The sequence below is a fragment of the Kogia breviceps genome, chromosome 19 (genome assembly GCF_026419965.1).
Source record: "Kogia breviceps isolate mKogBre1 chromosome 19, mKogBre1 haplotype 1, whole genome shotgun sequence".
Taxonomy (NCBI): domain Eukaryota; kingdom Metazoa; phylum Chordata; class Mammalia; order Artiodactyla; family Physeteridae; genus Kogia; species Kogia breviceps.
The window spans coordinates 52122572-53260799 of NC_081328.1; the positions used below are offsets into that span (position 1 = coordinate 52122572).

Sequence of the window (1138228 nt, forward strand, 5' to 3'; positions counted from 1 at the left end):
CTCGGTCCCGTCTCTGAGTTTGGAACCAGTCGAGAGATGGACCCGGGCATCAGAGAAAGTAAGTTCAAAATCGCAGCTTTATTCCCCTGAAAGCTGAATTGGCATGGGTGTGAGGCCATCACTATGGCTTCTACATGCTCCCGGATGGGTTGAAAATAACCCCTAAATGGCGGCCCTCAGCGGCTTGGAGGAGGAGATCCTGCCCCTTCGTCTCTCTAGAGGGATGAGCAGATCACCTTCCAGGGATCAGAGAGAGAGAGAGACAGGCCAGAAGGGGCTGAGCTGGGCACGCGTGGAGGGGTCATCCTCCCGAGTGGCCTGACGGACCTCGAGAAGGACCGAGGGAGGGGTGAGAGGCGGGGAGGGCTCCCCTTCCAAATCCTCAGCAAGTGCATTGGTGATGGGAGGGAGGGGATGGGCCTTCACCCAGCAGGTCTGTGCAGGACACCGCACATGCTCTAATACCAGCAGCAGCCCGGGGCCACTGTGATAAGCACTCCACCCCATTTCCAAATGCTCCGTCGAGCCGAACCATGGAGACGCACCCCAGGGAAATGGCGATGGCCTCCCTTCTCAGTTTTGGGTCAGACCCCGCTTGGGAAAACCCCACACCCACCCTCCTCAAGATAACTTCCTTGAATGGGTACAGGGATACAGAGAAGAGGCAGGTCTGGCCCAGGAGCTGAGGTGGGAGAGGGCGGGTCCAGAGAGGCTCAGATAACAGAATGGGGCAGGAGAGCCTGAGGTGACCCTCCGATGAGGGGTGAGAAACCCAGTGTGAGGGGTGTGCACAGGATGCAGGAAGCTCTAGGGAGCTCTGGGGAGTTTACGGAAGGGTCTGGCTTGTTTCAGCAGCAGTGAAACCAAAAGGGTTCTTTCTGCTCTAGGCAGGGACCACCTTTCCTCCTTGGCTTCCAAGCACCCCCAAATGAGATCCTCCGTCAGTGGCATTCTTGGGGCTCCCTTACTGTTTAATCCACTCTTCTTCGGAGAATGAACTTTGGTGGTTGTCAATTCCCTAATTCACCCTGGAGGCAGGACTCCCTGAATCCCCTGGGGCTGGGGGAGGGGGTGTAATTCAGTGCTTGCATGGGGTAGAAACCCAGTAAGTGATTGTCGAATGAATGAATGAATGAATGAAGGAAGGAAGGAGTGAATGAATGTTACAGCTTTTGTTGCCACAGCACCCCTTCTTCCCACCTTCCAGTCCATCTCTGAGTTCTATCTCTTTACACCGAAGGTTTCTGGAGGAGCAGGTCCTTTTCTGCTTCATCCCTGGGTCTCTCCAGTTTGGCTTCGGCTGGAAACAGCTGCCCCAGTGGCCACCCTCCCCTTTAACCACGCTGGAGCCCCCTCTGGCCTCCGTCTACCGCTAGGAATGCTGATGGCTTCATATTTACTTTCTCCCGCCTTTCCCCTCATCACATCTGCTCTGGAACAAATTATCCATCTCCCCCTTGACCTCCTTTTCCCGTCTGAAGTCACCATTGCCTAAACGGTAACCCCTGGATCTTGACAACCCTCTCGCCCCCACCCCCTTGCTCAGCCCATCAGCTAGACTCGTCCTCTTGCTCCACGGCCCCCTTCCTCTTCACGGGCCCCCAGCACACATTTGCTTCATTAAAACCACCCCTTCTCTCTCTGGGAAGTCCCCCTCATCCACCACCGCAAGTAACTTTTTTTTTTTTGCGGTACGCGGGCCTCTCGCTGTTGTGGCCTCTCCCGTTGCGGAGCACAGGCTCCGGACGCGCAGGCGCAGCGGCCACGGCTCACGGGCCCAGCCGCTCTGCGGCACGTGGGATCTTCCCGGACCGGGGCACGAACCCGCGTCCCCCGCATCGGCAGGCGGACCCTCAACCACTGCGCCACCAGGGAAGCCCTGCAATTAACTTTTTAAAAGGCTCCCTATTTATATATAAACGTGAGTGCCAGCCCTGCCTGGGGAGATCCCTCAATCCACAATTATTTTGATGGGGCAAGGGAGGCACTTTGGTCACCGTATGATCTAGAGCTGAGTTTAGTGTTGTTTAGAATGAGATTGCAGGACGTAGAGAATGGACTTGAGGACACGGGGAGGGGGAAGGGTAAACTGGGACGAAGTGAGAGGGCAGCATGGACATATACACACTACCAAACGTAAAATAGAGAGCTAGTGGGAAGCGGCCGCATAGCACGGGGAGATCAGCTCGGTGCTTTGTGACCACCTAGAGGGGTGGGATAGGGAGGGGGGGAGGGAGACGCAAGAGGGAGGGGATATGGGGACATATGTATACATACAGCTGATTCACTTTGTTGTACAGCAGAAACTAACACAACATTGTAAAGCAATTATACTCCAATAAAGATGTTAAAAAAAGGAATTTGAGAAAAAGAAAAAATAATTGCTAGAACAATTTCATGGAGTAGACAAAAGCATTTAATTCTTTATAAGAGCATTGATAGTTTATATCTAGTAAGGGAGAATATTTGGGAAGGGTGCATGGGTAGATATCTGTGATGCGTATGAGAGAGGCCTCTTCTGACTGCTTTGTTTTCAGGGATATAGAGCAGTATCAGTACTGTGGCCTACAGACAGGCACTGGTCCACCACCCATTGTTTTCTGGCTCCCAAAAATGAGGGCATAATTGAGAGTATGTGTTTAGAAAGTATTATGACAATCTGTCAGAGCATTCTTCCATGTCTTCTGAATCTAATATTAAAAATTTAAGGTTCGAAAAAAAAGAATGAGATTGCAGGATTTCCTAAGGGGTACAGCTGTCTGCAAATGACATGAGTGGGAATGAGCTGCCTGTGGCTGGATGTATTCAAGTATCAGGTGGCCCCTGAGAGGCCTTTGAGAGTTAACGTGGGTGCATTGAAAATAAAGATGGCAATTTCCAATCAGAAATCTTTGACTAGGAGGGAAGAAGCAAGTCCAGGCACACCTACGAGGCTTCAGCCCCTTGCAGATGTGGGGGAGGGTTTCTGGGGCCAGGAAGAGCCTTGGTCCAGCTTCTGTGTGTGAAGGGCAGGAGCAGCAGGGGTCCCTGGCTCTGCTGGAGGAAGATGAATGGTGGTGTTTGGGCTGTGCTCAGTAGGAGGGGCTGGTGGGGACCTGGGACCCTGCTCCGTGGGAGGCTGTAGACACAGAATTTCTCTTCCTCCCGTGGACTCAGTGGCTGCCCTCGCCATGTGGCAGGAGCACAGGCTCAGCCAGACCCCAGGTTGTCATGGCAACGCCACGGAGCCTTCACCTTGCCCTTGCTGGGGGCGAGGGTGAAGATGGACAGTTTGTAAGGAAAGGTGTAAGGACAGATGTAAAGGTGATGGACAGATGTAAGGAAAGGTGACTGCTGCTGAGGGAAAGACCAGGGGCCAGGGACTGCCCCCCTGCACCCCCTCCCCCAGCACCCAGCTTCTTTAGGCTGCTTCTCCCCACAGCGCCCCTACAGCTGCTGGCACTGTTAAGAGATAGGAGAGCCCCTAGTGCAGTACTGGGCATGCAATAAGTGCTCAATAAATATTGGTTTTTAAATAAATGAATTTGCTTAGATTGCTTAGGAGGAGCTGTTGCAGCACAGACTGCCTGGTCTAAAGATGGCCCTAATAATAGCTCCCACTCCACAGGCTTTTTTTTTTACAGTGTGACCTTGACTCCACCCCCCACATCCCCCAGAACCTGGGAGGACCTTTTAGCTGCCTTGACGGGGAGAGTATATGGAAGTGACACCAAGCGACTTTTGAAAGTAGACTATAAAAATGCTATACACTTCCCCCTTGATTCCTGCAGACTCTTGCTCTTGGAACAGCTGCCATGCTGTTTGGAAGTTCAAATTAGTCTACGCAGAGAGACCCCACGTAGGTGTGCTGGCTGACAGCCCAGCTGAGGTCTCCGCCAACAGTCGGCACCAGCCACCAGACCCGTGAGTGAAGACGCCTCCAGGTGCTTTCAGCCTCACACTGTTGGGCTGCCCCCCACCCCCACCTTCTAGTCTTCCCAGCCAAGTTCGTGACTCTCAGAAACTGTGAGAGATAACAAAGTGATGATTGTCTTAATCCATCTAGTTTTGAAGTGACTTGTTACCCAGTAATAGACCACCCATGCAATCAGCACTGAATACAAGCACCCCTGCAGGTCTCCTTTCTGTCTGGTTTACCCATAACTGCTGTTGGGCAGGAGTGTGGTATCCCCTGCCAGTCAGTGGTTGCCAGGGTAACTGGGTCCCCTGCTTGAGGTGTGGGAGTGGACTTTTCAAGGAAGCACCCATGGCTGCTTTGCTTGGAAGAGAACACTTGCGTCTTCAAGGCTTGATCAGTGCAAAAGACTCTAATGCTCCTCCTTCTAATTCTTACTCCAGCACCAATTCTGACGATTTTAGGCCCATCTGCTGTAGACTGAATGTTCGTGTTCCCCCAAATCGACAGGTTGAAAGCCAAGCCCCAAAGTGATGGTATTTGGAGGTGCAGTCTTTGGGGGGTTGATTAGGTCATGAGGGTGGGGCCCTCATGAATGGGGTTAGTGCCCTTATTAAAGAGATCCCAGAGAGCTCCCTCCCCTCTTCAGCCATGTGAGGACACAGCAAGAGGAAGCCATCTATGAACTAGGAAGAGGAGTCTCACCAGTCCCCGAGTCTGCTGGCACCTTGATCTTAGACTCCCAGCCTCCAGAACCATGAGAAATGAACATTTGCTGTTAAAGACCCTGGTCTGTGATATTTTGTTATAGAAGCCCAAACAGACTAGCACCCCATCCCTGGCTCCAGATCTGTGTAAAGAGTAGGATGGGCAGAGTGAGCTCTTGGGTGTCTCTTGGCTCCAGGCTTGTATGAGTCAACTTGTTGACTCTACAGTGTGCATAGTTTCTGAATTCGACCGTGAGTGTTTCAGTACTTGGTGCAAGGAACGGGGGAGAGGCCAGTGACTCTATGGAGGAAGGGGGTCTCTCCTTCCTTTGGCCATTTACTGAACATTAAGGTGCTAGTTCCTGGATCTGAGTAATTAATAACGCTCTGAACACATTGGCTTTCTTTATTATTTCCTTGTCTCTGTTGAGGGTCATTTGTGGACGATTAATCTAAATCATTATTTAGATTCTGTCTAATCGCGTTTTCAGACCAGCATTGCTACCCACAGCTGTCTAATCTGTCGGAGGGGTGATCATTTTCCTTGGGAGGGCTGGCTTGTTGATGGTCATCCTACTGAGAGGAAGGGGGACCCCAGGGTCAGGAAACTTGTGTGGACCGTAGCTTCTGCTTCCCCATCTGTAGAATTTCCCACCAGGGGATCCCAGAGTCAGGTTGGTTAAAGAAACTGGTCTCATATTCACTTCCTAGTTATGTGACTTGGGAATGTCTTGCTCTCTCTGAGCTCCAGTTCCTTGGAAAATACTGTCCCCTCCCTCGGAAAACATTGCTTTTGTATTTTGCCCTTCTTTAGTCCTAAGCTGGCCAGCTCCTATTTATCCCTCAGACCTCCACTTCCATAGCACTTCCTCCAGGAAGCCTGGCCTGAATCCCTCCCCAGCTACTGCTGCCAAGGCTGGGAAAGCAGCCTACGTGTGGGCTCATGTGTGGCAGGTACCTGGCCTGTCAGGGCTGCAATACTCGCCTCTCCATCCCCCCAGAATATAGATGCCTTCGAGAGCAGAGACCGAGTCTGCTGTGCTTCTTGATCTGTTCCCAGCTCCCAACACTGCCCCTGGCTCATAGTAGGTGCTGAATAAATATTTGTTGAAGAAAGGAATAGAGATGGTGCCCACACCCCTGCCTGCTTCTTGGGATCCTGCGGCGTGATGTATGGGCGCGCGCTCTCCCGTGGAACGGGACACCAGGTGACGACGTCGTGATCATTGATGATGACAGGCAGTCAGATGCTTCCAAGTCCTCCTGTGAAGAAAACGCCGGCATCTAAAGGCGCCTTGGATCTTACTTACACCTGCAAACTCTGCACAACTTGGATGAAAATGTGGCTCCCCCACAGGTGCAGCCAGGGTTCTAGAGATGGAAAAGGGCAATATTGTGGCTCCTAAACGCTATGGAAAATCTTCCTTGAGAAGACAGGAGGGAGAATCAAAGTGGGCTATTCCATCCAGCTTTACCTTTCCACTTCCTTAAGGAGGAAGAAGCAAAACTCAGCAGGGGACACGGGGCGTGGTGTCTGGGGAAGGAGGAGGCTGTGTTCTGCAGGGGACATGGGGCATTGAGTCTGGGGACAAGCAGGAAGTTGTGTTCCCCTGTCTTGGGACTGCCAACCGAGGGGTGATTATAAGTACCTTTTCGGGAGATAAAGGAGGAAAAAGTAGCCATGTTGGGGGGTGGAGTGGGGTGAGGGGAGAGGTAGACTGTGAACTTCCTAAGTCATGTCCATGTGGGCTGTCTGTGGCTTCTAGGACACCGGGGGAGGCTAGGAAGAACTGTGGGTGTCCTCTTGAGGACACCTCGAAGCCATTTTCTACAAGAGGCAAGCTGCCCCTCCCCCTCCCCATCCTAGGCTCCAACTTTATAAACTCTATCCAAGTAAAACCCCAGGGCATAATCGGGTGTGGAAGGGAAAGTCAAATGTGGGTATTAACACTGTGAAAACCCCTGACTGCCTGGCCTGGCAAATGAATTAACTTGTTAACCAAAATGCAGACATCTGCATACATTTGAATACATGAATAAGATCAGCTCAGACCCTGCCCAGGTCCAACTTCTCCCAGAGGGAGGAGGAGGGAGAAAAAAAGAGGAGGATCCCAGAAGAAGAGGTTTGGACCACTCCAAGGCTGCACCTTGAAGAGCCCATGCCTTTGCAGACTATAGATTAAACACAAAAAGCATCTCCCCGCTGCATTAAAAATTACCCATCAAGGCCGGGGACTCGGAGGAACAGTAAAATCAATCTCATTTGCATAAAGACAACAGCAGGCAATTGGCATGACATTTTAAGTAAATGCTACAGCCATTTGTAAATGCTCATTTTCCAGGAGACCCCATCTATTATATGACAGCTATTTTCTTAGCATCCCAGTGTGAATTCAGTTGGTTTGCTGATAAGCCCACTGAGGAGAGTGGATATCAAGATGTAACGTGCTGTAATACGTACAATTTGTTACCTCTGCGCCAAGTCGATCTGTCATAATGTATCTTCCTCTTGCAGGGGCTGGAAACCGGTGGGCTATTTTTGCAGGTTGGCATTCATGAGCAAGGGAGTCCGAATTGGGCGGAGAAGAAGCCAGTGGGGACAAAGGAGGCAGCCCTGCCCCTGAGGTGGATCACAGACTACGAACTCGGAGGCAAACGGGAGGAGACTTGATGTGGTCCTTGGGGTGGGGACTTGCCCTTTCCAGATGATTCTTCCCCAGAGAGGCCCAGGTGGGAGAGACGCTTCCTGCCCCAAGCCTGGTTATCAGCAAGGTCCTACTTCCCAGGGGAGAGGGTCCATCAAAGGCCGGAAGCATCCATTACGAGGCTGACAGCTCTGCCGTGCCGACGCCCATGCTTCCCAGACACGTAGCTAAGATTGGCTCCTTGGGCTGGACTCGGGAGAGGATGCCCTCTCCTGGGGTTCCGTCCCCAGCTCCCCGTACCTTCTGGCAGAGGTGGCCCGTTGGGGCTGGGGAACATCCTAGCAGCGCCGCCCGGGGTTGAAATATGGCTGAAGGGAAACTGAGAGTCTCCCAGCCTCATAACTCACTGCTAACTCCGCCAATCCAGATGTTTCCAGGGAGGAAAGAAATGACCCGTCAGTAAACTTGGAGTTGAGCCGAAGAGGTGCTGAGCAGGGCAGGTGACGGGTCTTGCCGGGGTCCCCAGTGGGTGGTTGATGGGGAGGTACCTGGCTCTCAGGTGGTGAGAAAACTAAACGCCCGGAAATTCAAGTCCCATTTCAAGAAGGGCAGGAGTGCAGAGAGATGGACTGCGGTACTGGTCATTTAAGGCACAAACCTTGGGGGGCCTAGTTACCAGGCCAGGCCCTCCCAGATTTTATTGGCCCCTGGGGGTCCAGCAGGTATTCTTTTGCAACTTATTTGTTCTTTCATTCATTTAACAAACACTTGGGGCCATCAGGTCTTTCTAACAGGCAATCTTGACCCTCCCTGGGCTTTGCTTTCAGCCCAGGGCAGCTCATTTAGCTTGTTAACTCTTCTGGGGCCCAAACTCTATGCTCTATGCCTATGGGTGTCTGACACATAGTAGGACACAAAAGGTTGTTGAACACATGAATGAAAAAATAAAAGAATGAATGAACGAATGAATAAATGCATGCATCTGCTCCTCAGGTGCTGGCTTTCCCAGGTGGCAGGGCCACCTCTCGCGGTTAGGACACAATTCCTCAATAGGCACAGCTCATGGCCTGAGTTTTAACCCAGAAAGACACCTTCTGGCAATTCTTTATTTTATTTATTTTTTTATTCTTTTTGGCTGTGTTGGGTCTTCATTGCCGCACGCGGGTTTTTCTCTAGTTGTGGCGAGCAGGGGCCACTCTTCATTGCGGTGTGTGGGCTTCTCATTGCGGTGGCTTGTCTTGTTGCAGAGCACGGGCTCTAGGCGCATGGGCTTCAGTAGTTGTGGCATGTGGGCTCAGTAGTTGTGGCACACGGGCTTAGTTGTTCCGCGGCATGTGGGATCTTCCTGGACCAAGGCTCGAACCCGTGTCCCCTGCGTTGGCAGGCAGATTCTTAACCACTGCGCCACCAGGGAAGCCCCGCCTTCCGGCAGTTAGATCCTGTGACTCCAGCAGAGACGGGAGAGGCCGAGTTTGCACCTTCAGGGTTAGGGGGCCTCTGAAAGCAACACTGTGTCTGGCCCAAGGTGTCCTCAGTGGCGGTAGCTGCTGTTTTCATTACTCAGGATCCAGGCGAGGCAATGGCCGTCACTCACAGGCGAGTCGTGAGTCTCCAGAAATGCCCATCTGGACTCTGATCAGGCTTCTGGAAGCAGTTGGCTCAGAACTGCCCTTTCCTGGCCCCGTTTTACCCCACCTTTCAGCAAGAGTGAGGGTCCACTTGGCCTCACTCCAAGAAACTCCTCGAGGGGTGCAAGGTCCTGAAGGTGGGGGACCCCAGTCCTGTGAGCTACCTTGGCAATGTCCTCCCTGAGCCCAGCCCTGCGGCTTCCGGGGCACCCGGCCCATGAGGAGGGCGTGTGACTGTGGAGGGGGGAGGGCGACACGTCACAGGTGGGGCAGCTCCCCGCAGAGGGGAGTGGTGGTGTCGGGGAGGGATACTCATTTGAAGGTGAGGAAAGGTCACATCCCTAGGCGGCCATGTCCAGGCCAGCCTGAGCTGGGAAGTGTCTGGAGTTTATGAAGAAGTGTGTAGGTGCAAACATCAGTTCTTCTAAGATAAATAAATGAGCAATTGCCAGCTGAGGTGCCACCATGAGTACTTAGGTTAATCAAGCGGTGTCACCCCCGAGGTCATTTAGAGCCTCCATTCATTACCGTGCCTTCATCCTCTCTGTGTCACCACCACTAATAGTTCTCTCTCGAAGGCAGAAAATTGCCAAGCAAACTTTGAGTCATGTCCTCACGTCTACCCAACCCGCTCTTGCATCAGAGGTGGAGATGATATTCCAAGGGGTTGACAGCCAGGGAGGCCCGAGGACTGACCAATCAGAAAGGCCACTGGCCGCTCTCACCAGTTAGCTTCAGCCAGACATTAGACTGGGCAGAGGGGAGGTGGGGAGGGACCCCTGCCTTCCCTGTGGCTGGAAGCCCTTAAAAATGATGAATTCTAGTTTTCACAGCAAACTTTGGGAGGAGAACCGAAGTGGATGTGCTCCTTCCCATTTCATACCTGGGCAAACCGAGGCAGGAGAGAACGGTGGTCAACTGATCCACTCTTTTTTGTTTGTCTATTATTATTTTTAATTTTTATTTTCTATTTGAGTAGAGTTGATTAACAATGTTATGGTAGTTCCAGGTGTACAGCAAAGTGATTTAGTTATACATATACACGTATCCTTCTTCAGGCTCTGTTCCCGTTTAGCTTGTTACACAATATTGATCAGAGTCCCCTGTGATCCACTCTTTATGGACCACGGTGGGGTCTGAAAACTCTCAGGCTGGAGTCCTACCCTGGCTCGGCTACTCAGGAGCTGTGTGACCTTAGACAAGATCCCAATCTCTCTGTCCCTTCCTTTTCACCTCTATAAGAGGGAGCTGATGACACCTACTTCCCCGGACAGACATGAGAAGATGAAGTGAGAATCCCTGCACCTGGACAGAACGGACATTTAATAAGTGGGAGCCAAGCGATGTCAGCGAGATGGCGGGATGAGCAGCCCTGGACCCTCCTGCCCCCCGTGGCCGCCCGGACTCACCCACAACTCACAGACCACCTCCTGTTGTAAGAAGTGGGAGTCGGCTACAGACAAGTGGGGTGACTTTGCCTGAGGTCACACTGTGGGTCTGAGTGGGGGACGGGGTCCAAAATCCCAGTGTCAACTCTCCTTCCAGTGGTTTCCATAGCAACATAGCCCAACCTGGTGACGAGTCGGCGGGAGTTTGTGACATCCCAGAGTATATAAAATTACCCGAAGGCTCTCACAAAATAATCAGATTGCATGCTCTGCTGTGCTTTCTCTTGGCGGGGTTGTCATAAAGATTTGACAACCATGACAAGATGTCAGTTTGGTTCCTCAGGAGTCAGACGTCCCAGGCTCAGCCTGTTGAGATGATTTTTGCCTTTATCTCCGACATGGGGAAAGTTCAAGTCAGGTTGAGTGATTTGTGCCTTAGCTAATTGACCCCCAGATGCCCCAAAGCAATGGTCCCAGGTCCTTGGTCCCTAAATGTCCCGTGAGTTTCCCCATCACCCCGTGGCTCCAGCCCCTCTCGCCTCCACCCTCACAGGCTCGCTCCTGTCTTCCGCCCACCAGACCCGAAGAGAGCGGCAAAAGCACTAAGGCAGGGCTTCTTCAACTTTAGTGGGTGAAAGGAGCACCTGGGAAGCTTGCAGAAATGCTGATTCTGAATCAGTAGGTCCTGGGGGAAACTGACGATGCTGCGTTCTTAACAAGCTCCCGGTTAGAGGCTGCTACTGGGTGGCATTTTGAATCCAACGTACTCAAGCGGTGATTCTCCCACTCTGGGGTGCCCTGGAGTCACCTGGAGGACTTGTTCAGACAGATCCCTGGACTCTAGCCCTAGAGTTTCTGATTCAGCTGGTCTGGGGCAGGGCCTGAGAATTTGCATTTCCAACAAGTACCTGAGTTATGCTGATATTGCTGGTCCAGGGACCACACTTTGAGAACCATTTGCACTAAAGGGTGGATGTGGCCAGGTGATGCAGAAAGCCTCCCCACCCTAGCTCCCTAACTTGTTACCCCTGTGCACGGACCAGGTATCTCTCCACGGGGCCCCCAGTTCCTTCCCCACATCTCTCCCTGGATGAGGCTTCCTCAGTGAGACCATCTCCAACTGCAGGCCAGAACCATCCCTCTGTCCCTGCGTCATGTACGTACAGACAGCTAGAAGGAGAGAGCCTAATTTTGCAAAATCTGCACAAAAATCGGCTGAATTTATGTTTCCCCAGCAAGAGAAACGTTGCCAAGTGGAAATAAAATGCAGGATTCCTGGGCACTTCTATTACCTCTTCATGTCACTGGCAGTGACTGATGGTGAAAAGTAAGATTGCAAACGGAATCGCTTTCACTTGGCCCAGAACAAACTCCACCCGACGACGGAGCCTCTTGCAATTCTGTGGTTCTCCCAAGTGTCACCGACAGCTGCTGTGACGGAACCAGCCAGGAGCGCTGCCAACGTGGAAGACAGAGCCTTCACCCAGCCCAGGCTCGGGGGCCGTCCTTCACCTAAAAGCAGGGTCCCCAGCAGGCAAAAGGGAATCCAGTTTGATTTAATACAGTTCATTTTTCTTCCTCATTTTATTAATTAATTTATTTGTTAAAAAAATAAATTTATTTTATTTATTTATTTTTGGCTGCATTGGGTCTTCGTTGCTGCATGCGGGCTTTCTGTAGTTGCGGCGAGCGGGGGGCTACTCTTCGTTGTGGTGCGCGGGCTTCTCATTGTGGTGGTTCCTCTTGTTGCGGAACACAGGCTCTAGGTGCGCGGGTTTCAGTAGTTGTGGCACGTGGGCTCAGTAGTCGTGGCTCACGGGCTTAGTTGATCCGCAGCATGTGGGATCTTCCCGGACCAGGGCTGGAACCCATGTCCCCTGCATCAGCAGGCGGACTCTCAACCACTGCATCATCAGGGAAGCCCTCTTCCTCGTTTTATTTATTTATTTATTTTTTGCGGTACGCGGGCCTCTCACTGTCGTGGCCTCTCCCATTGCGGAGCACAGGCTCCAGACGCGCAGGCGCAGCGGCCATGGCTCACGGGCCCAGCCGCTCCGGACGCGCAGGCGCAGCGCGCGTTAGGCTAGGGCTGCCTACTCAAAGCCCAGATCTTAGGTCCTGCGTGGGGGAGACCTTGGCTGGTCAAGCAGTGTTGCTGCCTGCCTGGCAGACCCCATCGTGGATGGAGAGAGAGCTGGCACCAGGGGGTAGAGAGTGGTGGTGGCCTCCAGCTGGTCGAGTGAAGCCAGGCCCTGGGCCGGCCCCAAGCGTGGTGACCAGGCAGGGACAGGAAAGCAAGCCAGGGCCTGCCCTTCTCATCAGGCTCTTGGTGGGAGGTGCCAGGGGGCGGAAGGCCCTGGTGGGGGACACGGCCCAGCTGGTGTCAGGTGCCTTCCAATCAGATCTTTAGGGAGAAGTGAAAATTGTTTCCCCAACACACTCCCGTTGGGAGGTCCTGGCGGGTTCTCAGCTTTAGACCAAGGTGGAAACTTAATGGTAGGAGGAGAAGAATCCATGTGCCTGAAACACTCTAAGTGCTCCAGAATGCCAGCTCTTACTATTGTTAACTGTTATAATTATAAATCCAAATGTCTCCTTGCTAATTCGACTTACTGACCCTCATATCATCTTCTAACAATTTAGAATAAATCTACTCCCTTTCCAGTAGGAAAACTTTAAAAATGATGGGAAGATCTTTGCCTCCCTTCACTAACAGGCAGGTGGCAGCTCACCCCACCCGAGTTCTAGCAGTTTCCATCAGACGGAGTCACCTCCCTATAAATGATCTGTTTCATTGTCTCAGAGTTGGGCAGATCTGCGGTTGAAATGGATAAATAAATCTCAAGTATATGCAACCTTTCATTAGAACAACCTGTTCGCAGAACTTTCTGGATACATTGAAACTTATGGCACCCCATAGAGAGCGTGTGTTCTCAGCTGACCCTCACCACTTAGAGTGAAAAAGGAAGCAGGCCAAAGTAGGCAATGGAGGTTTAATTTGGCTGTTGCCTCTTTCTAGCTATAACTATACACTGACTCATAGAACTTGAGGGAGCCACTTACCTATGTGCAGCTCAGATGTGAGATGGAAATAATACCACCTACCCGTGGGATTACAGGGAAACGTCTGTTCACAACTTCCGGCCTCCTGACACGTGTAGTGGCTGTGCTGGAAGCAGCCGCGTCTGGGTTTGCCGGCCCACGCCTCTCTGCAGTGCAGCCCATGTATTGCTTTATGTGTACCTTTGATAAATGGCTGCACTTTTATATTCTAATTGGTAATAGAAACAGCACCTCAGAGGCCCAGGAGAAGTCCCGAGTTCCAGATCAAACAGGAGATGAAAGGGTTTCCAATGAGAGGGGAAGATGGTTACAAGGGAAAAAAAAAAAAGGCAGGAAGCAGTTGGGAGAATTGTCAGAAATGGAGATCTGGGGAAACTCGTTCTTGAAGACAGGAGGTTGGGCTCCCCGGGGCCTAGAAAGCAGACAAAACAGCTGCATCCGCGGGGGTCAGGTGAAGGGTGTGGGATCCCAGGAGGGGAATTTCTCAAGTGGGAAACCAGCCTTCTTGAATATCCAGAGAGAAGGCAGGGATGAGGCCAGACACAGGTGATGTCCTGCCCGGGAGGTCAGCATGTAAAACACTCCATAAGCTTGACCAAACTGGCCCAGATGCACACCAACCCCCCCCCCAGTTCCCCTGGGTTTCTCAACACCTGGGACTCATCCTGACCCCCCTACTTCCACCCCAGCCCCACCACCCTCCCGGAGAGTAGCACCTGTGCCCAGGCAGAGGGCAGATGGCGCAGTGTGGTCGGTCTCTGTCCTGCACAATTGTCACCAGGACACACTGCTGAGTCCCCTGGGGTCTTTAAGTTGCGTGTGCAGATTCCAAGTCAGTACCTGGTGGTGGGCTAGGATTCTGCCTACCTAACAAGCTTCTAGGTAACGCTGGGTGTCATGGCCACCCTGAGGGGTGAGGGGCAGTGGTGAGCAGGGCTTCCAGGAGGGTGCTTTTGGGAGTCAGTCAAGGCTTCAAGTCCCGGGTATGCTGCTTACTGACTGGCTCTGTGACCTTGAGCAAGTTACGTAACCTCTCTGGGCCGAGGTTTCTTCATTAGTCAAATGGGGATCACATAGCGTCACAGGATGGCCGGGTAGATTCAGCGACGTAAGCACATGGAGCTCAGAGGCTGGGGTGTAATAAACTCTCAATACATAAGAGGGTTTAAGTTATTACCAATAATACATTATATCAATGTCAAAGCTTATTAGGAGGATCCGGGCAAGCGGGAGGAAGTGCGGTCTCAAGGCAAGCGCCACAAGCTCTGCTCTCCCTATAGCTTCGGTGTCAGGGACGCTTGGATCTCAGGGAGATGGCACAGACCAGCCTCACCCCCTGGGCCTGTTGGCCACGGGCCGGTCACAGAAAGATGTCTGGTCCAGAGCAAAGCTTGCAGTCAGGGGTGCTGGGCGGGGCCGAGGAGGACCATGACCAGCTCCCGCCCACCACATCCCTGCTTATCAGGTGGATTTCCAGGGACTAAGTAAGAGATCAGGCCTTGAAGAAGTAGTGGAAATTTATCTCATGCATTTATTTCTTTACTACCTACCAACTGTTTAAATCACACAACTGCTTGCGCAGCCTGAGCTGAGAGGCTGCGGTAAGTACCTGAGACCACGCCCCCCCCGCCCCCCCGCCCCGCCTCGAGGTGAACATCCTGCCCAAGTCAATGCCCAGCCCTGTCCGGACTCACCTAGCGCCACGTCGTTTGGGACACGCGTGCGCCCGTGTGCGCATGCGTGGTATGGGAGGACCTCCGCAGAGAGTGAACGCGCTAATTCGAGGACCAGGTGCGGATGGGAAAAGCCAGATGAATCCACCTAGAGGGGGTCAGCCTGGGCACCTGGCTCTCCGTCAAGAGCAGGATTTCTCAAGCCGGGCTCTCTCGGCCTTTCGGGTGGGATCGTCCTGCGTGGTGGAGGCTGTCCCGGGCGTTGTAGGATGTCTAGCAGCGTCCCTGGCCCGCACCACTAGGTGCCAGGAGCATCCTCCCTGAGTCATGACAGCCAGAACTGTCTCCAGACTCTGCCAGATGTCCCCTGGGGGCTGTCACCTCACTTGAGAACCACTGCTGTAGAGTCTTGAGACATCTTCTCATTGGACCCAGATACCTCCGAAGGAAACGGAGTAGGGGGCCGAGGGTCCGTGAACGTGGCCGTGGGCGAGGGGTTACATGGACACATGAGCTCCATTTCCTCTCTGCAAGCTCCCGGGAGTCCGGGGGCTGTCTGCCCCTCGGCTTCCCGGCCTCTGCTGGCTCTGGTTGGCGGGGGAGCCGGGGCAGTGGGGGAGTCGTGGAGGAGGCTGAGGGACAGGGGAGCCTGAGGGGAGGGGTGGGCCTCCCCTCAGGCTGCAGCCTCCACCCCACTCGCAGGCATCTCCAGGGGCCCTGAGGTTCCCGGGGAAAAACATCCTGTGAAAGGGCAGGGCTGGATTTGGTGCCGGGAGTTCTTGCTGGAGAAGCTGCAGGCTGCAGAGGCTGAGTGGGGGAAGAGAACGTTATCTCAGAAACCTGATTTTTCCACACACTCTATCAGCTCCCCATCTGTTTCTTGATTCAATGTATTACTGTGCCCCCTCCCCACATGGCCGCTGCCAGGAAGTCTCCAGAGCCCTGATGACGTCTGTGGAGAGAGGCTCAGACCTCACAGATGAGAAGGCTATCGATCAGCCTGGCAGCTGGCGTTTGTTTTAAAATCTGGAGGAGGGTGGGGACCAGGATTAGAGCCAGCCGGGGGGAGGGTCTCGGGGGGGAAGGGGGGCGTGCTCTTATTACCCCAAAGGGAAGGCCCCCCCATCCTCTTCCTCACCTTGACAAGCCGGGGCCCACCGCTTAGGTTGGCATCAATACTGATTCCTAGGTCTGTGACCTTGGACGAGCCTCTGCCCCTTCTTGGCCTCCATTTCCTTCTCTGTGTCATGGGGGTGTCAGAGCAGGTGATTTTAGAGTCTCTTCCAGAAGCAACAGTTCATGGCTTGTGATTCCAAGCCTGGTGCATGGACCAGCTCGCCAGGCATCCCCAGGGAGCTCGTGAGGAATGCAGGCTCTCAGGCCCAGCCCAGGCCTGGTGAATCAGAGTCTGCCTTTTAACAAGACCCTCAGGGGCTCCACAGGCACATTAAAGTGTGCGAAGCCTGCTTCAGCAGCTCCGCTCGTTGGGTTACTTCCGAAATGAACGTGTATAAGAACTCTCTCGGGGGGGGGGGGGGGGATGATTCACTACCTTCTCTGGCCTCAGAAAACTTTCGTAGAAATAGTCTTCCTGCACAGGAACCTTCACCTTGAAAAGGAATTGGCTCTGAGGTCCCAGCCAGTTCCTGTGGATTAAACCCCAAGATGCCAATGTTTCTTTAATCAGCCATTTAATAAAAGTCTGGGGATAAAAAGACCAGCAGGACCCACTTCCAGCCCTCAGGGAAATTACTCTCCGGTAGGAATAGGTAGACCCCCATTCCGGGTTAAAAAGATGCCCGAGAGAAAAGCTAAGCCCCTGTGGTAATTACCAAGCATCTTACTCTCTCACTGGGGTCTGAGCAAATCCCGAAGAGCAGCCCCGGCCTCTGTGACTGTCTGCATTAGTTCCCCAGCGCTGCTGAAATAAGGTACCAGAAACTTGGCGGCTCGGAACAACAGGAATTTGACTCTCTTTTTGTTCTGGGGAGAAGACGTTGACAGGGCTGTGCGCTCCCTCGGGAAGCTCGAGGGAAGATTCCCTCCTGGCCTCGTCCAGCTTCTGGCGGTTCCTGACGTCCCTTGGCTTGTGGCCGCATCTCTCCAATCGCTGCCTCGTCTTCATATTCGCCTCCTCTTCTCTGTGGATGTCAAAGCTCCTTCTGACTTTTTCTTATAAGGACAGTTGCAGTGGCATGTAGGGTACACCCCCAGATAATCCTGCCTCAAAATCTTCAACTTAATCACATCTGCAGAGGCTTTTTTTCCAAATAAGATCACATTGGCAGGTCCAAATTTGGCGTGGCTATTTTGGGGGGCTTTTTTTTTTTCAGCCTACCACACGCTCCCATCAAGATATGACCTCCTTGTGGGATCCTGGAGGGTCCCTCTACACGGCTGAGCCTCAGTTTCCTCCCCTGCAAATTGGTACAGTAATCCCTCTAGGGGGCGCTGTGGGCTTGAGTGTGCACTGGCTTTCCCTGGAGGACTTGTTAAATAAACATGGCCACTGGGCACCACCCCAAGTCTTTCATTCAGTGGGTCTGGGAGAAGTCTTAAGAATTTGCATTTCTAACAAGTTCCCAGGAGATGCTGCGAACCACCGGATTAACAAAGTGGTGATTAATAAAGTCCCCACCAAAACAAGTACCGAAGAAATCAATGTTGGTGAACAACCAACAAAGATGACACCCACCAGGGTCCTCTCCCAGGAGAAGGGGAGCCCCTCAGGGGCAGGGCTGTGTCTATGCATCTCCATCCATAGTTTGCTGCTTGTGGTTCAACACTACATCTGGTCATCAGCCACGAGCCAGGCACTGTGCCGGGAGGGGCCTTGCCAATTATCAGGCCTGGCCCGTCAAGGGCTTATTTACCACGTGGCACTTAGATGCAAGTTAATGCAAACATGCATGGACCGAGTGTATAGGAAGGTATGGAAATCATAGGGAGGAGCGAGTGGTGATCCCTTCCAAAGGAGGTCGCAAGGACGCGGCGACGCCCACAGGGTTTGTACATCTGGCAGAAGAAGCTCTGGAGAGAGTGACGCTCCAGACAGAGGGAGCCGCTGGTTTGGTAGTAGGAGACATCAGTGGGGCTCAGTCACCACATTCAAGAGCTGGGGAGTATGGATGGAAGATGCTCTGGGGACCTCAGCTGTGCCAGGAGGAGAAGAGCTTTTCCAGCCTCGCTGGGGGCAAGGATCCGTATCCTGCAGGCACCGTGGGGACAGTCCAGGACTTTCTTCGGGAGGGTGACTTGTTTTGCTTCCCCAACATTGCCCTGTGCCAGTGTGTGTGTGTGGGGGGTGGATGAGATGAGGAAGAGACGGGACACAGGAGGATCATTCAGGCAGCTGGTAAGACAATTCCGGCAACAGATGACGAGGGTCTAGACTAAAGCACACGCTGTGCGCTCGTCTGGCTTGACGGATGAAGGCGTGAGTGAGCAAAACAGCAAATCATCAGCTGAGCCAGCTTTGCTGTGTCTTGGAAGACGTAGATTTGGAGGCCAGTGCCAGGGATGCCCTGATGTCCTTGGGCAATTTACACGGGAGCAGCGGCTCTGCCTTCTCAGGGGAGGATGTCCGAACTTCCTAGGCACCTCTGCGCTTCCACCCTCCTCCCGGGGAAAAGGCACAACCTCTGTAGTTACGGAGCCTGAGCTCTGCCTGGCGCCCTCCACATGTTAAACTAGTTAATTTCTGTGGGGATTTTTCTTTAAGCCAGCACGACACAGGCTTTAAATCAATTTGAAATCCATTGTCTACAGATCCACACGGAGAGGGTCTGTGGAGGACGGGCAGGTACAATTATTCTCATCAGTCAGTGGGGACAGGAGAGGCTGTGATGGGTTTGGGCTGTGGTGGGGAGACTCAGGTTTCCGTTATGGGGGACAGTTCCGAGGCCCGAGGCCACACCAGGAAGGCACAATGCTGAGTGCACGAGGACCCTGCCTAGGAGGCAGGGAAGGGGCCCCCAGAGTGGGGTTGAGTGACAGATGGAAAGTTCTTTCAAAGGTCTGGGGAAGGTCTGGGAGCGCTGAGGTCCCCACCACGTTCAGAGACTTTGGCCCTGGCCCTCACTCTCGCTTTCCCCAGGATTCTCTACACGAAATACATCAAGTTGATAAAGTAGGGAAGAAAGGGGCAGGGTCTGGTTAGGGCGGTGGCAGTGGTGCTGGGCAGAGGGTAAGTCAAAGGGACTCACCAGTAGCCGTTTGCAGCCTGCTTTGGCACTCAAGATCACCGAGAGCATTCATGAACAAAATCAATCTTGCTCCCGGTACAAGGAAACAAGACAAATTCGCCGGAGCCATCTTCCCGTCCAAATGGCTCTCTTCTCCTTCAGAATATCGCTCTGTAATAGAGCCCGTCCTGCCATCCTCCCACCCCAGGGAGCTTTCCAATTTGTCTGCCTTAAAGTGAAGGACTTGGGACGTTGCTAATAGGGCGCTGACCTTGGCCAGACCAGCAGGTCAGCTGGGGAGGGGGTAAGGGGAAAAGCTTCGATGAGCAGCCCACTTTATATATCTGGGGTAGCCTGCCACTGTGGGCAGTGTTGCAAGATACAGCTCTGCTCCATCCACTCCTCAGCCCAAATAAGGGACACCCCCGCCTCCCCGCTTCTCCCTGATAACCAAGGTCAGTCAGATGACCTGGCTTGGCCAAACCCAACATCCAGAGCCCAGTCAGGTGACCTGGCTTAGCCAATCTTGACAGCGAGGGTCCAGTCAGGTGACTTGGCTTGACAAATCCCAACCACTGGGGCTCAGTCAAGCGATGCAGCTTGGCCAATCATACACTCTGCTTTGACTGTGGCGTGTGTAGTAGAAGATACAGGGACAGTTAGAATTTGTTTGGTGTGGCCTCTTGGGGAGGAGCCATGACCAGTGACCACAGTGACAAAAGCATCACAACCAACCAGACCCTGCTGCCCAGTTTCCGGGACCCCCTTGCTCCTTACTTCCTAGGTATCTCTTCGTCCTCTCAGTGAGGCTGTGTACCCCAATACCCTTCCAGAACATTCCCTGAGTCTATAGGTTTCTGTTGCTTGCAACCAGAAGCCTGATGGATTCGGAAGGAGGTTCTCCAAAGTCTGTGAAAGGTAGAAAAAATATGTCCATGTGGAGGGTGGAATGAAGTGTCCTTCACCTGCACAGAGGCTGGGAGGCAGTGCTGAGCTTCCTCTCCTCCTTCCTGCATTTTCTGCTGCTTTGATTCCTTCCTGGAGGGTGGACAGCAGAGAGCTGACTTTGGTTCTCCTTCTTCCCCCTAAAGAACATGAAGCTCTCTTATGCCCAGTTCTGGCTTGTGGTCACGATGCCACCGGTATAGGAAGGGAAAGCTAAGGATCCAGACTGCTGCACAGCAACTCAGAGGAGGCAGGAAGACCGAAACCAGAACGTTTCCTCCCCACCCGCGGGCAGCAGCCTGGCCTTATTTGTGGCAGGGGTGGTCTCAGAGAGGTCGGTGGGCATGAGGCGTAACACCTCACCTGTCCAGGGCTCTCTGCCAGGTACGATTCCAAAAGCACTTTCCATAAATGAATTCATGTCATCTTCCCCTCACGTCCGTGCAGCAGGAGGTGCTACTGTCCCCACGTTAGAGATGAGAACACTGAGGCGTAAAGAGGTTAGCTAACCTGCACAGGGTAACGGGGGGCGGGGGTGCGGGGTATGTGGTGGGATTCTGAGCAGCGGCCTCCGGAGTTTGGGAGCAGGCAGGAAAGCCGAGGGGGGAGGACAGGGAGGAGGAGGCCTCATGAGCCTCGTGGGACAGTGCATCCTGCTGTGGGTATTGGGGGAGGTGGGGGGGGGGTCTCCCCGGCTTCTCCACTGACCCTCCTCAGACCACAGTGGGTCACACCAGGTCGGCGGGGCGCCTCCCCGCTGGCCAGAGCCCAGCACCCCTTGACTGATTTGACAAGTTTAACTAATGACTTATCGGCATCTAATTTGGAAGTGGCCATGCGGTTGGGACTGTCGTCGCCTGTTGGCAGGAGCAGTCAAAGGCTTTCTGTTCCAGGCCTGTGTTGTCTATTTAGCTGACTTACACATGACTCTTGACCTGGGGCAGGGAGGGGGCCCGGGGTCATGAGTCCCAGGCAGCTGGCCCTTTGAGGTCGGCCTCCCCACCTCCCCACCCCTACCCCGGCCTCATTCAGGCTCACGTACGCTCTCCCCAGAAGGGCGTTCAGGTCTGTGCCTGGGACCATTTGCACTGAATTTTAGGGAGGAAAGGGGACGGAGTCGGCATCTGGGAGCCCTCAGGGGTCACCAGGGGTCAAGCAGAGCAGACAAAGAAGCAGATGTCAGATGGAGTCTTGAAATCTAGAGGAAGTGGCCTGTGCCTCTTTTGTACCCAAGGGAGGCCACCGGCACGCCCTCGTGGCTCCATCTGGCTCTGGAATCCGGTCTCAGTGGGTCTGACTTCACTTCTGGACTGAAGACCCACCTGCGTCCCGTGCACGCCATCCCAGACCAGGCAGATCTTTTCTGGATCTCCATGAAATAAAACAAGGCCACCCTTCCTCCCCCACCTTCAGGTTTTCAAAGCCATTGGGGTTTTGCAGAGAAATTGAGCAGCACTGCAAACAGCTCTGCAACTTCCTGCTCACAGAGTTCTTGGGCAACAGGACAGTGTCCGTCTCCATCACTCATTTTGTCCCCGGTGGTGCTCAGGCCTCCTCTCTCTGTCCTGCTGGCTCTTTTTCTTTTTCTCCTTTTTTCTCCTTCCCATCCCTTCCTAGTCTCCACCCCTCTGAGCTCAAAAGCTCTACATTTTCCTCTGTGACCATGATTTCATTTGACCTCATTACAGCTCCGCAAGGTGGCTGCCGTTCACCGCCCCGTCCGCCAAGTCTAGGCTCAGACGATCCGAGTGACCCGCCCGGGGCTCGCTGCTGCAAAGTAGCAGAGAGCAACGGCGCTCCGGCTGGATTCCGAAGCGCGTTTTGCGGGAGACAGGACTGGGGGGACGGCAGCTGCAAGGCTTGCTCAGGAGGTGCAGGTGGCAGCTGGGTCCTGGGAGCAGACCTCTGGGGGCGGCGGCGGGGGGTGTGTGTGTGTGCTCCCGCGACCAGAGAGGAGGCATCTGCCACAAGGACGAGCAAACTGTAGCCAATGGCAGTGAGGAAGGTCAGAGGTCAGAGATCAGAAGAGAGAGGCCAAGGGAAGAAGCATGGAGCATGGAAGGCTCAGAGGCTGGCAGGGAGGGGAGGGCAGCAGGGAGGGAGAGCCGGTGGGTGGCCAGGCTGGGCTTGGGAGGCCCGTTCCTAGGTTACCAAGTGCTCTCGATGTGCTGCCCTCGATCCTGTAGCTTTGCTCCAGCCACATGGCGCCGGACATGGACCCACAGTCTCCCTGGGGCTCCGGTGATCTGCAAAACAAACAAACCCGGCACCCAGCTGCCCCCAACTTGGCCACACAGCCCCCTGTGTCCAGGCCCTGCGCTTCTGTACCTCACTGGCTTGGCTCCCCGGGCAGCGTCAGGGGAAGGCCTTCCAGATTCTCCCTGCTCAGGCTTTGCTCCGGCCTCTCCCGGCAACGCGCCTGGCAAATGAAAAACCCAAGGATCCATGCCAGAAAAATGACTGCTCGGCTCACCCTCACCAGAGAAGAGGCTTTCAGCTCACCCACCTTGGGTGTGAGGCGGGAGACGGAGTCGGGGCGGAGGGCTCTGATTGCTTCAATTCTGTCTTCTCTTGGGGCACGAGGCCTGTAGCTCGGGGCCGACTCACTTATTTATCTGTCACCAGCCACTAAGGTGGCCACGAAATACTGACGTGGCCATTGGGGTGTTAAGGGCGGACCCTATAAGCTGCCCCCGGCCGGGGATTTGGGGCTCACTCCCAGCACCTCCAGAATTAATGCGCCTCTGTGTTGAAGCAGTTCATCGGATGACATGTGGACCTCCTGTGTTGGGATGAATGCCCAGGCGGCCCGTGCAGCTTTTCCTCTCCGGCTTGTGAATATACATTAGGGCTGCGTTCTCGCCACAACTGGAGTTAAAGAGCTGCCGACACCTCCTTGAAGGCTTGGAGGAAAGCATCTAGCTCAGAAACAATTTGGCTCCCAGGCCTAACTCTGCACAGTGGATTTTCTCCTTCTCCTTTGCTCGTTGGTATAATTAAGGTGGTGGGGAAAGAATCCAGGGAGAAAACGGAGGTCGTGGCGGCTAGAAACGCAGACTCCGAGTCACCAGGACTTCGGTTTGCATCAGAGCTCCACCAAAAGCTCTGTGACCTGGGCAAAATTACACAACCTCTCTGAACCTCAGTTTTGTGGCAATTAAAGCTGCCTTCCTCAAAGGCCTGTGGACGGGGGCTGGGGTTAAGGAGATCACGTGGGTAGAATGCCGACTGCCTGGGCCAGTGTTGGTTACATCCATGAGTGTTTTAGGTACAACACTGATGATTCCGGCTGGCTTAAGCGGCAAAGAAATTGGGTGAGAGGATGCAGGGAGGGCTAGGCTTTGAGATGAAGCAGCCAGAACCACGGCCAAAGTCACACCCCAGGACTGGTCCGGTGAGGACCCTCCACCTCCACGGAGTCCCAGGGGCCTCGGGGTGTGGGCCTTGGATTCAGGGCAGCGCTGAAGCCACCACACGATGCTGTCCCCTGCACGTTCTCCACGCGTCCTGCCTGTCTGCATGGCCAACTTCAGATGCGAAGTCCCGGAAGGGCGCATCTGATCGCCAAGTCTGGTCGTGGGCAAGGCAGGCCGGCGAGCGAGGTACTGGCGTGTTTACATTCTGTACTGGGGACGTCGTCCAGACACAGGGAGGGGATTAGGATCCTGGATGGTCCGACATAGCCACGACCTTGATGTTCTGTCGTCCCTGGAGGTGGGCAGACCCAAGGCTATTTTCACCTGGCGTTTGTGTCCCGGGCCAACTCCGATCGGTCCAGCCTGTGCCGGCTGGTAAGGCAGCGCGGTCAGACCCCCAGCTGCTCTTCCCTGACACACATCTCCAGGGCAGGCCTCCGCCAGTGGCGTCCCACTGACCTGACGGACGGGGACAGTGGTGACGTCCTTGAGGAAGCTGAGCCCTTTTGTGCTCATGAGGCAGAAGTACACAATCCCATCGTGTTAGATACGATTCTCAGAGAAGCAGAAACAACAGGGTGTGTGTGCACGCGCACGCGCGCCAAGAGATTTATGATAAGGAATTGGCTCCCACGATTACGGAGGCCGAGAAGTCCTGAGATTGGCAGTCAGCAAACCGGAGATGAGGCAAACCCATGGTGTGCTTGCGGGCCAAGTCCTAAGGCCTGAGAACCAGGAGACCCGATGGTGTGAGTTCCGGCCCGAAGCCAGCAGGCTCCGGACCCCGGAAGAGCCAGCGTTTCAGGTGAGTCCGAGGCAGGAGGAGTTCCTTGTGACTCAGCCCTATTTAGATCTTCAAGGGCTTGGATGAGACCCACCCACATGAGGGCGGGTCATCTGCTCTGCTCAGTCTGCTGACTCCAAGGCTAATCCCATCCAGAAAACTCTTACACGCGCTTACCCGGAATAATGTTTGACCAATAGTCCAGGCACCCCACGGCCTAGTGAAATCGAAACAAAATTAAGCATCACACCCACCTGGGGAAAAAGACCCAAGGTCTAAGCAGAGGGGAGCAAGGAGGAGGGGGAGATGCCAGTTTCCAAGATCCAGTTCCAAGATCAACTTCAAGGGTAGTTGCGAGCCCCCTGGGTCCATCCCGCCTGAGGTCAGACCGCGACCCTGAGACGACCTAGGCGCCAGCAGGTGAGGCAGGTGAGGCCTCTGGGTGTCCATTTCCTCATCCCTCAGGCAGGGATAAAGCACCGCCTTCCTCTCGGCTTTGTGCACAGGGGGATTAACATCTGTAAAGTGCTCTCAACACGGCTGGGTAAGCAGTAGGCACACAGGAAATGTGAGCTGTCATTATATGCTCCGGCAAGAAGCAGGATGTTAGCGTGTCGGGTGGCAGCTGTTGTGATGGCGGTGCTGGGTGAGGCGGGGATGGTGAGGGGTGGTGATGAGACTGCACGGAGGTGTCGGGGAGCTGAGGCTGGGGCGCAGCTCCTGCTTGCCACCCCCACCCTTACAGCCTGGACGGAGACTCCAGGACCAGAAGGTCTAAGCGGGGGAGGGTTCTGCCTGGTGACTTAGGCACAGCCCTGGCTGCCCTGGGAGACGTCCGTTCCCGTTCAACTCCTGCCTTGACTTCCCCGAGGTGTCCCCGTGAGCACGGGGGGTCTGGCACAAACTTGAGAGATGTCGAAAATGCTTTCCAGAGCCTGCTTGAGTCTGTTGGCCCAAGGGTGCTTTTTCGTCTCCCTGATCTGGCCCTTGACCACGGACTTTGTGACCCTCCTAAGGTCTGTGTTTTCCCAGCTGCGGGTCCAATGCCTGGCCAGTGCCGACCCAGGATCATCTGCTCTCATCCTCTGCCTCGTTTCTCAGAGTGCTGTCCTGAGAGCCATTTTAAGGTAAAATCTCATTGTTCTGATTCCCATCAGATCATGAAACAGGCTGGCGCTTCTATCCACAGGGCCTGGATCCCATGTCAACTCTTACTGAGAGCTTAGGGGACGTTAAGGTCACGGGCATCTTCCATCCCAGCTACATATGCCAGAGGGACCCTCACACGTGGATCCAGAGGCAAGAGAGAGGGTGATGACTCCTGGGGAGACAGATATCCGTGGCGTCCAGAATTCAGGTCCCCAAATCTTTCTCCTTACTTTTGGAAAACGGGGCGCTGCCCCTATACGCCATTGTAGCTGATGGCATGCGAGCCCCTGGACCATTCGAGCCGTTCTGCTTTGTTCAGAGAACGTCCGCTTCCAAACAGAAGCCGGTGCCCACACAGCACTCAGGCCAAGCCGCGGCGGAGGGCCCCTCAAGTTTGAGCTTCCCCCAAAGCAGACCCCGAGATGAGGGTTTGGGTGCAGGTAGTTTATTTGGGAGCCAGTCCAGGAAGTATGTGATATCGGGACAGATATCAAGACGGGAGGAAGGAAAGCTGATGAAATGTCAGGGAGCGGGTCACCACCGCAGCAGGCACCCGAGGTTCATCCCGAGGGGGCTCTGGGTTGGGGTGTTGCTCCGCTGATCCGTCCGCGTGGGCTGAGAGTTGCTCCTGGAGGATGAGGAATTAGCTCCTGGGACTTGCAGGCTGCTCCATGCCAGAGACCCCTTCAGGCTAGGAGGCATGGGAAACCAGGGCCAGGGTGGGATCTGCCTGCAGGGGGCCTCTGCAGCAGACCAAGAGGCTATAGGCGGGGACTGGCCACCCCTGCTAGGCGAGGGCTCCGGAAACTAAGGGACATTCAGACAGGTGGCCAGGAGTCATTCAGGACCTGCCCCGAGCAGGCCCAAACTGAGTCCTGGGTAAGACCCATTCCTCCTGGTTTCTCTCCATCACCACCTCCCTCCTTGGGTGGTCTTTCATACCGCCAAACCCAGGGACATTTGGGGTCCCAGGAGTGGTGGAGAAGCCGGCAAATGGCAGGAACCGAACCTCCAGAGGCCAAGGAGGAGGAGAGAATGGTAAAGGAAGAGGCCTTAAAATACCCCTCAGCTGTTTAAGGATTGGAGATCTGCATTAAATCTCAAGAAAAAGGAGTCATTACGCTGTCAGCAAAGGTGATATAATTTTTAAGACTCCACAGCCGTAATTTTTCCTCATCCTCCCCTTTTCCCCCCCCGGGGATTCAGGGACGAATTACCTGTCAGTTTGCTGAGAGGTGCTGTTCCCAAGCAGGAAGGTATCACCTGCTGTGGCTTCTGGAAGCCCTACTTGACAGCAAGGGTGGCTGCGGGGGAGGAACTGGTAGCTGGGAGGGGCACGCTGTCTCTAGCTGGAGACGAGGGTCCAGAGCTTCAGGGAGGAGCCCTGGAGGACAGAGCACGGCTGGACGCTGACCAGCCCTGAGTCAGGGAGTGCTGTCCCCATCTTTTCCCAATAAGGAGAGCCCCGCCAGCGGCCTGGGGTGAGGGCTGGGGGAGGCAGCAGCAAGGGGCTGGGGTCTCTGGGCAGTGGAGGGTCTTCTAACAGAATGCAGAGTCTCCGGGGAGCGGGGGGTCTTCTAGGTCTTCTAACTGAACTCAAGCATCTCAGGGCGGGCCAAACCCTTCGAGCCCAGTATGAGGTGGCCATACAGACGGAGTGGCAAGAACGGCTATAAATGCTTGGGCTCTGCAGTCGGGTTCAGCCCAAAGGGAGCCCCAGGCCTGTGTGACCTTGAGCAGTTACTTAACCTCTCTGTTCCTTAGGGGGCACATGGGCTGTGGATGGAATCCAACTTATCCGTTTGTTGGTTATCATGATGTGGTCCTACCCCTTTCTAGTGCTTGATTCCTGCCAGGGGGTCACCCAGCCTCTCTTGAATACCTTGGCAGACAGGGAGCTCACTAGGTGGAGAGGCAGCCCAGGTCCGCTTCGGCCCACTTGGCTGATCCTGACCGGGTCAGAGCCTCGCCTATGGTGTTCACCTATTGGTGTCATCATAACCCTCAAGGGACACTTGTGTGGCCCTTGCCAAACTCTAGGGACCGACTGTCAACACCAGCAATGCCTCCCCACTCCGCTAAGTGGAGTCACGTGGGAGTCACCTTTGGTCCTCATGCTTGAGAAACAGATTCTTCTCTGCCAAGAATGTCTGCCGCCCCCTGGCCTGGGTGACCTGACTCTGGGATGCCCTCCCTGGCTGTCAGTCCTGAACTTAGGTTACACCTTTGAGGATCAGTGGGGCCATTCCATCTTTATCCCTTTCCCCACTTTCTCCTTGTTCCTGAGGCCCCAGGAATTCTTGGAGCGTCTCTCTAACAGAACATTATTCCAGAGGTCCAATCAGCTTGGGCTTCCTTCTGGCTGGGGCTCTCCCAGGATATGTTCCTGTTCCGGCCAGCAGAGGAGGCTGTGCCCCATGCCATCCTGCACCCCCAGGCTGCTGGGGCACTGCTGGGAGTTGGGGATTCAGGGATGGTCAAGGCCCACCAGCAGCTCACTTCTCCTCCAGGGACCCCTTATCTCCAGGAACATCTTGTGGGAGGGGAGTAGGCTCTGATGAAGGTGTGGGCACTTTGGCAGATATCAGTCGGGATTAGCACACTATAAAGCCAATATTCTGCCAGTAGAGCCCGCTTCCCTGCCCTTCTCCCAGGCAGGGCTCAGCTCCCTCATCAAGATACAGCAGAGCCAGGGCTTCCCTGGTGGCGCAGTGGTTAAGAATCCGCCTGCCAATGCAGGGGACATGGGTTCGAGCCCTGGTCCGGGAAGATCCCACACGCCGCAGAGCAACTAAACCCGTGCGCCACAACTACTGAGCCTGCGCTCTAGAGCCCGCGAGCCACAACTACTGAGCCCGCGCGCCTAGAGCCCGTGCTCCGCAACAAGAGAAGCCACCGCAATGAGAAGCCCGCGCACCGGGACGAAGAGTAGCCCCCGCTCGCCGCAACTAGAGAAAGCCCGCGTGCAGCAAGGAAGACCCAACACAGCCAAAAATAAATAAATAAAAAAATTTATTTTTAAAAAAAAAGATACAGCAGAGTCTAGTAGTGAAGATCAGGGGACCCTGGAGCCAGACCATCTAGTTCAAATCCTCACTACCCTGCTCCCAGGCCACGTGCCTCAGTTTCCCCATCTGTACAATGGGGATGATATCGGGGTTCTTGTGAAAGTTAAATGAGTTAATGCACGTCCACGTGCATTTAAGGCGCGTCAGCCCATATCACGACCGTTTGTGGCAACTTGTCACTGACCCCAGACTTACCTGCCCCTCAGGGATGCAGACGTCCTGCAGGGAACCGCACCCCCTCCTTAGAGAGCAGCCTCGTGATCATAGCCACTCAAGCGTGCCCACCCTCCCCAAGCTGCTATCAAAGGATTCCCTGCACCCTCCCTTGGATTTCTCTCTTGGTGACATTCTACTGACTTTTATTGAGCCTTGTGGATTGGGTGTTTGGACATCTGCCCTATTTAGCTGACCTGCTTGCCTACCTGGCCCTGACTGGGAGGGTTCACATCCTTTGGGAAGCCTTCCTAGGTCTGTAGGATACGAGCAATGGGCTTCATCCATAGTACTTCCTCCAGACTCTGCATTGCATCCTGGTGGGACTTATATTTGTTAAGCTATTCGTTAAGCTATATTTGTTAAGCTATTTGTTAAGCTATACGTTGTTGGAGTCCTTATAGACCTGGGATTTGAACCCATGGTGTGAGTTACTCTTCCAACCTATAACTACCTTTCCTTCTCCCCATCCACTCCACTCCCACATAATTGCATGGGTTCAAATACACAAAGTCATGGAAATCACTCATTTCTTTAAATTTTGTCATCTGGGTACTTTAAAGTGTTAGCTTCCTACCTCAGACTGTAGGTACCGTTTGAATTGCTGGTTGTGATGACCAGAAGTTTTTTTCACCGGAACATCCATTGCAACGTCCAGCCAAGTCAGCAATGGAAGAATCGTCTAACCCATACTCCTTACTTTACAGGTGGGAAAACACTCCCCCTGTAAAAGTCACACGATCTGTCAGGGCAGAGCCAAGACCAGGACCCTTCACTTGTTCTGGGCTCCCGTTACCACGCTGGGCCGCCTTGGTGGTGGGTCCCACGAGCCCAGGTGGGTGTTTCCTCCCTCTTGTGGGTCTGAGGACTCATGGTCTGTCTCCTCTTGGTCTCCCACCTCTGGCTCTTCAATCTCAGGCAGCTCTCCTTGGCCTAGTCACTCCCTCAGACCCAAAAGAGAGAAAGCCACAAAAAGTGGGAAGGGGTACGTAACGGAAAGTGCTGTCCTCAAGCAACCTCTTCTATGTCATCACATCCTTCAGGTATTGTCCAAGAAGAGGAAGAAGTGGTAAAAGATGGAGAAGACTGGGGAAGGGTGAAGAAGCTGGGAAAGCTGCGTGTAGGATAATGAAAAATGCCAGCACTAGGAATTGGGAAGGGTTTTTCCTTCCTCCCTCCCACCTACCCACCCACTCACTGTTTACCGGTAAGATACACCAGGGTCCAGCGGTCTATCTTTCCCTCGGCCAGCAAGTCTGGGGGAGAATTGGAGCGTAGACACTCTTGGCCAGCACCTACCTGGAACTCTTACTGAATCCGAGCCAGCCTCTCCCAGCTGGAGGCTTCTGGTTGAACAGACCACAGTGGTTAAAGGTATTGGCTTTGAGTCAGGCCAACCTGGGTTCACTCCCCAGGCTGGTGGCTTGTGATCTCTATGACGGCTGTCATGACCTAGGTTCTACATCAGTAAAATGGAGATGAATAATATCAGCTCCACTTGGTTATGGAGAGATTTAAATGTGACAGTGTGCCAAGCAGCTGGCATGCTTAATAAATGTATGGTTTCTATTTTTACTGGAAAGCAGAAGGAAAGGACAGTTTGCCTCTATTTCTCTACTCCCCACATCTCAGGGTATCTGATTGCAGCCAGGCAGGGACTCTCAAGTCTCTGGAGGGAAACAAAGCAGGGACCCCCCCTCCCTGGTACCTGAGAGCCAGCACTGCTCCTAAGAACCACGGGAATGGGGTCCCTTAACATCATGCATGATTGAGGCAGTTGGGAAATTAATTAAGTGCTAACTTGTCATTTTTTTTAATGAAATTCTGGAGTTAGAGATTTATAATTGCTAATGAGCCAGGCTAATAATTAGTTGTTTTATAATAAAGGCGATGATCACTGAGACAGAGGCAGAGAGAGCCAGGCTCTGGCCTAATTTTTCTCCTGTAATTATGTGACATGCCCAACTGCCTGGAACTCCTCTCACCCTTCCGTCTTTCTGCTCCAGTGAGGTGCCAAGCTGCCCTGGCACTGTCCCCGCTTTCCCCACCACACTCTGGCTGCTGGACTCTCACGGCCACAGCCTCCTGCCAGGCAGCCGTTTCCCAAGAGGGTCGCGATTGAGAAGATACCCGTCTCTGGGCTTCTCCCAAACTCCTCCACCCACCCTCCACCTTGGAGAGGGCGTGGGGGCTCCTGTCCTGCTTCATGGGGGCTCAGAGTCAGAGGGCAGCTAGCAGTGGGTCGGCTCCTACAGCAGGCAGAGAGGGGTCCTGGAAGTGCCATGCGTGACCCCGTTGCAGGTGACGGAGCAGAGCAGTTAGCAGGGAGAGAAAGCCAGTTCAGAGAATAGGCTGGCACCCTCGCCCCTGGGAGTCTTCCCAGCTTCTCAAAGGCAGAATGGAAAAAGCCCTGGATGGGAAACCGTAAAACATGGTGTAGAGCCCATGTCAGCCAGGTAATGGCGGGCAAACCTCTTAACATCTCAGAGCCCAAATTTGCCTGGGTGTAAAGTGACAGAGCTGGACTAAAAAGATTAAGGTCTTCTCCAGCCCTGAGCCTCCAGGGGTTGAGGGCTCCGTGACATGGACATGGTTTTAAGAAGAATGCAAGAGGGCACAAGCATATCACCCTGTAATGCGGAAACCGCCAGCCGCCCCTGGGACGTGGGCGCTCAAGGAAGGGAGGGTCCCAGGGGAGCCAGTGAGGGAGCTGATAGAGACAGATACAGAGGGAGACCCCCCTCTCACTGTTTGCTTGTGGCCCCGGACTCAGGAGAACAGATATTTCTCCTGCTTGGGGTAGACCAGATCTCTGAGCAGCCTGTGTCTTTATCCTCAGGTGCTTGGCATCTATTTTTAATCCAGCAGGTAAACCATAACCTGGAGAGTTCATTCATTCTTCTGTGATGGGAACGGTTATCACCCCCGCCTCCAACCACATCTCCTGGGGTCTCCCAAGGCTAAGAGGGCTGCTCTCTGTGATGTGACTAGGAACTAGTAACTAAACAGACACTAAGTACAAACCACAGAAGATCCACTTCCCCCATGGGGGCTTGTATCCTGGGGTCCATGATAGAATTCAGGGGGTCTGTGAACTTAACTGGGGAAAAATACATCCTTATTTTAATTAACCTTAAATTAAAGTTACCATTTCCTTTAACTGTGAATATAGGTGACAAACCACAGAAATATTAGCAGCACTTGAAACTTTTGCACCAACAGAAAACACAGATATTTTCATATCATACTCTAGCTGTGGCAGGTATCTCAAAATATTATTTATGCTCATCACTACTTTGAAACTATGGTAGTTATTAGACCTGCAGCTAGATCTTGGGGTTTTTTTGCGGTACGCGGGCCTCTCACCATTGTGGGCTCTCCTGTTGCGGAGCACAGGCTCAGCGGCCACGGCTCACGGGCCCAGCCGCTCCGCGGCACGTGGGATCTTCCCGGACCGGGGCACGAACTCGCATCCCCTGCATCGGCAGGCGGACTCTCAACCACTGCGCCACCAGGGAAGCCCCCATATATTTGTTTTTCAAACTACAAATTGCTACAGGTTTGGTGTGTGTGTGTTTTTTTTAATATTTGATAACCATGTTTCAATATAATTGAAATATATTTATTAATATATTTCAATATATTATAATATAATTTAATTTCATTATAATAATATATATTATAATATAATATATATAATATAATATAATTTTATTATAATATAATATATTTCAATATATATTTCAATATATTCTATATATATATTAATATATTAATAATTGAAATATAATTCTATGTGTTTTGTCCTCCCTCCTTCCTCTCCCCACCCCACATTCAAGATTCACCCTTCCTTCCCCTATCCCTTTGAGACAAGGGGCAGGTTAGAGAATCACTGTTGATGGAGATTGACAGCACATGCAGGAGGCGTGACACAGAGGAGAACTTCAAGAGGGAATGAGGGGGCTTCCCTGGTGGCGCAGTGGTTGAGAGAGTCCTCCTGCCGACGCAGGGGACGCAGGTTCGTGCCCCGGTCCGGGAGGATCCCACGTGCTGTGGAGCGGCTGGGCCCATGAGCCGTGGCCGCTGAGCCTGCGCGTCCGGAGCCTGTGCTCCGCAACGGGAGAGGCCACGGCAGTGAGAGGCCCGCGTACCATTAAAAAAAAAAAAAAGAAGAGGGAATGAGGTGTTAATATGACCCAAGGACGGGGAGGAGAAGACACAAGGGAGAGGGCTGGGGCTGAGACCACTGATGCTGCTGGCTCCCTGCTGGCTGGGGTGGCTGCCGCGGGAGGACAGTCGGCTAAACTCCAGCCCGCCGAGTGCTGGTCCCCACCACCTTTTGGATCCTGTACACGTTGGACTACGTTGCTGGAGCCAGAAAAGGAAAGAGATGAACTCCCAGTACACCAGGCTGTGGGATTTGGGGCAGGCGTGGAGCGCTCTCGCTGACATTCACCGTGGTTGTCGATTTCCTCCAGTACGGCAGCCATTTGCAGAGCCAGCCACTCGGGGGCCCACATGGATAGTAAGATTTCTCGGTGCTGACTCTCCTGCCCACTTCCTTCCAAGATAAAGAGCATGTTCCAGAGATAAACATTTGTTCATTCGTTCAGCAAATATATTGCGACTCTTACTAAGAGTGTGACACTGCACAGCCCTTGTTATCAAGAGCTCAGGATAAAGCTGGGGAAGACACCCATGAGGGAATAGCACACCATAGTTAATGACAGTTAATTAATAAATAATGACGACTAATCATTGATGTCCAGGGCAGTGAGAGACTCTGATAGAGAACGATATGTCCTATGACAAGCCCAGCCCTCAGTGGGTCCCCAGAGACTCCCACTGTTTTACGTTTTGCAGCAAACTGAAAACTTCAAGGTTAGATTCCCTGGACTTAACCGTGGTACCCACACATCCTGGATTTTTTAGAACAGCTCTGATTTCAAGAACACTATTCCTTTGTGCCCATAAACCATTGAAATTCCAGTATTTCAGCAACCGAACAATGTCTCTTAGATTGCCACCTCCCAAATACACTCACACGCAAATCCTCTCAGGCTGTGGGTCCTGATTTGGGGTTTGGAAAGCGTATCGCTGGGGTTTTATACTGATCATCCACTCTGGCTTCTTCTCCTCCACCTCCCGTCTATCTCAGAGCTATTGCAGGAAATGAAAAGTCCTTCTGAAATTCAAGGAAGCAGAACAGAATGAGGAGGTAAGGGTGCAGCATAAGGAGGTCAGAAAGTACATTCCTGAGCCCAGTAGGGAAAGAGCGTTTCTTCCCTGCCATGTGTATAGATAAATGAGCATTTTCTGTTCCCTCCCCCAGTACAGTCCCGCTTTAAAGACTCTGCGTGTGTGTTGGAAGAGCGAAAGTTGCGGAAAAGGTGGAGTAATTGGGCAAATTAAGCCTGGAGGTAAAACTCTTTCTGCTTGGAGGATGTGGTCTCTGCGTGGGCTCCGGCAGGGGTGATTTGCTGTTGCTTTTCAAATAAGGAGAAAGATTTCTTTACCAAGGGCAGTTGTAGATTAGACTTCCTGTCCTCTAGGGAACCGCCCTCATTCATGGTCATGGGTCATAATGATGGGGGCTAGCAGCTGTCATTTATTGAACACTTACTATGTGCCTGGTCCCTGGGACAGCGTTTTATATGGGTTACCTCATTTAACCCTGATGCCCTAGGAAGCATGCAATGGTACTATGTCTTTAATGAGGAACTAAGAATGAAAGGGTTAAACACACAGCTGGGAGCTAAGATTTGAATTTCAAAGTCTGATCGCCAGCCCTCATTCTGAGACACTGCACAGTGCTGTTAAGGGCAGGGCCACCCCAAATTTAGTAACTTCTAGGGAGAAGGAAGCCTTCTGAAAGTAATAAACTCCTGGGCAGATTTTAGAGAGCAATGTAGCCTGGCAAAGGTCGACTGGGAAGAGAGAGGAAACTGACATTTGTGTTTAGCTCATGTATGCTTGGTATTGTGCCAGAAGACTTACCCACTCTTTTATTTAATTCTGAAGATGATCACTGGAGTTAGGTGATAGTCCCACTTTATAGATGAGAAAACTGAGGCTATACAATAACCTGAGGTTATAGTCAGTAAATGGAAGAGCCAACCTCCTGGCACTAATCCTCATATTCTAGTCATTCCTTCATTTAACAAGCCACAAGATCAGAGGGAGAGGGGACGAGTTTGGTAAGGAACAGTTGGCAGAAGCATTAAAAATTAGGTTAAGAACTGGTTCCAAATGCCTCTTCCGGCACGCCCACAAAGATTAGAATCTGCTCTGATTTGATGCCGTCCAAGAGCCTTGAGCTCAGCAGATCCCTTAACAAAAACACTTGTTGAATGAAACTGGTGGAAAAGCGACTGAATGAACACACACCTATTTTAATATCACATTAAGAAGAGCAGGTGCCCCCTCTTGTTTGGGGTCATTCCACGCATCTCTTTGGCCCTGACTCCGTCTTGTCTCTTTCTGCCTGTCTCTTATCTATATCACTCCCAAATTTCCTGTCTTATCTCATTAAGAGCTAGAAGGGAAAGACGCTGCTCCAATTCTCCAGCTGCTTCCTCACTGCCAGGTTAGTGAATTGCCCTCTCGCTCACTCTTTAGGCAACACGGACATCCCAGGTCTGCAGAAAACTGGCCATGGTCCTTGAACGGTGGAATTGAACAGAGCAAATGGTTGCACTTTAAAAGAAAGTTGTTCCCGTTCAGACAAAAAGTTCAGCCTACCGCTCGGGAAATTTCCAGTTCATGGCCCATTTCTCTCCAGATATCAAGGAGGAAGTAAATACCCTTGCAAGGCAAGTGATTAATTTCAGCCAGCATGTTCAAGGTTTCTGCTGATGGCTGCTTCTTAGGCTCTTAATCGGTGTCCCTGGCCGAGTGGGGGGGGGTTTCCCACCTCCGGGATTTCAAACTGGCAGCTTCTCGGTGTCCATATGACGTTGGGGTGCGGAAGGAATAGAACATTTCTCATGCTTCAAAAGATAGAGAGGGCTTCCCTGGTGGCGCAGTGGTTGAGAATCCGCCTGCCGATGCAGGGGATGCGGGTTCGTGCCCCGGTCCGGGAAGGTCCCACGTGCCGCGGAGCGGCTGGGCCCGTGAGCCGTGGCCGCTGAGCCTGCGCGTCCGGAGCCTGTGCTCCGCAACGGGAGAGGCCACGGCAGTGAGAGGCCCGCGTACCACAAAAAAAGAAAGAAAAAGATGGAGAGGCTGGTGGGCAGCGACTACTCATTTTTTCCTGAATCTTGGCAGCTTTGACCCTGGCTTTTGTTACTGTCACCACTGCCGCCACCACCTCCATACTTTTAATAGGCACCGCTGTGTGCGTGACTCCACATTAAGGTGACTGCAGAGGGATGCTGGAAGGTGCACGGGTGTGAACGCACTGGTGGATGCGGCAGCGTCGGTTACTATTTCTGAGGGTGGCTCAGGAGATGTCCAGATTACCAGCTCACTAGTGGATGGTCCAGCTCTTAAGCCACTAGCTTTTGTTACACTCAGCAGCCCCCAGAAATGGCACCACCTTCCTCCACTGGCCTGGAACCAATCACATCTTGTGAATCAGTCACCTGTTGCTGTGTAACCCATAACCCCAAACCTGGTGGCTTAAAACCATAACTGTTCAGTCTCAATTCTGCCGGTCTGGAGCTTCTCGTGACGTGGACCAGGCTTCCCCGAGCTCAGGAGCTCAGCTGGGTAGCTCAGCCAGGAGCTGCGTGGTTCAGAGTGGCCTCAGCCAGGCCATAAGGGACGATGGGAGCCCCTCACCATGTTGTGTCTCATCTTCCTTGGGCTTGTGCACGGGTGGTCTAGGGTTCAGAGGGGAAGAGCAGAAACTTCACAGCCTTAGATCTGAACACTGTCACTTCTACCACATTTTATAGGCCAAAGCAAGATACAAGGCCAGTTCAGAGTCAGGGGGTGGTTGACTAGTGTTTCTCCAAAATTCACTTCCCCCTGGAACTTCAGAACGTGACGTTATCCGGAAGTAGGATTTTTGCGGATGTAGTTAAGTTAAGGTTCTCCAGATAAGATCATTTTGGATTTAGGGTGGGCCGTCAATCCAATGACTGGGGTCCTTATCAGAAGAAGAAAAGACACAGGGACAGAGAGACACGGTGGGAAAGACACGTGAAGTTGGAGGCGAAGACTAGAGTGAGGCAGGTACAAGCCAAGGAACGCCAGACACTGACGGCAGAGCCACCAGAAGCAGGCAAGAGAGTCTCCCCTAGAGCCTTCAGAGGGAGCACGGCACTGCTGATACCTTGACTTTGGACTTCTGGTCTCCAGAACGACGAGAGAATACATTCTGTTGTTTAAGCCACCCGGTTGACGATGATTTCTTACAGCCGCCCTGGGAAGCGCATGCAGGTGGGAGGTAGATTCCATCTCTGGATGAGAGAAGCCGCAAAGGGTGAGGATGCAGGAAGGTGGGAGAAATGGAACCACGGCTGCAATCTTGCACCTCGGCTCACCAGTCCTCCCTCTGTTCCTGGCAGGCGCCTTAAAACCGAGGAACAGCCACGGCATGCCAGGCGCCAGACATTCACGACACCAAGTGGCTCTACCCTGCCCAGGCTCCAGGGGGAGGGCGTCTCTGGGAGCTGACGCTGTGTCACCTACAGATGCCTCGCCTCCTCCAGCTCCAAGTCGCCTCCATCTCAGCATGGGCCAGGGAAGGCAGACAGCCAGGAAATCGAGGTCATCAGCACACTGGGTACCGCACCTCTGGAGCATCTTCAACGGCTCCGGTCCAGGTGGCTTGGGAAGACCGGGCCAGACCCCTTCCACAGCCCCTCCCCTGGACACGGGAAGGAGTATCCCTTTGGATCTTCTCAGGCATCCTGCTGGCAAGGAGGTTTGACAGAGGCTCGTTTCATTCCACAGACACCTCAGAGAGAAGCTGCTGTCTTGGGGGTTCAGTCTGCAACTCCCGAGGAGTTAGCCCATGTGTTTCCTGACTACCCATCTGTCATCCATGCTCGGCCTGGTGCGGGGTGGAGGTAGGGGGCTGGACCACCGAACCCTGCCTTGGAGAGGCACTGTCACTGAGGCCGTCTAGATGGGCTGGGGTTCCGGGCACCATCCAGGGGTGGGTACGTGGTGAGGGGGGGTCACCACCCAGCTTCCTCCCGCTGGGTCTTCCCTTCCTCCTTCCAAATTCCTAACAAGTTGCGCTCAGTCCAGAAAGAGGCAAAGTCAGCAGCTAAGACCGAGAAGGGGCAGGGAGGGCAGGTTAGGGGAGAAAGGTGGTGTGAAGATGCCACGAGAGAGCCAGAGCATTATCCCCAGATCATGAGGGGAGGTCATTTTTGCCCCGAGTCACCTTCATTGTTTGTGTATTTTATTCAAGGGCTGTTGAGGGGACAACGGATGGATGCACCTCAAAGAGGAGACTGTTCTTACTTCTGGAAACACAAAGGAAACCACCCCCCTCCCCCAACTCAGAGTAGACTCTAGGGGGAGGGGAGGAGCAAAAGGGGACCCCCTTGGGCACAGCATTTAAGGAGGCACTTACTCTCAGGGTTGTGCAAGGGAGGGGCGGCCCCTGAGAGGCAGGTGCCTCCTTAAATGCCACGTCCTCTAAGCCTTGTCCCAGCCTCCAGCCCCACTGGGTACCTACCTCCCCAGCAACCCCTGAGTGGGGACCTCTCTCTCCGGCCAGCTGGGGTATGGGCTCCTGTCTTCCCTGTTGGGCCACTGATTCCTTTTCCAACCCGGAGGCTCCTGAGGACAAGGATTTGGTTTCTCTTTCCTCCAGATGTGCCGGCAGGAAGGCAGGACAAGCTCTGATGCACAGATCGTTAGCAAAAGGACTTCCAGTCCCCTTTCACTGTAACCCTGCTTTACTTTTTCCTTTCCCCCACTGGCCTTTCTTCTCCCCTTTGCCCCTTCGTCCCTGCAGACCCCTTCCCGTGCTTTGATTCTTTGGTCACAACTGTGAGACCTCCAGAAACCTCCCCTTTCGCAGGGCCAGGTTCAGTCTCCTCAGCCAGGACCCCGCTGAGCTCAGGCCTCCTCCCGTCCCAGCACCCCAGCACCCCTCCCTCATCCTCTCTACACCAGGGGTCCATGGCCTTGGCACCGTGGATGTTGGGGGCTGCATCATTCTTTGTTGTAGGGCCGTCCTGCCCACTGTAGGATGTTTGGTGGTACCCTGGCCTCTACCCACCTGATGCCAGTAGCATCCTGCCCCAGTTTGACAATTAAACATGCCTCCAGACCATTGCCTCTGTCCGGGTGAAGGCCTTGACCTCCAACTTCCTGGAGCCCCTTCGTCAGCTGGAGGAGTAGCATCGGTTTCCCAAAAGCTCCTTGACTCTTTGAAACTGGCCTGGCACTGGGTGGCTGCCTGGATCCTGGGAGATCTGACCTGAAGGGTCCCAGCCGACCCCGGGTCTCTTGCTTCCTGTTTTCCGGGGTAAGATCCAGGTGGTTCTCAAATGCTGAAGCAATAGCTCTCAACCCCGGTCGCACGTTTTAATCATTTTTCTAAAAATATTGATGCCTGATGCCCAGCAGGGAAGCCGATTTCCTTGGTCTGGGGGTGAGGCTCGGGCGTGGGTGCTCTTGCTACTCCGGCAAGATGTGGATGGGCACAGCCAGCAAGGCTCTAACGTGGGTGCCAATCCCCTGCACAACTTTGTAAGAACCAGATTCCTGCCCTCCAGAGATTCTGCTTCCAGAAGTCTGGGCTGAGGCCCAGGGATCTTTAATAAAACAGCCCGCGTGGCCGTCCTGATGCCCGCGACAGAGCCCGGAGAAACGCGATGTTCAGAGCATATGCTGTTGGGGATTCCGTGACCTTCACCTTCATCCGTCTCAGCCCCGCAGGCCCTCGGCACGCTTCCCTGGGCTGGTCTGAAGCCCGGGCCCTCCGTACCTGTGCGGCTCCTCGGGGACGGATGCACAGGGCGGGGCTGAACCGAAGCTGGAGACCAGACTGGGGCGAGGCCGGCCTGCCTGGAAGGCTGAGGAGCGGGTAGGTGGGTGCGGGGCGGAGCTCAAGGGCCTGGGACTGGGGCCTGCTCTGCTCCAGGTTACTCCCTTCCCAACCTTGCCCCAGGCGCCATCAGAGCCCCCCCCCCCCGGGGATTCTATCCTGAATCACTTTAAGGAGGAGGCCCCGGGGGAGGGGGACTGAGACTGGTCCCCACCCCCCACGCCTGCCCGGAGTAAAGGCCCTATGGAAACCAGAGGATGTCAGAGGGACTCCTCGGAGCCTGCGCCCCCCACTGGGTCCCGCAGAGAAGGTGCAGGAGTCGGGCATGGAGGTTCAGGCAGGTGTTCGGGGAGAGGCCCATCCTGGGCCAGGTCCAGGACTTGGGTCCCCCTCCAGCCCCATTGCCTCGAAACATCCAGACCGTCACGTCAGAGAGGAGCAGGTGGAACCGTTAACTTGACAAGAGCTGGCAGGCACCAGAGGGACGATTAGATCCGCTTCCGGTCCTTTTTGTGCCTGTCTTGTGGCCCAGGCCCTGGCTGGGCTGCTGGCACGTGCAGGGAGCCAGGCCGGAAAGCCACCATTGGTCCACCCTGCGCTGGGACAGCTGCCGCCCCCCAACCCCGGCTCCTTCTTTGTCCCCGAGGCCGGGCCTGGGACCAGGATGGGACCAGAAACCGGGCCTTCCTGGCCTCTTAGAGCCACGACACCAGAGGAGGCACCTACAGCGTCAGTGGAACCGCCCTGCTTTCAGATACGAAAACCGACGCCCAAAGCTAGTTGGTGGGCAGGCTGGAAGCAGGACCAGCCTCTGGCCCTGACGCTGGTATCCCGCCTGCGGACTCCACATCCATCCTAATCTCAGAGGGAGGACACAATCCACAAAGTCTCGGTTCTGGGCTGCACTGTTGGATTTGAATCCAAGCTCTGCCACAGACCAGCTGTGTGACTCTGGCCATGTGTCTCAACCTCTCTGTGCTCAAGGGTCCTCAAATATAAATGCTGATTGTAATAAAACCTACCTAGAGGGTTGCCGTGGGGGTTAAATCTGCCCATTTCATTGGTTTAACAAACACTCCTGCTAGTGTTATTCATGCCTGATACTGTTCTAAGCACTTTATAGAAGTTTAGCCATTTATAGCAACCCTGATGAGGTAGGGCCCACATTTTAAGGAAGCCGAGTCACAGAAGGATTAAGGTTCTACAGCTGGGAGGTGGCAGAGTTGAAATTTGAACCCAGGTTCTGGCTCAAGGATCCAGGCTTCTAACTTACCCTCCACTTGAACTCCCGAGATAAATATCAGAGAACGGAAGGCATCTAAGTGTTTACAGTATCAGTTTGGATTATCAGTAGACCTGGGCTGCAGGAGCTCTGGCCAGTGGTGGCTCTGACCTGTGGTCATTATCCGGTGGGCCTTCTTCAAGCCCTTTCTGTCCCCATCTTGAGAAAGAAGGCAAAGCCTCGGGACATCTCTGCAGCTGTCTGCCTGTGGGCTGCTAGCATGGGACACGGGGTCCCCCTCACCTGTTCCATGAGTGACAAATTGCACTCATTTCATCCAGGGCCCTCGCCTCTCTGCAGCCCCTCTGCAGGCCCCCCGGCACCATCTTCCCTAGAGGCATGGGAGGTGGTTTGCAAAAACACCCGGGCAGAGCAGAATAGCATCATTGTGAGACATGTAAGGAAAAGGAAGCAACACGAAGGCAGCAGGTTGGAGTACGCAGCAGGAGATTGCCCTTTGGGGGGCTGGGGGGAGCTGGGCGAGGACCGTAAGTGGAGGGAGAGAAGGCGATTCCCAGGTTTTGGCGGGGAAGCCGGGCGGCCTGTTCCTGCACCTCACGCTGAGTCATGTTTGTGTCTCCTCCTTTCCTAGAGTCGCGGTTAAGGTGGGGGTCAGGTAGCCTCTGTTGATGAAAGATCACAGGAAGGGGAGAGGCCACACGATTTAGCCCTAGGGGTCCCCGGCACCAGGTGAGGATCCAAGGAGCTCAGTCTCTCTCCCCCTACACCCCCCTCCTCCGTCTCTTCCTCCCCACACCCAACTCCAGCCCTTTCTCTCTCTTTTCCGCTCCTCTTACCTGCTCTGGAATTGGAAAGCCCTCCCAACACCTTGATCCCTGGCACCTTCCAAGAAGCAGTGAGACCGGGGACACCTCAGCACCCCCCAGGCTGTGCCCTCTGTCTCACTCCAGGCAGGAGTGACTTTTTTCTCCTCCAAGGAAAGGGGAGCGGCCAGTTTGGATTCTCAGCAGGCGCTGCCCTCTCTGCCGTCTGGGCCTGAACTACCTTGGAAGAGTCACGGGGCAAAAGTCAGCCTGGGTTCCAGGGACGGGACACGGGCGGAGACCCCCCCCCCCCAGGGAAGGGAGGCAGCTCAACCCTGGCTTCACGGGGGGGGGTAGGGGGCAGAGGGGGGCACCTGCGCACTCACACCTGCCCCGCGCTTAGCTGGGCTTTAACACTCTGGTGTCGCGGTCTTGAAATTTTAAATCACGTTTTACAAGCGGTTTTGCGCTTTCATTTTACGCTGCTGCCCCTCCGCCAGCGAAAGTTGCTGCGCAGCCAGTCCTGCCTGGCGTGTCAGCGCCCCAGAGGCCCAGGACATTGAAATCAAGGGGCTCCGTCCTCTTCCCCGTGTCCCCCTTTTACAGTAGAGCTTCTCACCTACGGCACTGTTGACGTTGGCGCTGGATAATTCTCTGCAGTGGGGACTGTCCCGTGCTTCGGGGGGTGTTTAGCAGCGCCCCTGGCCTCCACCCACTAGATGCTAGAAGCACCTCTCCTTCCAGAATGTGACTTCCAAAATGTCCCCAGACATTCCCGGAGGTCCCCTGGGGGGAGGCAGAGCCCTAGGGTTTACAGGCTCTGGCTTTGGGATCCCCACTGGCGGAGAAGTAGAGAGGTGAGCTCTGCTAGGTTAACATAGAAAAAACCCCTTGCTGGTCTGGCCCTAGGTTTACCTGACAGCACTGTCTGTAATAAGGAACTAACTGAGGAAGAAGACCGTATCTTCTGGACAAAGAGAAGACGCTAACAAATTTCTGGAGACCCCCAGGAATGTTCCAGAAGGCTGAGGAAGCAGTGCACAGTCAGTTCCCAGAGACGTGGACTCCCTGAAGGAGCCGAATCCAGTTCGTCACTTCCCTCTCCTTGGCCTCTGAGCATGAGGATGGCAAATGGGAAACCACCAGGCTTTGGGGTCGGAAGATGTGGGTTTAAATTCTCCCCACCAGCTGGGACTTCCCTGGTGGCGCAGTGGTTAAGAATCTGCCTGCCAATGCAGAGGACACGGGTCCGAGCCCTGGCCCGGGAGGATCCCACATGCCGCAGAGCAACTAAGCCCGTGCGCCACAACTACTGAGCCTGCGCTCTAGAGTCCGTGAGCCACAACTACTGAGCTAATGCACCACAACTACTGAAGCCCGCGCGCCTAGAGCCCGTGCTCCACAACAAGAGAAGCCATGGCAGTGAGAAGCCCGCGCACCACAACGAGGAGTAGCCCCCGCTCGCCGCAACTAGAGAAAGTCTGCGTGCAGCAACAAAGACCCAACGCAGCCAAAAATAAAATAAAATAAATTTATTTTAAAAATAAATAAATACAAATAAATTCCACCCACCAGCTGGGTGACCTTGAGCTAGTTTCCTGAGCTCTCTGAGCCTGTCTCCTCATCTACAAAATAAAGCAAATAATACCTGGGGCGGGGTGCGGGGGTTCTAAGATCAAAGAAAAATGTGTGTAAAGCCGCGGGCGCAGGGCTCAGGGTCTGGCAGCTGTTAAGTTTTTTCTAACCAACTACGGCAAATCCCTGACCCCCTGGAGCCCTCATTTTTATCCTCCTCAGGGCCGTGGAAAAATAGCTGACTCACCCAGCGGAGCAGAGAGAACTGGGAGAGATGTGAGAGCAAGCAAGTTTAGTAGAGTCGTGTCTAAGAAGAGGAACTTCGTGTGCTTTCGTAATTAAAAGCCGTGTATGGTCTCCCGAGGTACCACAGTGAAAGAGCTGTCACAAAATTAGCTTCAAAGGTGGTGGCATTCCCCAGATGTGTGCTCCAGACTCTTGGCTTCTAGCAGTGAAATTCCCATTAAGGAGCTGCCGTGGCTGCTGGCAGGCTGGGCTCTCTTTCCTTGAAAGAGAGCAAATCCTCTCTCAGAAATTTTATTTTCATTGTGATTGTTCTTATTTTTCTTGAAATTCATTTGAGGCCATAAATCCACTTATCCTACCTCGCTCTCTTAATTCTGTGAGGATTAAACTGATGGAAAAAAAATCAGACTTCTGAAGGTTTTGAATTTGGGCACGAGTTGGCGCACGCAGAAGAGGGTCCTGAAAATCAGGTGTTAAAGGTTCCAGTTCTGCTTTCAAGTTCAATTACGGGCTCCACTGGTATGGGCTCAGCCCTTTCAGATGCTGCTGGGAATCTAAAAGAAGCCATCAAGGAGTTTACAACCTAAAGTTTTTAGGGAATGGGTGCTGACCAGTTCTCCAGCTCTACAGAGAGCAAAGCAGGAGAGAATCTTCCAGAGAGAAGCAAGTTGGATGGAAGAAACTTTGTTCCTACAAATTTCAGAACCAGCCGAGTCCTGCCTGAAATGTCCTTTATTGGCTCATGCCCATCTGCACCTTCACTTGCAGGAATGACTCCTCTTTACTCTTCAAAACCCCGAGGAAGTGCCACCTCCCCTGGGAAGCCTTCTAGGAATATCCCCAAGGCTGGCATTAATCTCCCCCTCTATCCTGCATTTACTTATTGGTGCTTATGTCTGTCTCCCTATTTATTTAGGAGTTCCTTAATGACTGGGATTTTTGTCTCACCTGTACCTTTGGCCTTTATCTGGCAATTGAATTAGACTGTTGAACCGCTTAGAGATGGGAACCTGGACCAATGACTTCTGGAGGTCTTTGCATCCTCTTGGAGCCTCAGAATTGCTCTTTCTCCACAAGATGAATACGTTGGCCATTTAGTGAGGAAAGTGAAAGGATAATTTCCTGACCTTAATATGCAAACTGAGATTTTTCTCAGTGGCTAATGATCTAAGGGCTGCCCTGCCCTCCCTAGGCACAGGAGTGGGAAGGCTCTGTAGCTCCCGGGCTTTGTAAATGGCTTTAAACATTGCGATAGCCCAGGCTTCTGTAATTAAATTTTACACGTTCATCTAGGAGGGATCTCTCTGAAGCGCTCCCTTTGAGCCCTTCTAATTCAGTGAAGCCAGTCCGGGCCTCTGTGGAAAATGGAAATTGAATGGCCACCACCTGCAGGTTGGGCGTTGAGAGGGGCCGTATGCTAATGAGGGTGCCCCCAAGGACCTTGAGGGGCATGGTGGAAACACCCTGTGTCCTGCCAGTGGGCTGTCACCCCACAGGAGCTATCACCTGCTCAGCCCCCATATTGCCAGGACCGTGGGCAGCTCAGCCAGCAGGACTGTTGCAATTGGTTCGGGATGATTCGATGACTCACTGCACACTCAGGTGAGCTCCATAACTCCAGAGTCTGGAAGTACTGACTAGGTTAGCAGTCTGTTGAGTGGGGCTGTCCAAGGTACCAGCATGACTAAATCAAGTCTACCTCTGCTTATGTTGTAGCAACCCATAATTCTAGACCTTTCTTTGGTTCTACCCTCATCCTACAGCTCCTTCCTAGAAACTTAGAAGAGGGAAAGCCTCAGCCCCAGGACCAGGGACCTTGAAATTGCTTTTGGGCTGTTCCTTAAGGAAACCTAGATGGGTTACGCTTTCCTTAAGAAGCACTTGTTTTGTAAGCTCTGTCAGGGAATGCGTAGAAAGAACTACCATGTGTGCAACACCAAGCCAGCCCTTCTCAGACTTGCAAACGTGGGTGAATGAGTCACCTGGCATCCTGTGAGACGCAGATCCCGAATCAGTAGGTCAGGGGCAGGGCGAGGTTCTCTATTTCTAGCAAGCTCTCTGGGTCAGGTGCCATGCTGGAGAAGCAAAGGTTTATAAACATCATCTCCACCCGCTCTGCAGCCTTGCGTGGAGGGAATGGAGACCAGCGCTTCATAAGCACCTGTTATGCACCAAATAGGGTGAGATCAGCTCTGCCTGTGGGAATCTCAGGGCTTGCAGTGGGCAAGCCAGGACCGGTTGGTGACTCCACAGAACAAAACGTGGTGTCTTCTGCCTCTTAGCAGATGGGGAAACTGAAGTCAACAGAGGGAGGGAAGCCAGAGGGAGGAGAGGGTTGTGGCATCAGGGAAGACGCAATGCCATGGAGTCTGGCAAGGCTTTGAGGCTCTTGGTGGTGAGGGGTACTCTTGCCCTGGTGGAGAATTTGGGGTCTCATCCTTCAACCCGAAATTCAGTGTGCAGAAGAATCACTGCAGGGAGAGCTGGTTCACACCCAGATGCCCAGAGCCTGAGGAAGGACTGGAGATCTGGACATCGAGCCAAGCAGCTTGAATCTGATCCTCGGGTGGCCCGGATCACACGGCTCCCTCTTGGGGAAGCCCTGCCCCGCGTATCTAGACGAAGAGAGGTGGACGTGTAAAGCAGCCACATGGACCAGAGTGGCCTTAGAAACACTGCTCATACGAAAGCAGAGCCTTTATTGAGTTTTTCATTATAAACGACATCATGCAGCAGCTGAAACATTCACTCTGTCCTCCAAAACACTCGGACATCAACTCAACGTTTTTGGACATAACAGAACAAAGTGATGACAGCCATTTGGAGAAAGAGGAGGTCAGTTTTCTTAAGCGTCTTACCTAGAGAGTGGTGGACTAGATGCCCCATCTGTGAAATCTCATTTATTCTGCCATCAGCCCAAATCGCTGGACATTATTATTATTATTATTTTTTTTTTGTCGTATGCGGGCCTCTCACTGTTGTGGCCTCTCCCATTGCGGAGCACAGGCTCCGGACGCGCAGGCCCAGCGGCCATGGCTCACGGGCTCAGTCGCTCCGCGGCATGTGGGATCTTCCCGGACCAGGGCACGAACCCGTGTCTCCTGCATCGGCAGGCGGATTCTCAACCGCTGCGCCACCAGGGAAGCCCTGGACATTATTATTACTCCCATTTTAGAGCTGAGGAAATGCAAACTCTAGCTGAGGTTAATGAATTGTTCAAAGCTGCACGTGTATGATCCAGCAAGGACTGAAATCCCTCTAGCCCATGTTCTTTGCATTGTGTCCCTTTGCCTCTAGAATACCACTGTATGGGCTCTCACTGTAAACACTCTGACCCATTTGTCCAGACCGGTTGAATCCAGCACCAGCAGGAGTGCCCAGAGTGGGTGATGAGAGACCACGAGCGCATGTTCAATCTTCCATCCACCAAATATTGCTACTGGACACCACGCTGGGCATTGCCGCAAAGCTGACACCCCCAGGCCTCCCTGCCCTCCCCCAGGCCCCTCGCTGCCTGTGCCTGGTGTGAACTACAGACTCCCACAGGGCACCAAGGACTTGCCCAAACGCTGTGCTGAAGAGACTGGACCAGACTCCAGCCCGGCTTCTAGCTGTGCTAGAGGATGACTCCTGCTCCCGTGTTGAGTTTCTGCTCAAGAAAATGCAATATGACCAAAATTCATATTCACAAAGGGCCTTTTCACCTCCCCACAGCCCCCTTTGTCCCCTCTCTGTTCTCCCTTTCAGAACCTCCGTCATCTTTGTCTTAGCTGGATTTGAGCTCACTTTCTACTAGAGAAGTTGTCTGAATCAAGTCTGTCTTGCGCCTTTGACAAGAGTCTCATGCTATATTCCCTTGACACTGGCTTCCTTTGGAACACAGAGGTGAAGTCAGAGAAGGCTCTGAAAATTGCATGCAGGTCTTGGACTCCACGTGAAGGCGTCTGGACCTCACGCTGCGGCCAGTTAGGGGATAATTTTGCATGGGAAGCCATGCAAAACAAGTTAACTTTCTCTTACCTGAGGACTCTGAATATTAACAAGAGGCAGCTAGTGCTCCCAGTTTTCTCTGCTCTGCGTTCAACGCCCTGGTTTCCAACAATTCCTCAGATTATACGGTTCGGAGCCCCTCCCCATCCTGGAGTCCTCTCTGGATGCTCTAGGATCGAGGAAAACCTCCACTGTCCTCTTAAGACGGTCTTGTTGAGTGGTGCTTCCGTGCAGTGAAACACGTTAAAGCTTTGGGAAATTTGACCTTTATAAGGAAGCATCTGTCTGCATCAGAAAACACATGTATTGACTCAAAGATGGAAAACGGCTCGACATAAAAGGGGTTAAAGGGTCAACCAACCTGTAAGAGATTTGGGATGTGTCTTCTAGTGCCCCTTCCCTACAACCTGGTCATGGACCCAGCTCCCTGAGTGAGCCAGTCCTGGCTCTTTATCCAAGATGAAGCCATAAGAAGACTTTCTGGGGATCTTCCATACCAAGGCTGGGTGATAGACACCCTCTTTCCTCTTGGGTCTCTGTGAAAATGAGGTAATCCTAAAGCTGCCTGTGGCCGTATTCCACAGCAAGGAAATAGAACTCATTTGCAATAGAGGAAAAGAAGCCAACAGGCAGACAAGATCCCGAACTGGGATAGAGAAGGGTCTTGACTTTAAACAATAACAACTGCCTTTAACCCAAGCAACATCCAGCTGTTCTGATTCCCAGAGATTTGGAGTAGAGGAGGTGGAGAGGGCGTGTTTGCAAAATGGACCATGAAAACTCTTCTTGAGAGAAAGCAAAGATGGTCACCCGGAATTCCACGCTGGGAAGGAGGCACATGGTGACTTTCTGCTATTGCTTACAGTTGCCCTTGTCCCCGGATGGGCTGGGTTTTCCTTTATTGATATGGATCAGTTTAGCAGGAAAGTGCTTGTCAAAGGTGGGGAGAATCTCAGTGATAGCTTCAAAAATCTCAAGGTAGTAGAGACAAGCACCTACCTTCAAAAGGGAGCTAAGTTCAAAAGGGAGCCTGAATTAAGACACCTTCTACATAAACGTGGACTACATCTGGGCCCCTCAGCCCTGGCTGTACAGGAGTCACTTAGGAAAATTTAAAAGGAAAAAAAAAAAAAAAAAGTCTCTTCCGTCACCAGGCAGATTTAATTGGTTTGGGGTATAAGGTCCAGGCAGTGACTAGTTCAAAGCTCCTCAGGGGATTCTCATATACAGTCAAGGTCAAGATGAAGCCAGCATTTCTCATAATTCAGCAAAAACCAAATTCACCTGGAGGGCTTGTTAAAACACACTGCTGGGCTTCACTTCGGAGTGACTGATTCACCCAGTTGGAGGAGGAGCCCAAGAATTCGCATTTGGAACAAGTTCAAGGCTGTTCGAGAACCACTGGCCTTAACTGTGATTGACGAGTTAAGACGCAATTAAGAAAGTAGACGGGTGTCTTGATTTCTCTGAATATTGTTTTCATTAGGTATCACTGTTGGCATGCAGTAATTCAGGATCCTAGACTATCCTTTCTCATAGCTGTTTTAATAAAACACTATAGTTTCTATTTTTTCAGGAAGGATAACTAGGGGATGCATAGGACTCATTTCTCTGCTAGCCGTGACTATGGGAAGGGGCTCCTTGACTCACCAGGCTGGACTATAAGAAGTCTTTCCTCCCCCCGGGGTTAGCTTGCCTGAATGGCAGACGAGATACCAAACAGGAAACATTTCTGAGTGCTGGGCTTCTGAGTCAATCCCTAGCGTTGGAAACACGAGCGTTCCTGAAAACAAATGTAGTGAACGTTGGCCATTTGTTAGCTGTCCAGAACATCTGTAGTCCCTTCCCAAGCGACAAGAATTCCCCATTGTGAGTCCTGGTGGGTGGCAGGTGACCAACATTTCCATTCTCCACCCTGGAAGTAAGGCGAGCCCACATGACCGGGGGCAAGCAATTTGGTACTCTCAGAGGGAACTTGAGTACTGAGAGAGTGATGGATGCAGGTTCATGGGCAAAGGAGGGTGGTCATTAAAACAGCAATGGCACTGAGTCCTGGGGCTGGGGGGTAAGTACTGGCCATGCAGCAGCAGTGCCCAAGCCGTTTTGTTCCACCTGCCTTTCTTCGGTTCCTCTTTATTTTCCCAGCCTGGTTCTCCATCCTTCCCATCAACTCTGTGAGCTTCCTGCTTTCTTTCCAAAGCAATCACTTTCTGCAGAAGTTAGCCAGGGTTGGTTCCTGTGGCTCGCTCCTCAGAACCCACCGGATGCACTGGAAAGGTTCGTGTTGAGTGAATATCACGACAGTGGCATCAGAATTTTCAGATGGCCGTGGCATGGGGGGAACAGAGCCAATGGGTAAAGAACCACCCCCCAAGGGTGCTCATGATTTGTTGTTACAGAGGAAAGCCTGAAGGTGGGGAAGCTTAAGAGGCTGATGGAGGTCACTTGACCAAAAAGCCAGGGACTCGCCTTGGCCATACAGGGATGAGGTATGAATAGCAAGTATCCAGAAAGTGGTACCTAAGAAGCTCCCGGGCAGCTGAGCCCTCCCCAAATTGATGGCTGTGCCAGATGGAACATTCTATTGTTGGGGTAGTGGCAGTGATGATTTAATTAAGCCATTCCTGCTTTTTCCTCTTTCTCCCTCAGCTGGTAGGAGGATTAGCGTTTCTCCCCGTTTCTAATGTTGGTTAAATATCAGCAGGGCCTCACAGGAAAGCCATGAGTGAAACGCTATCACCATGTTTCATACAATCTGAGACACCAGTGATCATAAGATGCGCCGTTATTTTATGGACCAAGAAAGAAAAAACTACTGCCAAATAAATTGTGACAGCGATTGTAAAATGAGCCCAATCCCGGAAATATTAAAGTAGGAAAAAACTGTCTTAAAAACCAATAAAGTATGGTAATAATAATAAAACACAAATCTCAACTCTTATCTATTAAGCTCTATGCCATGTTCGTTGCCTCTGTTTTCTCATGGAATCCCTCAGGAGCCCTATGTAGCAGATGCAACTATGATCCAGCAAAAGCGAGGTTTAAAAATTTGAGTCAATTGGTCCCCCAGCCAGTAAACGATGGGTGTCGAAGATTGGGCTCTCTGGCTTCTTTGGGGTGAGCCAACAAAGAGTTGGAGCCAAGATAAAAGGAACCCTGTCTCATCGTATATTGCTAGAAACATCAATGCTCAATAAATAATTGAAAGGAATGGCTGGTCCAAACAGGTAAAAGATAGTCGACTGATTTTTGATGGTGGAACAAACTCTGCTCACCCTTCCTGAAAATCTAAGTACAAGGCAATACGTGGCACATACTCTCCTTTTGAAAAATTAAAGCACTGTAGTTAAGGCTGAAGTCCCTTTGACCACCTACCTTAACTGCAGTCCTCTCCCCTTACCTCTACCCATAGGTCAGCAATACAGCCGTTTGGGTGTGCATCTTTCTGGATATTTCTATACATTTATGTACTCACGTGGAAATGTGTATATTTCCACATATATGAAAATTATATGGTATCATACTATGGGGATGTCCTATTCACTTTTAAAGATTGCCTTTATTGAGATACAATTTACATGCAACAAAACGTATTCAGTTTGCTCGGTTTTGACAAATATATACAACCATGCAACACAACTCCAAAAACCAAAGAACAGTATGAAGTATCCTCACGACTATTTACAGGCGATCTCCATGCCCACCGCCAGCTCCAGGCAACCTCTGATCTGCTCTCTGTCAACCACAGATAGTTTTGTCTTTTCTAGAATTGCATATAAATGGAATCCTACAGCATGTACTCTTTGGTGTCTGGGGTCTTTCACTCAGCATAATGTTTTTTGAGGGGTATAATTGTTGCACACATCAGCAATTCGTCCTGAGCAGTGTTGAGCAGTTTCATTATGTGGATATGCCACAAGTTATTTATCCGTTCTGTTGGTGGATAAGTGAGTCATTTCTAGTTTGAGAGTCTGATGACTCAAGCTATTAGGAACATTAGCATACAAGTCTTTGGACACGTTTTCATATGTACATAGTTACATTTCTAAATATGTAGAAGTAGAATTTTTGGATCATAATTTAAGTGTATGTTTGGCTTTGTTAGAAACTGCCAGATTATTCCCCAAAGTGGTTGGACCATTTCACCAGCAATGCATGAGCGTTCCGGTTGCTCCAGATTCTCACCAACACTTGGTGCTAAGTATGTCTTCTTAATTTTTGCCATCCTAGTAGATATGTATAGCGATATCTCATAGTGATTTTAATTTGCATTTCCCTGATGAATAATATTGTTGAGCATCTTTTCATGTGCTCCTTTATTTTGGTGAAGTGCCTGTTTAAATCACTTTCCTTTTTTCCCATCGAATCGTCATACTATTGAGTTGTAAGAATTCTTTGTACATTCTGGATATAAGTCTTTTGTCAGATATATGCGTTGTGAAGATTTTCTCCCAGTCTGGTCTTACCTTTTCATTTTCTTAATGATGTTCTTGAAGAGCAGAATTTAAAAATTTTTGTGACGTATAACATCAATTTAAAAAAATATTTTGTAGCCTAAGAAATCTTTACCTATCCTAAGGTTACAAAAGTTTCTTTTATGTTTTATTCCAGAAATTCTATGGTTTTATTTATTTATTTATTTTTTTTGCGGTATGCGGGCCTCTCACTGTTGTGGCCTCTCCCGTTGTGGAGCACAGGCTCCGGACGCACAGGCCCAGCGGCCATGGCTCACGGGCTTAGTTGCTCCGTGGCATGTGGGATCTTCCCGGAGCAGGGCACGAACCCGTGTCTCCTGCATCGGCAGGCGGATTCTCAACCACTGCGCCACCAGGGAAGCCCGATTCTATGGTTTTAGATTTGACATTGAGGTCTATGATCCATTTTGAGTTACACTGGAAATAAAAAGATGACAAGATTCTCTGTATTCAAGGAGTTCATGGCTTAATGGGAGATACATAAGTCAACCAACAATTATCATACAGTGTAGAAAGTGCTAGATAGAAGTGTTCACACAAACCTCACTTCCTTTAATTAAATTGCATAACTATAAGTGATTGCACATAAAAAGCTAATAGTACAGGGTGTGGTTGCATCTGCTTGGTGTCGATTGAGCTGTGTATGGTGTGAGGTAAGGGTCAAGTTTCACTATTTGCATGGTGCTGCCCCCATTCACTTTTCAATCCCTCCTAACTGGCTTCTAAACCTGCTGTCTGAGATAGGACTCCCAGCACCCTCCACGCTGACAGATTGGCCACTCTTCCATCCTCATTTTCCTTGGTGTCTCTGCAGGATTCTACCCCAAGCACCAGTCTTTCCTGAACCGTCTCTTTCTTCACTTCCAGCACATCGTGGTCCTCTGTCTTTCCTCCCACCTCCGTCTCCTTGACTGGCACCTGTCCCCACCAGAGTGCAACAGTATGCTCACCTCCTCTCTGTATCTGTTTCTGTCCATCTCTTTGTCTCCCCTCTGTTTCTCCCAATCGCTCTCTCTCTTTCTCTCTCATCTCTCTCTCTCTCTCTCTCCAGGTATGTCTCCTCCAGTCTCATGGTTTTACATATCATCCATATGCCAAAGACACCCACATTATACCAGCACCAGCCCATATATAATTCCTGAACTCCCAAACTGTCTACCCAAATCCATCCACCTCCACGTGGTTATCTAGCAGGCAGCTCAAACTTAGCATGTCTAAGGAAGGACCCCTGAATCCACTTCTTGCCCTCCTTGCTGCTCCCTGACCTCCTGAATCTCAGTAAATGGGACACATCTCCTGGCTGACGGGACACATCAGGCTTCTTTGGGCTGAGCACCGTGGCGGGGGACCATGAGTCGGGCAAGCTAACTCTGGGCGTGCACAAGTCCAAGGAAAGGGGGTGGGGTCTCCATAACTTTGCCCCCTCCCCTTCTTTATCATCATTGTTTCGGGGCATCTTGAATTCCCTGGAAATGGACCAGCACGTTCATGATGCTGGTCTGCTTCCCCGATGGCACAGGCAACCTGGATGCTCTTGGGTGGGGATAAAGAGGAGTCAGTATTCTGAGTATTGACTTTCCTGAGTTCGATGCAGGAAAGAAACCCACCTCTTCTCTCCCCAGTCTCAACTCCCACCCCTCTCCACTGCCTTTTGAACTCCCACCCATCCATCAGAAACTGTCTTTCTAGTGAACCCGCCGGGACCACCGTGTACCATGGTGGGCTTGCCCGTCTCAGAACAGTTCTAGCCATGGCCGTCTGCACCGCTCACTCAGCACCAGGCAGCTCGTATGTTGTGGTCCCTTTTTATGTGCAGGCACTTAAATTTATGTGATTAAATCAAAGAAGGTGAGTGTGTGCGTGCCCACCTCTATCTATTTCCACACTGTATCCTAATTGTTTATTGCCTCTTGCGTCTACCCTTTTAAGCTGTGAGCTCCTTGCGTGCAAAGATGTCGGTATCCTTTATCTCCCATGCCTGGCCTCCAGTAGGTGCCCAAGAACATTTGAGCACACGACTGTTGAAACGGTAATGCGCGAAATACTCTTGGAGCAAGGTGATGACGCCTTGGGATGGTGCTGTTTACAAGTAACCTCCCCAGAGAGGACTGCATTGTCCTCTCCCATGAGCTCGTCCCAAGATGCAGCCAGGTTCCCACGCACCTGGTGGGCCATGCGTATACCTGCCGGTTCACGTTAAGGAGACTCTGGTTGCCCCCGCGTGTCCCGGCGTATCTCTTGGAACGTGCAGCCAGAGCTCGAAGCCGGAAGCAGACCAGAAGGGCCCTGCACTGCTCTGCCACTTAGCGGCTGGGTAACCTAGACAGGTCCCTCGTCCTGGCCCCCTATCTTGGTTCCTCAACCTCTTGGAGTCTGCTTTCTCCTTTGAAACGTGAGAGCTGGACAGATTGGCCCCGAGGTGCCCTGGGCAACCTCGCATCTCAGCACGAGGCTGTGTCACCAGCAGGGACCGGGGAGGGCTGGGGTGTCCTATAGATATTCACAAATGCCACCTCTTCCACAAGAAGCCAGGGGAGAGGGAGGGCAGATCAGGGGGATCAGTCTTCAAGAGCAGCCGGCGGCGACAGAGAGGAAGCTCAGAGCAGAGCCGATGCCCCTGTACGATTCCAGACCGGCGGCGTGTGCCCTGGATAAAGTGCAGGTAATTGTGCCTTCAGCTGGCCTCCACCGGCTCCCCCCACGCCCCCCTCCCCGCTCCACCCTGCTCGGCGCTGACAGAGAAACTCACCAGCTCCGGCTTCCTGGAGGGAACGTCGCAATTAGCCGTCCTCACCCTGTAATAAAGTCTTTAATATCCACTTTCATGGCTCGTATTACAGTCATTCAGGCCTGTCCCTTCGCGTGCGGCCTGTCCGGCGGTGGGGGGCTGGGTGCCCACGAGGGGGCTGCCCTGCCGAACGGCTCGGCAAACAACCGCTCCAAAGGCCCCACAATGTGGGCCAGGCAGCTGGGGAATGATGCCGGGAAATGAAAAGGGCTATTTCTGCCCTCCCTGGCTCCAGGGGGCCGATGAGGTCGGGGGTGCAGGAGGGAGGGGGCAAAGGAAGGGTTGGTCCCCTCCACCAGCCCTCCAAGCTTCCCAGTGATGAACTTTTCCCTCTTCAGTGAGACGAGCTTTCGTTCCACTGCTGGGCATTTGCAAAGAGCAGCAAGGAGGTGGAGGTGATGTTGGGGTTGGATGGAAGATTCTGGACGCAGGGTCCGTACCTGTGCCTACCTGTCGGGGCAGGTCACAGACCTTGAATGGGGGAGGCTGGCTGCCACGTTCACCTGAACAGTGACCAGCCTAGGACGCACCTGGCCCGCTCTGGAAAGAGCAAACCACCCCCGACAGGAGGACAGGGGTCATCATCAGCCTCTCACTAATTCAGTCATTAATTTGCAGACATTTAATGAGCGCTCACTATGGGCCAAGCATCAGGGTGAATAGAATATAGACCGTGCCTTCAAGGGACCAGACACAAAATAAAAAAATAATTGCAATACGTACGGTGGGGAATACAAGGGGTAGGCACACGAATCGCCTAGAGGAGGGAAAGAGGCATCCGAGGGCTTCCTGGAGGCAGACTGTCTTTTTACGAAGTGACCACAGCATCATTTCTGTCCTGGATGCTCTCTCAGAACCTTGCCACTCCCTCGTTCAGAGGTGGAGCCTGTGCCCTCCTTCCCCTGGACCTGGGCAGGCCCTTGTGACAACCTCAATGAACAGAATGTAGCAGAAGTGATGCCGCATGACTTCCAAGCTTATAAAAGGCCAATGAAGCTTCTGCAGTCGCCTCTCTTGGAATGCTTGTTCAGCAGATGCCATGTTGGGAGGAAGCCCAGGCCACACGGAGAGGCTGGCAGCCGGCATCATCAACTCCCGGACACGTGAGTGAGAGAGCCCTCAAGGGGACCCCAGCTCCAGCCGCCACCTGACTGCAGCACAGAGAGACCATGGACGAGAACCAGCTATCTGAGCCCAGCCAGGCCGTTTTACGTCACTACGTTTGGGGTGATTCATTACACAGCGATAGATAAGTAAGATACTGCTCCCTAAGGTACAACAGAGGCTGAGCAGGTGGTGGGAGAGTGGTGTTCCACACACACAGCACAAAAGCGTGAGTTAGAGCCTTGTGACTAGAGACCCACAGGAGCTGGTGTTGTGGGTGCCTGGTGCGCAGGGGGTTGGAGGGTGGGAAAAGCTTGCAAGATTGGACAGCGCGAGGGTGGGGCTTTAGTCCTGTACATCACAGGGAGTTTTTGAGGTTTTCAAGCAGAAGGAAGACCTAATCATCTCTGGAATTGGGGGTGAGGACCAGTGGACAATGGAATGAAGAGAGATAAGACTGACTCAAATCTCTGTTACCATCCACCCAAGTGCCGTCTCGGGGTCAGACCCATAGGGAGGGTAGGAGGCTACTCCTCAGATCTGTTCAAGAAAGATACACAGCTGCAGTGAAGATAGAAAAGAGAGCCCTGGGTATTGAAAGAATAAAATCAGTTTTATGGCCAGAGGAATAAGACAGATGAAGGAGGAGAGGGATTTTGGAAAGTTCCTTGGATTTCTGAATTGTGGGAGCAAGAAGATGTCAGACCCTGAGACAGAGGATAGGAGGACAAGAAAGTTTGGGCAGGAAGATGAAGGCTTTGATTGGGGGCACACCGATTCTTAAGTAGGTAAAGATAACCCATGGGCATCTGGATTTACAAATTTTGCAGCTCAGAAGAAAGGGCTGGGCTTTTAGTTCAGATATGAGATTTAGCTGTCCCCTCAAGCCATAGGAGGGCCAAGGGCAAAATCCTGGAGAGAGCCGGTGTTTAAGGGTGGAGAGAGGAAGAGACAAGGAGAAGCAGGGGGGCAGCTGGGCTGTGGCCAGACAAGGACAAGGACGGAGTGCATGCAGGAGGGAGTGGCTGGGGGTATGCCGCGCCATGCAATGGCGGCTTGCGGGTTCCAGTGATGGTGGGCAAGGGTGGGGAGGACACAGCATTCCTCTCCAGGCAAAGAGTAGTTTGGAGGCCTATCTGTTAAGGCGGGCTTTCCTAACTGCGGAGGAAAAGGGCCGGATGTGATGACAAGAAACACGTCTTGTCTGAAGTGACTGGTGTGTAGAATGTGGGGCAGCGAAAACGTTGGAGGCCGGGTGCCCCAGCCGCCCTGCACGGGCACCATTTGACAGGCGAGGATACTGAGAGCCAGAGATGCAAAGTACCTTCTGGTCTTTGGTCCAAAAGGGCTAGGAGGACCAGCACCCCGGGTCCCAGCCTCCCGGGCCAATGTTGCCACCCAACTTTGCCACGAAATCCCAAGAGCAACATGGAGGCTGGCCTTGAACTTGGGCGGATTGCTTTGGCTCCAGCTCCCCTCCCCCACCCATCCATCCTGCTTCCTCCGCTCTCTCCGGCTTCAGTGGCAACCACTCCCTCTGGGCCTGCTGGGCGGGGTCGGGGGGGGGGGGGCGGCGGGTTCCAAGGCTACATCCTTGCCCCTCCAGCCCACAGCAGCTCGCAGAAGTACCCAGCAGCCGGTGACGGTGGGCCCAAGAAGGCAGGAAAAGGAATGGAAGGCCGAGGACTGAGGGGGGTTTGGCTGAAGGGGGGGCAAGGGCCTTGGGCACGTAAAGCTGCGCTGCTCTCCCAGGACGCCCCTCCACCTGCCCCGCCGCACCCCACCGGCCTGCCTCTTTACCTCCCCTCCCCAGTACCTTGAAACCCAACCGCGCGAAGGGGAGCCAGGCAGGGGCTTGCTTAGCGCCTCTAATGGGTTCCATTACAAATGCTCCACAGTAAGGTAATTATGTTAGAAAATAACAAACGTGTCAGTTTTTCTGGAAATATTTTTACTTCGAGCGAGGGAGAAACAGCACTATTGTTTTTCAAGTGCAGCGCTCCGCCTGTACATATTAATTAACTGCACACTGGCTCTACCACCTCTCGGCATTTGTATTATTCATAAATGTCTTGGGGCTGCAGGAACTTACGTACTCCCCTCCTCGGCTTGGAATCCCTTTTAATTTCAAATTCTTTTTTGACTCATTGCACTTGTGGTTTGTACCTCCTGTACCAGAGAACTATTCCCTGGCTGTTGTTGCCCTCCATTATTTTCCCTTCCTTCTCACCCTGCTTCTTCCAGGGTCTCTGACTTACAAAATCCTTGCCAGGTCCGAGAAAGGGGCAGATTTGGGCCTTGAGTCGGGGGGAGTGTCTTTAAGAAATTGTGGGAAGTCACAGTGGTCTCACCCTCCTCCTCCTCCTCCTCCTCCTCTTCTTCACTCTCCCCCTCTTTACAACTCAACCCTTTCCAGGAAACTGCCCAGAATTCTCCCACCCCTCTCATTATTTGTTTCCCTTACACTTCCCCTTGCACTTAAAACAATTTTTTAAATAGACTTTATTATTTTGAGCAGTTGTAGGTTTAAAGAAAAATGGAGTGGAGGAAATTCCCTGGCGGCCCAGTGGTTAAGACTCTGTGCTTCCACTGCAGGGGACCCGGGTTCAGTCCCTGGTCCAGGAACTAAGATCCCGCGAGCCACGCGGAGCGGTCAAAAAAGCCAGAAAGGGAGTGGAAAGTACAAAGACTTCCCGCCCCAATTTCTTCTATCATTAACACCTGGCATTATGTAGTACATGTGTTACAACTGATGAACGAAGGTTGATGCAGAATTATTAAATAAAGTCCACAGTTTTCATCAGGGTTCACTTTTCGTGTTGTACGTTGTATGGGCTTTGACACAAGCACAATGTCCTGTATTCACCATTCCAGGGACACACGGAATAGTTTCCCTGCCCTAAAAGGCCCTTGTGATCCACCTGTTCTCCTCCACCCCCAACCCCAGAACTCCTGGCCACCACTGATTTTTTTTTTTCACTGTCTCATAATTCTGCTTTTTCCAGAATGTCCTATGGTAGGGGTCAAACAGTCTCCATCTAGTTAAGATCCCCTGTGGCACTTTTTGATTTGAGGCTCAGCTTTTGGAGTTGGTGGGGTGTGGAGTCTGCCCTTCACCCAAGCTTCAGACTCCCAGGGAACAGGGACCACGTCATCCTGATGGATCTTTCTGGCTCTCCCTGGAAATATGTAGGTGGACAGCAGGATGCTGCAAGCTGCGGTGTTCCAGAGGGGACCCCACCCTGCACTGGATGGCTGGGCCAGATGGCTTTTAAGATCTCAGGTTCTGGGGTCCGCCTGCCGATGCAGGGGACACGGGTTTGTGCCCCGATCCGGGAGGATCCCACGTGCTGCGGAGCGGCTGGGCCCGTGAGCCGTGGCCGCTGCGCCTGCGCGTCCGGAGCCCGTGCTCCACAACGGGAGAGGCCACGGCAGTGAGAGGCCCGCGTACCGCAAAAAAAAAAAAAAAAAGATCTGAGGTTCTGAAGCTAAGCCCGGTGTCTGCAAACAGCCGTGTGCCCCCAGTTGCTCATCAAGTCCATCTGGATCTGGAAAAGCAGGGTCCAGGAGGGTGGCCACAGCTCAGGATGCCTTCCAGATGTCCTTCTGACCCCGATTAGTCTGAGGGGACAAGCGATGTGAAACCTCCGAGAGGAACTGGTTGTGACATCGTTAATTTACAGGGGGAACAAGTGGGCTGGTGATTATAGCTGAGCCTTCTTGTGTGTGATGTAGTGGGGCACGTGGTTCTCGGGCTCTGGATGAACTTCACCGTGGTCTCCCGTCCTCTCTCTCCATCTCCCTGACTATTGCCTCTTGACAACATCTCTGGAAAGGGGATAATATTTCTGACCAAGCTCGATCTCTGCTCCATGATCCCAGGGAGCAAAGAGAAAACTGTTCCAAAAACAGCAGCCATTCCTCCACATTTTGTTTTTAGCCAAAGCTGTGGGTCTAGAGAATCTAAGGGCCGAGAAGAAACATGGGTATCTGCCTGGTTCTGTGCTTTTCCCCCGAGCATGACAAATCCTTCGGAGTTGAAACATCTCTGGAGACCAGCTGCGATACTGTTCCTGACAGTCCGTTTCAGGACCTTCTCGTTGAGAAGTTCTTCTTGATTGAAATCTGTATCCATCATGCAAACACCGAAGTGCATCATTTGTTGCTCTGCTCCCTCTGGAGTAGAAACAATGGCTGAGTCATAGCTGATAAGACTCTGGGACGGCTGTAAATCCAGGAATCCAACTAAATGGGTGGATCTGAGATCCTCAGATTCTGCAAGCGTAGAGAAAGCAGCTGAGACAAGTTTATTTGCAGAGTCAAATCCAGGTTGGAAGAGTCCTAGAGAACAGGGCGGTGAGCTCTGGCCCAAGGACACAGATGGTTCTCTCTCTACCCTGACCAGCCTGGGTCGACACTGTTGGCTGCAAAGGTGTTGAGTCCAGGAGAGGACTCTACCTTACTGACTTTGGGATTTTTAAGCCTTTACATTCTAGGCAACTTCTCCAAGGGTTCTGTTCTCCTACTGTCATTTTCGTTTTCCCGTGAGAAATTAAGTTCTGGATGATGGCTGAGACAGCTAGAGGGGAAGCAAAGGCTTTGGATCCACTGAATCTCGGTCAGTGACCCCAGAGTCCCCATATCAAAGGACATGAGGAGGGCAAATGAGGTCCTGCTGCCCCAGGAGTGCACACTGGTGTTTCTTCTTTGGGTTGGAGCATCTGGATAAGGCTTCTTCCCACCCACGAAGACTGGATTACACGTGGCAGGAATGCACCAGGGACAGCTTCTAGCTGAGCAGCTGCTGCAGCTGGGAGGAAGGAAGGCCACCCTGCACCCTGGCGTGCGCAGCTCCGGCTGCCTGGCTGAAGCCGGGGCCCAGCTGGTATCCGCCCTTCTGGACCCCTGGCCAGTCCGAGCCTGACACCCCCTAGCCCAGCCTGGCTGGCTACTCTGCAGCCAGTTCTGGGAGGACGTGTGGACGGAGGTTGGGGGGAGTAGGGCTGGGGGAGCCGTGGCCCTCCCCATTGTCCCCAGTGTCACCCCACTCGGTGCTCTGTCTACTCTGCCCCCAGCTGGCCCTGGTTATAGTCTGGGCGCCGAGGTTGAAGCGTGGCTCAGATCTGCTTTTGTGTTCACCCCTGCACGGCTGCTCGCCCAGCCGCCCACGTGGGAGGAGACCCGCTGGGGGCAGCATCTCATTCCAGAGCGTATGGACGGGGACCCAAGCGGCGAGCGGGGCGTGCGGAGTCACCCTGTGGTAGGCATGGCTGGGTTTGGATTCCAGGGTTTTCCCGCGGTGCTGCAGAGGGCAGCCCCTCAGCTTTGAAGCCCCAGATCCTTGAACTCAAATCTGACTCAGCTACTTATGGGCTTTGTAGATTTCAGGCAATTTCGATTCTTCGACCATCAGTTTTCTCATCTGTAAAGTGGGAGTAGCCGACCGGCCTCGGAAGGATGTTGTGAAGATAAAACGGAATGCTGTCTGCAAAGTCTCTAGGTGAGATCTTGGTAAGTCGGAGCTGCTCAAAGACTGTCTGTTCCTTTGGACTCCCTTCTTCTGAGGCTGAAAGGGCGCCTCTGTCGTTTGTTCGACCCATTGGCCTTTTCTCCCCTCTGCCTGCCTTTCTCTTTCCTTCTCTACAAAGGCTTATCCTACAGCCTTTGTATTTCACTAAGCAGTATAGTTTTGCAGCTCTTTTCATTTGCGTATCCAATCAATGTTCACGAGACGGTTACTCTGCAGCAGGCCATGTGCTATAGGCACTGGGGTCACACCTATGAGAAAGACAGACATGCGTCCTGCCCATGAAGAACTGAGAGTCAGGAGAGGAAGAAGAAAGGAGAAGGGGACTTTGAATTCCTTGTCACGGGACAACAGCCCCTCTGGCGGGGAAGCTCTGCTTTTATCCATCTTATAACTCGGGATTGCTAGCGAGTTCCTTAAGGCCTCATTTGAAAGAGTTTCTTCCGCTAAAGCAATGACTAAACCACAAAACGAAAACAAAGCCCTCCAGAATACTGAAGCCAGTGATTGAGACAAGGAAGCAGCCACTGGCCCAGTGAGAACTGGCCCAGTTCTGTGAACTGCCCACTGGCCCAGACCAGCCTTTAATCAACACTGAGCAGCGGAGAGTTCAGGCTGTGTTTTCTGACCGAGCAGGGCTCTGGGGTATGGCTTTTCTGTGCCGAATACGAGTGATTTGGATGCTTTGAATAGCCCGCCAGCAAAAACCAAACCAAAACAAAATCATGTGCTAACATTTTAAGAAAATCAATCTCCTGGATGTTAGGCTTGGTATTTACCATGGGTTGAATTGCCCCCTGTCCCCGCCAAAACGATACATTGAAATCTTTACACCTGTATCTTGTGAACTGACCGTACTTGGAAATACGGTCTTTGCAGATGGAATTAAGTTAATATCAGGTCATACTGGATTCGGGGGGGTGGGTCCTAATGCAGTGACTCGTGTCCTTATAAAAAGGACATTTGGGCACAGACAGACACACAGAAGGCCATGCGAAGAGGGAGGCAGAGACTGGAGTGACGTGGCCACAAGCCGAAGAACACCTGGGGCCTCCAGAAGCTGGAAGAGGCGAGCACGGAGCCTCCCCTAGAGGCTTCGGAGGGAGCACGGCACTGCTGACACCTTGATCTTGGACCCCTCGCCTCCAGAACTGTGAAACAATAGATCCCTGGTGTTTTAAGCCCTCCAGTTCGTATCACGACAGCCCTCAGAAACCGATACAGTACCCTGTTGTGAAATGTCAGGCTCCCAGTCCGAAATGTCACCCGAGGACAGTATCCCAGAGGAGCAGGAGTATCTGGAGGAGCCGGTCCTCCATAGGCAGGGTCAGAATTTGTCCTAAGAAACCATCGGGGCTGTAGTCACTGGGGCTAATCACAGCATCGGGGCTCTCGCTGCCTCTGGGAACTTGGCGGGATCCTGCAGCCCACCTGTTTGGTCTCGTCACGTGACTTGCTTTGGCCAGTGAAATGGGAGCAGGAGAAACGACTGTCATTTCGGGGCCGAAGCTCTAAGAGCTGCCGCGCGCTTTGCCACGTTCCCTTTTCCCTCTGCCGTGAAGACGGCAAGTTTCCTCGCAGTGGGTGGTCCGGCAGCCTGGTTCCCAGATAGGGTGGCGACAATGGGGGGGGGCTGAGCCCCAGCTTGGCTCCAGGGGCGTGTAAACCAGGGGAGACCTACTCTTGTGTTTTTAATTGACTGAGGTTGAGAGGTTGTGTGCTACAGCAGCATAACCCATCCTGTCCTGGCTAAACCACCTGGCTGTACCCTGGCTGGGGCACATTCAGAACCCCCAGGTTTAACAGGATGACTTGAGTATGGCTGTTTTTCAAAGCAAGAGTTACCAGGTCCTCACCACGGTCATAAGTGAGTCTCCAATGCAGATCATGCTTCCTCTGATTTTAAGGGGTGGAGATAAATATAAATCCTGCAGGGCAGTTACCACATGCATCCCTAGGTAACAAAAGAAATTAATTTGGAATATAGAACTACGGGGATAGGAACCCCTTCAGCTGGGTGGCTGGTAGGCGCACCTACCCAACACAAGTCACTTTGTTTTAGACTAGTTATCCTTAAGCCAGTCTTCTGACAGTAGTTAAGTAATAGAAGCTGCTCTCAGTTGGGTCCACTTCTGTCCTGTGACAATGAAGTGATAACAAAGCAAAAAGGAAGCTACTCACCCTTCTTCTATTTTCTATAAGAGGAGGGCATGAATTAAGATAATCCAAAAGGAGTCTCACGCCATTAAGATATATTTTCAAAAGGAAGAGGCCAGAACACAATCTTCTTTTCCATTGCTCAGAACTGTCCCCAGATCTGCTGGGTCACTATTCACGTTGCGTCTGACACTTAAAATATGACCGAGCCGCCTCCATTAAGCTCTTAACTGTTGGCCAGTCACCAACTTCCATGAAGTCAGAAGTCACAGCAGGTCAATAAAAGCTCCAAACAATCTGCCGTTCTTCTTATCAGATTTCCCCTCCAGATGAAAACGGGTGTCAAAAAGTGACCCAGTGGTTTATCAACAAACTGTTGAAAATTATTTATTGATCAATAAGCCGTTGACACCCCTTCTGCCCCGCTGGGACAGCTACCAGTTTGAGAAACCCAGATTTATAGTGTATCTCGCAACCTACTAAACCTGTAGTTTTAGGGAGCGTCGTAAATAGACACTTCTTAAAATGGTAGAGACAGAATTCCTATATCCACTCATACGCTGGCAATGATGAAGGTGAACAGGTCGGCATCCAGTCCCTGACCAAACCCAATCCAAGGTAACCAAGTTCCCTGATCTGCCCTGTTATTTCTTAGTTATAGCTTCAACTGGAGACACATTCAAATTAGGTCATTTGAGGAGGGTTTGCTTACAAGGGGATTAATTTCCAGGGTGAGGGCAAGTGGAAGCCAGGATGCAGGGATGGATGCAGCGGAGCTGTGACCACCCCAAGCCGAGAGGACGAGGGGAGGGGCCGGTCCACAGCTCAGGAGGGAATCTCTGGGGCAGAAGCTGTCACGAGAGGAACAGTGGCCTTTGGTGGTGGGACCTGGGCGCCCTGAGCTGACCCTGCAGGGTGGCAGCCAAAGCAATGAAGACCTGGCCTCATTCTCCCTCCCTTTGACCCGTGGCCAGGGCTCCATCGGCTGAACCCAGCTGGAAGCCACAGAGTGCGGGAGCCCGTGGGTGTGGTCCACTCGGCTGAGCCTCCTATAGGGCCCAGAGCAGGGTGGCCAGAGGAAACTACCCCAGCGGAGGGCGGGCCCTCTTCAGGAGCCACCAAGGTTTGGGGAAGGGGCGCTGGAGTCTCTACGCCCCTCCCTGGCTGGGCTCAACATTCAGGATTTGTCAGAGGGCCTCGGTGGTGGCTCACACGTGTCCCTTGGTGACCCCCAACTTGGCAGTGAAAGTGTGGGCCGGTCTGGGAGTTTCTTCACCGACATGTATATGTATCTGGGAGAAAAGAGGAAATAAGGTAGAGAGGAAAAGCTGATGGCTGGGTGGGAGGGAGGGGGAGAGAGTACAGTCATGGAAGGGTGAGAAAGAGAGAAATCTCACAGATTTTAAATATAGGAGTATAAATAGTTGAAAATCTGGGGAGCTGTATGTGTGCGGAAAATGCAGATTGGGGTTTTGAAGTCAGATACCAGAAGCAGAAATGTTCGTTCTCTTGAAATATTGTGAAGGGAAGACTGTCTATTAAGGAATTACACACACACACACACACACACATATATGTGCACACTGTTATATAAGTATAAAAAACAATGACACAGACACAGAAACATGTGCAGTGATACCCAAACACAGAGACATAGAAATACATTAAAATACATACAAGGATCTGCCTTTTGCCCTAAGGCATCCATCCATCCATTCATTCACAGATATTTCTCGGGTGTCCCCCCCGCCTCATGTGTGAGGGATGCTGCTGGGTTACAAGGATACAGTGGTGAACAGGACCACGGGTCATCTCCTAAGGGAGCTCCTAGCCTCCTGACGTGCTGAGACATAATCCCACAGAGGCACGGAGCTAGAGGAAGAGGCTGCTAAGGAGGTGGGCTAGGGAGTCTAGAGCACAGTGGACTCACACGTACTCTGAGGTCTTTGAAAGGAGGTGAAAGGTTTGCATATCTGTCACTGTCTCATTACCATGGTACACTCAATTCCTGAGCCATGAAGATGAATGAATGAATGAGTTCAAGAATGAATGAAGAAGTGAGTGAGTGAATGAATGAATGAACATCCTGCCAACTAGCAACAAGGCAGACATGGCCTTGGGCTGCCCAGAACTCCAATCTTCCATTCCATTCCTGGAGAAGAGGCGCCCCCGAGGCGCTCAGCTTTGAAAGGATCAACCGGGGAAGGTGGCCGGTCTTTCCAGCTCAGCCAAGCTACCTGCCAGCCTCTGAGCCTCTGTGATTGTGGGGGGCGGGGGGGCGGGGGGAGGGAACAGGCTGCAGCTTGAGAGCCAGACTCTCTAATGAGCTTTGCAAACCTGAGGTCCCTTCCTCTGGACCCAAAGGGATGGAGCTTATTCCTTCCTCCGTCCTGGAGCGACCCCACCCTCACGCAATCTTGTCTGGGGTTCTAAACTCTTTGCAAAGCCTGGTGGCAAGCTTGCCAGCTTGGGAAGTAAAAGGTGTAGGTAGAAGATGGAGGCAACGCCTTGCTGCCCCCCGCATTACTATGGCAAGGTGAGCACGGTGTATCGTCAGCAAGAGTGGAGACTGGGGATGGAGGAGCGCGCTCTACTGAGGCTGTATTCCTGCCCTTCTCACTGTGTGTGCGTGCGTGTGCGTGTGTGTGTGCGTGCGTGTGCGTGCGTGCGTGCGTGTGCACCTGTGCACACAGGAGTTAGAACAGGGCCTGCTGCTGCGGGTACCCATCTGTGTCCCTCAGACCGGACCATTCCGTGATCCCTCGCCAACCTCCCACGGCCAGTATCTGCATGTCTCGGCCGGAGGGCTTTTGCCACAACTGCGTAAGGCGACAGGAGCACAGCAGGCCAGGAGAGCCGGGGAATGATACCCTCTGCGAGCAGCCCTTAACCAAGGACTCTTGGGAGTTGGTGTTTAAACCCCTGGGCTACCTCATCCCCCGGGGTGGGGAGAGGATAACTCTGAGGTGTGTTCCCAGTGTCTCCTGGAGTTTACCCACACCAGCGAGAGCTGGTCTCACACCGGGGCAGCTGGCTTCCTAGAGCGCTGCTTAGTGGCCGCCGTCCTGTCCTTGTGCCCCTTCCCCACGCCCACCCCACCCCACCAGCTGTCCCTGTGTATCTCCCGACTCATCTCTGAGCGCCTGAATCCTTTTGGGGAACCCAAACGAACACATACGCAGACCTCGCTCCTTGCAAAGTCAAATGGACCCTAGGCTGATACTGACAAGACCGACCCTCCTTGGGCAAGGTCAGCTTCCCCAAGGAGCCAGCCCTCACGGGAAGGACCAATGAGATGCTCCTTCGGGGGGGTGGGCTATGTCTGAGAGGAGACAGAGAGGGCTGCTCTCTGTCCTAAGATGTGAGGTTTGAGTCCAGGCTGGAGGAAGTTTTCTGGGGTCCCCATCCTTTTCACCATCATCCCAGACCCAAGAGCTACCTCCTGGGACCAGGTACTAAATGCAGTGACACAGCCAGCTGGGGCTCCCCGTGGCCTTTTTGAGGTTCTTCTTGGTGGTCTCTGGGAAGAAGGAGGAACAAAAAAAACAACCCCCCAGGGAACAACAGCGAGAAGGCACATGGGTTTTTTGGGGGGGTGTTTTTTTGTGACTCAATCTCTCAGTAACCCAAGGAGGCAACCAGTTACCAAATGCATATTAATATCCATTGATATTTAATATAGAGGGAAGAAGAGACTTGGCTGTTTTAGAAAGAGCCTTGGTTAGAAGGCAGTTGGTTAAGGTTGAGGGGGACGATGGGGAGATGGGGGTGAAAACTAAAGCGTACAGGGTTTCTTTTGGATGTGACGGAAAAGTTCTAAAATTGACTATGATGATGGCTGCACACATCTGAGAATCTACTAAAACCGCTGAGTCTTACACTGTACATGGTTGCATTGTATGCTGTGTGAACCGTATCTCAAGAAAGCTGTTTACAAAAAGGGCAGTTGGGTGTAGGAGGAAGGAAAAGTATAGGTTTGGGGCTGGATAGACACGGCTTGGAGTTCCAGCTTTACCCCTTCCTAGCTCTGATGACAAGACATTTCACGTCCTTGAAACCTCAGCTTCTTCGAGTGAAAATACTTAGGGTTGTTGAGTCGATTTAAGATACCTTATAAAGCACTTTAAAACTTCCTGGCATATAAATAGTAGTTAGTTTTAATAATTTTAATAATAATAATTAGCAGCTGAAAATTATACCGAAGCCGCGACTAGAAATTACCATTGCATATTAAATGCTCATTCATTGGAAGAGGAGGTAATTAGTACAAAAGGAAGTGATCCTTTCAAGAGTATTTTTACCTGGCAACTTAGTTGGTTTAAGAACTGGGTAAGAAAAGGGCTGAGAAGGAGACTCAGCCTGATCATAATCTGTCTTTTAAAGACGCTGACCTCAAAGGGAAATGGTCACCAATGAAGGGGCCAGTGGTGTTAATACCAGAAGAAAAATCATTTCTCTCCAGTCTGGAAAATTAGGTAGGTAACGTGGGGTGATCGGCTTCTGACAACAATGAGATGAGTGGGGTTTGGGTGCTGAGGCAAAGCCAGGACCCAGACTTGCTTATCAAGCCTAGAGGCTGTTTTGATGGGATCAGCTGAAATGTTCTAGAGAACATTCTAGAGAAAAGAGCAGATCGCGTAACCAAGTTCAAAATCAAGTGGAATTTGGAACCACCGGGGTACCGTATGTGCCCAAGGTTTACATTTCTTTTAACTCTTGATGCAGAGTGAATTTGTTTATTCTCACAGAGAGGGAGATGGGAACTGATTTGTATTATTATTTTCTGTCTAGAGGAAAAGCAGTCATCGATCTAGAGTACGTATTTTGTTTTGTTTTAATATTACCTCTTGTTTTATGCATCTCCTAAGTGCACGGGGTTTTAAAACAGATGTAGATTAAGATGTCCAATCCACCCCAAGTTAACAAAGTAGTCTGCCCTGCCACAGTTTCCTTGATATTAGCAGAATCCTTGATATGGAAACTCATGGGTCAGAGACACAGGACAGTTTATCACAGCAAGAGTGGTAGCCAGAGCGTCATTATTATTGTTTTTGCATCTGTTCCTCAAGCCACGGCTCCCACAATGCAATGCAAAGAGGGCCAGGTGACACCTGGGCATACACAGTAGGGTGTGTTACAATAGAGGAACCCTGAGCTTAGGGAAGCTGAATCTTTTCTGATGGAGAGTAAGCATGCCTACCCTTGGCTCCAAGGGGGTGACATTATGGCTTCCAATGCTGTTCACCACACAAGCATCCTTACAAAGATCAGAACAAAGGCAGTCTGCATCTCTGCTTGGAAGATAAACAGAAATGTGAGAGACCCAAAGAAGACCGTCTCCCAGTACTCAACAGCTGTGTCTTCGTCTCTGAGCCTCAGTTCCTTGATCTGTAAAATGGGGATAATACCCATCTGGCTGGAAAGAATAAATGAAATCTCAGTGTAGTCTTTCAAGCACAGTTCCTGGTGCGCAGCAGACACTCAAGAAATGTCGGTTATTTCCTCCTGATGCCTCCCCCTTAACTAAATGATAGTTTGGTGGACTTTATTCTCTACGCATCCCACCCCTTCCTACCAACTCACATTAGAATCCATAAAATAATATCCACATGAAAACTTTGCCACCATTATTTTGTTTCAAGATGGCAGCCTACCAGCCAAATAGAATGTTAAGTGTGCCCTGATCCCAGTAGCCGACTATCAGACTTGATCAATTTCAGCCCAAAGACTAACCATTAAATAATTCAAAAATCCTAAATCCTCCGGCTCAGCAGTTCTCACTTCACTGCATTTTTAAGTCATTGGGGAGCTTTTAAAAACATTCCCCTGCCTCCAAGACCAGTGAAATCTTACTCTCTGGGGGTGGGACTCGGATACCCGTTGTTTGAAAAAGTCTCTGGGTGATGCCAATACATAGCCAGGGACAGAAGTGTTGCTCCGGGCCTCACTCAGATTAACTAGAAGAGTCTGCATGTGCTACTTTGCAATTCTTAAGCTGTTTCACTGGAGTGTGATTGGTCTAACTCCGAAAAGGTCACCGGGCATTTGCACGTACTTCACTGAGCCCAGCGGGGAGCTGTGGCCTAGGCAAGGGGAGTGGGCACACAGAAGAAACCGAAAGGGGGGCGGGGTCGGTGGTCCATTCTCTAATAAAAGATAGGGGAGTGCCCCAGAAATTTGGAATTCTAAGGAGCCTCGAGAACAGGGCTCTATATACACTCTGAGCACCCAAAGGATGCTTTTAAATGTCTCGGGATTCTGGGCTCCACCCCCAAGCATCAAGCATTCTGCTCGAACACTTCAGCTTGAAAATAGCTTTGGTCCTTCCTTGCTCCCCAGCAGACTAGATTATCGGATTAACTCTTCATCTCCTGGCTGGGCTACCGGGAATCCTTTCTCCTCTCTTCCCTTAGGTATAAACAATCAATAAAAAAGATTTTTCTCGCTTTCTTCTCCCACTTTTCTTTGGAGTTGTTCTAGGCAGTTGCTTTGGGTTTTTGACAGATCCTGAAGGAGAAACTAAGGCAAGGTCCAGCACCGGGATGGGTCGGGCCCCCTCTGTCGCCTGCTCTGTGGTTACACGAGGCTGCAGGCTTCCTCTGTCCCTCATTCTGTCTGTGGTGAGCAAAGGTGCGCAGGAGGGCTTCGGGGCCTCCGAAGTCAGAATTTTCATTTACTTGGAGCTGGTTTTCAATCCCCCTCACTCATAAACATGCAAATTACTCAGGTAATTGGGACCCCTGAAGTCCCACGGAGCCTAATTTGTCTACATAATGCAGGCTGCAAGCAAATTACCTGAAACTCAGATGAAAGTGGGCTTTTCAGACCAAGGAGAGCCTGCTATCCAGAGCCTTTGTTTCCACAGGGAGGCTGCATTCTCCTCTTGGAACGTGGCGGGAACAGAAGGGACAGAGACACTTAGGGGAGGTGGAGGTGCCCCTCCCCCGTCACTGAACTAGCAGCCGTGGTCCCGGCCGAGGCTAGCTCTGAGAGCCACTCGGCAGGGGGCCTCCTACAGAACCCAGACGCTGAGGAAGGAGCCCTGGAGCCTGATTCTGCTGGAGGCGGGTCCGCGAGCTGACCAGTGCAGTCTTCCTGTAAGTCACACCATCACGAGGCGCAGGGCAGGCTGCGGGAAATGGCTCGCTGGGGGAAACAGTCCCTCCAGGACTCAAGAGGCTTTTAAATCGTAGCTGTTCCGGGCAGGAGAGTGGGGCAGGGGCTTTGGGAAGGCTCTCTGGCTTCCAGAGCGGAGCTAGGGCCACGTCGGAGGTTAGTCAAGGCTGCAGCCTTCTATCTGTTCCTCCTCCATTTTCACTCCCTCCATCCCTCCCCACCTCCCTCCCCAAGTTCCGGGTAGGGGTGATGGCAGAGAAGCTAGAGCTTTGTTCTTTCCCTCTTCCTGGGCACCTGCTGCGCCCGTCTTACCCGCCTGAAAGCTCACAGGCCTCCACGAGTGACATCACAGGCCTGTAGCCCCAGAAACGGGCAATGGGGTCAAGCAGCGGGGATGGGGGTGGGAGTGGGGGGTTGGGGGGTGATGGCTTCAGGCAGGGAAGGAGGGGCGCCGAGATCTGGGGGGGCCAGGATTTCGGGAATGGAGCCCAGGGCGGGGATTCGATTTGACACCTGAAAATGCAACCCGCCACCTTCCCCAAACAGGGGCAGATCCGGAAGGCGTGGCCGCCGCTGGGAGGCGAAGATGATTGGTCACTTCCTGCAGAAGCCGCCCCCACCCCACCCCACCCCCGCCCAGGGCCACCCCCCAAGAGCCTGATTCTCCATTGGGAGCTGGTTCTACTTGTCATTTGTTGGCTCAAAGGTCGGAATGGACTTCTTAGAAAGACAGACTTCCTCTGGCCATTCCTTGAGGACTGAGCTCTCAAAACCAATTGGCCCAAATCTCAGCCCAGTTTGGGCTTTACATTCCCACTGGGGGTGGGCGAGGCTCGCAGGAGAAGGGTAAAATGAGCAGCCGGAGACCAGGGCCAGGGGCGCGTGTCCAGAGGGCCGGGGGCCAGGCTGTGTCGGAGACAGGACGGACAGGGAGGCTGGTGAAGCCCCAGGAGGAGAGGAGAGAGGGCACTTGCCAAGCCAACAGCTCCCTTTTAAAACTGGAGTTTAACCTCCCTTAGGTTTGCTTTCGGATTTATTAGCAGTTGCATTTCCCTGAGTAAGAATTCATTATCTCATTCCCAAGCCTGGGGAGCAGTGCGGGCCTAGAAGTGGCATCTACGTTCCCCAACCTTAGGTGATGCTTTTTCAGCTGTGTCATCTTCAGATCGCTCTCAGCCCTGGACCCACACTGTTCCTGCATCCCCACGTACCCCAAGGAGGATGTCGAGGCCTCCCTAGGTGCAGGCTGACTGATGCGGCCTTAGTGGGGGGTGAGCCTCCCCTCTCCTCCCCCTCCCACCCCCCAGCACTCCAGCCCATCTGTATTCTGATGCTATTTGCATCAGGCTCTCTTTGGGGCCCGAGCCTCTCTCTCTTGTGAAGGGAGACAGCTGCAAGCTGCAGGGAGATAGAGCTGTCCTGCTGGAGTCAAGATAGAACTGCTGCTGGGATGGAACCCAGTGGAGGATTGGAGGGGCCCATGTGTCAGCTTAACGGGAGGATCTGACAAAGCTATTTCAATCCCGTCTCCAAGTGGGAAACTGGCAGATGCCCTTCTGTGGAATGAAAGTTTTTCTCTTCCTCTCCATCCTGTCTGCCAAGGAAAGAAGCTTGATTAACAAGGGGCGTGAGGATATGCTTTTTCGCTAAGAAAAAGTCCTTTTCACAAATCCCTTCTCTCCTTCCATCCCAGAAAAGACCGCATCCTAACGGCCAACATGGCAGGCTGGGGGTGAGGATGGGGCCCTCTCCCCATCACCAGCCAAAGCCCCTTCCTCCCTGTGTGGGTCCATTGCTGCCTCCTTTCAGCACCTACTGTGTTCCAGACACCGGACACTAGATATAAAAATGCAAGAGCCAATATGGTCCGTACCCAAGGAGCTTACGGTCAAGTGGCATGTTTTTGCTGCTTGGCAAGTGACCTGGAGTGTGTGGGACATGGTGACGAGAGAGGGGTTCTTCTCCGTTAGTGATCTCCTGCATTACAGTACAATTGGCTGGGTGCTTACTCTGTAATGAGAGGCTCCCGGTTCACCTCTCCCAGTCAGTGCAGCCACCTCGGTGGCTCCATTCTACAGACGGCTATGTGGAGACTCACTGGATCAGCAACATGAGTCCAGGTCTGTCTCCACAACCAGACTCCATCCTCTACAGCGTCGGGGCCCAAACTTGCTGCATCGTGGAACCACCTGATGCCCAAGGCCAATAAATCAGAAGGCCTGAGAGTGGGACCGGGCATCAGTACTGTTAAAGCGCCCAGATGATTCCGACGTGGGGCCACGTTTGAGAATCATTGCCCTATAGTCTCCCTGCTCGAGCGTGGGCTGGGACCTCAGCCTCACCTGGGAGCTTGTTAAAAACGCTGGCTCTAAGCCTCACACCAGGCCTGATGAGTCAGAATCTGCATTTAACAAGATCTCCAGGTGTCAGTTAAGGATCTTGCCCGAGCTATGGAAATCCCCTGTAGAGGTGTAGCCTTTGCCACCACTGCCCCCTGCTCCGTCAGCCCTGCTGTGCCATGTGTGGGGTCACAAGTCCCCAGGACAGGACAGAAGAGCCATCTTCCTCCTGGCTCAGTCATCAGCTTTTGCTCCAACTCAGCCCCACAGAGAAAGGGAGAAAAGGGGTAGGGAGGGGAGGGGCCCTCCAGACCCAGCACGCAATTCACACGCAGATCATCATCCTGGCATCTTTTGGGATCGGGGCTGGGGAGAGTCTTGCAACGCTGCGGGTGAGATTAAACACTGATGGTAAGGTTGGGGTCTGCCAGCGCCCCAGAATCTCCTCCTCCAGGTCATCAGCTCCCTGGGCCCCAGGCTCCTTGCCGAGGAACGGCCGCCTGTACCACGCATGTCTTGGCCGACGCCCCCATTCCCTGATCTTCCTTACTCAAGCTGGCCGATGTGACTGGACTGGGGCTCTTGGCACCTCGGGCATTTGGATCCTGTTTGTCAAAACTGGAGCACGATGTCAAGGCCTTAATGGCTGAGTGCTTCCTTCAGATTGGGGCCCGCTCCCTTGTTAATGGGCAGCGCCTGTTTTCTGCGCTGCCGGGAGAAAGGGCAGGGATGGAGGAGAGGCTGAGGAACAGCCCACCTTGTTCAGCTCAGTCGGGAGTGGGGGGGGGGGGCGGTGCCCAGGCCATGGGTGGGACGGAGCGGGGTGGCACTCCTGAGCCGCAGGGAGCTTCCCCGGGCCAGAGATCCGGGTCTCCAGCCCCCGAGGGCCGCTCTATGGCAGATTCCGTCCCGACTCTGCGATCAGCTGGCTGAGCCCGTCTGGACCTCTTAGTTGGGTGCGTTTCTATCATCTCCACAATATGCATCACACATCCGTGGTCTCATCTGCCTGTCAGACGCCTTTCCCAGCCAGTTTCCTCCTCCTCTTCAGATTCCTCCTGCTATGGTTTCTATCCCCACATCGGCTTCCAAAAGCAATGGAGAAAGCAGAACATTGAAAAGGACACCCAGAGGTCAGAGCTCAAGACCAGCTCTGTCATTTACAAGTCACGTGGCCTTGGGCAAGTCACGTACCTTGTCTGAGCACTGGTAATTTCATCTTCCAAAAACGGGAAGAGTGAGGCTGGCTTTGCTGAGTCGTGGTGACAAATAAAGTGATATCTCTGTGAAAGCTCCTAACACAGGGGCAGGCACCTTGCGAGTGCTCGACTCTGGCTCTAGTTCTAGATTTATGCAAATAAAGTCTGAGTTTGAGTGAGCCTCCAAGTGTGGTTCCCATACCAGGAGCAGGGCCGTCGCCACCAGGGAGCTGGCTAGAAACCCACATCCTCAGGCCCTGCCCTGGGACCTACGGGGTCAGAAGTGCCCGGGGCGAGGCCCGGCAATCTGTTCTAACAAGCCCTCCAGGGTGAGACCCATGGGTGAGACCACTAAATGTTACGTCTACTAAGCCATAAATCGCTCCGCTACCTTCTAAGTCACATGGATTTGGAGGAGAAATCATATGCGTTAAGAGTTCTTCAGAGTAACGGAACTGATAGGAGAGATAGGTAGACAGGTAGGTCGATTGTAAGGAATTAGCTCACACGATTATGGAGGCTGATTAGGAGACTTTCCATGATCTGTTGTCTGTAAGCTGGACACCCAGGGAAGCCAGTGGGCTTTGAATTTGGGGGTTGGGGGGGGACACTTTATATATAATATGTATATATATATAATATCTATTTACCTAGTTTGAAGGTCTGGGAGCTGGAGAGCTGATGCTGAAGATTCCAATACGAATCTGAAGCCCTGAGGGCCAGAAGTGCGGAGGGCAAGGGAAGATTGATGTCTCAGTTCTAAGTCAGGCAGACTGTGAATTCAAGCCCTCCGCCGTTTTGTTCCCTGCAGGCCCTCCTCAGTGGCTTGGAGGAAACCCGCCCACACCGGGGAGGGCCATCTGCCCTGCTTGGCTCACCAATTCCAATGCTAGTCTCTTCCAGGAATACTCTCGCAGACACACCCAGACAGAATGTTTAGTCAGCGATCTGGGCATCCGGTGGCCCGGTCCAGTGGACACACGACATTAACCATCACACCAAATAAACAGTGAGAAGAGCAGCTCCCTGTCCACAGACCATGGGTGACGCACTCTCCCACCAACCCACTGAATCCTCACAACCACCCCGTTAGACAAAGATATTATCCCCATTGTACAGAGGAGAAAACTGAGGCACCCGGAGGCAAGTTGGTAGGCTCTGAAACCAAGCATTCCGGCTCCAGAAGCTGTGGGCGGTGCCCACCCCACCAGCAGCCAGGACCTGTGGGATCTGAGGGGTCAAAGGTCAGGGCCCGGTGGAGGAGGAGGGTGTGTGTAACACAGATAGATGGGGTCCTAGGGAAGCCCGTTTGGGGAAATTACTTAAGCTCGCAAGCTCTCCTATATTATACTCATAGCTCCCTGCATGTCTTTTCGTGTGTTTATCACAAATGAAAATCAAAGACGTATTGTGTTTTTATGTGTTCAGTGTCTCCATTGCCTGCTGGGCTATACGCTTCATGAGGGCAAGGGCCACATCTGTCGTGCCATATGGAATCCGTAACATAGCATGGTGCCCGGTACACCGCAGACCACAGTTGCTGGGTGAATAAATGAATAAACAGTATGCCTACCCCTCCCCCCCACTGTAATTATTTTCATGTCTGTTTTCCTTCTAGACTGAGACGCCGACAACTACATAGACTGTCTTATCCAGCTCTGTACACATCGTCCCTAGAACAGTGGCCGGCTTTATATGTGCTTTTTGAGTTGAACCCAATCAAATTCTGAAGTCCGGTGGACCCTGTCACTAATAAGATCATCCATCCATCGTTCTTGCTCAGGGAAGAAGGGGATGCCAAATTCGGAGTCTCCCGAAAGCTGGACTGGGTTTTCACAAGTTTCCTTTATCACGAAGTACCCACAGATGATAATTCCCTGAGGGTGGGACCCAGCTTCCTTGTTCCTGGGTACCAGGACTAAGCCAGGGGAGGGCTCGGTCTTCCCTGGCAGCTTAATCCACACGGTGGAAAGGCTGGAGCTTTGAGGTCAGTAACTGCTGTGAAAGGGCTCCACTTAACCCTCTTTTCTGCCAACCTAAGAATGTGAGTCAATCTTCAACTAACCTCTTCTCCCAGATTCCACTCAATGCAAAAGGTTTTACTCGGACGGCGGGAAAGCGCTTTTCGGATTATCTTTGTGATGGTATTGATGCCAAACCAGAGTCAGTCAGGGCTCTTTCTGTACTGCCAGGGCTACGTGGTCTGAGTCATCAACTGGACATAAAATGCCAGGATGCAGGGGAAGACTGTCCCTGGGCGCACCCCTCCCCAGCCTCCCGAGCCCCCTCTCCTTCATCTCCTTGGGGCAACGGCAAGGAAGCGTCAGTATTTTGCTTAGAAATTCTGTTAAAATGGTGAGCACCGCCCGCATCTTCTCTATTCGCTTCTACTGGCTTTTCAACATTTCCAGTCCGACCCACACGCCATCTTTGTTGGCCAAATGGTACAATCTCCCACAAAGGGACAGACAGCAAACCCTAGGGAGGTCTATTTTTGGAAAATTATTAAGCTCGTATACCAACCGTATTTTTATCCCAAATTCATTTTTTCATGCACTCGTAGGTCAGTTGGCTCTGCTTGGGGCAACTGGCAGGAAAGCGGCGGGGCGGGGGGGCTGGGGGGGACACGGAGACCCAGGTGAGATGATGCAGATAGCTGAGTGCATGTCACGATGCTAAGGGCGTCTGCTCTTGCAAGGAGGATGCATCACGGAGATATTGATGTGCTTGGTCTGCGTCCTCTTTATATTAATGAAGCGGCGACTTTGATATTTTCCGAAATGTTCCTGATATACATTCACTGACTGGGGACGGTGAAAGCCACCATTTCTCATCCAAGTAGTTAAGGTATTAATGGGCAGTGATGAAGAGGGTGAGGCGTGGAATTGTGGAGGGGGTGTTTAAATAAATGATGGCATAGCCATGAAGGAATATTATGCAGCCATTAAAAATACATATGCCAAGAATATTTAATGACGCAAAAGATGCTCACAATATAATATTAAGTTAAAAAAAACCTAGAACTTAGAACTGCCTATTTAGGACAAGCCACATGTTGAAGGAGGATCAGAAGAAATACACCAAAAGTTTCCTTCTTAATACACATAGGGATTTTCTATCTTCCTGAAATTTGCCTTCATCCCTTCTAGTTTAAAATGTTTCTTTATTTTAAAACCTTTTTAAAGTACAAAATAAAACATTCTCCATGTAGAAATAAATTCACATTCTATTGTAAAGGAAAGCTGTACCCTGCTATAACTATTGTTAGTCATTTGATATATAGTCTCTAGAACTTTATATATAATATGTACACATATATATATAATATCTATTTACCTATGCATATACATGTGCATACCTCTATACATGTATGTATAGATATTACACATATGATAACATATATAGGTATGTGTATATATATGAATTTTAACACTAAAGAGAAAGTAATGAGATTAAAATATACATATACGTGTTATTATTCAGATTATTTTATGAGCACACCATCAAGACTGCTTTTCATATTAAACATTGTTTAATTTTTTTTCCTGAAAACACAAGCAATTTATGTTCAGTGCAGACCACTGAACCGCCCTTTGCCCCTCGGCTCTCGCCTCTACCTGCCAGGTTCACGGGAATGTCTGTGACCATCCGCTCAAGAGCTTTCTTCTGATTGAGGAAGCAAGGTAGGCACAGGCCAGAAGGGCCTGAGAGTTAGTGACCCTGGAGGCCCTCAATCAGTATCACCCTAGGCTGGGGCTGCAGCCCGTGTTCTATCCCAGGGGCTTCTCCGACTTCTACGAGCAGTAGAATAAGCTTTGTGTTTCGGGGTTTTTTTTTTTTTTTTTCTGGCTGTGCCACAGCTTGCAGGATCTTAGTTCCCTGACCAGGGATTGAACCCGTGCCCCCTGAAGTGGAAGCACAGAGTCCTAACCACTGGACCACCGGGGAAGTCCCAGGGCCTTTGTGTTTTTACCTGGTTCTCCAGATGAGTTCCTGCTATGGACTGAATTGTGTCCCCCGCAACCCCCAAATTCAAACGTTGAAGTGCTAATCTCCAGTGTGACTATATTTGGAGATAGGACCTTTAAAGTGGTGATTAAGGTTGAATGAGATCATATTTTCTAGCAAATAAATGACTTGTACTGGAATCCTTAGGTGGTAAGCAGAATACTGCCCCCCCCCCAAGAGTCCACTTTCTAATCCCTAAAACCTGTGAATATTTTATCCTCATGGTAACAGGGACTCTGCAGATGTGAATAAGGTAAGGATCTGGAGGTGGAGAGTTTAGCCTGGGTTATCCAGGTGGGTCCAAAGTAATCACGGGGTCCTTACAGGAAGGAGGCAAGAGGCTCAGAGAATTTGTGATGAAGAGGGCTGAGGGACAGGATCGCTGCCTGGAAGGGAACCACAGCCCAGGAAGGCAGGGAGCCTCCAGAACCTGGAAAAGGCAAGGAGCAGATTCTTCCCTAGACCCTCCTGAAAGGCAAGCTCTGTGGATACCTTGATTTTAGCTGCAGGAGACTCATTTGGAGCGTCTGATCTCCAAAACCGTAAAAGACCTGTGTTGTTTTACGCGCCCAAGTTTGTGGCAACTTGTTCAGCAACCATAGGAAACTCACACGCCTTCTTATCTCAGGGCCAGCTTTGGGAGGACCCCATCCCAAGATGCAGAATTTCAGTTAATTCCCTTCTGTTCGGTATGGCATCTCCAGTTGTGCCTGGCTTCCCGCCATGGGAGCTTTTCTGCATACCTTACTTATATGGTCAGAAAGACATTCTTTTTCTTTTAAAAAGTAAGTGAAATGATTATAATAGGGGGCGCAAGGGGCTGTGTTCGTTCACTCCACAAATACTCTGCTGAAGGCTGTGTGTTTAGGGGCACGTCAGTGAACAAAACAAAGATTTCTTCCCTCTTAGAGCTTCTGTTCTAGCCATTCTGTTTGGGGGAGACAGAGAGTAAGTAGTAAACGTAAGAAGCAAATCAGGTAGGAAGTTAGAGGGGATCCACGGCAATGGAAAAACAGTAGAAGTACAGCAAAGGAGGGAGATTGGGGGCGGGGAGGTGGGGGTGAGGACCTGACTGCATGTGTAAATAGAGTACTCGGTGTCAGCCTCATTTGATTCACTCCTTTAGTAATCATTTATTTCACACTTGCTTGGTGTCACTTTCTAAGAACTTTACGAATATTGCATCATTTCATCTTCCATATAGTCCTATGAATGAATGCCATTATTATCTCCATTTTACAGATGAGAAAACTGAGGCACAGAGAGGCGAAATAACGTTGGCAGCACGGGCAAGTGGGAGAAAAGGGATGTGAGCCAAGGTGGCGTGGTTCCAGTCTATCCTCTTATCCTCTCTACCAGGGGTCCCCAACCCCCGTACTGGTCCACAGCCTGTTAGGAACCGGGCCGCACAGCAGGAGGTGAGCAGTGGGAAAGCGAGCGAAGCTTCATCCGCTGCTCCCCATCGCTCCTCCTAGCTCACTTTACTGCCTGAACCATCCCCCCGTAGAAAAATTGTCTTCCGTGAAACTGGTCCCTGGTACCAAAAAGTTTGGGAACCGCTGCTCTATACAACAGTGCCTGATATTTGAGTAAAACCCTCAAGGCCATAAAGGAGTCGGCCGTGCAGGTCTCAGTGAGAAAAGCATTCCCGGGAAAAGGAGCAGTCAGTGCAAAGGTCCTGAGGCAGGAGCATGCCTGGGCTATTCGGCCATCCTGGCAAGGCAGCCAGTGTGGCTGGCAGGGATGAGCAGGGAGATGGTGGTCAGAGCTGTCACTCAGGCCATGGTGAGGACTTGAACTTTGCTCTGGGGAGAGGGGAGCTGTGTGGGATTTTAAGCAGTGGGTGGCTTGCTTCAGCTGCTGGGTTGAGTTGTAGGCTGCCAGGGGCAGGGATGGATCAGGAAAAACAGCTAGAGATGCCGGTGGCTCTGCCAGGGTGGCGGCAGTAGGAATGGAGAGGGGACCAGTGGGGCGGACTGTGGACAATTTGGAGTAGAACCGACAGGATTTTCCAACGTGTGGGAAGTGGAACGTGGGAGAAAGAGAAGCAACCCTGATAGCTCAGAGCCGCGGCCTGAGGAACTGGCTAGAAGACAGTGTTGTTTCTCTGCGGAGACACAGGGAACGTCTGTTTTCTAACAAGTGTGGCAACTCCCTCTGAAGACAAAATCTCAGCATAACACGTTAGAATGATAATAACTGTCTTGCCGGGGAGGTGTTATATCCAAGGGAGAGGGCTTTCAAAGGAGTCTGGGATAGAAATAATAATAATGATTGCTTGATGCTTTCCATATCCAACAGAGCGGAAGGCCTCTGAGCCTGTCAAGAGGAACATCAAAGAACCCAAAGGGCTCCAGGCCAAGACCCAGTTAACCTCCTAAAAGTCAGACTCGGGAGTTAAAAGGAAACCTCTCCTAATTGTCCCCTGGTTGGGAGCTGGGCAAATGGTACCACAGGACCCCAAGCTCAAACCCGGCTTCCACTATTAGCCACATTTTGCTTCTACCCACAACCCATCCACGTGACTGCATGGGAATTTTTCCAACAGTCAAGCCTCTGAGCTGCCACTGTCAGGGAAAGGGGTGGGCATCGTCAGTGATTTTTAAATTGGTTACACACAGCATTCCTTCTTTCTTTGCAAAGGGGGTGGGAAGGAGGAGACATCTTCAAGTTGAACTCGGAGCAGAAGAGACTTTTTATGCCTAAGACACTTAAAACTCGCCTCCCATCACCACCAAGCTCCAAGAATTCTGAATGTGGCAGAAAAAACAGAGCCAGTGAAGACAGTCCAAACTAGGACAAAAATACAACGCTCTGAGTAGAGAGACAGCTGTAAGGTCTCACTGTCACTGCCAACGTTTACAGAACATGCAGCAGGGGAGGCAGAGCCTGTCGAGGAAATTAACCCCCTAAGGAAATCAGTACTCACGCATCAGACACTTTGAGTCCATAAACAGGGACGGAGACTTACTAACAAAGGCTTCAATGCAGGGACAGAAGGCCCAGTTCAGACCTTGTACAATAGAATAATATGGGGGTCTCAAGGGAGGACCTCACCTTGCCAGCACAGCACAGCTCTGCTGGCTGTGGCTATCCTCCCTTGGCTGTGGTTATTGCCCCGTTGGCTGTGGTTATCTGTATGAGTGCATAGAATAAAGTTTCCTTGCAGGATATAGCAATCCATGATCATTATGATCTGAACGTGTCCTCCCTAAATTCATTTGTTGCAATCCTAACCCCCAAGGTGATGGTATTAGGAGGTGGGGCTTGTGGGAGGTGATTAGCTCATGAGGGTGGAGCCCTCATGTATAGGATTAGTGCCTTTTCTATAAAAGAGACTCCACAGAGCTCCCTTGCCACCTTCTACTGTGTGAGGACAGAGGGAGAAGTCTGGGAGCCAAAAGAGGGCCCTCACCGGACCATGCGGCCGCTCTAAGCTCAGACTTCCAGCCTCCAGAACCGTGAGCAATAAATGTCTGTTGTTGATAAGCCACCCAGTCTGTGGCATTGGATTAGAGCAGCTTGAATGGACCAAGCCCGTGGACTTCAAACATCGCTTTCACCCACTCCAAGAATCTCCAGGTCAAAGAACCCCGCTAGGTACCAATATCCATTCCCTCAGGCAGTCACGTGATGAACACTTACTGAACTTTTCCTATGTCCCAAGCACAGCAAAGTTCACAGCGATGAGATGTCAAGCCAGGTATTTTCTCTGACGGTGCCTACAAGTCGAGTTGATGGAAGACACCATGTTTTGACAAATTGAGTCAAGGTGCTGGTGTCCAGGATGGGATACCTGTATAAGCAACCACCTCTGACACAGGCGTCTCAACGGGGCATGATGCATGTTACCCAGGACCATCCCTCCCGGCTTCCCCCGTTTGGGGTAATTCTATTCTTTCTCTAGAGGAGGGGCTTGGGTGAAGGGTGGGGAAGCAGTTTCGCCACTTCTTGGCTGGATCCTGCTGATAATCTCTTGCTCCCCCTTACTACTCCCCGTTTGTGCTCACGAGGACAGTGTGAGTTTGGGGGAGGGGTGGGAATCTTGAAAGCTTTCTGTTTATCAGTCCATCTGTGAACGAGTATCTATCTGTGGCTCACTTTGTGCCAGGCCTGTGCTAAGCACTGTCATATAATCGGCTCTCAGTAAATATTTGTAAACCTTGTAAAGGGATGTAAACCTTATGAGCCTACCTGGGCAGAAAGCCAGCTTCCATCTCCAAGTGTTTCCAGACATCTTCCCTTGAGGCGGTGTCTTGGGAGAGAGGGCAGTGGGGCACCCAGGACAGGAAGGGGTGAGACCCGGGGTTCTCTGCACCGTGTCCTCACACTGGGCGTTTGCCAGGCTTTTGCTCTGGCACTGATGACCCTCCCTCCCCGTTAGTTTCTCATCCCTCCAGGAAAAGCACTCCAGCCAAGGGTCTTTGAAAGTATCATCTCTCAGCTCCAGCCTTCACCCCTGAGCCTGACTCCTTGCCAGCACTCGGGCCTCACGTGTCTGCTCAAGCGAACTTGATCTGCATGTTTGACCGGCCTGTCACATGGGTCCCAAGTCTCATGCTTTAGAGCTGATGGATCACATCTTGCTGGATAGGTGCCCACACCTGGACAGACGCATATACATGCAGTCACACTCAGTTATAAATATCTACAGAGTGCAACACCAGATAATTGTGGGGCATATTTCACCCTGCCTGTTGCACACATTGCAAGAAAGGAATTGATCCCTGCTGTTTCATTTATTAGATGGTGTAATACCACAAAAATCGTTTCCACAATATCCCAAACTAAATCATTTATTCTTGACAAAAATCCAATAAAGAGCTCAATCCTTCTCCATAGGCAGATAAAGCAGAGATTAATGGGTCTGCCTAGATCAAAAAATGCCGGGAAAATGAAAGCGAGATAGAGAGAGAAGGCCCCATCCTCCTCCTCACTTCCCCAAGGCTGCCTGGGCTCAGAGTTTTATTACAAAAAGCCGCCTAAGTATTACAGGCTAATCCGTAAATCCCAGCCTAGTAAAATATGTGACGGATTTGTAAATTGTGCCCTTTACAAATCTGATTGAACTTTTTCTTTTTGCTGGGAGTTTTGCCTTTCTCCTGTCTCTCTTCTCCTCACCTTTCCCACCGCTCCTGGTCCCCAGCAGCCCGGGCTCTCATTCCTGATGAGCTCAGCCCCCTTCTGTGACCCCTCTCTGACTTGACTCATGGAAGGTGGAGATTTGGGGGGGGGCACAAGAGGCTGAAAACGCTATCGGTCTCTTCTCATTCTCTGTCTACGGGGATGTCAGATTCAGGTGTGGTCAGGGTGAGGGCCAGACGTGGCGGGTATCAGGGGCTTGGGGCATACTTGCAGCCAAGTGCGGACCTGGTAAGAGACTGCAGGGGCGGGGCTTATACATCATTTCTAGTGGAGAAAGGAGGGGAGCAAGCTGGTGGTCCTCAGAGCCACAGATGAGCTGTCTGGAAGACACTGTGCAAGCAGCTCTCGTTCCGCCCATGGACTTGAGCCTTAAACAACCTTAAACCCCCCAAGGCAGGTGGGTCTCCAAGGCCCATCAAAGTACCCATCCCACACTCTCTGTGTGCACCCCGTCTAAGAGCACCAACCATCTCCGTTCTGCCGGGACCGGGGGGCTTTCTCAGATGCAGGGCTTTCAGTGTTAAAACAGAAAAAAGTCCCAGGCCCACTGGGACCAGTCACCTCCTTTGCATCCCCTGCCAGAAAGTTCTGGGCCGTCTGCCCTGAGAAGAGCTAATTGCTCAGGCCGGCTTTTCTGTTTCTTTGCCTTAAACCACTTCCCTCACAGGGTTTGGGCCCAGCATCTGTCACTTCCTACCTGAGCACATTGGCAAGTTCCACAGCTTTCCTCGGCTTCAGTTTCCCCATATGACACATGGGGATAGAACTGCCTACTTCGTGGCACGGGTGCGCGAATTACAGCGCTAATGCGAGTGAAGGGGTGAACGGTCGCCGGGAAGAGAGCGAGCCCACGGCAATGTCACCACTGTCATCAGGATCGTCATTTGAACACATCTCCTTAAGCAAGGCCGTGAAAAAAGGAAGAGACTGGTGAAAGGCCCTCCGGGAAGAAGTGGCGTCCTTCCCTCACCAGCTCACAGCAAGCGCAGCCCCTCCACCCTCCATCTCATCACTGGCTGAAGCCCAGATGTTAAGTCTTTAAAGAAGCCACTAAGGCAGGCAGCTGGGAGGCAGATGATGGGCTGGGACCAGGGCCTCCTGCTTGGCGCTGTGGGCCTCGCATAGTTTTGAGGCCGTGGGGCCGCATCCCAGCACCCCAGGAACATGACTGCTTCCTCTCCTTGAAGACTTCCGAAGGTAGAGGAAAGAGGAAGCTGTGATGGTCGCCCTGGCAACTTTACTCACGCCCCTCCCCACACTTGGCCTGGAAACTGGGCTGGAGAGGGGGCGGCTCCCGGGCGCCAGCAGTCTGGAAGGGCATTTTGCAGGACAAAAGAGAGAAGCGCCTGAGAACAAGAGCGCCCCTCCCTGAGTCGGGTCCCAGCTCATATCCCCGTCGAAGTCCCTGGATGCAATTGTCCCGAAAATTCCAGAGTGACGGCTACTGGGAAGTTCTTTCTGCTGTTCCACCCGCATCCTTTCAGAAGAGAAAAGGATGCCTTCGGAGCAAGAAGGGAAAGACTCAACCCAGCCGCTGATCCCTGCCGGTCGGGTGCTTTTACCAGGTCACACGAGCCTAGTGACATTGCATCTTGCTCGGTCCTAAGATGGACCTCCTGCAGTCCCCGGGATGCATGAGAAAACAAAGATGCAGGGGAAGGACTGGATTCGGTTCAGAAGAGATGAGAGCCTCTTGGCTGGTCCCACAGGAACCATAGATAATCCCAAGCTCTTGGGGGGAACAGAAAATAAGAGCAGAAGCTGCAAAGAGGCAGGGGATCCAGGCGGTCAAAGAGCGACTTGTAGAGAGGGCTTTTGCTTTCCAGGCACATTCTAGAAGAAGTGGGGCTCCCGTACGCTGGGTTTGTAAAACCAGGAGAGTGGACCACGTGAGCTCAGACGGCTCCCGCGGAGCTGAGATGCTGCCCTTTTGTCCCTGGTAACAGCCAGTCTGCGTGTACTCCCCTCTGCCCTCATTAACCTTTATCCCCTGTGTTTCCTGCCGAGGTTTAATCCCATTTCCTGCATTCCAGGTATTTAGTCTGGCAACCCAGAGAGCCACTCAGCCGTGCCTTTCCCATGCCCCCGTCTCAGCCAGGAGAGCTCAGAGAATGGCCTCCTGCAGTTGCCTCCCTGGATGGTGTCTTCCCAGTGGTGTCTCCTGCCCTTTTGGTTCCTGACATCAAGATGCAATGATGCAGGTTATATCGTTGAAGTTGTGGTGGTGCCAGTGGTGAGGAAAGCAGAGGGTGAGCAGAGGAGCGCAGGGGCGGTACCCTGAGTTGTGTGCACGTGCGTGTGCGTCTGTGCGCGTGTGTGTGTGTGGTTGGGAAGGGGGAGCCCACTACCCTTGTGGAAATTGGAGGTGAACCGATTAAGGCAGACACCCTCTTTTGCGGGTTCAAGTTTGAGGAGTATTTGAAAATTACTGCATGGAGATACGTCTCCTTTTCTGGCATTGAGGAGGGGTGGCATGAAAGGTGGGGTACAGAAGAATTGGAGGATGGGTTCCCCACTCTCTAGATGTGACGTGATGTCTACCCCTCCACCCACCACTCAAAAGGCCCAAGTTGTCAAGACATGGGATTGGGTTAGTGTGGGGGGTGGGGGGAGGTCTCAGTAGGTGGCACAGCCTGGGGTCTGGGTGCCAGGGTCCCCTTTGTCACAACCTGGACCCCATTTGCAGCCCCTGCTGCTGCCCATTGGGGCCCATAGAATGACCACCCCAAGCTCCACTGAGATCACATGGATACGGTCCCCTCGTGGGGGATTTTAAAGGAAAGGAAGGCAGTTTGCAAGCCCCAGGGGCACAGAAGCAAGGCTGCCATCACACCAACGCTCATCTGCGTGGGGCTCGGCAGCTTGGTCTCCGTGAACCCCTGTCATCCTCCCGCAAGGCCTGTTGTCCGCACCCCAGAGCTGCAGGCACTTGGGCCGCAGGCAGCGCCTGGAGGACCGCTGGACACGAGGCGGAGGCAGCGGCTGGACCAAACCCCGCTGGGCCAGGGCAGCGTGGCAGTAACCCCTCACTTATTGGGCTCCAGCCCCACGGTTCCTGGATCTTCTCAGTATTTCATTTTTGTTTCACCTGCGCAGGCAGCAGAGCTGCAGGCATTTTTGGTAAATGGATTGAAAGGTTTGTCTAGTTTTGCCGAAGCTTCTGTAAGTGCCTTTGTATCTTCCACTGAAATTCTATTTCTCAACTTCCTACGGTGATTTCTCTCCCCCAGCAGCTCCTCTCTCCCTGTCTGCTGGCTCTCAAGTACTCTCTTCCCTTCTCCCTCTCTCAGGCGCGCGCGCGCACACACACACACACACACACACACCCCACACATGCACGTGCACAATATGCAAAGATGCATATATATCCACACACTCACAAACTTCCTTGCACACGTGATGACTGCAGCCACCGACAAACGAGGAACCAGAGAATGAATCTTCCCATTGATAAGGAAGCACACAAAACAGCCACGCACACGCCCTCATGCGCACAAACGCAGGTCCCGTGAAATGCCCAGGATTCCTTTTCTGAGCCCCTCTGGTCTCTGAGTCGTGAATGGGCGAGCCCGAGGGAGGGCTGCAGAGATCAGAGGCTCACCCAGAGCAAGGGTGGAGAGCAGTGGGTAGACTCCAAGAAGAAGGAGCCCGGTGATCCCTGCCCCCGCCCCCAGGGAGGCTTCGAACAGTCCCCACCCCCCAGCTGGCTGTCTCTTGCAGGCTTCCTACTTCCATGCCCGCCTACCCAGCCCCGGCGGCCCCACCAGGCCAGCTGGAGGCTTCCTCCCAACCACATCTGAAGGAGCTCAGGAGCTGCTGCACCAGCCGCCAGCCTTTTCCGTGAATAACTTGCCGGCCCTGGCTCCTTGCCCTCCTGCTGATGTCACTGGCCGCTGGCCCAACCAGTGAGGTCACAGGCTTCCCTTCCCTCTGCGGTCCCTCCCTCCCTCCCAGGTGCAGCGCGAGACCCTCATCGCAGAGGCTGTCTGTGTGCCTCATCCTGCTCCAACCCAGCCAGGCAGTTGCTGTAGGTTCTCCGCCATCTGGGGCCGGCTGCGTGGTGGTGCCAGACGCAGCCTTCCCCCTCTTTGTCGCCAGTGACAGCCTCCCCACTTTCCATCGCCTCTCGTCACGATGTAGATTCCAGGTGACAGCAGACTCACCAGCTACCAGGGCCGTGGTGAACGGCTGGCACCTCGGTGGATCCTGACTCAGCTCCAAATCCCGGGCACCCCACCGACGAACTGTGTGACCTCAGGCAAGCGGCTTAACCTCTCTGTGCCCCCTTTTTCTCATCTTTAAAATGGAGATAATAATAGGACCTATATCTCAAGGGTGGTTGCTTACTGGGCTCAGGCGTGTAAAACACAGTGCCTCGCACATTAGAAAGCAGTGAATAAACTGATTCTGCGATCACGTCTCTATGTCCGTAGATGGTAGGAAGTGCCCGTGTGTTGGGGAGAAGGGGGGCTCTAGCTTTGGGTCTTTTCAAATATGTGATGGGCGAAGCCTGGGTGATCTCTCCACCATCGTGGAAGCTGCCACTTTCCCAGCTGGACGTCTCCCAGGCTCCTCACTCTAGGCTAATGGCTTCCTCGGCTCCGTCCCAGGACCATGGCCTTGGTAATGGCATTGGAAAGAGCACGGCTATTAGAGGCACTACGGGAGTAGGTTCTGTAGGGGGCGCTCTGAGACCCCACCCCCCTCCTGCTGTCCAGCTCCCACCCCACCCCGCAATTACCTCCAGCTGCTTCCCTCCCTGGTCAGCACGAAAGGAATCAACACAAACCAGCACCATAAGACAACTTGACCAGCAAGCAGCCCTTGGCCATTGTTTCCAGATGTGTGTGTTTGGAGAGCCACAGGGAAATGGACCATCTCTGGATCCAACAGAGGAGAAGTTTCACTCAGTGATTTTTCTATTCCAGCACCGTCTGATAGGGTAGCCATAGGCTGCGTGTGGCTAGCGAGTGCTCGACATTGGGCTAGGGGTGTGCTGTAAGCGTCAATTACACACCAGATTTCCATCACTCAGTATAAAACAGAGAATGCAAAATAGCTCATGAATAATTCCTTTATAGTTATTACATGCTGACATGCTACTATGACAGTATTTTGCCTATGTTGGGTTAAATAAAACATGTTATTAAAATTAACCTCAGCTGGTTGTTTGTTGTTTACTTTTTCCATGTGGCTAGTGGAAAATTTTAAACTGCATCGTTCTCCCCATCCTGAGGACTGTCACTCGGTTAGCCTTGTGCCTTCAGAAGTGGGGGGCTGCTGGGTTCAGCTAAAATATCCCCCATATTTCGTGGACAGGGCAGCTGAGCTGATAGACTTGCCTGCCCACCGCCCAGGACCCTGAGCTCAGCCTTACATATTTAAGAGGGTCTCCTCAAAGTTGGCCAAGACACCCCAGGACACCAAGCCTCCAGTGCCAGGTGGCCCCCTCTAGTCTTGCTGTCGCACCTCCATGGTTTTGCTCATCTTGGAGCCCCTGCCGAGAAGTTTTGCCGCTTATCTCCACCCATGTGGGTCTTATTTCATCCTTTAAAATCTAGGTCAGGGCTTCCCTGGTGGCACAGTGGTGGAGAGTCCGCCTGCCAATGCAGGGTTTGCGGGTTTGTGCCCCGGTCCGGGAGGATCCCACACGCCGTGGAGCGGCTGGGCCCGTGAGCCATGGCCGCTGAGCCTGCGCGTCTGGAGCCTGTGCTCCACAGCGGGAGAGGCCACAACAGTGAGAGGCCCATGTACAGAAAAAAAAAAAAAAAAACCTAGGTTAGAAGTCACCTCCTCCACGAAGCCCTCCCAGACTGCTTCAATGAATGAATCACTCTGGGCACTCTTAGAACCTTAGATAGAAAGCCCTACGTGGCAAGCCACGTCTATTCATATAAATCCTCAGAACAATCTTAGGAGATAGCTACTCTGGTTATGCCTGTTTTCTATGTCAGGAAACTGAGGCACAGAGAGATTAGCGTCTTGTCCCAGACGGCAGAGTTTATAGTACAGGAAGTAGAATTCCAACCCCCAGGGTCTGGTTCCCTGGCTACACTCTATCTAACATGCCTGATGGCCCCCATCACTGCAAGCATAATTCCTGGTACCCCAAAAGACAGAGGGTCTTGAGAGCAAGAACCCCAGTTTATCCATCACTATAATCCCCATGGCAACAAGCCAGGTCCTGACACACAGTAGGTGCCCGATAAATGTGGGCTGAATGAGATCAGCCCTAAGTTTACCGGCCTTTGAAGCCCTTGCCTAACTTGCTTTGAAACGGGGCTCCAGCGCCCACACCTTCCAGGACCAGCCCACAGCCTCCCATCCCTCACCCTACCCCCCCTCTGCTCCCGCAGGGTCCTCTCTGCCTGTTTAAAACTCAGTGACTGTCGGGTGACCTCTGTGAGCCGGGAATTAATTCCCCAGGTTACTGCTGCATAAAAACTAAACTCTCTTTTCATGGTCTCTACACAGCTTTGCCCTTTCCTTTTATGCAGGCCCCTCTGTACTTCTTGGGAATAAATAAATACAGTGTAGCTTTTCCCAGCCTTGATCGGCTGGAGCTGCCTGGAACCCCAGCCTCAGGCGGAAGGAAGTGGGGGAGGGGGGTGCAGCAGGATCGCCCTGTGCCCTCGGGCCTGATGCATCTCGTTCTGGGGCCCCCGGGTCTTCCCCCACCAGGCATGGCTCCCTCTTTGGTCCTCAGCTGCCCCCTCCTGCCACACGCTCCCTTGAGAAGCAGCTGAGGCCCCTGCTCTGTACCCCTCCTCGCATCTTTTACCAACCCACCCCGTCGACTGTGAAGCGATTAGGAGCAGCTAGAAGGAACGCCTGCTACAGTTCAGCTGTGGGTCAAGGCCCAGCGCCGACAGAGGCCAGGCCAGTGATGCGGGGTCTGTGGCCACCCTGGGGAATGAGGGTCCCTCCCCCACGCTCAAGCCGGGGCTCAACAGTCCCAGCACCAGCTCCATCTTGCTGGTGCTGTGGCCCACCTGGGTTCCCCAGGCAGAGCCTGACTTTGACTCATATGCCTGCTAGCTTGGGGCCAAAGGCCTGTAGTTCCTGATGATGTTCTCCATTGGACAAACGGAGGCCACCTCTGTTTTCCTGGTTCCCATGGAAAGATCTATGTGAGGGTCCAATACTCTGCTGGAAGAGAGGGAGTGGGAACGATCCTGTCAACCAACCCCATTTTGCAAAGCGACATCCTTGTCGACCTTTATCTTTAAAAAAAAATTTTTTTTCCTATACAGTAAATGATTACCACCAAAGAGCAAGGACCTCTTTCCCCTTCCTTTCTAGCTTTCTTCTATCTGAATCCAAAGGCAAAAAGCCACCTTGATGGTTTGCTTAACACACACACCCACCTCGAACTGATTAACGAGGAACTCCCTGCTTTTCCATACGTCCTTCTGAGCTAGAAATTTCTAGATCTCCAGCCTAGATCCCTTGGGCTGTCTGGGTTGGATCCAGTGACTGCCTAGGGACAAAGAATCATTTCCTTGCTCGGGAATTGTGGGGAGAAGGTATGTAGAGGGTGGACCCTGGGTAGAGAGGCCAGATTTAGCAAGTAAAACTACAGAACGCCTAGTTAAAGGAAACAACGAAACAATGAAACAATGAGTAGGTTTGGGGCATAAGAATGCCCTGTGCAATAATTGGGACATACTTACATTAGACCTTTTTCCGTTGTTTATCTGAAATTCCAGTGTATCGGGGCATCCCGTCTTCTCTGGCCAGTCCAGCCCTGGGCTGCAGGCTCAGCTTCCAGACTGGTTGGGGCATCTGTGGATTGTCTGCCTCTGGAGGAAGGTTGAGTCCATAACTACTCCCACCCGTGACTGGGGGAAGTCTTTGCAGGAAGACGGGTTGAGCCTCGTGCCCCAGGACTGGCTCAGAAGAATGAAGCCCACCCCACCCCACCCCCCTTTCTGGCCTCCAGAACTTCCAAGCCTTTGCTCGCGCGCCCTTGCCTACTAAAAAGGACCTGTCCCCACCCTGAATCCAGCTCTTCTTTCTCTGCGGCCTTGGTGGGCTCAGATCTCCTGTGATGAGTTAATTGCCTTGTGCGTGTTTGGCTCGCGGGATGGCAGTTCGAGGCGGGTAGTGTCACTTTCCAGCGTGCCTTTGAGGTCCACCCACTCTTCCTGCCGCTGTGTCCATCGGCGGAGAAACTCACAGTTAGGGTGTTTCTATATCCGGGCCTTCCCGAAAGCTACACCTCTGTCTCGCTCCTCCCCAGCCTCCACAAGAAAAGTTCCTGGAGATGCAAGCATCTCTCTCTGAGACAATTGCTTTATTAGGGGAAAATTAAATTGCAGCAGCAGCAGCCACTGTGCCATTCCGACTATAAAAACCTCTAAACCCAGCTGCCTTCGAAAGGAGCTCGCTGCCCACACAACGCCCACTCCTACTCTTCTGGAGCTGGATGTCACTGACGCTGTCGGGGCCATTTGCCACTTGCTGGCGTGTGTACGCGCCTACCTGCACACCACCCTCTGCATCACCTCAGCTGAGCTCTGCGAGACCCGGGCAAGCTGATGGTTTTATCAAAGGCCGAGAGCTGACACGCTCTTCTGTCCAGGGTCAGAGAGTAAGTCCTGCAGGTATGGTGAGCCATATGGTCCCTGTTGCAACCATTCAAGTCAACGTCGGAGCACGGAAGCAGGTATAGGCAGTGCATAAATGAACGGGCATAGCCGTGTTCCAACGCCACTTCATAAAAACAGGTGGCAGGGCGGATTTGGCCCATGGGCCAGTCTGCTGAGCCCCGCCAAAGGCTAAGCGTTGGGGACACAGCTGGCGTGACTGGCTTAGGTGGCTCTTGGTGCCACGGGGCACGGATCTCTGTCTGCAAGCATCCCACACCCACACCAGCCCAGGGAGCGCTGAGTATGGTTTGGCTGCTCTGCCTTGGCAGAGTTGCAAATATGGGTTTTGAGAGGGGACAGCCCCCATCTCCAGTCTTTTCTGTGTGAACTTGGGTCAGACGCTAAACTCTGAGTTTCCATGTTCTCATCCCCAAAGTGATCATGATAATCATTTTTCCTCCCGGGGGATGGTGCCCGCGAAGCTGTGTTAGGTCTGGCGCAAGTGCTGCGCGGGTGTCAGCTTCTAGGGGTGATTATAATAGAGTGAGTTTGGCCTTCCTGGGTGTTTTGACTCTCAGAGGGGAGTCCTCGCAGGAAGGTTTTAGGACTTTTGTCCCCTTTACTCCCAAACGTATCATAATCCTATCTTCCCCCCTGATCATGCTTCTGGGGGCCTGCTCTGCTCTTGCAAAGTTTCAAAGAGATGGACTTCCCTGGCGGTCCAGTGGTTAGGACTCCGCGCTTCCACTGCAGGGGGCGCAGGTTTGATCCCTGGTCGGGGAACTAAGATCCCGCGTGCCACGTGGCATGGCCAAAAAAAAAAAAAAAATGTCAAAGAGAATCGAGTGGAAAGGCACAGGGGTGGGTTCTGCCGAATGGCAGCACCTCTGGACCCCCTGCCAATAGAGGCAGAAGGTGGCCCGGGCGAGCTGACTGCCATCCCCTGACGGCTGCCCTTGCTTTGCTGACCTGCCCTGACGGCCCCCAGCACCTGCAATGGGCGTTGTCCCTGCCGGAACGCCCGCCCCACAGGCTGCCCACAGGGGGCGCTGGAGAGCAAGCGCTTGGGCCCCTGCTCCTTCCAGCACCCACACCCTCCGGCGCTCTGTTTCATTCTCCCCTCTTCCTGGGCTGCTTCCTGCCCTCCAAGTGTCCTCCAGACAGGGTCACCCAGCCAGAGACACTCCCCTCTCTCCCTGGGGTCCCAAACAGCCTCCTTTACGGTTGCCGTGGGCCGGGGAGAAACCCTGGACGGTGAAACATCATTGGGCTTTAGAGCCCAGATGTCCCTGCTGAGGTTGGTACCGGGAGAGATGGCACACACACCCGCATAAGGGCCGCTGCTAAACCTGGCACAGACGGGGGCAGAGAGGGAACAGAGACCCCAGTGGTGGCCACGCACAGGAAGGTGAAGCAGAACGGAGTGTGAGGCAACTTGGGGCCATGGGATCAGAAAGTCTGAAAGCAAGAACAATTCCAGGACCTGAGATCCTGGGGGTCCAAATGCTCAAAAGTGAGTTGGTTCAGCGGATGGAGATCTTGCAGCCCACCCCAGAGAAGACACTGCACTGCCCTGGGGTGCTTCTGGGAAAAAAAAGAAAAAAAACCGTCATAATAATAAGGGAAGAGAGGATTATGACTGTTCTCTCTTGGAGAACAGTTTTAACCAGGAATAACAGTGCTGAGATTGAGACAGGCAGAACCTGGCTTGGAGTAATACTTATGCATATTATTGGCTGGCCAGTATATACACACACACCACCAGTCCGCTGGGGAGTCCATTCCAATGTGAGCTGAGAAACTGTGCTTAAACTGTAACTAAGGGATGTCCAAATACCAGCTTCCCTTCAATCGCAGTTAAATATTTCATGTACGTGGAATAAACTGTCGAGTGGGTCACAGGCAAGAGCGCAGTGAAAGAGGAGGGATCAAGACTCAGATTTAGGGACGTGGCCTTGGGGACGGAGGCCCGAGAACCAGCAAGTTGGTAGAGGTGTCTGCTGGGCTCCCGTAGCTGATAACTCATGGCCACGCCTTCCTGAGGTCTGTCTGCTCCCCCGCTCTCCCTAGCAGCCCTCTTCTCTGCTCCTGGGCTACTGCCAAAGCAAACGGGAGGGACCTTCTGCTGTTCTGGCCCCTCCCAGGAGATGCTCCCTCCCGCGGCAACCAGGCCAGCTCCGGGATCTGAGGCTTTGGGGCTAGGTCTGAGCAGGGCCCCTGTCACTGGGGGTCTGGCCTTGGAGGGAGGCTGTGTGCCGTGATGCTCTTGGGTCTGGGATGCAAATCAGGGCCCAGCAACAGGGCGTTTTCACTGGGCTGGCGCATCACCGCACGCAGTGAATCAGATTTTCTCCCACCTGTGCTATTTCTGGGCCTGATCTGCTTGATTCACTGCCCTTGCATCCTCCTGACCTTCAGATCCAGGCCCATCTGCAGCTGCAACTGCCTCCCAGACCTGAAGTCTAACTGAAGGCGGGGCGGGCGGCGGGGGGCGGAGGTGAATGAGGCCCCAGCTCAGTAACCTGAGCTGGAACTCTGACCTCAGCCCCAATATCTGGCTTCTCGCCTCGTTCCCCAAGGCACTAAGCCTTGCATCGCACTTCCGACTTCCCTGCTCTGTCCTTCTTGGCCTTTGTCCATCACCTTCAGCGAATCCAAGACCGTATCACCATTCTGTCACCCACTCTGCAACCTGCTGGATCAGGAACTCTGGAGGCGTGGCCCAGCATCTGCCTTTCAGCAAGCCCCCAGGTGATTCCCATGGGCTCGGGGTTGGGAAGCCCCGTGTCCAGCACATCCTCCCAGCAGCTTCCAGAGCGTTCTTTCTGAAACCCAGGCCACGTCCTCTCATTTTCAGCACCAACACTCCAAACAATCCCCACGTAGGCAGTCTTAGTAGATGTGGTAATTTTTCCAGTGGGGCCTTCTAGGGGATATTTCCACCTGTCAGCGGCCTCCACCTTTAGGTGCATTTGGCGAATAGATGGGGTCCAGGCACAGCACAGTGGGGCTCTTGCCGGTGGCTCAGGCCCAGGTTGGGAGCCCCAGTGCATTTATGGTGGGGAAGCTCTGGGGTGGCACTGCCCCTTCAGAACTTGCTCTGGACCCTGCTGAGCCCTGAAGCCCCTCCCAAGAGCACCCTGGCAGTCCCTCCTGTGTCCTTCAAAGCCCAGCGTCCAGGATCCTTGGGGAAGGGAATGTGCCGTCCTCTCTCCATGACCTCCTGCGTCTCAGCTGTGTCATATTACATCTCCATCACGGTTAAGCACACCCATGCCAAAGCCAGGATGATCCACAGGAAAACAGAGCCAGCCTGGGTCCCTCCTGTAAGTGAGAGCAGTCTGCCTGGCGTCAGCGTCCATGTCACTGGCCCTGCGGAGACACCCCGGGCCCCACTCTATGCTGTGACGGAGACCGGCTCCGTCCTCACTCCCCAAATCTCCCACTCAGGTCGCCTAGCAACCTAGACAGGCAGCCAGTCTGGCCAATCACCTGTGGCTGCCGACATCCACCTGCTTCCCGAGGCTGAAGAAGCCTGAAACTAAGCTCCTCCCCAGCCCCCCCGTCCGCCACGTCTCAACACCACGTGCCCCTTCAAGGCCCCTCAAGAGGCAAGCATGGTGACCGGTGTTTCTCACCTCACTCTCTGCTCCCCACCCGAGACCCATTCTGCGGCTTAATCTGTGACATTTAACATAAATAGTTTTCTATTCCCAGCTGACCTTTAATGGCTTTTATCATCAGCTGTGGTTCCTGGCAGCCGTACAAGAGCTGCTACCTCAGTCTATTCCAGCCGAAGGCTCGAAGAGGCCGCACGGTTTTCGCCATGTGAAGCCTGGGGGCCCCTGCAGATGTCTGCCCAGACGTGAGCCTGCCATTCTCCGCCCGGAAATATCGCTCCATGTTTCAATTAGAATTAGTGGGGAAGTCAGTTATTAAGTGGTTAGTTATTATGGTAATGGAGACACTCCACATTAGCTGGTGCAGGCCTCTCGTGCTCTCTTCTCACGGCCCCTGTTTAACCCCCTAATCCCTCGCTCAGTTGCAAAGGGGGCAGGAATGGGAGACAGGAGGCCAGACAAGGCGGGTATTGCATCCCACCCCTCCCCTCTGCAACCCTAACTCACACTTCCTGCCCCAACGGGCACCGTCCCCAGGAAGTGACATGCTGTAAAGGCATTAATAAAACTTCCACCCGAAATCACAAGTCACAACCTCAGGCCACCAGAAGCAGAAGCCATTGTCAAAGCCGCCGTCACCGTCCACCCCCCCCAGCATCTTTCCTCCTGCTCACAAATGATGTGCGATCATCACAGAAAGGGTCTTACAGGACTTCTTCTGCAGAGGCCCTGCAGATACTGAGGGTTCAGAGAAGTGCCAAACAACCCCTAGGCTGGAGAGGAGGAGAGCCGGGCTCTGGTCTCATCCTTGCAGGTTATCTTGGGTAAGTCACATGACTCCTCAGAGCCCCAGCCCCTCCCTGCGTAATGAAAGTTTGGGTCAGGGGTTTCTGACTGTTACCTGCTCCAGCACACCTGAAGGGCGTGGCATTCCCTGATCAGCGGTGAGGGTCTGCTATGGACTGAGTTGTGTCCCCCCAAATCCATGGTGAACTCCTAACCCCTAATGTAATAGTACTTGGAGATGGGGCCTTTGGGAGGTAATTCGGTTAGATGAAGTCATGGGGGTGGGGGTATTCGTGCCCTTATGCGAAGAGATAACAGATATCTCTTCCCCCAGACTGCTCCCCAGCCCGACTCAGGGCTGCACAAAGAAGAGGTCGTGTGAGCACACAGGAAGAGGGTGGCCACCTCCAAACCAAGAGAAGAGGCCTCAGTAGGAAACTACCTTTCTGACACCTTCATCTTGATCCCTCCAGGACTGCGGGGAAAAAGTGTCTATCATTTAAGCCCCCCAGTCTATGGTATTTTGTGATGGTAGCCTGAGCTGACTAAGCTAGAATCCATTGCAGCAGAAACTCTCCACCTCAGGCAGGCATATATCAGGGTCTGGAGTGGGGAGGTCCTGATACCCGAGTCCTCCCTCTCCCCCGATGCCCGGTCTTCTCTGTCTGGGGGAGATGCTCTCAGAGTTGACTTCCAGGCTTGCTTGCAAACATTCTTTCCCAGCCATCTCCTCCTCCTCCGTTACCCAGGCTAGAATGCGGACAGCAGGTCAGCCGCCGCCTGTGCTGTCAACAACTGAGCTTGTAATCCTGCTTCCAGCCCTTTCCATCCATGTGACCTGCAGCAAGTCACCACCGAGCCACCGAGTGCCGGTTTCCTTATCTGATAACATCTGGTGAGGATGAATAAGCTCATGCAAGAGACGCGCTCCACACAGGGCTTACGAGATGCAAGTGCTCAAGAATGGGTCTTTATTACTGCTGTTGTGATTCCAAAGGCCACGGTGGGGCGTGCAGGTAGAAAACCGCAGAGCACACGGTGGCTTCTTTTTCCTTGAGATCTGGTGGGTGTTTAAGGAGGGAGAGAAAAAGAGAGGCAGGAACCAAACAGGAGATGAGGGCAGAATGAACTGAAGAGAGCTATAGGAAGGAGAAGTGAGAAGGGAAATCAGACGATGAGAGGAAAAGAGAAAGACAGAGAGTGAACAGGAGGAGAGAGAGTTTCCTGATCAGGAAGGGCTGGGCATGGCAGGGTGGGGAGGCCATGGAGGGAGAGGTGCTTAATGGGTTTTCTTCTCCTCTGCTGTGCCAACAAAAAAGAAAATGGATCCAAGGAGCCCTGACAAGGCCTCCAAGATGCCATGCTGGCGCGCAGCTAGTGAGGCAGCTGCGGCAGGCTTGGGCCCCTTGCAAGGGATCTTCCTGACCGCCACCTCGGTACCATAATCGCCTCCACGCAGCGGCTCTCGTTCTTGGGGGAGGGGTTGCTGCAGAGCCACTTGGTTTGATTTCTTTAATCTTTTGACACTGCCTGTCGCAGAGGAAAGTGTAACCGGGACGCCCTGTACCTTCCCAGCAGCTCGAGCCGCTCACGCCTCGCGAGATGAGAGCCGGTGATGCCCCAGCTGCCAGAATGGGCCGGCCTTTTAATTGGTTTATTTGCTTCTCTTGGAGTCTGTCTTGTTTTTCTAGGGATGAAGCTAATCCCTGGACCTAATGAAGCTAATCCCTGGGTGGGGATTGCCTCTCTCCAAAGGGACCAGGGACCCTGCCGTGATGCTGCTTTGGGGGTGGAGTAGCAGTGACACCATCCGTGGCCCAAAGCCCCAGCTGCAGAACTGTCTACCCACCTGAGAGTGTGCCCTCCTGCTCCTTGGAGCTCGACTTGGCCACCCGTAGGTCCGAACTCCCATCCCGGCAACATGCCGCCTGCTATAAAGAACAAACTGTGGAGCGAGGTTCTACTTTTTTTGTGGGGAAGGTAGGGGTCAGCCTCTTGTTTTCCACAAGCCCCCTGGGCTGGCCAAAGGGATGCAGCAGGGAGGGTGTCATTTGGGCAGAGCATTTTACAAAGGAAGTGCCCCAAAGCAGGGCTGGGGCTAGGGTGAGGCAAGTGAGGCATCCAGGATGAAAAATTTAAGGCGGCCTTGCTCTTGGGGCTCCTGCAATTACAGGGTTGGCACCTGAAAGCCGTCAAGGTCTTCAGCTTGCACGCTGGGCACCTCCCTCTTCTCCAGAGTCCTGGGTCTGCCCTGAAGAAGCCAGATGGGGTGATCTCTACTGCCTTCTTTTGAGAAGTGTTCCAGAACTGAGCCACAGACATGAGGAGAGCTGCCGGGCAAAGGGAGGGGCCGGACTCCCTACACGTCATCTGCGATGCACCCCCCCAGGTTCCCCACCAGGTTTCCAGGGGTCATGGCCACTGTCCCTGCCCGGTGCAGAGTCAGGGAGGATTCTGAGAAGAGGAAAGGATGCAGGGTGGTGAATTTCTTTTCCCTAGGAATTATTTGCTGCATTATTCACAAAGCACCATAGTGCATGTGGACGGTGCCCCTGCCGCTGGGCAGTGGACAGATTCTGTGGTTGAGGGGGGGGGGGGTGGTATTCCCAGGCAGAGCACACAAGCCTCCACGTCCCTTCCATGGACCTCGGCCTCTGGAGGCGGAGGGTGAGTCTCTCCGGCGTGGTGCCCTCCAGGCTTCCTGCGGGTGGTCCCCTGCTGCCACCCCCGGCGGCAGGTCACTGGAAGTTTTTGGACGCTCCCTCCTTCGCGCTCACCCTCTAGGGCTGTGCTCAGCATCTGTACAGCTCTTTAGCAATTTGCAAAGCAGTTTTTACCTCCCCTTCAATTGGACCTTCACAGTGACCTTGACATTCTTTCATTAGCCCCATTTAAAATGATGAACTTGCTTAGGGACCAAGTCACTTGGGCCGGGCTGCGCAGCCCGGAACGGGGGGGCTCAGGCCTGGAATCCCTGTCTCTTCCTCCAGACAAATGCTGCTCGTCCTTTGCCAGGCATCTTGGACTAAACGTCCGCCAGACGTGCCCAGGGAGTTTCAGGGTCAGGAGCAGCAAGCCACGGGCACTTTGTCCAGGCGCCAAGAGGAAGAATCCATGAAACACAGGCCTTGCATCCCGGCAGGAAACTTGCCGAGAAGCTCCAGGAGACAAACAGCAGGTGCGCAGGCCGCGAGGGGCCAGGAAGCGAGTCTGCTGGCTTCCCGGTGCCGCTAAATCATCACCCTCTCCTGCTGCAGAGCTGCGACCTCTCTGATTTCACTTACCGTCGGCTCCTACCCGCCCGGGTGTCTCCTTCCTGGAGAAAGCTCACCGACGGACACACCCGTTTTCAGTCTCCGCGGACCCGGGGCTGGCATTGCTTCGTGTTCCGTGTTCTGCGCTTTCTAACCTGCTCCGGCCCGTGGGACAGTGAGAGCTCTCCAGCTCTTTCTGCCTGGTTGGCCTCCGGTTCTGACGGCCACAGGTGCCTAGAGCATCCGGCGGGATGGGCTCACCTGAAAGCGCCTGAGAAGCCCCAGGGGACGGCTCTCCATCCGAGCTGGCAAAGTGAGCGTGGGGCCCCGCGTGGGCCGGACTCGTCAGGATGAATGGCGCCTGTGGGTTCTCAGGCTCCAGGGCAGAGGGGCCTCTGAGCTGTGCTGAGATGACTCTCGCCTCTGCTGCCAGCTACAGCCGGATCCATCGCAGGGTGCAGGGGGGCCCATCCGCCCCTGGTCCTCGGGCCTGGTTCTTTAAGCCCACCTGGGTTTACTTCTCCACTCCAGTGCTTACTGGTTGACCCAAAACCGGTGACGCAACTTCTCTGAGTGTAGGTGTCCTCTTCGTTAAGTGGACATAATGATGGGGCCTCCCACCTCACCGGCTGTCACGAGGGTCAGACAAATCATTGATGGATGGAGAAGTACTGTGTACCTGTTCGGCGCCTCACAAAAGCGGGTGCTGTCAATGTCACTACTGTGTATTAGAGGGCGTGGGCTGGACGGCACCAGTCCCCTCTGCCAGGGACCCACCTTTCTGCACCCCCCCCCCACACCTTCAGGTCCTCAGAACGTGATTGCATCTGGAGATACGACCTTTGAAGAGGGAATTAAGTTAGAACAAGTTCATATGGGTGGACCCTAATCCAGTAAGCCTGGGGGCCTGGGGTCCTTTTAAGAGGAGGAAGTGTGGACACACACACACACAGGGACAGGGAGAAGGTGGCCGTCTACACGCCGAGGAGAGAGGTCTCGGGAGAAGCCAACCCCGCCGTCACCTTGATCTCAGTCATCCGGCCTCCAGAATTGTGAGAAAATACATTTCTGCCGTCTAAACCGCCCGGTCTGGGGTACTTTGTTACGGCAGCCCTAGGAAACCGATGAGGCTGCTTTACCACCGTGCTTTCGGGGGATGCTGATTCTGTAGGGCGTCCACTGGCTGTTGGGTCAAAACGCGGCTCATTGCGAAACACGTTGGGGAACCACTGGGTTAAACAAAACGACGTGGATTTCTTGTTTCCCGCCAGACTCCGTGCAGCTGTGACCATGCTCACGGCTGCTGTGACTCTCTGTCAACAGGGGGCAGGCTCGGGGGCACTTCCTCCCTTTCTGGACTTCCCTGGGCATGAAACTCTTCCACTGCAAAGCAGCCAGGAGATTTGAGCGCTAGAGAGCATCCCCTCTGGCATTCAGGAGATTTCTGGCTCCGGGGATCATTCTGTATCAAGGACTTGCCTTCTGCCCCCTCCTCCCCCTCCCCCCTCCCCCCTCCCCCCTCCCCCCTCCCCCTCCCCACCTGCTGGGGGTCAGTCCGGGAAAGGTCCAGGAGCTTGGACCAGCGCGGGTGGGGACTCTGGTCCCGTGCCCTCTGCCTGCTACCGAGAGAGTCGCTCTCCCTTATCAGACAAGCAGCAGGGCCCGCCAGAGCTCTATGTTTTATGGCCCTCTCATATGTGACATCTTGCCCGTTAGGGAGAAGCTGTCAATGCAAAACAGATTTCGAGACATACTTTCTACTCCGAGATTATGAATAACCCCTCCGATCATTAGAACCAGGGCATTTTTTAAACATCCAATTTGTTTCCCACCTCGAAAACCATTTGCTTTGTTTCCTGCCTTCTGTGTTAGGAAGGGAAGCCGCAGCCTGGAACCTTCCAGAACCCTGGCTCCAAAAACCTTGCCCACCCAGAAAGAGAGCAAGCCCCTCATCTGAAACCTGCAGTTTCCCTGCAGTTATCTGTTATCCATTTCCCATAGTGCAGCTGTGTATTTCTGAGGGAAGCTGTCCTCTTTAAAATCAGACAGAGCTGGGCAGAGCCCTGTGGATCAGGCCAGCGTCCCCGGGGAACGACGGGAGTGACCCAGGGGACAAGAGTGGGACCACGGCGGGGGGTGGGGGGGGCGGGGCGGGGGACATTCCCTTCTCCCAGCAGGCACATTTGGGAAGGTGCTGATTTGGGTTTGGCAGTCCTAAAGCCAGGCATCAATCCAAGAGTAAAAGAAAGGAAAACTATTAAGTAGGCAAAAGAGCGTGAAAAATCTCCCTTTCTGGCTCTCTCCGCACCAGCCAGTCAAGCCGGGGCTTCTAGAAGAAGCGATGTACCCTCCACCTCGCCAACGTCGTGCGGCCTCATTGTTCTGCAGTAAAACCTGACGTGAGAGATTCATCTCTCTGCCAGGAACACGTGCCCTGCTCCACCTCCCATCAGCCCCCACCACAGGGACAGGCGCTCTTCATCTTCTTTCTGGCTCAGCTTGCAGCCTCCAGAGCACGGGTGAGGGGCACCTTGCCTGACTCTGTGATCAGAGGGGGCACGGAGGTCCCTCCCCAAAGCTGGCACCCTCCAGAGTCACAGTTTGTCCACTGTCTCAGGCCAGGCCGGAGTGGCCAGTGTCTTCTCAGCAGGCAGGACAAATCCCCCCCGGGAGGATGGAACCGCGGGGGTCCGGGCCAGCCCTCTCCATCCCTCCCCAAACCCTCCTTCCTGCCCACCTGGCCCTGTGCCGCCATGCTCTGGATGGAGCCATGAGCCAGACACCCTCCCTGCCCTGGAGAAGGAAGGTCAGTGTCCTGGAGGGAGAGGGGTGCAGAAACAGCTGTTTACAAGACCTCTCAAGTAATAGGAGGGAGGACCAGAACGCCCAGGAGCCCGGAGGAGGAGGCAACCGGCCACTGGAGGCATCTGGGAAGTGTCTGAGGAGAGGGTACCTGAGTTGGGCCTTTATCCAGCCGCAGAAAGGACTGGCTTCCCTTGTGGCACTTACGCGCCCCGAAATGACCTCGTGTGTGTCCTGTGACTCCGTGGTTGTCCTTCCACCCCCCTAAAATGCCTGAAATCTCCATGCTCATAAAATAAACTCAACGGAACCACAAGGCCTTTGTCTATTTGGTTCACCTGTGTGTCCCCAGGGCTGAGCTTGGTGCCCGGCACACGGCAAGTCCTCAGAAAGATGCGTGGAATGCTTGGGAATTGAGGCAGAGAGAAGTAAAGCAAGTGGGAGGGGTAGGGTGAAGTGGCTCTGGCAGGGTGCCAAGTCCCCGCCCCTCGTCCTATGGGAATCTCCTCCACGCTTCCCCCCCCCCCGCCCCCTCCTCCGTGCAGGTACCAGGATGGCGTTGCCAAGAAATCAATGGCCCTGAATTGTTTCCCTTCACAACTCCAGGTGCACGGCTGCTGCCATGAGGGGCCCAGGTGAGGTCCCGGGCTCCGCACTCCCTGCCAGCAGGAATGGGATGGAGGGTGGGAGCCCCCGGCTGCCCCTGCATCCTCTCCATCACCTGCGTGGTCCAGCCCAACATCTCGGGCGCCTCTGGGCTCCCATTTCTGCCTCTATTAAGCCGTGGTCCCTTTTAGCTCTCATTTGTAAGTGGGCCTCAGCCCAAGCAAAAGATGCAGCAGGGATCCGGCCGGGTTCCCAGACGCTTAATTGGAGCCGGGCTCTTCATTACCTGCACACCTGTTTCCCAGCACCATATGGTCTGAGGCAAATAGACTGTAATTGTTTATCCAGACTCAGTTCTGCAGTAAAGGGAGGGAGTGGATACGGGGGCCGCAGCCCCCAGCCCCCCCGCCATCCTTCCTGCTGCGGACCCCTCCCCTTCCCCAGGCTGCTGAAGGACAGAGCCCCCCTGCACAAGGTGAAAGAGTTCACAGCTGTGGGAGCAGAGCCACCTTCCACATCCGGGGCCCGCTTTGGAGCAGCTTGTCCACCGACGCCAAGGAAAGGGCCGTGCCCGGCCGTGTTAGCTGTCGGGAGTCTGGCAGCCTTGCCTCTGCCCTTGCCATGAGGCTGGGCCGGCGGGCACCTCTCAAGGCCTGGGCTCATTTATCCCTTCCCCTTGGAGGCTGAAGGATGTCTGAGAGGCCTGGGCTTCGGGGCCTGGCAGGCCTGTGCTGGATCTCAGCCTGCCAACCTCTTAACTCGGTGGCCTTGAGCAAAGCCTGGCTATCTCAGAGCCCTGGCTACCTCTAGCAGAAATCAAGGCAGTGACTTCTACATCCCAGGGGTGTTACTAATGGATAGAGTGAACATTTAAGGGGTGCATCCGCAGGTCGGGCATGCTGCCAGGAGCTTTAGACGTAGGACGTGGCAGCTCTTGGAGCAGGGACTTTGATTCGTCACCCTTTACCGATGAACACTTTGAGGCTTAGGTGGGTTAAATCACTTACCCAGGGCCACCCCGCCAGAAACCAGGGGAGCTGGAATTCTACCCCAGCTCTGTTGACTCAGGAACCCAAGCTCTTGACCGCCATGCTAGATTCACGTTAGGAGATAATGCATAAAAGAGGGAAGCCTGGCCCGGAGCCGGGAGCCCAGAAGGGAATCAGCAAATGCCTGTCCCCTTCTCTCTGCCCTTCCTTCTGTGAGCAGAGCTCTCCCACCCCGGCTCAGCCTGTTCTGCACAGCATCCAGCTCCAGGCTGCCCGTGTGCCCGCCCCCCGAGAAAAGTATACACAGGGTATCCCTGCCCCCTCCCCAATCCCCTTGTCTTTGCTCCCTGGCCAGCCTTGCCAGGGAGAGGTGGTCCTTCCCCAAGGCATGGCTAATCCCTGGTTGCTGGCAATGCAGGAAGGACAGACAAAGGAGAAAGACGGCTAGCAGTGTCCCAGACAGAGGTAGGCTCCTGACCTTGGAAGAAGCCCAAAGCGTTGATCTTAAGAAAGAACCAGGGCCCCTGAGCATTTTCGGGGCTCTGGATGAAAAGGGGGCCCCATGCAGGAAGCAGAGTGCTCAGCACCTGGCAGGGAATCAGAGCCACCAAAGAGCCAGACACTACAACCCCCTGGGGCCTCATTTCCAGGCGCAGGAAGAGGACTCCTTCTCACCGTGTCTCTACCTGGGTCCTTCCCCTTCCCCGCCGAGAGCTCACCAGCCTGCGCCGCCCCCCCCGGAGCAGCTCCGGGAGGATGGATGGTTTCCCCAAACCCAAGAGAAGGGATGCTATGTCCTCTTAACCTGCTCTCAATTGGTCTTTAATATGAAGAAGGGCTGCCAGGCCTTTCAGCCCTGATGGATCCTTTCTGCAGCAGAGACACGGGCTCCTGCCTGGAGCCTGCCTGGGCCAGGCAGGCAGCCTCGTGGTGGGCTTGGATTAGGCTTTACACTGTCCCCCCCTCCGCCCCCCGGCCCTGCCAGTTGGCAGCAGCTGCCCCTGGGCCCAGGCCTTGGATTGGGCCCTGCAGGAGGCTCGGAGGAAGGATGGGGCCCGTCTCCAGTCCTCAGAGGCGCTTTCATCCCTCTGGAGAGATAGATGTCAATTTCCCCACTCCTGGCACATGCTTTTCAGACCTTAGAGACAATCCCCCAAGTCAGGCATAGGGCTGCCAGAAGCCCGCAAACCAGAGAGGCAGAAGAGAAAGCAGAGAAGGGTTGCTGGAGGTGGTGAGGTAATTATGGAAGACTTCCTGCAGGAGGTGTCCCCAGGGGGCCGGAGATGTCTGATTCCCGGAGGCTCCCTGATTGCTCTCTGGAAGCCAGGGGCTGAGGCAGGAGCAAGAATTCTGTGAAGGAGAAAAAATATGTCAGAAAAAAAGAAAAGAGCTTTTCCTAGCAAGTTTTCCATCTGCCCATGGGGGATGCCCTTTGAAGAAAAGCCTCAAGCCACAAGCAGCAAGCAACGGCAGACTCTCACGTCTCCGGGAATGGGAAGGAGTTTTAACAGACATTTATGCTTCTGCATAAATTGGCCCCTCAGGGGATGCCGTGTGGTTCTGCCTTGGCCTGGAGAGTACAGGGATATTTTCAACCCCAGGCATCAGGCGGGAGGCTGTCAGAGTAGCCGGTCAGGGGCATGTCCCGCCCTCTGCGTGGAAAGGGAGCACAGTGTCCCGGAAGCGGGGAGTCCCTCACCCACCCCTGGGAATGTGAGCCTCGGAGGAAATTCTTGTAACTCGAAATATTCCAAACAGGAAGTGGAGTCCTGGGTGCCCGGTGCAGGCAGGGGTGGAAGGGAAGGGAAATTGACACGCTCTGGGCCCTCGCTCGGTGGCAGGCAAAGGACCAGGCGCTCTGTGGACAATACCTCATTCAATCCTCAAAAACAATCCTGCAGGGCTGTATTGATTGAGCCCATTTCACAGGTGAGGAAACCAAGGCTCAGAGAGAGTAAGTCCCTTGCCCAGGCTTACGCATCCAGGGGCGCCAGAACTGGCACTTGAACCTGAAACACATTCTGCGCCTCTCCTTGAATGCTCCACTTGGGGCAGGATCCGGGCGGGGGGAGCAGCGGCACAGGGTCCCTGGTCCTCCCCGCACTGGCCCGCACGATATCGGGCCAGGATCCATCTCTGGCGATGCAGGGACAGTCAGGGCGAGCAGGGAGTGAGGGGAGGAAGAAGACCCCTCGCCTGGCCTTGTCCTGCAATCGAAACACCTGTTTCCACACCCCACAGTCCATCCATCAGCCACTGCCAGGGCCCTGCCATCTCCTGGACGCCCACTGGACCAGCACCTGTGAGTCCCCAGCTGGGGCTTCTCTCAGCCCAGGCAGGGGCCAAGGTCAAAGGGCTGGGAGCTCGGAGTCAGAGGACAGAAGCTCTAGCTTCCTCGATCCTCGCGTGGAATAACTTTGGGGTGCTCCCCGCCCTGTCCCCACTTCCCCAGTGGAGCCGAATGCCCGTTGCCCGTGGCAGTGACCTGCCCAACAGCGCAGCATCCTGTATTGGCTTCCTTCCCTTCCTGGTCCCAGGATCACCTCCCACAAACACTCCTTGCACCCTGCCTCAGGCCGGCTCCCTGGGGGACCCCCACTAAGATCTCCCCTGTGTGTCCTTCCTCCAGCCTGCACACCCCCCAACCCCAGCCTCCTGGCCACCCGACTCCCATTTATCGGGAGAAAGACAATTGGTTTTCTCCTTGAGGAGACATAACTAATAACCAGATCACAAGGGCCCAAAGACACAGGCATCAAATATCACACAGACCCGAGCCAGATCTGTATCTCTCTGTCGCACCCTGCTTTATCGTGCTGGCCGTGGCCGCCCGGCCCCCTCGTTGATGAAGTGCGTTATAAGTGCTAAGCAATAATAATACCGTAAAATGCCTGAGTGCTCAAGCATGGGCTTTGAGCTCCAGATAAAATGCCAGACAGATAGATTAGCAGGCAGAGGAAATGCTCTGGGAGCCGTCTGCCCACAGCTCCCCGGGCCTAATAGATAGGTCCAATCAGACCACTTCAATTACTACTCGGGAACTAATAGCCGAGAGTCTGATTAGATCCCCTGCTCGGGCGCCTGTGCCGGGCAGAGCTGGTGACAGCGGGCGGTGGAGAGGCAGGGGCAGGGCCAGGGCGAGGCTGGGAGATGGGCTACCCCTTGCGGAGGGGCTGGAGGCGGGTGCAGCATGGGAATCACCCACCTGTGGCTCCCCACCTGGTCCTTACTGAGGTGCCCAAGGCCGGAGCAGGGCCAGCATCCTTTCCTGCGGTCCTTGGTCCCCTCCTCTCCTCGGGGCTCCAGGGAAAAAGGCAGGATACTTTTCAACCTCTTAGAAACTTTCCGTCAAGGGAGACAGGCGTTTCTGTCACCTCTAACGAAGAGAAAAGGAAGGGGCTGGACAGGGTCAGGGAGAACCAGAAGTAAGGGTGATTTGCCTGTCCCGGGAGGACAATTGAGGAGAAGGAGGTGGCTTTGTCTCCGTGGAGAGCCATCAGAGCTGAACCCAGGTGGAGGGGCACCCAGGTAGTGAGCTCGGAGGTAAGCCGGGCAGAGAGGATGTCTGCCAGCAAGGTCAGAGGTCAGAGAAGGGCCCCCTCGGGTGTGGGCTCCAGAGGCAGGCCTTGGGCAGGGGCCGCGGGCTATGGGCGGGAGGGAGAGGTTCTGAGCCTCAGGGACAGAGTGACAGGTGGTAACGCCCCGGAGGTTCCAACAGGCCCAGGGCCTGGGTTCCAGCTCCTCCAACCACCGCTTCCTCCGTCCCGCCTTCTCCCCCTCAGGAAACGTCAGAGTGACCACGGCTGCACGTGTCTGAGAAACAAGTGGGAACTGATCATGTATTTTGCTGAACCAAAGACCCTTTTTCCATATGGGGCCAATGACCCTCAGAAAAATGTCTGACTCAAGGTACATATTAAAACAGAGGAGGAGCAGGAGGAGGAGGAGGGGGAGGAAGAGGGGGGAAGGGGGGAGGGGGAAAGGGGAAGGGGAAGGGGGAGGGGGAAGACGGGAGGGGGAAGAGGGGGGAAGAGGGGGGAAGAGGGGGGAGAGGAGGAAGAGGGGGGAGGGGGAGAGGGGAGGAGGGGGGAAGAGGGGGGAGAAGGAAGAGGAGAAAAAGGGAGAGAAGGGGGAGAAGGAGAAGGAGGCAGCAAAAGCATTGACACAAAATTTATATTTGAGAGAAAATAAGAAAATGTTTGATTCCTGCCTAGTCCTTCAGAGAACAGAACTGGGAATGTTGCTGAACACATATTTTTTTAATAAATGAGAAGCAGAGAATTGAAAAGCTCAAGGACTAGTATTGGAACGCTCACAGCTGGGTTCCTTGATCCTAAGGGACGGGCCAGGAGGAGATGCAGGCAGGAGGAGAGGGGGAAGGGCGTCCGGTAGACGCCGTCTGGGGGCACTAGGCCCCATGTGCGATGGAGCCAGAGAAACGCACCCCATGTCCCCCGGTGCGGGAGGAGCTCGCGGCACTCCCCAGAAGGAAACCGAACTTCTACATTTGAGCGACTCGTGAGCCAGAGATGCCCTGCCCGTCACCAGGGCAGAAAGCGGGCAGCCCCTCACTCAAGGAGCCCCAGCTTCCGTCTCGTTCTCTTTTTTCTCGCTCTGCTTGGGCAGGGCCTGCCGTGTGTGTCATCTTATGTCTCAGGCATCAACTGGGACGGAGGCCCCAGAAGGGGAACTGGGCTGCTGTCATCAATGCTCCCCTCTGCCTTCTTGAGTGATTTTCCAGCACTGCAATTTGCAAGTGGAAGACAAGGAATTTTAACCTGGACTTGTCTGACGAGCTGGCTCTTTCTTTCCTGCCTCACGACGCCAACCTGTCTCTGCCATTTGGAGGCTGAGACTCCCCGGGCTAGCACACTGAGGCTGGAGATCAGTAATCTAGGGTGTCAGGGCAGGTTCAGAAGAGCCGGCACAAACCGGAAGTCGAGAATCTGGGCTGATGGAGGTGTTTGGATGAGCAGGTAGGTCCCCCAAACCTGGACAGAAAGGCTAATTGAATCAAAATTGCGATTGTGGGAGCAGCGGGGTTCCCTCTAATGGTGCCGGCATGGAGTCTGCTCGGGGCCTGGCAGAGAACACCAAACCCTGCTTGCAGCAGGATCCTTCTAGACGAGGGACTTGGAGGTGAGACCAGGACATCTCAAATGCACCTGTGGAGAAGATGCTCGCTCTCCCTCAGGGATTAGCCGAGGTCAGAACCGGGAGTAAGGAGCAAGGTCAGGGTGCAAACACAGGTTACTCAGCCTCGACCGGGCGCTGCCGTTGCCCTTGGAAGCCGTGCGTTGTTGGGATGACCGGGAACAAAGTTCTTCACCGGAGCTGGGGTGTGACTGGGGTCGGCCGGGGTCTCTCGCCTCCTCTGGAAGGGTTCCCAGAGCGCTGCTGGCTGGGGGAGGGCTCTCAGGGGCCCACTTCCGTCCAGTGTAATGGTCACGACGGGAGGACAGGCGCCAGATGGGTTTACTGTGTGACCTTGGCCGTGGGACTCAGTTTACTTGTGGCTTAGTTTTCACGTCTGTAAAATGGGCCAAGGACAGCACCACGTCACTGAGAGAGATCAAATGGGTCCCTACGTGAAAAACCCATACACGGTGCCTGGCCGGAGGCAGGGTCACTGCACGTTACCTATTAGCTTGTACAGCAGGATGGATGCTGTTTCATTCCCTGAGCAGCTGGTAGAAGATGCCTCTTAGAGAAAGACCTGCCTTCGTAAGGCCACTCGAGGTAGAAGCTGGATCTTGGGAGCCTGGTGCGGGAACAGTCGCCTTGCAGGGACAGAGGAGGAGTTTGTTGGTTGCAAGGACAGAGGATAAAAGGAAGAACCAGGATCGGGGAGAGGGTGGGGTGACCCAGGGAGCATGGAAGCCCGGGAGGTTCCCCCTGCATCCCTCAAGTCTTACAGAACTCACAAAATTCCTAAAGCCAGTGGATTGGGTTTTATCCCCATTTCTGCCCAGATAATGTCCCCAGGGGTGGCTGCAGGTGCAACACTGATGGTCTGAGCCAAGTTTTCTGAAATCTCCGAGGGGCAGAGGGTGATGTATTCACCACGGGGCATCAAAGGGTCCGGATGAATCAGCCGGAGGCCAAAAAGGCAACCAGGCAACCAAGCTGGCTTCCCATGGACACGTCCCCGAGGGGAAGGCTAACATCTCAATAACACGGAGCAGACTCCAGCACGGAGGTCTCGGCCTCTCGGGCAACAGCACGGCCCATGTAATTCTCCTCAAATCGCAAATGGAAAAGACGATCGAACGTCAGAGGTGGTCTGAGTCTCGGCTCAGACCCAGACAGGTAACCTGTATGGGATTCCGGCGCGAGAGCCCCCGGGCTCGGGGACAGGCTGGGGAGGCCAGAGGCGGTGGGCTCCTCCCCAGCCTGCCGGGACGTTGAATTCAGCCTGATTGTCTCCCGGGCCCATGACGGAATTTCATCAGGGATCCCGGGAACTGGAGAGAGCTAATTTGCAGCCTTCTGCCACCAGAGGCTCCAGGAAAAGAATGCAGAGTATGTGCTGAGGTGTCCGAAAGTGTGCCTGGTCACCATCCATCATCCTGTCAAGGCATCACCTGGGACAGCCCTGCTTGAGGCGGAATCAGGTGGAGGGCTTCCCTCCCCAGAATAACAAACAGCAGCAAAGTCGGGTTCGGGAGTCTTTGCTCCCTCAGTCCCCCCATTACAGGCGAAGGAGCTTAGGGTTTCCCCAAGCCATCCTGACAGACAGCATCCCCTCCCTCCAGGTCCTCAGAGCCTGGGTGGCAAGAGTCATCCACCCTCATTTGGTTCTAGAAGCCTCTAAATATCACCGTGGGTTTCTATCTTAGCAGGTAGGATATAGAGACTGGAATGATAGAAATTCTCTGCACGCAGAGAGCATTTATAAAATTCATCCACATGCCTTATCCCATTGATCTTTATGGCCACCCTGTTAGGGAGGTATTGTCATTTGCCAATTGACGAATGAGCTGATTGAGGCTCAGAGAAGTTAAGTGACTTCTCCAAGTCACACAGCGAGTTGGGGGAAGGTGGGCCTGGAATCCCGTTCTTTTGACTTCAAATCATATGCGCTCTTTCCACTCTCTACGTTACAGCCATTCTTTCCTCCTAGACTCTTCCTCTCTCCCAGCCTCTCTCGTGCCGTCTGTCCTGCCAGACTTAGTCCCCAGGCATGGGGTGAGGGGCCGGTCACCCCAGTGGTAGAAGGGCACAGATCTTCAGCCCATCTGCCCTCCCTCCTCTGAATCACATCCAGCTGGGATGAGGGAGACAGGAGCCGTGCCAGGGTGGGGGGCAGGCGGTGGTCCAGTGATTCTCTTTGATCTGATAGATCCAGGAAGTCAGACCACACAGTTCACTTCCTGGTGAACGTGCAGGGAGACAAAGGGGCTGGGAGCGGGCACCCAAGGACGCTGTGACTCAGCCATTTGAAAATGGCACCAGCTGCCCCAATAGGAACCCTTCTGACGGAGTGACGGATGCACCGGGTTTCATGCTTTGCTTATTCCAGTGACATGGGACATCATTCCCAAACCCAGATGGTACCGTGGACCCCAAAATGAGGGAGAAGAGGAGGGAATGGGGAAACAGGAGCAAACCTGCCTCCATCGTCACTGAGCGAGAGAGGCTACCAGACACGTCACTTCCACCCGTGGACCTTGGATTGAGAAGCACCCGTCTCATATAATCTGTAGGGGCCAAAGGGGAAATGGTAGGCAGAATAATAGCTCCCCAGAGAGATCCACGTCCTAATCCCTGGCGCCTGTGAATGTTACCTTACACAGCCAAAAAAAAAAAGGTGGGGGGCGCGGAGACTTTGCAGATGTGACCAAATTTACCTTCTTGAGAGGAGGACATGATACTGGATTGTCTGGGTGGGGGCCCTAAATGCAATCATAAGACTCGTTTAAAGGGAGGCAGACAGAGATTTGACCACAGACGGAATAGGAGGATGCAACGCGACCACAGGGGGAGAGATGGGAGTGGTGCAGCCCCTAGGCAAGGATGTGGGCAGCCACCGGGAGGCAAGGAACAGAGCCTTTGCTGGAGCCTCCAGAGGGAACGTGGTCCTACTGACAGCTTGACTCTGGCTCACTGCAGCTGACTTTGAACTTCTGGCCTCCAGAACTGTAAGAGAGTACATTTCTATTGTATTCAGCCACCCTGTTTGTCACAGTTTATTACAGCAGCCCCAGGGAACTAATACCAGAGAGACGAACAGCATCGAGGGTACCCACTGATGCTGGCAGATCTGTCCAGTAGAGCTGGGGCTGCATTCACAGAAGCAAAGCCCCATGAAGAGCAAAAGGTCTGTACATCCGGAGGGAGAGATGGCAGTTCGGTGGGTGACAGGCCTTCCGCTTCAATCCAATTGGCTACGTTTCTCTCGTCTCTCCTACTCATCCTTCTCCATCCCGCGGTTTCCCTGACATTCACACCTGAGCATCTCCACTCTTGCTCTCTCCACAGTGAATCGATACAGTCTACGTCTGTGTCTGTCTTACGAGACCTCGTCCTGGAACAGGGGGCCCAGCTGTGCATTTGCAAGTCTGGTCTGGGGGGCAGCTGTCCTCCTCGCAGCCGTCCCCGTGTCACGGGGCGGGGAGCGTGGCTGCCTTCATGCGGAAGTCCTCCTTGGACTCAGGACCCGCCCAGGGTCTTGTGGACCTTTCCCTTCACACACTCGGAGGTTAGGAGGCCCTTCTGGCAGGCCTCGCCCCCTGGTGGGGATGGTGGCTGGAGGGGGACGCGGCAGGGAGAGGAAGCGGGGTGGGGGGGGAGCCGTTCAGCTGAAGCAGGTGTGCAGGTGGCATGGGGAGGAAAGAGAAAAGGCGGTGGGAACAGGAGCGCGTCGTGAGGAGGTTTCCGGGGACTCAGCTGGACCGTGGAGGGGGTGGGAAGGATGAGGGGGAGGCCTGGGGCCGCGGGAGGAGAGTTAAACCAGAGGGCGCGGGCAACTAGGAGTAAGAATAAGGAGCCTGCATGGTGACACCCGCCTGGAAGAGAAAAGTGCATCTGTGGCGGAGGAGATAGGCAGGTAGCAACTGAGCAGCCTCCAGAGGTGCTTTTTGGCAACAGGTGGCAATGGTGGAGTCTGAGCAGGTTGGACGATGGAAGCACGGGGCGGAGAAGCCAGTCATTCATTCACTCCTCACTCCTTCATCCTTGCAGTAAAACGCCCATGCATCTCTGACTCTGAAAGGCATTGGGCTGAACTCCGGAGACGCGCAGCTTGAGAGGTCTGATAGGGAGGTAGCTACAGGGCCCTGAGGTCTAGGAGGCAACGAGGGGTGGGCCCTGATGCTATCAGCATGCACGCGGAGAGAGTGGATGTGGCTGAGATATTCCGGGGAGAGTGGAACTCCAAGAAGAGCACAGGGCTCGGGCAGAAGCCCAAGGAAATGCCATTTAAGGACAAGCGTGAAAAGATGCCTTCCCAAAGGTGAAGTCAGTGAATGAATGAATGAATGAATGAATGAATGAAGAAACTAGGGTTGTATCTCAGGACCAACGGAAGGAGAGAATAAAATCCAACAAAACCCCCTTGCACCTCCAGACTGGCCATGCACAGTGCTGGGCTCTGCGGGGGGGGGGAGCCCAGGGGCATAATCACAGCATCCGCCCCCAAGGAGATCACCAGGGGGCACGAAGCCAAGGGATAAACAAGCGAAATTTAAATCACCCCCGAAGAGTTAACTACCAGTGCAAGGCTGGGAGAGAAAAAACAGTGTCTCAAGGTTGCATGGTGCATGATTAATTAACAAATGAACTGCATAGGCTAAAATGGCATAAAAGTTCAGAGGACAGAGAAAGCGCTTAGGGCTTCAATTGTCAGGGATGGATTTGCTGAGAGGTAAGATTTGACCTGGGTTTTGAAGAAGGAGGGGTAGAATTAGTGCAGGAAAAATGTCGGCTGGGGGCTGGTCAGGATCCACCAGGCCGGGGAAGTGTGGGAAAAAACCAGAGCTCAGGGTGCACTTGGGCTTGGGGGCATGGAGCGGGTGCTCAGGGGTTGGGTCTCAGAGGCCTTGGTAGAATGGGGTACGTGAGGGCCTGTGTGTCTGGCCAACACTCTTGGACCTGGTCCTACCAGTGGTTTGGGACAAATAGAAAATTGTTAAATAGGAAGTGATGTAGCCAGGCAGGACCCATCGGAGATCCCTGGCAGCCACTGGATGGGGAGGTGATGAACTGACCTGTATCCAAACGGGATGCTGGCAGCAGGAATGCAAAAGAAGAGGGTGGACCGAAAGAAGGTTCTGGAGGAAAAGTGGATGGAGAGAAAGACTGGAGGTGCCGGCTGGGATTGTCCTCCTCTCTCTACGGCTAAGACCCTGTCATGGAGTGCCCCGCAAGTCACCCACAGCTGCCCCGCGGAGGCACTTTGTTTGCTTTCATTTTACTTTATTTTGTTTTAACTTACCTTTGATTTTTGCCCCGACGTGGACCAGCAGGGCTGGCTCAGAGCTCTGCCCAGTAGCAGGCATCCAGGATGGTCTAGGGAGGGGCTCGGATCCTCAGGGGGCCGCGTGAAGCATGCCAGCACCCTCTCATCCCCACCCTCTCCAGGTGACCCCAGAGGAAACACCTCCCCTCAGAGCCCTCGGGGCGCAAGCCGTCCACTCCTTATCACCTTCTGCAGTAAACGTACTGGAGCAGGAACAGGAAGAAAGAAATTCATTCTCATTTCCTCTCCCCAGCTCAGAGCAATATTTTGCCCACAACCCTATTTTCCAATCTCTCCTCTGGCGCCTTTTAATATTTATAGCTGTGTGTGTGGACAGAATGCGGAGTGTGAGAGCTTGTTGGCCCTGGGAGCAGAGGTTTAGGAGAGCTGTCCCCGACCTGAGGACCCACAGATCCACAGGGGCTGCCCCCAGGGCCATTCCCAGGAGCCCACCTGAGAGGGTCCCTGGCGGTGATCCGGTCACCTCCCTTGTATTCACCCAAGGCTCCCCCTGATTCTCTCCACATCCTGCATCTCCACCAACCCAACCCCAAGCACTGCACTGCCAGGACCAGTTTGCCTTCCTTCATTAAATTGTTTTCCCCTGTGGGTATATTCGTTATCTACTGCACCAACACATTTATCATCTCAAAGTTTCTCTGGGTCAGGGCAGGGCTTAAGTGGATCCTCATCTCGAGGTCTCACAAGGCTGCAGTCAAGGTCTTGGCCGGGGCTGGGGTCTCATCCGCAGGCCCCACTGGAGCAGGATCCACCTCCAAGCTCACTCCGCGGTTGTTGGCAGGGCTCAGTTTCCGGTGGGTTGTTGGGCTGAGGGCTTTACTTAGCCGGTACCTCGGCCATCTTCCAGGGCTGCGGAGTCCTTTGCTAGGCTGTCTGTGTCTGGTTGGGCCGCCAGGGGAGAGGAGGAGCCTTCTGGGGGCCTAGGCTTGGAAGTGGCAGCATCCCTTCTGCCCAGATTCCAGAGGCCAGAACTCAGCCACCTGGCCCACCTGTCTGGTGGTGGAGACATGGGGGAAGCCCAGAAATGTGGGGCGAGGAGGCAGAGGACAGGAACACTGGTAAACAATCCTCCAAGCTCCGCCCCATGCAGGAGGTCACGCGACAGAGTGTGAGAGTTAATTTTATGTGTCAGCTGGACTGGGCCATGGTGGGCCCTCTGATGGCTGCCTAGACGTTATTTCTGGGTGCGTCTGGGAGGGTATTTGTGGAGAAGGTTAGCGTTTAAACTGTTGAACTGAGTAAATCACATGGATGGGTCCCCTCCAATCACCTGAAGGCCCAAGCAGAACATAAAGGCAGAGGCAGGGAAAATGTGTGCTCTGCCTGCCTGTTCGAGCTGGGACATCAATCTTCCCCTGCTCTCAGAGCTGCTGGTCACAGGCTCGCAGACACAGAATGGAATTGACACCACCTGGAATTGACAGCTCTCCCACTGTCAGGCCTTCGGACTACACCACTGGCTTTGCTGGGGTCTCCAGCTTACAGACGGCAGGTCATGGGAAGTTCCACCATCAGCCTCCACAATCAGTGTGCCAATTCCTCATAATACATGTCATTATATTTAATAATACACATATCCTATAGAATATAGATATTATATGTAATATTATATATGCTTTTGGTTACATATCCTATTGGTTATTATATATATGGTTTTATATATTTGTGTGTATGTACAGTATATATATATATATATAAATAGTATACATGTATATATGTGTGTATATACTGTAGCATATATGTCTATATAAGTAGTATGTATGTATATATGTGTGTGTATAGTATATATGTATACATGTAATATCTATGTGTATATATATAGTATGTATATATGTGGGTATATAAATAGCATATATGTATATATGTGGGTATATAGTATATATATATATATATATACACATATAGTATGTGTGTGTGTGTGTGTGTGTGTGTGTGTGTATAAGCAGTATATGTGTATGTATGTGTGCATAGGTTCCTCCTCTCTGGAGAGCCCTAATACATAGAGTAAGAGGAGTGGGGAGAGCCATACCCTTCCCAGCCCAGGTCCCTCTCCTCCCTCCTGCCCTCTGTCTCCTGGCCTCACCTAAGATGTCCTTCCCCAGCACATCCACCCGCCCCGCAGCTGCACCCCTCTGACCTCCTGCCAAGACTGTCGACTGTAGATGCAGGTTCTCAGGTTCTGAGAAATGGCCACTTTCACAGCCGCTGCTTACCCTCCACCACTCACGCCCTCGTCCTGGTGAAGCCTCCGCAGGCCAACTCTGTCTCACTGTCTCACTAGCAAAACGAACGGAGCGCCAGTCTTGCAGTCCAGAATCCAACTTTAGGTCTGGCTGCTGGCCCTCTCTCTCCAGCTTCTAGGTCTTGCTCTATTAAACGGGGGTGGGAGAGTGAGGGCGGAGGTTTAAGCTAAATCATGTCTAGACTCCCTCCCTGTGTTTCTCACCTTCACTGACTCAAGCTTTGATTTTTCACCAGATGTTCTTATGCAGCTACTTCCTGAGTGCCCCGTGCCCCTCCCCCGCCCCACTCACACGCTCCTGAGTTCCCACGCACGCATCTGTCACTTGCACGTTTGCCATAGACGCCCACCCTCCCTGCCACCCAAACAGGGAAGCTGCCATTCAGTGAGAGCAGGGGCTGGGTGGGGACATCCCTCACCCATGGCTACACAATGACCACTGGACCCACGCTGCCCAGCAGAACTTTCCACGATGGCGGAGCCGCTCTATAATCTGCACGGCCCAGTATGGTAGCCACTAGCGCCACCTGTGGCTGTGGAGCGCTGAGAGGTGCCTTCTGTGACTGCGCCACTAAAATGCTTCATTGTATTTTGTTTCCACTGATTTGCATTTAACTTTAATAGCTACGGGGGACTCGTGGCTGCGCCTGCCTTGGATAACACAGCGCCCGAAAGCGGGGGCCTAGAGCTTAGCCGTCTGACTTGAGCCTGGGGTTCTCTCTCTTGGGTTCTGGAACCTCCGTGGAAGCTCAACACAGCCTGGAGAACAGAAACCCCCGCAGGCTGAAGGTGACCACAGCGGTGCTTCGCAAACACGAACGTTGAAACAACCCATTAAAAAACAGCTTCTAGGGCTTCCCTGGTGGCGCAGTGGTTAAGAATCCGCCTGCCAAGGCAGGGGACACGGGTTCGAGCCCTGGTCCGGGAAGATCTCACGTGCCGCGGAGCAACGAAGCCCGTGCGCCACAACTGCTGGGCCTGCGCGCCTAGAGCCCGTGCTGGCAATGAGAAGCCCGCGCACCGCCACGAAGAGTAGCCCCGGCTCGCGGCAACAAAGACCCAACGCAGCCAAAAATAATAGATAAATAAAAATAAATAGATTTCTTTTTAAAAAAAAGAAAAAGCAGATTCTGATGCATAGTCTGGGGCCAGCCTAAGGTCTGCATTTCTAACCAGGTTTCCAAGTGATGACAGTGGACCCCACCTTGGGTAGCAGAGCACGGAGGTCTCTGTCTTTCTGGCAGGCAAATAGCACCCATTCCATCACCCCACCTGCCTAAACCACTATCTTCTGCTTTTCCCCATGTCTCCCTTTTGAAGAAGAGAAGCCCCAAACACTCAGTGCCCCTCCCCTGGAGGCCTGGACCCAGGCGGAAATAACAGGAGAGGGACCTCCGGGTCCCACAGCCCTGGCTTCGCTCAGAATTGCAGCGTCAGCAGGGCTGTTTAATGACAGTGCAGCGTGGTCTCACCAGCTCAGCATCAGCCAGCCGGCCCCACAGGATCTCTGTCTTGCTTGCACTCCTGGCTGCAGGAAGGAGTGTTCACCAAAGAGCTCTAGAGACTTCCATGGGAAGGCTTATTTGAAGCTGCCCAGCTCAGGGCTATAGGCTCCAGAAATCACTGGCCCAGCTGCTGGGTTGAGTCCAATGGTCCAAGATATAAATCCCAGATTATCCTTCCTACAACACGCCAAGTGGCGATCTCTGCATGTCACCAATTTATCTCAGCCTCACCACCCCCTGTGCCGTGGGTACCGCTATCAGCTCCTCTTAACAGATGCAGAAGCCGAGGCACAGAGAGGTTGAGCATCTGGTCTGAAGTCACACAGCAGAGCCCAGGATCCAACCCACACAGCTTGGCCCTAGAGGAGACCCGCCTACCTGCTACATTGTACCTCTCCTGTTAAATGGAGATCTCCATGGTAACAGCCTTACCTGCTGCCCAGGAAGATGGGGAAGATCCAAGGACACGTGACATGAAAAGCCTGGTGGTGTCGAAGCACTGGGGAACTATCGGCTCCTGCTGGGCGGGGCTTGTTAGGGTCTGTAGGTTAGATGTTCCCAGGGAACAAGTGGACACCCTGACCCCCCCACACACACACTCATTGACCCCCATCTGATGCCCTCCTGAGGCTGCACCCCCGTGCTCTCTCTGAACAAACCCCTCAGTGTCTTCCTATCTGCACGTCTGCATCTTCCTTCCTCTGTCCCGTGGGCACGGGCTTCCGGACACACCTCCATCCAAGAACTACTCTCTGACCCGTCCCGGTTAACACTGCCCCAGTTAATGGGCAGGGATGGTTTCCTGGGCCACCCAGCACCCATTCCCATTCTCGGGTCTTGGGCCACATCACCCTTCCCCCATCCTGTTTCCTGCGGGGTTGATCTCGCCTCCAGTTCCAGGAAGTGGCAATCTGTAGATACAGGCTTTGTTCCTGGATCGCCACGTTCACGCAATTCAGGCCGAAGAGAATCAGGCTTGGAACCTGGCTTTTACTGGCTGAGGACGAAAAACGCACTCTTTTCCCCAAGGCGGGGAGCTGGGGGCGGTCATCTTGTTTCAGTTCCCTGAGAAATGAGGACAGACCAAAATGACATCATCCTGATGACAGCATCCAGGCACCTGGATCCAGCCAGGCATGGAGATTTTAGTGAAAGGAACCAGGAAGAGACAGCCCCTCCCTTTTGGTTTCTCTTAAGCCGTTTTCAGGAGGGTTTCCTTTCACCTCTGATCAAGACGCCCGATGGACCCTTTTTCTCTCTCTCCCTGCTCTTCCCCCAGCTCCCCCTCCCAACCCCACGCACAGTCCCCAGCCCCCATCTGCTGACCTGGGCTCCGTGGAGGGAGGCCTGAGCTGGCAGGGTTTGCCGTAGTTCAATGGGCACCGAAGGCGCGGCGCCCAGGGAGCTGCCCGCTGCCCACCTGCTGTTCACTTGGCCAGACTCAGCCCCTCCCCACCAGAAAGCTGATTTTGCACTTCTCCGGAAAAAAACCACAACAGGGTGCATGCCCTCTGCACGGATGCACGCTGTCCACCTGGCCAGCCCCCTTGCACTCAGTGCCCTGGCCCCGGGGTGTCCGGTCAGAGAGCAGTGACCCCGGTGGACCCGGGGCACCAAGCAGGTGGGTTCTTGCTCCTTGCTTGGACCTTAATGAAGGTAGAGCTGCCTTATCGATCCAACGCCGGGACATCTACCAAAAACCCTCAGACTGGGAGTCAGTAGCCTGCTGCGTTCTGTGCCCACGTGGTCAGGAGCACAAAGAGCTGCAATGCTGCCGTGTGTCTCAAGGCCCACCCTGTTTCCCCTCAGCCTGGAAAATGAATAACAGCCCCAGGTGAGGAAGGACGCGTGGGAACCCCTCCTCCCAGCGGCTTCCTTAACTTCTTCAGGGCTGAAAACCCACTGGTCTGGAAGCTTGTCTATCCTCACTCTGCCCGAGGGTGACAGATTCGGGGAGCCCCCAAAGCAGACAGAAGCCTTCAATCCTAGTGTGCTACTTACCAGCCGAGGGACCTTTTTAATTAACCTCTCTGTCCTCATCTGTAGGATGGGGCCACAGTGGCACCTGACCAATAGGGGTGAGCATAAGACAGACCAAGGGGAAGGATGGCGGCTTGGGGCCACCGTAGGTATGATTTGCATTATTGGCCGTTCGGGCAGAACTGCACGGCCACCTGCCCAGGTGGGCGAGGGCAGGTCAGGGGCACAGGTATTCAATGTTGGACGCTGGCTGCGTGTGAATCTGCTGCAGAATCACCGTCCGGAATCTCAGTCAAGAGGCAGGCTTAAGGTCACTGCATTCCGGGCGCCTCCTGTCGGGGCTTCCTGGGGTCGGCCTGATTCTTCTAGTGCCCGAGCCCCTCAGAAGGGCTTTCCGGGTGATCGATTTCCGTGCAGTTGCTTACCAGATTCCATGGGCTTACACTTGCCTGTTTCTCAGAGACTTCTGCGAGGCTTTTCAACAGGGGCTCTGAGGACAGGGCTCCCGGCTCAGCCAGAGCTCACTGCGCCCGGCCCTTTGTCCTGTGCCCCGCACGGCCGGCAGCATCAGCATCTGGGTGGCTTCCATCCGCGGTGACATTTGCCGGGACCAGAGTTGGAACGGCCTGCCCCCTCCACTCCCTCCCAGGGGACGGAAACTCCCAGGAAGCCTTCTCCTCTGGGAACTTCAGTTGGGCTCAAAGTTCTCCAAAGTCCCTTCCATTTGCAACGGTAGGAATTTCATCAACACAGAAGATCCCGAAGTGGGCATATCCGGGAAGCAGCAACCGGAGGAGAGTCTCCCTGGGCGCTGCCCAGAACTGGGGACTTCACCCGCTGGAGGGGTCCGAGCTTCCAACTCGCCAGCTTCCCTCTCCTAGGGCTGAGCGGATCTCGACTTTGAGAGAAGCAAAAGAGCTACCCACTCAAGTGGCAATTAGAAGGCCCTCGCAGAGGCCCTAGGCCGTGCTGAGAGCAGGGCGAGGCTTAATTAATTGCTCCAGCCCCTGGGAGCCTTGACAACTCAGCCAGGAGCTCCAACCGTACTTGTCCCACCTGAGAGCTGGCAGAGGAGGGGCCAGAGGGACACAGGGCGGTGCGGGGGGAGGGAGTCCAGGCTGGAGGAGGCTGTGCTTTCTCTTTCTGCTTCTTGGAACACCTGTCCATCACACACACACACACACAAATACACATTCCCACACAGAAGTCTAGGGCCTAGGGGCACGGGAATCGCGCACCCCTGTTTGCCTGGGACGCCTCCCGTTTATACCTTTCGTTCGTCGATGGCAGTGTGTCTTGGTGTGTCGTTATGGTGTATTTATTCATAGTGGTCCCTCCCAGTTTAGATGATAACTTATAGGGGAGCCCTCCTAAGGGGAGCTTAGGAGAGAGAGAGAAGTAGGAGGGGCGGACTGGAGAGATGCTTCAGAGAATAGACATCGGTCTCACCCGCTTTACTCTCTAGCCAGACAGGATTATCCCTAGACAAAGAGGCAGCGCCGCAAATGCTCTCTCGGCTCTGGAGGCAGAGGCCGTTCCTCCTGTGGCAGGTGTTTCTTTGAGGTCTGTTCGGTCCCTTGTGTCACAATCACCCACCCAGGACAGGAGGTTGTGTGTTTTGGGGGTAGCTAAAGAAGTGTACCTGCAAACAGGCCCATCTGCTGGAATGACACTTTTGTTGAATTGAGTCACCAACATCCCTTCTCTTAGCCCAGGCCGGCTTCTTCCACCTCTGTGTTCTCTTTCCTCCCAGAGTTTCCTTCTAAGTTAACGCATATGACACTGACTTAGAGCATGACACCTGGGGTCTACCTGGTATCTCTAGGTCCACGTGTCTGACACGTGGCAGCTGCTCGGTATTGCCAAGTGATGAATGAATGAATGAGTGAGTGAATGAATGAGTGGGTGAAGGAGAGAGGAAGCAGGATGGTGGACCCCAGACCAGGGTAAAAGCCTCCTAGAACCAGTTGGGCACACTCTGCCCCCCGCAAAGCTGGGTAGGATTAGATGATCCAGGGGAAAGACATGCCCCTGCCCGGGTAACAGGAGAGGCAGACGCCCACATAAAGGATGCAAGTAGGTACTTCCAGCAGCCTCATCAGAGCACAGGCGTGACTGAGGGCAGCTGCTCAGAACCAAGAACATCCCGGGACATCAGCAGGTGACAGGCCCACCAGAGCCATCCAGAAAGGCTTCCTGAGCCCTGGCAGGTCCAGTGCAGGCAGAGCCCTCAGTCCGCTCAATGGCGATCTGTGTTTATGGGCCCATAATCAAATGGAAACTGAAAGTTTCTCATGAGAATCATCTGTCAAAATTGCGTGGTGTCCACACCCCGAGCCAGGAGAGACTGGGTTATAAATACTGAGCTCTCTCCAGCTCTGCTCTCTCTCTGGGGACTCGTGGGTCATTTTTCAACCCAGCACTAATCCAAGGAACTCGATCTTCCATCAAACACTGTGTCTAACAGGCTGGGTATCTGGGATACTGATTGTCCCTGGTGGATCAGTGATCACAGGAGATGAATCCATGAGCCAGGCTCACCTCTCCCCCGGCAGACCAGCTCCCATGGCTCCCTGCGTCCTGGACGCAACCCGACGGCTACCTTGCTCTGAAACAGACATCCTCAGGCACCCACGAAAGCACCTGTCCCAGAACCATCGTTTTGAAAATGGTCTTCCTTATGACAAAGGGTACTCGATGCAGTAAGTGTGGAAAACCAAAAAGCACAAGGAAAAGAAAAATTGCCCATAAATCCATCACCTGGAGAAAAACTCTATAGCATTTTTTAAAATAAAATAGAATCCTTTCAAAATCTGTTTTAAAGGGCAGTTATTTCCTTCTGCCTCATTTATTTTGTATTTTTGCTGTGTTGGGTCTTCGTTTCTGTGCGAGGGCTTTCTCTAGTTGTGGCAAGCGGGGGCCACTCTTCATCGTGGAGCGCGGGCCTCTCGCTGTCGCGGCCTCTCTTGTTGCGGAGCACAGGCTCCAGACGCGCAGGCTCAGTAGTTGTGGCTCACGGGCCTAGTTGCTCCGCGGCATGTGGGATCTTCCCAGACCAGGGCTCGAACCCGTGTCCCCTGCATTAGCAGGCATATTCTCAACCACTGTGCCACCAGGGAAGCCCCCTATAGCATTTCTGCTACATAGATTTTCCAGACTTCTTTCTCTTTCCCCCCCAATATTTTTTCTTTATTAAAATACTTAATATTGTAATACTGTTTTCCAGCTTGTTCTCCTGCCAAGCTCACTAAAGGCTGTATTATGACCTTCTGCCCCATCCCTATCCTTCCTACAGCATGGTTTTTAATCTCCACATTAATTTTCTCAGTCAGTCTCTTTTACTGAACATTGGTTTGCTTCCAATCCGCCGATAGCATAAAAGATGCCGTGAAGAACATATTATACATAGGTCTTTGTACAAACCAGGTTATTTCCTTAAGATACATTCGTAGGAGTGAAATTATGCTAAATTAAATTCTTAGTTAAAGATGTACATTTTCCGTTAAAGTTGTACATTTTCTAAGTCTTTTTTTTTTTTTTTTTTTTTTTTTGCGATGCGGGCCTCTCACTGTTGTGGCCTCTCCCGTTGCGGAGCACAGGCTCCAGACGCACAGGCTCAGCAGCCATGGCTCACGGGCTTAGTTGCTCCGCGGCATGTGGGATCTTCCCGGACCAGGGCACGAACCCGTGTCTCCTGCTTCGGCAGGCGGACTCTCAACCACTGCGCCACCAGGGAAGCCCTTCTAAGTCTTTTGATACCTTCTACACCCTCTCTAACTATGTGTCTTTAGGACTAGCCAAATATTTCTGGAATAACTTTGACCAGTAACCACTCCAGGATAATAATAGAGCACGGAAAGTGAGTTACTGTCCATCACAGACATGGCGGAATGATTCATCTCTCTGCTTACACTGGCTCTTTTCAGAATCATCATTTATCTCCGTTGGCTACAGCAGAGCTGAAGACAAGGTTGTGGTGGAGAAGAGTGATTCGTCTTAGAAAATTAACTCTGAGCCTCCAAACTCCTTCTAACTTGGTTGGAGCTTTAGAATTTATTTAAAAGGTAACATCAGACCTGCCCTTTGCTCTCTAAGACTATGACCTGAACATGATTTCTTAACTGGATGATCTGGGGAGAGACCAGTCCGGGCAAAGGTGAAGGGGAGATGAATTGGCTTTGCTGGGGAAGATCCCATAGAAGGGTTAAGAAGAACAATTAGATGAGCACCGGTCTGGAATTCCCTGGGACCAAAGAGAACCCAGAAGCCTCTTTTCTGTTGCTCAGCTGTGTGTCAGCTTGTGTACACATGTTGGTGATTGAAAGCTTAGGGTCTGCGTGGGTGGCCCATTTCAATGCACCCAAAAAGTCAGGGCTGGGGAGGGAAGCAAAGCAAGGTTGGTTCAAAGCAAACAGAACTTTTTCAGTTCTTAGGCTTTCAGGCCAGAGAGACCTGTGCCCCCACTCCCAGCTCTCGCTTCACTGTGCAATCTCGGGCCAGTTACTAAACCTTTCTGATCCTTGTTTGCTCATCTGTACAAATGGCGAAAAGATGCTTGCCTCACTTCTTAATGCTGTTGTAGGGCTAAACAAAATGCCTAATAAATGTGGAAATGTCCGACACACTCCTTCCACTTAATAGATGCTCCTGGAACATTATTTACCATTTAAAAAAAAATCTCCAAATCTGGGGCTGCCATTCCCAGGAGGGCTCTGAACCCTGTATTGTGGCCCCAGCTCCAGCCTGCCTGCTCGAATCACTCTGGAAACAATCAGATCTGCTACAAGATGCTAAATGCTGATGATCCTTCCAGGAATCCATCTTAAGTAAATAATCATGCATCTGCTAAAAATTGTTCTTGACAACATTGTTTATAATACCTGAGAACTAGCTGCAATATAAATATTAAGATACAGCCAACCAAATAAAATATAAAGCATAGACATCATAAAACACGATTTGATATAAATTTTTTTCAATCTTTGAAGTAAAAAGTGGTAATCCCATTTTGGGTACTGATTTGTATTTCTTTAATTATTTTGTGAATTGCTGGGCATTTAAAAAATTTGTTTGTTGGTTCATTGTGTTTCTTTTCAGATGCACTGCTTGCCCATGTCCTGTGTACCTCTTTATGTTTGGTTATTTTAATTTTTTTTTCTTATGGTTGCCTTAGCTCTTTGGACATTAATAAATTGGCTTCTTGTCCTCTGATTTGTACTGTAAATATTTTTCCCTGTTCATCCCTTGTGTTTTGACCTCAATGTGTCCCTTGTTTCCTTTTTCTCACCCTAAAGTTTAGTTTTTCTGTGCTAGATTAATCAATCTTATTCTAAATGGCTTCCGGATCTTGTGTCCCATTTTGAAAGCTGGTTTCCAATGCCAAGGTTATAAATCTATAAATCTATTTAACCACATTTCATCCATAACTTTCATTGTTTCTTTTTTTTTTTTAACGTTGAAATCCTTGCTCCATCTTGCATGTATTTTGGTGTAAATAGTTAGGTGGGAATCAGCTTTATCTTGTTTTTTTTTTCCCAAAAGGTTAGCTAGTTATCCCAATACCATTTATAGGATAATCCTCCTTTCAGACACATTCTTTAGATAAATCCTCTTTCAAGGGGGTCACAGAAGCCTTTGAGAATCTGACGGGAGCTATGACCCTTCTCCTCAGGAAAAGAAAATGTACATATAATACACACTAAATTTCATAAACAATTTCCGTGGAGCCCATGGACCTTTCAAAGCACATTCACTGACTCCCGAGGGGGTCTGTAATTACTTAAGATCCCTTACTTTAGTTGGAAGAAACAGTGCTTAGGTGGTGAAGGCCCCTTGGCTGAACCTCAGGGCTGTGAGACAACCCAGGATGCCACCAGCCCATGTCCTTGGAATTCAGAACATTTCATGTTCTCTTCTTCTAGCCCAGAGCATCCATCAGATGCCATAAAAGCCTCCCTCCTGAGCCCACAGTGGAGACAAGTAGAGGCTTCATGTGACTCAGTTTCCCTTGATTTGACTTAAAGGCTCAACCCATTTCAGACTCTTTATTCTTTACCCCAAATCGGCCTGCTCTGTGGGGTCATGCATGTCCTCTCTCACATACGCTCACCCTTAATTCTCCCCCACCCTCACTAGCAAGCCCATGTGATTCCTCTGTTGACCAGAAGCGGTCACTGCTTCCATGTGCCCCTAAACTTCCTGGGCAAAGGGACTCGCCTCCAGCTCCATCCGAGCAGCAGGGAATCTACTCTTCCACACCCCACCAACTGCCGTGTTACCTCCAGAGAGACGCGGCTCTGCATTTCGTTGAGCAAGGATGGCCGAGGGGCTCCGTGCCAACAAACGTTCTCATCTTACCAAACCCTTGCCCTCTACTAGGCTGCGGGCGGCCACAGTCTGCGGGTGGAGCTTGGCCATTCTCATGGCTGTTGAAAAGCATGTTTAAATAATATTATGTGATCATCTTTTATGCCCTCAAGATTGCCGCTTAGAACAGGCAGGGGAAATGAGGCCAGCCTGTCCTCTCCGCAACACCTTCATCGTTCCAAGGGATGCCTCCAATCCGAGAAGGGTTGAAACCAGCTTCTTTTCTTCTGCTGGAGGGACAGGCCTGGGTGAAGGTGTGTAAATAAACGGAATGATGTCAACGATCCCAATGCCGGTGCCTGTGGCAGGCATAACTAATGGAGCCCCTATCTTTCCCCCCCAAGTCCAAATGCAGCCTCACATCCTTTTCAACAAGCACTCGCAGAGTCACCACCAGTGTACTCATGCTAGAATTTGATATGAAACTATTTGCTATCCGAGGTCCAGATTAACCTTTCAGAGGCTGAAAACAATTGTGGAAAAATGGTTTTCAAACCACACTCATCTGGGCATAAAGCACAGAGGAGCACATAATAATCGGTACAAAACACTGTGAACTACTGAGTCATTGGATTTAAATATGTAATGCCATGCTAAATCATATCGGATTTCATGCGAGATTCTGGTATTGATGATAGCATGATGCATCAAAAGACCAAAAAAATTGGGAAACCAAGCTGAAAAATCGAAGAAATTATACATACAAATGTATTCTATCTACAAATTGAGAAAAAAAAAAAAAAACAAAGTCATTATCCTATTTTACCAGTAGAACAAGCCTCTCATTTCAGCCTGCAGTCCCCAAAATTGTTCAGAGCAGAGACCAGAAACCACGGCATCGAGGAAAGAGCATGGAATTTGAACCCAGGGGGCAGGATTCCAGTCCAAGTCCTGCTAGGAATAATATGAGACCTTGGGCAAGAGGCTTACCATCTCTGTGTCTCAGTTTCCTCATCTGTAAAATGGAGACTATAATGTCTACTTTGATTGGCTATCGTGAAACTTAAGAGCAACGTACACAGAAGTGCTGTCTGAGTCCTGAGTTGCTGCTTCCTGGCTGAGATGGGGACACGACCCTGAGCTGAAGCAGAGAAGACGGGTGACCTCCTAGTGCAAATGAGAGATCCCTGGGGGCATGCGGCCAAGGCTGATTGGAGCACCTGCCCCTGTCCTCACTTTCTCGGTGGAAGCCAGGAACACAGTCCTGCACACCCCTCAGGGACAGGGTGGGTCTGCTCAGAAGGGGTCCCATCCATCTCCTTAACCTTAACATCTTTGCAAGTCCTCTCTTTCTTCTCCTTCCTTTACATCAACAGAACAAGCAGGCGTGGGGGCTACGAGGAGGTGAGGACCCAAGAGAATCGCAGATGCCTGGAAAATAGAAAGAGAAACCTTTCTGGAGGAGTTGAGGGAGCCTGTGGACCACCGTTCACACTTGTCCCACATGGCTCACATTCCAGCCTCCCTTACAGCTAGCTTGAGCACATGCATCATCTGTGACCAGTGGAACTTGAGGGAAAACTTTGGGGGCTTCTGGAAAAGGTTTTACTCCCTAATCTAATGACATGGAGGAGTAGAAACTGTGGTTGGTTATGGCTGGGTGTGAGGTCAAGAGGTTCAGAGCTATGGCAGCCACTTTGCAACCATGAGGGCACAAAGGGTCACGCTGAGAGGGGCAGAGCACAAATATAGAAGAAACCTGGGCCTGTGATCACATGGCTGTATCATGACACAACTCTGGAACCACTTTGCCTGTAGACTATATGTTAAGTGAAAAAAATAAATAACTGGCTTTTAGGTCACATACAGTTAGTTGTGCCTTCTGTGATGCTGTTGCCAGTATCTCTGCTGATATGTTAATGAGGTAGGACTGGCCTGGGCAAGTGGACTATTTGGTGGTGGTGGTAGTGGTTCACCACGGTATCCCCAGGACCCTGCAGAATGCCTGACATGTAGTAGGTGTTCACTAAATACTTGTTGAATGAATCAGTAAAGATCGGAGGGACCCACGCCATGTGAGTGAATGCCCGCCGTCACCTCACCCTTTTCTCCTCCCCTCTCCTGGCAGCTCTGAGAAACTGCATCTCCCTGTGGGAGGACCAGGTCAGGGACTTGCCAGAGCATCTTCGGGGGCACGCACAGGAAGGCCAGGCTGCTTCACACATACAGGTGACTCATAAAGACAGCTTTTTACCCCCTTCAAACGGTGATGGTCCTGTAATAAAGAATTTAATAACCCGCGGTGCCGATGTGGGGAGAAAACTCATTTGTTTAACAGGCAGCAGTCTGGCTTTGTCATGTTCATTTAGTTTTTAATGACACACAGTTGTGCCAATATTGATTTTAGCTTATAGGGACTCAAAAATTTACTGTCTAGATGGATTCAGGATGTAACGATTTTTTTTTTTAATCTCACCTGCTCTGAAGACACTCGCCACTGCCCCTCACCCCCCACCCCGGCCTGGGAGGGGCCTGGCGGGCTAGGGGCGGAGGTGCTGGTCCAGAATCGATACCCTCCTTGTCTCATCCGGGATGCCCTGCCTTTTCCACGTTCTGCCAGCCTCACCTTTCGCCCTCATCAGACAGGAGCGAGGCTGCTGCTGGGGGCGGCGATGTGTTTTTCATCTTGGAAAGCAGGGCAGGACTGTGCCGGGAAACGGGAGCTCGTTTTCCAGGCCCACACTCGGCAGGCAGGTGCGTGTGCGCGCGTGAGCACGTGTGCGCGCGTGAGCACGTGTGCGCGCGTGAGCACGTGTGCGCGCGTGAGCACGTGTGTGTGTCAGCCCGCCCGCGCTCAAGCCCAAAGCGCGCGTTCCAAACAGGGGCGGGGCCCTGCCGGTTATTCTGCGAGTAACTTCAAACGTCATTCGGAGCCACCGTGCCGGGGCCCCTCTCTTTAATCAGTACTTGGGATTGTGTTTTTGCTTTTCTCTGTCACCGGGGACAGTATCAAAATAGCAAAAGGGATCACGGCAAAGAGCCAAACCTACTCTGTGTTTTCCGAACAGTCAATTTAAGCCTAAAGACATACAGCAGACCCTCGGTGTTTGTGGGTTTGACACTTGTCACCTCAGTTGTGTGTAGCTTCAGTTTCCCAAGAACAGCAACAAGGAAGAGGCTGGAAAAACAACGGTCAGTGTTTATTCAGCACAGACCGTGCGCCAGGCACCTAGCAGATTGCCACAGACAGGCATTATCTTGTTTAATCTCCGTGTCGCCCCTTTAAGGTCGTGAGGTAGGTATTTTTACCTCGGTTTTAGAGGAAATGACTGCTTACAGAGGTCGAGTGCGGGGACCAAGGTCACGGAGGGTAAATGACGTCAAAGCCGGGTGCCCTGCGGCTCACCGCCTCCTCAACGGTACTGAGTTTGAGTCTTAACACAGTGCTGGTTACAACGCTGTGAAGCAGTCTTCGCCTGGTGCGTGGGCCTCCCTGGCCAGGCAGCGGCTGCACCTTTGGGTGAGTGAGTGGGCGGGCAGGGTCACGGCCAGCCCACGGGCACACACACACACACACACACACACACACACACACACACACACACACAGCATTGGTTTCTCTGCTGTGGCTTCTCACAGCCAGACTCTCCCCAGGGAGCGCCGGCACATTTGCTCGGTGGCTGCCTTCCCTAACCCTTGCGTTGCCATAAAAATAAGGCAGGCACTAGGGAGAAAAGAGACAGCTCTGTATATAGCACATTATGATAATGAATCATATTAAATATAATTTCATGTCGTTGGCCTATTTAATCTATTTATGTAAGTTTTAGCAAATGCTTTATTCATGATGGGAAAGTCATTGAGAATTGATTCTCAGATTCACAGAATTTGCAAGGACCTATAAATCATCCATACAAGGCCTGTCCCCAGAGAGGGGAAGTGACCTACCCAAGGTAGTGCGATTAAATTAGAAGTGGTGGCCTTTTCTAGGAAAGGTAGGCTTCGGGCCCCTTAACAGGAAAGCGACCGAGTGAGAACTTGGGTCCTGCTGGATAATTGGGATTTGCACACACATCATTTCAACGGAGGGCTCTCGCTGTGTTCATTCGCCAGCCCGGGCGCTGCCCACAGATGCTGCTTCCAGGCTCGGCTGTGGCCGGATTCCCATCACGCCCCTTCTGAAGGTCCAAACCCTTAGCGTGGCACCCAAGGGTTGCCCTGAGGCTCTGGACACTGTGTTCCTCTCTGGCTTCCCCTGCTCCCCTGGCTGCAGCATCACTGGCCTTCTTTCAGTATCGCATTCCTTTGCTTGGGACTTTGCTCGGGCCAGAACACACCTCCTCTCATCCCCCATGAAATCCCTCCTGCCTTTAGCTCTCAGTCAAGCAGCCCTTCCTCGGGCAGATTCCCTGCTCTCACTGGGCCAGTGCACCCTCAGAGTTTTTCAATGTAGCACTGACCTCAAGCATAATTTCATGTCGGTTTGGAAGAGACTTTAATATCTGTGTCTCCTACTGGACTGTAAATTCCACGAGAGCGTGTCCCACTCACCGACTGCCATGTAACAAATTACCCGCCGATTCAGTGGTTTAAAACAACCATTGCGTTTTGCTCATGATTTTGGGGGTCAGGAATTTGGAGAAAGATCAGCCAGGCAGCTCCCATTTGGATCTCTTATGCAGTTGCAGTCATATTTCGGCCAGGGCTGTGGTCATCTGAAGGCTCAACTGGGCTAGGCATCCAAGATGGCGGGCACATTCACACACCTTGCACTTGATAGCTGCTGGAAGCTCAGGTGAGCTACTGACCGGAGCATCTTCACCTGGCCTCCCTAGCATGGCAGTCTCAGGGCACCGAACATACAGCCCCCGGAGAGGTGTATGGCTTTTCCTGATCCGGCCTTGGAAGCCACTCAGTGTCACGTGACTTCGGCTGCACTCTACCAGTTACAAGCGAGTCACCGAGACCAGCTCAGATTCAAGGAGAGCGGCGTGGACCCCACCTCTTGATGTGGGAGTAGCAAGATGACACAGCAGAAGAGTTTATGGGATGGGATATATTTCTGCAGCCATCTTTGATAAATGCAGGCTGCCACACAGCCAGAACAATGCCATTTCCCCTCTTCCATGGACTCCCTAGTGCCAAGCACAGAATTTAAAAATGATTTGATAAATAAGTGGATAGACAGATGGGTGAATAAATATATATAGTGCTATGGTCTGGAAGTTTGTGTCCCTCCAGAATTCATATACTGAAAATCTAATGCCCAAGGTGATGGCGTTAGGGGGTGGGCCCTTTGGGAGGTGATTAGGTCATGAGGGCAGAACCGTCATGAATGGGATTAATGCCCTGATAAAAGAGGGTCCAGAGAGATCCCTGGCCTTTTCTACCAGGTGAAAGTGCAATAAGTCTGCAACCTGGGAGAGGGCCCTCACCTGACCATGCTGGCAGCCTGACCTGGGGCTTCCAGCCTCCAGAACTGTTTCTGTTTAAGTCATTCAGTGTGTGGTATTTTGTTATAGCAGCCCAAATGGACTGACATATAGATACATGAAATCAGGAAGAAAAAGAAGGAAGGAAGGAAGGAAGGAAGACTCCAAAAGTGTAGTTAAGGAAGGAGGTCTACTTGAGCACAAGAGCATAGAGAGGCCTGGGCTCTGAAGGAGCGCTAACTCTTTGGCAATCTACTTGCCATGTTCTTGTTTAAGAGGAGGCTCTTCTGCAGCCCCACCTGACACACCCAGGGATGACTCCTTGTCAGCCGGGGGTTTGAACCCAGAAAGGTAAACTCATTTCAATATCATTCAGTGCAAAATAAAACGAGGACAACAGATATACTGTTAAAAAAAAAAAAAAACACCCAACAACAACGAGAACCCAAACAGTCTGCTAGTGCCTTTCAAGGCCCAGAAGAAATATAATTTAATCATCTAAGTGTCCTGATTTTGCACCTGTCACCGTTGAGAGGCAATGATATTTGATGCTGTGTCACACAGCCAGGGACTTGGAGCCGAGACAGCGTCTGTGTTCCTAAGGCCAGCGGTTCAAGAACGTGGGCTTCTTTGATCTACTCACCTTGGTGGGTGGCAGGTTAATAAAACCTCAGTCAACTCGGTAAATCGCCCACCCTGGTCCTCAGGACGCGCGGGAGCTCACGCAGACATCCGGGAGGTCAGCCGGGGGTCAGGCAGTGTCTCTCCTTGAAGGGCAGTGAGCCTCTCCCGGGTCTGCTTCATTGTCCCCAGCATCCCCACAGGCTCCTGGGCATCGTGGGTTCCGGTGTGGCCCCCGGGCACAGGTTCTGAGCAGTGCGCCGCCCGGCCAGGCCTCTCTGGTCAGCAGGACGACAGGACTCCACGGAGCCTGCTTGTCGAACGGGTCAGGAGCCCCGTGGCCCTTGCTCAAGCAGGCCTGACCTCCACCATCAGCACCCTCCAGAGCCCCCGAGCCCACTCTCCCCCCCATAGCACCACGTGACAAGGGACAGAAAATTATATTGACAGACCCTTATCGAATATAATTACCCACCAGGAACCTTCCTGAATCCATTGACCAGAGTGGAACTCAGCTGTGAGTCTGTGGGACCTGCAACGTTCAGGAAGATGCCCTGTCGACAGTCAAGTGTTATTCTTTAAAAAGGGCCCCAGCCTGGGGGCTTCCCTGGTGGCTTCCCTGGTGGCGCAGTGGTTGAGAGTCCGCCTGCCAATGCAGGGGACGTGGGTTCGTGCCCCGGTCCAGGAGGATCCCACGTGCCGCGGAGCGGCTGGGCCCGTGAGCCGTGGCCGCTGAGCCTGCGCGTCCGGAGCCTGTGCTCCGCAACGGGAGAGGCCACAACAGTGAGAGGCCCGCGTACCGCAAAAAAAAAAAAGGGGCCCCAGTCTGGAAAAGGGAATGTAAAATCACACGTCCCCCTTTCTCATATATGTTTTACCTACTTTAATAGATGTTATGTAATAAATAGGTCTTACCTGCTGACTATTAATATTATTAGGTACTTAAACTATTATGTCATCCCTACTATATAATCTTATGAGGGGCCTAGCATCATCTTTCACAGATAGACGAAGATACTGAGGGTCAGAGAGGTTAAATGACAAACTGCAGGTACCACAGGTGATGAATGGCCGGGATGAGACGGGAGCCCACGCCTGTGATTCAGAAGCCAGGCCTCCTCTCTCCTTGCACGGTGGTTGGTGAAATGGAGGTCACACCTCGTGCCTGCTCGGGCTGGTACTACAAAGTGCCGTAGACTGGGGGCTTGAACAACACAAATTCACTGTCTCACAATGCTGGAGGCCAGAAGTCTAAGATCAAGGTTCCTTCGGAGGCTTCTCTCCCTGGCCCTTAGAGGCTGTCTTCCTTGCTGGGCCCTCACGTGGTCCTTCCTCCGTGCACTCACATCCCTGGAGTCTCTCCTTGCGTCCAAAGTTCCTCTTCTGCTCGAGACATCTCTCGGATTGGATTAGGGCCCACCCTAAAGGCCTCATTTTAACTCAGTCCCCTCTACAAAGGTCCCATCTCTAAATACAGTCACATTCTGAGGACCTGGGAGTCAGGGCCTCAACATGGGAATTTACGGGACACAGTTCAGCCCATAACACCTACAAACTGGGGAGTGGCTAAGACCTGGGAACAGAAACAAGAGGGGAAACGAAGAAGCGTGGCATTGTTTTTCATCTTTCCAGAAGTCAGAGTAAAAATGAGGAGGGCAGGAAAAACAGTGGTCGTGCCAGGGGAGAGGAGCATGTCTCGGCTCCCCAAGACTGGGGTGGTGTCCAGGACAATTTGGCTGGGACAGCAAAGCAAGCAGTACCTGCTCAGGAAAACAGGGAAGAGATTCAGGAGGAAAGAGCCAGAAACAACACGAAGACAGCCCTGGGGCTTCGAGGGCCAAGGGATGGGGGCCTCCTGCTGCTGGCCTTGCCCCACCCCAGCCCTGGACCCCCAGGCCGGTGAGACCCACAGGCATATGCCTGCCATACTGTCCATGAATGACAACTGCGGGCTTCCATGTCCACGGGCTCCGCAGATGAAGCTTGGCTCACGGGGAGCTCAGGTTATCACCCCTTCTCATCACGTGGGCAGAGGGTGCCGGCAAGCGGGGAACCCGGGCTGTTTAGGGGGTCTACTTCTCAGCTTCCGGGCAGGGGCAGAATGTTTAGTAAACGTGTTATTCATCCAAAAAAGTGGACCTAGCCCCGCCCCAGCAAGGGGAATGCAGCTCCGAGACAGCAGTTGGTTCCAAGCCCTCCTGTCTGGGCAGGGCGCAGCAAAGGGGGAAAAAAACAAACCAAGAAACAGAGGAAATAGGTCGCACGTTTTCAAAAGCCACAGGGAGATCGCTGGCTCTGAAGCCGGTTTCTCCCTGGGTCCCACAGGACGCTGGGGGGGCCCCGGCAGCCCCGCCCCCTTTGCTTCCGGTCGCCGCCTCGCTCGCTTCCTGACCAGGACCAGTGAGAGAGGTGCTGAGTCTTTCCACGCCCTGGACTGGAAGCAAAGGGCGTGTGGAAATCAAGAAATCAATTTCCAACCTTGGGGACTTCCTAGGAGACCTTCCTCCTCCCCAGAAAGTGCGAGCGCAAAGGAAGTAGGGGGTGCTGAGCCCCCGGCAAGACCTTGGCCCAGGGAAGAGGCCGGTGGGTTTGACAATCACCTCCTCTTACCTTCAAATACCCGAGAGCCTCAGGATCCACGGTCCCACAACCCCAGGATGTGGTGTGTGTGTGACTGTGTGTGCGTGTGTGACTGTGTGTGCGTGTGTGACTGTGTGTGCACGATGTATGTGTGACTTGTGTTTGTGTACGTGTCTCTGTGTGCATGCTCTGTGACTGTGTATACGTCTGTACGATTGTGTGTGTGCCTGTGTACGCATGTGTGCATACAGGTATTTGTGATCGTTCGTGCGTGTGTGTCTGTGCGCGCGCGTGTGTGTATGGTTGTGTGTATGCATGCATACGTGGCTGTGTGCATTGTGTGTGATTGTGTGTTCATGTGTGTGTGTGAGTGGCTGTAGGTGGGGGCGGGTGATGGGGCGGGTGGGGGTCAGGCTGGTGAATCCTGAGATTTGCAGCCCCCCCACCCCCACGAGCATGGCAGGCAGGGCTTCGGGCCGGGGTGCACACCCTGACCATGGAAACCTACAGCTTGAGCTCCAGAGCCAGTGAGACGTTCTCTCAGGGCAGGTCTCTGACAGCACAGCCTGTGAGGGGGATTCTTGTGAAGTGACTCGTGAAGACGGTGATCTCAGGAGGCGTGTGTGAAAGGCGGTGATGGAAGTGGGATGGCGGGTGGAGAGGCAAAGACAGTCAGCGGGGTGCGGGGGTCCTAGCCCCAGCTGAGCCCATGGGGAGCTCTGGCATGTGAATTGCACCACAGAGAGCGGCTCGGGGCTGCCCTGAAGCGGGTCTAGGGGAGGACAAGCCGCCAGAGAGGCTCAGGTGTGAGCCCTTCACATCAAGCACCTGCACCTGGTGGCACCGCCTGATAAGGAGACCCAGGTGCAAAGCCCACGGCATCGGCGAGAGACGCTCTCGGGGCTCCCGGCTGCAGGAGGCTGTCCGAGCAGCCTCCGGCTGCAGCACCAGGTCCCTCGGGCCATGATCTGAGGGCAGCAAGGAGCAGCTGGAGAACCACAGGGGGAGTCTTCACGCTCTGGGGGTCAGCTTCCCCCAGCAGCCAACCCCCTCCTTCTAGAGGGCTCTCCCCCAGCCCAGACCTACTCTTGGAGCCACGCGTAATCACAGACTTAGATTATGCGACTCCAGACTTCACTCTCACTCCACCCAGACCATCCCTCCCGGAGGCCGGGCTCAGAGGCTGGCTGGGGGTCCCGCAGGTGATCAGCCAGAGGGAGAGGTGAGGGGTCGTGCTGTGGACACTGCCGTGGAGCCTCTCTCTTCACACAGGGACAGAGCAGCTGCCGCAGGCCGGGGCTTCGTATCTGCTGGCCCCTCAGACACAGGGGGCCCCGTCCGCTGGGCACCAGGGACCAGGCGCGTCCAGGCTCCACGCAGAGGGTGCCCTCCTGCATATCCACCTCCAGAAACAGAGACAGGAGGAGCCCCGTCTGGCTCTGCCCGCCTCATTACCACGATCATCACGAGTATTTATTGTTATCTGCTCCGTGCTGACAGCGCGGCCGGCACCGTACCAGGCGCACAGAGGACAAAGTCCCACCCCTAGGGGTTTACCGTCCAGCCAGGCAAACTGGCAGCTCGGGCAGCCAACGCTGGTGAGACCCATGTGAAATCTTCCAGGTGGGCCTGCGGTGTTCTTTCCACAAACTCCGCGAGGAGAGGGAAGAGAAATCCCACCCCAACACCCAGCTCCCTCCGCGCCATCTCGAACCTGGAGCCATAGCGAACAGGCGGATGTCACTCCCAAGGACAGGTGGGGAAGTGAGGTCACAGGAGGTGAAAGAATGTAATAACCAGCTGTGGGCCTCGAAGGACAGTCCCGTACGGGACGATCATTCGCCAAGGACAGAAGAAGACGCGAAGCTACGGGAGGAGGGGACGCAGGCCAGGCCCAAGGGAGGGCTTCCAGTGGGCTTGGAATCACACAGAAAGGGCTGCCAATCCCACCACCCACTACTCAGCAGCCAGGTAAGAAGTGCATCTCCATTTTCGTTTTCCGTGTTGGAATGAGGGTAAACTCTAGGGTGAACAGACAGTGAACGGATTATCCAGATTGTAATGCGCGAGAGAACAGGAGCCTGTGTTTCCAGACACTATGGCCACCCCGGACCCCCTACTTCCCAGGCTTGTCAAAGGGGGGGGAATCAGACAATAACTCGTGTGGAATGCTCCCCAAGTGTCAGACGCTGTCCTGATGGCTCTCTGTGGCTGAGGTCCTTTGCTTCTCGCGAGAAGCCGAGGAGGCGGGGTCTATTTTGTCCGTAGGGACGGATGAGGAAACTGCAGCGTAAAGATGCTGAGTCATTCAACCAGGAGGACGCGGCTCGTACGTAAGCGGAGGAAGGAGGACTGAGCGAAGGCGGTGAGGTTTGCGGACGTAGCCTATCGTTCCTTGTGTTGGGGCTGAAGGAGGCCACCTCTATAGGGGCATAACCAGTGCCCCCCACACTGTGACGTGCTGGTGCGGGCTGTCCTGGAACCCCAGGACAGATGGACTGGGGATGCTGTGATCCAGGGGGCTCCTGGCCCGCCTAAAATCACTGGATACGATCTCTTGTGCAGCTGATCGAAGAGCAGGTGTTGGGACAGTGTTACTTCTCAGTTGACTTTCGGTCGTGTGTGTGTGTGTGTAGCTTTGGACATATCGGGGTTTTTTTGTTGTTTGTTTGTTTGCTGTACGCGGGCCTCTCGCTGCTGTGGCCTCTCCCGTTGCGGAGCACAGGCTCCGGACGCGCAGGCGCAGCGACCACGGCTCACGGGCCCAGCCGCTCTGCGGCACGTGGGATCCTCCCGGACCGGGGCACGAACCCGCGTCCCCTGCATCGGCAGGCGGACTCTCAACCACTGCGCCACCGGGGAAGCCCGGACACATCGTTTTTACCACGGTGGAGGGTGAGCTAAGACTCGAAGCAACCAGACTCTATGTGATGGTCCCCCGGCTTATGCCTCCCAACTGTTGTTGAGATGCGACTGGGCCCCAGCCAAGGCGAGGAGACAGATCAGTACAGCACCCAGAGGCACGTTGCACTCCTGGCCCTTTGTATCCCCCGGTTTCACAAAGTACAAAAATAGGCAAGCTCGAGACAGCTCAGATGCCTGGCTCAGACAGTCGCAGCCAAGACAGAGAAGGGGAGGGAGAGAGGTGGAATACGAGGAAAAGGAGAAAGAAAGGAAAATCCACCACTTAAGGTCAAAGCAGTGAGAATAACACGAAAACACTGCCAACGGAGCGGAAGCAAGAGGCCTTCGGGGTTGGAAATGTGACAACAGAACTGTTGTTGCCTCTGGGCTGGTGTCACGGCCGTAGTCACCCCGAAGACTGGGACGCTAGCTAGAGGGCTTGGTGTGGGAGGCTGGCTGGGCTCGGGGTCTCAGATGGAAGGTGCCAGGGTCCTCCTAAGGGGGTGGGGTGGCTCTACTGGCCATCGTGGCCTCAGGACCACAGAGGATGCTGGCACACTGGGGCGGCCCCTCGATTCTCTTTTTTTTTTTTTTTTGGCAGTACGTGGGCTTCTCACTGTTGTGGCCTCTCCCGTTGCGGGGCACAGGCTCCGGACACGCAGACCCAGCGGCCATGGTTCAGGGCCCAGCCGCTCCGCCGCATGTGGGATCTTCCCGGACCGGGGCACGAACCCGCGTCTCCCGCATCGGCAGGCGGACTCTCAACCACTGCGCCACCAGGGAAGCCCGGGCCCCTCGATTCTTGAAGGCTGATGGAATAGAGCTTTGATGGATGACGTTGATGGGGTGACATGTAAATGTATGCAAATGAGGCCTCAGAGAACCCGCGCTGCTCTTCTTTATTTGTTTATTTAGTTGAGACAGAAGAAATATCTGCTCATTGTAAACGAATCAGAAAAGAGGGATACGCACAAAGAAGGAAATCAAAATCCCTTCTCAGCCCACCACTCAGAGAAAAACAAAAACCACTGCTAACATTTTGGTGTATATTCTTTCAGACAGTTTTCTGTCCATACAAATATAGTTGAGGGTTTTTTCCTCACTAAAATAGGTTCTTATTTTACATACTGTTTTGAAACCTGCTTTTTTGCATTGAAAATATAAATGTGCTCATGGCACTGTAATTCAAGAAACTCCGATTGTTGGAAATACAGATTGTGTTAGGCTCCATGACCCAATGGCAGAAGACAGGTGGAGCATTCCGCGATGTAGGGGGAACCCTGTCCTTTAGGAAATTGGGGGTGTGGCAGGGCTTGGGGGGCACAGAAGCTCAGACTATAGGGTTGTAGAAATAGAAGGATTTTTAGTCTCTTGGGGGCTCAGGGAAAAGTGTGCTGCCCCCAAATCAGGCCTGAAGACCAGAATCAAGTAACCCAGAACCCCTTTTTGCAAATAACTCTGTGGGAGTCCCAGCCAGCTGGAGGTGTTGGTTAGGCAGCTTCCCAGGGACAAGGGGAAAGGGGACATGGACAGTCATTCACCCATCTCCTCTCTTAGCATCAGGAATTTGGCAACCCCAGCATGTAGAGCCCTACGTCAGCTCTAAGGAAGGACAAACAGAAGTATTCAGCTGGGAAGCACACTGAGGGGACAGAGAACATACCCACTGTGACATGAGGACAAGAAGCGTCCACATGAGCTGTGTCCGAGTCGAAAGGGGCAGATAAAAGGGTTGTCGCATCAACTTTATTTGAGCACCTACCATGTACAAAACCCCTCTGCATATAGTCTCTCACTTCATGCCCGGAGCACAGCTGTGAGGAAGCTGCCCTTCTGCAGATGGGGACCCCGAGGACCAGAGAGGGGGAGTCACTTGCCCAGAGTCACACAGCTCACTCGAGGGCGGAGCTCATTGTGAAGTCAGCTCCTCTGGGACCCCTGAGGGGCCCCGTAGGAAGGAACGTACAGCCTACGAAGGGTGGGATGCGGGAGAAGAGGCTGCTGGGAGGGGGCAACTTGGGAGACCTGCTTTGCGAAAAGGAAGAGGCATAGAAGGTGAGAGAGAGAGATACTGAGTTTGGAAGGAGCAGAGGGCAAGGCTGTCCCGGGAGCCCCAAAGGGCAGGTCAGGCTGGGATCAGAAGGAAGTGAGAGGGAGCTGTGGTCCCCTCTGCCCTCTCCGGAGGGATCCAGGGATCAGCACTCAGAGCAAAGGCCAAGAGCGAGCCGCCTTCAGAGGCTGTCCCACCCCACCCCCGATTACAGCTCAGGGCCCCAGGTGATGGCTACTTTGGGCAAGACTTATTAGGCTTCTCCCTTGGCTTCATTTGTTTTGCTCCATATTTGCTGGTGGCTCTGGCCAGGCATTGATGGCCTGTTTGGGGTCCACGAGCCTCCCGTGTCCTCTCCGTGCCCGGAGGGGGCATCCAGGCTTTGCATGTGCCCACGTGGCAGGCTTGTTAATTATGCGGAGCCGGCAGAGCCAGGGCCCTGGGCAGAGCACAGAGCCACAGCGAATATTTATCATTAGTGTGAGTTTTTTCCCTACTCATAACCCTGGCGAATGAGAAATTGGAATCCAGAGGACTGGGGTTGTTCATTGAAACATAACACCGAGAAAAGATACAATGTGGGTGGAGCCGCAAAAGGGAAGAGAAATGCCAGTTGGCTTCCTTCCTTGGAGGGGATGGGATGTGCCCAGGGGAAGCCCGGTAAGCATCATGATTCTTTTTGAATTCTGGAAAATGGGGAATGGATTTGGGAGGATTTATGGGCTGCAGTGGACTCCCCGGGGAAGGTGAGGGTGGAGGAGACCAAGCTGGGGTCACGTCAGAAAGACGCGTAAAGGCTGTCTTTGAAGTCAGCTCCCGGTCATCCACCACTACCCGCAAGCCTGTAGAAGGTGAAAGGGAAAAAAGAGAGAATCAGAATGTCGGTGAGGATACGGGGCCATGGCTTCCATCATATTCACTGCAGTGGTAGATGTTTTCTGGAAAGTGACTGGATAACAGGAATCAGAAAATCGTGGAAGAGTGCATTCCCTTCGACCCATCAATTGTGCTTCTCCAAATGTATCCTCAGGAACTTAAAAACAAGGACAAACTGGGACTTGGGGGTAAAAGTTTCCCAGGTCCTCCCCACATATAGAGAAAGGCCTGGAGCTGTGCTGTCCTATAAGCTAGGCACTAGCCACTGGGCTATTTATATTTAAATTAGCTGCTAGTCACATTTCAGCTGCTCAAGAGCCACACGCGCTGAGTGGCTGCCATCTGGACAACAGGCATAGACATTCCATCATCCCAGAAAGTTTTATTGGATAGCTCTGGCCTGGAGACCCACCATCAATCCCATTCTCCAGTTAGAAACCCAGAAGGATTTTTCAGACTGTGAATGTCGTCACATCATTGCCCTATTGGGAACCCTTCAGTGTCTTCTCATTGTGCTTAGAATGGGGTCCAAACCCTTCTCACGGGCTCCTCTCTGACCTCACATGAGGCCAATCTCTACCTTGTCAGAGTTCAGCAACACTGATCTCCAACAGGTCTGGAACATGCAGACTCTGTACAACCCCAGGGCCTTTGCACTGGCCATTCTCTGAAGCCAGAGGCTCCTTCCTTCTTGTCTCAGGCCTGGAAGGGAGAGATGGGTACAAATCCGGGAAACAGGCCCAGGAGCATATAGAGTTGACCAGACCCTGGCAGGTAGGGGTGAACCTACCCACCACTCCCTCACTATGTCCACTGCAGAGTGGGGGAGGTCTCCTTCCGGAGTGGGGGGGTCATCTTGGCCTTTATTCAACAAAAGGAACGTTCAGACTCTGAACCGACTTTTGGTGCTTTGAGGACAGTGGGTGTAATAAGAGAGAAGGGTCCAGAACTGGGGCCCCCTCTGCCCAGCAGCACATGTACTGCTTACTCCTCTGCCTCGTGGAGAATACACAAGTCGACCAACTGGGATTTCAGGGTCATTTTAGCCATGTATCCGTGATCGTCATTGCCGGCAGTGCCAATGGATGTCTGTGATGGTTTCTATCAGCCTCTCTGGGCTTCAGGCTCCCTGGCCCCAAAACAAGCTGTTCTTCTCTCTGAGCTCCCGGGGTCCACAGCCCCCATCCTAAGCCATCACTGACCACTCCCAAGCCTGTCTCCCCCACCAAGAAAAGGCAAGCCCCTCAAGAACAAGGCCCTATCTCACTTATCTTTACAGTCCCAGGCCCGGCGGAAAGTGTGACACCCAATAAACGCTTGTTACATGAAGGCCTACGAACTTGGCTTCACAAATCAGGCTGTGAGGTCCGCTCTCACCCTTCTGAATGAGGCAGTCCTGAGAAAAGCTGTGAGGAGTTTACAGCTGGAATGCTAAATCGAGCTGAGGTGTTCCTAATGATCTTCATGGCTATTTTTATTTGTACTTAACTAATTAATCTGATTTGAATGTGCTCTACCAATGTAGGCTCCTCCTCCCAGTATCATCATTTCATAGCTCTGATGAATCAAGTCTTACAGGATAACAGCAAGCGGCTCTGCTCAGTTTGTGTATTATTGTCATTGACTGTTTGTAGGCAAGTTTCCAGGTTCTACTACAGAAACCTAGGATTTTCCTTTTATTGAAGTAGAGTTGATTTACAATATTGTGTTAGTTTCAGGTGTACAGCAAAGTGATTCAGTTTTATATATATATATTCAATTATATATATATATATATATATATATATATACAGAATACATACTATATATATAGATAGATAGATTCTTTTTCAGATTCTTTTCCCATATAGGTTATTACAAAATATTGAGTATAGTTCCCTGTGCTATATAGTAAGTCCTTGTTGTTTATCTATTTTATATATAGCAGTATATATATGTTACTCCCAAATTCCTAATTTATACCTACCCCCTACCTTTCCTCTTTGGTAACCATAACTTTGTTTTCTATGTCTGTGAGTCTGTTTCTGTTTTTTTTTTTTTTTTTTTTTTTTTTTTCGGTATGCAGGCCTCTCACTGTTGTGGCCTCTCCCGTTGCGGAGCACAGGCTCCGGACGCGCAGGCTCAGAGGCCGTGGCTCACGGGCCCAGCCGCTCTGTGGCATGTGGGATCCTCCCAGACCGAGGCACGAACCCGCGTCCCCTGCATCGGCAGGCGGACTCTCAACCACTGCGCCACCAGGGAAGCCCTAAGAGATCTTTGAACATAAAAAAAAAAAAAAAAAAAAAAAAGGTCTTTAAGACCTGTCTGAAAGATTTGGTGGCCTTGTGTCCTGCTCTCTTCAGGGGCTGGTTGGCAGGAAACAGGTGTTACCTAGAAGAGTTCCCTGAGGGAGGGAGGGAGGCATGGACACCGGCTCAGGACGTGGAGAGAGAGGCTGGAGGAGCAGCTTCTCCTAGAGCAGAGGGCAAAGGATGCTGTCACTTCAAGATTGCTCTCCAGATTGGCATGGCAACAGTTATTCATGTAAATAGCTGACCCATATTTAATTAACAAAAAGAAAACAAGGGGATGGGATGGAGGTGTAGAAGGGGGATAGACTGGGCTGGCTCTTTGCCTAGCATAGCAAGGACTGGTGGGCCTCTTCCCCGGGCAGTGGTTGCTGGTGGGAAACAAGACACTCGACATACCAGAGTTCTAAAGCAGGGAGCCCATTCCCTCTAGTGGGAGCAGAGCTTCCTTCAGGAGAGTAAAGCCAGGCAGGGCATCAGGCAGTGCAGGGGCTCAAGTAGCGAAAACACCAGCAATGCAATGGCACTGATGATGATTAACACCATCCAGGGCCAGGCACTCTGCCATGCTCCTTCCATGTACCACTTTATTCAGTCCAGACAAGGACACCGAGGTACGTGCTAGTATTATCCCCGTTTTAAAGATGAGAACACTGAGGCTTGGAGGGGTTAAATGACTCGTCCAAGGTCACGTGGCTTGTATGTGGCTGTGGTAGTCTGTACATCAGACTGCCATCCTGGAATGGAGATAAGGGTAGGAGGAAGCCAGTTAGCAAAAACCCATAAGCAGTATATGGTATAACAAGTGGTAGCACATACCATGAATTAAGCACAAAAACTGAAGCAGGAAGCTAGAGGGTGACGTTGTATGAGACGACCAGGGAGAACCTCTCCGATAAAGTAACATTTGAATAGATATTTGAAAATGAGGAAGGAAGCCGTGTGGATGCCTGGGGGCAGAGGCTGGCATAACAGATGCGTAGTGAGAAGGTTTGTATGGGATGGGGGTGTGGGGACAAAGGCAGAGAGATATGAGGTGTCAGGGTGGATATCACATGGGGCTGTGTTTCGTAAACAGTCTCCACCACAATCTACTGGAAAAAACATATCTGCATATGCACGTGTGTGTACATACACACACACACACACAAAAGCACACACTCAAACAGAAAGTTTCGTGAAGCAACACTTATCTTTCTTATACATATTATGCTCTCTAGTATTTTTTCTTCATTACTCCTCTGTTCCATTTTGTCCTCTTTCATATAATAAAAATGCTGATCATGGCCCACTAGATTGATTTCATGATCTATTAATAGATTTCTGTGTACGTGGAGAAGTTTTTGGATTCCACTCTGACATGAGAAGCTGCTTCAACAGAGGAGGGGCCTGACCTAACCTATGATTAATTTTTTCATTTGTTTTATTGTTTATCATTGTTATGGAAAATTATAAACAGACACAAAAGTAGAGAGAATAGAATAAGGTACCCCATGTATACTTTTGTGCAGCTTCAGCAGCTAACATTCTGCCATCTTGCTTTCCTCTATCTCTGCCCACTTTTTTGCTGAAACATTTTAAAGCAAATCTCAGACATCGTATCATTTTGCCCTTATAGCCATCCACCCATATTTCTAACAAATAGCAACAGTAATTACCTAATATTTTCCATTACCTAATCCATGATGAGTTTTTCTTGATTGTCTCAAAAATGGGTTTTTACGGTTGGTTGGTTTGAATCAGGTTCCAGACAAGGTCCAAATATTGCATTTGGTTTTCTTAAGTTCCTCTCCTTCTTCCCCTCTACTCTTTCCCCTCCTGTCTCTCTCTGATGTTGGGGTTTAAGGTACATAAAATGAAATGAACACTTTGATGGGGTTTGACAATAGTACACACCCATGCAATCACCACCCTAAGCAAAGTACAGAACATTACATCAGCTCGGGAATGGTCTCTTACCAGTCAATCCACACTACCCTTACCCAAAGGCAACTCTTCTGCTGATTTCTATCACCCTGCATCTGCTTTGCTTGTTCTTGAAGGTCTTTTTTTTTTTTTGGATGTTGGGGGTAGGAGTTTATTAATTAATTAATTTATTTTTGCTGTGTTGGGTCTTCATTTCTGTGCGCGGGCTTTCTCTAGTTGTGGCAAGCGGGGGCCACTCTTCATCGCAGTGCGCGGGCCTCTCACTGTCGAGTCCTCTCTTGTGGCGGAGCACAGGCTCCAGACGCGCAGGCTCAGTAGTTGTGGCTCACGGGCCCAGTCGCTCCGTGGCATGTGGGATCTTCCCAGACCAGGACTCGAACCCATGTCCCCTGCATTAGCAGGCAGACTCTCAACCACTGCGCCAACAGGGAAGCCCTTGAAGGTCTTAATACAAACGGAATCATACAGTGTGTTGTGTCTGGCCTCACTGTTTCAAATAATGTCTCGGAGAGTCATCTTGTCATTGTGTGTCTCAGTAGTTCCTTCCTTCTTACTACTTAGTTGTAGCCCATTGTATGCATGTACTATGGTTATCATTTGATTATCTATTCTCCTGTTGATAGACATTTTAGTTGTTTTCATTTGGGGGTTACTAAAAATAGGCCACTTTGAACATTCTTGTTTGTACCAGTCTCTTTGTGGGCCTATGTTTTTATATTTCTCTAGTAAAACGTTGTTGTTTTTAAGACTTTTGCCTCTTCTGAATCTTTTCTATTCTCATGTAAATTGTAGAACAGCTTGTCAATTTCTATTACGAAGCCTGTTTGGATTTTGACTGGGGTTGTATTGCATGTATAGATCAATTTGGGGAGAATAGCCATCTTAAAAATGTTGACTCTTTTAATCCATAAGTAGGGTATATCTTGCCATTTAGATCTTTAATTCTCTCCATTAGATCTTTAATTTCTCTAAGAGAGGGTCTGAGTGTTCAGTGTAGAGGTCTACGTCTTCTGTTAAATTTATTCCTAGATATTTGATTTTTTTCCTGTGCAACGTTAAATGAAATTGTTTAAAAAACTTATTCTCCAGTTGGTCATTGCTAGCCTATAGAAATACAACTGAATTTTGTATATTGGCCTTGCATCCTGCAATCTTGCTAAAATTGCTCACTAATTCTAGGAATTAGCACATAAATTCATTAGAATTTTTATGTTTATAATCATGTCATCTGTGAATAAAGACACTTTTCTTCTTTCTTTCCAATTTTTATGCCTTTCATTTCATTTTCTTGCCTTTTTACACGGTCCAGGCTTCTAGTACAAAGCAGAATAGAAGTGGTAAGAATGGATATCCTTGCAATCTTTCCAATCTTAGGAGAAAAGCATTAGTGTCTCACCATTAAGTATGATTTAACTTTAGGTTATATATGGTTATAGATATAACCATATAACCTATATAGATAGTTTATAGATCATAGATGCCCTTTATTAAATTGAAAATGTTTGCTGTTTTCTATTTTTAGTATGCTGATTTTTTAAAAAATCATGAATAGGGGTGATATTTTGTCAAGTACTTTTCTTGCATCCATTAAGATGACCTACTGTTTTATCCTTCTTTATTCTATGATCAATTACATTAATTGATATTGAAATGTTAAATTAACCTTTTCATTCTTGGGGTAAACCCATTTGATCACTGAGATATCCTTTAAAAATATTGCTGGATTAAATTTCATAATATTTTCTAGGAATTTTTATAACTAAATTCATAAGGATAATGATATGTGTATATGCGGTATACATTTTTCTCAGAAAGGTTTTTTTCAGCTTTTGGTATCAGGGATATGGTAGCCTCATGAAGGGAGTTGGGGAGTGTTCTCTCTTATCTATATCTTGTAAGAGTGGTATTATTTAAAAGTTCGAGAGAGGTCACCAAGAAAACTCTCTGAAACTGTTGCTTTCCTTGTGAAAAGGGTTTATTTTTTATTTTAATGTCTATATAGCTGATGTGTGGCTATTTGGATCTTCTAAGTCTTCTTGTTACAGATTGTGTTTTTCAAATAATTTGTCAACTTCAACCAAGTTGTCAAAACTATTGGTGTACAGTTTTTATAATATTACCATATCATCCTTTGAATGTCCATGGGATTTGTACTGATGATGCCTCTTTAACTCCTAACACTGGCAATTTGTCTTTTCTCTCTTTTTTATTTGTCAGTCAGTCTTGCTGGGCTGCATCAATTTTATTAATCTTTTTAACAGATTGGTTTTTTGCTTGTTGGCCATTCTCATTGATTTTATCTATTGTTTTTCCATTTTCTGTATTATGGATTTCTCCTTTTAACTTTAATATTTCCATCCTTGTAGTTTGGGGTTTAATTTTTTTTTTCCTACCTTCTTAAAGTGGATTTAAAATTTTTCTTCTTTTCTGTTATGAGCTTTTAAAGCTATAAATTTCCCTTAGAACACTGCATTAACTTCACTAGGAGCTGCATTAGCTTCATTTCACGACTTTTGATATATTGTGTTTTACATTTAATTTAAAATATTTTCTGATTACTTTTAGGATTTTTTTTCTTTGAGCAGTGGTTATCTAGAAATATATTGCTTAATTCCAACTATTTGCAGATTTTCTATAATCTTATTGCTATTCATTTCTAATTTAACTATGCAAAGCTTAAAGAACATACTCTGTGACATTTAAATTTTTTAATCTCTGAAACTTTTTTTTTGATCAGCACATGGTCATTCTTGATGAATATTCATGTACATTTGGAAAGCATGTGTTTTCTACAGTCATTGAGTGTAGCTGTGATCTGCAGGTGTCAACTATACATTGATTGTAAGTATTGTTCAACTACAAGTCGTTTGACAATATTTTTCCAACCCTATATGTCTGTTACTGATGTTTTACCTGTTTATTATGTCAACTGGTGATCAAGGGGCATTAACATATTCAGTTATTATTGTGTATTTGTCTATATTATTTCCCTCTTTAGTTCTGTTGATTTTTGCTTCACGTAGTTTTTAAGTTCTGTTATTACATACATATAAACGTACGGCTGTTAGTTCTCCTTGACAAATTCATCCTTTTATCAATATGAAGTGTAATGTGGTGAAATGCTTCCTGTACGCCTCACTTTGAATTCTACTTTGTCTGATAAACTCTAGACACATTAAATTTCTTATGATTGGTATTTGCATTGGGATAGCTTTTACTACTTTCAACTTGTCCATGACTTTACATTAAATTGTGTTTCTTATAGACAGCATATAGTCAGATCTTGCCTTTTTCCATTCTGACAATCTCTGTCTTTAAATTTCAGAATTCAGTCTGTTTACAGTTTTTTAAATTATCGATATAATTGAATTTAAGTCTACTTTCAACATTCCTATTTGTCCTGTTACTTGTCAACCTACTCTCCATTCCTTGCTTTCTTTTATTTATTTATTTTTAATTAATTAGTTTATTTATTTTTGGCTGCGTTGGGTCTCTGTTGCTGCATGCAGGCTTTCTCTAGTTGCAGCGAGCGGGGGCTACTCTTTGATGCAGTGCGTGGGCTTCTCATTGCGGTGGCTTCTCTTGTTGTGGAGCACGGGCTCTAGGCGCGGGCTTCAGTAGTTACGGCATGTGGGCTCAGTTGTGGCACGCAGACTCTAGACTGCAGGCTCAGTAGTTGTGGCACACGGGCTTAGTGGCTCCGTGGCATGGGGGATCTTTCCAGACCAGGGCTCAAACCCACATCCCCTGCATTGGCAGGCAGATTCTTAACCACTGCGCCACCAGGGAAGCCCTGTTGCTTTCTTTTAGATTAATTACTTTTCAGTGTTTCATTTAATCTCTTCCAAAGTAATACCTCTTTGTGTTAATTTTTAGTAGTTGCTCTAGGTTACAATACACATCTTCAACCTAACATAGTTTACCTGTAAATCATTTTGTACTGCTTTACAAACTATGAAAAAATCTTGCTACTGCATAACGTACTCTTGCTGTTATATACTTTACTTCTAATAAGGTATAAACCCACGTTGTTATAATTTTTGCTTTAGTCAATAGTCTTTTACAGAAATTTTAAAATATTTTTCTCATAAAATGTAAAGATAATCTGCAATTATCCTCAGGTTTACGCTTTTTGGCTCTTCACTTCTTCCCACAGATATAGGATTCCATCTGGTATTATGTCCTTTCAGTCTGAAAATTTTCTTTTAGCATTTCTTCTGGTACAGGTCTGCTGGAGATAATTTACTCAGCTTTGTCATCTGAAAATGTTTCTGTTTCCTTTTCATTTTTGAAGAATGTTTTCACCAGGCATAAAATTCTACATTGACAGTTTGGTGTTTTTCTTTTTAACACTTAAAAAATATCATTCTATTGTCTGCTGGCTTTCATTTTTTTAAAATGAGAAGCCACTCAATATTCTAATTGTTGTTCCTTTTAATGATTACATTTTTTTTTAGTTGCTGTCTTTAAAGAGTTTCTCATTGCCTTTGTTTTTCAAGAGTTTGACTATCCTCTGGCTGGGTATGCTTTTGTTTCTATTTGTCCTGATTGGAGATTGTTAAACTTCTTAGATCTGTTGATGTCCTTGATCAATTTTGCAATATCCTTGACTATAACTGTTTAAACATTTCTTCCACTGAATTTTGTTCCTTTCCTTCTGGGACTTTAATAAATACATTAGATCATACTAATATTGTCCCACAGGGCTCACATAATCTGCTCAGTCTGTTATTGTAGTTTTCTCTTTCTGCTTAACGAGAGGATTTCTATTGACCTGTCTTCAACTTTACTGAGTCTTTCTTCTGTTATGTCCAGTCTGATGCCCACTGAGTAAAAATTTTAATTCTCATTCAGTAGTTTTCAGTTGTAGAGTAACCATTTGGTTCTATTTTATAGTTTGATGGTGACATTCACTATCTGTTCACATATCTTGTTCGCCTCTTGAACTGGACTCATTACAATATTTTAATTGTTATTTTAAAGTCCTTGTTTGCTCATTGCAACATCTGGAATATCTGTGGTTCTGCCTCAGTAACTTTTTTCCTCTTGATTATAGGTCACATTTTCCTGCTTCATCAAGTGTTTTTGTGATTTTTAATTACATTTCAGACCCTGTGTATAAAAGAAGAGCAGAGATTAAAGTATGCAGTAATTACTCACTAAAGTGGGAGCCAAGGCAACTTAGTCTGTGGTTGAATTGAGTTCAGTCGAGTCTGAACGTCTCTGCATCTTTAGTTACATCTTTGGTTCACCACTGACTTCAGATGTTTTGAGGGTTGGATCAGGGCTTTCCCTGCAGCTTGGGATCTGAATACCAGCAAGCCTTCAGAACCGCAGTTGATCTCTCTGTTTCAGAGCCCAGATGTTGAGTTTTGGGTCCACTGGGAAGTTCTTTTGCTCTCCAGCTCTATTCCTGGCTTTCTCGGGCAATCTCTTCCTACCCTGCTTTCCTGCCCGTGTCCTTTGGCTGGACACCGTCATGCACTTGGTGAGGCACACTGAGGGCATCTCTCAGCTCTCCTGACCTGCCTTCAGCCACCTCCATGCTCTTGGGAAAGAACTGGAAGGTGTGCCTGGGCTCTGCAGGATACCATCTGTTGTGTCGGCCTCCACGTGCCTATTAAAAGTAATTAAAGTTTGGTGGTTTCTTTTTACTCCCATCTATGGTGGGTTTCGTCTTCCTCCTGCCATGCCTGCGGTATGGCTTTCTTCTTCCCTCGGAAGAACTTGTAAATTTCTGGGATCTGTGTCCTCCACTCTTTGATGGGTTTTTAAAGATGCAGTTATGTAGTTTATCCATCTTGTTCTCATTTTTAGGATGGAAAGATAGAGTTGGGGAGGGGGTGGTCTCTTGCTACTTTTACATCCTAACTGATCACAAAACTTCATTCTAACCAGAAGCAGATATTCTAATAAATAATGATTAAACAAATGAATGTTCCTTCTGCCTGGGCAGCTCCTGTGCTCCTTATCTGTCTGGAAGATGCTCACTCAGCCTTCACCTCTTCCTCCTTTGAGGTCTTTCCCAAGTTCCCAAGTAGCCTGGGGCACTTGTTATTCTAGTCTCCTCTGTTCTTTGATCCTGCCCACATTAACGCTATTTTTCTTACTATATCATAATGGTTTGCAAGCCTCTTCTCTGCTGAACTTTGATTCCTTGAGGGCAAGAATCCTGTTAATAAGTTACACACACACACACACACACACACACACACACACACACACACACACACAGAGATATTAATTACTAAACCAATACGTGCTTATTGTAACAATTAACACATGAATTTTCATTCTTTGTGCCCAGGTTCAGGTCCTATTGCCCTGTCTGACACATGGTAAGCACACAATACATATTTGTGGAGTTAATGAATCAATAAATGAATGAATGAACAAACTCCCTGCTCTCTGTTCTGAAGCTGTATCAGCAGAAGTTATGGTTACCACCTGCTAACACGTGATCTACTTTCTGCTTGGTTGGGAGGGGGACTGTGTGTGAGGACAAGTATCGATTTGCATATGCAAATTAGTGATTCAGCCTGAGTAGTCTGCGTTTGGGGTGTTTGCTTTAGAGATTAGATTTCTGGCAGCATGAGTCGAGAGTCCAGAGATGGCAATAGGCAAAGGACTTTGGAATCTGCCCAAAGCTGGCCCATGGTTGGTTAGTGAAAGCGACTCTGAAAGGGAAATTGGGCTTCAAGGGCTGAGATGCTATGCCAGGAATGGCCTTAAGCAAGGCTGGAGCTCCTTATTTCTATTCCTAGAATTTCAGATCCAGGGCCGGATAAGGGTACCTAGGGTATCTGTTCTTGCCCTTTAACCAAATCAGACGCTTGACTGTCTCCTTCCTATTTCTCCTCTGCCCCCAGAATCCTTCAAACACAACTGCTTAGTTATGCATGGGATTTAGAACCAGACAGACCTGGGTTCAAATCTCGGCTCTTAAACTCTTCGGGCCTCTGTTTCCTCCTCTGTAAAATGAGGATATTGCTGCCTGTCACTCGGCGTCGTTTTGAGCACTCCCTGAAATGCTGTTTGTCAAATGCCTGCCCCGGGTTTCTGCTCTGTCCCGGCATCTTCCGCCTGCCTCAGTCCGAGCATCTCTCCGTCATCACCAGGACGAGCTCTGCCTGCATGAGCCACCACGCCGTCTGTGAGGTATAGCAGAGTGGTCACCTTCACCCCCTCACTCCTCCGTCATTACCAAGGCTACCCTGTAGTCCATGGCCACGCTGGGCAGGGCATGACCTGGGGAGAAAGGAGCCGGGAGAGCTCCATCACCTGGCTGCTGGGAACTTTGATGGGACCAGAGAGAAAGGAAGTAGGTAGGGGTGGTAACCACCACACACTGGAGGGAGGAGAACCAGTGCTGCCCAGTGGAAGGTGGGCACTTTCGGTCCAGAAAATTCTGCCCAGGCTCAGCCCCGCCCTCCTGGAGCCTCCAAGCCAGGCCAAGCACAGCAAGATGGACAAAGAAGTGGGCCAATAGCTGAAAGCATGGCCAATAAACTCTGATAAACACATGAGTTGATAGTAAGGGAGTATTTAATCTCAGTCACATGTTCATTCTTTTTTCTTTTTTTTTTAAATCTTCCTTTGAATTTGAAACAGGAGTAAGTGAAGAGTGGAGAATATCAGGTAGCCGAGACTCCAGGTGGGGAGTCCTGATCCCTTACCAGTTCCGCTTAGCTAGTAGAATCATAACGAAACAAGAACTGGGATTCATGCAATTTACACCTGCTAAGTACCAGGCACCTCCTGACAGCATCTCTGATCACAGAAGGGCAGGTGGTACCCTTATCGTACAGATGAGGAAATGCCAACGTGTAAGCTCTTTGAACTATGCCAGCCTGCCTACTCTTCAGTTGGTTAAGCCTGAGTGGGTGAATTGGGTTTGCAAGGACGGATGTGATGGGCTCCTAATAGCTGTTTTAGGAACCGGATCTCTCTTTCCGAAGTGTTTTGGATCTTCTTCTGGAACTGAGTGTGACAGTGTGCTTGTGTGTGTATGTGTGAGAGAGAGAGAGACAGAGACAGAGAAGATGGAACACACATGGGTGTTTCTCTCCTTTCATAACAATGGTTAGTAATTCTGAGAAGGTTCCATTTACAGGATTCAGGCTATGTTGGGGAGTTTGTTTTTCCACTCCCTGCAGAAAAGCTAATCAATTTTAGAACCAGCCCCTTCTGTGTGAGATAAACAACAAGGAGAAAAGGGATTGGTTTTTTAGCTGCTGGGCAGTCCCCCTCTCACTTCCATGGGGGCCACTTATTGACATTGAAATATCTGAACAATAAGCAGCTATGGATGGCCCCCGAGGTCAATACCAAGATTCATTGACCCAGGCTGCACGTACGGAAGGCAGCGTGTCCAAGGTCACTATTTACCTGAAGGGATGAAAAATAAATCTTGATAAGAACCAAAAATAGAAATCAATATGCATACTGTGGTATGCGTTGCATTACTTCTTTCCAGCAGGAGGCTATTTTAGGAGGTTGCAGGGACTTCTCTGCTCTCAGAAGCTGAGTTCAGGGCTGGAGGAAGTTGAAATAGAAAACGATCCTTCTCTCGTTGCCCTGACCAAGGAGAACGGGCAACCGACACCGCCAGCGGGGATCAGCCCCGTCTCACACAGAATCTCAGCTTCTGTGACTCCAATCATTCCCGTCACATCCTTTAGAGAAAGTGCAGAGTGGAATTTCCAAACCACATGTGCCATGATGGGCCTGGCAATGTGGTCATCTCCCCAAAGCATATATCATTGAACGTTGCCAGGAGAGGCACCCATCAGGGTGATTAGAATGACCTGCACCTTTTGGGGCAACTTCTCCTTCTAACCTGGTGGGGAAGGGGAGGCCAAGGTCTAATTGCTGGACCAGGTAAAGCAGGATGGAGATAGCTACCTGGTAAGGATGCACCTCCCTTTTATAAACATTCCAAAGCTTTCAGTTGCTCTGCTGTGACATTTCCTCTCCTTTCAAAGCTACTTTTATTATAATTATTTGTGGAAGCTTAATTAACTTTTCCCCCCCAATTATAAGAGAAATTCGTGTTCTTTGTAGGAAATGTCAAGCCTGTTTATAATGAACCTTTTAATCTCACCCAGAATGTTTAGGCTCTCTGATGCAATGAGGAAAGTCTGGGTTTTGATTTCAGAGAGATCTGAGTTCAAGTATCAGTTCTGCAACTAAGTTATGTACTCTCGGGCAAAGAAAGGAGTGATTTTCTGCTGCCATTTCTTGATATAGAAACCTTTTTTGTGAAGTTGGTGGGGAGATTTAAATCAGGATTTATGTAACATATGCATCAAAATGCTAATATAAAATAGACAAACGTCTGACTAGTTTGATCCCAAAATACACAGACTTGCAAGTAAACAACTTTAGAAACAAATGGAGACAATTTTTTAAAGCATAAGAAAATAGTATATACAATTTTACTCAAGAAATTTGAAATCAACATGAAATAAATGACTCCCCCAAAAAAGTAAATAATCAAAATCGATTAAAGAAGAGACATCACATCAATATCTGTATGAGTCAGGAATCAGTCAGAATACAGACGTTATGCTAGGTGTTTCAAACCAAGGGGCTGTAATACAGGGAATTTGTTACATAGGTAATGGAAGAGCTAAGAAACCTCCTAGTGTTCCCCGTGAATTTAAGGTTCTTTCTTCGTCGCAAAAGAATATGGAGATGAAGTGATAGGTAAGAAGTAGATTTATTTAGAGAGAAACACACTCCACAGACAGAGTGTGGGCCATCTCAGAAGGTGAGAGAGAGTCTCAAAATATGGCATGGTTAGGTTTTTTTTTTTTTTTGCGGTACGCGGGCCTCTCACTGTTGTGGCCTCTCCCATCGCAGAGCACAGGCTCTGGACGCACAGGCTCAGCGGCCATGGCTCGTGGGCCCGGCTGCTCCACGGCATGTGGGATCCTCCCGGACCGGGGCACGAACCCGTGTCCCCTGCATCTGAAGGCGGACTTCCGACCACTGCGCCACCAGGGAAGCCCCATGGTTAGTTTTTATGAGCTGATAATTTCATAGGCTAATGAGTGGGAGGATTATTCCAGCTATTTTGGGGAAGGGGCGGGGATTTCCAGGAATTGGGCCACCACCCACTTTTTGACCTTTTATGGTTGGCCTCAAATCTGTCATGGCACTGGTGGGTGTGTCATTTAGCCTGCTAGTGTATTACAGTGAGCATACAATGAGGCTTAAGGTCTACTGGAAGTTGAATGCAGGCATCTTAGACCTAGTTGGTCTTTGTCATGTACTATGGCTATATATCATTCTTTTAAAGGTTGTGCCCTGCCTCCTTCCCTCCTCTTTCACTAGGGTTGCCTAGCAACAGTGGGAAGCTGGCAGGACAAAGCAGGGAGGTACCACCAGCGGAGGCCAGTCTGGTCTTTGAGGGAGGGGCTGAGAATGGTGACTGAAGCCACACCACAAAGGGGATGCAGTTGCTGTCAGACATGCTACCCAATCCATGGGATAAGGGGAGAAGGGACACCCTTGCTTCTCCCCACTCCCCTTCTTTCATTTTTTGAACCAGTGCCTCCCATTGGCCAACCTACCTGGAACCAGAGGGCAAGTGAGCCTGGAAACGTAGCTCCCTGAGATAGAGAGCAAAGCAGGGAAGGGTGGCCAATGAATCTGATGGCAAACAGGGCATGCCTGGCTCAAGGTCATAGTCCCAAGGAGCTAATGGGCGAATTCTATTAAACCTTCAAGGAACAGTTGATTCCTATGATATATAAACTATGCAGGAACACAGAAGAAAATGAAAATGTTTCAAATTATTTCTACGAAATAGCAGGACTCAAATACCCAACCCAGAGTAGCCCAAAAGGCAAGCAAACACCTAAAAGCCAATTTCATTATTAAAAATTAGCAACAAAAAAATGAATAAATCAAATTCATCTGAGTATTAAAAAATAATATATTATACCCAAGTCTAATTTGCTTTAGGAATGAAAGGATGGTTTGATAATTAGGCAACATATTAATGTCATTTTTCACATTAACAAATTATAGGAAAAGAGTTCTGATAATTTCGGTGGATACTAAAGGGAGATTTGATAAAAATCCAACACCTTTTCTCATTAAAGATGAAAAATGTTGGCAGCTCTGACAGGGTTTTATTTTGCAGAATTCAAGGCCATGGTGGGGAGTTATTTTTTCCCCCTCATTCTCAAGAGGAAAAATAAATCAGTTTTGTATCCAGCCTTATCTGGTGCTCACATGGCCACTGGAAGGGAAGTTTTGGGTTTATCTGCAGGTTTATCATGTAAAGCTCTCCTGTTTCCAACAAGTCTCTTAGTGATATTGAACCATCTCAATAATGAAAGACTAAACATTTCTCAACCTGGTAAAGTTTCCTTTATACTATAGCAAACCAACCACTAATATTGTACTTAATAGTTACATCATATTACAATCACCCCCACTAAAAACAGTTTCAGCAAAAGTTTAAATGCCTACCTCCTACCATTTACCACTACAGACCAGTGCAATAAGGAAATAAAACAAGGTATAAATAAATACAGGTAAAGGAGAGATGAAACTGTCACTATTTTCATGTAATGTGATTATCAACCTAAGGCATACAAGAGAATCAACTGAAAAGCTATGAGAACAAATAAAATTAAGTTGAATTTAAAGTCAACATGCAAAATCTGATAGCTCTTCTATTCAATAGCAATAACCAATTAGAAAATCTAATAGAAAAATAGACGCCATTTATAATTACAACAGAAACTATAAAATACTCAGACAAACCTAATAAATATACATATAAAAAAGGATTAAACTTCACAGGACACAAAAGAGGGCTTAGAGAGTATTCCTCTATGGAAAGACTCACCCTTGAAAACACATTAATTCTCTTTATCTTAATATATACGGGTAATGTTATCTTCGTTAAAATCCAGACAAGAGATTTTAACTTGATGAGTCAATCCAAAAATCCATATGGAAAAAGCAATGTCCAAAAATAGCTGAGAACTTTTTTGGAAAAAAAAAGCACAATGTAAAGGGTCTTACACAATAAACAGGAAAACATACTATCCAGGCGTTTGTTAAGATAACTTACTAAGGACAGAAGAATAGACAAGCAGATCAAATGAGCAGAACAGAGGCCCAAAGCAGATACATTTATACAAGGTGATTTCGTTTAAGATTTAGGTGACATTGCAACAGGAAAAGGGTAGCATAGTCAGTAAATTATGTCTACCCCCTTTAGGGCAAGGGAGTAAGGTCCTGCATCACATCTTAGACAAAAATAAACTCAAAGATCCAAACATAAACAAAATCCAACCTTTGAAAAAAGTGTTAGATTAATACCATTATTTAAAACACACACACACACACACACACACACACACACACACACACACACACACACACACACACACACACACACACTCTTATGGTAGAGAAAGCTTTTCTAAGAAAAAACTTGGTAGTCCTGAAAGGGAAAAAATGCAATCCAACCAATATATTTTTTAAAAACAACCAGACTGGGTTTCCCTGGTGGCACAATGGTTGAGAGTCCGCCTGCCGATGCAGGAGACACGGGTTCGTGCCCCAGTCCGGGAAGATCCCACGTGCCGCGGAGCGGCTGGGCCCGTGAGCCATGGCCGCTGAGCCTGCACGTCCAGAGCCTGTGCTCTGCAACGGGAGAGACCACAGCAGTGAGAGGCCCGCGTACCTCAAAAAACAAAAAAACAAAAACCCCCAAGTGTCCCAAGTGAGTCCTGGAATTCACAGTGACCAGAGCAAACCCTACTTCATCCCGTGGTTTCTAAGGCCACGTATTCTGTCTACAGAGGATACAGCAGCACATGGTGACCGTTGGTCTGAGATGCTACAACCAGAAGTAGAGAGGCTGTCCTCTCCACTCAGCTGCACTTCCAAGAGGCCATCCCACTGTCAGGTTTGCAGCTTCTGAATGGTTCTGCGTGTGGTAGGAGGTCCAAGGTGCACCTGTTTTTCCTTTAGTTTGGAGGGAACGTCCTAGCACATCCCAGATCACTGGACCCCTAAACACTTCCTTGATGTCACAGACTTCTGAATTCTGGGTTATTTCTGACCCTCTGGAGAACGAATATCCTACCAAGGTGTCTGGGGGCACTTGAACTTCTCACTTATTAAGTCCCATTACCACGATGCCCTCCATATAGTAACCAGTGTAACATGCGTGTGACATCCAGACATCCAGATCCTTTTGCACCAGGGCCCGAGAATTAACATAGCCCTGGGCCAAAACGGTGAATGCTGACTCTGGTCTGTCCCACGGGAAGGCAAACTGCTTCAGATCCTCCGTCTCGAGGGCTGTTGAAAAGAAATGCATTTGCCAGATCAGTAGCTGCGTATCATAGATCAGAAGCTGTGTAATTTCGTCTATTAAAGATGCTACATTAAAAAAAGAAAGAAGATACTACATGAAGCACAGCAACCACAGTTGAAGCTGCTGCCTGCTTCACCTGGTAGAAGTCCACGGTCATCTGCCATGATCCACCGGGGTTCATGGGGGCCAGACAGCATGAATAGGAAGAGGACCACCACCCCTGCATCCGGGAAATCTCTGTGGCACTGATCTCTGCCCTTATTTCCAGTGTGCAGTATTGTTTTTGATTTACTACCTTGATCCAGTGGGGGTGGGTCGGTCAGAACTTCACTTGGCCTTTTCTACCATAATCACTCTTTCCTGCTATAATAGCACTTATTCTGTAGGCCAGGGAATGAAGGTGAGGACTTTCCAGCTTCTAAGTATGTCCATTGTGATGACGCATTCTTGAACCTGAAAAAATGACCTCCCTTTGGGTCCATGAACCTAGCAGAGTCACTGTGAGGTGACCCTGGGCCAGAACTCCATTTATTGCCTGACCCCCTAGATACGCCTCTGATAGGGGGCCATGGTAGCACTTGGCACCACTGTCAACTCAGACTTCATCTGCAACCATTGAAAGACCTGGATATTCCCTTTTCCTGGGGTACAGTTGCCCACGTTAACGGACTCTCTCCTAACAAGTGGAACTGGGCCACTTCCGAAGGCGCCTGAGGGTTCAGGGGAGTCCTCCAGGGCTCCTTGACCACCATCCTATGGACGTCCCATTCCTCAGTCTCAGGTCCCACCCCGTTCCATCAGGGCCCTGACTTTGGCATAGGAGACTCCCTGAGGCTGAGACTTCAAACTTCCCCAAAGTCCTGCATCTCTTAATAGTAGACACTGAACCTTGCTTTCAGCCTAATCAGTCTTTCTGCTACAGGAGATAAGGCCCTTCCTACCAGAGGTGCTATGACTGTCACACTTTGCTCTGAATTAAACTACTTGGGCCACTCATTTTCCTTCTTTGCTGCACCAGGGGCTCTCAGACACAGCCTCTCAATTCCGCAGTCTTTATCATTACTATCTCTGTTTTACGGTCCCAATGCTAGAAATATTGCAAAAGCCAGTGCGTGCCCTTCCAGATATTCACTGTCACAGAAATCGTGTTGACCACGTGCCAGGAATTACCAATTCTCCTTCTACCACTGACGTTGGGGTCCTCATTGCCAGCAGGTCACCCGACTCCAAAATCCCATCCTTAGGTGCCTGCTTCTCCTGGCACCAGCTATCTTAGGTCAGGTCCCTAGAACAATGGTTCTCAACGTGTGGTCCCTGGAGCAGCAGCGTCCACAGCACCTGGGAACTCGTTAGAAATGCAAATTCTTGGAAACCCCCCCCACCAGAGCAACTGAAACAAACTCTGAGGGGGAGCGATCTGTGCTTTAACGAGGCCTGAAGGTGATTCGGATGCTGCTAAACGTTGAGAACCATTTGCCCTGGAGGCAGAGTCTGAGATAAGATTTTGTGCAGGTGATTTCTCGAAGACGTGCCCTCAGGAGGAGGTATAAGGAAGTGAGGAAGCATAACAAGGCAGAGGAAGAAGCAAGGCTGAGGGGTGGGTTCAGCTGAAAAGTTCTGCCTCAGCCTGATCCCACGGGGAGCTCTGGAGCACAAGTGATACCATGGAGTTGTCCACCCTCACGGCAATGAGGCCAGCTCTGCACAACTGTATCGTTAGCCATTGGCCAAGGAACCCCCCACCAAGTGCGGTGGAGGACGATTTCCCGGCATCTTCAAGTAAGTCTGCTCCAGATGGCTGTGGGCAATTCTCCGAAGAAGGAAAAGCTGTGAGCTGTTAGCCACCAACGCCAACAGTCCCCGACGCGTGAGTACAAGGCATGGTGGAAAGCATCTCGTTGTGGCACCAACAGCTTCTCCTACAAAGGACCTGGAGCTGGTTAATTTTCTTCGTAGCATAGAAACACAGTGAGGCAGTGTGTGGTGGTAGAAGATGCACTGGGCAGAAAAGTGAAACCAGTGGGATTTAAGCCCTACTAGCACCAAACTGCAGTCAGGTGCCCTTACGTTTAGCCTCATTTGTAATAGGGGCTAATGCCACTCTCCCACGGTTGGGAATGTCAAATCAGGTAATGTGCAAATGCTTTGTAGACTCTAAGGCATAAAGGAATATTATATATTTAATGCTTTCTGTTGTGTAGAAAAGAATTACATCATTTAGCTTTGATGATAAGGGTTTATTATAAAGGCACAACTGCTGGACCGCAAGGTTGAGTGTCTTCATCCTAACTAGATATTGCCAAATTGCTCTCTAAAATGATTATATCAATTTCCACTCCCAGCAGCAGCAGCATATGAGAATTCCCATTTCCTTACAGCCTGGCCAGCCCTCTCTCATTTATTTTAGCCAGTCTAATGGCAATGAGGGGGCCTGTGCCTAGGGAGACCCAAGTTCAAGTACATTCTTCCCAGAATTCTTGTCAGAGATAAAATTGGAGATAAGCCCGATGCACCTCATTAAGGGAATGGATAAATAAATTGTGATGTATTCATGCAGTGGATTGCTGTCTAACAGTTACAATGGATGAACTAATATATGATATATATGCATACACACACATATATGACAATGTTGAGTGAAAAACATAAGCTGGACAATATTAGGTAGCAAATTATGCCATTTACATACATTTTTTAAAACGCATAAAACAATACCATGGATTGTTTATGGATGCACACATTTGTAATAAAAATATAAAAAATATGCACTGGATACACGCCAAAATCATGATAGTCGTTACTTAGGGGAAGGAAGGGAGGTGGCCAGGTGGGAGAGGGTGGGGGGATTACAGGAGACTTTAATCTTATCTCTCAATTTGTATTCCTTAATAAAATAGAGAACGATCATTAAAAAAATGAAAAAAATGCTTAGCATTTTGTTAATCTGGCCTAGCAGATACATCGGTTCTTGCATCCTTGCTATTGTATTTTTCATTTTAATTATTGTTTTAATGGCTGAGGGGAGATTTCTTCAGAAGGGGACCGAGGGTGTGGTGACCACCTCACTTCATTTTGCAATGTTGTGCTGGATGCTGGTGGACACACAAGTGAAAAAAGAAAGTCATGAACTTGGCCCTCGTGGAGTGCATGGCCTGGTGGGGAAGGCACACTAAAACTGTGCTAAGTGCAAATATGGGAAATTATAGGGTGCAGAGAGAAAGTAAATTAGGGAGGTTACATTTAAATTGGGCCATTAGAAAGGGCATTTCTGAAAGACTGGTCTTAAATCGAGGCCTGGGGGGTTAGCAGGAAGTAGCCAGTGGGGATTGGGGTAGGGGTGGACTGGATTGGGGGTCTTGGGAATGATATGGGAGAAGCTTCCAGGCAGGTCAGAGATGACTTCCTTGAGGGGAAGGAAAAGGAGGAGCTCACTGGGGAGGGGCGCAGGTCAGGGCCTCACAGAAAGATGTTAACAGCAAGAGATGAGGCCAGAAGCATTGGCAGGGCAAGTGCAGGCTGGAGGCTATTTTTGGTTTTTGTTTTAATTTTATGAGTAATGGAGTATCTTCACAGGTCGGATTTCTTTTTTCACCTTATGAGTAACGAAGTATCCTTGCAACTTGGTTTTCTAATTTTTTCATTATAAAAATGTTCAAACAGGGACTTCCCTGGTGGCGCAGTGGTTAAGAATCCGCCTGCCAATGCAGGGGACATAGGTTCCCGCCCTGGTCCGGGAAGATCCCACATGCTGCGGAGCAACTAAGCCTGTGCGCCACAACTACTGAGCCTGCGCTCTACAGCCCATGAGCCACAACTACTGAGACCGCGTGCTGCAACTACTGAAGCCCGTGCGCCTAGAGCCCGTGCTCCGCAACAAGAGAAGCCACCGCAGTGAGAAGCCCGCACACCGCAACGAAGAGCAGCCCCCGCTTGCCGCAACTAGAGAAAGCCCGTGCACAGCAATGAAGACCTAATGCAGCCAAAAATAAAATTAATTAATTAATTTTAAAAAATAATGTTCAAACACACAAAAGTAGACGAGCGTAACGAAACCCTGGGTACTCACTCAGCTTCAACACGACCAATCTCACCTCCCTGATCCACAGGGTAGTATTTTGGAGAGAATCCAATACATCACATCATTTCACACAGAAATATTACAGTATGTACCTCTAAAAGAGAGGGACTTTCTTTTGGGAAACATAACCAAAATACAGTATCATACCTAAAAACTGAATAATAATTTCTGAATAATATCAAAGCTTTGAAGGGTTTTAAGCAGGAGAATCACATAATGTGATTTACTTCTGATAACCATCATGGGTGCCCTGTGCAGGTCAGACTTGGGGCTGGAGAAATGGAGGCAGAGCATTAGGGGCCATGGTAATGGTCCAGACCGCACTTAGTGGAGGACGGACTGGGGCAGTGGAAGAGGACGTGGAGGGAAGTGCAAACGTGGGTCCACTTGGGAGGTGGATGCACAGACTTGGCGACGGATGGAATACGGAGGATGAGAGGGGGAGATGCCCAGGATGCCCCTTAGGCTCCGTGCCAAGAATCAGGGAGAGTGGAGGTGCCGCTTACTGAGATGAGGACACTGGGTGAGCAGTGGTGGGGTGTGGGCAGCAAGGGAATGAAGAGCTCGGCTTTCCGGATCCTCTCTGCTCCTATGAGTTTGCTCAGGGGGTGATGAAAGAGGTGCCTGCATAGTCCCTGACCTCCACTGCCCTTTCTCCCCCCTCCCCCTCCCCTTCCCCCTCCCCCTCTCCTCCCCTTCCCCCTCCCCCTCCCCTCCCCTCCCCCCTCCCCTCCCCCTCCCCTCCCCCTCCCCCTCCCCCTCTCCTCCCCTCCCCTCCCCTCCCCTCCCCCTCCACTTCCACCTCCACCTCCCCTCTCCCTCCCCTCCCCCACACTTGCAACATGCCCTAGGAGTAGGGCTCTGTGTAAATGCTGCATGGGCTGAGGCTTTACACCAAGGGAGCACAGGAGCCCTTTGGCTTTCCAGAAGGGCCACTAACGGTCTGTGGGCAGCTGGGGGGGCTTTGTCCTCATCTGAGGAGCGGGTTCTGCCCTCTCAGTTTCGGGACACCTCCACACCCCGGCCCTGAGCGGTCACCTCTGACACATTTTCACGTCCTGAGTGAGAAAGGAGAATGAAGAGCTTTCCAGATATTAAAACAATCGCATTCACAGGATGGCCCCAAACGGGTATAAATACTCGAGAGAATGTAGGAGAGGCATGACCCATGCCAGGGACACTGCAGGCCACGCTGTGCCTTTGGGTGCAGAGATAAAGTAAATTAAAAGATAAAAGTAAATAACTTTTAAGAATCCTGTGATGTAAACGTTTACAAAGAGAAGAGTCCTCTTTAGAAACCAAGTAAGGAGGCCTAACTCCACCACAGCACAACTTGGAATATTAACTGCATTGCAATGAGAAGTATCCTCGTGCCTGAAATCCACACCGCCTTTCAACTTACTTAGTTCTGCAAAACCTTACTTAGCAATTAAACGAATGTATGGGATTGTATAAGTTACAGATGTTAGTTGGAGATTGGATTAATTTTCAGGCAGTAGTAATGTTTGCTGTAAATACAAATATCGGAAAACACATACTTGAGGTGTAAATAGCTTAATTTTGCAAGGTCAGTAGAAGGAAAGACACTGTAATGAAACTGAAAGGCTGTTCACACTTCATATACATTTTCCTGTTGTTTTGATTTCATTGAACATATATTATCGCTTGGTCTGATTGTGATTATTTTACATGCCCAGAGTAAAACTGGTAAAAATCCCTGCCTTTAAGATGCTTATATTCCAGCGTATGGGCAATAAATACACTCACAAGTAAAATCTAAGGTATATCAGATGGCCGTAAAAGTGCTAAAGGGAAAGGAGGTCGGAGGAGACATAGGGAGTGTGTGTGTGTGTGTGTGTGTGTGTGTGTGTGTGTTCGTTCGTGCGTGTACATATGTGTGTATGCGGGGCATTATGTGCTCGTGGAGCGGCCCAGGCAGCAGCTGTGCTGACCGGTCAGTGCCTCTGCCTTACCCTTCAGGTGGGATTGCTTTTTCAAAGTGATTGGCAGGGAGGCCTCACTGGCCGGGTACCATTTAAACAGAGACGCGGTGAAGCCGGAGGGGTGAGCCAGGCGGACATTTGGAGGAAGGGCATTTCAGGCCCAGGGATCAGCGAGCCCCAGCCCTAAGGCAGGCCCGTGTGTGGCGTGGCTTCGAAACAGCCAGGAGGTGAGTGTTCCCGAAGCAGACGGCGCCCAATCAAAGGCACTCACCCTTTAAGTTGTGAGAGCTCACCTTTGACGGCTCTGAAAGTCAGTCACAGTTTCCTCTTGTACTAGACGGATGAAATAAACCCTGTCCAAGTTCGAGTTCATTGCTCTGGGATTTTGAATGGCCTTAAATGATTCTAAATCCTTGTCTAATTTAAAGATCAATGTCCCAGCCACCCAGAGGCAGTCTTCTCTGTGGTGCTCTAGACCGTATTGTAGACACTTTAAGGACATTCTTGAGTAAAATGTGTGCTGCTTTTACTTCTGAAACGACCACAACGTACACACTTTGCCCCAACCAACTTCCTCCTTCCTGGAACCTTCCAGCAGTGTATGTTTATAGCGCCCTCTCCTGTCTGGCATCCGCACTACGCTTCTCCACAAGACGCACACCCACCCACCAGCCTCCAGCCACCAGCCACCAGCCACCAGCCACTGCATGCTGAGCCGGGGGCTCAGAGTGGCTGGAAATGGCCTAGACATAATAGATGCCTATGTTTCCTCATGCGTTCACTTCCTTTCCCAGCCTAGCCTACAGTTAGCAGTTTTATTGTCTAAAAATGCTGTCTCCTGTGGTCTGTTAACCTCTACTCTCTCTGGCTTGCATCTAGCTCCTGAGCAGCAAGCCGTGTGCATTTCATTTCTGCACCAGTATTGGTGGATTTCTGCTCCATCTTCGGTGTCTATTTTCCTCTTCTTGGTGGGCATGGAAGACGGAACCCCAGTCTGTTTAGGTAAATTCCTAGCCAATCAGATCCCGGGGCTTGGAGTCCAGGAGCTACACCCACGGTGGTTTGGACCTTAGCACAGAAAAGCCAGAGAAGCAGGCTGCTCCGAGCCCAGCCATGAACATGCACTGTGCTCTTAGGTCCTTTCTCCTAAGGGAGTGAAAGTAAGTTACAGCGGGTAATTGAGGATGGAGGTAGATCTTGCATTAGGGGATTGCTTTGGGGTAAACTGTATCCTCCCCAAGTTCACATGGTAAAGCCCTAACCTTCCACAAATGTGACAATATTTGGAGATGGGGTCTTTGGAAGGTGATGGGGTCTTTGGGAGGTAATTGGGTTTAGATGGGCTCATAAGGATGGGACACCAAAGGTGGGATTAGTGTCCTTATGAAAAGAAGTGAGAATGGAGCTCTCTCTCTCCCTGCAGCCTCTCCCCCCTACCCCCCCCCCTCTCTCCCATGTGAGGACACAGCAAGAAAGTGGCCATCTACAAGCCTTCACCAAGAATCAAATATACCAGCACCTTGATCTTGGACTTCCCAGCCCCCAATCTGTGGTATTTGGTTATGGCAGACCGAGCTGACTGAGACAGGGCCCCAGAGCCTCCCTCTTTTCCGAAGGAGATGAATAAACCACTTCCATCAACTCTACTCCATCCTTTTCTCCAACCTCAAAACAGAACAAAACGAAAAAAGAATGCTATTAATTATTTACTAGAAGCCGTGTTTCAAGGCAATTAGTTGTCTGAGTTTCCTTCAGGTGGAGCAGAGATGGCTCTGCTGAGCGTTCCTACTGGGGGGGGGGGCCTTTCTCAGCCCCACCCGCGGCAACCCTGAGAGCAGCCTGGAACGAGATGCTGGGGAGGAAGAGACGGGTGTGGGAAGTATTTTTGCCCTGAAACCCACAGTTAAAAGACCACTTCAACCCTGACTCTCCTTCTGGTCTCTCTTTCATCTTCCTTCTAGATTGAGTCGTGCCCAATCCTTTCCCCCTGCTCTCAAGGCTCACTCTTTCTGCCTTCTCACATCCTCAGCAAATTAAGCACTGGAGTGGGCTTCCTGGCTGCGGGCGACACTCGGAGCACCTTGAGACGCAGGGAACCGGGGATGAGGGGGTGCGGACAGGGAACGGGCACCCGTGCCTTTCTCTCCGGCATCACTGCCGCCTGCCGCGTCCCCGCTGGTGGAGAATGTGCCCAGCCCTGCAAACGAACAGTCTGTTCTCGTTGCTGTTACATTTGAGATGGAGAATAGAAAAAAAAACTATACAATAATCACATTGAAAAGCGGACCCGACCTGGCCTCCCCTTTGGTTTCCGTGTGTAAAATGGGGCGGAAGATGGGGCAGAGGCCAAGGCATGATGGGGAGGGAGGCGCTTGGCCTTCTGTGATGTTGAACAGCCCCATCTGGCCGTCCTGGGGTTTGTCTCCTTGCTCTTGGCTGCCACAGGGTGTAATCCACCTCCCACTCCAAAGTCTTCCTGGCAAAGTTCTGCAGTAATGCTCTCTCACTGGCTCTATGTGTGGGATGGGAGGCTAAGAAAGTGGTCCTGTTTGGGGCTTAGCAAAGGTTTTTCTACAGGAAGGGTGATGTTTTCAATGCAGTTCAACCACTTGGAAAGGGAGGAGGGGCTGGGGAATCAGAGGGACCCAGGCCTTTCCTTCCCTTTCAAAATGAACTGTGCTCGTCTCCATATCCCCCGCCTCAAATCTACAGACTGGAAGGGATGGAGAGAGCATCTCCAAGATGAAGAGCCTTCTACGTGCCAGCTCTGGGGGTGGAAGGAGATGGGATGGAAATGAGGGAGAAGCCCCAGATCCTGTCCCCTATTTTCTGGGAGAGCTGTACCCACAGACTCAAATTTAAAGGGGCTGGATTGCACGAGGGCGGCAGAAGAGGGCCTGGGAAAGCCACGCGGCCCCTCCCGATGTGGCACCCACTGTAACTGCACCGTTTGCAACCTCTCATTACACTGCTGCTGGCAAGAATGAGGTCACGGTGTCTGCAAGTGACTTTCTCAGTAACGAGCCCCTCTCAAAGTGGCAGTCTTCCTGCTCAGCCTCCTCCTGGGCTGGCGAAACCCTAAGAAGCAAAATCAGATAGTTCCCTTCTCTGTGTGTGTGCGCGTGTGTGCGCGTGCGCGCGTGCGTGCGTGCGCGCGCACAGGCCAAGGCCAGAAACAGCCTAAGATGGATAGAGACAAAGATTTGCTGGAAGGGTACCATCGTCATGGCTCTCTAACAAGCAGGTATGCCTGGAGATGTCCTACACAAAGGGACAACCTCCTCCCTCACTGCAGCCACTGGTTGGTGCCCTGCCCCGGCCTTTGGGGATTAAACTCCCAGAAGAAGGTGTATGGGGTTACACATGGTTGTGGAAACATGTCTCTTTCTACAAAGAGAACAAATGCTGTTCGGAGCCTCCAGTTCAGACTCCTGGCTGCTGAAGTCTGGGGCTGGACATGAAGAGGGTAGATGTTTGGGTGGATGTGAGCTCCCGCCCTCGGAGAACAGAGATACAGCCTTTCCGCTGGTCCTTTGCTGGCTGAGGAGAGGTCCCTGGCAAAGCTGGCTCTCAGGCCCCCTCTGTGAGCCAAGAGTGTAATAGCACCGTGGAGACAGCTGTTCTCCCAGGTCTGGGAAGGGCCTGCGCTCTGGGAGGGGGCAGTTAGAGCAGGCAGGGAGTGTGCAAGGCCCCAGCTGGGCTTCCCTAAGCAACTGGCAATGGCATGGCCAGTAAGACGAAGGAGGGCTGGCCACACTTGGGCCACCTGCCCCCAAAGCCCTCCCCTTTACCAGTCAGCCAGCCAGAAGGACTTTGGTCTGGGATGGAGCACAGGTTGCCAGGGGAAAAAGTTGCAAAATGATGTTTGAATTAGGTGATGGAAGCATGTAGGGAAAGTGGGCTGGCTTCTCAGCTGTTTTCAGAAAATGCCCATGGTTCTTTTTCCAAGGCAGGTGAGATGGGAATATAAAAGTAATGAAACGTCTGCAGGGCTGTCTGTGGCTGCTCCAGAGCAAGCAGAAGGGGTACCCTCTGGGCTGGAGTGGGCCGCCAGGGAGAGGGAGGAGAAAAGCACTGTGCCCACAGGTGGAATCTAGTGGCTCTTTGCTCCCAGCAGAAGCACCAAAGGGACAGGGAGACTCCACGTGGCTCCGCAGGCGCAGTGCCAGGGAGCATGAAATGGAAATGTTTTCGTTTCTTTTAAAATCAAAAGAAATCAATGAACTTTTAGGTTGAAGAAAATTGTTTTAATATGTAATATTAATATATTTGTGCCAACACAGTCATAAATATTATTTTAAATATATATAGCTAGATTTCTTTTTCTTTTTTTTTTTTTTTAATGGAGGAAGGGATCCATGGAAGCAAAGCTGTCTAGTACCCAGGAATGTTTAACTGGGTCTTGCAAACCCGAGCTGGCTTTCTCCCTCAGCAGGGCGCTGACTCCTGTGGTCCACAAGCAAGGAAGCCTCCGAGCTTCCTTTTTATACCTTCCTCGCTAATTTCCCATTCTTCTACCCTTTGCAAGCAGAGCTCAAAAGGAAAAGAAAAAAAAGAAGAAACAGAGAATGCATATGCCTTGGCACCAACTTCACTTTCTCAGCCGTCTTTTTAAGTCCTAGGCCTCTCCTTTGTCTTGCTCTCCGCCCTGAGCGGTTCTTTTGAAAGCCTGACCTGGGAAGGGGAAACTGGAATCAACCAGTTGCCCGAACCCCTCTTTCCAGTACCCCCCCATCCCTATTACTCAAGCGTGTCGGGCTTCCCGACACCCAGGGAGAGAGGTCCGATGAGGCCTTTGAGAGCGGGGTGCGGGGCCGAGGCTGGAAGGGAAGGCTGGCCGAGAGAGCAGAGGGGCTCTGGGCGCATCCCGCCCCGGCCAGGTTCGAGGTTGGCACTGCTGCTCTCCCGCGGCTCCCGGAGAGGGTGGGCGCTCGCGGCAGCGCAAACGGCTTGCGTTTCCACGGGGCTCGCTCCCGGGCCTGGCTCGGGGCCGCCGCCGCCGCCGCTCTCCCCCCGCCCCCCCCCGCTCCCCGGGCGCAGGCTGCTCTTCAGTCGCGGCCACGGGGTAGCGCTCGGCCCCCTCGCCGCGTCTCCGCCTCCGCCGCGCTCGTCCCCGGCTCACGCGGCCCGCGCAGCTCCCGCTCGGCGCAGGCAGGAGTGGCTCTCCGGACGCCGAACCCGGGAAGCCGAGGGCGGCGGGTTCTGCGAGCGAGCGGCCGAGGCGGCCGGAGGCGCGGCCGAGGTGCTGGGGCGAGCGCGGCGGTCGCTGCTTCTCCTGCCCGGGAGGTCGGCGCGCGCCGGGCGTCTGAGGAGGCGCCGCGCCCCCGGAGCCAGGGCCGCCCGCCAGGCTCTCCGCGCGCCTCGCCGAGAGCTCCGGCCGGGGAGCGGCGGAGGGCAGAGCCGCCCGGCTCCAGCCTCGGGCCAGCAGGAGGCTCCTTGCCCGGGCGCCGGCGACAAGCCCGGGTCACCGAGCCCAGCAGACGTCCCCGCCGCCCCGCAGCCGGAGCGGACATGGGCTCGCGGGGCGGCGCGCCGGGCCGCGGGACCCGCAAAGTTTGCTAGCCCGCTGGGCGCGGAGCCGAGGGCGCGCCTGGGCCCGGCGTCGCCAGGAGGGACCGAGAGTCCCCGGATTAGGCGCCGGGGCGGTGGAGCCGAGAGAGGTGGTTCGGCCCCGCCAGATGCCGCCTGCAAAGTTAGAGAGAAGAAAACTTCAGCTCCAGGGAGATTCGGACCGCTATGCTCATCGCGCCTCCCGAACCCGGCGCCCCTGAAAGAAGCCCCGCACCCGCGTCTACCGCCGCGCTCGTCTCCCGCGCGGCCCCGGGGGCCCGGCGCCCGGATCGGCGGTGACTGCGTCCGCGCGGAGCACCCAACCAGGGGGCGGGCAGGGGGCGGGGAGGGGGCGGGCAACGTGGCCACGGGAGGAAGTTTCCTGAAGTTGTCGCTTTATTCCGGAGCCCGGCTCGCGACCCCGTCAGATCGGCGAGGCCGCCTTGCCCGGGAGAAGAAGTCGGAGTTGGGGTGCTAAGCGGGGAGGCGCCCCGAGACCGAGAGCGGCTTCATCCTCCTCTTTGCTCGCCCCTCGCCTTCCCGGAGCGCCGCGGGGATCGGACTTGTACTGAAGAAGAGGAGGAAGGGTTGGGGTCGCCAGCGTCTCCCCTCCCCGGCGGATACCGCTCCGGGCCGGAGCCGCGTAGACAGCCTCCCGGGACGTAGCCACGGGGTACCGGACCTCACCAGGATTATAAAACTGTTCGGAAGACCGACCCCCCGAAGAAAAGGCTGGTTGCCATGTGGGGACTACTGATCTGGACTCTGTTGGCCCTGCACCAGATCCGCGCGGCCGGAGCCCAAGGTACAGTGCCACCGCCTGTGGGGCTGGGGAAGGGGCGCGGGAGGGGCGCGGGGAGCGGCGCGGGACCTCGTTGGCCTCACGGTCGCCTCCGGGACCCCGGGCTTGGCCTGGGCAGAGTCCTCTCCCGGGAGTTTCAGGCCCCTTTCCCCGAGTTTGGGGGCTCTCTTTGGGGGGCTGGAGCGGTCTTGCTGAGACTTGTGGCTTCCGAATAAGGGAAGGTGGGGGTCCGTGCTGGGAGGCGTCGCTAGTGGAGCCTAAGAGGAGTCGGGGGGGGGTCGCTACCCCCCGACCCGGGCTGTGGGTGCCCTCGGGCTGGTGTGGGAGGGGCGCGCCATTCCGTGCCGGGCTCAGCGCCCGGCTGCACCCTGCTCCTCAGGCCGGGCTCCTGGGTCCCTGCTCGGTGTCCGCGGGGAAGGGCAAGGCCCTGCCGGGCACGCGCTGGCCGCCCCGGGGCGAGGCAGTGGGGCGGGAGGGTGGCGGGAAGGAGCCGGAGTAGAGCGCTGGGTTCCTGGATGGTCGCCCCGGAGGGCAGTCTCGGGGCCTGGCCAAGTCTCGGAGCCCGCGCCTGGCTGCCTGGCCGGCCGCCGGGGCTGGGGGTGCTTCGCGGTGCTCGCCGGAGGCGAGGTCTGAGGCCCTCTCCTCTCGCGCCCACCCCCGCTCCCCCCGCCCCCAGACACACTCAGCGTCCCGCCTTTGCCTCCAGCTCCACTGGCCGCTCGAGTGTCTGTGCAGCCGCCGCTCTGACCTGTAGCTCCCTGGAGCAGCCTCAGGGTGGAGAAGGGCTGGTGGGTTTGGGGTGGCAGTGTGGGGAAGGAGGAGGAGGCGTGATCGATCCGCCCTGCCCCCTCCAGAGGGCGGATGCCCAGACACACCGCCAGTCCTCGGGCAGGTCCCGGCGGGGGAGGGCGGCTGCACCCGTGCCTCCTTGCCTTTGGTGTTCGCAGATCCAGGCAGCAGTGCCAGCGGTGTCCGAGCGGCGCCTGCTGGGGGCGGCGGGAGACGAAGCCTGGACTGAGCTCCAGGACTCCCAGGGCTTGGCCTTCCTTCTTCCAGGCTCGGGAGGGGGCCTGGACCCACCCAGGGGGCGCCGGTCTGCGGAGGCTGCAACCTCGAAAGGGCCCCACCCCATCTCTGGAGTCCCGGAGTCGCAGGGAAGAAGGGACTCCAGTGAGCCCAGCGTCAGGCAGCCCAGAGAGACAAGATCAAACAGATAAAAATAATCAGCTCTCACTCACAGGGTGGAGGGGAGGCTTTTACAACGTAATTTGCGTTAAAGCACTTAGAAATTTTGTAACGGGGCCCTGTAAATGTAAGGTAATAAACGTTATAATTTTTATGATCATCATAAAATCTTCCGGCAGGCAGGGACTTCAGAGGTCGTCTTATTCTAGTAGCCATTTAACAGATGGGAAAACTGAGGTCTAGGGGCATTAGGTGAGTTGCCGAAGGCTGCTGGGTGATCTGGGGGCAGGAGTCTGGACTGGGACCAGGTGAGTTCTAAGCCCCTCTCTCCCTGGAACCAGGACCACCTGCAGCTGGGGTGGGCTTGCTGGGACGGGGTCCTTCTTCTAAGGGTTCGGGGGGAATGTGAGGCTGGCAGAATAGAACAGGTTAGTCCTGGGGCACCTCACAGATTTGTTCTGAGATGGACATGGGGTTACTAGCTGAAAGCCAGGGGACTGGGAGGACTCTGAGGGGTGTCCGTCTCTATCTGGATGCTTCTAACTTAATTACTGCACACAGACTCCAGTAACCCCACGATTTCCCAGGGCAGGCGGCTCGTTAGTTCTTGCCCCATCCCAAACCAGGCTTGTCAGGAGTCCCCAGGGCACCTGAAGGTCCTTCCTTCTGGGTCAGCAAGTCGTTTCCATGTCCCACCTCCACACCTGTCCCATCCACCGAAGTCCAAGATTCCACGCGTCCGTCCTGCTGAAGTTCAGGCCAGGCCACCTCATATCCTTGTGCTTCCAGAGGGAGGGGCTCGCCCTGTCAGAAGTGGCGAAGGTCTCTGATTGATTCACTCTCTCTCCGGTTTCTCTTGTTTGCTGCCCGCTTGAGTGTGGCTGCCCAGGTTCCCTGCTGCTCCGTTTGTGTTCTCTGGCTCCGAGAGAGTGTTTTCCAGCATCCATCGGGTACTCTCCTTGCATTTGTCTCCAGGGCGGCAAACCATGCAGAGGATTATGGGAACTTGGTCTCGGCCCAGGTCTGGGGGCACTGCTGCGTTGTGTGTCGGGGAAACAGGGTCAAGCATGGGGGTCCAGGGGGTTGTTTCTCATCTGCTTTGGGGTTAGAGAGTGGAGTCTCTCCTTTGCTTTTTTCTCCTTTTGCTTTGCTTTTGAGTTTGAGGCGATGCCATTAACCCTTTGGGGTGGTTAGCGCCACTGGCACGGTGTGTCACTTCTGAGCCCGTGAGCCCCGTTCTCTAATGATGGTACAGAGTGAGGGACCAAGCAGTCTTCCTCTTTGGGGACAAACCTCACATTGGCCTGCCGGATTTATCCAGACTCAACCTAGTTTTTTTCAGGTGCGGAACCTGGGCAACACTACCTGTTTATACCGAAAGCTACCATTTGATCGTTTCCCCTGAAACGTGATGTCACATGGTTCCCCAAACTAAGCGCAGGGGTGTTGTAAAAAGAGCAGAGTACGTATGAGGATAGCAGGTATTCAGGGGGTGCCTAGCAAGTGCATGGCACGTAGAAGGTGCTTAATAAAGGGTAATTGTTATTTTTGTTGTTATTATGATTGTTTGAACACTATTAGCCAGGGGACCATGAGGAGTGGTTCCTGGCCAGCCACTGAAAAGGGCTGGAATGCCTTCTCCTCACCCAAGACCCTTTTCTGACTTCCTTCTGTGGCCGCATCGCCATGACCCAGAGTGGCCCTCCAGCGGTCCCGATCCAGACTCCCAGGCATTCGGATTGGAGGGTGTCTGCATTTTAACAAGCACCTCGCAAGATGTTTCACGTGCCTCAAAGCTTGACCACTGCTGGTGGACATCTCTCGGAGGCTGGGAGGCTGGAAGGAGGGCGGCAGAGCCCAGCCAGCTGGTCCAGAAGCTTCTTTCAAGGGAACGGTGCCTGGGGGAGGAACAGAGGGGAGTCTGAGCTGAGGGAACCAGGCAGTGGGAAAACCCTGAACGGGGATTGGGAAGCCCAGCCCCGGAGGATCCCGAAGGCCCCAAAGGGAGAAAGTTTACTGCTGGGAGGTAATCACAATAAAAGCCAAACAGCACTCAAGGGCGTGGGATGAAAGTTTAATGCTGTGGGTAAGCTATAATTATTAATTACTGACAGCAAAAAATAACTTATTGATCAGGGCTTCATACTCATTACCACAAGGCCGACTGGCGTGCTTGCCTGCGGCTCAGCTGGTATGTGTCAAGAGCCCCCACCCCACGCGAGGGGGGCCCTGGGGGTGTCCCTGTTCCCTACCTCCCCTTCTCCCAGGGCCAGAGAGGTGGCTCTCGGCCCCGCAAACCCCTCGCCCTCGCCCTGTGCACCCCTGGGCTTCAGCTGGGCAGTCTGGAACATTCTGGCTGTGGATTGATGAGTGACACCGTTTGGTGCTTGTAATGGCCGCAGAAGATCACCCCTGCCTCGGGTGGACAGACACAGGACCCCCACCCAGAGACCAGATCATGCTGGCAGCCTGATACCTGCCTCAGAAACTCTTCCTTTCGTATATTTGTATGGCAAATATTTATCGACCGCCTCTCCTTTATGTCCTCTGCTGGAAGGCCAAAGTAGGGGCCAGGAACCTTGTTCCATCAGGGAAGGGAGGCTGGGAAAGAGGCCAAGTCCTTTACAGCAGTTTTCTGTTTAAACAGTGCCTGAACGGCCGACCTTAAAATAATGTGTTAAACTGCATATTGGTATGCAGTCGATCTTGTACCACAGGACACAATTGGGCTGTAAGCTGAACGGTAATAGAGAATGAGCTTGTTCTCTGTCCTGAGGACTAACATGATCAGTACATTTGACTTGAAAGAAACATGAAAAATCATCTAGTGCTGTCCCCTGCCTACAAGGCTGCGACAAGTGGCCATGTGGTCTCTGCTTGCATACCCCTGGTGACGGGGGGCTCACTACCTGACAAAACAGTCTGTTGTTAGACAGTCGTGCTTTATGTTGCTGAACCTCCCTGTGGCTGGTTATCCTAGGATTTGGCTGTGGGTGAAGGAGTTCTGATTGGCTGGAACCTCGCCCTCCCTGCCCTCTGACTCCTGGCCCCTCAGGGAATCAGGAAACTGAGTTGGAATTGATGCAGGGTGTTAGGGTGCTGCCTGCGGGATTTCCACCCTGGCCCCGCCTGGAGCATGTTGCCGCAGACAGCCCTGGAGCTGCCTGAAGCGGTGGGAATTAGTCATCATAAATTTGGGGCCTTGGGATGCCAATAGCAACAAATGGGCCAGCAGCAGCCCCACTGCCTGTAACGGAAAGGAAAACAAGCCAGGTTGCTGAGACATCCCTGCTACTAACCCCACCACCCCTCGTCCTCCCAACCCACTCCTGTCCTCCTCCGGGGACAGAAGGTGGGGCCGGTGAGTAATGCTGAGCCAGGGACCCACCGGGACTGCTCAGGGTCCTGGAGGGAGGGGCTGCACAGCTTGTCTCATCAGACTCCCCGAGCCAGGTGTCTGGTCCAGAAAGCCCTTCTCTGAGCTCGGTAGCTCCACTGAGGCCCCTCTCCTGCCGATACTGGAGGTGCCAACATGGCAATGGAGATGGCTTCCAGCCTGGTCCTGGCCTTCCTCTATCACTGAGCCACCGGGAGCTGAGGCACAGTTTCCTCATCTGTAAAATGAGGAAACAGAGTTAAAAATAAGTCTTGTTAATTATCTTGTAGGGTTTTTTTTTTTTTTTTTTTGTAACGTTAAATGAGATGATCTCCATCACTTTAAAAATGCCCTTAGTAAGTGTTAAGTGCTTATAATGTGTGGGTCACCAGGTATAAGGATGTCATAATCCACACCCCTCTCTCCCCACGCACGTCCTCCCCTCCAGCCTCACCTTCGCTCCCTGCTGTCCAGCGCACTGACCGCCCTTGTATTTCTAGAACTTACCACTGTGCTCTGGCCTCTGAACTGGTGCTGGAGGGTCCTGTGGTCCCTGCAGCGTGCCCACTCCTCCCAGATGTCTGCACAGCTCAATCCTTATTTAATCGGGCCTTTCCTCTGATGTCCCTGATCCGTCCCTAAACACCCTGTAACGTGGCATCTCCGAGCACCCACCCCTGAGCCTGCTTTCCGCTCTCCACAGCCCTCAGCTCCATCTGACATATATTGGCTTGTTTATTGCTGGTCTCTCTCATGTGGGCGGGGCTTTATATTATCCACTGCTGTATCCCCAGCTGCTAGAAGAGTGCCTGGCAGATAGAAGGAGCTCAACAAATACGGATTAGCGAACGAAGAATACATCGATGAATGTGTGAATGAATGAACACTTATCTACGGCATAAAGCCCTCTGTCATCTGGTCTCTACCTGCTTCTCCAGCTCCTCTCCAGCCGCTCACCCACTCTCACGGGCCCCTCTGCATATCACCTACGCCCCGTGCCATGGAGCCTCCACTGCAATGAGCAGCCAGGCCCCTCAGGGGTGGGAGCCCTGCCCTCCAGCCTGGGCTTCCGTGGAATAGTGTTTTTTTTTTTTAACTTTTTATTTTACATTGGAGTATAGTTGATTTACAATGTTGTGTTAGTTTCAGGTGTACAGCAAAGTGATTCAGTTTTACGTATACATACACGTATCGATTCTTTTTCAGATTCTTTTCCCATTTAGGTTGTGACTCATTGATAATATTGAGTAGAGTTCCGTGTGCTATATAGTAGGTCCTTGTTGGTTATCCATTTTAAATATAGCAGTGTGTACACGTCAAGCCGGAATGGTGTCTCTGCTGAGCCAGGATCCCTTGCTCAGACTTTCCCGCCCCTGTTCCCAGCTTTTCCCACCTCTGGCCCTGCAGGTGAAGCTGCCTCTAGCAGGAGGGCCTCTGGGTTGGGTCCTTGCTGAATCTCTATCAGCTGAGCTCCATCTTTTGATGGGAGGAGATTGGGAGGACTGGTAGGGGGCCTAGGTAATGCCCCCATCCAGGCGTGGAGGCACCTTTTGAAATACAAGAGAGGAGAAGACATGCATTTACAATTAAATACTCTAGCCTGGCTCTCTTCCCCTGGCAGCCCATTGGCCAGAGCTGATCACGTGCTCCCACCCAGCGGTCCTTCCCAGGCAAGGGAGCTGGGAAGTGCGGTCTTCCATGTGCTGGAAAAAGAGCATCTCGACGTGCACTGGTGATGTCGAGCATTCCTAACAACTGCAGAGATGATACTGTGGTCTCCAGAAGAGCATTTCATACAGAGAATCACTTCACCCAAGACAGGGCCATCCATAAAGCATAGCCCTGTCAGTGCTCTTACTTTCCTGCCTTTTGAGGGTTTTTTCCCCTTAAGCTGTAGAAGTGGCATGTAGAGGGGCCAGTGCCTTGGAACTGGGCCAACCTGGGTTCAGGCTCTGTCAGTTTGGGTTAGTCTCTGCCACTTTGCATTCCATCACTTATATGCTCAAGCCCCGTTGGCTTGTTTGTAATACAAGGAGAAGTAAATGAGATGACACAAGCTGAGCACTCGGCATGGAGCCTGACATATCAGAAGCACTTAATAAGCTAATGTAACTATATTTGTGCTGCTGTATTTGCCCCGCCAAAGGGTCTTAAGATTGGGTCTCAGGTTGCATTTTGTTTCCAGATTTTCCCCCCTGGTATCTTTTCTCCATATTTCCCCCGTATCTTCCTCTTGCTTCAGTTTCTTTTGCGTCTTTCCCAGTGTAGAACGATCTGGCCTCCTCTCCCCGTCCTAGAGATCTAAAGAGGGGAAACGCCAGCTCGCAATTGCCACCCAGTTGTTTGTGTCAAGTACATACAGTCGTTAGCTGCCTCTGTCCTCCTTCACCTCCAGCGTGTGGGTGACCTGAGGCTCAGAGCCATTGCCTGCCCAAGGCCCCACAGCTAGGAAGTCAGGATTTGTACAGTAGCCAGGTCATGGAAGCAACGTAAATGTCCGGCAACAGACAAATGCGTGAAGAAGGTGTGGTACATACATACAATGGAATATTACTTAGCCATAAAACGGAATGAAACTGGGTCATTTGTAGAGACGTGGATGGACCTAGAGATGTCATACAGAGTGAAGTAAGTCAGAAAGAGAAAAACAAATATCGTATATTAACACACACATGTGGAATCTAGAAAAATGGTACAGATGAACTGGTTTACAGGGCAGAAATAGAGATACAGATGTGGAGAACAAACGTATGGACACCAAGGGGGAAGGGAGTGGGGGTGAGATGAATTGGGAGATTGGGACTGACATATATACGCTAATATGTATAAAATAGATAACTAATGAGAACCCGCTGTATAGCACAGGGAACTCTACTTCACTTTGTTGTACAGTAGAAACTAACACAATATTGTAAAACAACTGTACCCCAATAATAATAATAAAAAAAGAAGTCAGGATTTGAACCCAGGGCTCTCTGGGGCATCTTCCCACTGCCCCGGGCTGCCCTGCACCTGCCTGACATCCTTCACTGACATCCTCCCGATGAGAGATGCCCGGCCTGCTGTGCTGTGTGGCCCAGGGGCAGGAGTGGACTTTGCAAGTCGCCCTGGGAATTCCTCCTTCTCCTCCTGACCTTCCTGGTTCTTGCCTCCGCCCCAGTTGTGTCCTCAATGGGCCTTAAGCTGGCAGAACATGAGCGGTCAGGAGGGGAACCCCTTCCTCCCGTGCCTCCTCTCCTGCTTTCCCCTGTCCCCTCCCTGGAGATGTCTGGGGAGTCTCCTTAGGGTCACCTGGGGCGTTCATGACTGGCTGGCCAGTGACGGAGCTCCAGAGTCTTCTAAGCCGAATGGGGTGGAGAAAAGCAGCTATTAAACTTTAATGCTATTTAGGAAGCTATTAGTGACCCAGAGGGGTGATGAAATTTTGATGGTGTGCTAATCCTGAAAGGAGGAAATATTATTGGCCGTACTGCAGCCCTTGCAGGGAGTTCGGCTTCTGGGGTGGACATGGTGACTCTCCAGGGCCTGCTGGAGCCCGGGCCTGGGCCCCCCACACCTGGACTCCTCCACGGGGGTGCAAACGTGCAAATGGGGAGGGAGGTGTGTTGTCTAAAGTCTGAGCTATGGTGCCTGCACGACTGCCTTGTCCCATAGCACGGTGAGCCAGGTCTGAATCTGGTCCAGATGCCCCATTCCTTGCTTTGAACTATGAGGGCCAATCCACAGTGTGCCGTCAGAGGGTCCAGGTGGGACGGAACAGGCCTCGAAGGGGCCTGAAACGTAACACGACTCCCTGAATTCATTTACCCGTCGTTTACTGCTTGGATGACCTTAGATCAGTTACATAGCCTATCTGTGCCACGGTTTTTCCATCTGTAAAATGGAGATAACAGTCGTCCTCACCCCTCGGGGTTGTGACAAGATTTAATGAGATATGCTAAGCTCTTAGGACAGAGCTCGGTGTTTAGCAAACACGGAGTAAGTGTTCATCATTCTCATTATTGGCATCTTGGTGTCAGCGAAGCAAGGTCAGCTTCGGGCCTACAATTTGTCACGCACCCTGTGTCCAAATGCCGCTGCTCTCTGTCTCTTTCACAGACCTGCCGGTAGCATCTCAACTTCCATTATTAGGGATTTATTTATTTGGTTGAGACATTCCCTGCCTCCAGCTTAAAATGCAAATACGTCACTGAGAACCCACATATTAAGCTATTATCAGCTGTTCAGGCCTTGAGGTGAATGTTTGTACTGGATCCTTTCCTAAGAACTCAAATTTCTGAGGGTAGCGTTCACAGACATCTCACGTTTCTCTTCACCCCAACCTATGAAGGATTTTGGCCAGAAGGTGTTGTTGTTAACCTTGTTAGCATTGAAGTTCAGAAACATGAAGAAACTTGCCAAGGTCCCTTGACTTGTAAGAAAGAGACAGTGAGGGCAGGTCAGCTGCCTCTCAGGTCATTGCTTTTGATCTGGTCAAGGTATCCACATTCAGGAATGGCTGGCCATGCTGCTTGGGGATAATTGGGAGCTGCCTCATTGGACCACAGGCTCTAGCCCAGCTTGGGTGGGTGCGGGGGTAGGGCACGGGCTGTAGGCTGGAATGGCCTCTCCTCTCTCTAAAGAGCTCAGAACCCTTTCAAGATGCGCCATCTGCTCTCCCACAGGGTCTTAGCGGTAGGATCTGAATGCTGAGACCTCTTGCATCTCCCCCTCCCCACCCCGCTGATAGGCCTTTACCCTCATGGCTTCTCCCACTGGGTACCACCGCCAAGCCCTCCCCAGTCTGGCCCTGTGCACGGCTGCCGTCTCACCTCTCCCTCCCCCTACTCTCATCGGCCACCATGCTCACTGCCCACCCCCCCCAAGCCACCCGTGCCTTTCCCTCCTGCCTCCCCTCTGCACCCCATCCTCCCACCCTCCCCTGGGTCCCATGGCTGGAACGCGTCCTCCCGGGTGCCTCCGAGCCGTCGGGATGCCAGCGGTCTAGATGTCTCCTTTGGCACTTGGCCTTGTTGATTCTGAATTATCTTTTCGTGTGTGTGACTGATTTCTTTAATTACAAACTCCTTGAGTTTAGATAATAACCCTTCATCGACAAGGAGACAGGTATTAGACATAAATTATTGTTCACCATTAATGAAGTTAACCCTTTAAAAGCAGGGTGCTGTAGGGTAATAGTAACATCAGAGAGAAGGTAATAGGCTTGTGGGCCTCAGAGGCCACAACCCATTCCCACTGGGTCCCTCTTGGCCCCCATGTCCTCCGTGGGAAAAGGTGGGTGCGTAAGTACAGCATTTCCAAGCGCTTCCGTGAAGGGCTCTAGCAGTGGAGGAGGTGGACACGTGCCCTGGGGGATCTGACCGTGCAGCCTCTGCCCGCCACCCTCACAGCCTTTCCCTTTTTAATAGTTTACTTCTTTTTTTTTTTTTTTTTTTTTTTTTTTTTTTTTCCGGTACGCGGGCCTCTCACTGCTGTGGCCTCTCCCGTTGCGGAGCACAGGCTCCGGACGCGCAGGCTCAGTGGCCATGGCTCACGGGCCCAGCCGCTCCGCGGCATGTGGGATCTTCCCGGACAGGGGCACGAACCCGTGTCCCCTGCATTCGCAGGCGGATTCTCAACCACTGCGCCACCAGGGAAGCCCAATAGTTTACTTCTTAAATCCGTGAAATTTTGCATTCCGTTCCACAGTCTCCCTGAGTTCTATTTTAACACACAAAGGAGATTTTAAAGCCCATTGATGTTGCTGGAAGATGTGGTATGTCTGCCCCCTGGCTTCCTGAAATCCCCCCCCATAGAGGGCAAAACTTGGCTTTGAAAAGCTTGAAGGAGGTGATCTCTTGGGTCACATCATCTGTGAGATTCTAAGATGCTTTACACGTATATATTTCAAGCATTTGTATTTAAATGTTTCTGCAACGTTTTATCTACATGTCCACTTCCTAAAGTAGTTGTGTCCCAAATGCAGTCGACCCCGGGCCACTCTAATCATCCGCTGGAGTGGCCTGGTGCCTTCTAGGTCCCGAGAGGACCCTGCTGCTTGGATGGTTGGTGTTTGCTGGGTATTCCCTTATAGCTTCCATACTATTAGGGGGCCTGTCTCCTGGCCTCTCCCTGGGCCCTCCCTCCTTCCCCCTTTTAATTGGCACTGGACAAGCCACCAAATGCATCAGACACCATCAACTCTACCCCTGTAGCTGTGACTGAAAAAGAGCCGGGCGCAGGGCACTGCGTGAGGGCCTGAAGAACCTCCCCAGTAAGAGGCTCTGGGCTCCATGATAACTGTACCCACCGCCCAGGGGTCTTTCTCACTGACGCGCATCGGTGGCCTCCAGGAGAGCCGAGGTGACCAGAAGAAGCCCATCCTCTAGCAAAACAGGGCCTCAGTGTAACCCGCATCCCAGCAGCAGCTCCACGCCCGGCCCTTGCGGCACTAACTAAATGTTCCAGATCAACTTCCGCCACCCCCTCCCGAACCCTCTTGAAGCCCTTGGGCTCCTGGAAGCGAAGCCCAGAGCATCCATGCCCTCCCAGGCTCCCCTGGGGCAGCCAGCCTTCCCCATCCCGGCTGTCTGTCCCTCTCTGCCCCGGACTGGAGGCACTGCTCCCGCCCTGAGACAGTACCCAGCACTCACGCCTTCTTGCTCGGTCAACCGTGAAGTCTCCCCACTCGAGCGGATGCTCACGGACACTGACTCTGCACAGCTCCCGGCAGGCTTGGCCCGGTGGCCCTTGACCTCCCAGTTTGGAACCCCGTCTCCCTGCCCTGGTGGAGCGGCTGTAGGCAGGGGGTGGAGGGGCCAGAGCCACCCAGGAGGCCCGGGGTGGGGGGAGTTCCTCATTAGCTCTGCCCTAAGCTCATTACCAGGCTGTGCGTCACTGGGTGAAAAATGGTTGTTGTCAGGGCGGTAATAAATACGCTGCTGTCAGTGTTGATGTGGTCGCACGAACGAAGAGAAATCAGCCAGGGCGAGAGGAGGTGCTCCTGCGGGGGCTGCGGAGCTCTGTCCACTGCCCATTCTCCCTGCCCCAGGAAGACAGAGAGAGGCCCGGGCGCCAGGGAGAAGGAGAGAGGTGTTGGCATTTAACCGCTTTCTCCCGAGGCCTTAGCGGCTGAAGAGCCTAGAAGATGCCGGAAGCCTTCAGGAAAAAGGAACATTGTTCGGCCCCAGGGAGCGAGGGAGGGTGTGATGAGGGGGCCCCAGCCTCACTCAGCGGGGATCTGCTGGGTGAACCGCTGTGCTTCTGATGGTTCGGCCTCCCTCACAGGGCCCTGGCTGAGAGCGGCCGCAGGAACGCATGGGGAGAAACACAGGCCCATCGTCTGCTCCCCCCTGCCTGCCACCTCGCCTGCAATGTTAGGACCCATTGTCTCTCCAGGAACTGGGAATGTCCAGCCCCAGGGTGCGGGGAGCAGGCCTCTGACTACAGCTTCTCTTGTGCCTCTGCTGTGTGAGAGCTCCTGGACCCGCTGCGCCCCGCCTGAGCGTCCGAGCCGCAGCAAAGGCATGCCTCTGAGATGCTGACACACGGCCGGGGGCAAGGGAGCAGCCCCTCCGTCGTGCTAGGCCTTGGGACACCCGGGGACACTGAAGAGAGGCCGAACGAAGGAGGGGTACCCTTGCATCTGGGGCCTCAGGAGCACATTCTCGGAGCCCAGGTGTAAGCTGCCTCATTACGGGACGTGAGAAGGTGGCCCGGAGCGGTGGGGCTCCACACCTGAGCCTGCATCGGATCCCCTGAAGGGCTCGCTAGGAGGCAGATTCCTAGGCCCCGCCCCCAGAGCATCTGGCCTGGGGGCGGGGCCTAGGACTGCGAGTGTCTAAACAGGCTCCCAGGTGATGCGCTGCCACTGGTCCGGGGGCGGGGCCCCACTTTGAGAAGAGCAAGCCTAGAGGTTTGAGAATCCGAGGTGCCACGCTGGTGGCAGTAATGAGCCATTTCTGCCGCGATGGGCTCTGCCCGCTCCCCGCCGCAGAGGACGGTGGTGAAGCTCCGCTAGCAGGACCCGTGAAATACGTGTTGCACGTGGGAAGCAGGGACCCCCTCCCCTTCCTTCTTCTTTTCTCATCATCAGAAGCTCTTGCTCTCAAGGTCCTTCCTTAAAAGGGAAAGAAAAACAAAAAACAAAAACAACCCAGCCCAGAGGCCTCCTTCCTGGGAAGGGCAGGGCAGGGGGTGACGTCCTCACCGGCTGAAGCAGTTTTTGCTAGAAGCGCCAAGGTAACCCTAATGCGTCAGCGGGTAACAAAACCTCTCTTCGCTCTTTGAGCGCTTTCTCAGCACCTACTGGGTGCCAAGCACAGGGCCTGGGCTCCAGCACAGGCTAAGGCAGGTCCTGCCTCTCAAATTGTTCGTGGTCGAGTGTCAGCCTCAGGCATGTGGCCAGTAGCAGAGGAGAGTGTGAAGGACGCTAGTGCAGCTGGGAACCAGGTGATGGGGGTGCAGAGGGGTCACCTGAGAATCCTGCCCCAGCGGAGGCTTCCTGGAGGAGGGGACCTTGAAGCTGAGGTCTTCTAGGATGGGAGGGGCCCCCAACGTCCTTAGGGAACATTGGGGGCTTTGTTTTTGTTTTGACATAATAAACTGTACCTATTTAGAGGGTACAACTTGATTTTTCTTGACACACGTATAACACTTTAAATCATCACCAAAATCTTAATGACACTCATCACCACCAAAAGTTTTCTTGTGCCCTCGGTCACCCCTCTCTGGCTGGTGTATAGATCTTTTTCTCTTCCTTCTTTTGTTTTCAATGGATATCCAGTTGTTCTAGCCTCATTTTTTGAAAACTTTCTTTTCACCACTGAATTATCTCTTCACCTTTGTTGAAAATCAGTTGTCCCTATAGATGTGGGTCTAACCTCTGGACACCGGTGTGCGTCATTTATCTGTTTGGCTGTCTTTATTCCCATAGCACGTTGTCTTGCTTACTGTTGCTTTGTAATAAGCCTTGAAAGCAGGTAGTGCTAGTTCTCTGACTTTGTTCTTTTTCCCAGTTGTTTTGGCTATTCTAGGTCCTTTCCATTGCCATGTGCATTTTATATTTTTCTTTACATTACATATGAATTTTAGAATCGGATTTTTACAAATCCTGCTGCGGGGGCTTCCCTGGTGGCGCAGTGGTTAAGAATCCGCCTGCCAGTGCAGGGGACACGGGTTCGAGCCCCGGTCCGGGAAGATCCCATGTGCCGTGGAGCAGCTAAGCCCGTGCACCACAACTACTGAAGCCCGCGTGCCTGGAGCCCGTGCTCCGCAACAAGAGAAGACACCACAGTGAGAAGCCCGCGCACCGCAACGCAGAGTAGCCCCCGCTCGCCACAACCAGAGGAAAGCCCACGCGCAGCAGCAGAGACCCAACGCAGCCAAAAAAAAATTAATTAATTAATTCAAAAAAAATTCCTGCTGGGACTTTTGAATTGCATTGATAATACAGGTCAAGTTGAAGGGTGTCGATATCTGAGCACAGTGAGTCCTCTGGCCCGTGAACATGGGCTCTCACCCCATTCTTTAGTTCTTTGATTTCTTCTCAGCAATATGTTGTGGGTTTCACAGTATAGGTTTTGTACATCGTTTGTCAGATTTATCCCTAAATATTTCAGATTTTTGATGCCACTGTAAATGCTTTTTTAAATTTCGACTTCCAGTGGTTTGTCTGCAGGATATAGGAACACGGAGCATTTTGACTCAGCTCAGTGATCGGTTCTAGTAGCTTTTCTGTAGACTCCGTCAGATTTTCTGCACAGATGATCAGGTTGTCTCCAAAGGCACAGTTGAACTACTTTCCCACCTGGATCCCTTTCATTTCTCTTCCTTGACCTGTTAACACTGATGAGACCCTGCCTGGGGCCTTTGTTTTCATCCCTTCCATTGCTAAGCAGCACTTACAGGAAGCAAATGCCCCCCTTCGTGGCGGCTTAACCAGTGAGGTCAGATTGTGCTTCCTGCCGTGCCCCCCACCCCGCGTGCTTGGGCTCAGCCGCCTGTGCACTCTTTGGCATCGACCAGCCTATAGAACCTCTGCAGGCTTCAGGAGGGGAGCAGGAAACAAAAGCACAGTGACTCTCTTGTCTCTGTGCATCCACACGTGTGATGAGCACATGCATTTGGGGGGGGTGTCTTCCTCCCCAGACCCCTCCTCTAGCCGAGTCCTGGAGCCTCCTCCCTACGGGGCAGTAGGTGAGCTAGAGCTGTAGGGCAACTCAGAGAACTAAGTCAGATTACAAAGGGCTACCCATTTCACAGAGGAGGACATGGGGCCAAGGGACCCAGTGAGGTGTCCTAAGTCACAGGGCTTCTGAGCTTGGGATTTCAGGTGCCCTTTGCAGGCTCCATCCCGTGGCAAGTGTTGGCATTTTTTGGTTTTCACCTTAGCTGAAAAGCCAGCCTCTGGCAGGACTGTGATTCCTCTGAACCCTCTTTCTCAGCTCCATCTGAGCTACGGGGATGGTCACAGCAGCTGAATTGGGACGTGGGAGAGCTGCAGCCAGCTGGGGTCCACGGGGTCTGGGTGCAGACAGCCACGAAGCAGACAGGGTCTTTGCCAGGCAGAGGGGGAGGGAGGTCAAGAATCAGCCACAGGACTTCCCCGGTGGCGCAGTGGTTAAGAATCCGCCTGCCAATGCAGGAGACATGGGTTCAAGCCCTGGTCCGGGAAGATCCCACATGCCACGGAGCAGCTAAGCCCGTGTGCTACAACCACTGAAGCCTGCGCTCCAGAGCCCGCGAGCCACAACTACTGAAGCCGACGCGCCTAGACCCCGTGCTCCACAACAAGAGAAGCCATGGCAATGAGAAGCCCACACGAGGGAGAGCAGCCCCCGCTCGCCACAACTAGAGAAAGCCTGCGCACAGCAACAAAGACCCAACGCAGCTAAAAATAAATAAAATGAATAAACTTATTAAAAAAAAAAAAAAGAATCAGCCACAGGTGTGGATTTGGAAGAGGGGCCAGCCTCTCACATTTCCTCCCATAAGCCCCAGGGTCTCCTGGAGTGTGATGGACTTGAATAGCCCTTTATAGGGTTGAGAATCAGCTCTTAGAGCCCCCTGCCCAGACGTTCAGCCTAGGCTCCCCTCTGCTACCCCAGCTCTCAGCCCCAGACACACAAGGCAGCTTATCTCCCAGACAATTAGCTTTTGGAGTCAGGGCGTGATAACAAGAGGTCCCACAGACCGCGCCTTTGCTGCGAACCGGACGCGGATTGTCTGGTCCTCTCGACAAGCCCGTGAGGAAGCATACTTTCCCCATTGTATGGATTAAGGAACTGAGGGCTCAACCCGTGCCCACCGTGCTCCTGACCCACCTGCCAAGGACTCCGCCAGCCTCTCACAGCCTCTGCCCATGACTTTATGTTCATTCCCCCCAAGAGCAACCCCTGACCCTGGGGACCCCAGGCTCGAGCCCTCTCCAGCAATCTGGGGTCTCCAGGCCTGTTTCCACATGGAACAGGGCACTGGAGCACCCCAGACCTCAACTCATATGGAAGGAGGCATCGCTGAGAAAACGCAGTCGAGATATACATTCACTATTGTCATTGTCCCGTATTTGGTTGAACCTAAGACATCACTTGTAAGACATCTTTTTTTTTTTTTTTTTTTTTTTTTTGCGGTACGCGGGCCTCTCACCGCTGTGGCCTCTCGCGTCGTGGAGCACAGGCTCCGGACGCGCAGGCGCAGCGGCCACGGCTCACGGGCCCAGCCGCTCCGCGGCACGTGGGATCTTCCCGAACCGGGGCGCGAACCCGCGTCCCCTGCATCGGCAGGCGGACTCGCAATCACTGCGCCACCAGGGAAGCCCGACGCATCATTATTGTATGTGCCGCGGAGAAAGAAAAAACGTGGCCATTTCAACTGCAGTAAGATGCATTCTGACTACAGAGATGTAAAAATGCGTTTGGAATCCCTGAACTTGGATAACAGCCATGATTCATATAATGCTGCCCTACCCCCCGCCTGGTTTCCGTTCTGAGGGTCCTGCATGTATTCACGCATTTTACCCTCACAGCAACCCCCTTCGTTTGGATTCGACCATTCTCTCAACCACAAAACAGGCCAATAGAATCGATTCAGAAAATTTAAGATGCTCAACTCGGTGGTGCTCACGGATTGGCCAACATCGTGGAGATTCCCCTGGGATCCTGGGCCCCAGCCGGCATTTAACTCTGTCAGCTGGGCCCAGCAAGGCCACAGTGGAGAAGGGCTGAAGGGTTAAGAGGCCACCCCAGTGGACTGAATGCTGCCCTCTCCAAACTCCTGTGTGCGTCAGAAAACTCTGGGGACCCACCATGGACCAGGTTGCCCAGGCTCAGACCCCCGGGTTTGCCTCCAGGGCTCTGGAACACCCTCCCCTACCCCATCGCCATCTTCCTGGCACATGCTGGGCCTGATGAAGTCTCTCCCCGTCCGGCCCCGGGCTCCACATTCCTCCCGAAGCTCCGCCTGATTCCAACACCTGTCTCCTGGGGGACAGTGGCCCCAGAGGAATGAATGTCTGGCTTCGGTTCCTCCGCAGGCCTCCCCTCTGGGCTGGGACTTCCAGGCCGGGCCAGAGCTTCTGAATCAACTCCACTTGGCTCTCTCCTCCCCTGTGGCCAACCCCGAAAGCCCAGTGGAGGGCTCGGCTCTAATTACACGAATCCCTGAGACAGGCTGGCACAGCTGAGCACCCTGCATCTACCCAGCCCATGGGTGTTGGATGGTGTTGCTGGTGGTTTCCATGGAGAGGCCAAGGCCCAGAAGACAGCTGGCCTCTCTCCACCCCTCCCCAGCCTTGGCCAACCCATGAGTCTGTTCTGGGCCCCCCCCGAGGCACCATTCTGGGGTGTTACCTCCCCGGCCCTCAGAAGGTCCTTCCTCGTGCCTTGACTGTCCAAAGGTTTCCATGCGTGGGGGTATGGGCCAGCACTGGCCTGCCCATCGGACGCAGTTGTGCCTAGCTCGGTGCTGCTTGTTGGTCACACCAGTGGGACAGCTCCGAAAGAGGGTCCAGCTCCAGCAAGACCTCTGACCCACTGGCAGGACCTGCAGAATAATCTTCAGGGCCCAGTGCAAAATGAAAGCGCAGGCCTCTTGATAATTGTTAAGAATCTCAAGATGGTGACAGCAAAACATTAAACTAAGAACAGGACCCCTGAGCGTGGGTCCCAGCCCCTGAGGCCAGCCCCGCCCACTGGTGAGACCCTTCAGGGATTCTCCTCCCCTCTCCTGGCCTCCGTTTCCTGGTCTGTAAAAGCAGAGAGTCGACCCATCCAGGATCCTGTTTTCCTCCTGCCGTCATCCCTGGGCCCCCCTGCCTGTCCTTGGGCCGAGAAGGCAAGGCGCTCTCCTGTCTCAGGCTCTCGGGGTAAGAGAAGAGGAGGCAGGAGGGTGAGCAAGTGTAGACACTTCTCCATGAAGTTCGCCAGTTTGGTCCAGTGAATCGTCCGGATCACTGTGAGCAGGAGAATGGAGGGGAAGGATCTGGAATTCAGCCCCGTGTCTGGGGAGCCTGCTTGTCTGGTCCTGTCTGGAATGCACTGCCTGTCTCCTCATCCATGAGAAGCCGAGTACAAAACGCCTCTGTCTTCGAAGCCAGAGCACACCTCGGCTGGAATCCGGGCCCTGCTGCTTGCTAGCTGTAGGACCTCACTAAGATGCCCTCTCAGCATCCGTTATCCCATCTGTCAAATGGGGCAGCAATACGCAGTGCTCAGAAGATGTTAATCCTCCTGTATCCAGATTCCTCCTTCCCTGTGACTGGCTGACTCTGAGGGAAATCAGGAAGATCCTTCAGTGACATTGGATAGATTCTCCTTCTACAGTCGGCGGTGGCGTGGAGCATCTGGCACGTAGTAGATGCTCAGGAAATACTGGTGACTATAGCAGTACTGCTACCGCCATTGTTACGGTTGTGTCACCAGTGCTTTGAGTGGCTGAGAGGGTGCTTGCAGCATCAGCACCACTCAGGGTTTGCTAGAAATGCAGACTCTCGGGCTCAGCCCCACAGCAGATGAATCAGAATCTGCATTGGAAGATCCTTAGGTGATGTGTATGTACATTAAAGTTTGGGAAACCCTGGAGTTCGTTTGCTGCTGTTGCTATCTTAGGATGTATTTTAAGAGGGCAGAGACCCTTCCTAAAACATGTGCTGTCGGGGCCGTCCGCTTTCATGGAGTGGTTTGGAGGGGCTCGTGGTTGCCTAAACGGGTCTGTTGAATCCCAGTCCTCTTTGCTGAGGACAGCCCTCTTCCCAGCCCCAGCCCCGCCTGGGAGGAGGGACTGTGAGACCTGAGCTGTCCCCGCCCCGCTTCCTCCTCCTGGAAGAACAACCCAGAGGCCCTGCTTTGTTAATGGTCTCTCTGCAGTGCCATCTTTGATTCAGGAACATGAAAAGGAATCACCCCTTTAAGTAAACAAAACGGAGAATTCTCCAGGGGACGAGCACAGAAGCGCACTTGTGAGAACTCATCACTTATTTAAGTGCATTTCCCCAAACAGTGTGGATCCATTAAATATCAGGGAAGAGCACAGAGCAGCCCAGCCGGACCCACAGGCAGGAGGGAGCTGAGTGTGTCAGGGTCTGAGAAGGGGTGGGGTGCAGTGGAGTTGACCCGATGGGGTCCGAGTCCCCAAGGCGGCGTTAGGCTAGATCTGTGATACCCTCCCTGCCCATCCCACTTTTGCAAAGAGGGAACTTAACTAGGTTGGGGTGCAGTCTCAGTTCCCCAGTCTCTCTTCCCATTCAAGCTCTGGGGGGCCTGGAGGGGGATGGGAAGGCCTCCTCCCTCCCACTCAGGGCTCTGGACCGAGTGCGATATTCCCTACTTCTTCACTCAACCAACTGAGGTGGATAAGAGCTAGCACCCTGGGGCCAGACTGCCTCTGTGGCTGTGGACAAGCAACCTAGCCTCTCTGAACCTCAGTTTCCCTATCTGTAAGTTGGGGATGGTAGTACTTGCTTCTTGAGAATTAAACATTATTATGTCTTAGAAGAGCTTCTGCCATATGGTTAACCCTACGTGAGTATTTGTTAAATAAGTTGAAATAGGAAGCAGTAATCCAGTGGGGGAGAGATGCCTTCCCCTGGGGAGTCAGGAAGGACTTTGTCTTTCACCAGAAATTTGGGGAGATGTCAGCCATTATTTCTTCAAATATTTTTTCTGCCCCATTCTCTCTTTCCTCTCCTTCTGGAACTTTGCTGTCACCTATATCAGATGCGTTGATATTGCCCCACAGGTCCCCGAGGCTCTGTTAACTTTTTAAAATGTTTTCTCTCTGTTCTTCAGATTAAATAGTTTCCACAGGTATATTTTCAAGTTCACTATTTCCTCTGTTTTCTGCACTCTGTGGTTAAGCCCATCTACTGAGTTTCAAAATTTCACATACTTTAGTTTTCAGTTCTAAAATTTCCATATGGCTGTATAGATTATATGTATTTTTTCTAGCCTGCTAAAGATGTATTGTCTTTTCTTTCACTAAGAGCATATTGTCATTTATCTCACCGAGTATAGTTATAAGAGCTACTTTACAGTCGGTGCCAGCTAACTGCAGCATCTTCATTTCAGGGTCATTCTCCATTGGTTGTCTTTAACCTTCGGAATATTTCATATTTTCCTGGTTCGTTGTATGTGGAGTAACTTTGGAATGTATCCTGGGCATTGTAATTGGTATGTTATGGAGAACCTGAATTCTGTTATATTTCTTCAAAGAGTATTGATTTTATTTCTGTTTTAGTGGGAAGTCACTTAGTTGAGTCAAACTGCAAATGCTGTCTCTTGGAACTGTTAGCTCAAACCTCAGTTCAGTTCTTTTATCTTCAGCTGGGTTACTTCCAGTCTGCCCTGAGCTTGCATGGTTAGAGGGTCTCTGCATTGGGCAGAGACTAGATACAGAATTTGGTGTTTCTCCCTTTAGCTCTCTCCTTTCCAGTACTCACCCCTCACTTTTCCAGTGGCTGTGCTTGCCCCATATTCTCTACTTCTTCAGGCCAGAAAGACTCTGAGTTTTCTACTGGAGGTTTATTATTATTATTACTATTATTATGTTAAAGTTCACATGACATAAAATTTACCATTTTTAAGTGAACAATCAGTGTTCACTTTAGTACTTTCGTAATGTTGTACAGCCATCACTTCTATCTAGTTTCAAATGATTTTCATCACCCCGAAAGGGAATGATGACTGCTTATTCCAGATATTTCATATAAACGGAACCATACCGTATGTGACCTTTTGTGTCTGGCTTCTTTCATGGGGCGTGACGTTTTTGAGGTCCATCCATGTTGTAGCATGTCTCAGTACTTTGTTCTTTTTTTATGTCTGAATAATATTCCACTGCATGTATATTCCACAATTTCTTTCTCCATTCGTGTGTTTTTTAAAATTAATTAATTAATTAAAAATTTGGGGGGGGCTGCGTTGGGTCTTCGTTGCTGTGCGCGGGCTTTCTCTAGTTGCGTCGAGCAGGGGCTACTCTTCATTGCGGTTTCTGGGCTTCTCATTGCAGTGGGCTCTTTGTTGTGGAGCATGGGCTCTAGGTGCACAGGCTTCAGCAGTTGTGGCACATGGGCTCAGTAGTTGTGGCTCTTGGGCTCTAGAGCACAGTCTCAGTAGTTGTGGCGCACGGGCTTAGCTGCTCCGCGGCATGTGGGATCTTCCCAGACCAGGGCTCGAACCCATGTCCCCTGCATTGGCAGGCGGATTCTTAACCACTGTGCTACCAGGGAAGTCCCATATCCATTCATTTGTTGATGGACACGTGGGCCCTTTCCACCTTTTGGCTGTTGTGACTAGTGCTTCTGTGAACATGTGTGTATCTGCATTTGTTTGGGTATGTGTTCTCAGTTCTTTGGGGTGTATACCTAGGGGTGGAATTGCTGAATCATGGTAATTCTGTGCTTCACTTTTTCAGGAACTGACACACTGTTTTCCACAGTTCCTGAACCATTTTACATTCTAACCAGTAATGTAGCAGAGTTCCAATTTCTTCACATTCTTCACCAACAATTATCTTTGAATTAATTAATTCACTTGTTTAATTCATTTGTTAAATTACGGCTATCTTAGTGAAGTGGCACCTCATTGTGGCTTTGATTTTGCATTTCCCTGACGAGTAACAATAACGACCATCTTTTTACCTGCTTGTTGGCCATGTGTATATCTTCTCTGGAGAAATGTCTCTTCAAGTCCTGTGTTCATTGTTTTAATCACGTTGCTCATCTTTTTGTTGTTGCATGGTAAGAGGTCTTTATATATTCTGGACACTAGACCGTCGTCAGATATATGAGTTGCAAATATTTTCTCCCATTCTGTAGATTGCATTTCCACTTTCTTTATAATGCCCTTTGATGCACAAAAGATTTTAATTTTGATGAAGTCCACCTTAACTATTTTTTCCTTTGGTGTCATATCTGAGAATCCATTGCTAAATCCAAAGTCATGAAGATTTAACTCTGTGTTTTTTTCCTAAGAGTTTTATGGTTTGGTTCTTATATTTAGGTCATTGATCCATTTTGTATTAATTTTTATAAGTGGTATGATGTAGGGGTTCATCTTCATTTTTTCGCATATGAAGATCCAGTTGTCCTGGCAGCATTTGTTGAAGAGGTAATTTTTCCCCATTGAGTGTTCTTGACAACCTTGTCAAAAATCAGTGGGCCGTAGATATATGGGTCTAATTCTTGCCTCTCAGTTGTATTCCATTGGCCTCTGTGTCTATCCTTCCGGTGGTACCACACTGTTTTGATGACTGTACCTTTGTGCTCTGTGCTGTGCTGACTTCAGTCAGCCCTCAAGTTAAAAGCCATATAGAATAAAGAAGATTTGGTGTGTGTATATATATATATATATATATATATATATATATATATATATATATATAAAATGGAATATTACTCAGCCATTAAAAACAATGAAATAATGCCATTTGCAGCAACATGGATTGACCTAGAGACTATCATACTAAGCGAAATAAGTCAGAAAGAGAAATACCATATTATATCACTTATATGTGGAATCTAAAATATACACAAATGAACATATCTGTGAAACAAAAACAGACTTACAGACATAGAGAACAGACTTGTGGTTGCCAAGGGAGAGGGAGGTGGGGAAGGGAAGGACTGGGAGTTTGGGATTAACAGATGCAAACTACTATATATAGGATGGATAAACAACAAGGTCCTACTGTATAGCACAGGGAACTGTATTCAATATCCTGTGATAGACTATAAGAGAAAAGAATATATATATATATGGATAACTGAGTCACTTTGCTGTCCAGCAGAAATTAAACACACCATTGTAAGTCAACTAAACTTCAATAAAATTTAAAAATAAAACAGCAACAGCAACAAAGCCACAAAAAGCAGTGGCGGGGGAGCCATGTAAAACAGGAAACTCCTTGTGCCATGGGCTTCTTCAAGTCCTCTCCAGAAGCTGCCTGCTTTGGTTCACTCTGCAGTGCCTTCAGGTTGTTGCTTTCTTTGTACTCTGTTCAGAGTTTGTGGGCTGTTAACTGTGGGTTGCTTGCTCTGGCAGGAGTTTACTGGGCTCATCCAGAAGCAGAATCTCCTCTTGACTCTCCCCTTCCTCCTGCCATTGCTTTCCTTGGCTTTGAGTGAGAATGTTTTTAGTGAGGATAGCAGGAGTGATGGGATGGGAAGTTCCCTACCCAGGTACTTTCCCTGGAGAAGACTTCTTGGTTGGCCCACGTTCCCCTGAACCACGAATACGGCAGTGCCGGGAGGAGGATGCTTTCCTCCTGTATCATTGCTGGGCTCTGAGTGGATGGAGATTCCAGAGAGAAATGCCCTTGTGGTTCATAGGACAGAGATGAAGTCTCCTCCTTTTTTCACTCTTTTCCTCTTTTTTTTTTTTTTTTCCCCCACTCCTCAGTACTGTGCTGGGCACAAGGTAGGCTTCCAGTAGCTCCTCATTGAAAAGTAAAGTGGCTGTGACTAGCAAAGGTAGAGGACTGATGTTTCCTTCTGGCTCTGCTGCCCTCCGGGGTTGGCCAATTGCTGCCCTCTGGGAAGGTCCTGTTTGAGCAAATTATACAAGAATCAACACAGACCTCGAGCCCCCCCTTTCCACAGGGAGAGGCAGATTGGCGTGAATGGCCGTTTATACCCCAAGCCAGAAGCAAAACTTTAAATGTTGCCGGGGCCAAGGCAGGGCGGCTAATTAAGAGGGACATTCCTAAGTATCAGAACTGGGTCTTTTGCAGACCAATGAACGGGTCTTGCTTAGAAAGTTACCGTTTTCCCTACTTGCAGGTGAGGAAACCTGCTTATTGGATCAAGGTCTCTCCGGTTTGCCTTGGATTAAATTAACCACCCCGGGTTCCTTAACGGGCTTTCCCCTCTGACCCACTGCATACCACGGGCTTCCCTGGCCTCCTGGCGGGCTGGGCTCCGTCTGGTGGTGAATTCATCTGAGAGCAGCTCGCCCTGGTTATGATTTGTTTTACTTTGTTCTATTTTGTCTTGGGTATCTCCATCTTGGTGTCTTCTTAAAAGGGGGATTGTCTGTATGTTATGTCTCTTCTTTGGTACAGCGCTGCCCAGGGGCAGGGGGCTGGAGGAGAGGACTTCCAGAGAGGTCTTTTCAACTTCCTTCTCATGATTGTCCTTTGCGTCTGGACACGCCTCTAGAATTCTTTAGTTAATGGGCTATAAAGTGCTTTGAAAACACGAACTGTTAGGTGGCATCCGGCTGGACTCGCTAATTATTTATGATTTCAGAAGAGCCAGTTAATTCACCAGGAGAGGGGGCTATATTGGCAGGGACGGTAAATCGTTCAGGAGAACCATGTAAACAGCAGGGACCCCCGTCCCCCTGAAGCTCTGTATCCCCGGGGGATGCTACTGGTTAAACTGCACGGGGAGAGCCCTCTGCAGCCCGGCGGACGAGGTCTCCAGGCGGCACTACCTGCCACCTCTCTCCCCACGTTGCCTGGGGTTCGCAACCAGAGCCAGGGACCAGAAAGGGGGGGGGGGCAGGGGGCGGGGCGTCTCCAGATTCATCCCCTTGCCTTAGAGCAAGACTGTGTTCAGACCCAAAGAGATGGGGTGACTCTTTTCCCCTGAAAACTCTCCAGAGGATTCCCTGAGAAAGGCCCCTCCAGCGGCTCCGAGATCTAGAATCAGAAAGGTGATGTGGGGGCTTCCCTAGTGGCGCAGTGGTTGAGAGTCCGCCTGCCGATGCAGGGGACATGGGTTCGTGCCCCGGTCCGGGAAGATCCCACGTGCCGCGGAGCGGCTGGGCCTGTGAGCCATGGCCGCTGAGCCTGCGCGTCCGGAGCCTGTGCTCCGCAACGGGAGAGGCCACAGCAGTGAGAGGCCCGCGTACAGCAAAAAAAGAAAGGTGATGTGGGTTCTTCTTGCTGCTGCTAAAAGGCACCCCTGGGCCCTCTCCCCTCCCCTCGGCAGCCCTCTATACCTCCCTCACTAGGCGGAGGGCAGCTCTCTTACCCTCCCCACCGCCGCCCACGGTATGTTCACTGCCCCGGCCTTTCTTTCCTTCCTTCCCTCCTTCGATCACTATTTGTCCGGCGCCTGCCGTGTGCCGGGTGGGCCTGTGAAAACCCCGGGGCCTCATCCCAATCCTGGCTCTCAACTCTTCCGAGGAGAGAGTGCTTCTCAGCCTGCCCCGGCCGCCCCGTCCAGGCTCAGCTGTCCCCACTTGAGAAGGGGCCCCCTCTGCCTGGCGCCCTAGAATCTGACCCCTTCCCCAGACAGCCCATCCAGCAGAGACCTGGAAGGAAACCACGCCGGGCCTGCAACTCTGCTGAGCAGAAGACCGCTGCCCCCCACCCCCGCTTCCATCTCTCAGGCACATTTTAAGTACTGGGCTGAGGAAGAAAGTGCCTTCACAGCCTCGTGACTCATAATTTTTCTGCAGAAAGTAGCTGTACTCCAAGGCTCGTTCGTTTCTTATCTTCCTTCTTTTGTACCATCTTGGAACGTTCATTTTTCCCAGCCCCAAACACCCGGGACTAAGACTTCATCACGCCAGAAACAGAATCTGCTGCCACGTGGTAATTCAGCCCCGAGAACAAAATAAAACAGATACCCAGCGCAAAAAATTACAGGCAGTGGCCCTAGAGGCAGTTGGTCAGGCTGCGCAAGTGAAATGAAATCATGGTGGCTGGACTCCTTTTCCCCCTGCTGAGCTGGTAGTCTGCACGTGCTGCTCAGAGCTAAAGCTGGTGGGGGTGTTGGGCAGGGGATAGAGGAATCTGCCCAGCTCAGGAGAGGAGGGGCTGCGTGGGGAGGGGAAGGGGCCCTGGGAAGGCTGGGGCAGCCAAGCACTGGTTTTGCGGTGTCCTGAGGCCAGTTTGCAAAGGAATCGCCTTTCTGGTCCCTTCACGGCATCCTGGGAAAGAGGCGGTACTGTTTCCACAAACTGGACTGTGTCCCTGCAGCCTGGCGAGCTGGGATGCAGGGGGAAAAAGTGTGTGTGTGTGTGTGTGTGTGTGTGTGTGTGTGTGTGTGTGTGTGTGTGTGTGCGCGCGCGCACTGTCTGGGTGTGTGTATATGTGTGCATAGGTATATGGGTGCATGCATTTGTGTGCACGTGTGTATGTGGGTAGGTGAATGCATGTGTACGTGTGTTTGTGCACGCATACGTGTGTGTTTGTATGTGTACGCTTATCTCACATGACCGTGGCCCAGAAACGTCGCTTCGGAAGGGCTGCCTGACCACCTTGCCCACTGCCCTGTCTTCCCACGCCCCCATCCTGGGCATCCCCACCCTGGGAGCTTTATTCTAGACCAATCCCCACAGCGACCACTCAGGCCCTGGGACCACGTGTCAGAACGAGACGGGATGGAGAAAGGAGCGGAGCTTGGGAAGACGTGTGTGTTTCCTCTTCCTTTGGCGAGCAGCACACACAGCGGGGCTGCCTCAGCCCCTGACCCCACGTCCTCTAAGTGTGTTATGCAAAGAACTGGGTTCTACAAAGACACCAGTGCCGACTTACTTTGCCTTCAGGAGCACATAGCCTGGAGTGAACTCCAGCTTGCAGTGGGGAGGGCCTTGGGCAGTGGGCAGTACATCGGCAGGATGCCAGGGGATCTGGTTCCAGGCTCAGCTCAGCCAGAGACCTACTCGGGGGGCCTCAAACAAGTTACTTTACTTCTGGGGCCTCAGAGTCATCATTTACAATGGAGAGTGTTCAAAGCAGTGATTTTTCGAGTTGTGTTCTTGCTGTACCTTTTCTAAGGCCCTGAATAGAATCCCACACGATCGAGTCACCTGCGTTAACGTTTGTCGAGCACGCGGCTCACTGTGTGCCAGGCACGGTACTGGGGGCTGGGGAAATAAAAATGAGAACAAGGATAATGACAACAATAGAGGTGGCTGATACTTGCAGAGCACCTACCCCGTGCCAGGCAGATTCATACGACAGTCAAGACCTCTATGAACTGTCTTTGCACGATGCCTACTTTGACGTGTTTTGTGGTCCCTGACCTCAAGTGTAGCCTGGACTCACAGTCTAGTCCAGAGCGAGACAAGATACGCGCAGACAGATCCCATAGGATATTTAAATCAAGTGCCAAGAAGGATGCGTCATAGGATCCTTCGGGAGAGCCGAGGCAGGCCCGTGGTCCATCCTGGGGTTAGGGAAAGCTTTCTGGAGGGGCCCACCTGTGCTGAGTTGTGAAGCAGGGTGGGAACCAGGCTGGCAGAGGAGGCTGGGAGGGCATTCCAGGCTGATCGGAGGCCTAGAGGCTGGAAATGCCATGCCTGGCAAGCTTGGGAGACTAAAAGCAGTCGAGTTTAAAGTCTAGGGGCCCAGGGGAGGGAGGGAAGGGTGGGGAAGGGTGAGGGGAAGCATGGGGCCGCTGGGGGCACTGGATGTATGTTCTGTAGCTTGTGTGCCTCGGGCCGGGCCAGGGGGTGGGGCGAGGGGTTTTCTTTTGTTTTTGTTTTAGTTTTAGTAGCTGATTTCTCTGCTGCACTAGGAGAAGAAATCTAGTTAAGAAGTTCAGTTCCCTTCACTTCTCAGAGCTCGCCCTCATCTAACCTTGCTTGCAGAAAATCCTCACATTAAGCTGATTCCTTCCCGGTGGAATCCAGGAGGCCCCCCCACTCCCCCCACCCTCCCACCCCCGTCCATGTGCCCGCCCTCCTCTTTGCAGGGGGCTTGGCTAATGCATCCCAGCCCTGTCCTGCTGTGAGCCCAAAATAGAAAGGAAGGTAGGCAGCTGGCAGGGGGGTGAGGCCCGAGATGCCATTGGATGGGGGTTGGCTGGCCGACAAAGAGGTCCGGGACAGCGTGATGGATGGGTGGGCACAGGCCAGCGGGGGAGGGGCCCGGCCATGGCTCTGATTTCAGAAACCTGCCTCCCAAATGCCTCCAAACAGCCGACAGCCATGGAAAGCGGATGAGATGGGATTAGAACATCCTTTTCCAAAGAGAGAGCACGGACCGCAGAGCGTGACAATACGGTCCCCTGTCCTGCTGGCTTTGTGGCTAATTCCGCCAGCCTGGAACCATCTCTCTCCAGGGGCCTGGGGCCAGGGGAAGGGGGAGGGAGGCCGGCGACTCACTGGCGTCTCCAGGGAGACAGGCTTGGAGCCAGAGAAGGCCTGAGCTGGGCGGGGGGAGTAGGTTCCTCCAAAGGTCAACTTGCCCATCTCCCGGCCCCCTGCCCAACCACAGAATTATGGGGATCTTTTTCAGGGAAAATGAGCTTTGCTGTTTTTAACCCAGCCCTTATTTAACTCGGCAAGGGGAAAGTCTCCTGAGTAACTAAAATCTCCCATGCCACCAGAGAGCCACATTTAGGACTGATTGGGGCTGGGGGGTGTCCACAGAGGCAAAGCCTGGGAGCCAGGATGGTGGGCTCAGCCCTGGCTTGCATCCCCTGCTCCCCCCACCACCACCCCCGACCTTGAGCAGTAGAAAGGACTCTCCGTGCCCTCGGTGTTCTCATCTCGAAAATGGGATCGTATTTCCTCCCCCACCCCCATAGGGTTAGTAGAAGAACGCATAGCACAGGGCCTGGTGCGTAAGAAACACTGCTGCTGTTACTATTGTTATTATTAATTATTATTATTATTTGGCTGGCTAGTCCTCTGGGCCCCAGCTCTTGCCCATAGCCTACTCTGGGAGTCCAGCTGGAGTGAGGGGCCTGACCTGGGACAGACTTCAGACCCCCACCCTGGTCTTGTCATCAGCAGCAGAACCCCCTTCCCTGGGCTCCTCCTCTGTCCCCACCCCAGCGGGGCCACAGGGTCCCGGAGAGATGGTGGGACCCCACTTGGGCCAACTTGGGGCCACACGGGCTACTGAGTCACGGCTATTGTATCCTTGTGTTGATCTACCCTGCTTGAAGAGGCTGCAGCAGGGGTGAGAGGAATTGATGTTTATTTTGATAATGAGTGCTCAATGCGTTTGCAAACTAATAAAATCAACTCATTAGGCTGCATGTTTAATTCACAGCTGTACTGTGGGGAGACTTCCCTGGTGGCTGATGGGTAAGACGGGCTCCCTCCTGAGATGGCGGGAGTGTCTGTGGTATTTAAACTCTCCGTGACCAGCAGCACGGGGTGGGGACCTGCTCCTCCCTTTCCCCATGCAGGGTCCAGAAACCTGGAGAGGGCAGTGGGCGCCTTGTCCTGCAGGCGTTGCCCCAGAGACGCCTTCTTCTGGCCCCGGGACCCTGGGGTATCTCTCTCCAAGTGGGCTTCAGGGGGTGGAAGCAGGAGAGAGGCTGCCCCCCTTCAGAGCTGGCCAGGATGTGGTCCCAACAGGAAGGGTGGCGAGTGGTGGACCCCAAAGTGAAGTGGGCACGGGGGACCCCCGTCCTGAGCCCCGATGACACGCAGACCCTTGCTGGGGTCTTTCCGGTCCTCCCCTCGGGGGAAGCAGCAGGACAGCCCCATGAGGGATGGTGTCAGGACCACCAGTTTACAGATGGGGAGACTGAGGCTCAGACAGCTTTGGCAGATCACATAAGCTGTCGCGAGCCTGTCGCACGCGACAGAGGCTGATCGCGAACTCAGGCCTCCCTCCGCCGACCACGTGAGCAGCAACCATGGAGGGCCCAGTGTGGGGTCTCCCGAAGGCACCTGTCCCAGGGTTCCTGGGGTCCAGCAGGGAGGGGCACCCGGCCCCAGCCCTTTCTGCTTGGAGCTGGTCCAGGCGGCTCAGAGCAGGCCTGGCCAAGCCAGAGAGAGATGCTGGCTCCATCGTGGTCCTCTGGAAAGTGTTGGGTGCCAGGCTGGGCGGGCCTTGCGAGGGGTGGTCCTGCCCAGAGAGAGGCTTCCGGGGACAGCCTGGCCTCTGTCACAGCCCCACTGCCAGGAAAGAGAGGGACAGAACCCAGAAGCCTGAACCTGGGGAAGGAGTCCTTGCCCCTCAGTGGTGTCAGGGGGCAGAGAGAGAGAGCAAGATGACCCAACTCCCGCTCCCTGGGCTCTGGCTCCGAGGGGAAGGGACTGGAGGAGAATCAGAAGCTCATCTCTGTCCCCACACATCTACCTCAGGGCCGTGACCTTGGCCACATCATAGCTGCTCGGAGCGCCTGGGCGGACTCGTGCGTGATCACAGCAGGACCGTGGCATTTGTTGGGCACGATTTCTAGTAAAATGTAATCTCCCTCTGCGCAGAAAATAGAGAATTGAGACCCGTAGCTGATCTCACATTCTTTGGAGAGTATTTCCACGTTTCTGACAGATCCTCATGTTCATCCTGAGAGGGTGCGGGGCACGTCTCCCCTCCACGCCTTGTCTATGTCCCGTCCCCCTCCACCTCCAACACACACGTGCATGTATGCACACACGCCCTCCCCGTCCTTTCTGGAAACACGTAACACACACTATGGACGCATATGCCCTCATGTACGTGCAGACTCACACCAGTGGCACGCTTACACACATTTGTGCGGAAATCAGCAATGCCGTCAGCTCTCCTGGCCATCAGTGTCCTAACTGCAGCGAAGCAGCCCTGTGAGTCAGAGACCCAGAGAGTGACCCAGATACTGAGAATCACACCGTCCCTGGGATTTGCAGCTGCTCAGGATGTGTGATGGGACAAAATTCGGGCCGGCAGCAGAATAGTTAATTGATTATTTTCCCCTTTTCTTCATTGTCTAGGATGGGGCAAGCAGCTTTGGGACTTGGAGTGGGGGGACAGGGTGCATTTTGAGGTTTCCTGAGCTCCTGTCCAGAGGACATGGACCCCTTTGAAGAGCCAGTGAACCCCATGGGTGCCTCTCTCCAGAAAAACACGCGTATGCCTGAGCAGGCAGCGTTTGGGGTATAGTTTCAGGGGGGTTCAGCACCATGTCTGGGGACCCCTGGGCGGCAGTGGTTCCTAAGCTTTCAGTGCCTCCAGAGGTCAGTGACATCCCCCCGGGACTTGGAAGAGGGAGATGGGGGCCTCCCCACGTCTTCTCAAGGCTGACCTGTGTCATCCATCCCCTTTCTCTGGTGCCATGGCAGTTGTTTCCAGCGAGGCTGCATAGCCGCACTCTGGGCCTGCTGTCCCACCAGCCCCAGCCCTGCTCTGGGCCCTGGGAACTGTTCTCATCTCCTAACAGCTGCCTCTTGATGCTGTACCAGGGCAGGGGGGGGCGGTGCCCAGACGGCGGGGGCTCTGTCTCCAGTGCCCTCGGGGTTCTCCCTTTCCAGGAGCATCTCCTGCAACTCCTCCCCACGGTGTCCCCGTTGGGGGCTTGGAGAGCCTCTGGCACATAGATCAGAGGGCCCTGTCACCTCCCTCCGGGGTCATTCTTGATTTCTCCCATCTTGAAAGGTAAACCTCTCGAGTCCACTTCCCCTGTCAGCTTCCACCCCATTTCTTTGCTCCTTTTGCAGCAAAAAGGTCATGGAGAAGTTACTCATGCTCCCCATCTCCAGTTCCCCGCCAGCCCCGTTCACTCTGAATCCTGCCCCTCCGCTGCTCTTACGGGGTGCCTTCCTGGTCCTTACGCTCGGTGGTCAGGACTCGACCTCTGTGAGGTGCGCCTCCCTCACTGGCTCCTCCTCCTGGTCCAGCCTCTGACGTCAGGGCGTCCTGGGACTCAGGCTCTCATCCTTTCCCCATGTGACCCCATCACCTTGGTGATCTCATTCGGTCCCTGCACCAGCGATGCCCACGTGTATCCCTCCAGCCCAGACCTGTCTCTCAAACTCCAGACTCCTCTGTCTGGCTCCGCCTGAACCCCAAACTAACGACACCCAAGATCAAACTCCCTGTCTTCCCCCAACCTGCCCTCCTCTGGCAGCTCCGTGGAGGGCAGCGCCCAGGTGCAGTTGTCTGCAACCAAAACCCTCAGGCCACCCTTGACTTCACTCTCTGCCTCAGGCCCACGTCTCATCCGGTAGAAGAATCTAGTTAAATTAGTATATTTTATTAATATATGAGGAATCTGGCTGCTTCTCACCAGCTTCTCTGCTGCTACACAGGTGCCAGCCCACCATCATCTTGCCCTGGGCTGCTGTCATAGCCTCTTAAGACCAGACAGTAGCTACGGCGGCCCTTTCCGAATAGAAGTGACCCATTTCTTCTGGGTTGTGCTTAGTGCAGTTGCTTCTGAAGAGTCGGGCCTGGAAAGAGGAATTGAAAAAGTGACTTTACAGTGGGGGAACCTGACACAGCCCACCTCAGCCAGGTGACCGAGGTCCACATCATCAATGATAAGTCACATCGAGGGTGTGTACCCCTGATGGCGACGTGATGAGCAAGGCACTTCACCTTGGAGGTCTCCCTCCCCCATACCCATAACCACAGCCCGACCAGGAGAAAAACATCAGACAGACCCACCTGGAGGGACTTTCTACAAAATACCTGACCAGGAGTGCTCTGAAGTGTCCAGACCATCAGAAACAAGGAACGTCTGAAACTGTCACAGCCCAGAGGAGCCCAAGGAGACATGTCGACCAAATCCTGGATGGGATCCTGGAACCAACAAGGGACATGAGGGAAAAACTAGTGAAATCTGCACACACCGTGGAGTGTACTTCCTAGTAATGTACCAGAGTAGCACCTTAGCTGTGACAAATGTCCCATAGGATGTAAGACGGTCACAATAAGAGAAGCCGGGTGACTGGGGTAGACGAGAGCTCTTTGTTCTATTTTTGCAACTTTTCTGTAATCTACAACTGTTCTGATGTAAAATACTATTTAAAAAACCCAGGAATCAGAGCCTCTGTCCTCTGCTCAAAAGCCAGCAGTGTAGGGCTTCCCTGGTGGCGCAGTGGTTGAGAATCCGCCTGCCGATGCAGGGGACGCGGGTTCCTGCCCCGGTCCGGGAAGATCCCACGTGCCGCGGAGCGGCTGGGCCCGTGAGCCGTGGCCGCTGCGCCTGCGCGTCCGGAGCCTGTGCTCCGCAACGGGAGAGGCCGCAGCAGTGAGAGGCCCGCGTACCGCAAAAAAAAAAAAAAAAAAAAAAAAAAAAAGCCAGCAGTGTGAAAACCCCAGAGTCAATGGCACTGTCCTTACAGTGGCTTATGAGGCCATGCTGATCAGACTCTCTGCTGCTTCTTTGGGGCCCCCTGCTTCTCTCTCCCAGCTCAGCCGGGCGGCCGCTATCCTGCTCCGGACACGCGCCACGCAGCACCCCTGGAGAACCTTTGGGCCAGCTGGTTCGGCCGCTCTGAACGCTCCTCCCACAGAAAGCTGTCTGGTTCGATTCTGAGTGTCTGCTCAGGTGTCACCTCCTCAGTGGGGTCTAGCCCGACTGTAATCTCCCCCCGGCATCTGCTGTCCGCACCCCCAGACCCCCCACCCTGCTTGAGACCCTTCTCTCTCCACATCACGTATCACCTTCTAACATACCAGAGCACGTACCTATCTATCGTGTTTATTGTTTTCTGTCATCCCCCTCCTCAGAGTGTCACCTCCCCAAGGGCAGGGTCTTTGTCTCAATGTTTATGGGTGAATCAAATGCCCAGAACAGTGCCTGGTATGCGGCAGGCGCTGGACACGTACATATCTTTGAGTGAATGAATGAATGAGTGAATGAATGAGGGCCTCCCCCTGCTTTCGGGGCAGGTAATAGCTAAAATAGTCAACAAGGGGATCAGCCACTCAGAGCGGGAGCCTCACGTACGCTCATGCCCAGCACTGCCTTCTGATTTGGGCTTGTTCATGTGAAGACTGTCCTGGCAGGGAGCGTGATTCCTCTCCTCCCTCTTGGAGATCTAGAAGATTCTACAAAGCACTCTTGATCGCTTGCCATCCACACCTCTCATCTGGCACTTGAGTCAGTAGTTGCCTCTTAGGGACACATCTTATCTCCCAGAGAATGTGGGACAAGAGGCCACTCCTGGGAAGGGTATTGAATGAATCAGGGAGGAAGGGAGCGTCCTCTGTCACTGTCTAGTTCCAGGCTCTGGTTCGGAGCCTTAACTATTGGAGACCCTCAAAGACGTTGGCTGTTGGGCCGTTCCACCGCTTCCTGTCATGGCAGCCTGGAAGGTTGTTTCTGTGCTCCCATCTGGGACCCCTCCGCTGGACTTGGCCTTGGGAGTCTTACCCTTGGCCTGGTCTTCCCCCAGCTCCTCCCTGGACCCTCAGCCTGGGTGCTTCCAGAATGAAAAATACCAGTTTCCATGACTAAGAGAATCTATTGCCTCTGTCTTTGATTTTTCCCTTCCCCTCCCCATTCTCCAGACTGAAAGTCTGGATTCCCCATGGATTTAGATAGTGGCTTTCCAAAAGGAAAGGCACTCCGGAGTGAGCCAAACCGGGATTGGGAACCTAACGTGACCGTTTACAAGCCACGTCACATTACTCGGTTTACAAAACCTCATTGAGCCTCGTCTGCAAAATGGCAGTAGCCACCCCTGCCTGCACAGTTCGTTGTAAGGGTTCGGGATGATGTGTGGAAACCCGCAGAGGGTCTGGAGCACGGCAGGCACCAGATAGATGGAAGCTGGTGTACTCATCATCCCCCCGGGAGCCCCTCCCAGCTGTCTGCTCGCCTCAGAAGGGGGGCTCCGCAGACCACCCTTCGCCCCCTGCCACGTCCCATGTCCCCGGGGGGCTGCCTGCACGGGCTCCCCGGACCCCTCCTGACCCCACGCGAAGCAAAGTAATAATAAAGAACAAGCATGACGGGCCCCCCACAAATAAACAGGATGTTTGCAAAGGAAAACCAACACAGCCCCATCTCTGCTAATTAGATTCATCAGCACTTCGACAAGGCCCCCTCGTTTTGTTTGTTCGATGTGAGTGGATGGCTTTTTTCGTCTTTTCCTGAAAACACAGGAAAGGAAAAAAGCAAACTCAGCAATTTACTGTGGTCTCACTGGATTGGCAGGGAAGTGGGGTGCCAGCCTTCTCAGGCTTGGCTGATCCCCTGAGGCTGAGTCTGTAGGTGGGGAGAAGATCTGTAAGTCGCTCGGCAAACATTTGGAGCATCTGTCGTGTGCCAAGGGGCTGGTGACATACACGTGGATGTGACCTGTCAGCACGGGCTCAGAGTTAGTGAGGAACCCAGACACCCACACAGAATTGGGTTCTGGTGCATCCGGCTGCGGCTGCACGGAGGTGTGCCCGGTAGCGCTGGGATTTAGAGGGGTGACGGGAAACCCACGCAGGACCAGGTAGCGAGGAAGCACTCCTGGGGGAGGTGATGCTGGGCTGATTGAGGAAAGGAGCGCGGGGAACTCTGGGACAGGAGTCATGGGTCTCTCACCTCTGCCACCTCCTCCATCCCTTCACCGACGGCCCCACCTGCCTTCTCAGAGAGAAGAGAACCCCCTTGACTTCTAGCAAACCTTTTCTCCTCCTGTGTTTTCTCTTCCGCGGCTCAATTCCGATGGTCAAGGCCGGGCCCTCCACCTGAGCCCCGTATCCAGCCCCGCTCACTGCTCAGGTGTCCCTGGCATCTGTACCTGCATCCCCCCCCCCTCTCTCTGCCGGGTCCCTCCCATCAGCGCACACCTGCTGCGTCTCTTGCATCTTCACAGAGACTTCTCTTGGCTGCTTCGGCCCCTTCATGCCAGGCCTTCTTGCTGGTACCACCTGCGTTTGCCCACGTCCCTGCTTGAAGCTTCCCAGTCCAGGTTGCCTGTGACCTCGTGTTGCTAAATCCAGCGGACCCTTCCGTGGCCGTGGCCTCTTGCCCATCGTTGCCCAGTGGTGACCTCTCCCTTCTTCTTGGCTTCTTGGAGTCTGCCTGCCTCTCGGAGTTTCCTTCCCAGGCCCATTTCGGGGCCTCCTCTTCCTGCATTGGTCCCCTAAACGTGGGCATCTAGCAGTGACCCACACCTCCCCCTTCCCCCCCATGGTTTCGGTTGCCATTGCTGTGCCAGCATCACCCTTGCCCACACTTCCTGCCAGAATGTCTGTGATGGCGGGACGTCTCTGTTTGCATGTCTCCTGCCCTTAGTACCACCCCAGACTGAGCCCCTGAGGTTTCTACACCCATGTGCCTGCCGTCCCTGAGAGAGACCCACCTGTCACCCAGGGGCTTAGACCTGGCGCTGTCCCTTCTCTCTCCTCTCCCCTGGCCCCTCCGTTGGAATAGCTCAGCAAGTCTTGCCCGTCCTCCTGGACTTCTGCAGCAACCCCTGGCTGTCCCCGGCCTTCAGCCCCGGGACTCGGCAGAGCTAGGAAAGGAGATGTCCGTGGGACTCCCAGAGCCACCACTTGTCCCTTCAAGCCCACCGCCCACTGGGCTCTCGGGATGTGCTGGGTGCTGTCAGGATGCTGTGTGTCGGGGGCCAGTGACTCCCTCGGGGAAGCCTGGGCTGCCACGAGCGTCCACCCCTCTCCCATGCCCTGCACGCGCTCTGTCCTCTCGGGAGAGGCTGCGAAGGATGTGGCAAGGGTGGAGAGGGCATTCGTCTCTGAGTTGCCTTTTCCGCCCTCCCGGGAACATGGGCTGCCGGCCACACAGGCGGCCCCGCTGCACGGGCTGAATGGGGCTGTGTTCCTGAGCAACAACGGTCAAGGGCGGCTTGACACGGAGTGTGTGTGAGCGCGTTATTTCCATGGACCCCCACCTGGAAACCACTCCCGGTCTCGCCCTGGAAACCAACACTCCCCTGGCCGGCAGCTGGCTCAGTGTGGCATCTCAGGGGACCTGCTGCCCACTTGGCCCTGGGTTCTGACACAGCCATTGTCCTCCTGCCAAGTGACGTTGCCGGCAGGCTGTTGGGCCTCCCTCCTAGTCCCCATCCTCCTCCCTTTGACCCCTCTTTCCTGGGGCTCCTGTGGAAAGGAGGCTCATTGATGATTACTGGCTTCTGTTCTCCCAGGAAGTGGCCCAGGTGGGGGATGTCATAGAGGGTACAGGTATGCCAGGGCCTGTGTTAGTAGGAGCCAGACAGACCTGGGTTGGAATCCCCGCCACTCACAAGCTGTGTGACCTCTGGCGACTTCCTTAACCTCTCTGAGCCTTGGTTTTCTCTTCTTTAAAGTGGGACTAATAACACTTCTCCAGTTGGGTAGTTTCAAAGCGTAGAGATAGTGAAATAATGTCTGAAGAGTACCTAGCACAGAACTGTAAAATACCAGTCGCTGCTACTCTATTTATAGATTCAGAGTGGGCGGGGGGTGGGGGGGGTGGGCGGGGGGGGGGAGCACTGGGGGCCCAAGCTCCCAGGCACTCTGGGAAGGCCGTCCTGCCTGGTGTGGTGTCACAGGCATCCCAGGGCGTTGGCCGTCTTGGGGCCCAGTGGTGGCTGTATTTCAGAGGAGAAAGGAGGCATCTGTCATCTCATCAGTGTGGTAGGAACACAGAGTGTTGTAGAATCTTCTAGGAGAAGGGTGGATCCTCCCTCCAGAACAGGCATTCTTCTCCAGCACGGGGGGGACCAGCCTCTGCCCGGACGCTCCCTCGGACTGGAAGCTTCTCCTTTGCCAGGCAGCCTCCTGGATCCTGGGCAGCGTGGTCTCCCCCCTTCCCGGACGCGCATCCCTTGTTTTGTCAACCCCTACTCTTCACAAAAGGGAAGCCCTCTGAGGGCAGGGCCTGGGCTGTCTTCGTCTCTGCACCCACACAGGCCAGCACATGGTAGCCTCGGGGGCGGGGGCTGACTCGCCCCCCCAAGGACTTGTGGCCATTTCTGCAGACATTTGTGGATGTCCCAAGCTGGGAGGCTGTGGGGACTCCTGGCCTCTAGTGGGTAGAGGCCAAGGATACACAGGACACACCCCGTGATTAAGAATGATCTGGCTCAAACTGTCTGTCGTGCCGAGGGTGAGAAACTCTGCCTTAAATCAACATCCCACTTTAAGAACTGTGCCCAGACCTGAACACAGAACGACTTGTGTGGGTTTCCTGAGATGTAAAAGACTGAACATGGAAGAAAACTCATCCAACTTCCTTTCCATCTGGCATCCAAAAGGAGAATTTTGCAAAGGAACTCCATACAAGGTGCTTAGATTTTTTTCTCCCTCCTGTGTATTCACTTATTGGCATCTACTAGGCACCCTGTGAATGAGCTGGAAAATCAGAGACACTGGGCCCGAGACTAGGGCCTTTCGTGGAGGCCCTATTTCAGGGCTGGGCTTGAAGCTGGGGGTGCCGTGGAGGAAGATGGTCTCCGCCCTTCGGATGCTCAGGCCTTCCAGCCCCGGCTGCCTTCTTCACAGCGTGGCTGGAGTGAGGGGCCCGTGTTTCTTCTCAGCCTCCGGGCCTCACGGAGGGGTTCTTAGGGGAGAAGGGCTGGCAACTCCAGCCTCAGCGCTGTCCCTGCTCTCTTCCTGTGACCTCCGGGTGAACCGCTCCAACTTCTGGTCCTCAGTTTCCCAAACCTGCCCGCACCGGTCAGGGTTCTCCAGAGGAAGGAAAACCAAGAGACCCTATAGAGACATGTAGAAAGAGCTTTACGTGAGGAATTGCTTCCTGTTATTATGGAAGCCGAGAAGTCCCATGATCTGCCGTCCGCAAGCTGCAGACCGGGGAAAGCCGCTGGTGGTGTTCTAGTCTGGGGGAGCCTGCGAAGCCAGTGGTGTAAGGCCCAGGTCAAGTCCAAAGGCCTGAGAACCAGGAGCCCGATGTCCAAGAGCAGGGAAAAGATGGACGTCCCAGCTCAACCGAGGGCATCCACCCTTCCTCCACCTTTTTGGCTCTTGGGACCCTTAACAGACTTGCTGGTGTCCACCCATGTGGGCAAGAGGGCAAGAGGGCCCTCTGCTTGGCTCAGTTCACCAATTCAAGTACTAATCTCTTCCGGAAGCACCCTCACAGACACGCCCAGAAATGACATTTTACTAGCTCTCTGGGCACCCCTTAGCCCAGCCAAGGGAACACATAAAACTCACCGTGACACTGCCTCTACCCCACTACCCATCTGTGTGAGTTTCCTGTGGCTCTGCCACCACACAGGACCACAAACCGGGCAGCTGAAACCAGTTCAGGAAGCCAGAGGTCCAAAATCAAGGCGCCGGCAGGGCTGGTTCCTCCCGGAGGCCCTGAGGGAGGAAGTCTCCGGCAGTCCTTGGCTTGTGAGACGCGTCACTCCAACCTCTGCCTCCGTGGCCACATGGCCGTCTTCCCTGAATCTCTCTGTCTCCCGCCACCTTCTCTCTGGGTGTGTCTCTGTGTCCAGATTTCCCTCTTCTCAGAAGGGCACCAGGACTGGATTAGGGCCCGATCCAGGATGACCTCATCTTAACTGGATTACAGATACAACCACGCTATTTCCACATAAGGTCGTATTCTGAGGTGCCGGATGGACAAGACTCTGGGAGACATCTTTAGCCCGGTTCCCAACCTCAAGAGGTCGACGTGGTTAAACTCAGCTCGTTACTAACGCTGCGGGGACTAAAGGCCTGGAGGCCTCTCTCTGGTGGGTTACCTTGTGCGGGGACCTGCCCCCCAGGCCCTGGTTCCTGTCCCCTGGTGGACCAGCCCGGCTTGGGCAGAGATTGGAATGCACAGGAGGGAGCGGCCCCGGATTAGTGTGGGTCTGAGTAGCTCCAAGGACAGGCAAAGGATATCCAGGCAGGCGGGGCGGAGGGCGCCTGTGGGTTTTCACGACAATAAACGCCTCTTGATGGGCTGTGGTTTGCATGGGGACTTGATGCCGCATTGAGTTGTGTGCATTGATTGGACGGCCACGGAGCCGTCATGGACGGGGGGGGGCGGGGAGCTGGCAGGAGCTGCCTGACGGCCTGTCCCCAGACTGTCCCAGGGCTCTTCGGAGTCAGTCGGGGAGCTAGGGGTCGAGTGACCAGAGCCGGTGGGGCTCTGCCCTGGAGAGGCCTTGGGTGGGACGGCTCTGACCCTGCGACTCCTCCGTCCCCCAGAACCGGCAGCAGCCAGGAGGCCTGTTGGGAAGGCAGCCTATTTTTAATGAACAAATTACTGTCCTTGTTAACAGCACGAAAAGGGCTTTGAGGGATCAAGGGAAGCGGGGCTTGGGAAACAGCCACTAATGTGATGAAGAGGATGCGTTCCAGATGTGGCCTCTGGCTCAGCAGACAGCTGCCTTGGCCTCCTGGGGGGGAACCCGGAGCTCCTGGCCGAGGAGGAGGAGGAGGTGTGCGTGCAGATGGCAGGAGGGGGGTCTGGCTGCCCGAGGCCCAGGCCGAGTGGGACCAGCGTCCCTCCTTTCCCAGCACAGGGATCCTCTTCCAGAGAAACTCCGGCATCTCCACGCGCTAGTGGTTTGCTCGCGTAGCAGTCGCTGTTTGTGAAGACACGCGGCATGCGGCTGCTGCGAATGCAGTACCGCCTGTAAATGGGTTTTTACCTTTTTAGTCACAACAGCGGCCTTTCGCTTTGGACAAAAGGCCATAGGTGTGTGAGACGCATCAGTTCTGTCGGCCGACGGTGTGGGCTGCACGGGCGCCGCCCCGGCCCCCGTGTTGGGGACCACTGGCTTACCTCTGCGCAGGCCGGGGGCGGGCTGGGCTGCTCAGGGACTGTGGAGGGCCCCCGATTGTATCCTGAGTCCCGGGAAGGCGGGGAGGGCTCAGGACGGAGGAGCGCGTTTGGGCTCTGTGAGGGGGAAAAACAAGGGGATTCATGTGTTTGCCCTCCTCTCCCCCTCTTTCCTTCCTGCCTCCGTCCCTCATCTCCCCTCTCCTTCTGCACACGTGTTCAGCCATGCTGGGGACACAGTGCTGGGACAGGCCCAACGTGCAGGACACAACAGTGAAAAAGGCCCCCTCTTAGCCTTCCAGAAGCTCCTGGACTTCAGTTGGAGAAGCAGAAAAAGGGGGTGGTTCCTTCAAGGCGGGGGCTCCGTTTCCCACTTGCCCCTGAAGGAGAAAAGTCTGTTTTCAGTTGTCTTATCTTAGGGGGATCTGTTTTAAAGTTTCACTTAAAGAAAGGGGGTCACCCTTTAAAAAAATTAAGAAGGAGGCTGAAGCTCCTGAGGCCTAATCCACTTACTTGCTGTGTGTTACCAGGAGGCCAGAGAGGTGCTGGGACTCACCCAGAGGCTCAGTGTCAGTGACAGGCCTAGGCCAGCACCCGTGTGCCCTCACCAGCCCGTCCAGGCCCCTCCTTCCTTCCCCGGCGGCCGGTGGCTCACATGGAGGCTTGGGGGCTGGCCTGGAAGGGGGTCTGTGGCTCCCGGGAGGACCGTCCATGTCCCTGATAAAGGCAGAGGCCATCGATCCATGTTTGGCCCAGAGCTTCACACTTAACTTGCAGCTTCTCTTCTGGGAGGGTCATTTACTGACAATTACGGGTTTAAAGTGGGTCCAGTTTAGCAAGTGGTCTCTATAAAGAGCAGAGCCGTGTCCCCAGGGAGCGAGAGCCGGGCAGGGGCAGGGAGCCGAGGAGGACAGGCACTGTCTGTGTTCCGGAATCTATCGAGTCATAAACAAGGCTGGAGAACAAACAGTTAAAACTGGCTGGTGCACGGCGTGGCCTCTGCAAGCCGGCTGGCAGGAGGGCCTGTGCCGCCCGGGCCGTCCAGCACCGGCCGAGTGGCCTGACCCGGGAGGGCAGGGGGTTAGGTGCTAGGACTGACCTCTGACCCCGACCCCCAGCCCCAGCAGCTGCCCCTGAGCTCCTGCAGACCTTTGCATTCCGCACGTGCTCAGATGGTTCCCAGATAGCGATGGGGGCAAATGGTGTGCAGCTTGGTGGTGACCAGCTTTGGGGTAGGGGGAATCCCTGGTGCCTCCCCCTGGGGGGATGCGCTGAGAAAAGGCTGAGATTTAGGGCACCCGCCAGCAGCTCTTCACTCGGCCACCAACTGGCCTTGTGACCTCAGCGCAGTGACCCAAGCCCTCTGAGTGCCCTTTTTCTCATGTGCTAAAACTGGAAGGAGAATATCTAACCTGCAAGGATGGCCCCGAAGTGAAATAAAACAGTAAAGCACGAAGTTCAAGGTGAACACTCCTGGGAATGTATAAGAATTCCCAACATCATCTTTATAGATATTGGTAAATAGATAGGTCTGTATATATAAATATACATGGCTCTCACGGGATGAGAGTTGAGAGCCAGAATGGACGGCATGGAGCGTGATGTCTTTGGTTCCAGGAATTCCACGCCTTCTCTCTTCCAGCCGGTTCCACACATAATCCCAGAAAGTCCCGTAAGCAAATATTAAGCTCCCCCCGTTTTACAGAACGGACATCGCAGAAGTTACATACTTTGCCCACAGTCAGACAGTTGTAAATGGCGGGGCTGAGATTTGACCTTGGGTCTCCTGTGTCCCGACCCAGAAATCTTAACAGCATCAGGCTCTCATCTTGCTCCACGTCAGCTCCTCCGAAGTCAGCAGTGGGAGCGGCCAGAAGCCCGTGCCAGGAAGAGCGGAAAGCATTCAAAAGTCAGGAGTGGGCCTCCCTGGTGGTGCAGTGGTCGAGAGTCCGCCTGCCGATGCAGGGGACACGGGTTCGTGCCCCGGTCCGGGAGGATCCCACGTGCCGTGGAGCGGCTGGGCCCGTGGGCCGTGGCCGCTGAGCCTGCGCGTCCGGAGCCTGTGCACCGCGACGGGAGAGGCCACGGCGGTGAGAGGCCCGCGTACCGCAAAAAAAAAAAAAAAAAAAGTCAGGAGTGTTCAAGGTAAAGAAAGGAAATACAGGTGAGCCTAGGAGCAGCCCAGCTATTGGCAGGAGTGAGCACAGGTCCGATGCAGGTGAGCTGAGTCCAGGTGCACTGGACCAGGCACCCGGGTGTGGACTTAGTACCGAATGGAGTTAGGAGATGGTCCCTGGGCCCCCGGCTGAGAACCAGGGTCCCAGAAGGAAGGTGTCAGGGTTCCGCCGTGGGGGAGGCAGGTGCCAGCCTCTGATGCCAGGGTCACCCCTCCCCTCCACCCTGCTCATCTCCCTCCTCTGCTGAGCCACTGCCGGGCTGTGACCGGGGCCTGCTGTGGGGAGCCTATGGGGGCTGAGGGCTGAAGGCACCACCAGCTTCGAGTGGTGGCAGGAGGGTGACGGTCAGTAGAGGCTGGTACCTGCCACCCTGGCCTGTGTGCCCTGTCCCTGTGCTTCCTCATTTCCTGGGGTGGGGGTGGGCATCCGAGTCATGTGGCCTCACTGAAAGTTGGGGCCTGCTGGGAGGGAAGGTGGCCATGGGCTCTGGACACTGCATTGCAGGCACCAGACCTGCCATCAGCTGACCAGCACCGTCCCTTCCAAAGCTGGGGAAGGGAGGAGGACAGAATGAGTAAATACACAAGTGTGTGGAGATGTAAACAGTGCGTCGGAATAGGTGCTTTTGTAGGGGTCACCTCAGTTCATAGTCCTGCCAACCCATTTTACAGATAAGGAAACCAAGGCTTACTAGGGTGGGTGAAGTGACCTGTCCCCGGTCTCTGGGCCGGGTGTGGAGCCCCACTGGACTTTGATGCCATGCCCTGCATCCTCTCCAGGTCACCCAGCTAGGAGTCAGAGTAAGGACGGGACCCAGATATGCCCGACCCCGTACTGATCAACAGATCACTCTGCAAGGCTGCTTTTCCACGGAGGCCCCGTGGCCTCCACACCCACGCAGAGGCCCTCGCTCCAGTCTGCCCGGCACTCCACATTGCCCAGCGGTTCCATTCCAGAGCTGCCCAGGACCCCCGTCTTGCAGACCTCCCGGTGCCTCTGGCCAGGACGCTCGACCTGTGCGTCTGTGCCCAGAACAGGCCAAGCATGTTAGGACGGGCAGCAGGTTGGGGTTGGGGGGGGGGGACACGCCTGCCTGGGATGTGAAGCCGGCAGGGCCTCGGAGTCAGTGGGCTCCCTGCATACCCCCCGCCGAAGGCCGGCATCTCTGATTTCTGTAATATCCTGTCTCAAGGGTTTCCTGGTCAGCACGCCTGGTCCCTGCTCTTGACGCCCTCAGGCTCCTGGGCGGCTGGTCCTGAGGGGCAGGGAGCCCGACGGGATGGGGCCTGTTCCTCCCCCGCCCCCCCTCAGTTCCCTGGCCCCTCGCCGCCCTCCTGGCCGCCTTCGTGCATTCCAGGAGGGTGGGCCCTGGTTGGGGCCTGGGGAGGGAGGGGTGGTGGGTGACGTCAGGCCTGCACGGACGCTGCCCCCGCCAGGCCCTTCTCCCAACTGCCTCTCATTCCCCCATCAGCGGCAGCTCCTGCTTCCTGCCCACCCCTGGGGCTGTGGTGAGCAGCTGGGGCCATCTGGGCTGGCCTGGACCCCAGGCCGCCCTCCCATGACTCCATACCTCATTAGGAAGCAGCCTGTGGCGCTGGCCGTGCTGCTGAGCCTCCTGAGGTTGCCCTGCAATGTCCCTGTGGCAGGGAGCGTCCAGTCACATGCAGAGCTGAGCGCCACTCACGCGGCTGCAGGGCGGGCGTCCGGGCAACACGGGGGGCCCCCCTTTCTGAGCCTCGTCCCCCACTCCTGGGAGCTTCATGGGGGCTCTGACTCCATGCTCGGCTGTCCTCCGGGCCCGCCCTCCGTCGGGAGCCAGGGGGCAAGAGGATCACACAGCAAACAGCGGGGACACGCGGCCCCCGACCTGGGCGCACTGAACCCGCTGCTGCATCGGCCCCACGCACGCCCTCTGCTGCGCCCTTTCCACGTCTGACTGTACACGGCTGGGGCACCTCATCCACACTCTTCCCAGGACCGCCTCCCAGGCCCCCCCGACATACACACAGACTACCCCCTTTACACAGCCCATCTGTGGCCCCAGGCCTGTTTCCCACGTGTTCATGTCACCGTCTTCTCGCCCCTTCGCACAGTTGCAGGCTCATCCTCCCCGCTTCCCGGCTGCCTTTCCTTCTCATGCCCCTTCCCTCCCGCACGAATTCATTCATTGGCATTAACAAGTGCTAACCGAACACCCACCATATCTCAGGCCCTCTTCTAGGAGCTGACCATAGAGTCGTTGGAAAAAAAAAGAAACAGGCAAACATCTTTGTTCTCCTGACATTTACCTTCTGGTTGGGAGATAACCAACAGAATAGATAAGTCCGTTTTTTTTGTTTTGTTTTGTTTCTTAGTTTAAACAACACAAATTTATTATCTTACCATTCTGGTGGTTAGAAATATGACACAGGTCTCACTGAGTAAAATCAAGGTGTTAGCAGGTCTCCTTTCTGGAGGCTGTGGGGTGAGTCTGGTTTCTTGCCTTTTCCAGCTTCTAGAGGCTTCTTGCATCTATGTTGTACACCTGAAATTAATATGATGTTATAAATCAACTCTAATAAAAACAAAAGAGAGAAAGTACATCAAGACAACATTTTCAGTATAACGTAAAAAAGTTAGAATTCTAAAGTGATCAGTATTTTAAGTAATATAAAGTCCTTATATTTTGAGCCCACCTTATATATACAGTTGTAGGATGCTGAAATCTATTGAAGTGGCCCTCCTGTACCCAAAACACCCCTCCCCCTGGGGCCTCAGATGAAAGACAACCTAAAGCAACATAGTTGCATCATAGGAGGATAAGTACAATTTATATGTATTAGATGCTGATAAGTTGCTATGGGGAGGGGGGAGGAGGGGGAATAAAGCAGGAAGGAAGAGAAGGCCTTTTGGGGTGTGTGTGTGGGGCGGGGTGTATCTGTGTGCACGTGTATATGTGTGTGTGCATGTGTCTGTGGGGGGGTCTGTGTGCATGTGTATGTGTGTCTCTCTGTGTGTGTATATGTGTGTGTTTCTGTGTATGTGTATATGTGTGCATGTGTATATGTGTGTGTGCATGTGTGTGTCTTTGTGCATGTGTATATGTGTGTCTGTGTGTGTGCACGTGTATGTGTGTGTGTATCTGTGTGTGCATGTGTGTGTGTGTGTGTCTGTGTGTGTGCACGTGTATGTGTGTGTGTGTATCTGTGTGTGCATGTGTGTATGTGTGTGTGTGTGTGTCTGTGTCTGTGTGTGGGTCTGTGTGTGTGCGTGTCGGCCTTGAGGCATCTGATCTAGGACAGCCTGATGACATGTGACTCAGGCCCTCTGGTACCCTGATCAGGAAGGCGACACTGCAGCCAGAGGTGGTTGGGCGTCCGGGCAGCGGTTCGGTGTCTGGCCTCTCTCTGGAGCCCATAAATCCGCACCAACGCCACCTCCTCCCAGCCCAACACTTGGCCTCAGAGGCTGGCGAGGGTGGACGGTCCATGGCTCGGCCCCAGAAGTTAGGCGGTTTGGCCATGACTGGGTCTGGGGAGGTGGATTTTGAGATGGAAGTAAGAGCAGACAGACCTGGACTGGAATCCCAAACTTATCGCAGATTAACCTGTGAGTTACAGAGTAATTTGTTTAACCTCTGAGCCTCTGTTTTCCCTTCTGTTCAGTGGGCAGGCTGAAACCCACCTTATAAATTCCCTGTGGAGATTAAAGGAGACAAAGCAAAGACTCTCTGGGGTCTGTGCTCCAAGAGGGAAGAGCATTGAGACAAGAACTGGGTGGGTAAGTGAGGGGACAGGGACAGCTTAAATAGAGGGCCGGCTCCCAGCCCCCTTTGTGTGCCCCCCTTCACCTGCCAGAGGAAAGAGCAGGGCTGGAAAGCAGCCCTCGTCACATGCCCAGGTCCCTGTGCGGTGCAACAGCCACTTCCCGCCAGCGTCTCTTAGAAGACTCCTGCCTAATCTAGCTAATACCCCCTGTGATCCGATTACTCCATGAAAGAAAGCCCAGATCTGATCAGAAGGCATCATGTAAGTGGCACGGCTTGGCGGTGGGGGGCACTGCAGAGAAGGGGTTCAACTTTGCCTGCCACCTGCTCCCCCCCGAGGCCTCTGGCCCTGCCAAGCGGGGTGTCCTGCCTCTGCCAGGCCCGGCAGGTGCCGGGGGCAGAGTCCTGTGCCACCCCCGTCCTCCCCTGGTGCCCGGGAAGGCGGATGCTGTCTGGCTACCTCTAGCCCCCTGGCCTCGGAGGGGAAGCCTTCCCTTCACCCTGGCCCACCATCCTTGCTCCCTTGGGTGGGGCGTGCCTGCGTAGTAAGGAGGCAAGTTGCAGTTGTGGCAACGATTGTGGGCAGGGGCTGGGGGGAGGGTGAAGGGATGGGTGTTCAGAGTCAGCCAGCGACTTGAAGAACAGAGGTGTTTGGGCCCCTGCCCTGTGTGGACGCTTGAGAGCAGCTGTGAATCCCGGCTGCTGAGGGACCTGCAGAGAGCCACCCCCCCGCCTCTGCTTCAGGTGACATACACCTGGCAGAGGACGAGGATGGAGCCACCCACCTGCTGAGGGAAGACCTGGAGCAGGAGCCAGTTCTGTCCCTCGAGGAAGGAGCGGGGCGGGGGAGGGGAAGGTCATGCTGGATGCTGGATGCTGAGTGCTTAGGGAAGGCCACCTGGGCCTCTCACTCACCGCCTGTAGAATGGGCAGGTTGACCAGCCGGGCTCTGCACCCTCTTCCCGCATCACCCTGCTTTGTGTGCTGCAAACACTGTTCCTGGGTGAACAGAGGTTTCCAACACCCCCAGCATATTGGGAGAAGGCCACGCGGACGGACCACGAGTCCAGGACCCGTTATTCCGTACCTTCCCCAAAGCGCGTGGTGTCACCCAGGGCCCTCAATCTGGAGAGGAGGACGGGCCGGAAGCCACCAGGAATTGCCTGCCCATCCAGTCACCCCTTCTTACCTGTGCATCCCTGGCGAGCCGCCCCCGGTCCAGGCCACCTCTCCCTGCCCTCTCCGCCCTCCTTCCCTCCGAGCTTGGCTCCCGGCATGCCCTGGTTAGACTCCAGACACAGTTGTGTAAGTGGGCTAGCCAGGCAGGATGCTGATGGGGACAGATGGCTGGGGACATTGGCAGGGGCACAGAGAGAGGCTGTCACATCCTCGACCCGCTGGCCTGCCTAAAAAATCAAAAAGCCTCCATCTCTTTCCCTACAGTGCCTCCAATGCTGCCTTTGTGATGGAGTTCTGCCTTCATGTCAATCATTTTTATTTTTATTATCCCAGTAAAATCTGCTCTCACACATTCGAATAGTACAGGTGTAATCCTTGCTGGCAGGTATGGGGCAGCAACTTGTAGCCAGCCTCGAATTCCCCAGGGAGGGGACACCGTGGCCTTGATTGTTCCAAGTGGTGGATGGTGCCAAGGTCATGGAGGCTTGTCTGTGGACTGCGGGACGCGATACTTTTTTCCGGCTGTGGATTACCTTTCTCTGGGTGTTGAGGGGCTATTGGTGGATACAAGTTGCAGTTCCCTGACTGCGTCTTTATTGACAGATGAGGGCAGGCTCTAGGAGTCATCTTCAGATTCTTCAGTTGAACGTGGCCGTGGAAATCAACTCCCTCCTCTCTCCCAGACGCCCACCCTGTGTCCCCAGAGGGGCCAAGTGTGCTGCTGGTGGCCTTTGATCTCTAGTTGAACATCAACCGCATTGCCCCCGGCCCCCGCATTGCCCCCGGCCCCTGCTTGCCCCCCACCCCTTACCGTTTTAGTGCTTGGTACTTTTCACCTGTAAGGTTTGCTAACAGCTGTGTGATCGCTGCCCTCTGGCTCTGTCCCCATGTCGCAGTCTCAGCCACGTGGAGAGCAGGAGGGGCCCCCGGGTGTCCTGGCGTCCAGTGCGCTTTTCTAGTTCTTTTCCATGCTATTGTCTGTTCTTGCCCACCTGGTCTCTCCAGGTGCATAGGCTACCGGGTAAGATACAGGACGCCCAGGTAAATGTCAATTCCAGATAAACAAGGACTCACCTCTTAGTATAAGTGTGTCCCAAGTATCAGGTGTATATGCTGCATTTCCTGCAGGTTTGGACTATCGAAAACCCCAGCTCTGACAGTCTGGGGTTGACATTTAACCGGGTGTCCTGTTAACCCGGCACAATATGTCCCAACCGTCGTCACTGGTCACCTGTGGGCTCCCCTGACCTCAGCGTCTGGATGTGACCCCCACCCAGTGTAGGAGTGGTGGGGACCAGCTGCCGCCAGGCAACGAATCACCTAGCAAGGTGGACACGCCGAGGAAGGGCAGATTTATCTGGGCCCTCTAGCTCCTGAGATTTCGCGTCTTTGATCCTTAGTTTCTGAAGGTCTGGAGTGTTGAAAATTGCAAGTGTAAATCTGGACTGTTGTAAATTCCAAGAGTCTAGGGTCTCAAGGGGCAGAGTGGGCCGTTCTCCACCATGGAAGGGGGGTGTCGAGTCTTTGGCATGTATCTGTGGGACCTGCAGGCCTGGGGCATCATCTGCAACGGGGGAAGCAGATGCCTGGAGAGGAGGTATCGCTTGCCAGGGCTGTCCGTTCTCGCGCCTCCCTGGTATCCTCCCACATCTGCTCACGCCTGGATTCCACTAACAACCTCCTACCGACCCCTCTGATCTGGCCTTTCCTTTCCTTCCATCCCGCAGACAGCTGTCTGAGCCTTCTTGCTACATGTCCTCTTTCATCAAATGCTTTCTGCTTCTCAAAGGACCCACTGGCTCCCTGTTTCCTGTGGAGCCAGGACGTTGACCGGCCCTACCTTTTAAGAGTCTGTCATCGGCAGCCTCCTATCTGCCCACTTGGCTGCCCCCAGGCCCTTGGCCATTTGCAAGAGGCCATGTTCCAGAGAGGAATGGGCATGTTTGCAGGTATTTTGGGCCAGGAGCTGCCTGCTTTCTCTTGAAGGCTGTCCCCTTTCCAGCCCTTTTCGGTTCACCTGATTACAGCAAGGACAAAGGCATAATTAGATGCTAATGGCACTTAGCACCTCTATGACACCTGCAAGTGGCAGTGGCTCTACAGGGCTGCTCAGGATGAACCAACTCTTCTGCCCTGCTGGCTGGGGATGGGGCTCCGTTACTGCCCCAACACACGCACTCTTGTCCCCCTTGCCCCATCTCACACCCCAAGTGGGGCTCCAGTTTCCAATGACCAGACCGGAGTTAACCTCTGCTGCAGGGCCGGGCAGCGCTGACATATGAACAGCGCTGTGAACAGGGCTGAGCGCTGTGCCCTGACTTCCTGTTTCATCCCCACCCAGTGCTGTGTGGCAGGTGGCAGTGTCCCCACTTAGCGGATTAGGAAGCTGAGGCTTGAGGAATAAGGGACTTGCTCAAGATTCACACCACTGGTAAGTGGGAGAGCAGCATCCAGAGCCACCTCTGTCTGGTTCCAAGGCCACGTTCATTGCCCCCACGCATTTCCTTCTGTTTCACTTCCCCAGCTCTGCAGATCTGGGCCACACCTCGAGGCTCAGCTCTCCCTCGGCGCCTCCCTCACTCCTGTTCTATGTCTCTAAATGCGTTGAGTACCTCGAAAGAGATCGAAAGAGACGCTGCCTTATGCTCCAGGGTTGCGTCCTCGTGTGTGTGCTAATCTGAATCTCTCCCAGCCGGACTGTGCATTTCTGGTGGCCTGGAAAGACACCGTCACACCGTAAAGCCGCTGGCTCAGAGAGGAGCATGTAGTCGGCCCTAAATAACCACTCCTGGACAGGCTGAGTGAGTGCTTGCAATGCCTGCAGTTTTTCTTTCTTGCTTAAATAGATCATTGACCAACAAGTGAACATCTCCCCTTGAGAAAGTCGCGCGTGCCATTGCGGTGAGGAAGCCGGCTCTGGCTTTGGTTACTCTGGGTTTCCATCCCTACTGTGCACTAGCTGTGAGACCTTGGGCTTCTCTGTGCCACGGGTTCCCCGTCTGTAAAATGGGCCACCGGAAGGGCCCCCCCCTCTCCGAGGTTTGCTGTGGGAGTGAAGTGGCTTCGTGAGTCTACAGCACCTACAGTGCGAGGAAAGGCGCCCTGTTACATCCAAAGCCTGGGATTGTGCCACCCTGGCCCTCGGGAACTCAGGGCACTGTGACATTTCCTCGCCCTCCTCAGATGTGAATTGCAAGGTAATCCTAGCCTGGGTGGATGGAGAGCGAGATTTCTCAGCCTCGGCACCTCGGCACTTTGGACCGGCTCGTTCTGTGTGATGGGGGGAGGGAGGCGAGCTGTCCTGTGCCTTGTAGGATGTATAGCAGCATCCCTGGACTCTACCAGCTAGATGCCAATTATAACAACCAAGAATGCCTCCGGACATTTGCCCTGGGCGCTCAGGCTGGGTGACAACATTCTCCACCCGGAGAATGCATCAGACTCACCTGGAGGGCTGGCTAAAACACAGACCGTGTAGTCCCGCCCTCAGAGTTGCTGATTCCTGGGGTCTGGGAAGGCCCCCAGAATCTGCGCCTCTAACGAGTTCCCAGGTGCTGCTGCTTCAGCTGTGCCAGGGACCCCCCCCCCACTTTGGGAACCATCGAACAAGAGTAAGATGGTCAGGCTTTAGAGATCTTGAGGTTAGCGAACATGGTACTGAGAAGAGAGAGGACAGGAGAGGAGTTTCCGGGAGAGGTACCTCCCTGCAGGTGGGAAGCATTAGGAACAAACGTGTAGATTTTACTGAAGAAAAAAAAAAAACACACACAGTAACCACAGACTCAGAAGCAGTGAGGAGACTTCGAAAGGAGAGCGGCTGCACGCTTAGGCAAGGAGAAGCTAATTCAGGGAGATTTCTGTGAGCCACCTCCAGAGGAGCCTGACAGAGGGCCTGATGGGCGTGAGGCGGGCTGTTTGCCCAGGAGCCGAGGGTGGGGGTGCCTGGACCCAGACAGAAAGGCTCCTTTCCTGAAGGGCCGGAAGAGCCTGGAGAGACAGTGACACTCAGCTCTGGATGGGAAAAGCAGCTCCAGAAGTGGCCGCGGACTCCTGTCTCATCTGTGAATGAACCTGCGCCAGGATGACATGAGTCCCTGCGAGAGTAACAGAGAGAATGTACAGACACGGCCACGAGGCTTCCCGTGGCCCAGAGGAAATCGCGGGGAACACTCACCTACTCAGCACAGTGGTGATGCCAGCGTGACCCAGGGGGAGAGCGGTGTCGAGGGGGCACCCTGTGGTGATGGCAGCTCAGAGTAACTTAGCAGCTGCAGCTGGGCTGGCAGGAGCATCTTCCATCCAGACTCTGCCTTGGCCCGTCCGTGGTCACGTCCAGGCAGCTCCTGGCCCCACCTCTGTCCTGTGGCTGGTGGACTCACACGGGGGAGGGCATTCAGCTGACCAGGAGTAGAAAGCAGGCTGAGCGGAACTTGCTCAGGGACCAGCCCAGTGACCCTGGACTCCAGAGTCCCGAGATGGAATTCCAGGGGTGTGGAATTTGAGTCAAGGTCTGTGTCCAGGTTCCTCTATTTGGAGCTAGATAGATGATCTCGGGAGGGGTCACTTAGTAAAAGATCTTTACCCTGTGTGGCACCTACCGGGCCTTTTACATATTACACTTATCCCATTTTCACATCAGAACTACAGGACAAATCCCCTTGGAGAGATGAAGAGACTGAGGGTCAGAGTGGCAGCTAGAATGTGGCAGAGCAAGAATTCCATCCAGATTTGAGTCTAAAGAACATGTTCGACTTCATTTTTCTGTCTCTAAAATGAGGTTCATACTCCCAACCCATTCCCTCCTAGAGCTGTCATGGGAATCAGATGGGATAAAAATGTATGAAAATATAAGCTATATGAATGCCAGAGGTTATATTCATGACGATTAAACTTCTGCGCCGTCAGGAAGAGCCAGCCGTGCTCCGCTCAGAACATCAGGGGCGATGGTTCAGTCTACCCACTTGGTCGGCCAGGGGTCTGGTGCAGGAACTCAAGGTGGGGCTGCCCCCCAAAGAGGTACCTCCCCACCCCACGCAGTCTGCTGAAGCATCAGAAATTAAATTTCACGGCTGGGTGCACAGAGATAGCAACTCGAGCTCCATGTGTTTATGGCTCGAGGAGGAGATAAGATTTGATTAAGAAGACTGCTATTAATTTATGGCAAGTACACTCGCTCTAAGGAAGAGGCTGCTTTTAATTAATAGCCAGAAGGAATTTACACTCTTGGTCTCAGGGAGGGGGAGAAGGGTGGACGGAGGGGAGCAGTGCAGCAAAGTGAATGATGTGGATGGATTGATCCAACCACGCACAGGCCTTTCTTTTTTTTTTCTTTTTATTGCGGTACGCAGACCTCTCACTGCTGTGGCCTCTCCCGTCGCGGAGCACAGGCTCCGGACGCGCAGGCTCAGCGGCCACGGCTCACGGGCCCAGCTGCTCCGCGGCATGTGGGATCCTCCCGGACCGGGGCACGAACCCGCGTCCCCTGCGTCGGCAGGTGGACTCTCAACCACTGTGCCACCAGGGAAGTCCCAGGCCTTTCTTTTGAAGGGAATATACACATACGTAAAGGGCAGCAGGAAGAAGAGAGGCATTCCAGCTCAGGAGCCTGGCAGGTGGGCTGGGAGAGCCAGCTAGCCGGAGAGGGATCGGGAGGAGGAAAGGACCCAGAAGAAGCGCTGACAGTGTACCGCGCGCTTACTGTATGCCAGGCATACAGTAAGCTAAATAAACCCTTTGTGTAGATCATGTTACCGCAGCCCTGTAAGCAGGTAGACAGTCACTTTTGGAACACTACTATGAATGTGCAGGAAGAAATGCAAACTTTCCAAAAAGGTATCAGGTGACCGCTGAGTCTCCCCTCCCTGCCATTGACCTACCTTCCCGCTAAAGATCCAACGGTCCATTTCTTGTACCTTTCCAGAAGCATCCCAGATACATCTACACATATGAGCCTGTATCAGTACACATGAGTGTATGCTTTGAATGTGGATGGTATCATTCTATATGTTGCTCCAGTCTTATTCTTATTTTAGAGACAAGGTAACCGGGGGTCTCAGAGAGGTCTAGTAACTTTCCCAGAGTCACACAGCTCCTAAGGAGAGGAGCCCTGTTTCCAAACCTCAGTGCGTGGCTCCTGAGCCCCTTTCTCCTCATTATGGCTTGCACTGAGCACTGCGTTCAAGGTGTGACAGATGGAGTTGGGGTTCTTCCCATGGGGTGGGGTTGCCCCCCATGGACAGGAGGTGGGTAGGTACTGAGTACAGGGAGTAGCCAGGCCTGGTGGAGGGTGGGAGATGGTGAGAAAGGGACACCACAGGGATGCAGCCAGCACGTCCTCTGCGAGGTGGATGGGAGATGTGGGGGTTTTGTCCAGAGCTTGCCCTGATCCAGTGTCTTGGATCCCTGCTTGCCCTCTCCTCGTCCTAGGCTTCTAACAGTCACACATTTTGAGATTCAAGAGGAACCCAGGAGTGAATCGCAGCTCAGACCATGGTCCGCAGATGAGCAGCATCAGCATTGTCCAATCTTGACCAACTGAATCAGAATCTTTGGGGGTGGCCCCAGGAATCTGTATTTAATCCCCCCTATAGGTGATTCCTGGTCACGTTAGTTGAGAAGTACTGCATCGTCCATCTTTACAGAGAGTGACACTGAGGCCCCCAAAGGGATCCCGGGTTGTCCAAGGGCACACAGCTTATTTATGGCGATTGTAGGGCGTGGAAGGCTGGTCTTGGACAGGCTCCTGATTCCCATGTGCTCTTTTTACTGAATTGTCCTAGATCCTGGCACCCGTGGCAGGAAGTGCCTGGCCTGGGGGAAAGAGTATGCATTCTAAATCAGACAGATCTACGTTCAAATCTTGTCTCTTATCTCTAGCTGTGCAGCCTTGGGCAAGTTACTTAACCTCTCTGAGCTTCCATTCTTCCCGTCTCCAACGGGAACAGCACCACCTTCCTTGCTGGGGGGCTGAGCAGACTCAGTGAACTGGTGCGAGGCAGTGTGGTAGTGAGGAACCAGTGTCGGGTCTCAGCTTGCTGACCTCCCCACGATGGAGAGCAGGGCCGCCTGAGCGGAGGGTGGACGGACCTGCGGTGCAGCGAGCTCTTTGGCTCCGCCCCCTTCACCCCTGCCCCCTTAGGCTGTTTCCAGCCTAAGGACTGTGGAGTAGCTACCAGCATCCATCACCTGTAACAAATCAACGGGCTCTGCGACCTTTGAACCTTCCTCTTATAAATCACCCTCACCTCTTCAGCTATGGAGACCCGAGGGCTGGGGTGGGCTGGGGTGGCAGGAGGGGCAGGGAAGCCCCTCGGGCAGATGGAGTCAGAGGGCGAGAAACGCCTGGAAGGTCAGAGCTGGGAGACCCTGTTGGCATATGGGGTCTGCCCCTCGCGCTTTAGTGTTGAGGAGGTCGAGGCCCAGACGGGCGCACACGCTGCCCGAGCTTGCTGGGCAAGTCGGTGGCAGAGGAAGGAGGGCAGGGCAGGACAGAGGTGGCCTTGGCCCTCCTGGGCGCAGGCCCTTGCCCTCTTTTGGGAGGAGGGAGGGCAGGTTCACTGGATATTCAGGCCTGCAGAGTGCTGCCCTTTTCTCCCGAGGACACGAGCCTCTTTGGAAGAGAGGACACCCTGTAGAGCTAAGAAGAGTCTCCCCACCTCCCTAGCCCTCGTCAGCCACGCCCACCTCCGCCCCCACCCCCACCCACATCGGGGCTTCCAGCCACCCGCCTCCGCCCGTCCTGGAGCTGGGAGAAGCCTGGGCGAGGCTGCACCCCCGTGCCCAGCGCTGCAGGCTGGCCCCTGTGCGGGACACAGCCGGGAGGTGGGGCTGGCATGCTTGCGGGGGCTGCTGGGTAAGGAACCCCCTTCCCTAGAGGGCTCCTCCCCCACCCCAAGCCTCCTCCGCTGATCCAGCCATTCCAGGTGGACTCTGTCCCCGGCGCCCTGTCATTCGAAGTCAGAATCTGCGTTGAGATGGAGACAGGTGCCCGGTGGCAGGCAGACCCGCACAGCGGCTGTGGGCAAGCCTGCCCTCAGCCCGTGCGCCCGCTCATCCGCCAGGACTCCTGAGCTGAGGGCGGAGCCCCAGCCGGAGCTGTGAATGGGCAGGGGCGCTCTCCCACCCAGGGGCGTCCGCACAAGCCCAGGAACTCATTTGTCTGTGGGCAGGTGTGGGGACCGGGGACTGTGGGCCCAGGCAAGACATCCCGCCCGGGGGGGTCGTGTCTAACTTTCCCCCCCAGCCTTTGAGGTCCCGTGGGGGCAGGGCAGGGGCTGGGACAGAGACTTGCTGGGTGGCGGCAGTTGTTCAGATCTCTGCGGAGCTGACTTCTTACAATGGGGATGGGGTGCGTTACAGAGATGCGGGGACTGTTCCAGTAGAAGGGGGTGCCTGAACCCCCATATCAGACCCCCCAGTGCTCACCAGCAGCCCAAAGAGCTCACTCGAGCAGGCGAGAAGACGGCAGGGCCACTGGTGCTGCACGTTATAAAGTCTGCATGGGGCTTCCCTGGTGGCGCAGTGGCTGAGAATCCGCCTGCCGATGCAGGGGACGCGGGTTCGCGCCCCGGTCCGGGAAGGTCCCGCATGCCGCAGAGCGGCTGGGCCCGTGAGCCGTGGCCGCTGAGCCTGCGCGTCCGGAGCCTGTGCTCCGCAACGGGAGAGGCCACGACAGTGAGAGGCCCGCGTACCACAAAAAAAATAAAAAATAAAGTCTGCATGAATCAGGCCTGGTCCTTGGGTGATCACGCATTCATTAAGTGGCTACTGGATGCAAGAACACAGCAGGGGCTGAAAACCACTGTTTGCTCTCAGGGAGCATACAGTCTAGAGGAGAAGGCAATGTTAGATGAAAATTATCTCATTGCTATAGTGATTGGCCTTGTAAGGCAAGTTACAGGATTCTGTAAAAATACTCAAAAGGGGATCTGTGATCTAGAAGGGGGTGTGTGTGTCCAGGAAGGCTTCCTGAAGGAGGTGACAGTTAAGCTGATCCGCAAAGGATGTGTAGGAGTTAGGCAAAGAGGTGATGGATGAGTCTCCTGGGAGAGCGTGTAGAGCTCCAGGCGCAGGCGGGAGGGAAGGGAAGGTCTCAGCCCCAAGGAGCTCACAGAGTGGATGGGGTAGGGTGCAGGCTGGCGAGACACAAGCCTCCCCCCACACACACACTTCTACACACAGAAGTGAGGGTGCAGTGCCGTGGCAGGGGCAGGGGGTGGAATCTTCTGGAAGGCTTTCTGGGCGGGTGGCTCTAACGCCTTTATCAGAAGGGCAAGGGAGATACCCAGGGCGGGGGGAGAGCTCTGTGCTGGTCTGGGGGGGCCGGCTGAGTAGGAGGAGAGGGGGACCCCCAGGCACGGGGGTGGGCACAGCCCATGTCCTTACACCGAGGCCGCCCACGCAGAGTCAAGGGTGAATGGGCAGGAGAGCGGGACCCTTCCCGGGCGCCCGGCTCCACCGTTGCCTCGTGCTCTTTTTCTGAGTAAGAGGGTGGCGGAGCGTCTGCATTATTAATAGTGACACGGTAAACATTTTGGTAATCGTCACAGCCGCGGGCTCCGAGATGCAGCGCCAGCTGTTGCCAGCATGAAGAAAGAAGGCAAGCCGCTCCTGCCTGCGTGGCGCACACCCCCAAACGCTTGCGCCTGTGAGCCTCACTCTCTGCTTTGTTTCTGCCCTCCCCCAAGAGATCAGACACTTCCGGGGCTTAGCCGGAAGTGGGGTGCTGGGTAGTAGAGAAGAGGGGTTGTCCCCACCCTACCCATCGGAGCCCCAGGTCAGGGTTACGCAGTGTGAGGCGTGCAGCCTCCCAAATATCCCCCTCCCCAAGAACATGACTCCCTCACCCCAGCTCCCAGCCCCGGTGCAATCCCAGAGGTCCTGAGTCAGGCTGGGGCCGGGCTGGAAGGGCGGTTTTCCCATGGGATACCAGGAGGGGCGTTTGGCAAAGCTGGCACTCGGGAGCGTTCCTCTTCCAGCGGGCCAGGGCAGCTCATCCAGGGCCGGACGTCAGTCTGGAGGGAGAGAGTCTCCGTGTGGTGGACGGGGGCGATGTCCTTGCTTGGCTCTACCGGTCATCATTTCCATCAGTGACAGGGGGGCACGTGGCAGCTGGGCTGTCAGAGCTGAGCTGGGCCCTTGGCAGTTGGATTACAGACCAGGATTAGCCTAGGTAGTCACAGGGCATAGGAATGCATGTAGGTCCCCTCAGGGAGGCTCAGGAAATCCTTAAGAGCACAGGCTCACCTTACTAGCACTTGGAGGGAAATGCCTTGGGGGGCTTAGGAGGTTTTCCTAAATTTGCTGTGAGACCAGCTGTATAACTTGCAAGACCTGGGGCAGGATGAAAATGTGGGACCCTTGTTTGAAAAGCAGACAAAAAAGCGCTGTTAAAGCTACTAAAATAGCCAGCTTTTTCCTTTCTTCTACGTGTCGTGTCTCTTCTTCTCATGTGCACGGGCCATCACTCCAGTGCACAGAGGGGCCCCGGCTTACGACGGCTCGACTTAGAATTTTTCGACTTTGGTCGCTGGCACGAAAGTGATACGCAGTCAGGAGAAACCGTACTTCAGATTTTGCACTTTGATCTTTTCCCAGCTGGCAGCATGCCGTCCAGTCCTCTCTCGTGGTGTTGGGCAGGGCAGTGACCACAGCTCCCAGGCAGCCCCGCTATCGTGACAGTCAAAACCCAATGCACTTAAAGCCATTCTGTACCCAGACGACCATTCCGTTTTTCACTTTTAGTAATCAATCGGTGATGTGAGATATTCGACACTTAATTATAAAATAGGCTTTGTGTTAGATGATTTTGCCCGAGGGTAGGCTAAGGTAAGTGTTCCCGGCACGTTCGAGGTCGGCGAGGCTAAGCTATGATGTAGGTTAGGTGTATTAAATGCACATTCAACTCATGATGAGCTTACTGGGATGTGACCCCGTCGTAGATCGAGGGAAGCTCCGTACGTCACTTACAAAACACAAGTTCAAAGATACAATTACTGAGAATTTCAAGAGGGCGACCACAGAGGCACTAAACGAGGCGCGGCCTCTTCTCAGCATGGGTCTCAAGTGACTGCATGGGTCTCACCACCCGCAAAACCGGCCCTGGTTCGGTGTGAGCCACTGTGTCACAGAGAAGCAAGTGCACTTGTGGGCAAGAAGACTTGTCCCCACGAGGGAGGGGACAGCCCCATGGTTCCCTGCTCCAGGGTATGGGACAGGGTGCTGGGGGCCACACATCAGAGGGACACTGACACCCTGGAGTGGGTGTCACAGATTTCAACACGGAGGGCAAACCGTGTCATAGGCCGGGCGATGGGAGGGACGGACTCTGTGGTCCGGCAAAGAGGAATGTATGACGATGAATCTGCACGAGCCAAGAAGGAGAAGCACAGGATGAGAAGGGAGTGTTACAGGGAGGAGAACCCACCCCCGACGGTCGGGGAAGGCTGCTTGGGCTGCTGTAACAAAGAACCACCCACTGGGCAGCTTAACAACAGCCATTTATTGTCTCAGGTCTCAGGGTTCTGGAGGCTGGAAGTCCGGGATCAAGGTGTCAGCAGGGTTGGTTTCTTCCAAGGCCTCTGTCCGTGGCTTGCAGACGGCCGTCTTCTCCCTGTGGCTTCACATGGTCTTCCCTCTGTGTGTCTGTGTCCTAATCTCTTCTTACAAGGACACCAGTCACGCTGGATTAGAGCCCACCCATAGGACCTCATTTTACCTTCATTACCTCTGCAAGACCCTGTCTTTAAATTCAGTCACGTTCTGAAGTACTGGGGTCGGGGGCAGGGTGTGGGGGGGAGTTAGGACTTCAACGTCTGAATTCCAAGGGGGACACAGTTCAGCTCATAACAGCTTCCCGGAGGAAGTGCTATCTGAGCTCAGATCTAAACAGTGAGTAGAAGGTTCCTTAGGGAAAGGGAAAGGGGGTGCTTCTCCAGACCGGGAACATCATCTGAGAAGGCCTGGGTGAGCAAGCTGCAGGGTGCTGCTGAGGCAGGCGCTGTGCGGTGGGAGAGGGCACGGGGAAGATTCCGGTGAGTGACACCTGATGAGTCTGCAGAGGGTGGCAGGGGCCTGACCCCACGGGCCCCAATAAGAACGGTGGTCTTGGGCTTCCCTGGTGGCGCAGTGGTTGGGAGTCCACCTGCCGATGCAGGGGACGCGGGTTCGTGCCCCGGTCCGGGAGGATCCCACGTGCCGGCTGGGCCCGTGGGCCGTGGCCGCTGAGCCTGCGCGTCCGGAGCCTCTGCTCCGCGACGGGAGAGGCCACAACAGTGAGAGGCCCGCGTACTGCAAAAGAAAAACAAACAAACAAAAAGAATGGTGGTCTCTGTTCTCAGGACCTGGCGTGAGCTGCTCTTGAAAAGATGGCTTTGACTCTGGTGAGGAGAATGGACTGTATATTAGTCTGGATGCTCCAGAGGAAAAGAAGAAAAGGAGGCAAATTCCTCCTTTTGTTCTGTTCAGGCCCTTGGCAGATTGGACCATGTCCACTCACACTGGGGAGGGCGATTTACTGAGTCCACCGATTCTGGAGACACCCTCACGGACACACCCAGAAATGATGTTTATCTGGGCACCCCGTGGTCCAGTCAAGTTGACACATGGAATTAACCGCCACAGGCTGGAAAGGCTACAGGAGGATGAAGGGGACAAGTAAGACTCTTGAAGGGGGGCAGGCAAGAGATGGTGGCAGCAAGGGCTGGGGCTGTGGCAGCCGGGATGGAGAGATGTGAAAGAATGCCCGGGAGAAGAGGAAGAATTGATGCAGCTTGGGGAGGAACTGGACAAGGGCAGCGATGGGCAAGGGAGGTGTTGAGACGGCCCTTAGGACCCTGACCTGGCCAGCTAGGGGTGCCATGCCCTGAGGGAGCCCAGCTGGAGAGGAAGTCTGAGATGGAGATGGGGCAGGGAGGTGGGAAGAGGGGGAGAGCTTGGTTTGGGACATGGTAATTCCAAGGAGGTTTGGAGACACCAAGCAGCCGAGATGAATGAAGGTACAGACCCGGGCAGGCTGTGGTGACCCAGGGGCAAGGCACAGAATGGAAAGAGGAGTTGGCCTCGACTGTGCCTTGAGACGGACCAGCGTTAGTGGCTGGGCAGAGGGGGTGAGCCCACCCTTACCTGTCCGACCTGCTCCAGCTATAGCCCAGCTCCTCATGCTCTTGGGCCAACCCCAGTCCCTGCCCCTGGCCCTTTGACCTGGGTGCCCCACTGTCCCAAGGGCTCCTGGACCTTCTGCTGTCTCAGGAGGAACCCCTACCCAGGCCTGGCCCACGGAATCTTGCCCTCACAGTTCCTCAAATAATAATACCCGGCAACAGCACTTGCTGTGTGTCATTAAGTCATTAATCTCCACGACAAGCTCCGTGAGGTCGGTACCGTGATGTATTAGTTTCCAATGGCTGCTGTAACAAATTACCATAACCTTGGTAGCTTGAAACAACACAAGTTAATTTTCTTACAGTTTTGGAGGTGAGAAGTCCAAAACGGGTCTCACTGGACTAAAATCAAGATATCTGGAGGGCTCAAAACTCAAGGGGAGAATCCATTTGCCTTTTCCGTTTTTCAGGGCCTCCTGCATTTCATCTTCCACGCCAGCACTGGGCCGTTTGGTCTTTTCATGCTGTAGCCCCTCTGACACTGACTGCCTTTCTGCATCCTTCTTCTGCACTTAAGGACCCTGGTAACCCAGGATCATCTCCCTAATTTAAAGTCAGCTGAGTAGCAACATGCATGCCATCTTTCCAATGTAACATACCGTATCCGCAGGTTCCGGGGATTAGGACGTGGACATCTTTGGGGGCATTATCCTGCTGACTGCATATGATCACCACCCCTATTTTTACAAATGAGGAAGCTGAGGCATAAGAAGGTCAAGGAATTACCCAGTGTCCTCAGCTAGAAGGAGAGGAGCCAGGACTCACGCCCCGGGCAGGCTGGCTGCCAAGTTGTGCACTAACCCCCACCCCCTTGCCTCTCTTAGGGAGGGATGAGGGATGCCCTGGATCTCCCAGGGGTACCTGACCCTTTGATTAATGGTCCTGTAGGGTGGGGACCACACCCTGCAGTCTGCACACCAGCTGGGGGGCCGTCTCTTCCCCTCTCGTAGTTTTTTTTTTTTTTTGCGGTACGCGGGCCTCTCACTGTCGTGGCCTCTCCCGTTGCGGAGCACAGGCTCCGGACGCGCAGGCCCAGCGGCCACGGCTCACGGGCCCAGCCGCTCCGCGGCACGTGGGATCTTCCCGGACCGGGGCACGAACCCGTATCCCTTGCATCGGCAGGCGGACCCCCAACCACTGCGCCACCAGGGAAGCCCATCTCGTAGCTTTTTGAGGGCAGGGGCTGTGTTAACTTACTGCCTTCGTGTCCCTGGGAGCCAGCCAGGGAAGGTGGTGCTGACCTGTAGCTGCAGGGCCATAGTGTAGCCACCCCTTCATTCATTCATTCCACCACCTACATCAGGCCCCTAGGCACATGTTGACACTAGAGATGCCTGTCCCTCCCCCCAAGGGGCTATAGTCCAGAGAGAAGGAAGCAAGGAGCCATGACAAGGGAGTGAGTTGGGTATTTGACGGGGGCTCGGCAGCTTCCTGGAGGAAAGTGTCTCAGCTGAAAGGTGGAGGACAAACGGGAGTGAATCAGATCAGCAGGAGGTGAACACAGATGGGAGAAATGTCGGCCATGAGGATTGGAGTCATGGGAAAGGTCAGTGGCAGTAAGAGGCAGATACCCCTTCCCCAGGAGGCTTCAAAGCAAGCCGGACAGCACCTGCTTGGATCGATCATTCACTCATCAGTCAGATCTTTACCAAGCGCCGTCCGTCCTGAGCAAGCATTGGGCTCTCGCTGGAGACAAGGAGACGAAACAGACATGGTCCCCGCCCTGTGGACCTCAGAGAACAGTAGGGAAGGCAGACAGTAAGCAAATCACGACACAAAGAAAGACGTGATTAGAAAATACGGTATACACCATGCTAAGAAGGATGAGACACGAGCGATAAGAACCAGCACGGCGGAGAGGCGGGCTTCTCGGAGGGGGGACCCGCAAGGCCTGGAGCGTGATGGGTTCGAGGGCTCCAGGCAGAGAAAACAGCACGTGGGCCGGGTCAGTGGTTATTACACCGTGTCCTGAGGACCCCAGAATTCACAGGTGCTCCAGCCATCATGGCAATTGGGGATGGGTCAGGGTGGGGAGTGAGGGGACAGCATCACGGATAGACCTTGGACCCGCCACCCTAACCCCTCTTTGCAGGAGGGCATCTGCCCTTTGCTCTGTTTTACCTGTTGGGACCCTTATGGGATTTGATTAGGATCAAGGCTGAAGACTGTTTGAAAGCTCTGATCTGGAGGGAGACTATATCTGGTCCAAGCCCCGGGGGTCTCACCTGCCTGGAGTTTAGACCCCAGAAATGCACATCCTCTCTAATAACGGGCAGAGTGTCCCCACCGTAGACGGGAGGGAGTCTGTGTGCGGACCGGCCCAGCCAGTGTTTCTGGGGCGCCAGGCACACCCCAGGAGAGTCTGTCCATCTGGCTGTCTTTCAGGATGGATGTCAGGCCAGGCTGGGATGTGGAGAGCCTGGCCCATGCTGTCACGGGGGCACAGAGCCGCTGCCGTGGGGGACCCTGGTCTCGGAGGGCAGGGCGGGCGGGCTGGCCGGGCCCCAGCTGGGTTCACCTTTCCCGGAAGCCAGGCCGGGCGGGAAGCAGCATTTCCAGTAAGAAGAAGGCTCAGCCCCTGCTAGCTTGGCATGCCCTGTGCTCTAGGAGCAGGGCTTTCTCTGTTCCTCAGTGTCCCTAATGAATGCTGTGGAGAGCTGTTCACAGCTAAGTGGGCTGTAATGGCTTTCTGCGGTCATTAGACACAGGCCATTGGGAGCGCCTGCCAGGCCGCCGGGCTGGGCTCCTGTCTGCTCCCCCCAGACCCAGATCGATAAGCCAGGAGTGGGCCTTGGTGGGCCACCACGCCGGGGCTCACAGCAGCCACCCTTGACCCCAGGTCACGGGCTGGCCCGGAGTGGAGAGCTCCCCAGAGCAGGAACCCCAAAGTGGACCCAGAGCACGTGGGGTTGGCTTCGCTGCTGGAGGCCTGCGCTTGGCCAGGGGGCCCTTTTAGGATGAAATCTGATTCAGTCCAGTGAGGGTTGGGGGAACATGGGAATGGGGGAGTAGGGCCGCCCCTGTGGGCTCCTCCATTAGAGACAGACCTGGCTGTGATCTCGGTTGTGCCACAGGCAAGCGATAATCCCTCTCTGAACCTCAGTCTCCCCATCTGTAAAATGGAGCCAGAACAGCACCGTTGGCAGGGTGGGTCTGAGGATGCAGGGAGGTGATGCAGGTGAGGTGCCAGCGTGTAGTCAGGGCTCAGCGGAGGGTGGCAGCTACGTCACCATCAGCATCAGCATCAATCACCATCACCATCATCTCGTCATCACCGCCTTTCTAAGAGGGATACTCAGTGGGTCTCACTGTCATGTTTTTGGTTTTTGTTGTTGCAGGTTGGGCGGTTTCGCTAATCCGGCATCAAAGGGCAAAGCGGGGCCAGCCTCACGCACCCTCACATGCCTTCAGAAACGATTTATTGAGCGTCTGCTCCGTGTTGGGCTTTGGAGAAACAGAGCAAGGAGCTCATAAGCGGATTCTGGGCTGGGTGCAGGGGGTGGTGGGAGTACTGTCCTGAGGCCGGCTGGGTTTAGGAGGCAGTCACGTGAGCGTGGCACGGAGGGGACGGGGATGTGGCAGGGCTGTGCCCATGGGCCGTTTGCCCTGCATCCGCCTTGCCCAGCGCAGGCTCGCTTTCTCCCCAGGACCGTGGGCCAGTCCCGAGGGCTCTGAGAGAGTAACGGGGGCTGTCTGACTCTCTGCCTTCCCCCAGCCAAAGCTGGGAGAGTTAGGGCTCTGAGGTCTCACTGCTCATTCCTCGCCCAGAGTAAGTGTCCTGCGGCCAGTTCTGCAGCCTCCTGTAACTCAAGCCCTGCTGCAGAGAGGCTCCTCCGACACTTTTATCACCCCCATGTCTTCTGGAGCTGAGAGTGGGGGATGGCTATGCATTTCCTAGAAATCCGGGGAAAAGATGAGAGGTGGAAGGTTACAAACTCACAGGGCTGGGTGGGCTTGCATCTTTGTCCCAAGGGCCTTTTCCCGAGGGTTCTCACTGCCCACCTTTGTGAGCCAGATTGACCCAGTTCTCTTCCTTTGTCTGGAATTTTCCAGACTGCAGCATAATGTCCGCAGTGCTTCTCAACCCAGGCCACACCTTAAAATCACCTGGAGGGGCTTTAAAAATTTCTCATACCTGGACCTGAACCCCCCCACCCCCCACCCCCACTGATTTGGATTTAATTCATCTGGGGTGGTGATTGTTTTTTGAATGCACCCTACACAGATGAATCCAGCGTGCAACCAGGGTGAACAGGCGTGAATATAAAGGGAAGAAAATGGGCTTTGGAGTTGGGCGTCCAACCCTGGCTCCCCCACTTACTGTGTGATCTTAGGTGAGTTGCTCAACATCTCTGAACCTTAGTGCTGACTTCCACTTTTTAAAAATGAATGAATAGGCAAATCACAATGGAGACAAGAGTTCCCAGTTCTTCAGGAGATAACTGTTGAGTGTCAATTAAGAAAGTGCGTGCAAAAGCACTTAACATCAGCCAGGTGCTTTTGTGGCCTCAGCCCCCTCTGTAGCGAGAGGACAGTATATCGTCATATAATCTATCACAAAGTGCGCATGTAGCCTGCACAGAGGTACACTCTGCTGTCCAGTGGTTTCTCAGGTAAAGTAGGAGTGATGGTCACACTTTCTGTGTGTCACTAGGTTCATGGCTCTTACTCTTTGTATTTATTCTACTTGGGGCTCATTGAGCACCTTGAATCTGCAATTTGTCTTTCTCCAAATTGGGGGCTAGTCAGCCCTTATTTCTTCAAATACTTTTTCTGCCCCTATTTTCTCTCCTCTCTTTCTAGGACGTCATTTATTAGATGTTTAGATACAGTTCCTGAGGCCCTGGGTTTGGTGCTTTGTTTTATGTTTTTTTAGTCCTTTTTTTTTGTCCTTCAGATTAGATATTTTCTATTGATCAATCTTCACATTCATTGACTCTTCTGTTCTCGTCAGTGAATTGTTAAGCCTATCCAGTCAGTTTTTAATTTCAGATCCTGCATTTTTCAATTCTAGAATTTTTGCTTGATTCTTTTCAATAGCTTTTATTTCTCTCCTGAGATTCCCTATTTGGACACTCAGTGCAGGTATATTTTCCTTTATGTCCTTGAGGACAGCTAGAATAGCTGTTTTAGAACAGTCTGTATTGATTTCTCTTATGTAGGGATCACGTTTTTCTCTTTCTTTGTGTGCCTAGAAGTTTGGGGCTATGTCCTGGACGTTGTGAATGATAGGTGGTGAAAACTCTGGATTTTGTTGCGTTACCCCGAAGTGCATTGATTAAAAACAAACGAAAACAGTTAATTTGGCTGGACTCAAACTCCAAACTTTGTCTCTCCTGTGGTGGCCGGTAGCAGAACTCTGTTCAGTTTTTGTAGCCTTGCTTGGGCTGCTTAGAGCAGCCCTTGTGTGGATATTTCAAAGGTTGGCCTACGATTTGGGTAGAGTTTATACCGGAATTTGAGCCCCCTCGCTCTGGCTCTTTTCTTTCTGGGATTCCCACCCTCACTTTCCAATTACTGTAGTCGCTCCAAACTCTGTCCTCTAGCTCTTTAAGTCAGTAAGATTTGGGGGTTTCTATCTGGATTTTAGTTGCCCCCCCCTTGGCAGAGGCTGGAGCCTGCCCTCAACAGAACCCCATACATATGGGAAACTCACCTAAGTACCATTCCTATTTTCTAAGTATTGACTCCCCTCCCTTGTCACCTGCTTTCGGCTGCTCTCCAATGCCTTCAGGCACTGGTTTATAGGTGTTACCTGCCTGGGGGGAGGGGGGCTTGGTCTGATAGCAGCCACCTTTACCAGAAGCCCAGGCAGGCCCAGCTGTTTGGTGTCTCAAGGTCATAGGGAGTAGGCAGGGAGGACACCAGGCATCTCTCTGGGTTATACCCGCACCCAGTGGCATTCGTTGCAACGGTTGTTCATAACATGTAGCCAAACATTCCAGAGGCTCAGACCCAGGAGAGAATGCAGAAATGCAGATGACACTTACTCTTAAGAGAAAGGGGACTTCATACTCTAAGCCAGCCCTGTCCAGTCGAACTTTCTATGGCGATAGGCATGTGCTATATTCTGCACAGCCCAGCTTGGCAGCCACTAGCCACATGTGGTCAGTGTGACCGAGAAACTAAATTTGAAATTTTATTTCATTTTAGTGAACAACAAGGTCCTACTGTATAGCACAGGGAACTACATTCACTATCCTCTAACCGTAATGGAAAGGAATAGTTAAAAAAAAGAATGTATATATACATATAACTGAATCACTTTGCTACACAGCAGAAATTAACACAACATTGTAAATCAACCAGACTTCAATAAAAAATGTTTATGTCATTTCAAGGATACGTTAAAATTTTAGTAGCTTCATGTGGCTAGTGGCTGCTGTATTAGTACAGGTCTAAGCAAATTCAAGAAATCTGTCTGCATTGACAGAAAAACAGAAAACAGGGTAACTGTAAAAAAGAATTACAAAAAGATTTACTGTAAGAGAGAAGAAGAAAATAAAACTCAGCTAGGGCTTGTGAAATAGGATTTCATTTATTCCCTTCCCCTCAAAACAGTAGGTATACCTAGCAGAGACCCTTTCAGGGTCCTGTGGCCCTGCAGTTGCTCATGGCCTTTCAAACTGAGAGCTGTATTAGGGAGCAGTTACAAAGGGACACAGAAGAGTGTTTTTAAGTTATGAGTTCCCCAAAGATATTCGAGATAGGACATGCTTTATAAAAGTTAGATTTGCCTGTTACTTCTGGGGGAGCCTATCTCTGACTTGAAGTGAAGTTATCCATCTCTGGCTTTGTCTCAGCCCAGCCTTGCCCAGAAGCCACGCAGTTCCAGGGTGGTGGGCGCCTGCCCAAGGCTCCCTGCCAGCAGTGGTCTGAGGACCGGGTGGGGGCATCGTCCCCCCTCCTCCCGGGAGTAGTAAGAGTGCTGAGGCTCCAGCCAGACTGCCTGAGATGGTATTCCAGCTTCAACACAGCACTCTGGGCTCGGGAGCTTCTGTGTGCCTCAACGTACACGTCTGTAAAATGGGGACAATCAGTAAGTCAGCCCACTTCCTAAGGCTGTTTAGGGTGGGATGTGTCAGCATGTGTTGAAGCATGTAGGACACAGACGCATCATTTACAACGGCGCTTGGCACGAGGTAAAATGCTCAGTACGTCTTGCTGGTATTTCTCTTTCTTACTTACCCCTCCTCCATGCCCATGTTCTGTCTCCCTCTCCCCCGTCTTTCTGACTGTCCCCAAACCCCACGGCTCACCCCTTGTCTCCCCAGTCCTCGTGCATCACCCTGGACAGACGCTAGAACTGCCTCCACCCCACCCTCCCCTGCCTGTCTGCTTCCCACCCCTTCCCTGTGCTCTGAGAAGCATCTGACCTCGTGTTCCGTTCCGATTGCGTGTGGCTCCTCTCGTTCTACCATATTTCCACCGGCCCTAATTCTTTCAGGGGGCGTGGGAGGAAGGGGTGGGCGAATTGGATATAAAAAGAGAATAGAGCAAGACCGGAACAAGGGTCAGACAAGTGAGGCCCTCACTTCAAGTACAGCATTGAATGGCTGCCCAAGAAATTCGGTAATCAAGGTAAATAACGCTTCAATACAATATTTTTAAAAATCCAAATTAATGCAAAAGTTACATGATGAACAAAATATCAAAATGTTCACAAAAGACCTAATCTGACCCCGCCCCGCCCCCAGCACCAGCCCAGTCGGGGCCTGACTTTACTTAACATTTTGCTGTTTTGCTCATCTTGGAATGTCTTACGTTAACTTGTATTTTTTGAAACACTGCATTAAAAGATTTATCTGCATGACTCAGATTTGGGGCACCCCTCCCTGAAATTTGGCCCCGATGCCTCACTCTCCTCGCCCTGATCCCGGCCCTGGAACAGAGTCCTTGCAAGCCAGAGGCTCATTCTAGGGGAAGCCAGCTGGGGGGAGGAGGAGGGAGGGTCTCAACAGTCCCCAGGGAGCCCTCTCGGGCCACTTGTTCCTTGTCCAGCCTCGTGGCCACTAGAGGCTGGGCAGGGGCAGCCCTGAGCCACAGGAAGAGGGAAAAAGGAAGAAGCGCCCCATGACACGGTGATCTCGAGGGCCCCTAGATGACCCCCGTACTGTGTACCTTCAGGGCCCGCCAAGACAACCGCAGGGTATGGCCTGAAGAAGGAGGCCGGCTCTTCTCCCAGGCAGCCCGTGGAGGTGTGTCTTCTTGGCCTCCTCGGTGCCGCCACCTCCCTACTGGGGACCCCCCAGGCCCTGGGCGTCATGACGGCTCCTCTCCCTAACCAGGCCCCTGTCTTGGTCTCCTCCTCCCCCTCCCCCTCCCCCTGGGCCTCTCCATCACTCGGGGGAGGCTGCACCGAGGGCTGGCCGCAGGCAAGGGTGGCTGGTGTCAGTGGACAGAGGCCAGAGGAGGGGCTCCAGCCGTGTCATTGTCCCCCATTGCACGTTCCCACAGCCCTCTCTCCAGACCCCAAATAGCTCCCCCAGCCCCACCCTTGGCACCACTAGAGATGCCCAGGCTGTGGGTGTCTGGGGCAGGGCGCTCGCCAGATCCCCCAAAGCCTGGGCAGGGTGGCTAGGAACAGGGCAGGCGTGTGCCCTCTTCCTGTACCTGCGGGGGAGAAGGGGGGCCCTGACATCCTGCAGGGAGCCAGCCCGGCCTATTGGCGTCGTCCTACTCTCTCTGCTTCCTGACCCCCACGGGTGTCCTAGCTCCTGTGACGGTCCTTGCCGGCACGTGGGAGCTTTGGCCCGTCCCCCAGTGGGGGGAGCCCGGGTGTTCCTGAGTCAGGCCCGGGGGAAGGTGTGGGGCCCGGCATTTCTGGAGCAGCTGCTCTGTACCAGCCAGGGTATGCACACCTGTGATCTTAGGCCACTTGCCAGTAACCCGTTAGGCGGGGCGCAGGGTCCCCCCAAATCCGCCATCATCATGCAGGATGTTCGGCTGTTGAGGAAATAGCGCTGTCCTGACACCTCCAGAACGTTCCGTGTTCCAGCCGCTGGAGGGTGGATGCCAGGCACAGCCTCAGCAGTCAGGACGCCCGGCCCTGCTCCGACCCCATAGCCCAGGTGCCATCCTAGTCAAGTGGCACGTGTGTTCCTGCTTATTAAATTTTTTTTTTTTTTTTTTTTTTTTTTTTTGCGGTATGCGGGCCTCTCACTGCTGTGGCCTCTCCCGCTGCGGAGCACAGGCTCCGGACGCGCAGATCCAGCGGCCATGGCTCACGGGCCCAGTCGCTCCGCGGCGTGTGGGATCCTCCCGGACCAGGGCACGAACCCGCGTCCCCTGCATCGGCAGGCGGACCCTCAACCACTGCGCCACCAGGGAAGCCCCTTATTAAATATTTTAATGCCACCTGTCTGCAGTTTCTTCTCAGGATGTACGGTAGTGGCACTGGAAGTGACTGCATCGCACAGATGAGAATGCTGAGGCTCTCGGGGCTGAGCCATTGGATCAAGGCTAGATTTGAACTTGGCTCTCTGGGGGTCTGGAGCCTCTGCGCTGTTCTCTAGATTACACTCCTTCTAGACGGGGCCAGGGCAGGACTCTGGGGCACAGACCCACCTCCCCTGCGTGACAACCTAGAGGACCCCCAACCTTGCATGCTCACCAGAGGTCAAGGGCAAATACTTTAAAGGGGCCACAGCGACCGGAGGCGCTCTGGCTTTGGGGACTAAAGGCTCTGAGCTGTCTCGCGCTTTCTCAGGTCCGGTCTTGGCAAGGTCTTTGCGGCATCAGGACCTTGGAGCACAGACTTTTAGGGCCGTGTCCCTGTTAGGACAGGGAGATGTGAACGGAAAGACGGAAGAGGAGCTTGCCTTACCTGCCTATGCAGCTGAGCCTGCCCACCTGGCTGTGGGGAGGCCCTTCGCAAGCTGGAAAGCAGCCACCCTGAGGTGTAGTTTATCGTAGAGCAGGAGAAAGGGGGCAGGGGAGGGGAGGAAGGGGTGCTGGCAGATGGGAGGGGACCTGCCCCCCATACTGTCCTGCATCCTGGCTGGGAGCTTAAGCGCCCTCACCTGTGTATCCTTCCCAACCCCCTTTTCCTTCTCCCACGTCGGCAGGAAGTTCTCAGTGTCGAGAGCCCTCAAAAGGAACACACATTCCAATGTAATTTATATTATATTATATTATAATTACTATACTTTATTATATTACATTCCGTTTATCCACTCCTTGCTCTGCACCAGACGCTGTGCCACCTGTGTGATCTGCATCATGCCCTGTAACCCACTCTGTGGTGTATGTATTTCTGTCATCTCTCCGTTACTAGTGAGAAAACCCAGGGCTCAGAGAGGTTGAGTAATTTTCCCAGAGTTGCACTGTGTGCACTCGGGTGGTGTGCTGTCTTCTTGTCAGGGTTCCTCTGTCTGGGTGGGACTTGGCCTCCTCTCCAAGCCCCTGTGCCCCCCAAGTCCCCTTGGGACTGAGACATACTTTCGGGGCCTAGCCCTTGCACATGGGGCCCTGGTGCAGGCGGGAGATTCCAGTTGGGCAGCAAACGAAAGCAGCGTTTAGTTTTCTCTTTCTCCCCACAGAGAAGGCTCTCAGTTTTCCTCCTCTCATGTGTTTTCCTATCTCACTTTGTTTCTTGGTTGACTTTTCATCCTTTGAAATGAGACCCCATCCTGGGAGCCGGGCCACCAGCTGGAAGAGGCTGGAAGCAGACAGGTCTGGGGCTGCAGTGGGTGGGAACCCCTCCCATCTGGGGTGACCCACAAACCCAGGAGTCAGGGCCAGGAACCCCCATCCGGGGAGGCTCGAGACCCCAGGCAGCAGCCTTCCCTCGGGGCTCCTGGGGGAAGTCCTGTCGGCTCGGACCCTGATTCAGCATGTGCCTGTGGAAGACCCTGTGGGCCTTGGTTTCTTCATCTGTCTAATGGGCTGGTAACGCCCAGGCTGTGACCATCACTGGCTGGATGATAAAAGGAGACACGGTCCATGTAAACGTGCTGGGACATTTGAAAGTGCCACGCAGGTATTGGAAACGGGCTTGATTATTGTTCTGTTCTTTCCTTCCTTTTTTTCCCCCTTCCTTCCCTCCCTTCCTCCCTCCCTTTCTTTCTTCCAACTGAAGTTAGTTTCAGAGCAAAGCATCCATGTCCTTTTCCATGGCGGCCTGGGTAGAGTCATTGTCATTACTGGAGGAATTCTGGAAGGTTCCAGAGGAAACCCGGCAGAACCATTTGCAGAGCTAAGCACAGGCGCACATTTGCAGATGGGCTGGCTCCTCCGGCATTTGCCCCGTGGAGCTATGGGGCTGAGAGTCTGCATTCTCTGTCCTTTCACTGGCAGAACCTTCGGCTTTTCTGCCCTTGCACTAACCAGCATCCTTCCTGCTTCATCAGAAGGTGCTTCACTCACACGCTTGGAGCTGGTGCTGCTCTGCGCACCTAAGGCTGCCAGCCTCCCGGTGTTGGGGGTGGGGCCTGAAGCAGATGGACAGAGCGTCACGGGGAGGGGGTCTCCTCGGAAGGAAGAAGAGGGCTTGGCTTTCCAGGGAGCCCTGGTGGTGAGGGGGTGAGAGAGGATGGAGAAGTCGGCTTCACTCTGGCTGCTGTTGCTGCTGCTGGCCCAGAGTTGCCTATCACATCACTACCTGTAGAGGCTGCAAGCAGATCATAGGGAGGGCGGGACACTTGGACTCACAGAATTCAAGGGACCCCTCTTAATGGGATAAGAGATGAGAATGGCAGGGCTTTGAGCTTTGGGCTCTCAAGGGTCCAGTACTCTACATCCTCTGTTGAAAGAGGAGCTTCTGATTAATAATAATAAAATAAGGAAGGAAGAAGAGGAAAGGAAAGGAAAGAGGGAAGGAGGAAGGGAGGGAGGGGGAAAGAGGGAAACTTCTTATCAGGTCCAGCAACCCATACAAGGCCTTTGGTCTGAACCTCAGCAAGGTCCGGCCTCAGTCAACCAGGCCAGTCACGTTTATTGAGCACATGCTATGTGTCGTGTTATTCCGCGAGCTTCAGTCACTTAGGAGTATTGTGTTACTGCTAGTCCCATTTTACAGATAAGGCAGCTGAGGCTCAGAGAAGTTAAGTGACCTGCTCCGTTTCACAGCTGGAACATTCTGAGGAATTCAGACGCATGCATGGCAGGCTGAGTGTCTGCCCTTCCTAAGTGCTGCGTGGCCTTTCCTAGATTCTAAGAGAAGACAGTAATGGAGATTTAGTTCCCATCTCGATAGTAGCTTTATCCGCTGAGTCCTGTCTAAATTCCTGGCATGTTTTAACTCATGATCTTCACAAAGGCCCTGTGAGGGAGTTTCCATTATAATCAGCACCCCCCCCCCTTTTACAGATAAGGAAACTGAGGCTCAGAAAATCCCCCAAAGTCTCCAAGGCAGTAGATGGCAGAGCTCAGATGTGAACCCAGGCGGTCGGGCCTCCGTGCTATACTTCTTCCCAGGCAAGCTGTGTTATTCCTCTGGCCACATTCCTTTTCAAACCGGGAACAGATTTCCAAAGGGGACAGAAATGGAACAACCACAGGACAACAACGGCACGAGAATTAACAGATATTTTTCACAAAATGTGTGCTTAAAACTAAAGTCCCTTGTAGGTCAAACATGAGTGCCCCAACTGAAGATGATTCATGGTTCGTAAATACCCGGCTGCAAACGGCCTCTGTCCAACCAACACCCAAGAGAATGCCACCTGCTAGGCCTGTGCCCAGCCCTACTCCTGGTCTTATATGAGGCTGGGGGAGAGAGCTCTTGTGCTTCTGTCCTGTCTGGATAAGGTGAGCTCTGTGTAATCCATGGCAATCATCTTCCGGTATTTAAGAAAAAGTTCATAAGGTAAAAAGCTCGCTGGGCTCTCGGAATTATTCACGTTTAACGAACGCTGTTTGCTGTGTTGCTCTGTGGATCTGTTTGTTTGGAAAGAAGCTGCTGCTTCCAATTTCGGTGGCTGGGCCTCCATCCCAGTGTCTGGTGTCACGAAAAGGGAGCGGAACGGTTCCTGAATGTCTCATTTCCTGGTGGCGACTTCCAGCACGCGACGGGCCTCTGCCAACTGTCCACCCCCAGCCCGAGCCCCCTGGGCAATGCCGTCGTGTCTCCCAAAGCCCTAGGCGCTTCCCAGGGCCCTCTGCACCCCCGACAGCCCCGCTCCCAGCGGGGACTGTCGCTGCTTCCGGCCAGCAGGGAGGCCTGCTCCCCCCGTCCCTCTCATCCTTTTGTCTCCTTCCCAGGACCCCTACCCCAAGGTGCGCGGCTTGGAGACTCCAACGCTCCCCAGGTGTTTGGAATCTGCAGCATTTCAATTCCATGCTTGCTTTTTATGAAAGGGAGGCGATCCATCTGCAGCATATTAAGTGGCTCAGGTGTCTCTGGGAGGCCGGCCGCTAATCCGCCAACATCTGCTACTTATGTGATCTTGGCGCCTAGCAGCCTCACTCCCCTGGCCCCCCACCCCAGCTGAGCTCCAGGGCCTTGAGACGGAAAACGCGAGGATGATTCGGGCAAGCCAAGCGTGCTCACCCCGTGGCGGGGGCGGGAATCATGACCTCCAAGTCCCCTCTGAGGCCCAGGGCAGGGACCTGGCCAAGACGAGCCACCCTGAGCGGACTCCTCCCTCTCACGCGCTTTAGCTCAGTGGACAGAGGAGGGGACGGGCTGTAGGCATCCAGGATCTAACATCAAGCTCCCAACGTGCACCTCTCCCAGGCCGTGGGCTCCGTTCTCGTGCCACACCTTTGCATGAGCCGTTCTCCCCACCCGGGGACAACGTTCCGCCCCCGAACTGTTCAAGTCCTAGCGGCCTTCAGGGCCAAGTCAAGGCTCACGTCCTCCGCGTGGCTCCCCCTGGCCCATCCGCACAGAGGGTGTCTCTGCCGTTCCTCCTCGTCTCCCTGGGCCCCACGATCTCACCTGCCGCATGTGACTTTTCTTGGGAGCAGGGCTGTGTACCCGCAGCCTGTAGCTCAAGGCTGGGTGTGCAGCTGGAAAACAGGTGCCCTCGGATTAACTGGGAGTGGGGATAATGGGGACTGGTGCTCTCAGAGGGACAAAGCCAGAAAAGCTCCCCATTCCTCCTTCTTCGCGGCCTGGTTCCCCAGGCTGTCTGGGGACCAAGCCCCTGGCTGAATTCAGAGCACAAAGAATGGCTTCTGAAGATGGAAGAGACACAGACCGTGGCAGGAAGAAGCTCTCAGCTTCAATCCTGTCATAAAACCCACACCACATTGACTTAGTGACAGGTATAGAACAACCCACGAAGGAGTGTATAAATCTATACTCTTCAAACAGGACAGCCGAGAGCGCCACCAAGTTAAAAGGGAAAGAGCAGGTTTAATCAAAGCAGGCTTCCTGGAGAAGGTGGGCTTTGAGACAGGACTGGACGAAGAGAACTCACATTTGCAGAGAAGGAAGAGGATGAATTCCAGGGAAGGGAAGAGATATGTATAAAAGTGTATTTGTTTGTTAGAGAGGCTGTAACAGATACCACAGACTGAGTGGTAAGAACAGAATTTTCTTTTCTCACAACTCTGGAGGCTCAGAGTCCAAGATCAAGGCGTTGACAGGGTTTGTTTCTTCTGAAGACCAGGAGGGAAGGCTCTGTTCCAGGCCTCTCTCTCTGGCTCGGAGATGGCCATCTTCTCCCCATGTCTTCACACGGTCGTCCGTCCACGCGTGTCTGTGTGCTGATCTCTTCTTATAAGGACACTGGTCATATTGGATCAGGGCCCGTGCCAATGACCTCATGTAACCTTAATCACTGTTGTAAAGTTTCTATCTCCAAATAGTCACAGTCTGAGATAGAGGCGGCAGGTGGGGGTGGGGGTGGGGTTAGAGCCTCACCACTTGAATTGGAGGGGGGGAGTCTAATTCAGCCCATCCCAGAGTGGAAGGCGTCCCGTGTGGTCTAGGTGCCGTGCCGCCGTGTACAGCGTTGATTCCCTTCTCCTACGTGCCTGGCGTTGTGCAAAGCACTGGGCTTCCAAGGGCAGGGACATCTTGTCCCTGTCTTTAGGAGCCCAAGGTCATGGGGAGAGCCCCTCTGGAAGGAGCAAAAGACCCGGGAGGGGGTGTCAACCAGACCAGCCTGGTGAGAGTTGGAGGAGACGGCCAGGTGTGTGAGTGCCCTGGGCGTTTTTGGAGTTCCCTAAGTCCGAGGCTGGGGGAAGCACCCAGAGCAGGGCGCCCGGAGTCAGAGACAGGTGCTGACGAACCGGTAAGGACAGAGAGGCTGCTCAAGGGGAAGGCACAGGTGGCCTCGGCCCCACGTGAGGCTTAGGGCCCCAGCATTCCTCGTAACCCTCCCTCTGTCCCGCCATCCTCTCCTTCACGGGGAGAGACGGACCCCAGCGGGAAGGAGCCAGGCTTCCAAGAGGATGTGTTGGGGCCACCAAACGTCTCGCCCCAAAGAGGACTTCCGGGGACCAGACTTGCACCTGGGGTGGGAACCGTCCTGAGATGCTCCCACCTCTGTATCCCATCTCCCCCACCCGCCCTCCCTGCATCAGGAACTTCCAAAAGGGCTCGAGGAAAGCCGAGGCTTCAGCCCAGAGCTGGACCCACCCCTCCTGCACCCACCCAGGAAGGGAGTGATTTGGGTCCCTGGGCCAGGCCTGCGCTGTCAGGAGTCAGAGGCTGAGGCCCTTCACCTGCAGGAGGGCGGCAAGCCGGGCTCACAGGCCAGAGGAAGAAGGTCTCGGGTGGGATGGCCAGTGTGGCCAGTGCAGGGGTCAGGGCTGGGCCTCAGACCTTCCTCCTCTCCATCCTCACCTGTCCAGCCTCGCGCCATCCTGTCTTTTCAAAGGGCAGCTCCCTGCATGGGGGAGGGGGGGACTCCATCATATGGGGGTACACCCAGCAAAGGCTTATGGGTGACCCCCCCCCCCGCTAGGATGCTTACTAACTCAGTGATCATGGACGGAACTTGTTTGACCGCTTGGGACCTCAGTTTCTTCATCTCTAGCCCAGGAATAATATCCACCTTTCAGGGTAGCCATGGGGACTAAATAGGTAATGTGTGCCCAGAGGCCTTGACACTGAAATTGGTTCGTCAATGTCAGTTTCCCTACCGGAGGCAGCCTGGGGTTCCCACCACTGGCTCCCTGTGTCCTGTCTCCCCACTCTTGGCTCGAATGGAGTTCAGAATGGGAAGACACCCAAGTGTGTTTCCATGCTCAGCATCACATCCATGCCCAGAGTGGGGGACCCCCGAGCTCCCCGCTGGCCCTTTGCTCCCAGCCCTCACACCAGCCTCCACTCTGATCTGCACCCGTCCGTCCATCCATCCATCCATCCCTGGGGGCGGCATGAGGCTGGCACCGTCTGCCCTGGCCTGGGAGCTGGCACATCTCGAGTGCCAGCCAGAGGCTCGGGGTGACGGCTCTTGAGCTGAGAGCTTGCCAGGGAGAGAGCTTAGAGTGCAGTGTAAACGAAGCCAGAGCGAGAAGTGCAAATGAGTTGATTCAAAGATGAAGTCGCAGAGGGCACTCCGAGAAGCAGCCTACCTCGAGGCCAGCTGGCACCATCGTACGTAGCATCCTCTGCTGGCTCTGCGGTCAGCCTGGTCGGGTTCAGATCCTGTTCCCACATCCTCCCGGGGAGATCTGGGACAAATAGCTTAATCTATTTGAGCCGTAGTTCCTCATGTCTAAAGTGGGTGTGACAACAGCACTCTGTTGGGTGCTGGGAAGTTAACCCAGCTGGGACAGGATCGGCACCCAGTAAGTGATGGCCATGATGACCGTCTGATTGGATTCTGGGAGGGTAGGGACAGAGGCTCAGGGGTCCCTGAGTGCAACCAGCCTTCAATTTCCTAGCAACAGGCTGTCTTTTTTACGTATTTTCTTTGCTCACTTTTCTTTGCTCCTCCAAGTGGCCCCGGGCTTTGGCTGGCTTACAGTTCAGCAGGGTGATTTTCCGGAGGATCTGAGCTCCTGCTTCCCTCCTCCCGTGCAGAAGGAGCTGCATGTCTTGTCTCCCCTTCCCAGTGGCCACGGGGTGCTCAGCAAAGTGTCAGTGGAGGATGCGGCTGGAGAGATGGGATGAGCCTGGCGAAGTGAACGGAAGTGTGCTCTGGAAGGTTCTCCGGGGAGGGCGGGGCTTGATGCCCTGGCAGAGCGCTCTCAGTCATCACCTGGGCGTGTGGACGCCCACCTTCTCGGGTCTCCTGCCCCCTCCAATTTTCACTCATGACACAGATGTCATGAGTCCCCTCCAAGCTGCCTTAACATGAGGGAATTCCATCTCAAATATGTTGCACAAATGAATAATAAAAACAAAGGAAAATGACCCTCTTTATTGAAACTCATTTTATGAATAAAACAATTATTCTGGTAATTGAAAAAATGTGTCATTAAATTAAATGCAGTGGTTCCTATTAAAATTTTAGTGCGTTTTTGCTGCTGACAGCTAGCGACTGGTAGTTATAGCCGAGAGTTTTGCTTTCTCTTTATTGTTTTTTAATCTCTCTGTGCTGCGGCCCTCCGACGATATTTTATGTCAAAGAGATTTAGAGCTGTGCTCCAGATGGGAGGGAGAAGCTGGCCGAGGGGTGGGGGGCGGGCAGCAGGGAACTGTGGCGGCGTCTGCCTCTGATGCAGGTTGACTGTCGCTCTGGCCGCCCAGCCGTCTTGATTGGTCTCTTCAGCCATCTATCAGCCTGGTGGCGGCCAGTCACAGCCCTCTGAATCCAGGGCCTCCCTCCCCACCCTCCTCTCTGTTCTCCTCCTTACAGGAAAGGGCTTGGAGGGAGAAGGGAAGCCCGGAGTTGGGTCTCTGGGTGCCTGGGTCTCAGCTCCTTCTGGAAAGCAGCAGGGCGGGGTGGGTGGGGCAGACCTGAAGTTCTCCTTGCCCTTGTGGGGGCAATTGAGGGAGGTTCTGGAAGCTCTGTGTGCAGGCACCGTGAGGGCAGGGAGCTTGCCAGCTGCATCCATAGCTCCCAGCATCATAAGGGATACAGTGGAGGCTTTTGATTCTTGTCGAGGAAGGAAGGGTGGGAGGGAGAGAGAAAAGGCTATTTAGTAGAGCCTGCTTGGTCCAGGATGGGTTAGGCAGAGAGTAATGAGACAGGAGAGCAGAAAACAGCCTGGAAAACCTCTGGATTTCCTTTCCAGGCCTCCCTGCACCCCCTCCAGAGATGTTAGGAGGACGGAAAACCAAAGACAGGCTCCCTCTTCATTCCTGGCAGGAGCTGCAAGCCTCCTAGGCTGACTCACACAGTTGGTAACTGCCCTTGATGTGTTATATGTCTCCGTGGCTCGAACCGCATTTCTGTTCTTTGTCTGGGAGATTAAGCTCCTGATGGGCAAGGTCTCTGGCCGATGCAACCTGCCACTGTGTGCTTGATGAATCGGGCTGGGCATGGGAGCTCCTGGGCATTTATCACCGAGGCACCAGAAGCTGATAGGAGCCAAATGCCACTGTCCAGCGCTGTCAGCTGAGCCCTCGGTGCTGGGCAGGAAGGAAAGCGGGGCGAGGGTCTCCGAGGCCCTGGCTTACATGCTTTGTGGCTTAAGGCTACTGTCCTGTATCACAGGCGCCCCGTCTTCCTGGTTTCCCAGGCTCCGGGTCAGCTGGCCTCAGATTGGGTGTGGCCAATGGGAGGCACCGGCTGGTGGGAAAGAGAGAAGGCGGGGTGTCCCCCTCTCTGTGTCTCCGCTGGCATTCCTCCCAGCTGCTGTGCTTTGTTCATGACTCCAGCTCCTAGCAGACAGGCAGCCCTGTTCTAGCTGCCCCCAGTGACCTGCCTTGGGTTCCAATAACCCAGCTTCCTCCTGGACCCTTCCAGCCTAAGGGTGGTAGAGCTTGCCTGTGTTGCTCATCTCTGTGTTGTTCAGTGTCCCCCGTTTACCTTCTCATCTCTCCTACAACCAGTTTCCTGTAGCAGATTCCTTGCGTTTTAATACGTCAAGTCGTTCCTCTTCCTGGTTGGACTCCAGCTAACACCTGCCCTGTGAACATCGCAGGGAGAGAAGTGGGGGCAGCAGGGATGCCCTGGCGGGGGTGGGGGTGGGAGAGGCTCCCTGCTGCCCAGGGGAGGTTGCTGTGTCCAGACAGGTGGCCACTCCTGTCCAGCCCTCTCTACTGATCATTTTATGTTGATCCAGCCACACGGGACAGCATCTCATTTCGCAGTAATTGAGCTATTTTCCCAGTTGGGCAAAGGGTTAGCAGGTTAGGGCCCTTTCCTGGGAATGTAGCATCCAGCAGAATAAATTACAGAGCCATTAACCCTGGAGCAGAGAGGCTGGGGAGGCCGGGGAGAGCCACGGCCCCTGCCCCTTCCGGGCCCCCTACTTCCGTCTGCCCCCGTACCGCGTCAAGTTCAGCTTGAGTCCTCTTAGCCAGAACTCCATCAGGCATATTTCCGAGCAAGGCCAGTTCACCTTGATCTAGAAATAACCAGGGCACTAGACCAGAAAAGAGCAGGGAGAGTCGTGGAGGAAGGGAGCAGGTAGGGAGAGAGGCTGGGTGATGCAGCTAGACGCCAGCTGACCTGGAGCCTGGGAAACACAGGGCTTAGTCCACAGCAGAGAGGGGGAGGGTAAATGTTAGTTGAGCACCTGCTATGTGCCAGGTACTCTCACTTTCATCATCTTATTGAATTCTCACTATATTTTATGAAGTAGGAATCATTATTCTTTTTTTTAGAAGTAACTATTTTAATATTCTTTTTTCCTTTTTCTTTTTAAACCCCACATTTGTCTATTTATTTATTTTTGGCTTTGTTGGGTCTTCGTTGCTGTGCGAGGGCTTTCTCTACTGGCAAGCGGGGGCCACTCTTCATCGCGGTGCGCGGGCCTCTCACTGTCGCGGCCTCTCCTGTTGCGGAGCGCAGGCTCAGTAGTTGTGGCTCACGGGCCCAGTTGTTCCGCGGCATGTGGGATCTTCCCGGACCAGGGCTCGAACCCGTGTCCCCTGCATTAGCAGGTGGATTCTCAACCACTGCGCCACCAGGGAAGCCCCCGTTATTCTTACAGATTGAGGAATCTGAGGTTCAGAGATAGTCAGTGGCTGGTCCAAGGTCACACAGAGAGGACCACTTACAGCCCACTCTCATCCTGCCTCTCTTCACTAATTCTCTTCCTTAGCACTTCCCACAAGACTTACTAAGTACCTGCACTGGACCTGAGGATGCTGGGAGCATGTCGTCAGCCCGCCCAGGGAGGGGCACAGCTGCATGCACCGACATGTCATTCATTCACTGGTTCGTTTGTTCACCCACCAGATATTCACTGAGTCGTTACTCTTTGCCCGGCACCGTCCAGGCGCTGGGATTCGAGTTGTGAATTTGTCAGGTATCTGTTTTCATCCTCACTGAGCCTACAGCCGAGCAAGGAAAACTCACTCTAGGAAGACAACGTGCGCAGGAAGCAATGACAATGAAGCGTGGGGAGGGTCATGAGGAGTGATGCTCAGAGAGAACCACTTCCAACAGTCTGCTGGGTGGTTCCTTGTGAAGGTTGGGGTCCTGTAGGGCTCAACCCTCAGACTCTCCTCTGCCCTGTCCCTCCACCTGCCACTCCGTGAGTGGCTCGTCACTTGCTGTCACCGCACTGGTCACCTGTAAATCCAGGTCCACCCCGGATTACTCTCCTGAGCACAGAGCATCCTCCAACATCCTGCTGACTTTCTCCAGTTGAATGTACCTGAGAGCGGAGGGCAGGAGCGCCGCGCTTGGGAGTGTCTGACAGCCGGCGGCTCTGGGCTGCTCTGGGCTCATAGCATTTGCCAGTTTCCGTGGGGTAAGTGCTCCCACCATGGCCGTTGTGGGCCACCAACCTGACATTACTGAACAGAGAACTGGAAAGAGATATGTATGTGACCTTTCACGAGGTGGTACAAGGCGGCTCCAGCATACAACCCCACAAGACCACAGGAACTTGCCATCTGCCTCCTCAAGCTGGAACCTTTTCCAGGGTTCCTAGTCTCAGTCTATGGCATCAACAGCCATTGTCCAGGCCAGAATCCTGGCCACTTCCAGCCAGTCAAATGCAGTCAGGTGGGACCTGCCACATTCCCTCTGGCCTGTGGGTCTTTGCACACGTCCCCGCTCTCTAGAGCACGCCCGCGTCTCTGCTTGGCTGACTCCCATCTGTCCTTCAAGTCTTGACTGAGACACCTCCTACTCCAAGAAGCCTTCCCTGATGCTTTCAGCCTGGATTAACCCGCTTCTTTCCCACCCATAGCACTTCATGGTGCCTTGTCCGAGCCTCTGGTCTGTGAACAATTCGAGAGCAGGGATTGAACCTTTGTTGACAGCGCCTTGGACATGCCAGGCTCTCGGAGAATGGTTTCTGGGTGAATGAATGAAGGATCAAATTACTTAATAAAAATTAATTAATCAAGTAGAAGCTAAAGGGCAAAGAGTACCTACAGAACCCTGAGTGATGAAGTTGTGGGAAGATTTCTTCAACAGAGAGCAGTCCCAGGTGGCTGGCCACCTGCTCCACAGCAATCAAGGAAGGCTGCCTGGAAGAGGAAGCCACCGCCTTTCTTCCCACTCCTCTCTCCTTCGCCCCCTCTCTGCTCCCCACCCTGCCTTCTCCCATCAGCCTAAGAGCTTCCTCACAAGGAAAGACTTGCTGGTTTTTGCCTTTGGCGGCAAAATCATTTATTTATCAGCCGGCAGCAGGGCCAGGGTGGGGACTGCTGATGCCCAGTGTCTCAGCGAACAATGAGAAGGCTGATGGTGGCATGGTGACAGGAGTCCTTGACGTGCCTCTTTAGGAGGCAACTGGGGTCGTCCCGAAACTCAGAGCGCTGAGAAGGAGAAAGCTGACAGCAGCAGCTGCTGGCATGGATGACACATCTCAGGGTGGCTGAGCCTGTGACTGGGGCCAGGTGCCATCCCCTCCTTGGGACAGCAGCAGACCTGAGTGTACGGTGAAAGCCTTCAGTCACACAGGGGCTGAACCTTTGGTTGGTGAGAGGGAGGCCTGATTTTCCCCCCACGCTGGTTCCCCTGGACAGGGCTGGGCACTGGGCAGTGTCCATGGCCGTGTCCTCAGTGGGGGGACAGGCTGTCCAGCGCCTCCCTGGGAGGAGGCCACACTGCCCGGTGGGCAGCAAGAACCAGCCACAGGGAACCCCAGCAAGCTCGGGCTGCAGAGGGTAGACGGGAAGCCGGTCAAGAGAGAGCACAGCACACCCGGCTTCTGTACCAGACGGACCGTGGGAGTCAGTTTCAATATCCCTGAAACAGGATCGGGATTATTTGTGTGCCCACCCCGTGAGAAGCCATCGACCTGTGCCCAGGGATTTGAAGGGAGGGGCTTGGAGAGGAAACAAGGAACCCGGGTTTGCTGCTGCACTGGCAGGACATTCCGCTGGCGCCGGGGGGCGGGGCGGGGGGGTGACAGGATGGGGGTGAACAGCGGGGGCCTTTCCCTCCCAGCCGGGGCATCACGGGGCATCACGGGACCCTCCAAGCTTTGGGGGAGCAGAAAGGACGCAGGCCCCGGGCTTGAATTCCACCACTGCCACCTCCTAGCTCTGAGACATTGTGACTTAACCCCTGTCCACCTCAGCTGAGGACAGTCTAAAATGAGCTGATAAAACTCGGCTGATACGATTAAGTCAGATGAAAAATGTCAACAGCAGACAGCACCGTGCCCGGCATCCTGAACTCTCAAAACACATTTCTCCTTCCCTGTCCCCCGCTACTGACCAGGAGCCCGCTGGAGGCCAGTGGGAGCCTTTAGGGACGTCTTCACGGCATCTGTCCTTCTGGGGTGGGACAGGCAGGCCCTGACAGGAGGGGAGGGGATGTGGCAATTAGCCGCACTCTCACCGCCACCCTCCGCCTGCTGCAGACCTACCCTCAGCTCCCTAAACGGACAGTAGGACCAGCACAGACGAGTCTCCGGGAGATGCACGCCGGGGTGCCCCAAGGTGACTACCTAGAGCCTAGGCCCAGCTTCCCCGCTCCCAGGGGGACAGCACGGGGAAGCCATGAGGGTGCAGGCTGCGGGGCCGCACCTGGGTCTGCGTCCAGCTCTGCCCCTGATGAGCTGTGTGGCCAGAGACATGCCTGCATCTCTCAGAGCAGCCCTGTTCTCTGATCTCTGACACCAGAGTGGTCGGGCATTTGGAAACCATCCACAGATTCTGAAATGTAAATTCCCCTCCAGACCACAGATCCTAGAATGTCAGAACTGGAAGGGGTTTTAGGGGCCCCCTGGCCTGGCCCCTCCACGAACCCACAAGGACCCCGAGGCCTGGAGACGGGAAGTCAGGTCTCCCCGCCAACCCTGTCCTGCTGTCCTCTGGTCACCCGGGGATGGAGGAGGTGCCGTCTGAGCAGTGATCGGGAGGGGGCCATCCCTTCCCGGCCCAAGGACTTTCCTCTCCGCTTCAGGGCGTCAGCCCTCCAACGGCTCCCCACCTCTTGGTGAGTCTCACACCGTGGAAGGAGCAGCTGGCCCAGGTGTCATCTCAGAGCTCAAGTGTCCATTAAACCACCATTGGCGGCCAGGCCCGTGGAGTCCCGGGAGCGATATTCGCAGACATGTCAGCCTAACGACTTAATTGAATTAATTGATCCTTTCCTGCCCCCGCCTGCCAGGAGAGGGAAAGCAGGGCTGAATTCTGCACCTCAGTCTGCCATCGCCCCCCACCCCGCCACCAGGCTGGGGAGGGAGAGGGCGGAGGGGGCAGCGTGGCTGATCAGGCTTCCCTCCCCATCTCCTCCCTCTCCCTCCCCCCCCATCTTCCCCCACCCTAGCCTGAAACCCCCTTGGGGCTCCTTTTCCCCACCTCTCTCCAGTTGTCTTCTTTTTAAAATTAAGACTTCACAGTTTTAGGTTCCCATCAACACTGTGCAGGAAGTACAGAGATTTCCCGGAGACGCCCCCCGGCCGCGCATGTTACAATCGATGACCCTACATTGACACATCATTACCACCCAGAGTGCAGAGTTCACCGTACAGTGCACTCGCAGTGTTGTACAGTATGGGTTTGGACAAATGTATGGTGACATTTACTCACCATTACTGTACCATGCAGGCTAGTTTCCCTGCCCTCAAAATCCTCTATGCTCCGGCGTCGTCCCTCCCTCCCTCCCCCCTCTCGCCTCCCCCCTCCCCCCTGGCAACCACTGATCTGTTTACTGCCTACATAGTTTTGCCTTCTCCAGAATGTCATACAGTTGGAATCATACAGCATGTAGCTTTTTCAGATTGGCTTCTGTTTATTAGGTCCACGCATAGTAATTCACTCTGCATTTACGGTTCCTCTGTTTTCATGGCTTGGTAGCTCATTTCTTCTTAGTGCTGAATAATATTCCGTTGTCTGGAGGGACCACAGTTTATTTATCCATTCACCTACTGAAGGTCAGCCTGGTTGCTTCCAAGTTTTGGCAATTGTGAATAAAGCTGCTATAAATATTGCATGCAGGTTTTTGTGTCATCTCAAGTTTTCAGCTCCTCTGGGTAAAATACCACAGTTGCTGGGTCACATGCTAAGAGTATGTTTAGTTTAGTAAGTAACCGCCGCGCTGTCTTCCAGGGTGGCTGTACCGTTTTGCCTCCCCACCGGCAGTGAATGAGAGAGTTCCTGTTGCTCCACATCCTTATCAGCGTTTGATGTTGTCAGTGTTTCAGATTTTGGCCATTCTCATAGGCGTGAGGCAGTACCTTGTTGCCTTAATTTGCATTCCCCTGATGACATAGGACGTGGAGCATCCTTTCATATGCTTTTTTGCCATCTGTCTTTCTTCTCCTCTGAGGTGTCTTTTGAGGTCTTTGGCCCATTCTTTAATTGCGCTGTTTGTTTTCTCATTGTCGGGTTTTAAGAGTTGCTTGTATAATTTGGATAACCGTCCTTTACCAGGACGTGTTTTTGCAGACACCTTCTCCCAGTCTGCGGTTTGTCTGTCCGTTCGCTGGACAGTCGTCATCTTTTGAGGTGCGGTCCGAGTGTCTGGTGGGGCTTGGCCTCCTCTGAGTTCTGGGTTACAGAAGGCTTCGCCCACTGCAGCCTGCCTTTTCCAGAACCACTGGCTCCCAGCTCGTCCGACGAACCCTATTCCGAAAGGTTGAGTAGTGCGACCCCCCAGGCCCCCTCAGAGACCTCTCCCAGCGCCAAGGCTATTTCCCCAGCTCTCTCCTGTTCACCGGGTGGGAATCCCTTCCGGGCCTCTCCCAGATGTGGTCTTAGGAAAGCCCCAGCTCTGTGGGAGGGATGGGGGTAGCCTGGGGGCGGCAGAGACCCTCCAGAAAGAAGGGTCGTGCCCCAGGGCACACCACGAGGTTCTGGAGGAAGGAGGCCAGAGCCATCCAGACAGCTGGGCTGGATGTCCCTGGGCAGCCTCACGTAGAGGAGAAACCCCCGCTGAGAGCAGCTGATGGCTGCATCACCCCGCCACTGGGGCCTGCCATTGATGGGCCTTAATCAGCCTGGGCGAGCAGTGGGCGAGCCCTGCTGTCCCCTAATCACCTCCCAGTGTGACATGTGTCAGCCTTCTGGGGCCTGAGACTTGGGGATGCGAGGGTGGGGGGAATCCTCCTGTGTCTGGTCCTTTTCCCACTTGAAGCAGGGCCCGTTTGGCTCAGATGTCCTGGGGCCCTCTCTCTCCCGTCCCTGGTCCTTGTTCTTGACCCCCCCCTTGTCCCCACTTGCCTCCCCCCGTTGTCTCTCAGGCACGTACATTAATTAATTAAGGAGAAAGTCTTAGTGAGAAGATGACACAGTTAGCTCTCCACAGGGCCCCCTCCTGCTGCTGGGATGATCTATGTACGATGGGACAGCTGGGGAGGAAAGGGCAGGAGGTCTGGGGAGTCCGGGGGAGCTGAGCTCCCGGCACCTCCCTCCCAGAGGCAGGGGTGTTCTGGGAGAGGGGAACCCCAACAGGACATAGAGGGTGAGACATCCAGCCTTGAGAAGAGGATGTGAGGGTCCAAAGACCCTTCTCTGCGGGGGGACAGGCAAAGAGGATGAGGGAGGTCTCGGGGACCGCCATCAGGGATTGACTTCTGTCTGCTGAGGACGTGCTGCCCAGCGCTCTGGGCAAGCGACCCGCCCTGGCGTAGGGGCTACACACCTGGGCTCTGACTCCGGCCGTGCCCCTGCGCTCCTCAGAGGTCTCGTGTCTGGTTCTGCACTGTCAGGGCTGGGGGATGGGACGGGGACGTCTGTCCTCAGAGCGTGAATCCTTTCCCAGGCGAGGTGGGTGTCTGGTGACCCCGCCCTGGCCTCCTCCTTCGGGGACACAGGAGGGACCCCCCACACACCACACCTGAGCGGGAAGGAAGGTGAGCCTTGCTCGTGTCAGGCACCCTCCCTGCCCTGGAGCCCAGGTGGCGTCCTCCCTCCTCAGCCCATCTGGAGCCCCGGAGGCCGGGACAGGAGGGCAGGCAAGAGCAGGAATTGCCCCTCCCTGGGTGTCCCAGGGCCCGCTGCGTCTGCAGCCGAGGGGCTGTTTCCCAACTTGTGTCCTGACTTCTGAGCATTTGTGGGATTCCAGCCACCTCTGGGATCAGAGGTGACCTCCCACGAAGCTAATGAGCTTAAGCCTCGGGGCCCCTCCAGGACTACACATAATTTTGTACTGGATACTTTGTGTTCTTAAAGACAACCGCCAAATTGCGTAAGCTTCAGGCCCCTCGCGGGCCTGGGATGGTGGCCAAGTGCCCAGGGCCCCTCCGCCTGGGGCTTGGTCTCCCCTTGATGCCTTGTAAGCCCACCTTGCCCCTACCTGTTCTTGGAGGAATGGAGGCCCGGCCCGTCCAGCAGGGCCCTTCCCTGCCTGCCTGGCCCTGGCTGGGAGACTTGTCTTTTCTTAATGAGCTGCTTCACCAGCACCCTCTACCAGGGCTATTCCAGGCAAGCGCAGCTGGGAAGACCCCTGCCCTGTCTTGTTCCTCCCTCCCCGCCCCCCTCCCCCCCCCCACGGAACAGCCATTCACGTCAGGAGCAGCCCCTGCTGCCGTGGGGCAGGTGCCAACCTCAGCCTTGTTCTCCAGTCGTGCCCCATCCCAGAACTGCTCAGAAGGCCCCAGGGCTGGGCAGGCTGGATGATGGGCCCTGCCAGACAAAGAGGCCCATAGAGGGTCTGAGAGGCTGCTCCCTTCCTCCACCACCATGGGCTTGGTGGGTCCCCGGCGCTTCAGAGGCTCTGGGAGCTGAGAATCCAGAAATACAACCTCCCAATCCATGGGGCTCGGCAGTTCACAGCAGGTGCTTCACAGACTCACAGCGAGCCTCTAAAAGAGGTATGGTTGTCACCATTTAGCAGCAGAAGCGACTGAGGCTCAGAGAGGTTAGGGGCTTGTCCTAAGGGCACACAGTCAAGAACAGGCCAGCGCTGACACCTCAGGCCCCACGCCCCCTGCGGTTTCCACCGGGCCGAGCCCCATTGACTAGGATCTTACACTGACGTCTCAATCCATCCCGAATTTTCCGTGGGTGGATTCCCTTGGTGACAGCCTTCTTTGAATTCCACGGCCGCTCCTTCCTGCCACTCAGCACGGGTCCACCCAAGCCCCCTTCCTTCAGCTGTTGTGCATCCTCTGTGCAAACTCACTCTCATATCAAACCAAACCAAAGCCGGCCAGATCAGGAAGGTCAACACCGGGAGAAATGCAAAGCCAGCAGGAAGAGACAGGGAGGGTGGGGTGAGCTGCGGCCTTGAAGCCGGCGTGACGGTGTCTGTGGGCAAGTGACCTGGCCTCTCCGCAGGCCTCAGGCTCCTCATCTGTGAAATGGGGATGGGACAGCATCGCGCCTCTAAGACGGGGTGAAGATGCTGAAAGACGGGGTGGCTAAAGTGTTCAGTGAGGAGCCGCTATTACTAAGTTTGCTCACTTTGGTCCCTGTGGTGTCACCTGCGGTTTGGGTATAATCCGTGCCTCTGCATCCGCTCGGCCGGCCGGGAGAACTAGGGCCGGGCGCTCTTCTCTCTTTCAGAAGGTCGCAGAGCCCTTGGGCAGCCTTCTGCGCACGCTGCAGCCCCCCTTCTGCTGTGGCCCCCCTTGGGCCCAGCCGCCTCTCCCCGGCCAGCACTGCCCTCATAGCAGCTGTGAAGGTGCCCCTGCCACACTGGCCGGGAGTGGGGAGGGGGCATCCCACAGCAGCTGGCAGAGGCTCACTCGCAGGGCGCAGCTGTGTGTCCGGGCTGTGGGGTGCGGTGGCTATAGGGAATGAGCTGGTAGCCGCAGCTGGGCACCTCCGCCTCTGGCTGGGGTGGGGCCCTGGGGCGTGGCTCTTGCCCCTGCTGGTCAAGATGCTGGCCCACTGACTGGTCTCCTTGCTTCGCCTGCCTCCCAGACGGGGCTTGACTTGGGGAGTGGGCTGGGCTGAAGCCCCCCAGGGGCAGAGAGGCCGTGGGAAGGTCTCTGGTCTGGGGACTCTGCAACCAGTTGCTGGGTGTCCCAGCTAGCCTGCGTGTCTTCATTCATGAAGTAGGTGTCCTAATAAATGGCACACCTGGCACCATATTCTGTTGGCAACATCAGAGAGGTGTTAAAAAGATAAACCCAGACTTCCCTGGTGGCGCAGTGGTTGAGAGCCCGCCTGCCGATGCAGGGGACGCGGGTTCGTGCCCCGGTCCGGGAAGATCCCACATGCCGCGGAGCGGCTGGGCCCGTGAGCCGTGGCCGCTGAGCCTGCGCGTCCGGAGCCTGTGCTCCGCAACAGGAGAGGCCACAGCAGTGAGAGGCCCGCGTACCGCAAAAGAAAAAAAAAAAGATAAACCCCATGGAAGCTACAATAGTATCGTTGTCACAGAAGGAGGAATTGCAGTCAGGTGCAATAAGTGTGTTTATTCGGTGTGTGTGTCGCGGGGGGGGGGGGAACATCCTTTCCCCCTGGTCTTTAAGCGTTAAAACAAACCAAGCAACCCTAGTTGAGAGACCGCCTATAAAATACCTGAGACCATCAAAACTATACGATCATCCAAAACAAGGAAGTCTGAGAAACTGTCACTGTGTCTAGGAGCGTCTCGGGAGACAACTAAACGTTATGTGGAATCCGGGAGGGCGTCCCAGAACAGAAGAGGGCCGTTTAGGGAAAAGCCAACAAGAATCTGAGTAGACGATGTAGTTTCCTCAGTAAGAAGATATCAGTATTGGTTCCTTAGCTGTGACAAATGCACCGTGATAATGTGAGATGTTAACATAGGGGAAACCTATTGGGTGCATATGGGAACGTCTCTGAACTATCTTCGTAACTTTTCTGTACATCTGGATCTACCCTAAAAACAAAAAGTTCAGTAACAACGATCACCACCCAATACTCCCTTCCGTCAGGACCGAGTGAGAGGTTCCTCTGTTTTCTATCACTGTCTTGTATCGAACGTTAGTTAACCTTGACCTGCAGACACAAGACCGTCTCTGCAAACCTTGCTTCCATGCGTCTACTCGATTCCCCAACCGCATAGCGACGGGAGGCCGCGGTGGCGCCAACCCAGGGAGAGGTAACCTTGGGGCTGGAGAGGTGGATGGAGTCTGGAATGTGCCTTGGAGGAAGTGACCACAGAACTTGGTAACTGACTGGACCTGGGGCTGAAGGAGACAGAGAATCCAGGCTGGCTCCCAGGTTGGGGCTCAAGCAACCAGGGTGATGGCAGCACCTCCTTAGGTGGACAGCTGTGGAAGGTAGGGGTTCAGAGTTTATTGGAAAAAATCAACTCGGGGACACGATGCATTCTTGGGACCTGTGTGAGTTTCCTGGGGCTGCTGTAACCAAGTATACCACAGGCTGGGTGACTCAAAACAACAGAGGTTTATTGTCTGCCGGTTCTGAAGGTCAGAAGTCTTAAGTTCACGGTGTCAGCAGGGCCGGGCTCCCTCTGAGATCTGGGTGGCATCCCTCCTTGCCTCTTCCTAGCTTCTGGTCAGCCCTGGCTTGCAGCGAGCGGCATCTCTCCAGTCTCTGCCCTGTCGTCACGTGGTCTTCTCCCTGCGTGTCTGCACCCAAATTTCCCTCTTCTTGTAAGAACACCTGTCATGCTGGAGTAGGGCCCACCTTAATGATTTCGTTCCAATTTGGATACATCTGCAAAGACCCTATTTGCAAAGAAAGGTCACATTCACAGGTACCAGGGGTGTGAGGCCTTGGACACGTTTTTGCTGGGGGAGGAGGGGGAAGGGGTGGAATGCAGTTCAGCCCGTAAAGGGGCTCTGGCTCCACCCAAGCAATGGCTTGTAACTGTGATGCCAGGTCACTTTTTTGTGTGTGTGTGGTACGCGGGCCTCTCACTGCTGTGGCCTCTCCCGTTGCGGAGCACAGGCTCCGGACGCGCAGGCTCAGCGGCCACGGCTCACGGGCCCAGCCGCTCCGCGGCACGTGGGATCCTCCCGGACCGGGGCACGAACCTGCGTCCCCTGCATCGGCAGGCGGACTCCCAACCACTGCGCCACCAGGGAAGCCCACGTTTTTTTTTAAGCAAGGCGCCCCTGGGCCTGAGCCCCATGCTGTTTGTCTCCCCGGCTCCCAGTTCGCAGCCTGTGCTTTCTCCTCCTGAGCATCCCCTCCCTGGCCCCACACTCTCCCACCGGCCTCCCCGGGCCTGGCTGTGCTCAACAGAGCGGGCTTGATGTACGGCTGAGTGTTTAATCCCTCTCCTTTCCTGCTGACCCTGCCGGGCCCTCCCCTCCCGGGCTGGTTCCCTCCCAGACTTCACCTCCCTTTGTTGACAAAGGAACGATTTCTCACTCTTCCCATTTATGCTTGTTTTTCCTCTTTCAAGGGCCCGCCCAGCCTGGCCGGTGAGTGATGGCCAAACAAATTTCAAGCGACTAGGAAATGTCCCCAAGGCTTCTCCTTAGTTTTTTGGGAGATTGGGGTGGGGGGTGGGGGGGCGGGGGGACATTTGGCTTCCTCTCCTCTTTGGGGCTGGAGGCTGCAGACCATCTGAGGCAGGAGGCCTGGGTGCTGCTCAGGACCGAGGCCCACCTCACCTGTCCTCTGTCCGCCCTTCTTCTGAGGTCACTAGCCCCCTTCCTCTTGGAGCGGGGCGGGGGGCACTTTAACCCAGATAACACTCCCGGGTGTGCAGAGAGGACCAGAATGGCAACTGATGGTTGAGAAACTAAGCCCCTTGAAGGTGAGAGCAGCGATGAGGTGCCCACCGGAGCACTGGGTGGGGGAGTCCGGAGCCCTGGGGACACCAGGGCCGAAGTCCTCCCAATCCTTTAAGTTTGAGAAGAGACAGCTGTGGCATACCGTCATGCCCAATAAAACGTCACTCCCTGCCCTCCTCCTCCTCTCCTACACCCTCACGCGGCAGAGTTTGGTGCTTTCAAAGGACTCATCGTATTTCTCAGGAGCAGCCCCTACTGAACACCCACTGTGGGCCAGCAGGGCCTGGGTGATCTGAGCGTGACCTTGACCTTGTTTGACACTGTTCATTAGGAGGCCAGAAGGTGGTTCGCTCAGTGAGTTGTCCTTGCTAATGTCACCCATGCATATTTACTTATTTACGTATTTATTAAAAAGCTGCCCTTGCACATTTTAAAACTGGAGGCCTGCTTTAAGGCCCCAGCATCACAGAGTGAGTTCTTTGGAGAAGGCCCTTAGTGACCCCTTTAAAAAGGGGCAGAGAGACAAAGTGGGAAAGAGTGGGGGAGGACAGGCAGAGGAGAGGTGCAGGGGAGCCTGGTATAGGGGTTACCAACTCAGGAGCCAGACACACAGGTCTAAGGATCATCAGCTGTGTGACTTTGGGAAGGTAGTTAACCTCTCTGTGCCTCTGTCTCCCCATCTATAAAATGGGCACAATCATGGCACCTACTTGAGACCAGTCTGTCTGGCTTCTGAGTCTGTGTTCTAACCCCAAATATTCACTGGTCCTTCCTGCCAGGGGGTGAAAACCGCCATCCCTGGGGGTCATGGGTCTTCATCTGCCAGGTACCAGTCATCTGCCCCCAGAGCAAGTTACCTGTTCACACTCTCATCATGTACAGAGCGAGTATAAAACCACACATCCTGCAGGTTGAATGGGACCACGTTCATCAGGCAGCTGGGGCTGTGGGCCAGGCTGGGGTCAGCCGTGCAGAAAGGCCAAGTCCATCCTCCCCTTCCTCATCCTCTTCTCCTTGAGCCACTGGGGGGCGGGGGTTGTGAGGGGAGAAGCTGCCCCCAAGGCCGGGCACATGCCTGCTTGCCTAGGCCTCATTCGGCTGCAGGAAAGCGCCCCCCCCACAGCCCCGAGAAAAAGTCCTCCCTCTCTTCCCAGCCCCCACCCTGCCCGCTGCATGGCCAGCCTCTCTGCCCCTTCCCACCCCCTGGGCCTGACTCTCCGTGATCAGATCTGGAGCCGATAAAAGGAGCCCTTATGAGCTGGGTCATTAGATCCCACTTTGGGAGATCAAAGCCTGGGGGCTGGGGAACAGGGTGGGGAGCAGAAAGCAGAGGAAGCAGGATTGGGGGCCGAGGGGGGCGGGTGAAATCAAGCTCTGAAGGCCCCAAAGTGAAATCGACAGATTGAAAATCTGCTTTGATGGCCTTTCCGTTTATCTCCGCTGTTAGCAGACGCGTCCATCCGGCAGGGGCGAGGGGAGCGGGGCGGGAGGCTGGCCGAGATTTAGGTTTGATTTCTCGGGGCTTATGATTCATCGTCTCTGCATAAAAAGGGATTAAAATCTGTGGTTGAGTATTAACGGCACCCAGACACACGTGTGTACACACACACACACACACACACACACGTGCATCGTTATCTCGGGCCGCTGGGTCAAGGTCCAGCTCCACTGTCCCCAGAGCCTCCGGGTGGGCTGTGCTCCTGCCCCCCAGCTGCCCTCCAAGTCGGTTAGAAGAAGGAGTCCCCGTGCTCCTTAATAAAGCGCAGGGACAGAGACCTGATCCCATTAGGGAGGATTAGTTACTCAGGAGGCTGGGAGATTAGAATGTCAGCAGGAAGCGGCAGAGGAGGACCTTGGAGAGAAGGGGGCTGGTGCCTGCACCCTGTTCGTAACCCCCCAACTTGGAAGAGGCCCCAGCGGCCCCTGGTCACCCGCCCCCATCGTGGGCAGGGGGTGGCAGGTGGAAGCTAGCTTTGTGCTGCTGGTTTCTCCACCTGTCTCCCCAGGGAAGGGGCCCCCTGTGGGCCTTGCTGGGAGGAGTGAGGGGAAAGTGACGAATGACTCTGCGACCCCCGTTCGCTGGGGGGCAGGGGCTCCTGCTGTCTCTCTGTGGCCTACTTGGCCCGCTCTCCCTTTGCTTAAAAAGGCGTTGGCACATCTCGTGGGTGGACAGTGGGAGGTGGGAGGTGCCCAGGTGGCACAGCCAGGGGCTTGGAGAGGGGGAGCCCAGAGATGGGAGGCGGACCCTTATCCCTCCCCAGGCTGGTGACTGTCTCTTAATTAGATTGGGGAGGGTTTGGGGGTCGAAGGCAAGTGAGAAATCAAGCCAGCCTTTCCTGGGATGGAAAAGAGCCTCTGAACTCCGTCACCCCCGAGTCCTCCCAGCCCAGCATCACCCACCTTGCCAGGGTGGCAGCTGCCTGCTTCCTTCTCTGGTTCTCCCGCTCAGCCAGGGGTTCTCAGAGTGTGGCCCCTGGGCCAGGGGCAGCAACAGCACCTGGGAACTTGTTAGAAACGCAGATTCCACCTGCTGTATCAGACACCCTGCAGGTGGGGCCCACCGTGTCTTCTAACAAGCTCTCCCAGCGATTCAGGTACAGGCTCAAGGGTGAGACCCACTGCTCTCTGGTCCATGAAGTCTGTGGGGCAGGGATCGGGCCTGTGTGCAGGGTGGGCGGAGCACCTGGAACGTGGCAGGTATTTAAAAGATGGGAGCAGTGTCAGGAAGGTGTGGAGGGGAGGGGAGGAGTTAGGAAGCAAGGTGTATCTGGTGGGTGGGTGTGTTCCTTACCGAGGGCGGCGTACATGACCCCAGCTGCCCACACCCCTGCCTTCCACGCCCACACAAGGCCAAGTCCACTCATGGACAGTGGCCACCTGTGCTCCGGGCAGCTTTGGCTTCAGGGCCTCAGCTGGCCTGACCCAGGTTCCCGGTAAGCCCCGCCTGTCACAGCCACTGATAGATGTCTGCTACGTAGTCCTACTTTGGTGACACGCAGGCGGTGACTGTGCCTCTCTTCCCGCTCTGAGTCCAGCGATGTCCCACTGAGAGCTTAAAATGGGCCATGCTGGGAATATTTACACAGTGGAAATTGGCAAACACTGCAGCTCGGGGCTTTTTTATTTTTCCCGGAGAGAGGGTTGTTAAACGTTCACCAGCGTGCTGATGCAGGTGAGGAAAGAAGGGAAGAAAGGAATGGTCCATGTTCTCTGTGGGACAGCCAGCCTCCAGGATGCCAGACTCGCACCACTCACCACTACATATGGAGACCAGACCCCATGCTCAAAAGGGAAGCGCATCTCATGTGTCCTAATGGCGCCTCCATGAGGGAGATGTCGACGTGCCCATTTTACAGATGAGTAAACAAGCTCAGAGAAGTTAGGCGGCGTACCCTAAGCCACACAGCAAGAGAGTGGCACTGGGAGGGTACACTCGGGCTGTTGTCGCCCATAACCCAGCCCTCGGGGAAGGCCAAAGTGAGACACGCATACAGCCTGCGTGCTTGGACCTGAGGGCAAGCCTGTGTTTCCAACACGCGGACTAGGGTTGGGAGTGAGGCGACCTTGGTTCCCTGGCCAGAGCTGTAGGGGTCAATGGTGTCTTTGGGGACGTCCCCAGGAGAGGGACGCCCCCACCCCCCGATTCCAGCTGTCCTGGGGGCCTCCTTGGAGCAGCCCCAGCTCATATGCTCAGAGTAAGGCCTGCCTCTCCGAGGCTCATGATGCTTCCCTCCTGGGCTCCCGGGACCCTGGACAGCAGCCTGCTGAGCTCATGGCGTGTCCCCAGGGAGGCCTAGAAGGCGCAGAAGAGTGCAGAGGCTGCCCCCACTCCTGCCCCAGCCCCTGCTGCCCACGCCTCATTACAAAAAGGGAGCTTTGGTGAATAGCAGCGGCTGTCTCTGAGTGAGGGTAGGAGAGGTCAGGGCCCGGATTGCTGCCAGTGAGTGGGTGAGTTCTGCTCCCCTTTCCCTGACAATACACAGGCCGCAGCAGCTACTCTGTGGTCCCCATGCATTCCTGCCTCCGCTGGGTCATCGGGTCTTTACCGCGCACTGTGCACTGTGCTGGGGGGACCGAATGAAAGAGCAGACATCTGCAGCCCCTCCTGGGGCTTATTGGAAGAGGGGGGAGGGGGAGGGGGAGGAAAAGGAGGAGGAGGGCAGGAGGGAAGGAGGGGGAAGGGGGAGGGGAGGGGGAGGAGAGGAGGAGGAGAGAAGGAGGGGGAGGGGGAGGAAAGGAGGAGGAGGGAAGGAGGGGGAAGGGGGAGGGGAGGGGAGGGAAGGGGGAGGGGAGGGGAGGACAGGGGGAGGAGAGGAGGAGGGGGAGGGGAGGAGAGGATGGGGAGGGAGGGGAGGGGGAGGGGGAGGGAGGGAGGGGGAGGGGAGTTGGAGGAACAGAATGGCGCCTTGGTTCCAAGCAGAGGTGCAGATGCGGAGGAGTCACTGTGCTCTTCCTGCTGCTGTGTTGTGTTTGGAAAGTGATGAATTTCAGCACCAGCTAATTAGTCTCTAATTAGCAAGTGGAGTGTAAACAGTCACAACAGATGCGGGAGAAAAGGCATCAGCAATAATGACCCTTCTTCTGGGGCAGAGTCTCAAAAAGAGGCACTTCCTTGCAGGCGCTGGAGAGCAGGCTGGAGGAGGCGGGGGCCATGGCGGTACCTGCTGGCGACAGGTGCCCCAGCGGGGCGGTGGCGCCTGCAGAGAAGGTGCCAGTCTGCGCCTGTAGGGGCGGGTCTGTGGCCCTGACGCGTCTGTAGCTGGGTGAGTCCACGCGGCAGCACAGAGCGCCTTGGAGAGGGAGTTTTGTAGGTGGAGGGAAGCCCCCGTGGATATGACCGACCGTGGGAACCGGGGTGGAGCCGGCTCGAGGCCTAGAGGGCCTTGGGACCTGTGTCCAGGGACCTGGGGTTTCCCAGACTGTTGACACTCTTGCTGGGGACACACACCTGTGTCACCGGCCACTGCTCGATGACCCGATGACCGGACAGGCTCTGGTGATGTGCTCGCTTGCCTGCATCCAGGACTGCAGGACCAGGAATGCTGAGGAAGTGGCTTGGGATGCGGTGGCTGGCACGTCCCCGTCAGCACCACCAGCTCGAGGGGACCCGGAAGGGAGGAACTCTCTGGGTCTGGCGTGGCTGCGTGCCGCCTTGCCTGTGCCTGGTTGGGGCACGAGTGTTACCCGGAGGGAGTGGCCCCGAGAAAGACGAGAGCCGGATGGGGCAGCCAGGGAGATGGCTGGCGGGGGCAGCAGAGGTGGAGCTTGAGAGGGGAGAAGAGGCCCTCTGACGCTGACGCTCCTCTTTATTAAATGCCTTGATTAAGTGCTCCTCTGGGCAAACCGCTGGGCTTGAGGCCACAGAGAGTCCCCTGGGCTGGGGAAGCCTGGGACTGGAGACGGGCCTCCAACCCCGCCCCGGGCTGCAGCTCTGGCAACAGGCAGCGGTCCTCCCTCTCTGGAAAGCAACAAAGCCCAGCCTCCGGCTCCGTCTCCAGTGGGACGAGAGCCCCCAGCCCCCTCTTCCCTCGGCAAAACTGTCCCCTCTGTGGCCGCCAGCACAGCCTGATGGATAGGCCTGTTGTCTCATCATCCTTGTGGGTAAGAAGGGCAATTTCCTTGTCTGGCAGCGTTATCCCAGCCCTGGCAACTTGTTAGCGAGATTGGTGGCATCTGCCCTGGCTCCTGGAAGCGGCCAGCTCCTCTCTGAAGGCTGGGCTCTCAGAGGCCTTCTGCCCCGGCACCTGATTCGGGGGCTGGAGATGGCCCCCAGTATCCTTCCTCTGTGGCCTCCCATTTGGAGAAGTGATTGGATCTCGCCGTGGGGCCGTTTCCTCCGCTAGCGTGTGTTGAGGGCCTAGGATGCGGCGGGCACCCAGGCAGGCCCTGGAGCACGGGAACACAAGGATGTGGAGTGGAGCCAGCCCGAGGCTGGCCCAGGACGTCTCACCATTGGCGTCTTGAGCCGCATTATTCTTTGCTGTAGAGGCTGTCCTACATGTTCTATTGTAAGATGTATCGCCGCATCCCTGGTTCTACCCACTAGATCCTGATAGCACTACCCACCCACTGCAGTTGTGACAACCAAAAATATCTCCAGACATCGCCAAGTGTCCCCTGGGAAGGTGGGCCCCCCTGGTTGAGAACTCCTGGTCTAGACAGGGAGAGAAATGCACAATGAGATCATTCGAAGGCGACCCAATGGAGGTGACAGTGCAGAGGTGGAGGTGTGCATCTTACCTGCCGTGGGGTTCAGGTTGTAGTCCCCGGGGGAGGTTGGTGGGGGGGACCATGCGGTGGGTTGACAGGAGCAGAGACCCAGGGGTAAGGCTGTGCGGTTGGGTAGGAAACCACAGTTGCTGGGTTCTTCTGTTTCACCAGTATTTCCAGAACACTCATCATATGCCTGGTTCAGTGACAAAAAGGGTTTTGTACTCCTTGTTAAGGAGTATTTTATCCTATAGGCGATAGGGTGCCATGGAAGGAATTATAGCAAGAAGCACTTGATTGGAAATCCCTTTAATTAAGTAGCGAGCTGGGTGATGGCCCTTTTCCCTCGGTGAGAACATCCGCTTCTCCGCTGTCGGCTGTCGCGTGGGTGCTGATGCCTCCCGGGTCTTTCACCCTCATCTCTTGCCTGAATGAATCAACCCGATTTTGATGACCTCCAGGCTCTAAAGGTCAAAAGACCCAAAGCTGAACTCGGGTTGTGGAGTTCTCCCAGTTCTCCAGCACAGTTGGTAGTATTGTTTGCCCCGTCATCCCCGCCAGAGACCACGGTGTCCGTCCTCGTCCCCCACGTCCCACCCCGACCAGACCCTACCCGAGCTTACAGCCCCTGCACCTGTTTATTGGGTTGTTGCTCTTCCATGGATCCTGGAGAGAAGAAGAAGCACGCCAGAGACGAAATAAGCAGGAGCCAAGCGTAAAGGATCTTGTTCCTCCCCCGTCTTCAAGCAATGGTCCAACCTAGAATGTGAGGCAGCGGAAGGAGGGGGTCTCCCCCTCGCCCTCCCGCTCCATGCAGAGCTCCGCTCAACCCCACAGGCAGATGGGAATGGGTCCAGCATTAAGAAAGTTCCTCTCCTATCTTATCCCCAGCTGCATTTGTTTCCTGTGGCTACCATAACAAATTACCACAGTTTCTGGCTTAAAACCATAGACATTTATTTTCTCACAATTCTGGAGCCAGAAGTCCAAAATCCAGAGGTCAGCAGGGTTGGTTTCTTCTGGAAGTTCTGAGGGAGCGTCTGTTCCAGGCCTCTCTCCCCCGCTTCTGGTGGCGGCCAGCAATCCTTCATGTTTCTTGGCTTCTGGACACACAGCTCCAATCTCTGCCTCCATCTTCACATGCCCTTCTTCTTATGGTCTTATAAGGACACCGGGCATTGGATTCAAGCCCCACCCTAATCCAGTAGGACCTCATCTTAACTAATTCCATCTGCAAAGACTCTATTTCCAAGTTAAGGTCAGATTCTGAGGTTCCTGGTAGACATGAATTTGGGTGCAAGGGGGACCTCGTTCAACCCAGTACACCAGCCTAACTAGCTCTCATGTATTAAAAGCCTTCTCTAGGCCAGCTCCCTACCCTATCCTGTTTAATGATCACACCACCCTTAATCTTGACATTGCTCCCTCCATTTCAGACCAGAAAATTGAGGCCTGGAGGGGTGTGGATATTCCAGAGTCTCCCGGCTCCGGGCGGTGGCAACGGGCCAAAGGCAGTCTCTCAGCACCCAGCCCCGTCCTCCCTCTGCTACACTTTACCTGCCTCCACGCTGGCCACTCCTTAACAGGGTGCCCTGGTGCCCGCTCATAAGCGCGTTTCGATACGAGCTCATCCACCCCCTCTCTCCCCAGAATCACCTTTCTTCTGGGCAGAGAAATATTTTCTCCTTAGGAATAAAAAGAGAGTCTGGGAGCTTCCCTGGTGGCGCAGTGGTTGAGAGTCCGCCTGCCGATGCAGAGGACGCGGGTTCGTGCCCCAGTCCGGGAGGATCCCACGTGCCACGGAGCGGCTGGGCCCGTGAGCCGTGGCCGCTGAGCCTGCGCGTCCGGAGCCTGTGCTCTGCAGCGGGAGAGGCCACGACAGTGAGAGGCCCGCGTACCGCAAAAAAAAAAAAAAAAAAAAAAAAGAGAATCAAGTCTCCCAAAAGGAGATGTTTACAGAAACCTCAAAATTGTTTAAGAAGACTCAAGAAAGAGAGAGCAGAGAAAAACAATAATCAAGGCCCATGAGAGCCAGCCAAGGAAGCTGCAGGAGTTGGGGAGAGTTCAGGGACCCCCAAAGAGGCAGAGCTGCAGGAGCAAGGCCGCTCCTCTAGCTGTCCCCTCTGTATCTGTGCGTCAGTGCAAAACAGGTGGATGTACTGACTGGTCCATACGTCATCTGGGACGGGGCACGGCCAGAGAGACTCTCCTCTTAGCCCTCTTCTCACCCGGAAATAAACGCTTCGACCTTGAGGGGATACACGATGTGTTTTGAGTGGATGAGCCATGGAGACATTGATCTGCCGTTGCGGATGGTGGCTCTCTGGTGTCCAGGCATCAGCAGAGGGTGGGGGTGGGATGGCGGATGGGCGGACATGGCCATAGGGGTAGAAGGAGCTGGACCGCGGGGGAAGGAGGCAGAGGGGCCCCTGCCGTCCCCGCTGGGATCCTTTCTCTGGCCGCCCCTGTGGACTCTTCCTGGAAGCAGAGGGGTGGTGCCATATGTGCCTGGCAGCTGGGGGTCCTGGGGTTGTGACCCCCTAAGCCCTGCCCCTCTGTGAGGGCTGGTGCTCTGGTACACCCTCCTGATTCTTAAACTCTCCTGGGAGAACACAGTTCAGGCAGCTCCCTGTTCAACTGGAGCTTAACGAGGGGGGGAGGTTTCCTTGGGACAAGCAATGGGGCGTTGGACTTGGCCAGACTTGGGTGTGAATCTCTCCTCGGATGGTCACACCCACGTGGTCTTGGACAGATCCTCAACCTCACTGCACGGCTGTTTCCCCATCTGTTAGGAGGGTGGTAATGACTTTGAAGGGCTGCTGGGCAGATTTGTTGAGACGTGCACTTGAGGCCCCGGTGCAACCTGGCACAAGGCTGGCACTTACTACGAGTTAGTGCTTTCTCGGTGTGTGCACAGACAGTCAGGTGGGCCTCAGGACCCAGGATGGGTGCATAGCCCCCTGAGGCTTTGGAGCTTTGCTCAGCAGGGGTCAGAACCCCTTCCTCATCGCTCCCCCTTCCTGTCTGGTGTATGCTCCATGCCCCTTCTCTAGCTCTGGGTCCCAGACTTGGACATCCACCTGGATATCCACATGCACCTAAAACTAGACTCAGCATCTTTCCCCCAAAGCAGCTCCTGCTCCAGGGTTTGGGTCTTAGGAACCATCACCACTGACCTCCTCCCTCGGACAAGCCCCACAGTCTAACAAGGACCGTCTCCATCCTGCCTCCAAAATAGCTTCCACGTCCCCATGCTTCTCTCCACCCCGACTGTCACTGATGCCGAAAACTCGGCCTCTGTGTACCGGTGCTGAATCGAATCTCAGAGACAGAGTTTTGGGAGAAGTCGAAAAGAATAGCGTTATTGCTTTGCCAGGCAAAGTGGGGACACAGCAGGCTCCTGCCTCAAAAACTGTGTGTCCCAACCTGGAAGGATTTGGTGAGGAGTTTTATAGCAATGGTTCAAGGGTGGGGTTGCTGATAAAATTAGGGTGTGTGCAGGGCCTGTACTCCTTTACTCTGGCCTCAGGTGGTCTCTTACTGAGCTTCTCTGGTTCCTTTAATCTGGCCTCGGGTGGTGGTCTTTGGAATGAAGAATGCTGACACCTTCCATTTGTTGGGGGTTTTAGTTCTGTAGGAGAGCTCAAAGATATTGTTGTGTGTATCCCTTGAGGTGGAACCAGGACCCTGCCCCAAGGCTGCACCATTGTTTCTTGACTGCTCCTCCCTTGTCTCTGCACCCCCTCCCTTCCCTGATTAGCAACTGTTCTGATCTGCCCTTTGGGATTCAGGGAGGGTCATGAAGGCTGGAGTCTGTTCCTACAAACAAGGAATGGGGGACACAAAAGGCTTCTGTGCCCGGGAGGCCCACAGGGTCCTGCTCCGTTTCACCACCAGCAGGGTCCAAGCTAAACCACCTCCTCTCTGCTCACCATCATCTCCCTCTCTCTCTCTCTCTGGGCAGGGAGATACTTTCTCCCCGGGACTGAAAGAAAGTGAAGTCTCCAGGGACTTCCCTGGTGGCACAGTGGTTAAGAATCCGCCTGCCAATGCAGGGGACACGAGTTTGATCCCTGGTTCTGGAAAATCCCACATGCCATGGAGCAACTAAGCCCGTGTGCCACAACTACCGAGCCCACGTGCTGCAACTACTGAAGCTGGCGTGTCTACAGCCCATGCTCCGCAGCAAGAGAAGCCACCGCAGTAAGAAGCCCGCGCACCGCAACCAAGAGTAGCCCCCGCTGGCCGCAACTAGAGAAAGCCCACGCGCAGCAACGAAGACCCAACGCAGCCAAATAATAATAATGGTAAATAAATAAATTTTTTAAAATTAAAAAGAAAAGAAAAGAAAGTGAAGTCTCCAGAAGGAGGTATTGCTCCCCAGAAATCATCTCTCCCTGGAGATCATCCCTCCCTGGACTCTCCAACAGCAGCCCCTGCACCATGGACTCTTGGCATCTGCTGTCATCTTCTTCCTTCCCTGCCCCTCCCACCACACTGCAGGAGGAACAGAGGAAACTGCAAATGTCACTTCATGAGCTCCAAGACTGCACGGTCTTGGTCCCCACCCTGTCCCAGTGTGTCACGTGGAGGCCGGCGGCACGGAGCTGACAGTCCAGAGCCACTGGATTAATCCATGAGAGAATGACTCACAAGGACCGTCCTGACTGCCCCACTAATCTTCAGCAGCCCCCTCTGCCCCCAGGACCCACGGCACCTGGTCCCCAGGGCTGCGGTAGGCCGTGCTCCAAGATGCCTCACCCGTTTGAATGCTGTCTCTCCAGCGGTGTGGCGGTGTCTTTGTGTTGCAGGGCCTTGCGCGTAATTGGTGTTCACTGAGCAGAGGGGCCGGTGAGATGAGTCATGACCTTGAGACTGTCTGGGCTGAGAAGGTGCAGGTCCTTTATTCCATACTCATCAAGGGTCGTTCAAGACCGTCCTCAACCGGACTCTCCTCTGGGAAGCGGGGAACAAAATTGAACTGGGAGAGGCGAGAGATGGAGCTTGGGCTGATCCCGCCACCCCAACACGCCCCCAGGAGGCACGGGCACGAACATATGCACGCGTGTGCGCGCACACACACACTCAGAAACGCCAGTGCCTCTCCACCGCCCTCCGAATGACATCCCGACTCCTGAGCACAATTGATAAGCCCTTTATTCTCTGGAACCTCAACCCTCCCCGTTCATTTATTCAGAAACCCAGCTAGGAGATACCTTTGCATTTTCCCGTTTTCTCCTTGCCCCACTTCTATGAGGCAGGCGCTATTCTCCTCACCTCCTTCTCCTTAAATGAGGAAATCAGGTCAGAGGGACTAAGCGATTTGCCCAAGGTCATGCAGCTCCTAACTGGAGAAGCCAGGGCTTGAATCCAAGTTCCCTCCACAGAGGCCTGCGCCCACGGCCGCGGGGCCAGCTAGCCTCGCCCAGCCCTGCAGGCGCACCCCTGCACCTTCCGTCCCCACCGTCCGGAAATACCTGAAGTTCCCAGGAGCCACTGTTCTCTCACGCTTCCTGGCTTTTGCACACATGGAACCCTCTGCCCATGACAGCCCCCGCCTGGTGCACATCCTGCCCTCCCTTTGGGATGCTGCTGGGACCACCTTTCCCTGTGAGCCTGTGAGCAGCTGGAAGGCGGCAGTTTTCTTCCGGTTCACAGTGTCATCTCCCAGCACAGAGTAGGTGCTTAAAAAAAAAAACAGTTGCTGAATTAGGGAGTTGAGTGAACGACTGAATGGATGCAATGTGTACCTTATATTATGACTGAGGGCCACGGGCATTTGTGTGAGATGGACGTTCTAGGGAGGAGGGTGGGGGCCTTCAGTGGGGATGGAGCAGCCAGTGCAGGACCTAGTGTCTGGAGAGAAGGCTCTGGGCCTGATGCTGAGTGTGCTGCTTTGAGGGAAGCCAAGGGGGAGCAGAGAGTCAGGAGAGGCCGAGGAGGGATGACGGGGAGGTCAGGAGGCCCAGCCAGGCCCCCACCACCTCCTCAGCTTCCTCGGCCTCCGTGAGCTGCTTCCCTGCTCTCTCCCCATCCCGCCTTCTCATTCATGCCTCTGACAGTCTCGCATGGGGCTTTTTCGGACCACATGCTCTATCCATTTGTCACCAGCCAAACAGCCCGATTATTTTAACTTATTGTCCTTTCCCATCCCTTGTAGGCTTCCCGTCCACGCCCCCCTTTCCCACGCTGGGTTTGCCCACCGCCAAAGCACGGCTCCCAGGTTGTCCTCTTCTCCCCACGCCCGAGCGTGGCCGGCCAGGGAGCAGAGATCTCCTGGGAGCCTCCTGGCCTTGGCCCTTTGAGGACGCCTTCTGGAGCCCACCTTCTTATATCAGCCCCCCACGCTGGCAACAAGACCCTCACCCATCCTCCATTCTTGCCTCAAGTGCCATCCCTTGCTCACTCCTCGGCACCCCAGGGAGGGATGGGCAGAGATGAGCCTGGCCGTGACCTCGAGGGAGACTGAGGCCAGGAGAACTAGCCCGGCTTTGCCCGAGGTCACACAAGTCCTGGGGAAGTGGATCTCAGTCGCCCCAACCATGTGCCCTGGGTGATGGTTTGGCCCCGGCTGGGGGCCTGACCTTGACCTTTCCCTTGGGACCCCAGGCAAGCCTGTGTCCACGGGAACGGTGTGCTCATGGTAGGAGCTGGAACTCTTGTCCCTGCCTCCCTGGGACTCGTGGGTGGTCGAGGACAGAGCACCCGAGGTGGCTACCTCGCCTTTGCAGCCCACTTCCGGTGTCACGGTGGGAGGAGCATGGACTCGGGGGACAGACAGCCTTGTGCTCCAGTCCCGGTGCCCCACTCTGGCCGTCGGTGTGGCCTGGGCTAAGACGCTTCATGAATTGGAGCATCAGTTTTCCTATCTGTACAATGGTCAGTCGTACCTACCTGGGCTCAGGGATCACACCCACGGAGCATGGGGACACCTGGTCCTCGTAACCAAGGACAGAGGCTGGCTTCGGGGGTGTGGGACCCTGGCTGGGGGTCACTTCTCCAGCCGAGCCAGAGGGGAGAGGGCAGTGAGGGTACGATTCCCAGATCACTGTCTCTGGATGGCGGGTCCCTGCAGGGAAAGGGGGAGTGCAAGGAACATCTCATCTACTTCCTGCGCCCGGGAAAGCTAAATATCCTCTAGCTGGCCGTGCCCCAATCGCGGGGGGAAGGCGGGGGCTGCGGTCCTAGGAAGGAGGAAGGAAGGGGGCTGGCCACGTGCGTGGGTGGGCGGTGGAGCGGCCGCTCTGCTCTGCTTCCCAGAAAGACTCGGCTTCCGGGGCATGAATTGGAAAAGGCCAGTGCGAGGCCATCCGTCACTCAGGTGCCTCCTGCCTACATGCCAGCCCTGGCTGGCTGCCGGCAGCTCCCTGGCCCGTGCGGTGTCGCCAGTCACCATTAGCGGAGCTGGGGCCCCAGGGCAGAGCAGCTGGCGTGAGGCTGGGGTCAGGATGGCACGTCGAGGACTGCACGTCAGAGGTGACCAGTGAGCCTGGGCAGCGGTCGGTCGGGGGCGGGGCGGTCAGAGATCACAGCAGGAGCCTCTGGAAACCAGAGAATTCCTTTCACTCTCTCTTCCTTCGGTATTGAGCTCCTACTCTGTGCGAGCAGCCAGGGAAGGGACCGAGGGCACAAAAATGACCGAGAAGTGTCCCCTCACAGCTTGGCGTCCAGTTGGGGCATTCAGAAGATGCGGGGACCCCCGAGGGTTCTTGTGCTGGCTCAGTGCACACAAAAGGGGGGCTCACTTCTACTGGGGGGGAGCATCTGTGAAACCTCCGTAGAGCAGGGGGCTCCGCTCGATGCTGGCTTTTGGGGGGGGGGGGTCACTTTGAGGGGGTGCCTCAGGTTCCCGGGGCTGTCATAACCATGTGCCACTAACTAGGTGGCTTAATGCAACAGCAGGTTTTGCGTGACAGTTCTGGAGGCCGTGCTCTCTCTGAAGGCTGCATGGGAGACCCCTTCCTTCCCTCTTCCAGTTCCTGGTGTCGTCAGCATTCCTTGGCTTGTCGAGGCTTCCCTCCAGTCTCTGCCTTTGGCATCACACGGCCGTCTTCCCCCGTGTCTCTCGCTCTGTGTATCAGTCAGATTAGATTAGGACCTGCTCTGACCACCTCATCTTCACTTGATCACATCTGCAAAGACCGTATTTCCCAATAAGCTTATAATCAAGGGTACCAGGGTTAGGACTTTCGTATATCTTCGGGGGAACATAGTACAACCGTAACCGGGGGTACAGCAGGAATCCACGAAGACCATTCCGTGGCACCCAGACCTCGCTCCATCAAGGAGGGTGGAGGCCAGACTTGGAAGACAGCAGTGGACATCTGTTAAGCCCTTGTGCCCATTTTATAGACGGGAGAAATGAGGCCAAGGGCTATCAAGTGAGACAGGGTGACTTGGTGTCAGAAAAGCTAGGCTCGAATCCTCCCTGAAACCCCTCTTCCTCAGTTTCCCCGTCTGCCGACAAAAGGGGCTGGACTAGACAAGTTGTACGGGCGCTCCCCGCTTGGGGGGGTGCATGGAGCCAGTGGGAGGCCACGGGCACTCGTTTGTTGGGGTCAGAGCCGGGACGGGCTGGCCTGCAGCCCGGGGCTCTGTGTGATGTCCAGCCCCAGCAGCCGCCTCCTTCCTCGCCCCGCGCACACAGGAGGGCCGGGGACCGGGGTCAGGAACATAAACCCCGTTTTGACGTGAACCGCGGCACCCGTGGAGATGCTCTTGGTCAATCTGGCGTGTCTCTCATTAGTATGAATTTCCTGGGTCTCTGTCTCTCTCGTTTGCCGTCGGCATCAGCTGCCAGGCCCAGGCAGAGGGCTGCGGAGCCCGATTAGATCTGGGGACGCGGCGTAAGGAGCGAGAGAAGGGAGGGGAGCCTCTGAGCAGAGGGGAGGCCCCCTGACCTCCCTGGGCGGGTAACGGTCAGGGGATCAACAGCGGCCAGCAGATGCCGGAGCCCCCTCCTGCGGCCTCTGGCTTGGCCACCTTTCACACACCACAGATGGGCTCTGGGTTTTCAGAGGGACAGAATGAAGGGGCAGGGCGGGGGGTCCCGGCTGGCTCCCGGGCGAGGATTAGGAATGCGGCCTCTGGAGCAGGGTGGGGACACCGCCACCTGCCTCTGCCCCTCCCCACCACCCCCTCCTTTCAGCGGGTTCCCTCGGCCTCTCCAAGCCGGCGGCCAGGCCGCTGTCCGGAAAGGCCACCTGCCACCAGGGCACGTGAGCCGAGGCGGCCAAGCCAGGGCCCGGCGGGCAGCGGGGGCAGCTGCAGCCTGGGCCAGGGGTCAGGACGCCCTTGTGAAGTTCAGCCTCATCCCCCCTGCGCCCACCGGCCCGCATCTTGGGCTGAGTTCGCTTCCTCCCCTTCTCCGCCTGAGCTCGCGCTCCGGGTTGGCTTTTGGTGACCCTGGGTTTGGTGGGAGCATCGAGAAAGCTGTGACTTGTGGTGTTTATCCGTAACCCCACCCCGGCCACTTCCCAGGCACCAGACGTGGGAGGGACTCACCCCTGCCGGCCGCCATCCCGCACTGGACCACGGGACGGTTAATCCTACCCCACGTTGCTGCGTGGCGAGGATAAGAAAATGCACCCGAGGCCCGGAGCAGAGCAGCAGAGCACACGATCCTCCCCAGACCCCGTAGGGCGAGCGCTCAGCCAGGCCTGGGGTCCTGGTCTCTTAAGTTCTATCCCAGCGAATCCTACCGAGACCTGGCAAGGGGAGCGATGCAGGTCTCCCCGTGCACCGAGGAAGCGACAGCTCAGAAGACTCGGGTGCTGCTCAGTTCGTAAGCACAGAGAGGGTACCCTATGGTCCACCTGCAAAGCGGAGGCTTTCTGCCCTCATTCTTTTTTTTTCTCTTTTTCAATATTTTGGCTGCACCACGCGGCGTGTGGGATCTTAGCTCCCCGACCAGGGATCGAACCCGCACCCCCTGCCCTGGAAGCGCAGAGTCTTAACCACTGGACCGCCAGGGAAGTCCCTCTGCACTCATTCAAACAGCCTGTCAACTTGGGCAGCAGCCGGGGAGGGCGTTCGCTTGCAACCAGGATGGGCTTTTAGCCCTGTGCCCGTGAGCCTGCTGAGAAACCCAGCCCACCCTCCGTAACCTACAGAGTGGGCCCCTCGCCGGAACTGGGAGGGGCCCCGAGCATCCCATCAGGGGAGGGCAGGGAGGAGGTGAAGGCAAGAGCCAGGTGACTTCTTAGGATGTGAAAGAGCTGTTAGAACTTCTCCCTGCCCTCGCCACTAAGGAGCATATGGGGCTGGGGGCAGAGAGTGGGGAGGGGGTGGGCTGGAGGGGGCTGAGTGGAAACAGGGGGACAGGGAAAGACCTTGTCGCCAGATTTACTTGGTTTTTTCTCAACTGAGGTAAGACTCATATTGTAAAATCAGTGGCTTCCAAGTGAACAATTCTGTTGCACCGAGTACCTCTGCAGTGTGGTACAGCCAGCATCTCTACTTAATTCCAGAACATTTTCATCTCCCCGAAAGGACACCCTGTACCCATGAAAGCAGTCACTCCCCATCCCCCTTCTCCCGACCACCTGGCAGCCGCCAGTCTCTGTCCTGTCTCTGCATTTATCTCTTCCGGATGTTGCACACACATTGAATCATACATGTGCTCTCTTTGATGGGAAGACAGAGAAATGTGGCCCGAGCCTCCTGCATACTCCACCCCAAAGCCCCTGCCTGCTGGAAAGCCCCCAGGCCTGCTCAGAGGAAGCCGGCAGGTCGGCCCCGGCCCCTGGGTATGGCTGCCTCCACGTGGCTGTCCCCGGTGGCGACCGGGCGCCCGAGCCCTGGGCTTGGTCTCAGCGCGGCAGCTAACGTGGGCCCCTGGGCATCTCACCTGTTAAGTGGGAGGTTGAAAGGCTGGGTCTCAGTGACTGCTGTGCCACCACTACCACCCCCGCCCCGTGAGGTTCAGAGACAAGAAATGGGACTTCGTGTGATGGCAAAGGCAGCCTAGATCAGAGATCCAGAAACTCTTCCTAAAACAGGAGGAAAGAGAGAGACAGTGGCACCTGCTCCTGGTCCAGCAGGGGCAGCAAGGACTCGGTCCCTGCCAGGCCCGGGGGGCTTTCTGCTAGTGACCAGGGCCAGTAAGGCAGGCAAGGAAGGCGGTCAGGGCTGCACCAGGGCCTGTTTCCCTGCGACTGGGCATGGCCCCCGGGTGGTGGCAGCTGGAAAGGAGGGTGGCATGAGTGCCCGTGCAGTGACTGGGGAAGGGCCGTGTGTGCCGGCAGGCGCGTGCGGGCTTCTTTGTATCATCCAGCTTGTAAATTGCTCGGCGCCTGTAACTGCTGAAAGGGCCATCGAGCTGCGTGGTGTTATTATTTATGATGAAGCGCAGAGGTGCCTGCCAGGGACTGGAATGGGCTGAGCGCGGCACGGGATGGACGGCAAATTGAACTCCAATTTTCTGCTCCGCAGTCTTTGTTACATGTCACAAAGCGCCGGAACACTGGGGTCACCAGCCTGATGAATGTGTGCTCTTCCTGGTGACGGCAGCTCCATCTCGCAGCCTCCCCCCAGGTCCAGCCGCAGACTCCTTGCCTGTGATCCAGGAGCAGCGCTGACCTCAGAGGCCTTGCAGGAGGGCAGGCGGCCGTGGGTTCGAAACCCGGCCCTGACTCTCCGGTGACCCGTCTCCTCTGCTACGCTTCTGATGAGAGACATAAAAGGGCAGGAATCATAACTCGCCCCCGAGGTGGCCAGGAGAGGATTAAAAGAGAAAACACAGGGAGGTCGGCGTGCATTAAGCCTGCAACAAACACGTCCTCTTCTCTTCCCTCCTCCCAAGGCTGAGCTGCCCACCTGACCCTGGGAAGGGGAGGCGGGGAGGAGCCACTGATGGAGAGCAGCCATCTGGGGGGCAGGGGGTGAGGCCAGCTGCCCCCCCAGGAAGTTGGTGCCGACGCTAAGTCACATGTTCCACCAGCTTCCCTCACTCCCTGTCTCCCCTTCCTCAGACCCGGAGCACCGCCTTTCTTGAGGGCATGGCCTTTCTCAAGGGTGGGAAAGAGGCAGAAAAGGAGGTTACCCTTGGGAAGCATGCCACCCAAAGTTTGGGAACGCTGTCCACTCTCTTCGCACAGCCCTCTGCGCCCTGTGTCCGACGGGGCCATCGCTGGCCAAGGTAGACCCTGGGGATGCCCAGGCTGTGGGTTCTTGGAAGCACCCCCGAGCCTACCAGCCCTTTTGCCCTCGGCTTTTCCAGGCCGGTGGGTGGCGGACGTTTCTCCATCACCAGAGCTTAGGGGACAGGCTGAGAGGGGTACCCATGGGGTGGAGAGAACTCACCTGCTAGGGAATCTTCGAGAGGATCGGCTGGGGGTGTGACAGATGCCATGTGGGACAAGTCTCCGTGGGCCTGGCCAGGCATCTGACCCCCAAAGCTGAGCTTTAGCAAGCCCTTCATCCCTGGAGGTCTCAGGTCCCAGCTGTGAAACTGGAGAATCGCTCCAAGCTGGTGTCCCTCCTGGGGGTCACCGGGGGGGAGTTGAGTGTCATCCACACGGCATCGTGGAGCTTCTTGGAAGAGATTCCAGGAGTTAGTGAAAATTTTATGATCGCCGCTTTTATAGCTGAAATGAATCTGAACGCACTAAAATGATAATAGCGCCATTAGGCAAAAGCATTCTAATCGATGGTATAAGTTTAATCCCTGAACCCTCCAGCTGAAATGTATGACAGGGCTCCCTTCCCCTCTGTTAATTGCAAAATAAACCCATCGGAAATGAGAACCATCTTTTTTCCACGCAAGGCTGGGGATGTTTGGGCGTTAATTTACCTGCGCGGTCCAGGCGGGGGGCCCCGGCTGGGAGATGGGTGTGCAGAGGTTACACCAAGTAAGGACGAGGAATAATAGCAAACCCCCTTGTGTGGGTGTGTTGTGTCAGGCACTGGCCGAACCCCTTCCCCTCTCCATCGGCCTATGAGACAGGCACCACCATTATCCCAGTTTTCCTTTGAGGACACTGAGATGCGGAGGGGTTACAGAGAGATGTCCGGGGTCACACAGCTAGTGAGTAGCCGAGCCGGGATTCCAATCCAAGTAACCCCCACTCCCAGGTCACAAATCACACTACTGCTCAGACCTGGCAATGCCAGAGCTGGAGGAACATAGAGGGATGTCAGCTCCCAAGAGGGAGGTGGCCCGGCCGAGTTCAACAGCAAAGTTCCCTTGGCTTTTTCCTTCATGGCTCAGGGGCCTCCTGCACGTCAGACTCATTGCCAAGCTCTGGGACCAGGGAGGCGAAGGAGCCCCGTCCCCACCTTCCCATGGCTGACACAGTAGCATGGGAGCCACCACGCCTGCGGCTCTCACGTGCGTCCTGCATGCTGTAGGGGACGTGGTCCTCAAAGTCTGAGGGCCGTGGAGCTGGACAGCAGGAAGAGAGTTACAGAGCACAGCACAGTGGAGCCTCGGAGGGGCACCGGGCAGGACTGTGGCTTTTTTGGTGGGGGTGGGGGAGGCTGGAAGTACAATCGGCGAGCTGGCTCGGGGGAGGGAGGCTGAGAGCTTGGGACACACCCCCGCCCTTCACCAGCCTGGGCCCCTCGGCCCCACTCGTCATTCCCCAGGGCCGTGTCGGGGCTCGGCTGTGGTGGCTACCCTGGTGGCTGGGCGCCCCCTAATCAGATTAGATGTGTATTCAAACAAATTGATGATCCGTTCCATTAGATGCTTTTTGAACACGCTTTTCTGAGCGAGAAATCCATCCGGCAGCAGCTGTGGAGGCCGAGGCATAATTGACTGCCGCCCACCCCCACTCCGCCAGGCCCCCCACGTCAGAAGGTGCCTGGTTCCTGAAGGTCACCGGCGAGGATTAGATTAAGGACGGCGAGAGCCTTCTTTCCTGGCTAATGAAGCACTTGGCATGCAGGCAGCGCCGAGGCTGAGCTGGACCGGGCATCTGCCAGGAGACAGGGAAGGGGCATAAATTAGCATCTCATTTGTGGGCGAGGCAGTGAGAGGAAGGGAAGCCGGAGGGGAGGGACCAGGGGGCTGGGGGGCTTCGAGGCCCTGGCTGGGCGGGCAGGAGCCGGCAGGCCGTGTCAGGCATGGGGGTGGGAGGGGGAGGGGCACAGCCGGGGAGCCCGGGGTCCTCGGCCTGCCAGCGTCTGCCTGCTGTGTGCACGCCCCGAACGTTCCTTTGGGGGGCGGGGCTCAAACACCCCCACGCATGGCTGCTCTTCCGGGTCCCACAGCTTCCCTACTCCTGAGCCCCCGCCCGGGCAGCTCCCCGGCTCAGCACCTCGCCCGACTCTTGGGTTGGGTTTCGGAGGAAGAGGAATCGCTGACGTGATGCAAAAGCTCCTGCAGCTCCAGCTCTTCCTACCGTGGTGCTGAACCTTTGCTCAAGGCTTTAGCAGCCACCCCTAAGCAAGACTTGGTTCTTGAGCCAGCTTGCAGTGGCCGTGAGGGAGCTGGATTCAGAAGGCTCAGATCTGAGGCATTCAGGAGACTATGGCCTCTCCGAGCGGGACGCCTCCAAGTCGGGGGGAAACGGGCGGGGCGGTGATAGCGCCCCTGGCCCCCGTTTCCCCGTCTCCTCCCCACGCGGTCACCTCCCGGGGTCTGAAGGGCAGAAAAAGCATCCCGTAGGTGCCAAGCGCTGAGCTCCGAATCTGGCATACGTTCGCTCGCTTGGTCCCCCCAGCTGTCCCTGGGGCAGGGGTTGGGAGCCCTTCCGTGGACAGACAGGTGAGGCTCGGGAGGTTACCCGGCTCAAGGGCACACTTTAGGTGGCATAGCAACTGGCATTTAAACCCAGTGTCTCTTCTCTTCCCCCACTGGGACCTTCAAGCCAGAGCCTAGGGAAAGGGTGGTACCTGGGGCCTTTCGTGGGGAGCAGAGCTTTGGATGGGGGCCTCGGGTCAGCGGCTCCTTCCCAAGAAGCCCCCGGGGCTCCGACCCCTGCCTCGGTTTACTTGACCCCTTCTGCCCACATCTGTTCATCTTCCGGACTCTGACCTCCCTTAATCCCAGGTTTCTCTCCCTGCACCCCCGTAGCCCAGCCCTCCAAAACCCCACCACCTAGGTGGACTCGTCTCCCCTGGGCGGTTCTGCCCCATCAACCTTCAGCATCCTCTGGACTCATGCCCGGTCAGCCTGCCTGCTGCACCCTCACCCCCGATCTAGTCCTAGGGCCGTGACATTGGAGGCTGGGGTAAGAATGCCCCTGCCACACAACCGGCGCGGCCCCTGCTTGTGGCTTCAAAGCCGCGACCCTGAGAGAGGCCACCATCCCTCACTTACCACCCGCGAGGCCACGGGTCGGGATGTGAAGAGTGGGACAGCTCAAGGAAGCCCCATGTCACCTACAGAAAGGTCCAGAACTCTAGAACCTGCCAGATCTGGGTTTCCATCTGTGTGGCAAGTTCAAAAGACCAGCCGTTCCTGAGTGTCGGCTTTCTCGTCTGTAAAATGGGGATAAAGGTAGTACCATCCTTGAGAAGTTCTCGTGACACTTAACTGAAGAGATGGACATAAAGCACTACGTGTTGTGGGAAGTTCCATAGGTCGTATGAAATAAAGGCAGCAGGAATAGATGTGTAGGGAGAAGTGGGGTTTGTGGAGAGGGGCCTGTGCTGAGCCCCTGCTTCCTCTGACCCGGGGCCCAGCCTGCTTAGGTCTGTGGCCGCCAGCCAGCTCCAGGGAGGGGACCGGCTAGGAGGGCATGGAGGTCAATCCAGGACAAAGGTGACCGTGCAGAGGCTAGGGGGTGGTGAGCTGAGAAAGTTTGAGAGAATCCCAACCTCCACCCCGTCCCCGAGCTTTCCGGAGACATTCCCGATGGCTGTGTAGTTACTGCGTGCCCAGAAGGGAGAGCTGCTAAAAGAGAGAGGCTTTGGGGTCTTTCAGAGCTGGGAAGGGGACTGGTCCAGGCCCGGTGCCCCGTGAAGCTGGCTCTGGAGGGCAGATGGACACCTTTTGGCCAACTAATTGCCCTGGTGGTGGGTGGAGGTCTTCGCCCTGACTGGCACTGCCAGCTGGCAAGGGTCTGGCTCCAGGGGAGGTGGGGTTCTCAGGCCCGGGCTGGCTGGGAAGTCAAATTCCAGGAGAGATTGGGGGAGACCCCTAGAGAAAGGTGACATTATTGTGCTGGGGGCTGAAGGGAGGGGAGAGGTTGAAGTTGAGATAAGCGTCTGTGTGGGGCCATTTAGCCTGGAGCTTGAAGTAGAAGGATGACGATAAGTGTATTTAGTGGGAGTTTGGAGGAAAAGTCAGCCAGGGGCCCCCTGAGCTGTTCTGGAAAACAAGAAGGAAGCCCAGGACTGAGGCCTCTTGTCCACCTCTGAAGGCGGCTCTTCCTTCAAGAGGCTCAGGCTCTGGTGGCCAGGGACCCCCAGCCATGCCACACCCCCGTGTCTCATGCACACGGAAGGCCTGTCCTTGCCTGCATCGCCAGCAGGGCTGCCCGCGACCGTTGACCCCGCCCAGTCACGTACGTGTTTGCATCTGTGTGCACACATCTGATTATAAATAAGCAATAGACACATTTGATTATAAATAAGCAATCCATACCTGTGGGACGCAACAGAAAAGTTGCAAAAAAGCGTAGAGTAAGAAGTAAACCCCTCCCCACCCAGCCCCCAGCCACCCAGTTTTCCTCCCTAAAGCATCACTGAGCCCAGTTTCTTATGTGACCCCCTAGAAAAAGCCTGCGCCTATACAGGCAAATCTATTTTTATCCTTGAAAAACAAACAAATAAACTTGTGCACGAGTGGTAGCAGATTACACACCCCATTCTACACCTTGCTTTTTTCACTTAACAGTAGCTCTCAAAATTTGTTCCAGAGCCTTTCGCTGTAGAGAATGCTATTGTTTGGAGGTGTAATCATATCTTTAACCATCATCACCTTCTTGACAGACATTCAGGTCATTTCCAAGCTTTTGCTGTTACAAAACATAGTGTTGCCATGAAATGCTGTCACTTCACTCGTGCACGGGTGTGTGTGGAGGAGAAATTCCTTGAAGAATTGGTGGATGGGGAGGTGCATTTTTAGTTTCGATAGAATTGCCAAGTTGTTCTGCATAGGTGTGGTACCAAGGACAGTCCCCCAAGCTGTGTTTGCGACACCTGGGTCTCCGCAGGCTGGCCAGCCGGGAGTATCATCACACTTTCAGATCTTGGCCGAAGTGATAGAAAAAAAAAAAAAAGTGTCTTATTGAGTTTGCCTTGCCTTTCTCTTATCAAGAGGTTCAGCATCTTTGTCTATGTTTCAGAGTTATTTGTAATTCTTTTCTGTGAACGGTTCATATCCTTTGCCCATTTCTCTGTTGGTTTGTTCATCTTTTTCTTATTGATTTATGGGAATATTTTTTATATCAGGAAAATGAGCTCTTTGTCCATGATAGAAGTTACAGATATTTTCCCCCCGTTTGTCATTTGTTGCTTTTTGTTTATGGGTATTTTTTTTCCATGCAATATTTTTATATAGTTGAAGGTATCAGTTTGTTTTATGACTTTCTGGAGTTTGTGTAGTACTTAGAAAGTACTTGGCAAATTCTTTGTTTCGCCAAGATTGTATATTTTTAAACCCCGGTGATTTTTTTCTAGTTCTTCTAGAATTTCATTTTTCTTGTTTAAAACATGGATCCATCTAGAATTTATTTTGAGGTAAAGTGTGAGGAAAAGATTCAGCTTGATTTTCCCCCCCGCCAGATGGCATCCTGGTTTTTCCAAGGCCATTTGTTGAATAATTGATCTATCCCCCACTGACCTGAAATTCTACTTTCATCCTGTCTTAAATATCCCATATATATTGGGGCGTATTTCTGGACTCTCTCATTCATTGCTTCATCAGTCTATTTGGACAAGAACACACTTCTTTAATTATTGCAGCTTTATAATATAGTTCAATATCTGTGCTAGTCTCCTCTGCTTACCATTCTTTTTCAGAATTTTCTTGGCTATTCTTTTGTGGTCTTTTAAAATGTGAACTTTCAGATCACTTTGTCTAGTGAAAAAATCCTGTGTGTGTGTTTTCAAAGTGTTGGTTCTGTGCACCGTTCTCCATTTCCAGTGATCCCTTCCCACTGAGAACGTGGCTAGCAGGCCTGTTGTGTACAGTAGTCCAAGATGTGTACTGCACAGTCCTAGAACTAAGGTTGAGAGGAGCTGCTGGCCCCTTCCAACAGGGTATGAGCTCTGCCCTCCAGGGTATCTGCCCGTCTGCATATCCGATCAAGAATTATAATAGCTGCCTCTCCTATAGCATGCGCCAGGCACTTTCCTAAGCACTTTATGTTTTTTAATTTATTTAAGCCTCACAACAAATATATCTCCAATTTACAGCTAAGGAAACTGAGGTGCAAAACAGTTGAAGTAACTTGCCCAAGGTCAACGATTTATGTTACCCACCTGTGCAGTGATGACACAGAAATCTGTTCCTGCACGTAAGCACGCTCACACACACACACACACACACACAGATAGATTCACACTCAGACATACAGATACACATGCCATCAGATATGCATGCAGACATACACAGAGACACACACGTGAACACATACCTACGTTCATACCCAGATGCACACAGGCACAGACGCTCAAAGACACGCACACACACAGACACAAACGCACACACTGCTGTTCCCACCAGCATCCTTTTCCCATCAGAGTCTTTCCTTCAATGGCTCACGCACTCCCAGTTCCCCTGCTTTGGGGCAGAGCCAGCCCATCCAGGAAAACCGCCTGGCTGGACTCCCTGCCCTGGCTCTCAGCTCTGCATAGGGCCTCCCTCCCACATCCCTGTACCCAGAGAGGAGGGGGCCTTCAGCCTTTCAGGAAAAGGAGGCGTGACCGCATAGCAGGGACTCAGGGGAGGGGAGCCTCGGCTTCTACCAGATCGCCCTGTTAGGATAACCTGGGATGAGGGATGCAGCTCTGCGCTGGGTACCCAGCGGGTTCTCAGGAAAGGCTAACTGCATCCGTCCCCTCTCCGCTTCCCCCAAGCCATCGTCTCCGGCGGCCTCTGGAATGAACCCATCCGAGCAAAAGCCATTCGGCTCCAGACTGGCACCCCACCCCACCCCCGGGAGAGCCCGAGGAACGAACTGGCAACTTCAGACATGGGGGCGCATCGCCCAGGGAGCCGGGCTGCGGAGGCGAGGGTTTGGGTGCAGAGCGCGTGTGCCCGCGCGCGCACTGACTGTTCCGGCTCTGAGTCGGCCCGCCCCGAAGGGGCTTAATCCGTGGGGGCTGGGAATGTTGTTGTTTTAAAACAAACAGGGGACGACGGGAACTAACAGAGGGTTCTTAAAAACGCGGTTCAAAGGGCTCTTTGAAAGCTGCCGGAGAATGAATGCGCCTTTGAAGTGCGAACGTGTCCATTTGTTGAACTGAGAGCCAGCCGGCTGCCTCCGAGGGGTGGGGAATCGTTTTCCTTGGCAAATGGGGGCTTGCCTCCCTCTCTGCCCTCCGCCACCTCCAGAGGTGCGGTAGGACCCCCAAGCGAGGGATCCGGCGTGGCGGCCACTCTCCCAGGACACATTCTAGAAGAGGCGCCTTTTCTTTTTTAACATTTTTGTTGGAGTATAATTGCTTTACAATGGTGTGCTAGTTTCTGCTTTACAACAAAGTGAATCAGCTATACGTATAACTTATATCCCCATATCCCCTCCCTTTTGCATCTCCCTCCCATCCTCCCTATCCCACCCCTCTAGGTGGACACAGAGCACCGAGCTGAGCTCCCAGTGCTATGCGGCTGCTTCCCACTAGCTACCTATCTTACATCTGGTAGTGTAGGTACATCCATGCCACTCTCTCACTTCGGCCCAGCGTACCCTTCCCCCAACCCGTGTCCTCAAGTCCATTCTCTACGTCTGCGTCTTTATTCCTGTCCTGCCCCTGGATTCTTCATATCAAGAGGCGCCTTTTCAACCACCTCGAAGGCAGTGTGCTCACGTGACAGTCGTTAAGAGTGAGGGAGGGACCTGCCGATAGGCAGCGTCAGCTCCGAGATGGGAACACGCACGGTCACACAGAGAGACGAGGTGGGGCGGGCTGGTCCGGGGTGCGTCTCTTGCGCGTGTCTGCGCCTGCTCTCCGGTGGCCCCCACGGGGAGGGTCGGTAGCAGGGATGGGGACCAAGGAAGACTCCGCCACGCAGTCTCCAGTGGAGACGGAGCGTTACGGCCGGTCTTGAGTTGTCGGTCTGTGTGTAAAGCTCAGGGTGAGGCTTTGTCACAGATGCCGAACCCTCTCTGAAAACCAAGGGTGCCCAGTTCTGGTTAAATCTGAGGGTGAGGCCCCACTGACGCTCCAGAGACTCAACGTGTGATGCAGGAGGGGGCCCGGTGCCCCACCCCCGGTGGGCTGACCAGCCTGCCGGGCCGCGTCTTGATTCACTCCCTGTCGCCCTTGAGGTCACCCCCTCCCCGGCTCCTGACACGTGCCTCTTCCTCTGCTCTGGTTTGTTCCATATCTTAGGCCAAAAGAACAGTGTCATGGTTTTCACCCTCTGGACCCCCAGGGGAAAGTTGGCGCTCGGACCGAGGCATACCTGGGGCATCAGCCAACAGCGCCGAGGAGGATGGAACGCCCACCCTGACCCTGGTGGGGACACCCACTCTTCGATGTTGGGAAAGAAATGAACATTTGCAGCACGTTTACTCTGGGCTGAGCACGGACCTGGCATTTTCACAGTTCCTATCTCACTGAACCCTTGAGATTTCAAGGTGGCTATTGCTCTTCCTGAGTCTCCTGGTGGAGAAACTGAGACTCAGAAAGATGGATGCTTGTCCACGCCCAGGCGGCTGGGGGTCGCAGGCCGAGCGCCGACGGGATGTGGTGCCAGGACCACTCGCCCACCGTAGGGCTGGGGGTCAGGACACCTGGTACCTGGCTTGCCAGCAGCTCCCTGGCTTTGAGCACTGCCCACCCCTCGAGGCACAGTGGGATGGGTGGAAGGTGCTCGCACTTGGGTCTGGCGAGTCTGGACCTTCAGCGGCACGTGGCCGTGGGGTCCCCGAGCCGTATCCCTCACCACAACGGGAGCGCTGCTGTGGGCGCCAGGTGATAGGTGGGTGAGCTGGTGAATGGTGCTTTCTGGAGCCCGCTCCCTCCATCTGTCAAAATGCAGGGGTTCGGCGGCGGCACAAACTCTGGGAGTCTCGCCTTAAGCCCATCTTCTCCTCCATCCACGTTCCACCTTCCTCAAGGCAGGTGCAGGACTAGCTGGCTCCTCCCGTTCCAGCTGTGTTACCCTGGGCGGCTTTCTAACCGCTCTCTAAAAGCTGGATTATGATCCTGTCTCGTTGTGAGCTCGCGTGTGGATTAAATGAGCGTATGTTAGAGCCCCAGGAACAGCTCAGAACCTAGCAGGTGCTTTTAGTCCTTGTGTTGTTTCCAGATCCTGGCTCCTCCCCCAGCCCAGCCCAGCCCCTAAAGGGCGGGTCTGCTCAGTGATGGGCTTGGAGGCCCTCTCCGCGTTCTCTCCCCTCTCTCCCTGTCCTTTTGTCAACCCCCTGGCCTGTTTCACTTCTGCCCTTTTGCCCACTGGCCAGAGGGCAGAAGGCCTCCATTTCCACCCAAAGCCGTTGGTCTGAGTGGTCCTCTGACGTCCAGGATCCAGAGTGCGTTGTCTCCGTCGAGGGCAGCCGCGGGGGCGGCTCGTGCTTGGCTGGAGCGAGTCAGGTCACAGGGTTAGGGTAAGGGAGCGTAGCAACCGCTGGACCCACACCCCGGCCCAGCAGTGCCGTTTGCTCTGCCCCGACGGCGATCTGGTGTGCGAATGGGGAAGCCGAGGCCGGCTGGCCCAGGACCCGGATGGAAGATCAAGCAGCCTGGCATTGAGGGGGGCCCACTGGAGGGACTCTGCCCTTGATGCCTTTGCAGGGTTTCCTCCAGCCCTGGGAAGCAGGATTCAGGACACCCCCATCACCTGCCACTTTTGTCAACGCAGGTGTCCCTGTTTCCCTTTCCCTTGGGACATTTCTATTCCCTTTGGCTGAAGTGCAGTAAGCGCCGTCCCCCGCCACCCCACCCCCCCGCCGCTTCTGCTCTGGAAGGAGAAACCAGAAGCAAAGGGTATGGACTGGATGGGGATCCCGAGGGGAGAGAGCTGGAAGGTACTGGGGGGGGGGTGGCAGCAGTGGTGGTGAGCCTGGCGGGGTCTAGGCGGAGGGTGGCGGGGAGAGCTCCCTCTGGAGACAAGCCCTGACGTCACATGGACCTGAGTTCAAGTGCTTCCCAGGCCTGTGACCTTGGCAGGTGACCCGCTGCGGCTGAGCCAGTGATAACCAGCAACGTTGTGTCTCTGTTCCCCGCAGATGACGTAGCCCCCTACTTCAAGACGGAGCCGGTGCGGACACAGGTGCACCTGGAGGGGAACCGCCTGGTACTCACGTGCATGGCCGAGGGCAGCTGGCCCCTGGAGTTCAAGTGGCTCCACAACAGCAGGGAGCTGACCGAGTTCTCTCTGGAATACAGGCAAGCGGGCCGCCCCTTTCTTCCCACGCAGCCGCCAGGGTCCTGCTGTGTCCTGAGGTGGGGGCGGGTACCAGGGCGGTGGGCAGGGCCGCCGTGTAGCAGTTTGGGTGGGAGAGCCCCTGCTCCAGTGTTGCTGGGAGGCTGGGGTGACAGAAGTAGGGGGCCAAGGCCGCCCTTGCCCAGGCTGAGAAGACGCTGCCCTGCTGCACCCAGCAGAAGATGGCTGGGTGGCCAGGCACCCGTGGGCGGGGCAGAGGTGACGATGACTAGACTGTGGCCACAGCTGTGACCAGGTCCCCACCTCCCCTCCCCACTGAGAAGAGCCCTGCTCTCTCAGGGGAGCTATTGGAGGGGCCTGGGTCCAGCAGAGGGGTAGGGCATGCAGCTACCTGGGGTCTGTAAGGGGCGGACAGACTCTATTTGGGAGGCCAATTCAGGGGGGACGTGGAGGCGGGACCTCCCCCACCCAGGGCCTCTGCGCTTATCTCCTCTCCCTGCTGTGCCCTTGCACTGGGCTCTGGGTTGGGCTGCCCTTCGGACACTGCCAGGTGGGGATAAGGGAGAACAGAGAGAGAGAGAGAAAAACAGGGTCTCGGTGAGGGCAGGTTTGCTACGAGAAGAGCAAGCAGTGGGGCAGCTACTCCCCAGGCCGGGTAGCCTCCAGCCTTTCTCCCGGCTCTCCTTTCCCTGCTCCTGTCCCCCTATCTCGGCCTTTTTTATTGGCTCCTGACCCTGTGCCTGACCCTGTGATTAATCCCCGGCCTGGTTTTGGTGGGGAAACAAGATCGTCTCGCCCTGGGGATGTTGATACAAATCTGCCACCAGGGAGAGGAATGCAAATGACAAGAGGGGATTTAAGTGCTTGAGAATCGGTCCTTTCCAGAAAGCCGTCCTTTTCTTCATGAAGCAGGGAGGCCAGAGTTTGGGGTGACCCCAATGGCCTGGATGGGATGGTGATGAGAGCCGAAAATCCGGCCTCTGTGCACCAGTGCCAGATCTCAGAGACAGAGTTTGGGGTGAAGTAGAAAAGAATAGCTTAATTGCTTTGCCAGGCAAAGGGGGACACAGTGGGCTCATGCCTCTCAAAACTGTGTCCCAGCCTGTGATGATTTGGTGAGGAGTTTTATAGCAATAGTTCAAGGGTGGGGTTACTGATAAGATTAGGGTGTATGCAGGGCCTGCACTCTTTTAACCTGGCCTCAGGTGGTCTCTTTTTTTTTTCTTTATAAATTTATTTATTATTTATTCTTGGCTGCGTTGGGTCTTCGTTGCTGCGCGCGGGCTTTCTCTAGTTGCGGCGAGCGGGGGCTACTCTTCATTGCGGTGCACGGGCTTCTCACTGCGGTGGCTTCTCTTGTCGCGGAGCCCGGGCCGTAGGCGTGCGGGCTTCAGTAGTTGTGGCACACGGGCTCTGTAGTTGTGGTGCACGGGCCGGACTGGGGCTCGAACCCATGTCCCCTGTATTGGCAGGTGGCCCCTCAGCTGGTCTCTTGATGAGCTTCTGTGGTTCTTGAGGTTATCAAATTGTGACCTTCTCTCTGAAATGAAGAATGAATGCTTCATCAAATAGTTCATCTTCCATTTGTTGGGGGTTTTAGTTTTGTAGAAGGACTCAAAGATATTGTTCTGTGTATCCCTTGAGGTGGAACCAGGACCCTGCCCCAAGGCTGCACTATTGTTTCTTCACTGCTCCTCCCTTGTCTCTGCATCCCCTCCCTTCCCTGATTAGCAACTGTTTCGATCTACCCTCGGGACTCAGGGAAGGTCATGGAGGCCGAAGGCTATTTCGTAAAAACAGGAAATGGGGGACACAGAAAGACTTTGGTGCCCAGGAGCCCCACGGGGTTCTGCGTGGTTTCAGTGGGAGTGGCCACTTTGGCAAAGGAGGGGGCAGGAGAGGCCGGGGCGGGAGACCACCCTCCCCTCTGTGGACGGTGAGAGACCTGGACCAGGATGCAGGAGGCCCTCCAGTGCTGGCCACTCCGGGCCTCGGTTCTCCAGGGAGCCACGGGAGACCAGAGGGGCCTCCCAGGGTGGGGTCCCCGTGACGGTTTTCAGCTGGGGTCCAGAGCCTTCCCAAATGCTGTCTGGCACCCTGGGCAGTTTTGACGGTGTCCCTGAAAAGCCCCTGCAGCCGCTTGGATGGTGAACATATGCCCGAACGGGCACCCTGCGAGCGTGCCGACGGCATATACCACACTCTCAGTGGTGTCCTTGCCCTTGACTTGAGCTGGAGGCAGGGCCCAGGAAGAGAAGGAGAGTTGGTTCTGATCCGTTTCACAGCCATCCTTTTGATGCCTGGAGCTGCAAGGACGTGGGGTGGGCATTACACAGAAGCAGAGTCTGGCTCGGCTTCGGGTTCAGACTTGCCTGGCGATGGAATGGGCTTCCTCCGGACACAGTCAGCAACCTGTCCCTGGAGGCATCCAGGTGGCTGTCAGGGTGCAACTGTGGAAGGTGGTGATGACGGTCAGAGTCATCGGCAAATGAAAAAGAATTTACTCCCTGGCAGACGTTATGATGGGCGCTGTGAGACCATCTTGTTTAATCCTGCCGGCAGTCCTATGGATAGGTTCCAGTGTTTTCTCCATTCTACAGACGAGCAAACTGAGGTTTAGAGAGATGAAACAGTCCACCCGAGGTCAGGTTGTTGAGTTGGGCTTCACATGTAAGTCAGCTGACTACAGGGCTTGAATTCTTTACCATCCGCCACGCTGCCTCTCGTTGAAGAAAGATTGAAGCCGTCGCCTCCTCCATGTGTGTCCTAAGCATCTTTCTGCTAACTGTGCTCTGCACGTTCTAGAAAACAAAGCTCCATATCAGAGCTTGGTTGGGTGGAAGTTACTCAGGGAGACGTAAATGGACGTCCATTCGGGAAACTCATCCTCCAGCCTCCTCACCCCCAGAAAGGCTGGCTGTTACAGCAGGGTGCCTGCCGTGGGCCCGAGGACAAGTCAATCAGGATTTTCCTCTGATCAAAAATATGCTTGGGGGCCTCCCTGGTGGCGCAGTGGTTGAGAGTCCACCTGCCGATGCAGGGGACGCGGGTTCGTGCCCCGGTCCGGGAGGATCCCACGTGCCGCGGAGCGGCTGGGCCCGTGAGCCATGGCCGCTGAGCCTGCGCGTCCGGAGCCTGTGCTCCGCAACGGGAGAGGCCACAGCAGTGAGAGGCCCACGTACAGCAAAAAATAATAATAATAATAATAATAAATAAATAAATATATATATGCTGTGGCCTTCCCTGATGGCACAGTGATTGAGAATCCGCCTGCCAGTACAGGGGACACGGGTTCGAGCCCTGGTCTGGGAAGATCCCACATGCCACGGAGCAACTAAGCCCGTGCACCACAACTACTGAGCCTGTGCTCTAGAGCCTGCGAGCCACAACTGCTGAGCCTGTGTGCCACAACTACTGAAGCCCATGCGCCTAGAGCCCGTGCTCCACAACAGAGAGAAGCCACCACAATGAGAAGCCCACACACCACAACAAAGACCCAACACAGCCAAAAATAAATAAATTAATTTAATTTTTTTAAAAAAATGAGCTGTTCTCACAGGGAAAGATCTACACTCCTCAGTGTGGCCTTCAGAACTCTTCATGTTCTGCTCCTGATAGCACCTGCTTTAGCCCCTGCTGTTCCCATCTGAGGTAACACATTCCCACCAAACAGGACCCTCACACCACAGGTCCTAGGACAGTTCCTTCCACATGCCCTTCTTTCTGCCTTTGTCCAAACTGTCCTGTCCCCTCCACTTAGAATATTGCCCCTTTCAGAACCTTCCTTCTCTCTCCTGCAGGGTTCCAGCTCTTGGAAAGCCTTTCCTGATTGTACACATATGTGTTCTCAATAAATCTCTCTCTCTCTCTCACTCTCTCTCTTTCTCAAATACACACACACTCATTTCTGCCTCTCTCTGCCCTTTGTGACTGCCCATAATACATCCCATTATACTTTGCCTTCTAATTATTTACACGAGAGCCTGCAAATAAACCACAGAATGAAGTGAGAGCCTCAGGCACCTTGGTGGTTCCAGGAATCTCAGGTTCCTGGAGGTTCCAGGAATCTCAGAACCAAGAACTTGATACTGCCAGGCCCTCTCCCCTCTGGACTGCTCAGCTGTGCCCACCTCTGGGTTCAGACTTCATTCTCATGCGGTGAGTGACACTGAGAATTTTGGGAATCACAGGCTCACAGCCACATGATCTCAGAGTAGAAGGAATTTCCCCATAGGAGTTCCATGTAGAAAGTCCCAGGGAAGGATTCTGATTGGTCCAGCTTGGATCTGCCCTGCCCAATCCCGATGGGAAGCAGCATGGAGTGCTGTGATTGGCCAGGCCTGCATCATGTGTCTACTCTGAGCCATAGGACATTGCGCGGCAGCCCCCACACCAGAGCCACGTGGTGGAAAGGAGGGTGAGAGCTCTTAGCAGAAGAAGGGAAAAGGGTGGTGGGGCAGACAGTAGCCCCCTGTGTCCACTTTACCACCCCTGCCTCCTGTGAGGGCCTGGCTCATAGCAGGTATTTTTCCTTCCTTCTTTCTTTTTTTTAAATTTTGTAGTCTTTTTTTTTTTTTCTTTTTCTTTTTTTGGCAGTACACAGGCCTCTCACTGTTGTGGCCTCTCCCATTGTGGAGCACAGGCTCTAGACGCGCCATGGTTCACGGGCCCAGCCACTCTGCGGCATGTGGGATCTTCCCGGACCGGGGCACGAACCTGTGTCCCCTGCATCGGCAGGCAGACTCTCAACCACTGCGCCACCAGGGAAGCCCCTCTTTTTTTTTAATTTTGAAAATTTTCAGATCGTGGAAGAATTATAAGATAGTACCATAAACACCTGTATACCTTTTTCCCATTCCCCAATTGTTAATATTTTGTATCATTTGTACTCTCTCTTGCTCATTCTATGCACACGTAGATGCATGCATCCATCTTTTTTGCTGAATTATTTAAGACTTAGTTGCAGACATCATGTCAATTCACCCCTAAGTAGAATTTCCTGAAAGCAAGGCATTTTCCTACAGAACTACCACACAATTTTCACACTCAGGAAATTGCACATTGAGATAATACTACTGTCTGACACGCAGTCCACATTCAGATTTGTCCATCTGTCCCAATTATATCCTTTGTGGACATTTTTATTGCTGTTGTTCAATACAGGATCTGATCAAGGACCACACATAGGATTTAGCTGTCATGACTCTTTAGACTCCTTAAATCTAGAACATTTGCTCATTTTTCTTTCCTATCTTTCATGGCATTGACATTTTTGAGAGTTCAGCCAGTTTTGCAAGATGTCCTCCAAGAATATTACGTAGATATATATCTATTTCAATGCTTCACAATTACAGGCACCCTAAGTCAGTTTGCACCATTATCAGTGATGGTAGGTCTTACCAGCTGGTCAAGGTAATGTTCACTAGATTTCTCCCTTGTCCAGGTATTGATGTATCATCTCCCCTTTGAATGATAACTTGAGACTCTGTGAATATTCTCCTCCCCAGAAATCTCTCACCGAGTGGTTTAATAGTCATTGATGAGTCTTACCTGAATCAATTATTACCAAGGTGGTTGTGATAAGCAGATTTTCCATCATTCCTTTTACTTGTATTAGTTGGCTCGCTTTCTTTCTTTCTTTCTTTCCTTTCTTTCTTTTCTTTCTTTTCTTTCTTTCATTTATTTTTGGCTGTGTTGGGTCTTTATTGCTGTGCGCGGGCTTTCTCTAGTTGCGGTGAGCAGGGGCTACCCTTTGTTGCAGCGTGTGGGCTTCTCATTGTCGTGGAGCACAGGCTCTAGGTGCACAGGGTTCAGCAGTTGTGGCACGTGGGCTCAGTAGTTGTGGCTTGCGGGCTCTAGAGCTCAGGCGCAGTAGTTGTGGTGCACGGGCTTAGTTGCTCCACAGAATGTGGTATCTTCCCGGGCCAGGGCTCAAACCCATTTCCCCTGCATTGGCAGGCAGATTCTTAACCACTGCGCCACCAGGGAAGCCCAGTTGGCATTCTTTCTTGAAAGAGATCTTTCCTTTCTCATCCCCTTTAAAATAATTTAGCATCAGTACAAACTCACGGATAATTTTTTCTATTTAATTTTTCCTAATTTAATCCACTCCCGTCATTACTTGGATGCTCGTAGTAATGTGTTCACCTCTCTCCTCCACCTGTGCTGTCCTTACACACCTCTTCTACCTGATACTCCAAGGTTCAGCATCAGCATCCCCTCAATAGGAATCTCAGTCCCGACCCTGACTCACCGTATGCCTTTGGGCAAACTACTTCATCCTGCCTCAGTTGCCCAGTCTGTTAAATGGGAACAATAAATCAAGTAGCTACCTCCCAGGGGTGGAGAAGGTCCATAAGATCTAATATGAGGAAGGGTGTGTGGTCATCGACGGCTCTGTAAGCGGAAAGGGTGGCCTGAAAACCACCAAATAAATCCCGAATCCCATCTACCTCTCTCCCCACCTTACTCTTTCTGGCCCCAGCCTCATTCCCACCTTCCTGGGAAGTCTGGGCTCTTCTTCCTCAACAAAGCCAGATCCCATCTGTCTATATGCAACCTCTTCGGGGTCGAATTGACTCCAATTTGCCCGTGAGTTTGGACATCTTGTCTGAAAATTGAAGGCTGCTGGTGAGAAAGCTTAAGTGCAGGAATTAGTTATGATGGGCATAAATTGAATTTTAATAGAGCTGTCCATGGCATGGAGCCAGCGTACTGAGGCAGAGGGAAGGTAGTAATTAAAAGTTAACGAGTTTAGAAATGTCGTAATCCTGCGGGAGGGATGGGGGAGGTGGACCGGGAGGAGGAAGAGGGCCCCAGCCAACCGTGCTGTCCTCTCCCTGACCCGGAAGCCCCTCTTCCGGCTTCTAAGGATCCAGGGGTGGGGGGAGGCTGCAGGGAGTTGCCCTGCTCGCCCCGCCTGTGCACCCAAGGGGGCCCGCAGCAGCGGGGTGGGAGCAGAGTTTGAGGGACCCGCCAACGACACCCAGTGCTGAAGGTAGTAACGAGTGGGGTTTCTCGTCCTGGGCGTTCTTAGCGCGCGGGGCGGGGTTATTCTTCGTTGTGCGTTGTAGGTTGTGTCGCAGCATCCGTGGCCTGGACCCGCTAGATGCTGGTAGTCCCGTCCCCAAAATGTGACAGCCAAAAGTGTCTCCAGACGCTGCCCAATGTGTCCGGTGGGGGGCTACGTCACCCCCACTGAGAACCAGTGATGTAGCGTGAGGCAGCAGTGCACCCCAGGCTCTCCTAGCTGGAGCCAGGGTCAGGGGCCTGGCATCGGAGGGAGGGGCTGGAGGTGGCTGGCCGCCCTCTGGTCCCTCTTGGGGTCTCTCCTGCCCCCAGTAGACTGGACTTGCTGTGGCACAGAGTTGCCTTTGCATTTGGTCCTCGGTATGGGATGCGCAGGGCGGGTGTGACAGCTCCGTTGCTCAGACGAGGCCGGAGGCTCAGAGGCCCTGAGAGCCTGGCCCGCGCTCATTCACCCCGTGCATGGAAGGCACCAGCTCCCCCAGGTGTCAGTACCGTACCCTGGTCTCCTCTGGGCAGCCCTGCTCTTTAAAGCCTCGGTGAAGGTTGAGGCCATTGGTGGAAGGGGTCTCAGTGACCTGGAGCAGCCTGGGCCCGGTTCCTACAGGTGCCGCCCAAGAGCACCTCCTGACGGGGTCCTGAGGCCCTAAAACCTGGCCTATCCCACTCCCGGGGGTGGAGGCCTCCCCTCGCTTTAGGACGGGTCCTTCCTGGCCCCCAGGGGACCAGCCACTCTGATGGGGAGTGACAGGAGAAGCCAGGAGAGAGGCGGGCAGGAGGCAGAGAGGCTCCGGAGGACCAGGGCAGGGGGGGTGGGCAGCGAGGGGCACGGCTGGCTCCCCCGGCCGCAGGGTGTCGTTGCAATAATTATGCCAATTAAGATGAGTAAGTTCAAAATGTGAGGGGAAAGAGGGAAAAAAAGAAGCAAGAGATTCTAAAACACCAGCTGTCTCGGTTTCCGTGGCAACCTGTTTCCTCACTCTCGCTAATGGGTCCTGGCCTGGGCAGGGGGTGGGCCCCCCACTGCCGAGGAAGCCGGAGATGGATGGTAGGTGTTACCTTGCTGGACTCGAGCAAAGGCGCAGTGGGGGCCGGGGGCCGCACGCCTGGGGCCTTGGGAGAGTCACAGCCACGGGATGGCTCCCTGGCCCCCGGGCCAAGCTCGCCACCTTACAGGCCACCGTGGCCTGAGAGGAAGATGACTTGCCACGGAGACGGGGCGTGAGTTGATGTCAGGGTTAGAATTCACGCCCAGGCCCCCCGAGCCTCCATCCAGCGCTGCTTGGATTTCGTCGGCCTACGAGTGTGGGCGAACGCGAAGACTCCAAGATCCAGTTAGATTCAGTGAGTTTTCCTTCGTCAGGTCGAGCATCTCAGGATATGCGGGGGATACACCAAGCTAGGGGTGGGGGTCATTCCCGGGCCCTGGGTCTCAGGCTCTGCCTGCTTCTTTCTCTCCCCTTGGGTATCCGCTGAGTCCTCTTGATGTCCCCGTGGTTCAGAACATCACTCCGAGGCTTCACAGCTCTGAGAACCCTTGGGAGTGGGGCAGGGAGGGCATTTCCCTGAAGCCGTAGGTTCCCCGTGAATCTGGGGCAGGCAGGGAGGAGCTGCTTCCTGTGTCCTCACTGACACTTGTGCAGCTGGCACAGCTCTGGGGGCCCATCCATGGCCCACGTGAGCCCTCGTTACTGAGTTTAATGCTCACTGGGTGGTTGGGGGAGGATGTTGCTAGGTCTCCCATTGTATAGATGGAGAAACTGAGGCCCAGGGGCTAAAGTGACACGTCCAGGGTCATGCTGCAAATCAGGGCTGGAGCGAGGGACGTAGACCCGCTGGCGGCCCCGCTACGCGGAACAGTCTAGAACGCACAGGTGTGCACACGTGAGCCACACCCTCTCTCCCCCTCCTCTCCTCCTGCTTTCTGATCCGGGCAGCCCTGGGGTCAGGTGGCTACGTCCGCTGAGACTCCCCGGAGTGCAGACAGATCACACACATGAAGCATCACCGCCGCCTTTCATGATAAGGCTCCTGAGGAAAGCTGCTCTCTGATGAACCAATATGCAAACATAGGCATAGGGCAGCGGACGTGTGATGGTGACCAGGGTCCCTGGGGAAGGATGGGAGGTGGTCCGCAGCAGAGGCACATACGTTTGTCACGAGGGAGATTTTAGTGCATGGAAATGAGATGTTCATTCTCCCTCGTCACACAGCTGGTCTGGAGACTCCAGGTTGCCCTGAGAGCCTCTCTCTTTCCTCCCCACTCCCCAGATCTTCCTGGAGGCACCACCCCCCCCCAAACCTTGGCTCTCAGCCAGGACACAAAAACTAATTAGATCTTGACTGTGTTCTGCACTCGGGCAGGCAAATGGTCTAGACAGATGCCTGGGGAGTTGGTAATGACCCCTCTGCTTCCTGGGGGCTGACTTGGTGCCTGACTCCCCACCCATACCCCTCAGAGATGCATCAGGCCCGTTCATGGGATTTCTCAGTGTGGGAGGATTCAGGTGGTCTCTCCCCTGTGTCTTTGTCCAGCCAGGAGGAGTCTCTGCTGTGACCCACTTTCTGCTTTCTGACTGATGGGGTGCCAGCCGTTCTGTGATTCTGAACTCCTCACCCTAGCCGAGGAAGGGGTCTGCTCCCAGCGGGCTGCCCAAGTCCCCTGGGGCACAGAGCCTCCTGGGGGTGGGCTTGGAGGAGGGGTGGGAGGTTGGGAGCAGGGGTTACAGCTCCAACCAGCAGCCCCGGGGGGCTGGGAGATGCCGGAGAGTTCTACAGCTCTACAGCTCTACAGCTCGGTGCTGAGCAGGGAGCAGGGAGGGGCTTCCTGCCTGCAGAACAGGGAAGAGTGTACCCAAGAAAGACAGTCTCCCCAAAGGAGATCGGGCACAGTCCCAGTACGGCACGTCCAGAAGCTTGAGCCACTGCAGCTACTCCTTTACCTTCGACCCCTAGGGAGCAAACAAAGAGCAGGGACCATGCCGGCAGGAGACGCCCGGCCAGGCCTCTGCCACAGCATCTGGTCAGTTACCTCCTGCTGTCTAGAAAAGCACCCCAAACCCCAGCCACCTAGACAGCCGTGATTTGTCGCGTCTGTGCTGGTGCCCCCTGGGTGCCCTCGTGAAGTTGCATTCAGCGGGCGGTCAGCAGGAGCTGGGCACGGCGGGGACGGCTGGGCTGCCTGTCGCTCTTCCTGTGCTTTACCGTCCTTTGTGGCGTGGCGGTCTGGGGCGGTGGTCTGAGAGGGCCATCGTGGACGCCGCAAGGCTCCTGAGGCCTGGCCTTCGGAATGTTCCAGCACATTCCGTGAGTGAAGGCAAGTCACGAGGCCAGGCCAGATTTACGGGCCAGTGGACGCCACATCCCCACTGGAGTGGCCGCAGTGCATTCGGACCACACCCTTCAGGCTCCTAGCCCCACCGAGGTCTGGCAGGTGCCTGGCAGCCCGCGCAGACCCCCTTTCCCAGATGGCGGCTCTCAGGCGGGCCCCCGGGGCCCCACTAACGCGGTTCTGGTCTAGCTCTTCCACCAAGTATCTCTGAAGTCACCTTCGCCGGTGACTTTGGAAACCCCAGAGAGGATGGGCAAAGGTCAGAGGTGAGTCGTGCTGGACCAAGGCCAGAACGGTCAGGGCCGCTGGGGTTGTTTGTGGGGCCCCCTGCCCAGGGTCTGAGCAGATGTTGGGAAGGACGGAGAGGCGGGGGGTTGGCTCTGACCCTTGGGCTCAGGGCAGCCTCCGTCATAGCTCCTGACACTGGATGTCGCGGCAGCCGCAGCTCGGACGCTACCCCTCAGGCTAACTTGCTGAACAGAAGCGTTGGGCCTGGTGTTAGGGGGCTGTTAGGGGGCTTAGGGCAGTGCTGCTTTCTCCCAGGACACACTGAGTGAAGAAGAAGAAGAAGGTGAATAATCCCAGTGGCAGCTAACTCTTGGTGTGTGCTTACCGCATGCCTCATGCCAGGCCCTGTCCTAATAAGCACGTGACAGGTATTATGTCATCCTCACAATGTGCCTTCAGGTAGGGACCATGGTGTCGTAGTAAAGAGCACAAAATCTAGGGGCCACCTCCTGGGCTCTGCCACCTACTGGCTGTGTGATCTTGGGCAAGTTACTTAGCCTCTCTGTGCCTTGCTTTTCTCATCTTCTTCATCTGCCAAATTTGGACAAAATGAATTCTGACCTCACAGGGTAGTTAAGAGGAATAAATGCATCATCACATGTAAAGTGGTTAGAACTGCCTGGTGTATTTACTATAATTGTTACTATTACTCCTATTTCATAGATGAGGAAATGGAGGCACAGAGAGATTAGGCAACTTGCCCGAGGTCACACAGCAAATAAAATACACAGACAGTCCAAAACCCTCCTTCTCCACCTGTGCCCACCACACCCTAGAGCATTTGCCTGCCAAGCCCCGCCCCCCGCGCAGCTCTGGACACTAGTAGTTGTTGGTGCCTGTTTTCTGACTTCAGTGGAAGTGTGGCCAAGACTTTCCTAAAAGGAGAGACGACCCAGAGCCGGGAGCTAGGGGAGGGCTCGGGGAGTGGACACCTTCCCTGCCTGGATGCTTGAGCCTTGGGACTCGGAAAGGAGACATATACAGCACCACCTGAAGCCTCGCCCCGGGTGGAGAGGAAGGACGTCAGTTCTGACCTTGAGCCAGGGCTGGGCGGGAAGGGGACGGGCAGCTCACCACGCGCCCCGCCCTGCCCGGGCTGCCAACAGCAGGCCATGCGGTGCTGCCAGGGAGGCCTCTTCCCAGCTCCCCTCGACCTGCCTGGGCAAGCTGGGAGGAAACCCGGGGGGACAGTGGTGCATCCTCCAGCCTGATCAGCATTCGTTAATCCCACAAACACCTGGCCTGGGGAGACTGGCTGCCCGGGGAAGACCAGGGAGCAGGACTCAGCCACGCAGGAAGCTCAGGCTGGGCGGGCAGAGCTTGGCGGGCTCACAGCATCACCTGCACTCCGAGGCCACCGGATTCTCTCGCCCGCAAGTTAACGCTTCTAGGATGCACAGCGGCCCCGCCCTCCTTAGTATTAATTCGCTGTTATCCCTTGTGGTAATTAAAGGGGCCGTGGCCAAGTCATTTCTGCCCCAAGAGGAGCAAGTCCTTGTTCCTTTCTGTCCCCTGAGATTCTGAGATGTCCAGGGGGTGGGGGCTGGTCATGGGACTGGGAAGCAGGGCCCTTCAAAGCAGGCAGGGCAGCAGCAGTAACATTTCATCTAAATGTAAGGAGCTGAGGGCGCCCCAACACCACAAAGACGGCGGTCGTGCTGTTACTATGGTTGTGTTATCAGTACTACTGACACCCAGAGCCCACCGCAGTGCCTGGATCCTTGTGGGCACTCCATTCTGGGTCAAATGATTAATAACGATGGCAAACACATAAAGACACACTTCTCGAGTGCATGTTGAATGTCAGACCCCGAGCTAAGCACTTTGCAGTCAGTTCGGCTAACATGAGGTATAAAACGTTTGCAAAAGTCACCGCCCTGTGCAAAATCGTGCAGTCAAAACCACAGGGCTAATGGGGGAAATGGGGTGAGGGAGCCACACCCTCAAAAACGTCATTAGGGGGACTTCCCTGGAGGCGCAGTGGTTAAGAATCAGCCTGCCAGTGCAGGGGACACGGGTTCGAGCCCTGGTCCGGGAAGATCCCACATGCCGCGGAGCAGCTAAGCCCGTGCACCACAGCTACTGAGCCCACGTGCCACAACTACTGAGCCCGCGCTCTAGAGCCCACGAGCCACAACTACTGAGGTCCATGCTCCGCAACAAGAGAAGCCACAGCAGTGAGAAGCCTGCCCACCGCAACGAAGAGCAGTTCCCGCTCGCCGCGACTAGAGAGAGCCCACGCGCAGCAACGAAGACCCAACTCGGCCAAAAATAAATAATAAATAAATAAATTTATTTTTTAAAAAAACTTCCTTAGGGGTATGTAAAAAAAGAGAGAAGCATAATGAGGACGATTGCTCGGGTTCACGAACATTCAGTGGTTAAGAAATGCGTACAGACTACAATAAGTATGGTACTTGGCCTTTTCCGAAGGGCCTGAAATTTCCTAGTGAAGGTGGGCATCGGTGGGTTGCAGCCCGTGAGTTACTGTGCAGGGTGGAAGGAGGGTTGTCTGCAATGGAAAGGAGAGTTGTAAGACCAGATGTGGGTGGGTGAGCTCATAACACACACGGGAGCTGAGATCTCCCGGGTGTGCAGATTGTGGCAACTCTGCAGCTCCGCTCAGCTGCGTGCGCGTTTCCGGGTTTACCCAGTGTTTCTTGCGGATTAAAGCACACACAGCAGATGCAAAACTCAAGTTATGCTCCGATTGTTCCCTGATCTATCAATGGCATCGGAACAAATGCATGTTTTCAAAACAAGCCTTAGAGCAGAACTGCCCTTGCTCGTATTTTCTGTAAAGCAGCTGCCCTTATTTTGCCCGTTACACAGGAGTGGTGCCCCCGGCTTAACGAGGTTCGGCCTCTTGTCTGAGATCCCTTGCTTAGTAGCAAGTAGCACAGCTAGGATCGGCGTGAAAATCCAAGGCCAAAGCGGGGTTCTTCAGGACTATCTTTCTTTGGGATTATGATCAGTCTTATTATCAGACAATAATCAGAGTCATCTCACAGAGGAGGAAACTGAGGACTGGGGAGCCCACACCCTGGCCCTTGTCCTCACGTGGGGTGGTCACGTCTGAAACGTTAAATTCAGACTTTCCACTCTATGGCCACACACCCCAACCTCCCTCCCATCGCCCACTGAACCTGTCCTAGACCCACCTATGTGTAGACCTCATCTCCATCTGCGATGCACTTAGGAATCACTCTGGGAACATCTTTTTTTTTTTTTAATTTATTTTATTGAAGTATAGTTGATTTACGATGTTGTGTTAATTTCTGCTGTACAGCAAAGTGATTCAGTTATATATATTCTTTTTCGTATTCTTTTCCATTACGGTTTATCACAGGATATTGAATATAGCTCCCTGCGCTATACAGTAGGACCTTGTTTTTCCATTCTGTATGTTAATAGTTTGCATCTGCTCACCCCAAATCCCAGTTCATCCCTCCCCACCCCACCTCCCCCTTGGCAACCACAAGTCTGTTCTCTACGTCTGTGAGTGTTTCTCTTTCGTAGGTACCGAACTGATTTGCACTCAAATGAACTCATTTGTATCATACTTTAGATTCCACATAGAAGTGACGTCCTATGGTATTTGTCTTTCTCTATCTGACTTACTTCACTTAGTATGATCATCTCTAGGTCCATCCATGTTGCTGAAAATGGCATTATTTCTTTTTTATGGCTAATATTCCTGTATATATATATGGGTGTGTGTGTGTGTGTGTGTGTGTGTGTGTGTGTATGTATACCACATCTTCCTTATCCATTTCTCTGTTCATGGACATTTAGGTTGCTTCCATGTCTTGGCTACTGTAAATGGCGCGGCTGTGAACGTCTGGGTGCGTGTATCTTTTCGAATTATAGTTTTGTCCGGATATATGCCCAGGAGTAGAATTGCTGGATTATATGGCAAGTCTATTTTCAGTGTTTTGAGGCACCTCCATACTGTTCTCCACAGCGGCTGCACCAAGTTACATTCCCAGCGACAGCGTAGGAGGGTTCCACCCTGGGAACATCTTAAATGCAGATTCAGCCTCAGCAGGGCTGGGGTGGGGCTCGGGACCCTGCATCTCTGCCCTGGTTCCACAGGCTGCCCGTGCCGCTGGTCCAGCTCCAGCCTCTTGCCCCTCATGGCCTCAGCCCTCATCGTCCATAATGAGCCCACACGTCACATCATCATCTCGGCTCAATCTTGCCAGGATCTTGAGCTCCCTGGCGTTGTGGGTCCATCTGTTAACGGCTTCCTGGAAGAACCCCAGCCCAGGGTCACTCTAGCTTTCCACCCATCTTCCTCCCTGAGTAAGGCCACCAAGCCCTGCTAGAGAATACCACACACCGGGATTCCCTAGTGGCGCAGTGGTTGAGAGTCCTCCTGCCGATGCAGGGGACACGGGTTCGTGCCCCGGTCCGGGAGGATCCCACATGCTGTGGAGCGGTTAGGCCCGTGAGCCATGGCCGCTGAGCCTGCGCGTCCAGAGCCTGTGCTCCGCAACGGGAGAGGCCGCAGCAGTGAGAGGCCCGCGTACCGCAAAAAAAAAAAAAAAAGAGAGAGAGAGAGAGAGAATACCACGCACCTACAGGGGGCGCCATTACAAACTAGGGTTTGTACCACCTCACCTTCCAGGAGTTCCCCGTGTCTGCATATTCATTCTCCACCTTCACTCCATACACACCACCCGGCCCACACCCCTTCCCTCACCCCGTTCCCCGGAGGAGCGAGAAGCCATTGTGAGGGATCCCTCCTGCTTCTGGAGCCCTGTCTCGGTGAACCAGGCCTGCTCCTGGCTTCTCTTCCAAAGGCCCTTCCTCTGTGCACACGCTCCAGCCTCCCGACTCCTGCAGGATCTGGATGATCCGTCACTTACGCCGTCTCTCTACTTCTCCCTCGAACTTTCTACCAACTTGTGAACATTTTCATCTCACCCGCCTTTAATAAAATGAGGACCCTCCTGCCCACATCCACTCTCTCTCTACTTGTTATCCATTCTGCTCCGTCGTGGCCCAAGTCTTTGCACTCTCCTCTTGCTTACCCCCAATTTCTCAGCCAGCTGCGCCTGTGCAAACTGCCCCCCAGTCAGCTTCCTCCTGAGGCCAACGTGGCAGACACCCTCCACCTTCCCCGGCACCATCTTCCCCGGTCAGCCCCGCTGTCTCTACCCCGGCCTATGGCAAAGACCCAGCTGTCCTCCCACCCCGTGGCCTCTAGACCAGCTCCAGCCCATCGTGTCCACCCTGTAATCGGAGCAGACTTTGTAACGAGTCAATCTGCTTATTTTCCTCCAAGGGTTGGCAAGCCCTCTTCTGCAAAAGGCCAGATAGTGACTAGGTTAGGCTTTGCGGTCTCATAGGGTCCTTTGCAGCTTCTCAACTCCATGGTCGTAGTGCAGGAGCAGCCACAGGCAGTTCATCCACATTGAGCGTGGCTGGGTTTCAATAAAACTTTATTTACGGACTCTGAAACTTGAATCTCGTGTCATTGTCCCCTGTCATGCAACAGGACTCTCCTTTTGGTTTCGTTCAACTATTTAAAAATATAAAAACTATTCTTAGTACGCCTACCGTACCACAGGTGATGGGATGTAGATTTGGCCCGTGGGCTGTAGTTGGCCAACCTCTGTTTTACACCCCTGCTTAACACCCTCAGCAAATTCCTGCTGTCCTTTGGAAAAAAGGCCCAAAACCTCACCGTCCCAGAAATCTCTCTCTCTCTCTCTCTCTCTCTCTCTCTCTCTCTCTCTCTCTCTCTCTCTCTCTCTCTCTCTCTCTCTCTCTCTCTCTCTCTCTCTCTGATATCTACTCGTCATGCCTGGCACCCCTCACCCAGGCTCGCCTTCCCCCTATGTCCTGCCTTGGACGGGACCACCTCCCAAAAGCCTTTCTGCCTTCCACTCTCCACAGCCTCCACCAGCCCTCCTCCTGTCCCCCCAAACAGATGTTGAAGTCCAAATCCCCAGGACCTCAGAATATGACCATATTTGGAAATGGGGTCATTGCAGGTGTAATTAGTTAAGATGACGTCATACTGCAGTGGTGTCCTTATAAGAGGAGAGACACAGAGAGGAGATGGTATGTGGAGACGGAGACACGGCGGAGGAGCCCACGTAAAGACAGAGGCAGAGATGGGAGTGATGTGGCCACAGGCCAAGGAGCTCCTGGAGCCTCCAGAAGCTGGAAGAGGCGTGGAAGACTCCTTCTCTAGAGCTTTCACAGGGAGCGTGGCCCTGCTGCCACCTGGATTTCAGGCTTCTGGCCTCCAGAACTGTGAGAGAAGAAATGTCTGAGGTTTTAAGATGCCCAGTTGGTGGCACTTGGCTCTGGCAAACTCATGAAGATGGTAACAGAGGCTTTAAAGCTGGGATTAAGGGAAGGACCTTGTGACAGAGAAATTACCTGAATTACCCGGTGGGCCCAGTGTGACCTAAGGGTCCTTTTGAGAGGAGGCAGCACAGTCAGTGAGCAAGGGAGACGTGAGGAGAACGGCAGAGGCTGGAGTGATGGGGGCCCAGGAGCCACAAGGAAGGCAGGTTGCCTCCTGGAGCTGCAAAAGGCAAGGAAAGGGTTCCTCCCCTAAAGGCTCCAAAAGGAACGCAGCCCTGCCTTGATTTCAGGACTTCTGAGCTCCGGGACTGTAAGAGAATACTTTGTATTGTTTTAAGTTACAAAGTTTGTGATTATTTGTTACAGCAGCTTACGGAAACTCATACAGCCAGGTCTCCTCCAGGTTGGGGTCGGAGCCAGGGCCAGGAAGAGTCACTTAGATGGTGTGGGAGGGGTCAGTAGGTGGGGGATGAGGACAGATGCACCCCCAGATGCCCCAGTGCCCCCCAAACAAGCTGGGCCTCTCACAGCAGGGACCCTGGCCACAGTGGAGGTTAAAGCCTCCTTGGCCTCTCCACCTGGGCAGGTGTGATTAAGAGGCTGCTCTCTCACCCACTCCCCCTGGGGCTAAGGGGTCATTAAAAGCAGCATCTCCCTTGGACACCCAGACACCCGGCAGGCTGGGGAGAGCAGGCAGGAAGCAAAACCATTAGGCCACAAAGCACAGGCAACTTGCTTCCATGAGGCCCGATTTCCATGCAGGCTCTTTATTGGCTTGTTTTAATTTGCTTGCTTTCTGATGGCTTGAGAAGGGATCACGTGGAATTTCAGCCAGGTGCCAGGAGCCTGGACAAAGCAGCCCTGTGAGCCCTGAAGCCTGGAGAGCAGATGGAAAGGCTTCCCCCCCCCCGCCCTACCCCCCAGAGGTGGAGAAAGCAGGGAGCAATGGGGAAGATTCTAGAGCATCATTGTGAGCAAAACGAGAGGTGACACGTCCACCCTCACCCTTCTGTCTTTTTATTTTCTTTATGATTTTTGTAAAATAAGCTCAAACTCAGGCTTTCTTCCTTCCCAGTCATTTTTTAAAAAATCCAAACGGGGGCTTCCCTGGTGGCGCAGTGGTTGAGAGTCCGCCTGCCGATGCGGGGGACACGGGTTCGTGCCCCGGTCCGGGAGGATCCCACGTGCCGCGGAGCGGCTGGGCCCGTGAGCCACGGCCGCTGAGCCTGCGCGTCTGGAGCCTGTGCTCCGCAGAGGGAGAGGCCACAACGGCGAGAGGCCCACGTACTGTAAAAAAAAAAAAAAAAATCCAAACGGGCACCTCTGTAAGTTTTTACTCATTGCGCCCTGGACAAATGTTGCCTTCTCTATCTCTTCATGCCTCTCTGCTCCCAGTGATAAAATGTGATGTCCCGTGTCACTTGCCACTTTGCAAAATGATCCCCAGACCTCGCTACCCTGGTCTCTCAGGCAGCAGGTGAATCTCTCTGAGGGGCGCTCCTGGGTCAAGTCAAGGTCTGGGCAGCGCCCATGAGCCATGTGTTTCTGGGCTGTGAGGAGAGAGCTCTGCTGAGGGACAGGCCAGGGGGTAGGGGTGGGGCGGGGACATGTTTGGGGTCAGATGGGCCTGCAATTGAATCTCGAGTTGCTGCCCTCAAGCTGGGTGACCTCAGGCAACTTGCTCAACCTTTCTGAGCCCTGGTCCCCGGCAACTCTGGGATAGGAGTCCTTCCCCCAGCCCTCTGCCTCGGTAACCGGACAACGGCGGTCAAGTGTTTGCTCAGAACCCGAAGCTGCTGTGACTGTTGTTAGCAGAGGGAGGAGCCCTGCTTACTGCCCCAGCAGCGGCAGTCCTCCCACCCCCCGCCCGTGCAGAGGGGCCCTCTCAGGCCCCTCCACTTCCTCCCAGGCCTCCCCTCCCTGTCTTCTCACCCGAAGTCTTTTGGGATCACCTGGCTGATGGGAATGCTTAGTGAAGTCCTCTTCCTTGTTCACTGAAGGCAGTTAATTGAGGTCGCAGGGTGGGCAGACACCCTCCCCCGCGCCAGTCTGAGCCAGGGCTGTCTGTGTCCCGGCTGAGCGGGGGAGGGGAGACCCTGCAGCATCTCTACTCCCGAAACACACCGTCCATCAGAAGGTGGTCGTCCAAGCCCACGGGCTGTGTCTCACCTGAGCAGCTGCCTTCAGGCAGTGCTGCATCCAGCTCAGCTCAGCCCCAGCCCTCGGGTGGTCTGCAGAGAATGGAGCACATCCGTCCTCACCCCCCACCCACTCAGCCCTCCCACACTGTCGCAGAGGCTTTTCCTGGGCGTCTCGCTCCATCCCCAACCTGGAGGAGACCTGCCACTCTAAAAAATAACTGCAAACTTTGTGGCTTAACGCAGATGAGTTCTCTTACAGTTCTCAAGCTCAGAAGTCCTAAAAGTAAGGTGTCAGCACGGCTGCGTTCCTTCTGGAAGCTCCTAGGGCCATGATCGCTGCCTCTGAAGGCTCTGAGGCGATGCTTTCCGTGCCTCCCTTCCAGCTTCTGATGTTGCAGTAATCCTGGCGTCCTTGTCCTTGACTTGTGGTTGCACCCGTCCATTCTCTGCCTCTGTCACCGCATGGCCTTCTCCCTGTGTGTCTGTGTCTCTTCTCATAAGGACACCATTCATAGTGGATCAAGGCCCTCCCTCCTGACCTCATCTGAACTTGATCACATCTGCTAAGACCCCATTTCTAAATGAGGTAACATTCGCAGGTATCAGGGGTTAGACTTCAACACGTCTTCTGGGGGTACCCAATTCAACCATCATACCCTGTAAGGTAAAATATGCCCAGGCTTTGGGAAGTAGGATGTGGACACCTTTCGGGGGCATGATCTGGCCTTCGGTACCAGCTGTTTCATTCACTCATCCAGAGTGTTCACTGAAGCACGTATTATTCTAGGAGTGAGGCTCAAGGAGCGTGTGGAGCCCATGCACGAGACCTGGCCCCAGGGACACACGTTCGAGTACACAGAACATTAAATCGTGACACATGCACCAGGTCTGCCAGGGGCAGCCCTGGGGTAGCCCAGAGGAGATTCAGGAAGGCTTCCTGGACGCAACATGCGAGCTGAAACCAGAGACATTCCCTGCGGGCTGAGGAGAGGCAAGTGGAGGGGTGACAGTGGCTTGTTTTCATTAGAAACTGCTGGGAGTTCGGTAGAGTTGGGGCCAAAGGGGAGCTTTGTACTCCCTGGGGGCGGGGTCTCTAGGAGCCCGATGCCCGGCTGTCCCCTGGATGCTGCAGGCGCTGCAGACCCCTGCGCGTGTGACCATGGCCTGTGCCCCCTGCTCGTCCCCTGCACTGTGGCCGGAGGCACCCAGCGCTCAGAACGTTCCCGCCACCCCTGTCTACCGGCGAGGCAGAAAGGAGGGGTGCGTAGACCCGCATCTTGGACGCAGCATCACTTTAGCCCCCACGTTCTGTCATCAGAGGCAGGGGCTCCTCCCCGTTCCGTCCACTGCGGTGCAGCCCTCCAGCCACCCAGCGCTCCCAAGCGCCGCACCCCGCCACCGGCTTCCGAGGGCCTTGGCCTTCTTTACTACACAAATGTCTACACGCTGTGTGGGGAAGAGTCCAGGGCGCCCCTGCCTTCCCAGGACTCAGAGGACGGTCTTACCTGTCCTGGGCCTCACCTGCCACCTCGCCAGCTCCCGCTCTACTCCTGGGCAAACCCCGGGACCCCCTCCTCCCGCGGGAGCATGGCGGCTCCCTTCCGTCCCCAAAGCCCCGTTTGCAGAAGCCGGTCGTGTGCGGAAAGGACTCTGACTGAAGGTGTGGGAGGGGACTTACAACCCAGGATGGAAACCGCTGAAGGTAGAACAGACATCTGGGTTCCTGAATGGCCCTGCCGGCCCCCCAGCCCAGGGTTTCCTGCCAACCTGCGCTCCTCAGGCCCCATCTACTCCCTTGCAGGGCACTGGGCCCTTCCCCTCTCTCTCCTGTCTGTTTCTCTGTCTCCCCTTCCTGTGTCTCTGTCTTTCTCTGTCTCCCCGCCCTGTGTCCCTGTGTGTCTCTCTGTCTCCATCGCTGTCTCTCTTTCTCTCTCTCTCTCCCTCCCTCCATCCCTTTCTCTCTTTCTCTCTCCCCTCCGCCACCCCCATGAGTTCAGGGTCCTCAGCACTGCTGACAAGGAAAGACTCCGCACTCCGGGGACCGTCACACACAACAGTTTAGCTCCGGTCCTGGGCCCTCTCAGACCTGACCACCTTCCAAAACCAAAAGTCCCGCTAAAGAGTTACCCAGAGCAGCCAAGCCTCCTCCCCTGGGTCTCCTCATGACTAGGTTGTTACTCTTAACAATAGCATCTTGTTTAACAGGCCCTAGACTAAATTCTCAGAAACACCCCTCTTCCCTCTGTCGCCCACGGCCTGTCTGTGTGTGAGGGGGAGAGTGTACACGGCCAAAACGACCCTTCTTCAGGGAGAGACCCCAAGCTATCGGGTATGTGTCCAGTTGAGGTTCGTCTTCTCTTTGTGTGGACCGTCCAGGCTACTAGGTACTTATTAGCTGTGTGACCTGAGGCAAGTTACTTGACCACTCTGAATCCCAGGGTTCTCATCATAAACTGAGGTTTCTGATAGCGTGAGTCTCCTACAGCATTGTGAGATTAACTGAGTTGATGCATGTTAAAGCCCTCAGAACAGGGACATTTCTTACACTACTAATAATTATGTTAATTTTGTAATGGTACGTTATTATTATTATTACCTGGTACATGTACTTTCCCCTTTAAATCACCCTGGACGGAGTTTTGTCTTTTTTCCTAAAGAATCTCCGCAAAAGCAAATCCACAGGATGTGGTGCCCGTCCAGCCTGCCAGCACCTCGGTGGCCTGTTCGTGGGGCAGCTGTCCCCCTGATGCAGGCAGGGCCACATCTGAAGACACACACACGGGCACAAACACGTCCTGGGGTTGGTGCCTCGCCATTGCCTAAAAGCCGTGGGAAGAGGGGAGGAGGCCTGGGCCCCCTGCACTCAGCTGCCCAGCCGTCCGCGGGGACACCTACGGTAGTGCTTGTGTGTGGGCGGTTTCCGCTGCCCCCCCCCCCCGCGCGCACAGGTCACTGCGAAGCAGAGGCCCAGAGGGCTCATGCCTCAGCCGTAGAGCCCAGGGAGGGGACCTGGCTGCAGAAGCTCTGTTCCCCACAAACCTCAGGGCCGCCCCTCCCCCATGCAGGGCCTTTGGAGAGAAAAGCCCTAGGACGAGCCAGGGGGCCACTGTTTCAGAAATCTGTGTCCTGAGGGCCACCTAGACCCTAGAAGGTGAGGCTTGGGTGGGAGGCTGCCTGCCTGGCAGTGGCTGTCGCTCTCCTGCGTGCATCTAAATGAGTGTCTGCAGCCTGTGGCCTCCATGTGAGGGCAAGCGTGGGGAGGGGCCTGGAACTGGGCTGGGTGCACCTGGGTGACCTCGGAGGGGCGCGGCCAGGGACGTGTGTTCGCCTGGGCATGTTGCCCTTGTGCACAGGTGTGACTGTGTTTGCAGGAGTGAATGAGTGTGTGTTCCTGTGGGTTGGTGTGTGCACACGTGTGTATGCAGGAGTGTGCGTACGTGGCTTGTAGGAGTGTACATGTGTGCACATACATGCCCAAGTGTGTGCCTTGCGTGAGTGTGTGTGCACGCGGGTGAGTGTGCATGAGTATACACGGGGACATCGGTGTGACGAGCACACGTGTGTATGTGTGAGTTTGTGGGTAGGGGTTGCACCTGTATGTGTACACACACCTATATGCATGCATGTGGGGGGGCTGTGTGTGCATGAATATGTGCGTGTGTGTGCACAGGGGTGGGAGTACACACGTGTGCCCATGTGCGCATGCGCCCTTCCCCCTCAGCTCCCTCCCCCGCGCCGTGAGCGTCACACGTGCATCTCTGGCGTCTGGCTTATTAACGAGGACAGCGCAAGGAGAGTGTGCCTGTTTTTTCTGGTGTGTCCGCATCGGCTCCTGACAGCTTTGTGGAATTGAAATATCTTCTTTCATATGAGTAAGAATCATTTTAAATATCAACTGACACTCAAGGACTCGAACCAAAAAGGGCATTGTGTGTTTCCTCGTAGGCTGAAGACGCCACGTTTACTAGGCAGTTATTTTCTCCCCGTGCGTGCGTGCGTCTTGTGTCTCTCAGATTCCAGTTACCTGTCCCGGCTCCTCCCGGCGTTGCTGTCCTGCGGCCCCCACCCTGAGCCCAGCCCTTCATCTCGGAGGAGGGGACTGTGCCACCAGGATCCCGCAGGTTAAATCAGGGCACCTGTGATGAGCAAAGCGGACCATGTGGAATCTTGTATGTCTCCCTTTCTTTGTACCCTGGCCCCCAAGGCTCTCTCTCCACCGCCTGCTCCCTCTGACTAGAGGAAAGCCAAGCTTCTTCCATCCGGGAGATTCCTCACCTTATGAATTTACATTCGCTTGTATTCGCCTGAGAATTCTGAGAAGATAGTCAAGAAACTAACAGTGGGCTTTCCTGGTGGCGCAGTGGTTGAGCGTCCGCCTGCCGATGCGGGGGATACGGGTTCGTGCCCCGGTCCGGGAAGATCCCACATGCCGCGCAGCGGCTGGGCCCGTGGGCCGTGGCCGCTGGGCCTGCGCGTCCGGAGCCTGTGCTCCGCGACGGGAGAGGCCACAGCAGTGAGAGGCCCACATACCGCAAAAAAAAGAAACTAACAGTGGTTTCCTCCGTGTGTGTGTGTGTGTGTGTGTTTGTGTTGGGAGCTGGGAATGACCAGGCATCTGTGGCACAGAGATGGAAGAGATGTGTACTGTGTACTTTTTCTTTTATGCTTCGAATTTTAAGTCCCAGGAATGTATTTCCTATAATAAATCAGTAAATCAGCGGTCCTTTGCGGGGCATCTAGAGGCAGGTGAATCCAGGTGTTCCCATCTCCTGGAGCCACACCCCTGCGCCTGTTCCTCATTGGATGGAGGACGAGATGGCAGTTCAGCCAGGACGGGGGTACAAACAGGTGATGGAGAGGTTGGGAGGTCAGGCTGGTCAAGAGAGGTTCCCTGGGACCAAGAGGCCAAGGGGGCAGCCCAGGAAGAAGGATGAGGAAACCAATGGGTGTGGCAGATCCTTCGTGGGTGGCTGGGACATGTCCACGGGGAAGCCGAAGGATTTGCCAGGGAATCTGTGGTCCCCTGATGCTTGGTATGGAGCCCTTACTGGATCCTCACGCGGGTGGAGGGCGGGGTCCTGCTTACCCTTCCTCATCCTCCTCTCTGATCCTCCCGACGTCACCCCACCACCTTCCACTCCCCGCCAGTGACTCGTATATTTGCTCCCTCGTGTGACGAGCATTTGTGCAGCACCTGCTGTGTGCCAGGCACTTAAGTCCATGACTTACAACCCGGACATCCATTATAGAAACAACCTAAGTGTCCATCAGTAGATGAATACGTAAAGAAGATGTGGTGTGTGTATATATATATACGCATACACACACAATGGCATACTACTTAGCCATAAAAAAGAGTGAAATTTTGCCATTTGCAGCAACATGGATGGACTTGGAGGGCATTATGCTAAGTAAAGTCAGAGAAAGAAAAATACTGTATAACATCACTTATGTATGGAATCTAAAAATTAGTGAATATAACAAAACTAGTGAATACAACAAAAAAGAAACAGACTCACAGCTATAGAAGACAGTTGCCCGTGGGAGAGGAAGCAGGGGAGGGTCAGTATAGGGGTAGAGAAGCTAGAGGTACAAACTATTAGGTGAGAAATAAGCTACAGGGATATATTGTACAACACGGGGGATATAGCCAATATTTTATAATAACTGTAAATGGAGTATAACCTTTAAAAATTGTGAATCACTATATTGTACACCTGTAGTTTATATAATATTTGACAGTAACTATACTTCAATTTTTTAAAAAGGTGGCCATTATTGTCCCCATTTTACAGATGAGAAGACTGAGGCTTGCAAAGTTCTATAACTTGACCAGGCCACACTCCTAAGAAAGTGCAGAAGCGAAAATCAAGCTTAATTTTCCCTACCTCAGAAGCCTCAGCACAGTCTCCAGTACCAGGCTCTGTCTTGGGCGATCGATCACAAGTGCACCCTCCTGCACAGGGCATTTCAGCCATCCCCCTGCCTCTGGAAGGGACCTGGAAAGGGCTGGGCTCATCCAGTTTCCTGCCGGGCCAGCAGCCACAGGTGGGTGGGACAGATAGCGCTCTAGGCTAAGTGTGTCCCGAGGGCCCAGGAGGGAGCACTATGGCGGGATAATGAGCTGTCAACTGTCATTATCTCGGATGCTTGCAGGCTCACAGCACTGGCAGCGCTGGATTTGCAGACCGAGATGCTGGCCAGCTGCCTCTTCCACCCTCCTGCGAGGGGATCTGGGTGGAGTGAAGTGGGTTTCCCTGGTAGGAAAGGCAGTGGGCAGAACTGTTACTTTTTTTTTTTTTTTTTTTTTTCCGGTACGTGGGCCTCTCTCCGCTGTGGCCTCTCCCCGTCGCGGAGCACAGGCTCCGGACGCACAGGCTCAGAGGCCATGGCTCACGGGCCCAGCCGCTCCGCGGCATGTGGGATCTTCCCGGACCGGGGCATGAACCCGCGTCCGCGTCCGCTGCATCCGAGGCGGACTCTCAACCACTGCGCCACCGGGGAAGCCCAGAACTGTTACTTTAAATAACAGTTGCCTACAAGCCAAAAATAGTGCTCCCAGGCAGGAAGGGGAACACCAGAGACAGCCCAGGGAGGGGGGCTGCACCCTGCTCTCTGCCCGGCCAAGGATGCTCAGACAAGGATGCCCACCTCACCACAGTGGGGGCCGAGGGGAGGCCCAGAGCCAGGCCTCCTCTACTGACCTCAGGGTGGGGCAGATGTGCACCCAGCTGGCCTTCCTCAGGGCCCCAGGTGGGGCCTGGGGCTTCCCTGGGTGAAACAAATGAACTAGAGCTTTTTCTGCAGAAATCAACTTTTATTAAAGTTTAAATTTCACCACACGTCACTGACATCAGCAAACAAACCCAGATCCGAGTCCCTGGTGTCTTTTTAATAATATATCCTGACATTGTATGCTCAAAGTGCATTTTTAAATTTTATTTTTAAAATAAAAGCAACATATGCATACGATAAAGAACATTCTGATGGCGTAGAAAGACATAACATCAAAAAGTAGATGTTTCCCTCCTTCTGTGTTCCTAATACCTCTCCCAAAAGGCAGATCACATGTTTTGGAGTATCTATCCTGAAAAAATTTTATGTCCATGCCAGAGTGTATATATGATTATGCATGTGCAGATATATACAGATATGTACTATTCCAGCTTACCCGCATGGTTTCATAACACTTACGCTGTTCTTTGACTTTTTTTTTGGCTCACAAACTCAAAATTCTTTTTATTGGGTCAATTTGCATGATCCTAAACATTAGACTAAGGGCTTGGTAGCCTGTATCAATAAACAACAACTTATCAAGTGATAAGAATACATTATCTCTCATGTCCCTAACACTCAGCTGTGATACTATTTAGCTTATTTCTCATGTTTTTAATTTCCATAAACATCCGCCGTCTCCAGCTTCGACTTCCTTTCCATGCTTTGTGCATCTTGGAGACTGTTCTATCTCATCCCATAGAGGTGTTCTGCGTTCATTCTGTGGCTACAGCATCATTAGTCGATTCAGTTCCATTTTCATGGATGTCTAGGCTGCTTCTGGTTTCTGTTCGTTTGTCTTTGCCATTACAAGCAAAGCCACAGCGAACATCCTCGTACCTGCTTTTTGTCACATTTTTGCAAGTACATCTGAAAGACCAGCTTCCTGGAGTACAGCCTCTGGGTCAAAAGACTGGAATATTCTTACTTTGATCGATTCTGCCCCAAAGGCTGGACCAATTTACACTTTCATCAGCCGATATGAGGTCAGCCTCCCTACCCCCTGACTCTTGCCATGGGTGTAATCATACAAGAAAATTTTTGGCAATCTGATATGTGAATATTGTCTTGTTTTTGATTGGACTTTCTTTCACTGTGACAGAGGCCGAGCATCTTTTTGTGTTTGGCCATTTCTGTTCATTTTCCTCTCCCTGGTGCTTTTTAATAATATCTGATTCCATTTTCAAAGATAGAGAGCTTTTCCAGCCAATCTCTCCTTCCATCTTCCTCTTGGGTCACCCCATCACTTTTAAGACCCAAACAGTTTACCCAAAGCTGCCGCCCCCGCAGGGAGTGATGGGACAGAGGCAAGAGAGCCTGTGATGGGCTTGAGGACGGAATAGAGGGAGAATAGGAAATTTGCCAGAGCCTGGGTACCCGCTCTCTCCCCATCATCACGCTGTGCATAGTAATGAAGGACAGATAAGAGCTGCAGCCGGTGGCAGAGATAAGAGACTTGGACAGCCAGAAGGTTCTAGATTTTTTTTGATTTTTTTTTTATTTTTTAGTTTTTTGCGGTACGCGGGCCTCTCACTGTTGTGGCCTCTCCCGTTGCGGAGCACAGGCTCCGGACGCGCAGGCTCAGCGGCCACGGCTCACGGGCCCAGCCGCTCCGCGGCATGCGGGATCCTCCCAGACTGGGGCATGAACCGGTGTCCCCCGCATCGGCAGGCGGACTCCCAACCACTGCGCCACCAGGGAAGCCCAGTTCTAGATATTAATGCAGAGCCAGAGCAGGCTTGGCACACAGCCAGCCTGAGTCTGGGGCTCGTGCAGTCCCAGGATGGAAGGTGGGGCCCTTTGGGGTAGGATGTCGTGTCGAGCAGGTTAGCAGCTGGGCTTGGAGTCAGAAAGGTTCTTTGGGACCCTGGCCCTACCTCTTACTGCCTGTGAGACCACAGGTCAATGATGTGATATTTCTGAACCTCAGTTTCCTCACCTCTAAAATGGGGAGGGGGAGCTAATAAAAGTATTGCCTCCATAGTATCAGCAGGGAGATTAGGTGAAAGACTCTCAAATTCAGACCCACGAAGTTTTGCACCTGTCCACATCAAATGAGAAAAGTGAAGCTAGTGTTGTGGGCACGGCATAAAATTTCAGTTTAAACTGTGTTAAAATTGCTTTGATGCTGAGATTACATTTCTTTTTTTGTGATCTCAAAAATGTCCTTTTTAGATAAAATAGTGACCATTTCTATTTCTTTTTCTCTCCATGCCTGTATCTTTTTTTTTTCTTTTTTACTTTTTTTTTGGTTGCTTGATTGTTTCCTGGTTTGCTTTTTGGTTGGTTGGTTTTAATGGTCTTACTTGGCCGTAAGTAAGACAATCTTATGTCTGGCCCCATTTTTTTAAGTGTTACTGGTCCATGATATCCAGTAGTCTGGGAACTGCTGTGTGAAATAAAGAAATGAATGAAGGGAATTCCCTGGTGGTGCAGTGGTTAAGACTCAGCGCTTTCACTGCCGGGGGCCCAGGTTCGATCCCTGGTCAGAGAACTGAGATCCCAGAAGCCACGCGGCGCAGTCAGAAAAAAAAAAGAAAGGAAATGAAATGAATGAAAAGTCCTGAATACACAGCATGTGAAGCATAGGTGATGCTCAGCAAGTGGTAGTTGTTTCATCGTTGTGAGATGCTGATGGACACTGGCTGGAACTCATGTAAAAGAAAACTTGGCAAATCCTACAACTAAGGTCGCTCTGTCCCAGAGTTGGCATAGCCTGGGAGCAGGTGGCCATAAGCTTGTTCACCAAGTCAGCTGGCAAAACCTAGGACACCCAAGGGCAGGGGAGGTGTCCTAGGCACAAGCCCCTGGATCCTCAGAGGTCCCTGCTGGGCCGTTCACTGCCCAAGGATCAGAAAGGTGATCACGGGATGGGTGCTATAGGGGAACTAGCCCCCTCCATACCAGAGAGCACCTCTCGTCTGCCGCGTCTCGCTGCCAGAAGCTCCTTGCACTGAGCTGCCTGGCCTCCTCCTTTCCTCCCAGCCAGGTTAGCTCCCCACACACCTGCTCTCCCCCCGCCTTCCCCCCAACACCAGACTCTGCAGCACTCGGGCCTGTGACGTGCTCCCAAAGCAGGATACCCTAGAGCCTCCTTGGGTTCATGCATTCTGGCCCCAGGGCCCACACGTGCAGAAAGCCAACCTGCCCTGCCCAGATGGCTTTGCCTTGTCCCTTCACAGAGCTTCAGTGGAGCTGTCTGCAACTCTTAAGGATGGAATGATGCAAAGCGTTTGGGAAAACGTAAATTTCCCTGCCTCCATTTATTTATTTACTTATTTATTTATTTTAACATCTTTATTGGCGTATAATTGCTTTACAATGGTGTGTTAGTTTCTGCTTTATAACAAACCTACATCCATGTAAGTTAACATTTATGGCATATCCCTGGTCCAGGCTAAAGAAAATGCCCCCACCTGTCTCAGTCATGCAGGTCACAGGCAGGGGAGGACAGTAGCCTCCAACAGACCCAAAACAGTCCTGGGAGGCCTGGTCACGGCCAGGGTCAAGGGCTCAGGCACAGCATCTCCTGTCCTTGGGAAAGTGCAGGCTCCTTGCTGGGCAGCTGAGCAAAAGCCTTTGGGATGGACCTCTTATTAATAAGGACCCTTCTGTGACCCTCATGGTAGAGCCAAGGGCTCCCTGGCACCTTTCATTATGGAAGAGGGTGATGGGGGGACCTCTGCCTGCTGACCCTAGTTTGACCTCTGCATCCCTGTAGCTGCCTGACTTGCTCACTGGCTGTCTCGTCTCCCCCCAGGTACATGATCAGCAGCCTGGACCGCACCCACGCCGGCTTCTACCGCTGCATCGTGCGTAACCGGATGGGCGCTCTGCTGCAGCGGCAAACCGAGGTCCAGGTGGCCTGTGAGTACAACGCGGACTTGGGGCGGGTGGCGGGGGTGGGCGTGAAGCGGGAGGGGATCTGCAGCGTCGTCACCCATCGGCCACACGCTGGGCAGAGCCAAATCCCAGCTGTGGCTTTCCACGCTCACTGGGTGCCAACGGTGGCCCTTCCCGCCATCTGGGAACCGAGGCCCAGAGAGGTGGCAAGAGCTCTCAAGGCCACGCCGCTGACACGTGACACACCTCTGCTGGCTATGAGTTCCGCACTCTCTAGATGGGACCAGCTGCTTCTGCTTTGAAAAGGATGCCCTGTCACCTGCTTCAAGGGACTCCTCCTCTGGGTTTGGCCTCAAACTTGGATCTTCGTAATGGCAGACTTCCCGGGGTCTTCTTGGCAGATTTCCCAGGCCCCCCCCCCCCCGACCTTGACTTTTCCATCCTCCAGCTTGCTCAGCCCTGGAGCAGTAACAGCTTGGGGGTCTCCACGGTCTCAGGAGGCGTTGCGAGGTGGCTGGTGTGGGTACCGTAGCTGTAAGGGGGAGAGGGGACCTGATGAATGAGGGTTCCTGAAAGGGCCAGGCAAGCAGAGGGTAAGGTAATAGACCCTCGCCAAGCCTTTGGGGTAACAGACTTCCCCCCACTGCCACCAAGCCCCAAAGGGCTCCGTCAGATGGAGGGCAAGAGGGAAGCCTCAGAAGAACCCAAGGGCATCTCAGGGACCAGCGCACCAGCCCACCCCCTCCCCCTGTGACTCAGTATCCCCTGCCCAGACCTGCCCAGACCTGCCCAGACCTGCCCCCCGTTCTAAGATAGCTGCCTTAGAAATGAGCAGAAATGAGCCTCATTAGGGGCTGTTTCATTCTGGCATTTTTATGGGGAGAGGTCCAAGGTTGTCCCGTGGGCCATGGGAGTGTGGAATATGCCTTAATGAGCCCTGAAACTTTTTTTTTAAAAAAAGGACCCCCTCTCATCTGGGGCCCACTGGGGCTTGACTCAGATTTAGAGCAGGAGAGAGCTTGCTACTTGGAGAGAAGTGGGAGAGAGAAAGCGAGGAGAAAGCCTCAGGTGCGGGCAAACAGTGTTTATAATAATTATGGAAAACAACCGTAATCAGAAATGGAAGACTGGGCTTCCCTGGTGGCTCAGTGGTTAAGAATCCGCCTGCCAATGCAGGGGACACGGGTTCGAGCCCCGGTCCGGGAAGATCCCACATGCCGCGGAGCAACTAAGCCCATGCGCCACAGCTACTGAGCCTGCGCTCTAGAGCCCGCGAGCCGCAGCTACCGAAGCCCACGCGCCTAGAGCCCGTGCCCCGTAACAAGAGAAGCCACCGCAGTGAGAAGCCTGCGCACAGCAACGAAGAGTAGCCCCCGCTCGCCGCAACTAGAGAAAGCCCGCGTGCAGCAACAGACCCAACACACCCCAAAATAAGTAAATTTATTTTTAAAAAAAATTTTAAAAAAGAAGTGGAGGACTGATTGTCCTATACATCAGCACTAAAGGCAACTCAGCTTACTCAGAGGAGTGGAAAAGCCCCGAATTAAAATGATGGGTCAGGGCCGCTGGCAGCCAGCTGGAGGGCTCCCACAGAGCTTCGTTTAGCCGCTGCCCAGAGTCCAGCAGTGCAGGAGTAGCCGTGGGTCAGCCTGCAGAGAGACCGCTCACGTGGGTGTCTGTGTGCACGCCAGGGTGGTGTGGGTTCAGGCGTGTGTTTGTGCAAATGTGTGTCTGGATCCATCGGCGTCTTTGTTCACCTGTGTGCGCGTGAGAATGCGCGTGTGCGTGTGCAGTTGACGCCAGCCAGTCCAGGCTGTTGGGGGAAGCAGACGAGTGTCTGTTCCAAAGCCTTCGCTCATAGGAGACAAGAAGAACTTTCTGGGGTTGAAAGCCGCAGAGATGGCATGAGTGTCCCCGGGGCTGGCTCCGCCGATCAGAAAGAGAAAGGAAGAGAAGCAGTGTCTGTGTGGCTGAGGTGTTTCTTTCCTTGGCTGTGTTGGGGATCCAGGACCCAGGACTCAGCCCCCTGACCCCTCTCCCTCCACAGGCATCTTCCTTTTCACATGAGGATGCTCCCTTGAAACCGGGCCTGCACGTGTATGGATCCTGTCCCCAGACCCAAAGGTACCCTCCTGCCCCCGAGCAGAGGGATTGGGTTGTGACCAGGCCCACGTGCAGAGCAAGCGAGCCCGTGCCCGGATGGAGGGCAGAGGCCTTTGTTAAGGACTCAGGTGCCCCTGGTATTCCCTGCACGTGGCAGAGAAGGGCTCAGACCGACCTGGGGGTGAAAAGCACATAGCAGAGACTCGAGCTAGCCAACACCCTAACTGTCTGCCCAGTCAGATACACACACACACACACACACACACACACACACACACACACACACACGCACACACACACACGCACGCACACATGCTATGGGCTCTCTGGGTCCTGAGGGTCCTGGACCACTCCAGGTGATGCTGGCTGGAATGACCCCAGGTGGCGGTGACATGCAGGGGGCCTGGCCCAAAGCCATGAGGGAGCCTGGGACTCTGCAGTGCTGAGATCCAGTCGGGGGGGAAGGGTTGGGAGGGAGGGTGCCTAAGAGTGTTGGCAGGCTGTGGGGTGGCCATCACCATGCCCGGCAGCACGGTTGATGAAGAGGTTCGGCCTTCGTGTTGGACGGACCACATTCGAATCCCTGCCCTCAGTCACTGTGTGACCCCAGGGAAGTGACTGACCCTCTCTGAGCCTCACCCAGCTCAGGTTCCTCATCTGTAATGTGCATCTAGTACTACCTCCCGCCAGGCTTTGCCCTTCCTTGAGCCCGTATCCACCAATGCACCTAGCCAGTGCCTACAGATAATACACTTTGATTCGGTGAGAGTAAATGCTACAATGAATATTCTATATTATCATTTTTAAAGAAGGAAGAAACAGGCCGCAGAATGGAATGGCTTCCAGCAAAAGTTGTCCTGGCCAAATGCAGAGCAGGGAGCTGCCATTGTCCCCTGGGCCATCGGCCAACCTGGCCCCTTCCCCTCCACCACCTCTCACGGGGGTGGGGGGGGTGTCCCTGCCCTGCTGCTCAGAGCTGCCTGTCACCCTGGGCTCCAGGCACCTTCTGGACACAGTTACAGCCATGGTTGTCACCATGCGGCCACCAGGCTACATGGTGTTGCTGCTGCTGAGCTGTGCAGATGTGGTTACAGGCCCCTGGCAGAGAGCACGGGGCACCCCGAAGGGGCCAAAGGGGCGGTGTGGGGAGACCCAGGTTCAGCCCTTCCTGACCTCCAGGTGCAGCTCCCTGAGCTGGTACCCAGGGGCCGGTGCTGAGACCCCAGCCTCATCTGCCCCAGGCCAACCAGGGAAGGAGTCCTGGAATAGACATTCACAACCTTTCTCATTCTGTCTACCTTGGGAGGTATGGTCCTAGCCGCCACCTCTGCTCTCTGGGGCTGGGGCTAGGGTGAGGCAAGGAGGATGCAAAATTTAAGGAGGGGGGGCTTCCCTGTTGGCGCAGTGGTTGGGAGTCCGCCTGCAGATGCAGGAGACGCGGGTTCATGCCCCGGTCCGGGAGGATCCCACATGCCGCGGAGCGGCTGGGCCCGTGAGCTGTGGCCGCTGAGCCTGCGCGTCCGGAGCCTGTGCTCCGCAACGGGAGAGGCCACAGCAGTGAGAGGCCCGCGTACCGCAAAAAAAAAAAAATTTAAGGAGGCACTCCCTCTCAGGGACTCACCGTGCACTTGCAGGACCCTGACAGCGGGTACCTCCTTAAATCTTTCACCTTCCTCACCCATCCCAGTCCTGGGCCTCTCCCAGATTTGTGCCCTACAGACCTCCTGCATCTGTCTGTCCCTCCGTCTGTTTCTTTTACACAGACACACACATGCTCACTGTTCTGAGGATGGATGGGGTGTGGCTGCTTCTCCAAACCCCTCATCTTCCCTCCTTTGCTGTTGCTGCTTCCCAGGGTGGCAGGGTTTTGTCCTGGGCTTTCAAGCAGCCAGTTCCACAGGGACTGGATCAGGCCAGGCCAGGCAGGCCCCACCCCTGGCTCTCATCCCCCTACCCAAAGAGGGGCTGTGAACTGGGTTCTAATGAGAAATTAATAAGGCAACTGTGCTAACCACTAATGATAATAGCGAAGTCATTACAAAAAGATTCTTTACATGTTTTTTTTATTTTAATAAATTTATTTATTTTTGGCTGCATTGGGTCTTCGTTGCTGCACGCGGGCTTTCTCTAGTTGCGGCGAGCGGGGGCTACTCTTTGTTGCGGTGCGCGGGCTTCTCATTGCGGTGGCTTCTCGTTGCAGAGCACGGCCTCCAGGCACGTGGGCTTCAGTAGTTGTGGTGTGTGGGCTCAGTAGTTGTGACTCGTGGGCTCTAGAGCTCGGGCTCAATAGTTGTGGCGTGCGGGCTTAGTTGCCCCGCGGCATGTGGGATCTTCCCGGACCAGGGATCAAACCCATGTCCCCTGCATTGGCAGGTGGATTCTTAACAACTGCGCCACCAGGGAAGTCCTCTCTTGACATGTTTTTAATTACAGAAATTAAGCGGAAGTCAGTAAAATATCCACCCACCGCCCCAGCTCCCTTCCTGACCCCACCTCGAGTCTCTGTTTTTATGAGAAGTCGCCATAAATTTCTGGCATGTGGCAAGTGGACTGAATGGCTGAGAGGGCTGGGCAAGCCTTCTGGAGTTGGCATCCAGATCCTGTGGGCACCTCTTTGACCTCCTCACCTGAGCAACATCCCTGACCCCATCCCAGCCCTCACCAGGTGGGTGGATGGCTCAGACTTGGAACCCCCAGCCCCAGCAATTAAGCCCACCCACACCTCAGAGGGCCAAGAGCCCCTGCTCCACTAGGGAGCCTGGCCTGCCCCCCGTTCTACTGGGCAGCTTGGCAGCCACCCGTACAAAATGAGAGCTGAGGGCATCAGAGCCGCTGTCACACGGGCTGGAGTTGATGTCTAGAGTGCCACCAATGGGCCCATTTTTCTTACTCCTCAACCTCAGTGTATATATTGAATGTAGACTGGAGCTGTGGCGGAGGAGGTGAGGCACTGGGGACAGATGGTGACATTCTAAGATGCGACTGGGCGTTTCAGTGTTCCTCAGGATGCAGTGGAAGTCATGGGTGGTTAGAGGCAGAGTCATGATACAACTGATTGGAGGGAGAAACAGCATCTTCATAAGAAACAAACACAACCACAGTGAAGCACCATCCCATTACAAAATCCAAAGAGTCTAGCAAGACGAGGTGTTAGTAGAAAGTCCCACCACTGCTGGTGGGTGTGTGAATTAGCAAATTGGTGCATATCAGGAAGACAGCTTGGCATTACCTCATAAGATTAACATTTGCACAACCTACAACCCAGCAGTTCCATCTTTAGGTGCATCCTCTAGAGATTCTCTCAGCCACATGTGCTAGAAGATCCACATGAGACTGTTCTTAGCAGGGCAGCAAAACACTGATAACAAAGCCAGCCTGCAGCAGCACTGTGCTATCTCGATACATGGACGTCCAAGCAGCCATGAAAATGACTAAACCGAGTACAAGGACGGAGATGGAGCTCCCAAAAGACACGTTGCACCAAAAAAAGCAAATCGCAGTAGATGACATACAAAATAACCCAAAGGGCTTAGAAACAGGCTAAATTAACAATAAGCTGTTTAAGGATGCATCTACGTGTGGTGAAACTTGAAAGAGAAAAAAAAAAGCAACGACACGATTGACACAGCATCCAAGACGGCAGTTACCTCTGGCGAGGGAGGAGATATGATGGGAGGAACGCCGTGGGGAGACGGAAGAGGTTTGTTCACGTGCCATTCCTTAAACTGGGTGGTGGGTACATGCATTCTACTCTTCTTCCTTGAACTATTCATATAATTATTCGCTCTTTTTTTTTTTTTTTTTTTTTTTTTTTTTTTTTTTTTTTGCGGTACGCCGGCCTCTCACTGTCGCGGCCTCTCCCGCTGCGGAGCACAGGCTCCGGACGCGCAGGCCCAGCGGCCACGGCCCACGGGCCCAGCCGCTCCGCGGCACGTGGGATCTTCCCAGACCGGCATAACGTATTTCATGATAAAAAATGTTTTAAAAATAAATAAAAGCAATAAATATATCCTGAAGTGGAACGCATCATTTACAAGACCTTTTAAGATATAACAGAAACATCAGGAATAATTTTAGGTCACGTCCAGCTGTGCCCCAGGCCCACACTTCTTTGCTCTTGGGGGAATATTTAGGAAAAGTTGGATCAGCGCTGCAAGGAACAACGTGGTATGTTAACAAGCATGTATCTTGGAGAGGAAGTACAGTAGATTAACCCTTATCTGTTTCCACCTCAGTGGGAGTGAGTTTTCCTGGGAGATCCTGGACCCCCAGCCCCATCAGTGTGCACTTCCCTCTAGCCTTTCTCCTGCGCTGGCTGGCCGAGCAGACGTCCTCTTAGCACCACCCTCGCAGCTGGTGTTCAGGACATACGCGCCTGTGCGCTGGGCCCCCTGTGCAGAGAGGCAAGGGGCTCCCTGACCTAGGAGGCCCATTTGGCAAAGTGGAGTAGAGAGAATTGGGAGGGTTCTGGGGGCCTAAGAGCCATAGGGAGGGGAGATTGTGGGATGGAAGCATGAACGAGAGCATCAACTGCAAAACTTGGACAAGGCCAGCTGTGCCCTTCCTTTGTCTATCCATCCTGCCATATATACATACATACATACAATCATCCATCCGTCCATCCACCGTGCCTCCCTCTCTCCATCTATCCACCCATCCATCCATCCATCTACCTACTCATCCAACTGTGCATGCATCCACATATACATACAATCATCCATCCCTCCATCCTGCATTTCCTTATCCATCCATATGCCTCCTGCTCTCCATCCATTCATCCATCCATCCAACCCTGCACTCATCCAATTACCCATCTATCCATCCATCTCTTCATTCATCCATCCACTGAACAAACCCACCACCCTGCCCTATTGGCATTTTTTTTTAACGTCTTTATTGGAGTATAATTGCTTTACAATGGTGTGTTAGTTTCTGCTGTATAACAAAGTGAATCAGTTATACATGTACATATGTTCCCATATCTCCTCCCTCTTGCATCTCCCTCCCTCCCACCCTCCCTATCCCACCCCTCTAGGTGGTCACAGAGCACCGAGTTGACCTCCCTGTGCTATGCGCTGCTTCCCACTAGCTAGCTATTTTACACTTGGTAGTGTATCTATGTTCATGCCACTCTCTCACTTCGTCACAGCTTACCCTTCCCCCTCCCCGTGTCCTCAAGTCCATGCTGTAGTAGGTCTGTGTTTTATTCCTGTCCTTCCCCTAGGCTCTTCATGACATTTTTAAAATTTCCTCAAACTAGCACTTCTCTCCTACCTCCTAGCCTTCGCACACTCTCTTTCCTCTGGACTGTCACCACCCACCCCACCCCCCGCACACACACATACACACGGCTGACACCTACCCTTTATTTATGTCTCTGCTTAAAAAAACCCTCACCCCCACCTCCCAGTCTAAAGCAGGTTCCCTTCATGTCACCTCTCATTAAAAAAAAAAAAATCCTGTTCCTTCTTCATAACAGTTGTCACAATATGTCCCTGAATTTCGTTGGGTTGGTTTTCTTATGCCTGTTCCCCGAACCAGACCATGAGCTCCACAAGGACGGGGACTGAGTCTTTCTTCAGAACCTTCTGCAGAGCCTGCCTGACCCATAGTAGGGACTCAATAAAGAGTCATTGCGTGACGGCATTGGGTGAGTTTAGAGAGAACCTACTGTATGCAGAGGATGGGGCCAGGTGTCTTATAAGGATTTGCTCATGAATATAATTGAATAGAACTGCTTCTTGAAGCTTTCAGTGTAGTAGAAAGAGATAAAGAATGTGCATGAAGAATTTTAACGCAGGGGATGAGTCATGGAAGAGGCGAGGAGGAAATGCAAAGGGAGAGCCGGTTTGAACGCTGGCCGGCCCAGCCCTAACTGCGTACGTTGGATAAGCCACTCTATCTCCATGAGCTTTAATTTCCTCACTGACGAAATGGAGCTAATAAAACCCGAGAGAGGAGGAAAAACACGATTACCATGAAATTGCTTTAAATTGTTCAAATATATCTTCGGAGCTCTGTGAAAAGTTTTTTAAATAGATAAAATTATTGTAAGAACTGAAATCATTGTGATTTATTGATGCAATTTTTTTATAGACAGAGCCAAGTAACAGAAATTAGTAAACAACTTAAAAATGTGTATTTAGGAAAGTTGAGCTTTGTCGTGTCATTATGCGGATGAAATGAGACAATCTGTGTGAAGTCCACCAAGAAAGAAACCTGACGTAGGGTCAGTGACTATTTGGGTGGCATGGGATAATCTTTGTTGAAGAGGTTGATGTTTAAACTGTGAAAATTGTATAGGATTCCAGTATTTTAATACTATAAATATTAGACACAGTTTTTAGCACCTGACTATACTCTCCCTGTTTCTCTGGCTTCATAACAAATCACCCCCAAACATCACGGTGCACCACGGTCATTTATCATGCTCACAGATTCTGTGAGTCTGGACCAAGCACGGTGGGAACAGCTGGTCTGTGCTCTTTGATGACTGAGGTCTCTACTAGAAGACCCAAAGGCTGGGGGCTGAAATTATCTGAGGGCTTACATGTTCATTCACATGTCCAATGTTGATGCGGGCCATCATCTGGGACCTCAGTTCCTCTGCACAAGAGCTGTTCCTGTGTCTGTGTGAGGTAGATTGAGCTTCCTTACAATATGGCAGCTGGATCCCAAGCAGGAGTGTCTGGAGAGCCAGGTGGAAGCCATATCCTTCTGATGACCTAGCCTTGAAAGTCGCATAGCATCACTTCCAGCATATTCTACCAGTATAGTCACAAAACCCCCAGACTCAAGGGGGAGGGGTCTTAGCCCCCACCTCTCAGTGGCAGGAGTATCAATCACACTGTAAGAAGATCATGTTGAATGGGAGATAAATAGTAAGGTAGCCATCGTTTTTTTTTATTGAAGTAGAGTTGATTTACAATGTGTTAGTTTCAGGTGTACAACAAAGCGATTCAGTTATACATACATATATATATTTATTCTTTTTCATATTCTTTTCCCTTATAGGTTATTACAAAACATTGAGTATAGTTCCCTGTGTTATACAGTAGGTCCTTGTTGTTTATCTATTTTATATATAGTAGTATGTATAAATTAATACCAAATCCCTAATTTATCTCTACCCCCTTTCCTCTTTGGTAACCATAAGTTTGTTTTCTATGTCTGTGGGTCTATTTCTGTTTGTATATAGGTTCATTTGTATCATTTTTTTTTAATGTAGACCTTTTTTTTTTTTAATAATTTTTTTTTTTTTTTTTTTTTTTTGGCTGTGTTGGGTCTTTGTTGCTGCGCGCGGGGCTTTCTCTGGTTGCGGCGAGTGGGGGCTGCTCTTGGTTGCGGTTCTCGGGCTTCTCATTGCGGTGGCCTCTCGTTACGGAGCACGGGCTCTAGGCACGCGGGCTTCAGTAGTTGTGGTGCACGGGCTTAGTTGGTCCGTGGCATGTGGATTCATCCCAGATCAGGGATCGAACCTGTGTCCCCTGCAATGGCAGGCAGATTCTTAACGACTGCACCACCAGGGAAGGTGGGAAGCTCTGGGAGATACTCTTCTTAACTCCAATTTACAGAAGAGGAAGTTAAAGCTCAGTAAGGTCAAAATTTTGCCCAAGGTCATGCCTAATAAGTAACAGAAGTGGGATTTGAATTCAGATCTCAGTGACTCCAAAGCCACCACCGTTACATTTACTGCTTGCCAAATTAGGACAAGGATGCCAACGGCAGGTTTCATTTCCTGAGACACTTACTTGACTAGATCCTCCTAGGATGCTATTGAATCGTGGTGCCCTGGTGAATCATGGCTTGCTCTGGTGGCATTCCAGGCAGGGTCCCCCACACAAAGAAAGGCCCCGAGGTGAGAAGAGGGGTGTAAGTAATTCACTGTGGCGGGGGACGCAGGACGTGGTGTGGGCGATGGGACAGGAAAGGTTGGTTGGGGTCAAATTAGGGAGAGACCTTGAATCCAGGCAAGGGAATGTAGATTTTCCTGGGGCAATGAGGAGATACCAGAGGATCTGAGCAAGTCAGAAAAATTAATCAGGAGCAGTGTGGAAGATGGGGGAGGCAGGATCCAGTGTAGGCGATGACGTAGGGGCGGAGTCCGTGCAGCCAAGTGATGGGGCGAGCGTGGGGATGGGGCCTGGGAGAACAGAGGGCCCGTAGTGTGGGAAAGGAAGCGCCATGAAAGGCTCCAAGGATCTGAGCCCAGCTGATCTGGGCAGGTACAGGTGGGGCAGCCATTAGCAGAACTGTGAAAGCAAGAAGGGAGGCTTGGCGGGGAGGTAAGAAATACCCAGCGTTTCCTGTGGCAAGTTGGGTGTTGGGTATTGGAGCTCAGGGAGGAGCCAGGGCAGATGTGAGAGCCTTTGCAGAGAGACTGTGGCCAAAACCATCAGATCAGGCAAGGCCTCCAAGGGGGAATGTGGCCAAGAAGAGCTTCAAGCCCAGGGCTTTGGAAAACGAGCGTGTAGGCCAGTGGTCCTCGAACTTCCGTGTGCAGCAAACCCTCGGGAAGGTGAGTCAAGGACTCACAGAGACCCAGGCACGTGGAAGCAGGGCCTTTCCATGCCCTAGGGGGACGAGGGAAGGGTGAGAGCAAATTTCTGGGCTTACCGTGTTCCCAAGGGATTCTGAGCCCCGCCAAAGTGTAAGAACCACTGGCTTCAGCCCAGCGGTACTTCTCAGCCTTGGCTCGTGTTGGAACACCCTGAACGGCTCTAGAAATACTGATGTCTGGACCCCAGCCACCCCAAAAGGTTCTTACCTCTGAGAATATTAAAGGGGGTCCTAAGGGGCAGTCGGGTTGGGGACTCCTGGCCGAAGGAGAGGAAGAAGAGCAATGGTCTTGGAGGGGTTAAGAAATAAATCAAAGCAGCAGGAGACCCATATGGCTTAGCACGCAGCCCTCTTGATCCAGGAGGGAACAGGTGGGCCACGGGGACTCACAGCCAGTTTTCAGGGGTCTGAACCTTACCGCACGTGGGATTCTGATGGGAAAAGCCCACACCGTGTACCGGGGACGTCAGAAGTTTGGGGATGAAACCCCAGCATGAAGTGCTTTTAACTCTTGACATGTTACTCAGTGACACACAGCCAAGTTTGAGGGCCAGCAGTACTTCTCACACTTGGATGTGGACACAGTTCACTGGGAGTCTCGTTAACAGGCAGGTTCCGATTCAGCAGGTCTGGGGGGCGGGGCGGGCCTGAGGCTCTCCCTTTGTGGCAGGTGCCCAGGTGGTGCCCGTGTGTTGGCCCACAGACCACCCTTTGGGTAGCAAGGATGTGCATTCGCTTTAAAGAGTCGCGCCCATCAGCACAAACACCCCTTCCCACACCCCACGCATCTCCAAGCCTCCGCTCTTAGCGTCAGGGCCTGTCCTGATCCCAGCAGGCAGGGGGGCAGCCAGAACTTTCCCACCCGCCTCTCCGCTGCTTCCCTCCAGCCTGACGGAGCTGGACCAACGGTCCCCTCTTTATCTGCCAAGGGGGTAGGCATCCTTTTAAAGGAGCAGCGTGGTGTCTGTGTGCAATATCCATGCAGCCCCACACACTTCACCCAAGGACACGGGAAACTGGTCCCCAGATGTGCCCTTCACCCCGCACCTAAACCCCTGCCGCACTACAGGGCAGGGAAGGAGGGACAGCTCTGCCTGCCTCCGGACTCTGAGGTCCGAGTTCAAATCCTGCCTCCGCCCTGTCCCAGCCACGTGCCTTCGGACAAGCCCACGGGCCTGTTTCAGAAGTTTTTCCGTTGTAAACCGCTTGACATAATGACCCGTGTCTCATGGTTGTTGGATGAATGCGCTGCATCATGGACACGGGGACATAAATGGATACAAACCCCAGAAGTACAAAGCGGAGCGTGTCGTAGGGACGGACGGGGCGACGGTGGCCGCGCCCCATGGTATGTCACCCTGTGTGCCCCACAACTTGCTTCCGCTGCTGCCACTTCCCAGCCCGGGAGCCGGGCAGACCTCCGGCCCCTGACCCCTCCGTGTGCCCTGCCCTCCCGCAGACATGGGGAGCTTTGAGGAGAGCGAAAAGCACCAGAGCGTCTCCCACGGAGAAGCGGCCGTCATCCGCGCCCCTCGCATCGCCAGCTTCCCACGGCCGCAGGTGACCTGGTTCCGGGACGGCCGCAAGATCCCGCCTAGCAGCCGCATGTGAGCACCCTGCCCTTGGTGGGGGGGGGGGGGGGCTGGCCCGGGAGAGGAAATGTGGGGCCACGTAGGGCCCCCAGATGCTGAGGACGGAGGGCCCTCCCTGCTCTGGGACGGAGCCAGATGGGGGACATCCCCGATGATGGAAGTCTGGTTTCCAGGGGCCTCTCTGGGAGAGTGCGGGAGGAACCTTGGAACCATGACAGCTCTGTGGCCTCCCCGGGGAATCCCAGGCGTTGGCTGCACTCTCGGCTGGAGAATAATTCTGCCTCTAAGAGCACTTAAAAAACCCGAACTGGCGCACACAGAGGCTCTGTCACCGTGGTTACAGGCCCAGGGTTCAGGGCACATGGGAGGGCGTTGGCACCTCCCCGGCAGGGTGTCTCCGCGGTGCGTGTGTGGCTGGGTGTCCGCTGGTGTGCACGGCTGTGTGTGTTTTGGCTCCAGGGAGGAGGTGAGGCCAGGAGAGGCGGGAAGGGGAACACACGGTCCTTTCAGCGCTCACAAGGGCCCCTCTGTGCAGCCTGGAAGGGGGTTGTGGCAGTCGGGCTTGTGGGCAGTGACAGAAGCAGCGCCTCCACAGAGGGCGAGGGGCAAAGCATGGGACGCAGCGGCCCTCCTGACCCCCTGGGAGAGCCAGCCCAGGCTGTCCTCTTTAGGACCCGCACTCTCCCCTACACTCTGCTCCCAGGAGAGAAGAAAGACCACTCCGGTCCTAGTCCTCTCGGGCCGCAGGTCCATTGTGGGTGGAGCCCATTCTGGTCTCTGTAGGAAGCAGAAGCCAAGAAGGACAGTTCTTTCCTCTGGGGAACATGAGGTCCAGTGAGAGAAGCGTGATCTTAATAACAGGATGATATCCTGGCAAGCACAGTGGCTGTCGTTTATGGAGTGCCTGCTGTGTTCTCAGGCCTGGGCTAAGCACACCCCCCATCACCCTCTCCTCCGGGACAGACACGCACCTCCCAGGGAGAGACGCTCTGTCTCGTTCCCTTTTCCATCCCCAGGTCCACCTCAAGAAATATTTGTTGAATGAATGACCCTCACAACAACCTTACGAGGTGGCTGATTTTACCCCCATTTTATAGACGGTAAAGTGAAGGCCCCTGGAGTGTAACTGCTTTGCCAGATCTCACGCAGCTGGTTGCAGGCTTGCCAACTCCACAGTCAGGTCCTTAATTCTGCCCTTATGTGGAAATTATATGAGAACAGGTACAAAGACATGGGAGCTAAAAAGGATAAAGTGATTGTCCTTTTAGAGAATTGGTCCTGGTGATTCTCAACGTGGCTGCCCTCTGAGATGATCTGGGACCATTTGAAATATATTGATTTTCAGATTCTACCCCTCACACATTCTTATTTCATTGAAACGAGGTGTACCGAGGCCTTGGGATTTTTAAAAGCTTCCCCGTGATTCCAGCATGCAGCCTCAGTTGAGAGCCACTGTCCTAGAATGTATCTGTTACCTACAGACACAATAGTGCTACGTAACAAGTGGTCCCAGTGGCCTGATGCAATAAGGATGTATTTGTCATGTGAACTGGCAGATTGGTGAGCTTGGCCTTGGCTCTCTCACTTGGCTGGGGCTGGCCGATTAGAGTGCCTAGGTGACCCAATTCTGCCCCACGTGTCCCAGCCTCTAGCCATGGCCCCTGGCAGCTGCAGAAGAAGCAAAACACAAGCTTCTGCTAGTATCCCATTGGTCAAAGCAAGTCACATGGTAGAACTCAGATCAAGAAGCCAGGAAACTGATTCTGCTCTTGAGTGAGAGGACTACAGAGTCACCTGGCAAAGGTGCTGCTACAGAGCAGGTGATGATTGGGTATATACACACACGCACACCTTCCTGGTCACGCCTACCCCCTCCCCACCCCCTCCAGTCCTCCTACCGAACGCACGAGAGGACGCTGGGGATTTCATCTCAGCAGTTTCAGCAGATTTAATATAACGCAGAGGAAAGGCCCCTGGAAACAAATTCTCTGGTGTCTGTTTGCTGGAGATACTCATCTGATGAGCGCGCTCAGTCAGTGAGGCGCACAAGGTGCTGAAGGCACGTGCTGTGCTGTCTAGAGAGCGCCGCTCTCCCTCCCAGGGCAGAAGTGGAGATTAGTAACCCCTGGCCCGTTCCTTGATACTCATTGTTGAAAAGGAGACAAGATTCCCATCAAAGACACATGCTGGGGGCTTTGGGCAGCTTCTAGGGTGATTTATTTTATTCTTAATTAAATGATCAGTTGGGCTCCCGTGGAGCTGAGAAAAAAGGGCACACTTCATAGGAGTGGGAGATGGAAGGTGGCGGGGAGCTGGGCCCATCAAAGCAGCGGGACAGACCTTAGGAAACGGAAACCAGAGGAGTGTGGCTGAAAAATATCACCAAGCCCCTGCCTGAGAGTAGAGCCCTGATGTCCACGCCCTGCAAGAATTCCAGCAGCTTCCTTCAGGGCGGGTGCCTCTGGGGGCAGTAGGCCAGAAGCCCTCCTGACAGCCACAAGTAGCCTTGTGCACTTTGGAGGTGAGGGGCAGGGTCGTTCCAGAACCATCGATCAAGGGGAAGGTCATCCTGCAGAAGGCTGCTAGCCCAGGGACCTTCCTTAGCCTCCTGCCGTAGACAGAGGGACAGCAGATCAAAAGGCCGCTGGCCCTTCTCCGGCTCTCTGCCTCTCCCAGTTCACTCCGCACTGGGAACTCGAACCCAGGCCCCGGGGTCCCGGACACAGTGCTTTCCTCTGGTTCCAGTCGAGGCCGTGCTAGCTGCATCACAGACAGACCCCCAAATCCCAGGGACATAGCGCCAGAGAAGTTTATTTCTTGCCAACCGAAAGGCCCACCGAGGGCGAGGGATGGGAGGGGCACCATCCCCCACAGCCAAGCTGGTGGGAGCTCCACCCTCATCCACACGGGGCTCCCAGTGGCCCCGCTGGTCCAAGCCCAGAAGTGGTGCACATCCTCCGTATCCCACTAGCTCAGCCAGCTGCCCACCTGGGTGCAAGGGGGGCTGGGAAGGGTGACCCCTGGCTTCCCAGGATCTTCAGTTCTCTGCAGGAGGGGAACCAGAAACAGAGGTAGATGGTGACCACCTCTGCCACCTGGATATGCCGTCCCCCCCGACCCAGGACCGGGTACCAAGCACCGCACAATCCACACATTCCATGCTGAACCCAACAAATCGTTATGCGGACTGTGTGGTGCGTGGTGGGACACTTAGCAGCAACCTTGACCGCTACCCACTAGTTACTAGTACAGCCCCACAGCTGGGATAACCAAAACTTGGCCAGGCATTGCCAAACGTGCCCGGGAAGGCGAAGCCACCCCTGACTGAGAACCACTGGCCTAGAAGGATCCATCATAATATAGACAAAATATAGGCAAAGGAGAGAAAGGGGGTGGGGAGAGTCTGTGTGGTCAAGGAGAGAAGGAATTGGAGGTGGGGGGCCTTCTCTGGAGGCCAGAAGAGGAGTTCAGGACAGGCGGGTGTACTGGGGAGGGGGACCAGGCCATGCCCAGGGCGCCACCTGCCAAAGATTTCATTTAAGCTGGCTTCTACATCACCAGGGCAGCGGCTGGGGAAGCTGGAACCCAGGGGGTCCACATGCACTTGCTGCTTGTCATGAGCCCTGACCTTGGACTGTATGCCTGGAGAGGGCTGAGTGAGAGGGAGGGGACAGCCTCGGGCCACCTGGGGACTAAGAGAATCAGCCTCAGCCTCAGGGCTGGAAGGGGTCTTCACCCGCATCTGCCTCCACCCCTTGCACAGATAAGGAGACTGAGGCCCAGCAAGAAGGAGGCTGTGAGCTCCTTAGAGGCAGGGGCCAGAGCTCCACCCCGGAGCTGCCCCCCTGCTCTGGCACAGCCCAGCCTCCCTTTCCCCGGCCCTCACCCACCCCAACAAGCTCCACTAAAGGACCAGCGCCCCTGCAGGAGACTCCCACGTGAGGACATGGTCATTGTCCCTGTCCCATCGTGTCGATTTTAAAATATTTTAGCTGGCTCTGTCCTCACTCCCATCACCTCATTAGCTGGAGGTTAAAAGACCTCTCCAGGGGGAAAAAAATTTTTTTTTAAAGGACATCATTAGGGTTCCCAGGAATTGGGGCAGGAGGGCTTTGTCTTCCTGCTTCCTGGAGCTCGGCAGCAGCGTGAGACTCAGCACTGCTCATCCCCCAAACCAGGAGGAGGAGAGACCTCAGCACAGCCTGGCTGGGAGAGACCAGGCTGGAGAGGCATTCGCGGGGATGTTTATTTGAGAGCTCATTTAAAACTCTGTTACATTCACCTAATGGGAAAATTTGAAAAGAATTCAACTGGATTTGTCCTTGTTAAACGAACATTAAGGATGTTTCACAGCTGTCTCGGGTTCATCACATTAAAATCCAGAGAGAGACTTGACAAACTAATGGTTTTGTTTGTCATCAGGAGGATGGGTGAGAGGAGGTGCCTGGCAGAGCCAGGGTGGGCAGTGCTCCTGCACCCACGTCCAATGGAGTCCCCAGATTCCCGCCTGCAAAAGCCCTGCACCCGGCCCACGGACGTGGGAGCCGAGGGGCTGCAGGATGGGATCCCAGCAGTGGGAACCAGGTTGGGAGCAAACAGCCCACGTCTACACCCCACTACCCGGCCCGTCTCCTTTTTCCCTCTCAGCCAGCCCCGATGGCCCCACTTTTTATTGACCGGATTGGGGGAGAAGTAAACGGATACCCTAAGAGGGGGGTGGGGGGAGATGTGAACCCCAGAAGCCTGTGTTACAGGCAGGCTGTAGCCTTTGAATCAACCTCAACAGATTCGGGATTAGGTTAAGGCGGTGATTCTGGAATGATCATGTTCATTTCTAAGTTCATTCTTGTCTCTCATCTAATTCATTCATTCATTCATTCATTCATTCACTGATTCTGGTGAATGCATTTCTTTAGCTCTAGACGCTCCTGGTGCAGAGGTAACCCCACACAGCCACCCATGCTGTGACACAGGAAAGGGTAGAATTCCAGGGGAGCTCGGGCCCCTAACCAGGCCTGGGGGCGGGCAGTGGCAGAGAAGTGTCACCCGGACAGTCTCAGACCCCTGGGCGTGTTCTGTATTGGGCTCCGATCTCCAGCGCCGGTGGGGCGCGGGGGATTCTCTGCAAACTAAGCATGGCTGGAGTTGGGGCAGTGAGTGGCTCCAGGGGGTGGGCTGGAGGACGGGGTCCTGGGGTGCCCGGCGTCACGTCCCCGCTCGCATCCCCGGATGCTCAGGCTCAGCAGGCCCATCAGAGGCGTCCTGTTCCTCTTCGCAGAGCCATCACCCTGGAGAACACCCTTGTCATCCTGTCAGCGGTGGCTCCCGACGCAGGCCGCTACTACGCACAGGCTGTTAATGACAAAAACGGGGACAACAAGACCAGCCAGCCCATCACCCTCGCCGTGGAGAGTAAGTAGAGCCGCGGGGCCCGGGACCCGTGGCGGAGCGCGTCGTTAAGTCTTGGGAATGGGGCTCCGGGGCGTCGTTGGGAAGACGGAATGGCGGTGGAGGGGGGAGGCTGGGAAAGGGCAGGGGAGGCGCCATCCCAAGGAGGAGGAGGCCCAGCTGGGCGTGGGAGTGGGAGGTGGGGGCCGGGAGGGAGCTGAATTCCGGACCCCATGCCCATGACGAGTCTGAGATCCTATCAGGAGGGGGGGAACACTGAGCCTGGCTGTTAGCTGGGCCCCTGGGGGCCCAGGGAGGGCGTGGGGTATAGGAGAAAGTGTATGCACTGGAGGATTACCACCACCCCTGGGGCTCAGGTGCTGGTGGGCTGAGCCCGCCAGGAGGTGGGAAGCTCATTTGTAAAGAAATACACTGACTGCCTCTACTCAGCGGGCATGTAAAAAAGCGCCACTTTTACTTGGAGCCAAGCCATCCTCACCGATGGGAACACTTGCTCTCTGCCCAGGCTCCTGCCTAAAAGTGCCCCTGTGTCCATCTCCAGAGACCACCCCGCACCCTGGAAGAGAGGGGCAAGGCTCTCCCCAGTGGCAGGGCACAGAGGAAAGCAAACGGAAAGGGTGACTCCTTGGGTGTCTTTGGCAAAGAAGTATTTGTCCAGCCAAGGCTGAAAGCAGGTTTCCGATCGGTGATGGAGATGCTGGGGGTGTCCCCCCTGGCCTGTTCTCCCCAGCCCGCTCCCTCCATGCTCCATCTCTGGGCTGGAGAGGTGGTGGGGGATCACAGAGTACGCAGGACAAGGCCAGAGCTTCCCGCGGCGGCCAAGCAGCCACACAGGCTGGGCGGCCAGATGCTCACGTCCCTTCACATCTGTGCAACTGCTGCTCCGAAAGCCAGCCTCGTTTATCATCCACGGTCCCGCTGGGACGCATCCGCCAGCAGCAAGAGACGGGTGCCCGGCAGCTCGGAACCTTCCCATGTCCTTCCTCTGATCCAAGCCTCTGTCAAGGGCCCAGAAAGCCCAGAACGTTCCCCAGTCCCGACCTGCCCGTCCCTGGGCCTTCTGAGCGCCAGTAGAGCCCCTTTCCATGCGCGCAGTGACCCCTCCCCGCCAGACCACACTCCCGTCCGCCTAGAAAGAAACCTGGGTGCAGGGAGCCGAGTTCCAGTCTGGATACTGACCTATCAGGGCCACGGGTGTAACCTCGGACACTGACCTGGGCCAGGGTCTCAGTCTCGTGCCGGCGACCTGGGGCCTAGCCCATGACCTGGGGCTGCTGTTGCTATAGGAAGAGGAAGGTCACCATCGGAGAGATGGAGAGACGTTTGTCCCCATGGATTTTCCAGCCCTTAGAATACCTAGAGTCTAATGGAATGGAATCATTGGGTGGGAGGGAGGCTCATGGCCCGAGTCAACGCCTGGCACCTTCCTGGGTGACTCAGCTGACCCTGAGACCGAGGTTGGAGGCTCCTTCCCTCTCTGTGCTCCTCCCCCCGCACCCTCCTCCTGGCGGGAAGGGCACCAGCTGTTCTCCTGGCCAACTGGGCGGGCTCTTCACTCTCTGTTGCCCCCACCCGGCCCGCGGCTGGCCCAGGAGAGGCAGGCAGGGTCCCTTGGGACCCCCATGTGTGCCCAAGCCTCCCCCGCCCCACCCCCGTGGTCTGTTTCTCCCCCACCCCATCGCCCCTCGCCTCCTGCACTCACGGTGATTTGTACTGGATTGAGAGCAAAAGCAGCTGATTATCAGCTAATTTCTCCTCCCACGAGTGACTGCACTTCAAATTCCAGTTCCTGTCAGTGACACAAATCGCCCGGCTGCCTGCCTGCCTGCCGGCCAGTTTCCTGGGGACAGTTACCACCTCGCCCACCACGGGCTGCATCTCCCCTCATCGGTCGAGCCCGAGCCTCACCCCTTCCTCCCTTCTGTGCTCGGGGCAGCTCAGCCTTTTAGCAGCCCTCAGGGGACGTCCATGCTCTTCAGAAATGGAGAAGGAGAGAGTAAAGACCAGTGACCCCCCCACCCCGAGTTGCCCTCTGCCCACGTGTCACCCAGCTGACCTCACACGGACTGTCACAGCTCTTGAAAGGTTCATACCTGACTGGTGGTTCCACTGGCTGGCAGTCAGAGCTGCACTGTCCAACAAAATTATAATAGGAGCCACATAGGTAATTTAAAACTTGCCACTGGCCTCACTTTTTTTTCAGAAGGAAAAAGAAACAGGTGAACTTAATCTTATGATATTTTATTTACCCAACATATCCAAAATATTAGCAGTTGAACATACGTTCAATAGAGAAAATACTAATGAGGTGCTTTACACTGGGTTTCTATTTCCTACTAAGTCTTCAAAATCCGTGTGTATTGTACGCGTGAAGCACATCTCAGTTTGGATGCCGGATTTTCATCTGAAATACGTGATCTGTATTTGGATTCCATAAAATTCACAGTTGGAAAGGTGGGATCGTACGCCCAGCTTTTTCCACACATCCTTAAAAGTGTTCTAATAACTGATCTGGGGAATCCGCTTTTAATGAAATGTAAATTAGGTAAAATTAAATCCCATTGCATCCAAGGGGCACCAGTCACGTTTCGAGAGCTCTCTCGCCCCACCCCTGCCCGTGTTGGACAGGGTAGGTCTGCCCTGGGCCCGTGAGTGCCTGGAAGCCTCCCTGCTCCCCACCCACTTGACCCGTGGTCCAGTCACGTGGTCCCCGAGCCGCAGTTTCCTCGCCTGTGGCAAAGCACGGCTGAGAGGCGTCGATGAGATGACTCGGGGAGAATGGATCAGAGTGGGTGTCCCCCGTCGCTGCGCCTGTCATCAAAATCGTCCTGGGGCAGCGAGACCCAGCTTTGCCCCCATGTGGGGAGCCCCTAAGCTTCCTCGGGCCCCAGGGCCCCGTCCGCGTCGCGAGCTCACGCGGAAGATGCCTGTCCCTGCTCTGGTTTGCATGTGGTTTTCTTGCCTGATCTTTAGGGCCTCGTTCACCCCGCTGTCCAGAGCAGTGCCTGAGCATGGCCAGGCTGTCCCCGTCCCCCTGACTGGCCCTCCAGAGACCCTGAGTCAGTACAGGCCTCCCTGCAGAGAGCGCCTGATAGAAAGGTGCGTCCTGCCGAGGGTGGGTCCACCCGAGCGGCCCCCCTCTGCCTCCACGCCACACCAACAGCCTCCCTTTCCGTCGCCCCACGTGCCGGGCACCGTCCGGCACTCTGCTGCTCCATCGTTACAGCAGAACCCCTGGAGGCAGTCTGTTATTCCCCTCCGCGAGTTACAGATGAGAAAGCGGGGGAAACAGGCCTAAGAGGTGAAGCCGTTTACTCCCCGGCGACATTTGCTAATGATGCACAAACCTGAGAATGGAACCCGGTGTCCCTGGCTGCCAAACTCACCTCATTAACAGCTCCCAGACGTCCCAGAGGGAAACAGATCTCCCTGTTGGCCACTGCCGCCCCCCGAGAGCCACCTGCTGTCTGCTTTCTCGAGACTCTCCAGAAGCTTCCCCGCCCCAATCTTTACCTCCCAGTCACGGCTGCCACCGGCTCCCCTGCTCTCTCCAGCCCCTGCCACTGGTGACCTCCCGGTTGCAAACCCGCTTCCTGCATCCTGCTTCTCCGTGACCGCTCAGGACGTTCGGCTCCACTGACCCCCCCCCCAGCACCCCGTAACCTGAGCTTCCTCCACCATGCGTGTCTCCCCCAGTTCTCCCGTCTCCTGCTTCCTTCTCCCCTGACGTGAACAAGCCGATGCCTGGTTCTCTGCCCTTTGTCCCTCCCACTCCGCCACCCCTGGTCCCCGGGGTCCCTCTCGCCCCACCCTCCTGTTCTCTCCGGGCGTGTCACCCCCCGCCGGGCCCCTGCCTCGTGTTCCTGAATGTCCCCCCTTGAGTACCTTCATTCCGACATCCCACCGCCATCTCCAACCCAGGGTGACAAAATCCCAACCCATCTCCCTTCTTTGAAACCCTGTTCCTCTTGGGCTGAACTTTTCTCTGTAAAGGGGGCCCCACGTCCGGGCATCTTGTCCTCGTGTCTGTCGACCCCTCCGTGTAATGTGCCCACCTTGGGCCGACTTCCAGCCCATAGCCCAGCTTGTAAATGCTCAGTAATCTGGCCCTGGCCCAACTTCTCCCAGTCAGATCTACTCCCCCTAGCAGGGATGGAAAATGGGTTTCACCTCACGGGCCAGCTCTGATCCATTGTTGGTGCTTTGTTTGCTCACAAGGATTCTGAGCACACATCTGGGCTCAGCCAAGAAAAGCACTGGCCAATCAGGAGAGTGGGCTGGGGATGGGGCAGCATGTGGACCAGGATCCATCACGTCTGCTCTGGGGCTCTCCCCACTCGTCCAGCCCAGCGCTCTGAGGCCACCCCGGCATCGCGCCCACATTCACCTCACCTTCACTCACACAGCACTCCTGTTCTGGAGTGTTCTTCTTCCTTCTGGCTTCTCTGAGTTCCACTCAAGTTCCCCCATCTCCTGTGCGTCCCCAGGGAGCACTTGAGGCTTTGCCTGATCTCCTGTAGCCCTGAACACCTGTGTCCTCCTTCCCCCGGTCAAGAGGCCCCTGAGCGTCCATGGCTTCACCCCCTGGTGGCCTCTGGCTCCATCACGTGGTCCAGGCTGGGTTGGGGGTGGAGGGAAGAAGCAAGGAAACATCCTCCCACCCAAGCACAGGCAGACAAATCCCCAGAGGAGGGACCGTCGTGTATTGAGCACCTACTGTGTGCCAGGGACCTGCGCTTACCCCAGAGCAGCTTAGCCGTGTGCCCCCCACCAGGACCCTCCTTCCAACACCCGTCATGTGCCTCTTGAATCTCTTAGACGTCCGAGCGCGGATCTGACTTCTTCCCAGACTGTACACCATGAGGACAGACCCCCCCCTACCCATCTCACTCGGCGGGGAACCCCTGGTGCCTGGCACCCAGTCTGGCACACACAGAGCCCTTACCCAGGAAAGATTTGTTGAGTCGGGAGCTGATCCCACACAACCCTGAGAGGCGGTGATTTCTACCCCCTTTTCCTGCAGCTGAGAAAAACTGAGACTCGGGGGGTGAGGTGACCAGCCAGAGTCACGTCCAGGATGCCTGGGGCAGAGCAAGATCTTGATCCAGGCCTTCCTGACCTCCAGGCCCTCCTTCACTGCATCCGGGGCCCCTTCCCTCGTACCCTGAAAGCAGCCACCTGGACCTGGGCAGGACAGGGTCCCTGGGTGGGTGTCAGTCTCCCCTTTAACCTCGTAAAGCCAGCAAGGCAGCCCTGAGGTCGGGGGGGGGCAGCCCTCATATTTTTAAACTCCGAGGGCTCTGTTTACCCATTGACACCGTGGGGCTCTAACCGTCTGTCTTCCTCGTGCGCCAGTAATCTGGGCCTCTGTACCTGCGCACCCCGGCATGTAGTAAACCATGTGGAGCACACTTTTATGGATTCAGCTGTATCAGCAGCTTGCAATCCAATCGCTCTTTATGGCACCTATGTGAGGCTTTCATATTGTTGCGGTTATTTTGGTTTATATGCTTCCTTACTTCCCCCCTTCACTTTAGTTTATATTTTATATTTTATTCCCATTCTACCTGGGCCTTTCCCAGCAAGGCCTGGAGGCCCGGCAGGAAAACCCTTCCCGGGGCTGACTGGGGTGGACTGACTTCCCCATAAAGCAGGTCCTATTGCTGTTGCCTGGGGGCCGTGCGTTTCATTATGGGCTGCCACCTCCAGAGCCTCCCTGTTAGGGGCCACCTGGATGGATTTGCTGTGAGAGAAAGTCCTTGGTGGCTGTATTTCTGGGAGCCATAGAGCAGGTGTACAGAGAATATTGGAGTTTCTGCCAGTATTGGGTCTGCGCTGACCCACAAAGTTAAGAACCTGGCCACTTAAAGACCTCAAAAAATATAAAAAAGGAAATGCTCCTGCCTCTGTTAGGAGAGTTTGGGGTGTTGTTTTGCTTTAATAAAGCCCAGTCATGATAAGTTCTCTTTCATTTTAATCGTCGACCCTGGAAGTTATACAACGATAGCTCCAGTCCCATGCGTTCATTCACCTAACAGATGTATTTGAGCACCTACTATGTGCTGTGTGGCATGGTTCTGGAAGCGGGGGCGAACAGGACTGTCTTGACTCAGGCTGCCGTAACAGAATACCACAGACGGTGGGGCTCAAACACAGCCATTTACTTGTCATAGTTTCTGGAAGTCCAAGATGAAGGTACCAACATGGTTGGTTTTGGCTGAAGGCTCTCTTCCCTGGCTTGCAGACGGCTGCCTTCTTACTGTGTCCTCACATGGCAGAGAGAGAGAGCTCTGGGGCCTCTTCCTCATCTTATCAAGGCACTAACCCTGTTGGACCTTATTTAACCCAATTACCTCTTAAAGACCCCACCCCGAACACAGGGGAGTTAGGGCTTCAACATATGAATGGGGTGGGGGTGGGGGTGGGGACAATTTAGTCCAAAGCAAAAACAAATGAGGTTCCCGCCTCACGGAATGTATTAATTTCCTAAGGGCCACAAACTGGGTGACCTATCACAACAGAAATTTACTCTCACACAGAAGTCTGAAATCAAGGTGTTGGCATGCCCATGCTCTCTCTGACAGGTGTAAGGGAGGATCCTTTCCTGCCTCTCCAAGCCTTGGGCAGTTGCGGGCAATTCTTGATGTTCCTTGGCTTATAATTCATTACTGCAATCTCTGCCTCTGTCTTCACCTGGCCTTCTCCCCTGTGGGTCTGTGTCTAAATTTCCCTCTTCTTATAAGGACACATCATATTGGACTTCGGGCCCACCCTGATGCAGTAGGACTGCATCTTAACTTCATTGCACTTGCAAAGACCCTATTTTCGAATTAGGTGACGTTCACAGCTGCCGTGGACTTGAATTTGGGGGGCAGTGTTCAGCCAACTACAGGGAGTTTGCATTCTGGTAGAAGAGGTGGTAAACGAGGCAGTAAGCCAACAAGATAAATGCAGGTGGAGGGAAGGAATTTGAAGGCAAAAAAACAGAACAGGGGGATGGGGACGAAGGAGTGGGTGCACTAAAGGAGGAGCGGGCGAGGCCTTGAGGTCTCCAGTGCACTCTCCCCGGACCCTGTGTGGAGACCCATCAGCAGAGGAGGTGGAAGGGACCCCGGGGTCAGTGTCTGGAGGTTCGGCTCTGGGGCTGCCGGGGCGTCTGCCCCATGGCGACCTGCCCCCTCTCCTTGAGGACAAAGGTCTCCCGTGGCATCCCTGTAGTGGGGGGTGGGATTTCCGGCCTCTGTTCCCAGCTGACACCTGTCCTCTCTCCAGATGTAGGGGGCCCCGCAGACCCCATCGCTCCAACAATCATCATTCCTCCCAAGAACTCCAGCGTGGTGGCCGGGACCTCGGAGGTGACCATGGAGTGCGTGGCCAACGCCAGGTGGGCAGTGCCCCTCTCCCACTTTAACTCTAGGGAGTGCTCCTGACCTATGGGCTCGGAGACCAGTCGGAATTCAGACAGGCCCAGAAGTGTCGCGTGAGGACCCGTGAAAGAAGATGGGGTATTTAGCCTAGCGGAGGGGTGATAGGTGGGCCATCAGAGAGCCATCGGATGCAAGCAGGGCCCGCCTGACAGGAGAGCCCACGCCTCGAGGCGTGGCAGCAGTTACGGGGCAGCAGATCCAAGCCCGGGATATTTGGGGCTGGTGCGGGATCCACTCATACTTCCAACGTTCAGAGCAGCCTGGAGAGGGGTGGGTCACCTCTGCCAGCAGTGCCCTCCTCGCCTGCAGGCATGGGCAAGAGGGAAGCTGTGCTAGGAGACAGGTCACGTGATGGACTTTGCAGGAGGGCAGACCTGGGGTCAGGTGCAAATGCAGCCCCTTCTCAGCCGTGTACGAGCCTCACTTCTCTCCCTTGGTCGTGTGTGGGCACTGTGCTGCGTGCCCTCCCACAAAACCTCCTTTCTTCCAGCAGCTGCCCACGTAGGTGTCACTACCCTGAAGCCCAGAGAGGGCAAGCAACCTACCCAAGGTCACCCAGCTGACCGATAGCAGAGTTGCAATACAACAAGCCACCACCCCTCGGGCCCATGCTCACTGCCAGGCTCTGGGCCTCAGTGTCCTCAGCTATAAAATGGGAAATGATGCAGCACAATTCTCAGCAGTGAGGCATGCAGGTAGAATGCTGGAGCCAGCCCAACCTGACACCTCCTAAGTGCTCCAGAAAGATGATCCAATGTGATGGAGTGGGCAGTTAGACCAGTGACCCCAAGGTCACCCCCAGCTGAAGGTTCCCGGACAGCGTGTCTCTGTAGCAGTGCTTCTACAAGTACGCTTCTCAGGCACTTCCCTGGTGATCCAGTGGTAAAGAATCCGCCTTCCAGCGCAGGGGACACAGGTTCGATCCCTGGTCGGGGAACTAATTTTCCCACATGCCATGGGGCAACTAAGCTCGTGCACCACAACTACTGAGCACACGCGCCACAACTAGAGAGAGAAAACCCGCGTGCCACAACTAGAGAGAAGCCGGCGCGCCACAACGAAAGAGCCCACGTGCCGCAACTAAGAGCCAACGCAGCCAAAAGAATTTTTTAATACATAAAAGTACACTTCTCGGAACCCAAGTTTTTCACAAGTAGGGGAAAGGCCGCCAGGGTGCAACAGAGCACGTTAAGGGAGCAGAGAAGAACCTACATAACACCATTCAGGCCAGGCTGCCCAAACTCACTCGACCACGAAACCCCTTTTTCGTGGGACCCCTCTGAGCCCCCGGGGAACTAGCACGGACCCCGCTTTGGCAGATCCGCCCTTGGGGATCCAGCAGGTGCTAAACAGGGGAGCCGGGCAAACCCCAGCTCGGGGGTCCTCGAGGAGCCGGGGTCAGTGATGGAGGAAAGGGGGCCCGGCTCACACCCTCAGCCCGCTCGCAAAGTTGAGGGCGCGTATGTCCACCTGCCTGCCTTTGTTTCCCCATCTCCAAACTTTGGGTGCCTCTCTCCCATTTCAACTTATCACTGTCCACTGACTTCTACGGGATGGGGCACGGCACACGGAGCAGAGAAGAAGAAAGAGAGATGCGTGGAAAGGACGCTTTTCTGCTCTCGAGAGCCCCCGAGCATGAGTTACCACCGGGACCGGGTCCTGTGTGAATCCATCCACCTTCTCCACAACCCCCAGGCGGGCACGGTTGCCCCCATTTCACAGATGAGGAAACTGAGGCCCAGAGCACTGAAGGAACCGCCCCCAAACAACGGCTTGCACCTAGAAAGTGTCAGGGGCGTGGGCAAAGCCAGGCATCCTGGCCCCGGACCTGCCCTGCCTCTCGGGCCTCTGGAGTCTCTGCGGCTGATGGCCCTCCTCCCTCGCCCCCACCCCCAGGCCCCTGATCAAGCTGCACATCATCTGGAAGAAGGATGGGGCGCCGCTGTCCAGCGGCATCAGCGACCACAACCGCCGGCTCACCATCCCCAGCCCCACGGGCAGCGACGCCGGTTACTACGAGTGCGAGGCCGTCCTTCGCGGCAGCAGTGCCCCCTCTGTCGTCCGTGGCGCCTACCTGTCTGTGCTGGGTGAGACGGGGTGGGGCCGCCGGGGTCCCCCAAGCATGGCTGGGGCCTACTTAAGGGTGACCCGAAGGGTGGCCACCCCAACAGGAGCACAGCTCTGACACCCCCCCGTGGCCCCCCCTCCTGCAGAACCGCCTCAGTTTGTCAAGGAGCCAGAGAGACACATCACAGCAGAGATGGAGAAAGTGGTGGACGTCCCCTGTCGGGCCAAAGGTAACGCGGTGGTGTGGATGGAGGGGGACAGGGACGCCCCCCACCCCCCGGACCTTCAGCCTCTCCTGTCCCTGACACGGACTTTTCTAAATTCCTCCTCCTTCTCATCACTGAGCATAGAGTCAGTCTGGCTGTAGGCAGACACCCCAGGAAACAAACAGGACAAATTACCATAATCTCAGGGCTGGAAATCAACCCCCTGTTACCATAAGTTGAAGGTTACAAATGAATCTAAATTACCGTAATTTCAGGATAGGTGACAGACCCAAATTGCCCATAATTTGAGGGTTGTAGACAATGCCAAATTATCGTTATGTCAGAACCGAGTGCATCTCTGCCTGGTGTCTGGGCCATTTTGCTTCATCTCCTCCCACCGTTTTTACTTAACCCCACCTTGTCAGAGTTCTTGCAGACTTTCTACTTTTCCCATCCCCAACCCCCCCTCCTGCAGGTTCCACTGAGCTAAAAGGCACCCCGAAACCAGGGTGAAATCTGGGATGATGGGATGATAGGGGAGGGCGTGCATGACGGGACAGGGTCTAACGTTGAACAGAGAGGAGAACGTAGCCCAGGCAGGAGGGAGGGTCCAGTGGAGGGGGAAGGGGGATACTGACCCCCGTTCTGAGACCACACCAGGGGAAGACAGAGATCCATTCATTTATTGAACAAACGTTTTTGGAGGGCTTATCATGTGCCGATACTGTTCTCGGGGCTGGAGAGACACAGAATGAGCCAAACAGCCAAATCCCCGCTCTTAGAGAACTTACGTTCCCAGGAGGAAGGCAGACAAACCGATAGGCAAATAAAGATAGCGTATTTCATTTCATCTAAAATGCCGTGGGTTGTGAGATGCCCCATTATTTTATGTGCCTCTGAGAAAGAAAAGGGACTGCCAATGAAATTATGACATGCTGTCGATTGTAAGACACGTCTTGATTTGAGACGTTACAGTGTGAAAGAAGGCACTGCTTGGACTGGATGAAATATTAGAGGACGTCAGGGTTGAAAAGTGCTGGGGAGGAAAAACAAGCAGGCGGAGGGGGCTCGGAGCCACGGAACGGGGTTTGGGGACCTTTTCTGTAGAAGTCACATTTGAGCAGAGACGCGGTGGGTGAGGTGAGAGGGCCAGGGGAGACCTCTGGGAAGAGCATGGCTGGCTGAGGACACAGCTTGGGGAAGGCTGAGGGGTAAGAGGAGCCCCATTCACCTCCCTGTGCGACCCGGTAGGAGGGGGCTTCCGAAGGAACGCTGATCCCATCTGCATATGCCCCTTGACACAGGATTCCCTGGTCACCTGGGTTTATGAAAGCCCACTTGGAGGTTCCCAGAGCACACAAAAGACTCTGCTAGATATTGCAGAAAAAATATAGCTTGTCCAGTCCAGCCTTTCCAAGCTAAACTAACCCCAGGATCTTTTAAATTTTCTTGGAACGCCTACTCTATGAGAATTTGAGAATTGTCCCTCTGAGAACATCTTTCCCCACTCCCAAGACCAACAGTGGCACCTCTGAGAAGGTTCTAGAAACCAAGACACCCCAGGGACACCACCCCCCCCCCAAGCATCCCTCAGAGGCGGCTGACGGCGGGCGCTCATCTCCCACAGGTGTGCCGCCACCTTCCATCACCTGGTACAAGGACTCGGCCGTGGTGGAGGTGGGGAGGCTGAGCCGCTTCCGGCAGCGAGGCGACGGGGGCCTGCAGATCAGCGGACTAGTGCCTGACGACACCGGCATGTTCCAGTGCTTCGCCCGCAACGCGGCCGGCGAGGTGCAGACCTCCACCTACCTGGCCGTCACCAGTGAGTTGACCTTTCCCGTCCTGCCCGAGTCCGTCCCGCCCAGGACGCAGCTTTCCTCCAAGCCAGGGGCCTCTTGAGAACAGGATGCTGTGCAGTGCAGAGACAGGATCCCAGAAGGCTGTCCCCCGGGGCCGGGTGGCTCTGGCCAGTGACGCCTGCTGCTTCTGCAGCCAGCACCGCTTTTTCTTTTCCAAACCAGAGCCTCGATTTCACATTTGATGAAGGATGAATCCCATTTACCTTGTCATGGAGGGTGTCAGCTGCCCTTGGGGGTCCTCGGTTTCCCCTAAATGGAGACTTGAGAATCAAGGAAGGGTGGGGACTGGTGTCACCTGGGTCCTTCCACGGGGCAGGTGGTAAGGGGAGCCCCTCGTGGGCCTTCCGGGCTTCTTCCCAATGCTGGGCCCCTGTCAGGACACCTACCTACATCCTTGCCTGCGGAGGGACCCACCCCAGCCAGCGGGAGTGGCAGGGCAGAACGAGGACCTGGGGTGTGCCTAAGAGGCCCCACTGTCTCCCCTTCACAGGCATCGCCCCCAACATCACCAGGGGCCCTCTGGACAGCACGGTGATTGACGGCATGTCAGTGGTGCTGACATGTGAGACTTCGGGGGCTCCCCGGCCGGCCATCACTTGGCAGAAAGGTAGCTGAGACTGATCTGCTTTGGAGGGTGTGGCCATGTGACAAAGTCTAGGGCAGTCCTCAGGGCTCAGTTCTGGAGCCAGCTGGGTGGGGTTTCCCATGTACAGTTGGGAAGGTTGTACACTGTACAACCCAAGAGGGTTTCTTTCACACGACGGTAGGTACCACGTGCCGCCCTGCCGGGCTCAAGGCTCAGCTCTACCTGTTGTGAGGCCTGTGACCTTGGAGCCTCAAGGTTCCCATCTGTGAAATGGGGACAGTAGGACACATACCTGGGAGTGGCATGAAAACTAGACGAGAGGATGCTCATGAAGGGCCTGCTCTGTGCCTGGGAAGTCGGGAAACCCAAACAATGATGGCTGATGTAACATCCCGGTGGAGGTTGTTAGTACAGGCAGGGGGCCATCCCCCCTCCGCAGGCAGCTTGCAGGGCTCCAGACAGCTGAGCCACCAAAGCCCAAGCTGCCTACCTAGGTCCACCCACCCCGCATGACTCCTCCACCCTCTGCATTGTGCACTCACCTTCACAGCCCACCCCCGGGGACACACACACGCGCACACACACACACACACACACACACACACACACACAGTCACTCACTCACATCCCCCCAAGCCTCTGCTCAGATGAACCTCCACAGGACTCACCCAGGCCCTCCCCCGACCCCTCACTGCTTTATTTTCCCACCTCCTGATACGCAAGATCATCTGAGCCTTGGTTTTGGCTCCCCACGAGGTCAGGGCTTTCGGTTTTGTCCCCTGCTACCTCCGCAGGGCCTGGAACAGAGTCTGACACACAGTAGACACTCCATCACTATTGGTGGGGGAGCGTGGGCACCTCAGGCCCAGAAATAAACACGCCCACTTGTCCGCTGTGCCCGCACGTGTGTGCAGAGGGACCCGCTCACCCCCAGACTTGCACGTGGACAGTCCCCTCTGTACAGACAGGTGGGATTTTCTTTAAAACAGGTACAGTCACGAAAACCTGCACTCTCCGCTCACTCACTCATGGCGTATCCTCTCCCTCCCTCCCTCCCTCTCCCTCTTCCCAGGCCTCCCTAGGTCCCACTGCAGAGGGAGGTCCATCCCGGCCAGGGCTGCCCGCGCCCTGTGTCCCTCTCCGCCCCCACCCCTTGCTGCTCCCACCCATCACTTTCCTCCGCTCCCCTGCAGGTGGCTCTCCAGAAGCACCCTTCCACAGGATACCCGTCACCACTCTGTCGGAGCTCTCTGTCCCCTCCCCGCCAGCCCAGGCGCCAGCCGCCTCCGAGGCCTGTGCCCGGCAGCGTCAAGAGACGGTGCTGGCTTCCTCTGGTGGAGGGCAGGCAGCGTGGTGGGTGGAGAGACATCAGGAGACCCGGGCTCTGGGCCACCCACTCTGTGACCGTGTGCCCTCGTGACCGTCACCGAGTCAGAAACCGTTCTGGTCCCCAGCCCCGCTGCCTCCACCATCCCCCACCGGTGGCCCTTCCAGCCTTTCTAAAGCTGGGAGCCTGCCTGAGCCCACCCCGCCCCAGACGGGCCGGGGACGGGTGGGGGGTGCCGTCCAGGCCCGTGGCGATGTCAGTGTGCCGGGGCGGCAGCCTGAACCCGTGCGTCCCCCCCCCGTGTCGCCCCAGGGGAGCGCATCCTGGCCAGCGGCTCGGTCCAGCTACCTCGCTTCACGCTCCTGGAATCCGGCAGCCTGCTCGTCAGCCCCACGCACACCTCCGACGCCGGCACCTACACCTGTTTGGCCACCAACTCTCGGGGGGTCGACGAGGCCTCGGCCGACCTGGTCGTGTGGGGTGAGTGTGCGAGGCGAGCGGGAGCCCTTTCCACGCCCGCGGGTTAGTCGGCGCTGAGCACCTGCAGCTCCACACCCGCGTGTCTGTCCAGCCGGCACACGCCTTACGAGAAGGACCTGGATGGATCGATGCAGAGGACAGGCCACAGGAAGGCCGGGGTCCCGCGGCTGATGCCGTGTGAGCGAGGCTCTGGCCGTGCCTGGCCAAGCTGAGAGAAGAGAGAGCTGATGGGCATAGACTTTAGGGCCTAAATCAGCACACTTTTTCTGTAAAGGGCCGGGTAGTAAATATTTTCGGCTTTGTGGGCCAAACAGTGTCTGTCACAGCTCCATGAACTCTTCTGTTTCATCAAGAAAGCAGCTGTAGATGGTGGTGAATCCAGAGGGTATGGCTGAGTGCCAGTACGGGGGAATTTACCCCATCAGGCCCCCAGCTGGGCTTGACCCCAGGCTGTGGTTTGTGACCCCTGCTCTGGGGCAACTTCCCAAGCCCCTTCCCACCCTCAGATTGTACCACTCGGGGTCTGGTACCACACGTAGGTGTGGGCCGCCCTTCTAGGCTGAGCGCCAGGGGCCCGGTGGGTGATGTGATGCCTTAGACCCGGAATCAGACGATCCTCTTTTTACCGTGGCTGGACCACTGGTGTGCTGGGAACACAGCCCTGATCTTTCTTCATCCCTTGCGTGGGTTTGTGGGAGCAAAATTAAAAGAGCCCGCCGCTGTGATCATGGCTTCCAGGAGTTCACGTACCGTGGAAACACGTGGTTCTTAACGTTCTGGGACATTCACCGCAGCAGCCCGGTCCGCCCGTAGAATTCAGCCACTCGGGTGCTGTTCACCTGAAGGTCCCCCCCCTCCCCTACACCTGCATCTCACCTGCCTCTCTGGGACCCACCTGTTTCCCTTCCCAGCACGCCGTCTCCCTGCTCTCTTTCAGCCCGGACCCGCATCGCCAAGCCCCCCCAGGACCTGAGCGTCATCAAGGGAACCCAGGCCTCCATGATGTGCGGAGTGACCCATGACCCCCGAGTGACCGTCAGGTACTCCTTCGGCTGTGGCCCCTCGGAGGCAAAAGGGGAGCAGCAGCTTTAGGGGGTGGCTGGTTGCTGGGCGAGTGTCCACACGGGTAAGTGTGGCCCGTGCAGAGCTAGTGCAGGGCTGGGACGTGGGGGACACTAAATGCCTGGCGGACTGACCAGCCTGAGTTGAATTGGGCGGGGTGGGGGGGGGAGGGGAAGGGGCTGGGGGGTGAAGAAGTGGAGGAAAGGGAGTGGAGGAGGGCCGAAGGGAGGGGGTGAGAAAGAGGCATCTGTCTGGGGAGAGGTGGAGGCTCCGGGTTGCTCGGGACCCCCTGCTAGCACCACCCCCCCCAGGCCTTAGGCCCTCCGTCCACTACGTGGACAGCAGGGGGGTCTGGGTAAACAGGCGTGGGAGCAGTGACAGGGCTGGGAAGGCAAGGGGTCCTGAGGGGACCCTCAAAGGGACACATGTGAGGGACACAGGCCCTGGGGCCACCCCTGCCATCCTCCTTGGGAGCCCAGACCTCGGCAAGCCACTTGGCCTGGAGGGAACCAGGTCCAGCTGTGGAAGGCCCCGGAGAGGCCAGGGAGCACAGAGGCAGCCAAGAAAGTCGCGAAAGCTGGGAGCCCTCCCAGGCTGGGCACAAGGACACTTCCTGGGCCAACCCTGGGACAGGTTTCCAGAACTAAAACCGGGACAAGATGGTCCCTTCAGGCTCTCCCTTGAGCTCTGGGATGGTGAGTAAAATACGTCACTGTTTCCTTAGAAATAAATACTCCCTCCGTGTGCTGCTTCTCTATTTTCTGGGCAATGTCACTGCCGAAGCAACTGATACGGAGCTGGGAGGGCCGGGCACTGAGGCCACTTGGAGTAATGGCCCGCTCTGCTCAGGAGGCAGTTGTATCCTGGGGCCCCACCTGGTGGCCACCGGGTATATGACAGTCTGTATGGCCGTGACACATGGGACCCCGGAAGCCAAGGTTGGCGGCAAGGGTGCTACAACTTTTTTTGTTTTGTTTTGCTTTATTTCCCCTTTTTTATTTTATTTTTTATTGAAGTAGAGTTGATTTACAATGTTGTGTTAATTACTACTGCACAGCAAAGTGATTCAGTTATACATATGTATGTATATATTCTTTTCCATTTTAGTTTATCATAGGATATTGAACACAGTTCTCTGTGCTATACAGTAGGACCTTGTTGTGAAAAGGCTATATGTATAAAAGCTTACATCTGTAACCTGTAACCTGTAAGTCCATCCCTTCCCCAACCCCCTCCCCCTTGGCAACCCCCAGTCTGTTCTCTATGACCGCGATTCTGTTTCTGTTTTGTAGATAAGTTCATTTGTGTCATATTTTAGATTCCACATGTAAGTCATAGCATATGGTATTTGTCTTTCTCTTTCTGACTTACTTCACTTAGTATGATACTCTTTAATTGCATCCACATTGCTGTAAATGGCATTATTTGGGGTTTTTTTATGGCTAATATTCCGTTGTGTGTATGTATGACATCTTCTTTATCCATTCCTCTGTCGATGGACATCCATGGTTGTTTCCATGTCTCGCCTGTTGTGAGTAGTGCTGCTATGAGCATAGGGGTGCACGTATCTTTTTGAATTCGAGTTTTGTCTGGATATATGTCCAGGAGTGGGATTGCTGGACCATTTGGTGGTTCTATGTTTAGTTTTCTGAGGAAACTCCATACTGTTTTCCACAGTGGCTGCACCACCTCACATTCAAGGGTACTAGGCTTTTAGACCCACACGCATTCTTAGAGGATCTGTCTCAGGCCCTAGCTGGAGAGACACCTCATTAAACATTAAACACTGGCCCTTTAAGATAGGCACCATCAAATGCAAACATGAGCCTTGAAATCACATAGATGTAGTTAGAACATGGCCAACAGATAATCTAGAATATGCTTATCCCAGGGTTTATTAGATTTTTATTAAACAAATTAATATACCAACTGTAAAAATGTCTTCCAGGCGGACCCACACGTTCTCCCTGTAGAACACTGCTGTGGGTTTCAGGCCCATACGTAAATAACTGCTATCATTTTAGCATCCATTAATTGAAAATTTGTATTGTAATGAAAAGCTGTATTAAGTCAGTAAAACTTTAAAATAAACTGGTATTTTATTAAAACGTTATCTACTAATACTTGGGAAAAACTTGCACATTTTATTCATCCTCTGGACAATTCTTGTGAACAAAGAGATTTAGGGACCCTTTGCAATGTATCTGCAGGCCCACGTTCCAGGACCGCCAGTGAACTACAGATGGGAAATCACTGCTCCAGTTTACTGGAGGGGTCCTCGCCTTGGAGTGGAATTACCCCTCTAGGACAGTCTTTTTTTTAGATGGGGGAGGGAACAGAACTGTTCCATCATCCCCCCAAACTGGCAAAATCTGGGGCCAGGGCCACGTGGACACCTCCCACGCGTGCCTGGCTTCCATCACCTTAGGGCAGGGGGGCTTCCCGGCAGCCCTGCACCTCCTTGAGGTGAGTCTTCGGGCTGGGGCGGGCCCCAGACTTAAGTATTTTTTAGAAGTCCCCGAGGTGATCCCGAGGTGCAGCCAGAATTAAAATCCCTGTTCTGGCGGCAGGAAACAGACCAGGGGTTCCCTGAGCAGGCAGACTGGAAAGGGTTTGAACAACCAAATCAGACTCAAGTGGTGGCCACTTAATCCTGGTTACATGTCCTCAGAATAAAGCTGGGCTCCAGGGGACGCAGGCTGGGCAGGTGCAGGTGGCAGCATGAAACGCCTCCAAAATTGCTTCTGTTTGGTGTCTGAACCCAGATCTAGACTGAATCCGAGCCGTCCACCTTGTTAACATTAATCAATATTGTTACTGTTTTTTCTTATCATACAGCTAATAGGCATCCGTTTTAGGAGGACGATATAGAAGATGCAGGTAAACCAAAGGCCATGGGGAGGGGTGGAGAGAGAGGAAGTAGAAAAGTAGATTAATCTGTGTGTCCTTTCACTAGAGATAGTAATATTGGGGTGTCATTTGAAAAAACTAGAAACAGTGTTTTACTCTGCTTTTTCCTTACGAACCTATTGTGAATCTCCTCCTGTCAATCATATGACTGTTCAGTCCTCCACTGTGTGGATGCCACATAATTTGTGACCAGTTCCCTAATGCTGGGTTTGTGGATTGTTTCTGAATTTTTGCTAATGTTAAGAAATACCATTCTGGGGCTTCCCTGGTGGCGCAGTGGTTGAGAGTCCGCCTGCCGATGCAGGGGACACGGGTTCCTGCCCCGGTCTGGGAGGATCCCACATGCCGCGGAGCGGCTGGGCCTGTGAGCCATGGCCGCTGAGCTTGCGCGTCCGGAGCCTGTGCTCCGCAACAGGAGAGGCCACAACAGTGAGAGGCCCGCGTACCGCAAAAAAAAAAAAAAAAGAAAAAAAAGAAATATCATTCTGAATGTTCTTATAACTAAATATTTTTGCACATCTTTGATTACCTGAGGACTATAAAATATTATTTAAAGCTGAAAACCACTTATCAAAATTGTTTAATAGCCAGCTATATCATTACAGATTATTTGGGGAAATTTTACCCTAAGTTAAATGGATTGATGGTTCTTTTTTATTTTTAACATTCTATTATGGAAATTTTAAAACATACCCCAAAGAAGAGAATTGTATTCTCAACCCTCCTGTACCCACCTCTCAGCCTCAACAATTACCAGTGTTTAACCCATCTTGTTTCATGTGTCTCTACCCACCATGCTTTTGCGTGTGTGCGTGTGTGTGTGTGTGTGTGCGTGTGTGTGTGCGTGTGTGCTGCACCTCGTGGCATGCGGGATCTTAGTTCCCCAACCAGGGTTCAAACCTGTGCCGCCTGCAGTGGAAGCACTGAGTCTTAACCACTGGACTGCCAGGGAAGTCCATCCCCACATTTTTTTTTAACTGCAAATTATTTTAAAAAGCAACTTTCAAACATAATTTCACCATTAAATATGTCATTTCTTACTGAAAAGGACTTTTCTTTAACTATAACAGCCATGTCCCCTGTCACACCTAACACAATGAACAATTCCTTGGTTTCTTCTAATACCAGCTCATATTCCAGTCGCCATGATTGTCTCAAGGTGTCTTTTTACAGTGGGTTGGTTTAACTCAGGGTCCAAACAAGGTCCACACATTGTGTCTGACTGGTGTGTCTCTTTTATTCTACATGGTACCCTCTCCCCTTCTTTGTATTTTTGTCTTCATTTTTGTTTTCATTTTTGCCTTGTTTTCATGAACTTAATTAGTTGGAGAAACCAGGTTCTGCAGGACGGAGGTCAGTGTGTGTGTGTGTGTGTGTGTGTGTGTGTGTGTGTGTGTGTGTGTGTGTGTGTGTGTGTGTGTGTGTGTGTGTGTGTGTGTGTATTCCCATAAAACTTTATTTATATAAGTAGGCAACAGGCCATAGTTTGCAGACTATCCCTGCTGTAGAATAGTCCACATCTGTGTTTGGCTAGCTGCTTTTTCATGGTGTGGTTCACTTCTTCTATCCCTTGTGTTTCTAATTAGATTCAGGTAACTGATCGTTAGATTCAAGTTCAGTAGTTTTGGAACAAACACTTTGCAGGTGGTGATAGATACTTCCTAAAGCACCACATCCTGGGACAAATTATGTCTGCTTGTTATAGGTTGTTTCTTAAGCAGGAATGACTCTGCAGCTACATTTGCTTTTAAGTAAAGTTCTATCCATCCCATCAGTGCTGGAGAGGATGATCCTTTTCTAGCTAAAGAGATGGATTCTCGGTGATTACTTTCAGCGATTTGCAAATATGTATAAAAAGCCTTAACATTTAACTTGTCAATTTACCGCTGAGAATTTATACTCGAGGGAATGATTTAGAATGTGGCAGATATTTTGCCACAAGGATGTTCATCACAGCATTAACTATCCTATCAGAAAACAAGGAGCTAAAATGGATGTCCAACATTACGGGATCAGTTACATTGAAGCACTATGCAGCCAGCGTGAACCATGGTGAGGAAATGTCACATTAAAAGGAATTTATGATACTGTCTTGGGTGGAAAAAGCAGCTTTAAAATCAGGATGGATGGATAGATAGCTAGGTATTATTTATACTAAAAATATGCTGTATCAGTAGAAATATACAGTGATGGCTAACTTCTATCAATCATGTACCACGTTCTGGCGCTACTCCAAGTATTTTATATTAACTCACACAGTCCTTATGGCAACCCTTATGAGGTGGGTGGTATTACTTCCCTCATATGACAGATGAGGAAACTGACGCACAACCAGATTAAATAAATATACCCAGGACCACAACGCTGGTACGTGACCAGGGCAACATTCGACCCAAGAATCTGACCCCAGAACATAGTAGCAATGTGGTAACGCCCAGGAGAGAAGAGTCTGGAAGGTTTACCCTCAAATGTGAATCATGATTACCCCTTAGGGGAAAGCTTTTGAGTTGTTTTTTTTTTTTTCCTTTTTCCTTTGCTCTTTTCTCATCTGTACTTGCTACTTTTCCGATTTTTTTAAACTTAGGTTAAAAATATCACAGGCTCATTCTCCCAAGCCATCTCACACTCCCTAAACCCAGAGAGTTCTAGGGCCGTGTGATTCAGTCCCATCACCCTGTGCCTTCATTGAGCGACTGATGGGTTATTAGGAAAGCGTCCCAGCCCGACCGCGCTCCTGCCCTGGTCGCCCTGGTCGACCTCCCCTGGGGGGTAGCAGCCCAGCACCCTCCCAGGAGCTGGCACGCTGTGTGTGTTCATGACAATTGTTGTGTCTCCTCCAGAACAAATCCAGAGCACGTATTTCTCATTGTCAGGCACGGGTATGTGGGTAATCTCTCAAGTCCCCCTTTGTACTGACTGACCAAAGCTAAAGTGATTTCTCTGGACACTGAGGTTAATTTGTCACAGTGATGCATCGATCTAATGATTCCCTTCATAAAACTAATCCCCACATGCAGTCTACGTGGAGACGTTCATTCTTTTTGCAGCCCTAATCTTTTAACCTCTTTGGAAGAATACCTTTTGTCCACTCTGAGCCGCTTGGTGATGGCTCCCGGCCGAAAGCAACCAGGCTGTGACCTGGACCTGAACTGAAGGTGTGAACGGTGGATAGTGATGTGGTCACGCTTCTGGACCGAGGGCCCCACCTGCAGGCGTGATGGGCTGCACGTGCCCCCTGCTGTGGCTGGGGGCTTGCCCTCCCTGCCCACCTTTGCAGCTCCCTGCTCCAGAGCAGCCCTGGGCTGTGCCCACCCCAGCAGCCCCCCACCCTGCCTGCCCTGCCTCTCTCTACTCAGCAGTCCTTCTTACTCTCAGGTACGTCTGGGAGAAGGATGGGGCCACGCTGAGCATGGAGGGCAACCCCCGCATCCGTCTGCACAGAAACGGCTCCCTGCACATCTCGCAGACGTGGTCCGGGGACATCGGCACCTACGCCTGCCGCGTGCTCTCAGCCGGAGGCAACGACTCTCGCAGCGCCTACCTGCGTGTGAGGTGAGGGCAGCCTGCCCAGGCTCCGGGGTAAAGAGGCGCAGGCAGCAAAGGGAAGGCTGCGTCTCGGCAGAGGCCAGCAGGCCAGGTGTGACCTGAGCCCGCCCGCCTCACCCCAGCATCCTCCAGGCCTTCGCCGGCTCTCAGTCCGGCCCCTGTCAAAGGTGGGGAGTCGGGGTGATGGCTTTGGACAGGTGGGCCCCAAAGCCAGTGCACAGAATCTCCAGCGAGATGGCCCCGAAGGCTGGGTTCGGGGGCCGAGCACCACATAATCGTGGCAGCTCAGACTGAGTCCTGGGTGTCACCTGATTCTAGACCTCACGGGGGGGCCCCGCCACACCTGTCTCCCCCAGGCAGCTGCCTCATGCCCCTGAGCACCCAGTGGCGACTCTCAGCACCGCGGAGAGAAGGGCCATCAACCTGACGTGGGCCAAGCCCTTTGACGGCAACAGCCCGCTGATCCGCTACGTCCTGGAGATGTCGGAGAACAGTAAGGCTGCTCGCACCCCGTCCCCCGACCGCAGCCAGGGCGACCCCACCTCTGTGCCTTTGAGCCAACCCTCTGGACGGCCCAGCCCCCTCATCTGTGAAATGAGCCACGGCATCCTGCAGTCGTGTGACAATTGAACGAGATAACGCACAGGCTGGGCTTGGGACCTGCCACCCAGAAGCCTCCAAGACACTGGCCATTAGTTTTTTGTTGGTTTTTTTTTTATTATTATTAATTAATTTATTTATATATATATTTTTGGCTGTGTTGGGTCTTCGTTGCTGTGCGTGGGCTTTCTCTCGTTGCGGCGAGCGGGGGCTACTGTTTGTCGCGGTGCGCGGGCTTCTCATTGCAGTGGCTTCTCCTGTTGCGGAGCACGGGCTCTAGGGCGCGCAGGCTTCCGTAGTTGTGGCACATGGGCTCAGTAGTTGTAGCTCGTGGGCTCTAGAGCGCAGGCTCAGTAGTTGTGGCCAGCAGCTTAGTTGCTCCACGGCATGTGGGATCTTCCTGGCCCAGAGATTGAACCCGTGTCCCCTGCATTGGCAGGTGGATTCTGAACCACTGTGCCATCAGGGAAGTCCCTGGCCATTAGTTTGGTTTTTTTAAATTTTTATCCTCCATCCCCAAGCCATGAACCCCAAAATTAGCAGGCATAATTTGAGTGGTGTTTCAAATAGTTTTCTAGAGCTCACCAATTTGAGAAAAAAACAAAAAAGATAGAAAAGACAAACGCCACTGAGTTCCCATGAGCCCTTGCTCCCTCCCCAGGACCCCCCAAACTCCTGGGACATGTGGGCTAAGGGGACCCAGAAAAATGACGTGACCAGCCTCTACTGGACCAAGCTGGGGAGGTATTACCCTGCCAGCCCAAAGGAGGCTGGACCCCTGCTGGGAATGCAGGGGGAAGAAGTGTGCGCCCCCAGGATGCCTACCTCAGCCTCCACCCTCTGTCCCTGTAGATGCCCCCTGGACGGTGCTCCTGGCCAGCGTGGACCCCGAGGCCACCTCGGTGATGGTCAAGGGCTTGGTTCCCGCACGTTCCTACCAGTTCCGTCTTTGTGCCGTCAACGACGTGGGGAAAGGACAGTTCAGCAAGGACACAGAGAGGTGAGGGGAGCAGGGTGGGTGTCTGTCAGGGGCTCAGCTCACTAACCCAGTTGAGTGGTCCTTCTGCTGTGGGCCACGCGAGTTCCAAGACTTAACCCCATTCTGCTCTACATCCCCATGGGTTGCCGTCATCGTTAAACGCACGTGAATTTCCAGAGACATCTAGGATCTACACGGATCTCTGTATGCAATGCCTTGCATGGTGCCAGACCCCACGAAGCCTCCAATGAAGCTTTTTTAAAAATGATGAAAGTTTAATAAAAACAGCAGTTCATGAGTTTTAATACCCACTTGTGTAGGAGGCGCGTTCTAGCCACCTAGACCCCCATAGAACAAGCAGCCTCCTCTAGTGAGAAAGAAGACATCAGGTCAGAATGATAATGACACCAATCCCATGCCCCAAAGCTGTGTGCTTTGCTCTTTATTTTTTCACGTGTATTTTTATTTTTTCCAGATTTATTGAGATATCGTTGACATGTAACATTATATAAGTTTAAGGTGTACAGTGCGTTGATTTTTTTTTTTTTTTGCAGTAGGCGGGCCTCTCACTGTCGCGGCTTCTCCCGTTGCGGAGCACAGGCTCCGGACGCGCAGGCTCAGCGGCCATGGCTCACGGGCCCAGCCGCTCCACGGCACGTGGGATCTTCCCGGACCGGGGCACGAACCCGTGTCCCCTGCATCGGCAGGCGGACTCCCAACCGCTGCACCACCAGGGAAGCCCCAATGCGTTGATTTGACTCCTATATGGCAAAATGATTACCTCCATGGTGTTAGCTGACACCTCCATCCTGTCCCATAATTACCGTTTCTTTTTGTGGTGAGATCTCCTTTCTTAGTAACCTTCAAGTATATAATACAGTATTCTTAGCTATAATCACCATGCTGTATATTCCATCACCAGAACTTGTTATTCTTATAACTGGAAATTTATGCCTTTTGACTAACATCTTCCCCAGCCCCCCACCTCCTCTGTTTCTCTGAGTTCAGCTCCTTTAGATTGCACACATAGGTGAGATCTACAGTATCTGTCTTTCTCTGTCTGACTTATTTCACTTAGCATAATACCCTGCTGGTCCATCCGTGTTTTTGCAAATGGCAGAATTTCTTTCTGTCTCATGGCTGGAAAATATTTCATTGTATAGCTATGTTACATCTTCTTTATCCATTTATCTGTTGACGGACACTTAGGGAGTTTCCATATCTTGGCTATTGTGAATAATCCTGCCATGAACATGGGGGTGCAGATATGTCTTCGAGATCCTGTTTTCATTTCTTTGGGGTGGATATATACCCAGAAGTGGGGTAGCTGGATCACATGGTAGTTGTGTTTTCAATTTGGGGGGGGGCCCTCCATACTGTTTCCCATAGTCCCTATACCAATTTTTACGCCCACCAACAGTGCGTGAAGGGTCCGTCCCTTTTCTCCACTTCCTCACCAACACTCGTTATTTGTTGTCTTTTTGATAACAGCCATTCTGATGGGTGTAAGGTAGTATCTCACTGTGGTTTTGATTTGCAGTTCCCTGATGGTTGGTGACATTCAGCACCTTTTCATTGACCTGTTCGCCATTTTTATGTCTTTTTTGGAAAAATGTCTATGCAGCCCATTTGCCCATTTTTTGACCAGATTATTTAGTTTTTTGCTGTTGAGTTGTATGAGTTTATATATTTTGGATATTAACCCCTTATCAGATAGATGGTTTGCAGACATTTTCTCCCATTCCATAATGCTGCCTTTTCATTTTGTTGTTTCTTTTTCTGTGCAGAAGCTTTTTCGTTTGAAATAGCCCCACTTTCATTTACTTTGGCTTTTGTTGCTTGTCCTCTTGGTGTCATATCCAGGAAATTACTGCCAAGACCAACATCAAGGAGCTTTTCTCCTATGTTTTCTTCTAGGAGTTTTATAGTTTCAGGTCTTAAGTTTGTCTTTAATCCATTTCGAGTTCATTTTTGGGAGTGGTGTAAAATAGAGGTCCAATTACCTTTTTCTGCATATGGTTATCCAGTTTTCCCAGCATAATTTATTGAAGAGACTGTCCTTTTCCCATTGAGAAAAGTTAATATTGTTAAAGTGTCCATATCGCCCAAAGCCATCCATTGATTCGATGCAAACCCTATCACAATCCCAATGGCATTTTTCACAGAAACGGTAAAAAACAATTCTAAAATTTGTATAGAGCCACAAAAGACCTCAATAGCCAAAGCAATCCTGAGAACAAAGAACAAAGCCAGAGGCACCACACTTCCTGATTCCCAACTATACTATAAAGTTATAGTAACCAAAACAGTATGCTACTCATAAAAATAGACACATAGGGGGCTTCCCTGGTGGCGCAGTGGTTGAGAGTCCGCCTGCCGATGCAGGAGACGCGGGTTCGTGCCCCGGTCCGGGAAGATCCCACATGCCGCGGAGCGGCTGGGCCCGTGAGCCGTGGCCGCTGAGCCTGCGCGTCCGGAGCCTGTGCTCCGCAACGGGAGAGGCCACAACAGTGAGAGGCCCAAGTACCGCAAAAAAAAAAAAAAAAAAAATAGACACATAGGGAATTCCCTGGCAGTCCAGTGGTTAGGACTCAGCACTTTCATTGCTGTGGCCAGGTTTCAATCCCTGGTTGGTGAACTGAGATCCTGCAAGCTGCGTGGTGCAACCAAAAAAAACACAAATAGACACATAGACCAATGGAACAGAATTGAGAGCCCAGAAATAATAGCAAATAGAAATAGCAAACAGTACTTGCTAAGGGAGCCAAGAATCTACTTTGCTCTTTAAAAGATGCTCTTTGGGGCTTCCCTGGTGGCGCAGTGGTTGAGAGTCTGCCTGCCGATGCAGGGAACGTGGGTTCGTGCCCCGGTCCGGGAAGATCCCACATGCCGCGCAGCGGCTGGGCACGTGAGCCATGGCCGCTGAGCCTGCGCGTCCGGAGCCTGTGCTCCGCAATGGGAGAGGCCACAGCAGTGAGAGACCCGTGTACCGCAAAAAAAAAAAAAAAATGCCCTTTGGTGTGTACACAGACCCCCCACTGGGTTAAATCAATCATTGTGGTTTCCCCACAGTTCCAATAAGGTTGAATCCCTCTGGCTTTTACTAGGGGGATGCCACAGGGGCTGCGACACTAACAGGAGGGGGAAGTGACAGCTAACAGCCTGGCATGGAGAGCGGTTATAGGAGAATTTATTCATTCACAGTTTACTGAGCACCTACTATGTGCCAGGCCATGTTTGGACCACGAGAGGTGGTGCAGGGGAAAAAAATGGACATAGCCCCAATCCTTCAGAGCTACGAAATCCCAATAACAAGAGGCCTCGAAGTGTAGGGAAACCATCCTATAACTTCTCCAGTCCCCTTCGGGCCTCCCTGTGTAATGCTGATTCATCTTCCTAATGAATCGTCCTGAGTCAGCAAGAAAAAGGTTATATTACCCTCACTTTAGGCTTTACAAAGCCATGGGAGGGTGCAGGATGTTTTAGAAAAGCTATCCATCCGGAAACAAAAACATAAACAAAACGGGAAAGACATCCATCAAAAATAATCAACTTTTGTTGTTAATGGATGCGTGTCAGTTATGTGAAAAATACAGAAGTGTAATGCTGTGTCCCCTGGCCATGCCAGAGAAAGAAATGCAGTAGCAGTGGGCTTTGGGGGGTGGGGAGGATGCTCAAACTCTCACGCACACAACACGCCACCCCTACCCGGCCTGCCCCACCCCTGCCTGGGCTCAGCTGGTTCGTAAAGGAAGCCCGGTTCAAGCTCACCACCAGCTGGTAACTGGGAGGTGAGTATTTGACACTCCTGCTTCTAAAATACTTGAACACTCATGACCTCATCAACCCCGAGAGCAGCTTCTTTGACAACTGGGAAAACAAGGCCTGTGTCCCTCAACCGCACAGAAAATACACATATCTGGTGCTTTACAGTGTTTTAAAAAGACTTCCATATACATTGTATCATTCGAGCTTCAACCACTCATAAAGCAGGCAAGTGGAATTTATGCTACTGCTTTTACAGATAAAGAAGCAAGGTCAGAGAGGTTAAGTGACTAGCCCAAAAGCACACAGCAGTTGTGCAGAGTCATGCAGGGACAGAGCAGGGTGGGACCTCTTCATATCCCATTAAACCCCTGTATTTACCGTGGAGACTAAGAGTGAAAAGCCCTGCCCATTCTTGGTGTTTTCCTATCCAGGGTCTCCCTTCCTGAGGAGCCCCCCACGGCCCCTCCCCAGAATGTCATCGCCAGCGGCCGGACCAACCAGTCCATCATGATCCAGTGGCAGCCACCTCCCGAGAGCCACCAGAATGGCGTCCTTAAGGGCTACGTCATCAGGTAGGCGTCCGCACCAGGGAAAGGAGGGGCCGCCCAGACTCAAGGGGAGAGAGATGAGGGAGGGTCAGGGAGTGGATTGCAAAACAGAGCAGATTCATGGCAGGTCCTTCTTCATCAACAAGGACCAGACAACAAGAAATGCCTACACTACAGTAGGAAGGATTGAAGTTAGACATCTAGAAGAACTTCCAGCAGTGAGAGCCTTGGAAACCAATAGGAATGGTGAGAGAGGAGATACAATGTAGCCTCCTTAAGGCTGTATGGATGGCAAGTCTGCCAGATGTCAGGGCTACATAGGAATAGGGCTACACGGAGACACATAACTATCCAGGGGACCAACCATCTGGGAAACCAAGAATATTCTAGCAGGCCAGATTTCCCCACGACAGACAATGAGTGGACAAATTACTAGGCCAAGAACTGGTTAAAAAGTGGAAGTCCTGTCTTTGGTCCCCATTGCCAGATGAAGCCCAGTTATATAGCCTTTTATTTTTTACATTTGACTGTGGGTGCTTTACTGGTAACCTGAAAGTGTATTATTAAGTTGTTACTAAAATTTGGTATTCATAAAAGGAAATCAGCCTGTTACTTGAAACTTCTGAGAACTTGTGTCAATGTTCTGAACTCTGGCTGGTTGCAAGATGCCGGGCAACTTCACGTCTCTTTCCTGAACGCGTAACTCACAGCACTGGAATTCCCAAAGTTTGGAAGAAGTTACTGTTGGGTTGGCTGCTCCATTGTCGGTTCATTTCATCGTGGGCTTTTTGGTGAATCCTAAAGGCAGTGGTTCTCAAAGTGTGGTCCCTGGACCAGCAACATCAGCCTATCACTTGATAACTTGATAGGAATGCAAATTCTCAAGTCCCACCCCTGACGTACGGAATGAGAAACTTTGGGGTAAGCCCAGCAATCTGGGTTTCAACTGGCTTTTCAGGTGTCTTTAATGCACACTAAGTGTTTGAGAACCGCTGCTGTGGGGTTTTGTGAAGCATCAAAATAATTTGGGGCCTCTGATTTCCCAATAGTTCGACGCTAAAGTATGTGTACATTGTTGATCTCCTATGAGCTATCCATCCTCCAGAATTTGCCTGTACATATCCCACTTCTTCCTTACCCTGCATTCTTTTGTCCAGTGCAAGGTGGAACCTGGTAGAGTATGTAGCCTCAGGTTTTTTTCTTTCCACCTCAGTGAATGGCTGTCAAAAGAAGGAGCCATTCTCCTAGAAGGAGAAAGAAAATGAGCCCAACCTTTGGAGACCGCTCTCTCATCAGCGACCCCTCAATGCTAGACTAGTGAGATCTTCCCAGGAACTCTCAGCATCCCTGGCTAGCCATCCTACCAATGTCCTCCTGCCCCGTCAAAAAGAGGAGTCCAGACACATCCCCTGGACTCGTGTTATCCCGTGGGGTAGCCGCTGGTCACTTGCAGCCATTTAAATTAATTTTAAAAAGTAAATCGAGTGACAAGCGTAGTTCCTCTGTTACATCAAGCACGTTTCAGGTGCCCAGCAGCCACGGGTGCCAGCAGGTCCCATGCTGGATGGCACGGATGTGGGTTTCCACCGTCACAGACAGCTTCCTGGGCCGGAGGACAAGCAGGCTGACTCCGCTCCATGGCATCCTGGCTTTCTCCCCTCAGGTACTGCCTGGCCGGGCTGCCTGTTGGGTACCAGTTTAAGAACATCACGGACGCTGACATCAACAACCTGCTGCTGGAGGACCTCATCATCTGGACCAACTACGAGATCGAGGTGGCCGCCTACAACAGCGCCGGCCTGGGCGTCTACAGCAGCAAAGTCACCGAGTGGACGCTGCAGGGAGGTGGGCGGGGACGGCGGCCCTGGAGGAGCTGGCACTTCCCCCTCTCCTTGCCTGATGGGTCCTGACTATCCAGTCCCGACTGCCTCGACCATGTCACCCGTTTTATCCAGTCCCAGGCTGTCGCGTGCTGCGCCCAGCTACCCCGTAGGGTGGGAGGACGGGGGGAAAGGTGAAGAGGTTGGGGTGGGTGTGATGAAGGCAGAGGCTTCGGGGGTACACGGGGACCTTCTGCAAAGTTTCCCATCAACTGGATCACGAAACAGCTTACATTTAGCGTTGTACCTAAAAAACCCCCCTGAGCATTTTCAGATGCCTCACTTTTATTTGTGGGGACCCTGTGAAATGGGCCAGACCGGTCTGATTAAGCCCAAACGAACCTGCAGAAAGAGGGCATCTGAAGTCTCCATGGCAGCAGGGGAGGAGCTGGGGGGAGGGGCGTGAAGCCGCGTCTGCAGACCTCATGTGTTTTCTCTGCTTAACCGGGCCAGACAGACTGTGCCCCCTCCACACACACCCCTACCTCTCTGCTCTCTCCTCCAGTCCCCACCGTCCCTCCGGGCAACGTGCACGCAGAAGCCACCAACTCCACGACCATCCGCTTCACCTGGACTGCCCCCAGCCCCCAGTTCATCAACGGCATCAACCAGGGCTACAAGGTACGTAAGGCCTCTCCTTTCCCAGCGAGAGAGCCTGGAGATTCTCGGGAGGAGGACGCAGGCCGCCGAGGCAGGGAGAAGGCGAGGGACGGGGAGGAGGGAGTCCCCGCCCTGTCTCTGAAAATCACTCGTTCAAGCCAAGCAGAGGACACGTGATCAAGGCAAGGGGCATGCGGGCTCTCCGCAGGTCCACGTCCAGGCCGGGGGGAGTGCGGACGCTCACAGACAGGCAGCAGTCAGTCCCAGTGAGCCTGCCTGATAAGCAAAACCAGGTTTGCTTCAGGCTCAGGATCCCCACACAGCCATGGCCCCATCAGAAAAATCCAGAACGTACTTCTTACCCCCAAGCCATGGGCTAATGGGCACTCTGCAGGGTCATTTGTCCTCGGACCGTACTTGACCCTACAGAGTGTGTTTGAGGGCAGTGCTAGGACTCAGAGAGCGTAGATTAAAGTCCTGGCTCTGCCTCTGGCCAGGTCCCTGGACAAGTCCTATAAACCGTGGTCTGAGCATCCTTCCTTCAATAAGTGTTTATTGAGCCCAACCATAGGCACTGTTCTGGCTGCTGGGGAACCGGGAGACATCCTGTTTCCTCATTTGCACACGAAGATGATGATAATTTCTGTCCCTTAGGATTGCATGAGGATTAAATGAGAATATTTGTAATTTTTTGAGTGGAATGACAAGCACTTAACAAGCATTCAGGAAACGGTAGCAACAGTAGTAGAAACGGGTTCGTTGCTGAGGCTGCCCTCACGAAGTATCACAGACCGGACGGCTTAAACAGCAGAAATGTATTTCCTCACAGTTCTGGGGGCCAGAAGTCCAAGATCAAGGTGTTGATAGGGCTGGTTCCTTTTGAGGCGTCTCTTCTTGGCATGTAGACGGTCGCCTTCTCTGTGTCCTCACGCGTTTTTGTTCTGTGTGTCTGTGTCCAGATTTCTGCTTCTTTTTTTTTTTTTTTTTTTTTTTTTTGTGCTACGCGGGCCTCTCACTGTCGCGGCCTCTCCCGTTGCGGAGCACAGGCTCCGGACGCGCAGGCTCAGAGGCCACAGCTCACGGGCCCAGCCGCTTCGCGGCACGTGGGATCTTCCCGGACCGGGGCACGAACCCGCGTCCCCTGCACCGGCAGGCGGACTCTCAACCACTGCGCCACCAGGGAAGCCCCAGATTTCCGCTTCTTAAAAGGACACCAGTTCGATTGGATGAGGGCCCACGCTAAGGACCTCATTTTAACTTAATTACCTCTTTAAAGGCTATCTCCAAACACAGTCACATTCTGAGGTCCTGGGGGTTAGGGCTTCCACATAAAAATTGGAGGAGAAACAATTCAGCCATAACAAAAAGCACTAGTAGTGGTGGTGATGGTGATGGTAGTAAATTTGCTATAATTGGAACTGTGCCGCAAGTCGGGACTTCTCAACCATCCCCTTCTGGCAGCCACTCCTGGGTCTCTCCTCTCACCCCACGAGGAGCACGGAGCTGACCTTCCCTAAGAGGATGGGAGATGGCAGATTACGGAGTGTGTGGTCCACGCTGTGTTTTACAGCTTCGCCCCAGCTGAGTGGGGCCGGTGGGAGGAGGCAGTGGGCTCCCTCCAGATGTGAGAGGCATGTCACCAGGAAGCCAGCCATGAAGGGCAGAGGACCGCGGGCTCTGGTGGCCTCGAGGTGACCGCAGATACTTCCAGAAGATTCCCACACCACCCGTGTGCGACGACAAGGACCATTTCTAGGACTGGCAGCCTTAGCCTTTGTTGCTGCAAGGTGGGGATGGCTGGACAGGAAGGGGCTGAGATTAAATCACCAAGAGAATTTTCTGCTGGTGTTTCAAGTAAAGGAGGGAGGGTCCAGATCCCGATACACCCCAGCGGCAGCCGTCTCGTTTCCAGGAAAGTGCATCACCGAGGCCGAGCGGGGCCCTCCTGGACCAGGGCTGCAGCTGCTTGCTGGTAGCGCCGACTGGCTGGAGAAACCTCCTAATTGGGACTCTGGGGGGAGGCAGCGGAGGGAAGGCTGTCCTCGCATCATGCAGAGGAGCTGAGCTGGGAACAATTAGCTTCTTGCTGCCGATTCTAAGTTTCCTTCCACTTTGGGGAGGCCTAGGCTGCAAACCTCTAAGGCAAATGGCTCCCAGAGGGCCAAGGAGACCAGCTTAGTGGCCGGGACAGTTAGGGCAATGACCCATTATGACCCAGAGCCAGAGGAAGCTGCAGAAGCCCACCTGATTCCCAGGTGCAGTCTGTGCCCAGCACCCCGTAACTGCTCCAAGAAAGTCAGCAGAAATGAATTGTCCAGATAGCTTGAGCATAGAAACTGGTGCGTAAGAAGAGCTCACGCTTATGGGGCACTTTCTACATGCCAGGCAGGATGCCTGGGCTTCCCTCACATTCTTGTCTCATGCAAGGTGCATGAGAACCCTACGAAGGAAGGCTTGTTATCATCACCCCATTTTACAGAGGAGGAAACTGAGGCATGAGGGCAAGTGACTTGTTCACAGTCAGAGTAACTGCAAAGCTTGGCTTCTAACTCCAGAGCCTGCACCTTGTCTTGCATTAAAAAGAAAGTGTTGTATGATTTAATTGTAAAATAATAACTATATCTTGATTTTTTTTCTAAGTATAAATGGACACAAGTGGGGATTTTGTTTCTTGCTCCTTTGGCCTTCAGTATCACAGGGAGGAAAGAAAAGCAGTGTTTGTCCCTTCCATCCTTCCAGTGAGAAGGGACCTTTTTTTCCCCTTTGAACTGTGAACAATTTCAAACATCTACAAAAGTAGTGAGGAGACTAAGATGACTTGGTAAAACCATAATGCACCCTGATTTCGACAGTTACCAGCTCACAGTCCAATGTGTTCCCTCTATTTTCCAGCACTCCGCTTCTCCCCTAGAATATTTGAAAGGAAATCCCAGGTATTGTATCCTTTCATCCATAAATATTTCTGCAGAGAAATATTATAGATAACGTCTCTACTTAAAACCTAAACACAATAACCACATTCTCCTTATGGTGCCTTAAAATATCAACAGTCCCCTTTATAGCATCAGATACCCAGTCAGCGTTCAAATTTCCCCAGTTGCCGCGTCATTTCTTTTACTGGTTGGTTTATTTGCCTCGGGGTCCAAATGAGAGCCACACGATTGCAATTGGTTGCAGTTTTCTAGGTCTCGGTTGATCTACAGCTTCTCTCTCTCACTCCCCCTTCCTTTTAATTTATTTAGTAAAGAAACGTAGCCGTTTGTCCTATACAGTTTTCCACAGCCTGGATTTGCTGACTGCATCCCTGTGAGGTCATTTGATGTATTCCTCCGAACACTATATTTGCAGTAAATTGGAATTTAGAACTAGAGGCTTGATCATATTCAGATTTGATGATTTTTTTTTTTCAGAATATGACTTCCTAGATGGTGCTGTGCAGTTTCATTAGAAGGCACAGAGTCTGCCTGTCTCTCTTACTAGGACGTGGTGACCGTCGGCCACCCTTGTGTGCTCTAGTATCTCAATAAGCGGTACTTGAGGATATGAAATGTATTCAAGGATCAAAAGGAGGGTACTTGGATATTATGGTTTCTTCTTGATTTATGAGCTGAAATACTTTCCCCCCAAAAGAATCTTTCCGTTAACAACTTTTTGGTTACCTGAAGGTTTAGTTCATCTCGGAAAAGCATGGCAAATGCTCGGTTCTTTTCCGTGACTTAACAATTTTCAGAATAGTGAATTGGTTCCGTAGCATCTTCTAAGGTGACAGATGAGTTTGGATGGGAGCGGAGGGAGGCATCTTTTTGTTCTGTTTTTGTTAACATTATTACATCCTTAAGGATTTTTAATACGTCTGATATGTTTCGGTCCACTGCCATTATTACTCTTACTGATGCCAAATTGACCCATCACCCACCTCTTCAAGTTGGTGAGTCCTTTTGATGTGGCCCCAGGAGTCTTTGATAGCTTCCTTGCTATCTGGCATGACAGGGTGGTCCAAGCTAGCTCCTTCTCCTGCCCTGTGCCTGGGATCAGCTGTGTCATCAAGGAGCCCTTGTTTCTTTTAACGATAGTTAGATACCAAAATCTGGGCACTAGGGGTGCTGCTGGTTCTAGCATTGGTTGTTGTTTCGAGGCCCTGTGAATGGACAACTCAGAAATACTTTTTTTAAAGATAAAACACATACTTCCAATTCAATTTCAGGGCTCTAAATAACATTTAAAAAATAATCTCATTAGTCTTTTGTCTCTCTTTTCTCCATTCTGAAAATCTAGTTTCTTCCACAGCAACAGAATTACTCACCTACTGGATCCCACAAATACCCACAACAGTTTCAGAACAGCAGTATCAACACTGTGATTACTGAAAATAGTTTCAGATTATCTGTAGTTCTTGGGCTGTATCCCACCAGGGATACAGTCCCCCCCTTTCTGTGCTACAAAGTCTCTGAATGGTTTCTTTCTGTGTAATTTTGCTACAATTCAATACACTGTGAGGTTCATTTGTTTCATTTGCGTTTCAATTTTTAGGGATTGATTTTTTTATTTAATTTTATTCTATAATTATGTAGCATATTTACATGGTTCCAAAGTTAAATCTACAAAGCAAAGTTAATTCAGAAAAAAATCAGCCTGAATTCTGGTCCTCTTCCTTCCCAAGAGAAGTGATTTCTTTTTCTTTGTTGGTTTGGTTCGGTTTTCCCTTCCATGTCTTTAACATAAACAAAGGCATGCATGTATAAATGTGCATCGTCGCCTTCTTAGATAAACGACAGTGTACTCGACATGCTTTCTCCATTTTGCTTTTTTATTTACATTGTATCCTGGAGATCTCTCTGTAGGAGTGTATAGAGATAGTCCTTGTCCCTTTTTAAAAAATCTGTATCGTGTTCCACTGTGTGGATCTCCCGCTGTTCAGTCAGCCGGCTCCCTAGTGATGACATTTTGGTTGTTTCCAGTCTTTTACTATAACAATCATTTCTGCAGTGAATAGTTTTGTGCATACATTTTTTCATACTGTCACATATAACTCTGGAATAGATTCTTAGAAATGAGATTGCTAGGTCAAAGGGTAAATGTGTATAATTTTGCTGCTATTGCCAAATCGCCCCCATTGTTTTTTTAATTTTTTTTTTTTTTTTTTTTTTCGGTACGCGGGCCTCTCACTGTTGTGGCCTCTCCCGTTGCGGAGCACAGGCTCCGGACGCGCAGGCTCAGCGGCCACGGCTCACGGGCCCAGCCGCTCCGCGGCACGTGGGATCTTCCCGGACTGGGGCACGAACCCGCGTCCCCTGCATCGGCAGGCGGACTCTCAACCACTGCGCCACCAGGGAAGTCCCTGTTTTTTTAATTTTTTAATTTAATTTTTAACTGGGAATATATTTACACGATTCAAAAACCAACAAATGTAAAAAGATAAACTAATAGCAGACATCCTCCATCTCATGCCATGCCACCCCAGTCCCTCATCTGCCTGGTTCTATCCCACCCAACCTTGAAATTCTCCACACTCCAGGGAACCACTGTTGTTAATTTCTTACATATCCTTCCAGGATGTTTTGTGTGAATCCATGCAAATTCAAAGAGGTAGAAAAGTAGAGGGAAAGGCAAAGGGAGGGTGAAAAAGAGAATTTCCCCTACTTGTTTTTTGTTTTTGCGGGCCTCTCTCTGTTGTGGCCTCTCCCTTCGCGGAGCACAGGCTCCGGACGCGCAGGCTCAGCGGCCACGGCTCACGGGCCCAGCCGCTCCGCGACATGTGGGGTCTTCCCAGACCGGGGCACGAACCCGTGTCCCCTGAATTGGCAGGCGGACTCTCAAGCACTGCGCCACCAGGGAAGCCCCCCTACTTGTTTTTAACTCCAGAATCTAGCAGGTTAGACTCTCCTAGACTCTCGAGCCCGTGATGTACTGCCTCCATCAGAAACAGGAGGGGGCTTCCCTGGTGGCGCAGTGGTTGAGAGTCCGCCTGCCGATGCGGGGGACGCGAGTTCGCGCCCCGGTCCGGGAGGATCCCACGTGCCGCGGAGCGGCTGGGCCCGTGAGCCATGGCCGCTGAGCCTGCGCGTCCGGAGCCTGTGCTCCGCAACGGGAGAGGCCACAACAGTGAGAGGCCCGCGTACCGAAAAAAAAAAAAAAGAAACAGGAGGCACGTCAGTTCAGCCCTTTTCTCTACAACCCTTGAGGTAGCTAATACTGTCTCCTCAGGCTCAGAGAGGTTGAGTGATTTCCCTAGGGTCACACAGTAAATGAGAAAGCTGTTCTCTGTCGTCCTTTCTCTCGGCTTTGGCTGCACATTCTGCACCCTGGCCCCCCCACCATCACACACACACACACACACCTTTCAGTTACAGGGGTGACCCCCTGGGCCTCTGCTGTCTAAGGTGGAGTTGCCTATCCCAGCATCTAGATCTGAAGTCCCCCCACAAGCACACTCACCCACACACCCCAGCCATGCTCAGGGCAGCCCAGTCTGCTTAGAATCCAGGACCGAGGACCTAACGAAGTAAATCAGCGCTGACCCCCGGTACCAAGAGCAGGCGTGGAGAACCCCCAACCCTCACCTGGCAGCTGTGTGTACCTCGGCAGATAGAGGGCTGCATCAAAGGTCTCAGGTCCACAAATCTGGAGCCAGATCCTGGTGGTCCCCTGTGCACTGACCAGCCCTCAACCTTCCTGAACCTTGGTTTCCTTTTCGTAGCAGCACAGGACAGTGATTCGCATGTCATCCTCATTGTGATGGTGAAACGGGACTGGTCCACTGGGACTGGCTTAACCCGGTGCCAGGCACACAGGAAGGGCTCCTGGGACCAGAGCCCAGTGCGTGTGTGGAGCACAGCTTCCCCCCCGTGGCTACCCAGAGCCCAACCCCTTGCAGGCAATAGAAGGTGCAGAAGACAATTCTATCGTCTTCCTGGACCTGAGGGAGAGGCCTGTTAACCCTTAGCCTCCTCCTCTTTGGATGCAGCTACAGGACAAGTGGTTCACATCCCAGAGTAGATATTTTGAAGCAACCCCTGTCCTGCCTCCGTCTTGGGCTCTGGGCTGGACCTGGAGGAGGATGTTGTGGTCATGACGCCACCCAGCTGCACTGCCATCACCCTGTACCCATCTTCTTTGTCATATCTAAAGACAATTCCCTGTGAATTTGCTTTAAGGCACCTGTCAAGACATTCTTTGTCCCTTATTTTTTTAAATAGTAGTGATCGCAATTGGCCTAAACCCGAAAAAATATTTACCCAGACTTTGCACTTACTGGAGAATGCACCACACAATTCTAATGGTGTAATTAATTCGAATTTACATTGATTAAAGTAAATTAAAACATCAAACTTGTTTCTTAATCTACTCCAGCGAAGTTCAGCAATTTAATTGCTATGAAACAAGATAACCGAAATAAGGAGGGTATTTATTTAACCTACGTATTAAATGCCACTTCGTATTTCTGTTTAGTATTTTTTTTTTTTTTTTTTTTTTTTTTTTTTCGGTATGCGGGCCTCTCACCGCTGTGGCCCCTCCCGCTGCAGAGCACAGGCTCCGGACGCGCAGGCCCAGCGGCCATGGCTCACGGGTTCAGCCGCTCCGCGGCATGTGGGATCCTCCCGGACCAGGGCACGAACCCGTGTCTCCTGCATCGGCAGGCGGACTCTCAACCACTGCGCCACCAGGGAAGCCCTCTGTTTAGTATTTTTAGTATTTTAGTATTTTAGACCCAATTAGGGTCTAATTGGTATCTAATTAACTTGCTATAGGCTACCTTTTCACAATACCAATTAAATTTCCAAACATCCTTTATAAACACGGGGCCATGAAAAGGAGGAGATGAAGCATTGTTATGGGAGTGAGGTAATCAGGAGGCATTGGCGCGGTATTGTTTTATGTCCGTCAATACCCAGACTTATTCAAACTCATCCAGCATTGCTTTTCACCATTGCTATTTAATCAACTTCAAATAATTGAGGAAGTCTCAATTATTTGAGATTTAATTATTTAATCAACATCAAATAATTGAGGAAATCTCCGAGACCAGCTGTCATTGTTAAGAGACAGATGAAGGGCCCAGAAAACAGGCGTGTGGGGCAGGAGGTCAAGGAGCAGCAGTAAAGGTGCAGCAACACGGGTGCAACTAGAGATGCTCCTACTAAGCGAAGTAAGTCAGACAGAGAAAGACAAACACCGTATGATATCACTCACATGTGGAATCTAAAATACGACACAAATGAAGTTGTCTACGGAACAGAAACAGACTCAGAGAACAGACTGGTGGTTGCCAAGGGGGAGGGGGCTGGGGGAAGGATGGATTGGGAGTTTGGGGTCAGCAGATGCAAAGTATTATACACAGGATGGATGAACAACAAGGTCCTACTGTATAGCACAGGGAACTACATTCACTATCCTGTGATAAACCATATGGAAAAGAATATTGAAAAAAGAATGTGTCTATGTGTATAACTGAATCACTTTGCTGTACAGCAGAAATTAACACAACATTGTAAGTCAATTTTATTCTTCAATGTTTAAAAAAAGAGGCAGGAAGAGAGCGAAGGGGAGGTGGGCAGTTTATGCAGTCATGGCTGGGATGTGTAGAGTGGAGATTAGAGGAAAAGTGATGCTGAATTTCCAGACGGGGTTTTCTTGCCGACGCTCCACCCCTAGGGGATGGTTAAAGTTGAAATCCCAACTCGGAACAAGTTTATAAGAGAGAGTTATCTACATACTGGAGTTCTTAGGAGGAACTGCCCCGGCCCAGGCAGAGAAAGGCATGGGACCCCAGGTGTAGAAGCAAAGGCCCTCAGCTACCCGGGAGCTGTGTGATATATTGTAAGTCACTTAGCCTCTCTGAGCCTGTTTTGTCACCTGTAAAAAAACAAGACTGGCTTCACGCCTGTGTAGGCGTTCAGGGCTCCACGCTCAGAAGGACCCCATGTTGAGTTACATGCTCTGCTGCCGTCTCTGGAAATTCTTCATAATTTTTGAACAAGGGGGCCTCTATTTGCATTTTGCACTGGACCTGCAATTATGTAGCCAGTCTTGGTCAAGTAGCTCCCTGTGGGAATCGGGTGGGAGATGACTCACTGAAACCACCCCGCCCGGTACCTTGCTTGGAGTAAATCACTCAGCGAACGGAGCAGCACACCAAAGTGAGCTCCCAGAGGACAGAGGCTCCAGCGGCCTGTGGGTATCCGCCTGGCCTCCCCCGCCTGGGAGGAGGGACCCTAGGAGAGCTGGGCTCCTGGACACTCTCTGTCCGCTGGCCCAGCCTGTGGCAAAGCGCTGGGCCTCTGCCGGCACGTGCTCGCTGCCGCCGTGCTTGACTGGCTGCCCCCTCCCCACAGCTGATGGCCTGGGAGCCAGAGCAGGAAGAGGAGGTTACCATGGTGACAGCCCGGCCCAACTTCCAAGACAGCATCCACGTGGGCTTTGTGTCGGGCCTGAAGAAGTTCACGGAGTACTTCACCTCAGTGCTGTGCTTCACCACCCCCGGCGACGGGCCTCGCAGCCCCCCGCAGCTGGCGCGCACCCACGAGGACGGTAGGCAGCCCCCTAACCCCGGCTTCCCCTGCCCCCGCCCCCCCTCCGCGGGCCAGGCCGAGCGCTCCAGGCCCAGGACGGCCCCGCCCTTGCCTTCGAGCCGGAGGGGGGCGCCCCTGGAGCCCCACGGGCTGTCTTGAGGACGGTGGTCTCTCTCCGGCTCTAACTGGCTTTGGGTGGGTGGGGGACTCTTTTGGGTACAGTGCCAGGGCCCGTGGGACACCTGAGCTTCAGTGACATCCTGGACACCTCGCTGAAGGTCAGCTGGCAGGAGCCCGGGGAGAAGAACGGCATCCTCACAGGTATAGGCGCCACAGCATCGCTGCCGCAGGGCTGAGACGGGCGGCCCAGGTCCTCCCGCCCGGTCCCCTGCCTCCGACCTAGTGTTCCTCCAGAGCCCCCCAGCAGACCTCTCTTTCTTAGAAAGGGCTCAGAGGAGGCTCTCGGCTCCTGTGCTCTGTGCCGCGTCCCAGACCTTCAGCCACAGTGACCCACCCTCCCTCCTGCAGTCCACACCCAGGGAGGGGCACCCACCCACCTTTTACACCCGGGGCCCCACGCACGATGCTCCCGCCTCCCTCGGCCCCCTCCTTCCGACGCGAGTCTAGCTGCCCGACTAGTAAGCAAGTGAGAAGCAGGGCTCAAGGTGAAGGTCCCAGCCAAGCTCACGCCACACTGGGGCCTCTCCCCAGGATATCGGATCTCCTGGGAGGAGTATAACCGGACCAACACCCGCGTGACCCACTACCTACCCAATGTCACCCTGGAGTACCGCGTCACCGGCCTCACCGCGCTCACCACCTACACCATCGAGGTGGCCGCCATGACCGCCAAGGGCCAGGGCCAGGTGTCTGCCTCAACAATCTCCTCCGGGGTGCCTCCAGGTGGGTGCCCGCCCCCAGCGCCGGGCTCCTGGCCTCCTGTCCTCCTGCTCGGGAGGAGGCCCCTTCTTCTTCAGGAAGATCGGCTTCTTGCCACAAAGCTCTCCCCTCCCTGGAGTCGGGGGTGCCCGGGTCCTCCCTGGGCCGGCTGCAGCCTCGTGATGGAGAGGCCGTGTGGGCGGCCGCCACCTCCTGCCCTGACTCCCAGGGGTGCCCAGGCCCCCCCAGAACGCCCCCCTTGCCTCCTCCCGCCCCCGCACCCTGCTCAGGGCAAGAATTCTCCCTGTCACCCAAAGGGTCCAAACGGATTCCAGCCCGTGGAAATGTGGGTTGGGAAGGGCATAGAGCAGTGTGAGAATAATCCCACCCCCGGGGTAAACAGCAAGCTTTGGCCCCCGTCCCGCTTCTGCCAGGCTCTGTGACCCTGAGCAAGTCAGGCGTCCCCCTCTGTGCCTCAGTTTCCCCATCTGTGTCTATGCAGAGACACACTGGATAGCCACACGGTCCCGTCTGGGTCTGTAAGTCTGTGCTTGTGGGATGTGGCCAGAATCCCTCAACCTGCCCGCCGAGGTGGTCGAGATGCCTGAGCTTCAGTTGACCCCAAGTGATAAACTGTAGTGCTCACCTGGCCCAGAGCTCAGTGCATCCATGCGCTTAACCCTCCCAACAACCCTGAGGTAGGCAATATTATTATCATCTCCATTTTATCGAGGAAGACACTGCGGCACAGAAAGGTTAGGTAACTTGCCCAAAGGCACACAGCATCAGAAGCAGTGGACTTGGATTTCAACTCAGACAGTCCGACCCCAGAATCTGTTCTCTTTCTGTTCACCCTGAACCCCAAGGTTCCTGGTCAGAATACAGGGGCTTCGGGAATTCCTTAGTGGTGTAGCAGTTAAGAATCCACCTGCCAGTGCAGGGGACACGGGTTCGAGCCCTGGTCCTAGAAGATCCCACGTGCCGCGGAGCAGCTAAGCCCGTGCGCCACAACTACTGAGCCTGCGCTCTAGAGCCCGTGAGCCACAACTCCTGAGCCCACGTGCCACAACTACTGAAGCCTGCGCACCTAGAGCCCGTGCTCCACAACAAGAGAAGCCACCGCAATGAGAAGCCCACGCGCCGCAACTAGAGAAAGCCCGTGTGCAGCAACGAAGACCCAATGCAGCCAAAAAATAAATAAAGTTAATAATTTAAAAAAAAAAAAAAAAGAATACAGGGGCTTCCTCCTGTCCTCACCCCTCCTTCTAACCTCCCTCAGCCATTATTGGTTTGGGAGGGCTGTCATGGGTTATGTGTAGATGGAGAGGAGGATCCTCTCCCAGGATCCTGGCCCTGGGGGGTTCTCTCAGCTCCGAGCCCACCTCGGTCCCTGGTCTGAACACAGTGAGCCACAGATGCAGGGCCGAAGGCTGTGTTGTGGGTTGAGGCCTCGGCCATGCTCCTCCTCCGAGGTGTCTGGGAAATGTGTGACACACAGCCCCCTCCGTGCCTGGAGAGTCCTGTGGGAGGTGGAAGGACCTTCTTCTCACTCCTTTCCTGCCCTGTTCTCCTTTTCCAGAACTCCCAGGAGCCCCCACCAACCTGGGCATTTCCAACATTGGCCCCCGCTCCGTGACCTTGCAGTTCAGGCCAGGTTATGACGGGAAGACCTCCATCTCCCGCTGGCTGGTGGAGGCCCAGGTAAAGCTGCCGGAGGAGAGCCCTACAGCCTGGGCAGCCTGCTCCTGAGAGCAAATCGCATGTGTATTTCAATCTGTGTGAGTTTCATATGCAACTATGAGAAGGTCAGATACACCAAAAATGCCCACAGTTCCACCTCCACCTCACCTATGTACACACACACACACACACACACACACACACACACACACACCCGCCTCTGGTCAGGGTGATGACTGGCCAGCCTAGAGAAATAACCAGCTGCTCCCCGCAGCCCTTTATACCCATGGGTCTCACCTTTGGCTGCTCCAGGGGAGTGTCCAGAAGTTCCAGCACCTGGGTCCCACACCCAGAAATTCTGATTTTGATTTAGCTGGGGTTTTAAGAAGCATGCCAGCGTGTTCAAGAGAATCACCTGGGAAGCTTACTGTTGATAAATATGCAGACTCCTGGCCACCACGCCCGGGGATTCTGATTGGCTGGGTCAAGGGCAGGGCCCAGGAGTGGGTTTATAATAAGCATCCCATGAGGTTCTGATGCAGGAGGGCTTGGGGTCACACTTGAAGTCTTGTTTAAGGGCCTGGAAAGATGGGGGCCCCCTGTGGTGCGCTTCCGGTGAGCCCTGGGGTTTATGTCAAGACCCTCCCTGGGCCGGGCTATACCTCCCGGGAGCTGGGGCTCAGAGCACCCCCATCTCAGCCCGGCAGGCCCGCCAGCTCTAAGGGTGTCTCCCTTTTCAGGTGGGCGTGGTCGGGGAGGGAGAGGAGTGGCTGCTGATTCACCAGCTCCCCAACGAGCCCGACGCCAGGTCCATGGAGGTGCCCGACCTGAACCCCTTCACCTACTACAGGTAACGGGTTAGGGAGGGGAGGGCGCGGCCCAGCCTGGGACGGGCTTTGGCCCTGGGGTCCTGCTCTCACCATTTTGCTCACCCCTCTCCGCCCATCTCAGCTTCCGCATGCGCCAGGTGAACATCGTGGGCACTAGCCCACCCAGCCAGCCTTCCAGAAAGATCCAGACCCTCCAGGCACCCCCCGACATGGCCCCGGCCAACGTGACGCTGCGCACGGCAAGTGAGACCAGCCTGTGGCTGCGCTGGATGGTGAGACTCCCGCGAGGGCGGCGGGGCGGGGGTGGGATGTCCCCTGGGGCCTCAGCACCCTGCAGAGGTGTCACTGCCTCAAAGCAGGCATCCACTGGATTACCTGCAGGCCCCTTCTCCGTTCTGGGCATCAGTCTTAGCCAAATGAACAAATGCCCCACGTGAAAAGAAGCTCGAAAATACTGTTGATGGAGCATTGCCACATGCCAAGCATTTTACATTTTTTTTCTTCCATTTAATCCTCCCAGTAACCCTGCAAAGGACATGGTACTATCCCAATTTACAGCTAAGAAAACTGAGGCTCCGAGAGGTTAGGAATTCACCCACAGTCACACAGCTCCCAGGGGTGGTTCTGGGATTTGGATGTAAGTTGTCTCACCCACCAAGTCAGAGAGCGAGGGGTTGCTCCTGAGGTTGAGGGGGGAGGGGAGGCGTTAGGCTCTGTCCCCACAGATCAGGGTTCCACGTCGAGGGTCATCACCCCGGTGACCCTGCGCGAGTCAGTAACACGTGCAGAGGGCTTCTCCTCCTGCCAGGCAGGGTTCTGAGTGCTGTCGAAGTTGGACCTTGAACCCTCTCCATGAGCCTGTGACAGTGAACCTGGCCCCCACTTTACAGATGAGGAAACTGAGGCAGAGAGAGGTGGGATAACTGGCCCAAGACCCCCCACACCCCCTAGTTAACAGCAGGGCTCGGAATCCCAACCCGGGGAGTCTGTCCCCCCAAATCCGCCGCCCTAACCCCCGAGCACGCTGCCAGACCATCTTCTGGGGAACAGGAGGGAGCATTTCTCCCCCCGGACATCGCCTGGAACTGCGTTTCCCGGCGCGGACGCCACAAAGCAGCAACCCAGGAGGAATTCCTAGACAAGCAGACATGGGGCCAGCACCGAACAGCCCGGCTCCTTAGCGAATCCGGGAATGATAGCTTCAGGGGGAGCTGCCTGGCTCCGCCTCACCAGGCCCCTCCGGCCACGCAACTCTTTTTTGCTTCCACTAAAGATGTCTTACTAGTTGCCCCAAACTCAACTTGCAAAACCCCGAGCTGTGGGCTGGGATTTACCAGAAAGTCATTGCTGCCTTTCGCTTGCCTGGACAGCCTGATGGAGGCGCTAACGGCCATCAGCCCAGACGAGCGCTGGTTATGAATGACGAGGCCCCCCCCCCCCCCAGGCGGCTGGGACCAGCACCGGGCAGAGCTGTCGTCAGGCCCAGTTCGCCCCTGCCCCACCCCCACCCCCCGCCTCTCACCTCGGCTCTGCTCCCCTCCAGGCTGCTCCCCGCGTCCCCTCCGCATCTCACTTTAAGGTTTCCAAATACTAAAAGGCTATAAAGTCTGGTACGTAGGGTGGGAGCTGAAGCGGGAATAAAAGGCAGTGGTTGCAGCGTGCAGGGCCCCGGGCCCCTCCGGTCCCACCTAATGGCGCGTGGCCCGTTGCCTTTCCTTAGCAGGTAGGAGAGCATGCACTCGAGGCCCATCTCAAGCTCTCAGGCCCATTGATTGCCGTCTTAATGGTCTCTGGTCTGCTTCACTAAGTGTCTGCAGGAGCGGGGGCTGGCAGGAGGGACGGGGGCTGTAGGCGGTGAGGCAGAGGCAGAGCAACCAGAGAAAGTAGGTCAGAATGTGCAGAGCCTGTGGATCACGGCCTCGTTGGAGCCTCTGGGGAAGCAGAATGGGGGCAGGAGAGGGCTGAGGGTGCCCCAGCTCCAGCCCTGTCACCTTCAGAGGAGAGTCTGCAGGCTGGGCCCTCGGCTCGCACCTGCTTCAGATCCCAGGCTGCCCCCGGTGTACAAAGACCTCCGCTGCCTATTAGCACTGCCCAAGTTCCTCCAGATGACCTTGAGCCGGTGACCACAGCCCCGCCAGCCTAATCACAGGCTCAGGAGATGAAGCTGTCTTTTTTCTCTTCGCTGAGACTCAGACACAAGGGAGGAGGCTGAAAGTGCAGCGGGAGAGACGGAGGTGTGCTGGACGGAAGGACCTCCTGACGCTGACTGGAGCTCCGCCCACGCCTGAGAGGCTGCCTTCACAGGCTTGCTTCTCCAAGGGCGGACACCACCTGAGACCAGGCGTGCTGTAGGCAGTTAAATACGTGTATGTTGGCAGGCTGAGCGGGGGAGTTAAGTGGCAGAGACAGCCACTGCCAAAGGTGCTGAGTGTGGGATCGACAGCCTTTATGACTCTTCACCGGGGCCAACTCCCCTGGCAGGGTCATAGTCACCTGCACGATGAAGAGTGGATGCCGCCTCTCCTCTGAGCCCGGGGTAGAGAGACAGGGAGATGGTGGGGCCGTCAGAAGCACGGAGTTACACAACTAAGCCACACCCAGGGGTGAGAGCGCCTCACATGGGTGCTGAGGGCCTGGACAGTGGGCTGGGTAATCCCGAGGGCTCCCTGGAAGAGGCAGCACGAGCCAGGCAGTTCTTCCATATACGCTAGGTGGGCCTGGCCTCACAGCTGCTCTTCGCTCCCCTGCCCTCCTGCAGCCTCTCCCAGAGATGGAATACAACGGGAACCCCGAGTCGGTGGGCTACAAGATCAAGTACAGCCGGGCGGACGGCCACGGCAAGACACTGAGCCACGTGGTCCAAGATCGCGTGGAGCGGGAGTACACCATCGAGGACCTGGAGGAGTGGACGGAGTACCGCGTCCAGGTGCAGGCCTTCAACGCCATCGGGAGCGGGCCCTGGAGCCAGATGGTGACGGGCAGGACCCGGGAGTCAGGTACTGCCCCCTCATGCCAGCTGTCCCACCCGCTTCACCCCCCTGGGGCCTGGGGACACCCCCCCGCCTTTGTCTCTCTGCCCTCAGGGCCTTCTAAGGGCTCAGAGGCTGCAGCCGTTGTGCGAAAATGTCCTGGGCTCCTTTTTTATTAATGCTCGGCGTCTAGCAGAGCACCCTCTGTGCGTGTGCGCGTGGCCGTGCCTTCCAGGACCTGATCTTCCCGGCACCGCTTCCAGAGGTTCCCAGGAGGGGCTTCCCGCCTCCGTGTCCCCACTTTTAACCCTGACACCCAGCAGTGCCTGTGAGACCCCGAGATGGAGGTGGGGCCGTGGGCAGAGGGTACAGGTTGGGTGAGCTCTCAGAACATTCCAGAAGCAGCAGCGGCTCTCAGGGGCCTGGCAAGGGGACACCCACAGAATGTGTGCTCCCGGCCTACAGGCAGCCCTCATCCAGCCACATGTGGCGTGTAGCTCTGTGGCTGTTTCCTAACGCCCTTTAAATGATGGCTCCCTTCCCACCCTAGCCCCTCCCCCACCCCTCGCTGCTACGCTGGCAGGAAATGCAGCCTCATCCTGACGTTAGTCTGAGGGGGGATAACGGGGAGGCTGATCTGAAGCCAGAAGCAGCATCTGCGACACTCCGGAGCCAAAGGCATGGTCGTTGCAGAATCATTTGCTATCTGGGGACCGTGCCCCGTTTCCTTCCTCAGACCCCACTCCACCGCCTCCACTGTGGGGTCCACTCTGGGTCCTGAGCTGCTTCTCTCCGCCCCTTTCTCCCCCAGTGCCGTCCTCGGGCCCCACCAACGTGTCTGTGCTGGCCACCACCTCCAGCAGCATGCTGGTACGCTGGAGCGAAGTCCCAGAGGCCGACCGCAACGGGCTGGTGCTGGGCTACAAGGTGAGTCCCAGATCCGAGCACGGGAGGGGGCTGGAGCCCCTGCACCCACTTCCCTGGCCCGGCGCCCTGTCCTCGCCACCCCCTGGGGCCCAGGACTCTGCCTTCTACAGTGGACACGGGGGCTCTGCCGGCGGCATCCGTTGGTCACCATGACAACCAAGGAGTCCTCCCTTGGGGGTGGGGAAGCTTCCCATGAAGGCGGGGGGTCCTTGGGGCAGCTCTACCTCCCCCAGGGGGCCACACTGGGTGCCCCAAGCCTCACTCTCAGCCCCGATGGGCCCAGCTTCAATTTCCATTATCTTCTAGAATTCCTCCCAAAGTTGCACCTACCGCCCCAGCCTGGAAGTCAGGAGAGATAGCTTAACATTCCAGCTCTGCCACTACTGGCTGTGTGACCTTGAGCAAGTCACGCCCCCTCTCTGGGCCTGTTTTCTCAGCTCGATGCTCTCTGAGGAAACTTCCAGCTCCATGGCTGACTGCATCTTTGTGTGCCCCTCCCTCCCCAAGCACTAGGCTTGCGTAACCTGGGAACCAAGCCCCTCCAGGGAGCCCCAGGCCCACCCACTCATCCTCTCCCACCTGGGCTCCTGGGGAGGAGGTAGGAGAGGTTCTGGCGGGACCAGACCCAGGCCGGAGGCCCTCACCCCGGCGCTGGGCTCCGACAGGTGCTGTATAAGGAGAAGGACTCAGACTCCCAGCCCCGGTTCTGGCTGGTGGAAGGGAACTCGTCGCGCAGCGCCCAGCTCACAGGCCTGGGCAAATACGTGCTCTACGAGGTGCAGGTACTGGCCTTCACGCGCATCGGGGACGGCAGCCCCAGCCATCCTGCCATCCTGGAGCGGACCCTGGATGACGGTACGTTCACGTCCCTGGGAGCCTGGGGAAGGCTGGGAGCTGCTCTTCCTCCACCCCTACCCTGCCCAGCCCTGCCCTGCACCTCTGGCGTCTCTCTCTGCCCCAAAGGGAACGGTGGCCTCAGGCTTCTGCTGGGGGAGGCAGGTCACTGAGGGCCACCAACCCCACTGCAAGGGATGCTAATTACAAACGGCGCGTCCCTAAGGAAGAAATAACAGTGCAAGGGCAGACCGGCATCTGATCCAGTCTCTCTGGGGCAGGTGAACAGAAAAGAGAATTTGGACCCGCTTTGATTTCTTGTTCACCTGGGGCAGGCTCTCTCTGTCCGAGTGCAGGTCTGTGCAAGCGAAAGGCTTGGGTTTTTCCTTTACACAAGCCTACGGGTCCTGTTAGCAAACGAGTGACGCCTGCCGGGCTCCAGGCCTTCGTCTCCGCGGCAGAACTCCCCATCGGAGGCTGAGCTGACAGGCCCTTTGCCCCCCTTTCTCCTCCCACACACTGCTCACCAGAAACACCTGTGGGGTCGGGACGAGAGTGCAAAACGAAGCCCAAACACCATAGGTCTCTGTGTTCTAAGTGATAAATCAAGCTAACGATCTGTTAAATTAAATATGTTCTACCCTCCTGCCTTGACAGATACACCCTCCTAATGACCTGGAAGGCCAAGTTCAAGTTTAGAAATCTCAGATTTCTTGGCATTCCGTGTTAGATCGAGGCAGCCTGGGAAGAGCTGTCCCCCAGGCCGTCCCCCGACTCTGCCACCCTGTTGTCTCCCCCCCCCCGCCCCCATCTCCTCTGGCCCATACCATTCAGTTTCCATCCATTTGCCCAAAACAGCTGCCCCTTGGCCATCGCTCCGTGCAGAGGAACAAGTCTATACCCTCAGGAGGGTGGTTCCGGGCCCCTGTAGACCCGGGAAGCGTGCCTGGGGCTGTTTGGGCAGAGGGAGCTCCAGATCCAAGGAGTCCAGAGTGAGGTCTAGAAAGAGGAGTGGTGCGTGCTTGGGGCTGGCACTTCCATTCGCCCCAAAGCTGGAGCCTCGGTGCCTTCAAGTTTCTGCCAAATAATGCATAAACCTCACTGATATAGCATCTTCACGTCCTGTGTGAGGACACGGTGCCAGGCACGGACACACACTCCTCAAAAGTTCAGCAAGCAGAGGGACCCCTTCCCCTGCCACCCGCCGTGCTGCTCTGCCGGAGCCGGGCTGCTCTAGGGGCTGAGCAGCGGCTGCAGTGTCTCCTCTGTCCCCTCCAGTCCCGGGACCACCCATGGGCATCCTGTTCCCAGAGGTGAGGACCACATCGGTGCGGCTGATCTGGCAGCCCCCCGCTGCCCCCAACGGCATCATTCTTGGTAAGCCTGTACCCTTCCCGGGCCCTGGCTGTGGGAAGAAGGAGGTATAAGGTGTAAAGGAGGCAGATTCAGTCTTGACAGGAGGGAGGCTAAGCCCAGGATTGGTGTCCACATGTCCTCAAGAATGGTTGTGAGTCTAATTTCTCCTACTAGAAATCTCAGCCTGTAAGATTATCAGCTGGCGGGCAAGGTTGGGGCTCAGGTCTCTCAGGGACCATTGGTCAGCTCTGTGCCTCCACGTGACCCAGGTCCCCAGGGACTGGCCATCTGGTGAACCTCGGCCGCCGTTCCTAAGTGTAGCCAGGTGAGGGCGCACTGGCTGGCTCCGCCCAGCCGCGCCCACAGGTGCGAGACGAGGCCTAAGGCACCCAGGAGGGATGCTACACGTCGGAAGCATCATTCCCTCGTCACGGTTCCTACTAAAACACACACGCAGACACACACACACACACACACACACACACACACACACACACACACACACACGAAGACTCACAGGCTTGAAATGAGCAGCTGTGTGAACTTGAGCAGGTCGGCTTCCCTCCAGGGCCTCAGCCCCTCACCTGTAGAATGGGGGATCGGACCCCCTGTGCCCAGTCCAGGGCTCTCAGTCCTGGCGTCCTGCAGCGCCCGCCCCCTGTGAAAGCTGCGCCTCTGGAGACAGAGTCGATGGGGCTGGGGGGAAAGCGTTAGGGCTTAGAAAGACCTGGGCTGGAATTCCAGCTTGCTCAGTTCCTGGCAGGTGCTGTGGCCTCGCTGAGCCTCAGTTGCCTCGTCGGGGGCTGGGCTGGGGGTTGCAGACGCTGCACGGAGCACCTGCTTGTGCCCCCTGCAGTCCCAGCCCCCAGGTGACAGCTGAGGACGCGGGAGCGACCCGGAGGGCTTCAAGCAGACCAACCCACACAGCCAAGGTGGCCCAAGGGCAGACACAGCAGTGGCCGAGAAAGGAATGCCCCTTGCTCGGGGCTCCGGAGCAGCTTGCCCCACCTTCCAGCACGGCCCGTCTCCTTCCTTCCCCGCAGCCTACCAGATCACACACAGGCTCAACGCCTCCACGGCCAGCGCTGCCACGGTGGAGGTGCTCGCGCCCAGCGCCCGCCAGTTCACGGCCAGCGGCCTCAAGCCAGAGTCCGTCTACCTGTTCCGCATCACGGCCCAGACCCGCAAGGGCTGGGGAGAGGCCGCCGAGGCCTTGGTGGTGACCACAGAGAAGAGAGGTGACTGCCCACTGGGACTGGGGAGGCCTGGGGGGGGCCTATGGGGGGGCACCCGCTGCCGGCCCAGGAGCTCACACCATCTCCTCTTGCACGGCTGGGGGTGGGCTAGTTGTGAGTCTCTTGCCCTGGTCCAGAATGGAAAGTGGGCTCAAATCTCTGAGGCCAAGGTCAGCAAGGGCTCCAGCAGACTTCCAGAGCTGATCTGGGAGTCCCCCTCCCCAGCCCAGGTTTTCTAAAGGGCGGGCTGGTGAGACCAGCTTGCTTCCTCTCTCCCCTCCTCCTCAAGAGGAGACCGTGTCCAGTTGGGTGGAGGAGGGGACGGCAGCCTGGAGCCCTGGCTGCCGTCGCCCTGCCTCCGTGAGCCGGCTTCTCGCCCAAAGTTGGGTTCCCCAGAGGCAGGCCTGAGCCCCAGATCCCGGTGAACGTGATTTATTAGACAGTGTTCCCAGGAAAAACCAGAAGGACAGTGGTTCTCAGCCAGGGTGCCCTTGCCTCCACCCCGGGATACTGGGCAAAGTCTGGGTGTCACAGTTGGAAAGGAAGTGCCCATGGCGTCTAGAGGGTAGAGGCCGGGGTGCTGCTACACATCCTGCAACGCAGAGGATAGGTCTCGCAATAAAGACTCATCCACCCAAGTGCCAGAGTGCTGAGACCAAGAATCCCCGCCGTGGGGCGTGGGGAAGTGAGAAGAGGCCAAGCGCTCGCAGGGGACAAAGCCGAGTCCCACCGAGGGAAATGTGGGCTCAGCCCCACCCCACTGGGGACAGCGTAGGTCCCATCTCAGCACTGTGCAGACCGGGGCACAGGAACTGGGGCGTTCACACCACCTCACCGTCAGCCCTGTGCTGGGGCTGCCCTCGGGGGGTGTAACTTCCCAGGTACCTGGGCCTCGGGACAGTCGCTGGCCAGGAGCCACGGTGCTGTCGGGACCTGTGTGCAGAAATGGGGTGGGGCGGGGGGCATCGGCCCTCCCGGGGGCCGAGAACGTGTATCCCCCATCTCCGCCGTGGCCTCACTGCTCCTCCACCTCCACCCCCTCCAGACCGCCCGCAGCCCCCCAGCAAGCCCGTGGTGCAGCAGGAGGACGTGAAGGCACGCAGCGTGCTGCTATCCTGGGAGCCCGGGAGCGACGGGCTGTCCCCCGTGCGCTACTACACCATCCAGACCCGCGAGCTGCCCAGCGGCAGGTGGGCCCTGCACTCAGCCTCTGTGAGCCACAACGCCTCCGCCTTCGTTGTGGACAGGTGAGGCCCCCGTCCGTCCGCCAGCATCTCCGCTCCGCCCCTCCCAGCCCAGACAGCGTCAGCATCGGAGGGGCTCCTGAGAACACCCGGAGCCCGCCCACCCCACCCCCCGATCGCTTCCACAGCCTGCATCCCCCGGGACCCCTCCGCATCCAGGCTCATCCCCTGCAGCTCTGTCCTAACCTCCCTCCCCACCCTCTCTGGAGCCTTGTTAGGGCTGCCTTTTATTATCTATTTATGGAGCCTAGAAGCCCCCTCCGTGAAAGGCTCTCCATCCTTCATTAGCTGGATTCCTGCAGCCAGGTGGGGTCTCCCTCTCCATCCTTAACAGGGGAGTGGAGCTTCGCTCCAAAATTCTGCCTTCAATTTAATTCCTCGTGGGGTTTTTTGGGGGGGTTTTTTGTGTGTTTTTTTTTTTTGCGGTACGCGGGCTTCTCACCGGTGTGACCCCTCCTGTTGCGGAGCAGAGGCTCCGAACGCGCAGGCCCAGCGGCTCCGCGGCACGTGGGATCTTCCCGGACCGGGGCACGAACCCGTGTCCCCTGCATCGGCAGGCGGACTCTCAACCACTGCGCCACCAGGGAAGCCCCCTAGTGGGATTTTTAACATTCCAGTTGATGAGACCGAGAGTTTTGAGCAATACTTTTCTCCTCACTCCCCCTCCCACCCTCAATAAATCAGAAAGGAAGCTGTTTGCCTGGAGAGGAAATGAGGCTTATAGAGATGAACTGCTGGTTAACTCCTGAGACCCTCAGCCCTTCCTGAATTTACTAAATGCAAAAGAGGGCTGGCAGTTCTTGGCGGAGGTGTCGGCTCTGAGGGGAAGTGACTGGAGCTCTCCTGCCTCCAGGCCCCTCTGAGATAGGGGATATGTGGACGTTTCCACTTGGGGGCCTTTGGCATCGAGCTGCGGCCAAGGTGAGGCCACAGCCGGCCTGCTCTGGGGCCCCCCAGGGCCTGGCCCGAGCTTGTTGCCTGCGTAGCAGACGGTCCTTCTGAGCCTCCGTGTTCCTGTCTGTGTGATGGGCCCACAGCCGCTGGGGCCGCCCTGGGGAGACGGGGAGCAGAGGCGGCGGGGCAGGGCCGTTAGGGGACGCTCCCTTCATCAGAGCCGATTCCCCTACACAGGCTCAAGCCCTTCACGTCCTACAAGTTCCGAGTGAAGGCGACCAATGACATGGGGGACAGCGAGTTCAGCAAGGAGTCGGAGCCCCTGACCACTCTGCAGGCCGGTCAGCGCCCTCCACTGGGGCCTCTCCCTCTCGCTCCCCTGGGCGCTTGCTGGGCGCTGGGCATTCTCTTCTAGGGGAGGAGCCTCCAGAGATGGGCGGGGCACTGGGCCGGCTGGGCCCTTGGTCTGGCTCCCCGGGCAGAGTCCCGAGGAGGTTTGGGCCAGAGGGGCCTTTGCCACGGGCTCAGCACCCACACCCAGCCTGGCGTCCTCGAGTGTTTCTTCTCTGTCCTCGAAGCTCGTGGCCGACCCCAGAAAACCTCAGTGGGAGTGGGGAGGCCTGTGGCGCTAGGTGCAGAGAGGAGGGGATGATCTGGGCCCTTGGGTTTGGGCTGGGGTCGAGGTCCCGGCCCCCCTCCCACTTTACACTGGCTCGTTGTTGTACAGAACCTGGGGCGGTGGGGGCGGGAGGAGTGGCTTAAGCGGGACCAGTGTCTGCAGAATCTGGTCCCGTGGCTCCCAGGGGGCCTGAGGAGACGCACCCCACGCCACCCCCCGAGCTCACCTGCCCACCTCTCCCCGCAGCCCCGGATGAAGCGCCTACAATTGTCTCGGTGACACCACACTCCACCACCTCCGTGCTCATCCGATGGCAGGTATGGCCGGGCAGGTGGGGAGGGGCCCGTGTCCCACGAGGACTCAGACACGGCCTGTGCTGGGACCAGAAAGGCAACAGTCTCCGCAGGGCTGGAACGCGGCACCCACATGCGAAGACACGCACACACACGTGTGTACACGTACACATACACACCCTTCACTCCACCTCCAGATAGTCAGGTCCTACCGTATACCCTTCTGTGGATGAGAACCCAGACTCGGGGAGGTGACAAGGATGCCCCAGGTCACACAGCTCCTAGGAGGCAGGGTTCGGTGCCCTTACGTCGGCAGAATCCTTGGACAGAGAAGGGCTGGGGGCTGTCAGGGCCTCCAGCGTCTCCGTGAACCCCAGCCCCGCTCTGAGTGGAGGGATTCCCGACAGAGACCCGTCACAGGTGCGCCTGCCTCACCTGCACCCAGGCCGGGCTTCCGTCCCGTCACCGTGAGCAGGAACCCACCACCCAGGTACACAGAAGCAGCCTCCCACCTCTCCTCCCGCAGCCACCTGCTCAGGTGGGCACTGCCATCCCTCCATGGCCTGAGGAAGGCCCGGGACGCGTCTCAGAGACCCAGCTGCCCATGGGTGCCTTTAGGACCCTCCCCAGCCCCCAAAGCCCAGTCCCGGGGCTCAGCGGGTCACCCACGGAGGCCCCAAAGCCCTGAACTCCTGTCTCCGTTTCTCAGGATTAGAGGGGCAGGTGCCAACCTTTGCCCACCTACAGCCCCCCTGAAGGGAAAGCCCTTGAAGAGAAAACAGGAGGGACCCCCCCGACCCCTCCCCCAGCTCAAGGCCCCACCCGAGAAGGACAGTCCCTTAAGTGAAAATGACCTAGTGCAGCGGGGAGCCGACCAAGGCTGGAGCAGATCGGGGCCATCGTGATGAAGGGGGCAGGGTGGTGCCAGCTGCAGCCAGGAATACAGTTAAGGAGCTGATAAAAGGCTGAACCATTTCAGCAGGTTTTTTGGAAGAGGCATCATAATAAAGTAGTTTCTGGGGCTTCCCCGCTGGCACAGTGGTTGGGAGTCCGCCTGCCGATGCAGGGGACACGGGTTCGAGCCCTGGTCCGGGAAGATCCCACATGCCGCAGAGCAACTAAGCCCGTGCACCACAACTACTGAGCCTGCGCTCTAGAGCCCGCGGGCCACAACTACTGAAGCCCGCGTGCCTAGAGCCCATGCTCCGCAACAAAGAGAAGCCACAGCAACGAGAAGCCCGCGCACCGCAACGAAGAGTAGCCCCCACTCACCGCAGCTAGAGAAAGCCCTCGCGCAGCAATGAAGACCCAACACAGCCAAAAGTAAATAAAGTAGTTTCCACCTTCTCCAGAAGCCTGTTCTCCAGCTCATCTGAGGACGGGAGCAGAAAGCAAAGAAGAAAACGATCAAGGCAGAGAGGAGCACTGCGCGAAGACACACCACCCTTCTTCTTGCTGGGGAGCAGGGCGAGGACCCTCCCTAATTCTCGGGAAACTCCAGGGTATCCTGGCCAGGGCAGGTGATCATGCGAGGAAGTTTCTAGACAGGGAACAACTCTTTGAGACGGTTCTGCGTCCACAGTCATGCTCAGGGCCCCCAGGATGCTGTGTGACCTTGGGCAAGTTCCTCACCGTCTCTGAGCTCACTTTCCTGTCTGTTCAGTGGGGACGGCATGGTGATTCCTGCCCTGCCCTGCCTCACAGGGAATGCTACCGGGATGGAGTAACCTCTTTGGAAATGCTTCGTAAATTAGGAATGCTCAATGCCACTTTGAGCATTAAGACACAGTCCCTGCTCTGTGGCTGCAGGACGCAGGATGGGGAGGGAGGCAGGGGTGGAGTGGAAGGGGATGCCCAGCCATGGTCCAGCCCAGCCGGCCCCACCCCCACTCCCTTCCCTGCAGCCACCGTCAGAAGACAAGATCAACGGCATCCTCCTGGGCTTCCGGATCCGGTACCGGGAGCTGCTCTACGAGGGTCTGAGGGGCTTCACGCTGCGTGGCATCAACAACCCGGCGGCCAAGTGGGCAGAGCTCACCTGTGAGTGACAGTGGAGGGAGGCGGGGGTGGGCGGGGGCGTGAAGCTCTCAGCATCCTGGAATCACACTAGCCCGAGACCCTGGCGCCCTCCCCTGGGTGTGCCTCTCATCCCGTCCCACTCAACCCCCAAGTGCATGTTTACTGAGCACCGTCTGTGCCCCAGACACTGGGGGGGCACCAGTGAACAAGACAGACAAGGTCCCTGCCCTCTCAGACAGAGCTTGCAGGCTGGAGGAGGAGCCAGGCGCTGGAGAAGCAAGCCCTGATATAGGTATCTAAGACCATTGGCATGACCTCTGTGAAGCACATATTCCAGGAGAGCCTAAAGCAGGTGTCGGAAAAGGCTTCCCTGGGGATGGCTGTGGTGCCGACACTGACGGACGATTCCAAGTCAACCAGTCCAGAGAAGGTTGTGGGGGGAGGGTGGGTGTGGATCCTGGCATGTGCAAAGGGCCTGAGGTGGGAAGGACCCAAAGCAAAGACTGGTCATATCCCAAGGGCAGCAATCTGGCCCCCTCTGGTTCCGCAGGGAGATGACCATTCTGCCCTGGGGTCCCCGGAATGCAGCCTGCCTGTGCAGCAGGAAGGAAAAAAATTCAAGAAGCCAAGTATAGAAATCCCAGAGAGTTACACACAAGCAAAGGAATGACGTGTCGTACTTTGGGGTTAGGATGGTTCCTTTGGGGTCTTGAGGGCCATGGCTGGTGATGAGGTCCAGAAGCAGTTGCCCCAGTTAGAGGCGAATCCGGTGACATAGGCAAGAGCGTGAGGTTGGTGCCAGGGCAGCCGGCTTGAGATGCAGTCGAGGGCCCGTTTGGGAGATGATGTGCTCTGAGCCCCAACACATGCGCGCACTGATTCAAGGTGGGGAGAGGGAGGCCGGTGGGAGAGGGAGGGGTCTGGAGGATTTGGTCCCTAGGTGGGTGGTGGCACCAAACCAGAGACACTGGGAGAAGAGGAACAGTTTAAGATCCTCTCCGTTTTGATTTTTCCCCGCATCCTCGTAAGCCCTCTGCACCTTGTCTTCTAGCAGGTATTAACAGACAACAAGATGATTGAACACGTAGCCGAGGAAAATTAATAGAAAAACTCAGAAATAGCTGATCCAACAGCTTGCGTTATTTATTTATTTATTTATTTTTTTGGCAGACATGTGCTGGTCGTTGTGATTTTATAGGCCTGTGTATAATACAGTCATATTTCCTGGTAGTAAAATGGTTTCTGGTTCATATGAGGAAATTAACGACACCACTCTATCATGGCAGGAGCTCAGCCTTAGACAAGGGACCAGAGCTGTCCCCCTCTGGGGATGCTGGGCTCCCAGGGGCTCCCATGCCCTGTGACCTCCAGCAGGTGCACGCCAGGACGGGATGGCACTGTCTTGGGAGCTGCCTCTTCCCCCCTCCCCCCTCCCCCCCATCCCTGGCCCCTGACTCAGGAATCTGGAGGCCCCTTCCCTCCGCATGCGTGTTCCCATCCCGCCCCCTCATCGGGGTCTGTGTGACTCGGGATGGTGTGTACTAACCTCCTCTGTCTGCTGTCTCCCTCCGGCCCCCTCCACCCCACCCCAACCCCCTAGCCTTGTACTCCGTGCGGGACCTGAGCCGGCCCAGCCTCACACAGTACGAGCTGGACAGTAAGTCCCCCTGCACGGCGGCTCCCCGACGGGCCCCGCCTTCCACGGGGAGGGGAGAGGGGCCTCCGAGGACGCCTGACCACAGCCGAGTGGTGCGCCCACCTCAGGCTGCTTGAAGAAGGGGAACGCCCTGCACTCGCGTGACTTTCCTGAAATACACAGAAAAGCAGGGGGTCGCCAGGGAAGGTCTGCTCCAGGCCACCGTCCATCAGTGCAGGACAGAAAGGGACATGGCTAAGGTCTCGTCCTCCGGGGGGGGCGGGGGACGGCGAGAGGAGGTGCGCGCGCCGTAGGAGCCTGGGGTCCCACTGGTTGGACGGGCAGGCGTCCACATTGCTGCCTCTCTGTCTCGACCCATCAGAGGCACTTGTCAGCTCAGCTCTGTCTTTGAAGCCAAGGCCCACCCTGGAGTGAGCAGAGCCTGGTCCTCAGGGACCAGGAAATGTCCCCACCTGGTGCCCCGAGCCCTAGCTCTTTCCTAACGCCCCAGAGGACATTCGGTTCTCCCCGAGGCCCGGAGCTTTGGGCCAGGGGGCCTCCTGTTAATAGCACGCGTCTGACTGAATTGTCCCTCTCCGTCCGTCCTTAACCGACAGCCCTCGCGGGTGCAGGGCCTGGGATATCGGGATGCTTAGGACTTCCACCTGGGGAGGGGGAGCTGTGGAGGGGAACGCAGAGGAGACTAGGGGGACGTGTCAGCCACCCCCCAGCAAGGACAGCAACTCCCACCCAGGGTGTCAGGGCCTGCTTTCCTGTAGGTGCTCTCCTCTCCCTGCTTCTGTCTAAGCATCTCCCCCCAAGCGCCCCCAACTGAGCAAAAACAGAGAGTTTCTTAGCCCCAGATTCGCATCCAATGAGCCTTTTCTCTTTAGGGCTGGGCCCTGCCCCCCACATTAAGAGCTGGTTGATGGAGACTTCGGGGGTGGGGGTGCGGGGGGAAGCTGGGACCTTGAAGCATCTGAAGTGACCAGTGTGTCCAGGACAGGCAGGGAAGGAGTGACCTGTGACCTGGCGCGTCCGGGACAGTTTTGGTTCACACCTGTTGTCCCGGCATAAATGTTAACCGTGCCCCTTTCGGTCTCAAAAACGCCCAAGGTGGTCACACTTGGCCAGGACGCCGCCCGGTGTCACCCTGTGTCCGGATCCCCAGGGATGAGTCAGAGCGCCCCTCTCCCCAGTGTCGGCTGCCCCACCTCTTACCTGTTCTTTCCTGAACCTGCACTCAGGGGTCCAGACTCGCAGGGCGCGTCATCACAGCGCCCTCTGCCGCCGCCCCCGTGCACTGCAGGGCCCGTGACCTCTGTGTGCCTCTCCCCTCCCCCACTCTCACCCCCAGACCTGAACAAGCACCGGCGCTACGAAATACGCATGAGTGTGTACAACACTGCGGGCGAGGGGCCCTCCAGCCCCCCACAGGAGGTCTTCGTCGGGGAGGCAGGTGAGCACCTCTGCCCTGGCAGCCCCAGCACACCTTTCCCGCCCCCCGCCCCGGAAGCCCCGCCGGAAGCTGCCCGGGAAAGCCCCGCCGGAGGAGAGACGGGAGCCGGGGGGCCACAGCCCGCCCCCAGCCCACCTCCTCCTCCTCCTCCCTGAGGTCCCCTCACGCACTCACCACCCCTCTCACCCTCCAGTGCCCACGGCAGTGCCCCGCAACGTGGCTGTCCACGGCGCCACGGCCACGCAGCTGGATGTGACGTGGGACCCACCCCCGCTGGAAAGCCAGAACGGAGACATCCAGGGCTACAAGGTACAGGCGCTCCGACAGAGAACAAGGTCCAGAGGGACACAGGGCCGGGTGGTGGCTGGGAGTGACCCAGCATTGGTGAGAAGGTCCCGGGTCTACACCTAATCCCTTGGCTGTTTGCACCCAATCCCCTGAAACACCTGCAGCGGGAGCAAAGCTCCGCCTATCCCCCCCCCCCGCCCCGCGTCCTTGGTGCTAGAAATTCAGGCCACCCCCCAGCTTGTATCATCCCTGGGCGGTACCCCACCCCCGCCCAGCCCACCAGCTCCCGTGCCAACGTGAGACCCCTCAAAGTAGTTATTTGGCCAGCCCTAGTTACCATATTGATGCAAACCGAATGGCCAATTGGCAAAGGACCACCGGCCAGGTGTTGGAAATTTCTGTTTAAAGTTATTTCTAGATTTTAGGCAACATCTTGTGTTATGACAGGATTCAATTTGTCTCCAAAATTCGCAAAGCCCTTTAGAGCTCCTTAATCCTCCTGAAAGCCCAGTAAAGCTGGTAGGTTATAATGTTTGTGCCCATTGTACAGATGTGGAAACTGAGACCCAGCTTAGTGGTTCAACGAGGTCACAAAAAAAGCAGATAGCAGAGAGTCAGATTCCAGGTCTGCTCGCCGTCACCCTGTGCAGGGTGGGGAGGAAGCGCTGAGCGCACAACCGCTGGAGGAGATGGCGTTAATAGTAATAATAATAATAATCACGTGCTGCTCGTTTGGATACTCAGCCCGTGGCCATGTCTGAGGTCAACCTCCTGTGCTGCTGTCCAGCGCCGCTCTGATTCCTGGTGGTGGTTTGTTACTCCAGAGAGTAGCCTAGTGCAGTGTGGCAAAGGTGGGGAGGGTGGGAGCCACCAGGAGCTTCCCGGCCTCCTCGGCTCAGCCCTCGTCCCGCAGGCAGAAAACTGAGTTTCCACAAAGGTAGGGGCCTTGCCTGGTCACACAGCTCGTGGAGACCCCATTTCAGACAGAATCTGGTGTAGGATTCTGGTTGTGTGTGGGGTGAAGGAGGCGGGAGAGAGGAAGAAAGGCGTCTCGCCAAGGATGCTCTGAAGATGCAGCTGGGGAACTAAATATTGCGCCACTAGCATATGCCTCCCTGGGGAAGGAGAAGGAGCCGGGCAGGGGCCTGCAACAGTTTGGCAGCCGCCAGACCGGGGAGGTGTGGAAGCCTCCAGTTAATGTATCGTCCCAGGAAATCTGTGGGTGCCCAGACACCACACATCACACAGCAGACGTCCACGTGCTCCGGGAAACATCATAACCAACCACGGACACTGACGAAGGAAACAGAATTGCCACCTCCCAGACCTGCATGAACATCCGCGTTCACTGACCTTAACGTTAACCACACATTCACACCACCAGCCAGCGGTTGCACCGGAATGAGCTGTGACGTGTGCAGGGACAGGCACGTCCATGCGTCCGGCCTTTCAGGGACGCGTGTTTATCGAGTAGTCATTTGTGCCTAGCAGTGTCCTCGGTGCTGAGATTCAAGCAGAGACAACGTGAGCTTAAACTGTAGGGGAGGAAGCCAGCGATATACAAAGCAAAGGGCACCTCCAGGTGGTGGTAAGTGAAACGGGTTAAGGAGCAGGTTTGGCATTTTAAATAAGGGTCGTTGGGAGAGCGCTTAGTGAGAAGCTGCCACGTGACCAAAGATGAAGGCGGACAGGGCGTGAATCACGTGGATCTGGGAGAAGAGTGTTCCAGAAGGAGGGGAAGACCAGCAAAGGCCCTGGGATCAGTGGGTGCTTGGCGTGTACAAAGCCCAGCAAAGAGCCCCTCGTGTCCCCGTGTGATGGGGCTTTGGCTGAATGACATGGCAGCCACGGGGACTTGGGGACAGAAGAGGGACATGGGTGACTCGGGTTTTCAACGGCTTGTGCTGGCCGCTGCGCTGCGAGTAGTCTGAAATGGGGCAAATGCAAAACATGAAGAGGCGGCAGCATCATCCAGGTGATGGTGGTTTAGACCACGCAGTAGCAGGTAAGAAGCCTTTGCTCTTGGTTCCATTTGAAGGGGGTAGAGCTGATAGAATTTGCTGATGAACTGAATGTGGAATGTGAGAGAAGGAGCAGCAACAAGGATTTCCAGGCAATTGGATGACAGAGCTTGCAGCTACGCAGGAAAAGAGGAGACGGTGGGAGGGGGCGGCTCCGAGGGAGAGCTGGTGTCTGTCTGAGACGTCTGTTGGACTTCCAAGGGGAGACACCCAAGGGAGCTGGACACGCAGGTGCGGAGTCCAAAGGAGAAGTTCCAGGATGGAGGTGTGAACAGTGGGATCCTCAGCATATAGATGGTCCTGAAAGCCCAGAGACTAGATAGAAAACACCAGAAGTCTGAAAGCTGAGCCCCTGGACCAAAACAAGAGATGCAAGTCTCAGAGCCCACATGAAGAACGTGCTTCCAGAAGGAGGGAGGAAGCAGATGTGCCATCTACTACTGAGAGCTCAAACAAGATGAAATCTAGGCAGCAATTATTCTGGAATGGGCAGACAGCTCATGAGCCTAATACGCCACCCCCCCCCGCTTGTTTTTGTAAATAAAGTTTTATTGGCATGCAGCCACACCCATTTGTTGACAGATCGCCTTTGGCTACTTTCAAGCCACAGGCAGAGTTGAATAGCTGCAACAGAGACCGTGTGGCCTGCAAAACCTAAAATATTTCTTACGTGGCCCTTTACAGAGGGAGTTTCCAGAGCCCTGGATTATTGCATTAAACAGGCCAAGTTCACAGGTGACTCTGATAAGAGTTGGGGGCAGGGAATGCCTGCTTGGAGTGGGTTCACGAGAGAATGAGGAGAGGCAGCCAGTACCGATATCCCTTTTGAGGAGTTTTGCTTTAAAGGGACGTAACAAAAATGGGGTAGAGACTGGAAAAAGACAGTCAACGGAGGCAGTTTTAAGATGGGAGGAATAACTCGTTTGTGTGCTGATAGAAATGGTTCTGGAAAGAGGAGGAATTTGGTGATTCGGGGAAGAGAGGAAGCTGTGAGAGGGGCTGGGATTTAGTGCCATCGTGTGGGGCCCGCCTCAGTAGGGAGCCGGCAGTTCAGGCCTGGTCACAGGAGGGAGGCGGAGGGTAGGGACACGGGGCAGGAGGTGGTCCAGCTGGGGCAGGGAGCTTGTGGAACTGTGTGATGGCTTCCGGAGCTCAGGGAAGGGTCCTAAGCCAGGAGTGAGGACGGGGAGGGAGGGGAAATGGGGACGGGTTGTGTGGAACCGTGATGCCGGAGACTGCAGAGAGTGGACCAGGCCAGTGTATCACGGTGGCCGGGCCACTCGAGGCTGTGCTCGTGAACTGAGAGTGTGGCTTTCCTCCAGCGACAGCCAGCGATGTGACGTGTGGGCATGAACCTGGCTTAACCGAGGCTGAAGTTCGGCCTGTTGCCTGTGGTGAAGCCCGAAGGGGCAGGGTGTTGAGAACAGGAGAAGCTGGTGATGACGATTCACTCCTGCACCTGTTCCCGTCTAAGGAAGGTGTTTATCCTTAGCCATGTTTATGGAGCAGCAGCAGGTGTGCCAGGCGTGACTCTAGGTGCTTGAGATGCAAGGGAGCCAAAGACGCGGGCCCTCCGGGGAGCGTGTTTTCTAGCAGACACCTGGCTACCCATCGGCCTGCTCGGCAACTCGGCCGTGTGCCCTTGGGGTTGGGGTCAAGGCTCAGCCCCTTGTGGTATTTGCACAAATGTCACTTAATCCTCATCCAACAAAGGTCTGCTGAATTCGGTACACACAGGTAAGCCCTGCCTGCTGAGGGTCCCCGTTTATGTACGTGTGGTGGCCCTGGGTCCTGGACCCCCCCTCCTCCCCCTTCCCAAGAACGTGACGCCAGCCACTGGCACCCCCTGTCCTGCATTATCACTTTTCTCATGCTGAAATATGTTGTATCTTTCAAATGCCTCTTCCTGACCTCACGTTCGCTTCAGCCATTCTTCTGGTTGGTCCCTTTACAGCAGAAACCCTCCAAAAAAATGTCTGCCCGCCGCCTCTGCCCCATCTCTCTTGAATCCACTCCAAGTAGGTTCACTCATTCATTCCAAACAGTGAATGAATGAATGACTTCATGTGTGACTATCTACCTGTATCAGAAGAGACTGAAAAAGAAAGAAGAAAGAAAAAGGGAGGGGTTAGAGAGAAGCAAGGATTTTATGGTACCGAGTCGTGCTAACTGCCGTTCACACCTGCCAGGTGGGGACACTTTTATTAGCTCGCTCTCACTTTTATGAGCTTTCTCCAGGCAAATTGAGAAATTGAGAAGCCAATAGCGTGCCGAAACCCCTTTGGCCAGCAGGTGGCGCCAAATGCTCTCTAATCCTCTGCGGGCCAGGGACTTGCAGCTTTCCCAACGCCCCGATTCAGAATTCTAAAATGCCTCGATTCCAAGTTCTAAAAGTAGTGAAGCCGTGTTCATTGCAGCACTATTTGCAGTAGCCAGGACATGGAAGCATCCTAAGTGTCTATCGAAAGAGGAATGGAGGGGCTTCCCTGGTGGCGCAGTTAAGCCGCTCCGAGGTGATGCCGATGGGCTGGTCCTCAAACCCGACTCTCGGCTGGGTTCGAGGTAGACTCCACCCCAGCAGTCTAGCTACCCTGCACTCAGGGTCCTGCAGAAGAGAACTGAGCTGTTTCTACGGTGGCAGTATTCTGAGGGCCGGCCGTGCCTGTGCTGTGCTAAACCCCGCAGGCGCTGCAGCGAGCAGACGCATAGGGTCTGCGCCCTCATGGGGTCTGCCGTCTAGCAGAGACTGAAGGATTAGCTGTGGAAAGGAACACTCTGGAAGGGTTTCTAAAACAGCTCTTAAATGCACCTGTACTATTTCTTGGGCGACGCACACCTCCCATCCAGGTGTGTGGATGGTACGAAAGGAGGTGCGTCTGAGACCCTGGGATCAGGCTGGGGGAAGCCGGGGGACTGTCTCCCTCACTCCAGATCCTCTGTGCCCGCAGATTTACTTCTGGGAGGCCCAGCGGCGGAACCTCACGGAGCGGGTGAAGACGCTTTTCCTGGCCGAGAACAGCGTCAAGCTCAAGAACCTGACCGGCTACACTGCCTACATGGTCAGCGTGGCAGCCTTCAACGCCGCGGGGGACGGGCCTCGGAGCGCCCCGGCCCGGGGCCAGACCCAGCAAGCAGGTGGGGGAGAGACTGGAGGGACAGACGGCGGGGAGGGCGGGGGGCACCTGGCGTCCGGGATCACGCGGGAATGGAGGCAGCTGAGCGACCTGGGCTGGGTCCCCGGGCCCCGTGGGACGCCCTCCAGAGTGGGAGAGTGCCGCCCACCCAGAGGGGCCTATAGATGTGAATGCTCAGAAGAGGGGCGCTGTCCCCAGAAAGCCTGGGAGAGGCCCCCAGATCTCGCCCTTCCCCCCCATCTTCCCCCAGTAGCCCGACTTGCCGATGGCCAGTCCATGCCCAGCCAGCTCCCTGCCTGCTCCCATCTGACTTTCTCGTATCTCCCTGGCTTTGTTCCCTCCACCAGTATTTACTGGGCATTCGCTATGGGCCCGCACTGTGCCGTATGCTGGGAAGACGACGGTGGATGAAACCAACAAGGGCCCCCTCCTAGGGAGGGAGTCGGATCGTAAACAAGCATCTAGATGACTTAACCTCAGGTGGCAGTGGGTGTGAGTGATCTAAGGACCGAGGCAGGGGTTGGACAGATGGCTTCGGATGGGTTTGCCTGCGGAGGGCTCGCTGAGTGGCTGACATCTGAGCCGAGATTCCAGTGAGGAGGAGACGCCGGCCGCGGGAAGTTCTGGAGGAAGGTTGTTCTGGGCAGAGGGGGACCAGCAGGTGCAAAGGCCTGGAGGCTGGAGGGGAGTAGAGAACAGAGAGAAGGCCAGGTGGCTTGAAGGAACGTGAGGAAGTCAGGTGGTAGAGGGTCTGGGGGCCTTGGAAGGGAGTTTAGGATTAATTCTAAGCGTGACGGGGAGCCGTTGGTGGGGATAAGCATTTGGACAACAGGATCTGTTTGTGTTCATAAAAGATCGCTCTGGCTGCTGTACCAGGGACAGGCTGACGGAGGGGAGAGGAGGGAGGCAGGGAGGCCAATTAGGAGGCTGGACGGTGGGGCGGGGCAGAGGAGGGGGTGATGCAAAGAGTCGTGCGGAGCCAGCCCTCTAGATAGTCTCCAAAGCCACTTCTCTGGCAACAGTACACTTGAGCTTTCCGGCAGCCCTGAGGACGGGCAGGGCGGGAGTTACCCGGTTTCACAATGAGCAAGGGGGCCTGGGAAGTGATGCTTCTCCCCTAAGGTCCCCCAGCTGGTCCACGGGGGAGCATATCCTGGGCTGTCTTCATGGCACCGGTCCCCTTCTTTGCCTGCCATCGGGTTTTCTCCTCGTGGATTTGAATACAGGCCTTTTGACTTGAAGCATCTTTTCCAATCTGCTGTTTCCCATTCTGTCAGGTACCTTTCTCTTAAAGACAGAGTGAGACCTCCTGGAGTCAGTCCCTAAGTACTGTCCTCTTTGGGGACAAGCTCTGGCTCCCGAGGGTCGATCGATCTGTCTGCCTGCCTGCCTGTCTGTCTGTCCTGACCGCTCTCTGTCAGTGTCATCGGCCGGATGTGAGCCCCTGGGAGCCTGGACGCTTCCGTCAGCAGGACAAAGTGTTCTGTCTCACGTCCCTCTAACAGAGAGGAGGCAGGAAGGGCCTCCAGAGCTGGCCTCCGTCCTTCAAAGACGGCTCCCTGACGCTGCCTCCCGGGGCTGGAGCGGAAGCCGGCCCGGATTAGCTCCAGCTCCGGCTCTGTGGGCGTGCAGCTCCGGACAATAATAGCCTGGTCGTCCGTCCCCCTGGAGCCAGCTCGGGATGCTGCCCGGTTGCTGTTGCCTTCCCTTCCTCTCTGTCCTCCCCCTCCGACCTCTCCCCCCCGCGATGTTTCTGGGGTCACTCCGGGATTCTTGGGCCAAGAAAGCTCTTCCCGAGAGTTGACCGTTCCTGGCTCTGGCTGCTTCGGACAGCGTGGTCTCTCTTAGCAATAATCCCTGGGGCCCCAGGGACGAGAGAAAGGCCACGTCCATGGCAGTTCTGGCAGGTTGTTTAGGGCCCACCTGATGCTCTGAGGCCCAGGCACCCCCCAACCTCCTCCACCAGGGAAGCCAGGGCATCGCCCGGCCCCGCAGTGACCCCGGGGGTAGAGTCCAGGCACGTCCTGTGCTCTTAGCCAGGGCTCAGGGCCACTTAGCAGGAGGAAGCCTGCATTCTCCAACTTTAGGGAAAAGAAAGTCCCCTTTTCTCCCAGTACTTGGACTCTGATGTTGGAAAGAATGCTAATGACCTCAGCGGGGGAGTGGAGGGGGTCCAGTGACCTCTAGTGACCCCTCCCACCCTCTCTGGCACGAAGCCCTGCTCTCTGCTGCTTCGCGGGCCCAAACGCCCCAGCTGGTTCCTTGGAACCAAACCCAGGGCTTTGAACCTCCAGGAAGGAGGAAACAAAGCCCCTCTGCTGTCTCCCCCCAGCCCCCAGCGCTCCCAGATCGGTCAAGTTCAGTGAGCTGACCACCACCTCAGTGAACGTGTCCTGGGAGACTCCGCAGTTCCCCAACGGTGTCCTGGAGGGCTACCGGCTGGTGTATGAGCCCTGCACCCCCGTAGACGGTGAGTGGTGCCCTCGCTCCCGCGGGGCTCCCCAAACCCACCCTCTGCACAGGTCTCCTCCGTGATCACCACGCAGAGCCATGAGCCCCTCCCCGCTTACAAACGGGAGACTGAGGCCCCGACAGGCCGGGGCATCGCCAAGGGGAGACGGTGGCAAGTTGGAGGCAAAATTGGAACAGTAGCCCCGGCCTCCTGAGTCCTGGGCGAGAACTTTAAAATACATTCTCCCCTTCAGTGGATGGAAGTCGGGGGGGGGGAGTGGAAGGACCCCTGGGCAAAATACAGTATCCCAAGATGGATAATAGAGATGGACCGTCCCCCGATGGCCCTGTCCTACGCGTGCCCGCCAACCTCCGGGGCTCAGCCTTCCTCCGGGTTAGTTCTTCTCTGCCTTTCGTGGGGTCAGGAACCCCTCTGAGAATCTCATAAGAGCCTTGGAACCTCTCCCCGGGAAGGTGCACAAGTCCTGGAGTCACTGCGGCCCCGCTGCCCTCTGGGAACCTCAGCTCCAGCCTGTTGCTTGGCAACTAGCCTCCTTCCCGCTTGGCCTGAGCCCTGTTGCTCAGTGCCCTCCCCGCAGCCCCAGCCCCGCCCCGTCCATCCAGCCCCCCCCGTCGGGACCCTGCCCCACTCCTGGGCCCCTCCACCGGCTGCCCCCCCTCGGCCAAGATTACTGCTGTCTGCTTAGAAAAGCAGGAAGGAGATTGCACCCCTGGTGGCCTACGTCCAGTTCCAGAGCCCAGCGAGGCCTTGGGGGTATGGCTGGCCTACCAGGTGGCACCCCGGTGGCTAGAGGTGACCGCTTCTGGGGTCACCCCTCCCCCAGAGCGAGGGGCGGAGCCCCGGGAGCCGAGGCGGCCAGCAGTTCTGGGTCAGCCGAGGGAACAATGGCCCTCAGTCTTCCCGGCCCAACCTGCGCGCCAGCAGTTCGCCGGGTCTGGAGGTCCCAGGGGGGAGCTGGGTCCCAGGAAGAGGGGTGGTCAGGTGCAGGGCGCAGGAAAGGGGCCATCTCTCCCACGGAAGGATGGAGAGGACAGAGGTCACGGGGACGGGACGCAGGGGATCGGACGGCTCTTGTTGCGGTGACTCCAGGGGATCCACACCTGGCGAGGCGTGGTCACTTTGCCTGTCTGTTCCTCAGTCCAGCAAACAGGCCCCGCGAGGAGGCAGCAACCCCTGCTTCCCTGTAGGGAAAACCGAGGCCCAGGCCAGTGAAGGATTTGCTCAGAAAAGTCGAGGGACCCGGTACCCAGGGCTGCCGTTCCGGGTCCCAGGGCACGTCACCACGTGACCCCACGGGTCCATCACTCCTTCAGGAAGCCCCTCGAGATCGCCCACTTTTCTGTCCATCAGGACTTCATTCATTCAATACACTGGGCCCCACCCCTGAGCCAGATGCTCTGTTATTTTATTTAATCTCGTAACACCTGGCCTGAGATGCCACTGATACCCTCACTCAGTAGAATAAAGCGAAGCCAGGGTAGGAGACATGCTCAGAGACCCCCTAGGCAGCTCTGGGGTCTGAGCCCAGCCTGCTGGCCACAAAGCCTGCCTCCTGGGGTCGACCGGCTGCTTGGTGCGCGTGAGAGAGGAAACCCGGTCCCGGGGAGGCCGGCGGTGAGGAGGATTTTGACTTGGGAGTCACAGCGCGCAAACTCTCACCTCCTGGAGGCCGTCCAGGCCTCCCCTCTAGCTGCTGAGGTTTGGAGCGCCGTAGCACCCTCACTTTTGCCCTGAAGAGCCTGGCGGGCTCAGCTGGTGGAGGGCTGGGTGTGGGCTCCTGGCTCTTGCTGGCCCAGGAGGAAGGAGGAACCCCAGGCGGAGCTGAGGTTGTCCTGGGCTCTAGGGGCAGCTGCACCGGTGTCCCCTCCAGCTCCGGACGGTGGTGTCTTTACAGATGCGCTTGCCGGAAGATGATCCTTGGGATTTGAATTCTATGGGATGGGATGTGGGGCACCAAAAACGGGGTGAAACGTGTTTGGCGTACAGTGGTTAAGCTAAGCAAGATGGCGAGTTGTTTTTTTCCCTCCAGATGCTAAAGGGACCCTCTGGGTTTTCAGTCAACAGGCAGGCAGGCAGGCAGGCAGTACATACATATTCTGGAGAGCAGCCTGCAGGGCTGTGTTCTGAGAATAGTCTGGAAAACACTCGGGTGCGGCCAAGGGTGCTTGTCCCAGCCTGACTGCAAAGGGGTGCAGCCCCTGGCCAGCGCCTGCCGCCCCTCCCCCATGGCCTCCCCGGGCCCTACATGCTGTGTGTCCCCCCCTCCCCCAGGAGTCAGTAAGATCGTGACAGTGGACGTGAAGGGCGGCAGCCCTCTGTGGCTGAAGGTGAAGGACCTGGCGGAGGGAGTGACCTACAGGTTCCGTATCAGAGCCAAGACCTTCACCTACGGGCCCGAGATTGAAGCCAACGTCACCACGGGCCCCGGAGAAGGTAGGGGAGCCTCGGGCGGGCGCGGGGGCTGCTGTCTCCATACACACGGTGTTCAGCCCCCCACGTCGGAAGGGGGTGCCCAGAGCGGTGCTGGAGCCTGGGGGTGCAGAGTTGAGCAAGACAGGGTCTCTGGTGGGGCACGTGGGTCCCTGGGGTTGTACGGGGTGGGCCTGGGGGGAGGAGAAGGGGGCGCGTTTAAAGGGGGAGATTCCAGAAGACTTCATGGGGGTGCGGCCTTCAGATGAATGCATGGGAGTGCAGACTGGCATCTGCAGAATTCTGAAGCTGTGGCAGAGCAGGATGGGAAGGGGTGGGTGTCCAGGTGTGAGGGAAGGCCGCCCGGGCTGTGGCGTGTTTCTCAAGGTGCCACTGATGTCAGATCCCCCAGGGTTCCTGTGATAAGTACAGATTTCTGCGTCCCAGGAAGTTCAGCATCTCTGTGCAGCCACCCTGGGAATGTGCATTTGAACGAGAGCTGAGGTAGCTCTTTGCTACCCACTGTGAGAACCCACGCTCCGGGGGTCTTCATGCTTGGGACGATGACACTGGCCAGGGCCAGGGGGCACCTGCTGGCTGCATCCTAGACAGAGGTGACAGGAGGGGCAGGGTTGGGGGCAGGGCAAGAAAGGAGCCAGGCAGTTACAGGCCAGGCCCTGTGCACTGGGCCTGGGGGGAGGGGAGGGGAGGAAAGAGTGGCTTGGTTTGGGTTTCACAGTGCCTCTTGGGGTCATTGTCAGGCTGGGGGAATTCTTCGGGGCGACTTGAGGTTGAGGCTTAGTTCCCCAGAGCCTCTGTCACCTGTGCAGCGGGTCCCAAATATAGACTCCACCTCCCAGCCACTCTGAACTCCCCCCTGGGAGGAAGTACACAGCCCACCCCAGACTCCCCCTGAAACCCCTCCTCTGCGTCTTCCCCACCCAGCAGCCAGGAGCAGACGACGCCCCAGCTCAGCCGGGGACTGGGAGAGCCTGGGAGAGCTGGGCCTGCAGAGGCTGCCTCACCTGCCTGGCGGGTTTGCCCAGGGGCGAGTTCAAGGCGGTCCCCCTTCACTTTCTCTTCCTGGGCACTTTCTATTCCCTGCCTCTTGTTCTGCAGAAAAGCTCTCTGGCCCCTGGGCTCTGTTGGAACAAAGCCTGCAGGGCTGCAGGGGGAAGGTTGCCAGGGAGCTGCCCCCTGCCCCCAGCCTCCCCCCCTCCCCCCAGCACCTCTCACCTGAACCAGCTTGGCTTCCTTGGGAGACAAAAGCAGGAAGCCAGCCGCAGGGACAAGAAGGACAGAGCAGTGGCATGGGGACAGGAGAGGGCCGCCTGGAGGACAGGGGGTTCTAACCGGAGGCTTGAAGTGACCCAGGGCAGGCGCGGGGGCATCCAGAGGGGGGCTGTACAGAGCTGGGGGGAGGGGGCTCCGAGAAAGCACTGAGCTGCGCCCACCCGACGGAGGAGGGGGCGGAGGAGGGGCCGGCAAGGGCGGATGTGCAGCTGGGCGTCCTTCTCCCTCCGGGCTGGGCAGTGCTGGAAATGCTGGAAGCTTCTAGTCCAGGAGGAGACGACAGCTCCTCTCAGCCCCGAGCGCTGTCCCGTGTGGAATGAGAACTCGGGGTCCCAAGGGCCCCTGCCCCACCCTTCACGTCTCCCTCGGGCTGTGTCCCACGCCCTGCAGCCCTCAGCCGCCTTTGCCCTGTGCTGTGGGCAGGATGTTCCTTAGGGGAGGAAGGGGGACAGGAAGGAAGGCAGTGAGGCCCTCTGAGGTCACGGGCGGTGCTGGACGCGGGCTGGCCAATGGGCCGTCATGCTCTGGTAGTGAGTCTCCGGCCTGCTGTCCGGCTGCAAGCCTTCACAGGCCCCGAGGATCTTCAGTCTGAAGCTGGGCTCTCCGCTCCTTTCCCCGCAGGCGTCCACAGGGGCCACCGGGCCAGCCAGTCACCCACCCCCTCACCCCCTGGCTCACTCCCTCGTCCCATAAGCACCTAGCAAGCGCCTACTGTGTGCCAGGCCCTGGGGGTGCAGGGCTCCAGGTGTCGTGGGGAACAGCACACAGGGGCCCTGGGGGCAGTGAGAGCGGTGCTGCAGGGCACGCCAGGGAAGAAGGGGTACAGGACCCTCAGCAGATACAGCGCGGGCTCACTCCTCACTACGGAGGCGAACGTCTGTCTCCTGCTCTGGCCCCTGGGGCCAGCACCCCGCGTGGCTGACTTAACAGGCGGCTGCCCTGATGCGCCTGTCACCCCAGGAGAGCCAGCAGCAGGGCCAGGTTCTTCTTCCTGTTGGACGCAGAGGCTCCAGGTCCTCCTGCAGCCCTGGCCTTCCTCTCTGGCCTAGCCTTAAAGCAAATGCAGCTGGGAACCTTTCTGGCATCGTCACATCCACCTCTCCTGGAGTGCAGGGGCTGTGGGTGACCTGGCAGAGAATAAGTCAGATCCAGCAGGCCTGGCCAAGGTGCGTTCCTTGGGCCTCGGCACGTGCAGGTTTCTGGAGCCCCTGGCCGAGGTTGGTTCTGATGTCCAGCACCTCCCGCTGGAGCTCAGGAAGACAGGCTGGGCGCCTGTTCTGGCTCCCATGCGTCCTCTCACCCAGTGTGTGCTGTTCGCAGGCGCCCCCGGCCCGCCTGGAGTGCCCACGATTGTGCGGTACAGCTCGGCCATTGCCGTCCACTGGTCCAGCGGAGACCCCGGCAAAGGCCCCATCACCCGCTACGTCATAGAGGCCCGACCTTCAGGTATGTCCCGCCCGGGCTGAGCCGGCTCGCCCTCGGGAACAGAGTCCCTCCACTGGGGGCACTGATGTCGTCGCGTGAGAAGGGGCTTGTACTCCCCCAGGGGAAGCTAGAGGGGGCCCTGTGACGAGTGGGAAACGGGACTCGCACCCTTAGTTAAGGAAAACCCAGGAGGCCCCGGGGAACAGCGCCTGTCACCAGGCGAGGACCGACTCATGGAGGGGTTCTCCGAGAAGCCAGAGAACAAAGATTGGGGCTCCCGTCGGCTCAGCACCCATGTCCTCCACACGACCCCACTGCCGAGTGCCACACTCGTCAGGAGGCTGGCTGTGTCCCCCGGAGGCCCGGCTGCCTCTTTGAGGCCCGTCCTGCTCTTGTGGCTGTCACTGCAGTTCCTGTAACGTCCCAGTCTCTCCTCTCAAGCCTGAAATCGAATCACAAGAACTTCCAAAGCCATCAGGAGATACGCGGTGGATAAGTCGCTGCGGGGGGCTGTTCTCCGAGCTCCTGTTTCACGGTCGCGGTGACACCTGCTTCTGCTCCCCCGGCTCCTCTTACCCGCCGGAGCTCCTGGCCAGGGCCAGCTCCCTCCGTTGCTAGGTTTCTGAGTTAATCAGAGGTGCCAGAGTCAGCGCAGGCTGGAGGATTGTTCTTGGTAGTCCGCGGATCTGTGATTAGGTAATTGAAGTTGAGAAACGAACAAAAAGACTGTACCTCGGTAGCTAATACTTCTAATGGGGTGCTGACACATCCCAGCGGCGCGGTTAATACCGCGGGGTAGCTGAGCGCTAAACATCTCAGGAGCAAATAGTTCATTCCGGCGGTTCCAGGAAGCCGCTACCACCCGGTCATTGCCTTAATCTTGAGCTCATAACTGCAGTCACAAACAGCTATTAACATCCAGCAGCTCAGATCCAACGTGTAGCCGGAAGATATACGCAGCCTTGGCTCCCTCCCCTCTCCAGATGGTCCCTCCCTGGCCCTCCAGGGCCAGCTGCTGACTTGGCTGGGAGACCTCCGCGTGCTTCTCTCAACCAGGGCCTGTGCCTGTTTTTTCCATCCAAGTTGGCCTGCCGGGGTGCCAGGCTATGGAATGTTGGCCCTAGACTTTAGCCCTGTGGATTTTCCAGCGTGCCCTGGGAGGCCCGGCAGGGGACCCGGAGTTCCAGGTTTGGGGGCCGCGACTCAGCACACACAGTTGGGGTCGAGGACTGAGCGTGAGAGGAAGGAGCCCCTGAAGGGCGGGGATTCTGGGCGGGACCCGAGAGCCGGGGATGGACGGTGGCGAGGAGAGGCTGGAGCGCGAGAGGGGTGCCGTGCTTCTCCCCCTGGCTGTACATCCTCCTCAGGACGGAATCGCTCGTGTCCTCGGCTCTGCCTGCATCGCCTGGGCTTCCTCCCGGGCAGAAGCAACTAAACATGAGAAGCCAGACACTGCAGACCAGGGAGGGATTCTTTCGGGCCAACTCCCAGGGCTGTAGGCCAGAGACACAGCATGATGTTCCCGCAGCTTCTGGCCTAGCCCCGTCGCCCCGGCTCCGCCCTTGCTCCTGTGTCAGGAGGAACAAGGAGGGTCAGACAGCAGGCCGGAGCCCCCAGCTTCTGGGAGGCAGCGGGGTCCTGGCCGAGCCCACCTGGAAACGCGGATGGTGTGGTCCGCACCATCCCGGGGGTGGGAGGAATCAGACACGTCTCAAGGCTGAAGCACCAGCGCTGCCGCTGTGACCTTGGTAGGATGAGCTCAGCTGTCTCCAGGCCTTGGTTTCCTCATCTGTAACATGGGTACAAGTGTTCCTCCTTCTCACCGTTGCTGCCAGTAAAGCCCTTGGAACCAGGAGGCTTGATAAGGAGCGCGTGTCACTGTTTGATCTTCATCATCGTTGGTGTCACCGTGCGTGTCATCAAGGGGTGAGAATGAGAGCACTCAAAGTCACAGGAGAAAGATGCATTTGCACCCCAATACTTGTATTTGGGGGCCTGCAGTACTGAAATCGGGGCCGTGATGCTACGGAAAGGCCAGGGAAGAAAGGTTTGCACTCACTGATTCAAAAACACTTCACGTATGCCTGTGCTGGGTGCTGGGCTACAAAGACAGATTAGGCACGAGCCCTGCCCTGGAGGAATTTCACAGCCTAGCAGGAGGAGAAGAGACAGTCAACAAAAAGATGCGACAGTCGTGTACGAGGCAGGCACCCAAAAACAAATCCTTAAGAGGGGAGATGAGGCCAAGGCTCGGGACCCTGGAGCCTTCTAAGGAGAGCAGAACGCAGACGGGCCTCCACGGCTGCCTTTCAAGCAGAGGGACCCAGACGGGACGGCAGGAAGGTGGCCTCCGCAGGTGCCACCACACTCCTGGTCCAACATTCAGAAGTGATGATGGAGTTACGGCTGCTCCACCGGGCTGCCTGACTTGGGTGGATCTGTAAAAAAAAATAGTGTGGGGAAGGAAAGAAACAAAATCCATCCCCCCCCGGGGAACGGCCGAGCTGGGAGCAGCCCGTGGACCAGGAAGACGGCTCTTACGCCGAGGAGCTGAGAAGCAGACGATTCCGGGCAGTGAAGCGGCAGGAGCGGAGGGCGTGCTGTGGGAGCTGGTCCGGGACAGCGGCAGCCTGCATGGCCTGCAGGATGGAAGACCCGGGCGCTCAGCCCACCAAGGCCCTTCGGAGACCTCTGGACCCCTGGTCCGCGTGAAAACGGGTCCCGTCCAGGGCCCGAGTGGCTTGACGCTTTGGTTGCTGCGTCAGCCCTGCACTCACGCAAGCAGGAGGAGGACCCGCCCTCTTTCCCAAGCCAGGCCAGCGCCATGGGCCCCACGCAGGGCATCTGGGGAGGATGCCACTGGGCCCTGGGGGGCGCTGCTGGCCTCTTCTCTGGCATGGGCAGCACGCTCATTCCTTTTTGAAGCAGGTGGAAATGAATTATGTCCCAAGAGGACAAGGCCCAGAGAGCCCCAGACAAAGGGGGGACAGGCCTAAAGGTTAAGCCAGGAGCTCAAAGGATGGGGGTATAGGGGGAGAGCGGACGGAGTCCCCTCCAGCCCTCACTGGTCCCTCATTCTCCTCAGATCTCTGCTCCCAAACGGAGCCCCATCACATCCAGGCAACTGGACCAGAACCTCACAGGCAACCCCCGTCCCTCCTACGGCGATTGTTAAAAAGTCCTATTCTTTTTGTCTGATGCCATTACTGTGGGTTGTTTTGGTTTTGGTTTTGGTTTTGTTTTTTTTTGTGGTACGCTGGCCTCTCACTGCCGTGGCCTCTCCCGTCGCGGAGCACAGGCTCCGGACTCGCAGGCGCAGCGGCCACGGCTCACGGGCCCAGCCGCTCCGCGGCACGTGGGATCCTCCCGGACCGGGGCGCGAACCCGTGTCTCCTGCATCGGCAGGTGGGCTCTCAACCACTGCGCCACCAGGGAAGCCCGGGTGTTTTGAGTAGGAGGGGGGATCAGAAGAATAGGGGCCTGGGTAAGTAAGGGAAGCTCTACCCCTATGATAACATATTAGACAGCCTCTTAAAAGCATGCACACCGGCATGTTTTACTGACAGGGATATGGATCTGTAGATTTCTTCTGCACTAAGTGCTGGAATGGTGAGGCTCCTTCTCTGGGTGATGATATTGGGTTGGGTGTTAAAGGAGTTTCTGCCTCTTATACATTTTTTCTTATTATACATTTTTTGATGTTTTACAGACATTTTAATTAAAGAGAGGGAGTTCCCTGGCAGTCCAGTGGTTAGGCCTCGGCGCTCACTGCCAGGGCCTGGATTCAATCCCTGGTCAGGGAACTAAGATCCCACAAGCTGTGCAGTGCAGCCTAGACAGATAGAGATAGATAGATAGAGAGAGAGAGAGAGAGAGAGAGAGAGAGAGAGAGAGAGAGAGAGAGAGAAAGAATAAAAAGGTCAGATACTTTTAAAAAAATGTCTCCTGAGTACCTACCAGGTACCATGCACGGGAGATGCAGCGTCGAAGGGGCAGACCCAAAAGGCCCCAGCGTCAGGGAGCACCCGTTAGGGTCGGGCAGGGCCCCTCCTCACAGGCACCTCCCTCTCTGTGCCCCTGCAGACGAGGGGCTCTGGGACATCCTCATCAAAGACATCCCCAAGGAGGTGACGTCCTACACGTTCAGCATGGACATCCTCAAGCCAGGCGTGAGCTATGACTTCCGGGTCATCGCTGTCAACGACTACGGCTTTGGCACCCCCAGCAGCCCCTCGCAGTCTGTGCCAGGTACTGGCCTGCGGGTGAGGGGTGAGGGCGCCCCGCTGAAGAGCCTTGTGGCGGAGTCTGGGGCAGGGATGAAGGAGGAGAGGTAGCCGCCCCAGAAGAGACCGGGCTGGGGACCGCTTCAGTTCTCTGAAGCAGAGAGCCCTGGGCCAGGGCCTGAGTCAGCCTTCGACTCTGGAAGGAGCTGGGGGCCAGGGGTCTTTTGGGTTCCTTTTCAAGGACTCCAGAAGCCCTGGGCAGGGGGCCCAGTGGACTTGGGGATGACTCAGCGGGACCAAGATGAGAGTCTCCCTCCCTCAGCTTATCACCCAGGAGATTCAAGGGCACCAGGCCGTAAACTGTGTGCTTCCGTGGAAAGCTCACCCCAAACAGAGCCAGCAGCCTGTGAAGCACAGGCCTGAGCAGGCAGCTCCCCGATGGGGCAGGACTCCATCCCTCCCCTTCCTACTTGCCTTTCTCTTCCCGTTGTCTCCGAGCTCACAGAGGATGCCAGTATCGAAACCCATGGCCCCAAATCTAACCACTAACCACTTTTAATACCGAGGCCTCTTCCCTCAAGGCAGGAATATAACTCAAAATGTCTACTCACCAGGCACGTTTCACCCTTGCCCTGATAGAAACAGATCACGGGAAGTAAACACTTCAAGACTGAAACAGGAGAGCCAGCCCCCATCAGGCAGTGGCATGGATTAGTACCGGTCGGGTGCAGGGAGCACAGTACTGGGGCCTTTGGAGGAAGGGGAGTCTCCCTGGAGGAGGCTTTCTGAAGACCCACTCATGTCCACCCTCCCAGCTCTCCCTGCCTTCTGCTACCAGAAAAAGATTTCTGTCACAACTGAACCTTGGGAGAAACTCTCCTAGGCCCATCACAGGCCAGGCAATCGCCTTTCCAACCACAGTGGTGTCTGTCTGTCAAGGTAGCCCCTGGGCCACGGGTGGCAAGGAAAAATAAGAAAGGAAAGATGGCAAACATGCTGCCAGTCCTCCCTCCTGTGTCTTTAGCAGACATCACTAATCAATCCCAGCACTCTTTCCTAGGGAGTCTAGAACCGACCTCAGAACTTTTCTCAAAACAGCCCTCCAGGCAGCGCTTTACTGATTGGTCAGAGCTGGCCCTTGAGATGAAACCGTCCCTACCAACCTTAGGTTCTCCCTCATCCAGAGGGCACAGACCCAACCACCCGTAAAGTGTGAGAGCAGGTGGTAGGGTCCCAGCCGGAGCAGGAGGTTTGGAGGCAGGACGGAGCCGAGCAGTCCTGGACCTGACACCCGCTCCGTGCTGCAGCCCAGAAAGCCAACCCCTTCTACGAGGAGTGGTGGTTCTTGGTGGTCATCGCGCTCGTCGGCCTCATCTTCATCCTGCTTCTGGTCTTTGCGCTCATCATCCGAGGCCAGAGCAAGAAGTATGCCAAGAAGACAGACTCAGGTGAGCTGGCCCCGAGCCCTGCCAGCTGGACGGGACTTCCACGTGGCTCCCTCCCTTTGGGCAAGGGCGGGGTCTTCCCTCCCCGGGAAGTGCACGTGCTCTGATGGCGGGGCGGCGGGGGGGGCGCCTAGGGTTCCTACCCGCTATCTCCATCTCCTGTTTTGGTTTCGACCCTAACAGGAGAAGGGGGACAGCCCAGCCATGGGGGAGGCGGGGAGGCCACCTGGTCTAAAGGGATGGAATGAGTGAAGGATGTCCGTCCCCACCCTCTCCCTTCCCAGGGAACAATGCCAAGTCTGGTGCCCTGGGCCATGGGGAGATGATGAGCTTGGATGAAAGCAGTTTCCCTGCCCTAGAACTCAACAACCGGCGGCTCTCAGTCAAGAACTCTTTCTGCCGAAAGAACGGCCTGTATACCAGGTAGTGGGCTGTCTGCGTGGGGGACTGGGGGATGGGGGTTTGGGGGCCAGCCGTGCCGAGGGACTGGGGGACTCCTGGGAGGGCCGCAGAGCAGGCAGGGCCCCGTGCTGGAGCGGCGTCCACCGGGAATGGTCACAAGGAAGACTGAGCTGGACCCAGGCAGCTCCACAGGGGCTGGGGAGAAGGTCACAAGGAGGTGGGTACAGAGGGTTTGTGCCAGACTCGGCAGAATACAAATCACTTGCACAATTCTGCAAACCACCGACTGCTGTTTGGGGCCAGCTGCTGCTAGTACAGGCCTGAAGCCGTGATAGTTACTGGCCCGAAAGGCGAGATGCACCCAGCGAAGGTGGGCCAAGCAGGAGTCCCCTCATGACTGCTTATGCCTTAACTTGTCCTCCTTCCGGAAAGTGAGGGCCACCAGAGTGCGGACGCCCTCTCCCCCGGGTACCTACTCATACCTGCTGCAGTTGTAGACAGTTTCCCGCCCCCCCCCCAGCCCCCCAAGTCCACAGGCTCAGCATCGTGCTCAAAGGGCAGCATCTTGAGAGCAGCCAACCAGGGCAGGTCTGGGCTGTCCAGCTCCTGTCTCCTCCTGACACCTCTCCAGACCCAGGCCCCTCCTAGCCCCACTTGCTGTGGCGGGCCAGGCTACCTGTATCCAAGGGCAGGGGCAGCTGCTTTGGCTCGTGTGAGCCTCACCTGATCGACCTGGCAGCGTCAGGCTCCCGGGAGCATGGGAGGGACTGGGGCCGCGGCCCAGGGGCTCCTCTCTCCAGCCTCGGCCCTGTTAACATTCCCGGCTCCTTGGAGGTGCCCGCGGGAGTGGGGGGATTTGCCTCTCCCAGGCGCAGCTCACAAAGCTTCCCTCTGTCCGGTCCTGGAAGGAAGAGGCGACGTGTGTGTTCAGCAGGAGGACAGCGGGAGGGGTGTGCAGGCCGGCCAGCCCCGCTCTCATCCCCTGCCAAAGCCAGCTTTCCAAAGAAAGAGCCGTTTGAGGCCACAGTGGCCGGCCAGGCTCTGGGGCCCTGCCACGTGGAACAAGAGGACGTTTCACCCACAGCCTGGCCTCGCCTGCCTCTCACGCCCCCGGTGTCCACACACTGCGGCCCCCTACCCCGCTGTGTATACACAGAAGTCCGTGGCTCCCAAACCAGCCCCAGGCTCCGGGGGCCTGACCCAATCACAGTGACACATCAGTGCCCGCTCACCCTGCATGTCGCCAAGACAGCAGCAGCCTGGCGCCCCGTTTTCTCCCTCCTGCCGGGGTCCGTCTTTGCCTCTCTCGTCTGCCTGAAGCTGCTGCTTGCTCTGCCATCTTACTCTTCAGTAGTTTAAAGATGCAGCTCTGTTGACTGGAATAAAATCCGTGCACATATAGTACGAGAGGTTGGAGGTAGCAGGGGGGGGTTGCTTGTGACACGGTCCCAGGCCACCGGGTTGTTCTCGGAGTGGCATTTCGGCAGCAAACCGCCTCCAGCCCAAGCGGGACAGCTGGGGTTCAGGGCCTCGCTGCCATCGACGCTTCCTGGAGCAGGGTACGCAGACCACGGGGGCATCAGGCGCTGGGCAGGGCCCCCTCGCACCCCATCCTGAGAAGACACAGATAGGGCAGAGTCATGGAGGACCCCAGCCACGTGCCCCGGGCCCCTGGGAGCCTGCCAGCCGGCCTCCCCTGCCCCCATCCCGTCCCCGACCCTCTCGTGCACCCCATGACAGGCAGGGTGCCCGAGGCGCCCTGTCCGGGCTGTTTGTTCAGGTGACTCAGAGCCAGGCCCCTGGGAAACGCACCACCTTCTCTAGGGCTGATTCTTCAAGCTAGGGTGTGACTCGGCCCATCTCTGGTCTCCTCCGAGCAGACGTGGAGGGAGGGAGGCCGTGAGTCTCCTATTCCGGGCCTCTGCAAGGCCCAGACCCGGGAAGGAGGGACACAGGACGGAGGGGTCTGAGGGCCCCCAGGCTCCCCTGTGCCCCCCGGGCTGGAGGAGGCTGCCGTGAGTGAGGCCGGCTCTCAGCTCTTCCCCCCCGGCTCCCGCTCTCTAGGTCTCCTCCTCGGCCCAGCCCGGGCAGCCTCCACTACTCCGACGAGGACGTCACCAAGTACAGCGACCTCATCCCCGCCGAGAGCAGCAGCCTGACCGAGAAGCCCTCGGAGATCTCGGACTCTCAGGTGAGGGGCAGGAGGGCCAGGTGCCCCGGAGAGGGAGGTGAAGCAGCCCACCCCAGAGCGTGGACCTGCCCATTTCCTCCTTCCCTCCTTGCCTTTACGGGCCGGAAAAACCAAGGGGCCCCAGGAAACCATCCAGAAGGTGTGTGTAGGCCAACTGCCACCTCCCAAGCTCTGCTCAGAGTTTGCACCCTGGGCTAGTGGGGTCCCTGGAACTCCCGAGAGCATGGCCCTCTGGGTTTGCAAGGGTCACCCCACATGCTCCGTCCCTCAGTAGCTCTGGGCTGCAAAGGAGCATGAAGACGAGGAGAGCGAGGTTGACACAGCAGCCCTGCTTTGCCAGAGCCCGGAGAACCACCGAACGTAGCTAGTCGGGGTCAGAACGAGCTCCAGAAATGGGGGGCTGGGTGCCCTGGACCCCCAAGGATGGAAAGCAGTGTAGACCGTTAAAGCGTTAAGCTTTGGAGGTTGAGACCTGAGCTGGATCCTGGCTGTGCTGCCTGGGAGCCACGGGTGTCACGGGTGTGCTAAGTAACGTCTTGGACGCTCAGTTTCTCTCTCTGTAGAATGGGCTCACGGGGCTGTGGGGAGGAGTTGCTGAGATTACGTTCCATAAATGCCAGCTCTTACTGTTGAAAAGGGGATGGTGCCTTTGGGAGATCCAGAGCTTTAGAGAGGCTGCCATTAGGTGGCCACACAGGGACACTGCCCCAGACTTTAGGGAGAGGGGATTGAGTGTATTCCAACGAAGTGATGGTACAGCCTCTTACCCCAGCCCTCTCGGCCTTGGCCAAGCCCGACGGTTGCCGAGGAAAGGGCAGCAGAGGGCTACTGTGTCCCACGCCCTGGACCTTTCTGCCCGGTGCTGGGAGAGGATGAGAAGGAAGGGGTGGCAGCAGGGAGCGGGGCTGCTGGCCGGGCAGGATGTGCCAGCAAGCCTGGGATCCAGTCGTGGCCCCGGGAACCGGGGGCTTCTTGCTCACTGCTGTTTTGTTCAGCCAGAGTTACTGTTGGGCTTGGCCGAGCCAGAGAGGCTGGAGCCGACACCCCAGCTCAGAGCTGGCAGGGACAGAGACCCCAGCTTAGCCTGGGTTACACGGGGACTCACGATTCAGCTTATGGCATCTTGTTATGAGTTTTTTGTTGTTGTTGTTTTTGTGGTTTGTGGGCCTCTCCCTGTCGTGGCCTCTCCCGTTGAGGAGCACAGGCTCCGGACGCGCACGCTCAGCGGCCACGGCTCACGGGCCCAGCCGCTCCGCGGCACGCAGGACCCTCCCGGACCGGGGCACGAACCCGCGTCCCCCGCATCGGCAGGCGGACTCTCCACCACTGCGCCACCAGGGAAGCCCTTGCTATGAGTATTTAACTCTTTGCAGCCACATCCGTACTGGGGACTTACAAGGCCATGCTTCCTAAAGCATGATTTTTCTTTCTTTCTCCCCAGAGATGGAGATGAGCATTTGGCTTGTAGGTACATAAGGTAAAATTGAAAAAGATAAAGGGATCCCCTGTGCCCGTGGGGTGGTAACAGAGGGCTGCTTGAGCCCCACTCCTGTCTGTGGGGAGAGCAGCGTGGTGCCTGGCGGAAGGATTGCTCTGCTCAGCCCTCCTTGACCTTCTGCAGAGGGCATTGTTACCCACCCTCGTCAGCTGAGCCCCGACCTTTCAGAGAGTGAGGCACCTGAGTGCAGACGGTACTGCCCCATGTCTCCGGAGCTTTCTGTGGCCATCCCTGCAAGAGTCTGGAGGACCCTCACATGGGATACAGAGCTGGTCCCTGAGGCCATGCCAGGGTCCCCCAGCCTTGAAGAGGTTGCTGGGAGAAGAATTCCCATCCCAAGAGCACCGTGCTTCAGAAGTTACCCCAGGGCGGCAGAGTACCCAGAATCCTCCATTTAGCTATTGGTCTCGTTTGTCCAGAACAAGCCCATCACTTGAGCACTGTTTCCATAGCATCCTGGAACCAACCACCCCTTCGGGGAGCACATACCCTAGAGGACCAGAATGCCCAAAGCGAAGACCATAGCCCAGGCCTGGAGTTCCACCTGCAGCGTCTGGGATGGTTCTGGATTTGATTTGGGGCTGGGTTGAGTTGAGTTGGGTTTATGTCCTCTGAAAGCTAAGTTGCATAAGAGCAGGGACTCGTGACAGTTCTGATCACTGCTGTGTCCCCAGAGTCCTGCACGGCACTGGCATGTGGGCTCCCTGGCGTTATCTGTTGAAAGCAGGAGAGGGTCACTGGGGAAGGTAGTCAGACTCAACAGACTCAAAACCGTATATGGTTAGCGGGTTAGAGAAGCAAAGATTCATGGAATAACCAGCATCAGATCTCAGACATTCAAAGAGGCTCTTCAAAGTAACGCTGACGACAGAAGCCAGCCACCCCCCTACTGGGCCACACTCAGCATCCCGAGTGCCTCTCCACGGTGTATCTTCACACCGACACTCCAAGGCAGACCTTGGTGTCATCTTTTTTGTACAGATGGGGAAACTGAGGCAGGGAGAGCTTAAGTGAGTCGGCCCAGGTCCAGAAGTGCAAACCCAGGCTTCCAGATTGTGGAGCCAGAGGCTACACACAGGCCTTAGGATGTCAGAACCCAGATCAGCCCCTCGGTCCTGCCCCTGTCCTGAAGCCGGTGACGTTGCCCTCGTGGCAGACCTTTCTGGAAAGACCTTCAGAGCTAGCTGATGAAACAGTCTTGAGGATATAAGCAACTGGATTTTCTAAAAAAAATAAACAAACTCCAGCCTGTCTTTAAAAGATAAAGACAGACACTCAGAGGAACGTGCTACAGGCACTAAAACTTTCCCCAAGAAAGACACCCTGGCAGCTTTGGACAGTGGATAACTGGAGTGATTGTCCGCCCGCTTCTGAGGCTGCTCTGAAGGGGGACACTCGTTTGAAAATCAGCAGCACTTAGTTGTGGTTGGTGTGTGACCCTGGACTTGAATCCCAGCCCATCCTTTACTGACCCTGGCATGGGGGTGGGGGAGATCCTTCAAGCCCTCACCCACACAGCACAGTAGGACCATCTCTCCAAGGGGCGGTTACAGGAGTACATTAGGTGAGATGGAGTCGGGCCTGTGCAGTGCCAGGTTCATCACAGGGGCCCTAGAAAAGGCAACCAGGCTCACCTGGGTCTGTTCTAGAATTGTTCTTGAAAACCAGGCAGTTGGCTTTAGGGTCAGGGCAGGTTGCATAGGATCCAGGAGGCTACCGTCAGAACATTAGCATCTTCCGACATGAAGGGGCCCAGGAGGACCCTGAGAGGTTCAGCCATCAGTCACCCATGTGCCCCCAGCCCCAGGGCACTGGTATGTCGTGCACTGTTAAGTGGTGAGAATTCCCTGGCGGTCCAGTAGTTAGGACTCAGCCCTTGCACTGCTGGGGCCCTGGTTCAGTCCCTGGTCAGGGAACTAAGATCCCACAAGCCATGTGGTGTGACCCCCAAAACCAAAACAAAACAGAAAGTTGAATTGCTTCCATTACCTGTGGGTAAAGGTCCACCTCCCTGAGCCCCTAAGTGTCACCGGGAGGACCCCAAGAAGCATGCTCAGTGATTCTGCAGCTACAGGTGGGGTCATGCCTGGTTCAGCCAGGGCCACTCCTCTGTGCCTCTGTGGGTCGGATTGAAGTTCCTGCCTAAGCGGCTCAGGAGGCCTGGGTGTCCGCATTTGCCCAGGGCTGTGAGGGCCGGTGCAGGGGTGCAGGGGTGCAGGGGGCAGGCAGACGGTGACTTCTCAGTGCCCACTCTGAGGGCCAGGAGGTGACGGAGACGCGGGCCTGCCTCCCAGGGGCTCCCTGCGGGCTGGAGGGGACAGACTGGAGACAGGGCAGCTGGCCTCCCTCTGATGTTTCTCGTGCTGTCCGCTCGCCCCCCTGAGAAGCAGCTGGGCCGCACGCCAGTATCTGGAATGTTCAGCATCCACCGTCACGACGTTCAATTCGGGGCTCACGGTGGATGCACCGTTCGCCCTGCCCGCGTCAGTTTCTGCAAGGGCACATCCCTAAGGGCTGCAGCCACACAGCCAGCCCCTCAGGCCAGCTGTCTTTGTGAAGTCCCCACCCCGCGCCCGCAGGTCCCCGAGGGTAAATTTTGCCCATGCCGCCTGGCTGGTCTTCTAAGTCAGACCACCCAAAAGTCACTCTCCAAAATGGGAGGAAATCTGCCCAGCCATTTTCTTGTGATATGGTAATAAACACAGAGTCGAGGTTTCTTATAAACAAACACACATACAACGTGGGAAAGGCCATAACAGGGCTGTGGGTGGAGGCAGAGGAGGGAGGGGGCGTGGGGTGGGCTGGCGGCTGCGTCTCAAGGGGTACAGGAGAAGGGGGTTCCAGGCAGGGGGACCCACAAAGGCTGAGGCTTGTTTGATGGAACTTCTAAAAAGAAAGTATGGCCACTGTCCTACTTCATTTCAAAGTCAGAGCCTGGGTAGAAAAATCACATAGTTAGCGCACAAGTAAATCTCAATGGGAAAGGAATTCCAAGCCAATGGCAAGTCTCTTCTAATGGATCCTCAGTCCTTTGTGATGTCTGGGCAGCCCCTTTAAGCGCATTATAATGAAATCGAACCTATGAGAAAAAGGAAATATATAGGCCATATTAGATTTTATACACTGTTTATTGAGCACCCAATCAGAAGAGTGAACATTTTCGAAGGCTTACTAGGAGCCAGGAATGGCTCTAAGGATTGTTCGAGAATGGTACCACTTAACCCACGAGCCCCCCTGGGAGGCCTGGTGCTGTCAGTGGACCCGCACAGGTTGGGCCCTGCGTGACACCTGGAAGGGGTAAGGAGCCCAGAGCCCCGGAGAAAAATGTGCCTCAAGGAGGCATCTCCCACCCCCACCCCACCTCTAACCTCCGGGAGGCTGCAGCCCCTGCATGGGGGGGCCTCGGCTGGTTCAAGAGTGAGAGCATCCAAGGTGACGGACTCCCATCCAGGCTTCAGGCTAGACCCCGCGCAGGGAGCCCCTGGACCACAGGCGGGGGAGGGGCTCCAGCTCCCAGTCTCCCAGGAAGCTGCACAGGGTGACCTGTCATCTGGGGCAACACATTTCCTGCCAGAATTCTTGAGATTCAACAAGATACGGGCACCCTGCCCCGCCCTGGGCTCTCGACACCGACACCGGTCCCCAAGCCCAGGACAGCTCCGCCCTGTCGCCTGCTGAGTCTGATACAACAGTCCCTCCTTCTAGAAAGGAACAGAAACGCTAAAGGCTTTCCATCGCCCCCTCTCCTTTGTCTCCGTCCCTTCTCCGGGGTCCTCCCTCCCGCCGGGGTCCCCGCTCTGCTGTGCACCCCCATCGCCAGGCCTGGTGTCTGCGCCCCCCCCACCCTCCGCAGACCTTGGTGATTGCTGATGGAGTGGCTTTGAGCTGCTGTTAAGAGGCCGAGGAGCTGAAGCAGTCACCTGATTGCCTGGCAGCCTGGAGGGACTGCCCGTGAAAGGCCCTCTTTGTGCTGGGCCGGTCACTGGGAAGCTGCATTCAATTACCGAGGAGGGCCGGGCGAGAGTTGAAAGCCGGAATGGGAGCCCCTGGTCCCCTCTCGCTTTCTTTCTTCTCTTCTCACCCCACCCCCATCCAGAAAAGAAACAGATGTTCTCGGAGGTGGAGGCGGAGAAGAGCACGTGCAGAGACCCCATCCTTTGACACTGGAGAGCTGGGGGAGGGGCAGACCAGACTGTAGCCCACACCCCTCCTGCAGCGCAGCCTCCCCAGCTCCTCCTCCTCTGGCTTTCCCGTCTCCGCCGGGATTCGCCGCCCCACAGAGTGTCTGGTGCACAGTAGGTGCTCAACAGAGGATAGGAGATGATTTGGATGAACGGGCTTTGGTCTGGGCCCCCGGGAGGGCCAAGGAGGCCCATTCCCTACCTACGAATCGTCCTAGGGGGTTGGGGTTTTGTGGGGAAGCAGGAACCATACATACTTTTCCTTTCCCAGCTGAGCACTGAGTCAGCCTCCCCCATCCCGTGGCCCCTTCTGACCCCTCCTCTGGGGACTTTGAGGCCCCATCTCTCCCAGACACCCCCTCACTTTCTCCCTAAGAATACCTTTACACTATTCTCTCATACATTAGCTCACTTCGTCCTGTGAACTGCGGGATCTACCCATTTTACAGACAAGGATACTGAGGCTGAGCGAGGCTAAGTGATGGGTCCAAGCTTACCTACCTGGGAAGGGACAGAGTCAGGACTTCACCGTGCCCCCGTCCCCTCTCACCCCGGAGACTTATTCACTCCAGGCCCACGGTGATTTGGGGATTTCTCCTCAAGACTGGGGCCTGGGGCTGGCCGAAGTTCTAGAACCTCTAGCAACGATTCCAGCCAGTTGGTAGGTGCCCTCCCAGAGAGACCTAACCTGTAGGGAAAACTGTGGGATGCCCCTCTCGCCCCCCATACTCTCAGCCCCTCACTGCTCCTGGACCGGAGGAACCCCAGCCTCCTCCTCTACAGCTCAGACTTCTCCTGCCCCTGGGCCAGCCTCACCACAGCCCCAGGCATCAGGTGCCCGCCCCTCGGCCCCTCCCCTGGGCTCCTGGCATATGGAGCCCTCCAGTCTGCGCAGCCCCTTTGTTCCCTCCTGGGCCGGCAGCTGGGCCGTAGGCAGAGAAAGGGCTTGTATTGTGCCGCTTTTGCGTCATGGGAAGAAGGGTGAGGGACTTTCCATTGTCTTGGGCAACCCGCTCTGCCTGCCAAGACGATCGTGTCCTGGGGGTGCCTGCTGGGGGCGGTGGGGACTGTGGAAGGGCGGGGAGGAGGAGGGGAGGGGCCAGGGAACATAAATTAGCAGGTCAACCAGGGAGCAATTAATCCCCATGGGAGGGTAGAGGGGCTCTCCTTCCTGTCTCGTGACCTCCAGGCAGGAGTATGGGAGTTCAGAGCATGCGTGGGCTTTGGAAAATCAGGCAGGCCTGCGTTCAAGTCCAACTCATCATTTCCTTGGGCAAAACCCTCACCCTCTCATCAGCACTCAAGTAGTGTAGTAGCTACAGCGCAGGGGTGTGAAAATTAAATACGAGAATGCAAGTCAGCGTTTCCTGCTGTCTGGCAAAGAGCCTGCTCCAGAGTGAGTGTCATTTTGGTTCTTTGCATTGTACCTATTTCTCCTGAAGGTTTAGATGCCGTACAGAACTTTGAGTTCCTGAAAACAAGTGCACATTACCTCTCCCACAGTTCAGACCTTTGGGGCAAGGTCAACTCCCCGTTTTCTTTACCTGTGAAGCAAAACACAGATGATCATCCCAGACTCGTTTGTATTGGGCTCACTGGGCTGCAGGGTTTTTCCAACGTATATTTTACTTGATAACATTAACTTACTGCCTCCAAGCATGTATTCTCTGGGCAGAGATGAGGCAACGCAAGCGTGGTCTCTGAACCATGTTCATTGCGAATGAGCTCTTCGCTAAAATCAGTGCATGTCTTGCAGGGAGTTCTCAGGGCCTTCCCATCTGCTGTCTTATTAGTTCTCAAAACATCTCTGGGAGCTTGGGGTGGGGGAAGGGGTGCATGGTATTTTTAGCTCCACAGTTCGGAGCCGAACGCTACTTTACTTTACAACCCAGGCTGACTCCTGTGCTGATTTCCCCAAAAGGCAGATAGAGCACGTGCCAAGGACACCAGAGTATCACCGTGTTCAGGACAATTTCATTCTTTTTCTGTTTCTCCCCGAAAGCCTCAGGGTGGTCATCGTGTGAAAATGCAGAACTTCTGTTGATCTTTTTCTCTTGCTTCTTTTATAACTTGAGTGTTGCTTTTATTTTGGATCACACGCGGGGGAGGCAGGGGAGCATCCACACTTTGTTCGGCGCCAGGAGCCCCTAAAGGTCTTCTAACCTGGCCCTGGCTTTGTCCCCAGTCACACAGTAAGTCAGAGGCTGGATGTGGATTAGAACTCAGTATATCATGCGTGAACCTCTGTTTTAAAATGTAGGTTTGTTGGGCTTCCCTGGTGGCTCAGTGGTCGAGAGTCCGCCTGCCGATGCGGGGGACGCGGGTTCGTGCCCCGGTCCGGGAGGATCCCACGTGCCGCGGAGCGGCTGGGCCCGTGAGCCGTGGCCGCTGGGCCTGCGCGTCCGGAGCCTGTGCTCCGCGACGGGAGAGACCACGACAGTGAGAGGCCCGCGTACCGCAAAAAAAAAAAAAAAAAAAAAAAATGTAGGTTTGTTATTATTCGGGTATGATGAGGCCAGCAGATCAGGAGGTGACCGCCAATGAAAAGTTAGTTTGTTATTCACAGTTCCCAAGAAGAGGGGACACACCAGGCCAGGTGGGACCACACAGGGAAACACCAGGTTTGGTCAGGAGTCAGAGGAGCAGGAGGAAAACAGGAAAACGCAGGCAGGAGCCTTTATTGTGGTTCCCACAGGAAAGGCAAGGCAGGGCAGGGCAAGCAGGCTTAGGCTAGTTTGAATAAATTCAGGGGGGCCCTAGGGGTTACGGCTGCCCCTAGTTGTCTGGTACCTGCCCCTGGGGAGATTAGGGATAGGGAATAACGGGTCCAAGGCAGTGTGTAAGAGCCCGTTAGAGGAGGTGGTATAGGCGTGGACTCTGGGTGTGAAAGGCTGCTTACTCTCTCCAGGAACTGGCTAGTCCTGGGAGGGGCAGTCGTCCCAGTGTCAGCAAAGGCCCCAGCTATCAAAGCATCAGAAATACAGACAGTGGAAAGACATGATGAATTCGACCTCGAAAACATTATACGAAATGCAAGAAGCCAGACAGACATGTGGTGTGGTTCCGTTTTTATGCCATATCCAGAATGGGTCACTCCACGGAGACAGAAAGTGGACTGGTGGTTGCCAGGGGTGGGGCTCGGGGGGAGGTGGGGGAGGAAGGAGTGAGGAGACTGCTTCGTGGGTACAAGGTTTCCCCCGGGGGTGATGATGAAGAGGTTTGGGGTTGAAAAGACGTGATGGTCGCAAAACGCTGCGAACGTACCGCGCGCCAGTGAATCGTGCACTTGACAGTGGTTAACCTTCTGTTATGTGAATTTCACTTCGATTTTTCCTAAGAGGTTAGAACTCAGGTCTTCCGGTTCCCATGGAGGGTCCTCAGGCTCTGCGCCAGCCCTGGGGTAGAGGCCTCATACACATCATGAGCTCTGAAGGTGCATAAGCACTAGGGCATCGTACCCCCTTGGCAGAGAGGGGGCTGAGATACCCACAGGCCAGGGCTCGGAAGTGGCTGAGCGGAGGTTCAGACGAGAGTGTTCTGTGCCTGTCGGCCCTGATCTTGCCGAGCCGTCCCCGGGGGCCACTGACAGCCCGATTCTCTGCCCTCCCAGGGAAGCGACAGTGAGTACGAGGTCGAGCCGAGCCCCCAGAAGGCCCACTCTTTTGTCAACCACTACATCAGTGACCCCACCTATTACAACTCGTGGAGGCGACAGCAGAAGGGGATCTCGCGGGCCCAGCAGGCCTCCAGCTACACGGAGAGCGGCCCGGGCGAGCCAGACCCCACCGCCCTGCCCGGCGGCAGCAGCACCCAGCAGGGCAGCCTCTTTCGGCCCAAGGCCAGTCGGACCCCAACGCCCCAAAACCCCCCGAACCCCCCGAGTCAGCAGAGCACCCTCTACCGTCCCCCCAGCAGCCTCGCGCCTGGCTCCCGGGCTCCCATAGCAGGATTCTCATCGTTTGTGTGATGTCATCCTCGTTGTCGGAAGAGGAAAAAGAAAGGAAACACAGCACCAAACTCCCCTTCCGCCCCTCCTCGCACCGCCTGCCAGAAAACAGAAACACCAAGAAACCAAGTCAACTTTTCACCTCCTGAGTTTATTTTTCCAGAGATTCCAGGGCCAGCAAAGCCGGTGTTGAGAAAGGTGGAGAAAAACCACGAGAGGACGTGTGTGGCTTCGAGATCGTGCGGTTTGCTGCTCCTTTGGGGGGCTGAGCAGAGTAGGGGGGGCTGGCTGCGGTGGACACGAGTGGGTTGGGCCCCTGGAGAGAGAGGGAGGGAGGGAGAGAGGGAGGGAAGGCAAAGGCTGGAGGGCTGTAAGGCGGGCGTGGCTGGGGGCTGGTGCGGGTGAAGAAACTTCTGGAAGTCCAGCTGGCTGCTCCCTTCCGGCATGTGCTGGAGCCCTGGGCCTGCTGCTGGCTGGTGCTGCGCCGGGATGGGCATCCCTGGGGGCAAAGCTCCCTCCCCCCTGTACCCACACTCCCACCCCACCCTGTGCAGCCCTCCGCCTCCCCCTCCACTACCCCCTCCCTTGTTCAGTGTCCCCGCAAAGCATTCGGTTTATTTAGAAAAACGAACCCAGCTGAAGGATGAGAATTTGCCTAGCTAGCTCCTTGCCCCTAACTGACTTTTTTGTTGTGAACCTAAGGAAGAGGGCCTCTAGGGGTTGGGGAGAGGTCCCCCCCCCCCCCACTGAACCCAGCCATCCCTTTCCTCGAATTCACTTTCCTGAGCACAGACTAGGAGAGGTGAACTTGGGGAACAGAGGTGGGGGCACTGGCCCGGCGTCACTGGGATAACTGGGCGTAAGGCAGGAAGTCAGCACCGGAAGGAGGAAGCTTGGACTTTTCCCTTTTCTTCCAATTCAGGTACCACCTGACCCCCTTCTTAAAGGGAGAGGGAAAAGGGAATTACAGAGGCGAGGAAATTCAGCTTCTGAAACGGGGGTGAGGCATCGCCATGGCAGACACACCTCTCTCCCTGGATAGACACCTTCACACACACACACACACACACACACACACACACACACACACACACACACACACACACACACACACACACACACACACACACACACACACGCTGCACTGGCAAGGAAAAGGGTCCAGAGATCCTCTCCAAGAGAAATCCCTTTGGGTCCTCCTAGCCAGCAGGACACACATTTTCAGATCTGTGTCCCTCGTTCTCAACCCATAGCCCTCTGTGTCTAAGACCCCCGCCTCCTAAGCCAGGGGCCCAGGAGCCCAGAGGGGCGGACCAAGTCTCTGGTCCCGAGGCTGGATCTCCCAGCACCCGATTTACAAGTCAAAGACCATCCCAACCCCCTATTAATGTCTTCCAGACTCGGCTCAGCCTGCCAGAGCTCAGAGCAAGGAGGGGCCCCATCCAAACTGAACACAAGCTTCCAAGACGCACAGCCAGGCTGGCCGGGGAGCGGGGAGCCGGTCAGATGGGACCAAGGGACAATTATAGCTTCTGGGAGACAGAGCTTTAAAAAGCTCCTTCTGGCGGCCTGCACCTTCCCATCAACTCGGACCTTCCGGATGCAGGGGTTTAAGGAGGAGCCTTTCCAGCTAGTTCCCTGGATGCTCCCCCAGGGTCCCGGACGGGCCGCTGCCACTGGGAGAGGGGATGGCCCGGCTGGGGCACATTTAGTGCATCTTGGGGCCCCTTAGTGGCGCAGGGCTCCCTGGAGGCGCCAAGCATGGGCACTGCTGCCCTGCCTGGGAGGAGGTGATGCCCCATTTCGAGGGCTGAGGAGAACAATGGAGGATTTGGGAAACAAGCCAAGGAAGGAGTGAGCCTATACCCCTCCCCACCGCCCCGAATCAGGTTCCTGGGCTGGAAGCAGGGCCAGGGGCCTGAGGAAAGGGCACACCCAGCTCTGGGCTCCCAGGCACTGCAACACACCCCCCCCCGCCGAACCGGGATGGGGAGAAGTTGGAAGATACGGCTCCTTAGACGGGCTGACCCGGCTGACCCGAGGTGGTCTAGAAAGGGAAGCATAGTCTTTCCCCCGAGGGAGGACACAGGCCTGAGGTCCTGCCCCTGTACACATCTGGCGTCTCCCTAGGGGAACGTGCACAGCTGCGGCGCTTGTGATGCTGCTGCTGCTGCTTTCTCTTGCCTTCTCTCTCTCTTTCCCGCCCCCCCCCCCCCCAAACAGTCTCATCCTTATTTCTGTCTGCTGTGTGTTAAACCATTTAAAGCCTTTCCCGGTTCGGTTCTTGTTGCGGAGCCCAGGGAGGGCTGTGGCAGGAGGAAGCGGGGATCAGTAGAAACGCTCTGCACGGCGGCGTGTATATACTTCACGAGGCCAAATTCGCTTCGCGTTCCGTGAATCACCTTGTGCATTAAGATGCTTGCCCTCCCCTCCCCACGTGCTCCTTCACACCCATGCTGACACACACACACACACACACACACACACACACACACACACACCCCTGGGCTCGTGCACACACACGCGGATATACACAGAACGCACAGCGTCCGTGTGTCCGCAGCCCCCTCGGGGGGCTGACGCGGGCTCCTGTGCGGGGCACGGGCAGCCTGAGTCACTCCCACACGTGGGGCGGGCTGGGTTCTGTCCTCCGAAAGGGCGCAACTCTTAGAGGAGCTGCGAAGGCGGGCCGGGCGGAGGTGAAAGTCCCAGCCTCAGGCCATTCCCCACCCACCTGAAACGGAGCCTCCACTGCCCCAGCCACATCTGGAAGCCCAGGTCCCCAGCTGTGGACCTCTGGATTTCTAAGAGGACATCTCTTTGCCCTTGTTTACATACCTGCTGGGGCAGCGGAGGCTCCCCACCCCCATCCAGACGCCTGGCTGCTCTGGAAAGGTGCGTGGGCACCGCCCACGGGTCACAGGGCGCCTCCCTGACCTTTGGTTTCTTGAGCCAGTGATGCCGGGACCCGTGTTTGTGTGACTCCACCTGAAGCGGGGTCACGCCAGGACACTCGCTTGCTGGCCCCTTTGGCTTTGCCTCTCTGTGCCCTCGGGAAATCTGGCGTTGCACCCCGCAGCTCACACTTGGCACACCAGGGCTGCCTTTGCCCTCCTGGCCACACCCTCCTGTGTTCACATCAGCTCCACACCCAGACTGCCAAGATGAACCAGAGAGCTGCTGCGGGTTCCAGAAGCACCTTCCTCCCAGGGCTCCAGGGAGTTTGCAAACACAGGCTGCCTCTCCTCCAATCACCCCACCTGACGCTGCCATGATTCAGAGGAAACAGGGATGTCGCTGGCTGCCCCGCCCTGCGCACGCTGGCTGGAGGCCTTCTGTCTCTGTCCACACCTCCCTGGGCAGGGCTTTTAAAGGTGCCAGAGCCTCCCCATAGCCCACTCTGGGCAGGGGCTTCCCTCGCCTTCCCATGGTGCACATCTGAAGGTGCCCACACTTGGTGAGGGGCTGGAGGGGGAGGGAGGACCATCTGAACAGCAGCCACCTGCCCCTGGGTGCCTCTGTGTGGTCCTGGGCAGCGGCGGCCCTGACCACCACCTGAGCACAGGTGCCCTCTTGGGACCACCCCCCTTCTCTTTGTTTCTGTAAGAATAACCAAAAGCATTTAAATGTGTTACCTTCTTCTACGCATATAGACTCCAAAAACAGAAACCAACACAAATCTTTATTTTTTTGATTTAAAAGATACAGTGAAAAATTATGGGGAGAGTATTCATTATGGCAGGTGTCTATCTGTAAGAAAAATATATATATATATATGTCATATAGCTTGTTAGCAGGTTTATTTTTTGACTGAAAGGTAACAAAAAAAATTGATTTGAAATATATACCACGAGAAGTCCCATGTCCTGTCAAACTGGTCAGTATTTTATAAATAAACTTTTTTTTTTTTTTTTGGAGTCCTGAAGCCACGTCCATTCTTCTCCTCCCTGGAGGATAAGTGGGGATCCCAGCCCCACATTGCTCTCAAGTAATCTAGTCCCTAAACACCCCTTTTTAGCCTTTCTGTGGTGTTGCAGAGTCAAGCGTTCACGTTTTTCTGCTTTCTTAACGTAGGTGAGTGAACATCTGTGCCTTCAAGTGAAATGCACTGTTTTATTTATTTTACACTTTTAAGAGAAGAGCTTCTCAGATTACGCCCAATTAGAGGCAAAATGGTAATGAGTCATAATAATCGTCATAGCAATAGCTAACGCTTGTATGGCATCCACCCTGTGCCAGGCACTGTTCTAACCACTTTACATTGGTTGACCTATGGCATGTTTGTGCCCACCGCCTAGGAGGGAAACTGGATCAGGGAGAATGTAAGTGGCTTGCCCCTGAGAATTAGAAAAGCCAGGATTTGTTCTAAAGCAGTCTGGCTCTAGAGACAAATGCTGACCCTCCGATGTGCGAAGGCAAGTTTCTTGCCCGTTTTCACTTTAATTTCGACAAAGCCAGCACCTCAGGCCCTAGTGACCTTGGTGTAATAAGAGCCACCCTGGCATTTGGTGGATCTAACATGGTTAATCCACCCAGATTTAGAATTAGGGCTGGAATCGCTGAATTTCTGAGTACGCTGGCGTTAGAATAGACCACGCTTACCTCCCATAAATTAAGTCAGATGGATTCAAATAACAGAGAGAGAAGGAAAAATGATTTTAATAGTACATGTAAAGCCGTTCAGTTTTACACAGTACACTTATTTTATATAGTCTACATTGTTTAATGCATATTAGACATTTACTCATACGGAGGCCGTTCAACTAATCAAAACATAATTAAAGCAGGGAATTTAAAATACCTATTATGTATGCACCTTCTCCACTTTATTTTTACTTAAAACTCACAAATGTAAATTCATCCACCAATCTGTTCATGTTGGGTACAGTATTTTTCCCTTTTTTTTGAGAATGAGCTCAATGTGTAGAGCTCCGGTCTTTCTTACACATCTGTAATATATCATCAGTGAACTCCAGTTTCTATCTCTTTAAAGTAAAGCAAAACTATACAGAAATTTTGAAGTGGCGACTTCCGGTTTCTGGCATGTGAGGAGCTTGGGAGGTGCCAGCCCGTCCTAACAACGGGTAGAAAACTAAGCAAATGGAAAAATCAACACCTCCTCTTAGATCCATAAGAGAAGAGAAGTCACAGGACCAACTGCTGCCCCTCAAGTTAGGTGAATACAGAGAATCTCCACGTACCAGAGTAGAAACGATGGGTTGATATAAGAGCAGAATCCTAGATTTTATTACTCTTTCCCTAATAGTTTACTGTTCTTGTCCCCGATTCAGGGCTCTTTTATTTTTGCAACTTTACTTTATCAAAGCATTTGATGTAATTTTCAAAGAAATAACTGTCCTGATTCTGCCCGCTTATCCTATCCACTTACATCATATTTCATTAACTTACATAATTACTGTGAAATGCATGACTGGCGTCAAGGAGTTTGGGCAGACAGTGAGGAGTGGCTCCTTGTAAACATACAACTCAATCTGGTAGGAGCAAGGGTGTGGGCACCGCAGAAAGCAGGACGTAAGCCTTCCGTTCCCAGGGTGTGATGGGTTTCTTCATGTTTTGCAGAGAGAATCAATTAATATGGTTAATATTTGTTAAGCGGAGGTCAGGTAAGAGACCTTCTGTATGTATTACACAGTACAAACCCTGCACACTGTACTTTATGACTAGTTTTCAAGGTGGTTAAGGGATTTTCAAGGGCAATTTTCACCACCCGTCATCTTGACATTAACCACAATGTGGAACCCAAGCCCCACATTAGCTGTGACTCCACACAACTGATTTGAGGGTGTCTGGTTAAAGGGTAGCAAGGGGAAGACATTCCAGAACTGGGGTCAGAAGTGTGGGTTTGGCCCTGAGAGGCCCCAAGGAAATCCGGGAGGCCTTACCACTTCCCACTGGGCACCTCTTCTAACCGGGCACCCTCTGTTTTTATTTGTTAAAGCAACCGCCTGGCGCAAATCCTCACTGTATGTACCAAATGTGGGCATTCCTCCTCCAGAAAAGGGGGATATGCTGAAGACTGCGCTGTATCCCTCACCAAAAGCGTGTGGGTGTTAGTAGGGAGATTACCCGTGAGCATCATTTGTAAGCCATCCCACACGCTACACATGTAAGGGATTATTGCTGCTGTTCGCGGATAAAAATGACATTTATGTGGAATCGTCGAAGAGCTCGTGGCTTCGAGCGCAATTCTGGTTCAGTCAGTCCCGACTTCCGCTCCTTGACCGTCTTCTACCCTCTGCCTCAGGACTCTCCCCAGCTGGAAATGTCAGTAGGAAACTTCTGCGTCTTAGAAATTTGGGGGATTTTGCAGGGGAGAGTTAAACTGGCTTTCTAGAGCCATGTATCAGACATGCTGGAAGGCAGCAGAGCCATCAAATTCGGATCATTAGAGGAGAGTTTCATAAAAAGACCACTCACCACGTCGTGATAAGGTTTGGGGGAGCTAGAAGGGGCACACTGCTGGACCCAGGGTCAGGGACAGCTGGGTACCACTACCACCCTAAGCCTGCCATGGCAGACAGTGAAGGAAGTTTCTAGAACCTGCAGACAGAGAAGGCGGGATGGAGACAGATATCACACAGGGGCAGCTTGGGGGCTGGAGAACCACCCTCTTCCCACTGGCTCTCCTTCCGTCGTCCTCCACCCTCCTGCTGGGGTTCCTTGTGGTCCAAACTCAGCGGGAAGTCAGAGGCACTGGGGTACCATGCATCCAGGCCAGGCTCCCCTGGGGGACAGCGCGAGGTGGGCCCACAGCAGCTGTGCCTTCTGATGGGGACAAGCCCTCGGAAAGTCCCACTCTGACACTCAAGCAGAGGAGAGATGTTCCCCTGCCTCCCTTTTCTCAGTGTTGATCAGGAGTGGAATTAGACCCAAGAGGCTTTCAGGAAGGTTTCACCAGGATAGGTGGGATTTTCTGGTAGGTTAGAGAATGTAAAAAGGGCTTTGACTTTTATGGCCTGTAACCTCCTGAGCCAGCTGGAGCCACAGGACAAAATGACACCAGCTGATCTTTGTTGACTAGAGCCCCGCCCACCACTGGGCTGAAGGCGTTTTCCGCAGCCTTGCCTCCCTCACAGCAGGCTTACCAGGAATGCAGGAATTTCACCACTTCCCCGTTTAGCAGATAAGGACACCTAGACACTGGAGAGGCGAGGGACCTGCCTGCTGGGTGAGTGCCAGAGCCAGGATCCCACCCCAGGCCCACCTGGCTCCACTGTGCCCCCTCTTTAACCACCAAGCAGCCTCACCCCCGGTTCAGACGCTGCTGGGTCTGGAGGAGGAGACCTGGGTCCTTGGAGAGGCCTCCATCCTCCAGGTGGCCGCAAGCCAGGCAGGAAACATTGTTTCAGGATAACGGGATAACAGTGTCCTTAGGGCTGGGCAAAGGTTTTTTCCAGACGGGGCCAGACAGTAAATGTTTCAGGTTTTTTCGGGCCACGGGGCCTCCCTCCTAGCGAGGGGGAAGCCAAAGACAGTACCTAAATGAATGTGCCTGGCTGTGTTCCAATCAAGATTTATTTACGAACACTGAAGATAGAATTTTCTATCATTTTCACACATAACGAAATATCATTCTGGTTTTTATTTTTGCTGAATCATGAAAAAATGTGAAAATTCGTAGTTTCCTGGGCCACACAAAGACGATCCGAGGCGCCGATTCCTGGTCTAGTCCATACTTTCTGGGAAATTACAGGGTTGTGGTGTGACCCTAGATGAGGTAGTCGAGGGTGCTGTAGTGGGTTGAACGGTGTCCCCCCCAAAATTCATGTCCACCTGGGATTGCAGAATATGTCCTTATTTGGAAGTAGGGTCTTTGCAGGTGTAATTAGTTAAGTCGAGAGGCGGCCATACCAGATTAGAGTGGGCTGTAAGGCCAATGATTGGTGTCTTTATAAGGAGAGGAGAGGACACAGGAGACACACAGAAGGCCATGTGAAGACGGAGGCAGAGGCTGGAGGGAGGCAGCCACAAGCCAAGGAGGCCAAGTATTGTCAGAGTCGCCAGAAACTGGAAGAGGCAAGGAAGGATTCTTTCCTAGAGCCTTTCAGAGCGAGCGTGGACTCGCTGGCACCTGGATTTTGGACGGCTAGCCTCCAGGACTGTTAGAGAGTTAAACCACCCAATTTACGGTCAGTTGCTACGGCAGCCCCAGGGAACCGATGTGCAACATTTATCTCTGGGAGTTTCGGTTCAGTGGACTCTCAGAGGCTGGCAGGGGCCCAGGACCAGGCACCTCCCCGACCTCGACCTCGGGCCTCCTTTCCGCTCCTCCCCCAGCAGTCTTCGATTTCTGTAGAAAAGCGCCAGCCAGCCCTGAATTACATTGGCAGTTATGGGGTGCTTGTTTTCCTGTTTCTCCCCAACCTCCTCCCCTTCTCAAATTGTTTCCACCTCTAAGAGCCAAACAACAGTCGTTCCCTGAGGTCAGGAAAACACTCAGCGGCCACCAACCTGCAAAATATTAATCACGTATATGCTGGTGACCAGAACCCTGGAAGCCTCTGTCCCTTCTGTGGCCGTCAGCGGGTAAGCACGGGGGGTCGGGAGAGCGGCTGTGAAGCAGAGGGGGGCAGGGGGCTCACACGTGAGTGGGGGCAGGCCCCACCTGTCTTCTCGACCTGGCATGGTGTCTGGTCGGTGGAGAGACTGGGTAGGCGTCTATCCCGGTAGCTGGGACCACACACCCTCTCAAGGCAAAGATCCACATTCCCCAACTTCTACTAGGACCTGACCACAGAGCAACCCTGGAGGACCCCCAGATGCAATAAAGGACACACGTAAATAAGAATAAGAGCTCACACTTAGCCAGACACTTTCCTAACTGTTTTACCTCAGTGAACGAATTCAGTCTTACAGAGGCAGGCGCGGAAACACAGAGAGGCCCAAGTCACCTGCCCCAGGTGACAGGGCCGGTGTGTCTTCAGTGACGTCCCCAACGCCCGGGGACTGTCCGAGCTCAGACACTGTGTGTCCCAGCTTGAAGGGAGCTCGGGGTAAAGGGGCCTACCCACATCCTGTGGGAGACCCCAGCTGGAGCCCCTTCCCTGACTCCCGGTCCTGGACGGCTTCTGTTCCACTGTGTCTTCTGGGGAGAAAGTCATCGCTCAAGTTCAAGGCTCTTGGGATGACGCTGAAATATGAGCGGCAAACTTGGCATTGCTTCCTTTAGTGGCATGTGTTGTAAAGGGACTTGGCCAATAGCAAGGAAGATCCAGGAAGGCTCCAGAAGATGTGGATGGCTGGGCACGGTGGGAAGGCAGGGAGGCCTCCTCAGAAGGAGCCCCCATGTCATTTCTTGGAAGGAGACCGTGCGGGGGGCGGGGCAGGCGGAGGCAGTGGGCCGCCGGGGCCCCGCGAGGGTGGCTGTGACCACGTCTGCTCGCGCCACCCTGCCCTCTGTAATCAGCCAGCTGCCGGTGCTTGTCTGGCCTCGTCCTCCTGCCTGGACCAGTCCTGCAGAGGCAGGGGCCCTGAATCAGAGGCCGGCTCCTTTCTGTTGCCCTTGGGATGGGGGTGGAGTCGCTCCAGTCACGACACCAGGATTTCACCCCAGGGGGAGTTCTGCCCCCAGGAAGCTGCCTCTGCATGGCCTGGACCTGGGGGCACACACAGACGCCCCGGGAGTGGGCAGCAAGGACATACAGGAGAGCGGCAGGCTGTCCTGCCGGAGGGAAATAACAGCCACGCACAGTGATTAGATGTCAACTGACACAGGGCCTCGGAAGAGGGAGGCTCAGGAAGTGGGTCAACTACGGAACCCGACAGCCTCCTACAAGGGGCAGCTCTCACTGCTGCCGTGTCGTCAGGTTCTTCTTATTCTTCACGAACCAGAAATCCACTTTTGGGGACTTCCCTGGAGGTCCAGTGGTTAAGACTCCGCACTTCCACCGCAGGGGGCGCGGGTTCGATCCCTGGTCGGGGAACTGAGATCCCGCAAGCCACGTGGCACGGCACCCACCCCCCAAAATCCACATGTTATGTGACTCCCCCTTATGCTTAGATATTAGCAACTAAAAATACACATATACATATATATTTTTTTCCTTTAAGCTTTGTTGTGGCCGATTGTATCTTCCAAAAACGATTACAACAGCATCTCCCCATCTCATGTGCTCGTCTTATAATGTAACTTGGACACTCCTCCACGGAAAGGTAAGAGTCGATGTTCCCTCCCTTGCCTCTGGTGGGAGGGGCTTGTGACTACAGCAGAAGTGATGCTATGTGACTTTCAAGGCTAGATCACGTTACGGGTTGAATCGTTCCTCCCCCCACCCACCTGCAAAAGAAGTCGAAGTCCTAACTCTCACCACCTGTGAACGTGACCTTATTTGAAAACGGGGTCTTTACAGAGTTCAGGTGAGGTCGTTAGGGTGGTAATCAAACGTGATTGGTGCCCTTATATGAGGGGGGAATTTGGACACAGAGACAAACACGCACACAGGGAAGAAAATGTGAAGACACACGTAGAATGCCACGTGAAGACAGACGAGTTTAGAGAGATGCGGCTACAATCCGAGGACTGCCTGAGGCTACCAGAAGCTAGGGGAGAGCATGGAAGCTAGTCTCCCTAGAAACCTCAGAAGGAACCAATCCTGCTGACACTTGGATTTGGGCTTCTGACCTCCAGACCTGTGGGGCAGTAAATTCCTGTAGTTTCAGCCTCCCCGGTTTGTGGTTCTTTGTCACGGCAGCCCTAGGAAACTAACATAGTCATAAATGGTCATAGAGTTTCCACCTGGTTCTCTTGAGATGCTTGAGCCTGGTACTCAGCTGCCATCTTGTGAGGAAGCCCAAACCATCCCGTGTGCAGGGGGTACACTTAGGTGTCCCAACTGACAGCCCAGCTGGGATCCCAGATGACAGCCAGCATTAACCACCAGACATGTGAGTGATGATGGTCCAGACAATTCCAGCCCCCAGCCCTTGAGTCACCACCAGTCTTCAAGTCTTCCCAGCTGAAACCCCTTACTTCATGGAGCAAAAACAAGCCATTCTTTCTGTGCTCTCTCCAGATTCCTGAGACCCGTGGAATCCAGAAGCATAATAAAATGGTTGTGTGGGGAGGAGTTTCGCAGTAAAAGAGACTGGAATGATTGCGTGAGCCAAGGAGAATGTATCTCCAGGCTGCATACCACCCACAAGCCAGCAGTTTGCCTTCGGATAAGGCTGCCTGTGGACTCTGCAAGGCTAAAAAGCTGCCCCACCTGGAGCCATGCTTTTTCCACCCCTCTGGTGAAGGGGGAGACAATGGTGAAATGAAAAGAGGGCAAAAGGAGGGAGGAGGAGATGAGATAGGGTGCTAGGACTGGATCATCCAGGTGGGGATGGTGTGTGGACGCAAGAGGTCATCCTCAACTAGCAAAGATCCCATTTTAAGAGCCTACGTGCCAAGAGATGTTCTTTGCCAGGAAATGTAGATAAGGGAGCTCTGTAAAGAACCTGCACCCCACTGGTGTAGCATCTCCTGGGGGCTTTTTTGGAGAGCAAATGAGCTAATACATGCAAAACTCTTAAAAGAGTGCCTGGTATCTTACGGAGACTATGTACTGAGGGCTTACAATTGCTAGGATTAGTGTTGGGGTTTTCAGACAGTGCCGTGAAGCCTCAGGGTCTCCCAGAAATGCCCCAAGAACTGCATTAAAAGAGGTAAAGCAGGTGGGGTTCTGGGACCCTTGCTCCACTTCAAATACAACAGAACCACCTGATCTATTGTATATAATATCTTGTACAGTTTCCTTTAGAGGGTGGAGGGAAGGACTCCCCTGCTCACAAAAATAAAATGCTTGAAAAACCACCCACTTAGTAGAACAAGAACTGCCCCGGGCTTAGAAGAGCTCACGTCTTGTCCCAGGTTCTGCTAGTAGCTGGCTGTGTGACCTTGGACAAGTCACTTCACCTCTCTGGATTTATTTATTTATTTATTTTTTCCTCGGAACGCGGGCCTCTCACTGTTGTGGCCTCTCCTGTTGCGGAGCACAGGCTCCGGACGCACAGGCTCAGCGGCCACGGCTCACGGGCCCAGCCGCTCCGCGGCACGTGGGATCTTCCCGGACCGGGACACGAACCCACGTCCCCTGCATCGGCAGGCAGACTCTCAACCACTGCGCCACCAGGGAAGCCCTGGATTTTACATTCTGTTATATAAAGTGAGAGGCCTAGGTGATTGCTAGCATTAGCCCAAATATTTGCTCAAAAAAAGGGGAAAAACATTCTCTTCTGCAAATTTCCAAGTAATTAATTTCTTACAGATTCCATTTCAAGACCTATAAACCTTCTCACCCCAGGTCTCTCTCCCAGTAAACTTCAGGTGGCCTCCTTTTTTAAAATATAAATTTATTTATTTTTTATTTTTGGCTGCGTTGGGTCTTTGTTGCTGTGCACGGGCTTTCTCTGGTTACGGTGAGCAGGGGCTGCTCTGCGTTGCAATGCACGGGCTTCTCATTCCGGTGGTTTCTCTTGTTGGGAGCACGGGCTCTAGGCGCGTGGGCTTCAGTAGTCGTGGCATGAGGGCTCAGTAGTTGTGGCTCGCGGGCTCTAGAGCGCAGACTTGGTAGTTGTGGCGCACAGGCTTAGTTGCTCCGCAGCATGTGGGATCTTCCCAGACCAGGGCTCGAACCCGTGCCTCCTGCATTGGCAGGCGGATTCTTAACCACTGCGCCACGAGGGAAGCCCCCAGATGGGCTTGAACAAGAAAAGTTTCCCTTTGCTGGAGTGCTCCCTAGATGCCACTCCGCTGGGATTTTGCTTGCTCCTCAGAAATCTGCTGCACTGGGCCTGGGGCAGTCTGCTGCCTGAAACTCACTCCTCATTGCCTGCTTACCTAACACGGCTTTTGCCTTCAGCCGCAGCTGCTTTCTGGGGAGCAACTGGCTTGTGGAAGGGACAGAGGGCTTGGAGAGGGGCCACAGCTAGCGTCCTGCGGCATCAAGCCATCAAGCTGGGAAGTGTAAATTAGCCTTGCCATCTGGCTGGGAGGCGTTATTGTTATGATTCAACGGCTTCACAGGAGCAGAGGAAGGACAGACACGCAGACACACGCATGCACGCACACACGCGCTCCAAGACCACACTTAGGAAACTGAAAACTCTGGAGAAGAGAAAACAAACTCTGTGGCCACCGTGATGAGCTTTGACAATTACACCCACAGCCCACAGACCTGTTTCTCTGCACCTCTTCCTTAGTCTCCCCACAACGAGAAGAGATACAGAGATGTCAGACCCTGCTGCACTCTCACCTCTTCTTTGCAGCCATTGGCTCAGGACATAATGCCTTTGCCTTGAACGTGGGCAGCAGACTCAGGAGGGTGAGACAGATGTCCCTTAAAGCTCCTTTCCTGCAGAAGAGCCTCCCTTTGTGTGCCCAGGGGGCTAGGGAAGTGTAGCGAGACGCCAGGGTCAGACAGAAGTGCATAAGCAACAGATGTTCCACCCAGAGGTCTAGGATTTGGGGGGCTCAGTGCAAAGGAAGGGAAGGAGGTGCGAGCACCCCAACAAAATACAGACACCAGAACCTGCGGATTTGGGGAGGCTGTTCCTTTAAGCGCTTGGAACATCTGGGCAGATGTGTCAGATCACACTGGGACAGAGAGGAGGCTGAGTGATGCCTTCAATTCAGCTCCTCCTCACCCCTGGGCTGTGCACTGGGCCCCAGGAACAGATTTAATTGAGGTCTTCGGCGGCGTGAATGTGGGCTGGGGGCGTGTGGTGACAGGGCAGAGGGTGATGATATTATCGTAACTGCCTTGAAGCGGGGTGTGTCAGTTCTCCTTGGAACAATGTGGAACCTTCTCGGGCGGATAGGAATCGGCTTGGTAAGATGGTGCCCAGTCTCCCCTAGCGACTGTCCCTTGCCCGCCATGGCTCTACGGTAACAAGATCATTCACGCTTCGGCTAGAATCTGTTTCCTTTCCTGCTGTCTCGTGGTTTTGTGGCTGGAGCTGTAGACTCCAGAGCCCCACTGCTTAGGGCTTCCCATGTCTTAGCTGTGCAATGTTGGGCAAGTTGTTTAGCCTTCCCTGTTTTTAATCTGAATAATGGCACTCATGCATGACAGCAACGAGGTTTGCGATGGATGTAGTATCCCTAACCTACAGTAAAGTCTCAACACACGGCAGCAACCCTTGCCTTTTCTAAGTGCTTTTGATTTAGGCTGCATTTGCCTCCGAGCCGGTCTCTTGGGGAGAAGACAAGCCTTTTCTGGGCACAAACAGATGCTCTTTCCTTCCTCCAGTCCCTTTTCTGTCATCTCTTCGGAGGACCAGGAGGGCATCTGGTTGTCAGGGGCTGCCCTGCAGCAGAGCTGGGGCTCTGCCCACCTCTCCCCAGAGACAATAACAGAAAGCATGGCCATCTGTGGGAGCCCTCTCCTCCTCCTCAGCCCCAGAGCCCTACAGACACCTTTATCGGAAGCCCAGGACGGCCTCTTGCAGGTGGTTCATCTTTCTCCGTTCGCTCAATTCTGGGAAACACGAGCGGGGATGGGCCGCTCACTGTGTGCCCAAGGAGGGACGCTCAGGAATAAATTTGTTCTAGAAGGTCTAACTTGGCCCTTAATTTTGAGACTGGCCAGCGTCCACGTTGGGGGCCCTCGGTGTGGTCCGAGCTCTACGCCGACCTTTGACCTGAGTTATCCACCAACCTCACACCGTGTGGTCCCCATTTACAGATGAGAAAACTGAGCCCTGGGAGCTCAAGAGACTTTTCTCAGGTCAGAGAGTGATAATGGGATTGTCACACCCAGGGCCTGTGGTCCTGATCCAGAGGCAAAGGGGAGGCCTCTGCGGGGGGTGGGGGGGTGGGCGGGGGGGCGGCTGGGAGGAGGCTAGGCTCGGCTCTCTTGCTTGTCCCAGGGGTCAGTGGTGGGTGAAGCTCTGGGCCTGAGGACTCTGGGGACCACATGGAACATTCCTTCCAGGGTCCCTGTTTCCCAAACTTACTCTCTTGAGCTGACGTCTATGCTAAGGCTCTGTGGAGCCCAGGGCTCTGGCTGTATCTTTCTTGTGCATTCTTTTCTCCCTCCTGGATAAACAAGACATTTAGTGTCACCGCCCATCTTTCTGGAAATGCCCCAGCTCAGTGGTCAGGGCAGCGTGCTGATAACATGATGAGGCGCAGTGACAGACAGGCCTCCCAAGTGGGGCATGGGGCTGGGAGGGGGCTATGTCATCTGTTCTTTCCCTGGCAGGGGGATGGAGGGGCCACAGTTCCCAGAAACCTGAAGTTTGACTCAGCAATGATAATAGTAACTGTGGTTCCCTTCCATCGGACTAGAGAGTTCACGGAGCAAGGCCACATGCTTATCTCTTTCCACACTCCTGATCACCTCCTTGTGGTCTGGACTGTTACCACCTTACAGATGTGACTCAGACCAAGGTCACACAATCCAGAGGTTCTGACTCCACGTCTGGACATCTGGACTCATTTCAGCAAACCCCATGGCCTCTGTGCTCGGCCACCACCCCTTGACCCACACCCGCGTCACCTTCTCCCTGCTCAGCTCAACCCTCCTGCCACCTCCTGTCCCCAGCCTACTGAACAGTGTCTCTCCCCCCGGGCCAGGGGTCTTCTGAAACCCAGTGTCTCCCTCACCCTCTGAGTCCTCGGGAGCTGCCATCTCAGGAGGATAAACGAGACCCAGCGAGCTCATCGGGGGGGGTTACTGAACACGGCTCGGCTCCGACCCACACTGGGGATTCAGACACCAATCAGACACCATCCTGTCCCCAAGGATCCCATGGGGACAACTTGTTGTTTTATTCTCTAGGTGCACAGGCTGCCCCAGAGCCCTGACCTGTTACTCTCAGGGTGGGTGAGGGGGTGGGTTCACGTGCCTGGAGCCTGGGGCAACAGAGCCCCCAGAGGTGGCCTTTGCAGCACAGAGTGGAGGGCCTCGCCCTGAGCCCCAGGCCCTCTGCCAGTGGCCTGGTATCCTGGGGATTTTCCCAGGTGGCACTGCAGAGTCTGCCCAGCCCCTGAGAAAGGGCCCCAGGTGATTCCCAAGAACAGGGAACCAATTCCTCTAAACAGGAACAGGATTAACCAACATAACTGACCCTGCTAGGGTTGGGCCCAAATTATGCAAAACCAAAATGCTCAGAACCCAGTGTTCACAAATGCTGGGATGTGTGTGTTTGGGCTGGGTGGACAGGTGTGGGGAGGCGGGCCCGTGCAGCTGCGAGGATCACACACGCCCAAGTCCCATGGGCAGGTCCCAGCAGCTAGAACAGGCAGAGACACATGTCCCGGCCTAAAGGCTTATAGGTCAAGTTACACCAAAGGTGCAGTTAAGACCTCAAATCCTTCTCCAAAGTCAGGGGCTTGGAACTTGCCAGAAATTTCAAGGTAGGTATTCAAGCTTCAAGTTTTCCATTTTGTTAGTTTCCTCTGATTACCTGTAGGCAGCTCTAGTCTGAAAGCAGAACTTAGCCTCAGCAAAAGCCACTCGAATTTCACAGATCTGGGATTCCAACCATCAGAGAAAATTAGCACTGTTTTTATTTCATTTTTTTAAATTGAAGTATAGTTGATTTACAATGTTGTATTAGTTTCAGGTGTATAGCAAAGTGATTCAGATATATAGATATATATATATATTTTTCAGATTCTCTTCCCATATAGGTTATTACAAATATTGAGTATAGGTCCCCGTGCTACATAGTAGGTCCTTGTTATCTATTTTACATATAGTAGTGTGTATATGTTACTCCCCAATTCCTAATTTATCCTTTCCGGCACTTTCTTTCAATCAAGCCTCCCTGCCAGTGTGCTAGCTATGCAGTGGTGACCAGTCTCTAGAAGCATCTACCGAGCCCCTTCCCGGAGCAGCCTGCAACCACTTAGGGCATCCTGAGGGCAGGGATTGGACTTCATTCACCTTTATCCCCAAAGGCAAACTTCAGTGAATGTTCCAAGTTTGTGGAAGGAACCTCAGATGCAAAGCACTGAATTCGGATAAGGAGTGGAAGAATTACAAAGTCTTTGTCCTGGAGGTATGCTAAATTGATCATCTAATTGGGAAGGGCAAACCCCAGACTCCTGTTAGAGGAGAACCAATTACTAACAGCTAGACCTAAAGACAAAATAATTGGTTACCAATGGAGGGAAAGAGAAGGGGTGGGGGGAGGTGCCTCAGAGAATCAGGAAAGTTTTGGGGGACAGATAAGACTTCAGCTTTGATTTCAGGTGGAAGGGACCTCAGACACCAGCAATGGGGGAGAGTTTACTGGGAGCCCTGTCCGGGAAGGTACCAGCCCAAAGGGACCCACCGAGGGGCCCCATTTAAGGTCAGTGGGAGGGAGTCTGGTGGCCTCTGCCACCCGGATCCCCTTCTCTTAAAATAAAAACCCAGGCGAGAGAGCTGCTAACAGCTAGGGAGCTTTCACTTTGTGCTGTGTGCTCTCCTGGGCCACTTTATTAGTAACGATCATTTACCAATGGAAGTTATTCCTCTAAAAAGATTCTCATAGGATTCAGGCCGCGGGTCTCGGGAGTGCCTCGCCCCTGAGGTTCACTTGGAGCAGAACTCAGTTTGGGAGGCTACTCAGGAGGCAAGGGACACAGACATGGAAAAGCAGGAGAATTAGACAGGTCACCAGGCCCAAACCTTTCTTACACCCCCTCCGGGCCTGGCCTCGGGGCCCGACTCCTCCCCCATCACGTTTCCAGTAAGAGCCTGGGATGGAATCCACGACCCAGGCGGCGCGGACCCTGGGGGCTTCCATCTCCCTCGTCCTGGGTCGGGGAGGGAGGGAGCAGAAACGCCCCGGGGCGGGGGCTGTTGTTGTCACTGCTCGGAAGGGAGAAGAGCTTTAGGAGGGTCTCGTGCTAGGCCCTCGGGGGGAGTCGCGCCCCTGACCCTGTGGCCCCGGGTTGGGAGTGGGGGGGGATCAGGGCCGGAGCGCTGCCAGGCGGAGACGCCCCGGGGCCCCACCGGCCCGGGTCCAGGCCGGCCTCCCGGCCCGAACCGCCCCCCACGAAGCTCCCGGGGTCTCGGGCTTTCTGATTTGAACCGCGGAGGCCGAGCGGCCCGGCTGAGGTTCCCAACCGCCATTGGCTGTGGCGGCGCGGTGACATCAGCGCGGAGGGGCGCGGGAGGGAGGGCGCGGGCGGAGCCTGGAAGGGGAGTGTCCGAGAGGCTCCCAGCCCCGAAAGCCCGAGAGCCAGAGGGAAACCGACGCCGCGCGGACATGGGTCGCCAGCCCCGGCGCCTCGCGGAGCCCACGGAGGGGAGAGCGCAGCCGCGCCGGCCCGGCGCTCGCGTCTCTGCGGACCCAGGTAGGCGACGGGCACCCGCTTCTGGCCGTGACAGCCACCTGCGCCCTGCGGGGCCTGGGTGGGCTCGGTTGGGGGACCTCGAGCCCCCCTAGGGAGCAGAGGGGATTGAACAAACCGCGATAGGGGCGGTGGGGAGGGGAGCGGGGCAGAGCTCCCCACTTCTGCGCCCGCCCCGTGTGGCAGGGCTGGGGCCCGGGAGCGTGCGGGGCGGCCCGGGTGTCTGGGATCGGGGCCACGCACCCTGTGTCCGCGCAGAGCGGGGCTTGGGGGGACGGGGTGGCAGAGAGTCCGGCGAAATCCCGCTCCCAACCGACTTCCTCTCCCCAGACTGGGATTCGCCGGTGCCGCTCCGGGCGCTGCTGGGGGTGGGGATGAGGGTGCGGTGGGACGGGGGACCCGGCTTTTAACGTGCCACCCCTTTGCCCGGGTGTGTGTCGCTGGGGGCCAGGAGCACAGCCCTCGGCGGCGCGCGGCCCGCGGTCTCCCCGAGGGGGGCGTGAGTGCACAGAGTACTCCATGAATTAGAACCGGATTATTCGCCCGTAGTGGCGGAGGCGTGTACACTAGCTCTCGTACGCGCGCTGCAGTACACGCCGCCCAATGTCACCGGGCCGGGGAGAAGAGGGGCGAAGAGCTGCCTGGAAAGGGAACGGCCGAGGGAACAAATGCTCTCTCCCCACCCCGCCCTCCCTGCCCGCACGGCCCCCACCCCGCGCGCCCGCCTCCTCGGGAGACCCGGAGGCCGAGGCGGGGGGAGGCCGAGGCGCCGACCGGCGAGGTGGGGCCGCTTCCGAGCCCGGGAGGGGGCTACGCGCGGGACCCGGCGGAGCGCTCCCGGCCTGGCCACGAGCCGGGAGCTGTCGGTTAATGATTTAATCGCCCGCTTGGGGCGGGGGAACTGGGATCGGCCATCTCTAGCTCCGCCCCCTCCCTGGAGCGCCCCCCATCGGGGGCACAGAACTGCCCCCCTGCCCGGGCTGCGTCCCGGTGAGCCACTCTGCGGCCGGGCCACCTCCGGTGAGTGCTGAGCGGGAATCCGGAGCGAGGGCTGGAGGGCCGAGGCTAGGCGGGCTTCCTGGGGGAGGCCAGAGCCCGAGCCGGGGCGTGTGAGCGTGCGTGCGTGCGTGCGTGCGTGCGTGTGTGTGTGTGTGTGTGTGTGTGTGTGTGAGAGAGAGAGAGAGAGAGGGAGAGAGAGAGAGAGACAGACTGGGGGAGGGGTGCTCTCTGCTAACTCAAACCAGATTCCTTGTTTCCCGATGAGACGCCGCAGCCTGCGCTTTGGAAGTTTTCTTTTTCTCCCCGGGAGAATGGAGGGGAAATACAATGCTTTTTCTTTTCTTCTTGCAGCCCCATGCAATCTGACAGGCTCCCACGTCCCTGGGCTGCGTCCACAATGCCTATTCTTTGCTCTCTATCTGAGCAGTTGAACGGGGCAAGGGTCCCTGAGCTGTGTGAAGACCACTGCTCCTCTTTAGGGTGTTTGGGTGCTGGGGGCGTGGGCAGGAGTCTCCCTCATCCTTACCCCCAGAGGCCATCTAGACCAGAGCAAGCTCTCCCCATCCAGCCCGCGTAAACAATGAGGGGCCCGGTTACAGGAGGGCCTCCAGCAATACAACTTCTTTGCACAGTCTGGGTTTCTAATAACTCCCCACCCACTCGGCCCCCTTTCTGAGGCTGGGGTGGAGGAGGGGACCACCGGCAGGATGGACTGAATTTTAAGAGAACAAAGAACAGGGCACAAAGGAAGGGGAAAAGCCCAGCTGTGGATTTCCCCCAGGAATGGGGAGTTTGCTGGACCGGGGCTGGACTCAGCCAAGCCTCTAGGTGGCCCCAGGGCTCCCAAAGCAGTAATGGGGCACCCACCCGTGACTTGTGAGGCTCCATCCCTGGGGGGAAGCTAGGACCCTGTGTGAGTCTGGGGGTGCCTGTGGGTTCCAGCTTACATCAGCTGCCCTGTGTGAGCTGCCATGTGACTGACCGATTAGTGTGGTTTATCTCCTCCGAACTTGGACTCTGCCCCTCCAGTCCTTGGGGACAGCTGCTCCTTCCTACAAACAGGGGGTTCAGTGAGCCTTGGGAGATACCCAAGCGGATTCTCCTGGTCTTCCCAAGGATCCCGGTGACCCCTGCAGGGACTGAAAATAAGCCAGTGGTTTGGGGTCTCAGCCCCTCTGCCATCTCCCTGAGTTCCTGGGGTCCCTGCTCACTGATGACCCGTAGCTCGCGTGACACTCCGTAGCTCAGGCCTGGACTTTGAGCATTCCTTCCACTTTTCTGGGATCCCCACCTTTCTCTTTTTTGGCCCCCCTCTTCCATTTCCCTCCCATTTCTCTGACCTCCGCCCACTCACCGATCCCCCCTCCAGTCTGATGTACGGACACACCCAACCTACTTCTGCCCTGCTGCGTCTCGGAACCCGTCCCCTCCAGGACTGGAGACCAGGGAGCCCCCAGCACGTGAGAGTCTAGTCTACAAAGTGGGGAGGTGGGGATGGGCAGATGTTGACCTGGGAGAGGGCTCGCAGACCCTTCTTTGCACGTCAGGAACTTTCCCAGCAGGGCCTCGGGTTGGCTCTGGTTCAGGGATCCTAACCGCCTCCACCTTTGGAGTGGTTGGTTGATTTCTGCTGCCAGGACAGGCTGTGCCCAGGTGTGGCAGGCAAGATGTGTGCAGCTGGCCACCCCTCTGTCGCCCTCTTCCCTGCCCCCTCTCCTCTGATTTGGAAGGTGGGGGTGGACACGGCTCAGAGGCCGGAACAGCCGGACTCGCTGTCGGACTGTGACTCCAGCCTCCTGTGGCTGGAGCTTCCACAGGCTCAGAGGATCTTGTCCCTGTGGGAGGAAGGAGGAGTCTGTCCCTTGGAGGAACAGGATCTGGGTTGATGCCAGAGATAAGGCTTGGGGGTGGAGGGAGAGGGGTTGAGCAATCTGGCCCTGGAAGCTGAGAGAGCCGACCCAGGCCTCGGTCTTCTGACCTATGGAGGCTTTTCCTCAACCTTGGGAAAAGGAACCGAGCCCTGGACCCTTATGGCAGAGTGTCCTGAGGGCCAGAACCTCGGGGGTGCTCCGGAGGGCTGGGCCCCTGCCAGCCTGCTCTGGACAGGGAACTGGAGTGCGGGATTGTGCTGGGAGGGACTCGTGCGCATGACTGGACCTGGCTCTTTCTTTTTTTTTTTTTTTTTTTTTTTGCTGTACTCGGGCCTCTCACTGGGGCCTCTCACTGTTGTGGCCTCTCCCGTCGCGGAGCGCAGGCTCCGGACGCGCAGGCTCGGCGGCCACGGCTCACGGGCCCAGCCGCTCCGCGGCACGTGGGATCCTCCCAGACCGGGGCACGAACCCGCGTCCCCTGCATCGGCAGGCGGACTCTCGACCACTGCGCCCCCAGGGAAGCCCTGGACCTGGCTCTTTCTTGGCCTGCAGGGTGTTGTGAAGGAAGTTGAGCCATGAGCATCCAATATTCCCACTCACTGTGTCGCTGAAGCTCTAGCTTAAAATACAAGGAGCCTTGGGCTTCCTTCCAGTGATGTACATCAGAGTCTCCTCCAGGCACTGCCAGCTTGCAGCTCAGGACTCCAGGCCAGGGTGGCAGCACCGATCCAGAGCCCTCCCTTGCCAGCAACAGGGGCACTGGTGGCCTTTACTCAGCCTCCCAAACTGCAAAAGGGTCTCCCTTTTAGGTCAGGGGAGCACAGTTTGGGGTTACCCAGACTGTAAGAAACTGATGGCATTTCCCCCTCATTCCTTCATCCCGGGGGCTGAGGGCATCTCAAAAGCCACAGTGCCAGGGCAAGGAAGATGCCTGGGGCTGTATTCAGGGACAGCATCTCTTGCTCAGCCAGGGCTGCTGAGACCACCGTCTTCTGCCCTGGCCATCAGGGGCGACAGATGGTGTCAGCCAGGGCAGCCTCTAGCCTCCCCGGGAGAGTCTCTGGGTTCTTATACCTGCATCCAGGCAGTTCTTGGGGTAACTGAGCTCGGTCTGCAGAGCCCAGCTTCGGATCTCCCCAGTGGGACAGTGAAGCCGGGCTCTGGGTTCCGGTGTCTGTTCCCTGCCCTTCCTTCCTCTCCACACTCAGGTTCCCACTGCCCGCAGTCCTTCTCTGTTCCTCAGAATGTTGCCCTTGGCCCTGAGGCATCAGAAGGAGCCCCTGTGTTCGCCCCACCCTTGGGGTTTAAGGCTCAATCAAGTGGTGAGAGGAGAGAGCCAAAGGGAGCACAGAAGGAGCGTAGGGCTGGCAGCACCATTTGTGGACGCCTCTAATGAGAATCGGGTTAGGTCCAAAGGACCAGGCTCTATTTTATTGGGGGTTGATCGTCTCGAGATTTTGTGCATTATTTGTTGCTGGTAGCTGGTCCCCCAAATTCCTAAGTTTGCTAACCTACATCCTAGGGAAGAATGGGAGGGCTTTCTCTTTTTCCACCTCCACCTCATCCACCGTATTGAGCTGAAATCGGAAAGAGCTGAAGTCCTGTCCAAGAAAAGCCAGGCTCCTCCTCCCGCATCTTTAAAAGGTTAAAGAAGAGAGAAGGGAAGGCAGATAGGGAAAGAGACCAAGTCTCAGGGCTGCTCGACCCCACTGCTGGTCTAGACTACAATCTGTAGCTGGGCTTCGGATGCCCAGAGGACACCCACCGCCGCGCCCCGCAACGGTTCATCTCGGGGCCCCCAGGGACTTTGAAAGGGGTCAGCCTGGGAGCCTTTTGGATTAGGTGTCCTCAGGTGACACGGAAGGTATGTGTCCTCTTTGAACTAGGGGGGTGACTGTGGCCAGAGTGTCACTGGGGTTGCAGGAATTCTCCCACCTTTCAAGGTATAGACATAGGGCACCTTCTGAGAAGGAACACGTTATAGCATCATTTTTGCAGCAAACACGTTAAGCGTGCTCATCCCTTATGCATCCGTGTGGAAGGGCTTTACCTGTGGTAGCTTATTTAGTCCTCCCAATAGTTCTAGGAAGTACACGGTGTTATCAGTGGCTTTGAAAACTAATGAGGAAACCAAGGCACAGATAACTTGCCCAGGGTGGCCCAGCCGGCAGCTCGACATCAGGGAGTCTGGCTCCAGGGTCCCCCAGGCTTGCACGGTCCATCCAGCAGGGTCAGGTGGAAATTCACCAGCCTGCTCCAGAGCAGGACCAGAGATGCACCTGGCTCCCTCTGGGGACCTGCTCCTCAGCTTAGCACTGCGCTCCCCAAAGAAGCGAAGTGAAGGCACACAAGGTCGGGCTGGTCTGATTTTTAAGCCCTGCCTTCTGAGGCACCAGGCAGGAGCGGGGAGCAGTGGGGCGCCCACCAGGCACCCCTTCCCTGGTTTCTGGCCAGGGGGAGAGAGAGAGAGAGAGAGAGAGAGAGAGAGAGAGAGAGAGAGAGAGAGAGAGAGAGAGAGAGAGACACACACACACACACACACACACACACACACACACACACACACTCCCTCCCTCCCTCCCTCCCTCCCTCCCTCCCTCCCTCCCTCCAGGAAGAGTCTGTAAACAAGCAAAGTTGCTGAATGCCCTTGACACTGGCTGCTTGAGTCTTGGCTCCAGGGCTGTCACTTCCTGTCACCCTCAGGTCACGGCTCACTCCTTTCCCTCCGGAGCCGTTGTAGCTCCTGAGTAGCGAGGGGGCTTTCTCCCTCCCCATCCAGAGCCTTCACTGCCATCCCTCCTGCTGCTCTCCTTCCTCTGGCCCAGAAGCACAGGGTTCTGGGTTGGAGAGGGAGCTGGACGCAAGGACAGAGGTGGAGGAGCAGAGTGGAGAGAATGGCCTATTCCCAGCCCAGGACGCGCAGGGGTTCCCAACAGGATGGACTTACGGGGGGGGGGGGGGGGGCGTGGTCTATATTTCCCAGCATTTATCTGTACTTTCCCTGGAATGTGGCAGAGCCCAGACTCAGGATATTTTAACCCAAATGCTATGCAAAAGTGTTTGCCCCCTGGATGTTCATGCATCCATAACTTGCATCAGATCTTAGAGTCCGGCGCCCCGGTGATGCTTATGGACCCTCCCCTGATACACCTTTCGGTAAAGTGGGAAAAGCCCAGGGTTCAGAATCAGGCAGACTTCAACAGCTCAGTCCTCAGCAGCTGTGTGACCCGGGTGAAACGTTTAACTCTAAGCCTTAGTTTTCTTGTCTGCAGGATGGGGGTGGTGATGATAACGCCAGGGGATTGTTGGGAAGGGTACACGTGATCGAGTCTTTCAGTGCCTAGGACAGAGTTACTGCTGGCCCCCCAGAAGGCGGTTTAATCAGAATGAAGCAGCCAGCTTGGCACAGAGTAAAGGCTCAGTGAGGTGCATTCCCTTTCTCATACTTCCTCTGCGACCCATGGTCCAGGGAGGGCATATCCACCTGAGCTCCATGGGTAGGATCTAAGATACCATTTCCCACTCTTTAAGTTAGACTGGACATTATATGTTCCAGCAATCAAAGGGTAAATTAATTATCCAAGCTACACTGTGTTTTCCCACAACTCAGCCTTGTCTAAGTGACTAGTATCATTTTCCTAACACTGTAAGAACTGTAACTTCTCTGACATGGTTGAGAATATCTGCATGAATCCAGTGGTGAGTGTCATGATTAACAGAAATACCCCTAGAACAGCAGCACTGTCGATAGGAATACAAAGCCAGGCACATAAAGAACTTTTACGTTTTCTAGTAACCACATTTTTAAAAACCACAGACAGGTTAAATCAATTTTAATATGCTTTATTTAAGCCAGTGTATCAAAAAATACTGTCATTTCACCCTGTAATCATAAAAAATTAATGAGACATTTTACATTATTTTTTCATACAAGGCCTTCAAAAATCCAGTGTATATTTTACAACTATAGTACATCTCAATTTGGAGGCTAAATTTTATAAATAACCAGAATTTGGATTTCCTAAAATGTACAGCTAAAAAGGTAGAGTCACACACTCAAGGTGTTTTAAACATACTTCAGTTTTCCAGTAACTGAATCAAGCATTACATTTTCATTTAAAATAATTAAAATGAAAGAAAATTTAAAAATTCAGTTCCTGGGCTTCCCTGGTGGCGATGCAGGGGACACGGGTTTGTGCCCCGGTCCAGGAAGATCCCACATGCGGCGGAGCGGCTGGGCCCGTGAGCCATGGCCGCTGAGCCTGTGCGTCCGGAGCCTGCGCTCCGCAACGGGAGAGGCCCGCAAACCGCAAAAAAAAAAAAAAAAAAAAAAAAAAAAATTCAGTTCCTTGGTGGCACTAGAAATATTCCAAGCATTCAGCAGCGTGATGTGATTACTGACTGCTGTGCTGGATGTCTTAGGTTTTGAACAGCACTGTAAATGCCAGGAGCAGAGATCTTCATCGTCAGTAGTAGTACGCAACATTGTGTTGGCAAGTGTAGCAAATTTAACGAGATAAGAATGAGGAATGGGAGAGGCAGAATTATTATTAGTTGCAGGTGATGGGCTGGTCTACTTGCAAAGCCCGAAAGATTTAATTATACGGTTGATTAGGGTGTGTAAGACAGCACAAGCTTAGTAGGGCGGCCATTAAAGAGAGATAAAGTTTATTTTTTCCTTATACATTTATTTATTTATGGCTGCATTGGGTCTTCGTTGCTCCACACAGGCTTTTCTCTAGTTGCGGTGAGCAGGGGCTACACTTTCTTGCGGTGCGCGGGCTTCTCACTGTGGTGGCTTCTCTTGTTATGGAGCACAGGCTCTGGGCACGTGGGCTTCAGTAGTTGTGGCACGAGGGCTCAGTAGTTGTGGCGCACAGGCTTAGTTGCTCCACGGCATGTGGGATCTTCCCAGACCAGGGCTCGAACCCGTGTCCTCTGCATTGGCAGGCGGATTCTTAACCACTGCACCACCAGGGAAGCACGAGATATAAATTTTAAAATTGTAGCTTTCCCATATACCAGCTACAACCAGTAGACATAGCTACATAAAAGGGGCAGGGTACAAAACGCTTTCACAACGAGAGGCCATAAAATAACTCAGAATAAACTTGACAAGACGTGTGTAAGGCTTGTAGGAAGAAAACCCACAAAATTTAATGGAGAATGTCTAAAAGACTTGAATAAATGGATATGAAGGCATGATGTTGTGATAAAGTGACTTCTTCCCAGATTAATTTATTATTTGCTTTCAATGCCAATGGAATTCCATCAGGATTTCTTTTGGAACTTAATAAAATGTTTCTGAAGTCCATCTGGAAGACTAACTGCATTAGAAAAGACAAGAAATTTTCAGAGAAAAGTTAGTGTAGGGATATTATTCTACTAGATACTCAAAACATATTTTACAGAGTTGACAGTATAGACCTGGTTTAGGAATAAACAGAGATCAATAAGTAGAAAAGGGAGTCTGGAGAAACCGTGGGAAGTATCTATATATATCTGATGAAGGTAGCATTTGATTCTTTACTCATATTTTATAGCAGTTTTATACAGAACCAGGAACTAACTTTACTGTTATATTTCAATTTCTTATAAAATTGTGGGTCATTTAAAATAGATAAGCCACAGACATCTTTGTATTTCCTTTTAGTATTTTTTCTCCATGATTAGTTTTTCATTATCACCTTACCTAGTAGTTTTAGAAGTGAATATTTTCATAAAACTTGGGAGTGGGGAAGGTCTTTGCTTCATAGTACTAAAGCCAGAAATTGTAAAACAGATTTGACCGTGTTAAATATTAATAAGCACTCTATGGAAAAGAAAACAACAAAATCATCACATGGAAAATGGGCATATGATACATTTGCAGAAATATTTGCAAAATATAGTCAACTTTTTTTTTTTTTTTTTTTTTTTTTTTTCTGTACGGAGGTTACGGCCTCTCCCGTTGCGGAGCGCAGGCTCAGCGGCCACGGCTCACGGGCCCAGCCGCTCCGCGGCATGTGGGATCTTCCCGGACCGGGGCACGAACCCGCGTCCCCTGCCGCGGACTCTCAACCACTGCGCCACCAGGGAAGCCCCAGTCAACATTTTTAAGAGCCTTCATATTTAAAGTCATACAAATCCATTGGAAAAGGTGAAGCCCCATTGCCCCCGCCCAAAAAATGTGCAGAAGCCGTCAACAAGCAATTCACAGGGGAGATGATATATTTTTAAATGCTCACCCTCTTTAGTAATAGAAGAAATGAAAATTATAAGTTTGAGCGTGGTGCTGATTGTGGTTTTGTTGTTTTCAATTCAGCTGAGGACACAGTAACGTCTGTTTTTGGACACCATCATCCTGTGTTGGTGAGACTGCAACTTGGTAAAACCTTCTGGAGAACAAGTTAAGAAGGAGAAACACAAATAATTTTACTCACTTACAAGTAGGTGTCCTCTGGAAATAAGGACTTGGACAGACTTAGCTGGGAGGCTATTTGTTATAGCGTTTGAACAAAACTGAAACAACCTGGCATTCATCAGTGGTCTGCTGGATGTAAAACTGAGGCTATTAGGACTTAATCTAAAATAGTGTAGCATTATTTATGAACATGTAACTATTTTCACTCAAACATGAACAATGGTTGGCTTTATTCATCCCTCTACAATGGAAAGTGCTGCTTGTATTAAAAAAGAGGGAACATGTCTAAATCAGCACCATCCCAGAGAAGTAGCACACAAGTCCCTTATATAATTTACAGTTTGAATAGATACATTTTAGAAAGTAAAAAGAGATAGGTGAAATGAACACTTTCTTTAGCCCAGTATATTGCAAACATTATCGTTTTAACATGTGATCAGTATTTACAAATGAGCTCTTTTGCATTCTCTTTTTAAAGTCTAAGCCTCTGTAGTCCAGTGTATATTTTACCCTTTAGCACATGTCGACTTGGACATTTCAAGTCCTCCATTTTGGGGGCACATTTCAAGTGCCCCATGGCCACCTGGGGCTGGGGGCTGCCCTATTGGACAGTGCAGGCGTACATTATTTAATAACCCCTAGAGAGCAGCAGAGAGTGGGCCTCATTAAGTTCTGTAGTTCACCCTGTGAGCCCCGCTCTGACAAGAGCCCAGTGTCCTGATTACCTGGAGTGAGTTCACCCCCCTCCCCGGCAGTACCCCTCTCCTGCCCCCCAACGAGGATGGCTGGACGGTGGACACTGGCCACTTGCTGCTGTGGAAAGCACGTAGTGAGATCGGGGCTTTGTTCACTTTCCCTTCCCCGGGATCTGCCCGAGTGTGGCTGCAGGGTGGCACCCCTGGGCCAATGAGCCCAAGGTCTAGATTGGCTGGCAGGCAGGGAGGGTGGAGCGAGCACCGGGCACCCAGCCTGGGAGGTTTCAGGAGAGGGGTGAGGTCAAGGTTCCGGCCTTCCTTTTTGGCAGCTGGAACCGTCCAGAAACACCAGATGGAGACTGGAGCAGGACAGGCATGAGAAACCCTTGAGCTGGGGCTCTGTGCTGGGCCCACTCTCCTAGCTTTGCTGGGCGAGCCCTGGCTTCTGCTTCACGGTGGCCCTCTGCACCTCTCACCTCCCGAGGGGTCAGAACACTGGCAGGGTCCTCAGAGCAGGAAGCTGGGATAGATCTTGTGCGAGGAGGAGCCCGTCCGAAGCGCCCCTGGGAGCAGGTCTCCGATGGGGGAGTCAGTCAAGTGAGTCTTGGTCCCAAGGTCTTGTCTTAGATGAACAGCCTCCCTAATCCCACCCTACGCCCAGCCCTCCGTCCACGTGCCGTGTTCTCAGCTGCGGGCTTCTGAATAAGCCAGAGAGCGTCACCTCATACAGAAAAGCTTGTGCTCCGAGGTCTGCCAGAAACGGGCTCACGCCACCGTTTAGTAGCTGGGAGAGTGAGCGAGGGTGTTCGCTCCGTCCGAGCCTCAGTTTCTCTTCACGATGGAGGCAGTCGTGACACCCTCCTTGCAGGGTCAGAGGCACAAATTTAACGAGGTCGCCGCACAAAGCCTGGCATGCAGCGGGCACCCAATAAATGAGAACTGCTGACCGCACTGCCATTTCTGCATTACTGGTGGTCAGCCAGTGGCTGGCGCGTGGGGGTGTCCTCGGGTGGCCCCGCCCCTTCTCGTGTCCTCTGCTCTTTGGTAGCCATCAGGAGAGCTGAGCTGGGGCGGCGGAAGCAGCAGAGACCGAACCTTCACCTGCCCAGGGTTCCACTGGGGGATGGCCATGTGGGAGGGAGGCTGGCCTCCAGCTTAGGGCTTCAGTGTCGCTGGAAATTGGCCAGTCTCCGGGGTGGGGGTGTGGGGATGGTTATCTTTCATCTGCTCAGTTGCGGAGGCTCAAGCAGCTGTTGGGAAGCTGGTTCTTTTGGGGGGGGGGTCCTAAGCTCCCTATTTCCCCTGCCACCAGGTTTTATAATAGATTGCCTACTTTCTCCTCCCAAACAACTTAAAAATAAAACGAGGATGTGATAAACTTGTCCATCTGGGGTAGATGCAGATTTAGGGGGATGGGAGAGATAGAGAACAGACCTCGAGGGGAGATTTTTCGATATGAGAATGTGTGGTCTGAGCCCCGCGCTTCCCCGCCGGGCCCCTACCTGGCGCCTTGTATGGGCTGCAGCTGCTGGACCCTGAGAACTTGAGAGTGTAAAGCTGGTTTGGAAATTAAGATGTTTTTCCTTAAGGCTTTGATGCTTTGGGATTTTTACTGTTACTATTATCCAAACAGCACTACCACATTAAAGGAAACTTAAAAAGAAAAAAGCCTGTTTTCCTCTCAAGCCTGACATCACCCCTGAATTTCTCGGCCTGCCCTTTTGCCTTTATTCGTGAATGTGTATGTGTGTGAGTTTGTGATCACTGTGTGTAAACAAGCCTAAATTCTGCCTCTTTCCTTCCACTTGATGTCATTTGGTAAACAGTTTTCCACGTCCTGCGGGGTCTTCATTGATCCTGCTTTTCATGCCTGCAGGATAATCTGTTGAGTTAATGGCTCTTGGTTTTCTCAACCATTTTCTTCTTGTTGGGTGTTAGGTTGTTTGCAATCTCTTGCTATTATGAGTAAGGCTTCAGTGACTGTGTGAGGGACTTTTTTCTGCTTTGAAATAGTTCCATAGGGTAGGTTTCCCATCGCGGGCACTACTGAATCTTTTTTTTTTTTTTTGCGGTACGCGGGCCTCTCACTGCTGCGGCCTCTCCCGTTGCGGAGCACAGGCTCCGGACGCGCAGGCGCAGCGGCCACGGCTCACGGGCCCAGCCGCTCCGCGGCACGTGGGATCTTCCCGGACCGGGGCACGAACCCGCGTCCCCTGCATCGGCAGGCGGACTCTCAACCACTGCGCCACCAGGGAAGCCCCTGAATCATTCTTGACTGAAAGTCTATTCAAAGAACCTGCCGTGATTGCCGATGTCCCAAGACCACCCTGTCCTGGGACCATTGTCTCTGAGCAGCATTTGATCCTTGTTTTTTCTTTTCTTTTCTTTTCAAATTAATTTATTATTATTATTTCTTTTTTTGGCTGCATTGGGTCTTCGTTGCTGCACGCGGGCTTTCTCTAGTTGTGGCGAGAAGGGGCTACTCCTCGTTGTGGTGCACGGGTTTCTCACTGTGGTGGCTTCTCTTGTTGCCAGGCACAGGCTCTAGGTGTGCAGGCTTCAGTATTTGCAGCACACGGTCTCAGTAGTTGTGGCTCGTGGGCTCTAGAGCGCAGGCTCAGTAGTTGTGGTGCACAGGCTTAGCTGCTCCGCGGCATGTGGGATCTTCCCGGACCAGGGCTCGAACCCGTGTCCCCTGCATTGGCAGGCGGCTTCTTAACCACTGCGCCACCAGGGAAGACCTGGTCCCTGGTTTTGTACCACTCTTCCTGCCTGGTGGCACCTAGTACCTGCTGTTGGGTGGAAGGGAAGTCCTTCCCCTCCCCTTTCCAAGCTCAATGCCACCAAGATGGTAACAGACACAAGAAGGTCTAGCCCGGTGCCTGGCAGTGAGTCAACCCCCATGGTATCTGCAAAGGACCTCTAGAGTTTGGGAGACAGGGGACCTGGGCGCTGGTGCCATCTGGGCCCCTCACCAGCGCCTTGGCCTTGGGCAAGTACTTTTCTCCACCCCAGTAGCCCGGTCAAGGCCACTGGGCTGGAGAATCTCTGGGTGTCCTCCATCTCAATCTTAGGAATCTCTGAAGTTGAAGGCATCGTGGATGCCTCCGTGGGAGTCACGTGATATTATGGTTTCCATATTGTGGCACCCGCAGGGGTGTGCAAAAAAATCCACTGAGATGTGATAAGAAAACACCGGAACTTCTATGTCATATATTGACTTTCTTTAAAAGAAGGAAAACTAAAACATATTCGTTGCTGCATGGATTGACCATAGCCATGTATATAAGCTATAAAAGATATATGTGTATGTGTGCATAAATTACACGCTCCCTATTTTGACGTGTGGAGGCCCCTGCACTTTGGGTCCTGTGGGGCTGTTTTAGTGGCTGGAGCCCGGGTGTGGGAATAAAGCCTCCCATCCATGACCCAGGGCAAATCTCTGAATTTATCCTCTCCACCTCTGAGTGTGGTTGCTGCACACCCACGTATTTTAAGGCGATATGTGACACAGATACACAAGTAGTACAGGAGTTATAATAGTGATATTTCACGTATCTATCCAGGGCTCTTTTTTTTTTTAATTGTGGATATTCAGGCTCAGATTATTTTAAGACGGTGCTTCGTACCATCCTGGTGCAAATGGCACACTTTCAGATATGAGAGAGCTTGTGTCAGTGTTAGTGAAGGAATGAAAAGATTCCAAATATACTGAAGTCAGCTAAAGATAACCACACAGCCCCCACTGAAGTCCCTCCTGTTCCGTGTGACAAGGCGCGTCAAAGCGCCCGCCGTTCTCATCCTTTCCCCCTTCTGCCCATTAGCTGTTGGAATGAAACCGCCTTCCCCTTTTTCTGGGACTCCTTATCTTCACAGGATAAGGCTGGGGAACATTCCAGAAAGCGCTGGATCTTTCTCTGGCGACAGAAGCCAGAGCCCCTAACCTCTTACAGGGTATCGTGGCCCGTGTCGCGCTGCATTTCTTGCACAATCCCCTGCAGCCTGTTGTTGCAGCTGACAGATGTGTAGCAGAATGTTTCCCCCATTTTGGCAAAGTCCAGTTCTTCCTGGGGGCAGAAATTGGTTGCACCCCGAGGGAAAGGTTCCTGGCCTGCGGGGTGCGACGCACCCTGGCAGAGGACTCCTGGGCTCCAGCTCCCCTTTGAGTCTGCCCTCCCTCTCCTCCCCTATCCGGGCCCTCAGCTCCTGGTGTCTCCACCTCCAAAACCTGCCCCAGATGTGCCCCCACTCTGTCCATCTCCTTAACCACACCCTCGTCCTGGCCCCCTTCCTCTTTGCCCTGGATTCCTGCTTCCCCTCCTCCGTGCCTCCAATCCAGCCACTGCCATGGGAACCTCCAAACACACAGGTGGGATGGCTTCCTGCTTAGGGAGGTTTCCTTTGGTACCTAGAACGCCATCCAAACTCCGGCCTGGGCTTCCTGGGAGGGCCCTGTGTGACCTGGACCCGGGGTGTTCATTCCGTTCCTAAAACGCAACTTGTTCCCCGCTCAGGGCCTTTGCACATGCTGTCCCCGCTGCCGGCATGTTCTTGGCCTGCCTGGTTGCTTCTCATCACTCGGTTCTCAGAGAGGAGGCCTCGCACAGCCCATGCTCACTCTCCCTCGTTTCCCCCTTGACCCTGAGGACTGCGAGATACTGTTTTATTCGCGATTTTACAGCCCCGTCGCCTGCCCACCCACACTCACATCACAAGTGTGCCCAGGAAGGCTGGGCTTCTCCGCCTCGTTATTTTCACTGCTCTGTCTCCAGGGCCCAGAAGAGTTATGGGAAAATTGGTGGGTGTGCTGTAAGTCAGTGAGTGAGTGAGTGAATGAATGAATGAATGAATGAATAAGGGAATGAAGCCACTTGTATCCAGTCCAAGCCACGACCGAAGTCATCGTGTCAAATGCCGTGTCGCTGGGGGCTGGAATCGGACGGGCTGGGTGGTGAGAAGGGGGCGTGGTGATGGAGGGGCTGGCTGCCCGGTGGCCATGGCAGTGGGCATTGAGGCATGTGTGCTCTGTGTGTCAGGGTGAGTTTTCAGGTCAGCTGCACGGCGGCAGCCCTGCCTGGCTGCCCCGGGAGAGCTCGGGTCTGTCTGGGAGCTGCTGGGCTGAGGTGGGAGGGCAGTGCTCTCTGGACGGCCCACCAGGGAGAATGAGGGAGGGTCCAGGCCAGGGCTGTCCTCTCCCGTCCCAGGAGCTGAGCTGAGCTGAGCTGAGCTGAGGGTGTGCTTGGTGTCAATGCAACCGGGGGCCTGGCCTTGTGGGGAGGGCTCGTCGCCCCTGGTTTATAGGAGTGTCCTGTGGTCCGTGGGCCAAGGGTAGTGGAATCTGATTCCAGCGGGGGCTGGAGAGATGCGAGTTGCTGCTCCATTTTCCCTTGCTCTGCCAGGAAAGGGGGATGTGGCTTCCGGGGTGGCAGGGCCGGGGAGTACCCCCCAGGGCGGGCTGTTTTAGCCCCTTCCCCAGAGCTGGGTCACAGGGCTTAGCCACGCCCCCTCCCGAAGCCACGGCTCCCTATGGCACAGTCCCTTTCCGGGTGGGGGCTCAGGCCCCCCCGAACTGCCCCCAGGGCTGGCCCAGGGCACCTGCTTGTACTTGTACTCAGAGTTCCGCCTCCTCACCCCCAAATTGCTCTCTGTTCAAAGCTTAGGGTGACAATGTCACGAGGGTACCATAAAACCAAGGATTTAAAACAACCTGGTAAGTGAGCTCTTGCCAGCCCTGAAGCCTGGCCTGCCCAGCCTGAGCTCTAGCTGTAGGGCCCCTGGGCTGCCGCAGCCCCTCCTTGCTGGGCTGGGGGACCAGTGGGGGGACTCCATCTGGGCCCTGACTCTCAGGACTCGGGACATTTTCATGCTGGATCCTGAAGATGGTTTGGTTTTTCACAAGCCGCAAAGCCTCGTTCCCACCCCCAGGGAGCGAGATCACAGGCGGCAGCTAAGCCCTGGCCAGACCTGGTCTACCTTCCTGGGCTGTGGGGCTGTGCAGGGGCCTAGGCTCCTCCCTGCCGGCCCCTCTCATCCTGATCTCCAGCTCTACCCTCCAGCACGTGCCAAGGGTGGGGGCCCTTCTGTCCTGTAGCCACGGTGGCCAGGATGCCTGGTCCCTGACGGTGGCCACAGGGGTCCGCACCACCTCTAACGATTCCTGGGCAGCTGGGCCTGCGGTTTCCCTTTCTCTTCTTTTTAATAAGCACTTAAGATCAGGGAAACCACAGCGCCTGACGCTTCCCGGCTCTGGGGATTCCTGCCGCTACTTTGAAACCCTTACGCAACTCTGGAGCTTCGTGTCACTGATCCCACAGTTCTGATCCTTCATGTTCCCTCCCTTCCCTCCTGCCCTCTCTTTTTTTTTTCTTTTTTAAAATTTGTTTTTCTGTTCACCTGGTGATTCGTATGTGTTTTATTTTCACATGTGCGCGCTCACTCCAGGGCAGGGTTTCTCAACCCAGGGCAGCTTTGCCCCCCAGGGGACACTTGGCATGTCTGCAGACATTTTGGTTGTCACACGCAGGGGACGGATGCTACTGGCATCTGGTAGGTAGACTCCAGGGATGCAGCAGAACATCTGAACAATGTGCAGGACGGCTCCCACAGCAGAGAATTCTCTGGCTAAAGGTGCCAGCGGTGTCAGAATCTGCTCCAGGCGAATACAGGAATCTTCTCGAGGCAGCGGCCAGGCTTCTCCTTTCTCTGGACTCTTCCAGCCGGACGTGGGGAGGGTAACTGACCCGGAGATGCTACCCACCGAAGGCCAGAGAGAGGCCTGGCATGGAGCAGAGACAGCACTGGACCAGGAGACCGGCTTCCGACCCAGCCCGGCTCTTAGGCACATAAATCTGGATAAGTCACTGCTTCGGTGACCTTGTTTTCTCATCTGGAAAACGGAAGAGCTGAAGAGCACAGGATTCTGTGACCAGAGCCAGGAGCTGAACTGCAGGCAGGTTGAAGATGTGGACCCTTTCGATTCTTGCTTCACCGCCCTGGTGGCAGCAGAAGCCCGAGGGATTCTCCAGTACCAAGAGTGCCTTAGAAACGTGGTTTGATTTTCTTCTATGCCGAACGTGTCTGAGGCCCACTCACTCCAGCCTCTTCTTCTCTTGTTTAGCCAGAGAGAGTTTTCCCCAACGTTGGCCTGAGAGCCCATGGCTGGCCCAGAGGGTCACATATGGTGACTCTCTCCTGGAGCAGATGTGGAGGGGATGTGACCCTAAGGCCAGTACTTTTCACGTGTCTAGTTTAGGCGTCAGCAAACTATGGCCCCAATCTGGCCCACCACTTGTTTTTATATATCAAGTTTTATTGGGACACAGCCATGCCCATTTGTTTGTATACGGTCTCCCGCTGCTTTCCTCCCACCGCGAAGGTGGAGCTGAGCAGCTGGGACCAAGACCATATCAGTCATGAAGCTGAGAATCTTTGCCATCTGGACCTTTATGGAAAACGTTTGCCAAAACCTGGTCTAGCTGTTGCGTGTCTTAATTGTTTAGAAGGTAGATCCCAGGGCACGGGCAGGAGCGAGGGGCCAGGTCAGAGGTAGGGGAAGCGAACTTTCCTGAGGGTCTGGGGGGAAGGAGGAGAGTAAGGAGGGGAGCTGACCGACTGTAGTGGGTCGTCTCAAGGCCTTTCAGAGGAGTCCTCACCTGACTCCGCCCAGCCGGGCTCACCTGCGTGGCAGGTGATCCCCGGTGCCTGGCTCTCGCCACCCTCCCCTGCCCTGGAGCGACAAGCGCTGTGACTGCCTGGGGTTGGTGGGGGCCATCTGGCTGGGCATCAGCAGTGGCACGAGAGCGTGGGGAGGGGGTTAGAGGGCACAGAGAGCTCAGGCTGGGAGCCCTGGAGCCGGGCTGTAGGCTGAAGTGACCTTGTCCTTGGGCTCAGGAAGGCAGAAAGGGAGCAACCAAGGGTCTGGGGTGGAGGTTGGGGGGTAGGAGGGAGGTGTTGGCCTTTCAACAGGTGTTTGAGGAGCGGCTGTGCCATGCACTGCTGGACGGGATTCAGTGGTGACAGGCCCTTTGGAACCCTCCGGAAGCTCATAGTCCAGTGGGAAGATGACAGGCGAGCCGAGCCGGCAGTGGTAGAATGACAGAGTCACTGCCTGCTGGGAGCAAGGCGTCCACAGTGCCGGGGGTCGGGCAGCCGGTGGTCGGGAGGCCTCACCTGGGCTAGAGCAGCTTTCCTGGAAGAGGTGACAGCTCAGCTGAGCCCTGGAAGACGTTGGGTGAGCCAGGTGACAGGTGTTCTAGCAGGGAGCTGTGCATGTCCAGCCGTGGAGTCCGGGAGACGGAAGCTCGGGGCCAGGGCGGAGCGCAGGGGTCGGGGAGCAGCGAGAAGTGAGGCAGGGGCTGGGTGCCGGATTGGGGGGTCTGCCTTGGGGAGTCCTGGTCGGGTTTGTTTGTTTGTTTGTTTTCTTTTTTTGCGGTACGCGGGCCTCTCACCGTTGTGGCCTCTCCCGTTGTGGAGCGCAGGCCCAGTGGCCACGGCTCACGGGCCCAGCCGCTCCGTGGCACGTGGGATCTTCCCCGACCGGGGCACGAGCCCGCGTCCCCCGCATCGGCAGGCGGACTCCCAACCACTGCGCCACCAGGGAAGCCCGCTGGTTGGGTTTTGATTTAGCCAAAAGGATGGGGGAAGGGGAAGCAGGGCCATCTGGGATGTGGTAGCATCGGGGGTGAGGGAGAAACCCGGTGGGACATCCTGGGTTGCCCTTGGCAACGGAGAGGACGGGCCTGGAATGCGCGGGCCGCTGAGAGCTGTGCTGTTAGCGGGACTGGTAGCCCAGGACCAGCCCCTCACCCGCCGGCCTTGGTTAAGTCTCTGCGCCCACGTCACCCCACTCTGCTCAGCCCTGCGCTGCTGGGTGAGCACTGGGGGCTGGTCTGGCTTCAGTGCTGGACTTCAGCTTGGCCCTTGCCAGGAGCTGCATGGGTGGTACCTGCCAGGAGGTTTCAGAGGCTCTCCTGGCCTCCCCGCCGATGCTCTTTGGCTCAGGTTAATCACCTGGGGGTCTGCGTTCCCAGGGCGCCTCGGCCATCTAGGGTTTCGTCTCCGCCTCCCTGCACCCCTAGTGATTGAAGACACTGGGAGTTTCCCAGTCTTGGTCTCTGAGAGGCGGAGGGTGGATCCTTGGCAAAGAGCTCGGGGCTCCACTGTGGAGGCGTTCCAGGCAGGATCCTCACCTCGGGACACCCACCACGGGCCGGAGGGCTGGGGAGCTGGTCCTGTGGGTCCCCGCGGCTCCACCCGATTCTGATTTAGAGAGTGAGCTGCCGCCCACGTCTAGGGAGGTGCCAGGCAGCGCCTCCCCGGGGCCTGTGCCGTCCTCTCCTTCCTCTAAGGACCGTGACTCAGAATGAGGTGTCCACTGACCCCGCAGGGGCCGAGGTCAGGCAGCAGGAAGAACTAACTTGAGGCGTGTCTCCAGACTCGTTGTTCCTGGAGTCACGTCTCTCCCGGGTCGGCTGCCTGGAGTTGCCCGGGTACCTCCGCCTCTAGGGGCGTCCTGGTTGCGGGGTGCGGGAGGCACTGTCCCTTAGAAGAAGGCTCTCTCGCTCAAGCCTCAGGGAGAGCGTGCCTGTGGCTACTTGAACTCCAGAGAGCGCTCGCCTATCCGGAGAGCCCGTGGGTTGGGGGAACAGGCAGGGTTATGAAATGGTTTGCCGGCTCATTTCACCCCGTTTCATTTTGGTAGGAGGGCGGAGGTTTAAATAACAGCCACCCCTGGGCAGATGGGCTTTTGTGCTGAGCGGACAGCTGGGTTAACTCTTGCCCTGCTGTTGTCTTCTTGCAGCCCTATGATCTCCTCCTTATCGCCCCCTCCGCCCGCCGGACTTCACATCTGACCTCAGACCCGCCTGCCGTCTCTGGAGGGTCCCCCCCCCCCCCCCGGCAAGATGCCGATCCTCAAGCAGCTGGTGTCCAGCTCCGTGCACTCCAAGCGCCGCTCCCGAGTGGACCTCACGGCCGAGATGATCAGCGCCCCGCTGGGCGACTTCCGCCACACCATGCACGTGGGCCGGGCGGGGGACGCCTTTGGGGACACTTCCTTCCTCAACAGCAAGGCTGGGGAGCTGGACATGGAGTCCGTGGACGAGCGGGCCTCCTCCTCCTCCTCGTCGTCCTCCAAACGCGGCCTCCTGTCCCGGAAGTTCCGGGGCAGCAAGCGGTCGCAGTCAGTGAGCAGGGGGGACCGGGAGCAGAGGGGCGTGCTGGGCCCCCTGCGGGACTCGGCCCTCTTCGTCAAGAGCGCCATGTCCCTGCCTCAGCTGAACGAGAAGGAGGCCGCCGAGAAGGGCTCCGGCAAGCTGCCCAAGAGCCTCTCCTCCAGCCCCGTGAGGAAGGCCGCCGGGGAGGGCGGCCTGGAGGAGGCGGTGCCTCGGCGGAATGGGGCCTCCGCCCCCCACTCCCCAGACCCCCTCCTCGACGAGCAGGCCTTCGGGGACCTGGCGGATCTGCCCGTGGTACCCAAGGCCAGCTTTGGGCTGAAGCACGCCGAGTCCATCATGTCCTTCCACATCGACCTGGGGCCCTCCATGCTGGGCGACGTCCTCAGCATCATGGACAAGGAGGAGTGGGAACCGGAGGAGGAGGAGGAGGAGGAGGAGGAGGAGGAGGTCGGTTACCATGGTGACGAGGACCCAGCAGACCGCCCCACCCAGGCTTCCCCAACGGTGGCGGCAGCCCCTCCCCTGGCAAGGCAGGAGGGCGCGGGGGGCCCAGACCTGCCCGCGCCGCCCTCCCGCGCACTGCACGAGGAGGGCTGGGCAGCGGTGGCCCCCAGCCCCGGCTCGGCCCGCAGCGCGGGCAGCCACACCACACGGGACAGCAGCTCCCTGTCCAGCTGCACCTCGGGGGTCCTGGAGGAGCGCAGCCCCGCCTTCCGGGGGCCGGACCGGGCCCGGGCCGCTCTCCCGAGGCAGCCGGACCCCGAGTTCTCCTTCATGGACGAGGAGGAGGAGGACGAGATCCGAGTGTGAGGCCGGCCGGAGGTAGGGGCTCTTGGCTTTGTCTCCTCCCTGCCCCCAGCCCTGCAAGGTCAGCCAAGAGCCTGGCTGTGGGCCACAGACAGACCCTGGACCTCACGGATAAGGGGCGCTGGCCGAGCCTGGGGGCCCACGGAGGACTTGGCGCTGGCTCGGGTGCCTGACTTCTTTGCACACCCTGCCCTGCCTGAGCTCGTAGCACCGGGCTGTGTTCTCGCAGCAGGAATCACCTTTCCTCTCCAGTGGCCTCCAGTGGACGTCGGCTGTCAACCTGAGTCCCTGCCACGTGCAGCGATAACAGGGCAGCCGGGGGCGGCCCAGGGGCGCCAGGGCTAAGGACACTCGACCTGCCTCTTCACTCCTGGCGTTTGTGTCGTGACCGGCGGTGGCCGCCGGAATAAACGCCTGCGACAGGTCACGAGTCCCGGCCCCTCCCTCCTCCATCCCCAGCTCGTGCGCGGGGAGCCCCTCGGAGGAAACGCGGACCGAATGTGTACACTCAACGCGACCCCTTCCTCGGGGTGAGAACGGGACGCAGGACGGAAGGAAGGCCCCGGGGCCTCCTGAGTTTTCAAGAGGGGCCCCTGCAGGATGTGACACTAGGACAGGCTGCGGCCCTCGCTCAGTTCCTCTGGGTTGGTTTGTTCTTGTTGTGTTTAAATCTTCCTAGAGCGGTACCAGGAACGGTGTTTGTAGGCCCGCCACCAGGAGGAAAACGAATCCTTTTAGAAAGCCTTTTTATACTAAGTGCTTCCAAACTTTATTTAGAACTGTATGGGGTGGAGGTCTGTGCGTGTCTGTCCTCGGCCCCCCTCCCCCGTAGCTATTAACAACAACAGGCAGCCAGTGTAGAAAGTTTCTGGAAAATGATTATTAAAAAAGAAAAGTCATTCCTATGGGGCGATCAAACCTCTTTTGACTGGGTTTTTCAGCCCCCGGGCTGACTGCTTCCCTTTCCTTTCTCAAGCCTCTGCCAGCAGAGCCCCCTTCCCCACTTCTGAGTCTGCCGTCCCGAGGGTGTAGGGTAGCCAGATGTAGCAGCAAAACAAAACAAAAACCAGAATGCTGAGTTAAATTAGAGTTTCAGGCATGCAAAGGATAATTTTTTAGTGTAAGTACGCCCCCTGCCACATTTGTAATACACTCGTGCTAAAAAATCAGTTGTTGTCTTTCTGAAATTCAGATTTCACTCTGCGCCCTTGGAACCCTCCATCCCCGCCCAAGGGGATTGGGTGGAGGTTGCGTGCGAGCCCCCAGGATTCACGGATGATGAGTTTTCTGTCCTGGCAACAGGCTGACTCACCTTCTCCTGTCGCCTTGTAGCCAGTGGAGGGAGGGGGACGGACAGAACTGCCACGGGCTCCAGCGGGGGCTGGCGGCGGGGGTAGCTGCCCTAGCCTCCTGAGTTGGGCCAGATCCGGACTCAGACACCACCTTAGTTCTGGAATTGGGTGCCCACTGGTTTCCAGCCATGTAGCCCCTGCCAGCTGCTGCCCTTGAAACCCATCTAGACAGCGGGTCAGTTCCAGATTCTAAACTGTATATTTTTTTTTTTCCGTGAAAATGTTAAAGCAGCAAGGAAACATTAAAATAAAAGGCCTTACAGCATGCCTGGTGTCTGTCTCTGCTTTTTTGCGGGGGTGGGGGTGGTGGATGGGGTGAGGGTGCGCATTCAGGGTGCTGGGGGCTGCCCGAGCCCCGACGGCGCTCGGGGGCCTGAGGTGGCTTCTCTCTCTGTCTCTTTGGGGCCCGCCCCTCCTGCACTACTCTCCAGCTTCTGGAAGGACAGTGCCTCACATGCCCATCAGCCTGGGCAGGCCCTTGGGGGCTCTGGGATTTGGTGTCCCGACTGCCACTTACCACTGGGGGTCCTCGGGCACTTAGTCACACAGCCACTCACTGCCTCATCCTCCTCATCTGTTAAATGGGCATCGTGCTGTTCTTACGGGTCTGGGCTGCAGACACAGTCACTGCTGTGGTGTTTGCCAAGTTTTTTGTTTAATATTTATTTATTTATTTGGTCGCACCAGGTCTTAGTTGCGGCAGGCAGGCTCTTTGGTTTCGGCTCGCCGGCTCCTTCGTTGCGGCACGTGGGCTCCTTAGTTGTGGCAGGCAGGCTCCTCAGTTGTGGTTCCAGGGCTCCTTTAGTTGCGGTTCGCCAGCTTCTTAGTTGGGGCACGCAGCCTCCTTAGCCGGTGGCATGCAGACTTAGTTGCGGCACGCACGTGGGATCTAGTTCCCTGACCAGGGGTCGAACTCGAGCCCCCTGCACTGGGAGCGCAGAGTCCTATGCACTTCGCCACCAGAGAAGTACCCCAAGTTGTTACTTACCGAGGGAGGTGCCCGACCCGTGTGGGGCTGGCTGCAGCCGGGAAAGGTGCCGCCCTCCTTCCCCTCCTCCCTTTCACCATCTGACCTGGAGAATCAACTAACAGGGGGGGTGTGGTCTCCGTTCAGCCTCGTGGCCCTGGTAGGTAGACTCTGGTGTCCGCATTTTATAGCAGAGATGTGCCCCAGAGGCCACATGGCCACCTTCTCCAAAGTCCCCAAGTGGCGGAGTCAGGACGTGACTGATTCGAAACCCTTTCCACAGTCACAGGCACCTCAGAGCTTCCTGGGGAAGTGAGGAGGGGGTGTGTCAGCCCTGGGTGGGACCCGGTGACCCCTCCAGCCCCTGGTCCAGCTCCTCCCTCACCCCTTCCCCTCTGACGTGGGCGCGTCGCTAAGGAGAGAACGTCAGCCTGGGTGGGTCCGTCTCTGCCCCTGAAGCCCCTTGCATGCCCTCCTTTTCACCTGGGGGCCCCAGTGCAGCTGAGTTCCAGGAAACCCCGCCCCTCTCCCGGGGAGAAATTTGGGCATGTACTCATCCTCCTCCTGGGAAGCAATTAGAAGCATAATTAAAATGTCACCCAGGTCCCCTTGTCCCTAGATTGGCTCATTAGAGGTAATGAGGGACGTGGCTAAGAGAGAGTTATGAGTAGGTGGGGTGGTGGCCCCGGGGGAGGGAGGGGGGATGGGCACACAGCCAAGCCCAGCGGGAGTGACGGGGTCCCCCCAGCTCTGGGGGGGATGGAGAGAGAAATGCACTGTTCCGCAAGGCTCGGGGGGATGGCACCTGAGTGGGAGCTGTGCCTCCCAGACATAGTGTACCCCCCATTCCACCCACATCCACTCACCCAGATTCTTGAGGGTCTGGGAGCAGCCAGCCTCCCCAAGACTGCAGACCTGCTTTTTGACTTGATGGGAAAGCGCTAGCTGTTTAGGGAGACCCAGGGGCCGGCTGGACCCACACTTTGGGAGCATATGCTTTCTGACTGGGGGCTCAATGGGCACACGAGACAAGCATGGGATAACCAGGCGGGACGAGCCTAGCCACCAACTCTAACCTTGGTTTGCTGTGTGGACTTGGGCCAGTTGTTTTCCCTCTCTGGGTGGCTTCAGTTTCTCCATCTTTACAGTTAGGCACTAGCTCCGTCGCCTTCGGCTTTTTACCAGAAGTTCTGTTTGTCGTGAGGTATACAAACAGACGGAACAAGAGCTTCCCTGGTTGGGGGCGGATCCTTTCTCCCTCCCCTTTGTCTCTGGGTTTTGCCGGAGAAGCCTAGGGCCCCAACAGGGCACATCTTACCCTAAAGATGTTCCGTAGGGCCCCTTCTACCTCTGACAACTCAAAGCAAGAGCTGGGAACTCTTTCTGGGTCATCATTTAGTAACTTTAATTCAGATCGCAGCTAACACTTCCAGAAATGTGATGGGACCCCAAAACCTTCTGCCTCAGGCAGGGCTGCAGTCGTGGCCCAAAGATGCTCTGGGATGGGTCCCCCCCTGGCCCAGCCATCACTGGGGTGTCTCCCCTCCGCCTCCCCAACTCCTCAAGGGGTTCTGCTCTTATTTGTTGGGTACATGCTGTTCTGCACTGTTCACATGATAAGTAAGGGCTGTGTGTTCCAGGACTGCCACTGGCCCACCGGGCTGGCAAGTGGAGGAGGTGGATACGGACCCGCGCGCGGGCTCCACAGCCCTTCCTTGCAATCACGGCCCCAGTCTGGTGATGTCCACTTTGGGGCCCGGAATGATCAGGCGGCGCCAGTGACCTGCTGAGCAGAGCAGTGCAGAGAGAGGCCGAGCTGACAGCCCCGCTGGTAGGGGGCTGCCCAAGAGAAAGGGGGCTGTGCTTCCTGCCAGGTGAGGCGCTGGCAGCTCCAGGAGCCTTTCAGCAGCTACTGCTGCTCTGCATCACCCAAAGGGCCCTGCAGGTAGCGCCAAGCGTGCTATAGGCAGAGCAGCCCCTGCCATTCCCGGGGTCGCTCGGGGCTGGCCTCTGTCTCTGTCCACAGCCTCAGGGCCGTGCTCCTGCTGGGGCCCAGGCGGCTCCCATAGGGCTCCCCTTCGACTCCATTCTCACAGCCCAGCCACCCACTCCTCTTCACCAGGGTCGCACCATGTTCTCAGAAGAAAGTGGACGCAAGGAATAGGAAAGGAATAGAGGGGTTCGGGACACCTGCGGGAAGGGGGTTCTTAGGATCTTCACATTTTAGGATCTGGTTCACCACCAGCCTCCACCCATTTTACAGATGGGAAGACAGAGGCTGGAGAAGGCGGCACTGGCTGCAGTATGGTGAGTGGAGCGGAGCAGAGGCTGTGAGATGGACGGGGCTGGCTTGGCTCTGTGGTGTGACAGACGACGGAAAGGCTGAGCCGGTAGACTGCGTGGGGCAGAGGCTGGGAGTGCCGTCCTTGTCGGGGTGGCGGAGGGGGCGGGGTTGGCTATTTCAGGTGTGTGTGTGTGTGTGGCACCCCCACCCTTTCCCGGCTTACCTTGGCCTTCACACAGCAGCCTCCCAAATGCCCGGACTCCACACTTGGGCGGGGACCCTTCCTGGTGCAGCAATAACCTGCATGCAAAGTATCCCTGGACCCCGAGGACCCTGAGTTAAGATGCAGGAAAGCATGGATAAACAACAGGGTCCTACTCTATAGCACAGGGAACTATATCCAATCTCCTGGGATAAACCATAATGGAAAAGAATATTAAAAAAAGAACGTATCTATGTGTATAACTGAGTCACTTTGCTGTACAGCAGAGACTGGCACGGCACTGTAAACTCTACTTCAACAAAAAACGAAAGAATATTTTTTAAAAAGATGCAGGAAAGCAAAGTTAGGAATAAAAGCAGGAGAGCTTGTCTCTCTACTTCCCCTTTGCAGGCTTCTCAAGGCCCTGTGGCTTCCTGCCAACAGCCAGATGGGAGACTGGAAAGCACGCTTTGGGGGAGGAAAGGTATTTGCAGGCAGATGGAGGTTGGAGGCTTTGCCTCTGAAGCCTGTTGCTCTTACACACGGAGCTTCTGTTCTCCAAGACGGAGACTCCCAGGAGGGGACAGGAGGAGCCAGGGAGAGCTGCCTTCCCGGCGGGACTCCAACCCTGAAATGAACTTGCGTTGTTAAAAAATGCCCACCAAGGGCTTCCCTGGTGGTGCAGTGGTTAAGAATTTGCCTGCCAATGCAGGGGACACGGGTTCGAGCCCTGGCCCGGGAAGATCCCACATGCTGCGGAACAGCTAAGCCCACGGGCCACAACTTCTGGGCCCGCGGGCCACAGCTACTGAAGCACACGCACCTGGAGCCCGAGCTCCGCAACAAGAGAAGCCACCGCGATAAGAAGCCCGGGCACTGCAACAAAGAGTAGCCCCCGCTCGCCGCAACTAGAGAAAGCCCACACGCAGCAAAGAAGACCCAATGCAGCCAAAAATAAATAAATAAAATAAAAAATATCTTAAAAAAAAAAAAAAAATGCCCGCCAAGGCCACAGGGCTCTGCTGAATTTTGTTTTGTTTTGTTTTGTTTTTACCCTGCCTTGTTCCAAAAAGGATTGGAGGCAGCTTACAAAAATACTTAAAATACAATAGTATAAAAATAGATCAGAGAGAAAACAAGCCTGGAACAAACAGTACAATGAACCAAGAGGGTGGTACACAGAGATGTGCTCAAAGGTGGACTGAAAATTGGGCTCTCTGAGCTTCCTATCAGTCAAAGCAAAGAGGGAAATCCACCCGTTACAAGACTCACGAAGTCTATGAGGTTGGAACAATCCCCGAAGAAGCTTTTTCTGACTCTGAGGTCTGAGAGGGATCCCTGTGAGATCTCTGAAGGGGACAGGGGTGGGGCTCCAGTCAGTGTCTTCAACACAGTCTCATAACAGATAAGGTCATGCAAACCCCATCAAGCTGCATTTCCACTCAGGGTAAATCAAAGACTTGATGCCAGGGTACGGATCAATAAAACCAACTCTATGGGGGGGGGGTCAGACCCAAGCCATCCAAGTCATTCATCCAAGAGATGCAATTTATTTATTTATGGCTGCGTTGGGCCTTCGTTGCTGCGCGCGGGCTTTCTCTAGTTGCGGCGAGCGGGGGCTACTCTGCGTTGAGGTGCGCGGGCTTCTCGTTACGGTGGCGTCTCTTGTTGTGGAGCACGGGCTCTAGGTGCGCAGGCTTCGGTAGTTGTGGTGCATGGGCTCAGTAGTTGTGGCTCGCAGGCTTTAGAGCGCAGGCTAGAGCTTAGCTGTGGCGCACGGGCTTAGTTGCTCCGCGGCATGTGGGATCCTCCCGGACCAGGGCTCGAACCCACGTCCCCTGCACTGGCAGGCGGATTCCTAACCACTGCGCCACCAGAGGGACGTCGCGAGATGCAATTTAGATTCTACCAGACAGAGCAGGATGTCTCAACCTCAGCACTATTGGCATATGGGGCCTGGATCATCCTTTGGAATCAGGAAACGTCCCGTGCCCTGTGGGGTGCTGAGCAGCATTCCTGGCCTCTGCCCACTAGATGCTGGGAGCATCTCCCCAATGGGCTGTGCCCTATGCTGATCCAAAATGGCCCCAGACATTGCCAAACGCCCCCGCGGTAATGAAAACCACGGCCCTGATAGGAGTGGTGAGACACCGTTTTTCTTTTCTTTTTTTAAAAACAAAGGCCAATCTAAGACAAAAATGTTTTCAGGTCACGTGTTTTGTATTCAAAGCACAGAAAGGCTTATGGAGTCCCACGGGGAAAAATGGATATACTTGCATCTTCAGTTTCTTACTTTAATTGAGAAAACTGGCCCTTCTTAGCCAGTCACACGTTACTATGTGGGTGTTATTTGAGAAGCAGCCACACGGAGGTGGCTCTCTAATTTCTCATCCTGGGGTCAGAGTGAGGAGTGTGTTGAGAGGGTGGCCCTACAGTGTGATGGTATTCAGAGGCGGGGCCTTGGGGAGGTGATTAAGTGTAGATGAGGTCATGAGGGTGGGGCCCCCATGATGAATTAGCATCTTTATGAGCAGAGGAAGAGAGACCAGAACGTGTTCTCTATCTGCCATGTGCGGACACAGTGAGAAGGCAGCCCTCTGCAAGCCAGGAAGAGAGCCTTCAGCAAAAGCCAGCCATGCTGGTGCCTGCATCTTGGACTTTCAGCCTTGCAAACTGAGAGAACTAAATATTTGCTGTTTACGCCCTGTCCGTGGGTCCCGAGCTGACTAAGACAGTGGGTGAGTCCCCACGTGCTTGGAACTGTTCATCTAGATGGGGAGTCGTGGGCCAGAGATGGAATTCAAAGCCAAGCCAAGGAGCGAGCGCAAGGGTAGCTGGATGGATCTGATGAACGCCCACCAGGAGGGAAGGTCAGGGTGGGCAAGCTTCTCCCCCCGAGGCCCTGCCGCCTTCCCCGCCCCCCACCCAGGGGTCAGGGTGGTTTGTCCAGGCTGGGAGCGGGGAGGGGTTGCCCTCTGCCCGCTCCTGCCGCCCACACCCCCTGGGCTTTGTGCACAGCGTGGGCACCATTGACTCCCTGTCAACAGTCAGGCCCTGGAGGGTTTTTCCATCTGTACCCTGTCTGTCAGCCTCATGACCCAAGAATCATTTAGGGATAACAGACCAGAGGGCAGCCTTTCGTGATGAAAATGGACTTTTTCTTCCCAACTCCACTGACCCAGAGTCAGGTCAAACCTGTGACCTTGACCCCAATCCATCACAGTGAGTACACCAGGCCGGGGCAGGGAGAACTAATCCATCATGGTGTCGGCAACCAGCTGGCGGCCTGTGTTCTAGAAAAACCTTCCTCTCCCTCCTCCAAGTGAGGGTGAGGGGCTCATGCACCCCAGGAGGTACACAGGACCATCCACCGGGATGCAGGAATAGATATTAGAACTTTGCTCATAACTATGGTTTATCTTGACCTTCTACCCTGAGCAGACCCAGTGCTGCAAGGCCAGCTCCTGTGACTCCAAGGCCTCAGAGTCAAGGCCCTTCCCAAGCCCCCAGCTCCTCGAACCTCTTTCGATGGCCGACCTGCCAGATGCAGCCCTGCAGAACCAGAAGCGCTTTCCCAAATGCACTGCTGCTGCTGGAACATTGTCCTTTACCACCTTGACAACGCTCTACCTGTCACAGCTGTGTTTCACATCCTCCCAGAAACCTGCCCTTGCCATCCAGGTGAGAGCTAAGTGGTCTTGTAGTAGTTCTGCAAATGCCCCTGTGTCCCACACTGTAGGATTCAGCTGCCTTTTTATCAGTGACTTTCCCCTCTGTCTTCATTTCCTTATTGTTACTGTACCAAATTACTACAAATTTAGTAGCTTGAGACAACACAAACGTATTGTCTTATAATTCTGGAGGTCAGAAAGGGCCTTCACTGAGCTAAAATCAAGGTGTTGGCAGGTGTGCTTTCCTTCTGCAGGTTCTAGGGGAGAATTTGTTTCCTTGCCTCTTCCAGCTTCTGGAGGCGCCTGCATTCCTTGCTTCATGGTTCCACCTTCCATCTTCAAAGCCAGCAGTGTAGTATCTTCAAATCTCAATCTCGGGACTTCCCTGGTGGCGCAGTGGTTAAGAATCCGCCTGCCAACGCAGGGGACATGGGTTCGAGCCCTGGTCCAGGAAGATCCCACATGCCGCGGAGCAACTAAGCCCATGCACTACAACTACTGAGCCTCCGCTCTAGAGCCCGTGAGCCAAACTACTGAGTCCACGTGCCACAACTACTGAAGCCCGCGCGCCTAGAGTCCGTGCTCCGCAACAAGAGAAGCCACTGCAATGAGAAGCCCGCGCACTGCAACAGAGTAGCCCCCACTCACTGCAACTAGAGGAAGCCCGCGCACAGCAACAAAGACCCAACATAGCCAAAAATAAATTTATATTTTAAAAATCTCAATCTCTCCCTCTCAGTGGAGAAGAAAAGCTACTGGGACACCCCTGGGCCGAGACTGACCCCCCCTGAGCCCAAAAGGTCCTGTCTCCTTGACTCTCTGGCTAGAAATATAATCCACACGCCCACCGATAGGCCTGGGCACAGTCTCAGGCCTCAGGGGTCTTGGTCGTCTCACTGGCCTGGCAAGGGCTAGGGCCCTTTCCTGCACTGCAGCTTGGTCAGCTGGAAGGAGCTTGGCTTTGGGGTCATGCAGACCGAGCTGATGGTCTTTGGGAAGCTTGGGTAAGCCACTGAGCCTTGGTTTTCTCGACTGCAGAAGAGAAAGAAGAATGCCTCTCTTTCTGGGGTTTTGTGGGGATTAGAGAGAACGCAGTGTACATGGTGACACTCCCCTGATGAAGTCCTAGCAATTAGGAGCAGTGGTTGGGAGTCTAGGTCCCCACTCCGACATCTACTGGCTGTGTGAGCTTTAAGCAGTTGCTTCACCCCTCTGGGACTTGGTGTCTTTATCTGTAAGATGGGCGGAAGCCACTTGAGTGGCTGCAGTGAGGACCAGAGGAGGCCCTGATGAGAAATGTGGCCAGGGTCATTTGTCCTGTTACTGGGCCCAGCCCCTAGGGAAGAGGGGATGCCTTTCCAGAGTAGAGTTTCTAGAACCACCGGACTCCCAGAGGCCAAGCTCCCGGGCAAGGACAGAGCAGGACCATCCCGGCTGCTGGACCTCCCTGCCCTGCACTTCAAGTGGCTACTGGGAGGCCAACAGCTGTCCCCGCCAAGTGGCATCTCGGGCACAAAGAGTAGTGGAGGGGGCAGGGCACGCTGGCTCATTGGCCCTGGGCCGGAGCAGCAGCTGTGGGTCACCCGGGGCTCCTCTGACCTCCAGCCCCTCCCAGCAGCTCTCTAGCGGCAGGCCCGTCCCTATGGGACTTAGAGCGGCCCCTCCAACAGCACCTGGACAGCGCGGGGTCCCCTGGCCCTCACAGCACCTTTTATCAGGGGCCTGAAGGAATAATACATTTGGAGAAGGGGTGGCCCCGTGGACCCAGGGGCGGACCCCTGGAGCTTTGAGCACCAGCTCATACTTCACGGCACGTACCTCCGGTGTCAGGCTTCTGCGTGGACTTCTCACTAACCTCAGCCCCCCAGGGAGGTCACACTTGGGTCCCCTTTTACTGATGCAGAATCTGGAGCTCGGAGGGGTGATTAAATGACTGGCTTGGGGTGGCAGACTGGGGACAGGCAGAACCAGGATGTGAACCCCGACCTGTCTGGTGCCAGCCTGCCCTTTTCCACCAACTCAGGTCCCGGTACTGGGGTGGAGGGGGCGTGGCCACACTCTGCCCAGAAAAGCACCCGCTGGGACTGATCCATGGCTGGGCCGAGCAGGATGACCTCGGCCAGTTCCAGGCAGCCAGAGAATTCCAGAGCTCCCAGCCCCACTGCTTTTCAGAGCTGTGCATTTGTAAAGGGAAAGGAGCTGGGGGATGATGATTCGGGAAATCTGAAGCCAGAGTTAAATGAGAACCTCGTAATGATGGTGATTAAAAATTAATGCCACTGTTTGTGCAGTGATTTGTGCATCCACTTTGCAGCCATGAATTAATTAAGAAATGAAAACACAAATGCTCGGAATCAGCTCCAGGGCACAGAAGAGCGGATGGGGAGATTCCAGAAGGGACATCCCAGAGCCGGCCCCGTGCTCCCACGCCGGCCCCTCCTCCAGGCATTGCCAGGGTTCCTCTGGCCCGGGGCTCGCTTTCTGTCTTTGCACAATGAGGGTGCTGGTCCCCTTGGGAGCCGTGAGGTAAGAGTATAAATGGGGGGTGTCGGGTGGGCAGCTCCCCCGGTTCTGAGAGAGACACAGGAGAAGCCAAGTGCCTGGGAGGTGGGACCCGATTCTGATGCTCATTAGCTGTGGGACCTTGGCAATCACTCAACTTCTCTGCATTTTTACTTGCTCATCTGTGAAAGGGGTGAGGACTTCCGAAACTCAGTTTCCGAGTGGGAAGGTGTATTCGTTTCCTAAGGCCGCTATCACACATGGCCACAAAGGTGGTGGCTTAAAGCAACAGAAATTTACTCTTAAAATTGAGGTGTAGGGCTTCCCTGGTGGCGCAGTGGTTGAGAGTCCGCCTGCCGATGCAGGGGACACGGGTTCGTGCCCCGGTCCGGCAGGATCCCACATGCTGCGGAGCAACTAAGCGCATGCGTCACAACTACTGAGCCTGCGCTCTAGAGCCCACGTGCCACGACTACTGAAGCCCGCGCGCCTAGAGCCCGTGCTCCGCAACAAGAGAAGCCACCGCGATGAGAAGCCGCACACCACAACAAAGAGTAGCCCCCGCTCGCCGCAACTAGAGAAAGCCCGAGCGAGCGCAGCAACAAAGACCCAATGCAGCCAAAAAAAAGCAACCATGCACGCAAGACGCTGTCACTCTACGGCAAATAAACGGTGAGGCAGCGGGAGGAGGGAGTCCCTGGATGCACACCTTCTGGGGCGGAGCCCGGGCTGGGGGTGGGACCCTGGCTGGGAGAGGAGGGGAGCTGCGGCGTTGGGGGTGGATGGACGGAGCGGTCTCCACGGGGCCTCCTTCCTTCTCCGCCGTCCTGATGGACTCTTCGGGCCACCAAGGTGCAGAGAGGCACCCCCGCTGATGTCTCTGGGGCTATAATTCTTATTTTTTATCATCACTAAGTGGTCTCTCCACACTCCATTCTTCAGGGTGCTGTGTGCTGCTCTCCTAGCCCTGCAGGAGCTCCCCCCACTGGCTTCGTGATAAAAACCGAGCCCTGAAAGGCACTCCGGCTCCGGGGCCCTACTTCCTTCTCCAGTCTTGTCACCACACTGCCCTTCTCTAAACCCACGCTTCGACCGAACCAAACCCTTGACCGCGCCCCCGCCCTGCCCTATTGCTTCGTGGCCCCCATGCTGTCACACCTCTGTCCTCTCCTCCGCAACGCTCTGCCTCCCAGCCCCCCATCGCCACCCATCTCTCCTCCGAGAGCCCTCCCCGCCCCCCGTCCCTGCCCCTGCACAACGAGCTCCCCTCTTGGCCTGTGTCCCAACGTGTTGTCTGCTACCACCACCCGCTGTGGTAGACCCGTGCTGGTGAAAGTCTCCCCCACTTGACTGGGCCATCCCTGAAGGCAGGGACACAGTCCTGTGTTTTGGGGTCCCCAGTTCCTGGCACAGAGATGCTCTGGGATGTTTATGGAAGGAAATCACCAAGAGACGTGGGTTTGAATTCCATCATTATCACCTTCCCGACCAGGTGCCCTTGGCCTTGCTGGGCCTTCATGTTCTCACGTGGCTGCCCCCTGCCAGGCTGGCGGGAAGGAGCCTGACATGAGCCTGTGTCCACAGATGAAGGTGTTTTGGAGACTGATCAATGTACATGAAAAGGGCCCAAAGAAGCAAGGCCGCCTCCCCCAGGGACCCTCGGCCCCTCTGCCTTGCTGGGGTGCAGCTGGAGGGAGCTCCCAGCTACTGGAGACTCGGGGATCCCTTCCCTGTCCCTCCCAGCCCCGCCTGGGCTCCAGGTGTCTATCTCTCCGGCCGTTTTCTTTTCTGATCCAGGATTCAAAAGAACAACGAACGTGGGAGCCACAGCCAGGCGGAAACAAAAGCCAGCAGGCTCCCTCTTGCTGGCCCAGCCGCAGGCCTACAGGGCGCGGCCCGCCTCGCCCTGCTGGGTCCAGGAAGGAGGGCGCTTGGGTTGCGGGTATCGGCTCCCCAGCAGCCCTGAACCCTCAGCTCCGTCGGCAGGGAAGGCGCGCTGGGGGCCACAGCAGCGGGAGGGGGAAGCCTGCCCCAGTCAGAGCCCGCAGACGCCCCTTGGAAAGCCTTTTCCGACGTCCCCAGCCTTGCGGGCAGGGGTGGTGTAATAATGATACAACAACATTTGCATAGAGATTTCGTTTCCAAAGCACTTTCTCAGAGGTGGGAGGCGCCGGGGTGGTGGGTGGAGCCCGGGCTGCGAGGCCGCGGCCTCCGGTTGGCCTCACCTCCTCCCCACCCCTCGGCCCAGCACGGGATCGTGTGCGTGGTAAACAAAGCGCTATTCATCGCGCTGTTTCCGAGTCCTCTGGATGTCGCTGCTTTTCCCTCTCTCCCGTGAAGAGCTCACTCTGGGTTGTCACTCAGGCCAGAGGAGGGGCGTCAGGAGTCCTGGGGGTGGGCTGAGGCCTGATTGAAGGGAAACGCCGAGGCCGAGGGGGGCTCCCTCCCTCTGCACCGCTCGCCCCCGCCCCCAGGCCCTCCGGCTCCCACGCGCCAGCTCCCGCTAATCAAGAAGACTCAGCGCAGCCTCGCCGGGGCTGGTTTGTGCAACTCTCCTCACAGCTCACCTGTGGCTGTGTCTTTACATTAAAAGCACGAACACGGGCTTGGTAACGTCTGCATGCGCGTCTTGGGGAAACAGGCAGAGATAAGCAGCGTGTGGTGTGGGGCTTTGCTCATCCTTCCCCAGCAGCGCGCATTGAGAGTGGGACTTCCGTACGGGTGTAGGGGACTGGGGCCCTGGGGCGTTTGCACCTGCGTCAGGTACCTCCTGTCTAGCTGTGCCTGGGGAGTATAGCTCGGCAGTCAGCCGGGGTCATGGGGTTCCGCAGCAGAGCCTGGCCCCTTAAGGGCCTCTGATGAGCTATATTAGGCCCATCTGCGGGGCGCTTGAGCAACTTTTAGTCCCAGCAGGAGAGAGAGGATGCAGGAGGTCATTGCAGGGCTGGAGCAGATCACCTTCACCTTCGAGAAGGATGTAGAGATGCAGAAGGGCACCGGACTCCTGCCTTTCCAGGGCATGGACAGTGAGTGAGGATGGGGACCCCGCCGCATCCCGCCCCCCCTCCCCTCCCTCCCCGCCCCCCCCCCCGCCCTCTCTGCAGTCCCCTCTGCTTGGCCCCTGATGGGGTGGCCCCTTTTCTCTGCCATTTGCCAGGGGGAAGGAGCAGGGGGCGGGGGCCCACCGTCTGGGATCCCCAGCTTAGCCCCTCGTTTCTCAGGCCCCCCTCTTACATCCTTTCCAGGACTCCAAAAAAAAAAAAGAAAGAAAAGGGCCTGGCTTCTGGGCAAGCAGACCCAAGAGAGGTAAAGTGAAAGAAGTTGGGAAGAAGCACACTGGCCTCCCGAGCTCCCAGGCTGGCCTTGGGCCCTTCCAGCACCTCCGTTTCAGAGTTAGGAGAGGCTTAGGTGTGGAGGCTGAAGGCTGTTTCCTGAGGCCGGCATACCAAGGGCCAGGACTTGAGGACCCCCAGGTCCAAGCCTTGGGGGGTAGAAGGGGCACTTGCTGATGGAGGGGTGAAGGCCCTTTGACAGCCACAGCCACAGCTACCCCCTCCTTTGCCTTCTTCTCCTTCCAGAGTCGGGCTCAGCTGTGTGCAACTTCTTCGCTAAAGGGCTCTGCGAGAAAGGTCGGTCAGCAGGTGGGCCTGGGGTCGGGGGTGGGTGGCAGCTGGGGCTGTCTAGGCCACACGGGGTTCAGCTTGGCCTGGAATAGGGTGTTGGATTTGCACCTGGGCAGGGGAAGGTGGGACGGGGCAAAATTTTAGTGTTATAAAAAGTAGGCAAAGGGCAAGTTGGGGGCTCCATGCAGAAGCCTACCTTCCCCCACCCTCCTAGGATTTCCCTGATTCACTAGCACTGATTAGGGCAGGCAGGGCTGCCCTGAAGGGGACATTCCCTTCTTTCCGCCTTGCTGGGGATGGGATTTTTTGTGGGTGTCAGCTCCCAGGAGGCTTCTTTATTTTCCCCCAGCGGGGGGAGTGGTTTCCTTCCCCCTACTCTTGTCCTCCGAATTAATTTGGTACCTGCCCAGCCCTTCCATCCATTTCCTTTTTTTTAAAATAAGTTTATTTATTTATTTATTTATGTCTGCGTTGGGTCTTCGTTGCTGCGTGCGGGCTTTCTCTAGCTGTGGTGAGCGGGGGCTACTCCTTGTTGCAGTGCGTGGGCGTCTCATTGCGGTGGCTTCTCTTGTTGCGGAGCACGGGCTCTGGGCACGTGGGCTTCAGTAGTTGTGGCTCGCGGGTTCCAGAGCGCAGGCTCAGTAGCTGTGGCGCATGGGCTTAGTTGCTCCGCGGCATGTGGGATCTTCCCGGACCAGGGCTCGAACCCGTGTCCCCTGCATTGGCAGGTGGATTCTTAACCACTGCATCACCAGGAAGTCCCTGCATCCATCCCAGTCCCTGCATCCATCCCTTGTGTCCTAAGAAAGCTCTGGCCACAGTCTCTGAGATGCTACAACAAGCACCCTTATTTCTCCCCCATCCCAAGATCGCTCAACAATATGCTCTTCCATAGGGACTTCCCCGGCGGTCCAGCGGTTAAGACTCCGAGCTCCCAACGCAGGGGGCGTGGGTTGATCCCTGGTCGGTGAACTAAGATCCCTCATGCTACGCGGTGTGGCCAAAAAAACAAAATGGAAAAACCGCTCTTCCAAACCCTTCTCCCCCAAAGCAGCGCTTTGGGAGGTGTGGGGCACCTGACTGAAAAGCCGCGGCTCTCAGCTTTTCCTCTGGCTCCTGAACCACTCACGGGCTCTTCCGATGGAAACCCAGTTGCCCCCAGAAGTCTTGCCTCCAATTTGGAGGTCTCTAGTCCCCCCTAGAGATCCAGGTTAAGAAACTCTGAATGAGTTTAGGACCTGCTTTTGGGATCCAAGTGATTTTGTTCTTGGGAAGCTGGGAGGCCAGGAGGGGCCCAGGCATGGGGGGAACCTGGGGCCATTTTTGCCACATGCCTCGTCCGTGTTTGGGGCAGCCCTGGATAATGGGGTGAGGAGGGAAATGAGCTTGTTGGTCACTCCAGGCTTTGTGAAGCCAGGACTAGTGATGCCTCCTGGGGTCCTGTCTCCTCAGCTTGGTCCATCCAGTCTCTAGAACAGTGGTTCACAGAGATACCCTCTTGCAAATAAATAAAACTGTTCTTAGGTCTGGAAGGTCAGACCCAGGCAAGCCAATGGCCAGGGCTGGAGGGTAAGGCTATTTAAGAAGAACACCTCCCCAGCACCCCACAAATTCTATCGGAGAGGTGGCCAAGCACGAGATGTGTCCTGCTAAGAGACTGAGGGGTGTCCTTTCTGCTGACGGCAAGACCACCTGAGTGAAGATGATAAAGAGTGAAATATAGCATTTCCAGTTCCTTCTGAATTGTTACCAAGCTGGCTCCTATGTCACCATGTTAGATCTCTGGAATCAGGAAACAGAACATTTGGTTTTTTAAGACGTGAATTCAAAGGTCCTTTATGAGCCTTACTTTGTGCTGGCACCTTGCTAGGATGGGTGGAGGCTCGGGGGGCCAGCGCTGGAAACCAGGGCTCTGCTGTCTGGTAGGAGCACCCCGTCAGGCTGGACGGGAGGGGTGTGGAAGGTGCCTCAGAATGTGTCCTGACAGCCTGGGGGCTCCCCGGGGTTCAAGAAGGGCCAGGGCACCACGCCAGGCAGAGAGGGCTTTGAAGCTGTGTTTTAAGCCGTGTCCGGCCCCCAGTTCTAGCCTCCCTCAGGCTCCAGGGGAAGGGACGGTGGGCTGAGCTGGGCTCAGGCTCTAGGCGAGCGGGGACCCCCAGCTGGGTGCTCTGGTGTCCCCAGGGAAGCTGTGCCCCTTCCGGCACGACCGAGGGGAGAAGATGGTGGTGTGTAAGCATTGGCTCCGGGGGCTGTGCAAGAAGGGCGACCAGTGCAAGTTCCTGCACCAGTACGACGCCACCAGGATGCCCGTGTGCTACTTCTACTCCAAGTTCGGTCGGTAATGCCCCTTCCTGGTGCCTGCTCCCCACCCCGGAGGGTAGCAGTGGGGGCCAAGGGATGGGATGAAGTCTGGGAGGGGCCCCCAAAGGAGGCCTCGCGTGTCCCAGGTTGGCAGACCAGGCCGCGGAGGCCTGTTTCTCCAACCCCCTAGAAAAATTGGAGCTGTCCTCTGAGCCCGGCTTCACTGCCCCAGCAGGCGCAGGCACACGCATCCGGTCCCGGCCAGGGAAGGGGAGGGCTGGAATCCAAGGCTGAATTGTGGCCCTCCCTGGTCCACTCCTGGCTGATCACGCACCCAGACTGGCTGTCTGGAAAGGAGCCTTGAACAGGCCCTCTCTCAAGCCCCGGGAGGGGCTGGGGCGGGTCGGGAGCCAGTGTTTCCCAAACAGCAGGCACTCTCACCGTGCTCCACGTCCCCACGGAGCACCTCCCCATCGACGCGCACCATCGCCTCCTCTTTCAACCGTCTTGCTACTTTTAACTCTTCTTTTAGAAGAAAACTTTACATCGCTTCGGTAAATGGAAAACTGGCATCACTGATTGGTAATAGAAGGTCACTGTACACGGGAGATCGCAAAGCTTCAGAAGTTCGGCCCCTGAAATGACCTTGTGTGGTCAAGTCTGGACCCGCATGTCACCCCCCTCTGACTCAAGTCTTTTGTCATCTGAGGGGCTACATAGGGGGAAGCCACTGCCGGTTTAAGAACGGGATCTGTGCATGTGTTTCAGGTCTTATCTTTCTCCATAAACTTTTGCAGTTCAGTGCTTTTCAGAGCTGGAAGGAGCCTTAAGGATGATCTAGTCTAGTAGTTTTCAAACTGTATTCCGAAGAGGGACTTGGAGGAGAGCTGGGCCAGCCTCCAAGGACACCTCTGACTGAGGCGGCTTGGCCTTGAAACTTCGGGGGGCTGTGGGCAGCTGTTCCTCATTAGCGTCCATGGGGGGGCATTCCTGGGTATCCAGGAAGAAGGCACCCCACCCCTCAAGGTCAGTAAGAGCTTCCCCCAGGCTCAAATTCTGCTTCCTGCCTGCTCCTCGGACTTGAGACCTGGCGGTGGCAATTCATGAGGGTTGCCTGCATGTGTCCCTTGTAAGAAAGGACCAAGTGTATATGGAGAGCCTGGTCCCCCTTGGTCGACACCTAAAAAGCTCTTAATTTAAAATGCCACTTTATTCTTTCAAAAACTTTGGTTGGCTTTCTTTTGGGGATTGGGGACGTGCTGGGCATGGATACTGGAACAGAACTAGGTCCGCTCTGCTCTCAAATAATCCCTACTGTGAGGGCGGACGGATACACCAGTGGTTACAATAGGTAACCCGTGTTTTTGCTCTTGGAGTAAATGAATGAATACCTTTTTCTAATAGCAAAGCATAATTACAGTTCTCATTGGAAGTAAATCATTTTACTTAAAAAATATTGTTGGGGAGATGTAGGAGTGGGAAAGGGCAGCTGGAAGGAGCTAGGAAGCCGGGGGCTTCGGTTCTGCTCCTGGGTGTGCTCATCCCAGAGGTACCTCGGGCAGGGGGCTCTGCCAGGCAGACGGGCGGGTGGGGTGCGGTGCCACCTGCTGGCCGAGAGGGGGATGCACAGCCGGCACCCAGGCCAGGGTGGAGAAGCCAGCCCCGTGCACAGAGGACTTCCCACAGCCTCCTTCTGTCCCATGTTCACCAGCCCCCGGGGGGACGTCAGTTCCATTCCTCGGAAGGATGGAGCCCAGAGTTAGCACTGTACCGAGAGCTGCGCACCAACAGCAGGAAGAAAACCCTTTGTCAATATGAGGAAGTGGGTGGAAATGGACACGTTTCTCCTCTTTGAGCCCTGTGTCCTCGTTTGTGAAATGAGAGAACTGGGTAAGAGTGGGGTTGAAACTCTGGGGAAGGAGTGGTACTCTCGAAGGTTCAGGTGGAACCTTGCTTTGCACAAGCCCAATGTAAAAAATAGATCTCTTTGGAGCTGCTTGGAAACCAGTGGAATTGACACTATGGCATTCCTTTTGGCTCTGAAAAGTGCTAAGTTGTAGGCTTTAATTAATTTATTTATGTATTGAAGTTTAGTTGATCTACAATGTTGTTAGTTTCAGGTGCACAGCAAAGTGATTCAGTTCTGTATATATATTCTATAATATATATTTATTATTTTTTCAGACTCTTCCATTATAGGTTATTACAAAATATTGCGTAGAGTTCCCTGTGCTATATAGTAGGTCCTTGTTCTTTACCTATTTTACATATGCTAGTGTGTATCTGCTAATCCCAAAGTCCTAATTTATCCCTTCCCTCTTCCCCCTTTGGTAACCATAAATTTGTTTTCTATGTCTGTGCGTCTATTGCTGTTTTGTAAATAAGTTCATTTGTGGTTTTTTTTTTTTCTTTAGATTCCACATACAAGTGATATCATATGGTATTTGTCTTTCTTTTTCTGACTTACTTCACCTAGTATGATAATCTGTAGGTCCATCTATGTTGCTGCAAATGGCATTATTTCATTCTTCTTTATGGCTGAGTAATAGTCCACTATATGTATGTACCACATCTTCTTTATCCATTCATCTGTCAGTGGACATTTGGGTTGATTTCCTGTCTTGGATACTGTGAATAGTGCTGCTATGAGCATAGGGGTGCATGTATCTTTTCGAATTATAGTTTTCTCCAGATATATGCCTAGGAGTGGGATTGCTGGATCATATGATAACTCTGTTTTTAGTTTTTTGAGGAACCTGTTCTCCATAGTGGCTGTACCAATTTACTGTACCAATTTACACTCCCACCAACAGTGCACAAGGGTTCCCTTTTCTCCACACCCTCTCCAGCATTTATTATTTGTAGACCTTGATGATGGCTGTTCTGGCCAGTGTGTGGTGATACCTCACTGTAGTTTTTTTTTTTTTTTTTTCCGGTATGTGGGCCTCACACTGTTGTGGCCTCTCCCGTTGCGGAGTGCAGGCTCCGGCAGCACAGGCTCAGTGGCCATGGCTCACGGGCCCAGCCGCTCCGCGGCATGTGGGATCTTCCCGGACCGGGGCACGAACCCGTGTCCCCTGCATTGGCAGGAGGATTCTCAACCACTGCGCCACCAGGGAAGCCCCTCACTGTAGTTTTGATTTGCATTTCTCTAATAATTAACAATGTTGAGCATCTTTTCATGTGCCTAATGGTCATCTGTATGTGTTCTTTGGATAAATGTCTATTTAGGTCTTCTGCCCATTTTTTGATTGGGTGGTTTGTTTTTTGGATATTGAGCTGTATGAGCTGTTTGTATATTTTGGAGATTAATCCCTTGTTGGTCGCATCATTTGCAAATATTTCCTCCCATTCTTTAGGTTGTCTTTTTGTTTTCTTCATGGTTTCCTTTGCTGTGCAAAAACTTTAAGTTTAATTAGGTCCCATTTGTGTATTTTTGTTTTTACTTCCATTACTCTAGGAGAAGGGTCCAAAAAGATACTGCTGTGATTTATGTCAAAGGGTGTTCTATGTTTTCCTCTAGGAGTTTTATAGTATCTGGTCTTCATTTAGATCTTTAATCCATTCTGAGTTTATTTTTGTGTATGGTGTTAGAGAATGTTCTAATTTCATTCTTTTACATGTAGCTGTCCAGTTTTCCCAGCACCACTTATTGAAAAGAGACTATCTTTTCTCCATTGTATATTCTTGCCTCCCTTGTCATAGATTAATTGACCATGGGTGCGTGGCTTTCTTTCTGGGCTTTCTATCCTGTTCCATTCATCTATATTTCTGTTTTTGTGCCAGTACCATACTGTTTTGATGACTGTAGTGTTATAGTATAGTCTGAAGTCAGGGAACCTGATTCTTCCAGTTCCATTGTTCTTTCTCAAGATTGTTTTGACTCTTTGGGGTCTCTTGTGTTTCCACACAAATTTAAAAAAATTGTTTTTTGTTCTAGATCTGTGAAAAATGCCATTGGTAATTTGATAGGGATTGTGCTGAATCTGTAGATTGCCTTGGGTAGTACAGTCATTTTGATAATATTGATTGCTCCAATCCAAGAACATGGTATATCTTTCCATCTGTTTGTGTCATCTTCAGTTTCTTTCATCAGCGTCTTATAGTTTTCAGAGTACAGGTCTTTTGCCTCCTTAGGCAGGTTTATTCCTAGGTATTTTATTCTTTTCGATGTGATGGTAAACGGGATTGTTCCCTTAATTTCTCCTTCTGATCTTTCATTGTTAAGTTGTAGGCTTTTAAGGAGGATGAGATTGGAAACACCAATTCTCTACTTGAATGAGGTGAAAACAGGGCTGAATCGTTCCCCTTGGTTCCTTCAGAGCCCCTGGGTCCCTAAGGGGAAGCTAAGAGGGCTTAGACTCCCTCCCCAACTCCTGTGGTCTATGCAAACAGGGCTGGCTCCTCCTAGGAGCCTGGGGTCTTGGTCTAACCCACAGACAGATTACAGCACAGGCTTTGCAAAACTACAGGTGTCCCTCTGTGTTGCATTTATCTTAATCCGTGTGTCAACTTTGAAGCAGCGCTCTGCTCTTCTTGGCATTTCCCCCAGAAAGAACTGCACCCCTTTACTCTGGAAGCCATGTAGGTTTCATCATAGAGATGAAGCTTTAACCACGTGCACGGCAACATCTTCACATGGCGTCTATGTCTTCCTGGATCTTAAGCTGCTGGCTCTGGGTCTCCCCTTCCCCATCTCTCCTCGTTCCTTCCTCCCAAGTAGCCTCTGAATACCTCTGGATATCTGGCCCTGCCCCAGCTCTTCCAGATGTGTGTATTCACACCCAAGTCCCGCTTAGCCAGTATGACTGCGATCCGCCTTTCTTAGGTTGCAGGAAGGCTTAGAAATATCCTGCTGTCCTCAAAAAGCTGCTGACCAGCAGAAGGCAGATAAGTGGCTAACATGCAAGGGGCAGGGTCACTCTTGTTCCAGGAGGGCGGAAGTGACGGCAACGACGAACCCACTTATGCACCAAGGACACTGCGATTTTCAGGTGACTGCAACAACAAGGAATGTCCCTTTCTCCACGTGAAGCCGGCCCTCAAGACCCGGGACTGCCCGTGGTATGAGCAAGGTTTCTGCAAGGACGGTGAGGCCCTGACAGAAAGGGGGCTCTAGGGGACACGGGGGAGCAGGATTTGGGGGGAGTCTCCCGGCAGGGGGAGGATGCACATTCCTGATGCGGCCTGTGGAGGTCTGCCCCAGGTTGAAATCCCACAGCAGGCCTCTCTGTAGCTCCCCCCAGCCTCCCTGCAGTGGAAACCCTCTGCGGTATGTGATGGGCTTCTTGGAGCAGGCTCAGTGCGGTTCAAATCCCCATGACCTCTAAATGTATTGACTGTGTGACCTTGAACAAATATGAAAAGGGGAACAGCTCCCCTGAGGGCCGTTGGGCCGGTGGAAGTAGGACCCCTTGGGCAGCCCTGCGCATGGGGTCTGACCCGTAGGAGACACTCGTCTGTTCCTTTTACCCATCTGGGGGTCACCTAAATACGTTTCACGGTCCCTATCTGGCCAAACTTCGGAGGCAGGGCCCCCGTCAGAGGCCCCGTGCTCTGAGCACCGCCGTCCTTTCTTTTCTGGTATCTGGGTGTGTTGTTCTTACTGAGCTCCTGGCAGCCCTGGTTTGGGGAGGATTATAGGGGAGGGAGGCTGAAGGAGGATTAGTAAGATGTGTGATTGGTTGGCCTTTGCTCAGCCAAACCTACAGCTAAATAAATAAAAGCATGTTACGGTCCACATCCACGTAAGTCCTCCAAGACGGCGTGTTAGGGACGCTTCTGACGCTACTGTTTCAGGCCTGGCCAGCTGACACCTACTCCCACACATTCTGAGCTGCCCTTTCCCGCCTCAGTCATGTGGCTGGGAAGTTGGTACTTCCCCTTGCCGGTAAGCTTTGTCATGTGTGTTTCCCCCACTAGCTACAGAAGAGCCTTCTAGCTGTTTTCTCTTTGCCCAGCAGGTCCCCTGTGTAAATATCGCCACGTCCGCAGAATAATGTGTATTAATTACTTAGCTGGCTTCTGCCCCGAGGGACCCAAATGCCAATTTGCACAGTAAGTGTGACTCCCCCGAGCGCTGGGCCCACTCTCTGGCTTCTAGACCTATAGATCCTTCTGTACCTTCACCGGCCTGAGGTGGGGAGTGAAGTGTCCGGCGAGCACCTACCCACAGTGTTCTCGCTCACCCTACGCCCCCCGCTCCTGGTACTGTCGGCTGCACTGAACTCCAATCCATCCTGTTAGTGCCTCACATTGCCGGGGATGGGTGTATAGCCCTCAGAAACAGGAGTAGAGACATTCAACACCTACCCGCCACCCCCATCCTCTGCAATTCTCCCTGGCTGGGGTGCCGGCTCCTTCCCTGTGGGGCTCCGCGGAACAGGAAACCAGAACAGGAAACCGGCATCGGGCTGGTGCGGAACATGTTAATGAGCAGTGTGTTTGGGCGTGGCTAGAGCCCGGCTGTAACGATGTCTCTCCATGCCTCCCTCAGCCCCAAGAAGAATCTTTTATTCAACCCAAGCTACCTTAAGGTGAGCGCAGGTAGGAGGGCAGATGTGGCTCTCACTCCTTTACGGTGCGGTTCCCCGGGGACCCCTTGCTCCGCAGCCCTGCACTTTCCCCGATGCCCTCTGCTCCCCGTATGGACCCCGGGAAAGGCACACACACGGGGTCGCTCCGCCCAGACCCCCTGGGACCTCCATCGTCTCTGCTTCAGCCAGAGCTTCTCGGGCCCTGAGGCTTTCCTTCTCCTTAGCGGCAGAACACGTGTGGTTTTTATTCAAGAACCTGGGGTCTAGCTGAGGACTTGTGGTCCAGAGTTGTTCTGAATCAGGGCCATCCTGGTTGTGCCTGGTCCCTATGGGAACAGGTCCTCCTCCCACTGATATCAAGTCTTGATATGAGAGCCTCCAAGCTCATCATTTACATACTATCTCTGACTGTTCTCATGCTTACGATGGCAGAGTTGAGTAGCTCCAGCAGAGACCAGATGGCCTGCAAAGTTGAAAATATTTACTGTTTGGGCTTCTGCAGAAAAAGCTTGCTGGTCCCTGTGGGGATGTCTGCATGCTGGCCTGCCAGTAAAGTCTGACAGAGGCCAAAAAGCGAGCACGAACGCTGGGGGGAGCAATCCGAGCTCTTGTTAATTAGGGGTTCTGTACACAGCCCTAGGCTGGGATGGCGCTGGCACAGGAGGAGGGTGACCCCTGCTGGTTCCCAGGGGGAATCGCTGACAGCGGGTGGGAAGCGATCGTCAACACGGGGGAATTCACAAGCCCATTTCTAGCGTCCATCAAAAGGTATGCTTTCAGCAGTTAAGGTGTAAACGAAGGCATTTCACAACCTGGTTTCAGTCGGAACGCCTGGCCGGAGTCCCTGCCCTCTTTGTACACAGGGAGTGTCTATAATGTTTCCTCTTGGCTTCACTTTCTCTGCATCTTGGCATCCGGCCAGATGAGGCCCCAGGAGCCCCCGGTCACTTACTGCCTGGGGCTCAGGGCCCCGGAGCAGGGCCCGCGTGACAGGGTGAGTGGTGATGAGCTGGCTACTGCTCCGCTGGGGGCGAGAGGAGGGGTGATTAGCAAGATAAAACCGGACTGAGGTGTAGGAGTGCAAATTAAGAGAGAACGGGGGAATTTAGCCGGTAGACCAAATTGTTCCAATTTTAAGGTCTCAGTGACCTAATCTTATTTGCATCTCCTGCCAGACAAGACTGTTTACTTCTTTAAAACGCTAGTAAGTTAAACATCTTGCATGCACTATTTTGCTGCCTAAAGATCCCTTGAGTTATTTATAACAGCAGACTTAAGACGTGGCTTAGTCTTGGTAAGGGGTGGCTTGGTAAGGAAGGGAATGTCATACCTTACATTTCTTGGTTGCTATCTTCTGGTTCCTCAGGAAGAAAATCATGTTTTACACTTTCATGAGATGGCCTCTGAATTGTCCTGACCTTTGCCTTCTCTAAATTGTACTATCAGGCCTTGCCTTCCTCACACGATGGATTTCCTGGTCTTTACGCGTCCACAGCCCTGTTCTTTGGGTTAGTGATGATGGGGCTTGAATCTCAAGGCCTTTTTCAGGCCAGAAATGGAGCTTCATGTTCCTCAGAAAGCCAGCTAACCATCTCCTATGGTGCCCTAGACAATTTAGGATTTTTCTCTTAGGATTTGAATTTACTGAAAGTCACCACCATTAACTTTTTCTCTTGTAGTGTTGAAAAATGAGCCATTATGCCAGTACGTAAGAATCAACTGGTAGAACTTACCAAAAAATACCCCTCCCTGGTCGGTCTGGGGAACTGAAGGACCTTCTAGTGAAGAGGCCCTAAGGCCATCCTGGGGGATTCTGTTCTCAGCTAGCCCGCTGCCTGCCTAACCAGGAGAGGAGGTGCAGAAGCAGCCTGCCGTGTTTCAACTTCCTCTGCTCCTGTACATGAACGAGCTACTGAAAATACAGCAGGAGTGGAGGCTGACCGAGTGTGGCAGGAACGAGTTATTCATAAAACGGGGGAGAACAGCGTACGTAAAACCAAAAGCTCGAGTATGTGGGAAACAGTCGCTGTCCTCTCTGCTCAGCTCCTGTCCTGCCGCCGCCAGTTCCTGTGCACACGGCCTCAGCGGCTGCTGTAAACGGACAATTAAATCAAGTGGTTTCTTTAGCATGACAGCTGCTTCCCTATATGGCTTCCCTAAATGTAAGACGAGATTCTGTGCATGCCTTCTGTCAGCAATTACAGGGAGGTGGATGGTACGAGTGAGGCTTATCCCGGGGACGTAAGGAAGTGACGTGGATCAGTGAATGCTGTGTGGTCTAGGTCACTGAGTCAAACCCCAATGCAACTTAATCCATGGGGAAAGGAGCAGGGAGGCAAGGCTGCGCCTTTTGGAGGAATGGAGAAAAGAGGGGCAATATACAGTGCGCGGTAGGGCCAGGCTCCCTACCTTTGGCAGATGGAGACAGCTGCCTTATCGGGCCTGGAGCGGGAGGGTGAGGCCGAGGCTAAGAGGATGGCCGGCCCCGGAGACAGATTTGGGGGTCTGAATGCCAGCTCCACCCTGGGCTACTATGTGACAAACCCTACACAGCCATGCAGGCAAATTACTCAACCACCTCGAGTCTGCTCCCTCATTCTAGAAAACGAGTGTGGTGGCAGCTCTGGCCTCACAGGCTGGTCGTGAGGATAAAACGAGAGACCGCAGGTAAAGAAGGCTGCATGGCACTGGGCTGACAAAGTGAGCACCCAGGTGGTAGATGGATTTTGGCATGGATTGTGGTGGGGCCTCTTGTAGTTCAAGTTCAGGATGTGAACGTAATATGAGGCCACAAGAGGTGTGAGAAAAGCTGTTATTATTTCACTGCTATTATGTGTGACCCTTCGCTGGAATTAACAGATGCAAACTTTTAATCTGACCAAATCTCTGCAAAGTAGGTGTAATTATCCCCATTTTACAGTCCGGACCAAGGAGGCTCCAATTAAGTTAGATAACTTGCCGGAGGACACACCTACTACCCATTTCACAGGTAAGTGTCTGGGAGAGGCAAATAACCAGAATAGAGGAATATTTTTTGAAAATATTTTTGTTATGAAGAGTGGTAACAGTACTATGTAGGACGAACATGGCGGGGGTGGGGGGAGCAGGTATTGGGAGTAACTGGATAATCTGTAAATCAGGAAAAAAAGGACCAGAAGAAATAGTAGCAGCAGATAGGGCTTCCCATAAAGTATAAAACACTCTACTGATAATATAAAATGATTTATTCTTAATAGCTGAATATTTTAATATATATAGAAAAAAGGTAGTATTTCAGGTATTATCACTCAGGATTAATCTCAAGTAGGTAGCAGAGATACCCCACCTCACACAGACCATGTGCATTACAGCAGGGTGTCCAGACGTGCCTGTGAATGTTTCCAGCCTCCAGTAACCGAACCTTCCCGGTAAATCCTCGAGGATGGAGAGCAGCCTGGGCAGCACTGTTAACTCTTCTGCAGGGCGGATGGGAATTCTCAGGCTGCACTTCTACACACATTGCTGGAAGCCATGTCTGGGAAGGCACGCGGCTGCCCTGGAAGCAGAATCTAAGCACTGCTGCTTACCCAGGGAAGCTCCCACCAATGCCAGGGAAGATGTGGAGCACAATTTTAAGAGACAAAATGTAGGAGGCTGTTTAAAACAGAACAGCATGTTAGGAGCATTCCAGACTTTTCTCCTGGCTTTGTGGAGACACGAGCTCCTGTCTCCTGGCTGAAGCACACTGGCTTTGCGTGGAGCAGAGCCTCACTCAAGGACAACTCCAGCTTTGAAAAGAACCTCTAGTCTTCCTCAGGAAGCCTGGAATCTGCCAGATCACATAAATGGGTGGGCCTGGCTGTGCAAACAAACTTATGTCGTAGTATAAACAACAAATGCATCCTCGTAAGGCAAGTTCACAATATTGCAAACTGGAGCCAAGAGGCAGGCATATCCCTGGATCATGCTGCGTTTGTTTAGATCTGAATCTAAGAAAAGAATCAATCAGTTATCAGCTGACCTTAACTCTCTTAAACTATTTTGAACATTACTAAGAAATCATTAAAAGACTCAATAAAAGGTCTTCAAGGATTCCCCTACCTCAGATGGCAGCAATGCGTAGATAGGGAAACCTTCCCTGTTACTTTGTGGACATAATCAAATAATTCCAGAATCTGGACAAACCTCAGACAGCTTTTTCAAAGTCACCCACATCATTTTAAGAATCAACTCTCAGCTCATCTGCACAGGCACATTCCTGGGGTCAGGGTCGAGCTGGTCTGGGGCTGTCGACTGCTGTATCTCTCTCCATGTACAGCTGCAAAGCATCTCTGCCAAACACCAGATGAGGACACCAAGGCACAGAGAGGTTAAGTCACTTGCTCAAGGTCACAAAGATAGTTTACACTGACATTCGCACTGGAAGCCCAGAAAAAAAACAACTGAGTACATTCCACAATAGGAACTGAAGAGTAACTACTCCTTAGGTGATGTTAAATACGCTGGTACCTACAACTGAAAATGCTATTTTGGCTTGGAACAGAAACAGACTGGGAGATATTAGAGATCAAGGCCCTGCTAAACTTGGTCACTTTATTCTGATGGCTTCCCAGCAGGAGAAAGCCATTCAGACTGGAGACAAGATGGCAGAGTAGAAAGGACCTTGAGCTCACCTCCTCTCACGAGCACACCTAAATCACAAATAACTGCTGAACAAACATTGATTAAAAAAAGACTGGAACCTACCAAAAAGGATATCCTACATCCAAAGACAAAGAAGGAAGCACAACGAGATGGTAGGAGGGGGTGCAACTGCGACACAATCAATTCCCACACCACCTGGGTGGGTGACCCAGAGACTGCAGAGTAATTTTATCACAGACTTCCTCCTAGAAGAGTGAGAGTTTGGAGCCCCACATCAGGCTCCCCAGCCTGGGGTTCTGGCGTCAGGAGGAGGAGCCTCCAGAGCATTTGGCTTCGAAAGCCAGTGGGGTTTGACTGCAGGAGCCCCACAGGAGTGAGGAAAACAGAGATTCCACTCTTGGAGGGTGCAGAGCACCAGGACCCAGGATGAAAGCAGTGACTTCATAGAAGCCTGGGCCAGACCTACCTGGGCAGCCCTCTTGCTTGGGTAATTACCACCAATGCCTGGGCCCACCCAACAGCCTACAGGCGCCAGTGCTGGGAGGCCTCAGGCCAACCAACAAACACGGAGGGAACACAGCCCCACCCATCAGCAGACAGGCTGCCTAAAATCTCCCTGAGACCAGAGACACCTCTCAACGTGTTACAGCCCTGCCCCACCCAGAGGGCAGACACAGGCCTCTCCCACCAGGAAGCCTGCACAAGCCTCTAGACCAGCCTCACCCACTGGGGACAGACACCAGAAGCAAGAAAACTACAATCTTGTAGCCTGCGAACTGAGGCAAAGAACTTGGGAAAAGAATGCATGCGGAGTGAGAAGCTACAGGAAGTTTTAAGAAAGAGTTAGAAAACAGAAAGAACAACCAAATAGAGTTGAAGAATACAATAACTGAAATGAAAAATACACTAGGAGGAATCAATAGCAGAATAAATGAGGCAGAAGAATGAATAAGTGAACTGGAAGACAGAATGGTGGAGATCACTGCTGTGTAACAGAATAAAGAATGAAAAGAAACGAGGACAGTTGAAGAGACCTCTGGGACAACATCAAATGCACCAACATTCACATTATAGGGGTCCCAGAAGAAGAAGAAAGAAAGTGTCTGAGAAAAGATTTGAAGAGATAATAGCAGGAAACTTCCCTAACATGGGAAAGGAAACAGTCACCCAAGCCCAGGAAGCGCAGAGAGCCCCAAACAGGATTAACCAAAGGAGGAAAATGCTGAGACACACAGTAATAAAAATGACAAAAATTAAAGATTAAGAGAAAACATTAAAAGCAACAAGGAAATTCCCATAAGGTCATCAGCTGATTTTTCAGCAGAAACTCTGCAGGCCAGAAGGGAGTGGCACGATATAAAGTGACGAAAGGGGAAAACCTACAGCCAAGATGACTCTGCCCAGCAAGGCTCTCATTCAGATTCGACGGAGAAAGCAACAGCTTAAGAACTGGTACCACCAAACCAACTTTACAACAAATGCTAAAGAAACTTCTCTAGGTGGGAAACAAACACATGGAGGCTAAACAATATGCTTTTAAACAACCAATGGATCACCAAGGAAATCAAAAAACACCTAGAGACAAATGAAACCTAAAACACAAGGATCCAAAACTTACAGGATGCAGCAAAAGCAGTCCTAACAGGGAAGTTTATGGTGATACAAGCTTACCTCAGGAAACAAGAAAAATCTCAAACAACCTAACCTTACACCTAAAGCAACTAAAGGACAAACAACATACAAATTAGGTAGAAGGAAAGAAATCATAAAGGTCATGGAAGAAATAGACTAATAAAACAATAAAAAAGGTCAATGAAACTAAAAGCTGGTTCTTTGAAAAGATAAACAAAATTGTTAAACCTTTAGCCAAACTCATAAGAAAAAAAGGGATCGGGCCCAAACCAAAAAAATTAAAAAATGAAAAAGGAGAAGTTACAACCGACGTGAGAGACCACTACAAGCAACTCTATGCCAATAAAATGGACAACCTAGGGTTTCCCTGATGGCACAGAGGGTGAGAGTCTGCCTGCTGATGCAGGGGACACGGGTTCGTGCCCTGGTCCGGGAAGATCCCACATGCTGCGGAGCGGCTAGGCCCATGAGCCATGGCTGCTGAGCCTGCGCATCCGGAGCCTGTGCTCCGCAACGGGAGAGGCCACAACAGTGAGACGCCCGCGTACCGCAAAAAAAAAAAAAAAAAAAAAAAAAGACAACCTAGAAGAAATGGACAAATTCTTAGAAAGGTACAATCTCCCAAGACTATACCAAGAAGAAACAAAATATGAACAGGCCAATTATAAGTACTGAAATTGAATCTGTGATTTAAAAACTCCCCCAAAATAAAAGTCCAGGACCAGATGGCTTCACAGGCCTATTCTATTGAACACTTAGAGAAGAGTTAACACCCATCCTTCTGAAACTATTCCAAAAAATTGCAGAGGAACGAACACTTCCAAACTCATTCTATGAGGCCACAATCACCCTGATACTAACACCAGACTAAGATACCACAAAAAAAGAAAATTACACGCCAATATCACTGATGAACACAGACGTAAAAATTCTCAACAAAGTACTAGCAAATTGAATCCAACAGTACATTAAAAGGATCATACACCATGATCAAGTGGCATTTATCCCAGGGATACAAGGATTTTTCAATATCTGCAAATCAATCAGTGTTAATACATCACATTAACAAATTGAAGAATAAAATCCATATGATCATCCCAATAGACACAGAAATAGCTTTTGATAAAATGCAACATCCATTTACAATAAAAACTCCAGAAAATGGGCAAAGAGGGAACCTACTTCAAGATACTAAAGGCCATATATGACAAACACACAGCTAACAGCACACTCAATGGCGAAAAGCTGAAAGCATTTCCTCTAAGATCAGCAACAAGGGAAGGATATCCACTCTTGCCACTTTCATTCAAAACAGTTTTGAAAGTACTAGCCACTGCAATCAGAGTAGAAAAAGAATTAAAAGGAATCCAATTTGGAAAAGAAGTAAAACTGTCACTGTTTGCAGATGACATGACACTATACACAGAAAATCCTAAAGACTCTAACAAAAAACTGCTAGAGCTCATGAATGAATTTGGTAAACTTGCAGGATACAAAATTAATACACAGAAATCTGCATTTCTAAACTCTAACGATGAAAGATCAGAAAGAGAAATAAAGGGAACAATCACATTTACCATCATATCAAAAATAGTATTGGGTTGGCCAGAAAGTTCAGTAAGATGTTACGGAAAAACCCAAACGAACTTTCTGGCCAACCTAATAAAATACCTAGGGATAAACCTACCTAGGAAAGGAAAAAATCTGTACTCTGAAAACTGAAAGACACTGATGAAAGAAATCAAAGATGACACAAACTGATGGAAATATATACCATGTTCTTATATTGGAAGAATCAATATTGTCAAAATGACTATACTACCCAAGGCAATCTACAGATTCAATGCAATCCCTATCAAATTACCAGTGACATTTTTTGCAGAGCTAGAACAAAAAATTTTAAAATTTATATGGAAACACAAAAGACCCCAAATAGCCAAAGCACTGAAGAGTGAAAGCAATTTTGAGAAAGAAGAACAGAGTTGGAGGAATCAGCTTCCCTGACTTCAGACTATACTATAAAGCTATAGTCATCAAAACAGTATGGTACTGGCACAAAAGCAGAAAGATCAATGGAATATGACAGAAAGCCCAGAAATAAACCCACGCACCCATGGTCAATTAATCTATGACAAAGGAGGCAAGAATATACAATGGAGAAAATCTCTTCAGTAAGTGGTGCTGGGAAAACTGGACAGCTACATATAAAAGAATGAAATTAGAACACTCTCTAATACCACACACAAAAATAAACTCAAAATAGATTAAAGACCTAAGTGTAAAACTGGATACTATAAAACTCCTAGAGGAAAACATAGGCAGAACACTCTTTGACATAAATTGCAGCAGTGTCTTTTTGGATCTGTCTTACAGAATAATGAAAATATAAACAAATGGGACCTAATTAAACTTAAAAGTTTTTGCATAGCAAAGGAAACCATAAACAAAAAGACAACCTACAGAATGGGAGAAAATATTTGCAAATGATGCAACCAACAAGGGATTAATCTCCAAAATATACAAACAGCTCAATATCCACAAAATAACCCAATCAAAAAATGGGCAGAAGATCTAAACGGACATTTCTCCAAAGAAGACATACACAGATGGTTAAAGGCACATGAAAAATGCTCAACATGGCTAATTATTAGAGAAATGCAAATCGAAACTACAATGAGGTATCACCTCACACTGGTCAGAATGGCCATCATTAAAGTCTACAAATAATAAATGCTAGAGGGAATTCCATGGAGGTCCAGTGGTTAGCACTCCATGCTTCCACTGCAGGGGGCCCAGGTTAGATCCCTGATTGGGAAACTAATATCCCACATGCCATGGGGCAGCTAAGCCCACGTGCTCTAGAGCCCGTGCATCACAACTAGAGAGAAGCCCACACACTGCAATGAAAGATCCCCATGCCGCAACTAAGACCTGATGCAGCCAAAAAAAAAAAAAAAAAAAAAAAAAAAGGGATCAGTACTGATCAAGTAATTGTGAATCTATTAAGGTGTTGATTAAAAAATAAATAAATAAATGCTAGAGAGGGTGTGGAGAAAAGGGAACCCTCTTGCACTGTTGGTGGGAATGTAAATTGGTACAGCCACTATGGAGAACAGTATGGAGGTTCCTTAAAAAAACTAAAAATAGAGCTACCATATGATCCTACAATCCCAACTCCTGGGCATATATCTGGAGAAAACCATGATTCGAAAAGATACATGCACCCCAATGTTCACAGAAGCACTATTTACAATAGTCAGCACACGGAAGCAACCTAAATATCCACTGACAGAGGAATGGATAAAGAAGATGTGGTACATATATACAATGGAATATTACTCAGCCATTAAAAAGAATGAAATAATGCCACTTGCAGCAATGTGGATGGACTCAGGAGATGATCATACTAAGTAAGCCAGACAAAGACGAATATATGATATCGCTTATATGGGGAATCTACAAAAAATAAATGATACAAATGAACTTATATATGAAAAAGACCCCCAGACGTAGAAAACAAATTTATGGTTACCAAAGGGGAGAAGGGCGGGGCGGGGGGATAAAGTAGGAGGTTGGGATTCACAGATACACACCACTCCATATAAAATAGATAATCAACAAGGACCTACTGTGTAGCACAGGGAACTCTACTCGAAATTTTACAATAAACTATAAGAGAAAGGAGTCTGTAAAAGAATACATATACAAAAAAGGATAGATATAAATATATATGTATAACTGCATCACCATGCTGCACACCTGAAACTAACACAACATAGCGGGCAATAAGCAGCAGATAACCCTTCAGGACTGATGGGTCATTAAGTAGTTCGTTTTTCTCATCAAGGAGCTCATTTTTAGAGATGTAAAGTATTTGTTGTGATCTAACGGAGTTAAACCCTTCCATGATGTTTCAGCGTTCTGATTCCAACAAGCGGCGCTCGTTTACTCACGGCAGGGGGACAAAACTGATCCGGATGACAACCTCGGGGGGCTGTGAGCTCACTCTTGCTGCCGCCGCTGCCGCCGCCGCCGCCGCCGCCGCACTCACATGCTATGGGGAGCTGAGGGGGCAACACTCAGGCGCTTAGGTACTGAATCCAGAAAGGCCTCTCCTCCTGAAACGCGTGTCCTAACCAATGCTTCAAAGCGGAGATCCCCAGTCCTCTTCATCCCTCCAACACAGGAGCCCGTGAGGCGTCCTGTCCATCTGGGGCAGGGCTTGGCACGCTTTCTGTAAAGGGCCGGAGAGTAGCCATTTTCAGCTTTGCGGGGTCTACGCTCTCTGCTGCGACAACCCAACTCCGCCACTGCGGCGTGGAAGCGGCCGCAGCCGCCACCTAACCAAGGGCGCAGGGCTGTGTCCCACGGAGACTACTTACAGAAACAGGCCACCTGCTGGCTTGCGTGTGGGCTGTCGTGGTCTGCTGACCCCTGGGCTCAAGGGGATTGGGGAAGAGGACACAGCTGAGAGGTCATTCTCACCTACCTTTGTACCCTGAGCATTTCTGATCTAGGGTAAGGCAAATGGGCGGGTGCAGGGAGACCCCTCCCTGACCGTGTCTCTTACAGGGCACTTACAAAGAAAGGCCACAAAGCCTTTCCCAAGGGCAAGATACTGTTTTTGGAGTTCTGAAAATTCTGTCACATTAAACTAAAATAACTACCTCTAGTATACTCTTCCTCAACCGTGAATTTTTCCTTATGGAGAATTCTAGCACACCTTTTCCTTAACCATGAGAATTTGATGCAGAATTAAATTACTCCCACTGGGGATAATTAGAGAGCGGGGGGACGGGGGACTGAAGAACAGAAAAGGGAGATACAGCAGAAGATAAGCCAGCATCAAGTTCTGGGAAGAGAGAAGGAAGAGGTGTGCAAATACATGAATGCTGCCCTTAGAACAGCACACCTGCTTTTTCATAGTTTTGAAGAAGCTGGGACAAAAGAGGGACTGAACACATGCATTTTGGCCCAAGGATATCACAAGCAAAGGGAAGATACAGACAGACCCATCAATTGATTGATAGGGCCATATCGCTGATATGTAATCAACCTCTGATGTTGGAAAAGAGGTTGAAAACCGTTATCCCTCTGTGAGATCTACATTACATTTCCTTGAAGCCTTTATAAGGATCCAAGTTATTCCCTAGGGGCCAAAGCAGAAAATCAGAAAAACATGGAATATTTTGATGAGGAAAGAGACATAAAAACCCCACCAGCCAAAAACAACCCTAACAAAGTGGGGGGAGTATTTGAGTATGACACTGAAAGTCTTGGGAAGGGATGGGGGTGGAGTTCTGAAAAGCTTCCAAGAAGAGATGATAGGCAGAGACCATCTGCTCACTGTCATACTCACTGAAGATGTGGAAAAGGTGACTTAGCCTTCTGTTTAGTGTGCTGCTTTAATCAGATTAAAAAATAACCTGCCAAGGATTTTTCAGAGGCTCACCTGCAACTCTGAACCCACCCTCTGCTTTTATGTTTCTGATGCCTGCCAAGATCTGGTCAAGGACCCAAAAGAGCCTAACCATTCCCAAGGGGAAGGGTCTGATGTGTGCTGATTTCCTGCCACTTCAGATACTATTCTGTACCAGTGTACATGTAGCCGAGTATCTAGTAGAGATGAATAGTAAAATGCCAAGATATAGAGAATAATTTTAGAGAGAAAGATTTAAAATTGAGATATGAGCTATTAGGAAATAGCTATTAAAAAATTTTAATGACAAACTCTGCCATCTTCTTGTCTCCTTGAATAACATCAGCCTTTATGATTAAACAAACTGAAGTTTTTCTCAGTAACTTTGTCACTTCTGAAAACAAGCCAAAAGAAATATCCAGACAGAACCAGATCTGTCCACATTATAAAACTGGCTTCCTACAGAATTGTTAGATTCCAATAATTTTATTCTTTTCACGCTCTCCCCTGCCCCCAGTACAAGTTTCCATTGTTAAATTCACACTGCAGCCATCTCCACCGTCCCTGCCTTGGAGCGCCAAAGCTTTCTTACGTGGTGTCTAGGTCAATGCTACTTACACCAGCGCTACAGCTCTTAGGATAAAGATACACATAAGGATCTAAGAGGCCATTCTGTTGACTGTTTCTATGTCTTGACTCTACAGATCATTCTGTTATATTTTTGTTTTATAAATTTAGAAGTAAAGTCTTAAGCACAATGAGAAGTTTCTGTCTCACACCTAAATGGTCTCCTTCAGGCAGGTAAAACTTTCAGGGAAGGCTTTTTCCCTGTGAAAGAAATGACTTGGGATTTTAGGCATCTCCGTTTACGTGGGGATGATCAGAAAGGAATTCCTCTTTCTCACCGATGGCCATGCATATTAGACAAGGGCCAGCAGCTATGCCCTGCTAGTCAGGATGCAAGAGTTTGGTGCAGACACATTCCCGCTGCTTGACCTGCGCCCTATGTACTGGTACTGAATTAGCCAACAAATCCAGTTCGAGTCAAATCTGATATTTTAGAAGCTTGTGAATTCTACTGGCCTCCAGAGTTAATGATTATCTTACACTTTTACACTGTAAATTTTCATCTGAAAGCGTCTGGGTTTTTTTTTGTTTGTTTTTAAATTGTGGAAGAATACTGGGCTTTTTCTGTTTTTTTTTTTTTCTTTTATAAAACAATACTTTAAAAAATGAGCAAAAGTGATCTGGAACTAAAAGAGCAATGAAATCTAGGCATTTTCCTTCTGATAAGATTTGGAGCAAGCTGAAACGCGTCACTAGAAAGGTGTTGTGCTTTTAATGTTAAAAGTGGAGTAAATAAAACAGCTCTAAGCCTTAAGAAACACTGATGAGTGACAGCTGTATTTTGCTACTCCTCCTCTCTTTTGGGGTATAAAGCTATTTGGTTTCAATCCTAAAAGGAAGCTCTTACATAGGAATTAAAAAGTCACCTTGGAGAAGAGCCCTGATCTTCTAACAGGCAAATAGCTTTAAGGAGAAAACACAAAGCTCACCAGATCTCCAGTGACAATCTTAAATGGAGCATAACAGCAGTTATGTAAATTCTAGTCAAATCTTATAAAGGCCACTATAACCAAAACCTCCAATAAAAAAAACCTCCAAAGAAAACCTCTCAGGCAACAGCTCATTCTCTAGGGCATGTCAGATAATACAAAACTGAAAAACAAAAAAGCAGTTCGGAAAATCCCTTGGAGGTGCCTATAATGGGATGTGATCTGTAATTCAGGCTAACAATAGAGAAAGGCTTACTCAGTTGCTTGAAGCTCCAGCTACAACACAGGACGAAGCACCCTGTGAAGAGCACCATGATGCCACCAACTCCTCTGCTCTTCACGGTGGTCCGACACCTGATCCAGCCTGTTAAAGAGAAGCAGGTCTCACTGTTAGAGAGAAAGGCCCCTAGGGGCCCTATCTGTGAGGGACTCAAGTTACCTGGTTAGCTTAGGCAAAGGAATTGCAAAGAATTTACATACCACTATATTGCGTGCGCATGTGACGGAAAAGGCTAAAACCAAAAGACCTCAATTTTAATACATTTAAATTAGTCACTCTTATTTTGGGGACTCTGGTTAAAATCGTTCGTGGAGAGGAGGTGAATACAGCTGGTTTACTTGAGGTTGAGCCTTCCTGGCTTGGGGACAATCCACGTGGGGAAGGCAGAGACGGGCAGGTGGCAGAGAGAGGCAGGGGTAAGTACGGAAAAAATGAAAGCTGCTCAATAAATGGCAGTTGCTATTATTAGCTTCGGTGCTTTTAATTACATCAGACTCCTGGATGAAAACAGCCAAGCAGGAGAGTAGTAAGACAAGTAGTAAGGTTGTCCTCTTCTCTTTCTCGAGCCTGCTGTAACAGCCATGGCTAAAGGAAGAGAAAGTTCACCAAATGCCTGGAACCAGCAACGGAGCCCAGCAGTCGTGATTCCAGCCTCACCTGTTTGGACAGCTCCCAAGAGCCTCCTTAGAGAGAAGCTGGAGGTTGTGAGCCTGGCCGGGGCTTCCGAACTTCTTACCGCCATCGAACTTCTTTCCAACAAAGGAACTAGGGTTCCAAACAGTCACTGTGATAATCCATCCTCTTCCCCAACACTCACTGCCCAACGTTCCCAGGGCGAGGCTGCAGGAAAGGTATATTCTAAATAGGTGGATTAATGTCTGCCTTGGGCTGCAGCTAACTGGTAACCACTGAAGGTCAAAGTCGTCTATTCCACTTCAAGAAAAGGTTCCTCAACAGACTAAGGGACCTGGGGATCAGGACCTAATCCATTTCCAATGCGATGAATACAATGCCCAGATGATCCAGGGGTACACACTTAATGAATCATTTATACTTCCTCTCATCTGCTAAACATCTTATTAGCAAAAACCATGACTTTCTACTGTCACGTTAATTACTGCTACTTGTCACCACAACAGTCGACAAGCCAGCTCTATCAGCCCAGCCCTACTGCTGACCAGCACACTTCTTATTTACGTCCAATACATGAGTAACTATAAAGTAGAACAGAAAGGAGGGTTTCGGCTATGTATGTACATTTTCCCTGCCCCTGTTATTTTCCATGTTTGGTGACAGGCAGGGAATCTCTACTATTGCTGGTTCTCTGGTCTTGGTTTGGTTCATTAGGATAAAGGGTAAATTAAGCAAATATTTACAATGGGTTTAGCAGGTGCGGTAAAAGTTGCTGTGGATGTAAAAACACTACCCAAGGGCTTCCCTGGTGGTGCAGCGGTTAAGAATCCTCCTGCCGGGCTTCCCTGGTGGCGCAGTGGGTGAGAATCTGCCTGCCGATGCAGGAGACGCGGGTTCGTGCCCCGGTCCGGGAGGATCCCACGTGCCGCGGAGCGGCTGGGCCCGTGAGCCATGGCCGCTGAGCCTGTGCGTCTGGAGCCTGTGCTCCGCAACGGGAGAGGCCACAGCAGTGAGAGGCCCGCATACCACACACACACACACACACACACACACACACAAAAGAATCCTCCTGCCAATACAGGGGACATGGGTTCGAGCCCTGGTCCAGGAGGATCCCACAGGCTGCGGAGCAGCTAAGCCCGTGTGCCACAACTACTGAGCCTGTGCTCTAGAGTCTGGGAGCCACAACTAGTAAGCCCGCGTGCCTAGAGCCCGTGTTCCACAACAAGAGAAGCCATCGCAATGAGAAGCCTGCATGCAGCAACAATGACCCAACACAGCCAATAAATAAATAAATAAATAAATTAAAAAACAAAACAAACCAACCCCACCTCACACGGATACCCTACTGATGGAAATCCTGGTTGCAGGTTAAAGAACAGCCTTTATTTAGTTGTTTCTTGGCCTTTAAAAACCCATGACCTATAAAGTTTTCTCACTTGACCTTCTGGTAACCCCATCAGCCACATTTTGCTTTTTGTAATTACACAAAGTTTTTTTTCTTCCAAACCACCTTCTCCCCTGCCACAATTTGAGAACAGCCCACTGCTGGGTCTGAGGCACCTGCGCCAGGGCCATCACCTCCAGGAGCGGTTCTCAAACTTGGCTGACCCTCGGTGACACCGAGGAAACGTCTGAAAATACGGTTCTGAGGCCTCGCTTCCGAATCAATCTCTGGGGACGATGCCTAGCAATCTTTACTCTTAAAAAAAAAAAAAAATGGCCACGTGAAACTGTTAACTGTCCAGATTTGGGAACCAAGGACCTAGATCTCTTACACTTTCAGCCCCAAAGCCAAGGCACCTGAATTCTGTAAAGGCCCAGGCAGCCCTCCCAGCTGAATGCTCTCAAGGCGACTGGGACCCTGAGAGGTTTCCTTTGAACGAAGTCTTCTATTGCTGAGAACTCTCAGACCCTGGTACTTGTTGAGTCTCCTGAGATTTAAATCTTGAACTTCTAAACTCTACTTTCTCTCAGGCCAGGAAAACTGCTCCTCCCGGCCGTCAGGTCCATGAGAATCTTCCTCCCTGAAGCTCAGGACATTTGCTCCTAGTGCTGCCGAATTCCACGAGCCTGATCCCGACTCCTGATTTACTGCAGCCCAACTCGGTGGCATCCTCAGAACCATCAGTCTGCCCTGGGATTTCCTAGCCTAGGTCCTCAAAACATAGCCATTTTTCATCAACCATGAGAGCTTCTGGTCCTACCTTGTTTCATCAAAATGAAGGCCCTAGGTGCCTTTGCAGCTGGTAGAATCACCTCACCTAAGTTTACTCAGGTACCTGATGTACGAGGACTAGCTGTATTTCCCCGTGCAGCAAAGAAAACTGACGACATCCTGGAGCCCAACGGTTCGGTGCAAGAAACACTGCCCAGAAAACCGTGGCAAAGACCATCAGATAACGTTAGAAACTGGATACTGGGCAAGTTACTCATCCTCTCTGAAACTCAGTTTCCTCATCTGTAAAAGGGGATAATACCCATCTCCCAGAACCGGTATAAGATTCCTTAAGATAACTTAGGTAAACATGCAGGTATCACACCTGATATATAGTTAACTCAGTAACTCTTAGCTCACTGGTTCTGCCTTTAAGCATCAAAGGGATGAGTTGGTTTCCTGAGATAGAAGAGGAGTGGCCCATCAAAGGTTTTGCCTGAGTAAGGGCACGTATAGCCCAAGCTCTTCTGCAATGATTGCATGGGAGGTCAGTCTGACCCTGCAGTCACTGGGGACAGTCATTGCCAGGTGAAGGTACAAAGCTGAGGAGCCACACTACTTTTTTATCCTTGTAGATTTGATGGCCCTGAAGTCCCTGGCCAACTGAGGAATCAGGTCTTGACCTTAACTGAGATCCTAGGGTCTCTTCTAGTGTCTCCTGTTCATTTGGTAGCAGCATCACAGTCTGACCGTTAATGGTTGGCGCCAACTTCCAAGATTTTCGGTTTACAACAGAACTAGAGGCACAGTGATGGCTACACATTCCCTGATACAGGAACCCAAACTAATCACACATTACAAACTGTGACCAATAAAAGAGAACAAAATCGTTTCTAGCCACTATTCTGGAAGAACTTACTATTAAAGGAAAACTTGCATTTTCCCCCCATATTCAATTTCACAAGCCGAGTGATTTGGTGACATGGGTTACTGTTATCTCTTACCTTATTGTTACTGTAATCTTGGGGCCTATGCAAGGGAGTGTTACTAATAACCTACATCAACCGTGACATGACCACTAAGTGCCCTAAAGTAAGCCTGAGGCTGAGTTTAAAGACCATATGGATGTACAAGCCAGATGGACCTGGGTTTGAATCCCGACTGCCGCTTACTGGTGAACGTGGGCAAGTCACTGAGCCCTCTGAGGCTCAGACTCCTCGCCCACGACAGAGGGCAATCTTTGGCAGTGACAGCCCCTCATAACTGTCAGGAGGATTAAAGGAGATGATTACATCAGGCATCTCGCACAATGACCAGAAACCGCCATCACCTGATAAACATTACTAGTTCCCCCCCTCTTCCCACTAAAATGAACTCACCTTCGCACTACAGAGGGTAGGACGGAATACAAAGAAGCCCTTCTACTTGCTAGAGATTTGCTGTGGGCTGTGTGTTTATGCCACTGAAAACGACAGAGAAGCTCAGAGATATAAACAACACCTGTGCGCCTAGCTGTGGCGCATTTTCTACAACATGGCTGAGTGAAAGCTTTAAACTAGGCCTCAGGAGACGGGGTTCTACTTGCACCTCTACCACTTACTGGCATCACCATCTTGGGACAAATCACTTATCCCCTGTGCCTGTTTCATCACCTGCAAAACAGAGAGAAAAGCACTCTGCCCACCTCTCGGAGTGGTGAGGCCAAAATCAGAAGATAGGTGAAGCACCCTGAAAACCACAAAGCAACGCAAGTGTGAGTATATTAATTCTATGTTAAGATGGAGTAGGGACTTGATACTATAACTTCGTAAAGTCAGTGAAGATGTTAGACCTGTTTGTAGAAAACCCGGTTAACCACTAAGGCAGCTGAAGGAAACGTAGCTTTAAGCTAGCAACCCTCTTAATACACGTCCATTTTGAAACGTTTAGAAAGGGATAATTAAAATACAAAAGAAAATGCTTTCCACAACAGCCAAACTGGGGCTTAGTGAATATGTGATCATTCACAAAACACAGTCGAGGGGAAAAATGTATCCTTTAGGAAGGGAGAATACAAGCTTTTCTGCCACAAGCCTATTCTGAGTGGCTTTGGGTCTCCTGTCAAAATAACCTGAAAGCACCAAAGAACTCTAGGCAAGAAAGAGATGGATGCTACTGTGACCACGCCTAACCACGCCCCTAGAAAACCCAAACAAAAAGAAGTAATCCAAAGCTTCTGGGGAGGAAAATGGAGACACTCTATGTCTTGTAATTAGAGAAGCAGTTCAACAACTAAAGGTGAGACTCAGCAGAAAAAAGCGAGGGCACTGAGGGGGCCGTAAGGAAACTCTTGGCTCCTACCCGGGCCTCCATCCTGCCCACTGCTGAACCCATTCGAGGCACCAGCGAGGAGCGCCCAGGGAGCTTCGGAAGAGACAGACTCACAATCCAATCAGTTTTGATGTCCAGCCTCTTTCCCCCCATCCTTCTTACCTAATTTTCTCGTGTCTTGAGGCTCCATCTTTGCTTCTACTCCTGGGTCCTATTCTCTGTGGCCTAACTTTCCCAGGGCATGGATTTCTGCTCCTTTCTGGCCACACCCTCTGCTCCTGATCTTCACCGGTTCATCCCTGAGGCCCCACTTCCACCTGCCTCGACTGCCATCCCAGGCTGCCCCCAAAGCCAAGAACGCCACCAGCTCTTCCCTTCTGTGCTACTCTAAACTGCTAGATGCTGCATCTCACCACACGTCTGGGACCTATTTTCTGCCCAACCTGGTCCTGACTGAAATCTGGGCACGGCGCTTGTTCTGTTTAGGCAGACCCTGAAGTCTTCATGTTTTTTCTGAGTCTCTTCAGCTTGAATACCCACCCAATTTCTAGAAGAGGCCATGTCTCTTCCAAATGTAGAAGGTCAACTGTTATCAGCATCACCGGCCAGCCTGTCATAGTCCAACCTTCACCTCTTGGTGGAGGGGAAGGGAGAGTGATAAACCACAGTTATTACTGACCCCTGGGAGCAAGAAGTCACGTTCTGAGAACACTTACAAGTCCAGCGCACTAGAATGCCTAGGTATGAGTAAAGTCAAGTGAGTGTGAATGTGGGCGTTCTGGACCTCATTGATTCAAAAGGCACAGAGCTGTTTGGATGAGCTTGAACGAGAGCGTGTTTACCTTGTGAGCAGCTTTGCTCCTGGATACTGATGAGCGCAGGCTTCTGGGCCAATGTGCCCCAATGCTGAGGCTTCCCCGGCAACACCCCGAGCCCAAGATAACCCGGATAGAGCTCTGGAAACCACTCCAGCCCCAGGGAGCTGGACAGGGTCTTTCTGTCGGTGGCACCCATATGGCCTGTGAAGGGGCTTTTAGAACTGTGATGATGGGTTGAATGTGCAGAATGCTGGCCCCTGGGGTGCGATGCTAGCGGCCAACAGCCCGACTTGGGTGTCAGAGAGGCTTGTTCCTCACTCTTCGTCAATGCCTTCATAGCAGGGACTTGATTACGGCTGAAGGCTTCTGCCTTCTCTTCTTGGAGAAATTTCATAGCCAGAGAAGCAAGACTTTGATTACGTGACTGTGATACAGAGAGAAGCTCACTACAATTTGTCCTCGTTGGCGTGAGCAACTCTAAATTGGGGCCTTCACCTCGAGATTTCATCTCCATGACTAAATCATTGCTCTTGGCAGCCCATTCATGCATTTCTGTTGCAAATGCACTTTTCTCTGCATTTCCTTGGCTCCCACATGCCTCTGCTCCAAGGTCAAGTCCTTTTCCCTGGTTCTCCTTGACCTGGATTTTACCTAACGGGCTAACTTTAAAAGCTGCAATTTGTGATTCTGTGTTTTTTTCCCAAGTCCCAGAGTCTCTAGCAGAGACTCCCAAGAGGTGATCCCTGGCCCTGGAATCTCTCGCACTGCTTGATGATGTACTTACCCTTTTAACCCCGTAATTGAGATTCGTGGGAGAACTGTGATCATCACCCAGAGGCATATCTAGTAATTTTATGAGAAGGTTCTGTCTTGGGGCATCCACTCTGTCCAATCTTAAATCAGCAGAAGTGGCTTGTACATCATTAGGGAAGGCCGAAGAATATTTCCTATCTTGATTTGACAGAGAAGGTTCCATTGGGCCAAGAGCTAAAGAAGCTTCAGTTTCTGCAGGGTTATTTCTACCTTCCCCTGACTTAGACAAATCTTCGGCAAGCTCTTTTTTAGGAGTGGTGTTTTCTGATGCAGAAAACTGAGCTGTAGTTTCTCCCTTGAAAGTAATCTTCGGTTCAGTATTTTTTAGCATTTTGAGGGAGGGTTGAATTTGATTCTTGAAGTCTTTATCAGCCTTTGTATTACTTGTTTTTCCCAAACCAACAGCTAGTCGTGGGGAGGAGTTAACTGTCTGTTGTTCTGATCTGTCCCCTTTCAGTTCAGGATTTCTTTTCTTACTATCTGTCCCTAACCCTTTCTCTTTTGCTTTAACTGAGTCTCTGATTGGCCCTTTGATTTTTTTAGCACGTAGGAGTGTAGGCGGCTTGGACTGACAAACAGCAGGCACAGCTGGTCCTATCATCTTACAGTATGGCAAATGGGATTTTAATCGTTTAAATGGCTTCTTACAGTAAGGACACACTTCCATTCTGGGTGGAACAGCACTCTCCTATTCCTGAAAAAGAGAAATGCGAGCTTACGGGGAGCACACAATCCACAGAGTAAATACTAATACTTTATTTAGGTGTTGTACCTTTTAAATTCATTTGAAAGAAGCTAGGTTGAAGGACATTTTTAAAAATTTCTTTTGACCCATTCTTTTTCTTCCATAGCTAGAAAACAGACATAGTTGGATTTTAAAATCAATATTCCTGGCTCATTTCTGCTTGGTATTTCACACTTCTTAAAGTGTCTCAGGAATCAGTCATTACAAAAGACAACCAAAGAGGTTTTCCAACATCCCTAACTACGAGGTGAGCCTGACCAAAAAACTTAAGTCTAGTGAATTAATGCTTAGTGGAAGGAAAAGATGTCCAGAATGCCAATCAGATAAAATGCCAATGCCAATAAAATGTTTGCTATTTAACATTGTAGCAAGTCAACTGGATAGCACATGAGTATAAAGAAACTGTTATAAACCCTTAAACACATCATTCAAGGGAAGAACGGTGAAGAATAAAAAACTCAGGCTGGGATTCCAAGGTGTCTTAGACTAGTATTTCCACAGTGATATATAGAAGATCCACTAGGGAAAGAAGAAAATATCAGAGCTTCTATTGTCTAAGCATGAAAAATGAAATGTTGGCATTTAACGCATTAGTAATAAGCATATATACACACACATATATAGAAGTATAGCAAGTGCACAAATAATACATAAGTGGAGGTGACACGGTCCCCCATTTTTTACTTGCAGTATGTAGTACAATGGATTAATGGTGAATTTGTTTAGTTTGAAGCTTTTGTGAAATTTATGCCACATAAAAACATTTTAAAAAACTTACACCATGTACCACTGGTGCCTCTATTAGTCTCTCCAGTGAGGAAAAGGAAGTATTTCATTCCAAAGCTCAGTTAATTCTGTTTACATTTCTTATTCTATCAAGTTCCAGAGGGCAGGGAACAGGTGGACCCTGTGCACAGCTGTATTCTCAGAACCGAGCACTGGGCCTGGGCCTGGCCCTGGCCAATCCATCAGAGGAACCGACCCACCTTATCCTACATGAAGTCAGGCAAAAACACACAAACAAAAAAATCCACAAAAACCAAAACAAAACTGTCTTCTGCCAATAGACTTTACAGCAACTATCTTATTTTGGAGGTACCCCTTTGACTATATAATAAAAGTTAGGGACTGTTTATTTACAAAAATACACACAACGGAAGCCAGTCCAAGGGCCTTAGGCTAACGACTTTAGAAGAGACCTGTTAGAGGCATGTACTTCCACACCATGCCACCCTCACACTTAATCCTACTAAGATCTTTCCTGCACCCTTTAACAGTAATGTCTCACCATGGATGCCTTAACGCTACCGAGTTCAAGCTCATCCTGCTCACCACAGGACAGGCCAATAAACCGAGAGATGCATTCTTGGGGCGAGGACTAGGGAATTTGTTTGGAAAGCTGCGGCAGACTGAGATGGGGGACTCGCGTCCCAAAGCACCATCTTGCCCGAGTTAAAATTCAGGCATCCTTTATACTAAAAGAGAAGGGAGTAAAGCCAAACATTTCCTAGTTCCCATCAGCCTGCGGAGGGGGTGTAGGGAAGTCACTCGACAGCACATACAATGATTAACTGTGGCAAAGTGCTGAGATAAATTCAAATAACCGAGTCACCTGTGGGGCAGTGCTACCTCAGTGTTCCAGAAAGCAGACTTGACGACCCTCCTGGGCACAGGGCGGGCCTCAAAGTTAGGCTAATCTTCGCCCGCCGCTCCTGCGCTCTCCAGCGGACTCCCCTGCCCCTAGCAGTACTATCTGGCGTACCTCCCCTGCCCGTAACGTTTTCAGGAAAGCAGTCCTGCTGCTTCCTGGTTGGGGCCTCCCCGCAGACCCCCAGCCCCAGGCGCCGGAGCCGCTGGAACGCCTAAAGGGGCGAAATCTTCGGCTTCAGGAAGCCCTCCCCACACTCTCCTCTTCTCACCACATTCGTCCCCAGACCTACAGCGGAGGCCCTAGGAAACATCCCCGCCCGTGGAAACTCGCTCCACGGCAGCGCCTCACCTCGCAAAACAGATAAGACCACGAAGCCCCGCGACAGGAGCCCACACAGCGCTTCCCACGCGCCGCTTCCCAACTCTCAGTCCTAGGACCCGGGGCAGGCCGTCCGCACCACTGCCTGATGCTTCTCAGCTATTAAAAAAAAACTGTGACTTCACAGGGATTTAACTCAAATACTTGTATCATATTATTCTGATATAGTTTAATTTAATTTAAACCTGGCTTGACTCTTAAGCTCTCCCCGCTCGGCTGCGAACAGGCGAAAGCTCGGGCGACCTCTAACAAGGTCCTCTCTCCCAGAAGCGCCTGGTCGCTCCGAGCCCGCCTCTTCCTGTGGGCGGGGTTACTGGTCGGCGCGGCCGGGGTCGCGCCACTGCGCAGCCGCGGGTGGGCGGTACCACGGCGGCTGCGACATGGGGGGGCGCGGAGCAGACGCCGGAAGTAGAGGTGGTACGGGTCCCACAGAGGGGTACTCACCGCCGGCCGCTTCCACCGGAGCCGCGGTGAGAGCCAAGGCCCGAGGGTGTGGGCGTGGCGGCCGCCGGAACACAACACCCTCTGTTCTCTCTCTTCGCGGAGCGGCGCCGCGTCGCTCGCCTCCATCAGCTAACATGAGCGAGCGCCTCCGCCCCAGGTGAGACCGCAGGGGACCCTCTTCCTTTCCAGCCACTCGCCGGTTGTTGTGTCTTGGAGGTTGGAGCCGAGGGGGCGCGTGACGCGGGGTCCGAGCAACCGTGGGCCTGGCAGGTCTCCATCTGGGTGCTTTGCAGTCCGGGGGAGGAGGGGAGAGGGATGCGCGGGTGATCGGATACCTGGTCCCTGGGGGCGCTGAACGAGTGACTCCCCAGGGCCCAGGTTTCTCTCGACCCCATCTTTCCCCCCCATATTTCCCTATTTGGAATGAAGTCTGATCGGTCCCGGAAGAGAGACGGTGGCCCTAAAGCTTCCCTGTCCTAAATTTAGGAGGGTAGGGGGATGGGAGGAATGTCTGATCTTCGAGAGGAGCCCCTAGGGCGTCTGTGAGAGGACGGGGCGGGGAGCTGGTCTCCCCAAGGTCAGAAAGAAGGCTTGGGCTTAACCCCGCAGCAGGAAAGGGTTAGGTTAGACCGAAGAACTTGTGTCCTGGGCGGTTGTGAACACAGAAGGGCCGAGGACCAAAGTGGCTTGTGGATTCTCTCTCGGCTGTAGCGTTAAGAACAGGCAGGATTCTAAGCTGTTTGGATGCGGAGCCGTTTGACTTGGAAGGCGGGAGGTAGGGTTGTATCGTGATGCACTACTTTTTCCCCGAGCCTAGGCCCGGGTCATAATTCAGGAGGTGTTACGACTCCTTGACACGGACTGAGGACAGTCCGGACCAAGCTGGGATTTTTCTTTTTCTTTTTCCCCTTATTTCCCCCTGTAAACAGGTGGGGAGGAGAAAGTTGGGATTATACCCCAGAATGAAGAGGATCGGCTTTATTCGAAATTAGAAAAATCCCTCATCGTGGAGTTTGAACTGAAAACTGTAGATCAGCAAGTTCAGTCTTTCATATTTGTGAAGAGGAAAGAGATTTAGAGAGCTCAGTGGGTCTTCCTAGGTTCACTGCTCTTTTCCTTTATTCTGTAAAATCTCAATGAGGCTTAAGTGAATGAGATAGGATTGCCTTGGTAGATTATGCTGGATCTTTTCTTGTCTTTCTGTGTTTCCATTGGCTTTGAATGTAATTGATAGTCTTTCCACAAGGACCCTACTCTGGAGCATGGTAAATTCATAGCATTGAGATTCTCGTAAGCAGCCTGAAGTTATTTGGGCCAATAGCGAAAATCTAGGGTTATCCAAACTTCTGCATGTTGACTTGGGTCATGCAGTGAATGGGGCATAAAGCCTCTACTTGTATATTAAAGAAGAGTGGACCAAATTTGAAATTAGGGTCCAGGTGTACCAACTTGCTACTGGAATTAGTCACAGGATCCTTAGGTACAGTAAGCCTGATCTAACTGCCGTTTTTTTCCTTCCCAAACCTAGTTTGTACTTCCAGTAGTCCCTTGGGATGTCTCACATATCTGAAAAAGTCGAAATATTTCTTAGCAAAATATTTCTTTTATTCTGTGCTATAAACCGGTAATCTGAATGTATTTATACTAGTAACAGATTCCTTTTATCTAGTTCACACAATCTCAACATGGTAATTTCTTTACTATAAAAGAAGTCATTTGATTTGGCAGGGGTTTCTCTGCACCCGTGCGTCGTGGAGTGTGATGGACCAGCTCCAGCTGTCTTAGCGTCTCCAAGTCAGTTCTGCTCTCTGGATCTGTTTCCTCAATTTTAAGATGAAGGGTTGGTCTAAGACGGTGGTTTTTCAAACTGCAAGAGGGGTGGGTTTGTGGGAGGGAGGCTTCTACTTTGAAACAGATCCTTTATCTCTTATGGAAACGGAGGGATTTTTGGGGGGGTTTTTTGGTAGGACGAAAGAGTTCTGTTACTTTTTAAAAATTGAAAACCACTAGTCTCCGTACTCTAGGATTTCTTCTATTCTTGGTCTCTAGGAGATGACAGGAAGATTGGAGAGAAATGAAATGAGGAAAAGTGATGTATTTCTGCCATCCTTAGAAGTAACAGGTGCTAAACAATAATCTATAACTAGATGGCTACGGAGAATGTAGTCAGTTATAGGGTGGCTGCTCAAATTATAACCTGGTCTATGGCATTAATGTTAAAAGTTACAGTCTGACTGTGTGGATAGGGTTAAGCATGAAGCTGTAGTTTTGACAACTATTAATGATGTTGTTGAAAGAGAAATGTTTCAAGGGTGAAATCTGCCAAGAGCTTATTAGAAAAAGGAGAATGAAGAACAGGTAGGGCTCATCCTTAATCTAGTGCCATGCAAAGAGGAGGACTCCCAGGAGGCCAAAGAGATGATTCTGGTACCTGGAGAAATCAACTGATTATGAGGCAGGGATATTTCATGAGACTTTCCCGGAGTTTAATTGAAATCTTCAAAACCAGCCTATCCTCTTGACATTCATAGTCTTGTCGCTAGAAAGATGTATCTTATCCCCCATTATCAAAGAGGAAATTGGAGAGTTTTGGTCATGCTCATGAGTTTGGTTAGAGTGACTCAGCTGCCCAGGCACAATCAGCTGTTGGCATACTGATAAAGGAGTAGTTTGGGGACCAAGACGCTGTTGTTTGAGGAGTTTCTCTTTGCGCATCAGCGGGCCTTCCATCAGACAGTGCTCTGTAAGTGGTCATATTAGAACGAACGTAGCAATTTCTTGGTTCAACTAGCACATCCATTTAATGATAATTAAACCCCGATATTTATCTAGTTTTTAACCTCCAGTATTTCAGGATAAGATCTAATCCCCTGAGAGAAAGATAAGGAGATCTTATTTTATAAACAACTGAGTCTTAGATGAGGTAAGTGGTGTAGCCCTCTGCAGGTTGGTTAATGCTTTATCAGAACTGCACACCCATTATTTATCATTCCAAGCCTAAACTGGATCCATACTCGTTCATTAATAATGTTAGATGTAGGGCTTCCCTGGTGGCGCAGTGGTTGAGAGTCCGCCTGCCGATGTAGGGGACGCGGCTTCGTGCCCCGGTCCGGGAGGATCCCATGTGCCGCGGAGCGGCTGGGCCCGTGAGCCGTGGCCGCTGGGCCTGCGCGTCCGGAGCCTGTGCTCCGCAACGGGAGAGGCCAGAACAGTGAGAGGCCCGCGTACCGCAAAAAAAAAAAAAAAGTGAGATGTATTCACAAGTACAGAGGATTGAGCTCGGGGTGATAACTTAAATTTTCTCCGATGTCCAGACCTCAACTCAGAGCCTTAGGGTTAAGGGCCTACCACAGTAAGCCACCCTACTCACATAGAAAGTATAACTGTATAGAAGATACTGTATGTTCAAATTCAGTACTTTCCAAAAAGTTCTTTTACCCTCTAGCTATAGAAACGTGAACGCTGAAGAGTTTTCATTATAATAGATTGTGCTGCTTTGTATAAATTGGCCTCGAGCCAGCATTAATCTTAATTTAAATTAACAAATATATCTCGTGGCTACTGTATTGGACAACACAGTTCCATGTAATTTGACTTAAAATTATACCTCCTTTAATTTATTTCTCATTTCTAACTGGGGTTTGGAAGTCCTGATAGCACTTGATTCTTGCATAGAAAACATACAAATTTTGTCTTTCTTGTACATCTCAGAACACTTGACTGAGAAATATGTGTGATTTTTCTTGTAACCTGGACATTTTAAGTGGCTGGTGCTACAATCTCACAGTAACAACCTGGTGAAGTAACTTCTGGTAATACCAGGTGGTGTAGCCAGCATAATCAAGTTAATGTGTCCAAGAGCAGCCTTTCCAGTGATTGTCCAGAAAAATAATTTAATATGTTAGAGGGCAGAGAGGCTTTGTGTTAATGTGATAATTGGGGAAAAATCAGGGATGAAAGAAAATGACAGATTAGAGGCTACCAGAACCTCGAATGCTCTTCCTGTGTAGCACCGTTTTTATCAGGATTTTAAGTGTAAATAGGCGAAGGCAGTCACTCCTGTCTTAGATGTCGTCGTGTTGTCGTAAGGACAGGAGTAAAATTAGGTAACTTGGAATTGTAACTTCAGGAAGTGTAGGAAAAGATCACATTAATTAGGTGGAGTTTGAGAGCTTAGTCATTAATGTCTTCCTGATCTTATTTGTTCCCAGCAGGCATTTCAAATTGTCAAGCGTTTTTTTAGAAATGAGTTTTACTAATTTAAGCTCGACCATACTGTTGCTCTTTTATATTTTTGTTCTTCGTGCCTGGCGACGGTGTGCTTTTAACTTTTTTTACCTATTGGGATATCGTACGATGATTTATCTCTTTTCAGGCAACAGGGCCAATTTATATGTTGTCATGGTTTACAGTTTGAAGTGTCCAGAAGGTCAATTGTTGAATTTTTTTTTTTTTCTCCTTGTGATTTAATTTCAGGAAAAGGAGAAGGAATGGCAGTGAAGAAGACCACCATCTCCCCCCACAGACCAAAAGGAGTAGTAGAAACCCTGTCTTTCACGATTCCTGGGACACAGAGGTAGGAAGTATGGTCCAGAGTATCTGCTGTTTTCATTGCTTGAGTTAAATAACCCAGTTACTTCCGTGTAATGAAAATTTTTTTGAATAAAGAGAAGTGATCTTATTTGATTGCAGTGTTTTTAACCTGTTTTGTTTTTTTGAGTCATGGCCTTTTTGAGGAAGCCACACACCCTCTCCCCAGCAAAACAGCCTATGTCTGCACATAGTCATACATACACACACCCCAGAATTTGTATGTTAAAAGTTTCATGGACCTTTGAAAACCCATCTTTGAACCCCTATTTGGTATTTCAGAAGCCAGCTTATTGTCTAATCGTTTCTAAACATTAATTGTCCTTAAGACAAGTATATTTTGCTGCTGCCACGTCTCTTACAGATAAGCTTTCCATGTTTTTAAGAGAAACCGTACAAGCATTCGGAATATATAATGTATGTGTATGCGAAGTCCTATTTTTAATTGTGTTTATGTTTTCATTATGTTGTTCTGAAAAGAACACCTGTGGGAAGCAGAGTGGAGTGGGGGGAGAGGGGAAAGGGGAAAGTTCAAACTTTGGTTTGAACTTTGGTTTCCTGGGTGCTTCAGTATGCCTCCTGTGCACTTGAGCACCTGGTCTGCAGTGGGGCAAGGAAGCTGACACTGAAGGGATGCTGCTATTAAATTATGCACCTGAAGATTTGACCCTTAACAGGTGTCACCCTAAGACAGAAACTCCTCAGTGGCAAAGATTCCTAAGCCCTAGCCTCATCACTTAAAGCAGAATTCCATAGATCACAGTTCTTCCACAGCCAAAGTAATTTGTACTTTAATTAGTTCTCAGTAATAGGATTTGACCTATATCCAGTCTTTACCAGAAATCCAAAGTAATTCCCTCAGGGAGAACAAAATCAGTAACTGTCATGTAGGTAATACTCATTCAGGAGCAGTTGATGCACCAGTGCAGACTAGATCCTTTTACATGGAGACTTAAATTTCTGTAGCTTTTATCCCCCCTATTAAATCTTCCTATCACCTTTTTTTTTTTCCCTTCAGGTTTTTTTTTTTTTTTCTCCCTTAAGATTAACAGAAAAGTAATTGAGCTTTTGGTTAAACTAGGGAATCTCTTTTTTCTTTGGAAGAAAACCAAAGATTAGAGGCTGCCATGAACATCTAATTATAAAACTAACAGAATTGAGTCTTCATTATTCTTTTGAGTTATAATACTATTCATTAAAGAGAGTATGTGGTGATTACTTTCACGGTATCACCCTGAATATTTCTTTACTTGTGTCTGTATGTCAGTCCTGCTATATGATGTTTGCGTTAGTTCAAAGGTACAGTAGATCTTTTTTGTATTGATCTTTTTTCCCTATATCTACAATTTTGATGTTTGAGAACAGGAGTATAAATTGTCATTTTTAAAAAAATCAAACATTTCTGATCCCTTATTTTGAGTAATACTCCTCAGTATTATAGTTTTGGTTTGTTTTAATTGCTGTTTGTAGAGAATGACCTTCACTCCCTAATACCTTTCTTCTTCTTACAGAAGAAAACAGTGTATTGTTATTCAACCTGTGGGTTCACTTGTCTGGTTCTTACTTGTCCAAAGAAATTCAGTGGTTAAACCACTCTGTAATCATTAGTGTGAAGGATGGACTGGATTGCCCTTGTAATAAGTAACAGTCAATGCAGGTACTTTTTTTTTTTTTTTTTTTTTTTTTTTTTTTTTTTTTTTGTGGTACGCGGGCCTCTCACTGTTGTGGCCTCTCCCGTTGTGGAGCACAGGCTCTGGACGCACAGGCTCAGCAGCCATGGCTCACGGGCCCAGCCGCTGCGCGGCATGTGGGATCCTCCCGGACCGGGGCACGAACCCATGTCCCCTGCATCGGCAGGCGGACTCTCAACCACTGCGCCACCAGGGAAGCCCCTGCAGGTACTTTTTACCTGTCATGGTAATCTGAACTCACCAGTAGATCCCTCATGGGTGGTCACGACCCTCTGACACTTCGTTTCAGCACATTTACTGGCATCTGGTGCTGTCGAGTAATGAGTCTTTTTTTTTTTAATTAATTTTTATTGGAGTATAGTTCACTTACACTGTTGTGTTAGTTTCTGCTATACAGCAGAGTGATTCAGTTGTACATACACATATATCCACTTTTTAAAAATTCTGTTCCCAGATAGGTCATTAGAGTATTGGGTAGAGTTCCCTATGCTATACAGTAGATTCTTATTAGTTATATCCCTTTTACATATAGTAGTGTGTTTATGTCAACCCCAGTCTCCCAGTTTATCCCTCCCCCTCCCAAGTAATGAGTCTGAGTGAACCCAGGGAGAACTAGAGCAACAAAAGGCAGGGGAAAACTTTAAAACGGAAAGTTAAGTACTGAATAATTGAATCGTGAGCACTGGAGTAGATCATTATGTTTATAGCATAAAAATATCCAGTTTAGGGACATTTGGCTGCTTGTTGACAATTGTGTACAAAGGGGGAAATAATAAAACATGTCATTACTAGTGGATCCTTAATTTTATTAATTTACATGACAAAGTGTATTGTTAATGAAAACGGTATCTTTTAATTCGAAGGTAGGGCCAACGGGTAAGTTTCCTTAAGAGACTAAGTTAAGCCATTTCCTGTGTCTATTTATTTATTTAATTATTATTATTTTAAAATTTATTTTATTTATTTATTTTTGGCTGTGTTGGGTCTTTGTTGCTGTGCATGGGCTTTCTCTAGTTGTGGTGAGCGAGGGCCACTCTTTGTTGTGGTGCGTGGGCTTCTCATTGCAGGGGCTTGTCTTGTTGCGGAGCACGGGCTCTAGGCGCACGGGCCTTAGTAGTTGCAGCACGCAGGCTCAGTAGTTGTGGCTCGCGGGCTGTAGAGCGCGGGCTCAGTAGTTGTGGCGCACGGGCTTAGCGGCTCCGCGGCATGTGGGATCTTCCCGGACCAGGGCTCGAACCCGTGTCCCCTGCGTTGGCAGGCGGGTTCTTAACCACTGCGCCACCAGGGAAGCCCCTCCTGTGTTTTTCTTGAGATACTTAAGTTTAGAATTTTTTTCTTGTAAGATAAAGAACTTTCATTTGGAAGTTTGTTTTCATTGTAAGAGAGATTTAAAACTCTTATTTATAATTAATTTCCAGAACTCACCTTTTCCTCCTAAATGTGATAACATTGGCAAGTACTGGGAAATAAGACACGAGGTGTTTGAATTGTTTCGAACTGTGCCACAAGTAAGTCATGTTTATCTGTAAAATGGAGATAGTATGGGCCTCTTTTTTTCCTAGGTTCTAGGAAGCTGAAGAATGTGAACTGAAGAATGTGAACCGACTTGCCAGATTAGTTATGTAAAGAGAAACTTTGAATCTACTTGTACATTTTCTTCCTGTTAGTTTGGTGGTTGTTATGATCTCTGCTTTTCAGATGGAAAAGTTGGGGCACGGAACAATCAAGTCCCTTTGCCCAAAGATACAGAGCTGGTGAGAGGCAGCCTGGGGCGCCCCAGAGTCTGAGCGTGAGTGTGGCTCCTGCCCACGGGGTGCGCTGCCTCCCAGAAGACAGCTCAGACGCTCTGATGGGCTTTGCTACATATACCCAGGGCTACTAGGTTCTAGACTTCTCTTGAATCATAGGAACAGAAGAATAATTTTCCTCCCTGTATCTTTTAGCTGGAAAATATTTTTCTGAGTAAATGCTATGACATGGTATTAGCTAGAAAGCAGTCTTAGATTTCTAGCTACAAAAAGTAAGGAAATTGGGGTCTAGTGGTATTTTTCAAAACTCAAATCTGTGTTTGCATTGAAGATCTTGAATTTTAACTCCAGTGACTTAGATTTAATGCCTTGTGAGCCTTAGGATACTGGTTTTTAAATTGAGATATAATTTACAGGTATAGGAATAAAAAAGTTCTTTGAAAGGCATTCTAGATGATTCCTGGTAGTTAATGTCTAAGGCAGGTTCGTTTTTCCTCTGGTGAGCAAGGAGTGAAGTGATGTGTCACTCTGCATCTTCCTGTTGGGTCCTTTACAAAGGTAGCTCCATTCCCTGACCTCAGACAGTTATTGGATGGGTAAAAACTAGCTAGATTTAACTTATTTAAATCCATTTTCTTAGGCTGGCCATTTTGGTTTGAATCGTAGCTTCTCTTATAGGAATAATGCTCTTTATTTTCAGCTTGAATATCTTTATCTACAAATGACATTAGACACTTCCAGTAAATCTGGCTTCTGGTATGCAGGTATATGCCTTATAAGAAGTACTGCTACCTGAGTGAACAAAAACAGTACCTTTTTAAAATACAAAGACCCCAACTTTTTAAAAATACCTTTAACTTAACCAAGACCGTTTTGATGTTTTAGATCACTATGAAGTAACAGCAAGTAGAGAGGGAGAAAATGTGGAAATAAAACAGAGGTGGCTTAATTGGAACAGCCTCTGTCTTTTTTCTTGTCCCTACTAGAAGGGAAAATCTTTGATGGCATAACTCTAAAATCCCAAGGGTATTCTTAGTTGGAGTGTAGAGGCATGACAGACAGATGAAAACATTACAGAACCAGGGGAATCCATGTATCATTAAAATTAAGATTCTATAAATCCGTTTGTTTTAACTGATAAGAATTGGCAGTATGTTAGGTGGTTTTTTTTTCTAAGCACTGGATTTAGATGACCCTGGGAATATTTGGCATAATTTTTAAAGAAGGTATTTTAACACTCTCTGTTCTTGTTCATTGCCATCATTAATCTGTCCTAGTTAGTAGGACCAGCCTAAGGGACAGAACTGTTTTGGCAGATTCTGGGGTAAGGTGTTAAGGTTGTGTGTTTAAAACCCTGTAGCAAATTAACTCTGAAATTAACTTCTCAAAAGATCCATTCAAATGCAGGAACAGTCCTTTCAAAAGTTAACCTCATTTGTAGTGTCCATCTTTAGAAACTGTGCTCACACTTCAAGTCCTTGAGATATTTGTAGTATGTTGCATCAACTCACTGCAAGAAAAGCTACCCCAAGCAGGTTCATATTGAACCTGAAAGGTATCTGTTTAGTAATGAGAATACATACATGTTTTTAGGCAGAAACTTCAAACAGATGATGTGGTCCAATTTTATCTTGTAAGGATATGTCATTTACTCATTGACACAGAAAAGTGACCACCTATATTTTCTTCCCTTGCATATTTAGAAAGTGGTTTTAATTAGCCCACTGAATGCATATGGAGTCTTATGGTCTCACTGGTATTAGCAGACCTGGAGCTCTCTTAAATCACTGGGCACTTTGGAAGCACAGAGTTTTACATTAGAAGCTCTGATAGACTTGGCTAGACTCATCCCTTGCACTTAATTCAGATTCTGCAGTGGCCTTAGGATGAACTTCATTCTGACTCCAGGGATGGAGTGTAATACAATGTAATACGATGAGCAAGATTTCTTTTTTCCTTTGAGGCTCACGTAAATTTAAAAGCACCACTGGATGGGGAGATGGATGTGAGGGGAAGCTGGGGCTTGAAAGAAAACAAAATATGCTGTTGATCTGCTTTCTAACTAACAGAAAGCATCCAGCTCTAGGTAATAAATATACACCGTATACTCTGGCTTTCTTTTTATGAAGCAGAGACTCAGTAACAATCCCACCTGGGGGACTTTCTAAAGGTTATTAGTAGAAAGTGTCTTTAGAGCTATTTTGTTTCTACCATGGGTGTAAATGGGCTCTCTCTTAAACTGACTTCACACCCTGAGAAAATAAAATTCAGGGCAGGCCTAGCTGAGGGGTCAGGAGCTCTTTACCTCTGCTGTATGATTTGAGCCCTTTGGACTAAGAAAATGAACTTCAACTTGTCTGCCCTCTGCTCCATGATTTATATATGTTCTTTCTGCTAAAGACAGTGCGTGTTCTTCTGCCTTTATCTGCTCTACCTTCTCTCAAGGCTCCTGAAAGCTCTTTCTGATACTTCTCCCTTCTCTTCATCTCTGCCCACCAAGCAATCTGATACAGGGAAGCACCACTAAGCAGAGGAAATACAATTTTTTCCCTGTCTCGAGTTTTTTGGTTTTATAAGACAGAACGATTTACTTTTCATACATCTTAAGGCTCTGATAGAGACTTAAAATTTGGTTTTATGCTTTTAGGGTTAAAAGGAAATAATGGTCTTTCCTTTATCCCGCAAAGTTAGACCACTTTGATGGCTGACAGCGTTAAGACCCATTTCAGTAACTTTCAAACTTTTTGACCCGGTCCCACAGAAATGCCGTATTTTGTTACCCAGTACATACCAGATATACTTGTGCGTCACCGAAGAGAAGTTTCGCAGAACAATTACCCTTAGCACGTCGCACTGCTTGCTTTTATTCTGCTGGTGGCTGCTTGTCCGTCTGTAGACGGTGAGATGGTCCCTAAAGCCCCTCGATGATGCCAAGACCCGTCTGAGTAGGATGAAAATAGGAACCAGTGCACCTTTAAAAGAGATGTATTGTTCTTACCTTTAAAGACAGTAGGGTGTAATGTTTTATATGTATTAAAATAATGTGTAAAGCGCATTCACCCAGATTCCCAGGTTCTGTATAGGTTCTCTCTTCTTAGTCTAAAAGCATCATCGGCCTGCTGTCTGCTAGTCAGCTGAAGCAGTTTAGGGGTTCTTAAGCTGTCACGGGAGGCAAACAGCCTTCCTAAAATCTTACTGACAGTGTCAATGTTTCCTTTAAGTCTCAGTCTTGAAGTTACGAGTGACTGGAGACCTTACTCTCTTTTGTAGTAGCACTCTTTAGTTCTTTTACTCATGACTGTATTTTGCCCTCAAAAGAAGTATTTTTTGTAGAAGCTATAGAAAATAGAGTTTTTTTAAAAAGTAGGAGGTCCAAATTCTAAATATTTTGGCATGTATATCCTTCCAGAATATTTTTGGTGTACATATATGTATACATTAAAGAAAACATTTTAAAAACCAGAGGACCTACTATACGTTGTTTTGTAACCTATAAAAAAGATGTTAAAGATCTTCTACCTTGGTGTATGTACGTTTCTTATCCTCACTGTTACCAGCAGAATAGAATTTCATCGTTATGGATTATAATTCATGTATTACACTTTATATACATATACCATAGTTTAATCAGTTTCCTTTTTTTTTTTTTTTTTTTTTTTTTTTTTGCTGTACGCGGTGGGCCTCTCCCGTTGTGGAGCGCAGGCTCCGGACACACAGGTTTGGTGGCCACGGCCCATGGGCCTAGCTGCTCCGTGGCAGCTAGGAGGCTCCGGGATCCTCCCGGACTGGGGCATAAACCCGCATCCCCTGCATCGGCAGGCGGACTCTCAACCACTGCGCCACCAGGGAAGCCCTTCCCTATTTTTATTTTTTAAATTATTTTTTAAAATAAATAAATATATTTATTTATTTATTTTACTTTTGGCTGTGTTGGGTCTTTGTTGCTGTGCGTGGGCTTTCTCTAGTTGCGGCGAGCGGGGGCTACTGTTCTTGTGGTGCGCGGGCTTCTCACTGCGGTGGTTTCTCTTGTTGTGGAGCATGGGCTCTAGGCACACAGGCTCAGTAGTTGTGGTGCGTGGGCTCAGTTGTTGTGGCACACGGGCTTAGTTGCTCTGTGTCATGTGGGATCTTCTCAGACCAGGGATCGAACCCGTGTCCCCTGCATTGGCAGGTGGATTCTTAACCACTGCGCCACCAGGGAAGTCCCACTTTCCCTGTTTTTAGACATTTAGGTTGTTTCCCATTTTTAGCTATTATAAACAGGGCCACACTAAACATTTTTATACGTGTCTTTAAAAATCTGAGTTACAAGATACTTAAAATGGACTAGAAATTGCAGGTGTATGTGTCTCCCTCTCTTTGCTTTTTAACAGTTATTGTACAGCAATCTTTTTTAACCTGTTTATTTTAGAGAATTTTTATCTTTTCTCAGAATAGTGTCACCTTTGCTGTTACAGTGTGAAATAAATATAATTTGAGATGGAAACTTGACTTACTAGAAACTGATTCTAGTTCTTGCCTTAATTTTCAGACAGTACCTGTAACGAGAAACAGTAAAGAAAACAGGCTAAGAGGAGACAGAGTGCTCTGTGCGGTGGGCCTCTTGCCCAGTGTACTGGCCCGCTTGCCACAGAGTAACGGCCTCGCCGGCTGTGCCAGCGGCAGTTCTAGCTGATTCTGCGTGAGGTTAGGGGAGACTTTTACGGAAAACAACTTTTGTTTTTGAATTGGCTTTCACTTAAGTCTTTAAGTAAATGTAATTGCTGCTGCTGTTAACCCTGCCATCTGACCTTATTCAGCCCATTATAATGCTTTCATCAATTTTTTTTTTTAAAGAAGACAGATAGGTTGTCTCCTACTACCTGCGGGCAGTGGGCTAAGTGACCTGTTAAGTGTAAGTGCCTCCAAATGACCTATGGACCATGATAATTCTTGGTTTATAAGACTGGATGCCTTTCGTGAACATTGCTTTCTTTGCCATTTTAGATAAGTTTATTTATGTATATACTGTTAGGTATAACTTTTGATCAAAAAATGGATAGAACTAGTATTTTAAAAATCACTTTTAAAATATCTATCTGGAAACAACATTTTATTTATACATTTACTTTCATAATGAAAATAGATAATAACCACATTGCAAAAAGTTGCAGTAAAGGGTAGAAAAAATCACCAACTATAATCCCTCCATTTTAACCTAACTGCTATGATCTGTTTCTTGCCAGTCTTTTTCCTTACATGTAGATTTCACACGGTCGTAAGCAGGCATTTCAAAAGCAGTGTTTGTGTATAAGGGAATATAAATTTAGAAGTATCAAAGGGTAAAATTTTAAAAAGTTATACACCAGCTCATTAACCTCTAGAATTCTAAATGTCTCATGCATTGATTCCTTCCAGCACAGTATTGTGTTGAGTTGTAAATAGAGAAGTGTGCTGTTAATCAAGTTATTGGGGTTGCCATTTGTTAGAAATAGTCAAATACTGTAATTGGGAAAAGGATCCATCCTTACCATTGCCTTCCCTTTGAAGATCCTAGCATTGGAAGGAAGGAGATTTCTGAGCGTGACTCTCACCAGGGAACTCTGAGTAGCTTCTTCAAGATGACTAAGACACCAAGTAACATTAGGGATATTAAACAGAAAATTAGGCACATGTGTGCACGTGTGCACATGCATACACATATGGAACTGCAAAAATGCTAATATAACTCTGCAAGAAGTATATTCAAGTCTTTCAGGGTAGTACAAACTACTAGATATAACATAAGCTACAAGGATATACTACTGTTCAACACAGGGAGTACAGCCAATATTTTATAATAACTATAAATGAGATGTAACCTTTAGAAATTGTGAATCAGTATATTGCACACCTGTAACTTACATTGTACGGCAACTATACTTCAATTAAAAAAAACAGTCTTTCAGGGTGTGTGCTCTGCCTTCAGAGAACACAGTTTTGTGCCCATGAGGAGATAACCACAGAGTTGCCACAATTTCCACTTGTGCCCAGAAGCCACCTTACTTGTTATGAGGACACCTGTTTCATACCCTGTACCAATGACTGATGCTTCCCTTTGGAGGCCGAGAACTCCCTTCTGTGATTATTGGAAATGACCGGAACGCGTGGTAAAAGCAAGCAGGGAAGACGCGTAAAGGAATTAAGATGTAGTGGAAGGCATTTGCGGTCGGAGGGCCCGTGCTGGAGTCCGGACCCTGCCTCTTCCTGGGGGCGGGTGTTGGGTCATCACCCCACTCGACTTCGCGGGGTAGCAGTGAGGACGGAACGAGATATCTTAGTGAATATGCTTTGTAAACTCTAAAATCCAGTGTATGTTTTCATGCTGGTCCTCCTCAAACTGAATAGGTAAAACAGCCCTAAAGAGGGTATTGAAGTTAAACCCCCATTAAGCTCCTAGGACCCCGAACAGCCTAACCGTGATGCCGTGTCTTTTTCCCCCGTTCCAGTCTTCAGGCAGTGACAGTGGCGGCAGCAGCGGCGGCAGCAGCAGCAGCATCAACAGCCCGGACCGGGCCAGCGGGCCAGAGAGCGGATCAAGCCATCCCACCGCCCGGTCCAGCCCCCGCGGCCCACAGCCCGCGCCCGCGCCCTCCGCGCTGTGCCAAAGCCCGTACTTCCACATCAACCAGACCCTGAAGGAGGCCCACTTTCACAGCCTGCAGCACCGAGGGCGGCCTCCCACATGATGTGCCGGCACTTTCTTGCCTTCTGTGAAGGGACCGCGCTGCGCAGATTTGATATTTCAACTTAGCGATGTTTTAAAAAAATTGCACAAAAAGATGCCTGTTGGCTTTTCAGTCTATATTTGAAATAACAGGTTAACAGGCCGTTGTTTACTTGTGGTTTTGCTGCACTATTGCGATTTCAAAGGGGCTTTGAAGCAGTTTTTTATAGGATTCTTTTGAGGGTGGGTATCAAATCCAGGGCAAGTCAACAGTAGGAGGAAATCTCATCTGCGTGTTGAATCCATAGTTTGTCCAAGTCAGACTGATTTCCAGATCTGTCACTTAGAAATTCTACTTTCTGTAAAAAGGCCTTTTCATTTTGCAGGATCTTCAATTTTTTAAATTCAATAAACTAGTAAAGAGTATCTACTTTCCATGAAAAAAACCTGTTTTTTTCCCAAAACATAGAAAGCTTGATTCAGTCTTGCACTGAAATTAATTGCCATACTACCTCTTAGTATGTAGATGTCCTGTTGAAAGTACTCTGTCCTCTGTGACAGAACCACCAGATTGCAGTCAGACTGTATGATAAAGTCAGCACCCGCCCTGATAACCGTCCTCTCTCTTTGTTATATATTTGTATTTCCAGAGAGGTCTCTCAGACCCTTGGATCCCCAGATAAACTTGTTACTGTTATTCCTCCAGAGCCTACATCTCAGACTTAGAAAACAATGCTCAGTTCGGACAGTCAAGGAATACGTAAATGACTTTGTCTTATTCACAGACTTGTCCAGCAGCAGCTTGTGTGTGCTCTCTGATAATTCCGCCTTGTAGTGTCAAGAATTAGGGCGCCGGTGAAGGCTGACAGTGTAAACTCTCTGAACTGGTGTCTGAAGTCACAAGTGTGAAACTATTGGACAAGGATTCACTTTATGCTTAAAAGTAACCCCCAACGGGAACCAGGGGGCCCCATTCCACTACGGCAACTGGAAAGACTGGTGTGGCTTAGGAACAAATGAGCAGAGGCACTTCTAGAAGAAATAATGCAGGAGTATTTATTTAGAGAGACGGACTGTCCCGTGTCACTTGGTCATACTAGAGAGCCACCCAAGTTTGAACAGTGAGGGCGCAGACGAGTCTTCCTCCTCGGTGCCAAGCTGTCTGAACAAGGAGCCAGCGTGCGTCGGCTCATCTGCTCGGGAGAGTGCCGGGGGGACAGCAGCCTGCCGCTGTACGTAGAGGAAAGTGCCTTAGCGTCCGCTGGACCCCCGGCCTGCTCGCCCTCCACTCCGCTTGGGGTCCACACGGCACACACAGCAGATCTGAGAAGCACGGACAGCTCTAGAGGGGACTCTGCTCTTAGGAAGGAGTCCTTTCCTTGGGAAAGGACACGGGCAGAGCGAGATTTTAGTACGTGACGGAAGTACAAGCTGAAGCTGAGGCTGTAGGAAGAGGGTGAACGCGCACCTTCCCTCCGTGGTTTGTTCCTCTCGTGTGGGTGGGGCTGAAAGGTCCGTTACTTGAAGCAGAAATGGAGCGTTGTGAGGGAAAGGTACAGCACAGGCCTGGGCTTACGGAGTGGGAGGCTTGTGCAGAAACTTTTTTGTTTTTTCTTTTTTTCTTTTACTACCATCTCCCCAAGTTTTAAAACCAGATGTTTGACGGAGGATTTTGGATCTTACTGGGTTTGATGGCAGGGAATGTGGAAAGGATACCTGGCGAATATTTTGTCTAATCAGAAAGCAAACAAGGATTAAATGCTGGAAGGAGGCAAGCTGTTGGAGCTCTCAGACACATGCGCACACAACACACTTCAGAAATACCCAGGAGGACTCCCGCAGGCTTAACGGATGGCAGCCTACTGAAACAAAACGTGTGTTAACAAGAACATGTAAACTTGAGAAAGCACATTTCCTTGTACTTCCCACCCGACTAAAAGAAATGAGAGGTGAAGCCATCACTGGAACAAAGCAATTGTTTTTCCAAATAAGTACAGTCATAGAGCAGGGGTTAGCAGTTAACACTCTTACCCTATTAAACACAAGAAGTACTCTCCATCCCGTCCTGCATATTTGCTACAGCCCTGGCAGCCTGAGATACATTTCTGTTATGAGGCTACTTGATAGTGTCAGTGGGCATCTCTTAAAACCTCTTATTAGCTCAAGCTAGTAACACCGTGTACTTCTATATTGCGCCGCCATTAAAAGCAGCACTAGTGCATCCTGTCATTTGGTTCTTTATTGGTTATTTAAAGGGGAGCCGATCGGGTGGTTTGGTGGGAGGCGGGGCCTCTCGTTCTCCGCACTAACCTGGGCTCCGGGCTCGACGCCTCTGCCGGCTGATCTGGCCTTTCGAGTGCTGGTCATGCTCAGGGGAAGAAGTCCAAACCTCCAAGACGAGATGAGGGCATTTCAGTGGAAGGACCAGGAAGCGCTGGGGCCCCAGCAGGAAGCACTCAGAATCATTACCTGATCTGACTGGATGCTAGTGGCAGTATGTTATGGGCTTCCTGGGAGTTGAACGTACTGCTCCGGGGGGTGAACTGATTCTCTGTACCCATCACCAATCCAAAGAGAACCTGCCAGACAAGAGACGGAAGCACAGTAACAGGCTGGGTGTTGTACTGTCCGCTGAAAAGAAAATTCTGTCAATCACTACTTTGTTTCTAACCATCCTTTTGGGGAAATGCTCTTTTGAGTGTGTTAATGCTCCAAGATTACTTTTATCACTGCCCACAGCTCAGAATCTCCTAGTCGAATAGCTCTTTCATAGCGTTCCTCTTTCTGAGGCCTTGATAAAACCTGAATAGTCCTTATTCGCCACTAAAGGGGTCATCCCAGGGTTGCCTCAGCCCTGAGGTTTGATCTAATCCTCTTTCGGCCCCTGTAACTCAACTCGGCTCTGTGTCCTCGCCCCTCTCCCCGCTGCTGTGTCGAGGAGCGCTCTGTGCCGGGGGCGGGTCTGGGCCACGGTAACCTGCGCCCGCGGCGCTGCGCCCTCCCCGGGCGGGCTCACCGCGGTCCGCTGCAGCAGGCGGCTGAGGCGGCTGTGGAGGTGCGGCGTGAAGACGTCCAGGTCAAACGGGTCAATGAGCGCTTCCAGGTAGTCAGCCACTTTCTCAACTCTGAAAAAAAGTCGGACTGAGTGGGTCACTCTCCACGTTCTGTAGCACAGAAACCAGTCTTTGAGTGTCGTAATGCTAGACAAGCCCTGGAACTGGGTCTGTTCTCCTTAACTGCTGGCCTAGCCCCACTTGTCACTGATCCTTGAGCTTAAACGATCCTCAGGAGCTTTCACCTGATGCCTAAGTCCAGTCCACAACCTCCCCAGGTTGTTTCTGGGGAGGGTACCTGAGGAGGCTCAAATTACACCCAGCAGTTGGTAGGCTGACTCAGAAGAGAGGCATGAGATTCCACCTACTAGGGTTGACTGTGGAATCGGTGGTCCTTTATCTCGCTGGTAACATGAGCCCTTACTGTTGAAAACACACAGCTAATGGGCAACGTGAGGCTAACTCCAGTGGCCTCCCGGGAAAGGGCCGTGAGGGGGTGGAAGGGATGCACTGGGGGGGGGGGAGGTGAGCATACCCACCTGGGGTCCTGTTTGCTGCGGCCACCCTTCATCTCTTCACCCTTGGTCGTCAGAACGATGGTGAGATAACGCAGATCGTAAAGCAGCTGCAGTGCCCGATTCTGGGTCATTGGAAAGGCACCTTCTTTCTGCAAATGAATTTCCCGTCCCCACCCATTAAGGGAGATGACTTGTTATCTGAGAATAAACAGCTTCAGGTTTTGGCTGCGTTTCAGCTGGTTATTTCAGAAGCTTTTTATACTCAGAAGGCCAGTTTAATCTCATAACAACAACAAAAATAAGTTATGTTAGATACCTGGTCTTAAAACCACACACCGAATGGCAGGGAAGAGACCCGGCCCTTAAAAAAAGGTCTCAGGTGCTGTAGACAGTCACTTTAAAAGAAAAAAAAGCTCCTGGCATGAAGGAGAGGCCTTTTGAGCAAACGCAGGAGAGAAGACTTAATCTGAACTCCTTCCCAAGTCAGGAGTTGGTCCTGTCTTAAAAATGTTAGTAATGCAATGGGAGCACTCACCAAAGGCAGAGGGGCTGCAGGGCGCTGAGGGCGTGGAGGGCTGGGCGACAGGAGCTCCTCACCCCCACCGCGGGTGTGCTGTGCTTTGCTACAGTTCCCGCTCCTTCACACTATCCCCCCACCCCCCCAAGCAGCGCACAGGACACCCCGCCCGCCTGCATCCTGAGGAAACAGGTTAACGATCTGCCCGAAGCCTGCAGTGACCACGTGGCACTGCTGGGCTTGGAAAGCAGGTCTTTTTAAAAAACTTTGAGGCTTTCATCCTCGCCACTGGTACGGAACTGCCTTTTCAGTGATGACCAGCTTGACCCTTGGGAATGGGTGTGATTGAAGTCCCAACGATTAGATAGCCCGGGGCAAGTGGTTCTTATCGCCTGGAATCCTGGGTGTGAACCGCCCAAACCCAAGAAAAAGCTACAGTTTTTGTTTTTAATGGGAAAAAATTCCCACACCTACCTTCACCTGTTTTTCTTCTGAGAGTTTCTCATAGGCAGCTACTACTTGAACCAGACAGCTTTTCAGCATCTCCTGCAGTGTCACCTTGGGCAAGGCATGGCCTCCAACCCGATTAATTTCCTGGCATAAGCTCAACAGGAAGGACTGTACATACCAGGACGGCTAAAAGAACAAAGGAATGTCCAATTGCCAACTTGCACCAGTGCAGCGAGACGGGCTAAGAGTGGATTCATTTACCCTACCTAGGCTTATACGCCAGGCCCCTGACCCCTCCAGTCAGCTCCTCTCAGAGCAGACCAGTGAACAGATACAAGTGACGTCTGCTGTCATTCCCTTGGTGGTCTGGCACCGTGTTTTCCATTGCTGTTTCTACTTTAGGGTGAGTGGTTCTCTGATTAGCACAGAGTCTGTGCTGCAAAAAAGGCAAGACTCATGAACTGACTCCTCGAACAGTCTCCTATTTACTTGGCCCTATGCCCTCTTTGCCCCCAGAGTCGAAAGTTACACGTATTACTTGCAGCCCTTCCTCAGAAGCTGTATGCTGAATGATTTTCTCAAGTCTCGGTCCTTTCCACAGAGCAGGTTTTCCCCTTTCCAGTGGCGGGCCCCCCGTGGTGGCCCTTACTTACCTGGACAGGCAGTCGGATCTTGGATGTGACGCTGCCGCCAGACTCTGCTTCCTCCTGGATTTCTAGTTCATCCCAACTGGTGGCCGTGGCCAGGACTGAGCCAGCATCATCTACAAGTAATGACTGGGTGAATCCATGAGCCAAAACCTGGTAATAGAAAGCAAATATCCATACAGGCCACTCAGATCCTTTGTGGAGTTTGTTTCAAATGACTCATCTCGAGACCAGCTTCTGCTGCTTGCGCTGTGTGTGGGATGGCGAGAGGCACACATCGCTTTTCTTCTAACTGCTGATGCCAGCAACGGGGATTTGCTTGCCAACTACCCTACAGATGTCAGGGGCCACCTCTTTTTTTTTTTTTTTTTGCGGTACGCGGGCCTCTCACTGTCGCGGCCTCTCCCGCTGCGGAGCACAGGCTCCGGACGCGCAGGCTCAGCGGCCATGGCTCACGGGCCCAGCCGCTCCGCGGCACGTGGGATCTTCCCGGACTGGGGCACGAACCCGTGTCCCCTGCATCGGCAGGCGGACTCTCAACCACTGCGCCACCAGGGAAGCCCAAGGGGCCTCCTCTTAAGACACCAGTGGAGACGATGATATTTAGGTTGAAGAGCAGAAAACACAGACCCTCGCCCAGAGAGAAAGCCTCTTTCTCATCAGATGGAAGGAAAACAATCCAGGGCTTCTGGCTATAAAATGTAGGCTAAAACGAATGGAAAAGTTTTTACATTTGAGCTATCTGGCAGAGATAAATGAAGATAACTGTGTGAAATAAGAATTGTTATTCCCTTACTATTGAAAGGCCTTGTTGAGCTTGGCCAGCCTGGACTGTGACAAAAAGGAGACAAAAATGGGGACTGCCTGGCGGGCACAGAAGGAATATGCTTACGTGTCACTCACTTTCACAACCGCCGAGCTCCAGACCCAGTAGCCCATCACGCTCTGCTGTAGGAGGAGCTCCTTCACTTCCTGCCACTTGGCCTGAATGGGAATTATCTCCTGAGTTTTCCCCTTCCCCTGTTTTTTCAGAGCCCTAGAATCCCTTGCTGGTTTCTCGGTGCTCCCTGATTTTCCCAAGATACACTGCTTCAGGTGGGGACACAGTTTTCCCAGTGACTGGCAGAGCCTGGCCATGAAAAGGACCGAGTGTAGCTTGGCCCCGTCGAGAGCGTCCTGCTGCCCTTGTATAGCCTGCTGGATGCTCTGCAGCTCCGCCTGGATGCAGTCCATGACGTGCCTGATACAGGCCGTGGAGTGCATCCGCAGCATCTCCTGCACGGTCCCCGCGTCTGCGTATCTGTCAAAGGCACAGTTCCTGGCTTGCGCGGGGGAGACGTCCTTGGGGGGTGATGGGTCGCCAGAGGGAAGGTAAGCCAGGAGGTCCTCCAGTTTCACCTTCAGTTTCGAATCCAGGGCAGAACAGAAGCTCTGTACACAAGGGCTAATGGCTTGTGCTTTCATGGAGAGCCCGCTGCCTGGAAATTGAGCCCGGTTGGACACGCTGACCCAGGCAGCATCGGGGGGCAGGTCGCTGGGACTCTCGGACCAGAGGAAGAGAGACATGTTATACTCAAAGTGGAGATGCTTATTTGAAGTGGAGCTGCTGGTGCTACTTTCAATTTCCTGCAGGGCTGAAATGAGGAGTTCTTTGGAACTACTGGAGATGGAGTCAAAGCCTTCTTTTGTCAGAGTCTGAAAGCAAAGGAGAGAAGAGTTCTTCAAATCCCAGTTCTTTCCAGGAAATCTCAAAACCAGAACACTAAGTGGCGATCTATCCCAACATCCAGTGTTCTCCGCCACGGTCAGAAAGGTGGCGTGGTGGTGGCAGAGAACAGTGTCATCACTGATGCACGTGGACATGTTCCCAACCACCCGACAGAGGCCTGGCCTCTTTTCCAGCACCAGAATCTGTTCCTCTTTATGGCTCATTATCCAGAAGAGTCACCCCTGGAGTAAGTCGGCAGGGAAAGAATATACTTAGGAAGTGGCGGGAATCTCCCCAGACAATCAACAGATCACACCGGCACTGGCCACCGAACAGCTGGACCACGCGATTTCCCACCTCACCTGCAGTCGGTCAAGGAACAGCTGCTGCATCAAATCCTCCCAGAACAAGAGAGGCCTGTCCAGAAGCCGCCGACAGATCGCATCCCAGCTGTGATGGATCGACTCATTGGCAAGTAACTCCCACAGGGCGTCCCGGATCGCCGCGAGACCTCTCATGCTCGTCACGTACATAAGCAGGTTGCTGATCCCATTTTTAATGTCTTCATTACACCTGCAACAAAATCATTTTTCTTGGGCTTCATCAGTTCCGTGGTTTTCACACCTTTATTAAGAAAAATAGCCGGACTCCACCTGAAAACCTCTTACCTGGGTCCTACTGTGTAGATATCTATTATGTATCAGAGTGTTTATAAATATATAAACACTTCAAGGAGTCTGGGATTAGCATATTCACACTACTATATATAAAATAGGTAGACAACAAGAACCGACTGTGTTGCATAGGGAACTACACTCAACATCATGCAATAACCTATAATGGAAAACAATCTGAAAAAGAATATATATATGTATGATAACTGAATCACTTTACTGTACACTTGAAACTAACACAATATTGTAAATTAACTATATCTCAATGAAAAAAACCACACACAACACTGCACTAAATAAAAGCACAGGAGTGTGGCAGAACTCTAACATCAAGAGGGTCTAAAATCCTCTGCGTCACAAGTTGAAAGACAAATCCCCGCTTGGCTCTCCCAGCGGGGGCTAAGCGCCGTGAGGGGCGGCTGAGGTGGGGCCGGCCTGACCCAGAGCACCATCCATACGATCAGGGCTCTCCCTCCGTCCTGTGGTCGCAGGCGAGGCTGGGCGGGTCCTGTCCCCCGCCAGAAAAGCTCTGGCTGCTTACATGTGGATCCACTTCTGCAGCGTGTCTTTCAGGTACTCCGGGCTGATGGGACGCGCGAGCGTCCGGAGAGCCGGCTGGAACTCGACGACGGACGCGGGCAGGTGTTTGAACCAGCTGCACAGTTTCACGTCCTCCTGCAGAACACCAGTGCCCTTTCCTAAGGAGGAGGCCAAGGGAGAGGTAATCGGGACCATCCTTTGAACAGCAAATGAATAAAGGACCTGGAAGGAATGTCCAAAAATCATCCAGTCTTCCTCTGGGCAGCCAGACTAGACCCCTGAAATAGGGGGAAAAAGAAAGCACAGAGTGTGTCCAGGCCCCCCCCTCATCGGGGAGGGAGCATGGCAGCTCCCCTGCAACTCTGCCATCCTACTGGCTGGGAAGGCAAAGGACGCAGAGGAAAGGAACGGGGGCAAAAAGAGAAAGGAGAAAAATGAGGGCTATGTAGTGCTTGGCATTTTAAAAGCAGAACTTCCATGGAGAGTTCTTCCGTTGGGAGAACTTCCGTTGAGAGATAAAGTAGGCCAGAAATGAGACTGTTTAATACATGTGTCTCCGTCTGAAAATGACCTCAGGGCTGTCACCACATTCTGCTCGTTTCCCTTCTACCTTGGGCTGTGCCTCCTCCGTCTGACCTCTGAGTTCTGGAGTTTCCTGAGGCTCAGTCCTCCGTCATCCCCTCTTCTTACCGATGATGTCATCCACCCCAAGGCCTCAAACAACAGCCACTGCAGACGCCCCGTGTGTGTCTCCCCGGCCAGACCGCTCACCGCTCTCTTCTGGACCCCCAGTCGCCACTCCACACATTCCCACTCCAAGGTCTCAGTTGTTTCCAAGGCAACATTTCCAAAAGTAAACTCATCAGCAGCCCTTTCAAACCAACTCCTTGTCAAACCCTCCTACGCTGTCAGTGGGAATGTAAATCGGTGCGGCCACCATGGAGAGCAGTATGGAGGTTCCTTAAAAAACTAAAAATGGACTTGTCATATGATCCAGCCATCCCACTCCTCGGCATGTATCCAGAAAAGACGAAAACTCTAATTTGAAAAGATACACGCACCCCAATGTTCAACTGCAGCACTATTTACCACAGCCGAGACACGGAAGCCACCTAAATGTCCATGGACAGATGAATGGATAAAGAAGATGTGGTACATATATACAATGGAATGTTACCCAGCCATAAAAAAAGAATGAAACAATACCATTTGCAGCAACATGGATGGAGCTAAAGATTATCACACTAAGTGAAGTAAGTCAGAGAAAGACAAATATCATATGATATCACTTGTATGTGGAATCTAGAAAAGATGATACAAACGAGCTTATCTACAAAACAGAAACAGACTCACAGACATAGAAAACAAAACTTATGGTTACCAAAGGGGAAAAGGGCGGGGAGGGATAAATGAGGAGTTTGGGATTAACAGATACAAACTACTATATATAAAACAGATAAACAACCAGGTCCTACTGTATAGCACAGGGAACTATATTCAGTATCTTGTAATAAACAATAATGGAAAAGAACCCTAAAAAGAATATATAACTGAATCACTTTGTTATACACCAGGAACTAACACTGTAAATCAACTATACTTCAATAACAAAACAAAACAAAAAATTCCTTTCTAGTAAACTTGGACTCCTTCCTTCCACACCCTCCACAGCCAATCCCTCACCAAATTGTCTGCTAAACACATGTCCGAGTTGCCCAATCAGCTCCATCTCTACTGCCCCCATCGTCTGTCACCTGGTTCATGGTGAGCTCTCAGCATCCACTCCAGCCCCAGGGGGAACCACTGCCACATAAAAGCCAAACGCATTTAATTCCAATTGGGACAAATGCTGCCAAATAAAAGTACAGGGTGCACGGGAACATATAACAGGAGGACCACCAAGCCTGGAAGGTCCTAGAAGGCTATCCACTGCTCTGTTCACACAGCGCTGTATTCTCTGGTCCCAAACGATAAACTGGCCAGGTGTCTTCTCATTGCTACTCCTCCCCTCACACACTTCCCCTCAGCTTCCCCTGCTTTTTTTCAGTTCCTCATACAGTAACATCCTCCTCGCCTCAGGACCTTTGCACCTCCTCTTCCTTTTGCCTGGAACTCTCTTCTTTGCCTGACTAACTCTTACTCAACCTTCAGATTTCACTTTAAATATCCTGTCCCCAAGGAAGTCTCTGGCCTTGGTCCCTCCATTCAATGCTACCAAGTCAAGTTGTATTCTGCCTTTATAGCAATGACCAATATTGATATTAAGCACATCCACAAGTTCAACATCTGCCTCTACCACTAGACTCTGACCTCCAGGAAAGTGGGTCCATATCTGTCCAATTCACTGCTGTATCCCCAGAGCCCAGCACAGTAGCTGGCAGATGGCAGATGTTCAGTAAATGAATGAACCAGAAAACAAAAGCGGTTGGCTAACAGCTCACCAGTAGGATGCTGGCCTGTGACGTTGTCCAGAGTAGAGAGGAGCATGCCACATGGCAGGGATGGATCTGGCAGCAGACCTTCCGGTAAAGTGTAGAAAAGAGCATGAGCTTGGTTCAAAGTGGTGGCCAGCAACTCCACTAATGAGCAAATCTGAGACTTGACACCAGCACCTATGGGAAGAAAGCATCCTCTTTTCACAATTTCCCTTCAGTAAAGTTAGAAACAGAGAACGCTGTGGAAGCTTCGGCCCCCCTCAGCTTGTCCTGCTCCATCCCCGTGTTTATGGCCCAAACCGGGGAGAGCAGCCATACCCACCGTGGTGCTGCTGGTTGAGCAGTTTCTGAATGGCTGCCTTTCTGGCCAACAGGAAGTCTGCTAGGGCTTGGCGTGGAGAACTCTCTTCTAAGAGCATCACAGAGCAGAGGGCCTCGGCCACAGCTTGGTCGGGCACGGCCTGGCACGTGAGCAGCATCTTGCTCTCCTGCAGGATGGCTGACCTAGAGAGATGGTGACAGAGGTCCCAGGGAGCTTTTTACATCCTGGGAGAAGAACCCCACTACATCAGGAAAGGAGACACACTCCATAAAACTGGAGTGGGGGAGTATGGCCATCACCGGAGAAGGTCTTTTTACCGGAAGTGGCTGGCCGCCGCCAGCTGCTGGATGAGTAAAGGGAATCGGGAGAGGACAGGGCTGTATCGGGAACTGGAAGAATCCAGCTGGAGCAGCTTGTGAAGGTGGCAGCAGAGCAGGTAGAGCTGTGTGGCGTGGAGATACTGAGAGGCCTCCATGGAGCTCCAGATCTTCTCGGGGATTTCTAGCAGTAGCTTGATCTGGGCAGCCATGCTGTAGAACTTCTCCTGGGACGGCTGCTGTGGCTGCAGGGAAAGGCACAGAGCTAAGTCAGGACAAACAAAAGCAAGGTCAGCGTGGGGCCGGCGAGGAGAGAAGTATGGGGGTATTTGGGGGGCACCAAGCTTTCATGAAGCCAGATTCGATGCCGCTCAGCAAGGCACCAAGGTTCGTATAGCAGAATTACTGGAGTCAAGCTTTTCCTACCAGCTGCGCCTTTGCTCCATCCCACGGACGGGCAAACCGGATCTGGTCATCGCGCAGACAGGGCGTCAGGGAGCCCACGCACGGCCCCTCGAGTGAGCTCTCCCCTTCCCTTGTTTGGCACTCGGCCTTCCCGCAGCCTCTCCTGCTGTTCTGAGCGCATCGCGGGCTTCTTTGCTGGCCGTTCCTCTTCACCGACCTTCCACCAAATCTTCACGTTGCACTCATCTCGGTCTGTCCTCTTCCTTCAGGATTCTCCTCCCTGAAACGTCAGCTCCAGGCGGATCCCCACCGCATCTGGTAGCCCTCCCCCTGCCCTGAATCCCCACCGAGCCTTTTCTGACGCTGCCAGGCATCTCCCCTTGGAACTTTCGCTGCTATTCTATACTCAGTACAACTAAAACTAAACTCATCTCCCTACCAAAAATGTTAGCCATCTGACCTCCCTCAATATCTCCACATATACCACCACTCTGCCCCCAGATCCCAGGAAACTCAGGTCCTTCTGGTGGGTCTGTCGACATCTCTGCGGCCTACGTTTCTGCTACCGCCTCTGTGATTCTACTACAAGTCATGGTCACCTCACACTTCGATGAATCCAAAAACATTTCGCTAGCGCCGTGTTCATTCTGTCCCCTCCAACCTATCCTTTTCCTTTGCTGTCAAGTTAACCTTCTTCACAGGCCATTTAGAGCCTATCTTTGCTCAGTTCTAAAAGGCTCCTTACTGCCTAGTATCTTAGCCTGGTGCTCAAGGGTTTCCTGTCTTTCCACTGCTTTCTTCCAGGGACCCTTTTTTTTTTTTTTTTTTTTTCCAATAATTATTTGGCTGTGCCGGGTCTTAGCTGTGGCACGCGGGATCTAGTTCCCTCACCAGGGATCAAACCCAGGCCCCCTGCATTGGGAGCACGGAGTCTTAACCCGTGTTTAAGACCGGACCACCAGGGAAGTCCCTCTAGGGACCCTTGAATCCATTGGTTCTCATGTGTGGGGAGGAGGAGGACTTCATCCCCCAGGGAAGACGTGGCAATCTCTGGGGACATTTCTGATTACCACAGTGGGGGACAGGAGTGCTGGTGGCATCTAGTGGGAAGGAGCCTGGGATGCTTCTAAACATCCCACGACGGCCTGGATAAGCATCTCTAACAAGGAATGATCCAGCTCAAAATGTCAACGGCACCAAGGTTGACCAACCCTGCTTTAATCAAATTGATTCTCGGTTTTAATTGTCTTTACATACTCCAGACCCCTATTCCAAATCTCATCTATCCTAAACGCCTCTCCTAACTGAGAAGTACCCAAGCCTGAAGTGACTTCCTTCAGAATTCTTATGGTAAATGTACACAATTATTCTGGGAATCAATCACCCATTATCCTAAAATGTCTTCTTCTGCTATTCTAAGTTGTTTACATTTTTCTCATCAACTTTACATGGATTTAATTTCTCAACTAGACTGTAAGCTCCTTTAGAGCACAATTCTGATTCTTTGTGCCTTGAACACAGAAGGCACTCAAATTTTTGTGGGTTTGACTGAGAATGAATAAGATACAACAGGAATAAAAATAAATGTTTCCAAAAACAAGCCAGCACAAATTAGCTTAGGGAGGGATGAAGCCTCTCATTTCAGAAATCAGCAAAGAATTTCCAATCTTCCATGGTTCTATCGTAGGAGCCCAGCCTAATGACCTGCATTTTTCTAAAACCCACACTGTATTAAAAAGTTCCAAACTGGACCTAAACTGTACTTTTGCAATTTCTTCTTCCACGTCGCTGCAAGGATCTTCTCCCAGGTTTAAGGCCAAGTGTTTACCTTCCTCACTCCTGGATTTCTAGTTCATCCCAACTGGTGGCCGTGGCCAGGACGTTTCACTTCACCGTTTCACTTTGCCACCCTAAGTCAACGTTCTTTAGGAGCACAAAAGGCTGCTCCACTATTACGATCAGCATTCTTCCACGTTGGGTCTAATCAGCGTCTGGGGCGGGGAGCAGGGGGGAACACTTCGGATCACCTAATGAGAATAACCTGAGTTCCTTAAAATGAAAATGTTCCGCTATTAAAAGACCAGGCCTTGATGGCTGGTTACTAGCCTCCAACGACTCCCACAGAGGGTAGCAGAGCTCTTTGGGGCCGTGGGAGTTATTCTTGGGAGTGGGGTGGGGGCGGGGCTGGGAGGAAGATTGGGAGGAGGAACGACTTGGGGGGAAGGTGTCAACACGGGAGAACTGTGTTCCAGGAACAATGTCAGGAAACGTGATACAGGGAACGAGTTGAACAGTCTAGCGAGAGACCCCTGGCGTCTCCATCTCAGGTGGGAAGACAAGCCCGGCGACCCCACGGGTGAGGTGAGGGGGGCGAGGCCCGGAAGCGCAGGAAGGCTCCCGAGGAGACACGGCCGAGGGACCGTGGAGAATGGGTCAGCAGCAAGGGACGGACCGTGGGCGTCCCCCCAGGAGCCGAGCGCAGGGGGCGGCGGGGCCTCTTCGTGAGGCAGGTGAGGCCCCGCCAGGGGCGCCGACCGACCCGCGGGGGTGGGAGCGGCCGGGCCGGGGGCGAGGGCCCGGGGCTGACCTGCGGGTCCCGCGGCGGCCGGGGCGCGGCCGAGCCGGCCTGGCGGAGGCGGGCGCAGTACTGGTCGGTGGCCTTCACGGCGCCCACCAGCCCCTCGGCGCAGCGGCGCATCTGGCCGATGGTGTCGGCCGCCTCGATCAAGTCGCGGTACCGCTCGCCCACCATCTGCCGCAGCTCCTCCTTCTTGTGCTCGATCTCGGCCCGAACCTGGCGCTCCAGCCCGCGAATCTCCTCCGCGCCATGGCTCTCGAAAAGCGCCGCGGGGTCCCGCAGATCCAACCGCTTCAGAGCCGGGGAGGCGGCCGCGGCTGCCATGATGGACCCGTCAGCCGCCCCACAGGCTACTTCCGCCCGAGGACGCCACGGCGCCGCCGCCCGGCGGCCATCTTGGTTGGGGGCGGAAAGCGCTTCCGGCCCGCCGAGAGCCATACTTGTTGGGGAGCGTCGGGGCGGCGGAGGGCGGCACCGCCGATGGGCGGCAATTTTTTAAAGGGAAACTGTGTGGTTGTTGATTTGCCAAGGCTGCCGGTTCCTCTGCGGGTCCAACCTCTCGTGAATCTGAAGCCCCTCCCAGCGCAGGTGGAGCCTTTCCAAGTCTGAGGTAATTATAACCAAGCGGCCGCGGTCTGATTTTAACGCTTTCTCTTAATGCTCGGGTCCCTCGCTAGGCCCGTCGCGGCCCCGGGACAGGGGCCCTTCTCCTGAGACAGTGCGGTTGCACTCTCGGCCCCTTCCCCTAGGCTCCCTCGGCCGCCCCTATGTCCTGGCCGGGCTGGGAGCTGCTGACCGAAGGTGCTGGGCCCTCACCCCTGGCTCTCGGCGTGCAGCCTTCTGGGGCGTCCTTGTTCTTCGTTATTTACTCTGGTCATCATCCACCGAATGGAATGTTAGGAAAAGGGAAGCGTGAGTCCGTTTTTGTTCATTGGAAAGTAACTTCACAGGTGCTCCGGACCGGGCCTGAGCGCCGGGACAGGCTGTCCGTGAAAGGGTGTGTGCGCGCTCCTTTGCTTCTGGTTTTCTTTTGTGGTTGGTTGTTTCTTTGGGGTTTTCGTTTTGTGTTTCAAACCAGTGTTATACCGTCAAAGATGTTTTCCCTGATATAACTTTACACTGGAACCGGTCTGGAGAGGAGGGTAGTGGGCAGTGAGGAAACGACCCAAATGCCTGAGAAAACAACGCCTGGGGGTGGGGCAAGGGAGCCGGGTTGGGGGGAGGACGCCTAACACTGACTCAGTGATAATGAAACTTGCAGAGTGTGGCCTGTCTCTTCTAAGTATTTCCAAGACCCTTCATTAAAAAAAGAGCATTTATTATTGAAGGTTTCATATCCACACTAATGTAGAGAGAATGGTATAATGGGCCCACCAGCGGGGTTTTACACTTACTAAGTCACGGTCAGTCTCATGTATATCCCTACCCAGTCCCTCTCCCTCCCACCACCTCCATTATTTTGAGGTGAATCCTGTAAATAAACCATTCGTTTATAATATTCTAGTTTACCTCACAATATCCCTACGATCTAGGGAATTTTACAGGTGGATAACCTGGGCCCCAGAGAGGCAAACAGATTTTACTCAGTGTCATTGTCAAAGCCTGTCCACGAAATGCTCCGGTACACTTCAGCCCTGCAGAGTAGGTAGGAATAGTTATTCTATGCATGACAAAAAACCAGAGAAGCTTATTTATTCCTGCCCAAGTCACATGGTTACTAAGGGACAGAATCAGCCCTTAGACCTAGAATTCTGAATTTCTTTTCTACTTTGTCACACAACTTCCCACAAACTGAAAGCACTCCCTGGTGGCAGGTCTGCACTTTGCTGTCACTGCAGTGCCATTCTGTAGGGACACTTGTTGGTGGTTGACTTCCCAGCACCTTGCAGAACCTCTTTTCTGTGTTTGAGAAAGTTACCACCTTATGGCAAGATCTGTTCCCCTTACGTCTGAGCTGGGATCAGCCAGTCAGACACGACCACCTAGGACTTTATTTATTTATTTTTTTAGAAAGATACTTTTCATTTATTTTTTATTTATTTAATTTTGGCTGCATTGGGTCTTCGTTGCTGTGCGCCAGCTTTCTCTAGCTGTAGCAAGCGGGGGCTGCCCTTCATTGCGGCGTGTGGGCTTCTCACTGCGATGGCTTCTCTTGTTGCAGAGCACAGGCTCTAGGCGCGTGGGCTTCAGTAGTTGTAGTGCGTGGGCTCAGTAGTTGTGGCTCGCGGATTTAGCTGCCCCGCGGCATGTGGATTTTCCCGGACCAGGGCTCAAACCCATGTCACCTGCATTGGCAGGCGAATTCTTAACCATTGGGCCACCAGGGAAGTCCCACCTATAGATGGAGAGCTAGTGATGTCAAGGAGCAGGGACAGTGGAGACTTCATTTTGATGGTGACAGAGGTGTCCCCTGCAAACATCCAGTCTCCAGGGGCAGCAGAGACATTGAATCCAGCTGCAGCGCTCAGCTGCCAGTGCTGGTGGTGGTGCTGGTGACAACTATGGGTGACCACAGTGATGTCCTCACCAGAATCGCCCTGAGGCATGTTTTGACTGGGTTCTGAAGGTTAACTTCCCTTTGTCCCTGTCTGTTCGCTGAGCCCGGTTCCCCAACTTTCCCAGAGATTCTGTGAGTCGTCTGATATCTTATTGATAAATTTCATTTTTTTGAAAAGCAAAAACACTTTGAATTGCTTGCCTTAGAGACCCTAACTGACCCAGACTCCCCGAGTTTCCAGCTCCACGAGAGTCTGGCTGGCCTCTTTCAAACGGCAAGAGGGAGGAATGTGAACAATCAGCTAGGATTTGCACGGGGCGGCCGACACTTGTGCACACACCTCTCATTTCAGGTAGAGGAGAGGCAAGCTCCTCGGAGGACATGGCATCACCGCAGAGTGTGTTCTGAAGGCAGGGCTTTCCCTACCCCTTCTCTCTGCTTCCCTGGCCAAGTTCACCGGGCTGCCCTGAAGATGCCACTGTTGCTCTTCTGCTTGCAGATCCAAGTGCCTAACAGAGGCTGTTACCAAACCTGCTTCTTGCCTGGGTGCTGTGAAAGCTCTGTGTCTTTGACTCTTTATTCTCCACATCTCCTTTCCCATTCCCCCTGCATTGAAGAGGCAGCCCTTTCTTCTTCCGCCTTCTGCGTTGTCGCCCCATAAAACCAGGGTGTGGGCAAAGAGCTCAGCTTCAGCAGCTGGGCAAGGCACTGGGCTGAACCAGAATCCCCCTGCCAGTGCAGGGGATATGGGTTTCATCCCTGGCCCAGGAAGATCCCACATGCCGCGGAGCAACTAAGCCCATGCACCACAACTACGGAGCCTGCACTCTAGAGCCTGTGAGCCACAACTACTGAGCCTGCGAGCCACAACTACTGAAGCCCGTGTGCCTAGAGCCCGTGCTCCGCAACAAGAGAAGCCACCGCAACGAGAAGAAGAGTAGCCCTGGCTCGTAGCAACTAGAGAAAGCCCGTGCACAGCAATGAAGACCCAACGCAGCCAAAACTAAATTTAAAAAAATAAATTTATTAAAAGAAACACAAGTACAGGCAGTTGGGGGACCTAGGCTGGAGCGGCTCCGCAGTGATTTGGGGGGCAGATGACACATGGGGTGGCTGTGCCTGGGAGCCAAGTTGCCTGCATGCCCGAGGGCTGTCTTTTAAGACGGGGAGCATGTTCTGATAGTTTCACTTTCTCTGGGCCCATGGGCACTGTTATCTCACTCAGAACATTGAGGGGGCGGATTTCTCCCTACTTTTTAATAGAAATATAGCAAGCAAGCCAGCATCATGCCTAAAATAGAATGGTTTTTTGAAAACAGATTTTTGCAGATACCACCACATGTCCTCTTTATGCATTATGTGGTCTAGCATCTGGACCTTGGCTCTGTGACTAAATGATTCAATAAATATTTGCAAAATGAGTGAATGGCTTCATACATATATGTCACATAATCACAAAGCATCTGCTCAAAGGAAGCATTGGAAAAGGCAAAAGAATCTTTTGCCATCAGTTGCCTAATAGGTGAAATACTAAAAGCAGTAAGACAGTTTTCACCTATGTCACACCCCCTTCAGTGCCTTGTTTCAATACCTCTTCTTTCAGGGAAGGTAGCTGCGTTTCTGGCCTGTCAGTGTGCCGTATGAAGCGTGAACCTGCTGAGTCTTACATCTGTCTGTACTCGGATGGTGTTGGAGGGAAGGCTATTTTCTCATAGGATGAGGAGGGGATGGGGGCTGGGCACACCAGAGGAGAGATGATAAATGGAAGAGCCAAAGTAACTGAGGAAAATTAAAATAAATTTAACTCAGGCTCAGCTAGGAGAAATGGCAAGGGAGAAAGCAAGTCCGTAGAAAAAGAAAACGGAGAGGAATCTGACAACAAATTAACAGAGGGCAAAGCAAAGAAAGGGAGATTTGATCTGGTAAAGGGTAGATTGTGTCAATAAAAGGAATGTGAAGGGCTGGACAGAAGATTGAGTTACGCACTGCTGCCAGGTATGATTGAGACATTTGGTGTTTGCCCTTCCCTTGGCTGACATGCCAACGGGATAAGAGAGCCTCGCGAGAGGTAGTCTTGACATCTTCATGTCAATGTCTATCAGCCTGTGTCAACTGGAGGTGACATTTGTCGTAGAAGGAATGGTTACTTGACTTAACTGTTTGCAGATAACTGAGACCCTGCTTTCAACAAATAGCCTGGCAGGCATCACACGTGTTAGAGGGAGCCTGTATGCCTGGGCTACACACATTCTCAACACCTTGACTAAAAAGGGTGACACTGGAAAATCACACTCCAAGCATTTTACCCGTAATTAGTGTGTATTTGAGTACCTACTGTTGTAACTAGCTCTGTGTTGGATGCTATGGAGGCTATAAAAGGTATTTGATGAAAAGCCAATGATTCTGACATAAGCTCTCACTTCTTTTCAAGCCTCCTACACTGTCTTTTCCCCTTCCCCACCATTCCACCCTAGCTGATGAACCTTCTCACAGGTATGGAGAAAACAGAAGTAATCAGGAAAGTCCTCATGTTAAATCTACTAACTCTAACTCTGGATCTCACCCCTCCCACCTCTCAAAGATCTCACCCCCTTCTCCTCCATAATTTTCTCCTTCTCAGCTAGATTGTTCCCATTATCTCAGAAATATTCCCTAGTGTCTCCCATCTTATAAACATGCTCTTTTGTCTTCCAGTCTCCTTCCAGCCCCCGCCCATTTCTCCTTTCCTCATGACAATGGATGGTCTTGACGTTTGGTCATTGCTGTCTCCACAAGGCGCCTCCCATTCTCTTCTCCAGCTCCATCCATTAGGGATCTCTTTGCATCATCACTGCATCCACTAAAAGACCTCCCTCCCCATCTTGTCAGTTTCAGTAGTCACTGCTCAGTTTTTGGACCTTTCAGCAGCAAGGCTGACCTGCCCCTTGTTGACACAGTTGCCTTTTGACTTCTCTCAAGACACGCTGCACTAGCGTTCCTCTTACCTCACTAGGCCTGTCTTCTCAATCACTTTTGCTGGCTCTTCTTCCTTTGTGTGTCCTCTTAATGTTGGATGGACCCAGGCTCAAGCCTTAGCACTGGTCTCTTCTTGGTCTTCAATCCCTGTCTAGGTGATTCCATCCTGTCCTGTCACCTAAAGAGTTAGAGGGTTACTCCAGTGGTTCAGATGGAAATTACGATGGCAGTGGAAATGGAGAGAATGGAACAGATGTTTGCAGATGACTCCGACATTTGTTACTCCAGCCCTGTGCTCCTGGATTATATATACACCTAGCCACCTCCTTAGACTCTCCACTTGGATGTCTAAGAGAAGTCTCAAATCTAACGTCCAAAATAATAATTCCCTTCCTGCCATCCATCCTGAACTTTTCTCCAAGTCAACCCTATCTCAAGAAATGGCACCACCCAGTTATTCCTGGCTAAAACCCAGGAATAATCCTCCATCCCTCTCTCTCACTGTCCACACCCAATCCATCTACAAATCCTGTAGACTCTTCCTCCAAAACAGGGGTTGATGCAATTTAACTATGAAGAGGCAGATAGTCAATGGGTTTTACAGGTCCTGTGGTCTCCATTACAACAATTCTACAAGGCCACTGCAGCGAGAAATCCGCAGTAGACAGTACGTAAATGAATGGGCGTGGCTGAGTTCCAATAACATTTCATTGACAAAAGCAGGCAGAGGGCCAGTTTTGGCCCATGGACAATAGTTTGCTGACCCCCAGATCCAAAATATATCCCTGTCCTTTTCCATCTCCACTGTCACTACCCGAGTCCAGGTCATCAGCTTCTCATCTGAGCCACTCGGATTACCTTTTTTTTTTCTTTTAGTTTTTTTTTTTTTGGCCACCCCACGTGGCACACAGGATCTTAGTTCCCAGACCAGTGATCGAACCCGCGCCCTGTGCAGTGAAAGCACGAGTCTTAACCACTGGACTGCTGGAGGAGTCCCTCAGATTACCTTCTAATTCCCCGTTTCTACTCCTGTCCCGTTAGTGACTCTCCTCACTATAAAAGCAAGATGAATGTTTCAAAAGTATAAATCAGGCTTTGCGTGTCCCCTGCTTCAAACCTCCAGTGGCTTCCCAGCCCTCTGGGTCAGGTTCCAACTCCTATCAAAGACCTTCAACACCCTGCATGACCTGGCCCTATCCCATCCCACCCCTCTCTTGCTCTATTGCAGCCTCACTGCTCTTCTTTCTGTTTCATAAACAAGGCTTGTTTCACTCTTTTCTAAGGCCTTTGCTCTGGCTGTTTCTTTTACCAGATCTTCACATGGCGGTTGCCTCCTCTGAGAAGCCTGCCTGGGCCACCCCAATCTAAAGTAGGAAACGTTAACATTTATAAAGTGCTCACTATATGTCAGCCAGTGTTATAAACTCTGAATATGAATTACCTTATTCAGTTCTCACAAAAAGCCCTCTGAACTAGATCTTGTTCTTATCTTCACTTTATTGAAGAGGAAATTGGGGCCAAGGGAGATTGTATAATTTGCCCCAAATGATTGAGGAAGTAGCAGAGCTGAGATATAAACCAGGCTGTTTGGCTCTGGGGTCCATGACCTTAGGCACCGCTCTTTACTGTCTATGTATTTTTTTAAATTTATTTTTATTTTTATTTTATTTTATTTTATTTTGCAGTACGCGGGACTCTCACTGCTGTGGCCTCTCCCGTTGCGGAGCACGGGCTCCGGACGCACAGGCTTAGCGGCCATGGCTCACGAGCCCAGCCGCTCCGCAGCATGTGGGATCTTCCCGGACTGGGGCACGAACCCGTGTCCCCTGCATCGGCAGGCGGACTCTCAACCACTGCTCCACCAGGGAAGCCCTGTCTGTGTATTTTTGTCATAACATTTGTCACTGTGTTGTGATTACATGTTCATTTATTTGTGCTTTTGTTTGTTGAGTGTCTCCCCTACAACAAAAGCAGAGATCTCATCTGTCTTTTATCTCATCAAGTTCCCAGCTTCTAGAACAGTGTCTGACACACAGTACACATTCAATACTTGCTGAGTGCATGAACAATAATTTAACTTTGTAGCAAAGTAATTTATTGGTATGCTGACAAATCTGTAAATATTCAAAGTACACTTTACCTTAGAATTCCTATGAAGGAAAGGAATAGATTCATTACTCTAATTTCAGAAATGTTGAATTAATTCATAATCTGATCAGCCCTCCCCTCTCCCCCAAAATATGTGAATTCTTTAAAAAATAAATTTATTTATTTTACTTATTTATTTATTTTTGGCTGCGTTGGGTCTTCGGTGCTGCACACGGGCTTTTTCTCTAGTTGCGGCGAGCGGGGGCTACTCTTTGTTGCCGTGCACAGGCTTCTCATTGCGGTGGCTTCTCTGTTGCGGAGCAAGGGCTGTAGGCGCTCAGGCTCAGTAGTTGTGGCTTGCAGTGTCTAGGGTGCAGGCTCAGTAGTTGTGGCGCACGGGCTTAGTTGCTCCTCAGCATGTGGGATCTTCCCAGACCAGGGCTTGAACCCGTGTCCCCGTCATTGGCAGGTGGATTCTTAACCACTGCGCCACCAGGGAGTCTCCTCTTTGGGCTTTTGAATGTTACTTATGGAATTAGAATAGACTCCTGTCCATTTAACCTTCTTATTCTCTTATCCTGTTGCTTCTGGGCTATGTATGAGTGTGTTCATACACGTTGATACTCCAGGACAGCAATCCTGCGGGTCAGGATAAGTTCAAGGGAAGGTGGTCCCTTCCAGTTTGGTTGAATGTTTTCAACTTAAGGACAGATCTATAAGAGAAGTGGTTTTAGTACAGTAATCCTGCCCTTGCCTTACCTAGAGAAGTACTGTGGCCAGGTACCCGTAGCTGCCTTCTGAGAATATTCAGCTGTCATGATGACGGTTTGGTGGGATATTTCCCTCTTGGATACAGCATAACTGGAGAAATAGCTCGGGAGGAAGCAGTTTTCAAGTCTGCCTTTCCTAGGGATGAGCCATTGTCAGGATCACATCCCATCCTGGGATACACACAACCTAAAATTATAAATGTCAACTAAGGAGGGCTTAGGACATTGAGAGTTCAAGGACTCTGACTGGGGAAATCAGATCACTGAGGAAACTTCAGGGTTTTAGGAGGAGGTATGCTTGTAGGAAGCTCTGTTTCTACTGGGACGTGAAGTTTGTTTGTTTTTGTTGTATCTGAAGTTGTACTAGGCAAATCAGAAACAACCTGCTTGGCCCAAGGCTGGATGATAAAAGACTCTGAAACCTCAGGCTCCAGAAGATTTGCAGTTTGGGTATTTGCAAATAGAGTTTGGGGGAAAATGCCACCAGTTGACTAAAATGTATTGAATAGCCTGGGCTTTTTGATATGCTTTTGGTATAGGTGGCAGTTGTGGAAGGGTGCACTACTTGACCTTGGAATTTGAAAAGTCGTGCTGATGAGTTTACATCTTGCAAAGGGAGATCATAAAGTTGCGTTCTTCATCGGCCACGTCCAAAGCAGAATCTTTGGGTGTTGACCCCCTGGAATCCTGTGTGAGTGGGTGGAGCTCTAATCCTTCATCCCCTCTGCAGCTCCCAAGCTGTCCAATGGTTATATTCTGAAAATCCAGTTTTTCTTCTCAGAATTTAGAGAGTGCTTTTAACGTTGCAAGGCCCCGAGGGCCTCTCAGTTATGCCTGTACCTTGGTGGAAGTTTTAATGCACCTGCTGCAGCTATTCTAATAGACGGTGGGCAGCTTTGAGAGGGCTGGGATCCCTGGAATGAGGGTGTCTCAGGAGGGGCCACATCCTGATTTTCCATCCCTCACCCCATCTGCTCTGTGCCCCTCTCTGGAGGCTGCCCTCTCTGCACTACCTCCTGTGGCCCTCTTACCTTCCGGCTCTGGTTGAATTCAGCCCTGGAAGTGTTCCCGACCAGGCTTCTTGGCCTCCTTAATCGATAGAAATTGATCAGAGGCCAGACAGTCAACTCAGGCCAGGCTTTACTGGGGCCCCTGCTGCAGCAGCAGAGAGTGAAAACAGGTAACAGGTTCCCTGCGCACTCACCCTTTGAGCTGGTTCCTTATATGGGGTGAGCGTGGGGTGTATCCAGGGGTCGGGCCGGAGGGGTGGATTGGGGGTTTTTCCCACCCCCTTGGTGGTGCTGTGTGCAGGCGGCCTGCACAGTACCCTGCTTTTGCTCGCGACACCCTCTTTTTGCTCCCAGCCCCTCAGACGTCTTAGTTGGGTTTTTGGTCTTTTTGTATCTTGTTGTTCATAATTTGCCCCAACTGCACATGCACGAAGTTATTTTTAGTCCCTTACAGTTTCTTTGTATTTTGTTGCTTGAGGAGACATGTGTCGGGGGCAAGCAGTGCAGCAAAGGGCCCCAGGTCCCAGGCTGTCTCAGGCAGTGCAGCAAAGGGCCCCAGGCCCCAGGCTGTCTCAGGCAGTGCAGCAAAGGGCCCCAGGCCCCAGGCTGTCTCAGGCAGTGCAGCAAAGGGCCCCAGGCCCCAGGTCCCAGGCTGTCTTGCAGTGGGGAGCGAAAGGACGCCCTGCGACTCTGGCCAGATTCCTTCACAGGTGCAGCTCCTGTTGGCTCTTACCTTCCTCATGGCGTCTGCCCTCACTCGGCTGGTGAAGTCTGCCTTCCCTACCTGGTCTCCGGGCTCCTCACCCATCTCTTGCTGATTCCCTGACACCTCCCCATCCCTCTGTACACAGCGCCTTCATTACATTCATTTTAGTTAAACCCCTCTGAGTGCGCCATCTGTTTCCAGCTGGACCCGTGAGCGATACAGATGGTTATAGACCCAGGATTAACGGTGTGATCCTCTCCCTCTGGTTGGCACCAGGCCACAGGCCAAACCACGTTTTCACCCTGGAGGAAGAACAAAGAACTAGGATATTTAGAACATGCCGTGAACCCTGTTTCTAGAACACTTGGACAATATGAGGCTCTGTTTACAGAGGTGAGACGTTATATCCCTGGTCCATTCGGGCAGAGACCGAAGTTTAGTTAGGCTTAGGCGAGGAGGAAAGCCCTCTAGCCAGAAAGGAACACTCTGTGTAGCTAGAAATCGCGTAGCACCTCATCGGCAGACACGTAATGCATTTACTTTTCTGCAGCGGCCTTGCTTCCACCTTGCATCACGTGGTCGCTTGCGTTAGTGCCCGCTGAGCTTTCCTAATGGCAGGATTGGAAGCCATGGTTTAATATTAGCCAATTTGGAAAAGGGTTGGTGGTTTAATAACCCAAAAGTTTCTGGTCTTCTCTTGCTGTGATTCAAGCTGAGGGGAATTTCATATTTACTGGACACCCCTGTGTACCTGCTGATGTGATAAATTATTTAAAATATTTGTTTTCAGGCAGTCTTTATACCACTCTGGGAGGTAGGTGGCGTGATCCCTGTTTTGCAGACAGGGAGGCAGGGGCTGGGGAATGTCAGGCCCAGGCTCCAGGTCACACCTCCCATAGGTGGAAGTGCAGTGATGTGGTTAAGAAATCAGGTTCTGGGCAAGTGATGTAAGTACTCTATGCCTCAGTTTCCTCATCGATGGAATGGGGGTAACAGTTGGACCTACTTCATAGAGCTCTTGTGGTAACTGAATGCAGTGATGAATATAAAGAGCTTAGAACAGGACTCAGTGCATCCAAAAGTTAGCTAATTTTCTTTTCTGATTTGTGTGTGTGTGTGTGTGTGTGTGTGCACGGGCTCCGGACGCGCAGGCTCAGCGGCTACGGCTCACGGGCCCAGCCGCTCCGCGGCACGTGGGATCCTCCCGGACCGGGGCACGAACCCGCGTCCCCTGCATCGGCAGGCAGACTCTCAACCACTGCGCCACCAGGGAAGCCCATTCTTTTCTGATTTTAACAGTCTAATTCATAGTTAAGATTCTGTTTTAAGCACCTGGAAATTTTTGTTATGTTTTGATTTTGAGTGAAAGAAATGATGAGAAGGTGATAAAAAGTCATTTTCTTTGACCTGATTTTAAAACTCTTGACATTTCTCTGTCATCAGTTTTGCTGTCAGCAAAGCTGATATGTCTTTATGACATTTTTAGAGCATCCCTTTCATCATCTGCTTTACAATGACTTAGTCATGCTATTTAAATCAGGTTACAAAATCTGGAAGAAATCAGATGAGGCTGTTAAAAACTGTCTGTGAACAAAATGGGACTCACCGGTGGTTATTTTTAAGCCTTTTTTTTTTTTTTTCTTTTGCTACTGGACAAATGATGGCTAAGACATCTAGAAAATGTTTTGTACACTCTTCTGGGGGCTGGGAGTTTTAAGACAAATTGTAAAATTCTAAAGTTTACAGTTCTGTGTTTTAGGAAACCTGGGAAGTGTGGGTTACGGCACCTAGGACTCTGGCCTATTTTCCTGAATCTCTAAAGTCTTTTCCAGAAGTAGGTGGGAATCGAGGTGAATCCACATAGCTGGCCTCTTGAACAAACTTCACCCTAAGTCCCTTAATTGAGAGTGTGATTTCATGTGAAGGCAGTTTATAAAACAGTACACTTGCAAAAATAAATAGTCACTAAAAAAAATTTGCTTTCTGCTTTCTAGTATGTAGAATCAATTATAACAGCAAAGATCAAGGTAAATTTATCTGACAGGAAACACATGCAACTGCCAAGGCTGGTGCAGCTTATTTGAAAGCACAAGCAGTATTAGCTATTTTATCTAAATACTGGATGTGCAGGAATGACATATTAGCAAAAATAACCACATTCAATGTATCGTGAGGATAGTAAAAATATCTAGCTTCTGTGCACACCTATGCTCGGCATGTTAAAACCATCCATCATGGCACATAATTAAAACTGTTTTTGCCATTGGGGCTGCTGAAGGCTTTTTCTGGATGTCCCAGGTTTCCTCATATGCATAGAACATGGAAGAAATTTCTTTATTCCACCACCTTCAGAAAAGGGAGGCCAGAAACAATGCTGGGACCTCTCAACGGAACAGAAAAGGGGGCGAATTGCACGGGAGAGCGTGTGTGAAGAGTCTTCAGTCTCCTTTGATGATGATTGATCTACTGTTTGTCAAAACCTGCTGTTATTTACGGTGAGTGGCAGCTGGGGAGTGATGGATAGACTAACTATGGAAGAGGAGGAGTGAAGGATAATTTAGGAAAAATGCACTGCCCACTAGACGATCTTCACCATGTGCTAAACGTCAACACCACACACTTTGCACTCTGTTCTTCCCTAGTGAGATGGTTCCCAGGCTGCTGGAAACTTGAACGGAGACTCTTCCTGGGGAAAAAGCTTTCAGATCATCATGGGTAGTTGAATCGTCTGCCGTTACTTTCTTTTTGTGAATTTTTATTGGAGCGTAGTTGCTTTAAGATGTTGTGTTTGTTTCTGCTGTGCAGCCGACTCGGCATCAGATAGGGTGAGCTCGGTGGCCCTGCGGGGCTGCGCTGGCTGGTTTCCTCCTCCAAACAGATGGGAAACCAGTCCTCGTTAGCAGGTGGTTCTAACTGGGAACCTTGTCCTCCTGCTCAACCACGTATTAAACTGCTTCTGTCTGAGGCCGCGCAGTGATGGAAAGGATGGAGAGACGGGGACGAAGAATGAACGAGGGCTGGCTCTGGACCATCCACCCGCAGAAGTACACGCCTCTCTGCTGTTTCCTTCAAAATCCGTTCCCAGCCTCATTAAAAAATATATATTTATTTAGGGCTTCCCTGGTGGCGCAGTGGTTAAGAATCCGCCTGCCAATGCAGGGGCACGGATTTGAGCCCTGGTCCGGGAAGATCCCACATGCCGTGGAGCAACTAAGCCCGTGTGCCACAACTACTGAGCCTGCGCTCTAGAGCCCGCGGGCCACAACTACCGAGCCCGCGAGCCACAACTACTGAAGCCCGTGCACCGCAACGAAGGGTAGCCCCCACTCGCCGCAACTAGAGAAAGCCTGCGCACAGCAATGAAGACCCAATGCAGCCAAAACTAATAAATTAAATTAAATTTTAAAAATATTTATTTATTTATTTGGCTGCGCCGGGTCTTAGTTGTGGCACATATGCGGGATCTAGTTCCCCAACCAGGGATTGATCCTGGGCCCCCTGCACTGGGAGCTCAGAGTCTTAACCACTGGACCGCCAGAGAAGTCCCCCAGCCTCGTTTTATTAAAATGAAGTGTCCCTCTCTATTTAAAGGTGGGCAAGTGGAATGCTCAAAAGGAGAAATCATTTCAAAAATTTCACATTTTAAATATAAATATTAGAGAACACTATTCGGAAAGATGGGGGAGGAAATAAAAGAAACGAGCTCTGATAGGCTAAGTTTTAAGAAATGTGGGCTGCTCAGAGGCAGCCCGTCCCCTGTCTTGACTGCACCTCTGGACCTTTACTGACCTTGACACCTTTAAGAATGGAGCTGCCACTTCCATGCCTTGCTTTGGTTCTTCTCTAGCAATTAGGATTTACTTTATCAGTCCCGGAGGTGGTAAGGAAGCCCTCGAGGTCCCAAACCCTCTAAATACCCATCTCCATGTTGGCCCAACAGCCCAGAACCATGTTGCCGATGGCAAACCAGATTATGGGTCTGCTAGGCTGTTCTAGAGCTGTTCAGTTCAAGATTGAGGAGGAATGGGTTTCCTTGGTTGCAGAGATAGCCCCCAGCAACACGCCGTGTGGCTGAGGATGTGACGGGTGAAACCTTCCAGTCCTCAAGCCCTTGGAGCTGGGAGCAAACAGAGGGGGTAGCGTGAAGGTGCAGGAGAGAAGGATGGTGAAACAGCTGTGGTCTGTTGCTTCCCGGAACGAGTCTGCGATAAACAGTACAGGGCCCGTCCACCTGGGAGAGCGATTTAGGGGACTATTTTATTTTATTTTGTTTACTGATGAATTATTTATTCGAACAAGACAAAAACGTCTCCACATTGTTTATACAGAAAGTGGAACATTTCAGATATATTACTTTTTCTCTTTTTCAACAGATCTTAAATTTGAGTCTGGTCCCAGGAACTTCTTTTCTTTCTAGGATTCACGTTTTAGTAACACACATGCACCCATTACAGCCAAAACAGCATACTTGAATTTCAGATAGTCATTCATTATTACGGTGACAGTACCAACATATGGTAAAAGCTCTGTGGCTCTCCCCACCACGTCCTTCTTTTCGAGCCTGTCCTCGCCTTCTTTGTAGGAACCTCTATCATCAGCTTTAATATTATCTCCTTTAGTCAGAAATTCGATGTCTCCATTCTCTTTTTCATGAACTTTGATTGCTCTGGGTACTATTGGAATGTAGGAGACTGTTTTAATCTGCAGACAAGCGTTCAAGTGGGAGCCAAAGTGGGTCTTCATCCAGTCTGAGCCTTTGCTCCACAAGTGTCTAGACTCTCAAGTTGGCAGTGCAGCTGGGACTAAGCTAACTTTAGATAATCTTGAGAATGAACCCTGGAGACTCGTGTTCATCGAAAAAGCTTGTAAGAATTGTAAGAAGACATTCTTTGCCATCACATACTGGCTGCTACTTAAAATGCACGAGACGAGCTGATGGAGGCATCCCGAGCCATGGAAATGGACTGGGGTGGGATGGGCGGATGAAGGGAGGACTGCTTTTATCTTGAAGACACTCTTTTGTGGACGTGTGTTCACGGCTGAGAAGGACCGCGATTCGTTTTCTCGGTGGCCGAGCATCTCGGCTTCCCCCAAAACGTTCAACCTAAGGTTTGCATTAGGAAGCGTGGCGGCAGGTGGGGAAGGCCTATGAAACACTGTCCTCGATGAGAATCAATTTTAAAATTATTTGGAGTGACTTTTCTGCAAAGAAGTTGTCTTGTTTTTCTTGTACAAAATTATTGCTGTGAGCGGGACGTGCGCTTTAGGTTGGTCGACTAGTGGGGATGATAACCCTTTTGCCAACCCTTTTGCCAACCCTTTTTTTTTTTTTTACATTTTGAGGTGTTATTGCAGGGACAGCTGGCTGGGGCTAGGTGTGCAGTGTGTGACCTGGCGCGGAATCCTCCAGGTGAGAAATATCTGCAGGCACAATGTCCCTCTCCCCGACCAGAAAATAATGACGCAGTATCCTTAGACTTCAAAGGAGTTAGTCAGATTCTAGTTCTTTTCCTCGGTTGAAAGCCTTGGAGAATCTCTGCATTGGAGCTCTTGCCCTAGAGATAGAGAAGGTGCGTTGTGTGTGCACGTGAGTGTGTGTTACACGTCCACCTCCTGTGTGTGTGCACGCATGTCATGTGCACACATGTGAACGTGTCCTTCACGTGTATGTGCATCACGTGTGTGTGCATGCGCTCCGTTGCGTCACCTGTGTGTGTCCGAGCGCACCCAGGGCAGTGAAGGTACCAGCTGAGCTGAACCTGAGAGCCTTGGAAGACAGTCCATTTCTCCGGAGTAGTGGAATTCTGGTTGTTGTTAAGAAAACAGCTAAGCCTTCGTTTTGTTATTTGAGAAGCATTTGGGGTTCTTGTTAAAAAACAGTATCCGTGAGAAAAAATACCAGCTCTCTCAGGAATGACTGTGTTCCCTGGCCTGGAGGATGAGGAGCCTCAAAGGAACTGATACGCAGCCATCGGCCAGGTTGGGGGTGCAGGACACACGGTCCGAGAGGGGGTATTGCTGCTCCTTTGTGGTATGTAGGGCGGCTACAGGTAGTCCTGCTAATGGTGGCTCTTCTTCTTTTGAGACTAGCAGTCTTTTCCCAGGGGCCCCGTACTGGCTCCCTTGTAATCTATTCTTTGTAAGGACCTGGGACCACTGTGTCCTCTGTGTCCAGGCTACAGTAGCCTGATCTGGTAGCTCACAGCGCACCCCGCTTTCTCTCTTCGGTGACTGCCACTGATAAGGGGCCTTCTCTACTGCTTAAGGGATTGGAGGCCCCATCACTGAATGACTGGAGTCGGTAAAGCCCTGGGAAGCCATTTCAGATTTCTTTTTAAGTGGGCCTTGCATCCCATTCCTCGACAGCCTTTTCGAAAAGGACGGGGCAATTGTATCTCTAACCAGTGCATTCCTTTTCTGCTTCCGGTCCTTATGGGATCAGGGTCACAAATAAGCCCCCTCTCCGGACCAGACACATATCCTGGCAAAGAGGTCTTTTCCTCCCCCGAGTCTGGCCCTTCAGTGATGCCAGGAAAGGAGAGAGATGAAAAAAGTAAAGCCTCTCCTTCTCCATGAAAACTCCCTCTCTGCCCACCTGAACTTGAGCCTCTGCGTCATCAGCTTTCTCACGCTGAGCATCTTTGTCCTAGGGGAGCAGATGTTCATGGAGCCCAGTGATCAGGCTACAGCGTTTCACGTAATGATACTATACTCACTTGCGACCTTAGGAGAACCGATAATGTGTTCTATTCAACTTGGTTAAGTCTTGGTTAATATTTAGCTCTGTTTTTAAGCCGAGTCCAGATACCTACAACCTGACACGTCTAAACGAGGAAACTAGGTGCCCAGCCTGTGTTCACTCACTGCCAAGTTAAAGGAAAGGGTGGGCAGTCACTGCAGTTGGTGGTGGGAGTGGCAGGTGTGAAAGCTTGGCCTTGAGCTGTTATTCTCAGCCCTGATGGTCTGCCTTGGGTAACTGCTATAAAACCTTCTTAGCTGTAAGCAGAATACAGTCCCTGGTGCCTACTTTCTAGATGAGCTGCTAGAAAAAAAAGAAAAAAAAATTAGAGGCTCTGCCTATGAGAATGTTCCCAGAAATTCACATATTAGAAGCAAAACAACTACTTAGGTGAAGGTTTGCTTTGCTAGAACGTTTGATAGGAAATTTGGTGTTTTTGAATCTGGCAAAAAATATGGATTAGACAAGTGGCTGATTATAAGTTATTACTTATAAGCCCCAATGCTTGGTCCGCTAAATTTTGTGATATTTTTTGTGGTGATGCATGTTTCAGAAACACTCATCAGACCTTCTGCATCATATAAGGAAACTTTTGAAGGTTCTCTTCCACCTTTCTTCAACAAGGCCAAAGTTCGTTTCTGTCTTTCATTGTAACTCGACGGTCTTGATTGGACAGCTACATCTGGGGCTGATTATGAACATCTATCTTGACAGCCACCTACTTGCTACCTTTGTCAATGACCAGGCTGTACACTTTTCCAGCACAAGGCTCCTACTTAGGGCAGCTGGGGCCGAAAGCTTCAATACCTGTATTCTGTCTTGGAGGAGAAGATGAATTTGTGTAAGCAGACTCCAGCTCACTGCCAGCTCTGAAGTTCCAGCCACCAGCCTACATTTTCTTCTCTGCCTACCATTTATGAGAAATAAATAAGTTTATGCAAAAACAAAAAGAGGTACAATTATAAGATGACACTGTAGGGAAAGTTGTTACACAAAAATGCATGCAATAAACTATTCTATATAGGATGGATAAACAACAAGGTTCTAGTGTATAGCACATAGAACTTATTCAATATCCTATGAAAAACCATAATGGAAAAGAATATAAAAAATAATATATATAACTGAATCACTTTGCTGTATGGCAGAAATTAATAGGACTTTGTAAATTAACTATATTTCAATTAAAAAATTTTTAAATGCATGCAGCAAAATCACACATCATTACTCAAGATCAGCTACAAGTTCAACTCAGAACTTCCTAGCAGTCACAACTAATGAAGCGTGACTTCTCCTCTTTTCTTCTTCATAAAAACAAGCAAAAGAAAGAAATGCAGCGTCCTTCTATCCTCCAGTGTCCTTGTCCTCGTGTCCTCTTAGACTGTCCCAAGCTATGGCATGAACCTCACCAAAGTTCCAACCCCATGTCCAATATTACTCAGCTCTCTGTGTTACTGAAACACAAGCTAACATCATTCCACACAGGCCCCAATGTCCTATCATCTCTCCTGATACCTTTCTCACTACATCCGCTTAGGTGTAATCAGCTCTTCACCACCCATGCGAATGGAAGGTAAATAGTAGTTTGCATAACCCAAATGCTCAGATATCCTAAAATCAATGGAGTACATCACTTTTTATTCTCTCGTGGCATCCAGCAGATCTGTCTTCATAATTACATGTTGAGTGGAGGCTAGGATTAAATTTTGGAACTAAAATGGTGTTAACATTTAAATGAAAATGTGTATCCCCTTTTTTTTTTTTTTTTTTTTTTTGTGGTACACGGGCCTCTCACTGCTGTGGCCTCTCCTGCCACAGAGCACAGGCTCCGGATGCGCAGGCCCAGCGGCCACGGCCCACGGGCCCAGCCGCCCCGCGGCACGCGGGATCCTCCCGGACCGGGGCGCGAACCCGTGTCCCCTGCATCGGCAGGCGGGCTCCCAACCACTGCGCCACCAGGGAAACCCTTTGCTTGATTTTATGAAAGAGGAGAAGGGAGGAGGAGGAGTGGGAGTTACTCTCCATTAGTTGTGGCTGCTAAGAGGTCCTGAGCTGACCTTGCAGTTGACCTTTCCTTTGGTAACCCTGTGGGATTTTACTGAATGCATTTTTTTTTTTTTTGGCATGTGGCAACTTAGTTCCTCGACCAGGGATTGAACCTACGCCGCCTGCAGTGGAAGCGTGGAGTCTTAACCACTGGACCGCCAGGGAAGTCCCTACGGCATGCGTTTTGTGTACCTCTTTTTATTTTTGCATGGATTTATCTATCATCATTTATTGAACAGATTTTTCTGGGCCACAGTGCTTTTGGGAATGAGATGGCATGAATTACATAGGCAGAGAGAAGAAAAGGAGCTCCGTAACCACAGGTGGAGCTCTTAGTCATTCTGTCAGGCAGTCCTTGCTTAGGGAGCCAGAAGAGGCAAGCTGCCTCCTAAATATGGTATAATTGACACATGAGACACCAAGAGTGAGGCTTTCATACAAACCTAGAGACGGTGGCATCCTTGCAAACACCTGAGCGTGTATTTCTTTGTACTCTGGAAATTGTGATCAGCCGATGAAATGGGCATCATCTCTTTTCTTACTGCTTGTATACAAGCCCATCTACAATTTCAGGGACAGAAAAATGTCACTGATGGTGTGAAGTGCCTGTCTGTAACAGTGCTTGAGGATTAGCCCAGAGAATCCGTGGATTAAAGGTCGATGTTTATTGTGTCTTTTGTGAGTGAGCAAGGTGGCATGGCCATACCTATGAGGGATGGGGCTCCCACCTACACACCCCTACATGCTGCATATATATATATATATATATATATTTTGTGTGTGTGTGTGGTATGTGGGCCTCTCACTGTTGTGGCCTCTCCCATTGCGGAGCACAGGCTCCGGACGCGCAGGCTCAGCGGCCACGGCTCACGGGCCCAGCCGCTCTGCGGCATGTGGGATCTTCCCGGACCGGGGCACGAACCCGCGTCCCCTGCATCGGCAGGCGGGCTCTCAACCGCTGCGGCACCAGGGAAGCCCCCTGCTGCATATTTATTGGCTGATGCACACGCTGATGTTTTAGGAGCAACGTCCTCAGGTCTTTCTCATGCCCTGTGATCTTCTTAGTGCCCAGCTTTGTATCCAGTTCTTAAAAAGCTGCTTTAAGGGGTTGTTGAATTCCATTTCCATTTCCTTTCATTGGAAAGCCATGTCTGGCATTTTAAAAAAAAACAACTGTTTCATGGTTTCTCATAAAGGTGTAATTTTGCTTCATTCTTATTTATTTTCACAGTGGGGAGAATGAAACTGTTTCCCTACAAGAATGATGGTCTATTTTTTGCCTTTCATGTTAGTGATTTCCACCCAACCCCACTCCCCTCCACAGCTCCCTAAGAAAAATTAAAGCAATTTGAGAAGAAAAAAAATGCAATCTTATAACAAAGCAGGCCTCGTCTTGATAAATACAATAATCGATGACCACAACCATTTTAAGTCCTTTTGGGGAGATGAATAATTCTTTGATTATATCTAAGAAGACAGAACACATGAATTTATGTTCTGGCTCCTCAAATACCTTCTCCCTCTCCCTTTTTACTTCGATCTAACTTGCCTGAAGTTAATGAAGTAAATACCCAGGGGTGGAGGGAGGTTTTGTGAGGCTGGAAGCTTATACAATTTACGACCTCTTTAAGGAAAAGAATACAAAACTATCTTACTTTTACTTTTTTTTTTTTTTTTTTTACAAAAACATATGGCCATGTGAACATACTGCCAAAGCAAGACAGATCCCTGAAGCTTAAACTTTATTGGCTTCATGGTAAGTCCATTCCTGCGGGTACCATATTGAAATAAACGTCCACCTATACTATGCACGTTTGAACTTTCTACTTGTGTACATGAACTCAGGAAATGTAGGTCATGACTATACAGGGACTAGATAGGAACAGGCAAGTATAAATGTAAGACCACAAGATTACATATAGGGTTTTAAACACACAGACACACAGATAGGGTTTTTTCTTTTTGTTGAACTTCAGCGTCTCCAAAGACCACCTCGCCAAGACTCTGAATTGTCTGCCTGCATTTAAATGTTCACTTTAAGGGGGAGGTAATCAACTTAATACATTATCATTCACTCAAGCGCCATTCTCTGAAGTGGACTCATGCTGAGCCATTCTGTATTCTAGAAGCCAGGTGATGGGTGAGGGAGGCAAAGGGGGGCGGGGATGGGGAGCACAGGGCCGGTTGGCAGAGCTTGGCGTTTGATGGATGGAGTTTTCAGGCCGTTCAGATACTGGTCTGGAGGTCCCCATTGAGGAGGGTCCTCTGGGTCTCCGTGGTCTCATTCAGCCGGGATCTGTCCTGCTTGCTGTCACTTCGTTCCCCGTCGTCTGTGCCGCTCACCTTGACCAAGCAGAGGACGTTCTGGAAGCTCTTCTTGAAGTTGTCAGACAAGAAGGCATACAGGATAGGGTTGGCACAGCTGTTAGCATAGGTGAGGACCACAACAAAGTCAAACATGCCCTTAAGGGCTGGGGTGGGACTGATGGCCACAGATACCGAAGAGACGTTGAAGATGTAGAAGGGGAGCCAGCAGAAAATGAAGACAGCCACCACAATGGACACCATCCGGGTGACCTTCTTCTCAGACTTTTTCCTCTTGGAGGAACCCACTCGGATCCCAGAGGACTTCACCTTGATGATAATGAACAGGTAGCAGAGACAGATGATGGTAAGAGGCACCAGGAACCCCAAGATGAAGGCGTAGATGATGAAGCCTGTGTACCACGCCCCAGACTCGCCTGGCCAGTTGATGGTGCAGCTGCTCCTCCCCCGTTGGTTGCTCCGAAGGCCGGCATATATCATGATAGGCAAGATGACCAGCAGAGAGGCCCCCCACACGGCCACGTTGATCATCTTGGCTGTCCGGGGTCGCCTCCACTTGGCCGACTTGATGGGGTGGACCACGGCCAGGTACCGGTCAACGCTCATGACTGTCAGGCAGAAGATGCTGGTGAACTGGTTAACGCCATCCACAGTCATGACCACGCGGCAGATGGCCTTGCCAAAGGGCCAGTGGACCAGAGCCACCTGCAGGGCCAGGAAGGGCAGACCCAGCATGAAGAGCTCATCTGCGACGGCCAGGTTGAGGATGTAAATGTTAGTGACGGTCTTCATCTTGGCGTGGCGGAGGATGACGTAAATGACAAGTGTGTTGCCACACAGCCCCACAATGCAGACCGCAAAATAGATGACGGTGAGGACTGCATTGCTGGCCAGGTCATAGTACGGCTCTGTTTGGTTTGAAATGTTGGCTGTAGCCACGGAGCCATTGAGGTCGAACGGAGAGGAAAGCCAAGGTTGGGTCCCGTTGAGTAGTTCGTATGCCAGATCCATGGCTGCCTGACAGCTTAGGCTAGTTCCAGCCGGCCAAAGATCTTATTCTCACCTTCATGGGTCCTGGACGCAGAGGATCCGCTGTGACATCTGCAAGGAAAAAAGGAAAATTGATTCATCAATCAGAGGCTACTTAAGTTCTCACCAGCCTTCCGTGTTTCTGGTTTGCCCTCTCAGATGCTCTTCACTTGGAAAGTGTGTTATCTTCACATCAGCGTGAGCCTACCGGCCCATTCTCATCAGCGTGCAGCCTTTTTGAGGTGTTTTTCCACTGGGGGAGCGGGGGGGGTTGAGTTAAGTCACCAGAGTTTATCTTGTCACCTTCGGTGATGCACACGTGGGAGTTGGCGGTGGCTGCAACACAGCGATTCCGAAGAAGCTAACTGGTCCGAACTGTAAAAAGGCAGAGCTTGGGGAGGTCTGACCTCAGAGGAGTCTGACGCCGGCATTCCTGGCCTTTTCCCCTTGAGGAAATCTATGTTGGCTTGTCGACTGCTTTGGAGTCTTTCCATTCTGAAAATCCCATCGTGGAAAAATCCCAGACTTTAGAGGTGAAAAAACCCTAGGGTTCACCCAGGGAGCCCACGTGACCCCGTGCCAGGCACTTAACCACTCTGGCTCTCGTTTGTTACAGTGCAGGTGTCATGAAGGTGAAGTGATGCAGTGGAGGTGAAAATGCCCAGCACTGTGCTGGCTTCATCACCAGAACTCTAAAACATTTTATCCTTTCTCCCTTTTTCATCTACCATTTTACTTATTTCTAATTTATTGAAAGCTGCCTACACGATGAACCAATTTATAGTCTTAAATATTAAAAGTAAAGATCTGGCTTGCTTTTGTTTTTCAGATGTATGCTGTAGTTGATTTTTGTTTCTTCCGTTTTTGTTTCTTATTACTCCATGCCTGAACTCCTCATGCCTCGGAGAGTCCTCTCCCAAGTCCCTCGGCAGGATGCTTATCTTTTCACACCCCAGAGAATTTGCCTGTGATCCCCTGATTAAGCATAAAAACAGGAGCCTGTGTGAGGGAGGAAGGCTCATTCACAGAAGTGAATTCCAAACACGGATGTCGCTCGTTCACATCCGCTGTCCCCTTGACCTTCCCAACCATCCGATGAGGTGGGGATAATGATCCCCATTTTACAGATGAGGAAACTGAGGCTTAGAGAGTTTAAGGAACTCGGTCCCATTCCCTTGTACATCATGGGTGGAGCTGGGATATGAACACAGGACACCCAAGTCTTCTGCACTTTTCACAGCATCACAGCTGCTGCTCAGTGGATTGGAAAACTAGTGGCTGATAACTGGGCTTGGGTTTGACGCAGCTGACTCCTGTTTTACCTCCATGCCGAAAAAATAATTGTAACACTATTGGCTTGGCCTAAGATATAGAACAATAGCTCATCACATAATTAAATGATTTATCTATGGTCGTTCAGAAAACATCACTGGGGTGGCTTCTTTGTTCTGGATACCAGGGATACAGGAATGAACAAGATATGGAGGTGACAACTTAGGAGGGGAGACGGGAAGGATGCCAACTCTTACAGGGTGTGAACTGCATGGAGAGATGAACAAAGGATTTAAGAATGCCTTTCTCTGCTGGGGGATTCAGAGGAGGCTTCACATGAGGAATGTTTGAGCTGGGTCTTGAATACATGAAGCATGAAGCCAGGAGGGCAGGTAAGAGGTCATTCTGGGAAGACGGAGGCTGGAAAAGGGGTGATGTGCTGAGCTCTTAGCGGGAATAGTTCACTTGGGGGACACATTTCCTCTGAGCAGGGCGCTTTTCCTGGTGCCTGAGTGCAGACTGGAGATAGCTCCTTTCTGCTTGGAGAGACTGCTGATGAGCTACAGGGGGCTTCGCCAGCAACAGATGCCTCCGGATGCTTGCCCACCTTTGCCTCTGGTTCATTCTGCACTGCCAGGCGCATTGCTTATCCTTTCTGTGCTGATCTCCCGACTACACAACTGGCCTGGGCTTAGTGGCTGATCTTTCTGCAGAGTGCTTTGGGGACCCAGGATTCAATGTCTGCCCTGGGTAAAAAGCATAAACTGGCAGCTGTTAAAAACAGAAGCTGTGAAGAAACCATCTTTGGCATCCCTGGGTTAACACAGGTCGTTTCCAGTATCATTTCTATCTGTTTTGTTAGTTACTTGAATTCTTCTGACCCAGAATCTTATTTAAGGTGCCTGCATTGGAGCATACATTAATCACTAGCATTTTCAGGGTCCCAGCTATGTGATGTGCAAGGTCACACTCCTATGTCTGGGTAAAACTGAAGACCTCTGGGCTGCAGAAGCCCTGTGTAGGGCTTTGGGGATAGGGGTGATGATGCAGGCAGGTGAGGGTGGGTTGGTTGAATGCTGACCTCCAGCCCTGACTCCTCCGCCTTTTCGGCTAGAGTCTCACACAATGGGATGGAACTGCATAGGGTCATTGTTTGTTTGTTTGTTTTGAAAGTAGGCTGAGAAGCAGCATTCTCCACTTTTGAGAGAGGTAGCAACAGACAGAGTTCAGAGATTGGTGAAGGTGGCAGAGATGGTAAGCTGGGGAACCAGTCCGGAGTGAGAAGCCTCCTCCAAAGGAGAAATGAGTTTGAATCACAGTGAATCTTACTGCATCAACAACGAAGTCAGCTGCCTAAGGTCTCTGAGCGACTTTGCTTCATTTGCGTCTCATTGAAAGTGGAGTCCAGTGCCAGGCATCATTAGTTGCTGGATTGTGGTTAAATGTACCAGGAAGTTTGGTTTTTCTGCTTTATTTTTTCCAGCCTAAGAATTGTTAGATACTGGAAATGCCTGGTTGTTGGTTTCCTGAGACTGACTCCAGCTCTGTTGGAGAGGAGGGTGAGAATGGTCTAGAGCATCCCCTCCCCTCCCGGAGGGGCTGTGGTTCCCAGCCTAAGAATGTTGGGATGGGGACCACGCATCCGGGGTGGTCCTAAGTCCTGCTCAGCTTCAGTTTTTCCCTTCTCCCCAGCATCTTTCCCTGCATTCAGGCCCCACCCCACTTCCCTCGGGCCTCCTAAACCCCAGTGGGTCTCCGGGCGGCTGGAGCGTGAGCCCCACAGGTGGGGGGAGACTCAGTAGCCAGGTGCGGGCCACCAGGGTGCTGGTGCGCCTGGGAAAAGCCGAGGCAGCGCTGTTCGAAGGGCAGTGGGGCGAGGTGAGACTCCGGACCGCCCAGCTGGCTCTCCAGGCAGGCACAGAAAATCCTCCTCTGCGCCATCCACCTCGCTGGCCATCAGACCCAAGGGTTTCCTGAAGGATTCCCTGCTGTTTCCAGGAGGAGGAGATTAAAGACTGTCCTGCCAGCACCTTCGTCTCTGAAGGCAGAGGGGGCCGGGGCCTCAGGGACAGCTGGATGCGGGCGATAGCCGCTTGGGGATTTGGCCGGCGGCTCGCAGGCGCAGGCCGGTCAGAGATTCGGCCTCTCCAAACCGAGGCATCCTGTTCTCTCCGCCCGGCGCTGGGGAGCAGACCCTACACCGCTCGGGGTCCGTGTCCCAGGCCCGGCGAGAAGGAACAAGGGAGAAACAAACCCCTTTTCTGCTCCGCCGCCTCCCACTCACAGGCTCGGATCCCGGGTGCGCGCCCGCAGGAGCCCCGGCGGTGTCCCCCCCAACCCCGGCCTCGCTCTCCTCGCGTCCGGGCTCTTTTGCGGGCGGATGGGAGAGAAACTGTCGCCGTCGAAGCTGCCACCTGGACACTCGGCTGGGGGACCAGGACCGCACAAGGGCGCACGCCACGCACACCAGCATGCAGCCGTGCGGACACGTCCGTTCCAGCACACACGACCCACGGCGCCCCACTCACGCCGGGACACCCGCTGTCGTTCATTCCCACCAAAATCACCCCCAAAAACACGAGGGTGGAGAACCACGCACCGGGACCTACACTCGGGCACATCGACGCGCGCACCCCCATGCAGCGCAGATGCACCCAGGTGCCCAAGTGCTTGTCTCTGTCTCTCTCTCTCATACACAGACACACACACACAGACACACACCCACACAGCTCACCTTTGCTTTTCCGCTGCAATCCGCCAGCTCGGCTCGCCGGCACCCAGCGGCCGTCCGCAACCCAGCCGGGCGCGCAGCCGCTTGGCCGGCGCTCGGCGTCCAGAGCTGCCCGCTCGGCTCGCGGGTCGCACCGCCGAGAGCCCGCTGGGCCCACAGATCCCGGGCGCCGAGCCGCGGACTGAGGCTCCGGGCGCGGTGGACGGAGCGCGCGCGCGTGCGGGTGGCTGCGCCGCCTGGACTGGCCGTGTCGAGCTCGGGCCCCTCGGCTCATTTCCCCACGCCCCCCCATTACGTCACGGCAGCTCGCCCCGCCCTCCAGGTCCTGTGGGCGGACAGGGGTGGGCCGCGCGGCGAATCCTGCGGGGGGCTCCGGGCGGAGGTCGCGGCGCCCGGGATAGAGGGGGACGCGCGCGCGGGGCGCGAAGTGTCGAGCGATTTCGACCTCCCCAAGACCCGTGGCAGGGACACGCACTGTCTTTCGTCCGGTTTCACAGTCTGTTCTGTTTCACCCAGCCTATTCCAGGCAGCTGGAGTGGCGCCCGGCGACCCAGACTCGACCTCTGCCATCTCTGCATGCAGGCAGGTTTGCTAATCAGTGGGTCGTCCCGTGGCGCAGGGCCAGGGGAAGGAGCAGGAGAAAACGGGTCCGGGAAAGGCCCTTCTCCTTGCAGTGACCAACGCCCCTCCGCACCAGGTGTGAGCCCGCACTCGGGTTCCAAAATTCAGGTGCGGGAGCAGTCAGAGGCCCAGCAAGGGAGCGTCTCATCCCAGCTCTCCCAGCTTTCCACAGCTTGGAGATGCAGCCAGTCCCCTACCTTAACCTTGAGCGTGGGCACCTGCTGCTCGGACTCGGCACAGCCCCTCCTCTTCCCTGCTGTGAGGGAGCAAATGCATACAAACGTGCATGAAGTAGGTGTTGTGTCCCATACAAGTAGAGCTATTTATTTTTTGACTGTGATGATTCAGCTTCTGTTCCAAGTTTAATGTCATAATTGGTCCTGCAGCCTCTCCTTCCTCACCCTCCTCCAAGTACACACACACACACACACACACACATGCACAGCCACACACTCACCATCCTGAGTACAGTATTAGAAGATGGGAAAACAGAAAGCAAACGCCAACTAGTTTTTCTTTGTGGGCTGAGCTGGCTTTGACTGTGCTATTTATCTGATTTGCAATTCACCAGTGAAAGTTATAGCCCAGAGGCTGGTTAGCAGGTACGGGTGAGCCCTAGAGATGGGTGAGTGATCTGGGAAGTTGGAACCACCAGGTAAGGTAGCAATCAACTGCAAGTTTCTATCTGGGCCAAGCTGTGTCTTGGGGTACCCACCACGAGGGTGGAAATCAAGGGTTATCACTGGATGTGTCTTTTTCTGAGATGTCAGTCCTAATGGGGCTTGAATTGTTATCCGGGTAGCTTGACAGAATAGGGCTGCCCCTGCTCACCACCAGCTGGAAGAGGGAGGGGTGGTCGTAGTACCAGGAGACAGAGTGGAATTGAGCTCAAGAGAACCCTGCATGCTCGGGGTGGGGGGGGTCGGGGGAGGGCAGAGCTGCTGCAATAGCACCTGTTGCAACTTCTAGTTTAAAACCATTGACCCAGGGCTTCCCTGGTGGCACAGTGGTTAAGAATCCTCCTGTCAATGCAGGGGACACGGGTTCGAGCCCCGGTCTGGGAAGGTCCCACATGCCGCGGAGCAACTAAGCCTGTGCGCCACAACTGCTGAGCCTGCGCTCTAGAGCCCGTGAGCCACAACGACTGAGCCCGCGTGCCACAACTACTGAAGCCTGTGGGCCTAGAACCCGTGCTCCGCAACAAGAGAAGCCACCACAACGAGAAGCCCACGCACTGCAAAGAAGAGTAGCCCCCGCTCACCTCAACTAGAGAAAGCCCACGCCCAGCAACGAAGACCCAATGCAGCCAAAAATAAATAAACAAAAAATAAATACATTAAAAAAATTTTTTTTAAAAAACAACAAAAATGAATGACCCAACTGGTTTCCAGGAAAAGAGGAAGAAAAGGAAGATCCAGGAAATGCCTATTCCAGTTTCAGATTCCTTTCCCGGGAGCCATGTTATCTTTTCAAAGGTCTTGAGCTGTTGGTGCCAAACTCCTGTGTTGTTTTTTGAAAAAGAATGGGTCTTCTAACCTATACAAGAAATGAGCCAGTGGCTCTCAATGTCCCCCTTCCCCTCCCCTCCCAACCCTCAGGGTAACCCTGATGGAACAATGCTTTTTTCTTAGTTTTATATAAGTACTACCAGCAAAAGCAGACTGCCCCTGACCATCTCCCTTCAAGGCAGCTAGCTGGGGCAATTAGTAGGCTTCCTGGTTGCACCCTCGGGGGTTTCCCAGGTGAAATTCAAAAGTGCCTCCCTCCGGAGGGCAAGAAGAGACGGAAGAAAGGCAGCCACTGAAGATTGGTGGGTGGCAGTTTTAAGAAGCAGGAAAGTCACACGTGAGGCTGATCTTGGGTGCTGCAAAATGCATAGATCTCTGCGCCCGCCCTCCAGAATCTTAGACGTTTATAGAAAGGCCTTAAGGGGGTTCAGTCATGTATTCAGTCCGGATGGTCTCGACAACACATTGCTTTGAAGGCTTTGAGATGGTCCCTAGCGAGGGAATGTACATTCCAAGGACAGGGGAGGGGGCACTGAGCCTCAGATTGCCCTGGTCCGGCTCTCAGGTCAACCGGCTGTCATGTCTTCTCCAAGACCTCCTCCAACGATGCTCTTTATCTCGGATGATCTGATCCGGTGAAATCCCCCTTCACTGTCCTTTCCTTGTGAAGCCTCCTCTCCCCCGCCTCCCCCTAAGGCAGGTGGGGTGAGTCCAGCCTGGAAAAAGTACCGGCCTGACCCAGCCACCTCAGGCGCGCCTGGCTCCACTGCAGGGCTGGGTGAGTGGGATCTGAACAACCTTGACCTTGACAGCAGAAACTGTGTAATCTCGAACAATTGTTGATTTTATCCGGATAAGGGAGGCTTCCCTCTCCCGGCTTTGAATGCCTTGAGAGAGCTGTTTGATTTTGCTGCCACCTGCACTTGGCGGCTACCCTCAGGTTCCGGTCCCTCTTTGAGTCCTGATGGCTATTCTTTCGACTTCCCCTCCATCTGCCGATTGAAGTCTGCACTGTCACCGGTGGGGCTGCCTCCCCTTCCTCCGCAGTTTGCTGAGTAACTAAGTAACCAAACCTTGAGCCAGAAAAATAGAAGGCTTGGAGAGGAGATAACCTCCACCCTGGCTTGTTTGATATCTTTAAAGCAATTTAATAATAACTTTCCCTCGTTCAGCACTTATCAGAGAGACAATAGACAGCAGGAAATTAAGAACAGGAGCAGGACCAAGGACCCGGCCAGTGCTCTGCCTGTAGCATGGGGAGATGCTGCTGAGTTAACCTTTTGGTGAGAAGTTCACAGCCCAGGGGCTCTGATGTGAATACAGAAGTCCCAAGTAGGTCATTGTGTCTCTTAGCAGTGTAATAAATTAAATGAGGGAGGAGGGAGGAATTGTGACCCTGCAATCAGTTTAGTGGAAGTAAGTCTTGCAGTTAAGCCTAGAGGAAAGCGGGAGAGCCCTGGGAGGAGGCTTGGGCCTGGCTGGGAGAGGTGGACGCCCGTCCAAACATCCAGGGTGGTTTTTACTGTCTCCATGGGAATGCCAAGGCGGAGGCTCGTCACCTCTATAGATGTGGGAAGGGCAGCGCTCCTGTGGTGGAGAACATACAGATATGTACAGAGGAAGGGACGGTCCCCTGCATGTTGCTCATGTTACCTGGGATACTGGGATACTCCTGTTTTCAGCTGTTCTGTCCCTTGTCACCCACAAACCACGTGCCTCTTACCAAAACTGAGATGTCAGCTTCCACATTCCGTCTCCGAGGCTGCATCTTGTAACCAGTGGCACGAAAAACCCTTTCTGACATCATGGGTCCTGATGGTTAGTTTGGAAAATATGACATATGGTCACCAGAACTCTTTTCAAACTCTGACCTTTTGGCATGGTGGGTTGGAACAGTCTCTTTAGATACAGAAGGGGTTAACATGGGTCCTTTCATCCCCTCTCTCTTCCCCACCCCTTGACAGGTAGGAGTTTGGCTGGACACTCACCATTTTTCTATGAGATTCCTCGAGCCATAGGGAATGCAGTGGCTGAGTGAGTGAGCAGACATCAGAACCTCTCTGAAAACCACCCCTAATAAATCTAGAATCAGGGATCATGGTTAGAAGACAGTATGGTTTAGACAGTGTTCCTTTTTCTCTGCCCTCCCCCACTGGGGCAGAACTGCACATCAACATAGAATCTTGGATCGAGAAGGGACCTTAGAAATGCTCAAGTGTATAGCCCACGTTCCATCATTATCCAGGTAAATAGATACCAGGCTCAGAGAGGCCCAGTGACTTGCCCAAGGTCACCCAGCTAGAGAGTGGCAACGTCATGCTGAATCAGCTCTTCTGGATCCCAGGCACCTGCCCCTCCCATGGGGACACGACCCTGCACGATGCGTGTGGGAAAACTGGAGGAGGGGGTTCCCAGCTCTCCCCACCCTCCGGCCCAGCACTTTCTTCCATCCATATCCTTCTCCTGTTAACCAAATCCCTTAGCTCTCACCCTGGCCGAGATCCTTTCTTTCAGCCCCTTGGCGACATAGTTGGAAAACACGAGGCCATCCCCCTCTGGGGTTTTTCCCAGCACGTGCTTCCTATTGCACAGATTCTGCCAGATGCTCTGTAGGAAAAGAGCACGAGTCTGGGAAGCGCTGCATGTCGGCTCCTTCTCTTAAAGGTCCCTCCTCCCCACCCCCACGCGTATTAATAACACTCACGGGTAATGTTTATTCAGTACCCATCATGTGCATGGTGGGCACTGAGCGTTCCACACATCCATCATTTCATTTAATCTTCTCAACCTTTGAGGTCCATACCGTTATTATTATTTTGAGAAATCTTTTCATGAAGAAACCTATTTATCTTCAGCCCAGTGTTTTCCCAATTCATTTCGCCATGGGGAATCTTCCCTGTGAATAATTTTGAACACTTGTTGAGTGTTTACTGTGTGCCAGGCACTGTAGTGGACACTTTATGTTAACTCATGTAATCTTGCTGAAACCCTAGGAAGCCTGTCACCATTATGAGTCTCCCCATTTGTGAATGAAGCAACCAAGGCACAGAGAGGTTAAGTACTCTGCTCAAGGCCACACAGCGACCAATGCCTGAAGCAGGATTATGCAGAGCAGCTTGGTGGAGAGGGGGGTCCTTCCTTCCTCCAGCCACCCCTGGAGGCTGATTGAGGTGGAGGAGGGACTATGAATACCTTAATTGTTTTAAATTCTTTTCCCTTCCATTTATCCCCTAATCTCAGGGTGTTTGTTGATGAGTTCTGGATTGTTTCCAAGTTCTCCGAGGCTCAGACAACCGTCCAGTCTTTTCTAGGACCCTTTTTCCTCCCCCTTCCAGGTCGAGCCAGGTAACGTGTGTCTGGTGCTCTCCTGCCGTGTGACCTGTCCCCTCCCACCTCCATGCTGAATTGCCTAATTAGCTTGCTCTCTGGGCAGGCCTTTTCGTGGGAAAGAAAGAGCTGCCTTTAGGGTCAGATATAGACTCAGGGAAGCCAGATGGCCCTCGGAGAGCAGCTAGTACGGGGCTTCATGACCAGGTGGCACAGCAGAATCACCTGGGGAGTTTTAAAAACTAAAGATGCCCTCAATCCATCCTTAGCGATTCTGATATAATGGACCTGGGATGGAGACCAGATCATTTGTTTTAAAGTTCCCCAGATGACTTTAATGTCAACTAGAGCAGAGAACCTCCGCTAGTTAAACCTTCTCATTTTAAATATTTTTTTTTTCCTGTAAACTTATTTATTTTTGGCCGTGTTGGGTCTTCATTGCTGCGAATGGGCTTCCTCTAGTTGCGGCGAGCGGGGCCTACTCTTTGTTGTGGTGCACGGGCTTCTCATTGCGTTGGCTTCTCTTGTTGTGGAGCACGGGCTCTAGGCGCGTGGGCTTCAGTAGTTGTGGCTCGTTGGCTCTAGAGTGCAGGCTCAGTAGTTGTGGCTCACGGGCTTAGTTGCTCCCCGGACCAGGGCTCGAACCCGTGTCCCCTGCATTGGCAGGCGGATTCTTAACCACTGCGCCACCAGGGAAGTCCAACCTTCTCATTTTAGAAGTGCAGGAACTTTGGATCAGGGAGGGGAAATGTCTGTCCTGGGTCAGACAGCAAGCAGCTCATCTCTTTACCGGGGCCTCTGTGGACTCACAATGCAGTCCACAATTGCAGGAATCCTGTGTCACTGGTAGAGGGGGCGCTGGGCAGGATTGGTGCAGGCGTGGGGCCTGGGAGCGTCTGCTTTACAGGCAGATGGAACCAGAGTTTTTCCCTCATGAGGAAAAGCGCCACTGAGTAACGAACACCCTCGTCTCGTCGAGGGGTACCCGGGTGACATGGGGGCGGCACCTTGGTGCCCTTTGGCAGGTACTTATTACTGATGCTCTGTCTCTTGTAGGCATGGGTATTTCACAGCTTCTGAGAGGTGGGCCATGGTCCCACAAATGGGCCAGAACCAGTAAGTGGGTCTGAGTGGTTTTGTCTGTGTTCAGGTCAAGGAAGATCAGAGCCAGATTTCATCGTGGCCAAGTTAGAGAATCACTGAGCTGGGTCAGCCTCCTGTTTCTGGCACGTCCGCGCCTGGGGTCTGTGCTGCTCTGTGTTACCAGCAGCCGGGGACCTGGGTGAGGAGTCCCACCGCATCCTCTCCCACAGGTAACTCCTCTGAGTGTGGACACATCCCCCTTGTCCTTTTCGTCCTGTGTTAGTGGCCACAGCGTTAGCTCACCCTTCATAGGACATAGAATATTTACATTTCAAAGGGCTTTGGGGGAGGCACAAGCCCACAGGAGAGGATCTCCAAGTGGAGATGCTGGCCTGATGTGGGCAGAGAGGTCTTCATTCCGAGAGGAGAGGCATCTGTCTCTGATGGCAGAGCACGTACGTAGCTCGCTGTCTTGGGATCAGGGATTTCAGGTGACTGAGGGCCTCCACCCCCCCACGAGGCCAAAGCGGGGAGTTAATTCGGTAACTGCAGTTGCTAGATTTAAATGCTCTTTCCAAAGAGGCTGCAGTTCCTTTGCTGGCCCCAGGGTGGCGTGAGCACACAGAACTCACCGCCCCAGCAGGCCTCTGCCAGCTTGGGCCCCAGGGCTTGCAGGATGGGGCCCCCAACCCCATCCCTTGGCTGCTCTTTTTTCTCTTTCCTCCCCTCCCCACCCTCCTGCCAGTCGGGTTTGGGCTGCAGCCCTGAAAGAACGAAAACAAGATCGCAGTGTCTGGAACCCAGATTTGCTGCAGATTCTGAAATCCTCTGGATAAGCAGCCTCTCCCAGCTCCCCTGCCTGTGGTAGCTTCATCTCCTCTGGCATCACTGGCAAGGATCTCCCTTTTCCCCGCGGCCCCTGTACCGCTGGGCGGCCTTGCTGCGAGTGAGGCAGCTGCAGCTTTTGGCAGCCTTGTCTGGGGTGAGAGATGTGGAGGCACTGAGGGCGGATGCACATTCTGCCAGGGGAGGTTTTACGGCCAGATGGGGTTGGTGAAGGGTCTGGAAGAGCTCTCTCGGGAGCCTAGTATCTGTCCTCGGGCAGCACGCTGGAGCCTCAAGAGAGGCTGTCGCTGGGTGGTGCAAAAGTTTCCTTGAGGCAAAGAGGATAAATTGTTCCTCCTTTCTGTGGGAGGATGCTCCCTGAAGACCTGTGGGCATTGACACTGTGTTTTTTTTTTTTTTTAATAGAAGTGTAGTTGATTTACTGATACAATGTTGTGTTAATTTATACTGTAGAGCAAAGTGATGCTGTGATACATATAGATACATTCTTTTTCTTATTCTTTTCCGTTCTGGTTCATCACAGATTATTGAGTATAGTTCCCTGTTCTATACAGTAGGACCGTGTTGTTTTTCCATGCTATATGTAATAGTTTGCATCTGCTAAGCCCAAACTCCCAATCCTTCCCTCCCCTCCCCCTTGGCAACCACAAGTCTGTTCTCTCTGTCTGCGAGTCTGTTTCCGTTCCGTAGATAAGTTCATTTGTGACACCGGTTTTAACTGCAGCTCCAGGAGGGGCTACGTTGAGCCCGGGTGAGGCTCCAGGGATGGGGCCTGGCCACTTCCCAAAAGTGAGAGACAAATGGCGCTTCTCCTTCTTCCTTGTGGGGAAGCTGGCCTGTTGGCTTTGTTTGCTGGTCCCAAGCTTCACAGTCCCTGCCCAGTGCCTGAGGCCCCAGAGCAGATGGCTGCACTGGGGAGGGAGCCCTGAGGGTTCCATCCCCCGCAAAGTCATTTGTGTGTCCTCCCCCCTCCCCGACAGCCCCCAATGGCTCCTCCTCTTCCTCCCGCTTCTCCCCTCCCCCTCCCCCCACCTTCTGCAGCCCAATCTCTTCTCTGACACATTGTCCCGTGGCTGCTACCAAACATGAATTTCTCTGTGCCACTTCAGACACTCCATCTTTCTCCCTGGCAAGACCCTTTTATTTGGGGTTGTGAAGTGTGGCAGTTTCTGGGTTTTGTTTCTAGCCTGCTGGCACATGGAACCCTTTTGAATAATTAGATTCACGGCGCAGGAGGTGTTTCTGCTCCTGGTGGAGGTAGGCGAGCACACTGTGGAACCCTAACCGCACCAGACAGAGCAGGTGACAGGGGAGCTAGGGCTCGGCCTCACCGTGGGCCAAAATGTAGAATGGGCATTGACACTGTGGTCATATGCTTCTGAAGATTATATCTGAGCGTGATCCTCCTACAGAGGTGCAGACCTTCATTCATTCGCTCATCCATCTGTCCATTTATCCAGTAAACAAAGAGCCGTATCACAGAAAAAGGGAGAAAAATTGTTTTCTGAGGTCTGCAATCAAATTTCGGAGCGTGCTTTCTTAGGGTGAGAGAACTCACAAAGCCCTTACCTCGGACCCTAATCAGGAAGGCTGCAGGGTAATAACTGCATTTGATGCACCTCTGGATCTTTCAGAAATTAAATGTTTTTTCGTGGTTTCTTATAACCCCCACAGGAAAGAGGCTATAAAGGGCCCTCATCTAAAACTGTCTTTGTCCCTGTTTTTGGTATCTTGCCACAAAGCTGGCAGTTGGTCAAAAAGCAATTAGCGGTGCTTGACTTAATGAGCCCTGATGCATTTTTTCAGTGGGGTAGGAGGGCAGCAGTGGAGCCCCACGTAGACGGAGGCTGCCTGGTGGGCTCGAATTACTATCTTCTAAAATGATATCATTCTCCACAGTTTGAGGTCCAGATAGTAAAATATAGGCTGATAATATATGCTGATCTTTAGTACAAGCCGGGAGAAGGAATTGTTTGGCCAGGAAAATCTTTTTATTTTTAATTTAGTTTAATTTTTATCAAGTAATGTATGTACATGGTCAGAAAGTCAATGGCAGGATTAAGCTTTTAATGAAAAACAGCATATTCCTGCTCCCTCCTTCTCCATCTCTGACAGTACCTAAGGGCACATGCTTTCAATTCTTTTTGCTGTTTCTTCTACTTATTTACCTCCTTGTTTCTAAATAACACGCTTGCATTTCCATTTCTTGATTTTTGTTTCAGATTATTTGGATTATTTATTCCTGCCGTAAAAAATTCCCAACTCATTACTCATACAGTGAATTTCCCGACCCCCTTCTCTCTCAATCTCGTTATCATCCTTTCTGTCAAATCAGTGGTCAGTGTTTGCAGTATTATAACTATGTAAATATTACTTAAAGCTGAGCCAGTCACTATTCCCTGCTGGCCTCCTCTTCCTTATAGAGCCTTCTGTTTTCCGTGGAGTTAATGATTACCTCTTTCAAAAACAAAAAAAAAACAAAACAACTTGCTAACTTGTCTGTGTAACTATCCACAATTCGTCTCCTAATTCTGACAGAGTTGAAAATCTTCTCTGTAAGTTTATTCAACATATGGGTTCCATTTTGGGGTGAGGGCTTGGAGGCATCCTTCCTGGATCCCTTTGTCCTTCTCCTCAATCTGGACCAATTGCCCTCTAAGTCTTCTGTATAACTCTTCTCTCAGGACTTCTCTTCACCATCATCCTGAGGGTTTTCTTGCTTGCTTTCAACGATAGTTTTCCGTTTCCTCTCCCTCGCTCTGTGCCTGGCTTACCCTTTTGTCTTAGTGGAGCATCTCCTCCAGGAGCCTCTTGAGAAAGGATATGGTTGCCAGCCTCCAAGACAACCCTCAGTAAACCCCGCCTCCTGGTGTCCTCCCACATCTCGTACCAGGACTGGTCTGTGTGGCCAGTGGAACTCAACCAAAGTGATGGTGTGTCACTTCAGGGACGAAGGGGTAAAAGACACTGTGGCTTCTGACTCTCTAGCTTGCTGTCTCCTCTCTCTCCTCTCCCCGCCACCCCCCCCCCCCCCCCCCCCCCCGCCAACCCATCTACCATGAGATCGTCCCTTCTGAGGAAAGCCAGTTGCCAGGTAGTGAGCAGTCCTACCATGGTGAGCGACTGGGACCTCCAGCCAACAACCACATGAATGAGCTCGGCAATGGGCCCTCCAGCCCCAGCCTCAGGGGACTGCAGTTTTGGCTGACACCGTAATGTCTCCCTCATGAGAAGCCACCAGCCAGCGCCACCTAGCTAAACACTCTCAGATTCCTGACGTACAGAAAATGGGAGATAATAAATGTCCATTGTTCTAAGCCACCAAAAGCTGGGTGATTGGTTATGTGGCAATAGATATGAGCATGGTAAATTTTTTGACACTGGGCTTATCTGAAAATGTCTTTCTTATATCTTGACCGTCAGCTGATGATTCGACTGTGTGTGGAAACCTCCTCCCTCTGAATTTTGAAGGCATTCGTCCATTGTATCCTGGCTTCCAGTATGGATGTTGATGTGTCCAATGCCTTTCCTTTCCCTGTAATCTATTGGAATCTTCTCTTCATTGCAGGTGTTGTGACATTTCACAAGGCTCTGCCTTGGTGTGCGTCACTTTTATTTTATCATTGGTTGTGTTTGATATATTCAGTGGGCTTAATCTATAATCTGGAAACTTGTGTCCCTTGGTTTTGAAAGATACTCTTAATGTTAGTTTCTCGAAGATTTTTCCGCTTCTGTTGTCACTGGTCCCTCCTTCTGTCATATTATTCAGAGAGACCATTTCTCCAATTCCCTTGACTTTTCTTTTTTATTTTCTATCTCTGTTGTTTTTGTTTTATTTTCTGAGTGATCTTTTATCTTCTAACGCTTCTATTGACTTTTTATTTCAGTGGTTGTATTTTTAATTCCTAAAAGCTTGTTCTAGTTTATATACACTCTCTTTATAGCTTTCTACTGTTGTTTCAGGGATGTAATATTTTGGTCTCAAATTTCTAAGGATTTTACTAATTTTAGTTTCCTTCTACTTCTTGCTTATCTGTTTGTTTCAGATTCCTTTATCTATTTTTATCTTTCTGCAGATGTCCTTGGAGATCCTTGATTGACTGTATTTAAGAGTGAAGTACTATAATGTGTGTTGGAGGGTGTTTGCACACAGGTGTGGCTGTTGACTGGTGGATTCACCGTAGGATTATCAGGTGAGGATCAGGTCACTTGCTTGGGGAACCTCCCTAATCTGTAGGTTGTTTTCATTAGGCCGGTTAGGTTCCCAGGGATCCCCAAAGCTTGGATCTTGGGGCTTTATAAGCCTGGCTACCAGTGCTATTAGAGCAAAGTAGGAGAAGATGGTCTAGGGTTTCACTGTTCAGTGTGTAGATGTTGGTCTAGTTTCCCTGTTCGTAGTATTGTAGTATAACCCCACCTTCCAGCGGACCTGGTGTCTTCAAGTCCAGAGACTGGCTGTTTCAACCACTTCACAGAGTAAACTTTATTTATTTAATTAGACTCGGGTTAAGGGAGTGTGCAGAGTGGATCTAAGGATCTAACTACTTCTTTTTTTAAAAATTAAAGATTAAGGGCTCCCTTGGTGGCGCAGTGGTTGAGAGTCCGCCTGCCGATGCAGGGGACACGGGTTCCTGCCCCGGTCTGGGAAGATCCCACGTGCCGTGGAGCGGCTGGGCCCGTGAGCCATGGCCGCTGAGCCTGAGCGTCCGGAGCCTGTGCTCCGCAACGGGAGGGGCCACAACAGTGAGAGGCCCGCGTACCGCAAAAAAAATTAAAAAATAAAAAATAATTTTAAACAATTAAAGATTAAGAGAAGTATTGATTCATTTTTCAAATCGAGGTAAAATTGGTATATAACATTGTGTAAGTTTTAGGTGTTGCCATTATAATTCAACATCCATGTACATTGCAAAGTGACCACCACCGAAAGTGAAATTACCATCCATTACCATGTAATGGATCCCCTTCACCCATTTCACCCACCCCCGCACTCCACACTTCTTTTTGTTTGTTTGTTTGTTTTTATTTTTTTTGTTGTTTATCTTTGGCTTTGTTGGGTCTTCTTTGCTGCCCAAGGGCTTTCTCTAGTTGCGGCGAGTGGGGGCTACTCTTCATTGCAGTGTGCGGGCTTCTCATTGCGGTGGCTTCTCTTGTTGCGGAGCACGGGCTCTAGGCACACGGGCTTCAGTAGTTATAGCACGCAGGCTCAGTAGCTGTAGCTTGAGGGCTCCAGAGCACAGGCTCGGTAGTTGTGGCTCACGGGCTTAGTTGCTCCACGGTATGTGGGATCTTCCCAGATCAGGGCTCGAACCCGTGTCCCCTGCAGTGGCAGGCGGATTCGTAACCACTGCACCACCAGGGAAGCCCTACGCTTCTTATAAAGTCATTCAACCATCCTCTTTCCAGCCCTACCTGGAGCCTCTTAAGTCCTGGATCTTTCTGGAGTTCTGCCATGTGAATTGGCTTCCTTTCTGGTTGGCTTTACCCATTCGGAGTCATATTTCACCTTCTCAGTTCTACAGAGTCAGTTATCTCCCTGTCTGTTTTCCAGCTTCCAAATTTTTATTGGCATTTTCTTGTTTGTTGTCATTTCTTCTGTCATTCTCTTTCTCCTTACACATTTTTGCTTTTTGAAATTTCTTCACTGTCATTTTAGAGGCACTTGGAAGGGACAGGAGAAAACTACGTGTGTTCCATTTGCCATATTTAACCAGATGTTCTTACAGGTGGTCTGCACTTGAGTTTTTATTCCTTTGTCTGGTTCTGTTTTGCTTGCTTATCTATGTGAGTATTTTTGGGTTTTGTTTGTTTTTCACCAGCTAAGTCTTAGTGATTTGGTTCGCTTTGGACTTGGTTATTGACTTGGTTAGCTAAGTGTTACTGAGCATGGATCAGCTCACTGCTTGGTCCCAACCCACAGGATGACTTGCTACCCACTCTGTAGCTCACTGCCTATAATCCGATCGTGCTGGGGATGGTGGCCACTGAAGGGCCCAGCTGGGAGTGGAGCTGGAATGGTGCCTGTCTTTTCACTCTGGACTTAGCTTCTGATGACTCGAATCCTTTGCTGGGAATTGGAACTATGACTAGCAAAGTGGAGTGGCTCCCTCAGATATGTGGAAATGTAACTTCTTTCTAATGAGGGTGTCTACACACGGCACATGGTTGTCAGTTGGCCTCAGGGCTAAATGATGTCATTGACCACCTCCTTCTTCTTGAAACTCTCTCTTCCATGAACCTGCCTTCCCACTTGCTACCTTATCCTGTTTTCTTTCCCCTGCCTCTCTGACCCTTCATCTGTCCATCTATTCACTCAACCAAATCTCTTGAGCGCCAGCTATGTGCTAGGTCCTGTCTGAATAAGGTACAAACATGTCCATCGTGGTGTAGACACAGAGGGTATCTTGGGTGCACAGGGAAGGGCCTTAAACCCAACTTTGAGCTGGAGGTAGAGGGTTTAGGGAAGGATATCCAGAGCAGGGTCACTGGCTGAGACTTGGAAGATCAATAGGAGATTTTAGAGTAGAGAAGGAACTTAAAAGATGCTCCAGGTAAAGGGAACAGTGTATGCAAAAGCCCAGAGGCAAAGAAGAGCCTGGTGACAGGCAAAGAGTCTTTACGATTGGTCCGTAGGGTAAAGGGGGGGATGGATGGCAGGAGCTGAGACTGAAGAGACAGATGGTGCCCAAGCTACGTATGTCTTGCTGGATTTTATGCTGAAGGAAATGAGGGGATGTTGGGGGTTCTCATTAGGAGTGTGATGCAGTCAAGTTCTCCTTTCATGGAGACAGCCGGTCTAGACGTGGAAGAGCGGATCGAAGGTGATGCCCTTTGGTTGGGGGAGCGAGGGGACCAGTTAAAGTCTGTTGGGGTGATTCGGGAGAGAGCTGTCGAGAACTTGAACTGCAGCAAAGGGTGTGAAACAGGGACACAAAGTTGAGAGCTTTTAGAGGGAAGACTCAGGAGTGCTCATGGCCTATTGGATCTAGGGGATGAGGGAGCGGGGGTGTGGTGGGAAGACGAGGACCCCAGATTTCTGGCTTCAGTAACTCGATAGACGGGTGCACCATTTACCTTAGGAGGAACAGAGGAGGGGAGCACACTGTGGGCAGAAGGGAGTGAGTTCTGTTTTGCTTGAACTGAGTTTGAAATGCCTGTGGGATGCTGGAGGGAGTGCCTAGTAAACAGTTTGATCTGTGAGTCTGGATGCCTCGGGGGAAGGAAACTGAGCTAGACATTTAAATTTGGGAGTTATTATCTAAGGGTGATAGTTGGAAGTGAGAGAAAATGTGGTCATCCAGAGAGAATATAAGGATGAGAAAAGAAGAGAATGGGGAATGCCAACATTTAAGAGATGGGTCCTTTGAGAGGCAGAGATAGAGAAGTCACGCGGGGGAGAAATGGGGAAAAAGAGAGAGAGAGGGAGAGGTGGAGACACACACACACAGACACACACACACAGAGGCAGAGAGAGAAAAGCAGGAAGGGAGCCTGGTTGTGTCTTGGATGGCAGGGGCAGAGAGAGTCTCCCAGGGAGGGAGGGTGGAGGAAGTAGGTGATGGAAGAGGAGAACTGGAAGGTGCATGCTGGATTAGACATCCAGGAAGTCACCGGCGCCTTGGGAGGCGGCGTGGGCAGAAGGCAGATGGCATCGTGTTGAGGAGGTGGAGGTGTGGAGGGAGAGGTGGTAGAGACACGAGAGTAGTCAGTGCTCAGCAGCTTAGTTGAGAAAAGGAAGGAGACAGCGACGGGTAGAGGAAAGCATATGGCTGGGAAGAGTTTTTTTAAAGGTGGTAAATGTCACGTATCTGTAACAGGACAGAGAGAGGGAAGGAGAGGGAGATCGAAGACATGGGAGGAAAGACAGACTCGGACAGCAAGTGGGGCTTCTCCTGCATTGTGTTTGCAGCCGGGAAGCTCCTGTGGGCGTTACAGGCAAGTGTGGGTGTGGCATACAGAAGAAGCAGGAAAAATTTGAGCATTTTTGGTCCAGGAATCATCCATCTAGCAAACACGTTTTGACCATTTACTCAATATAGTTCCAGATGCTGTAGTTCTCGCTGGGACAGGGAAATGAAAAACACACCCCAGCCTTCAGGGAGCTCGCTGTCTAGGGGGCAGACAGACAAGTGGGTAAAATGTCAGGGGAACCCTACCTGTGCCTGGAGAGGGGGGTGGGGAGATGTCGGGAAGCCTTCATCAGGTGAACTCTGGTGCCCACCCTGGAGTGAGGTCTGAAAGGAGGAGAAAGCATTTTCAGGGTGGACAAAGGGTGAAGCATATGCTTGGCTGTGCAGTTTAACCACAAGTATCTATTAAGCACCTGTACGTATTGGGCACGAAGCTCGCACGCTGGGTGTAAAGGCAGATGCGCCTGGCATTGGGCTCGCGCCCACCGAGCGGTACCAACACTGGGTGGCAGAGGCTACAGATGGTCTCAGTGTCATGTGCTTAGAATTCTGACAGTAGAATGGGGGTCCTTTTGGGGAAACAGACTGTAGTTTGGTGTGAAAGGAGAAGAGAATACGGGAGGGGGAAAGGCAGGCAGGGCCAGGGTCAAGGTTTTAAAGGTCTTAGGTGCTTAGGTTGGCTTAATGGGTTGGCTTCCTGGACTGGCTACAGGCTATAGGTCAGAGATCTGTTTTTATATACGGTCTGGCCGTTGCCTGTTTGCGTATCAGTCTCTCACAAGTTACGAGGAGGTCATTAGGGTAGCTCCTAATCCAGTATGACCATCCTGCTTATAAGAAGAGACACAGAGATACAGACACACAGGGAGAAAGCCGTGTGACAAGGGAGGTGGAGATTGGAGGGAGGTGGAGATTGGAGGGATGCCACCACAAGCCAAGGATTGCCGGCAACGCCAGCAGCTGGACGAGGCCAGGAAGGATTCTTCCCTAGAGCTTCCGGGGGAGTATGTTCCTGCCAAGACTTTGATTTCAAACTTCCAGCCTCCAGAGCCATGAGAGAATACATTTCTTTGGCTTTAAGCCATCAGTTTGTGGGACTTTGTATGGCAGCCCCCTAGGAAACTCATACGGATAATCTATTGGATGGTAACTGGGGGAGGGGCAGAGTTTCCTGTGCATGTGGTCTGTGGGCCACTGGCTTTAGACCTACCAGGGGGCTTCCTAAGATTGTTGAATCTGGGCCCCTTGCACATGCCTATGGAATCTCCAGAGAAGGGGCTGGAGAATGTGGATTGTAGCAAGATTCCTTGGTGACTTTTACACTCACTAAAGTTCCAGAATTGCTTGTGTTCAAGGGCGGTCGGGCAAGGGTTTGGGGAAGGGAGTAAAGCAGTCAGACTATGTCTAAAAAAGATGATTCTGTGGAGCGAACTATTCGTTTCTTCAACAATTATTCTGCAAGGAATCTAAACACGAGATGGAGGGGAAATCTGTAGATTACAAATGCCTGAAAACACACATCAACCCATTCAGTGGTTCGAAAGTGACAGGGCCAGGTCTGTCTGTCCCTGCAGCCTAGGAGCACTGCATCCACTCCAGTTCTCAGAGAAGACTTCCTGACCCTCCCCCACCCCACAACTGAAACACACCCCCTCTTTTGTATGGGGAGCAAGCTTTGCTCACGGGTCCTTCACTACTGGCCGTTTCTTGTGTCTTTTGTCTCTCCGCTGGCTCTCAAACTTCAGTGTGTGCAAGAATGGCCCAAGACACTGGCCCAAACCCCAGACTTCCTAATTTAGTGGATGGGGAAGGGCCCAGGAATCTGCATTTAAACCATCGCCCCAGGAGATTTCTCTGAGGTCAGCCAGTTCCTGGTGTGCGGTCGACACTGGTGCACAAACAGATGAATCATGATCGCATCACTTCCCATCCGTAGGTGGGATCCAAGTTTTCACCCCACCCTAGTCCTTTCTTCCGTATTCTTGCCACCTGTCTTAGTCCATTTGGGCTGCCATAAGAAGATCTCAAAGGCCAGGGGAGCTTAAACAACAAACGTTTATTTTATCACGGTTCCAGAGGCTGGAAGTTCAAGATCCAGGTGCCAGCAGATTCAGTGTCTGGTGAGGACTCTGTTCCTGGCTTGCAGATGGCCACCTTCTTGCTGTGTCCTCACATGGTGGAGAGAGAGATCATCTTTCTTGTGTCTTTTCTTAGAAGGGCACTAATCCCATTCATGAAGGTTCTACCTTCATGACCTGAGCTATCTCCCAAAGACCCCACCTCCAAACAAGCCTCCCACTGGGGATTAGGGCTTCAACATGGATTTGGGGGTGGGGAGGCAAGAACATTGAGTCCATAGCACCACCCCAGGAGGGAATTGAGGCTTTGGGCCTTTTGGGGGGCAGGATAGAGGTGGTGGGAAGACCCAGCCCCGTGTTTTGCCCCCATGTACATTTTCAAAAGACATCTTGCTTGTCCTTTTCCTTCCCAGCCCCAACTCCTGCCCATATCCATTTTCCTAGTGGTCATGCTCATGGGAATACATATTTTCTTTAAAAAAAGAAAAATTATTATTATTATCATTTTTTTTTTTTGCGGTACACGGGCCCCTCACTGTTGTGGCCTCTCCCGCTGCGGAGCACAGGCTCCGGACGCGCAGGCTCAGTGGCCATGGCTCACGGGCCCAGCCGCTCCGCGGCATATGGGATCTTCCCGGACCGGGGCACGAACCCGCGTCCCCTGCATCGGCAGGCGGACTCTCAACCACTGCGCCACTACGGAAGCCCCAGAAACATTATTTTTTAATCAAGAAAGAATTCGTGCTCAGTGAAGCGAACTTGGAAAACACAGAGGAGCGCAGAGTAAAAAACACAAAACAAAAGGCTGGGTTAGGACTTCCCTGGCGATCCAGTGGTTAAGACTCTGCGCTTCCAGTGCAGGGGGTGCGGGTTTGATCCCTGGTCGGGGAACTAAGATCCCACATGCTGCACGGCATAGCCAAAAAACTAAATTAATTAATTAACAAAGCAAAAAAAAAAAAAAAAGGCTGGGTGATCTTCTTACCCATACCAGCCTCTGTAAAAATGCTGTGCACAGCCTTCCGGTGTTTTCCGTGCATGATGTGGCTCCATATAAACATATCCTTCTCCTCCAGGCACATCCAGCAGCTTGGTTTCCTCAGCCTCCCCACTCTCCTTAGCGCCCAGCATGCTTCCAGGGATCACAGACCCATCTGTGCCATCCGCCAGCTGCCGGGTCCCTCCGTGCTCACCCCTCCCATAGGAGTCACTGTCTTTGGGGGCAGGTGCTTTACTGACAGCACGTAATACCCCATCTCCCCTTCTCCTGTCTTTCTCCCTGCCCAAGGGCTGGGGGCTGGGGGCGGGTGACATCCTCTGTATTAACATTGTAAAATATTGGACAGCCATTGAAAAAACCAAAGACCTAGATTCCCTCTGCTAATTGAAAATTAAACAGCTCTGCAGGGGCTATTTCCCTGTGTCCCTCTCTTCCCTTAGCAGAGATGTCCTCTTGAAATCTACAGACAGGCTCGGCTTTGTCCAATCTCTCGTTAAAAACTCGGGAGGCTGGCACCCATCCCCTGCCATCCTCTGTCTGATGTTGGCGAATGCCACCCGATCATAGTGACTGGGGCGAGTTATGGTTTTATTTGGGGTAAAATAAATAGGAGCGGCTTCAGAACCAAGAACAACTCCTGTTTCCACGCAAATACAGTTTGTAGTAAAAACCTGCCAGGACAGAAGTATGGAGGCTGCTCTTCCCTGCAAATCAGTCCCTCTGATAGAGCATTCTTCAGAGTTATCCTGGGAGGGATGCAAGCAGCTGTCGGAGAGGTTTGCCACTAAAGGATTCGGGTGTGTGGCCATCTCTGTTGAATTAAGAAGTAACAGGAGACAGGAAGCCTGGCAGGGTGGTTTAGATATTGTCAATACGAGGCAGAATAACAGCCTTCTTGCTTCCTCAACACTGTCAATGCCATATTTTCACATTGTATTTAAAATCCTACGTTGGGGCTTCCCTGGTGGCGCAGTGGTTGAGAGTCCGCCTGCTGATGCGGGGAACGCGGGTTCGTGCCCCGGTCCAGGAGAATCCCACGTGCCGTGGAGCGGCTGGGCCCGTGAGCGGTGGCTGCTGAGCCTGCGCGTCCGGAGCCTGTGCTCCACGACGGGAGAGGCCACGACAGTGAGAGGCCCGCGTACCGCAAAAAAAAAAAAAAAAAAAAAATCCTACATTGAATAGTCCTACCAGAGGTGGCAGAACGAGTGCTTTACAGATGAGCAGCTCTGAAGTACGCAGAGAATGGGCAAAGGAGGAGGGGGTACACATATATCTGCCCTGCGCTCTCTGCGCCCCCCAGGGATGTTGCTCTAGGTGCCACACCCCATCTGATCCTTAGAACAGCACAAAGGTTTATCTTCTGCGGAGAATTGAACTTCCCACCTTCATTCCAGAGAGATCAAGGACTTCCTTTAGTTCTTGAAGCCAGTTGATGCAGAATCGGAGCTGCTTTGACTCCCAGACCCTTGATTTTTTTTCCCCATGTCCTTGCTCACTTTCCTGGATCACTGAAGGAGCCCAAGGGGAAAGTGCCAAGGTAATCCCACAAGTTCAAAGAGAATGTTCTCATCTAATGGAATATAAGCTAATGGAAGGGCCCCAGCACTATTTGGAAACAGAACTGAGTTTCCATGAAGCAGAGTTGGGAAGGATAAGGCCCCACAGGGCCTCCAAGGGTCCAGAGGTGCTTCTGGAGGAGGGCGGTGCTTTGGGGGGTGGCAGCAAACAGATGGTCCAGGCGCCATTTCAGCTTCATCTTTGTGACCAGCTGTCACTAGGGAAATGTGCTCTAGGCTGGGAAGGAGCCAAAGGAAGGAGGGGAGAAAAATGCAGACATCCAGAACGGGTTTATTATTCTATCTTCTCCCACCGCTCCAGTGCCAGACGATGTTGGTCTTCATGGGAGTGTAGACAGCCAGTAAGAACCTTCCAGGTCAACCATGGGAACGTGGGTTTGCTGGCTCTGGGGTTTGCATCTCCTGGAGGGGATCTGTCTGCCCCACCCCATCCGCACCTGCCGTCGGGTCATCCCCTCTGGTCCATCTGTGCCGGGCTGCTGTTTGCATATGCTGGTGCCGGGCCGGTACCTGGCCAGCAGGAGACTGCAGGATGCAAAGGGGCAGCCTGTCTGGCAGCAGCATTGCTGGGCAACACTGGATGAATTTCCCACAGGTCTGACTTCAGCAGTGGAACTCTTGGCAAAGTACACACACAATGGGGTCATTTCCCGAGCCAGGTGGGAGTGGGACTCGGCTCCTGGAACTCATCACAGGAGATGTGGTCCAAAGCACGCTGGCTGAGAGGACAGTTATTTTCTCCAAGCACTGTGTGTGTGTGTGTGTGTGTGTGTGTGTGTGTGTGTGTGTGTGTGTGTGTGTGTGTGGTGCACGCTTGAGTTGATAATTTTGGTGGACCATGGGGCAATTTCATAATATCTTGCCAACTTTTTCAAAAAGGATTTTTGAGTTTTCTTTTTATGATTTCCTCCCTATTTTAAAATATCTGATTAAAAACAATTTTTTAAGACAATGACAGTTATTCTTATTTATTTATTTATTTATTTATTGGCTGCACGACACGGCATGTGGGATCCTAGTTCCCCGATCAGGGATCAAACCCACGCCCCCTGCGTTGGAAGCTCAGAGTCTTAATCATTGGACCACCAGGGAAGTCCCTAAAGAAAATTTTTTTTTTTAAAGCAAATAATTCCTCTTCTGTGCTGCTGGTAATTGTTACATTTGGAGATCACCTTTGTATCCAGTAATAGAGGCTTGATGAAATGTGCTGTTTTCGTAAGAATGACTAGATCCGTGCATGGTCGAGGATCTGAAATACAGCCAGTATTTCAGAAGTTCACTTTGCACCAGGTGTCTGCTCACAGCTTGGCAGACATTATTTCTTTTTTTTTTTTTTTTTTTTTTTTGCGGTACGCGGGCCTCTCACTGTTGTAGCCTCTCCCATTGTGGAGCACAGGCTCCGGAAGCGTAGGCCCAGCGGCCATGGCTCACGGGCCCAGCCGCTCTGCGGCACGTGGGATCTTCCCGGACCAGGGCACGAACCTGCGTCCCCTGCATCGGCAGGCGGACTCTCAACCACTGCACCACCAGGGAAGCCCCAGACATTATTTCTTTGAATCCGTACAACCACCCTATAAAGGAAGGGACATAAACATCCTTTTTTTTCATAAAAGAGAAAACGGAGTTTGGAGAGATCAAGGAATTTGGCCAAGGTCGTGGGGTCTTAGCTCTGGCAGTTTAAACCCAGAGCCTGTGCTCCAAGCCACTGACCTCAAGCTAATGGTACTTGTCACTGAGCAGTCAGATCATGGGCATTTTTTAAAAAAATTTATTTATTTAATTTATTTATTTCTTTTATTTTTAGCTGTGTTGGGTCTTCGTTGCTGCACGTGGGCTTTCTCTAGTTGCAGCGAGCGGGGGCTACTCTTCGTTGCGGTGTGCAGGCTTCTCATTGCGGTGGCTTCTCTTGTTGTGGGGCACGGGCTCTAGGCGCACGGGCTCAGCAGTTGTGGTGCGCGGGCTCAGTAGTTGTGGCTCACGGGCGCTAGAGCACAGGCTCAGTAGTTGTGGCACGTAGGCTCAGTAGTTGTGGCTCGCGGGCTCTAGAGCGCAGGCTCAGTAGTTGTGGCGCACTGGCTTAGCTGCTCTGTGGCATGTGGGATCTTCCTGGACCAGGGCTCGAATCCATGTCCCCTGCATTGGCAGGCGGATTCTTAACCACTGCTCCACCAGGGAAGCCCACGTGGGCATTTTTATATTTGTCTTTTCTGTATATTACTTTTAACACATACACATTCCTTTTGAAATGGGGAGGGAACTCCCAAATTATGTAAAAGTAGAGAAGAAATAAACAATAAAAGAAAAAGTCTGAATGTTTTGGAATGGGGAGAGTTAAAAGATATTTCAACCCACTTTCGTGCAATTACTCCTGCTTTGCTGTTTTGGCAGTGCTTGTCAGTTTTTTAAAATTTGCAAAGTCGCTGCAATAAACAAGTATGTATTTATATCTTATGTTGGTATACAGATTGCTTTGTAATCTCCCCTAATTCGTTTGAATGAATTGGTGGATGTTATGTTAAGGCTGTTTTAACTTTTTGCTGTTCTGTATACGCAGGGCTGGAAGTAAATTAGAAGTAAAAACCACAAGACAGAAAAAAAATTGAATTGCAGAAAAAATAAAGTGTTATAAAACCACTTCAGGGTGTTCCAGAATGATTAATACTTGGGGAAAACATGAGGACAGTAGTTGGAGCAGACTGTCATCCTGATAAAATTACATTCAACCAAAATTTTTTTATTTTTTAATTTTAAAAAAGTTTCTATTGGAGTGTAGTTGCTTTACAATATTGTGTTAGTTTCTACTGTACAGCAAACTGAATCAGCTCTACGTATACATATATCCCCTCTTTTTTGGATTTCCTTCCCATTTAGGTCTCCACAGAGCACTGAGTAGAGCTCCCTGTGCTATAGGGTAGGTTCTCATTACTTATCTGCTTTATACATAGTATCAATAGTGTATATGTGTCAATCCCAATCTCCTAATCCATCCCACCCCCCCTTTCCCCCTTGGTATCCATACATTTGTTCTCTATGTTTGTGTCTCTATTTCTGCTTTGTAAGTAAGATCGTCTATACCAATTTTTTCAGATTTCACATATATGCGTTAATGTGTGATATTTGTTTTTCCCTTTCTGGATTACTTCACTCTACATCCAACCAAATTGCATTGTGATGGATTCTTGTCTTTGTGGTTGTCCCTCTGTCACCCTTCTGAGACAGAGCTCACCTCTGGAATAACCAGAGATGACATTTCTTAGCCTCCATTGCAACAGGGGCATGGGTGCCGTGAGCTGGGAAATCCTAGTCATAGGTATCTACACATGGTTCTGAATGAGAAGCTGGTGACAGAAAGAAGAAGGGACCACGCTGAATCATTCATTCTTCTGAAGGTGGTGGCAATAGCAGTGATCATGTCCAGGTTCGAGACTGCAGCACCCCCGCCCTGAGAGGGGCCATGTTGCAGGACCACTGTCCTCACTGGGTTAGTTCTGTGGTGTAATTATAGGATTGCACCTGGCTCTTCACCTCTCTTTCTCCTGAGGATTCTGCGAGCAACTCAATAACCATTTAATAAATTTTATTTCTGTTTAAATAAATCAAAGTTCGTTTCTATTTCATGCAACTGAAAACTCAGATGGATCTTCACACATTACCATTTATTTCCATATATTTACCATGTATACCTTTAATCCAATAGTTTCTTTATGCAATTAAATGATAGTAGGGCCAGGAAATTAAGAATCAAGAGAGTTTTTCAGAATTTGGGAGCTTTAGAAATGAATACCAGGTATTTGCATGATTTATAGTTTACAAGTGATTTAAGCTTAAAATTTTATGGAAGCCACTGAAGAGAATTCTAGAGGGATTCTTGTTTCTTTTAGCTAATAAATTGGGTCCTATATCTAAAGTTTCAAAGGGCCATGAAGGTTGGGATGAAAACATTACTTATAATGAATCTCACCCTTAGTCATTTTCCCAGGTGGTGGTACATTTACATAATAGTAGGAGTTCTGTGATGAAGTCTTTTGATTTTTCATGTTACTGCAATTCTAGCTCATTTAATCCAATATGATATTATTAATAACTCATCTTTATACACCATTGAAATCTCAGTGTCTGGGGGATATCCAAGAAAAAGAGGATATTCTTTTTCCAGTCATCCTCCCCTTCACCTCTCTAGAAACCCTTCTGGAGCACCTCTGGAAGCCATCTTCCCTTCCTCTGCTTTCATAGTACACGTTTATACCTCTCTTTTGGCCATTAATGAAAAAAATGTCCTTACGTCTTTCATCCCATAAAAGACTTGAGGTTCCTTAGTTGGCAGTTTCTCATTGACTGCACTGGCACAGTTCTCTTCTCTCTCCCTCTCTCTGTCAGTATTCTTTGATGTTCTGTGGTGTCTCTCGCTTGTTTGCAAGCTTCCTGAGTTCCAAGGCCATGGCCTACAGTCCGCAGAAAACATTCCTTCCAGGTTTAGTAGCTTCAAGGTGCCTCTGCATTTCCCGAGAGGCAGGCCCCACCAGTCTTTCAGATCTTTGGCTGGAGAGTATGTTTCAACCCCCCCCCCCGCCCCCCTTGCTCTCCCTGGGCATCTACTGGGGGAGCCTGTGGAGTCCTCTCCTGGTTTGGCCACTGGCCACAAAGCTGTCATCTCTGAGTTTGCCTTTGCCTCTCCACCTTGCCATCAGCGGGGCGGTGGAGGGGTGCTCTGGGAGTGTGGGTGCATCTTCACGTCAGCCTAAATCACGCATCGTTAGGAGGGTAGAGCTGCTGGGGGAAGTAGAGGGAGATGGACGGCTTCTGTTAGCGTCTAAACTCAGTTATAAATGCCTTCGCGTTATCCGCGGCTTGGATTTCCCGTGCCATCGTGTGCACAGTTGCGAGTTGGCTGAACAGCAGAGGAAGCAAAAGAGAGCAGAAAACTTGTTGGCTCTGGAATAAGGAGTGAAACGTCTGCCCTCCCCTGCAGTAGGACACTGGGTTCTTTCACTATAGGAGAGGTTGGCAAACTTCTGGAAAGGACCAGAGAGCAAACATTCTGCTTTGAGGGCCATGTGGTCTCTGTTGCAACTACTCAACTCTCACCTTAGAGTAAAAATGGCCCTAGACAAGCCATGCATGAGTGACCGTGGCTGAGTTCCAGTAAAACTTTATTTGTAAAAACAGGCCGTGAACATACTTGGTCCCAGAGCTGTAGTTTGCCCACCCTTGAGCCACAAAGTTCACGAGGACCCAGTTCACCCCTGCGTCCTCCCTCCCTTTGAAAGTTTCCAACAGGGCAGGTTAGCAGGCCCCCCTGGTTCCCACTCAGTCCCTCCTGGGTCCCATTGCCTTCTGGGAGAAACCCACTTTGATTTGTCAATGGATCTTGACATTTTCTGGGCCATGTTTTGTGTAGCCTAGTTCTTGGCATAGAGAGCTTTAGCCAGCTTTTCTTGTTAATGACTCTTGTTTCATAAGCCTGTTTGGATGGTCCCCCTGCAACTCCACCCAGCTATGCAACGCTTTTCCAATCTGTGCTGATGGGTTCCTGGAGACCAGAGATGAAGCCCAGGACTCCTCAAGGGTGTTGCTGTCCAAAGCCTCACGCACCAGGGTGGTCCGACTCCAAGCCAGGCAGCAAGGGTCTCGCAGGTGCAACCGCCCTCTCACAGGCCCATTTATGAAAACAAAATTAAAGATGGATAATTATACATTTATCTGTATGTGTGTCTACAGCTTTTAAAAATTGTGGTAAACACATAAAAGTTACCATCTGTGAAATGATAGAAAATATATATATTTTGCTCTCTGCCCCTGGTTCTTGGCACAGAGGTCCTGAAATTCTTGTACTTTCCTAAGGAATCAGAGTACTGGGAACATCTCGCTTTAATATTTGCTTTATGACCCTATCACTGGCCCTGGAAATCCTTGTGAGTTCCTAAGTGATAAAAGTACTAGGGCTTGGGATTCGCAGATGTAAACTAATATAAACAGTATAAACAATAAGGTCCTACTGTATAGGACAGGGAACCATATTTGATATCCTGGGATAAACCAGAATGGAAAAGAATATGAAAAAGAATATATATATGTGTGTATAACTGAGTCACTTTGCTGTACAGCAGAAATTAACACAACATTGTAAATCAACTATATTTGAATAAAATTTTTAAGCAGTACTAGGAACGTCTTTTGTTCTGATGAAATGACTCTTGGTGGGCTCCTGGATGGCTCCTGGACGTCCCTGGTGGTCCAGCGGTTAAGACTCCGCTCTTCCAGTGCTGGGGATGCGGGTTCGATCCCTGGTCGAGGAACTAAGATCCCACATGCTGTGTGGTGTGGCCAAAGAAGAAAAAGATCATGCCGGGCTTCCCTGGTGGCGCAGTGGTTGAGAGCCCGCCTGCCGATGCAGGGGACGCGGGTTCGTGCCCCGGTCCGGGAGGATCCCACATGCCGCGGAGCGGCTGGGCCTGTGAGCCGTGGCCGCTGAACCTGCGCATCCGGAGCCTGTGCTCCGCAACGGCAGAGGCCACAACAGTGAGAGTCCCGCATACCGAAAAAAAAAAAAAAAAAAAAAAAGATCATGCCTACGTGAGGCAGTCTCCATAAAAATCCCGATAGTACATGGTTTGGGGAGCTTCCAGGTGGGCAAACACATCCACGTACTGGGAAGGGCCTCCCCTACTCCACGGGGAGAGGTGTTCTGTGCTCAGGACCCTCTTGGACCTTGCCCTGTGTATCTTTTCATATGGCTGTTCATCTGTCTCCTTTCTCACATCCTTTAATGAACTGGAAAACACAGGTGTTTCCCTGAGTTCTGTGAGCAGCTCTAACAAATTAAATGAACCCAAAGCAGGAGGTGGTCATGTAGCCGAGTCGGGCAGAAGCTGTGGATAACCTGGGGGCCCATTACTTGTGATCTGCGTCCGAAGCGGGGTGGGGAGCGGCCTTGTGGGACCGAGCTCTTCACCTGCAGGATCTGATGTCATGTCTGGGTAGATAGTGTCCGAACTGAGTTCAGTTGTAGGACACCCAGCTGGGTTCGTGGAGATTTGCTTGGTGAGGGACCCACCCCCCATATTTGGTGACAGAAGTGTCTGTGAGAAATGAAGTGTTCTGTGTGAGTGTAAGGGTGACACCCAGGAGGGAAAGACCGAGTTTTCCTGTTGCACAGTCTTAACCATTTTTAAGCATACAGTTCAATATTTTTTACTATCTGCACATTGCTGTATACTAGCTCCCTAGAACCTTTTCATCTTGCAAAACTGAAACTCTATACCCATCAAACAACAGCTTTTCCTTTCCTCAGCCCCTGGTTACCACCATTTTACTTTCTGTTCCAAGAGTCTAACTACTTTGGATATTTCATGTGAATGGAATCACATAATATTTGTCTTTCTGTGACTGGCTTATTTCACTTAGCATCATGTCCTCAACGGTCATCTGTGATGTAGCATATGTCAGAATTTCCTTTGTTTTTGAGGCTGGATAATATTCCATTGGTTGTATATCCTACACTTTTCTTTATCCACTCATCTGTGGGTGGGCATTTAGGTTGCTTCTACCTCTAGGCTATTATGAATAAAGGTGCAATGAATGTGGGAGTGCAAATATCTCTTCAATATCCTGTTTTTAATAATTTTGGATATATACCCAGAAGTGGGAGGGCTGGATCATGTGGTAGTTCTATTTTTAATTTTTTGAGGCGCCTCCGTACTGTTTACCATAGCAGCTGCACCATTTTACATTTCCACCAACATATTTATAGCTTTTTTTTTTTTTTTTTTCCCTGTACGCGGGCCTCTCACTGTCGTGGCCTCTCCCGTTGCGGAGCACAGGCTCCGGACGCGCAGGCTCAGCGGCCATGGCTCACGGGCCCAGCCGCTCCGCGGCACGTGGGATCCTCCCGGACCGGGGCACGAACCCGCGTCCCCTGCATCGGCAGGCGGACTCTTAACCACTGCGCCACCAGGGAAGCCCTAAGTCTTCTCTTATTAACCCTTCCCTTACCCTTCCCTAGTTGGGTAAATAATCTGCAGAAAGCCACCACTGGAGCTTAACTATGGTGAACCTACATCTCATAGAATTTTAAAAATATTGGGGTGAAATTCATATACCATATAATTATTTTAACTGAACAATTCAGTGACATTTAATACATTCACAGTGTTGTACAACTGTCATCTCTCTCTAGTTACAAAACGTTTTCCTCACTTTTCCTGCTTTCTGTTTCTATGGATTTACCTACTTTGTCTCTTTCATACAAATGGAATCATACAATCTGTGGTCCTTTGTGTCTGGCTTCTGTCACTGAACCTAATGTTTTCGAGCTTCATCCACATTGTAGTATGTATCAGTACTTCATGCCTTTTTATGGGCAGATAGCATTTCGTGGTAGACATAGAACCCATTTTGTTTATCCATTCATTCATTGCTGGATGTCTGGGATGCTTCTACCTTTTGGCTACTGTGAATAGTGCTGCTATAAACATGGGCGCACAAGGATTGGTTTTGCTACCGAAAGTGGGGTCTGGCTGCTCACCACTCAAAAGCAAATAAAGAGGCAAGGTTGGTGGAAAGGAAAGTTTGCTTTATTTCGGATGCCGGCAACCGGGGGTGGGAGAGGGAGGGTGGACTCCTGTACAAAGGCCGACTCCCCCGCCCCACCACCCCCAATCAGTGGGCGAGAGCTTTCATAGGCAGGAGGGGCTACATGCAGAAACAGCCCAGTCAGCTCTGACAGTCATCTTGAAATTGGTCATGCGGTGGTCTGATGAGCGTCGTCTTGATTGTTTTGCTTCCATGTCCTGGCTGTTGTAAATAGTGCTGCAGTGAACATCGGGGTGCATGTTGCAGTGAACACTGGGGGGCATGTGTCTTTTTGAATTATGGTTTTCTCTGGGTATATGCCCAGTAGTGGGATTGCTGGGTCATATGATAGTTCTATTTTTAGTTTTTTAAGGAACCTCCATAGTGGCTGTATCAATTTACATTCCCACCAATAGTGTAGGAGGGTTCCCTTTTCTCCACACCCTCTCCAGCATGAGCTGCTCATATATTTTGGAGATTAATCCTTTGTCAGTTGCTTCCTTTGCAAATATTTTCTCCCATTCTGAGGGCTGTCTTTTCGGCTTGTTTATGGTTTCCTTTGCTGTGCAAAAGCTTTTAAGTTTAATTCGGTCCCATTGTTTATTTTTGTTTTTATTTTCATTACTCTAGGAGGTGGGTCAAAAAAGATCTTGCTGCGATTTATGTCAAAGAGTGTTCTGTCTTTGTTTTCCTCTAAGCATTTTTTAGTGTCTGGCCTTACATTTAGGCCTTTAGTCCATTTTGAGTTTATTTTTGTTTATGGTGTTAGGGAGTATTCTAATCTCATTCTTTTACATGTAGCTGTCCAGTTTTCCCAGCACCACTTATTGAAGAGACTGTCTTTCCTCCATTGTATACCCTTGCCTCCTTTGTCATAGATTAGGTGACCATAGGTGCGTGGGTTTATCTCTGGGCTTTCTATCCTGTTCCATTGATCTATATTCTGGTTTTGTGCCAGTACCATATTGTTTTGATTACTGTAGCTTTGTAGTATTTGATTGTTTGAAGTACAGTTAGTCTTTAATTCCAGGGTCGGTTTGTTCCCATTTCTTTGAGGCCAGTTCTTGGAATTGTGGCAGCTTATGTCATGGCTACAGTCTGGTCATCATGTAGTTAACTTTCTCCACCTGGTGGGGCTTTCAGTATCTATAAAACAGCTCACAGGATATGGCTCAGAATATTATCTGTAGCCCTTGAGGAAGAACTAAAGGTCCTTGACTTTGTTTAATGGCTAAACTGTTATTATTTGGTCTCGTTGGACTGTTTTCCTTTGTTACTGCATTTTCTCACTTCTCTGATTAAACTTATCGTTTGGCTAAAGTTTTTCCACCAACAAAAGGCAGGCTGAGGACATGGTGGGGAAGGACCATAAGGGCCGGCTCTGTTTCCGTTTGAGTACCTGTTGTCAATGGTTTTGGATCACAGACGTTTGCCGCTTGGGGGCCACTCAGGGTTCCATCCCGTTATGAGAAGCAGAGCAGTGATGTGACGTGCCCCGGTGAACTGGTGGGAAATCTAGCACGTGAACTGGGCTGGGACTTCCGGGCACTCTCTCCCTCACCTTCTGAATCTTGAGGAGCTCCTACACTCCTCACACAGTCCCCAACCCCCCCATAAACCACCTTTAATCAGAGAGCAGAACAACTTACACAGTCAGCCGTCCTGGAATATCCCGAAGCCCCTGCCTGTTCCGGGCTGCCTGGCTCCCGTCTGTGGCCTCCGCAGGGTCCCCTGGCAGATGTGTCCTGAGGCTGTGACTTCCCTCTGTCCTTTCTAAAGGGGTTGGAGGTGAGGGTGTCCTTGGGTGTGGGAGAGATGGGACTGGACTTCACATCTGCTCCGTGGAAGTCCTTTTGGGAGGTGGGCTTTGCTTGGGGGCAGTGATCGATGTTATGGGCCGGTAGACATGACCACGGGATGCTGTAGGACCCCTTCCCCAGAAGGAAAGGGTACCCTCTCCCTTGATGGATTCCCCCTAGTGGATCCCCCAGAGCGAGGAAGAGTATTTGTCCTGGGATTGAGGTTCAGAAGATGTTAGGATTCTCTAATCAGGCGCAGAGGAGGCCACCGCCCTTGGTTCTGAGCTTCTCTTTTCAGCTGCTTCTATTTCGGGGTGAGTGATTCGTTAAACTCCAGGGGTCACCGTTTGGTGATTTCTGGACTGCCATCATTGGTAGGGTTAAATATAAGCAAGAAAGAGGAAAGTGGGACAGTGGGAGAGAAAGAATGGAGGAGACGCAGTTGAAGGAGAGAAACATGCCCCAGTGGAGAGGGTCCTGCCTCTGTGGGCTCAGCATCCCATGGCTTTGACCTCGAGGGGCCGAACTCCCTCTAGCGTGTAAGCCTCTCCAGCACTTCCTGAAGAGCCCAGTGTTCGGTAGATGCCCGGTAATGAGCCCGTTAATGTAAACGAACGACGTCTTCCATTGAAATTAGACCAGCACGGGGCATGCAGAGCTCACCAGCATGCCGTCTGGCCCAGACCTTCGGGATGTTTTCCCCTGTGAGATGGTAAATCACTTATTGGGCATCCAAGTAACACAGTTACCTCTGCTCCAAACAGAATTAAAATGAAATGTCAACTGGTACTTTGGGTTCCATTCTGGAAATAATCATGTTTCCTGCCCAGGTCAGCCTGGCTTCAGTTCCTCAGTGGTCTGACTGACAAGGGTTGCGAGAACTCTGTATTCACTTATTAGTCTAATGAACAGGCTAGATGGTGGCTTCCCAGGGCAGAGCTGCTTTTATGTTCCCCTGTATTCCTTGGGCATAACTTATCACTAGGGAACATTTGCATTATCTAATGTGCTCCTTGAAGCATTTCATTTTTGTTGATTGCTGCTTAAAGGTCATTTCCAAATAAACATGGAACGAAAGGTCACTGCACCCAGCAGAAAAATCATCATGAAGCAGCTTTGGCCCTGTTCAACTCCAATGCCAACCTCCTCACTGGCAGAGCCTGTTCTTCTGGTTGTATGTGGCTAATTGTGTTGCCTTTTACTTCTGGGCTCTAGATTTGCGGATGGGGTTTAGCAGTGGGGTGGCAACAGGTGCAGATCTTTATTTATGGACGTGCAGGCCCATGTGTGGGTTTAGGGAATGGGGGTTAAGTCATTTCCAGAGGTCACCAGTAATACAAGTTCTGGCTGACATTACTGAACAACTGTGCTCCTGGCCCGGGGGAGTTAGATGCCCAGAGACTTGTGGATGAAACTGTGAATTTGCTGAGTACGATTTTAGAAGAACACAGGAAGGGAGGTTATGGCAAAAGACAAGGGACGTTCACCTTAGTCTGTGTTTTTCCAAACAGTAAAGAAAGACTTCAAACCAACGCTTGTTAATTTACTGCCAGTCCTGGGGTGTGTTCTTGGAACAGATTATGCTATGGATGGTTTGTGTGCTACAGGGGAGAAGCTGCAGTTTTCTCCATTGGCTTAGTTGGCTGGTAGATGTGCTGTGGACATGGTAGCATGGGATTTATTTATTTATTTATTTCGGTACCATGGGATTTTAACAAGGCATATTCACCAAGTGGGCCTGATGCTTGGGCAAGCTGGGTGGGCTTGAGAGCTGCCCACAGGGGCAACATCCCAGGTAAGTGTGGGCCCAAACAGAGGGAAGGGGATCTGCACATAAAGATGGGCTGCCAGGATCTACATGGATGGACCTAAAGATGATCATACTAAGTGCAGTAAGTCAGAAAGAGAAAGATAAATACCATACGATATCACTTATGTGTGGAATCTAAGATACGACACATATGACCTTATCTATGAAACAGAAACAGACTCACAGACTTAGAGAACAGACTTGTGGTTGCCAACGGGGGTGGATAGATTGGGACTTTGGAGTTAGCAGATGCAAACTATTAGATATAGGATGGATAAACAACAAGGTCCTACTGTCTAGCACAGGGAACTATATTCAATATCCTGTGATAAACCAGAATGGAAAAGAATATGAAAAAGAATGTGTGTATATATATTTGTATGTGTGTGTATATATATATATATATATATATACGTACAGACATATACGTGTATGTGTGTGTAACTAAATAATTGCTGTATAGCAGAGACTGATACAACATTGCAAATCAACTATACTTCAAACTGTTTAAAAAGATGGGCTGCCAGGATAAGAAAACAAGAGTGTAGTCAGGAAGATCAAAAGGCTCAAGGAGGAAGACAAAAAAGTAGAGAATAGTGGGAGAAGCAGAAATGAATTGGTGGTTGGGAGAAGTGAAGAAGGAGATGGCTCGTGTAGGATGTTTGGAATTCCATGGACTAGCTTACATTTAAAGAGGGGAACGGGCTTCCCTGGTGGCGCAGTGGTTGGGAGTCTGCCTGCCGATGCAGGGGACACGGGTTCGTGCCCCGGTCCGGGAAGATCCCACGTGCCGCGGAGCGGCTGGGCCCGTGAGCCATGGCCGCTGAGCCTGCGCGTCCGGAGCCTGTGCTCCGCAGCGGGAGGGGCCACAGCAGTGAGAGGCCCGCGTACCGCAAAGAAAAAAAAAACAGAGGGGGGCAAGGGTTCTGCGCTAAGTGCCGTACCTGTACTATTCCTGCCTCATGGCAGCTCTGAGTTCTCCCATTTTATAGATGGAGAAATCGAGGCACCGTCAATAAGAGGTAGAGGCAAGGTGAAAACCCTACGGCTTGTGCCCTCAACCACCGAACCCCGTGTTTCTCTGGGGACACAGCTGGCACATTAACACATAGGAGGGCCCCAAACATTGGGGGAAGGTTTTCAATGAAGTGCTGTTACTCCCTGTCATATTTGGAAAAGAAAAAGAATGCCCACTCACTGATAACGCAAGTGGAATTTGGAGAGCTCTTTCAGAAGTGTCATTTGCTGATGTCTGTCAAGAGAAAACCTGCACACACCTGAGGGCCCAGCTTGCACTTCCAGGAATGGATCCTGGGGAAGTATCCTCATCCCCACTTCAGGATAGAGGCGCAAGAGTAATCACTAGTGTATTGTCGGTACTCGCGAGAGATTAGAAACATCCTAGAAGTCCTCCAGGAGGGGACCAATCAGTTAAAATACAGCTCATCTCCGCAGTGGAATCGCACACAGCGTGAACAAGAAGGAAGAGGTAATGTCATACGGACCAGCTTGGGAGATGTCTGTGATAAGAAAAAGAAGTGGCGGAATTAGATACATATATATATGTATAAAATAAAATAATGTGATTGTTCTGTACAATAATAATAATCGCAATATTGTAATAGTAATATAATAATTGTATAATTTTCATATAAATCAATTTATATTTATAAATTTGAAATTATATAAGTAATACATACAAATATATAACATTATATAATTTAAATATGTGTATATACATGTTTGTGTGTATATATGTATATAAACAGATATGTGAATATACGTATGTGGATATATAAATGTGTATGCATGTATATAAACAAATGTACATACATACACACCTATATACATGTATACAAATATACACACGTGTACATATGTACATGCATATATAGCTGTGTGTATAGGTGTGTATAGACATACATATACACATCTATATACGCGTGTATGTAGGTGTGTGAATACATACATGTACACACCTATATACACATATACACGTATATATACGTACATGTGTATATAGGTGTATGTATACCTACATCTATACCCACATATACACATGTACGTATATATACACACACACACACAGGAATATACGGGACGATTTTTTTTTCTGTTTTATTCTTTTTGGTATTTTCCAAATTGGAAAACGATGAGGGAAAACATAAGAAGAATCAATAAGGCTGCATGGATGGAAGCTTTGTGACACTAGCAGGGCAGGCAGGGCCGGGCGCTCTTGGAGAGGGTGTTTTTTCCGCCGTACCACTCCCTGAGGGAACCAGTGTGGGTGGTGCAGGGCCTGGGCCAGGTCATTGGGAGAACAGTTGGAAAAACTCATGTTTAGGTTGGAAGAGGGAAGAGTTGGGGTGAGCTGAATGCTGCCTTTAGGTCACAGGAAAGAGATGTCGGAGCCTCCAGAGGCCAGGCTGGACCTACTGGGTAGAAAGTCTATGGGGAGAGAGGTAACTAGGTTACATCACTAGGTTGGCGGTACGGTCCCCGTCATGGGTGGGGTTCAGGAAGAGGCCACACGTCCACGTCTGGGGGACGTTGTAGGGGATGCTTGTCCTTTTTGGTGTGCCACGTCCCAGCTCAGCAGATGACCACTGCTTTGGTTCAGTCATTGACTTAGGTAAGCCAAGGCGGTGGCTCTCCACTGTGTCTCTGCCCTGACGCACTGAGGGATTTGTGGCCCTCCCACCTCCAGCAGTGTCCCCACGGCAGTTATATCCTCAATTACAGGACCTTGCCAGTCGAGAGGTATCTCAGACACTGTGATCATTAGTATGGGGGCGTGCCCCCATCTCTTTATCTGTAAAGGGGGCATGTGGTATCAGTCACTAGCCCCATTAGTTGTGAAGATCAGATGAGGGTTAAGTATTTAAAAGGGTACCCTGTGCAAGGTGAAGTGTTAGCTATTGTGTGTAATTTAAACAAATTCCTGAGGCGATCCTGATATATCTCCCTGCCCTTTCCGCCCCTCTCCCCAGCCTGACCAGTTGAAACTCTTCAGTCTAAGCTAGAAGGAGGGCTTTGAACCAATGGAGTCACTGGTGAATTCAGCAGATTTATTTTTGAGCAACACCACCTGTGCAGGTTCATTTCCTTCTTTTTTTTGCACGCGGGACCTTCCTCGACCAGGGATCAAACCTGTGCCCCTGAATCATTGGGAGTGCAGAGTCTTAATCACTGGACCGCCAGGGAAGTCCTTTTTTTTTTTTTAGGTTCATTTCTTTAGGGGCTGGTGATTCGAGGCTGAACACTGTGTTTTGGAACTTGCATTCTCGTAGGGAAGACACAGCGCACCAAACAACACAACAAACACCCTTCCCCTTCGCCACCCCCCCACCACCCGCCAGTGAAAACAAATAAATTGCACATTGCAAGTTATTTAAGTTTTCGTATGCTGATCCCAAGGTCCCTTATCTGGGACCCTTTCATTCAATGATGTTGAACATCACCTCTAAATATTTAAAGCCACTGTGTTGTACGGTGCTCAACGCCGAGGCATCATTCCGTTTGGATGCCTCCTTAAGTCCATCTCTGCAGCTGAACTTCCTGATCTCTGATGCCCAAAGAAAAAGAAGGGCCTGTCTCTCTCTCTGGGCTGGGCTTGCTTCCAGAGGCCAGGCCAGAGGGCTAACTAAGCCCACTGCCGCTTCTTGTGTCATGTAAGCCACCAGGCTCCTATCCTGTTTCCCTCTAGGTTGTTTTTATCTGGCTGCAGAGCAATTATTTTAGCCTCTAGTCAATTTCTGTAGGATTTACCAAAGGACCTCAGAGCTCACGCAGGCCCTGAGAGAGAAGTCTGGCTGAAAGGTCCAGGAGCTGCCGACCGGCAGCCTGAATGTCACCGAGGGCTGCTTCTCATGCTGATGTGCCAGCTGCCTTCTTTGGTTTCCTGACTTACCTGAGAACTCCGGGGTGCTAGGTCCTACAGGGGGCTTTGTTTCTGGGTTCACAGGCCCTTGCGGATACCCTAACTCAGTTCCTTTTCAAGGGTTGAAGCCGGCCTCCGCCAGCGGTGCACAGCTGTCATCCAGATGTCCAGCTTCGCCTGGCAGCTTACCCCATACTTTACTGTAGGTGCTCTGTAACTGAGGAGAGGCATTCCAAGGAAAGCCACAATGATGCTGAGAGGATTGGGACTGATGTAGGGTTCAGAGCAAGAGCCCAGCGGAGGAAAATAAGGCCGAGAAAAGGTCCATGTATCATCTTTGAGTGTAGGACACATCCTTGCGTAGAAGATGGTGACTAACTGAGGTCTAGCCTTGCTGAAGAAATAGATTAAACTGTATCGCAAGAGATTTCAGTTAGACCAAGCAACATTAGCTAAGAGAACATTCGTTCTATTGAATCTAAGACTCCATCAACTCGAGGAGGCGCTGTTATTTTGTGAACCACTGAGAAAGAAAAAGAAGAAGATACTGCCCCAAACTATAAGACTTGCTTATAGTTAGAAATTTTAAGTTTTGCTTATTAAAAGAACTCATTTATGCTTCATTTTCTATTATTACATACACATAAAGGAAGATATACATATATTCACAACAGACATGTTATGAATAGATATAAAGGCAATATAATTAAAATTAACTGGAAGAAGAATCATTTTGTGACACTTCTTCATATTTGACTTCTCAAGTCAAGAGTAATTAGGTAGTATTTTTTTTTTTCTCACACAGTTCAGCCCTCATTTAGAGTGTTGCTGATGTAGCATTTCTTTCTTTCTTTCTATTTATTTATTTATTTATTTATTTTATTTATTTATTTATTGTTGTACGCGGGCCTCTCACTGCTGTGGCCTCTCCCGTTGCGGAGCACAGGCTCCGGACGCGCAGGCGCAGAGGCCACGGCTCACGGGCCCAGCCGCTCCGCGGCACGCGGGATCTTCCCGGACCGGGGCACGAACCTGTGTCCCCTGCATCGGCAGGCGGACTCCCAACCTCTGCGTCACCAGGGAAGCCCTCTTTCTTTCTTTAAAAAAAACCCCTTTATTTATTTATTTTTGGCTGCGTTGGGTCTTTGTTGTTGCGTGCGGGGTTTCTCTAGTTGCAGCGAGCGGTAGCTACTCTTCATTGGGGTGCTCAGGCCTCTCACTGCGGTGGCTTCTCTTGTTGTGGAGCATGGGCTCTAGGCGCGCAGGCTTCATTCAGTAGTTGTGGCACGCGGGCTCGGTAGCTGTGGCTCGCGGGCTCTAGAGCGCAGGCTCGGTAGTTGTGGTGCACGGGCTTAGTTGCTCCGTGGCATGTGGGATCTTCCCGGACCAGGGCTCGAACCCGCCTCCCCTGCATGGGCAGGCAGATTCTTTTTTTTTTTTTTTTTTTGTGGTACGCGGGCCTCGCACTGCTGTGGCCTCTCCCATTGCGGAGCACAGGCTCCGGACGCGCAGGCTCAGCGGCCATGGCTCACGGGACCAGCCGCTCCGCGGCATGTGGGATCTTCCCGCACCGGGGCACGAACCTGTGTCCCCTGCACCGGCAGGCGGACTCTCAACCACTGCGCCACCAGGGAAGCCCATAGGGGCCACATTTTAAGTGTGGCTGTAGGACTGGCCTCCTCTGCTTCCTTCAGGAATGTCACTCCCTACCTCCTCACCCGTGCTCCATGACTGTCTGTCTCCCAGGGGCCAGAAGAGTCCCCCTCTGCTCCTTCCCAACTTCCAAGGCCCTACTGAGAATCTCATGCCTCTGCTTCCAATGTTGGAGCCCGATCAGGCTGTGATGGCTGCTCCCCACCTGCCACCTGGCTGACGGCAAGTGTAACATCGTGAGATGAATCAGATTTCCGAGATGCCAAACTGGGGGTGGGGTGGTGGTTCATGCATCTTCAAATGAACAAAATAGAGTCGTTCCTTCTCTACGTTCCTTGAGCAAGGGTGAGGCTCAGGCTGGCCTGGAGGTAGAGGTGGGAGCTTCTCCCCCGTCCCCAAGTTTTCTGGGGCACTCAGACAGTAGACAGCACTGCCCAAAATAGGGGATGGAGCTGCCAGTGCCCAGGGCTTTGTGCCTTGTTACTAGGGCTGAGGACTCGGCCAGATGGTTGACTATGGTGATTCTAACAGAAACCACCCAGTCTCTCTTTTTTTTTTAAACAGTGCTGTTAGAAATCCTCTGATATCGTTCAGCGTGGCACTCTGCTAAAGAGGCAGAAAGGCCTTCCTTGTCTCTGTGGTTAAATACTAATAAAGAGCAGCTGTAAGTGGAGGGGCGGGCGGCATATGAGCCCAGGACGGTGGGGCTGCTCATCTTCATTACTGTCACTGCAGACGGTGTCACCGTGGACATGGGGTGGGCCTTGGGTCACCCAGCTAGTTTTCTCCAGGAGCCCGCAGGGGTCAGCCTGGCCTAGTTTTCGAGACTTGAACCAGCTCCCTGGCAGGCAGAGCGCCCTAATCTCTCCTCTCAGTTCTCGTTACCCTAATCTTTTCTTTGTCCGAGATGGTGGTACTCAACTGCGGGCTGTGTGGCCCCTTAGGAGACATTACTAGTTGTCACAGCTGGGACGGGCTGCTACTGGCATCCAGTGTGCAGAGGCCAGGGATGCTGCTAGACGTCTTCCCATGAACGGGGCGGCGCCCCCCTTGCCCCAACAGGGAACGATCTGGCACAGAACGTGAACAGTGCTGCGGCTGAGAAATGCTGCCCTAATAAACCAAGCGACCACTGAATCTGAAATGTTGTTCTGGCCTGTTGCAGGCTCTTTCTCGAAATCTGGAGAAGAGATTGAAGAGAGGAAATAAGATGACTCTTGAGGCAGGATCCCCTGTGGCCTTCCTGCAGTGGGATGCTGTCATTGCTAACAAAAAGCTGTAATTCACTCAGCACCACTTTTGGATGGTTTCCCCTGATACTGAAATGAGAAAAGACCTAGCACATGTGCAGACGCACAGACCACTTAAGGAACAAATTTTATCCCTAAACCTCCTGCTCCTTGGGGGGTTGGGCGGTGGGTGCCATAATCCCAGTCCCTCTGTCTGGGACGGAGTCCCCAATCTGGCTACATGTAGGTTCTGATTCATCACTTCGGGGCAGGGCCTGAGATTCTGCCTCTCTACCAGGCTCACCCCTGCCCCGGGGGCTGCTAGGTGGAGCCCTTGCTGCAAGGTCATAGGTCACTCGTTGGGTAGCAAGGTACTAACCTTACCTTCGAGATTCCTAAGCCTGTGGAGGGACTGGGATTATGGCGCCCACCATTCAATCTGGATAATGGAAAATTCTAGCAAAGCTCTGTGCACAAATAAGTCAGCTTCCCTTCACGGGAATGATGTGATATGGAGAGACCCACTCATCCTGGTGTGTCCAGAACTGTTCCAATTAAAACCCAAAGTTTTGCTTCCAAGGAACCCATCAGTCCTTTGAAAGCTGGATGGTTGGTCACCCTATGAGCCCCACTATAACCCCAGGAGAGGCAAGGTTGGAATTTTCAAATTTCCTTTAATAAGGAAGGCTCTGAGTCCTGTGCCGTGGGGACTCAAGGAAAGCCTTTTATTTGGTTATTTTAGCTTCTCTTCTGTTCTGGGAGTAGCAGCAGGTATGATGTCAGGAAACGCCACTGCCTAACGTCGGGGCGCATTTTGTGTCTCCAGGAAGATTGAGTTTCTCTCCCTGTGAATTGTATTGTCCTCTGAACATCCTGCCTTCTCTTCCTCCTATCCTTGTTACCCACTGCTTCCAGATTCTTCTCCACCTCCTCCTTGGAGCAGGCCACTCCACTGCTCTAAAACTTTCAGCATTTCCTGACTGATACAGTTGTCAAGGGTTTTGCCCTCAAGGAAATAAGTCTTGTGGTGGGTAGAAAAAAGTGTGAGATGTTACCAGACTCTTAAGTAGCTTATATTCCTAATGGTTGACAAATATATGACTCTTTTTTCTTTTTTTCTTTTTTTTGGCTGCGCTGCGCAGCTTGCTGGATCTTAGTTCCCTGACCAGGGATGGAACCCGGGCCCTGGCATTGAAAGCACCGAGTCCTAACCACTGGACCGCCAGGGTATTCCTGTATGATTCATTTTTTTAAAAAAGGTCCAAGGTTTTATATAATTAAGGGTTACCGTGCTAGATGGAATGTAGGGTCCGTGTTGATGTGACTTTGCAGATGTTTTAGGTTGGAATCAGTAAGCATGCTGTCTAAACCCTCCCTGCTAAGGCTTGGTCAGTTTCTGCGTAGTTTTCCAAACGTTTCGCCTAGTTTCTGTCTCTGGGTCTTTGGGTCTCCCATCAGAAATGCCTTCTCCTTTCCTCTCAGTCTACCCCACGACATCCTTCACTGTTCTATAGGTTCCCACCCTCATTCCAACCCTTAATGATCTCTGTTCTAAAACTTTTAGCATTTGATCGGTATGGCACTGGTTTCCAGCTGAGTAGTAACCGCAGTCTTGCCCAGTAAGGGTTCAAAGGTGGGGAAACGTCTTCAAGGGAAGAGAATGAATAAGCGTTTACGGGGAAGAGACCATCCTAGGGTGAGCCCTCCCCCAAGTCTGCTGCCAGCCTTGTCACCTCGCGTCTCACCAGTGTCCTGGAACAGCAGCTGCACTTAACTTCTTTGATTAATTTGGCATTTAGAGGTCTTGGTGAGATCACGTTCTAGAAGTCTTGCCCGGGAGTGTGCACTGTGAAAATTGAGTCTTTAAAAAAAATGCAGGTCACCGCTCGTTTATTTGACAAGTATTTATGAAGTGTCTTCTCTGTTCACCAAAGGGGTGACACACATTCACTATCATTCTCTTTAGGGTTGAAAACCTCATTGGTAGCCACGTTAGAACAGCAATGGACAAGGATTGGGAGCTACTTGCATAGTTGATTGTTTGGTGTGGATTTATTTGTTGTTTTCCTGGCTTCTCAAAGTCAAGGACTATGTGTTTCATTTATTCTCCACCCCCTGCAGCCATGATTCCCAGCTTGGGGTTCCTGAGCTTGAAGGGACTGCCTCGTATGGTGTTTATCCATTATTAATATTTCCCAAAGCCGAACGAGGCAAAGTCAACTTCAAATCCAGTCTCTTCCGCTTTTGGTTGGCGTGAAGGCCTCTCAGTCCTGTGGCCCTGGTATCTCATGTTGACTTGAAGCTCTGATTGGCAGTTACCTCAGTGTGTCTTTGATGAATTAAAAAACGAGGAAAGGGACGAATTCTTGCTTTAACACCATTTGTTTGACTAAACGCTTTCAAATTATTTTTTGGAGGGGAGTGCAGTTGGAGATGGAATAATAGGTGGCTTAGAGAGAGCACAGAGGTGGTTACATACTAGATCATCCATGCTTGTTGTAATGAACCCAGAGTAGATTTTGGTATTAAAATGGACTAGAGAATGCTTCCCTGATATGGCTGTGGAAGGTTCTGGAAGAACTCAGCATAGCCCTGTCCACCCCAGAAGCAGGCACCTCCGGAGACATTCTGAAGTCCAACTGTCACGAGGCCCTCCTGAAGGCAGCTGGGTACATGTCAGTGGCCCTGTGTGAAGGCCCGAACTCTATGCTTCTCTGGGTTGTGATGGAGGAGAAGAGGAGCCTTAGGTGTGAGCACTGTGCCCTGAGCGCATGGTCTTCTGGGAGTATCTAGGGGGCCTTTGAGATGGTCAGAGGCAGGGGCTCCAGTGGGCTGTGGCCACCCTGGGGCTCACGTGTTCTGTTCGAGCCAAGGCCCCGTCAACCATCTGTCTGTGAGCTGCAAGACAGGAAACGTGACCTGCATCGTGACAGCCGTGCCTGGTGGCGACAGGCAGTCCCAGGGGCTCTGGGAGGAGCATGTGTGTGGGTGGGTGGGTGGTGGGGGGAACCGCCTCTGGTTCTCGTCACAGGCAGATGACCTCATCCTGCAGCTGGCCTGTTGGAGAGCTAATGAGGTGAAGAAAATCCATGGGAAATGACCGATTAAAACAAATCGTGGAAATTTTCAAGGGAACTTGGCTTTCCGAAGCATCCAGGTGGTTTTGGATATAAGCACAGAGTCTACATTATTGACTGGGAGTCTTGTGCATAGAATTAGGAGAGTCTACATTGGGTTTCACTACTGACCTTAAGTCATGTTATTTAAGCTCAGTCAGCCTTGTTTTCTGGATTCATCTCCTTTTATACCTGCTTGAAATGTGCTTAAATTATAAAAAGAGGGGACTTCCCTGGTGGCAAAGTGGTTAAGAATCCACCTCCCAATGCAGGGGACACGGGTTCGAGCTGTGGTCCGGGAAGATCCCACATGCCACAGAGCAGATAAGCCCGTGTACCATAACTACTGAGCCTGCACTCTAGACCCCACGAGCCACAACTACTGAGCCCACGTGCCACAACTACTGAAGCTCGCGTCTAGAGCCCATACTCTGCAACAAGAGAAGCCACCGCAGTGAGAAGCCCGCGCACCTGAAGGAAGAGTAGCCCCCGCTCAACGCAACTAGAGGAAGCCCACGCGCAGCAACAAAGATCCAAAGCAACCATAAATAAATGAATGAATGAATAAATAAATTAGAAAAAAATTATGAAAAGAACATAACATTGTAGAAAGGGGGAAAAACTCTACACTCTCGTCACCCAACTACCTTAATTTGTATGAATTTTAGTGTTCTGTTATTTGTGTATTTTTTGCCACTGTCATAACAAATGGCATATATTTTTGTATATTGCTTCTCTCACAGAGCACCATATCGTGTATTATTTCCTCTGCTGCTACAGTGTTTGCCATTTTGACTAACTGCCTTTATGTTCTGTAATGTATTGAACTAGCCTTCTTTTGCTGAGCATTTGGAGTGATCAATGTCTTTTCTCCTCCCTAAATTTTAAATCATTTTATTACGCGAGTTCCTGGGAAATCACACTGATGGATCAACCCCATTAACGGAAACAGAGGGTCCAGGACAGTTTGCATGGCTCCATCATTCCATTTAATTAGACGAATGGTTTTTCTTTCTGAGTGCCTCTTATGTGTAAGGTTTTCTGTCTGTATTGTTATCTGTTGCAGGTCCCGGCTGTTGTTTCCAGAATATGTGGCAGGACTGTAAAACCTCACCAATTACAACAACTTTGGGTAAAAGGCCAGGGTGAGTCTGTGTGAAGTCTCAGTGGAATAGCATTTTTAAATAGTTGTAGAAGTCTGTCTCACCATGAAAATAGCTATAGTATCCGTACCTCTTGCTTGCAGGATCATTTAAGATGGGGATTGGGAATGTCAGTTGTTTGTTAGTGGGTCCTCCTGGAAAGTACTCGAAACATTTTTATGGCATTTGATATTCTTTCTTTCTTTCTTTCTTTCTTTCTTTTCGGCTCTGTTGGGTCTTCTTTGCTGTGCGCGGGTTTTCTCTAGTTGCGGCGAGCAAGGGCTACTCTTCATTGCGGGCTTCTCATTGCGGGGGCTTCTCTTGTGGCAGAGCACGGGTTCTAGGTGTGCGGGCTTCAGTAGTTGTGGCTTGCAGGCTCAGTAGTTGTGGCACATGGGCTTAGTTGCTCGTGTGGGATCTTCCCGGACCAGGGCTTGAACCTGTGTCCCCCTGCATTGGCAGGTGGATTCTCAACCACTGCGCCACCAGGGAAGCCCGAGCTTTGGTATTCTGACCTGTTTCCCTGCAGTCTTGCCTACAATAATCATTTTCACGGTTGAGCCAGAAAGCTAGGACCCTGATCCGACAGCCTGGGAGGATTAGGGACTCACAAATGCGTGAGACATGGGAGAAATGGGGTTGGTGGGAGGTGTGGGTTCCAGCTGTGCGTCCAGGGTTCCATCTGTGAAGCGATGGCCCGGGGCCAGAGGCTCTTGGAAGTTCTTCCTGGTGCTAAATATTATGGTGTGGCCTACAGTGGCCTTTAGCCCTGTGTTAGTTTGCTAGGGCTGCTGTAACAAAATACCACAGACCGTGACTGAAACAACAGAAATTTACTGTCTCACGGTTCCGGAGGCCAGAAGCCCCCAGTCAAGGTGTCAGCAGACTTGGTCCTTCCTGAGGGCCGCGGGAAAGGGTCTGGCCAGGCTCTCTCCCAGGTGTGCAGATGGCTGCCTTCTCCCCGTGTCTCTTCGTGTTGTCTTTCCTTGGTGTGTGTCTCTGTGTCCACATTTCCTTTTTATAGGGACACCGGCTCTATTGGGTTAGAGCCCATCCTAATGATTTCACCTTAACTTGATTACCTCCGGGAAGACTCTGTCTACGAATAAGGTCACATTGTGAGGAACTGGGGGTTAGGACTCTAACATGTGAATTTGGGGGGTGCACAGTTCACCCATAAGAAGTCCAAGAATGGAAACCGAATTAGGAGACCTCCCTGTTAGGTTGAGATAGTTCACATGAGCGCAGAGAGGTGATTTTGTCCCTCCCTCCCTCCCTCCCTCCATCCTTCCCTTCCTCCTTTGCTTCCTTCCTTCTTGCTGGTCCCACTCCCTGGGGATGATGGTGACAAGTAGGAAACAATGATCCTTTCCGGGTAGGTTCACCCAGCCCTACTTTGTCCCTATCACCAACCGTCCGCAAACTATAGCAAATCCAGGAGAAACGAGTTTTGTTTTTGCTCCCACTGGGAGAGAGAAATAAAGCTTCTTGGAATCCAGCCTCCCTCCCCATTCCCTGGGGCCTCTTAAGATCTTTGTAGCTCCTTAAAGGACTCCTGCTTTTGGAGCTCTCACCCCATATTGCCCTAAGCATATTAAAACGCTCCCACATTCCACATTAAGTACTCCCCCCCATGAAATAATCAGAAAGATTTTGTTATAATTTTGCTTTTGAAATGATTTGTCTCGAAGCTTATTTAATTTATGACTGGTTGTGATTTCTTGGCCATTATTGTGCCTACTTAGGAATTCTCTTGAAGGGAGAAACGCTAAGACTCAGATTGTTCTCCGAATGTAATTAAATTTTTATGAATACCGAAGTCAACAATTAACAAGGTTTTATAGACATTGCGTTAAACACTTGTCAATTTAAATTTCTACCGTTTGTTTTTTGGGAACCCAAACCCAGTATGTTGTTTTTCAGTTCGTAACCATTTCATAGGCCCCTGGAAAACTTGGAGACCCCAGATACTGGTCCACTGGTTTCTGGTTGCTGAGATGCTCCTGCTTACTTTCTTGCCTAATCTCTCCTTCCCAGTAGGAATTGGATTATCTCCTTCCCGGATTGCAGGCTCCCTCTGGGCGGTGCCCAGCCCCTATTTCCCGTCTCCTGGGGTGTCTACGGCTTCCCTCCCTGGTCTGGCTTTGATGACTTTGGCATCTAGTTGTGGCCTTGTCTGCACTTTCCCTCCATCTTCAACATCCTAGTTCTCAATCTCTCTGTGGACTTTTTTGCTGAATAACCAACCCTGGCCTGACCCCACCCACCCCACCCCTGCCCCCAAAGGCTCCATGCCTGGGTTAATGCTCTGCTGTCACTGTCCTGAGACTCCTAACTATTTTATCTCTGAACTTGTGTTTTATAAGCAAAGTCTGATGGGACCATGGAGTCTGCAGTGAAAAGGAAAAGGCTCTATATTTTAATGCTTTTAATGGCCTTTCCCCCCACTGCCTTTTGATTAAGGGGCCTCCCATTTTCATTTTGCACCAGGCCCCCAAAATTATGTAGTTGGTCCTGCCTAGTGGACGAAGGGTGAGGGTCCTGGTGGTTCATAGTTCCACTGGGGAAAGGTGTCAGTGAAATTAGATGCTTCCAGGCAAAAGAAGTGTATTCGTTTCCTGTGGTTGCTGGAACCAATCATCACAAACTTAGTGGCTTCAGGCAACATAAATCATTACTGTTGTGGATGTCGGAAGGGCTAACATCAAAGTGCAAGGCCAGGTGTTCCTTCTGGAGCTTCTAAGGGGTCCTTGCCTTTTCCAGTTTCTAGAGGCTGCCCGCATTGCTTGGCTTGTGGCTGCACTACCCTGACCTCTGCCTTCTCTCGCTCTGATGTGCTGCCTCCCTCTCTTCCTTTATAAGGACCTTTGTCATTACAGGGTCCCACCCGGGTAATCTGGCATAATCTTCCCATCTCAGGATCCTCAGTCACGTCAGCAAAGACCCTTTTGCCAGTCAAGTAACACCCCCAGGTTTCAGGGATTAGAATGTGAACATCTTGGCGGGGGGCGTGGGCAGGGGCACTGTTCTGCCGGCCGAAGAAAGCTGTTTTCCAGCTTCAAACCTCCCAACACTTCAGACCTTCACATCTTCCACCTGGGGCACATCAGCTTCTGTGGGTTCTAAAGTTCATGCCGTTTTAAGGTGCCCCTTGAATAAAAAAATGAGAAATTTTGGTATTAAAGTGAATATTCCTTTAGAATAAAAAAAAATCAATCTTAGACTGAGTTCCTTTTCTTGCGAGGCCTCTTCGGCAAGTATCAGCAATGCTCTGATGTTGGCGTGTCCCCTGGTGTCCTCGCCACCTGGGACACTCTGCTCCTAGCAGCCCCCTTGCAGGTGAGGGCCCCAAGCTTGGCTGTGTGGGCCAGTTGCCTCTCTATCCACCAAAAGAAGGAGGTTTTCTCCTGCTGAGTTTTCCTCACTGGCTGGGGAGATTGCCCAGCAGTGGAAGGCATGGGTCTTTCTTTCCTGGATAATGAGAAAAGGGAAGGAGCAGCCAAATAATACTATATAACAGCTTTCATCATAAGCCTTAATTTATAACACACACTCAAGGCAATGCCTGTAGCATCTGCACTGGCAGCATCGTGAGGGCACAGGTTGTCTCTGTGTCCTTTGCTGATGTGTATCCAGTGCCTCAAACATGCCTGTCACACAGTAGGTGTGCAGCAAACGTTTTTTTTTTTTTTTTTTTTTTTTTTTTGCGGTATGCGGGCCTCTCACTGTTGTGGCCTCTCCCGTTGTGGAGCACAGGCTCCGGACGCGCAGGCCTAGCGGCCACGGCTCACGGGCCCAGCCGCTCCGCGGCATGTGGGATCTTCCCGGACCGGGGCACGAACCCGCGTCCCCTGCATCGGCAGGCGGATTCTCAACCACTGCGCCACCAGGGAAGCCCTGCAGCAAACGTTTGATGAGTGAGTGAGTGAACCAACAGGCTATTCGTATGATCCACAGGGCTCTAAAGGAACAGGCTTGAAGTAGAATTTACTTGTTCAGTGATTCCCCTTAATAAAACCGAGAAAAGTGGACTCCATAGAATTACTTATGAGATGCCAGGAGAGTTGTTTGAAGCCAATGTGGAAAAGATGGAAAGTGGATTTATGCCAAAGATCATCTCGGAGACAGGGTTGATTTCATATTTAATCAGTGGTGTTTTTTACCTAGTAATTCCATATCTTTATTAAGCTGGTGGTTGAGCTTACTGCAAACTTCCCTCCCAATAATAGGTTCGTATAAAGTCAGTAGTACCTGCACTTTTCTTTTTTTTCTTTCTCTTTCCTTTTTTTTTTGGGGGGGGGGTTGAAATATTACTGTCTTTAAAAAATTTATTTATTTATTTTTAATTGAAGTAGAGTTGATTTACAATGTTGTTAGTTTGAGGTGTACAACAAAGTGATTCAGTTATACATATATGTAAATCTATTCTTTTTCGGATTCTTTTCCATTATAGGTTATTACAAGATATTGAGTAGAGTTCTCTGTGCTATACAGCAGGTTCTTGTTGGTCATCTATGTTATATCTAGTAGTGCGTATCTGCTAAACCCAAACTCCTCATTTCTCCCTCCTCTCTGCTTTCCCCTTTGGGGACCATAAGGTTGTCTATTTCTATTTTGTAGATAAGTTCACTTTTTAGATTTCACATATATGTGATATCCTATGGTATTTGTCTTTCTCTGTCTGACTTACTTCACTTAGCATGATCATCTCTAGGTCCATCCATGTTGCTGCAAATGGCATTATTTCATTCTTTTTTATGGCTGAGTAGTATTCCATTGTATATGTACCACATCTTCTTTATCCATTCATCTGTCCATGGACATTTAGAGAAGAACCTGTACTTCTATACCCTACCTCCAACATAGCTGGTGCAGGGTCAGAATTAATCAGTTAGACAAAGGTGAGAAGGGACATGCTTGCTGAGTCCATTTTCCCCCTCAAGCCCTCGAGGGCAGCTCTTCCCTGTACGAGGCTCAGAAAACTGGCGTCAAGTCGCTGTTGGCTCCTTTGGATGGTGCTTGGATAAAAGGTGGGTTAGAATCTCCTCTTCCTCAGTTTATCAGTCACATTGGAGAGCAAATGTTAAGGGCAATTAGACCTGTTCCACCTGCCAAAGCCGTTCCAGGCATTTCCATTTAGGATGCCCTGTGATGTCATAGTGTCCTGACATCAGAACCTTAAATAATCAAAACCCAGAAGGGTCGAGGGAATTGAGCACCTAGGAGGTTTGACTGTAGGTGTATTTTTGCGGTGATTGGAATATAAAGATTGGCTGGACAGTTGGTTCTCTTCTCTCTTGCATTTTAGGGTGAATCAAATGCTAACTAGTGCCTTGACTGAGGCTGGATGCTTCTTGAAGGGTGTGTTAAATTTTAAAGAGTGAGTTTTGTCATCACTTCATACTAGGAAGATTTATTTTATGGGATTATACTAGGGCTTCTCAGGCTTGGCACTATTGACATTTGGGGTCAGATAATTCTTTGTTGTGGAGGTTGTGAGGAGTGATGGATGTTTAGCAGCATCCCTGGCCTCTAACCACTAGTTTACTCCAAAGGCAAGGAGGAGCTCTCAGAGGCTTTGCAGTATAGACTGACGTGGTTGGACTTCTGTCTTTAAAAAATCACTCTGGCTTCTGTTTGGAGGACAGACTGGTGGGGTGGGGTGGGGAGGGTGGGGGGTGGGGGGTGAGGTGGAGGTGGGGGGGTGGGGAGGGGTGGGGGGTCGGTGCACAATGGGAATCAGAGCAGGATGATGAGTCAGAGCTGTTATTTTGGGCAAAGTGGATGAATTCTGGATATATGGGTGGGGCATACTTAGAAAATCCCCTAAAAGAACAACAAAACACCCCTGACATTTCAATAGCACTTCTTTGAACTGCCTATTACTTTCACTTCCTTAATCCCTTCAGCATATCAGGGCCAGTTCAGCTGGGTTTATCACTTGGAAGGAACCGATGCCCCAGGCTCAGAGGCTTATCTTGGCCCTCGAGGCGTCAGTGGTCAGACTTCAGGAAAGGGAAAGAAATGAGAGGCCAGAGAGGCTGGGCTAGGCCACGCTATCCATGTGTAGCTGATCTCCACGTGCCAGGGCCCAGCAGAGCCAACAGAGGCCCGTGACACATCCACTGGATAAATGAATGAGTGAATAAATGAAGGAAGGAGTGTGGGTCGAGGGATAATGATCGTTCAGCCTGCCGTGATGGGTGCCGAGCTGGATGGTAGGCGCTTTGTTCCAGGTACAGGCACCTGTAGAGAGAGCACAGGGTGATTACTCCCAGACCCAGGACGGGGAGACTGAGGCTGAGAGGGGTTGGGGAATTTGTCCAAGGAAACTCACGTGCCAAGCTGGGCTTCTTCCTGGGCTGTCAGGTTCCAAAGCCTTTGCTTAATTGCTGCAGTACCTCCTAAAAGAAACAAGATTTCAGAGAGGAAAGGAGGGAGGGAGGGGGAGGGAAAGTGGGGGCAGAGAGACAGAGAGAGAGAAGGAGGAGGAGGAAGGGGTGGGGAGGAGGAGAGAATAAGAGAAGCAACAGTGAAGCGACTGAGGACTCACTGGGCTGGACCACTTGTGTCCATCTCCTGTCCCTTCTCCATCTCCCCCAACACTTCCTGTGAAGCTGTCTCCTGCCCCGCCCCACCCCACTCCGCCCCGCCCCACCCCACTCCGCCCCGCCCCACTCCGCCCCGCCCCATGCTCCAGTGGGAGGTGCTTGTTGCTGGCAGGTTGCTTAACCAGATCAAGCTACAGCAACTCCTCTGGAAAGGGCCACATCCCACTGCCTTGCCGATACCTTGCTGACTGTCAAGTTCGTTCTATGGCCTTCGGACGTTTGGGAGGCAGCTCTCTCTGCCTGCACGGCACCCACCACCTTTTATTTAGTTTATTATATTTTAAATTTTATTTTTATAAATTTATTTTATTTATTTTTGTGTGCGTTGGGTCTTCGTTGCTGCGCACGGGCTCTCTCTAGCTGCCATGAGCGGGGGCTACTCTTGGTTGCGGTGCGCGGGCTTCTCATTGCGGCGGCTTCTCTTGTTGCGGAGCGCGGGCTCTAGGCGCGCAGGCTCAGCAGTTGTGGCGCACGGGCTTAGTTGCTCCGTGGCATGTGGGATCTTCCCGGACCAGGGCTCGAACCCGTGTCCCCTGCATCGGCAGGCAAATTCTTAACCACTGTGCTGCCAGGGAAGTCCCCCACCACCTTTTAATGAGCCCCTGCTAATTAGTTTGTTCTTACACACTCACCTCTCCTCTCCTCCCCCAGCTTATGGAGGCTGCAGGGCACAGTTTGCTTTGGACGGAGAGAATGGGAATGGTCTGGGGATGGGCTGGAGGTAAGAGCCAGTGTACTTAGATTTAAGGAAACATTTTCTTTTGGGCAACACTTGGGCACTTCTTACTGGAGCTTCTAAGGGGTCCTTGCCCTTGGAAGTGCAAGAAAGAGGCAATTTGTATGTTTGGGTTGGTGGTGTGTGTGTGTGTGTATGTGTGTGTAAGGGGTTCAGTGGGAAAGATGGGAAATGGCAGGATTGGTCTCCTGGGGGTTGGCCCCCCTGCTTTAGGGCACTGGCGTGGTTCAAGGGAAGAGAGACATTTTGCTGATCAGGGTGTCCCGTCCCATCCTGTGAGTCCTGAATGTCTGAGGCAGGAAGAACACCATCTCTGGAGTCAGCTGGGCTTGGTTTCCCATACCTCCCTGTCAACCTGGGCTCAATGCAGAGCTTTCCTGAGCCTCAGTTTTCTTATCTGTAAAATGACGTGTCTAAGTCCCTTTCGTGCTGCTGTAACTACATGCCACAGACTGGGTAGCTTATACACAACAGAAATTTATTGCTCACAGTTCTGGAAGCTGGAAGTCTGAGATGAGGGTGTCAGCGTGGTTGGGTGAGGGCCTTATCTGGGTTACAGACTTCTTGTGTATCCTCACATGGCAGATGGGGCAAGGGAGCTCTCTGGAGCCTGTTTTATAAGGATAACAGTGCCATTCATGAGGGCTCCACCCATGAAATTCATATGCCAAAGCCCTAACCCCCAATGGGACTGCATTTGGAGATAGAGCTTTTAGGAGGTACTGAAGGTTAAATGAAGCCATAAGGGTGGGCTTCTCATTTGATAGGATTGGAAGCGTTATAAGAGGGAGAGAGAGAGAGATCCCTCTCTTTTTCTTCCTGTGCGTGCACCAAGAAAAGGCCATGTGAGGACCCAGTGAGAGGCAGCCATCTGCAAACCAGGAAGAGACCCTCACCAGGCTCCGAATCTGCACCTTGATCTTGGACTGATCTTGGACTTGCGGCCTCCAGAAATGTGAGAAAACAGATGTCTATTGTTTAAGCCACCCAGTCTGTGGTATTTTCTTATGGCAGCCTGAGCTAAGACAGCTGGTCTGGCTCTCTCCCTGGTCTGGGAATCTCCTGAAGGCAGAAACCACCTACTGTCACCATGCCGTCTTCCCTTCCTGGCCCAGTGCATGGATCTGGTGCAGTCATCAGTGCCCACAACTATGGACAAAAGTGGTCTGCTCCTATTGGATCCTCTGGTCTGTGGCCACTGTGATTACGGGCAGTGTTTCTGGTTACCCTCCGGTAGGGTCATCAGATAAAATGCAGGACACCCATTACATTTGAATTTCGGATATGCAACAAATATGAAATATGTTTTTAGCATAAGTATGTCTCCAATACTGCCCAGGATATACTTACACTAAAAAACTATTTGTTGTTTATCTAAAATTCAAATTTAACTGGGCATCCTGTCTTTATTTTTGGCTAAATCTAGCTATCTTACCCTATGGTCTTTTTCTAGAAGGCGTGGAGAGCAAAGCAGCAGTTCTCAAAGAGGGGTCCCAGAACCAGAACATCAGCAACAACTAGTTCAGAACAGAAAACCTTGGGCCCCACCCAGGCTTCCAGAACCAGAAGCTCTGAGGGTGCCAGTATTCTGTGTTTTGACATCTCTCTGGGTGGTTCCACTGGACCCTATAGTTTGAGGGCCATTGACCTAGAGAAGGATGCTGATGGTGGGAGATTCCATTCCCAAACGCGTCCTGCTCTGTTGCTCACCCAGGGCGTTGGACTCAGCTTCCAAAGTATAGCAACGTAAATGGTATCAGGGACGTTGCAAAAGGTGTCCTTTCCTTGGGTTTCTGGGGCTTCTTGGAAGGTTGCAGAGGGTTCTGCAGGGCTCTGTTCCACCCGCCCCGATCTGCTCCCGAGCCCGCAGACGCTGTGAACCAGAGAATTTATTCTCCCGGCCGGATCTGCCAGTCGCAGCAGTGGGGGCAGGGCCTCAAGGCCGCGGGACATGTGTGCCGGGAGGGAAGCAGGAAGTGACCGCCGAGTGGAGCCGGGGAGCCAGCGGCTGCGGGGCTGATGGAAGTGGAGTGGGGGCTTGAGAGGGCACCGAAGTGAGTCGGCTTTTCTCTCCTTCGGCGCCTTCGGTGGCGCTGGAGGCCCGGGGGCTGGGGCCAGCGCGACCAGAGCGTGGGACTCGGAGGGACAGCCCCATGCAGTTTGGAAGGGGGTGCCCCTAGGAGAGGAGGGGGTCGGAGGAGAAGCGGGGCGGCCTCGGCAGGTGGCAGAGGAGGGGGAGGGGTGCCCGGAGCCCCACCTCGGCCCCTCTCCAGGGCGAGCTGGAGGCTGTTGACCTGCCTTCCTTTGACAGTGGTTCCCCAAGATCTCCTTTTCATTTAGTGCTTCCCGGTGGGCATGAGCGGGGGGGCCGGGCGCCCTGGGAACGGCTGTGGCTACAAGTCCAGCTGCTTCGAGTCCCCACCCTCTGGTTCTGGGGGTCAGCGGGACCCCTTGAATGTGGCTGGGAATCCGGTTAAGATGCAGCAGGCCCGAGAGGGTGCGTTTCTAAACAACCCCCAGGTCGGCCGGTCCTCGGACCACACTTTGAGTAGCCAGGTATTAGAGAACATTCTCCGCAGTCACGTCAGCCCAAACGCGAATCATTTTGCTCAGTTCCACTCTCGAAGTCAGGACACGTATGTAGGTTTCGTGAAGTGCTCTTTCCACCTCTGCAACTTTTTCATTGGCATCTCGAAGCTGACTCTTGGAAGCAGGGTGACAGGTTTAAAAGGGAGAGAAAATAAATAAATACTTTATCAGCCAGGAGCCGTGTGCTGCTATGTGTGGGGTGGTGCTGGCATCTTTAAAGCCGGAGCGGGCAGAGAATAATCCTGCCTTCCGCAAAGTAACCCAGGTTTATGTATTAGTATCAGCTCACAAGGAAGTCTGAGCCCCATTGCGGAAGCGGCTTTTGAGGTGCCCTGGCTGACCTTCCCTGCTCCCAAGGCGCTGCTGGTCTACCTGCTGGAGAAAACTTTCTCTTCTCTTGGGTCTCTGTGGCGGTGGTCCTGCTGATCCCTCGTAGGGCAGGAGAACTCACCTTCTAAGTTCTTGGTGTTGTAGAAGTTGTTCCAGTTTTAGACCTGTGCTTTCCACTTTGATGTGCACAGGATTCCCCCATGGAACTCACTGAAATGCAGGTTCTGATTCAGCAAGTCTGGGGTGGGGCCTGAGATTCTGCATTTCTAACTTAGCTCCTAAGGGCACCTAGCGTTGCTGGTTCTGGGACCACCCTTTGAGTGGTGAGGATTTAAAACAGCAGATGGAAGAAACTTCTCCAGGGGGCACTGAGCTTGCGTTGCTGACAGTAAATCTGCCGTTGTAGGGGTGGGAAGGACGGCGGCCTCGGTCTTCCCTCTGTGTCCCTTTTTCTTACATCTCAGGGTGCTCGGGTGTAAATAGGGTCTTGGAAAGGTGTTTTCCCCTCCCACTAGCCCCCAAGAACACCCGCGAGCTCCCTAGTTCGCCAGCCCACAAAACCCATGTTGACTTTGGCCCGTCGGTGAGTGTAAACGGTTTCCTCTTTTCTGTAGTTATTAAAAGGCACATTCAACGCTGAAAAACAAAGTTGTTTTTTTGTAATGACCTGTCTTGGATGGTAAGTACTGAGGAGATGATAGCCGTGTGCCTTTCTTTGTAAATGCCGTTGGAAATTTTAGCCGCGAGCAGCTGGAAAGAGAAGGTTGATGTAGTGACCCGGATGTCTCTGTTTAAAGGCAAACATGAACCATTGTCTGTAGGGCACCTTAACTAGATGACATATGTAAAAAGGTGAGTTTTTTTCTAATATTTGCTTTTCTTTATTTGGTGCAGTCATCATTCTGAAGTCCACTTAGACTATGGGGACCCAATCGGAATCCAGAGATTCTGTTTCTCTCCGAGGTTTCCTGGCACCTCGGCTGAGCCTGGGCACAGCTGGGCTCACCTGGGCTTATCTGGGTTCACCTGGGCTCACAGCCCTCCTAGGTCTGAATGCTGCCGTGTTGTTGACCCTCGTGGCATAAGAGGACCCTTCCACCCTCTGCCCTGGTTTCCTTCCAGGGTCAGAGGTAGAATCTTCAGCTTTTGATCTGCAAGCTCAGGCTGCTGGCTCCTGTCAGACCACTAGGGCCTGGCAGGGCTGAGCCCAGTGGGGTCGTGTCCAGCCCTGTGGTTGCTGGAAGATGGCGGGGGCGGGGGGTGAGCTGAATGAGCCCTTTGAGAGGAGGCCCTGAGCCCCAATGTTTATGTACCAAAACACAGGGCTTTTCAACCAACAGGTTTCTCCGCCTTGGAACTTTCCACAGGGAGCGTCTGATTCCCTGTCATTTTCGAGCTAGAATTGAGAACGTGTCAAGTCTGGAGGAGATCCCCCAGCTTTGGGAGCAAGCGTGCTCAGTGGACTGGGGGAAATGCCCCTTGGGTCTCTGTTTCCTTGTTCTTGCTTCAATGTCCTATTCAAGTTAAGCTGGCCCTTTTCAATTCAACACATAGTTTTGGGGTGCCAGGAAGCCCTATTTTACACGGGTGTCAAGTGCGAAAAAACATCATCCCTGTTTTTAAGCAACGAATGATATAAAAGATGAAGGAGGCAAGCCCACACAAAGAAAACGCCAAAGGTGTGCCCTCGGACGGGAGTGGGGAGGAATCAGGGAAGCGCGGAATTGAAGTTGCTGTTAGGTGGGCGACAGAGGATTCACTGGGTCTGATGGCTGGAGGGTGGGGAGGAAGGCATGCTTGGAGGAAACCGGATAAAGAGAGACTTGGAGCAGGACCATCTGGGGCTTGTCGAAGGTTCTGGGAATAACTGGGTTGAGTTGGAATACGATGCCCACGCAGGGTGCAGTGGTTGAACAGTTATCGGGCTAGTTGCACGTCAGTCTATGGCGTGTACCCTTTGCAGGCCTTGGGAACCGCCGTGGGAACTTCCGGGGGGAGCTCTTGAAAGTGTGATCACGGTGTAGGTGGAAGAGCTTCAAGAGGGAGTCGGAGCTAGTCACCTGTGTTTGGAGGAGACAGAACCGCTGACGGACGATAGGCAAGGCCAGGTAGAAAAGGCAGAAGGTGCCGGAAGGAAGGCTGCAGTTGCGGGCCCTCCCATGCGCCCTTCCTCCAGGCTAAAATAATTCACATTCTTTGCGCTTCTTCTCTTTGGACCCAATGGTGTCCCTTCTGTTGTGGCATCTACTCCCCTGGCATCTCCCTACGTGTCCCCATGTCCCTCCTTCTGGAGTTAGATGATTTCCAGTACCCAGGGGAGAAGCTGGGTGAAGCCGCCTGACCTGCGCCGGGTCATTGAGGTCACTGAGGGTTGGATGGCGGAAGGGTGTGGGCCAGCTCGGGTGGAGGGAGCACGGGTGCTGACCCTCTCCTGCTCCTCTGCACACAGCTGTATCCAGCATGCTCCAAGGCCACAGCCCTGTGTCCCAGGCCTTGCTGGGGACCTTCTTCACCTGGGGGATGACGGCCGCCGGGGCAGCTCTTGTGTTCGTGTTCTCTAGCGGACAGGTGAGTTGCCTCGGTTCGGTTCTGGGGGTCCTGGGGGTTCTTGGGGACTCTTAGCGAGCTCTGAAACCAGCCCCCTCCGCCCAGCCAGGCTGCAGACTCGCTCGTGCCGCCGGCCACAGCTCCAGGTTGGGGTGACGTTGGCTCTGCCCCCTTTTCTCCCCTTGTCCCCTCCAGCTTGCTGTGCCCGTGCTCCTGGGTCCCCTGCTTCCCCGCTCCTGACTCAGAGGGAGCAGGAAGTGAGAAGACCAGGTACTCAGCCTCCTTGAGCCCTCTGCCTGATTTCTATCTTCCGTCTAGTTTCTCTTGGGTCCAGAGCAGGTGGTGATGTGCCTGAGGTTTGTACCTCTCCTGCCCTGTGGCCTTGAGTTAGAGATGGTTGAAAAGACCTTGGGAAAAGGAAGGGGGGGGGGGGGCGTCTGTCCACTTCCTCTTATACCCCATTTCCAGGCTCTTCATGGACTTCCTCACCTTCTTTGGGATGAGTACACGCATACCTGCCTCCCAGGCTCCTATAGACCCCACATCTGCCCGCCCCTCCCACCCCTGCACCCCTAGATCCTCCAGACTCCACCTCTCCCTCTGCCACACGCTACACCCTCCTACACACTCCACACAAACTCCCACGCTCCTCTCCCCCCCACCCCCACCTACGCTTGCCCTGTGCATCTCACTCACACCCCCAGGGCCGCACCCCCGGACACACCCCACCCTGCCCCTCCCCTCCGCACGCCCCCCTCCTGTGCCCGAAAGTCCTTTCTTTCCTGCAACCTTGACCCCCCCAGTCCACGGCCTGGAGCCATCAGCCATGGATGCCTTGATGAAAGCGAAGCCCCTGCGTGGCTCCCGCTGCGGCTGACACTGTAGGGGTGGAGAGCCAGAAGTGAGCCGCGAGGCCTATCTGGAGAGCAAAACCCATCCAGGAAGCCAGCCAGCCGGGCACTCTTGTGTTAGAGCCTGAAAAGCAGTGTCGGTGTTGCCAACAAGGTGGGGCCTCCCCCACTGCCCCGCCCCCGCCTGGGGAGACCCACAGCCCCGAGGAGTCGCGGTTACTGTGGACAGGTGACCTGGCCCTCCTCCCGTTTCCTGACAGCCACGCCAGGTCTTCTGGGGTCCCGTCCTCGCGCCCTTCTGGGGCAGAGCATCTTCACCGTCTCATCTCATCTCAGCTTCACCAGTTTCTTTTGCGTTGAGGAGGCGAGATCTGAGTCGAAATAGCTGGGGTCTAGCTGGCCCAGCTGGCCCTGGAGACCCGAGTGGAACTCCACAGCCCCATGTGGCCCCGGCCGACGCTGTGGAGGCTCCTCAGAAGGGAGAAGCCATCGCAGAGGTGCCCCCTTCCCCTTGGGAGCCGCACAGCCACTCGTTTGTGTTGCGTTAGTGTGATCCCCGGGCCAGTAGGGGGAGCTGCTGAGTCCTTTCTCTGTGCGGAGGCACACAGGGGGTCCCCGAGACCACCCGCGCGTTTGGTGATTCGCTGGACTCGGAGGACTCAGCATCGAGTTCCTCTCATGGCTCAGGTTTATTACAGCGGAAGGACACACGAAAGCATCAGCAAGACAGAGACGGTCAGGGTCTGGAGAAACCTGTGCCCAGATTTGGGATCCAATGCCCCCTTCCTCCCGTGAGGGGGCACAGAGCGTGTTCATTCCCCCAGCAACGAAAATGCAGTGACACGTGGACCATGTGTCAGCCCAGGGACGCCCGGTGCAGACTCGGGCCCCAAGGTGTTTGCAGGGGACTGGTCACGTGGGCATCTGTGCTGAGCTCCCAACCCAAATCCCAGACTCGAAGAAGGAAAGCAGATGTCGCGCACCGATCGCCTTGTTTGTGAGACAGGCACAGGGGCCCACCCTTCCCGGTCAGGGGATGGGGTGGGCCGTCCCAGCGCCAGCTTCCCAGGAGCCAGCCAAGGACTAACGTTGAAAGTGGGGCCTTCTAAAGATAGCAGGCCCAGGTGGGCTGTGTGGGCCCTCTCTACACAGGAGGGGTGCGGGAGGAGTGGGAAGGGGTTACAGCACGAGGGGATGAAGCCAGCCGTAGATGTGAGCACACAGGGCTTGGCTCTTCCCCTCCCCCCTCCCTGGTGAACCTCAGCTTTCGCCCAACGAGAATGGGGGCCGTGGTGATGGTCCCTTGGGATAGTAGACACTCAGCCATCTGCCCTCTGCTGCTGTTGGCAACATTGGCTCAACTTCACTCAAGATTCATTTTCTAGATTGAAAAACTCATGTTGTAATTGTAGGAAACTTGGAAAATATGGAAAAGCTGAAAGAAATAATAAAAAAGTTCGTGATCCTACTTCTCTGAAAGGAAAACTGAACATATTTGTTCAAATTTATTCAGCTGTATTTGAGTGTACATAAGTGCAGACATATCTGTTTTCTTTACATAATGAGGAGCAAACTGTCTGTGATATTTTATAACCAGCGTTTCTCACTGGATGTTATAAGTACCCCTCCCTATCCCTAAATGGTTTTTGATTATTTTGGTTACTCTGGCTACTTAAATGGCTGTAGACCATCCCGCCATAAAAATGCATTGCAGTTGAGCTAGCCAGTCCCCAACCGCTGGACAATTCGTTTATGTCTCTTTTTCTTGCTTCTAGAAATAGTGTTATGATGAACACGAATCTTTGAGCACACATCTGATTCGTTCCTTGAGACAAATGTCTGAAAGTAGAAGAACAGGTTTACTGATCTTAAGAAAAGTATAATATGCTTCTCCTTTCAGGATGCAGAGGAATGCTGAAAGGATGATTCTACCTGACTTTAGAATTATATCTGTCTGCTTTGATTACATTAGTTGATTAGACCAACTTGGCTTATGTCGTGGCATGCCTAGAGAAGAAGGTCATTTGTGTGGCTCCCTGGGGTCAGAACCTTCCATCCACCGCCTAGCCACACAGAGGTGGGGGGAGGGTGCCTGTAGCTGGTGAGGAGTACCTGCCAGCACTAGCTTCCCAGACCTCCCCCGGAGGCTCAAGGATCGGGGTGATAAGCATCTCAGCGTATCTGTAGTGTGTCCATGTGGCTATAGATTATATCCCTAACTTAGGCCACTTCCTAAAAAAAAAAAAAAACCACAAAAAACCCTTTTTATTGACATCTACGAAGCAGATAGAAAAATGCACATTTTATAAGTGTACATCCTGATAACTTTTCACCGATGAAAATAGTACCCAGATCAAGTGCTGGAACAGGACCAGCCCCCCATCCCCCTGCTCCCACCAGCCCTTTCAGGGTCCCTTCCAATCACTGCCTCCCCACCCCTTACCTCCACTCCAAGGGCAGCCCCTCTCCTGCTCACCAACACCAGACATTTGTTTTCTCTGTTTTGTATAGAATATAAATGGAGTAATCGTATAGTATATGCTCTTCTCTGTCGGGCTGATTTCACCCTATTGATTTTCCAGTCTACTGAATGCCTCTGCCTGACTGTGAGCTCCATTCACATATATATGTGTGTTCTCATTTCCATATGGTGTTCTGTTGTATGCATACAACCTAATGGTGTATCCATTCTGCTCTTGGTGGGCTTTTGGTTAGTTTCTAGTTTTCGGCTCTCACAAATAATGCCACGAAGAGCATTTTTTGTACACGCGTCTGGTGAATCCAAATATGCACTTCTGTTAGGTAATTATGCGTGGCACTGCTGGGTCATAGGGTATGCTTATGAAGGTTTACTTCTAGTGGGCGCTGCCAGCTTTGCCAAGTGACTGTACCAGTTTGTACTGCCTCTTTCAGTGTGAGAGGATTTTGGTTGGTCCACATGCTCCTTGCCAGTACGAGTCAATTTCCATCTTTTACACCAGCTACTTACTAAAGGTTTATAGCCATAATTCACAGGGAGAGCCGAGAAAGAGGCAAAACACGTGGACCGACGAAAAGCAAGGGTCACACTGAAAGAATGCTCTGATTGGCTGTGGGATGGATGGAAGGTTTTAAAAAAAATTTTTCCCCCTGGTTCTTGGTCCATTTTATAAAGACTTGTGAGGCATGGGCTAGACTTTATTCATGTGGCTCTCTTAGGTCTATGGTTTCCCCTTGTCCCACGGAACATCCCTTAGAAACTGAAACATCTTGTTTTCATTTTCAGAGGCGGATCTTAGATGGAAGCCTTGGCTTTGCTGCAGGGGTAAGTAGCACGTGGTAGGAGGGATGTAAGTGGAGGATGTTTATTCTGTTATTTCTGTGCTAAGGGGTATTTCCAGTTTCTCCGCATGCGGCCAAGCTGCATCTCTGTGATCTACAGGTGCTAATGTCTCCCTCTTCTCGCTGACCCTGTTTGCATCCGGCATACTGAATGCCCCTGCCTCTCCTTAGACAGTGAAAGAAGCTTGTTGGCAGCTGTCTCAGGACTTGTAAATACGTATTTCCAATAAGATAATATTTAGGAAGGGCTTAGCACGGAGCTTTGCTGGCACTAATTAAATATTCTCTTTCTCTCCTCCTCCTCTCCCTTGAAAGACCTTATATTATAGACATTATCTTTTTTTTTTTTTTTTGCTGCGCTGGATCTTTGTTACTGCCCGCAGGCTTTCTCTAGTTGTGGCGAGCGGGGGCCACTCTTCTTTGCGATGCGCGGGCTTCTCATTGCGGTGGCTTCTCTTGTTGTGGAGCACGGGCTCTAGGCGCGCAGGCTTCAGCAGTTGTGGCGCTCGGGCTCAGTAGTTGTGGCACGTGGGCTCTAGAGCTCGGTAGGTGTGGCGCATGGACTTAATTGCTTTGCAGCATGTGAGATCTTCCCGGACCAGGGATTGAACCCGTGCCCCCTGCATCGGCAGGTGGATTCTTAACCACTGTGCTACCAGGGAAGTCCCCAAGACAGCTTCAAACGTGTAATAAGGTGGAGCAAATCCTATGAGGCACCCCAGGTACCCACCACCCAGCTTCAATCATTATTGACATTTTGCTAATCTCATTTCACATGTTTCCCCCTCCTCCCACCCCATATTCTCGGGAGGTGGAATACTGAGTGAAAGCAAATCTTAGACATCATGTGATCTTACTTGTAAATTCAATGCACAACTCTAATTGAATGACTCTTTCTTTCTCTCTCCCTTCTTTCCTTCCTCCCTCCCTCCCTCTCTTTCCCTTCCTCCCTCTCTTCCTTCCTTCCTTCCTTTCTTTCTTTCTCTCTTTCTTCTCCCCCCCCTTTCTTTCTTTCTTCCTCTCTTTCTCTCTCTTTTTCTTTCTTTCTTTTCTCACCGTGTGGCTTGCAGGATCTCAGTTCCCCGACCAGGGAATGAACCTGGGCCACAGCAGTGAAAGCACTGAATCCTAACCACTAGGCAACCAGGGAACTCCCTGAATAACTTTTTTATAAAAAACATAATCACCATGGTATTATCACACCTACCAAAATTAATAATTCCTTATTATTATCCAACACTTAGTTCATATTCAAACTTCCGCCATTAAAAAAAAAATTGTCCTCTAAAATTGTTTTCTTAGAATCAGGATACAAACAAGATTTTCATATTGAATTTGTTTCATACTGAATCTTTTTAGTCCCTTTTACTCTTTAACAGAACCCGCCCCCCCGCCACGGCCATTTTTCCCCATGCTAGTAATATGTTAGAGAAACTGGATCATTAATCTGTACAGTGTCCCACATTCTGACTTTGGCAGATTGCTTCCTTATGGTGCTGTTGAACTTGTTCCTCTGTCCCCTGGGTCTCCTGTAAGCTGGGAGTTGGACCTCAAGGCTCACTTCATGCGGATTCCATCTTCCAGGCATGAACCACATGGCTCACTGTCATAGTGGTGCTATGTATTCCGGCCGCATCAGTCACATCAGAAGGCATGTTAACCCCTTTTGGTTGCTCAGAATTTGGTTCGTTTCTTCTCTTTTTGTAGTTCTGTGATCCACAAAACCTGACCTGGGTGTGGGACCTCCCGAAAGTTCTCTAAGTCAGCAGCTGTGAGACTGGCATCCATGGAGACATTCTGGGTGTTTCACAGGGCATGGAGAGTGGTCACAAAATCAGTTCCCAGGTCCTCAGCTTGCAGTTTTGTTCTCTTTCCCCAGAGTGCTCTGCCTGAGAATACCCCCACGGCGGGTTCTGTCTTCCCATCTTCCCCGACACAGTTGCCCTCTCCTACTTTACGAAAGGAAGATGCACTCTTGCCTTAGTTCCTTGTCTTTGGGTAGCAACATCTCCACGCACAGACGGAGGGATCCTTGGCGTGTTGCTGCTCGGGTGGAGGCAGTGAAGGACTTGAACCACTGATCGCTGGACACAAATCCTTTAGCAATTCGGAGACTGTCCCGTCCTTTGAACCAAACTGTTAGCAGAGAAATCCTTTAATGTAGGGAATTCCCTGGTAGGCCAGTGGTTAGGACTCAGCACTTTCACTGCCAAGGGCCTGGGTTTGATCCCTGGTCAGAGAGCTAAGATCCCCCAAGCTGTGTGGAATAGCCAAAAAAAAAAAAAAAGCCTTTATTGTAAATTTCCATGGTGGACCACTCTGGCATTTTGAGCCTCCTTGGATAGAGTTCAAAGAACAAAATGAGAATATTATAACAATATATCTATTTTTTTCTATCTTCTTTACATGAACATGTTTTCTCTTTGTTTACTTTAAGAAAAGAAAGAACCCAAAGAAAAATAGAAATAAAATTGATGCTTAGCCCTGTCTTATCTTCGTTGCTGCGTGCAGGCTCTCTCTGGTTGCGGTGAGAGGGGGCTACTCTTCGTTGCGGTACGTGGGCTTCTCATTGTTGTGGCTTCTCATGTTGCGGAGCACGGGCTCTAGGTGCTTGGGCTTCAGTAGTTGTGGCACACAGGCTTCCGTAGTTGTGGCTCGTGGGCTCTAGAGCACAGGCTCAGTAGTTGTGGCACATGGGTTTAGTTTCTGCACGGCATGTGGGATCTTCCCAGACCAGGGCTCGAACCCGTGTCCCCTGCATTGGCAGGCGGAGATTCTTAACCACTGCACCCCCAGGGAAGCCCCTCAACCACTAATGTTTTAATGGTCACTCAATCCAGGAAATTGTTATTTAAGCATTTGGAGCCCTAGGCTCACAGGGAATTTCTAAAAATTAAATGGAAATGTATAGAAATATTTTCTTGCAAAGCAGTATGATAAAGAAACCAGTGATAGACTTTCTAACATAAAATGTAAGTTGCTCTAGGATAAAATTCTGTGGGGAAATGCAATTGAAGTACAAATCAAGGAGAAAAAAGAATGATGTACATTTTTTGACTTTTGAAGAAGAGCTTGCACATGTGGTTTTGTGTGTAGAACGTAACCCTCGAACAGAAAGGTGCATTAGACATAAACTCACAGCTTAGTTTGTATATATATATATATTTTTTGTTTGTTTGTTTGTTTGGTTTTTTTTGTTTTTGTTTTGCGGTACGCGGGCCTCTCACCGTTGTGGCCTCTCCCGTTGCGGAGCACAGGCTCCGGACGCGCAGGCTCAGCGGCCACGGCTCACGGGCCCAGCCGCTCCGCGGCACGTGGGATCTTCCCGGACCGGGGCACGAACCCGCGTCCCCTGCACCGGCAGGTGGACTCCCAACCACTGCGCCACCAGGGAAGCCCAGTTTGTGTATATTTTTAAGTGGATAATGGGAGAGTCAAATCCCTGTGCTGTTTATTTTTATTTATTTATCTGGCTGCAACGTGTGGCTTGCAGGATCTTAGTTCCTCCACCAGTGGTTGAACCTGTGCCCCGGTAGTGAAAGTGCTGGGTCTTAACCACTGGACCACCAGGGAATTCCCTCTCTATGCTGTTTAGATCCCACTGGGTCCATTTAAACTACCGATGAAACAGTTTTATTTAAAGACATCAATATTTACATGCCAGAATTTATGTCTTTTGTGACTCTTTAAATTTGAGATGAAAATATTTATTTTTTATTTATTTTTTGAATTTTTTTGAAATATAGTTGATTTACAGTGTTATGTTAATTTCTGCTGTATAGCAAAATGATTCAGTTTTACATATGTATATTCTTTTCCGTTATGGTTTATCACATGATAGTGAATGTAGTTATCTGTGCTATACAGTGGGACCTTGTTGTTTATCCATTCTGTATATAATAGTTTGCATCTGCTAATCTCAAACTCCCACTCCATTCCTCCCTCATCCCCCTTCCTCCTTGGCAACCACAAGTCTGTTCTCTGTTTCTGTGAGTCTCTTTCTGTTTCGTAGATAAGTTCATTTGTGTCATATTTTAGATTCCACGTATAAGTGATATCATATGATATTTGTCTTTCTGATTTACTTCACTTAGTATGATGATCTCTGGGTCCATCCATGTTGCTGCAAATGGCATTATTTCATTCTTTTTTATGGCTGAGTAATAGAAGACATTTAAAATGTCAATTTCAAAATGAGTGAGAGGATACCTAGTTTTTCAAAATTCTTGTAGAGGTTACACAGATACAGAGTTTGCAGAACTGTGTTCTGTGCTGACCTGGCACTTGGGTGTCCTGATCTAGTTTACTCTTTTAGGCCAAAAGCCTTTGTAAGATTTAATATAACAAAAGACAAAACCCAAGATGAAACAAGGAGGGAAACAAACAAACAAAAAACAGGTAGAGTATACCAGTCTTCAGGACATGTAAGAATGAATTTGGGAGCATTAAAACATGAAAATTTAAGAGTTCCTTAAAAAACATCATCAGACCAGAGGATCTAAAATAGTTTTACTTCTGAGTTTTAAAATAGTTGGTGGAAAAAAAGAGATTCTAAAAGTTATCTTTGTGTCTTTATTAGAAAATAAGTCATTTACTTTTCTAACAGTGACCTTGAGAATATGCTAGTTGCACAGAGGAGCTCCTGACCAGTCTCCCGAAGCAGGGAGAAAAGTACGAACTTGGTGGGGGAGACAGCTGGGACTCAAACTCAGGAAAATTCAGTGGCATTGGTGACTAGAAGTGGATTCTCATAAATGCCTCCCCAAACTAGAGAAAGGCAATAGAGCCCCAGTAGTCCAAGCTGTAATAATTGCTTGTACTTATCATGGACCGATTTATATTTAATACAGTCAACCTACCGCGCACCGCAACAAAGAGTAGCCCCCTGCTCGCCGTGACTAGAGAAAGGCTGTGTGCAGCAACGAAGACCCAATGCGGCCATAAACACATCAATAAAGTAAATAAAATTTTAAAAAGTCTTAAAAAAGACAAAGAAGAAGAAAATCCCCTTTCCTTTCCTACTGGCTTCCCAGAGGTCACCGCCATTAACCCTGAGTGTGTATCTTTGGAGAACTTTTATGACGCACGTACAAAGTGTCAGGACAGTTAGATGTGCCATAGTGCCTGATACCCTAAAGGCTTTGCTTCTTCAGCACTGCTTTCAGGTGCTTTGAATCTAGAAAAAGGGAAACCTGGCCATCAGACATTGGACTGGGGTCCCATTGTACCTTGCACAGACATAACATGTTTCTACAGTCAGTTCTGCATACATTTATGTATGTGTCATATGTATATTAAAATCTGTCTCTAATATAATGCTGCAGTGACATATTAATACAGTATATAACTGCACTGCAACAGGTGTTTCTGTGAGAGAGATTCCGAGGACAAAGGACATAGGTATTTTTTTTAAAAATTTATTTTTATTCTTAAAAAATATCACTTAGATGTTGCATTTATTTTATTTATTTTTTATTTGTGGCTGCCTGCGGGCTTTCTCCAGTTGTGGCGAGCGGGGACCACCATTCGCTGCGGTGCGCGGGCCTCTTACTGCAATGGCTTCTGTTGTTGCGGAGCACGGGCTCTAGGCACACGGGCTTCAGTAGTTGTGGCACGTGGGCTCAGCAGCTGTGGCTCGTGGGCTCCAGAGTGCAGGCTCAGCAGCCGCGGCGCATGGGCTCAGTTGCTCCGTGGCACGTGGGATCTTCCTGGACCAGAGCTCAAACCCGTGTCCCCTGCTCTGGCAGGCGGATTGTTAACCACTGCGCCACCACGGAAGTCCCTCTGATGTCTCTTTTTCTGTGAACTAACTAGGAATCTCTAAATCAGTGTATATTCTCTCTCAAGGAGGAAACACTTGTGTGGAAGAAATATGATCATGCAACTGCGGAAGAGAAAGATAGGCTACCAATCAAAAAGCTTACTTCTAGTCATGAAAAGGCAATTTAATATCTATTATTTAATCCCATAGGGAGCTGGCTCCTTATGAAAGGCGTGATTTTTCTTAAGGAGATTTTGGCTGAGTCTGCTTTTGTGCCGCAAGCGATGAGTGATGTTTTCTCCCAACAACCGGCCCGCTGTTGGAAGTTAACGACGCTCTCCCGTGATGGCCTTCGAGTCTGGAGCGATGATGGTGACCAGCTGTTCTCCATCTCCATGGAGAAACGAATGGGAAGAAATGGACTCAAATTGTAGCATGAGAGATTCAGCCAGGAGATTTCAGCCAGATCTATTGGAAAGGTTTCTTCTAGAGTAGATAGGAGAGAGAGAAGGGCCAGGGGTGCAGAGTAGCCATTGAATTGGGGCTTCAGAAAGCCTGGCTTTTGTACTCCTGGCTCTACAGCTCCTGGATTACGAAGCAATGATTGCTGTTACCTTTTCTCCTTCTTCCTGCCTGAGAGATAGGGAAGCCGGATATGTCCTAATGGAGATTTTTCGATGTGAGGTCTTTTGGACCACATTGAAATGGGCTGGGCCACCACCAGACGGTATGAGTGCTCTGATGGGCTCCGATGAGGCCCCTGCAGAGGTCGCTGCTGTCTGTTTCTCTGATTTTGCTCTTTGTGAGGCTGGCTGAGATGAAGGGCCCCTGAAGACCTCCTGCGGATGCTGAAGCTGTGTGGACCTTGCGCAGGTTCCATCCCCAGCCCCGCTTGGACTGTGGACAGGGTTACCTTGGAAGTTTCATGGCAGTTGTCCCATGCGGACTCCTCTCTTAAGTCTGCTTTTTTAAGACTTGAGGAACCGGGGAGCCCCAGGGCCTCCTAGAGTTTACTCTCTGCAGCTTTTCTCTTACACTGGGATGCAGACACCAGGGAGGTGATGTTGATCTGTTCTGGGGCTAAGGCCGCCCTTTTGGTGGGCACTCAGTGCAGGGAGGGCTTATTCCAGGGTGGGCTTGGTGGGACTTTGAGCTTACCTGTCACAGGGGTCTCATTGGACAAGGTGGGTGTGGCCTGGTGCAGGAAGAAGATGTGGGGCTGGGCCCTCCTCTTTTCTCTTTTTGGCCGTGCCACATGGCATGTAGGATCTTAGTTCCCCGAGCAGCGATCGGACCTGCGCCCCCTGCATGGGGAGTGGGGAGTCCTGGGAAGGGCCCTTCTCTAACCAGGACTATTCACTATTCAGGGTGCTTGTCATTAAGGGGCCCTGCCACTTCTCCACAAGGCACTTTCTTTTTAAAGGTCTCAAACGACCAGCTTCTGAACGCATCACAGGGGACAAGCCTGATCTTTGGCCGGCGCCCCAGGCCCCCAGACAGTAGTGGTTCCTGTGGGCGAGAGGACGACGTGGTGACAGCTCTGCCCCCGGGCCTCCCCTCACCCTGTGCGCGCACGTGCGGGGCAAGATGAGGCCCTTCCTTCCCAGCACGTCCTGACTCCACGTTGGAGGTGGGGAGCGAGATCTTGCTGCAGGGGAGGGGGGTGGCGAGGTGAGAGGGGAAGAAAGGAGAAAGGGAAGAAAAACACTCAGGAAGGAGACAGATGATGATGATTATCCTTCCCGTCTTTTTTCTTTTCCATTTCATGCTTCAGACTTGCAGCACCCTTGTAAGCAGTGAAGGGGAGGAAGTGATACACGTTGCCTTCTCTCGAACTGCGTTTGCATTGGTGGCAGAGCCCACATGTCTGAGCATCTGGGGTGGGGCGGCCCTGAGCCTGCCCAGGGCCCCGGATGGACGTTGTTACCTCCCGGCCCCCGTCTCGCCGCGTCCTCTGTCCTCTCCTTCCCCACGTGCATCCCTGGGCAGCCTCCACTCTCATGGCCTGGCAACCCGTTTCCCGCTTTCTTCCTCTGCTTTTTCTTGTGGTCCTGGGCCGTCTCTACAGTTGGGCCAGGGCACCATCCTTGGGAATATCTGTGCCTCTTTGTCTGGGGGCCTCCTCCCCTGCTCCCATGAAGGAGGAGGTGTGAGTGTATGTCAGTGGCCAGCAGGGCTTCACATAGTCAGATGTGAGTGCCCCAAAGTCACAGTAACTTCTCCCCTCCCCTCCCCTCCCCTCTCCTCCTGTATTCCCGGCACTGTGTCAAGTGCTGAGCAGTTGAAAAAGTGCCAGGAGAGAGGGTCTCTGTCTTTAAGGGAGTTCTGACCTAGCGGAGGGGAGGGCACGCTACACCAGCGGTCCTCGTGGAGCCCTCTGTCTTGTTTTGTTTTTTTTCCCCTCACTGTTTGCTTTTGTAAATGGAGATTTATTGGAACCCAGCCACGCCCATTTGTTTACATATCAATATTATCAGCGGCTGCTTCTGCATTACAACAGCAGCCCTGAAGAGCTGCAGCAAGGCTGCAAAACTATCTGGCTTTTTACCGAAGTTTGCTGATCCCTGTTGTAGTTGCAGGTGGGTGATGGACCACGGGGACCACAGCTCTGTGCTGTGCAGGGCCCCAGGCTGGAGGTCGTGGAACATTCCCTGGAGTGTCCGGTGTTCCCGAGCCGGTGATTTCCTGGGGGCCTGGGCTTTGCTCCTGAAGTCAGTGCTACCGCTTCCCTTTGCTGGAAGGGGGGGGCGCCTTTAAGAATCTCCAGGGAATGGCTTTGCGGTGACGCATGATGAGTTATGTGGACCCTTTTGCTCCATTGTCCTTGTCACATAAGGCACACGCTGTGGCCATCAAGACGGACAGCCACAGGTGAACGTGTGCAATTTGAGATGGTGAAATAAAGCCAGGTGTCCCCCAGCTCATACCGAACTCAACTTTGCCACTGTCATTGGCATCCATGGTCTAGCAGAGTGAGCTAACTTGGCCTAGCGTCCTTGGTGGTTTGATTCCAGGGAGCTCTCTGGCTCTGGGGAAGCTCCCTTCCTTCCGATGCAGTGGTTCGCCACCCTGGCTGCACGTTAGAATCACCTGGAGAGATGTGAAAAGCCCCATGCCTGCCCTGGACGCGCCCTGGACTACATCAGCATCTCCAGGGGGTGGGATGAGGCTTCACTAGTTTCTAGAGCCCCTCCCCCCTCCCCGTCCCGTCCCCGTGATTGCATCCTGCCAGAGCTGAGAACCCCTGTTGTGATGGAAACCTTGGTTTAGTGAAGGGTGGGCTGGTGTTTCGGAAGAGCAGCCTCGCTTCAGAGGCTCCACGCATCCGTGGGGCTAAGGACCCAGCTGAGCCAACACGCTGGCTTGGGGTCATGGTTAGAGGACCACTGGACGTGGAGGACGGGGCCTTGGAACTTGGACGGGGAGCCCAGGAGGAGGCTCCTGCCTCTGGTCTCCATGGAGGCTGCCATGATGGAGTCCACTGCACACTTGGCAGCCGGCTCCCAGGCTGGCTGGTTCTGATACCAGCCTGGGGGGGAGGGGGACAGTTGTTGTATGAGAGAGGTGTATTTTCCAGTTGGTCAGGTGACGGTGGACATCCGCCGTCTGGGAGCTCAGGCTCTTCCTCGGGGCTCCTTGGCCCTCGCCGCAGAAAGATGGGAGGCAGGATCTTTACTGTTTGGAGACCTCGAGCCTGAGTTTAGATTCTCCCTTCATGCACTGTCCTCCTTGGATCACAGACTGCGTCTGAAAAAAAAATCTCAGGACTGGTGGGCCCTTCTGGGAGTTACCTCAGGCACCCTCTTCCATCAGACAGGGCAGTATTTCACCCAGTCCACACAGATGGTGGGAGCACAGCCTGTTCCCAAAGACTTTTGCGAAGAAAGACTTATACACTTTTTTTGGGGGGTGATCTGAGTGTTTAGCTAGCTTATTAGAAACTTATCGAACCCAAATGTCTTCTGCAATTTAAATAAGAGAGAGACATCATTTTTCGTAGGCATCTTAGTACAGATCACATTAAAAAGCATGTATCGAGTGTCAGCTCTTGTGCGAGCTACTCTGAGCACAAGGGGTCAAGGTGAATATCGGTTAAGTTTTGTCCTTGAGGCTTCACATGCCAGGACCCTACCTACACACGTCACTCACATGGCGCTTTGTGCCAAGGCTGCTGTTGGGTGGCGTGCTACTGCTTTTCCCCAGTGGCTAGTTCACAAGCGGGGAGAGGAGAGAATAATCAAAGCTCTGTGAGGGGCCCGTGTGAGTTTAGAGACGTGGCCCGAACACGTGTTCTCTTCACAGAGAAGCCCTGTGTCTCGGACCAGAAGCTGGGGGCAGGGAGAGAGTCATCTTCAGGCCAAGCCATCTCACCATTTCCTGAGCACCTACTGTGTACTTGTGGGGAGTATGCAAAGAAGTAAGATATAATCCCGCTCTGGGGGGGGTAATAAGGTGGGTTAGGGAAGAGAGGTCATAGTCACCTGTAATCAAGAGACAGGTCAGCGTGTGGTTGTAAAAAGGTAATTGACCGAAGGTGCCGGGATCCCCCTGGGACAGGGAGGTTATTTCTAGTTGGGGAATAGAGGGCACTTCTTTGTGGACGAAGCTCAGGTTGGAAGGATCCGGCGAGTCTGGGGGTGGGGAAGGAGGAGGGGAAGGAAATGAACTATAGGCGGAAAACCAGCAAACTGGACGTACAGGATGGAAAGTACAGGAGTGGCGACCGGTTTGGCTGGAAGGTGATGCCAGAAAGGCGGGCTGGGGCCCGACGTGGCCAACCTGGGCTCCTGTGGAAGGGAGTTTGCGATCCGTTCTCTAGATGGATGGAGGAGACCCTGGGGGTTTTTGAGAGGGTGACATCAGAGCTGTGCTTTCAGGAAGCGCATTCTGTTGGTAGCACATAAGGTGGCCATAGGGAGCATGTAGGGGGAGGCTGGCTGTGGGCAGACGGGCAGGAGGCTCTTGCATTACTTTCGGTGGTACCTTGACTCGCTGGAACCCTTGACTTTGGGCAGAGGCAGAGGAGGAGTTAGGAGGGGAGACAGCAAAAGACATTCCTGCTGGAGAACTCAGGGACTTGGCAGTCCTTTGGTTATGAAGGTAGCCCAGGAGGTTCAAGCCCATCAGAAGTACTGTGTTCCTGGGGCTACCTCCCCTGGGGTTGTTAGAGAATTTAGCTTCACCATCCTAGCTTAAGGGCTGAAGGGGAGTCTCCCAGAAATGGGGAGGTGGGGAGGGGTCTCTTAGGTTTACATCAGGCTTTTCTCATTTGAGTGGGTTTGTACTTTGGAATCTATGTGTGGGGATGGTCTCCATGGCAGCCAGCCCCCTACAGCTAGTGGTACTGATGGTGATGCTTCCTGTTGCTGACTCTGTTTTTAGTGATCTCTATCCATTAGGATTAGGTTTGACTGAGAGTAACTGAGACCCCCAAATAGTGACTTAAATAAGAAAGACTCCTCTGATGTAGAAGAAATCCAGAGGCCATGGCTGGGAACATAGTTCCATGGAGTCACCATGGATCTAGACTCCTTCTTTGCTCGCTGCTTTGCCCCAGATGGGAGCCTTTCTCTTTCTGGCCCAAGGTAGCTGCTAGAGCTCAGGCCATCACGTCTGCCTTCCAGGCAGCAAAATGGCAGGGAGGAGGGAGGTTCCTTGCAGGTCTCCCATTACAGCCCCATTTACAGCTCATTGGCCAGAACTTATTCGTAAGACCTCATCTAGCTGCGGAGAAGGCTAGGATACATGGTCTTTACACTGGGATACTGTTACTGAAGGAGAGGGAACAATGGAAACTTGAGCAGGCAGTTAGCACTCTCGGCCACACAGCCTAGTGCAGAGAGAGCTTTGAGCCCTAAGAAATCATCGATTTACCTTCTCTGTGTACATTTTCTATATGCTCTTTTTAAAAATGGGCTGTGTTATTTCTTTCGAAATGGAGGAGTAATACACGAACTTGGTAAGAAATTCAAGTAGTACAAGGGTGCACAGTAAAAAAACAAGTCCCTCTGTCTCTTTGCACCAGGCAGGGCCTTGGCGGGGGCGGGGGGGGGGGCGTTGGGTCACGAATGACGAGAAACCTAACTCAATCTGGCATAAGGAAGAAAAGACATGTATTGGTCCATGCAATTAAAATGTCCAGGCATGGAGACTTCCCTGGTGGTGCAGTGGTTAAGAATCCACCTGCCAACGCAGGGGACACGGGTTCAAGCCCTGGTCCGGGAAGATCCCACATGCCATGGAGCAACTAAGCCCGTGTGCCACAACTACTGAGCCTGCGTGCCACAACTACTGAAGCCTGTGTGCCTAGAGTCTGTGCTTCGCAGCAAGAGAAGCCACTGCAACGAGAAGCCCGCGCACTGCAATGAGGAGTAGCCCCTGCTCGCTGCAACTAGAAAAAGCCCTCGTGCAGCAATGAAGACCCAACTCAGCCCCTAGAGGAAAAAAAAAAAATGTCCAGGCATAGAACTGGCCTCAGAATCTGCTACATTTTGGATCAAAGGCCATCACTGGGACCTGCTTTTCTCCATCTCCTGGCACTGCTTTTCTCTGTGTGGCGCCATTTTCAATAGTCTGTTCACATCCTCTCAGGCTCAATGTCCGGATGAGCGAGGTCTTTCTTTCACACCTCTTGGAGTTGAGTTTCACGGGCAGCGAGCAACTGACCTGACTTGGGTTATGTGTTCATCCCTGAATGCTAATCCCTGTCCCCATGGGGATGTGGCATGTGCCCTGTGGCCAGGGCTGGGCATGTGCTCTCTCCCCAGCATTACATAAAAAGCAAAGACTAATCATGACTAATAATGTGGGCGGGGAGCAGAGATGATTTCTCCAAAGCAAAACCGAGGTACTGTCGCCAACGCGGGGGTGATGGATGTTGAGTAGCCAGCACACAGCAGATGTGCCCCCACGTTCCTCGGCTTGGTTAGAAACCACCCCAGGACTCCGTGACTTAAGTCAACAACATTCCATTATTCCTTATGATTCTGGGTTGGCTGCACTCAGCTGGGTGGTTCTTCTGGGCTCGCCTGGGGTCACTCGTGAGGCTGCAGGCATCTATCTGGCAGCTCAGCTAGGCTGGAGGGTATAAGAGGGCCTCACCCATGGTCTAGGGCCTTCATGCTACCAGTTGTCTGGCCCTCTGTCCACACATGGGGCCTGTCCGCCTCATGGGTCAGTAGCATAGTCCAGGCTTCCTTACAGGGCAGTGGAAGAGTTCCAAGAACGTGCAGTGGAAACTGCCAGGCCTCTGGAGGCCTGGCCTCTACACAGAGTCACTCCTCCACGTTTTATTGGCCAAAGCAAGTTGCCAGGCCCCACCAGATTCAGGGGGGTTGGGAAATACTCTCGTTCTTAGCGGGAGGAGCCAGCAAAGCATCAGGGCTCTGCTCTGCCATCTACCCGCTTCCCTTGCAGAGGGGAGGCCTCTTGACAGTCTGCCCTTCCAGAACCAGTCTTCCTGTTCTGTTGCCTGGTGCCTTCGTTGTTGCCGTTTCTAGCCTCACCAGACCGCTTCACCGGAACTCCCTTTGTCTTGTTTTTCCACCTGCCTCTTAGCTTCCCTCTGGGCATCCCACCCAGTGAGACAGAGTGCTGGCTTTCTGTGTTTCCATTCGGTTTGTTAGACACCCGAGGAAGCAATTCGAAGAGCCAGTGAAGCTTAATTTGTTTTCTGCGAGCAACAGAGAAGCAAAGCCTTTATGGGAGGGATGAGTCATAGGTGCTCTGGCCTCCTGGGAGGAAAAGGCTCCAGCTCAGTTTTTCTCAGTACAAGGGCTACATTGTTCTAGAGGCAAGAATTAGCTATTGAGTGAGGTGGTGTTCTGTGGCTAACAGTAGTATAATCTCCCTGGAACCTTTCTGTGGGGAGACACTTGGCTTCTTGAGAGTGGGTGTGTCTGGGCTGTGGATTTGCAAGAGACTTGGGTCAAATACTGCTTTTTTTTTTTTTTTTTTTTTTTTAAATACTGCTTTTTGATATCCCATGCTTCAGCATCTCTTGGTTGCATCATCCTGCACCTGTATAACCTTGAATTTTTTTTGGGGGGTCCCCAAATTTCCTTTTAAATTCAGGAAGCAATCTTCTTCCCTCTTTGCAGGGGGGTCGCCGCCTCATCTGGTGAGACTATGAGTTATGGTTGTAAAGAGCCTTTTGCTGAGGGCGGGAGATGGAGAGAAAGCCCGCCCCGGTGCGTGTCGGGCAGGTGTGTGGGCAGTGCATTAGGTGGTGCCGAACTGTGGATTTTACTCCTCTTATTCCCCCCCCACCCCCCCACGAGGGTGGTGAGAAACGTGGAGCCCAGAGGAGCCGTAGTCGTGGGCTGAGCATCCTTGCTTGCCGCCTTTCCCAGGGCCTGGAGAGGTCTGTCGGACTCAGGGTCCAGGGTCGGATGTGGGACGGAGGTAGGGCCTCCCTCCGCACTCCCTCCCGGTGCCTCGCAGCCTGAGGAACCGGACCTCAGGAGCCATGTTTTCCCTGGGGGAGAGGAACCCCTCTTGAGGCATCTGAGGCCAGGAAGCAGAGCTCTGAGCCAACGACGCAGCAGTAAGGAGAGTGTCAAGAGAGTGTTTGGGCTATAGGACAGGGAGCCCCGAGGCCTGGGGTGCCTTTCTAGCTGAGCTGCTTACGATCCTTGTGATCAGTGGCAAGTCCTGCAACCTCCAGGCAGGCATGTCACGGTTCCACCCAGGCTGAAGTCCTTCCCCTCCTACCTCGAGAACATGGTGGGAGGAGAAATCCAGCCACGACCGTTTAATGCTTCTGTGCCCTCTGGAGCAAAGAGAGAATGAAATCCCAGGGAGACAAACATTTTCATAGCTTGCCCCTGGAAGCTGATCCTTGCTGTCAGGGTGCCGTGGCTTTCAATCCCACATCTGACTTTGGCTCGAGGCCAGGAGCTGATTCCCTCCTGGACTTGCAAATAGTGAAGGGAACAGAACCATCAGGCCTGATGGAGATTCAGCTGCTCGAGAATCATGCAATTGACAAGCAAGGGAAGGGAACGCTTCATCTTACCTGTACACAGATTTTCTTTTCTTTTTCTTTCTTTCTTATTTTTGTTTGCTATAGCATTTCATTTCTTTGGAAACCTTTCTGTTTCTGAAGCTGTTTCTGGTCTTCTGTCAAGAAATCAACCATGACAGCCCTGGGACTAAGTGAGTTAGTTCTCCAGGAGGGTGGAAAGAATATATATCTGTTAAATGTATAAACAAGGGGAGAACGGATTAGTATCGTATTTAAGGCAGGAGGAAGGGGCACAGAAGTCATTGTCTATGCATAACCTTTAAATAGATTATCGATTTGAATGTGCACAACACTTTGTAATTATGCATAAATGAAGCCATGGGGAGGGGACACGTGTGCACTTCAGGGGACACTTGCATCTTATGGGCTCATGAGTCCCAAATACTATTATATGACACTGGTGTTTTGCTTCATCATTTTCAAAGCCCTTTCCCATCCATTACTTCATCTGACCCTCCCAGTAATCCTGTCGCTTGTAGGTTTTATTATTTGCATATAATAGATGAAGAGTGTGCCGTGTTCCATGCTGAACTCCTTTGTCTGACCTGTGCATGGGATGCTTAGGGCGGGAGGGGAAAAAAAGGGAGCCTTCAGTGGTCCTCCTGCCCCCCCCCGCCCCCGCCCCAGCCCAGGGCATTCCAGGGACTGTTTTAGGCACTGGAAATAAAACAGTTAACAGAGGAAACAAAAATTCCTGCCCTCCTGGGACTGTCACTCTAGGAGAGAGTCACGTGATAAAGAAACTCTACAATGAAACATACAGTACGTCTGACAGAGATATATATGATGGCGAACACTAAAGGAAAGGAGGAGGATAGAGAGTGCCCTGGCAGGGGTGGGAGTCATGCATAGTGCAATTTTCTTTTATTATTATTTTTAAAAAAATAAACAAATTTATTTATTTTTGGCTGCGTTGGGTCTTCGTTGCTGCGCACAGGCTTTCTCTAGTTGCGGCGAGTGGGGGCTACTCTTCATTGCGGTGCGCAGGCGTCTCGTTGCGGTGGCTTCTCTCGTTGCGGAGCTCTAGGCACGCGGGCTTCAGTAGTTGTGGCTCGCAGGCTCTAGAGCGCAAGGCTCAGCAGTTGTGGCTCACGGGCTTAGTTGCTCCGCGGCATGTGGGATCTTCCCGGACCAGGGCTCGAACCCGTGTCCCCTGCGTCGGCAGGCGGATTCTTAACCACTGAGCCACCAGGGAAACCGAGTGCAATTTTAAAAAGAGCAGATCAGTAAAGAGGCTAAGGAAGTATTCCTGACATATGGGAGGCTCTCAATGTATATTTTTTTGATGTAGCGAACAAACAAATGCTCGGATGGATGGATGGAGATGGATGGATGGATAGATGGATATAGAGGCATGGATGGATGGATGGATAGATGGATGGAGATGGATGGATGGATGAATGAGTGGATAGATATAGATGAATGGATGAATGGATGGATGGATGGATGGATGGATGCAAGAGGGAGGATAAGTCCTACCCGCCCCCCCATAGATTTGTGCTTCCTTTGAGAGTCTTAGTGTGCCTGAATATTTTCATACCCCCATTTCATGAGTCAATGTGGATCACTTTAAGTGCGACCTTACCTCATGTAGTCTCTGGAGAGGGAGAGCCCCTCCCTGCTGGTGAGAGCCAGCATACAACTAACTGGCTTGGAACAGGAATGCCCCTGGCAGTGTGCAAGTTGAGTTGGAAGTAAATTGTTGCCAGCTGTTGCAGGGAGAGTTTGCCTATCATTCACGCCACCTTGGCTTTCTCCTTATGGACCTGGTTCTGAAAGCCCGGAGGGTTTGCCTGCTCAGTCCCTCATCCCTTCCAGATCCTTGCCATTGAAAGTTTCCTCCTTAGGGAAATTTACATCTCATTTTCTCAACTATAATCCCTCAGCCCCCTCCACGTTGGGATTTAATACACCTTGACAAGCATCTGTAGCTCTTTGTACTTATTCCGTACTGCACCTGATTCTTCTTCTTCCTTCCCAAACTAGAAGTGCCTAGAAGGCAGAGGCTGTCATTTTCACTGTTGAGACTTGGTCCCTTGTAGAGGGTACTTTTGAAGTAAGTGTTAAACGTGTGTGGCATGTGCATTTGAGGTTTTCTTTGGGGTTGGCTGCCTTCAGGCCCAGCCCAGTTTCTCCACATCCTCTGTGTGCACTGATTTAGGTTCCTGGAATCTCAGAATGAAAGCTCCAAATAGGCAGTGAGAAACCACCCTCCCTGCTGAGTCTGTAAGGAAATTGGTCTTTCTGATTCTTCCAATGAAGGAAGAAACTAATTGAATGTAAACTCATTACCTCTCTGGAGCACTTTGAAAATTTCCCCGTGATTTAATTATGATGAAATTCTCAGGATGTAGTCATGCCAGGAAATGTCTCAAACCATCAGACCTGTGGGTTGAGCTCAGGCAGGAGGCCCTGGGCACCGAGAGGTAAAGGCTTTTTCTTAGCAGACATGTGCTCTGGTGTTACAATGAGCCCTGGAGTCACCTGGCTTGGGTTCGGTCCTGATTTCTCAACTTCCGAGTTGTGTGAGCTGGGGCTAGTTACTTAGACTTTGTAAGCCTCAGTTTCCTTATCTGTTAAGTGGAGATCATAGTATTGTCTCCATCATAGGGTTTCTATGCAGATGAAATGAATAAATGTATTTGAAGCACTTAGCACAGTGATTGGCACATTACAAATGTCCATTACCTGTTTTTTTTTTTTTTTTTTTTTTTTGCGGTACGCGGGCCTCTCACTGTTGTGGCCTCTCCCGTTGCGGAGCACAGGCTCCGGACGCGCAGCCTCAGCGGCCACGGCTCACGGGCCCAGCCGCTCCACGGCACGTGGGATCTTCCCGGACCGGGGCACGAACCCGTGTCCCCCGCATCGGCAGGCGGACTCTCAACCACTGCACCACCAGGGAAGCCCTCCATTACCTATTGATCATTCTTATGTCATGTCAAGGGAAATGGTGGAGGACACATGAGGAGTTTGGGATTGATATAAATCAGTGAACTTGGGTATTATGGTTTTGGAAGAGTTTCCCTCCACCCTGTGGTCCTCGGTGTTACTAAGCGTCGCCCTCATTCATGCCCAGGAGACGCCTCCCAAGCCCTCTTCTCAGCAGCATGCTCTTCTGTACTTTCTTTGTTCACACATAATTTAAAAAATGGGGTCATGCCATACTTAATGCTTAAAAACGTGTTCTTGGGCTTCCCTGGTGGTGCAGTGGTTGAGAGTCCGCCTGCCGATGCAGGGGACGCGGGTTCGTGCCCCGGTCCGGGAGGATCCCACGTGCCACGGAGCGGCTGGGCCCGTGAGCCGTGGCCGCTGAGCCTGTGCGTCCGGAGCCTGTGCTCCGCAACGGGAGAGGCCACAACAGTGAGAGGCCCGCGTACCGCAAAAACAAACAAACAAACAAAAAAACCATGTTCTTTCACAATAAATCTTGAGCTTTTTCTTGTTATTTTGGGGGTTGCATGGTACTCCATTACACAAATTGACCATAATATTTGTTTCCATCTTTATTGAGGGGTAATTGAAGCACATTACACTGCACACATAACCGTGGTATTTTTCACTAATGACTTTTTGGACATATAAGTGGGGCTCAATTTTTGGAACCATTGTTTATTTTTATCAGAGTAATAGATGCACCCATGTAGAATGAGTAAATGTTAATAAAAGGCTTAGAAAGAAAAACACAGCAGTCCCCTCCATTCCCCGCCCCCGCCCATGGCCCTGTCCTCTTTTCTAGAAGTAATCCCTTTTGTCTGTTTCTTGAGAAATTTTCCCCCACATTTCTGAGTAAATTTATTCTGCAATTTCTCGATTTGGAAACCAGTGTCTTTTAGTTCTGGTAAATGCTCTTTGATGTTCCTTTAATAGTTTCCCCCGCTGGTCCTCTATTCTCTTTTTATGAGTCTTCTTAGTTGGCTATTGGACTTCCTGGACCGAGCTTCTCATTTTCCTCTCCTTTCTCCCGGTTTCTTATGAAACCTTGGCTGTTTTATTCTGCATGGTGGGGATTTTCATCAACTTTAACGCCATAAAAAGAGCAAATTTTTTTTTGGTTGTTGTTGTTGTCTTCAGAATTTCCATTTCTGAAAACGATTTCTTGTTCTCCCTGTTTTTGGTTTGTTTTTGTTTTTTTTTCTCCAGTGTCCTGTGCTTTTTCATGGATATAGTCCGTGCATCCGTAGCTCTATGATAATAATGATAGGTTTTTCTCTTAACAGGCGTTGTCTCCCTGAATCCCCTGGGTTCCCCCCGAGAGCCTTCATTTTTCCTGTTTGGTGATTTTCTTCAGTCATTTGCTCTTATCATAGGCCACTTTTTGCGCTAAGTGTTTTATATGCTTTATTGCATTTAATCCTTAAAGCAGCTCTAGGAGATGAGCACCGCCTTGGAGACAGTGCTATGATCAGGGACTCCCGAGCCACACCGGCTGGGATTGCATCTTGGCCCTGCTGCTCACTGACTGGTGTTAGAACGACTGTGAATGACGTAACCTCTCTGTGCCTCAGTTTCCCCACCTCTGAAGTAGAGATAATAATGGTACCTGACTCCTAATGTTAGGAGGATTTTAGAAAGTTCCTGGCATACACTCAGTCTTTATGCAAATGTTGTTGTTATTGTTATTAATCCCATTTTACTTCTGAGTGTCACTATTATTTCCATTTTCCATTTGAAGAAATAGGAGCCCGGGAGAGATTTACCCAAGGTCTCCCAGCTGGGAGCTTGACGTGGTAGACCTTGAATTTGCCTCAGGTAGAGTCCGACTCCAGAGTTCTGCCTTCTGTCCACTACGCAGTATTGCTTTTCATAGAGAGAGAGAGACAAAAAAAGAAAAGATGGGAGATCTGCCCCAGAATTGCTGGTGGGGCTAGCCAGCGTTGCCAGATAAAATATAGGATGGTCAGTTAAATTGGAATTTCAGATAAATAGTATTTAGTAAAAGCCTGTCCCAAATAAAAAAGATGTTCATTGTGGGACTTCCGTGGTGGTCCACTGGTTAAGACTTCACGCTTCCAATGCAAGGGGCACGGGTTCCATCCCTGGTCGAGGAACTAGAATCCCTCATGCTGTGCGGCCAGAAACTTAAAAAAAAAAAAAAAATTCATCGTTTATCTGAAATTCAGATGTAACTGGACGTCCTGTGTTTTTATTTGCTAAATCAGGCAGCCCCAGGTGGGATTTTTTTTTTTTTTTTTTCATCCTCCACCCAGTCCCTTCTTGAGATTCTGCCCCGTTACTCTGGAGCCGTTGCCCTCCATCGCCCAGGATCACAGCCACGGTACTGATGGCAGTCTCCTGCATCCCATTTGAGAACCCAGGTTTTCACGCATGGCGAAAACAAAGTGTGATTTCGTGTGGAACGAGGGGCGGTATCTTTCCTTCCTGACCTTGAAGGTCCCGTCCCTAAGCCTCCCTGATGATTTCTCTCGAGCCGGGAGGGAAGCCCCGGAGCCGGTGGTTTGGTGGTTTGTGCCCTCTCTGGAGGGGGATCGGCGAAGCAGCTTAGACCTTGGAGTTTTCTCTCCACGGAGCCAGATGGCTCACGCTTATCCTCTCCTTCACGTGTTCGCGGCTCTTGCATCCCAGCCAGATCTGGAGCAGATTGGATCAGTGTGAGTGAGTGGTGGTGTTGGGGTGAGGAGGCTTGACCAGCTGGTGCAGTTGTCCATCAATAGGCCACAGTCAAGAGGGTGCTGATGGGTTGGTGGCTGGGTGCCACGGAGGGGTTGCTTTGGGCAGCATCACGTTCTCACTCTCTTGGTGACCAGCTGGTGAAGAGGTTTGATAAGGACCCCCCCCCCCCCCGCCGTGTTTTTTGTTTTTTTGTTTTTTTAGTCTACACGGAGTTAATGATTTTGGCAGGCTGAAAGATTCTGGGAGTCCTCCCACATCTAGCTTGGCTGAACGTGCCTTGAAAGGACTGATGCGTGCTTACACCTCTCTGTTATTCACAGTGGCGGTCTTTGCAAGAGGAATGGCGACCACAGGCAAAAGGTCTCAATGTTATCTGACTTTGGAGCCTCACGGTCTCATTTTAAGTGTAACTAAGGTCACTGCTGGCAGGCGCTCCAGTCTAGGTGGCATCTCACACCCTGTAGTTACTTAGTAAGTGTTTGTTGAGTTGAGTTCCACTTGGGAACTTAGATTTGGAGCGGGACTGGGCTTGATGGCTAGCTCATTTTAAAAAAACTTTTTTATTATTATTTTTAAAAATTTTATTGGATTATAGTTGATTTACAATGTTGTGTTAGTTTCGGGTGTACAGCAAAGTGATTTAGTTATATGTACACATATATTCATTCTTTTTCAGATTCTTTTCTCATATAGGTTAACACAGAATATTGAGCTGAGTTCCCTGTGCTCTACAGTAGGTCCTTGTTGGTTTTCTGTCTTATATATAGCAGCGTGTGTGTATGTTCATTCCAGGTGCCTGATTTATCCCTCCCCCCCCCGTGTTTCCCCTTTGGTAACCATAGGTTTGTTTTCAATATCTGTAAGTCTGTTTCTGTTTTGTAAATAAGTTCATTTGTATCATTTTTAAAAATGAGATTCCACATATGAGTGATAGCATACGATATTTGTCTTTCTCTCTCTGACTTACTTCACCTAATTTGACAATCCCTAGGTCCATCCATGTTGCTGCAAATGGCATTATTTCATTCTTTTTTATGGCTGAGTAATATTCCATTGTATATATGTATTGATGGCTAACTCTTTTTCAGCTCTTTTTTCCTCTGTTTTTGGCAGAGGAAGTTAGAATTAGGTTGTTGGTTGGTAAATTCCAAGGCCAGATATGTCTTGGGTGGTTGTCCTAGCTTTAAGGCACTTAACTACAGTCCAGGACCTCACCAGTGGAGACCTGTGGTCTCTGAGAATGGATGCTGGGAGATCCTCTGCGGTATGATTGACAGATTCTTCTAACACTGCTGGCACTTCGTGTTTAAGAATGGCCTGACTCTCAGCTCCAGGCTTGGGCCTGGCAGGTGCTTGGTGATGGTGTGGGATGACCCAAGCCTATCCCCAGAGGAACCATTTTAGGGTGGACCCTGGAACCTGGATGCACGGTATACTATCTGTGGTGCAAATATGGCTCATTGGAATCTGGGGCAGCCTTCCTAAGAGTTAAAAAAAAATGAATACAATTTACATGTAATAATATGCCCAGATCTTCAAGTGTCAGCCCAAAGGGTTTTGACAATTGTATACATCTGTTTACCCGCCACCCCAAATGGGATCAAAAACATTTTTGTCACCCCAGAAAGAACTTCTGTGTTACCTAAGTCAGTTCCGCCTCTCCTCAGGCAGCCACTTTGTAATTTCTATCACCATAAATGGGTTTTGCATATACTTGTGCTTTAAAAGGAATCACACAGGGTAGGGCTGTGTGTGTGTGTGTGTGTATTTATATACAGGCTTCTTTCACTCAGTGTAATGAGTTTGAGACTCCTCTGTGTCGGTATGATATCTGTAGTTCTTCTCTTTTTATTGCTAAAAACATTGCTTATAATATTTCATTTTATAAATGGACTCTACAGTGGGTTAGTGCATTCTGCTGTGGATGGCCATTTGGGTTCCTTCCAGGTTTAGGCTCTGAGTAAAGAAATCTACAGTGAACATTTCCTGTGTAAGTCTTTGTGGACGTATGTTTTCATTTCTCTTGGGGCAGGTCTCTAGGAGAGGAATTACTGGGTTATAGGGTAGACTTTTTTTTTTTTAAGCTCAAGTGCTCTTTCCTAGTTTGGAGAGCACATGCAAACTGGTAGGCCAGGCCCCTGCACATCATTTTCACCGGGTAGGTTGTAGCTAGCAAGACTTAGGTCACTCAAGCGAGTCTGCCTCAATTAATAGCTATCATTGAGGCTGAATGTAAATGATTATAATTTGGAGCTGTTAGGCTTCATGTTGTAAAATTATATGAAGCTGGTATGTTATGAGGGCTTTTTGATAAAAGATTAGTTACAGATAGAGTCCCCCCGTGAATTGGATTCACGGCTTGAGTCATGACTAAGAATTGCCATGCTGCATCGGAGAGCTGACTCAATGCGGTATTTATGTGGCCACCCATCACTGGCTTCTGATGGGTGACTTGATACTAAATGGACAAGGCCGGCCTCATTCTGGAGGGTCTCATGCTGGCTTCTCCTTTCCTCCCCACCCCACTCTGCCTCCATTCTGGTCGGGCCTTCACTGTCTCCTGTCTAGATCATGTCAGTAGCCCGGCACCTGGGCTGTTGGTTTCCCATCCAGGAGAGTCTGTTCCAGTAGTTGTAGAGGGGCCCTGGCAAACTTACAGAGACAGAGGGTAGATTAGAGGTTGCCAGAAGTTGGAAAACTCCAGGTGATTCTACTGGGCAACCAGAGCAGGAAAGAGCCCGCTCATAGCCTTGAGGCCAAGCCATTCTGCCAGGCTTCTTATCATACCCAGCTATCTCATGGTACCCCTGCCAGGCGGATCACCCTGCAGTGCCCACAGCGTAAGCTTTGGCAAGCTTGCCTCCTGGACTGCTCGCACGGATCTTCCCAACTAGAGGGTCACACCTTTATTTTCCTTTCCAAACCATGTCCAACTTTCAAGAGCCCTTCACCGCATTTTCTTTGTCATCTTCTTTCTTGGAATGCCAGCAGACTTTCTTCATTTGTCACTCTTGATGCCTTTCAGACGTCTTCTGTTGCCTCTCTCATTGTGGGACATAGCCATCCTCAAAGGCAGGACTCAGATCAGCCTTTGTATCCTTTCTTCCTCACTCCCAGCCCCTTAGGGTCTGGCATAATGTTGGTCGTGGAATAGTCACTGATTAGGTACTTGTCGATTGACTTTTAAAAATTAATTTAACATCTGGTATGGAGACAGAACTTAGAGGTATTCCCTGGCTTCCGTACATTCGGAGCAATTGTTGCCTTGATTTATATGGATTGCAGGTTTGTGCCTGTTCCTTATTTATGCAGTGGCTTTCTTGGGGTAGAGTCCATGTTCCTGTGCTTCAGCAAACGTTTAAGAAGGACCTAGTCTGTGGCAGGCTCTGAGTTGGGTGCTGTTGTTTTTTAGCTCTTTCTGTCTTCTGTAGACTTCCATGTGTACCTTCTTTAGAAGCATACTCATTGAATAGCTGATACTGATATTCAGTGTGTTGTCAATAATCTTTGTGCAATAATTTCCTCCCCCTTTTTTATTAAGAGAGAAATTTTGTTTTGTAGCTTGGATTTTCTTCCAGTCTTTAAACTGTCATTACTGTCATAAAAGACATGCTTAATTGCACCCATCACGCCAGACTATTCTAATGTAGCCCTTAAGAAACTCTTCACAAATTCATGTATATTTCCGGAGCTGAAATTATCCCCAAATAAGCACTTAAGCAGAAATGAAAAGGTTTGCCTGCTGTGGGCTAGGTGTTTAGCTGATTGTTTTTGATTATTCTATGCTGGTACCCCTGATACCAGAGGGAAATTAATAGCATTATAAAATATGGATCCCTGTGGCATTTTGCATGATATTTTGAGAAAAAGAATCATAGGAGTTTTGCTAGGTTTGGGGAACTGGTAGGGAAATGGGGGAAGGAAGGGAAATGGGGGATTTTACTCTCAGGCAACTTGAGAAAGAGCTTGCAAATGTCTGCTGCTTTTTTTTTTTTTTTTTTTTTTAACATTAAAACAATTTTTAAATTTTATTCGTGTATAGTTGATTGTCTGCTGATTTTAACTGTCTCCTCCTCTGAAAGTCCCATTTGGCCTTTTGGTGTCAAGGCTGCGATTTAGGAGCCTTCAACAAAAACACACAGTCCAGACGGGTGTCTCATTATCATGCAGAAACATGTCTGAAAATTCCGGTTTTGTCCATAGGACCTTTTTCCCGCATTGGTTTTTTACTGTGAATTCAGCGTCTTCTATGGTTAAAACGTTAAAAGAAATCATATGCATTTATTTATAACATTTACTTATATATTTACATATCTTAAAACCCTATTATCAATTTATTAAAGAAAGCTTCTCCCCAAGATAGATGCACATATCGTTTAACAAGTCAGATTGCTTTACGGGGCTTGTAATAAAAAGGTCTGCCGACCTTCCCCACTCCCGATTCCTACTTAGGGATAGTGTGAACAGCCGTTTTAGCTGTTTCTTCACTTTTTTGCCTCTACATTGCTCAACTGCATGCTACTCTGACGATTCTTGACTTTTTCAGCTTTAAACATCTCTCGTGATTTCTTGCCGTGGAAGATGAGGATCTGGTTCTCTTATCCCCACCTGCATCCTACACTGCAGATACATTATATTTTTTAGTTTAGTTCAGTCATCCGATAGTCACAGCTTAAAGATGGAATATTGTTCAGCCTTAAAACGGAATGCAATTCTGACAATGTGGGTGAATCCCGAAGGCATTCAGCCAAGTGAAATAAGCCAGACACAAAGGGGCAAATACTGTAGGACTTCCCCAGTTATGGAGTGTCTAGAGTAGGCAAATTCATAGAGACAGAGAGTAGCTTAGAGGTTACCAGTGGCTGGAGGCAGGGGAGATGGGCAGTTATTGCTTCACGGGGTTACAGAGTTTCTGTCTGGGGTGGTGAAAAGGTTTTGGAACTAGTGCTGATGGTTGCACAACTTTGTGAATGTACTTAACGCCCCTGAATTGTCTAGACTTTAAGGTGGCAAATTTTCTGTCGTGTGTATTTGACCACACAGAGAAGTACATTGCTTAGTAATAAACAATAGCTGACATTGTTAAGACCGTAAATGGTATTCACTTATTGCCTTTCTTGTGCAAGTTTGGTGTTTTCCAGAGTTGGTGATGCTCTCCTTTTTTCCCTTTGCCTAGTTTTTTGGGCCTGTCATTAATTGGCCGCCAGTCTCCCACGGAGCAGTGTAAAATCTCCCCTGCACACATTCAAACCTATAGGGCTCTACAATCTGCCCTTTCCCGGAGCTCTCCAGCCCCTCTTCCCGTCCGGAGTCTCCGAGCCTGTTGAACTGTCGCTTTGACATCCTTATTTACCACCAACCTGGGGATGCCCTGCATTCCTCCCCCCTGTCATATACCATGAAGCAAACACACCCTTGAGTATCTTCCGGAGAAGGGGCGTCAGGACGGTACGTCTGTAGCTTCCCCAGAAGCAGAACCTGACGTGGGGGAACGTGAGCTGTGGGGGGAGCAGCCCCCGGGAGTCAGGGTGGATGGGCTGGGGTGGATGATCGGAGTACGCTGGGCCTCCCGCTCAGCATGTCGACTTTCCCTTTCTCCTCCTGTTCTCAGTGTGGTACCCAGCCCTTAGCTGGCGGGGGTCCATGAGTGTCTGGTGCCATGGCTGCTTGGCCGCATGGCATACAGGAAGAATCTTGGGGTGCCACGGCTTCTGATCCAGGCTTTCCACCAGTCCTCATTATTGGCCCATTTTCAGTGGCTCCAGGGCCTTCCCTCCCTGCGCTGTTCTGGGGTTCTATGGGGGTGAACCCCCTTGCTTTCCACTGTGCTTAGGTGTCAGCCTTCTTGGGGGGGGGGTCAGTCAGTCATTACCTGCTCCCTCTTTTAGCTTCCCAAACCCCATGACTGCCGTCTCCTCTCGGTCCTTTCATCTTTGTGGTTGAGCTCCTCCTCATCCCTTTACTTTCACCCTGTCTGGGAGCGAGCAGCTTGTGTTCCATCAGCCGTGTGTAACTAGAAGTTCTACAGCTTACGTTTTGTGACATTCAAAAATGCACTAGGATTGACACATTAGCACAGCAAATACTGCTAGTTAAACATAGTCGACGTTGAACATTATACTTAGAGGGGAATTACTCTCTGATTAGATGTACTGAGTAGGTGATATTCTGAGCATTATTGTTTTCTTAAATTTATTTATTTTTTCAGAAGAATGGACCATTCATTACTCTCAGCAAAATCAGCAGATGAAGCAGTTCCCCCACTTGCTAAAAAAAAAAAATGTTTTTTTCAAAAAAGCAAAACTCTATATAACTCTATGACACGCCTTAAAGATATTTCTTTTTTTTCTTTTTTTTTTTTTTTTTTGCGGTACGCGGGCCTTTCACTGCTGTGGCCTCTCCCGTTGCAGAGCACAGTCTCCGGACGCGCAGGCTCAGCGGCCATGACTCATGGGCCCAGCCGCTCCGCGGCACGTGGGATCTTCCCGGACCGGGGCACGAACCCACGTCCCCTGCATAGGCAGGCGGACTCTCAACCACTGCGCCACCAGGGAAGCTCTCTACCGCCTATTTTTTTATTGTGTTGTTTGTTTCTTTAATATTGAGCTGCATGAGCTGTTTATATATTTTGGAGATTAATCCTTTGTCCATTGATTCGTTTGCAAATATTTTCTCCCATTCTGAGGGTTGTCTTTTCATCTTGTTTATGGTTTTCTTTGCTATGCAAAAGCTATTAAGTTTCATTAGGTCCCATTTGTTTATTTTTGTTTTTATTTCCATTACTCTAGGAGGTGGGTCAAAAAGGATCTTGCTGTGATGTTTTTAAAGAATTTGAAACATGTAAGTGACAGAAGACAGCTTCAGGATCAAGGGCATGGCCTGGGTTTCAAATCCCAGGTCTGTCACTTCTAGCTGGGTGCCTTTGGGAGAGTGACTCACCTTCTCTAAACCACAGAGAGGAGGCTGTAGGTCCCAAGGAGGTGAAGCGTGTAAGGCACGCTGTCCCCTCTGACTACCAGGAATAGCGTGGCCCTAGGGCAAGCCCTTCGCTGACCCCAGAAGGCAGACTCTGCGCTCTCTTGGCTTCAAGTCTTTGCATGCACGGTTCACGCTTCTCAGCTGGAATGATCCCCCCCAATCTTCTCTTAGGCCTCAGTAACTTTTTATTTTAATAAATTTATTTATTTATTTATTTATGGCTGCACTGGGTCTTCGTTGCTGTGCGTGGGCTTTCTCTAGTTACGGCAAACAGGGGCTACTGTTTGTTGCCGTGCGCGGGCTTCTCATTGCAGTGGCTTCTCTTGTTGCGGAGCACGGACTCTAGGTGCGCAGGCTTCAGTAGTTGTGGCACGTGGATTCAGTGGTTGTGCCTCGTGGGCTCTAGAGCACAGGCTCAGTAGTTGTGGCTCACGGGCTTAGTTGCTCCGCGGCATGTGGTATCTTCCCGGACCGGGGCTCGAACTCGTGTCCCCTGCAGTGGCAGGCGGATTCTCAACCACTGTGCCACCAGGGAAGTCCCCACATATGCCCTTTAAATAAACTTTTTGGGGCGCCCTATCGTCATTTCAGACAGGCAACCCAATCTCTTTTCTCTCACTCTCTTTTTCTTTTTTGGCCGTGCTATGCGGCTTGCGGGATCTTAGTTCCGTGACCAGGGGTCGAACCTGCGCCCTTGGCGGTGAAAGCGCGGAGTCGTAACCGCTGGACTGCCAGGGAAGTGCCCAGGCAACCCAATGTCATTTCAAGATTGATCCTTGGTCATGTTCCAGTTTATGTGGGAGACAGGGAGGCTGGCGAGGAAAAGAAATGAAGGAAATCCATTTGGGTTCTGGATTTGACTGGAAGGGTAAAGGATCATTGATTCTCAAGGAGGGGACCCACCTGAATTGTCTGGGATGCCTTTCCATTTCAAGCATCCCAGATTCTGGCAAACCCTCCCTTGAGGGGCACATCCCTTCTGCCTCACCTTGCATCACTTGTCCATGAGAATATTGTATATTGCTCACGTGCAGGGGACAGAAAGAAGATTGGTACCCAGTGATGCACAGGGATGGAAAGGAGCTTTGACAGAAGAGGTTGGACTTGGTGTTGAGAAGGCGATGGGGATCTGAGGCTGGGGAAGTACCCCAAGTGGCATTGACAAGGATGGGATGTGGGGAGGGACTGGAAGATGAGGTGACTGGCCTTACTGGTGATATGGTCTGAATGGGAGGCCCTGAAACATGCAGTGATACAGGTTGCTGGACATGCCTGTGCCTCTGTGCTGGTCACATCCCTGGTGGGAGCTTACCGTGAATGGCAGTTACGGAGGGTTGTTGAATTCTAAAGCAAGTGAGACAAAGTCCAGTAAAGGGATGGGTCAGCCCCTGGCATGGAGAAGGCTCCCACAAGCTTCCCTTGGTGGCCCCATGGAACTGAACTGATGAGCCGTTTTCATTGTTTCTGGGAGTCTCTGAGGCAGGTGCAATTTTCTACGGGTGGCGCTAAGACTTTTGCTGGGAGAGTCCAGTGCCAAACCGGTGACTGTGTGGAGATGATGCATCATAGAAGAGAAATCATTTTCTTTTTGCACGGATTTGTTCTTTATTGTTGCATTCGCAATACCTGGTTCCGTCACTCTGAATGTTATTTTGGAGACAGATGATGCAGATTTTTTTTAAAGGCAAGGCATAGTTAATTTTAGAAACCCATTCAGCATTTTATATGTTAGCGCTGACTGTTCTATGGTTACGATTAGTGGGTGAGCTCTAGCCAAGATGTCATGGTGTCTGTAAGAGTAAACAACTGTGGATGAGTGTTTAATTCACTAAATGCTGGAGAACCTTTGATCAGATTGACCTCCCCGAGATTTGAGTCCAGCTTCACTTCTCCCTTTTCCCTTTTGTTTTTCCCCCTCATTGAGGTGATGATGGTCCCACTTTGCTCAGTTCCTTGGATCTGCCACTTCCTGGCTCTGTGACCTTGAGCAAATGATCTTATTACTTTGAGATTCAATTTCTTTATCCACAAATAGCAATAGAAAACAACATCTTCCTCCCAAAGCTGTTGGGATGGATAAAATATGATATCAGATGTGAAGCTTTGGTCCCTGGAAATAGTAGGTGATCAGTAAATATAAGTTCCCTTCTTCCTTTTCTTTTTTTTTTTTTTTTTTTTTTGCGGTACGCGGGCCTCTCGCTGTCGCGGCCTCTCCCATTGCGGAGCACAGGCTCCGGACGCGCAGGCTCGGCGGCCATGGCTCACGGGATCCTCCCGGACCGGGACACAAACCCGTGTCCCCTGCAACGGCAGGCGGACGCTCAACCACTGCACCACCAGGGAAGCCCTTTTTTTTTTTTTTTTTTTTTTTTTTTTTTGCGGTACGCGGGCCTCTCACCATTGTGGCCTCTCCCGTCGCGGAGCACAGGCTCCGGACGCTCAGGCTCAGCGGCCACGGCTCACGGGCCCAGCTGCTCCGCGGCACGTGGGATCTTCCCGGACCGGGGCACGAACCCGCGTCCCCCCGGATCGGCGGGTGGACTCTCAACCACTGCGCCACCAGGGAAGCCCTCTTCCTTTTTAGAGATGAGAAAATTGATGAGACCGAGTTGACATAGTCTCACTGGTTGTCTTCAGATATTTCAAGGGCTGTCACACATCACAGGGGAAAGACACCTCCCTTTAGTGCTCTGGAGAGCAGATGTGGTGCGAAGAGGTCCGAAGGGAGACAGATTTCAGCTCTACCTGAGGAAGAACTTTGTAGTAATTAGAGCTGTCTCATGTCCAAGGCAGTGGAGCTCACGAAGCAGCGAGCAGTCTGGTCCTGGTAGTATTTAGTTAGCACAGAATTTCTCAACAGTGCTGCCCAACTTTGGGACCAGATCGTTCTTTGCTGTCAGCAGCTGTGATGTGCGTTGTGAGACATTTACCAGCTTCTCTGGCCTCTGCTCACTAGATGCTACTAGTAATCTCCCCCTCACCTCCAGCCCTACTTGTGACAACCAAAACTGTCTCCAGACATTGCCAGATGTCTCCGAATCAGAGGCTGGGTGACAGCAAACTAGACTCCCTCTTCCTAAGGTCAACTCCGTCCTACCCCAAATTGAATTCTTAACAACATTGGAATTCTCATGGTGGCTTTGTGCTTTGGGATAGTACTTACGGCCAAGGATTAAAGGCCTAACCCAGGTGACGCTGTGGGGTTCAGTTTGGGCCATAGAGAGCGAGGGAAGTCCCCGCTTGGAAGGCCTTCAGGGGATGGTTTAATGGTTTTCTGCTTATTGTGGTTTTGCAGGTCATGCTGGCCGCTTCCTATTGGTCGCTCCTGGCCCCAGCGGTGGAGATGGCTACGTCCTCTGGTGGCTTTGGTGCCTTGGCCTTTTTCCCTGTGGCCGTCGGCTTCACCTTCGGAGCTGCGTTTGTCTTCCTGGCTGACCTCCTCATGCCTCAGAGGGTGAGTACCACTCCGCTTTGGGCGGTCGTGTCAGGATGTGTCTAGCTCTGTGCCATAGATTTACTTCTGTTCAAACTTGACATGCCAACTCGTGTCTATGTTAAGTAGCCAGTGATATCGAAATAGATATTTCAAGCCATCTAGGGCTTTTACCTGGAGGAAGGGAACTGTGACTTAATGCCTAAAAGAAAATAAACTCTTGGTGGTCTGACTCACCATCTCCTTAGTTACGTTTTGATGCGTTCAGATTTTAAATACCAGGTCTCGTTATAAATACAGAGCACAGCTGACGTCGTGTGGCACAGCACTGTCTGTATATGAGTGGACCAGACACTGGGGGGCAGGGAGCACCCATGACGGTGGTCCTGGCTCTTAGAGAGCTTATGATGTCACCAGGGAGATGACAGCACACCCATGTACAGCGTAAGACTGTCGACAAAGCATCCCTTCCACAAGGGCTCATCCGTAGGAGGGTGAGGTGGGGAGACCGGGCAGCAGGGCCTTGGGCCGCGCTCACTTCTGCCATGAACCGCTCGTGTGTCCCTCCTCCCCACTTTTCCTTCTTATGACTTGAGACTAACTCCCTTTAGGGGCTGCCAAGTGAAAACTAAAAAAATCGAAAAAGGCGCCAGAATTGGGGTGTGCCAGCGATTTAGCCTTTAAAATTTTTTTTTGCCTAAATAGTGCTGGTGGGTTGGGTTTGGGGGGTGAGCATGTACTTGCTTACAGAGAAGCACAAAATGAGCCACAGCCTGAAGTCTGGCTGTGGTCGCTGAGCAGAGAGAGGCAAGGCCAGGCCACGAGATCACGACCCAGCGCCACGGGCTCAAACCGGGTCGGCTGAAGGGTGGGCGTCAGTAAGGACCCAGTGCAGGCACAAGTCACCTTACCAGATGCAGTGTCCCAACGAGTCCCGAGGTGGGAAGAAGGCCCCCGGGAGACCTGAGCTGGTGCTTGAATTCTCTGTTCCCCCAGGGTAGGAGGAGGCATGGGGAGGGCCATGTCGAGGAGCTGAGTTTCTCTGCCGGGTCTCTGTGGGCAGGGTCAGCTCGGGCTCACTGGAGTCGTCTGGGCGCGTACCCCAGGAGGTAGGCTCACATCCTTTCCCCGGCCCCCCTGCCTTCTTCTCCACGGGAATGTGGCCCAGACACTTGTGAGAAACTGGTGACTCATGTCCCAGAAGGGCCAGCCTCTGGCCCGGACAGCTGGGTGTGGCGGTCGGCTGCACGGCCGTGATGTTGTCTCGGAGGCGTGTCGTTCTCGTTCCTCGAGAGCGCGAACGGCCGTGTCGGTTTGTGCCCCCCTGGGCCCTCTGCTCCCTTGTCGTCAAGGAGCGTCTGCCCGGTAAGAGCTTTGAGAGGCCCTCAGTATGGCTTGCCACATTCTGCCCTCAAGTCCGCCCTGCTTATGTGTCAGCTTGCTGCTGGAGTGCATTCTACTTGCCCTGGCAGGAAAAGCTGGCAGCCGGGGCCTTAACTCCTGAACAGCAGACAGGGGGCTGGCTCGGCTGCTGTGCACGGTCCCTGCTGGTCTCATCTGCCCTGACCACCTGGGCCCACCTGGGCTTCTGAGGCAGTATCTTGCAGAGGGCTCTTTGCAATCGTGAAGGGTCACCTGTCCCTGATACTGGGGCCAGGGAGTGGGGGCCAGGTGTATTTGACCAGCTGGCTGAGCGCAGCAGCTTTCTCTGGGCAGTGTAAATAGTCATTTGGCCAATTTGTTCTGTGCAGCAGTACTTCTTTTTTTTTTTTTTTTTTTTTTTTTTAACCTTTTGCTTCCTGTTTGTTCTGCCATATGCTTTGAATATAGAGACGATCCCAGGGGAAAGCCTTGGATAGACTGCACAGGAAATTAGGCCTGGCTGGGGGTGGTGGGTGAAGCTAATGGGTTTTGACCTTGAGTCCATGTGGTTGAGTAAGCCGCCAAGGGGAGCCCAGCCCTGTCGGGGAGAAAGCGGGGGGCTAGAATTCGGTTTCAGAGTGCTTGCTGCGATTGGAGTTCAGCAACCAGGAGTCCTGTGGGTCACTTCAGACTGAGATCTTTTCAGTTTCCTGTTCATTCCACCTTATGACAGAGCCCCACCGCTCAGCGTGTGGCCCAGGAAGAGGATGAAGTCGTGAGAGCAAAAGGCTTTGGCTGCACTGGTGATGGAGGGGCTCATCCTGCAGAACAGGCCCCAGGGGAATGGGGGACCTGCCTGCAGAAAGCCCCACGGCCTCCTTCCTGTCCTCTGGGAGGACCGTGCCTGGCGTTTGACGGCGCAAGAGGAAGTGAGTCAGCCTCTGCCTTATTTTGCCTGCAGTAGCGAGCCAGGGCGGGAGTCTGCTCGGCACAGGCGTGTGGTTTGAGGGATTCTTGGACTCGCGACCGTCCAAGCACAGGCGCCACCGCCTGCCCACGTCGGAGATGTCCACCCTGGTTATCCTTACATGTTCAGGGTGGCAAGACTCTGGGTGGGTGGGAAGGAAACGGTTAGCAACCGACCCTGTTCTCCAGCTCCGTTTCCGTTCATTCAGCCTTTCAGATGTATTTGCACCCCCTTTGGAGCGGGAGAACACCGTAGCTCATGAAAAGGGGGTTACTCGTAACAGCCTGTCAGGTTGAGACCCTGTAGCTGAGTTAACTTCGGGTGCGTCACATTGCTCCCGGAAAAAGGGTATGTATTTTCATGCATTTATCTGGGGATAGAGTAGAAAAGGCTTACGGTAACTGTTAGTGGGAAATGAGCTGACAGGGTTTTACAGAGGCTTTGCCAAATGATATCTTAATGAGAGGGCGGGAGAGGCGGGGTAGGCGAGGCAGGTGCAGTCCGCCAGGCCCCGGAAGAGGCCCCACAGGAGGACGCTGATGGAGAATGCGACTCAGGCCAGCCTGAGCCCAGCACTCCCCTTGGATGGTTCTAGGGAGAAGGGGAATGGACCTTGAACAGCTGTTTGGAGATACTGACATTTTTATGACCTTTGCAGTTTGCTTCTATATAAAGTTAAGGATGGCAGTGTGTGGGAAGACTGCACCTTTAGTTTAAAACTGTGATTTTCTGCTGCTGGGTAGGGGGAAGAGGAGGAGGGGGGTGGATGTGTGTCACCATGGCCTTGTGTCTTTCTTTTTAGTCATATTAGTATTACATCAACGCAGCACAAAAATCTCATTATAAAAATTAAACCAAATTTAACGTGACAGTCCTTTCTTGCTATAGACTGTGTCCTCCCCAAATTCCGATGCAGTGGTATTTGGAGGTGGGGCCTTTTGAAGGTGACCAGGTCATGAGGGTGGGAGCCCTCACTAATGGGATTAGTGCCCTGATAAAGGAGCCTTCAGAGCCCCCTTCCCATTCTGCCACATCGGGACACATACACACTGTTTGTGAACCAGGACGTGGGCCCTCTCCAGACACTGAATCTGCTGGCACTTTGATCTTGGACTTCTCAGTCTTCAGAATTGCCAGAAATAAATTTCTCTTGTTCATAAGCCACCCAGTCGACGGTAATTTGTCAAAGTAGCCTGACCGGGGGTAAGAGGCTCCCCTGTTCCCATACTCTTCCCAAGCCAGTCAACCACTGTCATCAGTTAAGTGGGTCTCCTTCTAGATTTTTCTCTTTTCTCTTTCTTTTTTTTTTTTCTTTAAGAAAACGAATTATGTTGTGTCCTATAAATATCGGGTTAGAAACACTGTCCCCTATGCTTGTATTGTTCAAGTATGCTTTAAATCAACTCTATAGCTACATGAATCCCGACTCATTTATTCAGACGTCCCTTCTCTTTGCTTATGTACGTGCGTGCATACATTTCACGCGGTTGGAAGCGTCTGTGCGTTCTCTTGTGTGTTATAATTTCTATCTACAGTGATTTTAGTATGTATACCGCATCCTTCCATCTTAGTGTAGTCCACCGGGCCGTTTCCCTGTCTCTGAGGAGTTAGATTGCTCTGTGCTTTTGCTTATGTATATATGTCCCTCTGGAAAATGTCATTTTGTTGTGTCTCCTGAAAAACAAGTGGTACCATCTTGGCTGTGTTGTTGACACTTGCTTTTCCAGCTTTGCTTTCCATCTTGGCAGCCTTCTCTCTGGGAGATGTGTGTTCCCCGCCCGCGCCCCTCCCTCTCTTGGGATCTGACATCCGAAGAGACTGCCCAAGGACTGCAGAGGGAGGGAAGGTAGTGGTGTCTGACTCTGCCTGAGACCCTCGGGCGGGGCATCGCAGCTGACGGCCCCGCCCACACGTGCTCCGGGGCAGGAAAGTCAGCAGGCGATAGGGGTGCGACCTTCTCCTCAGTGCCCTCCTTCACGTATCTGTGTCCCAATCCTGTTCAGTTTCCCTTAGCTCTCGCCGTGATGGCAAAGAAGATCCCTCCGCTAAACACTTAAACGGGCAGGACGTGCGCGTACCTTTCATGTGCACCTGACGGTGGCTGGCGTCAATTTCTGGCCACTGGAGTCGCCTTGAGGGACCAGGCATGACGACTGTTTGGAAGTGACAGGTGATGATTTTCCCCCTCAGGGGTGATGCATGTTATCCTCCTCTTCATAGATCCTTTCCATCTTTAGCGTTCTGATTCTACTACTTTACGAACGAATACCTAACAGGGGAGATTGGGGGTGGGGGAATGGCCAGAATCGCTTACAGAAGGAGAAATCGCGGCGGCATCCACCTATAGAGTCCACAGCATAATTCTGAAATTATCAGATAAGCCCAGCTAGCTTCACAGTGAAAACCGGCTCCCTGCCTCAGTTTTAACATCTCCTTTCTTTTGCTTTGCTGTGGTTTGAGAGCTGCACTTCTGTTTGATGCTCTAAGGTGCATGGTGGGCTTGATGGACGGTTGACATTTCAGCTGTGGCCTGGAGAGAGCCTCCGTCTCGCTGAACCACCCACCGGGTTCCTCCGATGTGGGGGCGTGACCCTGTCATCAGAGGAGGCTGGGCGCGGGGGTGGATCGGGCGGCCCCGTTGTCTGGGAAACCAGGTGGAAGAGGGCTGAGGTTTTGCAGACACAGCCCTTTTGCTGAACTGTGTACCCATCTGTCCTCATTTTCTAGGTCTGCCATGACAAACCACCACAGACTGGGTGGCTGAAACAACAGAACTGTATTTCCTCACAGTTCTGGAAGCTCCAAGTCCAAGATCAGGGTGTTGGCAGGTGCCTCCTTCTAACCGTGTCCTCACGTGGTCTTTCCTCTCTGTGGGCATCCCTGGTGTCACTCTGTGTGTCCAGATTCCCACTCCTGATAAGGGCAGCAGTCAGATTGGATTAGGACCCAGCCTAAGGGCCTCCTTTTAACTTCATCACCTCTTTGGAGACCCCACCTCCAAATCCAGCCACATTCTGAGGTCCTGGGGGTTAGGGCTTCAGCATTTGAGTTTGCCGGGCGGCGGGGGAGCAATTCAGCACAGAACAGCATCCTCTCCGTTGCTTTTGATATTTATGGTACTAAGATTGAGAGATAGCTCTCACTCTGTGGAGGTATGGAGGCCCTCAGTTCAGGCACTGGGTGTTCTGAGCAAGGGCAGGCTGGCGCTTGAACGGGCGCGCTGAGGGGGCAAGGCTCGCTAATGAATACACGACGCTAATGAATACTTCAGTTTCTAATGGAGCAAACCCGTGAGCTTGCTGGCATTGGAAGCCGTGGCTGCTGAGTCCTGGGCCGGGGAGCGTTGCCAAAACCTTGTCGTTCAGATGAGTCACCGACAAAGGAGCGTTCTGAATCTTTTGTGAAAGCCAGTTTATTTCATCATACTGGGGGGCTCTTGGCCCACTGATGCCGCAGGCCCTTCACAATGTGGTATTTGTAGAGAGCTGGCATTCAGGTCCCCCCTGGATCCCAAGCACCCATTTCCAAGGTGCATGTGGAAGCCGTGGCCGAGGTTGCTTCTTTTGCCTTTCGATGCATCCTGCAGCCTCCTGTGACTTTTAGGGAGATGCTCGGGTGTCGGTTTTGGTCCCCTTGGCGTGCAGAGGGGCTCAAAAGGGGGTTGAGGCAGTCTCCTGGTGTGGTGTGCTTGCTGATTTCTCAGAGAAAGCAGTGGGTGGCTTGCCCTGCGCATTTACCTGCTGGGAACGCATATCACAAACTCCCTTCCTCTCCACTTGCTCCGTTTGATTTCTAAGGCGGGCTGTGTGTGGGGGGGTTGTGCTGCTGTTCTACCCTTGTGTATGACGCCTGGGTGTGTTAGCTGCGTACCCAGTCCTGGCTAGTTGAGGCCACAGAAAAAATATCTGTGGCTTTGCAGCTAATGGCACAGAGCATCTGAGAGGGCCCAGTCAGAGCTTGGAAACCTCCCTCTGCGGGTGCTGTGTATTCCCCAGGTACCTTCACTGGGTCTGGCATGAAGACATACAGTTGCACACACACATGCACATGTGCGTGCACGTGCACACACAGGGCACACGAAGCGGGCCATTTCGGTACAAGCTGGCTTGCTGAAGGGAACTCCCCAAGCACTGAGTGATCTTTGTTATTTTAATAAAGTGGTGGGGATTCTGGAACGCAGATAGGCATGGTAGGAATCTTCTAAGACTTGGACTTCATTCTCCATGCTTACAACTCCTTTGCATAGTGTAGACCGTAAAGTGGTGACTGAATACTTGTATTCTCTTGCCCCCTGTTGAGCCAGGCGGCAAGATTATGAGAAATATCTAGAGACCACCATGGAAATTTATTGAAGCAGTGGTTGGTTGGCAGAGGTGACGGAGGCAAAGATGATTTACGAGGCTGGCCGGCTAAAGGAATTGGGTGTGCGTTTCATCATAATTCCTTCCTCCAGGGGGCTTCCCTGGTGACGCAGTGGTTGGGAGTCCGCCTGCCGATGCAGGGGACACGGGTTCGTGCCCCGGTCCGGGAAGATCCCACATGCCGCGGAGCGGCTGGGCCCGTGAGCCGTGGCCGCTGAGCCTGCGCGTCCGGAGCCCGTGCTCCGCAATGGGAGAGGCCACAACAGTGAGAGGCCCGCGTACCGCAAAAAATAAATAAATAAATAAATAAAATCCTTCCTCCCAAGGGGTGGGGCAGGGCGTGTCTTTGTCACCTCACAGGTGTACCCCTCGCTAGGTGGCTGGCGCATCAGTGCCCGTTAGAGCAGGTCCTGGCCACGCCTCTCCTGTCCGTCTTCTCTCAGATTGTGGCGGTGCTGGTGATAGTGTAGACAGCTCACCTCAAGGCTGGGGAATCATAACCCCGGAAGGGTTAGAGTTCTGGTATCAAAGAAGAAAAGAAGGGGTGAAGTTTGGGGATGTAGATGTTGGTTTGGCCAGTTCTTTGAGAGGAAGGAGTTGGATTAAAGTCACTGGAAAAGCTAACACGTTGTTTAGCTTTAGCTCAATATCCCCATAACCTATCAACGACAATAGCAAATGGAAATGCCCTCTGAAGATGCTCTGTGCAGCTCCATGCCTGCGGTTCCTTTTGTCCTGTGCCTTAGGACTGGGAGGAGGGGAAGGGATTTTCAGCCCTGTGTCTCAGAAGCACACATGTCTCCAGAATCCCAGCCAATCCCGTTCAGAGCCTCCCTTTTCCAAATGCATGGGTAAGCAACAGGAGGACTTACCTTGCCTCGATCTGAGCAAGACGGGGGAGTTCTGAATGTAATGCAAAAGCCAGTAGAGCATTACCAACACGCTGGCATGGTGCCCAGCTCAGAACACTGTCCCTCCAGCATTTGCAGACTCTCTCCTAGTTACCCTGCAGGGTGCACTTTGTGTGTTCCTTCAGCAGAAATCTTCCCTGGCAACCCCAGGTCTTGGTTCCACTTGGCACCTCCCCCCATTGACCCTGTCTCTTCCCTGTGCTGTCATCCCCGGTGGACCTGATCACCTGTGGCCTGAAGGCAGCGACAGGTCTTCTCTCGTCTCCCCTGTGACCCCTGCAATACCTGGGCATCGGAGGTCTCCAGGAGGAGGTACCTGATGAATGAATGAATGGAGATGTTAGGAAGATCAAATGAGATCGTTGTTACGAAAACTCCTTAGAGCCTCAAAGTTGAAAGCGCTTTACAGCCATGAGTTATTTTCCGGAGGCAGATCCATGCTCCTTGGCAAGTGACCACTTTGGGGGCGCTACAGACACGGGGCACAGATAGTTAAATAGAAAAACTTAGTCTGATTTGAACCTGTTATATTCTTGTTCACGCTTTATTTGCTTTCTTAATTATGTTTGCCTAAGACTCTAAAGACTTACACTGCTGTTTAGAGTCAACATTTTCCTGGCAATTCGACCAGGAAGTGCGTTAGAAGGAATGAGGGTGGGGACGGGGTGCGAAGGAGCTGGGAAGTTGCCTTTGGTGCTTTAGAAAAATATTGATGCCCGGGCCTCCCTCTGGAGGCTCTGAGTCATTGTGTCCCAGGTGGAGCCTAGGCTTCTAAATGAAAACATCCCCACAGAGGCTCTGATGTTCAGCCGAGGTTGGTGACCAGCAATTGAAGGCAATTTATAACTTGCTTTGATTCAAGTGATGTTTTTTGGATGGTTCACTGCAATTCAAGTACCTTTCTCTTTCCCTTGGAAGCCAGAGTCTTAGGATTTATTGCAAAGGACTCAGTAAAGAGGGAAAGAAGGGCTTCCTGCAGTTGATGAAGGTACAGTCTCAAGACGAAAGGGGGGAACTGACCTGGTTCTATGGGTTGCAAACTTCAGAGTGCACCAGAGAGAGGTGCACTCTGCAAACTTCAGAGTGCACCCCCTGAGAGGCTTCAAAAATGCAGGTGCCTGGGCCCACCCCAGACTCAATGACTTATAAGCTCTTAGGATGCAGCCGAGGCATCTGCATTTTAAAATAGGTCCCTGGGGGACTTTTGGCACTCACCAAAGTGACGGAGTCACAGAACAGTCCAGGAAGGTGTGCTGGAGGAGTCTGTGAGGGGCACAGACAGAGAACTTGGGAGGTGGGGTACCCAGAATCCTCTGCATCTCACGGTCTCCTTAAAAATGTATTTTTTTATGACACAAATGAACTTATTTATGAAACAGAGACAGACTCACAGACAGACATAGAAAATGAACTTGTTACCAAAAGGGAAAGTGGGTGGGGGAGGGAAAAATTAGGAGTTTGGGATTAGCAGATACAAACTACTCTATTTAAAATAGGTAAACAAGGACCCCCTGTAGAGCACAGGGAACTAACTGTATTCAGTATCTTGTAATAAACCATAATGGAAAAGAATGTGAAAAAACATACGTATGTGTATGTATAACTGAATCACTTTGCTGTGTACCGGAAACTAACACAATCGTGTAAACCAACTGTACAAAGAATTATTTTTTAATTGATATGAAATTCACATAAAATAAAATTAACCATTTTATTTTTTATTTTTACATATTTATTTATTTTTGGTTGCACCTCGCAACTTGCAGGATGTTCCCTGACCAGGGATTGAACCCTGGGCCACGGCAGGGAAAGCCCGGAATCCTAACCACTAGGCCACCAGGGAACTCCTAAAATTAACCCTTTTAAAGTGAATGATTCAATGCCATTTGGTACCTTACAATTTTGTGTAACCAGCATTGCTATCTAGTTCCAAAGCATTTCCATCCCCCCGAAAGGAAACCCCCATCCCCATTAAGCAGCCACTCCCCCTCCCTCCCTCCCTCCCCCCTCCCTCCCCCCCTCCCCCCCTCCCCCCCTCCCTCCTCCCCAACCCCTGGCAACCACGAATCTGCTTTCTGTTTGTATGGATTTACCCATTTTGGCTATTTCATATAAATGCAGCCATACAGCATGTGACCTTTTGTGCCTGGTTTCTTTTACTCAGCATAATGTTTTCAGGGTTCATCCACATTGTAACCTGTGTCAGAACTTCATTCCTTTTTATGTCTGAACACTGCCCCATTGCATGGATGTGCCATCGTTTGCTTTTTCCATTCCCCCGTTAGTGGACATTTGTGTTGTTTCCACCTTGTGGCCGTTGTGAGCAGTGCTGCTGTGAATGTGGGGTACAGGATTTGTTTGAACACCCTGATTCCCCATTCTTTGGGGGTATGTATTCACAATCTCCACTTAACGAGTGCTTAAATCAGGCCAGTCCAGCCGGGCAGCCTGGCTGGCGGCTCAGGTGACCCACAGTTTGCTGGAGTAACAGATGCAAAGCTCTCTGAAGCTCAGCTCTGAATAAGGAGTGGCCAGGAGGACAGTTGGGCAGTTAACAGGGCCAGAGGGAGGGGAGGTCTGGAGGGAGCTGGTCGGGGGGCAGTGCAGTTCTGTTGGGCTGTAGCTTCGGGCTAGCTTCGGTTTTAAGTGCCTTTTCTCAGCAAGGCTACCATGGAAACAGCCAGAGTAATCTTATTAGAGATACATTTCTGGGACTTCCCTGGTGGTGCAGTGGTTAAGAATCCGCCTTCCAACGCAGGGGACGTGGGTTCAGTCCCTGGTCAGGGAACTAGATCCCACATGCATTCCACAACTAAGAGTTCACATGCCACAACTAAGGAGCCTGCCTGGTGCAACCAAAGTAAATTTTAAAAAAACCAAAACATTTCTGACCATTCACTCGCCATCCCAGATCCTTTGCGATCTGCCCATCGGGTCCAAGCCTTTTTGTCTTTTTTCTTTTTTGTTTAACACGGACTTCCTGCAGGGCTCTCCTCCAGGCGCCTCCTCACCTCCTCAGCTTCAGCTCAGGCCGGTCCTCCGCCGCTTGAACCAGCCGCCAGCTGCTGCAACGGGTTCTCAGGACACACGTGCCCTTCGCCATCCTGAGCCTTTCCTCGCGGTCTCCCTCCGCCGGGAACCACTTTCCCCCTTTAGCCGTCACCTGGCCAACTCCTGGTTCCCCTTCAGGTTAGGACAAAGGCATCCTCTCCTCCAGGAGCTTTCCCGGAGCTCCGATCTGGGCATCTTTGTAGCTCTCCCCGCCGAGCCCCTGCCTGGCAGTTGCTTCCCTGGTGGGCCGGCAGCTCCTGGGGGCAGTGGCTTGGTCAGTCTTGTTTGCCCTGAATCCCCAGCACCTGCCGCGGAGCCTGGCATGGAGAAGGGAGCTCAGACGTGATTTGTTCTGACGTGAGGAAGGAGTGAGTGTGTGTTTGATCCTGGGACTTTATTCCTCACTGCATCCTCCAGCCTCCGTCAGTGCCAGCATCAGGCCAGATGCTGTGGCCCCTCTAACACCTCCTAACACGATGAACACTTCCTAAATGTGGGATCTTGAATGAAAAGGAGAATTGTATGTATTGCGTGTATTTACATATGTGTGTATGCATATGGCATTTTATTTTTATTTTATTTTTTTTATTTAGTCTAGATGCTGCCTCTAATGTCTTTATTAAAATTTTTTGCATAAGAATTACTGATCAAAATCAATTAACTAGAAAACCAGTATCTGCCTCTTAGCACTTCTATTAAGGTCATTCCTTTAGGAGTTCGTAATAATATTCAAGATATGAATGGATTTTATTTTATTTATTTATTTTAATTATTTATTTATTTATTTATTTAAAAAAAATTTTTTAAACATCTTTATTGGAGTATAACTGTTTTACAATAGTGTGTTAGTTTTTCCTTTACAACAAAGTGAATCAGTTATACATGTACATATGTTCCCATATCTCTTCCCTCTTGCATCACCCTCCCTCCCACCCTCCCTATCCCACCCCTCTAGGTGGTCACAAAGTACAGAGCTGATCTCCCTGTGCTATGCGGCTGCTTCCCACTAGCTATCTATTTTACATTTGATAGTGTATATATGTCCCTGCCACTCTCTCACATCGTCACAGCTTACCCTTCCCCCTCCCCATATCCTCAAGTCCATGCTCGAGTAAGTCTGTGGTTTATTCCCGTCCTACCACTAATCTCTTCATGACATTTTTTTTTTTCCTTAGAGTCCATATATATGTGTTAGCATACGGTATTTGTTTTTCTCCTTCTGACTTACTTCACTCTGTATGACAGACTCCAGGTCCATCCACCTCATTATAAATAACTCAGTTTCATTTCTTTTAATGGCTGAGTAATATTCCATTGTATAGATGTGCCACATCTTCTTTATCCACTCATCTGTCGATGGACACTTAGGTTGCTTCCATGTCCTGGCTGTCGTAAATAGCGCTGCAATGAACATTTTGGTACATGACTCTTCTTGAATTATGGTTTTCTCAGGGTATATGCCCAGTAGTGGGATTGCTGGGTCGTATGGTAGTTCTATTTGTAGTTTTTTAAGGAACCTCCATACTGTTCTCCCTAGTGGCTGTATCCATTTACATTCCCACCAGCAGTGCAAGAGGGTTCCCTTTTCTCCACACCCTCTCCAGCATTTATTGTTTCTAGAGTTTTCGATGATGGCCAATCTGACCAGTGTGAGATGATATCTCATTGTAGTTTTTGATTTGCATTTCTCTAATGATTAATGATGTTGAGCATTCTTTCATGTGTTTGTTGGCAATCTGTATGTCTTCTTTGGAGCAATGTCTATTTAGTTCTTCTGCCCATTTTTGGATTGGGTTGTTTGTTTTTTTGTTATTGAGCAGCATGAGTTGCTTATAAATTTTGGAGATTAATCCTTTGTCACTTGCTTCACTTGCAAATATTTTCTCCCATTCTGAGGGCTGTCTTTTGGTCTTGTTTATGGTATCCTTTGCTGTGCAAAAGCTTTTAAGTTTCATTAGGTCCCATTTGTTTATTTTTGTTTTTATTTCCATTTCTCTAGGAGATGGGTCAAAAAGGATCTTGAACAGTATTGAGTAAGGTAGTTCTTTTATTTTTCTGTTAAAACAAGACGAAGGAGTGGGACAAAGCAGAGGTGAGGAGTGGATTCTAGAATCCTACGTGGCTTCAATGAATGGCTTTTTCTTATAAGGCAGGTGACCTAAAAACTTTGTGGGGGGCTTCCCTGGTGGCGCGGTAGTTGAGAGTCCGCCTGCCGATGCAGGGGATGCGGGTTTGTGCCCCGGTCCGGGAGGATCCCGCGTGCCGCGGAGCGGATGGGCCCGTGAGCCGTGGCCGCTGCGCCTGCGCGTCCGGAGCCTGTGCTCCACGACGGGAGAGGCCACAACAGTGAGAGGCCTGCGTACCGCAAAAAAACAAAACAAAACAAAAAAACAACAACTTAGTGATGTTTCCTAGACATCAGCCTTGTAGTCAGAGAACTCTTCAGAGTAAGTTAACAGCCCCAGGTTCCCAAATAGGGAAGCAGTCACTCGAGGTACAGAGGGCATTTTGCCAGCTGAGAAACATAGCTTAGGAAGTATCCATTGGAGTCTTAAATGGCTTTTAGCAAACTCAGCAGAACCTTTGCAGAGAAGAAACCAAGCGTGCAGAAGTATCTCAAATGCTAACCAGACTAAAGCCTCCTTGAGCTAGAGTGAATATGTTTAAAGCAAGTAAATCAGCCATTTGATATGATTTTCTTTGGCTTATCCTGGGCTTGAGTATCAAAGGGGCAATGGCAGTTGCCATTTGGAGTCCTTGACTTTTTTGTTTGTTTGTTGAATTCTTGGTCTCCTTGGGCAAAGACTCACCAGATGGCAAGTAGAATGGGAAAGTAAACCAAAAAGGGGTTGTTAGATGCCCAGCGTAGGCAGAAAGTGGTTTGCTTAGTGAAGGTTCCTCTAGTGATGGCGGGCTCCTGAGACGGTGGGTCTCAGAGCTTCTGGGAGGTGACACTCCAGAAGCCTGAGTCTAGGGCATTATTGTACTTGCAAGTCAAGGAGAGAGAGCCATGCTCTGTACCTCAGAGGCCAACCAGGAAGCCAGCTCAGCGAGAGTCTGAAAAGTCTTTTTTGGGCTGGCTGTTGCTGGGAACCCCAGGGATTCCTGGGTGGACCCTGCTCAGAGGGCTCCTGACCAAGTTGGTGACCTTCTCTTCTTTATGGTCTGTGCACCTCCCTCCATCCCTTTTCCTGTTACCTCAAAGTTACTGTTGGAGCCATAAATACCATAGTCCTGGTATTTATGGCCTCTTGGGTGGTGGGAGCTGGCATGGGTGGTTATCGTAAGAGCAGAACTCTGGAGTCAGATCGCCTGGCTTTTATTTCCCAGCTCCTCCAAGATTTACCGTGTGTGTATCCTTAAGGAAGTTCATTCAGCTCTGCAAGTCTTAGTGTCCTCATTGGTAAAATGAGGACAAAAAAAATCACTTTTGCCCCATAGGATCGTTTGAGAGAGTTAAATGAAAATATCCATGTAAAGAAATAATCTCAGTGCCTGACATTTCAGCTAACATTAACTATTATTATCTTAAGTGAGACTCTTTTAGCAAAAATAACTGCCTTCTTGTTTAAGGAAAACTCAAGAGCCTGAGGTTTTAGATTTGGAGGATGACTCCACGGCAGGCACCTGACGAGATCCAACTCTTTCCCCGATCTTCACTTTGACTAATATCACTCTCCCTTTAACGTGAAGGTATGGAACCAAATGCCTGATCCTTCTTTGCTGAGATAGGCTGATGTTTTTAGAGGCTTTGTTAACGATGGAGGGAGGATAACAAGGAAATAAGCAAGAAGGCTAAGAACAACTAGCCTGCAAAGTGCGGGTTCACTCCCAGGACCGTGGCACCTTCACTCTTTCACACGATGAGTGAGACAGCTACAGTCCATCCCCAGAGGGTCGGCACAGCCTCGCAGGCAATTTTGCCTCTACCCTTCTCTCCCTCACTTTCCACTTTTCTCTGTGTGGCGCCATCAAGGTCAAGGATGCCGAAGAGTGAGGCACCCCCAGAGCACTTTCTCTGCCTGAAGATTCTCCTTCAGGTGCCTAACCTCGGAGAATCTGGACTTTGTTTCATGGTAGAGTATGGCTTTCCCTTACCTCTTCATCCTTCCTCCTCCTAAACTACCAAAAGATGCTTGTGACCCTACAGTGGGAAACAGCCCGCTGGCTCATTGACACCTCTTTCCTGATTTCTCCAGGTCTCCTCGGCAGCGTTTGCTGACTCTCTGCTCCAGGGTGTAGCACCTGTTCCCTCCAGGTACCCTGGCTGGCGTTGGCTCTACTGCAGCGTTCTGGCTGCACTTTGGCTGGGAGTCCACTTAGGTGAGAGGAGCCGTGATTCAGCTGGACAGAAAAAGGGGCTTCAGCTCCTAGAGTGTCTTCGGGCCCTGCATCTACTTAGGGGTGGAAACATTTTGACAAGTGGACTGTTCCCATTCCCAGTTCCTCTGTAGCCGCAAGGAAGGCAGTTGAGTTGAGTAACTGTTCTTAGGAGGGGCGTCCCCCGGCTCCTGGAGCTCTCCTGCTGGTGCAATTTGTTGTTTACTCAGCTCTGTCGCCCGGTGGGTTCTTCAGGTCAGCTCTGTGGATGTTGGTTGGTGTTTCAGTGACTTGAGTGTTTCCCTTCGGTGAACGCCACTGCGGTGATCCCTCCAAGGAAAAGCCTGGGGCCTCCTTGCAGGCCCACCATGTTTTAGCTTTCCATTTCCTTCCGAGGTTTTGCAATCAAACTAAGGAAGCAGCCCAGTGGTATGCATTGTGGGTCCCGCTCCATCCTCTCCAGGAAGCACTGATTCCATCTCCCAGAGCTGGGGCTGAGCACCACACCGTTCGAGGTTGAGTGTCTTTCTTCCTTTGCTTTAGGGACTCATTGGACGGCGGTAATGGGAGAGTGAAAGAACAAGGACTACTGAAGTATTTTAGCCAGAAGTTCAGTAGGGCTCCTCTCCGGTGCTCTAACCCTCATTTCTCGTGTGCATTTAGGTGTTTGTGAGCACAAGATGTTTCATCGCAGCTGGTGCCTTCATCTCAACTTGTGATGTGTGTTTCCACGTGCTATCTGCGGAAACGTATTGGAAAGTAGGCTGGGAGATGGTAACGCCGGTGGGTGAGGGTTGTGAAAGGACTGTGTCGGGGATGCTCCGGTCTCATCTGGGACCTTCCCACTCAGGTGTGGTCCATGACCTGCACATCAGCAGTACCTGGAACTTGTTAGAAGTGCAGAACCCGGAGCCCGGACCCTGTGCCGCTGAGTCAGAATCGGGGTTTAACGAGATCCCTGTGTGCTTTGGGTGCACCCGTTAAAGACCAAGACGTGCGACTCTAAAAGCTTTAGAGGATTTAATGGAGATCTTCCAGGTATCCTGCTCTCACTCCGTATGCTTTGGGTGAGCTGTCAGTCACTCTGGGACTTCAGAGGAATAGGCTGGGGGTGGCCCAGGAAGGAAGCTAGAAGTGGTAGGAAGGTGGGGAGGGTAGGTGTGTATGGGCTTTACACAAAACTCCCCAAAAGGGTTGAGCTATCTGAACCACAGGGTCTAAAGGAATGTGAGAAATTTAGGCCAGTTCAGTCCACTGTTAATACCCCAAAAGGTCCGGGGCCCATGAGTTGTGGGGCAGTGGCATTGGGAGTTAACATGTGCTGGAGATGCTTGAACTCAGGCAGGAGCTGGGTCTGATTCTCCCAGGAGAGGCGGGATGCCTGCCAGCATCTGGCACAGCTTCTCGTGGAGGGAGTTACAGATGCCGAGATGGATGTCACGGTCCTAACAGACCAGGTTGGCTGCGGATAGAGGAGGGCTGCTGTCCCACCTGGACAGCAGGTGTGGCAGTCAGTGGATCCAGGCACGGGGGGAGAGGGCAGGTCACAGGAAGCTGGCGAGCGGCTCTGCCTCGGCACGCCTCCCACACCTTGGGTGGCAGCAGCACTGGTTTGAGAATCTGCCAGCCGCTTGGCCTGAGGTCTTTGTTTCCTGCCACGCCACCTGCTCTAGGCACGATTTGTTTAGGTCTGACATTGTAGGTGGGATTGGGGGGGAGCCCCGTTGAATGGCCTCTTTGCAGTCAACTGAGTAGGGAGGACACAGATGGTTCCAGAATGACTTCCAGCATCGGATGTTTCCACGCCTTCCCAGTCTCCTTTCCTAGAATGTTCTGTCTTCTTGCTGCTTCTCAAGTGCCAGCTGAGGACAGATGGGGTTTTCCCTGACCCGACGTGCTCTCAGATGGGGCCCGCACTCCTCTCTCTCAGCACTCCCTTAGCGGATTATCAGTGCCACGGCTTCATCTTTATTTGTTAAGTTTCTGGCTTGATGGACACCTCTTGGAAGGGGCTGGGGGCATCGCCTTATCCAGAGTCGGCCTGCAGTGAGCTTGTGATGCGAATAAAGATCTGTCATTTCGTTTCATTCTCACAGAGAAGTGCTATTGGCTCTTTTCTCGAAAGGTCTCTGGAATCCATTACATCTCCACTGCCGCCGTCCTAATCCATCATGGGCTCTTTCCTGGAATTCCCTCTGCAGGAGCCTCCCCGTAGGTCCCCCCCACCCCCCACCCCCCGACTGGCACATACCTCTCAGCACGCTGCCTCCCTGCTCAGAACCCTTTGACAACTTTCCTTTGCACCTAGAACTGGGGAAAAGGTTGAGCCGTGGCCTCTGGCTTCTGCCTGGGTCACCTTGAGCTCGCCAAGCCCTGTCCGTCCTCTGGGGCTTTGGGCCCGGTGCTCTGTCTGCTAGGCTTTGAGCAGCTCTGTGCGCGGCTGCCTCAGTGCAAGTCTCTCCTCCTCCCTGACCTCCCGGCGACATGCATGGTTCTCCAGTTCATGTCCTTCCTACAACTTGTCACCATCCTTCACTCCGCGGTTTGTTTCTGTGTGTTTGTGTTTTGCTGCTTCTTCTTCTTCTTTTTTTTGAGTTTGTGTTTTGCTTCTTTTTTTTTTTTTGAATTTAAAAACGTTTTAAAATTTTAATTGACGTATAGTTCATTTACAATGTTGTGTTAATTTCTGCTCTACAGCGGTGTGTTTTGCTTCTTGACCAAGTGTCTCCCCAACCAGAATGTAGGCTCGTTGAGGACAGGAACTGTCAGGCTTGGTCCCAGCTGGGTCTCCAGCACCCAGCACAGGGGGTGACATCGGTAAATGCTCAGGAAATACCTGCCGATGGAAGGAAGGAAGGAAGCCCCCAGGGGCAGGTATGGTGAGTGCTATCCTAGGGTTGACAGATGGGAGCCCGGCCCGGAAGCTGGGGGCAGCCGGCTTCTCTGACTCCCTAGTTCTGCCAGCAGCCAGCTAGGAAGCCGCTGATGATGGAGAACTTTGGGGACTGACACCGTGTCACCTTTTCCCTGGTGGTCCGGTGACTCACAGCTGGTTCTCATTCCCACAGCCCTGTGGGTGAGAGGCCCCTGGGGACGGGTGCTGATAGAGTCGATTTCCTGGGCGCCTTCCACCCCCAAGGCAGCTGGCTCGCTGCTCGTGCTTTCCCAGCCCTCTCAGCCACTTTATTGCTTTGTTGAATGAAGACATTTGTTTACTTTGGGAGCTGCTGCCCTTTGGATCTCACCACTCACGCGACTCCCATCTCACCGTTGCTGTGTGAGGGTTTCTCTTGAGCTCTTTTCGTTGTTCGTGTCCTTTATACAAGGGGCTGGCACCCTGTGGGGAGTCTCCACCTACCCCGCTGAGCCCCTCTCTCTGGGCACTGCAGGAGGCTGCTCTTGGCGTCCTCCTGTCCTCTGCTGCTTCTGCAGGCGGGGCATCTAAATCTTGTTGCAGGCGTACCTGGCCAGGGCCCTTGTTCCACTGCCTCAGTGATCTACAGCAGGGGCCCGGTCTGCACGGGCCAGGCCCCTGGGCCGCACCGCTTGCTCTGCCCTGCCTGTTGGCTTTCTCTTGCCCGGTAACCGACTACCACGCGCCGAGTGGCTTTCAACAGCACCCAGAGTTCTGTAGGTCAGAAGCCTGGGCTGGCGCGGCTGGTTGTCTGCTGGGATCTCACAGGCTACACGCAAGATGTTGGCTGGCAGCGTTGCCACCTGGAGCTTGGATGCCCTTCCAGGCTCGTTCCTGCTGGCAGAACTCAGCTGGGTTGCAGGAGTGAGGTCTCCGTTCCCTTGCTGGCTGTTAGCCCGGGGCCTCTCTCGGCCCCTCAAGGCCACCTACGTTCCTCCTCACGTGGCCATTCTCACCTTCAAGCCAGCAGTGGCGCAGCAGTGCAATATCTGCGAAGCGCACTAAGTGAGGTCTGCTTGTCTCCACTCTCTCCTTCTTCCTTTTTAATGGAACCCCAAATTTGTTTGATCTAGTGATGTGCCAGCTACGAGTCCTCTGTCTGGCAGCCTCCCTTGCAGCTAGACCCACGTGGTAGGGTTGGCAGAGAAGTCTTAAGGGACGGCTTTCCTCCTCTTCTTCTCCTGACCCCATCTCCTTCATGGACCAGTGTGAAGCACCCGGGGATGCTGCACCCATCACTGAGGGCGACACGGCGGGAAGCCAGAAGGAGCAGGGTTCCTCCCGGCAGTGTTGGATCCACTGTACCCTGGCCTTCTTGCCGAGTGAGACAGATAAACCCTTTATGTGTCTGAGGCACTGCAGTAGGGTTTTACGTTTCTTCCATCCTAACCTTTACTAGTTATTTGAACTGACTTCTGTTCAAGGAAAAGAGAAATTGCATAATTTTTCTATTTTACTGTGAGCTCAAATTCCCTAAGTAAAAAGGACAGGCAGAAGAAGGCCTAGGGCTTCCCCGGTGGCACAGTGGTTGAGAGTCCGCCTACCGATGCAGGGGACGCGGGTTCGTGCCCCGGTCCGGGAGGATCCCACGTGCCGCGGAGCGGCTGGGCCCGTGAGCCGTGGCCGCTGAGCCTGTGCGTCCGGAGCCTGTGCCCCGCAACGGGAGAGGCCACAACGGTGAGAGGCCTGCATACCATAAAAAAAAAAAAAAAAAAAAAAAAAGAAGGCCTGGAGGTATCCTTGGTGGGCACCAGGGCTCGGCTGGAAGTCTCTGTGGTTGCTGGAGAGAACAGAATCAGATTGAAGGAGCTGGTCATGGTGTCCAGCAACCCACAGCATCCCCTTCCTTCCTGCCCGAACTACCACAGAGTTTGGCATTTATTTTTTGAGTTCTGGACAAAAAAATACAATGTCCAATGAGAGGTCTGTCCCAAACCTCACCCTGGCAGAGGAGGCTGGGGCAGGAGGCCAGGCAACTGGATGTGGTGACGAAAGTGATTTTCCCGGGCAGAACAATCTTCTGTTTCTGAAGTCAGCTCCAGCAGGCCCAGGGCGGCTGCCTTTGGTTGATACCATCTGGGAAGGGAGCCCCACGGACCCCAGGAAATAATCTCTGTTTGGCAAATAGAGGAGAACAAACCCAGAAACAATGACCTTTGTTTTTTAAGCTCCTCTGAGGGATGTAACGGTGGAAAATCATTATGAAGTCTTGGTTGGTGCAGGGCCCCCGAATGGAAACGCGAGAGGGTATTGATGATCACGGTGACTCTTTAAAGCTCTGGCTGTGTTTGCCCTCGTGCCTCATACGCAGGCGGCTTCTTTTCTTCTTCATGCTCGTTGGATTTTCGATGGCAACGCACACAAATACTGCTTTCTCTGGGTAAATATTAGGCTTACAATTGGATGGGGAGACCGCGGAATGAATCTGTCAAGCGGAAGGGTCGGGGTTGGGGTGGTGGGGGGCAGTCTATCTGGTAGTGGCCGAACCGGGTGGCTCCGGGCCCCTTCCTCCACCCCTTCTGCCCACTGGCTCTCAGTGCCCACTTTCCCGAAGTGACAGCCTGTGGCGGTCATCCATGGCGCAAGGAGAAAGCAACAGCTGATAATCATAAAATGTCTCTTTCTGTTCTGCTCGGGATACACTTTTATCCACTCACTTAGGTCTGAGTGATGGACAAACTATAACAAGTCCGTTTTTCCCCCTTCCTCGTATTTCCCCTGCTGAGACAGTCCCAGTAATAGCATTGCGTGTAATAATAATGATGCTGCTGATGATCACAGCTAATATCAACTGAGGGCTTATCGCCTGCGAGGCGTCCTGCTAAACTCGTATAAATGTCTTTATTCTCATCCTGGGGGGACACTCAAGTCCCCGCAGGTTGCAGGCAGAACTTGGATCTCTGTGTCCCTGGGTCGGATTTCAGCTCCTTTATGCAAACCACAGATGCTTTGTAGATAAAAGCTCGTCTCCCCAAATGGCTTCCTGGGCCGTCTGCAGCCCCTTCACTGCCGCTGGCTTCTCTTCTTTAGTTAAACAAACTGTGAACCCATTCAGGTGTTTTGTGCCCAGTTGTACTGGGGTGAGGAAGCCCATTCCGGGAGCCGTGGGCCCCTAACAGCAGTCCTCCTCCGGGGCGGGGTGTCCTCCTCCTGGGGAAGGAAGAGCCTGACCTACAGGTGTGGCCCTCATGCTCTGCTCCAGCCCAGGATGGACTCAGCTGCTTGGAACCACGGCCCATCTGCTCTCGGCTCCAGTCAGAGCTCCTTGAAGAGCTGCTGATCACAAGGGCTGATGGCAGTCTCACTCTCGTGATTTTTATGTTTGCTCTCCACCTGGATGGAAGACAGGAGAACGCACATGCTCAGTCAGGAGGGGTTTGGGAATAAAGGGCTGAGATTTGCAGTAAAATCGGGGCATTGTGCCATTTCCTGTAGGAGGCACAGCTGAACAATCCACGTAGAACTTCTTTCTGTGCCACCTGAGAAATAAACTGATGCTCAGAGATGGAGAGAAAATGAGAACGTGTGCGTGTGCGCAAGGGATGGTGAGTACACACCTTGATCGCCTGTGTAAGCCGATTCTGGAGGTAACTGGCCACCAGAAATCTCACTTTAACTCAAGCTCTCAAGCAATTCCCAAATCTGTCCTGAGAGGTGGCCCTGGAAAGCGAGCCAACACTCCTCCCACCTCCCTCTTGGGGTAAGCAAGGATTGATCAGAAAGTACAGAGTGTGAGCAAACAAGAGGTCTGGGTGGTTCCGAGGCAGGACAGTCAGCCTCTCAGTTTTACCGTCCAGCGGCGCAGGGCAGGTCCAGCCGACGGCCAGCCTGTGTCCTGCACCCTGGAGAGGTGGGCGGGGATGCCGGGTCCCCAAGCATCCTGAGGAGGTGCACTGGCGCCTGGAACACGGGGTGGAGCCCAGTGGGCTGGGCTCTGAGGATGCCGGGCCCCCTGAGGTGAGCTTGCCTGAGTCCTTTCAGGAGAAGTGAGTTTCCATTGGTTCTCTGCTTTGCTTTTGATGGGGAAGCTTCCCCTCCCCGCCTGGGGAGCTTAGAAGCCCTGCACGACCCCGGGACTCATAGCCCTTTGACTCAGGCCCCCCTGGATTGCCGTTCTCTTAGCTAATCCCCCAGTCGCCTTTTTAATAGGCATAGAACAAGAGCCTTCTGGGGCAAATCCTGTGTATTACAGCTGACTTAATTCTCATCAGCGAGTTTGCCCTCAGCAAGATGTCAAAGCTGGGTTTCTCATGCAGATATTAAGCTGATGGGGCTGTAATATATTTTGTCTTATTAGTGGCTTCTCTTCCCTGCCTGTCTGGCAGTTCGACAGCACATATGCTCAGGATTTTCTTTGTGTTTCAGGCATAAAAGGGAAATCCTGTATTAGTGCAGCGTAGCTGGGGCCAGAATGCCCTGTAATAAGCTCCGGATTACCAGCCCAAATTAATAGTACTGCAAATGTAAAGGTGAGAAAGTTGGGTGGAAGGCGGGGCCTCTGTGGACGTCACGTGGCCCTCGGCTCCGCCCACCCACCCGCACCCACAGGCCAGGTGTGGATCTGGGCGGAGGCAGGTGGGCTGCAGTCGGGGTGGCTGAGGGGACCTGACAGCCCATTAGTCATTTGCCTCCGTGTGACCTTAAGCCCGGCCAGTGGCCCTTCAGTCTCTCACCTCCTTCCCTCCACACAGTTGTCCTGGCAGGGGGACAATTAGAAATGGGGGGAAAAGGGACAAAGAACAGCCAGCGGCCAGGTTGCAGTGATGGGTGCAAACTGTCTCCTGCACTGAGCCTCAGGCTCTCTGTATTTCCCTGCACAGGGGCACCCATCTAAATTCAATAGCACACACTTTCCCTTCCTGCTCGCCCCTGTAGCTCGTGGGGTTTCTTGGGCAACAGCTAGTTTTCCAGATATGCATTTGCTTCTACTGCCAAATCCCAGGACTGCTTTCGGGTTCCCCCCAGAGAGCACGTTAATCTTTTTTCCCTGTCGCTGTGCCTGGGGCAAGCAGGAGGATGTTACAGGTTAGAGGAGGCGGCCAGGAGGAGGAGGGGAGTGGGGGAGAGGGGGTCTGAATGATCTCAGTTGCCCTCGGGGAGGGCAACAGCAACAAACAGCTGCCGGCAGGCAGAGGAAAGCGGGGCCAGCACACAGTTAACCCTCCCTCGTGCCTCTCATATCCTGGCAGTGTCTGTCTCTCCAGCCTGCTCTCTCGTTAACCCCGGGCTGGTTTGCTGGCCTCCTGCATCCGCTCAGAAGGTGTACAGTGTGAACGCCTCCGATATTTTTCCACCTGTGGCTACGTGGTGGAGAAAGGCAGTCGGTACCTTTTACCTGTGATGGGTTTGTGGGGTTTTTGTTTGTTTGTTTTTTGTTTTTGCAAAAGGCTCTTTCCTCTGTGTCAGAGCTTTCCACGTGGATTCTTTTTCTAGTTTGGGAAGGGATGCCTGTGATTTTTCTCTCCTAAATTAGTCCACCTCTGTCAGTGGGCACAGCAATCCTTTGGCCTCCGTCCCAGGAGGGCACTCTGATGTGGAGGCCAGTTTGAGGACTTCTGCCATGATATATTTGTATCTGGGTCTTCCAAATTAACAGGGACACACACACACACACACACACACACACACACACACACACACACACTCTTGTATGTGCATATTCCTCTTGGCAGGGTGCTTTCTCTATAGTAAAAAGGTATAGTATCTAACTGTAGCAGGTCCGTGAATATCTAGATACAATATCACCTTCGAGACGTTCACATTGTTCACGTGTGGCTCTTTCCCCGGCTTCCCTGTGTGATGCGGAGGCTGTTGGCTACAGATCATCCTCAGGGGAGAAATGCCCTTGCCTGAAAGAGTCTGGGCTGGCTTGTGTGGGCGTCACATTGTCCTCTGTTCAGGCCCCGCCTCGAAGCCAGGGGACTCCATCCTCGGAAGAGATGGGCATCTCCCTCTCGAGAACCCACTGGGTGTGATGTTCCCACGAGGAGCCTCTACCTGAGAAACGGCAGCCCCGCTGCGCGCTGCAGTGAGAGGTGCCAGCCTCCGGCCCGGGGAGACGCTCTTGAGGCTCTGGAGTGGCTGCACTGTTGCCCTCTTCTGGGTTGTGTCACCCTGATCCATCTGGGATGAAATCCCACCTTGCAGCCAGGGGCTTTTCCCTTAACATGCACTGTCTCAGAGGCTTGGAAAGTTAGGGTGGGGAGGAGGAGGAGTTGGTGGCATTCTCTCTTCCGTGGAGTGAGAGTTGATGTGTCTTTGTCTGGAACGAGAAATGTGCAGATTTATAGAAGGTTGGGTGTAGAGCAGGCCTTAGGGACTCTCCAGTCGGAATCCCCTTGTTTCACGAACAAGAGTTGAAGTACGTTAAAAACAGAGCTCCCTGTGTGACCCGGTGTCACAGCTCTTGCGCGGGTTGCCACCCCTGCCTCTTCCTCCATCTTTCATTGTCCATCCTGGTTTCCTTTTCACCCATTCAGCCTCTCCCTCTTCTTTATGCTTTTATCCATCTTGGCATCTTTCCGTCCTTTCTTTCCTCCAGCTCGTGTCGGTGTGTCTCTAGCCCCTTCCATCTTAATGCCCAAGTGTCACCCTAATACTTACCTCTGACACCGAGTGGCACGCTCAATTTTCTCCTCTCTCTGTTTGTTTATTAGGAAGATGATGATCCTCTTGACGTTGTTGATAATAAATAGTCTTATGCCCATTTCCCGGCGTGTGAGGAGGGTTTTAATTGCTTCGTTTGTGTCCTTACGTCCCGCTGGAGGCCGTCCGCTCCCAGCGGTGAGGTGGTCGACGGTCGTTAGGTCTCCGACGTAACCATGGGGCTTGTCCAGGGACCAAACATGGCCTTGTTAGCCCCGTGTTTATAACTTCAGGCTGATGTGTTCCCATCAGACTAATTAGCGTATCAGCACTGTCCTGCAGTGGCCGGGGATCTACCCTGCTTTGTCACTTAGTATTTTCAATTCACTTAGTCCAAAGGTCAGCACTCTAGGACCCCGGGCTTGCCTGAGTCCTCTTTCAGAGGCAGGGTCAGATGCCCTCTGGAGCCACTGTGGGGCTGTGCAAGGAAAACCCATGTGTACCTTGAAGGGGCACCACTGCCAGGCCCACCTTTGGACCTTTGGGGGCCGTAGGAGCTTTCATCTTTGTGGACCCCTTCCTCCACCAAAAGAAAAAGATGGAAAATTATATTTTACAGCTATGTTGGCATAAAGATGAATATAATCCAGGCTGGATTCATTAGTATGTTTCATTATTACTCGTTTCTTCTTATTTTAAAAGAAATTAAAACATTCTGGGGGGCCCCCTAAAAATGGGTGCTGGGCTCTACACTTCCTGTACCTAATGGAGCAGTGGCCACCACCGGTCTCTTCCGCATTGATGGCTGAGCCGAAGCCTCTACCTGGTAGAACTCCTGGAATATGCCACCACCTTGCCGTGGTTTATTGATGAGCCAGAAGATACTAGGTGTGTTGTATGAGGTTGGGGCTTTGACGGAGACTTTGTGCTAACAAAGAATTGGTAGACCACTAAATCGGTTGTCCATAATGTACGGCATCTGATTTAGTAGTCATTGAAGGGAAAATTTAGACTCTAGGAATCTTGGGGTGATAGGGATGTTAAAGAGAGAGTTTTGTACTGCAGGGATGGTGGGAGGTGGAATCCCGAGATGGCCCCTATGAGTCGCACCCCCTGGTGTGCACGGCATGGAATCCCCTCCCCTCGGTGGGATCTCACTCCCATTAGTTACTTCTCTGGTCGTCTGTCGGTTGACTTCTAGTTCGTCAGTAGGGAGAGTATCCTGGGAAGGCCTGACCTAATCAGGTGAACCCTTAAAAGAGTGTCTTGGCCCTTCTTGAGGTCAGAGGGATATGAAGTGAGACAGCGTCCCCTGCTGACCTTGCAGAAGCCAGTAGCCGTGCTGTGAACTGCCCACAGTGGGGGCTGCCTGCAAGGACCTGAGGGTGGTCTCTGGTTGCTGGCAGGAGTCCCTAGCACCACCACCAAGAAAAGGGAACCTCTGTCCTACATCTGCAAAACACTGAATTCTGCCAAGAACCAGTGCACTTGGATGAGAGCCTCAGAGGGGATCTCAGCCCCAGCTGGCTGTGATCTTTCTTTTTTAAAAAATAAATTTATTTATTTATTTTATTTTTGGCTGCGTTGGGTCTTCGTTGCTGCGCCCGGGCTTTCTCTAGTTGCGGCGAGCGGGGGCTGCTCTTGGTTGCGGTGCGCGGGCTTCTCATTGCGGTGGCTTCTCTTGTGGTGGAGCAGGGGCTCTACGCACACGGGCTCAGTAGTTGTGGCACGTGGACTTCAGCAGTTGTGGCTCCTGAGCTCTAGAGCACAGGCTCAGTAGTTGTGGCGCACGGGCTTACTTGCTCCGTGGCATGTGGGATCTTCCCGGACCAGGGCTCAAACCCGTGTCCCCTGCACTGGCAGGTGGATTCTTAACCACTGTGCCACCAGGGAAGTCCTGGCTGTGATCTTGAATTTACCCCAGTGAGACTCTGAGCAAAGGACCCATTTGAACCCCTTCCTGGATCCTTGAACTGTGGAAACTGAGCGATAAGAAACGAGTGTTGCTTTCAGCCCTGAATTTGTGGTAATTTGCTGTGCAGCAGCTGAGACCTCATATGGGCCTGCTGTGTGTCTCAGCTTGGCTGTTTGCTCTGGGACTGAGGCTTGGAAAAGAGAGAAAGGGGGAAGTTGCTGGTCCCCAGGTACGCACAGCAGGAAGCAGAAAAAAATTCCTTAGAAGCAAGCTGCTTCCAACCCTTCTCAGCTGCCAAGCCCTCATCAAGCCCAGATCAGCTGAATAATTAATTCTGCTCCAAGCAGAGTGATGCTTTGGATAAAGCCCCATTAAAAAAAAAAAAAAAATCAAGCATGTTCTTCAAAGCCACAGCTTCTGTTTTGAAGTGGTTTGCCTGCCATTTGCACACTAGCTCCTTAGCATAAAAATGCACAGGGATTTCCACCCCCTTCTAGAGCCTCTCCCTCCCCTCCCTGCCCTCCTTGGAGTCACTAACTGGCCCCTGATTCCACCTTTCCCAGCCTGCTTCCTTTGGGCTGTAGACCCTGGTCAGCAGTTCCGTTTAGGAAGCTGTGTGTCTCAGCCTTGGAGGCAGCAGTTATCAGGAGTCAGAAAGACTATTTCCAGCGGAGGTTTTGAGGTTTCAGATCCTGCTGGTTAAGGCCCCATGGGGATGGGGTGCTGCTGAGAAGATGGCTGGCCGTGTGAACAGGGGCCGAGGCTGGGGCATGGGCGGAGGCATCGGCCGTGAGGGTGAGAGGCAGGGACTATGCTGTGAAGTCCTTCCCACACCCCAGGGCCCTGCCGACATCCTGCCCCCCAACCCCCCACCCCGTCCTCCCCGGCCTCTCTCTGACGGACTGCGGTTCAAGTCGTGCTTTGCCTGAAGTGGTTCAGGAGACAAACGCTGAAGCCTTCCCGACGCCTCAGCTCACTGCTGCCCCTCCTCTCCTGGTCTCGAGTGGGTGCTTCTTGCTCCGATTCCCTGGACACCAATCCCCTGGACGCATGTCGGGTGGGTCGGGGCCCCCAGCGTGGCGCTGAGGGCACCTCTCTCCCTTCTGGCGACCAGCCTCTCTCTGCCTTACTTCTCATTTTAGATCATCTTTAACAACCATAGTAACATTGCCCCATTTTTCCCTTGCAGCCTGGAGACCTGGTTTTCAGTTGGGTCCTTGCCCCATAGAATCTTGCTAGTTTCTGTCCCTCTGTATCCGTGAAGGGAGTTCTCACGGGCCATCATGCGTGGTTCATGGCTCCATATCTCTGAAATTCTGCCAGGACCACGGACAGGGACACTGATCACCCCTCCTTGTGAACATCACGCTCGGACAGCTCTCTCCGCTGAATGTACTGGCTCACCACTCACAAGTTGGCACCTAGTATGTGCATTCCCATGCGCACCCTTTGGGTTGATATGGGTGGGGTTGCTTCTTGAAGCCCCGCCCCCCCATCTTAGTGTATCCCTGGTTGATCACAGCATGGTGGAGGGAGGAGTAGGGAGATTTGGAATCCGAAGTTCTGGGTTCACATCTTGTGCATGCCTCTGATGAGTAGTGTAATGTTAGGTCCTGAGCTTTCATGACTTAGTTCCCTCAAATGTAAAATAGGGGGGTGTATTCGTCTGCTAGGGCTGCGTAACAAAGTGCCACAGACTGGGCAGCTTAAACAACAGGCATTTATTGCCTCCCAGTTCTGGACGCCCAAGGTCAAGGTGATGGCAGGGTTGTTTCCTCCCAAGAGTGATGAGGGACGGGTCCGTTCTAGGCCCCCCTCCTTGGCTTGTAGATGCCGTCTTGTCCCAGTGTCTTTACACCGTCTTCTCTCCACGCATGTCTGTGTCCAGATTTCCTCTTCTTACAGGAACACCAGTCATATTAAATTAGATCCCATCTAAAGACTGCATTTAATTTCATTACCTCTTTAAAGAGCCCATCTTCAAATAGAGGACCGTTCGGAGAGGGACCGGGGGTTAGGATTTCAACCTGTGAATTTTAGCGGGGGATTGGGCAGGGTAGGGGTGCAACAGTTGAGCCCATAATAGGGGTAATGATGCTTTCTGTCTGTCTACGTCGCAGAAAGATACTGAAGATCGAGTGTGACAATACAAGAAAAGACAGTTAGAAGCTGAGCACGGGATAGACAAGAGGGTTTGTGCAAACATTGGGGTCAATACCAAGGATACTTCCTTCCAACCCACTCCATCTTCTCTGCCCTCAACTCACCCTGGATCTGGTGTTGCATTGCTTTAGTACTTTGATCCTCACCAGAATTTTATGGGAAGAGGCCTCTTTTTTTTTTTTTTTGTGGTACGCGGGCCTCTCACTGCTGTGGCCCCTCCCGTTGCGGAGCACAGGCTCCGGACGAGCAGGCTCAGCGGCCACGGCTCACGGGCCCAAGCCGCTCCGCGGCACGCGGGATCCTCCCAGACCGGGGCACGAACCCGTGTCCCCTGCATCGGCAGGCGGGCTCTCAACCACTGCGCCACCAGGGAAGCCCCTGGGAAGAGGCCTCTTGAGTAATCAGTTCACCCTGTGGGTCGTGACTGTCTTACAGATGCTGTTTTGCTCTCTCTCTTCTTCCTAGAGTCAAGAAAAATCGTTTTATGATTTTATGGTTGTCAAAGCTATATATTGGTGATAAGCCAGAAACATTGGTTTTTTTTCTCCTCAGCGGTGCTCTGGTAAAGATCTCTTTGCCAGCACTGACAATAGAAAGACTTAAAAATATATATATATATAATTATTATTTTGTTACTATTATTTATAGTAGTAAAAAAAAAAAAAAAGGAAGGGCTGCGTTTTATAGAATAATTACCTTCTTGGTTTTCATAATCTCTAGCTGGTGTGACTGCGAGGGGAGAAGCACACACACAGTACATTCTACTGACTCATCTTTAAGGATGATCCACGGACCTGTATTGTGAAAGTGATAGATAGATATTTGAGGCCAAGATACCTCATCCAGCCTTTTGATTTTTTTTCTGGATAAATATCATATTCCAGCGTAAGCAGAGGTATGTTGCTGAATGTTCTGAGCGCTGGGGAACAGGAGAGAATTGCTTTGAGCCCTCTTCCCTAAGCTTCATCTGCTGAATATTAATAAGTTCTGTGGCCAAATCGGTATGGGAAATGTAGGTGTAAACAAAACCACTTCTTTGCTGTGGGGCTTAAGAGTCTTTATCTCTTCTGTGCCGATGTTCTCAGGTTTTCCGCGTTTATCTGCGGAACCCTTTCTCTTGGAGCATCTCAAGGAACAGGGGACCCTGGGAAATGGCTGCTCAGGACAGAAGGGGTCATTCAGGAGATTTTTGTCCACACACGGAAGTGTGTGTGGTGTCTCGGTCAGCACACTGCTTTGGCTGCAGGAGGCCCAGAGAGTTGTGACTTCAACAGTTTCCATTATTTTGAGCATAGAAAAACCATCATTGGGTCACTGTGTACTGGTAAGTTCTCAGTTTTCGAGAAGGGAAGGCAGACATTGCTGTATTTTGAAGGAGAGTTGATACAGAGGGAAACCCAGAGGAAGAGAACCCATTGTTTTGCCCTGTAGACCAGTGTTTTTTTCCCCCGTTTGACTCAACGAACATATTCATTTGAAAGGAAGTAAAGCTCACACAGTCCCAATGTGGATTCGAGCTATTTTGACTGTCCTGTTACAGACGCATTTATAAGCCTGAATATGCACGAGCATGATGTTAAGGTATATGTTAGTCCTTAGGCTTTTGGCTCTTCCCCAGTCGTGAAACCAAAACATGTCAGTTCACATCAAAACAACAAAACCGATCAAATCAAAACCAACAACATTTTTGTGATGTGACAGATGAGGTTTTGCCGAAAATAAATCACCGATTCCAAGAGCCAGGTGTGCTGACTTCCACAATCAGCTGCCCTCTGCTTCTGGCAGGTCTGTCCCAGGAACACTGCTGGAAGGAATCAGTTCTCCCGCTGTTCTAGAACTACTCGGGAACCTCCCCCATCTACACAGGGCTTCACGAAGGTATTTGGCCTGAGCTTGGCTCCCAGTATCATCTGTCCATTGAGGCTGCCCTCAACGATGAAAGCAGTACTGCTCGGTCCCCGCTCCGTCATAAACACAAAGGCCAACAAAGGCACTGAAATCCAGCGGTAGGATTTGGTTATAAAAATCTGGTGATTCAGATTGTGGTGTTATTATTTTTTCTTTTGATTATAGCTTATTTTTATTTTTTTAAAATTTATTTATTTATTTGTGTTTATTTTGGGCTGCGTTGGGTCTTCGTTGCTGTGTGCGGGCTTTCTCTAGTTGCGATGAGCGGGCTTTTCATTGCGGTGGCTTCTCTTGTCGTGGAGCACGGGCTCTAGGCGCACAGGCTTCAGTAGTTGTGGCATGCGGGCTCGGAAGTTGTGGCTCGCGGGCTCTAGAGCGCAGGCTCAGTAGTTGTAGCGCACGGGCTTAGTTGCTCCGCGGCATGTGGGATCTTCCCGAGCCAGGGCTTGAACCCGTGTCCCCTGCATTGGCAGGTGGATTCTTAACCACTGTGCCACCAGGGAAGCCCTCGATTATAGTTTAAGTGAAAATACAAACTTTAAAAAATTTTATAAAAAACTTTCTGACCTCTGCGAATATGTCCTTGGGTCCCCATTGGAGAAGCACTGTTTTAGGCGTGTGAGATTGAGTTTTGAGTCTCACCCATGGATCCAGACAGCTGCGTTTTGTCTGTCTGTGCCTATGTGCTGTGATTGTTTGCAAAAACGGCCACAAATTCTCCCCCTGTTGTTATCCATACGATGACACGTGACCCTGGACCCCCCCCGCCCCCGCTGCCCGCCCACGCACACAACAAGAGGTACAGCTGGCTTATCCATCCCTTCAATCTGGATGGTCATTGACCTGCTGTGGTACCAAATGTGATGCAAGCAGAGACTTGACTATAGCACTTGACATTGGATGTTTCCTTCTCTTGCTGCCCCTGAAACCCGAGTTTGCCATATGAATGAGCCCAATTAGCTTGCTGGAGGACGACAGGCCTCGTGGAGAAGAATCTAGCAATAATAACTGATTGATGTTCTAAGCCACTAAGTTTTGGGGTATTTTGTTACCAACAATAAGTGTCTGATACGCATGCATTGTTTTTCCTGGGAAGAGAAATCTTGTCTTTTAGCAGATTTCTGGAGGAATCTGATACTCTCCAAAAGGATAACAGAGGTCAGAAAAAGTTGCCTGGAAAGACCAGCTGGGGGTTCTCAAAATATTAAGAAGCCAGAAGAGGCTCAGCCTGGATTTCTTTTTTTTATTATTAATTTTTATTGGGGTATAGTTGATTTACAATGTTGTGTTGGTTTCAGGTGTACAGCAGAGTGAATCAGTTATACATGTACATAGTTTCACTCTTTTTAAGATTCTTTTCCCATGTAGGCCATTACAGAGCACTGAGTAGAGTTCCCTGTGCTACACGGTAGGTCCTTATTAGTTGTCTATTTTGTATATAATAGTGTGTCAGTGTGGATTTTATAGATATATTTTAATGACTTCTACGATGAAGGATAATCATTGAGAGTTAGAAAGAAATACTTCATTGTACTTAGGTATTTGCATTCATTTAGATTTATATTATTGTTTTAAGGAAAAGTCATATTTTGAGTTATAAGAAAAAGCATAATGGTTTGGAAAGCTCCGCCACTCGCCGTCTCTCTGTCAACCATATGCTAGTAGGAAACTGGCTCTTTGGAGCACAGCACAGAGCCGCTTACATGGAGCAGCGAGCGAGTGGAGGGCTATCTTTGCAGACCCCCAGGGAGCTGTACCTTTGCAGAGAGAGCTGTGTGGTGCTTTAGAGTCTGTTGTATGTGATTAAATAGGCTTGATTCTGAATAGTAATTTGGCATCAGAAATAGGAGAAGGTTTTGTCCCTAAAAAGATAGTTTGAGTAATCGCATACTTACATAGCTTAAACATAAGTAGAATTCTGTAATTAACTTTGCCTTTGTGAAGCTTTAGGCTGAGGTCGTGGAGGAGATGGGGAGGAAGCTGAAAGGTGTGGCCTTGGTGGGGTCCTGGGCTTCGGGGTGGAAAGATCTGACCTTCCAGGAAGTGAGCTGGGCTGCCCCGCTCTGAGTATTTGTGCCAGGAAGGGGAGTAGAGTTGGAGCCTTTGGGTGGAGAGTCACAGGGTCGGTGGCTGCCCAGCCCCACGTGGTCTCAGGGCTGATGTTGAGGATCCTACGCAGTCATCAAGGGGAGAGAAGCTGGCGCTGGGTAGAAAGTCAGGCTTTTTGCCGTTACCTAGAAACTCTGGTACTTTTAAGCCTTTTCTTGCCCTCTCTGCGCTAATCCCCTTTGCCTTCTTTCTCACAGGCTAAACATTTTGTGTTTACCCGGATCTTTGTCTTCTGTGTTATACAGCATTTCCCCTCTCATTTTGGAGGTTTTGTAGTATCGCTCATTCCTGTAAATTCACTGAGTTCTTGGTCCCTGGACGCTGTGCCAGGCCCTCATAGGAGAGCCGGAAGACACAGCTCCTGCTTTGAGACTCTCATGATTTTGAGATAGCCAAGGAAGCCGAGAGTTACCGTGCAGTTTGGCAAATGTGATGAGGGAAACACGTGTGGGATGTCCGGGGAGCGCAGAGAGGGAGGCGCATTTAATTCCAACTAGGCTGGGTTTATCCAGGAAGGCTTCCTGGAGGAGGGAGCTCAGGCTTCTTCCTCAGCCAGGATTTTAAAAGCATCAAGGATGGAACAGTTAGAAGCTTGAAAACCTGCTGCACTGGCAACGGACGGGATGTCATGCTGTTACTGTAGGGAGACGGGGCGGAGCTGGGTTGGGGTGCTATCCTAGTGCTCTCAGGCAAGATGAACTGTGCTTCCCAAACCAGTAGGGACCAAGGACTTTGGGTTGTCATTCTCCTTGTCTTTAGGGCTCCTGGCTATGACCCGGGATCCCTCAGTGTGTAGGCAAACGAGGCAGGGGAGACAGCAGCTGCTTGTCCCCTCTGTCACTCTGTGTCCCTGTTTGCTGTGAGGCCGGCCGCTCACCACCCCGTGCCCGCCTGGCCCCGGGCAGCAGGGTGCTACCGGCCTCCCTGGGAGAGAAGGTCGTCTATTATGTGAGCATCATCCATATTCCAGCTGGTGATCAGGGGCGACATTTGATTTTTTTTCCATTATGTGGAATAATTTCAGATCGTGGTATGAGTGTCATTATTATTGCAATTTCTTAGTATTGAAAACAGCATCCACTGCTTCCCGTCACCCTGTGTGTCTGAGTTAAGTGGGGAAGAAGGCAGAGGCAGCAGCTGGCGGGGCGGTTGGGGGAGAGGACACAGTCTGCTCGGCGCTGCCGGCGCCCCCCCCCCCCCCGCCCCGCCCCGCATCAGTGCGCCTGGGTCCCCGGGGCAGGGACGCGCTGCGGCTTCCCCGCTGGGGTGGAGCGCCCGCATTGCTCTGGCTGTGTGTGTGTGGCTGGCAGGGGGCACCAGTGAATCCTGCGACCTTTTCCTTTGCTCTTCATCAGGGACCTGTGGCCCCCTGGCCAAGCTCAGTTAAAGAGACTGCTCTCCACAGGGCCGGGGAGGTGCAGAGGCATCCCGGAGGCCCCCCCGTGGCCTGAATCGGCATGATAGAGGGTGCGCCTGTGTGGGTCCCGCAGAGGTCAGGCCACAGGCACGTGGGCGAGTATCGGGGGTTGACGTGCTCTTCCTTCCCTGTTGGCTGCTAACAGCAACGGTATGTCCCGATGGGAGAAGAACCAGAGACAGGCGAGCGTAAGGGAGGAGGATGCTCTTGGGATGCGGGCCAACGCATCCAGCTGGTAGCCCTGAGTTCTGGGGGCTGCAGGGCCTGTGGGGCTTCGGGACCTCGTGGCCAGTTTCCATTCGTGCTTTGTGTGGGGGACTGTCTTTGCCATCGTAGACTTCATCTGGAGACGCCTGCATTCTGTCGGGTTGCGCTCCAGGCTTTCGGTTTTGTGGCTCGTTTCTTTGGGGCTGTAGAAGCATCAGCAACCAGCAGTTGTCTTCCTGCGGCAGCAAACGCTGACGAACAGCATCTGGATTTTATTCCTTGGGGGAGACGTACATACTATGTTGTGAAGTTCTTTTGCTTTCACGTCGAGCATACTGCAGGGCTCCTTTCCTCCCTTCCCATCTCATTTTGTTTCCTCCTCCTTTCCCTGTCTCTCCACTCTCCCTCTTTTCCTTCTGGAAATTCCTAGGCTTTTCCAGCTCGCGTCTCTTGGCGCTATCTTTTCAGAGTGGGTGGAAGTTGCTCTGTTTATTCTGAGCCAGGGATTTGCCCCAACCATTAATAATAATAATAGTAATAATAATAATAGTCACAAGAGAACAATGATCTCAAGTTCCTTGGCCCTGGATGGATGTTGCCCGGCGCCTCCCGGCAGCCCCCTCCCTGCTCTCTGTACCAAGCTGGATTTGGAGGATTGGGTGGGGACGGGGGAGGAGGGCAGGGGAAGCACTCGGGGTGGGGGGGTTGGCAGGTGATGCAAAAGGAGAGGGAGATTTGTAGCTTGGGAAGGAGTCTTGCTTCAGTGCCTTGACATTTGGGAGCCACAAGGCGACACAGCAACCCTGAGCTGCCTGGAGTCCCGGGAACTCAGATGAAACGGTCAGCGGGAGGAGAGTGACTCATCGCCCCGCCGATGGGCAGCCTAGCGGGCTCTCAGGGGAGCAGTGCAAAGTCGAGAACAGCTTGCATTAGTCAGATGTTTGCTCTGGAAGGGATCATGCCCTCACCTCGCCGTCCTTAGGGGGCTGCAAGGATCGAGTAGGTAAGCCTGGATGGAAAAGCTTTGCAGAGATTAAAAAAGAAGCCTCGGAAGTGAAAGACAGTGTTGATATCAAGTAAAGAGGGGCATGCTCAGCAAAGCAAGAAGATGTAGAGAAGGAATTTTCCCCCCAGGGGACTTGGTCGCCCCTGCACAGGCCAAAGCTGTATTTATTTAAGGCTCTGGTAAAAAAAACAAAAAAAAACCAATGCAGCATCCCCTCCACCTGCAGCGTCCTTGCTGGGTGAGCAGACAGGGCTCCAGAGAGTGAGGGGTGGTGTCAGGCCTGCAGGATGAGAGCCACCTTGGCCCTGCAGGTGCTTCCTGACCCTCCCCCAACATCATGGACATTATGATAAAGCCACCAAGGCATGGCTGGTGTCCCTTGTCAGGCTGTTCCTTGAAATTCCAAGGGATGTATTTCTCTGTTTTCTTCGTCAGCAGTTGAGAGTGGAGGGAGGGGATGTTGGAATCCCGAAGGGAGTCTGAAACAAGCCCCGGGAGGCTGGCCGGTGCCTGGGCTCAGGGATGCTCAGGGAGCACCGGGGTGTAGAAGCTGCACCCCGGCATCACCCTGTGGGCGCTCCCTGCCACTCGCACGCTGCACAGCTGCCCCACCCTTCCCAAGGCCACACATGGCACCGAGTGCCCAGGACGGGGGTGGGTACAAGTGGGATATGCTGGGGTTTTGTCCAGCTTTTTATTTTTTATTTTATTTATTTAGCTTTTGCGGTACGCGGGCCTCTCACTGCTGTGGCCTCTCCCGTTGTGGAGCGCAGGCTCCGGACGCGCAGGCTCAGCGGCCACGGCTCACGGGCCCAGCGGCTCCGCGGCATGTGGGATCTTCCCGGACCGGGGCACGAACCCGTGACCCCTGCATCGGCAGGCGGACTCTCAACCACTGCGCCACCAGGGAAGCCCATTGTCCAGCTTTTTAAAAGGCAGCCTCTAAGTGCAGCTGGGGTGGGATTGTATTAGTACACCCCGCCCCCAGCACTGAAATAAGGCAGAACAACCAGCAGAATGTAGGTTGATGAAATGGTCAAAGGATGTGGCCGGCGGGGGGGTCGTGGTGCGGGGTGTTTGCCCTCCTGTTCCTTGCCTGAAACCCAATCTTCGGAAATCAGTGTGGCTTGTTCCCTTCCGTTCAGGTCACTGCTCAAACACCACCTTCTCAGAGAGACCTCCCTCAGCACCGTTTCTGGAGGAGCCCTCCAGCTTTGCGTTTCATAATGAGATGCTAGAAGATGCTAGAAGAATGCCTGGCATGGGGCTTGAACCTGGTACTCATGACAGTTGTCCTATGTAACTATGGCGATGAGTTTTTCTTCTCAACATTTTCCCGACCTGGCCCTCGACTTTATAGTTTATTGTTAGTTTATCGTCTGCCTCTGGAAGATCCGTGAGGAGAGGGGACTTGACTGTTTTGTACCATCAGGACCTAAAACGGTTCTGGTGCACAGCTGATGCTTAATATAAGTTTGCCGAACACGTGAAAGGCAGGCTTCCTGGAGGAAGCGGGAAAATTCTTATCTTGACAATAAAAAGAGGGTCTGTGCATTCTCAGCGTGACCAGCAATACAGGGAGGTCTTGATCGTCCTAAATCTTTCTGGAGCAGGGTTTCTCAGCTTCAACACTGTTGGCATTTGGCCGCATCAGCCTCTGTGGTGGGAGCCGTCCTGCATGACATGGGGCTTTTAGCGGCATCGCTGGCCTCTACCCACTAGATGTCCACCCCCTTCTTCTCCCCAACGCCCACGTACAAAAACGCCCCTTGCCAGATGTCCCCTGCGGACACAGAGACACCCCAGTTGAAAACTGCTGTCCTCGATTAAAACCAGGGTCTCTCCCAGCTGCGCCCGACTGATCAGCCCCCGTCAGAGCAGCAGCCCCGAGCGTATTAGGGTGGCTGCATCTCTGCTGTGGTGAAGTGGTCCTCTTTCCGTATCCTTCCCCCAGCCCCGCATCAATCACATTCTGAAAAGAAGCAAGACAAAGGAAGAAACAAAGGAAGAAACAGCAGCCGAAGCAGCCACTCTCCTAGTGAAACGCGTCTTTCATGGCTGCAGTGACTCCTCAGATGTCAGCGTGAGATGTAGGATTAGAGATAATTAAAGCTTCCAAACAAACAAAGAGCTGCGACTGTGTGGCCCGAGGCACATGGCACAGACACCAGCTGTCACTCGGTGGGGGTGGGGTGGGGGGAGAGGCTGGCCTCCCCCAAGTCCCTTCTGTTCCCCAGAGTCATCCAAGTGCAGCGTCAACCTTGACTCATACAGTGGGACGGGCTGCCTCTGTTGGTGCCTCTGTCAGTGACAGAGCAGGTGAAGTCCCGCAGCCCCTAGGATTCTACAGAGGGTCCTAAGAACTTTAACGAGGGCAGCTCAAACCACACCACCAGGCTTTTTTTCCCTTTTAAAACAAAGTTAAAGGAGGTGTCGGCACCTTTATTAAAGTGCATTACAAGGGAACTATATTCCATATCCTGTGATAAACCATAATGGAAAAGAATATGAAAAGGAGTGTGTGTGTGTGTGTGTGTGTGTGTGTGTATAAAAGGGAATCACTTTGCTGTACAGCAGAAATTAATACAACATTGTAAATCAACTATACTTCAATTAAAAATGCATTATAGAAGACATTGTAAATAAATGATTAGGACAATATCAGTATATTGGAGAAATGAGAGGATGTGGGAGGAAGGGTTTATGTTTTCGTTGTTCACATTTAGTTGGGCAGAAATAATGAAGTAAAATGCCAGAATCACTAGTTTCTCTTTCTGATCCCTGATCAACATGATGATGAGAAAACAAGAAGGAAGGGTGTGTGTGTGTGTGTGTGTGTGTGTGTGTGTGTGTGTGTGTGTAAGACACAGCCAGGCATAACTTTTGTGAGATTCCTTCATGAAACTTACCCAAGAAAACAGTTTTAGTATTTGCTTATGAATAGATGGATTTCAGTGATTAGATTAATAAGCCTTCTTCTCTCCCCTATTAGGGACACACGCTTATTAATTATTAATTAATTAATTAATTTGCACTGGGTCTTAGTTGTGGCAGGCAGGCTCCTTAGTTGCGGCTCGTGGACTCCTTAGTTGTGGCGTGTGAACTCTTAGTTGCGGCATGGATGTGGGATCTAGTTCCCTGACCAGGGATCGAACCCGGGACCCCTGCATTGGGAGCGCGGAGTCTTGTCCACTGTGCCACCAGGGAAGTCCTGGGACACACATTTTAAATGGAAACTTCTGCTTAGAACTATTTTTGCCTGGTTTTCATAAAACATCTGCTGTTTCTTTCCGCATCGAGGTGATTCTGTTCACCTTCCCTTAGGGTCGGAGGGTTCCTGCCCACGTCTTTGGAGGAGAAGCTCAGAGCCCCGCCGTAGGTTCACTTGTCTGCTCCTCCTGTACTCCACTGGAACATAAGCTCCATAAGAGCTAGAACTTCGTTAGTTCACCAAGTATCCACACAGTTGGCAGTCAATAAATATTTGTTAAATAAACATGGGGATCAAAATCAAACTTTGTGTAGTTAATGCAAAAACAGTCCAAATGACTGGTTACGGACAAAGCAGAAGGGTGACATGGTGATCTAAGGCTGGCTGGGCTTGCCTCCAACTGTGCCGTGTCCTCCACGACTGTCACTTGCCCTCCTTGGAGGTGCTTTTGTTTGACTCTGGTCCCCTTTTGATCTCTGGAGAGGTGGTGACCTTGGCTCCTGCTCCGAGGCTGCCATTGAGCGGACCTGCCCCTCCAGGCTTCTTTCGACAGTTGGGGAACCGCGTCCGTTCTGCCATCTGCCCAGCGGTGGTGAATCGTGGAGGGGGGCGTGATGTTTGGCCCGCTCTTTCCCAGTGTGTGTTTTTCCCATTTCTAGGATCCGCACCGACGCCTCAGGTCCTGTTGTTGTCATCCTCAAAGTTCTGCAGCCCGAAAGCTTGTTGCCTTGCTCTTGACTCAGCCCAGCCTGACAGCTGGGTCTGGCCCGGGAACTAGGCTGGCCCGGGGCTCTCGGTAGAGAAGGACAAACCACCTTGGCTGCCGGGAGCTGGAGGGGCCGGGGGAATGAAGGCAGAGAGGTGTTACAGTGATGCCCCTGCTTCTCGTTTCAGGGTGCAGCAGAAGACCCCCAGATGGCCCTGGCGCTGAACCTCGACCCTGCGTTGACGAAGAAGTCTGATGCTGAGGGTCCCAGGCTCCTCTTCCCCGAGAGTGAACTTTCCATCCGGATAGGTAGAGCTGGGCTTCTTTCAGGCAAGCTCCCTGCTGCAGACCCTGGGCCGAGTGAGACAGGGGAGACTCAGGCCTGGTGGCGGGAGGGATGGCAGGGAAATGCCAGGTGCTCTGTCCTGTCCTTGCAAAGTACGCACCCCACTGTCGCACGGCGCTGAGCCAGCAGCGTCTGGCCCCATGCTTTCCTTCCCCATTGGTTCCCCAAACCACCTGCCTAGTGCACAGGAGGTAACAGGGCCTTTTGATTGCTTTTCCAACTTGGACAAGTGGGCAAGGGCCACTCTGATGGGATTGGGCTGGTTTGGGTTGAGTGGATGGGCACCTGTCCCTGTGTCTCCCCCTCCCCGACGGACCCTGGATGTTCCTTTCCATTTACATGGCTTTCATCTTTTTGGTCCATCTGGGGAAACTGGCTGTTGCTCTCACTGATTCAGTTTGGAGCCAGAAAACCTGAAAACACTGATGGCAAAGTCATGCCTTTTGTCTTCAGTTAGAGGGAGTGCGTCCCTCAAGAGGAATCGGGTAGGAATCCCTGAATCTCCATCGTGCAGACTGGGCCAGTGCCCCCCCCCCCCCCGAGAAGGAGTTCAGAGGATTATGCCGGTTTCCAGTCTCCGTGTAGGACTCCCCGCTCCTTGCCCGGTCATGGCTCACCCAGGGCAGTTGGCTAATTTAAGCACCAGTTTGCACCAGGAGAGGAGGATGCCTGTTTTCTCCTTTGCATTTATTCAAGTCCCACGTTTAGCGGGCGAGCGCCACCCGCCTCCCCCCTCCGCCTCCCCCTCCCCCTCCCACGCTGTGAAACCCCACTTCTGTAAACCAAGCAAAGGATGTTGAGAGCGGCTGCTTCCTGCCTCGCTGGGAGTTCTCCCTTAGGTGTGTCAGACAGAAACAGGCTGGTGACCAGTCACTGTCTTCACATTAGTGATTTAAGGGAGAAAGTCCTTTCATGTTTCTGGGCTGGCACGTTAATTTGCTGTTTCCACCCTGTGTCAGCTGAGGTGATCTCTAGACCGCGGTACAGTAAACGTACAGAAGTTACAGCCATGCCCCGGCCAGTTCCCAATTATCTGTGTTCAGCTTATGTCCTGCATGAATTATTCATGGAGAACTCGAATACCTTCTCCACTTGGGTTGGGGCTCACTGCCGCCTACCGCTTTGGATGTGGGATATAATCAGGAAACGAAAATCCATCTAACATGAGCTCAAGTAATCGAGGGTTAGCACAAAAAACCCGCCCGCTGTGTCCAGTCACTCTTGTCATTCGTACTCAGATCAGAACCACTCGGTGCTGTCTGCTGTTCTCCCCTCTTATTGGAGAGTCAAGAGCTGTCCAGTGACCAGCATGGGGCACCGTCCTCAGCAGAGATTGTCTTTTCCATGCCGATTCGTGGGAACACAGGGACAGGAGGCTTTCTCTCAATTCTCCCTAGCTATCCTGTCATGGAGCTCCTGTGATCCCCTATGAAGACATTATGGTCCTGATTCTTTCTTTTTTTTTTTCGCTATAAAAATAAAATAGGAGACTTTATGGTCCTGATTCTTTTTTTTTTTTTTTGCTATAAAAATAGAATAGGAGCACCTTTTAATTTATTCTGAGGCCAGTAATACCCTGATACCAAGTGAATATCAAGGCATCACAAGAAAACTACAGACCAGTATATTTTTTAATAAGACAGAAATACCCAAATCACCCTAATGCCATATTTACGTTACTGATTGTGAGCTTTCTCTACGATGAAGAAATTGGCCAGATTTTATTCTATCCCATTTTTTCAATCCTCAAGGCCACAGGGGGGAAGTTTCAGTGCCTGTCAATCAAGCAAAAAAAAAAAAAAGAGGGGGCTTCCCTGGTGGCGCAGTGGTTGGGAGTCCGCCTGCCGATGCGGGGGACGCGGGTTCGTGCCCCGGTCCGGGAGGATCCCACGTGCCGCGGAACGGCTGGGCCCCTGAGCCGTGGCCGCTGAGCCTGCGCGTCCGGAGCCTGTGCTCCGTGGTGGGAGGGGCCACAGCAGTGAGAGGCCCGCATATCGCAAAAAAAAAAAAAAAAAAGGTAAAAAGGGGCGATCCCTTTGAGATGAACCTTTTCCACAGGGGCCATGGGAATACAGGGCCAGCGGGACTTGGCTTTCCTGGAAAGCCTCCCAGGGTTGCTGGGTCTTCTTGGCCACCCCAGGGTGGAGCCGTGAGCAGAGGCTGCGTGGGAGACGATGCAATCCCGTCCTCTGCTCAGAAGCACCTAGGCATCGCCTGTTACCAGGTTACCAAGCGACCCTCGGTCGTTGCTGCTAACTGTTCAGATACAGAGGCAAATGCAGCCTTTGGTGGTTTGCAGAGACGGAGGGAACCCAGCCACCTCCGGAAAGGTTGCTGTTCTTCCCACCTGGACACACCTGTCGCTGTCAGGCCGTTGAAGACTCTAGAACTGGTAATGGCTATTTGATGACTGGCCTTGTGCAGATCAAGTCTGAATACGTGTTATTTGTACCATCTGGGTTTGCCCTTGAGCTAGCTGTAAATGGAGCCCGGAGATTGGTTTAATGGGTGTTTAGTGAATAACATCAGCCTTTAAAAAATAATGTGGGCGCTGCTGTTATAATGTCCCGTAATTGGTTCAACAAGAGGAAAAGCCAGAAAAACCACACTGTGGGAGAGGAGATTCAGCTGCTCTGAGCATTGCCAGCAGCCCAAGCTGGGAAAAGCATTTATGAGTGCTTTCCTGTGTATGTCTTGGTGCCAAATGTTTTACAATATCAACTGTTCTCAGGGCCTGGGATATTTTGGGACTTAGCTAGACCAGAAGTTCTTATAAATCAGTCTCTCTCTCTGTCTCTCTCTCTCCCCCTCTCCCACCCCCCTCAACTATTTATCTCTCTCCGGCCAGCTTTCTTTTAATTAAGAAAGTAATAACGTGGGTTACAAATAAAAGTAAATTTTCTTCCACCTTCAGATCCCTTATGGTCTAGGTTCTCATCTCAGACACAAACACTGTTTCTGGGTTCTTGTGTTTCCTTTCAGAAATATTATGTTTATACCATCATACTTGGCCCGTTATTCTGTGCCTTGTGTTTTTCACTTAATAACGCATTTTGGTTTTTGTTTCCCGGGCATTCATTGATTCTTACTCTTGGCCATGATCTTACCTAATTAGTCTCCTCCTGATGGCCCTTTGGGGTGTTTACGCTCCTTTGCTATTATAAAGGAAGTGGCGGAGAGCACTTTCATGCCTACATCTCTGTGGGCAATTCTGTTGTCAAGTAAATTCTAGAAATGAGGCCAGGGGTTCTGTACATCTGGGGTCCATGAGTGGGCACCAAAGGGTTTATGAACCTCTTGGAGTCTAATGCAAAAAGATACGTGTTTTTGGAGGGCAGAGATCTATAACGTCCATCACACTTCAGATGGCTCCACGACCCCAGTGTTTATCTAGAACTTGGCTTTTTTGCCTCAGCCTCCCCCATTCAGCCTCCAGTGGACTTTTTTTTTTTTCTCTCACTAGCACTCTCTTTAGGCTAAAGGAGGGTACATTTTTTTTAAATTTAACATCTTTATTGGAGTATAATTGCTTTACAATGTTGTGTTAGTTTCTGCCGTACAACAAAGTGAATCAGCTACATGCACACATGTGTCCCCATATCCCCTCCCTCTTGCGTCTCCCTCCCTCCCACCCTCCCCATCCCACCCCTCTAGGTGGTCACAGAGCACCGAGCTGATCTCCCTGTGCTATGCGGCTGCTTCCCACTAGCCATCCACCCTACGTTTGGTCGTGTATAGACGTCCATGCCACTCTCTCACTTGGTCTCAGTTTACCCTTCCGCCTCCCCGTGTCCTCAAGTGCATTCTGTACGTCTGCGTCTTTATTCCTGTCCTGCCCCTGGGTTTGTCAGAACCATTTTTTTTTAAAAGAAGGGTAATTGTTAAAGTGCCTCACTTCCATACGTTGTTTGTTCTGAGAGAGGAAGCTGAAACTTTTCAAGGGTTATTTTTTCACGGATCCATTATCATGGCAGGTGGAGGACTGTCTGTAATTTTGTGTACCTGTGGAAGGAACAGAAGTAGGAGAAAAAGGGGTGGGTTTAATTTGGAAAATTAGTTGTGAAGTGCCTTCTATTTATTATCTATAAACCTTTCCAGAGCTTGTTGGGTGGAGAAGTGAAGGGGGATTTAAGTCCGGCAAGAGTAAGCCGTAAGCAACTCTGGTTAGAAACACATTTTTCCTTGATGCCTTATTCTTTTATGTTAGGGGAATTCACCTGGCAATGATAATTCTACCTGGACAGCCCGGCAGATGAGAAACCATGTTTTGCACAACGAAACCGATGCAGACCTAGCGTCAAGTGGCTTATAAATTTGGAGAAACTGCCAACGCCAGTCACGTGTATTTGTTTGTATCTTAGGAATTCCTCATTGGTTGTGCTCCAGACTTGCTGGGTGGCATCTTCCTGTAGAACTAGAGCTGAGCTTGGGAGACAGAATTTGCCTTTTCCAGATCAAGGTTCCCAAGTGCCCGACCCCCAGATGAGCATCTACAGGGCTTGTCCACTGAGAGTCAGGAAGGCGCTTGGCTGTGCTCTGATGCCCTTCCCCCTCTCCAAGGTGCCCCCATCTCTCCTCCAGGTATCATACTGTCGTCTTTCAATCATGTACTTGGAATCATTCCTCTCCCCTATTTTCCCCTTTAAGTCTCCTCCCTTCGGTGCCTCTGGGAAGAGACTTGATCATCTGTTGAACGTGGAGGCGTCAGTTATCGACTGTCTTACTCCTGCTCGTGTGCTACGTCTTAACGGGGGACAGTTTCTTTAGCTGAAGGGTTTTGACACTGGTTGGCCTTTGGAGGGTTATATTTTCCAGCGCACGTGTGGGCCTGGGGCCCGGAAGCCGTCGCTGTGGGGGAGATCACTTCTCGGAGGCCAGCTGCCTGTTTGCTCTGTAAGACCAGCCACATGTATTCAACTCCCAGCTCCTAGATTTCCTTGGCACTGAAATCCTTTAAAATAGCCGAATCCCAGGGAAGCAAAGAGGACTTTTTTTAAACAGCTTCAAGCTTCCTCTGACAATCACCTTTTTCTTCTCCCATAGCTTCTAATTTTTCAAGTCATCCTTGACTTCTGTCACTGATATTTCCAGTCAAACTTAGTACACTTAAATTTGATCAGGAGTCAGATGTAGCTCTTAGGAGAAATTTTGATTTTTTTTTTTTTTTTATGACTAGATCTCCAAAATAATGTGTTTAGGGAAGTCTCTGAGAGGTTATTCGTAATTTTGAATTTTTATCAGTAAGCTCTCTACAGAAGAAAGAATGACTTCACAGTTATTCATGTAATTTAATGTCTTGGCATATGGTTTTAGCAATTAGACTCTTTTTTTTTTTTTTCTATAACTGGTTGGTCAGGGGACATTTTCAAGTCTTCTCCTGGCCTCCTTGAGAGGAGATGCCTGGGATCTGAAAAATAGGCAGGTCCTGGCTTTGCTCCGTTCTTTCCAGGTGAGGGCCTGGAACCTGGACTTCTTCATTCAGAAGGGCATGAACCCAACCTGTCAGCACATGGCAATAGCACTGAGGCTGTTAGGCTATTAAAATATGCCACATCTTAATTCCGAAACAAAAAACAAAAAAACCCAAAAATATTTTGCCAAAGGATAAAGAGCAAAGTGTTGAACAATAATAATTACCAGGAGCTCTTTAGCATCACGGATGTTAAATAAAATAAGGAAGTAGTACAGAAATACCCTCGGGAACAGGGCTCTCTGTGGGTGGCCTGAGTGTTTTGGCTCAGGGGAACATTATTAGGTGGATACATTTTACAGATTCTTCTGCTTCTGATGAATGTTACATTCTGCCTGCCTCATATTTACCATTCCAACAGCACTTTTCCTGTTTATTTGCTTTTTTTTTTTTTTATCCTGTTCCGATTTTCTGAGCTAGGCAGTCAACTTGGAGTGCATTTTCATGAGGCCCAGGCCTAGAGGCAATCTGGTACTTGTAAACATTTGTTTGGGCTGCCCTAACAAAGCACTGCAGGATGAGTGGCTTGTGCAGCGGAAAAATCGATTTTCTCACAGTTCCAGAGGCTTGAGGTCTGAGGTCAAGGTGTGGGCAGGGCTGGTTTCTCCCGAGGCCTCTCTCGTTGGCTTGTAGACGGCCACCTTCTCCCTGTGTCCACCCCTGGTTTCCCCCTCTGCCTGTCAGTGTCCTAATCTCCTCCTCTCACCAGTCCTGTTGGATTAGGGTCTACCCGAATGACCTCATTTTAATGCAATTACCTCTTTAAAAACCCTATCTCCAAATGCAGGTAAATTCTGAGTACTGGGGTTTAGGGCTTCAGTGCGTGCATTTCAGGTGGACGCGACTCAGCCCGTAGGAGCGCCTAACAATTTTTTTTGAAGCGTTGACTTCCCGTGGGTGGTCACCCACCTGAAGGAACACGAGGCGGCACAAGCTCTTCCTTGGTTCCCTCCCTTCCTTCCATCTTTTAAATTCTCTCACTGTATTTCTGTCTCTTTTATCTGTTTGTCTTGTACCTGGATGTGCTGCGAATGCTGAGTAAGTGTGGAGAAGAGTTGGATGAAGTTGGAGAGTTTCTCTGAGACACAGCAAAGTAGAGGGAAGGTCGAATGATTCGAAGTCCGAGCTTACCGGACTCCTGGCAGGTGTGCGCTCTCTGCTAATGAAATTACAAGGGTGGGGCAGTGCTGTCCACCACCACCATCAGCTGAAACGCTCAGGTAACTTCGGGGGAGATTCACATTCATATACGCTGGGAAGTGTAGGTGTGCTCTGCTGACTGTGTTGAGTTCCCAGGGCTGCCATAACGACGTACCACCAGCTGTGTGTCTTCACAGAAACGTTTGCTCTCACAGCTCCAGAGGCTAGAAGTCGGAAGTCAGAGCGTCCGGTCCGCAGGGCCACACTCCGATAGCTTCCTTGATTCTAATACCTTCCGGTGGCTCCTGGCATCCCTTGGCTTGTAAGCACATCACGCCAGTCTCAACTGCCGCTGTCATGCGGCCTTCCTCCCTGTGTGTGTTTCTGTGTGCCAGTATCTGAATCACCCTCTTTTTTTCTCTTACAAAGACACCAGTTGTTGGATTTAGGGCCCACCCTAATCCAGTGTGACCACTTTTTAACTAATTCCATCTGCAAAGACTCTATTTCCAAGGAAGGTCACCTTCTGAGGCTTAGGTGGACATGAATTTGGGGGGAACCCTTTCCAACCCGGTCCATCGATCAGCCCCACGCTCTGACCCCCTCCGTGGCCAGGCTTCAGGGAGCTTGGTTAGTCCGGAGGGGCTTTTGTCATGCACAAGGGAGGGAGAGGGGAGAAAATGGGAGGAAACAAGAGGAGGCTAATCCTGGCAATAATAGAAACCCACTCAAACTCATCGGGAGCCTTTAGAGCAGCTGCCAGGGCTCTTTGTCTGAAATATTCATTAAGCTTATACCAAGGAGTTAGGGATACTGTCTCCTTATGCAAAATTTAACATTTGCTGGGCTAGCAGGTTCTATCCTATTTATTAGCATTCTGACACATTCATTTCAGCTCACAAGTCTATTAAACAGGGAAATGTGTTTTCAACGTGCTTTCGGGAAGCAGAGCAGACAAGTGTCTTGGGCAGCGCCAGCCCCGTCAGGATATTCCCGCCAGGCTTTCATTACCCAGAGATTTCGGGGTGCCTGCTGCCAAAGCCGGGCAACCCGGGCTCTTTTCAGATCATTTCGTTTTGTTTCCCAGATGTTATTTTTTGCAGAAGCTCCTGAAGCTGGAGAAGGATAGGGCGGCACTTTGGTTTCAAGTAATTCAGATCTTTAGGGGCCCTTTCTGTTTATTCACTCCCATCTCGATTATTTCTCCCCCCTTCTGGCTTTTATGGAAAGAGCCCAAGGAGGGAGCTGGTTTTGAGCCCATGAAACTGGGAGGAAATGGAGGCCACTTACGGAGAGAGGCAGCCACAGAGCAAGAATGTGCTGGTGGGGTAGTTGAGGAATTGGGCTTTGAACCTGTGTCATCAACAGCGAGAGCTCCGGCATCTGGGATGAGGTCAGTGCAGCCCTGCCTTCAAGAAAAGGCATCTGTGATAAGCTCCATTCAACCTGAGCTGCCTTTGTCAGCGCGTACCTCCTGTTCGGCCTCCCATCCCCTCTTCGGGCTGCCTGCGTTCTGGTATTTTGTTCTGCTTTCTTCTCTCTGGTGCATTTCCCCTCCTGGGACCAGAGAAAGGAAACAGCTCGAAGTGTCTGCACACTAAATCAGCTGTTGATTTTGAGGGTCACAGTATTTTGGAGATGTTGAGGGATGTGCCAGCGAAACAGTTGGTTACCAAAGCAGGGCTGACTCTCACGATTCCCGACTCCTGATGACCCCAAACTAGTCATTGGCCTGGGGGGATGCGGGGGGGGGAGGCAGAGGCATTCCTTGAGGAGGGCAGAGGAAGCATGCGATGTCTCTCGCAGCTCTCAGATATGTGAGCCAGAGGTCTCTGCCCTCTTCCCCAAGAAAGCAGGCTCAGCAGGCGGTATTGCCGCCCGGATCCCCCGCAGGTCTTGGAATGATTTGCTCAGCCCTGCCATACACATAGAAACAGTTAGGAGACATGTGCCTTCAAGCAGCTTCAAGCGTTCTCAGGAAACAAATCTGGGCATTTTATATGGTTGAGCCTAACGTATGTAAACCTCTGAGCGCCCCCCCCAAGTGGGTCTGGGATGTGTCCTTGGCGCTCCCACCCAGAGCCCTCTATTTTGAGTTATTTTGGGGTAAGGATGAGGCCGAGGTTGGAGTTCAGGCTTTTTTCTAATCGGGATGTCCAATGGTTGCAACACCATGTATTGGAAAGACTGACCTTTCTCCATCGAGTTGCCTCTGTGCTTTTGTAAAAAATTAATTGACCATATTTGTGTGGACCTACTCTTTGACTCTCCATTCTGCTTCTTTGGTTTATATGTCTGCTCTTTCACCAATCTCACATTCTCTTAATTCTGGTAGCTTTAGCCTAAGTCTTGCCATCGGATATTGTGTGTTCTCCCACTTTATTCTTTTTTTTTTTTTTTTTTTTTTTTTTGCGGTACGCGGGCCTCTCACTGTTGTGGCCTCTCCCTCTGCGGAGCACAGGCTCCGGACGCGCAGGCTCAGCGGCCATGGCTCACGGGCCCAGCCGCTCCGCGGCACGTGGGATCCTCCCGGACCGGGGCACGAACCCGTGTCCGCTGCATCGGCAGGCGGACTCTCAACCACTGCGCCACTAGGGAAGCCCCTCCCACTTTATTCTTTTTCAAAATTGTATTGGTTATTCTAGTTCCTTTGAATCAGCTTGTTAATATCTACAAAAAATCCTGATGGGCTTTTGGCTTTTGATTGGGATTGCATTGAATCTATAAATTAATTTGGGGAAAACTAACATCTTAATAATCTTGTCTTCCATTTCATAAACATGGTATAGCTCTCCATTTATTTAAGTTGTCTTTAATTTCTTCTGTCAGTGTTTTGTGGTTTTCAGCATATATATCTTAACATATATTTGGTTAGATTCATACCTAATTATTTCCTTTTATGGTGCTATTATAAATGGTATGGTGTTTTAAATTTAAATTTCTAATTATTCGTTTCTAGTATAAAGAAATATAATTGATTTATACATGTTAGCCTTGTATCCTGCAACCTGGCTAAACTCATTTATTAGTTCTAAGAGTTTTTTTTTTGTAGATTCCTTGGGAGTTTCTATGTCATGTCTGTGAATGCTAACAGTTCTATTTCTTCCTTCCAATCTGTATGCCTTTTATTTCTTTTTCTTGCCTAATTACACTAAGATGTCAGATAAGACTGGTGAGAGCAGACATTCTTGCCTTATTCCTGATCTTAGGGAGAAAGCATTCAGTCTTTCACCATTAAGTACAGTGTCATCTATATGTTTATGGTAGACGAAAGGCATTGATATTTGAAAAGCTGTCAAGTTCCTGAAAGGTGGCATGCTGCAGAGATGGTACAGAGTTGGAGTGGGTCAGAGAATACTGGATAACGGTGAGACTGGGTTTGAACTCTGACTCCACCTCTTAGCAGCTGCTAGACCTTGGGCAACCTTCTTACCCTGCCTTTTCCTTCAGTTTCTGTACCTAAAATGGGGATAATAGGAATTACTTGACAGAGTTACAGTGAAGACAGGCTGAGTTAATACAAGTAAAATGCTTAGAATAGTGCTTACTGCTTTGTATGTCCTCAGTGAATATTAGTTATTATTCTGTCTGGACAGCAGTAAAAATGGCCAGAGCACTCAGGGTGCCTGAATATGGGACTTTTTTTTTTTTTTTTCCCCCTCAGACTGTAGAGATTTTGCTGCCCACCTTGAAAAGTACAGGGAGCTTTGGGGTTTGGATGTGGTTTTCTCTGGTTATTAAACACCCTTGTGTCTCCAGTGCCCTCGAGGTGCTCAGAAAGATGGACAGCATTTACATTCAGGGCAACAAATCAGGGATGGAGTATCCACACTGGAAAAGAGCAGATTGTCCTTAAGCTGGAAGAGGAGGCTTCTCAGAGGAAAAGGAAATCCCTAAAGCAGTTAAAGGAGCACCGGTGTGGTTAAGGGAAACTGTACGATAAGATTGATGTGAAAAATTGTAGAGAATCATGGGGTGAATGGAGAAGGGGTGTGTGTGGGGGGGGTGAAGAGTGGGGGGAGGGTAGAGTCAGGATATGTGGTAGCTGTGATAGTAACATGGGCTCATGGAATCGTGACTGGACTGAGCACTGCCTTGCACATCCCCTCGCCCAGGAGCAGCGGTTCTCTTCCCTCCATCTCCTCCTTTTCCCCCTTGCACACCAACCCTCCCTCTTCTTCTGTGACTGCCCTGGGCTGCTTCACCACGTCCTGTGGCACCGGCCCTGCGTGCAGAGCTGTCTGCGGGGGGGGGGGGGGGGGTCGGGGTTGTCACCTCTGTACGCGGTAGGACGATGTGCCGGGACCTGTTCAGGGGCCCAGCTGAGTGGAGGTGGGACACGGAGCAGGTAGATCTGTCCGTTGTCTCGGGGAGGAGGGGAGGAAGGACAGCTATTTTAGGACGTTTGTGAGGCAGGACGCGATGGGTCCACTTGGGTTCTGGCTCCACGTAGGAAGGCGGTCTAATGCCATCTTCCTGACTCATTCTCTCCTGACAGTGCTTTCCTTCCACACCCCTCCCAGGACCGGGAGAAATGCGAGCGGGAGAGACCCCTGAAGAAAAACACGGGAAAGATCACTGCTTTCTAAATGGCAGCTCTGCCACCCACTTCCCTCCCCTTGCGAGTGTGGGGCTTTAATCATCCAGGCTTCTGGCTTCTGGGCGGCGGTATCTCACGCGGTAGGTAGGGAAACTAGCTGTCAGAGCTTCCCGGGCAGGGGCAGGCGTTCTGATGAGGCTACCCTGGCTCACAGATGCAGGAGTTGACTCAGGGGCTTTGCGGGCGGGATTTGCCTTGAAGGGTGGCCTGGATCTACTCTGTCACGTGTACGTCTGGGTTTCCATCCGAATATCATCAGGTGGACGAGAAGAAATCACCGTAGGGGTCTGTAAAGTTCGCCCCAGAGGGGAAGGATTATCTGAGACATAACTGGATTTTGATTTTAGGCCCTTCATGAGATTGATTTATTTAAGGAAGCTCTGCCAGCATTATTCTGTGTTGTCCATTAAAGCCACGTTTCATGAAACAGGGTCTATTTCAGATGAGTTGCCTTGTCATCACTTGGAGTCAGGAGGATTCAGTGTCTGTCTCCTGAAGCACAGCAGGCCAACTGAAACACCCTAGGCATGGGCATCCTTCCGGGCACTGGATCAGAAATTGCCTGGCATCGTACCTCCCCAGCCCTGTGCTCCCGAGGCTATCCACCGTTTCCTCCTGTGGGCTCAGATTCAACTGAGCCCTAAGCCCAGTTCTGGTTTGGGTAGGAAGGAGGTAGAGACCATAACGCTGCTTCTAAAGGCAGGGGAGCCGTCCTGACCTGTAGTGCCCATGTCTCCATCCTGACTTCGTAGGACTCCTTGGCCTGGCTTCCTGGCCATTTGCAGCTCAGGTTTCTGGCTGACTCGCTCACCTTCTCTTCTGGACTCCTCGACAGGGTCAGAGCTCTGGACACGACCCCCCGGCCAACTTCCCACCTGCGTGCTTTTGCCATCACTGACCTCTGTGGATCTGATCTTTTTCCCGTATGACTTACAGGAACTTTTTAGGTGTCCTCTGGCCGGACTCCTCACTCTGGCCCTTCCGGTCTAACCTGTCTAGTTGTGAGCTTAAAGCAAACATTAAGCATTGAGACCTTCTTACTGTCAATGCTGCGAGTGGTCATTTCAACCTCTGGTTGAAACCAGAGGTTAGGGCAGCATGGAAATGGCGTTTGCCAGGACAGGTGATGCAGGACACACAGAAGCACCCGTTCTCGGAAAGTGAAATCTAAGAGCAGATCGGATCAGTATCTGCTGGGGTCAGGTTAGGAGGAGCCCATCCAAGAAAAAGAAGAACCGAGGTGACTTGGACCTGGGGGCTGGCCTGACACAGTGTGTCCGCAGAAGTGTGCACTTGGCGTTTGTGCCATGGACTCTGAGAGGCGTGTCCTGAGGACGTGCTCCAGGCTGCATATGTGCCCCTGCTCCCAAGATGCTCCTGGTAGAGAGGACACCTGGCATGTTTGCAGTGCCTCGTAGACAGAGCTCCAAGTGGACCAGAACCTAGTGATGAGAGGATTTTTCTGAAGACATGTAAGGGGTCAACATGCCCCCATATTTAACAAGCACAAATTGTCTTGCTTTAGAGGCACTCGGGTGGAATATGGCCTGGAAAATGCTGGCACATCTGAGGGCCAGCTGGGCACTGCCGCTGCCTCTTTGTTTGTCCTCCCTCTTGGCAGGGTTCCCCCTGAGCAGTCCAGGGGAGTCTGATTCACACTGAATGGATGGGGGAGGGGTGGGGACAGGAGGTCGGTTGCGCTGGGCCCAGTTGAGGTTTTGCCCCTCCGGGTGGGCAGTCCAGCACGGTGCTTGTCCAGGGGCCCGTAGGTCCCAAATTCGGTGTCCCTAGGAGCGACAGATGGGGACGGGGAGCAGAATTCTGGGGACAGTCCTCCCTTCCTAACCCTGCTCCAGAGGGCCGGGTCACCTCTGTCACGTGCAGCCTGTGGCGTTCTGCACAGGCGTACAGCATAGGGGTCGAAGGTCAGGAACGATGGGGTGAGAGGCCAGAGGCTTGTGGTCAGCAGAGAGGCCTCCAGCAGCAGCTGTGACCCAGTGGCATCGTCCGCCGTTGCCTCTCTCTGTAGTCAGTGGTCACTTTTCTCGGTGTCAGTCTCTTTCTCGTAAGGGTGCTAATCCCGTTCATGAGGGTGCAGCCTGGTCACCTCCCAAAGGCCCTGGCACCTGATGCCGTCCCTCTGGGGATTAGGTTTCAACCTGTGAATTCTGTGGGGACAAAAACCTTCATTTTAGAGCCCGCTTAGTCCTGGAAGAGCCCTTCCTGGCTTCCATCACCGGGCTCCCTCATTCCCTCTCTGGATGCAGCCTAGTCACTGCTCCTTCATCTTTGCCTTCCCCCCCCTTCAGGAGTTACTGCTGGGAATTAGTGGTTTCTGAAGTCCCTTTCCTCAGCAAGGCCCGAGCTGTGTCTTCTTCATCTCAGGGTCCCGAGTGACCAGCATCCGGTCCCACAGTCGGTGGTAACAAGAAGTGTGGGGAGTTCCCTGGCGGTCCAGCGCTTAGGACTCGGCGCGCTCACTGCCGGGGGCCCGGGTTCGATCCCTAGTCGGGGAACTAAGATCCCGCAAGCCACGCGGCCAAAAAAAAAAAAAGAGAGAGAGAGAAGAAATTAAAGAAAAAAACCCCCAAGGAATTAAAAAAGAAAGAATCGTGGCCACCAGCCTGTTTCCCTGCCCAGGAGCTCACAGGCTCCTATTCTGTATACGGCAGAAGTGGAGAGGAAGGCAGGGTGGGGGTTTCAGGGCAGGTGCAGCTGAGTTTACAGGTAAGGGAAGGGGCTGCTTATCGAGCCTCCAGGATCTTTTGTCCCCTTCTCCTCCAGGCAGACAGATCATTCCAGACAGATGAAAGACCAGTCAAGCCCAATTCTTTTGAAAAATTATGATTGTTTTCCCCCATTATCTTCTCTCCCCACCTCCCCCGTTTCAAATGTAATAGAAAATACAAACATGAAGATGAACTATCTGGTGCTCCCAGGCTCTGGGAGATCTCGTGTCTGCTAATTCCTCTGGGGGTTGGCTGCCCCTCTGTACTGTGGTGCAGCTCAGGCCTCTACAGCCTCGGTCCAGCAAATAAAGCATCTGACGGCTTCGCAGCTGCTGGACTTATTACAAGTGGTGACTGCAGAGCACGGGCAAACTTGGATTCTTTTTTTAAATGTATTCTTTCTTTCTTTATTTTTGGCTGCATTGGGTCTTCGTTGCTGCGTGCGGGCTTTCTCCAGTTGAGGCGAGCGGGGGCTACTCTTCGTTGCGGTGCACGGGCTTCTCATTGCGGTGGCTTCTCTTGTTGCGGAGCACGGGCTCTAGGCACGCGGGCTTCAGTAGTTGTGGCGCGCAGGCTCAGTAGCTGTGGCGCACGGGCTTAGTTGCTCCGCGGCGTGTGGGATCTTCCCGGACCAGGGCTCGAACCCGTGTCCCCTGCACTGGCAGGCGGATTCTTAGCCACCGCGCCACCAGGGAAGTCCAAAACGTGGATTCTTTTTCTCATGCCTGACAAGGGGCGTCTTAGAAACTAGGAGCTATTGCAGGTTGGGGTGGAGCTCCAAGACACTGAGCATCAGGGGCTGAAGTGGGCTTTTGCTGGGGAGCATCCATCCAGGAAGCCGGGCCTGCCCTGGCATGCCTAGAGTTCTGTCTGTGGCCGCTCGCGTGGCCTTGGATGGAGTTTCTGAATGACCTTCTTCCTAAACTTTTTCCTAACTGCAATTGAGCATCTTTGACTAAAAGGAAAACAATAATTCTTGGGTTCCACTGCCTATCTGTGAGGCCAGCTCTAGTCTGTAATGGCCACGGGGACAGAGAGTGAGTGCCAGGGAAAGGCCTTGGGTCTTACCGAGCATCCGTCCTGGGCGGAGGGAACGAAGCGGCTTGTAAGCTCTCACACTCTACGCTTTCTGGTCTACTTCCACCAGCTGCATGTCAGACCTATTCTTTCTTGTGCTGGCTTTCAGAGCATATGCCCAGCTATCCTGTCTACATACAGCAGCTCTCGGTGTGGCGTTGCGAGCCAGCCTTCCCTTTCCTTTCCTCATCCGTCCATTCATTCGTTCCTCCCTGAGCTGCTGTATTAGTTTCCTGGGGCAGCTGTAACAAATGACCATAAACTGGGATGGCTTAAGACAATAGAAATTTGTATTCTCATGGTTCTGGAGCCCAGGGGTGAAATGAAGGCGTCAGCGGGGCCATCCACACTCTCCTGAAGGCTCTTGGGGAGGCTCCTTCCTTTTGCCTCGTCCTGACTTCTGGTGGCTCCCTGCCGTCCTTGGCTTGTAGCTGCGTCACTGCAACCTCTGCCTCCGTCTCCACTTGGCCTCCTCCCTCTCTGTGTGTCTTCTCCTCTTTTAAGGACCCACTCCGTGGGACTTAGGGCCCACCCTACGCCAGTACGCCCTTAACTGGATTCCATCTGCGAAAACCCCGTTTTCAGATAAGCTTATGTTCTGAGGTCCCAGGTGGACGTGAATTCTGGGGGGGCGGAGGGTGCTCTTCCATCCACTGCACCAGTTATCATCGAAACGCATACAGCGTGCCAGGCGCGGCGCCATCTGCTGGGAGTGGGGTGGCGCGCAAACGCGGATGTGGTCCTCTGCCCTGCCAGACCGGTGAGGAAGACAGTGATGGAATCTTTCGGTAGGTATCCAGGTGTGAACTGGCGCCTCTCCCCTGCCGTCTGCTTTCCCCGCCCTCCCACCCGGGCCATCGTTTTCATCTGTACCTCGCCTGGGTCTTCACTTCTCATAAAGGGAGTCAGGGCACACCTGAGGCGGTTGTCTTGGTCCCCAGCCCAAGAGAGCAGGGCTCTTAAGAGTCAGGCCCCGACCTTGCCCTGCAGCCCACACCTCTAATGAATTGTCTGGGGACCGGACGCTGAGCCACGCGCTGATCATTTTCAGGACTGTGGGTGAGGACAGCCTCCTGCCTGGTATGAGAGGTCCGGTACCTGCAGTTAAGAAGAGCCTTCATCACCCACGATTCTGGCCCACATTGGAATTCCAGCCGTTGAGGCCACCTCATTGGCTTTCAGCCTTGGTTCTCATAAATCTGCAGGGAGAAAGCTCTCTCGCCAACTTAGCTTAAACCCTATTTTTCACGTCTTACCAGCATTGCTGGTATTCGGATGGATTCTTCGGCGTTATGAACTCACGCAACATCGTTCTCTGGAGGGCAGCGTGCTTTCTTTCTCTGATAGGCGTGAAGGTGATCTTTTGAAGCGTGTGTCCTGCTTAGGGGGAAGAAGCAGCTGAAAACAAGGGCCCCCTCTGCGTGGTTGCCTGTGGATGCGGACCCTCCGACGGCTGCTCTTCCCTAATTAGTATCCGCTCTCCAAGCCCAGCGTCTCAGAAACGCCTGCAAGCGTGGCTTCTGTTGTTTATCGTCGTTGCTGCCTTCATAACTACAGACAAGGCTGTCTGATGAGGCGCCCGCGAAATAATCATCGCTCCCAGTTACTCACCACCGTCTTCTCTGCCCTGGGGGGGCTGCAGCTGCCCCCTCACCGATCCCTTCACTCTTCCTTCCTACAGTGGGTTTTCGGTGGGCGAGCCAGCCCAGTGACCCTATACAAATGCAAATCAGATTGTGTCGGAACCAAGTCCCGGGGACCTAACCGTGGGTTTGCGGGCTGCTGGCTGCCCCTGTGGTCTCATCTCCTGTGACCCCCCCCACCTCTCTCCTGCTTCTCGTCCTCGCTGGACCCGGCAGGTCCTCAAACGCACGAGCCTTTGACCTGCCCTTCCCTCCGGCTGTCCCCGGGGCTTGGTCCTCCTGCACTAACCTCTCTGCTCAAATGACACCCTGTGGCGAGGCGATCAGCTCCCACGGAAGAGCATACCCAACCTCTCTTCCTCTCCGTCTCCTCGTCCCGCGCAGACCTTCTGTTTACACGTACGTTTCTTTTCGGCCCGTCTCCCCTCCTGAATGTAAGTTCCAGAGACCTTGGGATTTCAACGTTTTGCTCATCGCCGTAATCCCAGTTATGAGATTCATGCTTTAGAGGTGGCGGCCGTTGGTGAAGGGGGACTGTAGCGTTGAAGAAGTGAAGGAGAATGAGAGAGATCGCCAAGTCTATCAGACCCTTGCCTTGTGGTAGGATTCTGTTCTCCCCTCCTCGAATCAGGGCTCGACACAAAGAAGGTGGGATTTACAGAAAAACAAAACAAAAACCTTTAGATGGCTGGGACTGTTGGGCTTGTGGGCGAGGAAGCCAGTGGGGTTCAGGGTCTGGTGCAGGCTTAGGAGAGAGATTCCAGGAGCTTTTTTCCTTCCCCTCCACCTCCAACTTTGAGCAAGTAGTGGCTGCGGAGGGGAGGAGCGGGAAGCTGGGGCTGGGCGGGTACAGTTAGGGCAGTGGGGCTTCCTGTTCACCCAGCTTGGACCCAGGCAGGACTGTTTCAGCCCAGGCACTGTTGAGCCCAGCGCAGCTAATGCCCACCTCAGACGGTCGCTGTGTTTCCTTTTTCCATGTTTGGGCTTCTAAAAAGCCGTTCAAGTTCCTGGATGAAGTCAGAGAGGTTGCAACCCAATTACTTGGGCTGATGGGGCTCAGTTAAGTGGCTTTGACCCAAATAGTTCTGGACGCTTGGCAGCCACTCAGGCTGAACACCGCGTGATCCGTGAAACATCACCTCCTGCCCTGCAAGAAACATTCTCTGCTTTCTCTTGGCAGTAGGTTTCCTGAGCGTTGAGCGGCTGCTGTGGAGGAAAGAGTGCTGGGTCTGGAGGCGAGAGATCTGGGTTCTACCGGGCTTGGCCACTGTAGAAGACAAAAGAGAACAAGGGCGGTGTGTATGTGGTGCATGCATGAGCACAGATGCATGTGTGTGCACGTGTGTACATGAATACAAGTGTGCGTACACACGCGCACACGTACCCTGCGCATTCACGTGTGTATACGAGTGTGTACGTGCAAACATGTCTGCGTGTGTGCATGTGCGGACGTGATGCGAGTGTGCGCACAGGTGTTGTGCACAGGTGTGCCCACGTGGGCCTGGAGTGTGCACGCATGTGCACTAGCGCGCAAATGCATGTGTGCCTTCATGTGGATGTGTGTTCATGTGTATCACGCTGCCTATGTGCGTGCATGTGCACACACGTTGGCGCAATTTGTATATGAGTATGTACACGTGTGCGCGTACATGTGTGTACATGCACGCAACTGTGTGCACACATGCATGTTTGTGTGAGCATGCCCGTGTGTACACTTGCCCGTGTGCACACACTTGTGTATGTAGAATTTATTTTTTCTTGAGGTAATATTGACTTATAGCATTATATACATTTCATGGGGACAAAATTATGTTTCTCCCTCTACTTTTAGTGTCTAGTGATAGACACTAAAAACTTAGTGTCTGTCGGTCACCATGCAGTTGAGCCCCTTTACCCGTTTTGTCCCCCCACCCCCACCCCTTCCCCTTTGGTAACCGCTACTCTGTTCTCTGTATCTACATGCTTATTTTTGTTTGGTTGGTTTGTTCGTTTATTTTTTTGTTCGTGTTTTAGATTCCACGTATATAAGCAAAATCATACAATATTAGTCTTTCTCCAACTGACGTTTCATTGAGCATAAGACCCGCAAGTACATCCATGGTGTTGCAGTCGCGAGATTTCATCCTTTTTTTCTGGCTGAGCAGCATTTCATTGTGCATATAGAGCACATCTTCTTTATTCATCCACAGATGGGTTACTTAGGTTGTTTCCGTATTTTGGCTCTTGTCAGTGATGCCATGATGGACATAGTGGTGCAGATATCTTTTCGAATGAGTGTGTCATGTTACGTGGATAAATACCCAGAAATTGGATAGTTCCAGCCTGGTATTTATTCATCTTTTGGAGCCCTGTGTGGGGTATAGCGCTAGTGAATGTTTACTGAGCGAATGAAGGGGTGTTGCGGATAATCTCCCGAGTGTGCTCCCTTGGGCTGTGGATCATATTATATGCTTCTAATATTTGTTGTAAAAATTCCGTCTATTGAAAAATCGTATAACTTGGAAACTGTTTTCATGGTACCATAAAGTAAGTTAGATTTGCTGAGGACTGTTGATTTTAAGTTCCTGAATCATACATACACACGGCAGAAAAAAAAAAAAAAGGATTAAAAATATCTTTAATAGGGCTTTGGGATTAGTGCACTTTATTAACCACTAAGTCTTTCAAAATTGGCAACTTGTGTATGATCTATATTAGCGGTTTTCATTTCACTACAGTATTTGGTTAAATAAAATACCCCTTTCCAACCGCTCTTCAGAGAGAAAGAGTTTATTGAACATCCTCAACCGGGCTTTGCTGAAGGTGATGTGAACGTGGAATTTTCCTTCCTTGATCTCAAAGCAAACTATGGTGGGGAACACTGAGGTGGAAGAACAGAAAATAGAGAAGGAGGAGGAAAATGGAAGTGGAGACTTGGTTACGGCTGGCGGGGAGTCAGCAGCTGAAGTGCTTTGCTTCTCTCTAGAGGAAGGATCGGGAAAGGCTCTTCTTCATCTGAACGGCACATTGAGGGGAGTATTTGGCCCATCTGGGCAGTTTTCAGACCGGGCCAGGGAGGTTGCCTTCTCTCCCAGCACTAACATCTTGGGGGGAATGTTCGCCAGCTGGCTTGTCTCCTGCTTGCTGCCCTCCTGCTTCCCCTGCCACCGCCTGTTCCTTCCCATCGCCACCCCATTCCCAGCGTGCTACCAGCGGTGTTCCTCTAGAAATAGCCACCCTCCCCCCCAACCCCCCCCCCCCCCGGACCTCCACGTTCTTCTGCTTTTAATCACTTAAGCAAAGATAGGGCTACGTGTCAGCCTCCGTGCTAGGTTCTGGGGAGACGGCGGCAAATAGGATGCACGCGGTCCCCCCTTGCGGCACTTCTCGATGGCTTCTTGCTGCTTGTAGGATCAAGTCCCAACTCCAGCCTCATGCAGGAGGCCTTCCCAATCCGACCTCAGCCCAGCACGCCAGATGCACCATCTGCAGCCCCACCGCTCCACGCTACCCTGAAACGGTCCTCTCTGCTTGAGGTGTCTTCCCCACTGCCTGGTCATTTCAGAGTCATTCTTCAAGACTCGACTTAAGTATAGTTTTCTCTATGAAATATTTCTGACCCATTCAGGCGGAGGGAACAGCTCCTTCTTTCAGATTCCCTCTGCAACGCTTTTTCCTATATTTGTTACTAGCGTTGGTTGTTTTGTGTTCTCCTCTATGAATTTATGTATTGATCTCACTCACTACTTGTTTCTTCCAGATGCTGTGTCATATCTGTCTTTGTATCCCTAGCACCGGAAATAGTCCCTGGTATGCGGCAGGAGGTCAGCAAGCATCTAAAAGGAGAAGTATTTTTATGGGGATAGTAAGTGCCTTAGTAGCCCAAGAGAGCTTACTCTCTTTCTACCCAGCAATGACTTACCCTATCTCATGTTGATCTTTGGGGCCTTTCTTTTTCTTTCTTGCTTTTTTTTTTTTTTTTTTTTTTTTTTTTTAAAATCGAAGTATACTAGGGGAATTTCCTGGCAGTCCAGGGGTTAAGACTTGGTGCTTTCACTGCAGTGGCCTGGGTTCAATCCCTGGTTGGAGAACTAAGATCCTGCAAACTGTGCAGTGTGGCAAAAAAAAAAAAAAAAAATTGGAGTAGAGTTGATTGACAATGTTGTGTTAGTTTCAGGTGTGCAGCAAAGTGATTTGGTTATTCCCTGTGCTCTACAGTAGGTCCTTGTTGGTTATCTGTCTTACATATAGTAGTGTGTGTATGTTAATCCCAAGCTCCTGATTTATCCCTGCCCCCTCCCACATTTCCCCTTTGGTAACTATAAGTTTGTTTTCGATATCTGTAAGTCTGTTTCTGTTTTGTAAATAAGTTCATTTGGATCATTTTTTTAAAATTAGAATCCACATATGAGTGATATCATATGATGTTTATTTTCCTCTCTCTGACTTACTTCACTTAGTGTGGTAACCTCCACGTCCATCCATGTTGCTGCAAATGGCATTCTTTTGTTCTTTTTTATGGCTGAGTAGTATTCCACCGTATGTATGTATCATATCTTCTTTGTCCATTCATCTGTCAGTGGACATTTGGGTTGCTTCCATATCTTGATTATTGTGTTGCTGTGAACATTGGGGTGCAAGTGTCTTGTCGAATTAGAGTTTTCTCCAGATATATGCCCAGGAGTGGGATTGCTGGATCATATGTTAGCCCTGTCTTCAGTTTTTTAAGGAACCTTCATGCTGTTCTCCATAGTGGCTGCACCAATTTACATTCCCACCAACAGTGTAGGAGGGTTCCCTTTTCTCCACATCCTCTCCCCTTCTTTTTCCTAGTACCCGTTAGAATAGTGGCATCAAGGTCTAGAACTAGATCTTGTTGTAATCAGTCTTTTTCTAACCATGGTTCTTCTCATGTGTGTGTTTGGACTTTTGACAGCAAAGTCAAGCTCCTCCCCCCACCCCTTTTCCTACCCATTGTTCTTCTAACATAAGTGTGTCAGGCAATCTAGCAGGAGTGAGTTTCAAGGAACAAATTGTGGGTCTAGGTGGCCAGGGAGCTTACTGTTAGGCTGACCTTCCTGGCCCACATGCCTTTACTCACTAGTATCAGGTTTCTTTTTCCTTTCTCTCTCCCTTTCTCTCTCTCTCTCTCTCTCTCTCTCTCTCTCTCTCTCTCTCTCTCTCTCTCTCTCTCTCTTTTGAGGGGGTGGGATGGATAGGGGGTATTGTTTTCTTATAACTTTGTAAAAACGATCATTTTGACGAAGGAACAAAAGCCCTCATCCCGTTGGGCACCGTATTTGAAATCAGAGTCACAGCTATCATGATGAAAACCTCATTTCCTGGTGATTGATGTAACATAATTGCCTCTTGGACAACTTACCCTGGAAAATACATCAATGTTGGCAGTGAGCTACGAGCTCCTCTCATCTCTTGGATCCAGTGAGTCAGTTAGTTGGAGAAGGTGTTTGGTGGGCAGTGGCCAAGAAATCTCCCTGAACAGTGCCATGCCGAGCTCTTTCTAACTCCCCAGAATTGTGTGTGAATCAGCCTAGTGCCTGGTTTGTGGACCAGTTGCTTTAGCATGGTGTCATCTCACCTAGAATCTCTAGAAATTTAGAGTGTCTTTTATAGCCCTGGAATTGAGAGATTCAGTGTAGTCTGCTGCTCACTTAGAAAAGATCTGGAAAAAAAATCATCCCAGATCAATGGGGAAATCGACCACTCAACCTGGAAGGAACTATACAGTATTATTAAACTATTTCTCTTCATCCTTCTTCTTCGCCAGGAAGATAATTATCTCTCTTTTTTTTTTCATCCGCTATGACTCTCAAGGGAAGAAGATTCTCTACTTTTCATTGTCATCTATTTTGGTCCCTCAGTAACTTTTATAATTAGAAAAGAGAGTTATAAATGCCTCTCCTTATCTTGTCATGGAAGCTCATTTCATCCTGTGCAGTAGTTGGTAAAAATCAAGATCCTTACCTCTATCTACATTGGTCCTTCATAGCATTTAGTCAAGAAATTTTTATTGAGCACCTACTGTGTGCTGTCCTGTCCAAGTTGAGGCTCCTTCTCTCAGCCCCTCTTGCTGTGGAGCCAACCAAGAGGCAGGGTTCATATCACTCTTATTTTAACCCTTCATTAAAAGCCCTTCCTCTTTGAGGCTTGTGCTGTCTGCCTTTAGCACTCCTGTTTCAGTCAGTGCAAGCTAACTGCTGTAACAAACAGCCCCAAATGCCCCAGTAAAAGATTGTTTTTTGCTTCAGCCACAATCCCGTTCGGGTAGGCTGGGAAGGGGTGTTCTGCATCACACGCTGTCCCATGCTCCTTGCTGTATTCTGGCCCCCAGGGTCTTAGGGTTCCCCACTAGATCCTCTGCCTTTCACCTACAGACAAAGAAAGAGTGTAAGCGAGGAGGAGGATGTGAGAAATGTTTTAGGGGCTAGAAATGTTAATTTATCTCTTCTGCCCACGTTTCATTGGTCAGGACCCAGTCACATGACCCACGTAACTGCCAGGAATGCTGGGAAATGGAGTTTGTCAAACCCGTAGCAACCTCCCCCACCCCCCACCCCCACACCATCGCTTTCAGCTCCCGTGTGGACACTTCTTGGTGTGCTCTTCGTGGGTCCTCCCTTGTCACTCCCTGGGCCTCGTTCTCAGTTCACAATTACATGTCGGTGTCCTGTCCTCTGACCTCAGCATCCTATCTTTCCATGCCCCTTGTTATCCCACTTCCTGCAGAGACTTCTGTTTTGCACATTTTTTTTTTTTCTTTTTTGGACATCCCTCCTTTCCTCGCTTTCTTTCTGATGTTTCTGGTGACCCTCTGAGTTGCCCTCTTCCCAGCTCCCTCCCTTCCCTCACACCTTGTCCTCCGACCTCAGCCTTGTCCAGTCCTACGAGCCACGTCTGCTTCCTGACTTGAGCTGCCAAGGGCCGCTGAGAAAGACCGCGCGCGGCCGCGGGGAGCAGCGCCGTTCCGGATCCCAGGTCTCCAGCTCGGCCACAGCCATCAAGGCGCGGCCAGCTCCTTCCGCCGGGCGCTCGGTGATTACTCAGAATTCCCCAGACTCCTTAAGCCGCTTCCCCGCCTTCGTCCTTCTAACTCCCAGCAAACAGCTCTGTAATAGACGATAAGACAAGGTCACCCTCAGCTGCCTGCTCCCCTCGCTCCAAATGTACCCGTTTACCAACCGTCTCTTTCTCTTGAGACCCAGAAGGTGAGGCGTCTGCTCCCGCAGGCCAGGCTCTGTCTGTGTTCTGCCCACCTGGTCTTCCATCAAAGATGCCTTTTTCGCCTCTACCCGCTCCTCTCCTGGCTCTCCCAGGTCAGTGCATACATGCCTCTTTATCTTTGATCTTGAAAAAAACAACATCTTTCCTTCAGCCCCGCTACCCCTATCTAGCCACCACCCACTTTCTTTTCTCATCTTTTCAATTGAACATCTGAAAGTAGAGGGCCATATTAGCTGTTTTCATTTCTTCACCTCCCATAACCTCCTGACCACCAGAGACTCCTAAATATCGGAAAATTGGGCCCAACGGATATTGTGTCATCTGCTGCGGTTCCTCGTAGATTTACAAGGTTACAGCCTCTGCCTCTTCTTGAAATATCTTCCCCTCGCTTCTGTGATCCCTTCTCTTTCCCGGTTCTCAGCTCATCCTTCCTTTCTGGTGATATTTTCCCCATCTCCCTCTGGAGCTTCTCTTGTTTGTCTATTCATTGAATTAGCTTTTTTTTTCCTTCTCCGCATTAGCATTTCATCAGCAGCCCCCTTTTCTTTTTACTCACATTCTCTCCTGGGGATCTCACTCCAGGCTCACAATTCTACTTAGAACTTAGGGGCTGAGGCCCCCAAATCGATTGTTGAGTTCACCTCTCTTTCACGGGTGTCAGAAACAAATATCCCTACTGTTGTTGGATATCTTGACTTGTTTGTCTGATAGCCACTTAGGTTTGATGGGTCTAACATGAAATACCTGCTCTCCTTTTTTCCTGACCTCAGCTTTCCCTGTCTTCTTTATTCCTCATACCAAGAAGAATGGAACAGAACCAAATCTACTCAGCCTCCCAAGCCAGAAATCTCAGCATCATTTACCTCTCCTCCTTTTCTTTTTATTTATTTATTTATTTATTTAATTTATTTATTTTGTGGTATGCGGGCCTCTCACTGTCGTGGCCTCTCCCGTTGCGGAGCACAGGCTCTGGAAGCGCAGGCTCAGTGGCCACGGCTCACGGGCCCAGCCACTCCGCGGCACGTGGGATCTTCCCAGACCGGGGCACGAACCCGCGTCCCCTGCATCGGCAGGCGGACTCGCAACCACTGTGCCACCAGGGAAGCCCCTCTCCTCGTTTTCTGATTCCCCAATTCCCCTTAGTTATCAAGCCCTGCTGACTTTGCTTTCTGAATATTTCTTGAATTCCTTCCTGCTAAGACTGGTCTTGTTGAATCCCTCACTGTAACCTGCCTGGACCATCCCAATGGCCTCCTTCCACGTTTCCCTGCCTCTGGTCCTGCCCTGTTGTCTAACTCTATGCATTTACCTGCTTTCAGCCCTTCACTGGGTCAGAATCCATTGCTCTTTAAGGCACCCAAGCCGTGCCGAGCAATATGACATGAGGTTACTGAGTGCAAGTCAAACGTACTCCTCCACGATGAATGAAGACAGAACCAAACAAGTATCCTGGTGCTGTGCTGTGCAGGTGGGTCCTTGTGGTTCCGAATAAAATTACAGTGACAGCATCCTATGTGGATTATGGAAGAGCCGAACCTTGAGTAACTTAGACGAAAGTAGAAATGATGTGTGCTGCTGAAAATTGATGACTCAAGAAGTCCCTCTTGGGAATGCAACAGCACCGGCTGGCTGCATCAGAGGTGCCGAGATGGAATAAAATCGTTTTGTGACGTGAGAATGACCAAGTGCAACATTTCTAAGCTAATATATAATATTTTACATTAAATACTCACGTAGAACTAAAGTAATGAATTCAGGAGTGTGCAAATAGACTTTTGACGATCCCCATCCACTTCTGCATCTCTGAAAGTTTACATATTCAAGTTAGCCAACTGTTTCCTTTGCAAGGGGATAATGGCGATTTGCCCTAGATTCAGAGTCAGTGTATATTGGGGCAATGTAAGAGTTTATTCGAGCCTTGATCGACTCTGAGGCCTTTCCATGATTATGTTTGAGCTCTGTGACTGTACCTGGTTACCCACCCCACCCCCAACACTTAACCTTGAATGAAACAAGCGTAGAGCTGACCAAGGAGGCAAAATAATGTCGCAGCATGGGACTCTGAAAAGGTCATGGCTTATATGATGCTGAGAAGCTTCTGTATTTGGGCTGGTGAATGTTCCAGAAGGCCTTTTGAAAGACCTCTCGTTCGCAAATCCAAGTCAACAAACAGCCACCACCCCGTCTGTTGGTCACGGGTGGAGCTGATGGATTTGGGTCCTCTTGAGTGGCTTTGTTCACAGCTACCACAAGTTAATGGAGGGAAAGTTAGTATGTTGAAAGCTCTTTACAGTCCCTTCCTTGGCACTGTGGTAAGAGACCAAAGAAACAGAAGGCATATTTTAGGCTTTTGAGTACCTTGTAATTTAATGGAGTTGAAAATGTAGGAAAAAATTTTAGTCTCAGAGTCTTGAGATGAATGTTGAAGTCCTCCACCTCATGGGCGATAGCCTCATCTCAATGTCCGTGGAATAATTCTTCAGTCCTGACCGTGTGACTCTGGGAAGAATTTTCCAGCTCTTGGGATGGCTCAGTTAACAAAAACAGAAAACAATGCGTGTTTTTAGAAACAGTGACTTGAGGGCAAGAGAAATGGAGTTTTCAAGGAGGGATCGGAGCAATTAGGGAAACTTTCATTTCTAAACTCCCACTGAAAACAATCAAGAGATGGGGAAAAAGAACTTTTCCCACAATCACATTCATATGTAGGGTTTAGGTTTGTATTTAGCTAGGACTGGAAGAACAAATGCAAGCAGAGGTCTGCTGAGGAGAGCTGGTGTTTTTAATGAGCGTTTTTTTTTTTTTCCTTTCTATATTTGCTGCAGTCCAGGCAAGCGTGTACACAAATAACCGCCATTTGTAAATTGTTCCTGACATATTTTCTGCTCTTTGAATTCCCCGAGTGCCTGCAACATAATTAGAAAGAAGCAATCTTTTACATTAGTAATAGGGGAAAAGGACATGGTTTCAGCATGCAAATAAGATGTTACCTTGTTCTCGTCATGGGGACAGAAACGGAGCTGTTGAAGGCACCGGGAATTGTTCCTAGCTCTGCTTGCTGACATTTCTCTCTACTGCCCAGAGACACCTACTGCATACACAGGCACAGGGAAAAGGGTGCAGATGAAAAAGTAGGAAGCAAAGCCCATTGCGGAGCACAGGCTCCGGACGCGCAGGCCCAGCGGCCACGGCTCACGGGCCCAGCTGCTCCGCGGCACGTGGGATCCTCCCAGACCGGGGCACGAACCCGTATCCCCTGTATCGGCAGGCGGACTCTCCACCACTGTGCCACCGGGGAAGCCCCAGAACACATTTTTATAGAGGCTGTTTCTCCCTTACAACCTGCCGACAATGGTCATTTCTCGGTCAGACCTCAGAAAATGTGGTCATTTCGCCCTGCATCCATCAACCCACCAGAGAACAGAGGTTTGAGTCTGGAATGCCTTCCCTGGAACTAAGTGGCTAGGTCCTACCTCCATGAAACTTTTAAACGTTTTGGTGTAAATGACGCCTGAGCATCGGTTTTGCTTATTTAAATATGACCCAGAAGGGTGCATCAAGAAGGTGCCACTTTGGGTGGCCTCCGTGATTTTCATCCAGAGTTTTGGGCAGCAGCGCTCTGTGGCTTTATAGAGGATTTAGAGGGGAAGCAGTACTGAGGAGACAGAGCCGGCACAGGCAGCTCTGCAAACGTGCGGGTCCGCCAGCAGAGCAGCCTCGGGTGCGCGCGCATTCACAGTAGGCAGTGGAGTGAATGGAGTGCCCTCTTCATAGAACACAGCCCTCGGCCGTCTTTTATGCAGTTCCTGCTCCCATATGCCCGTTCTTCCCTTTGAGCCAATCCACCCAAGTGACGTGAGGCTGAGGGATGAGCCCTCTGGATGATTCCACTTAAAGACACCCTCTGTCTCAGGCAGGCCGTGAGATCTTTCATTCAGAAAAGCAGGCGACCCAGTCTTGTTCAAGTGAGACGTGACTCCTTGCCATGATTAAAGCACCTGATGACGGCCTACTAGATTAAATGATTGCTTGAAGCGACTTGAGAGAGAGAAATAGCAGAGCAGTGCCGGCCAGATGACATGGTTAAAAGGCATCCGTGGAGAGCTGCAGCTCTCCACAGGGTCAGTCCTAGAGTGGCCAAAGAAGCTAGGAACAGGGCAGTGAAATTTACAATGCACTATGGCGTTCCAAGAGTTCGGGAACGTCTTTCGTATCATCGCCCTTGGGTTTTCTGAGCTTTTCTCTTCTCCTTGTCTGTTGAACTGTGGGTGTACGTGGTGTGTTCCCTTAAAAAGGAGCTGCAAAAGCAGTTTTGTTGGCTTCCTTGGAATGTCACGCTCCGTCCGGAATGCTCAGATAATTTAGTGTTCCGGTTCCTCCATATCCTTCAGTCTAATAGGTATGTAATGGTATTTCCTTGTGGTTTTAATGAGCATTGCCCTGGTGATGAATGATGTTGAGGATCTTCCCATGGGCTTACGCGTCATCCGCGCTGCGCCCCCAGCTCCAGGATTCTGCCAGCTTCCCCCCGAGGTTCCTCTTCGTGTCTGCATCCTGGAACCTCTCTCACGGTGGTAGCTTGGGAACATCACAGGGCTCATTTCATCTGTTTCCCCTGCCTCAGAGATTACTGTCTTTTATTTCCTTTTATTTCCCGCTTCAAATGGTTGTCTTATATATTTTGTCTGTTTTGTTTTGGTTGTTTCGGGTGGAAGGTTAAATCCAACCCCTGTTACTCCATCTTTGCTATAAACAGAAGCTTCTGAAAATACTGCTTGATGTTTATTTGGCTATGAAAATCAGTTTTTCTTATCCTGTTTTTTTTTTTTTTTTTTTTTCTTCATCTCCGAATTTTTGTTCTGGAGCACATATTGACCAAGATGAGATTGTAGTTAATATACTTGGTCAGGGAGCCCTATGCTTTTAATTAACGCATACCAGATTTATTTGAATTATAGCCTCTGTAATTCTTCCTTGCATTTTCGTTATGTGAAATGTAATGTGATGTGTGCACATTTCATCTTCACGTATCAGGCTTGTAGTTGACGCAGATGTCAGCATTTCCATTTTAAAAACGAGGAAAGAATGTCACACATGTTTTTAATGAACATCTTTCAGGCATACTGATCCTTAGTGAATAGAGGTCTAGAAATATCTTTTTGCCTTTATCCTGGTTATGTTGAAACCTCCGAGGGATGTACCACCAGATTTCAGGATGAATGTGGATTTTCTCTCTAATCCATCATCACGATACTATGAATATGAACTTCCCAAAGATGCAGAATTGATGCAGTGATTTTTCTATTTAGGCCTAAAACCTCCAACAATTGTAGGATAAAACCCAATGTCCTTAACACAACAAAAAGCTTTTATTATCTGCCTCTTGAGTGTTTTTGTGGCGTGATCTCTTATCGTCCCCCTCCTACACACCCTGCATTCCAGCCACAGGGGCTACTTGCTGTTCTAAAAAGAGAGCCCCATTCTTTGACATTTCCTTGCCTCTAGGAAATGTGCCATCTGTTTGGAGAAGCACTTATCCTTCAAAATGGTTCAGGCATCTCTTTCGATCTTAAGACTCCTTTTATCTTCCAGGCAGAGTCATTACTTTCTCTTGCTACCCTGGAGCCTCAGCAAGCCTAACACCAGTGCTATCATTTTGTATTAAAACTACCTGTGACCATAATTCGGAAAGATACATGCACCCCCATGTTCATAGCAGCACTCTTCACAATAGCCAAGACATGGAAGCCACCTAAATGTCCATGGACAGAGGAAAGGGTAAAACAGATGTGGTCTATATATGCAGTGGAATATTACTCAGTCATAAAAAAGAATGAAATGATGCCATTTGCAGCAATATGGATGGACCTAGAGATCATCATGCGAAGTGAAGTAAGCCAGACAAAGACGTATCATATGATATCGCTTATATGTGGAGTCTAAAAAAAAAATGATACAAATATATACAAAACAGAAACAGACCCACAGACATAGAAAACAAACTTATGGTTACCAAAGGGGAAAGAGGATAAATGAGGAGTTGGGATTAACACATACAACCTACTATATATAAAATAAACAACAAGGACCTGCTGTATGGCGCAGAGAGCTATACTCAGCATTTTATAATAACCTATAAGGGAAAATAATCGGAAGAAGAATATGTAACTGAATCACTTTGCTGTACACCTGAAACAAACACAACATTGTAAATAAGCTGTACTTCAATTAAGAAAAAAAACAGAAACAAACTATCCGTGTGTTCCTCTCCCCTTCCTTCAGATGCACTAGGCGGTGAGGTTTTCAGGGCAGCAGCTTGGTCTCTGTTTACCCCTGCATCTCCAGTGCTCCTGCAACAGTGGCTGCAGTGCAGGGCACCAAGGACTGAGCCCACCAAGACCGTATCTCTTCCCAGCTTGCTGGAGAGCTGGCAAGTGCAGGCAGAGCCTCCCTGTTAAATGACCAGGCAAATCATAAAACTCCATCCCGGTAGGTCTGTAAGTCTACTGAGGAGACAGTTTAGCAGTCGCTGCCTAAAACAGAGCCCTCCTGCAGCTCAGACCGGCATCCATTTGGGGTCCTCACTCAGGCAGTACCGCGTCTGTGCCGTTCTGGGCTGGAGCTTTGGCTGCGTGGCGTCCACTGTGTCTCTGTGGCCGTTTGAGACAGCTGGGCAGTGCAGCCCTCGCTTCTCAGAGTTGTTCCAGAGCAGCGGATCCCTTCAGACCACTTGTCTCTCCTCCTTGACCGTTCTCTCCCGGAGAGGGTTTGGCTTTGTGGGAATTTATGTCCGAGTCTCTCAGTGTCCTTCTTAGATTCTGCAGAATGAGGTGGTGTTTGGTTGTTGTTCAGATTTGTTTGCTTATAGTTTTTAAAGAGGTTGTGCGTTTTGGTGTTGAAGTGGATCACTGTGATTGGTCAGAAGAGAATATTTTACTCCATGTTTAAATAATGGTTTAAAGAAGACTCTTATTTATTATCTTTCAGGATGGAGGTAGTCATCTCTGTCTCACAGGTTTCCAGAGGTGGTTGCCCTGAAAGATAATGTTTTAACAAATGTTAGAATATGCAGGGTGTGTGTGTGTGTGTGTGTGTGTATTTAATCTCTTTTTCCTTCTTCTTTTTTAGTGGCAGAGATTCAGAGTAACCACAGCACAATGCTATGATGTCTCAAAAAATATTTTTAAGTACTTTTGCTGCAAATGTGCCCTTCTGCAGCATTTATTGTGTTTACTTGCATTACTTCTTAAGACCTAAGTAGTGAGTAATATTGAAAAGCTGAAGTGTCAATTCAAAAACCGAAACTGTCTGTGTGGGTTAACTTTTCACTGGACTTAAATTTCAAGGCTAAGGAAGAATTATAAGTACAGTATGAAGTAAGCTTTCCTTTGTCCAAAATTTGGTGTTGATTTTCTAGTTAATGGGATCAGAGTCAGCTGAGCATTAGTCCAAGATGTGGGGTAAGGATGGGGGTCTTGCTGGCCCAGAAGCCGCTTCAAACAGCATCTTGGTACTTCTGTCCCTGCCACACTTTCTCCCTAGGATAGAAGTTAATAACCTAGGATGAATTAATAGCCATTTGGAGTTGCAAGAAATTTTTGTGTACATGTACATTTTTCTAAGGAGACAGCTAATACCTTTTATCAAATTCTCAAAGACTGGGACTTCCCTCGTGGCGAAGTGGTTAAGAATCTGCCTGCCAGTGCAGGGGACACGGGTTCGAGCCCCGGTCTGGGAAGAGCCCACATGCCGCGGAGCAACTAAGCCCGTGTGCCACAACTACTGAGCCTGCGCCCTAGAGCCCACGAGTCACAACTACTGAAGCCTGCGAGCCTAGAGCCCGTGCTGCGCAACAACAGAAGCCACCGCAACGAGAAGCCCGCTCACTGCAAGGAAGAGCAGGCCCCACTCGCCGCAACTAGAGAAAGCCCGGGCGCAGCAACAAAGATCCAACACAGCCAAAAATAAATAAATAAAATTTTAAAAAATTCTCAGACATCTGACCACAGAAAAAGTAAAAAATCACTTTTTTGGGACAAGATGTGGGAAAGATGGGAAAGGTGAAAGCTAACATTTATATTTCTCAGGCGCTGTCCCCCAGTCTCAAATTTCTTAGTTGTTGTCATGAGATGCTAGTCCTGATCTTTTCAAGACTCCACTTTGGAGACGGGAACATATTGAAATGCAGGTCAGCTCCAGGGCTCCAAAGATTCAGATTAACATCAGGTACCTCTCACAGACTGAAAACCAAAGCAGAAACTCTTTATTTTTATTTATTTTATTATTGAAAGCAGAATCTCCTTTTCTTGTTTTTTATTTTTTTTTTTTTTTTTTTTTTTTTTTTTTTTTTTTTTTTTTTTTTGGTGGTACGCGGGCCTCTCACTGTTGTGGCCTCTCCCTTTGTGGAGCACAGGCTCTGGACGCGCAGGCTCAGCGGCCATGGCTCACGGCCCAGCCGCTCCACGGCATGTGGGATCTTCCCAGACCGGGGCACGAACCCGTGTCCCCTGCATCCGCAGGCGGATTCTCAACCACTGCGCCACCAGGGAAGCCCTGTTTTTTATTTTTTTAATTAAAAAAAATTTTTTTTAATTGAAGTATAGTTGATTTACAATATTGTGTAAGTTTCAGGTATACAGCATAGCAATTCAATTATATATATATATATGTGTGTGTGTGTGTGTGTGTATGTATATATTTCTTTTTCAGATTCTTTTCCCTTACAGGTTATTACATAATATGGAGCATTGTTCCCTGTACTATACAGTAGAATCCTTGTTGGTTATCAGAAACTCTTGATAAAACTTTTTTTTCTAAAACCCCTGGACCACCATGCTCTCTCTGATAGATGAAAGAACCACTTAGATGTTAAATGGTTTGGCATCTCAATTCATCTTCCTAATGAAAGTTTAAACAGCAACAGTACAGACCATTTAAGATGCTAAGAATGTTTAGAACGAATTCATTATTAAAGAAGAGCAGAAAGTACTTTTGTCCTGTTTCCAGAGAAGGAATGCAGAATTAACTGTTGCAAAAAGGTTCAAAAGTGAGAAGGGGATGAGAGTCACTAAACACAGGGAGAACGAGAGATACCCCTACCCGTGTATTACCTTAAAATACCGTTACTGCTCTGTCTGGGTCTGCAGCTCTCAAATGGGCATTGCTTTCATGGACTTTGAAGGAGTATTTCTGTGGTCAAACAGTGGAACCAGGATGGTAGCCTCCACCCTCCCCGCCCCGACCCTTCCATCCCAGCAATTTAGGAACCAGTTTTAGGAAAGAATCAAGATCTACAAGTCACATTTTCTCATTTTTCTCCAGGAACCTGTTGAAAGAAGCAGCTCATGATGCTAAAATTTGTTTCATTCCTCCAGGGATATGGAAGTAGTAGTTAGGTGACAGCTCTGCTGTCCTCAGGTTCTGATGGAAGACGAGAAATAAAGCCCTGGGAGTTTCTAAAAGGTCAGTCTCTGAAGTCAGAGAATATTCTGTCATTTTAGATATATCTTAAAAAAAAAAAAAAGAAAGAAAGGGTCCATCTTGGTGACTTTTTTTTAACTCTAGAAAAGATACGAGCAGAGAAGCTAATTATCTTGCCTCTCTGTCTGCCGTCTCTTCAGAGAAGGTGTGCTGTGTGTGTCCACCGTGTGCCAGCCCCCATTCCTCGTTCTGCTGTCACGTCCCAGAGCCCAGTGCTGGAGACAGGTGTGAAATACACACACGGAAATACACTCATGGTTATCACTTTCGAGGTGTATTATGAAAGAAATGAACTTGCTGTTAAAATTAGGACCAGAAGACCTACTTTATATTTTTTTTCCTTTTGACTTTAGTCATTTTCACAAAAACAAAATATGCTCTTTGTAGACACTTAAGAAATATGAAGAGTCCAGAGGAAAAGCCAAGAAATCTCCCCCAATAATCCCAGGTATAATCCACCTCCCAGAAATAATACAACTATTCCATAAACGCAGTTCTAGAATCTGTCTTTGCATCTTTACAGATAACAGGAAGGATAGATGGAAAGAATTTAATTACTATAGAAAGGGGGTTCCATGCTGTTTTAAAAATAAGTATTAACTTTGATTATATTTGAATTTAGCTGAAGCAAAAGAAAATTGAAGTATAGCTAAAGGAATTGCTACACTTTATTTACTTATTTATTTTCACTAAAAGAGACAGTCATTCATAAAAGACCTAGAAAGATAAGACAAAAAACAGGATGGGGGGACCATTAAAGATAGGGTTGATGTGTTTTAATTTTTAAAATTTAGAATATATATAAATATTTTATATGTTACAAAATGATTCTGTTACAAAAGTACACTTTCTTCTGCCACCTTTCCCCCAGCTCCGGAATATGTGTTCATATGAGTTTTGATTGTGGTTCATATTTATAACCCCTTCCTGCTGTTTTGCCATATATAAGTGCACTCATTGATCACCACAACTTCTGTTATGACGCTTTCTCTGTTCGTAAGTCTTTCTGGAGTGAATCCATGGATGAATGGATTTCATCATGAAACCATCTTTTTTGAGAAGGACTTTTGGCGCCATCCTTCCCTCCTGGGTTCTTGCATCTTTAGTTTGGGACTATTTACGAATAAAGCCGCTTCGGACATTTTTGCATACTTTTTTTTTTGAACATATATTTTCACTTGTTTTTGGAAAATAGGAGTGGAACAGCTGGATCATAGGGTACATGTTTGTTATACTTTAGACGAGATTGCCCACTGGTTTTACAAAGTGGTCGTGGCATTCGACACCTGTAGCAGCTGCGTAGGAGAGTTCTGTCAGCATCCTTGCCAACGCTTAGTGGTGTCGTTCTTGTTAGTTTTAACCATTCCGACGTCGAGTTGGTGTGAACTGGTATCTTGTAGTTTCAGGGTGTGTTTCCCCGATGAGGGAAATGTTGAATACATTGCTAAGTTCCTGCTGGCTCTTTGTATATTTACTTCTGTGAGGTTCAAGTCTTTTCCGATTATTTTTTATTGGGTCCTTTGTCTTTTTATTATCGATTTGTAGACCTTCTTGATATATTCTGGATACAAGTCCTTTGTTAGATGTATGTATTGTGAATATTTTTAAACCTGTCTGTGGTTTCCCTCTTCAGTTTTTTAATGGCATCTTTTTCTTTTTTCATTTTATTTATTGGCTGCGTTGGGTCTTCGTTGCTGCGCGCGGGCTTTTCTCTAGTTGCGGCGAGCGGGGGCTACTCTTCATCCCGGTGCGCGGGCTTCTCATTGCGGTGGCTTCTCTTGTTGCGGAGCGCGGGCTCTCGGCGCGCGGGCTTCAGCAGTTGTGGCTCGCGGGCTCAGTAGTTGTGTCTCGCGGGCTCTAGAACGCAGGCTCAGTAGTTGTGGTGCCCGGGCTTAGTTGGTGCGCGGCACGTGGCATCTTCCCGGACCAGGGCTCGAACCCATGACCCCTGCATTGGCAGGAGGACTCTTAACCACTGCGCCACCAGGGAAGTCCCTTAATGGCATCTTTTGATGAGAAAAACTTTTAAATTTTGATCAAGTTTAATTAATCAAATTCTTCTTCTGTGGTTTGTGCCCTTTGTATCCTTTCTAAGAAATCGTTGCCTACCCTCAGGTTGTGAAGGGACTGTCCTAAATTTTTTTGCAGATGCTTTATAGTTTTAGCCTTATACTTAAGTCTGTCAAACATCTTGTATTAATTTTTGTTTGTGGTGTTATGGAAGGGTCAAGATTTAAGATTTCCTTCCTTCCTTCCTTCATCTTTTAACATACTGAAATTCAACACCACTTTTGGAAAGGATTTTCCTTTCCCCATTGAATTATTTTTGGCACCTGCTAACTATCTCAACCTGGGGTGGGCACAGGTTGGATCTATAGCTCTAGGAGAGCTGGGCTAAGGGTCCAAGTCTCTTTGGCAAACTGCAGACGGCATTGTGCCTCATCCCGGGCAGTGTGGCTGGAGCCTAGCCTCGACTCTTCAGCTACTGCCAGCTTCCTCTTTGCCCAGATGCCCCCGATGCTTAGAGATGGCAGTGAAAGGGGCAGGTGCAGGCTGACAAACCCTAGGGCAGCTCTGACGGCTCTCTGGGTTGTGCTTATGAAGAGTCATTTCCAGGGTTCAAAAGTGCGGTCAACATGCCTCCATCCTGCACTTGGACATCCTGCACTTCGCTCCTCTCATCCCTGTGACATCATGTCCTCACTTGTAAACTCCATGAAGAGCGGGAGCCTGCCTTGCTATTTTTAAAATTTACATTACTTACTATTTATTTATTTTGTTTATTTTTGGCTGCATTGGGTCTTAGTTGCGGCACGTGGGATATTCGTTGAGGCATGTGGGCTCTGTAGTTTGCGGCACGCGGGCTTTGTAGTTGAGCTGCACGTGCTCAGTAGTTGTGGCACACGAGCTTAACAGTTGTGGCATGCAGGCTTAGATGCCCCGTGGCATATGGGATCTTAGCTCCCTGACCAGGGATCAAACCTGCATCCCCTGCATTGTAAGGCAGATTCTTGACCACTGGACCACCAAGGAAGTCCCCTGCCTTGCTATTTATGCCCATGAGAACCCACCAGTTGAGAAGCCTGATCACAGAGTGATGCCTGAACACGAAGGAAAGGACCCTGGTGCTGGAGAGGTGTGATTTCAGAGCCTTGCCATCCTCCCTGCCTTTTGGCATATCCTTGCTCCTCCGTTGAGATGTTGATTATCCGTCAAGCCAGCTCTGCCTGGGTAGATTTCCTGTCTCATTCAGAACAGCCATGAGTTGGGGGTTTGAGAGCTGTTGAGTCAGATGGGCAGGCTTGTTAGAAATAAAGTGGTGTAATTACCCATATTTGCAGCTTTTCTCCAGATTCTCTGCCCAGCAGCTGCTAAGTCAGCGTTTCTGACAGTTCGTAATTGAACCTCTATGATGGGACAGGCTCCATCTAAGAACCACTAAGAAGTGGTTTTATTTGGTTGGTAATGTATTTATTCTCTTTTTCCTCTTGTGTTTGTTTGCTCATCTCTCTGTCTGATACCACATATATATGCTGCAGCTGAGAGTGTCAGACCCAGGACCAGAAGGTGAGACCTGGATCCCTGTGTAAGTCTGGGCAGAAAAGAGGACAGTGACTTCTGTTCCTTTGTTGGACGCTACAAGGATCAAAGGAGAGTTGTAGGTTTTTGTTTTGTTTTTTAACTTGAAAATGAGAGCTGTGCAAAAATACAGCACAATGACATCATTCTCTTTGACTTTCCCTTTCCCTATGTAGATTCTGGCTTAGTTTTTTGGTGGCGAATTCATGGCATCAGTTGCAACCAGTGCGTGAGGTTTTGTGACTTGACCACTTTCCTTATGCTGATCTTTTCTCAACCTTCTGGTCCTTACTTTGCATCCTATATAGTACATCACATTTGTTTCTCAACCTGGAATTTGAGGTCCTCAGCTCCGGAGCATGGTCTGTATTTTTCTTGTAACCTGTTGTTTACTTCCACATGTTATTATTTAAGGGAACAAGGGACCCTTAAGCTGGTCCTTCTGAAGGGCCTGCTGGGTGGAGCCGGCCAGTGAGATAAAGCCAGACCTGCACTGGACCGCACCTGTGGACCGCCCACGCTGGAGGTCATCCTTAGGTGCAAATTAGCTTAAAGGGAAGGTCAAATCCACTTGTGAACTGGGTTTTTCTTCTAAATGCTTTCTGAAGCCAGTCGTGACTCACGAATACCATCTGACTCCATGACATCACTTTTTAGAAATATTTTGCCTTTTTGAAACAGACTTTTTCAAACCCATTCCAAAAGACTTTTTCCAACCCTGGCATTTGGGGAACGTGGGCTTCCTGTTTCATCTTTGTGCTCTTCCTCGCTGTCCCCCAAATTTATTCCTTGTGACTTAATTTTTTTTTTTTTTTTCACCTGGGATGTTTTACGTATCACACACTCTGCCTTCATCTTTAAATGTGCAAATGAGCAGCTCCCACATCCTCAGTGATATGGAAATACCTCCTACTGGTTCCATTATACAGGCTTTTCTGTTCATTCATTCGTTGATTTATTCAGTAAGTATTCATGGAGCATCTCCCCCGTGTCTGGTTCTGGGAGTAGGACATTAAATGAATTGACGACCCCCCCTGCCCTCCTAGAGCTTATGTTTGTATGGGGGCCTGCCAGTGATGAGCAAAGTGAAAAGGCAGGACCTGCAGGACCTAGATGGCAGTGAGCGATGGGGAGGAAAAGGAAAAATTAAGCAGGCAGGGGGGTGTTGGCAGGCGTTGATGCTTTAAATGGGGTCCTGAGATTATTTACCGAGAATAGGTAAGGGGACAACCCAGAGGGCTGTACCAGATGGACAGGGAAAAATGAAACCGTACAACTCAGATGGGACTGGAACCGAGCCAAAACCCAGAATGGGACTTGAACCCACTGTCTTTTTTTTTAATATAAATTTATTTTATTATTTTATTTTATTTATTGATTGTTTTTGGCTGCATTGGGTCTTCGTTGCTGCGTGTGGGCTTTTCTCTGGTTGCGGCGAGCGGGGGCTGCTCTTCGTTGCGGTGCGCGGGCTTCTCATCGCGGTGGCTTCTCTTGTTGCGGAGCACGGGCTCTAAGCGTGTGGGCTTCAGTAGTGGCACATGGGCTCGGTAGCTGTGGCTCGCGGGCTCTAGAGCACAGGCTCAGTAGTTGTGGCGCACGGGCTAAGTTGCTCCGCAGCATGTGGGATCTTCCCGGACCGGGGATCGAACCCGTGTCCCCTGCACTGGCAGGTGGATTCTTAACCACTGCGCCCCCAGGGAAGCCCGAACCCACTGTCTTTTAATTGAAATTACACACCTGGTCTCAGGACTTACTGAAGTTCAGGTTCCTTATGTCTCATCGCAGAAAGAATTCAGTGAGAGACAAAGTGATAGGTAAGAAGTGGATTTATTTAGAGAGATACACATTCCATAGGAAAAATGTGGTCTGTCTCAAAAGGCGAGAGACCCCGAAATATGTCGTGGTTAGCTGGTATGGGCTGGCTAATTTCATAGGCTAATGGGTAGGAGGATTATTCCAACTATTTTAAGGAAGGGGCGGGGATTTCCAGGAATCAGGCCACCACCTACTTTTTGGCCTTTTATGGTCGGCCTTGGAACTGTCCTGGCACCTGTGGGTGTGTCATCTAGCTAATGCATTACAGTGTGTATAGTGAGGCTCCAGGTCTACCTGGAGTGGAATCTGCCACCATCTTGGACCTAACCAGTTCTAACCAGTATATGTCATATCCACAACTGCTATGTCATTCTTACAGGCTTGTCTCCTGCCCGCTTCCCTCCTGTTTCAAAAGCAGAAACAAAAGCTCTGAGTCAGGAGCAAGCTTGGTGTGTTCAAATAGGACAAGGGCCCTTGGGCTGGACATTCGTGTGTTTTCCTGAAATATTCAAGGAAAATACAGTTGACCCTTGAACAATGCAGAGGTTAGGGGCTCCGACCCTCCTCGCGGTTGAAAGTCTGGGTATAACTTAGAGTGGACCCTTGCTCTCCACGGTTCCTTGGTGTTTGTGGTCCAGCTACCAGCAGATGATGTCCCACTGCAGTATTTACCGTCGAAAAGAACCCGTGTTCAAATGGACCCGCGCAGTTCAAACCCATGTTGTTCAAGGGGCAACCGTATACCGACAGGCTGGCTTTCCCCCTGAAATCTCCAAGACAAGTAACACCCTTTCCACAGTAGTAGCAAAGGCTGACCGTGTCGGGTTTCCAAGAGCTTTGCTTCTTGCCGGGGAGCGCCTCCAGTCCTGGAGAGGTGGGATCTGCTTGTGCCGTTTTCAGAATGAAGACACACCCCATCCAGTCACTCGCCCTCGGTGTGGAAACGCGAGCCCACCACGAAGCAGAATAAAGCACACTTGTCTTGGGGCTCTGTCTTTCCAACTCTATCACGACTCCGTGATCTATCATGGGCAGCATGTTTGATGGACTCCCCATAGGGTCAGCCCAGGCCAGTGACTAGAAAAATCCCGTTCATCGAAAATTACCTGCAGTTTTTCTCTGTGTTCAGCTGCTGATTTTTCTTCCACCCTAATTATCTTTCGCGAGTGATTGGAAAAAAAAATCATTGGTGTGTTTCAGTGAAGCATCATACGCCAATTGCAAATGAAAGGTTTGGATCTCTCTTCCCCTCTTTCCTCCTTTTAACATGACACTGACCACAGCGAAAATAATTTATCTTTGTGGGTCTAATTGCCTGCCCTTCAGAGGAGTCAGGGAAATGGGCCTGATTATAAAGCCACCAGTAATTTTTGCCTTGTGAATTACTGTTCAAAGACCCAGTGTGCTAGATGATCACGAAGCAATGGCTTAAGAGAGGAGGAAAGAGGGAAGCCAACTAGAAAAGAGGGCGAGAGGGACACACAATTACGTTGGAAAGACGTGAATGATTATCTCGAAGTCTTTCCCAGCATTTCCCCTCAAAAGCACACCCCTTGACACACCCCAGCTTTTCTCACTCTAACTTGAGACTTAACACGTCTTTCTCAGACGCGTACAACGATCTTTCGAGTGTGTGGTGCCGCCCTTCTTGACTGAGACGCTGATGCTTTTGAATCTTTTGGTAAGACGGTGCTTAGTTAAGTTTTATCTAAACCAGGTGGGACGCTAAGTCACACGATGCACTTTCTCTTGGTCACCTCATCACCTAGCGCCTGCTCAGGCTGGGTGCCTGGCTGGGGCCTGGGCGCTCATGTCATGGCTGTAGGCACGGGGAAATTGCCAGGGTCCCGTAGGATGTAAGTTTCGCTGATTGTGGCCCCACTAGCACTATATTCTAACAAGCACTGTCAAACATTTAGGACTTAATGACATGCTTCCTTGCTCTTCCCTACTTGACTTTGGTGTTGGGGTCGGGGGACATCAGCCTCTGGCAGGAAGCATTTGGCTTCTGCCAACTTCTCTCTGTAAGGGGTCCACGGTCGCCCTTTGTTTGTTTATTCTTTATTCAACCATCACAATCCAGCCTTTATTTCCACCCAGTGAGCTGGAGGTTTCTGGACGTGGCAGAGCGTAATGATGTCACAAGAAAAATTCCAGGTTTAACTACGAAGAAGGAGGTGCCTAACACAGTAGCATTGAAAGTGCTCTAGGGGAGAAGGAAGGAAATGGGCTGGGAAAGAAACCCTGACTTCAGGACAAATAATCATGAATAAATGAGCACATACAAACAGCGTCATGAATATGAACCACACGAATGTAGGAGGACGGACACATGCATGGGGTGTGTGTGTGTGTGTGTGTGTGTGTGTGTGTGTGTGTGTGTGTGTGAGTGTGTGTGGAAAGGCAGGATGGGTGGATTGTGGAGCATTTGGCCGACGTACGCCGGACGACCTCGGGGGGTTCCAGGGTCCCTCTGCTCTCCTAGGGAGTCCTCAAGAGGGTGGCCGCCGTGCTCAGAAAGGCCCCTGTCGCCCAGGACGTTATGTAAAGTGCATCCTTCTCTTTGGGCGGCTCTCGGGGTCGTGAAAAATGCTCCACTCTGCCTGGGTGTAATTGAGCTTTGGGCTGAAGTTTCACCCTGCAGCTTTGCTGGCCAATTCAGTAATGATGAATCAAGTGGAATATATGCAGCGTTAACGTGAACAGGATTTAAGATAATGTCTGCCGTTGACTTAATTACATTCCCTGTGGCTCCCCTCCACCAACCTTCAAAATGTTATTCCAGCATCCAGCCTAATTGCACCACAGCTCTCCCCGCCCAGAGCAGCCCCCCATCCTGCTCTCCTCTCCCCACAGCGATCTGCGCTGTCTTCTCTCCTACTGCGTCTGACATGCATGCACCCTCCTGGGTGTGGTGTTGCGAGGTTTCTTCCCTCCCCCCAGTTTATTCAGGCTGCAGCCACTGTAACATCCCTTAGTTTCATTTGGGGTAGAAAAGGATTAGGCCATGTTTTCAGGGGAAAGACTCAGCCTTGAATGGGTCCCGAGCCCTACAGTCTTTGTCCAGCTTGCTCTGTCCACTGTTGGGTGGGAGACCCTGGCTGTGCTTTTTCTCCTGGGGAGGGGGAGGGGCAGGGCTGGGGCCCTAGCTCAGCGTGACCAGTACAGACAGCACCCCCGGTGCCACCACGCCGCCTCCCTTCGCCCCATCAGGAGCACTTCTGCTCCTTTGTCGATGGCTCTCTCTCTTTCCTCTCAGGGTTGCCCCTGGTGGTGTCTCTGGGGGCAAGGTTTTGAAGGTGAAAGCAGGAGACAGACACCTCAATTTTGTGTTTTCCTGGGCTGATAACTTCCGGCTCCTGTATCAGCTCCAACGGGAAAGATGTACAGGACCTGGAGCCACCAGGCGGCGGGGTCTCCCCCTTTCTCCTGTGGCGTGAGGTTTGTTCAGCGTCCCAAACAGCCTTGGAAACAGATGCCCCAGCGCTTCCTCCTCTGAGCATCCGGCCTTGCTGAGGAGGAAGCTCTCCCCCCGTTTAGGTGTAGAATCGGGTCTGGGGTCGGGGAGAGTGAGCATAGATGTCGCTGCATCGGTCAGGGGAGGCGGAGTGGACTCAGGAGTTTTCTCTTTTCTTCGGAGAGAAAATCATCCACGCTCATCTCTCCCACAGGCTTGCTTTCCCTGGGCAAACATTTAAGTGGTTATTTCCCACCTACTATTCTCTTGTTCCACTGTTAGCCGTCAAGACTTGCTCGCAACTGTGGTTTTTGTCTTTATCAAAAAAAAAAAAAAAAAAAAGAGCTTGCAGTTGAAAGGGAGGGAAACCCAGACTAGCCAGGGGAAGAAAGGAGAATGCATTTTCAGGACATTGAATCCAAGGGCGATGAGATCGGTGGGGCCTCGTGGGCACTGCAATTAGGAAATGCAAAGCTCGTTCTCCTCTGCCTCTCCACCAGGGCCTCTCATTTCTGCTTTCCTTCTGTTTCCTTCACTCTGCAAACATGCTTCGCCAGCTGTGCCACAGCGAGTTAAGGGCTACCCCACAGCTCCCAGGGTGCTGTGTTCTCAGTTCAAGAGAACGGTCGAGTCTGAGAATCTGGCAGAGTTGGTGAGTTGTACCTGCCTGGTCCAGGTGACCACTCTCGGGGAGCGTGGTGGAGCACGCCTGTATCCCAGGCTCTCCCGCCTGGGGGAAGGAAGGCACCCTCAGAGGATGTGGCTGGGGTGTGGGTGGAGATCTGGGCCCCCCTCCCCCGCCGGAAGATCTTTAAGTCTCGGGATTTAGGTCTCAGCTTCCAGCTCCCCTTCCCTCCAGGACTCTGTCCTCTGGATGGAATCACCTGCCTCTTCCCAGGCCCCGGCATCTGGACAAGAGCAAAAGCACTTTCACAGGCCTCCCAGCTGCAGATTGCCCAGGGGTAGGCATCATCTCTGCAGCCAGGAAAGGGGGGTGCCCGGGGATTTTAGGAGATAGTTCGGTGAAGGATATCATAGGCTCATTAGCAGGCCAGCCTTTTCCAACTGAAAGATCAGGGAGACTGAAAAATGATGCTTCGGACCATCAGCAGCAGCGCTGTCTTTGGCGCCACTTAACAGGCAACCACAGATCTGCAGGCGAGTGTGGCCCGAGGAGGAGGGGAGCGAGGGGTCTCTCTGCATCTGGAGAGCCTCCGGGGCTGTGTAGGGCCAGCCTCTTGGCTGCTTCCTTCGCTTTGGCGTTGAACCGAGATTGAAAATGGATGAGTGTTGATTTGGGGTCTACCCATGGTGCTTCGCAAAGCGCACTGATTGCTTCAGGGCATACCATTTTCAGAGGTAAAGCCAGGTGCCTTAGTGCCATCTGACACCGCCCCCCCCTCCCCCCCAGCAGTTATGCTGAGACCCTTGCAGGTGGATGAAGAGAGTCTGGACAGGAATATTTACCCACCTGTACTGTGAGAGCAGTGCCCCAATGCAGGCCATTCAGAGGTATTCCGGGGCTCTTGCTTGTTAGGGAGAAGTGAATGGCATTTCCAAAGCCTCTGCGTGGACTGACATTGCGAGCAGGGAGTGCGGTCAGGCTTTGCCAGCGTGCTCTGCTGACCTCCCACCTTAGAACCACTGCAGACACTGACTGCAGGTGTGATTCCTTCCCTCCTTTAAACCGACTGAAATGAACAAGGTAGGGTTTTTTAAGTGCAGATGTGTAGAAAAATCTGCAGGTTATATTAAACAAACAAACAAAAAGAGCAAACTACAAAACTGGATACACTCTTATTCCTTCTGGGTAGGGAAAAGACTGTTGAAAAGGGCATAAATCCTGGTATTAATCTAATATTTTTTTTCTGAAAGCCTGCATTAAGATCTGTGATCACTGGTTACCTAGGGAAGAGAGACTCCGAGTTTTCATTTCAGCCCTTTCTGTTCTATTTGCATTTCTAACCATGTATCTCTATGACTTCTATGCTTTGGAATGTCAGCACGGATTATCTGGGCAGTCGGGTTACATACCATTTTCTTTTCTTCTTCATGCTCTTATCATATTAAGAAAATCAATTAAAAATGCAATTTAGAAACAGGAATCTGCCACTGGCTTCCAGTACCAGATTCTCAGGGGAAGGAGCCCAGGGTTCCATATTTAACATGCACACCAGTATTTGAGAATGTAGGGGATCCGAGCATGCCACCCCAAAATATGCCACTTGGGCATATTGATTATTTGGAGCTAAGAACACCTCAGAAATGGCAGATGCGGGACACGCTTTCTGACCTCCCTCTTTCTACCTAAAAACAGGACATAAAATTGCCCGTGAGAAGGAGACCCTCCCTGCATTAGGAAGGGCAGGACTCTTCACCTCTAGAGACTCTTATCAGCCCAGAGAAGGCACCAAGGAATCTGTAACAGGCCTTCCTAAAACAACCCTTTTCTTCCATTAGTTCCCCTGTATATTGACCATCCCAGTTTGTCATTCCTAAAAGCCTAAATCTCTTTTCCTTTGTCCTGCCCCTTCTCTACAAATTTGTTGTTCTTTGTTAAGATGCTGCATAAGCTCCAAGTTCTAACCACCCCTTTGAGTTACTCATCACTGAGTTTCCCCCATGTGTGTCAGGCTGCACATGTTAATAAACTCTGTTTTTCTCTTGTTAATCTGTTTTTGTCAGTTTAATTTACAGGGCCCCGGAACAGAACCTAAGTGGGTAGAGGAAATTATTTTTTCCCTTCCCTATAAGAATCTGGCTCTTAATTCCACTTACTTCTAAATGTACTTCTTGACAAATGCCCAGTCAGCAAGTGCTGTCTGCTGTTTACTTGTTACTTCTACTACTACCACTCAGGGGTGGCAGCACTGGGGCACTTACTTGGGAGTCCCCCCCTGAAATGCATGTTTCTGAGCCTTATCCCCAGGGAAATCACTGACTTTCTCCTCTGGGACCTGCAAGAGAAAACTCTGTCTTTTAAAGAGCTCATGTGATCAGGCCAGGCCCACCTGGCAGGTCTCCCTGTCTTAGGGTCAATTGTGACTAATCACAGGAGTGAAATCCATTGTATTAACAGTCCCAGGGGTTATACAAGGTATATACACAGGGGGGAGGGGGTATCTTGGGTGCTATCTTTAGAATTCTGCATACCATGTGGATGCTAAAGAGAAGATTTCTGTTTTTACTATTAATGTGATATTTACTATGGATTTTTTTTTTTTTTTTTTTTGCGATACGCGGGCCTCTCACTGCCGTGGCCTCTCCCGCTGCGGAGCACAGGCTCCGCGGCCATGGCTCACGGGCCCAGCCGCTCCGCGGCACGCGGGATCCTCCCGGACCGGGGCACGAACCCGTGTCCCCCGCATCGGCAGGCGGACCCCCAACCACTTCGCCACCAGGGAAGCCCTACTATGGATTTTTGATAGATACTTTTTGGAAGATACTAAAGATAGCTCCCTTATGTGCATAGTATTTTGCATCTATGTTCTTAAATGAGTATGGCTTAAAATTTTTATCTCTTATGTTGTATTTCTCTGGTTTGAATATTAAGGTAATACCAGTCTCATCCAGAGTTGGGGTGTTTTGCTGCTTCTTCCTTCCCTGCACCCCCCTCCCCCAGTTACTTCCCTGGAATAGCAAACATGAGATCGAGATTATTTAATCCTTGATAATTTGCAAATATAAGCGATTTTTTAAAAAATCTTTTCCTATACTCTTAAGTTCTGTGTCTGGGGCATGTGAGTTAAAGTGACAAGTGACAGATTAACAGGAGAAAAGCATACAAATTTTATTTTTAATTTTATGTGCAGGAGGGCTCCACAGAAAAGAAATGAAAACTCAAAAAATGGTTTGTCTTGAGAGCTTATATTACCATTTTAACAAAAGGCAATAAATCATAGAGAAGTGACTAGACAAAGTAAACAGATTTGGGCTTCTAGGGGCCATAAATTGTGGGAAAACAAATACATGGGGGAAACTAATGGTAGATAAGGGCTATTTAGCAAGGTTTGTTATTCAGGTTCAAGCCATCTCTGGTGTTTGCCTTTTCCTGGTACAGGGAAGGGAGACACCTCCACAGATGAAAATTTATATAACCTTTACGAAGGGAAAGTTATGTCCCACTTTTGGGCAGAAAGGGAGAGGACAGAGAGTTCCTTCTGTGTCTGCTGTTTCTCAATTGCCTTAAGCTCAAAATACTCCATATGCCATGGTGGTATATTTGAGGGAGGCATATTCTGATCTCCTTCAATACTTTTACCAATGATACCGTCTTGCATCTAATGTGTTTGTGTCTACATGTGTGCATGCATGGGTGCCTCGTCCAAAATACCAGAGGCTGTTTACCTTGGAGGCATGCTGTGGGTGTTGGCATGGCCTTGTTCAAGATTGTTACTGCTTCTCAACATTTTCTTTTGTCCTTTTTATTTACCATGCATTTTCTTCCCTTTTTTTTGTACTTTTTTTTTTTTTTTTTTTTTTTTTGCGGTACACGGGCCTCTCACTGCTGTGGCCTCTCCCGTTGTGGAGCACAGGCTCTGGACGCGCAGGCGCAGCGGCCGTGGCTCACGGGCCCAGCCGCTCCGCGTCATGTGGGATCTTCCCGGACTGGGGCACGAATCCGTGTCCCCTTCATCGGCAGGCGGACTCTCAACCGCTGCGCCACCAGGGAAGCTCTTTTTTTTGTACTTTTTTGGGGTTGATTGATTTTTCTTTATCTCCCTCTTTTTTTTCCTTAGTCTTTATTAGTTTGGAACTTTTTTTTTTTTTTTTTTTTTTGGCCATGCCGAGGCATGTGGGATTTTAGTTCCTGGACCAGGGAGCAAACCCAAGGCCACCTGCAGTGGAAGTGCACCACCAGGGAAGTCCCTGGACTAAAGTAAATTTAAGTACAGAGGTAATCCCCTCAACTCACTTGTAGTTGGGCAATCTAAAACATTCATTTTTAGAGTGTAGTCTGTATCAGAAATATGTTGGGGTGAGAGTGAAGGGACATACGGCTTGTACAATGCAGATTCCTGGACCCTTCTCCCAGAGGTTCTAATTCAGGAGCTACGGGGGTGGGGTGGTCCAGGAGTCATCTTTTTTTTTTTTTTTTTTTTTTTTTATGGTATGCGGGCCTCTCACCGCTGTGGCCTCTCCCGTTGCGGAGCACAGGCTCCGGACGCGCAGGCGCAGCGGCCACGGCTCACGGGCCCAGCCGCTCCGCGGCATGTGGGATCTTCCCAGACCGGGGCACGAACCCGTGTCCCCTGCATCGGCAGGCGGACTCTCAACCACTGTGCCACCAGGGAAGCCCAGGAGTCATCTTTTAAGAGCCTCCACCATGCACAGCGATGGATGTCTTCATTCCACACTTGGAGATACAGTGGTCTGGGCTACGAATCTTTATTCTCAGAATTAGAGGAGATGGCAGAGCGGCCTTATGTCAAAGGTGAAAGTGACCCAGATGACTATGAAGTTCATGTTAACAGCTGGACACAAGCCTGAAATAGGTGCTGTCCTCTTGGACCACTCCTCCTCGACCTGGTAATTTCCAGCCGTATAAGTCAAGTGAGGAGCCCCCATCTTTCCCGGAGAGGCTGAGAGTCCTTTGCAAAGCTCTTATAAGCAGTCTTCAAGGCTGGAACTCTTTTGAAGCAAATGTCTTCTGCTGGTGGATCCCCCAGTACTTATGGAGGTCTCTTCCCCACCAGGGTGTTTGCACCGACCACACTGATGTGTAGGGTAAGCTAAGAAGAATTAGAGGCAGCTCTGGAGTCCACTTGGGATTTATTTTTGGAGAACAGTTAATTCATCAGGAATGAGCTCATGTTGATAAAGCGTTTGTTTGTTCCTTTAAAGTAGAAGAGCTGACCTGGTAAGTGGACGTTTTAATCTTATTGGAAATCTTGGTTCCGTTGACCGAGAGTAGAAATTATTATCTTACTTAGCTATTTGGAACAAACAACGTTTTAGTGGGTGGTTTGCGTAATGGATGAGAAATCTTTAGCTAATGGTGAACCCATTTCTTCTTCTGGCGTACATTTAATTTTTTACCAATTACGCAGACCTATTTGTTTCTCTGTTGTAGCAAAGCAATTGCTTATTCATAAGCATCAAAGCTAAGGCATGAATGACTTTCAGGGCCTGGAAAACATGTACTGACTGAAAAGACAGGGGAGTCTAATCAGAATTCTTACACAGACAGCATTTCACCCTTTGACAATTGTGTGGATTGAGATTATTAGAATGATAAATGGAGAAATCTATTATAGTTACAAAGATTGTAAATAAGGTTTTCATTATGTTTCTTAAACTCCAGTTGCGTCTCTGCCTAAAGGTTAGTAACTAAGCAAAGTAAATAACTTCAGTTGGGACTTCCCTGGTGGCGCAGTGGTTAAGAATCCGCCTGCCAAGGCAGGGGACACGGGTTCGAGCCCTGGTCTGGGAAGATCCCACATGCCGCGGAGCAACTAAGCCCGTGCACCACAACTCCTGCGCCAGCGCTCTAGAGCTCGCGAGCCACAACTACTGAAGCCTGTGCACTTAGAGCCCGTGCTCTGCAGCAAGAGAAGCCACCGCAATGAGAAGCCCATGCACCGCAACGAAGAGCAGCCCCCGCTCGCCACAACTAGAGAAAGACCACACGCAGCAACGAAGACCCAACGCAGCCAAAAATAAATAAATAAATACATATATACATACTTCAGTTATCTTTTCATGAAGTTTCCTTGGCCTCTAACAGAATCTTTTCCTACCCTGGATTATACATGACCCATGTAGTGCATCCTTGAAGGATTTTTCACCGAGACGAGTGTGTGGCTGCTTTCAGAGGAGAGAGTGCGGTCAGTCTGCCCAACTTCTCCCCGCCCTAGAACTCGGACCCTAGATTGGGTAAGTAGGGCTGTTGGTTAAAATACAAGATACCCAGTTAAATTCGAATTTCAGATAAACAATGAATACTTTTTAGCATAAGTATATCCCCTGCAATATTCGGTATATACTTATACTGAAAGGTTTTGTTTTATCTGAAATTCATATACAACTGAGCACCCTGTCTTTTTATTTGCTAAATTCAGAAACTCTAGCAAAGGTCCTGTCCACATTAGATGTTTTTGCTATACAGGCAGACCTCGTTTTATTATGCTTTGCTCTACTGAGCTCTGCAGATTTGTTTTTTAAAACAAATCAAAGGTTTGTGGCAACCTTGCATTGAACGAGGTTTTTTTTTTTTTTTTTGGCTGCGTTGGGTCTTCATTGCTGCGCGCGGGCTTTCTCTAGTTGCGGTGAGCGGGGGCTACTCTTTGTTGCGGTGCGCGGGCTTCTCATTGTAGTGGCTTCTCTTGTTGCGGAGCACTGACCCTAGAGCGTGCAGGCTTCAGCAGTTGTGGAGCACAGGCTCAGTAGTTGTGGAGCACAGGCTCAGTAGTTGTGGTGCACGGGCTTAGTTGCTCCGCGGCATGTGAGATCTTCCCCGACCAGGGCTCGAACCTGTGTCCCCTGCATTGGCAGGCAGATTCTTAACCACTGAACCACCAGGGATGTCCCTCTAACAAGTTTTATCAGTGCCATTTTCCAGCAGCATTTGCTCACTTTGTGTCTCTGTGTCACATTTTGGTAATTCTCACGCTATTTCAAACTTTTTCATTATTATTCTATTTGTTACAATGATCTCTGATCGGTGATCTTTGATGTTACTGCTACAACTCACTGAAGGCTCAGATGATGGTTAGCACTTTTTTAGCAAGAAAGTTTTTTTTTTTTTTTTTTTTTTTTTTTTTTTTGCGGTACGCGGGCCTCTCACTGCTGTGGCCTCTCCCGTTGCGGAGCACAGGCTCCGGACGCGCAGGCGCAGCGGCCACGGCTCACGGGCCCAGCTGCTCTGCGGCATGTGGGATCTTCCCGGACCGGGGCACGCACACGTGTCCCCTGCATCAGCAGGCGGACTCTCAACTACTGTGCCACCAGGGAAGCCCAATAAAGTATTTTTAAGATATTTCTAAGACATGATGCTGTTGCACATTAATAGACTTCATCATAGTGTAAACATAACTTTTATATGCACTGGGAAACCAAGAAATTCGTGGGACTCGCTTTATTGCGCTATTGGCTTCATTGGTGTGGTCCCGAACTGAACCCATGGTATCTCTGAGGTCTGCCTATATGTACTGTTTGCAAAGCTGCTGTGCTGCATACAAGAATCCCAAGGGTGTGGAGGGACAGAAGGCTAGGGAAGCAAGAGAAGCTCTCAAATATCCTCTGCTTTTGAAAAGAGTGGTTTTTCATATGACACAAATGAACCTATCTATGAAATAGGAACAGACTCACAGACATAGAGAACAGACTTGTGGTTTCCAGGGGGCGGGGAGTGGGTGGGCAGGATGGATTAGGAGTTTGGGATTAGCAGATGCAAACTATTATGTCAACTATACTTCGAAAAATAAATTAAAAAATAAAAGTACACTGTCTGAAAAAAAAAATTTTAAGAAGAGAAGACAGTGGTGTTTGAATATTGAGAGAGAAAATTAGCTTTTGGGGCCATACCAGGTAGTGGTATAAATCAAGCAGATAACACTTTTGAAAAAAATTTTATTTTATTGAAGAATAGCTGATTTACAATGTTGTGTTAATGTATGCTGTACAGCAAAATGATTCAATTATACACACACACACACATATATATATTATTTATCATATTCTTTTCTGTTATGGTTTATCACAGGATATTGAATATAGTTCCCTGTGCTACACAGTAGGACCTTTTTGTTCATCCATCCTCTATATAATAGTTTGTATCTGATAATCCCAAACTCCCAATCCATCCCTCCCCCACCCTAACCCCACCTTGGTAACCACAAGTCTGTCTTCTATGTATGTGAGTTTGTTTCTGTTTCATAAGTAAGTTCATTTGTGTCACATTTTAGATTCCATATATATGTGATATCATATGGTATTTGTCTTTGTCTGGCTTACTTCACTTAGTATGATAATCTCTACGTCCATCCATGTTGCTGCAAATGGCATTATTTCATTCTTTTTTATGGCTGAGTAGTATTCCATTGTGTGTGTGTGTGTGTGTGTGTGTGTGTGTACTGCATCTTCTTTATCCATTTATCTGTCAGTGGACACTTAGGTTGTTCCCATGCCTTGGTTATTGTGACTAGTGCTGCTGTGAACATAGGGGTGCATGTATGTTTTTGAATTAGAGTTTTGTCCAACCCTTTTTTTTAAGGGCACTTTGCCGTCTTGAGGAATGTAAAAAAGGAATTTAACAAATGGAGGCTGAAGTTCCAATGTGACCAGGTGGTTTCATCCGTCTGATGTGTAATAATACCTGCTGCTCCCAGCTCCAGGAAAGTTACTCATGTCTGTAAGGAAATAGCTAATCATATTCCCATTCTTTAAAGAGGCCTTGTTTGGACAGAGGACCTTTCACAAAAGAGGAAAGTAATATGCCTGGAACTATGAAAAATGTTCAATTTCACTTGTAGTCAAAGAAATACAAAAGAAGGGAAATGTCATTACTCCCATAAATGAATACACTTATTTTTAAAGGAGAAATACCCAGGCTGACTAAAAAATGGCATGGTGAGAACTTGTAGACGCTGCCCAGGGGACTGCAAATGGCATATGGCCTTTCTGGAAATTAATTAGACAAATACATTGAGGCCCTCTGATCAGCATTTCAGCTTTTGGGAACTTTGTTCAGATCTCTGATTGTTTATATAGGTTAAAGATTTTGCGGTGATACTTATAGGGAAAAAAATTTAGAAATAGCCTGAATTCTCAAAGGTATGAGAATGTAAATAGTAATTTGTACTGCTTGAAATGCTTATAAGGGTTTTTAATCATATGGCAGAAATGTTTGTGTTATGTTTAGTGGGAACAAAAATAGTCTGCAGTTGTATAATATGATCATCTCAGTTATGTAAAATCACCTGAAAAAACTTGGAAGGAAATACACCAAACTCTAAATTTTTTTTTTTAGCTGATGGGATCTCAGTTTTCTTCTGTATACTTTGAAGTTTTCCAAGGTTGCGTAAATATGCATTTATATCTTTAGAATCAGAAATGCGGTTATTGGAAGGAGAGTTGTTTTGGGGGTACTTGCCCAAAGGTGAGATGGATTAATGGCTGACCAGCCCTGCCTTGACCAGTTCAACCCACTCAACTTATTAAATTGATGACATTTCAATGAATGGCCTGCCATTGGTTCTATGCCAGGACTTTACATTTGCAGCCTAGATGTCGGTCTTTCCAAGGGGTTCCGGAGGAACCCTCCTTGTGTGTCCGGAGGGACACTCCTGGGTGGGTGACCTTGTAAGGAATTTCTCCCAGGAAAGGCGTGAGCGTCGTTTTTCCTTCCCTCTTTCCTCTGTCTCTTGACCAACTATAGACTGCATTATATCACACTCTACTGCACCCCCAGCTTCCCTGTTCCTGACAGTTTAGGCATGTTTCAAGTGCCCACAGGGTTCTAAAGACAGCATTTAAGGCAAAATATTGAAGAGTCAAAATCTGCCCCACCCACCTTGAAAATCCTTTTTCTTTCTTAAACCACCAGGACTTGCCTCCTACCCCCCCAAGATCAAAAGCCAAGAATGAATTTCTTTTGTTTTTCTCTCCATTTCCACTGACGCCTCTCCTTTCTTGGGAGATGGAATCCAAAATTAATTCCAGGAGGTAGTACTGGAAGGTGGGAGGGGAGCCATGGGTCAAAGAAGGGAATTTTCTGTTGTTTCTTTTCAAGTGCATCCACCTGCATTTGCATTTGTAAAACGCACGTGTGATACAGCTCAGCTGTAGTTCAATATTAGGAAACCAATTTTTGGCCAGCAGTTACTTACAAGCAAGCAGGGAAGCACCTGAAAGATTTAAGGATCTTTGCACAAAGATTCCCCATCCACCCCCAATTGCAATAGGAATTTTCCCTCATGTGCTAAGCTCTGTCTTCTGGGATAGGTCAGCCCTTTTACATGTTCCAGCGGTATGTATGAATCATGAAGCCATAAAACAGAAAATTGGTTCGTGAAGTCAAGCGGTACTTTCCCTGGGTGGGTGGGTGCAGAAGAGTATGCCCCCGTGTGTCAAGAGAGAAGCACTGGGCTTCCCTGGTGGCGCAGTGGTTGAGAGTCCCCCTGCCGATGCAGGGGACACTGGTTCGTGCCCCGGTCCGGGAGGAAGAGAGAGAAGCACTGTATCTTTTAGTATCTGGAAAAGAAAGAGCGACCACTCAGGCTTGAATAAAAAAGAAATGGTTTTGCAAATGATTGGCTTGGAAGTAAGCAAAAATGCCTTCTGAGCCATTTAAAGCTAGAGTCCCAGAGGCTAAGAAATTTGGAAAATATTTCTATAGTTTAAAAAAAAACAAGTGGAATATGAAACTGTATATTAAGATGTATAACCAGGGAATTCCCTGGCGGTCCAGTGGTTAAGACTTGGGCTTTCACTGCTGTGGACCCGGGTGCAATCCCTGGTCGGGGAACTAAGATCCCACAAGCCGTGTGGTGCGGCCAAAAAATAAAAAATAAAATAAAATGAAATGTACGAGGAAAAAATAAAATTCAAAGGAAGTGTACCCCCCCCCCCAAAAAAAAGTATGTATAACCAATTGTGATAACTAACATGAATCGTACTTTTCAGGTGCCAGGTTCCGTGCCAAGTTCTTTACATATATTTTAGTCCTCGTAACAGCCTTCCTAAGTAGATATGGCTGTGAAACCCATCTTACAATGAAGGCACTGAGACACAGATACAGCATTTGCCTAAAGCCTTTATGGCTAATGATTGACAGAGGCACAGTCCCGTGGTTGACAGAGCCATATGATCCCACAGCTGATGGAAGCACGATCCCACGGCAGCCCGTGTGCCACAGCATCTGTTCTCTCTACCACGTGCACTGGCCGCAAATGTGCAAAACATCAACGTGCACATACTGGACGAGGGGTAGGGACAAGGGACAGTCAGTGTGTCGGGGACGTTGGTGACTCTCTCTGCGGAATGGTCTTTCACGTAGTTATATTTACAGCTTTGCAGAAAGGAAACAGTATGAGAATTATGGATAGGTTTAGAGACAGAAACAGGCTGTAGTTTCGAACGTCTCCAAGCTGAGGCGTCTTCTGCCGAGACGGGGAGAACCACGCTGGCTCTTCCTTGAAGTTCCACGTGGAGGCTAAGGAGGGCCTCCACGGGCCTTGCTTTCTCCGCGTGCCAAGGTTGATGTAACCCATGTTGAGCTGTTGCTTCACGTTCAGTGTTTCAAATTCAGCCTTCATTATACAAAGGAAGTTTTGCCAACCCCACAGACGATGGAAGAAACAGAAGCAAATTTCTCAGCAGACATTGCCGCGCGCCTGTTGGCAACTGAATTTCTTCTCCCCAGCTTACTCTGATTCTCTGGGAAACAAGCAGGAAGGGGAAAGAAATATAAGTGAATGGATCCCCCTCTTTCCCTGCTTTTGATCAGCCTTTGCGTTGTGTGTGTGTAGACTGCATAGTGAATATATATCGCTCTTCATTTTATGTTTCATAGCAGGGGTTTAGAGAGAAGGACTTTTTCCAGGGATTTGAAGCTTTCTGTGTTCAGCAGACGAGGACTTGCCAATTTGTGCTAATTCAACCAGATCATCTCCAGTGATATCTTGGGGACATTTTTGAAGCTCTTGTGGCTGGTGATCTGTTAATTGGTGTTGCCGTTATTTCCTTGGAGGCCTGAGCTTCCGTCACTGGGCCTGTTAGATGTGGCCGGTTCCATCATCACAGGGACAGCAAACGTCCTGTGTCCCTGCTGAGACTGGCCCCCGGGTTATGAAACGAAGGTTCATAACCGCGGCACTTATCTAGCGAGATGCGCTCAGTCTGACGGCCTTGACTCCACAAGGATTCAAGCATTATTTTTAAGTCATCGGTGTATTTTTTTGCTGGAGGGAGGAGCGTAAGCTCCACCGTACTTTCAAAAGCATCGCTGATCCCAAATGGTTTGGAGCCTATGCTCTAGAGACATCAAGGCCTTTCACTTCAAGGGGAGGGGGCTTATCGCCTCCCCCCCCCCTTCCCCGGCTTGTGCCCACCAGACCTGGCTCTGTTTTCGCCGTGCACTATAACGTGCTGGTACAAGAATCACGCCCCTTGTTTGAGGGCGAAGAAAGCAGGGGACACAAGATGCCCACCTCGGTCGCCCGGTGATTCAGCGGGAAGAGTGGGCTTTGGATTCGGCCCGTCTGTTCTCCTGTGTTCTCATTCTCAGACTCAGCGATGGGGTGCCTCTCCCGGAAGGGTGAAGTGGGGGACGGTAGGCCGAGCCCCAGCATGGGGCCCCTTCTTTGTGCGGCTTCACAGACGCTTGGGTTTAAATTTTTTTTTTAATGTTTTTTGATGATGGGCAACCTTGAAGTCTTTCCTTCCCACCTTCCCGGAAGGGTTGTAACCCTGTGTCCCGTGCTTGGTGTTGATAAATATTTCCTACGTAACAGCTGCTTAACGCTTACAACCGGAGGTCTGGTGGGTTCAGAAACAGCTTTGCCTGAACCGTTTTCAGGTTTGTCCACGAGCAGGAGTGATGGGTTTGCAGGTATGCGGCTGCCTCTGAGCCTTTTCTCCCTCTTCTCTGCTGCGTGTGGTGCAGGCTCACCGGACTCGCTCCTAACTGAACATCTGCGGTTTCGGGCTCCTAAATGTCACTGCAGAGACTCGCTCGTCACCCTTTTTGGCGAGCAAAGGGGCAGATCACCACTCCACCCCCTACCCCTGGTCAACCATGGGGCCCAGGTGAAGAAGTGGCTTCTGGAGGCAGAGGAGCCAGCTTGACGCCTGTGTCCATCTTGGACCGGCTGTGTGACCTGGGACCAGTTCCCCCACCTCTCTGTTCTTCAGGCTCCTTGTTTGCTAAAGGGGGTGGTCTCCACTTCATGGGGCTTTTGTAAGGATCGAGGGTCAATTGAGAATAAGTTCTTGGCATCACCCCTTCCCGGATGTCGCTGATGACGTTTTTCATTTCTGAGCCCGACATCGGGTGTTCCTTCCCTGAAATGTCCTTCCTCTTTGCCAAATCCTACTCGAAAAATGCCCAGACCTTTCCCCTCCCAGGAAATCTCACGGGTGCTTATCACTCTGGCAACACCCCTAACCCCACTCCAGGCCTCCTTTAAGTGGTCCCTTTGTCCACGGCGCTGGCATTTTACTAGATGGTGTGCAATGGTTTAAGCAGCCTTTCTGGGGGAGACAAGAGGATTCGTTGCTGGGGATGCATCCGGACTCTCGGTAGTGATTTATTTGGACTAGTTATCCTCGTGGCAGGGACTCATTAGTGGCTGTTACCAAACGGTGGCTTATTTAACTTTCTCAAGTGCATCAGGCGTTCACAGCCTCCCATTTCCCACCAGGAGAGGCAGTGACGTCAGTTTTCACACCTCGGGACCCCAAGGCGAGGTGTGCGTCCTCGTCCTGGTTAATAACTCTTTATGCCCCTCGATGTTCCTATTAAACGCGTGTTTGGTGCTGGAATTTGCTAACAGGGCGCCCATCTCCGTTGTTCTCTGTGCATCATTTGCGGGAAATTCAGAGTCGCGTCCTTTTGTGACACTGACAGAAATCAGTCTCGCCTCCCATGCTTGTTAGAGAGTGTGAATTTCTGTCCCTTAGATTTTCAGGAACGTATTCACATTCCCTGTCTGTCCTCTCTTAAATTATAAAATCCCAAAGGGAGGAGATGGAGGTTTTCTGTCCCTACCAACGCCCGCTGGAGAGCGCCCCGATCAGGGCCGCGTGTGCAGAGGAGGCCCAGGGAATCCGTGGCGCCCACTGGCCGGTCGAGGAGACAGCTGAGCTCCCTCCGCCACCACTCGGCTTCCTTCCTACACGGCACTTGGGCCTGTTTGCTTGGGCCTTTTCGTGTCTATGGGCTTGAAATCCCACAAGTTTTGTGCAGTTCCACGTCCAGCCTCTGCAGCCCGAGTCATCAGTTGTTGTCAGCAATATAAAAACACCCGTGTGTGTACAGAAACACACACCTCTGCACACACACACAAAGTCCGTCCGATATCTGAGGCAAGAAAGGTGGTACCCAGCGGTAATCACATGCGTGTACACACACCACACACAGACACACACACACACACACACACACACACACACACAGTATAGATACCACGTGGTGAATATTTAGCTTCAGCTCGTGCAAAAACTGTAGTCTAGGAGGAGTTTCTGCCGTCCCCTGAGACAGCTGCGCCCTCCAGAGGCCAGTGCTGTGGGCCGTGCCTGCAGACCATTGGGGAGCTGACAACCCTACCATTTCAGAGGATCGATAAAAGGCCCCCTTCTCCCCAGAGGATCTGAAATCCAGCTGTTTCTAAGAGAGAGCCAACTGGGGAGGAGTGAGTCTACCTGCTCTTGGGCTCTTTCTTACTGTTCAGGCTGCACTGGCTTGATGTGAATCAACAAACACGTAATGGTTTTTCAAAAGAAGTGTTTTTTTTTCATGTTTTTGGCATACAAACCGTATTCCATTAAGATAGGTTCATCCGGAAAGGGAATCAAAGATCTGATCCAGTTTATAGAGTGAGACCCTGGTCTTGAAGCACCTGAGGGGGTGAGAGATGACTGCGCTTTTCTTCTTGCTTTACTTCCAGGAGTAAGGAGAGGCCGCACCCAACGCCCGGGCTCAGGCGTAAAGGAATCCCCTAAGTTTCTTAATTTGACTCTGGGAAAAAATTTTCTGCAATTTTCAGCTTAGAGATAAGAATTACTTTGCTTGTGAGAAATTTGTCCCTAGAGAAGGGAAGTAGTTACCACGGAGACTTCTCTCCTGCCCTTCGAGTCGGCTGGACCCCACCTGAGCAGAGCCTCAGTCAATCTTCTGCCGTTTCCCCCAACCTGGGGAGCCGTAAAATTTATCTTTCAAACCAGGACACTTTGGGGAGTGAAAGGGGCCACTGATAATCCCCCTGGGGTAGCAGAGCCAACACTGGGGCTGTAGGGTTGCCCTGTCCTGTGGTGGATGTCCCAAAGACAGGCTCTGGTGACCTGTCTGTGACATCTGGGTCAGGCTCCGCAGGTTCAGATGATGGAGGGACGCTTGTCTCCATCTGTGTCTCCAGGTGTTTCCCTGCCTCTTCCAGGAAGCCTGTCTGACAGATCCTTCCCTTGCTGTGAACCGCAGCCTGGGTTCCCTGCCTCAGTCTCGGTCCTGTGTTTCAGATCCAGGCAGTTTGCCTCCATTAGGGGTTAGCAAATAACCCAGGAGACCGTGGGTGTTTGGCGTAATCTGGCCCTAAGAAATGACACTTTTCAAATCTATACCCAAAGGGGAACTTTATTTTATTTTTAATTGAAGTATAGTTGATTTACAATTTTATGTTAGTTTCAGATGTACAGCAAAGTGATTCAGCTATACATACATGTATATCCTTTTTTTCCAGATTCTTTCCCATTATAGTTTATTACAAGACATTGAATATAGTCCCCTGTGCTATACAGTAAATCCTTGTTGTTTATCTATTTCGTATCTGGTAGTGTGCATCTGTTAATCCCGTACTTCCAGTTTATCCCTCACCCCTTCCCGCCAAAGGGGGTTTTTTACAAGGAAGGTTATTAGCTCATGAAACCCAAGGGCTGGGTACCTTAGTCGGCCCATGAGGGTCAGAATGTCCTATGGTACCCAGGCTGCCATTTGTCTGTATTTCTGTCTGTCGTCTGTCTGTCTGTCTCTGGCTGCGTGGTTTCCCATCTCTGCTTGTCTCTGTACATCTGTTACCTTCTGACTCTCTGTCCCGCTGTCCCCTCCTCCCATTCGTGCACGTACGTCGTGGCTGCCCTTACATCACATGACCTTTTGGATGCAGAGCCCACACTGAGGGTCGCGTGGTCCTTCCCCGTTCCCGTCCCCCAGCCCTGGCGAGAGAATCTGATTGGCTGAGCCTGGCATCCGAGTTGGTTTCCCCTGAGTCAGTGTGACCTGTAGAGCAGGGCCACCTCCTGCAGGAGGGAGGGAACGTGTGACAGGAGCCACAGTCCACACATAAGCACTTTGTGTGGTCTGAGCACTTCGGTGCAGCCTCTCATTTAATTCTCACAAAACCCTTGTGGCATAGGTCCTGTTCTTACCCCATTTTATAAATCAAGCAACTAAGGCACAAAGAGGTTAAATAGCTTGTTTCGCACCACACGGCTGATGAGAGGCTGAGTCAGGAAGTGAGCGAGGCCGCCTCATTCCAGGGTCTGCGTCCAGTACTGCTTCTCTTAAACAGGCAGTGTTAGGGTGCCCCATTTTCATCTTTTTGCCCTTTTTCTTTTTTTTTTTATTGATAAGTCCTGTACTCAGAGATAACCATGGCTTACTATTTGACATTTATCTTTTCAATCTGTTTTCGGTACATACACATAAATTTAAACAAAACTGTGCTATCACGTTCTATAATTTTTCCATTTATCGACATATTATTCAAATTTTTCTCATTTTTGTCTAACATCTTTCTTGGAGTATAATTGCTCTACAGTGGTGTGTTAGTTTCTGCTGCGTAACAAAGCGAATCAGCTCTACATAAGCATAGATCTTTTTACCCTTTTTAGTACCCGTACATTGGGCACTGCATGTCTGCTCCAGGACTGATTGATGAATGAATAAGTGAGTGAATGAAGGTGGGGAGGACCAGGCAGAAGTGCGCAGGGTCCCTTAGGAAGTTAGGAAATAGACTGTTTTCCAGCCCTGAAAGCTTCCTCTAGCTGCTGCTTGTCCAAGTACTGCCGTGCCCGTTTCCAAACTACTCTCTCTTTCCGTCCCTCTCTTTTTGCTCAGACAAGAGTGAGAACGGCGAGGCATATCAGAGGAAGAAGGCAGTGACCACCGACCTTCCAGAGGGCCCAGCTGCCCCCGTGCCGTCTCAGGGGAACCCGGTGCTGCCCGGCGGCAGCAGCTGGAGGAGGATTACGCTACTCATCTTGGCCATCACCATACACAACATCCCAGGTGAGGTCTTGCCCCGAGCGGTCCAGCCACGGGTCTGGGGGTGAAGTGACCCTGTCAGCTCAGTTGCCTGGCTGGAGAAGGGGCTTGGCCAATCATGATGCCGGTCCTTTCTCTAGGGGGCATGGGGGAGGGAGTGCAAATCTTTCTTTAGTTTAGTTTTGGGGTTACCGGCTCTAGATCGATCACTGCGTGTTAAAACTTCTGGTCCCAGTTACTGCAGACAGTTTCACTCCAGTTTCCACCTATGAGTTCCTTTCTTCACATATTTGATACCCCGTCATTTGGGCATAAATTCGTAGCTGTTGCCCGATTGCTGTGGCTTGCACCTCTCGTAAACACAGAGTGTCTCTGGTTCTTCTTAATCCTTTTTAAAAGCATTGAATTCAGTGCCGTTGTACACTGATGTTCGCCTTACCTGGTTTCTTCATGGGGACATCTTTCTGAGATGTGTCCTTACTGCTACCGAGTCCAAGCTCAGGCTGCTTACCACGTGACAGGTCAATAAATCGAGAGACGAGGCGTTGGGGTTAGGGATAGCGACTTTATTTGGAAAGCCAGCAGACCGAGAGGGTGGGAGACTCGTGTCCCAAAGAACCGTCTTGCCTGAGTTAGAATGCAGGCTTCTTTTGTACTAAAAGGGGAGGGGGTCAAGTCAGACATTTCCTGGTTCCCCTCAGCCTCCGGAGGGGGTGTGTTAATTTCTTTCTCCCTGCAGTGGTTCACAGGTGGGCCTGGTCAGGCTGTCTCCTCTGAGCTAAACAAAGGTGTTTTCATGCCCATTACCTGGGAGGCAGGGTTTCCAGAGACGGGCCATTATGTATCATTTAAGCTGATAGGCCACATCCCTCTAGTGATGAATTTGTAACAGAATACAAAGGTTCTTCCCTATTACATTACCAGTCCTTTCCTTTTTAACATTTTGGAGTAATTTGTTTTGTGTCTTTGGATTTATTTTAATTGAAAAGAAAATGTATTGGTGTTCTGTTTCAAAAATAATATGTTTTATATAGAGTAACTAGAAAAGACAGATAAACATAAAAAAAGAATAAAGATATTATTAAAAAAACAAATTGAGAGACCCTGAGGATCTCCTTGGGTTACATTGTGGAACTCCAGCTCTACTACTTAACTAACTAGTTTATATTGACAAATGACGTGAGCTCTCCGAACCTTGGCGTTCTCATCTATGAAGTGGGGATAATGCTACTACTGAGATAACTGGGATATTATTTACAAAATGAACTATACCAATTTTGATAACTAAATGAGATTTTATATATATATATATATATATATATATATACACACACACAGTCTATACAGTACCTGGGCCATTTGAGCATTTGAAAAGTGTTACCTGTTATTAGTGTTAATAATACTCCTGACTCCTTCAGTCTTGTGTTCTTAAACATTCTGATCCATCTTTCATAGTTTTGGAACTCAAGTTTGAGTGATAACCTTTGCTCAGGGAGAAGCGCCAGGTGATATATTGTCTGAGTCCTTGCAGAGTTCATAATGTCAACCTGTTACCCCAGTACAGGAGCAAAGACTTGACTAGGCATAGCTTTTGCTAGAGGCACCTATTTCTCCTTATAGCTCTTAATAGATGTTACTCTGTTACCTTCTGGCTTCAATACTGTGGAAGTGAAGGCCACGGCCAAACCGAGTTTTTTCCCCTGTGTGTACCTGGATAGTCTTTTGCTTGTGCAGTGAAGACTTTTTTTGGTCATCTTTAAGGAATGAAAATATCAGTATGTTGTCTGTTGCAGTATATATATGAAATCTCTCAGAACATCTTGTCTAATCACTCAGTTCAGATCTTCCTCTAGATGAGAAACACTTTCCTCTCTTATTTCTGTCCTGATCTTAGGAATTTCTGTCATAGGATTGTATAGGGCAATTTGCTCCCAGTTATTTTCAGCATCTGTTTCCCTCTCATTTTTCTCTTGGCTTTTTCCCTTTGGGTTCTGAGACAACTATTTTGGTTGTTTTCCGAGAGCTTGCTATTCAGTATGTCTTGAGATGATGTCTTAACGTGGGACCCCAGCACACAAATCTGACCAAAGTGGATTTGCCTGGGTGGAAGGATCTGGTCATACTCACCCCCAATATGTTAAAGAGCTCATCGAGAGACCAGGGTCTCTGCAGAGGGCAGCTCCAAAACCTCCACGGTCACTTTCAACCTGTTAAATGCTAATCATTCGAGAAGAGAAGTTACTTAGTCCCTCTTTTCAGTCATAATAGTTACTGGCTGTCTTTCTACCATCTAAGACTCCTTCTTTAACCAGCTGAAAAAGAATAAAGATCTAAATACAAATAGATGTGTTTTTGAAGACCCCCTGGGGCTCAGTCCCAGAGTCTCAAGCTCCTCACTTCAGCCTAAAGGAAAGTTCACTCACCCACCCTTGCCTTCTGGCAGCTTCCTGCCTTTTGATGAGAACCATTTCAAGAGCTTGTCTGTCACCAACTTATCTTTGAAAAGGTATCTTCTTTAGCACTAGCCTTCATGGTTTATTAAACATTTAACTAGAGCTTTGATGTTCCCTGAGACTCTGGGTTTAAAGGTAGATTTTCACAGCAACTAAATGGATAATTGATTTTTTTGAAGTTTTTTTTTTCTTGGCTGGTTCAGTGTTGTATGTCCTGGGGATGACATTTTGTTTAAAAAAAATTTTTTTTTAATGTAGGAGTTAAAAGGAAATCTTATTAGCGCGTGTGCTGTCTCCCAGAGGTTTCTGGAGCGCGAGGACCCACATGCAGATGTGAGCGCACACCCAAGGCACTTGGCTTCATAGTTTAGACACGTGTGCAAAGGGTAAATGAGTCCTGAGACTTCTGTGGTTCACACTCCCCCAGGAATCTGCTAAGAGCTATGGACCCTCTCGTAAGAGAAGGCTGCACGCAAACCGGTTACCAGGCGGTTTTGGGTACTCACAGATCTCACGAAGTCCACCCACGGCTCCAGAGCAGGAAGGAACCCCCGCTTTAGAGAAACAAACTGTCCAGCCGTGCAAGCACTTGAAATGTCTCAGGAGGAGAGGGTGATGCCCGATGGAGGCCAGCAGACATGATCCCCGCTCACCCGGAAGCGGTGGGTGCAAAGGCTCCCCAGAACGGGGCGGGGGGGGCTTTTCCCCTTCACCAAACGTCCCTTCTGCGGCTCAGCCTGGGGAGCTGAGTCCTTTGGGAAACGCTCTCCCAAGGAAACGGCATGTTTTCTGTGAAAGCAACCCCACTCTGTAGCCTTGGGAGCACACTGTCTCTTAACGGGCTTCTCCTGCCATGTCATACAGACTCCTGGGCTCGGAGCCTTCCAGGGATTTCCGGGCTTTCGGAAAACAGGCTCCCTTTCTGTGTCAGAGTGGAATTAAAAATCAACCAGCCATCGAGTTCCCACTGATCTCTTTTCATGAGTAGCTTATGGTCTTCGTACGTGAGAACGTTAAATTTAGAGCTTAAAGGGATTCTAGAACTTATCTCATTCAAGCACTGCTCCATCAGAAAATTTGGTGGGGTTGGCGGGGAGGTGGGGAGGGAGGGGGGGTAGGAAGCGTGTGTGTTAATTATCACCGTGGTTCCTTCCAGCTCTGGCATTGGATGATTCGGTGAAAAAGAAGACAAGTAGTACATTGTCAATTTCGTTTATTTCACAGTGTTCATCACTCCTTCCTGGGTGACACCTCCCTGTGTCCTGTGTCTGCCTCTGTCTTGATAGTTATCACTCAGAATGGCAGTTATTTGAATGTATTTGTTTCCCCCCATACATGGAGCTTCTTGCAAGAAGGGCTGCGCCATCTTGTTTTTGGAACCCATGTTACACTTCATATTGAAGCACATTATATATTTGGGCTCCGGGGATGGCTGGTGCATTTGGGGACCTGGCCTCCTTTCTAGGAGGGGAGTCAGGTGTCTCAGTTTCCTATCCACCTTGGCCGCCAGGTGGGCTAAGGGACGCATTTAAGTTCTGTGGGTCTCTGGGATACACTGGACTTTCCTTGCTGTTTGACATGATTTATAAAGGTCCATAGAAAACGAGGCTGGGTAAATCGCACACTTTATATTCTCCTCTCATCAGAGCCAGGGGTCAAGTTTGCTTTGCTGGTTCTGACAGTGACACAGAGAGAGCTGGAGGTCACTGCCTGTGTCTCTAGAACAGCAGGACAGTTGATTTTAATTGTTTGTCTTGTCCTCCTTGACGGCTCCTAATAGACCCCATTTCATGGCTTTAAATGAGACACTTGATGTTTTCATCAGAAGTGATTTTGTTTGAGGGGACAAAACCCCACAGATTTATACACTAATATGTTAACAGTGGTTGGTTATTCTTGGGCTTATGGAGTTACAGGATTATGGCTGATTTTTATTTCCTTCGTGCTTTGTGAGGTTTATAACGCAACTTTTCTATAATGAATATTTATGATTCATGTGATCAGATAAAAATGCTTTTATTTTATTTTTATTTTTTTATTGAATTATAGTTGATTTACAGTGCCTTTAAAAAAATTAGTTAATTAATTAATTAATTTTATTTTGGGCTGTGCTGGGTCTTCGTTGCCGCACGTGGGCTTTCTCTAGTTGCGGCGAGCGGGGGCTACTCTTTGTTGGGGAACACGGGCTTCTTCTCATTGCGGTGGCTTCTCTTGTTGTGGAGCACGGGCTCTAGGCACGTGGGCTTCAGTAGTTGTGGCACGTGGGCTCAGTAGTTGTGGCTCACGGGCTTAGTCGCTCCGCAGCATGTGGGATCTTCCTGGACCAGGGATTGAACCTGTGTCCTCTGTACTGGCAGGCAGATTCTTAGCCACTGCACCACCAGGGAAGTCCCTACGGTGCTGTGTTGATTCCTGCTGTACAGCAAAGTGATTTAGTTTTATACATCTATATATATATATATATATATATATATATATATATATATATATATACACACACGCTTCATTCTGCCGTGGTCTCCACATGCTGTGGCTTTGACGAGAGAGCACTGAGCGTGTGTGGAAAGGAGCCAACAGCTCAAAAGAAGAACTTACTGAGTCTTCATTTTCCTGGGGCAAAGAGTGAATAGAAAATTCTACTCAGAGCCATGGACCTTTCCAGGGAAAACCCTGGTGCAGCAGCCTCCGCCTCCCACTGCTCTGCTCCCAGAAGCTGGAGGGGCATTTTGTGCAGCCAGACACCCAGGCTCCGTCCGTGAGTCAGCTGCGCCCCGCTCCAAACCACAAACCACCGGCAGGAATACAATGCCCGAGGATACCGGAGGCCACCATTTCCTGGGGCCTTTGGAAGTGCCGCCCACGTCAAGTGCTCCATGTATATGATTTAGGTAATTGCACCCCTGGTTTACATTTTAGCAGCTGAGACCCAGAGAGGTCAAAGAGCGAGCTCACGGTCACACAGCAGGTCCTGGTAGACCGTGATCCACGCTTATCTCTATATGCCACTTCCAGTCTGCCTGTTGCCCTAGGGAGCGCCATTGCGTTTCTTCCGGTGGATCACAGAGCTTTTCAGCCATGATTCCAGAAAAGTTCAGCAAGTGCGTCTCACTTTTTGGAGCTTGCCACGTCAGATGTTAGCATCCGTGATGGTCACTCCTGATGCCGCAGGCTCATTTCAGTGGGGAGACCTGGGCGGAGGAAGCGTGGAGCGGAAGCCGCGTCCCCGCCAGGGCACCTGCCGCTGTGGGCTCCCTGCAGGTACGTGTGCGGGGTGAACGCTGTGCAGCCCCCGACACACCCACCGGCACCACCATCAAGCGAGGACGCCCGGGTCTCCCAGGCAGACGGTCACCGCTTCAGCCGCGTCAAGGAAGGAGACGTGGAGGGAGGGCCCGAGCACAGGATTCAGAGTCAGAAAGGCCAGGGCTTGTACCCTCAGCCACCAACTCTACTAGCTGGGCGTCCCTAGGTAAGATTCTGGGAGTCTCAGTTGTCCCAGCTGTAAAAACGGAGATGACATCTATCTTGCTGTTCAATGTTCAGTGAGCTGACAGCGTGGCAACAAGCAAGGCCACTCCCCGTGCTGCCTGCCATGAAGTGCAGGTCACGACGCCCGGGACACAGCAGGGCCCGAATGATGTTAATCTCCCTCCACCTCCTCCTGGTCTCCACACCCCTCCTCCCACCTACTTTTGACTCCCCTTTGCTCCCCAGAGATCGTTCGGTTCTGGTCTCGGTGGTCTCGAGTGGGACCATCTCAGATCCACTTTGCTTTTCACCTCCAGGAAGTTACTCCAGGAGTTTGGAAACACTGTAATGTTCTCCTGTAATTCTCTGATTCTCCGTGGGGAGCCTGACATTATAATCAGCACAGGCTCCTGTGTGGGGGGTGACGTCTGCTTGGCATATTGTACCCCTGCGCATGTGCCGTAGCAGAAACTTGTAGCACGCTCGCAAATCAGGCTGGTGGGCTTGAGCGGGAGGGCCGGCCGCGTAAACACCCAGAGGGTGAAATCGCAGCTCCCGGATCCCTGCGCGATCCCTGGACAGCGACTGGGGAACTTGCAGATTCGCCTTCAACTCCGGCCCCGAGGCCAACAGACACACAGATGCCTGTGCCCTACTCTCTGGCCCTCAGATCAAGAAGGCTACGTTCTAAGGCTACACAAGGATGAGGGTTTGAAATTGAGACCCATTTCCACATCTCCTAGGTTATGTCCTTCTTCTACCTGTTATGTAAATTGAAGAAAAAAGTTAAAGCAAGAGAATTTGAACCTATTTTTGTATCAGGACCCAAAGTTTCCAGTCATCTCCAGTTGTCTTTCTACTATGGCCAGGCAGCTTCTGGCTGGAACGTGGTTTGCGTGAAGCCCTTTTGGAGGTGCACTGCCCAGAATGCCAGCTACTAGCCATGTGGACAAGCACAGGCTGTAGAATCAGAAAGGCCAGGGCTCGAATCCTGGAGCCACCAAATTTTCTACTCTTTATTGATCAGAATGAAAGAAAGAAAATGCAGAATCTAGACCCAGTTGTACTTTGCCACATGGCAGGTGCCGGAGAGCCGTATGCGGCTGTGGCTGCCATATTGACAGCAGACGAGGAACAGTTCCATGATCACAGGAAGTGCTATTGGATGGCACCGCTTTTGGATGGACCGCATAGAAATGTAACTTCACCGATGATTCAGAGCCTACCCAAGCTTGCCTTGGGACTAGTTTTATTTAGGGAAGACATTTTGTTTCCTGAGATGGTTTTTCTCAGTCGTGGAGTGTGTCAAAAATACGTTATGAATAAAACACTTAGAGATCCAAATTTGCAAGTTGTTGTTTTTTTTTTTTTAATAAATTGAGTGTGGTACAGGGTCACCCCTGTGGTGGCATCATTCGTGTTCCCTTTGGTTCTGATCTGGTTTTGTGGGGGTGGCACAGGGTGAGGGCGGCTTGTGCAGGGGAATTGTGCTGCAGGCTTGTGTCCTGTCCAGCGTCTGGGGGCCGTGGAGAGCTGCTCGCAGGTCAGCTAGTAAATCCTCTCCTCTGGGCGTGATGCGCGTTGTCTGCAAAGAGACACACACCCATCCCCCGAGCAAGGCGACATCATTTGTCTGTGTCAGTTTAGCCCCTCACAGAACAGCTGCTCCTGACTCACCCTGGAGTTGGAAGATTTTTGCTGGGGACATTGCCCGGTTCATCACCCAGTTCTCTTAAATATTTATTTCAGAATGCCCCACCTGGAAAAGCTTTGTCTCCCGTGTTGAAACGATACTTGTATAATTGAGTGCGTATACCTTTTTTTTCACCCTCTGCTGCCGAGAAGCCCAGAGGCCCGTTTCCGGCTGAGATAAGCATGAAATGTATTCTCTTCTGGGTCTGATTCTCTGGATTCTTCTCTCATTTCACAACCTATTGCTGTCCTGCACCTTCAACCCATTTCAGAAGGAGCAAGGTTAGTGATCAGCACACATTGTCACTAGTCTTCTGTGTTCTCTTTCCTGGTCGGAGATTATGTATCTAAACCCAGATACGTGGCCTGAAAAATGCTTTTCTCTGGTTGTAATGGGCACCAGATGAGAGGTGATGAAGTCATGTTTATCGTGTTCAAATAGTCAGTCAACAGTACTTTCTGGATACTTTCTGTATATGGAGCACTGGGATCACCCTTGGCCGATAGAAGTGTAATGCGAGCTACGCATGTCATTTTCAACCTTAGAGTAGCCATGTTAAAAAAATATTTTAAAAATCGGGTGAAATTGGTTTTTAAAATATATTTTATTTACCCTAAAATAGCCAAAATATTAGCATTTCAACATAGAATCATTATTTTAAAAAATCGAGATTATTTTACATTCTTTTTTTTTCATATACTAAAGTCTTTGAACTCCAGTGTGTATTTTACACTTCTGGCACATAATTTTCTGGGTGATTCAAGTGAAATTTTCAGTGATTCAAGTAAAATGTCGCCCTACTGCAAAAAGATTTTATACTTCTTCCGTTTTCAAATTGAAACAAATTAATTAAAATTAAATTGTTTATTTTCTCCATCATACTAGCCAAATTCCAAGCATCTTATAGTCACACAGGGCTAGTAGCAGCCACTTTGGGTTTGTTTTTTTGTTTGTTTGTTTTGTTTTGTTTTAAATATTCATTTATTTATTTTGGCTGCGCCGGGTCTTAGTTGTGGCATGCGGGATCTTTAGTTGTGGCATGTGAACACTTAGTTGTGGCATGCGGGATCTATAGGACTTCCTAGTTGAGGCACGCAAATTCTTAGTTGCGGCATGCATGTGGGATCTAGTCCCCTGGCCAGGGATCGAACCCAGGCCCCCTGCACTGGGAGTGTGGAGTCCTACCCACTGCACCACGAGGGAAGTCCTACAGTAGCTGCCACTTTGGATGGCACAGATGTGGGTGCTCCCAGAGGTACAAAAAAGAATGCAAGATGGTCCTTACTTTGAAAGAGTTTGCAATCCAACAGGAGAAAGTTTATACACACATATTATAATACAGTGCAGGATGAATCGATTCTCACAGGAAGTCAGCAGAATCAGACCCCTTCGGAGGTGGTGCCCTCAGCCTGGGGGTTTGGGCGCGGAGAGGAAAAGATGCATATGGCTCCTGACAGCAAGCGTAGAGGTTGCCAGTTCAGTCTGTGTGACGCCCCTTGGGGCTTACCATGAGCCTGAGCTCCCTCCGACACCTAGATTTTCAAGCCGTTTCAAACCACCCATCTTCAGAGGCTCAACTCTTCAGAGACGAGACAACCCCGTGGTCTGTGTTTTTTGGATATTACCTGCCCGAAGGGGCAGCGCCACATCTGCATGCAAGGTCTCGCCCTAATCAGCGGTGACCCTGCCCGCCCTTGCCCTGGTTGGTAGCTATTAGGAGTATATATTTAATCCCATTTCCTGTTGCCCCGGACCTTGTGCCAAAGCTTGCCATGCCCCCGTGTCCAGCAAATTACTCAGCACAGTCACTCCCCCAGCCCCTCTCATCTTCTCCTCCCACTACTTGGTATTTTTCCTAACCCTGGAAGTGTCCCTTATCAGTTGATCTTTGCAGCCCCTGCTCGTGGCTTCAGCTCCACCCTCGGCAAAGCAGCTATTGGAAATGGAACTCAGATGAGGGCTTGATGGTGAAATCGGGCTTTTCTACTTAATAATTCCACTCAAAGGAGAACGAACAAGGACAGGAATCTCAAACAGATCTGTCATGTTAATGGGCTCCCGAAAAACATTAATCAGAAAATAACGCACAGCTCCTGGGGACAAGAAAACTTGGAAATTGCATTTGCCTTATAGCAGTTTAGACGAGCCAAACCACAGATAAGTAAGAGTTAGGAATCAGTCTCTAGTTTTTAATCTCGTTTTGAAAATAACTGTGTGATCGTTAACGTTTGGCAGCTTTCCAAGGTGAAGGAAGGAAGGAAGGTGAATCATTCTCGCCCCACCCGCTACTTCACGGGTGATATAAGAACGAACTATGGTCGTGGAAATGAGCCTGCCTGAGACATAAAGGTGCCAGGTAAACAGCAGTGATCCGGATTTTCGGACACGGCCGTCAAAAGCGCCGTTTACCAGCACCTTTGCCTTCCACATCTCATTCCCTTTCAACTTCTGAGCTTTGCACTCATCAGCTCTCTTCTCTTGCTGTCATTAAAGTTCAGAGCTTTCACTTCCAGAGATTTAGTTCACTTGCTTCTCTCTGTATATTCTCAGAAACTCTTCCCGGCGCAAAGATGCTAGGGAAGAGGTGGGGACATGGTGCCAGGGAAGAATAAAAATCTCTGAATCCTGTTTTCAGGTGCAAACAAAGTCTTCTTAAATGTCAACCCAGCAACCCCTCTCTTTTAATCAAACACTTTTCTCCAGCCGAGCCTTTGTTTACAAAAAGTCACGGTGGCATCTTAGCTTTCCTTTTTGTGCCCTGTGCTCTGGGGTCAGCCTCTCCTTCACACAAGGACCACGTAGGGCTTTTCTTTGGCCGTGGGGCGTGTGGCAGGGGAAGCCAGCTGATGAACTGAGTCACTGACCCCTGCAGGGGACAGAGGAATAAACCAGGGGAGGGAGGGTGGAGACGTGGAATTCCAAGCGCCAAGGACTCGGGGGGAATGCTGGGGTGTGCATGGGGTCTGGGGAGGACATTTGGACCCATTCACCTTTCCATGCTCCTGGGCCCCTGCCCCGTAAGGGACCAGTTGCTCTGCCCTGATTTGCTTGGTCCTCAAAGACTCCGGGTAAGTGCTGGGTTTTACCTCCCGGTAATTCTGAAGAGTGCCCTGTTGCTTAGAGACAGGAGTGAAGATAAGGTTGTCAAGGAAACCAAGCCACAGATTCCCCTGTTTTCCTTCGGCTTGCTGGACAGAAGAGTAGAGGAGTTTTGCTCTGACAACTGGAAGAAGAGAAGTAGCTGCTTCTGCTGTGTGCGTTTTTAACAAATTGATGTGTTATCCAAGACACAGCTGAGTTAGTACCTGAGTTGACAAACAGGGAGTTGAGTTTTGCATCTCTTTTTGTTATCAGTGAGCACTTTCTCATTACAGAAAGTGCTGAATTAAGCAACGATTTTAACCCTGATTTCAACCCTGATTTCTTATCAGACGTGTGGACCCCCAGGACCCACCTCACTCTGTTCCACAGCTTGGCTCTTGAATTCAGAGTTTTCATTTATGGTCCCAACTTTTCTCTGTCCATGGGGGTGAGATGTTCTTTTTGGAGATTTCACAGCAGCAGCATATGCCCTTTTCCATTCTCCATCTTTGAATTATTTGCATGTTTCAGATGTTGGTAATCAGTGAACCTAGATGTCTTCCTCTGAACTCTCGTGCTCGTGATAAAGAAAAAAACAAAATCCCTCACGGCCATCCTCAAGGGATTCTTTGCCGAAGCCACAAAAGTTCACATCTGCTCTGTGCTCTTGTGTCAGCAGGCTGAAGAATTGAAGGGGACCGCATCCAGGAGTGGTACTTAAATGCTCCCTTCCCCCCTGGCGCGTTTAAGGCACAGATAAAGCTTCTTCGTGTCTCAGAGGTGACAGTTTTAGCTGAGAGGACCCCCAGGGCCATGTGTTCCTCTCCTTCTGTATTAGTCTCCTAGGGCTGCTTAACAAAGGACCGGAAACTGAGGAGCTTAAAGAACAGAAATTTATTGCCTCACAGCTCCGGAGGCTGGAAGTCCAACATCCAGGAGTCAGCAGGGTGGCTCCTCTGAGGCTGCGAGGGAAGGGTCTGGTCTGTTCCAGGCTCTCTCGTTGCCTTGTAGATGGCTGTCGTCTCCCTGTGTCTCGTCACGTGTGTCTTCCCGCTCTAAGTGTCTGTTGTATAAGGACACCAGTCATGTTGGATTTAGGGACCCAGCCTGTTCCAGTGTGCCCTCATCTTAGCTAATGTATCTACAACAACCCTATTTCCAAGTAAGGTCACGTTCTGAGGTCCTGGGGGTTAGGACTTCAGCATATGGGTTTTGGGGGGCACAGTTGAGTCCATAACACCCTCCGTTCAGAAAGACAAGACAAAAGATGTTTACCCTGCCTCTTCAAAAAACCTGTAATACGGGGCTTCCCTGGTGGCGCAGCGGTTGAGAGTCCGCCTGCCGATGCGGGGGACGCGGGTTCGTGCCCCAGTCTGGGAGGATCCCACGTGCCGCGGAGCGGCTGGGCCCGTGAGCCATGGCCGCTGAGCCTGCGCGTCCGGAGCCTGCGCTCCGCAACGGGAGAGGCCACAGCAGTGAGAGGCCCGCATACCGCAAAAAAACAAAACAAAAAACCCCCTGTAATACGAATATAAGCCAAATATAATTAATCAACTCAGATGAGTATATTAATGTCATGCCAGTTAATCTGTAGCTGACACGAAGCTGGGAGGGACAGGTGATTTGTGGGATGATTAAGTCATTAAATCAAAAGATCTCAACAGGCTGGAATTCCGATGGGCTGTAACGAGGTGAAAATGAGCAGAGACAGGGACCCAAGTAGAGTCCTGAAATTAGATCCCCCAAACACGTGATAAAAGCGTATTCAGGAGCACGACAAAGAATTTGGGTTTTGATTCAGTAAGAGACATCATCATTCGTTCAGTCATTTACTGGTCTCGATATTCACTGCTGGCCTCCTCTCTGCGAGGCACTGAGGAGGCCCCGGGAAGCTAAGTCAGCCCCAAGAAGTGGTCCCCCTTGGGGCTTCTCCATCTGTGCCCTCCTCCGAGTGCCCAAGGGTAGAAGACAGCTCCACACCCATATGGGCCTGCAGATAAGAGTCTCCAGCCTGCTGGGCTAGAAACTCGAAGAGGAAGCAGTGGCTCTAATGACTGGACCTTTTAGGCTGGAGAAAGCAGATGTGGGTGATAGAAGCTACTCTCCATCGTAGAGGGAGCACCATGGCGAAAAGACTCTGGGTTCATCCTACGTTCCCTTCCAACCCGGAAGTAGAACCAAGGAGTGCAAGGTACAGGGGAAGAGATGTTAGCACAGCTTAAGGAATAGCTTTTTCAGCTAGAGCTGTCTACAAATGAAACAGCCTGCCTTATCTTGGGAGGTCATGGCGTTGTCATAGCCAGCATCCACTGAGTGCGGCAACTCGCCCTTAACATTTTCTGCTGAAAGAAAGCCCAGGATCTGCTGTCGTCAGCCATTCCTACATCTGCTGTGACCCAGCTGGCTCCCAAGAACCACTGAAGTCAGAAAATGCTATGATCAAGATAACAGCTTCCTTCCCCAGGCCACAGAGTTTGGAAGGCATAGCTCCCTGTCTGTTAGTGGATTAGGAGTGAATTTTTTCTTTTGGAAAAAGAACTCTCTTCTTCACACCTCTCTGCTTCAGCTTAGGCTGAGCCATGGTGTATGAAATCTAATCTCCGCTACCAGGAAATGATTATTTATTTGAAAGCTTCCCTAAAATCCGTTAGGTGCTCTGCTGTGTTAGTCTGGGAGGATAGAGTTCGTGGCGATGCTGTTGGCACTTTGGGGTTTTTTGCTTTTTGTTTTTGTATTTCACGCGAGCCCCTCTCCGCGCGCGGCCAGCAGTGAGTGAAGGGGTTAAGGGCCCCGCGCCAGCTGTGCCCGGCAGACGCCCCTGCGGCTCTGGGTCACCCTCTCCACTAGCCTGGAATGTATTCTACAACCCCCGTTGCTTTGCCTAATATGCTAGCTTTGCGCTCTTGGATAACTTGCAAATGCTCTTCATACGGCTGTGCCACCGCTTTCCAAATGTTTTGCTTCTAATTAAGAAAGGGAATTGAATGTACTCTTGCCTGGCTAATTTTTTTTTTTTTTTCTCCCTAGCACGGGGATGGGGGTGGGAAGAAAGAGCAAAAGAAATAGCTAAGAGATGTTTCAAAAAAATAACTCCCCGTTGCCGCCGATCCTCAAAGCTGCGTCTGGGAGTTTCTCCCTGTAAAAGGTGTAGGGAACGCTGAGCTCAAGCCCAGTCTGAGGAGTACGGTCGTGGAGATACACATATACTCTACAACTGGAAGACCACCGTCGGGAACTTTCCTCAACCCACAGAAATCTTGTCAAGATGCTTTCAAAGGAGGCATGTGGGACTTTGAAGACCGTGGTATGTAATCTCTCCAGTGGCCTTTCTGATTTCCCAGTTAGGATAAGGGGTTGGCTGCCTACACAGAAAACCTCAAACAACGGTTTCTTCTCTCATTTAAAAGACGTCTGGAGACAGGCGACAGGCAGTCCAGCATGGGTACGGCAAATACAAAACAAATCCAGAGACATAGGCATTTTCTAGTTTTTTGCTTTGCACGTGGCTTTAAAGTTGCCTCATAGTCCAGGATCGCCATTGGAGCTCCAGCCATCACTCCTTTCTTCCGATAGTACCAAGGAGGACAACTTCAAACTCTTGCTCTGCCTTCTGGAAAGTTCTAGTACACAGTGTTCTCTTGCTAAGAAAAGGGGGAGAATGGATATCGGAAGTCAGCATCAGCTCTGCCCTACACAGTGGTTTACCGGAGAGTCTCAGAACCAGTGGTGTGCTTAAGCTCCCTCCCGCAAAGGGCCCCCCACTCAAGACCACTCCCTACAGAAGTGGCCGTGGGGTGGTGAAGAGCCCACTGGAGTTTGAATCCTGCCTCGGACACTCACTAGTCTTCTTGGGCCGGTTGTTGAATTTCTTTGAGCCACCGTTTTCTCTATGTAAGATGGAGCTAGTTCTCTATGCCTTATTGTGCTGCCATGGCCCGTGGTCTGCTTTCCAAAACTGGCAGGTCTCTGGTGTCATTCTCAATGTTGTTCTCTTACCATCACCTCTTCATGGGCTTACTGCATCCCTCCGTCCTACCTGGGCTACACCTTCCTCATGCGTTTCTTCTAGAACCTTCTGAATTTGTAGGGTAAAATCACAGAATGGCTTTATTTTCACATCCCTGTCTATCTAACTCCTCTGTTGATTCTCCCTGCCTCACCCCTGGATGCTTTCACGAGCAGATACCTAAACTTCCCAGTAAGTTTTGGGTGGCTGTGCACTTGCCTTGTCACGTTCAGTGCTGACGAGGCAGAGTCCACCGTAACTTCAGTGGCGCCTCTCCATCAAGAGCTCCTGGTCTGATTAGCCTGAGAAGCCTACAGTGGGTCAGAGGTGGGTGGTCTCTCTTTTCCTTGTTGTTCTCTTTTAACCCCCTATTTTGCTCATCTTGCTGGTTCCTTGCAGGAGAAGGAAGAGAGAAGGGAGAGGTGGGGGGGAGGAGGCTGTGTTTGGGTGGCAGCTTCCAAGAGGTCTTCCCTGAAGGTCAGAGTTGTGATTCAGTGTTGGTGCCCTCAAGGTAGCATGTTCTCAAGTGTGGAAGCTTTATCTCATGGGGTCCTAATTTTGAGGGGTCTTCTGAACCTCCTCATGGGAACACCCACTGGTGGGGGCAGGGCTTCTTGTGATGACCACTTAGGAGGCCCCCTTACCCCCAGTGGTCCTCTCTACACTGGTTCCCTGAGAGTCAATGTGCCCTCGTAGGTAGGCCTCTGAGGGGTGAACCTTTACAGATTGTATCAAGTCACCTTCCCTTGGCCCCTTGGCCCTCTGGAAATGCAGGCTACCCCCAGGCAGTCCCCTCTCCTCCGTCTGCCACTGGAGTTCTCCTGGCTACCTTCTGCCCTCGGGACTCTTCCAGGAGACGCTCGGAGAGCAGTTCCCCAGGGAGGCGTGCCAAGCTCTACAGGCATTTCCCTTGGAGTGGCCCCTCGTCACTTGTCTTGAATAAGGAGACGTTCTTTCATCCTCACTCTGATCATTCTCTTCAAGGGGGTCCTTGACATGGTTGTCCTCCTTGCTCCCCCACTTTCCCTGGGACCACTGGAGAGCAGCACCGTTCTGGAGGGACCGCGCCCCACTAAGACCTGCACAGAGCATCAGGCCCCTCTGTGTAGATCGGTACTGTCCAATAGAGAGAGCTTCCTGCGGTGATGGAAACAGTCAGTATCTGCACTGGCCCGTGTGGTACCCACTAGCAACCGTATTGGATATGTGGATAGTAATGTTATTTAGTTTTAATTAATTCAAATGTAAATAGCCACACGTGGCTACCGTATTGGAGAACACGGGCTTAGAATGAGAGGGTGATGCTGGTTGTCTTTGTCCGCAGTAGTTCTGAGTCCAGGTAAGTCCCATGATAACGTCTCCCTGCGTCCTTTCAAGAAAGTCATCCTCAAAGCCTTATTAGCCAGCCGTCGTCAACCATAAATAAGTAGCACTGTCAGTGACCAGTTTTAAATGTTGGTTCCCAAAGCCACACTAGCAGGGAGATTGGCTCTAGTCTTTGTTAATGGGGTATAGGTGTCCTTCCTTGAAGCTCCCCCTCTGTGCCATTCTGCCCTGACCACAGGCATTTTACTCTTTTCAGAAGTAACGTTGGAAGTCATAGCTCTGGCATAGCTTTGGACCACCCGCTAAAAAGAAGCTCATTGCTTTCCTGGCAGAAGAAATCCCAGAGGTGCCATAATGGGCTTTTGGCTGAGTGATCAGCTTCTGTTTTTCTCTCCAGGGAGTGCTTGGTAGATTGGATGCTGCCGAGAGTTGCAAAGGATTCTGGTGATATCCCTGATTATACAGGAGGACAGAGCTAGTTCCAGGGTTTGATACTTGATTGCAGTTGGCCTTAGTTCTGGTCCAGCATGATAAAGAACCGTATGCTCTTTTACCAAGTTAATCTTAGTACAGTGACAGTAGCAGAAAATTAAGTTTATGACTCGGAATGTGCAACAGCTCCACTTTTTCTAGTTAAAGGAAAGGGATGTCTTATTAGATTTTTTAAATCTAGTTTTTTGGTTTTCTTTTTTTAGGGTACTTTAAAATGAATACAATTCTGTTTCTTCAAAAGATAATTTAAAGTCCCACGATAGGCCAGAAAAGAGTTCAGTGGCAGTTAGGATTCTTTGTTCGTAAGCAACAGAGGTCAGCTCTGGCCAGCTTAGTCATACCAAGGAGTTTATCAGAAGTGTAAGGAGTAACTCAGAGAATCAAAAGGAAAACGGAATAGCCAGGCCTTGGGGGACCCAGAGTGAGACATCCCAAGATCTGCAGTTATAGATGTGAGCTAATGGACGGTCTCTTCAAAGGGCTGACACCATAATGACTCAGAAACAACTCTTTTCTGCCCCTGTATTGTTCAGCTCAAGGTTTAATTCTGGAAGAGAAAATCTGATTGGCCTAGTCTGGTGGGGTTTCTCAGAGAGAATCACAGTGCTGTCTCCACAAAGAAGAGGTAGGGATTGTGAGCATATGAGAGCTGAGCCCCTCCCAGACACAGTGCTTCTTCAAAGACCATCAACATGTTGGCAGACACAGGAGGAAGTTATAAGAGCAGACTTTGTATTTATCTTTGCAGTTTTTTTTTTTTTTTTTTTGCGGTATGCGGGCCTCTCACTGTTGTGGCCTCTCCCGTTGCGGAGCACAGGCTCCGGACGCGCAGGCCTAGCGGCCATGGCTTACGGGCTTAGTTGCTCCGCGGCATGTGGGATCTTCCCGGACCAGGGCACGAACCCGTGTCTCCTGCATCGGCAGGCGGATTCTCAACCACTGCGCCACCAGGGAAGCCCTATCTTTGCAGTTTTTATCCATGTATCGTACAATAGTAAAGTGCATCCTGTAAAGGGGACTTTGGAAATTACTTAGTTTACCCACTTTATCCAGATCAAGATACCGGATGGCTTGTCCAAGCTTGCACAGCAAGGTTAGCGGCAGAGATGGGACCAGAAGCAGGGCTTTTGAGCTGCTGGGTGGTCCTGCTACTACCCCACTCTAGCTCCCCCATCAGCAGAAGCTTTTAAGTTGCTTGAGAGCACATTACCTTCTGGTGTGGTTAACCGTCCCTTCTGCCACCTTACAGTTGTAATTGAATCGCTCGGGCATCTTTGTAATGGTTGCTATCCAACCCTAGACTCTAGATTCTAAATCATCCAAGTTCACATTACTCTTTATTGTTGCTCTGATTTCAAAGAGCGACCCAGATGTCGAGGATATAGTGGTGCCGATTCTCACAGTCGCCTCTGGGGGAAGGTCCGCTGAAGGAGAAAGGCTGCCAGCCCGTCAGACTGAGTGCCTAGATACCTGTCTTCCCACAGGAATGAGCTCTGGTTAAAGTAAGATGACCTTGGGCGGCAGTAGCTTTCTCTCCAAACATAGTATGTTTCGTTTTTCTTATTTTGGGCCAAAGGAAATACAATATCATTTTTTACTAAAGCCAAGTTCGAGGTGGGGGAAAAACAGTTTATTCACAGGTCCATTAAGTTGGCTGGTAGAAATAGTTACTCTTTCCAAAACCTTATATTGTTAGACAGCTTAGCTGATAGAATTTTTATTGTGGATGCATCAGCTTTATTGTAGATTTCATAGCTCTATAGGTATGAGTCTTTGCTTTAGGTCCAGTATACTTTATGGCAAAATAAGTCTCTTTCATCTAACAGTGTCTGCTGTATTCATCTCATTGAGGTACTTAGTTGAGTACAGAAGACACGGGTGATGTGGTCTCTGAACCCTGAGAGCTTCTCATCCAGTCAGTGGTGGGAGGAGAAGAGCAAAGAAATTGTGTGTCTGGTTGAAAAGGAGGAAAGAGATAGAGGACTTTTTCATTAAAAAAAAAAAAATCCCACCTTTTACTCAGTGGTCAAAGAATTTAGAATTGAAGTGAACATTAAAAATAATGTTGGACTTCCCTGGTGGCTCAGTGGCTAAGAATCCACCTGCCGGTGCAGGGGACACGGGTTCAAGCCCCGGTCCCGGAAGATCCCACATGCTGCGGAGCAACTAAGCCCGTGCGCCACAACCAGCCCGAGCATGTTAAGACCCATTTGGATAGGTTGGGGTGTTTCACGCTTCACATATGTAACCCAAGCCCGTCTCATCCTCTCTCCACCAGGAATCCTTCCTTCTATCAGTGATAACACCAGCCTCCCTGGAACCCCAAGTAGACGCCTCAGTCTTACGTCCAGCCCCCTCCTTTCTAGACCTGCTCTCCCAAAGCCCCAAGTCCAGTCGCTGCTCCCTCTTGCCCACTCCTGTGAGAGACAGAGAGAGAGGTGAGGGGACACTACCTCCTCCATGCCACAGGGCACTCACTCCTAGGCCACCAGATCCTGCATGCAGATGCTGTCATCAAGCCTTCAAGCTTGATGACATCAAGCTGTCATCACTCCTTGGCAGGAAGCGTCCCCCGAGGCAGCCTGAAGAAGTGGTTACGAGCACACACCCTGAAGCAAAGGACCTGGGTTTGGGTTCTGACTCTGCCACCAGCTTGCGTTGGATGCTTGATATCTCTAAGCATCAGTCCCCTCATCTGGGCAGCGATGGTTGCATCTCATGATTTGCATCTCATGTGTTAGTGGTGAGGATTAGATGAGACCGTGTCTGCCAACTTGGCACTTATGAAGAGCCAGGAAATGGACCCACTGGTCTGATTATGTGTGCTGCAATCGATCGGCCTTCCCCAAACCTTTGGCCCTTTTTTTTCTACCAGCCTTTCCTGGAATAAAGAGCACCTGCCATTCCCAGCACCCCATCCGTTAAAACCCTTGTCTAACGCTGTCTTCTTCTTGCCTGATCCCTTTGCTGGGTGGGAAGGAGGAAGAAGGAAAGACATTCAAGACCTCTCTGCCGCCGGTGGCCGCCTTGTTCCTTAACGCAGTCAGTGCTCACAAACCCATTCTGCGGCTGTGGAAGCTGAGCCCTGCCGAGGTTCCACATCGCCTCCCAGTAGAGTAGACTGCCGGGCGTTCCTCAGGCACCTCGTTGTTATTATTTATGATCATTCCAGTAATAGCTGTGATCCACGTGCTGCTTGGATCACCAGTATTGGTGCACGTGTGAACCTCGCGTCCTCAATTAGATCGTCAGCTCCCGGTGGGCAGGTCCTTGCTTGTCTCAGGCTGTTGCAGTGCCCTGCGCGTGGAAAGCAGAGCACATTCTCCTCATGCACGGGCAGGGACTCACAAGCTGAGGTTCTCCGTTTGGGAGTAAGCTTCCCCGAAGCGCTGCATTTGGGAATTTGGGAAGTTACTGCCCCAACTCCTGCAGAAACTCTCAGGGGCTGCCTTATCCCAGGGGGCAGCTCGGTTCTGAGAACTCTTGTGTGAATCACTTATTTAGCCTGTGGCATCTGCCACCTTGCATTATATTGTCATTTACCCTTTCTCTCTCCGTGTGTGCGTGTGTGTGTGTGTGTGTGTGTGTGTGCGCGCGTGCGCGCGTGCGCGCGCGCTTTGAACATCAGGACCGGGGGTCGTGTCTTTCTGTATACGGAGCACTTCCCGTATCTTGCGCGCGGTCAGTGCTACGTCTGTATCGGGTATGATGCTGCGACGCTCTTGGATCTCGGTGTGTGCGGTTTGCTCTGGACGCTGCGTGTCCTCTCCAGGGCCTGCGTTCTGGCCTCCCATTGGTGAAACATTGTCTCCGTCCTTCCCTCTCCCTACCTTTGCCCGGCCGCCCCCCTCTGCCTCCTGCCCCCGCCCCCCCCCATCTGACATTTCCCCGGGGGAAGCTGGAAGGTCCCGCCTCCAGAGACCACGTCTCAGGCTGCCGTCTAATTGGTCATGACAGCCCGATGCCACGGGGAGGGCGTGCTTCCAGGACTCGGGAGCAGGGGTGCTGGGAACAGCAGGGCGAGGAGCCAGCATACATGTGGGATGAGGCCAAGTGAAGGAGACAGGGCAGACCGGCCGGCTGGCTTCCCTGGGTGCTGTTGATGGGAGCCGGTGGATTTGAAGCCCGTTACTACCGGGAGGACGAGGAAGGAAGCCTCATTTAACAAATGAGATGTGACTTCTGGGCTCCTCTGCATGCTCAGATATCAGAAAACAGGTTTTCTCTTGTGACCAGGGGCCTGCTGAGCTGATCTAAGGAGGTTCCTGCCGCTCGAGGCTGAGCCCAGGGCTCCCTCCTCATGACGTAGAGTGTCTGAGCTGCAGTCAAAAGAAAGGGCGGCTCACTGGCACGCTGCGCTGGATGGAATTTGCATTTCACTGTGCCCTGTATATTAAAAAAAAATAGCTTTGACTTCTTTCTTGTACTCGTTTTCTATATCCTGCTTTTCCCCCATCCTTTTTTCCCCTTCTGTTTGTTCCTTGTTCATTCTCTGGTTTATTTTGTTCATTCATCCAACAAATATTTATTGAGCCCCTATTATGTACCAAATGCGGTATTATTCACCAGTTGTGCAACGGTCCTTGCCTTCATGGAGTCTTGAATTTAGAAACAGAGACAGACAGCATCCGCCACAGCAGACGTGCCCGCCCTCGTGACGAGTCGTAAGAAGCAGAAGCGTGGCACGCTGTGACCGCCGAGCCATCGAGCAGGAGGTTCTGACCTCACATATTGGGAGGTTGTGGTTTTAAAAATATGTCCATAAGTTCTTTGATATTCCTCCCTCCAAGTGGTGGAGCCCAGTTTCCGTTCCCTGGCGTGTGCTGGATTTCATGATCGGGGAAAAGCACAGACTAGGTTGGGTGGGTGACTCCACAGACTAGGTTGTCCAGAGTCTCTGCCTCCGTCTGGGTTGCTCTGTTTCTGTTTCTCTCTTGGATCACTTGCTCTGGGGAAAGCCAGCTGCCATATCATGAGCAGCCCTTTGCAGAGGCCCAGGTGGTAGGAAACTGAAGCCTCCGGCTGGCAGCCACACGGACGAGCTTGGAAGCTCATCTCCAGCCCCAGTCCAGCCTTTAGACAACCACAGCCCCAGCCAGCGTGCTGACAGCAGCCTCGCGAGAGGCCTTGAGCTGGAACCACCCAGCTAAGCCATTCCTGGATTCTCGACTCACAGAAACGTGAGAGATCATGCTTGTTTATTGTTTAAAGGGGCTCAGTTTTAGAGTAATTTGTCACACACAAATTAAATAGACAAATAGATGAATAATCTGGAGTATGGTGGAGATTAACTCTTCGATGCCCTGCTTAGCTGACGTCTTTATCATACCCTCACTTTGTTTTTTTAAATTAATTTTTATTGGAGTATAGCTGCTGTACAAAGTTGTGTTAGTTTCTGCTGTGCAGCAAAGTGAGTCTGCTCTACGTATGCTTATATCCCCTCTGTTTTTGGATTTCCTTCCCATTTAGGTCACCACAGAGCATTGAGTAGCATTCCCTGAGCTATACAGTAGGTTCTCATGAGTTGTCTGTTTTATACATAGTATCAATAGTGTATATATGTCACTCCCCATCTCCCAGTTCATCCCACCCCACCCCCTTTCCCACCTTGGTGTCCATATGTTTGTTCTCTATATGTGTGTCTCTATTTCTGCTTTGCAAATAAGATCATCTGTACCATTTTTCTAGATTCCGCTTATATGCATTAATATACGATACTTGTTTTTCTCTTTCTGACTTACTTCACCCTGTAGGACAGTCTCTAGGTCCATCCACGTCTCTAAGAATGACCCAATTTCGTTCCTTTTTATGGCCGAGTAATATTCCATTGTATATATGTGCCACATCTTTTTTATCCATTCGTCTGTCGATGGACACTTAGGTTGCTTCCATGACCTGGCTATTGTAAATAGTGCTGCAGTGAACATTGGGGTGCATGTGTCTTTTTGAATTATGGTTTTCTCTGGGTATATGCCCAGTAGTTGTGTTGCTGGGTCATATGGTGATTGTACTTTTCGTTTTTTTAAGGAACCTCCGTACTGTTCTCCATAGCGGCTGTATCAATGTACCTTCCCACCAGCAGAGCCGGGGGCTCCCTTTTCTCCACACCCTCTCCAGCGTTTGTTGTTTGTAGATTTTCTGATGATGCCCATTCTGACTGTATGCCCTCACTCGGGATTAATGACTTGGCTGCAGGATAGTACAGAATTCTGTTCTACGGGAGGGAATCCTCCTCCCTCGGAACTTTGAAGGCATCCATCCCCTTCGTGCAGTGTGGATATTGATGTGTCCAGTACCTTTCTTTCCATCTCACAGCCCCCGACTCACAGGAACTGCGTGAGATGGCAAATGTTTGTTGTTTTAAGCTGCTGGGTTTGGGGGTAACTCGTCACACGGCAGTGGGTAGCTAATACAGAGAGACAGGGAGAAGAACCGGAGCACCATGGCGGGCTTGCTCCAGGAAGCGAGAGATACCCCGAGACCTGAGGGAAGAGAAGGGCTGACCAGGTGAAAGAGGTGTTTGTCGGGACAGCTGTGCACAGGAGCCCCGCACCCAGAAGGAGCGTGACGAGGTGCAGGGAGAGAAGGGAGGCCCTTGCAGCTGGAGTGCAGGCGGGGGAGCCGGGAGTGGCCGAGACGAAGCTGGGATGGAGGCGGCGGACAGGGTACCAGGGCCTCAGGGAGCGTGCTGAACATTCTGCTGTTTCTCTCGAGAGCAGTGGGAAGCAGAGAAGATTTAGTCGGGGGAGCAGTTTGCCAGATGTTCTTCTCAACTAGCAAAATGATTGCCTGGGACCCAAGGAAAGAGGGACCCACACTGTGCTGGCCCTCGCTGCCCAGGCTGGCTTTTGGGGGGGCTGGTCTGCTCTGCTCTGTTCTCCAAGGCTTTGCTGCCTTCTCTTGGACCAGCCTCTCTCCTAGCTCTGGGCGATTTGTACTCCTGGACCACACGGCTGCAATAAGCGTGAGCTTCTGAATTCCCTTGTTCTGGGTGAAAGGAGGCACCGCGGCCACCCCAAGCAGTTTATGGTGGCTGTTCCCGGGAGTTCCCATCGGCTCCTTTCCCCGGGGTGGCTCTGGGGAGAAGGCCACAGATCTCAGGCACGGCTGGGTGCTAACCGTGACCTCGATTTGAAGGCTGCTGTAATCAGCTGGAGGCGGGACGTGGGTCTCTCAGGCTCCCAGCCTGAAGACTCTGTCTTTTCCCTGTGTGCTCACGTGGGGATGGGGACGGGGCTCGGGAAGCCCAGAGCTCTGGTTCACATTTGCCAGGCAGGACTGTGTTGCTTCTACTGGCCAGGCCATGAAAGGAGAAAGGACTCAGGACGCAGGTTTGGAAACAGCTCAGGTCTACCCTAAACCCGAATCTCCGAGAAGCAGAGCGTGTTTACCATCGTCGCTTATCCCTTTCTGTGCCTCTCATGCCATTAATTCAGACAGAACAATGTGCATATCAAGAGGCATTTTCCCCCTTTGAAGCTTGAAATCTATCACCCTTTTTAAAAAAATGTATTTAATTAATTGATTTATTTATTTCTGGCTGCGTTGGGTCTTCGTTGCTGCGCGCGGGCTTCCTCTAGTTGTGGCGAGCGGGGGCTACTCTTCGTTGCGGTGCACGGGCTTCTCACTGCGGTGGCTTCTCTTGTTGCGAAGCACGGGCTCTAGGCGCGGGGGCTCAGTAGTTGTGGCCCATGGGCTTAGTTGCTCCGCGGCATGTGGGATCTTCCCAGACCAGGGATTGAACCCCTCTCCCCTGCATTGGCAGGTGGATTCTTAACCATTCTTAACCACTGGGCCACCAGGGAAGTCCCAAAATCTATTACCCTTAAGCTTTTTCCTCCCTCATCTGTCCGTTCCTCTGTTCCAAACAATGCATTCTGTCATGAAGTCCTGTGTATTATATTCAAGAAAAAAATCTGTTCAGTCCAGGGGTTACAGCTATAAATGCTTCAGTGGACTCAGCAGTTCGTGTAAAGAAGGCAGACCAGCTTCCCTGGTGGCACAGTGGTTAAGAATCCGCCTGTCAGTTCAGGGGACACGGGTTTGATCCCTCGTCTGGGAAGATCCCACATGCCACGGAGCAACTAAGCCTGTGCGCCACAACTACTGAGCCCACGTGCTGCAACTACTGAAGCCCACGGGCCCAGAGCCCGTGCTCCACAACAAGAGAAGTCACCGCAGCGAGAAGCCCGTGCACCGCAACGAAGAGTAGCCCCCACTCGCCGCAACTAGACAAAGCCCGCGCGCAGCAACGAAGACCCAATGCAGCCGAAAATAAATAAATAAATGTTTTGTTTTTTTTTTTCCCAGAAAAGGCAATAGGGAGGGGTGGGGCCTGTGACTAACTGAAGAACGCTTGCCCAGCCTCAGGACTTCTTAAAATGTGCTCCTCTTTGGTGGCAACCCGGAAATTTGTGACCCTGATCTGATCGTTGACCGTCCTACGAACTGTACAAGGACTTGTGTCCAGAAGCCTTGCCATAAGTCCATCCGTCTGTCCCCAGAATTATCTTCCTAAACTGGCAAACTGCTCACTCATCCCCCCACCAAGGGCCTCTGCCGACTCCCCAGAGCCTGCAGGAGGCGGTCGAAACATCTCAGAGATGAACAGAAGCGTCCTTGTCACGTCCCCCAGATGCTACACTCCGGTTTTGATTCCGCCTCTACGCAGCCGGGAGCTTCTTGAGTCTGCGACGTGTCGCCTTTGCGCGCCTGGCTCCTGGCACAGTTCCGGCAGAAAGCGTCAGTGCCGTTTGCGGAGTGAATGAATAGTACCCTTCGCACTGGACCGTGGGTGTCCCCTTACTGGTTTACCAGAGGGCTGTGTGGAGGGGTTGGGAAGGGAGCGCGGCCACTGCGTGATGGAGCGTTTGTTTAATTCAGTGGAGGGAGACCTTTGCCCTTGCTCTCCACAGCCTCCCTGACAGCCTGCTACTCTTCCGGGGGTGTGTTGGCCCAAGGGGGACATGGCAGTTGAAGCAGTGGTGTACGATGCAGTTTGAGGTACAGCAGTGGGCAGACAGGGTCGAATGGTAATTAAGGCTAGAGCAGGGGCTCTGGGACACGTGGGCTTGGGTTCAAATCCTGACTCTGTCACCTCCTACCGTGTGACCTTGTGCGTTTTAAGGCCTGAAATTCTCTGTGCTGCCCTGACACCGTTGAGCCTCAAAGGGCCCCGGAGTTCTAGCCGTGAGCTTCCTGCTCTCATCAGATATGCTCCCCCGCCAGTGGGGTGGGGCTCCCTATCAACCCCTCCAGCTGCACCCCACCCGGGCCCCAAGCTAGTTGTAGGACCTCCCAGCCAGCAGGACTATTCAAACGCGCCCCTCACCTCCTCCCTCAGGAATCAAGAGCCACAGCTCACGCTCTGTTACCACCCAGCCTGCCTCCCAGGGCCCCTCTGGCTCACTCTCCCTAAACCCAAGCCCCGCATGGCCCTGCGTGGCCCGCGGGGCCCCTCCTCCCCCGGCTGTGAACGTCTGTGGCCGGTAAACCGCTGACAGCCTCATCTGCGCAGATCTCACACTATTTAGGGTGGGGAGTCCCTCCCTCCGTCACTTCCCGGGTGAGTAAGAGGTGGTCGGAACACATTGTAAAAAAAAAAAAAAAAAAGCGTGTCCTGACCTCTCTGTGCCTAGGTTTCCTTCTCTGTAAAACGAGAGGTTACCGTAGTACCTACGTCATCGGGTTGCAGTGAGCATTGAATGAGATGAGACGTGTAAAGCACTTAAAGCAGCGTCTGACACACAGGAAACGCAGTGTGGGTGTTTTGGCTGTTGTAAAACGTGCTGTTACTGACTGACCTAGTGCAGTGGTTCTCAAACTTGAGCAGACATCAGGGTCACCTAGAGGGCTTTGCTGCATCCCGCCTACGCAGCGTCCTATTCGGAAGGTCTGGGATGGGGCCCAGGAATGTGCATTTCTGACAAGTTCCTGTGTGATGCTGCTGCTGCTGGTCTGGGGGCCCCACTTTGAGAACCACTAGCTTCGTGGAAAGATGATCCCCCAGGGAGCGAGTCAGGGGTTTTGACCTTGACTTGGCTCAGTGACCACATGGACTTGGTCCAGCTGTTTTCTCTTAGCTTCCCTTCTTCCTTTGTTCAGTGTCCTATGAACTTCGCATGCAAATGTGATCTGAATTCCAGAAATTCATTGCTTCCTTTGAAAGAAGCGTTTTCTTCTTACAATCTCACTCGCTGGAGATGCGATTTCAGGTCTCTCCATGGTGTAAAGAACATCTGGCCAAGGAAAACACGCTAGCGCGGTTCTGTTGTAGAGCAGGGCTGCCTACTTCCTTTGCCGGGTTCTGTTTCTCCAGGTCCCTTGGTGTATACTTCGGATGTTCGTTCGTGAGACCTTGACCGTGGGCAGCCAGGATGGAATCTTTTTTCGCAGTCAGAAAACCTCTGGGATTAGCCCAGCCTGCGGCCCTGGATGTACCGGTCTGCTCTCCTAGAGGCACAGGAAACGTTGACACTAAATGATGCCTTATCTACAGGAAAAGAAAAATAAATGGATATTCTTCCCGGTTTGTTATTCCCAGGTCCCCATTGTGTAGCCATAGATAAGTAGCCTCCCTTGCTACTTTAGAAACTACTATACATCTTTGCATCCTAGGCGGTGAGTGGATTTGATTTTTCATAGCATCCCGACAGCCCTGATTTCCCCCAGCTCACTTTTCTGTCCTCTGGGAGAAGCCAGAAACCCAAATTTATGTTAAATTCCCTGCCCAAACATCTCCAGGTTTGCCAGACCAGATACAGAAGATGAAGCTTGATCTTGTTCATAAATTATCCAAAAGTCCAGGCTGGGAGGTCAAGCTTATTTTATCATTAAAAACAAATTTTTATTGAAATATAGTTGATTTACACTCTTGGGTTCGTTTCAGGTTTATAGCAAAGTGATTCTGTTATACATATAAATATATATATGTATATATATATATTCTTTTTAAATATTCTCTTCCATTACAGGTTATTACCAGATGTTGAGTATACAGTAGGTCCTTGTTGGTTATCTGTGTTATATATAGTAGCGTGTATGTTTTAATCCCAAATTCCTAATTTACCTCTCACCCCCCCAGATTGTGTGTATTAGTTTTATATTTCCTTTTCTGGGGGCAGGTTCCTAAGCATGCTTAATGAAAATTTGGTTTTGAGAAAGCCATGAAGCAAAAATTGCTGAAAAATTAAGGAATAGAAAGTACAAAGTGGGGCTGCTAACTGGTTGTATGAAGTCGGTCAGCTTCCTTAAGCTTTTTTTCTCTTCTGTGTGAAAGAAAAAGTGGATAAACGCAAACCGACCTTCAGAAATTCTCCAGATGCAAATGCCGTATCATTCTCAGGTGAGAGAGATCATTAGAAAAAACTGTCCATGCACAGAAACAGGGGAAAAATGAAATCAGCCAGAAGAAGTAATGGCAAGAGAGCCATTGGGAGAGCTTGATGCAGGTGGGTACTAGCAAAGGAACTAGACGAAGAAATTTCTGATTAAGGGATCCAGGAGGCGAGGAGGAAGTAGCCTCGGGTGCTAATTTGGGTCTAATCAGTGGGGAAATGACCTCCCTCGCTTTGCCAAGCCCAGAGGATGCAATTGGAGGCTACTGGACTCCCTAAATGCTGGGAAAACAATAATTAATAAATCAAAGGCTACTTGAACTGTGCCAAGTGTTGGGCATACAGTGGTTAATAAAACATGCTGTTCCTGCCCTGCTGCAGCCCAGTGGGGAGAAGGACATTAACTAAAGAATTATACAGACAAATGTGACTCTTCAGCCCCGATAGATGTACCTACAGCAGAGAGGAACATGGTGCCACAAGGGCACCCGATAACCGGACTGGTCCAGGGAGTGGGTCCAGGGAGGGAGAAGAATCAACTGGGTGGACAGTGCATCCCAGGAGGGGGACAGAGCCGGCAGGGAGTGAGGGGCACGGTGACTTTGGATGTGGCAGAAATGTGGCTGCGAAGTTGAGCTTAGCTGACCAGAGATGGATTCTCTGTGTCCTACTTGACTTTTGCTACCTTAAAAATTATCTTTACCCCCAAGGGTCAGTAGACATTGGCTGAGTCGTGACAGTCTGAATAGTTAGAAGGAAGGACTCCAAGAAAAGGGGAAGCAACTACGGGACCCCAACATTTCAACTTTTAAAAGGGGAATTGCCTTGAAAGCTTTGGGTCTCAAAAGTGACACATGGTAGATGCTGGAGGCGTACTGTTTCAGAGGCTCTTGAGGTGTGTTTGTCCCAGTAAGCTGATACCAGGTCCCCTGCACTGTGTCTTAAAGACATGGGATTGCTTCTATGCTTAGAGGCTGCCTCGAGGACCCCGGTCCGTAGCATCCCTCATAGCACTACCTCCAGTATCCCTTAATCTCTTCGCCCATCCAGATGTAGCTCCTGCTTCGCACCTGAACAGAAAGGGGGGGGTGAGTCTAAGATCAGGAAGTCGCTGTGCATACCCCCTGGTCATCAAGGAATGTCCCGGGGTGTTCTAATCTCAAAAAAACACCCCAGAATTCACCGTGAAATCTTTGGTTCTCAGGCAATAAGCATTTTTAGGCATGGGGAGGGGAGCTTATTTTGGTATCTAGGACTCCTCTCCTATCTTGATGGAAAGGCAAGATGTCTAAAATAAGGCCTATACGTGGGAGGGTGGATAGAGCATTTGCCTTTGAAATTGGGTTATTTACAGTAAGACAGGAAGATAAATGTAAAAATTTTACTGGCACAGGCTGTAGGCTAATTGTCTAGAAGAGTCAGGATCAAAGGCATCTGTAGTTACAGTATTAGTTCTAAGAATAGAACTTTCCATTGGCTCCTTTGGCACTCAGAGTCTTAACTGAAGCTCCCCATACGTTTGTAGATGGGGTAGGGTGATGTGTCTCTCAGATGCCAGCTGGGTGCCCAGGCCCTGATGCCTGCTTTCCCAGCCAGTAAATTACTAAAAGCCAAGGTTGTGTCACAAGACCTCAGCCTGCGCTCACGGCCCTTTGAGGCTACTTCCCACCTCCCTGTAGGTTTCTGATCCTTTGCCTCATCATGAGCCACGGATGGGAGGGAAAATCTCATGCAGTGGGTGAGGTAAAGCAAATGAATATTCAGCAGTCCGAAGGAGGAGCTTTGACCAGTCCAGTGAAGCTTTTATTTTTGAGCATAAAAGATCATTTCTAGCCAAGCTAATATCGTTTCCTGGCCCAAGGTATTTCTGCACACCTATGTGTGAAGTGCATCTAGCATCTCTGTGTGACAGGACCGGGAAGGTTCAGATGCACGTATACCTTAATCGTGAAGCTCTTCAGATTTTCAGGCAAGTCCCCACCAAGTCCTTCCACCTTCCCCGGCTCTGATCGTTGTGGCCTCCAACTTCTCTGAAAACTGTGAGGCCACCTGGGTGGAAGTTCCTTCCCTCCGCTCTCTCTACCTGTGAGCTTAAATGAGGTCACAACCCATCTTGCGAGCTTCTCTCCTCTTCAGGGATGGAGGAGCCCCAGGACGGCAGGGCTGGTGCCTCCGTAATCTCACACGCTCTCCGGCCACCTTTCCTCAATCTTGTTCTCTCTCGCTCTAAAGTTTTGTCGGTTATTGGCTCTCCTTTATTCTTTCTCCTTGTCTGGCTTCTTCCCTTCAGCCTACAAACATCTCTGCTAGCCTTAGAGGGAAAAGAGAGAGAGAGAGAGGCAAGAAAGAAGAGAGGAAGACAAGGGAATTATCCTCAGTGATAATATCCCCCTCAAGCCCTCATCCTATTTCTTTGTTTCTTTTCCAGAGTAGGTCGAGGCCTTAGAGAATACTCTCTCTCTAACTATGCCTGCTAGGTTGACATTCTGGTGACAAACCCTCTGCCTGGGACGCTTTTGCTCTGCTTTGTTGATCTTCTGAGCACTTGTGGATGCTTCGTTCACCCTCCCTCCCCAGACCTCCCCAGCCTGTTCCCACCACTCTGTGACCTGCGCTTGAATTGCGGGACAGCCCAGCCCGCGCTCCTGAAGGACCCAGAGCCCCAGAAGCCTTTCCGCACTGGCTGAGTTGGGCCAGGGAGGCATTGAAAGCCCCTAACCTTTTAGAAATTTACACCCACGACTGCTTTTCCGGTTCCTGTTAATTCTTCAGTCCACCACCGTCTGACTTGGGCATCTCTTGTCTCTGACTGTTCCCCGTCCCCTCCCTTTGCAGGCCGGTCCTCCGCTGCCTTTTACATTCTTTTTTTTTTTTTTTTTTTTTTGCGGTATGCGGGCCTCTCACTGTTGTGGCCTCTCCCGTTGCGGAGCACAGGCTCCGGACGCGCAGGCTCAGCGGCCATAGCTCACGGGCTCAGTCGCTCCGCGGCACGTGGGATCCTCCCGGACCAGGGCACGAACCCGTGTCTCCTGCATCGGCAGGCGGACTCTTAACCACTGCGCCACCAGGGAAGCCCCAATCCGCTGCCTTTTAGAGGTTGATGTTTCCTTTGATCTGACCCGTAGTTCTCTGAATCCACGGTTGCGTCCCGGTCATCTTTCCCTGCCACCCTGGCTTCAGGCTATCTGCACGCTGATAGCTTCCAAATTGATACGCGCCAGTCAAACTTCTCTCCTCTGCCGCGGGTCCTGTTGCTTATTGTCTCCTCACAGTTCATCTGGATGCTCTAGAAGCTTCAGACTCCACACGTTAAAACCTTGAGCCCGCATCATTTGCTGTAATCTCGATGTCCGTTAATATCACGGCAGTTCACTTCCCCAAGAAAGAACCGTGATGTCCTCGACCTGTTTTCTCTCATGTACAGTATCTAGTTGATGGTCAGATCTTCTCTGTTATCACCGTGTAAACGCCGAACTCCACCTTCTGCCTTCCATCCATTCTGTCACTTTCCCTCCAGTTGAAAGCAGCTGAACAAAGGTTTAGTGGGTTCCACTTGGTACGTTGTTACAAAGCCTTGTTAGACGTGCTCCCTGTACATTAGGAAAGAATCTCCCAGACTGGCCGATGATTTCAAAACAGTGTGACTGCGGGCTTCCCTGGAGGCGCGGTGGTTGAGAGTCCGCCTGCCGATGCAGGGGACGCGGGTTCGTGCCCTGGTCCGGGAGGATCCCACGTGCCGCGGAGCGGCTGGGCCCGTGAGCCGTGGCCGCTGAGCCTGCGCGTCCGGAGCCTGTGCTCCGCAACGGGAGGGGCCGCAGCGGTGACCAACCTGCGTACCGCAAAACAAACAAAAAAAGACCATGCTGCCGATTGGAGAAAAACGTACATGAACACTAGGTGGACGTGTGTGTGTGTGTGTGTGTGTGTGTGTGTGTGTGTGTGTGCGCGCGCGTGCTCGTGCGCATGCTGACAGCCTGTTATAAACTCGTTAATTCACTCCGAGCCCCAGAAACCGGGGGCTTCTGCAGTTCAACAATGTCGGGGTAGGATGGTAAAAAGCTGTTGCATGGAGAATGCAACCGGGTAACAGGAAATCAGGGGTAAAAGGCTCTGCATCCCAAGAGAAAGATCAGAAAAATCCTGAAGCTTCTGGATTTGATGCCCAAAAGAACCGGCATGTATCTGGAAAGGATGAAAACTAATTCGAAGAGATACGTGCACCCCAGTGTCCCATGCTGAGCTGTTGTAAATAGCTCAGTGTCCATTGACAGACACCTGGATAAAGAAGATGTGGTCTCTGTATACACAATGGAATATTATTCAACCGTAAAAAGAATGAAGTCTTGCCACTTGCAGCCACATGGATGGACCTAGAGATTATCGTACTAAGTGAAGTAAGCCAGACAGAGAAAGACAAATACCACATGATATCACTTATATATGGAATCTAAAAAATAATGCAAATGTACTTCTTCACAAAACCGAAACAGACTCACAAACATAGAAAACAAACGTATGGTTACCAAAGGGGAACGGGGGGACTAAATTAAGCATTGGGGGATTAGCAGATACCCACGACTGTATATAAAATAGATAAACAACAAGGACCTACTGTAGAGCACAGGGAACTCTACTCAATATCTTGTTAATAGCCTATAATGGAGAAGAATCTGAAGAAGAGCATATATATATATATTTATTTAAATAACTGAATCACTTTGCTGTACATCTGAAACTATCAAAATATTGTAAGTCAACTTATACTTCAACTGGAAAAAAAAAAAAAAAAAAAGAATGCTTTGGTCCAGAATACTCCTTATCCTTAGTCTCTGACCAACGCTAAGAAATTTGGTGATCTGCTCCCCACAGCTTCATTAGATGAGGAAGAAAGACTGAATGAAATGTGAAAGAGAAAGGACTAGCTCTGTGCAGGCCTCCTGACAGCCAGGAGATCGGAACGCAAATGCCCTAACAACGTGACTGGGACATGTCACTCACGCAGACGCCACACCCATCGACAGACCAGCTGGGCGGCTCTCATGAGGCCTGACATCCCCTCCTACCTCCAGATGTCTGAAGCCATCATGTCTCATGTCCTCACACTGCAGTGAATGTTTCTGAGCTGATTCTGCGCCACCAACGCAGAGACGAAGTTCAGTGAAATTAAGGATGCAGGAAGATGAGTTGTTTTCTGAGAACAACTTCTGTCAAAATGAAGGAAAATATCCGTGCTTAAGGATGGGCCCTCAGCTATAGGAAAAACCATGTTAATTAGATTGTTAGAGCTGACTTCACCTCTCTGGAACACCGCCGGCTTGGCACCTGCAGGATGGAACGGATAACATCTGTGAAATGCCGCTGTGGGAACGGCGGTGAAACTAAACTGCAGCTCCCCAGAGGTTCTGAGTAGCTGGGTTTCTCTCCATCGGGGCCTGTGCGCTGATCACAGTGGCAGAGGCAGCGAGAAGGCAGAGCAGCCCTGCTGGCAGTGTTGTCCAGTGGCTGAGACCAAGGCTGGCGGATCGGGTCACGGGTCGTGCTGTCTCCATAGACCCATGTGAACTTGGCCGAGTTCCATCGCCTTCCTAAGCCCTCGTGGTCCTCTCTGGGAAATGGTGGTCTGATACTACCCCCTCGTAAGGATGAATGAGCAAGTGTACTTAAAGCACAGCGCTTGTCCCAGAAACTTCCACGACTGTTTGTATTAATTTCCCAGGGCTGCCATAAGCAAGTACCGCACACCGGGTGGCTTACAAACAACCCAAGCTTATTCTCTCACACTTGCGAGTCCAGGAGTCTGAAATCCAGGTGGCGGCAGGGCTCTGCCCCCTCTGAAGCCCTAGGGGCGATCTCGGATTCTCCTAGCTTTCTGGTGGCTGCGGGCAAAATCCTTGACACTCCTTGGCTGGTAGACGCATCACTGCCACCTCTGCCTCGTGCCCACACGGCCTTCCCTCTGTGTCTGTGGGTCTCTATTTTCTGGTCTTAGAAGGACACCAGTCATTGGATTTAGGACTCACCCTAATCCAGTAAGACCTCATCTTAAATAATTACATCTGCAAAGACCCCGTTTCTAAGTAAGATCAAATTCTGAGGTTCAGGATGCACAGGAGTTTGGGGGGGACCGTGTTCAACCTAGTGCCCTATTCCCTGGAGTGATTTACAGTTTCCCGAGAGGAAGACTGTTGTCGTTTTACGTCTTATTTAAATACTGAAGCCGAGTGTGATTTGAGGGATTCAACGCACAAAGCAGGTCCACACTTGACCTCGGCTGACCCTCACAGCCCCCCAGAGACAGGCAGGGGCCAGACAGCGCCCCATATGACAGACGAGACGGGTGCAGCTGGGACGGGTCACGTAGCGATGAACTGCAAACGTCAGCTTCAAAGCCCGGGCCCTGGGCTCCTGGACTCGTGGCGGGTGGTGACCAGGTGAGAGGCGGAATCCGTGCTTTGCGTAGACAGGTTGTTACCCCGGCAGGTGACTGCACCTCTCTGGACCAGCACAAGCTTGGCACCTGTAGGGCGGAATGGATGACACCTTCTTTGAAGTCAATCACCCGCGTCTGGGTTTGGCTTAATGCCGGCCCTGCGTGATCCCAGGGTGCTTTGCATTTGCAAAGTGTCAAGTGCAGTAGGCGTTCGTGGGGGGGAGAAGGAACGGAGGCAGTGGCTGTGGGTCCCTGCAGGATCCCAGCGTCTGTCCAGCATGGGCACCAAGCGGGCATCCCGGGGAGGCGGAGGTGTGCGACCCCTCTCTGCCATCTGGCACCTGCAAGCGCATGCCGCAGTCTTGCTGCTTGGCATCCCGTCTCGCCCAGGCAGGGGCGCCTTGCCCGTCTGCACTTCCCAGTTCTTCCCGGATGAGCCTGATCCGAGGAGACGTAACCTGTGGCAGCTCTGTGGGATCTGCCTGGAAAAGAAGTCTTCGTAAATAACTCAGCGCCGCAGGGGGAGCTGGGGAAAGGCCTGGTGGAGGAGTTCTGTGGGAATATCCACGGTCGTTCAGAAATTAAGTGCATAAATATGGAGCCAGCGCGCACCAGCCTCTCCTCAGCAGCTGAAGAGCAGGAGTTGAAATCTTCTCCTTCATTTCTGGCCCAGCTCCAGAGAAGGGAATTAGCTTGGTCCTTCAAGGCAGACCGGAAAACATGCCTTAAGGTAGGGTCTGGCCTTGAGCTCAGGGCAGGGTGATTCCTGTGTGATGAGGCTTGAGGCCCACCCATTGAAATGAGCTGGTACCTTGTGGCCTGGCTTCCTGCGGCTGCTCCCAGGTAATCAGTTGATGTTATAGGTCCAGTGCCGCCATGATGGTCTTACCAGATGCAATCCCTTAGGAGAGACTTTGTTTCCTGGAGGCTTCTGTTAGGGTATCGATCTTCCCGCTGGGTCAGCTGTGAGAGCTCTTTTAACCTCATCTAGTTGTGCCCTGGACCTGGTTCCCCAGTGACTCCAGTAGACACAGGGCTAGGATCAGTCTGGCATATGCTCGTCACACGTATAGCTTCCCTGGCCCTTTTGTGTTTCCCTGACTCCACAGTGTGTATTTTTGAGGCGGGGGCCACTGATGATTCAGATGCAGCCCATCCAAGGACCAGCCGGGAGGAGTGTTCCCAGCGGGGCACCCCAGCTGCCTGGAGACTGGGCTGCCAGGGTCTGGAGTCCTTGGCAGTGCTCCAGGCTTAGAACCACAGAAGCGGTTACAGAGACAGGGCGAAGGTGCTACTTGGGGTGAGCCCCCCAGCGAAGGGTCTCAGGGATGGAAAGTGGGCTGTGGAAAAGTAAGTGGAGCAGAGAAAAGGGCTGGGGTGCTGGGAGAGGTGAGTACTGACAGCATTAGCCAGAGCTTTTTTCCTTTCTCCTGCTGCGTAGCCAGGCTCCATTGCTCCCCTGACAATGAGTGCCTGAAAGGTAGACAGGCGTGAATTGGAAGATGGCACCTCTGGCGCGAAACGGAACAGAGGGGCGAGGTCTCAATGCCTGAGCCTCGTGGAGAGGACGAGAGGGAGGAGAGGACAGAGACGTCATTTTCTGAGCCCCAGGTCATCTTGGGTAAATGAGGTGTCCCCCTGACCTTCGCTCAGAAAGAAGAATAAAGCAATCTAGCCTAAGTGGCAGGTGCGTACAGCTAGATTCAGACAGATGGGGGAATGTTCAAACCAGAGGCCACTGTTTCCTTTGCAAAGAAGCTTTTGAATTTTTTTCCGTAAAGAACGGGGCACGGGGGCTTCCCTGGGGGTGCGGTGGTTGTGAGTCCGCCTGCCAGTGCAGGGGACACGGGTTCGAGCCCTGGTTGGGGAGGATCCCACGTGCTGCAGAGCAGGTGGGCCTGTGCACCACAACTACTGAGCCTGGGCTCTAGAGCCCGTGAGCCACAACTGCTGGGGCCTGTGCGCCTGGAGCCCGTGCTCCGCAGCAGGACAGGCCACCGTAGTGAGAGGCCCGCGCTGCAACGGGGAGTATTAGCCCCCGCTCGCCACAACTGGAGAGGGTCCGTGCGCAGCAACGAAGACCCAACGCAGCCAAAAAATAAATAAATAAAATAAATAAATAAATTTTTTAAAAAAAGAAGAAGAAGAGAGCACAGAAATGGCCTATTTGTCAGCCATTGATTGGGTTGCTACCTGGGTGATTGGATTCTTAGGGCCCATTGACACCCCCAATTAATGCAAGATTGGGAGTCCCCTCAAGTCGCCGTCAGGCTAGTCTGTTTTCCTGTATTTGGTGAGAAGGGATCTTAGTAGCATCTTAGCGAGCTCAGGCTATTCCAGGGAGATGTCACCTTGGCCAATTTAATTACCTGCTGCTCTGTTTTGCTTTTGCAAAACAAAGAGCCCTAACGGAAGACCTGTTATCTGGTTGCTTGGAAACTAGTGCTCTTACTACCTAAAGTCGTCACCAAGCCCTTCTGGGGAGGGAAGGCGAGCCGCCACAAGCTCTCCCAAGTAATCAGTTTCTCAGGAGCCAGGCATAAATCAGTGGAGCAAGAAGAGGGAGATTTTGTGCTGTTGTCCCACAAGTGCAGACACCTTGAGTCCCTGCATTTCCACGGACCAAGTCACCGTGTGGAGGATGCAGAGAACAGCAGACACCAAGAATGACACCGAGACGTCTGGCAACCCAAGAGAGACACGTGACCCAGAACGGTTCGTCGGAAGCCCAAGCAGCTCGGATTTCAAAGCTGTCCCCACTGGTACTTCTGGCCTAGTTAATATCATCCCTTGCTCTTTGGCTGTTTAATTACACAGCCAGGCTGATAGGAAATATCCATGCCTCGCGCTGCAGGCTCTGTCTACGGGCCAGACTGCTCCCACCAGTTCAGAAACTGTAGGGAAAGGTCGGTGTTGTGGCCTCCGGCCCCTGCACCCCTCCTTGAAGAAGTGTCTCCCTGGTTCACGGTTAAGCCCGAAGTTTTTTTCCAGGCCGACAGGTCGGCGATGGTTCAGTTGCTCAGGCCCTCTTCTAGCGGTTGTGGGGGTCAGCCTCGTGTCAGGTCACAAGCTGTGCTTTCGGCCACACTGCGGGGGACGCCACACCATGCTATCCCGTGCGTGGGTGGTGGAGGAAGGCGGTCTCTCCCTGTCCGTAGAAGATGCATCTCAAAGCAGCACACCAGCCGAGGGCTGAAGCGTGCCTCTCCTCCGGTGCAGTTCAGGACAGTTTGTGCCAGAGCAAAGTTTCTCCAGCCAGTTCTTCAGATCCAAGAATATCTGTGTGTTTCCCTCCCTTTCCTTTCCCCCTCCTCTGTTCTTTTGATCGCTGCTTCTATTCATTTCACTCATTTGTTTCATTCATTCGTTCACCCGTCACGAGCCACGCCCCATGCTATGGGCAGACCGTCTGCAGTGTGGGTGACAGAACTCCAACCTGAACTTAGGAATTCTGAAGCTCGTCCCTTCTCTTTCTGTCTCTCCCCCCGCCTGAGTCCTGCCAAGTGGGGACTGGGTCCCCTTATTCATGTCTTCCCTTCGCCAGAACCACAGACAGCATTTTCTTGAGCAGCGTCCATCATATTCTGCATGTGGTTTTGAGCACTCACTGGCTACCAGAGCCCTGGAGGTACAGGAGATGCTTAAGGCAGAGCTGTGGTCCCCAACTCCAGGTAGCTTCGAGACCTGGTAGGGGAGGGGGTATCATACGTAAAAAAACGGCTCGAGAAAAGCAGAGGGCAGAGGTGTATGTCACTGTGCTAAACCTCGGGGGTACTGGTGGGCTGGAGAACTAGACGGTCTTGAACTTGGATGTGTCGGTAAGGGAACAGAGTACTCGGGTGTAATGGGGAAGGAACCAGTATGGTCTGAAGGCTGGGAACCGCAAAGACTGCCCTTCGTGGGGTGGAAGGATAACAGCAGTTCAGGTGGGGGTACCGGGGAGTAACCCACTGTTTGCACTTAAAAAACGAACGCGGTGCGAGACGTTACATTTTCCTTGGCTGTTTGACATCTGAAAGAGAAAAACTGTTCTTTCTGTAAATCACACATTTATTTTTTTCTCATTTTGCATTTGGCTTTAGCCACGGCCGCTGGGTGCATTACAGCACCGTCTTGTTTTGCTGGGAATCTGAGCCGTGTGCTTGATAATCCATCGTCCTGCCTTCTCACTGGTGGTGCCTGGCGTGAAACCAGGGGCGGCTGCAGAAAGCTTTAAAGAATATCCGTCAGGCCGTGGGACTCAACTCGGAGTCTGAGTCATCAGGGCAAGGCTGATTTGCGGGGGGTGGAGGCACCCTGCAAGGGGGGCCTGCGGGGCCCGGGATGTCATGATTCCGCATTCGTCCTCCAGGTCGCCTCCTCTGAAGAGTGGCGCGCTAGTGGGTCTCAGTACACATCTGTGCTCTCACTCTTTGTCCTTCCCTAAAGTGTAGGGCTGTTTTCGGGATTTTTTTTTTTTTTTTTTAACGAGCAGAACATAAAAAATATTCAACTGTACCTGGCGTGCAGTAAATGTTAAAAGATGTTGACTATTATTTTTATCATCATCAATTATAAGCAGCGTATACATTTATCACAGTCTCTTGCAGTTTACTCATGTGCAAAATGGGGACGAGAAAGCCAGCCTGCCTTGTGAGTGTGGGATGTGGACATGTTTGCCGTCAGCAGGGGCTTAATACACACTTATTAAAATGGAAACTGTAAGGTCTGGAAAAGTTTAAGGCGTTTTTTTTTTTTTTGCTGCTCTTCCAATTGCATATGCTGTTGCGCAGGGCGTTTATTTATTGGGTATTTCCCTCTTTTGACAATGTGATGCGTATCAGCTCAGGTCGTCCAAGACGAAAGTACCAAGAAGGGATTAGAGGTGGAAACAGGAGGTGGCAGGGAGAGCCTTCAGCCTGTGATGCAAGCCTGGCACCTGTGAAAGGAGAGGGAGAAGGAGGGAGGGCTGGGGAGGAAGCGCCTTCAACCAGGGCACCGTTCCAAGGACATTTCAGTCAGGACAATGTGGCGGGAGTCATTGAGCCAAAGGCATCCTCTAGGAAGTCTCCTGTCCTAAAAAAAAAAACCCTCCCGTCCTGTCCTGCATCTCCCCACCATCGCCGGTCACTGGCTGGGAGTGGCTGGAGGCAGGGGCGTGGGGTGTTGGATTCTGAAGAGCGGCGCCTGGCGGCCCTGTGCTCCCCACATCCCCGCAGCAGGAGATCTGAAGGCTGCGTTTTCGTGGCCACCGCAGTGGGTCCACCTGGGACAGGCTATAATCTCTAGATACGTGGAGTGGATTGTCTCTGCTTTTCTTTTTCCCCACTTTGGTGTCTATTACTTATCTGTAATTGGGGTACGGGCTCTGGGCATGTTTGCCGAGGCTTCTTCAGGAGGAAGCAGGAGGATGCGCACAGCCTGGGGGTGGGAAGCCTGGAGTTGGAGGGAAGACGAGTGGGGTCACCGAGAATCGGTCGCGAGGCGCTGCGCGGCAGCCCTAGTGCTGAATTCTGATTGAAAGACAGCTGGTTATGTGCGGAGCCAACTGCTTCCCGAGAGAACTGGCATCCCAGGAACACACCGGACACGTTTTCCGCCATCCTTCGGCAGATGAGGAAACTGAAAAGCTGAGAGCCAGAACGACGTGTTTAATCCACCACCACCGCTGCCTTGTTAGCGGCCAGATCTGAGATCTCACCTTTGGTTTTCTAGCTCCTGGTCCATCATCTCAGGTACCTTGAGGGTCATTGTAGTTTAGTGGAAGGAGAATGCACCCAGAGATCTGAGTGTCTGGACTGCCGTCCTAACATCCTAATGAATTTGCTGAGTGGTTTATTCAACAACACCTCCGTGTTGAACCGTGCTCAGTTCTGCCAGGGATTCCTGAGGCATTAAGGACGGGTTCCTCCTGTCCTCAGTGGCCTGCACTTTTCAGCAGCAGCCTAGCCTACCTATAAAACGATTCTCCACAAAGATCAAGGTTTGGGGGTGATAATTTGGAAATAAAGCAGGTCTCCTTCCTATTTCCTTAGAGGTTTGTTAATCTAGGAGCTGATTTATATCAAATTTCCCAATAATGTTAGATATGGTGTAAGTTTTACGTCTAAAGAGGGCACACATCTTCCCCCCTGCACCTCGTTTTTTTTTTTTTTTTTTTTTCATTGTGGCAAAATATACATAACATAAAATTTGCCACTTTAGGGCTTCCCTGGTGGCGCAGCGGTTGAGAGTCCGCCTGCCGATGTGGGGGACGCGGGTTCGTGCCCCGGTCCGGGAGGATCCCACGTGCCGCGGAGCGGCTGGGCCCGTGAGCCGTGGCCGCTGGGCCTGCGCGTCCGGAGCCTGTGCTCCGCAACGGGAGAGGCCACGTCGGTGAGAGGCCCGCGTACCGCAAAAAAGCAAACAAAAAAAGCAGTGAAATGGAAAGCAACCACCTTTTAGTTTCCAAATAAGAGTGTGAAATGAGGCCTCTTTATGTGCCTAAAGTCTCTGACAAAGTAAAACTGGAAAATGGTCTTCAAGTTCATGGAGATGGTAGCACTTGAGATAGTACTAGTTCTAATGAGGGTTTGAACGGAGGGAATCCTGGAAAGCAGTAAAGGAAAGCCGGAGAGAGCAGAGCCCCAGGGATGTGGAGACCGGTTTCCACATCTCTGACGGACGAACAATAGTACCAGTCTCATAGGGCTGTTGAAAGGACCAGATTAAGCAGTTCAGTAAAGAGCCCAGACGAGCCTCGACACTTGTTAGCTGGAATTGCAGATGGCTCCCCGAATTCATCCCTCGCCTCCCCAACCGGTTATACGTTTGGAGCCACCTAGAGCATTTGCATTCCATGTCTTTTTACTTTGAACTCAACGTATCAAAATCCATATTCATCCTTTTCTGCCCAGTGAGTGCCCTTTGCAAACCTCCCCTTTGAGTTAACGCCTTTATGCCAGTCTGCTAGACTTCATCTCGGAGTCCCTTCAGCCACCCCCTGCAATTTCCCCTCGTGCCTGGGGACTCACCGAGGCTCGCCAGTGCCTGGAAGCGCTCTGAGGCTGACCCACCCACTCGAACCTGGTCCTCACCCTATGCCTGAATATGGCAAAATCTCTGCCAGCCCGTGCCCCGCCTCCCTTCTATCCCCAAACTCCAGCTTCTCTGATATTTCAACATCGTTCTCCAGATCGCTTTCTAAACGTTTTGAGCAGAGAAATACGTTTCTAATTTTATGACTCTGAAAGAATATTCCAGATCGTGAATCCCTTAAAGATGGGAGCCAAGTCTCACACGTTTTGTGTCCTACACAACACCTAATGGCTATTTGACGAATATTTGGAGTGATGGCACCCAAGTGGACCCTCTTGCTGACACTGACTCAGTGCCCAGACCTTTGGGTCCTGGGCAGGAAGGAGTCATAATGATCAGTGAAACCAGAAGTCAGTGTGATGTGCTCTGAACCAGAAGGAACACGTGGGCTGAGCATCTTACAAGCTGTGTGGCTGTGGGCGTGTTGCTTGACCACTTTGAACCCCAGTTTCCTTTTCTGGAAAATACAAATAGTATCAATTTTGTAAGGTCTGGACAGGTTTAAGTCAGATGATGAACCTAGAAGGCCTAGGACAGAGTTTGGCTGGATCGCTGAGTCTTTGTGCTGCAGATTGCGAAGCGAGAACTCAGAGTGGTTTAGGAGAAAAGCGGGGTGTTGAAAGGATGTGGGTGCATCTCAAACACACGAAGGAAGGTTGGAGGTGCAGCCGGGCTTCGGGCTTCAGGGATGGATGAAACATAGATACGAACACCTCTGGGCCAGTTTTCTTGTTGTCAGCATGCCCACGACACTGTCTCCTCCTACAGGTCAGCTTTGTCTACAAGATGTGGAGAGCCAGGACAATGAGAGCTTCTGAGCTTTCCATCCTGTGTGGACAGGTCCACGCATCCTGATCCGGACCACGTGGGGCCCACCCTGAGGAGCCCGCGGGCCCCCACCTGGCACGTGGCAGTCCCAAAACTGGGGTGTGCAGGGCTGAGCGTTAATTTCCTCCCGAGTTAACTTCCCTGTAAGAAAACAAGTACGCACCCCGCCCCCCTCTGCCCCCATTAGCTAACATCATTGTGCTACACCGTCTGCCTTCGATGTACCGAAACACAGCAGTGATCTGAGACGTCAAAATCCCTCCCTTGCCTGGTTTCTGGAGATACTTTGGTGGGAGTCAACTATGGGGCACGCTAAAATGGGGATTGTTAATCATCCTAAAAGAACTACCAAAGTCTAATTTTGTTGCAAAGTCCTCCAAAGGGATTTAACAAATCCTTTCCCCCCAATTTCTTGAGGCTCTCTAGTCCAGAGGAATTACAAAACCATGGCTAAGTACCCCTCCGCACCTCCAAACGCGTCCCCCATCCAGGCGTGTCCAGGAGTTAGTTACACCCCGGACGCAGCTAAGCCTGTGCACCACAACTGCTGAGCCCGCGCGCCTAGACCCCGTGCTCCGCAACAAGAGAAGCCACCGCAGTGAGAAGCCCGCACACCGCAACAAAGAGTAGCCCCCGCTCGCCGCTACTAGAGGAAGCCCCGGCACAGCAATGAAGACCCAGTGCAGCCAAAATTAAACAAATAAAATAAATAAATTAAAAAAAAATCATTTTTAGCTTGCAGGCCATACAGAAACAGGCAGTGGGCTGGATGTGGCCCCTGGGCTATAGTCTGCTGACCCTTGGTTGAAGCTACTGTTCTGTGGATTTTCTGTTACTGGCAGCCTCGTGCGATCTTATGTGATGTAGGGATGGGGATGAACCTTTTTTTTTTCTGGCAAGCATTTTTTAATTAATAAAGAGGATTAAAACAGTCAAATTCAAATGAACTCTGGGACTCAAAAACTTCTAGTTTCTGGTTGCAAAATCAACACATAGTGGGAAAATCCAATGACATTTAAAAATGTAAGATCCATTTTTTAAAAATAAATTTATTTATTTATTTTTGTCTGCATTGGGTCTTCATTGCAGTGCGCTGGCTTTCTCTAGTTGCAGTGAGTGGGGGCTACTCTTCGTTGCGGTGCACGGGCTTCTCATTGCGGTGGCTTCTCTTATTGCGGAGCACAGGCTCTAGGCACGCGGGCTTCAGTAGTTCTGGCACGTGGGCTCAGTAGTTGTGGTTCACGGGTTCTAGAGCGCAGGCTCGGTAGTTGTGGTGCACGGGCTTTGTTGCTGCTCCCCGGCATGTGGGATCTTCCCGGACCAGGGCTCGAACCTGTGTCTCCTGCATTGGCAGGCAGATTCTTAACCACTGGGCCACCAGGGAAGCCCCAAAAATGTAAGATCCATTTTTTTATGGAGTTCTTTTACTTGCATTTGCAAATACAGCGGCGCACCCATTTCAGGGATTAGCCTTAGCAAGTTCTGCTTTTAACCTGTATTGCATCACATCAAAATACTGTTGTTCTGATTTCTTATGGAAGAAGTGAAGAAACTGCTTGCTCTTAACAGCTGATTAAGTATAAGCCTGTTGAGTAACTATAAAGTATGCAAAAAGGACCAGGGGATTTGCCAGTGTGATGAAGTGTGTAACTGGTTCCATGGTGTCCCAGGGGTTCCCCCACCAAGCGAGTCAGGCCATCACCCAGCCCCGAATGGACAGCAGTGCTAATCCAGCCCACAGGAGTCTGCTGGCTTTTGGCTTCTGAGCAAGCTTCGATTCTATATGCATGTGTTATAGAAAAATGATTCCTAACGCGTCGTACTTTTTTATGTCTGTTTCAGAGGGTCTTGCTGTTGGCGTTGGATTTGGGGCTGTAGAAAAGACGGCATCTGCAACCTTTGAGAGCGCCAGGTAAGCCAACACCTAGTGCCTTAGAGCGTGGCACTGCAGCCGGTGGTGCCCGGAAGTGCCTGTCGCCTCGGGTGAGCTGTCTGCACGAAACTGTGCAGCAGCCCCAGCCCCCCAGGTCTGACTGGCGGAGGCGAGGAGGAGGTCAGGGAAGCTCATACCTGAGAGAGGTACTCTATCAAGAAGCAGGTTTACACCACGTTTTTCCAATGAGCTGTCTGATGGGTAACCGTTTTGAAAACCAACCATGGACATAATCGCGTGCTGTTCTCCAAATGCTTTAAACGTATAAGTACGTGATACAGACAGTGTCCTGGGGGGACTGGTTCCAGGACCCGCCGGCGGAGACCAAAATCCTCGGGTGCTCGAGTACCACAGTCGGCCCTCGGTATCCACGGACCGTGCACCCGCAGGTCCCGCGTCCGCGAACTCAGCCTTGGGGGGATGGCAGGATCCGGAGGGTCAGCTGTACCTCGAAGGCAGCAGCTAACGCCCCTCACGGCTCTCTCCCTTAGAAGCCCCCGCTTTCTCTTTCTCTTTCTGGCCACCGGCCTCTCCTGGTTTCCTCCCTCTTCCATCCACTTCTTCACGGGCTCTTCTGCAGGTTCGAGTCCTACGGCCCGTCCTGAAATGCTGATGTCCCCCAGCGCTCCACCTCTAGGGCACCCTTTCTTCTCACCTAGCGCACTTTCTCTGGGGATTCCGCCCCACGCCCATGGCTTTAGTTTCCATCCGTTTGCTGGTGATGCCCAAGTTGATATTCTGCCTAGATTTTTCTCCCGAACTTATTCTTCCGGGTCCGGCCACCATCCATGTGTCTCCGCTTGGGTGTTTCGCAGGATCCCCCCACCCAGCATCTCCAAAGTTGAACTTGTCGTCCCCCGCCTGCTGTCATGCGGAAGCCCATCGTCACCTGGTACCCGGTCGACCGAGCCAAACTCACTGTCATCCTCAGCTTCCTGGGTTGCCTCGTCTTCCCTGGACAATCAGCAGGCCTCGTAGATTCTTCCTTTCCTCGCCCTCTGTTGAATTACAGGGCCTAGATAAGGCTACAGCCTTGGGACCATAAAGAGGCACCACAGAGATAAGCTAGCTGGCCCACCTGTGCCCACAAAACCACGAATCCTACAGCCTCCGGGCTGAAGGAGGGCGGGTGGAGGAGCCTTCTGTCCAAGGGCGGCAAAAACCTCAGATGCCCGTAGAGGACTAAGAGGTAACAAACGAGCGCAGACAGGCAGAGCGGAGGCCCCGTTGGGATCGGCGGGGACAGAGGTGGACTTCGAACAGACCGCGCACACGCTGTCTAAAGGGTGCGCGACAGTTATTTTGAAAACATGATGCAGGTCAAAGAGATGGTCCAGGGGCCACTGGTTTCTGTATCGAAAGCACCCATTTCTCACTCCACTGCCCTCTGACTGGTATAATCTCAAACCCTACTTTTTACCCGCCTAGGGCAATGGCACCACCTCCTTTAATGATCTACCCTGCGTCTATGGATCACGGTTGCCAGGAACTCATTCCCCATGGAATCCCTTGCTCCCCTCTTCGCTCGTTCCCAGCCTTGCGTGGGGCCTCTTTACACCCCACCGCCTCCTTTTCTCGATGCCCTCAGCTGCTCTGGGGCCCCCGGGCGTCCGCTGTAGTCACTGAATTCTAATGCTTTGTGTTGAGGGACGCGTCAGCTCCACGAAGCCTTGAACACATGTGCGGGCTGGCACAGTTCTAGGCCGAGATTTTCTCTGTTCTCGTTTCTTCTTCCTGCCTGTCGGACTCCCAAGTCACTTCCTCGCCCTGACTCCAAGGTCGGGGGGGGGGGAGGGGCAGAAGCCTTTACAATGTAAGAAATGTCACCCAAATCCAGGGCTGATTGTGACTCATCATGACCTGCGGGCTGCTCTTCCTAACCCAGGCTCGGGGAGGGGGAGTTGGGCTTTGTCCCCTGGTACAGCCGTTTTGATCTTGACTTGGTTTAGACCACAAGGAACGTCAGGGGTGGGCAGTGTCGGGTGGGGGGTGGGGGTGGGGGCACATGCTAAGGAGCCCTGCGGGGCTGACCCCTTAAGCATCCAAGGGCCATGTCCTCCCAGAACTCGGGGAACTGCACGTGCTCCAGAAATGTCTGTGCCAGCAAGTGACAGCCCAGCCCCACGCACTGGGCTCACGGACCAGGCTTCCTGTCTGGTGGCACCACGTCTCCTGCAACCTCAAGATGTCAACTCCGATGTCCCTCTATTCTATCACCTGCACTTTCTGCTAATCTTTATGTTTCTGAAGAAAGCAGAGCGAAAGCCTTTCCAATCCAACTCACCCCTTCCCTAGAGCAGACAGATCCTCTCTGAGTTACATAAACCCTCAACGGGACTCTCCAGCTGGGATCGGGCTGGGGCGCTGGACTGGGTATTTTCAGCCTCATAAAACCCTCTGATCAACAAGCATCCTTGGGGGTTTTTATGCCCCTACACTCCACCCACCCCCATCACAGCCGGTGGGCAGAGCCGTTAGAGCTTTGCCCCCATCACCACTGTGTCCAGGGTATCAGGAGTAGGGGTGGCGGGAGAGCATGTCCATGCAGGCCACAGAGGGGGAAAGAGGGTGACCTCATGCAGACCCTCTCCTTCAGCCTGTCTTCCCCAGTTACAAATCCATATATAGTTTGTGATTTGGGTTCTTCCTTTCAGATTCCTCTGATCTTACTCTTCAGTGGTAAAACTCAGAACAGCTCCCAGGCAAGGCTTGTAAGCCTTCTCCGCCCTTAGCTCATGCTGCAGACCAGGGTTTCGTGGGAGGGAAAGGAGGGAAGGGGGAGGGTGATAAAAAGGAGAAAACAGGCTAATAGTGAGGGGAGGGGTGCAAAAGCAGTCATCAGACGATTAAATACATCTTTTGAAAGAGCGAGGTTTTTTGCTTTTTAGAATTCCAGTTCTATGTAATTAACAAGCGGCACACCTAAAGCACAACATGCAAAGTGGCAGATAGAGCAATGACAAAAGACACAAGGTGAATGCCGGTCAAAAGAAAGCAGGTATTACAATGTCAGTATCAGACCAAGCTGACTGTAAGGCAGACAGCCACAGAAAGAATAAAGGGCAGTACTTAATGAAAAGAGAAACAATGTACCGGATGACAGAGCGATCCCGCATCTCTACGCTTCTAGCAACATCAGCCTCAAAATGCTCAAGAAGCGTTGTCAGAATTGCAGGGCACAACAGACAAAACTGCAGTCAATGTGGGGAGTGCCATGCCCCTCTTTGACCCTGATAAAATAAAGCGTTACCATGGGCTTCCCTGGTGGCGCAGTGGTTGGGAGTCCGCCTGCCGATGCAGGGGACACGGGTTCGTGCCCCGGTCCGGGAAGATCCCACATGCCGCGGAGCGGCTGGGCCCGTGAGCCACGGCCGCTGAGCCTGCACGTCCGGAGCCTGTGCTCCGCAAAGGGAGAGACCACAACAGTGAGAGGCCCGCGTACCGCAAATAAATAAATAAATAAATAAATAAATAAAGCGTTACCAAATGTACATAATGGACACGTAGACCCCCAACCCAGCAATTAGAAAAACTTCAACATTCTTTCCAAGCACATGTGTGTATGTTTCCCAAAACTGACTACAGTAGGTGCCACCGAGAAAGTCAGAACACCCCCAGATCAGTACCATTCAGCCCACACTCTGACCTCAGTGCAATGTAACTGAAACTCAGTAACAAAAGAGAGAGCTAAAATAATTGGTTCGTGGGCGGTGAAACCCTCAGCTGCCGTAAGATGGACACCGGGAGGGATGCAAACCAAATTACCTAAGAAACCAGGGGACGAAGGGCAAGGTCATCACCCATCTCAGGGGCGCTTCGTAGAACGGGTGGCCTTAAAACAGGAGCGTGGCGTGGCGGCTGTCCGCCTGGAGAAGCGGAGGTGATGAGGGCAGTTAGTACTGCGAGCTGGCGGGTGGGTGATGTCACCGAGGTGGGATTCGTGGGGCGCTTTGTGGAAGTAAGACTGGAGGCCAAAGAAGAAGTGCATTCTTCAGCAAGAGGCTGACAACCGTGGCGGGCTCCAGTGCCCAGCAATGTTAAAGCCCGAGAGGAGAGTTAAACCTTCATCTGGCTCAACGGCGTACTTTTGGGGGGAAGAGGGGGACAGATCCGTGTGAAGGACCCCAGCAGTTGAACAGATGCTGTTGACACCACTGCTACGTGTTATAGCAGCTGCGAGGAAGATAAAGGACGGGTTGACGGTGGTGGGAACGAAGAGAGATTGATGGGAAGGAAGCGTTTTAAATGCAGAACCAACAGGCAGCATTTGTCAACCGATTCTGTGGTCGTGTGGGAGGGAGAATTCAAGTTTGGGAGACATAAGTAATCACATAGGTAGCTGAAAGGGGCTGCGAGGGAAGGAGGGATGGGTCTGCATGGATTCGGGAAAAGAAAAGAGTTAGCTTGCGAATGCCTGGGACGTGTGGACCAAGCTAGCTGAGCCAGAGAGAGAGTTCTCTGTTCATTTAGCGGAGGGGTCGGCAAATGATGGCGTGTGGGACAAATTTGGCCCCCACACGCTTCTGTAAACGAAATTTTATTGGAACACATCCATGCCCAAGTTCCCCATCAAAGGCTCTGACACCAGGAAAGAGGACAGGTAGGTCCCCAGCCCATTATAATTTGTGTACGGCTGCTGCCATCTAGCGTTCCGATGCTGTTACTTCATCCCCGATATGGAGGGCCCCGGCCCCCGGCCCTCTTCCACCGGGTCCACCTTCCTCCTGCGCTAGATAGGCTACATCGTCGGGGGATCCCTTCAGAATTCAACATCCCCTGAAGGACGGCGAGTCTCAGCCAGCAAAGGGCAGCCTGTAGTTCAAGGGAAACACAGCTTTCTTCTTTCTGCTCTGGTCCCACAGCAGTTTCTTTGGGTTTCACCGCAAAGAAATTCTTCAGACCTCCTGTCCTTGGGGAGTTGGCTGCTTCAGCGGTTTTTCCTTTCTGAAGTGTCATTACATCCAGAGCACGCGTGCTCCGGAGAGGAAGCATGCCCTCAGCTCTCACTTAACTCGGTCACAGGCATAATTCAAACCCGCAGGGAGAGCGAGGTGATTTATGCGTCAACATTTCGCTTCACACGTTGCTTCCTACTTAAGCTTTGACTTAAGCACAGGTCGAGAGGCGTTTGTAATCCAAGAGCACACCCTGACCGACAGGTGCCGCAGGCATCCCGGAGCAGGCTCGGGCAGAGGACGCTGGCCGCGCACCTCACGGCGCACCACGCAGAAGCCGCAGAGCACAGCCTGGATTTTTTTTTTTTTTTTCTGCTGAGCGCCCCGAGCAGCCACTGCTAATCAACACCCAGACACTTAGTAAAGGATGCCTGGTAGCTTAGCCTGCGTTCGGACCTAACATGGCTCGTTGAGTTACACATGCATGCATCAGAATAAATTTTAAGGGCTGTGTTTGCCCCTCGGATCAAAGAGTAAAGCAAAAGTTAGGTATATCTTTCTGCCTGCCTTCTAAACCAGTTATGCCTGTTGAAATAGCAACGCTCGTTTAAGACAGCAGCTGCTAATCAGCCAAGCAGCCATTTGTTTCGAAACAAGGACAAGCGGTTGATGGGTTACGTCTCCGTGCGTAGACCCGTATGTGTGCGTCCGCCTGTGCAAGTTGCCCCCTTACTTCTGCTCAGGTTTATTCAGGGAAGCACGTTGCAGGGGGAGGGGATTTAGGGAAATAAAAGATGCGCTTTCTCATTAAAGTTCGCCCAAGCGTCTCTTAAGGAGCAGGCTGCTCTCCCAATGTCCCCGGGCCTCCCTGTGGTGGGACCAGGTTCCAAGACGAGACCGTCTCTTCCTCAAGGCTGCCCATCTTGACCCCCTCCTGCCCACTGAACTGGGTCTCACCATTCGGTGGGGAGGTGGGAGCCAAAGCCCAGCCTGGGCTCCCTGGAGAGTGGTCTCTAGCCTGAGACGTGGAATCCCGGCGTGAGGACACACTCTGACTCAGCCAGACACACCCATGCTGTCCTCCCCACCACCCCTCCCTTCCATCACGTCAGCAGAATTGGAAGTACATTCTTGCACTGTTGATTATTTGCAGTAGCAGGTGGCACTTTAGCAGATCCATTTTAGTGTACGCAAACAAGCCCTTCTCTTGAACCCATCAGACCACCTTGCCTGGAATTCTAGAGTCATCTACTGACAGCTGCTTCCCGCAACTTCTTTCGGGCCCTCCCACACAGCTGCTCGCCTTACCCTGAATTATGAAGAGCATTTGGCAGGGGTGGAGGGCAGGCCGTGGTTGGCAGACAGCGCCACCGTGCGGTAGCGGGACGTCGTAGCTTGACTCTGGGTAGCGCGCACCTAGCCATCTGCCCGCGTCTTTGGCTCTTAACCACGGACGTTTCCGTTTCCGTGTCACATGAGAGCGGCGGGTTGCATCTGTGGTTCTAAGACCACCAGGCTTTGTGGGACAATAAAAATGTCTCCCAGGCATGTGAAGACTGATGTAGAAATGCCACCTTTTATATTTTGCAAAGTAAAGGCGTTGAGAGAAAGCTGCTCTCACGGCCAGAGTCACTCCCTCTTAGAAATTTTGTATTATCACCAAAAATTAGTTCGTAAACTCAGGATAGAACAAAGTCCTTTCTGCCCCCAGACAGGAACTTACTTCTCTCTCTCTTTCTTGCTCCATTCAAATTCATGAAAACCTTGTTCAATAATAATATGCAATTATGTTCTTAATACAGATTAGTCCGTTAAGTCCCATTGGCTAATGCAAAAAGATGACCTTGAGTCTCCAATTTATTCTACTACTGTCTTTTAATCTGTGTTGAAAATCCAGTTTCTCTCAACCAGGATGATATGTTTTTTTATTATTTTCTTTTGTGTTTTTCTTCCGTGTCATCTTTCCGTGTACACAGAAGCCATCTCGGGGTGGGGAGAGATGAAGTCACAGCCTCGGGAAGGATCTTGATTCCTGAATTACTAGTTTTATCCAAAAAAGAGAGCAGTTCAGCTTGGGAAAGAATCTGATCCTGGAAGAGACGAAACTCCATTTAATTGATTAATTTTTTTCCCGCTGCTGTGGGGAAATGGGGGCTATAGGACAGGGTAATATCAGGGTGTAAATCTTGACACGGACACCCATGAAATATGCTCATTTGCCCAAAACGGGGTTTGCGGTGTGAGCTGAGAGGAGTCAAGGAACACAGGCTACTGCAGACCCTTGTCCTCTGCTCCCACGGCCGCGAAGAAAGCAGGTGCTCACGCGTGGGGAGGGGGTGGAGCTCCCTCCTGCCGGCAGCTGCGCATGCGGGGAGCCCTGAGGACCCAGTCAGGGAGGCCCGGGGTTGCCCTGGGGGGTGGGGGCGGGGAAGAGGACCGGACCCGCGCTCCCCAGGCCCCGTGCTGTGGCACAGCCGCGTTCCCGAGGTGCAGGGGCGCAGCCAGAGGCAGTAGGCGCGAAGCGCCCTCTCCCAGCTCTGAGCTGGGGCGCCCGTGGGGCTCCGGGCTGTTGGCTAGGGCTGCAGGATTGGGACGTGGCCCTCTGGGGACTGAGGTCTTGTCACCATCCATCCAACCCCACCCCATCTGCACTCGAGCAGAAGGCCAGGTGCCCACAGGGATGGCTCCCAGGACGCCCTCTCTTTCCCCATCCCCGCCGTTCACGCAGGGTGGATGCTGCAGCAGGAATGAAGCCTCCTACCTGGCTCCGAAAGACAGGACAGTAAAGAGCTGAGCCCCGCATCCTACCTGGGAGCAACTTAAGCCCCCCCCCCCACCCGCCCGCCGTATCCTCCCCTTCTGTCCACCCACTTCTCCCAGGGCACAGCCACAGAGCTGTACAGCTGTCACCACTCTCTGCTTCCGGAACATTCTCATCACCCCCCAAAGAAACCCCACACCCATGAGCAGTCACTCCCCCTCCCTCCCTCCTCGAAGGCCCTGGCAACCCCGAACGAGTCTACTTTCTGTCTCTATGGATTTGCCTATTCTGGACATTTCGTGTAAATGGAATCAAACCACGTGTGGTCTTCTTTATATCTGGCTTCTTCCACTTAGCATCATGTTTTCCGGGTTCAACTGTGTTGCAACTCCTTTTCATGGCTGAAGACTATTCTGTTGTATGGCCGTACCCCATTAGTTGATGGAGGTTTGGGTTGTTTCTGCATTTTGGCTATTACAAAGAGCGTTGAGGTGAATGCTGGCCTACAGGGTTTTGTGTGGACATAGGTTTTCATTTCTCTTGGGTACATACCAAGCAGTGGAATTGCTGGGTCCTACGCTGACTCTAAATTTAACTCTTTGAGGAAGGGAGTTTTAAAAATGACCTTCTATGCCCAAACAAAAGGGTCCAGATTAGGCCAAGAGTTTATTTTACCCTTGAAAGTTCCATTCCGCAAACATCATCACCGCAGGAGCCCTTCCCAGGGCCGATCCCCTTCCTCTCGGGCCCGTAAACCACAGGAGTGCCGAGTGTGACAGCCATAGGTGCCGTGTGCTTGCTGTGTGCTCCGTTCTGTGCTGTCCTTGCCCTTCGTCCTCTTGTTGGCTTTTCCATAAGACCCATGGGGGAAGGACCCGTGCGTTGGCCCATTTTACAGACAAGAAAGTTGAGGCACCGAGAGGCACTCTGTCCACAGCCTCAGAGCTGGTAAGGCGAAGGGCCAGGTATGTTCCTAGGTCTCTGGCTGAGGACCTAGCCCTCTCCTGGAGCCTCTGGTGGCCTGTGAGGTGCTTTGGCCACCATGAGAGGCTGAGTGACAGAGCCCGCGGGGAGTGGGCAGGCAGGTCTCGCTTCCCGCTGAGCTTCCTTTGCTGCAGACCCTTTGGCGTAGGTGCGTGGTTGGGGGTGGGGGTGGGGTTATGGAAGATTCTGGATTCCGGAGCTAGGCAGCCTGGCCGCACACCCCGGCTCTGCCACTTACCGGTTGTGCGACTTTGATGCGTTGCTTTTTTTTTTTTTTTTCCCTGTGCCTCCGTTTCCTAATCTGCAAAATAAGAATAATAATCGTTTCTACCTCAATGGATCGTTCTGAGAGTTAACTGAGGTTATGCGCGCAAAGCCCCGGCACAGGGCCGGCGTGTAGGAAGGCTGTATACGATGCGGCTGTGATGTTCGCTTCCTGGCCTGCCCGTTTCAGACACTACACTCCAGAGAGATGCCCCGCCCACCCCTGTCCCAGCCCGGGCTCCAGGACAAGAACTCCCTGTCCCCCCTCACCCCCCACCACCGAAAGAGAACCGGTTCAGAAGTGGCTTCCACAGTCTGTGTGGGCCCAGCACGCAGGCAGAGGTCCGGGTCCAGGACTCCGGGGTCTCTAGGTGTCGCTTCTGCTGTCCCGTGTCGTGGGCTCCGTGCCCAACGCTAGGCCTTAGTACCCGCCCCTCCGTCCCGCCTTGGCCCTCGCAGGCTGACTTTGCTGTCGTGTCTCAGCGCGGAGTTGGCGTGTGCTGGCTGACCCTTGCTCTGGGCCTGCTCAGCGAATGCAGCTAGTGGTCCATCCCGCACCCTCACCCGGAGCCTCTTCTCTACCATACAGGGGACCCAGGACCGGGCCGGGACGGGCTGCTCTGCACCCGGCCTCGACGGCCCGCCTGAGTTCTGCAGATGCTTTTCTAGTGCGCAGCGCCCTCCAGACGGCACGAGCTGCTGCTTCCCTCTTGCCCCCGCCCCGCTCCCTGGACTCACTCTCAGCCCCCGCCCCCCGTGTCGCCACACAAGCTGCACACCCAGAACAAGGAGGGAGGCCCTGAGTGCCCTCCTGTGTCTGCCCAGAGGCAGCTCCTCTCCGTCAGCCGCACAGGGAGCCCTCTATGCCGGCCCCGCCCCCTCCGCGGCCCCCGGCCACCCCCACCCAAGTCCCTGGAGACAGGGTTGGCTGTCTTGGCACGGGGCGGGGGCGATCTCTACACAACGTGCTCTCTGTTTAGCCGAAGCAGGCTTCCGGGGAGGCTCGGACCCCGCAAGGCTCTTTGAGAACAGCAGCGTCATTTCCCTGTGGCTTTCCCAGGCGCTGGAGATGGCACAGACTTTTCCCTCCTCCAGTCCCATTGCTGCCCGGCCCAGCCTCCTGGACAGCTTGGTACAAGCGGCGAGAGGCCGAGGGCAGCTGTGCCTTTCAGAGCCGTGGGCAGCGTTCAGTCGGGCTGCTGCTGCTGACTGCACTGCATTTTGCCGGGCCAGCCGAGAGAGACAGCTCGGGCGCACCGGTGGGTTCACCACGTGGCGCTAGCGGCAGCCTCTAGGGACTGTTTACGCCCACTGCTCAGTCTTTACTGCCATCCCAGTAAAGGGGGTGGGGACACGGAGCCCGGGAACTTTCCCTGAGGCCATGCTTACGGCAGGCGGCATGTTTGGGGAAGCCCGTGAATGGACACCTGTGCCCCCGCTGGCTCTCTCAGCCCACCCTTGGCTCTGGCCATCATGGGACAGTCACGAAAGCTAACGTTTTCGGAGTGCTTTCCACGTGCACACCCCGTGCTCCTTGACTCCTGGGGAATTCACTGGTCCTTAAAGCCCCCTGCGAGGGAGGAAACCACCGTGCCCATTTTACGGATGCAGGTTGTGCCCAAAGGCACAAGGGAGTGAGGACAGGGGCAGGGTTTGAGCCCAGGCAGCCTGGCCCTGCGGCCTGTGCCCCCGCCCCCGACATCCTCCTGCCTCCTGTGACCGCAGAGTCTTGAAAAACTGCCCCCCAAAGTGGTGTGGGAAAGGAGGCCAGCGCCGGTGTAAGAAGTGCGTAATTTCCCGTCGTAAGCACTTTGAACGTCGCCTCTCGGAGCTCTCATTTCACTGTCCAGTGCGTCTTTAAAACCACGTCTCGTTGGGCGAGCTGGGAAACAGAAGCAGATGTGAAAGCTCTTCAGGGAGGGGCGGGTTTCCAGCCAGCCTCACTGGCAGCTAACATACATGTTCAAGGTCGTGTGGGACATCACTCCTGGCATTTGTTGCCACAGAAGGGAACCGTAACCCTCGCCAGGTGCCTCCAGGCAGCAAGGGCTGAGGGGAAGGAGCGAGCGAGAAGAGAGAGCTGCAAAGAGACGGCGCCAGGATGCTCCGGGAGGCCGCTAGGTCATGACCAGCTTGCAGCCTCACCTCCTGGAAAGTTGGACGGACGGGTGTGCTGGGTCACTGGGAGGCTAGAGCTCCCCAGCAAGAGTTACCTGCCTACGGGCTCCAGGGGAGGTGCGAGGGGGGCCGGGTTTTTAGAACGACGGTGTTGTAGTAGAATGGCATCCCCCAGAAAAGAATGTTGAGTCCTAACCCCCAGTACCGGGAATATAACTTTAGTTGGCAGGAGGGTCTTTGCAGATGTAGAGTGTTAAGATCAGGTCACAGTGGCTTAGGGTGGACCCTAAATCCAATACGACTGGGGTCCTTATTCGACAAGGAGAAAAGTCACACACAGAGGAGGACGCCGGGTGACAACGCAGAGACACCCCAAGGGGAGACGGCCACGTGGTGATGGAACCAGAGATCAGAGTGACACAGCCAGAGGCCAAGAAATGCTACCAGCCACCGCCCGAAGCTGGAAGAGCTAAGGAAGGATCCTTCCCTAGAGATTTCAGAGGGAGGGTGGCCCTGCTGACCCCTTCCTTTTGAGCATCTAGCCTCCAGGACCGTGAGAATAAATCTCTGTTGTCTTAAGCCACCCAGTCTGTGGCCCTTGGCTACAGTGGCCACAGGGAACCGATAGATAGGGCCTCCCCAGCCTCCATCCACATCTTCCAAGCCCCGCTAGGCTTTCTTCACCTCCCCCCGCGGTGGACGGAAAGCTCTGAGCATGACTCTCGAGTCCGTCCTCTTCTCTATCCCGATGCGTTTTGTTTTCCACCCCTTTGCTGGTCTTCATTTCCTATTTCAAAAGGAGGCTCAGGTTTGGTTTGGTTCTGGTTTTGGTTTTTTTGGTTTTTTTTCCTTAGGCCTCTCTCGGTTCAGTTTGAACCCGACTGGAGGAGAGCAGCCGCTTTCTCCTTTTCTGAGAGGCTGCCCTCAGACGCTGGCCCGCGGGAGTCCGGCCTGTCCCCTGCATTGGAGCTATTAAACTGTCATAAGAAAGAGGCCTTTGTCACGGGGAACACGGCCCTCGGCTCAGAAACAGAGACAGATTGTGCCAGAAAACAAACAACAGAAAAAAAGGTCCAACCACAAAATTCTTTGGGACTTTAGTCATCGGCTTCTCACTTGTTCTTAAAAGACAAATTTCCTTTCTTTGGTGTAAGTCCGTCAGATAGGCCGTCGGGTTTTTAGTTCTGTCCAGAACCGAGGGCTGGGGGCCTCCACACAGCTCCCTGTTTGTGTGATGTCTTGCCTGCCTGCCTGCAGGTAGGGGAGTCGGAGGTGGCCCTGCACCTGCACAGGGGGTGGGGTGAGGTTTCGCAGGAGACTGAGGGCCAGACTTAGTTTTCAGTGCGGGGAAGGGGGAAGCGATGAAAATAGTCACAGAGGCCAAGTTACAAACGTCATGTTACAAATGCGTGATGACCTTCTGACTTGGCGTTGGCTCTGGCAGAGGCCTCAGAGAGCCTCATTTCATGCAGGAGAGAAACAGAAGGACAGTGACTTGCCCAAGGCCACACCGTCCCCTAACGTCAGACCATTGCTACCTGCTCAAGACCACTGGCCAAAATGCCCCTTGACCCAGCCTGGCGCCCGGAACTGCTGCGGCCCGAGCCTTCCGTTTGGCACGTGGACCTCAGCACCCCCCGCCCCGGGCCAGCTTTCGCCCTTGACCATCTCAGGGTGGGGTGTGGGAGGGCAAATCAGCATTTTCAACAGGGTCGCCTGTGCTGGGTTGCACCCCACGGCGCGAGAACCACGGTTCTAGAAGGAAAGTGGAGAAGAAAGGCTTAGGGGACCCCCCACCCCGTTTCCACTGTCCTTTCTGAAGGGGGTTATGCTTCCCAAGGCCGCGGCTTTCCTAAGTCAGGGGAGAGAGGCACCGCTTCAGAGGATGCATCCTCTTAAGGCCAGCATTTCGTTGCAGGTGAATGACACCGAAAGAAGCGCGGGCTTTTTATCACAGGAGGGCAAACGACCACATAATTGGCAGGAGCTCACGCAAAATGAAAATGCCGGCTCTCTTGTTCAAAAAGCAGGAAAAAAGCTTTTTCCTTTGTTCTGTGATGTCTCTCAACCTGTCATGGTGTTTTGTTTCATTTCATTTTTAAGATTTGTAATTGTAGTGGACTATACATAGCATAAAATTAACCATTTTTAAGTGTATGATTGTGTCATTAAGTATGTTCCCATTATTGTGCAACCATCATATTCTTCATCTCCAGAACTCTTTTCATCTTTTTTTTGTTTGTTTTGGCTGCGTTGGGTCTTCGTTGCTGCGTGTAGGCTTTCTCTAGTTGAGGCGAGTGGGGGCTACTCTTCGTTGCGGTGCGGTGGCTTCTCTTGTTGCAGAGCACGGGCTCTAGGCGTGTGGGCTTCAGTAGTTGTGGCACGTGGGCTCAGTAGTTGTGGCTCGAGGGCTCTAGAGTGCAGGCTCAGTAGTTGTGGCGCACGGGCTTAGTTGCTCTGCGGCATGTGGGATCCTCCCAGACCAGGGCTCAAACCCGAGTCCCCTGCACTGGCAGGCGGATTCTTAACCACTGCACCACCAGGGACGCCCGAAGAACTCTTCTCATCTTAAAAAATTAAAACCCTGTCCCTATAAACAACAGTCCTCCATCCCCCTCCCCCAGCCCCAGGCAACCACCACTCTACTTAAGGTCCCTAGGAATTTGACTACTTACTCTATAGGGACCTCAGAAAGGGAATCATCTCATATTTGTGTTTCTATGATGGGCTTATTTCACTGAGCGCAATGTCCTCACGGTTCACCTGTGTTGTAGCATGTGTTAGAAGTTCCTTCCTTTTGAAGGCTGAATAATATTCCGTTGTATGTATGGACCACGTTTTGTTTATCCATTCCTCTGTCGACGGACACTTGGGTTGCTTCCGCCTCTTAGCTTAGCTATTGTGAATAATGCTGCTGTGAACACGAGTGCACAAATATCTCTTTGAGACCCTACTTTCAATTCTTTGGGGTGTGTGCCCAGAGGTGGAACTGCTGTTATCACGTGGGAATTTGATTTTTAGTTTCTTGAGGAACGTTGTCACGGTGCTTTGTATCTGCTATTTAAGGCAGGGGTGCTTTCTGGAGGAGTGCAGACCCTCATAGGCTCCCAGGGCCCCACTTGATCATGGCCGGGTGCCTGGGGAGTGGGTGTCCGACCCTGACCTTCCTGGTGCCCAGGCCCCTGAGTGGCTGCCCCGGTCACTCAGCCCTGCACGAAGGAGAGCAGAAAGAAATTGGGGGAGAAAAAGTGAGTGTCAAGGAGCTGCAGTGATGCCAGGTGAGGTGGTGTTGAATATGTACATATGAAGGTCTGTGATTCCAGACTTGTCCATCAATCGTTGTTTGACCAAGTGAACCTTCCATGGTCGGCCTCCTGCATCCACGTTCCCTCTTCAGCCACAGGCAGGAGGAGGCAGTGGAAGAGAACTGACCGCATTTCAGGTCAGTTCAATGAAAAGAAACTCACAATTAGACATACCCCGGGAAAGTTTTTGAATTACAAAGGTAAATAAAATGTCACAAAACTGTCCAGGTAGGACAAGCAGGTCACTTATAAAGGGATTAAGTTCAGATTGATCAGAACTAGCTCTAGTGAAAAGGGACATTCACTGAAAGGGTCCAGGAGATTAGGATCAAGAAAACCAGCAGCCTAGTGAACAACTGAAATAAGGTCTAGAAAATCTCTCTCATACACTCACATGCACATACTTATGTACATTCTTTGCATTCAATGCACGGCTCAATAAGGCAGTCAGTCAGTCCGTCCATAATATCTTTGCCCAACAACCACTGTCCATTGAGTATACCTCTCTCTGTTAAATTTTTTTTTTTTTTTTTTTTTTTTTTTTTGCAGTATGCGGGCCTCTCACTGCTGTGGCCTCTCCCGTTGCGGAGCACAGGCTCCGGACGCGCAGGCGCAGCGGCCATGGCTCACGGGCCCAGCCGCTCCGCGGCACGTGGGATCTTCCCGGACCGGGGCACGAACCCGCGTCCCCTGCATCGGCAAGCAGACTCCCAACCACTGCGCCACCAGGGAAGCCCTCTGTTAAATTTTAATTAACTGAGAAAGGGAAGATATTTGGTTCATCTCATCTTTGTTCAGGGAGGGACCCTCAAACAACAGGTCCAGGACCAGCCTCTCTTCCCCTTGGGCTAGGTATCCACTCCTGGTCCAATGTATGGGCGCTCCCAACAAAAAAGAGCTTGGCTCCTTCCTGGTCAAGCAAATGAATTGAAGAAGAAAAAGGGTGACTATCTGAGCCTGGGTTTCTTAGAAACCTGAGCCTAAGGCAAAGATGACATTCTACCATGTATTAGGAGGTACACTCCGGAGAAGCAAGAGTGAGGGGGAGAAGAACTGAATGGCACAGGAAAGGCAAAAACGAGATCGAAGGCATGTCACTGAGATGGTTGTAGCTTCTCAAAGAAGTAATTCTCTCTTCTCAGCCCTGGGTCATGAAGAACATCTTCAGAGAGACTGGATGGCACCGCTGAGTCTCAGAACTGTGTGTTGGAAGGTGCAAAAGGGGTGGTAGAAGAAAGGATGAGCAATGGATCTCGTGATTCCTTCAACTCCTGCCTGTGTGGTCCAAGTCCACCTTGCTCATGCTTCTGACTTGTATTACCTATCCCCTCCCCCCTCCCCCAGGGCTGCTATGGCTTTAGTCGGGGGGAGGTGGGCGCTTCAGCTGCTGTGGGCCCAGGCATCGTGGACGAGACGCTGAGCCGCTTCTCCCTGAGACCATCCCCAGTGCTAGGAGATGAGGTGACAGACTGCAGCTGAGACTTCAGGAATGGCATGATGGATTATTCACGGTTCTCCAGAGAAACAGAACCCACTAGAATGTGTGTATATATATAGAGAAAGAGATTTATTATAAGGAATTATCTCATGCACTTAAGGAGGCTGGCAAGTCGAAATTTGCCCCTAAGGGCTGGCGGACTTGAGACTCAGAAGAGCCAGTGGGGTGCAGTTCTAGTCCAAAGGCAGCCTGATGGAGGCTTTTTTTTTCTTATTCTGGTAAGGGTCAGTCTTTTTCTTCTAATCAGTCTTCCAGCTGATGAGATGAGGTCCACTCACATTGTGGAGAGCAACTTGCTTTACTCTACCAATTAAGATATTAATCCTGGGGGGCTTCCCCGGTGGCGCAGTGGTTGGGAGTCCGCCTGCCGATGCAGGGGACGCGGGTTCGTGCCCCGGTCCGGGAGGATCCCACGTGCCGCGGAGCGGCTGGGCCCGTGAGCTGTGGCCGCTGAGCCTGCGCGTCCGGAGCCTGTGCTCCGCAACGGGAGAGGCCACAGCGGTGAGAGGCCCGCGTACCGCAAAAAAAAAAAAAAAAAAAAAAAAAGATATTAACCTTGGAAACTCCCTGGCAGTCCAGTGGTTAGGACTCGGCAGTTTCACTGACAGGGCCCAGGTTCAGTTCCTGGTCAGGGAACTAAGATCCCACAAACCGTGCAACGCAGCCAAAAAAAAAAAAAAAAGATATTAATCTCATCTAAAAACACTCTTGCAAAAACACCTGGAATGATGTTTGACTAAACATCATGCATGGTACCCCGTGGCCTAGTCAAGCTGGTACGTAACATGAACCATCACACACGGGACTCTCTGGGGCTGCTCAAGAAATTCTCTGCCAAAGTCCCGAATTCAGGCAGGAACACAGGGAAACGGGGTGGAGCAGACTGGTATACTGGATTTGTCAGCAAACTGGTCACCATGTCTGGTACAAGATTACGACTGTGTAGTTCTTTATTGTTCTTCGGAGATTATCACTGATGATGCGTTTACCTTTAAGTCCCAGCGACTTGCCTCTTGCTGATAAAAATTTTATCATTTAAACTGGTTATACTTTGAGGATATTTTTTTGGCCGTGCTTGAGAAGAATGGATTAAAAAGAGATTTCAAGTCCCAACTGTGACTTTTTCTTGGAAACTCTAGTTCCACACCACAGAATTGGCCTTCCTGATCATGTTCTCTCTGGTGGAGAGAAGATGAACCGAGACTTCGGGGCGATGTGCCACAACAAGCTTATGTGCCTGTGTGGGTGTGGGTGTGGGTGTGGGTGTGCTGGGGGGGGGATGATTAGGGATTTGTGCTCCTCATCAATGAAAATGATGACGTCTTAAGCGTTGCTTGAAGTCATGCGAGTGTTTCTTCTGTCTTTCTCTTCCTGGAGGGCTCCCTTTTGGATTTCTGGTCTACCCCACGGCATTACCCACATGGTCCTGCCTACACACAGACGCCCATTCTCACTCAGGACAGGCCCACATTGTTTAAATCGTAATCAATGTAACAGCATCGTTAATGACGTAGTTTACGTTGCCTTTCTCGCGCCGACTCTTGGGGACCTGGTGAGGACTTCCCAGGCACAGCCCATGTCAATGTGGATGGGCCATATTTGCAATGCTCAGCAGCCATATGTGGGTCATGGCTGCCACACTGGATAGCGTAGCTCTCGGGCAGTGGTTCTAAACCTGGCTGCACGTTGCAATCACCTGGGGGACGTTAGGACACTGATTTCTAGATTCTCCCCCTGCAGTGATTCCGAGTTAATGGGGCTGGGCCGCTGAGGCTGAGGACCCTTTGGGGTTAAGAAGCACTGGTCTACAGGGCGCTCTTCTGGGAAAGTGTGTCCTTGCCCCTACTCTGACCAGACCTCTCTTCCCCTCCATCACCACGAGGCTTACTTACAGTGTAAACAGAAATTAAGCAAGCTGTAACTTGGGTCAGGGGTAGAAGAGAAACAGAAACAGGATGGTATTAAATTCTGCCTGACAGGCAGGAGTGAACAAGCTGAATTCAGCTGTCTTCTCTGGGTCTGTTTACCAACAGACTCGGTAATGACTTGTCCTGCCACTGCCCTTGAAGCCTGCAACGTGTTTCTTGTTCTCTGAGAATTGAGGATCATTTAGGAACGTCGCAGATTTGACAAGATTTCCCAGCACCGCCCCCCCCATCCCCGCCCCTGCGCCATCGGGAGCTTCCAGTGGGAATGAAAGCGTTCCAGAGGGAACAGCGATTGCTGGAGAGAACAGCAGGCATATATGTGACGGGAAACCAGGGATGCCGTGACTTCTGCAGAACCCATTCTTCTCTGCCCTAGACATGTGAACTCTCCTCCACAAATAGAAGCCAGTCCAGACAAACCACAGAGACTCAGGTTTCTAAATGCATCCAGAAAAGATTGTTTCAGGGAAGTGGACAAATGAGGCATGAGTGATTCAATCAGCAGGAAAACAAACACGATGCGATGCTACGTCTGAAACCCACGGTGCCGGCAGGCAGTTGTTTGCCAGCCCCAGCACCTCACAAACCCTGGGGGCCCCATCTACCTACTTGGTCGCTCACACTCAAAGTGGACTTCCACAGATGGCACAGAGCTGGGAGCCATGCATGCTGGGGAACAGAAAATTGCTGAGGGTTTCCTGGGGGCTGTGAAACCAGAGAAAAATATATGGAGAATAGAATCACTGGGAGCAAGTGACACTTGCTTGATCTTTACTCTGTTTGCGTGTCTTCAATCCAGAATTCATAAAGAAGTAACTGGTCCAAGCAAAAGCTTTTTGCTATAGGGAATGTGTTTGGGAAGATGCTTCTCGTCCAGCCTTTGCCACTGAGCTAGGTAGCCCTCCATCTGCTAGGGCGCCAGACCCTTTACGTTACCTTCAGGTATAGGAGAGGGGCCAACCCATGCACCCTTATCCATCCAGCCCATCACCCAGAGCCAATAATTGCAAATGGCTAGCTGGTGTCAAGGGTACCATGTGGCTATAGATGGGAGGGTTGACGAAAACTCACAGAGGAGCCAACTCCATGAATTAACTAATGACATTCACAGATAATCTACTGCTCCTATCAGAAGAGTTCATATAAAGCCAACCCCATTTCTTTCCCATGCTCCCCTACCAGTACATCCTCCTTTTAGGTAGGGGTACGTGGAGAGGGAGCAGGACCTCAATGACTGACCTTTTCCTCACTCTGTCACCAACCAGTATTGTGTCCTTTTGCAACTGTTTTAATGAGATATATTTTAAGTTTTCATTTGTATCATTTTTAAGAAACAGAAGCGTAACGCATACTGTCTTAAGCTGAAAAGAGAATTTACTGGCTCACCAACATGAAGACTTCAGGGTGTTGACTTCAGGAACAGTTTGATCCAGGACCACAAATTGTAACATCAGGCCTCTGCTTATTTTTCTCTCCCTCAGCTCTGTCTTCTTCAATGTTGGCTTGATTCTCAGGTTCTACCTGGTGGCAAGATGGCCTCCTGCTAACGTCTCCAGTCCTGTGTCCTCCCAGGTTCAAGTCCGACAGAGACAGTTCATCTCCTATCTCCGTAGCTCTCTTGGGGCTCTGATTAGACCAACGTATATCACGTGCTCCCCCTTGAACCAATTACTGGAACTGGAAGGATGGAACTAAAACCGTTGTCTGGAGTAGCATCTCAGTTTGCTTTCTGGAGCTTGGCATGGAGCCTCCGTGGAGCCCCATGGACTGAGAGTGGGGGACTAGGGGTCCCCAGAGAGAACTTCCTGGTCACTCTGAGGTATGAGAGGGGGCCTTCATACTCTTGGTCCTTCATGGTTGATTCCATTGGTCCTTCTTGGATGTAACACACACACAGAGATGGTGCTTTGGCTCTTTTTGGTGATGGCATCATTGCATGCATAGAGGCAACCATCAAATTCGGGGCCTTGTAGGACCCACTGGAGATCATATTGAAGAAGAGTACTTGGTAAACTGCCCAGCACTTTGCAAACTCCAAGTTTGCAGAATACTTCTTTTTACTGTTATTTCTTAGGACATGTGAATTTAGCTGCTTCCTTTATTTCTTTAGTCTAAATGGTGCAGAACTGGGGAGTTATCCTCCAGAGAGGTAGCTTAGCACAGTGTTACAAACATGAACTCTGAAACCAGCCTTCCTGGGTCCAAGTCTTGGGCTCTGCCATTGATGAGCTGCGTGGCCTTGAATAAGTTACTCGACATCTCTGTGCTGTGGTTTCGTCATCTGTAAACTGGAGATGATAAGACTGTCTCCCTCGTGTCAACATCAGTACGCGTCGGTTGCTCAGAACAGCGTCACGCATGTAGCATATACTTCATAGTAAAAATAATAGCTTCAGGGACCATCCAACCAACAAATTAATTTCTAAGTCTCTCCCAAAGAGATGCTGAGGTGGAAGGGAGCTAAACCTCTCCTACATTCACTCAGGGTCCTGGTCCCTAAAAACCTTGAGTCCATCTTGGTTCGCAAAGGGATGTTCCCACTTTCTGAGAAGGATTTGAAGACTGGATCTGCCTGCTCCTCAGTTTGGCCTTAGAAGAACTACTTCAGCGCATCACAACAGTGGTTCGGAACAAGAAAATCTTACCGTGTGGGCTTCACAGGCCCGGTGTCGAGACAAAGAATGTGGGTGACACGCTTGGAGCCCCGTGGGGCAGAGACGGCCCGAGGGTCTCACGCATGGGCGGGGCCCCTGCGGTCGTTCCCTCACCCCCCACCCCCCACCCCGGGCAGGAAGATGCCCCATTAAAGGCGTTCCTTTGCCTGCTTGTGTTCCTACTGTCAAGTTCTGTCCCCTCTTTCCCCCGCAGAACTGCTGTAATTAAAAGGCCATCAGCTCCGCACCTCATGACTTGGCCATAGAGTTTCTGCAGGTTGGAACTTGAGTCTAGAGGGATTGATTTTGATACACAGGCTTTACGTTGTTGTCTGTCTCCATCCCGAAGCGCAGACACAACAGGAATATCTGTCCCCCGGGCGGGACTTTTTACCGCCGTATGGCTTGGAAAGGGTCCACTCCCGATGGAAAGCCCCTAACATTTCAGGAAAAGCCTACGAAATAAACCTGAGTGGGAGGAAAAGGCAGAAGAACCCAGAGGAGGCGGGCGATCCACAGCTCTGGCGCCTGGTGACGGGCAGTGACGGAGCTCAAGAGATCAAGTTGCCCGTTTCACTCTTCTTTGTTCACCCCAGACTCCCAAACCCACAAGGACAGCTGGAATCCATTCTTAAAATTCCTTGGGAAACAAGGAATCCACATCCTCTCCCAGGCATCCTTGCTGCTTTTGTGCAAAAGCGATTGCCAGAACTCGGCATCATTGAGATTTCGGACGGATTGTCCTTGTCGTGGGGGCTGTCCTATCCCTTGTAGGGTGTTTAGCAGCACCCCTGGCCTCTACCCCACTACATGCCGGTGGGACCCCTCCCCACAGCTGTGACAACCCAAGATGTCTCCAGACGTTGCCCGGTGTCTCCTGGGCGGGGGGCGGGGGGCAGGGCAAAGCGCCACACTTGAGAAGCACGGCCATAGACAGTATTGTAACGTCTTACGGGAAAACCTGAACAGACTTTTTTGGCCAACCCAATACGTCCTTCAAATCCTTGAAAGCCTACTACGTACCAGGTGCTTCTTCAAGAAAAAAAAAAAAAGCAGTAGGTCCCTAAACTCGGACTCAGAAGAACAGAGTTAAACCACTTGCAAATCAGTGGAAATGCGTAGGTCGTGGATTGGTGCGGCCGGGGTAAACTGGTGATCCTTTCGTGCGGACAAATGTCTCTGTTTGGTAAACGGCGTTGCTCAGCTTCTTCCGACAGGGCTCTCGCTGGCCCTGAGCTCTTCCCACTTAGCTGCCCCTGAAGACCCTCCCGCACACCCTCCTCGGTGGGAAGGGGCAGCTGCTCCCCACATCCCGTAGAACCAACATCAGAGGCTTGGCCGGCTTCCTCTTCGCCTCCCTCTCTCCAGGAGAAATTCCAGGTCTCGAACCTCCTGGGAGGCATTGTGGATCAGGCTGAAATCGTGCCAGACATCTGGATGAGAACCGCAGGACGCGGCCAGCGCCGCCCAGATCTCCAAACTCTGGCCCCGGGGCGGAACGTTCAAGGGGCCCCCGCCGCCGTGTCATACAAGCCGTGCTTGATTTGGTGCTTTGGGCCGCAAGGTCTGCTGTGGGCAAGGGTGGGGACTCCCTCTCTCCCTCTCTTGGGCCCGCCGTCAGCTCACCTTGGACTCTTCGTTATGTCTCTCCTGCTAGGGCCCGAGAACCCGAGGGCAGGGGCTGTGCCACCCAAACTCCTCCCTCCCTGGCAGCCCCCGGCCCCCACTTTTGTGGTAGTGTGTCCAGGAGATGCTTCGAAACGGGTCAATACCTCTAGATGTTTGACGCCACGTCTAGAAACAGTCAAATGTCCCCCTGGCATTTTAGGTTCCCTCCAAACCGTCTGGTTCCTGAGCGGCTGCATTCACTCCCCAAAGATTCCATGGGAATGACTTTAGGATTCTGAATCTGAAAATCACCTCTCCACCTGATGGGAAACCGTCCAGAAAATCCGAATCCAGTTCCTCGTTTCAAACAAACTCACCAGAACAAGCACAGGGTGCAACCATAGGAACTTTGCAAAAAGCAGAGAGAAGCGGATGCAAACCTTGCCCATCTCCTGGCAAAGAAGCCCGCGACGTGATGGCGTTTCGCCCTTGAAGGAGCCCGGGGACAGGCTGACCTCAAAGCCAGGTTTTCACGTTGTTGACCTTCCTCTTCCAAGAGCTCCCGTTTCTCCGGAAGCCCTGTCATTCGTCTTCTGTCTGGCCCTGGCTGCGCTAGCGCAGGTGCGGCTGCAAACTCCCCCTTGGGGGCGTCCCCCGGACTGATGTTTAGGCGGTGGGACTCCATCCCAACCCAGATTCTGAAGACAGCCTCCTGAAGGATGAACGCACGCGGCAAACCCGAAAGCCGGCGATTCCGGGGTTTCAGCTGCCCGCCCGCCGCCAATTAAGAGGAATCACGTGCAGTGCAGTTGACAGCACAGAGCAGCACAGAAGGCTTTTGTCCCCTGGTCCCTAGCTGACAACGTTCACAGCACCGGCAGCTGTTGCCAGCCTCTGTCTCCTGGTCCCCGGAGACCTTTCAAAACGGGATAGACAGCGGTTTGTCCGGAGTGTTTACAGCAGGCCTCCGAGGCGACCAGTGGGTTGGAGCCTCTCTGGAAATGCCTCTCGGGGACAATCGGGTGGCTGTTATTAATGAATGACATTAATAAACAGGTCCCAGCGCACATTGCGGGGCCCTCCTAAAGCTCCTGTCCCTCCGTCCTGCTCCCGGATTCTTAGGAATAACAGACTGGACAGATTCCCCAGCGGCCGGCCCCTCCCCCAATCCCCAGCAAAGTCTAGAATGATTTCAACCCCCTCCCTCCCCCCGGCAAAGACCCACCCCCAGAGGGTCCCCTGGAGGACGCCCAGCCAGAAGTTCACGCTGGAGGAATGTTTGAACTTTGGGGGTAATGTCAGCTCCACGGGGCCGGGGACCCCGTCCTGTCCACACTGTTTTCCCATCACCTCGGACAGTATGTGGCACAAACAAACATCTGTTGAATGATTGAATGAGAGGAGAGGGGGTTTGAAGCCATTGCCTTTCAGCCAAAGTGCTTTTTTTCCCCTTTTTACCATGGGACATTTTAAACAAACATACAGGGAGGAGAATACTTTTTTTTTTTTTTTTTAATTTGCGGTACGCGGGCCTCTCACTGTTGTGGCCTCTCCCGTCGCGGAACACAGGCTCCGGACGCGCAGGCTCAGCGGCCACGGCTCACGGGCCCAGCCGCTCCACGGCACGTGGGATCCTCCCGGACCGGGGCACGAACCTGCGTCCCCCGCATCGGCAGGCGGACTCTCAACCACTGCGCCACCAGGGAAGCCCGGAGAATACTTTAATAATAAATCCTCATATGCCCGTCACCCAGCTTCAGTAATTATTCAGCCAGAATTGCCTCTTATATATAACTTTTGCTTTCATTATGGAAACGTGTAAACATACACAAAGGGATGGAGCTACTTTCATTAACACCGCATGTGTGTCCCCCAGCTTCAACAATTGTTAGCAGCAGCAGCCCAGCTTCACCGCCCTGAAAACAGCATGACAATTTTAGGGCCACCCTTTTGGAAAGTAACCAAATCAGTATATTTCTGAGCTGTTTAGAGAGAGACAAACCTAACGTCTAATAATTATACCCAACTTCCTTACTGGAAAGAGACCCAGAAAATGGCTTTCTCTTCTCCCTTTGGACTGAGAGGCAGCCCACAGACGCCAGCCGGTGCCCAAGTAAACGCAGACATGGAGACATATATATAAAAGCACCTCACCTCCAGCAGGTCATTATCTGTGTTTATCTCATCAGGATAATACTAAACCAGGCCCGCTTAGAACAAGGCGTTTAGTCTTTGCAGCCTGGGTCTCTGCTCCAAGCCACCAGTTGGGTTTATAAATCCGCTGTCCCAGGCGGAAAACAATTTGAAAGGCAACACTGTTAGCGGACAAGGCTGTAACGGAGGTGATAACGGAGCTTGTGTGGCCCCTGTCTGGTAATAAATTGCCGGGCCCCAGGGTTGCAGCCGGGGGGCCCTGGCAGAGCGCTGTGACCTGCATTTTCTCCTTTCTGAGCGCATCCTGGCGGCCACGTAGAGATCAAATCAGACAGGAGAGTGTCTCTTGAGCCCCTGGGATCATGGAGTGGTGGGGTCTGCTCTCAGGGGTGTGGTCGCCGCTGGGGACACGTCCCCAGCCATGCCTCAGTGTTTCGTAGAGGGACCGCTCAGCCGTGGTGATCCGATCCGGGGATTTGCCCTGCAGTACAGCGAGCTCATTGTTCCGGACACTTGGATTTTGGGCTTCTTGGAGCTGGTTTGGTGGCAGAGGGCACTGATGGAAACTAGGGGAAGTTGGATGCGTGGCCCCCTGCTTCCATCCTAGCCGTGTTCTGGTCCTTATTGAGGGCAAATTGAAGAGAGATGCCTTCGTGTGGGAGTGGAAGTTTTTGCAGTCAAATGACATACACAAAAGTACTTTGCAAAACCGTAAAAGGCCATGTCAAAGTTGATGTTATTAGCAGAAAGAAATAAGAATGCTTATGTGCACGGTGTAGCAGAATGCATTGGGCTCAGACAGACGTCACCTGGGGCCGAGGTCCTAAGTTCTGTGTACAAAAGGCAGATGCTGAAACATTTCTCACGAGGCTGCTGTAGTAGTAAGTTGATAATATATGTAAAACGTCTGGTGCAGAGCCCATAGCAGGGCTCAAAAAATGTGGGCAGTGATAATATAACACAAATATTATCTATGATGATATTTATGTATAATAAATATAGGTTCATGGAGGCGCTAAAAAGAGGGAGTAGGTCTCTATAGGTAAATCGGAAGGTTCCTGCTGGCGCGTGGCAGTAAATTAGAAGAAGATTTATGTGGAAATGAGAGTTAGGGGCACTGAGTGTTCCATCAAGGGCTATAAGGGTTTGGGGTTTTCTTTAAACTGAAGTATAGTTGATTTACAATATCGTGTTAGTTTCAGGTTTACAGCATGGTGATTCACTTATATATATTCTTTTTCAGATTCTTTTCCCTTATAGGTTATTACAAAACATTGAGTATAGTTCCCTGTGCTACCCAGTAGGTCTTTCCTTGTTGGTTATTTATATGTAGTCGTGTGTATCTGTTAATCCCAAACTCCTCATTTATCGTCCCCCAAGAGTATGGGTTTTTCATGTGAGGCGGTGGACCGTCCCTGGAGGCTCTGGAATAAGACGGGGACGGTGAGGGGTCCACGCAGCCCAGGGGAAAGAGGAACAGGCTTTGGAGTCTGTTCTCAGTTTGACCGTGCAAGTGTCACTTAACCCCCCAGCCTCTGGTCTCTGATCTGTAGAATGAGAATTCGTACCTGCCACCTCACATCCTGCAGCTGTCCTGATAAGCACCTTTGAAGTGGTGACTATTATTGGTCGTGCTTTAGGAAGATGGCCCGCTGGTGGGGTGGAGGGTGGGGGTAGATTAAAGGAAGAAGCTACTCAAGGCAGAGGCCGGAGTCAGGGCCAGGTGAGGACCCAGGTGCAGACCTCAGCTCTGCAGCTCCTTCCCACCCCTGAGACCTGGGCCGAAACGCCCCGCCTCCCCCTCTGCCCTCACCCTCGTTTCGTCTCCCTCCCGCCGGCCAAACTGTTTCCTCCGGAGTCCTTTGCAAGCTGTAATTATATATGCTTTTCTCCTTACTTAATTATTATTTGTCCCCTCGCAGACTCTTTGCCTCACACGTGGGTCTGTTTCGCCCCACCTGGCATCCAGGTGTTACGGATGCCCCTCCCTCCGCATTAATGCCTGTGGCTGCCCTAGCAAATTACCGCAAACCGAGAGGCTCAAAACAACAGAGATGGATTCTCTCACAGTTCTGGAGGCCGGAAGGTGAGAACAAGGGCAGGGCCTTCCTCCCTCTGAAGCCTCCCGGGGGGGAGAATCCTTCCCTGTCTCCCCCAGCTTCGGGGGGCTCCAGGGGACCCCTGGCTCTCAGCAGCCTAATTCCAGCTCGGCCTCCGTCTTCACACGGCCCTCCTTCCCTCCTTCTTTCTGGGTGTCTCCTCTGTCAATTATAAGGACACTTGCCGTTGGATTTAGGGCCCTTCCAGAAAAGCCCAGATGATCTCACCTCCAGAGCCTTGATTACATCTGCAAAGACCCTTTCTCCCAAGTAAAGTCACGTTCACAGGTTCCGGGACACAGACGTCTGTTTCGGGGACCACCGTGTAGCCCACCGCACCCTGCGTGGGCTTATCATCCCCTTGCTGCAGTAATGCTTGGCCCCGGGGCCCTCTTGTCGCCTGGCACCGGCTTCCATCGCCAACAATGGCGACACTTTGTCCTTCCTTCCCCTTCATTCAGGCATCTGAGGGCCTATTCTTGTTCTGCCGGGTGGCTGCAAAGCACAGCTTCCTCATTCAAGAGGGCGGAAACAGGCCCCAGCAGGCCCGGGAGAGATCTGGGGTGTCAAAGCACATTTGTCTTTTCTTAAGTTCAAGTCAATCAGCCCAGAGCATTTGACAATCGGGTCAAGTGGCCTCTAGAGCTGTCGGGTTCTTCCTGGTTTGTAATCAGCTTGGGCCGTTGGACTGGAGTCACGCAGTCCTTCACAGAGAGTTGCCCTCCGATGCCAGCGGTTATAAGTAAGACACACCTGGGCTTTAAATGGTGACTCTTCGGGAGGGTGGGGGAGGCCTTGGGGATGTCACTTAGCCTCCTGTCTCCTCAGTTTCTGCTTGTATAAAATTAGGATAATTCCACCTACTTGACAAAGATTCTGGAGGTGCAACCACAGAACATGGAGAGCATTTAGCTCAGCCTGGGCATGCACTTGCTTAGTAAAAGGTAGCTATCATTAAAACATATTTTATATATGTGTATGAATCTGAATATGTTTACTGTTTTATTAACAGCAAGAGGCTGTGAGGATTTTGTCACTGCATCACTGTTAGCATTTAGGGACCTTCCTTTTCCCATGCCTCACCCTCCCAGGGTTCTCCAACGGTTCTCCAACTGTCTCTAGAGTTTTCGTGGTGAGAGGGGGGAGCCAGGCTCTGTTCTCAGCTGTTTTCAGTATTGTGCTTCTGTCCAAGACTTCGCTGGAGGAAAAGCATTTCCCAGCCTGATGAATTTGGAAAGAAGCTATTCTAGAAGCCTCTTGAGAGCCTGTTTACTCTTTTAGCAAGACTTCTTGCCTGGCCACAAGGCCATGGGATGAATGTTTTGCCAGGTAGTACCAATACTCTACATTTTTTTTTTTTTTTTTGGCGGTACGCGGGCCTCTCACTGTCATGGCCTCTCCCGTCGCGGAGCACAGGCTCCGGACGCACGGGCCCAGCGGCCACGGCTCACGGGCCCAGCCGCTCCGCGGCACGTGGGATCCTCCCGGACCTGGGCACGAACCCGCGTCCCCTGCATCGGCAGGCGGACCCTCAACCACTGCACCACCAGGGAGGCCCTCTACATCTTTTAAAAAATATATTTTTATTTATTTATTTATTTGGCTGCGCCGGGTCTGAGTGGCGGCACGCGGGATCTTTAGTTGTGGCGTGCGAACTCTTAGTTGTGGCACGCGGGATCTTTAGTTGTGGCGTGTGAACACTTAGTTGCGGCACGCGGGATCTAGTTCCCTGACCAGGCATCGAACCCGGGCCCCCTGCGTTGGGAGCGCAGAGTCGTAGCCGCTGGACCGCCAGAGAAGTCTCAACACTCTCCACCTTTAATGGCAAGTGGCAGAGAGAGGGACCAAGTGACCTGCAGAGGTCCCGTTCTGTCCCTCATTTGATGACACTCAGATTTAAACCTCCTCCACTGCAGCTATAGGGAAATCTGCTGGTTGCCAGTCTGCTAGCAATCTCCTCTCGTAAACTGGAACGCATCCCTGATTCCTGCCCGTGGGACATCTCAGGTGGGCACCCTGGGTGGTTACATCTCAGTCCACAGCTGGGCATTCACAGCAGCAGCGGGAGAAGAGACGGGCACAGGCGTGGCCCTGGGACGCAACCTCCCCCCTGGACGGAAGCACCCGGCTCCAGATGCTGAGAGAAGGCTCCACCAGCCAGGCAGATCCAGGGTCTGCAGGGCAGGGCCCCAGGCGGCGGTGGGGAGGGGTGGTGGGCAGCCGTCTTTGCCAACAAGAACCAGCCGAGAGTAACGCATAACGTGGGGTCCTGGAGGCAGGTGGGACATGACGGTGGCGGGATTCAGGATCGAGCGCTGTTTGCGAGCGCAGGCAGATTGCGGTCGGCTCTGGGAAGTTTTGTCGCCACGCAGCAGGGCTCTGGACACGGGACGATGATCCAGGCAGGACGTGGGCTCTCGGAGCAGGGGCAGGCAACTAGTGAGAGGAGGCTCCAGTCCTGGAAAAACTCAGCATCAGGCAGGAAGCTTGCCGGCGGCAGAGCTGAGTTGCAGGGACTTGTTCAAGTGTCGGAAAAAGACGACAGATACCCAGTTTGCAGAACAGCGAAGAGGGGACGTTGAATCTCGCCTTATTGGACTGGGAACTCCTCAGAGTATCGCGTGTTCAACCAAGATTGGTCCTGCACGTGGGGGTCAAGGGGTCCAGCACGGAGAGATCTCATTCAGAGGCTGGAAATCTGGCTGTTTCGAAAGCAGAAACTTGCCCGTGTTCCCAAACCATCCCCTAATCCTAGCTGGCTATCTTGCATCTGTAAGGGTGTGACAACAGAGTCCACGCAGAAAGCACGAGGGGCCTGGTTCGAACCCGTCATGAAAACTAAGCTGTACCACGTTCCTGAGGTCAATTCCCTTGGGGCTCATAGCATTTGGAATAAAGTTCAAGCTCAGTCTCCCGCTCGCTCGGTAGGCTCCAGCCGCGTAGGACTTCTTCCCATTTCTCGAGCGCACGAAGATCTCGCTCACCTTTATTCTAGCGCTTTCCTCCGCACAGAACGTTCTTTGCCCCTGATGTGCACTCTCAGTCTTCAGATCCCAGTTTCGATTCCGCCCTTTCGAAGAGTCCATCTCTAACCCCCCTTTCTAAGTTGGGTCCTGTTCTGAAATTCTCCGCCCGTCTGCCCCCGGTCTTCATGAGAGCGTGGAACGTGGCACTTGGCATGCGCTCTGCACATTTCTGTCAACTAGATGAATGTCTGTTCGGCGAAGTCTCATGGAAGATCATTTTTTCCTGCTCAGCACTGTTTCTGTCCCTTGCTTGGCCCACCCCGAATCGGGTCAGCCGGAGTCAGGGGCCATGGGGTGACGTAGCTGTCACCCATGAGCTTGACGTTTCACCAAAACTCTCAGTGGCCTGGGACAACCCGTGTGCTGACAGATGCAAGGCACAGGGGCCCCAGGCTGCAGAAGCCCCGGTTTACAGTAGCTTCGTAGGGTCTGGAGGAAAGTCCCACGTGTTGTCCTCGGTCCCCGTTGTCAGGGCTGGCTGGCCGGCCTGCCCCAACCCAGGGTGGTGGCTCCATTGGCCTCCCTGGTCAGAGAGAAAGGCCATCCGTCCTGGCTTGTCGGCTTCTTAGCATTTACTGCTCACTTTTATGATGTGTCACCTCGCTCGTAAATTGTCTGCCTGTCCCACGAGCCTGGGCACGGCCTCCAGCCCACATGCTGGACGCGTGCATCATTGATTTCTCCAGGATGTGGTCCCGTAAACGCTCTGGTGCGGGGAGCCCAGATGCTCCCCGGGAGGGTGAGTGGCTCCTGACTCATGAGCTGTCCAGGGAGCCTGACGAACCCACCTTAGGACGTAGCCTGTGGATGATCCCAGGCTGTTAACGGGAATTAACCCCACGGCTCCTTGCGGGCCAAAACGAGAGCAGAAAACCTCTCTTGGGAGTCACTGCAGATATGTACCCTCCCTCGAAATGTCGATTGGGAAATCTTCTAAGCTACTGGATGGCGCACAACCCCAGGACTTACAGGGCCCCTCTGCCGGCAGCGGTCGGGTGTGCAGTGTTGAAAAGGCAAGATGGTTCCCTGCTTTGAGCCTGGGAAGGGCCCCAAGCTGCCAGACCTCCGAGAGGAAGCCTGGGCTCCGTCATCTCCAGGGAAATGCAGGCGATGGCATGGCAGGGGCTCTGGGCTCTCTGGGGAACCCACCCTCCACTACCATGTCTGGCTTTGGTGTCCCGGCCCTGTGGTTACCCACGTGGAGTTTTCTACCAGGTGGCCCCTTTGCCTCTCAGCAGGAGCTGTTATAGGTCACGTGTGGGGTGTGAAATCCCCTGCTGACCCAATTCTGTCCTCTGTGTCATCCAAATCAGCCTCTAGGAAAGGCAGTAGCAAGTCCAAAGCGATCACGGCACTGGCTCTCTGTCTTCTCTGTTCCGTGGGAGTGTCTGTTCTCTCCATTCAGCTGTTCTTCCCTCCTTCCTTCCACCCGGGACCTGTTGAGAGCTAGCTACATGGGAAGGTCTTGAACAGGTCTTCTGCCACAGTTGCTTGTGGGGAAGTAGCATGTTGGGGAGGCACCCAGAAGATTCTGCAGGAAGCAAAGCCTTCTTCAGAAGATACTCGGCCACGTGACACGTTTTCAGTCGGAGGGTGTAGCGCCCGCACCTTCCTGGACCGCCCTCAACTGTAGAACAGGAATGGAAATAGCTTCCTGTAAAGACTCCAGGCAAGAGGTCCTCTCCTAGAGGCTGGTCCCCTGCAGAGGGACAAGGTGCCAGTGGACCGTTTTCATTTTGTTTTGTGTCACTGGCATTTTGTTTTTGTTTTAAAGAAATGGTGCCTCAAGGTAATGCTATAGGTCTTAACTCATTCAGATTTGAACTTCCATCCTGCGCTGGAGATTGACTCGCAAGTCAAGCAGTTATATAAATGAGAGGGTTGATACGGAGGTAGCAGAGACTCCATTTCAATAAACAGCATCCCTTAGGGTGGAAATCACCTCGGGACTGGAGGCAGGGAGTCTGAGCTGCGCGGCCAGGTTACAGGCAATGGTCTGGACACGGAGATTCCTCCAGACATCGTAATGGGGACTCTTTAGCTTTAAAAAAGGCCACGTAGGGAGTTCCCTGGTGGGCTAGTGGTTAGGATTTGCTGCTGTCACTGCCGTGACCCGGGTTCAATCCCTGTTTGGGGAACTGAGATGCCGCAAGGCACGCGGCTTGGCCTAAAGGTAAAAAGATCATGTAAAGCTTTTGGGGGGCCAGTGAGTTTCTCAGAGTCGAGCTGGGAAGAAGTTCAAAATCAGCCTGACACACCTGTCTTGCCTGCACTAGGCTCCGCTATTGACCCACTGGTAGTTTCAGGGGAAAATGGTTCCTTCTCACCTGAGGCTAGATGTCCAGAGCTATGAAGGGAAGAGCAGGAGGGGATGGCAGGTGGAGGAGGATGGGATCTGTCACTTCTCTCCCCCCGCCGCCCCTCTCGTCTGACCTCTCTCACCTGAGCTACCATCCCCCCCGCTGGCCGCTCCTGCCTCCACCGACCCTCTCCCCATGCCAGCACAGCGAAGGCTCAAAACCACCATCCCGACCGTGTGGCTCTTCCTTCAAAGTCTCCAGACGCTCCTCAGACGAGCACCACATCCCTGACATTCGGCTCAGCAATTCTACTCCCGTTTTCTACCCCCAAGTACCTGAGACGGGTGTTCCCACAAAAGCGCGCACACCCGTGTTCATAGCAGCACCGTGCGCAAGGGCCGAAAGGGAGAAGCCGTCCACGTGTCCGGCCGTGGGCGAGTGGGTGGATACCACGTGGTCGATCCACTCAATGAAGTGTCGACTCAGCCATAAGCGGGAGCGAAGCACTGGCGCAGGATTTAATGCAGATGGACTTGGAAAACATTGTGACAAGGGAAAGAAGCCACCCACAGAAGGCCACGTCTTGTGTGGTTCCACTTACGTGCAGAGTCCAGAGTTGGAAAACCCACAGAGACAGAAAGCAGACTCGTGGTTGCCAGGGGCCGGGGGGAGAAGGGGATGGAAGATGGTGGCCAATGGGTACTGGGTTCCTTTCGGGGCAATGAAAGGTTCTGGAACTAGAGAGCGGTGATGGTTGCACCGTATCGTGAATGTACGAAATGCCACTGAACCGTACACTTAAAAATGTTGAGATGGTAAATTGCATGCTACGTGCATCTTACTACAATTAAGAACAGAAATCCTTACCGTGTCCTCCAAGCTGGCCTCGCATCAGGCTATCGTCCCCTTTGCTTCTCCCTCCAATCGGCGTCACCACTTCCGGCGGCTTCCGGCCACCGGGCTCTGCGCGGGCTGGCCGTTGCCTCGCGTGGTCTTCATCTTCATGCCTGGCCAGCTCCCCTTAAGGAATCTTCAAGAACCCGAGGTCTGGCATGGCCGCCCTCCTTGTTCCAGTAGCTCCTGCCCTTCCCTGCAAAACAGGACCCCCCGGGAGTTACTGCCCCTTCAGTGTTGGCAAGCTCTGTGCTTTCCTGCACCCTCAGCGTTGTGTCTGAGAGAGAACAGGAGCTCAGCGGTTACCCACGGATCAGTCCATCGCCAAATCACTTCATTACCGTCACACCAATGGTACAGGAGTTCACTCCTCGGGAGTTTCAAGGCACGGGGACCACGCCTCCAGTCGCCCCCTTTCCGTTTCATACTCATTTCCTTAGTGGCCTCTTGTTTGCTTCCCACTGTTCAGAGGGAAAGCGTTTTCCCATAGGAAAAAAAAAAAAAAACCAAACAAATAGGTTATAGATGGTGATTCAGGTCCTGAACTCCCCCACGAGCTTTATGTAACCCGTAAGGTATTTAAATCCTTAGAAACCGCTCACGCAGGAGTTACGTGGGCTTCTGTGAGCTCAGTGGGCACCCAACCTGTCGTGTATGACACAGCTTTGTAGGAAAATGTGCTGGGGGCGCCAAAAAGGTTATAGATGTTTTTATTCCATGAATGCCGTTGAAATTTGGCCTCTCCTCTTCTGTTCAGGGGCTGTTAGTCGATGAGTGTGACTGACTCTTTCTGAGATGCATCAGGGGAGAAACAGCTGGATTAAGCTGGGGATTCAGGCTAAACGGAGAATGCGGTGGCCCTCGCTGGGCCTGGAGGTGGTGATGTGGCCACGGCCATGGCCTTGGTGGCAGAGGAAAGGCCTTCTGCTGGCCCCCGTCCCTCCGCACGTGCTGTAGCGCCTGACCCTGTGCTACAGTGTGTTCTGGAGACCCCCTCAGCACAGCTGGACTCTGGAAACAGGGCCCTTCTAGCTTCATTTGGCCAGCACCACCACTCCCCACTGAGGCTGTGCACCCGTAGAAGAGCCCGCTGGGTGCTGTGCAGGGTTTCGGGTGGGCTTTCTCAACCTCTCAACGCCCCTGACATTTTGAAGCAGATACTTCTCTGCAGCAGGGGTGGGCGTCGTAGGATGTGTGCCAGCATCCCCGGCTTCCCCACATTCAATATCAGTCGCATGTCTCCAGATGTGACAACCAAACATGTGTCCAGACGTGACCGGTGTTCCCTGGGAGGCCAAGTCGCCTCCTCGGTTGACGGAAATAGCGGGGAAAAGTCGCTTTCCCAGATGCCTGCAGCCTCTTCTGGAGCAGAGAACTCGTGCCCATGTGCTGGGAGGACCCCGCAGCAGGGCCAGGACCTGCCCGCTGCGAAGAGGGTCCCGCCTGGACTCTGGCCTCGGCTGGGACATCCCGTGCACATCTACGCCTGGCGAAGGGTCCCTGAGATAGGGTCGCCGTGTGCAGCTTCTTGGAAGGCTCTGGAACCGGCCACAGGTCCCCTTCCCCAGAGCTCTGCCCAGACAGCCCGACTTGATGGGCCCAGCCGCCCCACGTGGGCCCGGCGGCTGCCCGTGGGGTGGACTCCTGAAGCTCTCGTTGCCTAGTGTTGCTCATACAGTTTGGGGGCAGGTAATTGTTCCTTCTCCTAAGCTGCAGAGGCCCGGTCCTCAGGTTCCGCTCTCTCAGAGACAATTCGGACGTGGGACATGTAACTGTACGTCTCTGGATCAGTGGTTCTCAAAGCGTGCATCTCCTGGCAGCAGGGGTGTCACCTGGGAACTCATTCAAAAAGTAAATTCTCGGAGCCCACCCCCGTCTCCGGGATGCTCCGGGCGTGGGCCCAGCAGTCCGTTTTAACAAACCCTCCGGGTGATTGTGACGCACGCTCAGGCGTAAGGACCACCAACCCCGCACCCTGGGCTCCCCGCGCTGAGCCCTCATTCGCCCTGCCTGGTAAACACATGCCCTTTAAAGACAGCCCTGTCACTTCTACTTTGAAAGCTGCTCAGCTCAGGATATAAACACGGTCAGTTGGAGGGTCCCCCTCCCTTTTCTCCTTTTCCCTGAGGAGATCCGAGTTCCAGTGTACCCCGTCACTTGGCCGAGGGGAGAGGCGTCGGGTCGGATGCCGCCCTTTCTCCTTGCAGCATCCTCCACGATGTGACAGGGACCACCTGGCATTGGGCCTCGTCTCCATTTGGCCTCCGTTGCTGGTTCCTGTGGCCCCGCTGGGACCTCTGGCCCTGGGGTTTATGCGCCAGCCCTCTTCCGGCCCACTGGCCCTCCCTCCTCCTGAGGCCCCACTTCCAGTCCACGGAGCTGGGAACGCCGGCTGCCCCCCCCACCCCACGACCCTGGGCTGTGACGGGTTCTGTGAGCAGCTTCCCTTAGGCCCAGCCACCGCTGCTGCCTCTTGTGCGGGGTCCCCAAGCCCACACCCAGATTTGGCGACTCACTGAAAGGACTCACAGGGCTCGACGTATTGTCGTGCTCACAGCTAAGACGTATTAGAGCGAAAGGATACGAAGCAGAGCCAGCAAAGGGGAAAAAGGCACACGGGGCAGAGTCTGCAGGAAGCCAGACACGAGCTTCCAAAGGCCCCTTCCCTATAGAGTCACCCGGGATGCGCTTAATCCTGGGAATTGCGACAATACGTGCGAGTTATTGTCCTCCGGGGAAGCTCTTTAGAGACTCAGAACCCAAAGATTTTATCGGGGGCCGGTCACACGGTCGCCTCTGCCCACCACCAGGCTCCTGGAAGGAAAGCAGGCGCTCAGCGTAAACAGCATTGTCTGCCCAAGCGGCCGAGGGGCGGTGAAGGCTCTTTTCACTTAGGGGAAGTTTTCTGTCAGCGGAGGGAACGGTTCACCATTCAAGTTCTAAGACGCCAGCCGAGTGCCAGCCTTGCAAACAGGCCTTTCTAAGGAGGAGAGCAGTCTCAGGCCTGCTCTGTTCCCTCTTCTCTGCACACTGTAGACGACGAAAAGCAGCGAGGATTTATGGAGCACTTGCTGTGTGCCGGGCGCCATTGGCAGAATTTTCAGCGTCTTGACCAATTTCACCTGCCTCCCAGGCACCATATTGGAACAATGGGATCATCCAGGGTACAGACACCCCGTGCCCTGGGAATCTTCTCCCTACCCCCCACCCCAGTTATCTGGAATTTCTGTTGAAGACACCTGTTGGAGATTTTACTTTAGAAGGTGGCAAGGGGCTGGGGTCCCTCCTTGGACCACCCACCAGCATCTAGGTTTCCATCACATCCACATCGACCCACCATTTCTTTTTTTTTTTTTTTTTTAAACATCTTTATTGGAGTATAATTGCTTTACAGTGGTGTCTTAGTTTCTGCTGTATAACAAAGTGAATCAGCTCTACATATACATATATCCCCATATCTCTTCCCTCTTGCGTCTCCCTCCCTCCCACCCTCCCTATCCCACCCCTCTAGGTGGTCACAAAGCACCGAGCTGATCTCCCTGTGCTATGCGGCTGCTTCCCACTAGCTATCTATTTTACGTTTGGTAGTGTATATATGTCCCTGCCGCTCTCTCACTTCGTCCCAGCTTACCCTTCCCCCTCCCCATGTCCTCAAGTCCATGCTCTACATTTGCGTCTTTATTCCTATCCTGCCCCTAGGTTCTTCATAACCATTTTTTTTAAGATTGCATATATATGTGTTAGCATACGGTATTTGTTTTACTCTTTCTGACTTACTTCACTCTGTATGACAGCCTCGATAAGTCCATCCACCTCACTACAAATAACTCAATTTCGTTTCTCTTTATGGCTGAGTAACATTCCATGGTATCTATGCGCCACGTCTTCTTTATCCACTCACCTGTCGATGGGCACTTAGGTTGCTTCCATTCGACCCACCATTTCTGATTTGCTTTCAACATGTGTGCCTTTACAGTTACTCTCCGTGCCAGGCAAATAATGGTTTCTTCCACTTGCAGCAGTCTTACAATTTTACTTGAAAATCCATTTGAAGAAAAGAAAGAGAGTTGACTTAAAGCAAGTAATTGTGCAAGAGTTGTGGGCGTGGCTTTACCCTGTTAAGGTTGGCGGGAGTGATGGGGCCTGGGGGGGCCTGGCTCTAGGATCCCAGGAGACATGGGGCCCCTGCTGGGGTCGTCACTCACTGATAGCACTCAGAGAGCAGTGGCTGGAGACCTGGCTTCTCTGCCAGTCTCCTCAGCCTCACAGGGATGTGCCCAGCCTGTCGGCATTGAAGCTGTCCCTGGGATCTCTTGTCACAGGGGAGCCAGGAAGACACAGGAGGCGTCTGGGTGGTTGAACATGTCTGCCGTAGCTACAGAAGGGAGCATGGTGGCCTGCTGATGACTGACACGTTTTGCATGTACGTGGTGGGGGGGGCGGGCCTCTTTTTTATGTGTGTGTGTGTGTGTGTGTGTGAAACTGTTGTTCTTCCTATAGACGGATGAACACACTCTCATACACACTACACACACACACACACACACACACACACACAGACACTACACACACACGCGTGCACTTTCCCCCCACTGAACCATTAAGATCTACACATAATAGCCAAGGAATTCCTTGCAGTTACTGACTTGGTCCAGGGAGAAAAGGACACCAGACATGTGTCAGAAGCCAGCCATTCCTCTGAAAATACCGGGAACCTCTTTTTAAGATCATTAAACAGCGTTCATATGTTAAACAAACAGGGATCTTTTTCAGTGTTTGTGCTAGGTCCCACCCTGCAGTGGAATATTGGTAATAGATGGCTTCATGATACGAAATCTTGCTCATAATCACAGGCTACCCCCCACCTCCGCCGAAAACTGGAAGATCCTCTGTCGCTTTGCCCTGCGTGCAGAGCGTGATGGGCTGCATAGGACACATGGGTGAAGCCTTTGAGCTCTGGAATCAGCAGCCCTGAACTGGAATTTTGGCTGTGCAACTATGGGCTGGTGAACTTGGGAGAGATATTTAGCTCTCTAAGCCTCAGTTTCTTCATCTATAAAATGGGTTGATAGCACTTCCTTCATCGGGTCATTGCCAGGGTAAACCCAGAGGATGCCTGCACAGTACTTAGTAAGTCACAGTGGTGCCCTGGCTGTGGTTGCTGTTAGCCAGGCCCCTCTGCAGTCGCCACCAGGCATCTCTAAAGGAAGTGGCTCTGATTCGGGGTGGCGGCTTCACCCACCGTCTCGGTGTCATCAGTAGCACGTGCAAAGCAGCAGGCGCGGAACCTTCCAGCTGACGATTATCCATACTTGAGAAGCCAAGAAAACAGAGACGTTTCCCAGTGGCGAAGCTCTGAGGCTCCAGCTAGCTAGAAAGCACTCCAAAAATACACACAGCACAAGGACGAAAAAGATTTCTCTTTCTTCAGATTTCTTTCCAGCATCTCACCTGGTTTTCTTCAGGTCCAGTCTGCACCCAGGGGCAGGGGGCTGCGGGCTCTGGGCCGTGTACCTTCAGTGCTGTTAGGGTACAGAGTAGAAAGTGGTGTCACCGACGTCAGTGTTCTGAGTCTTGAGGTTGTGCTGTTGTTTGAGGGCAAGGGTTCAGGGCTGGGCTTCAGGGCTGTAACTTCCTGTGTTCCTGTACTTTTAAGAGAAGTCTAAAGAAGGGTGCTGAAGGGTGACCAGACACCCCCAACCCAAGGCCCTCTGCATTCACCCCCCTTGTTCGCAGGACATCGACCCAAAGGCTCCCTGCTGCAGACCTGAGTCCCAGGTTGTCCTGGCCATCAAACCGTTGGCATCACCGGCTGTGAAGCTGCAGGTGTCTAGAACCCCACGTTTCCCCGCCTGCCCTTCCCCTCCCTGCGCTGCTGAAGAGCTAGCAGGAAGTTCTGAGCCCCTGAAACTCCGTTCATTTGCAAAGGAATATCATCCCTCTTTGTTCTGGCAGCCCAGGCTGGTTGCCAGACTGACTACATGTTAACAGGTAGTAATCTCTCCCCGGCCACGGAAGGATGGAGGCACGGAGGGTCAAGCACGTTCTAACTACATGCAAACAGCCGGTGATTTCCCACCGGAGCTCAAAGCTCCTTGTTCAGTTTGCATTAAGCTTGCGGTTCAGTTACTTTCCCTGGACGAGGGGGAGAGGGGCGGAGGAGGAGGAGGAGGAGAGAGCAGGTGGTGTTCAGCTTTGAACTTGGTGCACAGGCCCCGAGGATAACTGAAGGTATAGTTAGGTCTGAACAAGGGAGTTGGGGGAGGGGGAACCGGGAAATGTCCCGGTTCTTTAAGTTTTGCGTTGGCCGGGAGCCAGGCAGAGAAGGCAGTGTGACAGCCAGCTCCTCTGCCGTCCAAGGCTATTGAGAGCATATGTTACTCAGCCGCGGAGCATTCAGCTTCTGAGATCGTGCCCAGAAGATTGTTCTGCGGCCGCAAAAGAAAGGAGCTTTTCAGCCCCTCTCGTGTGGCCATGTGCTGCAGTTTTTGCTGAGCAGCCGTTTCGGAGTTTCCTCTCGGCATGATCGGTTTATGCCGTCCAGATGTGCATAATGCGATGGTCCTGGGGTTTTGGCTCTCCAGATGTGCACAGACAGGAAAATGAGCTCCGGCCAAGGTGGGGGCCTGTCTCTGCAGCCCCTGGACTCTGGACAACCCACAAGGCCATCGTCGTGTGGGAGCCACAAAGCTTAGGGCCTGGAAAAGGGCTTGCGGGTCGCCCAGTGTGACCTCCTTCCTGTACAGCTGAAGACACCAAGGTCCAGGGAGTTGTGACATGCTCACTGCTGACTGACTGCGGGCAGCCGGGAGCCGACAAGACCTCAGCCTTTGCTAGAGTTCCCGGGCCTGTGTCTGTACGTAGGTCTGTTTCATCGCCGTGCGCAGCTGGCCTTCTTCTAGGTGCTCAGGACACATCAGGGAACAGACAGCTTGTTCTGATGCCAGGTCAGATGGGAGGGTGACAAAAGAACAATCAACATAAAAAATGAGTACATTATACAGTAGGTTAGAAGGTAAGAGTTGCTGACCAAAAAAGGACAAAAGGAAAAACAGACTAGAGTTGAGGGGGCGTGGCGGTGCTGGGTGGTTTACATTTTGGAGAAGGGGATGAGGGTGGAGCTCCCTGAGAAGGTGGCTGTCTTAGTTCCTCTATTTTACCGTATATAACAAAGTAGCTCAAAGATCATTGGCCCCAGAAAACATTATCTCACTTTTTTTGTGCGCGGGTTAGGAATTCGAGAGCGGCTCTGCTGAGTGGTCCCTGCTCAGGGTCTCCCTTGAGGTTGCAATCAAGAGGCCAACCAGGGCTGCAGTCGTCTGAAGGCTGGACGGGGGGCTGGAGGATCCGCTTCCCCCAAGGTGGTGCCCCCGCATGGCTACGGGCAGGAGGCCTCAGCTCCTTGTCGCATGGGTGCCCCCTTACGGTTGCTGGAGGGTCCTCACAACATGGTAGCTGGCTTCCCCCAGAGCCAGTGGTCCAGAGAGACAGACGGAAGCCGTAGTGTCTGTTATGACCCAGCCTTGGAAAAGTCCTAAGGCTCAGTCTTGTTTGTTTGTGTGTTTTTTTTGGCCGCGTTGGGTCTTCGTGGCTGCGCGCGGGCTTTCTCTGGTTGCGGCAAGCGGGGGCTACTGTTCACTGAGGCGCGCGGGCTTCTCGTTGCAATGGCTTCTCTTGTTGCGGAGCACGGCCTCTAGGCACACGGGCTTCAGTAGTTGTGGCTCGCGGGCTCAGTAGCTGTGGCACACTGGCTTAGTTGCTCCGCGGCAAGAGGGATCTTCCCCGACCAGGGCTCGAACCCGTGTCCCCTGCATTGGCAGGCGGATTCTTAACCACTGAGCCACCAGGGAAGCCCCGGCTCAGTCTTAAAAAAGGTGAAGCGGTGAGGCACAAATATCTGAGAAAGAATGTTCCAGTAGAAGCGTCCCCTGAGGTGGGAGTAGCTAGGCACATTTGAGGAAGGGGATGGAGGCCGGAAGCTGGAGTAGAAGGAACCAGGGGAAGAGTGTACCCGAAGAGGCCAGGCAGGAATGGAGGACGGGAGCCCGTGGGTCACCAAGGCCATGGGGAGGACCTGGTCTCTGCCTCCGAGTTAAATGTGCAGCCGGGGCTGTGTTCTGAGCAGAGAAGCATCATAAGCAGGCGTAGCAGACGTAGCAGACGTAGCAGAGAGAGTAGACTCTAGGGGCAAGGGGAGAAGCAAGGAGCCCAGTTAGGAGCCTGTCCCTGTAAACCAGGGAGGAGATGGGGGGCGGGGGTCCCACCTGGCTCACTGGCCCCGTTTACTGTTTCTCCCTGAGAGAGGAGGTGGGGGAAGGGGCTTGGAGTCCAGCACCATCCCCCGGACTGCAGAGACCCAGGCTGTGTTCTCCGGTTTATCACTCACCCTTTCCAGGCCTTGATTCCTACGTGCACAAAATGGAAAATGAGCTTATACCTCCTAAGTGAAAGAAATAATAAATACTTATAAAGGCATTTTAAAACGCCCTTTGGAAGAAAGCGCCAAAATGCTGGAAAATGTCTTAGTGGTTTGCAGTGGTGTTTCGTGTGCCGGAGAACGAAATGTTTTAGTCCCAGGCCCTCCCCTAGAGTGTTGATCTGGACTTGATTGCGGCGTTCAGGGAATAAGAAAGCAGAGGGACGAGCTTAGGTACCCTGCGGAGATGCCCTATGCAGGCGCACCTCAGAGACACCAGAGCCCTGCCACAGAGCGAGTCACACGGATTTGGGGGGCTTCCCGGTGCGTGTCCAAGTGATGTTTACACTCCGCTGCCAGCCTCCTATTAGTTGTGTAATAGCACGATATCTAAGAAAACAATGTACATACTTGAATTTAAAAAATATGAAACAAAAAATTACAGTAGTAAAACACCCAAGATGTTACATACAGATCACCACGCCAAATGTAGTAAGCATGAAAAAGTTGGAAACGTTTGCGAGAATTGCCAAAATGAGTCACAAAGACACAAAGTGAGCAAATGCTGTTGGGAAAATGACGCGATAGACTTGCTCGGTGAAGGGTCACCACAAACCTTTAATCTGTAAAAAAACGCAGTATCTGCAAAGCACCAGAAAACGAGGTGCGCCCGTACAGAGGTCCAAGCCTACGGCCTAAGGAGACTACCGACATGCCAAGTTCACGGGAGACGAGAATGCAAAGCCCTCGTATCCAAACCCCCAGATAACCCTCGACTGGGGTCTTATACGGCCACCTAAACTCTTTTTTTTTTTTTTTTTTTGCGGTGCACGGGCCTCTCACTGTTGTGGCCTCTCCCGTTGCGGAGCACAGACTCCGGACGCGCAGGCTCAGCGGCCATGGCTCACGGGCCCAGCCGGTCCGCGGCACGTGGGATCTTCCCGGACCGGGGCACGAACCCGTGTCTCCTGCATCGGCAGGCAGACTCTCAACCACCGTGCCGCCAGGGAAGCCCCCGCCTAAACTCTTGATGTGAAGTTCAAAAGCAGGCACCACTGAGCTTCGCTGGTTAGAGGTGAGGATCGTGACTCCTCTTGGGGCCAGGGCAGCGCGGAGCAGGAAGCCCACGGCTGAGGGGCTCTTGGGTGCTGGTACTGTCCCGTTTCTTGATCTGGGTGTGGGTTTCATGAAATTCAGCAAGTTTCTGAAAAGACATCAGGCTGGCCACTTATAATACGTGCTCTTCTCTACACGTACATTCAGCCTCAATAAAACATCCTTATTAAAAGGAGGTTATCCTCTTCCCAAAAGTCTGACCCCCACCCCGGACTTGAATTCTTGCCTTTATTCTTGAGTCCCTATATTTTGTTCAAATGCATTGTTTTTAAAATAAGAGTGATATTTCTTTTTTTAAAATAGATTTTAAAAAAATTTATTCATTTACTTATTACTTTCATTTGGCTGCGTTGGGTCTTCGTTGCAGTGCGTGGGCTTCTCATTGCGGTGGCTTCTCTTGTTGCGGAGCACGGGCTCTAGGCACGCGGGCTTCAGTAGTTGTGGCACGTGGGCTCAGTAGTTGTGGCGCACGGGCTTAGTTGCTCTGCAGCATGTAGGATCTTCCCGGACCAGGGCTCGAACCTGTGTCCCCTGAATTGGCCGGTGGATTCTTAACCACTGCGCCACCAGGGACGTACCAAGCGTGATATTTCTTGACCTCACTATAAAAAAAGTTAAAGTTTAATTATTTCTGATACATATACCATGCTGGGTTTATTTTCTAGCAGGGTTAGTGATTTGTATACAAATGGACTTTTCTTGGTTCTCTCCTGGAGCAGATGGCTAAAAAATAATAATAATAAAATAAAATTCCAAGTATATTAGGGAGAATTAACCAAAAAAACTGTTGCTCTCGGCCACCGGCACCTCATATCAATTCACGGATGAGAAAGCACAGCTTAGCTTTGCCTGTTTAGAGACTTTCTGTAAATAGAATCACAGAGCATTTTACTGTTTTGTGTCTAGCTTCTCTCAGTCAAAATCCTGTCTCTAAGATGCTTCCTCCTGTAGCGCCGGAAATTATTCTCACTGCTGTGCACCGCATTCCCCTGTGGGGATGGAACACAATTTATCGATTGATTCTGTCTTGGACGGGCATTTGCTTCCTGTCCAGTCTGGGGCCATTATGGACATAGGGCTACTGTGAACCTCCTCGTACACGTCTTTGAGTGAATATATCAGCATATTGCTCTCGGGTATGTACCCCTGGGTGCTTTTCACATCGCCTAAGGCAGCCTCATACCTGTGCCTAAGCTTGACTTACTTGCTGGGATACTTAGCAGGTAAAGGTCCCCAGGGCATCCCTCGGGGACCTAGAGATCCCCTAGCTGTCTGTAGGCTTCTCTGCTTTCTGACAAGGAGAAGTGCACAGAGGTGGCCTGAATCACCCGCAGACACCACCCTGCCTTGTGGCTTGACTTCCTGGGGCTGCTCCCCGCCCGCTCTGGGGAGGGCGGCGGACTTGAAGGGAACCCATGGGTCATCTCATCTTTCCAACCCGTGGCAGTAAGCCTCCCAGAACAGAAAGAAGGGGTGGGGGAAGATCCCTTGCGTGCTAATAAGCCAGCTCCACTGAGCAGGTAGGGCCGGGCAGCCCCGCGGGGAGCACCCAGCCCCTTCCCACCTGCAGGCTCGTCAAACACCTCAACGGGCTGCTCCAGTGGGAAGCCGGTGATGTCAGCGCGGAGCCTGAACAATCAGGCCTTTCACGGCAGGATGATAACAATCAAAACAGTATGTAAGGGCCTGCCACGCAAGAACACACACGCTCACGGCTCATGGGAGGATCTGAAAGCCGAGGAGAAGCAGGTCTTGTCAGGAATATGCCAGAAGCTCCTCTCACACTCAGCCGGCCAGGGAACGTAGCCTGGAGAGCCAGGCAGTGGGTCGCAAGGACGCTCACTTGCCAACTTTCAGGGAAGACCCGGACTCTCTCTACCACCTCCCCAGGACGCCTCACCTCCAACCCCAGAACTAACCTTGCACTGAGCATAACGTGCTCTTGGGGCTCCAGCAGGAACGTGTCACTGCAGAGCTCCAGGGGCGCCGCTCCCCGAGAGCACAGTGTGCCCCCAGAACCGTGCAACGTGGCGTTTCTGAAGCTCCTGCCTTTGGAACAAGGGAGCAGGGGCCGGGTGGTTCTCAGGTGCTGTTTTTACCTTGAATCCCAGGAATCTGTCTTGCTTGAGCTAAGCTCCCTAGAAGACTCGACTCCATGGAGCCTAGAAATCCTCAAATAAGATGCACAAGATCAGATGTTTTTCTTGCTCAGTCTTGAGCAGTTGCTGGTGTCCAGGTATTTGCTGCAGAAGCAAGTTCACCTGAACTCTTGCTTACGCGGGGTCAGTTGTTCTTCACCAGGGGACATTTTGCAATGTCTGGAGATGTTTTTGGTTGTCCCCACTAGTGGGATGCTACTGGCGTCTAGTGAGTGGAGGCCAGGGATGCTGCTAGACATCCTACAGTGCACAAGACGGGCCCTCACAGCAAAGAATGAACTGGTGGAGGCTGCGCGCCCACCCCTGCCAGCCAGTCTAGGCCCCCAGTGCTCCTAAGTCAGCTCTGAGCTCGGGCGTCCGAGGGACCAGCCCTGCCACCCTGAGCCCCGGCTTCACTGCTGCTCCTTCGCACCTGGACACACGGTGGCCGTTATCCCCTATCATTTTTGTTGCTAAGTCCTGTGTCCCCAGTGGCCCTCCGCTTTGATGCTCCTGCGGTTTCCCAGGATCGCCTCCAGCGCCCCGACCTAGTCTGCAGGCCGCCCGACTCAGTCACAGGTGGCCGCTGGTGTCCTCGGCTCCCAGCAGGGGCCGGCCCTGGGATGCTCCTTTGTTGGGTGTCAGGTAGCAGGGCAGGGGCTCCCGAGTTGGAGGTGGGTGTGGCCACCGTCCTCATCCTCACCCCCTTTGACCACTTCTTAGGCCAGTGGTCCGCAACGTGGCCCTCACGTTCCTAAAACCTGCAGACCCGCTGCCTGACACCACAGCTCATCAGAATACCCAGGGCGTTTCGTTCGATTTCCTGAGCTGAGGCAAGTGCAAGAGCAGAATAGAGGGTGTGGAGGGGACTGAGCCCTTCCGTGGGGTCACCCCTACAGATGCACAGCACACAGAGGCCAAGGGAACGTGACGCGCCGGTGTGTGTGTGTGTGTGTGCAGAAGGGACGTGTGCGAAGGCGGGAAGGGCAGAGAAGCTGCCGTCCAGCCCTCCCTCTGGGCTGCAGGAGCCCAGGTGCACTCAGGAGAGATTCCACGGTTGCCCAGCGAGGCGACGCCCTGCTGACAAAGGCTGGCAGGGTCCCCAGGGTGTGGTACCCGGCTGGGCTGGCAGAGCCGGGGCAGGGCCCAGGGGACGCAGCTCACCAGGCGTAGAAGAATGGCGTTTCTGTGCTGCTTATCAGGATGGCGGCTCCCGGGCGGGACGCAAGGAGGTTCCAGAGCCCGCCCAGCGGATGGCCGCAGTCAGCCCCAAGTCACGGCAAGGACTTTGGACGGGGGACCCCACCTCTGACTCACTGGCGACAGTGGGGCGGCAGCTCCCTCCCCGGTTAGGTCTGCGGCGAGTCGCGTGCCGCAGGGGCAGGGCAGGGGCTAATGAAGTACTGGCAAGGATTTGCCCTTAAGGTTCACTCCATCACCAGAAATATGTTTCAAACGCTCCCCACTCCTGGAATAGGAGCTCAGGTCCGCTCGGGCTATGAAAGTGACAGCAGAAGCCTCTAGAAGAGGCTGTATTCCTGCCCAGGGCTGGTGGGAGCATGCTTGTCAGGGTCCTGTAGCTTGAGCAAGGCTGGACAAAGTGACCCAAAGCTGGGTTTGGATTCCGAGACCCGGGACCCAGGAGGTGAGAAGAGGCGAGACCCTTGACTCTGATCCCCAAACCAGCCCCCAGCCCCACCCCCCGAGGCCGGCTCTCCTCCTCCCCCCCCCCCACCCCCCGACAACAGAGGTGTTTGTCATCGGGCCTTTTGAGGCAAGAAAGGACACTCTTGACCCTTTTACCCTGCCCTTTAGACTGGCTGGGGAGTGCTGGTTAGGGACTCAGAAAGGGAGGAAGCCTAGCTGGCCAGCAGGGCTCACCGCCTTTGCACACATGCCTCTTTAAAAAGCAAAGGAGCATGGGCTTCCCTGGTGGCTCAGTGGTTGAGAGTCCGCCTGCCGATGCAGGGGACACGGGTTCGTGCCCCGGTCCGGGAAGATCCCACGTGCCGCGGAGCGGCTGGGCCCGTGAGCCGTGGCCGCTGCGCCTGCGTGTCCGGAGCCTGTGCTCCGCAACAGGAAAGGCCACAACAGTGAGAGGCCCACATACCACAAAAAAAAAAAAAAAAAAAAAAAAAAAAGCAAAGGAGCAGAACGGCAGCTTGTGCCTAAAAATCACAAGCCAGATTTCTCTCTGGACCCTGTCTAATTTCTCCTACTCTCGTCGTCTCCTGCACAATGGGGGCAGATCTGGGCTGCCGTGGAGAAGGTGTGGGCCAAGGTTCACTCCCAGCCCTCACCTGGCAGAGGTACTTCTGCCTTGGACAAAATCTCAGGGGTCACCCAGAGGCGACCCTCTAGGCTCGTCATGCACTGAGGACGTCTGTACTCAGAAAGGCAGCAGGACAGTCAAGTCCAAGCTCATCAAAGTGCCTCGTAAGCCCTCCCAGCAGCTCATGTCCCTTCTGTGCCAAGGGGAGGGTCCATCTCTGGGCACTTCCTGGGTCTCGGCGGGGACGGACCCCGGAGGTGACCAGGGGAAGGATGCCGCCTAGGGGACTCGTGAGCCCGGGGCTCCTGGGAGTTTCTGTGCCCCGCGAACAAGCTGACCAGCACGCAGGTACCGGAAAGACCTTCGCGTTCACAGCGGCTCTCCAAGGAGGCGCGCTTGGCCTGCCCGACCTTACCAGGGGTGTAAATGTCTCACAGAAGTGTCAGCAAGAACAAATGAACAAGTGCTGGTGGGGATGTACGCACAGGCGGGCCAAAGTCAGATCTGTCTGCCGCAGGACTTGGCAAGGGTGTGAGTCTTGACTCGGAGCGACAAGTACTCCGAGCCTGTCTCGGAAAGGGGACCTGTGAGTTCTTGGGAAGACCTCCCCGCTGGAAAGGGTTCAGCCCCACCCTGGCCCCGCTCTGCTTCCTGAAGCTGAGTCAGTCCTCTTGTTGACCCTGACCGTCCTACAGCCCCATTCAGCTCACACTGGAACCTTAGTGATAACACTCACCTCCACCCCACAGTAGACTTTGATTAGGTTCTACGGACACGCCAGCTCCTGTGTGCCAAGGGCTTTAGAGGGCCCGTCCCAGGGCATCATCCTGGCAACCCTGGGATGCGGGGGGTTGTGTTGTTCTTTGAATTTCACTGCATGGGGAATGGAAGGTGGCACAGCCAACATATCGTGGGCCCAGGAGTCAAACGCAAGAAGGCGAACTGCAAAGCCCAAACTTGAACTCCTTTGTGCCGGCCGGCGAGGACCTCAGGGCGGAAGGGGGGGGGGCTCATGGCCCAGGGCTGTGGTTCCGTCCTGTCGGATCTTTGTGGGCCCCTCAGGCATCAGGGCAGGAGTCTGCCAGCTCTGCAGCCCGTGGGCCTAATCCAGCCCCCGACCTGCCTTTATAAATAAAGTTTTATTGGAACTCAGCCATGCACTTTTCTTTACATACTGGCTGCTCTCCCACTGCAGTGACAGAGTTGAACAGTTGCACCAGAGACCCGATGGCCCTCCAAGCCTGAAATATTTACTTACTGGCCCTGTTTGCTGTCCCGTGGCTCCTGGGGTGAGGTCAGAGCATGTCTGAACCCCTCCGTCTCTAAGAAGTAAAAGGAGAGAGCTGCCTTAGGTAACGTAGGCAAGGATGCCAGTACCCTTGCGGGGGCGGTCAGCGCCCACCGAGCGGTACCGCCAGGGGCCCTTTGTGGACACTGCCAGGCGGGGTGTCTTCCTGTCTGCCCACTTCACCTTAGGAAGAGTTTTGCCTGCCTCTGGGGGGACCCGCTCAATGACCCTGTCAGCCCTAAGCCACCGGAACAGTTCCTTTATCCAAAGACTAATAATAATTTTTCAGAGGCTCATCGCCCCTTTGATGCACTGGTGGGTGGATGTTGAGGGGAAACATCATGAAGTTGTCCAGAAGGGACGGGGTGAGAGTCGATTAAAGGACGCCCATGCAAGATAAATGTAAGTCCAAGATTCTGGAAGGGTCAGGATCTTCCTAAGAGTCTCCTTGACCTGGCAGCTCCCAGGTGGAGGCTCCCTCCTCCCAAGATGTCTGGAGCTTTGAGTCCCGTACGAAGGATGCACGCGTGAGTTGGGGGAACAAAAGAAAACACAGGCTGAGTTTCAGGCCCTCAAACAAGAAGGAGATGAAACATTAAACACCGGGGGTTATCGTAGGTATTCTCTGCTGGGGGTAGAACAGGAGGAGGCTGTGGCCTAATGGGAGTGTGTCCCTGTCCCAGGATCCTGGGGTAGGTGAGTGGGCAAGGAGGCCAGGGTGGAGCTGGCTGCCGGTCGACAGCACTCCCTGGCCGCTCTCCAGAGCTGATGGGTGGATTCCTGTTGGCAGCAAGGTAGACGGACGTGAGCAAATTGACCGGAAAAAAGCCAAGTGACGGTGGAGTTTCCCTTTTCTGTCCAATCCGTCCGCACCTCCCTCAGGCCACGTTCCAGCATTGCTTGCCAGGTGGCACCCACATGTCAGGCCCCTGAGATCCTTAGTGACCAGGTGAGTCCTCGTGGACCTGTCCAGCCAAGGTAGAATCTCGTCTGGGGAGATACCCTAAAACTGCCTGCCTGTTGCCTTCAGACTGACCCTGTTTCCTTCCCATCTTGCCTTTCCTTCCTCTGCCAGTGGACCTGCGGTTTAGTCGTGGTAGTTTTGCTGCATGGGGAATGAGGGTTCTTAATTTATGTGCGTGCCCGGGGACCTCCCTGGGGGGGGCCACGTATCGCTTTTGTCCCCGTCTCTTTCTGTTTCTCCTTGCCTGGTACTCCAGGACCTGGATTGTGGGCAAGGCAGGCTCTCAAGGCCTGGCTCCGACCAAGGGGCCAATTCACAGAGCCCAGCCCCCAAGTGTCCTGCAGAGGCAGGAGGGCAGAGGGCCACCGCGGGCTCCCCAGGGCCCCCAAGAAGTGCAGGGCTAGTGCCAGACCAGCATGCAGAGAGCCCGTGGGGAAGCCCAGCCCAGACCCAGATCTGTGTCCCCCGTCAGAGTCTGCATCCAAACCTCCTTGGCCCGTTTCTGAAGCTGCCTCTGCACAAAATGTGATCTCTCCCTCTCTGTGCCGTAAGGCAATGGAACCCCCAAAGTGCTGAACAGCTCATACGTGCTATAGGGACTCTTGAGGCCTGAGATCGGGTCACTGGGGGACAGCAGTCCTTCGTGGTCGAAGTCAGTATCCGCACGTGACCCCTTGCACGTTGCATCCAGCGATCTGAGCTGTACAAGCTCGATGATTTGTGCCCAGTCGTGCAGCTGAAGTGGCAGAGCTCGGGTTATCCCAACACCCAAGCAGCGTGCTCCCCGCTGAGCTGTAAGGTCCATCAACATGGAGCATCTCCAGGGACCAAGGACAACGTGAAGCGGGGAGGATCCGTGTCCCCCTCCTCCTGTGTTCGCCACCCGCACGCATGCCCTAAGCCTTCCCCTTCCCTCACCTGCCACAGGGATCCACCGGGGCCTCTAATACCGTCGGAGGGCACTGGGCAGAGGCCAGGGCCCCCATCCGTGTGGGTGCTCCGTTCTGGACGTCCGCCTTCACGTGCCTTCTTGGTCTTTCAGGAATTTAGCCATTGGAATTGGGATCCAGAATTTCCCGGAGGGCCTCGCCGTCAGCCTCCCGCTGCGAGGGGCTGGATTCTCCACCTGGAGAGCCTTCTGGTAAGTGCTCCAGACGTCCCCTGTCGGAGGCCAGGGTCGGGTCCGACGTGGAGCGCAGAGCAGCCCTGCTGCGGGCAAGAACCACCTCTTCTGGCCTGGAGGTGAATCTGGAGCTTCTGGAAACACCAACAGCCTGGTTGAATGCTGCACCCCCAAAGCTGGGAGAAAGCTCCAGAAACTCATCTCTTGACCTTCAGCCCGTGTTTCCTATTTTCCAAACCCCTCCAGGGATAGACACGCCCACTCCGCGTGGGGTTTTCTCTCTCTCGGGTGGGGAGAACCCAGGCAGACCTTGGGTCCACTCTCCATGTCCCATGCCCTAAGGAGGCTCACCCACCACGGCCTGTCCTCGAGGCATCACATCAGCTCCCGCCGTGACCCTTGTCACAGCGACAGCCAGGGTTGCGGCAACAGCATCTGGGCAGGTGATGCCTGTGGTCCTCACGCTTTGTGTTTTCAAAGCCCCCAGAGGGCTTTCCAGTCTACTTCCCAATTGTACCTTTTCAGTGACCTGTAAGGTAAGGCCCCAGGTTTCAGAGGGGGGGGTCGTGGCCCCGAGTGTCAGCCAGCCAGCTCATCAAGGGGGGCAGTGCCGAGGCTGCAGGCTCTTCTGCCCCTTGACCCAGGACTCTGAGCCTCAGAACACCTCTTTGTGGAAGGAGCCGCCACTCTAGGATGTATGCTGAGAGCACTGAAGGACTGCTCCTAACAACAATCAAAGAACGCCTTCCATTTTATAGGGCCTTGTGACTCACAAGTTCTTGCATATACTTAAATCATTTACTTCCATCCTGTATCATCTCTTTCTCCGTTGCTGGAGACTACGGAATAGAGGTTCCGGGGGAAGGGCAGAGCAAGATGGCCCTAGAAATTTTTTTTCAAATGTGAGTTCCGTGGGCCCGGAAGCCGTGACTGCCGTCTCATAGAGGAGAGACCCCAGGGGCGACGAGGGGAGGGAAGGGGGGGGGTATCTGTGGTCAGCGTCCAGACCCTGAGATTACAATGTTTGTTTAACTGGACACACTCGAGGGCTGCAGAGTCTGCAGGCCCATGCATGCGAGCACGGAGCCAGGAAGCAGTGGCCCTTGGAGGATGCTAGAGCGCAAACAGTGTCTCCCCCGTGCCCACCGTCTGCTCCGGGCCAGGAAGAAGCGGGGGCAGGTGGGAGTTCACAGTCCTATCCTGTCATCTGGGGAGGAAGGGAGGGGAAGTTGTCCCTCACCCCCATTTTACAGATGAAGGGACTGAGGCTCGGAGCCAGTAATATCTTGCCAAGTGCCCACATCAAGGAACAGTGGGAAAGATGTCCCAACACCTCGTGTACTGGCGTTCAGCCTCTACAGGAGTCTCTTGGCGGTAGGGCTTGGCCGTGGGGTTCAGGTACTGGCTTACCTCCTGGCACTGAATTCTCAGCGCTCATGTGGGCTGCTGTTTTAATCAGGGCTCATGTGATTGCATCCTATAGAAACCCACTCTCACTGGCTCAAATAAAGGGAGTTTCTGAAAGGAGAAATCTCCCCTCAATCCAAGATGGAGGGTAGTGGGGACAGGCCCTGACTATATACGTGGCCAGGTAGGTGCACCTTGTCGGCAGAGGTAGGTGGCTACAGCTCCTTCAGAAGGGGTGCCGTTGTGGCCGGAACCCCCAAAGATACCAGGCACAGCCGTCCTTGGGAAATGTCCGTACCGCTCCTAGTCAAGTGTCCTGTCCTTCAGAAGACAATGTAGCCATCAGCCAGTGAATGCATGTGGTGTGGATATCCACACAATGGGATAGTATATGCAATCGTCAAGGGAATGAAGTACTGATACTTCTTACAACTGTGGATGCACCTGGAAGACAGGATGCTAAGTGAAATAAGCCAGTAAAAAGGATCTCCTATTGTATGACTCTGTTTATAGGAAATGTCCAGAACAGGCAAGTCCCTGGAGACAGAAAATAGATTAGTGGTTGCCAGGGGCTGGTGGGAGAGAGGAATGGGCAGTGGCTGCTAGTGGGTGTGGGGTTTCTTCTTGTGGATAATGAAAATGTTCTGGAATCCGATGGTGGTGAAATAGTTGCACAGCCTTGTGAATACACTAAAAACCCCTGAACTATGCACATTAAATGGGTGCGCCACTTGGTATTATATATGAATTACATCTCAGTGATGTCGTTACCTTAAAAGGACAACGTGGGAAGCTTAAAACGCTAAAGTAAACCGGGGAGGGGTGTCTCCTGTAACCCTGTAAGAGGGAGGTGGGAAAGGAGACAGAGGTGGTGTAAAAACAAGCAAACAAAAGTCAGCGAAGTGCCTTGGCACTGCCACGCCGATCTCATGTGGAGGGCGGTGCGTCGTTTTCTAGAACTGAGTCAGCAGCCTGAGCGTGCCTGCGTCTGCTTGACCCTCCCTGCGGCGGGACGTGTCTCTGTTCTCTCCTTAGGTACGGGCAGCTCAGCGGCGTGGTGGAGCCTCTGGCCGGGCTCTTTGGGGCCTTCGCCGTGGTGCTGGCGGAGCCCATCCTGCCCTATGCTCTGGCTTTTGCTGCCGGCGCCATGGTCTATGTGATCGTGGATGACATCATCCCCGAAGCCCACATCAGGTGGGAGAGCTTCCCCTCCCTCACCTGTCCTTGTCTCTGTCCCAGCCCGGCCGGCCCCCACCTCCGCATCTGCCCTGTCGTTACTCGCTGCTCTTTTCTTCACTCCCACCCCTTCCAGCCCCTTCCCAAGATCACCCTCACCCCCTCCCCAGCTGCGTTCTTTGAAACTAAAAGAGGAATAACGGGCAGGGGGGTGGAGAGTCAGAGCAGGTGATACTAGGCAGTGGCATATACATGCCCTGCCCTCCACCCCCAGGGAAACAGACTATTATTCTCGTATATTCTCTCTCTCTCTCTCTCTCTCTCTAGATGTTTCTGGGGCTGGAATGAGGGAGAAGTGAGCTCTTAAATGTTGACCCCAGCTATTCATTCTGGTTCTCGTTGTCTAGCTATAGGCCAAGTGTTGGGGATGGAGGATTCCTCTCTTTGTTTCGTTTTGGTTTTTACAGAAGAATGATTTTGAGGCTGGTATTCAAGGTCAGATTACATAATATCTTCAGGAAATCAGTACTGCTTTTTATTATCCAAGCATGGATTGCAGAGCCATGATAGGTGACCTTGAGTAAGTTACTTACTGCTCTATGCCTCAGTTTTCCCACAGTAAAATGGGCATAATAATAGTACTGATTTCATGGGTTCATCCTTTGGCATTACATGAGTCAGTCAGTTTGCCTGGCACATATATAGTAAGCCCCAATAAATGATACTTATTATTTATTGAAGTATAGTTAATTTACAATGTTATGTTAGTTTCACGGGTACAGGAAAGTGATTCAGTTATAGATAGATAGATAGATAGATAGATAGATATTCTTTTTCAGATTCTTTTCCATTATAGGTTATTACAAGATACTGAATATAGTTTGCTGTGCTATATAGTAGGTCCTTGTTGTTTATTTTATAAACAGTAGTGTATCTGTTAATCGCAAGTCAATATTATTATTATTATTATTATTATTAATGGTAGTAGCGTATTTCTCTTGGAATTGGACATTGTGGAGGATGCTTTCAGCCTGGACGCTGTCCCGCAGTGCATCAAGGTCTTCCTTTTCTTCCTTTCCTTCCCTCCTAGTGGTAACGGGAAACTGGCATCCTGGGCCTCCATCCTGGGTTTTGTGGTGATGATGTCGCTGGATGTTGGTCTGGGCTAGTTGCTGAAGTGCCTCGGACCCCGGGAAAGGCAGCACGAGGAAACGGCCGCGATTGGCTTCTTCAGGACCACAGCCTATTTCTTCACATCAAAACGTTTTTCCTTTCTCTCCTTTTTGTCTCATTACCCTGATTGACTCTGATCATGACAATTTTTAGTTTTCTTTTAAGGGAGATCGTGGTTTTATTTGGAATTTCAGGTAGTCACGGAACTACAGATTTTTGCTTGGCCACTACATGGACTCTTTCTTCGGTGGGAAAACCAAGGACCTACAGATCAGGGAAGTCTCTGCTTTTGTACCTTTGGTCTCCCCTCACTGGACTCCATGGCTCCTCCTCAAGGTTACCTACAGAAGCAAGCTACCAAGAGAGACGTCTCCCAAGCATCTTTGCCCAGTGACTCAGAGCAGAATGGCCAGGACAGCTCTTGTCTGTCCTTCCCGATCTTTTACGGTCGATCTTCTGTCCGTCAAGACTGGAACAGGAGCAGCGTGGACAAAGCAACCTACTTCCCAAGGCCCAAGGAGGAACCTGCCTTCCTCTGCCTCCCCCAAGGGGGAGGCTGCCTGGGGCGAGACACAGACAAAGGGAAGAAAAGCAGCTAGTCTTTCTCTCTCTCTCTTTTTTTAAGGCAAAGATTGACACTATTGCAGTTAAGGGAATTAGGACAACTGTGAACACACAGTGAGCCCTGTGAAGAGAGGACAGGGTGGAGCTCTGCTCAGAGACCTCTGCTCTCTCTGGATTCCAAGAGCAAACCGGTTTGCCATGGTTTCCAAGTCCCCCAGACACGTGTTTTGATAAGCTTATAGACTTCATTTTTCTAAGAGACTTGGGGACACCAGCAAACTGCTAGAACCCAACCCCTTCATTTGCTTACAGAGGGAGCCACTTCAGCTCATGGAAGACATTTGGCATCTGCACTGGGTCCTTCTCTGTTGACTGTTGGGTAACTTATAACCTGACCCAGAGCCCTTAAGCTGCTTTGCTGGATTTTGGCCAAAGAGCTCAGGATAAGAAAGGAAAAGGGGTAGGAGAAGAAGAGTATTTTTTACATTTTTCCGTTTTAAAGTAAATTTGAGCCAAGTCATCACTCTAAAATGACCCTAAAGGACGACTTGAGCGAGACTCTACTCCCTTATACACACAGCTTCTCCACCAGGGGTGACATAACTTGTCTGCTTCCAGCGTAGCTAAGGCCTGCCGTCCTCACTGGCCGTAGGAGCCTTTGGGACCCTGAGTGGGCTCTGCTGACCAGGCAGGCAGCCCAGGAGCCAGGTATTCAAGCACTGTGTTACCAATGCCTGCCCTGCGTTTACATGTCCCACTGCTGCCAAGGCTGAACAGTCTGCTCTGGGAATGCCCTATAACCCTACGCTAGATCTATGTCCGTTCTTCCGGAACACTGATGATCAAAATTGAAGACACATTCAGAGGTTTGATTGGTGGAGGTTCGTGGGCTTGGTGGTTGGCATGTGGGTATTTTTACGTCTTTGTATGTCGTTCTACATAATGCAGACTTCTTTCTGATGGGCAAGACCTCATAACTGTGATTAATACCAATAAAGGGGATATTGTTGTGGATGACCTGTGCTACGTCCAGTCCTTCTCAAAACTGCTTCTTTCCAGGGTTGATCATATAAGAGCTAACTAAAGTCAGTCCTAATATCTACCCTACCCAACACCAGGAGAAGCAAAGGAAAGAGCTCACATGAGAAGGGCCAGCTAGACTCATGGTTGCAGACAACAGCATCCAACTCCAGCTTACTTAGGCAAAGAACTTAATGGAAGGTTATCAGGGAGCTCATGGGATCTATAGAGAATCGGGCTTGAAGATGGGTTGGATCCAAGAAAACTAGAGGTCTGGGACTGTGGCCCAATCGCATCTCAAAAACAGCTTGACTTGGATGCCATGGTCCCTCGAAACTGGACCATTACTCAAACTCCTGCCATCACCACCATGGGAAAGAGCTCTAAAGTGACCCTGATTCTCTGTGTCCTGGCTTCACATTCAGCGTTCTGAGCAGGGCAGGATCATCTAGCTGGCAGAGTTCAGATCCTGTGCCCAGGAACTAACCGGTCTTGCCCTCTTATTAAGACTCACATAACAATGGCTTTTCCAGTTTGGGGAATGAGTTCAGATGGTGGAGAGCCAAAAGAAGAAGAAAATAAGTTTATGACAGCCTCACTCTTTTGCTGTTCGACATCGACATATACTTTGATTCCTCGACTTTGTCTTAAAAACAAAAACAAAAACAAACAAACAAAACCTCCTGCTTAGATAACGGGGCTGTCCCTCACGCAGTGGAAACGTCAGAACTGCCCTCTCCCCCAGTGGTTAGCCGCCCAGTGGGGGAGCATTCCTTTCTTGGATTCAAACAGTCTTAACCAGGTGGAGCCCAACCTTGAAGAGAGTGTCCTTTGGTAAAATGGGGGTGGCACCATCCCCACTCTCCCTTCTTCCAGACCTGCCTAGTCTGGCTATGGGAGAAATAGCACCACATTTTGAATACTCATTCTGAACAAACACCCATCTTAGCCCACAGTATCTCAGCCTCATCAGATGTCGTCTCATAGCCAGTCATAAAATCAAATCTTCAATAATTCGTGTCTCAGTTCAAAACAGATGATTGCTTCTGGATAGCGGGATCAAATTCTAAGGATTATCTGCCTGTTGCCTTCCCTGTTTGACTGTAAAGTGAATCCCTTGGTCAGAACTAATGTCATAGGATGCCACGATGCTAGGACGGACAGGAAGGCTATTCTAAATCCAGACACATGAGCCTGCCTCTTCCGTCACGGAAGAGGTCCAAAGTAATCAGTCTGCAACCAAGCAGTGGGTGGGGCCATTGGAGCAGCATCAGTATCCGGGGTCAGGGGTCAATCCCCGATCCTGTGTGCACTCATTGGCCAGGTCTGATGGATGATGGACAGCCAAGTGGTTGAATCCACGCATCGTTCCATCTTTGACAACATGACCACTTTTATTCTTGAATCAGTTGAGAAAGCAGCGATGTCCCCGGGGGAAAGAAACTGTCATTCGTAGATAGTCTTGGCCACTGAATTAGTAAGAGTCTCCTCCCCAGTAGAGACTACGGGTGACCTTTCACTCGAGGGACAGTTATTTACACGCTTGCCCCTTCCTGAGAGGCACAGCCATCTCTGCCTCCCCGAACGTCTCTGTCACCAGACCTCTAACCTTGCTTCTTTCCAGTGCTTGGCCATTTGGCCAGACCATTTGTCACAGTTCATAAGCTGGTGTAGCTTCTTGCATCAAATCATCTTTCCTTCCAGGCAAAGTGGACGTAGAAATGTGTGCTTAGAATTCTCCCCACTGGGAGGTTTTCTCTTCACCTGCTACCCTCAGTGGAACTCTACCACCACAGCAGTACATTTCTAGATGGGGCCAGCATATCAGCAGAGCCATCGGTAAGGGGCCAGCATATCAGCAGAGCCATCGGTAAACTAGGCTCAGCAGTTTTTCCTCTCTCAGTCACTTGGAAACTGGCTTTTTAAAAAGCTGCCAGCACCACTTACCAGGACTGCCTCTTGTCTCTCAGATCCCTGACTGTGTGATGGCAGAAACATCTCATTCCCTCAAGGCTTTGCCTTTGATGGACACCTTGACTCATCCCAGGGGACTGGTATGGGACGTGGGGAGGTGGGGGAAGGTGTGAGCGTCTGCATCTTCTCTGGGGACATCCTCATCCTGCCCTGCTGACGGAGGGACCAGAAGGTCATTGCTTAGACTGTGCGCCAGGCAGGGTGCTTCCGCCCTCATCATCTCCTTGAGTCCTCCTTGACTTCTGTATTATAACCGCACTTGAACAGCGAGGCCGGCGAGGTCCAGGAGTCTTACTCGCCAGGGTGGTGCTGGGCAGCGGCAGAGTCGTTTCTGCTTTGCGCGGAGGATGCCCAAATGGACTTCCCGACCCTCCTCCTTAGGGCTTTCTTGATGCAACATCCTGCACTCCTCTGTGAAAGTTGGCTACATGGGAGCCCAGGGGCTCTTCTTCTTTTTTTTCCTTTTAAATTGAGGTATGATTACACATAACGAAAGGCACCGATCTTCTGTGTATACAGCACCCAGGGTCGGCCCTGCGGCAGGGTCTTCCAGAGGCGCGGGTTCCCCAGCTCTCGGGTCATCTCCGCCTGGCTACTGTCCTGGGCTCGACTGGCCTACCCGCAGGTGCGCTCCCAGCCCGGCCGCGCGTTCCCGGGGCGCAGCGGAGAGGCTCTCCCGCGGGGGCCCTGGAGCGGCGCTGTTTACCTGCTTGGGGCGGGGCCGGGGCGGGGCCGGGGCGGGCCCACGGGGCGGGGCGGGCCCGCGGGTGGGCGGGGCTTTCCACGCACGCTGCCCTCTGCGTTCCCGGCGCCCTGGGACCAGCCTTCTTACGTCGTCAGCCCGCGGAGAGACGCAACCGTTTTACCCTGTGACGCCGCTGGGCTACCGCGGGGCCAGTCCACTCCACCAAAGGGACGCCTGGCTTCTCGGGGCTCCTGCCGACTGCGGCTGGTCACTCCCAGCTTGTCCCCTCCGATGATGGACCCGGGTTTGGGGGAATCTTTAGTTTGTGTAATTTGCGTAAAAACAGTACTCGGGTACAAAACACAAAATTAGGCCCAAAGCTTGGGAGGGGCGACTGTGAGCCAGCGTCCCTGCAGTTCAGGCCTCGCTGGCTTTAAGGTAGGTGCACCTCTGGTCCCCGTGCGTACTTTACATTTACTCCGCTTGACTGCAGGGCGGGGAGGCCTGCAGTCCTAGGGATTTCGAGGCGTCAGCAAAAACTCCCCTAGTCCTCTGTAGTGAATTCACTTTTTTTTTTTTTTTTTTTTTTGCGGTACGCGGGCCCCTCACCGCCGCGGCCTCTCCCGCCACGGAGCACAGGCCCCGGACACGCAGGCCCAGCGGCCACGGCCCACGGGCCCAGCCGCTCCCGGCACGCGGGATCCTCCCGGACCAGGGCACGAACTCACGTCCCCTGCATGGGCAGGGGGATTCCCAACCACTGCGCCACCAGGGAAGCCCTGAATTCACTTTTTGACCATCTTTCTAACACAGCTCAGCCCTGCAGCGTGTTCCTAGCGGGAGGAGGTTCCTCCAGGCAGGTTTAGTTCTTCCTCCTGGAGAGTGGACTGGTTCCCCTCCAGCAGAATGCAGGAGGGAGGCTGGACCTGGGCTGCCAGAGTTGTGGGAAACAGCGGCCCTGCACCCACCTCGGGCCCTGCACCTATTCAACCCTCTTCTCTTTTGGTTCTCATCTTCGTGACGGTGCCCTGGCCCTGTCAGAGGCTTGACAGCAAAGGGGCCTTACATGGCCACCGTCTGTCCCCAAGAGCTGTCACTGAGAGGTCTGCAGCTTCTCATGGGGCTGCACAGCCTCAGGGCCCCCCTTAGGGCACTCGCTACTGCCTTCTGTTCCAAGACAGGGAAGACGTGGGTGGATGGATGAGCTCAAAAGGCAACAGGATTGGGCTTCCCTGCTGGCGCAGTGGTTGGGAGTCTGCCTGCCGATGCGGGGGACGCGGGGTCGTGCCCCGGTCCGGGAGGATCCCACGTGCCGCAGAGCGGCTGGGCCCGTGAGCCATGGCCGCTGAGCCTGCGCGTCCGGAGCCTGTGCTCCGCAACGGGAGAGGCCGCAGCAGTGAGAGGCCCGCGTACTGCAAAAAAAAAAAAAAAATTAAAAAAAAAAAAAAAAAAAAAAAGGCAACAGGATTATGTGGCCAAAAGACAGGCACATAACGATTCTTTGTGCCGGTAAACCTTGGAGCCTGTATCCCAGCATCCCCGCACCCCATGATCCTCCCCCCAGTTAGAAGGTCAGACTGGAAATTGTGTGGGATCTTCTCTGATGTAGCCCCTATTCTCTGGCAAACTACGAGACATAAAATTAATAAAGTCTCTGACTGGCCTCTCTCCAACCAGCAGGGAGGGGTATGGATCTAGGCTCTTTGGAACTGGTGAGGACCCAGCCGTGGGGATTAAGGCTAGGCTAGCATCTCCCTCCACTGATGCGGGAGCCATGATGTGCGAGGGAAGAATGAAAATACAGCACAAGCCGGGAGGGTGGTGGGGACGGTGGGGTGGGGGAACGTGCGAAGAGAGGAGAGGCCCTTCGCCAGCTTTTTTCAGCTTTCCAGATGTGCGGTAAAGGTGTGACAGGTGTACTCCCTTCTCGGACCTCTGCCTTTTAGGGATAGAGTTCAGTATGCACCGGGGTCTGCAGCCTGCGTTGGCCACTACCGCACCCTGGAGGGTGTCCCATGGAAGAGAACCATGAACTGATGTAAGGTTAGTACTTAGGTTTATACTTCATCAAAGGTTTTCTTGAACAGGAACCTGCTCCCTCCCTGCTTTTTCAGGGAAAATGCTGATGGAGCTTAACGTGTGAAATTATAAGGAATGTAAAAGCGTTCGTGTACTACAAGCCTACAGTGCAGGTTGAAGGAAAAAAGACTGCTCTTTAATAAACGGTTCGTGAATCTGCAGATTTCTTCCACGGAGACATTGGCCATATTTGGTCACTTGGTAGGAGAGGGTCGTTGTATTAGTTCTCTGCTGTTGTATAGCAAGCTAGCACAAACTAAGTGCAGAGATGTCTTAATTTTGGTCACTGCCTTTAGTTAGATTTAGGAACTTTTGCAAATCAGCTCCCAACATGATGAATTCCATGGCCATGGCTATCTTAGGCTCAGCCATCGGCTACACTTTGCAGGCAAAAGGAAAGGACAAACAGTACCCCCCAAACAGAGTCCACGAACCAGATCTATAAGAGCGTACAGACCTAGAAGTTCCCAAGGATTTTTTTTATATGTACCTGTACATTCAAAATATGTATAATAGACTTGTATGATAAAAAGAACAAAAATCTTGTAGGTCAAAATCAAACCTTAACTTTCTTGCTTTGGAACCCAAACTTGAACACAAAGGAGATGTTTCAGGTTATCTGGCGGAGGTGAGAATGGATTATGCTGTGGAAACCAGAAAGGTTCATGAACCCATATGGTCCTCCTTCCTAAGAGCTGTTTCCTTACCCAGTACGTTTTGCCTGCTTGTGGGGAGAAGGCGATGTAGGTGTGTATTTATGTAATGTAGAATTCTTGGCAGATGTAAAATTCTTGGCAAACCTGTCAGGTTGGCAGGTGCTGAAAAGGAAAATCCTCTTTTTCCAAACCAGAAAAACTCGGATGCCAGTTTCCCATCCTCCTCCTCCCAGCCCCACCAGGCAGAGGGCCACTTCTCCTAGCACCCAGAGGACCCAGGCACCGGACACAGTGACAGCCTCTGGCTGGATGGCACAGCCATCAGGGTTAAAGGGAGAGCCGGGTTAGATCTTTTCCTCAAGGGGCTCTGTCATCCCGAATACTCGTTGTGAAAGGCCAGGACGCAAAGGGGCGCATGGCTTAAGCTCCTCTTAAGGTTAGGGCTGTGGCAGGGCTGGCGGAGAAGGGCAGGTAGAAAAGGAGAGAAGGAAGTTAACGGGGATGCAGTTGGCTGCATCGCCACCGCTGGAGAAGTCCGCTGCCCAGACAGCCTGGCTTTGGGAGGAGGCAAGATGCCCCGAGGGAGCGCCCTGAGCATCTGCGTGAGAGATGACAGTGCAGATAGCACGCAGATTGCCATCAGCCTTGGCAGGGGAGCTCCTAGCAAGCAGGGCTTTGTGGTTTGGGAAAGTGCAGCAAACAAGGAGGGAGCAGGGCTCCCCCGGAAACGCGCCCTTCTCTGCCACACCCACCTTCCTCCCGCTGTCAGCTCAGCATCCGCTTCCTCCCTCCTTTTACTGGTCAGGGAGGCTGGTCCCAACCGTGGGGCCCCTGGAGTTATGACCCATCAGCACCCGATGCTGTGTTGCTCGGTCACTGACTTCCTGTGTTGCCCGTGGTGTCTCATGCATGGGTCAATACCATTCCTCATTTAGATTTTGTTGGCAGGTGTAAAGAGGGATCCAGCCAGCTCAGGGTGTTAGATGCTTAAATAAGTTGAGAAGGTTAGGCTCTTGCCAATGAGAAGGAAAGCTAGCACCTACGCATTCGGATGTCAAGGCGTTACGATTCAGGCATTAGCTGATGACTTTTGATATTAACTCTCTAATCATCACCTCAATCCGCTAAGGACAAAACCAGCAAGGGGAACAAGAGGAAAAGATTCGGCAGATCCCGGTAGCGTGAGCAGTGTGCCAGTTAAAAATGGAACCGCTGCTCTCTCAGAAATCCTGCAGAAATGATGGCGGTGCCTTCAGGCTGTTGGTGATGCTTCACGTGGGAGGACTAGGTGGTGAAGAGTGATTTTTGCTAGTCACGCTATAGCTGGCCGACCTGCCCGCCCTTCTGGCCAGTAAGTCTTTGCGACATCTTCTTTATTCTTCTCCCTCCCTCCCTCCCTCCCTCCCTTCCATTTATTTTATTGACGTATAGTTGGTTTACAATGTTTTCTTAATTTCTGATGCATAGCACAGTGATTCAGTTATACCTGTATATACATTCTTTTTCATATTCTTTTCCATGATGGTTTATCACAGGATATTGAATATACTTCCCCGTGCGATGCAGTGGGACCTTGTTGTGTATCCATTCTCTATATACTAGTTTGCATCTGCTAATCCCGAACTCCCAGTCCCTCCTTCCCCACCCCTGCCCCCTTGGCAACCACCAGTCTGTTCTCACGTGTGACGGCTTCCTTGAAACCATCCCTGCAACTTTGATCACAGTGTATCCTGAGTTGAGGAAATGCCTTCAGCCCCCCGATCTCTACTCTGTGACGTAAATCTGTGCTACAGCAGACGTATTTTGGGAGTCAGTGTCACTAGATGCTGCTCTGGAGTCCTAGCAAAAACGCTGAGTGGTTCATTGTCCAGCAGGACCAGGGACTTACTCACCTTTACAGTCTGCTTAGAAAAAACAAAGCCACGTCTCTTTTAGCCACTACCACGGAAGAGCCGGGCCAGGTCTGATCAGTTGCCTTATACCGCCTATGTAAGTTCTTAACACTGGCAGATTTATTCTTGACTCATTTCTTTTTCTCTTTGAAGTCTGTTTTTGTTCAACTTTTTATTATGAAGAATTTTGAACCTACACTCAAGTAGACAGAAGGGTGTCCTGAACCCCACGTATCCACCACCCAGTTCTGACAACCGTCCCCCCCCACCCCGGCCAGTTTGGCCCCCTTCACCTCCGTCTTCCTCATTATTTATTTATTTATTTTTGTGTGGGTGTTGGTTGTTTGTCTTTTTCTTTAATATAAATTTTATTTTATTTATTTATTTTATTTTTGGCTGCTTTTGGTCTCTAGTTGGAGTGAGCGGGGGCTTCTCTTCACTGCGGTACACGGGCTTCTCATTGCAGTGGCTTCTCTTGTTGCGGAGCACGGGCTCTAGGCACGCGGGCTTCAGTAGTTGTGGCACGCAGGCTCAGTAGTTGTGGCTCGCGGGCTCTAGAGCGTAGGCTCAGTAGCTGTGGCGCACGGGCTTAGTTGCTCCGCGGCATGTGGGATCTTCCCGGACCAGGGCTCTAACCCGTGTCCCCTGCATTGGCAGATGGATTCTCAACCACTGCGCCACCAGGGAAGCCTTTCCTCATGATGTGTGTGTGTGTGTGTGTGTGTGTGTGTGTGTGTGTGTGTGTGTGTGGTACGCGGGCCTCTCACTGCTGTGGCCTCTCCTGTTGCGGAGCACAGGCTCCGGACGCGCAGGCGCAGCGGCCACGGCTCACGGGCCCAGCCGCTCTGCGGCACGTGGGATCCTCCCGGACCGGGGCACGAACCCATGTCCCCTGCATCGGCAGGCGGACTCTCAACCACTGAGCCACCAGGGAAGCCCTTTCCTCATGATTTTTAAACAAACAAACAAAAAAGCTCAAGAGGTTGTGTCATTTTATGCATAAACAGGTCCGTATGTATCTTGAAAAGGAAAGGTTTTTTTCTTAGACACACGCAACGGAACATTATATAATTTACTTTAAATATTGTATATGTCTTACTTCATCTCTTTAAGTTGAGCAGTGGCCTTGGGTCAAAAACAATAAAATATGACCCAATATGATTTAGCTCAGATATCCTGTATTGCTAAAGGAATTTGTGCTTTTCCCAAAACTCATTCATTTTCTCATTTCCTTCCCACAAAGAAGCCTGTGGGGTGAGCCCAGGGAATGGGGTCCGGGCAGCGTGGCTGAGTTGCCGCTAATCGTAGCTCTGAACTCGCCTGGCACACACGGCCTGGGCAGACGGTGCCAACGACCCCACCCCAGAGGGACGCACCCTCCTCTCCCGTCCTTTCTCTCAGTGTTGGGTGCTGGCGCCAACCTAGGATTCTGTGAAGAAACAGTTGTTTGCCCAAGGAAAGCGCTTGTGTATTCCTGGCCATAGTAACTGGCGGTCATGTGGAAGGAGAGTGGGAAAGGCGGGGCTGGCCGGACAGAATAGGGCAGCCAGGGAGGGTTCGCAAAGCTTGTCGCCAAATACACATATAACCCGGGCAGCATCCGCAGAGGCCACTTCTGGGTTCTCTTAGGACACAAAACCCCCAGACTTCTATAGAGCCTGCCACCTCTCTGGCTACAAAGGACAGAGTTACACCTTTCTGGCTGGTGTCACATTTGTAGGGAATCTCCTTCGGGAATTCATACTTCTATCCTCCCTCCTTCCCAGGCAGGGCTCTGGGACCTTAAACTGCTGGCCACGTGCGCCGGGGTGGGGGCGTGCCCTGCACACGTGCCCATCCTCTGTGCCCCAGTAGCTGGGAGACCCCTCTACCTTCAGGGGAAGACGATTTTTCTTAATGCAGCCCGCTCGGGCCTGGTTTTTAGAAGGGATGCATCAGAGTTCCAGGGACACCTTCTCTGGCCCTGCTTGGCTTCTGGGACCGAGAGCTGGTGCCCTGCCCCACCCCCCACCCCCCAGCTTACCCGGGTCCCCACCCCGGGCTTGTCGAAGGTTGACTGACACTTTGCGTGTCAGCTCGAGCTGCCTGCTGGAAGCCTGGGGCTTTGCCGGAGAATGTGGATCATAACTCGCGTTGTGTGCGTCAAGGGCCCTGACAGGCGCTGATGGATTTGGCCTCCTTGCGGATCCTGAGGGCTCTGGGCAGGGACAAAGGGTGCATTGTTTGGCGGGGCAGGCCCCTGCCTGCAAACCCGCTCATTTGCCTGATGGTGGAGACAGGTGTATCACAGGCTCAGCGTGCCAGAGCGACACTGGGTGATTAAGATCTTGGCTCCGTTCCCCAGGGCCAGGCTTAGAGGGGCAGCTGTGCGGAGAGGAATGGCCGCACTCACTCTCCTCTCCCCGGAAGCCGGCCCCTGACTTTTCTTCTCTTAGCCTTTGCTCTTTGGAGCACTGCTCCCGCAAACGGCAAGTTGCTGGGGATGGGAGACTTTGGGTCCTGTCCTGACCTCCTGCGCTTTTGAGCGGCATGGGGAGGAGGGGGCGCTGGACCTCCTTTACCTGTCGAGCAGAGGCCGTGCTCCCCGTTGGCAGGGACCACCTCCCGTCCCCCGGGAGATCCTCCAGCCTGACCCAGCCCAGCCAGGGAACATCGCCTGCGTAGCGATTTTCCTTGCACCTCTGGTTTGTTGCCACAGTGCTCCAAACCGTTTTCATCGTTTTTAAAATTAAAATCTTATTTTTATTAAGGACCAGGTAAATGAAGCGTAATCAATCAAACCGTTTGATAACATTTTTAAAAATTTATTTATTTATTTCTGGCTGCGTTGGGGCCTCATTTCCGTGCGAGGGCTTTCTCTAGCTGTGGCGAGCGGGGGCCACTCTTCATCGCGGTGCGCGGGCCTCTCAGTATCGTGGCCTCTCGTTGCGGAGCACAGGCTCCAGACGCGCAGGCTCAGTAGTTGCGGCTCACGGGCCTAGTTGCTCCGCGGCACGTGGGATCTTCCCAGACCGGGGCTCGAACCCGCGTCCCCTGCATCGGCAGGCGGATTCTCAACCACTGCGCCACCGGGGAAGCCCACACAATACATTTTGATTACAGCATAAAATCAGAAGATATAGATAAGAAAAATAGAAAATACTGAAAAAAATTAATAAATTGGGGTATAAATTAATACTCTCGTATTAAGTATCATAAAAAGCTAAAGAATGATTAGATCAATGGAAGAGAACAGAGTGTTCAGGAAAAGTCCGTACCGTATTAGGATTAAGTACAGTCCACCCCTGTACAGCCAGTGTTTGAACTGCAGCTCACTTTCACGCAGATTTTTTTTTTTTGCGGTACGCGGGCCTCTCACTGCTGTGGCCTCTCCCGTTGCGGAGCACAGGCTCCGGACGCGCAGGCTCAGCGGCCACGGCTCACGGGCCCAGCCGCTCCGCGGCACGTGGGATCCTCCCGGACCGGGGCACGAACCCGCCTCCCCTGCATCGGCAGGTGGACTCTCAACCACTGCGCCACCGGGGAAGCCCCACAATAAAGTTTTTTTTAAAAAAATCACCTGTAGCGTTTACCAAATGCGAATTCCTAGATTCCCTCTCCCCACTCCTGCTCGTTGGATGGGTCTAGGACAGGGGCTGGGAATCTGCATTTTAAACAGGAGTCACCAGGGTCATGCATCCCCTTCCCATTTGTGACCAGTTTCCTGAGATTCATTCCAGCTCCAAGATTCTGAGATTCTGCAAAAGCTGAATTGATTTTCAGATACTTTAGGAAAGCCGTGTCCTTACAGCTCTCCATGCCTGGCTTTTTTTTTTTTTTTTTTTTTTTCATGCCTGGCTTTTTGATAGGAATTTTGGCATCCCAGACCTTCAGTCTCTGAGGAGCTTTCCACAGAGGGGGCTCCTGTCAGGTCTGGGGACAGCCTCGGGGCTGGAGCCACGCTGGGGTGGAGGTGGGGGTGCTGCAGGGCGGGTCGGAAGCGCCGCGGCATCCCGTGCTCTGTCACTCCGGGTTACCATAACCCCCGCAGGCGCACGCGTGCACGCGCGCGCGCACACACACACACACACACACACACAGACAGGCAGGCGCGGCCCACCTGCTGGAACAGAGGGGCCGAGGCTTCTGCAAGCACACCTGTACCTGTGTGTACCTGCACACTGTTCCAGGGAGGCGAGGAAATCATCTGGCTGGAAATGGAGTTGGGATGCTGTCCCCTTTGAACATTCCAGCAGTATCTGTTCCTCTGCCTGGCCCTGTCCAGACGTGAAACATGTTCCCTTGTGTGAACTCCTCCGTCTCTGCACCCTCCCTCTCTTTTCTTGCACCCTCTCTCTCAGTATCCCTCCGCACACGCCCTCAGATCCAGCCTCTTCGCTCCCTCCGAGCACCGCTTCAGTGTTCTTTGGTGTAAATAAGGTGCTAAAAAAAGAAAGTACTTAGGAGAGCACGTGGCCCGTGGGAAGCAGTAGACGAGCCCTGGCCATTATTTGTTGTCTTATCTCCTGGGCGCACCTCTTGCTGACCTGGCTCTCGCGCCCGTTCTCCTCGCTCGCTCGCTCGCTCGCCCTCTCCGCCCCCCGGCCGTTCCCAGCTCTCTGGGATCTGGTGCTGTATTTTAACGCCAGCCCGTTTCCCTGCCACACAAAGGGGGCCTTTGTCACGGGTCCTTCCAGATGTTGAGTATTTGGAAGCTACTCCAATTGGAGAGTGTTTGTCCTCCAAGTGCCCTCGGAAGAGGAATGAATCCAGGACGGGGATTCGGGACTCTGGCAGCCCCAGACCGCAGAGTTGGGGCTCCCGGGGGGACCTGGGGAAAGCTGGGGGTGCTCTGTGCTATCATGTCCCCCACCCTCGTCACTGTGGTCCCGCTCGGTTCACTCGGCACTTGACTGACGTGCCGGCCTGAAGCCTCGCACCGGGACCCTCTCCCGGCTGTGTCCCTTCAGGTTGGCTGAGCTTGGTCACGTGTCCATTTAATTTGACCCAGAGATCAGTGAAAGTGCAAAGGTGCCATGGGTCGAATGGGGCCCCCCTAAAACTCCCATTGAAGCCCTAACCCCCAACATGACTGTACTTGGAGGTGGGACTTTAGGGACAGAGTTCAGGTTAGGCGAGATCGTAAGGGTGGTGTCCTCATCTGGTAACATCTGACAAATTTATAATAAGAGGAAGAGAGAGAGAGAGCTCCCTTCTCCCTGCGAGCCCACGGCGAGAAGGTGGCCCTCTGCAAGCCAGGAAGAGAGCTCAGGCCAGAATGTGACCGTATGCGGGTGCCCTGATCTCAGACTTCCAGCCTCCAGAACCGGGAGAACGTCAAACGTCTGCTGTTCAAGGCCCCTGCTCTGGGGTATTTTGTTACAGCAGCTGAGCTAAGACATGGCCAAGAATTGTGATTCACACTCAAGCAAAACCGTGGCTTCAAGAAGAAGGGTGACTTTTAAACGGAGGACACATGACCAGAACTGTGTGTTCTGATTCCAAATCCAACAGCTCTTCCGTCACAGCGGGTCTCCTCTGTATCAGTTCCTCAAGAAAAATAGAACATACCACTCTGTGTGGGGGCTCAGCTGCAGGGTGGTGACTCGCTGAGCTGTCACGGTACCTCCTGGCTCTAAGGGGCCCCGTGATGCCTGGAAAGTCAGGAAGGCGGTTCATCAACAGAGAAATTGAGACCCACCCAGGGGGCTTGGACAAGTTGCCCTGGGCCGCGCAGCGAGTGAGCGGGAAGCCAGGGCAGGACTGGAATCCAGCTCTGGCTGGATTAGCACAGGGCTCTTTTCTTTTCTTTTTTTTTTTTCCCTCCCTGCTGTGAAATTAATTTAACTGTAACCAAAAGAACTAGTTCTGAGAATTTGAGTCATACATTCAATAGGATTCAGTGAGATTTTGTACATGTGAAACCCGAGCAAGCATTTATTAGAAAATAATCAAGTGAGGAATGATTACAGAGAAATAAAAAATCAAAACAAATTTTCTGCTTTCAAATTATAAGGGAGATAATGAAGAGAAAGTTATCACTGCAGAACCCTGAGCTATTAATGATGTGCTTTCTGGGGTATATGCATTCACTCCCCAGAATAGAAAGGGTCAGACAGCAATTTAAAGCCTTGGTAATCCAAGTGTGGTCTGGACTAGCAGTGTTGGTTTCCTCCAAGAAATGCAGAGTGTCTTGGACTCCACAGAATCAAAAACTCCTCTTTTTTTTTTTTTTTTTAAACAAGATTCACAAGTAGTTTATGTGCAAATTAAAATAGCAAAGCACCGCCATAAGGCCAAAGATTCTAGAGCTGCCTACAAGGTTACTAACCGAAGTGCTCTGCAGCCAGCACGGGGCTCTCTTCTGATGGCCTGAAGCTACAGGAGGGTGAGAAGCTCGCCCAAGGTTCAGCCATTCCCACAGCCATACCAGCCGACGATCAGGCCACGTGGAGGCCGCCCAGCCATCCCCCCGCCGGCCGGCCTGCCTTTTCGGAGCGTGTCCTCCCACCGACTGTGTGGCCGCTGAGAAGTTGCTTTTTGCTTCTGTAGGGCGGGGCTCATCCTCATAATCAAAGCTGGTTGGGGGTTTTTGGAGGTTTAGTCCTCAGAACAGGGTTCCCAAACCATCCCAGTTTGCCCAGGACAGAGGGGGTGTCCGCGATGTGAGACTTTCAGAGCTAAAACCAGGAGAGCCCCAGGCAAACTGGGACGAGTGGGTCACCCCTGCCTTAACCCTCCAAAGGAGGAGTCACGCGTGTTTTGGGGGCAAGCGCTAAACGCCGGAGGTTACAGAGGTCCTAGTACAGCTTCGGTGGTTGCTCCGTTTCCACGCACCCTCCTCCTCTCCCCGCTCCCCCTGCACCAGGGATCTCGGCCTTGGCCCCGTCACTTGCTTTGGCCAGTGGAATGTGAGCAGACAGCTCAGGAGCAGCGGCTTCCTGGCTTGGTGCTTTGGGCTCCTGTGGTTCCACCTCGAGAAGAGCATGTCCCAGGTCTCTGCTGGCCCTTCAAGTCTTGGCTCTGGCAAAAACACAGGTGGAGTGGATCTGAACCCACTCGAGTGAATGACTCACTCTCTGCCCTGCCCCACCAATGAACCACGCCACCCCCGAGTCCATTGCCCTTCCCAACGTGAAGTTGCCCTTTGTGACGTCAAGAGGGGAGCCCATGTCTACTGACCCTCCGGCCCTTGAATCTGGGCTGGCTGCCTCGTGATTTGCTTTGACCGATAGGATGTGGCCCAGGTGATGTGTGTGGGATCCAGAGCCGAGCCCCGAGGAGACCTTGTGTGTTGAACACTCCCTCTCGGGAACCCTGAGCCCCCCATGTCGTGGAGACGCGGTTCCAGATCAGAGACCGAGAGCCCGCAAGAAAGAGAACCTGGGCTCCCCAGTGCAGAGCCAGCACTAACTGTCGGACCTCGGAGCGAGGCCATCTGGGGCCCTAGTGAGCCCAGGTGACATCAGCAGATCTACCCAGCCGACCTGAGGAATCATGAGAAAGGAGGAGATCGTCGTTTTTCGAAGCTGCTAAGCTTTGGGGTGGTTTGTTAAGCACAATGATAGAAAACGAATATCAACTCACAGCCTGGGATCCAAGCTCAGCCAGTGGGCAACTTCAAGCCACGTCGCCCAGTTGCATCCACCCCAGGCTGGCAGAACCGCAGTCGACCTGCGGGCCTGCAAATGTGGGACTAAACGCCTCTTGCTGTGAGACGCGGAGTGTTCCTGTGGTTCGTCTGTAGCGCAGTTGTGCCACTGACTGATAACACAGGGGGATCCAAACCCAGGAGAGGCTTGCTCCAGAGCTCATCCTTAACCACCTTGCGGTCCTGGGATGCTGCCTCACAGGTCACGAAACACCCAGGAGGTGTGATCTGTGTGCCCAAGGCCATTCCCGGGCTGCCCGGAAGTGCCCAGGGACCCTTTGTGCAGCCTGGGTCCCATCTTATGACCCTCATTGTAGAGAGCCTCCCACGTTACTGGATAAAGCGGGGAATGCAAAGAGTATATCCTGAAATGTACATTAAAAGAGCGCAGATGATACCCAGGAGTGTTGAAGTAGAGGGAAACAGAAAGGGTGGAGAAGAAAACACAGGAAGATATGCTCATCACTTCTGGGTTGGGGAAGCTGCAGACGGCATGGAACCTCGTACCATCCTGATGAAGTTCAAAAGCCAAACTAAGGGGCTTCCCTGGTGGCGCAGTGGTTGAGAGTCCGCCTGCCGATGCAGGGGACGCGGGTTCGTGCCCCGGTCCGGGAGGATCCCACGTGCCGCAGAGCGGCTGGGCCCGTGAGCCGTGGCCGCTGCGCCTGCGCGTCCGGAGCCTGTGCTCCGCAACGGGAGAGGCCACAGCAGTGAGAGGCCCGCGTACCGCAAAAAAAAAAAAAAAAAAAAAGCCAAACTAAGCAACATGTTTTTAGAGATCCAGACACACGTAGTCAAACCGAAAATAAAGGGGATAATAAACAGAAGTCAGCGAATTCGTCCTTCTGGGGAGCAGACAGGACTGTGTAAAGAGTGTCAGCGGTACCGATCATGTTCCAGAACTTAAGGTGGGTGGTGGCGGCGTCCGGGCCTCCTGTTACCCGCACGTAAGGCTGACGTGTACACGCAGGAAGCAGCGTGACGGGGTACGTGGGTGAGTGGACCCTGCCCGGCTTTGAGTCCCGGGGGTGCTGCTCATCAGGTCTCGGGCGAGGGACTTAACCTCCTTATTGCTCTGCGCCTCCTCTGCAGATTCAAGAGTGAGGGTCACAGGGCCAACCTCGGAGACTTCGTAGGAGGAAGTGCGGGGGGAGTAATGGTAAAATAAATGAGTTACCTGTGTTATTGTGTATATATCGACCATTACCCAGTAGCTTGGATAGGACACTCATCTGTGTGCCTTCGTCAGTTCAACCCCGATTAAACATCTGCTCTGAACCAGGCACGGGGGCTTGTATGGCTCAGCGGAGATAGGCTGCTGAGTTATGTGGCTCCAACACCATTGACCGATTCATAAGGAAGACGCTCTTTCCCTCAGGTGGCAGGGACACAAGGGCTGGGAAAGGCTTCCTAGAGGAAAGGGAATTTGGCTCAGCAGTTCGGAGCCCATCTCCGGGGGTGGGACCGACTGTCTCCCCGGCTGGCGTCCGCCTCGCCTCGGCAGTCAGTGGGGGTGATTGCCGCGTGCGTGGGGGGAGCAGCTGGCCCCGAAGTTCAATAATTAATTTGCCACAATTAAACCAGAGACTTCTGTCTCCAGAGCAGATAAGCAAGCGGAGAGCTCACAGCAGGGAAGGGAGGGGCAGCTTTGACAAACCGGCCGCAAGGGGCAGGCCAGGCCGATTGAGTGTTGATAGTGGCCCTCATTGCTTTATTGTGGCCACGATATTATCCTCAGGCATCTGGGGCACCGAGGAAGGCAGGCGCCTGCCGCGGGCGTGAGTGGGGGAAACCCCAGCCGGCCTTTCTTGGGGCCGCCAGGGGAGGCCTCGGGGTCCCCGAGGCAGAAGGTTGGTGAGCAGCTCACGCTGTCCCCTCCTGTCTGGGCCGGGTGGCCTGGGAACAGATGCAGTGGGCAGGTTTGAGGTCTCCACTGAGAGGCAAGTGACGTCAGCAGAGGCGTCGTAGGCAGAGATGTGATCAGCCCAGGGGAAATGGCTCTCCTGGGAAGCAGGGCAGGGAGCAGGCGGTGTTAGGTTCAACTCCAGGAAGAACTTTCTCCCGAAGCAGCAGTAAGAATAGCCAACATCTGCTGAGTGCTTGCCAGGCGCCCAGCACTAAGTGCTTGACATGCATTCACTAATTCCTGTAACCTCAAGGTAGGTACTTTTATTATCCCATTATAGGGATGAGGAAACCAGAAAGTTAAATTCCTTGCCCAAAGTCACGTGGCTCCAAGGCAGCAGAGACAGGAACTGAACTCACACAGCCTCTTCCTGGAGTCTCTAGACTCCGGGTCTTCTGTCTTCCTAAAGGTGCCCATCAATCAGAGATGTTTTAGGACAGTCTTATCCCTGGAATCTTCCTTGGCCCTCTTGTTCTGGCACTAATCGCTGGTCTGGCCACACACGCAATCACACACCACATACACAACACACGCAGGCACACACACCACACAGACATCACATACACGCACATACACAGCACACCCCACTCACATGCGCATGTACATGACCCCCTCCCATCCCCCCATTCCCCCACCCCTTTGAGGAAGTAGCTCACCTGCCACAGAATCATTGACCCTACAGCAGCAGTTCCTGGGGCAGCTGGGGAAAGACCAAGAGTCTTCCTGAAATACACCGAGGGCTGTGCCAGACCCACCAACACTAGGCGGCCAGGGCCACACTGGAAAACAAGCCTCACACTGGCCCTTGAATTGGTCCACACTCACTGCATACTTGGCTCCCATAATCAGGTCACGTTCATCTTTGCAGGAGGTCTGCTGGGACCACTGTAACTCTTGAAAGAGCTCATTAAACTGTGCAGTGGTCATGAGATGATGACTGGGGCCCATGTCTGCCCGCCTTGACTTTATTGAATTGAGGTCCAGTGAGGGTGAGGGTCTCGTGTAGGACTGGTCCGCTAGCGACCCACAAATCGAGTGAGGAGAAAGCAAATCCCAAACGCAGCCCCCCCAAAGCCCCGACGTGCCAGGACTGGCAGAGACTCTAAGGCAAAGTAACGGGTGCTCGCAGTCCTTGGCACAGACGTGACTTGGCCAAAATCTGCTAAATGGCCAGGCAGTGACTTAGCAATGCCAGTGTGGTGGATCCACGTCCTCCGTGGATTTGTCTCCAGAGTTAGTCAAAAGGAGATTATGGCACTGTTGCACGTGTGGGTCTAGGAGTTCCCTGCCTCATGCATCCTGGAAGAATGGGTGGGTTTATGGAACGGTCATGGGCTGATGCACTGACTGATGCCATCTGCAGCATCACAGGGGGCTGGGCTGCCGACTGGGTTCTGAGAATTAGATCCAGAGCAGGATTTCCCAAGCTCAGCACTGCGACCTCAGGGCTGGAGCATTCTGTGTCTTGGGGGCCGTCCTGTGCGTTGGAGCGTGTTTAGCAGCATCCTGGCCTCTCTCCACTAAATGCCAGTTCCAGCCCCCCCCCTTCCGCCCCCCCGCCAGCTGTGACAACCAAAAATGTCTCCAGACCGTGTCCGCAGGGGGAGGGGAGAGAGCCCACTACCAGTCAGGAAGCGGTGGTGCCGATAGCTGAAAACCGGGGGCTGTGAGTGTCCTCACGCCAGCCCTGGCCCTGCCCTGTAGTCGCAACGGCTTCTCCATCTGTTTGATGGGTGTTGTGGCGACCGTGGACCAGACCGTTTGCTTTGGGGGTCAGGAGGGAGATGAACTCCTGCCATGTCTCACAGCACCTCTTCCCCCAGCAGATGTGGAGGCAGGTGGTCATTTCCAGAAGCGAGTCACGCCCGGGAGGGTGAGGGCCGGGGAGCTGGAGAAATGGGGCCTTCTTGCCTTTCCTCGCAAAGTCCTCCTTCTCCGCGACCTCTGCGAACGGCCAGCTGAGACTCGAGTCCACCCGGCAGGCACGGACAAGCCAGCGGCACAAACACCCCTCTGTCCTTCCTCCAAAGGGAGTTTTCCTTCCTCCGTCCTCCTCCCTCTCCCCTTTTAGCAACTCTCATTTTGTTTATCCCCCATCGGTCAGCTTGCACTGCCTCCCCTCCCCGCCCCCCCCCCCCGCCCTCCCCCAGTCCTGGTACACCTGACTTATTTATTTATTTACGGCTGGAGTGTTTGTGCTGAGGGTTAGTTCGGGTCTATTAAGTTTGCTGCTTTTCCTGCCGGGGACCTCGGGTAATGAGTAACCATAGCGTGCTACAGGCAGCTGTCTCGGACAAACCCCGAGACTCCGCGGGAGCTGCATAAGGGCGCGTTTGTTCTGTCCCTTCTCAATAGTTCCTTGTGCAAGAGGCAGGGTGTTGGGAGGGGGGGGAGAGAGAGGGAGGGAGGGAGAGGGAGAGGGAGAAAGAGACAGACACTAAATCACTGCACTTCTGACAATCCCTCTCTTCTCGCCTCCCCCCAGCCTCCCCGACCTGTACCCATTATCGTGGACTTCAGACTTTAAGCCTCTTCTCCGTGACCACGGGAACCCCGGGACGGGCTCCTCCAGACCTCACCGGGTGCTTTTGGGTGGCTTGTGGATGCCACCGAGCCCGAGGGCTGATGTTTAGCATGGGGGTGGTTCAGGTGCCATGGGTCTCCCTTACCGTGTAGATGAACACAATACCTATTGTCTTCTGCTTCCCTTAACGATCCGGTAAATCTCTAGATATCTGTTCCCAACCTTGTGTGCCGGGCTGTGCTATAAAGCTGTTTGAAAAGTGCTTTCTTTCATAAAGCAGCCCAGGTCTGTTACGGGCTTAGTCATGTGCTCTCCCAGCAACGTGGAGGCTCATTAGGGCTGGCCTCGATTTGCATTATTATGTAGACAAGAGAGACAGACCAAGAAGCAGACTGCACGTGTGGCCTGTGGAAAATCTCCGAAGCGATAGTCACATCCGTTCATTCTGTACAAAGGTATTAAACACCTACAATGAGCTGGCTTGTTGGCTAGTTCCTCGGGGCAACTACAGAAACGAACAGGGCATGATTTTCTGCCTCAGGTTTACAATGTAGTAGGGAAACTGGGAAAGAACCCGTGTCCTTAGATTATGGTTCTATAAGGTAGAATGGGAGGGAAAGGTCAGAATCTTTGGGGAGCGTGAAGGAAGGCTGGGCTCCAGGAAGTAAAGGTGGAGGGTGGTCCCTCCTCCAGGCAAAGGAAAAGTTTTAACAGAGAAGCTGAGACCAGCAAGCATGTGGCATATCTGGGGAACGGGGAGGAGCTGGGTTGCGTAAGTCGTGGTATATGGTGAATCAAGACCCATGGTATGTTTTAGATGCATCGAGCTACGGCGTGTAAGATACGTTTAAGGGGGGGGACGTTAGCAATGTCGAAACCAGTTAGAAGAAGATGCCAGCAGTCTAGGTACAAGAAAAGGAGGAGAGACAGGATGGGTGAGACGGTGAAGCATAGGACAATGTAGGGCTTAGCAACCGATGGAGAGGGCAGAGGGGAAGTGGCCCTGAGGCTTTAAGCCTAGGTGACCAGCAGGACAGAACTAGGGAAATAGAGCAGATCAGGAGGTCCAGGGAAGGACCAGAACTGAGAAGCAAGATGAGACGTGTGGTTTGGATGTGCTGAGTTTAAGAGGCCAGCAGGCCACCAAGGGGAAGATGTCCCAGAGCCAGTTGGAAATGGAGGTCTGGAGCTTTGCGGGGAAGTCGGGGCTGCCACCTCTCCCTAGCTCTCCACTCTGACGCCTCCACAAGGGCTGGATCTCTTCCTTTTGTCCGTCCCGGTCCTATTCCACCCTTCCCCACCCTGCTCTGTGCTCCAAGAGCTGCCCTATCAGCATGGAATCAGCAGGCTCTTTTGGCCTCTGGAGTCAGCCAGTGGAGCAACAGGCCAGAGACTGGTGGGTGAAAGGCCAGTGGCCGCAGTTCTTGGCAGGTGGTTCCCCCTGTGTAGCTGCCCTCTCTCAATTCGGGAAACAACAGCTCCGCTTGTTCCTGCTGACTTAGCGGGGCTCCAGCCTCACCAGTGTGTCTGGTCCTGAGGCTCTGCCCTCTCCCTTGCTGGTCTCCCTGAACCTTTCCTTCCCACCCCCTTGGATGCAGCCCCTTTCTTAAGCTCTCTTCAGTCCCCTGGTTTGTCGGGCCATCTGGATGCTGTTAGGACCCTGAATAATACGAAAATTAGAGTCAAGAGAGACACAGAATGTATCCTCTCTCTTTCTCACAGATGATATTCCTGATCAACCGAGGCCTTCCAAGGAACGGGCCCATAATCATTACAACTGAGAAAAGCTTTACGAGCTGACATTGCAGAAATTGTCAAGGTTTCCTTCATTCTTCTGAATATGTTAGCGTACTGCTTCTTCATCTCTCGCTTTTTAACGTTTCTAGATTCTTCTCTGTCATATTGTGTCTTCAACCGACTTACCCAGGTGACTTCAGACCTTCCTCTTAACACTAAGGGGAGTTGCTGTTCCATGTTGAAGCCACGCCTTTTGATCAGCTTCTGCTTTCTTTCCTGCGGTGCCGATAGAGATGGACCTTTCTTGCTATGATGGGTCACTGACAGTGGAGCCAGCGTTACGTAAGTGCAAGGGAATTCCGAGCAGGAGCAGTTGTCTTTCTCAAGTTTATTGAGACTTCGGGCAGTGGTTTTTTGTTTTTTTTTTTTGCGGTACGCGGGCCTCTCGCCGTTGTGGCCTCTCCCATTGCGGAGCACAGGCTCCGGACGCACAGGCCCAACGGCCACAGCTCACGGGCCCAGCCGCTCCACGGCATGTGGGATCCTCCCGGACCGGGGCACGAACCCGTGTCCCCTGCATCGGCAGGCGGACTCCCAACCACTGCGCCACCAGGGAAGCCCTAAAACTTAGGGAATCTTTTAGCTGGAAGATAGTCTCTAAGTATCAGTCTACTTTTATTTTTAATTTTTTAAAAATTTATTTTATTCAAGTATAGTTGATTTACAATGTTGTGTTAATTTCTGCTGTACAGCAAAGTGACTCAGATATATATATATATATAGACACACATTCTTTTTCATACTCTTTTCCATGATGGTCTATCACAGGATATTGAATACAGTTCCCTGTGCTCTACAGTAGGACCTTGTGGTTTATCCATCCTGTATATAATAGTTTGCATCTGCTAATCCCAAATTCCCACTCCATCCCTCCCCCACCTCCCCTCCCCCTTGGCAACCACAAGTCTGTTCTGCATGTCCGTGAGTCTGGTTCTGTTCCGTAGATAAGTCCATCTGTGCCACATCTTAGATTCCACAGAAAAGTGATATCATACGGCATTTGCCTTTGTCTGTCTGATGTACTTCACTTAGTGTGATCATCTCTAGATCCATCCACGTTGCTGCAGATGGCATGAATCTGTCCTTTCCTGTGGCAGAGCAGTATTCTATTATAGATATATACATAGAGAGAGATCCCTCTCTGTATCGAATACATCACATCTTCTGTATCCATTCCTCTGTCGATGGACATGGAGGCGGCTTCCATGTCTCGGCTGTCGTGAATAGTGCTGCTCTGAGCACAGGGGTGCACGTATGTTCCTGAATTAGCGTCTTGTCTGGATCTGTGCCCAGGAGTGGGATTGCCCAATCATATGGCAGCTCTATTTTTAGTGCTCTCGGGAACCTCCATTCAGTCTATTTTTAAATGCGTGCGTGCACGTCCCGCTGTGACGGCTTTCCCATCTTGATAGTTGCTGTGGCTGCCTTTATCACGACCTCTTAGCACATGGTTCTGGGGCTGAACTTTAGCTGCAGGTGATAGACACCCAGCTGGAACTAGCATGGAGCCAAAGAGGAATTGATTGGAAAGATTTGGGGGGCAAAAAGTAAACCCAGACGGAAGAACGAAATATCAAAGGCAGACTGGGAAGCATGCAGTCTGTCTTCAGAACACGTGTGGTACTGTTTCTCTCTGCAGGGTAGCTTTCTTCTCTCTCGTTGCAGGTCTGCTCTCTTCACATGGTGGGAAGAGAAACTGTCCTCGGAGGAAGGGAGGAGTACTAGGCAAATTAATGTTCTTTCTGGGCATTTGTTAAATAGCAATTTTTTTTTTTTAGAAACGAAGTGATGAGGATTAAAGAGACTTTACTAAGCTCAACAAGCACCATCTGACATATTCACAATTTAATAGACAGAAGCTATCCGTTAAGCAGATAAATAAATGGAGTAATGGCAGTGCCAGTGCAGGAGTAACTCATTACTTTCTGACTGTGCCTGGATGCAGCTTAGGGATCTGACAGGGTGGTGGCCGAGGCAGTGTGATCGCGGACCGTCAGGGAGATGACATGAGTTCAGGCCACAGCTGGCGTGACCTTGGGCCAGTCACTCCTGGTTTCCTTATCTCCCAAAGTGGGAATCATGGTACTTGTCACCTCTGAAGTACGGACATGCAGTTTGAATGACAGGATGTTTGTAAAAGGATGTCGCAAAGCCTCTTAGCTTTTAAGATGCAAGAGGGGAGAAACCGATACATAAATACCAACACTGCCTCGGGGTTCTGTAGGCCATTTTGCAGCTCACTGATTTTCAAGGTCATCTTGCAAAATAAGGAGGGACAGGAAGAAGTCTCCCCACATTTGAGATGGAGTAAACAGGTGCAGGAAGGTCGAGTGACTTCACCAAGATCACAGCACAGCCAGTACCAGAGTGTGCTAGGCATTCAGACTTCGGCCTGGAACCGTCAACATGACTGGTTAGTCAAGGATGCCTTCTGGACGAGAGACACAAACCCCGACATAACTTACGAGTTTAAACAGCGATGGCAGGTACTCCTTCACGTAGCAAGAGTTCTAGTGGTCGGACGGCTCCAGAACCAGTGGATTCAATAGATCAGTGACGTCACTGGGGACCCTGGTTCTTTCATTTTAGCTCTCCCAGCCCCAGAGAGGCCTTCACCCTAAGGCCAGTTGCTGGCATGGCTGCAGATGGCTGCTGCTGGCAATTAAGTCTATGTGCTTCCTTGTTCACAAAAGAATAAAGTCATCCGAGTGTGGAATATGGTTATACATATTCCATAGGCAGCAATGATACACTGCTGTGTAAGAACTACCCCGAGACTTAGTGGCTGAAAACCCACACACATTGTGCTCTGCCTCACAGATCGGTAGGTCAGAGTCGGAGCAGAGTTCAGCTGAGCAGTGTTTCTGTCTCCTGTGGCATCAGTGACAGCCATCCAGTGGCTTTCAGCTGGTGCATGACGAGTCTTGGGGGGAGTCCAAGGCAGCCTCGGCCACATCTCTGACCCTTGGCTGGAGATGGCTCAGTTGGGGTGGTCGGCCAGAGCACAGATGGTCTCCCCAAGGTGCTCTCCGATTACTCAGAATTTTCCATGGTGGCTCAAGGATGCCAAGAAGCTGAATGGCTTCTTATAATTTAGCTTCAGAAATCTGGGAATGTTACTTCTGGCACGTGCTCTTGGGCATTGAAACAAGTCACTCGTCTCCAGCAACAAGGAGAGAGAAATTAGATCCCACCTCTCCGTGGGAGCGGGAACGAAGCCTCATGTGGCCATCTTTGTGTGTCCCCTGGACTGAGCGAGCAGGCTTCTGTCGTGTTCACCAGCCCCCTTTCCCAGAGCAGTCACAGTTGCCAGAGGATGGCCGTGTCACCTGACCCCCTCAACACCCCCACACCCTTCCACCTGGCATTTCTTCACCAGAGCAGTAGACACCCACTGCTTCGGTTGCTCTGAAGTCTGGCCGGCAGAGAGGTAGGGGATGTCAGAGGAAAACCTACAGGTTGTTACGAGTCAGAATAGCTGGAGTTCAAAGCCAGTTCAAGGCCCGCCATGAGACCTGGGTCAAGGTCTTCGGTCCTCTCTCAAGCGATTTTCTCATCTGTGAGGGCGGTAGGGTAACGGTGGGCTCCGCCTCACTGGGGTTGGGGGACAGGCTTGGGTGTGCTTTTTGGCTGCGATCAGCCACCCCTCGATCCGTCCAGCCCAGGCTTTCAGGGCCGGTTGAGGTAAGTGAGGAGCTGATTTCAGAACCTCCGGCAAACAAAGCTTCAGCGTGCCCAGAGGTGGGCAGCTGTGTGTCTCCTCCTTGCTGGGGGGGTGGGGGGGGTGGTCAGGAACAGTGGGCGGGGCCGAGGCGTTTTCCCAGCGCCGCTCAAGCACATCTCCCACCCATCTGGCCCCCTCCCTGGAGTGGAAGAAATGACCGAAGGGAGAACGGAGGGCATCTCAGAGGAGGACCCCACGGCCAGTCCCAAGCTCTGATCCCCCACCACACACACCCGGGCACCCCTCTGTGCGATGCTGTGTTTAATTTTGCTGGTTCTGTGAAAAGGAGAAGGCGTATTCTTAGATGGATCCCGTTCCTTCCGTCACCTTGGGCCCGGGCGCCTGGGTGTCCAGGGCTTTCTGAAGCCGCTGCATTTCCAGGGGAAGATGTGTGTTCTGGGTCGAACAGCTTCTTGCCATCGTGGGAGACGTGGAGGAGAACTGGCTGCTGGTCTCACCTGGGTGTTAGACTGTGTCACACCTGTTCTGATAATGTCCTCAAGCAGAAGAGGACAAGCTTTCTTTTCTTCCTGGTCATCTCCCTCACAGGCAACTTCTTCCTGCCTCTTAGCCTTGGCCTCAGCCGCCTCTACATCCTCCTTTAACCAGACTTCTCTGCTTTTAAAGCCAAAGTAGAGTCCGGCTCCTCCAGGAAGCCTTCTCCGGCTGCACAGGTGTGTGTACCAGCAGTGATCTAGTTTTAATCAGTTTTGTAACTTGTCCTTTCCTTGGAAAAGCCTCTCCAAGTCAGACTCTCTTTTTCCTCTATTATAGCCTCTTCTTTCTATCCTTGTTGGTTTCTTTATTTCCTATCACACTCTGCAAGTATTTAATTTGGTTATTCACTTATTTATTGTTTGTCTCCCCCGCAAGGACAAGGGCCTTGACTCTCACCTTTGTAACTATACCCCCAGCGCCTTGCATAGTGTCTGGTGCTTACTTGGTGCCAAATAGTTGAATGAATGAAGGATTGAATGAGTGAGTGGCCCCCAGTTCCACACAGAGGCAGAAAACTACCAACTTCCATTCTTCGTAGCACTTCTCAGGCCAACACTATCTTGTTTTTTTGTTGTTTTTTGTTGTTTTTTTTTACAGCGGGGGGCCAGGTCCTGTGAGACCTGGCAAGCCGTGGTGGGGATGTCACCATCTGAGCCCTGTTCTTTTTCTCTTCTTTTCTTTTAAAATTTATTATTTATTTATTGAATTTAGTTTTGGCTGCGTCGGGTCTCAGTTGCGGTGTGCAGGCTTCTCTCTAGTTGTGGCGTGCGGGTTTTCTCTTCTGTAGTGGTGGCGCGCGGGCTCCAGGGCACGTGGGCTCTGTAGTTTGCGGCATATGCGGGCTCGCTAGTTGAGGTGCGCGGGCTCAGTAGTTGGGGCGAGCCGTCCTAGTTGCCCCGCGGCATGTGGGATCTTAGTTCCCTGACCAGGGATCGAACCTGCGCCCCCTGCGTCGGAAGGTGGATCCTTTACCACTGGACCACCGGGAAAGCCCCGACACTATCCTTTTTATATGTGGTAACACCACCCACCTTAACCCCTCATGATGCCATAAAGCGTCAAAAATACTGACTGGCAGGAAGGTGTTGGTGTGTAGGTGCAGCCAGTTAATCCTAGCAGCTTGGGCGGCGTGCTGTAAGATCGCGCTTTGGGTGGAGCTTTGTGGCTGAGATCCTGGGCGTTGACTCAGTGCAACGTGGGCAATGAGTAAGTTTGTCCACTCCAGGACACCATTTACCTGCCTTTACCTTGTTACCGAGGTAAGCTCGTCAGCCAAACGGAACCAGCCAGTGAGGACGTAGGCCCTACCGAGGGTATTTTAAAAATACGACATGCTTCTTGACCCTAAGACAATAACATTTATTGGAGGAGCCAATAATGCAAGTAATCCGTGATGAAAAAGAGCACGCCGTCAATGTTAAACGAGTGGCATGGATAACGGTGTAAAGCAAAGCTCTGAGAAGAGAGCCAGCCCTGGGATGGGGCGGGAGGGAAGGCCAGCCCAGAGGAGCCTTGAGGGGCACGCCTGGCCCAGGGCGTGGCACGGGGAGGCCACTCAGGAAGGACAAGCCTGACAAAGGCGGGGGGACATTTCCAGGCCGGAAGAATGGTGTGATAGGCGGGAGGTTGTGAGGACGCGAGCTAGGGTAGGAATAATGGTGGAAATCAGACACCTCCAGGCATGGAGGGCTCGGAGGAGCAAAAGAATCAAAACTGACCCAAAGATTTCAACCCTGATGTCTGGGAGACTAAGAAAATCACAGGCACGAGTAAAGAATCTAGAAAAGAAAACCGATTTGTGGGTGGTGTCTTATTTTGGATTCTTCTCGAAGCGGACGTGTACTTGGGTGTAAGTAATTGATTTGGGAGTTTACCTTTGGAAGCCCCTTGAAGGGTGGGGGTGCGGGGAGCGAATCAGGACGGGGGACGTCAGTTAATGGTGGGTTAATGAGAGGTTATGCCTCGGGCATTCGGGGCTGAATCTCACTGGGGACCCTTTGAGCAACTGGGTAGAGTAAACTTCAGAATGGCCAAGTCGAAGGAGGGAAAGGATGGGATATTTATCCAACAGCTCCCTTCCCTCGTTGCTTGAGGGTTTTCCTTGGAGGGAGTAAGCCCCTGGCACTTCTGAGATGCTCCTGCAAAGAGCTGAAGAAGTCCCAGGAGCTGGTATTTACTGAGTGCTTGCTCTGTGCCGGGCACCGTCCCAGATGTTTTCCAGCTCTTAACTCATTTGTGCCTTGAAACAGCCCTGTGAATTATCCCCATTCGACAGGTGATGACACTGAGGACAGATCCATCCGTACCCTGTTGCTAGAAAGTACCAGAGCTGGGCTTTGAGCCTAGGATTTTTTTTTCTGGCTCAGATCACCCGTTGCACCTGATGCTTTCTTGTCTCAGAGTGTACCTGCTCTTAGGTAGATTTCCCCTTTTTGCTGAGCAAAACAATGGAAACTTAGAGACTTTCCCAAAGTCATGACCCACAGACCTGTGCCCTCATACCACGTGTCACGTATGTTGATTGAGGAAGACAAGGGGTCTGGCTTTGAGCACTCATGTCCCAAGCCAGTGCTTTGTTTCCGCCCTCACGCTGACCCCTCTCTCCTGCACTGTGGTCCGTTCCGATGCCTCACTTTGTCACCATTGCAGGACTGTTGGCGGCATCTCCTTCCGATAAGGGGGAGTAGAATGGGTGACGGAAGAGCATGCGTGGGGCAGGGGTGGGGCAAGAGGAAGGACCCGAGAGCGGGTGGAATCATGGGGTCACTAACATTTATTGGGCACCTGTCATAGGAAGGACACTGTGCTGGGTGCTTTCTACCTGTCCAGCCACGTTCTGACAGCAGCTTGAGCAGGGCACCTGCTCCTCCTGGAACAGACTCTGGTGCAGCAGGTACAGGTGTAAGAAGATTCAGCCCTTGCTTCCCGGAAATTTATGGCCGCACTATCTGGGAGCATGGAGTCGGGTAGAGATGTTTCTGAGAGATGCCTCTGGGTTTGAGCCCTGACCCTGCTCTTTATTTGCTCCGCGACGTTAAGCAAATCGCTTAACTCTTCCCAGCTTTGATTTTTCTTTTCTCTAAGGTGAGGTTAATAATAGCACCTACCGTTGGCATATTGAGAGATTGTATGACATGATGCATCATAAATGTTCAGTTGGGACAGTGCCTGGTACACAGCAAGCTCCCAGGGAACGGAGGACCTCAGCAGCTATGACACTGGTGTCGGCGCTACCGGTAAAAACAAGTGTACGCTGGTGCCAGGAACCCTACTGCAAAAGCACTACATCGAATCTCCAAATACCTCTGAAGCCCTTACTCTGCGCGACATTCTCAACGCTGGGGATAAGAGGATCAAGACAAAGAGGAGTGAATACCTGACCTCAAGAAACTTAGTCTAGAAAAGACTCAAAGTACTCGTTGGTTGAATGGAGTGCTCTCAGGTCATGGACATCTGGGAGGACTTCATGGAAGAGGTGGCATGTGAGCTGGCCTTGGGAGGTAGGTAGAAGATATGTACAGAGCTCCATAAGCAGAAGCAGTCTGGGTAGAGGAGGCACTTGGATCTACAGTGAGGACTAGAGAAAGCTGAGGTCGACTTGGAAACAGCAAATATTCCAGTTAGCTTGGAGTACGGGGTGGGGCTGTTGGATAAGGTCAGACCATAGAAGGCTTTTGATGCCAGGCTGTCAAGTTTACGTGTAATTTTGTGAGCAGTGAGGGGCTTCCGGAGGTATTCTTCCTCCACAGTTTTCATTTATATGTACTTGAAATTTCACACACTAATTCTGAATTTAATTTGGAAATGCACAAGTCCAAGAATAGCCAAGCAACTCTTGAAGGAGAGTGGGTGAAATGTCCCACTGAATATTAAGATCTAAGAATTTTATAAGAACTAAAGCAGTGTGATGATGGCGTGAAGTTAGAAAAAAAATGGACCAATAACAGAAGAGAGAACTATGAACCTGCTCCCAAAATGTGGAAACTTGATACATGAGAGAGTAGACACTGCAATTTTTTACCACCTGCATGTGGGTGGATATTTATAAGGGTTGTGTGTGTGTGTGTGTGTGTGTGTGTGTGTGTGTGTGTGTGTGTATATATATGTTTTTAATCCATTTTAGAATAGATTTACAGAACAGTTGCAAAGATAGTACAGAGAGTTCTCATATACCTCACACCTAGTTCCTCCCGTTATTAGCATCTTTTATTAGCATCTTACTTGCAACAGTGAATGAATCAATATTGATACATTATTATTGATTAACCTCTTGCTTTATTCAGATCTCCTTAGTTTTGATCTTATGTTCTTTTTCTGGTCCAGGGTCCCACATTACATTTAGTCGCATATTCCCTTAGTCTTCTCTGGGCTGGGACGTTTCTCACATAAGACTTTCCTTATTTTTGGTGACCTCGATAGCTTTGAGGGGTACTGGTCAGGCATTTGGCAGAATGTCCCTGGACTGGAATGTTTCTCATGATTAGATGATAAGGGAATACTCTGTCCCCTACCCACCCTGCACACTTTACTCTTGGAAGGAAGAGCAGCCCTCCCTTAAGGAGCCAAAAGTTGTGCTCTAGTTCCTTCAGGGCAGAATATCTACATGAATTTTGTTTATATTCCCTCATATATTTATTTATTCAATTATCTACGTATATCCGTATGGAATCATGAATATTTGTTGTATACTTTGGGTTATAATCCTACACTATTGTACTTATTTTGTTGCTCAGATCATTCCCCAGCTTCGGCTATTAGGAGCTCTTTGGACTGGTTTCTGTATCCCTTTGATGTACCCCATCACTGTGTGGCATGTGTGTATGTGCTTTCATGCGGTCTTACTTACTTTCTGGGGCTATGAGATGCTCCAGGCTCATCTTGTATATTTCCTGCCCGGACGAGAGGCGGCTGCAGAAATTGAAGCCTGGCTGACCGGGCCGTGGGAGCTCCAGAATGTTAATCTAGGAGGGTCTGAGGGTGGCAAGTGGTTTGCACACGTGGAGCCTTTAAATCAAGTTTGCTTAGCACTTAGGGATGGGGAGAGGAGGCCGTCCTGGAGGGTCACCTCCCTCTACGATCCAGTGGAAGAAGATATAACTAATATCCTGTCTCGGTGTCAGATGAAGAATCCGAGGCATACGTGGTATCGCCATCGTGAAGGTCACACAGCTAGTTGTTGGCAGGCAGCGGTTGCGACTTAGCTGGGTTTGCCCGACTCCCGGGCTACTAAGGTGGGTCGTCCTGGGCAGAATTGGGCTTGGTGTGACCCACCTTATGCACAAAGGGAAGCCTAGACCTAACGGAGCTGGCAGTGAGGCTGGAATCCCAGCCTTGTCTCCGGAGTTCGGGCGCAGGGGAGGACAGCTGTTGCGGGCGGACCCCAACCATTCCTACGCTGCCCTGCGTTTGTTGGGGCTGGGAGACGGAACTACATCTCCCAGGAAACAGTTCGTCCCGCTCCCCGCCCTCCCCGCCCTCCCCGCCCCGCCCCCTCCTGGGCCCGGCTGCTATTTAAAGGCAGAATGGTCCGGCCGCGGGCAGAGCGCGGAGGTGGCGCGGGCGAGGCGGTGTGGCCGCGCGGCGTCACACCCCGTGACTGGCAGCCGCCGCTCGGTGCTTCTCACCCGGGTCTCTCTTTGCCCGGCGGGCGCCCGGGCCCCGCGGACCTGCAAACCCCAGGCCCGGAGCGGATTTGCCCTTGGCGCTTTCCCGGGCTCGGCAGAGGGCTTCCCGGCTGGGATCTCTGGGGTCGCGCTGGCGATGAGCAGCGAAGAAAGGCGAGGCGCTGCTCTCCGAGCGCGAGGGGGCGGGGTGCGCTCGCTGGGGTCGCCGGGGTACCGCTGGGGAGCCCGGGCCAGCGAACCCAAGCGCGATTTCCGCGGGTCCCGGGCGCAGAGGCCGGGGCTGCCGGCGCTTTGGCCTTGGATGGAAAGTGGGGAATGGGGTAGGGGCCTCCGGACCCCCTAACGTGGATTACTTGCTGCGTCTCGGCCGGGCTTGGACGACCCACAACCTCGTCTCCATCCGTGGACTGATGCACATTCTACCTAACCGTCGAGTCCCTTACCTGTAGGTAAGTTTCCCCGCGATTCGGGGGAAGAGGGGGGATTTCACCCCCTGCGTCGCTTTATGCAGGTCTTGGGGTGCTGGGCTGACATTTTTGTTCTTGTAATTGACATCTTCCCAGAGGTCGTTTTAGCCGTCTCTCCAAGCGGAGCCGACTCGCGCGGTGGCGGAGGTCATCGCCCATCCTGGGCGCTCCCGGTCATCTCCCTTTCCAGCGCCGCCTGGCCGCTGGCTGCCCCGGGGGACAGAGCCCCAGGCTGGGGAGAGGTCCGCGTCCCGGGCGCACCCGCCCGACCCCCCATCGCACTTCCCTTCCTCACCCCGTCGCCCTGCAGGGCCCGTTACCTCGAGCGCGGAGCCGCCTCGGTGAGCTCCCGTCGTCTGCCCACTGGCGACCCAGAATGCGATCGGGGCGCAGCGCTTGGAGCCCCTCTCGCCGGCGGTGGTGGTGAATGTCCCGGGTCCCTGGTCCTGGTTGCTGGTGAGCGGCGTTACTGCAAGGACTGCGCCACCCATCAGGCGGCTTTCTGAACGGCTGGGAGGTAGCGGGCGTTCGGTCCAGTGCGTACCCCCGCCCCCCGCCGTCAGTGCAGATTGTCAGTGGAAGAGGTTCCCCGGCCGGCGTGGGGAGGGGGCGTAGCCTTGAGTCCTGAACTGGAAGCAAGCTGCTTCTGAATCCATAGCCCCCTGCTCTCCTGGTCCTTTTGTGTGGGCGCTGTTAGGAGCAGCAGCGTGCCTGTCGCTGAGTAGAGGGTGCGGAGTAGATGTCTGCTGAATGAATGGGCGAATCCGCCCTGATGTACGGATAAACCAGGGGCCTCCTTTTCCTCCTCCCTCTTTGGCCCTTGTCCTCAGCTCTTTCCACCGAAGATGGTTTCCTGGGGGTGCTTTCCCGGACGTGGGGTTCCCTCCCCTCCCTCCTGCCCTGTTGGCAGCCTGTGTGTGATGATCCATTTCCTGCCCACAAGCCCCTCCTGCACAGAACACTCGTGGAAGCTGCCCCGGGCCTCCCTTGGGCAGTGTGCGGGGTGCCGGTGCCTCCCGTGAGCACCTGCTTGGGAAAAGGCGGGGAGCCAGGCACCACGGGAAGAGAAAAGGTGATGTGTGTGGGTGGCGCCCCTCCCCCAGGAGCCTGTGCCCTGGCCACACCCAGGTCCGTGGAGCTGCCCACGTCGGCGCAGTGTGTACCCTGTGGCCCTTCCTCACCTTCTCTGGGAGAGGAACTGTTGAAATTGTCCCACTGATGGCCAGAAGCCCTGCCTCTGCGCCCCGTCTGATTTTAAAGGTAATCCGTGCCCTTTCTCTGTCTTTTATAGAAAACTACAAAAAAGAACAAAAAGCAGGAGAGGAAACACCCAGTTCCCACAGTAATGCTGGCAATTTGACATATGTCCTCACCGCTGAAATCTTGCAATATATACAACTTTGTTTCCCGCTTTCTTCCCCCTCACTTTTTATTTTTTTTATTTTTTTGAACATTTCCCCACATAATGACGGTATTCACTGCAGGCACTGAATCACGGTTTGCGTGACAATTCTCCCATTGTTGGACACCAAGGTATTTCCACATTTTGACCCTTTGAATTCATGCATTGGAGAGTGTCCTTTGTACGTAAGGATTTGCACATTCTGAATTATTTCCTTTGGAAAATTCCCAGAAATCACTCTCTTTGCTCTAAGTCAGTTATGTCTAAGATCAGAGGGGTGCCCCTCTTGGTAGACATTTATGAGGTGGGCTTGGAGGAAGATTGCACCACTTAGGCAGCAGATAATACCACAGCTGGGAGCCAGAATACAGTAAGAGCCCAGACAATGCTTACTGAGTGAATGCAGTTTTTGTTTCTTTTTTTTTTTTTTTTTTTTTCCTGAAGCAAAGAGTTGATCAGCATTGGTTATGAGAGTAACTTGAAATTTGCCTTCAGGACTGAAGTCGAAATTATATTAGCAATGCCAGAGACTAAAGATTTACTAGGAAACTGGATTTAAAATGCTGTCCTTTTTTTTTTTTTTTTTTTTTTTTTTTTTTTTTTTTTTTTCGGTATGCGGGCCTCTCACTGTTGTGGCCTCTCCCGTTGCGGAGCACAGGCTCCGGACGCGCAGGCCCAGCGGCCATGGCTCACGGGCTTAGCTGCTCCGCGGCATGTGGGATCTTCCCGGACCAGGGCACGAACCCGTGTTTCCTGCATCGGCAGGCGGATTCTCAACCACTGCGCCACCAGGGAAGCCCAAAATGCTGTCCTTTAAAAAAGTATTATTAACTTTTGATTTTGATAGAAATCTAGATTTACAGGAAAGTTGCACAAACAGTACACGGAGTTCCCTTATACCTGTCACCCAGCTTCCCTATATGTTAACGTCTTATAGACTCACAGTGAGATGATCAAAGTGGGGGATTAACATGGATTGAATACTTTGAACTAATCTCCAGGCCTTATTCAAATTTTTCCAGTTGTCCCACTAATGTCCTTTTTCTGGTCCAGGATCCATTTCAGGATCCTGCATGGCAGAAAATGCCGTCTTGTGAAAAAGTGAAAGTTGAGAGGGATTCAGCAGGCTGTCTCCTTTAAAGACCACTTAATTGAGGCATGACTGACATACAGAAAGTTATACATGTTCATGTACAGTTACACATGTTTCATGCGACTCGTGAGTTTGGAGATAAGTGTATGCTGTGAAACTGACACCACACTCACCACAATCTTTGTCATAAGCATACCCATCACCTCCAAAAGTTTCCTCCTGCCCTCGTAGTTATTATTTTATTATTATTTTATTATTTTCTGGCGACAAGAACACTTAATGGAAGCTCTCCCCTCTTAGCAAATGTTTAAGTGTACAATATAGGATCCTTAACGATAAGCGCTGTGCTACAGGAGAGCGCTAACGCTTATTCGTCTAGGCAGACGGTCTCTATTCTGGAGATGGTTCAAAATTGAGAAGTCCGTCCCACCTTCTTCCCCAGGTTAACTCACCCCCTCCTCACTGTTTATGGCCAGCAGGACAGATGAGACCCTCCAGGGTGTAGAGGGGAGAGGACCCTTGACCATGAGTGGGAGAAGCATCTCCGTGTACCCTTCTCCTTCCTCCCGGGGACCTCCCCTGGGAATGAGTCGTTTAGTAAAAATTGGGTTGTAGCCTGCTCTGTCCCAACGTGCCTTGGGGGTGTGTGTAGGTGGAGGATGGCATCCGGGTGCGTGAGAGCCACAGCTGTCAAGCCCCGAACCCTCCGGCGGTGAGCCCAGCGTGCCACGCCTGTCATTCACGCCGCCTGAGCAGCAGGTGTGTCGGGCGCTAAGTGTGCAAACCCAGCAGAGGCAGCGTTGACTGGTGATCTGGGCAGGTCTAAGGGAACGTGGGTTTCCGCTCGTGCCTCAGTGTGGATTGAGGGTTTTTCCAGCAATATTGGGCTGGGGGGGGAGAATCCCCCTCTTCTTTAGGGCTGAGGAGAGCCAGCCTGGAGGGGTATTTGGAAGCCACCCATGTGGATGGAGGCTGGCCCAGAGTCTTTGCATAAGAGAGCACTTGTGTGAAGTTGAGGAAACGCATGAAAGAGGCCCTGCTCCTGCCGCCTGCAGCAGAGACCACAGTAGTCCAAACCTCCCACTGACAAGACACACGTAAACTCCGGCTGTCTTCTCCAGCTCGGGGTGGCTGCCCGCAGTCAGAGTGTAGGTGATGTTTGTTTGGGATAAGGAAGTTCTGAGGTTACTTAAATCTCAACCAACCAGACTTCTGTTGTCCAGATAGAGTTTCTCATTACTATTAGGGTCTGGTTGCCTAGACTTGATTTTTCTTATACTCCCAGCCTTCCTGTTACAGCTTGTAAACTGAAAGATATTCATCCTCTCTCTCTGTCTCTCTCTCTCTCTGTCTCTCTGTCTCTCTCTCCTTCCCTCTCTCCCCTGCCCTTTGTGCACTGGCACAGACGTTTTCTATCACCAGCCAGCTCCAGTAAGGATCATAACAGGAAGTGTCGGTGGGAGAGGGCTTGGGGGACATTGTGACTAAACAGTCCTGGAACAGCCCTCTGTCTGCACCTGCCTTGTCCCTCTCCTCGGTGACTCCTCATGGGTCCTTCCCTGCCCAGCTCTTCCCAGATCAGCGTGGACCCGGTTCAGCCAGCGGACCTGGAGCTGCTCCCCCAGCCCCCTGGCCTGCAAACCCTGTGGTTTGCATAAAAATGAAGTGCTTGGAGAATTTGGTAAAAATCTGAGTATTCTTAGCAGCCATCCCCACCCTCCCCCCACCTTTAGAGGTTCTGTTTTGGTACATGTTGGGGGTAGCAGTCAGAAATGGGTTTTGTTTTTTTTTTTGCGGTACGCTGGCCTCTCACTGCTGTGGCCTCGCCTGTTGCGGAGCACAGGCTCCGGACGCGCAGGCTCAGCGGCCATGGCTCACGGGGCCAGCCTCTCCGCAGCGTGTGGGATCCTCCCGGACCGGGACACGAACCTGCGTACCCTGCATCGGCAGGCGGACTCTCAACCACTGCACCACCAGGGAAGCCCCAGAAATGGGTATTTTTGACAAGCACCCCAGGCCATTTTAATACAGGTGGACACTGTAAGAAACAGGTAGTTGATTGACTTCTTGGCCAGCTAAAGCCAGAAATGAGCCTTTTCCCACTCAAGTGTACCCAGCCACAAAGCGTCTCTGTCCTCCTCCTCCTCCTCCTCCAGGAAGTCTTCCTGGCTTGCCTCCACCTGGTCTGGCCCCCACATCTACTTACTTGTTTTGTTGGCATAGGTTGTGACATAGAAGTCTTGAAATCTGGTGCCTTTTGTACTCAGTGAAGACAGAAGTGTCTGCATTTGGGTGAATGATAAAGAACTGCGGTTCTGGGCTTTAGGTATAAGACCTGCAGCCTCTCCTCTGGGGTTTGTGAGTTCCCTGGGAGCCTGGGCAGCCTTAAGAGGCAGCTCCCTGGGACATTTGTGTGCCCAGGCGGACCCTGCTACTTCTCTTTCTGGCCAGCACCGTCCTAGGCAATGTCCACTGTCATCGTGGAACTGGTTGGGGTCCCCCACGTCTAGTCAGCACCCCTTTCATCACAGGATGGATGCACTGAGCTCATTTCACAAGAGGACAGGAACGGTCCTGGATAGATTTCCTCTCTTTGAGCTATGCCATTGGCGAAAGACAGTCTGTTCGAAACCACTCCGGCTCCCTTGCTTTACAGACTAGGTTTGTGCCTGGAAGAATATCTATACACAACCAGTCTCGGTTGATCACATGATATGTGAAAGGCCTGGAGGAAGTTTGTAAGCTACAGGAATGCTGAAGTGGCAAGTTCCTGTCAAAGAATTCTTTTGGTCATGTGAATCATCACCTCCTCCCGCATTTGGTGTGTCGGTACAGGTTTTTACACAGAAGTCTGGAAACCAGTTGCCCTCTGGAGATGGTGAAAACAGAAGCAGCCGCATTCGGGCAAATGACGGAGGGAGTGCGGTTCTGGGTCTCCAGAAATAACTCAGTCCCTCCCCTCGGGTCCGTGAGGCTCCCAGGTGTTTGGAAGGTGCCTCTTATGGGGTCTGATTTTAATGGTTTTCAGACCCGCCGCCTTTGCCTGAAACATGGGCCCTTGACCTCATTTCTCTTTAGCAGTTTCCTCCCTCTCCTTTCACTGGTCTGAGAGCCCAAGCAGGACAGGGCGGGAGAGACCATCTCTGCCTGCCCGACCGTTCCATCAGATAATCCGTTGGGGATTTCGGCCGTGCTTTCTGAGCCACCAGTGGAGTATATTCCCTCTCCCTAATTACAGACACATTTCCAATCCGTTGCTTCAGATTCCCTCGCTCGTTAATTCTGCAAATATTGGTGCCTGCTGGATGGGTCTTTATTTTTTTTTAAGATTTTTTTTTTTTTTTTTTTTTTGATGCGGACCATTTTCAAAGTCTTTATTGAATTTGTTAACAATACTGCTTTTGTTTTCTGTTTTGGTCTTTTGGCCGCGAGGCATGTGGGATCTTAGCTCCCTGATCAGGGATCGAACCCGCGCCCCCGGCACTGGCAGGTGAAGTCCTAACCACTGGACCGCCAGGGAAGCCCTTGGATGGTTCTTTAGACGCTGGTGCAGTCGCTTCGGGTCAGCACCTGGGCGGTGGTGCTCTTCGGGCCAGTGTTGTGCTTCAGGCCTGGAACAGAAGGTGTCCGAGATGCTGACCTTTGGGGACAAATTCTTCAGTATGTGAGTGAAACCCTCAGGAGCTCTCAGGGACAGTGATCGTTTCTGCCCTTGTACCTTCTTCACTTAACTAACTTTTGAAAAAATCTTAACCATTGTTAATTATGGTAAGACGGACGTAACGTCACGTTACCACCGTAACCATTTTTCAGCGCGTCAGTGGCATAAGGTACTTTCACATTGTTTTGCCACCGTCACCACCATCTGTGTCTCCAAAACGTGTTCATCACCCCAGACGGAAGCTCTGTGGCCCTGAAGCACTGACTCCCGCAGCCCCCAGCCCCCGGTAACTGCCGTTCTCTTTTCCGCCTCCAGCATTGTGGCAACCGTAGGTATCCTCCTGTCAGTGGAATCACGTCCTCCGGCTTCACTCATGTTGTAGTGTGTGTCAGAATTCCTTGCATCTTAAGGCTGAATAGTTTTCCGTTCTATGTCTACGTCACATTTTGTTTATCCATTAATCTGTTGATGGGCTCTTGGGTGGCCTCTACTTCTTGGCTATGAATAAAACGCTGCCCTGAACGTAGGGGTACAAATACCTGTTCGGGTCCCTGCTTTCAGTTCTTTGGTGTATAGACCCAGAGGTAGAATTGCTGGGTCATATGGTCATTTTACGATTAATTGTTTGAGGAACTGCCATACTGCTTTCCAACAGCAGCTGCAGCATTTTACGTTCCCGCCAGCAAGGCACAAGGGTTGCGATTTCTCCACATCCTTGGCAGCCCTTTCCTCCCTCCGTCCCGTCTTCCTTTTCTAGTAATAGTCACCGTCCCAGTGGATGTGAATTGGCACTTGACTAATTGTAGATGCAAATTGACTAGGACGGTTAGATTCCGCCCCCCGCCCGCCCCCCGGCGTGTACTTAGGGAGCCATTGGGATCTCTCCTTCTCACGTTGAGGAAGGATCTTCACGAAGAGCTAAGAGCCCAGGGAAGTAAGGAGCAGAGGGTTTACATGGAGAGCCCTCAGCTCCGAGCCTGCTGCACCCATTCTTTCTAAATGAAAACGTTTGGTGATCTAGTGGCTTCCTTATACCCCCATTATTTGCACTGGAGTTTTTCGAGTGCTTTTATGTCCCTACCCCATCTTGTACCACCCTCAACCTGTTGAAATAAGTGTCATCCACGTTTTCCAGACGAGGCTATCAAGGCACAGATGAGTGAAGTGACACAGCTAGAGCCCACCCAGGAGAACGAGCCCCTAACCCCTCACCTCCCACACCTGGGAAAAGTGACTCTTTTTATAGTGTTGGTGGGGGAGGGAGGGGGCAGGGCCGGCTGGGAACACAGAGATGGGCTTCATGATTTGGGAGAACTTCAGGGAGAATCCTCCCTGTCCACGTGTCCTGCATGGTCAGATTGCATATACATGAAGTTTGCCGAGTGTGGGGTTTTGTTTGGAAAAATAAATTGCTTTTCCGTAGAACCCTTTTCTGTGTCGTCGAGTGTCCTAAGACACGCCCTTGTGAGCCTGGGGGTTGAGATGCCAGATTTCTACGGCAGCTCTGAAGGAGCCCTGGGCCGGTGCCCGGGTTAAGATGAGCACCTCTAGTCTCGGGTTTTCTTCCCGAAGCTGTGAGTGAGCCCTGAGAGCTCTGTCTGATCCCGTTGGTCATTCGACGTCCCAAGCGCACGTGTCCGGCCTCACTGTGGGCGTAGAGAAGGCGCCGGCAGTGAGTGGTTTTATTGACCCCCGGGGGCTGGGTGGTCTGCTCCGCAGCCGCGGGGCGGCTTTGCCTCTCTGGGCCTCTGCACCTTCCCCTACGCGGTGCGCCGAAGGTGACCTTGTGTCTCTGGAGCCACCATGAATGTGGTTCTTTTTCATTTTTATTTTTTTATCATGATTTTTTTTTTTTTTTTTTAATTTTTGAAATGAAGCAACGAGAAACAAAACTGCCATTCCTATGGCTGGGGTGGCAGAACAGGATCGTCCCAAGCCAGGAGCAGGCTTTCTCCTCTATGGGGGAGTCGCCACCCCGTGACCCCCGCCCGCGACCCTTCCTCCTCTGGCTTCACACGGGGCGTGTGTCGTGGCCCCGGGGTCACGCAGAGGGAGTTTCTCTGAATCGAAGGGAATCTGGGGCCGCTGGCCAGCCAGTTGGGAAATACAGATGTTTGGGTTTTTAATTAAATTTCCGAAATGGGAACCAGGAATGTGGCTAACCCGGGAGCTGAGGTGGCCCTGGCTTCTCATTCCACCCCGGCCACTGGGCTTTTCCGCCTTTCCTGGAATTGCTTTCGTCTTTCACCCCGGCCCCCGTTGCCCCCCACCCCTTCCCCAGTTCCTTTCCTCTCTTCCAAACGTCCGCCTCTGCCCTTGTCACCCCGGGCAGCTGTCTGTAGGACACTGGCGTGGGGGAGATGCTTGTATGGCCACGTTCACTGGTCAGACCGACCGTTGGATGTCGCCTGTCCCCTACACTAGGAAGCAGCCGTATTCCTTCCACATCCCCACGTAAGGGATCCACCAGGCAGCGCCGGCAACCAGGAGCGCTGTTATGTTGGGAAGAGAGAGAAGCCAGCCTCGGGCGGAGCGGGGCAGGTGGTCCAGAGCCCGCTTTCCTGGGTCCTCACCGCCCTGGGTGTGGACACTCTCATCTCCGACATCTGGGGCTTAGAGAGCTTAAGGAACATCCTTAAGGCCCCCGAGCTTTGAAGGATGGAGCCACGGTTCCAGCCCAGGTCACAGTGCATGCCCAGCACTGGGGTCCCGTCCCGCCCCCGTCACACAATGCATGCGTGACCTTGTACGAGCCACTGAGCCTCTCTGCCTTCCATTCCTCATCCATAAGAGAAGGGTAGTTTTTAGGTGGGTCACTTTTAGCTGCAAGTTTCAGAGAAACCAACTCTAGCCGGCTTGAACCCGTGAACTTGGGGCTGCCCACCTAACTGTGAAGTCTAGGGGTTGTGCTTTCAGGGCATTTTGTTGGCTCTTTGTTTCCCTGCACTTCTTTTCATTCTTAGCTTTACTCCCCTAGTGGAAGCAGAAAGAGTAGAAGCCCCTACGGACCCAGCAGATGCAAGAGTTTGCCTTTGGCTCGGCGCCCCGAGTGACGGCCCCGGAGACACGCTCCCCCTGGACCCGTCCCCGTGGCCAGGAGGTGGAATGCCCACGTTGTGTCCTGTGCCCACGTGCCTCACGCCCGGGTCTGTGGGTGGAGGCAGCTTCCCTGCCCAGGGCCACGGGGATTCTGCAGATCGGGGCGGGGAAGACGCAGAGAGGCAACACCAGATGTTTGCCGCGGACGAACTGGGCCGCTGGATAATACAGCAGAGCGTTGCACGGTAGGAGCAGGGGCTTGATTCTGTTTGCCTTTGGATCCGTGGGACCTGGGAGAGCGCAGGGCAGGCGGATACGCTCAGTGAAAGTTGATGCGTGAATGAACCTCAGCAGTGCTTTTGCCTCTGAGTTTCTGAATCCGAGAGGCCACGCTTTCTCTTTCCTGTTTTTTTCGGCCGCCCTGCGTGGCACGTGGGAATCTTAGTTCCCCGATCGGGGGTCGAACCCGCGCCCCCTGCACTGGAAGTGCGGAGTCTTAACCACTGGACCGCCAGGGAAGTTCCGAGAGTCTGTTTTTCTCAAGGGACATAGTGTCGCCCCATCGGGGGGCTGGGAAGTCCAGCCTCGCGGTGCGTCACCCGCGACCGGGTCCTCATTTCCCTGCACAAAAGGGTTCTTCCTGGGAGTAGCAAACGCTGCTAAGAGTGGCGCCTCTCGCTGAGCTTTCTTCACAGCGAAGAAAACCACCTTCCCTAATGCTGAGCGTCTCTCGACTAGTGGCGCTGCTCCCAGTCTACCTTGCAGGGGCACGTGTGTCCCGTGCTGGCTAGGAGAAGGCCCCGTGACGGGAGCTGGGGCCAGCGGGTTTGTGCTGACTCCTCGCCGGCTCCGGTATTCGGCAGCCCAGGGGGGAGGCGGGCTACTCCGTTGGGTCGGATGGAGGGCTCGCTCTGGAGCAGCCTCCCAGGTGCATCGATGTGGATGGTTCCATTGTGTTTGCACATCCCTGGGCCAGCTTGTGCCCCAACTTCTGGGGGCTCCGTGTTAGAGACACAGCCTTGCTCTCCAGGCTGTTGAGCTCAAGGTGGGGGACCCTACTTTCCTTGCTTTGTCCCACGGCACACAGGTAGCCTTTGTTTGAGGAGCTGTGACTCACACCCGTGGGTTGTTCGAGCTCTTAAAGGAAACCTTGCTGCCCTGTGCTGCCCTGGCAGGTGCTCCGTCGTCCTCGTCGTCTTGGAGAAAAGCTCATTGTCGTGGTGATAGGTTATTTCCACTCTGCGGCTGGAGTATCAACAGCCTCCTTAGGGAGGGTGGTGGAGTGGGAGGAAAGGGGGTGTGCGAGGCGATGGTGTCCCAGGAGGCTGCTGGCCGCTGTCTTTAGCGTTGCCCCATTTAATAGATGAGGAAGCTGAGGCTTCCAGGGCCTAAGCTACTTGTCCAGAGTCACCTTGCGAGTCAGCGGCAGAGCCAGAACTTCATCTGCTTCCAGGTTGGCACGTGACTGTGCTCATCCAGCAGCAAGCTTGGCTCCCCGCTTTTTCTGAAAAGCGCCAGAAGTCACAAACCACGTGGATTCGATAGCGGCTCTAGAGCTCTCACCCATCCTTCACTTCTTCCTCCCCAGCAACCCAGCGATAAGTCTGAAGCAGAGTGTTTCTTCCTCCTTTGGCTGGTGGAGGCGAGGCCCTGCGTCTTTCTGGGAGTGGAGCTGGAAACGGACTTCACTGTTCTCTGCAGATGGGACAGTGAATTCAGCGTGAAGACCGTTAACAGCAAAATTAACTGAAAGATGCATCTACTAGAGTTTTCCCCGATGAGGAATTCTCCGGAGCTGCTCTGCAAGTTCTAGGCCTTTCCCCCAAGTCTCACTCTTCTACTTTGCCATCCTCACGTTCCTCTCTACAGATGCAGAGTCTGGTTTGGAGAGCTGTAAGTCACTTCACACCCCAGCTGGCAAGCACGGAGTCAGGATCCAGACGCAGGTCTGTTTGTTTTTCCGGCCGGCCAGTTTCCCCGTGGTATGGTGCTGGCTCTGTTCACTTAGGAGACGCACAAGTCCAAAGCAGCATCACCATCATGTCCCTGGTATTGAAGTCCCACGGCGGGTGCTGAGGCCAGGGCACACCGAGTTGGTATGTTTTCCATCTCCCGCGATTGTGGGCAGGTAGAGGATGATTCTGGACACGAAGAGGGCTTGGAAGGGTGGGTGCATGTGTCCGAGTGGGTCAGGAAAGCAGACTGGCCTGCTGTCCAGGCGTTCGGTGGAGGTGTTGTGTTGAGGTTCTAACTTGCAGTCACTGGAACAGCACTGTGTATACTTTCCTCCATGGGCTTAAAGCTTAGCTGCGCTTTCAGAGCAGAGCCGTGGCTGGTCCTGCCCTTCTGACGTTATGCTTGGAAATTGGAGAGAGCTGCCGAGGCTGTACCGTCGTCGCCTCCAAATGGGCTAGGGATCAGGTGAGAAGTTGTTGCCCCATCTAAGCTGCACTCCCATCAGCCGCCGTGTACTCTGTCCTTCGCACAGTTAAGAGACCCTTTTAGAGGACGTGGTTGGGTGGGGTGGAGGATGGAGCCTGTGTGTCCTCGAGGTTGGAGGACGCGGGTGGGGGTCGGAGCGCGTGTCTCGTTTATTGGACCAGGTGGGCTGAATCTTGGAGTTCTCCTCCCGCTTCTTCTCCCCCCGCTTCTTGGCTTAAACCCTGTGTCGAGTTTAAAGAAATGGACCAACTCCATGGCTCTGTCTGCTTGGCCTGCAGTTACAGCTTTGCTCAGACGTTGCTGGGTTTAATTGGGGAGGAAAATTCCCATTTTCTACCCAAGAGGTCCAATTCACTTTTGGCTTTCTTCTTGGAAGTGCAGAATTTGGGTTGCAGCCTCCATTGGCTTACGTGCGATGACTTAAGTAAAGAAAGTCCCCTCGGATGTGCAAGGCAAATATGGCAAATGACCAGCCCCAGGAACCTCTGTTGGCTTGAATGGGGCGGGGTCTGGGGAGAGGGGGCGCTGCAGTTAGCCCTTCCTTCCTGGGGTCTGCAGTGAGCTTATCTCAACCCGTTCTTCCCTGTGACCTGTTCGCTGCTCCTTTCCTCATGGGCTGTGTCCTTCTCCTTTCCTTCCCTGGACTCTCCCAGTGCAAGGTCAGTGACATTCACCAGTGTAGGGGACATAGAACCCAATATTCTTGTCCGGTAATTGCCCGGATTACACTTGAATAAACTCACCAACCGGGCACTTACTCTCTACTTTTGCAATGTTTTCTTTTTCATCCAATCTTTCCCTTTCCTGAACTTCTACAGCACTGATAACCTATAACATTATATACTGCCTGCCTAATACTATATACTATATACTGTTTCACATGCGTGGATCTTCTTTTTTTTTTTTTCAATGAAATCAGAGGTGTGCATTCTCCGATTTCATAGCAACTGGCCTGATGCCGACTCCAGTAAAGACAGTATATACTCGGTGAGCTGACAGGTCCAAGGCCCACAATGTTCCGCCATTTTGCTGCTCTGTGTCTGTGGATTCTGGGTCCATGGCCTCTGGCTAGATTGTCCCGACACATGACGTTGGAAAAACAGCTACGGGTCTTGCTTTCAGAAGGTGTTCCTGGTCTTCGCTAGGTGTGGTCCTGAGCACGTTTCTCTCCCTTGTGCCGTAAGAGGGTTGCTCAGCCAGGAGACCTGGTTTCTGCCCATTTCAGTCTCCTAATTCGCCTTGCGGTTTGGGGCAAGTTATGTCACATCGTGGGGCCTTGGTTTCCTCCCTGCGTACTTTAGATGTGGACTAGGTGACTCCTTGATTCATTTCAGCATGGAGGATGAACAAGGATGCCTCCTTGTTTCCCTCGCTGTCTTGGGCAGGTGACCACGAGCCAGGGAGGAAAGAAGAAATGCCTGGCCCCTCCCAGCTCTTTGTGGAGCGCAGCTTGACTTCTTGGAGAAATGCTCAGCTCAACTTAAACGAAATCAAAACATGCAACAGGCTCGCAGGGCAGTCTTTATAAAACGTCATTTGTGATAGTTTGAGATGTCTTCAGAAATCTGTTAGGGTGACCTTGTACCAAAATCAAGAACTAGAAGAGTAAATGACCCTCCTCTCCCTGTGGATGGAGAGAATTTTATTTATTTAAGGGCCTTCGGGGGCTCTGCTTCCCCCTTTCCCAGAGTGAACGTTTGGACTCAGACAGCCTTCCAAGGATTGATAATGGAATAGAGGCCCTTCACGTAGGAAAAAAAATGTGATTCTTTCCTGCTGGCTGGGGGGGTTCACATCCTGGATTTGGGAAGCAGACCGGGAACCCGTAAAGCAAATAGATTCGAGTAGAATTCTTTTTTTTTTAAATCAGATCTTCATCTTTTATTCTGAGCAAAAGCAGATGTTTACAAGAGTCAAGTTTGAACAAGACTGACATACTTAAATCATGGGATAACATGGCCATACCCTTGGCTGCATACATCAGATGAAGTGGGTTTTTTTTTTTTTTTTTAACTTTTTCTTTTTTCTTTCTGTTTTTTTTTGTTTGTTGTTTTAATTCTGCTCCGTGGGGCCTCTGATCTGCTTGCCTATCTGTTGCTCTCAGGCTGAGATGCCTTATTGTAACCTGAAATGTCCTGGGGAGTGAGAAGACCTCATCACACCCCCTCTCCTTCCCGCCCTGACCTCCCTCCCTTCCTCTTAGGGAGAAAAAAAAAAAAATTCCTTTCCCCTTTCAGCATCTGTGCCTTTAAGAATTCCCTCCATTGTAGCCCCGGGACAGAGACCCTTCTGTGAGAGTCTGTTGGAGGCCTGTCCTCGGTGACACCCCGCCCCCCATATTAAAAGCCCATCGGAACAAGCTGCCCATTCTCCTCTGGAGAGGGTCCCTCTGTCTCAGGCCAAGCGACTCTTAAGGGAGCGTTTATCCTGGGACACTCAGTTTACAAAGCCTGCTGGAGTGTCAGATAAACTCCCTCAGACCCGCCGAGGAGGGGAGAAGGACAAAACTCCCTTTATTTTCACCCCTGCGTGGAGACCAGCAGAGACTTGGTGCTGGAGGTGGGGTGGGAGGTGGGGTCTGAGGAACCTCGGAGGGGGCTGCGGGAGAGTTAGGGGGTTTAATCTTATCTTTTTATTTTGGGGGGGAATCTCAGTGTGGGGCGGTGGCTGTAACTCCGCTGGAATTACCTTCCCTCTCCTCTCTAAGTCGCTGGGATGCTCTTTGGCGGGTTTGCCTGCGTTTGCCAGGGAGAAATTCCTAGTTTCAGTTATCTGTTTGGATTAAAAAAACAAAACCAAACCCAGAAACATCTCACCCACTCGGTGGGCCAGGCCCCAGCTGGGTGTGTATGTTTAGAAGGTGTTCGATCTGAGGGACTTTGGGTGGCAAACGTCATGGATGAGTCTGGCCACCTGGGTGCGTGTGCGCCCGTGCGCCCTGCCGGGGTGCATCCCGTCTAGGGGTGCGTGGGTGTGTGGGCACCCCCTGCCTCCCCAGGTGGCCGTACCTGTCACTATGAGGTGTAGCCCTTTTTAATGACATGGTTCAGAGCTTTTCACTCAGCCATGTAAGCGAGAGGTTTCCGTGATCAGCTGTTCACGTTGGGCTGTCATTTGTGGGACATGCTAAATGCCCTGCACGTGGATCGACGTCTCAGCCCTGACAGCATCTTCCAGACCTGGAACGCTAGGCTCAGCGAAGGAAAGCGTCTCTCCTAGTGTCTCCCAGCAGTGGAGTGCTTGAGCTTCCAGCCCTGCTGTGTCTGATTCTAAAGCCTCCGCCTGCCCTTGCCTTGCTGTGTGTCATCGTCTGCCCTGCGTCCCTGGTACCATGTGCGCTTGGAGGGCTCAGCATCCCAGGTACCTGCTCCTCCACTGGGCAAGCGGCAGAGACGCTGGGGCCCATGGGCTCAGTTGGGGCCGGGAAGGAGGCGCCCGGCTGCTTTGGCAAACGAGAGGATTGGGGAACCTTGCTGGAGTGTGGCCGAGAAAAAGCCTTCCCCACTCACGTCTTAGAGAGGGGAACCCTGACCCAGCTCCCGGCCCCGCATCTGTGCCCCCTTCCTCTCATTTTCTTGTCTTGGGGCGGGGCGCTAGGCCCTGGGGATCGACCTGGGTGTGTGTGAGTCGGGGGCCGGAGGGCTGGCTCCTGAAATGCCCGGGCTGCCTGTGTTCTACCCTGCGGCGCACCCCTCCTCCTTCATCCGGGGGTATGCGGCGTCGAGGAGCCGGGCGGGGGTCTGGCGGCGGCCAGAAGGGCCTTCCCAGCCGGCTTGAGTCCGTGCTGTCATGTCATAGCCGCCAGGGCGGTCAGGCGCCCAGCGGCAGGGGGCTCCCGGGCCGTCCCCCAGTTCGGCTGAGCCTGCCTTATCCTCTGGGGCCTGTGCAGCGTGTGAACTGGGAGAGCCGCCCCCGAAATGCTGGGCGGTGGTGGAGGAGAGACCTTGGTGAGACCTCGACCTCTCCCGGGCTCTGCAGAGGGACATCCTGCCCAGGGAGGGGCGGATCTCAGAGCAGGTTCCGGGCAGCGGCGTGGGGGACAGGCTGGGGGAGGGGCTGGGGGAGGGTGGGTGGGGGAGAGGCTGGGGGAGGGCGGGTGGGGGATTCAGGGTGGAGCCGAAGCCTCGGGCCGCTGCAGGGTGCGTCTCTGCATCTTTGGTGTGTTCCTGGGCCAGTCTTCCAGAACCAGACCAGAAAATGTGAATTACTAGCCTGAAGCCCCTGCCGATCCCGGGGACACTTACACCGCAATGGCACCGTCCACCAGATGGGGCCAGACGGCAGGTGGGTGTGTGTTGGGTTCCCCACGCCTCCCCCCGCCGCGCCCCTGTCCCTCCTGGCAGGGTGGCTGCCTTGACAGGTGTGCCCCGGTCCTTTCTTTCCCGTCACCAGGCTGTGAACCCTCATTCCATCCAGGTGGGTGTATTGGACGCACTCCTCACATGAGGCCAGGGTTTCACTGATTCCCAGAGGGGTGACACAGAGGAGAGGGCGGGAGTCATGTTGGACGCTGGCTCGAGGCTCTAGGCCCCAATCTTAGCTCGTTCCTTCCTGGATGAGTGATCTTGGTCAGGTTCCTTTCCCGCTCTGTGCTTTGCATCTGTAGGCGGAGCAGCAGGGGTGAGCTCTCACGTCCCGTCCAGCCCTACACATAAAACAGCCGCGTTTCAGGCTGTGCTTTGCATATGGCTTCCTGAGTGTGTCTGGGTGTGTCCGTGGGCTCATCTGTCTCCCGGCTCTGTACTGGCATCTCCCCCGGCTCAGTCGCTCCTGCCCTGGGTGGTATGCAACCCCTCCCTGCACCCTGCGCAGGGGAGGCCTCTGGCGGTGGCAGCCGAGGGGACGCAGAGCCCGCTGGCCTGGCCGAGGGCCGGCAGGGCCGGGCTGGGCTCCGAAGTCAAGGGGCCCATCCCCTGGGTGGTTGATTTCTCCTGACTGGTGGTTGGCGAACGGGCTTGCTGAGCGTGAGGTCGGGGCCCGGAGCAGTTGGCTGCAGAGGTTAGGCAGCCGCTGTCCCTTTCTGGTTTCTTTTTCCCTCAATGAAAGCTGGAGGCTCAGGGGACTGTTTATAGACTCCAGAACAATCCGTGCGCGAATCTGTGTTTGGGTGGCGTGACACGTGTCTCGTATTTCGGCTCCTGACCCCGCACACGGGGACATCCCGCGTCCGAACAGCCCAGAAGCCCTCTTCACTGATCATCACCCATCCTGGGGCGCCCGCGGTCGCCTCCGGACGGCGCCTGACCGACCTCATCCACGGGACCAGTGGGGAGAGAAGTCAGGCTGTGCTTGTTAAGCCTCCCCTACCCCTTTCGTCGTCGACTTGGTCAAAGGGCGAGGAGGAGCCTGCTTGCTGAGGAAAGATGTGTTTTGGAAAACTCACGGAGCATCCTTCTGAGGCCCCGTTGGCCACCTTGCCCCGTCCCGTTCCGTTCCAGGCTCGAGCGGGAGGAAGGGAGGAAGGGCCCCGGTTCACGGGTGTCGCTCACCGATGCTGCGTCTCTCTGGACCGAATCTTCACCTGATAGCACGCAGACGGGGAGGCACCGATAGCACAGGCCGGTTTCCCTCCCCGCTTGACATAAGCCTCCTGTTCTTTGGCTGGGGGAGGGCAGCAGTTAGCACAAGGGAGACTTCAGACGGGACGGGACGGGACGGGGGGGAGCTGGGCGGGCGAGCAGGGTTAGTGGCAGGAGGTGTGGAGTGTTGTCATTTATTAGGTCTATGGAAACAATACGGGGTTTGTCTCCAGGGTATGGTGGTGCCCGAGGAGGCCGGCCAAGATGGGCCCCAGCAGAAAGAAAACAAGCACAGGTTTGACGAAAATGTGGTGACCCCAAGGAGCAGGGAAAAAAGCACCTTTGTTTCGGGAGGTCGGGGCCAGCGAGGGCTGGGGGCAGGGAGAGGGCATGCAAGGAGGACACGGGTGTAGAGAGAATCGCGGCTTCTGTCCCATGAGCCTGGGCCCCTGAAAGGGGCTTGGGAAGCCGGGGACCCAAGCTTGGTGGAAGTTTCTGGGTGGCCGGTCCCGATGCCTTGTATTCTGGGGCAGATTTCGGGGAACTTCTTCCTTATCAGCTCTGCTCCTGGAGAAGAGACCTGGGCTTTGGGGAGAGGGAATGGATAGAGGGTCTGCCTTGACGTGGAGGCTTCTGGTGGGCTGCAGTTTTGCCTGTCGCTCAGGGTGGCTGGAGAAGCCCCCAGAAGCTGGGTGAGGCCCTGTGGGATGTGGGGAGGAGGGCGCTCCCCTGGCCTCACGGTATAGATGGAGACCTCAGGTGTCTGGAAGCAGCAGGGAGACCCTCCAAGACCCCCCCCCACCGCCCCCGAGCACTTTCCCCACGATGTCATCTTTCCACAGACGCCCCTGCTGCCCCCATGGACCTGTATCCCCAAACCCATTCACTCAGACTTCTAACTAATGGTTCTCTGCTTTTTAACCCAAGGGGCGGGTAGGCCTTAAGTAGTTTCCCATCACCCTTCTCTCTTCGGCAGAAGGTAGGACCCTGCGGTCCTCGGAGAATTAACTTGCCCTTGTTCATGTGATGGATGCGTGTGGTGGCCTCCACCAGGCGCGGCTGCCCCTCTGGGGGCGTCTCCAGTTCCCCAGACCGCAGCCCTGACTGCCTGTAAGAAGCCCACAGTGGGTGAACTTGGACTGCCGGCCGCCTGCCCGTGGGAGCCGTGGTGGGGAGTCCTGGTGCCGGCTGTGGATGCTCAGCTCTGGGACAGCCCAGGGGCCTGTGTAAGCCCCTCGAGGCTGCCTCTGACAGGAGAGAGAGACGTGGTCTGAGAAGGGAGTGCTGCAATGTTGAGGTTGTTATGACCTCAGCTACCATTGAGAGTTAATAATAAGCACTAATGGTATTAGCTAATAATAGCAATTGCTGCTCTTCTGTGTTCCAAACATCCGTCACTCTAGGACAGACACACCCTCATGCGCACACACATGCGTGTCCGTGTGCTCAGACACACACACACACACACATGCTCATTTATTCCTCAAAGAACCTCAAGAAGTAGGGGTTACTATTGTCCCTATTTTACCGATGAAGACACCGAGGCACAGAGAGGGCAAGTAACTCATCAAAAATCACACAGCTATGAAGTGGTACAGCCTGGCCCCAAACCCAAGCCCTTGGGCTCCGAGCACCAGGCGACGTTGCCAGGGGCCTGGAGGGCTGCTCTGTTGAGGCATTCCGTGGCTATCTCCACCCTGTCGATGGCCCCGCGAGGGCTGTCGATATTTATCCTCCTTTCCCAGTGGCAGAGCCTGCCTGAGGTCACAGAGGTCGCGGGACTTGGCTCAGGGTCACCCACTTGGCAGCCCAGCTCTGTCGACTCTTGAGGCCTGTGCTCCCTCCCAAGGTCAAAAGGCCCTCCTGCTCCTTGTTGACACATTGTCTTGGGAGGGGGGTGTTTGCATCGTCAGAATTCCATCTTTTGCGTTTGAGGGAGAGCGCAGAGGATGCAGCAGGTTCACCCCGACCCCCCTGCGGTGGACGGGGGGGTGGGATCTGGCGCTTTCCGTGGCTGGGGAGGGGCGTGGCCCTGCTGTTGGCCTTGCTCTCTCCTGTCGGCCCGCTCCCGCATCCCCAGATGGCCCTGCTGACCCTGGCTGCCCAGCGGCCCCGACTCCCGGGCCGTGCACGCGGGCTGCTGGGATTCTCCTCTTCTTTTTCTGGCCTTTGGGCCTCCCTCATTTTTCACGTATGCTGACATGTTGGGCTCACGAAGATGGCCCACCTGGGCTGAGACAGACGCTGAGTGGGACCGTTTCTTCCCTGAAGGAAATGGCTCTTGTCTTCCCTATTAACTGTTTGGGGTCGGGGCCTCCTTCGTTGTTTGTCAGGGACCCAGAGGCGAGGAGGAGAGGAGTTAGGGGGCTTCTCGGGGAGGAAGAGGGGAGCTCGGCGAGGGTATTCTGCCAGGCCAGTCCCTTCGTGGCTGCTCCTCATCCGGTCTTCACTCCGTTGTGACTCAGTGTGTTCTCCTGAACCGAACTGAGCACCTACTATGTGCCCGGGCCCCGTGACATCCTTTTTGTCTTTAATTTTTATTTTACATTGGAGTACAGTTGATTAGCAATGTTGTGTTAGTTTCAGGGGTGCAGCAAAGTGATTCAGTTCTACACATACATGTATCTATTCTTTTTCAGATTCTTTTCCCATATAGGCCATTACAGAGTATTGAGCACAGTTCCCTGTGCTGTATACAGTAGGTCTTTGTCCTGCGCCTTTCTCGTTCCTCCTGCCACAGACCTTGGAAGGGATTCCCAGCGGGGCTCGAGAGGTTGAGTGTCTGCCCGGCATCACAGCTGGGAAGTGGCAGAGCCCGATTTCAGACTGGACCTCGGGACTGGAAAGCCCAGCTCTTCCCTGACCCTCCTGCCTCTGGTCCGCGCTGGCCCAGCCCCCAGCTCCTCTGAGCACCCCTTCCTCCGTGCCATATGCCCCCTTGACCTTAGGACTCTTCAGCACTGATGTTTTAGATCGTAGTTATGAGGTTTTGTCCTCACCTACCCACAGTTGCCTTGTAAGTGTATCAACAAGGCGGTAAACTTGAAAATAGCCCTTTTCTGTTACTGTTGTATCCCCTAAAGCATCTAGCGTAGTACCAGGCACACTGCGCAGACCTCTTTAAGTACCTGTTAAATTAAAAGAAAAAGCACTAAAAGTGGCATTGGCGGGCCTGAGACCTGCACCTTCTGGTGACATGACACTTGCGGGTGAATCTTACTGTCATCGTTTTACAGATGAGAAAACCGAGGCTTGGGGAGGTTGGGAAACGTGCCCAGGATCAGACAGCTGGTGAGGGGCTCAGCCTTTTGGACCTTGAAAGCCTGGAGTCTCTCCAGCTGACTGTCAGCTGGGGCTGCGGCCCCCGGGGGGTTAGAGGGCAAAGGACATTCGCGGTAAAGCTCACTCATGACAAGTCATAGGTTTGAGCCAGATGCTTGATTCTTTTCCCTCTGAGCTGCCTTCCTGGCCACCAGCTTCCTGGCTTTATTGAGGTAAACGTTACATACTGTAAAATCCATCCATTATAAACGTACAACCCAGTTACTCGGAGTAAATGTGCAGCATCGTGTGACCGTCACCACCACGCAGATTTAGAACACTTCCATCAACCCCAGAAGGTTTCCTGGCTGCCTGTCTGACGCGTCCGCATGGCCAGCCCTGAGCTGCTGCTGATCTGCTCTGTGAACCTGCCTTTATGGACATTTCGGGTCCGTGGAATGAGACGTCTGTAGTCTTTTGCATCTGGCTTCCTTTGCTTAGCATGTTTCCGAGAGAGTGGCCACCACCAACTTTTCGTTGAGTCTAGCGTGTGTGTCCACAGACTTCAGTACGTGGCAGTGGATGGGTTATAACCGGAAACACGCAACACGGGTGCCTGGGGTGGGGGGTGCGGTGTGGGCTGTGCCCGGGGGTCTGAGAAGCGTCTTGTCTTCAGCGCTTCCTGCCCAGGCTCCCGATCCATGTGTGCCGCCTTGCCAGCCAGCTATAATGGACCTGGCTTCCTCCTTCCGGCTGTTGAGACTTAAGTCATGATGACAGGCGGTGAAGGTCTGTTTCCTAGCAATTAAGATCAGTGGAAGACTGGAACTTGGTCCAGCCGGGAAGGACTTGACCCTCCCATCTCATTGTTCCTGCTCCCCGCAAAGGGGGTCTGGGAGGATGTTGGCAGATACCTTCCCTCTCGAAGGCTCCCCACACCGCTGGGTTCCCCCCCCACCCCCCGCCGGCTGATTCTCAAGGCTGTTGCGTGCAAGAGCAAAAGTGCCATTTAATTTCATTTTCGGGCCTTTTCCTCTCTATCCCCTCAACCCCAATCCAAGGAGACGGGGAGGGGGAGGAGCCATTTATTCAGTCAGCAAACATGTCTTGATTGTCCGGCCCGGGCAGGGGAGGAGGAGGTGAGGCAGACGCAGCCCCAGACCTTTAGATCTCGAAGCCGGAGTTGGAAGAGAAGGTGTGACGTGGACAACCTAAGGGCAGTGAGTGAATAAAGGCCCAATGAGCAAGAACACCAGCTCCCAGGCCAGGGAGAGAGAGCACGGCGCCGCGTGGAATCGTCAGGAAGGAGGTGTACACGGAACCCTGAGGGCTGGGACGTGGGGAGCGAAGTGCGGACTGTGCTTTGGGGAGAAGAACCCACGAGGCGTTGCTGGGGGCAGCGGGGGGCACTTGTTCCCGGCGGGGATGCGCCCCGGTGTGGCCGAGAAGGTGGGAAGCTCTGCCCCGAGACGGGCAGCCCCCAGGGCTCCCATCAGGAGGCTGCAGGGCTGCGGCTGCTCCGGACCTGGCTGTCAGGGGTGGGGAAACGTGACGGCAGATGCTGCTTCTGTACCCTGGACGGACTTGACCCCGGGGCTGGGGGTGAGCACGCCGGACTCCTGGACACGCGGTCAGTGCTCTTCTCCGCTGCCATCCCTCTCCAGGTGCTCTGGGGGGTCTCTGCTTTACACCACTGTTTAAACCGTATTTGTTATTCACAACAACTTTATATTGCTTTTAAAAAGCCCCTCTCACTAGAAACCTGCCTCATCATCAGGGGTTTGCATTTTCTGTGGACTTTGCGGAATCATAATCTCAGAGCACGTGATTTCTCACTTTTCACTCTTAACCTTTTGTTTTTCACATTCTTACATTCCTCGTCTTTGCACTTAGTTTTAATGCCTGTACAATATTCTGCAAGACTGACATCACAATCTGCTTAATATAACTATTGGGTAGTAGTAGATGGCTGACTTTCATCGTATAAACGATGCTCTGAAACTTCTCTTCTCCATTTTACCTTTTGGCGGAACTGGTGTTTCAAATAACAGGCGTATTCCTGGCCTCTGGCTTCTCCTTTTCTTCCCCTAGCAAACTCCACATCCTGGAAGTATTTGAAGACCCTTCTTCCGTTTTGTTCTTGGACCTGCTCGGCACCCAGCTGCAGCTTCAGGACTGTTTGTCCCCTGAAGTGGACGTCCAGGCTCTGTGTGGAGTGCAGAGTTCTGGAAGGACACTTGCAGGAGAAACTTGAGTCTCCGGGTTGTGGCTCCGTGTCCCTCGGGGACCCTCGCCCAGGTTGTTTTGGCCTCGCTGACCCATGGCTTTACCCGTTGCCCTCCCCTTCTTCCTGCCCTCCCCTCCTGGGGGGGCCAAGGGGCACAGAGGAGCTGGACCGGGGGGAGCCGCCTGCACTGGGATTCCTTCCAGGCGCTGAGAGGTCTTCCTCCTTTCGTGACCCTGTCCCGCTCAGGAGCTCTGAGTGTTAAGCAAACCCCCCTTGAAAGAGAAAAGCCAATTCTTCTCCTCTGTGCTGGTGTCCTGGCCTCAAGTGCCACCAGTTGCCCCGCCTTGAGAATGGCTAAGTGGCACTGCAGAGTGTGTGTGTGTGTGTGTGTGTGTGTGTGTGTGTTTGCGCACGGGCACTCACGCGTATACACACACACGCGTGCGCGCGTCTCGGGGGGCAGCCAGCTCTTACCCCAAGAGAGCTTGTCTAAGAAAGGCCTTTCTCGGGAGGAGGGAAGGAGATGCGGAACGTCAGGGAAATAAAGAGGTTGCGAATGCTTGTCGCTGAGGCTGCTACTATACGTTCTCATGGCAGCTGTGACATTAAAACTGTGTCCGAAAATTCGGACGCCTGACAGTGCCTTGAAGATGGAATATGTCGGACGTCTCCTTGGACGTGGTGAGGGGTGTCCGTGTCACATTGCTGTGACGTACACAGGGGGCACATTCCACTCTCTTCTTCGCTTTTATAGCGAGGGTGGCTTTCCTGTGTCTCAACGTTGATGATGATCCTTCAAGGCCCGAGGGCCAGTGAGTCAGTGGACCGTTGCTTTCTTACCGAGTCCCCAGTGCGGGGCTCTTGGGTCTCCATTCTTCAGCACAAGGCTGCCATAAACGTCATCGTACTTGTGTACCTTTTTTTTTTTCTTTTTAGTAATAGAAACATCTGAACTGACGTGAGTCCCTGATCTGGCAACCATAACCAGTTCCTTGACGCTCCAGGGAGGTTGGGGGAAAGGAGCAAAAGGTGGCCCCCGATTCCTGGTTCTCTTAACCAGGCGTTTGGAGATGTGGTAGCAGCGGAAGCCCGTGGACTCGGTCAGCTGTGGCCGCGGGGGTCTCAGCCGGCTCCTCTCGCCGTGGGCCTCATTTTTGGAAGGGGGCTGCCCCCCGGGCGCTGCAGGGCGAGCCCCGAGTGGCTGAGTTCTCCAGACTTGCCCTCTTTGCCATCTCCCATCTCTTGGCCTGTCTTTCACGCCCTGCTCCTCCCTCTCCCTCCCCCGCTCCCTCTCTGACTTTGTTTCTCCCGGGACACATGGTGAGTTCCCTCTGCACTCCACAAATGAAGGTGGTGGGAAACCCGGCAGCCAGTGTTTGCCAGAGTGTCGGGCGAAACAGGTTTACAGCCAAGCCCGGGAGACCCAGCTCGCCTTGCTGCTTCTAGAATCCCCTAATCCGAGTGCTGGATCAGACCTGGACTTCCCGAGGCCCTGGATAATGGGGCGGAGGGGAGGACATCAGGACGGAAGCCATAAACACCCACGTGGATGTTTGTATGGTTTGTATGTGTATCTGATTCTGCACATTCTGCGATTTAGAAATGCTGTTGCCCGCTCCTCTGTTTTTAAGACCCGGATCTCCTACTGAGCTGAGCACTTGTCACAGAGGTTTGAGAACCGTCACAGAGCTTTGCTTTCCCTTCTGAGTGCTCTCACGCCTATAAAGGGGAGAAAAATGATGAGACTTAGCATACGATGGAACGTTATTCAGCCACAGAAAGCATGAAGTACTGGGAGACGCTATAGCGGATGGAAGAACCTTGAAAACATTCTGCTCGGTGAAAAAGCTAGAAACCGAAGGACGATGCACTGTGCGATTCAACTAGCGCGAAATACCCAGACCAGGCCAGCATATAGAGGCAGAAAGCAGATTAATGATTGCCCGGGGCCTGGAGGAGGGCTGGGGGATGGGGAGTGACTACTTAGTAGGCACGGGGTTCCTTTTGGCAGGATAAAAATGTTCTGGAACCAAGGAGCCGTGACGCTTGCACCACATTGGGAATGTGCTGGGTGCCACTGAATCGGACACTTGAAAATGGTTAAAATGGTACAGTTTTACGTTAGGTGAGCAGTAAAATAAAAATGCAAAGGGAGCAAATGGGATGCGAGGGGGTTTGTCTCGGGGGAAGGCTCCGAGCTTCATCTCCTTGGCCTTCTGTGCCCACCCAGCCCTCCAGTGTCCCCTCTTGCCTTGTACGCCCCCTGGCCCTGAGGTTGGATGAGAACCTTTGCCAAGTGCACCTGGTTTGTAAAGAGTCTCCTGGTGGCAGGAAGCTCCGGGGAGTAGCATGGAGTCAGTGGTCCTGATGCCGGGGAGGCAGAAGCTCCACCCTCAGGGCCGAGGAGGAGGGGTTTCTTGCAGCCCCTTGCAAGTGTGCCTAAGCTGTCCTCCTTGGGTACCCCGTCTCTCCCCACCCCAGGCCTCTCAGGGCTGCATTCAGACGTTCACGAATCCTGGGCACGTTTGCCTTTATTGTTCCCCTTCTCTTTAAAAAAAAAAGAAAAATTTTGTAACTCTGTTGGTATAACTACATTAATATTACATATTAAAACATTTTCTCTGGCCTGAAAATTTGTGTTCCTTTCTCTTCTGATTTTAAAAGAAATTAAAACACTTTCACGGGCCTGTCAAAGTACCGTGGGCCCTGGCACTGTGCCTCCCGGCCCAGCTTACCGCGGCCTAGCCCCTCCCTCTGAGATGAAGTTCCCGGAGAGGGGCTGCAGCTCCCCCCAGGAGCCCGGCACTGAGACCCACTCCATCCATCCTCCATGTGGAGTGGTGGCCGGGAAAAGGGCTCTCTCACATCTGCTTCAAGCACGGGCCCTGCTGAGCCTTATTTCAGGAATTAGGTGGATGAATTCGAATATAGTTCTCCGCCCAAAGCAAAGCTTACTTCCAGATCCCTTTCCCCCGGCATTTCGATTCATGCATCGTGGGGGACACAGGGCTGAGAGGGGCGTGATGGTCTGTACGGACTGGCTTAGGCTGTGTATGTAGCCAAGAATTTCAGGGTGGCATGCTCCGAGGACCACCGATGTAGACCAGGCAGGAATTCACGGGCACCCTGGGCTGCAGTGAGGTGGCAGTCATGAAGGGGAGATGCATCATTTGAGGTTTATGTGGATTTCAACAGATCCATCCCTCTCTTGGATGTCAGAAAGCTATGTTGTCATTCTCTGCCAGAAAACCATTCTGGGGGATTATTATTATGATGATTATTTTTGCAGTATGCGGGCCTCTCAGTGTTGTGGCCTCCCGTTGCGGAGCACAGGCTCCGGACATGCAGGCTCAGCGGCCACGGCGCATGGGCCCAGCCGCTCCGCGGCACATGGGATCCTCCCGGACCGGGGCACGAACCCGCGTCCCCTGCATCGGCAGGCGGACTCTCAACCACTGCGCCACCAGGGAAGCCCTGGGGGATTACTTTGACATAAAATATTTATTAGTGGAGGACAAAAAGGGAGTATGTCTAGAACAATGGAGCCAGAGTATTTAATCCACATTTTTGACCTTATGGTGAAGTAGCTACAAAAAAAAATCGGTGGCTACTCCCGCTGTACCCTTTTGCAGGGCAGTCCTGGCCTGTTGGCTCCGACATCAGCTGTGCCCGGGAGTCGGACTGGGTGGCAGGGCAGCCACCCTCTGCCTGGGAAGCCATGGTCCCTGTTGGCTGTCGGGCAGGAGCACTGCCTGGGTGTCCCCTGGTCTCTGGATTTGTGGCGAGGCTCCTTGTCTCTTTCTTGTATTTTCCGGGTCTCTCTGGAGCAGGACACTGCTGGCTGGTGAATGGGAGCGAGGACAGGCAGGTCTCTCCTGGCCCATGTGTCTCTGGGGGGGTGGGGAACATACACACCCACACTCCTACCCTACTTTTATTAAAATATATATTTTTAAATGTATATATATTTTTAAATTAATTTATTTTTGGCTGCACTGGGTCTTTGTTGTTGCGGGCGGGCTTTCTCTAGTTGCGGCGAGTGGGGGCTACTCTTCGTTGCGGTGCGCGGGCTTCTCACTGCTGTGGCTTCTCCTGTTGCAGAGCACCGGCTCTAGGTGCGCGGGCTTCAGTAGTTGTGGCTCACGGGCTCAGTAGTTGTGGCGCACGGGCTCAGTAGTCGTGGTGCATGGGCTTAGTTGCTCCGCGGCGTGTGGGATCTTCAGGCACCAGGGCTTGAGCCTGTGTCCCCTGCCTTGGAGGCGGATTCTTAACCGCTGCACCACCAGCGAAATCCCTACCCTACTTTTTATAGAGCGATGCAGCAGCAGATGTGATGTCGTAATGTACAGCACAAGCTGCAAGTGTTGTTAAGAGCCGGGGTGGGGGGAGCACAGGGCAGGTAAAGGGGCTGCAGACCTCCGAGCAGTGGCTTTTCCCCTGCGTGGCTGGCGATGGGCCGAGGATCCTGGGGACCTGCCCTGAGCTTTGTCAGCAGTGATTCCCTCCAGGTTCACCCCACCTCCAGGTCGCTGAGGGCAGGACTCACTCCTGAGAACAGGCTCCTGTTTGCCTTTTTGGGAGGTGCTGTGCTTAAGTGCTAACCGCCCGGTCTGAGTTACACTTCCCCAAGCTCGGCCACCAGCCGGCCCAGACACCAGGCCGCAGAAGTCCCTTGGCACGTTTGGGGCTCGCTTTCCTCATCTGCAGGGTGGGCTGATGGAGCCGTGTTCCAGGGTGCCCTGGGGGTGTGATGAGGCGCTGTGCACGCGGGTGTCTGTATAGGAGGAAACGTTCTGTAAAGTGACGTGCTGTGCGCACGTGCTCGTGGCATCATCTGTTTGGTTTTTTGTAATCCTCGCAGTGCTTGACACACAGGGGAGCTTAATCCAAATGCAGACCCAGTGGCCCAGGTTTGCAGCTCTCCGTGCCCTTAGACACCTAATTACTGACCTCCCTGGGGGTTCGGAGGTGTGAGCCCAAAGAGGGCCTGCATCTGGCAGCATCTTGCTGTCTCCTGCAGTTCGGACCGTTATGGGGTCTGAAGTAGGCTTTTCTCTTATTTTGATGTTTCCATCCCTGGAGCCTGCCCAGGGCCACCAATGGGCCAAACAGACTCGTGGGCTGTGGTGCCCTCTAGTGTTCAGGTTAGATTATTGCAGGTGCTTCTACAAATTTTCCCCAACTTCAGATCGAGGCTGAAAGCACACACAATCCAGCCTACCTTTGCACCCCACTTGGACATTGCTTTAAAAAAAGTCACGTGCCTTTGAAAAATATTAAACATATTTAAACCTGGCTTTGTCGCCAAAAGGATTTAAGGCAAGCTTATTTTACATTTTATTTTTATGTTTAAAAAAAGTAGGAAAAGTAAAGGTAGAAAAAATAAGATGAAGTCATGGATAAAGCCAGGATAAAATATTTTAGGATCGAATAACATCTGTAATCCCTGTATGATCACAGAGGATGGCACAGATATGGTCTAGAGTGGTCGAGAGCGTTCTAGATCAGTTCTGTCAATTCTCACCAGACCCCTTTGTCTGTGTGTCATCACCTGTAAAGAGGCCTGGGGACTCTGGGCTCTCCAGAGCATCCTGTTCCCACAGGGAATTCTGAACTTCAAGAAACGTCTAGGTTTGTGCCCTGTCACCTCCCTCTAAAGAGGCCTGTGGTGTAAACACCAAGGCTGGAGCAATGCACCGACACTTGGGTGTAATGAAAGTGCCCTTTCCAATATCCAGGGTGGTGGTTCTCCAGCCTGAGGCCATCTGAGCCACTGGGGGGGGGCATTCGAACACAGACCCCTGGTCCCACCCTGGAGTGTCTGATTCAGCAGTTCTCAGGCAGGACCCAAGAATTTGCATTTCTTGAAGCTCCTGTGGTGCTGATACCCCCGGGCTGGGGACCCGCCTGGTCTAGAAAGAACAGCTCAGTGCGCGTCTCTCAGCCCCTCTCCATGAGCGGTTGCTGGCAGTGGAGCTTTTGCTGAATCTTCCCCGGCACAACATTGGAAGCTCTGCTCTGCGGGTCCCGCCCTGGCGGCAGCTCTTCTATGGATGGATGTGTGTGTGTGTGTGTGTGTGTGTGTGTGTGTGTGTGTGTGTGCGTGTGCGTGTGTGTGTGTAAAGCAGACACCCCCTGCCCAGGTGACAGGAGGAGGCTGACACCTTCCTGTGCACATCAAGGGGCTCCTGCCGCAGTGGGAGCCTCGTCTGCTCTGCCCCAGCTCAGCTGGCTCCAGAACACAGTGGTCTGCTCCGCACACGAGTCACAAGATCACAAGGTCAGGTGCCAGAGTCGTTCCAAGCTGCAGGGTCTGAGCCTAGAACAGGTTTAAAAGCAGTTGTGCCTAGGGCTTCCCTTGTGGCGCAGTGGTTGAGAGTCCGCCTGCCGATTCAGGGGACATGGATTCGAGCCCCGGTCTGGGAGGATCCCACGTGCCGCGGAGCAACTAGGCCCACAAGCCACAACTCCTGAGCCTGCGTGTCTGGAGCCTGTGCTCCGCAACAAGAGAGGCCGCGACAGTGAGAGGCCCGCGCACCACGATGGAGAGTGGCCCCCGCTCGCCACAGCTAGAGAAAGCCCTCGCACAGAAACGAAGACGCAACACAGCAAAAATAAATTAATTAATAAACTCCTACCCCCAATATCTTCTTTAAAAACAAACAAACAAACAAACAAAAAAACTTGGGGCTTAAATTTGAAAAAAAAAAAGCAGTTGTGCCTACACATTCGCCTTGACCTTGAAAAAAAACCCTCTCAGTAAAGCAGGGATAAAACGTCGCACCATTGCCTGGGGAACTTTCTGGCGTCTCCCTGGAGATGGAGGTTGCCCCATGTCCTCCCTGCGGAGGGAGGTGTGTGGTGGGTCTGCTGTGGTGGGTCTTTGAAACGGACTAGAAGTCGTGATGATACCCCGTGAACCAAGGCTTCGGTTCTCACAGCCGAGTAGACAGCAGGGCAGGTGTCCATTCGCCATAGTAACTGTCTCCTCCCTTATGAAGAAGGCATCCTGTTCTCTTCAGGGCTGGAGGGTTGAGGGGTGGAGCCGATATACCCCCCTCAAGGGGGAGAAACAGCAACAAAAACTGGCAAACATTTATTACGCACTGATTTAAGTGACTTTCTCCCGTTAATCTGTTTAATGGTCACAGTGAATCTCGTGGGCTGGGTCCTGCCCCATCTCCAGGTGTTAGACCAGAAAGGTGAGGCCCACAGCTAAGCCAGGTGCCCCAGGTCACATGTATAGTAAGCAACGGAGCTGGGATTCCAGCCCAGGCAGTCGGGCTCTGGAGCTGGAGCTCTTGAGGCTTCAAAGACGGGGGCCAGCACCTATGTCTGTGTTCCAGGGGGGTGATGGTTAGCGTGTTTGTCAAGACGAGTGCTGCTAACCTTGACTCTGAAGAGTGAATCTAAAGGTCCACCCCCGCCGCGTGTGTGTGCGTGCGCGTACATGTGTGTGTGCGTGCGCGTGCGTGCGTGTGTATCTGGGGGTGTGCCCCTACGTAAGGAGCTCAGAGCTGTCTACCGGTTTTTGTCAGGAAGAAATAAGTCTTTGGTTAGTTCTGCAGCTGGACCTCCAAAATTATAACAGTGGTTGAGGGAACAACCCTCCTTTCTACCCTTACGCAAATCTTGGCCAAGGCGGAAGCCCCGAATGGCTTACAACAAGCTTTGCTGCAGGGACTCTTAGGCAGAGAACTGTCTGAGCTGGGTGTGGTCTCTTGCCCTTGGCGGACACTGTTCCTTGACTTTGGTGGGGTCTTTCGCCACCTAGTGGTTCCTCTCTGTATCAGCTTTCAAAAGAACCTCTCACTCCGGCAGATGGGACTGGGAGAGGCATCTGACAGAGGCCCCCCCTGGAAAGGCACCCAGGGCTCCGATAGGACGAGGTGGTGGTCTTCCACGGGTCCAGCCTGGGAAAGGGCGGTGGGGCCCGTGGAAGAGAACACGTGCTTTGGGGCCAGCCCTGGATCAGATGCACACGCCAGAATGCTGCGTGACCTTGTCAGGTTACCTGACTTCCCCCCTGGTCAGTCTCCCACCTAAAGGGAGGCTGGTTGCTCCTGGTGGTTTGGGGCTAAGAGATAATCAAGCCCGGGCACACGGCAGCTGTTCTGCTGCCTTTCAGGATGGATCGTGGAGTGAAACTGGAGTGAAACTGTACACAACTTTCTGACGTCATCCTATTGTATCGTTCTGGGGGCGGGGTGTGTGTGTGTGTGTGGGGGGGGGTGATGGTTTGAACTAGTTATCCACCTGCTGTGTCAAGTACACTTTCCAAAATAAACTCTTTATTTTGGAATAAATCTGGATTTACCGAACAGTTGCAAAGTTAAGTACAGAGAGTTCCTGCATAGCCCTCACCTAGTTTCCCCGTAATCTTCCATAACCCTGGGAGAGTGGTCAAAACTGAGAAATCAGCATGGTTGCAAAGCTGTGTACTAAACCACACACTCTATTTGGGTATCACTAGATTTTTCACTGATAACTTCCTTCTGTTTGGGATCCAGTCGGAATCCCACATCACGTTGAGTCTCGTCTGGTCTTGACAATTTTGGAGAGTACTGGTTATGTGTTTTGAAGAATGTCCTTCAATTTTGGTTTGTCTGATGTTTTCTGCTAATGGACTGGGGTTTGGGGAAGAATACTACAGAGGTGAAGTAGTCTCATGATATTGTATCAGGGGCATGTGATGTCAGCATGCTGTTGACCTCGATCACCTGGATAATGTGGTGGCTGCCAGGTTTCTCCGCTGGAAATTTCTACTTTTCCCTTTTCCTCCCCTCTTCATGGGAAGCTGTCGCCAAGCTCAGCCCACACTCAGCGGGTGGGGAAGCAAGCTCCTTTCCTGGAGGGGTTTAGATATCTACATACATTGTTTGGAATTCTTCTGTAAGGAACTTTTTGTTTCTTCTCCCCCTTGAGTTTATCCATTCAGTCATTTATATCAGCATGGGCTCACAGATGCCTATTAAAACGCGTTTTTCCTTGTCTTGATCATGGAATCATTCAAGCTTGGAGGGACAGTCCCTAGGTGTAGTTTGGGGTTTTGAGGGGATAGTGCTTGATCGTTTCTTTTAGCTCTAGGTTTTTTTAAAGCCCATGATAAACGAGCAGGTTTAAATACTCACTTGCGTTTTGACTCGGGGGTCGGGGGTCGGGACTGTTGGTAGCAGGACCCGCCTGGCGTTGCCCCTTGCAGTGGCTGGGGACTCTGGCTGCCTCTTCTGGAAGAAGCAGCAGGGCTCGGCCTCCACCCGTGCATGGCCGTCCTCCGGGCCCTGCTCTTGCTGAGCGCGCCTTCGGGAAAGTCACTGCCCCCGCCCCCCCCGCCCCACCCCCGGTCCTTCGGGCACAGAAGTTCTCGCTGTCACCCTACCCCGAGGATGCCCGAAGATGCAGGCGTCGTTCCCAGCTTTCTGTCGAGGAGGCTGATAGGCTGAACGGCTCAGGGCTTTCTCCAGGGCCGTGGCCAGGCTACCTGGGGCCGGATCTCCAGCAGCGCTGACTTACCCAGTTTCAGCTTCAGTGATTTCCCTGGCATCCACGGTGGCACCTTGAGGGGACCGCTGACCTTGGGTACCGGGAGCTACGCTGCCCTCCTGCACTCGGCCTCTTCTTGGTCCCCTGCCCCAAGCTCACCCAGCGTTCAGCGGTGCCCGGGCCGAGAGGAAGTGCACAGGGCTCAGAGGCCTCACTGCAGTGCACCTGCCATTCTCCAGGGTCTGGGAATTGGTGTCATGGGCCCCGACTCCATCAGGATTGGAGATGACCGGGTGTCTGGGGACAGAATGGCCCTGGGGGGAGCAGGAGGGGTGTCGGTGGATCTTCTGACAGCAGGAGCCTTCCTTTTCCCGTGTTGGAATTCTTGGGGTTTCTGCTGCAGCAGCTTCTTTGCTTTCAAGGCATCTAAGAGGCCCCACACTGTAGTATCCAGGCTGTTGACGGGTGAACGGGGGGTTAGTGATTAGAGAGATGTGCGCTCAAGGGTCAAAGAGACAGCCTCTTCCCCAGTTGGAGCTGAGCACACACTGCCTGGGTCGGCTCTTTGAACCTGGGGTGAGCGTGTGCATGTGTGTGTGTGCGCGCGTGTGTGTGCGTGTGTGCAGGTGTGTATAAAAGGGGAAGGCGCTGATAAGGGATGGATCTGAGGAGGTGTGAGGAGAGCTGGGTAAAGTGGGGGCTTCAGGGTCTAAAGGAGATGCTCTTTTCCCAGGGGTTTGCACCCCAACTGGCTCAAAGGTTTATGGGATGGCAGAGCTCATGACCCTACAGGCACTTAGGTGAATGATATAAAGGCTTGTTGGCTCACACCAGCAATTCTCCAGAGAGAAGGAAATGCTACATGACGGTTCCCCTAAGCTCAGCAGTTTAAAACAAGTATCATCTCATGTTTCTGTGGAGCAGGAACGTGGGTGCAGCTTAGCTGTGTCCTGGGGCTCAGGGTTTCTCAGGAGGCTGCGGTCAAGGTGGCGACCGGGCTGCAGTCATGTGATGGTGCGAGCGGGACCGCCAGGCTCTCTCAGCGGTTCTCGGCCGGATTGGGTTCCTCGCAGGCTGTGGGGCCGAGGGCCCTTCGACGGGGCAGGCCACACTGCAGCAGCTGGAGAAGAGAGAGAAAGAGCGAGAGTGAGAGAGGTGCGCCGCAGGACAGAAGTCACGGCTGTTTACCAGCCAGCCTGGGCCAAACAGATGGCACTGCCCAGCCGGCCTGGACGTTGAGTGCTCACCTTTTGTTTGTTGGAGAATAAGAGTAGCTAGTGTTTGCTACATCATAAATGGGTTTTGGGCCGGATGTCCTCACTGAGCGACCTTGGGCAAATTCTCTGAGTCATCAGTGAAATGGAAAGAATAGCACCTGTGTCTTGGGGAGGAATGAATAAAAACTCTCGCTTATGACGCTGTAGGCTTCAAACTCTTTATGTTAGCTCATCATACCCTCAGCTATAAAGGCAATCGGCATAGAGAGTACATGTGATTAACATTCAGGAAATATTGAATTCCCCTCCGGAGTGATGTGCTGGTCCTTGGGAGGCAGAGATGAATAAAAACGGACTCCTCTGTCGGAGGCTGGCTCAGAAATTTAAATGCATTGTTGCCCCTGATGGCTGCGGGTTAAGACTGGGCCGCGCATTAGGAATGGAGAGGGCGCAGAGGCAGGAGGCGCCGTCCAGCTTTGCGGACCGGAGTGAACACGCTGTACTGGAAAACCTGCGTCCAAGGGGCTCCCTGGGTTTGATGGGGTTGTTCTCGTGGCTGTTCCAGCGGAGGATAAAGAGCAGGGTCAGCAAAGGAGAGAAGGCGTGTGGGGTGGAGTCCGGAGGAAACCAGGCACAGGCTTCCAGGAGTCCTTTCCGCGGGCCGGCGGGGGTTGTGTCACCCAGAACGTGCTGCCCACCACAGCAGCCTGGGGGCAGGTCAGGTGTGGCTGTGTGAACGGAGATGCGCTCTAAGTGGAAAATGCACACTGGGTTTTCAAAGGCTTAGCGGGGAGAAAGCAACATTAAAGAGCTCATGAATCGTTTTTAAAAATATTGGGGCTTCCCTGGTGGCGCGGTGGTTGAGAGTCCGCCTGCCGATGTAGGGGACGCGGGTTCGTGCTGCGGTCCGGGAGGATCCCACGTGCCGCGGAGCGGCTGGGCCCGTGAGCCATGGCCGCTGCGCCTGCGCGTCTGGAGCCTGTGCTCCGCAGCGAGAGAGGCCACAACAATGAGAGGCCCGCGTACCGAAAAAAAAAAAAAAAAAAAAAAATTGATTTTTTGTTGAAATGATAAGATTTGAGATTTATTGGATTAAATAATCATGATTAAAATTAATTTCAGCTGTCTTTTTTTTAACCTCTTCAATGTGGCTACTAGACGATTTAAGATCGTAGGGGGCTGTCGTTTTACTTCTCTTGGTCCGCGTTGGCTTGGGTCAGGCACTGTTCTAAGCCATTTCACCCCTCCTACCCCTTCTAAGGGACATCCCATCCTTATCCCATGAGATAGATGAGAAAATGGAAGCCGGAGAAGAGATATAACTTCACTCAGCTGTGGCAACAGGATAAATAGAGCTACATTTGTCCCCAGGGTGTCTGATTCCAGGAGCCACCCTCTTGACCACTGCATTCTCTTTTCTTTTAAGATGTTGGTTCTCTCAGAGACCTTACCACATAGCCTCTGAAACAAGAAGTAAATACTACTGTTGTAGGGTTCGAATAGTGTTGTGATCTGGGTTTACACAGGATGCATAGAGAATTGGTCCTGAACTTTGAGGGGGCATCCTGGCAGGCTTCCAAGAGGAGGTGACACTTGAACTGGGCTCTGAAGGTGGTGGGTAGAGAAGGGGGTGGGCATTCCAGGTGGTGGACTCGTGCAGGCACAGGCACAGGCACAGAGGGGAGAGGAAGTGTGGACAGTTTGGGATGTCTGAGCGGATCCTTTAAGGGAGAATCCTTTAGGAGAATCCTTCACGGGTTTAGGGGGAGATGATGCAAACACAGGGGCGACAGGAGCCTGAGAATCCTGGGCTTTGTGGTCAGGTTGAACTTCATACTGATGGAAAAGGAAAGACATTGCAGGGTTTTAAGTAGAGAAATAGCGTGATTGGAGATGGTTTGAGGATGCTCGGCCTTCTGGCGAGGAGGATGGGTAGCGGCAGCGGGGATGCCCCTCATCTAGGAGGCTGGTCAGAGGTCCAAGGGCGAGATCAGGAGAACGTGGGCGCAGTGGGATAGGACGGTGTGGCTTGAGGGGGACCCTAGGTGTGGACCCAGGGAGATTTGGGGTGTGGTGGAGGGTGGATTCAGGATGGGTCCTGGGTGTCTTGTCTCCATGCCAAATAGTCAGTGGTGCCATTCAGAAATCAGCAGAAAAATGGGAGGGGGCGGGCTTGTGGGTGGTGGGAAGAGCACTTTTAGACAAGCTGAGTTCCTGGGAGGGCCCCATGGGTGAGATAATCCTGTAGGTGCTGGAAATAGTAATCTAGTGCTCAGGGCTGACCATGGCTTTCAGTGATCATGGAGCCCTAGTGTGTGTCTGGCATCCTACTAAGCACACTACATATATTATCTCATTTAACCTTCTAAATAATGTGTATGGTGTATAATCCTAATTACGCAGAAGAGACAGTGGGCTCAGAGAGGGTGACTAGTTTGCTGACGGTCACACAGCGCTTAACCGGGGGTCGGGGGTGCAACCTTGGGTTTGGCTTGTCTCCGAGGTTACCCTCATTCCTCGCCCATGCTCACCAGGACGTTTTGGGAGCAGGAGACAGAAATTCCACCAGTGAGGAACACAGAGAAAGAGTGGCCGAATGGCAAGAGGAGAGCCTGGAGAAGGTAGTGTCCAACATGCTAGAAGAGTCTCCAGAAGGGGCAATGTCGTCGGGCCTGCACATTCCTCCAGGAGGGAAGGGCTGCAGAGTACTCACCGTACTTGGCAGTTGGGGTGTCATTTGGTGACCCTGAGTGAAAGCAGTTTCAGGTATGAGCTGGGTGTGGATGTCAGCTGCAGGGGCCTGAGCAGTGGCCGGGAGGGGTGAATGCAGCGATTCAGGAGAGCCAGCTGCAGGGGAGGTGGAGGAGAGCAGAGGTGGAACTGCCCTGGAGATAATGAAGCACCAGCCCCTCTCCTACTTGGACCCTCCACGCCCTGCCCCTGGGTGTGGATTTAAACGCTCATGTGTATTTATAACCTCATTATTTTTCTTAAAGAAACTGCCCCTCCCTCCAGAAAAATGTACAAGGCTCAGGTCCCACAAAACCTGGATTCGTTCTCAGGAGGGGGAGCTGGGTGGCAAGACCGAACCGAGGAGGCAGTAAGCAGAGGAGCGGGCTCCAGGCTCCGAGATCCAGGCCTGGCTTTGCCGCTTGCCAGCTGCAGACCTGGGCAAGTTATTTAACCTCTGGGTGCTTCCCTTTCCTTTTCTGTAAAACAAGAATCATAAAAGTGCCCGTCTTCTAAGGTGGTTGCAAAGATTAAATAAGATGATGCGTATAAAGTGATTTGCTCAATGCCTTTGCTATGGTTTCCTGTTATATAATATTCTTAGTAATATGTATATTCCCGGCTGGCGTTCTAAGGATTTTTTTTTTTTTTTTTTCCTGTTTCAGTTTCCTCCAGTGGTCTAAGATGGAGATCACATGTTCTTGAGTTAGTTCCCCCATAAGCCCAACATTTGTTTCTGAGGACCAGACTCTGTCCTGGGAGGCACACGGGATCGCGGGCTGTGTTCCGGGAGAGATGTGTTCTATAGGTTGTAGCCCAGACTCTCTGGGGTCACGTGTACCAGTGGCCCGTCTCACAGGCCTGAGGCTGAATTCCCGATGCATTGCTCTGTGTGCCTCCGTGCGACCCTGGGTGCTGTGACCGGCAGCCCTGCTACCCATCAGACCTCCCCTTTCCTCTGACCCCACTCTTTTTGGGAAGCAAACCTTTTTCACTTGGAGTAAGCCGCTGGAGGAGAGGGGTGGGTCGGGTCTGGGATTGCAAAAGCAGCCCCAGAGCATCCTCTGGGGCCGCCGGTTCCAGGCCAGACCTGGGTTGTGTAGCTTTTTTGCCTGGACAGCTGGTGTCCGTCTGCAGGCTCCTGCCTCGGGGCCCGGAGTAACAGCTTGGCGGGCCCAGGCCTGGCTCCAGACCCTACCCGGGGCCCGTTGAGGCTGGGAGCCCTGGTCCTCTTCGCTGAGTCCTTCCTGCGCGGCTGTTCTCCAAGCGGCCGCGTGATGGCGCTGTGGCTCCACCGGCCGCGGGCGGTGCGTTTGCCGCCGCCTCGGGGCCAGACTGCCCGGTAACCCCAGGCGCCTGGCTCTGCCCGGCTCGTGGGGCGCAGCACCCCCTCCCTCCCCTCCGGCCAGTTTTCCCGGGAGCACAAAGACGCTGCACGGCGCCCAGGGCCTCCCCACTGACTCCCCCCGAGGGAAGAAGCTCGGGTCTTTGGCACTGTTTTCCCTCCTTGGCCTGGCCATGCAGAGGACTCTTGCCACCGATTTTATTCTTCTTAAACCATCTTTCTTACTTGTTTTCATTTGTTTATGTGCTTGTACCACGTTTCTGCGGTCTCACGAATAGCTGCTTACCAGGTCAGCTGCCCCAAGCCCCGAAGCCATGCAGTTTAATTTAATCTCTACTCTGATTTGGGGGAGGAATTGAAGGGAGAAATGGCCGGGCTGGTCTGCTTCTTCCGTTTAAGCTTCCCGGTGGCCCTAACGTTGCTCCAGGAAAATGCCTCCTAGGGCTTGTGCTTGGGAGAGAAAGGTGTTTGAACACCCAGTTCGAGCGAGCTGGCCGGAGTGGAATGTAAGAGAAGAAAATTAAGAAGAAAAAAAGGAGGCGTTTCAAAGAGGAGCTTTTTATCTGACTCCAAACACTCTGCAGTGGGCTTTGATAAAATGCTGAAAAACACAAAGAAGGAAATAAAAAGCAGCCACGATTTTTCGCCTAGAAAGGACTTGTATATTTTGATATTTGGTTCCAGGATTTACTGTCATTCGCTGCACAGGCCTGTCGCCCATCATCCCCCGCACGGGATCAGTTTATTCACTGGAGTGAATGGCTGGGCTTTTAAATTTGATACGCGGGGTACGTGTTCCCTTGGCCAGCCGGCTTCAGAAAGTCACACTGAAGTGGGACCACTTTGGAAGTTTTACATGCAGGCGGCTGTCAGCTAGGTTTCTGCGTGAAAAGTTCTCATGGAAGCCATGATTCAGACATTTGGAAAAGGATGCTGCAAGTGTAGCTTCCGGGGAGGGCAGGATTGCACGGATGGGGCTCCTTGGCCCGGACGGTTTCGGGTCGCAAAGCGAGCAGCCCCCTCTCGGATCGGCTGCCCTGGGGAGCAGCCGGGGCAGCGTCCAGGCCTCCGAGCTCTGAGCTGCCTCCTGCCTGGTGTCTCCTGGCATTTATCTGCACGTAGGTGGGAGCCTTCCCCGGCTGCCTGGGGTCTGGGGCCGGAGAGGCAGGGCGCAGGGGTCCCAGAATCCGGCCCCTGCCCCTCTGGAGGGCCGCAGGACAAACGCAGCAGGCCCGTGTAGGGGCTTCAGGCTGCTTCCCCCGGGCCTGCTACCCTCCCAGGACGGGCGCTATGGGGCGGCCCGAGCTGATGTCTTCCCACAGCTCCGAGGGAGGCCGCCGTGCGGGACTCAGCAAGCCGTGTGCCCACCCAGAGCAGCAGAGGGCAGGGGCGGAGAGAGGAGGGGAGGCCTGGAGAGCTCTTCTCCTCTGAGGGCAGCGGGGTACCTGGCCCGGAGAAGGAAAGCGTTCTTCTCTTCTTTTTCAAAATTTTCCTGCTGCCTGGCTGCCTTCTGGGGGTAGGTGGTTTCTCAGGACTCGGGGGACAGGGACGGAGGAACCAGAGCCCCGATGGCCCAGGGAAGGTGGCACTCAGGTCCCCCGGCTGGCGGTGGCCCTGGGGCTGGGGGGCGGGGACAGCCCAACGCAGCCACGCGCAGCAGTGCCCACCGCGCGGCTCCGCCGGCCTCGTGCTCCGTGCTCTCCGGCGGGTCACGCCGCGCTCGGCGTCAGTTCTTCGGGCCGCAGACGGAGCAGACGCCCCGCGGTCCGTCCCTGGGGCGGCTGACGGGGAAGTTTAGACAGCGGATGGTGACTTCTTCAGAGCTGGTGGTCGTGGAGATGTGACTCCAGTTAATCCTCACGAGGGCCCAGCGCTGGCGCTGTTGTGACCCCCATGGTGGGAGGTGAGACCCGGAGAGGTCACGGTCCCGTGCCCGAAGCCGCCCGAGACCCGGAGCTGTGGCCTCGGAACCATTTTGCTGGGTGGTTGGCGTTCCCATTACACCCCCATCCCCGTGGGTTTGGACGCGGAGGCATCTGGCCAAAGGCAGCTCTCACCCTGGCCCTGCAAGAGCTTCGTGGATGTCTCCCCCCAAAAGTCAGGGGACGCGTTCCCCGCGTTAGAAGCTGTACAGTAAACAACAAAGGAGCAGTGTTCCGCAATGGTCGTGCTCAACTGTGGTCATAAGACATGAGAAATAAAGGTATCATCATGTCTTGTGCCCACGAATGGAGAACACGCCTCCAAGCACGCGTGTGTGTGTGTGCGTGTGCGTGTCGCGTGCGTGTGCGCGTGTGTCGCGTGCGCGTGTGTCGCGTGCGTGCACTTGCATGTGTGCGGAGAATCTCACCCCTGGAGGTGAAAAGAACACGGACGCTAGAAGTCGTGACCCAGGGCATGAGACTGGGCGATGCCTCGAGACAAAGCATCTCCCCTGCAAGGGGAGCTGGGAGGAGAGGCAGAGAAAGCCCCCCAGGGCAGGGAGAAAGGTCGGGGCGACTTCTGGGGCTCCCATGCCTCAGGGCCGCCATCTCCTTGTTGCTGTACCTCTGCGGATTCCTTCAAGGAAGTAAAAGTCCTTTCGCTGGACACTCAGGGGGCGGGGCTTAACAGGGCAGTGCCTGGGGTGACACTTGGCTGTGACTGAGCTTCAGTGGAAGCGGACTCAGTCAGCGAGGGGGCATGCGGGCTCTTCAGACCCTGTCCCCGCTGGAGAGGGTGAGGATGGTGCCAGCGGCCGGCAAGAGGAGGCCGGACTCGGGGCGAACCAGGGGACCCGGCTTTGCCAGGGTGATGCCATTTCCTTTCTGCCGGGCTGGGTATCTGCAGGGAGGGGCTTTTGTTTTGGATGGATCGGTGTGGGCCAGAGCTGCTTCCTCTTTAGGGCCAGCCGACTCCATCAGTTTTCTCGCTAGGATTTGCTGATGTTTCTCTCCATCCTGAGTGACAAAGTCTGGGAGAGCACAGTACAGTTTTGGAAGATAAAAACGCGCGCGCGCACACGCACACACGCGCACACACACACACGCACACACACACACGCGCACACGCACACACGTTGTTACTGGAGTAGATGTCCAGTTGAGACGGGTGCCAGTCACCGCCTGTGAAAACCGGAAGTGGTGGTCCCCCCCCACCGCCTGTGAAAACCGGAAGTGGTGGTTTCTCCCCCCCCCCCCCCCCCCCCCCCCCCCCCCGGCAGATCAGGGTGACTGGATGAAACCAGTCCCCACCCCGGGTCCCACCCAAGGTGCCGTTATATCCTGAGAACACACTGAGCGCTCCCACGTTGCCCCGAGGCTCCCACAGGTGACTCTTGACTCAGCGAGTGTTATTGCTGCTTCCATTTTACGATGCTGGTGGCCGGCCTGTGGATTTACTGGTGGGACGGAGATGCTGGCCCTAGAAACAGCCCCGTGGTGGTGGAGTTTGGGAAGCGTGGTGAAAAAGGTCCTGGGTGGATGCTGGCATTTCCTGTCTGTCCCAGGTGGGGAGGCCGAGGCTTATGCTGTGTGTGCCTCTTGTCTGCCTGTCCCAGAGACCTTTGTGCATGACTGGGTGGGTGTCACCACGTCTACATCCTGCCAACAGGGAGCGCCTGGTATCCCCACCAGTGCTGTGTTGAGTCAGGCCTGTTCTAAGAACACCCTTCGTGGGGAATGAAGGGAGTCTGCCCTCTGGGGGAGCTTAGCGTTAAACACTCAATGTAAATACTACAGATGTGATGTAAATGCCATAAAGCTTCTGTTTATTGACCACATTCTATGCCCAGATGGGGGTGTTCTGCATAGGTTATCCCCATACCTTCCACAGTTCTGGGAGGTAGGTGTTATTCACATTTTATGAATGAAGAAGCATATTCAGAGAAGTTATGCAACTTGCCTTAGGTCACACAGCTCTCTGGGGGCAGAGCTGGGAACCTGACCCTCATCTGTCTGCCTCACCACCCACCTGAATGAGGTTGGGCTGGGGTCTGGATGACACACACACACACACACACACACACACACACACACACACACACACGTCTCAGAGGAATTAAGTGACTGACTTGCTCTCTGCCCTCCCGAGGGCCTCAGCTCCAGGTAAGATTCCCCAGCGGCTGACCCGCCAGCCGGCGCCCTGCTCCCTGAGGCTGCCTGGGATGATGGGCTGGCGGCGGGGGAGGGGGTGATAGCCCTCTGGGCCAAGAGGACAGAGGAACGTGCACTTGGCTCTTGAGATTTGATCTCCTGTCTGACAGTCATCCAAGAACCAGCTGGACAGCTACGTGCTGCCGTCCGACCCCTCTGGGGCGTCTGCCTTACCAGTAGAATATCTAAGAAATGTCTCCAGAAAAGGCCTCTAAGACACAACCCGCCACTGCATGGTGAGGGCCGTGTGCACACACCCGAGGGCCTTCATCTCTGCACACGGCAAAGCAGGGAGAACTCGCTGTCCTCGGTCTGGATGTCCTCGCAGCCCAGTGCCTTGGGTCCGGTGGTGGCTTCCTGCAGGCAGTGGGTGGTCCTCCTGCTTGAAATGCACGTGAAGAAGCTGTTATCCTTGGATTGATGGGGGGAGAATGAAGCTGACCCTGCTTGGCCTTAGGACCTAAACCTCATTAAATGAATACAGTGAGGCCTGAGCCTCTCACCTTTTCCTGAAATCCTTTAAGGCTCACTTTCTGAAAATTCTTAGCAAGAGAGAGCAAAAAGCAAAGCAGTTGTTTGCTTGGGAAAAATGGACAGTGGAGAAATTTGCTTAAGTGAATTGCAGGCTGGACACCATCCCCGCGGACTGTCCTGGGGTGGAGGTGTGTGTCTTCCACTGGTAAACACCTGTATCTGGAATGAGTCTTGATTGATATGTGCTTTGCTTTTAAAAACTAAAGCCTCTTATCTCTAGATCTTCATGGGAGAAATGTATTCATTTGTTGCTTTATTCAACAAATATTTGTGAAGCTTGTCCTGTTGGCCTGGCTCTGTGTGGGACACGCTGGGGAGACAAAGGTTCATTTAGGTCAGTGCCCTTGAGGACGATGGGTAGACAGGCTTGTGAATGAGTGATGACGGTGGCCTGTGATGAGTGGCTGGAGAGAAGTCTGCACTTCTAGGGAAACAGTGGGCGACGGGTGACTCTGGGGCCAGAGGAAGGACTTCCCTAGGGGACAGTCAGTGTCCCTTGAAGAATAAGAGGAGGTGTTCAAAGAATGTTTCAGGGAGCTGGTGAGACAGGAAGGGCATCTTAGAGGAAACATCATGTATGGAAGCACAGAGGCTCGACGGGGTGTCTTTAAGGAACGGTGATACAGCACGTTGGGTGCACGCTGGGGGGCAAAGGCTTTGAGGAAGAGAACACGAGACAGCGCGTGTGAGAACACATAGCTCGATCCGGGAAGTAGCGCTCAAAAAAGCGTTAGCTCTTATCATCTGACTGATAGTAAGATAACTAACGTCACTTCTCTCCCTCTCCTTGTCAGAGTGTTCCCTCCTTCCTCTTGTATCCTTAGTGTATTTCTTCATGAAAGAATGAGAAACTTTATGATGGATGACAGTTGTCAAAGGAAAACTTGACATAACTATTAATATTATCCTTGTGAAACCTTGGCTATTATTTTTGACATATTCATATACTATGTTGCTTTGAACTGGGGTGATATGTTTCAAGAGTGATGGGAATTTAGTGTGGGTTGAACTGATGGCTGGAATTTGAGTTTCAGAGACGTGTAATTATGATGGATAAGCAATGTGTTGTGAATGTCAAAGCGAGTGTGTTTTTTAATTCAAATTGCTTTTGCACGCCTTCTATGTTCTTACGTACTCTGAGTTTAGGCTAACACCCCCTCGGAAGGCATTCGGCTGCATGTCTTGGAGTAGCAGGGGGGCTTCATCGGGAGGGTGCTGAGGATGGGAGAAAGGCCAGAGTGGGTGGATGCAAGGAAGAGGCTGAGGATAGGGTATACAACCAAGATGTGGAAGACATTCCCTTCCATGAGATGCTTTTCAAGTTTTAACGTCGAAACCCTCCTGGGAGATCATAGACACAGAAATGAACCAGTACTTCTAGGAGGTCTAGGGGTTTGGTCTGGACATTTCTTTGCAGCCTGAAAATTTCTTGGAAGTCACCTTTATTGAACCCATGCCACCGTGAAATGACATATTGTAGACTATACGTAATATGGGTTTCCAACCCCCTCTCATTCTAAACCCAGGCCCAAGTTACTGAGGATGCTTATTTCCTGGCCTCTCCTCTCTATTAAATCGTGGGTCCAGGCACAAGCTATTTTAGCCAGAGAACACTTTCTGTTTCTTCCAGTTGGCTTGTGTGCGCTCAGCAAAAATTTTCCCACCGTTTGGGTAACTCATGGGCTGCAACCTGCAACATTATTGCAGGCTCTGTTCTTGTATCACAGGCTCCAGATAGCTCCAGCGGGGAGTTTTGTTTTTTTTTTTTTCCATCAAGTGCCTTTGTGGGTGGATAGGAGAGGACTTCTGATTCATTTGTCCGGATAGGCATGGGAGTGAGTGAGAAGGGACAGCCAGGGAGCTGATGTCCTGGATGATAATCAAAATGAAAAAAGAAACAAATGCGCTGAGAGAGAGTTACTGGAAACCTCACATCAACTACCGGATTTTTTTCTGCGGAATTTCAGCGAGTGGGGTGGTTATATTTTAAAGTACAAGGAATAGGCTAACCCGGGTTCTCTCTTGGCCTGTCCATTCTGCTGCCTTGTGGTTCATAGCGACCAATGGGTGTCGCATCGTTAGGAATATTTTCTCTGTCCTCCGTCCCCACCCCCCTGAGACTATCTGAACACGTTTCAGGACCTGCTCAGTGGCTAAAGGGTCTCTGAGGGAATTGTGTACAAGCAGCCAGGTGCTCAGTCGCAGAGGAGAAAGAGACGGTTTCGTGCTGTCAGAGACAGGCTGCTTTGGGGGTCAGTTCTGCAGGCCAGAGGCTCCCCATCCAGTTTCCAAATTCTTAGATTAATTCAGAGCAAAGGGAGAAAACTTGCTAGAATTCCTACTATCTGCACTCATTTGTATGATTTTGAAAGCTGATGACTAGATGTTTATTTTTAGGGTTGTTTCTGGCATTGAAAATGTGAAGCTTAATAGGTTCTTGGCCTCTAGAAGCAGTGAATGGACTTATCTTTAACTGGGCTGTGCGTACTTACAAATAAATGTTGCTTTTTCTGGGGTGTGGTGTGTGTGTGTGCACTTGCATGTGTACCTGGGCCCATGCTTCCTGGCTGGCATATCTATTTGTGCACAAATATATGCAGGACTATGAATAAAAACCACAAATGAGCGCCTTAGAGGGAACCATGAGGGCTACCCTTTCTATTTGGTGCAGTCAATGAGGCATGCAGATCTCCTTAGGCGACCAAGTCCAGGGGAAGAGCAGCTCTGGAAAGGGGCTGGTAGAGGGTGCTGGGGCTCTGGGGGCTTCTGTTTTCCCAGTGGGTGTATTTTCCTTGTGCTGACTTGAAGGATAAACACTGATTTTGATGCCCCAAGGCCATGCAATGCAGCAAGGACAGACTGTTTATCCTCCCTCAGGTCTTCCTACAGCCGGCACTTGTAGATTTCTAAGGCCACCTGAAGAGCTCTCGGGAGGGTGGGCTGGGAGGGACCCTTGTGAGCAGGCATAGGAAGGAATGGAAAGGTCCAGGCCTCTAAGAGTTACCCTGCCAGAGGTTGGGTGGACCCAAGAGGGCTGCTACCCCCCTAGTTGTCTAGGAAAATGCCAGCCAAGGAGAGCGTGTGAAACCTTTGCTGGGGGCAGGAGGCAGCAAGGAGGGGGTGAAAGAGGAGGCCAGATGGATGTATCTGAGCTGACAAAGCATCACGTGTGCGTGGGGCGTCGCGGTCCTTAAACGCGAGCCTCCTGCATTCCACGGAGGTGGGTATGGGTGGAGGGAAGTGGGGAGGTGGGGCCCCTTTGCAGGTTCGGGGGACGAGATGGCAGAGGGACTGGTGAGAATGAGGTGAGGTCAGGAAGGTGGGGGGAGAAGCTCGTTGATGGAGCGCCAGACACAAGGCTGAGGATTTATGGGCTCAGGGAAGGTGGAGGCTGTGGGTGACCAGCAGGGAAATGGTGTGATCACAGAGGGAAGAGGGGAGACCCTGGGCAGCTGGGCATGGGATGGACGGTCCCAGGGAGACCAGTTAGACCTGGCGTTCTTTCTGCTGAGCCTGGGCACCTGAGTCAGCCTCAGCCGTGTTTCCCAGGCTGCACTGCTCTCTGCTCGGGGGCTGATTCGTTGCACCAACTCGGAGCCTCACCCCCAGAGCCCGACTCAGTGGGTCCGGAACCAGGCCTGGGAATCTGTATCGAACACAAACACGTGCTTGTAATGAGCCAAGGGACCGACCAGTGTGACCCCCACGGGGATGGTGGCTACATACGCCGGGGGAAAGCATTACACTTCCCAGAGGATAAATTAGCAAGACCAGTGGGGACTGAGCGATGACAGGAGGGGGAAAGTAGACAAGGACAAGGACACCGTCTCCTAATTGTGTAGCAGGAGGTTGGCGGTAACATTGATGGATGTGGAGACGGGAAAGAGGTTACCTGGCGCACACTTTACAGAGTTTTCTGGGGCCGGTCAGTCAGAGAAATGCTGCAGGCCAGAGCATCCTGACTTCGAGAAATATGACAGTCCTTTTTGATATGCTTCTGGACGAGACTGAAATTGTAGAGTAGATGCTAGAAAATGTAAGCGTATTTGCATCCCCCAATTTGGCTGGGCTGGTTTCGAACCCTGTGGGAGTCTGCGGTGGCTACTGGCATCTTGCTTGGATGAAGGGTGGTGGACTTATACAAAGATGGCCCCAAGCCAGGAGGACATTTGACGCGCCAAAGAGGATCGCGTTCCAAATGACCACGGGGGCGGGAGCGACGGGCTGAAAGCGGCAAGACAGAACTCAGCAGTGCTGGGTCCCACATTCGCTGCAAAACCCTAGATGTGCAAAGGGAGGGAAAGGGCTGATTCTCCGGGAGTCAGTCACAGGGTTGGAGCACTGAGCTGCATTAATAGTATCACAGTGTTCACATAACAACAAGTAATCATCTATTCTGGGCCACACAGGGTACCGAGAGTACTTGTTTATTTGGGGGTCCTGTACATAGCAGTGTATTGCGGGGAGTGGAGCCAGGACGGTCTGGGGCAGGTGCTGAAAAGTCAGGCTGTGTAAGAAACGGTTGTGCTCTTGGGGTCATCCGATCAATATTGTATGTCCAACGAGCGAGTCACCTGGAGGAAAGGGAATCGAAGTGTGAGCAGCCACGGAGTTTGGTATTTGAGAGCCTGCCGTGTTGAGAACAGCACATCCGTTCCACGTTTCCCTCTAGTGCGGGAAGAGGACACTTTTGTTAAAGCTCTTGAGTGTCAGGTGGCAGCACACTTTGGGGACAGCTCGACTGGTGAGGGTCTCTAGTCGCTTTTATCATTGTCAGCCTACTACCTTGCAAAAACCATCCAAACAGGACATGAGCTACTTGAACTGAGTTTCAGTTACTCTTTTGCCTCCAGATGGCTTGTTGGTAGAAGCAGCCTAGACAACAGGTATGTGGGGTTCGGGGCGAGGGGGAGAGGTGGGAGCTTTGGGGAATGAAGTAACTGTCGATTTGGACCATTTTAAACAAACAGCTTGGCTCTAGTTGGGCATAAAATAAACCTGTGGTGATTTTTTTTTGGAAAATCTATATGGAAACATGTGTGTCTGTTTTTTTACTAAGGAGTAACATATATAAAATAAACAGGGAGATTGGGATGGACATATACACACTACTATATACCGGGTTGGCCAAAAAGTTCGTTCGGGTTTGTCTGTCAGCTGCTGTGTCCCACCCGAACGAACTTTTTGGCCAACCCAATATAAATTAGATAACTAATAAGAACCTCCTGGTGGATGGACCTCGAGTCCGTCCTACAGAGGGAAGTAAGTCAGAAAGAGAAAAACAAATACCATATGCTAACCACATATACATGGAATCTAAAAAAAGAAAAAAGTTTCTGAAGAACCGAGGGGCAGGACAGGAATAAAGATGCAGACGTAGAGAATGGACTTGAGGACACAGGGAGGGGGGAGGGTAAGCTGGGATGAAGTGAGAGAGCGGCATGGACATATACACACTACCAAGTGTAAACTAGATAGCTAGTGGGAAGCAGCCGCATGGCACAGGGAGATCAGCTCGGTGCTTTGTGACCACCTAGCGGGGTGGGATAGGCAGGGTGGGAGGGAGGGAGATGCAAGAGGGAAGAGATATGGGAACATATGTATACGTATAGCTGATTCACTTTGTTATAAAGCAGAAACTAGCACATCACTGTGAAGCAATTATACTGCAACAAAGATGTTAAAAAAAAAAAAAAAAAAAGGAACCTCCTGTGTAGCACAGGGAACTCTACTCCATACTCTGTAATGAGCTATATGGGAAAAGAATCTAAAAAAGAGTGGATGTATGTATATGTGTAACTGACTCACTTTGCTGTACAGCAGAAACTAACACACCATTGTAAATCAACTCTACACCAATAAAAGATTAATTAAAAACAAACAAAAAAATAAATCTTAAATATACAGCTAAGTGGGTTTTTCTATATGTATACCTCCATGTTACCACCATTCAAATCAAGAAGTAGAATATTTCCAGCCATCCGGAAGGTACCATCTTGTCCCTTCTCAGTCAATAACTGCTCTCTCCCTTAACCGCTGTATGGTTAATCGTACAGTTAATGTGGCAGAAGGGAAGGGTTACACTCTCCCAGCTAAATGGTCCACAGACAAACCCGTCCAACAGAGAAAGAAAGGAATATTTTCTTGTGGAGATGTGGCTACGTTTGGTTGGAGTTACAAATGAAGCTTGGTGGATCCTAGGACGATTCTGTGGCTGAAATATTTAGACACTGTATTTTAAGAAAACTTTTTACTCATTTGTAGACTTTTATCTGGCCAGGTTTCCATCCTGAGGGTTTTCCTTTCTACGTATCTGACAAACCATAAGTTTTCTTTCCTTTAAGGGCAAAATCAGCCTTCAAGCACATTTATGACCCAAGTTTTAAGAGCCGGCTGCCCTTCCTAGCGTGTGTCTCTGGTTAAGCATGTCTTCTTTTTGTTGGAGCGGACTTCTTAGAAAGGGGCTCAAGATAATGTATTCCTCTAGAGAGAACTCCTGCCTGCCCAGCGGGAGCGAGGATGCTTGAGAAGCCTTCTTTGTCGGCTCTGCCTGGCTAGCCACGTTCTAGAAGTCTCCCTCCTGGTTGCACTGGGGGTCCTTCTTTATCTATCCTCAGTTGCTTCTTCCTTCTTGGTTTTTAATTCATTCTCTTCTGCCTCCTTTAAAGAGTGGCCGTTTTCTGGACTTTGGACAGTTCATGTGTAGCAATCCACGTTGATTTTCCTGAGTCCACTGGTTTCCAGACCTGAAGGCTGCCTTCCAGTGAGCTGCCTGGTGATTGGCTGATTGGTTGGTCTTAGCTTCCCCTTGAGGACACAGTCTCAGAATGTCGGGGGAGACCTTGTGCCCTTCACATTGGCTCCTGTCTTGTGTTGGGGCCACTGGTGAAAGAGTAGTAGGCACGGTGACTTAGAAACCATGTCTGCTGAGGGAGTTTCCTTCCTGCTTCCTGCCCCATTGGGGAGAAGGTGGGTGAAACTCAGATTACCCTTTGAGCATAGAATTATTTTTCCCATTAGGTATTTATACAATTGTGGCAAAATGTACATAACATAAAATCGAGCATCTTAACCGTTTTCCAGTGTATATTTCAGGGGTGTTAAGTACATTACATTGTTGTGTGACCGTCACCGCTATCTGTCCATCCACAAAACTTGCTCATCTGGCAAAAGGGAAACTCTGTCCCCATTAAACAACAGCTCTCCGTTCCTCCCGCCCCCTCAGCCCCTGCAAGGCCCATTCTGCTTCCTGCCCGTAAGAATTCAGCTACTCTAGGTGCCTCGTATAAGTGGAGTCCGATAGTATTTGTCCTTTTGTGACTGGCTCATTTCACCGAGCGTAATGTCCTCAAGGTTCATTCACACTGTATGTAGCCTGTGTCAGGATTTCCTTCCTTTATAAGGCTGAATAGTAGATCTCATTTGGAGCACAGGCTTTTTTTTTTTTTTTAAGTGAAGTATAGTTGATTTATAACACTGTAGTTAGTAACACTGTGTTAGTTATTATTATTAGTTTCAGGTACACAGCAAAGTGATTCAGTTATACACATGTATATGTATATATCGATATTCTTTTTTCCGATTCTTTTCCTTTATAGTTTAGTACGAGATACTGACTATAGTTCCCTGTGCTATACAGTAAATCCTGGCTGTTTACCTGCTTTATGTATGGTAGTGTGCGGCTGTTAATCCCATACTCCCAATTCATCACTCCCCGCACCCCCCCTGCACCCCCCCCCCGGCCCCTGAGCATAGAGCTTCCAACGCAGGTGCATCGTGGACCCAGGGTCTTCCGAATTTCGCGTGTATGGAAAACCTACCATGTCCCTGACCAGGCAGCTGGCGTCTTATCGGGGGACTTCCAGGTGTGGGTTAAGCGTTTCTGACTTCCGGTGTGCCTTGCGCAGAGAGCCTTGAGGTGTGGTCTGATCCTTCCCTCTTTCGGCCCGCCGCCTCTTGTCGATTTCCAGAAATGTGATTAGGATTGTTTTCCTGGGTGTAACGGCCACATGCGGGGACGTTGTTTCGGCATCAGCTGCTGGCGAGGCGGGTGGGATGCGAGATCATTTCCGTGTCCCTTCAGTTAGTGTTGTTGGAAGGCCTTGGCTGGGCCGCGGAAGATACAGTTTTTGAGAGGTTTAAGTCTCGAAAACAACGTTTCAAGAAATCGAAAATACCCAGCAAGGTGAGTGAGCTGAGTGCTGGTCCCAGCTTCTCTGTGACCGTGAACTCACGTGGGGACTCCGGGGAGGTTTGTCACTGTGCCTCTGGTGCTGCTCAGTTTCCTCCTTGGTGACACGTGGAGAACAGTCCCGCCCTCCCTGTGTCACAGAGGTCCCCATGGGGACAGATGCTTCAAAGCCCAGAGACTTTTTTTTTCATTGGGCTATAGTTGTTTTACAATGTTGTGTTTGTTTCTACTGTACAGCGAAGTGGAGTTCCCTGTGCTAGACAGCAGGTTCTCATCAGTTTTCTCTTTTACTCATGTTAGTGTATGTATGTCAGTCCCAATCTCCCAATTCATCCACACACACCCCTTTCCCGCCTTGGTGTTCCCATCAGTTTGCATGGAACTCCCCACCCCTCTTCAATCCCAGGATCTTTGTAACAGAGCGTGTGCTCCTGTTCATGCGTTTATCCATCTCACCGTTTCCTCTAAAACGCTTACCTTCCAAATTCGTTCATCTACTCATCAGTTATTGATTGACTGTTTCCTGTGTTAGGCGCTAAATTAACACCCTGACGAAAGAGGGGTGAGCAAAATTTCAGACATTAGACGTATGCTGATCAAACTTTTTCGGGGGGTGTGGTGGGGAGAAAAAGGAGGATATTCTGTGAAATCGTATCAGATAATTATAATGCCCAGAGGTTAGCTCGGACTTCGTTTCCAATCCTCATCTCCCTCTCCCCGCCAAAAAAAGTTAAGTTTGACTCTTTTAACAGTTTTTTTGTCCCTTTTGGATGAGTGGCCAGCATGTTCCTGGCACTCACAGATACCACCTTGAGGGCTTAGAGGCAAACAACCTATGTCCCCATGGTTTTCTCTACCAAAGGGAAGTAGCAACGCATTACTGGTACAGAGCTTGGTGGTGACTGCAGGCGGTGGTGGGTTGTGGAGGTGACTTTCGGCAAATCTTTGGTCCAGGGGTCCCTGCTCTCTAAGGAAGAGACTGTCCGAGCCCAGGTCTTCCGAGCTCATTGTGCAGGTGGCACCTTCCCCTCAGGACTGAAACTGCAGTAGCCACGGGTATTTCTTAAGCTACCAGTCCTGTAACTGGGTAAGACTGACATGATGAATAACCAAGAGGCAGTTATCAAAGATGCGCTTTAGGTGTGGGTCCGATCCCTGTCTGGGGAACCGAGACCTCACATGCTGCAGGTGGCGCAGCCAAAATACCCACAAAAAAACCAAAAAAACAAGAACAAACAAAACCCAAAAGATGCGCTTTTCTGAGTCGGGAGGATGATTGCATCCTGAAGATAAAGAGGTGGGACCGAGATTCATGGGAGGGCTCCTTTTGTGAGATGATTCCTCGGCTGGTAGAGCAGGAGACAGCTCTCGTTGGTCTGCTGCTCCGGGTTATGGAACGAGAGGAAGTGCAGGGCCCTCATAGGTGCGCCGGCGAGTACTGGATGGAGCCTTAGGAGACCTGCCTCTTCCCACTTCAGCCTCTGCTTCCCCACTGGTGAAACGAAGGAGGTTGACCAGATGCCCCCGTGGTTCTTTGTGGGAGCTTCTGATTCTGACACCACATTTCTGGCAGTGTTTGCCTGTTCAGCTCGTGGGCACACCGCCTCAGGCCTGTAGCTAGGTCTCTGGTACACACCTTGGGACCCATTTCAAGAGAGTGTTTAATACGCAACCCTCTAGACTCTTACAAGCCTTTCTGGGTAACACTTACTTCATTGCACTTTTGAAAGATGAAAAAGAAAGAAAACGCTGCTTAGCAGACTCATGGTAATCAGGGCTGACAGATGTCACTCAAAATTTTATTATTTAAAGCCACAGTGATTTTCCAAATAACCTAGAGATATATAATCCCGCCTCAAAATAGTGTCCTGTAACAGAGGCCAGGGAACCCTGTAGGAAATGAAGTCAGAATCTTGGCATCCCTCACGTGCTGGTTCAATGGCTGTGAGAACTGTTACGTTCTCCGAGAAAATACAGGCACATAGAACTATATCAAGTAGCCGAGTGTGTCTGCCAAGGTGTCAGAGAGTGGGGGGTGGTTTTGGTGACTTACTCTGGTACCTCAGCCGGGGTGACACCTCTTTTATATGCCATGAGGAGCTTTCTCCGCATTCTTTGAGAGCTTGGGTGGAGATAGAACAACCTTCATCCTTTTGAAAAAATCAAGCGCCTTCCAGTCTGCCTATATCCAGCAGATCACATTCTCAATCTGGGCAGGTGGGTGGTAGAGGCAGCTGTCAAAGGAAACTAAAATGTGTTGGGGACCTACTCTCACTAGGCGGTGTGGTCCCTTCAACCCTCACGTTATTTATTTATCCCTATTAGTTGTTTAAATATGTATTCAGCAGTATTGCTATTTATACCAACTACATGAACACATAATTAATCCTAAAACAGCCTTGGGAGAACTATGGTCCCATTTTATAGATGAGGAAGTGGAGGCAGGTTCAGGAACTTATCCTGAGTATTACAGGTAGGAGATGGCAGAGCAGGAGTTTGGATCTAGATGGATAAGTTGGGATTTTGGAGCTGGCATGAATTTCCTTGCTGTCTAAATAGCCCGAACCGGCAGCCCTGGGACAGAGGGTGGGACCAGCAAGGCTGTCTTTCTAGGACTGGGAATCTCAGAACTGGCTTGCCTTGAGGTGGGAGGCGGGGCATGGGGGCATTTTGCCCTGTCGTGTGTGCCCTGGCCTTTCCAAGGAGCTGTTCCCAGGTGGCGGCTCCTGTACCACGTCCGTCTTGCTGGAAGTTATCTCTCCAGATCGGTCTCCAGGAAGCATCTCCGGGTGGCTTCCGAGCTGGGGGAGAGGCAGGCCCGGCTGCCAGCATCTGACTGGCTGTTATTTGGTTTTCTCTGACTAGATCTTTGTTTCCGTGAAACCATCAGCTGCGGAGGCTATCGGGGCCGCATGCCGCGCTAGCCTGGTTAAGTAAACAGTGTTGGAATATTACCTGTCTGTTAACCTGTCAAAATTGCTTTACGGGCCCCTTTTATCTCTCCCCCCATGGAATTTCCCCTGGAGTTTTTCTGCCTGCCCTCCTGCATCCTGCAAAGCTGCCTCCACCCCTGAGTCATTAAATATTGTCAGAGTTCTGCCACTTACTGCCGCCTTGTTTGCCCAGTGCAGATAAACCGTTGTTGAGTCTGTGGTGCGGGCCGAGGGCACTGCACTCCCAGCCCCAGGAAAGTCAGCACGATACCCGCCAGGTGGGCGGAGGCACGGGGGGCGGGGGGGCTCGGGGTCTGGAGCTGCCGCAGCCTGCGGCTCTGATGCCTGGCTGCCTTGCACGCCTCTTCCTCTCCTCTCTGCCCACCCCACCCTCTCTTTAAACACTGACTTTCTAAATTGGAGGGTCTTACAGGGGAACGTCCAGTTCTAAGCCTCAGAGAGGCTAAGACCTGGCTCCGTGGTTTGGTCTCACGCTTCATTGAATAAGTTCAAGCGCTCTTTAGAGTTTCACTTTTTCGCCTCCAAATCACGGTAGAACACGTATAACGTCAAATTTACACTTGCGATCAGCGGCACGAAGTCTATTCACAATGTTGTGCAACCTTCCCCACTGTCTAGTTCCAGAACTTAAAAAAAATCACCCCAGAAGGAAGCCTCACACCCACGAGCCGTCAGTCCCCCCTCCCTCCCTCCTCGCGGGCCCCGGCAACCACGAATCTACTTTCTGTCTCTATGGACTTGCCGGTTCTGGGCAGTGCGCGTAGACGGAGTCACACGCTACGTGGCCTTTTGTGTCTGGCTTCTTGCACTTAGCGTGACGTCTTCAAGGTTCCGGAGATTCACTTTTGTCCTCTGCTCCGGGGGGGCGGGGGGACCAGGGGACAATGCGGCAGTTGCTGGGGATGTCCGGGGTCGTCTGAACTTGGTCCTGGTAGGCTTGAGCCTCTGATTGCTCCATCCGAGGTCTGCTACTACCTGAAACTTTCCACTGCCTCCTGGGGGAGGTCGTTTTGATTTTCATGGAACCCTCCAGGCCCCCCTCCCTGTCTGCCAGGCTGGGCAGGGGCATGTGGGCTTCAGAGTCTGGAGCTGTGGGGCTTGGGGAGGGCTGCGTGGGGAGGGGCCCCTCCTGGGCATCTTTCCACCCCCGTGATCCGGCCAAGTGCTACTATCCTTCCATCCTCTGGATCGGAAATCTGACGGATCCCAGGACGAGTTCCTCATCAGACGCCGGGGCTCCGCACATCGTGCAGAAGAGCCCTCACTTGTGATCAGAGAGTCCGTGTCACAGCATTAGGCGTGCGGGCTTCGAGTCAGCTGGGCCTCTGAGTCTTCTCTCTGCCCTCACCTAGCTGCGAGCCCTCGGCTTTTCCACCTGTAAAATAGGGATGACGGTGCCCACCCGTTAGGGCTGTCAGGACTGTACGAGGATGAGATGCGCTCATGACCATCAGTCACTGTGTCGGGTCTGACGTTTAGGATGTGGGCAGTAGTTGGTTATTGTTAATAAAATCTAGGATAAAAAAAATCAGTGCATTTTCCCCTCCCTCAGCTCCCCATCGACTTTTACCTTTCTAGACTTGTGGCAACTTCTGGAAAGTGCACAGGGTTTCAGTGTATCATTTAATTAGGTGCATTTGCTGGTTTTCAGGATTCTGAAAAGCTCCAAACTCAGATCGTGGTTTGGTCTGTGACAAGGAGAAAACCTTGCTTCTAAAGAAGTCAGCCACAAAACAAAATGTCACCCCGTTTCTGCTTTTTTTTTTCTTTTGCCACCTTTTTGGGAATTTCTGTCGTTCTAAGGCTGTTCCTTATTGCTGTTTCCATTCCAGTAGGCCGACCCCAGGGACGTGGGTGACACGGCAGTCATTGATCTCGTGTGACACAGGTGGGGTCTGGAAAGTACGAAAGGGTTAGTATGCATCCCGAGGGCCCAGGCCTCACGGGTTAGGGGGGAAGTGGCTTCATTTTATTTGCAGCAGGTTTAGTGTAATTCCTCGAAGTTTCTTGAACACCCACTACGTGAGCATGTGAAGCAGTCTGTGGGATGCTGGTGGGCACGTGACATAGGGTTCCACTGAGGGCTGTTGTGGGTAGTGAATGAGGTGTGAAAGTTCCGTGCTGGGTTCCACGTCTGTGACTCATTTGCCCTCAATCCGTGTGTGTCTTGCAGTGCAAAGGGAAACAACAAGGTCCTGCTGTAGAGCGCAGGGGGCTATATTCAATATCCTGTGATAGACCGTCATGGAAAAGAGTATAAAAAAAAGAATGTATGTGTGTAGCTGAGTCACTTTGCTGAACCGCAGAGATGGACACAGCATTGTAAATGAGCTCTACTTCAGTAAAATGAATTTTTTAAACAGGGGAGGGGGTGGGCCGCTCCCTGCACCGAGCCTGGTCCTCACTCCTGGCTGGTGTTCCGTGGGCCTTTCAGGGGAGCTGGGCAGACACAGGTCTGGCCTTCCAGCTACAGGCTCCTCAGACGGATGCGTCCATTGCTTTGCTTGGCCCCTGGGACTCAGCCCACTTTTGTTTCCTGAACGATGGAGGTTTTCACTTTCAAGTTAAAAAAAAAAAAAAAAAAAAAAGACCCCACTTCAGTCAAGCAGAAACATGCCGATTTCCTTCTTTTTTCTCTCTGATAATGTGTGTGTGTGTGTGTATATATGTGCGTTTTTTCTTTAGGAAGCGTGAACCTGTAGATACTTTGCTAAAGTCAGGTTTCTTCAGTTCTAATTGACATGCAGAAAACCCACCTTTTTGTGTGTTGAGTGGGTTTTCATCTTTAATGTCAGGCTCCGTTCCTAAAATATCCCCAGGATTTCAGTTTGGAGCCTAGCAGCTCTATCTGCCTACAGATTTGGGTACCTGGGAAGGCATCCCTCCACGTACTTAACCCGTGAGATGACATTGTTTCAGATAATGTAATTAGAAAGTGGTCCTAGGGAGACGGATAAAAACAGGTAAAGGGATTTTTCTTTTCTTTTAGGGAAATTGAGTAACAGTTGCTAGGTCTTTGCCCAGATGTCTTAAGGAATATGCTAAGCAGAGGAGGTCTGAGCTAGAGGAGGTAGGTTGTATGTCAGCAGGAAGGGTTCGGGCAGCCTTGTCCTAACTCCCCAAGGCTGGCCCGGCTGTGCGTGGGTGCCTGGAAGACCCCTGGACCACGGACCAACAGGGATCCACGGACGGCGCGGATGGATGTGCAAAATACCCTTGAGCGGGCTGCCCCTCGCTGGGTGACCTTGTCGTTTGCCTGCAGGAGGCTGAGGCTCCTTTTCTTCTTCAGCCCTGAAAGGCGTTTCTTGGGGTCCTGAGCTCTGGGCAGAGACTGTGTCTTCTTCCCCCTTAAGCCTGAGCCCCCCACTCGCTGTGACGCAGGGAGGGTCAGTGAGGGTGAGTGGGCCTGGTGCCTTCCAGTTTGCTGGCTCCGTGCTCAGGTTCCTATGGATTCTGTGTCCCGTTGCTTGGAAACGGGTGGAAATAGGCCAGTTACGATCTAAGTGGGGCAGCTGGACTTTGTGGGCCCACCAGCTTGGAATGAGGCTTCCTGCCCTCAGTTTGCTGGTTCCCTCACTGCTCCTGTGTCCTGGGCCAGGAGGGACGGAGCAGAGCTCTCTCCACTCAGATGAGCTGCTTCAAACAGGAGAGGGAAAGAGCAGGAGTCTGCAACATGCTTGGCTTCCTCCTGGGGTGCAGGCAGGCGATTGTCTTGCCTTTCAAGCCCTTGGGAGGATGCAGCCAGCCTCCCGGTGTGCACCTCAGGGATGGTGGTGGAGATGCAGCAAGCCTGATAAACAGAAGGGAGGGAGCTTTAGGAGGCCCGAGAGAACAGCTTTCTCTCCTCCCAGCAGCTCGCGGGCTCAGAGCCACATCCTGGCTGAGCGATAGATAGAGCCTCCAGCTTCTCTGGGGCCAGGGCTGAGTCACCACGAATCTCCCACAGTGCTGGCAGCGGCTGCTTAAAGAGACCCAGGACTGAAATAAAGGGACTGGTTAGAGGTTTTCCCCGGAATCGGGCTAGATCAGGGAATGCAAAGGGTCAGAATATATCAGCATCTTCCGAGATTCGGGGAAAGCCCAGGCCTGTCTGCCAGGGAAGAGATGAGGGTGGGTCTCTTTGGCTTTGCTGAGGGAGGGAGTCTTCAAGGGCAGGCCCTGTGGGCTTTAGCCTGATCCCTTTATTTTCAGCTGTCCTCCTAATAAAGCAGGTTAACATTTATTGAGAGCTGTCATTCAGCGAGGTCCTTAAAAACTCAGTTTCACATTTAAGCCTCCCAGTAGCCACGTGGAGATGGGCCCGTTTTACAGATAAGGAAGTCGAGGTTTCCAAGGATGAACTCACCCAAAGTCAAGAGCAGATCAACAGTTGCTTCTTTGGGTTTCATCTCTACCCTTGCAGGCCAAGTTCATTTGTCAGTGAGGCTGGCCCACCGGGGTTCCCAACCCCCCCCCCCCCAAGGGCTCTTTTCAGTTTGTAGCCGTAGATGCGTTACCGCGTCTGTTCGATTAACGTCGGTCTCTCGTCCACTGGACTGGGGAGGTGGCTGGTTTTCTTCCACACTGTGTCTCCAAAACCTGGCACACAGCAGGTTCTTTAGTTGTTGAACGTGTGCATGGACGGATGACCCCAAAGCTCCTGCGGTCCACCTTTCTGCCATCTGGTAGACCCCAGCCTCCTGCCTTGGTTGCGTACGTGCAAAATAAGGCACTCTGCACATGGGTGGCCAAGTTCAGCTCCCTCCCGGGAGATTGGCAGAGAGCTCAGCCGCGTCCTGCCCAGCTCCCAACCAGCCCGCGCCATCTGTTTGCTACAGCCTGAAGGCTTGGGTGGCCGGTCCAGGGATGCCCTGGTTCCCCTTCCCCTCCTCTCGCTGCTCACCTCTCGGTAAGCACAGTAAGGAGGGCCGGCAAGAGGGACCCAGGGGTTAAACCAGTCCTCTTCTGGGAGGCTGGAGGGGATAGGGACAAACTAGGAAAGGACACCGGGCGAACCAGCCAAACCAAGTTCAAAGGGACTGAAAACGCTCTGGAGTTCTTACAGACATTTGCTTACAGTGCAAGTAAATACGTACTTGGAGTGATTACAGATGATAGGAAGGAACAAGGAACTGATGGTCTTTAAAGGAGGGGCACGGCTGTCCTTGAAGTATGCCTTCTGGGTTCTCTGACACTGGCAGGAGGGGGACGTCGGGGGTCCTCAGCCCCCTTCTTTCCAACAGGTGCTTCCAAGCCCACTCTGAGGTCTGCAACATCCACCCTGCCTTGACTGGAATAAAACCGCTGAGCAAAGGGGTGCGTTGTTTTGTTTACGCCGCGGCCCCGCCCGGGGTGGCGTTCTGCATCCAGGCTGCCCATGTCTGCGTCCTGGCTGAGGCGCCGGTGACCCAGCCAGTAGAGGGACTCACAGGAAGTTCCCTGTTTCCCTGGTTCCCTCCCCCCTCTGCCCTCAGAGGTGTCATTTCTGTCACCCCTGTAAGAGGTTTGTCTTTTATGCTGGAGCTGTGTGCAGTGCTAACACCGTGGTTGTTCCCAAACGCCAGGCTTAGTTTGCTGCAAGTTTTATTCTATCCAAGCAGCCTGTTTCATTTACAGTACGAAGGTCTGTCCGCAGTTCCTCTTTCTGTTGCAGTCTGTGTCTCCTGAGCACACATAAGTATTCACAACTAAAAGAAAACAGACACAACACTGAGGGAGTATTGCTTATAGCCCGGGGCTTTGGTCAGGCTTCATGGAAGTGTGGTCACTGTTTGCAAATTCCGCTTCACGATCCAGCACACGCTGATACCCTCACGTGATTCGAATCCTAAGGTCTGATCCTGTAATGGCCTGAGTTTTAATTTCAGGTTGATAGGTTGAATCACCTAAATGTCAGAGATCTCCAATTTGGCCTCAAAGGACTCCATTAGCAGAAACGGGCTGCTTCACCCTGGAAGACGCGAACAGCGGTGTTTTGCTTTCTAAGGCTTTGTTTCCCTGTGCAGTGACTCCTTCTTCTTGAATGACTACAGTACTTCATCAGCAAACAGGAGAAAACGTCTCCTCTATTTGAAAGCCTATTTTTTTTCTTTCTCATACTCAGATTCTATATACCGTTCCTCAGCCGAAGGCTTCTTCTCCATGACGGCCAGGGGCGCATTTGGGAGAGAGGGACAAGAATGTCCTCTGTGCAGACCCTACATCCCTGTAACCCGTTAGATTTTTCTCTTCCCTGCGCAGAACCTCCTGTGGTTTCTGGGTGGAATTCAAAAGTGAAATGGGTTCTCCCAGCCACTCAAGCAGACCCACAGAGGCCCCAGGGAGATAGTAAGTCCAAGAGTATGGGCATTGTTCTTCTGGGGGAAATGGACCTGGCATCCTTAGCCTCAGAGAGTTGATCCCTCCTGACCTGAAGGTGTGCCCTTGACCAGAGCGACAAGATTGCAAACATTGGGGTGAAGGAAAGAGCTCACGGGGCAGCCCTTTCTCCTCCCAGAATATTCTTAACTTCCTGTTGTTTTTAATCAGTTGCCTTTAGAGAAGAGACTCTTAGTTTAAAGCAGTGTTTCCCCCTCTAAGAGGTTGTGTTGTGTATTAATTCAAGCTGAGTTTGGCATGGATGTGCGTTCCCTTTGACCAGTAGCTTGTTTTTTCTTTTGCTTTTCTTTACTTTTCTTTTTGCAAGCCAGGATGGCACTTAAGAATTCCCCAGCATGGGGTAGGTCTCCATTTCTCTGAACTTACCCTGCAACCTTTTTTTTTTTTTTTTTTTTCCTCCAGTCATCTCAAATATATAACATTTTGCTGTGCGCGGGGACAGAGTGTTTTGCGTTGAAGAATGGAGTCTCCAGATAAAATATGGCTTCTTCTGGAGGAGAGACGATGGCTACGGTTAGCATGCTGGGCAGGTCCCTGGTTCAAGCTCTCTTCGAGCTGTTTCTAGATAAGCAAGCAAGCAGTTTTGTAATCATTACCCTTCCCCCTGTTCCTTTCACCCCCAGAAGGGGAAAAAAAAAAGGCGTATAACTTTGCTGACTGTCAAATCCTTTTGTCCTTCCTGCTACATGCATTACTGCAGAAGCCTGCTCAGAGCTTTCCCTTCCGGGGAGTTTCAAGAGACAGTACAGAGCGATGAGAAGGAAATTAAACCCAGAGAGGGTTGCCCCGTACCCCGAAAGTAACTCCACAACCGAAATGCCAAAGGCCTGAAAATCTCGCCGTCCGTCAGGCCCAAAGAGTGGGGCTGGTTGGAATGGGAGAGAACGAAGGTGTCATTTCGGGGTGGCTCTTGAAAATGATCAGTCTGGTTTTGGGGGTGGAAATGACTGTCTGGAAAGTCCATGAACTCTTTCCCATCCCATGGTTGTCTCTCTAGAGTGTGGAAGAGCTGGTTTGCCAAGACAGTCTTTTATGGTCCCAGATGCATCCAAGTTAAAGTTACTAATCTGTTGGTGGGGAGGCAGGTGGGTTCAGGCTTTCAGGAGGAGAGTGTGACCCAGTGAATGAAAAGCCTTGCAGGACATACTCTTGACCTGCTCTCAGTGTACTTCTAGAAATTCATCCTGATGCTATATCTCAGACAGGTGTGCACAGCATGGATGTTTGCCTATCCTACACTGAATGGAAATGCCCTTTGAAAGGAGGGTATCACCCACTGATAGAATGGGAAGCGAGGGAGCTGTTGAAAATGCTGTTGGACTTCTCTCTATGTTGATACAGAAATATGTTCGTGACGCACGGTTGAGAAAAAGCAATCTGTTTAAAAGCTATAGGCGTGTGCTACTGTGTGGTACCCCAGACTGGATCCTGGAACAGAAAAAAGACATGGGTAGAAAAACTGGGGCGATCCAAATAAAATCTGTGTTTAACAGTGAGGTACTGATGTTCCTGTCTTAGTTTTGACAGATAGCCACGGTTATGTAAAATATTCATGACATTTTATCCTTCACGGGTGAAGGACACACAGGAACTCTGTACGACCTTTGCAACTTTTCTGTTTATCTAAAATTATTCCAAAATAAAAAGTTTTTAAAAAGCATATGAGAACACTTAAAATTGGGGGGAGGATTTTTAACTAAAAAATGAACAGACTACCTCTGAGTGCTGTGATTATAGGTGATCTTAATTTTCTAGTTTACAGTGAGAATTATTTTAGGTTAAAAAAAATCAATAAAGCTCATCCCGTCTGGCAAAGGAAAGTAGCATATGAATATAATTTTGTTGTTACCATTGTTCTGATCCAATAGCCTGTCTCTCGCCCCATTAGATTTCATAGAGTCCTGCAGGATTTTTCGTTCTTCCTTCTGGGTCCAGCCAGGCAGGCAAGATAGTCTATGATGGAGAGCATATGATGAAGTCTCTCTGGAATCAGAGAGACCTGTGTTTGAACCCAGCTGTGTGGTCTTGGCCAGTTACTTACTTTGTCTGTGGATCATTTTTTTCAGAATCTGTAAAATGGGTTTTATGACCCTGATCTCATAAGGCCATTTTTAAGAGCTAATTAAAGTAATACTGTGTTACTAACAGTGGATGCCTAGTTGGTCTCTGTCCCTAAGAGGATCTGATGTTTGTTGTGTCTTACCCTGAATACATCTTTTCTGAAAACTTCTACACTAAAGCATTACCACTTATATGATAGAAGAGAGTGTGAAGTATATTTATTTGTCAATTCACTTAATAAGAATTTATGGGCTGTTACTAAAACGTTGAGTATTGGAGAATCATGATTTTGCTGTTCCCAGTTCATTCCCACCCTCCCATGCCCTGTGCCCAAATAATCCTTGTGGGTTGCATTTGTATATGTTGGGTCTAAATGGGGCCAAGTAGAAAAAAATCCTTCATAGGTGTGATTTTTTTTTTTCTCTCTCTCCCGCTCAGCCCATCTTCTCTCATAAAGGTGCACTGACTTCAAATGTCCTTGCCCTACCTTGCCTCTAAGTACTTGAGAAGTCTCCGTGTGTCCCTTGGGGCGTGGCTGCGGTCATCATGCCTTGTGGTGGCTGATAAAAGATGTTTCCATAAACTCGCGTGTCCAGGAAGGTTGACCCTAGGATGGTCAACTCAGAGCCGGAGCCTGGTGCTTTCCTGCGGAGAATGGAACGTCCTGCCCTGGAAACCATGCCACCTGCATTCTGAAACCAGCCGGGCCACTGCCGACCTCTCTAGAAAGGTCACTAGAGTCTGTCTGAGCCTCCCTCTCCTCCATAGTAGCATATGGGCTGCTTAGTTTTCCTGGGTCTGATGTCCTGTGATTCTGGAACATTTGGCAAGGAGAGGCACCGTCCTCACTCACCCCCAAGAACACAAGACAAAAAACATCCCCAACCAACATCAGAGGCTCAAAGGCTTTGAACATACCATTTAGGAAGATGTTTATTTAATATTGGCTAAAAATAGACTACTTTACCTTTGGAAAAAAAAATTAAATAACTAGGAGGGCTTCAAAGCATTTCCTCTCCCTTCTGCTTTCCAGGAGGAGAAATATTTTTCAAAGTCGTTTGAATATTAAAGAGGAGGGCCCCCAAAGCCTTTGGTATCTGAGATGGAGATCAGTGAGTCAGTCAAGTATTTTTCAGAAGGCGGTTTTGTGCACCGTTTGAAACAGGGACCCTTCCCCTGCCCGGTGATGTCCCTTCTTCCTTCCCCTTGTTTATTTCCTGCTTCAGTCCTGTATGTGTGCCGAGAAACTTAACCCATTTGTTTCTGAGTCATTTCCACCTAACTCATCACAATGCTATTTAGCGAGAGGTATTTCAAGTCCAAGAGGTGCTTAACCCGAGGAACAGGAAATTGTATCTTGTGCAGAGGAACCGACTGGAGACCCAGGCTGCACCGACTTTGGTCTTGACCCAGACCCCGAAGTGAATCTCTGCGTCAAGTGGCTTTAAACCCAGCCCTGAGTGCCTCCCAGGTCTGGCCTGCCTCTCGGCTCTCCCCAGCCTCCTAAATCTATACTCCATGGGTTGTGTGAACAGCTCTGAAAACTCACCACATCGATGTTCTTTTCACATGAAGCTGTTTGAGATGCCCTCCATCTCCCCCCAACCCCCAAATCTTGTAATGGAAAATTACAAATATGTGTACAAATGGAAAGAATCATACGTCGAGCACCCGTAAACCCACCGCATCGCTTCTATCATTGACTTTTGCTGGACTTGCTTTATCACATATCCAGCCTAATCTCCAGGCGTCTTACTGTCCCATATTCTTTGACCCATTCAAAGTAAGTGACACGCATGCATACGCTTCCCTCCAGATACTACAGCGTGCATATCATCAACTGGAATTCGATATCTGGTTGCGCGGTGGTTTTGGTTTTGTTTTAAGGTGAAATGTACATGCACTGTTCTGCACAAATCGGAAGTGTCCCATAGATACAGACGCCACCAGCACCCCAGCAAGGTCCCACGTGGCCTCTGCCGGCTTGTCCCCACCCTCAAGCTCCCAGTGGCAAGGACTCTGCTGATTCTTTTTCTCCCCAGAGTTAGTTCTGCTGATTCTAAGGGGAACTTCGTACAAGCAGAGTCATGCAGTGTGTATTCCACGCCGTACCTCTTACCCTTTTTCTCAGCACAATGTTTTTGAGGTTCACCCACGTTGTCGCATGTAGCAGAGGCTTGTGCCTCTTTACCGCTGGGCGCTGCTCTAGCAGGTGGCTCCCCCACAGTTTGTCCACCCTCCTCTGGATGGGTTCCTGCCCTCTTTCCAGTCTGGGGCTTTTTTGAACAAAGGTACCTCGAACGTTCTTGAACAGAACTTCTTGTGGACACATGTTTTCATTTCTCTTGGGTAAATAAGTAGGAGTGGAATCGCTGGGTCACAGCGTAGGTATCTGTTTCGTTTCATAAGAAGCCGCCAGGCCTCTTTCCCCAAAGCGCCTGCAGCCTTTCGCGCTCTGACCAACGATGTGTGAGTGTTCGGGTTGTTCCTCTGACGTTTGGCGCTGTCACCTGTGACTGGTTCAGCCATGCTGCTGCGCGTGTGGTGGTATCACGTGCCCTCACTTTTCGGTACGCGTGCTGCCTCTGCTCAGACACGCTGTAGGTTGAGAGGGCAGGAGGAGAGGTGCCCACGTCAGGATGACTTCCTGGGCCAGCTTCCCTCCGGTTTGACCTCTGAGGACCCCAGGAACCTTCCTTTCTCTTAGGAAACCAGAACTTTCTGATTCCATTTTCCGGTCTCGCTCTTGCAGATCTGTTTTCCCTCCTTAGATGATAAACGTCTCCGTGGCAGGCACTGTGTCTCCCTCAGATTCCCAGTCCAGGGAGCACAGCAGGGCTCCTCGGGGATCTGGGCAAGCACAGCTCATTCCTGTGACTCTAGGACCTTCTACGTCACCAGACCTAGCCCCTGAGACCGGGGAGGGCTCTTCAGGTCAGCTGGGTCCCCGTGTCCAGCAGAATGAGAGACACATAATAGATACTCAATAAATATCTGAATAAGGGGATAGAGTTGCCTTTTCCCTCTTGCAAGTTTTTTTTATCCATTTATTCAGTAAGCGTCGTCTAAGGCTCTGCTGTCTCCGCGGCCCTAAGCTGGGGGCCGCGAGGGCCGTCTGGAAGTAGATAAGCCATGGTGCCTGCCTTGGGGTGCTCTACCTGTTCGGGATAGAAGGTGAAGGAAAGCAGCCGGACTTCCAGGCAGAAGGTGGTCGGTGCCGGGAGAGATTTGAGGGGAGGAAGTGCACACTGTGACTTGTCACCTGCATGAGTGACCCGGCTGTGGCTTATCTCCGAAGCCTCCCCGTGTGCACCTGTGCCACGGGATCGTCATGGTTTCCACCTCACAAGGTGGTTGTGGGGATTCGAATCCCAGCCGAGAAAGTCCCGAGCGTGATGCCTGGTACCGAAAGCTTCGCCGGAAGAGAGAGGGCTTGCGGGATCGTTGCGTCTACAGGTGTGTGCGACCTGGGACTCGAAAGCCGTCCAACTGCAGTGGCTAAGGTGGATCTCTCCCAGCAAAGGTATAAATTCCTTAAAAGCCGGGATCATCTCGTCCGATTTTTCTGGGCTCTCCCTCGAGTATACCGTCCCGAGTCTATGACTGCAGACCGAGCGTACGCCCCACGTTCCATGGAGATCCATGTGTAAGGGCTTTTTTTTTTTTTTTTTTTTTTTTAATTTTGGAAAGGAAAACATAAAGCCCCCGATGGGTGTGGCCCCAGCTCTGCCCACAGACCTGGATCCTCTCAGACAGGCTCTTCAAACCAGCGTTTTAAAATTACAACAATGGATGCTTCATAAGGATTTGATGATATTCTTGGACTCGGGACCCGGACTTCTCTTCCTGCCCAGCTGCGGGCGACTGGGGCTCCCCCGGCCGAGTTTGGCCTCTTCTTAGTAACGACGATTTTAAATGATCAACGTGAGAGGCCGACAGGAGTAAGCCTTTGTGAGGGAGGCAGTCGCGGCCCTGTTTCTAAAACATGAGCGTGGAGAGAGCCGCTGAGCCGACGGGAATCGGAAATCTCCCTGCAGTTGGTCCTTTGCGTCCAGTTCACTTTGGCGTCGCTTCCCGGGGCTCCGCACGTCAAATCACCCTCCACCGTTTCTTCACCTGCCTTCCCCTCTGGGTCCTGTCTCCATGGCACCCTTCTAACATCTGGGCCTGATGTGGGAGGCAGAGAACCGTCTGGATTCCCCTCCCGGCCTCCCTCTCCGCCGCCCTTTTGATCCAAGATTGAGTAAGAGACATTGGCAAGAAACTGGGCAAGACAGCTCAATTGTTTGAACTTGCAGAGAGAGGGGGAGGTGGGTTCTCTTCTGCCAGTGACTCATGGACCCGGTCCCCTCCACCCCTCTGCCCTTAGAAAGGTCAAAACCCGATACAAAACCAGCAGCAAACCACAAGAAAGCTGCCCCCTTGTCTGTGCACACACTCCGAGTTCAGACACCCCTGGAGAGAGGTTCCCCGGGATGAGTTCCTTCTGATCTGCTTTGTATTTCCGGCTCTGTTCTGTGGCGTCAACATCCTGTTTTAGGGGCTTGCTGTCTGGATGCAGGGTGTGATTCTGAGGGTTAGGGGACCGGGCCACCCTGCTTAAAAGCCAGGGTGATTGGACCGTGCCCCATACAGCATGCTTCCCCCCTGCCTATCCTGCTCCCCTCCATCTCCCCCGACCCCTGGTGGGGGGGGGGGTCCCCTCTCCGCGGAGCTCTGAGAACAGCTTTTTCTCTGTTTCCTGGACTCTGAAGGCAGGAGCTGGGGTTCCCGGGCCTGCAGCGCGGCGGGCAGATCATGTAACTCATCCAGGCCTCATTCCTATGCAGGACAGGTAGGCTGCAGGCTCTAACAAGCCGCCAGCCAGGCTCCACTGAGGCCTCGGCACCAGTGGAAATTTTAAAAAAAAAGAGCGAGCAGGAGGGAGTGAGCTGGAGAGAGAGGGATTATTTTGTTTCAACGTGTTTGAAAGCGGGATCTGTGGCCAGTTGGTTTTTTTTTTTTTTCCCTGCCCCCACTTATTTACACAGTCTGTTCAGAGACACACCAGGGCCTGTTTGGATTGGGTGTTTGCTTCGGAGACCGGCCAAGGTTTTCAGCTCTGCGCGTTGGCACTGCCATCTCGGCGGCACCAGGAGGCCCAGCCGGTCACAAGACCTCACGGGGCCTCCTTGCTCTCTGCTTATCCTCCTTTCACCTCCTCTGCTTCCCTTGCTGCGAGTGAGGCTGCCCCGCTGAGTGGACTTCACCTTCAGAACGAGAGCTTTCGGAGGCCAGGGCAGGGGTGCGATGGGTGGAAAACACAGAGAGAAGGGCTGGGGTGCAGACCTTGGGATCGATGCTTTTCTAGAAGCGTCTGGATTCCCCTAGGGTCTGTGATGAAACTTGCAATGTGTGGACTAGTTCCAGGCTTGGGGAGGTAAGCGGTGGCCGGAGCCCCTGGAAATGTGTGTAAGGGATGTTCTCCTGGGGATGGTGAGCTGGAAAAAGGCTTGTCTGGGGAGGTAGAAGAGGGCAGAGCCGGCCAGCGCCGCGTTCCAGGCCTTCTCCACGCCAAGCGGGTTGCAGCCTCAGCATCCCTTGGCGGCTGGAAATGCAGACTCGGGCCCCACCCAGGCCTACTGAATGGGAAGCTGCATTTTCACAAGGTCCCCAGGTGGTTCGTGGGTGCCTGAAAGGTTGAGAAGCACAGCTCTGGGCCCGTGGTTCCCAAGGGGAGTTTCCTGACATCCTCCTCGTACCTCAAGACGCCCTTTTCTCTGTCTTTCCACTCTCGTACAAAAGGATTCTTTGGAGAATGTTGCAAAACGCACATCCCACCCTCACCCCTGCCTTGGAAATTAATATGTTTATATCTGCCGGGGGAAGTCTCAGAAGTTCTGCAGGAAGAAATCTGTTTGGTTTGCTTTAACCCAGTGTCTCCCCAGTTTGACTCAGATCTGCCATTTCTCCCCCTGGAAAAATAGTACTCTGGGGGGGCGGTCAGAGTTTACCCTTGGGATCTTCCAAGGGGCTCACTTTTACTGTAGACGAGGCATAGAACACGGTGGGTACGGTGTGGACTCCAGCTAAATGCCTGGGTTCTGATCGTGGCTCGGGCACTTACTAGGGGTGTGACTTTTGCTGTTATACAGCTGCTCTGTGCCCTTGGTTTTGCCCTCTGTAAAATGGGAAGAGCGATAGTACTTGCCAGATAGAATTGTGGTGAAGTTTCCATCATTTAATACAGACTTGAATCAGAAGGGTGCCTGCAATGTAGAAACCCCTCACTAGATATCGGCTGGTTAATAATTTTGGGTCTCACTTTCTTGGGGTCAGTGTCTCCCAGGGAGTCTAGATGAATAATCCCAACCACAGCTGTGCATCAGAATCACCCAGGAAGCTCTTTTAAAGGCACAGTTTCCAGGGCTTCCCTGGTGGCGCAGTGGTTGAGAGTGCGCCTGCCGATGCAGGGGACGCGGGTTCGTGCCCCGGTCCGGGAGGATCCCACGTGCCGCGGAGCGGCTAGGCCCGTGAGCCGTGGCCGCTGAGCCTGCGCGTCCGGAGCCTGTGCTCCGCGACGGGAGAGGCTACAGCGGTGAGAGGCCCGCGTACCGCAAAAAAAAAAAAAAAAAAAAAAAAAAAGGCACAGTTTCCAGAGCCTCACACCAGGTCCACTGCGTCAGTCTCCAGCAGGAGAGCCTGGGAACTTGCCTTTTATAATAAGTTCCGTGGGTGATTCCAACGCAGCAAGCCTTTTCTTAGGTGGCGGGGGGGCTACAGCACTAGAACTGGTTTTCTGCAGCTGAGTAAGGGCAGCCCTGACGTCCCACCCTGGTTTAAGCCCAGCCCCTCCGTGGGGAGCGTGCAGTCTGGTCTGGGACCTGACATTAGTGGCAGACCCTCAGTCCCCACATCTGTAAAATGAGAGCGAGCCATGCAGTGTGGTCCCCGGGTCCCCCACGTCAGCATCATCTGGGACTTCTTGCTGGAAACGCAAACTCTCAGGCCCCACCCCAGACCTACTGAATCAGAATCTGCATTGCAACAAAATCCCTGGGAGGTCCTTGTTCAACAGAAACAGCACCTCTCCATTTGCAGGAGTCAAATGCCTTCTTTCTCGATGAAAGGAGAGCTGGGTGAAGCTGAGGATGGTGCTGAACTGGCCAACATTGACTTGGTGACCCTGTGGTATCCACTCACTCTGGAGAAGAGGAAATGGGCTTCAGGAGCCTTGGGGATTATGGTCAGATTGATGAGATCGTTTCCCGATGTTGAAGGTTATGAGTTCCTGGGAAGGTTTGCAGGAATAAGTAAGCTTTGGACAGGCGTCTCTAGAGTTTATTCAAATGAGATTGGTTGCTGTGCATCCATTTTGCAAATGTTTATCTAGCTAGGGTTCGGGTTAGGGCCAGCTCTGTGCTCAGCTTGGGTACCAGGAAGCTGAGAACCACTTGTAGGAGGCAGTGATTCTGTATCGCTGCTGTTTACATTCAGCTCCTCATCACCGAGGAGAGGCACGTACGTGCTTGTGCGCAGAGCTTTGCACCGACCAGCAGGGCACGTGGCACAGCTGATGGCCTCGCGGCGGTGTGTCACTTACCTACTGCTGTGTAACAAACCGCCTCAAAGCTTAGGGTCTTAAAACAGCCACTATTTTATTGTTCATGATTCTGCAATCTGGCCTGGGCTTGGCTGGGTGATTCTTCTGTTGGTCTGGGTGGGAGTTGCTCGGGAAGTCTCCTTCAGCTGCGGGCTGGGCTCAGCTGGGTCACTGGGACCCCGGCCCTTTCTCTGTATTATCCTGGCCGTTTCAGGGCTGCTTCTTCTCGACACGGTCTCTCTACATGATCCCTCCTATAGGGCAGCGTGACTGCTTACACGGCTGCCAGATCTCCTTAAGACTTAGGCCTGGAAGCAGCACAGCATTACTTCTGCTACATTCTGTTGGCTAAAGCGAGTCACAGGGCCAGCCTGAATTCGAGGGTGGACTACGTGGGGGTGTGGTATTGGGAGACAAGTTTCATTGGGAGTCGCCGACCTGATGTTGGCACAAGAAGTTGAGGCTGCTGTGACCCCTAAAGCTGGCTGACGGGAGACGTCTCATCTTGTGTCTGAGGAAGACAAGACCGACTCTGAATCGCAGCTCTGACCCCTCCATTACCTTTTCCCGTTCCCTCCATATTTCTAGCTGAATGCTTTGCGGCTAAACTCCCCTTCCTCAGTATCTTTTATTTTTTTTTATTTTTTATTTTTTATTTTTTAAATTTTTTTGCAGTATGTGGGCCTCTCACCGCCGCGGCCTCTCCCGTCACGGAGCACAGGCTCCGGATGCGCAGGCTCAGCGGCCACGGCTCACGGGCCCAGCCGCTCTGCGGCACGTGGGATCTTCCCGGACCGGGGCACGAACCCGCGTCCCCTGCATCGGCAGGCGGACTCTCAACCACTGCGCCACCAGGGAAGCCCCCTCAGTATCTTTTAAACGCAGAGTAGTGCCATCATTTTTCTGGTTATCAGACTCTAAAAAATGAAGTGAGGTTCAGCCCTTCCCCTTCTGTCAGGTCTCCGGTGAGGTTTCCTATCCAACTGAACACAAAAAGGGGGCATCGAGCAGGGATTGGCAGGACTTGGTGGCTCTTTCTGTTGCTACGACCTCAAGGAGGTTCTTCCTGATTTATTGAGAGAACCTCTCGCTGGCCCCTCACCCACACCCATGCCTGTCCAGTCTGTTTACTTCTGAAATGATCACTTTCATTGCCCCTATGCACAACCTATGATGGATTTCTAGATCCTACGAGATAGATTGGAATTCCTTGGGTATCGATGTCCTCCTTCCTCAGTCCTTTTTAGGCTGAGCCCCTTTCCGCTCTGAAACAGAATCTGTGATTCATCTCGGATGGTCTTCTCAGCGCCTCTCGACTCCGAGGCTGGCTCTCACTTCTGCACGCTGGACTTCCTTCCGTCCTTCTCTCCCGCTGATTGGAACCAGTCCTGTCTTTTGAAGCCCCCTCGGAAGTCCTGCTTTCTTCATGACACCTTCTCTGAACACCCGAGTTACAAAGAGCCTCCCATAGCACTCACATCTTTGAGCACGTATCATCTTTACTGGTCATGTGCGGGCCGCTCATGGCCTGCTTTCGTCTATTAATTCTCTCTCTCCTGTGACATTGCAGCCTTTGAAGCAATGCCTCTTATCTTTCAAAAAATAATAATAAAATAAAACACATCCTCATGGCACCGAATTCAGAGCTATATCCCCTGTAGGGGATAGTTCTTAAATATCTTTTTTTTTCTGTTGGAGAGACACCCTTTTTGTTCTCGATCAAGATCTGTTCTCTCCGTGCTGAAGTTATTCTAAGATGTTGCCCAAAGGGCAGTCAGTCATTCTACCAGGAAGCAGTCCACGTGGCGTTAATACCATCTTTGAAATCGCAGGATGGAGAAGGAGGTATTTCAGGGGCTCTGGAGGCTGACTTGTCCCAGTTCAGCTCCTGGCTCTGCCTTCGCTAAAAACAAACAAACCGCTGTTTCTCAACCCGGGTGCTGCTGGTGTTTGAGTAGGGAAAGTCTTGCGCGAGGCAGATATTCAGCAGGATGACACCTGCCTACACCCACGCACTTGACAAAGCCAAGATGTCCCCGCATCGTGGTTCCCCAAATCCCCCACTGGAGAACCTATGAGACTATCTTGAGGTTGTTTTGGGGCAGGCGATTTATCCTCCTACGACTCTGCGATCAAACCTTAGAGGGTTGTTGGTGAGAATTACATTAGGTCATGATGTAAAGTGTCTGGTACGTAACTAGTGTTTATTGAGCACTTAAGTTATTAATTTATTGAATAATCATCATGGTCACCAGATGACACGTGACCACTCTGGAAGTAGGCTGACGGTCTGGAACAGGCTCCTCCTTTCTCCTCTCTGACTGCTCTTTGCCCCGGGCGCTTCGGCGGGCCCTCTGTGCTTCTCTTTTCTTGTCTGGGGGGACACACCTGTCCTAACCTGCCTTCAGGGTTTGGCGAGATCACACATCCTTGGTAAGCACTCATGTCATTCCAAAGTGGCCGTTGGCTTCTTTGCTAGTTGCACGTATGAGACTTTGCAAATTTGTCTTGGGAACTAAAAGGCATTTGACAGATGTTTATTAAGTGCCCACTCTGAGCCCGGCCTAACTAGGAACTAGAGTGGGACACGAGGCCAGGAAAAAATAAGTGCAAGTTTATTTCTGTCCTTGTTTGTTGCTAGATTGTTCCCAACTGTTCACCCTTGGAATTGCTGAGTGTGTGTGTGTGTGTGTATGTGTGTGTGTGCGTGTGTGCGCGCGTCTGTTTGCATGTGTGCAAGATGCGTTTTGTGACGGCAGTTGGATAGAGGAAATGAGGGCAGAAGCAGCGAGCTGGTAGTTGCGCTTAATAGTTGGAGGAGAAGTAGAAAAAGCTGTCAGCTGGCCTGCTTTCCTACATGCGATGGTAGCTGGCTCGGTTCAGCAAAGTGTTGAAAACTCGCCTCTGGAAATGGGGCCGATGGGCACGTAGGCGTGATTTGCCGAAGCAGACTGGCGTCTCGCTGATGGCTTCTCTCGTGGATACCTTGTTTTTCAGGCTGTGCTTCGCCTCGCCAGGTGTGGTCGATGCCTTTGGATGCTGCCAAGTGAAAGGAGGGCTGGGGGCGGAGGCAGCGACCCCAATAATTACACGACACAACCTTGCCAGAGGTAGAGCAAAGAGCAGGAAGAGCTGTTCTCCTTCAGGTGTGAGGCACCTTGTCCAAGGCGTTCACGATGTTTAGGGCTTTAAGTTTAATGGTGACTTAATCAGGGTGACAAAAAGGGTCGTCAGTAAGGAGGGAGTCCATCCACGTAAGAGAGAAGGAACTTGGTTCTTGTCTCTGCTCTCCGGAGCTCACCGTCAGTTCTTTTCATTCAGGTCATGGAAGACCCTCTTCTGGTGAGTGTACAGTGCTGAGTCCATCTGACTCGAAGACAGTCAACCCATGGGTCTTGGGCCAGATCTGACCCATAGGTGTGTTTTGTTGGGCTGACAGTGTTCGGTGTTTTATTTTTTATTGGAGTAATTTATAACATGTCAGTTTCAAGTGTCCAGCAAAGTGCTTCAGTTATACATATACATATATCTATATTCTTTTTCAGATTCTTTTCCATTATAGGTTATTACAAGATATCGAATGTAATTTCTTGTGCTGCACAGGAGGTCCTTGTTGGTTATCTGTTCTATGTAAAGTGGTGTGTGTACCTGTTAATCCCAAAGTCCCAATTTATCCCTCCCCCTGTCTTTGCCCTTTGGTAACGATAAGTTTCTTTTCTATGTCTGTGAGTCTATTTCTGTTCTGTAAACAAGTTCATTGTATCATATTTTATTTATTTATTTATTTATTTATTTATTTATTTATTTATTTTTGCGGTACGCGGGCCTCTCACTGTTGTGGCCTCTCCCGTTGCGGAGCACAGGCTCCGGACGCGCAGGCTCAGCGGCCACGGCTCACGGGCCCAGCCGCTCCGTGGCACGTGGGATCTTCCCGGACTGGGACACGAACCCGCGTCCCCTGCATCGACAGGCGGACTCTCAACCACTGCACCACCAGGGAAGCCCTTTATTTATTTTTTTAATGGAAGTTCAGTTGATTTACAATGTTGTGTTAATTTCTGCTGTATAGCAAAGTGATTCGGTTATACACATATATACATTCTTTTTTTTTTTTTGCGGTACGCGGCCCTCTCACTGTCGTGGCCTCTCCCGTTGCGGAGCACAGGCTCCGGACGCGCAGGCTCAGCGGCCGTGGCTCACGGGCCCAGCCGCTCCGCGGCACGTGGGATCCTCCCGGACCGGGGCACGAACCCGCGTCCCCCGCATCGGCAGGCGGACTCTCAACCACTGCGCCACCAGGGAAGCCCCCACATATATACATTCTTTTAAAAATCTATTCCTTTCCATCATGGTTGTATCATATTTAGGTTCCACGTGTAAGTGATATCAGATATTTGTTTTTCCCCGTCTGACTTACTTCACTTAGTATGATCATCTCTAGGTCCATCCATGTTGCTGCAAGTGGCATTATTTCATTTTTTTAATGGATTTCTTAAAGTTAGTCACCAGTATTGCCAATTGCAATATCTCATTTAAAAATCCCGTTTTCTAGCTTCTCTTGAAAGGTCAGAAAATCTGGCAGCAGTGGGCTTTTCTTTCCCAGATGGCAAAAATCAGTGAGCTGAGTAATGCTGTCCCCTTAGGACTGGACATTGGCTCTCAATGTATTCAAGTCCCCACGACTCCTGCCCGGATCCCCATCATGCCTGGCCCTCACGGAGGCCTGATTTCAGTTAGCGCTGGGCCCGAGAGCATTCAGTCTTCGTGCTAACCTCCTCTCGGATGCTGGGCAAGGAGGTGATGCTATGTGAGGTGCAGAGACTTGGCTGCCGGTTTCTTGGGGCCAGTGGTACCGCCAAGAATGTGTGAATCTCTGCCGCTGGGTCAAAAGGCCAAGAGTTCAGAAGCCTTGTTCCAGCTGTGCCCTTGACTTTCACGGTGACCTGTCAGCGATTGTTTCACCTGGGTCAAGCCAGTGGCAAAGTGCCAAATACCAGGGCATCTGAACACGTCTGCCGTGGAATCATTTAAGAGGGGGAAAATGTCCCCATATGAATTTTTACCTACATGGCTCTCCTTACTTTTCTCATTCTACCCCAGTGTCGTATATTTTAGGGGAGGACATTGTTCTGGGAGTTCAGTTAAAGTCATTCTAATGGACAGGACCATTTTGAAAAACTGTTGGGCGGCATTGACTAAAGTTGAACATATATATACTTTTTGAACATCAATGTATACCCAACAAAAGTATGTTCACACTGCACCCAAAGATGTTACTAGAATGCTCATAGCAGCCGTTTTTTAAAAAAAATTTTATTAAAGTATCGTTGACTTACAATGTTGTGTTAATTTCTGCTGTACAGCAAGGTGATTCAGTAATACATACACATACGTTCTTTTTCATATTCTTTTCCATGATGGTTTATCCCAGGGTATTGAATATAGTTCCCTGTGCTCTACGGTAGGACCTTGTTGTTTATCCATCCTGTCTGTAATAGTTTACATCTGCTCACCCCAAACTCCCAACCCATCCCTCCCCCACCCCGTCCTTCCCCCTTGGCAACTACAAGTCTGTCCTCTGTGTCTGTGAGGCTGTTTCTGTTTCGTAGATATGTTCATCTGTGTCGTATTTTAGATTCCACATATACATGATATCACATGGTATTAGTCTTTCTCTTTCTGACTTACTTCACTTAGTATGATCGTCTCTGTGTCCATCCATGTTGCTGCAAATGGCATTATTTCATTTGTTTTAATGGCTGGGTAATATTCCCCTGTATAAATATACCACACCTTCTTTATCCATTCATCTGTCTATGGGCATTTAGGTGGCTTCCATGTCTTGGCTATTGTAAGTAGTGCATAGCAGGCCTTTTTGAAATAGCCCCCAAATTAGAAAGCACCCAAGTGCCTGTCCGCAGTAGAGTGAATAAATAAGACTGTGGTCGAGTCATTCACTGGAATACTACACAGCACTCAAAACTGAGTGAGCTGCAGCTACAGCATGGATGCATCTCCCGAGCGTAATGTTGAGTGAAAGGTAAACAGAGGTGATGCACAGACCAGAGAGAGACCGTGTACTGTATTACCATAGTTTCATAAAGTTCAAAAACAGGCAAAGCTAATCTAAGGTGTTAGAAGTCAGGATAGTGGTTGCCCTTGGTTGATGGTGCTGATGAGAAGGGCTTCAGTGAGCAACGGTAATGACCTCGTGTCCTGATCTGAAGTACTAGTTGCACGGATATGTTTACTTTGCGAAATTCAATGAGCTGTACTCTCATGAAATGTGCATTTTTCTGTTGTATATTTTATTGCAATAGAAAGTTAACATTCATAAAGGCAAAACACACAAAAACCCAGCCTTAGAGGTTCAGCGTTATAATTTCCAAGTACCCGTGCCAGGATTTTTGTACAGAATCCTATATCCATCAGAGTTCTTGTTTGCAAGCAACAGAAATCACCCCTGGCTAATTGAAGCTGGAAAAAGATTTATTAAAAGCAGATTGCATTAGCTCAGCATCTCCATGAGGGTGGGGGAACCAGGTTTGGAGGCTCTGCAGCCAGGAACATGTCTCAAATGCTGTCAAGTTGGTCTGATGACGCCATCACTTCTAATCACCGGGCACTTCCTTCGCAGCCCACACCACTGATGCTGGGTGCAGGAGGCTGAACCAGAGCCGCTGCCTTTCCAAGCAGTCCATCCTTCCTGCCGCTGCTGTTACCGCATCCTCTCCAGAGAGGATCTCTCAGGACTTAACGTTGCTTTGCGCTACTGCTCCAGGCTCAAAGTCGGGCACGGGTGGGACTGACTGGGGGACCCCAGCCCACTGGTCTCTCCCTACATGCAAGGGAAACTGCAGAAAGAAGGACTAGACATTTTCAGCTTCAGTAGCAGGTGGCAGGCCTGCGGGGGCATTCCCCAAACTCAGGAGATTGACACATGTCCACAAGTGAGATGATCTGCCTGGTGACGGCCAACTGGATCTCTTAGCTTCCGGCGGCAGAAGCTTTCAGTGTGATGATCCAAATCTTGCTGGTCCTTCCTAGACCAGAGGGAAAGCGTGACCACAAAGAGAGATCTTTTCTCCTTTACCACAATCCCAGAGTTCTCAAGCAGCGTGGAAGCGGGCTTTCAATCCAAGTGCCTTGAAGGGGCAGGATGGAAATGAAGAGACTTGCTAAATGGGAAGCTTGTACCAAAGCTTCTCCCCGATATCCTAGGGCTGGGGGTGGGTCCCAGAGTCAGGGCAATCAGCTCTGCAAAGAGATGTGTTGGCAGGATACTTGAAGGGCACCTGGTACAGCCTTCCACCCACTGCAGGAATTGTTTTTTGTTTATTGGATGACATTTCGTTGTGCCCAAATTTTCTTGTTGTTCTAAAAATAAATGAATGTATTCTCAATATTATCCACAGAGAAAAAAAATAAGACTATTTCTCCAGCAGTCATAATTTGAAATATGTCTGCAGGGTGTTGTTAAAGCTTGATGTGATCGCGTCTCTGTATTTGTGCTTTTTGGGCTCATGTTACGGATTTCTTGGGCGAAGTCACCTACTCTTTCTAAGCATCAGTTTCCTCTGCTGTACATGGAGGACAAATAAGGTTGTTGAGAGAAATAACAGTGGTGAAGCATCAATAGCTGTTAAATTAGTGGTAATAATAAGTGGGTTAGTGAGCCGTACCCTGGAGAGTTTGGTGGTAAAATGTATTTGGAGATAATCCACTACAGCCTGATGCCCCTTTAGCTCTCTAGTAACCGTCCTGACGCTGGCACTTTGGGCAAAGCTGGGAGAAACACCTGGCCGGGCTCACCATCTGCAGAGCCACAGCTCTGCCGGCTGGAAGGATTGTCCCGGCAGCACGCTGACCGGCCCGCTGTGCAGAAGCCCGTAGGGCTCACGGCCGTGGTATAAACAGGATGGAAGGAAGGCAGGGTGCACCACGTGTTCCCCGTCTTCCTCTCTGTCCCCTCTCTTGGTCACCTCCTGTCCCCTGGCTCATGACACACTCCGGACAGCCTGATGGGAGAGGAGCCCCTGTTTGTAACGACAGGACAGGCCCGGGGACAGGAAGATGCACCCTGGAAGAAAAGGCTTTGCCAGCAGCCCAGTCCACCTGAGCTGGGCCCAGCAGGGAAAGCTCTGGGACTGCAAGAGGTTAAAACGTGCCCCTGTGTTTACTTTTGTTGGCTGCCACGCTGCATAATAATCTGTCAGCACGTCAGGTGCGGATTTATTTGTGTATTAAAAATTGCCTAGAGCAGACGGATGCAGACGCTCTACAGCACGCTGGAAAATGTGCCTCTAGCGCAAAAACAGACTCTCCAAATATTTCACCCTTTTAATAAGTGCATTTAATTAAAGTCATATAACTTTTTTTATTATTATTATATTTTAAAAAAATCCTTTCGCTTGCTGAAGCTGAAAGTAAACTGTAGAGCACAAAGAGAGGGTATGCTTCTCAGGTCCCTACTCTTGCAAATGGAAAACTCATCAAGTGGTGTGTTCTCTCTTGCCTTTTCCAGGCTGATTTGAAGAGAGCATCACGAATGCTTGGCTGGGGAGTAGGGTGTCCGTGTGGCCCAGGGGAGGGACCCGGTTGGCCTGGAGACAGTTACAGATCGTGTTTTGTTGTGTGTTTAATGTTACCGGTCAAACGCATGACCGTGACCGTGCGTTCACAGCCCATGTACATCTAGAAGGGGGGTGGCCGTGGAATCAGCCCTTTAGAGAGAGACATTTCACATTTATTTTGAGGATGGACTCAATGACCTCTTAAGACCTTACTTTCCGATAGTGGAATTTTTTTGAGTTTGCGGGGCTGGTGTGGGGAGAAGGATGGGGTGAGATGGGGAGGACTGGGTCTCGGGGAGAGATCGGTGTCTGTTTTAGCGCTCTGCATTTTCCTTATTCCCACCAGAGCTTAGCCTCCAAATGGGGTGAGACTGAGTTTGACTCCAAGGTGGCGACAGCGGCATTATGTCCACTGGCTCTGCATGTGCCAGCGGATTAGAGAGCATCCTTGAGCGTGGCGGGTGGTGGCAGCCCCAGAGCTGCCTTGTGGGGACCCACCGAGGGCGAGGAGGGGCAGGGAGGGGGCTGGAGGCTGTGTCTGGGGTGGGAACCGCAGCATACTAGGCTTGGCGGTCTGGAGCCCGCTAATTATGCAGCCCCAGGGAGCCCTGTGGACCTGCCAGAGCCGCCTGGAGAGGTGGCATGGAAAACCTCAGAAGGGGTCTGTGTGCCTTGGGGCTGATCAGGAAATAGCCTCAGGGGCTGCGATGCTGGACCTTCGGGAAACAGCACCGAATGCCCAGCCTGCTTGCATGTCGACAGGAATGGTTTCCAAACCTAGTTTCCTGGTGGTTCTCCGTGCAGGAGAGAACGGCGTTTGGGGGCATCTCCTTCTCTGGACCAGGCCGAGTCTCTGGAGCTTCCGAAATCCAGGGCGCCCATTCCAGAAATTTGTAGAACCAGACACCTTGCTTCAGCTCTCAGGTTCTCCCTGCTCCTCTGAGAACGCCCATGACCTTCCTTTAGTGACTGCAGAATCAGAAATCTCAGAGTTGGTTGCTCAGGACCACCCAGGAAGAGCCAGGTGACCAAAGACCAGGCAGGTTTTGGTTTTTTTTTTTTTTTTCAGTTATTCTTTCCTTAGCTTCTTCAAGTGATATGTGAACATCGCTGCTTAGGCTTATTTTCCCCCGTTCACAGGAAGCGAACAAGTCCAAGCTTCAGTCCTCAACCCTCTTTTCAAAGTTGAGCCCTCCCCCAGCCCCAGCCGGCCTGGCTTTAGTTGTATGACTTTCCCACTGTCTCCTGTAGCTTTTTTTTAAAAAAAAGTTTGAATTGAAAGGCTCATATATTGTTGTTGTTGTTGTTTTGAGTATTTGATAACTCTCCCACTTCCCAGAAGAAAACAGATTTTGTTTTCGGAATTGTTAATTCTGGACCTAAGTCGAAGATACATTCTAAATATTGTTCTTTGCATTGTGGAAAACAGTATGAAATACAGGAGTTGGTTAAATGCTGCATTGGTGTATGAGATACACCTGTATTTTTTTATTTATTTGTTTTGGTTTTTGTTTTAAAGTAGACAAACCTCCCTAAAACATGACCATACTAGGCCAACTAGTCATTGGCCTTGTGGGAAAAACTCTTCCAGGCCATTTGGAAGAACTACTAACAGCCTTACTATTATGTACCAGACACCATCCAGGACTTCACTAGAGAGTCCCAGAAGGGAGAAGGCCTGAAATGATTTTTAAAGCATTTATCTACTGATTCACCTATTGCTGTATCTGTAGAACATTAAATACAATATGTACTGTGTATTCGTAGAAAATGGGAACTAGGGGAAAAACCCAAAGAAGAAAATAAGATCACAGACATTTACCATAATCTTTTACAATCTGTTTTTTTCCCCTGTTTAGCAAAATTGTCAAGTATTCTTCTATAGTGATGGTTCTTAGTCTCAGGACTCTTTTATAGTCTTAAATTACTGAGAGCCCCAAAGAGCGTTTTTATGTTGGTCACAATTATGGTATTGACTGCGTCAGAAGTGAAAACCAAGAAATTCTTAGAAATTATTTATTTAGAAATAATAATAAACCCACTGCATTTTAACCTTATAATATTGTTTTATGAAAGATAGTTGTATTTTCCAAAACAAAAAAAATTGAGAGGAGTGACATTTTTTTTTTCTATATTTGCTAAGCTCTACTTTGTCTGCCTTCATAGAATGTGGCTGGATTCTCATATCTGCTTCTGCATTCAGTCTGTCAGGATGTATGTTGCTGTGAAGTATATGAAGATCCAGCTTCATCTTTATATGTACTACAAAAAAGGAGAAGTATATTCATAGCCTTTTTAGATAATTGTGAATATTCTTCTCTCATATTTCCCCAAAACTCGACAAGTGGTAGGTAGTTTTTAAAAAGTTGGTGGCTATGTGCCCATCAGCAGATGAATGGATAAACAAGATGTGGTATTTATACTACAATGGAATATTACTCAGCCATAAAAAAGAATGAAATAATGCTCTTTGCAGCAACATGGGTGGATCTAGAGATTATCATACTACGTGAAGTAAGTCAGACAGGGAAAGACAAATGTCATATGATATCACTTATATGTGGAATCTAAAGAAATGATACAAATGAACTTATTTACAAAACAGAAACAGACTCACAGACTTAGAAAACAAATTTACAGTTACCAAAGGGGAAAGGTGGGGTGGGGCATAAATTAGGAGGCTGGTATTAACATATACACATGACTATATATAAAATAGATAACCAACAAGGACCTACTGTATAGCACAGGGAACTCAGTACTTTGTAATAACCTATATGGGAAAAGAATCTGAAAAAGAATAGATATATGTATATGTGTAACTAGAGCACTTTGCTGTACACCTGAAACTAACACAACATTTAAAAAAATTTTTTCTATTCCCCGTTTTGATTTCTTTTTTTAAAAATTAATTAATTTATTTTTTGGCTGTGTTGGGTCTTCGTTGCTGCGCGCAGGCTTTCTCTAGTTGTGACAAACGGGGGCTACTCTTCATTGCCGTGTGCGGGCTTCTCATTGCAGTGGCTTCTCTTGTTGCGGAGCACGGGCTCTAGGTGCGCGGGCTTCAGTAGTTGTGGCACGTCGGCTCAGTAGTTGTGGCTCGGGGGCTCTAGAGCGCAGGCTCAGTAGTTGTGCGCACAGGCTTAGTTGCTCTGTGGTGTGTGGGATCTTCCCGGACCAGGGCTTGAACCCGTGTCCCCTGCACTGGCAGGCGGATTCTTAACCACTGCGCCACCAGGGACGTCCAAAACTAACACAACGTTTTAAATCAACTATACTCTGATATAAAATTTTTTAAAAAGAAACTGAAAAAAAAAGTTGATTGCAATATAAATTTGAAACCATTTTAATGAACTTATAAATTCTGTTACATGAAGATCACTTTGTTCTTTTCCTCTGTCTCTTAAGGGTGGACTTCCTTTCCCAACATGGTCCCTGGGCCCGGGAAACAATATGGTGGACGCACCACTTTTGATGGAAAGCTTAGGAAAAGGTGTCACTATCCTGACCAGTTTTTGTAAGCATTCCAGCTGAATGCAGACGAAGTACAAATAATATTTTTGGCTTTCCCTGGAAGGTCAAAGGTTCTTTAAAGCTTTCAAATTCTCCTTTACTCCAAGTTTTTCCTCCTATTAATGCCCCTCTGCATCAAACCCCTAAAGACTTCTGTTTACTTATTATCCTGCCTTAAAAAAAGCTCCGTGATGGTCTTCCCTGGTGGCACAGTGGTTGAGAGTCCGCCTGCCGATGCAGGGGACGCGGGTTCGTGCCCCGGTCCGGGAAGATCCCACGTGCCGCGGAGCGGCTGGGCCCGTGAGCCGTGGCCGCTGAGCCTGCGCGTCCGGAGCCTGTGTTCCGCAACGGGAGAGGCCACAACGGTGAGAGGCCCGCGTACCGAAAAAAAAAAAAAAAAAAAAAGCTCTATGATGTTACTAGCAGACCTAAAGGCTAGAAAGAGTGAATTTATGCCTTCCAGAAAGCCTGGAGCTTTCTCTATGGCCAGTTATCTGGGCCCTGTTGCTCTCACCTGGGCTGAGCTAGAAAGGCAACCACCTTTTGACCAAAGGTATAATTCCTTTACATGGAGGGCGCTTGGGTCTAGAATTCCTAAAGAAGAGGTCCAACTGGGTCTTCTCTTTGTAACTTCAGTGTCATGAATGGCTTCAGGTGAGCAGGAACGTTACAGGCCAGCATCCACTACGAGCCCCTGGCTGCTCAGGGGAGCCTCAGTCTGTGTGTTGAGTCCTCATCTCTTCCCTAAATCATCACTCACCATGCACCTGAACTCGTGTTTCTTAAAGAAAGTGCTAGAAATGGGAGATGCAAAAAACTGGTCATTTGCTAAAAATTTAGGGGCATTTTAGGCAACGTACTTTAGCCACCAGGAGCACAGGAATTTCCCTTCAGAGAAAATTCCCATTTTTTCCAAAGACAAATCTTGATGTACTCCTAACCCATGGAGCTACTGTGATATGTATAAAAGACCTCGGTAACCCGAAGGGAGGGTGTAGGAAGACTTTTTTTATTTGTAAAAATGCTCTAGAATTAGAAGACGGTAGAATGTTCTAGATTCTCTGCTTTTGAAGATAAGGATTATGACTCTATTCATCCAACCAAATATTTTTAAGAACCTGGTATGTGCTAGGCATTCTCCTTATTGGACTTTTAGCAGTAAATAAGCAGAACTAGCCCCTGCCCTTACGGAGCATATATTCAGACGGTGGAGACTGATGATTTTCAAGTATACCAATAAATACATAATGCCGGGGAACAATAAGGGATATGAAAAAAACTGGAAGCAGGACCAGAGGCTGCAGAGGGGTATGTGAGGGCTGAGTAAAGACCATTTCTGATGGAGTTATTACGGAAACTCTCCGGGAGCTGAGATTAGGATAGATGTCTAATAAAAGTGAATCAATGAACACACAACCCAAGCCCAGAGTTCCATAGTTTATGCTAAGCAAGCCGTATACGTGGGCAACGTTGCTGATCAGGTCGGAGTGGGGTTGAACGTGCGTACTAGTTTAGTTTCCTAGGGCTGTCGGAACAAAGTGCCACCAACCGGGCAGAAAAAGCAGGAATTTATTCTCTCGTAGTTCTGGAGACCAGAAGTCCAAAATCAAGGTGTCGCCGGGGCTGGGCTCCTTCTGAAGAGGCGCCAGGGAAGCATCCTTCTCTGCCTCTCCCAGCCTCTGGTGGTTGCAGGCTCTCCTTGGCTTGTGGCAGCACGCTTCAGTCTCTTGTCTCCGTCTTCCCATGGCCATCTCCTCTGTGTGTCCGTCTTCTCCCCTGTCTCTTGTAAGGACACCTGTCATTGGGTTTCGTACCTACCCGGGTAATCAGGAGAAGAACCTCATCCTGAGATCCTTAATTTCACCCGCGAAGACCCTGTTCCCAAATAAGGACATAGTCTCAGATTCTGAGGGTTAGGATGTGGACGTATCTTTTGGGGGCCGCTATTCAACCCTGTAAAGTGTGCAATCGGGGAAGATCACTTTGACAGCAGGTTTGAAATCAAAATGAAATGTGGCCCCTGAGCGGCGTTGTCCCGGTCGCAATCCATTTCAGGGGTGACGGGGAGGAAGCAGCACGGGCACTGGGGAGATGTATGACGCGGCTGTGTGTGGCTGCCGCGTGGCTGTGGCTGTCACGCGGAGCCACCGGGTAGCCCAGAGAGTCAGCCCAGCTCAGCAGCTTCTCGTTAGACCATATGCTGCCCAGGGGGGACATCACAGGGCTGTGGGTCTTCATGGGGGTGCCTCATAGAATAAACAGCAGGTCTTCCAGAACTGAGAAATCAAGGAAATACACTTCGGCCCAGAGGAACGGAATAGAGAAGCGGTTCAAACAGGCTGAGAGAGGGGCAGTCACCTTCTCTTTGGATATTTCCCAAGCAAAAGTCAAACAGTACTCATGGTGGCAGGAGGCTGGGTAAGTTGCAAAAGTCAGCAGCTTGGGAAGCTGGGGCCTCAGCCCAAGAGGAGCTTTTACCGCATTGAGCAATCGTCCCTTCCGGGAATGTCCTTGGTGGGGTGTGCAGGTGTGTCTGCGGCAGCTGTGGCGTGGAACCCACCTCCAGAGGGCGGGCACTCTGCCCGAAGACTTTACTGCGTAGTCTTTTCTCAGCCAGGTCTTTTGCCAGAAGAAGGCAGGGAGGAGCAAGTCAGTGTGCCCAGAGCCCGCCCGAACTGGGGATGATGTTTGCTCAATTCGGTGTAATGCCAGCTGTTGCTCCAGGTGCTAAGTTAGACACTTGGTAATTAGCCGGGCTAATTTATTTAATCCTGTTTGTACTGTTTTGCTTCTCGCAGTTGTTCTTCTTGCCCTGATCCTTCAGGTTTTCCTGGATCCATGCCCAGGAGTGTTTGTTGAAAGGTGGTGTTGGGGGAGGATGGATGTTTACTGATGCCAGAGATTAGAGCAAGCTCCTGCTTGGTGCTGGTTGACGCAGGATCCTGGTCACCTCCATATTCCAGGTCAGAGTTTCTCAGCCTCAGCACTGTTGACTTTGGGGGCCATTTTTGTGGGGCACCATCCTGTGCGTTGTAGGGTGTTTAGTGGCACCCCTTGACCTGTACCCGCCAGGTCCCAGTAATGTTCCCCAGCCCCAGTTCTGAAAACCAACAGTGTCTTCGTATGTTACCAGTTGCCACCTGGTAGGGGGGTCAACATTGCTCCCAACTGAGAACCCCTGTTCTAGTTACGGTACCGGTCACTGATGTTCTTGACTTGGACTTTTTAGATGAAAATTATTCTTCCAAGGCCGTGCCGTAGGTTGGTATGATGACTGTCCTTTCTTAACCATCTCCCGTCGCTCTCTTTGTGGACTTGCCCTGACTGGACCAACCAAAGCGCTCGACCAGGGAAGGAGCTGGCTTTGGATGAACCCAAAACAGGTTCTTCTGTGGAAGATGTACAGCCGTCGTGTTAACCGGGGAAGGGAAAAAGAAAGCTGTGATATATAGAGGGACAGCAGGTGGCAGGGTTAGTGTCACCAGGAAGATAAGCAGAACCAGAAAAGTCACTTCTGTGTCGAAGGGGAAGCTAAGCTTCGCCAGCCGCTTAGATGGACTCGATCCAACATGGCGGCCGGGCCTGGGAGGGGAGACCACTTGTAGTCTCTGTGTTGGTGTACCCCCTGGGGCCAGCTCTCTCAATCTCACTTCTAAAATTAGGGCTATGGGCTGTATCGGGTCCTTCAGAGCCTTGATCTTCTATCCGAGACTCGGATTCATTTTGGTATCCCACACAGGTGCCAACTTAGTGCTTTATGTACAGAAGACACTTTGTTTTTGGCAGATGAGTGAAGATTGATATACTCTTTAAAAGGATCCGGATCATCTGAGGTAGGTCTGCGAGGAAGGGGAAGAGGTAGAAGAAGAGGGAGAAAAAGCATCAGCTGAGAACTATTAACCTAGAACAGCACTGTCCCACACAGATAAAACCCAAGCCACGTATGTAGTTGTAAATGTTCCAGTAATCGCATTTTAAAAAAGACAAAGGAAGCAGATAAAATCAATTATAATAATGTATTTTATATAATCCAGTATATCCCCAACCTTATTTCAACATGCAGTCAATATAAAAAAAATCTATTAGTGAGATAGCCTCCTTTTTTCCAAACAAAGTCTAGGAAACCCGGTGTGTATTTTACACTTAGCAGCACATTTCAATTCGGACTTGTCACATTTCCAGTGATTATTGGCTAGTGGCTTCTGTTCTGGACAGTGTTGGCCTAGAGAGGAAGTTTAAGTGAGTAAATTTGGGGGAAAAACGATTCATCAGAGACAGGAATAAAAAATGAGCTTAAGGACTTAGGTGGACAGTTTTCATCCGCAAATGCTCTTGACTGCCTGCCACCGTAGCGCTTCCATCTCCTCAACAGTATCTGTTCGCAGGAGTCCATTGGCTACCGGCGTCTCCTCCCCCTGACCCCTTTGTTGTCCACTCTATTCGCTTTTGTTTCAAACGAATGAGCACACAAAAAAGGGCCCTGCATTCCACTGGGCAATCGTATTCAAACGTGGCACGGTTGTGTTTTCTCAGTTAATCGGGGGGCCTGCCTCCCGCCCTTCTCTGCTGTTTTCTCGGCACCTTCGTCAGGGTCCTAGCCTGACTCCAGCTTCCAGGGGAATTTCAGGGGCCGGACAGACACCTGCCCAGGTCAATAAAAACCAACTTGGGTCCCTCTTTCCTCCTCCACCAATAAGAAACACCACAAGACTTTTCCTTAGAAGAGAGGAAGGGAGAGAGAAGCAATAATGACGGTGCACAAAGAAGGCGCCGAAAGCAAGACAATCAAGAGACAAGTCATGTCCTTTAAAAGGCAAGGAGTTGAGAAGTGGCGCTTGGTTTCTCAAACACGTTTGGGTTTAGCTGTCACGTCCACAGTCTCTCTTTCTCTTGCCACTGCCAAGGATTGAGGACTCTGGGAATATGACTTTGTTTGGGCTTTTGCTTCTGATGTAGAAGGCCATGTCGTTCCCTCTCCTGGTATCACCTTGAGGTTTCCAAAATGCCCTGTGGTCAGAGTTTTATGGGCAGCCTTGGTTAAGCAGCTGCCCAGGTGATGCAATCTGATGGGGCCTCGGAAATGGGTCCCCTCGTTCTCCCCTCTACCCCCATCCTCTACCATCAGATCAGTGGTTCTCAGTCAGGGGCAGTCTTACCTCCCCAGGGGACGAATGGCAATGTTTGGAGACATTTTTGAGCCACAACTTAGTGGGGAGGGGGTGGGGTGCTACTGGCGTCTAGTGGGTAGAGGCCAGTTTAGATGCTGCTAATTAAACATCCTACAGTGCACAAGGCAGCCCCCCTCAATAAAGAACTATCCCACCAAAAAGATCAGGAGCGCCAAGGGTGAGAAACCCTGTGCCAGAGCACCTTTCCTTTGAATTTTAGAGACTTTGGGCCTAAAAAGAATCTTCTTTTAGGAGGAGAATCTTCTTTTAGCAATGTTGACCCCTACCAGGTGGCAACTGGTAACATACGAAGACACTGTTGGTTTTCAGAACTGGGGCTGGGGAACATTACTGGGACCTGGCGGGTACAGTTCAAGGGGTGCCACTAAACACTCTACAACGCACAGGATGGTGCCCCACAAAAATGGCCCCCAAAGTCAACAGTGCTGAGGCTGAGAAACTCTGACCTGGAATATGGAGGTGACCAGGATCCTGCGTCAACCAGCACCAAGCAGGGCCTGCAGAAGGCCCTGGGAGAGGTTAGCTACGCTTAGGCATATATATGACTAAATTACCACCTTGTGGATCAGTTCACACCTGCTGGGGCTTCGCGGGCAGCCCACTGAGAATAAGACCTGGGTCCAGGTGGTGTCTGAGGGAGGGGGGTAGCCAGGAGGTAATGAGAGCTGAGTGACCCACGGACTAAAGGTCACAACTTCCTAGTTTTCTAAGAGAGGGTGTGCTTTCCTGGTAAGGGTCCCCTTTCTTTCTCTCCAAAGCCTTCCCCTCTATGAGCAAAACCCCAGTCAAGTCCAGCTGGGGACCCGTTACTTGTGTCTCTGAAGCTAGAATAATGGACCAGCCTTTCCTGATGTCGTAAGGAGGTTGCTGTGCATAGATTAGGCAAAAGTGAACACTCAGCCTTCTCCATTGCTCTGAGGAGGGTCAGAGCCAGCCAGAAACCTTGGCATGGAAGTCCCTGTAGGGAAAGAGAACAAAGCAAAGACAAAAAAAGAAAGAAGATCTACTGGTCTACCAAGCCTGTGGTATGGATTGGCCTTGAAGTTTACTCACATTGGATGGAACCTTTGTGCCCGGCCTCCTGGGCTCGAGTCTATCTTCCTATAGACCATCAGTGGAGCTGTGAGCTTCTCACAGCTCCACTCTTCATAACTATGCATTTCACTTCCAGCCGACTCCGTCAAGTAGCCCCAGGTGTCTGTCTGTCGAGCAGGGTGGAGATAGCCTACGTCCAGGTGTGGGAACACAAGGACTCTGTCCCCAGAGACCCTTCTTTCTGAGAATCTGGGGGTCTGGGGCCTGGATACCACAGCAAAACCTTGACTTTGCTTTGGCTCCACCCAGAGAAAACTCTCAGAGGAGCCACCTGAGTTACTTGGCCTCTAGGGGAGCTTGTGCAGGTCTCCTACGAAGTTATGGGTGATCTGGAGTCCGTCATCCCTGACAGTCTCCTGCCCCACGGCTCTCCTTGCAGAGCTATTGCGAAGATTAAAAGGCATTTGGGGCCTGAAGGGGCGAGAGAGCGCATAATTCTGGGATGCTGAGGGGAGGAAAATCCTCTCCTGTTGTTGAAAAGAAAAATGTGAAATAGCAGGATGCCTGCTTGACTGTTTCTGTCCTAGTGTCACCTGAGACGGGCCTTTAGATCTTTTAACTTTTAATATTTGCATTTTTCGCTGTTATATATATATTTTTCTTTTTCTTTTTTTCTTTTCTTTCTTTTTTTTTTTTTTTTTTTTTTTTTGCCTGCTCCCAAACAACTTTGGTAGGAGTACTTAAGTAGGAATCATTCTAGACTTGGGCTAAGAAGATCTGTCACTAGCTGGCTGTGTGACCTGGGGCAAGTCACCTAACCTCTATGAGCCTCAGTTCCTCCTTCACAAAGTAAGAGTCACACTGACCTAGCAGAGTTGCAAAGATCTAAGGAACTAACATTAAAGAAGGAGCTTTGTAACATATGACAAGCAGGTGGCTTATTGCCTGGACTGGGGATTTTTTTCAGCTCTCCCCCAGAGGAGACCTTCTCACAGTCCAAGGCAGGAACCTTCACCAGCAGGTATGGCACTTCTAAGACCTTCCATCACTTTTTAACCTCCGGCTTCCAGGGTTCAGGGCAATCGCTTATTGGAAAAGACAAGAACTGGGTGAGAGCAAGAAAGGGTAGGGATCTGGAGTAATTGCAGTGGTTGTATAAGTACAGATCCTGGTCCCCATCAGTCCTGGAGCCGTGTGCAAGGAGCATAAGTCATTTGTGTCCCCCTTAAAGGGACTGACTCTCCCATCCCCCACACCGTGGCCAGCACTGTCTGCTACATTCCGATTTTTTACCATAGGCTGGATGGTTCGCTTTAATAAGTTTCCTTCCCCAATGAAAGCCAGGTGGGGGCCTAGGGAAACCCACATCTGCCAGGCCAGCCCCTGCAGCCGGAGGCCACTTCCTCTCCTTCAGCTTTGTCCCTTTAACCACTTTGTTCAGCCAGTAGCGTGTTGCCACCTTGCCCCACTGACTGTCCCTTTGGAGGAGCAGAGAGGAGGCAGGAGAGGGCGAGCCGGCAGAGGGGGAGGAAGGGATCAGAAGGAAAGGGGAGGCAGGGCAGCCCATTAAAGGAAAATAAATTCTGCAGAGGGGAAGCGAGAGGTCCCTCCCCGAGTCTCTGTAAATCATTGTGTTTTAGGGGCGGGATGCGGAGAGAAGTGGGAGATGGGCTAGCCCTGAGAACTGGGGTCATTTCTCCTACCTACGTCCCTCTGAATTTTCAGATGCTCCATCAGAGAGCAGCCTCCAGCTGGAAACCGCCGGGGCTCCTTGCTTTAATTTACTGTTGTCGTTCTTACTCTAAAATCAGAGCCGCGGTTACTTAAGGAGAGCATTTTAAGATGTTTATTAGAAAAACATGGCTTGTTTGTTTCTGCTGTCTGTTCTCCCTGGCACACCCTATATCCCGAGCTGCTGCATGGGCATGGCGGATACAAGGGTGGGATTTCTGTAGGTTGTTTGAAACTGACTCACTTTTAGAAGTTCTATTTTGTCCCGGAAGGCTTCTTGCAGACCCAACGTGCATCATAACCTCTGGATCCCTGGCCTTGCTTCTCTTTGTCTTGTTAACCGATCTTTCGGCCAGAAAGGCATTTCTCAGTTGGGGTGGGATTCACCAACAAAGGGCCCCCGAGATCTGGCTATGGGTGTGTTTATTTTGTGCGTAGACCTGGTGCTAAAATGGTTTTTGCGTTAGTTGCCAGTACTTCAGTTGTGGGTCTTTCGTATAGTTCTGGATCTCTGGCTCTCCTTGAGAATGTAAAGGTAACTGAGGACAGAGCCAATCTTCTTCTTCGGCTACAGAGACTCCGGGGGCTGCAAAGTGCCACCTCCTCGGGTGTATCACAGTTCCCGTCACTTCTTCGTTCATTTTTAGGCTCAGCCAGCTTCACTCATTTCTGTTTTCCACCCGGTCCCTGAAGACAGCTGAGTTTGAGACCTCTCTGCTTTAGCAGAAGCCCCGAGTTACCCACCAGGTGATGACCTTGGGGTATGTGCATGGGCTTCCCTGCAGTGAGCTGCAGGGCCTCTCTCTGGAATGTAGACTTATTTGGCGAGTGCAGGTCCATTGGCCAATTTGGAGGCAGATCCGCCTCCCGGTAGCTGTGTGACTTTGGGCAAGTCACCTCTCCTCTCTGGGCCTCACTCTTCTCTTGTTTCAGAAGTACAGTAGTAGTTTAAAAAGTTGTAGCCGCTTGTCCCTCGGTGTAAACAAAATCTTACGTGAGGGTCAAGTATCCGGAATGGTTGGTTGAATGCAGGAGCTGAAGGGAGTTGGAGAGCCTGGAAGGGCGTGTCAGGGTTTCCCACTGTTCCCTAAGGCCTCCACGGAGAAGCCTCTGGAAGTGTGAGTCCTACCTGGCGGGAGCAAATGTGAACCCTGATGCCCATTGTACAGAGCTTATCCCAGTGGTCACTGCATGAAAGAAGGAAAAGTACCTTTATGTGTCCTCTTACTATATATACACTCCTAATGTATGAGTGGCTGCCCTGTGCAAAGCGTTTCTTCTAGGCCCTGCTAGAAGGGTACGATCTGGTTCCTATCTTCAAGGGGGTGGCAGACGGCATAACACAGGTAGAGTGTGTGAGTGCAGGCTTAGCATCTGGGCGACTTCAGTGGGAGAACGTGCCAGGCACAGGAGTGTCTAGGGGAGACGCAGAAAGTTGTCAGAGAGGAATAAAAGCTTTCAGGAGGCCTCGAAGGGTCTCCAGCTCTCATGGCAGAGCTGGAGTGGGGGAGGAAAGATGGCCACTTCAGGTGGAAACATGCTTTGTTTGAGCCCTGGGGCCAGAGGTGGATCTGGGCAGGGCTTCCTAGGACCCTAGGACCGGGGTAGGGCTGGAGGACTAGAGCAGAGAAGATAGTGGGTGGGATAAAAAAGAGGGAGGATCTTAAAGGGCAGGCCTGGGAGTTTGCAGAACTTGGAAGGCTTCTGAGCTAGCGCTTGGCTCGACCTGAGCCCACTGGCAGCAGGCTAGGGAAGGAGAGAAGGCAGGTGGGCAAGGGGTAGTAGGTAGATGGGAGGCCCAGCAACTAGGATCTGCACGGGATCTCAGCAGTGGCGGAGAGAAGGGGGTGATGAGGCAGGCGACATTGGGGGGGGGGGAATTGACAACGTGGGGACCGAATGCTTGTGGGGTTAAGAGCAGGATGCATCCAAGGTGATGTCACAAGTATAAGCCCAAGTCTAACCTAATGGGTGGGTCCTCCCTATTTCCCTAATTATTTAATTTGAGTCTGTTGGGTGTCTTTCTTGTCCTAACTGGGTGTCACGCGTAAGCCGAGATGGATAACGCAGGAGGGGTTACGGTGAGTTTCTGGAATTGCCTGGGTGTTGTTCATGGGAAGATGTCCTCTTGGCTGCTGGAGATGGGAATTTGAAATTAGGAAGAGAGGCCAGAGGTAGTGCTTTATTTATTTAAACATTTATTGGCTTCCTTCTCTGCATCAGATAATACCAGATCCTAGGGATAAATGTATGCGTGGCGTCTAGTTCCCTTTGGAGCTGAGCGAATGCCTGATGGTGGGAAATGAACACATGAACAAAGAAAGCACATGGGATGGAGGGGAGGGTGGAGCGGGGCCCAGGGATGGTCAACCTCCCGGTGCCACGGGGCGCTGGGGAGACGGGGGATGTGCACCCACACCCAGGAAAGATGTAGCCCTGGGATGGACCCATAGCGGGGGGTCTGGGAGATGGAGGGGAGGGGAGGGTGAGGCTGGGACCCTGGAGAACATGGCAGTGATAAGCTGGGTAGAGGCAGGTGAGACACGGGGGACACAGAAGGGAGCCAGGGGTGTGCAGGTGGGGGAGGAAAGACAGGGTTTATAATGGGGATGCAGACCTTTAATAGTAACTGATCATAACCATGGGTTCAGTGTGGGCTGTGGCCTGTGCAGCCTTGCAAATGCATGACATGCACCGAAATCTAGTTCGTTAAGCAATGGTAGGCTCTGGTTTCACCCCATTTTACAGATGGAAGTTCAGAGAGGCAGGAAGAGGTCGCTGGCTCCAGAGATGACCGTTGCTTGCATCTTGGGTGCTTCTATCCCAAGAGTCACTGTCTGATCTGAACAGAGGCCTCACCCAAGCTGGTCTCCTTCTTTTTTTTTTTTTTTTTTTTACACATATATACATTCTTTTTTATATTCTTTTCCATTCTGGTTTGTCACAGGATATTGAGTATAGTTCCCTGTGCTGGACAGCAGGACCTTGTTTGTCCATTCTAAATGTAATCGTTTGCATCTGCTAACCCCGAACTCCCAGTCCCTCCCTCTCCCTCCCGACCTCCCCCTTGGCCACCACAAGTCTGTTTCTCTTTCGTAGATAAAGGTTCATTTGGTGCTTCTTCTTGAACTCAGCGGCACCTCGCCTGTTTCCTCCTGGCCTCCCCTGACCTTGCCACTCAAAAGCTAACACGAGAGGAGATGCCGGGCGAGTGCAGCGTTGACAAGGTGCCGTCTGTTTGGTTAGAGGATGTCGGCTGTTCAAACAGGCCCTCTGGCCCCGCGATTCTCCCCGCAGGAAAGGGACTTGGTCTTTGTGCCTTTAGTCTGAGCGGAATGAGGCGGAGAGGTGGAATTCTGCAGGTGTGGTTGCCGGCTGCGGTTTTGTATGTTTCCCTGCACAGCTCACGGCTAATGACAGGGCAACTGGCAGGTAGGAACACGATCACACGCCCTGGGGCTCCGCTCGCACCAGGGTGGTTGGGCAGAGAAGACAATGGCAGATGTTCCTGGAATTCCCAAGCCGGATACAAAATTGCTAGCAGGATGCAGAGAAAGAGGAAAGAGCCAAGTGCTTTACATAATGAGAAGCTCGCCTCCCCTCCCGCCGGCTCGGCCCCTCGGAGTGCAGAGGCCCCGTGGCTCGGGCCTCCTTTTCCAGAAGCCCTGAGGATCAGGGAGGCCGCGTGCTCGTCCGGTGGGCAGGCGTGCTGCTCCAGCAGAAGCTTTCTCTCCCTCTGGTAGGTTTATATCCAGGATCCATGGCTTTCCACCGGGTGTGGTGAGACCAGAGCAGCCAAGGGATGAGCTTCTACCCAGATGCGCCGTGGTGCCCGGGATGGAAAAGAAATTGGGCAGTGAGCCTAAAAGGAATGGAAAGCAGCCACCCAGCTCTCTTCCCTGCCCCCCTTCTGTCCGGGTGGCAGTAGAAACACCAGAGCGTTTCTGCATCCAGCCTAGAAGGAGGAGGCCAGCCAGGCAGGAAGATTCGGGAGACCCGAGGGGCTGAAAGGCAGAGGCCTGTCGTGGGGTGCCGTGAGCGGGCAGAGCCCTACTTCTGGAGAGCCGGGGGTGGGACCGCGGGAGCCAGCGAGCCAGGTCACCCACCAGAGCTGACGCTGATGAGCTGAGGTCCACGCCTCTCTGCCCCAAGTGAACTTGCCCCTTTGCTGCTCTGCCTCCTGTGAGCCACCCTGCAAGGTGGTGCTTAACAGTTCCTCAATGTACCACCCTCTTCCCTCACCCCAAAGCTGGCTATCCCTGGAGTCCCTTCAAGCTCTGTTTCACTTGGGAGAACGTTGGTGAAGGAATCGGTGCAGGAAGGAGATGGGGGTCCCTCCTCAGTGGGGCCTGGGAGGCGAGGCTTTCCTGAACTAGTCACACGACGCCCGAGTGAGACAGGTGGCTGTTTCTCATCATCTCCTCCCCAGGATGTCGTCCCAGGACGCTGAACACGTGTGTCCTCGTGTCTCTGTCTGCTGTCCCGTTGCTTTGGGTTCAGATCCTTGATCCTTGCTGTGTGAACTTGACGTGTCCCCCGTTTTCTCATAACCCTCGATTTCCCCATCTACAAAGCAGAGATAATATTTACCTACCTCGAGTGTTGTGGTGAGTGTTATGATGAGAATAAAAAGAAGTTTTCCATGTTGAGTTCTTCCATGTAGTAAGTGCTCAACAAATGTTAGCTCTTACTATTCTTGCATTTCTTTTCAAAAGAAAGAACTCACAGAGGGCTTCCCTTTAAATATTTGACTTTAGACCAGGCAGGGGTTGACAAACTATAGCCCTCTGGCCAAAACCAACCTGCCACCTGTTTTTGTATAGGTCATGAGCTAAGAAGCATTTTCACACTAAAGGTTTTCTTTTAAAAAGTAACATTTTCTGACACGTGAAAATGATATGAAATTTAAATTTCAGTGTTCTTACATAAAGCGTTATTGGAACTTAGCCATGCCCCTTTGTTTGCATATTGCATGTGGCTGCTTTCACAGTACCAAGGCAGAGTTGAGTAGTTGTGATAAAAACCATACGGCCCATGAAGCTGAAAATATTTACTATCTGGTCCTTTACAGAAAGTTTGCCAATCCCTGTTCTAGATGACTAACTGTTAAACAGGGAGGGTAAGGTAGGCGCCCAGAACAAAAATTATAGGCTTAATGCTGACTGGAATAAAGCCCACTCACCGTCAGGAGAGAAGATAAAGCTTTGCTATTTTAAAATCAGAGAACAGGAAACAGGGTCTGAGTTTTGGAAATCCTGCAAGTGATGTTCATGCTATTTTTTCAGAAACAGACGCTGAGTTTCAGGCCCCCAGGCCCCAGGTGTTTGCAGAGGCTGTGTGTTCTTAAGTCCCTTAAGGAGAGAACCTGCCAGGTTGTTGAATGGGTCAGTACCAACAGGGGTGGGAGGGCCAGGAGAGCAGGGGGCAGGCCCAGCACCTCTCCATCCCCGCCGTCCTCCCTCCCTTTTCCAAGTGGACCCCACTTGTGAAAACAGAGCCTTGCTTGGGGAGCTCGTTTGATTTCACCTGTCGCGTGTATTGTCTGTTTATGTTCTGCCTCCTTCCACCTCGTTATAGAAAGGATTTACGGCAGCCGGGCCCCTCGAATGTGCGAATCACAAACCCCAGAAGAAACAAAACTTAGGGGCTATGGTGAGAAGAGTAAGCTGAGCGAAGTGTCATTGGTGATGTAAGAAAGATGACAGTGCAGACATAGAAAACAAACTTAGGGTTACCAGAGGGGAAATGGCAGGGGGGAGGGGTAACTTAGAAGGATGGGATTAGCAGATACACACCACTATATATAAAAAAGGTAAACAACAAGGATTTACTGTATAGCACAGGGAACTACATGCAGTACCTTGTAAGAACCTATAACGGAAGAGAATCGGAAAAAAATATATGTGTGAGTGAATCATTTTGCCGTAGGTCTGAAACTAACACGAGACTCTGTGGATCAACTCTACTTTAGTAAAACAAAAACACAGTGAGGTAAATTTGTGTGTGCTGACATGCAAGGTTCTTCAAGATGTTCCGTTAAGTGACAAGATGCAAAACAGTACGATAGCATCGATAATGATAATAGCTATTAGAACGTGTATCAGGAAAAAAACATGGAAGGAATTCGCAAAAAAATAGAAGAGGTGACAGTGGAGCTGAGCTTTGAAATTTTCAACCAAGGTAGCATTTTTTTCTTGCCTTTTTCTCTCTGCCCGCTGGGACTCCCATCCCTGCTGCTCACGGGACCCACTGGGTGTACTGGGGACCGATGCGGGAGAGAGGGCCGGCGCGGAGTGCAGGCCAGGCTGGGAGTTGGACGGGCTCGGGGATGAGGCTGAGTAATGGATGGAAACCACGAGTCCATGGGTGACCTGGCTGAGAGCACAGGTTATGAATCACCCCAGCCTTGGCTCCTGGCTCTGGAGGAGCGGTTCACCCATTCCCAAGGGAGCCAGTGTCTGGGAGACGTGTCGTGGGCCCTGGGAGAGGAGTTTCAACAACACGTGGCCTCGGAGGAACTTGTTCCCGTGGGTAACACCCAGCTCCCCAGCGTGAAAGATCCCAGGCAAAGGAGAGGAGGCTCTGAACCTGTGTGTGTGTGTGTGTGTGTGTGGACTCACGTTGTAAAGGACGTGTCTGGTCCATTCTGGGACCTCACTGTTAGCTACTGACTCTGTGTCCGTGGAGGCTGGTGAGGACCCTCATCTCCACCATCACAGGGAAGACGTAGCTTTGATGGAGAGCCTGCCTGTCTGTAGCCATCCCACCATTTTTCTCAAAGACTCTCCCTCCACAAAATCCTTCTCCAAACCCATGATTTGCAAGAAACATTACCCATTCAACCACGGGGTCTCCTCATGTGCCCGCACACTTGAATCGTGTGGTTAGAGGGGGCTGGCCACCTTTAATTGATTTCAGAAAGGCCAGGTGAGCCCTCTACAGCTGCTTATTTCTCCCAGCCCCAGCCATACAGCTCTGGCAACTTCTAGACAAATCAGCCCACCAGGGCTTCTTCTGCATGGGTGGTTCATAGGGGAAAGAATAGACCTCACAGCAGCCTCTCTTACCACTGCCTTTTCTTTTACAAACCTGACTACCGAATGACCAGATACCAGGTAGCCTTTCTCTTTGCACTGTTAACCAGTCATTGCTGAATTAAATCTTTGTTTTATATTTTTATAAAACTCTTTATTTTTGCTCACCTGTGATGCCCTCCTGTTGAAAAGCCCTTAGCTTGTCCCAACCTTCCTGGGTAGCAAGAACCTGAAAACCTTTAAAATCGAGTATCTCTTATGAACGGTGGAGCCGAGAAGAGGAGGAATCTAGTGGATGCCTCCTTACCCAGGGCGCTGTGATGGGGTTCACGTGAGGGTCAATGGCGTGGTGTATGAACTGGGGACATGACTCGGCTGTGGAAGCTGATCTGTGACGTTTGCTAGTTCGTCACACTCACTCGTACGCAGTGCTTATTTAAACCAAAGCAATGCTTCCTGAAAACGGTAACCTGCACTTACACGTTCATATCTATAAACTTGTATTCCATCGAGTCCATCTGTCTCCTGTGTATGTGCTGGTAGCCCCCAGGGGTACCTATGGTGGTTCATCCCAAGCTAGTTGGTGGGTTTCCAGTGAGCTCCTCATTTCCCCTTGTTCTTTGTGAGCAGGTGTAGCTTTGGGGGCCTGGCAGTCGCTCAGAAGCAGAGAGAGGACGTCTGTGGACGGAATGCTGAGCTAATACCCAGGAACTGGGTTCTGTGTTGTTTGTCCCACCCACTGGAGGGTAGAGGGGCAGAGAAGGTGGCCACGCAGTGGGCACAGCAATCACAGAAACGACCAGCCCTGCCGGGGCAGGAGACACACGTGCTGTGGTTATCCCTGGATCGTGGAGAGTTATCTGAAACGCATTCGAGAACCATTTTCCTCGTTTCCGCATCACGGACTTTGCTTTCCATTTCCTTTCTGCCACGCTCCTTGTGAAAATGAAGGCACTGTCAGGCCAGCCTCCTCGTGTGGGGTGATTTGCAGAGCGTCTGAGGAGGCCGGAGGGACCAAGTTTCCTTCCAGGAGAGCTGCCTGTCGGCCGCAGCTCAGCTGCTTTCTAGCTTATTCTGTCTTGGGATGGGTACCAGACAACGGCCAGGTTTCTCATTTTCCAAGGCTGCTGCTTTCTGACATGCTCTCAGAGATTAAAGGTTGAACACAGGTGGGTTTCTTACCCCTCCTGTCCCTGTCACCTGGATATTACCATGGCGATAATCCTCCCTGAAACAAAAATAAAAGGCAGAACCGGTTGGATAGAAAGTGTGGCCACAAACTTCCACCGAGACTGAGCCGCAAGGAACCTGGAGGCTATCTGGAGCTCCTTCCATGTCCCGAGGAGCAGGAAGGAGGAAAATGAGTGACGTGGCCGGCGTAGGGGAACAGCCCCGGACTGGCGATCCATCACATTGCGCTGGAGGGGAAAGCTTCGGTTTGGTTCCTTCGTGGGTTTGGTGGGATTAGGTTCTTTCTGCAGCCGCAGTCCTGTCTGGTCTCCTCCGGCCCTGGGGAGAAACATTACCGTCGAGCCCCAGTCTGTCAGTAGAGATTAGCTGAGTTTTGAGTCACGAGGGAGGATGGGGGCCGGGGATTATAATCCTCTCTGCAAAGTCTTGTGGGATGTGCAATGGTGGAGGTTTTGGCTTCCTGAGAAGCCTCGGGGTTTAGGAAGGCAGGTTTCACGATGTCAGCACTGAGAAACCGGTTTGGAGTTCAAGGACCCACAGTAACTAGACAAGGAGAGGTATTTGCTCAGCCTCTTGAGTAGGACTTAGGGTTAGGGTTAGGGTTGAGGTTAGGGTTAGGGTTAGGGTTGAAGTTAGGGTTCGGGTTAGGTGTGGTTAGGGCTAGGGTTAGGTGTGGTTGGGGGAGAACGTCGGCTTAGGGTCAGGGTCAGGGTCAGGGTCAGGGTCAGGGTTAGGGTTAGGGTTAGGTGTGGTTGGGGGAGAACGTCGGGTGGGCTCCTGGGAGTCGCTTTTCCCCTCTTCTCTCTCTTAACGTCTCTCTGCGGAATATTCTGAAGGGTTGGCAGATTCTGAGAGAGAATGTCGTTGGCTCATGGGATCTTCTCAGGAGCGACTCAAAGCAATGGCCTGGGATTGGTACCAAGAAGCATTTCACTGTCTGGTTTCTCTGGAGATTCTGCAAAGAAAGCGGGGAGAAAAAAAGCCAGAGATCTGTGTAGGGCGGTTTTGCACGCAGCCTCCCTGGGGCGGGGCGGTGGTCTGATAACCTAGCTGACCTCTCAGTCTCCTCCTGCCCCGAAGCACGAGCCACGTGCATTGTTGGGTGACATGCACAGACGAATGTCACCCCACAGGCGTCCACTGGGCGCCCACCAAGTGCCACGGGCTAGTCGTGAACCCAACAGAGAAAAGTCTTCATTCTCCATCACTGGAGAGATAGCAGACGATGAACAGGTACACCAGTAGATCCAGAAAGGATCAATGCTCAGAGGAAAAGAGAGAGAGGTCAAGGGATAGAGTGATGCTGGACGGCCAGGAGAGGTTTTCTCAGGAGGTCACATCTGAACAGAGACCAGGCAGGTGTCTAGGGGAAGAACGTTCTAGGCCAGACAATGTGGCTCTAGCAGACAATGGCTCTCGGGCCAAAACTGGCTGCCACCTGTTTTTGTAAATAGAATTTGATTGGAACTCGGCCCCGCCAAGTCGCTCACGTGTCGTCCGTGGCTGCTTCCTCACCGTTGCAGCTGCATTAAGTAGTTTTGACCGAGATCGCCTGGCCCACAGAGACTACATACTGTCCGGTCCTCGACAGAGAGAGTTCGGGAGCTCCTGATCTAGGCAGGAGCAGAGTGCACGCACTTCTTTCTCTGTATGGGTCCATTCTCCTGGTGATGGACACCTAAGTTGTCCCTAACTCTTGGGCACAAGACAACAATTCAGTCACCCATCCTTCCCACGTCACTGGGTTTACCTGTGTGAGACTCCAGGAAAGAAGTTATTTTTCACATTAGGATGAGCAAGGGAGCGTAAAACTGCCGACAGGCGATTTTAATCAGATTATAGAACCTGCTGTACATCCCGCCGCCAGGGCTGGTGATCCTCTCAGGGACAAAAGTGGCTCATTTGCGCTTTGTTCGGAGCCTGTAGTACCCCTGGTTCATTCTTAGGGGCTTGTGTACATCTTCAAGGGACCATGTCCGTGCAAGCACTCGGAAGACCATGAAGGCTGAATAAATGTCGGAGGTGGGAAAAGATGCTGTTCTTAAACTCAGCGTTGTAAGTTATGCATAGTACAGATTTAAAAATTTTTTTTAATTTTTAAAATTTTATTTGTCACCTTCCTTTAGCATCCCAATCTAGACTGAAAGTTTCCTGAGAGTGGGGTCCATTCCTTCTATTCCCAAAGCCTGGCAGAGTGCTGGCACTTAATGGGAACAGAGCAGATGCTTTTTGAATAAAGAGATGCCATCTCCCGTTAAGTGCTTCCGAGCAAAGTAGAAATTTGTTATTTTAAAAAACAGGGCTTCACTGGTGGTGCAGCGGTTGAGAGTCCGCCTGCCGATGCAGGGGACGCGGGTTCGCGCCGCGGTCCGGGAGGATCCCACGTGCCGCGGAGCGGCTGGGCCCGTGAGCCGTGGCCGCTGCGCCTGCGCGTCCGGAGCCTGTGCTCCGCAACGGGAGAGGCCACGACAGTGAGAGGCCCGCGTACCGCAAAAAAAACCCCCAACCAACCAAACAAACAAAAAAAACCAAAACAATCATTTACGTTCTAAAGCTGAACAGAAACGAGTTCAGGCACTGATTTTGTTTGTTTTTGGAGGGTACATATCATGCTTGATAGACAGTCGGGTGCATCCTGACCCAGTGGATGGCGTGGAGCTGAGTGGCGTCACCGTTTGGGCTGCAGAGAAATTGCACAAGCGCACAGAATTATGTGTTCTCACCACATGGCCTTTGCCCGTGTCTGTCCTGCTGCCAGAAATGCCCAGCCTGGGGTCTCTCTGCAGGCCTGTGTCTCTCTCAGCATCCCACACCCAGCTCTTCCATAACCTTGGCCCTCAGAAATTTTTCTCTTGACTTCACAGCGTTACTAACTGTGCCACGCATCTGGCAGTGGATCACATGCCACCCTGTGGCATCTGTGTCAGTGGACGCTGGGTTGCAGGGTTCTTAGGGCTCAGACCATGGTTTATGGGTCTGGATGGTCCTTGGAGGGCTGGCTCTGGGCTTTCATGTGGCGGGCTCGGTGCATATTGATTTATTGATTGATAGGTTGGCCCATTGATACTACAACCATTGTAAGTTGCCATGTTAATATCTGCCACAATCTTACTTTGGTTTGATTCTCCCAGGAGACACGGCTCCAGTGCTTTGAGAAAGTGCCATCCATGTTTCTCGTAGATCCTTTCTGCTGGTGGTCCAGAGTAGCTCCTTTTGTGAGGTGGACTTTGTTTTAGATGCCTGGTGCTGGTCCCTGAGATAGAGAAGTATTTCGGGCAGAGCTGACACCAGGTCTTCGAAATTAGACTATTTTTTCCAGCATCTATTTAATTGACAGTCTCAACTTTGCATGAACCAGGAAGTATGTCCATTTAACTTCCTTGTGATCTCTGGAGAAGGAGGTGAGGAATGAATATGCTGGATGGGGGGGCGGGGTGGGGAGAGAGGGAGAGAGAGAGAGAGAGAAAGGGGTGGCGAGGGGAGAGAGAGGTGGAAGGAAAACATCTCATGGAAAGCCAGCCATGGCGGTGCTGAGGGGCCTTGATAGTGGCTCTCACAGCCTGTGCTTGGTGGGTGCTGGGCGGGAGGTGGTGAGGGAATAAGCCTTCCTCTTGCTGTTGAGTGGCTGCCAATGCAGGTTTTAATTATTTCATTTATATAATGTCGCTGCTGTTGATTTTTTAACATTGAAAGCAGCCCATTCATAAGCCTTTGCCTCATATTTTGCGTGTGAGGGCAGTGACATTTTCTTTACCCTGCATGTTACCGTGCACAGTGCAGTGCTGGAGAAACTTAGTGCTGGAAGAGGCCCTGTTCTGTCACAGACGGACTCTGCCCTGGGACACATCACGGGGAGCCGTTCTTTCTGGGCCTCAGTTGCTCCACTGGAAGAGAGAACGGGGAGATGTCGTAAGGCCCTTCTGGGGCCTCAAAACATTTCTGAATGGGCTCCGCCCACCGTTCCCAGTGACTGCCCCCATCTCATCCTCTTTCTGGCTTCTGGGCAGTTATTCCAGCCGCGGCAAGCAGGTGTCTGCTGAGTCCTGGAGATCTGATAAGCGGAGCATGGCCCCTGGGAGGAGCCTGGAATGAAAATGGTTTCTAAGCATTCTTGTTTGCGACTTCCAGAAATGGTTGGAACTTTCGTCCATCCGTCAGCACAAACAAGGCCCCTGCCATAATGGAGCCTTTGGGAAAGATGGTATTTGGATCCAGAAGCAGTGCCTGCCCTTGGGGCCTTAAATTGTGGTTCTGGAGCTGAGGCAGACATGCCCAAGAAAGGACTGCTTCTCTGTTACAGGTTTTCCCAAACTGGAGCCCTTTTAGTCCAACCTTTACTATTTAATTCTATTACGTTTTTTTTTAAGTGACTTGATTTAAAAGCACTGGTTCTCTCTCTCTTTTTTAAAAGGCTCTTTATTGAAGTATAGTTGATTTACAATATCATGTAAGTTTTGGGTATACAGCACAGCAATTCACTTACACACACACACACACACGTTTTCAGGTTCTTTTTCCTTATAGGTAATTACATAATATAATATTGAGTAGAGTTCTCTGAGCTATACAGTAGGTCCTTGTTAGTTACCTATTTTATGTATGGTAGTGTGTATCTGTTAATCCCAAACTCCTCATTTATCTCTCCCCTCACTGCCTTTCCCCTTTGGTAATTGCTTATAAAATCACTTATAACTTAAAAAAATAAAAGCAGTGGTTCTCAACAGAGGAGGGGCGTTGTCCCCCTGGGGAAATGGAGCAATGTCCGGAGACATTCTTGGCTGTCACCACTTGCGGGGGGGAGGGACGGGTGCGTGTGCCACTGGCATCTAGTGGGCAGATGAGGCCAGGGGCTCTGCTAAACGACCTACAGTGCACAGGACAGCCCGAATTATCCAGCCCGAAATGCCAATAAGGCTGAGGTTGAGAAACGCTGGTGTAAAGAAACATCAGTTTTAAATGAAATTTAGTGAACCAGTATCACTTCTCATACATCCAAAGTAAATATAAAAATAATGAGCACATTGAAATCAAAACCATGTTTATAAATTCTAGGTAGATGCTACTGTCTGCCAAGCCTCCGGGCTTGAGACGATCTTTCTCTTTATAATAAAGGGAAATTAGCACATGGGGAGATGTCACAGACATCCCAGGCAGCACTGAACCGAGCTTTTCTCCTTGCAGGTAATCGGTAGGATTAGAAGAGAAGAAGGTAAAGAGAGTTGCCCCCTCCTGCTGGGATTTGGCGCTCTTTCGTGCCGTCTGCCCACTACCTAAAATAAAATTGGGTTACCGCCTTGATGTGCTCCATCCCAGGCTTTGGGAGACACAGTCTCAGTGCTGTGTGTCTAAGTATTGATAGAAGCAGCTGAGAGCTACTGCCTGCAAGGATGGACTCCCTGTACTTCTGGGCCCTGGGTGCTGGAGCTGATCAGTAGGCCTCGATGGGAATCTTTTTTCTCTTTTTTCACAGGTAGTTATGATAATAACAGCCCCCTTTAGGCACAGGCTTTCTTCATCTTCGGAGAGCTTGATAAACCCGAGCTAATCTCCCTGTCCCCCAGTGAGGCCAGGAGTCCCCGTGTTTTACTGGATGTGGTGCCACCGAGGCCGGAGAGGTGAAGTGAGTCATAACATTCCAGGCTGGGAGTTAGGTGAGGTTAGGGTTGGGATTCAAGTTTACAGCTGCCAGACTCCTGGACATGGCCTTCTGTGCACCACACCTTTCTCCTGGCCGGCCCTGCCTTGGTATTTGAGCCAAACCTCAAACTCAGGCGGGTCTGGAGAGAGAGAGGGTGACATTTCTTTTCCCTTCTCTCCGAGGGCAGCTCTTACAGGGGCAGCTCAATGCTTTTCTTTATAAATAAATAAATAAATAATTCCCCTATGGCAGGTAAACCCCCCAAAACCAGGGAGTTACTTTAAGAAAATATTCTCCTTGTGGACCCTGTTTCCCAGGCTGTTGGTAGGAGTGGGGCTGGAGCAATGCTGCTTTCCGCAGGCTCCGTCTGAAGACGTCTGTGGTTGGCAGGGCCCGGGCATAAGGACCGAGGGTGTCTGGCTACGAGCCGTGACCGCATCGACAAGGACCACCATGGCGCGAGCAGCCTCTGGGTGCCTGCGGACACGGCGGCATTTCCTTTGCGCTTATCCCAGACTCTTCTGGACCTGGCCGGGAGGGGAGCCAATGGGAGGCAGGCATCAGGGAAAAGAACCGGTAGGGGGTGCTTAGGGGACAGAAGCTACAGGGTGACAGCAGCTATCTCATACTATTTCCCAAGGGTTCAAAAAATAAAAGAGTAGAATCTTCGGGATTCCAGGGACATTGAAACCTGCCAATGGATCACCATGGGTCTCTGAGTCTCCTAACTTCAGGGGAGATGGTCCAATGGGAGCCACGCGGGGATCCTGTGATACCGGCCCTTAAATACGCTCCACCACAGACTCGAATAAATCAAGGCAGAAAATGTACTTCACGTCGGAGCTGGAGGGGTGGAGTGAGAGTATGTTTTCGTTTATGTTGGTAGCGCCGCCAGGTATGGGTTGGACAAACTTCTCGTGACACGGAGATCCTCATGTGTGCCTGGCACAGGGCAGGGGACATTCTGGGTTGCTTTAAATCTTGTCTGTGAGGGAGTGGACAGCCCCAGCTCAGCGCTGTGTTCATCTAAAGCCTTTGCTTTTGTCTTGGTCAAATCTGGCTGCTGTAACAAAAATATCACAGACTGGGGGGCTTAAATTACAAACATTTATTTCTCAGGGGTTCTGGAGGCTGGGATATCCAAGATCAGAGTGCCAGCCTGGTCAGGGTCTTGGTTTACAGACAGACGTCTTCTTGTTGTAGTCTTATGAGAAGAGAGGGAGAGAAGGAGAGAGGGAGGGAGGAAGCAGCGGTAGGGAGGTGGGGGGTCAAAGAGAAAGAGAGAGAGAGAGAGAGAGAAAGTAAATTCCTGTCTGGAAGGTAGGAAGGACTGTGTTTTACCCTGAATTTGTGAACTAATTTTTGGTGACTAATTCTTGTCTCTTCCTATAAGGGCACTAATCCCATCACGAGGGCTGCACCCTCATGAACTAACTACCCCCGCAAAGACCCGCATCTCCAAATACCATCATATTGGGGATTAGAGTTTCAACATATGGCGGGATACGGTATTCAGTCCATAGCACCTTTCTTTTTGATCTTGGGGTTATGAAGCACCAGGTATGGATGGGGCAAAGGATGCAGAGCAGAGAGCCACTCACTAAGACCTGAGGGCAGAAGCAGAGTCTAGACCAGGTCCTCCTGCATCCGTTGATGAACTTGATCTCTTGCCACTTGTAGGATGTGAAGAAGGACCACGAGGGCAGGGTGGGCTGGGAGTGAGCTGGCAGGAGAGAGAGGATCCTCCTAGCTCAGAGGCCCCGGAGCTCCTGCGACACTGGAAACCCAGGTTCCATTGATCCCCATCCACTGCCGCAGCCATCTTGCTCATCCCTGAAAGGTCAAATCCGGTTGTTGGAACCATCAGCAGAGGCCCGCTTGTCACCTCGCCCTTTGTTGCTAAAGGATCCAGTTCCCCAGAAAACAGAAGTGTGGCCCCATGTGGCACTGTGTCCTCCTCTCATTTCAATCATTTCTTCGGGCTTCCTGTTACCATGGTTTCTAACCAAGCCAGGTAAATGATACGCGGATAGAATGGGATGGAGACAAGGGAGGGGGCTCCCACTGGGATTAAAAATACCCTCTCAAGGCACATTACCTGGTCTCTGCCTTGTCCTTCTCCATTGTCTGCAGGCTCTTCCTGCCTCTCCCTGCCGGACACATCTGTGCTCATTTTCCCTTATCCCACTTAACCCCTTCCTTCCCCAAATCACAAATACAGTAAGTCCCCTACGTACGAACGAGTTCTGTTCCGAGAGCGCGTTCGTAAGTCCAACTTATTCATAAGTCCAACAAAGGTACCCTGGGTACGCAACTAACATAATCGGCTAAATAGTGCTGTACTGTCATAGGTTTGTAATACTTTTCACACAAATCATACATAAAACAAACACGAAAACTAAAGAAAACACGTTTGATCTTACAGACAGCACCTTGAAAAGTACAGTCGTGCAGCACAGCAGCTGGCACACACGGGCTGGCCTCGAGGGAACAGGCAGGAAGAGTTACTGACTGGAGGGGAGGAGGTGCGAGATGGTAGAGCTGGAGGATCGTCAGCAACAGGAGAGGGAGGCCAGGCTGCAGTGTCACTCACGTCTGGCGTTGACGGCACAGGCTCCGATTCCTCGCCGGAACCAGACGCACGCTCGCATCTTCAAGAGTTCGCAGCTTGAAGGTCCGTACGGAGGGGACTGACCGTAGAGGTGAGAGAGCTCAGAAGCCCAGCCCCTCAGGGTGGTTCATGCCTCATCCGCACCCTGAGCCACATTCGGTTCATTCTTGACATGGAGGCTGCCCCTCCGTCCCCGTCCGTTCCTCTCAAGTCACGGCTGCTTTGTTCGCACCCTGGATTGCGATGCCCTCCGGAGCTGAGAGCCCAAACTATCCTTCCTGCGATTGAGGAAATGGACATGAATGATCACTCCCCCTCTTTTCTCTAATTCTCTCTCTTACCCTCTCTGTGGCCACAGATAAGGCCCTTTCTTAGCTTAGCACTTTTCTCAGACATGTGGCCACTTCATTGTTTCTTTCCTTTTGCACGGAGAGGAGGAGATTTGCCATGAATCCTGTATTTTATTTTCACAGCTTATCCATCCTTTCCTCTTGGAAATACAACTCCAGCTTTTATACCTCTTCTGTGTGGGTCCCTCCAAACCACGAAAGATCTAGTTGCCTCTTCTTAGTTTTCCCCCCTGTGTTCACTCCTGACCACTCCACACTGACCACCCACCGACTCCCTCTCATCCCACCTTCTGTTCAGGGATGAGCTTCAGCCCTCGGTCTCTATAAATTCCAACCCACTGCCATGGTTTTGGCCGCACCCCTCAGCAAAAACGGCTCCCAAACTTGCATCCATAGCCTTGAGATTTCTTCACACGTCAGCTCTGTGTGTCCTTTTTTTAGGTCCACCTCCTCGAGTTCATTACCTTTGAAGTCCAATGGCCTCTTGGTCCCGGATGTGCTCGGCTCTGGGTGTCCTCATTCTCATGAGGATAAAATCATTTGTCTGGACATCAATGCTAAGTTTCATTATCTCTTTACCTTTTGGCAGTGATTCAGCTGGTCACTGTGATTTAATATTTGCCTGGAATGTTGGCTTTTCAAAAACAAGGGTTATGTCTTTTTCTTCAGTACTTCCTGGGTGTGCGTTACACTCTGCGGTCTTTAACAGGATGTGTTATAATTGAACTAAAAGTATTGTTCCCCCCATCTTGTACGGCGCTTAGGATCTACCCGCCCTCTTTTTCCCCCATTCTCCACGGCGTCACCCTGGACGGGAGGTTGACACTTCACCCTCAAAGCTTCCCACACTTTTGAATGTGAAGACGCGTCTTAATATTACATTTTTTCACAAACTCCTATTGACTGGGTAATTTAATTTGTCTACCAGATATTTGAAAAATACGTTTAGGGCTTCCCTGGTGGCGCAGTGGTTGAGAATCCGCCTGCCGATGCAGGGGACACGGGTTCGTGCCCCGGTCTGGGAAGATCCCACATGCTGCGGAGCAGCTGGGCCCGTGAGCCATGGCCGCTGAGCCTGAGCGTCCGGAGCCTGTGCTCCGCAACGGGAGAGGCCACAACAGTGAGGCCCACGTACCGCAAAAAAAAAAAAAAAAAAAAAAAAAAAAAATACGTTTACGTAAGACATTACGTATTCAGTCCTCTAACAATGTTCAGTGTGCCTATGTCTTGTGGGACCCTGACCTTAATTTTGTGGCCATTTGGTGACCACCAACCTAGACTTTGGCAGTGGTTCCTAACTGGTTTTCCTGGCTCAAGTTTCCATCCCTCCAGCCTGTCCTACACACTAGTAGGTTGTGCACCTTGCTGCATATGCCACCTCCTGCTGAAAGCCTTCTTGCTCTTACCCCGGATTTTATCCTGAAAATAAGCTCCTTAACCTGCCATCCAGGTCCACCCCAGGTTCCCAATCTCTCCAGCGGTAGCATCCATTCCCCCTTGACGTATGCAGTCTCTTCTGGGCATTTTTTTCCCCCCGCAGGCATTTTTAAAAGGTTCCAGTTGCTTAATCTTGGTTTTTATTCCCTTTGTCTGGAAAACCCCACCTTTTTAACTGTACGAGCTACCTGTGTGTGAGACCTACATTAAAACATGCCTGGTGCCCACCCCTCCCACTCCAAGGGGCTTGTCCCGTACATTTGTGCTTAAAATCCACTTGTGGGCTGTGTCTTGCTGTGTCATACACACAGGCACGTGCTCACACATTTTAAACTTTCAATTTGGAAATAATTCAGACATTCTAAAAATGGCACAAGAAACACTCATATATCCTTGACTCAGATTCACGTGTTTTTAACATTTTACCCCATTTGCTTGATTTGCGCGCTATGTGTGTGTGTGTGTGTGTGTGTGTGTGTGTGTGTGTGTGTATACATGTATGTATGTTTTTTTTTTTTCTAAACCACTTGAAGGTAAGTTATGTACATCGTGGGCCTTTACCTCTAAATTCATCAGTTGTATTTCCTAAGAAAAGGGATGTGCTCTTATGTAACAGCAGTTCAATGATCACTGTCATAAATTCCCATTGATACTTTTGTCTAATCTCCATCCGTGTTCCAGGTTTGTCTGTTGTTCAAATAATGACCTTTGCTACACTGTTGCCCTCCATTACAGAAGCTAGTCTAGAGTCAGCTATTTCACTGAGCTGTTATGCTTCTCAGCCTCCTTTAATCTGGCACATTTCCACAGCCTTTCTTTGTTTTTTATGACACGGACATTTTTAAAGGATACAGTTCCCTCCTCCTCCATTTTTTAATGGAAAAGTCCTCATTTTTGTGTTTGAAGTTTCCTCGTGATTAGATTGAGGTTATGTATTCTTAGCCGGAATACTGGTTGGGGGTGTGGTATCTTTCTCATCGTGTCACATCTGGCGGTACCCAATGTCCGTCTGTTCGCGATTGGTGATGCTAATTTTGGTGGCCCACGTAAAGTGTTGTCTGACTTCTCCAATGTATAATTACTGTGTTCTTTCTCCCTTGCAACGAATGAACAGTCTGCTGGGGAGAACCTTTAAAGTCATGCAAAGATACTCATCGAAAGTTCCTCCTAGAATTAGCGTCCAGTGATGATTCTTGCCTGATCCAGCCTTTACCATGATGGTTGCAAATGATTTTCCAACACCAGTGCTCACTCAAAATTTATCATTTGGTTCTTGGCGTTCTACTGTTAGCAAGAGGCTCCCCTCCCCCCTATTTATTTATATACCTGTCCAATCACTGGACTCATGAATTCCTGAATTCCTGAATTATTCAGTGGTTTATAGTTCACTACTTTTGTTAATTATTTTGGTGCTCACAATGTTCCAGATTTGCCAACGGGAGCGCCTTCAAACTGGCTCTCGTGTCCTTACACAAATGCACACTTACTGTATTGTAAGTCCCTTAAGAATATATTAATATTGTGATCCATATGTGATAGTTACTAAAATGTGTTAGGAGAGAGAGATGACTCGTGTCTGTTGGTTGCTTTCTTGGGTCCTCTCATGCTGCTGTTAAGTAACATCTATAAAGATCTAATACATCTGCTCAAGTCGTTTCATGGTTAGGAACTTTGGAGTGTCACAGCGCTGAAAGTGCTACTGGCTTGCACTGGAAAATCTGAGAGTGACAGTTAACTGCTGTTAAGTCGTCTCTTATTTTTGAGTGTCTTTTTACCAAGCCATGTTACTTATATGTACGTAGAAGGGCTTAGTGGATCAACATCCATTGTTGACATTCACATGGGAAAGATTAAATAGAAACCTCAGAGTGGAGATGATTTTTTTTCTTACTAGGAATTATAAACTCAAATGCCTACAGGGTCCAGGAAGGTAGCTCAAATGAATAAGGTATGCGCTTTGGCAGGGTGTGGATTGCAGTACACTGGAGAGCACATGCCCTGCCTTAAAGAGGCAGCTGCTTCTTGGCTCTGACCACTTGTTCCTTTGTAGGAACGTAGGTGTGAGGTTGCCAGATCTTCTCATTTTTCAAAACCATCCAGAAACCCACATATTTTTAATGCAAAACTTAAAAATCTCCCATTGTTACATCCCACCACCTAATTTTTTAGAAAGGTTAAAGCATACATCAGGTTAAATAGAGGCCACTTCAGGTCTGTAAGCTGAGCCAGCTAGCTCCATGGCTGTGGCCCGTGATTTCATCAAAGTACAGAGGCGGAGAATTGATAGTGGACCGTTCATGAATCTTCCTGAGGATATATAATTTGATGATCCTGCGATTTCTTATCCAGAGGAAGAATTCTTTAAGGTTCATCTTACAGTTCCATTTAAAAAACAAAACAAGGTATAAAATCCATTGCTGTAAAACCCAAAACGATTTTCTTCTAATATAAGTCCCAAGTGTATTGCTAATGACCTCTCCCCAAAGCTTTTCAATTCCCAGTGGCTTCCTGGATCCAGTCTTAATGCAAACGTAGTTCTGTTACTCGATTTTTGGAGATGAGTGACTAGCCTCTTCTCTGGAACAAAAGGGCTGTAACGACCGCTCCCTCCCTGTTAATATGCACTCTAGCCTGTCATTTCCCCCCTTGCCAAGCCATTTCCAGGGGGGAGCATCTTCAGTATGTGCAGTTGGTCACGACTTCACAGATATTTCCACGGAATTGTTACCAAGGAAACCGTTGCCGTATGAATTTTTTGTTTTATGCCTTTGCTGAAGCCGACGCACTCCGAAAAGACAGTCTCTTCCACTCCACTCAAATGCTACGCCTAGGGCCCTGTCTCTCTGTCTCTCTCTCTCTTTTTCTTCTAAAGAAGAAGCATAAGAAATGCTAAGTTATAGCACACGGCCTTTTTCAGATGCATATGGTGTTTTCTGTCCTGTGTCTCACTGTGGCTAGTTAGCTGGATTTCTGATTTGAAACGCCTTCAAGCCTTTGACCTACAAAATCAAGTAGAACCTATTGGTTTGTGATTGGAATAGACACACCTGTCAGTTTACACTTGACCCTTTGGGTTTTTTCTGAATGCCTCCGTGTCTCTTCTTTCTGGATAAATGATACCAGAAAAGAAGATCTCATGAAAGGCATCTTTTCGGTTCTTTCTCATCCGAAGACGTTCTTCCAGCAGCCTCGTGTCCTGGCCCAAGTTGTTGGAGGCCACAACTGTGACCCACCAGGCCAGTGAGGGGGGGGGTGGTCGATTATGAATGATTCTGGACGGGGGGGTCCAAACCTCTGCCTTCTAATCCTCACCCTAAAATTTTCCAGAGGACCTTGGCATCTCTTTCCTGCTCTGAATAGCATCCCTACCTTTAAGAAAACTATCTCCTGGTGTCTCACTGAAAAGGGCAGACGAGAGTCTCTCTCGGCCCCGGATTTTGCAGACTCAGCCTCACCGGGCATAAACCTGAAAGGCAGTTGCTCATTCCCTGTGTTTACTTTTTTTTTTTTTTTTTTTTGTGTTTACTTTTATTTCCAGCCACATCTGGAGGCCAAAATTCATAAATGTATCGCCAAGCCTGGCAACAGTTTACTGAGTTTGTACGTTAAGGCAAGGGGGAAAAACAAACAAACAAACAAAAAACACAAAACGGTCTCCTGACTTGTCGGGTATAAACTGGATGGAGAAATCAACGGGCAGACCATAAACCCCAACCTTGTTTATTAACATCTGCGGCCTGCTGCAGACGCTGGAGGCGTGAGCCGGCCCTGTTTGTCTTGGAGGTTTAGCTCAGAGAGCTCCATGGTGTACACTCTCCGTATATATACAGCCAGGCGTCTCTTTAACCCAGCAGAGACCAGTGGACGGGAACAAGGGCTGTTCAGAGGCGGAGGACCACAGATCCGATAGGGGGAGAGCGGGCCTGGGCCCCCGGCCGTGTTTACAGTTGGGGCAGGACAGTGGGTGGGCCAGTTTTTGTGACGTACTTGAGGCTTTAAAAAGCGGTCATAAATCTGACGTCTGTCAAACAGGGCTGGCATTTTCTTTTCCTTTCACAACCAGGTTTTGTACGACCCCCTCCCCCCCCGCAAAAAAATTTTTTTTTTTTTTTTTTTTTTAAAACAAGAAATCTTCTAAACGCTTGTGAAGAGTGTCCTCGTCGCCCAGCACTCGGGTGGAACGTTTCCCAGGCAGGGCACACCGGAGCACTTCCACGCAGGCTGTCGTCCACCCTCGCCCCACCCCTCCCCGGTCCCCCACCACCCCACAGCCCTGGGGAAGGGCGTTGTTACTGAGCCGCTGGAGTGGGTACAGCAGCACTGTCGTGCGACCCTGTCCGACAGCTTGGCTCTCACCTAGAGGTTTGCCCCACTTGCTTTGGGTCAGCCGGGAGCAGCCTGCCTACGCCAGCAGCTCCTTTAGGTCGCTGCTCTTCCGCCATAAAGAAAGCGGGGACCAAGGGAGCAGCTTTGGAGGGCCCCAGGATGGGGGGAAGGGTGTGCTGTTTGTGGCCGCCAGCCACGGCCCCTCCGACGAGAGGAAACCGTGCTGGGGATGTCCTTTCAGCAGGCGGTTTGGCTCTGTGGTGCCTCCCGTCTGAGGTGAGCCCGCCGGGAGAAAAGGGCACTCTCTGTGGTCAGGGCCCGGGGCTTGGACGAAACCCTCGGCCGGAGAGGATATGTGCCCGGGGAGGGCGTGGCCCACCGAGGAGCAGAAACCGCCCCCCGTCTGCGAGGGGCTCGGCTGCCAGGTCAGGGAACACTGAGCAACTGTTGGAGAGCCTGGCCCGCCCCGGAGTCCAGGTGTGCCCTGGCCAGCCAGGTGTGCCGTCTTACGAAGAGAAGCCCGAGGGTCCTAGTGTCCGCCGCTGCCTTCCCGTGCCAGAGCCTTCTCCCTATCCCTTGGGAAGCACCCCCTTCAGGATCGCTGCGTGTCCCGGGCGACTTGACCCTCTGTGGTTATTATACAGGATATGGGGGCCTCCTCCCCTTCTCACTGCCCCAGGTCACCACGTTCCTTGTCCTCGCCAGGCAGTGTCCCGGCCAAGCTGCCAGCTGTCAGAGCTGAAGAGCCTACTGCTTTTCAAGGCATATTTCCTGGCTCCTGGCCCCGCGTGACTGCTTGGTTATTGAGGCAGGGTTGTTCGAGGGTGTGAAACCAATTGGGCCAGAGAGGGAGGCTAGGGCTCGATCCAGTGGGCTGGGATTTCCCCATGGGGGTTGGCTAGGGGTCACAGACATGTCCCCAGAAGGGACCCCTGGGAGAAACCCAGCCATGGAGATGCCAGTACTTTTCCATTGATGGGTGGTGCCGAGAAGAGGACTTTGAGCCCCAGTGACCCCGCAGCCTAGGGACTTTCCAGGCTTTCCTAGGGAAGGTTATCCCAACCAGAGGCTAGGAATCAGGAAGCCTTTATTTTATTTTATTTTATTTTTATTTTAATCAGGTTTCACTCATGGTGGTAAGTTGAGTGGTCATGCTGGAGGCCCTCATCAATGCCTTCCCAGAAGCCAGAGGGTTCTGCTTGGGTCCTTCCGAACTTCTCAGCTCAGTGGCAGGTGCTGCAAGGAAACACTGCTCTCAGGGGCTCCCCGAGTTTCTCCCCTCACCTCGAGGTCACGTCTGCAGTTCTGTGAAAGGGAGTGTTCCTCTGGCTTGTTATACTCACAGGTGTTGTGTCCTCTCAAGTCTGGTTGGTTTTTGTTTTCACCATTTCAGAATCGCCACTCTCTGCAGTGTGGCCTGGGAGCTGGGCTCCACCCCGGTTACGCGTGGGGTACAGGCAGCAGGTGACAGCTCCCTGCGTTAACTCACGGGGCTAACTGAAGTCTTACCCTTCAGGTATCAGCTTAATGTCATTTCCTTCAAGGGGCCTCTGCTGTCAACTGTAACTTGCTTCCCACCCCTGGAGCATTCTTCTCTTTTTCTTCACAGAAGCTTTATCATTGATAATCCAACGTTTGTCTTTATTTGTGTTCATGATCTGTGAACCTGCCTGGAATACCAGCCAGCAGGACAGGAAGAGGCTGTCGGCTTATTACTGACAAAGCCCCAACTGCCACCATGGCATCTGACACCCCAAAGATGACCAAGCAGTATTTGAATTACCACCTCCGGGATGGGAGCTGCGGAACGGCGCATATGGCGGATCAGACATGGCTGCAGTTGGGCACTTGTGCTTTCTGGCTTTCTGCATTTCTCTTGGCTCTGGTTTATACTTGGCTGCCTCCAGAGAAGGGGGGAAAAAAGGAATTCCTTTTAAAAACGTTCAAGTCTGATTATTTATTTATTTATTCATTTATTTATGGCTGTGTTGGGTCTTCGTTTCTGTGTGAGGGCTTTCTCCAGTTGCAGCGAGCCATCGCGGGGTGCGCGGGCCTCTCACTATCGCGGCCTCTCCCATTGCGGAGCACAGGCTCCGGACGCGCAGGCTCAGCGGTTGTGGCTCACGGGCCTAGTTGCTCCGCGGCGTGTGGGATCCTCCCGGACCGGGGCTCGAACCCGTGTCCCCTGCATCGGCAGGCGGGCTCTCAACCACTGCGCCACCAGGGAAGCCCCAAGCCTGATTACTGATCTCTCAACCTTACAGTTGCGATCAGAGGTGCAGAATTATGGTATACTTACTTTAGATGGGAAAAGAACGCCAGCAGGATCACGAGTTTCTTTGCCATTACTGCAGAGGTGAATCATTGCAGGGGCATGTTTCTTAACTGAAAAGATGGAGTCGCAACATCCTGGCTGCTTGGCAGGTTTCCAAAAGCCCTGGGTCCTGATGTGCGTTCCTTTAAGGTAAACCTCTAGTTCCTTCTACTCTGGCTATGCGGGGCGTGGCCCTGATCACCTGCAAAGCTGCTTATCTTGTGACCACGTCCGGTCGGCACTTTCTGCAGGAGGGCTTAAGGGGCTGATGGGTTTTATCACTCACTGCAGCATCCCTTTAAACTGAGAGTTTGTGTTTGCTCATGAATGCTCAGATGCCCACATGTTGGGAACTTTGCTGTTTTCTCCAAGCATCTTTGGACAGCCAGAACCTTCTGGTTGAAAGGCCCAGTTGGTGTGAATGTCTGCACAAGAGGCCCAAGGCATTTTCTCTGGGGAGGAGAGTGTGAACCCTACAGGCTCTGGGGTCTAGTTAATAACGCCTGTGCTAGGAGACCTGAGTTCTAGGTCTGGCTTTGCCTCCACCCTGGGCCTCCTTTTACTACAAAGCCGGGCACCCGTATTTCATAGTTGGAGACTGACTGAGGGTAGATAACCAGAGAAGAGAAAGCAATGAGCAAATATCTAATTTATGCAATTTGCAAAGATGTAATTATGGCAAACATGGAAAAATGTGTATAAACACAGATGGTGTAGTGGGTTTTGTGTGGTTTTTTTGTTTTTGTTTTTTTGGTATTCCTTTGTCATCTGTGCCCGTCTCTAAATGAACACAAATTCTTCTGCAAGTATGTCTGCAATTTCTGCCCTGTAAGGAGATTCAGGAATTCAAAATACAGTTGCCAAACTAGCAAACTAATTTAAGATGATGTATGAGTTTGCTAGAGCTGATATAACAAAAAGTACCACAGACTGAGTGGCTTACACAACAGCAACGTATTGGCTCCTAGCTCTGGAGGCTAGAAGTCCAAGATTAAGGTGTTGGCAGGGTTGGTTCCCTCTGAGGGCTGTGAGAAGGAGTTTGTTCCAGACCTTTCTCTTAGCTTCTGATGGTTTGCTGGCAATATTTGGCATTCATTAGTGGGTAGAAGCACCAGCCTCATCTCTGCCTTCACTTTCATGGGACAGTCTCCCCGTGTGTGTGTCTGTATTCAAATTTCCCGTTTATTTATTTTAAATTAATTTTTATTTTCTATTGGAGTATAGTTGATTTACCATGTTGTGTTAATTTCAGGTGTACAGCAAAAATTTCCCCTTCTTATAATGACACCAATACTATTGGATTAGGGGCCCAGCCTTATTTCAGCATGACCTCATCTGAACTAATTACATCTGCAACAACCTTATTTCCAAATAAGATCATATTCTGCAGGATTGAAGGTTTAGGACTTCAACATATGAATTGTGGGGGGGGTGGTGGTAGGGGAATACAGTTCAACCCATAACAGATAACAAATGACCAAGCCTTACAACAGAACTATAGCGGGAACTTGGGTTAAAAAACTTTCAAATTATTAATGTCACCTCAAGTCTTGAGATTAATCTGAGGCATCCAAGAAAATGTCCAATGGGAAGTTAGAACTTTGTGGGGGAAGGGCAGAGTTAACCCTTCCCGTGCTTCCTAAGACTTAATGATTTTTGCCACACTGGTACACGTACTATTATTTTCTTAATATTTTTATACCCAGTGTCATAATTTACTTAAACACACTTTAAAAGGAAACCCTGTTATCACTATCACAAATGGAGTCCAGGGTCACTGGGTGTAAATAGAAGATACGATGAAATCGTGAAAGATTTAGATTTTGTGGCTTTCCCGAGGCTATGATCCCGAGAAGTATTCTTTCGCTTTTTGTGTAGCTAGAATTGTAGAGGTGTTCAAGACTGGAAGCATCAACTGGAGATGTTCTTCCTGCTTTCATCAGGGTGGAAAGAGATGGGACTTTCCTGGTGGCGCAGTGGTTAAGAATCCGCCTGCCAATGCGGGGGACATGGGTTTGATCCCTGGTCCGGGAGGATCCCACATGCCGCGGAGCAACTAGACCCGTGCGCCACAACTACTGAGCCTGAGCTCTAGAGCCCACGAGCCACAACTACTGAGCCCGCGTGCCACAACTACTGAAGCCCCGCGCGCCTAGAGCCCGTGCTCCGCAACAAGAGAACCCACCACAACGAGAAGCCCGCGCGCCACAACGAAGAGTAGCCCCCGCTCGCCGCAACTAGAGAAAGCCCGTGCGCAGCAACAAAGACCCAACACAGCCAAAAATAAATAAATTTTTTTTAAAAAGGAAAAAAAAGGATGAAAAGAGACTAGAAAAAGGAAAAGCATTTCTGTGTGACTCAGTGTCATTTCATGTCGTGTTGGAGTGTGGCCAGTTTATCCCAGGTGCCACTAGGTTATATATCGCCCCTATTTGGGGAGACGCTGACCTAGTCCGATTGCCCCATCTCTTAGGTGAGAAACTTAAGGCCTCTGAGAAATGAAGGCCCCCGACAGTCTTCAGATTCCGTTGCTAACTAGCAGCTGAGCTGACTGTAGCCTGGTGATTCTCAGCCAGGGACAATTTTGCACCCACTCTTTGACAGTGGTCTGGAGACATTTCTGACTTCAGAACTGGGGGATGCTACTGGCATCTAGTGGGCCGAGGTCAGGGATACTGCTAAACATCCTGTATTCTGCAATGCCCAGGACCACCTCCACCGCAAAGAGTGGTCCAGCCCCAAATGTCTCTGAGGCTGATGCTGAGAGCCCTGCCCTAGATACAGGTTTCTTGGCTCCTGGTCTCCTGTGGGTCCCCTTGTTCTCTGCCGCCTTGTCTACGTGATTGCGGATGCTGTCTGTTTTCAGAGCTACTCAATAGCTATCACTCACACCAGGGAAACACTGGAAGACGTTATCTTCTCTAACTTTTGAGGCTCCTAAGCCACTTAGTGGCAGACATTACAGCCTCTGGTTTTCTCGACAGTCCCTTGACCTTGTAGTGGGAAATTTTGCCCGTTATTCGTTGGAAATGGCCTGGGATCTGATGGTGGCAGAATTGTTCACCCCCAGATCTTCCTACATATAAGGCAGTAGAATAATCTTCATCTCCATCCTGAATGGAGGAGGTTTGGAGAAGTGGAATTTGTTAAGGGGGAACTCTGAAGGGTTTTTACATGAATCCAACAGCGTGAAAAGATGAGTCAGTGTGGACCATGTCTTCAAGGGGCATCCACCCTAGCAGGGACAGTTAATACAGGGCCACAGGCTCTTAGAATACAGACGAGCTGGAAATTTACAAGAGCGTGAGAGAGCTGTGTGGTCTCGCAACAGCCAGGTAGAAGGACCTGAATGTACACACCAAGTGTTCCGAGAAACCAGTGGTGCTGAAGTTTGTACTGACGCCTGTGCCTACGTAAATAGAAATTCCACCCACTTCTTAACGAAACGTCCTAGGCGACAGGCCCACACGATCTCTTCCCCAATTCTGGACTTGACCCTTCAGCTCCGTGAGTTGATAAAACTTTGCTTGCTCATGTCCTGGTGTAAGGCATGGCTTGACAGCCTGTATGTGTGTGTGTGTTGTGTACACTGTGCAGTTGGGCTGTGTCCGGTTTCTGCATCAGACTCCAAGTCCCGGGGCGGCCAGGCCTGTGTTTATTCTGTGCTCCTTTACACATATGCCCTCGTGTGCGAATTGCTGCCCTCTTAAAGGGCTGTTTAGCCCTGTGTTTGGAGGTTTCGGAGTCTTTTGGCAGAGGGGCTGGCCTTCTTCCATTTTTCCCTCCATCTCCTCCAGCCTTCCTCCTGGGTCCGTCACGTCTGTCCGTAGGCTGGTGGGTGTGCGGCCTGAGAGTCCCCACAGGTCCCTGGTCTCCTTGGAAGCCTGGCATGTGATGACTGAGACTCACCATTGTCTTAACTCTGACCCTCGTTTAAGTAACTGTCTAAAATCTCGCTCCACACACAGCCCGGGAGCTGGGGGTGTCAGACCATATTTGGAGCCAGGCTGGGTCCCCGCGCTTCCGGGTCCCGAGAGGGCCCTGTCACCGTGGCATCAGGAAAGCCAAGTTAATCAACCCTCTGATCTGTCCGGCCCCGAGTCACAGCTCGAGGCCTTAAAATCAGCCAAGCCTGGAAAAGGAGGCGTCATATTATGAGGCTTTAGGAATTGCGTTTAATATTTTAAAATATCTGCACATTCCTTTCCCGGTCTCGGTTAAGTAACCTCTCTTCTGTTAGGATTTCCTGATAAACCCAAAGAAACCTGCAGCCGTTGCCCACACATGCCTTCCACAAGTGAAATAATCATCCCTCCTGCTCACGGCTTGCCTTTCCTCTGAAACGGCACATCTCCACCCCGTCTCCCCCCAGCCCCCAGCCCGGTTCTCCTGTGTCCCCAGACATCCCAGGGAGACAGGAAGAGGAGGAACGATGGAGACGAAAAAGCAGCATATACATGCAGGGTCGGGGCTGGGCTGCCCCAGGACTCCCAGGAGCGCCTCTCGCTTGCTCTTCTGGCTTTGAGCTGAGCCACGCACCTCCCGACGGCCTCATTCGGACACTGCCTTTGCCAGGCGTTCTCCCTTTCTCTCCTCGGCGACTTATTGATCACCTTCTGTCTGCCCCGCCTGCAGGTGACTATGGACTAGGTGCTTTTTACTGATGCTCAGAAAAGTGGTAAAAACGCCGGTGCCCAAGGTGGTACACGGCTGAAAATCGTCAGAGTGGGTGATTCACACCTGGAGACGCCCCGCGCCTTCCTTTCCACTAAAGCCAGGTGAGCCGTCTGGCAAACGACCCGGCAGCCATTCCCTCCCCACCTGCCCAGAGGCTCCCACCTGCCCCCAGGGTGGTGGGAGCCCTGTTCTCCCCCAGTTACTCACTGCACATACGGGGCATATCGTGCATGTACATACATATAACACATATGGTACACGTAGAATATGTAACATACCCACATGTAATACGTTATAATACATATCACAAAATACGAGCATCAGTTGTTTTCAGTGTCATCTTTTCCCACTAGGTTTTCTACTCTGGGGAGTCTGGGACCTCCCCTTCCTGCTTGACGTTTCTGACACCTGCTCTAAAAGCACGAGCACATAGTAGGTGCTTTGTGGGCATCGGAATTCCCTTGTGGTGTGCAGTGATTTTAGACAAGGTCTGTGCCCGCCTGTGCTTTGTGTTTTGTTGCTGTGGGATTTGCTGGGAGGCTTCGTGGTGGTTTTTCCTTAAGAAAACCCCTCCTTCCCTGCAGGGGTGTGTGGTGCCTGCTCTCGGTGTGCAACGTCCTTCAGGCCGGCTGGTCACACTGTGGTCCTGAGGAGGGGCTGGGGGGTGAGCGTGCATCCCTCCCAAACCTCACACCTCACGCTGGCTGCCCACCTGTCATCTGCCTGCCCTGGACACGGCAGGGACCCGGTGGGGGGGGCACTGCAGTGCTTGGCCCAGGCTTCCCGGGAGAGCTCACTCCCTGATGGGGGCAGGCTCCTGTGCATCAGACAGAAGGGCGAGAGCCTTCAGTCCCCAGAATGAGCTGTCACACTGTCCCCGGGGCCCACCTGGGCCTTGGAGGGGCCTCAGTGGCTCCCCGAGAAGCAGGGCACTGGGTGGCCCGGCCTCCACGCTCCCGCCAGCCAGGGCAGGTCCAACTCTGTTTGTACTTAGCTACTGGGGTCCTGCAGGCACCTGAGTTCGTTAGGGAGGAGGGGAGGCATTTAAACTATCATATATAACATTTATCACGCTCCGGACACTGTCGTAAGTGCTTTACCAATGCTGATTTATTTAACCCGCCAAACAGCTTTATAGGGAGGTGCTATTTTTATATCAGTTGTTGACAGATGAGGAAACTGAGGCACAGGAAAGCCCAAGGCTTGTACTACATGGCAGAGGTGGGATTCACACGCATATGATCCCACCTGATTCTGAGTGCTGCTGCTTTAAGAAAGAACTTGGAGAACCATTAAGGGTTTAGTCCCCGTTTCCCCCTAACTCCTAAGTTTGCTGGAGTAGCAACAGAGGAAGCTGACGGCTGGGCGTTGGGAGAGGGGGGCCCACTTAGGCCTGTTTGTAGTCAGAGTGTGGCCTTACGGAGCACCATCGGGGCTTTTCCTGTCAGCAAAAGAGTTGCTGCTGCCGCCCAGGTGGTCTCTGGGGCTAAGGTCTCCCCAGATGTTTCCCCCCCAAATCTGATGAGCAATCGTCTCAAGGGAATTCTTTTTTAAAAAAATGTTGCTTGGGGTCACACCGTTTAAATTTACCTCCCTGACTTTCTGTGATCTCATTTTTCCTTAAAATATCATTGGAAAAGTGTTTTTGAGTTGAGCATTTTAGTTTCCATTCAAACATGGTGAAACTGACACACGGGGGCCCAGGCTGGGCTGGAGGGTGGGTGACCCGGACCTCACACACCTTCGCGGGTCAGCCCTCAGCAGGCTGGGGGTGGCACTGGACCACAGCAGCATCTGAATCCCTGTCCAGTGATGCTGCACCTCCGTGTCACTGGTGGGTACACACCGTATTCAGAGGGTGTCCCTCGAGGCAAAGATGTGATTTTAAAAGAGAAAGCTTGTAACACTTTCTTTCTTTCTTCTTTTCTTTTTGCGGTATGCGGGCCTGTCACTGTTGTGGCCTCTCCCGTTGTGGAGCACAGGCTCCGGACGCGCAGGCCCAGCGGCCATGGCTCACGGGCTTAGTTGCTCCGCGGCACGTGGGATCTTCCCGGACCCGGGGCACGAACCCGCGTCCCCTGCATCGGCAGGCGGATTCTCAACCACTGCGCCACCAGGGAAGCCCTCTTTTTTTTTTTTTTTAAAGCATGGTAGATTGGGCTCTGTTTTAGGCTCATGTCAAAAACTCTGCGCAGGGAAGACGCAGGAGAGAGCTCAAAGTAGGACCAATGTTAGCAGCTCCATAATGAGGTGGATTGGGAAAGACGGGAGCTCGGAGAGCTACCCAAAAGCAGCAAGTCCAGCTCCTCTGGCTTAGCAATCCCGGGAGGGCTTTGCCGTTGCTGAGATCAGCCACCTACATTTATGGAGTACCACGGGCCAGAGCACGTGGCGGCTATGATGAATGATGTGTACGCTGTACTAGGCGCTTAGGAATCCAAACAGGTGAGGCATGTCGCCCACCCAAAGGAATTTAAGGTCTCCCTGGGGAGAGAAGATAGATAACCTATCCCCTCCAGGATCTGGTGTTTAGCACAAACGTAGGGGTACGGGCAGTAGTCCTGTGGCTCGAGTGTGCTCCGTCACCGGCAACTGGCAAGTCAGGCGGGATTCGGGCCGGGTTTAAAGGGAAGGTGTTAGGGAGAGGCAGGGCAAGGGAGGTGTTACAGGTTGTGGGGAGCAAGTATCGGCTGAGAGGCCTGCAAAGCAGCCCTACAGCAAGGCTGGGGAGAGAAGGGGACGGATCTGCGCGCACATGGCCTCTGATTTTCAGGCAGTAGGCAGAGCCACCGACAACTGCTGGGCAGAGTCTGGCTGAGTTAACTGATACTTTAGGGTGATAAGCCGGAGAGCTTTATAGCGTGGGCTGGAACAGACAAGTCTGAAGTTGAGGAGCCTGTGTTGAGGGTTATTGCAACAGTGGAAGGCAGAGTAACAAGGCTGCACTCAGCTTCACCCCTGGAGCCAGAGGAGCCTGGTGCAAATATTGACCCAACTACTCATAGCCACGTGACCTTGGGCAAGTGTTAAGTCTTTCTGTACGTCAATTACCTTATCTTTTACGTAGGGATACTAATATTCATTCATTCCTTCAGCCAAAAGCGGGCTGTACCATACGATGTGTGCTGATCATACAATGGAGAACAAAACAGACACTCTCTCTGCACTCGGGGACCTAGTAGGCAGAGACACAAGCTAAAATGAAATAAACAAATACGGCCATTTCAGATTAGGTTAAGTGCTGTGAAGGACACAGCCGGGTTGCGCTGCTTGGGTGGCCCATGTAATAGAGCCGTCACGGAGGACCTCTCGGAGAATGTGCTGTCTGAGCAGCAGAGACTTAGGAAGTTAAGGGACGTGGTTCCACTAAGGAAACAGCAAGTGCAAAGGTCCCGAGGCACGGAAGAGCTTGGAACTTCCCAGCCCAGAAATAGAGCCAGTGTGTGGAAGGATAGTAGACAAGGTGAGCCGTGATACCAGTCGAGGAATTAAGTAAGGAACACATGTGAAGGGCTGGGACACAGTAAACAAAAAATGACATTCTGATTACGGGAACATTATGGACCTGAGCTTATCGAGGGCCCCAGCTGTTATCATGGCCATGGGGATATAACAGAAGACAGACCGTGAACAGCAGTAGCAGAAGAACCAACTGGAGGTAGAGTGATGCCCAGGGTTGGGGGAGGGCCGCCCATCTGGGCGATGGAGAGAGTGAAGCGAAATTCACCCAAGTGGGGAGCTTCCAAGGGGAGCCTGGCTGAGGCGGTAGAAGAGGTACCACTTGGATGTGGCCAATTTGAGATGATTTGGCAATCGGTGATCGCCCTGCCCTGTAGGCAGCTGGCACACCGGGGCTTAGGATAAAGGTTAGGGCCAGGGTTTCGGGGAGTCTTTCATCAAGGATGAGGGGAAAGGGTGGAAATTCAGCTGGCTGAGGACTGAGCCTCCAGGCTCCCCTCTGTGCTGGACCAGGAGGAAGAAGACCATCCAAGGAAGAGAGGGGGAAGGCGATCCTGTGAGACTTGGGCGCCACGAGGATCCCAGTCCTCAGGCTCACATACCCTCTCTCTTGTCCACGCTCCGGTGGGGGGGCGGGCAGCAGGCCCCTTATCTCCCACACGGCCCCTGCAAGCCTGGCCTCTGTCCGCAGCCTGGAGTTGGGTAACAGGCTCCGAGAAGTGGTAGGTCCTGAACTAAAACGTGAATGCCGTCAGAGAGCCCTCTGTCCGTAACCCCGCAGGTATTTGGAAAATGCCACAAAGCAGGTCTGCTCAGCCCTGCAGCTGCAGCCTGTCAGCGGGGCGAGGATTCTTGGTCAAGTACACAGCCCAAGCCAGTACTGACCGTATCCTTCAGTGGAAAGCGCTGCTCTCCTATCAGTGAAATCTCAGGCTGCCTCTGAGATTACCCCGCGGCCCTTGCCGTCTGGGCGTGTCCAACTTCTGGTCTCACGCTGATCGTGCAGGAGGTCCCAAGGGAACCCTTGCCAGATGGCACCTCAAACCCCAACTTTGGGTCAAGCTGGCAGCCATTGATCCCTGATTTCCAAGCTGTTTCTGATTTCACAAGCCATCCTGCAACTTCTATTCTGACTGTTTTTAAAAATTGCATCTATAGTTTTATTTCTAGTTCAAGACGATGACTACCCCTGGCATTTTTATTATTTATTGAAAACCATGGCATTTTTTTCCCTTACCAAACAATGCCTGTTTGTTTTAGACGTGCAAAAATGAGAACGCAGATCACCCATCATGACAGCTGTTAACCTTTGCTTTTTCTTCCAGGTTTGTTTTTATAACCTCTGCAATTCTGTGATTATTTTTACAACAATAATAATAGCTAGCATTTATTTCTTACTTACTACGGGCCAGGAAATGTGCCGTGCAGTTGAACACATGGTTTAATTTAGCACCAATAAGCAGCTTGTGAAATGGAGACCAGTGTAGTTCTATTTTACATCCTCAGATAGAAATAACATAATGGTGGTGGCTAAGAGGCTTACTAGGGGTGGCAGGCAGAGAAAGGCTTTTGTGCCCTTCTATAGCAAGAGAAAAATGGTTTTTTGGCTCTTAATAAATGTTTATTGTTAAACTGCAGCGTACAGAGCATTCAATACTGTGTCCCTGGAAAATACGTTTCCATAGCATAAAATATGTACTAGATAAGAAAAAATATATACAATAGCAGTAGGCAAGTGCTCTCACTTTAATCATAATTCTAAATTACTTACTTTCATATTAACATAGATATTTCATAAACCAAGAGAAACTGAGCTAAGTATTATGTACTTTTTAATGGTTAACACGAGTCAAAGAATTTGTATTTAAAAGTGATCAGGAGCTGGTAATTAAAATAAATAAATAAAAATAAATAAACCTTAATCCTGACCTGGAGACAAATCCCGGTAAAGATCCAGGTTCATTTTTCTTATTGCTCGAACCCTCGAATTCATCGTGTGAATTTGCCCGATTAAATGGTATAATTATCTTTTATAGGCCTGGGTGGGGTGGATGCTCAGTGTTTAAGCTGCAGGGGGGGTGGCCAGCGGTAGCACTCAACAAAGGGTCTCAGTGAAGACGGGGAGGTCGCGCGGGAGACTGGGAGGAAGTAGGCAGATCAGGGCTGAATGAAGAGTTTTGTGGCCTTAGGCACTTTTATCTTGGGGGGGGGGGCCCTTTCCTGGTAAAAATCAATCAATCGGTCAATAATGGTATTTTACGCCTCCATAAAAGGATGAATATCACCCAGGCTGGATTCATTGTTACATAGGCGTTAACGGTATTGTCAAATTATTCCTTTTAATTTTAAAAGAAATCGGAACATTTTCGTGGGCCCCTAAATTATCGTTGAGTCCTGGGCAGGTGTGCCCAGTGGGTGTGTCGGCCTTAGGTAGGTTCCTAGAAAGGGGACCTGGCAGTTTGGTGTCCTGACAGCGACTTGGCTTGTTTTGTAGAAGTCCCTCCCCTGTGATTTTGGACCCACTCAGAAGGTTCAAGAGCTCCCCCCAAACTGCATCCCTTTTTGGCCAGAGGCGGGGCTCTCGCTGACACCGTGTTGAAATCCTGTGCTCTAGCCCATTTATTCTTCTTTCCCCACCCTGGTCCTCTCCTGCAGCGGTCTGCTGTGGGACGGGACATGTTTCAGGCTAATGTTTTCTTGGGGCCTCACCAGCCGGGCCCTTTGTTCCTCAGTCCCAGTTATCCAGGAGGACCCGCTCCTTGCATCTTGGTTGGAGGTGGTTGGACCGAGAACCACCCGGTGATGTTTGGCTCACAGCATCCGCGAGATGTGAGGAAGGAACCTGTCAGGGTTGGGGGGTGCGGGAGGCAGGCAGGGACCTGGGGTGGGTGGGCCGGCTGTGGGTAGCCTGTGGCAGTCTCTGGCCTGCCTTGGAGGTTTGGCGTTGGGTGTGGCGCGCTGCTGTTGCCCTGCTTGCAAGGGACGGTCGTCTGCTTCGCATCCCGCTGGTGCCCTGGAGATGCACAGGCAGCGGGGAGGCATGTGTGCAGAGCCTCAGCAGATGTGGCAGCCAGTGTGCTGTGGGCAGAGAGGAAGCATCCGTGCTCCATCCAGCCTCCCGAGAGGCCCTGCATCTTGTCTGCCCTGGATGGCCATGCCGACGAGAAGAGCAAAGGGGAAAGAGACCCCTGCTTGTTTTAAAGACCAGAGCAAACACAAACCACTCTGTTCAAAGCAGTGGTTCTTAGGAATGTATTTCAGGCTAGAGGCTGGATTGCCTAGAACTGGATTATAGGAGAGGGGGAGGGGCCGCTCTCTCTTGGGATACAAGTAATGTCTCTCTCACCCTCCTACACTGCAGGAGTCAGCCGGGCAGGTCCGGAAACCAGCTGGCGAAGAGGGGAAAGCCCTAGCGGAAGAGCGGGGAGGGGTCAGCTTGCCTGAGGTTTCTGGGGAGGGGGATAAGGAGGTTTGAGGGGATCCCTTCTAAGCTCTCGCTTCTGTGGACCACCAGCGTTGGGTTCACCCAGGAGCCTGTCAGAAATGCAGAATCTCCGCCCGCCACGTCAGACCTACTGAATCTCCAGGTGGTCAGATGGTCCTCCAACTTTGCTGCATATTAGACTTTCCCTGGGAACTTAAAAAAAAAAATCCAGTGCCCGGACCTTAATCGGGACCAATCAGAACCACGGAGGGCAGGACCCAGGCTTCCCCTTGGGCAGCAGGAATGGCGATTTCAGAGAGTAGCCGATGAGTCTGGAGACCCTCCCTCCCCTCCCCATCTCATTCCCCCACCATAAGATTTAAAGAAGACGCCCTCGAGTGTCCCACTATCTCCCCTCCAATGCCTGCTGCTAAATTGGCTGGATTGAGATGTCCTGGGGGCGGGGTGAGTTGAGAGTCACTTGCGTTAAATTTCTGCCCCTCTCCCCTGGAAGGCTGATTGGAATCGTTTCCGGTCACCTAGGCTTGAGCTTGAGTGAGTTTATCGGATGCTTTCCACCTAATAAGCCGAACACGGGTGGGGCAGGCGGGCGGCTTTGCATCAAATAGGAACAGGAATGGGAATCCATTCTGGGTGCTGGGGTTGGAGTTGGAGGGCACATTGCTGTCTTGCTTTTACTTCTTTTCAATGAGTTGCCTAGCATTTGCGAGTTGTCTGGTTAGGTCCCAAGAGTTGCACGGTTCATCGGAGCTAAAACTGTCAAGTTCTCTGCTCCATGGTCAAGAGGCCTGTGCCGCATTTGAGGTTGGCTGTGGTTGAGGAAGCCAGCCCAGCGAACATGTCCCCAGGATTGGGGGGAGGGGGTCCTGGAGCGCACGGGGATCCTGATCCAGCGGCTGCAGCCCAGCCCCATCCTCGGAAACTCTAGAAACCTAGGGAGTGATCCAAGCCCCACGATGATGTGTGTACATCCAGCGAAGGAACAAAACGCCACCCAAACAATCCTTTCTCTTGTGAGTGAAGGTTACAGGTTTTCTGTTTCAAACCTGATGGTGTTGTTTTCCTCCCTTTTCTTTCTTCTCTCTGTTTTCATTTGCCAACCTAAGGGTCTAGAGTGATTTCTTTGAGCCTTATGATGGCGGAGCTTAGAATGAGGCTATTATCTTTAAACACCTTTTGAAATACTACTCTTCCTGGTGTCTGAATTAGGTTGAACAGAGGTCGGATTTAAAGATTAAATATCTATTCTTTTGCAGCAACAGCGTCTGTGCTGGTGACTGTGCGTGTTTGCTCAGGAATTCTACGGGTGGTGTGGAATAGCCTTGTTCTCTAGAAGCCCGCAAAGGAGTAAAATTAATAAAAGCATAGCTAATATTTATTGAGTGCACAGAGCTAGGTGTTGCTCATGTGTTATCTCATTCAGTGAATTCAAACATATCATAAGGTCAGAGTGTATAAAAATTCAGAAATACTGTCATAGAAATCTTTGAGCAGAAGTCTCCCCAACTCAGGACTGTGGCAGTAGATTAATTTTGTAGTAAAGGTCCGTTGTGAATTTAAATTTCGTTATAACTTAAAAAAAATGACTATCCAGTGTCATACCCATTCATGTCTTTTAGTTTATTCTAGACCTAGTTTATTATGGTGATAACCTATATTTCTTTGAAAGTATCCTTCAGTTTGCCATGTAGACGACGGATAGGACATGGATTTCTCCCTTTATTCTGAATTAATGTAGTTTTATTCTACATTGAAGAATAAACAGCTATAAACTCCTGTGTCCCTGGGAGGCTGTCTGGCATTCGTTTTAAGCTTGAAGATGAGTTTCGTTATCCGGTTTCCTGTTGTAAATCTCCCTTTCTTTCTCTAGGTGAAATCAGAGGTTCGTGGCTGACCTGCGTAGGTGCTTTGAACCGAGAAAGAAGGACAAGATAAAAGGTGAGCTGCACATAGTAATCAGGGCACAGCCCTGCTGTTCCTCTTGCTTTGGGGGTTCTGCTCCTTCCGTGTCTGTCATACCTGGTTGCCCCAATATCCCTACGCACCTGCGTGCCAGCCTGGAGTGGTAACTGGCAGGCCGGAGCCTTGCACTGGCCATCAGAGAGGGTCCAGAGACGCAGGCTGATACATTCTAACAGTCATCACGATTAATTCAGGCCAGGCTGTACTCTCACAGCTTTCACTTAGGTGAACTCAGTCTTACCTCTCACAGCCCAAGCCAGTCAGTCACGTTATACCCAGCCTACAGAGGAGGAAACCGAGGTCCAGTCATTCACCCCGGGGCTGCACAGTTAACTAGCGAGGGAGCCAGGGTTCAAAGCCAGAGCTGGCGCCGGCGCTGTGATCTCTTTCCATTCCGAGTGACAGCGAATTGTCCCAGCCGCCCGGTGCACCGTGCGTCAGTGTTCCTGCCGCCTGCTCTTTAGACGCGTGGGTCCGGGGCGGGACACAGATGTCTCGCGTTTTGCAGGGAGAACCATCAGGTAGGTGACTCCAAGGCTGCAGGATTCAAGGGGAACGCAGGGCTTCTGGAATGCTGCTGACTGCAGTCTGGCCCTAATAAAGCAGGATGTGGGCAAGGGGCCACTCCCTGGGTGCGAGGGCTGGGTTGCCTATAGCTCTCTAGACCCCTTCACCCACAGAAGCTGCAGTTCTGGCTGTAAGTCCCAGGCACACGTACACGTCAGTCCTGCCAAGGTAGCTGGAAGCTCGGAACGTGGGCATGTTTGACTGGAGGCAGCAGATGGTCTAAAAAAGGGCGTGCTGTGCTATGCAGAGCAGGGCTTTGGAACTGGGAGATTATGGTGCAAATTCGCCACTGTTGGTCTAGCATCAGGGTAAACAGCATGGACCCAGAAGTCCTGGGTTCAAATCTTACTTCTGCTACTTTCTCATGTTGTGACCACAGGGCTGGTGACCTTCACTCCTCCAAACCTCAGTTTCCACGTCTGTAAAATGGGGATAATAAGGATTATCCCTGCCACGGTGTGATGTGAAACGAGAGAATACACCGGGTTAGGTGCCTGGCACCGTGCCTGGGACATGCGAAGCCTACAATCAATGTCAGTGGTGGTGGTGTTGTTTTTCTTGCTAGCTCTGGACATGATCTTGGGTAAATTACTAAGCCTCGGTTTCCTCATCTGGAAGCTGGTGATGCTAAGGCCTTATCCTCAGGGGAGGTTGTGAGTTAAATGAGATATGTGATGCTAATCCCTCCATCCACTAGAATACCCAGTCCCAACAATTGCTCTACAGCGATTTTCCAATTAAAAAAACTTTTTTATTAGAGTATAGCTGCTTTGCAATGTTGTGTTAGTTTCAGGTGTACAGCAAAGTGAATCAGTTATACATATATTCATTGTTTTTCAGACTCTTTCCCCTTGTAGGTGATTACAGAATACTGAGTAGAGTTCCCTGTGCTATACAGTAGGTCTTTGTTCATTACCTATTTTATATATAGTCGTGTGTATATGTCACTCCCAATCTCCCAATTTATCCCTCCCTGCTCCTTACCCCCTGGTAACCCTAAGTTTGTTTTCTACATCTGTGACTCTACTTCTGTCTCGTAAATAAGTTCATTTGTCTCCTTTTTTTAGATTCCACACGGAAGCGATATCATACAACATTTGTCTTTCTCTGTGTGCCTCACTTCACTCAGTAAGACAATCTCGAGGTCCATCCATGTTGCTGCAAGCCCGGTTTTCCAGTCTGACCCTTCTCTCTTCCCAGCCGCCCCTGCTCTTGACTTTGGTAGCACAAGCTGGGACACACCCTAGGGGCTCCAACCTTTGGAATTCCAGTCTTTCTTTTCCAAAGTAATTCTATTTGTGTTTTCCCTAAGCCTCTTTCTTAAACGCAGCATTCATCATGTCGCTTTCTGACTGAAAACAAACAAAGGAGAAACCTTCCGTGGGTTTCTATCCATCCTCTCAGCAAACAGATCTCACTGGGCACCTATCCTTATCGCCCACCACTTCGCACTCGAATTTGAAGCCTTTCAGCTGAGCTCACCTGCTTTGGATCCTACCCCCCAAGACTGGATTGTTTCTGCCCCCCCCTGCCTCTGTGCCCTCCCCACACCCTCTCCCTGTGTCCCCATCCGTGTGCCTCACCTCCTCAGAACCCCCCACCCGCAGGGGCGGCGCACATCACCTTACTTTCAGGACTTCACCTGCCCTCCCGCTGGGCCTTCCCAGCTGGTGCGTTGCCAGTGGCTGGAGGCGGGGTGGGGCTTGTTTTCTGTTACTGGGGTGTTTTGTTTATCCCACCCCTTTGTCGCCGCTGCTCATTCTAGGACCTGCACAGACTGGGTGCTCAGACGATGATGGTGTGGATTACCTGGTGGGAGATGGGCCTGGAAAGGAGAGTCAGTTGCTTCAATGAGGCTTTAGCTGCTGTGTGGCTTTGGCAGGCTGTGTGTGAGCCGTGGGGGCGGAGGCAGGGGGTTAATGAGTGACTCCAGGGGGATTTCCAGGCAAGTTGTGGGCACTGCCTTTCTGAGAACAGCGCTCTCTGCCTTAGCCCGCCCTCCCCCTCCCTCCCTGAACGACCCCCCCTCCCCCCGCCCCCGCACCTGAATGCCAGTTCATTCCATAAGAGGCACAGTCCCTACGCCCGTTGGGATGGCAGTGATGCCCTCATTCATTCTTTCATTCGTTCACCTAACAGATCGTTCTGGGGTTCCTGCTCTGTGGCAGGACTGTTCTAGGCAGAGAACATGATCCTGTTTTCATGGAGCTTGCTTTCCAGTGCGGTGTGGGGGGGTGTTGGGGGCGGGTTGATAATACGCAGAATAGCAAATAATTATCTAGTACATAAGAAGGTGATAGCATTGTGGAAAAGAAAATAGAAACAGGAGCTGTTCGCACGTGCTGGGTGGGGAGTAGAGGGCAGGTTGCAGCCTTGAATAGGTCAGACGAGAAGGTGACATCTGAGCAGGCCTTCAAGGAGGTGAGGTCTCTGCCAGCGACAGCTCCATCAAGGCCGAGGCAGGAGCGCACCTGGTGTCTTTGAGGACAGGAGCGCACGCAGGTGGCGGTTGGAACTCAGCGGGGGGAGCTCAGCGCCTGGGGGTGAGGCACAGGCCAGGAAGAGCCCCGGGGCCGCCAGGCTTTCCCTCCAGGGCCCTGGGAGCCACGGCAGGATTTGGAGCGAAGCCGTGCCGGCAGCCCACTTACTAGGGGCCTGTATGGAAGCCGAGAGGCCGGGGCAGCTGGGGCATGAGGGTACGGACAAAAGGGACACTGCACGTGCCTTTTCTCTCCTCTTTGCTCACATACACGTGGCAGTAGGATGAAGGTGAAGGTGAGGATGAGCTGAAACCCCCGCTACCACTTACCAGGGGCGGAGTCTCAACAGCTGTGCCTGCCTTACTCAGCTGAGGCTCTCGCACTGGGGTTGGGGCTTCGCCCGAGGATCAGCGTCCCCTCATCCCTGCCGGTGGAGCCGCCCGGGGTCACACGGGCAGGCTGCAGACCCGGCAGCCAAGAACAGTAGTGACAGAGGAAGCAATAAAGGAAATAGGGAAAAACTGACAAGAGCAGAGAGACCAGCTACCCATGCCTCCCCGTTCCGGCTGTGTCAGGGCGGTGAGGGCTGCAGGCTGCTCTCCAAGGACCCCTGGTAGGGGGGTTCTCACCCCTCGGAGTGACCAGTACTGCTCAAGGCCACCGCCTTTCCCCGTCCCCCCGAGAACAGGGGCCCTGACAAGTGCGGGGGCGCATGGCAGGATTGTAGGAGTGTCATGGCTCTTCTTTCATCTTTCCTGTCCTGTGGTCACAGGGGCCACCAAGGTGGGCACGCTGAGGGTGGTCCAGAGCTCACCTCAGGAACAGGGTCTTTCTTAAAATGCTGCCGGGAAGACCTGGTCTTGGCTGTTGGCAAATGCCCTGCGATGGCAGGTGCACGGAAGACGCGGCCCCTAACGCACCTGAAACTAACACAACGCTGTAAACCAACTGTAGTCCAAACTATAAAATAAAAACTTTTTTAAAAAGCAACAACAACGAAGGAAAAAAGGAAGAAAACTCAGCCCATAATGGAATGCCTGCCGTGCCCATCTTTGGGGGACTTCTCTGTGACTCATACGTGATGGCGGAAGAGGTAGCTGAGGACTGTGACCCAGACCCCCGTGTACCTGATGACGCCTTCCTTATAAGCGTGTCCGTGCTCTGTTGGAAACACTTGAAGAAAGGAAGAGACGAAGGGCACAGTGGAATCTTTTGCTGCATATTTCCCCCACGCTCGAGTGTACTTCCAAATGGCCGCACCGAGCTCCCGGGTACCGGCTCTCCTGGGGACACTTTCCTACCCAGCGCCTTGCACTCTGTTACTTCCCAACCAAATGGCCCAGGGAGATGGAGCGAGATGGTGGTCCGATGGCTGGGCCCATGGAGCAGTAGTCGTAAGCAGTAATATTAAAATATTACCGACTTGCATTGATTGAGCAGACTTCCTTTCAACCAACGATCATGTTCACTGCCCTTGAGCCCCAGAGGCTCCTGTGTGAGATCATCGGGAAGAGGAACTATTTTCACAGATGAAAAATCTGACGCCCCGTGGGAGGACGGGCTCTTTCCTCCGGTCCATCCATTGTGTGTGTGTCTCTGTGTGTGTGTGTGTGTGTGTGTGTGTCTGTATGTGTGTGTGTGGTTGGTCGGGGAGAGGTGCTGCTGCGGCTAAAATGGTGATTCCTGCCATAACCATAATTGAGAGGGAAAAGCTGGGGCTCTGGGAAGACAAGCACGTCCCAGTTCTGAGCTGCCGTGGGGATGACCTCACCCAGGGGACGAGAGCCATCCAGAGGACGCGCCGACGGAACTTTCCCTCGGGGTCCAAATGTGAGTCACCGTGGCTCTGCTCCCTGCAGCGGGCTCCGTCCCCAGGCCTCCCACTTCACCCTGGGACGTCGTGGTCACTGGTCAGGCCTCATGATTCACTCGGTCCCTCAAGCCAGCAGCCGGGGGTGGAGTCTCTCTCCTGGCACCTGTCCCCTCAGTGCTATCAACGCAGATGCTATGTGCGGGACGTGTGTAGCAGGGAAAGCACCTCACACCCTGCAGGGGTCAGGCCAAAGCCACTGCCACAGCCAGTGGATTTCAAAATGCAGTTTGGAAAGTACGGGGTGCTCCGTGGAGCGAAGACAGCCACAGCCTGACCTCTCTGAGCCCCCGGGGATGAGTCACGCTGTGATACCTGAGAGGTGGGGGGTGACAGAGCTCACCAACAAGGAGCTCCATGTTGGCGCCCCCTCTAGACAAGCGAATTCACCCAAAAGGCCAGCGGCTGGCAGGGTGTCAGGTTTCTCACCACACCCAGGGCTCAGCCTCTGCTGTCATTTCTCCTCCTTGGTTTTCATCTTCTAAGGATAGAAATAGTGTCATCTTTTCTCAATCTGTCAGTCTCACACCTGCTGGCAGCTCCTGGCCAGGAGATGCCCAGTTGCTATCCAATCTGATGTCATCTCTGTTTACTGTCTGTTTTAGAAACCAGGTAGTGAGAGGGACTTTTTGAGGATGAAAAAAAAGTAAATCCCCGAAACTACTTCAGTGAGAGTTGTTTTTTCTTTTTTTTTTTTACACTCTTGTGCTTTATTTTCATATTTTCCTTTTCTCTCTCTAACTTTGTCTTTTTAATTACAAAAAAAAAAAAATTATTTTGTAGGAGAGAAAGTGGGGAAGGAAGGATTACCCCAAGAGGTATATGAGTTTGTTTTCCCAGATGAGATTTATTAGATGTCTGTCTGGGTGATTCCTCCTGAGAGATTTACTCCAGACCCACCCTAGGAGCCTGATGCCAGCATCTTGGCCTTGGTGGCCAGTCCTGCCTCTCACCTGACACAAGAAGGAGGGAAGCATGTTAATAGCAATGGGACTCAGTTTACCTACCTTCAACCCCTGTTATTCCCAAGAGGGAAGCTGACTTATTGCCTCACAGTTGTGTCCTTTGGTTCATCAGTTCTGGAACTTTCCACTTCTGGTCCGTTCCCAAACAGAGGGTTGGGAAGGTAGGAGAGCGCCATTAAAGGTCAAAGGTGACACAGACCTCACCCAGCCTCAGGCCTGGGTGGACACCTGTCAGGCTGTCTCTCCAGACTCCTGGTGGGTCCCAGTTGAGGGAGTGAGATGAAGAGCAGGAAGGGTGGAGGCTGGGTATCAGGGACGCTGTTTGGCCTAAACCAACGAGGGTCAGCTCCACAGGGCTCAGCTGACCCGGAAAACAGGTGGTCGAAGGTATGGGCACGAATGTCCCTTGGCCAAGGTGTGAGAGCTTGTGTGAAGCTCCGGTGACTCACGCTGCGAACGATAAAAGAGAAGTGACTCACTTGCAACCCTGAACGAGACCTCCTCAGGCCGCCAGCACCTGTCTGGGACATGGTTAGTTATTAACGCTGCCGGTAAGAGTGTCATGGGAACCGGACGCTGGCCTGGATTTGCTGGAGGCGGCCTGACTGCTCACAGCTCCCACGCCATCCACTCACCTTCTTAGGGCTCCTTCCGGCCTGACCCCAGGTGCAGAAGAGGCCATGGACCTCTTCGTTGTAGAACATCTCGCAAGGTGTCCCTCGGGGTGCAAATTCCACAAAGGACGAGGTTTGGTGAGGGGAAACCGCGGCTGACAGATCGGCCCGAACACGGGCGTTCCGGGAGTGGACCGCGGATGGGCTGGCCCTGCCCGCCTGCTCTCCCTGCCCTGAGGGCGCTGCCCCCAGAGTTCTGCTTTCTGGGGCTCCGTCAGACCTGCAGTGCATGGCTTCGGGTGGTGTGGGCGACATTGTCCAGGGGCCCCGCCGAAGAGGAACTCTGCCGCCTCCCGTGGAGGCCCCGGACCCGGGATCGTCAACTCAGGCCCTGCTGACCTGTGAGGGTCAGTAGGTAGCGTTCTTGCTCCATTCTGCTCTGCGGGCAGCCCACCACGTCCTGAGGCTGCTTGGGACAGCCTAGGGAAACAGAGGGCCCGGCTCTGAGCACGTTTACCGGGCAGGTTGGGAAAGCTGTAGCTTGTGAGTTGAGCACGGCCTTCAAATCAGCTCTGCCCTCCTTCTTTTCCATGCCTGGAAAAGGACGCAGTGGGGGCACTTCCTTGGCAGTCCAGTGGTTAAGACTTCACCTTCCAATGCAAGGGGTGCAGGTTCGATCCCTGGTCAGGGAACTAAGATCCCACGTGCCTCACAGCCAAAAAAAAAAAAAAAAAAATAGCCAAAGCATAAAACAGAAGCAATATTGTAATAGACTCAATAAAGACTTAACAAATGGTCCACGTCGGAAAAAATCTTTAAAAATAAAAAAATGTATACAGTGGGCAGCTTCTCCTCCCGGGTCCCCCAAAAGCATCCTTCACTGCTCTTGGGGCGGCCCAGCCTGGGCACAAGCCGTGCCTCCCTCCCTCCCTCCCTCCCCCAAGTCCATGCCCTTCCACTTCCAGGCGTCAAACGGGAGGACAGATTGAGTGGGAAGAGGTGGGAATTTTGGTGAGTCAGGCTCCCAGGGTCCAAAAAGGAAGCCCATTGCCCGGAGGGAAGAGCCGTCCCCCAGTATTTGTTGGCACATGTAAAGCCCTAAAGTCCTGGAGGGCAGGACACGGAGGGTGGGGTCACCATTTGCGCCCTGGGCCGTGGAAGGAGCCCTGGACTGGCCACCGGGGCCCGTACTCCCTGGGTGGCCCTGAGGAAGGCATCGAGCTACCGCGGCAGAGTTTCTGCGTCTGTGAAGTGGGAATCATAACAACGCCTGTCCTGCCTACTTGACACGGTCTGTGTGAGGCCAGCTGAGATCACCGAGCACGTGACAGGGCTCCCGGACCGGCAAAGGCCACCCAGGTTGGGGTTGAGATACCGGGGTGCTTATGGAGATTAGCAGTAAAGCAGGGCCTGAGGCTTGTGCTTTCCTGGGAAGGAGGCTTCGCAGGCACCCACCTGTGGCTTAAGGGCTTCTTGGGCCTCACACAGCTGATAAGTCACCGCCCGGTGCGTGTGCTTTGCCTGGGCCAGCCCGAACAGACAACCTGCCCTTGGCTGCTGCAGGGCCTCCTCCTCTGCCTTCTCTCCCTTTCTTAGTGGACAGGGCAGGAGCAAAAAGAGATCCGAGGGTCTTGCCTCTTAGGTTTTCCCGAGACACCTTCTGACTGCTCATGTAGGAACTCTGGTGGCGCCGAGGCCACGTGATCATTGTGGTGGTGATTTTGGTGTCTCCTGCCGTAGGATCTGTCCTGCTTTGTCACCTTCTAGCCATCACAGAAGAGAGAGGCGCATCGGAATGTCCGATCGTATGCTGTATACCAAGGAGGTGCTTGACCAATAGTTGTTGAATACACAAATCATCTAATTCTTAGTTTATGTTCCATGCATTCGCTGAAAGGAGGACTGTTGAGATTGAAGGGATCTTTCCTGATGGGGCAATAACCATCTATTTAGTGCCTTTTTTGTTTTGTTTTCTGTGGTACGCGGGCCTCTCACTGTTGTGGCCTCTCCCGTTGCGGAGCACAGGCTCCGGACGCGCAGGATCAGCGGCCATGGCTCACGGGTCCAGCCGCTCCGCGGCACGTGGGATCTTCCCGGACCGGGGCACGAACCCGCGTCCCCCGCATCGGCAGGCGGACTCTCAACCACTGCGCCACCAGGGAAGCCCAAACCCAACTCTTTTGACTATCTAATCCCATCCCCCATTCACACCCAGGACCTCCTATACGTCTTTCCAGAGAGGTGTTTCCTGCGTGAACACCTCAACGACCGAGAATTCCATCTCTCCTAAGGCCACCCCCTCTCACGCTGGCAACTCCAGCTGTTGGGAAGTTCATTCATTGAGGGATCTGCTTCTGGATACTTCCAAAAGGGATTGAATTCTGGGACCTGGAAGAATCCAAGGAGACTGAGGTTACTGAGACTTGAAGAAGTGGAGAGAGAAAGGAGCTGCAGACCACCTGTAGGGGGTTAAATAGTATCCCCCAGAATTCATGTCCACCTAGCACCTCACAGTGGGGCTTTACTTGGAAATAGGGTCTTCACAGATGTGGTCAGTTAAGGATCCAATGGCAAGTCCTTAGGAGAGAAGAGAAGGGGAGACAGACACAGAGGAGAAGGCCACGTGAGCTTGGAGGCAGAGTGGAGTGATGTGTCCACAAGCCAAGGCTTGCTGGGAGCCACCGGAAGCTGGGAGAGAGGCTCCCTCAAGGCCTCCAGAGAGGCACCAAGCGTGCCGACACCTTGACTTTGGACTTCCGACCTCCAGAACTGCGAGAAGACAGATGTCTGTTGTTCCAGGCCACCTATTAGCAGCCTTGGGAAAACCAAAAACGCCGTCCAACTGCACAGAGCACCGTCAGAGTACAGAGGCGGAGAGAAAGATGCTTCTTGGGGGCCTGGAGGAAGCAGACTTGAGGTGAGGCGCCGAGGGGAGTGGGCTGCACGTCAGGGAGGCTCATCTGTTGGGGAGGAGGGTCTGCGGGCCGGAGGAGCCCCTGGGCGGAGGACCACGACTCCAGGCTGTGGTGTATATAGAGGAGAACCCGTTTGCCAGGAAGCTGGACAGTCTTCAGAGCCCAGAAAGGTGCCCACCCTGGATTCTCTGACTCTGACCTCTCTCTGCGAGACTGTCCCCACTTCCTCCTTCTTTATTCATGGAAAGGGATCAAACCAAACTTAACCCTTACGCCACCCTGCAAATAAATATGTGACTTTTACAATGACAGAAGTGATGATAGATGCTTACCATTGGAAACATTTACAAAAGGCAAGGAAAATAGTTAGGATCCATATTCAGTTGTATATTACTCCATTACTATGAAATAGTATTCCTGTATTTTTATGGGTATTATTTCATCACAGCGTTATGATGTGGTAATTTTTGAACATGTTCAATGCTGCTTTTGTTGTTTTCTTTTGCTGTGAAATAAGGCCCTGATGACAATCCTGGTAGCAGGAACTGTATTCGTATCTGTACTAGTTTCCTGCGGCTGCTGTAACAAATTACCACCAACTTGGTGGTTTTAAAAAACACACATTTATGATGAATTGGGCAATTGGCTTTGACATGTATACCCTGATGTGTATAAAATTGATGACTAATAAGAACCTGCTGTATAAAAAAATAAATTAAATAAAATTCAAACAATACCAAAAACAAAACAAAACAAAAAACACACACATTTATTCTCTTACAGTTCTGGACGCCAGAAGTCTAGAATGAGTGTCATGGGGCTCAAATCAAGTTGTTGGCAGGGCTGGTTCCTTCTGGGGGCTCCCGGGGGGAGACTTGTCCCCGGCCTCTCCCAGGTTCTGGAGGCTGTCAGCATACCTTGAACTTGTAGCCAACTCACTCCCGTCCTTACCTTTGTGGTCCTATCGTATCTTCCTCTCTGGAGTCAGATCCTCCTCTGCTTCCCTCTTCTAAGGACACTTGTGATTGCATTTAGGGCTCATCTGGATAATCCAGAATCATCTCCCCCGTTTAAGAGCCTTAATCTCATTTGCCACCTAAGGTAACATGTCTAGGTCCCAGAGATTAGAATATGTCTATCTTGGGGGAGGGGCACGTTAAGACGTGTCATTATTGAGCCTATTACCATGTCCACGACTATTTTCTTACAATAAATTCCTGTAAGTGGAAATAAAGGGTGAAAGGGCAAAACTAACCTTGCGTGAAATGTTTGGAGAAAGTCTGCAGAGTTCAGTAGATTGAACCAGTGTCTTTTTTTTTTTTTTTAAACATCTTTATTGGAGTATAATTGGTTTACAATGCTGTGTTAGTTTCTGCTTTATAACAAAGTGAATCGGCTATACATATACATATATCCCCGTATCTCCTCCCGCTTGCGTCTCCCTCCCACCCTCCCTACCTGGTGTCTTTTTGCTACTGTCCCTTTAAGAGCCCTTCTTAGCTCTCCTTGGAGTCAGATCTGATGGGGAAGGGCGGGGGCAGGGGGGCAGGCTGTAGATTGAAATCCCCCATTAGAAGGAATCATTTAAAGTTAGCCTCTAGGAAGCTCGGGGCTAATGAGATAATTCCCATTAGGAGAAGAGGAAGGAAGTGAAGGTGGCTTGACATCCCTTCTGTCTCTAATTTATATGATTCACTGAGACCTCCCCCTCTTCCCCCCTGGGGCCCCCCTCCTCCGGCTGGTTTCACTGTCCACCCTCGTCCTGCCAGCCAGGACTCTGGTTTCCAGCAAGTCCCAGCATGCCGAGAAACCTGGGAAGGTTGCCTTCTGCCCAGATGAGGCGTTCGGGCTCTTTTCTTGGCAGCTGTGTCCAAGGATCTGTTCTTTGCCTCTTTCTCTTTTCCCAGAGCCTCGCCCAGCTCCCCTCCACCTCCACCCATGCCCAACCAACCGGGCTGAGGACTGGTGTCTGTGGGACCAAAGAGAAGAGAAAAGCTTTCAACAGAACACAGGCAGGCTCCAGGAGACCTCAGAGGCCACGGCTGCCAAGATCTTGTTTGCCCCACCGCCCCATCCCTCTGTACTTGCAGAGGGAAGAGAGAGAGAGAAAAAAGAAGGGAGGGAGAGAACAAGAGAAGGAGCCTTCTCTTCCTGTCTTGCCCCGCTGCGTACACTTTTGGTCAAAGCTCTCTCTGCAAACGTGAAAATCCAGTTTGGGTCTTTAATTAGAAACGTGTGAAGTAGCCTAAGGTTCAGGGCTATTCGAGTTCACATCAAACCCTGGAAACACATCTGGGGGTTGCCGAGAGGGACACCCAGTCTCATTGCGGGCATGTTGCCATCAGACGTGCCTCTGTCCTTCACTGGACCTGGTGGGGACGATGCTAGCCACACTCCACGCCCCCGTGTCCAGGAAGGGTCCCTGGCACGTCAAGGGAGGTGGGGCTCTTTCTTGCCCCTGGTTTCATTCTTTTCCTCCTCTCATCCTCCCCAAGGGAGGCCATATGGTGGAGTGTTCTGAGTCGGAGCCCAGGGCCAGAGCCGAGCTGGCCCCGGGGACAGCCCCGCGGCCCTGATGTGCCGTGTGGGTGGCCCGTCCTGTGAACTTGCTGCCTGACCTCCCAGAGCCTCCGAGAGCCCAGCTGCAGCCTCGGGGAACAGCCTGGCCCCGCCGTGACCGCAGGGCGCTGAGACCCAGCTTCCCTGTCACCTTGACACACGCACCGCACGCTGTCCGGGCCGGGGCCGGGGCCGACAAGACAGGCATCCTTCCCTGTTGGGTCGGCTTTTCAGGCTGTGGCGTCTCTAATGAGAGTGAGACAGAGACAGACAAGCCAGGGGTGTAAGGAAGACAGGACACACGTTAAGAGCATGAGAGAAGCCAGGGAAAGACGTACGAGTTGAAGGCAGAGGGGGGGCTCTGTGCACCTCGCCATTGCGTGATGGCAGAGGTGGAGTTCCCAGTGGCCTCAGCTAGGCTGGAGTCAAGGGCGCGGTCCTGTTCTGTCGGTGGCCTTGTGCACGGCCTTTGTCACCTGCTCGTGACTCGTGGCTGCCTCCCCACCTCCCTGCACCTGGAGTTCCCAGACTTTAGGCGCCGTCGAGGGAGCATGGAAAGAGGTAAGGGTTAATCTCAATGCTAGAAACAACTTGGTGGATCAAATAAGGGGGAAAAAAAGGAGTGATGGAAGATAGAGCTGGAGTTTCGTACACCCCTTAGGTCTGGGCTACACCGGGAGTATAACCAAGGCATTACTTCCTCCTTCCTTGGAAACGTACTACCTGGATTCTTTACTAGAGACAGCGCTACGGGGAAATACGGTAATAGTGGCAAACACTACTCATTGAGTCTGTGTCCTCCTCGCAACCCTGCGATGGAGGAGGTATGACCATTATTCCTGCTTACACGTGGATTAAAGAGCGTGGAGGTCCCTTGCCCGGGACCCAGGATGTGAACCTTGATCTGACTCTGTGTCATTGAGCTAAGGTGTCTCCAGTGAGATGTGCTCCCCTGAAGCTTCTCCCGTTGGTAGGACTGAGTGTCCGTGCCACCGAGTTGCCAGCGATTCACTTGTTCGTTCGTTCGTTCATTCATTCGTTCATTCATGTGCCTCTTCAGGTCCACACGGTAAGCCAGGCACTCTGAACGCAAAGGAGAAAATGCTGGCCTCACCCCTCCAGCTGCCAGACCCGCGTGGGCCTCAGGAAGGTTCAGGAGGCATTCAGGCACCTGCCAGCACCTGCCTTCCTTCAGTGCACACACGCTCCTTCTGTCCAGGCCGATGCGCAGGCCGTCTTGGTGTCCAGATCCAGACAGCTCAGAGGTCCCTCCGTGTCCTCACTGCGGGTGGGTTGCAGGCCTGGAACACTAGGATAGGCAGTGGAGTCCAACAAGGGACGTCAAGGATCAGGTGTGAGGGCTGCCAGTTTCCCCCTCTTGAGGGAAGAGTGTAGTAAACGCCCTGCTCCCTGGAACCCCCTCCCTGGCGTGACTCACAGAGGGGAGAGGAGCTCCTGCATGGTCCCCAAGTAGGCGTCTCCTTGTCCCCGGCTACCCACGGTTGCAACAGGGCTGGGACACTCCCGGTCCCGGTCCCTCATTTGCTGTCGTTAAATGGGCCATCTGAAGAGAGAGAGGAGAAGGGCCTTGTGATTGGCCGTTGGACGGCCCCCGAGGGACATATTGCATGACAAGGAGAGGACAGAGGGAGGCTGGGACTGGGGTCCCTATAGTCTTAAAGTCCATCTTTGGGAACAGTCCCGTGAGGATAAACAAGGGGTCTGGGCCGGCTGGTTCGGAAGCGTCTTTGATCCACCTAGAAGTTAATGCTTTTCAGCAGAGAACCACAGAGCAGCCCCACCCAGGGCCATAGAGATAACAGGCCGGGCAAATCACCCACCACCGGCCTCTTGATAATGCCGGGCTTTATTGAGGCCCGGTTTTCGCCCAATGGGAACACATCCGGCGAGCATCAAAGGGAGCCCGCGTCACCTTGTGCAAAGAATCCCGGGCCCTCAGGTGTGTGCGTGTTGGGAAGGGTGTGTGCGTGGCTGTGTGTGCACAAGGCTGCCCGTTGGCAATTTCCTTTCTAGAGATCAGAGGCCAGCAGCCCCAGAGGGGCCTTGACAAGTCACAGACTCCCTTGTTCTGGCTGGTCCAGCTCCTAAGATGTACCTGCAGGTGATGGCTTAACATCTTACGTGGAAGAGCCACTCCATGTTGTTTTGTCCTTGACTGTATGCTCCAAAGGCAGTTGGTATAAGAATTTTAAGGGAGGGGACTTCCCTAGAGGTCCAGCAGTTAAGACTCCACCCTTCCAGTGCAGGGGGCTCAGGTTCCATCCCTGGTCAGGGAACTAAGATCCCACGTGCTGCATGGTGCAGCCAAAAAAAAAAGAAGAAGAAGAATTTTGAGGGAGAAATGAGGTGGATATGCTCAGAAAGAACAAAGCTTATCATTTGGGGAACGCAGACGTGCTCCTTTGTTGATTTTGAAGGTTTTTGCACTCTGCGGATCAGACCTCAGGGTTGTAGACCTCGCCTGTAAGAGTGAAAGAAACAGGGCGGGCATGGGGGATGGTGGAAGAATAAATGCGATGTGTAAGGTCACATCTTTGCAGGGATAGAGCGATGGAGACAGTGGTGGAGTGTGGTCCTGGGGGGGAAGGGGCATCCTCCCCACCTGCCCTCAGGCTGTGCCTCTCGGCCGGCGGCCGCCTCAGATTTCATCTGGGCAGGCGGGCTGCTGGGCATCGTGCGTGGGCCCCTGGAGACAGGAGCAGAGAAACACCACCCTACAGCAGAACATCTGGAAGCTTTTTAAAGTTTATTTTGCAACGCATTTGCAAGAGTCAGGACATTTGCACACAAGGTTTACAGGCTGGAGGGAACCCAGGAGTTGTAGTTAAGATGTTGAGATGCATTCTGTTCTGTTTTTTTTTTTTTTAATATAAATTATTTATTTATTTTCGGCTGTGTTGGGTCTTTGTTGCTGCACGCGGGCTTTCTCTAGTTGCGGCGAGCGGGGGCTACTCTTCGTTGCGGTGCACGGGCTTCAGTAGTTGTGGCACGTGGGCTCAGTAGTTGTGGCTCGCGGGCTCTAGAGCGCAGGCTCAGTAGTTGTGGCGCAGCACGGGCTTAGTTGCTCCGTGGCGTGTGGGATCCTCCCGGACCAGGGCTCGAACCCATGTCCCCTGCATTGGCAGGGGGATTCTTAACCACTGCGCCACCAGGGAGGCCCAAGAGTGAGATGCATTCTGACTCTGTGAGGAAGGGCGGTATGTAGGAAAGGAGGCGGGAGCCTTGGAAATGGTCAGTAGGAGCCGTAAAGTCCTACGTATTCTTTGCCCAGGAACCTGTTCAAAGTCTCTGGGAACACAGAAGCCCCACCTGGGCTCCTTGCCTCTTCGATAGCACTGGTACAGGGCAGCCGGATTTCTTCTGCCTTATTCCAATCAGGTGCATTAAGTGGACTGAGAGAACCTCCAGAAAGAGAAGGGCGCACACTGGGAGGCTCCAGGCCACTGAGCCTTCTCCTCTTAGAGCCCCACGGGGAGGTAGCGGCTCCCGTAGGAGTTCTGGACGCGCACCTGTTGCTCATCTTTACATCCGAGCGGCCCAGCGCGGCTGACGTAGGCAGGGACCAGAGAGGCTAGTCCATCCTGGTGCTCTGAGCATCCTCTTGTCCCCCCCCCCCCCCGCTCTTTCCTTATCACCTCCTTCCCATCCTCCTCTCTTTTTTTTCTCCCTCTTTCTCCTTTCCTCCACCTCCTCCCCATGCCTCCCCCAGTGACATCCCGGACTTCACGATTTGGGCCAAAGGAAACAAGGAAACGCTTGGCTGAGCATTTGGGCCGGGCAGGCTGGGGCTGAAATAATGAAGGAAAAAGCCCCGGGCAGGAGAGAGAATTTACACATGACTGCATCCTGCTTTTCACGAAGTCAGAGCGTCAACCTGTCAACCTGTTCCGCCCTCCCTCTTGCTTGGTGGCTGGTTTCTCATTTAATTCTCTCCTCCCTTTCCACTCCGACCTACTTAGAGACCCCCAGCCAAGCTTGTTTTCAGGGCTACATTCAATACCTGTGGAGTTTCTCCCTGCTCAGAGCGTATCCCTGTGGAGGCTTCAGGTTTCAGTGCCTGGGGAGTTTACCAGCTGGATGGAGAAGGTAGGCTCTTCGTTTCTAAATAGGCCCCGTGGCTGCATCGCTGTCTTTATGGAGACTGTTGTTCTTGTTGAGCGAGAGCTCTTGTTTGTAGTGCCTGGCGGGAGCTGGGTCACTGTGTGCTGGGTTCACTAAGGGAGGAAACTGAGGCTTCGTGTTGTTATCCATGGGAGACGCTGAAAGGTGTCCACCCCGTTCTGACGGGAAACGAGGCGACACAGCCACCAGGGAGGGATTCCACACGCCATCCAGCCACCCCGCCTGGCAGCTGGGATGTTCCTTCCCAGGTCTGCCCGGGTCGCCCTCATTACGGTCTCTGCCTAGGAGTATCTTGTGTCCTGGCCATCGTCAGGGCTCAGCTGTGTCCCCAGCTTGGGGCAGGCCCTCCTCTGGGCCCAGTGGCCCTTTGCAGTGTGCAGCGGTTCTCAGCGCTGGCCTCATGTCGGCATCACCTGGACAGCTTTAACTGCTGCCTCGTCCTGTCCTAGTGGGTTCCGGCCTCACCAGGCTGGGGTGAGAATTTTGGCCTGGGAATCTTGAAGAACTCCCCAGGTGATTCTAATGTGCCGCCAAAGTCAAGAATGAACCGCTACTCAGAGGTGGTGTTTCTCCACGGGGGGGGGGGGGGGCGATTTTGTTGCCCGCTCCGCCCCCGACCCCAGATGTAGGCCGGGGTCTGGGACATTTTCAACACTGAGAGGGGCTTCTCCCGGCTTCTCGTGGGTAGAGGTCAGGGATATGCTGCTGAGCATCTTACAATGCATAGGACAGCATCCCCGGCCCCGCCCCTGACCAAGAATTATCCTGCCCCGAAGTCACTAGTGCCAGAATTTGAGAAACCTGGCTCTAGAATGGTGGTTTCACCCTTGAGTGTGCGCCAGACTGACCCAGAGGGCTTGTTAAGACACAGAATGCTGAGTTCCACCCCCAGAGGCTTTGATTCAGTAAGTCTGGGGTGGGGCCTGGGCATTTGCATTTCTAAGTTCCCAGGTGCTTCTGAAGCTGTTGTCAAGGGCTGCATATTGAGGACCCCTACTCTAGAATGACTGAATCCTGTTTCCCTAGATCTGTGGTATATTGGATCCATTATGATTAGTAGACAACTCTAAAATAACAGTGACTTAATAACTGAGGCAGAAGAGCATTCTCTCTCACGTAACAGAAATCCAAAGAAAGGCCATCCGTCCGCAGCTAGTATGGCAGTTCTGGAGTTATCAGGGATCTAGACTTCCACCTTCTGGTTAGATTATCTTAGTGCATGACTCCCATTTTCATTGGAGCCCCTCAAAGTACAAGATGGTTGCTGGGGCACCAGCCATTATGTCCTCGTTGGAAGCAGAAGGGAGTAAAGGCAGATAGGGAAAAATGGGGTTCCCTCAAACACCTTTTGAACAGCCTCCCCAGGAGTTCCACAGCACTTTTCACTTCCATTTCTTTGACCAGATCTTAGTCACATGGCCCTAGCTAAGCTGCCAAGGGAGGCTGAGAAACCTAGTCTTTTTACTCTGGGTCACAATGTGCCAGCCAAAAATCAGAGTTACGTTGCTTAGTAGAAAAGGGAGAATAGATACTGGGGTGGGCACTTAACAGCGTCTGCCCGCATCTGCATGTCTAATCCTTCTTAAGAGGTATCATTTATTTGGCATCTGCCACGTGCCATGTGCTTTTCATGCAGTATCTCATTTAATCCTAAAAGCTCTGCAGGGCGGATGACAATATTACCTCTAATTTTGCAGATGACAAAACTGAGGCTTTCAGAGATGAAGCTCTTGTGGCCGCACGGCCACCAGTGGTGTCATCTGAGAGCCCACTTCAAAGCTTGGGCCGCTGCTTTGCCTCAGTTACTTTCAGAGACTTGACTTTTTCCTTCTCGGCCTGTAGAGTGGCCGTTAGACCTCTCCAAGCCAAATTCCCTACTGTCGTTGGTACTCATACTGTGATACCCTCTTCTCTGGGTCTGTGGGGAAACAGACAAGATAGGCCCTGATTGACAAGACTCATTTCCTCTGTGCCGCCATAAAATTATCACAGACTTAGCGGCTTTAAACAAGACTCATTTATTCTCTTAGAGCCTCTTAGGTGAGTCAGTTTCACAGGCCTGAAGTCAAGGTATCTGCAGGGCCGTTTCCTTCTGGAAGCTCTAGGGAAGAGTTTGTTTCCTGGCCTTTCTAGCTTCTGGGGGGGCCACCTGCTTCCCTTGCCTCATGCTTTCTTCCTTGAATCGGCTCGCTCCAGCCTCTGGCTTTCGTTATCACATCTCCTGCACCTTCTCCTGTGTCACATCTCCCTCCGCCTCCCTGTTATAAGGAGACCTGTGATTACATTTGCCCCGGCTCCCCCGATAATCCAGGATAATCTCTGCATCTCAAGATCCTTAACTTTCGCTGTAGAAGGTAACGTTCACAGGGTGCTGGATTTATTAGGATGTGCGTATCTTTGGGGGGCTGATACGCAGCCCGTCACAGGGGCCGTCTTGCTGCTGTTCTTCCTTTCCTGCTCCCCAGTTTCTCTCCCATGGGCTGTTGCACATGTCAACTCTACGTGCATTTTACTTCCGTCCCGGGAGTTTTCAAAGAGGCCAGAGGCAGGGTCTGGAGGGCCAGGTGGTGCTTTGGAGGCTTGTGTAACCAGCTCCTAGGGGCCACAGCAACGGGCCTGAAAACATTCGAGTGGGAGAAGACTGAGGGAAGGGGATCCGGCCCCAGAGGTGGCAGAGTAACTTAACCCGGGACATGATGCTGGAGGGAGAGGCAAGAACAGCCGCCCTGGCGGCCCCAGGTCCTAACCCCTCCGGGCTGGGTTTCTAAGTGATCTTTCAAACCTCCAGGCGCCTGCTGACCCAAGGTCCCCACTGCCTTTCTCCGAGCTAACAGAGGCGTGTCTTTGGCCAAATGCAAATGCTACACCTAGGAGAGTTTGCCGAGAGGAGGGGTGGGTGTCAGGCTCTGCCTAGGCTGTGGTCCAAACCCCGGTTTCCTCCCCTGGGTCCGTGCGCTCGTTTCCACCCCGCCCCCCAGCCCCCTTGGCGGGGTCTGCCGGGCTGGGATGAGTCCGGGGAGGGGTCGGGGTGGTGTCGTGTGTTTTGCTTTTAATTTTATTTTGCCCATGCCTCCCGACATTCCCCTCTGCGTTTCATGTCCCACTGCCAAGTGCATGTGGTTGCCGGGCGACAAGAAGGAAGTCGCTGGGTGATTCACCCGGCCGCTGCCAGTGAATTTGCTATAGCTGCGGGAGCCTCCCCGGGGAAAGGGCTTCTCCCCGGTTCCCTCTGGGGCAGCTCAGAGGGCTGCTGGCCAGGAGGGGAAAGAAACCCAGAAGGTTTAGCAGAACTTTGAGGTTGTTGGGGGGCGTTTGGGGGTCCAAAGGAAAGAGGGTGTCCAGAGGTCCTGGACAACACCTGGGCGAGGCGTCTGGTTTCCCTCTTGGCCACCAATCGGAGATCCGCCTGGGGCACCTGGGCGCCTCTGCTTAGGCTCCTTGGCTGGCTTTTTTGGGGTGCTGACTCCTGCCTGTGCAGACTCTCTCTCCCGTCACACTTATCCTGCAGACGAGTGTCCTGAAGCGTCTTCTTCCTACCCGACCTCCTCCAGGCCCTTAGGTGGTGTCCTCCCATCTCTAACAATCAGCACCCTTCTCTCAGAGCAGCTCGTCCAATGTGGTGCTTGTGAACGCATGGATTTGCAAGCTGTTCCTCGTAGGTTGATGGTGGTCATTAGAACCAGAGACGTGGAGCCCGGATTATCTGGGTTCGTGACTAGGTCTCAGCGGTTTTCAAATGGAGAAGTCCCCTGAGGGCATTTAACGGTAATAAACGTATTTGCCGCTCAGAAATGGGTTAGATGGCGTGCTAGGAAGCCAGGAAAGCATGGCGAGTCCTACTGCGTCTTCATTTGCTTGCAGTCAGCATTACAGAAAGAGAACTGTGTTAAGTCGTATCTTCCCATTTCCTCGGAGGGGCCCCATCCACTCTGGATAATCTCCTAATTCGTTCTTAAGGGTCTTGTGAAAGCAGAGAGACGTTCCAGCTGAAGTGCGCGTTAGGATGAGGGACCAGATGCTTGTCACCCTATGTTGAGAACACTGGCATCCTCTGTACCTCAGTTTTCCCGCGTGTGAGCCGGGTGGTCTGACACCTCCATGCCCCCGGCCCCATATCTCGTGGACATGACAGGGACATGCTGAAAAATAGAATTTCCCACTTCCTCTGAGCAGGCTGTATTCAGTGAGGGTTTTTTGTTGTTGTCGTTGTTGTTTTTTTAATAATCGGTTATGGGTGTAGTGGTGAGATTTGTGTAGAGGGTTCGCAGCCGTGATTCAGCATACAGGGAGTTCCTCGAACGGTATAAATCGGCCTTTCTTCTTCCTTAATGAAAATAATGCTTTTCGAAGCAGTGGATGTTCTGTTCAGTAGCTAGAACATTCTGGACTAAAGGCAGTAAGATGATGCTCATTGTTGAAAGACAGAAGCCGGACTCTCGCTGTTATGCTATTTTTTGGTCCGCAGCCCTGGAAGGCAGGACAGGTAAAGAGCTGTTCCTCTTCACCCACACTTCCCACCAGGAGGCTTAGTTTGCCACTAGGACCACCGCAGGACCTGGCTTAGATAGGACCGTCTCTCAAGAGGCAAGAGCTCTGGATTTGATTGAGAATTCTTATCTTGGAGAATAAAGAAACTTCTGGATTGGAGAAGACATTTGGGGAGAAAGCAAAGACCCTTGCCCTGAGGAATGGTGTCTGTGTTGACCTGCGTGAACTGGAGGCCACCTACAATTAAAGAAGATGCCAGGATCCCGGGCCTTCTTCTTCCTTCCGGTGGGAAACGTTTCTTCTGCTGCTGCCTGGTCTTGAGACTCCCCTGTACCAGTCCTCGGGAACCAGAGGGCTTTCTGCCTCACCCTTTCTTGCCCCCTGCACCCACCACGTCTGCTGCGCCTTTGGACTCAGCAGTTCTTCTCGTTCGCTCCATTATCCCCCACCCAGATACAGAGTGAACAGTTACCTACACGTAGATCACTGGGATCTTACTTTTTGTTCCTGCTTCTGCTAAAGAGGCCGATGTTTGCACGTTGCTGTCCAGGCAGCCTTGGAATAGTATCCCTTCTCATCTGTGTGGGATCTGGCCCCCGCAGGCTCCGCAGTGTTGCACATCCGTGCGGAAATCCTTCAGGCTCTAATATGCTAGGATGTTGGAGGGGGCTTCAGCAGGGGGCTGGATCCCGAAGGATAGCGTCCCCCATGTTCAACTTTCTTGGTTTGGATCGCGTGCAGGTGTGCGTCTGGAGGAGCAGAAAATGAATACACCTTCTGTTTCCATGGATGCAAGGTCCACCGTGAAGCCTCTCTCCCTCCCAGCTGGGCAGCTGGCAGTTCCATGTCTGAACATGATGCTTCAGTACAGAGTATCCGGCGACCAGGCTCGATGGGGTTTCTGGAGGGCCCTCTCCCTCCGGTGTGTGCTGGTGACACCTACACCCGACCATAGATGGGGCCCCACGAGACACAAGTCCTGTTTGTTCCTTTCACTCTGTAGCCACCATATATGTGGCTGAAAACTTTCCCTGGAGATTGATCGTGGTTCAGCCTTGTCCAAAATGCAGAGCCACAGATGTGTGTACTTTCTCTTTCCGAAGCAAAGGGATGACTTGCCTTTGTAGAAAGAATTCAAGCCAGACGTACACGTGTTCCCTGGGTTGTAGATGCCGCGTATGTATGACCCTTTGGTGATGTCAGTGTCTTGTCAGGGGAGCAATGGGGTCCATCTTGGTGTCTCAGATTCACCACCAAACAAGTGAGAGGAACCTCTGAGGGATGTTTCGTGCTATTGAAATGGGAAGCTTGTTTGCGGGCTTTCACCTTCCTCCCTTGGCCTGCATATACGCTCGTCACGTTAGCTTCCTTCGTGTTTTAAGGAAAAGAGACCCATTGATTATCACCTCTGCAGATGCTGCTTTGTTTCAGGTTGCCATGGAAACGACGCATTGGTAGAAAGGAGACAGTCTCCTCAGCAGCTGCCCACCCAGGCCTTCCCAAGAAGCCCAGGTCATTCAAGACCCCCCGTCTCAGTCAGTGGTTTCCAGGGATAGTAAAACGGAACCACCGTGTGCACATCTGGACCTTCCGTCATAGCACCAGCACGCGCTGCTCCCGATTCTAGGAGACTCTGCCGCGGTGATGAGCTGATGGTGACTGTCTGTCCCAGTTTGCCCGGGACTGAGGGATTTCCTGGGATGCAGGACTTTTGGCACTAAACCTGGGGCACAGTCCTAAGCAAACTGGGACAGCTGGTCACCCCACTGGAGACTCGATGACCTCGCCTCTGCCTCTGCTGCATCTGCTGTAACTGGCTGCTGCTCTTGATTGGCTTGGCCGGATGCCACTCAGAGCCCTGGCGTCTGTGGCCACCTCACTGGCCACTGGGCAGCCTCAGTGGACCAGGCGCACCCACCGATCTTGACCACCTCAGTTGTTTCCAAGGTGGCAGGACTGCATGATACTGAATCAAAACCTGGCTCTGAGGAAGCAGCTGAGACCGCAGCCTTCAGAAGCGCTCTGTGGACAGGTGGGCATGGCAGGCGTTCAAGGTACCAGGGATTCCTTTCCCGTACGATCCTACTTATAAAGGTGAAGTGAGTCTTTTCCATTGAGAACGAAACAGTTCACGGTGAAACAAAAACGAATACAGCCACTGGGAACAATGGAAAAAAGACTATGGTGTGTGCGTGAGCGTGTGCGTAGGTGCGTGCATATCATACAAGCACACACCGTGTAGAATAACGAGCCAAGGAGAAACTTCTGCATCTTAGCTAGACGGAGACCAAGAGCTAAATACCTTTGGGATGGTGTTGTCTGGAGAGGGAAGGAATTGGCTACAAGGCTTCCTGAAATCCCTTTGAACTCTAGGGTCCCTTAAAATATCAGGGGCATGTAAATTGGGCCTAAGTGTGTACTTTCTGTCTGAAGTCTCCTAGATAGCCTTTGAGTTCAACTCAGATAGTGCTGAATGGGACCCCCCCCCCCCAGCTCACCCTTACCTTTCCAGACACTGGCTTTATCCGGGATAAGGCAGCGGAACTTGGCGGTGGTAGCAGGGAAGGAGGAGAAGGTCGTGCCAGCCCCGCGAGGGGCGTTCATGACAAGTGAGAACAATCTGAAGGCAAATGACAGGTTCTCTTCAGGTTCGCTAAAGCCAGGCTCTCGGGCTGGCATGCCATCCTGAAGTTGTTGCTTCTTGCCGAGGGGATCAAGTCTCTGCCTTTTCTGCTGAAAGACAAGCCCGAGAGTCTGGAGCCCTGGGACACGGGCCCTCGGCTAATCATGCTCCTCTCGCGTGGTGTGGCCCCAGGAGGTCATCGCCTGTCAGGGTGGAGGCGAGCACACAGACACCTAGAAAGGACCCTCTCATTACACACGTGTAGAGGTTAAGACCCGACCTTGTGCACCTGGGTCTTTGCCCCTGTTCTGACTCTCCTTTTGCCTTCACTGCCGTTGAAGGAATGCTCGCCAGCTCCCGGGGTGTCATTTTTCTTTTTTTAAAAGATGGACTCATTTCAGATATTTCCCTCATTTATCTCCCACACACGGTCATTGGTTCCAGAGGAAGTCCCACTGCTGTGCCAAAAGCAACAATTTCCTCTTTTTCTCTCTTTTCTTATCTTCTCATCCACGTCGAATCCCAGATTCCCAGAGCTTGAAGTGGTCTAAAGCATCACTCTTATCTAGATCTACCTCTGACTAATGCAGGAATCCTGTTTCCCACATCAGATGAGGGATGGTCCAGGCCTGGGGGAGGTCAGCCTTTTGGGCAGAGTGGGAGAGAACTGGGAGAGAAGGTTGGATGATATTCAGCCTGGTGGGGAAGCGGAATTTTAAAGAGCGGTTCATGGGCTCCCAAGTGTCCATAAATGTCAATTTCTTCATCGGCTATTGAGCCACAACGCATCTTGTTTCTGGGTCCAGGTGTCTTATGCTGATAAAAAGCACAGAGTCAGAAGACAAGGAGACCTAAGCTTTTGTCTCAGAAAGTCCCCCTTCCTAAGTCCTTCCATGGACAATGAGGGAGTCAGGCCACACATTCCCCAAAGCCTCTTCTACCTCTGCCATCCACAATGCCGCCATATTGGATAGAATTCATGACTTAAGAGACTTGCTATTTTGAAAGAAAATTGTATTGTATGTTGGAGCATAGTTGATTAACGATGTCGTGTTAGTTAATTCGGTTGTACATATACATGTATCTATTCACCGTGATTCACTTATACATATACATGTATCTATTCTTTTTCAAATTCTTTTCCCATTTAGGTTATTACAGAATACTGGGCAGAGTTCCCTGTGCTCTACAGTAAGTAACATTTGCTTTTTTTTTTTTTTTCTTTTTTCTCTCTGGCTCTAGTCCTGCCTTAACTTCAGCTTGCTCCAAGATCATGTGTAAATCACTCAAGCCTTTTCTCCGGCTCTCAGTTTTCTCATCAATAAAATGGGAGAGGGGAGGGTGGAGTGGGTGGCCTTGATGATCCTCCAAGGTCCCTCCCACGCGTCAAGTTCTAAGCCTTGCCCGACGCAGCTGATGTCTGACAAGGGGCTCTCTCTGCCTTTGCCTTCGGCTGCACAGCCCCCAAACGGGGCCGTCCTGGGAAGTCCATGACCAGAGACTACTTCAACGCCGCTTGCCCTTGTCTTCAGCTATACGCAGCAAGAGTCTGTCGAGGGAGAAGGCAAATAGACACACAGACAGATGACAGGAGAGCGGAAGGGGGACTGCTGTTTACCTGGGGTGACTGGGAGGGGAAAAACCCCACCTGCCATTTGGACCAATAAATAAAAGCTGGGAGCTCTGCGTGGCTAAAACTGCAGGGGATTTATTGGTTTGCTTAGTGAAAGGCAAGTGTTCAGTCTTAAGCTGACCTGTCCTGGGACCTCCCTTGCGGCTTTTGTACGACGTCCAGCGCTGATCACCGTGTACACTCCAGGTTGTCAGGTCCTGTGCGAGGGTTCCTTTTAAAAAAAATTGTTTTCCGTCTCTTTCTCCTTTCCTTCCTCCTTCGCCTGCCCCCCCCCCACACTCCCACCTTCTAGGGCAAGGGTAGCTCAGGCCTGGGTTTTGGAGAGGTGGGGAGAGCAGGCTGTAGAAGACTTGTTGTCCTGGGCGTGAAGCTGCCCATGTTCAGGACCCCGGCTGCCCTGGGGGTTACCCACGACCGCGGTTGCGGCGGCTCAGGGCTGCAAACCCACCAGGTGGTCCTTGGGCGTCTCCTCCGTGCTTGAGCTCTCCAAAAGTTAGGTCCCAGGCTGTTGGGTGAAGCTCTTGCCCCTCATTAAACTTAAAATGAGCATCAGCAGAGCCGTTGGAGAAAAAGGTACAGACCTCCCGTTCCTAAGTGGTTTCACAGTGACAGATGATTTCAGCCCGATGTGCCGAAAGACGGACTGACCAGGCTTCTCACCGCCCATGGGAGACAGGCTGGGACCCGGGACCCTCTGCTGCAGGGCTCGCGCCTGGACAGACGACCCCTCGAGCCACAGAATGCAAAGCAACTACACGGGACTAAAAATAACCGCGTGCGCCTGCAATCCGGGCAAGTTCTGGACGACACGATACAAAGAGACCCAAAACCCAGCTGCCTGTTTCTGACCGGCGAAACCAGGGTGTCAGGATCAAAAGCAGGGCACTGCGCCACGCAAGGGGTGGGCAGGCCACCTAGGCCACCACTCGGGCCCGACCCCTGGACACGCCCCTACCCTCACCCCATATAAGGAACCAGTTCACCCCCCCCCCTCAGGGAGCGATCAAGGAGACCTGTTACGTGTTTTGGCTCCCCACTGCTGCAGCAGGGGCCCCAATAAAGCCTGGCCTGAATTTCTTGTCTGGCCTCTGATCAATCTCTATCGATTGAGGAAGGCCAAGAAGCCTGGTCAGGAACACATGGTGTGAGATATCCAGACCTCCAGGGGCTAGACAGCCACCCGGTCTATCCAGTTTCCACCTATGAGCTGCAGTGAAACCGAACTAGACGGCACATTCTTTACCCTTTGCCGCAAACATCTTCATTCTGTTCTAAAGCGCTGCAGTTCCAGGGTGCTCGGATCTCCGGGGTGGTGTTCGCTAATACCCGCCCACCGCGGGGTACAGCACACCAAGGTACGTTGCTCCATGTCGGACCCCTATGCCCTTTTCCAGGCCACCCTGGTCACTGTCCGTGGAGAAGGCATCTTACCAGCCCACCCGGATATGACGGGCAGTTCCCCACCACTGCTCATGCAGTCAGGAGTTGGGAATGTTCTGGAATTGCTTAATTAAGAAAGTTCCTTTCACACTCCAGTGGTGATTTTTGATTGAACTCAGCATGAGTTTTAATCCCCTGGCAATTCTTCCTGGATGAGTCTGTGCTTTGAAAGATCTATGTTGGGGGCTTCCCTGGCGGCGCAGTGGTTGAGGGTCCGCCTGCCGATGCGGGGGACGCGGGTTCGTGCCCCGGTCCGGGAGGATCCCACGTGCCGCGGAGCGGCTGGGCCCGTGAGCCGTGGCCGCTGAGCCTGCGCGTCCGGAGCCTGTGCTCCGCAGCGGGAGAGGCCACAACAGTGAGAGGCCCGCGTACCACAAAAAAAAAAAAAAAAAAAGATCTATGTTGGGTCACCAGGCCACTGGAATCCTGTTAATCCTTCAAGGCTCATTTCAAATGCTCCCTCTGCTCTAGGACGCCTTCCTGGGTTTCTTCTTCCCTCTCAACCAGTTGTGACCTCTCCCTCTGTCACATATTCTCTTAAGGCATCTGGCACTGGCTAGGTACCCCAAAACGCTGATTGCCTCCTTCCTCACCAGAACACCTTTCGTATGTCATTTACTATGCTTATACCGAACTTGTTTTGAACTTGTTTCTCCCAACATTCCTCTGTCTGTCTGTCTGTCTGTCTCTCTCTCATAAAAGCAGGAACAGGGTCACTCCGTACACTTTGAAATGTATCCCTAAAATGCCCAAGAATGTTCAGGATCACATGGCAGGCACTGTGATTGACACTTCATCCTCAGAAATTAGAGATGTACAGGGATCCACGGCTTTGCTCAAGTCTTACATATGAGAGCTGGGGTTCATGCCAAGGTCATTGGACACCTGAAGTTCAGAGCTCTTAAGTTGTATCATAGTGGCTTTTACCTGGTAGACATACAAGGAAGATGTTGAGTTGACTTTCCCTATTAGTGATCTGTTACTGTGTATGCCTTTAAGGTTGCCTGTTTTTTGTCTGCCTATTATTAATCAATAAAGTGTTTTCTGAACAGCAGAGAAAATGTGCTTGTTCCCTGATAGGTTGCTTTCCCTGCAGAATCTCTTCTTGAAATAGAATATGTCTGGTTTTTGCCAGTTATCTGAGAGTTAGGGTGATTTTTAAGGTAGGAAAGAGAAATTTTAAATCAACAGTTTAGGTCAGAGTTTCTAAAGAATTTCACACTGTCTAATAGGGAGAAATACAGAAGAAAAACACAACACATATGAGATGTCTTTTGCCTTCGGGATCTTACGGTCTGGTCAGACAAGAATGGCACACATAAAATCATCAGTCGCATTGGCCAAATAAACTCATGCTTAGAATTACTGGAGAATCTGGGTGGATAATGCTGCCTGCTCTTCACCCTGTCATGAGGCGTTTCCAGCAAGTCGCAAACAGAGAAGTTGGATTATGATGAGCAGATCCCCTGCTAACGGGGTTGGGCCTCCCGGGTTCCAGGGCTATAACCACTGGGGGACAGAAGGCAAAGGTGTCAGGGGCACCATTTGAGAGCGAGCAGACCCAGGGAGAGAAGAGTCTGTTCCCATTTGCTATCTGATTAACCAGCCCTTCTGTGGGGAGGAGAACAGAAAGGTAGGCAGAGGTTTCACCCTTTGGGGGAAGAGAAGAACTCAAAGACCACCCCCTCTTCTTTGTACAAATGAGTAAAATTAGAATTTGGACAAAGTGGGTGTCATCTGTGGGCTCTGGTCACCGAGACCAATTTCAGACATTCAAGAGATGGTAAGACACTTGGCCAAGAAAAATCAGGCAGCTCAGGAAAGAATACAGCCCAACGTCTTAACAGTGCTTTTCGGTTTAAAAGCTCCTGCCAAAGCTTCTGATGGGAATCACAGCAACTTTGTGAGATGGTGTTAAGACCTCGTTGTTATAGGTGAGGAAAGTCAGGTGAGGGAGGTTCAGTGACTTGCCCTAGAGCACACCCCGTAAGGCCCCTGCCCTAAGGGCAGTGTTACAGTTTCTCTGTGCAAACTGTATTAGTCACTGTAGGCTGCTGTAACAAAATAGCCCCCAAATCTCTGTTGTCTTACCTCATGCCTCTTTCTCTTTCATTTTCCAGGGGGATCTGAGTTGGCTGTGGTGGAAACAGGCTGCTCTTTTTCATTCAGATATTCAGAGACTCAGGTTCACGTCTTAGGACACCCCCAGACCTCTAGCAGTGACACCTCCAGGGAGTAGCTTAACCTCATCTTTAAACTGCTTGGTGAGGTGGTGGCAAGGTTTAGATGAGCTACTGCAGGTGTGGCACTTAGAACGGTGCCGGGGACGCGGCGCTCGATAAATGTGGGCTCTTAGCGCTACGCTCTGAGCGTGGAACACTGTATGGACTCATCTGCCATGACTCTGGGCTCACGTGATTCCTGCGCCTGGGTAGTAGGGGACTTGAAATGCCAACTCCGCCACTACATCTACGTTTCCCCAGCGTGAACAAGGCATCACTGAATCTCTCCGGCTGTGGGGAGCCCTTTTGGTTGTTTGCTTTGGTTTGGGGGCTAGAGCTGGGTTGCCAGCCAAGAGTATAGATGATGATGCCTGGATACTGGCCCTCAGAACAGTGATTCTCCTTCTTGGGGACCCTCAGCACCACGTCAGCTTCATCTGACTCTAATACCAGTCAGGTTCTTTCTCCCCAAGTCCAGGTTCTCTCCAGGACTTGCCAGTTGCCTCGACTGACTAAGGAAGCCCTAGAGAATACTCAAGTCAGATGTACACATTGGGTTCTTGAAGCCCTTTCTGTTGCCTCCTCTACCCGGGCAGGGAAAGGAGCTGATGTCACAAGCCAGGCAGCCTTCTCCCCATTTCCACACCTAGATTTCAAATCACACCCTTCTTCTCCACTGCAGACCAACAAGCTCCTCTCTCAGCACCCCCGGCTGGGTGTGGGTTCTTGTAGCTGTGAGACCTCGGTCGTCCAGGGTTCTGGCACCAGCTCGTCTGTTCTGTCTTCGGCTCTCCTGGCACCGCCGGAGAATGGAAAAGCTGGTCTGTTTACAGGACATGGGGCCAGAACAGCATTAAAAAACGAAGGAACAAATAAAATGTGGTAAACAAATTTCCTTTCCAGTAAGGAGTGCTCCTAGGCCGGTCCTTCAACAGGAACCATTTTCCCCGTGTGTTTGGATTAAGGTTCATTCTGGGCAATTACCATTCCCAGGGAGGGGCTGCCTGTTTCCGCTGGCGATTTATTTTGATTTTGACCGTTTCTCCCCCTCTGAGCCTTACACACCTAAGCGTAAAGAAACGATGCCCCCTCTCGGGGTAGCGTGGGAGCGAGCCCCCAAGCCTGCGTCCTCTCCTCTCTTGCCTCACCCCTTCACTTCCAGACGAGGCGAGGACATGGCGGGCACCTTGCCCTGGATGGAAGCTCTTCTCCGGGGAGAAGGAAGGAGGGAAGGAGGTGAAGCAGAGGAGAGAAATGGTTTCAAATGAAAGCTGGAACAGATACAAAGGTTTATGTGTGGGTGACCGTCTCTTTGAGAAAAAGCTCTTCAGCATGAATCCCCCCTGTGAGTTTTCATGGGAGCAGAAAGCCATTGATCTCAGGTTTCCTGACCCCAGCAGGTAGCTTATTGTAAAGCAGTTCATCCAGAGGGGAAAAAATACCTTGTTTCAGCATTTTAATTTTTTTTTTCCAGGGCTCTGAACCAGACTTGTAAGAAAGGAGATAGAGAGGATTAACTTATTCTTTCCTAGCTCTGAAGTAGATGTAACTGGCCCGGCGGGGGGGCGGGGTGGGGGGGGAAAGAACCAAACAACTTGGAACAGTGATCATTCTTGTTTACTTGTTTAGAAATGCATTGTTATGCAGGGCACCTATTTGCATATTTAAACCCCCCGCCCCCTTCTCATTCCCCTCTGCCCTGTTTTCCTTCTGTGCTGGGATGGAGGGAGGGAGGACACACCCTAAGTGCACAGTGGTCAGTGTGGGTAGTACTTAACTTTCTGCGTAAGTCCACTTCGCTGTCTAAATTCCTTGCCTTTGCCTGGTTGGATGAATTGGTGTTCTTGGCGGTGCTGAATTCAGGGAGGCCCCGAGAAGCGGAGGGGTGCTGACTCACGGACAAGACACGGGCTGCCTCTGGCTTTGGAGTCCTTAAGGCTGGACTCGGGGCGGCACCAGGAAGGGGGTGGTGGTGGAGGCTGTGCTCTGCCACCCCCCACCCCCCACAGCTTCCCCGTGAGCCCCAGCCTGCACGTGGCCTTCCCAGATGCCACTCCCAAACCTTCTCCCCGAGACCTCCCAGAGCTGTCACAGGGTCACTTGTCCTGGGCTTTGCCTGGGTCACGGGTTGGTGACGTGGCGAAGGGTGAAGGCGAGACCCTTCGCCCCTTGGAGGATGTTGGAGACCCTTTCCTCTTTGGAGGATGTGGGCTTTCTCACGGCCCTGCCTTCCGAGGGCTGAAGGGTTCTCATTCCAGGGGGTGTGAGACCCTCATTAATAAAACCTGGTTGGCATGGGGATAATCCTGTTCGTCTGTGTTAATGAGTGAAATGCACAGAACCATGTGCCGAGCCTCGATCCCAAAACGTGCTGCTGGCTCTGTGCCTGGTAGGGATGAGCCTTGGGTAGACTTTTCCAGAACACAGGAGGAGATACGTCTAAAGGTCCACCCCCAGCCTGGTGCCCAGGCCCCCTTGAGAGCAATGGGAGCTTCTAACCTCATAAAAATTAGGATTCAACAACCTGATGCGACGAGAGACTGCGGTCCTTGTTCGTGGACCTCGGTTTGGGCAATGCTGAGGTTCAGGTGGGTCAGTTCAGCCACCCAACCTCACTCGGCAAGTTGATGGTGAGCATTGATGCATCGGGCCTCCGGTGCCCACCTGGAATAGGGCTCCCTGGATGCCTAGAGGGTAGTACCTGCAGGGAGAGGAGGCCAGAGAAGGTATCTGGAAAGCCTAGGAGGGAGGAAGGATCCAGTCCAGGCAAAGTGCTGTAGAAGCAAAATCCATACATGGTAGCTTTGTGCCTGCCGTCAGGCTTGGGCGCTCCAGGGTCAAGAATGCTTTGAGCAAGAGGCACTGGGGGTGGGCCAGCCCTCCACCGGGCCCGCTGGGCTCTCCAGGGTGGGGAAGACTTCATCCGGGCTGCAACCCATTCTCAGTTCCGCTCTATTTACAACACTTTTTTTTTTGTGGTGGAAAGCAGATTGCTGAGGAGGAGAGCACCCGGCCAGGCGGGGAGGCAGCTTCCAGAATTGGGGGTGGAGGGAGGGAGAGGCAGAGGCGAAGACTCACAGCACATGCACCAGCCAATAACCTTCTCACCTCTCTTCATCTCGTCCCCGTCCATCGCTTTTCCCCTCCAGCCCAGCAGCCCATCTCTGGGCAGGGCTTACGGAGGCCAGGTAGCAGCACCCGGAACTGTTTTCCCTCTTGCAAAGTGACGTAGGCAACCGACATTTTAAAATTCCCGAGTCCGTCCAACAGAAAGCCCTTTTGCAGCAAATGCCCGCGCCGCCCGTGGACTCGTGACACAGCAGGCCAGGCTGCGTGGGTGCAGAATGACCTCGGATATGATTCTCTTCTGGCAACAGGGGCAGCCTGGACTAACGGTGGTCCCTGCGGAGGTGCTTGCAGGCAAAGCTGGCACAGGAGGTGTTTGACACTTTGCTTACAGGACTTGGATAATCCTCCCCTCCCCTACCAAAGGGACAGCTGTGCTAAATCCAGGAAACTTGGTAGGCAGAGAGAAAGTTGTGCGTGGCCAAGGGATTTCTGTGTCTTTAAAAACCCTCTCCCATCCCTTTTGCCCTCGCATCAGTCTTTGCCTTGCGAGAGAAGCTTGGTGTCTGAGAAGTGACTCCCGTGGGCCCCCCTGCAGCTCCCTTTGGAGCTGGGTGACACAGCTGGCTCCGCCCATCGGGCTCCAGTTGGCCTCCCTGGTGTCCTTTCTCTGCAGAACTCTTCTGTGAGATGGGCCAGAGTCACTCACCTTCCCGGCTGAGGCAACCTTGAGACCAATGGCGACAGTTTTTCGAGAACTTTGGAAGCAGTAGAGCTGTGTACCCACTTGCTAACAGGCTAAATCTTAGGGCCTCCCCGCTAACCCACAGGATTCTGGGCGTGTGGGTCTGGAGGCCAGTGGGTGGCTTCCTGTTGGCGCACAGCATTAATGACCAGCGCATGTTCAAATGCATGAGACGCTACATCCCTTTCCTGCTGGCCAGCTGCCTGGTCCTTCTGAGCGCCCTTCCAGGAGCCCGTAGGTGACTTTCAAACTCAGCTACGCTCCTGATTTGAAACCACTGGTTCTCAACCAAGGGTGGTTTTGTCCCCCTACCCAGCACCCCCGGGGCCACTTGCAGTGCCTGGGGATATTTTCGGTTGTCACAGCTAGAGGGGAGGATACTATGAGCGTCTAGTGGTAGAGACCCGGGATGCTGCTTAACATCCTACAATGCACAGGACGGGCCCCCACTACAAAGGATCATCCAGCCCCCAATGTCTATAGTGTCAGGATTGAGGAACTGTGCTTTTTTTCCCAACCTCTGCTGCCAGGGTGAAACAGGCACGAACCCTCATCACCCCCCTGCCCTCTCCCCATTGCTTTATTTATCAAAGGGGGAAAAAAAACCTGTTATTTTTTCCAAGTGCATTTCCCCCTGTATCTTATCAAGAACCACCAAGTTCAGCATACCCTCGATTAGTCACTTCCATTAACGGTGTTTATTTTGGGGTTTGTGTTTATTTTTGAAACGTGGTCACCCTCATCCCCCCCCTCTTCCTTACGCACTCGTGTGTAAGCCGGAAGCTGGTGTGCGGCCAGCTTTCTAGCACAGTCTCGTTCACATTTTCCTCCCTCCATAAACCCACTGGGCCAGCTTCTGAGGAGGGAGGGTCAGCCTCTCCTCCCTGCACTGGGGGTTGGGGGGGAGGCTGCTGCCACTCCGGGAGTTTCTCTTAAAGCGGCAATGGGGCAACTGTCGTCTTCCCTCTGATTTCTCAGATACGCTTGAAAATCCTTTTCATTAGTGACCCTGTGGACCAGCCGACCCGTGACAGAGCGGAGCCTTTATTCCCAGCCGTCCACGCTCCGTGAAACCCAGGACGCCCGCTGGTTTTCTCCACTGAGTCAGAGGCAAGGAGATTTCTGACTTGTGGGTCTCTCCTGCTTCTCTCCACCCATCCCCTCCTCACTGCAGGCGAGTCTCTGGGTTATATTTAAGTGTTTCTGAGTCATCTGATTCCTTCTCCTCTCGGCCACCCACCCTTCCACCCTCCCAAATGGCAGTAGGAATTCAGGGTTTATGGCCGAGTTACCCCGGAGCTCAGAGGGAATCTCTGCACAGCTTTGGGTGGGGGGGTCTTCCTCTTTTAAGCACCCGCTCCCCACCATCCCTGCCACCCCTCCCCGAGTTCCAGCAGCCACCACCTCCCCAGGAGGCATGTACAGAGCCCCTCAGCCCATGAAGTCCCTCCCCAGTTTGGGGGGTGGGTCTCATTGCTAGCCTGGGACATAAGCCCCGAGGGGCCCAATGGTTGCAGCGAAACCCCTGCCCGAGGATGCTCTGAGGCCCGCGAGCTGCACAGAAGGCCCAGGGTACGCTCCCCTCCCCCCTTGCTCCTTCCTGGGACATTTCTTTGAATCCCACAGGGGAACTGGTTACTGTGGGATATTTATTTGTTTAAACATGGGTGGTTCCTACAGAGGAGGGTGTCAGGTTTCAAGGGTGGAGGAACAGTTGCAAACAGAGAGTGGGTGGTCTGGACCTGGAGCAGGCCCGGGGTGGGGGTCCGAGAACCCAGGCCTTTTTAGGTTTGTAGGTGAAAATGCTGAGTGGCTATTGCCTCATTCTTGGCCCTTTTATCTTGTTATGTAAGACGGTGCGGCTTGGTGTGGTTGGGTCGGTGTTCCGACTCTGGGACAGCCTTTTGGTAGATTGTTGAAAAGGGTATTTGGAAATCACTGGGCAATGAGGGCAGTCGCTCTGGTGAATTTATCCTGAGGGCTTTGGTGACTGTCTGAGTGCCTCGGGGAGGATCTGAAGGGTGCACGCGGGACTGGTTCTAACCGCAGCCCCACCTCTAAGATTCTGAAAGATTCTTAAGGGCTAGTGCACTATTGAAATGGCAGAGCCTCTTTCCTAAGACCGCTTGAGCTGTTCACTAGAATGAATGGTCCTGCCTTGTGTCCTGGGGCCAGCCTCCTTTCCCGGTTAAACTAGCAGAAACATATCTCTGATAAGTTTTGGGGTTCACATCAGCCCTGAATGACAGAGTTTGGAGTTTTGTATTCGGCAGGTAACGGTCCAAGTAAACCCAAGATGGAGGGAAAACCAGAGGTATAGTTGAGATCACTGCTCTCTGGTCCATGGTTTTCCAAAACCTGCAAGTAGCAGCACTAGAGCGTGTTGTCCTTAAGCCTCTTCCACGGCTTCTCAGCTACAGAATTGGAAAGTGCAGAGGAAGGCTAGTAGTTTCCACAGATGCATCGCTGAAAAGATCCAGTGTTTTGCCAGGAGATGCTTTTTGGAGGGAAAGCACCAGGGGAGGGGTTGGAGCATCCAGTGACTAACAGAGTTAAATACAAGAGATCCGGTAGAGATAATAGGGAGTGACTGTCTTCTAACGTCCTAACAAGGGAAAAAGGAGATGGGATTCATGGAGCAATGTGGAAGTAGGTCAAACACCAGAAATCATCTCGTAATACTGAAAGTGATAGCACCGAGAGAGGCTGAAGTATTATTTTTTAAAATTAGGAGGGAGAGGAATGCTTTTTTACCAAGTCTTAAGTACTGTTCTTTCTGGACAGAGAAAAAGACTGTCCTTAGATGAATAGCCTCATCAAGGAAACCTTGTTAAAAATTAGCGATGTCATGTACATTACATGCTGAAATATTTAGGGCTGAAGGGTCCTGCTGTCTGCATTTTACCTTGACATGTTTAAAAAGTAAGATGGGTCGGTGGATATGCACAAATGCACAGCTATGTGATGAAACATAGCGGCACCTTGACGTCACAGAGTCTCGGTGGGTATGCAGGTGTAACATTTGCATGTGTTTGAACGTTTTCAAATAAAATATTGGGGGGAAGTACCAAGCCCTGGGCCACCCATGGTAATTCAGATTCAGTGAGTTGGTGATGAGGTCTAGGAATGTTCTGAGCTTTGCAAGGGATTCTGATCATGAGCCGAGTCTGTTGGGGCCCATGTGGAATAGATTGGTTTTCCTCAAACTTGGATAGGCACAGGAAACCCCTGGAGATTCTGTCAAATGCAGGGTCTGATCCAGCAGGTCTGGAGTGGGGCCTGAGTCTGCATCTCTCACAGGCTCCCAGGTGACGCTTGATGCCACCCGTGCCTGGACCATACCTTGAGCAAGAAGGAAGGGGGTAGTACTCTTCTGTGTACTCTGCATCTGAGTAGTCCGGTGGGTCTCAGCTCGGGGTTCACAGTGCAATCGTCTGGGTAGCTTTAAAATAAAATGGATGGCTGGGAGTTGGGGCGGGGGGGAGGTCTCACCCCCAGAGGTTCTGGTTAATTGCCCTGGGCTGCAGCATGGGCAATGAGATTGAAAACCCCTCAGATGATTCTAACGTGCAAGCGCTGATTTCATGTCACGAAGGGAATCGATGGAATATTGAATTTCAGGAAATGAAACTTCTTTACGGAAAGACGCCGCGGACCCTCATCACGCATGCGTGCAGAGGCTTTTCCAACCACGAAAGACTCAAAGCCGCCCACCCCCTTTCCCTCATGACGAGAATGACTGACAGCCAGCCTTGATTGAGTGTCAGGCGATTTTTGTTAGTCTGTTTCATCGTCACAGCACCCCATGAGGCAGGCATTAGTATCCTCTCTTAAAGATAGGGAGGTTGGGCTTGACTGAGTTCAGTGACTGGCCCAAGGTAACACGGCTAATAAGTAAGGCTTGGGCGGAGGTATGAACTAGGTCCGCCGGACTTCCAAGGCCACACTCTTTAACTATCGTATTACTCTGTTGTCCGCACTATCTTTGCCAAGAAATTAGAAAACTATAGCCCATGGGCAGGTCAAGTCTGGCGCCAGCTGCCTGTTTTTATAAATAAAGTTTTATTGGAACACAGCCCCGCCTCTTCATCTGTGGATTGTCTGCATCTGTTTTCGTGCTATAATGGCAGAGTTGAGCATTTGCAGCAGAGACCCTGGGGCCTGCAAAGCCGAAAATATTTATCTCTGGCCCCCGACAGAGAAGGGTTGGGTGACCCTCGATGCATTGGTGAGACAGCTATAGCACAGAGCTGAGGAGCAACCCTTGGCTGTGCTCCGAGCGGCAGGAATAACCCACGGAGCATGAACTTGAACTCGCGGTCCCTGTAGCTCTGGTTTCTGCCGACTTTTTACTTTGATCTCGTGGCCTGCGTTTTACTCCAAAAGGGTTACAGCTTGCTTCCTTGGAACAGATTTTATTTTCATGCCAAAAGTTTTGATCCGTTTTAAGAGCAAGAGGTCTTGCTCCCAAAGCCAGGGCTGTCACCGGGCTCCCTGCAGAGTGGGGCAAAGGGAGACCAGCCGCCTGCCACCTTCCGGGGCAGCAGCGTGGGAGGCTTGGGTGGAAAAGCCTGGAGCCCTGTGGCTCCTCGGAGGCAGCAAGAGGCTTCCGTCCCTTCCCACCAGCCATCCACCCAGAAAGCCTCTCAAGAGGTCAGGAGGGAAGAGAGAGGGAGGAAATGCCAATCAATCCATCAAAGCCCCACCCTCCTGCGGCTTCCAGCCGGGTTAGCTGGGCCTGAGCATCGTTGACCCCGGGGGCCCCGGGCAAGGCATGAAGGGGAAGTGCATTTGGTAATGATTCTAGATTTCCTGTTTGGTTCCTGGGGTGCGGTGGGGGGGGGGGAGTTGGGCTATGCTAGCTCCTAGTCTATGTGGACTCTTGCACATTGCATTCTTTCTTTTCTCCCGGTTGTTGTTTGTTTGTTTTCTCTCTTTACTACTCTTCTTCCTCTGAGGCCTGTTGGCATTGTTTCGTTGTTAACTGGTGTGAGGAGGGCCTCCTTCGGGAAAACTGGTGGAAAAGGTGAGGTGAGGGGCAAGGAGAGGCCAGGATACCCTGCCTGGATTCCTGGGGTGTTGGCCTGGGTACCATAGAAATTTTGTCCCCCCTGGACAGACATAGTAGGAAAGCTGTAAAGAATCTGTTTAGGTAGACGAACGTTATGTCGTGCTTACCGTGTGCATGGGATACAAAGGGGCACAAAAAAGGCCCGTCTTCTCCTGTAAGAGGTCAAAGATGAGAGAGAGAGAGAGTTCAAAGTAGCTTGATCAACTCAATGGAAGAGGTAGGTAGGATGGAGATGGGGTGTAGGGGGAGGGGCTCAGGAATCCTTTAGCTCAGTTTTCTCAAACAAGACTGAGCCTTCGTCTCGGAGATGCGGGAGGCGCCTCTCACCAAATGACAGTCAGGGCTAATAAGACCAGACATCACTGCAAAGTCCCTGGCACAACTGCCCGGTGTTACAGGGCAGGTGGACCATTTGCTGCTCCCTTGGATACAAGCCTGAGGCCAGGAGCTCTGGGGCTGGAATCTAGGGGCTGCTTTGGCCTCCGGGAAGCTGAGGCTCTGGGGAGCACAGAGGTGAGCTGCCTTCTTTTCATTAAATAAGGACTTTGATCCCTCCAACGAGCAGAAAAGAGAGTTCTCCCTTTTCAGCACCTTCTAATATCCCCCCCCCCCACCACCACCCGGCTGTGCTGGCCCCGCTGTCACCTCACCTTGAAGGAGAAGGGATGTGTTTCCAGCGGGGCCCTTTCTCTTTCTGGTTTGAACTGGGAGTGAGCGAAGCTCAGGAAACAGATTGTAGCCACAGGGCTCTGGCTGCACCTGAGAGCATCAGGTGGAGGGCAGGGGAGGTGGAGAGACACGGGGTCCTCGCTGCCACCCGCTTTGCCCAGCTGCCCTTTGCTGCAGGAGCGCCAGGCTGGGGGTTCGTTGTGGTGGAGCCGGGGATGATGGCCCAGCAGCTAGGACTGCAACTCAGCCTGCCCTGCGGCCCTCCATCCCTTCTGAAAGCCCCTTACAGGGCCAAGCTGCCTGCACCAGTCAGCTGTGCCTCTGGCTTTTCAAGATGGACGTGGGCCGGGAGGGGTTGGGGACCCCTCTGTCATTCCCGCCCTTTCTCTCCTATCCCCTCTTACGCATTGTTCCGAGAGCTAAGTGGTTAAAAAAAAAAAAAAAAAAAAGTCTTGGGCAAGATGACATGATATTGGTGCTTTCGATGTGTGTGTGAGCTCTCCACCTGGAGTTTCTTTCAGAGCTGCTGAAACCTGGCAGTCTCTGAACTCTCTGAACTGAGGTGAGGGCAGAAAAATAAACAGGGTGCTCGTGTGATGAAAAGCTAACGCCAGCTCAGAACTCCCATCCGGGCCGAGCACACCCTGGAGCCTTTTGAAAACCGCCGCTCCTGACGGCACTTCCCCAGACAAACGGCTAGCAGTGGCGGCTGTGTGCTCGGCCCCACCCCCACCCCCCAAAAAAAAGGGCAGCAATGCTGGGTGCAAAAGAATCTTCTAGAAATGCTGCGGGGTTCACCCAGAAATGAAAGGGTCTCAGTAAGGAAATGGACTGCTCGTCTCTTTTTAACCCATCAGCTTAGTTTCTCTGAATTTTCCATCTACAGAGTCCCATTCCTGGTCCCAACCTTGCAGAGAGAAGAATGCTACATTTTATCATTTTGCCAGGTAAATATTCTTTTTGACATATGAATAATTACCTCCCAGTGTATCTCTTTGGAAAATGCACATGCATATATGTACACATGTATGTATGTGTGTGTGTGTGTGTATATATATATATGCATACTTTTGTGTACATACCTACAACGTATAAAGAATTTTACAAGGGAGCAAAGGCCCTGCATACGATAGTAGCTGGACCTCCAAGACGTACACCCTGTGCCTGGGAGGGTGACCGATGTGTCCCAGTTTGCCGGGGACTGTCCTGATTTTAAAACTGAAAGTTCTGCATCCCCAGAGCCCCCGGCACTGGGGCAAATTGGGAAGGCTGCTTGCGACAGAGCCATGTGAAGTCCACCGTCTCAAATCCTCATGATGACGGCCTGAATGAGATGGTGTTTTTGCAGGGAAGGAAAGTGAGCTGGAGATGTTGACAGAGCTGCCCAAGTTCACACCCTGAGTCTGGGACTGAGGCAAGTCTTGCACTTGGCTCTACCATCGACGCCATGCGTTCTATGTAGGAGCACCTTGGATGGTGCAAATACAAACAGGGAGAGCTCTGCGGAAGGTCAGGATGAGGGACAGTGGTTTCTGGGGTTGGAACTAATCAGCCTTCAACAGGGAGGGAGGGGCCAGGAGAGGAGAGTGTCCTGAGGTGGGGTCTCCTGTCCGCGGCTTTGGCAGCTCAAAGGTCTCCAGCCTGGGTGCCTGAGGAAGACCAAGGACTTGCCTGGGGCCAGGTTAACCTTCAGGACGGAAGCCAACCTCCCTACGCGTGAAACCCCTCTACCTGGGCTAGTGCTTTTAGCCCTTCCCCTGTGGCCTGGGTCCACTGAGGTGGCATCAGAGGAAATGAGACCCGAGAAGCGGAGGATTTGCTGGCCACGCGGCCTGTAGAAGCAGACTGGGTCCCTCTCTCTCTCTCACCCCATCACCACATCACAGCCTCTCTGCTCCCCCCAAGGTGTCCAAACAACTTCTCCGTCCTGCTCAGGGCTGCTGGGCCTCCCTAGGAGAGCTAATTACTGTAGCTGTACCAAACTAGGCTTCCCCTTCTGCAAGGACCCCAGTCCTCTGCTGGTACCCGCAGGTGGCCCCGGCACGGATCTCCATCTCCCGCATTAGCATGGGACCCCTTCCAAGGCATCCTCGCCCCTTGTTTCCCCAACCTCTCCTACCACACACCTGTGCTTCCCGTTTCACGTGAGAGAAATGGGTGCCTGGGTTTCTGCGGGTCTCCTAATCGCCGGAGTTGAGCTGATAGGAAACCAGGCCGGGTCATTCCACCCACGAGGTCGTGAGAGCAGGGGGCCTCTTGGGAGTTTCCTGGTTTCAAAAGAAACCAGACTGAGGCCTGGGATGTAGACTTCCTGGGGCACCGTGGTGCACGGGATAAGCAGTCGTTCCAGAGAACGGGAACGCCATCAGGAATCAGCCTCGGGAGAGCTTCCCGGGCTGCTGTGTCCCGGTCTGAAGGGGAAAGCACAGATCTGAGCCGTGCAGCTGGGTACGGTTCCCCAGCACCGCCCCCAGCCCCATCTGCCCGCATCTCGTTCCCACTGAAATAATCACAGTGTAGGCCCGGCCTGGCTGCGTCGCCATGGCAACTGCCCTAATTTCTTTTAATCCCAGTGTTCCTTCCTAACGGGACCTCCCCCCGGCCCCCTCTCCCCCCCTGCAACGTGTTTTAATTGTAATAACTCCCGGGTTTTCGGGAGGTAATGACCATGTGTGGGGAGCCCGCGCTGGCCTGGCCCCCATCCCCAGAGCTGCCCTCCCAGCGTGAGTTCTGGAGGGACCCAGGGCGGGCTTGGGCAGGGACTGCCATTGGGGGTCTGGGGCCTCGGAGCCAATAAACACAAGCCGGGGAGCCTCAGCCAGCCCCGCGGGGCCCTGTCCTGAGGACATCTGATGGCACGCCTCCCCTTACCCCGCATCTGCGCGCTCTGGTCACACCTTGAAGGGAGTCCACGGACCAGTTCCTCCGTTCCAGGCCCAGTCAGCCACACCGCGTCAGGGGTGTGACCCCGAACGTGTGTTCGAATCCCCTGGGGTCTTGTTAGGAGGCAGTTTCCGAGTCTTGGTGAAGCCCAAGATCTTGCGTTTCCAGCCACCTCCCCGGGGACGCCCACACCGCCGACACTTTCAACAGCGAGAGTCCAGAGCAGCCCTGGGCAACAGAACCTTCTTCGGACGTGGAAATGTCCCACGTGTACACTGTACCATACCCGCAGGAGGCCGCGGAGCAGTTGAAATGCGGCCAGTGCAACTGAGGAATGGAAGCTTGGATTTTATTAAACGCTCCTTCATTTACATTTACACCACCACGTGGAGGCTAGGGGCTGCCATATTGGAAACCACAGGAAGCTCCACTGGTCATTGCGGGTCCAGAGCCGGCTCCAGCTCCCTCTGCAAAGGGGCGGCCTCCTGGTCTCGCCCCGCAGCCTGCACCTGCTCCCATCCCCCCTGCACCGCGGGGGCCCATCTCCTTCGTTTTGTGCACTCTGTGTTCCTCACTGGTTACTGTCCTGCTTAAAGCGGACTGCCGAGAAGCGGGCAGAAGACCTGATGGCCTGGCTTGCAGATTAAGAACCTCGGGTCTGCCCAAAGCCTAAGACATCTGCACGCGCACAGCTTTTCTGGGAAGCCTTCCGAGCGAAACTGAGGTGTCCGGGGTCACTGTGGGCTATCAGACGCTGTCCTGTGACTGGTCTCTCAATCCGAATAACAGCAAGAGACAGTTTAGGAGGTGATGCAATAATGCTGCAGGAGCCCTTGGTCTACTTTCCTTCCACCAAAGCCCTCCCCGGGCCAAGCTTTCCCATCCGCACGCTGAAATATTAGATGTTCAGCTGGGAGTCCAACAGAAAAATATTTCTGAAATTGTGCATGTGTGTGTTTCTTTTTTTTTCTTCTTCTTCTAATTTAATGTGCCAGACAAGCCTCCCTGTAATTAAAACCAGAAACAAGGACCAGACTTAGACAGAGATTTGAAGGCTGTAAAATTCTAGGACAGGTTTATGTAAAGCAATTAAAAAGGGAGTTAAAAATTGTTAAAAAATTAAACACTTAATTACTTTTTTTTCTCCTCTCATTTCTGCTGAGCTGTTTTGGCCGTGGAGCTCGAAGAAAGATGTAAAAAGGAGAAAGTTTTGCCTCGTTGCTGTAAATCATGTTCAGCAAATGCTTCTCTGCGTTTTGCAGCCGAACCCATCTGCTGTCAATTAGCCTAAATCATGCCTTTTCAATTAAACTGGCTTAGGGAAGTCTGGTAGCAAAACGTGTGTGTGTGTGTGTGTAGGGGTGTGTGTGTGTGTGTGTGTGTGTGTGTGTGTGTAGGTGTGTGTGTGTAGAGGGCCAGCATGGTGGTTGTAGAGGATGGGAGAAAGGTGAAGTTTGATTTCAGGCTGCGAGGTGGAAATATCTTTTAAAAGGTGTGATCCTATTTTAGTGTGGCTGCAACCCGGGGCCCTTGGGGTACCCAGACGGAGGCTTCCTTGGCGTGACAGTGGGTTAAATACTAGAACGGGTAACCTGCAGAAACACATTACGGCAGAGGCCCATGAGGAAGGAGGAAGGGGGAGATGCTTTTGTCTTCCAAAAGAAAATGGACCTTCAGCACCCTGAGAGGGTCTGGGCGTGGTCCTGGTGGCGGGTGAAGGAGGGTCCGGTCTCCAGGGACCTTATGTGGGAAACTGTGTCTGATTCTGTGTTCCTTTTAGAGTCCCCCAAGCCCTGTGGCTCTGTGTCTTGTGTCCTGGGGGGAAGGTTGAGTAGGGTGGTGGCTCCCACAGAGGCCAGGGCCCTTGAGTTAAGGAGTGTTTGTGCATCTTTGCGCGTGGGACCCCTCTGTGGGCTCATGTGGCCACCCCTGGCCTCCTAACAGCTGAGGATCCCCAAATTTCCCAGCTCCCGGCTCCTCCCCACGTTTGTATCAGGCGGGGCCGTCTAAGTGACTAGGTGACATCCAGGGTGGTAGAGTCTGGGGATGCCTGCCTTTGGTTTACATGTGGCCTCCTCTCCCTTGAAGAAGAAAAACATGTTTGCCTTGACGCAACTGGGGTGAGGAATCAGCCGGCTTCCCTCGGGCTCTGTTCCCGGTGGGAGGGGCAAGAGGGGAAGTGTGTGGTCTGCCGATGAGTGTTTATTTTCAATCACCCAGCCCTCGCCGCCTGCTTGACGCAGCTCTCTCTGCGGGACCGCCCTGATCAGCGACCTGCTGAAAAGCCGGCTCCCTGGTTGGGGTTTAGACAAGGGGATTTGGTGAAGGAAGGTCTGGTGACAGGAGCTGGGTCTTTGACATTTGAGTTGACATTGATAGTAACAGTAATAACCATAATAGCTACAATTTATTGAACACTTACAACATTCAAGCACCGGCCTAAACATTTTACCCAGAATCCCTCCTTTCCTCCTCACTGTGAAGCTCCGAGGGTGGACCATCCATAGTTCTATTTTGCATGTGAAGGAGTTAAGCCACAGAGAAGTTAAGACATTTGCCTGAAGTCACACAGCTTGTACGTGCAGAACCGGCGTTTGAACTCGGGCTACATGCTCTTGACTCTACACTGTACTGCCTCTTAGAGGGAGGTAGCCTCTGAGAATTTCCATGCTGTGCGCTTCTGTGCTCCTGGGTTGGGGCTTAGGCGAGGGTGTCTGGAGGCCACCATCAGATCAGTTTATTGACGGTCTTGGGTATGAAGGACAGAGTTCAGCTTTGGAGTCGGGCACACCTGGATTTGCATCCTAGCTGTGCCACCTGCCGCTCAGGTAACCACCGGCCAATCACGTATTGTCTTGGCCCACCTGCGAAAGGAGTAAAGCCCGACCTCGCCGGAAGGGCGGGGTTTCACACGCCCCGAGTGCGCCCGGCGTGGAGGAGATACTCCATAAGCCTCGCGCTCTTTGCCTGCCTTCCCGGCGGCCTGAATCCATGAAGCTTGACCTGGTTTCTTCCCGGCTCTTTCATTTCCTGCAGGATACGGTTTCAGGTCTCTCCCAAGTGATTCACTCTAAACAAGACCCGGGCGGGACGCTGTCCGCAGAGCAGGCCAGGGTGCCCAACCAGGGACTCTGGGCACGCCGAGCCTTCCTCCCCTCAGGAAAGGCCCCCTCCGGTCCCCGAGGGGCCCTGCCCTTTGTGGCAGCCGGAAGGAGAAGCTGAGGCCAGCTGAACTCCTGTCCTCCGTCCACAGCTCCTCGGGGCCGCCTGGCGCCCCAGCGGTTGGGCCGAGCAGGGAAGGGCGGCTGGCTGGGCTCCAGAGCAGCCCGGCAGGCCCGGCCATGCAGGCGGCGCTCGCTCAGAGCCCCTTTAATCCGATGCAGTGCAGTGATCCGTGACCAGGGCTTCCAGGAGCCTCCCGAGCCAGGCACCGGCGTTCCCACCCGCCTCCGAGGGTGGCGGAGGGGTTGTCTCCACGGAGCGGGCAGGAGGTGGGTGGTGGAGCCGGGGGCTATAGAGGCTCCAGGTGGATGCACACAGGTCCCCTGGGAGGTCCCCTCTGGGTCGTGGGAAGGGGGGGGTCCGAGCTGACAGTGGGGAGGGGCGCCCGGCGAACACAGGATGGACGTGCTAGGGGAGCCCGCCCAGCGGGCGCTGCTTCTGTCCTGGCCCGGGCTCCCCCAGCCTGGTCCCCCCCACAGCTCCGCACAAGCTTCCCCAGCTGAGCCCAGGTGACTGCATCGCTGAGCCCCTGCTCTCGGACGCCCCACTTCCCGTCCTGCCCCTCTGGCCTGACCTCCGGACAGTTTGAAGAGCTTTCCTATCCAACGGCAGTCGGGTGGGGTGGAAAGGGGGCTTTTGTTCAGGCCAGATCATGGGGGAGGAGAGCAGGGTGGTGGAGAATCAGAGAAGCCAGGCTCCGACCTCAGCGCAGTCGCTTGGGCTGTTTGACCGCAAGCAGGTTACTCAGCCTCTCTGAGCCTCCGTTCCGCTAGTACCGCCCCTGGCACATACAACAAGCAAGGAGGAAATTGCTCCGTAATGTCCTTCCTCCTCCCCTCAAGTAATTCTGTGGTTGGCACCCCCTGCCTGCCGTGCTTCTCCCAGACCCTCTGCTGTCAGGACCTCATTCCGTGGGACCCTGCGGGAGCCCAGAGACCAGCCTGCGCCTGCCCCTCCCTCGGAAGGAGCCAGGTCTGGCCAACACGCTCCCGGCCTGCAGGTGGTCCCAGGATGGGGTAGAAATTCAGCTGGTCACACGTTCCCGGCGGCCAGCTGGGAGGTGGCCCCCGTCCCTGTGCACAGACACAGCTGAGCTTAACGTGACCGTGGAGAGAAGCCTGGCGTCTGGAATAACACGGCTGCCACTGAGTTTGTGCTGTGTCTCATCACCTGGGCAGCTTGCCAAGCCAAATCGGCATCTCACTCTCCAGGGGCCTGGAGAGCCCAAGCTTGGTGGCTTATCTGTGGGTCCTCATCTCCCCCACCACCCCCAAAGGCCACTGGTTCTGAGTAGCCCACTTGTGGGGTTCATCCTTCCGGCCACCCCCCTGCCTTCATGAGGAAGGCTCTCATCAGAACATTCCCTGCTGCTGCAGCTTCCAGGTTCTAGAGAAACTTTTCCGCCAAGCTGGGAGATAGGACAGACCAGCTACTGACTTGGGGGCAGGGGTCCCTGGAGACCCTGGCAATATTCCCGGGAGATTGCACCTACTGGTGTGAATGTGGCTAAGAGTTTCTGCCCGGTTGGGCTGGTTCCAAATGACCCAGCAGAGCCCTGACTGGAAACGGAATCTGATCCAGCTTTTATGATTCTATTCCAGCATCACCTCCTCCAGGGAGCCTTCCCTGAGTTATACACATTGAAACAGATTTTTTTCCCTGGGTTTACAGTTTGCCCTGTGCTCCGCCCCTCCCCCCCATCCTATGAATCAGTTTGAATAGTAATTGTTTCTTTATCCGTTTGATACCTAGGCCGTGAACTCCGCAAAGGTACGAGCTGTATCCCAGGTGCCTGACACAAGCCTTGGCTCTCCAGGGAAGCTCAACAAATGCCTATGGAATGATATATGGGAGGGGTCGGGGGGAGAGGTCACTCTGGTGGACACAACAGGGCTTTCAGAGATGAACCGGTGCCCAGAATGTCCTCAAGAAGCTCACCTCCTAGTGGGCAGAGTCCTGTGTTGGGCTGCCTGGGTCTTAGGTGTCTGGGAGACTTACCTGTGATGGGAGGAATAAGGTGGCGGCAGTCTTGCTCTGAGAGATGCTGCTGCCCCCCCGACGTGAGCGGCTGGCGTAGCGGTAGAAGCCACGTGGTAGGATGAATGCCCGGTGTCTAAAGCACAGAGAGGATGGGGTTTCGTCTGGCCAGAAGGCAGCTCTACCCGCAAGCTCAGGAAAGCAGGAGCGTAGTGGGTGGGGCAGGCAGTGGGCTGTGGTGAGGCTGCACCTTCCAGGACAGCTGGCCTCCTCCAGAGGTAAAAAATGAGAAGCCTAGTTTCACTTACCGGGCCTCAGATGCCCAAACACTATTTTGGAATCCAGAGCGTGGGTAGTTTGAGGCCCTCCTCTAGCAGGCCTGAGTCTCCAGGCTTTGTTTTTGCTTTTGTTTTTCTGTATCCTGACCTGGAGGATGTGCACTGGTATCTCTTGTAGGAGGCTCAGAGCACGGCTGATAGCCTCTGGCAACAGCCCCCCAAAAACACTATCCTTGGTGCCCGAGGCCCTGGGCTGATGAAGGCTTTGGCGTCGCTGGGTGGCTCTGGGGGAGTGGCTTAACTGCCCTGAGCCTCAGCTACTTATCGCAGTGGAAGCATTCTGCCTCATAGCTCCCAGGGCTGACATGGCGCTTAGGTCGGAGGATAGATGTTCGAAAGTATCTTCCAAAGCAAATACTCTGCAAAGCGTCAGGTGCTGTTGGTATGTGTTGGAAGCGGTGGTGAGCTGGGCTCATGGGACCTCAGCCCAGACACCACCCTGCCCTGCCCCCAACCACCACCTCTAGCTGGGTTCTCTGGAACCTTCTCTAAATCAGGGAGTTGGTTTTGCCTGTTTGTCTTGGCTTCTGACCCAGACAAAGCCTCGCGAGCTGCAGAGAGTCTCCTGGCGGTGGGGTCAATGGCCAGGATGCCTGGCCCGGACACTGCCTCCAGGAAGTCAGGGCTCTTGAGACCGGTGACACTGCGTGTGATTTCTCTGCAGAAAGTGGGTGGACGTGGGGTTTGGCGAGCTTTCTGTGCCTTCAGCCCTTCCAGCGCCTCCTGGAAAAAGCCTGGTCCGTGTCCCTAGGCGCCAAATAGTCCCTTTGAGCGGGGCCAGGTTACTGCTGAACGTGTGACAAAGCCCCTTTGCTAGATTGTTCCTCCCTTGCTCCGATCGTCGTGAAATACCAGCGTGTCCTCAAGGCCATCCGACTTAGCCCAAATCCTTAACTTTACAGTATTTTAAGTCCTTAATTTAGACTATTTATAAAGAAATATCATTTTATACATTTGACTTTTTAAAAACTTTTTATTTATTTTAGCTTTGGCTGCGTTGGGTCTTCGTTGCTGGGCACGGGCTTTCTCTAGTTGCGGCGAGCGGGGGCCGCTCTTCACTGCGGTGCGCGGGCTACTCACCGCGGTGGCTTCTCTTGTTGCGGAGCACGGGCTCTAGGCACGCGGGCTTCAGCAGTTGTGGCGCGTGGGCTCGGTAGTTGTGGCTCACGCACTGCAGAGCGCAGGCTCAGTAGTTGTGGCGCACGGGCTTAGTTGCTCCACGGCGTGTGGGGTCATCCTGCACTGGTACTCGAACCCGTGTCCCCTGTGTTAGCAGGCAGATTCTTAACCCCTGCGCCACCAGGGAAGTCCTATACATTCAACTCGATGGTACCCTAAAAGCCAAGATATTGAAGAAGTTAATGAGTAAATGAATGTAAAAATCACCAAGAACAACTGGCTTATGTTTCATCTCAGGGACCGAGAAGTAAGAACCTGGACACGAAATGTAGTGCAGCAGAGCGGGATAATAAGGTGAGACTCTCAAATCCACGGACAATTTCAGATCTTAGCAGTTCCCAAGCTTTCTTATTTTTGGAAGCTCCACCCTACATCTTATCAAAAGAGTTAAAATGCACCTACACCCCACATTACATATAATTTTACGGGCAAAAAAAAGAATGAGGAGACTTTTAGGATTTTTTTTCTAACTTGGAGATTTCAGAAAAAAAGATCTATTCTTGTGATTTAAGCTTTATATATTCATTAATAACTATGTGAGAATTGAGTTAAATTTCCATTGGCCAGTTAACAGTGTTATTTTGTAGAGGCTTAACTGAACATTTGGTAAAGATAGCTTTCATAGTTCTTTATATTCTGAAGCCAGTGTTGTTTGGTGTTTGTTTTTCTTTCTCTTCTCTTTCAGATGTTTTCCTGGGCCCATGAAAAGCCTGTAGGTTTTCATCACTGTGCCTGTATTGCCTTAAAAAAGGAAAGTCTTACTGGAGTCAGAGCTGAAGTATGATTCCTGGCTAAGTGTCACTCACTGTGACCAGTCCAAGCCTCACTAGCTCCATCTGTTAATGGGGCTAATTCGCCCTCAGTGTTTCATATGATTGGTTTGACAGATAAACTAAGATAATAAACAAGAGCCCAGTGCCTGACTCTTCCATAGAAAGTTGTCTGGTCAAATATTATATGTTAGCATTAAAACTCAAGTCCACAAAAGACACATGATTTTCTCCTATTCTCCAGTAAGTTCCTGAAAACTGAAATTTTTTTAAAAAGGTAATGAACAGGGATCTCATTCATTAGAATTCAGAATAATTTCACCATGTTTTAGATTTACCTTTAAACTTTGTATGATAAAAAGTTGAGTCCGGGGAATTAAGGATAGAAACAATAGTTGATGGAGAGGGGGAGGTTTTTGGTCTACTTGAGGCAAGGAGCTTTTCAAGACCTTAGAAACAGCTACTTGGAAACAATTGTGTGTTAATTAGGGAGGGTTCTTATCAGATCCCACAGAACCTCTTGGCTGTGCTTTTCTAAACCATGTACTCTAGCTGAAAATAGTATCAGCATCCCTATTTTGGGCGGCTTTCTGTAACTGAAGGTTTTCTCTCATTCAGACCAGTCTTCCTCCCTGAGTTTGACCTTGGGAGCTGCGTGGAGGTTGACCTTGATGGGTAGTGTCATGGGAGACCTCTGGAGGCCACCTCCGCCAAGCATGTGAGGAACACACACAGGACATGAGTCACACCTGACTGACTCCAGGTAGTTCACCCAACATGGTATTTGGCAGTCACACTTCTTATCTTTCTAATTGGAAGGGCAAAGAGGTAGGTTGATGGATGGGAAGCTGCAAGCTGGAAAGTATGTGGGCATTTCAGAGGATGTACTAACAGCCACTTGGCACGGCTTTAGCAGGGCTGTTTTCTGTTTCAAGGCCACGTGCCTCGGTCTTTTCTTGGTATATGGGGTACACACGATATTCATGATGGTGTAGGAAGCCCTGGGATTCAGGACACCTAACTATCAGCTTGAATTCTGTCCATAGTAAGTCACCATGACTTACTGGATTACCTAGGGTTTATAGCATATTGAATTTGGTAAGAGTGATATATTGGGGAAAATTAGATACTTTCCCGGAGCAAGCTCTAAATAAATGAAGTTTCACATGACTTTACTGGCTGGTTAAAAGAGTAAACACGAGCTGGAAAATAGTCTTGTCTGGCGGGTTCCCAGATGGTTAAACAACCACACCCAAAGTACCAAAGGCTCATTTCAAATCGTAGTCTTGTTCTTGGTCTCCATGCTCGTCTAAATTTCTATCAGTGACCTGACAAAGGATCAAGAAAGTCCTACGATGCCACTAGGAGTGAAGCCGATATGATGCATGCCAGCGTTGGGATCCCTGGTACTCTCCACGGACCCCAATGCTCAGCCAAACCCAACAAGATAGAAGACTTTCAACTATTGCTCTTCAGTTTCATGTGGTCTCAAAATCCAGAAGCACAAGAACTAGATTAGAGAGCCCTCCATTGGCAGCAGTTCACATGAAAGAGATCTGGGGGTTTTAGTTGACCACAAGCCTAATCTGATCCAACAGTGTGACTGTTGCCAAAAAATGTTCAAAATGCTGGTAGGCTGCCTTAATGGACATATGGTGTCCAGATCCACACAGGTGACGCCACAGGGTCTCCTGGCCTGAGCAGGCCATGTCTAGAGGAGTACGTTTAATCCTAAGCATCACATCTGAAGAGAAACAGAGTGACCACTGGGGGCATGCGATGGAGGTGGAGTTGAAGACATTGACCTGGAAGCAGTGGTATCGTAGAGACCCACTGGATGCTCTCCATCTCTCTCAGTCTCTTCCCAGGCACGTCGGAAATCAGCATTTACCAGCCTCCCCTGCAGTTAGTTTGGGCCTTCATCTGACTAGCTTCTGGGTGATGGAAGATGGGTAGAGTGGGTGCATTCCATTTCCAGCGCCCTGTAAAATGTCCCCCTGATGTTATCCACGTGCTTGCTCTTTTCCTTCACCGTCCCCAAGAGTACGACAGGACGAGAGCAAGGGAGCTGGGCACCCGCAGTCATCAGAAATCCCCCTTGGAAGGTGTCCCATCCAACATTCATTCGGGCTCTGGCAAGAATGAAAAGGAAAACTTTCTTGTGTTAAAACCACTGAGACTTGGGGAGTGTTTTGTTACAGCAGCCAGCATTCGCTCTGCCGAGTATTCTAAGGCAGCTGTGGGAGAGCATCCAAGGGGGAAAGTGATGGTCATGCAGTAAGAATATGTGTGGCGGAATCTTCCATTGAGATTCTGTCTTGTTCTCACAACTACAGGACACTTCAAAGAATGAGAAGGTGACTCTTACCCTCCTGGAGAAATGCCTCCCGTATAAGCAATTATCTCTCCCTTTCTAGTCATAGTTGTTTTTTTTTTTTTTTTTAATGGTCTAATCATATTTTCCCCACTTGCTAGTGATGTGACCTCCAGCAAGTTACTTGACAACTCTGTGTTTCTGTTGCTTAATCCATAAAATGGGCACAAAAATAGCACTCACCTTATGGAGTTTTTGTGAGAGTTAAATGACTTAATCAAACAATAAACAATAATGCCAATCTGTGTGTTTTTTTCTCGTTTTTTTCTTTTTTTCTTTTTAAGGGGCTCTTCTCAAAGAACTCCCTGCTCAGGTCCTTATTTTTGTTTTTAATTTTATTGAAGTATAGTTGATTTACAATGTTGTGTTAATTTCTGCTGTATCACAAACTGTCTCAGTTATACATATATATATTCTTTTTCATATTCTTTTCCATTATGGTTTCTCACAGGATATTGAATATAGCCCACGCAGGTCTTTAGAAGGTCGGGTGCATCAGATTCTCCACAAATGAGAAAGAGGGTTTGGTTTTTCCATAGATGATGGACTCAAGGCCTGGCCTGCACTTCAGTGCCTTGGGTGGGGGAGGGTAGTCCTGTAGGGAATCCTGCAGGTGAGGGACGGTGATGGGGAGGGTCATGTTCAAGGTCATGTTCGAGAGGGTAGATGTTCAAGGCCAGTGGTGGAGCCCCTGTTCCCTGGGGAGGAGCCAGCTGGGAAGCAGCGTCTGGCTCGTAACCCTGAACCCAAGTGTTATGAACCTGAGAATGGACGCCCTATGATGATGGAGGCCACCACCTAGAACACAAGAACCAGGTCCTCCCTGTGTTCCAGGGGCCGCAGAAGCCCGGGGTTGGAGAGAATATCTGAGAAAAGGGTGGGATTATCCACCCCTGGGGCAGTTCAGTGAGCAGCTACGAGGTGATGACGAGGTATTGCTGAGGGCAAGGGCCTCAGGTCCCCCCCCCCCCCCGCAATGACCCTGCCTCGTAAGTGCTGTGTGCCCTTGGAAAAGCCACTTAACTTCTTTAGGTACCACTTTTCTCATCCGTCAAGTGAGGCTCACAATACCTGCTCTGTCATCTCCAAGAGGAGAGCATGCTAAGTGAGACTGTGGCTGTGGAAGACTGACAAACTCGCTTGTCGGTCACAAACTGCTACCGCCTTGCGGGTCTCTCTAGTTCCGTCTTAGCTACAAAGGAAACTCCTAACCTCTTAACTTGGACTTCAGCGGTTTTAGCGGGCAAGGGGCCCCTGGGAACAGGAAGTGATGGACAAGAGGCCCAAGATGCAGGAGAACTCGTTCTTGCAAGAGCGGAGATGGACCCGGCTGTACTCCGGGGTCCTTGCCAGCCTGAGCGCTCTTCTTGGGGAGTATTTTCTGGGCACGAGCTCTTGGAGGGGCTGCAGGCACGGGGCCAGGTCGCAGCCTGTCTCGACAACGCCAAGCTGTCCTGTAGTTCTTGGCCTTTCCCAGGCTTCACTTGAAAGTGGGGCCGCGCTGCTCGCACCCCTCAACCAGCAGGGCGGGCGGGGGATGCAAGGAGGAAGCAAGCGCAGGCGCCTGAGCGTCTCACGTAATAATTCAGCGCTGCCTACAGCCCGAGAGGTGTTTCACGCGCTGCAGAGGCAGATAATGAAGCATTCTTCCAAAATGAGGGAATGCGCCTTTTCTTGACTCTCCCCCTCCCCCCAACCCTTTTTCCAATAGAATAATTAAACTGGGATTTCTGGAGGGCCCGACACCTCACCGCTCTAGCAGATTCTGCGGGGGGGTGGGGGGGAAGGGGAGGGGAGAAGCCGGCCTGGGAAGGGGCTTGGCTGGTGACAGAGAGAGCTGGCCTACTACCCAGGAGGGCATTGGGTCTCCGAGGGCACAGGGGAGGGGCCTGCTGATTTCTCACCGGCCCAGATGACATATGACTTCGCACGTCCCCGGGTCTCCAGGGCTGCAGCCGGCTGTGTACATTCAACATATGTTTGGTATTATCCGTGTTTTTATAACAGTAACTGTGGTCTTGAAAGGGACTAAAATTAATTAAAACGCAGCACTCTGCCACATTTCACGTTCTTATCATAGGAATGCTTGCCTGGAAAGGGCCTCCCTTGGGAGGGTCCTCTTGGCTGTCCCCACACCTCCGCCTGGGTCTGTACCCAGGCTGGCCCTACCCGCCAGCCTTAGGAGATTGCCAGCGAGGGAGGGTCTGCAATGCAACCCCTTCTTGGTACTTGAACTGCAATAAGTAGGACAGTGCAGACATTCAGAGGTTGTGCTTGCAATTTCAGAATTGCAGCGAGGAACCCCTCCCTGGTCATGTTTATCAAACTGCTGGAAGCTCTCACCTGAAGGCACCTGCCGGAAAGCACCCCTTGGTTCCGAGATGCATAATTTGGCTCTTGATCTAGGGCAGGGTTTCTCAGCCTCCACTTGGCACTACTGACGTTTGGGGCTGGATCATTCTACGCGGTGGGGGCTGTCCTCCCATTGCAGGATGTTTAGCAGCATATCCCTGGCTTCTACCCACCAGCTGTCAGGAGCACCCCCCCCTCCTCCACGTGACAACCAAAAAATGTGTCCAGCCATTGTCCCATGTCCCCTGGGAGGAAGGCAGAATCGCTCCTGGTTTGATTGGCTCTAATTTGGGGATCCGGATGAGGAAAGGGGCGAGGTGACCTCTTCCAGATCGACACTGAGAATTCCTTAATGGGTCTCGTTAATGAGCCTCATCTGAGGCTCATTTTGCCATCTTTGAAAGAAGGAAATAGCTGGGGCAGAAACGTCAGAAAATCTGGGGTGGGGCGTGGGGATTTGCATTCCCAAGGTTCCCAGGAAAAGCTGAAGCTGCGAGTCTGGGAACCACCCTGGAGAATCCTGCTCTGAGGCAGAGGCGTCCTCACCCTCCACAGGCTGTGCGTTTGGGGTCAGAAGACTCCCTGTTGGCACCGCCCTGCGCTCTGGAGGATGTTGGCAGCACTCCCGGCTTCTACGCACTAGATGCTAGTAGCACTCCCCCCAAATCGTAGACACCAAAAACGTCCCCAGACATTGCCAGGGGCAAAATTGCCTCTGGTTGAGAGCCACTGCTTCAGGGAAAGGCTCTCTGGAATTTCTGCTGGTCCCAGGTGTCCAGGCGGGAGGTAGGAGCTCTTCCACGTTTCAGGAACCCTGCCCCCCAACCCCACTCGGCTCCGGGGAAGCCGCTGTAATCCAGGGAGGAGTGACGGGCAAGTGTGTCACCATCAGTTCCGAGGAGGGCAGCAAGTGACTTGCTATGAATAACATCCTGAGGTTAGAGAGTGATTCACCTTTGAAAACAAATCCGAATGGGTATTCACAGAGCAACACGGCTTTCACTCTTTCACCTTCCGGTACGGTTTTCCGAGGGGCCAGAACTGGAGCGATCCCCACCTGTCTCATTTCGGGCACAGCCCAGATCGGCCAGGCAGCTGTTGCTAATATGCCCCGAGTCGTGTTTCAGTTACAAGGAATTGCCGCGTTTTATTGCTTCATCACAATCTGGGGGTGCCCAGGGGCCCGTGGCACAGACAGGGCTGCCATCCTCTGGCTCCACCTACGAGAGAAGCTGGGCGCATTGGGGTGTTGCACAAGGCGCTGTCGGTCCCGTTGCCACGTCTCCCATAACCCCACCCCCACCCCACCCCGCTCAGGGCTGTGCTTCAGCCACAGGCACCCCTTTCTCTACCTCTACCGCATATCTCCCTCCCCGCGCTCCCTGGCCTCCTTCCCCTGATTCCCCCAGCATGGCTCACCCCTCCCCCGTCACGTCTCAGCTCCAGTGTCACCTCCTCAGAGAAGGTGGGTGCCCTTGACATCGCGCTGACCTCGTCCTCCGCTGCCAAGTCAACCACTGTCATTTTGCCCTGTTCTCTCTCCATAGCACAGGTCGTTACCTGCAACCTCCCTGGTTTGCATGGCCCCCAAGTACGGGATGGGCTCCCCAGGGAGCAGATGCTACGATGGGAATGGCCCCTATGAAAGGAAGGGGCCGAAGCAGGCTTGGGCAGGAGGGGCCGTCAGCGTGTGAAGACCTAAAAAGTCTCTGTGGCCCGTGTGGGGCGCCAGAGCAGAGGTGACCCACTGGAGGAACCCCCTGTGGGTGGACACGGCTGGGTCCTTTCCCATCACCTTGCACAGCCACTGACCAGGGGCTGCCCCAGGAGAGCGTGGCCTCCGCTTGAAAGCTGAAGAGGACCTTGGAGACGCCAGTGGCTGAGGCTGTCCTTGTGGTCAGGCAGTGAGCCCTTCCTTGAAGGGGGATCTGGGCGGCTCATCTCTGGGTCTGCCCTCCTGGGCTGCCATGTACGTCCTCTGGGATCAGGGATCTCACGGATCCTTCTCACAGCTGGTCCCCATTTCCTAGAACAGGGCATCGCAGATGCTCAAACAATATTATGGAAAGACAAACGTGTTTTGGGGAAGGAGAGGCAGAGAATTACCACTCAAACTATTTTTCACCTGGCAGCGCTTCCAAGGTTTTAAAAGTTAAAAAGAATCGCCATGGTGGGGTATCCTGTCACCTGCCTCTTACAGGTTGGCTGGGCGACATCTCTTGAGCCTGCGGTGTAAGTCAGGGGGGAGGGAGGGTGATGAGGGGCAAACAGCAGCCCATGGGGATCTCAGAGGAAAAGGAAAACAGAACCACCAGGTGGGCCAAAGACGCATTCCAGGGGGCCGTGGGTGCCTGTCAGACCGGAATGGTTATCCGGTCTGGCAGAGCCCAGCACCTTGGGTGGCCAAATACACTTCAGATATGGTGTTCCCAGAGACCGGGGGGTGGGGTGTGGGGTGGGGGGTGGCGGGGTGGCGGGGAGTGTCCTCTCCTTGCTTAGCCTTTCTCCTGCCCCAGCATTTTCCTCTGCCAATGAATCGGGCTGGGATGGGCTTGTCACCGGAGCTGCAGTCTTTTGGGGGGGGTATTGAAGCCCAAGATTCCAAGGGAGCCAGCCCCACATATGCAGCACACAGGGATGCAGGGGTATCTTCCTGGGCGGCAGAGACGCCCTCGGGGCAGCTGCCCAGGGGCTTTGGGGTAAGGAGGGGAGGGTGTGAACTCTGGGTGCTGTGGGGAGAGGACGGGGGTGGGGTGGGGGTCTGTCCTGGAGAGATGCTTGGCTCAGAGAGCAGGCGCGAACCTGTGTCTACAAACTCAGAAATGCAAGAACTACAACTTGATTTTCTTATAACTCCATTCCACCAGGGCATTTCAAGTTCTCCCCCCACCCGGCACCCCGCCCTTACCTTTGTCTCTGGAGCTGCATCAAATGTCAGGGGGTGAGGCAGGCTAAGGGAATGCGGTGGCGCTGGGGGCTGGGAAGCATGTTCCTTCTGCATCATTTATCCACACGGGACCTCCCCTGAGACTCCCAACTATACATCAAGAGGTCTCTGGCCATTCGTTCGCACTGGTCACTGCTAGGGTGTCTCTTGTTCCCAGCCAGAGACCCTCCGGGGCCACACACTTTCGGCTACTGCTCCCAGGCTCCTGGCAGCACCCCTTCCCTGGTTCCCGGAATATCGACTCTCTCTGCTTGGCTTCCTCTGCTCCCCTGACGCAGGGAATCTCTCTTGGTCTTTATCTGAGAGCTGCTTTGCCCCCCCTCATCCTGTGTTCTCCCATATACATATTTGTTGTATTTGCTATACACTTTCAAAGCCTTCTTTGAAACTCAAAAACAAGAATTTATTATTTCCTAGTTTGTTTTTTTTTGCTGTAGATTCAGTAGAGCCTTCCTAACCACAAGAGGAAAGACCAAAGGGTGCAAGGAACTGTTGTAAGGTGCAGAGGCAGGAGTGTGAACACTGGTTAGTACTTCAGAAACATTATCCCCTCACACTTGCTTTGGGGAGCTTGTCCTGCTTTGAGCCTGGCTCCTCTTCTGGCTTATCTGAAGGTCGTTGGCGCCATCTTCCATCCTCGGTGGCGGCAAAAATGCAATCGGGTGCTGAGGTTGGTGAGTCTTTCCATTCCTTTTCATTAGCAAGCCCTTCCTTTGCAATGGCCAGACCCCCTTACATTGAGTCAGGAGGGTGGGGAAACAGACCCAGAGCTGGGAAGAGAGGCACAGCCCACGGGGCAGAAACATACAAGTGATGCCTTTTGGGAATCTCAGAAGCTATGAAATCCAGATTCAGTTTCCCTGAACCCATGTCTAGGGAGTGCACTGATGTGGACAGGGCAAGGACTCCAAGTGAGAGCGACCCAGGTTTAAATATTAGCCCTGCAAGGTAGCAGTGATCCTGGGAAATGCATTTCATTTCCCTTTTTTCTCCGTTTCCACATTTTTAAATGGGCGGCATCACTGTGAAGATAAAATACAAGGATGTTTATAAAGCCCTGAGAACAGTGTTTGGCTTGTCTATTCACGATCAATTACTGTTTGTTCCCTTCTTTTTCCTCTAGGAAGTCCATAGATGGGAGGGCAGTTCTCATCTCTATGGGCCTGAGTATTTAATGCTGAGAATACTCAGGCCCCTCAACCCTGAAAACAAAAATCAAGTAAATTCAGAGGAAGAATTACTCAGAGTTTTTTTACCCTTACTTTGTTAGCTGTGATACCTGGGAAGATGGGTAACTGAGTATCTCATCCTGGCACAGATCTTAACATGGTCGTGACTCAATCTCCAGCAATGCCCTGCATTGCTGGGGCACTTATTTCATACCTGAGAGTCTCTCACTGGTAAGATGTGTTTCCTTTTTCAGTATCAGTTTCTTCAGCTGATTGGCTCCGTTCCATGTCTCATTGTTATGGGTGCCTACCCAGTAGAAGTACAGCTATAACACTTTAGAAGGAAACGCACGATAAAATTCTTGCCTTTAAGTGAACTCGCCATATACTGAAACCAGGAGTCTGCAGGAAAGATGGTGGGGAATGATTTTTTTTTTAAGCCATTGTGATTGCTATTGCAGCTTCTTCTGGGCTTAAAGCTGGGTTCTGCACCCTTCTGAAGTTAGATGATGTCTCAGCTTTTGTGCACTCTTGGTTCCAGGTCACTGCCAAGAGCCCTTATGTTCTGGAGACAAAGGAGATGCTGGGATTTCAAAGGAATGGCTGTCTTTGGGAGAGAGGAGAGCTCAGAACCTAAGGCCTTGGAGGGGCAGAGCCAAATCACAATGGGGTCACTTGTATACAAGGCTATCCTCTTGTTTCAATGGTATCCAGGGGCCCCTATAAATGTGTATGGCATATTACATTCCTCAGATGTGAGTCTTTGGCTGAGAAATGAGGGTTCTTGGTAACATTCCTTGGAAATTGAATTGTCTTTATTCTGACTCAGGGGGCTGGGGGCTGAGCAGGGCATAGAAGGGAAAGGGGGCATTGGACTAGGTGAAAAATCTCTGTCACCTATTTTTGCCTTTACCCAATACCTACCTCTTGTCTGGAAGTGATGAATCAGTAATACCACCTGTGGGTGTTAAGGATTTGGTCCACTTTTGCAAAGCTGTTTTACCTTCTTTGTGCCACGTGGAAGAGGCAATAGCTGCTTGAAAATCCCCGCAGATGCACGGCCTGCCCCAGTCCTTCAACGTTGGCTGTTCTCTTACTTCAGTGAGCTGATAGCTGTCGCTAATGGTTACCAACCATGGGAAGGACTCAAGGCTCAGGCAGAGGTCTGGACTCATAGTCATGGACGTTAGAGCTGGAAGGCACCTCGGCAGTGATTAGGTCCACTCAACACCCTCGTCTTGCAGATCAAGAAGTTAGGGAACCAGGACTGGGGTGGGAGGGTGCCCAAAGGCACAGAGCCAGTTAGTGGTAGAGAGGAAAGTAAAGGGCAGACTAATAGGTAACTGTACATCCAAATGGATGTGTGGTGCTTGAGCTAAAAATCTAATTGTGAGTTAGCATGTCTTCCCTCATTAGAATAGAGAACCACGCGTGTGGATTTCTCCTGTTTGCCCCCTCCCACATGCCTCACCTGTGCTCCAGGAGACTAACCTGTATAAACTGCATCCAAAGTCTTTCTGCCTCTCTGGTTTCCACGTGGTTCTGGACGACGGTGAGTACCGGTGGAAGGGAGGAGAGTGGAGCTGGGGTATTCACAGGCCCCTCCCCACTCTATCCCCTGTGTGTTCACTGGCATCTGCTCTTTCAAGGGCCGCAGCCGAGCCCCTATGGATGGTACTACGCCTCACCACTTCCTGCACCTGCCCACACCTTGTAAAATGATCCCTTTACTAACTCGTCTCAAATTAACTAATCTGAGTGTGTCGTTTGTGCATTTCCTGCCAAGACCCTGGCTGACGCAATAACTGCAGGTTAACGGGAAACATTTAGATATTGCAGTGGCATTTACTGAACTCTGCTTTCACATTCCTGAAGAGTTAGCTAGGGCTCCCCTGGTGGCGCAGCGGTTGAGAGTCCACCTGCCGACGCAGGGGACGCGGGTTCGTGCCCCGGTCTGGGAAGATCCCACATGCCGCGGAGCGGCTGGGCCCGTGAGCCGTGGCCGCTGCGCCTGCGCGTCCGGAGCCTGTGCTCCGCAGCGGGAGAGGCCACAGCAGTGAGAGGCCCGCGTACCGCAAAAAAAATAAAATAAAAAAAGAGTTAGCTAAGCTTTGGAGAAGTCGGGGTAGTAGACACTGAGATAATAGCAGGCACCAGTAAAAATCTACCCACTTTCTTTCGTTTGTCCTTTTAGTATTATTGTTGTTGTTATTTCTGTTGTTATTATAATTATACAGGTGACATTGACAGGTGACATTGCTATTGTAAACAAATAAGACACTGCAAGCGCACATAGGTTGAATGATTCAATCTCTGCTTGTGCCATGACCAAACTCACTCTTCTTCTGGCTGCCTGGTGCATTTTTTTCTAGTCCTTTTTTTCTAGATACTTTTGTATACATCCGTGTATCTATATATACACACAAATATGGATATTCTAAAACAAATTTGACCGCTGGTAGCTGCACTGTTCTGCCTTCCCCCCTGGCAATATCTATGGATACCTCATTCTTTTTTAAACGGCTGCATGATATTCCATACCCTGGAAATAAACAAGCCAGTTAACCATTTTGTGGATGTGTAGGTTTTCACTGTTACACACAAAATTGCAATAAGCCTTCCCATACTGACTCACACACATACCCCCTAGAGTGGGTATTTCCTTCGGATAGATACCTAAACATAGAATTTGGTTAAGTAATATAATTTAAATCTGGTAGATCTGCCCAGCTGACCTCGATGAAGGCTGCTTCAATAGCGTGTGAGAGTACATTTTCCTCACACTCTCCCCAGCTCGGTGTAGCATCAACCCACTTAAATTTTGCCAATCGGATGGAAAATAAAAGAAATACTTTAAAAAATGTTGGTTTCTGTGATTACCACGAGGTGGAGCATCTTTTACTGCTTTTTTTCCATTTGGGTTTCTTCTGCAAATTTTCTGTTCCGTTTTCTGCACTTATTGTCTTTCTCCAGGGTGGCTGTCTTTGACCCTATTATCTTCAGCTATGGAGACAGGTAAACATAGTCCATAGTCCTTGGGCTGTTCTTTGCAGTTATTTCTAAATTCAAAGCATATGATTTTGCCAGATATTTTCAGTGAGTGGCCAAAGAGACCCAAGATTAGGAAACGAAAGAGGAAGAGATCCAAATCTTAAAACATGTGGATTGCAGACCCCCTCCTCTATCTACTCATATAATTTTATATTCTACTTGATACATTTAGTCACAGATTATCTCTATCTGTCTATCATCTGTCTACTCTTTGAATTTGCTCTGATGTTACCGCCATGTTCTTGGAGTACAACTGCCTCTGAAGGCATGAAGGCACGTGTCCTTAATGGGGAACAATCATTGATGAGGGTTGAAGAGCATTCTGTTCAACTTCTATACATCTTACTGAGGCCCAGAGAGTAAAAATGACCTGCCTGCAAGACCACCACCAACTGATGGTAAAACTAGAACTTGAACCCAGGTCTTCTGATTTTCGGGTCCATGAACTTTTCATGAGGCTGAACTAATATCCTCAATTTAATTCAGTCCATCTCAAGAGACATTACTGGGTACCTACTCACTCTAGCAGCCTGCGAAGTGGGCTGGTGATTGAGAGGTGAATATGGTACCCTCCCACCACTCCCGCCCCTAACAAGCTGTCACTTGAAGGTAGACCTTTGTGTTCTTGTTCAGGAGGATGGCAGAGCCTGCAAAATGGCTTGAGAACTTCTCACGAGTGACACTGTGATGGCAAGTTTTCTGGGTCACCTTGGCCAGGCTCTAGTACCTAGTATTGAATCAAACATGAAGCTGGATATTGCTGTGAATGTATTTTATAGATGTGGTTAACATTGACTCCCATTTGACCTTAAGGAGAGGAGGTCATTCTTGACAGTGTGGGTGGGGCCCTAATCCAACAAGCTGAAGGCCTTCAGAGCAAAAACTGAGGTTTCTCGGAGAAGAAATTCTGTCTCAAGACTGTGGCATCAACTCCTACTTGATTTCCGGCCTGTTTGTCTGCCCTATGGATTCTAGACTTGCCAGCCCGTAACATAATTGCATGCCAATCCTTTAAGAAAAATCTCTTAATATCTAGGTATGTAGGAATGTATGTATGTATGTATGTATCTATCTATCTATCATCTACGTATGTATTATCTATCTATCATCTATCATCTATGTATCTATGTATCTCTCTATTATCTATCGTCTATCTATTGTCTATCTGTCTATCTATCTATCATCTATCATCTATGTATCTATGTATCTCTCTATTATCTATCATCTATCTGTCTGTCTATCTATCTATCTATCTATCTATCTATCTATCTATCTATCTATCTTTTATATCTCTCCTATTGTTTCTCTTTCTCTGGAGACCCTGACTGATTCAGAGATTTCTTCTCTTGCCCATGTTTAAATTTTAAGAACAGGAGACTGGAAGACCCAGAGGCTGCTGAGGCCGTCAAGTGGAAGCCCATGGAGCCAGTCTGGACCATGTTCTGCCTGCTGCTTCCAGAGATATATCACCCACTCTTATTCCCATGCTCCGCCATATCCAGCCCTCAGGGTTGCTAGCCGGCTGCTCCCTGGTTCTCCTCTGTCGGCAACAGAGCTCTCCTCCACTCCTTTCTGGCGCCAACGAATACTATCCTCACGACAAGTCAGTTTCCCTGTTTCGCAGTCCTTCTCATCTGCAGGGAAGCCTCTACCTCAATGGTCTCTGCCGCCTCCGACTTCTTCCAAGACATTAGTCCTGGAAGTCTGCCCAGCTGTTTCTATGGGGTCAGCTGCCGGCATTGCCCACGGGTGACAACTTCTCCCCGGAGGTGCTGGTGGGAGGTGAGTCTGCAGAGGTTGTACGTCAGGTTACACAAGAGGAAACGGGGCAGGCGTTGGCTATCCTCCTTCCCCCCCTGACCCCTCAGAACAGACATGGCTGCTTCTCGTTGCAACAAAGCGAGACGGGAAAAAAAAGTGTCTTGGAAGAGATTTGCCGCATTAAAAAAATGTCATAAAACGAAAACCTCTGAGGCCATGTAGCTTTGGGGTAAGGAAGAGGTGGAGACCTCGCCAGAGTAGGCCTCTGAAGCTTCCTGTTTTCAGGCAAGCGGGAAGCATAGTGCAAACATCCTTCTTCATTTATGGTCTTTGTTCTTGCTCAGCCAGTGTGCTGTTCCACAGGGTGGCCTTTCAGACGCATGCTCCCGTCTGCATTATCTGCTTCAGATCAAAAGAGAAAATGCATGAGAATGTGCTCGGAAGGCCTGGTTACCGCACACATGCCAGTTATAATCATAATCATAAATGCTCGGGCTGGGACCTCTTGGGGGATCTAGGCTTGTGTCTCTTCCCCTGAGATCTGTCTCTTCCTTGGAGCTCAGGCCGGCCACCACGTACTGCATGTAAATGTGCCAGGCACTCCGCGCTGAGCTTGGGGGAGGGGACACTCATTCCCCAGTGGGACCCCGAATGAACCAAGTTAGAGAATGAGCGTTTCCATTTCTCCCAGAGAGCGCGGCGACCAAAGAATGCATTCATGTAGCCCCTTCGGCAGCCGCTTTTCAAATTCTGTTTGAGAAGCCGCTCCTGCCTCCTCTCCTCTCTCTCCCAAGATTTAGAAAATCCATAACGACACCTCTCCATGTGCCCGAGACAGTCCCAGTTTACACTGGTCTTCTCAGCGTAGTTACTAATAGCAGGTGTCCGTTCTCAAGAGTGTTCCAGTTTGGATGACAAGTTCTATGGTCTCATTTATATATAATCCTCTGGGCAACCATGAAAAAGTCAAGGACCTTTTCTAGGAGCTACGACACGGCTTGGTACAGAGGAGGGTCGTCAAAATGCTGATTATTGAACCCATTTATTTGCTAATCTGGGAGATTTGAGGCAGGGATCTGGGAACAGATGTGTTAGGTCTCCAGGACAGAATATGCGGGAAGAGTCAGTGTCCAGAGGCGCTTGGGGGTGGCATTTGTGCGACAGGGTGACACCGCGAAAAACTAGCCACAGCTTTTAAACCCTATCAGCGAGACGCTTGGGTCAAGTCAAGGTCTTCGTGGGAGAAATTGGGCTTCAGGAATGGCAGAGTTGAATTAAAAATACAAGGAGCATCTTCTGAGCCTATCTGTGGCAATATGTTACCACACGTCCAGTGGGCTGGATAGTTAGGAATATGTGTCATTTGTTTAGAATTTGGCACATAAGGAAGCATCTCTGCATATTGTCTGACTCAGGACTCCTAGCAATGGGAGGTAGAGAAGAAAGGTCTTATCATCCCCACTTTTAAATTTTAAGACAAGGAAACTTTTCCAAAGTTGCTCAGCTAAAGGGGGCAGAACCCAGGGTCTCCGTGAGCCCTCCCAAGCCCATTGCTCTTTCCAGGTCATTGTCCTGGAGATAGTATTGGAAGACTGGCCAAAGCACTTTGCATTCCAGTAAGAGGTGTTCTGAGGTTGGGGTTCTGCGGTAGCAGTTAATACAGGGACCAGTCAGATCAGAGAAGCTCCTATGAATTGGGAAATGGTGACAAAGCTGTTTTTATAGAACAGACGTTCGGAGGGTATCAAGCCAGCTCATTTCCATTTACAACTTGCAGGCCTTCCTGCCCAGAGGAGAAACAGGGACAGGACCCCAGCCCTGTACGCAGGGGGCAGGGACAGATGCAAATGCTGTGCGCGCTGCTTGGCTACCACTACGTGATCGGGGCCACGTGAAGCCAGGGTGATTGAACTGTTGGTGACCCCTTGGAGCAAGGAGGCTAATTAGAGCTTCTCTTTCCCCCTCTTCAGTCACAAGCCCCTCCTGCCCTTCTTCCTGATGGTGCAGCTGATAAGGAGGGATTGAATTTATGAAAAGCGATGAAGATGTTTGGATAAGCCTCGGGACCCAGGCAAGCCAGCCGGACGAGTCAGGGCCTGATGGAGGCAGCGGGGTTGTATGAAAGCTTCGGAAGGAGCGGGCGAGGCCAGGCCGGGAGGAAAGGGGGAGCACCACACTTGAACGTGCCACCCCGCGGGCATGGCCTTGGGACTTGGCGATCCAGGTGGAAATGGACCTGCTGAAAAAGCTGGCTCTGCGGGGAGATTTTCAGCTCGCCCCACGCCACCTGGCAGCTGGTAGGTCCTGCCACCCGTGGCCCCTGTCCCCAGAGAGAGCCGGAGTGAGCAGAATAAGCCCGAGGCCATAGAGCCGCCGAGTGAGGAAAGGGTGGGAGCCTATAGGAAAGAGCACCTCCCCTCCAGAGGTGACGTTTGCACCGGTGGGAAGAGCAAGGAAGGCGAAAATGTTTATCGAGCAGTTACCATGTGCCAGGCACTGTGCAGAGGGCATTATATGTAGTGTCTCGCTTTATCCTTTTGTGTGAATGATTTAGTTGTTATCGTGCCCATTGCACTGATGTAGTAAGTAAAGCTCAGAGAGGGTAGGTAACTTGCCCAAGGCCACACAGCTAATATGTGATAAATCTAGGAATGAAAACGAAGTCGTGATTTTCTTTTTTCTTTCTCTTTTTTTTTTTTTTAAGTCGGGCAGTGAGAGTCTGGAGCCTTTCTTCTAAGTGCGCCTGCTCCAAGCCGACTGGAGCTGCACAGCAGGGTGAGGGCATGTGTGTCGGCCAGGATGGGAGGGTGAGCTCCATTGTTTATACTGGGCTGCCTCGACTCGTTCCTTGGCTGGATGGCTCCTTACCTGTCCCTCTGCATTGGTCGCCCTGGTCTTCTGCAGGTGGTTACAGGGAGAAGATGCTATCTGCCCACGTGGAACACCCCCTCATCCTCAATGCTGGCTATGGAAGCAGCAGCTTCTAAGGTCTTTGGAGAGAAATATCCCAACAGCTGCCTAACCCCAAACGCCCAAGCCCTCTGTCATGGAGGAGCCTCGGGGTCCCGTGGCCACCTGGTCTCCTGGTCTCGCCCGTGTGTGGCCTGCCGAGGACTGCCTGCCCGTAGCTATGTTTCTCCTTGTTGCCACCCACCCACACTGAGCCTGTGATTCATGGGGAGATGATGGAAGCCGAGTGTCTGTCTTGGGTGTGCAAAATGGGCTGCGTTCCTGAGGCCAGGGGTGGGGCTGGGAGGAAGGCGGGCTGGCTAGCCTAAGCGTAGTGTTCTGTGGGATGAATGTGTCACTTGCATCTAAATTAAGGGAGACCTCCGATCCCAGCATCCTCGGGAAGGAGTAAGGGCATTCTTGGCAGGGTTTCCCTAACTCGGTTCTGGATTCTGACTTTCTCCTGCCTCCCAGAGGCCAGCCTCAAAGAGGTGAGATGGAGAAATGGAGAAGCAGCGTCTGCTGAGTTAGCTCCTCCCCTCTGGGAGGCTCCTCCCCCAATGGGCCCCCAGCCCCACACGTTTATTTTTTAATTTTTTTAATTTTTTATTTTTTGTGTGTGGTATGCGGGCCTCTCACGGTTGTGGCCTCTCCTGTTGCGGAGCACAGGCTCCGGACGCGCAGGCTCAGCGGCCACGGCTCACGGGCCCAGCCGCTCCGCAGCACGTGGGATCTTCCCGGACCAGGGCTCGAACCCGCGTCCCCTGCATCGGCAGGCAGACTCTCAACCACTGCGCCGCCAGGGAAGCCCCACACATTTATTTTTAATCATAACAAAGACTCAAACTTTTTTTTTAATTTAATTTTTATTTTGTATTGGAGTAGAGTTGTTTTACAACGTTGCATTAGTTTCAGGGGTGCAGCAAAGTGATTCAGTTATCCATATACCTATATCCAATCTGTTTCAGATTCTTTCCCCATATAGGTTATGACAGAATATTGAGTAGAGTTCCCTGTGCTCTACGGCAGGTCCTTGTTGATTATCTGTTTTATATATAGTAGCCTGTGTATGTTAATCCCAAATTCATAATTTATCTCTCCCGATTCCACAGCTTGCTCATCACCGCAGATTCCAAAGTCACATGTACTGCGTTATTTTCAACACTAGATTTTCCACGAAATTTCCCGTCCGTTGGGAACCCCTTGTCAACAAGAAGGCAAAACTATGATCCCAACAGTAAAGGCTAGGACCGTTCAGTGCGGTCTGGTCTGTTCCAGCTGGGGCTGGGAGGTAGTAAGAAAGAATAAAGCCAGAGTGGAAGAAATGTCTGTGCATTTTGATATAAAGTACCGTCCATTCTGGTTAAATGCAAGGCACGATATATAAATCAGCCTGGGTCATTTAAGTTAACAGTTCACACTTAGTTTTAATATTGGTCATGGTGTCCGAGACTCATTTCATTAGCGTCAGTTTAACAGTTGGATACATGGGCCAGGGGTAATATTAATGATTACTTGTTAGTTAAGTGGACAGGGAGCTTTTACACAAAAAGCCGGCGGCGCAGACCCATTTCCAAAGGCCAGCTGGGGCAGGCGCTCCCGTGTGTGTGCTGTGCTAGGCGAGGTGCAGCCGTGGGTCTGGGAGACCTGGAGCTCCCAGGAGGACAGCTTAGAAGGATGCCCTGAACCCCAGCAGGTGTGGCTGGGCCTTGCCTGGACCTCTTCCCAGGGGGCCCCTGGAAAGGTGAGCTGCCGCCCCTTTGGCGTTGAGTCATTGTCTGAGCAAGAGCTTTCTCTACAGAGCCAGGGAACAGTTCCCCAGGATAGGGAACTAATAACGACCTACTGTACAGCACAGGGAACTCTACTCAGTGCTCTGTGATGACCTATATGGGAAAAGAATCTAAAAAAGAGTGGATATAGGTATATGTAGAACTGATTCACTTTGCTGTACACCTGAAACTAACACAACATTGTAAATCAGCTCTACTCCAATAAAAAATAATTCGAAAAAATATAAAAATTCTTAGCATTTTGATTTTATGTACGTCTATATTTTCGACATAGTTACAATACTGTATAATTTAGCTTTTCATAATACATTGTTTAAATACATCATTAGTTCTGTCAAACATAAGCAATATTCTCAAATCCAATACTTGAACAATCTCCTCTGTACTTTACTCTGCAGGGCTAATTAGCGGAAGATGCTCTTTATTAAGAAGTATATGATCTGAGTGTTAACCATTGATGAAGGTGAGTATTTTTATACAGCAGTGTCTTTTTGCTTTGATTACAAGAAGGCAAAATCCTTAAGGATACGGAAATTCAGTAAGTAAAGTCCAGAGACACCACTTTAGCCGATGAATCCAGCTCATACATAACACTATAGTATTAAAAACCTTAAAAAAAAAAAAAAAACCCTGTGAAATCTGCCCTCGTACAGTGGGAGCTGGGTTCAGGCCTCCCCCTCCCCCAGCAGCTGTGTCCTAGGTTGAGCTGGCGACTCACAGAGTCCGTGTCTTCCCCGTGTAGCCTTGCCTGTGGGCCCAGTGGGCAGGTGGGCAGTCGAGAACCTGTTTGATCAGAAGCCAGAGACCATTAGTGATTTTACTGCAATGCTGCTCTGCCCCTCAGCTCTGGATGGCAGGTGCTTTGAACTAGGTTTTGGTGGTGGCTGTGTAGTGAGACAACTGTGGCAGAGGAGGCCTGGGTTCCTGGAGACCCACCTGTCATTCGGGCATGCTGGATCAGTTTTGCTTGACACTGTGAAAGGATCAGCATTTGGTCAGTAAAATAACCAAATCCTGCAGATTTAGCCTACCCTCCCCCACCCCCAGCCAACTGCCTGGTACCAGCTTCATTCCGTGTCCGGCTTTGGCTTAAGGCATTTTTGCTGTCAGGAGTGCCCTTCCTTTTCCTTTCTGTCTACCTGGCTCTTGCCTAGTCTTCAGAGCCTAGCTGAAGCCCACCTCATCCATGAAGCCTTCCTGGACTGCTCCAGCTCATATTCCCCAACAGTATTCCCCAGCTATGCCACACACGTGTCCACGTATGATAGTCACTAACACTGCTCATGAAATATTTCCAGCTCTTTGCCCACCGTGCACGTGGTAAGACTGTATTTCCTGACTGGTGGCATTGGCTGGGATCATGTGACCAGTTTTGGCCAATGAGTTTTGAGCAGAAGAGACTTGTCACTTCAGAGCTAAGGCTTCTTTTTCAACAACTTCCGTGGTGACCAACAATATTCCGGTAGTGGCTCCCCCGTGAGCCTGCTCAGAGGACAGGCCAGGGCATATGGAGGAGAGCCACTAGCTGACTTGTAATAGACGTGTAGCAAAAACAAAAGGTAGACCTTCGTTATTTTTAGCCATGGAGACTTGGGCATTATTTGTTACCTTAGCATGACCTGTACTGTTCTATTCTTATACATGATGTCTTTACAAATGTTGTCCCCTCTGCTTAGATGAGTGTCCCTCCTTCCACTTGGCAAATTGTTACTTATCTCCCAAAGCCCTGTTCAGGTGTCACTTCCTTGCTCATGTCTCCAGAGTTAGAGACATCCTTCTGTTTGGTCACTGAGCGTCTGCTCTATCCCAGGCTCCGTGCTTGGTGCTGGGGGTTAAACACCATCGATACAGCCAAGACCCTGCCTTCTGGAGCCTTCATGGGGAGATATTGTGTGTTTACAGCCTCAGTCTCTTTTCCTTGATATAAGTGCCGTGAAGGTGGAACTCAGACTTAGCCGTATTTCTATTCTCAACACCAGCCAGAGTAGGAAATCAATAAGTATTTGCTAAAACATGGATGTCACCCCTTCCCTGGAGCGTCCCCAGCCCCGATTTGTAACGCCCATGGGTAAAATCTGCACATGGTTTCATGACCCCCGTTTTGTCCCCCTCCTGGATGTGGGACCCTTGTGAGCGTGGCTGTGCCTTATGGTTCTGTGTGTCAGGACTGGTGGGCAAGGGAGGCTGGACGCAGGCTGGGTGCATGGTAGGTGTTTGCAGAGAGACCTTGCTCACAGCTCACAGCAAAGGGGGTGGAGATCATCATGAACTCATGCCAACCACATAATTACTTGTGCAGAAAATGGTGAACCGAAACAATAAATGCTGGAGAGGGTGTGGAGAAAAGGGAACCCTCCTACACTGTTGGTGGGAATGTAAACTGGTGCAGCCACTGTGGAGAACAGTATGGAGGTTCCTTAAAAAACTAAAAATAGGGCTACCATATGATCCTGCAATCCCACTCCTGGGCATATATCTGGAGGAAACTCTAATTCAAAAAGATACGTGCACCCCAGTGTTCACTGCAGCACTATTTACAGCAGCCAAGACGTGAAAGCAACCTAAATGTCCACTGACAGATGAATGGACAAAGAAGATGTGGTACATATATACAACGGAATATTACTCAGCCACAAAAAAGAATGAATTAATGCCATTTGCGGCAACATGGATGGACCTAAAGGTTATCACGCTAAGTGAAGTAAGTCAGACAGAAAAAGCCAAATACCATATGATATCACTTATATGTGGAATCTTAAAAAAAAAAATGATACAAATGAACTTATTTACAAAACAGAAACAGACTCACAGACATAGAAAACTAAGGTTACCAAAGGGGAAAGCGGGGGAGGGATAAATGAGGAGTTTGGGATTAGCAGATACAAACTACTATATACAAAATAGGTAAACAACAAGGTCCTACCGTAGAGCACAGGGAACTCTATTCAATATCTTGTAATAACCTATGAAGGAAAAGAAGCTGGCAAAGAATATATATAACTGAATCACTCTGCTGTACAGCAGAACCTAACACAACAGTGTAAATCAACTATACTTCGATAAAAAAAAATAAAGAAAATGGTGAACCAGTGATGCTGAAATTGCAGGCTTTCCATCTTCAAATACTATTCCTGTATCACAGGCTTGTGGCTAAGAACAGCAAACAGTGGATTGGAGCCCCAGATCTACTGGTGTCTCTGTTGGTCATTGGGCCGTGGTCCCTTCCCTTCTTTGGGCCTTGGTGTCAACGTCTGTACAGTACGGAGGGGCCATGGGGCCTTTGCTTCTGCTTCCTCAAAGCTGATATAGGTGGGTCCATGTGGGACAACTCCAGAAAGACTCCAGAAAGACCATGTTGGGGAACCTGCACCTTCGGCAATGTTCAAGGTTAAGGAGAGAGCAGCCCTCACCTGGTCTGGACCCCCGGACATACCGTCCCGTGGCCTGGACTCCTAAGGACACTTTTGGGAAACAGCGCTGCTTCCCAGGCCCAAGGGAAAACTCTCTCGCCACCCCACATTCTGCACCCCGGGTGATGCACTCTAATGAGCCTGCCCCCCCCCACCACAGCTACAGCCTGTGCTTCTCCTAGGAGCCTGGCACTGAGCCCCACATGCTGTCATGGCCTGGGGGCAGACACCTTCCCTCCCCACCAGTGCTCTCAGTGGCTGGTACCACCTGGCTGGGCAGCTTTGCCCCAGACCAGGCTCCCACCCTGCAGCACCCAGACCCCGGCCTCATCCCCAGGGCTGCAGAGAGCAGCGCATGTGCCCAGAGGGTTCCGCGTGAGCGGCCGCCTCTTGCCTCTCTGTTCAGAAAATTCTCAGGCTGGGTTGGTGGGAGCTGATCTGCAGACACTTCATTCACAGCTTGTTGTTGGTTGGTTTTCCTCTTCCAAGGGAGGCGGGGGTGTGGCTGCAAAATAAATCTTTGGTTTTTTATTTCTTCTCCCCAAAGAAATCATTGTGTGGTAATGCAGGGAGAGCCCAAGCCGATGACATTTTTATGGGGCTGCCTCCAGTGAAGACTAGTGTCTGCTCGGGCCATCCAGAGGGTGGCTAGCTCTCTCTCTCCCTCCCCCCAGCCCTGGCCATCCCCTGGCCTTTCTCTCACAGCAATACAACTTCAGTTCAATGCTTGTCTAGAATTCTCAGTGGGGCTACCTAGGCTAAAAGGGGGTGGGGTGGGAGGTGACATCACATCCCCGTGAGCCGATTGGCTGCTTTCAGGCTTCGGGAATGATATCATCTCTGCTCCTGCTTCCCCACCCCCTTTTCCTTCCAGTCCTTTCCAGGCCGGGCAAGCCCCCCTCCCCAGCGCCCCACCCCAGGGTACCCCGTTGCCTTGGCGACCAGAAGTTTTCAACCTCCTTGTCTGAAGGAACGGTCATTCATTATACGTCTGACATGGGGGTGAAGGGTGCAGGGAGGGACAGTCGCAAGGGGAGGTTGTGGACAACCGAGTAATGAACAAAAATATGTTTCACGCCTGAGAAGCTGTCAAAGATGGCAGCGAGGAAAAGGTCATTGCAAACGGCATTTATGAAATCGAAAAACGGAGACAGAATTCTCAGGAGCAAGCAGGGGCCAAAATACGGTGGAAAATCACCTCCCGCCCCCCCAGACAGCTCATTAGGAATATCTGGGAGCGAGAACCACAGGCGGTGTCGGGGTGCTGTGCTCTCTTTGGGGGAAGGGCCGGCAGCCCCTCCTCCCCTCCTGAGGGGTGTACGCCGAGGCGACTCTCTCCTCCCACAAGCTTCGCTCAGAGCCAGCAGCTTCCCTTCTCGAAAAAAACGAACCAGATAAGGATCCGCCCTTGGTGTTTGTGGGTGTCTCCTAGCCCCTTAGTTTGAGTCCCCAGGAAACCAAGGCAGGAAGAAAGAATCTCCCGTTGAGGTTGTGTGCTTGTGTGTGTGTGTGTGTTGTGTGTGTGTGTGCTTTTGTGTATGTATGTATGTGTGTGTGCTTGTGTGTGTTTGCGTGTGTATCTATGTGTGTGTGTTTGTGTGTGCTTGTGAGTGCATGTGCTTATGTACATGTGTGTGCGTGTTTCAATTACCCATAGATTCCTGGTCTACACTGATAATGTTCACTAGGGAATATTTCAGTCCCTGATTCCCTGGGACAGTTTAGGGACAACACACGGATTCCCCTTGGCCGCACCCTATCTCATCCTCTGCCTTTTCCACTCCACTTCTACCCCAGGAATATTTCCCCTCTCTCCGTGGGCTGTTAATATCTGTCTGTTTGAGCTCTTCCCTTATGCTGGTTCAGTGTCTGTTGTCTTGTCTGGGACATCCTTTGGAGTCAGGAGCTCCCGATTTGAAGTTTGGAATGTTGGTGGGGCACCTGCCTCTTTTGGCCCCTACTTTTCACCCCTAACCCCCAATTGGCTGGCTCTTCTTGGCCTCTCACAGGCTGCCTCTCAGTCCATTAGAAGTGGTTCTGAATCTATACGGTAAGAAGGAAAATAAGCAAATGATGGAAAGAGATGTGAAAGTACTTGTACTTGCTGGGCAATAAGGGGAAAGTCTAGAGATTCATTTCAGGAACAGATTCTTCTAGGAGTGTTTGCGTGCAAAGATCCATGGATGTTTTTCCGTGTAAGTCTAGAATATACTGACAACTCAACAAAAATTTGTTAGTGTTGTGTCTTCATGTTTAATTGTACAGATTTTTCTGAGCTAAAAATGTATTTTAAGTACTTGTAATAACCTATATGGGAGAAGAATCTGAAAAAGAATGGGTATGTATATCAGATATATATAACTGATATATACGGGTATCTCTATATATCCGATTCACTTTGTTGTGCACCTGAAACTAACACAACGTGGTAGATGAACTCTACCCCAATAAAAATTATTTACAAGTTTAAAAAGTGTATTTTAATGGGTGAAAACTATAAACTATATACACACACACATCAACACACACAGCCATATACATATGTGGGTCTCTGTGTGTGTGTAAATGTGTGATTGCATTTCCTTATTTCTGTTTTTGAAGTTTCCAGATGTTTTGCAGTGAGTAGGTATTACAGATATGATCAGGAGGGAAAAAAAGCTGTTTAAAAGAAAATCGGTCATTGGGCAGGATGTTCTAAATGGCAAAGGAATATAACTTCCAAGATGAAGTAACCGGATGTCTGTCAACTCAGTGTAGCAGAGAAAACAGGGGCTGTGTTTGTCACCAGTGTGTGTGGGGGTGACATGGATAGGTCTGGGGTCCTGTGGCTTCTCTTCCTTTCTGCCGTGGTCTGATTTGTCAGGCTCAGAGGGAAAGCAGACTCTCAAGTGTTAGATGGAGGTGATCTTGGACTGCCTTGTGATCCACCCTATTCCCATCTAAACTAGATATTTAATGGCTCTTGAAAAGTGAACATTAGTCCAAGATTTATACAAGCTGTCACCTCAGAATCCACATGCCCAAAACCAAAGTAATAATTTCCCTAAACTGTTTCCTACCCACCCCTAAAGTTCCTGTGTCTGACTCCAGAACAACTATTTTTATCCAAGCTAAAAAATTCAGAGTCATTTTTGATTAATCCCTGTACCTCAGCCTCCAAGACACTCACCGAGAACAGTTCATTTTTCCTGCCAAGTCTGCCAGTGTATTCATTCTTTCTAACTTCCCACTGTTCCAATATAAGCCATTTCCTTCAAGGGCCATCTAAAATGCCACCTCCTCCAGGAAGACTTCCTTGATCACTCCTGTGGTTACTGATAAACTTCCAACCTGAATTCCAACAGGATGAACGGACTTGAGTAACACCATCCACCCTGGACCATACAGTCTTGATTTGTTTGAGGGATTTGACTTGGTTTTCCTCCTAGACCATATGGCTCTAGAGAGCAGGGGCCTAATAAGGTCACATCTGAGCTCAATATAATTTATTGATTAAACAAAAGGAAACCACTTCCTCTCTTGACGAACCGTGCTGGTATTTCACCCTCTTTCCTTTATAGGTATTTTACCAATCATCTAACCCAAACACTTACCTTTTTAGTTTAAGCAAACTTTTCTTTCTTGCATTTCCATTTAGCATAATTTCTCATATGTTCCTGTCTTTGAAGATATTGATTAAACTCTGTCTCTATATTTTAATTTTTATCCGAATAAATAGTTCCAAATTCTCTCTTTTTTTGATTTAAAAGGCAGGATAGTCTAATGTTTAAGTCTGTGAATTCTGGAGCCAGACTGCCTAAGTCTGGGAATGAAATATGGTAGCCGCTAGTGTCATGTGACTCTTTAAATTTAAATAGATTATAGTTTTAAAAAATGAAAGATTCAATTCCTCAGCCATACCGAGGCTTTCAAGTGCTCAAAGAGCCACATGTAGCTAGTGGCTACCATATTGGAAAGCACAGATATAGGATGCGTCTATCATTGCAGAAAATCCTGTTGGACAGCTCAGGCCAGATCCACGTCTCAGCTCTGTCGCTCACCATTTCTGTGAGTGTCTGACTTTGTGGGTCAATTTCCTCGTAACACCTACCTCCTTGAGTTGCTTAAGCTTTAACTGAGTTCATACACGTAAAGCACTTAGAAGAATGTCTAGAGCATAACACCGGGTCAATCGCAGTTAGCCATTCTGGTTTACACTGGTCTCGTTTTCCGGCTCCTCCTTCCTCTCCATGACCTGATTTAGTCCATGCATCCATATCACATTTTTGGTAACAGCATTCTCACTACTTCCTGCCAAGAATTCTCTTTGATTCCCCCTGAAAAGACAGCATTCTCTGGCCAGAAACTGTTCATAGAGGCCACCTTCTTACTTGTTGACATAGAAATTACTCTCTAAAACGATAAAGGACCCTGGGAAGTCAGAATCACTTTATGTTGGACCTTCATGGCCTCTAGGCTGGTCACCACCAGGCCAGGGAAACTCTTCTCCCCCCTTGGATCTGGGACAGCAAGTGTAGGGAAAGTCAAATGATGTTTAATCAGGCCGAGCATTCTTCGCTGGTGACCTAATGAGGGGCAGGAGTGAAATGACCATTAGGCGGGCTGTTTGTGTGAACTGCAATAGAAAGTGCCTCTAAACTTTCCGAAAAAGAAGATAATCTATCTAAATAGCTTCCTGTCTCTTCCCTGCGAAGCAGCAGCAGAGGAAAGTAGATTCTCCCGCAGGGAAGTTTTTAGCTCGCTGGGTGCACTCAGCCCTTCTCCACTGGGAAGAGTGAGTGGGTCAGGGAAACGACAGAGCCTCCCGGGCTCTCCCAGCTGCCCGGGCGTTTGGCACATTGTTTGGGAGCTGGGGGAGATCTGGAAGACATGGAGGGTGGGTGGAGGGTAAGAAGGGGCTCGAGACGGTGATGGGGTAACTCCGGGGGCGCCCGTCACTCACCTTTTTGCTCAGACGCTGGAACAGCCTTTGCCCGGGTTCTTAGAAACCCCGGTTCATGTCTTAGCAAGAAAGGGAAGAGTGGATTGCTTCCTGCCTGCCGGATGATTGCTTCCAAGCCCCGTGCCCGTGGCTTTGGAAGACCTTTCCATTGCTATGAAGAACACGTTCGGGGGCTTGACTTTAAGTGGAAACTGCTACTTAACTGCAGCCAAACCACAACACGGAGGCCAGAAAAGCCCCTCTTCCGTTTGCCGTGGCTCGGGGGTGGGTGAGGCAGAACTTTCTCAGAAGTCCACATCATGTGCCCCTCCAAGCCCCACTCGTGAGCTGTTTGCAGCGAGGAGAGGCGGGCGCTGAGAGGAAGCACGGGCCCGGGGACCGGCTCCTGCCGATTTAACCGGCACCCTGGGTTCGGCTCTGTTGCAAACGCCCAAGATGCGAGCTTTGGGCCCCTTCCTCAGCACCCCCTCCCCAAGCAGCCTTTCTCCTTTTCTCTGACTGCAGGTGACACTAGGCCTCATCAGCCTGCCTTCTTAGGATCTAGACCAGAGGTCAGCAAACGCTTTCTTAAAGGGCCAGACAGTGATTCTTTCCAGTTTTGCAGGCCAAGAACAAAATCGAGGATATTATGTAGGCAACCATTTAACATCTAACTAAACATCTAAAAAAAACAACAACCCTTAGCTCGAGCGCCATAGGTGGTGGGTTGGATTTGGCGTCCGGGCTGTGTAGGGCATAAGCTGTGATGAATAATTGCTGTTTCTTGGCTGAAAAATATTTACGGAGAAATGAATGTGTACCTGACACCATCCTAGACGTGGGGTCACCACTATCAAGAGAAACGAAACGAAGTCAAATACAGGCTGTGTCCTTAAGGGGTTCACTTTCAATGGGGATGACAGATTTATAAAAAGATCATTCAAGGACAAGATCCTGGGTAAGTGCAGAGGACAGATGTTCACAGAGACAAGGTTGCAGAATAGCGTCCAGGCCAGCTATGGGATATACGGGTGTGTGTATGTGTGTGGGCGTGGTGAGAAAGAGAGGGAGAGCCATATGTGGCCATTTCGGCTTCAACGAACACAATGTCAATTAATTTCCATGTCAACTAATTAAAATTACATACAATTAAATAATAAAATTATTCGATCGTTGAAATTAAAAACAAAAATTCTGTTGCTCAGTCACACTAGCCATGCTTCCAAGGCAATGAATGGTCACGTGGAGCTCGTGGGTGCCATATTGGATAGAGAGGGGAGGGAGGACAGGAGAGGAGAAGAGAAGGCCTCCCGGTTCAGCGGATGCCCCAGCTGAGTCTGTAGGACCTTGTGGATTGAACAGGAATCCCTGAAGCTGAGGCAAAGGGACTGGGAGAGCAGGGTGAGGGGAAAGTGTGGGCAAAGGCGCGGAGGTGAGAAACAGCACAGGTTCTGGGGGCAAAAATATAAGCCCGGAAGAGCAGTTGCCAAGTGGCGCATGCCAGTGGTACTCAGTACTCCTGGTGGAAGGGGTCATCAGGGGACCCTCCCATGTGCCATGGACTTGGGGTCCATGACCAAACACATACCCTGAGGTGTACTTGTGTGAGTGTCTTGCACGTAACAGACGATTTCAGGGATGCCCAAGGCCACGGAGAGAGAAGATGGGGCTTCATTCAAGTGGAAGCCAGCGTGTTCCTTACACTAAAGCATCCTCTGTCCCTCACTATGACACAGAGCCACCCAGACGCTATGGCTGTCCCTTCCGTGGCTCTGCTGGGGTTATGTCAGGAGCTGTGATGCTCCAGGCCTTGAGCCCTACGGGGCTGTTTCAAATTTCAATGAGTTAAAATTCAATAACATTTAACTTTCAGTTGCCCAGTGACATGAGCCCCAGCTCAAGCGCTCAACGGCCGCTCCTGGCTCGAGGCTACCATGTTGAACAGCGCAGGCGTAGAACTTTCCTGTTGTTGCAGAAGGGTCCTACTGGGCAAGACTGACCTAGGGGACACGATCTCTGTTCCTAGCTTGGCTTGGGAAAGCAGTTAGACCAAAAAGAAAGGAAAAAAAGAAAGAAATCCCAGTTCTTCTTTACCAACAGGCGGTCCCTTGCGATGTGGGAATGTCAGGGCCTCTCGGGGAAGTGAGCAAGAGAGAAGAGAAACAAAATACAGCTGAGGTGAGGATGGCGTGTTTTCCCCAATATTACTAAGCAACCGTGTCCTAAAATCTCCAGAGCCAGCGACAGAACTTTGTTTACCAGGAAGAAAACACTTGAAAAGGAGAATATTTGGCGGAAATGCGCTTGGGATTAGCAGGGTTTTTTTTTTTCTTTCTTTCTTTTTTCTTCTTCTTCTTTTTTTTTTTTTTTTTCTTTTAATGCTGTTTTGTTTCTCTTCTGGGTTGTTCAAGGTACTGACCTAGCACTCAGCCGTCTTTGCCAAGAAACTCTTTCCCTGCCTAATTAGTCTGTGGTATTGTTCGGGGTTCTGGGAAGGGAGGGGAGGGGGCCAGGCGGTGGGGGGCAGGGCAGGACCAATGGGGAGCTGCGGGGAGCCGGGGGGTGGGGGGTGGGGGCCAGGATGGGGGAGGCCGGGAAGCTAGGCTGGTCATTAGATGCCGAGGTCTTGAAAATCCCTCTGTAATTAATTTTCTCCTGCATTAATTAGAGAAATGTTGGAACGCATTCGTTGCCCCTGGGCTTCTTTTCAGGGCGATTTAAGGGAAAGATGGTAAGCTGTTGGAGAGTTGGCCTTGGCCAGGGCTTTCAGGAGGCTTTGTTGCCTGTGGGAGGAGAAACCAATTTAAACCAGGGATTACAGAGAGGCACGGGCTCTTGAATTTAACTTGGGCTGGAGAATGGTACACACCTCTTCAGAAGCCGGGAGCCTGTGTGTGTGAGTATACACACACACACACACACACACACACATCACTGCTTCTCAGACATGTGCCCACAGATTCCAAATACATACAAATTTAGCAGAATTCTGTATGAAGAATTTCATCTCCCCTCTCTCTCCCTTGCCCCCAATCTCACAACTGGTCCCACACATGTAGAAATTAGAGCATCCCTGGCTTGCAGCCCCTCAAATGATTCCCTTTTCGCTTGAACAGAAGACATGGTCATTTTCCCTCTGCTTTTTCTCTATTTTTAAGCATCATATGTGGTGACTGTCTTACAAGTGAGTTTCTAACCCCGTGGAAAAGAGAGCCCTGAGTAGATTTTCATAAAAGCTTCTGGAATCAGCCCACAGCTTTTCTATCCTGAGTCCCGACGTGTTGAAAATGACATTTGGAGGCAGGAAGCCAGTGCACTTCTAGAGTTGAATGTCAGTTCTTTGGTTTTGTTAGCTGCTTTTATGGAAATGTGAATTGAGCCCAGCTTCTTCTAGACTCTGGTCCCATATGGATCTTATTAATTCGACCGATGGTTTAATAGCTCTGTTGGCGCTGGCAGGCCACATCCAACAAGGAGTAATCCTGTGTCTTCAAGACTGTCCCTAAGGCCAACACCTTCGGTTGATGATTCAGTGGTGACCTCCCAAAGAGGGAGGGCCAGTGTGTTTCAGTCTGCTACTATTTTCAAGGCAGTTGAATCAGTGAATCAGAGGTAAAGATTTAAGTTCTGGGCTCCAACGAAGGAATTCGCTTTACTGATTGCTAACTCAAAGTAATACCTCTCCGGTAGAAAGAGATGGGATGGGATGGGTGGGCCAGTGAATGGAATAGAAGCTGGTGGCCTAAGAGGAGGGGGCGTGGCCAGTTGGCCTGGGGGAAGGTGTGTGGCTCCAGCTCTCTTTCCCTATTGGTTGGATCCAAGCCACTGGACCATGGCTTCCAAACATTCCATGTGCAACCGTTATTGCCCACCGAATGCACTGCTTCCTTAGACCTTTCAAGCTGTGAGTTTTTGTTAGCACAAAGACTTTGAGGGCTCCCTCCCCAGCTCCATTCCCTGGCCATCACCCACAATCTTCCAGCAGGTGGAAGCATCTTTGACCTGTTGTCCTTGAGCCACGTGACTCCTATCTCTTGAGGGAGGGATAAGAGGAGAGAGAACAGCAAAAGAAAAGAGCAGAGTGTGGAGTGCGGGTTCTCGGCAGGAAACGGGTCTGCGAGTAAGGGTGATAAGAACAAGATGGAATCTCCCGGAAGCTCTCGGCGTTGCCCCCGGGAGGCTGCCGTGGTGCCCTCTCTCTTCCCTGGCCCATCTCTCCTCTGCATTCTTCACAGCAGCAGTTTCAACTCTCTTCCCTCCTCGGGCCTCCAAATCCACCCCCATCATCCACAGAAGATGACTTCACCTCCCGCTCTGCTGCGAGGACTAAGCCACTGGTCTCTACGGCCTCCAAGCGGCTCAGGAGCCTGGCTGTGCCATTGGGAAGACCTGGGTTTAAATGCGCGCTCTGCCGCTTTTCTGGTGGACGGTGGGCCGTTGACTGAACCTCTCTCAGGCTCTGTCACCTCCCGTGTAAAAGGGGGTTGTCGTGAGGATCGACTTAAACAAGGCAGGGGGCTGGCACGTAGAGGAAAAGGAATAATAATCGTTAACCGCTGGGCCTCGTACCAGCACCACCGCTGTTTCCATCACGGCTGCCAACAGCGTCACCGCCATTCACTCTGCCGCCTTGTCAACCTCACGTATCAAGAGTTTCTTGTGGTCCGGGTCCACTTCCTTCCAGCCTCCACAGAGAAGGAGGAGTTCTGCCTGCCTCTTGTCAATGGCTGGCCTCTCCACTCAAGCAGAAAGCATCTGCTCCCATCTTATTCCACACGATTATCTCTAGAACCTTCCTCTCTTTTCTAGAATCTTCCTCTTGGTGTTCACATGTGTTCGGGTTCCACTGAACTCCCCCAAGGACTTCCTTTCTCTGGACCCATTCCCTCAGACCACAGTCTTTTCGCGGACGGACCGAACTGTCCCAAGAATCACCAGCGCTTACTGACATCACTTCCTGCCCTCCCACTCACTCCCCGGCCCACTCTGCAATTTGTCCTCTGCCCCCACCCCCCCTGCTGAAACGGAGCCATCCAAGGTCCCCCTAACTGCCCTCCTCCATCCCACGCAGCCCTCCGGGGGCGCCTGGCTCTGTTGATGCAAATAATCCTCCTCAACATCCTTCTCCCCGGGGGGGGCGTCCCTGATTCTTCCCCTCCTGGTTCTCCATCGCTTCTGCACGTGCCTCGTGACCCTCTGTCTGGGTTCCCCCACGGGCATCTGGTTTGCCCTCCCCCTGGGGGGTCTCGCGCACTCCCTCTTCAGCCAGGATTTTACCCAGGAGTCGGCCAAATCTGCGTCTCCTTCTCTGACCCCTTCCTAGCTCCAGATTCTCACTTCTGGCTGCTTGTTCTTTTTCTACCTCATCCGTATGCAGCATTTTTATCTCAGATGTCAGTCATTCCGTATGCCTTCGTATTTCTCACTCCTTCTCCCCTCTATCGATCCACAGATCTTATTGAAACTGCCTTCGAAGTGGGTCTTTGATCTATTCGTTTCTTTCCATTCCCATGAGCTCTCTGCCTTTGGACACTCATTTCCTACTCAGATACTTGGAGTGGAGGCTTTGGAACTGGCCTGTCTGGGTCTAGCCTCTTTTTGTCCCAGTTTCTGTTTCCCATTGACAGCAAAGGTCATCTAAACTTAGGGTGGCCGTGTAATTTAGTGTCCACACAGAAACACTTTGGGGGGTGAAAAGGAGTTGTATCGATAGTGACAGGATGGGACCGTCCTGGGAAGACAGAGGTACATGTTCAACCTGCGAAAATGACATCCTCAAGATGTCACTTCCCAGTTTCGGAATCTCTGGGCAGCCGTAACACCGTGTAATCTTCTCAGTGTAGTGGTTTGCGGCTCATCGTGATCTGGCCTCCTCATTATTTCAGTCTCACCTTCACTCGGGGCTCTTAGGCACCTGAGTGTTGAATCATCCTGAACGCTTCATTGTTTCCTGAAGTGTTTTGTCCTTCCCCGTCTGTAGCCTGTGCTCTGACCTTCCGCCGCGCCTCCATCCCTGTCCTTTAAGCCTCCGCTCAAATGCCACACCCTCCCCGAAGCCTTCGCTAATTCCAGTAGTCAGAGCGAATTTCCCCCTCTTCTCTGTTCCGACAGCACGTTGCATATGATCATTCACAGATGCCCATGGCTGGAGTCACATCTGTGTCCACAACCTGAAGCCTGGGCCCCTGGCCAGGGGTAGGGCCAGACCACATTCTTCTCTGCATCTCCCAGAGCTGGTAGCACCGTTTCTTGTTTAAGGAGTGAAGAGGGAATGAAACATTCTGAGTGTCTACACTTTGCCAGCCATTCCCAGGTGGCCTCTTGTTCTGACTTGACGGCTCTGCTTGACGGATGCCGTTATGCCTCTGCCACCTCCGCGCTTTCTTTTTTCTCTAAATAGAAAAAAGATAAGCTTGAGAGATTAAGTAATTCACAAAGGGGGCAAGTAACAGAACTGCGTTTCAATCTGAGACCTGTCTTCTCTAGAGAACATGCCTTCAAAGCAGGCACGGATGACTTCTATGATCTTTCTGTACGCTGGGCTATTTCTAATTTTCGTGTATTGGATAAGATTTAATAGGAATAGAACGTGGTGTGCAATAGTGAAATGACAACGGGCCCTCAACACACCCCTCCTCCAACAAAACAATAACCAAACACTTCCATCCAGGGGAAATCAGAATAGGATATGCATTAAGGTCAGTCCTAAACAGGAAAACAAGTCAAAGACAAGCTGCCTACTGGAGAGTGTAGGTGGAGGTCAGGGTTGCATATAAATACCTTCTGTCTTGGTGAAGGTGTGAGAGATTTTATAAGCAAAATAAGCCATTGAAGCTTTTAATGTTTCTAATGCAAAATCTCCTTCTTCTCCCCTCTTCCCTCATTACTGTTGAACTACCAGGAGAAACAGTGTGAAAAGTTGTGGAAAGTGGGCTTTACCCCAGTGTCCATCTCCTGAACTCAGAGTCAAGAGAAAATATGATAGTAAGTCTGAACCGTGTCAGGGGAATCAAAACCAAGAACCAAAAGAGGACTTTGGGAACCTTTGGATTACTGGCTTTTCTTTCCACTTAGGCCATTTTCACTTGGTAGTTCTCAACTATTTTTTTCTTTTTTTTTGGGGGGGGGTGTACACAGGCCTCTCACTGTCGTGGCCTCTCCCGTCGCGGAGCACAGGCTCTGGACGCGCAGGCTCAGCAGCCACGGCTCACGGGCCCAGCCGCTCCGCGGCATGTGGGATCCTCCCGGACCGGGGCACGAACCCACGTCCCCTGCATCGGCGGGCGGATTCTCAACCACTGCGCCACCAGGGAAGCCCTCTTTTACTTTTTTATAAATTTATTTTTTAAATTGAAGTATAGTTAATTTACAATGTTGTATTAATTTCTGCTGTACAGCAAATGACTCAGTTATACACGTATATACATTCTTTTTTATATAAATTTTATTTATTTATTTATTGGCTGCATTGGGTCTTCATTGCTGCGTACGGGCTTCCTCTAATTGCGGTGAGCGGGGGCTACTCTTTGTTGCAGCATGCGGGCTTCTCATTGTGGTGGCTTCTCGTTGCGGAGCATGGGCTCTAGGCAAGCAGGCTTCAGTAGTTGTGGCATGTGGGCTCAGTAGCTGTGGCGCACGGGCTTAGTTGCTCTGCGGCATGTGGGATCTTCCCGGACCAGGGCTCAAACCCATGTCCCCTGCATTGGCAGGTGGGTTCTTAACCACTGCACCACCAGGGAAGTCCTATATGTTCTTTTTTATATTCTTTTCCATTATGGTTTACCCCAGGAGATTGAATATAGTTACCTGTGCTGTACAGTAAGACCTTGTTGTTTATCCATCCTATATGTAATAGTTTGCATCTACTAACCGCAAACTCCCAGTCCATCCCACTAGAATGTCACTTTCATCTTAGAACCTCCTAACGTGTCACTATGTCTGATATGCAGACAGCTCTGAGATGCTATTTCTACCTCCTGGACAAGAGCCCGATGTCTGAAATGGTTCAGACAGGACAAGGTGTCTCCTTTGGAAACATACAGCCGGAGCTGGGACAGGGAAAGAGAGCTGGGAGTGGGGAGGAAGACTTCCTACACCTGGTGAGGACCTGTGTATAAACAGGTGAGTGAATAAGGATTCCAATCACAAGAAGGGTCTCTCCAAAGCTTCCTATCAGACTCACACATTTACTTACATGCACCATGTGCCCCGCTCAGGGTTGGATTTGTCTCTCTATAAAACTGAGCCCATTAAACAACATCTTTGTGCCACCCTTGGAACATTGCCTGGGATACAGCCAACGCACAGTGGATCTTCTGTGTCTCTCCTTCCCTACCTCTGGAACACAGTAGCCAGAAGGAAGAACGGCAGACCTAGGAACGTGGACGCCTCTACTGCCGCATGGATGGTAGAGAGACGGAATCTCAAACTCTGCCAAGTCCCCAGCCCCTTTCCTGCCATCGTCACGATTTCTGGCTTTCTTTACGCAACTCTCCCCCACGCCCCCATCTGCAGGAAGGGCTAAAGTGGACGTTGCAGAACGACCGGTGTGGGAGGGGCCCAAGTGATCTGAAAGAGGGGTCACCTGTCAGCGGTGAATAAACAAGGCCCATGAAGAACGCCCCCCAGCTGACTTCTGAATAAAAGTTTCAGGACCGATTGACTCACCAAGGGTATGGGGAAGATCTTTACCTTCTAGAAGTCTCCCCAACTATATTTGCTTGAAACTATAGATTTGGGGTGGGGGCTGGGAGAGATTCAGATCCTCTAGTCTAGCGGTCATCACAATAAGACCAAGGGCTAAAATGAACCCACTACCTAATTTATCAATATAAATGGACTGGAACATAGCCATGCCCACTCATTGTTGTATCGTCTGTAGCTGCTTTTGCTGTGCATTAGCAGAGGCAAGGCGGTGCAACAGAGACTGTGTGGCCCATAAAACCTAATATATTCACTATCTGGCCCTTTTTTAGAAAAACTCTGCAACCCTTGGTATTCCGTTGTTTACACCGTGGACAATATGCCCTGGCAGGATGGAACCACACTGAACTACTAAGGAAACATGTATAAGGCCATGAGAGCTCTCACACAAATATTTTTGATTGTAAAATTTAAAGAAGAAAGTAAAAGGCACCCACAATTCTATCACCCTCTAATAAGAACTGTTAATATTTTGCTGTGTTTGCATCTGGTCTTTTTCTATTTACGTATAAAAATGTAAATATATATAATTATGCCATTAAAACCCTACTGTGTTTAGTTTTGTACCCAGTTTATGTGCCTGTGTTTCCCGTTTTCCAGTGACCACTTTGCACGTCCTTGAATAGTCCTTGTGAACATGACTTTGAATAACTTTTTAATAGGTGTCTCAGCATCACTGAACTTCTGGGTAGTTTTTAGTTATTCACAAATCAAAATATTGTGCCCTAGAACAAATTCCACTGAGCAGAAAACTTTGTCTGAGTCTCGATTCTTTCCTTGAGATAGATTCCCAGAAGTGGAATTACTGGGTTAAAGGGTAAGGACAATTTTCAGGGTCTTGATAACATATTGCCAAATTGCTTTCCAGAAAGACTGTACCAATTTATGCTCCCACCAGCAATGTACGAAATTGCCCCCTTACCCTCCTTTCACCAGCATCGAGTCCTATCATTTTAAAAAGTTACCAAATTGATAGGCAAAAATTGCATTTTGTTGTTTTCATTTGGATTTCTTTGATTACTGGTGAGGTTAAACATTTTTTTCATATGTTAAACACTTCTTCATATGTTTATGGCCAAAGGGAGTTTTAATAATGGTCTTCAAGTGTGCAAAGGGGTTATTTAGTAGATTGGGACCAGCTGTTCTCGAGAAGAAACGAGAAATGTTGAAACTTCAGCAAGAAAGCAACCGGTTGGAGGTCCTTGGATGGAGAATGACCCTAAGAATGGTCACAGGCTACTCGGAGCCCCTTTCCTCAAGGTGCGAGGAGACCCAAGGAAAATAGCTGTAAATTGTTGGGTGCTTATCATGCTAAAAACACTGCCCACGTTGGCGTATGTTTGCGTTTAAATGCTCACAAAAGCCCTATGAGGAACATGGGGCTGAGATGTGATTTAATAGTAATTATCCCAAGTAGGATTCACCCTAAAATCCTGGGTTCATCACCACTCTGCTCCACAGCCTCTCAGAGAACAGATTCAATGAACTTTTCCGGCTTAAAGGTTTTGCCAATTCTTCCGAAACAAAAAATGAAGGAAGTGTGGACCTCAGTTCCCATAACCCCTCAGCAAGACTTCTTCCCTCTAGCACAAATCAGGACATAGCTGTTTGCCCCCAAGAACCCATTCTCTACTCTGATGTTTGTGCTTTTACATTTTTGCTGAATGCGTGAGCTTGCGGAGCTCGGCTTGTCTCCTTTTGTCCTCCGTTGGGTCTTAAGTCTCCACCCTGCTCTGGAGGAACCGCAAATATCAACTGTGCGCTTCACTCCAAATTGTCGTTCTCAGCAACACATTGGCCAGGTAAGGCTGTGCTTTCTTGCTCCGACGTCGTCCCCTGGCCATGGGGACGATGATCAGGGTAACGAAAACCCTCCACGGGCTCTCCCTCCTCTCGCCCAGGTCTCCACTCAATCAATGGGAGCTTTGTCTTTGCAGAGAACAAACCTGAAACCCATCCGGCCATGGCCATTGTTCTCTGCTGGCTCTTGCACTATTTGGATTCTGACTCTGTTAGAGATCTTATAATTTAAACTTCAACCTGCTTATTAGAAATTCCAGAAAATCATCGAATAATATTTAAAAGCAGACAAAGACTTGTGTCCCCAGCCTGTCTTCCTTTGCTAGTCTCACACCTCTTTCCTTTTTTGGATCCGGTTCCAAACACCTCACTGGGAGTTTACCTTAAACAAATAAGGTGAATGGCTCAGGTGAGCAAACTCCAGGGTTATGAGGACCAGCTGGCTGGAGTTTTTTACTTGTGGGGAGAAACCAAAGGCATCAACTCCGGTTCTCCTGCCCCCTCGGTTTTCCAGTCGAGAATGTCAGCGGTCTCACCTTCTAGGTGCTTGGCGTCCTTTATCCCGCACGGTCAGATGATGGCTCTGATGAGCGGTGCTGTGAAAACCATGATGTTTCATCCTCTCCACCTGTCCCTTTCCCACCCTCTGTTGCTTTGGAGTGCTGGCGCCGTGAACCCCTGGGCTGTGTGTGTGTCCTGGGGGTGTGGATGAGAGCGGTGATGCTTTTGTTCATTTCCGTCTGAGATAACAATTAAAATACCGTCACTCCCATAATGGGCTTGATTCTGTCTTTGTCACCTCTGAGCGCAAAAGGCACCTGTGCTGCCTTGAACGAGCAAGAGTAGCTCTGCTGTTGTGGAAGATACAGAAGATTTAGGTCACCGTGGCTCTGCCCTGGTTGCCGTGTGAGACTGCTTCCACCCACTGGGTTCACATCCTCCCCTTTTACAATGAAGGGATTTTGGTCACTACAGAGTCCATTTCATCTCTAAAATCATGTACTTCCAGGATGGCAGGAGACAGGTATGCTCAGGGTCAACGTGTCGAGACTCCTTGGCTCTCCTTCCCTAACCCTCAGCTTAACCTTCCCAAGCTCTTCCGTTCAGATTCGTCTCCCATCTGAGCAGTGAAGGCAAATCCTAGACATGGAGACAGGTTTGGATGCATGAAAGATAGTCCTCTAGGGAGTTGGTCCTCCAAGAGTGGTCCGGGACCAGCAGCATCCCATCACCAGGGAACCTGTCAGAGATGCAGATCCATGGGTTCCACCCCAGCCCTATGGGAGAAGATGCTGTGGGGAGGGGTCCTAGCGGTCTGCATTTTGACAAGCCCCCGCGGTAACTTGAATGGAGGCTCCAGTCCCAGACCCACTGCTCTGGGCTTAATCTGCAGAGGTTAGCGGGAGAATACAGACACACCCAAAGTCCTCTTTGGTTTCATCTCGTACTGGCAATGGAGGAAGATGTGCCGGGAACTTCCCTTCCTTCATCCACAATTAAAGTCTGACCCTTAATTCATCAAAAGTTATTAATCAAATATTTGCCTGCAGACATCTGAGTAATGAGCATTGCTAAAAACACAAGGAAACAAAGAAACAAACAAAAAAATGACAAACAGAGAAAGTCTTACAAAGCTACACACAGTCTTACCCTACAATCCAGCAATCATACGCCTGGATATTTACCTAACCGATTTGAAAACTTTTGCCCTGCACACGAATGTTTACGGCAACTTTATTCATGGTCCCCCAAACTGGAAGCTACAATCATGTCCTTCATTGGTTAATGGATCAAGAACCTTTGATGCTACATACGATGGAATACCATTCAGTGACAAAAAAGGAATGAACTATCAAGACACACAAAGATGGGGATGAATCTTAAATGCAGTTTGCTGCGCAGAAAGAACTATTCTGGAAAACTGAAACTGTGTGATTCCATTTTTACGATATTCTGGAAAAGGCAAAATTATAGATGGTGCAAAAAAATCAGAGGTGCTTTTCAGAAGGGAAAGGGAGTTGAATAGCTGAAGCCCAGGGGATTTTTTAGGGCAATGAAACAATTGTGTTTGGTACTGTAGTGGTATATACATTGGCCAAAACCATAGAACTTCACAGCACAAAGGCAAACCTTCATGTATGCAAGTTTTAAAAAGTAATTTGAAGTTGGGCGATCCCAGGATAGAACGCAGGATGGGACCAAAGAATCTAACTGTATTACAAATATATGAAACAACCTCCTTGAAGGGATTGGGAGGAAAAGGTGCGGCCCAAAGTAACTCTGGAAACTAGTCTGTGAGACTAAAGGCAGCAGGAAGTGTACACAACAGTGCTCTAGTTCCCATGGGGCTATGGCTTAAGAGCCCTGATGCTGAGATACGGGTACATTGGAATCGAACAATTAAGTAAATGGGGGGGGGGACGGAGGGAGCCTGGGTTCTCACTGTTGGGATGAAATTTACAGATGAACAAGGAGAGGAGGCTAGACTCATCCATGGCATAGTGGATTTGAGTTGGAAATAGCATGAACTCATGTTTAGCTTAATATGGGTACAGATGATTACATATAGAAACATTTATAAATATTTACGTGTGTATGTGAACATGATCTAGTACACATAGATTTCCTCGCCCTGTCATTTGAGGTGGCTTAGAATGAACAACGCCCCAGCAACAACGAGCACACCTAATAGCTCTCTGTTCCTCGTACCGTCCTCCAGTAAAAAAGAATGAGAGCTCCTTAGAGAAATGGCTGATTTTAGGACTGAGGCAGGAAATATCCAGGATGGTCCTGGAGCACCCGTAGTGCCAGAAAGTAAGGAAATAATGCAAACTAATAAAAACAAAACCCAAATCAAAACACACATACACAACCATGGGGGTAGGAGAAGGCAACACCGGAGCTCAGTGAAAGAGCTCTCCAAGGCCAAAGCTGAAACAGTTTGAGTATAACGTGGAAATGGATTATAAATGTAAAATAAATATTCATGAGTCCACACTGATGTAAATAAACGAGTGTATAAATAACGAAATGGGGGAGAATGGACAATTCTCTGTGCAGAAGAATTCCAAATAATTTATGTAGGTATTCTGCCCTCAAGGAGCTGGGACTTAGTGACTTCTTTCCGAAGAGCCCAGTAAGGAAAGGAGGGGAAAGAAGGAAAAACAGTGGAGACACCTGGTGACACAACCTCAGCCAGGTGGTCAAGGTCAGCTTCAACCGTGATGAGGCATAGGGAGAGCGTGGACCCCTGGTATAACACGATGGAGTAGCATTTTACCTCTGTGGCCTTCCTTCTCCAAAATCACAACCTCAGTGCGTGCGTGAGAAAAACATCAGACAAGTCAAAACGGAGGGACATTCTCTGATACGCCTGACCGGCACTCTTCAAAACTATCAAAGGTCATGAGAAACGGGGAAAGTCTGAAAACCGTCCCAGCTAAGACGTGGGTAAGGAGACTTGAGGACCAAATGTAATGTGGTGTCCTGACTGGGATCCTGGAACAGAAAAGGAACGTTAGGAAGAACTAAGGAAATCTGAAAAACTTGGGGATCTTATTTAATAACAATGTCCCAATGCTGCTTCATAAATTGTGACCAATGTACCACAGGGGTGTATGAAAGGTCACCAGCAGGGGAAACTGGTGTGGGGCATATAGGAAGTCGCGTCACTAACCACCAACACCACAACTTTTCTGTAAGTGGAAAACTCTTTGAAAATGAAAAGTCATTAAAAAAAGACCAGGGAAGATTCTTGCCCTTGAGATTAAAGCCAAGATCAAGGACGCTGATAGGAAGTCATAATCAAATACCGAGAACAGATGTGATATTGAACTGTCTGTGAATGAAATAAGTAATGAAATGAATAGCATATATTTTATGTCCGAGCAGATATGTCAGCTCGTGTAAACGCCACGAAACCAATACCTCCTCGGTTTGTTTAGCTGTGGTGTTCCCAGCAGGTGAGGAGGTCGGGGGTCCTGGGGGCGGTGGAAGGGTTGCCATTTTAAATATAATTCTGTAGGTTACTCAGCCATAAAAAACCATGACATATTGCCATTTGCAGCAACACGGATGGACCTAGAGATGATCATACTAAGTGCAGTAAACCAGACAGTGAAAGACAAGTATCACATGATATCGCTTATATGTGGAATCTAAAAAAAAAAGATGCAAATGAACTTATTTACAAAACGGAAATAGACTCACAGACATAGAAAACAAACTTATGGTCCCCAAAGGGGAAAGGCGCGGGAGGGGATAAATTAGGAGTTTGGAATTAGCAGATACACACTGCTACATATGAAATAGATAAACAACAAGGACCTGCTGCATAGCACAGGGAACTCTACTTAATATCTTGTAATAACCTATAATGGAAAAGAATCTGAAAAAGAATAGATACATATACGTGTGTAAGTGAATCACTTTGCTGTACACCTGAAACTAACACAACATTTTAAATAAACTCTACTTCAATAAAAAGTTTATATATATATATATATATATATATATATATATATATATATATATATATATAAATTCCATGAGGGAATTATAACTATTATTATGAGTATACCCAGCTTTCTTCTTCTACTCAGTAACGGCAACCAATCCAGTTCAGTCAGACAACTGAGAATGAACTCACGAGAATAGTAGTAATTCCTTCAGTCCCCGCTATAACCCTCATAGTGGTTGGAGGTTCTATATCAGTGCTTCTCAGCGGGGCTTAGTTTTGTCCCCCTGGGGCCACCTGGCAATGTCTGGAGTCATGGTTGATTGCCACAACTTGGGAGAGGGCTGCTCCTGGCATCTAGTGGGTAGAGACCAGTGATACTGTACAGGACAGACCCCCTCACCCCATGGCAAAGAGTCATCTTACCCCAAATGTCAGTGCTGCTGCAGTTGGGAAAAATTTGCTCTCTGTGTACCTCAAGTCTCTCCTCCCTCACGACCTGGGAAAGAAGGACAATCTCTCGTTCTAGAGGTGAAGTTAATGAGACGCAGCGTTGATTCAGTGGTTCTCAACTGGATAAGGCACTGGCCCCTAAGGGGTATTTGGAATGTGTGTGGCGGGTGCTTTTGGAAGTTGCAATGCCTGGGGAGCGGTGGGGTGGGGACACTGCTTTTGCCGTGACTGGGTGGGTTCTAGGGATGCGGGGTGTCCTACGCGTGAGCGTTCCTGGCAGCACCCCTCTCGTGAAGAAAGCCCGGCAACCCGTGTGCCCAAGGCCGGGTGCCTCTTTTTCTCTGGGACACGTCTCCTTGGATCAGGGGAACGCACAACTCCACGGCCGTCCCCTACCTACAAGCAGAGCCCTTCTCGAGAGGATTCTTCTGGGGCGCAGATTCCTCAGTCTCTCCTGAATATCGTACAGGAACGGAGGCCCTTGTTTTCCTCACCTATAAAATGGAGGGGACAAAAGCAGCCGTCCTCATGAGGGCGGAATGAGATAGTACAGGCCGGGTTTTTGCACGTTGCCTAAGACAAAGTGGGCAGTGAAAATCTGGAGGGGGAGGGAGGGGGCGTGTTCACAGCCCTTGATGCCGAATGTCAGCTGAACCCAGCACCCTTCAAAACAGTGTGACGGGGGCTTCCCTGGTGGCGCAGTGGTTGAGAATCCGCCTGCCGATGCGGGGGACGCGGGTTCGTGCCCCGGTCCGGGAGGATCCCACGTGCCGCGGAGCAGCTGGGCCCGTGAGCCGTGGCCGCTGAGCCTGTGCGTCCGGAGCCTGCGCTCCGCGGCGGGAGAGGCCACAGCGGTGAGAGGCCCGCATACCGCAAAAAAAAAAAAAAAAATTAAATTAAAAAAAAAATAAATAAAATAAAAACCGTGTGACGGTGGTCCCACGAACACCCTCCACAGGGCACCAGGGAGGGCCCAAGGAAACTTGACAGTTGCCAGAGACCTGCGGTGGAGTCGCAGCTGTTACTGGTGATGGCATTAAGGACTCTGCCATTACAAACCGAGAACTGGGTGGCTTAAACAACACAAGTGCGTACTGTCTGACAGCTCTGGAGGCTGGAAACCCGAAATCGGGGTGTCCTCGGGGCTCGCTCCTCTGAGGGTGAATGGGAACCTTCTCTCAGAAATCCCCGCCCTTCTCAGCCAACCCAACTCCTCTGGCTGAGACACACTTTGAAGGTCCAGGGGGTAAGGCCGGCACTTCCCAGCCTCAAATCTGGCCCCTCCATGGCCAAGCGCAAGGCCCCGAACAAAAAAACGGTGCTGGCTGTCATTGTGGAAAGGGGACCCTTCCAGTAGAGAAACCTCGAGCGCGGAAACCAGAACCCTGTGGACTGACTCGCTGCCACCTTTGAACGTCACACGGGGAGCGCTTGCTTGTGGTCGGAGGCCGATCCCGCAAGTAGCTTCGCGTTTGAGTTACGCGCCCTTGTGGCATTAGCAGGAGCCGCGTGCAGCGGGAGCACATGCAGACGGTTTTGCGTTTGGTGCGCTTCTGTAGGAACGTGGAAAATCACATCTGGTTACGGGGCATCGGCGCCCTGAGTACTCCCTTCTTGCTTTCCTGCCGTACCTCTGACCCTTATCACTTCCCGCTTTGGGACACCCCGCCTGTGACAGCTCCTGGTTTCTGTTGTCCTGTTGCAGCGAACAGACCGCTGTTATCTCACGCAAATAAGCAGGGGAGGGGTAGGGGGGTAACCTGGTGGCAGCTGGTGGCATCTCAGTAAACGTCCCCCTCCTCTGGTCTCTGTGCTCGGCAGTTAATATGCAGATTAAGCATAAATAAATAAACATCCGGGTCGGTAGATGAAGCTCTGGTTCCTGTTCCGACATCCACCGCACCATCTAGACTTTGTGTCACCTCATTGCCGGGGCATTCACATATGCGTTTTATGAAACTCTGCAGCCAGTATTTTAGAAAATCTCCAGATTATATTTTTACATGATCTGGAACAGTTGTCTGAGATTTCATTGCAGTTGGTGTAAACTTCTCTTTTCCAGAGAAATGCATCTCCAATTCTTATAATAAATGTCATCAGGGAAATAAGAGTGGATTCTTGAAACTGCTTAGAGGAAACTTTCCAGGAAAGGGAGATGTTTCAAGTGGAATATCCCCATACTAGCCTGGGAGAGGTTTGGATAGACGATGCTACCCTCTGATTTTATTATAGCATTTATTTATTCACTTAGTCAATAAATATCTATTGTGTTTGTTTTTTGTTTTGTTTTGTTTTGTGGTATGCGGGCCTCTCACTGTTGTGGCCTCTCCCGTCGTGGAGCACAGGCTCCGGACGCGCAGGCTCAGCGGCCACGGCTCACGGGCCCAGCCGCTCCACGGCACGTGGGATCCTCCCGGACCGGGGCACGAACCCGCGTCCCCTGCATCGGCAGTCAGACTCTCCACCTCTGTGCCACCAGGGAAGCCCTGTGTGTTTATTATATGCTAGGCATTGAGCATTTAGCAAGGAACAAAAGAAACCTGAGGTCTACTTCTAGTGAGGGAGATGGATAATACATAGATTTGTACCATTCATGTCAGACATGATAGGTGCCATGGAGGAAAAGTAAAGCAGGGGAAGAGGGCAGGTGGAGAACCCACAGGGCTGTTTCAGGTAGAGCGGTCAGGGGAGCCTCCCTGGAGGGGCACAGGAGAGCAGACCAAAAGAAGCCTGGGAGCAAGCCATTGGCATGTCAGCAGGAAGAACCTTCCAGACAGAGGGAATGGAAAATGCTGAGTCCTTGAAGCAGGAGCATTCTTAGTATGTTCAAAAAACATCAGGAAGGCCCGTGTAGCTGGAGTACAGTGAATGAGGCAAAAGCAGTATGACCTGAGTTCAGACAAATCGGTGGGGGTCAGATCACAGAAGGCCTTAAGGGTCCAAAAAAGGAGGTTGGATGTTATTGTTATTTAAAAATGCATCTGTTTATCTGTTATCCTTATGGACTCTGCATTCCTAGAAAGAAGAGAACACGGCTTCTTTATTTTTGCATTTTGGGTATCTAGTATCATCTGAGGACAGAGTGGGTACTAGGGAATATATATTGGCTGACCTCTTCTGCTTCATTGCTAAGATCCAAGTGGGAATAACTTCTCTCCCTGGTCTGTCTCCTCTTGGCCCATGAGCTCTGAGGAAGGGTGTGGTGGCCATCAACAGAAAAATCCAGAATGTCTTTAAGGGTACAGTTTGTATGGCAGAATCCCATATCACCACTGCCTGTTTTTCACTGTCCTTCCCTCACAACTCCGGCAATAAATGCAAACAGCCCCCTAAATACTGTCAACATGCTCGGTTGCTTTGGGGGTGTATCCGTGGGGCTTCGGGGGAGACAGTCCGGCTGATTTGAAGGGGAATCATAATAGTCCCAGTTTGCATGGGCACATAGGTTTTAAAGGACCCTTACCAACCTGGAACCAACTCTTGCCAGGATCCCGACTGCTAGTGTGTGTGTGTGAGTGTGAGTGTGTGTGTGTGTGTGTGTGTGTGTGTGTGTGTGTGTGTTTGAAGGGGATTAGCGGAACTGAAATACAGGAACAAAACTTGCATGAAGGGCTTCCCAGGCGGTGCAGTGGTTAAGAATCCGCCTGCCGATGCAGGGGACACGGGTTCGAGCCCCGGTCCGGGAAGATCCCACATGCCGTGGAGCAACTAAGCCCGTGCGCCACAACTACTGAGCCTGCGCTCTAGAGCCTGCGAGCCATAACTACTGAGCCTGCAAGGCACAACTCCTGAAGCCCACGCGCCTAGAGCCCGTGCTCCGCAACAAGAGAAGCCACCGCAATGAGAAGCCCGCACACGGCAATGGAGAGTGGCCCCTGCTCGCTGCAACTCGAGAAAGCCCGCGCGCAGCAACGAAGACCCAACACAGCCAGAATTAAACAAATACATTTATTTAAAAAAAAAAAACAAACTTGCATGAAGTCTCTAGCTTGTATGAACTGCCCCCTGTCCCCTGGTGATGGCTGAGAGAGCACAGTCGGCATAGAGCCTTTCGCCTCTTGACTCCTCGAAGGCCCTTCGAACGCCGGGCGGACCCAGCGTGGCGGTGGTCGCCCCTGGTGGCACAGCGCAGAGGGGGACGTGCAGCGGAGAGGTGCCGGGTGTCTCTCCTGAGTGACTCCAAGGACCGGTCAGTCTCAGCCTCTGACCAGAAACTGAGATTTATTTCCCACTGGCTAGAAGAGAGAGTTATTTCAAAATCTTCTTCCTCCGTTACAAAACTCCCCTGGGAGCGTGGTTGGCTCTAGCTGCCACAATCTTGGTTTCTCTGTCTTTCGTGCATCTATAGAGTTACATACGAAAAATGAGGGTGTGGGTTCTGGAGGGGCGGCCTCGGGGCCCCAGCCGTCCCTGTAGCCGACGGCTGGCTGCCTCTGGAAACCGGGCCCTGCTTCTGCCGGGTTCTGGAAGCCCCACCTTCTTGTGGAGCGTGTGGATAAATATTCACTCTTAGCAGAGAAGCCAGCGAAAACAGACCTCTGGCAAGGGTGTGGGGCTTTGTTTGTTTTCACGTTTTTATTTTTGTTTTGCGTTGCATAACTTCCCTGATAGAATGCTCAATTTTTAACCACAGATAACTATATTTGAGTCCTAGGAAGTTAGAGAATCTTGGAATGAAGGAGCCAAAGCATATTCCCATGGGGAGGCATTGACATCGACTGCATCCTTTGTTGAGTTAGGCACAAACATTGTGTCCCCGTATTAGGGGGATGTCTGGCCCTGCTTACTATTCGTTTATTGTCATCTGAAACTATTATGTGTTTACTTAGTTGTTTCTTTGGTGGGGTTCTCCTCCCCAACCCTGTGAGAGCATAAATTCCATGAAGATGGGGATTACGAACTTTTTTCAATGCTTTATTTCCAGTACCCTACAACAGACCCCGTCCAGAGCAAGTTCTTACCACGAATTTCGTGAAAGGATGAACAAATGAGCAAGTGCTAATATCTAGGCACTGAACTGGGCCCTTAAAGGCATATCTCACTTTTCCTTTTTGGCTTCCTCTTCAAAGTCTATCAAGCAGGCATGGCTATGATCCCACATTTTTGGGTGTGGAAACTGACGCTTAAAAAAAGCTACAGCAGCCGCCTAAGCTCACAGAGCAGGTAAAAAGCAGGGGGATTTGAGTGCTGGCAGCAGGCCCAGTACTCGGCTGAGTCACATGACCCTGAGGCTGAGAATCTTTGGTCCCTCGCTGGCGTCACCTGGCCCTGCCCTGCCTGGGTCCCGTCTGTCTCCCGTAGTCCCTGAGATCTTCATCTCCGGCCAGAACCGTCCTCGTGTGGCGATGACTGACACGCATGCTCACACCGTGTACCCACACCCCCCCATACTGTGTTCACCCCCCCACACGCACACACACATTACACGCACTCACACTCACATATATGCACACACCCCACACTAACTTGTTCACTCACACATGTTGCACCACATGCACATACACCCACACTCGTCCACAAACATGCTCTCACACGCATGCACATGCATGTACACACACACACACGCTGACTTTAACAGTGATCATGGCATTCTGGTCTGATTTCTCCTTACTGGGAGCCAAGAAACGGAACAGGATCAGCTCTCTTCCAAATCTACAGCATCGGTAGGAGAAAGGACTCCTTTGAGCCGATTTGGCTTTAGGGGAAAATCTTCCATCTGATTGAAACAAATTTTCTCCAGCTGAGCCTCAAAGAGATCTCTACCAGTGGTCCCTAAGTCTGGAGGCCCTAAGGACCGCCTGACAGCTCGTTAAGAAGAAACGATTCCCAGGCCTCAGCCTGGGAGAGTCGGCTTCAGAGTTCCGGGATGGGATCCGGCGTCTGGGTTTCTACCGGGCCTTCCCCCCAAGTGATTCTGATGCAACGAGCGCTTGGGCCGGCCAGTGCTGGGAAGCCACCGCAGCAGAGGCTGAAGGAAGTCCCCCTCAGGACAGAGCGGGACTTCGGCATCCAAGGGGGAAAATTCTCTGAGTTTCACTTGTTGCAAAATCAGTGCTCCCCGAGCAGGAAGGTATGGCTGAATCACCTTTTAGCATTAGTGCCTTCTTCATACTAGAAGGTGCCCCACAAATATTTGTTGAACTTGGTGACTGGCAAAGGGGCAGCAGAAAATTCTGAATCATTGTCAGCTCTGTACTTGCGCAAGATTTCTCCAAGCTTTGTCTAGACCTTAGGAGCGTAAGAGTCTATCCATGCCTGAGGCTATCCCTACCCCCATTCTGACTTAATTGACTTGGGGTGGGGCCACATCAGTAATTTTTAGAACTCCCTAGGTCATTCTAACATACTGCTGAGGTTGAGTGGCACTTTCTTTGACCAGGGGGTGGCGGACATTTTCCGCAAAGGACCACGTTTTGAGGGTCACAGGACCCTCAGCTCCACCACTGTACTGCAAAAGCAGCCGTAGACAATATATAAACCAGTGGGTGTGGCTGTGTTCCAATAAAACTTTATTTATAAAAGCGGGCCACGGGCCAGATTTGGCCCCTGGGCTGTAGTTTACCAATCCCTGTTCTAGATTACCCTAGCTTTCTCAAATGTGGGCTCAAAATTACCTGTAGGGTGTTTTAAAATGCTAATTTCCTGGCCCCCTGAAGTGGCCTTTTCCTAAATCCTAAATCTGGGTGAAGGCCCAGGAATCTGTATTGATCCAAAGCATCCCAGAACTGGGGGCTATTCTGATGTTGGGAACCAGTGAACCACACTTTTGGAAATACCCAACAATCACCTGGCTTGTCCACCAAGACCGTAAGCCTCCTCCACGCTTCTACCCTCCCAGGGGCTCCAACTCCAGACTTCTGTCAGACCATCTGGTCCCTTTCAACTTCCTTCTCTCTTCCCTCTCTATCCTCTCGCCTCTTGAAATCCTTCTCAGACGTTGCTTATTAACTCACACCAGTTGGAGTGGGGAGTTGCCGCCAGGCCTGTTGGCCAGGGAGGCTGGGCGGGAGCTGGAGAGGCAGGCAGGGCCCTTCTGCCGCCTCTGGGGATGGTGGGAGCGTGGCCCTCTGGAGACTGTTCTGGAGAGTGCTTTGCATAGCTTCCCCCGCCGCACCATCCTTAGGTGCGGCTCTGGCTCCCGCGAAGCCCAGACTCTGTGCCTCGGCGCCCTGGTGGGTATCGCGGGCTTGTTTTCACAGGTGAGGGTGATGGGAGCCTCTTGCAACTTTCTGTCTCATGATGAGATGCTTGTCTCCTTGGCCCTCTCCAAGCTCCGGGGTGATGGCCCCGCAGAGGCCTCAGTTTCTGCTGGGTTGTTCTTAATTAAATTTGAAATCGACTTGAACGAGAGGGCCCTGGGAGCTTGGGGGGCTGTGGGCCAGCCGTCTGAGCAGTACCTTACACAGTCCTGACCCCTGGGACATGTGTACAGATCACGGAGAAACCTCTCTGCAAGGAGGTCATGTTAACTCTTTAGCCTGGGGGCTGGGTTTCCAAAGGAACCACGGATCGGGGGCAGAGGCTTGCTCAATATATGGATCTAGGGGTTATCTGGGAATCAGCATCCCCTGGAAATCGGGCTGTAATGACCCGGGGGCCTCAAGTTTGAGGCATGATCCCCCCTCACCACCACCCCAACTGACTGTGTCCTCCCAAACTTTACTAGAGGATTTTTCCGTAAAGTGACCCACGGAACTGGTATATCCAGGTTAAGATGTTTGGGGCTTGAAGGGAGAGTACGGGATGCAGAGGCTGGGGTGGCACCTGGCTTCTCTGGAGGGCAGCAGGAAGAACGAGGTTGACTCAGACCCCCACCACTAACACGCAGCTCATTTGGGGCACATTTTTTAGTATCTCCACGTACACGGCACAGCGGTAGGTGCGAGGGAGCATTTGTTATCCGTTGCACAGGTAGAACCCAGTAGGAGGCATGCATATGCGCGGAGGTGGGTAGCGCCCAGCGTTCATTACACACGCGCATGTCTTACATATGTCGCCTCGTCTAATCATTACAGTAACACGGAGGTAGTTGCCACTGTCTCCACCGAAGAAGAGGCAACTGAGGCACAGAGAGGTTAAGCAATCTGCACAAGGCCATGCAGGTGGTGACACAACCGTATGAGATCCCAGGTTGGCCTGATGCCCAGAGAACTTAAAACGTATTAAAAGTGACAGGGGGCTTCCCTGGTGGCGCAGTGGTTGAGAGTCCGCCTGCCGATGCGGGGGATGCGGGTTCGTGCCCCGGTCCGGGAGGATCCCACGTGCCGCGGAGCGGCTGGGCCCGTGAGCCACGGCCGCTGAGCCTGCGCGTCCGGAGCCTGTGCTCCGCAACGGGAGAGGCCACAGCAGTGAGAGGCCCGCGTACTGCAAAAAAAAAAAAAAAAAAAAAAAAAAAAAAGTGACAGGATACATCATCCCCTCTTCACCAGTGGAAACTATTTTCAAGGCAACCCAAGAGCAAAGGCAGCATATTGCGTGGTAGGCTTGGAGGGACTTCAGCCTGGCAGCAGGTTACTGGGGCGACTGAGGGCTTTAAGAGATGGAGTTAGTGAACCGACCTCCAAGTCCCGCAGGGGCAGGGCGCCAGCTTGCCCATTTCCCCCGAGGGTTACATGCAGTGGGAAAAAGTGGTGTCTCCCAAATGCCCCAGCAGAATGACGACAGTTAAAGGACCCTCAGGGACTGAGGCCGATGCTGGGCAGAATTGTGAGTGTGTTTCCCTCCCGCCACCTCCCCCAGGGCTGCTGACCTTTGTTCACTGCCTCTTCCAACCTTCAGGATCCCTTTCTCCCCAAGCTTCTTTCTGACCTGCTTCTGTCTCAGAGGAAGGAGATTGGTGGATAGGGGTTGAGTGGTGTTCCCCCAAATTCGTATGGTGGAGTCCTGCCTAATCCCCAGAACCTCAGAATGTGAGCTGGTTTGGACCTGGGGTCTTTACTGAGGTCATCAGGGTGGGTACTGGTGTCCTAATAAAATGAGGAAATTTGGACCCAGAGACCCACACAGAGGAAGATGGTGTAGGGAGAAGACGGCCGTCTGCGCGCCAAGGACAGAGGCCTGGAACAGACCCTTCCCTCGCAGCCTCAGAAGGAACCCACCCTGCCAACACCTTGCTTTTGGACTTCCAGCCTCCGGAACGATGAGACAATACATTTCTGTTGTTGAAGCCACTGAGTTTGCGGTACTTTGTTACAATAGCCCTAACAAACGAAAGCAGTGAGTGACATACCTCCTAGCGTGAATCGGTTTACAACAATTCCAGGAGCATTTTCGATTTCAACGAGTAGGGAAAAAGTCAAAGAAAGAAACATATTTTAGAGGACGGCATCCGGGGCACTCTGCAATTTGGGGGGTGGGGTGCAGGCAGATGTTGCGGGGGGCAGCAGATCTCCAAGTCCCAGGCATCACTTTACTTCTGCCACCCACGGTGGGGAGTGAGGGGTGAGGGGAGGAGGCCAGCCTCGCAGCCTCGCTGGGCTCAGCCCCTACCAGACACATTTCCTCCACATTCCTCCCCTCTGAGACCTTGGTGTGTGTTTAGCTGCTTCGTTTTGGTATCCTGGAAACTGAGCAATGCTCCCACCGCCGAGCAAGTAGGGCTCCCTAGAGCTGTGACTTCTGGATACAGAATGTTCCTGGTTTCCAGAAGGTAAAAAAAAAGTTCCCCCGGGGTCACATTCTCCTTAACCGTTCATGTGTTGTGTCCAAGCTTCACTCTTTCCCCTGCAGTACGGCCTCCGGGGAAAGCAGCACGTTTACATGGAGGGGTGGTCGAATCACTTGGGAAAATCTTTGCTTGCATCTTTGCTTGTGCCTCTTCTCCCAGACGAGCCTAATTCTTCTGTCTGGCACTAATTTATTGAGCATCTACCCTGAGCCAGGGGCTAGGGGGGCCGTCACGAATAAGTCTGACACCGGAGTTCACGGTCTAGGAGGGGAAAGCCCCGGCGGACGCGTATCGTCGGGTCTCGTGATTGTTGTAAGAGAAGTGTCAGATCCATGTTCCTGCTCTTAACCTGTTACCCATGGTCCTTTATGTGTGTTTTCCCATCAATCTTAGATTGTAAACTGAGGCCACAGCAGTCCGGCCCACTTCTTCCCAGAGGCTTTTTCTGCTCCAGGTACCCAGGAGGCAGTTTTGATCAAAAGTTAGCACCCACAATAGTCACGTGGGGAAGTTGTGAAAATGCAGATGACCTGGTCCAGCCCTCAGAGATTCTGAATTAAAGGGCCAGGGGTAGGGTTCAAGAATCTGCGCTTTGAACGAGAATACCCGGCGAGCGTGGAAATGTGGGCACTGCAATCTGAGAATACCTCCTAGGACCAGAGGCCTCTTTATTTTCATCGGTATCTCCACAAAATGAAACAGGACGCAGACAATCGTGAAAACGGAAAATGGCAAACGGTGGGGAGAAAGAAATTCTTCTGGTGAAATTAGCAGCTCAGTTAAATGTTGGTTGAATTGAATTGGAGTCCTGCTACCGCAGGTGTTGGGGGTTTTTTTGACTTTATTTTTTGAGAGTAATTTGAGGTTCACAGCAAACCTGAGAGGAAGGTCCAGAGATTTCTCATTGACACCCCTGCCCGTACACAGGCACGGTCTCTGCCACCATCAACATCTCCCACCAGAGTGGGACATTTGTTCAGACTGATGGACCTACACTGACACATCATAATCCCCTAAAGTCATAGTTTCCAACAGGGTTCACTCTTGGTAGTGTACGTCCTAAGTGTTTGGGCAAATATATAATGCCATGTGTCTACCATTATGGTCTCATACAGAGTAGTTTCACTGCCCTAAAAATCTCCTGTACTCAGCCTATTAATCCCTCCCTTCCCCTTAAATCCGGGCAACCACTGATCCTTTTACTGTCTCTATAGTGATGCCTTTTCCAGGACGTCATATAGTTGGAATTCTACGATATGTGTAGCCTTTTTAGATTGGCTTCTTTCACTTAGTAATATTTACTTAAGATTCCTCTGTGTCTTTTCATGGCTTGATAGCTCACTTCTTTTTAGCGCTGGATAATATTACACTGTCTACATGGATCACAGATTGTTTATCCTATTGTTTGTTTTTGAAAGGCCCTGAGGTAGATGGTACAGTGTCTACATCAGCAGTGGGTCCCTTTCCCTTTCAATAAAAAGTAGCAAAAGATTCACACGCCTCCTTGTATTTGATTGTATCGTATTTCCACCACACCTGGATTTCTCTGACATTCTCAGGATTAGGGGTGCTTGTTAATCACAGGCACTGAATCTAACCTGGAACAAGACCACAAGGAAGGTGGATGACGGAAGGCGGTGGTCATGGCGGTCACCTGTGTGTCCATCGTAAGACCTACAGGTGACAAAGTGGCAGAGACCTGCTCTGAGGGGAGTGTCCTCACTCTGGAGTCGTTCTCTGTAGGATTCCTGCACCAGCTCTTCTACGCAGTTCTCATACATTGTCCTGGGGGCCAAAGTAAGTCTTGCCAGCCAACTAGGGAGCTCTGTGTCTTAGACGAACCCCTTGCCCTCTCTGAGCCTTGTTCTGCTTATCTGCCAATCAGTGGTTTCTCAGATCTCCTCTAACTCTGACATTACGTGGTGTGGCCACATTACAGCCAGCTTATCCCCCTTGTCTCCTTATCGGAATCCGACTGCCCCAGCCGTCTGTCAGCCCCGCATGGAGAACAGCACGAGATAGAGTCAGCACTCAATACATATCGGCAGATGGCTCCTTGGTTCTCAGGCTTGACCACTCCGTATCTGGCATATTTCTGAACTGAGTGGGGTAGAAAGAAGGCAGCTGGAGATACAGGGGTTTTTTCCCCCTAGGGATCCCCTTCGTTTGCTTCAGCTCCATCCAGCTGCCGGTGTGCTGGGCCCCTGACCCTGCAGCCAATTTCCCTCCTACTTCTTGTGACTCATACTTTTCATCACGTCTCAGGAGAGAGGCGTCTGTCACTTCCTTCTCCTGGAAAACGGGAGGGTTTGGGCAGAATCTGAGCTGTAACTCAGCACAGCCAGGACCGGGCATAATCCTTGAGCAATTAGCAAAGCTAGGAGTTCTGCTTCCAGCGTGGGTCCTGCGCACGTTTGGGTGAAGGAAGTTTCCTGCTTTCTTAGCTGCGTTCCTCCCTTCCTGCCTGAAGCATTCAAAAGAGGAAAGACAGTGTTCTTGTTCCTTTTCCTCTATCCTCTCTGAGTCGTGATTCTGAAGGACACTGAGGATTATTTGCTTTGGAGGGAAGAAGTGTGCATTTTGCGCGGGCAGTGTGCAGCAGCAACGGGCTGGCTCAGAGCCAGCGTTGAAGATAAGACCACCGGGGTCTCACCTCCCTCCACAGCTCTGACCCTTTTCCCATGAGACTTCCAGAAAGGCTCTTTGCTGAAAACTCAGCCAGGATCCTTGCCAATGTGTTTGGGAGAGGAAAGCTTACTTGGCCTCAGCTTTCCAGGGCATTCCTATAATTATCGCTTGATCCTAAAGCACTAAATGGTTATTATTATGAAGCCCGTGTGTTTGTTGCCAAGGTGATAGGAAAGACACTATATAAGCCACACCAGCCTAAGGTTTAGGGAAATCAGGGTTTTTACTGGATTTGAGAGGAAGGCAGGGTGGCAAGAACAAGAGGTAGAGGCCTTTAGCCATGGATGCCAACTCACAGATTCTTAGGACCTGAAATGGAGGAGAGAGAAAACCTCAGGACTGGTGGCAAAGAGAGCAGAGACTTAGAATGCACAGGTACGGGGTCAAGTACCCATTTTTAAGGATTCCCGAATATATAGACTAGTGCGACGTTGAAACGTATATTTCCCCAAACTCCGACTCATTTTCAAGCGTTTAGACGGCTCGCGGTGTGCTGGTCAGTGTCTCAAGCACGCTACATGTATTATAGCTCATTTAATTAAATTTCCGTTGACTTTTGTCGTTTCTAGATTTACGGAATTTTCACCCAAAGACTTCTAGTGAAATCTGGGATCACTCCTCTCTCCTCTGTCCCCACCTCTTGGAATGGGGACAGATCATTCTAGATTCCAGCCCCCACTTTCCCTGTTAGCACCTGCATCTCTGCCTGGCCTCTCCAGTCCTGGGAATGTTTAACCCTTCGTCTTCTCGACAGGACAACAGCTGGCGAACAGGAGTAGGAGAGGGGGGCGGGGGACAGTCCGGAGAATGGGGAAGGGGGTGTAGGAAGGATGGAGAAAGAACCAGGAGTTGAACACAGACTCAGAGGGAAGCTGCAGCCAGACCATTTGAGACTGTTTTTCCTAAGAGGTGCCATCCTAGCAGCAAGAGGGAGATGTGTCCCAGCTGGTGAGATGCTTGCGAGTTTCTGATTCAGGCACTCCCCCCCCTTAGCTCATTTTAATCAGGTTCATCTCCTGGCAGGGAGCCAGGAGGCTCTGATGAGCTAATGCTGCCAGGAACTTGCGGGGGGGCGGTGGGGGGAGGGATCACCTTTCTTGCCAGGGCTGTGTCCTGCTCTTTGAAGGACTGGTTTTGAAGAAGGGCCGGAGTCAGGACTGAAGCAACTTAACCAGGCGACACGCCGGCTCTGCTTGGACGCTGTGACGTGTCCCTGTCCATCTCGAAGCGTCTTCTCTGTCCTTCCTTCCCCACTTGGCACCATTCACGTGTTTGTGGCGCTGACTGGAGGGAGGTGATGGTGACAGTCCTGATATGCTGCGATTCTTTCCGGGAGCCCTTTGTGGCAGTGGCCAAAGCAATCCTTCTACCTGAATGGGGGGTTGGGGTCAAGGACCCCAGGGCTGGGTAGAAAGGACCCAGGGTGAAGGCAAATCAGAAGGAGCCTGTAAAGGAGGGTCAGAAGTCAAATGCTGGGAGGTGCTGTCCAGAGAGCCAGAGGTAGGACACTTCAGAAAGGTTCAGAGGTCTGTACTGACTGAGGCAGTGCCCAGTTCAGGTGAAGCCAAGAGCGCCCTGGGCAGCTGAGGGGAAAGGCTCTGGGACGTCTGGGCTTCCTTCATTGTTGCATTTGGGGATGGTTGAAGGGGTCAGAGGGGAGGTGGGCAAGTTCCCTTACTTTCCTTATAAAGGGAGGCAAAGGGGTTAAATGACACAGTTCATGTGACGTGCCCAATACGGTGCCTGATATATTATCAATATTCAATACATTAGCTTTCAGGGTTATATTCTGTGAAACAAAGTCTCCAGAGGTCCTAATAAAATCCAGCCACACCTGGTGATATTCTCTGGAGATGGCAGGAAATAACCAAATAACACTTCCTTAGTTCTGGCCTGAAGTTTTGGAGTCCTGGATCAGTGGGTCTGTGCTAGCTGGCGCGACCCCAAAACATAAACTGTTGTGTTTGGTAAATTGTGAAAAAATCTAATTTCAGGTCTGGTGATTTGAAAGTGAATTCACCAAGAAGGTGGCACTTGTCTTTGGCCACTTTCAGCCAGCGGTTTGACAATGACTTGAGAAGAGAGTGGAAGAAACTTGATATATAAACTTGTGACCTCTGGGATTCTTCGGTGGGTACGGGGGTGGGGGGTGGGCGGAGGAGGGGAGGAAGGCTTGGGAGGCCATCCAGCCCAGTGTTCCTTGACTGCAAACCCACCCCAAATTCTAGTAAATGGTCTCAAACATGTTGGGAATCCTTGCTCTATCATAAGTGGTGACATAGTAGAATCCTTCCCCCTTTCTTTTTTTTTTCTCTTGAAGCCATTCCTCTCTTGCTACCCTCTTCAACCTGGCTTTGTTCCCAAAAGATCTGCTTGTCTGGAGGCCTCAAGAGAGCAAAAGATCTCAGCAGCTGGGAAACCAGACCGGAATCAGCGAGCACCCCTTCCTGGCCGGCTCCGCCTGTACCCTCTGGTTCCCTAGCTCAGGGCCAGCTTGTTGCTTAGTCATGTACCCAAGAAGCTGTGGGCAGGAGGGGCCGAACTGGCCGCGCTGGGCCTCACCTCCCATCGTGCTGAGAAGCTGCTGCTTCTGGCCAAGAGCAACAGGGAGACTTGGTTTCGGGAAATTTAAAGTCATGTGGAGAACAGCAGCGTGACACATAGGGGGGCCACTTGCTCTCTGGGGCGCTGACCCAGCTGCTGCGTGAGCCCGTCCAGCGGCCAGATGCTCCAAGGCAAGGCCTTCATTCCTGGGGTGGTGGGAAAATGGGATAGGGGGCTCAAAGCGGCTTATCCCACGGTGAACATTCTAGGGATTTGGAGGATGACTTGATATCAACCATCCCCTACTCCAAATATATCAACTCACACGTAGCAAAGGCTCTTCAACTTGCAGGCATCCCATGTCAGTTAGGTGATCCAATTTGCAAGATAATTGCTCTTGAGAAAAACTCTCCTATTTGGACCTGGCGGGCTCTTCTGGGATGGTGAGTCATTACAGATGCCTGAAGTAGCATATGTACTAGGAGAGCCACGATGAAACTTGCGGCTACACGAGAAGAAGGGGCCAAGATCACAAAAGGTCTTACATGGTATGAAAAGAAGGGCACATTTTATCCTATCAGCAGTAAGGAACCAATGAAGAATTTAAGCACATGGGGATGAGAGGATCATTTTTGCATGTTACAAGGATGACTTTGGTATCCGCTGGGGATAGATTGTAGCAGAATTAGGCTGGAGGCGGGAAGACCAGGTAAGGACATTACACACAATTCCAGGCAAGGGAAGCTGAGACCAGTGGGGTGCAAATGGCGAGGGAAAGGGGGCAGTTGACCCGAGAGATTTGGGGGAGGTGGGGTCGACTAGGCTTGATTTTTATTTTCCTGCGAGTATGAGAGAATGAGGAGCATTCGGCACAGCTCTTGGTTTTCTTTTCTGGACAATGAGTGGTTGGTGGTTCTAGTCTCAGAAATAGGAAGATCAGGAAAGAGAGCAGTTGGAAGGGGGTAGATGGTTAGAGGTTGACATGCTGCGGATGAGACGCGCGTGGAAGGTTGGAAGGTATAAGTAGGTACGTCCAGCAGACGGCAGGCTTTATGAATGTGGAACCCAGGAGAGGAGTCTGGGTTGGGACTGTCGTTGAGAAGTCACTAGCACGTGGGTGGTGGCTATAGCCTCGGGATGGTTAAGTTCACCGACAGGAAGGGATGTCGAGTGATAAAAGAACTGAGTCTTGGGAAACACTCATATTTGAGAGGTGGGTAAAGAAAGAGAAGTTCACGTGAGAGTTAAGGATGAGAATCTGAGGAGAAGGGAGAGAATTAGGAGAGTGGAGAGTGTCCAAAATGGAAACAAAAGAACATTTAAAGAAGGATGTTGTGGGTCATACAGTGAATATCGCAGAAAGGGAAAATAAGACCACAGAAAAACACTCTTGTGCTTGGGAATTGGGAGGTCACATGTGATCCTGGAGAGAGCTGTTTTAGGACAGAGAAGGAGGGGGAGAAATTTAATGAGCTAAGGGCATTGAGGGGTGTGAAAGTAGATACTCTACATGTAAGCTACACTTAAGTGAAACTTGGTACCGTGAATGAAGAGAGATAGATGGATGATCGTTAAATAGATAGATCAAATATTATTTAGAAGGGATGAAAAGTTCATAGCCTCTTTCTTAAGATAGAAAACACTTGAGTAGGTTAATGGACTAAGAGGAAAAAGTCAGTGGAGAGAGAGAGAAATTAAAAATGCAGGAACTATTGGGGCCAACTCTTTGAAGGAGGTTATGGAAGAAATAAGCATGAGTTTATGGATTCATCTGGGATGGAAGGGAAGGTCCAATTTGTGTTAGAGATACAGGGATGGAGGTAGGGCTGAAGGTAGGGTTGGGTACCGAGCGAGGAAGTTTATACCTGCTTGCCCCCTTTTTATTCAATGAAATAAGAAGCTAGGTCATCTCTGTTGGGAAAGACGGCAGAAACGGCTTAAATGTTGACTTTGCTGCTAGGAAAATGAGGGATGGGAGGGATCTGAAAATTCTAGGAGGATTGCTGGTCACTCTGAAGAACTCAGCCAAGATAGGCTCTTGGCATCTGTGGTCCTGCCCATGTGTGGGGTCTGTGAGAAGCTCTCCAGCTGTGCCCAGCCGTCAGGAAGTGGGACCGAAGCAGACCTTTGGTTGGCCTGGTCCATCAGTGGGGCTGGAAGTGGAAAAAGACAAGCAGCGTTGTTTTAGTTATTGGCAGAGAGTGGCCACGGCCAAATGGGCTTAATTGGGAAGAAAATGACACCAGGAGGGAGGTGACAAACTGGGAGAAAAGGGAGGCGTCCCAAATCTGGAGAACGTGATGAGGTGAGAGAATGGGCAGAGAGAAAGAGCTGGAAAGATAGGACATTGTGTCAGAGATCTCAGGTGTTAAAATGTCAGAGGTGGGACTGTTTTGGGTGATGGCAAGTCCAAGATGTGGCCAGGAGAGTGGGTTGGTTGGTGAAGAGCAAAGGCAGTGAAAAAGCACTGAAATGGAGGTCAAGGGACCAGAAAGCTCTAGAGTGCGCTGGATGGGGACCACCTAGGATGGCTGCAGGATTTGTCACGGGAAGAGGCTGTCAGGCGACAAGGATGAGATGGAAGGACCCAAGGGCTCAAGGAGATGAGCCTCCTCTTAGCGATGAAGACACCCCCAAATCTAAAGGCAGCATTCTTCATAAACATGGTCTCCTGGGCAAACGAGATGAAGACCGGGGGGGGAGGTCCATTCTATTTTGTCTCCTTGCCCACTTCTGCCCGGGCACGAGCCTGGGAACCAGTGCTGGTTTTAACAGCGAAAAGGGCAAAACGAGTTATTCCCGGCATACGGAGAAGTGGAAACTTTGACAAGAGCATCAATGCCTTGCCCAAAATGACACCCCTGTGGTGCTGACCTCAGTCTGTCGCTTCATCTCCCTCGTCCTGCCCACTTGGCTTCTGCTCTTGCATTTAATCTATTGCAGCAAAGTTGGATCAACAGGGACTCCTCCATGCACGCCCTCTGGAGATTTGGTATTTAGATTTGACACAGGGACCTGGAGGGGAATTTTCCCACTTGGCACAGGGGTATGAAAATCAGGAGGGAATGTTTTTCCTGCACAGCAACAAGAGGTATCAAATCATGACTTCTTCTTCCTCCCTTCCAACTCTGTTACTATTTATGTAGATGTAACGGTTCCATAACAATACCTTTTGCTTGGAAAAGACCTACTCTCACCCAAAGCGTTAAAAATCCCTATATTTTTAATTTCAGTAGTAGAAGTGCTTGGATCTGTTTCCACTTCCATTTAAAAAAAAATAATGATCTATATATCATATCATATATATCACCTCACCAAGGAGTGAGGTCCTTGAAGATGGGGTCTCTACTGAGTCTTGGTCATTTTAGAACCCTCTAAAGTCTTCCGGACCTTAGCACAGGGCGAGTGGGTTTATTGAATGAATGAAATGTGTTAATGGATGGACAGATGGAACTCTTTTGCTTATCCCTCTAAAGCGGGTACTTTGAGGCTTGAATAACAGTGTCAGGGATACGTTACACTGAACCCTCATCGCTCATCCGTGGCTCCCTTGGATAAAGGCGACAAGAATGGTAAAAAGAAAAAGGATCAGAAACAATACAAATGAACTTATTTCCAAAGCAGAAAAAGACTCACAGACATAGAAAACAAACTTATGGTTACCAAGGGGATGCCGGGTGGTAGTGCGGAGATAAGTTAGGAGTTTGGGATTAACATATACACACTACTATATGTAAAATAGACAAACAACAAGGACCTACTGTAGAGCACGGGGAACTATATTCAATATCTTGTAATAACCTATAATGGAAAAGAATATGAAAATGAATATATATATGCATATTTTATATATATATATATATAACTGAATCACTTTGTTCTACACCTGAAACTAACACAACATTGTAAATTAACTGTACTTCAATTTTTAAAAATGGTTAAAAAAGAAGGATCAGGTCCTGAGACCCCCCGAGTTTAATCTTGGCTCTACTGCTAGCTGTGTGGCCTCATATAAATCTTTGAAACTCTCTGAATCCCAGTTTCTTCACGTGAAAATAAAAGGAAATAATACCTCCTTCATTAGATTGTGAGGAATGTTAAGTTTGATTGCATGTAGCCAGGTAACTGAAATGTAGAAATGCATCAATTAAGAGAAGATTCTTTCTCGATTCCCATCCACGTAGACATCCATCTACCCATCTTCTGGTCTCAGGGCATGTGTCTCTGAGATGTTGAACTAACTAAGAATTGTTTCCTGAAGCTGTGGAACAGCCTTTTGCTCTGTACAAAATTAATCTGGCATTGATTTCATGACCAGGACACAGTACAAGCCATGTTCCGAGAACACTAATTAGCTCAGATGCCCATGTGGGTGAATTGCAGCTTTGGAGAGAAGGCACTCTATAGATCCTAGTCCATCATGTCACTAGGAAGCAGTTTGGTTAAGAACTTGACAAGAAGACCCTCTTTCCTGAAAGTGAAGGAAGTGTAGTGGTGGTGGCCAGGAGCCTCGAATATCAAGAAAAGAACAAGGATGGGAACTTAATTAAGTACTCACCATGTTCCAGGCACCATTCTAGTTGCTTTCTATTTTTAACATTTTTAAGTTATTTAATAACACTCCTTCAGAGAATTGGGAAAGTGGGAATCCTGGAGAAAAGGAATTCTGGATATGCTAGCTCTTAAACTACCTCTCAGTTTTACAATATATGAGTACAGATTGATTTGTTCAGAGCTGCTTTCTGCAAACAGAATTGAAAGGAACAGAAATCACTGTAGATGGACGTGATCCAGGGCCGTCTCTGGACCCAAAATAGACTGTAAGCCTGAAGAAGTCAGGGATCCCATGTTTTCAGCTCATTCCTATACAGTGTTTAGCAGATGATAGGTGCTTCATACAGGATTTGATGTTTGGAGCTGCAGCAGCCATTTTGTGACCATGAGGACAAGGGAAGAAAATATCAGGGAAGGTGACCCAGAGCCCTGACACATCTGAGCTGCCAAATTAACCTACTCTGGGACCATCTACCTTCATCCCTCTTGCTTTATGGCATAATTAAATGTCTTCATTTTAGAGTCATTTTTTTTCTATGGCTATTTTTTTAAACTCATGGCCAGAAGCATCCCAGCTGACCCAATCTCTAAATAGGAGCTTGGGCTGGTCATCTAACACTTCTGTGTCTCAGCTGGATGATCACAATCATGCTCTTTATGGAACAACACCTCACGAGGATGATGGTAGCCACCTATTTCTCAAGGCTACACTATAAAATTTGCTGGGACCTTTGGGCTGATCTCTCCCACTTTTAAACAAAGTCTCATTTCACATGAGAGTTGAATTCCCGGCAGCACGGGTGGCAGAGAATAAGCCCGGCAGTTTCGTGTTTGGTTTGTCAAGGTGCCACGTGGTTCTGGGAGCCAGGGCCGTGTTATGTGATCTGAGCCATCCCGCTGACCTGCCTGTTGCCATGCCGCGTGGCAAGCCAGCATTTGAGAGAGAAGCATAGTTGACATTCTTCCCCTCCTGGGGAATTCTATGCAGAAAGACACCTGCACTGGTCCTCCGGGCATTTTCTCCTTCCTTTTTCTGCTGGATCTGCCATCTCTGAAACCGAAACTGGGGTTGGGGGTGGGGAGGGGTAGCATCAGGGTGTTCTGAGGTTTTATTAGCCAATCAGACAAGACCACGATTTCCATGAGCATTTAGGTCAGATTTTAGGGAGTGTTTGTGACCTTCGTGTGAGCACATGTGTATTTCATAGAGATCAAGAAGCTCAACTTTGATTCCTCAAACATGTCACCCTGACATAGGGCTGGCTGCCTGGGAAGAACCATCTCATTCCAGTATCCACTGAATCTCCCCTGTATCTCCCCTGTGGTGATCCAAAATAGTAAGGATAAAGAGATTAGATGAGCCTTGAATACATCTGGGCAACTGCGGCTCGAAGGCTTGCTAATAGTGGACAAATAAGGGCTGCATTTTCAGCTCGTTCTCTTGGAAGAAAGGATGCTTCCTGCTGAGGCTTTGTCATTGCCCCAGTGGGCCACCAGGCTCTACAGAGATGAGCGGGTAGAGCCTGAGAGGGGAAAGACAGAGAGCTGCAGCTACAAGCACAGCCGGGCTTGGGGAAGCATGCTGTGTAGGAGCAAGGGGTCAGAGCCTCGCCCAGGAACCAGCTGCTACAACCAGGGCACAGGCAAGGCACCCTGCAGCAGAAGGATGTCCACACTGAACCTGTACCAAGGCAGTTGTTTCAGGTTCATCGATGATCAATTATCATGTGCCCTTTGGGGAGGAGGACATGGGCCTCCACTTTGGAACCTTCTGTGTTTCCTCCATGCTTTGGGAAGCTTTACAGTCGATTCTGTAGTTCCCAACTCAAGTCTGGGTCCAGTTAGAATTGTGATCAATCTCTTGTCTTGACTGAATCCCAGATCCACTTCCCCTTTGGCTCCTATTACATTTTGCTATCTGTATCATGTCTCTGTATAGGCCTATTTTATTTTTTAGATTTTTATTTTGAAACAGCCTCGAGTGTAGAGAAAAATTGTGAATGCTGTATAGAGAATATTTTGTTTTCTCCATGAACCACTTGGGAGCTGCCAACGTGATGCCCCATCACTGTGAAAATGTATGTAGTATGTAGTTCCTCTGAACAGCATAGCTTCCTCCATAGCTGCATATATATAACTATATCCTACACAGCTAGGATCCAGCCATCACACTCCCAACACTTTACTACCAACTTAACTGTGGGCCCTGTTCAAGTTTCACTGATTGTTCCAAGAATGGAGCCAGTTGTCGTTTCATTGTCACGTCACTTTAGGTCCCTTTGAACCCTGAGTTACTCAGTCTTTCCTCAGCTTTCATGACCTCGGCAACTTTAAAGACTACAGGCCAATCATTCTCAGACTATTTCTCAGCTTTAGTTTGTCTGACGATGGCTTATGATTACCTTTAGGTGACGCCCACTTGGCAAGGATATCACAGAAGCTATGCACACCCCGATGCATGATACACAATTCTGAGCCTTTGACTAATGTCGGTCGGCCAGACTTCTCCATCCTAAAGTTACTCCTTTTTCCTTGTGTAGCAAATAAATATTTTTCTTGTGTGAGAAGGCACTTTGAGACTCTGCAAATATTCTGTTTCCCATCAAACTTTTGAGTTATTTATTTATATCAGATTGGACTCGTGGATTCTTATTTTTATTAGCCATGAACTATTCCTTCATTAATTTTGTTGCTCAAATGATCCCAGATTTGGCAAGTGGGAGCTCCTTCAAGCTGACTTGAGGCCCTTTTGAGATGTCTTCATTATTTTTTGAGCACTTCCTTAATTTATGGCACACAATAGAGTGATCCAGGCTCGTTTGTACTTTCCCCGCCCAGCCCTGAAATCAGCGATTTCTCCAAGGATCCCTGGTTCCCTTTAGTGGAAAATAGTACGCAGTTCTGGGAATGTCCTCGTCACTTCTAGGGTGTTGCTGCTCGCAGGCCCTCTCGGTGGAAGGTATGTGCACACACATATGTGGAAGTGCATACAGCACGCACGCACACGTACTCAGATTTACATCCGTTTTTATTTCTGTATCCATTTCTATCTATTGAAAACCGTGCCCTTACATCATCTCAATTTTCAGTCCAACACCACAGGGTTCATTCTTTTTTTCTCCCATTCTGCAGTTGTAATTCTCTTTCCTAACAGCGAGAATTTGGCTTCTGTTACCTTGAGTATAGTTACGCATTTGACCAACCCCTTCGTGTATCACTCAGATCTCATCACAATTGCCACCCCCTCCCACGCATGATGCTTCTTCATCTTGCATGGGCTCCAGCACCCCACGCTGGTCTTCTCCTCCTGTGTAGACACCCTCAGGCTGACACTGGACCCTGAGTCATCACGGCTTATCTCTGTCCTCCTAGTGTGGACAGCTCCGCCAATGTGTGTTCAAGATGAGAAGGGGAAGAAGAAAAGGAAGGCGTCGAGAAAGCTCTGCCTGGCCTTTGCAGTGATGATTTTAGAGCCCAGAGTGGATGAAACTCTGTAAGCAGTGTGATCTATTAAATCTGTCTTATGAAGCTTATTTGTGTGGGTGTAGCTACATCACACTGATGTCACGTATGTTTTCTCTCTCTCTTCTTCCATCCCTTAATGATGCCGTGAATGCCTGAGGAGCCACGATCCAGGCTCCAGACCTTGCTTCTTAACTTCCCAGGTCTGGTCTGCAGAGCCTCCTTTGGTGACAGGAAGGGAAGGCACGTCCCTGGGGGCAGTGCCTTCTGCCCCCACCTCCCTGACCCTCCCCCACCCCTACGGCCACTTCTACAGGCTGAGCTCCCAGTTCTTTGCCTGCCCCTTTCCCCCACAGAAGCCCCTCTGTGACAAAATGCCTGGGAATCTTGGCACGCAGGATCAGTGGCGGGGAAGGCCAAGGCCATTCCTGTCCCCTGCCTGGCTGGTTTCATGCCACGAGGCCACATTCCTCGTACACCCCGAGGCCGAGCTCATCCTCCTGAGGTTTGGCGAAAGAGTGGGGTCCACTGCTTTGCACACTGAGGACAGGCCCTCTCCCGCCACCGGTGGATTGGGGATTAGCCTGTGAGAGCAAGAGGCCATGTGACCCCCTGCCACCACCGCTCTGTCTGCTTTGTGACACCACAGGTCACACCTCTGAGACGCTGCCACCGTCTCTTTTCCCTGCATCGAGGCCCACTGCTTCTGCTGCTGTTTGGTGCATTGGGGGCAGGGCACAGAGAGGTGCCCCTTCGGGGTGATGAGCAGGCAAGAGGGTCACAGAGAGGAGGAGCCAGGGCACCACAGAAAATGCTGCTCTCCCACCGGCAGGGCACGTGGGGACAGAGGGCCGCGTTGCATACCAGGTCCGGGTTTTACGTGCCTCCCCAGGTCCTGTCTGGTTGGAACTTGATGTGGAAGATGGGGACAGCTAGCTCTCTTCTCTGAGTCATGGGAGGCGAGGAACAGGACTCCTTGGGGGGCTTCTAAATGCCGGAGCCAGAGGACCCGAAGACACACGGCAGAAAAGCAGAGCGTGATGTTTCCACCTCTGCCTCCCATCACATCCCTTCTCTGCTCCAAGATTCTTGGACCATGTGAATCCTTCCCCAGAGAACACAGCGGCCTGGTCATAACTTGTTAAATACTGTAATTAAAATAGTTCTATTATTAACTTCGTGATAATGCGCTTCCCCCCCCCCCCCTCCTCCAAATTACAAGTTAGCGTTTTGTTAATAAAATTTCCAGTTCCCACAGAACTGCTTGCTGCTGCGTGAGGCGTACGGGGCGGGGAGGGGGCCCTCTTCCTGGGGGGCGGAAGGGTGTTTCGGCAGGTCAGACAGGTTTCCATCTTTCCTGCAGGAAGGCTGAGAGAAGGAAACAGAAGAGATCGACAGTCGATGCCTCAATAAGGTGCAAAGAAAAATAAAGGGCGTTCAGTTAAGTTAGAATTTCAGATGTACAATCAATAATTTTTTTAGTGTAAGTATATCCCCAACACTGCATGAGACATACTTATGCCCAAAGCTTATTTGTTACTTCTCTGAATTTCAAACTTGGCGGCGTGTCCTATACCTTCTCCGGCCGTCTTACACCTAAACCTCAGCTCCCAGCTCCAGAGGAGGGAGGCTGTCCACTCTTCTTTCAAAGCATGTTCGTTCTTTACTGAATTCACAGTAGAGGTTGTTTTTATCGTTTTGGTCAGCTCCTTAGTGCATACACTCCAAAAGATTTCACAGTTTTCTGTTGTATTAATACTGGTATGAAGACTGTCACGGATCCATTGATCTGTTAATCATTTAAAGTGTCTAAGACGCACCAGGTGCTGCGTGAGGTGCTAGACACAAAAGTCAGTGAGACTCGGGCTTTGACCTCAAAGAGCTCACTGCTCAGAGCAGGGGTCCTAGACTTGCCCAAATCCAGCCTGTCATCTTGTTTTATAAATAAAACTTCATTAGCACACAGCCACACCGCCATTTTATTTTATAAATAAAACTTTATTAGAACACAAACTCACCCAATCACCTACTATTGTTTATGCCTGCTTTTACCTACTGTGGCTAACTGAGTGATTGTAACAGAGATTATGTGGTCCAAAAGCCTAAAATATTTCCTTTTGGCCCTTAAAAGGCAAGTGTGCTGACCCTTGACCTAGAGGAATGCTAGTCAACATTATGTTAAGAGAGATGTCAGCAAAGTGCACGGGGGTCACAGAGCAGGGAGCCTCGGATCCAGCTTCTGTGGACCAGTTGGTCGGAGCTGACATCAGAGCTGAGCTTCCAAGGGTGGGGAGGGGAGAAGGGCTGCGATTCTAAGCAGAAGAAGCATCATGTGCAGAGACACAAAGGCTACTTTTGCGCTGTGTCCTGAGGATGTGGAAGGGGTGGGGTGAAGGTGGGAAAAGATCACATCTTGAGGGTCTCAGTATGTCAAGTACCGACAGGGGTTCACTTATGTAATGCACACAATAGGCCTTGAAGTCGAAATTAGATTCCATATTTTGCACATGCGTCACTGAAGGCTCAGAAAGGTTAATGACATTGTCCGAAGCCCCACAGAAGGAAGCAGAAGAGTCAGGACACTAACTCAGAGTGAGCCTGTCTAAAAGCTCGTATGCTCAGCCGCCCTCATGCTGCATTGCACAGTGCACGAACCCATCACTTCTAACAAACCACAGGCAGGTTCCTGGAGGGCAGGGAGCATGTCTTATTCTCGACAAGGGTTCCCAGCTGGGGATGATTTTGCCCTCTGAGGGACATTTGGCCACATCTGGAGACAATTCTGGCTATCACAGCTTTGGGGGACATTGCTACTGGCGTCTAGTGGGTAGAAGCCAAGGATGGTCTAAACATTCTATAATGCATGGGATAGGCTCTGCCACAGCAAAGGAATCTCTGTCCCAAATGTCAGCAGTGCTAGACTTGAGAACCCTTGGCCAGCATTCCTATGCCCAACACAGGGCTTGGCAAATAAAAGGATACTCGGTAAAGTTCCTTGAACTGAAAAAAAATTTTAAAAAAAAGGATGTGATTCAGAAACGGGGAAACGTTCAGAGTCATTAGTGAGTAGGATGTAAGATGGCGGATGGGGGAAGAACAGAATGTTGGAATGGGATTGCAGGCCTGCAGAGACTGACATGAGGGAGTTTTAATTCGTTCTAAAGGCATATGGTGAATACCAGTGAGGCCCCTTAGCTCAGGACAGTGACGCAATGAGGCGGGTCTGTCGGAGAGTTACACCCACTGCAGCGTGGAGGAGAGAGGCATAGAAAGACCTGTCAGGTGGTCTCAACTAAGGCAATGCCAGCGGGCAGAGAGAGGCGGAAACAATTTTGTGAGAGGTTAGAAGGCAGACTCAGCAGGATTGGGGTGCGTGGGGCAAGAAGAAGGGTCATGAAGATACTTGTTGGAACAATTACAGCGCTGACTGAGGTAAGGGATACAGGAAGGTGGTCCAGGTGTGTGTGTGCACAGGTGGAGGGTGGAGGCGGGAGGCGGGATGGTGTTGGGTTAGCTCATTTCCAGGAGACTATCGGATTCTCAAGATGCCCGGGGAAATTTTTCAGTCAGCCGCTGGAAACCTGAACGAGGACCTTGGAAAATAAGGCTGAAATGGAAACACTGCTCCATGCATGTGTATTTTTCACACTGATGTACATTGTGTCTTACCTCGTCTTGCCCACATCCCCCTCTGCAGACCTCAAGTCCCCAAAGGTCAGAGACGATGCATGGACTCAGAGCTCAGACAGAATTGAGTCTGAATTCTGGCCCCAATCGTGTGTTAACTAGATAATATTAAGATGTTATTTTGCTTCTCCGAGTCGCCAAATGTCCTTATCTGTAAAATGGGGATCATATTAGCTACCTAGGAGGTTGTGGATATAAAACGTATGGGGTGGGGTGGGAGAAATCGGGAGGCTGGGATTGACACATACACACTATTGATACCGTGTATAAAATAGACAACTCATGGGAAAACACTGCATAGCACAGGGAAGTCTACCTAATGCACTGTGGTGACCTAAATGCAAGGGAAATCCAAAAGGGAGGGGCTATCTGTGCACGTCTGGCTGATTCTTTTTGTTGTGCAGTGGAGCCTAACACAACATTGTGAAGCAACCGTACTCCAGTAAAAATTAATTTTAAAAAAAAGTATAGGGTGTTTTCAGTAATGGTGGCAATTTAGTCTTACCCTCCAGCGCCACAGCACACACACACGCACACGCACACACACACACACGCACGCACACACGCGCACGCACACGCACGCACACACACGCGCACACACGCGCGCGCGCGCACACACACACACACACACACACACACACACACACACACAGCCCAGTACATCTCACTGCTGACCACGTCAACCTGAAATTCTTGGCTGAGGCGTTAATGGTCCCTGTAGACTCTTCCAGGACAGGGTCTCTGTCCTGGCTATCTTTGTGTCCCCAGCACCTAGCACAGTTCCTAGATCACAGGTGACAAATGCCTCAGTCTTGAGGGTTCCAACGGAGGCTTAGCGACCTTCCTATGGTTACTCAGTTTGTAACAGGCAGAGCTGAGGCCTCCTGAACCCCAGTCCTGTAGCCTTGGCAATATTGGGAGATCGAGAGCCGTCTCTGATCCTTTTGATCAACAGAGAATCCAGAAAAACAATGTCAATGATTAGCTTGGAAACATATGTACTTAACTTTGAAGGTAAACTCATGCTCATGATTATATATGTCTCTTGGGCTGCTGTGAAGATGAGTTTGCACTCCTGAAGTCTTCCCTGACAGGACAGCGGTAGGAAGAGGCAGGTCTGAGTTAGCAACTCCTCTGAGGGTCAGTGAGAGTTACAGTTGGGCTTCCCTGGCTCTCCAGGCTCTGGACCCTTGAGACCCACTCAGAGCTCGGATCCCCACCGAGTCCTCTTGGAACACGCGTTGTCCCGCCCAGCACGTCCACTTCCTTCTGACTGCTACCACGTCCCTTCCGTAGAACAAGAAGGAAGCTGCCTTCTATGGTTTGCTTCACCCACTCACCTTCTCAGCCAGAGACACCTACCTGTCCGCTTCTGGACACCCCTCATTATGATCCGCATGGGGCCTTACGCACAGATGGCTTTCTTTAGCAACCTGGTCAAAACAATGAACACAGTTAAGTCTGATGAAACCACCTTAAAAAGCACTATATTATAGGTTCCAAAGTCAACTCCCTTTAAAAAATATTCATCCGCTACCACTATTTTTTTCCTCTTTGGTCTGGCAATAGGATAAGCCAGAAAGGGGGAAGAAGCAGATACTCTTGGTTTAAATCCACCCATATTTATGGCACAAATATTTCTGTGCCGAGCACCGGACTTGCTTTTCCCTGGGGATCTTCAGCAAGTGGCAGCAGCATCCATCTTTGCCTTGATACTGAAATAAGACGTTTCATGGTGCCCTGTGGGAATGGCAAGCCGTTGGATGTCTAGGTGTGGTGTGCCCTCAGCCCCAGGGAGTTTCTAAAGCCAGAGTTGAATCCTGCCCTTTCCCAGACTTTCAGAAGGGCTCAGCGTAGGGCACAGAGCACGGCAGCTTCCTACCTGGGCGCCCTGTGGGGCCCCACCCAGCAAGGAGGCTCCCCTCTAAGCCTAGAGGCTCCTTGCTGTCTGACAGCAGCCGTCTACCCTCCATTCGGATTACAAGTAGGACTGGAAGCCAAGAGCCAGCCGAATGCATCAGGGTTCCCGCTAAGGAGACAAAGCAAGCTGCCAGCCAGCAGGGCTTGTCTACAAAAGCCCATGAAGCAGCAAGCTCATCCTGAGAAGGTGGGATCTTGTGGGTTTGTTTCTACACGCAGCTTCTCTCTCTGCAGAAGCCTCACGTGTCTTCCGGTGCTTTTATATTTATAGATGAGCGGTGTTATTGGGGCTGTCATTTGGGGCGCTATGGTGTGTGCGCCACTGGCTGATCTAATTGGCTCCACTTAAGATAGAGACACCTCCACTGGTTTGGTCCCCTTTAAGTTTAACTAGCCTGGTTCTATTCTGGAGCCTCAGAAGTCACCGCTGACCTGAGATGGTACTTTTATAAATGAATAGCCTGCGTCCAAAATGGGATTAGGAGGAAGGATGGGTCAGGATTACACTCTCAGTCTACTCCCAGCACGTGCAGACAGCTTCCTCCTCATTGCCACCCTGCCTCAGCCCTCGCCGCACGCTTGAACGACAGTTTGCTGTGTCCATTTCTTGATGTCCCTGTGATGAGCAGGGGAATGACTGCATGACTCCCTGGGGAGAACTCTGGCAGTTCTTCACCTCCGCAGAGGTGGCTGCTTCCGGGGTCCTGGCAGAGGACTGCCTCTGGGTCGTGAACTGCGCGTGTAAAGGTGCAAGAGTCTTTGCTATTGGTTATTGTGTAGATGTGAGTACGTACTGGAATCCAGAAACCTTAAAAGAAAGCGTGGCCCGTTCTCATTAGCAGATGCAAACTATTATATACAGGATGGATAAACAGCAAGATCGTACTGTAGAGCCCAGGAAACTATATTCAATACCTTGTGATAAACCATAATGGAAAAGAATGTGAAAGAGAAGATATAAATGTATAACAATCACTTTGTTGTACAGTAGAAATTAACACAACATTGTAAATCAACTATACTTCAATAAGATAAATTTTTTAACATCTTTATTGGAGTCTAATTGCTTTACAATGGTGTGTTAGTTTCTGCTTTATAACAAAGTGAATCAGCTATACATATACATATGTCCCCATATCTCCTCCCTCTTGTGTCTCCCTCCTCAAAAAAGGAAACATTCTAAAAA

At 51.9% G+C, this 1138228-nt stretch overlaps 8 protein-coding genes and 2 long non-coding RNA genes across 42 annotated transcripts; 7 read left to right on the forward strand and 3 right to left on the reverse strand.

Moving 5' to 3' along the window:
- Window positions 1-170614: 170614 nt before the first annotated feature.
- On the forward strand, window positions 170615-432795 carry SDK2 (sidekick cell adhesion molecule 2). The gene is made up of 45 exons (XM_059049005.2): window positions 170615-170995; window positions 291080-291239; window positions 320882-320988; window positions 333086-333233; window positions 338497-338630; window positions 345900-346011; window positions 347951-348141; window positions 348268-348351; window positions 349955-350149; window positions 350677-350793; window positions 352412-352579; window positions 353517-353619; window positions 359927-360103; window positions 360454-360590; window positions 361550-361697; window positions 365876-366016; window positions 367656-367837; window positions 368378-368493; window positions 377805-378000; window positions 378204-378302; window positions 378693-378884; window positions 380440-380561; window positions 381281-381390; window positions 381492-381642; window positions 384129-384366; window positions 385151-385266; window positions 385932-386121; window positions 387379-387477; window positions 388500-388694; window positions 389737-389938; window positions 391067-391170; window positions 391695-391765; window positions 393646-393781; window positions 395361-395417; window positions 396754-396855; window positions 397049-397164; window positions 402113-402299; window positions 404631-404768; window positions 407043-407204; window positions 409794-409919; window positions 413982-414146; window positions 415429-415569; window positions 415851-415989; window positions 418033-418159; window positions 427449-432795. Exons 1-45 carry the CDS (start codon window positions 170932-170934, stop codon window positions 427803-427805), a joined length of 6522 nt encoding a protein of 2173 aa, XP_058904988.1. The 5' UTR covers window positions 170615-170931; the 3' UTR covers window positions 427806-432795.
- A 13107-nt stretch (window positions 432796-445902) lies between these two features.
- On the forward strand, window positions 445903-468645 carry CDC42EP4 (CDC42 effector protein 4). The gene is made up of 2 exons (XM_059049023.2): window positions 445903-446079; window positions 465844-468645. Exon 2 carries the CDS (start codon window positions 465947-465949, stop codon window positions 467027-467029), a length of 1083 nt encoding a protein of 360 aa, XP_058905006.1. The 5' UTR covers window positions 445903-446079; window positions 465844-465946; the 3' UTR covers window positions 467030-468645.
- A 5651-nt stretch (window positions 468646-474296) lies between these two features.
- Window positions 474297-477782, forward strand: LOC136793156 (uncharacterized). The gene is made up of 3 exons (XR_010838041.1): window positions 474297-474569; window positions 475273-475512; window positions 475757-477782. It is a non-coding gene; the product is annotated as an uncharacterized lncRNA (long non-coding RNA).
- Window positions 477783-480317: 2535 nt separating this feature from the next.
- Window positions 480318-490227, forward strand: CPSF4L (cleavage and polyadenylation specific factor 4 like). 2 transcript variants are annotated; one of them, XM_059049025.2, is made up of 5 exons: window positions 480318-481030; window positions 481583-481633; window positions 483809-483961; window positions 488923-489018; window positions 489892-490227. In XM_059049025.2, the coding sequence occupies exons 1-5, from the start codon at window positions 480928-480930 to the stop codon at window positions 489987-489989; spliced, it is 501 nt and encodes a 166-aa protein (XP_058905008.1). In that variant the 5' UTR covers window positions 480318-480927; the 3' UTR covers window positions 489990-490227. The 2 variants fall into 2 exon arrangements, with proteins under 2 accessions (XP_058905008.1, XP_066876791.1); XM_067020690.1 differs by lacking the exons at window positions 488923-489018; window positions 489892-490227 and adding an exon at window positions 484461-485020.
- Window positions 490228-493873: 3646 nt separating this feature from the next.
- On the reverse strand, window positions 493874-513531 carry MTNAP1 (mitochondrial nucleoid associated protein 1). Of its 11 annotated transcripts, none has more exons than XM_067020694.1 (5): window positions 513451-513531; window positions 509918-511400; window positions 504632-504739; window positions 503951-504058; window positions 493874-494774 (listed from the first exon to the last, which is right to left on the reverse strand). In XM_067020694.1, the coding sequence occupies exons 2-5, from the start codon at window positions 511371-511373 to the stop codon at window positions 494677-494679; spliced, it is 1770 nt and encodes a 589-aa protein (XP_066876795.1). In that variant the 5' UTR covers window positions 511374-511400; window positions 513451-513531; the 3' UTR covers window positions 493874-494676. The 11 variants fall into 11 exon arrangements, 7 of the variants coding, with proteins under 7 accessions (XP_066876795.1, XP_058904994.1, XP_066876797.1 ...); XM_059049011.2 differs by lacking the exon at window positions 493874-494774 and adding an exon at window positions 498580-500953; XR_010838056.1 differs by lacking the exon at window positions 493874-494774 and adding an exon at window positions 499671-500953 and having other exon boundaries at window positions 504632-504814.
- A 231-nt stretch (window positions 513532-513762) lies between these two features.
- Window positions 513763-530867, forward strand: VCF1 (VCP nuclear cofactor family member 1). 3 transcript variants are annotated; one of them, XM_067020596.1, is made up of 4 exons: window positions 513818-514081; window positions 518401-518500; window positions 521624-521713; window positions 528421-530867. In XM_067020596.1, exons 1-4 carry the CDS (start codon window positions 513861-513863, stop codon window positions 528658-528660), a joined length of 651 nt encoding a protein of 216 aa, XP_066876697.1. In that variant the 5' UTR covers window positions 513818-513860; the 3' UTR covers window positions 528661-530867. The 3 variants fall into 3 exon arrangements, with proteins under 3 accessions (XP_058905007.1, XP_066876698.1, XP_066876697.1); XM_059049024.2 differs by lacking the exon at window positions 521624-521713 and having other exon boundaries at window positions 513763-514081; XM_067020597.1 differs by lacking the exon at window positions 521624-521713 and having other exon boundaries at window positions 513817-514081; window positions 518483-518500.
- On the reverse strand, window positions 529669-543238 carry COG1 (component of oligomeric golgi complex 1). Of its 6 annotated transcripts, none has more exons than XM_059049008.2 (15): window positions 542812-543211; window positions 539820-540064; window positions 539503-539684; window positions 539187-539357; window positions 536747-536903; window positions 535894-536104; window positions 534727-535518; window positions 533830-533976; window positions 533201-533362; window positions 532231-532358; window positions 531655-531763; window positions 531108-531217; window positions 530949-531027; window positions 530463-530497; window positions 529669-529868 (listed from the first exon to the last, which is right to left on the reverse strand). In XM_059049008.2, exons 1-14 carry the CDS (start codon window positions 543124-543126, stop codon window positions 530483-530485), a joined length of 2823 nt encoding a protein of 940 aa, XP_058904991.1. In that variant the 5' UTR covers window positions 543127-543211; the 3' UTR covers window positions 529669-529868; window positions 530463-530482. The 6 variants fall into 6 exon arrangements, with proteins under 6 accessions (XP_058904991.1, XP_058904993.1, XP_066876681.1 ...); XM_059049010.2 differs by having other exon boundaries at window positions 530463-530500; window positions 542812-543205; XM_067020580.1 differs by having other exon boundaries at window positions 531553-531763; window positions 542812-543204.
- Window positions 542425-858764, forward strand: SLC39A11 (solute carrier family 39 member 11). Of its 15 annotated transcripts, none has more exons than XM_067020585.1 (12): window positions 543213-543412; window positions 580432-580548; window positions 612045-612123; window positions 624836-624954; window positions 629050-629088; window positions 659796-659954; window positions 699235-699376; window positions 759377-759547; window positions 803535-803604; window positions 853350-853448; window positions 855873-856031; window positions 857104-858764. In XM_067020585.1, the coding sequence occupies exons 4-12, from the start codon at window positions 624847-624849 to the stop codon at window positions 857180-857182; spliced, it is 1026 nt and encodes a 341-aa protein (XP_066876686.1). In that variant the 5' UTR covers window positions 543213-543412; window positions 580432-580548; window positions 612045-612123; window positions 624836-624846; the 3' UTR covers window positions 857183-858764. The 15 variants fall into 15 exon arrangements, with proteins under 15 accessions (XP_066876692.1, XP_066876689.1, XP_066876686.1 ...); XM_067020587.1 differs by lacking the exon at window positions 612045-612123 and adding an exon at window positions 575577-575739 and having other exon boundaries at window positions 543234-543412; XM_067020589.1 differs by having other exon boundaries at window positions 543234-543412; window positions 699235-699355.
- Window positions 563341-569817, reverse strand: SSTR2 (somatostatin receptor 2). The gene is made up of 2 exons (XM_059049016.2): window positions 568974-569817; window positions 563341-565039 (listed from the first exon to the last, which is right to left on the reverse strand). The coding sequence occupies exon 2, from the start codon at window positions 564947-564949 to the stop codon at window positions 563840-563842; it is 1110 nt and encodes a 369-aa protein (XP_058904999.1). The 5' UTR covers window positions 564950-565039; window positions 568974-569817; the 3' UTR covers window positions 563341-563839.
- A 30924-nt stretch (window positions 858765-889688) lies between the features above and the next one.
- Window positions 889689-1068988, forward strand: LOC131747113 (uncharacterized). Its single transcript, XR_010838040.1, has 5 exons — window positions 889689-890208; window positions 1017851-1017918; window positions 1056899-1056959; window positions 1065849-1065905; window positions 1066297-1068988. It is a non-coding gene; the product is annotated as an uncharacterized lncRNA (long non-coding RNA).
- The last annotated feature ends 69240 nt before the right edge of the window (window positions 1068989-1138228 follow it).

Excerpts from the sequence above, each read along its gene's own strand:
- CPSF4L (XM_059049025.2), top strand. The coding sequence starts at position 480,928 with ATGCAGGAGGTCATTGCAGGGCTGGAGCAGATCACCTTCACCTTCGAG. Across the intron at positions 481,634-483,808 it reads TAAAGGGCTCTGCGAGAAAG|GGAAGCTGTGCCCCTTCCGG; the intron begins GTCGGTCAGCAG and ends TGGTGTCCCCAG. Across the intron at positions 483,962-488,922 it reads CTACTTCTACTCCAAGTTCG|GTGACTGCAACAACAAGGAA; the intron begins GTCGGTAATGCC and ends TGCGATTTTCAG.
- SSTR2 (XM_059049016.2), bottom strand. The coding sequence starts at position 564,949 with ATGGATCTGGCATACGAACTACTCAACGGGACCCAACCTTGGCTTTCC.
- CDC42EP4 (XM_059049023.2), top strand. The coding sequence starts at position 465,947 with ATGCCGATCCTCAAGCAGCTGGTGTCCAGCTCCGTGCACTCCAAGCGC.
- SLC39A11 (XM_067020588.1), top strand. The coding sequence starts at position 624,847 with ATGCTCCAAGGCCACAGCCCTGTGTCCCAGGCCTTGCTGGGGACCTTC. Across the intron at positions 659,955-699,234 it reads ACCTCCTCATGCCTCAGAGG|GGTGCAGCAGAAGACCCCCA; the intron begins GTGAGTACCACT and ends TTCTCGTTTCAG. Across the intron at positions 853,449-855,872 it reads TCCACCTGGAGAGCCTTCTG|GTACGGGCAGCTCAGCGGCG; the intron begins GTAAGTGCTCCA and ends TTCTCTCCTTAG.
- SDK2 (XM_059049005.2), top strand. The coding sequence starts at position 170,932 with ATGTGGGGACTACTGATCTGGACTCTGTTGGCCCTGCACCAGATCCGC. Across the intron at positions 348,142-348,267 it reads CGCCTACCTGTCTGTGCTGG|AACCGCCTCAGTTTGTCAAG; the intron begins GTGAGACGGGGT and ends CCCCTCCTGCAG. Across the intron at positions 367,838-368,377 it reads CGAGTGGACGCTGCAGGGAG|TCCCCACCGTCCCTCCGGGC; the intron begins GTGGGCGGGGAC and ends TCTCTCCTCCAG.
- MTNAP1 (XM_067020691.1), bottom strand. The coding sequence starts at position 511,373 with ATGGAAGTGTGTCCTTACTGTAAGAAGCCATTTAAACGATTAAAATCC. Across the intron at positions 504,740-509,917 it reads GGAGCAAAGCTGCTCACAAG|TTCCTTTGTTGGAAAGAAGT; the intron begins GTAAACACGCTC and ends TTGGAACCCTAG. Across the intron at positions 504,059-504,631 it reads CTTGGGAGCTGTCCAAACAG|GCTGGATCAGGTGTCGGACC; the intron begins GTGAGGCTGGAA and ends TCTCTTTAACAG.
- VCF1 (XM_067020596.1), top strand. The coding sequence starts at position 513,861 with ATGGGGGGGCGCGGAGCAGACGCCGGAAGTAGAGGTGGTACGGGTCCC. Across the intron at positions 514,082-518,400 it reads AGCGAGCGCCTCCGCCCCAG|GAAAAGGAGAAGGAATGGCA; the intron begins GTGAGACCGCAG and ends ATTTAATTTCAG. Across the intron at positions 521,714-528,420 it reads TGTTTCGAACTGTGCCACAA|TCTTCAGGCAGTGACAGTGG; the intron begins GTAAGTCATGTT and ends CCCCCGTTCCAG.
- COG1 (XM_067020579.1), bottom strand. The coding sequence starts at position 543,126 with ATGGCAGCCGCGGCCGCCTCCCCGGCTCTGAAGCGGTTGGATCTGCGG. Across the intron at positions 536,904-539,186 it reads CACAGGCCAGCATCCTACTG|GAAAGGGCACTGGTGTTCTG; the intron begins GTGAGCTGTTAG and ends CCTCCTCCTTAG. Across the intron at positions 529,869-530,948 it reads GCGTCGAGCCCGGAGCCCAG|CGGCAGGCTGCTGTCCCCCC; the intron begins GTTAGTGCGGAG and ends CTCTACGTACAG.